This window comes from Scyliorhinus torazame, chromosome 7 (genome assembly GCF_047496885.1).
Source record: "Scyliorhinus torazame isolate Kashiwa2021f chromosome 7, sScyTor2.1, whole genome shotgun sequence".
NCBI lineage: Eukaryota > Metazoa > Chordata > Chondrichthyes > Carcharhiniformes > Scyliorhinidae > Scyliorhinus > Scyliorhinus torazame.
Window position 1 is genome coordinate 56958634 of NC_092713.1, and position 1084709 is coordinate 58043342.

The 1084709-nt window shown below is 47.7% G+C and overlaps 4 protein-coding genes and 1 long non-coding RNA gene across 19 annotated transcripts in view; 3 read left to right on the forward strand and 2 right to left on the reverse strand.

Annotated features, from left to right (window-relative positions):
* Positions 1-383850, forward strand: part of b4galt2 (UDP-Gal:betaGlcNAc beta 1,4- galactosyltransferase, polypeptide 2) — a 612340-nt gene extending 228490 nt beyond the window's left edge. The window contains exons 1-7 of one of the 3 annotated variants that reach the window (XM_072510744.1): positions 54865-54903; positions 56756-56821; positions 146966-147201; positions 242501-242688; positions 274609-274731; positions 351566-351670; positions 382317-383850. In XM_072510744.1, coding sequence (XP_072366845.1) covers positions 54885-54903; positions 56756-56821; positions 146966-147201; positions 242501-242688; positions 274609-274731; positions 351566-351670; positions 382317-382467 — 888 coding nt within the window. In that variant the 5' untranslated portion in view covers positions 54865-54884 and the 3' untranslated portion in view covers positions 382468-383850. Of the gene's footprint in view, positions 1-54864; positions 54904-56755; positions 56822-146965; positions 147202-242500; positions 242689-274608; positions 274732-351565; positions 351671-382316 lie in introns of those variants that run through there. The other 2 variants (XM_072510742.1, XM_072510743.1) reach the window with 2 other exon arrangements.
* Positions 383851-392555: 8705 nt separating this feature from the next.
* LOC140426243 (uncharacterized) lies at positions 392556-399519 on the forward strand. Its single transcript, XR_011948167.1, has 2 exons — positions 392556-395792; positions 398169-399519. It is a non-coding gene; the product is annotated as an uncharacterized lncRNA (long non-coding RNA).
* Position 399520: 1 nt separating this feature from the next.
* LOC140426242 (von Willebrand factor C domain-containing protein 2-like) lies at positions 399521-427598 on the reverse strand. 3 transcript variants are annotated; one of them, XM_072510746.1, is made up of 3 exons: positions 426864-427598; positions 412169-412298; positions 399521-405545 (listed from the first exon to the last, which is right to left on the reverse strand). In XM_072510746.1, the coding sequence occupies exons 1-3, from the start codon at positions 427182-427184 to the stop codon at positions 405364-405366; spliced, it is 633 nt and encodes a 210-aa protein (XP_072366847.1). In that variant the 5' UTR covers positions 427185-427598; the 3' UTR covers positions 399521-405363. The 3 variants fall into 3 exon arrangements, with proteins under 3 accessions (XP_072366847.1, XP_072366848.1, XP_072366849.1); XM_072510747.1 differs by having other exon boundaries at positions 399521-400639; positions 426864-427597; XM_072510748.1 differs by lacking the exon at positions 399521-405545 and adding an exon at positions 405557-407203.
* A 10333-nt stretch (positions 427599-437931) lies between these two features.
* On the forward strand, positions 437932-659194 carry ccdc24 (coiled-coil domain containing 24). Of its 6 annotated transcripts, none has more exons than XM_072510750.1 (9): positions 437932-438034; positions 448064-448327; positions 489289-489461; positions 532387-532554; positions 542857-542949; positions 555143-555197; positions 577724-577793; positions 580006-580120; positions 614237-615186. In XM_072510750.1, exons 2-9 carry the CDS (start codon positions 448160-448162, stop codon positions 614964-614966), a joined length of 1572 nt encoding a protein of 523 aa, XP_072366851.1. In that variant the 5' UTR covers positions 437932-438034; positions 448064-448159; the 3' UTR covers positions 614967-615186. The 6 variants fall into 6 exon arrangements, with proteins under 6 accessions (XP_072366851.1, XP_072366853.1, XP_072366850.1 ...); XM_072510752.1 differs by lacking the exons at positions 437932-438034; positions 614237-615186 and adding exons at positions 438041-438334; positions 659079-659194; XM_072510749.1 differs by lacking the exon at positions 437932-438034 and adding an exon at positions 438041-438334.
* Positions 659195-659198: 4 nt separating this feature from the next.
* slc6a9 (solute carrier family 6 member 9) lies at positions 659199-964792 on the reverse strand. Of its 6 annotated transcripts, none has more exons than XM_072510757.1 (15): positions 964612-964792; positions 960258-960312; positions 932387-932561; positions 732586-732742; positions 723801-723932; positions 721326-721587; positions 697880-698012; positions 694133-694267; positions 691802-691905; positions 688146-688383; positions 683689-683823; positions 682352-682451; positions 669410-669510; positions 667612-667782; positions 659199-665719 (listed from the first exon to the last, which is right to left on the reverse strand). In XM_072510757.1, exons 3-15 carry the CDS (start codon positions 932414-932416, stop codon positions 665486-665488), a joined length of 1932 nt encoding a protein of 643 aa, XP_072366858.1. In that variant the 5' UTR covers positions 932417-932561; positions 960258-960312; positions 964612-964792; the 3' UTR covers positions 659199-665485. The 6 variants fall into 6 exon arrangements, with proteins under 6 accessions (XP_072366858.1, XP_072366859.1, XP_072366862.1 ...); XM_072510758.1 differs by lacking the exon at positions 964612-964792 and adding an exon at positions 964440-964523; XM_072510761.1 differs by lacking the exons at positions 932387-932561; positions 960258-960312; positions 964612-964792 and adding an exon at positions 829045-829136.
* Between the last annotated feature and the right edge of the window lie 119917 nt (positions 964793-1084709).

Below are 1084709 nucleotides of genomic sequence, written 5' to 3' on the forward strand. Positions count from 1 at the left end.
GCCGGCAAGGTTCCATGCCTCCTTGAGGCCTAGGGAGTCTTTCTCCAGCAATCGCTGGCAGATTTGGGAGGCCACCATACCTGCAACGAAAGCGTCCTGGATCAAAAGTTCTGTGTGGTCGCTCGCTGAAACTTGCGGGCAGCTGCAGTTTCTCCCCAACACCAGGAGCGCACGGTAGAATTCTTCCAGGGATTTGTCGCCTGATCGCTAGCAGATGTCGGGCGTAAAGCTGGTTTACCGGGTGAATATAATGTCCTTTCAGCAGCTCCATTGCTGCATCGAAATCGTCCGCGTCCTCGATGAGGGTGTAGATCTCTGGGCTCTCCCTCGAGTGCAGGACTTGCAGTTTTTGTTCCCGTGAGTGTGTTTCCGGCCGTTCCGAGATATCCGTGGAAACATGCCAGCCAGTGTTTGAAGGTTGCCGCTGAGTTTGCCGCGTGGGGGCTGAGATGCAGACACTCCGGCTTGATTCGGAGCTCCATTCTTTTAAATCTGGCGTATTAAATTGATGCACAATCAATAACCTCAGAAATGAGATTGGAGACAATTGAAGGCTTTAATACACTAGATGTTTCCCCCAGCACCGCAGGTACAGAAGAAAGCTGCTGGGGCAGCTCGGGCACTTATACCCTGCCTTGTAAGGCGGAGCTAACATGCAAGCTTATCCAATGGGAACAAGTACATTCTCTACCAATGGTATTCCGGCATTACTAGGTACCGTAATCCTCCTAACACAGACTACCACAGGGGCGAAACCCACGCAAACACGGGGAGAATGTACAAACTCCACATGGACAGTGACCCAGAGCCGGGATCGAACCTGGGACCTTGGCGCCGTGAGAATTGGCCAGTGAATTGCCGGGTCTGTGATTGCGCATGTTAATGGCGACGACCTGCAGCGGTCGCGCCATACAACGTGGCGCCGGCCGCGCGGCTGACCCGACCTGCCAGACAGTGCCCCCCCGCCCTCGCTGAAGCCCCACCCCCCGGCCAGTGGCACAGCTCCACCCCGAATGTGGCGGTGCTGGACACAGTCCGCAGCCTCCACGCCAGGTTCACGAAAACTGAGAGCACAAGTAAACCGCGCCGTTGTGAAGGCGGCCCATCGGGGGCGGAGCATCGGGGGAGGGCCTTCAGGTAACGTCCTGAGGCTGTCCCTACGGCGTGAGGCGTACTCCCCGATTACGCCATTTTGGAGGGCGTGGAGCATCCAAAAACAGGCAGCACCCCCGGTTCGGTCGTAAAAAGATATTCTCTGCCCGATTGGCGATTACGAAATCAGCGTCAGAACATAGAACATTACAGCGCAGTACCTTTGAAACCACTCTAAAGCCCATCTACACTGTTCCCTTATCGTCCATATGTCTATCCAATGACCATTTAAATGCCCTTAATGTTGGCGAGTCCACTACTGTTGCAGGCAGGGCATTCCACGGCCTTACTACTCTCTGAGTAAAGTACCTGTCATGATATTCAAACACACACATCATGATGGACACACCAACAGACAAATCAGAACACACAACACCACAACCAATCACACACAAAGACAGGAACCATATAAAAGCATGAACACGACACCTGGTGGACAGTAGGTCTGGGGACAAGGACACGGACACGACCTGTTTTAACATCACAAACAGGGAATCCCCACGTGCAGAGTATCAAAACAAAACTGTACATAGAAAGTTTAAATAAAATAGCGTTGTACCATATACAACTGTGTTGGCTCATCTGTGTGTCAGAATGCCCAACACCACATGGTACAGGAGTGGATCGATACCTGCCAACTAACCTGCCATTCTGGACATGGACCGCACCGACAAACCGCAGCCGTTGCAAGTCGTGGGGAACCTTGGTACCAATTGGAAGCTCTTCAGGCAGCGATTTGACCTGTACATCCGAGCCAACGAGAAACAGAGTGCCTCGGATGAAACGAAGATTGCACTGCTCCTCTTCTACGCAGGGCAGCACGCCCTCGACGTCTTCAACTCACTGGTGTTCGAAGAAGGGGAAAACCAATCCAAGTATGACACGGTCATCCTCAAACTGGACCAGCACTTTAATGTTGAAGTGAATTAAAGTTTTGAAAGATACCTCTTTCAGCAACGCCTGCAAGGTAAGGAGGAGCTTTTTCAACCCTTTTTGACGCACCTCTGAGATCTAGCGCAGTCCTGCGGTTACGGCAGCACCACAGAGTCCATGATCAGGGACCAGATTGTTTTTGGCGTTGCCTCCAATGGCCTACGCCAGCAGCTTCTTAAAATAAAAGGCCTCACCTTAGCGTCTGCTGTGGGAGCCTGTGTCCTCCACGAGAATGCAACCAGCCGTTTTGCCCGATTTCAGGCGTCCGAATTGGCACGGAGGGGGTCCCCTGCCGTTGAATCGGCAAGCCAGGCCGGCCACGACGCTGAACGCATCCAGGCCGTCGATTACTTCCCGACCCGCGGCCCCGACGAGAGCGGCCGCTTCCCGCCCTTTTCGCGGTCTCCCGCGCTGGTGCGCGCCAAAAATAACGGCCACATCGAGGGACGCACTGCGCAAGCGCGCCCACCGCAAGATCGCACTGCACAGTGGCGCAACGAACGCCGTGACGTCATGACGTGCGGCAATTGTGGAGCTGTACACTTAAAAGGGCAATGTCCTGCTAAAAACCGACAGTGCCTCAGATGTGGCAAGATGGGCCACTATGCTGCCCACTGTCGTGCGGCTCAACCCATGGATCCTGCACATCCCCGACAATCTCGCAGACAAGTCAGGACCGTCCAGCCCACGCATCAAGACTTCCAGTTAAGTGATGCAGATGACCAGGATGCCTTCCGCGTTTCCGTCATCGATGTCAACAAGGTCAATGCCATCAATCCAGCCGATGAGTGGTGTGCCACCCTGGCGGTCAACCGATCGCGCGTCACCTTCCGCCTGGACACCGGCGCATCCGCCAACCTGATTGCATATTCTGAATTCCAGGCCATGAAGGTCAAACCACCCATCACGCCATCCCGGCTCAAGATGGTTGATTATAACGGGAACGTCATCCCGTCCATAGGATCTTGCCAGCTACAGATAACTCACAAGACGCACACGGCCACACTCCCCTTCGAAGTTGTCGGCTCATCAAAAGACTCGTTACTGGGCGCACAGGCATGTAAGGTCCTTCACCTGCATTATGTCTCTCTCTCCAGATGAGATATCCGACTTCCCGGATGCTGAGTTCCACGCAAATCTCCATTCCCTCCTTGCTCACAACCAGGAGGTTTTTGAAGGCAAGGGGACATTGCCATACACGTACAAGATTCGACTCAAACCGGACGCCATCCCTGTCGTTCACGCACCTCGCAGGGTTCCTGCGCCACTCAAAGACCGCCTCACGTTGCAGCTGCAGGCTCTTCAGGACCAAGGGGTCCTATCCAGGGTCACGGAGCCCACGCCATGGGTCAGCTCCATGGTCTGTAAAGAGGCCCTCTGGCGAGCTCCGCATATGTATAGATCCTAAAGATCTGAATAACAACATCATGCGGGAACACTATCCCATCCCGAAACGAGAGGAACTCACCAGCGAGATGGCGCAAGCCAAAATATTTACCAAATTGGATGTGTCCAAAGGATTTTGGCAGATCCAATTGGACCCGGCCAGCCGAAGGCTATGCACGTTCAACACCCCTTTTGGCAGATTCTGCTACAACCGGATGCCATTCGGCATCATTTCAGCACCTGAAATTTTCCACCGCATTATGGAGCAGATGATGGAAGGCATCGAAGGGGTACGTGTATATGTGGACGATATCATCATTTGGTCCACCACTCCGCAGGAACACATGCATCATCTACGACACGTCTTCACCCGCATACGACAAAATGGCCTGCGTCTCAACCGCGCCAAGTGTGCCTTCGGCCAGACTGAGCTGAAATTCCTCGGGGACCACATCTCACAATCAGGGGTCCGTCCCGATGCAGACAAAGTTAGCGCCATCACAGCCATGCCACAGCCGGCTGACAAGAAGGCTGTCCTAAGATTCTTGGGCATGGTCAACTTCCTTGGGAAGTTCATTCCAACCTGGCTTCTCATACAACGAATATGCACCATCTCGTAAAAAAATCAACAGAATTCCACTGGCAACAATCGCATCAGCTGGAATGGGAGGAGCTCAAGCACAAACTGGTCACGGCACCAGTGTTGGCGTTCTTTGACACGGCTCGCCCTACAAAGATCTCAACGGATGCCAGCCAATCTGGTATTGGAGCGGTACTCCTGCAAAAAGACAGCATGTCGTCATGGGGCCCGGTTGCATATGCCTCACGAGCCATGACCCCTACCGAACAGCGCTACACGCAAATAGAAAAAGAATGCCTGGGCTTGTTAACTGGACTGGACAAGTTCCACGACTATGTGTATGGTCTTCCACGATTTACGGTTGAAACTGACCACCGCCCCCTGGTCAACATCATTAACAAAGACCTGAACGACATGACCCCTCGCCTCCAGCGCATCTTACTTAAACTCAGGAGGTATGATTTCGAACTGATCTACACTCCGAGGAAGGATCTCATCGTGGCGGACACGCTCTCCCGAGCAGTGAGCACACCACCAGATGCGGAGGGGTTCGTGCGTCAAATTGAGGCCCACGTGACTCTGACAGCAGCAAATCTGCCAGCTGATGACCCAAGTCTGGCCCACATACGCGCAGAGACGGCGACTGACCCCCTTCTACAGCGAGTGATGCGCCACATGGCGGAAGGGTGGCTCAAAGGGCAGTGCCCCCAGTTTTATAATGTGCGAGATGACCTTACCAACATAGACGGGGTCCTTATGAAATTAGACAGGATTGTTATTCCGCACAGCATGCGCCAGATGATTCTTAATCAACTACACGAAGGCCACTTGGGCGTCGAAAAATGCAGACGAAGGGCCCGAGAGGCGGTATATTGGCCGGGTATTAATGAAGACATAGCCAACATGGTGCTCAATTGCACAACCTGTCAGAGGTTTCAGCCGGCACAACCTCCAGAGACGCTTCTACCACACAAGTTGGTGACGTCCCCCTGGGCGAAGGTGGGTGTTGACCTATTTCACGCGCTCGGCAGAGATTACATCATTATTATAGATTACTTCTCAAACTACCCGGAAGTCATGCCTCTACATGATCTGACGTCGTCCGCAGTCATTGGGGTCTGCAAGGAAACATTTGCTCGCCATGGCATTCCAAGGACTGTCATGTCAGACAATGGACCCTGTTTCGCCAGCCATGGTCTGTGTAAAGAGGCCCTCTGGCGAGCTCCGCATACGTATAGTGAATGGTCGTCCTTTGCCGCAGCATATGGTTTCACTCATGTGACATCCAGCCCTCTACATCCACAGTCGAATGGGAAGGCAGAGAAGGGTGTCCACATTGCCAAGCGGCTCCTGTGCAAGGCGGCTGCTGCCGGATCGGACTTTAACCTCGCCTTGCTGGCCTATCGATCGGCCCCGCTTTCCACTGGTCTCTCGCCAGCGCAGCTCCTAATGGGTCGCTCCCTCAGGACGACGGTACCATCCATCCTGGCACCAACAACGGACCATGAGACGGTTCTTCATAACATGCAAATGCAGCGTGATCGCCAGAAAAGTCAGTACGACACACGAGCGACGGACCTGCCCCCCCCTGTCCTCCGGAGCCAAAGTACGCGTCCATCAACCGTATGGTGGCTGGTCAGCACCGGCCAAAGTCCTCCGACGTGTGGCTCCCCGCTCGTTCCTGATTCGCATGCCGGATGGTTCAGTGCGTCGCCGCAATCGGCGTGCCCTTCGCCGACTTCCACGCTCGCAGCCACACAGTACACACACGCCAGATCCTCAACAGTCTTCCGAGGATGACTTTGTGGAGCTGCCGCAGATCACGCCCTCTCCATCGCCACCCATGGCCATGCTTGCACATCAGCCGGTGGTTCTTGACCCACCCTTGAGGCGGTCAACCCGAACTCGTCGCAAGCCCATTAGACTGGACTTATAACACCGTTCATATGTTCAAAAAGTTACACACTTCTGTATTATAACCTGTTGTTGTTCATCGTTCCAGATATCGTCTGACTGGACCACTGTTCAAATTTGTTTTCTCGTTCGCATTCATGTTCTGTTATGGTACAACCTTGTTGATGTGATGCACCCGACATCGCCCCATGTAAATAGTTACGTCATATGCACATGCTGTACACAACACACACACACTCTTAGATGCACTCACGACACGATTATATTTATTACCACGTAGGCACATATCTTTGTAAAAAAGGGGGATGTCATGATATTCAAACACACACATCATGATGGACACACCAACAGACAAATCAGAACACACAACACCACAACCAATCACACACAAAGACAGGAACCATATAAAAGCACGAACACGACACCTGGTGGACAGTAGGTCTGGAGACAAGGACACGGACACGACCTGTTTTAACATCACAAACAGGGAATCCCCACATGCAGAGTATCAAGACAAAACTGTACATAGAAAGTTTAAATAAAATAGCGTTGTACCATATACAACTGTGTTGGCTCATCTGTGTGTCAGAACGCCCAACACCACAGAACCTACCTCTGACATCTGTCTTATATCAATCTCCCCTCAATTTAAAGCTATGTCCCCTCGTGCTAGACATCACCATCCGAGGAAAAAGGCTCTCACTGTCCACCCTATCTAATCCTCTGATCATCTTGTATGCCTCAATTAAGTCACCTCTTAACCTTCTTCTTTCTAAAGAAAATAACCTCAAGTCCCTCAGCCTTCCCTCATAAGACCTTCCCTCCAGATCAGGCAACATCCTGGTAAATATCCTCTGCACCCTTTCCAATGCTTCCACATCCTTCCTATAATGCGTCGACCAGAACTGCACGCAATACTCCAAATGCAGCCGCACCAGAGTTTTGTACAGCTGCAACATGACCTCATTGCTCCAAAACTCAATCCCTCTACCAATAAAAACTAACACACCGTATGCCTTCTTTTTTTTAAAAAATATATTTTATTCAAAATTTTTGGCCAACCATAACAGTACATTGTGTATCTTTTACACAGTAATATAACAATATAAATAACAATGGCCAGTTTTTTAAACAAAAAATAAATAATATATAAACAACATCAAAATTAAAAAACAAAACTAAATGGCAACTGCCTTGTCCCAAATAAATACTCTCCAAAAATACAATTCAGCAGTCCAGTATACAATTACCTATAACAACAACCTATACATATTATACTTATACACTAACCTCCCTGAGAGTCCTTCTGGTTCCTCCCCCCCCCCCCCCCCCCCCCCCCCCCCCCCGGGTTACTGCTGCTGTCTTCTTCTTTTCCATTCCCTCTATCTTTCTGTGAGGTATTCGACGAACGGTTGCCACCGCCTGGTGAACCCTTGAGCCGATCCCCTTAGGACGAACTTAATCCGTTCCAGCTTTATAAACCCTGCCATGTCATTTATCCAGGTCTCCACACCCGGGGGCTTGGCTTCCTTCCATTTCAACAGTATCCAGCGCCGGGCTACTAGGGACGCAAAGGCCAAAACATCAGCGTCTTTCACCTCCTGCACTCCCGGCTCTTCGGCAACCCCGAATATAGCCAACCCCCAGCTTGGTTCGACCTGGACCCCCACCACCTTCGAAAGCACCTTTGTCACCCCCACCCAAAACCCCTGTAGTGCCGGGCATGACCAGAACATGTGGGTGTGATTCGCTGGGCTTCTCGAGCATCTCGCACACCTATCCTCTACTCCAAAAAATTTACTGAGCCGTGCTCCAGTCATATGCGCCCTGTGTAACACCTTAAATTGTATCAGGCTTAGCCTGGCACACGAGGACGATGAGTTTACCCTACTTAGGGCATCAGCCCACAGCCCCTCCTCCATCTCCTCCCCCAGCTCTTCTTCCCATTTCCCTTTCAGCTCATCTACCATAATCTCCCCCTCGTCCCTCATTTCCCTATATAGGTCTGATACCTTACCGTCCCCCACCCATGTCTTTGAGATCACTCTGTCCTGCACCTCCTGCGTCGGGAGCTGCGGGAATTCCCTCACCTGTTGCCTCGCAAAAGCCCTCAGTTGCATATACCGGAATGCATTCCCTTGGGGCAGCCCATATTTTTCGGTCAGCGCTCCCAGACTTGCAAACGTCCCATCTACAAACAGATCTCTCAATTGTGTTACTCCTGCTCTTTACCATGTTCCAAATCCCCCATCCATTCTCCCCGGAGCAAACCTATGGCTATTTCTTATCGGGGACCACACCGAGGCTCCCGTCTTTCCCCTATGCCGTCTCCACTGCCCCCAAATTTTCAGAGTAGCCACCACCACCGGGCTTGTGGTCTATTTCTTCGGTGAGAACGGCAACGGCGCCGTCACCATAGCTTGTAGGCTAGTCCCCCTGCAGGACGCCCTCCAATCTCTTCCACGCCGCTCCCTCCTCTTCTCCCATCCACTTACATACCATTGAGATATTGGCGGCCCAGTAGTACTCACTTAGGCTCGGTAGTGCCAGCCCCCCCCTATCCCTACTACGCTGCAAAAATCCCTTCCTCACTCTCTGGGTCTTCCCGGCCCACACAAAACTCATGATACTGTTCTCAATCCTTTTGAAAAAAGCCTTCGTGATCACCACCGGGAGGCACTGAAACACAAAGAGGAATCTCGGGAGCACCACCATTTCAACCGCCTGCACCCTCCATGCCAGTGACAGGGATACCATGTCCCATCTCTTGAAGTCCTCCTCCATCTGTTCCACCAACCGCGTTAAATTTAACCAATGCAATGTACCCCAATTCTTGGCTATCTGGATCCCCAAGTAGCCAAAGTCCCTTGTTACCTTCCTCAGCGGTAAGTCCTCTATTTCTCTGCTCTGCTCCCCTGGATGCACCACAAACAACTCACTTTTCCCCATATTCAGTTTATATCCTGAAAATTCTCCAAACTCCCCAAGTATCCACATTATCTCTGGCATCCCCTCCGCCGGGTCCGCCACATACAACAACAAATCGTCCGCATACAGAGATACCCGGTGTTCTTCTCCTCCCCTGAGTACTCCCCTCCACTTCCTGGAACCCCTCAATGCTATTGCCAGGGGCTCAATCGCCAGTGCAAACAATAATGGGGACAGAGGACATCCCTGCCTCGTCCCTCTATGGAGCCGAAAATACGCAGACCCCCGTCCATTCGTGACCACGCTCGCCATCGGGGCCCTATACAGCAGCAGTACCCATCTAATATACTCATCTCCAAAGCCAAATCTCCTCAACACCTCCCACAAATAATCCCACTCCACTCTATCAAATGCTTTCTTGGCATCCATCGCCACCACTATCTCCGCTTCCCCCTCTGGTGGGGGCATCATCATTACCCCTAGCAGCCTCCGTATATTCGTATTCAGCTGTCTCCCCTTCACAAACCCAGTTTGGTCCTCATGGACCACCCCCGGGACACAATCCTCCATCCTCATTGCCATTACCTTGGCCAGAATCTTAGCGTCTACGTTCAGGAGGGAAATAGGCCTATAGGACCCGCATTGCAGCGGGTCTTTTTCCTTCTTTAGGAGAAGCGATATCGTTGCCTCTGACATAGTCGGGGGCAGCTGTCCCCTTTCCCTCGCCTCATTAAAGGTTCTCATCAGTAGCGGGGCGAGCAAGTCCACATATTTCCTGTAAAATTCAACTGGGAATCCATCCGGTCCCGGGGCCTTCCCCGCCTGCATGCTCCTAATTCCTTTCACTACCTCCTCCATTTCGATCTGTGCTCCCAGTCCCACCCTCTCCTGCTCCTCCACCTTGGGAAATTCCAGCTGGTCCAGAAAACACATCATTCTCTCCTTCCCATCCGGGGGCTGAGCTTCATATAATCTTTCATAGAATGCCTTGAACACTCCATTCACTCTCTCCGCTCCCCGCTCCATCTCTCCCTCCTCATCCCTCACTCCCCCTATTTCCCTCGCTGCTCCCCTTTTCCTCAATTGGTGGGCCGGCAACCTGCTCGCCTTCTCCCCATATTCGTACTGTACACCCTGTGCCTTCCTCGACTGTGCCTCTGCAGTACCCGTTGTCAGCAAATCAAATTCTACGTGTAGCCTTTGCCTTTGCCTGTACAGTCCCTCCTCCGGTGCCTCCGCATATTGCCTGACCACCCTCAGAAGTTCTTGCAACAACCGCTCCCGTTCCCTACTCTCCTGCTTTCCTTTATGTGCCCTGATTGATATCAGCTCCCCTCTAACCACTGCCTTCAGCACCTCCCAGACCACTCCCACCTGGACCTCCCCATTATCATTGAGTTCCAAGTACTTTTCAATACACCCCCTCACCCTTAGACACACCGCCTCATCCGCCATTAGTCCCATGTCCATTCTCCAGGGTGGACGCCATTCTTTTTCCTCCCCTATCTCCAAGTCCACCCAGTGTGGAGCGTGATCCGAAATAGCTATAGCCGTATACTCCGTCCCCCTCACCTTTGGGATCAACGCCCTTCCCAAAACAAAAAAGTCTATTCGCGAATAAACTTTGTGGACACAGGAGAAAAACGAAAACTCCTTACTCCTAGGTCTGCTAAATCTCCATGGGTCTACTCCTCCCATCTGCTCCATAAAGTCTTTAAGCACCTTGGCTGCTGCCGGCCTCCTTCCAGTCCTGGACCTCGATCTGTCCAGCCCTGGTTCCAGCACCGTGTTAAAATCTCCACCCATTACCAACTTCCCCACCTCTAGGTCCGGGATACGTCCTAACATGCGCCTCATAAAGTTGGCATCATCCCAGTTCGGGGCATATACGTTCACTAAGACCACCGCCTCCCCCTGTAATTTGCCACTCACCATCACGTATCTGCCCCCACTATCCGCCACTATGGTCTTTGCCTCAAACATTACCCCCTTCCCCACTAGTATAGCCACCCCCCTGTTTTTCGCATCTAGCCCCGAATGAAACACCTGCCCCACCCATTCTTTGCGTAGTCTAACCTGGTCTATCAGTTTCAAATGCGTCTCCTGTAACATAACCACATCTGCCTTAAGTTTCTTAAGGTGTGCGAGTACCCGTGCTCTCTTTATCGGCCCGTTCAGCCCTCTCACATTCCACGTGATCAGCCGGGTTGGGGGGCTCTTTACCACCCCCCCCTTGTCGATTAGCCATCCCCTTTTATCCAGCTCCTCACCCGGTTCCCACGCAGGTGTGTCCACCCCAGGCGGTGCCCTCCCGCCCCGCTCACCCCACCCCATACCAGCTCCCCCTTCTCCCCAGCAGCAGCAAACCAGTAAATCCCCCCTCCCACCCCCCCCCCGCTAGATCCCCCACTAGCGTAGTTACACCCCCCATGTTGCTCCCAGAAGTCAGCAAACTCTGGCCGACCTCGGCTTCCCCCCGTGACCTCGGCTCGCACCGTGCGACGCCCCCTCCTTCCTGCTTCCCTATTCCCGCCACAATTATCATAGCGCGGTAAAAAAGCCCGCGCTTCCCTTTTGGCCCCGCCCCCAATGGCCAACGCCCCCAGCTCCTCCACCTCCCTTCCTCCCTCCCCCACAACCTGTGGAAGAGAGAAAAGTTACCGCGTCGCAGGATTAACAACATAAAAATCATCTCTCCCCCCTTTTTCCCCCCTCTTCGCCCCCCAAATTCGCCCCACCACTTTGTCTCAAACGTTCTTTTTTAATAACCCGCTTATTCCAATTTCTCTTCAACAATAAATGTCCACGCCTCATCCGCCGTTTCAAAGTAGTGGTGCTTCCCTTGATATGTGACCCACAGTCTTGCCGGCTGCAGCATTCCAAATTTAATCTTTTTATGAAGCACCGCCTTGACCCGATTAAAGCTCGCCCTCCTTCTCGCCACCTCCGCACTCCAGTCTTGATATACGCGGATCACCGCGTTCTCCCACCTACTGCTCCGAGTTTTCTTTGCCCATCTGAGGACCATCTCTCTGTCCTTAAAACGGAGGAATCTCACCACTATGGCTCTGGGAATTTCTCCTGCTCTCGGTCCTCGCGCCATCACTCGGTATGCTCCCTTCACCTCCAACGGACCCGTCGGGGCCTCCGCTCCCACTAACGAGTGCAGCATCGTGCTCACATATGCCCCGGCGTCCGCCCCTTCTGCACCTTCAGGAAGACCAAGAATCCTTAAATTCTTCCTCCTCGCATTATTCTCCAGCACCTCCAGCCTTTCCACACATCGTTTATGGTGTGCCTCGTGCATCTCCGTCTTCACCACCAGGCCCTATATATCGTCCTCGTTCTCGGCAGCCTTTGCCTTCACGACCCGAAGCTCCCGCTCCTGGGTCTTTTGCTCATCTTTTAGCCCTTCAATCGCCTGTAATATCGGGGCCAACAGCTCCTTCTTCATCTCCTTTTTAAGCTCTTCCACGCAGCGTTTCAAAAACTCGTGTTGTTCAGGGCCCCATATTAAACTGCCACCTTCCGACGCCATCTTGGTTTTTGCTTGCCTTCCTTGCCGCTGCTCTAGAGGATCCACCGCAATCCGGCCACTTTCCTCTCCTTTTTCCATCCGTATCCAGGGGGGATTCCCTTCTGGTTTACCGCACAGTGCTTTTAGCCGTTAAAATTGCCATTGGGGCTCTTATTATGAGCCCAAAAGTCCGTTCCACCGGGAGCTGCCGAAACGTGCGACTTAGCTGGTCATCGCCGCACCCGGAAGTCACCGTATGCCTTCTTGACAACCCTCTCAACCTGGGTGGCAACTTGCAGGGATCTATGTACATGAACACCAAGATCTCTCTGCTCATCCACACTACTAAGAATCTTACCATTTGCCCAGTACTCTGTCTTCCTGTTGTTCCTTCCAAAATGAATTACCTCACATTTTTCTGCATTAAACTCCATTTGCCACCTCTCAGCCCAGCTCTGCAACTTATCTATGTCCCTCTGTAACGTGTTACATCCTTCCGCACTGCCCACAACTCCACCGACTTCCGTGTCATCGGCACATTTACTCACCCATCCTTCTACGCCATCCTCCAGGTCATTTATAAAAATGACAAACAGCAGTGGCCCCAAAATAGTTCCTTGTGGTACACCACCAGTAACTGGACTCCAGGCTGAACATTTCCCATCAACCACCGCCCTTTGCCTTCTTCCAGCTCGCCAATTTCTGATCCAAACTGCTAAATCACCCTGAATCCCATGCCTCTGTATTTTCTGCAATAGCCTACCATGGGGAACCTTATCAAACGCTTACTGAAATCCATATACACCACATCAACTGCTTTACCCTCATCCACCTGTTTGGTCACCTTCTCAAAGAAGTCAATAAGGTTTGTGAGGCACGACCTACCCTTCACAAAACTGTGTTGACTATCTCTAATTAAATTATTCCTTTCCAGATGATTGTACATCCTATCTCTTATCAACCTTTCCAAGATTTTGCCCACAACAGAAGTAAGGCTCACTGGTCTATAGTTACCAGGGTTGTCTCTACTCCGCTTCTTGAACACGGGGACAACATTTGCTATCCTCCAGTCGTCTGGCACTATTCCTGTAGACAATGATGGCATAAAGATCAAAGCCAATGGCTCAGCAATCTCCTCCCTAGCTTCCCATAGAATCCTAGGATAAATCCCATCCAGCCCAGGGGACTTATCTATTTTCACACTTTCCAGAATTGCTTACACCTCCTCCATAAGAACCTCAAGCCCTTCTAGACTAGTAGCCTGTATCTCAGTATTCTCCTCGACAACGTTGTCTTTTTCCTGTGTGAATACTGACAAAAAATATTCATTTAGCACCTCTCCTATCTCCTCGGACTCCACGCACACCTTCCCACTCCTGTCCTTGACTGGCCGCACTCTTACCCTAGTCATTCTTTTATTCCTGACATATCTATAGAAAGCTTTAGGGTTATTCTTGATCCTACCTGCCAAAGACTTCTCATGTCCCCTCCTGGCTCTTCTTAGCTTTCCCTTTAGGTCCTTCTTCTTATCAGGGAACGGAAAATCCTGCCCCAGGAGTGAGAACCCATTGAGGCAAAGGCTGAATTAAAAATATTGCCAGTCTTAATTGTATGTTTCCTGCAATTTACAGAAAGATTACCCAAATGTAATTGGGTAATTACATTTGGGTAATCCTGAAGATATTAGTAGGTGCAACTCATCCGTGAGAGTAACTTAAAAGTGTACAGGTAGAAATAAACAAGTGCAAATATAGAAAAAAAATGCAAAACAAAATAATACTCTGTCTTTAGCATGAAAACAATTAGAAGAAGAAGAGTTAAGGGTTGCTATTGGGTCCAAAATAATAAATGACTCATTGTAAGGACAAGGCAGGTGAGTCTGAGGATCACCGGACATATAGAACATAGAAAAATACAGCACAGAACAGGCCCTTCGGCCCACGATGTTGTGCCGAACCTTTGTCCTAGATTAATCATAGATTATCATAGAATTTACAGTGCAGAAGGAGGCCATTCGGCCCATTGAGTCTGCACCACATAATTGGGTCTTCGGTGTTGTATAATAACAGAGTCGAGCTGTTCACACCTTTTGTACCTTAGCGTCATCACTGTCCATGTGGATTGCAGATGAGGCTTGATCTCAGTTTGTGAAGTTTTTGAGAAACAGAAGCTTGGAGATTGCTTAGTTTGAAGCGAGTGGGAGAATTTGCAGTAAGTCCCAATGTCTTATTGTAAAAGAAAGTAACCAGCAGATTAGCTTGGAAATATTGGAACAGTAACTAGAACAAGGGGCTGTGGCCTCCATAGTCAAGAGAGAGTAAATGTCAGTTTGGCCGCTAAGAAAAGCTGCAGCTGAGCAAGATTCTCCAGGGGAACATGGCATACTTACGAGTGGTCCATGCAGGAAAACATCGCTTTAAGATTGATATGTCTGATAAGAGAATTCTTGCGGGAAGTAGTAGTCAAACCTAGTTGTAAATCATATTGTTAAGTTAATGGTGCTTGCTTTGTTTAAGTCTTTTGTATACAATAAAATTGTTTTGTTTTTATAAAAAAAGTGGCGTAGTTCTATTGATTGAAACAAAGTATTTGGATTTGTTTTTAAATATTAATGGTCCCTAGCTGGATCATAACCAGTATATGGGGCGCGATTCTCTAATCCCTTGGCAGAGTGTCCACGACGTCGTAAACACCGTCGCGTTTTACGACGGCGTGAATGGGCCACTCCCAGTACTAAATCTGGCCCCTACAGGGGGCCAGCATGGCGCTGGAGCGGTTCGCGCCGCTCCAGCTGTCGATCCCGGCGCGAACTGTGCACCGCGGGATCTGCGCATGCGCAGTTGCGCCGGCACCAACTAGGACATGCGCAATGGCGCCGGCACCAATGCGCACATGCGCAGTGGCCTCCTTCAACGCGCCGGCCCCGAAGCAACATGGCGCAGGACTACACAGGAGCCGGCGCGTAGGAAAGGAAGCCCCCAGCCACAGAGGCCAGCCCGCCGATCGGTGGGCCCCGATCGCGGGCCAGGCCACATCGGAGGCTCCCCGCGGGACCGGACCCCCCCCCTCTCCCACACACACACACACAGGCCGCCACCCGATCCTTCCATGTCGAGGTCCTGCCGCCCCAGAGCAGGTTATAACGTCGCCGGCGGGACTCTGCTCTTTTCTTACAGCTGTTCGGCCCATCCGTAGAGCGGCCCGCGACCGGCGCCGCACCACCACGCCTGTGCCAATGGCGCCGAGCGGAGAATCGCGTCGAGGCGGCTTGGCCCATTCATGGGGATTCTCCAGCCCAGCCCAGGGCTGGGAGAATCCCGCCCATGATTATAATTGTTGATTAGAATGTATTAATGGCATTAATACGGAAAGGAACTGCAAATATGGCAATCTGAGTTTGAAAATGGGGGGCACGGTGGCACAGTGGTTAGCACTTGTGCCTCACAGCACCAGCAACCCAGGTTTAATTCCGACCTCGGGTGACTGTCTGTGTGGAGTTTGCACGTTCTCCGTGTGTCTGCGTGGATTTCCTCCGGGTGCTCCGGTTTCCTCCTACAGTCCAAAGATGTGAAAATGAAATGAAATGAAAAAAAAAATGTGCGGGTTAGATGGATTGATCACACTAAAATTGCCCCTTAATGTCCTGGGATGTGCAGGTTAAGTTATGAGATTACGGGGATAGGGCAAGGTGGACGCTCGTAAGTGGATAGAGTGCTCTTTCAAAGGGTCGGTGCAGACTCGATGGGCCGAATGGCCTCCTTCTGCACTGTAGACATTCTATGAACATGGTGGCAGGACCATCAGTGTTTGTCAGGAGAAAAGACAAATTAACATCTTGCATGTAGGGACCTCCTGAGGAGCAGTAGTTGCTGGAACTATGTCAAGGGATGCGAAGCAAACGTAGGGGAGAGTAGGAGGAAAGGAGAGAAATGGGGAGCAAGGGATGAGTATCATTGAAACAGTAGAAAGAAGTGAAAAATGTTGAAGGGTGGCAACTGAGGCTGGCCTTAGATCTGCTATTTTCTTCCCTCAGATTGGTTCAATAAATTCTAGGAAATTGAGTTATGCGAGTGTTTTCTCCATCCCAGGCATATGATTGTTTCATTCGCTTTGAATATTTAATAAGAACTCTGTGTTGGTGAAAAGTGTCTTTTCAGTGCCTAACGCTGATGTCATTGATGCACACACCATGATTGTTTCTGGGTAAAGGCTGCCGATCTTTCACTCCCCATTAATGTTACTTGAAATACAAGTTACAGTTCTTCTCTTTTAGTTATAGAATCATAGAATTTACAGTGCAGGAGGCCATTCAGCCCATCGAGTCTGCACCGGCCCTTGGAAAGAGCATCCTACCTAAGCCTCAACCTCCACCCTATCCCCATACTTCTACCTTATCTCCGTAACCCCACCTAACCAAACCTTTTTGGACACTAAGGGCAATTTAGCATAGCCAATCCACCTAACCTGCCCATCTTTGGACTGTGGGAGGAAACTGGAGCATCCAGAGGAAACCCACGCAGACACGGGAAGAACGTGCAGACTCCGCACAGTGACCCAAGCCCGGAATCGAACCTGGGACCCTGGAGCTGTGAAGCAACTGTGCTAACCACTGTGCTACCAGGCTGCCCAAGATGTTAAGATGTTCTTATATCTTAGTTAAGATGTTCTTATTTCTATGATGAAAGCTAGCCATACCTTTGGCAATTCATTCGATGAAGAACATTCTGAACTTACCTTCCCTCTCTTACCGCTGAGAGGGATTCAGGACAGGGTCATTTCCAGAGGGTGGGTAGGGGAGGGGAGCATTTCGGACATCTATAAAGAGCTTATGGGGTCGGAGGAGACGCAGACCGAGGAGCTGAAGCGTAAGTGGGAGGAGGAGCTGGGAGGTGAGATAGAGGATGGTTTATGGGCAGACGCATTGAGTAGAGTCAACGCGTCTGCAACATGTGCCAGGCTCAGCCTGATACAATTTAAGATTGTGCACCGGGCTCACATGACAGTGGCCCGGATGAGCAGATTCTTTGGGGAGGACGACAGGTGCACAAAATACACGGGAGGGCCAGCGAACCATGTCCACATGTTTTGAACATGTCCAAAGCTTCGGGGATTTTGGCAGGGATTTGCGGACGTCATGTCCAAGGTTTTAAAAACAAGGGTGGCGCTGGGTCCAGAGGTGGCGATTTTTGGGGTGTCGGAAGGTCAGGGAATCCAGGAGGAGAAAGAGGGTGGATGTTCTGGCCTTTGCTTTCCTGGTAACCCGGAGACGGATACTATTGGCATGGAGGGACCCAAAGCCCCCGAATTAGGAGACCTGGCTATCGGACATGGAGAGCTTTCTCTGTACGGAGAAAATCAAGTTTGCGTTGAGAGGGTCACTGTTAGGGTTCACCCGGAGGTGGCAACCGTTCGTCGATTTCCTTCTGCAGAAAATTAATCGTCAGTAGACGGGGTGGTGGAGGGGGGTTGGGGGGGCGGGGGGGGAGTAGTTTAGGTTAGAGTGGGAGGTAATAAGGGAGGGACCTGTACGAAAGGTAAAACAATTTTTGCACTATGTTTATGGTTTCATGTCTCTTGTCTATTTTGTTGTTGTTTCTATACCAAAAATACCTCAATAAAATGTTTATTAAAAAAAAAAGAACATTCTGAACATTAAAAATCAGTATTCCTGATTGAAGGGTGAACAACTCCGATAGTTGTTACTGCACTAAATCCTCACTTAAAAAGTTGTGGTTGTGTTCTTGAAAATCATGACTTTAAGTGAAACAACTTTAAATGAATCATGGGCTGCCGTTAGAATCAATGTTAAAGCCAGAGTTTGGTTCTTTCGGACATGCACAGAGAAAACAGTGTACAGGTTGAAATATTGTTCCATATATGTGCAGCTTTGTGCAGTCCAAGCTGGAATAATAACTGAATATAACTGAAATGCCACATAAATTCAAATTAGATAACATTAAATCACCAAAACAAGCACAACTTCTCCTTCCCCACTCTCTCTCCTTTCCCACTCACTCTCTTTCTCTCTCACTCCCTCCTTCTCCTTTGCTACTCTATCTCACCCCTATCCTCCTCATCCTCACCCCCAAACTAGCTCAGGGTCATGACTCAACAACCAGAGGCTCTGGTCATCTCTCAGTCCGAGGCTGCACATTGGCCTAGAGCCTGGATCACTTTCTGACAGTCTGGAGGGGGCTGCGCCCCTGTTCTTGCTGTGGATGGAGCCAGGGGCCCTGTTCTCTCCACCTCCACCACTGGTTTACTCACTTGACAACCTGATCGGCATCTTCCTGTCCACTCCCTGCAATCCTGCTACCGGATTTCAGGCCTTGCTCTCTCCTTGCAGCCTTGGCCTCTGGTGATGCTGCCGGCGGCTCCGGCATCAAAACAAAGCAGTGGCTGGCCCAGAGTGCAGCTCCCAGGGACGGGGCCAGAGCGCAGACAAGGTACCACAGGGATCGGTGCTGGGACCCCAGCTAGTCACAATATATATTAATGATTTGGATGAGGGAACAAAATGTAACATCTCAAAGTTTGCAGATGATACCAAGTTAGGTGGGAGGATGAATTGTGACGAGGATGCAGGGATCCAATAGCATGATCTGGACAGGTTGGGCGAGTGGCCAAATCAAGGGCAGATGTAGTATAATTTGGATAAATGTGAGGTTATTCACTTTGGAAGCAAAAACAGGAAGGCAGATTACTACATGAATGGTTGTAAATTGGGAGACGGGAGTGTGCAGCGGGACCAGGGTGTCCTTGTGCACCAGTCGCTGAAGGTAAGCATGCAGGTGCAGCAGGTGGTAAAGAAGGCTAATGGTACGTTGGCCTTCATTGCGAGAGGTTTCGAGTATAGAAACAGGGATGTGTTGCTGCAATTATACAGGGCCTTGGTGAGGCCAAACCTGGAGTATTGTGTGCAGTTTTGGTCTCCTTCTCTGAGGGAGGATCTTCTTGCTCTCAAGGGAGTGCAGCGAAGGTTTACCAGACTTGGTTCAGGGATGGCGGGACTGTCATATGAGGAGAGATTGACTAGGTTTGGACTGTTCCCGCTGGAGTTCAGAAGAATGAAGGGGGATCTCATCGAGACTTATAAAATTTTTACAGGACTAGACAAGGTAGATGCAGGGAAGATGTTACCAATGATAGGTGTGTCCAGAACCAGGGGTCACAGTCTGAGGATTCAGGGTAAACTATTTCAGACAGATATAAGGAGACATTTCTTCACCCAAAAACTTTAAATATATTCAAGAGGTGGCTGGATATAGCACTTGGGGAGAATGTGATCAAAGACTATGGGGAGAAAGCAGCATTAGGCTATTGAGTTGGATGATCAGCCATGATCGTGATGAATGGCGGAGCAGGCTCGAAGAACCAACAGGCCTCCTCCTGCTCCTATCTTCTATGTATCTATGTATGTATTCTGCGATCTGGCACAAATTGATTTGCCAATTCCTGAGACATGTTTATGAATGTTGAATCGTAGATTCCCCCAATATTGCCACTTCCCAAAGGTGACCTGGAGATAATAGCATATTTTGGAAAACCAATAAAACCTATAAATCTTTTGCTATTGATAAATATTTTTGTCATGTTTTTTTAATTGGTGTATTAATCCATTTGTTGGAAAGACTTGTTAATTGACTACTTTATGGCACGTTAATATGGTGGGTATGACAGAGGCTCTGGGAATTGTTCAGAATGTTAATTGTACATTTATTGTGTGTAATTGTATTTGGGCATTAAGTGCCAAGTGAATGATCCACCTCGGCCTCCTTCATCCAGTCTTCATCCAATTTGTTGCCCTCCGCATGATATCAAGAATCAGCTGAAGGCCTTGGATGCTGCAAAGGACATGGGCCCTGACAATATTCCAGCAACAATACTGAAGATTTGTGCTCCACGACTAGCTATGCCCCTAGGCAAGCTGTACCAGTATTGCTACAACACTGGCATCTATCCGGCAAGGGCTGGTTTAGCTCATTGGGCTAAATCGCTGGCTTTTAAAGCAGACCAAGGCAGGCCAGCAGCATGGATCAATTCCCATATCAGCCTCCCCGAACAGGTGTCGGAATGTGGCGACTAGGGGCTTTTCACAGTAACTTCATTTGAAGCCTACTTGTGAGAATGAGCGATTTTCATTTCATTTCATTTCATGTGGAAAATTGTCCTTGTATGTCCTGTCGGCAAAATGGAAGACAAATCCAACCTGGCCAAATCCACTCCTGATCATCAGCAAAGTGATGGAAGGTGATGTCAACAGCCCTATCAAGTGGCAAATATTCAGGAATACCCTGCTCACTGATGCACAATTTGGATCCGGCCAGGGCCACTCAACTCTTGGACCTCATTACAGCTTTAGTCCAAACCTGGACAAAAGAACCGAGCTCAGGAGGTGAGGTCTGAGTGAGTACCCTTGACATCAAGGCAACCTTTGACTGAGTGTAGCATCAAGGAGCCCTAGCAAAACTGGAGTCAATGGGAAACACTGGGAAAAGCTTCCCACTGTTTGGAGTCACACCTAGAACGAAGGTGGTTGTGGTGATTAAGGGGCAATCATCTAAGTCCATGGGTGGCACGGTAGCATAGTGGTTAGCACTGTTGCTTCACAGCGCCAGGGTCCCACGTTCGATTCCTGGCTTGGGTCACTGTGCAAAGTCTGCACGTTCTCCCCGTGTCTGCGTGGGTTTCCTCCAGGTGCTCCGGTTTCCTCCCACAAGTCCCGAAAGACGTGCATGAAAGGGTAGGACCATGTTAGGTGTTCAGGAGTTTTTATTTTCTCACAGTAGACCTGTGGAGCCAGATACCAGCTCAGAAAGTGGCCGTGTATACTTTCAAAAGAGATCTGGACGAGTTCCAATCTGGTGCAGATATCACATCTCATAAAAGGTAGGTGAACTACAAGTTAACATAGAAGCATAATAGGCAATAAATGCTGCCCTAGTCAGTGACACCTGCACCCGGTGAAAGAATATAAACAGATACATGTGGTGTCTTGGATTAGTTTAATTCTAGTAAGGGGATCAGAGAAAAGATTTCCAGTTTTTTGTTCCTAATTTGCTTGGAGCTTTTTTAATTTTTGCTTCTACTAGGAGACGAGGGAGATGGTGGAATAGTGGTACTGTCACTGGACTAGTAATCCAGAGACTCTGCGTAATGCTCTGGGAACGTGGGTTTGAATCCAAACATGGCAGATGGGCTGCACGGTAGCACAATGGTTAGCACTGTTGCTTCACAGCTCCAGGGTCCCAGGTTCGATTCCCGGCTTGGGTCACTGTCTGCGTGGAGTCTGCACGTTCTCCCCGTGTGTGCGTGGGTTTCCTCCGGGTGCTCTGGTTTCCTCCCACAGTCCAAAGATGTGCAGGTTAGGTGGATTTGCCGTGCTAAATTGCCCTTAGTGTCAGCAAAAAATAAAGGTTAGGTGGGGTGATGGGGATAGGGTGGAGGTGTGGACTTGAGCAGGGTGCTCTTTCCAAGACCCAGTGCAGACCCAATGGGCCGAATGGCCTCCTTCTGCACTGTAAAATCTATGATCTAAGATGGTGAAATTTGTATTTAATTTTTAAAAAACGAATGTTGATTGTTGTAAAAGGCCATTTAATGTCCTTTAGAAAGGGAAATCGGTCACCCTTATCTGGTCTGGCCTACATGGGACTCCAGGCACCCGCTTTATAAGTATTTTTATTCAAGCAATTACCCATTTTATACAGGGAAAAAAAGGTGACATAACATCAGCAAACAACCATCACAAATCACACTCCAAACAGCAAAACTCCTCTGTCCCAGCTCCTGCTCTGTTTTCCAACTGTAATAACAAAGGAAACCCTGCCTCCCTGGCTGAGGTTTCACCGCTCTTTAAAGAACTCCACCTAGAGAAAAAACCCTCAGCTGCACCAATAACAGCGCCCTTGATTTTTGCTCCTCTACACAAGGCCTCCTCCATCCGCCCCCACACCAAGCTCTCCCCCACTGCCCACTTCCTGACCTTCTCGACATTCACTGCCCAGTAATAATTCAGCAGGTTCGGCAGCGCCAACCCGCAACTTCGTCTGTCACTTTTCGAAAACACCCTCTTGATCCAGGGTACCTTACCCGCCCATATAAACTCCGAGATCATCGAATTGACCTTGCCGAAAAAAGATTTGGGCACAAAATCATGAGGTTTCGGAAGACAAACAGAAGGTTCGGCTTTACTGTCTGGACCCTCCCAGCCAACGACGGTGGGACAAAACATCTCGCCTCTTAAAATCCTCCTTCATCCCCTCCCACCAGATTCATCAAATTCAGCTTGTGCAACTAGGCCCAACTATGTGCCACTTTTATCCCCAGGTATCGGAAACTCACCCCGACCAGCCGCAATGCCAACTTCTCCAAACCCTTCTCCCACTCCTGCACATTGACCGGGAATACTTCTCGTTTCCCCATCTGGAGTTCATACCCTGAGAATAGGGTAGATAGTGTTGAGGGCTGTTGCAGGTTACAACAGTGATGTGCCATCAATTAACACAAGACGAGTAGTGAACAAAACTGTGGCTTTAATAAGCTAAACAGAAAGCCTCCTGACCACTGATCCTGAACTGGGGCAGGGCCAGAGGTCAGCCACCTTTATATCGAGCCCGAGGGGAGGCGGAGCCATCAGGTAGTGGTTTACCACAATACATGTAGTACAGTAACAGTTTACCACAATACATATAACACACTAACAGTGGTTTACCACATTCACCCCCTGTTTAAAAAAAAGAGTCCAGCGGGGGTGAAGTGGACTTAAAGGTCGAGTCTGTTGGGTGCTTTGACCTTCCGCCGTGATCGCCTCAGTTCCAGCTGTGGTGTGTGCACTGGTATCGAGACCTACGCGTCCGGGAGTGTGTTGTCTTCTTCGCCCAGTAGTTGGGGCGGTGTAGGGGCGGGGTGGTGGTGATGGTCACCGGTGGGCCTGCGGGTGCCAAATCTTGAAGTAGCCAGGTAGTGGTGGAGGGAGACGGTATAGGGTCGGGGTCGGTGGTGATGGTCGCTGGGGAACCTGCAGGTGCCAAATCCCGGAGGGAGACTGTGTCCTTCTGCCCATCATGATGTGCCACGTAGGCATATTGTGGGTTGGCATGGAGGAGCAGGACCTTCTCGACGAGGGGATCCGATTTATGATTCCTCGCATGCTTCTGGAGGAGGACGACCCTGGGACTGTCAGCCAGGACGGGAGCGAGACCCCTGAGGTGGACATCCTAGGGAAGGCAAACAAACGTTCATGAGGGGTCTCATTGGTGGCAGTGCACAGGAGCGACCGGATAGAGTGGAGCGCATCGGGAAGGACCTCCTGCCAGCGGGAGACAGTGGGAGACCTCTAGACCATAGGGCCAGAAGGACGGCCTCCCAGACCGTCGCGTTCCCCCTCTCCACCTGTCCGTTTCCCCGGGGGTTGTAGTTTGTCGTCCTGCTTGAGGTGATGCCCTTGCTAAGCAGGAACTGATGCAACTCGTCGCTCATGTAGGAGGAACCCTGATCGCTATGGATGTAGGTGGGGAAACCGAACAAGGTGAAGAGACTGTGCAGGGCCTTGATGACGGTGGCAGAGGTCATGTCAGGGCATGGGATGGCAAAGGGGAATCGTGAGTACTCGTCAAGAACGTTGAGGAAGTACACGTTACGGTCAGTGGAGGGGAGGGGCCCTTTGAAGTTGATGCTGAGGCGCTCAAAGGGGCAGGAGGCCTTTACCAGGTGTGCTCTGTCTGGCCGATAGAATTGCGGTTTGCACTCCGCGCAGACCTGGCAGTCCCTGGTCATGGTCCTAACCTCCTCGATGGAGTAAGGCAGGTTGCGAGCCTTGATGAAATGAAAAAGACGGGTGACAGAGGTCATTGTGGAGGGCCCAAAGTCGGTCTACTTGTGCGCTGGCACATGTACCGCGGGATAGGGCATCTGGGGGCTCATTGATCTTCCCAGGTCGATACAAGATATCGTAGTTGGAGGTGAAGAGTTTGATCCTGCACCTCAGAATTTTGTCGTTCTTGATTATGCCCTGCTGTGTATTATTAAACATGAAGGCAACCGACCGTTGGTCAGTGAGGAGAGTGAATCGCCTGCCGGCCAGGTAATGCTTCCAATGTCGCACAGCTTCTACAATGGCTTGGGCTTCCTTTTCGATGGAGGAGTGCGGAATTTCGGAGGCATGGAGAGTACGGGAGAAGAAAGCCACGAGCCTGCCCGCCTGGTTGAGGGTAGCGGCCAGAGCAAAGTCCGACGCATCGCTCCCAACCTGGAACGGAATGGACTCATCCACAGCGTGCATCGCTGCTTTGGCCATATCTGCCTTGATGCGGTTGAAGGCCAGGCGGGCTTCAGCCGTCAGGGGAATAATGGTGGATTTAATGAGTGGACGAGCCTTGTCCGCATAGTTGGGGACCCACTGGGCATAAGAAGAGAAGAACCCCAGGCATCTCTTCAGGGCCTTGGGGGAGTGGAAGTTCCAGGAGGTCGAGGTCGGGCCCTAGGACTCTGTTTTTCACAACGTAGCCAAGGATGGCTAGGCGGGTTGTGCGGAAAACGCATTTCTCCTTATTGTATGTGAGGTTAAGGAGCTTAGCGGTGTGGAGGAAATGCCGGAGGTTTGCTTCATGGTCCTGCTGGTCATGGCCGCAGATGGTGACATTATCTAGATACGGGAACGTGGCCCGCAGCCCGTACTGGTCAACCATTCGGTCCATTTATCGCTGGAAAACTGAGACCCCATTGGTGACACCGAAGGGAACCCTGAGGAAGTGGTAGAGGCGGCCATCTGCCTCGAAGGCAGTGTATTGGCGGTCCTCCAGGCGGATAGGGAGCTGGTGGTACGCGAACTTCAAGTCAACAGTGGAGAAGACTCGATACTGCGCAATCTGATTGACAATGTGGGGGAGAGGGTACGCATCGAGCTGCGTGTATCGGTTGATCATCTGACTATAGTCGATGACCATCCGGTGCTTCTCCCAGTCTTGACCACTTGGGCTCTCCAGGGGCTGGTACTAGCCTCAATGATCCCCTCTCGTAGGAGTCGCTGGACCTCCGACCTGATAAAGGCCCTGTCCCGGGCACTGTATCGTCTTACATGGGCTTTCAGTCCGGGGTGAGGTTAACGAAGAGCGAGGGTGGGCGAAATTAAGGGTCGCGAGGCTACAGACGGTGAGGGGGGACAGGGGTCCACCGAACTTTAAGATAAGGCTTTGGAGGTGCCACTGAAAGTCGAGCCCCAGTAATAGGGCAGCGCAGAGATGAGGGAGGACATAGAGCTTAAATTTAGTGTACTCTACGCCTTGTACCGAAAGGGTCGCGACACAGTACCCCCGGATTTCTACGGAATCTGATCCAAAAACCAGGGAGACTTTCTGGGTCGCGGGTAAAATTGGGAGGGAGCAGCGCCTTACCGTATCTGGGTGGATAAAGCTGTCTGTGCTTCCGGAGTCGAAGAGGCAGGCCATCTTGTGCCCATTGATCCGGACGGTCATCGTGGATTTTGAAATGGAGGTCTAGACTGGTTGAGTGTGATGGAGGCGAGCTTCGGAAGGTGGTGGATGGGCCGATCGGACATAGCGGTGGCCAGCGTACGACCGGGTGAGCAGGGGTCCTGGGAGTTGGTGGAGTGGTTCCAAAATGGCGGCCCCCATGGGTCGTGTGTGGCAGGTGGCATTGAAGGTGGCATCAAAGATGGTGGCCCCCATGGGTCACGCGTGGCGGGTGGAGTCAAAGATGGCGGCGAAGATGAAGGCCCCCACGGGTCGCACATGGCGGGTGGCGCAGTAGATGGGGACGGTCTCGACAGACAACAGGCAGCATTGCTGGGCCTCGGAACTTTAGGGACAGGTCGGGACTGGCAGACTTTGGCGAAGTGGCCCTTCCTCCCACACCCATTGCAAATCGCGTTCTGTGCAGGGCAGCGTTGTCTGGGGTGCTTACCCTGGCCGCAAAAGTAGCATTTTGGGCTTCCGGCATTGGCGGGCTGCTGCACGGCACAGGCTTACGCCGCACTCGAGTCGGGTGATGGCGGCGTCCACGAGGGAGCCGCGTGGTCCGAGCTGTAGGCCTCCATGTTCTGGAAAGCCATTTCCAGCGAGTTTGAGAGCTGCACTGTCTCTGGGAGGCCGAGTGTATCCCCTTCTAGCAAGCGCTGGCGGATGTAATTGGATTTAATGCCCGCGACATAGGCGTCCCTGATCAACAGCTCCGTGTGATGGACAGCCGATACCGCCTGGCAAGCACAGTTCCGGCCGAGTACCCGCAAGGCACACAGGAATTCGGCTTGTGATTCTCCGGGGCGTCACCTCGTGGCAAGGAGGTGCCTGACGTGCACCTCGTTTACTGCCTTTACGTACTGTCCCTTCAGCAGCATTATCGCCTCCGTATACGAGGGGCGTCTCTGATAAGAAGGAAGACTTGCGGGCTTACCCGTGCGTTGAATATTTGAAGCTTTTGGAGGTCGGTGACGTCGTCGGTGGAGGATCCGAGGTAAGCTTCGAAGCAGCTTAGCCAATGCTCGAATGTCGCAGTGGCGTCGGCTGCTTGTGGGTCCAGCTCCAGGCGATCAGGCTTGAGTGATGAATTCATCTTCAAAGTTTAGCTTATTAAATTGATGTGAAATCAATTAACACACGACGAGTAGTGAACGAAACTCTGGCTTTAATAAGCTAAACAGAGACTCCTGGCCACTGATCCCGAATTGGGGCAGGCCCGGAGGTCAGCCACCTTTATACCGAGCCCGAGGGGAGGCGGAGCCATCAGGCAGTGGTTTACCACAATACATGTAGTACAGTAACAGTTTTCCACAATACATATAACACACTAATAGTGGTTTACCACAAACAGGACATTGACAGGATGCAGAGCTGGGCTGAGAAGTGGCAGATGGAGTTTAACCTACATAAATGTGAAGTGATTGATTTTGGAATGTCGAATTTGAATGCTGAATACAGAGTTAAAGGCAGGATTCTTGGAAGTGTGGAGGAACAGAGGGATCTTGGGGTCCATGTGCATCGATCCCTTAAAGTTGCCACCCAGGTTGATAGGGTTGTTAAGAAGGCGTATGGTGTGTTGGCTTTCATTAACAGGGGGATTGAGTTTAAGAGCCGTGAGGTTTTGCTGCAGCTTTATAAAATGTTTGTTTGACCACCCTTGGAATATTGTGTCCAGTTCTGGTAGCCTCATTATAGGAAGGATGTGGATGCTTTAGAGTGGGTACAGAGGAGATTTACCAGGATGCTGCCTGTACTGGAGGGCACGTCTTATGAAGAAAGATTGAGGGAGCTAGGGCTTTTCTCACTGGAGCGAAGAAGGAAGAGAGGTGACTTGATAGAGGTGTACAAGGTGATGAGAGGCATGAATAGAGTGGATAGCCAGAGACCTTTCCCCAGGGCGTAAATGGCTGTCACGAGGGGACATTGTTTTAAGGTGATTGGAGGAAGGTATAGGGTAGATGTCAGAGGTAGGTTCTTTACACAGAAAAAACATTTTTTATTCCAATTTTCACAAAATATCAACAACAAAATACAGAAAGAAAAGAACAACCCCCCCCCCCCCCCATACATAAATAATAAATTAACAGCCATCACCAACACAAAAGCAAATATACACGCCGACTCCAGAAAAACAAACCACCCCCACCCCCCGGGTTGCTGCTGCTGCTGACCATCTTCTAACGCTCTGCCAGGAAGTCTAGGAACGGTTGCCACCGCCTGAAGAATCCTTGCACCGATCCCCTCAAGGCAAATTTTACCTTCTCCAATTTAATAAACCCTGCCATATCATTGATCCAGGATTCCACGCTTGGGGGCCTCGCATCCTTCCACTGAAGGAGAATCCTTCGCCGGGCTACCAGGGACGCAAAGGCCAGAATACCGGCCTCTTTCGCCTCCTGCACTCCCGGCTCCACTGCCACCCCAAATATTGCGAGCCCCCAGCCCGGCTTGACCCTGGAACCTACCACCCTCGACACCATCCTCGCTACACCCTTCCAAAAGTCCTCCAGCGCTGGGCACGCCTAGAACATGTGGGTGTGGTTTGCTGGGCCCTCTGAGCACCTAACACACCTGTCCTCACACCCAAAGAACCGGCTTATCCTTGCCCCGGTCATGTGAGCCTTATGCAGCACCTTAAATTGTATGAGGCTGAGCCTCGCGCAAGAGGAGGAAGAGTTCACTCTCCCCAGGGCATCCGCCCCCGTCCCCTCGTCAATCTCCTCACCCGACTCCTCCTCCCACTTACCCTTTAGCTCCTCCACCGAGGCCGCCTCCTCTTTCTGCATCACCTGATACGTTGCCGAGATCCTCCTCTCTCCAACCCACACCCCCGACAGCACCCTGTCCTGGACCCTGCGTGGCGGCAACAGTGGGAACTCCACCACCTGCCGCCGAACAAACTCCCTTACCTGCATATATCTGAAGGTGTTCCCCGGGGGGAGCCCAAACATCTCCTCCAGCTCACCCAGGCTCGCGAACTTCCCGTCCACAAACAGGTCCCCCATCCTTCTAATACCTGCCCTGTGCCAGCTCAGGAACCCTACGTCCATTCTCCCCGGGACAAACCGGTGGTTCCCCCGTATCGGGGACCACACCGAGGCCCCCACCTCCCCCCCCCCGTGACGTCTCCATTGCCCCCAAATTTTGAGGGTAGCCGCCACCACCGGGCTCGTGGTATCATTAGGGACATTTAAGCGACTCTTGGACAGGCACATGGACAGCAGTAAATTGAAGGGGTGTAGGTTAGGTTGACCTTGGATTAGGATAAGTGATCGGCACAACATCATGGGCCGAAGGGCCTGTATTGTGCTGTACTGTTCTATGTAACATGCCAAGCGACTACATATCCCCATGATATTAATGAAGCTCTCCACGGGGTTCATAATATACAGCAAACGGTCATCTACATATATGCCTCAACAAATATGCCCATTCCACCTGGTTGAATGCTTTCTCCGCATCCATAGACACTAACACTTCCGTTTCCTGACCCTCTGGGGGCATCATGATCTCACTCAACAGCTTCTAATATTTGCCGACAGCTTTTGCCCATTCACAAACCTTGTTTGGTCCTCACCTATCATCCCCGGCACACAGTTCTTCTTGCGTGTTGCCAGAACCATCACCCAACAGCTTTGCATCTACATTTAGTAACGATATTGGGTGGTACAAGCCACATCCTCTGGATCCTAATCCTTTTTTTAAATGAGCGAAATTGAAGTCTGAGATAGCGTGGGCGGCAGCTCCCCTTTACCAACCAACTCATTATGCATCTCTACAAGGAAGGGTCTGTGCCAAACTTTATAAAACTCTGCCGGGAACCTGTCCAGAGCCAGCTCTGGCCTTCCTGGACTGCATCGACCCCACGCATCCCATTATGTCCCGCAACCAAATCGGGGCACCCAACCCTTGCACCTTCTCTTCCTTGATCTTTGGGAACTTTAATCTATCCAAATACCGCCTCATGCATTCATCCCCCCTGGAGGCTCTGAGCTGTACGGCCTACTGTAAAAGGCCTTAAATACCCTGTTTACCTCCCCCAACTCAGTAACCACCTTACCCCCCCAAATCTTTCATCTGACCAATCTCTCTTGCCACCAACTGCCGCCTCAACTGATGCGCAAAACATCCTGCGGGCTGTTTCCCCATGTTCATACATCGCCCCCCCCCCCCGACCCGATTCAACTGCCCCATCGCGTTCCTTGTAAAAATAGGGTGCAATTCTCCGGCCGTGTTGCGCTCCAGCGAGAGCACAATGCACCCAGAGAATACCGGAAGAAGCCTGCAGCGAGCATCGCGACAGGCTCTGCGCCTCACGGGATTCACCGGAGTCCAATGAGATGACGGAGTTGGGACCCTGTCCCACTTGGCCAGCTCTCTCCAGTTTCCTCCCGCAGTCCAAAGATGTACTGTTTAGGTGGATTGGCCATGATAAATTGCCCCTTCGTGTCCAAAAGATAAGGTGGGGTTATTGGCATATGGGTATAGGGTGGGGCGTGGGCCTAGGTAGGGTGCTCTTTCTGAGGGTCAGTGCAGACTCAATGGATCGAATGGCCTCCTTCTGCACTGTAGGAATTCTAATAAATGCTGGCCCAGCCAGCAATGTCCACATCCACAGGACGAATAAAGAAATTGCTGCATACCTGCTGATGGTCATTGGGTATCTAATTACGTTACTTTAATCATCACGGCTGTGTGACAGAAGGTCTTTTCATGTTCAATCAATCAGAATTGAAAATGTCGTTCTTAGTATAATGTCCTGAGAACTGATTTATTCAGAAAGGTAAATGTCCTCTTTATATTTTTAATTCACTCATGCCTTCAACTCGTTATCCAATGGGACTGTGGATTCTTACCAAGATACCTGTTGATGTTATGAATCTCAGCCTGAGTGTTGATTTCTTTTTAAAATGTTTAACACCAGGTCACATTGTGAGGTTGAAGGAGTTGATATTGATAAGTCTGCCTTTATAAACAAGTGGCTTGGCTGAGACGAAGGACATTTCTGCACTTCCACTGAGTGCTTGCTTGAGACCTAAGAGCAAATAAGGAGTAAGCCGAGGAAAGCAGACTGAACAAAGGTCAGATAAAGTTAATTATGTCGGTCAGGAGAGTGAGTTACTAAAGTTTTGCCGAGATCTGGAGCAGGGAGAGGAAACATTACAAAATACGCAGGAAAGGAAGCCTGAACAAAGAGAACAATTGAAAGAAAGAAAAGTAATGGAAGAGAATATTTTGCGACAGGGGGAATTACTGTTGTCATTGGGACCATTGTTTAAGATTATTACAGTGAAATGGTGCATTTTTCTTCACCACCATTCTGCTGTATGCATGATTTTCATGATCCAAGGCCAGTTGAAGGGTGACATTGGAAAACAAATTTGAGTTCAGAAAGAATCGACTAAAAATTGGCAATATTTAATTTGCATACGTGGTAGAACAACTGTACACTAAAGTAATGAGATAGCGTAGAGTGTTTAAGAGAAAAACTAAAACAATGAAAAGTCAATGCAAGTCTAGCCATCAATTAGAGCCTAGGCCAAGCCATTTTGGAAACATTAAAAGAGGGTCCAAGCATGTTGATTTGGTGTAGAAGTGCCTTGCAGACCATGAAGGCTGAATTTTTCCACTTTTGCATTATTAAATTGGCAATTTTGAATTGATGATAGTTTGTTCATGAAAAGGAAGGGGCTGGAGGAAGAGAGAGAGAGTCATGTGTATTGACAGCAAAATGATTACCAATTATAATAGGCTCAGTACTATAGTGATTAATGATTCATATCTGAGGTAGAAGTGCCACAGTAAATCACTGTGACAGCAGAATTGAAATCGCTCTGCTTCAGACCTCACTATGGTTACTGTGCAGTTAGTGTACTAAACAATCTTCATAAATCTATTTTTGAATTTTCTAATACTGTATGCTCATCGGGATAAGGAACAAAAGCTTTGGCATAGAACTCGGCTCCTACCTGAATACACAAAGCTTCCAGATCTAAAGTTATGTAAGGATCAATTTACTGGCACAGACCAGTTGGTTCCGTTCTTCTAATCTTGGGTCATTGGGCTTGATGTGTTTAGGCATTTAAACCTTGAACTCCTGTGTAAACATCCCGTGATTTCCTCACGTCTGCCACTAATTCTAATTCAACACTTCGGATTTCCTGCCATGATACATTTGTCACCAGAAATGTGTCAGGAAGGATCTTTAGTTCACTCGCCTGTATTTGCACTGACCAAGGTTTCTTGCATCAGCCTAATTGGCACACTGTGAGTAATATTTGAACTATCAAGGAGCTTGGTTCCCCAATTGCTTTCTTGCAAAGTCTCGGCCAATCAGTCAACTTGCCAACTGGTCCCATCCTTTTGTTCTGCAGTATAAATTGTTGTGATCGTTTGAAATTTGGCATTCTTGCATTTGTCCTGATGAATGCAGTATGAAAATCTTCAGCAACTTGTTGGTGTCTGTTCACTTGTGCTGCCCGGTGTAGGTCATTGACCATTTTCCTGTACTGGAGGCCAGTCCTCCCGTTCACAATCGGGGCGCTCACAGCTGTCACCACCTCATTCCAGGCAGCACTGGCTGCCCTATGGCTGACCCTCCTGGACCCTCTGGGGAACAGGACATCCCTCCTGGCCTTCACTGCATCTAGCAGCCACCCCAGGTCAGCGCCCCCGAATCTTGGGGCTAATCTCCTTGGCGCCATTGTTGTGAGCTGGCTGGGGTTGGCTGAGAAAGTGCAGCTTAAGTGCTGTTCGACATTGTTAGTGGGGGGCTGGTGAGCGCAGTGCCGGTGAATCAGCTGGCGAGACTTCATTTGCAGCAAGAAGCCTGTGAGGACGCATTAAATGGACCAATTAACGTTGAATAGTGTTGCCGGCCTCGCTGGGCTGAGAGCCGGGAATCTCACGGCAATTCCCGCTCACTACAACACTTAGAAATCTTTCCGGAGAATCAAGCCCCTGGAATTATCCAGGCACCTAAAACATGTCTTCCGAATTCCATTTGTGTGTGCTGTTTAGAAACATAGAAAATAGGAGCAGAAGGCCATTCGGCCCTTTGAGCCAGCTCCACCATTCATTATGACCATGGTTGATCATCTAACTCAGTAGCCGACGTCCGGTGGCAACCATCAAGTGAGTGGTTGCACACCGGGCAGCTCTGGCTCGAAGGCGTTGGTTTGGGCACTTTATACCCATTAGTGGGGTAGCTCCGGCAGGAAAGAGGTGCAGAAGGTGTAGAGGGAGAGGTTCTCCCCAAGATTGGCATGTCTGTTGGCTTCTTCTGAACTCAGCAAATAACTGGTTCAATGTCTCCTCATACAGTCCTGCCATCCCAGGAATCAGACTGGCAAACCTTCCCTGCACTCCCTCTATAGTAAGAACACCCTTCCTCCGATAAGGAGACCAAAACTGCATCCAATTATAGTCATAAAGGAATATATTATAACCTATATGAGAGCCACAGGGCTGGATTGATTAGGTTCCCGTGAATCTCGAGGAATACGAGTTACCCCAACAAGGGAGCGGAGCTCCCTCATTCGCGGGGAACAAATCTGGACTTAGAAATCCCGGCCCGAGTATGGGCCGGTTGTGGGAGCCCCTTCGAGGAATGGTCATGTGTAGAGTTTTCATTCAACGTTTAAATATGCCTTGTTATCCTTTACTCTCCCATGTAGTCGCATCCTTGGATCCAACAGAATAGTAGTGCTCAGTTGCTGTCAAGTTAGAGTACTAATGTCATCACCAATGGCTGTAAATGATCTCAGAGGATTTAGATATAGATATAGAATTTACAGTGCAGAAGGAGGCCATTCGGCCCATTGAGTCTGCACCGGCTCTTGGAAAGAGCACCCTACCCAAGCCCACACCTCCACTATATCCCCATCACCCAGTAACCCCACCTTACACTAAGGGCAATTTTGGACACTAAGGGCAATTTAGCATGGCCAATCCACCTAACCTGCACATCTTTGGACTTTGGGAGGAAACCGGAGCACCCGGAGGAAACCCACGCGCACAATGTGCAGACTCCGCACAGACAGTGAACCAAGCCGGAAATTGAACCTGGGACCCTGGAGTTGTGAAGCAATTATGCTAACACTATGCTACCATGCTGCCCACCAGTAGTGGCCAGCATTTAGTAGTGGCTTGACTTTCTGAATCAGAGTATTGTTATGAAGAAGTGCTTTAAAATGGCAGCATTTTGGAAGCTACCAGAAAAATATGATGCAACTTGCATGATGCAAGTAGTAACAAACAAGTGGCCAGCTTTGAAAGTGAATTCGTCCCTATTGATATGGGTGATGTAACTCCTTAAAATGTGGGGAATCCTGTCACTCCGCAGAGTCATTTGAAAATTGTTCTGTGTGATAACTACATCAAATATACCTCATTTGTTAGCTCAACGTGGATAAAATAGGTTCATCTGAATTATAATGCAGCTATTTTTCAGCCCCTGAGTCTCCTTGTTATCTGTTTTAGATGTGACCTTTCTGAACTTCCACACAGTGACATTATGAATACTAGGGCAGTGGGGAGGAGAAAGGAAGAGCTTGGGCATGATCTGAGCTGCTGCAAAGGCTCGAGTTCAGAACTTTCTAGCTGTGCTTTCACCCATTTTTAGAAATAAAAGGACCAAGGTGAGTCTTTCCAGTTAACTTTAGGGCAGCAGTGGGTGACCTTTCTCTTCTGACTTCATTGTAGGAGTTGACATTAAAAGCTGCCACAGAACCTCTGCACTGATGGGGAGTCAGGTGCTGGACAGCAATACTGCTAGATTTTCAGTGAATTGGTTTATTTGCCCTTTTGACCATTTCTGATTTTTAAACCTTGGCAGGTTGACAAAAATGCTATCCCCAGATCACTAGAAGCTCTGTGTGACTGGGAGTTTATCTGAACAAAGTATTAAGCGAGGCCACACCAAGTACATTGCAAGACTTTGCTATTGAGCTGTGTGCTGTCAAGGGACCCAGCTACATTTGCCAGACAAGTTGCCATAAATATTGCAGTGAGTAATGTTCAGTCACTTAGGCCTTGTTCATGAAGGTTCCTGTGAGTGCTGCGCATTGTTGGCAAGCAGCTCTGGGGTTTGAGGAAGGTATCTTGCTGATAAATTTATTTTAGCCTAGCTTACATGCAATGTTGAAAGCAAAGCAACTGTGCCAGATATCAGACACAGCATGCAATAGGCACACAGGTACACAGCATGCAATAGGCACACAGGGACACAATTCAAATAGCTCTGAAGGAAGTAAAAGTATAATTTGTACAAGATTTCCTGGTATGTTTTTTAGTAGGAGTAACTGACCTTCTGTGGCATTGCTCAAGGCTACTCGCAGAGGTCTGAAGCCTCCTCGTTATGCTTCAGCAGTCTCATTCCAATTTGGGGGAAAATTGCATAGTCAGAGACCAGGCAGCAAGGCAGAGCGAGGCAGGGAGTCAGCAAAATATGGTGACGGTATGTGTGGAAGAGTACACAGGTGTTGCTCTCTGTTTGTTCAGTGGTGAACAGTTGATGTTTATTCTTCATTGGAAATTTTACTTTGTATATTCCATACCAGGTTGGATTGGATTGGATTTGTTTATTGTCACGTGTACCGAGGTACAGTGAAAGGTATTTTTCTGCGAGCAGCTCAACAGATCATTAAGTACATGAGAAGAAAAGGGAATAAAAGAAAATACATAATAGGGCAACACAACATATACAATGTAACTGCATAAGCACTGGCATTGGATGAAGCATACAGGGTGTAATGTTAATGAGGTCAGTCCATAAGAGGGTCATTTAGGAGCCTGGTAACAGTGGGGAAGAAGCTGTTTTTTAGTTAAAGCTGGTTTTCCCTCCCTTGTTTGTCTTGCCTGTTCTATTTGTTGTTAATAATAGCAACAGGGAAAGATGATATGCTATATGATATAATTGATAAATACTGTACGCTAACTGATGTAATAAATCTATGGGCAGAAATCCTAACGAGGGAGCAAATTCAGATAGTCTGAGGTTGAACCCCTTGAATGGCTCTGTGGTTGGCACTGCTGCCTTTCAGCATCAGGGACCCAGGTATAATTCCAGCCTTGGGTAACTGTGTGGAGTTTGCATCTCTTCCCCGTGTCTGCATGGGTTTCCTTCTGGAGCTCCGGTTTCCTCCTGCAGTCCAAAGTTAGGTGGAATTGGCCATGCAAAATTGTCCCTTAGTGTGCAAGGATGTGCAGGATACGGGGAGAGGGGGAGTGGGCCTGGGTAGGGTGCTCTTTCGGAAGGTCGGTGCAGACCCGATGCCAAATGGCCTCCTTCTGCACTATTGGGATTCGTTATCTATGATTCAAAATGGTAAAGGCTGCTGCAGTTTGTGTTTATAGGAACAATGGAAGGACTTTACCATCAGTGTGTCATTGGGCTCTTTTGTCACTGTGATGGAGGGCAGCATCCAGTGCAACATTGAGGCATTTCCAGCATTCCGTATATTGATTATGGACCGGAACCCTGGGCAGTTAAAAAAAAAATATCAGCCTGCGGTTGCTGTGCAGGCTTCGCATTCCCGACTGCTGCCCTAGCTGATGTCAGCTCACTCTGCTTAGAATAGGAACCAAAGTGGGACTTGTATGGCTCAGTGCCAACTATAACCTAGCACCAGTGTAAAAACATTAGAGTAAAGTGTATTTTCTCACTGCAAAGAAAATAAAGGAAATCTGAGGGATAGAATTAAGGTTTTGAGGTTTCCTTGTTTCACTCACCACTCAAATTCCTCTTCCCCCATCTCTTTCACAGACTTCATTAGTGAAAACAAAAAGGGTTTATTAATAAGAATTGTTCAGCAGCCTATTACAGCCACATGGCTGCACCTATGTCCCGTCTTTTCTCCAGCAGTCAGTGCTGCCATCAAGAAATGTTTTTGAACCTGTTTAAGTGCCAAAGTATTGATCGATCTGTTATACACCTCCTAAGGGAGGAAGCTACCCCCTGGCGTGATTATCTACTCCGCGTCCTAATTGATCACCCAAGCCAGGTGACCCTTGCTCTGCTGTGTTGTCCTTAAAGGGACAATCACCACAAATCACCACATTCGTCCCCTTAACCCTTTCTACAACCTTCAACAATTAAGTTGCTCAGTCCTAAATTCTAACTTAATATATATAAGTTGGACAATTATAAATCTACCCATTGAGGTGTTTTTTGTTCCATGTAGCGAGGCATAGTTCAGTTGTCTGAGATGCTTCCGCACAATCGAAATTAACAGGAACTGCAATAACGCAAGGCAGTTCATTACTACTTGCTTCTGTGGAGACATCAGTTATGTCTATAACAGATTGATCAATACTTTGGCACTTAAACGGGTTCAAAAACATTTCTTGATGGCAGCACTGACTGCTGGAGCGTCTTTCTATTCCTCAAATAATCCATGTGTGTACAAATGATCTGTTCCTCCATATCTAGTTGGTACGATGGGATCCAGTCTTGGAGACAATAATTCCAGGAATCTAACTTTAAAATAAATTTAAATTTTTTCCCATTAAGGGGCAATTTTAGCGTGGCCAATCCACCTACCCTGCACGTTTTTGGGTTGTGGGGGCGAAACACACGCAAACACGGGGAGAATGTGCGAACTCCACACGGACAGTGACCCAGAGCCGGGATCGAACCTGGGACCTCGGCGCCGTGAGGCATCAGGGCTAACCCACTGCGCCACCGTGCTGCCCTCCCAGGAATCTAACTTGTTCCACTATCGAAGACACCTTGTCATATTATGTACTTAATATGGGTTGTTTGTAATGCATGCAGGCACACATTATCACGATACAACAAAGTCTTATGTCTTCACAGTTCTTTCACATTTTGGTCTGTAACATAATCTCAGTTTCTTCCTCTGTCTGAATTTGTTGATTCTGCTGTCAATTTCAATGTTGACAAATGCTGTCAATTTCAAGGCATTCATTATGCATGACCATAATGAATGGCAGAGCAGGCTTGAATGGCCTAATGGCCTCCTACTGCTTCTATTTTCTATGTATGTTTCTATGCAAATTCAGCCAAACCTTTTTGGCTTCATCGTTGGTCAGGTCTGCATCCGAAGTGTTGACTTGTTTCCATTCTGCAATTCTCTCGGTGCTCTTCTCCTGTGATCTTTCATTGCCCCCCCCCCCCATTTGGGTTCTTTTGTTGCCCCTCTTCTAGAGTGTTTTGTTGCCCCCCCCCCCCTTCTGTGATTTGTTGCATCCTCTTTGAGGTCTTTGACACCTATGGATATTTTGAGAGAGTTGCCCTCACTGGGGTCTGTCTTTTGCCCTCTTTATGGGGCCTTCTGTTACCTCTTTTCTGAGATCTTTGTTGCCCCTTCCATGAGATCTTTGTTGCCTCTTCTGAGGTCTGCCGCTGCCTCTTCCACGAAGACTTCGTTGCTTATGGACCTTTTTTGGGGTCTTCTCCAATTTTCCTTCCCATAGCCATTTATTCCAATTGTGGTTGCCGCTTTAAATGCATTTCTGCTTTGAGACTGTAGTTTTTTTTCACTCCACTGTCAGCAGCTGTCAACATTCTGTTCCCCTGCGCTTTTGGAGTTTTAGTGCTCCCCTAGCTGCTGTCTTTCTTTTAATTTTTAGAACTTCTCCTTTTACTAAAGGTAAGTCCTTTTAGTGATCACTGGACAGTTTTATTCTTCTGGCCATTTGGAACGTCCTTTTTTTTTCTTTGATGACGACCCAGTGCTCTGAGGCCCAATGGGCCATTGTTTGTAAAACCTGTTCACTCATCATTTAAAACGTCATACCTTCTCTGCTTGAAGCCCAGCAGTGCAACAATTACTGTCACGCAACCCCCGCGGGTTCTGCTCTGACATTGGGAGCTTGTCAGTTTCAGCCTCTTGACTTTCATAAGAACATAAGAACTAGGAGCAGGAGTAGGCCATCTGGCCCCTCGAGCCTGCTCCACCATTCAATGAGATCATGGCTGATCTTTTGTGGACTCAGCTCCACTTTCCGGCCCGAATACCATAACCCTTAATCCCTTTATTCGTCTATCTATCTTTATCTTAAAAACATTTAATGAAGGAGCCTCTACTGCTTCACTGAGCAAGTAATTCCATAGATTCACAACCCTTTGGGTGAAAAAGTTCCTCCTAAACTCAGTCCTAAATCTACTTCCCCTTATTTTGAGGCTATGCCCCCAAGTTCTGCTTTCACCCGCCAGTGGAAACAACCTGCCCGCATCTATCCTATCTATTCCCTTCATAATCTTATATGTTTCTATAAGATCCCCCCTCATCCTTCTAAATTCCAACGAGTACAGTTCCACTCTACTCAACCTCTCCTCGTAATCCAACCCCCTCAGCTCTGGGATTGACCTAGTGAATCTCCTCTGCACACCCTCCAGTGCCAGTACGTCCTTTCTCAAGTAAGGAGACCAAAACTGAACACAATACTCCAGGTGTGGCCTCACTAACACCTTATACAATTGCAGCATAACCTCCCGAGTCTTAAACTCCATCCCTCTAGCAATGAAGGACAAAATTCCATTTGCCTTCTTAATCACCTATTGCACCTGTAAACCAACTTTTTGCGACTCATGCACTAGCACACCCAGGTCTCTCTGCACAGCAGCATGTTTTAATATTTTATCATTTAAATAATAATCCCTTTTGCTGTTATTCCTACCAAAAGGGATAACCTCACATTTGTCAACATTGTATTCCATCTGCCAGACCCTAGCCCATTCACTTAGCCTATCCCTCTGCAGACTTCCAGTATCCTCTGCACTTTTTGCTTTCCCACTTATCTTAGTGTCGTCTGCAAACTTGGACACATTGCCCTTGGTCCTCAACTCCAAATCATCTACGTAAATTGTGAACAGTTGTTGGCCCAACACTGATCCCTAAATAAATAAACAACGAAGAAAAAAATTAATAAATATACCAATGAAAAGAAAAAGGAAACAGAAACACTACTTACCAGTCACTTACCAGGGATAAAAACACTTCCTCCCCACCCAGCTTCAAATTCCCACCTAGATTCAAATTCCCAAACTCACTCTTGGTTCTGTTTCAATCTGGCTGTGTCTTCTCTGGCTCACTGGGAGAACTCACTGTGAGTGAGTTTACAAGTTGCTCTTTTTAAACTGTCCTGAATTGACTCCCCTCCCCCACCTGCTTTTAGATCAAGGTAGATTTAAGTGACTGACACTTAACTGCCAACCAGTTATGTGAGTGGGTGGGGCAGCCCTTGTTAACCTACACTGCACAATTCTAGCTTAATTTAAATTAATTTAAACTCCTGAAATTTAAAAGGAGCTGCCTTACTGATTTGATTCAATTCCCACCTAGATTCAAATTCCCAAACTTACGCTTGGTTTTGTCTCACTCTGGCTGTGTCTTCTCTGGCTCACTGGGAGAACTCACTTTCCTGTGCTTCGCGACACCTCACTGCAGCGCACTTGGGGAATTTTATTTTACTTAAACCACTGCTTTCTGTGTGCTCTTTTTAAAACAAAACTTGCAGCAATTCTTTTTTATAACATAGGTTTTTTTTAAACTTAAAGCCACAGCTTTTGCTTTGCAGGGTTATGTCCTCTTGTTGTTTTTCTCCATATGTTTCTAAAGTTTTGACTGTACTGGCCAATTCAGATTTGTTCTGCGTCTGTCCCTCAGCCTCTCCAATGCAATGGACTCGCGGACAAAATCTTGGAAAGGTTTATAATCATCTGGAAAGGAATAATTTGATCAGACATGGTCAATACGGTTTTGTGAAGGGTGGGTCGTGCCTCACAAATCTTATTGAGTTCTTTGAGAAGGTGACCAAACAGGTGGATGAGGGTAAAGCAGTTGATGTGGTGTATATGGATTTCAGTAAAGCGATTGATAAGGTTCCCCATGGTAGGCTACTGAAGAAAATACGGAAGCATGGGATTCAGGGAGATTTAGCAGTTTGGATCAGAAATTGGATAGCTGGAATTGTTCAGACTGGAGTCCAGTAACTGGTGGTGTACCACAAGGATCTGTTTTGGGGCCACTGCTGTTTGTCATTTTTATAAATGACCTGGAGGAGGGCGTAGAAGGATGGGTGAATAAATATGCAGATGACACTAAAGTCGGTGGAGTTGTGGACAGTACGGAAACATGTTACAATTTACAGAGGGACATAGAGAAGCTGCAGCACTAGGCTGATAGGTGGCAAATGGAGTTTAATGCAGAAAAGTGTGAGGTGATTCATTTTGGAAGGAATAACAGGAAGACAGAGTACTGGGCTCATGGTAAGATTCTTGGCAGTGTGGATGAGCAGAGAGATCTCGGTGTCCATGTACATAGATCTCTGAAAGTTGCCACTCAGGTTGAGAGGGTTGTTAAGAAGGCGTACGGTGTGTTAGCTTTTATTGGTAGAGGGATTGAGTTTCGGAGCCATGAGGTCATGTTGCAGCTGTACAAAACTCTGGTGCAGCCGCATTTGGAGTTTTGCGTGTAATTCTGGCCGCCGCATTGCAGGAAGGATGTGGAAGCATTGGAAAGGGTGCAGAGGAGATTTACCTGAATGTTGCCTGGTATGGAGGGAAGATCTTATGAGGAAAGGCTGCGGGACCTGAGGCTGTTTTCGTTAGAGAGAAGAAGGTTAAGAGGTGACGTAATTGAGGCATACAAGATGATCAGAGGATTGGATAGGGTGGACAGTGAGAGCCTTTTTCCTCATGGTGATGTCTAGCACGAGGGGACATAGCTTTAAATTGAGGGGAGATAGATATAAGACAGATGTCAGAGGTAGGTTCTTTACTCGGAGAGTAGTAAGGGTGTGGAATGCCCTGCCTGCAACAGTAGTGGACTCGCCAACACTAAGGGCATTCAAATGGTCATTGGATAGACATATGGACGATAAGGGAATAGTGTAGATGGGCTTTAGAGTGGTTTCACAGGTCGGCGCAACATCGAGGGCCGAAGGGTCTGTACTGCGCTGTTATGTTCTATGTTTTCTAATTCTACATTAATCGGGTTTTGGCAATATTTCAACATCTCAAATGGTCTATTTGCCTAAAGAGAGGCATTCGGGCAAGTTCTTTTTTTTTTCGAACTTCGATTAAAACAATACTCACAGGTGTCAGACCAGAGGCAGTGTCATGATAATTATATCCTCGTTGGCAGGTGCAATGGTGCACTTTCAGATTCCATTATTGAAAATAAAAAATGATATTAATAAGAATAGTTCAGCTGCACGTAGGTCCCTACATGTCTCCTGCCAAAGGGAGGACTCCACCCCCTGGGGTCATTACCCACTCTGCATCCCGATTGGTCACCCAGGGCACATGACCTGTACTCTGCTGTGTTTCCCTTGAAGGGACAATCACTATACCCACCAAACCCTGTTTCCTGCTCATTGCCCCACTTTTGGGAAGAAAACACTCAGCCAATTTTTAAAAATTAATTTACAGGATATGGGCGTCGCTGGTTAGGCCAGCAATTATTGCCCATCCCTAGTTGCCCTTCAGAAGGTGGTTGTGAGTTGCCTTCTTGAACCGCTGCAGTCCTTGAGCTGTAGGTACATCCACTGTGCTGTTAGGGAGGGAGTTCCAGGATTTGCCCCAGCGACAGTGAAGGAACGGCGATATATTTCCAAGTCAGGGTGGTGAATGACTTGGAGCGGAAACTCCGGTTGATGGAGTTCACTTACAATTACACTTTCAAAATACCAAATGTATTCTCTTTTGCCCTTCACTGACCACAGCATTTTAACAGTTACTGATCTGCTCAACTTCACCCTCAGCTTCACCTTCAGATGTCCTAGTCTCTCTGAATACCATTACTTTTTGACAATCTGGCTGTTCCCCCGCTACAGTTCTCTCATCTCCATTCTATAAAGTCCAAAGGGAGCTGACTTGATCTAGCAAATAACTGGTTTTGTCATCCACTGACAGATCTGGCTGGACCGCTCAAAACTCACCTGCCAGGACTGTGCACTATTCCAAGATTTCCAGAAATGCAAAGGTTGATACATTTTCTCTACGACATATGAACATACATACAAACATACGAATTAGGAGCAGAGGACCATTTGGCCTCACCCGCCTGCTCCTTCATTTGATTGCCCTATTGTTGTAGGTAATGTGCACTGCAGCCACTGTGCACAAGTTGCGAAAGTTGGTGGAAGGCTGTCTATGTAACTGGTTGCTTTCCCCTGAATGTGCTTCTTTCAACCCCAGGTTCATTTCCATACATGAAGAACGGCAGCAGAAATCCTGTGGAATGTAGTCATGGTTGAGATTTGATATGGCGATTCACACTTTTCCCCTCCCTCAGAATGTGAAGGTGCTGAAATGTATTTGATTGTTCTTTATTGGTGACAACATGCTTGGAATATTGTAATAAATCTTCGTAACACTGTTATTGTGGAACAGTGTCAGAGAATAGCAAGAGCAGCGCTTCCAGGATTGAGAACTCCAAAGATGAGGGAATTAAAGAAAAAATTAAACTTAGAACTTAAACTTACCAAACCAGGTAAAAGATGACGCAGAGAGAAATATAGCTAGTGTGGATATTATTCAACTCAGATTGATTACAGTGTTAGAAGAGACAGCAAGTTTCCAGCAAGATAAAAGTACATTGTTTTTAAACAGAGTTGTGGATATACGGGGTCAAAGCTTTTGTGGAGCAGCAATCAGTGTCAGATTGACACACCCACTTCTATTACCTTATTGGGGGGGGGGGGGGTTATCGGAGGGTTGGGAGGGTAGTGGAGGGATCGTCGAAGGATTGGAAGGGTGGTGGGGGAGTAGTTGAAGGGTTGGGAGAGGAGTAGTGAGGTAGTCGGAGGGTCAGGAGGATAGAGCGAATGGATAGTAGCGGATCGGGCTGGTAGTTGGGGTTCGGGGGGGTAGTTGGGTGAGGGGATTTGTCGAGATGTCCGTGGAGTCCCCCAACGCATATTCCAGGGGACCTCTCGGGTTCGACTATGTGCGGACTGGAGGATCTTTCTTTGTTTTGGTTTTTTTTGCATAAAATTAGAGTACCCAATTCATTTTTTCCAATGAAGGGGCAATTTAGCGTGTTCAATCCCCCTACCTGGCACATCTTATGCGTTGTGGGGATGAAACCCATGCAAACACGGGGAGAATGTGCAAACTCCACACGGACAGTGACCCAGAGCCGGGATCGAACCTGGGACCTCGCCGCCGTGAGACTGCAGTGCTACCAGACTGGAGGAGCTTTATTAGCCCGTTGAAAAACACTGAATCTACATTTGCGTTTGCAAATAGGATTTCGGATGTTAGCATAGATCAAACGCTCAATGGATGGAGTGCATTGGTTCAATTGCTGATGAGACTATGGACATGTAGGCTTTAGAAAACTTGTTTTGAGAATGTTCAGAAAAAAAATCATTAATTCTATTTTGCAACTATGGAAGAAAACAAAATTTACCAATGGATGCCTTTAACTTTCAGAGGCTGACCTGTTTTCCTTTTCAGTCTGTTCCCTTTGTGCTGTGCCATATATGTAACTTTGAGTATGAGTTACTCAGAACCATGAAACCTTTTACCATATGGATTTTTACAACATTATAAAAAGGTCGGCACCGGTGTTTGTGTTCCATATATGTCTCCTCCTACCCTTCTTCAGCTCATTCTATTAATATATCCTTCTGTCCTCTCTCGTGTACTTATCTAGCTTCCTCTTAAATTTGCCAATATATTATGAGAAAGATATATAGATACAGACATACATATGAACATATAAATTAGGAGCAGGCGTAGGCCACTCAGCCCCTTGAGCCAGCCCTGCCATTCAATAAGATCCTGGCTCATTGTAACCTCAATCCTACATTCTTGCCTACCCCTGTTAACCAGAATCGATCTCGCTCTGCCTTAAAAATATTCAAAGACTGCGTCCACTGTCTTTTGAGGAAGAGAGTTCCAAAGACTTATGACCCTCTGAGAGAGAGAATTTCTCCTCATCTCTTCTTAAATGAGCGACCCCTTATTTTTAATGAGTGACCTCGAGTTCCAGATTCTCCGACATGAGGAAACATCCTCTCCACATCCATCCCTCAGGATCTTAAAGGTTTCGATCAAGTCACTTCTAGTGGATACCTCTCCAACGTTTTGCTCATCAGGCAACCCGCCCATTCCTGGTATTAGTCTGGTCAACCTCGAGGAAGCCTCAATTGCAATCCGAGAGAGAAAAAGGCATTGGTGTCAGGTTTTCTTTTGGTTTTAAGAAGGATTCTTGTGATGCAATTCATTCGGAACTGCTCTCACCACGAAAGGATTTCTGTTTTTTTTAATTGCCTTTCAAGTTCTTGTAATTTCAGCTCGAAGTGCTCTTAAAGAAAATCAATGTTGAGGTTGAATGCTACCCAGGTAGTGAAACAGCATCACTGCAGGTTAATGCAGCAAGTCAAAATTTCAAATTGAAAACACACTAAATCCTATTTGTCAGGAGTGTGGGAAATTCAAGGAAGGAGAGAAGCAATCCAGATGAAATTGCATTTTGCCACCTCACTGAATAACTTGCATATGTGTAACGCCTTTAATGTAGTGAGACGTCACAAGGTGTTTAACAGGATTGTTACAAAAGCAAAATTTGAAATCCTGTTGGAATGCCATGCAGTGATGGATGGTGAGAGATTGTATCATTAAACAAGTTCAGTGGGGTATTGTCTCATCCCTGAAGTCGTTATACAGATCAGGAACTGGTTTGAATGAGGATGAACTTGTATCTCGGTGATAACAAAGTGAATTGGGGTTAATCATATTGTCCTGCTAGCTTTTTCGTGTCTCTTGTGTAGCCACCTAAAATGGCTGATTCCCGATTGGAATGGTCAAACCCCGATTTAAAATGGCAAACGAAAGAGGCTGATGGGAAAATCAGTGAACAGGACTCAAACGGACAGCTGCAGGTAAAACAGTGTATTCGGCTCTGGGGAAGTCAGCCCAGACCGATACCTGCAGCCATTAACATCACAACAACCCAGCCATCTGCATATTAAGCAGCCTTCCCCGGGAACAATTACTACACATTAGCAGCATAAAGCCGATCCAGACCTTTCGGCGCCAGCAGTGGCTGTGACAAAGGAAGGTAGACGACCACCCCCCGATCAAGGAATTGCCCCATTTTTGGAGCATATCGAACCAAGTGATTGGGACCAAGTCCAATCACTTGGAACCAGGTACGAGGTCTGCCCCGAGAGGAGGGAAGCCCCTGGGAACTATAAAGAATAGGGGCAAAGTTCAGATCCACCCTTCTCTTCCTGCTCGCAACCTTCGAGACCCTTCGACAAAGAAAACCGTAAGTGTTAATCCAGCGATCGCTACCAGATAGGCGCTCCTGACTATCGACTTGTACCAGCCTTTGAACCCCACAGGCCAGAACCAATTCGAAAGACCATTCGTTTCCCTGACCTGGTGGGCCATTTCCAAAGTTAAGTAATGGCCTTTAGTGGTAGGTAGTAGTCTAGAAGTAGGATTATTGTATAAGTATTTATTGCTGTATATAATAAATGATCGTTGATTTAACCTTTACTAAGCGGTGTGCTGCATTATTAATTATTTCTTGAGCTTGAACCACGTGGCGGTATCAGAAAGATACCTGGCGACTCGTGAGCAAAGGTGACAGAATTAGAGCTAATAAAACTAAGGCTAATAAGAGCAACATTTGGATTTAGCTTCCAAAAATATTGGATAATCCATTCGTTATCTTCAAAATACTATTGACTTCTCCCTGTTTCTTCTTTTGTACCGTCCTTCATACAGAGTTGTCTCTTGCTCCCACCTAACACTGGGTTAATCAGAAAGGCAACCAACTGGAAACACTTCTGTTGTAAGCAGAGTATTGGCAAAGCACTCACACCTGCAGTTTATTTAAGATTTGTTCTCCATTCCTTTGAACCTTTCTCAACACGTCCATGGGAAGGAGCACCGACATGCATTTGAAGTAAAAGTTTAGATTTTCCATTTGAAATGCTCCCTGCTGATTAAACTCAAGAATCCATGTTTATGGTCAGAAGGAGCACGGAAGAAAGTATTGCACCTTTCCAATTCTCCATCACCTTTTTCCGGGGGCTGCAGGAAACATCCATTTATCCTTTTTTTTAAAATATATTTTTATTCTCCTTTTTCACATTTTCTCCCGGATTTACACCCACCAACAATAAACAATAATCAGCCACAGATATGTCAATCCCCATAACAATAACAAGGATCCCATCCTCCCACCAACCCCCAAACATCAGCCCGCATGTTTACATAAACAAATGTCAAAAAGGAATCCGGGATTACCCATAGTTATCCTTAATATACACAGCCCCCCTCCCCCCAACCCTTCCACTCATCCCCCCCAACTAATGTTCGATGTTATCCAGTTCTTGAAAGTGCATAATAAATAGTGCCCATGACTTGTAGAGCCCTCTGAGCTTCCCCTCAGTTCGAACTTAACCTTCTCAAGGGTCAAGTATTCCAACAGGTCCCCCCGCCACGCCCGGGAACAGGGTGGAGAGGCTGCTCTCCATCCCAGCAGGATCCGCCTTCGGGCGATCAACGAGGCGAAGGCTATGATATCTGCCTCCGCACCCGTTTCCAACTGTGGTCCGACACTCCGAATATGGCCTCCCGGGGACCCGGGTCCATTTTCACGCGCACCACCTTGGAAATTACCCTAAAAATCTCCTTCCAATACTCCCCTAGCTTTGGACAGGACCAAAACATATGAACGTGATTAGCCCCCCCCCCCCCTCCCCCCCCCCGCAACGCTCACATACATCTTCCACTCCTTCAAAAAATCGGCTCATCCTCACCCTCGTGTGGTGCGCTCTATATACCACCTTCAGCTGTATCAGCCCCAACCTGGCACATGAGGTGGAGGCATTCACTCTCCGGAGCACCTCACACCAGGCCCCCTCCTCTATAACCTCTCCCAGCTCTTCCTCCCACTTTGCTTTGATCCCTTCCAGTGGTGCCTTATCCTCTTCCAGAATAGCTCCGTACACCGCTGACACTGCCCCCTTCTCCAGTCCCCTTGTCGTCAGCACCTCCTCCAGCAATGTGGAGACCGGTTCCTCTGGGAAACTCTGTATCTCATTCCTGGCAAAATCCCGAACCTGCATGTATCTAAACATTTCTACCTGCTCCAGCCCATACTTCGCTTCCAGCTACCTCAATCCTGCAAACCTACCCCGAAGAAACAAATCTTTTAGCGTCTTAATCCCCTTCTCTTCCCATTTCCAAAAACTTCCAATCCACCTCCCTGGCTCAAATCTGTGGTTCCCCCGAATCGGCATTTCCCTTGACCCTGTCCCCAACCCGAAGTGTTTACCAAATTGCCTCCAGATTCTCAATGAAGCTATTATTACCGGACTGACATCCATTTTATCCTGATGTAGTTTTCTGAAAATGTGACCAAGATGATGCCATGTGGTCCTTTTTCTGTCATCCTGCCTCGTGCACTCTTTGGCCATCTTGCCCTTGAAAAACAGCCATCAGGGTTGCCCTCGGGTTGCATTCACTCAGGTGAATGTGGAGAGCAGTTAATGAGCCAAACAGGCATGCCCATCGTTGCATTTTATTGATAATTGAAATTTCCTTTTCAGTTGGAAGTAAATAAATGTAAATGTCGCCACTGCCCCATAAGACCATAGGCTGCCCTGAGAGCTGACTGGTGGGAAGTTAATCTGAGGGTCACCACACCTCCGACCTCAGGCAAGGGGCAAGAGGCAGGGTTGAGAAAGCAGAGCCTTCATGAATAACCTCAGCCGGTGTGGGAATTGAACTTGTGCTGTTGGCATTGCTCCACATCACGAGCCAACCATCCAGCCAACTGAGCTAGCCTTTCACCTACCTTTGTGGTACTTGCTGTAGGCCTGCCATTTTATCTGCATTTGTTTTTCAGTGGGCACATTGAGTGTACCCCAGTATCTTTCCTTTTTAGTGGAAGATGCTGAGTAATTATATTGAACATGCAGCATGGAAGCAGGCCATTTAACCCAACTAGTCCATGTTGGCGTTTATATTCCATATGCATCTCCTCCCACCCTTCTTCATCTTGCACTTTCAACAATACCTCCACAGCGTGGTGGCACAATGGTTAGAACTGTTGCCTCACAGTGTCAGGGACCTGTGTTCAATTCCAGCCTCGGGTGACTGTCTGTGTGGAGCTTGCACGTTCTCCCCGTGTCTGCATGAGTTTCCTCCGGGTGCTCCGGTTTCCTCCCACAGTCCAAAGATGTGCCGGTTAGGTGGATTGGCCATACTAAATTGCCCCTTGTGCGCCAAGGCTGTGCAGGTTAGGTGGTGTTATGGGGATAGAACAGGGTGTGGGCCTGGGTGAGGTGCTCTTTCAGAGGGTTGGTGCAGACCCGATGAGCCGAATGGCCTCCTGCACTCGATAGATTCTATAATTCTATTCCTTTCCCCTTTGTGTTTATCTAGCTTTCTCCATAAATGCATCTTATGTTATTTTCCTCAACCACCCCTTAAGGGTTGCAAGTTCTACATTGTGGATAGAGGAGTGTCTTCTGAATCCTCTATTTGTAATTATTATATATTTATGGCACCTAGTTTTAGTCTTCTCTCACAAGCGGAAGCTTTATAAATACCGTTTCATAATCTTTCAGACCTCTATCAGGTCTTCTCAGCCTTCTCCTTCTAAAAGAAACAAACCTCAATCTATCCTGATTGTTCAAACTCTTTGTTCTGAAGGGAATGGAGATGGCAGAATACAAGGAGGCCGGACAGGCATAGCATTCTCTTCCCAGCAGATCCTGCGAGAGTAGTATAAATATACTGGGATTTATAACCGTACAAGAATATACATCAAGGGCACCAAACACATCCACAGGCCTTTAGTTTTAACTCCTCATCAAGGAACTGTCTGAGATTTATCACCCAGTCTATTCCCAAAAGGTAATGGTGCTTAAATCTGACTCATTTGAATCAACCAGCTTAGATTATATTAGCATTTATATTACCAACCTCCCATCACTATCTATTGGGTGAATGAATCTTGCCAATTATCAGAAAAGGTCAGACAAGGAAGTCATGAACTAACAATTGTTTATTAACTATAGGATTACAATTAGCAGAAGCTAAACATTTTGTATGGTAAATAGGGTTAATTGATGAAATATGTAAGAGGTTGAGTCCATTCTCTTCTGTCATACAGATTCAACAGTAACTTTCTGGTTGTAAATTTACAATTGATATCCATGTTTCAAGGTTGATCTTAAATAGTGAGATTAATTTGGGGTTGGACTTCTAAAATAGCTGACAGAATAACAGCATAATTTATTATTATTGATGGTATTAAAGTCTACTTCTTTATGGCAACCAATGCTTCCAATCTTATACTGTACTACCTTGTCTTTGAGTTGACATGGATGAGCTGTTTGTCTTGCCTTCCATGACCTTACTACCTGTTTTTTTTTTCTGGGACATCTCTTCCTGGATAAATTCAATTTATGCGCGGACAGCTGAAATTGGACCAGCCAACATAAACAGCACTTCCCTTGGTCTCGGGGACCTTGGAGATCTAAATGACTCATTCCTAAGTGGTTGGTATAGCTGTACAATCTTAACTTGTGCGATCTTGCTGGACATACATTTCTGATTTCATAGGGACACCGTCAACATATATAGCGCGAGTCAAAAAGCTTCACTTTTTTCAACAAATACTATTGGAAAAACAACATATCGAACTAAGTTAAGAAGGATCGAAGATTGAGACTTAACTGCTATCTTGTATATCCCTCATTTTCAAAGAAGTGTTTTCTTTTAAAAAAAAATATATATATTTATGAAAGTTTTTTAACGGAACAATTTTTTCCCCTTACAAACAATAAACCCCCACCCCCGGCCCGGTAACAAAATAATAAAAAATCGCCCTGAGCAAGATATATACATGGTAAGATGATATATTTACATAGCTTTATACACTGGCTCGCGCCCATTCGTGCCAGTTTCCCCCACCCTCCATGTTATCCCCCGCTCCTCCGTCCCCTCAAGCAATCTCTCGTCTCCCCCCCCCCCGCCCCCAGGGTTGCTGCTGACCGACCTTCCTCTAACGCTCCGCGAGGTAGTCTAGGAACGGTTGCCACCGCCTGTAGAACCCCTGCGCAGACCCCCTTAAGGCAAACTTAATCCTCTCCAACTTTATGAACCCAGCCATGTCGTTTGTCCAGGCCTCCACGCTATGGGGCTTCGCCTCCTTCCACATTAGCAAGATCCTTCGCCGGGCTACCAGGGACGCAAAGGCCAGAATGCCAGCCTCTTTCGTCTCCTGCACACCCGGCTCATCTACTGCTCCAAATATTGCTAGCCCCCAGCTTGACTTGACCCGGACTTTCACCACCTGAGATATTGCTCCCGCCACTCCTCTCCAGAACCCCTCCAGTGCCGGACATGCCCAGAACATGTGGACATGGTTCGCCGGGCTCCCTGAACATCTTCCGCATCTATCCTCTACCCCAAAGAACCTACTCAACCTCGCCCCCGTCAGGTGCGCTCTGTGAACCACCTTAAATTGTATCAGGCTGAGCCTCGCACATGAGGAGGAGGAATTAACCCTACCCAGGGCGTCAGCCCACAAACATTCCTCGATCTCCTCCCCAGCTCCTCCTCCCATTTACCCTTCAACTCTTCTGCTAGCGCTTCCCCCTCTTTCATCTCTTGGTGTATTGCCGAAACCTTGTCCTCCCCGACCCATACACCCGAGATCACCCTGTCTTGAATTTCTTGTGTCGGGAGCAGCGGGATTTCCCTGACCTGAAGGCTCACAAAAGCCCTCACCTGCATATATCTGAATGCATTTCCCAGGGGTAGCTCAGCCTTCTCCTCTAGTGCCCCTAGGCTCGCAAATGTCCCGTTGATGAACAGATCCCCCATTCTTCTAATCCTCGCCCGGTGCCAGCCCTGGAACCCCCCGTCCATCTTCCCCGGGACAAACCGGTGGTTACCCCTGATCGGGGACCACACCGCGGCTCCCACTGCACCCCTATGCCGTCTCCACTGGCCCCAGATCCTTAACGTTGCCGCCACCACCGGGCTCGTGGTGTACTTTGATGGCGAGAGCGGCAGCGGTGCCGTCACCAGCGCCCCCAAGCTCGTTCCTTTGCAGGACGCCATCTCCATCCTCTTCCATGCCGCCCCCTCTCCCTCCATAACCCACTTACGGATCATCGCCACGTTTGCTGCCCAGTAGTAGCTCACTAGGTTTGGCAGCGCCAGCCCTCCTCGGTCCCGACTGTGTTCCAGGAACCCTCTCCTTACCCTCGGGGTCTTGTTCGCCCACACAAACCCCACAATACTCCTACCTACTCTCTTGAAAAAGCCCTTGCTAATCACGATGGGGAGGCACTGGAACACAAACAGAAACCTCGGAAGGACCACCATTTTGACCGACTGCACTCTACCCGCCAACGAGAGTGGCAACATGTCCCATCTTTTGAAATCCACCTCCATTTGGTCCACCAACCTCATCAGATTCAATTTGTGTAGGGCCCCCCCAGCTCCTGGCTATCTGGATCCCTAGAAACCGAAAACTCCCCTCCGCCCTCCTCAGCGGCAGGTCCCCTATCCCTCTTTCTTGGTCCCCGCCTGTAGTACAAAAAGCTCGCTCTTCCCTACATTGAGCTTATAGCCCGAGAACTCCCCAAACTCCCTCAAAGTCTGCATGGCCTCCACCATCCCCTCCATTGGGTCCGCCACGTACAGCAGCAGGTCGTCCGCATATAGCGACACCCGATGCTCTTCTCCCCCGCGGACCACCCCCCTCCATTTATTAGACTCCCTCAGTGATATGGCCAAGGGTTCGATCGCCAATGCAAACAACAGGGGGGACAGAGGGCACCCCTGCCTCGTTCCTCGGTACAGCCGAAAGTACTCCAACCTCCGCCGGTTCGTCACCACACTTGCCACCAGGGCGCTGTAAAGGAGCTTAACCCAGCTACTAAACCCTCCCCCGAACCCAAACCTACGCAACACCTCCCAGAGGTACTCCCACTCTACTCGGTCAAAGGCCTTTTCCACGTCCATGGCTGCCACTATCTCCTCCTCTCCCTCCTCCGATGGCATCATTATCACGTTTAAGAGCCGCCGCACATTCGTGTTTTATTGTCTGCCCTTTGCAAATCCCATCTGGTCCTCATGTATCACCCCCGGGACACAGTCCTCCAGCCTCGTGGCCAGCACTTTTGCCAATAACTTAGCGTCCACATTAAGGAGCGAAATCGGCCTGTACGATCCACATTGCAGTGGGTCCTTATCTCACTTCAGAATCAAGGAAATTGTCGCCTCTGACATTGTCGGGGGCAGGGTCTCCTCCTCTCTTGCCTCATTAAAGGTCCTCACTCGTAGCGGGGCCAACAGGTCCGCATACTTTCTATAGAACTCCACCGGGAACCCGTCCGGCCCCGGGGCCATCCCCGCCTGCATGCTCCCCAAACCCTTACTCAGCTCCTCCAACCCGATTGGTGCCCCCAAACCAGCCACCTCTTGCTCCTCCACCCTCGGGAACCGCAGTTGGTCCGGGAATCTTCTCATCCCCTTTTCCCCCCCTGGGGGCTGGGGTCTGTACAGCTCTTCATAGAAGGCCTTGAATACTTTGTTTATTTCCGTTGCACTCTGGGCCATGGCTCCCCCACCATCTTTGACTCCCCCTATTTCCCTTGCTGCCGCCCTCTTACGGAACTGGTGTGCCAGCATCCGACTGGCCTTTTTCCCGTACTCGTAGGTCGCCCCCTGCGCCTTCCTCCACTGTGCCTCCGCCTTCGCCATGGTCAACAGGTCAAACTCCGTCTGGAGCCGTCGCCTATCCCCAAGTAATCTTTCCTCCGGGGCCTCTGCGTATCTCCTATCCACTCGCAAAATCTCCCCCACTAACCTCTCCCTTTCCCTGCCCTCTGTCTTCTCCCTATGAGCCCTGATAGAGATTAGCTCTCCCCTGATCACCGCCTTTAACGCCTCCCATACCACCCCGACTCGCACCTCCCCGTTGTCGTTGGCCACGTCTACCTTCAGTTCCTTCAAGTGCGCGAACACTCGAGCCCTCTTCATCGGTCCGTTCAGGCCCGTCACGTTCCACGTTATCAGCCGGATTGGAGGGGCTCTCTCTTCTCCCCGCCCCCCCCCCCCCCCCCCCCCCCCCCCCCCGCCGACTAGCCATCTTCTTTTCTGGGCCAGTCCCGTGACCGCGTCTCCCTCACCCTCCAGGCCCCCCAACCGGGGGACCTCCGTCCCGACCACCTCTTCTGTGCCCCATTCCCTTTCGGCCAGTGCAGCAGCAACCCTGTTGCCCCCCCCCTTCCCTCCCTCCCCCTTCCTTCCCTCCCCCCGCTAGATACCTGTCGAGCTTTTTTGCTCCCCCCATATCACTCCCGTAAGTCAGCTGACGCCTGCTGACCCCGGCTTCCCCAGCCATCCCTTTGACCCCCCCCCCCCCCCCCCCCCGTGTGGGAATCTCCCCATCAGTAGACGTTCCTACGTTCCCATGTTCCCCCTCCCACCTTTCTTCCCGCGCGCGGGAGAAAAACCCCGCGCTTTCCAGAGCCTGCCCCGCCCCCCCTGACGCAGCTTCTTTTACGGCCTTGTCTCTCGTCACCAGCCCATATAACATATTGTTTGTTTTCCCTCTCTTCTCCCGCTGCTCCAGCGCTGTTTTTTTTTGGCCGTTTCGCTGCGGGTCCGGTCCATACAGGTTAGTGGGGGACCTCTCTCCTCTCTTCCCCACGGGTTGGCTGTGTGAAAAGTTCCGTTGGGGCTCTTCTATCGAGCCCGAAAGTCCATCTTCGCGGGAGCTGCCGATTCGTGCGGCTTAGCTCCGCATAGCCGCAACCGGAAGCTTCAAAGAAGTATTTTCAATTAATTTGTCCACTCTGAATGGCAGAAGTTAAGAGGTTAATCCTTTTAGTGTGAATCATGTCACGTGGTACCCCAGGTGGCTTCCAAAAGCAGTGAAGCATCGCCACCTATAAAAGGCAGGTCACTCATTTATTCCCTAGCTTCTCAGCTCTGTTAGAAAAAACAAATTGCACGTAGGCACAATAAGGCATGATGAGGCACAACTCCGGTGAGAAATGTATTGCTTGTATGAACCTGCATGTTTAATTAACATTTGCCTTATCTCTTTGTACATAGAACATACAGTGCAGAAGGAGGCCATTCGGCCCATCGAGTCTGCACCGACCCACCTAAGCCCTCACTTCCACCCTATCCCCGTAACCCAATAGCCCCTCCTAACCTTCCTGGTCACTAAGGGCAATTTATCATGGCCAATCCACCTAACCTGCAAGTCTTTGGACTGTGGGAGGAAACTGGAGCACCCGGAGGAAACCCACACAGACATGGGGAGAACGTGCAGACTCCGCACAGACAGTGATCCAGCAGGGAATCGAACCTGGGACCCTGGCGCTGTGAAGCCACACTGCTATCTACTTGTGCTACCGTGCTGCCCACTCAACCTGACTACTGATGCCATTTTGAGCACTGATTTGAGTTAACTTTTGAGGGGCAGCACGGTAGCATTGTGGATAGCACAATTGCTTCACAGCTCCAGGGTCCCAGGTTCGATTCCGGCTTGGATCACTGTCTGTGCGGAGTCTGCACATCCTCCCCGTGTGTGCGTGGGTTTCCTCCGGGTGCTCCGGTTTCCTCCCACAGTCCAAAGATGTGCAGGTTAGGTGGATTGACCATGATAAATTGCCCTTAGTGTCCAAAATTGCCCTTAGTGTTGGGTGGAGTTACTGGGTTATGGGGATAGGGTGGAGGTGTTGACCTTGGGTAGGGTGCTCTTTCCAAGAGCCGGTGCAGACTTGATGGGCCGAATGGCCTCCTTCTGCACTGTAAATTCTATGATAACTGTCGAGGCGTTCTCCTCAGGCATTTGCAGAATCGCACATTCCTGAGATTTGTACCATTAGCACTTATATGTGTCACTCTTGTTTAGCTCCTTTTCTAAATTCCCTCAGGATGGATTTTTCTGAAAATGCTGGAAACAGTGCACAGATTTGGCAGCATCTGTGGACAGAGAAATAAAGTTAAGGTTGTAGATTGATGATCTTTCATCAGTTCTGCTCAAGGCAAGTGGTGGGTATTCTGTCGCACTCCTGACTTACGCCTTGCACACACTGGAAAGGCTTTGGGGGGTCAAGACGATATTACTTTCTCCAGCCTTTGACTTACTCTTCTGACCACAGTTAAGTTTCTGATCCCCCAGGATGTTTATGGTCGGAGATTTGACAATGGCAATGCTGTTGATTGTCAGGGGGAGGTGGTTACTCTCTTGTTGGAGATAGTCATGACCTGGCAGTTCTGTGGCATTGAATACCACAGGCCTAAATATGAATTTTGTCCAGGTCTTGCCGCCTGTGGGATGAGCAATTTTTACTCACGTTTTAAAAAATTTGTTCATGGGATATGGGCATCGCTGGCTGGATCAACATTTACTGCCCACCCCGCAGGGCATTTAAAAGCTAACGACAATGCTGTGGATCTGGTGTCACATTTCGACCAGACTAGGCAAGGACGATAGATTTCCTTCCCTAAAGGTCATTAGCGAACCAGATAGGTTTTACATCAATCAACAATAGTTTCAGAGTCATCGTGAGACTTTTAATTCAAGATTTGTATTGAATTCAAATTTCACCATTTGCCATGGTGGGTTTGAATACCACAAGGGTCACCAGGGACATTACCCTGCGTCCACCGACAATACCACGTCACTGCCTCCCCGTTTCTTATGTGGAGGAAGCTGACAGTGGGGGAGCGTATTGGGGAGGGGTGAAAACATATGGTCCTGCTGTTCGTTGTGGCAACTTAAATAGAGTAGGGAATGGAAGTGGCGTCCCAGTATTACCACAGGAACCGATTTAAGTGCATGTGTGATGAATCTCACTCCCCCTATCGTTGTCTTTGCTCTCCAGCTCCAAAGCAAGCCATCAATAATGAATGCTCTCACAGTTCCAGCAGCTTTTTGTCTGTTATCAGAGGTAAGCTGGATTATAAGAGAAGCGGCAAATTGGACTGATTGCTTTACCTGCTGACTTGTGATTATCCTCTGCAGCCAGCAGCTCAGACTTGACCTGTCCTCCTTCAGCACTTTAAAGTAGCCCCAGCAATTTGCCACAATGGAAAGATTTCGAATGGGAGGTAGTCCTGCTGCTTTCACTGTATGTATGGCTTTTAGTTAATCTGAGCCTTAAGTCTTGTTCCTTTTTGGTAATTGGTAATGGGCTATTTTGTATTACTGAGTCAGGTGGCCATCACAGTACCTCTGTCTGGAGACGCAATGTCAACTTTCCTTTGAAATGTTACATCTATCTTGTTCTGCTCCCTGATGATGTAGTTTTGAAAGTGGGTTTGTCAGATTTTTTTCCTGGTGATTTGGTTGGAAGGAGTGAGGCTGGTGAGAACTGACAATGTGTTTCACCACTTAATTCTGGTGGCCTCTTTGGGAGAGAAAGAATGATCTTCCATTGTGGTTCTGTGACGGAATGTTAATGGCATTTTCCTGATAGATCAGAGACATGGTGTGGTGGTTGTTTTTCTTTGGAAAGGTGCAAAGGCTGAGTAACAATTTAACAGGCATGGACCCCCTTCCATCGGTGTGAGCAACCATTATAAATACTTGATTCTGGTTGTATAGGCCCATATCACTTCTGAATGTGGACGCAAAAGTATTGGCGAAGGTACTGGCGGGTAGGCTGGAGGAGTGCCTCCCGAAGGTAATAGGTGAAGATCAGACGGGGTTCGTGAAAGGGAGGCAGCTTTGTCCGAACATTAGGAGGGTTTTGAACGTCGTTATGGCACCGGCGGGAGGGAAGGAAACAGAGGTTGTTGTGGCATTGGACGCTGAGAATGGGTTTGACCGGGTAGAATGGGGGTACCTGATGGCAGTTCTGGAGCAGTTTGGGATTGGACCAAGATTTGTGAACTGAGTAAAGCTATTTTATAAAGAGTCGAAGACGAGTGTCCGCACAAACAATGTCAGCTCGAGATACTTTTCTCTCCACCGTGGGACGAGACAGGGATGTCCGATGTCCCCCCTGCTGTTTGCACTTGCGATTGAGCTGTTGGCCATCGCATTGACAAGTTCGGGAGCATGGAAAGGAATAGTGCGGGGGGAGATAGAGCATAGGGTGTCCTTATATGCCGACGACTTGCTGCTGTATGTGTCGGAACCGAGTGCGTCGATAGGAGGAATATTGGAGCTACTGCGGGTATTTGGGTCTTTCTCGGGTTACAAGCTGAACCTGGACAAGAGTGAGTACTTTGTGGTGTCTCGGCCGGGGGTGGGGGCAAGGGTGGGGGGGCTGCCATTCCGTCAGGCAGGGACTCACTTTAGGTATCTGGGGATGCAGGTTGCCCGGGAGTGGGGGAGGCTTCGCAGGTACAACATCTCTAGTTTGGTGGGGAGAGTGAAAGCCAATCTGGCAAGGTGGGATGGTCTCCCTCTGTCACTGGCGGGTCAGGTACAGGCGGTTAAAATTAATGTGTTGCCGCGATTCCTGTTTATTTTTCAATGCCTGCTGATTTTTCTCACAAAGGTTTTTTCAGGGAGATTGAGGGAATGATTACCTCGTTCATATGGGGAGGGAAGGTGGCCAGAGTGAGAAAGGTGCTGCTACAGAGGGGCAGGCAGGCAGGGGGTTTGGATCTCCCGAACCTGTTGTACTACTACTGGGCGGCGAATGTGGAGAAGGTGCGGAGCTGGGTCAGAGGGGTTGATTCTCAGTGGGTCAGAATGGAGGAGAGTTTGTGCAGGGGGTCGGAGCTGAAAGCACTAGCAACAGGGCCGCTCCCGATAGCTCCGGGGAAATACTCAGGGAGTCCGGTAATAATAGCTTCACTGAAAATCTGGAGGCAGTTTCGCCACCACTTCGGGTCGGGGGCAGGGTCAAGGGAAATGCCGATTCGGGGGGACCACAGATTTGAGCCAGGGAAGTGGGATGGAAGTTTTTGGAAATGGGAAGAGAAGGGGATTAAGACACTAAAAGATTTGTTTCTTAGGGGTCGGTTTGCAGGATTGAGGGAGCTGGAAGCGAAGTATGGGCTGGAGCAGGGAGAAATGTTTAGATACATGCAGGTTCGAGATTTTGCCAGGAAGGAGATACAGAGCTTCCTGGAGGAACCGGCCTCCACATTGCTGGAGGAGGTGCTGACGACAAGGGGACTGGAGAAGGGGGCAGTGTCAGTGGTGTATGGAGCTATTTTGGAAGAGGATAAGGCACCACTGGAAGGGATCAAAGCAAAGTGGGAGGAAGAGCTGGGAGAGGTTATAGAGGAGGGGGTCTGGTGTGAGGTGCTCCGGAGAGTGAATGCCTCCACCTCATGTGCCAGGTTGGGGCTGATGCAGCTGAAGGTGGTATACAGAGCACGAGGGCGAGGATGAGCCGATTCTTTGAAGGAGTAGAAGATGTGTTTGAGCGTTGCGGGGGGGAGGGGGGGCGGGCGCTAATCACGTTCATATATTTTGTTCCTGTCTAAAGCTAGAGGAGTACAGGAAGGAGGTTTTTAGGGTAATTTCCAAGGTGTTGCCTGTGAAACTGGACCCGGGTCCCCAGGAGGCCATATTCGGGGTTTCGGACCAGCCAGTGTTGGAAACGGGTGCGGAGGCAGATATCGTAGCCTTCGCCTCGTTGATCGCCCGAAGGCAGATCCTGCTGGGATGGAGAGTAGCCTCTCCACCCAGTGCCCTGGCGTGGCGGGGGGACCTGTTGGAATACTTGAACCTTGAGAAGGTTAAGTTTGAACTGAGGGGAAGGACAAAGGGGTTCTACAAGTCATGGGCATTATTCATTATGCACTTTCAAGAACTGGATAACATCGAACATTAGTTGGGGGGGAGGGGGGCTGTGTATATTAAGGATGACTATGGGTAATCCCTGATTCCTTTTTGTCATTTGTTTATGTAAACGTGGGCTGATGTTTGGGGGTTGGTGGGAGGATGGGATCGTTGTTATTGTTATGGGGATTGACATATCTGTGGCTGATTATTGTTTATTGTTGGTGGGTGTAAATTCAGGAGAAAATGTGAAAAAGGAGGAGAATAAAAATATATTAAAAAATATATATATTTAAAAAAAAAATACTTGATCCTTTGAGGATGGATAGTTTATGTTTATCTCTAATCCGTATGATTGGAGGGGGGCACCCCACACCTACAGGACATGAGGAAAATAGCCAGTTATGAATTCAGGGCGCTGATCTCTTCTTGGCAAAAGATCTGGAGAGAAGTGCAAACACTCCACCTTCTATAAAGCTAAAGATCTTTGGCTACTCATTACAGTCAATTGAATATCATGGCAAAAGTAATTTGTTATCATTTGTTTTCACCCAAAGATTTTCACTCTGCACCCAATGAAAGACGGGGCTTAAATAAATTTTTCATGCCAAATACATTGCCATATGTTATATTTTGGACAGCTGAGCATGTGGATCACATAAAAAATAATTTGATCAGAAAGTAGTTATTTTGAAAGTATTCAAATATTTATGTTTGTAATTCAAATTGTTAAAATAAGCTACTTTATTAATTTTCTCTTCAATTATGTAGAGATCCAAAGAATATAACATCTCGGTGGATGAAACCAGACAGATATGGTTTTCAAGCTGTGCAAGGGAGGGGTTGTCTCTCTTGGCTATGATGTGATATCCGTTGGATCCTTTTGGAGGGAAATAGAATGACTTTTTACTTTCAATGGGAAGCATTTCCATTTTTTCCCTTTCTTCCCACAAAGCATCCTCAACCACACAGCATCCAGTTGTATTCCATCAATGTGACATTATCATTAGCTGCAGTTTGTCTACTCTTGGCTACAAGGGTACGTCAGAGCAGAAACCTGATGTGTAGCACCCCCCCCACCCCTCAATCACCACCACCACAGGTCACACCTCCTCTCATCTCTCTCAAATCGGAATAGACCTGCTGTGCCACATTTTGTGCCCTTTGCACTTCATCACATTGTGTTCTGGCTCACAATGTGATGAATGGTCAAAAATTCAGAGTTTGATATATATTTTAAAAACGAGGGATGTACAGTCGAGGACTAAAACAATGCAGGTAAAATTGGAGGCTGTGCTGGTCAATTGGGTGGCAGGTCTCAAACCATACTGATGTTCAAGGTTTTCGGATAAGCAGAATTGCAGCTTTGCATCCTCATAGCAATACCGATGTCAATCTTTACTCGAATGAAAAATGAATAGAGGCAAGCAGTTTTGCAACAACTGAAGGGATTATTTCTAGTTTTCCCTCTGTAAATAGACATATACTACCTCTGTGGCATCATATTATTTATGTTGCTTTTCTTGTGTCGGTAGTGCATTAATCAGAAGCATATTGATCTTCAGTGACACACTGAAATTCCATTTTTCTTCTGAAATGGCAAAAGTATGTGCCAGATTTGTTTGACGGATCATTCTTCTTTCGATTTAAGTGGAGTAGTTCTATACAGTGCCGGCAATATGTAGCTTCAAGAGAATAGAAGGATGGAAACTTGATTCTCACACTACTGGGTTCTGAATCTCAGCAACAAAGATTCTCTGTCCTTAGGGTAATGGAAAATTGAAGCTAACTTGCCACAGAACCACTATAGTGGGCCTTCCAGAGAAGACTAATCAAGCTCAAGGCCTTGTTCAAGTTACTTATATGTTGCCTTGGCCACAGCTAAAGGTAAAATCACTATAGTCCCAGATGACCAGAGGCTGCTTTCCCCTTTGAGGGGGAGAACAGACTGGTGGTGATTTAACCTGAGGGTCACCACACCTCAGGTGAGGGGCAAGGTCGAGAAGGCGGACCTCCGTGAATAACCTCAGCCGGTACGGGAATTGAACCCGGGAATTGGGAGGAAATCAGATCATCCAGAGGAAACCCACGCAGATACGGTGAGAACGTGCCAACTCCACACAAGACAGTTACCCAAGGCTGGAATTGAACGTGGGTCTATGGCACTGTGAGGCAGCAGTGCTAGCCACTGTGCCACCGTGTCATCCATTTGTATAAACATATTGAATTATGGGCAAAGGCATTGCAGAAATGCGCCCAAACATGTGTGCGTGTGGACTTCTTTCTCTTTGATCAGTATATTCAAAGGGGTGATATCACCTCCTCAAGGTGCAGATACGTTCAGATGTTAGAATACCCTGCTGCTTATTTGCCACCACGCAGACTCTTTTTAACTTGACCACATTTCTGAATGATGACTCTGTTTTGTCGTAAATGTGCATTTGTTACTTAGTTTACTTACCAAATGCAATAAATGAAGGATTCATGAATGTTGAGCTAGTTCATGGAGTAGCTTTTAATCCTCGACAGATTTCCCCCACAAATATGTGTTTTTCACACATACTTGAGTCTTTGGCCTCATAATTTTCATTTAGCCTGAGGAGCTAGTAGTTAATTTAATAGATTTAAAAGAGTAAGGACAGATGCTATGAGAAATTTCTTTGCACAGAGGGTTGTTAGGAGCCAGGAATGTTTGACCACAGGCAATTGTTGAGACCAAGATTATTGTATCTTTTAAATCAGGAAGCTCAGAACAGAGAAAATGTGTTTGGAGATGATTGACTGTCTTTTCTTGCAGAATACAAATGCAGAATAGCTAAATAGTGAGCAGAAAAACAGATTTTAAAGCAATCGGAAATAAAAGAATTGGACAAATCGGGCCCAATTTTAACTCTGTTTTAGTGGATGGACTTTGAATTAGTTAAAATCTCGCCCAAGGGGGCAACATTGGTGGCGCAGTGGTTAGCACTGGTGCCTCCCAGCACTGAGGACCTGGGTTCGATCCCGGCCCCGGGTCACTGTGTGTGTGAAGTTTGCACTTTCTCCCCGTGTTTGCGTGGGTCTCACCCCCACAACCCAAAAATGTGCAGGCTACATGGACTGGCCACCCTGAATTGCCCCTTAATTGGAAAAAAATTAATTGGGTATTCTAAATTCTTTTTTAAATCTCGGCCATCGACTCAAAACAAATTAAAGCCATTTGTCCAGCACCTAACCAAAGTTATTAATGCAGATGTTTTCTTTAAAAAATGTTGGATATGGTTGTATTAAGTTGGAGAGACCCTGATCTCATAAAAATATGTTGGACAAACCCTTTTTCATCTGCTGATGCAAAATATCACCACACCACATTTTAATTTACTTACTTGTGAAGTAAACATTACAAAAGTGACAGGTGGCCCTGTGCAACAAAAATAAATTGTTGACTACCTTCTGATGAAAGCAGTGCTCCATTAAATGTAGCATACTACATTCTACTCACACATCACTATATTTTATCAAAAAATTACCCAACCAGTACAGTACAAAAACACATTACTTACCATCAGTCACTGGAAAATACACATCAAACATTTTGTACAAATCCTTCCAGCACCCCAGAGAGACCTGAGCAGAAATCATTATTCATAACTTTTCTTGTTCATGGAATATTAAAAACTAAAGGGAGCAACCATTTGCAATCTGTGTATGATATTTCAGGAGTATATTGTGGAAGATCAGCAATGGCCTGGAGTGCTGTTCGATCCAGGATTTGGAAATTCGGAGCCTCCCCCAAAGCTTGTTTTCAGGAAATAATTTGAAACAAAAGCCTAAATTATCCAATTGGCTATAAGCTCAAGCAAAGCTGCGACAATGCGAGAAGGACGCACAGTATTTACAACCCCATATAAGTGAGTTACAGTTTGGTATGGATCTTGCCAGACCTCTAAGTAAGCTAGCTAAGGAGAATGGCAGGCAGTGGCTATTCGAACACCATCTGCATGATAACCTGCACCCAGAGGCAACGTTGGAAGAAGTTTATTGACCCTATCAGGTGAAGAAACATTTAGATAAATCCCATTTATCTACCATTGATTCAATTTACTTTGTGTTCATGACGCTTAATATCTGTAATTGCACCACCCTCTGGCCATTTGTCTATGTATGTATGTGTATATAGTCAAACCGGAATAAGCTATTTTCAGTTGTGTATTTTGCTTTCCTATGTGCTGCACACCGTCTCTTTTCTGTCCTGCAAAGATACTACAATCTCGCGATGCGAATAGAAATTTGGGTTCTCTAACCAAAAAAATTTGGTTGGACAAGCTCCTAGCAAGTAGTAGAGGAACAGAATTTTTTACTGAGACAAAGTTTTAAAAGTGGAGTCTGAAGAGATAGGCGAGATACTAAAGGAATATTTTTCGTCAGTATTCACTCAGGAAAAAGATAATGTTGTGGAGGAGAATGCTGAGCCCCAGGCTAATAGAATAGATGGCATTGAGGTATGTAGGGAAGAGGTGTTGGCAATTCTGGACAGGCTGAAAATAGATAAGTCCCCGGGTCCTGATGGGATTTATCCTAGGATTCTCTGGGAGGCCAGGGAAGAGATTGCTGGACCTTTGGCTTTGATTTTTATGTCATCATTGGCTACAGGAATAGTGCCAGAGGACTGGAGGATAGCAAATGTGGTCCCTTTGTTCAAAAAGGGGAGTAGAGACAACCCCGGCAACTATAGACCGGTGAGCCTCACGTCTGTAGTGGGTAAAGTCTTGGAGGGGATTATAAGAGACAAGATTTATAATCATCTAGATAGGAATAATATGATCAGGGATAGTCAGCATGGCTTTGTGAAGGGTAGGTCATGCCTCACAAACCTTATCGAGTTCTTTGAGAAGGTGACTGAACAGGTAGACGAGGGTAGAGCAGTTGATGTGGTGTATATGGATTTCAGCAAAGCGTTTGATAAGGTTCCCCACGGTAGGCTATTGCAGAAAATACGGAGGCTGGGGATTGAGGGTAATTTAGAGATGTGGATCAGAAATTGGCTAGCTGAAAGAAGACAGAGGGTGGTGGTTGATGGGAAATGTTCAGAATGGAGTTCAGTTACAAGTGGAGTACCACAAGGATCTGTTCTGGGGCCGTTGCTGTTTGTCATTTTTATCAATGACCTAGAGGAAGGCGCAGAAGGGTGGGTGAGTAAATTTGCAGACGATACTAAAGTCGGTGGTGTTGTCAATAGTGTGGAAGGATGTAGCAGGTTACAGAGGGATATAGATAAGCTGCAGAGCTGGGCTGAGAGGTGGCAAATGGAGTTTAATGTAGAGAAGTGTGAGGTGATTCACTTTGGAAGGAATAACAGGAATGCGGAATATTTGGCTAATGGTAAAGTTCTTGGAAGTGTGGATGAGCAGAGGGATCTAGGTGTCCATGTACATAGATCCCTGAAAGTTGCCACCCAGGTTGATAGGGTTGTGAAGAAGGCCTATGGAGTGTTGGCCTTTATTGGTAGAGGGATTGAGTTCCGGAGTCAGGAGGTCATGTTGCAGCTGTACAGAACTCTGGTACGGCCGCATTTGGAGTATTGCGTACAGTTCTGGTCACCGCATTATAGGAAGGACGTGGAGGCTTTGGAGCGGGTGCAGAGGAGATTTACCATGATGTTGCCTGGTATGGAGGGAAAATCTTATGAGGAAAGGCTGATGGACTTGAGGTTGTTTTCGTTGGAGAGAAGAAGGTTAAGAGGAGACTTAATAGAGGCATACAAAATGATCAGGGGGTTGGATAGGGTGGACAGTGAGAGCCTTCTCCGGCGGATGGAAATGGCTGGCACGAGGGGACATAGCTTTAAACTGAGGGGTAATAGATATAGGACAGAGGTCAGAGGTAGGTTCTTTACGCAAAGAGTAGTGAGGCCGTGGAATGCCCTACCTGCTACAGTAGTGAACTCGCCAACATTGAGGGCATTTAAAAGTTTATTGGATAAACATATGGATGATAATGGCATAGTGTAGGTTAGATGGCTTTTGTTTCGGTGCAACATCGTGGGCCGAAGGGCCTGTACTGCGCTGTATCGTTCTATGTTCTAACTATATTTACGATGTTCCTGATAATCCAATTGTTAGTCAGGCAATGGAAGAAAGAAAAAGGATGATATTTCTGACTGTAGCGGGCTCAGGAGTGCATAAAATGCTAAAGAATTTGCTTGCCGCTGCTAAGCCAAAAGACAGATCGCTGGTGGACATTGTGTGTAGGCTTGAGCAGCACTGCAGTCCCAAACCACTGGAGACTGCAGAAAGCTATTGCGACTGAACCAAGAATCAAGTTGCGCAGTGAAGACATTGGTGATTTTATTGTTGCTTTGAAATAAACGTACATTCATTGTAATTTTGGAGAATTTCAAGAGAGCATTGCGGAACGGATTTGTGTGCGGCCTAAAAAGTGAACACATTCACACTTTAAGGATGTGTTGGATGTTCTGGATCACAAACAGGTCACCAACACTGGAAGTGGTGCAACTCTATTTTATTATAAGGTTAACTATATTAACATACTTGAACTGTGGGTAAATGCAATACCAGCTTTAACTGTTGACCCTTGCCTAGTCCTAACCAGGTGATGCACTCAGCACATGGTGAATGTCTGTGTTGCAGTCTGTGAGCTCTGTGCTCCGAGCTGGCTGCTACTAGAATGAGCGGGAACTCTCCTGTCCCCGTCTTTATAGTGCATGTGCTCTCACTGGTGATTGGCTGCGGTGTTGTGTATGCTGATTGGTCCCACTGCATGTCTATCAGTGTGTGTGTCTGCACCATAATATACTGGTGTATATTATGACATCCCCCCTTTTATAGAAAGAACATGTGCCTGCGTGACAATAAATATCGTGTAGTGTATGTACCTGACTATGTGTGTGCGTGCTATTTACATGACTAAGTACATGAGGCTAATCTATTTACACGGGAAGGTGCCTGGTGCAGAGAAATAGGGTGTCACACCAACAACAAAATGAACATTATATACAAACTACTGGAACGATGAAACAGGATAACAGAACAGATCAAAGAGTCCAACATTGTAAAACTCATAAGTCAAGTCTCTGAGGTGGGCGATGAATTATGGTTGGCCGCCTCAAGGGTGGGTCAGGGGCCACCGGCTGAGGAACGGGCTGGGCCACGGCAGAGTGAGGAGGATGCAGAGTATTCGGAATCTCCACATAGTCCAGGTTGGGGACAACAGGAGGGCGTGGCACCGGTGGAGGATCATGTAGCGAGCGTGGAACGAGACGAAGGGCACGCCGATTGCGGCGGCGAATGGAGCCATCTGGCAGACGAACCAGGAACGAGCGGGGAGATACCTGCCGAAGAACCACAGCAGTTACAGACCAGCCACCCTCCGGAAGATGGATGCGAATGTTGTCATCCGGCGCCAGAGCAGGGAGATCAGTCGCCCGAGCGTCATGCGCCGCCTTGTGTTGTGCACGAGACAGTTGCATCCACTGAAGGACCGGAACGTGGTCGAGGTCTGGGACGTGAATGGACGGCACCATGGTCCTGAGGGTGCGACCCATGAGCAGCTGGGCTGGCGATAGGCCCGTGGTGAGTGGGGCCGAACGATAGGCCAGCAAGGCGAGGTAGAAGTCGGATCCTGCATCGGCAGCCTTGCAGAGGAGCCGTTTGATGATGTGGACGCCCTTTTCCGCTTTGCCATTGGATTGGGGGTGCAGGGGACTGGATGTCACATGCACAAAGTTGTACCTGCTGGCAAAGTTGGACCATTCCTGGCTCGCGAAGCAGGGGCTACTGTCTGACATCACAGTGAGTGGGATGCCGTGACGAACAAAGGTCTCCTTGCAGGCACGGATGACCGCCGATGATGTGATGTCATGCAGGTGTACGACTTCTGGGTAGCTCAAAAAATAGTCTACAATCAGAACATAGTCCCTGCCGAGCGCATGGAACAGGTCAACGCCTACCTTAGACCATGGTGACATGACCAACTCATGGGGCTGTAGGGTCTCACGTGGTTGGGCCGGCTGGAACTGGTGACAGGTGGGGCAGCTGAGCACTGTGTTGGCGATGTCCTCATTGATGCCGGGCCAGTACACGGCCTCTCGGGCCCTCCGTCGGCACTTCTCCACTCCAAGATGGCCCTCGTGTAGCTGTTCCAAAACGAGCTGGCGCATGCTGTGCGGGATCACGATGCGGTCCAGCTTCAGGAGGACACCATCGACTACTGCCAGATAGTCTCTGATATTGTAGAACTGCGGGCATTGGACCTTGAGCCACCCGTCCGTCATGGGCCGCATAACACGCTGTAGTAGGGGGTCAGCCGCAGTCTTGCGGCGAATGTGGATAAGGCGTTCATCCGTGGCCGGCAGATTGGAGGCCGTGAAGGCCACATGGGCGTCAACCTGGCAGACGAACCCCTCTGGGTCACACGGGGTGTTGACTGCCCTGGACAGAGCATAGGCTATGACCAGGTCCTTGCCCGGGGTGTATAGGAGTTGGAAATCGTTCCGGCAGAGTTTAAGCAGAATGTGCTGGAGGCGAGGAGTCATATCATTCAGGTCTTTTTGTATAATGTTGACCAGCGGGCGATGGTCGGTCTTGGCAGTGAATTGGGGGAGGCCGTACACGTAATCATGAAATTTGTCGACCCCAGTCAACAGGCCCAGGCACTCCTTTTTGATCTGCGCGTAGTGCTGTTCCGTGGGGGTCATGGCACGTGACGCATATGCAACGGGGGCCCATGATGAGGCCTCATTGCGTTGCAGGAGCACCACCCCAATGCCGGATTGGCTGGCATCCGTTGAAATTTTTGTTTCCTTCGTGGGACCAAAAAATGCCAATACCGGGGCCGTGGTAAGCTTAAGCTCCTCCCATTCGCGCTCGTGGGCGGGAAGCCATTGGAAGTCTGTCGTCTTCCTGACCAGGTTCCGGAGAGCTGTGGTATGGGAGGCGAGGTTGGGGATGAACTTCCCCAGGTAGTTGACCATGCCCAAAAATTGGAGGACCGCATTCTTGTCCGCTGGCTTCTGCATGGCTGTGATGGCTGCCACCTTGTCCGCATCCGGCTGCACACCCAACCGGGAGATGTGGTCCCCTAGGAACTTGAGTTCCGTCTGGCCGAAGGAACATTTGGCTCTGTTGAAGCGAAGGCCTTGGTCCCGTGTTAGTTTGAAAACGCGCTGGATGCGACTGATATGCTCCTGCGGGGTGGTGGACCAAATGATGATGTCGTCAACATAGACGCGCACACCCTCAATGCCCTCCATCATTTGCTCCATGATCCAGTGGAATACTTCTGATGCCGATATAATCCCAAACGGCATCCTGTTGTAGCAGTATCTGCCAAATGGGGTATTAAAGGTACACAGCTTTCTGCTGGACCTGTCGAGTTGAATTTGCCAGAATCCTTTCGAGGCGTCAAGTTTGGTGAAGATGTTGGCCCGAGCCATCTCGCACGTGATCTCCTCGCACTTGGGGATAGGGTAATGTTCCCTCATTATGTTGCGATTCAGATCCTTTGGGTCAATGCAGATCCGGAGCTCGCCGGAAGGCTTATTTACGCACACCATGGAACTGACCGAGTCGGTTGGTTCCGTCACTTTGATGAGCACTCCTTGGTCCTGGAGGTCCTGCAGCTGCTGCTTGAGGCGGTCCTTGAGGGGTGCTGGAACTCTACGAGGTGCATGAACCACAGACGTGGCGTCTTGTTTGAGCAGGATTTTGTAAGTGTATGGAAGCGTGCCCATGCCTTCGAAAACGTCGCGGTGCTGGTCGATAATGGCATTGAGTTGCGCCCTGAAGTCCGCATCCTGGAAGGCAAACGTGTCCTCTGGAGAGAGAGAGTGTACTCATTGAACGAGGTTTCGGAGTTTGCACGCCTGTGCGCCTAGCACAGAGTCCTTCGAGGAGCCCACGATCTCGAAGGGAAGGATGGCTTTTCGCGAGTTGTGCGCCACTTCGAGTTGGCATGAACCGGTAGCAGGAATGACGTTGCCATTGTAGTCCACTAGTTGGCAGGTCGACGGAAAAATGGTTGGTTTAACCCCAAGGGTCTGAAAGGCTGACCACGCTAGGAGATTAGCGGAAGCACCAGTGTCCAGGCGGAATCGTATCTGGGATCGGTTGACCGTCAGGGTGGCACACCACTCGTCATCTGGATCAATGGTGTGCACTGACAGCGGCTGGTAGTTTTGATTCGGGGACAGCCTGGTCTTTGTTATAACAGCGACTCGAAAAGGCTCCCTCGGGTCCTCGGTGTCACTGATCTGCGGGAAGTTGGAATCGGACTCGGTGAACGTGGGTTGAATTGCCCGAACGTTCCTGCGAGGCTGGCTGAAACAATGCAAATTGTCAGGCTGAGCTGCTCGACAGCAGGCAGCATCGTGGCCAAGTCTGCCACATCGTAGGCATTGTCGTGATTTTGCAGGACACTGCCGCTTTAAATGGGCGAAGCCACAGTTGCCGCACGTCGTGACGTCAGTACGCTCGTTGCGCCACTGCACATGCGCGGTGCGGTCCACGTTCCTCCACGTCACCGTCCCCTTGTTTGGCACGTACAAGCGCGGGAGGCCGCAAAAAGCGCGCAAAATGGCCGCCCTCATCCAGGCTGCAGCCTTGGAGGTGTTCAATTGTTTGGACCCGTTCCGCCTCATGGGGACGTTTCAGCCGCCTGTATGTGGGAGTACCAGCTGGTGGCATTTTCATGCAGGACACAGGTCTGGCAGTCGCAAGGATGAGTTGCTTAATTTTGAGGAGCTGCTGACGCAGGGGGACCGACAGAACACCAAATACGATCTGGTCGCGTATCATGGAGTCGGAGGTGGGCCCTTAGCCGCAGGACTGCGCAAGGATGCGGAGGTGTGTTAAAAAGGATTGGAAAGGCTCGTCCTTACCCTGCAAGCGCTGCTGGAACAGGTATCTTTCGAAGCTTTCATTGACCTCTATGCTGAAGTGGGTATCGAATTTGAGGAGAACTGTCTTGTACTTTGTCTTGTCCTCGTCGTCTGCGAATGTGAGGGAGTTGAAGATGTGGATGGCGTGACAGAGGTTGTCGTGCAAGGTCCGGAGTCGGTCCACTTGTGCGCTGGCACATGTACCTCGGGATAGGGCATCGGGGGCTCGTTGAGCATACCGGGGCGATACAAAATCTCGTAATTGTAGGTGGAGAGCTCGATCCTCCACCGCAAGATTTTATTGTTTTTGATCTTGCCCCGCCGTGTGTTATTAAACATGAAGGCAACCGACCGTTGGTCAGTGAGGAGAGTGAATCTCCTGCCAGCCAGGTAATGCCGCATTGCGCAGCTTCAACAATGGCTTGGGCCTCTTTTTCGACGGAGGAGTGCCGAATTTCGGAGGCATCGAGGGTGCGGGAAAAGAATGCCACAGGCCTGCGTGCCTGGTTGAGGGTGGCGGCCAGAGCGACGTCTGATGCATCGCTCTCTTGGAAGGGGTGCGCCCCGTCAACCGCGTGCATCGCGGCCTTGGCGGTGTCGGCCTTGATACGGTTAAAGGCTTGGTGAGCCTCGGCCGTCAGAGGAAAAACAGTGGATTGAATGAGTGGGTGGGCCTTGTCCGCATAGTTTTGGACCCACTGCGCGTAATACGAAAAGAACCCCAGGCAACGTTTGAGTGCCTTGGGGCAGTGGGGAACGGGGAGTGTGCGTGCGATCCGTGTCAGGCCCCAGAACTTTGTTCTGGACCACATAGCCTAAGATGGCTAAGCGGTTCGTGCTGAACACGCACTTCTTCTTGTTATACGTGAGGTTGAGGAGAGTGGCGGTGTGGAGAAATTTGGCAATGTTGGCGTCATGGCAGCAAAGGCCTTTCCCGCCAGCTGGCGGGGCGGAAATCAGTCCGGCCCGAGCCTAGCCGCTCAAGATGCAGAGGATTCCGCACCTTTGGGGCAGCGCGATGCCGGACTGATTTGCACCGTTTTTGGCGCCAGTCGGCGGACATCGTGCCGATTACGGAGAATTTCACCCCAGACCTTTAAAAAAATTTTTAAAATAAATTTAGAGAGTACCCAATTGATTTTTTTCCAGTTCAGGGGCAATTTAGCGTGGCCAATCCACCTAACCTGCACATCTTTGGGTTGTGGGGGCGAAACCCACGCAAACACGGGGAGAATGTGCAAACTCCACACGGACAATCACCCAGAGCCGGGATCGAACCTGGGACCTCGGTGCCATGATGATGCAGGGCTAACCCACTGCGCCACCGTGCTGCCCACTGGACTTCTGACCTAATGAAGGTCCTGTCCTGGGCGCTGTACCGTCTGCTCCTGGTGGCGACGGGTTTGCAATCCTGGGTTAGGTTTGCAAAAAGGGAAGGTGGATCGAATTTAAGGGTCGCGAGCCCGCACACAGTAAGGGGTGCAATTTCAGGGTTAGGCTCTGGAGGTCGCACTGGAAGTCCAGACCGAGTAGCAGAGCAGCGCAGAGGTTGGGGAGGACATAGAGGCGGAATCCGCTGAACCCCACTCCCTGACAGTGAGAGTGGCGATGCAGTACCCCCAGATCGCCACAGAGTGGAACCCAGAAGACAGGGAGATTCTCTGGTTAGCGGGGTGTACTGCGAGGGAGCAACGCCGTACCATATCGGGGTGAATGAAGCTCTCAGTGCTCCCGGAGTCCAGCAGGCAGGAGATCTCGTGTCCATTGACCTTCAATTTAGTTGAAGCAGTCGCGAGGTTGTGTGGTCGAGATTGGTCAATCGTGACCGAGGCGAGAGGCGGCTGGTCGTTGGCGGTTGCAGGCGATGAGCGGCCGGATGAGGTGCCCGACGGGCATGGGTCCTGAGTCGGATAATATGGCGGCGCCCACGGGCCGCACGTGTCGTTGGGAATGCAAGATGGCGGCGCCCGTTGGTCCTGGGAGGAACAAGATGGCGGCACCCAGAGGCCGCACTTGTTGCGAGTCGAGCAAAATGGCGGCGTCCACTGGCCGCACGCAGTCCTAGGAGGGGAAGATGGCGGAGCCCACTGGCTGCACAGGGGGGGGGGGGGTGCCGGGACAATAGCGGCGATTGAGCGGGCCTGGCACGCTGCAGCGAAATGTCCCTTTTTCCACAGGCCTTGCAGAGGGCAGTCACAGATTGGGTCCACGATGGGGCGGCCGTCTGCGGAGTCCACGATACACAGGGGAAGTGGACCGCGCGTTCTGGGGCATATGCCTGAATGTTGCGTGATGCGACCGGAAGTGAAAGCGCTAGTTTTTTGGTCGCTGTGAGGTTGAGCATGGCCCCCTCTAAGAGGCGCTGGCGGATGTAGTCAGACCCTATGCCCGTAACAAATGTATGCCTCATTAGCAAATTCGAGTGTTCCGTGGCCGAAATGACCTGACAGTCACAGTCTCTAACTAGGGGGAGCAGGGCGCGGCAGAAATCTTCCACCGACTCACCGGGAAGTTGACGCCGCGTGGAGAGGCGGTGCCTGGCATAGAGTGAGCGTTGTTTTCCTTCAGTAGCGCCATGGCCTCTGTGTAGGTCGGCGCGTCCTGGACAAGTGGAAAGACGTTGGAGCTCAGCCGCGTGTAAAGGATCTGGAGCTTCTGTGCTCCTGGGATTGGGTCTGGCGCAGACCCGATGTACGCTTCAAAACAGGCTAGCCAATGTTCAAAGTCCTTTTTGGCGTTGTCTGCTTGCGGATGCAGCTGCAGACGATCCGGCTTGATGCGGAGGTCCATCTTCTGAAAAACTCAGTGTAATAAATTGATGCACGATCAATTATACAAGGACGAGAGTAGGATGTAATCGAGGCTTTATTACACTGAGATGTGTGGCCTCCTACAACAGCTGCGAAATGGCTGCTGTACTGGGAGCACACATATTTATACTCCGCCTACTGGGCGGAGCCAGCAGGCAGGGACCTGTACCTGTAGTGCAGGGGCCTTACCGTAAAGCACCTATATCAATATCCTGTATATACAATATATACATGAAAATGAAATGAAATGAAAATCGCTTATTGTCACAAGTAGGCTTCAAATGAAGTTACTGTGAAAAGCCCCTAGTCGCCACATTTCAGCGTCTGTTCGGGGAGGCTGTTACGGGATGTTGCATCAGTGGTGACTACCACACCTTCACAACCCAAAGATGTGCAGGGTAGGTGGATTGGCCACGCTGTGCCCGAAAAGCAGCTTGCTGCAGCTCTACATGGCTGGTAAGAGCCGGGAGACCCCGCTCCCGGGATCTATCTGGCTCGCAACTCCTCGTGAGATCGAACGTCTAATGCGATCCCGTGAGACGTTGCGATGTAAACCCCAGCCATTGTGGGCGGGATCACTTTTGAGCAAATCTGCATATTAAAGCAAGACAGTTAGTCTCACTTCAATGTGCAGATTCCCAAGTTACCCAAGGCTTTGTCTTGGAAATCTCGCTCCATTGAGGAGTTGCGGCGAGCAGAACTATGTGTGGCCTCATTGAACGCGAGTTGTGTTTTATAGTGCCTCGGCTGTGCGTTCCCTGTTGAGGCTCCTTATTGAACGTGAGTTGTGTTTTATAGCCTTGTATCTCTCGCCGCTGCGAGCGCCAGGAAACACGCAGCTAAACATGCTTGCTGTGGGACTTTGTTCCCATTTAGTTAAATCGCACCCCAAACGTTTTTGGATTTAAGTTTGAGAGTCTGGTAAGAAGCTATCTTTAGTAGCTAGAGTTAGATGAGGACAAAGAAGACACAGTGAAACAGTGTACAGTATGTCAAGTGGTAGAAAAGAAGCTGCCGTCAACACCTTTGCAAGCATGGAAATAGACAGCTGGTGTGTGCAAAGGCTGCACATACATTTTGCAGAATTTGAAGGCTCCAACCACTTTTTGTGATAGCCATTCAAAGTGGATTGAGGGGGTTTCGATGGATGAAACAACAACCAGCAAAACACTAGATATTTTACCTCGTTTGTTTGCTATTTAAAGGTTCCCAGAGGAAAGTGTGATTGACAATGGACTTCAGTTTTGTTCAGCAATATTTGTAACATTTATGAGAATGAACAGGGTAAAACACTAGAGTTCCACCCTACACATGGAACAACAGAGTGCACTGTATAAATTGTTCATGCCCTTGTTAAACAAGTACTAGATACATATTTGAAGAAATGTCAGTTGTCATTGAATCTCAAACTGGCAAATGTTTTTTTTATTTACCATAACACACATCACACTACTATCGGCAGTGTGCCAGCTGAATTGTTTCTTAGAAGACAGCCTGGAATGAGGCTTTCATTGCCGAATCCACATTTAGTACAGCAAATGGAAGACGAGCGATCCATGCAGCCAAAGAGGATCATGATTTGGGTAGAGTGCAAGAAAGAAGTCTTGAAGATGACCCAGAAGTTTAAGGTGAAAGAACATCATTATAAGTGGTTGAAGTGGCTACCAGGAAGATGTGTGGTAATGGAAAGTTTAGGTTTGTGCATATAGATCATGTTTTATCTTCAGAGGTGTATGAAGAAGAGGGACATGTGATGTGAGTAGAGTACAAATAGTTACTCCGATCCAAGTTATGCTTGAAACCAGTTCAGATCCAAATCAGTGTTAGACAGGCATCTGATGAAGTGGAAAATTCAATTGGAAGTCGAGGTCAAAATCCATTTTTGTTGGGTGAAAACTCCTCCAACTCGGGCCTAGATGAGTCCACGTCTTGTTGCCATAGTGTATGTACATATAATTGTTATGTATCTGGGAATACATCCTTGCTGGTTCTCCGTCGCGTGATGTGTAGTGATGTCAGCAGTGTTTGTGTGACTTTGGACAGATCGCCATCTTGATTGAATGAGCAACACCCTTAATAAACCTTTCATTGTGTTTTAGAAGAATCCAGACTGTGGGAACCTCCATACCTTCTCTCTTTGCGGCAACAAAGAAATATAACAATAATCAAACCAGAATAAATTAGATTTCAGCTGGATATTTTGAATTCCATCGTCTCTTTTCTTTCCTTCAAAGATATCACATTGTCGATTAGTTTTGTGCACATGCCTGGTCTTGTTGATGTATTTACTGACCGACACTGAGTGCCTCTGAAGTTTGAGAAAATGGGAGCTCCCAATATAAGGATTTTGCATCCCCACTACTCCTAATGCCAATGGCCTTATTTGGGGTGATTTGGCGGCTCTGGGCAGAACAGGTCAACTCAGGATCTTTGATTTAAGACTTTTCGCCAGATTTACAGCCTATCCAACAAAGTGGCAGTGTGCTGAAAGAGCTGCAAATTTCAAGCCTCAACATCTCTTTTCTTGGGAATCAGCCTTGTCTTAGTGATAACATTCTCATTGGAATCAGAAAGGTAGGTTCAAGTCCTACTCCATCACCTTGAGCGTATAATATAGGTTGGCCCTTCAGGGACTGCTGCTGCTTTAAATGTGTTGTCTTTCAGATAAGTCATTAAATGGAGGATCTGCCCGCACACTGCAGCGCTATTATTCATATTAGTGTTACACATGTCTGGTCTCACCAAGTGTATTTTCACTGACCCTACATCGAGTGCCTCGAAAGGCTGAGAAAGTGGGAGCTCCCTTTACAACCTCATTTTATACCACTTGGGAGAACCTTCAGCATCTGAAGTGCAATGATTTTACATGGTGGCTTACAACCACCTCCTATTTTTTTAATAAACATTTTGTTGAGGTATTTTTGGTTTTACAACAACAAAATAAACAATGTACATGAATTTATATACATAGTGCAAAAGCCGTCTTCCTCCCTTACAGGTCCCACGTTTATTAACCCCCTACACTAATCTAAGCTACCCCTTCCCCCCCCCCCCCCCCCTTCTGCTGACGATTAATTTTCCGCAAAGAAGTCGACGAACGGTTGCCACCTTCGGGCGAACCCTAACATTGACCTTCTCAAGGCAAACTTGATTTTCTCCAAACAGAGAAAGCTAGCCATGTCCGATAGCCAGGTCTCCAACTTCGGGGGCTTTGAGTCCCTCCAAGCTAATAATATCCGTCTCTGGGCTACCAGGGAAGCAAAGGCCAGAACGTCTGCCTCTTTCTCCTCCTGGATTCCTGGATCTTCCAACACCCCGAATATTGCCACCTCTGGACTCGGTGCCACCCTTGTTTTCAACACTGTGGACAAAACATCCACAAATCCCTGCCAAAATCCCTTTGGGCATGTCCAGAACATGTGGACATGATTCGCTGGTCCTCCCGCACACCTTGCACCTATCTACTACACCAAAGGACCTGGTCATCCGGGCCACTGTCATGTGAGCCCGGTAACCTTAAAATGTATCAGGCTAAGCCTGGCACATGTTGTGGATGGTTTGACTCTACCCAGCGCGTCCGCCCAGAGACCATCCTCTATCTCTCCGTCCAACTCCTCTTCCCACTTGCGCTTCAGCTCCTCCGTCTGCGTCCCCTCTGACCCCATGAGTTCCCTGTAGATGTCGGAGACCCTCCCTTCTCCCACCCACACTCTGGAAACTACCCTGTCCTGTATCCCTCTTGGTGGTAGGAGCGGGAAGGTAGAAACCTGCCGACATAGGAAGTCCCGCACCTGCAAGTACCTAAACTCGTTACCCCTCGCCAATCCAAATTTCTCCTCCAGCTCCCTCAGGCTAGGAAAGCTCCCCTCTATAAACACATTTCCGATCCTCTCAATCCCTGCTCTCTGCCAGCTCCGAAATCTTCCATCCATCCTTCCCGGGGCAAACCGGTGATTCTTACAGATTGGAGACCAGACGGATGCTCCCTCCACTCCCACATATCTCCTTCACTGCCCCCAGACTCTCAGGACCGCCACCACCACGGGGCTGGTGGAGTACCGTGCCAGCAGGAACGGCAGAGGCGCCGTTATCAGTGCCCCGAAGCTGGTGCCCTTGCGTGAAGCCGCCTCCATACGCTCCCATGCCACCCCCACCCCCACCCCCCATCACTTCCTGATCATGGCTATATTCGCCGCCTAGCAATAATTACTGAAGTTTGGCAGCGCCAGCCCACCCTCTCCCCGGCTCCGCTCAAGCATCCCCCTTTTTTACTCGCAGTGTCTTGCCCGCCCATTCAAAGCCAGTGATCACTTTGTTGACCCATTTTAAAAAAGGACCGCGGAATAAAGATGGGGAGACACTGAGTTGGGAGAATGTCCCCTCCTCCAGCAGCTTCTCAAACATGCCCGCTATGTATGTCCCAACGTCCGCTCCTTCGGACCCCTCCGGAAGCCCAATGATTCTCAAGTTCTGCCGGAGGGACCTATTCTCTAGGTCCTCCACCTTCTCCAGGAGCCTTTTCTGCTGGTCTCTCAGCAGCCCCACTTCCATCTCCACCGCAGTTTGATGTTCCTCCTGGCCAGTCAGCGCCTTCTCTACTTTCTGGATCGGCCGATCTTGGGCATCCAATCTAAGCTCCAGCCGCGCAATTTAATCGGGACCAAGCAGTCCTGCTTCTGTTTGGCGAAGCCCTCCTGGATAACTTGCATCAGCTACTCTGTTGACCGCTGGGTCGACAAGCCAGAGCTCCGGTCCTCCGCCATGCTTTCTCCCACTGCAGCTTCAGCCCAAGCCTTCTCTGTCCGTCTGTTTCTGCCTTTGCGAGCACTTCTAGTCCGCCTCTCCATGCACCGATGTGGGAATCCAGTACACAATTGCCTCTATCATCGATTTTCCAAATCAAGTCCGGTAAAAAATCAGGGGAAAAGGTCCAAAAGTCCGACCCGAACGGGAGCCCCCAAATGTGCGACTTCTCCTTCATAGCCGCCACCGGAAGTACAACCACCTCCTTAAGGGGAACGAAGGACCTGCAATAAACTCCCTGTGAATGAATAAAGTAAAAGACAGGGAATTTTTGGTGTCCTGACCAACATTTATCACTCTCATCATAGAATGATAAGAATTTACAGTGCAGAAGGAGGCCATTTGGCCCATTGAGTCTGCACCGGCCCTTGGAAAGAGCACCCTACTTAAGCCGACGTCTCCACCCTGTCCCCGGAACCCCATCTCACCTTTTGGACACTAAGGGCAATTTATCATGGCCAATCCACCAAACCTGCACATCTTTGGACTGTGGGAGGGAACCGGAACACCCGGAGGAAACCCATGCACATACAGGGAGAACGTGCAGGCTCCGCACAGACAGTGACCCAAGCCGGGAATCGAACCTGGGGCCATGGAGCTGTGAAGGAACTGTGCTAACCACTTTGCCACCGTGCTGCAAATAAAGCACCTTATCTTGTGATTTATCTGACAGATGTTTGTGGGACATTTTAGTGCAAAATTCTTTAGTTTCAATACATGTTTGCATTTCAAACAAATAATTTAAAAAAATGTTTTAACATTTTTTTTTAAGAGTACCCAATTATTATTTTTTTCCAATTAAGGGGCAATTTAGTGTGGCCAATCCACCTAACCTACACATCTTTATGTTGTGGGGGTGAAACCCATGCAGACACGGGGAGAATGTGCAAACTCCACAAGGACAGTGACCTGGGGCCAGAATCGAACCCGGGTCATCAATGCTGTAGGCAGCAGTGCTAACCACTGCACCACCTTGCCACTCCCTGAAACAAGTACTTAATCAGATGTGAAACATTTGGGCTTTCTTAATCACTGGAAAAGTGCTGTAAAATTCAATTTTGTTTTGTTTTATTTATTCTTCCTTTTGATTCACTCAATGGCCTATATGAAAGCAAGCTACATTATGGAGTCAATCACTCGGTCAGCTCTTCTGGCCACTAGCTTGGATTCAGAAAGCATCAGTGAGTAGGAGCCAATGGTGGTAGCACAGAAGGAGAATGGCCTACCAGCCTTGAAGCCAATGTTGTGTCTCGCCTAAGTTGATGAACGGACAGATCTGGACTCCACATAGTCTGTTCTTGTCGGATGTCCTGATTTATATTTCAAGAACACAATTTATTAACATTAACTGTGGGTCAAATATATACAAATCAACAGATGAATAACTATGAACATGCACAAGCAACCTCTCTCCCAGCTCCCTAGTCAGTCTGAGGTCACCTGACTCTAACATTCACTTATATACTAATACGATTCCTAGTGGTCAGTCGGTGAATTACAAAACAACCATGATATCGCTACAGTCTGTATTTAAAAGAAGGTTGCTTTCTGGAATTTGTGAATTGAATTATTATTCACTGGGGAGCATGCCTTGCAGCTTGCTGAAGGAGGCTGGCTCGGTTAGATAAATCTATACACACCACACCAGCCCCCACCATAGAATCATAGAGTTTACAGTACGGAAGGAGGCCATTCGGCCCATCGAGCAAGTTGCCAGCTCCAGGGATCTGAAACACAGTTGTCTCTGTCAGAGACCCTAAAAAGCATCAAAGCTCTCTTCCCCCCGCCCCCCCCCCCCCCCCCCAGCCCCCTCCCCTTCCCCAGATGCTCCAACTGCTTCTGCAGATGCATGAGGTCCAGGAACTATCTCTTCTGGTTTGAACAGGCTTGGGGGGTCAGCTCGAAAAAAGCAAGAGTTTAGACATTACTGACCTTATTACCATTAGGTTGCACTGTTCAGTGACCATGAAATTACCAACTGTAGGGCCTTGGCTGCAGTGCTATTGTTTCTGTTGCATAGAATGGCTATCCTCCAGCTAACCCTCTCTGATGCCTGCACAGCTTGAACCTGGCTGAAGGCAGTTGTGGAAGTCACAGCGGCTGCAATTCCTACATCTTGGCTCAACTCCTGGGATTCCTTCTGTGCTTTCAATTTTTATATTTTTATGAATTAAAGGCCACCTCAATCTCAAGAATACAGTATAGTCACACCTGACACCAGCTGTGCGAGAGGGCAGTGGTTGCTAATGTTGCCAAGAGGTCGGAATGATGAGTGGAAAAAATAGGCACTTTACATGTAAAATAGTAAAGCTTATTTCACTATAGTTGGGTTGTATACTTGGAGTGTTCATCCTTAGGTTTTGATTCCTATTCAAACAACTGTCAAGAATAGAATGTTGGGAGCTTAGTGGATAAAGCAGGCAGTTTGGGTGAAGGCTGTGGGGAAGGTGCAGGAGGCCTTGTGTATGTCAACTCTCTGAACAATTCTCCTAGCCTGCGGCAGATTCTCTTCTGTAGCCTCTCCAGGCTCTTCCTACCTGTCAAGCTGGTCCTTTTGCTGACCATGGAATGTCTTCTACAGCCTCAGTGATAATATCTCTTTATGGGGCAAAGTTGTACATATTACCATGAACTTTGATCCCTTAATTGGACTGTACCGCAGGACAACCGTAGCCCTGTCACTTTATGATTACCCTGCAGGATATGAAAGAGTATGCCCTTCCTGAAACCATGTCCTTGTAAAGTTATTGTTATTTATGACTCCAGAAGGTTTCTTGATTGTCCAAATGGCTTTGTTTGTGAAATGTAGCTGGGGTCTCACAATAAAAACCTTAATGTGACAGCTGTCTTCAGATAATGACTAATTTGCACACCCTGATTTGGTAAATGAGCTGAAATCCAGAGATTGGCAGCTTTTGTCATTCAAATGTGGCATTTTTGTAAAAAATAAATACAGATTTTGCCAAGCTTGGGCTGCCTGCTCTTTATATCCTGTCACTACATCTTAATAGTTGCTTTCAAAAGAATACTGCAAACTGTTGGATTTTGTGGGAGGAACCAAGCTAACTTCGAACTCGGACAGCGTGAAAGGAAATGATTTAATGGAGTAGCTAATTCCCGACTCTGCATAGATTGCAAGTCTGAAAGGGGCTGCAATTATAAATTCTACCGATAAAAAGAATGCCTCCTCCTTCCAGAATGCGCCTTTGCAAATCAGGAGAGAGATGCAGTGGTATTTTGACTTACTGGTCTTCCAGTGCAAAGAGTTGCCCTTGATCGAGTGTGGCAGACTGGCACATTCCAAACCCAGGACTCCGTGCTGGGGTTGACGTAATGGGAAAAGGTCACTGTCTAAGGCGTTTCAGCTATAGTGCACAAAGGGGCTGGAAAATTTTTAGAACTCCCCCCGACTGTACGCGAACCATTGAATATGAATGCCAAAATATTGCAATTGCATTGAGGCACCTCTGAGTGGAACATGCTGGACAGTTGAATTCTATTGCACTTGGAATTTTTTGAAGTTTTGAAATATTTTGCCTCCAGGCTGCATGTTTGGCATGAACTGTATATTGAAAATATCAAAAGAATTACAGTTGTGTAGAGGCACCTATGAGTGGACTACACTGTATGGAAAGAAGTGGAATTTTATGCCACTTCGCCACTTCCTTAAATTGTCAAGTTGAAATGTTTTATAATGTACTTTAACAAATATTATGAATAAATCTATAAAAGAATGTGTAGTATTAGATTGCACCCTTTAATTTTGTTGACTCAAATTAGTTAAAAGGTTTCCAACTGAAGATAAATTTTCATGATATTTAAAATGCAAAGTAAATAACGTCTGATGTGAAGCTCTGCTGATTTCAAAGACTGCATGCAGTAGTTATTGTTCAGTGCCTCCCGGCAATTTCTGCTATTTGTTTTCCTGGATGCTTTACTGAAAATTTTGCCTGGAGCTAACGTAAGAGCCAGGAGCTGGAGGGCACAATTCATCCCCTCGAGCCTGCTCAATACGATCATGGCTGATCTTATCTCGGTCTTAAACTCCACTTTCCTACCCGTTCTCCATCAACCCATTACTAATTAAAAAGTTGTCCATCTCTTCCTTAAATTTACTCAATGTTCCTGCATTCACCACACTCTGGAGGTAGTGAATTCCACAGATTCACCATCCTTTGAGAGAGGTAATATCTCCTCATCCTTGTCTTAAATCTGCTACCCCTTATCCTAAAACTGTGACCTCTCGTTCTAGATTGCCCCACAAGAGAAAACATCCTCTCTATGACTACTTTTTCAACCCCTGCATCATCTTATTTACCTCAAGTAGATCATCTCTGATTCTTCTAATCTAAACTCGAGAGAGTATCGACCTAAACTGCTCAAACTCTCTTCAGAAGGCAAACCCCTCATTTCTGGAATCAATCTAGTGAACCTCCTCTGAACTGCCTCCAATGCAACCATATCCCTTCTCAAGTGAGGGGACCAAAACTGTACACAGTACACCAGGTGTGGTCTTACCAATACTTTGAACAGTTGCAGCAACACTCCTTAAGGGGAAAGAATAGTAATTCTTAAAGAAAGGAGGATAGAGAACATGACCCAAGATGTGAAAGCTCTAATAATCTGAGTGAATTAATTTAGAAATACTCAAAAATAGTGAGTAACTCACCAAGGCTCCTTCGACAGCACCTTCCAAACCCGTGACCTCCTACCCGGAAGGACAAGGGCAGCAGGGGCATGGGAATACTGCCTCATACAAGTTCCTCTCCAAACCACACATCCTGACTTCTGAATCATATCGCTGTTCCATCACTGCCGTTGTATCAAAATCCTGGAGCTCCCTCCCTAACAGCACTGTGGGTGCACCTACAAACCATATGGACTGCAGCAGTTCTAGAAAGCAGCTCGCCAACACCTCCTCAAGGACAATAATGGATGGGCAATAAATGCTGGCCCAGCCAGCGATGCCTACATCCTGTTAAAGAATATTTAAAAATTAATACATTGTCCCATATTGGAACTTTATAAATCTTATCACTGTGTACAATACCGTAGCATCATGACTCATAAATAACCACTGTGCCACCTCTTGTTGTCTAGAGGAGCAAATGAAAATACTTGTTCAAACAAACATCCATCACTATGTATTTCAGATTGATGAATTATTTTACTCTAGAGCAGCTATGTCCCCCTAAGGCCGCAAAGTCCAAATGCTTTTAAGTAAACCCTGGGTGCGCTCTGAGTTTAATTGCTTTTTCAGGCTGCAGGTCATAGTCCTCATTTTGTCTTTTTGTTTAATGGTTCCCATTTAGACTTTTTTTTAAAGGGTTAAGGTCACACGGATGACCGACAGTCTGGCTCCTAGTGTGCCAAAGAATAATGCATCAGGCTTTATGGGCACTTGTACAAATCCCCCAGTCCAAAATTTGTTTCAAGACCAAGAGTAGAATCATTTGAAATCATGCCCTCAGTCGATAGCCTAAACTTTGAGCAATTTATACTGTCTGTTAAACAGTTGTAGATTTTGAACAGTCACCCAGCTATGGTGACCATATATACAGTTAAATAACCTGTCCTAAGCTGTTCTATTTGTCATGCCAAGTCTGAACTAATGTTAGCAATAGTTAGCACATTAATGTTTCCTCTTTTCAGCCCCTAACGTCTGATTAGTTTCAATGTCCGAAGTAACACAGGGCTCCAGTGAGATCAGGAGGAAAGATTTATTTTTTTTGTGTCCCTGAATAGTGTGGGTGAACATCTTCTGCATGTTTTGTATTGCTGGAGCTGGTGGAGGGGAAAGAGATTGGCAAAGTATGCTGGTGTATATCTCCATTTTTAAAATTGCCTGTATTACAACATTCGTATATTATTCATACATTATGTTCATCAATTAAATTTTTATTTTGTTATTCCTTTGACATTATTAGTTAAATAATAAATGTTGCCTGTGTGGATAACCGTTCGGTTGCTGGGAGCAGTTAGATTCCAAGGTTTATTGAACATTTTGTTCCAATGGTGTATGATATCATAATCTGTCAGGAACCGACATGCATGCACACGCACATGCCACACACACACGCGCGCACACACACGTCTTGTAATGTGGAATATTACAGACGTCCAGAAAAATTGCTTCAGCAGAACCCTTCTCTCGCCCCAAAAGAACTGGAAAGAAATTGGATGGGCACAGAAAATGAGAGAATCTGCTTTTCTTATACGGAATCTTTATCGGAGAACCTCAGAACTGGTACAGTGCATAAGGAGACCATTTGGCCCATCGGGTCTGTACTGGCTCTCCAAATGAGCAGCTCGGTTGGTTCCATTCTCCCGCCTTCTCCCCATAACCCTCGCATCTTTTCAAATAACAGTCTAGCTCCCTTTTGAATGCTTCAATTGAACCTGCCACACTCGCAGACAAGACATTCCAGACACCAGACCACTCCCGGCGTGAAAGAAGACTTTCCTCATGTCACCATTGCTTCTTTGACCAATTACCTCAAATCTGTCTCCCCCCTCTCGTTCTTGGTCCTTTCACGAGTGGGACCCTATCTACTCTGTTTAGATCTATTAAATTTCCTCATGGCCCCCTTTTCTCAGTGGAAATCAATCCCAACTTCTGGAATCTATATTACAAAAAGCGGTTTAGATTTTCTTTCTCACTCCTGTGAATTAGCAATGAGTTTAAACACCTCACACTTTACCTTCAGGGCCGTTCTTTTGTACTAAATGCATTTCAGACTGAGCGATGATAATTTCTGAATATTCTTTACTAATTGGTTACTTAGATTTTTTTATTTTCTTCAGGACAAAAAAATGCCTTTTGGTCAGCAGCAGTTTTAAACTTGCTGGAGTGGAGAATTGTTCAAGACATTTTCGAGTCATTTATCGATTTAGCATTCAGGCAAGCCCTGATGCCCATTATACCAGTCTCCAGAACTCAGAGACAGAACCTGTCCTCAGTATTTCAGTTGTTTGAACAAATCTCTGAGCTGATGTTCTCTCTCTGCAGAGTGACAGTTAGGTGTGAAGAGAGGAGAATGAATGACCCACCATATGTTTCTGTCATGTTTAATTAGCCGTCCAGGGAAAACTATTTGCATTCGTGTCTCAGTCACTCATTTTTATGTTTCACCTTGCTAGAATTAGCGGGAGGAAAGGTGAGGGAAGATGCTTGTTCTCTAATTGAACTGTTTTCTGAAGCAGTTTGGAAAATATTATTTGAACTCTTCATGGTTTGTTTAATGCAATGGTCAGTTTTGTTTTGTAACTTTCCTGATGAGTGACACAGCAAGGTGACAATTGGCTCTGTGGTAGCCATCTTGCTTCTCTGTCAGAAGGTCCTGGGTTTAAGTCTTATTGCAGTGACTTGAGTTTATAATCCAGGTTGATAGTGCAGTACTGAGGGATTCTGCACTTTCGGATGTGCTAACTTTACACATAGGGTTACATATACATGATACACTTTGAGGAATTTAACCTGTTGTTAAGGTGGGATAAAATGCTCTTGCTGATTTCTCCAAAGAACAAAGAAAAGTATAGCACAGAAACAGTCCCTTCGGCCCTCCAAGCTTGTGCCGATCATGAAGCCCTAACTTTAAAAAAACTTCTGCCCTTACTCTGTCCGTATCCCTCTAAAGAACAGATCAGACGATAAAATAGGCTGGCACTTATTAGCATAACCTACATGTGGGAGTGTGCTGACATTATAGGACATAATCCAGGCTGAAATTTCCCGACTGTTCCCACTTGTGGGATCTTCTAGTTCTGCCAAGAAACCTGCTAAATTCTCCAGCTCAATAATTTAAAAAAAGATACCACTGGAATCAGAAGTAATCCTCAGCAAGCAGCTGCCTCCAAGTGGGTTAACTGTTAAGGCAGGCTATGCTCAGTTTTAAAATCCAGTTCATAAAGGGTCCAGCTCGACCACCAATTGTGGTTCAGCCTTTGGAATGAGAAAATGGTGATGCAAAGCCATAACAACATAGTAATGCTCTACGTTATGGGGGAAATACATTACTTGTTTAAGATATCAATGTGATCAGGCACCAGTTTAGCTCCCTGCCAAACACACAAAAATAATTGGCCATGTCCTCCAGCCAGAATCTTCCAGTCGGCATCCAGATTTGCAGATCAGTTTGACTTTGTCTTAGTTTAAATTTATGTTTCAAGAATTGCTTCATGTTTCTGAATCGCACAGAACTTCCTTGGAAACGATCTGTGATTCACTGACGCATGTCATGCCAGAGTACTGCTCGGACCTATTCTTTGAATAAATAACTTCTCTTCAAGGGAAAATGGTTAAAATGCCAGCCTGTTCTCACATGTGAAAGATCAGTGTTTGTTATGATATTTTTTATCATTCACAACCAGGATCTATTGCCCATTGAAAGGTGCTGTTGAAGAAGCTTTGTTGACTTGCTATACGGTTCATCTCTTACTCTGCTCCCCTGGTGTGCTGGTGGTGGAGACTGAATACGTAAGCTGACGAATAGCTTGTCAATCAAGTGGATTGCTCAGACCTGGTTTGTGTTGGGTTTCTTGAATATTGTTGGAACTGCACTCATCCAGGCAACTGCACAGTATTCATTGCACTCCTGATATGGGTCTTGTATATGGAAAGGCTAGGGGAGTCAAGATTTGAGTCACTCACTGCAGAATATTCAGTAATACAGGATAACAAGGGGGAAAAAGCATTTCATAATTTTAATAGTGCTCATTTTCAAACTCAATTGCTTTCACTTTTGTTGAAGTACTAGAGTGTGGTGAAGAGTTGGTGAATTGGTTGCAGATGGGCAATTTACTGAACGATCGGTGTGCTCCGCTGATTCAAACGTGGAAGAGAACATGAACTAGATTTATGCCTGTCAATATTCCAATGAAATTATTGTGTTGGTGTTTTCAATATTGTATCGATGCAGCTGTTGGATATGCATCCTTATCCGTTGTGTTTGTCCAGTCACAACATCCTAGTAAGAAAGCAGATGAACCATATGCCTGAAATAGTCTTCAGCTTATCTGCTAGCTGTTACCTTTTAAATGGTAAAATTAATGTTTAATCCTTCTTTGAACTTTAACATGTATTTTCTGGATATTTGGATCATTTGAGTTGCAGCAGAAATTAAGATTAAAGGTTTGAAACATGATAAGCATCTGGATACGCTGCGATCCATAATTGTAAAAATGTGGTAGTGAATTATTATGTGATCTAACAACCTTTGCCTAAAACACCACTATGAAGATCTCTTTACTGTCTTATGTGCCAATGCGTCATGCCAGTAGGAAATTTGTTAAGCATGTTGATATATTGCAGTGTGAAGAATTTGCATATCTAACCAGGAGAAAGAAACCACAGAAAAATAGCTGGGCAGAAAAAGTACAAAATGTACATATGAAAACAGGTACACCAGAGGTCAAACTCACTATTTCGACAGACCCTTTGCAATTTAACCTGTCTTAGATTCTTTCAATTTAAGTACAGGTTGAGCATCCCTTATCCGAAATTCTAAAAACCCAAAATCCACACTTTTTTTGAGCACACCACCCATGCGCAGTTCTGAATGCGCGCCACACATACACAGTTCCCAACATTCTGCACATGCGCAGTTCCCAATGTTCTGCATCGCACCTCCCAACGTGCACAGCACATGCACAGTTCCCAATGCGCCCTGCACTAGCACAGCACAGTATATTCCAAAATCCGATACACACTCGGCCCCAAGCATTTCAGATGAGGGATTTTGAACCTGTATTTGAAAGGTTTTTCAATCTAAATAATGTAAAGGAGGCATAACTGACTTAAAAGTTCAGTTGGTGAGGAGGCACGGTGCTGCAGTGGTTATCACTGCTACGGCGCCGAGAATGTGGGTTCGGCCCCGGGTCACTATGTGTGGAGTTTCCACATTCTCCCCTTGTCTGCATGGGTCTCACCCCCACAACTCAAAAAAATGTGCAGGGTAGGTGGATTGGCCACGCTAAATTGCCCTTTAATTAAGGGAAAAAGGAATTGGATACTCTGAATTAATAAAAAGAAAAAGAAATTATAGTCGGTAGAGTTTCTGATCAGGGAACGATTGATAAATTACACCCAAAGTGTGCTGGAAACTGCATGGCCTCATTAAAGTTCACATTCACATTTATTTGCATACTTCCAAACGGAGAAAACACTTTTTCACACAGCGAGTAGTTCGGGTCTGGAGTGCACTGCCTGGAAGTGTGGTGGAGTCAGGTTCAATCGAGAGGACATCAGATGTTTATTTGAATAAAAACAACGTGCAGAGGTTATGGGGAATAGGCAGGAAAATGGCACTAAGTCATAATGCTCAGCAGGGATGTGAAGATTAGGTTATGGAGTTGCAGGGATAGGGTGGGACATGGATCGATGGGCTGAATGGCCTCCTTCTGCACTGTAAGGATTCTATGATTCTATGATATAATAGTTTCATTCGTGTACACTAGTCAGTTTGTTTAAAACAAAAATAGGACCTCTGCCACACCAAAAAGGGATACGTTGTTATTTCATGGGATGCTGTCAATAAAATGAGTAAAGTAAAAATAAACTAATTCAGGAAGTTGCTGCATTACTGCCATTTATCAGTATACCAGAGAGGTTGTACTGATTGCTGCTAGCCAATGAAAAATCTGTTGGGAAACCTGAGAGCTGAATGCTTTCTGGACCATGGATGGTGTGTGTCATGGAAACTACTTCAAAGGGAGGAAACAGTAAATGCTTCCCAAAGATGTGTGCATCAATGCTCTGGCATAGTGTGGCAAAAAGTTAATTTAAAAGCTGTTACTCATTTGATACAAAGGATCATGTCCTCTGTGGACCTGGATACCATTCAAATCAGTGATGGGCAACCTGCAACATGGGGCCTACCTGAGTGCAGCCCACGAGACATTCTGTTGACTGTTGCCCATGTGCAGGGTTGCCACATTCCGCTGATTTCCACTCACATCGGACCGGATTTTCCGTGAAACCCGCCACGTGTTTTGCGGTTTAGCTCGGTTGGCTAGACAGCTGGTTTGTGATGCAGAGCGAGGCCGACAGTGCGGGTTCAATCTCCGTACCGGCTGAGGTTATTCATGAAGGCCCTGCCTGCTAAACCTTGCCCTCTCCTGAGGTGTGGTGATCGTCAGGTTAAATCACCACCAGTCAGCTCTCCCCCTCAAAGGGGAAAGTCATGATATGCAGACACACACATAATGATATACAGACAAGCAGCTAATGGACACAGAGAACAGGACATGACCAATAAGCAGGCAGGACACTTGGGTGGGATCTGACTATAAAGGACACAATCCGCCTCTTTCCACTGAAGAACATCTAGAGAGTCAGTCAAGGGTATTGTTACAATCTCACACCTCCACCACGTGGCTAAGAGCTAGTCTGGTTCAGTCAGACAGAGTAACCACACTTAAGTTAGCAGAGAGTCGAACTCACAGAGAACTGTGCTAACTGTGCTATTAGTTCAATAAACCTGATTGAACTAACTTCAAGGTCTGGAGTATCTTTCTGATCTAAACTGCATCCTGTTGCAGCCAGTGTTAGACCAGTGTACCTAACACGACACCTATGGTCATCTGGGACTATGGCGACTTTACGTTACTTTATTCAATCGTATTGATAGTGTCCTGGTTAGTCAACAAGCCTGATTTCAATCTTGTGGCCCACTGAGACAAAGGAGGGCCACTCACTAGCCTAGGTTGTCTATCACTGATTCAAAGGGCCATTCACTAGCCTAGGTTGTTTATCACAAACTATTGTGGATCAAACTGTTAGTGTTTCGAAAATGCAAAAGCAGATTATAGAAGACCACCTGAAACATACTTCACTGTGTTTCTATAAAGTGTATTGGAAGACCAAGTGCTCAACTTTTCCCCCAAATATAGTTGCATCTTTATTTATGGGCCACTGATATCAAGTTATGTAGATGGTTGTCAAAGTGTGGCATTCTTTATGCAGGCTTCCCTACATAGATGTAGGGAAACGTAAATAACTGATTGAAATCATTAATTAGCCGGCTTTATGCCACAGGCAATCTTGTCATCTTAGAAATGAATGGCAACCAGGAAATTACAGAGCAAGACGGGCACATAAATTACTGCAAACTAAATGGTTTGACACTTTTTTTGACACGGGAGCTCAGTGATCTGATTGGAGAATTCAGACAATGGCTTTTGAACTCTGCATGTGGAGCATGTACCTGCCGCTTCAGAATTGAAGCTTTTGACTAATGATGAGGGATCCAGGTTTTGAATCTGAATTTAATAACCCGAGAGCTAGCGTGCAGATTTATCCATCTCGGAGGGCTAGAATGTATACCAGAGACTGATCTATCTTGTGTGCTCTGTTCAGGTTGATGGATGTGTGTGATTTTTATAGTAACCTTTATATGAAGCACGCATGTAACATGTTTTTTGAGTTTTATTGTTAGGTCCCAGTTTACCCTGTGATATTTCAGATGTACAAATAGGGCATTTGCCTCAGTTTTATATTTGTTCACCCTCTTCACCCCCCCCCCCCCCCCCATCCCCATGAACCCTTAAATTGTCAGTAGATTTGGAGTGGAGGAACAATGGAGTGCATGACGATGCAATCTGTTAACTTTCCCGCAAGTCATTGTTAAAGATGTCATCACAAGACCCATGTTGACTGTCCAGTGTCATGCCTTATTTTAATAAGTACATGAGATTTTTAAGATCAGGAAAATAGCATGATCCTCAAACCATCCTGTCCCCTCTCATGGGTCAAACCCATTTATTCGTCATCTCGACCCAGACTGTCTTCCAAAGCAAATCCAATTGTCCTTTTTGAGCAGTTGTATCTTAATAATAATCGCTTATTGTCACAAGTAGGCTTCAATGAAGTTACTGTGAAAAGCCCCTAGTCGCCACATTCCAGTGCCTGTTCAGGGAGGCTGGTTCGGGAATTGAACCTGCGCTGCTGGCCTTGTTCTGTATTACAAGCCAGCTGTTTAGCCCACTGTGCTAAACCAGACCCCTTCTTTTTCAATGATCATCCTTAATGATTTACTAGTTGAGTTTTAACCCCTCAGGTAAAAATATTTTCTTGACTTGTCATCTCCCTTCAAACTTGCTCATTTTAGATTTTTGTTTCTGTTTTAGAGTGTTATTATTATGCGTCTTCTTATTTACATCCATTGCTAATGTCATCAGTAGGTGCTGTGACGTTTTTAGTTGTTGTTACCTGCGTATATTCATTTTCATTAACGTTAGTTCTAATTCTCTGTTACTGTTATTTTGATGTTTAGCTAGCTGCTTTCATTTTTGAGTCCACACTGTATTTTAAGCTTTGTAATTTTTATGCATTAAAGAAGATTAATGCGTTCTCAAACGCCACCAGCTCTTAATTCTTCTGGCTACACGGAGGCACGAGACAGGGATACTCATTATCCCTGCTGTTATTTGCCCTGGCAATTGAGCCACTGACCATCGCTGTCAGATCAGCCAAGGGCTGGGGAGGCATCCAGCAGGGAGACTGGGAGCATAGAGTCTCACTCTGTGCGGATGACCTGCTCCACATGTTGCGAACCCCCGGGCCGGCATGGAAGGAATAATGGAACTCCTAAGGGAGTCCAGAGCCTTCTCCGGTTCCACACTTAGCCTAAGCAAGAGTGAAATCATCCCCGTGAACCCGCAGGGGGAGCAGGGGGGAGGGGTTGAAGAACCCAAGAATCAGACAGAGTGCGCTGCAAAGAAGGAAGAACATGGGGGGACCTGGCGCTCCCGAAACTCCTATTCTACCACAGGGCAGCTAACGCAGAAAGAGTATGGGAATGGGTCAAGGAGCCGGGAGCTAAATGGGCTAAAATGGAGGAGAGTTCCTGCATGGGGACATTCCTCCAAGCACTGGCCACAGCCCCCTCCCATTCCCCCCAGCCAGATACACAAGAAGCCCAGTGGTAGTGGCCAGGTTGAGAACGTGGAACGAACTAAGATACCACTTTGGTTTGACCGCAACGTCCACCATGGTTCCCATCTGCAAGTACTATAAATTCCCCCTGCGACTATGGAAGCCTCATAGAATCATAGAATTTACAGTGCAGAAGGAGGCCATTTGACCCATCGAGTCTCCAGCGGCCCTTACAAAGAGCACCCTACTCAAGCCCTCGTCTCTACCCTATCCCCCCATCTCTACCCTATCCCCGTAACCCAGTAACCACCACACCTTTAAAAGGTGGAGACCGGACAAAGGGGTACTGAAGGTAGAGGACTTAGATGTGGACAACAGAGTAGCAATCCTGGGAGAACCCACGGACAAGCTCCAGCTCCCAAAAGGGAATGAATAAGAGTCTGTACAAATAAGGAACTTTCTCTGAAAGGAGACATCAACGTTTCCCCAGATACCAGGACACTCCTTACTGGACAGACATCTGACCGCTGGCAAACTAGGGACGTTAACTACACTGACATGTACAGATGGCCAATAGAGGAGGTATGATCACCACTGGATGAGACATGGGGGAGGAAGAGCAAAGCATACAGATAGGGATAGGAATCTGGATCAAAGAACTGCACAGGGCGAACTCTGCCTCCTCATGTGCAGGGCTGAGCCTAACGCAGCTAAAGGTGGTGCACAGGTCGCACTTAACCAGAACATGAATGAGCGGGTTCTTCCTGGAGGTGGAAGACAAATGTGAACAGTGCCAGGGAGGCCCTGCCAACCACATGTTCTGGTCTTGCCCCAGATTCATCGGGCACTGGACAACCTTTTGCGAGGCAATGTCCAAGGTTGGGGGGGTGAGCGTGGTGTCACATCCCCTAGTGGCGGTCTTCGGGGTTTCGTAACAGCCAGAGCTCTTTATGGGGAGAGAGGCAGTCACCCTTGCCTTTGCCCCTCTTATCGCCCACCGAAGACTCCTGTTCGGCTGGCGATTAGCACTGCCACCCAAGGCCGCAGACTGGCTGTCCTATCTGGCAGAGTTTCTCAAATTGGAAAAAGTGAAATACACCAATTGGGGATCAGAGGAAGGCTTCCACAATACGTGGAAGCTATTCACCAGCCTATTCTGAGACCTGCCTGACCAGCAAGCAATAGGTCAGGAGGGGGGCGGGGGAGAAAGGTGGGAGGTGGGGGGGGGAAGAGGATCGGGAGGGGCATAGGAGGGGGGAGAAGATGCCAAGGGAAACACAGGGCAAGCAGGGCAGGGTTGCCAGAGGGCAAAGACACACATGGAGGCGACCACAGTGACCACAACAGCAATGGTGAAACACGCCCGCCGACACCAAACACGCCCCCTGGTGTGTTTTAGTACCGGAGGCAGCAGGGACACAGATGTAAGGCAGTACAGTTGTGTCACCTGAAAACAAGCCCCCCCCCCAAACCATACCTGTGCATAGGTTCTTTTGCTTGAACATATAAAGGCTCGTTTGTCCTTCATTATTTCCTTTTTATATACCCATTTTATAGATTCCTGTCTTTCTTTTACTTTAAAAAAAAATTATGTTATCCATGGCAAGTGTTACTATAAATAATTGTAAAACCAAAATATCGTAGAAAAGAAGGGGAAAAAAAGATCAACGCGTTTTGACTACTTTTTTCGTGGTCAAGTTACCACATCCTCTTGGTGACAAAAATAAAAGAAATTTGAGTGTTCATGTAGCATGTTCAACACTAAGTTTTTCAAGTATACCAATGGAATTCAAGTTAGCAGCATCATGGCTGTTTGTGAACCTTTTGATCGTACGAGAACTGGACTGAATATGTGAAAAGGTTGGAATACTTTTTCTTGGCAAATGAGGTCACAGACGAAACTTGAAAAACTCAGCTCTCCCGAGTGTTTGTGGGACGAAGGCCTAGAAGCTAGTGAGAAGTTTAGCTACACCACAAAAACCGGGGGACATTTCATTTGTGGATTTAGTTATACTTGTTCATAATCACCACAATCCAAACCCTCAGTAATTGTACAACATTTTAAATTCCGTCGTCATTTTTGGAAGCTAGGACAGTCTGTAGCTAACTTTGTTGCTGAATTGCACCAGCTCTCTAAGCATTGTGAATTTTGGGGCAGCTTTGGAAGACGCATTCGGGACAGGCTAGTTTGTGCCATTAACGAGGACAACAACTAGCGATGTTTGCTGGGAAAAGCCACACTTACTTTTAAGAAGGTGCTAGAAATTTTGCAGGGCATGGAAATGGTTGCCAATAATGCAAAAGATATTTAGTGTTGGAAGGCCAATGGCAGCATGCAGACAGGTGCATTGCATCAAGTAGAAAAGGAAGCTGCAAGTGAAAAGGTGACGACAGTGGAGTGTTTTAGGTGTAGAGGGGCCATTGTGCTTAGCGTAAGTTTATGGATGTTGTTTGTCACCAGTGCAACAAGAAGTGGCATTTAACAAAGAGGTCTGGGACGCTAAGAGAAAGTCAAAGGATTTGCAGGGAACTTCAAATACAAGGAAACCTCAGTCAACGGCATATCGCTTGTAAAGCTCAGACCAGACAGAGGAGTAGTATTACAACATGTTTAATATGAGGGAGGGGAGTGCGGAGATTAGTTATGCTACTGTGGAGGCCAATGGACAGAAAATCAAAATGGATTTAAACAGGAGTTTACATGCCTCAGTGCAGGTAAAAGTAACAACTGAATTTTTATGCCACCTTGAATTGTAGAGGAAGGGGGGGGGGACATCCGGTGGCGGCTATGAAGGAGTAAGTCACACATTTGGTTGCTCCCGCTCTGGTCGGATTTTTGGACCTTTCCCCCAGACTTTTTTCTGGTTTTAAACGGTGGATTCGAAGGCTGAGACAATTGGGCACCATTTCCACGTATTAGTGTATGGAGCAAAGGCCAGAAGTGCACAAAAAGGCAGAAATAAGAAGTTAGCCAAGAGCTGTGTTGAAGCTGCAGTGGGGGACAGTATGGCCGAGGGCCGGACCCCTGGGGTGGCAGCGCAGCGACCAACGGACCCGGTGATGCAGGCCATCCAGGATGGTTTTGCCAGGCAGAAGCGAGAATGTTTGGACCCGATTAAAGAATCGATCGATCGGTTAGAGCGTAGATTGGACGTCCAGGATCGGATGATCCAGAAGGTTGAGAAGGCGCTGGCTGAGCAGGAGGAGCATCAAACAGCAGTGGAGCTGGAGGTGCGGATGCTTCGGGACCAGCAGAAAAGGCTACTGGAGAAGGTGGAGTACCTTGAGAATCGGTCCCGCCGGCAGAACTTCAGAATTGTCGGGCTCCCGGAGGGGGCTGAGGGAGCAGACGCTGGGGCATGCGTAGCGGGTATGTTTGAAACATTGCTGGGGGAGGAGGCATTCCCCCGACCGTTGGAGGTGGACAGGGCGTACAGAACGCTTGTAAGGAAGCCGCGGGCGGGGGACCCTCTGAGGGCAATGGTGGTGAGATTTCATAGGTTCCTGGACAAGGAATGCATCCTTCGATGAGCCAAATGAACGCGGAGTTGTAAGTGGGACAACGGTATCCTGCGGGTGTACCAGGACCTGAGCGTGGAGGTGGCGAGGAAGAGAGCAGGCTTTAACCAAGTCAAGTCTATTTCCTTCAAAAAGCAGGTGAAGTTCGGTCTGCTGTATCTGGTGCATCTTTGGGTCACGCATGAGGATCAGCATCACTATTTTGAGTCGCCCGATGAGCCACTGGACTTTGCTAAAAGAAAAGGACTGGTGGGGGTCTGAGAACTCTCGAACTTTGAGACAACTTGTTGGCCTATACTAGGCCCCTTTTCCCCCTTGTTTTTTGGGGGGAGGTTTTGTTTTCCTGTTTTAAATTGATGATGCCTCCTCTTACTGTTTTGTTTCTGTTTTTGGGGCTCTGTATAAGAAAAAGAGGGGGAGAAAGTCGATTTTTCATTTTTGGGTTCTTTTCTCGGTGGGTGTTGGCAATTTGTTTTTTGTTTTTATTGATGTGCACTTTTGTGGGATGGAGACATGCCTGTTTGAATTTAGGTGGGTGGTGCTTTTGTTTTTGTGTTTTCTTGCTGTTGGGTGTTTGTCTGGGGATTGTTAGATGAGGGAATTTGTTTGTATGAGCGGGGGGAGGGTAGCGAGGGAACAATAGGTGGGAGACCTTTTGGCGCCGGGGGCGGGGGCCACCAAGCTAGCTGGGTGAGGTAGCTCACGGAAGCACAGTGGGGGGGGGAGGGGGGTGTATACATTTAGTTTAGCAGATGGGTTAGGTTTTAGAGTAGTGTTGCAGGGGGGGATTGGTTCTGCTGATGAGGGAAGGACTTTGGTGGAGGGACAGTCAGGAGGTCGGGGGTGGGGGCCGCCGTGGGGCGGGCCGGAGGAGTTGCGCACTGGGGATGGAGGCGGGCTCAAGAAGGGGATGGCTGATCGGCGGAGGGGGGGGTGCACTTTGACCCCCAACTAGGCTGATCACCTGGAATGTTCGGGGGCGAAATGGGCCGGTAAAGAGGGCACGTGTGTTTGCGCACCTGAGTGGACTGAAGACGGACATGGTAATGTTGCAGGAGATGCACCGTAGAGTAGTGGACCAGGTCAGGTTGAGGAAAGGCTGGATCAGTCAGGTTTTTCACTCGGGGCTGGATACAAAGACTTAGAGGGGTTGCGATCTTGGTTAATAAGTGGGTGACATTTGAGGTGGGAAGGATGGTTTCGGATGTGGGAGGTCGATATATTATGGTCAGTGGTAGGCAGCAGGGGATGAAGGTAGTGCTGGTCAATATATATGCGCCAAATTGGGATGGCGGGGATTTTATGAAGAGGGTGCTAGGGAAGATTCCGGACCTGGACTTGCACAAGCTGATCATGGGAGGGGATTTTAATACAGTTATTGATCCCGGCCTGGATCGGTCATGCTCGAGAACGGGCAGGGTGCCAGCAATGGCAAAGGAGCTGAAAGGGTTCATGGAACAGATGGGGGGGGGGGGGGTCAATGGAGATTTAGGCAGCTGAGGGCGAAGGCATTTTCTTTTTACTCCCACGTACATAAGGTGTACTCTGGGATCGATTTCTTTGTCGTGGGTAGGGCCCTACTGGCTGGGGTGGTGGACACGGGGTACTCGGCGATCACGATCTCGGACCATGCTCCGCACTGGGTGGACCTGCAGGTTAGTATGGATAGCACGCAGTGCCCACAATGGAGGTTGGATGTAGGGCTATTGGCGGATGAAGCGGTGTGCGAGAGGCTGAGGAATTGTATGTTGAACTACCTGCAGGTGAATGATACAGGAGAGGTCTCAGTAGCGGTGGTCTGGAAAGCCCTGAAGGCAGTGGTGAGAGGTGAGCTGATTTTGATCCGGGCTCACAGGGATAGGATGGATAGGGCAGAGACCGACCCACTTTAAAAGAGATTCCACAAGTGGATAAGAGGTATGCGGAGGCTCCAGAGGCAGGGCTGTTAAGGGAACGCCGGAGGCTACAGGCAGAGTTTGGCTTGCTTACCACAGGGAGGGTGGTGGAACAGCTCAGAAAGGCGAGGGGAGCCATTTATGAGCACGGTGAGAAGGCCAGTAGGATGATTTGTTGCTGATTTTCTTCTTGGTTCAATTGCTCTGTTTTATAACCTTTGCTCTCGAGTCGCCAGGTTTCTTTATGATACCGCCATGAGGTTCAAGTCCGAGTAATGATCAATAACCCAATACACCGATTAGTAAGATTCAAATCAAAGCACATTTATTATACACAGTAATCGCTACTCATGCACAAATTCTACGTCTAAGCTACTTCTACAACTAACAGGCCTATACTTAACTTCGGACTGGCCCACCAGGTCAGGGGAACAAATGGCCTTTCATTCGGGTTCTGAGTCTGCGGGATTCGAAGTTGGTACGGATTGGTAGCTAGGAGCGCCTATCTCGTAGCGAGCTTTGAATTAAGACTTGCATTGTTCGGGAGTCACTGCACTGGTCACGGTCAATGTTGGTTCGTGTTGCTGGGTGACCCGGGCAGGACGCAGAGGTGAAGAGAGAGTGATTTGAACTTGGGGTTCAACTCTTACAGTCCCCAGGGGCTTCCCGCCTTTCGGGACGGACCTTGTACCTGGTCCCAAGTGATTGGACTTTGTCCCAATCGCTTAGTTCGATTTTCTCCAATACTCGAGTGGTTCCCTGATCAATGGGCGGTCTTGAGGTGCTCGTTCACCTCCTTTGTGTTGGCTCCTGCTGGCGCCGAGGAGTCTGGCTTTGCTTTGTATGTCCAAAATGTTACTTATTGTTCCCGGGGATTGCTCATCAGTATGCAGATGGCTGCTACTTTGTTATGCTGATGGTCGCTGGTATCGATGTTGTCTGGCCTTTTCAGAGGTAAATACACAGCAAACCTGCAGCTGCTGGTTTCTGTCTATGTTGGCTGACTTTCCCATCAGTCTTTGCCGTTCACCATTTTAAATCGGGTGTTGGCCAATTTAGGTGGCTACAGATTGCACAGCAGCCCAGAAAGAAGGAGGCAGCTAGAGAAATCGGGAAAGTTATGGACGGGGATGGGAACTTAGTTGGGGACTCGGCAGGGCTGAGTAAGGCCTTCCGGGACTTTTATAGTAGGTTGTATAGATCGGAACCCCCTGCGGGGCCGGAGGGGATGAGGCACTTCCTTGAGGGGCTGACTTTCCTGAAGGTGGACGGGGAGCGGGTAGAAGGGCTGGGGGCCCCAATCGGGCTGGAGGAGATAGTGGAGGGTTTGAAGGCCTTGCAGTTGGGTAAGGCCCCGGGACCAGTCGAGTTCTACAAAAAGGTCTCCGGAATATTGGGACCGGTGCTGTTGACGATGTTTAACGAGGCTAGGGAAAGAGGGGTTTTGCCCCAGACGATGTCACAGGCCATGATCTCGCTAATCCTGAAACTGGACAAGGACCCGGAGCTCTGTGGGTCTTATAGGCCAATTTCCTTGTTGAACGTAGATGCCAAACTGCTGGCAGAAATTTTGGCCTCTAGGATTGAGGACTGTGTACCGGACATTATTGTGGAGGATAAGACAGGGTTCGTTAAGGGCAGGTAGCTGATGGCCAATGTAAGAAGGCTGTTAAACGTGATCATGATGCCCCCGCAAAGAAGGGAGGTGGAGGTAGTGATCGCGATGGATGCGGAGAAAGCTTTTGACCGGGTTGAGTGGGATTATTCATGGGAGGTGCTGGAGTGATTCGGATTTGGGAGGGGTTTTATTGACCGGGTTAGGTTGCTGTACCGGGCTCCGGCTGCAAGTGTACGGACGAATAGGACGATTTCGGACTACTTTAGATTGCACCGAGGGACGAGACCGGGATGCCCATCCCCACTGCTGTTTGCGCTGGCAATAGAGCCACTGGCAATTGCTCTTGAGGGCCTGGTCCGGGGGGGGTGTTGGAGCTCAGGGTTTTACTGTATGCGGATGACCTGCTTTTGTACATCTCAGACCCAATGGAGGGGATGGAAGAAATTATGGAAATTTTGGGGGAATTCGGCCGGTTTTCGGGGTATAAGCTCACTATGAGGAAGGGCGAGATGTTTGTGGTCCAGGCGAGGGGTCAAGAGAGGCGACTGGGGGAATTGCCGTTCAGAGTGGTAGGGTGGTAGGGGACAGTTTCAGGTGCCTAGGTATCCAAGTGGCGAGGGATTGGGACAGGCTTCATAAATTGAATTTGGCACGGCTGGTGGATCAGATGAAGGAGGATTTCCAGAGATGGGATGAGCTCTTTTTGTCTCTGGCGGGCAGAGTTCAAACGGTCCTCCCAAGATTCCTATTCGTTTTTCAATTCCTTCCCATCTTAATCCCGCGGTCCTTTTTTAAGCGGGTCAATAAAGTTATCGTGGGCTTTGTGTGGGGGGGGGGGGGGGGCAAACCCCGCAAGTGAAGTGGACAATACCCGAGCGGAGTCGGGGAGAGGGCGGGCTGGTGCTGCCGAATTTCAGCAATTATAACTGGGCGGCTAATATAGCCATGGTGAGGAGGTGGCTGGTTGGGGGGGGGGAGCCGGGGGGGGGGGGGGGGGGGGCGGGAGCCGGCATGGGTGCACATGGAGGCGGCTTCTTGCAAGGGCACAAGTCTGGGGGCGTTGGTAACGGCACCTCTGCCGTACCCGCCAGCGCAGTACTCCACCAGTCCAGCGGTGGTGGCCCTGAGAGTCTGGGGGCAGTGGAGGAGACATATGGGAGCAGAGGGGGCATCGGTGTGGTCCCCAATCTGCGATAATCACCGGTTTGCCCCGGGGAGGAAGGACGGGGGGGGGGGTTCCGAATTTGGTGGAGAGCGGGGATTGAGAGGATGGGGGACTTGTTTATAGAACGAAGCTTCCCGAGTATGGGGGCGCTGGAGGAGAAGTTTGCATTGGCGGGGAGAAATGAATTTTGAGATCTGCAGGTGCGGGACTTTTTGCGGAAGCAGGTACCAACCTTCCCACTCCTGCCGCTAAGGGGGATTCAGGATAGGGTGGTTTCTAGAGGATAGGTAGGAGAGGGGAGCGTCTCGGACATATATAAAGAGCTTATGGGATCAGAGGAGATGCAGACTGAGGAGCTGAAGCAAAGGTAGGAGGAGGAGCTGGGGGGAGAGTTAGAGGAGGGCCTTTGGGCAGGCGTGCTGAGTAGGGTCAACGCGACCGCAACATGTGCCAGGCTCAGGCTTATCCAATTTAAGGTTGTTCACCGGGATCACATGACAGTGGCCCGGATGAGCAGATTTTTTGGGGTGGAAGACAGATGTGCGAAATGTGCGAGGGGGCCAACGAACCATGTCCACATGTTCTGGGCATGTCCAAAGCTGAGGGGATTTTGGCAGGGGGTTGCCGACATCATGTCCAAGGTATTAAATACGAGGGTGGCAGTGAGTCCGGAGGTGACGATTTTCGGGTGTCGCAGGTCCGTGAATCCAGGAGGAGAAAGAGGCAGATGTTCTGGCCTTTGCTTCCCTGGTAGCCTGGAGGCAGATATTACTGGCATGGAGGGACTTGAAGCCCCCGAAATCGGAGACCTGGCTATCGGACATGGCTGGCTTCCTCTGCCTGGAGAAAATTAAGTTTGCCATGAGAGGATCTCTGTTAGGGTTCGCCCGGAGGTGGCAACCATTCGTCGACTTCTTCGCAGAGAATTAAACATCAGCAGAAGGGGGGGGGGGGGTTAGGCTAGTGTAGATTAGGGGGGTAAGTAATGGTGGGACCTGTGGGAGAGGGAGGTGGTATTTGCACTATGTTAATAGTTTCCTTGTTATGTACATTGTTTATTTTGTTGCTGTTACAATGCCATAGAAATACCTCAATAAAATGTTTATTAAAAAAAAATTGTAGAGGAGACTCCTCCATTATCTTATCATTGTTCTTGACCTTTCTTCGTTCATATTCAATATTTTATTCCTCTAAGGTTTTGAGTCCCATTCCCTAACCCTGGTTAATTAAGTGATGAAAGAATCCCACCATCTGTTGCAGCTTCATTGACACTTCCCAAATTTAACATATCTCACACAAAATCTTCCCAAATTTAGCAGATCACCTCACTCATGATCACATAAACAGCCCTTGTCCTTATACAGAAAGTCATTAATTCCTAACCTATTCGCAGTTAAGTACACAGAATTCAAACAATGTATTTTTCATGTTCATGAATTCATTACCTGAGTTAGCATTTACTCAGTATGGGCAACACACAAAAAACAACAAATATTACTTTTATAAAATATTCCAGATTCAAATGGTGATATCATAAACTAACAATGTTTAATCTCTTTTCGAACAACGAAAGGGTTTTGAAACTCAAAAACGCATACATACAGTCTAACTCATATTGCCCTTCATTTGTCATAAATTAAAATTTGTTTATTATCCCTTTTTATATGAGTTGCTATTTTCACTCGATTTATTTAATCAATTAGATCTCGAGAGCAATTATACCCCAGCATGGTAGTTTTAAGAGAGCAGTCAAATTATCAGACCTACAATTGGTGTGGAAGTTAGGTGTAACCAATCACAAACATTTTAATTAAAATGACAACTGCTAAATCTGAATGAGTTAACCCTTTCCACAAAAGGCAAAACCTTTGGGTCCCGGTTGCCACTATGTTGTGATAAAGCAATCTTGGAAGCCTTAAAGCAGCTAGATTTGTTGTCTGTAGCTCGTGCTTCACCTGTATTTAAAACAAAAGCACAAAGATGCATATGGCTTGGAGCCAAATTAGTTAATTTGGTCAAGATGTATCTGTCAATTTAAAAGAAAATTTAAATTCATTATCTCCCCTGTATGAAAATTCCCAAACAGCAAATTTGATGTGCAGTGAATCTACGGAGAAAATAGTAAAATCTCTACCAATTGGAAAAAAGCAGAACAAAGTTTTCAAATGTAGTAACATCATCACTGCCCTTAACAAAGGAGGAGGGAGCCGAGCACATGGGCTCCTTAAACAAAGTACACTGTCCTCAAATTATAATTTTGAGTCCTTTTTTCCCATTTTGTGCTAAGAGCACCCAGGATTATGCCAAACTCAAACTAATCATTTCCAAATTCCAACTTATATACTTTGATTTTTTTTAACTTTCCGTTTAATTTCTGAGAATTATGTTCCAAGCAACTTCCACGATGTTGATCATTATTACTCTTTTTAATAATATATATTTTTAAGGAATGTCAAAGGCCTCATTTCAAATTACACTTTTAATCCAGTTTATAACTCCCATTGGATTTAAAACTCAATTTTGCAAAATCACCATTGAGGGAAAAAAACATTAACCATTAAAGTTAGAAACAAAAAGGAAATTGACGCAAATGTTTTATTAAACAGACAATCATTCATTCTCGGAGGCCTCCACACTCAAAACAAAGGGAATTCAAAGTATGCTACTATCAATCTCAGCATATTGAAAATGAAAATAAAATGTTCAAAGAAAACAAAGGAAGTAGATTAAAACAATAATTTTTTCTTGAAAACTGTAATAAAATCTCAAAGACATGGGTAAATTCTCTAGCAAATGTGTATATATACAAAAAATTTAACACTCTTCTGAGTTTATGTGTTGACTTGAGTGCTCCTGCAGATGACCAGTATCGATTTGAACCCGGTTCTCATTTGACCGTTTCTGTTCTGGACCTATGGGTCTTCCCAGACCCACAGTTATCTGTGCAAACTTGCTGTGAGCAAATCTTTCTTACATTACAACAGTGACCGCGCTTCCGATGCATTTAATTGATTAATTGACGCAAAGAGATGTCTTTGGGTCATGCAAGGCATTATAATAAATGAACCTTTATCTATTTGTCCATCATTTCCTTCATAAACATGTTACCCATTGACGACATCAGCTGTGGGTATGTGATTAGCTTCCGTAAGTGTGCTGACAACACCCAGCTCTTAAGATCTCCGCATTTCCCCTGTGCTGGCTAGATGAGCATCGGGAAGGTCAAAGCTCTTCTTTAGCACATGCCAAACATTCCAAACCTATGATGCAGTCTAGGTGCCCCTCCTGAGTCTGGACAAGGCAACAAGTCAACTTTGATGTTCTTTTGCCCATTGAGTGTCAAATCCTGCATCCTATCTCTCTCCAAAGGTAGGTTATTCTCACATCCTTAACAATGCCTGCCCACACCTGTGTCTAGCTTCCACCACTGTTGAAATCCTTAATCCAGGCAGGCACTTACTATCTCTAGACTGGATTTCTGTAATGTCCTTCGTGCCCGTCTTCCTTGCTCTATTCGATGGTGGTGGAGTCATCAACATAAGATAAGTGAGTGATAAATCAAATAGGGAATTTAGTAAAAAGTTTTTTTTTTGAGAGTGGTTAGAATGTGGAACTAACTGTCAGAAAATTGCATTAGATGCATTTTAAAGGAAGCTTGATATATATATATATCATGAGCGCAAAAGGAATAGAGGAAAATGGTGATGGAATTAGATGAAGAAGGATGGAAGAAATGTGCTATGGTCTTCAAAGGAACAACTTAAATTACTGAGGCTTTCATAATATTACTGGGCAGCACGGTAGTATTGTGGATAGCACAATTGCTTCACAGCTCCAGGGTCCCAGGTTCGATTCCGGCTTGGGTCACTGTCTGTGCGGAGTCTGCACATCCTCCCCGTGTGTGCGTGGGTTTTCTCCGGGTGCTCCGGTTTCCTCCCACAGTCCAAAGATGTGCAGGTTAGGTGGATTGGCCATGATAAATTGCCCTTAGTGTTGGGTGGGGTTACTGGGTTATGGGAATAGGGTGTAAGTGTTGACCTTGGGTAGGGTGCTCTTTCCAAGAGCCGGTGCAGACTCGATGGGCCGAATGGCCTCCTTCTGCACTGTAAGTTCTATGAAAAGCAAATTGGCAACAAAAGTTGGAAAGAGAGAGAGAAGTAAAAGACTATCTCGGTACAATAGTTACAATGCCCCTAATCTTTTGCCTTCTGGTTTTGATATGTACATTTTGAAGATTATGCCCAATTTTGAGCAAAACACTTTAGAAAGCATCCAATATTGTTTCGTAATTCGGATCCAAAACCTAGAAGGATTAATGAGGGCTACTTGGTGCTGTTGCTCTATTAATAATATTGGTGAACCACAAGCCTTTCCTTATATCGATCAAATGACCACACAACCAGTTAGTTAGTTCAAAAGATGGTTTATTTACATACACAAGAGTTATATCGACATGCAAACACACTATCTACTACGAGTTAAACTACACCTATCAGCTACAATAACCTATACTTAACTTCAGGGCGACAGGCACTGTGCAAATGGATAAGGCCTTTATCTGGATTTCACTTGGCTGGTTCGAAGAAAGTGGCTCTGTCTCTGCTGGGCTCATCCGTCAGGTAGCGATCGTTGGTCTTGAACTTGGCTGGCTGTTCCTGCTACGATTGGGTTGGCACAGGCCGGATCCAAAAGAGACAGAACACATGGCTGTGTCCTCTTTTATCCCTCTGGGATTTTGCACTCTTTGGGGCGGTCCTTAGCCTTGAACCCAATAGTTCGACAGGGCGCTGATCACTGTCTTTGATTTCGGCCAATAAAGGGGCGGGTGCCTTGGTAGCTGTGCGGGTCCTTAGCGGTCATTGACCTTGGCAGTTGGGCTTTCTGAGTAAGGGGAGTGGCGCCGATCAGTCTGTGGCTGTACCAGTTGCTTGATTGGAGTTCTGTTGTCCTGGGAAAATAGGCCATTAAAATGCAAACGAGCGGGGGTTTCGATCAGGTCTGGTTATCTGTGTTTCGGATACACATAGGTTCTGTATCTGTCTGAGTCCTGGGTTGGCTATAATTCCCATGGTCCTTTGCAGGTGGCCATCTTAGATGGCTACAGTGCTTCTACTAAATTCAAAAAAGGTGAAGGGAGCAAGGTGGCATGTAAAATAATGAGAAGAATTGATCAAATTTGGACAATTTGAGGTATGATCATATTTTGCAGGCATGCACGTTATTCTGCTTGTTAAATTGTTACAATTCACGGTGGGGCAGTAGTTATCACTACTGCCTCACAGCGCCAGAGACCCGGGTTCAATTCTGGCCTTGGGTGACTGTGGAGTTTGCACATTCTCCTGTGCCTGGGTGCTCCGGTTTCCTCCCACAAACCAAAGATGTGCAGGTTCGGTGGATTGGCAATGATAAATTGCTCCTTAGTGTCCAAAGATGTGCAAGTTAGGATGGGGCGGGAGAGTGGGCCTAGGTGTGGGGTGTTCTTTCAAAGGGTCGGTGCAGACTCTATGGGTTGAGTGCGCTCCTGCTATGTAATTAGAAACTTGCTCATTCTGGTAAACACAAGCTGCCCAGCTTTGCAGTTCAACCACCAATATGTTCACCTGTACAAAACTCACCTTGGGAGTTGCATTAACACCGACTATAGTATTAGGTGATTCTGTCACCTAGCAACACTTTCTGGCAGCTACAGCTGATCTTATCAGGAGCCAGGGTGTCAATTAGGAGCACAGGATTGACAGATTATGAGCTCTGGTCCAGATTTGCTTCCGATCTATCCATCTGTGACAATATCATGTAATTGAGACACTCAAACCCTGTCAAGTGAGCCTCTGAGTCAAAACATTCTAACCCTACTCCAGCAGTCCTAGCCAGGGCAGAGCGGAACTCTGGTTCAGGATTCATATCCAGTTTGAATTTTGTGTGTGGAGAAGTAGATGCCCCTCCACCACCATTACATGACTCGTACAAGCTCATTAATCCTAGTAAAGAGATAGGAATCCGAGCCTAATTGCTGACAGTAAGGATGATTATATCCATGGGAGGAACATTCACATTGCGACCTCTTAGACATTTAATTGACCCATAAGTCATTCTACGACTTCAGATTGTTCTCCAAGGTAAGAGTATGAAAATACAAAAACCAAATGGCGGCACAGTGGTTAGCACTGCTGCCTCACAGTGCCAGGAACCCGGTTCAATTTTGGCCTTAGGTGGCTGTCTGTCTGTGCGGAGTTGCACGTTCCTCCCCCTGACTGCGTGGGTTTCCTCCGGGTGCTCTGGTTTCCTCCCAGAGTTCAAAGATGTGCAGGTTAGGTAGATGGTCATGTTAAATTGCCCCTAATATCCAAGGATGTGTAGGTTAACTGGGGTTGCAAGGATAGGATGGGTGATTGGGGCTAGGTAGAGTGCTCTTTCAGAGGGTCGGTGCAGACTCAATGGGCTGAATGGCTTACATCTGCACTGTAGGATTTCTATTTAAAAAAATAACCCCCATCCTTTCATGGCGAGCCCCCCCCACCCCCCCCCCCCCCCCCCCCCCCCCCGCAAGCCTGAAGTCTGTGCAGACCTTCCTCTGGATACAAATAACTATATAGACTTGATTGTTTCATAACATGAAATTCATAGTAGGTAAAATCAGTTCAATCATAAGCCGTGTTAAATAGAAGCAGCAGGGACCACTTGCCATTGGTTGGGAAACTCGGAAATGCTGAGAAAGCGGTGATCGTACCAAATTGAACAGGTGAGTCCTCACTAGAATTCTTTTGCTCCATTTCACACCTGGCAGCCAGCCCAGATTGAAAATTGGCAGAAACTTACCTGGACCAACCATATAGATACTGTAGCTGCAAGTACAGGTCAGAGACCAGGAATTCTGTGATGAGTAACTCACCCGCCTGGCTCCCCAGCTGGAGTACTGTGTGCAATTCTGGTTGTCACATTATAGGAAGGATGTAATTGCATTGGAGGGGGTGCAGAGAAGATTCACCAGAATGTTGCCTGGGATGGAACATTTAAGTTATAAAAAGAGGTGGGTTAAGCTTGGGTTGTCTAGTCAACTAAGCTAAACTGGCCCACAGTACCCGTATGGCTGAGGTTATTCATGAAGGCTCTGCCTTCTCAACCATATCTCTCGCCTGTGGTGTGGTGATCCTCAGGTTAAATCATCACCAGTCAGCCCTCCCTCTCAAAGGGGAAAGCAGCCTGTGGTCATCTGGGATAATGGCAACTTTACCTTTACCGTACTTGCACCAAAGCCCACCCAGTGAATTTCCTGCTGCGGGGGACGGAGCAAGTGCAGGGGAGGGATTTTGGGGGTGGCATTGGGCTCCCAGCCTGATAATTGCATGCTAATGCATGTAGATCACTATAGCGCACTATGGTCGGCGTGGGGAACGGGTCTGATACCTGGCGCCAAACCCGTTTTTCTGTCGATGCACCGTTCCCCACCCCATCGGGATTCCCGATCACAGACGGGGGAAATGGAGAATCCTGGCCTGTAACTCTGTTTCTATCCAAAGTTGGTGCCTGACCTCAGTATTACCAGCATTTTTGGTTTTATCTCTGTAGTTAGAAATACCTAGCACACAGGAACTGCACAACAGTTAGGATAAGGTGGTATATTGCTCTGCTGAAAAGCATCTGTTTGAAGAAAGGCAAACTACAGAGCTCAGCTGACTGCTTTGTATGTCGAATGTTTCATGCTCTTGACTTCAAGTGACTTGAACAATTTATTGTTACTGCTTCTTTCTTTGAATGATTGCCAATGAATGAGCCTGACTGGTTAATGTGGTCTGTTTCAAAATGATCTAATCAAGTTTCCTTGCTCCAATTTCCCCATTTGGGATTGGATTAAAATCTTGACTCAGTGACTTAATAGCTTTTTGGCTTATGTTTATGTAGGAGCCATTAGTGGACAAATGCTATATGGCTCAGAACATTTGGTTCCTGGAGTTTCTGTTTAAAGTTTCCATAGTAGTTTAAGTAGAAAGTTGTGTCTATTTTACATCTATAGAGGGTGAAATGAGGCTCTAGCAAAGTGTAAGACGAGGAGTAATGAATCAGCAGACTCCAGTGAATGGGAACCGAAGGTGGGGAATCTATTGGAAACAATTCTGAGAGACCAAATTAACCTGGATTTGGAGAGGCCGGGATTTATTAAGAATGATCAGCGTGGATTTGTGAAGTGAAAGTCATGTCTGACCAACTTGATTGAATTTTTCAAAGAGGTGACCGGGTGTATAGATGAGGAAAATTAATTTAATGTAGTCTATTTGGACTTCAGCAAGGCTTTTGATAAGATCCAACATGGAAGACAGATAGCCCATGGGATCCAAGGAATTTTGGCAAAATTGGATCCAGAATTGGCTGACTGGCAGGAGCAGAGGGTGATGGTCGAGGGATGTTTTTCTGTTCGAAGCCTGTGTCCAGTGGGGCCCCACAGGGATCAGTGTTCGGACCCTTGCTGTTTCTAGTTCATATAAATGATTAGACTTGAATGCAGAAGGGTCGATTGGTCAGTTCGGGATGATACAAAAATTGATGGGGTGGTAAATAGTGAGGAGGATAGCCTTAGATTACTGGAAGATATAGACAGGCTGGTCATATGGACTGATCAGTGGCAAAAGGAATTCAACCCAGATAAGTTTGAGGTGATGCACTTGGGCAGGACAAACAAGGCAAGGGAATGAATATTGAATGGTAGGACCCTGGGAAGCACCGAGGATCGGAGGGATCTTGGTATGCATGGACACCAATCACTTAAGGTAGCAGGGCAGGTGGTTAAAGTGGTTAAGAAGGCATCCGGTATACTTGCCTTTATTAGCCAAGGCATAGAGTTTAAAGCCGGGAGGTTATGCTGGAACTATGTAAAACGTTGGTTAGTCCACAGCTAGAGTATTGTGTGCAGTTCTGGAATCCACATTATAGGAGGGGTGTGATAGCTGGAAAAAGTGCAGAGGAGATTTACCAGGATGTTGCCAGGGGCTGGAGAGTTTTAGTCATAGAGATTGGATAGACTGTGATTGTTTTTCTTGGATCAGAGGAGACTGAGGGGAGGCATGATTGAGATGTGTAAAATTATGAGGGGCAGAGATAGAGTGGACAGGAAAAACTTTTCCACTTGGTGGAGGGATCAATGACCTGGGGGCATAGAACCTAGAACATATAGTGCAGATGGAGGCCATTCAGCCCATCGAGTTTGCACCGACCCACTTAAGCCCTCACTTCCACCCTATCCCCCTAACCCAATAACCCCTCCTAACCTTTTTGGACACGAAGGGCAATTTAGCATGGCCAATCCACCTAACCTGCATGCCTTTGGACTGTGGGAGGAAACCGGAGCACCCGGAGGAAACCCACGCAGACACGGGGCGAACGTGCAGACTCCACATAGACAGTGACCCAAGCCGGGAATCGAACCTGGGACCCTGGCGCTGTGAAGCCACATAGCTAACCACTATTACTACCGTGCTAGATATAAGGTATTAAATGTTTAGATGTGCACTTGCGATGCCAAGGCATACAAGCCTTTGGGCCAAATGCTGAAAAATGGGATTAGAATAGTTAGATGGTTGTTTTTTGACCGGCGCAGCTGCAGTGGGCTGAAGGGCCTATTCTGTGCTGTACACCTCTCTGACCCAAAGCCTGATGTGAAGCAAAATGGCTGCTCATTCGCAATAAGCCTTTGTGGAAGACCAATTTCACCCTCATAGATTGGTTTGCATAATAAACTACAATTGAAGAAAACAAACAGTTGAAGGATTGAACAAAGTTTGCCCAAATTCGTTCCATTTCAAAACCAGTGGTTAAGCATACTCTATATAAGCACAGTGGTCAGCACTGCTGCCTCACAGCGGCAGGGACCAGGATTCAATTCTGACCTCGGACGACTGTCTGCGTGAGGTTTGCACATTTCTCCCCTATCTGTGCTGGTTTCCTCCCGGTGCTCCAGTTTCCTCCCACAGTCCAGAAATGTACAGGTTAGCTGGAGGTCATGTCTGACAAATATGTTAAGAGTTCTTTGAGGAAGTAACAAGGAAGTTAGACAAAGGAGAACCAGTGGACGTGATTTATTTAGATTTCCAAAAGACCTTTGACAAGATGCCACATAGGAGACTGTTAAATAAGTTAAGAGCCCATGGTGTTAGGAGTAAGATCCTGGCATGGATAGAGGATTGGCTGACTGGCAGAAGGCGGAGAGTGGGGATAAAGGGGTCTTTTTCAGGCTGGCAGCCAGTGACGAGTGGTGTGCCTCAGGAGTCAGTGCTGGGACCACAACTTTTCACAATATACATTAATGATCTGGAAGAAGGAACTGAAGGCACTGTTGCTAAGTTTGTAGATGATACAAAGATCTTTAGAGGGACAGGTAGTATTGAAGAAGCAGGCGGGTTGCAGAAGGACTTGGACAGGCTAGGAGAATGGGCAAAGAAGTGCCAGATGGAATATAATGTGGAAAAGAGTGAGATTATGCACTTTGGAAGGAGAAATGGAGGCATGGACTATTTTCTAAATGGGGAGATGCTTAGGAAATCAGAAGCACAAAGCGATTTGGGAGTCTTTGTTCACGATTCTCTTAAGGTTAACGTGCAGTTTCAGTCAGCAGTTAAGAAGGCAAATGCAATGATAGCATTCATGGTGAGAGGGCTAGAATACAAGATAGGGATGTACTTCTGAGGCTATACAAGGCTCTGGTTAGACCCCATTTGGAGTATTGTGAGCAGTTTTGGGCCCCTTATCTAAGGAAGGATGAGCTGGCCTTGGAAAGGGTCCAGAGGAGGTTCACAAGAATGATCCCTGGAATGAAGAGCTTGTCATATGAGGAACAGTTGAGGACTCTGGGTCTGTACTCGTTGGAGTTTAGAAGGATGAGGAGGGATCTTATTGAAACTTGCAGGATACTGCGTGACCTGGATGGATTGGACGTGGAGAGGATGTTTCCACTTGTAGGAAAAACTAGAAGCAGAGGACACCATCTCAGACTAAAGGGACGATCCTTTAAAGCAGAGATGAGGAGGAATTTCTTTCGCCAGAGGGTGGGAAATCAGTGGAACTCTTTGCCGCCGAAGGCTGTGAAGGCCAAATCACTGAGTGTCTTTAAGACAGAGTTAAATAGGTTCTTGATTAATAAGGGGAACAGGGGTTATGGGGAGAAGGCAGGAGAATGGGGATGAGATAAATATCAGCCATGATTCAATGGCGGAGCAGACTCAATGGGCCAAGTGGCCTAATTCTGTTACTATGTCTATGGTGTTATGGATTTGATATGCGAAATTGTCTCCAGGTGGGGTTACGGGGATAAGGTGGGGGATTAGGCCTAGGTTGAGGTGCTCTTTCAGAGGGTCGGTGCAGAGTCGAATTTCCTCCTGCACTGTAGAGATTCTATGATTCTATTTCCAGTCACAGTCTGGTGTATTCTCCAAGACAGTCGCTGCAAGCAGTCTGAAGGGTGGAAGTTAATTATGGCTTGTTTTTGGTTCCAGAACCAGCAGTGCAGCGTAAAATGAATCCACAGCATATATTAAAAAGCATTTTACCTTGCCTCAGGCTTAGGCTGCAGCAACTTGTTAACAATTCTGAGGGGAGCAGGTCCTGCTCTGCTCTAAACCAGTTTTTGGCTGGGATTTTCTGGCTCCGGCACCAGTGGGCACCATTACGGGTGGGACAGGAAATTTGGAGAGTCAAAAGACATCGGCTCTCCAAATTTTCCCATCCTGCCTGCAACCATGTCGATTAGTGTTGGGCCTGGAAATTCCCAGCCTTTGAAGGTGGGCCTTTTACAGGCTGTTCGCCATTTATTGCATTAAGAAGGTAAAGTGGAATGAATATTTGAATGCCCCAAACGCAAGAACTAATGCCTGTTTTTGGCACATCCACCAATATAGTGGCATGAGGAAAAGGTCAGGCAGTGCCAAACTTTATGCCTTGAAATGAGGACCATTACCTATGCCTAAATTCCTTCAGGAAAATGACATTAACTTTTATTCAGATTGTAAATCCTTCTGGATATATTTTTAAATGTATGTAGATATTTGATAACAAAAGCAAAACGTACAAACTTGTTTTCTTGGGTCTTGACAATTCCCCTAAGTAAAATTGGCTGCTGTGTTTCTTAAAAAAACCCAGATATCCTAAACCTGTCCACTTCCCACCTGACGAGTCAGATTAAAATGACCCCAATAGATTTGGGTGTCATAAAGAACTTCAAAAGCTCTTGAACTTTTAGATCTCCATTTGTGGCACCTATTATAGAGCAGATATGGTTTCTATTCTGCTGGTTCATTATAGGAGGTATGTTCTTCTGTTCTTTCCACTGGAAGGAACCCTTTATTTGCTGGTCACAGCGTGGTCAATATATTATAAAACACCAAGGCCAAGAGGATTATGACTCTCGTTAGAACTGTATATTTTTGTTTTGAGGTAATCTGATTAATGTTTTCACCAGGCCTGGCTCTATAACTTAATAATGCATATCTCTCAGCATAATGCAAAGGCAGAAGGTTCGAAAGAGACGGGGTTATCAATTCACCTGGGTTCCTCCAACCCATTTGTAGAAATGATCACTGATAGATACATAATATTTAAGTGCAGTTTACTTTGAATCTATATTAATCACTCTGTGTCATATTTCGTTCTATCTCTGTCTGTCTTTTTATTTTAAATTTAGAGTACCCAATTCATTTTTTCCAATTAAGGGGCAATTTAGCGTGTTCAACCCACCTACCTTGCACATCTTTGGGTTGTGGGGGCGAAACCCACGCAAACACGGGGAGAATGTGCAAACTCCACACGGACAGTGACCCAGAGCCGGGATCGAACCTGGGACCTCAGCGCCGTGAGACTGCAGTGCTACCACTGCGCCACCGTGCTCCCCTCTCTGTCTGTCTTCATTTATTCGGTGGCAAAAAGCTTGTGTTGGAGTAAGATTTCCCTTTTACCAGAAACTGAGCGGCGACTATTGAAAAAATAATTAAAACAAAATGATTTTCAAATGCCTTGCCCAATTCTATAACCCTCTTCATTGACCGCATAAACAGCAGCAGCTGCTGAACGTGGAGAAGTGCCACAGTGTTAACAAATGTGTTTACTAATTGTCTATTTTGCTGCATGTGCATTGGCTTCATACCATGGAATGAATCTCAGCCAGAGTTCAATTAAACAGAAGTTCCCTTTGTACTAATCCATGTCCAGTTCAATGCCTTGGGTGACAACTTGGTGCTTCAGCGTAGGAGCCTCATTTATTTTTATTCTTTCGTGGGATATTAGCATCGCTGGCAAGGCCAGCATTTTGTTGCCTATACCTGCTTGCCTTTGAGAAAATGATGTTGAGCTGCCTCCTTGAACCTCTGCAATCCATCTGGTGTAGGAACACATACAGTGTTGTAAGGAAGATTAGGAAAGGTTTTCCGGGATTTTAAAACAACAGTGACTTGGCACTTATCAGTCCAAGCCTGAATGCTTTCCAGGTCTTGTTGCATGTGGACACAACTGTTCCAGGACCTGAGGATTTCCAAATCATACTGAACACTGGGTCATGATTAGTGAGCATCCTGACTCGATAGATGAAGGTCACTGATGAAGCAGCTGAAGATGGTTGAGCCAGGGACACTGCCCTGAGGAACTCCTGCAATGATGTACTGGGGTGAAATGATTGCATTTAACAGCCACAGCTATTTTTTTGTGCTATATATGACTCCAACCAGCAGAGACATTTCCCTCTGATTCCCATTGACTTCAGTTTTGCTGGAGATTCTTGATGCTATACTCTGTCAACAGCTGCCTTGATGTCAAGGGCAGTCACTGTCAACTCACCTCTTGTGTTCAGCTCTTCTGTTTATGTTCGAACCAAGGGTGTAATGAAGTCAGGAGCTGAGTGGCCCTAGCAGAACCCAAACTGATCACTGGTGAGTACGTTATTGATAGGTGATAATTGGCCGAGTTGCATTTGCCCTGCTCTTTGTGGACAGGACATACCTAGCCAATTCTCCTAGTAGTGAAAGAGCATGTCTAGGGCATGACTAATTCTGGAGCATGAGTCTTCAGTATTACAGCTGGGCATTGACATAGCCCATAGTCTTTGCAGTATTCAATGTTTTAACCATTACTTGATGCCACATTGAGTAAATTGAATTGTCCTATGACTGGAGCCTCTGATACTGGGGACCTCAGGAGCAAGTCAAGATGGATTATCTACTTGGTATTTCTGGCTGAACATGCTTCAGCATTATCTTTTGCGTTGAATTGCTGGAGTCCCCCATCATTAAGAATGGTAACATTGTGGAGCCTCCTACTCAAGAGAGTTGTTTACTTGTCCACCACCATTCATGCTGGTATGTGGCAGGACTGCACAGCTTTGAACTGATCCGTTAGTTATCATAGAATTAGAGTATGTTTACGTTTGAAGGAGGCCATTTGGCCCATCCTGTCTGCATCAGCCGGAAAACGAGGCATCCAGCCTAATCCCTCTTTCCAATATTTGGTCTATAGCACTGCAGGTTACAGCGCTTGAGGTGCATTTCCGGACACCTTTTAAATGAGTTCAGGAGTTCTGCCCCTACTACCCCTTTCAGGCAGTGAATTCCAGGCACCATCTATCCTCTGGGTGAAATATTTTTCCTCCTCTCCCCTCTAATCTTTCTACCAATCACTTTAAATCTATGTTCCCGAGTCACTGACCTCTCTGTGAAGATAAATAAGCTCTTCCCATCCACTCTATCAAGGCCCCTCCCATTCTGTACATTACAATCAAATCTCCCCTCAATCTTCTCTGTTGCAAGGAGAACAACTCCAGCCTATCCAAACTTTCCTCATAGCTGCATTTTTCCTGGTGGTATCCTTGTAAATCTGCTTTCTCCACTCTCTCATGCAATTACATACTTTCTGTCATGAGCTGATCAGAACTGCCCATGGTACTCAAGTTATGGGAAGTGCACATGATGCTCAAGTTGTGGCAACTGCATATGCTGCTCAAGTTATGATTGTGGGATCGCTTAGCCTGTCCATCTCCTGCTGCTTCCTATCTTTTGTTTGAAGATCATCACCTCCTACTTGTTCTGGCTCCATTGATAGACCTGTGCATTTATCCTGTTTGCACAAATATGAAGGTTAAAATCAGTGTGGATGCAGGACTATTTCAACATCCACAATGATAAGGACAGTCTTCCAGTTCATTTTATACCAGTAGGCTTAATAGAAGCTATTCACTATGATTATATACACTGGAATAGCACCCCTTAAGAGAAAGCACCCGTGTTCCCCAAAGACAGGTGGGTTGTGAAAAGTGAAAGAGAAACAGTGAGAAAGAAAGGTGAGGGAAACACAAGATATGAAAATGAGAAAGCGGAACGCATGAAGAATATAGTAATGCCACTTAACATTTTCTCATGGACCAAGGTACTAATGCAGCTCACTGCTTTTTATCATGTTTATACATGTGACAAGAGTTACTGTCTTGGGTATATGGTTTATGACTGAAAATCCAACTCTTAAGAGTGTCCAATTTCAATGGGCGGAATTCTCTCTCTCCCCCCCCCCCCCCCCCCCCCCCCACGCCGGGTGGGAGAATCACCCGGGCGACTCGCGAGTCCCGCCACGCTGCCCGCATGCGATCCTCCCACCCACCCCCACCCCGGGTGGGAGAATCACCGGAGCGCCGCGCGAATCGCGCCACAACGCCCCGACCCCCACACGCGATTCTCCCGCTCCCCGGAAACCAGTGGCGCGCGATTCGCACCGGGCCGCTCGGAGAACCGGCGAGCGGCGATTCTCCGGCCGGATGGGCCGAGCGGCCGCTATGACACGAAAAGTTCCCGCGGGCGCCGTCCACCCCTGGTCGCTGCCGGCGGGAACTCTGCGGGAGTGCTGGGGGGCGGCCCGTGGGGAGGGGGAGGGGGGCTCCTTCACCGGGGTGGCCTCCGATGGGGTCTGGCCCATGGTCGGGGCCCACCGATCGGCAGGCCAGCCTCTCTCCCCCCCCCCCCACCTCCGGGCCTACTTCCTTCCGCGCGTGGCCCCAGAACACCGGCTCCATGTTGGTGAGGGGCCGGCGTGCGTAAGACATTCCCTGCGAATGCACAGGATGGCACGGCCCAACTGCGAATGCGCGGGTTGGCGCGGTGCCCATTTGGCGCGCGTAAGGACGCCTGAGCAGCGTGAACCACTCCAGTGCCGTGCTGGCCCCCTGTGGGGGCCAGAATAGGTCGTGTCCGGGCCCTGTTTCACGACGGCGCGAACACTTGGCCTCGATATCGGAGAATCGCCCCATAGGCTCCCGATGGGAGAATTGCGCCCGTTATCTCTGTTGAAACCTCATTGAAATAATGGTCTAAGTGATCTGGAAAGCACAGAAGCCACCCTTTCCTTTTGGGGTGGTGGGGTGGGCAGGGGTGTATTTATTTTGGACGAGCTCAGCAAGTACCCTGCCCTATACATTCCGGCAAAGCTACTCTGAGTATCATTTGGGTTAGTTTATTAGGGCTGTTTGCCATGCTGAATGGTGATTTCCTATATGGGAGGCTGCATCGACAAATTTACATCACCAGATTCTGAGATTCCTGCTCTGCAGCTGGTTTTCGCATTAGGTGTAATAACTATATTCTGTTCTTTAACTAAATGTTGGCATGGCTGTGAGCTAATTAACAAAAACATTGAAAGCAAAATAAATTGACCTATGTAAATTGTGCAGAGAGAGAAGAGGGACTGACTGAAGAATATGAGAAAACATAGAAATGGGTGATTGGAGTGGCAGACCGAGACCTGGAAAAATGAATTGCTCTTGAGGCTAAAGTTAATGGTAAAAATTACCTTCAGTCCACAGTAGTAAGAGAGCAGTCATAGAAGAGGTGGAAACCATAAAGTACATAAACGGGCTTGAAAATAAAAGTGAGCACAAAATCTATTTCTCAATAACTACCTTCTCCAAATGTCCTCCTCGGAAGACCTGAGCGACCTGCCCGCCTCAGCCTAGGACATCCCTAGTTTAATCAATCACCGCACTGTAAATTAGATTGAAATCGGAGACCGGTTGAATGAGCCCCAAACAAATAAATTGGCAGTAATTAATGGTATTCCTCACAGAGTGTTGTGAAAGACTAAGGGGGGAGATTTGTGAGGTTCTCGTGATTGTTATATGGGCATCAATGGACACTGGGGAGATAGACATCATTCGATTGGGAACAGACTAAAATGTTGCCTATATTCAAAAGGGTAGCAAGTGATCATGAAGGCAAATGATATGTTACTCTTTATTGCAAGTACTACATTGTAAGATGTTGGAATCAGGATGGTGCTGCGTGGCGACTCTCTACGAGCTCTCCCAAATAGATCCTCTTTTTACATCTCTTATAATGTACTAATCTTTTAAAATCTAATTCTAACACTAGCATTATCACTCCCTATTATGTATTTTCTTTTTATTTTATTTTCTTTCCCTGTACTAAATGATCTGTTTGAGCTGCTCGCAGAAAAATACTTTTCACTGTACCTCGGTACACATGACAATAAACAAATCCAACCCAAGAGTGAGTGATTCTTGCTATGATTATAGAGGGTTATATTATTTTTGTGAGACCACAACTAGAGCACTGTGTAAGATTGTGGCTCTGTAAAAAAGGAAGGAAGCACATACCTCGGAGGGGGTGCCATAACGTTTCACTTGATTAATTTCTGGGATGAGAGGGCTGTACTATGAGGAGAGATTAAAAATGAGCCAATATCCTCTAGCATTTAGAAAAATAAGAGGTGTTTTCTTTGCAAAATACATTTTTTGTAGAGAGCTTGACAGAATAGATGCTGAGGTGAATTCCCTTGGCTGGAGCGTCTGGAACTTGTCATATTTCTTTGGATGGGCCAATTAGAACTGAGAAGAGGAAATGCTTTGTGAATCTTTGGAATTCTCTACCCCAGAGATCTGTGAATCCGGAGTTGACCAGGACATTAGAGCCAAGAAGTAAGGGAGTCATTGATATGCGGTTCGGGAAGCAAAGTGGAGTTGATATAAAAGTTCAGCTGTGATCTTATTGAATGGTGGAGCAGGCTCAATGTGTCACTTGTCCTACTCCTGTTCCTATTTCTTACCTACCTATACCAGAGAATACAGAACTAGTAGAGCCATGTCCACTTAAAATAGAAGAATTGATCATCACTTGTAGACATGAGCATCATCCGTACAGCAATAACTTGGCTAACAGCAGTCATCATGAATTCAGAAATGAATGATTCCGCTTGGCCAACCTCCTTGACTTCTTTGAGAAAATGACAACACAAATGGATGAGGAGCATATCAGCCATGATAGAAGGGTGGAGCAGACCTGATGGGCCAAATGGCCTAATATTGCTCCTATATCTTATGAATTTATGATGGTAAACCCTCTGATGTGGTATATCCAAATTGCTTTTGATAAACTACACATTTAGTCTTGATTCTTTCATGGGATGTGGGTGTTGCCGGCAAGGCCAGCATTTGTTGCCCATTTGTTGTGCTACCATGCCCAGGGAGGGGGCACGGTAGCACAGTAGTTATCACAGTTGCTTCACAGTTCCAGGCTCCCAGGTTCGATTCCCGGCTTGGATCACTGTTTCTGCAGAGTCTGCACGTTCTCCCTGTGTCTGCGTGGGTATCCTCCAGGAGCTCCAGTTTCCTCCCACAGTCCAAAGATGTGCAGGTTAGGTGAATTGGCCATGCTAAATCACCCTTAGCGTCCAGAAGGGTTGGGTGGGGTTACTCGGTTACGGGGATAGGGTGGAGGCATGGGCTTAGGTTGGGTGCTCTTTCCAGGGCCAAATGGCCTCCTTCTACACTCTATATTCTATGATTCTATCCAAAATTGCCTGCCCTGAGTTTAACAGAAGGCATTTAAGAGTCAACTACAATTCTGTGGGTCTGGAGTTACATGCAGGCCAGACCAGGTCAGGATGGCAAATTTCCTTCCGAATTAGAGAACCAAACGACAATCAACAATGGTCACCATTAAAATTCCACCAGGAGCCATGGTGGGATTTGAACCCATGTCCCCAGATGATTACCCTGGGACTCTGGATTACTAGTCCAGTGACACACCACTGTCTTCCCCAAATGAGATGCAAAGTTCTGAGAACTCTGATTAAATCCTGGGACTGGATAAGAGTGTCGAAGGATGGGCATGTCATGATGGGGAGGTGATGGTTGGGGTGACATGGGATATCTCTGGGAACAGTACTGGAACCGCTAATTTAAATAAATGACTTGGACTCAGAAACAATGCGAAGTGATAAATTTAGCAGAGGGCTGAAAACTTGCAAGGACAGTGGATTCAGAAAAGACAGTTCTGAAGTTACAGAATAAATAAAACTAAATATGTAAGTGGGACTAAACGTATCGAAAACAAATGCAAAGTGCTTCATATAAGATGGAACAATCACAAACTCAATGGCTGGTGATGAAGCAGCCAATTATGAAGATGAAATAAATCTGAGTGGCAACTCAACATGATCAGTCAAATCAAGTGAGCAATCGGCAAAGCTACTAAACATTTTGACAAGAGGTCAAGATCTGAAATGTTAACTCTGTTTCTCACTTCACAAATGCTGCCAGCTCTGCGTTTGCCATCTTTTTCTGTTATTTAAGCTAATAGAAGTTTGAGGGAGGGCTTGTGGCACAGTGGTAGCTTCCCTTCCTCTGGGCTCACTTCAGAACTTGATGGCCAGGGAAGGTGCATTCATAATGTGGCCAATCAGATTGATTGTCAGTCGTTAAATCCTTCCAATGCACCTAATAAGATAAAAGTTGAAGAGTTTGTTGGTCAGCAATACTGCAGGAGGCAACGGCCAATCACTGTAGAGTGGACCAATCCAATGGAAGTCAAAGAACATTACAGCACAGGAACAGGCCCTTCGGCCCACCAAGCCTGCGCCGATTCAGATTCCTCATTTAGACCTACTACTTATTGCCCAAATGATCTGAATCTCACCATTCCCTGCCCGTTCATGTGGCAATCAAGATACATCTTAAACGTTGCTATCATACCTGCCTCCACCACCTCCACTTGCAACGCGTTCCAGGCACCCACCACCCTCTGCGCGAAAACCTTTCCCCGCATATCTCCCTTAAACTTTCTCCCCCTCACCTTTAACCTGTGGCCCCTTATAATTGAGTCTTCTGCCCAGGGGACTTGTCTACCTTAATATGTTTTAAGATATCCAACACTTCCTCCTTCATTATGCTGACATGTGCTAGAGCATTGACACACCCATCCCAACCTCAACATCCTTTGTGGCCCTCTCCTTGGTGAATACCATACAAAGTACTCATTAAGGATCTCACCTACTTCCTCTGACTTCACACACACAACTTCCCTCCTTTGTCCTTGAGTGGGCCTACTGTTTCCCTAGCTACCCTCTTGCTCCTTATATATGTATAAAAGACTGTGGGATTTTCCTTGACCCTGCTTGCCAATAACATTTCATGGTCTCTTTTAGCCCTCCTAACTCCCCGTTTGAGTTTGTTCCTACTTTCCCTGTATCTTCAAAAGCTTTGTCTGTTTTTAGTTGCCTAGAACTTAATGTATGCTTCTTTTTTCTTCTTGACTAGTCTCACAATTTCCCCTGCCATCCATGATTCCCTAATCCTGCCATTTCTGTCCTTCATTTTCACAGGGACAGGCCTGTCCTGCACTCTAATCAACTGGTCTTTAAAAGACTCTGACATATCACATATGGATTTACCCTCAAACAGCCGCTCCCAATCCACATTCTTGCCGAATTTTGTTGTAATTAGCTTTCCCCCAATTTAGCACCCTCACTTGAGGACCACTCGTGTCCTTATCTCGGAGTATTCGAAAACTTCCAGATTTATGATCATTATTCCCAAAATGTTCCTCTACTAAAACTTTAATCACCTGGCTGGGCTCAATCCCCAATGCTAGGCCCAGTAAGGCTTCCTCCCTGGTTGGACTATCAACATACTGTTTCAAAAAACCCTCTTGGACGCACCTAGCAAATTGCTCTCCATCCGAAGCTCTGGCACTAAGGGAGTCCCAGTCAATATGGGGGAAATGAAAATCACCCACCACAACAACCCTGCTATTTTCACATCTTCCAGAATCCGACTGCATATCTATTCCTTTGTATCTCGCTGGCCATTTGAGAAGCTTATAGTACCACCCCAAAATTGTGATTGCACCCTTCCTATTCGTGAGCTCTACCCATAATGCTTCACTGCTGGATCCCTCCAAGATATCCTCCCTCATCACAGCTCTGATAAGGTATGCAGTAATGCAACTCCCCGACCCTTTCTGCTACCCCATCTGTCATCTGTCTCGTCTAAAACATCGATAACCCGTAACGTTAAGCTGCCAGTCCTGTCCCTCCTTTTACCATGTCTCCGTAATAGCAACAATATCATAATTCCCCACATTAATCCAAACTCTAGGTTCAACCATTTTACCTATTATACTTCTTGCGTTGAAGCAAATGCCCTCCAGACCCACTGCGATCAGCGAATTTCTTATGCCTGCTCTCCCTCTTGCTATATTTGTCTCCGTCTCAAGCTCTTCCCCATCTCTACATTTGCTGGCCTGCTGCTCCGGTTTCTCTTCCCCCCCCCCCCAGCCTCACTAGCACGTGGCATGGGGAGTAATCCTGAAATGACTACCTTTGAGGTCCTGCTTTTTAGCTTATCACCTAACTCCCTGCACTGTCTTTCCAGGATCTTGCTGCTCTTCCTGCCTATGTAATTTGTACCAATGTGGACAGTGACATCTGCCTGTTTGCCCTCCCGTTGCAGGTCCTGTACCTGCTCAGAGGCATCCATGACCCTGGCACCAGGGAGGCTACACACCATCCTGGAGTCTCTTTCCTGACCACAGAAGCGCCTTTCGGTGCCCCTGACTATTGAATCCCCAATTAGTATTGCTCTCTTATGCTTTGTCCCCATCCTCTGTACAGTAGGGCCAGCCATGGTGCTGTTGCTCTGGCTACTGTTGTTGCTGTCACCTGATGGGCCATCCCTCTCATCAGTATCCAAAAGGGGCATGCTTGTTAGAGAGGGGTACAGCCACAAGGGACTCCTGCACTGATGGCGTGCTCCGCCTAGCGGTCACCCACCTGACGCTTTCCGCCAATTGGTTGCTTCTTAGTACCTCCAGCTGCTGCTCAAACCGATCCATCTGTTCAGTCAGCAAGTGCAGTTGAATGCACTTCCCACAGATGTAATTGTCAAGGGTGTTGTCAGCATTCATGATTGACCACATGTCGCAGGCGGAACACTAAGTCCCACCAACTAACCCTCTGTTAAATATTAAATTACTTTAAAAAATAAAAACACGCACAAGGACATACTCGCCAATCAGCTGCCTTCTTAAATCCACACTCAGAAGAGTGTCCCTCGTAGGTCTGATACTCTCCTAAAGTACTGTATCACTCCCATATGGACGGTCTCATGTCACCTGAGGCCCTCCCCTGATGGGCCGAGTCCCCGATGGCGTCGCTCGGGTGTGCTCATACCGTTCGGGGACCTCGCGTGGCGGCTGCGGACTGAGTCCAGTGCTGCCACAGCCACTGGCAGAGGGGGCTTCGGTGAGGACTGGGGGGGGGGGGGGGGGGGGGGTGGTCAGGAGGTGGCGAGGCTGGTTACAAGGGGGCAGTTTTGGGGAGGCCCGGTCCACGCGTGGCCGTCGCCATGTTGCACGGCATGGCCGCCGCAGGCCTCCACAGTGCACATGCGTGGTCATGGACCCGTCCATTCTGCGGCCGTATCCGCAGGTAAAGGGGGCTTTACTCTGCGCGGCTGCTAGCCCCCCACTGGATGGAGGACCATAAGACCAGACCGATCCTGCGGACATAGCCGCAGGATCAGAGAATCCAGCCCAGAGTGCTCTGTTGAGGCAGAACCCTGAATACCACAGCAAATGCTGATCAGCGAGAAACAAGAGAGGCAGTCTAGCTTTGGAAATGGTGCAAAGAAGAGCAAGCTTACTAATCCCCAATGTTGGGGGTCTGAATTATGCGGAAAGACTGGATTCCTGGGATTTTTAGCCTAAAACAAAGGGTTCTCACGAGATGATCTATAGGTGTGTATTAAATTGTAAAGGGTGAAAGAATGAGTTTCTGGAATATTAATTGAAACTTTGTGACCACAATTCCGACAGTTTCCAACCAGTTAACGTTAACATTGATATTAATACAAACAGTGATCAATATGTGCAACAAAAAAATGAAATGAAAAATGAAAATCGCTTATTGTCACAAGTAGGCTTCAAATGAAGTTACTGTGAAAAGCCCCTAGTCACCACATCCTAGTGCCTGTTCGAGGAGGCTAGTACAGGAATTGAACCGTGCTGCTGGCCTGCCTTGGTCTGCTTTCAAACCCAGCAATTTAGCCCTGTGCTAAACCAGCTTCATCTACAACCGCCAGATATTATGGCCAAGGGAAAACCCTTGGCTTATTTAAGTAATCAGGTGGGTGCAGCACTGGGCCCTGTGGTTTTAATGATGGCTGAACAATGATGGACGGAATGGCCTTCCTCATCGGTAATTGACTTACAAATTCTAAAGATACAGCACAAAAGGTGGCAATTTGGCCCTTTATATCTGTACCAACAGTGCTGTGCAATTAGTCTAATTTCCCTGCCCTCTTTCCATAGCTCGACCATAATCTTAGCTTCATTATTTATCCAGTATCTTGTGATATCGAGCAGAACAGTCGTGGGCATATAGAATGCCAGTGTCATGTGATTTGGCACCTACCTGAACTGGATTCTAATTAAAACTCTTAGTAGCTGATGTTGTTCTTTCATTCCCTGCGGAGAATGATTTTTGAATTGAAACACATGATGCCCAAAGAGCGAGATCCGTGCAAAAAGATATATTGGTAGGCGCCAGGGATAAATTTATGTCCTTGTTATTACCTTAGAATGAAATATTGGCAACAATGGGGCTTTTGTTTTGAATAGCTTCAACATGAATAAAGACACTAAATAGATGCTGTTTTGTATGTCTCTACCGATAGTCCACAGTGATCACGATCAGAATGACTTGCAGGAACCTGGTAATTGATACCTGCAATGTAGTCGAAGCTACATACAGGGCGGTTGTTGCCATGCAATTAGTTGGCAGGAAGAGTAATTTAAAACAAAACAAATTCAACTTAGCTCTAAATGGGGTTTAATTTAGGAGATGGCAGTCGGTCTCGCAGTCTCTTCTCTTGTGCTTTTAATTGCCATTAGAATTCAAATCACATCTCGGAAACGGTCAGCTCCTCTTTTGGTCATTTAAAAGTTTCTATAAAGGTGACAGCTGTCCCCGAGAAACAATTGCACAATGTTCTCCTTATTGTTGAATATGCAGTTGTTTATCCTGTTCCTTAAAACAGTGCTGATGACGCTAGCGGAGTAATTGTCTTGGTGAAATTACAGATCCTGACAGTGCGCGGGTGTTGAATTAACGTTCAATAGAAGTATAGTCATTAACCAAATAGTGCTTCAGCTGCCATTTGAATTTGTGTCTTGCACACGGAGATTTAGCAACTCCTCCAGGCCCCTTCCCGCGAAGACGAGTTCAGCACTCTTTATTACAAGCAAAAGAAGAACAAAAGCAATAAAAAAGATGGCTTTGTAATAGCATTTTAGAGATATTACCTGGTGATTGTGACCCAGAATATTCTGTCAATTTCTACCCAAAAAATGAACAAAATTTATAGGCTCTGCTGATCTCGGACACATAAGATCGAGGAAGTTTAGTTGCAAATTACTTGCACTGAAATTCCCCGAGTTGCTATATCGGTTCTTTGAAACCTTTTTCCCAGACCCTGTGTTATTTATAAGGGTGGACCTGCATCACAAATGCTGGAGCATACCATGCAAATAGCCTGATAGAAGCAAATTACTGCGGATGCTGGACAAACAGAAAATGCTGCACAATCTCAGCATCTGTGGAGAGAGAAGGGAGCCAATGTTTCGAGTCTGGATGGCTCTTTGAGTCATGGAAGAGTAATCCAAACTCAATGTTGGCTCTCTTTATGTAAATATCCTGTACTTCCCCAGATTCAGATTAGGTATCTTCAAATGTAACCCATTCAACTCCAGTTAGGTACAAATCACAAAGTGTACAAAAAGTGAAATTTAACTCGGCAGCGGTGTCATATTGCTTTAACCCCCCCCCCCAATGTATAATATACAAACAGAAAATGCTCGATAAGCTTCACATGTCTGGCAGCATCTCTGGAGAAAGAAACAGCGGGCGCGATTCTCCCAAAACTTCATTTGTGGCGGGTTATTCAGGGAGTTTTATGCCGCACTGCCGGTGAGTTCCCCACTGCTATTCAATGACACTTAGTCACATTTTTGGGCGCTGGGGAGTTTCTCACCGGTTTAGCCCACACTCAGAATGTTTATTTCAGCACTAAGGTGCTGAACTCTGAGATCGGCTGCCATTTTGAAAGGGTGCCCCAATCTCTAATTGAGCTTGTGTGTCCCCTACACCACCGGCCCAGAAGACATAAGAGCAGAATTAGGTCACTAGGCCTATAGAGTCTGCTCCACCATTCAATCATGGCTGATATTTTTCTCATCCCCATTCCCCTGCCTTCTCCCCATAACCCCTGATCCCATTATTGCTCAAAAACCTATCTATCTGTTTTAAAGGCACTCAGTGATTTGGCCTCCACAGCCTTCTGCAGCAAAGAGTTCCACAGATTCACCACTCTCTGGCTGAAGAAATTCCTCTTCATCTCTGTTTTAAAGGTTCATCTCTTTAGTCTGAGATTGTGTCCTCTGCTTCTATTTTTCCCAAAGGTGGAAACATTCTCTCCATGTCCACTCTATCCAGGCCACGCAGTATCCTGTAAGTTTCAATAAGATCCCTCCTCATCCTTCTAAACTCCAGCAAGTACAGACCCAGAGTCCTCAACCGTTCCTCATACGACAAGCTCTACATTCCAGGGATCATTCTTTTTCATAGAATTTACAGTGCAGAAGGAGACCATTCGGCCCATCGAGTCTGCACAGGCTCTCGGAAAGAGCACCCTACCCAAGATCCATACCTCCACCCTATCCCCATAACCCAGTAACCCCACCCAACACTAAGGGCAATTTTGGACACGAAGGGCAATTTAGCATGGCCAGTCCACCTAACCTGCACATCTTTGGACTGTGGGAGGAAACCGGAGCACCCAGAGGAAACCCACGCACACACTGGGATGATGTGCAGACTCCGCACAGACAGTGACCCAAGCCGGAATCGAACCTGGGACCTTGGAGCTGTGAAGCAATTGTGCTATCCACAATGCTACCGTGCTGCCCTTGGACAGCACTCCTCCTCTGGACCCTTCTTCCTTAATATGGGGTCCAAAACTGCTCACAATACTCCAAATGAGGTCTGACCAGGGCCTTATACAGCCTCAGAAATACATCCCTGGTCTTGTATTCTAGCCCTCTCGACATGAATGCTAACATTGCATTTGCTTTCTTAACTGCTGACTGAACCTACTCATTAAACTTAAGAGAATCGTGAACAAGGACTCCCAAGTCCCTTTGTGCTTCTGATTTCCTAAGCATCTTCCCATTTAGAAAATAGTCCATGCCTCCATTTCTCCTTCCAAAGTGCATAAACTCACACTTTTCCACATTGTATTCCATCTGCCACTTTGTCCACATTCCTAGCCTGTCCAAGTCCCTCTGCAGCTCCCCTGCTTCCTCAATACTACCTGTCCTCTACAGATCTTTATATCATCTGCAAACTTAGCAACAATGCCTTCAGTTCCTTCCTCCAGATCATTAATGTATATTGTGAAAAGTTGGTGGTCCCAGCACCAACTGTTACACCCAACATACATGGGCACTACACCCCCCCCCCCCCCCCCCCCCCCGGCCAAGTGAGGACATCCCACTTATGGGGACCCTGGGCATCCCCCCTTACAGGACCCCCACCTGTCACTCCCAACTTATCGCAGGCCCCTACATACCTGCCGTGCACATCCCCACCCTTCAACCCACCCCCCCGCACCCTCCTTTCATGGGCATGGCCCCCCTCGGCCCCTGACCCTTGGCAGTGCCTCCCTGGCATCCAGGCAGTGCTTCAGACAGCTTGGCAGTGCCAGGATGGCAGTGCCAGGGTGCCAGCTGGCCAGTGTCAAGGTGCCCATGTTCCAGGAGGAGGGCCAGGGAGCCACCCTGCACTGACCCTGAGCACCCAGTGGTCTCCGATAGCCAGGTGATCCCCCAGGTGCTATTCCGCTTGGTCCACGTTTGTGTGGATCAGTGCTAAACGGCGCCCGGCTGTGGCCCTGCTGGGGAGGTGGTGGATCACAGGAGGCCTGCAGATCCCAGGTAAGTTTGCCGAAGTCAGTTTAAAACCGGCTTCAGCGAGTGGGGTTTGGTCACGTCTGTTGTGAATGTAATTCTGACTCCGGCACCTAGCGGGACTTGGGTGAGCCCTCGAGGCGTGAAGACATCCGGGAAGCCCACGAGAGGCCTCTCCCGGCACTCACCGTCCGCACCATGCTCAAGTGAGAGCGCAATGCAGCCGGTGGATCACACCCAGACTTAATGGGCGTGATGCTCAGGCCTCGCTGTGCTCTCATTCGAGCGGAATGAGGGCGCTGATTATCAGTAGAGGCTGAAAACTAAACCGTGCCAGTCGGCTAACAGTTTGTGATGCAACCGGCCCGCTCCTGTAGGCAAAATCGGGATCTCACCGTTGCGTGGTGAGAAACCAATTATCACCACTTAATCCCTATTTCCATACAATTAACGGGACCCACTCCTTATCCAATGGCCTCCCGTGATTCATCGGTCACACTGGCAGCTATTAGTACTTTTTAAAAACGTGAACCTGACTGAAGGGTTTCTGTGGGGAGCCGAAGAGGGGAGTAACCATCTTTGCTCACAGGCAGAGGTGCCGGAGTGTGGCGGCTAGGGAATTTTCACAGTAACTTCATTGCAGTGTTAATGTAAGCCTACTTATGACACTAATAAAGATTATTATTATTACTTTTTGAAATGTCGGCCACTGGTTGGAAAGATTAATATTAACTGGTCAGAGCAGCAGAGCCTGTAATCTATTAGGATGAAAAATCCTATCACTCCGTTGCCTACTTTATGAGTGATTTTGAGACAGAAAATGCAATTTATGGAAAAAATTAACCTGGTGACATGCTAAGTTATTTTCTCTTAACCAACCTAAATAATTTGAAGGTTTTCTGAATTTGAAAAATGGTTTTCTTTTTTTGAATAGAAAATCCATTGCCTTGGTTAATGTGGTGGGCTGATTTAAAGGCATAAAATAAATTGTTTCACTGCATTTTTATAATATTCTACACTAAAATATACAACCATTTTAAATAGAGATATAACTCCAGGCATTAACATTCACCTGGCTTTCACACTAATTCAATGTTCTTGTTGGGCTCCGCTCCAGCTTAGTCAGAAAAATTGCAACAAACTCATAACTATGGTGAGATTATAAATGGATTTGAGCAGGGATTACTAGAATTGCCTGCTTCTTAAAATTTGTATTTGGTAGCTAGTGTGGTGTTGGGTGTTCTAACACACAGAAGAGCCAACACAGTTGCATATGGTACAACACTTGTTTATTTAAACTTGCTATTTACAACTTGGTCTTTGCACTCTGCACGTGGGGGGCTCCCTGCTTGTGGTGTTTCAACAGCTCTTTCATGCTTCCTTCTCCCCAGACCTACTGACCTCCAGGTGTCGTGCTCGTGCTTTTTATGTGGTTGGTGTTCTTGTCTGTGATTGGTTGTGGTGTTGTGTACTCTGATTTGCCTGTTAGTGTGTCCATCATGATGTGTGTGTTTGAATATCATGACATCCCCCCTTTTTACAAAGATATGTGCCTACGTGGTAATAAATATGATCGTGACGTGAGTGCATCTAAGAGTGTGTGTGTGTCGTGTGCAGCATGTGTCTATGACGGAACTATGTACATGGGGCGATGTCGAGTGCGTCACATGAATCCAGTTGTACCATAACATAACAGAAATGCGAACGAGAGAAGAAGAAAAAAAATTTTGAACAGTTGTCCAGTCAGACGACATCTGGAACGATAAACAACAACAGGTTATCATGTAAAATTGTCCAACTTATTAAACATATGAACTGTATTATAAGTCCATTCTAATGGGTTTGCGACGAATTCGGGTTGACCGCCTTAAGGGTGGATCAAGAACCACCGGCTGCTGTGCAGGCATGGCCATGGGTGGCGATGGAAAGGGCGTGATGTGCGGCAGCTCCACAAAGTCATCCTCGGAAGCCTGTTGAGGATCTGGCGTGTTGTGTGGCTGTGAACGTGGAAGTCGGCGAAGGGCGCGCCGATTGCGGCGACGCACGGAACCATCCGGCATGCGAACCAGGAACGAGCGGGGAGCCACTTGTCGGAGGACTTCGGCCGGTGCTGACCAGCCACCATACGGTTGATGGACGCGTACTTTGTCTCCGGAGGACAGGGGGGGCAGGTCCGTCGCTCGTGTGTCGTACCGACCTTTCTGGCGATCACGCTGCAGTTGCATGTCCCGAAGAACCGCCTCATGGTCTGTTGTCGGTGCCAGGACGGAAGGTACCGTCGTCCTGAGGGAGCGACCCATTAGTAGCTGCGCTGGCGAGAGGCCCGTGGATAACGGGGCCGATCGATAGGCCAGCAAGGCAAGGTTAAAGTCCGATCCGGCATCAGCCGCCTTGCACAGGAGCCGCTTTGCGATGTGGACACCCTTTTCAGCCTTCCCGTTCGATTGTGGATGCAGAGGGCTGGATGTCACATGAGTGAAACCATATGCTGCGGCAAAGGACGACCATTCACGGCTGGCAAAACAAGGTCCATTGTCTGACATGACAGTCCTTGGAATGCCATGGCGAGCAAACGTTTCCTTGCAGGCCCCAATGACTGCGGACGACGTCAGATCATGGAGAGGCATGACTTCCGGGTAGTTTGAGAAGTAGTCTATAATAACAATGTAATCTCTGCCGAGCGCGTGAAATAGGTCAACACCCACCTTCGCCCAGGGGGACGTCACCATCTCGTGTGGTAGAAGTGTTTCCGGAGGTTGCGCCGGCTGAAACCTCTGACAGGTTGTGCAGTTGAGCACCATGTTGGCTATGTCTTCATTAATACCCGGCCAATATACCGCCGCCCGGGCCCTTCGTCTGCATTTTTCGACACCCAAGTGGCCTTCGTGTAGTTGACGAAGAATCATCTGGCGCACACTGTGTGGAATGACGATCCTATGCGATTTCATAAGGACCCCGTCTATATTGGTGAGATCATCTCGCACATTGTAAAACTGGGGGCACTGCCCTTTTAGCCACCCTTCCGTCATGTGGCGCATCACTCGCTGCAGCAGAGGGTCAGTCGCCGTCTCTGCGCGTATGTGGGCCAGACAAGGATCATCAGCTGGCATATTTGCTGCTGTCAGAGTCACGTGTGCCTCAATTTGACGCACGAACCCCTCCGCATCTGGTGGTGTGCTCACTGCTCGGGAAAGAGTGTCCGCCACTATGAGTTCCTTCCCCGGAGTGTAGATCAGTTCAAAATCGTACCTCCTGAGTTTGAGTAAGATGCGCTGGAGGCGAGGAGTCATGTCGTTCAGGTCTTTGTTAATGATGTTGACCAGGGGGCGGTGGTCAGTTTCGACCGTGAATCGTGGCAGGCCATACACATAGTCGTGGAACTTGTCCAGTCCAGTTAACAAGCCCAGGCATTCTTTTTCGATTTGCGCGTAGCGCTGTTCGGTAGGGGTCATGGCTCGTGAGGCATACGCAACCGGGGCCCATGATGACGTGCTGTCTTTTTGCAGGAGTACCGCTCCAATACCAGATTGGCTGGCGTCTGTTGAGATCTTTGTAGGGCGAGTCGCGTCAAAGAAGGCCAGCACTGGTGCCGTGACCAGTTTGTGCTTGAGCTCCTCCCATTCCTGCTGATGCGACTGGTGCCAGTTGAATTCCGTCGATTTTTTTACGAGATGGCGCATGTTTGTTGTATGAGAAGCCAGGTTGGGAATGAACTTCCCAAGGAAGTTGACCATGCCCAGGAATCTTAAGACAGCCTTCTTGTCAGCCGGTCGTGGCATGGCTGTGATGGCGCTAACCTTGTCTGCATCGGGACGGACCCCGGACCTTGAGATGTGGTCCCCGAGGAATTTCAGCTCCGTCTGGCCGAAAGCACACTTCGCACGGTTGAGACGCAGGCCATTTTGCCGTATGCGGGTGAAGACACGTCGAAGACGATGCATGTGTTCCTGCGGAGTGGTGGACCAAATGATGATATCGTCCACATATACACGTACCCCTTCGATGCCTTCCATCATCTGCTCCATAATGCGGTGGAATACTTCAGATGCCGAAATGATGCCGAATGGCATCCGGTTGTAGCAGAATCTGCCAAAAGGGGTGTTGAATGTGCATAGTCTTCGGCTGGCCGGGTCCAGTTGGATCTGCCAGAATCCTTTGGACGCATCCAATTTAGTGAATATGTTGGCTCGCGCCATCTCGCTGGTGAGGTCTTCTCGTTTTGGGATGGGATAGTGTTCCCGCATGATGTTGTTGTTCAGATCTTTTGGATCTATACATATACGGAGCTCGCCAGAGGGCTTCTTTACACAGACCATGGAGCTGACCCATGGCGTGGGCTCCGTGACCTTGGATAGGACCCCTTGGTCCTGAAGAATCTGCAGTTGTGCCTTGAGGCGGTCTTTGAGAGGCGCAGGAACCCTGCGAGGTGCGTGAACGACAGGGATGGCGTCCGGTCTGAGTCGAATCTTGTACGTGTGTGGCAATGTCCCCATGCCTTCAAAAACCTCCTGGTTGTGAGCGAGGAGGGAATGGAGATTCGCGTGGAACTCAGCATCCGGGAAGTCGGATATCTCATCTGGAGAGAGAGACATGATGCGCTGTACCAGGTGAAGGACCTTACACGCTTGTGCGCCCAGTAACGAGTCCTTTGATGAGCCCACAACTTCGAAGGGGAGTGTGGCCGTGTACCTCTTGTGAGTCACCTGTAGCTGGCAAGATCCTACGGACGGGATAACGTTCCCGTTATAGTCAACCATCTTAAGCCGGGATGGTGTGATGAGTGGTTTGACCTTCATGGCCTGGACTGCAGAGTAAGCAATCAGGTTGGCGGATGCGCCGGTGTCCAGACGGAAGGCGACGCGCGATCGGTTGACCGTCAGGGTGGCACACCACTCATCGTCTGGATTGATGGCATTGACCTTGTTGACATCAATGACGGCAACTCTGAAGTCATCCTGGTCATCTGCATCACTTAACTGGAAGTCTTGATGCGTGGGCTGGACGGTCCTGACTCGTGTGCGAGGTTGTCGAGGATGCGCCGGATCCATGGGTTGAGCCGCACGACAGCGGGCTGCGTAGTGGCCTATCATGGCACATCTGTTGCACTGTTGGTATTTTGCAGGACATTGCCCTTTTAAGTGTAGACCTCCACACTTGCTGCACGTCATGACGTCACGGCGTTCGTTGCGCCACTGCGCATGCGCAGTGCGATCTTGCGGTGGGCGCGCCTGCGCAGTGCGTCCCTCGTTGTGGCCGTTATTCTTGGCGCGCACCTGCGCGGGAGACCGCGAAAAGCGCGGGAAGCGGCCGCTGTCGTCCGGGCCGTGGGGCGGGAAGAAATCGACGGCCTGGATGCGTTCAACGTCGTGGGCGGCCTGGCTTGCCGATTCGACGGCTGGGGACCCCCTCCGTGCCAACTCGGACGCCTGAAATCGGGCAAAACGGCAGGTCGCATTTTCATGGAGGACACAGGCTTCCACAGCAGACGCTAAGGTGAGGCTCTTTATTTTAAGAAGCTGCTGGCGTAGGCCACTGGAGGCAACGCCAAAAACAATCTGGTCCCTGATCATGGACTCTGTGGTGGTGCCGTAACCGCAGGACTGCGCTAGAATCCGGAGGTGCGTCAAAAAGGGTTGAAAAAGCTCCTCCTTACCTTGCAGGCGTTGCTGAAAGATGTATCTTTCGAAAGTTTCGTTTACTTCAGTTTGAAAGTGCTGGTCCATTTTGAGGATGACCGTGTCATATTTGGCCTGGTTTTCGCCTTCCTCGAACACCAGTGAATTAAAGACATCATTTGGGTGGGGGCCTGCGTAGAAGAGGAGCATTGCAATCTTCGAATCATCCGAGACATTCTGTTTTTCGGTGGCACGGATGTACAGGTCAAATCGCTGCCTGTAGAGCTTCCAGTTGGTGCCTAGGTTCCCCGTGACTTGCATCGGCTGCGGTTTGCCGGTGTGGTCCATGTCCAGAATGGCAGGTTGGTAGGCAGGTATCGATCCACTCCTGTACCATGTGGTGTTGGGTGTTCTAACACACAGAAGAGCCAACACAGTTGCATATGGTACAACACTTGTTTATTTAAACTTGCTATTTACAACTTGGTCTTTGCACTCTGCACGTGGGGGGCTCCCTGCTTGTGGTGTTTCAACAGCTCTTTCATGCTTCCTTCTCCCCAGACCTACTGACCTCCAGGTGTCGTGCTCGTGCTTTTTATGTGGTTGGTGTTCTTGTCTGTGATTGGTTGTGGTGTTGTGTACTCTGATTTGCCTGTTAGTGTGTCCATCATGATGTGTGTGTTTGAATATCATGACAGCTAGCTCATCATAGATACCAATTTAATCTAATGTACAGTCTGTGCTGGATCAGCTATATCCAAGCATATGTAGCATTCTCTGACAGCGAACCTACAGTCTATGCCTAAACACCCAAGCAAAGCAACATTGAAATAAACTACATCTAGCCTTGGTGCACAGACAGACCCTCAAGTTTGCCAATTTATTCCTCCCTTTTAATTTGAATGAAAATGTCTGTGCATTTTTTAAAAATTGCAGTAATTATCTGGAATTGGTATCACTGGGGAGACTTGTCCATCCAAATTGTGAATGTGGTAGCACATCATGATAATGCACTGAATGCTACTGTTTCTTGTGGAACCCCCAGTCAGTTATTGAACCAGGCTGACAAAGGGGGCACTAAGCTTATGAAAAATCTCACTTTTATTTTGTGCTGCAGCAATTTGTAAATGACTGCATCATTATGCTACATAACTTCAACAATGCTCAGGGGTTGCACGGTGACCCAAAGGTTACCACTGCTGTCTCACGGCACTGAGGACCTGGGTTCGATACCGGCCCCGGGCCACTGTCCGTGTGAAGTTTGTACATTCGCCCCCTGTCTCACCCCCACAAGCCAAAGATGTGCAGGCTAGGTGGATTGGTCACGCTAAATTGCCCCTTAATTGGGAAAAAAATAATTGGGCACTCAAAATTTATATTAAAAACTTCATCAATGCTCCTGCTCTGTTTTCCTCTTGCAGCAAGTACAGTACCTGCTATTGCGTAAACTCTTCAGCTCAGTACATCAAACCTTGTTACGTAGTGCATTTACGATCACAGGTGCAACCTGCCATTAATGCAATGATGTTCGGAGATCACCGATCATGCCACAATATTCTGTTACTGTTTACAACCTCCTATAGTAGCATAAAGGGGGAAGTCAAAACCATTTGTATTGCCAATGTCATTTAACACTGATACTTTCTATGCACCCAAATAGACAATACTGCAGCATAAATAAATCAGTGCCTTGAAGCTGTTACAGTCTGGAAAGCGGCCCTTTGGCCCATCGGGTATGTGCCAGCCATCAGGCACTTATCTACTCTCATCCCATTTTTCAGCGTTCACAAGTGCTCATCTAAATACTTCTTAAACGTTTGAGGATTCCGGCCTCTACCACCCTTTCAGGCTTGAGTTCCAGACTCCCACCACTCTCTGGGTGAAAACATTTTCCTCACAACCCCCTGAACTTCCCCCTGATTATTGACCCCTCCACTGAGAGGAAAACTTCCTTCCTATCCACCATATCTATGCCCCTCACATCTTTATGCCCCTCAGCCTTTTCTGTTCCATGGAAAACAACCCCAGGCTATCCAGTCTCTCTTGATAGCTGAAACATTCCAGGCAACATCCTGGTGAATATCCTCTGCACCCACTCGAGTGCAATCACTTCCTTCCTTTAGTATGGCGACCAGAACTGCACAGTACTCCAGCTTTTAAAACCTTTCTTTGTGTCACAAGTCGGCTTACATTATCATTGCAATGAGGTTACTGTGAAAATCCCCTAGTCACCACACTCCGGCGCCTGTTCAGATACACTGAGGGAGAATTCCAAAATGTCCAATTCACCTAACAAGCATGCATGTCTTTCGGAACTTGTGGGAGGAATCCGGAGCACCCGAAGGAAAACAACACAGACACAGGGAGAATGTGTAGATTCCACACAGTCAATGACCCAAGCGGGGAATCGAACTCGGGTCCCTGGCGCTGTGAAGCAACAGTGCTATCCACTATGCTACCATGCCACCCAAGTGGTAAGTGTAACAATGGTTAGCAAAGAGAACAAATATTAATACAGCACAGGAACGGGCCCTTTGGCCCTCCAAGCCTGTACCGGTCATGATACCACCCTTGGCCAAAACCCTCAGCACTTCCTAGTACCTTATCCCTCTATATCCATCCTATCCGTATATTTGTCAAGATGCCTTTTGAATGCCATTAATGTATCTGCTTCCACAACCTCCCCTGCCAGCGCATACCAGGAACTCACTACCCTCTGCATAAAAAACCTGCCTCGCACATCTCCTCTAAGCTTTGCCCCACGGACCTTAAAACTATGACCCCTGGTGAATAACCCCTCCACCCTGGGTAAGGGGGCCTGCCCATCCACTCTATCCGTACCCCTCATAATCTTGTAGGCCTCCATCAGGTCACCCTTCAATCTCCGTTGTTCTAATGAAAACTGTCCGAGTATATTCAGACTCTCTGCATAGCTAACACCCTCCAGACCAGGCAACATCCTGGTAAACCTCCTCTGCACCCTCTCCGAAGCCAGTAATATAGCGACCAGAATTGTGCACAATATTCCAAGTGCACCCTTACCAAGGTTCTATACAACTGTAGCATGACTTGCTCTTGAGGGATAAGGGGTATCTGCTGAGCACCTGGCTAATGACGCCAAAACGGATGCTGGTGACCGATGCGGAGACCAGATACAACGAGGCCCATACGGCCACCTGGACTGTCATTGAGTGATGACAACTTCTCAAAATGCAGTTCCGATGCCTCGACCGCTCTAGTGGTGCACTGCAGTACACTCCCGGAGGGTCGACCACTTTGTGATGGTCTTCCATGCCCCCTACTACCTGGGACAGCAGCGGGGCGACATGCTTGAGGTGAAGGGGCATGTGGCCACCTCCCAAGTAGGAAGAGGAGCCGGACCAGGAGGGACTGGAGGATACGTCGGGGGACCTGCAGATGGAGGTCAGACAGTTCTGGTGAGGGTCCGGTAAACCCAGAGGGCCAAGGAGGCCCTCATCATTGCCCGTTTCACATAGGATGTGGCCTCGTCATTCATTCCCCCCTCCCCCTCCTTCCACACCCCTCACCCTTCCTCCCCATACCCTCTCATTTCCCTGCATTCCTCCATTAACCCCCCCCCTCCCCAACCCTGTTCCACCCTCCCAGCGTCTATGTAACGTAACGCCAGGATGATGGGTCTCTATGATGTCAGTGAGTTACTGTTGAGGGCAGGGGGCTTATGATAACCTGCTGAGAGCTGAGCTCTGGTGCTCCTCAATCAATGCCATAGTCTGACTCCTGCCTGTCCGCAGGTGGTGGCATCCAGGACATCCATGCCCGGAGAGCTGGGGCATGGAATCCATGCTCGGCCCGGATTGCAGACAAAAGTGCCAGAGCTCTTGTGTCTTGAGCACAACGTTATTTAATGTTGTTCATATGTGTCCCCAACTCCCCACCTTCTCTACCCCCCCCCCCCCCATGCCCTCTGTGGTTCTTGAACTGCTTAGCCTTCTGTGCTCTAGTGCTGCACCCGGATGTGTCCACGGGATGCACATGAGGTGGAGGCAGCCTGCTACCTGCCACATCCAGTGGCCTTCGATGCACATGCCCGGCGCACATGCCAAGATGTGCCATTGTCAAGTGGGTTGGTCTCGGGGGAACTGGTGGCTGCCTTCAATACACTGTTAGGTGGTTCCGGGTTGGCACCTAGCACTCCCTGTAGTGATATGTATATATGAAGATATATAAAGGGTTAATGACTACTTCATGGAGTAAGACAGCCACTAGGTGGCAGCACTAGATTCATGTATAAATATGTGAACTCAAAGGATCTTGGGTCTCTTCGAACCAGGAGTGCCTAGACAGCAGTGTGTTAGAGAGATAGATAATAGCATAGTTAGCACGTGTAGTTAAATATAGTTAATACTTTATTCTGAATTACTTTATCACCAGTTATAGTTCTGTCAGAGTGAACAAACCTAACATTATTTAATTTGTTATTCATTAAACCTATTTTGCTTTGAGTTGAAGATTGGTGGTTTCTTTAGAATCACACCATCAGACCATTCTGGAAATATAAAGCAAAGAGTAACGCCATATTAGTAACAAGTAATATAACATAGTACCAGGATTTGGCTTCAGTAAACTAGATATATATAGTAAGCTCAGAAAAAGAAGAAAACCTTAGCAGCTATTCGACTCAAGAAGCATCACAAGCAAACAAAACCTTTGAAGACAAACGATTTGATGGACAATGCTCAAGCTCCTCGACACCTAAGAATAACCGGTAATTTGAATGCAAACTGCCGGCTGTTTAAACAGCAATTTCAAATTTATCTGGAAGCATCTGATTTAACTAATGCAACCAATGCTCGCAAAATTGCACTGCTATTAACTATATAATAGTTATATATATATATATATATTATATATATTAATATATATAATAGTGGGCACTTGGTCGGTGCCCACAGGCGCCTGGGATTCACCTCGGGACGGAGGAACAGCTGGATCACACCCAGCTGCCCCTGTATCATCTGGCTCTGTCAGCCCTGGTGGTTTCCCAAAATCTGCAGCATGATGGCGACGTCTTCTGCGATGCTGGGACACTGGAGAAGTCCATTGACCTTGGGCGGAATTCTCCGGTCATTGGGTGGGCGTGGCCGGAGAATCCCGCCCTTAGTCTCCCAAATGGAGAATCCTGCCCATCGTATGTGAGCCATCATGTGAGCCAAATTACACATTATAAAATCCATTATTTCTCTTGCATATCCTGTGAAAAGTGTAAAACATTGAGGAATGTACAATTTGCATTATAACCTCTTTTATCATGTAAAATAGATCTGTAATTATAAATGCAGAATTTTTTTATTTATACTAATTCATAATAAGTCAATTGTCAGGATGCGGGGTGGGGGGGCGGTGGTTGCAGAAAGCTGAAAGTCACCTATGCTGCCTAATACTCTTGCAGCGGCACTATCTATTATATTCCCACTCGGAACAGAAAAGATTATTGAGTGTCTGAGAAGAAATGGAGGGAAGAAATGGTGAAGGCAATGTGGTTAATGAGAAGGAGATGTTGCAGAGTTGCGAAGGGGGACTAGGGCAGTGGCCAAGGGCAGAGCTATAGTGGAGGGGAAAGTGAGAGCAGAGGTGGAGAAATGAAGAAAGCGGAGAGCTGTTCAAATGGTGCTAAAGTGCAAATAGAGGGGCAGCGCAAGAAGGTTTGAAGGAACAATTTATCATGGTGAAAATTAATGATAGGTTGGCTTTACTCTTGAGGATGACCCTGGGATGTGGGAGAACTTTACGTTTGATAAATTCCCTTTTTAGGTAAGGATACCATGGTGGTATGTAAGATGCATGACTATTACTCATGTCTCAAGATTTTGTTAACTGATACATTATTTGTATATTCCACTGGTGCTCTATTGGAAATCATTGTTGAGCCAGCGGATTATGCTTTAATTTTTATTAACTTTTAATTTCCATCTGTTTATTCAGTCGAGGCCTGTGCCCTAGTGGGTTAGAATATCACTTTTATTTCAAGGCTATTTGCTTCTAAAGCAGATCAAGAGGTGACAGTATCTTGTGTTCGACTTTAATTGCAGGTGGCACCTAGATAAGGTGGAAGAGCTAATATTTGTATTTAACACAAGAAAATTTCTTTAACTTTCACCAAGTACATTTCAGACGACATTTGTCCTTGATTTCCAGAAGAATTTTATTGGTTTCAAGAGATTATTAACAGACGGGGAAAGTCGGGGGTGGGGCAAGCAGAGGTTCAGGCAAAGTGGCTTTCTAGTTTTATGTGTGTTGTAACAGGTATAATGAATGCTCAAGGTTATTTAACAGTCAGTGAGAGTTATTTTGGTAAATGTATCAAAGCAGGTGCTAAATGAGTACTGTGCTAATAAGACACGCGGTTTGAAAGATTTGATTTAACATTCAGTTTTGGCCCTATTGCTGATTTAATTTGAACTTGCCTGGAAGTTCTGAAACAGAGACTTGCGAGGTGTTGCACTCGAGAGCTAATTAGAAGCAATTATTATGGAACAATATGTACAGGCTCCATGCAGATACTTCCACCGAAGTTGTAGAAACGTGCCAGCCGACACACACACAGGCAGGTTTCTTGAAAGCGAGTCTGAGGGAGAAGGTGTACACAAGTTGTTGGGCGCAGCACTGGAGTTCCAGAGGAGAAGGAATGTCTGGCACCTGCAATGGGGAAGCAGTCCATATCACTCTCCTGTCCCTCTCCTCAGCAGCTGCTCTGCTTGGCCCCATGTCCCCCTCTCATTCCTCAACCAGACCCAAAGGGAGTTTCTCAGGAGAACTCCCATAATGTGGAGCAGCATAGCACTTGTTCTTTTTCGATGAAATCCTCAGAACTTCCGGGAGTAAGCGTTGGTGAATCATTGACAGACTGTCCCAAAAGTCTGCTTCTAACCTCCAGCAGCAAGAGTATACTTTTAAATAGCGCATGAAATCTGACTTGTTTATTCCTGTTCAGCAGGCCACTGTAAAGAGAGGGTATTAAGTCATGTGTCATCCACCACAATGCTGTGTAGCCTCATTGCTGAATATTAGCAGGCAACTTGTGGTGATCAATATCTTAATGCACACCTTGGGGAATATTCGTAGCATGTACTCCAGCTCCTTTACCAAGATAGTGGCTTGTGTTAAATGGCAAAATTGGTTTTCAGCTCCAAATGCCATCTTGGTGACCTTAGGCCTCACCCATTTGGGGTAGAAATCAGGTTGGAAGGGGTGCGAGGGGTCAAGATAAGCAGCATATCCTCCTGACCTCAACAGCAAAGGTATGTTCCTGGTACGTGGGCACTGTGATCGGTGGTGGGGTTTGCCTGGGGTAGCAAAGCTCTGAACTTCATCTTGTGGGCCTGAAGTAGTGATGCACTATCAATTACGACGAGACGAGAATAGAGAGTAATCGAGGCTTTATTAAGCAGAGATGTGTTGCCTCCTACAGCTGCTGCCAAAATGGCTGCAGCTCAGTGAGCACACACATTTATACTCCGCCTACATTTTGTTATTGATATTTTATGAAAACCTTTAATAAAAAAAATTTTTTTTTTAAAGTGAGGAGAGTGAATCTCCTGCCGGCAAGGTAATGCCTCCACTGCCACACCGCTTCAACGATGGCTTGGGCCTCCTTTTCGATGGAGGAGTGCTGAATTTCGGAGGCATGGAGGGTGCGGGAAAAGAATGCCACGGGCCTACCTGCCTGGTTGAGGGTAGCAGCCAGAGCGACGTCCGATGCATCGCTCTCGACTTGGAAGGGGAGGGTCTTGTCGACCGCGTGCATCGCGGCCTTGGCGATGTCGGCCTTGATACGGTTGAAGGCCTGGTGAGCCTCGGCCGTCAGGGGGAAAACTGTGGAGTGAATGAGTGGGCGGGCCTTGTCCGCATAGCTAGGGACACACTGGGCATAGTATGAGAAGAACCCCAGGCATCGTTTGAGGGCCTTGGGGCAGTGGGGGAGGGGGAGTTCCATGAGGGCCGCATGCGGTCGGGGTCGGGCCCTAGAACTCCATTTTGCACCACATAGCCAAGGAGGGCTCAGCGGTTTGTGCTGAACACGTACTTCTCCTTGTTATATGTTAGATTCAGGAGTTTGGCGGTGTGGAGAAATTTGAAAAGGTTAGCGTTGTGGTCCTGCTGGTCGTGACAGCAGATGGTGACGTTATCGAGGTACGGGAAGGTGGCCCGCAGTCCATACTGGTCAACCATTCGGTCCATCTCCCGTTGGAAGACCGAGACCCCGTTAGTGACGACGAAGGGAACCGTAGGGAAGTGGTAAAGGCGGCCGTCTGCTTCGAACGCAGTGTATTGGCAGTCCGCCTTGCGGATGGGGAGCTGGTGGTAGGCAGATTTCAGGTCCACTGTAGAGAAGACCTATTACTGTGCAATCTGATTGACCATATCAGATATGCGTGGGAGGGGGTACGCGTCGAGCTGCATGTACTGATTGATGATCTGACTGTCGTCAATGACCATCCTGTGTTTCTCTCCAGTCTTTACAACTACCACTTGGACTCTCCAAGGGCTGTTGCTGGCCTCAATGATGCCTTCCCGCAGTAGCTGCTGGACCTCCGACCTGATGAAGGTCCTGTCCTGGTGGCGTCCTGGTGGCGACGGGTTTGCAATCCGGGGTGAGGTTTGCAAACAGGGAAGGTGGGTCGACCTTAAGGGTCGTGAGGCCGCATACAGTAAGGGGTGATAGGGGCACGCCGAATTTTAGAGTTCGACTTTGGAAGTTGCACTGGAAGTCCAGGCCGAGTAACAGGGCAGCGCAGAGGTTGGGGAGGACGTAGAGCCAGAAGTTGCTGAACTCTACGCCCTGGACGGTGAAGGTGGCGGTGCAGTACCCCCGGATCTCCACGGAGTGGGATCCGGAGGCCAGGGAGATTCGTTGGATAATGGGATGCACCGCGAGGGAGCAGTGCCTTACCGTATCGGAGTGGATGAAGCTCTCCATGCTACCGGAGTCGAGAAGGCAAGGTGTCTTGTGGCCATCGACCTTCACCGTCGTTGTCACGGTTGCGAGGTTGTGTGGCCGGGACTGGTCGAGCATGATGGAGGCAAGCTGCGGCTGGTGTTGGTGGGCCCCAGGCTGGTCGGCGGCGGTTGCGGGCGATGAGCGGCCCGATGAGGTGCCCGACGAGCAGGTGTTGTCCAAAATGGCGCTGAAGATGGCGGTGCCCACGGGACACATGTGGCAGGCGGCGTTAAAGATGGCGGCGCCCATGGGCCACACGAGGTCTGATGGGGGGAAGATGGCGGTGCCCAAGGGCTGCACGTGTTGGGCCGCACGTGGGCTGCGGGGACGAAAATGGCGGCGCCCCCGGGTCGCACATGGGGGGTGCAGGAACAATGGGGCTGGTTACAGCGGCGATCAACCGGGCCTGGCACATCGCAGCGAAATGTCCTTTCTTGCCGCAGGCCTTGGAGATTGCGTGCCACGCCAGGCAGCGCTGCCAGGGGTGCTTTGTCTGCCTGCAGAAATAGCACCTGGGCCCCCCGTGGTTGGTTGGCTGCCACGCGGCGCAGGCTTGGGATTGGCTGGGGGCGGTCGCTGGTGGGGTCCACGATGTCCAGGAGGAGGGCACCGTGCGGTCGGGGGGGGTACGATTGTACATTACGGGAGGCTACCGTTAGTGAGGTCGTGAGTTTCTTGATCACCGTGAGGTCGAGCGTACCCCCTTCTAAGAGGCGCTGGCGGATATACGCCGACCCTATGTCCGTAACGAAAGCGTCCCTGATTAGGAGTTCGGAATGTTCAACGGCCGAAACTGCCTGGCAATCGCAGTTCCTCGTCAGGGCGTGCAGGGCACGCCAGAAATCTTCCAATGACTCACCGGGGAGTTGTTGCCACGTGGACAGGAGGTGCCTGGCGTAGAGTTTGTTGATCGGCCGGGTGTAGTTCTCGTTCAGAAGCGCCATGGCCTCAGTGTAGTTGGGCGCGCCCCAGATAAGGTGAAAAATATCGGAGCTCAACCATGTGTACAGGATCTGAAGTTTCTGTGCTTCTGAGGATTGTTCTGTCGCTGATCCTATGTAGGCTTCGACCAGAGTGGTCGAAGGCCGAAGTGGCATTGTCTGCTTGAGGGTGCAGCTGCAGGCGATCTGGCTTGATATGTAGGTCCATCGCTGTAAAATCTCTGCTTAATAAATTGATGCACTATTAATTACAACGAGACGAGAGTAGAGAGTAATCGAGGCTTTATTAAGCAGAGATGTGTTGCCTCCTACAGCTGCTGCCGAAATGGCTGCAGCTCGGTGAGCACACACATTTATACTCCGCCTACTGGGTGGAACCAGCAGGCAGGGATCTTCCCCCGTACCTGTAGTACAGGAACTTTACCGTATTACTTCTCATGTACGTCATATATACAAACAGTGGTGACTACCGCAAGTAGGCAAAGGTGTAGGGCATTGGGCCTCCTCTGAACCTGACTCCTCTTTTCACCAAGTGGATTAGCAGGAAAGCTGAAACCACTTCCCCACCCAGGCTGGCAGTTAAAATAATAATCAGCCCCAATGTTGCGATCGAAGCCTGGTATATTTAAAGAAGGAACTTGAGGGTCCAGCAGGCTAAGAAAGAGCAAATTAAACCACATACCTGGTTTCTGTGAACAGTTAAAATTGTATCTCCAACAACAAAATAACTTTTGTGAATTTTATTCATTTTATGAATTTACGTCCTGCATTGACATTTATAGTTTGCTGTCTGAAATGATGGGTGGAGTTCTCCCATGCCCACGCTGGTGAGTTCAATAACAGGCAGGTGGGTGAGAATTCGCCGGGAGTCCAAAACACGGGTTCACGCCGATATGAATGTCCCGCGGGATCTCCTCCTGGTGCCCACCATGACGGATCAGGAATCCCGCTGGAGGCCGGCATGAAACTGATTTGTATCCCTATAATAGGATGCAGATGAAGGCCTGACCAGAGTCTTCTCCCCACCTCCATGCCCGATTCTCTGCGACACCACTGGGAAAACTCACTGGTCCAAATTGCGGCTTTTCCACATATTTGACTTTCAAGGGATGTGATTAATTTGTTGAAGTACACCGTTGCCAGAAGCTTCCGTAAACTGCTGGAAGATACAGAACGATAGGAAGTGTTTTTTTTAAACAATCCGACGACCGTTCTTGTTGAAATAGTCAATGATCTATTTGGGTAAATAACTTTGTGGTAATATTCATTTGAGGGAAATAAAGATAAATTAATTTTCTTTTGTAACATTTAATGTGTTTGTCAATTTTGTAATTTGTCATGAACTGTCACCTTAAACATGGCCTTTGGTCATTGTAAACTGATTTTTAATTAATGACACTTGTGTTTGACAGAAATATTTGCAGGGAATAAATAATTTCCGCAGTTGCTGTGGCCCCAAAGTTTATCTGAACTATGTAGGCGACACAATTTACATAACCAGCTCCGGCTAAATTACCTGATTTGCATAATGTGCTCAGCAAATATCCCGTGAGGCCAATATTCCTGTTGCACATGTAAGGCAAAACATGGGAACAGCAGAATTGAATGCACTATCTATAAAATCTAAACAACTGACCCAGTATGACATAGGGTATCCCATATCATTATACTTTATATGCTGAGCAGGAGTTTAGTGTTCATGTTCAAGTCCTATTTCAGTTAGAGACTGGGTGATAAATGTATTGCAGCATATTTTGTGGAGTTTGAATTGGAAGGGAATATAATCTTTTTATTACATGATGGAAATTAATTTCTATTCCTTTAATCCTGGAGATAAAAACATTTCTCTGTTTTCTATGAGGTTTGCATCATAATTATAATGTCTGCATGAAATATAAAGTTAGGAATTGATGGCTTCATACCAAGGAAACTGTTAGCCCACTTCAGAGTCCACTTGCCAACCAATCAGCGCGCTCTTCTCATGCAGTATAAATTGTTCCCTGTACAATTAGTGGTCTTGCAAATCTGTCCTGAAGAGTGCAAGATCATACAATCCACAGAATTCTGACAGTGCAGAAGAAAGCCATTCAGTCCATCGGGTTTGCACCGACCCTTTGAAAGAACTCTACCCAGGCCCACTCCCCCGTCCTATTCCCATAACCTAACCTGTACATCCCTGGACATGAAGGGGAAATTGTGCATGGTCAGTCCACCTAACCTGAACATCTTTGGACTGTGGGAGGAAACTCGCGCAGACACGGAGAATGTGCAAACTCCACACACGTCACCCAAGGCCAGAATCGAACCCAGGTTCCTGGCACTGTGAGGCAGCAGTGCTAACCACTGTGCCATTTCAAAACTCAACAGCAGGTATTTTTTCAGCAAAACTCAGGTTCTGTGCGATCAAATGACAAACTGTTAGTCCTGGGAGAATCTTACTGGGGGCTCAGTTAACAGATGTGGACATTGATGATGATATTGTGGTATGTAATACATTGAATTCAACTTATTGATGTTGGCTCACTACTGCTGAGCCACTTTCATTCTTTCTTTTTTTTAAATTTTATTGTTGCTGGATTGTCACTTTCAAGCTCCATTTTGATGATGTGGCTAAGGATGTAAAAAGGAATCTTGGGGTGACTTGTCCACTCTGAGATTACTATTTTACACCATGGCTAGGATTAGTAACTTCTATCCCATATCATTGTGAATTGAAACTCTTATGTTCTTTTCTAAAAGTGGCTTGTTAATATCAATACTTCGGGCTCGTCTGGTGGGTAATGAAGTCCCCAGAGATTGTTATTCATGTGTTTATTGACCTCAGTGATATTTTATGCAGAATTACACCAAGTCGTGAAAGCAGCCTGTTCAGAGAACAACAGTTTGATTCTGAATCCATACAGACATCTATATTTCATATACTGTCCCATTTCAATAAAGAGGACTAATTATGAAGCAAAGTATTATTCCTGAATAATCCACATGTCCATCTACCAAATTGCATTTCAAAGCAAAACTGCTTTAAGTCCGAATCCGAACTGAAATCCAAGTGAAAGACAATTGGGTGACCAACTATTCCAAGGTTAGCAATTTGACATTATAACGAGACAGTGAGCCTCATTGTTGTTCACAGTTTTGAATTTAGGTTTGGATGGCCTGGTTTCCCAAGCCTCGGGGAACCCAGCAACTAGATCCTGGCTGGGCAGCTGTTTTTTTTCATTCATTGATTCACAAGATGTGGCTAGGCCAGCAGTTTTTGCCCATCTCTAATTGCCCTTGAGAAGGTGGTGATGAGCCGCCTTCCTGACCGCTGCAGGTACACCCTCAGTATTGTTAGGAAGGGGATGCCGGGGCAGCACGGTGACACAGTGGTAGCACTGCAGTCTCACGGCGCCGAGGTCCCAGGTTCGACCCCGGCTCTGGGACACTGTCCGTGTGGAGTTTGCACATTCTCCCCGTGTTTGCGTGGGTTTCGCCCCCACAACCCAAAGATGTGCAAGGTAGGTGGATTGAACATACTAAATTGCCCCTTAAATGGAAAAAATTAATTGGGTACTCTAAATTTATTTTTAGAAAAGGAAGGGGATGCCGGGATTTAGACTCGGCGACAGTGAAGGACCGATGATATATTTCCAAGTCAGGACGGTGTGTGGCTTTGGAGGGGAACTTGCAGGATCCAGGCGACAAATGCTTTCATGATCCATTGTGCCTGCCTGGGCAACCCCTGAAATTAGGAACCCGCAAACATAGGCGAGTCTTGACTTGTGGGTCCCCCATGCCTTAGAGCATCCCCTTGTCCTCACTCACTTCCCCAACCCCACCTTCATCCCTGACAGATGAGGTAAGTGAAAATCCAGACTGTTAACCTGTGAGATTGACTGATTTCCTGCCTCATTTATGATTTCTTAACAAAATAAAAACTTTCATTCCAAATACATGAGTGGAAATTAACAGTTTTTCCTATTTAAAAAAATATATTTTACAGTTGGACGATTGCTCATAGAATTCAACTCCCTGATGACAATGGAGAAGGTTCAGCGAGAGAATCCAGATGTCCGAGAGGGTGGTAAATACAAGCCTTCAGACTGTATAACTAAGCAAAGAGTTGCCATCATAATTCCATTCAGGCACAGGGAACATCACTTGAAGTTCTGGCTGCATTACTTGCATCCCATTCTCCGCAGACAGAAGATCAACTATGGGATTTATATTATAAACCAGGTAAGTACCCAACCATATATTCCTATTTTGAGGCAGTTATGTTCTATTATGAGCGAAGGATTTCATTGGAGCTAATTATGAGTTATAAGCTATTTATTCTATTTGTTTTATGTGATCCCTCCTTATGGTTTCACAATTCTAACCCTTACGCTATTGAGTATCGAATCACTAATCATCTTTAAATGAGTTCTAAATATTGAATAAGTACTTGAGCTTTCTCGTTGATATTGTAGTCTATCTGCGTCAAAGATCAAAATTATAAGGGTTCTTCAGGTTTGATGCTTCATCTTTACTTGGATGCAATTTGTAGGTCCCTTGGATCAATATTGCATGTGTCTGCCCTAATACTGCCGTAACTCACTGCAGGAGGGACATACCTTTGACCCAAATTACTCTACCGATAATAACTCCAAAGAAATGCCCATAAATGATTCTCCTCCAGGAATAAAAGAAAGGCCCGGGCTTCACCAGAAACTGAGGTCAGCCATAACCCTTTCACATGATCTAAAACTGGAGAATGGAAATTGATAAGAGAAAAAGTGCAAATTACTGTGCACCAACATGTTATAAAGGGAGATGATGGGCGGCACGGTGGTACGGTTGTTAGCATTGCTGCCTATGGCGCTGAGGACTCGGGTTCGAATCCCGGCCCTGGGTCACCATCCGTGTGGAGTTTGCACAGTCTCCCCGTGTCTGCGTGGGTTTCACCACCACAACCCAAACATGTGCAGGATAGATGGATTGGCCACATTAAATTGCCCCTCAATTGGAAAAAAAAATTGGGTACTCTAAATTTATTAAAATGAATAAATAAATAAATAAAGGGAGCTGTGTATATACGAAGGGAGATGTGTGTATACAAAGGGAGATGTGTGCATACAAAGGGAGATGTGTGTATACAAAGGGAGATGTGTATACAATTGGCAATACCAATCCTCACTTCCACTTATTCCTGTGTTTTATGGTTCAGAATCATTGGTCAGGGACAGCCTGTGAGACTTGTATAAAATCCTGTTGGGTGACACTACGACATTGCTCTCCAGTGACAGTGGCAATATGAATTAGCACCTATACGTAGGCCCCTGTGTCTTATTCATATTGACCATAATTTTCCTCCTGCGGTTTTTTAGTTGACATCTAACTTTGACAGAGCAGAATGCTTGAAGTTACAGTAACCAGCTAGGAGAATTTCCTACTCTGCTACTGGGCTGCCTTTCACATGGAGATTAAAAGCAATATATTCAACTCTAGAAGAATTGGGACTGTGCTGTTTGATGCCTCTGCACCATTTAGAATATACGGCAACTCTTTTACTGTAAAACAGATACTTTCTTAGCAGGTGGGCGATATTTTCAAAGGTTACGTAGGAGTGCTTTGCGCTAAAAGTGGTTCCTCGGATTATTGTTTCTTTCTTCAGTTTTTATAAAGCTTCATTATTCAGAGCAGCATCTTGACATGCCTGTGAATATATTTGTGGTCGTCCTACGCTTGGTGGCAAGGCTACTCAAGTGATTCCAATTCTGTTTAACTGACTTGGATACTGACAGCCTTTTGAGTTTTCATAATGCAGACATCCCCCAGTCCCAAATAATACTTTCCTTGTGTGAGTTATTGTTACAACGATCGGCTGTTCAGGAAGGTATAGGAATGTGGTGAATTAGAACACATGATTTGTGTTCAATTTTGGATTGGATTGGACATAATAGGGCAACACAACATATACAATGTAACTACATAAGCACTGGCATCGGATGAAGCATACAGGGTGCAGTGTTAATGAGGTCAGTCCATAAGAGAGTCATTTAGGAGTCTGGTGACAGTGGGGAAGAAGCTGTTTTTGAGTCTGTTTGTGCGTGTTCTCAGACTTCTGTATCTCCTGCCCGATGGTAGAAGTTGGAAGAGTGAGTAAGCCGGGTGGGAGGGATCTTTGATTATGCTGCCCGCTTTCCCCAGGCAGTGGGAGGTGTAGATGGAGTCAATGGATGGGAGGCAGGTTTGTGTTATGGACTGGGCGGTGTTCACGACTCTCATAAGTTTCTTGCGGTCCTGGGCCGAGCAGTTGCCATACCAGGCTGTGATGCAGCCCGATAGGATGCTTTCTATGGTGCATCTGTAAAAGTTGGTAAGGGTTAATGTGAACATGCCGAATTTCCTTAGTTTCCTGAGGAAGTATAGGCATATTTTTAATATGCACAATTGCTTCATTTTTTGTAAATTTCTAACCATCAATATTATGATGTAAAGTTGGTGAGCAACTTGGTGGGAACCAATGGTTAATAAGAAATACCATTGATATAACACATGTTATCAGTGCTCAACATGCCCCAAAATGCTTCACAGTCCAAAGATGTGCAGGTTAGGTGGATTGGTCATGCTAAAACTGCCCCTTAGTGTCCTAAGATGTGCAGATCAGGTGGAGTTAGGGGATACGGGGCTAGTGTGGAGGGGTGGGCCTGGGTGGAGTGCTCTTTTGGAGGGTAGATGCAGACTTGACGGGCCGAAGGCCGCCCTCTGCACTGTTGGGATTCTATGGAAACTAACTAGTTACTTTTGAAGTACTGTCAGTGATGTTATGTAAGCAAGTACAGAAGCCGCGTTATTCATATCAAAGCCACACAAATGGCAAGTGAGGTGAAATAGATTTTGAAGAATGGTCCTGGGTGTTTTGAGAATGCCCTGGTCATCTTTGGACACCACCATGGGACCTGTAACATGCATCTTTCGTCTGCGGATCCCTGATTTAACATCTCATTTGAAGGATGGCAACACTGATAATACAGCAGTTCTTCAGTACTATGGATGCCATTTTGCTTTAATGATAGTACTCTCATCTGAGTCAGATGAAAGTGGGGTCAAGCTCCCCTACAATGGAGCTAACATTCACTGTAGTTCTCCGACTTATTTAGGTAACTATGTAACTTTGGTGGACGAAACCCTGGAAACCCCTGAAAAACTGTTGTCTGTGTTTGAAGCCATTTTGGGGGATTTCTGTGGTGGTTCTGCTAAAAGTAACACCGGACAACTGAGAGAGCCTGTATAGAATTTCGCCCTCACAATCTGGAGACTTCAGTATAGCATTGAAAGAATTCTGCATTGTCAGAAACGTGTAAAAAATATTAAATGTTAAATCAAGGCATATTCATTCTGTTCAGTTGCATCTAAGGCATATCGAAAAGCAGGGTGTGTCCCCAGTGTTCTAGCCAAATCTGTCCCTCAACCAGCATCACTCAAACAGATTAACTGGTCGTTAATCACAGTGCTGTTTGTGGGGCCATCCTTTGTATGCTGGTTGCTGTGTTTGCCTACATTGGAACAGAAACTGTACTTCAGAAAGACTTCATTGCCTGCAAAGTATTTTCCTGAGGATATGAAAGGAATGACATACATTGTAAGTCACTTTGCTTAGCTGTTCGTTTTTTCTTTCTATTGTGTGTTTATACACTGTGTTATACAGAGATTGTCGATGGTGAATCCTTGATAGTTTAAAGAGAACAGAGAAGGGTGGCCACCCACACTTGGTATGTCACTAATAGGGACTTGGGAGCCACACTCGAGTGGAAAATGGATTTGACAGGATGATCTAGTACATGGGGTATAATGTAAATTGTGCTTTGGACTGGAGGAAAATGTTTTTTTTCAAATTAATTCTTGGAATGTGGCTGCCATTGGCATTTATTGCTCATCCCCAGCTGCCCTGAGTTTGATGCAAGCCGCTTGTTTGCTCGGCCGCTCTCGAGGGCAGTTAAGAGTCAATCATATTGTGTGACTGGAGCAACATGCAGACCAGACCAGAGCAGACCAAAGAAGAGTGGCATATTGTCTTCCCTAAAGAACGTTAGTGAGTCAGTTAGGTTTTTATAATAATCTGACCGTTGAACGGTCACTGTTGCTGGCAACTTTTTTATTTATTACCAAATTTTTAAACGGAGTCCACATCCTCACTATTCTAGTGAGAACTGAACTCTCGTTCCCCGAATTAGTCTGAGCCTCTGCATTATTAATCTACATCCCTTACACTATTGTATGGCACCTCAGATCATTCCTTAAGCGAATTGCTCGATTTACTTGCCACCTCAAACAATTGTGTCAGGATCTGGCTTCCCGGCTGTTTCTTTAACATTTGTCTCGTTAATGATTCTCTCTGTGGCAGCACAGAAAATTATATGTATAAACATAATGGGGTGGGAAGTAACTTCTTAACTCCGGATTGAGATCGCTGTCAATTGCATCAGTCCATCCCAAACTCGAATGTGAAGTAGCATGAATCAGAATCAGGAGTTACGTTTTCCCTTCCTCACTGTGGTATTAAAGAATATATTTTCTCCCCTTCCCCCTCTTTAGGTTTCCATGCAACATGGATCATAACCTGACTGAGAGGGTGGGCAGATATCCTCCTCCCAGCCCTTTGACAATGCTGATCTGTTAACTGCCAGCTAGGAGATGCACAAGAGGGTCTGGGGTGACTCGTCCACTACTTGGGTGCCTTCCGTAAAGGCACGGCTGAGATTAAGAATTTGCCATGCGGGGAATGGCAGGCACAATTATCATCCTCTATCACAGTGAGTTGAAGTTCCTAAATGCCCTGTCCCAGTGAGCTACCTGTTGATGAAGATAGTTGTAGCTGGGCAGTGGGGTTCCCGGAGGTTGCCCTTGGATTCCTGCTGCTCATGATATGTATTAACCTCAATGGACATATTGTAAGTCGTCTCTTTTTGACAAAGACACCAAGTTGTTTGTGAAAGCATTGTGTTACGAGAACAGGTATAAGATTCAAAGAGATTTAAGAATCTGGATGGGGGCAAGCACATGTCTTACAAAATGAAAAGGTTGAAAATAAAAGGTATAAAAGATTTGTGTGTGCATCACATTGTACGGTAATGATGGCCAAAGCGAACAAAGTTAAAATAAACAATGCACAACCAAGACAATCAATGATTTCAAAAGGAAATTGGATAGGCATTTTGAAGGAAATAAACTTGGAAAGCTAGCTGGATAGAGCGGGGAATGGAACTGACTGGCTTTCTCTTACAAAGGACCAGCATGGACTTGATGGTTTGAATGGCTTCCTTCTGTGCTGTAATGATTCTAAGACTGTTTACATTCTGTAAACATTATTATGGTGCTATGTGTTGTGCCAGTTTTGAACGCCACAATGCTCAAGGGAGGAGCCAGGTGGAGCTGAATTGTTTCTCTAAGGAGGGAGTAGTGAAGTGTCAGCAAGCTTGCGGGCCTTCTGATGAGCACCCAAGAATGCTGTTTGCAACATTTCTGCTTTTCAGCAAGTGGAGGTGTAAGTTCCTAGGGAAAAGTGTAGATGGGAAATAACAGCAGAGATAGAATGAAAGGATAGTTTTAACACCTCCAGAGAGCATAAATACGAAATTACACCATGTATAATTAAGTTCTTGTGCATTGATGTCTGAACGTAGGGTGAGGGCATTTTATAAACAGGTGTATTTTAAATCTGCATAGATACATTTATTTTTTATTTTTTATTTTTTTTAAATAAATTTAGAGGTCTAAAACATAGCACATGGTTCCCTGGACCTCCCCACACTGCCCATACCGATCCTCCACTCCTGAAAAAAATTGGCTCATGCTCAAGACTGTCATGTGGGCTCTGTCCAACACCTTAAACTGGATGAGGCTTAACCTTGCACATGCTGAGAAAGCATTCACCATCCGCAGGGCCTCCTTCCACACCCCAGCCACCAACTCTTCCCCCAGCTCTTTCTCCCACTTGTGTCTGAACTCCTCCACAGGAGCGCCCTCGCTATCCACCAGCTCTCCATATATATCCGCCCCTCTCTCCTCCCCAATGTCATCCTCGGACAACAACTTGTCTTACAGCGACGGAGATGGCAGCTCCGAAAAGGGCGGCACCTCTTTTCTAATATAGTCCCTCACCTGCAGGTAACTGAACCTGCTTGCCTTAGGCAACTGATACATCTCCTCAAGTTCTCCAGGTCTGCAAACTTTCCTCCCACAAACAAGTCCCTGAAGTACTCTAACCCCACCTGCCGTCACCCCGGAACCGGACTGATGAAATTGGCAGGGGCACCAACAATATTTCCCTTAAACTGGTCCCCCTACATGACACCGCCTCTGCCCGCCCTCAGACCGACCCTTCCTCTACCGCCTATTTCCTAACCATTGCGATGTTTTAAGCCCAGTAGTAATTCAACAGACTCGACAAAGCCAGCCCTCCCACCTCGTCGATCCCTATCCAGAAACGCCCTCCTCACCCGCGGGGCCTTCCCCATCCACACGAACCTCAAAATCATTCATTCACCTTTCTAAAAAAGGACTTGGGGTCAAAAATGGGGAGGTTCTGAAATACAAACAGAAACTTGGGCAGCACCGTCATTTTCACCGTCTGTACATGCCCTGCCAAAGACAAGGGCAACACATCCCACCTCTTGAATCTACCTTCATACCCTCCACCAATCGCGCCACGTTCAACTGGGCCCAACTCCAGGTCACCTGTTTCCCAAGATAGTGACAGTTCGCCCCCACCACCCAGAACGGCAACTCCCCTAGCCTCTCCTGCCCTGGCATTTATTGGGAACACCTTGCTTCTCCCCATATTCAATTTATATCCTGCGAAATGGCCAAATGCCCCCATGATCCCCATGATCCTGTCAAAACCCCCCACCAAGTCGTAAATGTAAAACAGGAGGTTGTCTGTATACAAAGAGACCCTGGGCTGGATTCTCTGTCGGCGGGATGCTCCATTTTGCCGACAGCCCGGGAGTTTCCCGACGGAGTGGGGCTGCCCCACAATGGCAAACCCCATTGACCAGCCAGCATCCCGCCAGTGGGGTGAAACAGAAATGTGGCGTGGGGGAGAATCCAGCCCCTGTGTTCGACGCCTCCCCACTCAATCCCCCTCCACCCCCTCGATGCCCGAAGTGCCATTGCAAACGGCTCTGTCACCAGAGCAAAAAGCAGCGGGCAGAACGGGCATCTCTGCCTCGTCCCCTAGTGTAGCCCAAAGTACTCCAAACTAATCCTATTCATCCGGACGTTAGCCTTTGGCATCTTATACAACAGGCAAACCCAATCCAGAAACCCCTGCCCTAACCCGAACCAACCCAACACTTCCAACAGATATGCTCACTCAACCTGGTCAGATGCCTTCTCTGCATCCATTGCCATCACCATTTCCACTTCCTGCCCCTCTGAGGGCATCATAATAACATTGAGCAGCTTGCCTATATTCGCCAATAGCTGTCTCCCCTTCGCGAACCTCATCTGGTCCTATCCTATCACACCTAGCACACAACCCCCTATCCATGACGCCAACACCTTTGCGTCCACATTTAACAATGAAATCTGACGGTATGACACGGGTCTTTGTCCTTCTTTAAAACCAGTGATATGAATGCCTGCACAACGTGGGAGGAAGCTTCCCCCTTGCCAATGACTCATTATACATCCCAACAAGCAGAAGCCCCAGCTCTGACCCAAACCTGTTATAAAACCCATGGATAAAAGCAAATTACTGCTGATCCTGGAATCTGAAACCAAAAGAGAAAATGCTGGGAAAACTCAGCAGATCTGTAGGGAGAGAAAAGAGCTCACGTTTTGAGTCCAGATGACCTTTTGTCAAAGCTTGTTATAAAACCCGGCTGGAAACCCATCTGGACCTGGTGCCTCCCTTAAAACCAGCCTCACAAAATCCAGTTCATCACAGTTTGGGGCATAAACATTGACTAGCACCTACAACCTTCTTGTAACCATCACGTACTTGCCCCATGGTCGGCTACGACACTGCCAACTTCAAAGGCCACCATCTTGTTGAGCAACGTCTGCACACCTCCACCCCCCTTGTCTTCATGTCCAACCCCAAATGGAACTGTCCCACCCACCCCTTCCTCAGCCCTGTCTGATCCCCCAGCTTCAGATGAGTCTTCCAAATTTTGGTAGATTCTTGAAAGATTCCAGTAAATTGGAAAACCACAAATGTAACATCACTATTCAAGAAAGGCGGGAAACAAAAAACAGGAAACAATAGGCCAGTTCGCCTAACATCTGTCATTGGAAAAATGCTTGAGTCCATTATTAATGAAGGAGCAGTGGTAGGACATTTAGAAAATCCTAATTCAATTAGGCAGCGTCTACAGAGCTTTGTGAAAGGTAAATTGTGTTTGACAAATTTATTAGGGTTCTTTAAAGATGTAGCAAACAGTTCAAAATAATAATCTTTCTTGTCACAAGTAGGCTTACATTAACACTGCAAGAAGTTACTGTGGGTGCCGCACAAAAGGATACTGCATAAATGAAGAGCTCATGGAGTGGGGGTGATGTATTAGCATAGATGGACAGGAAACAAAGTCAGGACAAATGGGTCATTTTCAACCTGGCAAACTGTAACTAGTGGAGTGCCAGAGCGATCAACCTCAACTATTTATAATCTATGTTAAGGACTTGAATGAAGGGGTTGACTGTATTGTAGCCAGATTTGCTGCTAATATAAAGATAAGAAGGAAAGCGAGTTACGAGGTGGGTAGAAGGAGTCTGCAAAGGGATATAGATATGTTAAGTGTGTGGGCATAAATTTGCCAAAAGAGGCACAATGTGGGAAATTGTGAGGTTGCTTTGGTAAGGACTGTAGAATGCTGCAGTACAGAAGGACCCGGGTGCCCTGGTTTATGAATCACAAAAAGGTAACATGCAGATACAGTAAGTAATCGGGAAGGCAAATGGAATGTTGGCCCTTAATGCAAAAGGGGTGGAGTATAAAATAGGAGAATTTTGCTACAACTGTACAGGACATTGGTGAGAACGCACCTAGAATTCTGTGTACAATTTTGGTTGCTTTACTTCAGGAAGGATATATTTGCATTGGAGGAAGTTCAGAGAAGATTCACTTGTCTCATTTGTAGGATGGACGGGGTGTCTTATGAGGATGATTGAGCAGATTAGATCTGTGCTCATTGGAATTTATAAGAACAGAAGATGACCTTATTGAAAGGTAGAAGGTTACGAGGAGTCTTGAGAGGCTAGCTGCTGAGAGGATGTTTCCCCTCATGGGGGAATTTAGAACAAGGGCACAGCTTTTATGGGCAGCACGGTAGCACAGTGGTTAGCACTGTTGCTTCAGAGCGCCAGGGACCCGAGTTCGATTCCAGCCTTGGGTCACTGTCTGTGTGGAGTCTGCACATTCTCCCCGTGTCTGCGTGGGTTTCCTCAGGGTGCTTGGGTTTCTTCCCACAAGTCCCGAAAGACGTGCTTGTCCGGTGAATTTGACATTCGCCCTCTGTGTACCTGAACTGTGTGGCGACTCGGGGATTTTCACAGAAACTTCATTGCAGGGTTAATGTAAGCCTACTTGTGACTTTAATAAAGATTATTATTATTAAAATCTACTGGATACAAACCTGTTTTTAAAAATATATTTATTAAAGTTTTTAACACAATTCTTCTCCCTTACAAACAATAACCCCCCACCCCGTAATAAAAAAAAAGAAACGAGAAATCACGCGGAGCAAGATATATACATGGCAAAATAGTATATTTACATAGCTTTGTACACTGGCTCTCTCCCGTACGTGCCAGTTTCCCCAACTCTTCATGTTATCTCTTGCTCACCCACCCCCCCAGGCAGTCCCCCCTCCCCGGACCCCCCCCCCAGGTTGCTGCTGCTGCTGGCCCACCCTCCTCTAACGCTCCGCGAGATAGTCTAGGAACGGTTGCCACCGCCTGTAGAACCCCTGCGCAGACCCTCTCAAGGCAACCTTAATCCTCTCCAACTTTATGAACCCAGCCATATCGTTTATCCAGGCCTCCACGATGGGGGGCTTCGCCTCCTTCCACATTAGCAAGATCCTTCGCCGGGCTACTAGGGACGCAAAGGCCAGAATACCGGCCTTTTTTGCCTCCTGCACTCCCGGTTCGTCCACTACTCCGAATATTTCTAGCCCCCAGCTTGGCTTGACCCGGACTTTCACCACCTGAGATATTGCTCCCACCACTCTCCAGAACCCCTCCAGTGCCGGGCATGACCAAAACACATGGACATGGTTCGCCGGGCTCCCTGAGCACCTTCCACATCTGTCCTCTACCCCAAAGAACCTACTCAACCTCGCCCCCGTCAAGTGAGCTCTGTGAACCACCTTAAATTGTATCAGGCTGAGCCTGGCACACGAGGAGGAGGAATTAACCCTACCTAGGGCATCAGCCCACAGACCTTCCTCGATCTCCTCCCCCAGCTCCTCCTCCCATTTACCCTTCAACTCTTCTACCAGCACTTCCCCTTCTTCTTTCATCTCCTGGTGTATTGTCGAAACCTTGCCCTCCCCGACCCATGTGCCCGAGATCACCTTGTCTTGAATTTCTTGTGCTGGGAGCAACGGGAATTCCCTCACCTGTCGCCTTACAAAAGCCCTCACCTGCATATATCTAAAGGCATTTCCCGGGGGTAACTCAAACCTCTCCTCCAGTGCCCCTAGGCTCGCAAACGTTCCGTCAGTGAACAGGTCCCCCATTCTTCTGATTTCCGCCCGATGCCAGCCGTGGAACCCCCCGTCCATCTTCCCCGGGACAAACCGGTGGTTACCCCTGATCGGGGACCACACTGATGCTCCCACTGCACCCCTGTGCCTCCTCCACTGGCCCCAGATCCTTAGCGTTGCTGCCACCACCGGGCTCATGGTATACATTGTCGGCGAGAGCGGCAGCGGTGCCGTCACCAACGCCCCCAGACTCGTTCCTTTGCAGGACGCCATCTCCATCCTCTTCCATGCCGCCCCCTCTCCCTCCGTAACCCACTTGCGGATCATCGACACATTTGCTGCCCAGTAGTAGCTCCCCAGGTTTGGCAGCGCCAACCCTCCTCGTTCCAGGAACCCTCTCCTTGCCCTCGGGGTCTTATTCGCCCACACAAACCCCATAATACTCCTGCCTACTCTCTTAAAAAAGGCCTTAGTGATCACGATGGGAAGGCACTGAAACACAAACAAAAACCTCGGAAGGACCACCATTTTGACCGATTGCACTCTACCCGCCAGCGAGAGCGGTAGCATGTCCCATCTTTTAAAGTCCTCCTCCATTTGCTCCACCAACCTCGTCAGATTCAGTTCATGTAGGGCCCCCCAACTCCTGGCTATCTGGATCCCCAGATACTGAAAGCTCCCCTCCGCCCTCCTCAGCGGTAGGTCCCCGATCCCTCTATCTTGCTCCCCCGCCTGTAATACAAAGAGCTCACTCTTCCCTACATTGAGCTTATAGCCCTAAAACTCCCCAAACTCCCTAAGAGTCTGCATGACCTCCACCATCCCCTCCATTGGATCTGCCACGTACAGCAACAGTTCATCCGTATATAGCGACACCCGATGCTCTTCTCCCCCTCGGACCACCCCCCTCCATTTATTAGACTCCCCCAATGACATGGCCAATGGTTCGATCACCAATGCGAACAACAGGGGGGACAGGGGGCACCCCTGCCTCGTCCCTCGGTACAGCCGAAAGTACTCCGACCTCCGCCAGTTCGTCACTACACTCGCCACCGGGGCTCTGTAAAGGAGCTTAACCCAACTGATAAACCCTCCCCCGAACCCAAACCTACACAGCACCTCCCAGAGGTACTCCCACTCTACTCGGTCAAAGGCCTTCTCCGCGTCCATAGCTGCCACTATCTCCGCTTCTCCCTCCACCGATGGCATCATTATCACGTTTAAGAGCCGCCGCACATTGGTGTTTAGCTGCCTACCCTTTACAAATCCCGTCTGGTCCTCGTGAATCACCCCCGGGACACAGTCCTCGATCCTCGTGGCCAGCACTTTTGCCAGCAACTTTGCATCCACGTTAAGGAGCGAGATCGGCCTGTACGATCCACATTGCAGTGGGTCCTTGTCCCGCTTTAGGATCAAAGAAATTGTCGCTTCCGACATTGTCGGAGGTAGGGTCCCCTCCTCTCTTGCCTCATTAAAGGTCCTCACTAGTAGCGGGGCCAACAGGTCTACATACTTCCTGTAGAACTCCACCGGGAACACGTCCGGCCCCGGGGCCTTCCCCGCCTGCATGCTTCCCAAACCCTTGCTCAGCTCCTCCAACCCAATTGGTGCCCCCCGACCAGCCACTTCTTGCTCCTCCACCCTTGGGAATCTCAGCTGGTCTAGGAATCGTCTCATACCCTCTACCCCCGTTGGGGGCTGGGATCTGTACAGCTCTTCATAGAAGGCCTTAAATACCTCTTTTATTTTCGTCGCACTCCGAACCGTGGCTCCCCTTCCATCTTTGACTCCCCCTATTTCCCTCGCTGCCATCCTTCTACGGAGCTGGTGTGCCAGCATCCGACTAGCCTTTTCCCCATACTCATAGGTCACCCCCTGCGCTTTCCTCCACTGTGTCTCCCCCTTCCCTGTGGTCAACAGGTCAAACTCCGTCTGGAGCCGTCGTCTTTCCCCAAGTAATCATTCCTCCGGGGCCTCTGCGTATCTACTGTCCACTCTCAAAATCTCCCCCACTAACCTCTCCCTTTCCATGCCCTCTGTCTTCTCCCTGTGAGCCCTAATGGAGATTAGCTCTCCCCTGACCACCGCCTTCAACGCCTCCCATACCAACCCCACTCGCACCTCCCCGTTGCCGTTGGCCTCCAAGTACCTTTCGATACACCCCCTCACCTTCCCACACACCACCCCGTCCGCCAGCAGTCCCACATCCAGCTGCCACGGCGGCCGCTGGTCCCTCTCCTCTCCCAGCTCCAGTTCCACCCAGTGCGGGGCATGGTCCGAAACGGCTATGGCCGAATACTCCATCCCCTCCACCCTCGGGATGAGCGCCCTGCCCAGAACAAAAAAATCTATCCAGGAGTAGGCTTTGTGTACATGGGAAAAGAAAGAAAATTCCCTGGCCTGCGGCCTTGCAAACCGCCATGGGTCCACTTCCCCCATCTGATCCATAAACCCCCTAAGTACCCTGGCCGCCGCCGGCCTCTTTCCAGTCCTTGATTTGGAGCGGTCCAGTGCTGGGTCCAACACTGTATTGAAATCCCCTGCCATTATCAGGCCTCCTTTCTCCAGGTCCGGAATGCGCCCCAACATGCGCTTCATGAATCCTGCATCATCCCAGTTAGGGGCGTACACGTTTACCAACACCACCCACGTCCCCTGCAGCCTACCGCTCACCATTACATATCGCCCTCCATTGTCCACCTCAATAGTCTTGGCCTCAAATGACACCCGCTTTCCCACTAATATTGCCACCCCTCTGTTCTTCGCGTCCAGTCCCGAGTGGAATACCTGACCTACCCATCCCTTTCTTAACTTGACCTGGTCCGCCACCTTCAGGTGAGTCTCTTGGAGCATGACCACGTCCGCCTTCAGTCCCTTTAAGTGCGCGAACACTCGAGCCCTCTTCACCGGCCCATTCAGCCCCCTCACGTTCCACGTTATCAGCCGGATTGATGGGGCTCTCACCGCGCCCCCCCTGCCGACTAGCCATCTCCTTTTCTGGGCCAGTCCCGTGTCCACGCCTCCCTCACCCTCCAGTCCCCCAAACGGGGGACCCCCGTCCCGACCACCTCTTCTATATCCCATTCCCTTTCGGCCAGTGCAGCAGCAACCCTTTCCCCCCCCCCTTCCCTCCCCCCCGCTAGACCCCTGTCTAGCTTTTTTGCTCCCCCCATGTCACTCCCGTAAGTCAGCTGACACCTGCTGACCCTGGCTAACCCCGCTATCCCATTGACCTCTCCGTGTGGGAGTTCCCCCTCCCACCTTTCTTCCCGAGCGCGGAAAAACCAAACCCCGCGCTTTCCAAAGCCCGCTCCGCCCCCTCTGGCGCAGCTCCTGTCGCGGCCTTGTCTCTCTCCCCCAGCCCATGTAACAATTCCTGCGCGTGATTGTGATTGACCCCCTATATACAACAACCATCACACATCAAACCTCAAATATCCCCCCCACCCTCACAAACCCTCAGTTAGAGTCCAACTTTTCGGCTTGTACAAAGGTCCACGCCTCTTCAGGCGTTTCGAAGTAATAGTGTTGGCCCTTGTATGTGACCCACAGTCGCGCCGGCTGCAGCATTCCAAATTTCACTTCTTTCCGGTGCAACACCGCTTTGGCCCGGTTGAAACCCGCTCTCCGCTTTGCAACCTCTGTGCTCCAGTACGGGTATATTCGGATCTCTGCATTGTCCCACTTACTGCTCCGCTCCTTCTTGGCCCATCTCAGGACCCACTCTCTGTCCGTGAACCGGTGAAACCCCACCACCATCGCTCTTGGCGGCTCATTTGCCCAGGGCCTCCTCGCCAGCACCCGGTGTGCCCCGTCCAACTCTAGCGGCCTCGAAGGGGCCTCCTTGCCCATCATCGCCCCGAGCATTGTGCTCGCGTATGCCCTGGCATCGGCCCCCTCCGCTCCTTCAGGGAGACCCAGGATCCGCAGATTCTTTCTCCTCGACCTGTTCTCCAGGTCTTCGAGTCTTCCCGCCCACCTCCTGTGTAGCGCCTCGTTCTGCTCCACTCTCGCCACCAGGCCCGAGATCTCTTCCTCGTTCTGACCAACTCTTTTTTGTACCTCCTTGATCTGAACCTCGTGGGCCTTCTGGGTGATCCCTAGTCCTTCGATTGCCGAAAGCATAGGCGCCAGCATTTCCTTACGCATCTCCTCGCGATGCTCCTCGAAGCAGTGCCTAATAAACCCCTGCATCTCCACTTTGTCTCCGGCCACCGCCATTCTATCTTTCTTTCCCGGTCCTTCCCGCTGCTCCAGCTCCTGCAGCTCACCTTTGTCTCTGGCCGCCGCCATTTTGTCTTTTTTCTCCGGTTTTTCCCGTTGCTTCAATGCCACTATTGTGGCCGTTGCACTTCGAGTCATACAAGTTGGAGGGGGACCTCCCTCTTACCATCCCCATGGGTTAGTTTAAAAAAAAATTCCGTTGGGGCTCTTCTAGCGAGCCAGAAAGTCCGTGGTAGCGGGAGCTGCCGAATCGTGCAGCTCAGCTCCGCATTGCCGCACCCGGAAGTCTACTGGATACAAACCTAACCTCTCCAGCTATTCCTCATAAGAAAAAATATTAAAAATAAGGGGCCTTCCATTTAAGTCGGATATGAGGAGGAATCTCTTCTCTTGGAGGGTCATTAAAGAGCAGTGGCGATTGGGTTATTGAATATACTCGAGACAGTAATGGGGATAGTCCACCATCAGATGAAACATGACCTTATCGAATGATGGAGGGGGCACGACGGGCTGCATGGCCAACCTTGCTCCCATTTCTTCTGACCTTAAGAATTTCAAAATACAGAGTCAAACGTTTGGAGGTTTATGAAAGGTTAAATGAAAAAATGCCATGATAAGCAATGATAAGTTTGGAGGCTTAATGGCACAATGCCAGGCCTGTTACAGGACTATAAATATTCCACTATTGTGTATTGCCAGAACTATGTAGTAAACGATTTGTATTGAATTATTGTATCAGAGCGAGCTCACAAAAGACGCTGGAGACAGAAATCCTCACTTTACAACTAGTTGCTGTCAATTGTCTCTATTTTGTTCTTGATGCACGATCAATTATTGCGAAAGCGAGATTAGAGAATAATAGAAGGCTTTATTAAACAAGATGTGTTCCCCAGCAGCTCGTAACAGAAAATGGCTGCAGCCGGGGATGAACACCTCTTTATACCGTCCACTGGTCGGAGCCAGCAGACAGGGATTTACCCACGTATGTCTAATACAGTAGTACCTCCAACACAGGTACCGTAATACATATAATACGGTCTACCACATTCACCCCCTGTTGAAAAAAGAGACCGACGGGGGTGGTGGCAAAGCCTTTAACAGTAACAATAACAACCACAGTAATAATAACAACAAAGAAATCAATCGATCGGGGGCCTTGATGGTCCTCTGCGACCGTCGCAGTCTCGGTGGTGATGCAGGCGCCGACTCAGGCATTTTCGACTCCGGGAGCGTGCAGTCCTCTGGTTCGTTGCCTCAGGCGGGAACCCGTGGGAGGACGGATCCTCCTGGGACAGGGGCTGCAGAGAGGTGCGCTGGTGGGGAAGTGGGTCGAGCAGAGAAGAATGGTTCGGGTGGAGGGGTTGGTGAGGGGGCCGTGGGGGGGGATCCAGCGGGTGCCAGATCCCGGAGGGAGACCGTGTCCTGGCGTCCGTCGGGGCGTGCCATGTAGGCGTACTGCGGGTTAGCATGAAGAAGGTAGACCCTCTCGACCAATGGGTCAGACTTATGGGTCCGCGCATGTCTCCGGAGCAGGACGGGTCCAGGAGCTGCCAGCCATGTTGGGAGTGATGTCCCGGAGGTGGACTTCCTGGGAAAAACAAGATGTTCATGGGGAGTTTCATTAGTTGTGGTACACAGGAGTGCCGTATGGAATGGAGTGCATCGGGGAGGACCTCCTGCCAGCGGGAAACTGGGAGATTTCTAGGCCATAGGGCCAGCAGAAGGGCCTTCCAGACCGTCCCGTTCTTGCTCTACACCTGCCCGTTTCCCCGGGAGTTGTAGCTGATCGTCCTGCTTGAGGCAATGCCCTTGCGAGCAGGAATTGACGCAGCTCGTCACTCATAAAGGAGGCCCCCCATCACTGTGTATGTAGGTGGGGAAACCAAACAGTGTGAATATACTGTGGAGGGCTTTAATGACGGTGGCAGCAGTCATGTCGGGACGAGGGATGGTGAAGGGGAACCGGGGGAACTCATCGACCACATTCAGAAAGTACGTGTTGTGATCGGTGGAGGGGAGGGGCCCTTTGAAGTCCATACTGAGGCGCTCAAAGAGGCGGGAGGCCTTCACCAGGTGTGCTTTATCTGGCCGGTAGAAGTGCGGCTTGCACTCTGCGCAGATTCGGCAGTGTCTGGTGACAGTCCTGACCTCCTCTATGGAGTAGGGCAGGTTGCGGGTTTTGATGACGCGGAAGAAGCGGGTGACCCCCGGGTGGCAGAGGTCATCGTGTAGGGTCCTGAGTCGGTCCACTTGTGCGCTGGCACATGTACCGCGGGATAGGGCGTCAGGAGGCTCGTTGAGCTTCCCAGGACGATACAAGATCTCATAATTGTAGGTGGAGAGCTCGATCCTCCATCTCAGGATCTTTTTATCTTGCCCCACTGCGTATTACTAAACATGAAGGCAACCGACCGTTGGTCAGTGAGGAGCGTGAATCTCCTGCCGGCCAGGTAATGCCTCCAATGCCGCACAGCTTCAACAATGGCCTGGGCCTCTTTTTCGACAGAGGAGTGTCGGATTTCAGAGGCATGGCGTATGCGGGAAAAAAAGGCCACCGGCCTGCCCTCCTGGTTGAGGGTGGCCGCCAGAGCTACATCCGATGCGTCGCTCTCGACCTGGAAAGGGAGAGACTCATCGACAGTGTGCATTGTAGCCTTCGAGATGTCCGCCTTGATGCGGTTGAAGGCCTGGCGGGCCTCAGCCGACGGGGAAAACTGTGGATTGGATTAGTGGGCGGGCCTTGTCCGCGTAATTGGGGACCCACTGGGCGTAATAAGAAAAAAAAAAACAGGCATCGTTTCAGGGCCTTGGGGCAGTGGGGAAGAGGGAACTCCATAAGAGGGCGCATGCGGTCGGGGTCGGGCCCTATTACTCCATTCTGCACTACGTAGCCAAGGATGGCTAGGCAATCGGTGCTGAACATGCATTTCTCCTTGTTATAAGTGAGATTAAGGAGTTTGGCGGTATGGAGGAATTTGCGGAGGTTGGCGTCGTGGTCCTGCTGATTGTTGCCGCAGATGGTGATGTTATCTAGGTACGGGAAGGTGGCCCGCAATCTGTACCGGTCAACCATTCGGTCCATCTCCCGTTGGAAGACCGAGATCCCATTAGTGACACCGAAGGGGACCCTAAGGAAGTGAAAGAGCCGGCCATCTGCTTCGAAAGAAGTGTATTGGCGGTCGTCCGGGCGGATGGGGAGCTGGTGGTAGGCAGACTTTAGGTCCACTGTGGAGAAGACCCGGTACTGCGCAATCTGATTGACCATATCAGACATGCGTGGGAGGAGGTACGCGTCAAGCTGCGTGTACCGGTTGATGGTCTGATTGTAGTCAATGACCATCCTGTGCTTCTCCCCGCTCTTTACAACTACCACTTGGGCTCTCCAGGGGCTGTTGCTAGCCTCGATGATGCCTTCCTTCAGCAGCCGTTCGACTTCCGACCTAATACTGGGCACTGTACCGTCTGCTCCTGGTAGCGCCGGGTTTGCAATCCGGGTGAGGTTTGCAAACAGGGAAGGTGGGTCGACCTTAAGGGTCATGAGGCCGCAGACGGTGAAGGGGGATATGGGTCCGCCGAATTTAAAAGTCAGGCTCTGGAGGTGTCACTGGAAGTCCAGGCCCAGGAGTGCGGCAGCGCAGAGGTGGGGGAGGACGTTGAGCCGTAAGTTGTTAAACTCTGTGCCCTGGATAGTGAGGTTCGCAATGCAGTACCCCCCGATTTCCACAGAATGGGATCCGGAGGCCAGGGAGACTTTCTGCTTCATGGGGTGCACCATGAGGAAGCAGCGCCTTACCGTGGTGGGGTGAACAAAGCTCTCCATGCTCCCGGAGTGGAAAAGGCAAGACATCTTGTGCCCATTGAGTTCCACCGTCGTCGTCGCGGTCGTGAGGTTCCGTGGACGAGACTAGTCCAGAGTAATGGAGGCGAGATGCGGCAGATGCTGGGAGGCTCCGGGTTGAACAGCGGTGAAGGAGGTCGCAGCTGGCGATAAACGGCCAATCGGGTCGGGGTCCTGCAGCGCCGTCCAAGATGGCCTCCCCCATGGGTCGCTCATGGCAGCCGGTGGAAAAGATGGCGGCACCCACGGACCGCACGGGGCCTGCGGAGTCCAAGATGGCGGCGCCTATGGGCCGCACAAGGCTTGCAAGGGGGAGAATGGCGGCGGGAGCGGGTCGCCTGCGGGGTGTGCGGAGACGGCGGTGGCCGACCGGGCCTGGCATACCGCCACTAAGTGCCCCTTTTTACCGCATCCTTTGCACGTCGCTGATCGGGCTGGGCAGCGTTGCCGGGGGTGTTTGGTCTGCCCATAAAAGTAGCATCTGGGCCCCCCGGGGTTGACCGGCTGCCGTGTGGCGCAGGCTTGCGGTGAATTGGAGGATGAGGTCGGATCGGAAGCAGGTGGGGTCCACGCTGTCCATGGGGGTGCCGCGCTGCCGGGGGTGTACGCCTGGGCATTACGGGAGGCCAACCCTAAGGAGTTTGCGAGTTTCCTCGCCTCCTAAGATCTAGTGTATCTCCTTCTAACAGCCGCTGGCGGATCTGTGTGGACAGCATGCCTGTGACGAAGGCGTCCCGAATTAAGAGTTCAGTGTGCTCGGCAGCCGAAACCTGTCGCAGTTCCTATCGAGGGCTAGCAGGGTGCGGTAGAAGTCGTCCAGGGATTCCCCCGGGATTTGGCGTCTGATGGCCAGAAGATGTCTAGCATATACTTGGTTCACCGGGCAAATATAATGCCCTTTCAGCAGTGCCATAGCTTCAGCGTAGTTAGGCGCATCCCTGATGAGGGAAAAATTTCGTGACTCACCATCGAGTAGAGGATCTGTAACTTTTGGTCCTCCATGGGTGGGTCTGTGGACGTCCTGATGTAGCTCTGGAAGCAAGCCAGACAGTGATCATAGGTGGCCAAAGCGTTTGCCGCGTGGGGGCTCAGTTGCAGACGGTCCGGCTTGATGCGGAGCTCCATCTTTCAATATCTTGTCTAATAAATTGATGCACGATCAATTATTGCGAAAGCGAGATTAGAGAATAATCGAAGGCTTTATTAAACAAGATGTGTTCCCCAGCAGCTCGTAACAGAAAATGGCTGCAGCCGGGGATGAACACCTCTTTATACCGTCTGCTGGGCGGAGCCAGCAGACAGGGATTTACCCACGTATCTCTAATACAGTAGTACCTCCAACACAGGTACCGTAATACATATAATACGGTCTACCACAGTTCTCCTCCTGATTTATTTGAATCCCACCTTATGATGGTCTCACTTTTACGATCAAACTCGGGGAAAAGACCATTACTTCATCTTCTCCCCAACCTTCACTCTTGGATTTACATTGGTACTTCCTTACAATAGAACATAGAACATAGAACGATACAGCGCAGTACAGGCCCTTCGGCCCACGATGTTGCACCGACATGGGAAGTCAAAAAAACAAAAGCCATCTAACCTACACTATGCCATTATCATCCATATGCTTATCCAATAAACTTTTAAATGCCCTCAATGTTGGTGAGTTCACTCCTGTTGCAGGCAGGGCATTCCACGGCCTCACTACTCTTTGCGTAAAGAACCTACCTCTGACCTCTGTCCTATATCTATTACCCCTCAGTTTAAGGCTATGTCCCCTCGTGCTAGCCATTTCCATCCACGGGCACCCTATCCAACCCCCTGATCATTTTGTATGCCTCTATTAAGTCTCCTCTTAACCTTCTCCTCTCTAACGAAAACAACCTCAAGTCCATCAGCCTTTCCTCATAAGATTTTCCCTCCATACCAGGCAACATCCTGGTAAATCTCCTCCGCACCCGTTCCAAAGCTTCCACGTCCTTCCTATAATGAGGTGACCAGAACTGTACGCAATACTCCAAATGCGGCCGTACCAGAGTTTTGTACAGCTGCAACATGACCTCATGACTCCGGAACTCAATCCCTCTACCAATAAAGGCCAAAACTCCATAGGCCTTCTTCACAACCCTATCAACCTGGGTGGCAACTTTCAGTAACATCCAAAGAATCTGCAGCACAATCTCTGAACATAACAGTAACTACTATATGCACCTGTACAGAAAGGAATAAACTTATAGATCTATCCATGAGAAGGTTAGAATTATCCGAAGCTATTTTCTATAACAATGATTACAGCCTTCCAGATTTGTTGACATTCCACAGAAATGGCCTGCCAGTTACATTTACAGGTCTTTAGTCTTAAGTTTTTAACTCCGTAGATATGCAGGCTAGAATGGGCCAAATGGTCTCCTTATGGATTGTAGGGATTCTGTAGATTCTATGAACTCATATAAAATTGAGTGGAATATAGTGCAAGTTATTTTTTTCTATCACAATGGCTCATTTTTTAACTATTTCTCAATCTCGACTGCTACCAAGGGCTACGTGGGCAATTTGTTATCGCTTTCCAGGTATTTTTAAGGTCACATTTTGTGACAAGAAGAGTCTTTCTTCTGTTGAGCTTCAATTGAGCAACTGTGTCAATATATTTTTGAACAATTGTGAAAGCTCACTTTTAACAAATATTGGTAATGGAATATTATTTCCCTGTGGGAGTCAGCTGTGAAAGATTTAATCAGTCTTCGTTATGCTTTCTCTATTGTTTTATTTGATGCCATTTTATACGTCCTCCTACTGTTTCGGTCATAATGCCTTGACTGTGATTTGACTGTTTCTGTAGCTTAACTTGGATTGGGTTTTATTTACAGAAAATCTGTACCTGCATGCAACTGAGTGTCTTTCTTCTTTTTGTCTCTCATCAAAGGGACATCTGTAATTTATATTTAATTTTATTCATTTTAATTCAGTAGACAAGTTACCCTCCCCAGATTGGCGTACTTGGCAAAAGCCAGTGATGCACGATCAATTGAACAAAGACTAGAGTTGGATACAACTGAGGCTTTATTGCTCTAAGATGTGTGGCCTCCCACAGCAGCTGGCGAAATGGCTGCTGAATGGAGGACACGCATATTTATACTCTGCCTACTGGGCGGAGCCAGCAGGCAGGGACTACTGGCGAACCTGTAGTACAGGTCCTACCTTACATCACCTAATATAGGTGCAATAGTGGTTTACCACATTCACCCCCTGTTAAAATTGAGTCCGGCGGGGGTGGTGGAGAACTATATACAGCAATGAATCTATACTTCCAGTATTTGAGCAGAGAAAAATGTCTTTTGAAGTCCGGCGGACCAGTTAAAGGTTTAACCGGTCCGGTGCATTGATGTTCCGTTGGGAGCGACGTAGTGATGGCGGCGATGTCGATGCTGGCCTGATGTTCGGTGACTCCGGGAGCGTGCCGAAATCCTCTTCATCCTCGGGCGTGGGCGGGGGAAGGACGGAAGGTACTGGTGGAGTTAATACTGGGAGCGCCGGGGGAGGGGAGGGTGGCGCCGGGCCAGAGGTGTGTGTGCGTGGAACCTGCTGGTGCCAGGTCCCTGAGGGAGGCAGTATCCTGGCGGCCGTCGGGGTATGCCACGTAGGCATACTGGGGGTTTGCATGGAGCAATTGCACCCTGACTACCAGCGGGTCCACCTTGTGGAGTCGGGCATGCCTACGGAGCAGGACTGGTCCTGGAGCCGCGAGCCAAGTCGGGAGCGACACCCCGGATGTGGACTTCCTGGGGAAGGCAAAAAAGACGTTTATGGGGTGTGTTGTTAGTGGCAGTGCACAGCAGTGACCGAATGGAGTGTAGTGCATCAGGGAGGACCTCCTGCCAGTGAGAGGCTGGGAGGGTCCTGGACTGTAGGGCCAGTTGGATGGCCCTCCACACCGTCCCGTTCTCCCTCTCTACCTGCCCGTTTCCCCGGGGGTTATAGCTGGTCATCCTGCTGGAGGCGATACCCCTGCTGACCAGGAACTGATGCAGCTCATCGCTCATGAATGAGGATCCCCTGTCACTGTGGATGTAGGCGGGGAAACCGAACAGAGCAAAGATAGTGTTTAGGTCTTTGATGACGGTGGCAGACATCATATCGGGGCATGGGATGGCGGAGGGTAATCTGGAGTACTCATCCTCCACACTGAGAATATCCGTGTTTCGGTTGGTGGAGGGGAGGGGCCCTTTGAAATCCACGCTGAGGGGTTCAAAGGGGCGGGAGGCCTTCACCAGGCGCGCACGGTCCGGCCGGTAGAAGTGTGGCTTGCACTCTGCACAGACCTAGCAGTCCCTGGTGATTGTCCGTACTTCCTCGGCGGAGTAGGGCAGATTGCGAGCCTTGACAAAATGGTACAACCGTGTGACTCCCGCGTGACAAAGGCTGTCGTGCAGGGCCCGGAGTCGGTTTACTTGTGCGCTGGCACATGTACCTTGGGATAGGGCGTCTGGGGGCTCGTTGAGTTTGCCGGGGTGATACAAAATCTCGTAATTATAGGTGGAGAGCTCGATCCTCCACCTCAAAATTTTATCGTTTTTGATCTTGCCCCTCTGTGTGTTATTGAACATGAAGGCTACCGATCGTTGGTCAGTGAGGAGGGTGAATCTCCTGCCGGCCAGGTAATGCCTCCAATGCCACACAGCCTCAACAATAGGTTGGGCCTCTTTTTCGACGGATGAGTGCTGAATTTCTGAGGCATGAAGGGTGCGGGAAAAGATTGCCACGGGTATGCCTGCCTGATTGAGGGTGGCGGCTAGGGCGACGTCCGAAGTGCCGCTCTCTACTTGAAAGGGCAGCGTCTCGTCTACTGCGTGCATCCCGGCCTTGGCGATATCGGCTCTGACACGGGCGAAGGCCTGTTGTGCCTCGGCCGCCAGGGGAAAGTGTGTGGACTGTATGAGTGGGCAGGCCTTGTCCGCATAGTTTGGGACCCACTGGACATAGTATGAGAAGAACCCCAGGCAGCGTTTAAGGGCCTTGGGGCAGTGGGGAAGGGGGAGCTCCATGAGGGGGCGCTTGCGGTCGGGATCGGGCCCCAGAACTCCGTTCTAGACCACATAGCCAAGTATGGCTAAGTGGGTCGTGCTAAACACACACTTCTCCTTGTTGTAGGTGAGGTTGAGGAGAGTGGCGGTGTGGAGAAATTTGGCAAGGTTGGCATCGTGGTCCTGCTGGTCATGGCCGCAGATGGTGATGTTGTATAGGTATGGGAAGGTGGCCCGCAAACCATACCGGTCGACCATTCGGTCCATCTCCCTTTGGAAGACCGAGACTCCGTTAGTGACGCGGAATGGAACCCTGAGGAAGTGATAGAGACGACCGTCCGCCTCGAAGGCAGTCTATGGACGGTCCGATTTGCGAATGGGGAGCTGGTGGCAGGTGGATTTGAGGTCTACCGTTGAGAAGACCCAGTACTGTGCAATCTGATTGACCATATCAGATATGCGTGGGAGGGGGTATGCGTCGAGCTGCGTGTACCGATTGATGGTCTGGCTGTAATCCACGACCATTCTGTGTTTCTCCCCAGTTTTAACGACTACCACTTGGGCTCTCCAGGTGCTGTTGCTGGCCTCGATGACGCCTTCCCGAAGCAGCCGCTAGACCTCGGACCTGATGAAGGTCCTGTCCTGGGTGCTGTACCGTCTGTTCCTGGTAGCGACGGGTTTGAAATCGGGGGTTAGATTTGCGAAGAGAGAAGGCGGATCGACCTTTAGGGTCACAAGGCCGCACACAGTGAGGGGTGGTAGGGGCCTGCCGAATTTGAGGGTTAGGCTCTGGAGATTGCACTGGAAGTCCAGGCCTAGGAGTAGAGCAGTGCAGAGGTTAGGGAGGTCGTAGAGGCGGAAGCCGCTGAATTCTACGCCCTGGGCCGTGAGTGTGACCGTACAGTACCCCCGGATCGCGACGGAATGAGATCCGGAGGCCAGGGAGATTCTTTGGTTGGCGGGGTATACCGCGAGGGAGCAGCACCTTACCGTATCCGGGTGTATGAAGCTTTTAGTGCTCCTGGAGTCCAGCAGGCAAGAGGTCACGTGGCCGTTGATTTTCACTGGCAGGGACTACCGGCGAACCTGTCGTACAGGTCCTACCTTACATCACCTAATATAGGTGCAACAGTGGTTTACCACAGCCAAAGCACTGTACTGTAAGCACTGCTGTCTGAGACCCACAGTGCGAATCTTTGAGAATGTGTTTTTGGTTGGGTTGTCATTAGATGTTTTTAAAGGCACAAGAGGGAGTGTGCCACCGACCTGGCTCTTATATTCTTCTTATGATATAGGCCCAGTGGATACTCTGTTTTGGCAAATGATTTTAAAATTTCTCTAGAAATAGTCACTATTAGTATTCTGATTGGTGCGCTTTTTAAATGTGTGTTAATAAAATTTAGTATCTCTCTGGCTTCCATGTTCTCCCAAAGTCATGACCAGTGAAAGTCATTAGGGTGAGAATATCATAACACAGCAGTTATTCAGTTAAGAAATGATGGCTGCAGTGAACTACACAAGTACCCCTCCTGTTTAATAAGTCTGTTGATTTAGTGAAGTACCATTTTTAGAATTACATTGCAAGGCATTATGCTCTTCTCTCCTGCCTCATCCCCAATCTCAAAATTTGCCGATAGATACTTATTTTTCTTATTATTGAGTGCGATGTGTAGAGGCTATGATGTGATGAATGGGGGCAACAAGTTGTTTCTCTAATCTTCTCGCTAGCCAACTTTCATGATTTTTATAACTTCTACTATTACTGTTCCCTGCATAGCTTATTTGGCCTGTCTTTATTAAACTATTATATCCCTCTCATTTTCAGCTTTTATCCGATTTCTTCTCCAAGGGTGTTTCCCTTGCCAATCGTGTCAATATTGTCACTGAATGCATTTACTCGTGGTTTCAACGTTCTTCATTCACATTGAAGCCTCTCCTCCAATAATTGTTTATCCTTTAGTTAAAGTTTTAAGTCCGAGCTTGTCTCCTTTGCTGTTCCTCACGATAATTTTGATCATACATCTTTTAAGGACACGTTATACCATGTAATGCACAATTTAATATTCTTGTAAAGATTAGAGTCTGACTACTTTGCAGAATGTAGAACTGCGTGCTTTCTTTCTATTTTCACAAACCATGTGTGTGGTGATATGCATCACTGTAAATACACAAGGGGTTAGTGTAAATACACTACAACTAAGTAAATCACTAGAGGGAGTACCGGAGATGCCATGACATGCAGACATGTAGCTAATGAACACATAGAATAGGACACGACCAATGGGCAGTCAAGACACCCAGAGGTGACACTACCACAAGGGGGCAACACATATAAAAGGACAGGGCACACATGCTCTTTCTCTTTCCACAGGCGACACTCAGAGAGAAGGACAGGAGCAGATCCGAAGCATCACACCCACCGCATGGCTTAGAGCAGACTGGTTAGTTAGACTGAGTTACTATAGCAAGATTAGCAGGAGAGTCGAACTCAAGTAGGAGAATTGTTAACTGTTCAATAAATGTGTTAAACCTATCTCCAAGTCTGAACCCTCCTTTGTCAGAGCATACATAAAGGTAGCAGCTTATGCTACATGAAGAAGCATAACACAACAATGTGATTTTGTAAGATCAGCCCTAGCTCTGATCGTCAGACTGCTCAGTCAAGTAAGGTCTTTTAAATTCTGGGATAACTTTCACATTCTGAGTTACCCCCGCTGCTTCTTCAGAATATTTTTAAGTGTGACATAGAATATTGCAGTGTGACACTTAGAATATGACAGACAGGATATATGTGCATGACATTGTTATTGCTTTATAGTAGATCACAGTGAATCAAATGATATGCTATTTTATAATGACAGGATTATTGCCTCATGTAATGAACAACTCAATATGCTGCTACTAAAGTACAGCTGTGTGTATGTAGGCCTAGCTATCTAATTGCTTGAGGTTTTTCAGAGTTTAATTGTTGCTTGTAATGAATGCTGTCAAATGAAAATGTATTTGTCAATTTCAGATTGCCACACCCTCTTAAAATAGTTTGGCATTGCAAGTGAATGTGACATCTGGGTGTACAGATATAGTGCTCTGAATACACTGAGCTGATGTTACACTGTGGCGATCTAGGTGAATCAGAGGTTCTACAAAAATAGGCAAAGGCCCAATGAATCAATGGCATTTTTCATCAGAGGGGCTGATGTTAAAAACTTTTAACAAAAAAAAGAGAGAGTAATAACATTATTTCTTGGGGAGGGAAGGGGGCTTTGTTTTGGCCAGAGAGAGAGGTGGTATAAACTGTCCCTTTTCCCATCTCTCGACTGACCATCACAAGATGTATTTTAGAGGGGGAGTGTTTTTCCCCCCCCATTTTAAAGAACAGCTTTCTGTTTAAATCAAAAGAAAGGATAAACATTTATTTCTCACAACACCAGAAATGTACACAACAAACACCACCACCTCATTCCTCCAATCGACTGCGCGCACACACATACACACACACATACACAAAAGGAAAGGTGATTTCAAAAGTTGTCACATGCACTTAGATGACTTAAAGTCCTGAGACACTGGGCTGATTCTCCATTCTGGAGACTAAGTGTGCCCGCTGGAGTAAAATTGCTCCTGGACCAGCTGGCACCAGGGGCAGTACCCAGGACCGATTCACTTCCATTCTCCCAGCAAATTTAAGCATGGAGGGGAGCTCGTGAGATTCCTTTGGAGTTGAGGTATTATGCCGCCATTTCGAGTGGCCGACCCGATAGCGAGGTCCGGCGGTTGGTCCCCCTCCCTCCAACAAGATAAGTCCACCCCCCCCACCACCGACAAGTAGGGGCATTCCCTCCCCCACACCACCATGGAAATTATAGGTCAACCCTCACAGCACACATGCATGAGGGTGACCCGACACCCCCACATCAGTTCCCCCATCAGACACCCCCAAAAGAGACTCCCGATCAGAATCCCCCAATCAAGACCCCCATCTGACCCCCAACAGAGACTCTCCATCAAACCCCACCATCAGAGATCCCCATCGTCCCCCCCCCCATCAAAGACCCCCATCCGTCCCCCACCATCAGAGAACCCTGCCTGAAAACTGAAGAGCAGTCCAGGCAGTAGATTGCAAAATCATTGCATTTTCACGTACCCTTTCCTAACATCTGCTCCCTCGGACAGAAGTGTTCAAAGCAGCAGTTGTTATAAATGTTAGAGGCTCTTGTTATGATTGACAGGTCCTCGCCACATCAAAAGTAGCTAAGTGCTTTGATTTCCTCTTTTTCATAGCCGGAAGCACTTAGCTGCCTTTGATGTGGTGAGGACCTGTCAATCAAAATAAGAGTGGTTATAAACATTGTGGTTACCATCAAAGCTGGGTAATGATGCATTCAAGCGTGAAGGGAAAGGTAGATCAACAATCCACCAAGAAGCAGTCTACGGAGTAATAAAACTGCCAATCATTGGCTGATACAATGTATTGCTGCGTGAAATTAAATGGAAGATCTTCATTTAAAAGGCTTTCAAAGGATTTCATGCCCCTGAAGTGTACTGGGCTTTTGAGGAAGCCTCTGACATTAGTAACACCTGCTGCTTTGAAAGTACAAATTGTCCATTTTCAGAGTAGGTTTCATGGGCATATGACATGATCGTGATAGCCTGAGCACGGTAAGAGTACATAGCTTACCTCTCTATTGTCATTTCAACATAATTTTATGTAATGAGATTTTATTGGACAGAGGAAGCAAACCTCAAACAATAGTCTCAGATGTGCCAGGGAAGAGTTTTCGGATTGTGAAGGACAAATTTAGATACGGATGTCAGTGGGTGTTTTGTTACACTGAGCATGATCAACAGCTGGAATGGATTATCAGGAAGAGTGGTGGAGACCAGGAAACTGGAGTTATTTAAGTACTGGAATGGAAGATGATAAAATAAGTTTTCTGGGAGAATGGTGTGAAGTAAACTGAAGATCCTACTCTATTTAGATGTATCTTTTGTTATCCATTATCTTGACCACTCACATCTGTTAAATTGCCACTGTTGCTCTCTGATTAGAATGACAGTCATAGGATAATAGAATTTACAGTGCAGAAGGAGGCTATTCGGCCCATCGAATCTGCACCGGCCCTTGGAAAGAGCACCCTACCTAAGCCCACGCCTCCGCCCTATCCCTGTAACCCAGTAACCCCACCTCACCTCTTTTATTGGACACTAAGGGCAATTTAGCATGGTCAATCCACCTAACCTGCATTTCTTTGGACTGTGGAAGGAAACCGGAGCACCCGGAGGAAACCCACGCAGACATGGGAGAGCATGCAGACTCCGCACAGACAGTGACCCAAGCCAGGAACCTAGGACCCTGGAGCTGTGAAGCAACTGTGCACTGTGCTACCGTGCTGCCCACAGTCACATGGTTTCTGTAACTTCCTTCTGCAATGGAGGAGGTCCCATCCATTCCATTTGGATTCCTCCTTTTAATTTCATGTACAATTCCTGCATTACTCTTGCGCTGCATTTCAGGAACGCAAGATAATAAAAGACTTTCTGTCTTTCATGTTTCAGTCTTCACACGTCGCTGGGTCAATGTTGTCCTGCTGCACCCGGCAGTTTTCACCACACCCACCCATCCGCCCACACAAACCATATTTCCTCGCCTCAAAACCGAGAGGTTGGAATGGAAAGTAAAACTCCCATAATCATGGAAAATGATCCCCAAATCGCTGGGTCAGAAATTTCAGAATCCAATGTAACAGAAACTACTTATCCATCGTTTGTTAGTCAGCAGCTTCGATAACTAGTGTGGGATGCAAGGGATTTATAGAATAAACGGGAATGCCGTATGGCAGAGAGAATCACATTGGCACAGCACTGAGCTTCTGGTGGATGTGAGCTTCTACTGCCACATTGATTTCAAGGCATACCTTGAATAGTGCCTAAAAGCAAATTATTTTAACACTGTCAGCTGGACAGCACGGTAGCATTGTGGATAGCACAATTGCTTCACAGCTCCAGGGTCCCAGGTTCGATTCCGGCTTGGGTCACTGTCTGTGCGGAGTTTGCACATCCTCCCCGTGTGTGCGTGGGTTTCCTCCGGGTGCTCCGGTTTCCTCCCACAGTCCAAAGATGTGCAGGTTAGGTGGATTGGCCATGATAAATTGCCCTTAGTGTCCAAAATTGCCCTTAGTGTTGGGTGGGGTTACTGGGTTATGGGGATAGGGTGTAGGTGTTGATCTTGGGTAGGGTGCTCTTTCCAAGAGCCGGTGCAGACTCGATGGGCCGAATGGCCTCCTTCTGCACTGTAAATTCTATGATAATCTATGACACCATGACTGATTAGTAGTAAAGGTTTAAAGAAACCACTGAAATTGTATCCGTTTGAAGACTCTTACTAACCAAGTTACACAAGTTCTGAGATGCAGATGAGATTCCCTGGGGGAAACTCCTACGCTCCCTTCACATGACCCTCTTTGCTAATTAGTGATGAGGGTATGGTGCTATACGCTCAAGTCAAGGTGTGTCATGTGAGAGTACCTTGAAGAACTGCTGGATGTTTAAGCAATGTACCTTTAAGAAAACAGTGATGTCATAGAATGGGAGGAGCTCAGCTCAGTTCAACCATTTTGAAGTTTCAGTTTTGATAAGTGCCTGGCTGGTTTTGCTGAGAGCAGTTTAAAAGGAGAGAGCCAGTTTGAGACAGCAGCTTGAGAAGTTCTGGTTTGCTGTGGGTTGCTTGAAGGAAGAAAGCCAGTTTGAAAAAGCAGCTTGTGTGTGTCTGTGTGTTTCCAGAGAGCTGCAGGAAGAAAGCAAGGTGCTGGAGCTGAAGTCAACCAAGCATATATATCTCTGCCATAAAACAGAAAATATATATTAACTGTGACTGGTGTGTTACTGTTTTGAAGGTTTGAAGCCTTTTGGATGTTTGAAGGAACACTTTGAGGAATTATTTACTGTTGCAATATTTTCTGAGTTATCTTTGAAGTAAGGGGTGTTAAGAGATCCAATGTTTATTTAAGATGTTAAGTTGAGTTCATGGAATAAACAGTGTTTAGTGTTTAAAAACCCCTTGTCCATAATTGTAATCCCACACCTAGGGAAAAAGCCGTGTGCTAGGAAAAGCAACAAATCCATTAAAGGGAGAGGTTGGTTGAACTCCATGATACATTTTGGGGTTCTGAAAATGCCTCGCCCATAACAGGTGTTTCTATATACCTGCTGCCCTTGTCCTTCTGGGTGTTAGAGATCACAGATTTTGGAGGTGTTCACAAAGTAACAAGTTGAATAGTGCCTAAAAACAAATTATTTTAACACCATCAGCTGGACGCCATGATTGATTCGTAGTAAAGTTTTAAAGAAACCAATTAAATTGTATCCGTTTTAAGACTCTTATTAGCCAGGTTACACAAGTCCTGAGATGCAATAAAATCAAATTTCTATTTGATCCAAAATAATTTCCTTTCTTCATGATCCACTTGTTTACATTCATAACTTGGCCTTTTGTTTGTAAAGGAAGTAAGAGAGAGAAGATACTGGCTTGAGTATCAGGAAAATGTAGATGTACCAAGTATAGTGTTTTGACCACACACAGAAGAAAGCTTGCATTGCTCTGTCGGAGTATCAGCAAGTACCCCTGTTATTTCAGTGTTGACATTTTCTGTTTCACATATCAATCACCATCAAACCTCTCTGTCTGAGATTGCCATTACATTGGTAATTTCACTGGGGACTCGCGCAACCTTGCAACTTGTGCTACGGATGTCCAATTTGTAGAAATACATCTAGATAATACAAACTGCGGACAAGGTGTACCAATGTTAGAGGAAGTCCATGTTGTAGGTGCTGGTTGGAGTGTTTTTTTTTAAATATCTTTTTATTCTACATTTTCACATTTTCCTTCAGAAATTTACACCCACAAACAGTAAATGGTAACAAAGACAAAATCAATCCCCTTAACAATACCAATGATCCCATCCACCCACCACCCCAAACAACGGCCCACCTGTCAATATATGCATCCAATAAACCAAACCCTCCCACGGTGGAAACAAAAAACAAAAGAGATAAAGAAAAAGGAGTCCGGGACCGCCCATGGTCACCATTGACCTAAAGAGTCCACTCCCCCTCCCCCTACACTCAACGCCATCCAGCCTCTGAAAGAGTACCGTACATGATACCCAAGAGTTGTACCCCCCCCCCAAGTCTCCAGCTCCTCCCATCCACTGCCTCTTGTAAAACTCCTCCTCCCAACCTCAGTTCCTTCCCCCCAACTTTCCACCCCGGTTAGACCACTCTGACCCTGTTCTGCCAGACTAGCCGGCCAGCGTGGAGGCCCCCACCCGGGTCCCTTTCCCCCTTGCCCGGCCCTAGGAAAGCCCAGAGATCCCCTTTTAGCACACACACCCCGCATATCCACCTACATCCCAAAGAGCCCTCATTTCGAGTGAAAGTCCCATCCCTTCCCTTGTCCAAACATATACAACATTGGCTCCTTTAGCCCCTACACCCGCTCGCAGTGAAACAAAAAAGAAGAAAATACAGTCATGAGGTTACATCGGCACATGGCCATTTCTCAATTTGTCAGTTCTGCCACAGCCCTTCTGCCTTCGCAAACTCCTCCGCTGCTTCCGCCGTTCCAAAATAAAAGTCCCTGAGCTTATAAGTCACCCTCAGCTTCGCTGGATATACAATGCCGTACCGCACCTTGCTAATGTACAGTGTCCTCTTCACCCGGTTGAAGGCAGCCCGCCTCCTCGCCAGCTCCAACCCACTGCAGCACCCGTTTCTGCTTGGCCCAGCTCAGGACCTTCTCCTTCACACTGTACCTACAGAAGCACAGAGTCATTGCCCTTGGCGGCTCACTCGCCTTTGGTACAGGCCTCCATGACCGATGAGCCCAGTCCAGTTCATATCGGGAGGGATCCTCCCCCTCCCCCAATAGTTGTGCCAGCATCACGGCAAAATACTCAGTCGGCTTCAGTCCTTCAACTCCTTCGGGCAGCCCCACAATCCTCAAATTCTGTCGCCTGGATCTGTTTTCCAGGTCTTCCATTTTTCCTCGCAGATCCTTGTTAATGTCCATCACCTTCCGCATCTCCATCCCCATCGAGGCAAGTTGATCTCCGTCTCCTCAACTTCCTTCAGGGCCTCCCCTTGCTCTCGCACCTCCGCCACTGCGCTCGCCACCGCCCTCATCACCGGGGAAATTGTCTCCTCCACCAGCGCACTCAAAACCTCCCTCATCTCCTTCCTCACCGTCTCCATGCATTTCGCAAACCGCCTTTCGAATTCCGCAGCCATCACCTTAGTTATTCCTTCAGCCGTAAGCACTGCGGCCTCCCCTGGTGCTCCAGCCTCCATTTTCTTTACTGACCTCGCGGTGACCTTTCCACTCCCCGACGGACTTTCAGCCGCTTTTTTCACGGCCCTTTTTTTGCTGGTCTTCGACATTCCCCTCCTCTGTGCTGTCTCCCGACTTTTACTGCCTTCGCTGGCCCTAGGACCGGGCGTTAACCCCCGCCAACGCCGTTCCCGAACGGGAGTCCTCCAACACGTGGCTGCCTCCCGACCGCCGTCACCAGAAGTCTGCTGGTCGGAGTGTTGATTAAACGGGCTGCTTTGTCCTGTGCGGAACAGAGCTTCTTCAATGTGTTCGTCGCTGCACTTGTCCAGGCAAGTGGAGAGTATTCCAACACACTCCCATATGCCTAGTACATGGTTGGAAGGATTTGGGGAGTTTTGAGGTGAGCCACCTCTAGCAGCATGCCTGGCCTCTAGTCTGCTGGGAGCAGGAGTAGGCCATCTGGCCCCTCGAGCCTGCTCCGTCATTCAATAAGATGATGGCTGATCTTTTTGTGTACTCAGCTCCATTTACCTGCCCAATCGCCATAGCACTTAATTCCTTTACCGTACAAAAATCTATCTATCTTTGCCTTAAAAACATTCAACGAGTTAGCCTCAACTGCTTCACTGTAGCCATAGTATTTAGGTGACTATTTCAATGAAGTTTCTGGTCAGTGGCAACTCCCAGGATGTTGATGGTGGGTATTACTGTGAATGTGAAGGGAATGTGGTCAGACTCTCTACAACCTGGAGGTTTAAGGGGGTCCATGAGCTTTGCGCATTCAATGCTCTGAGCTGTTTCTTGTTGTCACATTGAATGAATTGAGTTGGCTGTGATGATGGATACCACAAAATGGTGGATCATCCACTCGGCCCTTTTAGTGAAGATGATTGCACACACTTGAGCCTTGACTTTTGCTGTCAATGAGCCTGTCAAACCTGAATGAACAATAACCTGTTTGAAACTCAAGAGTGCGGAAAGAAACCAGGATGCAATGTAATCATATTATGAAAACACTTCTCCGTTGGCAGAGGCCTGAGCTCTTGTACCTCAATCATTTCATCAGCTGCAGTTGACACCTGTTGTAATTTTTACAATAGACACTGTGTAAGGGCGGCCATTGTATTTCTTACTTGAGTCACTGTTGCAGTTTCACAGTGTCGATGGTAGGGCGGATCATGTTGAATTGAGATGAATTCAATACTCTGTAAACCGAGCAGACAGAATTCCTGTTCATTGTGCAGTGGCTACCTAATCAGGTTGGGACTTTTAACATCAAGTATTATGATAAATATTTTTTTTTATATCTTTTTATTGGTATTTTTTAGAATTTATTAACTGTTATCTACATTGTTAGCCGTGCTTATATATTATATTGTACAGAAAGGTTTGTCCTGTCCTTCCCTTAGTTTGCCCTATTTACATTCTGCCGCCCTCTGGCTCGGCTTGTGTTCCACCCCCCTTTCCCTCCCCTTCCTCCCCCCACCCCCTCTCTTTTCTTCCCCTGTCAACTTCCTTTGTGCACACACAGTGTGCCTGATTTCACCTCCAAACGGCCAAGCGTTATTTTCAGTTCATATGACCCCTTGGTGTGGATTTTACATTAAATTAGCAGAAGGGGTCCAATCAAGCGATGGATTGGGAACCGATCAAGCAAATGTTTCAATGTATTTTAAAAAAAAATATGTTTATTAAATAATTTTTCATGATCATCAATACAATCCATAACAATCAAACAGTAAAAAATAAGGCAAAATGTCACAATCAAAAAAAAAAGAAAACAACACCAAATTAACGCAAAAAAGTAAAACAAAACTAATTAGCTTTCCCCAGAGCTGCTCGAATGGGCCCCACGGCCTCTTCAATTGATTTATTGAGGCCTTCTGACACAATTCGTCAGTGCTTTTCAAATTTTTTAACCAAGGTACTGGAAAGAACCTCGGCCGTTAGTGGAATGGACAGAGAACTAAAAACTGACTCCGCCATTTTACTTGCTGTTGAGCTCCCAGAAGCCTCAGACTGAGGCCTTTTCCTTGATTTTTAAAAATCATTTCAGTCATACTCTATCAGAGCTCTATCACAATAACTATATGGGTTTCCAAAGAACAAACAATCTGTGGAACCAAGAAAAGGGGCAAGAAATACAGTACTCCAGTGGGAGACACCCACTGTGCGCCTTCTCCCTACATTATGCCACCAAAGTTGTATAAATATGTTCTTTCCAAACCAACAGAAATGAACAAAAAAGCTCAAAGGAGAACTTAGATAATTGTTTTTGGACATATCGAAGCACCTCATTTAAAATTTGTTAACAAACATGGCTGCTTATGATTAGATAGTGCTGATAATTTATGGAAACAGCACTCCCCGTTAATGGGCAAATTTTATTTGTTAACAATAATTCTGAGGTTATGAGGTGCTGGCAACTTCTAGCACTATTTGGAAACTAAGATTTAGCAAACGTGATTACCAGCACAGATGCAAAGGCGTATCAGCTAATGAGGTTAGCATAACTTCTCCACTAGAAGAGAACAGCATTATCGACTGCATGAATATACAATCACTTTTACCGAACACCAAGTCAAAGGTCGAATTAGTGAAGAATACCCCAAATAGTGCAGGGGAAAAGAATGAGAAAAAATTGCAAAGTACTGATCAGGTAAAGCCAAAGTTTTGTTTAACTATTTACCATCAAAATTGCATTATTTCCTACAATAAATCATTCTTTCCAAGGACATCAAAATTGGAATGTAGGAGGAAATAAAAATTGAAAGGTGTGAAGATTCCAATTTTGATGTCCTTAAAAAGAATGATTTATTGTCGGAAATAATGCAATTTTGATGGTAAATAGTTTCCCGGTAGGGACAAAGGAAATAGTTGATGAGGTTTAAACACAGTTACTTGGAATCATAGAATAGCACTGTACCAAACGAGGCCATTCAGCCCATGATATCTCTGCTAAATCTTTGTAAAGAGCTTTCAGTTAGTTCCATTCCCCTGCTATAACCATGGCAAATTTTTCCTTTTCAATTATTAATCCAACTCTATTTTGAAAGCCTCAACATCTTTCCCAGCTCCTCTACATAACTGAAATCCTTTATTCCTGGTACCTTTCCCCAATATCAAGTCCAAAGATGTACAGGTGAAGTGGATTGGCCACGCTAAATTTCCTCTTAGTATCCATGCTGAATTGCATTTGTCAACTCATCATTCTTTTTGTTATGAATTATTATCTCTGAAAGTTTGTCCACCGCTGATGTTAGGCTGACTGACCTGTACATAAGAACGTGATTTTCCCACTTTATCCTTCCTTTTTTGAACAGGGGTGTAACATTTTCAACCCTCTAATCCTCGGCACTCCTTATCCACACTCATCTCCATCAAGGACGGTCACCTCAGCACTTCGCTTTACGCAAGCCCACAGATAACCTCACGATGCTCCACTTCTCCAGCTTCCACCGTAAGCACATTAAAGAAGCCATCCCCTATGGACAAGCCCTCCGTATACACAGGATCTGCTCAGACAAGGAGGAGTGTAACAGACATCTACAGACACTGAAAGATGCCATCGTACGAACAGGATATGCCGCTCGACTCATGGATCGACAGTCCCAATGCGCCACAGCAAAAAACCCCACCGACCACCTCAGAAGGCAAACACGGGACACAATCGACAGAGTACTCTTCGTCGTCCAGTATTTCCCCGGAGCGGAGAAACTACGACATCTTCTTTGCAGCCTTCAACATGTCATCGATGAAGACGAACATCTTGCCAGGGTCATCACCACACCCCCACTACTTTCCTTCAAACAACTGCGCAACCTCAACCTCAAACAAACCATTGTTTGCAGCAAACTACCCAGCCTTCAGAACAGCGACCACCACACCACACGACCCTGCTATGGCAACCTCTGCAAGATGTGCCAGATCATCGAAATGGGTACCACCATTACATGTGAGAACACCACACACCAGGTACGCGGTACATAACTCGTGCGACTCGGCCAACGTTGTCTACCTCATACGCTGCAGGAAAGGATGTCCCGAAGCGTGGTACATTGGCGAGACCATGCAGACGCTGCGACAACGGATGAATGGACATCGCACGACAGTCGCTAGGCAGGAATGTTCCCTTCCAGTCGGGGAACACTTCAGCAGTCAAGGACATTCAGCCTCTGATCTCCGGGTAAGCATTCTCCAAGGCGGCCTTCAGGACGAGCGACAACGCAGAATCGCCGAACAGAAACTTATAGCCAAGTTCCGCACAAATGAGTACGGCCTCAACCGGGGCCTCGGATTCATGTCGCATTACATTCATCCCCCACCATCTGGCCTGGGCTTACGAAATCCTACCAACTGTCCTGGCTTGAGACAATTCACGCCTCTTTAACCTGGGATTACCCCTCTCTCTGGATCTGTAAAGACTTAATTACCTGCAAATGCTCGCATTCAAAGCATTGTCTTGCATCTTTGACTTTGTCTATAGATATGTTTCTGGAACCTACCTCTTCATTTACCTGAGGAAGGAGCAGTGCTCCGAAAGCTAGTGATTTGAAACAAACCTGTTGGACTTTAACCTGGTGTTGTAAGACTCCTTAATGTTCTCGAAGGTAGTTGCGAAGGTTGTGGCCAGACAACCTGCTCTATCCACCCTTACTTCCCTTAATCGTGAACATCTGGACCAGGTGATTTTTAAGCACTGCCAAGTTTTTCAGTACCTGTATGTCTAATTTTATCATAACCAAACCTCTCATTTACTGTGACATTGGCTGCATCCATGGGGCAGTCCCAAGGCATAGGCAAGAATGGGGAGTGTTTCCTGCTGCAGAGGCTGATGGGAACCCACACCATATCTTCTGGCCCCAACCTTATAAATATTGCACCTGGGGGTTTAGCACCGTATTCCGTGGTGGAGTAGCAAAAGGTGCCCAACATCACTCGCCCACCATTTAAATAAAGATGGACCACCTGGAAAAGAAAATGGATCTCCAGAAACACTCTAGGCTGGAAGATGGAGTACATGTAGATGTTCTGCGCATCCACTACTGTGGTCTGGAATCCAACTCTGGAGGCAGCCTAGGGCATTGTTCAGGGGATTCCTGACATCTGCACACCACTTTGTTCTAGATGTGTTCTGGACCGGCGTGCTTTCCCGCTGGCATCACGGAGAATCAGGCGTGGGTGGAAGATTCCAGTCGGGTCTTCATCTACATTCCATTAGCGGGATGCCAATTAGTTTCACGCCGGCGTCCAGGAGGTTTCACGAACCGCCATGGCAGGCACCAGCAGGAGATGCCGCGGGAAATTCATACCGGCATAAAACCAATTGTTGGACTCTGCAAGATTCTGCCCCATGCCCACCCGCCATTGTCTCCTGCCTGCCGGGAGAATTTTGCCCCATGTCTTTGATGAATACAAGATGGAAGGTACTCGTTTAGCACCACAGCCATGTTTTCCGACTAGAAAGGGGGCGCGATCGAACAGCCTTGTTGCGCTTGACGAGAGGCCTTTAAATCTCACGGGATTTACGCTGCTCACTAGATCTCGCGAGACGTCACAAAATGGATCTCGCCCTCAGTGGGCAGGGTCCAAATTTCCATATTTAAGTGAACAGTTAACTTCATATAAATATGTCTGTGCCGGAGTATACCAATGCCTGGGATCGAATACCCGTGCCTGGGATACCTCGCCATGGTGCCATTTAACACTGGTTTCCACAAACTTGGACCAGGCATAATGGTACATGGGGGTGTTGGGGGGGTGGGGGAGGGGGGTTGGTGGTGGTGGAGGCCTCCCAGGCAATTGGAGGGCCCCAGTGGTCAGGCTCTGGGAACTTAAATCGCACCCAAGATCTCCATTCTGATTTCATTTCCACCCTCTCTGTGACTACCGTTTTACTATTATGTTATGCTAACGTATCGTAAAGTTATGTACCCAAATGAGTCATTTTAATTTTTTAAAATATAAATTATGGGGCAGCATGTGGCGCAGTGGATAGCACTGGGACTGCGGCGCTGAGGACCCGGGTTCGAATCCCGGCCCTGAGTCCCTGTCTGTGTGGAGTTTGCACATTCTCTCCATGTCTGCGTGGGTTTCGCCCCCACAACCCAAAGATGTGCAGGTTAGATGGATTGGCCATGTTAAATTGCCCGTTAATTGGAAAAAATAATTGAGTACTCTAAATATAGGATTTGTTAAAATAGGATTTCAAGGAAAAATCTATTTCAAAAGGTTCTAAAATTCTTGCTCCAACTAGTTTGGGAATCAGTTCAAACAATTAACTCAAATACCTTTGGAGTCTGTGGAAATACACATTTCCAGTTGTTGTACTGAATGCTTCATAAACCGGCAAGGGTATTTTTTAATTTAACAAATTCTCTAATTGCCGCATCTTTGGAATTATAGTCATGACTACATTGCTGACCACATCCATCTGATGATTTATAGCTCTGGGAATAATACTATCCACATTATTGGGTTTTTGAAAATCTGAAAATTATGTGACAAAGATATTAACAAAGGCACTCAGAGACAAATTCTAGATATTTCCAGAAGGGCAGCATGGTGGCACAGTGGTTAGCACTACTGCCTCACAACACCAAGGACCAATTCCAGCCTTGGGTGACTGTGTGGAGTTTGCACTTTTTCCCCATGTCTGTGTGGGTTTCCTTTGGGTTCTCCAGTTTCCTCCCACAGTTCAAAGATGTGCAGGTTAGGTGGGGCTATGGGATAGGACAGGGTAGTGGGCCAAGGTATTGGGATTCTCTTTCAGAGGACCGGTGCAGATTCAATGGGCCGAATGGCCTCCTTCTGTAATGTCATATGACATATATTCTTTACATGTTACCACTTCCAGTTACTAAGAAAAAAACTGGTGGTCAATAACATTTGGATGATTGGGTCATTTTCTCTTTGGCCAGTTTTTCTCAATTCGTCATAACTCTATTTGAAATGTTCCAAATTGCAGTTAATTTTTGGAATAACTTTGCATATAAAAATGACACATACAGATTGATGTGTAATTTCTTAATGCATTACCAGCAAGTCGATGGTAAGTAAGCTACTAAAATGGTGCATGGGAGGGTTGCTGGAATATGGAAAATAAGGAGAGTGCATATCTCCAAAGGCTAAATTGTGCAAGACGTTTCTGTTTCATGATTGTTTTCATCAAAATAATAGCTGAATCCTTTGTGTGTGTGTGTGTGTGTGTGTGTGTGTGTGTGTGTGTTCACTGTGACATACTCAGGAGCCTTTTCATTTTCCCATGAGAATCTAAATAATTAATTCTCCAGTTTGTTGACAATAATTGTCCATTTTATATTTTTCAAACGATTTGAAAATAATCTAGAAGATGAACTTAAGTTACCATTGGAATATATTTTCATATGAAAATGATCAACTTTGTTTACTTTCTTCAGCGAGCTTAGCTCACAGAGAGAAATCCTTTGTATAAAATTGGCTGCTCAAGAAATTTCTGTTACCAGATGAGCCTCCTGCCTGACCAGGTTCAGCTGGAAAGATTCTAGCTGCCATCTAATCACAGCAAAGCCAAGTGAAAGATCCTCAGGCCTTCTCTTGTCAGGAAGTCCCATAAACCAGGTCTCATCTGTGCTACCCGCAGCGAATAAACCATTGCGATTGCATTGTGGTAAAACCCAGATGGCAATTTAAACCAAAAGATAAACTCGGGCACTGAGTAGAAGCTGTGCCAGTGAAGCAGAAGGAAAATGTAGCTCACTGTGATACTGTGAGATTAATTATAGTTTACTCAGGTTATAAAGACCTTGTTTGCTTTTGTTATGGGTCAGGGTTTAGAGAATCCCAAAGTGTAACATGGAGTTCATCTGACCCACAACTTTTAATAGATTGTGGTATGTGGAGCACATGGCACACTCGACAGGTGTGGTACAGCAGAAATGGAAAGCATTTCTTGAAGCAAAACAATGTTTATTCTATGAACTCAAGCTAACCTTTCTAAAACAAACAGTGAACATCTTAGCAACCAGTAAATCAAATACACCCCCCAAAGAATACAACACTAAGTAATCTGTATGCTGTCCTTTTCACCCAGAAGACTTAACAAACCTTTAAACAGAAGCACATCATGGTTTACGTTCAATACTGAAAACATTTATAGTTCTGAATTCAGCAAATGATTGAGAGATAGTCCTTCATGGCAGAGAGCTCAACAATACAGCCGCTTTGGCTGACTTCAGCTGCAACACACTGAAAAACGAAACCAAAAAGACAGACACACCCAAGCTTTTCTCAAAGTGAAAGTAAAAGTGAAACTTCAGTAAGGCCTTTGACAAGGTCCCTCATGGTAGACTAGCACAAAAGGTAAAGTCACATGGGATCAGGGGTGAGCTGGCAAGGTGGATACAGAACTGGCTAGGTCATAGAAGGCAGAGAGTAGCAATGGAAGGATGCTTTTCTAATTGGAGGGCTGTGACCAGTGGTGTTTCACTGGGATCAGTGCTGGGACCTTTGCTGTTTGTAGTATATATAAATGATTTGGAGGAAAATGTAACTGGTCTGATTAGTAAGTTTGCAGACGACACAAAGGTTGGTGGAATTGCGGATAGCGATGAGGACTGTCAGAGGATACAGCAGGATTTAGATTGTTTGGAGACTTGGGCGGAGAGATGGCAGATAGAGTTTAATCCGGACAAATGTGAGGTAATGCATTTTGGAAGGTCTAATGCAGGTAGGGAATATACAGTGAATGGTAGAACACTCAAGAGTATTGAAAGTCAGAGAGATCTAGGAGTACAGGTCCACAGGTCACTGAAAGGGGCAACACAGGTGGAGAAGGTAGTCAAGAAGGCATACGGCATGCTTGCCTTCATTGGCCGGGGCATTGAGTATAAGAATTGGCAAGTCATGTTGCAGCTGTATAGAACCTTAGTTAGGCCACACTTGGAGTATAGTGTTCAATTCTGGTCGCCACACTACCAGAAGGATGTGGAGGCTTTACAGAGGGTGCAGAAGAGATTTACCAGAATGTTGCCTGGTATGGAGGGCATTAGCTATGAGGAGCGGTTGAATAAACTTGGTTTGTTCTCACTGGAACGAAGGAGGTAGAGGGGAGACCTGATAGAGGTCTACAAAATTCTGAGGGGCATAGACAGAGTGGATAGTCAGAGGCTTTTCCCCAGGGTAGAGGGGTCAATTACTAGGGGGCATAGGTTTAAGGTGAGAGGGGCAAGGTTTAGAGTAGATGTACGAGGCAAGTTTTTTACGCAGAGGGTAGTGGATGCCTGGAACTCGCTACCGGAGGAGGTGGTGGAAGCAGGGACGATAGTGACATTTAAGGGGCATCTTGACAAATACATGAATAGGATGGGAATAGAGGGATATGGACCCAGGAAGTGCAGAAGATTGTAGTTTAGTCGGGCAGCATGGTCGGCACGGGCTTGGAGGGCCGCAGGGCCTGTTCCTGTGCTGTACATTTCTTTGTTCTTTGTTCTAAAAAGCAGAACCAGAGCTCAGCTCCACCCACACTCTGACATCACTGCAGTAACATGAGCAGCCAAACATTTCTTAAAGCGACATTCTCATGACACTTTGTATCATGAATAACCACGCCAGGTATTGCAATGCAGCTGACTTCAATTGATTGTAAAACTGTAAAGAAAATGATTTTCAGATTATGGACTTTGTATGGAGTCCCTTTACCTTAGGTTGAACTACTGCTGTCTCAAATCGCCCACCGTCTCAAATCCCCCACCAAGAAATTTCACCTGCAATCTCCTGCTAAAAAAAGGTTCCCCTTAAAGCCCACTGATGGCTTCCTCCATCACATTTGCATGTGATCAATGGTGCATGGATAATCCTTCTGTCCCCTTCCACCCACATTTCTACCCTAGAACCAGCTAATATAATTATTGCTCCGATATAATGATGGGTAAATGCTGTTGCAAGTTATCTTTGAGGAGGACACCATATTGAGGAGGCGAGTTTGTGTGCTGTTGTTTTTTTCGCCTGAAGAATGATCTTTTTGGGTACTTTCAGGACTGAATTAGCATGATTGCTGCAATTTGTACCCAGCTATGCCCAAATTTTTGCCGATTAAAATAGTTGTATGATATTATGAAGAAGGGGAGGAAGAAGACATGGTGGAAGCTGTTAATCAGGTATTGTCTCATATATTAACTCACTCACCAGGGTCTACTGATCAAACATATCTTACCTTGGCATTCCCACATCACAAGGAGAGTGCTGAATAAATGGAAGAAGAGAACAAAAAGCCCCGCTGTCAGAGAAAGGCCAGTACAACATCAATGACAGGAGATTTCACACTATATCTTTCTAAAGATAATGCACCGATGTTTATTAAGACTTGGTCCCCCAATCATTGAAATGAAAGTAGCAGGTTATTTAACTTCTGGTTGTTCTCATTTTGTTGTAGTATGGAACGAGAGTTTGTAAGTGGGGTTCCGACTTTTGTGTGCCGTTTTGTGGCATTGCTGCTACGTTTGTGTGTTTAGAATAAAGTGATTAGATTTTATAACTTTGGTTGGGCAAAGCATTATTGCTTGCTTGCTGTTTTTACAACATGGAAAGGAACCTTCAGTCTAACATTGGTGTCCCATTAGTTTCTTAATGGAGCTATCTACTGGAACTTGCTCTCACTGTATGTAGCCTGTATTCTTTAATATTCTTCCTGTTCAAATATTGTGCAGTTCCCTTTTGGAAAGCATGGCCGAATTAGTGAAAGCTCCAGTTCTTTGGCTGTACTGATCCCGAGTAAAAGTAACTTTGGGGGCAATCTCTCTATTTCGAATGCATGTGAGTTCATGGCAACAACTATCTTTACTCTCTGGACTCTCCCCCCAACCCCTTCCTAAAGTCATGATATTCATCAGTGTGCGGAATGGAAATGTTTGATTCTTTTGGTGGGAATTGCTCGAAAAGATCAAGGCATGGTTTTTGGCAGGCAGAGGTTATTCTGAATTGTACTGCAGCTGACCTGGAGGGAGTGCTCAATACTGACATTACATGGCAGAAGGAAGAAAAATATTTCATTTCTCAGTTGATGAATACGTTTGTGTTTATTCCCCATTGTGTACTGTATATGTGATAATTATCAGCTGGCGTCAAGAATGCCAGCTATAGGCACATTCCTTTCCTTCACATTGGATTCCGCAATCAGACCTGGCAAGGTTTTTTTTTAGCAGTGTGTATAATAGAGGCAGGACTGGAGGCTGAACAAGCAGATTATTGTGGCTGTCAGCAATTGTATCTTGTTCAATAGTATCTGCATATTTTGTTTTTTCTGCAGCCAATTATCTTGGCTAGGTCTGCTCTTCTTCAAAACAGAAATGATTCTCACGAGGAAACATGGGTTCAGTGAGACTTGTCAGACCTTGATTTTTCAGATTCCGAATTCTGTTAAGTAGCAAGTAGCAGATTTTTATTCTCCGCCCAAGTCATAGCAAGGCTGTCAATCACAGCAAATAATCCCGATTCCGTGACATGCATGCACAGTTTATTCCCTATCCATTATTCTGGAGCTTGTGGATAATTTAATAACTATTCGTGGAAGGGTACAATCCATACACCGAGTGACATTTTGGAATTGGTATTCTACCAATCCACCCCTTTCCCGCCCCCCCACTCATCCCAACAACCACTTTCACAGGCTGTCCTGTGTAGGATTTACCAGCTAATCAAAGACCAGACTTTACAGAGTACATGGTTGATTTTATATCTGATGCTACTGTAATTCAGCCATTAGATGAAAATTTCTGTGCATTAACTCCCTATGTTCTCGTTGTTAAATCCTATATCCCAGTGGCTGAGTTTTTGATCTGCGAAAATGATATGACTGTATCACTGTGACAAGGTGTACAATACTAGCAATTTGGTGAGACTTTCCAGCCCTTCTTGCTTTGCAGGATCTTCCGGTCCTGTCGAAGGCGACCCCCCCCCCCCCCCATGCCACTTTCCCCAGCGGCAGGACAGACGTGCCAGGCAAAACTCCTTTGACATCGGTAGGACCAGAAGATTCTGCCAGCAGCCAATGGCTAGTGACTTCTGCCACCAGGAAACATGCCGCAGGGGACCGGAAAATCCTGCCCAAAGAGTTGACACATGGACATCACTCACTCAACTATAAAAACATCCAATATATAAGAGCCTTGTTTCAGGCAGAGAGCACACCGTGCAATTACCAGTTCAATTGGGGAGAGAATTTGGCTCCATGAACTCTTCATTCCTCACATATGTCTCTGCTAGATCTGCACCATAACAGCAGAGAGACTGGGCTGAATGACCTTTTGTTATCTGTGTTTAATTATGTTACTTAGCACAGCTGTTGTAATTTAGTTGCTGCACTACAATCTATAAAGTAAATATTAGGTAAACTGACATTGGCCATTAAAATGTCCAACAGTTTCTTAACACTCACCAGGTAAAAATAAATAAAATTCATAAGTTCATAACAGTCAAAGACCTGTAGTAAACAAAAGGAAAAGGGAAGGAATCATTTTGATTTCCGATCCTCCAATGTGAAGTGGGATGAGAGAGAAAGACATAAATAGATTGGTTACCCATTTCATGTGTGTAGCGCAACAATTACTCACTCAAGTCGAGAAGAGATGAAATCAATCGAGGCTTTATTAAGCAAGCCTTGTTCCCCAGCAGCTCACTACAGAATGCGGCTGCTGGGAGAACTCAAGCTCTTATACTCCACCTTCAGGGCGGAGCCAGCAGGCGGCAGGTCCAACCAGGACCCGGGACCTGTCAGCCAATAGCCTCTCGGCTTCACAGGTAGCATACTACCCCTAATACATACCACCACATTCACCGCTTGTTAAAAAAGAACCCGGCGGGGTGGTGGTTCGCATGGTGGTAGGGGTTTACAAGGCTGGTCCTGGAACTGATTTCGTACAGTGGCTATGCATTTAGCTCAACCGTTAACTATGTACAGGTTGTCAGAATTATTTACAAGTTGGTTTTCCTTTTCTTGTTGGGTCACGCGGATTTCACGAGTCGAGCGGGTGCCCTGGCTCGTCCTTGTCGATCGCCTCAACCCCAGTGGTGGTGCAGGTGCTGGCTCGGGCACTGTCGTCTCTGGGAGCGGTCCGCTGTTTGTCCCTGTTTCTTTACTCATGGGCGGGCACGGGAGGAGGACCGATCCACCCGGGAAGGGAGCGGTTGCGGGGTGCGCCGGTGGCAGGGAGGGGGTGATCGGTGTTGGGAGTGTGTGTGTGTTTCCGGCGGGCGCCAGGTCCCGTAGGGAGACCGTGTCCTGTCGGCCGTCGGGGTACTCCACGTAGGCGTACTGAGGGTTTGCGTGGAGAAGGTGAACCCTCTTGACCAACGGGTCCGATTTGTGCGCCCGCACATGTTTTCGGAGCAAGATGGGTCCTGGGGCTGCCAGCCAGGTCGGCAGCGACGTTCCGGAGGAGGACTTCCTAGGGAAGACAAGGAGGCGTTCGTGAGGTGTTTGGTTAGTGGTGGTACACAGCAGCGACCGGATGGAGTGGAGGGCATCCGGGAGGACTTCCTGCCACCGGGAAACTGGGAGATTATTGGACCATCAGGCCAGTAGGACGGTCTTCCAGACCGTACCGTTCTCCCTCTCTACCTGACCGTTCCCCCGGGGGTTGTAGCTGGTCGTCCTGCTCGAGACAATGCCCTTGCTGAGCAGGAACTGACGCAGCTCGTCACTCATGAAGGAGGACCCCCTGTCGCTATGGATGTACGCGGGGAAACCGAACAGTGTAAAGATGGTGCAAAGGGCTTGAATGACTGTGTCGCTGTCATGTCGGGGCAGGGGATGGCGAAGGGGAAACGGGAGTACTCGTCCACCACGTTCAGGAAGTATGCGTTGCGGTCGGTGGAGGGGAGGGGGCCTTTGAAATCCAAACTGAGGCGTTCAAAGAGACGGGAAGCCTTTATCAGGTGCACTCTATCTGGCCTGAAAAAGTGCGGTTTGCACTCTGGCAGATTTGGCAGTTCCTGGTGGCTGTACGGACCTCCTCAACCGAGTAGGGGAGGTTGCGGGACTTCATGAAATGGTAGAATCGAGTGACCCCCGGGTGGCAGAGGTCCTCATGGAGGGCTTGGAGGCGGTCTACTTGTGCGTTGGCACATGTGCCGCGGGATAGGACATCGGAAGGCTTGTTCAGCTTTCCGGGACGATACAAGAGCTCATAGTTATAGGTGGAGAGCTCAATCCTCCACCTCAAGATCTTGTCATTCTTGATTTTGCCCGCTGTGCATTATCAAACATAAAGGCTACCGACCGTTGGTCAGTGAGGAGAGTGACTCTCCTGCCGGCCAGGTAATGTCTCCAATGTCGCACAGCTTCCACTGTGGCTTGGGCTTCCTTTTCCACTGAGGAGTGGCGGATTTCTGAGGCGTGGAGGATCCGGGAGAAAAAGGCCACGGGTCTGCCCGCTTGGTTGAGAGTGGCCGCCAGAGCTACATCGGATGCGTCGCTCTCGACTTGGAAGGGGAGGGACTCGTCGATTGCGTGCATCATGGCCTTTGCGATATCCGCTTTGATGCGGCTGAAGGCCTGGCGGGCCTCTGTCGACAGGGGGAAGGTAGTGGACTGTATTAACGGGCGGGCCTTGTCTGCGTACTGGGGAACCCACTGGGCGTAATATGAAAAGAAGCCCAGGCAGCGTTTCAGGGCTTTGGAGCAATGGGGAAGGGGAAATTCCATAAGGGGGCGCATGTGTTCGGGGTCGGGGCCTATCACTCCATTGCGCACTACGTATCCCAGGATGGCCAGGCGGTTGGTGCTAAAAACGCATTTTTCCTCATGATAGGTGAGGTTCAGGGCATTTAGCGGTCTGGAGGAATTTGCGGAGGTTGGCGTCGTGGTCCTGCTGGTCATGGCCGCAGATGGTTACATTGTCAAGGAATGGGAACGTGGCCCGCAACCCGTGCTGATCAACCATTCGGTCCATCTCCCGTTGGAAGACCGAGACCCTGTTCGTGACGCCGAATTCGGACACTTAAGAAGTGATAGAGCCGCCCGTCTTCCTCGAAGGCCGTGTACTTGCGGTCACTCGGGCGGATGGGGAGCTGGTGGTATGCGGACTTGAGGTCCACAGTGGAAAAGACTTTGTACTGTGCAATCCGATTGACCATGTCGGATATGCAGGGGAGAGGGTACGCATCTAGCTGCGTGTACCTATTGATGGTCTGACTATAGTCTACGACCATCCTCTGCTTCTCCCCGGTCTTTACAACTACCACCTGGGATCTCCAGGTACTATTGCTGGCCTGGATTATGCCTTCCTTCAGCAGCCGCTGGACTTCAGACCGGATAAATGTTCGGTCCTGGGCACTGTACCGTCTGCTCCTAGTGGCGACGGGTTTGCAATCCGGGGTGAGGTTCGCAAACAAGGACGGCGGTTCAACCTTGAGAGTTGCGAGGCCGCAGATAGTGAGTGGGGGTATTGGGCCGCCGAATTGGAACGTAAGGCTCTGGAGGTTACACTGGAAATCTAACCCCAAGAGAGTGGGAGCGCAGAGTTGGGGAAGGACATAAAGCCTATAATTCTTAAACTCCCTCCCTTGCACCGTTAGGTTCGCGATGCAGAACCCCTAGATCTCTAGGGAATGGGATCCCGCTGCCAGGAAAATCTTTTTGGTACTCGGACGAATAGAGAGAAAACAGCGTCTTAGCGTGTCCGGGTGGATAAAACTTTCCGTGCTCCCAGAGTCGATTAGGCATGGAGCCTCGTACCCGTTGACCAGCACCATTGTCGTTGCCATTTGGAGCGCCCGAGGCCGCGATTGGTCCAGGGTCACCGAAGCCAGTCTCGGTTGCTGCACCGTGGCGCTTTCTTCCGACCCCGTGGAGTTACAGCCATCTATGCTGGGGTCCTTGGCTATCAGCCAAGATGGCGGCATCCATGGAACGCACGCGGTCGGGGGTGGACAAAATGGCCGCCCCCATGGATCGCACGTGGCCGGGGGGGGTCACAAGATGGCGGCGCCCCTCCTCCCCGCGTGGTGTCCGGGGGCCAAGATGGCGGCGCCCGCGGGCAGCACATGAAGTGCTGGGGGGGTTGAGTCTGCCGTCCCCGTTCTCCCCCGGAGATTGCCGCGACCCCCCGGGACTGGCACACCGCTGCGTAATGCCCCTTTTTGCCGCAGCTTTTACAAATAGCTGAGCGGGTCGGGCAGCGCTGCCGGGGGTGTTTCGCCTGCCCACAAAAATAGCAGCTGGGCCCACCGGGATGGTCTGATGCTCTAGCCTCGCAGGCTTGCGGGGGGGGGGTGCCGGGGAGTCGGTCGCAACGGGTGTCCACGGAGCCCAAGGGGCTGCCGCGCGGTCGGGGCCATAGGTGCGGGCATTTTGTGAGGCCAGGTCGAGGGAGGCCGCAAGGGCCCGTGCCTCTGTGACTCCTAATGAGTCTCTTTCTAACAGTCTTTGGCGAATTTGAGAAGAAGTCATACCTGCCACAAAAGCATCCCTGATTAGGAGCTCCGTGTGCTCGTTTGCGCTCACCGATGGGCAGTTGCAGTTCCTTCCCAAAATCAAGAGCGCGCTGTAAAACTCGTTGAGCGATTCTCCGGGGATTTGCCGTCTCGTCGCGAGTTGGTGGCGTGCGTAGATCTGGTTTATGGGCCGAATGTCGACAGCTTTCAGCATGGCGAGCGCCGTCGGGAAATCCTCCGTGTCTTCCATGAGCGTGTAGATCTCTGGGCTCACCCTGGAATGCAGGACCTGCATTTTCTGATATTCCGTGGTCCGGCCGGGGGCCGTTCGAAGGTAACCTTCGAAGCATGCTAGCCAGTGTTTAAACACGGCCGCTGAGTTTGCTGCATGGGGGCTGATTCGCAGACACTCCGGGGCGATCCGGAGCTCCATAGTCTTTTAAGCTTGCTTAATAAATTGTAGCGCAACAATTACTCACTCAAGTCGAGAAGAGATTAAATCAATCGAGGCTTTATTAAGCAAGACTTGTTCCCCAGCAGCTCAGTTACAGAATGCGGCTGCTAGGAGAACTCGAGCTCTTATACTCCGCCTTCAGGGCGGAGCCAGCAGGCGGCAGATCCAACCAGGACCCGGGACCTGTCAGCCAATAGCCTCTCGGCTTCACAGGTACCATACTACCCCTAATACATACCATCACAATGTGGAAGAACGTTTGGGTGCTGTTAGCTTTTAAAGTCTTCAACTTGCATCCTGACAAATGAGAGCAATGTGCTGCAGCTCCAGACACTAGATTTAAGCTTCTCGAGCAACATAGGATATGCAAACGGTGCTACGATTGACCACCAAGTTCAGATTCGCTCCCCCTTCCTTCCTAGTGAAGTCTGTCCTTTAAAATAATAGAAAATCAGTAAAATTACACGTTGGCAGCACTGTGGCCTCGGTATTTATGTGTTTGCTGGCAAGAAAGGAAGAAGGACAAAATTCCTGAACCTGTGTGGAGACGATCGCATTGTCAAAAAGCAAGTGGGAGGAAAATAGAAATTTGAAATACTGACACGGCGGTCTTCCATCTGTGTTCAGTGCAGACAACTCACTTCTGAAATAGCATTGCCTAATTCTGATTTTTGCATTGAACACAGCATAATTTGCCACAAACATGCATACAGAGCAAATACTTTAAAAACGTTTAGAATGTCCAATTATTTTTTTCCCAATTAAGGAGCAATTTTCGTGTGGCCACACCTAATTTGCACATGTTGGGGTGAAACCCAGGCAGGCTCAGGACGAATATGCAAACTCCACACGGACAGTGACCCAGGGCTGGGATCGAACCTGAGTCCTCAGCTTCATAGGCAGCAGTGCAAACCACTATGCCACCATGCCGCCGATACAGAGAAAATACTAAGATTTTGAATTGAGGGTCAGCTGGAATGAGAACCATTCTTTCAGTAATTACCCTACTGTAAGCAGGGTTGATTGGTACCTGGAACTAAGAATTGCTCAAATGGAAGTGTTTTTGCAAGTTGTTAAATCCCACAGATTGCAACAAAGGAAGTTGGTTTAAGAATTTTAACTTGGCTACGTTTTTGCATCATTTAAGCACATGATACTGAATGCCTGGGCATAAATTGGTGGGGACACCGTGTTTAATCTTCCTCAGCACTTTTATCAGCAGCAGTTTTCATTCTTTTCATCATGATAGTGTAAAATGTTTTCTACGCTACAAATGGGAGTGTTGCTCCTCTCCAGTTAGCACACTGCCCCCTCTTCAGACATTTTGTAAATGATGCCTCTGCTCCAGTTTAGGACAGACCACCTTTTCTTGAACCATTGCACAAGTCTCTGAAATAGCATTGCCTAATTCTGATTTTTGCATTAAACACAGCATAATTTGCCACAAACATGCATACAGAGCAAATACTTAAATTTTTTTTAGAATATCCAATTATTATTTTTCCAATTAAGGGGCAATTTTAAACCAGGGGCTGGTTTAGCACAGTGGACTAAACAGCTGGCTTGTAATGCAGAACAATGCCAGCAGCGCGCGTTCAATTCCTGTACCGGCCTCCCCGAACAGGTGCCGGAATGTGGCGACTAGGGTCTTTTCACAGTAACTTCATTGAAGCCTACTTGTGACAATAAGCGATTATTATTAGGGGCTGGTTTAGCACAGGGCTAAATTGCTGGCTTTTAAAGCAAACCAAGGCAGGCCAGCAGCACGGTTCAATTCCCGTACCAGCCTCCTCGAACAGGCGCCGGAATGTGTCGACTAGGGGCTTTTCACAGTAACTTCATTTGAAGCCTACTTGTGACAAGCAATTTTCATTTCATTTGATTTCATTTTCAAGTCTCTTCTTTTCCAGGTTTCAGCATTTTGGTGTCCATCTAACCCTAATCTGATGCTCTTCCACTCCTCAGTTACTTCCTCCTTACCTCTTGTGAACTGGGTACATGCACTTTTTCCTTATATTTGCCTGGTTGAGCAGAGATGGGAAATTCTGCAACCAATAGTCTCTTTGCCCGTCCTCTGTGGTTAGAAATGTACCATTTTGAGCTTTCGCAATGTCACAACTGTTTCAGAATCATGATCAGTTGTTTGAATAGCATGAATTTTTGAGTTCTATCATGTATGTTCAGGTTAGGTGAATGGTCCATGTTAAATGCCCTCTTAGTGTCCAAAGGTGTGCAGGTTAGGTAGGGTTACGGGAATAGGGACTGGCACCAGTTGCAGCACTAGAAGCAACAAAAATTTGAAAAGGCACCCAAAAGAGATTGTGGTCAGAGAGACCGCCAACTATTTTCTCAGGCCCCTTTTGCAATATTAGTCCCCCTTTTCTCTCGACTGGAATGCTTACTCAAGTTTATTCATCTTCCGGTTTCACAAAAAAGAATTGACGCTGAAAGTAAATGCATAAGTTTTAATCGATATTCAGTGACCTGATAGAGGTATACAAAATTATGAGGGGCATAGACAGAGTGGATAGTCAGAGGCTTTTCCCCAGGGTAGAGGGGTCAATTACTAGGGGGCATAGGTTTAAGGTGAGAGGGGCAAAGTTTAGAGTAGATGTACGAGGCAAGTTTTTTACGCAGAGGGTAGTGGGTGCCTGGAACTCACTACCGGAGGAGGTAGTGGAGGCAGGGACGATAGGGACATTTAAGGGGCATCTTGACAAATATATGAATAGGATGGGAATAGAAGGATACGGACCCAGGAAGTGTAGAAGATTGTAGTTTAGTCGGGCAGTATGGTCGGCACGGGCTTGGAGGGCCGAAGGGCCTGTTCCTGTGCTGTACATTTCTTTGTTCTTTGTTCTTTGTTCTTTGAAATACAACAGCCAGTTTGCAGACACTGAGCTTCCACAGCAACGTGATAATGGCAAAATAATCTGTTTTGTGATGTTAACTGTTGGATAAATATTGACCAGCACACCCCGACTTCCTTTCAGAATGATGTGGAGATGCCAGCGCTGGACTGGGGTGAGCACAGTAAGAAGTCTTACAACACCAGGTTAAAGTCCAACAGGTTTGTTTCAAATCACTAGCTTTCGGAGCACTGCTCCTTGGAAGGAGCAGTGCTCCGAAAGCTAGTGATTTGAAACAAACCTGTTGGACTTTAACCTGGTGTTGTAAGACTTCTTACTGTGCTTTTCAGAATAGTGATGGAATCTTTTCCATCCACTTGAGAAGGCAGATGGGGCCTCAGTTTAACATCTTTTCTGAAAGATGACACCTCCAACAGCACAGCACGGCCTCAGTACTGCACTGAAGTGTCAGCTTTAAATTTTGGGTGAAGATTGCATGTTATGTTTCAGGGGACCATGCAGAACATATTTTACTTTATAGTACGCATGCAAAAGAAGTCTTCACTGTCAGGATATTAATAAGGATGGTTATTCATATTCCAGTTCAGAATCACAAGCTATTTTAACAAGGTTTTTACTGTACAGGTTAATGCCCTTCATTTTAATTAGTTGCTAATGGGTTGTCATTGTAAGTGATGTAGGATTCACTATTTAGACAACACATCCCCAGGCAGCCTGCAAGCTTGACTAAATACTTGGCCCTGAGCCAAAGATCACAGTGCGAAATCCCAGGGCTACCTGTCATTCGAGCTCACTTATTTTGGTTGGATAAATTTTATCCGCTCAGATTTGAGTTGCTGCAGATGGTAAACTGTGTGAAATGGTGAATTGTATAAAAAGAAAAGTTACTTTGTCTCAGTAATGGGAAGATGTTGTTACAGGCTAACTCGATGTTATATTGTGCCCTCTGGTTCCTCGAAATGAAGCAAGGATACCACTATCTGCAGATTAAGTTCACAATCCAGATTCCAGACTCTGTCGGAGCAACTGAAATCCTACCTGCCCAGCAGCTTCCTGGTTGGTAGGCAGGTAGAATTGCCTGTGGGGCTAACCTACCAACGTCCCTCTTCCTTTCCACAGGCTATTTTAACCATTTTTTCCGAGCAGGCAAGTAGGACACCTGCTGGAAGCTGGAGGGATCCGTACACAAGTATGATGGATGTAATCAGGACTGTACTCATTTTTTAACTGTGGGCCTGAGCAGGTAAGGGTGTGTGGCTTTCATGCCAGGTAAACCTTGTGAGAAGAGGAGTCAGATCAGAAGCAGTGACAAGGAAGGTACTGGCTTCCCCGCCTGCACCTAACCCACCACCTCCCACCTCACTCGCACTCACCGATCACAAGGCCCTGCCAAAAACTCCTCCCTATTATTTAACTGAATGCCGAGGGTCCTCCAATCATCCAACATTGTTCTCTTTCCCAGCTGCTTCCTAACACTTTGTAATATTTCCCGTTCACCAGTTAAGTAAATAACAACTGCAATGCATAGACTTGCAGCCTCATCAGCTTCTAGGATCGAACTGATACAGAAATCCGCACTTGCTAGGGTGATTCACCCACCCTGGTCCCTGATTGCTTACCCAGACCACATGGCTCTTTTCAGCAGATCACCTCTTAAAGGGGACAAACACCACATCCCTCCCTAAGCTCTTTTATAGATAGATAATAATTAAGTGACTTAGTCCCCAATATTTATAACATTAATCACATGCAATCAGTCCATCATAAATTGAGTCTTTCAGATGGTTACTGCTTTCTAGTGGAGCGGAGTAGCTCCTCTATTGGAGATGCTTCCTGCAGAAACCATACATCCGGCATCTCCTCAGGTACTGGTAACTACATTTCATCCGTTTCCATGGAGACTACAGACTCGCCTGTCACAGGCTGGCTACCCGGTACATCACTGTTCGAATCGTCAACAACGTCTCCTGCTGGCAACGTGATGTTAGATGGTGATGCTGGCTGCTAGGATAACTTTTGTCCTCGAACATGGTCTACATGCTTCTGGGCGATTCTTTCTTGTACATCTACTTCATTAGGCAAAGGTCCTGTTTTTGATACAATAACTACTGGGACCCAACTCAAGCCGCTTCCAATACACGACTTGCTCTACTGAAAATGACCTTGTGATTTGCCTGAATCATGGTTTTTCTTCTGACTGCATTGTCTGGTGTCTAGCCGCCACAGCAAATTTGTAAACGCCAGACTGAGTCTGGTCCTAAAACGCCAGTCCATCAACAGCTCGGCTAGTAGCACAGAGTGCGGAGTGGTTCTATGACCCCGAAGAAATCGTGAGATTCTGGTCTCGAGATTGTGATGAATATAGGAATTTCATATATATATTGTATTATATGTAGCTGGTGTAGTAATGGTTAAAAGCCTGGGTTAAGATGTGTATCTGACTGCCGAAGTCATTAAAAAAAAAAATATGGTGTGAAAGGCAGCTAGATTTTGGGACGACAGAGGTGCAGTTAAAATATCTTAAAAGTAAGATCATAATTAATTCCAGTCATGGATATTTTTTACTGAAGTATGGCTAATGGAATTTTGTTTATAGGAAGAAGGTTCCCTGGGGACAAGATCATTAGATACATTGGGCGAAATTCTCCCCCAACAGCGGGATGCCCGCCGACTGGCGCCAAAGCCGGCGCCAATCAGACGGGCATCGTGCCGGCCCAAAGGTGCGGAAGGCTCCAACATTGAGGGGCTAGGCCGACGCCGGAGGGATTTCCGCCCCGCCAGCTGGCGGAAATGGCGTTTGTTTCCCCGCCAGCTGGCGCGGAAATGCGGCGCATGCGCGGGAGCGTCCGCGGCCGCTGTCAGTTTCCCAGCGCATGCGCGGGAGCGTCAGCGGCCGCTGTCAGTTTCCCGCGTATGCGCAGTGGGGAGAGTCTCTTCCGCCTCCGCCATGGTGGAGGCCGAGGCGGAAGGGAAAGAGTGCCCCCACGGCACAGGCCCGCCCGCGGATCGGTGGGCCCTGATCGCGGGCCAGGCCACAGTGGGGGCACCCCCCGGGGTCAGATCGCCCCGCGCCCCCCCCCCGTACCCCGGAGCCCGCCCATGCCGCCTGGTCCCGCCGGTAAATACCAGGTTTGATTTACGTCGGCGGGACAGGCAATTCCTGGGCGGGACTTCGGCCCATCCGGGCCGGAGAATCCAGCGGGGGGTCCCGCCAACCGGCGCGGCCGGATTCCCGCCCCCGCCCAATCTCCGGGAGCGGAGACTTCGGCGGGGGCGGGGGCGGGATTCACGGCGGCCAACGGCCATTCTCCGACCCGGCGGGGGGTCGGAGAATGACGCCCATTGTGTTTCGCCTTTAACCCAGCTACTGGTATAGAGATGATGTGGTTAATGGGAGGAGCCAGGGGTTAAAGCAGTCAGGTGTTAAGTTTAGTTTTGATAAAAGCAAATTACTGCGGATGCTGGAATCTGAAACCAAAGAGAAAATGCTGGAAAATCTCAGCAGGTCTAGCAGCATCTGTAGGGAGAGAAAAGAGCTAATTTCGAGTCCAGATGACCGTTTGTCAAAAGCAGCATTGTTTAGTTTAGATCTGTCTGTGAACAGACTAGCAGCATCTGAAGACGGTGAGTTAAGTGTTTGACTGCGAACAGAACAGGAGTTTTTTTGCTAAATGCTGGGAAGTTAACCAGTAGTTTGACACAGGCAAGGATCTGCAAGCTGGCTTCCTGAAGGATCTCTCTCTCAAAAGAAGTTTATCCAAGACATTATACAACAAGTATTTCTGGGTTTGCTAACTGTTTAAAAGTGGCTTTTGACCTGAGATGGGTTTTGCTTGATTGGAGATAAAAAAAGATAGGAGTTAGGAGATAGTGTTACATTTTATTGTTAAGCATTGTTTAACTGGTAATTGTAAGCTGTTTTCTTGTATGATGTTAAAGTGACTTTAATACTGTGTTAATAATAATGTTTGTTTTAATGTACTATATCCTATTTGCGCGTGCAATCACTCCTGGAATGAAGTATCCTTTCCTCATGGTCTTACAAATTAAATAAAATAGTAGGATTTCTGTCTGGTATCCCAGCAACTGTTTGGATCTGGTCCGGGAATATAATAAGGGTCATCCCTGACTGCTTCTTCAGGCCTACCTTGAAGGTTTGCACTGTTGGTTCAGTCGTCTGTTGGATGTTGGTGGTAAGCCGCAGTCCTGATGTGCTTGATACCATTTAAGGATGTGCAGTTTTGAAATTCAGTACTCATGAAGGCTGATCCATTATCCAACATTATGACTTCAGGTATACCGTGGGTCAAAAAACACTGGGGCAAATTCTCATTTGTGGCGCGCAAGGTCATAAGACTTCATTTCAAACACTTGCATTAACTTTGAATTGGCATCAACAAGGAGCAAAAAAGGGCGGACAGATTATTCTCAAGGGTGCAGTTGGGCTGTAGCAGGCAATCTTTGTTGCATTTGGCACTGTTTACAGCACTTCACCAGACTGTCAGTGTCTGCATCAGTGCCAAGCCACCATACAAAACCCCTGGCGAGCATCTTCATCTTAGATATTAAAGGATGGGGATCGGCAATTAACTAGGAGCAACTCCCTGATACATGGGGCGACTATTCTGGCTCCCCAAAGTATACCATTTCCACAACTTAATTCATCCTTTCATGTATGGTCATTTCTTCAGAAACTGGCCCCACCTCTTAGTATCCTGGCCCTCAATTTACACAACAGCAGATCTCTGCTGGTCCAATACTTGTTTTGCGATCCTGAAACTGGCAACGTGTCCAAGAGGTTCAATGCCATAACAATTTCCTGTGGTACTGAGGAAAGTGCAACACTCTGTTAAAGGCAGGTGGCTAAGCGCACCAGCATTCACATTGGGCTGGATTCTCCGATCTGCGGCTCTGTCCGCAGGATCTGTCTGGTCTTACGACCAGAAAGTTGGCCCCGCCCCTGCACCGATCCCCCGCCCAGTGGGGGGCTAGCAGCCATGTCGCGTAAAGCCCCCTGTGGAGGGGCTGTTTAGCACAGGGCTAAATCGCTGGCTTTGAAAGCAGACCAAGGCAGGCCAGCAGCACGGTTCGGTTCCCGTAACAGCCTCCCCGAACAGGCACCGGAATGTGGCGACTAGGGGCTTTTCACAGTAACTTCATTTGAAGCCTTCTTGTGACAATAAGCGATTTTTATTTTTCATTTCATACGTCCACAGAATGGCTGGGTCTGTGGCCACGCATGCACACGGCGGTGACCTGCGGCTGCCGCACACAGACCCGTCCAGCCAAAGACTGCCTCCTGTAACCCCACTCGGCACCCCCAGACACCAGTCCCCCCAGCCCTTGCTGAAACCCCCTCCTGCCAGCGGAACAGCTCACCCCCCCCCACACAGTCCGCAACCGCCACGCGAGATCCCCAAAAGTTGTGAGGACACATGTCCTACGCCGTCGGGGAGTCGGCCCATCGGGGGCGGAGCATCGTGAGTGGGCCTCAGGTGAGGTCCATTTTTGAGGGGGCAGTTCATCAGAAAAACGGCGATGCCCCCGATTCCAGCGTAAAAATGGATTCTCCGCCGATCGCCGAATACGATTTCGGCGTCAGGGATTGGAGAATCTAGCCCATTATGTCAGACTGGCTTGAATGTATATTTGTAGGTGGACCGAATTGACACCCAACGCTGGATTCTTGCCGATGCAATTGACAGAATAGCCTTATCTTCAAAAAGACCCAAGAGTGGATTGTGGCCCGTAACAATTGAAGTATCTCCCAGATACATACTGGCGGAATTTCTTTACCCCATATACCATTGACAAGTCTTGTTTTTCAATCTAAACATACCCTTTTTTGACCTCTAAGAGGTTTCTTGAGACATAACCTTTACGTCTTTCAGATCCATCATCCATCTTATGGGACAATACTGCACTGACGCATATGGAGAGGCGTCACACATTATCACCAATTGCTTCGACCAGTCAAAATGCACCAATGCAAATAAGCGCAGCACGGTAGCACAAGTGGATAGCACTGTGGCTTCACAGCGCCAGTGTCCCAGGTTCGATTCCCGGCTTGGGTCACTGTCTGTGCGGAATCTGCACGTTCTCCCCATGTCTGCGTGGGTTTCCTTCGGGTGCTCCGGTTTCCTCCCACAGTCCAAAGACGTGCAGGTTAGGTGGATTGGCCATGCTAAATTGCCAAATTGTCCAAAAAGGTCAGGTGGGGTTAATGGGTTACGGGGATAGGGTGGAAGTGAGGGCTTAATGTGGGTCGGTGCAGACTCGATGGGCCGAATGGCCTCCTTCTGCACTGTATGTTCTATGTTTGTTCTAATAAACTCGATGAACATAACAATTGCTTTATAAGCTTCTCTTTGGAGCGCCTACCAAACCCAACGCCGTGTTTCTTTAGTAGCATATATAAAGGGGTCAATAATGTGGACAAACTTTGGAGAAAATGCCCAAAGTAATTCACCATGCCTAAGAATGAAGAGCAGAGATGTGTTCCTGAGGGCCGGTGTCTCCTTTATTGCTCTGACTTTGTCTTCCATGGAATGTAATCATTGTGCATCGACGCAATACCCCAAATAGGCCACCTAAAAAGTAAATGTTTCCTTCTTGAGACATACTCCATCCTCTTGAAATTTCTTTAGCACCTGCTTTAAGTTAGCTAGGTGCTCAGCTTCTGATGATCCAGTTATCCGAACATCATCCAGGTATACTACGACTTGTGGCAGACCTTGTGATGCACGATCAATGACCACTAAAGCGAGGTTGTAGTCCAACTGAAGGTTTTAATAAGCTAGATGTTTTCCCCAGCAGCTCAGGTACAGAATGAAGGCTGCTGGGGTGGCACGGGCTCTTATACCCCGCCTAGCAGGGAGGAGCTACCATACAGCTTGACCAATAGGAAGCATACAATATCTACCAATGGTGTTCCAGCATTACCAGGTACTGTCATACCTCTACACAGACTACCACATTCACCCCCTGTTAAAAAAAGAGTCCGGTGGGGGTGGTGGCCTGATAATGCAACATGGTAACGTGGTAGAAATTATAGTTATGGAGGTACCGTAATACCTTCGTACAGCATTTTGTAACTATCTACAATTCTATTAACTATTTACAATTTATGATTCATAATTAGCTATACACTTTAAAATTAATCAATCAGTCGCTCGGGGGCCCTGGTCATCCTCTGTGATCGTCGAAGCTTCGGTGGTGACTCCGGTGGAGGCTCGGGCGTCTGTGACTCCGGGAGCATGGCCTCGATCCTGTGGCAGCTTCGACACCCCTAGACGGCGCTGGTGGGGAAAACGGTTGACCTGGGAAGGGAACGTCTGCGGGGTGCGTCGGTGGGTGGGGGGGCCGGGACGGGACCAGCGGAAGGACCGATCCTCCTGTCAGGTGCACTGTGGAAGGGAGGGTGGGACTGGTGGCTGGGGTGTGCGTGCAGCTCCGGCGGGCGCCAGGTCTCGTAGGGAGACCGTATCTTGTCGGCCGTCGGGGTACACCATGTAGGCGTACTGGGGGTTAGCGTGGAGAAGGTGGACCCACTTGACCAACGGGTCCGACTTGTGCGCCCGCACGTGTTTTCGGAGCAGGATGGATCCGGGAACTGCCAGCCAGGTCGGGAGCGAGGTCCCAGAGGAGGACTTCCTGGGGAAGACAAGGAGACGTTCGTGAGGTGTCTGGTTGGTTGTGGTACAAAGCAGTGACCGGATGGAATGGAGGGCATCTGGGATGACTTCCTGCCAGCGGGAGACTGGGAGATTCCTGGACCGTAGGGCCAGTAGGACGGTCTTCCAGACCGTTCCGTTCTCCCTCTCTACCTGTCCGTTACCCCAGGGGTTGTAACTGGTCGTCCTGCTCGAGGCGATGCCCTTGCTGAGCAGGTATTGACGCAGTTCGTCGCTCATAAAGGAGGACCCCCTATCAATATGTATGTAAGTGGCAAACCCGAACAGTGCAAAGATGCTATGGAGGGCCTTGATGACGGTGATTGCAGTCATTTCGGGGCAGGGGATGGCGAATGGGAACCGGGAGTACTCATCAATCACGTTCAGGAAGTACATGTTGCGGTTGGTGGAGGGGAGGGGGCCTTTGAAGTCCATGCTGAGGCGTTCAAAGGGACGGGAAGCCTTTATCAGGTGTGCTTTCTCTGGCCGGTGGAAGTGCGGTTTGCACTCCGCCCAGATTTGGCAGTCCCTAGTGGCTGTCCTGACCTCCTCGATGGAGTAGGGTAGGTTGCAGGTCTTGATAAAGTGGAAAAAGCGAGTGACCCCCCCCCGGGTGGCAGATGTCCTCGTGGAGAGCTCGGAGGCGGTCCACTTGTGCGGTGGCACATGTGCTGCGGGACAGGGCATCAAGAAGCTCGTTTAGCTTCCTGGGACGATACAAGATCTCATAGTTGTAGGTGGAGAGTTCGATCCTCCACCGCAAGATCTTATCGTTTTTTATCTTGCCCCGCTGTACATTATCGAACATGAAAGCAACTGACCGTTGGTCAGTGAGGAGAGTGAATCTCCTGCCGGCCAGGTAATGCCTCCAATGTCGCACAGCTTCTACTATGGCCTAGGCCTCCTTTTCGACTGAGGAGTTGCGGATTCCGGAAGCGTGGAGGGTACGTGAGAAGAAGGCCACGGGTCTGCCCGCTTGGTTGAGGGTGGCCGCCAGAGCTACGTCAGACGCGTCGCTCTCGACCTGGAAGGGGAGGGTCTCGTCGATGGCGTGCATCGTGGCCTTTGCAGTGTCCGTTTTGATGCGGCTGAAGGCCTGGCAGGCCTCTATTGACAGGGGAAAAACTGTGGATTGGATCAGGGGACGGGCCTTGTCCGCATAGTTGGGGACCCACTGGGCATTGTAACTGAAAAACCCTAGGCAGCGCTTCAGGGCCTTGGAGCAGTGAGGGAGGGGGAACTCCATAAGGGGGCGCATGCGCTCAGGGTCGGGGCCTATAACTCCATTTCGCACTACATAGCCAAGGATGGCTAGGCAGTCGGTGCTAAAGACGCATTTATCCTTGTTGTATGTAAGGTTAAGGATCTTTGCGGCCTGGAGGAATTTTCGGAGGTTGGTGTCGTGGTCCTGCTGGTCGTGGCCGCAGATGGTGACATTATCGAGATACGGGAATGTTGCCCGTAAACTGTACAGGTCAACCATTCGGTCCATCTCGCGCTGGAAGACCAAGACCCCGTTGGTGACACCGAAGGGAACCCTTAAGAAGTGATAGAGCTGCCCATCTGCCTCGAAGGCAGTGTATTTGCAGTCACTAGTGCGGATGGGGAGCTGGTGGTAGGCGGACTTAAGATTCACCGTGGAGAAGACCTTGTACTGCGCAATCCTGTTTACCAGGTCGGATATGCGGGGGAGAGGGTACGCTTCCAGCTGCGTAAACCTGTTGATGGTTTGACTGTAGTCGATGACCATCCTATGCTTCTCCCCGGTCTTTACCACCACTACTTGAGCTCTCCAGGGACTGTTGCTACCTTCAATGACTCCTTCCCTCAGTAGCCTTTGGACCTCTGACCTAATAAAGATCCGGTCCTGGGCACTGTACCGTCTGCTCCTGGTGGCAACGGGTTTGCAATCCGGGATGAGGTTCGCAAACAGGGAAGGCGGATCGACCTTGAGGTTCGCGAGGCCGCAGACAGTGAGGGGGGGTATAGGGCCGCCAAATTTGAAAGCTATACTTTGGAGATTACACTGGAAGTCTAAACCTAGGAGTGTGGCCGAGCAGAGGTGGGGAAGGACATAGAGCCGGTAATTTTTAAACTCCCTTCCCTGGACTGTGAGGTTTGCTACACAAAATCCCTTTATCTCTACTGAGTGGGAACCGGAGGCCAGGGAAATTTTTTGATTAACGGGATGGACGAGGAGAGAACAGCGCCACTCCGTGCCGGGGTGTATGAAGCTCTCCGTGCACCCAGAGTCGATTAAGCAGGACGTCTCGTGCCCGTTGATTAGTACTGTCGTTGTAGCAGTTGAGAGTGTTCGAGGCCGGGACTGATCCAGAGTCACTGATCCAGAGTCACCGAGGCTAATCTCAGCAGTTGAGTGTTCTCTTCGGGCTGTGTGTGGTCAGCCGAGCTGAGGTCATGGGAGTCCATCCAAGATGGCCGCTCCCATTGGTAGCTCATGGCTGGGGGTGCACAAAATGGCGGCGCCCATCCATCGAACGTGGCGTCCGCGGGACAAGATGGCGGCGCCCAGGGGCCGCACATGGCCCTGGAGTAGGAAGATGGCGGCGCCCGCTGGCCGCACGGGGGCCGTGGAGAAGTTTGTGGTGGCGGTCAGCATTCGCCGCGGGAGACCGCAGCGACCGCATGGGCCTGGCACACCACCACGAAATTGCCCTTTATACAGCAGGTGGATGTGCGGGCCGGGCAGCGCTGGCTGGGGTGCTTGGCCTGCCCGCAAAAGTATCAGCGGGTCCCCCCGGGGTTGCCAGGCCGCCTTGCAGCACAAGCTTGTGGGGGGATGGGGTATGTCTCGGGGTCGGATGCGGAGGGGTTCCACGCTGCCCAGGGGGCTGCCGCGCGGTCGGGAACGTAAGCGCGGGCGTTTCTGCAAGCCACGTCCAGGGAGCCGGCAAGGTGCCGTGCCTCCTTGAGGCCTAGGGTGTCTTTTTCCAGCAATCCCTGGCGGATCTGGGAGGACAGCATACCTGCCACGAAAGCGTCCCGGATCAAAGATTCTGTGTGGTCGCTTGCCGAAACTTGTAGGCAGCTGCAGTTTCTCCCCAACACCAGGAGTGCACGGTACAATTCTTCCAGCGATTCCCCAGGGATTTGTCGCCTCATTGCTAGCAGATGTCGGGCGTAGACCTGGTTTACTGGACGGATATAATGTCCTTTTAGCAGCTCTATTGCCGCATCGAAATCTTCCACGTCCTCGATGAGGGTGTAGATTTCCGGGCTCACCCTCGAGTGCAGGACTTGCATTTTCTGTTCTCCTGTGGGTGTGTTTTCGGCCGTTCTGAGATATCCTTTAAAACACGCCAGGCAGTGCTTGAAGATTGCCACTGAGTTCGCCGCGTGGGGGCTGAGTTGCAGACACTCCGGCTTGATTCGGAGCTCCATCCTTTTAAATCTAGCTTATTAAATTGATGCACGATCAATGACCACTAAAGCGAGGTTGTAGTCCAACTGAAGGCTTTAATAAGCTAGATGATTCCCCCAGTAGCTCAGGTACAGAATGAAGGCTGCTGGGGCGGCACGGGCTCTTATACCCTGCCTAGCAGGGCGGAGCTACCATACAGCTTGCCCAATAGGAAGCATACAATATCTACCAATGGTATTCCAGCATTACCAGGTGCCGTAATACCTCGACACAGACTACCACACCTTGCAATAGACTTTCCATTGTCCTCTGGAAGATGGCACATGTCCAATCCTCCACAGTGGCATCAAAAGGCTCTATCCGAGCAAATAAGCGCATATCTACAAACATTCTTCTGATCTCAACGAAAACTGAATTTCATGAGATCTATGCAGACACGGGGAGAATGTGCAAACTCCACACGGACAGTGACCCGGGGTTGGGATCGAACCCGGCTCCTCAGCGCCATGAGGCAGCAGTGCTCACTACCGTGCCACTCCGACATTTAGTATTTTGTACACCTCGATCAGATCCCCTCTCGTCCCTGTAAACTCCAGCGAGAATAAACCCGAACTGTTTAACCTCTCCTCATACGTCAATTCTTTCATCCCCGGCATCAATCTGGTGAACCTCCTCTGAACTACCTGCAGTGCCACCACATCCTTCCTCAAATAAGGAGACCAAAACTGGACTCAATACTGCAGATGTGGTCTCACCAACACACTATGCAATTGCAACAACACTTCTCTACTTTCACCATTCACCAGTTAGGTAAATAACTGCAATGTTTATTTACATATAACTACAATGCAGAGGCTTGCAGCCTCGTGGCTGCGAGTCAGCTTCCAGGATCGAACTGATACAGAATCCCACGCTATCAAGAGTGATTCCCTGGTCTATGTGACCCTCTCAGCAGATCACCCCTCAACCGAACACCACACCACAGAAAACTGATTGTAGAAATGCAGGCCGAGTTCAGATCTTCCTGGCCTCACCTTGCCACAGTCAGGAGGATTTGCCATATGTATCGGACACTATCCGTCAGATTCCCACTGAGCTATAAGCTTTTTACTTTCCCATTGTGGGAAGAAATATCTATGAAGTACCAATGGATCTTTGGAGGTAAACTAGAGTTTGGAAAAAGTTGCTAAAACTCTGCATTAGGTAGATTGTCTATCATCAGTTGACAGTAATGACTTCTGTAGATTTGATCCATTTAGCCTTTGTTTCTGGCTCACTCACTTTGCATCTTTTCACACCCTCCTATTTTTCCACTTTTGTTCATTTATCTGTCTTTCTCTTGTAGGAGGCCAGGTAGGGTCTGCGTTGAAGCAGACATTATCTCAGCATCCTTCCATCTGGACAGCAGCAAGATAGAACGAGGTCTGGGGCAAAATATAGTGAGACCTAAGAAAGTAATGGTGCCAAAGTGGAGGAAGACGTGCAAGACTTCACACCTCATTTTCCCCCAAAACCCAATTCCATCCTGCTGTTGCCCACCTGGTAGGATTGTGAGGGCCTGTTTACCTCATTTGGCTGGACAGCTGGTTTGTAATGCCAAACCAGGCCAACAGCGCGGGTTCAATTCCCACACCGGCTGAGGTTACTGATGAAGGCCCCGCCTTCTCAACCTTGCCCCTCGCCTGAGGTAGTGGTGATCCTCAGGTTGAATCACCACCAGTCAGCTCTTCCCCCTCAAAGAGGAAAGGAGCCTATGGTCATCCGGGACTCTGGTGACTTTACCTGAGGATTGTGGGGTAATATGCTCCAAGAAGCACCCTCCCTGGTCTCTTGCCCTCTGCAGGCTGGAGTCCCGTATTTCATTTCCTCTTCTTGACTTGGGCTGTTCCTCATGCCTATTACCCATACAGATGTGCAGCATGGAACCTGAGAACTGAGTGTGTCTTTGCCTCTCTGATGTTGCACTGCACCATTACCCCTAGCCAACCATTATTATTGAATTGTGCAAATCATCTCGTCTCCAATGACTTTGATAACAAAAACAGGAAACTTATTCACACTGTCCATTCTCCAATATTCATTGTTTTGTGGATTTTGTAAAATTTACAAAATTGTGATTTTGGCAAATAAGGGGGACGATCAACAGTACAACATCAGTGAATTTTGTTACGATGGATGGCAGCCACTCTGAAAATCAGAATAAGGGAGCCAACTGACAATGTGGGGCACACTGATGAAAGATTTCTGTTTCAATCATGAGAGATATTGTATAGTATATACATAGTTATATTTTAAGAGTGCTTCCTGGAACTTTTCTTAACATTAATTAACTCTCATGAAAAGAAGCCTGAGTTTATATCAATCTATGGATGGAGTCAAGACAAAGGTGCCCCGAGCCCTCATCTGAGAGTTGCTCTAGTCTGTCGATAACACTCCGTACCGGGGAACACCTTCAGAGGCAAATGGAAACACTCTTGCAAGTATGTAACGATCATCAGCACTAGGAAAACAAATGTCATGGTCCAGAATGTTGCCATACCGCCATCCATCAGCATTGACAATTTGTTGCTGGAGGTGGTTGATAGCATCACATATCTAAACTTCACAGTCACCAGCAATCTGTCACTTGATGCTGAAATCAATCAACATTGCTCAAGGTGGAAAGGAACCCGGGCGGGGGCCTCCAACCGGCCAGTGAACGGTAGTGAGGTGGGGGGAGGGGCTGCAGCCATCGGATCCTGGCAGAAAAGGTCCCGATGAGTCTAGCCGGGGGGGGGGAAGGAACGGAGGTTGGGGGGTGGATTTTTGTAAGAGGAAGCCGGGGGGAGGGGAGGGGGGGGGGGGGGGGGGCTTGCAATGCATGGGTGTCATCTACGGTATTCTTTCGGGGATTGTTTGGCATTGAATGTTAGGGGGGAGAGGGACTCTTTCGGTTAATGATGACCATAGGCGATTCCTAATTCCTTTCTCTTTTATTTCTCCTTTGTTTGTCCCACCGTGGGAGGGTTTGTTCTATTTGATGTTTATATTGTCAGGTGGGTCGTTGCTTGGGGTGGTGGGAGGATGGGATTGTTGTTGTTGATAAGGAAATTGACTTTGTATTTGTTACCAATTACTGCTTGTGGGGGGGGTGTAAATTCTGGAGAAAATGTGAAAATGGAGAATAAAAATATTTTACAAAAAAAAACATTGCAAAAGCTGCAGCTGTTATATCCAAGCTGAGTAAGAGTGTGCGAAACAACAGCAACCTGACGGAGAACACCAAACTGCTTTCTAACAAAAGTGCATCCTCAGTGCATTCCTCTACAGTGGTGAGACCTGGGTAACATTTACTCGGCAGGAGAAAAGGCTGAACAGCTTCCACCTTCACTGTCTCAGATATCAGGCACAGTCGTTAGCACTGCTGCCTCACAGCACCAGGGACCTGGGTTCAATTCTGGCCACAGGTGATTGTCTGTGTAGAGTTTTCACGTTCTCCCCGTCCCTGCATGGGTTCCTCCAGGTGCTCCGGTTTCCTCCCACAGTCGAAAGATGTGCAGGTCAGGTGGGGTTAAGAGGATAGGGAGGGGAGTCGGCCTAGGTAGGGTGCCCTTTCGGATGGTCGGGGCACACTCGATGGATTGAATGGCCTTTTTCTGCATTGTGGATTCTATGATCTCTTGGCAGGATGAGGCCATCAAGACGGAGGTCCAGGAGCGTGCTAATTCAATCACCATTCACTCATTGCTAAGCCAACAACCTCTGCGCTAGTTTGGCCATGTTCTTCCGACAAAGGACAGCCATATATCGAAAGACCTTTTGAACTGTGAACTGGTCACAAGGCCCCTTCTGGGTATCCAAACCTCCACTATAAGGACACTTGCAAGCGAGATATGAAGATGGTGGACATTGACTGACAACTGGGCGCTGACGACCGTGACATCTGGAGACTGACTGTTTGGAAGGACACTGGAAGAGGCGAGCCAAAATGAAAATCTCAACTGGCCGAGAACAAGCCCAGATAAAGCAAAGGCCAGTGAGTTTTACACATTCACATCCCACTGCCTTCCTCTGCAGCACCAAACATTACCTTATGAGAGGGAAGGCTGCCGTAGGTAGATCAAAAGTTATGAAGAGAAGTACAGGTTAACAGGTGAATTTTTCTGAGCAGCACTCCGGCTGGCTGGTGAGGTTGACTTTTATTGCCCATCAGTAGTTACTCTTGAGAAGGTAATGGTGAGCTTTCCATTTGAAACACTGGAGCCCATGTCACAGAGGTACCCTTCCACAATGCTGATTTAGCACACTGGGCTAAATAGCTGGCTTGTAATGCAGAACAAGGCAGCAGCGTGGGTTCAATTCCCCGACAGGTACCAGAATGTGGCCACTAGGGGCTTTTCACAGTAACATCATTGAAGCCTACTTGTGACAATAAGTGATTATTATTGTTGTTAGGTAGCGAGTTTGAGGAATTTAACCTTTTGACAATGAAGGAACGGCAATGCATTTCTTACTCAGGATGATGCAAATCCGGAAGGGGAACTTGAATGTGGTGGTGTTCCCATGTACCTACTGTGCTTATCCTTCGAAATGATAGAGGTTGCAGGTTTGGGAGGAGATAATACATTAAGTGCCAATTATGGAATGAAATATCTTATGTTGATATTCTTTTCAAGGAGAGAACGTTTAATTTTTTTCCCCTTGTACTTTCACACTGTAATTATTCACCTTCCTCTGGATGAAATATATTGCTGGGAGTTCATTGCCATGAAATTACATCTGTTTCAAGATATCAGCTCAATTTCATTTGCTTATTACCAAATTTACTGGGAGAATGCAACTGATAGATTACACAGAGTATAATTTTTGAGCAGTCGCCAACTGCCCATCCATTAGAGCAGTGCAAAGACCTAAGCTGCTTTGTGGCAGAAGCTGCATTTAAATGGAAGCAGCGAGCAATGGATGTCCTGATGCATCTCTTTGTGCTGGGGCACTGATGTCGGTGAGCGAACAGAGAGAGCAGCTAGCAGAGGCTTCATCTGGTCCCACAAAAATAATTCAAAACATGTACCATTTGGTTGTACCTTTAAATGTTGCCCTTAAAGGGACAACCACCACACTTTTATACCTTGTCAGATGAACATCAATTGTTGGAGAATGTTCAATGCAGGCTAATGTTCAGTTATCACCTAAAATGGATCTCAATCACAACATGGGATCTTAATTTGGAGACAACACCGAGACAGGGTGGGCACATTGACTGCCCAGTGATTGAACTCTGTTGTTTGTGCCTTAACTCACACCAAAACCCATTCCCTATCACCCATCTGATCGGTGACCTACATTGGCTCCTGGTCAAGCAATGTATGAATTTTAAAATTCCCATCCCTATATTCAAAACCTTCTGTTGCCAAGCCCCTCCCTATGTCTGTGACCTCCTTCACCTCTACAATCCTCCGGGATACCTGTGCTCCTCAAGTTGCCTAGGCCCTAAGCTTCGGAATATCTTCCCGACACGTCTGTACCTATCTTTCCTCATTTAAAACACTCCTTTAAAAACTGCTTCTATGATCAAGTTTTTTTGTCATTAGACTGATGCATCGCGTTAAGTGGTTCAGTGTCACACTTTGCTTTATAATGCTCCTGCGAAGCATGTTGAGACATTTCATTACCTTAAAGGCATTATTTGAATATAAGACGTTGGTGATGTTAATAGTTGGAGCTTCAGCGTGAACTGATTCCCATTTTGGAGCATTAGCCCTCAATTGTTCCTTTATCTGCATTTGAGATTGAACAAACACTGATTATTCCACATTAATAAACATTCAGTAATTGATCTCATTTTTACTGTGTGTAATGGTATTAGTTCAAAACAAAATTGATTAATTCAGTTATGTTATTGCAATTCCATTGGCAAATCCATCATTAGGACTGGTCATCTGAAGAAAGAGTTATTTGGCAAAACATTTGAAAGAGAAATTATATAATTGTCGAAGTTTGTTGCACTGCAGCCTTTATTCTTTGTACTTGTTCACACTTGCTCTTTTTAAAGAGCTCCAAGTGATTCACTCAAGTTTTACTGTGCTGCTGGAACATTATCTCCAGTTTAGGATCATAGCTTTGGCTCCCTGAACAACCAGCCCTTCCATTTTCCTTCTAGATTAGCTGTGAGCAATACTTCTATCAATGTGATTTATGTGCCCAGGACTTCAGTTTACATTGAGGATGTGATTAGGTACTCAGCCTTTCAATTTAATGGAACAAATTAAACTTGACGTTTTCTTTCCCCTGTAATGGCATTATTTAGAATGCAGCACGAGACTGCCTGACTGTTAGCACAGGAACTAGTCACTTCACATTTGTCAGAACCAATGGGGAAGTATTTCTTTTAGAGCAGTCCTCCACATTAAGGAAGCTTCAGAATTCAAAAACAAAGGCCGAGTTTTTGAGCCTACTGGCGCAAATGACAACATGGATGCAATGAGAAATTCGCTGGCAGGATCTAATTTTCAGACTCTTCAACCCCCCTTTCCCCCCACCCACCCCAGATAATGTAACAAGTTCCCAACCCAATATGCCATTAAAGATCTTCCCCGCCAGATCGTCCCTCCACCATTGGGATCTCACCTTCCCGATGCCCCCGCTCCTCTCTTGCGAGATTTGCAACAGGTTTGTAAGAACTGCAACCAGGCGACGTGAATCCAATGGAGGTGTACAGAAAGATACAGCCTCTGGGGGGAGAGAAACATGCCCAGGTCGTAACCTGGCTCTGGCCCAGCGCTGTCCCCTGGCACTGTCCCCTGCCAGCGGGATGCTCCGTGGGGCACTCCACTGAGGGGGGTTGGGTTCCCTTTATCCATGGGGATGGGTTTCCTGTGTGTGGGGGGCAGGGGACTTGCATTAAGAGGCAATATTGGAAATGATATCAGTGTGAGAGAACAAAAATAATGAACTTGCGTTTATAGTTCGCCAATTAAGTTTTCACATTTGAAGTGCTGTAACGTAGAAAATGCAGCAGTCAATTCCGCATTGCAACATTCCCTAACAGCAATGCAATAAATCAGTGGATCATCATTTCTGGTAATTTTAGTTGATATTAACTGTTTTACCAGAACACTGGTACCTCCTCATCTTCGAATATTGCAATGAAAGCTTTCCCAGAGAGGGAGGCAAGGACTCGGTGCAAATTCTCACATGACAGGTGGACCTCCAAATTGCTACTTTCTCTTGCTTCTCAGCTGAAGTGGTGGACTAGATGATGGGTGCGATTCAGCGACTGATTTGCGGCTGGCGTGAATCCAAGCGCACCAGGCGAATAGCGTGAGAGGAGAAAATCGAGATTCGTACCGGACATAAACCATTTTGCGATCCAATTGGCTGCTCGCGATGGCGAGTTCCGGATCATCCCCAAAAATGGCGAGACTATCACGAACCCTCATTTGCATTCATTTCAATCTCATTAATGAAATTGAAGTCAAATGCAGTGGCCTCCCGGAAATAACCCGACTCCCCAACAGGAAGTCACGCAGGCGACGTTTAGTCCTCCTTTTCAAGAACGTGAGGCTGGAGCTTAATTTAAATAACTGTGAGGTGATGCGTTTTGATAGATCCAATCGGGGCAGGACCTATCCAGTTAATGGTAGGGAGTTGGGGAGAGTTGCAGAACAAAGTGATCGAGGAGTACAGGTTCATAGCTCCTTGAAAGTGGAGTCACAGGTGGACAGGGTAGGTTTCATTGGTCAGAACATTGAATATAGGAGTTGGGACGTTTTGTTAAAGTTGTACAAGACATTAGTAAGGCCACACTTGGAATACTGTGTACAGTTCTGGTCACCCTATTATACAAAGGATATTGTTAAACTAGAAAGAGTGCAGAAAAGATATACTAGGATGCTACCGGGACTTGATGGTTTGAGTTATAAGGAGAGGCTGGATAGACTGGGGCTTTTTTCCCTGGAGCGTAGGTGGCTTAGGGGTGTTCTTCTAGAGATCTATAGAATAATGAGGGCACAGATAAGGTAGATAATCAACATCTTTTCCCAAAGGTATGGAGTCCAAATGTAGAGGGAATAGATTTAAGGTGAGAGGGGAGAGATACAAAAGGGTCCAGAGGGGCAATTTTTTCACAGATGGTGGTGAGTGTCTGGAACGAGCTGCCAGAGGCAGTAGAGGCAGGTACAATTGTGTCTTTTAAAAAGCATTTGGACAGTTATATGGGTAAGATGAGTATAGGGGGATATGGGCCAAATGGGAGCATTTGGGACTAGCAGTGGTAAAAACTGGGCGGCATGGACAAGTTAGGCCCTCGGGCCTGTTTCCATGCTGTAAACCTCTATGACATCATGGCACAATGGCTACTGAGGGAAGTGAGGAGGTGAGCAGCCATTTCCATTTACCGACATGCAGCTCAAGGGAACCAGAGCTGCTGCCCCGGTGCTCGAGGTGAGGGGGGGGGGGGGGGGGAGCGCGGTGAACGGGACACCCTCCATGGTGGCTCCCGCCCTATTCCTTTAACCAAGTAACCCCACCTAACCTAACCTTTTAGACATGAAGGGATAATTGATCATGACCAATCCACCTAACCTGCACATCTTTGGATTGTGGCAGGAAACGGGAGCACCCGGAAGAAACCCACGCAGACACGAGGAGAAAGTGCAAACTTCACACAGACGGTCACCGGAGGCCAGAATTGAACCCACGTCCCTGAGCTGTGAGGCAACAGTGCTAGCCACTGTGCCACCCAAAAGTCCTACCCTGCAGTACTTCCCTGTACTTAGCACGCCTGGGCTTTGCATCCTGATTTGCACTGGCACAATTAATAAAGCCATACCTCAAGAAATCATCATTATACAGCTTTGTTCCCAATTTCAGCTTCTCCTAAATGGGTTGTTCATCAAAGGCCCTGGAGCTCACACCAGCTCTGCTTTGTCCTGCCATGGATTCTCCTGTGAAGCTCTCTCCAGCAGGTTCAGTTGTGAGATCCTGGCCTGTTTGTGTCTCTGGCATTCTCTTCCTTATTCCCAAATGATCTATCTTCAGTTCTTCACACAGTCCTGTTGCTTGCTTGCTGGCAGCTACAAAATGGAGGAATCACTTCTCCGTGATTTTGCGCCCAAAGCAGGGACCGTGTGACGTCAGTGTCTGTGCCGGCACGTGACCTGCTCTCTGCTTCTACTTCTGGCGGAAAGACTCTGCCATTTAAAAAAATAAATTTGCTCCTGGGACAGCGTGCTGACGTCAGGAGGAGGGAGTACTGGGAAGCGCGCTGATGTCAGGAGGAGACAGTCTGCCTCGCTGGGCTCCAGGTCTGCGCACTGTCGGATCTGTCTGAGTTGGGCACACATGCGCGGGATGGCCAGCAATCTTAGCTTAAAAGCTGGTCACGGGCAGCATTTTTAAAAGCTGGTGGCGGCCGTCGGGCACTTCTCCCACAATCGGGAAAGCCACGACTGATCGCTCCACAACTCTTTTGATGCCCACCCTCAGGTGGTGACCCTGTGTTTGACACCAAGATCTTTTCAGTTAAATTCACCTCCTTGTACTGGTGAACCTACTGAATCTATTCTGGAGCAAAAAAAGAGGTTGTGGTGTGGAAAGATTGACAGTGAAGTTGCGAGTCTGAAATATTGCCGCTGGTCACTGTTGATGACTTCACTGTTTATCAAAGCCTCAATCTGATTGAATAGGCAGCCTATTTTACAGGCTGCAAAAAAATGTCAAGTTTGATTCCTGGAACCAACAGAATCCAAGGTACATGGAGCCTAGTTAGCTTGATGTTGGAAGCTTGCACCATTGTCATATCAGAGGGGTGCAATAGCAGAAGGATATTGTTGGTCTGCGCATCCTGTACATGACTGCAGAAGAACTTAAAATCTCATTCTTCAAACAAGGAGCAAAAGAAATGCTGTATCTTCATGAAATGCAGCAAAGAGCTAGGGTTCTTTCTCTGCCTTCCTTGCTTGTAACTGCCCCTAAAGTGGTATTGATATCTAGAAGTCTATTGGTTGTGAGCCAGGGTTGATCATTTTTTTGTAACAGTAGAAGAACTTCCACTGGAAGTAAGAGTTAGTAATATAATTGAATTGGACTTACTAATTGGCCGTCGCAATCGTATTGGGAGTAACTGATCGAACGGGGAGCAGAACTGATTCCCCTTGTGTTACAATGGTGTTATTAACGCAGTGGTAATCAAGGCTTAGAATGGGACTTGAACCAGGAATTCCTGGCTCAGAGGTAAGGATGTTACCACTGCACCACCAGACTTCCTCACAGCAGGTTTCTGACATGCAACCGCATTTGAGCTGACGATACTGTTTAACGGGACTCAGTTGGACAGGAGGATAGCAAGTTGACCTGGAATCATAGAATCTGTCTTGTGCAGAAAGAGGCCATTGAACCCACTGAGTCTGCACTGACCCTCTGAAAGGGCATCCTACTTCGGCCCACTCTCCCACCCTAGCCCCATAACCCTACCTAACCTGCATATCCCTGGACACTCGGGGGCAATTTTAGCACGGCCAATCCACCTAACCTGCACATCTTTGGACGGTGGGAGGAAACCGGAGCACCCGGAGGAAACCCATGCAGACACGGGGAGAAAGTGCAAACTTCTCACAGACAGCCACCCAAGGCAGTAATTGAACTTGGGTCCATGGCACTGTGAGGCAGCAGTGCTAACCAGTGTGCCATCGTTAAATTCTTACTTGTGTGGATTTTAAATCCCCATTCCTGTTCTTGCAGTTTGCTCACTGTTCTGTAGTTCATGTCGCTGCATGGATGCTGAATCATCTTTCTAATAATCTCTCTCCTGACTGGGTTCTGAGTTAAATGCATATTTCTTATCGTGTGTACATTAATCTGGGGTATGGCGGTGTGGTGGCTACGTTAGTGAGTAAGAGAATTAATGCGAAAGGATTCTGTAGTACCAGGGAATAGGACATTATCAGTGATCTTATGTTCATGAATATAGATTAAAGCAGAAGTAAAGCTGATATAATAGACTATATTTCAATCAGAATTGACTGTATTTCTAAGTGTGTAAACAGATGCAGTCCTTATTTTCCTGCGTGCAGAAAATAATAAAGGCTAGTTGTGAAGGAAAAAATTGATTATCATGCTTGTGATAAATCATAGACCAGTTTTTTTAAACCTCTTTTCCCCTGCCCCCTGCCCAAAGCTAAGTGGTAAGATTGTAATTTCCTGGTTTTGCAGAGACTACTTTGGCTGTACCATTAAAGTACTTGGATCTCCTTAACCTATGGAGTTTGAAACATTTAAGATCTGTAAAATGTTAATATGATGTGGGTGGAAAACCAGATAAAATCTCACATTTGACTTGGGCTCTGTGTCTCTAACAAATTGTTCAACTTTCCATCATTGACTAGGCTCTATTTTTGGCTGGCTATGGGGAAAGTGGGAGAGAATATTGCAAAACGAGGACCAATTGTTGTTTTTGTACAATGTTCTTCGTCACATAATAGATTCCATTTGTCGTGATGATGGTGATGCAAAGTTTATTGCTTGTGCTGGTAAAGCCTGAAAGGGACATTATAGGCTAACAGGATTTGAAGAGTTTAAGTGCAAGGGCATTCAAAAAGAAAAGTGATGTAACACTCCATCCCATGAAGAGAATAGTGTTATGGGCGAGGCGTTTTCAGAACCCCAAAATGTATCATGGAGTTCAACCAACCACCCCCTTTAATGTATTTGTTGCTTTTCCTAGCACATGGCTTGTTCCCTCGATGTGGGATTACAATTATGGACATGTGGGTTTTTAAACACAAAACAATGTTTATTCCATGAACTCAACTTAACATCTTAAATAAACATTGGATCTCTTAACTTCAAAGATAACTCCGAAAATATTACAACAGTAAATAATTCCTCAAAATGTTCCTTCAATCTTCCAAGAGACTTAACACCTTTAAACAGAATCACATCAGGTTAAAGTCTTTACTATTATGAGTTTAAATCACCCAAATGATCCAGAGATAGTCTTTCATGGCAGAGATCACAGCAAATCCAGCTCACTGCAAAACACAGACACTCCCCAAGCTCTTTTCCTCCAACTGAAACTTCAAAATGGCTCCTGAGCTCAGCGCTACCCACTCTCTGACATCACTGTTTTCTTAAAGGTACATTGCTTAAACATCCATGTCTTAAAGGTACTCTCACATGACAATAGTGACTTATGTGTGTAGGGCAAATCTGCTGCAGACATTGTCTTTTAGAGGTGAAATAAAGTATTATTACAAGGAACTTTTTATTTTATTGGTGAGGATTGACAAGCCAGCAATACAACTGACGTAAAATTCCCTGGAAAACAAATTTGGAGATGGGAAGTTGCTGTTCAGTTAGCTGTTCAGGGGAGACTGCGGCGCACTGGTATTTTCACTGGACTAGTAATCCAGAGACCCAGGGTATGCTCTGGGCAGCCGGGTGCAAATCCCACCATTTAAAAAGTCGAATGATGACCTTGAAACCATTTTCGATTTGTTGTAAAAACTCCATCTGGCTCACTGATATCCTGATTAACGCCCTGAGGTCCTTACCTGATCTGGCCCACATGAGACTCCAGATCCACAGCAATTTGGTTGACTTTTAACTGCCCGCTGAAATGGCCTAGCAAACTATTCAGTTCAAGTGCAATCAGAGATGGGCAATAAATGCTGGTCCAGCCAGCGATGCCCACATCCAACATATTAAAAAATTATGCAGAATAAAAACGTATAGCCAATTTGACGGCATGAACATATGGAGGAGGCAGATTACAACTAGGTCACCATTTGTACAACTAGAGTATTGTTTCTTTAGGATGCAGTTTTCAATTAATAAACCATGGTGGGAATTGTACTCATTACTGCTTGATGTTTTGAGAGCAGCCTGACTGGGAACCTGACCAGCCACTGTGTGCTATATGGTAGCCTGCAAGACCTGAGCAAACCTGAGCAATAGTATCCCTTCATTGCCTGGTGATAATGAGCTGGTCAAATGTCAATTACTTTCCCTGACAGTAAGACAGGAGGAGAAAAGAACATCTATCATTAATAAGCCACTGCATTCATTTTGTCGATCTTTTTCCAGCCTTTTATAAAATATATTTTTAGCTGAGTTTTTCCATTTTTACAACTAACACAACAAACCCTTAAAACCGATACGGTACAACAGGAATATTTCTCCATATATGAATGCAGAAAATGACAGGAGGACACTAACACAGTTGGTTCAGCTTAATTGTTATGCCCGACGCCTCCGTTTATACAAAGAAACATTGAAAGGACAAGGGAGAGGATGGGGGGGCAAAAGAAGATAAAGCCATGAAAACATGGTAAAACACATACAGCATGTTGAAGGCGGAGTTACATAGCTCAAAGAAAACCTTGTAGGAGAAGATCAGACCGAACCTATTTATTTGAGATAGGGGCTCCATACCTTTTGGAATGCATCCAATTTGAATCGGAGTGTACAGGTTAGGAATTCTGTTGGGCCACATTCCATGATCATTTTGAGCCAATTCTGAGCTGAAGGAGATTTATCGCTAATCCAGGAGCAGAGGATATTTTTCAGTGCCGCAAATGTTTGGATATTACACAGCCTTTTTAAATTAGCGTCTATCTGAAAGCCTCAGAATTAAGAACAAAAGATCAAATGCTAAGGTCTTATGGAATATCTTCTTAAGCTATTTAAGTACACCAGACCAGAAGGACTTAATTGTGACACAGGACCAAACACAATGTGTGTAGTCTCCCTTGACTACTTTTCACTTTTGGAACAGTGAGGATATAGTAGGGTGAAACATGTGTTTTGAACTTGGTGTGATATGCAGATGGTGTAATATTTTAAACTGTGCCTCCTTCATCCTATTACAGACTGAGATTCTATTGGAATTTTCCCATATATTGCCCCAAGTCTCCTAATCAATGTTCACTGCAAAGTTTTTTTCCCCAAGACTACAGAGTCTCTAGTATATTCACACAGGATCTAGAATATTACGTGTCATAAAACTTGCTGATTAATCGTTTAGGTTCCGTGGATATCAGAATTTTTTCCACTGGCAAGACATTAGGGCCGAGATGCAGCGATGTCTTATTAAGCATAAAGTCTCTGAGTTGTAGATGTCTGAAAAAGGAATATCTTGGGAGATCAAATTGTTGACATAGTTTCTCAAAAGATAACGAAGAAGCACCACTAAACCTATCACCCAGCGTACAAAGATCTCTATCCCTCCATGTATCAAGTCCACCATCCAGCTTACGGACCATGCTCCACACTCTTGAGTGTTAATGATTCTAAGATTTTCATACTTAACGGGCACACAGCCTTGACATCCTGAGAAACAACAGGGCCTGAAGGAATACACTGACTGGCCAATTTCAATATTGAGCCAAATGGAGGAAGGACCGTCTGTGACCAATTCTCATAGGAGCCTAAGATGAGAAGCTAACTGATAGATTCCTAGTTACGGGAAATTCGTTGATGAAAGGGTTGAGATGACAGTCGATAAAGGAATTAGTTGATTATGCTAATTCAGCAAAATCCACAAAGACTTTAGTCACAAAATTGGGGAATAATTTGGGGGACTATAGACATTGATTATCGAGACATTTTTCCAATACAATAGCCCTTGATAATTACCCACCTTCTCCTTCACACAGCCCTCCATTCTAAAAGGCACATTTTATTGACTAACATTGCAATACCCCAGCAACTAGTTGACATGAGGCAAAAAAACACTTGTCCCACCTAGTCCCTCTTCAATATTAGGTGCTCCTTGTCATCTAAATGAGTTTCTAGCAATAGAACTGTATCAACTTTTTCCTTTTTAAGGAGAAAAAATATTTTTTCTTTTAATAGGATGATGTACTCCCACAGATTCCAGGAGCAAAGTTTCAAAGTAACTACTGCCATTGCATATTCATCCAAAGAGACTGTAAGATACTGACACAAAGGGAAAAAAGGCTTACAAACCAGGGATTTCTGTGTCCCCCTCGGGTATGCACCAAACATATTGTTAGAATCCTACTTTTTAATTTCCCTTTGTTGTCATTTGTTTTCTTTTCTTTTCTTATCTTTGGTCCGTGTACCCATATTTAGAATGTTCATCTAAGCTGAGGATTAAGCTGGAGCCGCCTGCTACTTAGGACAGCGTATTCCAGGATTTGTATTTTGGAGATGAGAAAACAAACTCTTCGGAGCCGGGTGAATCTTAAGAACCAGCTTTAGAAGAAGTTGGTTCGATTGGCTGGCAACCTGTGGGTTGCCCAGAGACAGTGTTCTGCCTGACAACAGTCAGTGATCGGTTGCTGTGTGACGCTTCTGAGAGGGCAGGGCAGAAGTGATCAGACCTCGAAATAAGAAAGAACTTTCTCTCCCTTCTGAAGTAAAGAACTGCTGCATCAGAGATTGTTTATCCTTTTATTTTATCATTTACATTCCTCTCCACCACCCTTTCCCTCTAGTGTGTGTGTATGTATGTATAAAATGGGATGAGGTGGAAAGAGGCGGTTGGGAAAGGGGAATTAGGTAGTCAGTCACATTTTGTCAATTTAATTATATTACTGTTAAATAATAAAAGGTTATTTGCGTTAAAGTTACAAACCTGGTGACTGCAATTTATTGGGCCCAGCCAAGGTCCCCGGGTATCTCAAAAATAACATCTAATTTCACTTGTGTTGCAACTCTGGGTCAAGTGGAGCTAGAATTCACCACGCACTAGCCCAGGGGGTTTGCATAACTTGGGCCCAAACTCATAGTTTTGTTAGTGGGGAAAATGTATTAGTATTATTACCAGTGGTAGGTGAATAATTAAAAGCAAATTTAGTGGGCCTTATCAAATCAAAAGAAATTGAGTGAGGTGAATTATTTAATAAGAATGCCAGACAGAAGGAAAGTTCACAGAGCGTATCATGTTAATATGCTCAAAAGGCATTTTGTTAGGGAAGGAAAGAAGGAAGATTTGTTCGCCGTTATAACTCAGGGAGAAGAGATAAATCCAGGTGATTCTGAATTTGACATTCCTCAAAATAGATTGCATATTGAGGAAGTAACAAGAAATTTGGATAGGTTACTGAATTACTTTCCGGAGGAAAATCAGTGTGACCTGAAGAGTTGTTACAGTCACGTAGTGCTATATGTGGGAACAAACTAGGAAGTAAAAAAGTGATTATGCATGATGTCGATGAAGGATATTCTACTCCAGTCAAGTACTATCTATATAGACTGAATCCACTAATGTTGGCACACGTTCAAATGGAGATTGGGAGCGTGCTTAAGAATGGTATAATTGAAGTGAGTTGCAGCGATTGGAGCTCACCTATTGTGTTTGGATCAAAGCCAGATGGAATTACTGCGGATGGGGTGGGATGGAGCAGTGGGGGTGGGATGGAGCAGTGGGGCTGGATAATGGGCCAGCGATAGGTGGAGATTGACAAAGATGTAATGGACAAAAAGACATTGGGAATGTAAATGGTGGTGATAATGACTAGGAAGGGTGCTGATAGTGGTGCATAAAGTGATTAGAATGTGTTAATGGCAGAACAAAGGTGAGCAGTGTGTCAAAGGGCAACTGGGGACAGGGAACCGATGGCCCTTATGGGGTGGGGGGAGGGGAGATGATGGTGAGGAAAAAACAGATCGATGGAAGAAGTGAAAATAAATTGAAATAAATAAAAATTTGGTGACGGTGGAGGAGAGAGTTGACAGTCTGAAGTTGTTGAACTCAATGTTATGTCTGGAAGGCTGTAACATGCCTAATCAATTTGCGTTGGTCTTCACTGGAACATTGTAGCAGGCGAAGGACGGACATGTGGACATGAGAGCAGGACGGTGAGTTGAAATGGCAGCGACAGGAAGGTCTTGGTCCTGTTTGCGGATGGACCGATGGTGTTCTGCAAAGCAGTCACCCAGTCTGCGTTCAGTCTCTCCAATGTAGAGTAGACCGCATGAGGAGCAGCGAATGCATTGGACCAGATTTCAGGAGTTGCAAGTGAAAAGAGTGTTTAGGCCCTTGGATGGTCAGCAGGGAAGAGGTAAAGGGCTAGGTGTTGCACCTTCTGCGATTGCATGGGAAAGTGAATGAGGTGATGGAGGAGTGGAACAGAGGGAGTGAGGGAAGACGTGTTGGGTGGTGGCATCATGCTGGAGTTGGCGGAACTGGTGGAGGATGATCCTTTGAATGCGGAGGCTGGTAGGGTGAAAAGTGAGGACAAAAAGACCCTATCCTGGTTCTGGAAGCGAGGGGGAATAGGTGTGAGCAGATGTGCGGAAGATAGGTCAGACATGGTTGAAGGCCCTGTCAATCATAGTGGTGGGTTTTAAATTATGCCGTTTGGAATGTAAAATGCACCATCAACATTCTAAACACTAACCAACAAGGTCATTTCTGGATTATCAAAATGAATGTGCTCCCAAGATTTATATTTCTTTTTCAATGTCTCTCCACTGTCAATATTCACCCAAAGGATTGTGAATCTCTGGAATTCCTTGCCCAGTGAAGCAGTTGAGGCTCCTTCTTTAAACGTTTTTAAGAAAAAGATAGATACCTATCTAAAGAATAAAGGGATTCGGGGATATGGTGTACGGGCCGGAGAGTGGAGCTGAGTCCACAAAGATCAACCATGATCTCATTAAATGGCGGAGCAGGCTCGAGGGGCCAGATGGCCTACTCCTGTTCCTAGTTCTTATGTTCTTATGTGTTCTTGGGTGTTTCCTGAAAATTTGCATGGTGGAACATTTAGTTCCATTATTTATAAAAGGAAATGTTTCCATGTGAACCGTATGCCAGTAAGCTGAACTTCATTTATAGAGAAGATATTAGACTTTTAAATGTGGCACACTATAATTGAACATTATATGATGTAACCACAGAAAACCTTTGAAGGCACAATTCATCCCTCATTTACTCGATTGAGTTTTTGAAAATATCTCCAAACAATTATATGATTAGTGGTACATTAACTTCAGTATAGATTGTAAAGGGTTAACATACATGCTGCTGATGTGACAATGATGTCAGATCAAATGATTTTTTTATTTGTTCATAGGAGATGAGTGTCGCAGACTAGGCCAATATTTCTTGCCCATCCCTAATTGCCCTTGAGAAGGTGGTGGTGAGTTGCATTCTTGATCTGCTGCTGTCCATGTCTTGTAGGAACATCCGCAGTGCTATTAGAAAGGGAGTTTGAGGATTTTGACCCTGCGACGGTGAAGGAATGGTTATATAGTTCCAAATCGGGATGGTGTGTGACCTGAAAGGGACCTTGCAGTCGGTGCTGTACCTATGAACCTGCTGCCCTTCTAGGTGGTAGAGGTCATAGGTTTGGAAGGTGCTGTTGAAGGAGCTTTGATGAGTCGCTGCAGTGCATCTTGTAGATGGTACACACTGCTGCCACTGTGCATTGGTGGTGGAGGAAATGGATGTTGAAGGTGATGGATGGGGTGTCAATCAAATGGGTTGCTTTGTCCTGGATGGTACCCAGCTTCCTGAGTGTTATTGGAGCTGCGCAGATCTAGGCAAGTGGAGAATATTCCATCAAACTCCTGACTTGTGCCTTGTAGATGGTGGATAGGTTTTGGGATAGGTTTTCAGTAAGTGAGTTGCTCTCAACAAAGACATTGAAATCTGGAAGTTCCAACCCCATACAGAGTTTGCAATATGTTCGTAGTTATGCATAGTCTTGAGCAGCTTACTTTGGAAGTGTACACCAGTCCCGTAGAACTCTGTCTAGACCTTGACCACACAACAGAACATAGTGGCAGCAGCAAGGGGGTAGAACATCCAGTGAACCTTGAAAAGAAAATACAGACCTGGCAATTCAAGAGATTGATTGATATTTATTGTCACATGCACCGAAGTACAGTGAAAAACATTTTTCTGCGGCAAAGGGAACGTACACTGTGCGTACATAGTAGACAAAAGAATAATCGACAGAGTACATTGACAGTGGTGCATCAACAAATAGTGATTGGTTACAGTGCGGAACAAGGCCAAACAAGAGCAGCATAGGGCGTTGTAAATAGTGTTCTTACAGAGAACAGATCAGTCCAAAGGAGAGACATTGAGGAGTCATTAACTGTGGGGAAGAAGCTGTTCCTGTGTCTGGATGAGTGGGTCTTCAGACTTCTGTACCTTCTGCCTGATGGAAGGGTCTGGAAGAGGGCAAAGCCTGGGAGTGAGAGATCTCTGACAATGCTGTCTGCCTTCCTGAGGCAGCGGGAGGTGTATACAGAATCAATGGGAGGATCCTTGAAAGAAGACAAAAGGAACAAATTCAACACTCACCACGGAGTCAGAGCATCGTGGGTGTAGCAGGTGCAAGCTGAGGCACAGACCCAGAGTCCGATAGCAGTGACCACAGGTCTGGAGCACCAAACAGCATTACAGGAGTAAGAATTCCAGGGCACAGTAGTAGTATGGAACCACACTACTACACCCAGAACCATTTCAGAGCGTGAAAGGCTCTAGTTCAATCTGGGACAACTGGAGAAGGAGTACAAGTACAAAACAGCTGGATTACAAAAAGAAAATCGAAAAGACCAGATCAGTGCATTACTTTATGTAGTTGGATCTAGTGCTAAGGACATGATAGCATGACAGGGTGTTGATGAAGAATCATAGAATCCCCACAGTACAGAAGGATGCCATTCGGCCCATCGAGTCTGCATAGTCTTGAGCACCCTGCCTCGGCCCAAACCCCCACCCTATCCCTGTAACCCCATGGAAGATCATCTTATCTCTACTCGGGATAAGGTACTCAGTCCGGTTGAAGAGGGACACAAAGCACTCTTTATTTTTCAAGAATTCACTTAATACATTTGCACAAAATTAAATCGAAACACTTTGTGAGTACAGAGAAAAGCTACCGGAGAGTAAAATAAAAGGTTTCAAAATAAGAGTAATTCCAGAAAAGCTACAAAATAAAAGTAATTTCAACAAAGGTTTTTTAAAAGTAATTTTCACGGATGCTTCAAGAATCTCGGAAGGCTAAAATTCTTCTCATATTCAGTTATGCGAATCACATTCTTAAGGGAATCTTTAACTATGCTTTAGCCCCTTATTTACTTTCATTGGCTCTAATTCTAAGCTGAGACCCCCCTTGATTCGTTCAGGAAAGTGTCAGTACTTAACAGATGATTGGTTAATTAGACATTAATCAATTATTCCAAATTAATTATCCTTCTGACACCGCACAATTCTCATTCATTCTGTTCCACGGTTGAACTCCCTACGTCATGTCTAATCTCAGTTACGAGATTGTTGAAAATTTGTTGAATGTACCCTCATATCACTTCTCTACGGTACATCTTTTGGCCGCATCTATAGACAGTCATGGTCAGGATTTAATACTTTAGACAATTTTTATAACTTGATCATATTTCTGCAGATTTAGTAATTTTTCAAGAATCACTTTATTTTCCAGTATATTTAGCTAATTCTCTTTTAAGGACCCCCTCTATAAATTGTTGAATCTAACACCCCACCTAACCTTCTGACACTAACGGGCAATTTAGCAGGGCAATTTAGCATAGCCAAGCCACCTAATCTGCACATCTTTGGACTCGGAGAGGAAACGGGAGAACCCGGAAGAAACCCACGCAGATACAGGGAGAATGTGCAAACTCCACACAGACAGCAACCCAAGATCGAAATCGAACCCCGGTCTCTGGCGTTGTGAGGCAGAAGTGCTCACCATTGTGCTACTGTGCCACCTACTGTCCTGCAAGCTTTCGATTCATATTTCAGCATCTGTCGAAACCTAATAATTGAAAGGGCTAAATTTAACAAGAGAAAGCAAAGACCAGGTGAAAGCATGGATTTGTTCATCAATGATCTATATAGTCTGGCAGGGTGGACTCTTATCAACAGTAAAAAGGTGCAATCATCAAAAGAATTCCATAACCAGGATTGAGACTGACCAAGATAGCATAAGCAGAAACTCTTTAATATTCCTGGAAAGAAAAAATATAAACTTGGGCATACTTCTCAGATCCTGAAGAGGAAGAAGTAAAACAAAGCCACCCAAAAGAAGAACACGCACACCAAAAGAATGGAGAGCATGGAATATCCTCAATGTCAGAAAGGCAGTTTGGTCAAGGCATCTCAGAGACTAACCTTGTGAAGTCTGAGACCCTGGGGGGAGATGTCGGAGGATGTAAATATGATAGGGATGAAGGCTTGGGGGGATTGTACAGCAATCGGAAGCATATATGATGCTGATGTAATAATGATGGCAGATAACATGACGGCGAGATCATGATCTGGAAGGAGAAGTTACAACTTTGTGCGAAGTTCCTGATATGTATATTGTATATATGTATATTTTAGCTGTAAATAAAGGGTAATGGTGTTAAGAAACAGTAATTCCAAGCAGTATATTTTGGGAGAATAGATAAGCCCCAAAGAACCCTGTCTAGACCCTGACCACACAATGAAAAACTGACCCATGTGAACTGTAGTACATTTTCAAAGAAAGAACAAGGTGGCCATATTCACTGTGTGAAATTAGTGTATAAATAGATGAACAAACAGATCTGGGAATGCAGATACGTTAATTCTTATAATTGTATCACAGGATTGTTTAAAAAAAAAACCAGGGTTAATTTCTTAGAGGGAAATAATCAAAAAGCCGAGAAATTATGTTAACCTTGTTTAGAACTTTGGTTCGCCAACATTTGAAAGTTACTGTGAATATTTATGGTGTCCACATGAAGGGCTGAAAACAGTATACTAGAATTGCTTTATCAGAATTGTGAGGTGTCAGCAAAGATTTGACAGGCTTGTATTCATTTCTCTATAAAGGGGAAGATTGAGGGGATGAACTGACGAAGGTCTTTAAGATTATGAAAGGATTTGATAGGGGAGATGTAGACAATATGTGGCGAGACCAGAACTAGGGGCCATCAAAATCAGGCAGTCACTAATAAATCTAATAAGGAGTTCAGAAGAAACTTTTTGACCCAGACAATGGTTAGGATGTGTAACTCACTACCACAAGGAATAGCTGAGGCAATTAGTACAGATGCCCTTAAGGGAAACAAGATAGCTACATGAGGGAGAAAGGAACAGATGGATAATTTTATGGGGTTAGTTAAAGAAGGTTGGGAGGATGCTCATATAGAGTATAAACATGGACTTGTTAAGCTAAAGAGTCTGTTAATGCAATACACTACTTGCAATACTTCAAAATAAAAATCTAGCAGATATTCGCCACAATAGACTTTCAGCTAAGATTTCACATAGGAAGCTGATGGGAGAGAGTTGAAATAAATGTATTAATGAGAATATAACAGAATGGATTGACAGAGAGTGAATTAAACTTGCATGAACAGAGAATAGTTATTAATAGCAAAGATTCAAATTGACACCTCATGGATGGACTTCTCAAGACATCTATGTTGAATGATTTACTGTTTGTATTAATTGAAAGGAATAAATAGTATGTTATGATTATTGTAATATTTGGAGACGATAAAACAATGCCGTGTTTTAGGTGGTGAAGCAAAACATTCTCCCAAGGTGAGGTATTAGTGAATCCTGGAAGTAGAAGGCAAGAGGAACCCTATTATGGCTTCAGGAGGAAGGGGAAGAGAGAGTTGAGCGCAAGTTCTGGAAATAGAATGTACACGTTCGAGGTCCCTGCCAATCATGGACAGGAAAAAGGAAGACACATTGGAAGTGCTGCTGGAGAAGGTGACGTCATCAGGAGAAGTAGGAGAAACTGGTAGAATGGAATAAAGTCCTCAAAGAAAGAGGGTTAGAAGTTAAGGTAACTTTTGGAGTCAGTGGGCTTTTAGTAATAGCCTGTCCTCCCAAATAGAGACAGAGAAGTCAGGAAGCGATGGGAAGAGTCAGAGATGGTCCCTGTGAAAGGGAGGGAAAGGTTGAAATTGGAAGCAAAGTTGATTTTTGCAGCTTGGGGATGTTTGGTTGACAGCGTATAAGATTGATCTGAGCAAGCATCGATGGGTCTGATGACCTTTCCATATATTTATATGTTCAGGGGGTTATCATAAATTAAGACTTTTCCTAATGGTTGGGTATCACTCTTGGATCATCTGCCCATTATCATCTGTTGTTATTTGTGAGACCAAAATAATTAATATGATAAGGGACATGATTTTTCAGATCCCTTTGATGCGCGCGCAAATCCCGTTATGGCCGCTAATTCTTGCGAGAGGGCCATAACGGGATTTGCACTGGCAAAATCTTCCTCATCTCCCGCCGATAATATGATTAGTACTGGGCGTTAATTTAAATATATTTAAATATCATGAAATGCCTTTACTCCTGGCACAAAGTGGTGGGAGCTCCGTAGATATAACATAACTAGTTTGGTGGGGAAGGTGAAACCAGATTTGGCAAGATGGGATTGTCTTCCTCTATCGCTGGCAGGTTGGGTGCAGGCAGTTAAGATGACTGTATTGCCGCGGTTTTTGTTCATTTTTCAGTGCCTGCCGATCTTTTTTCCAAGGCGTGAGACTCGAATGAGGTCCCCCAGAAGCCATATTCGGGTTGTCAGATCGGTCGGGATTGAAAGCGTGTGCAGAGACAGATGTCTTAGCCTTCGCCTTGCTGATTGCACGAAGGCGGATCCTGTTGGGGTGGAGGTCAGCTTCTCCGCTCTGTGCCTCGGTGTGGGGGGGGGCGGGACCTGCTGGAGTTCTTAACGCTCGAGAAAGTAAAATTAGAGTTGAGGGTTCTACAACTCATGGGCCTTGTTCATCATGCATTTTCACAGATTGGATGACATTGAACATTAGGGGGGGGGGGGGGGGTTTAAAATGTAGAAATTAATGATTCACTGGTGTTTTGTATTCAAATGTTGGGAGCTGTTTGAGGGTGGGGGATTGTTGGCAAAGGGGTTGCCATTGTATTTGTTGTTATTGTTAATTATTTGTTGTTGTAAATGTGACAAAGGAGGAGAATGAAAATATTTTTTAAATGGCTTTACTCCAAACCTCAAACCCCCCCCCCCCCCTCCTCTAGGCGGTGTGATGTCACACCGTTGCGATTCAGTACAGGGTTTTGAAATCAAAAATCAGCTGAGATAACCATGACGGGGGTATGGAGATGCCTAGATGCCCCAGGGTTGATGGCCGAGACTGGGCACCCTGGCAGTGCTCCCTGGCAATGCCAGGGGACACTGCCAGAGGCACTGAGAGGAGGAAAACCCTTCATCATTGGGGGAGAGGAGATTCCCCTTCTGTGTGTAGGTGTAGAGGGGTACATGACGGCGAACAAGCTGGAGGTTGGGAGGGGGGGGAAGAGTGCTCCCAATACCCAATTGGGGGAGCTCGTCTCGGAGCTTGTGGGGGAGGGATCCTCCATGGCCGTGGGGTGAAGTATATTTTTAGCGCAAATTGGGGTACCTTTTAACGATGGCACGCCAGTCTCTGTGAAGCTGGGTCTCCTGGCTCTGTGAGGCCCTGTCGTGCCAGCTTGATGGCGATTTGCACACCCACTGATTTGCTTTCTGGCAAAGTGTCCGAAGATCTGGACAGACAACCTGGTTGTGTTTCTGGGCAGAAACATGCCGGCTTTCAGTCAGAACCAAATGTGATGCATATTGATTCCAGTGATGTTGTTCATGAGGATAATATTGGAGAATCTTGTCCAAAATGGAGAGGGGTGTCTGAATTATTTATTTGCTGGTGCAATGGTGATACATGTCGTGTTGGGTGCTCTGCTACATAGACGAACCAACACGGTTGCGGATGGTACAACTCAGTTTTATTACTATCAATATTTACAATGGTAAACTGGTTACTGTGGTTCGTTCATTACCCTTGAATCTGTGGACCTATCCCTAACACTATCTTGGAGTGGCACTCAGCACATGGTGGATGTCTGAGTGGCTTGCTGTGAGCTCTGTGCCCTGAGCTGTCTCCTGCTGAAATGAGCAGGAAGTGTTGTGTTCCCCGTTTTATAGTGTGTATGCTCTTGCCTGTGATTGGCTGTGGTGTTGTGTGTGTATTGATTGGTCCATTGATCTGTCCATCAGTGTGTATGTATGTTTGCACTATGATGTTTACCTGAATATCATGACATCCCCCCTTTTTTACAAGAACATGTGCCTATGTGGTTATAAATAGAGATGTGTACTGAGTGCAGCTGAATATGTGTGTGCAATATCTACAGCATGTACATGAGGCTAAACTATATACATGGGGCGATGTCAGGTGCGACATAGCAACGAGGTTGTACCATAAACAAAACACGTGGAAATGTTAAACGTCGAAACAAACTCCTGTAACGACAAGGAAAAAGAGAAACATATTAACACAGTGGTATGATACATCAGTGAGTTCAATGTTCAAACAGGCTCATAAGTCCAGCCTAGTAGGTGGGCGACGAATTCGGGTTGACCTCCTCAAGGGTGGGTCAGGATTCACCGGCTGAGGAATGGGCCTGGCCACGGGCGACAACGGAATGGGCATGGTGGCAGGGAGCTCCACAAAGTCGACATCAGAACAACAGGAGGGCGTGGTTCCTGTAGCGAACGTGGAAGCAGGCGAAGAGCCCGGCGATTGCGCCTGTGAATGGAGCCATCAGGCATGCGAACCAGGAACGAGCGGGAAGCCACGCGTCGGAGAACTTCGGCAGGTGCTGACCAGCCACCTTCTGGTAGGTGGATGCGGACGTCGTCCCCAGGCGCGAGGGCGGGAAGATCAGTTGCCCGTGTGTCATGTACCACCTTCTGGCGAACGCGCTGCTGTCGCATCCTGTGCAGTACTGGAGCATGGTTGGTTGTGGGGACCAGAATGGACGGCACAGTGGTCCTGAGGGTGCGACCCATCAACAGCTGGGCTGGTGAGAGTCCAGTGGCTAGTGGGGCCGAGCGATAGGCTAGCAGGGCTAAGCAGAAATCCGATCCGGCAGCAGCAACCTTGCAGAGGAGCCGCTTGACGATGTGACTGCCCTTCTCCGCCTTTCCATTGGACTGGGGATGCAGAGGGCTGGATGTCACGTGTGTGAAGCCATACGAAGCAGCAAAGGAAGACCATTCCTGGCTGGCAAAACAGGGCCCATTGTCCGACATGACAGTAATCGGAATGCAAAGGTGTCTTTGCAGGCCCTTATGACAGCGGACGATGTCAAATCGTGCAGGCGTATGACCTCTGGATAGTTTGAAAAGTAATCTATGACGATTACATAGTCCCTGCCGAGCGTGTGAAAAAGGTCCACACCCACCTTCGTCCAGGGTGACGTCACCAGCTCATGGGGCTGAAGCGTCTCAGGAGGTTGCACCGGCTGAAACCTTTGGCAGGTGGGGCAGTTGAGCACCATATTGGCAATGTCATCACTGATGCCCGACCAGTATACCGCCTCACGGGCCCTCCATCTGCACTTCTCGGCCCCCAGGTGGCCTTCGTGTAGTTGGTCGAGGACCAGCTTGAACATGCTGTGCGGAATCACAATCCGGTCCAGCTTTAGGAGGACACCATCAATGACGGCCAAGTCGTCCCGGACATTGTAGAACTGCGGGCACTGTCCTTTGAGCCACCCTCCCGTCATGTGGCACATCACACGTTGTAGAAGGGGGTCAGCCGCAGTCTCCCTGCGAATACGGGCCAGACTGGAGTCATCGGCTGGCAGAGTTACCGATGTGAAGGCCACCTGCGCTTCGACCTGACAGACGAACCCCTCCGAGTCGGGCGGTGTGCTCACTGCTCTAGATAGGGCATCCGCAATTATAAGGTCCTTTCCCGGGGTGTAGACCAGTTGGAAGTCGTACCTCCTGAGTTTGAGTAGGATGCGCTGGAGGTGATGGGTCATCTCGTTCAGGTCCTTATGTATGATGCTGACTAGGGGGCAATGGTCAGTCTCAACGGTAAACTGGGGGAGACCATACACGTAGTCATGGAACTTGTCTATAGTAAACCCAGGCACTCCTTTTCGATCTGCGCGTAGCGTTGTTCTGTGGGGGTCATGGCCCGCGAGGCATAGGCGACAGGGGCCCATGACGAAGTATCATCCCGCTGTAGGAATACCGCCCCAATGCCAGACTGGCTGGCATCAGTCGAAATTTTAGTGTCACGAGATGTGTCGAAAAACGCCAATACCAGGGCTGTGGTGAGCTTAATTTTGAGCTCCTCCCATTCCTTCTGGTGTGCGGGCAGCCACTGGAACTCCGTGGACTTCTTGACTAGGTGGCGAAGAGCCATCGTGTGGAAGGCAAAGTTGGGAATGAACTTCCCCAGGAAGTTGACCATGCCTAGGAAGCGTAGCACTGCTTTCTTGTCTGCCGGCTGCGGCATGGTTGTAATGGCGCTCACCTTGTCTGCATCCAGACGGACCCCTGACTGGGATATGTGGTCCCCCAGAAACTTCAGCTCGGTTTGGCCGAAGGAACACTTGGCTCGGCTGAGGCGCAGGCCGTTTTCCCGTATCCGCGCAAAGACGCGCTGGAGACGATTGATGTGCTCCTGTGGTGTGGTGGACCAGATGATGACGTCGTCCATGTAGACGCGCACCCCTTCGATGCCCTCCATCATCCTGTGAAAGACCTCGGATGGCGAGATGATGCCAAACGGCATTCTGTTATAGCAGAACCTGCCGAAAGGAGTGTTGAAGGTGCACAGCTTTCGGCTGGACTGATCCAGTTGGATCTGCCAAAAACCCTTCGAGGTATCCAGCTTTGTAAAGATTTTAGCCCGGGCCATTTCGCTCGTGATCTCTTCCCATTTGGGTATGGGGTAGTGTTCCCTCATTATGTTGTTGTTGAGGTCTTTCGGGTCAATGCAGATCCGGAGTTCGCCAGAGGGCTTCTTAACACACACCATGGAGCTGACCCATGGCGTGGGCTCCGTGACCTTGGATAGGACCCCTTGGTCCTGGAGATCCTGCAGCTGCTGCTTGAAGCGGTCTTTGAGTGGCGCTGGGACCCTGCGAGGTGCGTGAATGACCGGGGTGGCGTCCGGTTTGAGTCGTATTCTGTAGGTATATGGCAGTGTGCCCATGCCCTCGAATGCCTCCTGATTGTGGGCGAGGAGCGATTGAAGCTGTGCCCTGAATTCTGCATCCGGGAAGTCTGATGTGCCTTGTGGAGACAGTGTGGACCCGCTGCACGAGGTGGAGAACCTTGCACGCCTGTGCGTGTCTAGCAGGGAGTCCTTTGATGATCCGACTATTTCGAAGGACAGTGTGGCTGTGTATGCATTTTGTGTCACCTGGAGCTGGCAGGATCCCATGGCCGGGATAATGTTTCCGTTGTAGTCGACCATCTTACAAGGGGATGGCTGAATTGGTGGTCTGACCTTCAAGGCGTAGAAGGCTGACCATGCTATTAGGTTAGCGGAGGCACCAGTATCCAGACGGAATGTTATCGGTGATCGGTTGACCGTTAGGGTGGCACACCATTCATCACCCGGATTGACGCTGTTCACTGGCATCGGCTGGTGGGTCCTGCCTGGAGACATCCGGTTCCTATCAATGACCGCAACACGGAAGGCGTTCCGGTCGTCTGTGTCACTGGTTTGGATATCGTCTGGACACGAGTCGTAGTAAGGAGGCTGAATGATCCGCACGTCCCTGCGAGGTTGTCGGAATTGGGGAGCATTGGCAGGTTGAGCTGCTCGACAGCAGGCAGCGTAGTGGCCCATCTTGCCACAGCGGAGGCATTCAGTTTTTTGCTGGACATTGCCGCTTTAAATGTGCGGCTCCGCAGTTGCCGCACGTCGTGACGTCATGGCGTTCGTTGCGCCACCGCGCATGCACAGTTCGGTCTTGCGTCATACGCGCCTGCACATCACGTCCCTCTGCGTCAACGTCTTTTTTGCCGCGCACAAACGCGGGAGACCGCGGAAAGCGTGCAAAATGGCCGCCCTCGTCCGGGCCGCGGGCCGGGAGGAACTCGATTGCCTGGACCTGTTCGGCCTCATAGGACGCCTGCCATGCCGATTCGGGCGCATAGAACCCTTGCCGCGCCGATTCGGCCGCTTGAAATTGGGAGTAGCAACTGGCCGCGTTTTCATGAAGGACACAGGCTTCGATTGCGGAGGCTCGGGTGAGGCCTTTAATTTTGAGGAGCTGCTGGCGTAGGGTGCCCGGGGTGACCCCAAAAACAATCTGGTCCCGAATCATTGAATCAGAGGTGGTGTCGTAACCGCAGGACTGCGCGAGTATACGGAGGTGTGTCAGGAAAGATTGAAAGGGCTCATCCTTACCCTGCAGGCGCTGCTGGAAGAGATACCTCTCGAAACCCTCATTTACCTCGACGCTGAAGTGTTGCTCGAGTTTGAGAAGGACCGTCTTGTACTTGGTCTTGTCCTCACCTTCCGCGAACGCCAGGGAGTTGTAGACATGGATGGCGTGTTGCCCTGCCGTGGAGAGGAGGAGGGCGATTTTTCTGGTATCCGAAGCGCGCTCCCTTTCGGTGGCTTCTAGGAAGAATTGAAAGCGCTGTTTGAACAGCATCCAATTGACGCCGAGGTTTCCAGCGATTTGTAACGGCTGCGGCGTGCTGACGGTGTCCATGGCGCAGGATGGCGGATTCCTGAGGATTTGTGGGTAGGTCTCACAGTTACCGGGTTCCAATCCTGGTACTATGTCGTGTTGGGTGCTCTGCTACACAGACGAACCAACACGGTTGCGGATGGTACAACTCAGTTTTATTACTATCAATAGTTACAATGGTAAACTGGTTACTGTGGTTCGTACATTACCCTCTAACCTGTGGACCTAGCCCTAACACTATCTTGGAGTGGCACTCAGCACATGGTGAATGTCTGAGTGGCTTGCTGTGAGCTCTGTGCCCTGAGCTGTCTCCTGCTGGAATGAGCGGGAAGTGTCGTGTTCCCCGTTTTATAATGTGTATGCTCTTGCCTGTGATTGGCTGTGGTGTTGTGTGTGTATTGTTTGGTCCGTTGATCTGTCCATCAGTATGCATGTATGTTTGCACCATGATGTTTACCTGAATATCATGACAGTACAGGTCAGTTTTCAGCCTGACTCGTTGCAGAGTCTAAGGAGAGAGAAAAAGCTGGAAAATCTCAGCAGGTCTGGCAGCATCTGTTGGGAGACAAAGGAGCTAACGTTTTGAGTCCGATGACTCTTTTGTCAAAGCTAACAGACAGAGAAAGTGGGAAATATTTATACTGTGGAGTGAGAATGAAAGGTGAGTCGTAGCCACAGAAACCCAGGGAAACCGGGTGCTAATGGCCACAGAAACCAAGGGGAAAGAGTGCTAATGGCAGTCCCCAGAGAGAACAAAAGATGTGAAAGGTCAAACAGCAGGGAAACTAACATCAGAGGATGAATTGTAGATGTGGGGGGGGAGGGGAAGGGGGAAGCAAAGAGGAGAAAGGTTAAGGAAAGGTGGATAAGATTGGGGCGGGGGGGGGGTTAAGTATATATTAAGAAAGAAAGAAATGGTAAAAGGCAGTTAAAATGAAATGGGATGAAAACAAATGGGTCGAGGTGGGGTAGAGCTGATCATTAGTGTAACTACCCAGCTTGTCGATTTCACTGAAGGGTCCGCTCCGTGACGAATCTGGCGAGTTGCTATCCGTTTGGGGAACAGGCTCCACTGTTGTGAAATCCAGGATACAGAGTTAAAGCACCTCATGATTGTCATCCTAACAACTTCATTAAATTCTTAATTACTTATCCGACAGATCCAAAGAGTTTCTGCGTGCCTTCAATGCCTCCCTGGGAAACCAAGACTCGCATTCAAAGTATCATCTTGCATCATTGAATTTGTCTATATATGTGTTTATGGAACCCACATCTTCCTTCACCTCCACCTCCAACAGGCTAGAACAATTCTGCCCATAGAATCTGGAAGTGATTTTGACTGATAAATGATGGGATGGAAATTGTATTGCATTTGCAATGCTGAAAAAGTGGATAGAATGTTTGGGTGCACATCGAGGAACACAGCGAGCAAAAGAGAATATTGAATTTGTATAATGCTTTGGTTAGACAACAGCGTGCATATTTCCTGCTGTCGGATTTGATGTCTAGTGTGTTTTAGAGCAAGATTACTGATTGCCAGCTGGATTCGGCTATTCTCATTAAAGTAAAGGTTAAATGGCGAGAAAAAGGAGTAAGGTCAAGTTTCTGTGAATTTCCAAGACAAGTTAATTCAAATAGAAATACACTGCATTCAGTACATCATTTATTAAACATGAGGGCTGAGTCACCAAATTTGATATCAAAATGCTTAACAAGGAAATGAGGTATAAGATACCTTTCCAGAATTATAGAATATTAGATATGGAATGCACTGGTAAACAAAATAGTTCTAATTCAATTGTGAATTCTCTAGTGGTAAGGAATTACAAGAGACTCCCACATAGACTCATAGAAATTTATGGTACAGAAGGAGGCCATTCAGGCCAAAACAGATTCTATCTGGCCGAATACCACTTTTTAGCTCTTGATCTATAATAGCCTTGTAGGTTACAGCACCTCACATGCAGGTCCAGCACTGTTTCAATGGAGGAAATTCATTGACTTTGTGTCTGTCAGAATTTACAGGGTGTTCATAACTGATTGTAATCACTATTTTACATTAAAGTATTGTGTGAACTCTTGAATGTGTTAATACTGTGATATATTTATTGTCCCCTATACTCGTGTCTTATATGCCGTACGTTCCGAGTGCACAGGACGTGCATTTTACATGTATTTCTCTGCTTATTTTGTGTCTTGCAGAATGGTGAAGGCATGTTTAACCGAGCAAAGTTGCTGAATATTGGCTACATGGAGGTACTGAAGGATGCAGAGTACGATTGCTTTGTATTCAGTGATGTGGACTTAATACCAATGGATGACAGGAACCTCTACCACTGTTATGACCAGCCACGTCATTTTGCCATAGCAATGGACAAGTTTGGTTTCAGGTGAGATCACTATTTTAAAAAAAATGTTTTTATTGGGTTTTATACATGATATAATTACAAATATACTGTTTTTTTTCATTTCATTTCATTTCATGTGAGAGTACCTTTAAGCAATGGGTGTTTAAGAAATGTACCTTTAAGAAATGGGTGTTTATCAGTGATGTGAGAATGTGGGTGGAGCTGGGCTGTCTGTCAGCTTTTTACTTTCATTTTAGGCTGTTTGCTGCAGGGTGTATTTTAATTTCGTTTTTCAGAGCTGGATAGCTACAGTCACAGCCAGAAGTGGTATTAGTCTCTCTCTCTGTAATCTAAAAACTGTAAATCGATCCTTTGGTGATTTAAAACTAATAACTGCTCTCAGTAGTGACTTTAACCTGATATGCTTCTGTTAAAAGTTCTTTTTTAAGTCTTATGGATGTTAAAAGGAAAGCTTAAGGATTACTTGTTGTATTCTTTGGGGGTTGTATTTGAATTGATGTTTGCTAAGATGTTCATTATGCTTTAAAAAGGTTAACTTGAGTTCATAGAATAAACATTGTTTTGTTTTAAAAAATGCTTTTCCATTTCTGCTGTACCACACCTGTAGAGTGGGTTGTGTGCTCCCCATACCACAATCTATTAAAAGTTGTTGGTCAGGTAAAATCCATGATTCACTTTGGGGTTCTCTAAACCCTGGCCCATAACAATACACACAGAAAAAACAAAGTACAAAGGAAGTAGAAAACACGTAACAGGAAAGGGGGTCATTCCCCCCCCCCCCCCCTCCCCCATTTCTTCTCTTTTCTTTTCACAGAACCGAAAAGGGTGGACGGGGCACCGAGGTGGTGCCCCTGATACTGTTTACATTTCTCGGTCAGTTTTTTGTTTTATCTCTGTGTAGTTGCATCAGCCATTGGCCGTTCTTTCTTCCCGTTTTTTCTTACTTTTTCTCGCCTTGCTGTGCTTGTTGTGGCCGTGGTCTTCCCCTGCGCTCTCCCCCCAGTTTGTGTTTGTTCTTTTTCTCCTGGCTCCCCTCCATTGTTCTCCCCCCCACCTCCCTGCCCCCTGCCCCCCCTTCTCTCCTCCCCCCCTTCTTCTCTGCTACCCCCTTTTTTTCCCCCTGCTGGGTTTGGCAACCCCTTCTTGCTACCCCCCCACAGGTCGTCCCTCACGTCCCTCTCTTCTATCTTGTCCAGGCTACTCATCCCTGGCTCCAGGCTACTTATTTATTTATGTGTTGGCCACAAATGGGCCCTGGAACAGTGGGGTGAATGGCTCCCATGTTTTTAGGAAGCCATCTTCTGACCCACGAATGGCGAATTAGATTTTCTCCATTTGGAGAAATTCCGATAGGTCGGACAGCCAGTCTGCAGCTATAGGTGGTCTGCTGACCGCCAGCTGAGCAGGATTCTGGGTGATCAGGGAGGCAAAGGCAAGGGCGTCCATCCTCCTCCCCATGAAGACATCTGGCTGATCTGATACCCCGAAGACCGTCACTTTCGGGCATGGCTCCACCCTCATCCCCACCACTTTGGACATTGCCTCGAATAAAGGCTGTCCAGTACCCAGCAAGTCTGGGGCAAGACCAGAATATGTGGGCGTGGTTTACCGGGCCTCGTTGGCACCGTTCGCATCTGTCCTCCACCTCCAGGAAGAACCTACTCATTTGGGTCTGCTCTATGTATCACGTTTAGTGGCATTAGGTTGAGCCTTGCCCACTTGGAGGTGGAGTTGACCCTTTGTAGTGCATCGCTCCAGAATCCCCACCCTATTTCGAATGCCAAGTCTTCCTCCCATTTCCTCCTCGTCGCGTCCAGTTCGGTGTCCGCCCTCTCTATCAGTCGTTTGTACATGTTGCTGCAGTTCCCTCTGCCTAGAATGTCTGCGACCAGTAGTTGATTATTATTAATTCTTATCACTGACAAGGATTGAACATTCCTATTGTTTAATTTTAATGTTAAAAAAACCATTGCTCTCATTGGCCCTCACTGCAATATCAGTAAGCCAAGCAGAGCTCGACTGTTGGCAAACGTATTATGGATCATCAGAAACTATTACAGCAGATGCACCAGTTAGGAGAGGGCAGTGAATCTGCATCGACGAGGGGAAGTTGGAGAAGAAACATGGTCAGGGGTGGAAAAAGGAGCCATCTTGGATGGGCCAGGTACAGGGTGAAATTAACGGGGGTAGAGCCGATAGGGGAGGATGGCGGACGGTAGAGGGGAATAAAGGAGTAAGCCCCAGTACGACTGATAACATGGAACTTACGAGGCTCAATGGACGAGTGAAGAGATCTTGGGTCTTTGCGCACCTAAGGAGTTTAAAAGTGGAGGTGGTCTTTCTGCAGGAGACACACCTCCATGTGAAGGACCAGGTTAGGCTCAGGAAGGGATGGGTGTGTCAGGTTTTCCACTCGGGGTTTGATTCAAAGTCGCAGGGGTGACAATTTTGATGAGTAATAAAACAGGGTTTGTGAGTATGAAGGAAGTGAGGGACCCAGGTCGGAGAAATGTGATGGTGAGTGGGGTATTAGAAGGAACACTGGTGGTGTTGGTGAATGTGTATGCACCGAATCGGGACGATGTAGGTTTTATGAGGGGGTTGCTGGCAGCAATCCCGGACTTGACCACACACCAGTTCATAGAATCATAGAATTTACAGTGCAGAAGGTGGCCATTTGGCCCATTGCGTCTGCACCGGTCCTTTGAAAGAGCACCCCACTTAAGCCTGCGCCTCCACCCTATCCCCATAACCCAGTAACCCCACCCAACCTTTTTGGACACTAAGGGCAATTGATCATCACCAATGCACCTAACCTGCACATCTTTGGACTGTGGGAGGAAACCGGAGCATCCGGAGGAAACCCACGCACACACGGGGAGAATGTGCAGACTCCGCACAGTCACTGACCCAAGCCGGAATCGAACCTGGGAGCCTGGATCTGTGAAGCAACTGTGCTAACCACTGTGCTACTGTGCTGATTATAGGAGGAGATTTTAATTGTGTCCTAGAGCCGAGGGTGGATAGATCGAGCTACAGGTCAATGGGTAGAATACGAATGGCAAAGACGCTGGGCAGGTTTATGGAAAAGATGGGAATGGTGGACCCGTGGCACGTCAAGAACCCAGGGGGAAGGCCTCATCCAGGGAAATAGTGAAGATACGGACTGGGGCAGGACATGTGGTGTCGGAGCCGGGGAAGATAGATAAGGTGTTTCGGGATTATTATACAGGGCTGTACAGGGCGGACCCGGTGGGGGGTGGTGAGGAGGGGGACATGGGACGGTTCTTGAACAAACTGGAGTTTCGACAATTGGAGGAAGAGAGAAGGCAGGTGCTAGAGGAGCCCTTGGAGCTGAGAGAGGTATTGGATAGTATAAGGGGTATGAAGTCGGGGAAGGCCCTGGGCCCGATGGTTACCCAGCAGAATTCTATAAGGAGTTTGCGACGGACCTGGCAGTGAGCTTTGACAAAGGGTCATCTGGATTCGAAAAGTTAGCTCTTTTCTCTCCCTACAGATGCTGCCAGACCGGCTGAGATTTTCCAGCATTTTCTCTTTGGGACCTGGCACCACATCTCTTGGGTGCATTTAATGAGGCGTAGGAGAAGGGGGAGTTGCCAGGGATGATTATGCAGGCAACAATCACAATATCAAAAAAGGGGAAGGACCCGTTAGAATGTGGGTCAGACTGGCCCATATCGTTGTTAAATACAGATGGGACAGTCCTGGCTAAGTTGGTGGCGGGAGGATAGGAGGTTGTGTCTCGGGTGTGGTTGCTGGGGATCAAACAGATTCGTAAAGCGCAGGCAACGTTCTAGTAATATAAAGCGGCTGTTAAACGTGATCATGACCCCGTCGAGGGCCCAGGTGCTGGAGGTAGTGGAGGCCTCTGGCAATGGCTCTTATGGGGACAGCAGAGTGGCGAGGGATTACGAGGAGACAAAGGAAGCATCGGGTGTCGCTATACCCGGACGACTTACTATTGTATGTTTCACACACAATGGAAATCATGGAAAGGATTATGGGCCTGCTGGGGAAGTTTGGGGCGTTCTCGGGATATACCTTAAATGGAGGGAAAAACAAAGTGTTCCCGGTGAACGAGTTGAGGCAACGAGTCAATTTAGGGGGGATGCCATTTAAGGTAGCCAGAGATAGGTTTAGATACCTGGGGATTCAGGTAGCGAAGGAACGGGCGATGCTACACAAATGGAAGTTAACAAAACTGGTGGAGGAGACTCGGGAGGATCTCAAGAGGTGGGACACACTGCATTTGACTCTGGCAGAGAGGGTCCAAGTGGTGAAGATGAACATTCATAGAATCATAGAATCTACAGTGCAAAAGGAGGCCATTCGGCCCATTGAGTCTGTACCGGCCCTTTGAAAGAGCACCACCAAAGACCACACCTCCACCCCATCCCTGTAACCCAGTAACCCCACCTAACCTTTTTTGACACTACGGGCAATTTATGATGGCCAATCCACCTAACCTGCACATCTTTGGACTGTGGGAGGAAACCGGAGCACCCGGAAGAAATCCACGCACACATGGGCAGAACGTGCAGACTCCACACAGACAGTGACCCAAGCCGGGAATCGAACATGGGACCCTGGAGCTGTGAAGCAACTGTGCTAACCACTATGCTACCGTGCTGCCCAAACATTCTGCCGAGCTTCCTGTTCATATTCCAAACACACTCGATCTTTATACCAAAGGCCTTTTTTTGAAAACTGGATATGATTATTTCAGATTTTGTATGGGCAGGGAAAGTGCCAAGGGTTAAGAGGACCCTGTTACAGAGACAGAGGCAGAAGGGATGGTTGGCGTTGCCGAACCTGCTACATTATTATTGGGTGGTGAACATGGAGAAGGTGGTGGGAAGGAGAAAGTGTAGAATGGATTAGGATGGAGGAAGATTCCTGTAGGGGATCCAGCTTGAGGGCTATGGTGATGACGGCATTGCCAAGGAAACACTTGGAGAGCCCTGTGGTGCAGTCACGGTGAAGGTCTGAACCACGTTAGGATAGAGGGGATGTCGGTGTTAAAGCTGTTGTGCAAAAACCATGGTTTTGAGCCGGGGAGATCAATGGCACGTATAGGAAGTGGAGAGAAATGGGGCTGGTAAGGTGAGGGGTTTGTATCTGGAAGAAGGGTTTGTCAGTATAGAGGAATGAAGGAGAGGGTAGAGCTCCCGAGAAGAAGTGAGTTTAGGTACCTGTGGGTAAGGGACTTCGTGAGGAAGGTTTGCAAAGAGTTTCCCAGGTTGTCGAGGTACACCCTGTTGGAGCGACTGCTGCTTCCAGATTTGGAAGGGGAGGGCAGGATCGGAGACATATACAGGTGGCTAGAGCAGGGCAGTGAGCAGGTGGTGCAGATTGAGGAGAAGTGGGAGGGGGAGCTGGGAGGGGAAATAAACTGGGCAGTATGGAATGAGGCGCTACGAAGGATGAGACTGAAACAGTTCAAGGTGGTACACAGGGTAAACATGACTCGGGCAAGAATGAGTGGGTTCTTCCAGGGATTGACAGACGAGTGTGAGAAGTGTGGGTGAGGACCAGCGAATTATGTTCTTATGTTCTGGGGCTGCAGAAAGTTGGGGAAATTTTGGGTGGGAGTGTTCATGGCGCTAACAAAGATACTGGAGGTGGAGGTTGATCCGGACCCATTGGTGGCGATATTTGGGATATCGGAGAAGCCGGAGCTCATGGAGAGGAGGAAGACCAAAGTTGTGGCCTTCGCCTCTCTGATTGCCCGCCAAAGAATTCTGCTGGAGTGGCAGATAGCAACACCACCGGGGGTGGCAGCTTGGCTGGGGGACTTATATGACTTTCTTCGGTTGGAAATGATAAATTATAAGTATAAAGTATGAAAAAAGTATAAATTAAGGGGTTCAGCAGAGGGCTTCGAGGCAAGGTGACTGGCCATGTTTGAGGAGCTGTTCGGCGCGGGGTGAGGGGAAGGAGGGCGTGAAAATAGGGAAAATGTGTACAAACTGTATAGTTGTGTGTTGAGGAGTTTGTTCATGAATTGTTTATGATTTGAACCTTTTATATACGTTTGGAATAAAATGCATTTTTTTTTTAAAAGAAATTTTAGTATAAATGCAATCTTTTCAGTACTCCTTCAGAACTCTCATCCTCCCCAAATGTGCATGTGCAAGTTGTGGTTAATAGTTAAAATGGGATGGTGGATAAATTACAACACGTGCGTATCTTGCTAATCTACACCTTTTATCTGCACTTATGCTTGTGTTCAAGTGGTCTGCCAATTATTTCAGGTTCCTACTTGATCACACCCTGATCACCAAGTCCACTGAATATAATTTCACTGGTGGAAATAATTCTGTCAGAAGAGGATTTGAGATTTATTCTATCCTCAATTTGTTACTGTATATAACTCTCTTGCACTCCTTTGTAGAATGTAATTACAGATTTTTTTTTAAATTACTCTTTCCACAGACCCATTCCTTGTTTCCTCTTTCTAATGCCAGTATTTAATGGGGTGGATTCTCTGCCACCCATGCTGGTAGAGGAGTTCCTGATGCAGCGTAGAATTGCGTGTTGGGCAAAAAGTGGGATCAGCACCATTCCAATACTTCGGTCCACTGCCAACAGCGACAATGAGCTACACGCCCCACGCCAGGGGAGGGGGGGGGGGGGGGAGATGTGAATGGGTCATTTGATTCCCTTTGCATCTGATTGACAGGCTGGACATTCGATTCACCACCTCTGTGATGCACCGGCCTTCTCGGCTAGGATTCACAGGGCATGGACTGATGCAAGGATTTTTAAGTGCGGCCCTGACGCGGGGGAACCTCACAGTGGGTCAAGGCATGTAACATAGGTGCCGCCAAAGTCCATCAGAGAGCCCCCCCACCCCGAAAACACAAATCCTGCCCACCGCCCCAATCAGAGACTCTCATGAGAGGTCACCATCAGAGACCCCCATCAGACCCATATCAGAGACCACCACCCTCCCCAATCAGAGACCCCCCCGATATCAGAGACCCCACCCCGTATCAGAACCAACCCCCACCCCCCTTCCCATCCCGTCCCATCAGTCACCCTGCCTGGAAGCCAAAGAGTAGGCCAGGCAGAAGCAGTGAAAAATCACTTCTTTTAACTTACCTGTCCTTTCCACCTGCTGCCTCAGACAGGAGTGTAGAAAGCAGCAGCTGTTACTTCATAGAAAGCCAAAAAACACCACAAAGTTTTGAACCCTCTCAGATCCTTTGACCTGCAAGGCTTCTATTCACTTTCAAAGAGAAATAGCTTTTAGTAGGCTGTAATTGACAGGATAATAGCTTCCAGGCAGCCATGTGCTTGGATTGTTTATTTTCATCACTCTTCATGTTTGAATGCATCTGAAGTACACTGCTATGAAGCTAACCACAATATTTATGAACACATAGCTATGATTACCATGTCATCACCACATCAAAGCAGTTAATTGGTTTCTGTTGAGTAAAAGAGGAAGTGAAAGCACTTATCTCCTAGATATTTGTAAACATTGTGGTCACCCTCATGCGTGCATGTTTTGTGTGGTGGGAGTGGGGTGTGGGAGGGGTTGATCCAGCAATTCCCATGGTAGCGGGAGGGAGGATATGTCTACGTGCCTGTGGGGGTGAGGGGGGGGGGTGGCAGGCAGTATTTGTGTTGTGGGGAGAGAGGAGCCAGCCTTGGTATCGGGCAGCGTGCCAAAGCGGCGGCCTGATAGTGGGATTCGGAACAGAATCCTGGGTTGCACGGCAAGGAAGAGTGAATTGCTCCTGGATGCCTCCTAGCGGCAGCGCAGATCAGCAGCGATTCTACTCCGGCAGGAGAACTTTGTCTCCCAAATGGAGAATCCTGTCCCATATCTTCCTCATCTTTTCTTTAACCTGCTTGTCATTAAATTCCCTTCTTTGCCCTCCCATTATGCCTGACAGACACTAAGTCCAGTGTGCCTGCATTAACCCCTGTTATCTCACAGGGAGATAGTCGAGAAATGTGACTGAGACTTTACACAAGAAAATGTCAACAGGGCTACCAAGTCCCCCATTCCTGGCAGGACTGTGCACAGATGATGCAGTTTCCTGTATGGCACTCTTGTGTGGCACTGGGACTGTGATGATTTGGACTCTTTGCTGTGAGTTTTCTCAGCAATTCTCCCATCTCCCATTCTACTGCCATCTGGGGGGGCCACTGTCGTACTGAACAGAACGGACTACTGCAAAGAAGTATACCGACAACTGAACAACCAAGAACACTACAGACAGTTACCTGCAGATCCGACCAAGGAACACATCCGCCAACTTAACAGACTGATCAAGACCTTGGATCCAGATCTTCAGAGCACCCTACGTGCTCTCATCCCACGTACTCCCCGCATTGGAGATCTCTACTGCCTCCCGAAAATACATAAGGCCAACACACCAGGCCGCCCTATCGTTTCAGGCAATGGGACCCTGTGTGAGAACCTCTCTGGCTACACCGAGGGCATCTTGAAACCCATCGTACAAGGTACACCCAGCTTCTGTCGTGACACGACGGACTTCCTACAGAAACTCAGCACCCATGGACCAGTTGAACCAGGTACATTCCTCGTCACAATGGACCTCTCGGCACTCTACACCAACATCCCCCATGACGACGGCATTGCTGCAACAGCCTCAGTACTCAACACCGACAACTGCCAATCTCCAGACGCAATTCTGCAACTCATCCGCTTCATTCTGGATCACAACGTCTTCACCTTCGACAACAAGTTCTTCATCCAGACGCACGGAACAGCCATGGGGACCAAATTCGCACCCCAATACGCCAACATCTTCATGCACAAGTTTGAACAGGACCTACTCACCGCACAGGACCTTCAACCGATGTTATACACCAGATACATCGATGACATTTTTTTCCTTTGGACCCACGGCGAAGAATCACTGAAACGACTACACGATGACATTAATAAGTTCCATCCAACCATCAGACTCACCATGGACTACTCTCCAAAATCAGTTGCATTCTTGGACACACTTGTCTCCATCAAGGACGGTCACCTCAGCACTTCGCTTTACCGCAAACCCACGGATAACCTCATGATGCTTCACTTCTCCAGCTTCCACCCTAAACACATTAAAGACGCCATCCCCTATGGACAAGCGCTCCGTATACACAGGATCTGCTCAGACGAGGAGGAGCGTAACAGACATCTACAGACGTTGAAAGATGCCCTCATACGAACGGGATATGGCACTCGACTCATCGATCGACAGTTCCAACGCGCCACAGCGAAAAACTGGACCGACCTCCTCAGAAGACAAACATGGGACACGTCCGACAGAATACCCTTCGTCGTCCAGTACTTCCCCGGAGCGGAGAAACTACGTCATCTTCTTCACAGCCTTCAACACGTCATTGATGACGATGAACATCTTGCCAAGGTCATCCCCACACCCTACTTGCCTTCAAACAACCGCGCAACCTGAAACGAACCATTGTTTGCAGCAAACTACCCAGTCTTCAGAACAGTGACCTCGACACCACACAACCCTGTCATGGCAATCTCTGCAAGACGTGCCAGATCATCGACATGGATACCACTATTACACGTGAGAACACCACCCACCAGGTACGCGGTACATACTCGTGCGACTCGGCCAACGTTGTCTACCTCATACACTGCAGGAAAGGATGTCCCGAAGCATGGTACATTGGCGAGACCATGCAGACGCTGCGACAACGAATGAATGGACATCGCGCAACAATCACCAGGCAGGAATGTTCCCTTCCAGTCGGGGAACACTTCAGCAGTCAAGGGCATTCAGCCTCTGATCTCCGGGTAAGCGTTCTCCAAGGCGGCCTTCAGGACCCGCGACAACGCAGAATCGCCGAGCAGAAACTTATAGCCAAGTTCCGCACACATGACTGCGGCCTCAACCGGGACCTGGGATTCATGTCGCATTACATTCATCCCCCACCATCTGGCCTGCGAAATCCTACCAACTGTCCTGGCTTGGTACAATTCACACCTCTTTAACCTGGGGTTACCCCATCTCTGGATCTGTAAAGATTTAATCACCTGCTAATGCTCGCATTCCAAGCATTGTTTGGCATCTTTGAATTTGTCTATATATGTGTTTCTGGAACAGACCTCTTCATTCACCTGAGGAAGGAGCAGCGCTCCGAAAGCGAGTGACATCGAAACAAACCTGTTGGACTTTAACCTGGTGTTGTAAGACTTCGTACTGTGCTCACCCCAGTCCAACGCCGGCATCTCCACATCATTCTACTGCCATAACGTCACTAGAAACCCAAATTATATGCATTGCCGCCAAGGTTCTGCTGGTGGATTGGGAGGAGCCCTGAGGAAATTTATGGTGGTTTCGGATACAGTGCTGCTGATAAATGGTGAAAGCATGTTCATGTTTAGGCCATACCTATGCTGCGCAATAATTTAATGTAAGATAGTGTAACCGAGGGTTTATAAATCGTATCCCTTGTGATTGCATATACATGATAACATATCTGTTTTTCAATCTTTTTGATGGTGGATTAAGTGGACACTGGTGATGAGATCAGTTACTAATCATGAGACTGTTTTATTGAGGTGCAAGGGGGCACATAAAGAGTACAGATTGACTTCACTTAACACAAAACAATTGATATATTACATTTCCCTCATTCAATACTTGATTCAAATAAAAGTGAATTTTAAAATTTAAATTTGAAGGCAAATACTGCGAGGAAAACGAGAGTTTAACATTTTTTGCATTATCCTTGTCATGTACTCGGAAACAAGCTTATATGGTTGTGACTAGTTTAATTGAAATGGAGGCAGTTAGACAGAAAGGATCAAGCATCGATAAAGTGTGAAGACAAGTAGTTTGAAGTGGTTTAAAGTTGGCTACATATTTCAAACAACGTATACAATTGGAGGATTGTAAATAGTTGAGGGAAAATAGATTACGTTTACTTTGAAAATATAGTAGCTTGTTCGGGTACATTGAGGGAAGATTCAGAATGTCCAATTCACCTAACAAGCACGTCTTTCGGGACTTGTGGGAGGAAACTGGAGGAAACCCTCGCAGACACAGGGAGAACGTGCAGGCTCTGCACAGACAGTGACCCAAGCCGGGAATTGAACCCGGGTCCCTGACGCTGTGAAGCCACAGTGCTAACCACTGTGTTACCGTGCCGCCATAGCACCTGGACATCATTCGGCCTGTGCGATTTTCTGATTGGGTGGCACCGGTGATCCCGGTTCTGAAACCGGACAAGACCGTATGCCGCTACAGCGACTATAAATTAATGGTTTATACCGTCCCAAGGTTGGACCAATGCCCCGCATCGATGATCTCGAATCCAAGCTCCCTGGCAGATGCACATTCACCAAGCTCGATATGAGCAACAACCACCTACAGCTGACGTTGGGCCGGTGCTTCCGGAAATAAGTAACCATCAATATGCAGCACGGCCTTTTGGGCTTTCATCAGCTTGTGCGATATTTCAACGCGTGATGGAGAGTATTTCGCACGGCCTACCACGGATTGCGGTATACCTTGATGATGACCTGGTCACGGGCGTGACAGGCAAGAGCATTTGCAGAATCTAGAGGCAGTGCTCCAAAGGTTTCCGGCGTTTGGCATCCACCTGTGGCAGGCGAAATGCGCGCGGGGCGGGGGGGAGGCATCCCCAGTGCATCAACCGGAGTACCTCTAAGGTACAACCCCTCAGAGATCAAAAGTTCTGGGTCAATGTACTGATCAAAAATGTTCTAAAGCTGGCACATTCAAAACATCCCAATTAAAGAAGGAAGGATATGAGGGTATGAGGGAAGGATATAATGCTAGGCATTACTGCAAAACAAATGGTGGATACCCAGGAATTACTGTTGAGTAAATAGTGGACACAAGTTGGAATTTTAACTATGCCATGCTGTTCCCAATGGTGGGACAGCAAGTGGGCTCCTTCTCTACTGTCTTGTTTTTGCTAATTCCCATGTGATTTCAATTAAAGTGCCGATGGCGTCCACGGGAGTCACGTGCGATCACGTAGTTGAGGAAACTTTTAAGTCTACTGTCAGCTGACAATACAGCAGGTACAGGTGGGCGATCCTCCTGGACAAATAGGGAGGGCTGGATTCTCCGCCGGCAGGATGCCCTGTTTTGCCTGCAGCCTGGGGGTTTCCCGACAACGTGGGGCTGCCCCACAATGGGAAACCCCATTGACCAGCGGGCGAAATGGAGAATCCAGAAGGCATGCTGAACCAAAAATCTGGCCCGGCGAGACGGAGAATCCAGCCCGGTGGCTCTCCATCACAGTCACAACTTTGCTGCCCAACTCCACTGCCATTAACAGAGCACAACAGAGCACATTGTGAGAGCACAAAGATGAGATGCGTATTTTTCAAAATTAAATTCCACTCCTAAATAATTCACATTATATTGTATTTGGTCCATCTGTGTATGATTGTTATTTGTTAAAACTAGTTTAGCCAGAGGATAACTGTACTGGCAGGCCTGTTGATTGTCATGCCTTGATGGCTACAGGGGGATTGGAAACATTTTTTTATTGCAGAAGAAATGATTATGTTTTTGCATTCAATCTTTATTGAATGTCCAAGTTAGTGGGACATGGATGAACTTGCTGGATCAGCTGGTCCTCTCTTTGATGCAGTGTAAAGACACTGGGGGGAATTTTCCCACCATTCTCACCAGCGCGAGCTTCCAGTCCTGCTGACACTAATCCCCACCACAGGTTTCCCAATGGTGTGGGATGGATTCAAAGGGAAATCCCATTGGCAGCGGCAGAACTAGAGGCAGGCTGCCTCCCACTGTCGTGAAACACACCCGCGGGATTGGGGAAAATACCCCCCTCCGCTTCTTTGTCCACGATTGACTCTCCACAGGAATAATGCAAATGTTGTAGGTGAAGTCAAAAGTCCTGGAAGATTACCAGCCAACATCCTGAGATGGACCCATTTTCTCAGCTTGACTGACTGTTCCCACCACACGCATGAGATCAGGCGCTTCCCACTTCACTCCTCATTCCCCCAGCTCCACTCATCCACCCCACTCCACACCCTCCCTCGTCACTGACTCACCTTTGCCAATCTCGAGCCTCAATGCAAGCTTCCATTCTCCTTCCCTTCTGCATTCTCCATTCTCCTGCTCCCCCACCCTGTGCCGCAGAGCTGAACAAGGAAAACCGCTGACCTCAGACACAGCTGCACAAAGCTGACCTTTGAGTGACTATGAGGCAAGTTCCATGAGATTCATGAGATTCTCGTGTGCCACTGAATTTATCATGAAGATAGGATGTGACTACAGGAAAGTTTAAATATAATGAGTATTCGTGACATGCAAATGTATTCCACGTAGGAATCCACCACAGGACAGTGTGAGGCTCGACCCGAGTGAATCTCTAAATTTGAACCCGCTATCAGTAAAACTAAAAGCCTAATTAAGCCCACCACGTTTCTCGCTCTTGCAGGGCCCATGAAATCCGTCCCTCCCCCAAAGATATTTTAAACATGCCAAACAGGTTCCAGCAAAAAACTAGGCTTGGGATTCTCCGATCCTTCACGCCGGTGGGATTCTCCGGTCCCGTTGCAGACAGTGGAGATATTTGGGAATTGCAGTTAATGACGGGTGCATAAATCTCCCTTACTATAAACTGCAGCTGTAATGCATGTCTAAACTTCTCAACATTTAGGTCTCCAGTTGGCATCCAGTAAGTGGCAGGCAGCAGCAAAAGGAAAGTGGGACACATTACAGACTGAAGCAAAAAGGTGCAGAAAACCATCTGAGGATAGAGTTCTGTCGCCCGTGCCCGATTGCCAACACAACCTGACCAGTGACCCACCATTACATGAACAGAATTTTTATTAAGGAGGACTGTGCTTGTATGGGAAACTAATTTCTAAATTAAAAATATTTTTCTAAAATAAACGTAGCATAGCAATTAATAACATCGCAAGTTTAAATGTAGCACTCCTACTGCAGCTCTCACAAGAATATTGAGTGTCGACAGACGAGAGCTTCACTGGGGTTGTGTTATAATAGAATCCCTTGTTCGCTGGGGATTATTATTCAAATTAAGCCCTGGCCATAACCTGCCCATTGATATAATTAGTATTCCTGGCAGTAGACTCCCTTCCCAATAAAGAAATTGAATGTAAGCATTGCAGATTATCCTGTCGCAAGGAATACTGCAGAACACAACTTCTCATTCAGGGAAATTTAGAACAAACAGTTTGATCAATCAGTTTTGTCCTGGGACTCGAGAGTATATAGTATAGAGCAAGAAGTAACACAAAATTTAAAAATTAAACCATCATAAAAGCCAAGGTTGGGCCAGCATTGTTTCATTCAGCTTATGAAAAACACTTGTTTACAGCAGAATTGTGTTGTCACCCGTGTTTTAAGGTTAAGGGTGAAATATATGTATGTTAAATTGGTCAATAAATTATGCTTTTGGCATTTAGAGGATATAAGGAACATTTGAAGAATGGTATACTTGTGTAAATAAATGGAATGTGTTATTTGAAGAATGGTATACTTGTGTAAATAAATGTGATCTTAAGACTTTTCAGGACAGCCAGTGAGTTACACTGAAAGGTGAATTTTAACCAGTGGTGGATTTTGATCCCCTTTCATTTGGAGGTTAATCATTGAAAAGGCGACTTTTAAATTGAGGACCGTTCTGTGGACTGATCACATGGTATTGAACTTGAACTCCTATTGGGTCATTAGCCAATGTATTGCAACCATACAATTACAAACAAAGAACAAAGAACAAAGAAATGTACAGCACAGGAACAGGCCCTTCGGCCCTCCAAGCCCGTGCCGACCATACTGCCCGACTAAACTACAATCTTCTACACTTCCTGGGTCCGTATCCTTCTATTCCCATCCTATTCATATATTTGTCAAGATGCCCCTTAAATGTCCCTATCGTCCCTGCCTCCACTACCTCCTCCGGTAGTGAGTTCCAGGCACCCACTACCCTCTGCGTAAAAAACTTGCCTCGTACATCTACTCTAAACTTTGCCCCTCTCACCTTAAACCTATGCCCCCTAGTAATTGACCCCTCTACCCTGGGGAAAAGCCTCTGACTATCCACTCTGTCTATGCCCCTCATAATTTTGTATACCTCTATCAGGTCGCCCCTCAACCTCCTTCGTTCCAGTGAGAACAAACCGAGTTTATTCAATCGCTCCTCATAGCTTATGCCCTCCATACCAGGCAACATTCTGGTAAATCTCTTCTGCACCCTCTCTAAAGCCTCCACATCCTTCTGGTAGTGTGGCGACCAGAATTGAACACTATACTCCAAGTGTGGCCTAACTAAGGTTCTATACAGCTGCAACATGACTTGCCAATTCTTATACTCAATGCCCCGGCCAATGAAGGCAAGCATGCCGTATGCCTTCTTGACTACCTCCTCCACCTGTGTAGCCCCTTTCAGTGATCTGTGGACCTGTACTCCTAGATCTCTTTGACTTTCAATACTCTTGAGGGTTCTACCATTCACTGTATATTCCCTACCTGCATTAGCCCTTCCAAAATGCATTACCTCACATTTGTCCAGGTTAAACTCCATCTGCCATCTCTCCGCCCAAGTCTCCAGACAATCTAAATCCTGCTGTATCCTCAGACAGTCCTCATCGCTATCCGCAATTCCACCAACCTTTGTGTCGTCTGCAAACTTACTAATCAGACCAGTTACATTTTCCTCCAAATCATTTATATATACTACAAAGAGCAAAGGTCCCAGCACTGATCCCTGTGGAACACCACTGGTCACAGCCCTCCAATTAGAAAAGCATCCCTCCATTGCTACCCTCTGCCTTCTATGGCCTAGCCAGTTCTGTATCCACCTTGCCAGTTCACCCCTGATCCCGTGTGACTTCACCTTTTGTACTAGTCTACCATGAGGGACCTTGTCAAAGGCCTTACTGAAGTCCATATAGACAACATCTACTGCCCTACCTGCATCAATCATCTTAGTGACCTCCTCGAAAAACTCTATCAAGTTAGTGAGACACGACCTCCCCTTCACAAAACCGTGCTGCCTCTCACTAATACGTCCATTTGCTTCCAAATGGGAGTAGATCCTGTCTCGAAGAATTCTCTCCAGTAATTTCCCTACCACTGAAGTAAGGCTCACCGGCCTGTAGTTCCCGGGATTATCCCTGCCACCCTTCTTAAACAGAGGAACAACATTGGCTATTCTCCAGTCCTCCGGGACATCCCCTGAAGACAGCGAGGATCCAAAGATTTCTGTCAAGGCCTCAGCAATTTCCTCTCCAGCCTCCTTCAGTATTCTGGGGTAGATCCCATCCGGCCCTGGGGACTTATCTACCTTAATATTTTTTAAGACACCCAACACCTCGTCTTTTTGGATCACAATGTGACCCAGGCTATCTACACCCCCTTCTCCAGACTCAACATCTACCAATTCCTTCTCTTTGGTGAATACTGATGCAAAGTATTCATTTAGTACCTCGCCCATTTCCTCTGGCTCCACACATAGATTCCCTTGCCTATCCTTCAGTGGGCCAACCCTTTCCCTGGCTACCCTCTTGCTTTTTATGTAAGTGTAAAAAGCCTTGGGATTTTCCTTAACCCTATTTGCCAATGACTTTTCATGACCCCTTCTAGCCCTCCTGACTCCCTGCTTAAGTTCCTTCCTACTTTCCTTATATGCCACACAGGCTTCGTCTGTTCCCAGCCTTTTAGCCCTGACAAATGCCTCCTTTTTCTTTTTGACGAGGCCTACAATATCATTCGTCATCCAAGGTTCCCGAAAATTGCCGTATTTGTCTTTCTTCCTCACAGGAACATGCCTGTCCTGTATTCCTATCAACTGACACTTGAAAGCCTCCCACATGTCAGATGTTGATTTGCCCTCAAACATCCGCCCCCAATCTATGCTCTTCAGTTCCCGCCTAATATTGTTATAATTAGCCTTCCCCCAATTTAGCACATTCATCCTCGGACCACTCTTATCCTTGTCCACCAGTACTTTAAAACTTACTGAATTGTGGTCACTGTTACCGAAATGCTCCCCTACTGAAACATCTACCACCTGGCCGGGCTCATTCCCCAATACCAGGTCCAGTACCGCCTCTTCCCTAGTTGGACTGTTTACATATTGTTTTAAGAAGCCCTCCTGGATGCTCCTTACAAACTCTGCCCCGTCTAAGCCCCTGGCACTAAGTGAGTCCCAGTCAATATTGGGGAAGTTGAAGTCTCCCATCACCACAACCCTGTTGTTTTTACTCTTTTCCAAAATCTGTCTGCCTATCTGCTCCTCTATCTCCCGCTGGCTGTTGGGAGGCCTGTAGTATACCCCCAACATTGTGACTGCACCCTTCTTATTCCTGATCTCTACCCATATAGCCTCACTGCCCTCTGAGGTGTCCTCTCGCTGTATAGCTGTGATACTCTCCTGAACAAGTAGCGCAACTCCGCCTCCCCTTTTACATCCCCCTCTATCCCGCCTGAAACATCTAAAACCTGGAACGTTTAGCTGCCAATCCTGCCCTTCCCTCAACCAGGTCTCTGTAATGGCAACAACATCATAGTTCCAAGTAGTAATCCAAGCTCTAAGTTCATCTGCCTTACCCGTAATGCTCCTTGCATTAAAACATATGCACTTCAGGCCACCAGACCCGCTGTGTTCAGCAACTTCTCCCCGTCTGCTCTGCCTCAGAGCCACACTGTCCATATTCCCTAGTTCTCCCTCAACGCTCTCACCTTCTGACCTATTGCTCCCGTGCCCACCCCCCTGCCATACTAGTTTAAACCCTCCCGTGTGACACTAGCAAATCTCGCGGCCAGGATATTTATGCCTCTCCGGTTTAGATGCAACCCGTCCATCTTATACAGGTCACACCTGCCCCGGAAGAGCTCCCAGTGGTCCAGATAACCGAAACCCTCCCTCCTACACCAGCTGTTTAGCCACGTGTTTGTCTGCTCTATCTTCCTATTTCTAGCCTCACTGGCACGTGGCACAGGGAGTAATTCCTTTGATAAAGAAGATAACCCGAAGAGCGGGTGCTGTAAATAGTAAATAATTGCACCCTGATGTGCTCCAGTTACAATTGCTTCACTTTCTAAATAATTCCACTTGCAGGTTTTCTCCGTTAGATTCATAAATGTATCCAGTAGTGTAAACCAAGGGATTCTCTTGAATGCTTTCTGTTTATATTATTGTTAGCAGTTTGATCCCCTCCCCCGTCACTGCCAAGCTTTTAACTATGTTGGAGCAAACAGGTGGTGGGAGAGGAAAGCTGCCTGAAAGTATGCCAATCACGGGGAAAGGAATGGGCATATGCTTTAGTGGTTCAGTAACTCTGCAGTGTTGCTTTCTAGCTGCCCAACAATTCCCCTATTATACCCGACTGCGACTTGCATTTCAGTTCACACAGGCAGTATATTAAAGGACTGTTTTCAGTGCAATTAAGTTAGCTGTTCTGGTACATAGTGTCAGTCTTTTTTTAAATAAAATAATTCATGCCTTGTATTTTGATTGGCAAGGTGAATAATTAAAAACTTCCTGTGTGCAACTATTTGTGACAAAGGAATATCAAATAAAGAGATTTCTTTGTATCTCTGACTGAAATCTGTACTCTGAGCGGCATAAAGCCCTAGTTTAGTTATTCTTGTGGCTGTACATGCTAGTGGGGAGGCTTGTTGGGAGCTGTGAGGCCATGATTACTGCTAATATAAAAACAGAAATCACTGGAAGCTCTTCAGGAGAGGCAGCGTCTGTAGAGCGAGAGAAAAACAGAGTTAATGGGTTGCATGTTATGAGTGGGAAGATGGCTCTCAAAACCGAACATTTCAAAATGTATTTGGTTTTGAGCAAGTGAAAGTGGAGAGTGGGAAGTAGAACAGCGGGGAAAGTGTGTGACAAAGTGGAGGGAAGGAGCGATTAAATAATAAAAAGTTTCATGGTGCAAGTCCAAAGTGGTAATGGTAGTGGAGAGTGGTAAAGAAACAAAAGACATGCCTAGAGGAGGTGCAAATGGCAGGATAGCTGCTGATCAAACACAACACATTGTGCTGGTCAAGGAGACACAGCCTGAGTGAGTGAGACACAGACAGAGTGAGAATTTGGTGCAGTGAGGTAATTCAGTGAAGAGTGGGAGAAGGTGCTTTTTCCCAACTGTTTTGTTCTCTCTTTCTTCGGGCCTAATTTTGGGAGCCGTTCGGAGGAGGAGGAGCAGTCTCTGTGAGTATAAAAAACCTAATGGTAACTTCCTGTTTTCCAGTTTTTCCCCCCAAAAGTGACGTCAGAGGGAAGCTGTGATCTGATTGGTTGATAGCAAATCTGCCCCAAATTTTTTTAAAATACAGCTAAACTCGTAAACTTAAATTAAACTAATTAATTAATTAGTGATGGCTGGTCAGGTGATGTGCTTGAGCTGCTTGATGTGGGAGCTGGCAGATCCCATTGCGAGCTGCAGCGACCACATCTGCAGTAAGTGTTGGCTGCTCGAAGAGTCGGTCCGGCTCAGAGTTGATGAGCTGGAGTCTGAGCTTCAAATACTGAGGCACATCCGGGAGGGGGAGACTTACCTGGACACTGTGTTTCAGGAGGCAGTCACACCTGTCAGAGTAAGTAGTTTAAATCCTGCCAGTGGCCAGGGACAGCAGGGTGTGACTGCAAGTCAGGCAGGTAAAGGGAACCAGCAGTCAGGAACTCAGGAGCCTCAGCCCTTGACCCTGTCCAACAGGTATGAGGCACTTGCTCCCTGTGTGGATGGTGAACAGGGCTGCAGGAAGGATGAGTCAGCTGACCAAGGCACCATGGTTCAGCAGGCCATTCAAGGGGAGGGAGTAAATAGGCAAGTTGTAGTTGTAGGGGATTCTATTATCAGGGCGATAGATAGTATTGTTTGTGAGCAGGATAAAGAGTCCCGCATGGTATGCTGCCTGCCCGGTGCTAGGGTGCGGGACATCTCTGACCGGCTTGAAAGGATACTGGAGAGGGAGGGGGAGGATCCAGTTGTTGTGGTCCATGTCGGTACCAACAACATAGGCAAGTCTAGAAAAGAGGACCTGTTTAGAGATTATAAAGAGCTAGGATTCAAATTTAAAAAACAGGTCCTCAAGGGTCATAATCTCTGGATTACTGCCCGAGCCATGTGCAAATTGGCATAGGGAGGCAAGAATAAGGGAAGTTAACACGTGGCTGAAAGAGTGGTGTGGGAAAGAGGGGTTCCTTTTCATGGGACACTGGCATCAGTTTTGGGACAGTGGGGACCTATACCGTTGGGATGGTCTCCACCTGAACCGAGCTGGGACCAGTGTTCTGGCGAAAAGAGTAAATAGGGTGGTCAATAGGACTTTAAACTAGAGATTGGGGGGGAAGGGAAAGTCAGGGAACCAAGAGGTGAAGTAATCAGTGGGAAGCGTAGCTGCTTAGGAATACAGAAAAGCACGAAAAGACAGAACTCAGGAGAGGTTACGATTGTCCCCATCCCACAAAATATGACACAGCGTATGGAAAGGCTCAGTAAACCAAGGTCCACCACACTACGAAAACAAAAAGGGACAGTCAATAGAGAATTAAAGGTGCTATATTTAAATGCGCGCAGTGTACGGAACAAGGTAGATGAGCTTGTGGCCCAGATTGTGACTGGCAGGTATGATGTGGTAGGCATCACAGAGACGTAGTTGCAGGGGGTTCAGGACTGGCATTGAAACATCCAGGGATTCACAACCTATCGCAAAGACAGAGAGGTGGGCAGAGGGGGCGGGGTTGCCTTGTTAATTAGGAATGAAATTAAATCAATAGCACTAAACGACATAGGGTCAGATGATGTGGAGTCTGTGTGCGTAGAGTTGAGGAACCACAGAGGCAAAAAAAACATAATGGGAGTTATGTACAGGCCTCCTAACAGTGGTCAGGACCAGGGGCACAAGATGCACCACGAAATAGAAAGTGCATGTCAGAAAGGCAAGGTCACAGTGATCATGGGGGACTTCAATATGCAGGTGGACTGTGTAAATAATGCTGCCAGTGGACCCAAGGAAAGGGAATTCATTGAATGTTTACAGGAGGGCTTTTTGGAACAGCTTGTGATGGAGCCCACGAGGGAACAGGCCATTCTGGACTTAGTGTTATGTAATGAGTCAGACTTGATTAAAGATCTTAAAGTAAGGGAACACTTAGGAGGCAGTGATCATAATATGGTAGAATTCAATCTCCAATTTGAAAGAAAAAAGGTAGAATCAGATGTAAAGGTGTTACAGTTAAATAAAGGTAACTACAGGGGCATGAGGGAGGAACTGACGAAAATCCACTGGGAGCAGAGCCTAGTGGGAAAGACAGTAGAACAGCAATGGCAGGAGTTTCTGGGAGTAATTGAGGACACAGTACAGAGGTTCATCCCAAGGAAAATAAAGGTTATCAGAGGGGGGATTAGGCAGCCATGGCTGACAAAGGAAGTTAGGGAATACATCAAAGCAAAAGAGAAAGCCTATAATGTGGCAAAGAGTAGTGGGAAGTCAGAAGATTGGGAAGGCTACAAAAACAAACAGAGGATAACAAAGAGAGAAATAAGGAGAGAGAGGATCAATTATGAAGGTAGGCTAGCCAGTAACATTAGGAATGATAGTAAAAGTTTCTTTAAATACATTAAAAACAAACGGGAGGCAAAAGTAGACATTGGGCCGCTCCAAAATGACGCTGGTAATCTAGTGATGGGAGACAAGGAAATAGCTGAGGAACTAAATAAGTACTTTGCGTCAGTCTTCACAGTAGAAGACATGAGTAATATCCCAACAATTCAGGAGAGTCAGGGGGCAGAGTTGAATATGGTAGCCATCACAAAGAAGAAAGTGCTACAGAAATTAAGAGGTCTAAAAATTGATAAATCTCCGGGCCCAGATGGGCTACATCCTAGAGTTCTAAAGGAGATAGCTGAAGAAATAGTGGAGGTGTTAGTTATGATCTTTCAAAAGTCACTGGAGTCAGGGAAAGTCCCAGAGGATTGGAAAATCGCTGTTGTAACCCCCCTGTTCAAGAAAGGAACAAGGAAAAAGATGGAAAATTATAGGCCAATTAGCCTAACCTCGGTTGTTGGCAAGATTCTAGAATCCATTGTTAAGGATGAGATTTCTAAATTCTTAGAAGTGCAGGGTCGGATTAGGACAAGTCAGCATGGATTTAGTAAGGGGAGGTCGTGCCTGACAAACCTGTTAGAGTTCTTTGAAGAGATAACAAATAGGTTAGACCAAGGAGAGCCAATGGATGTTATCTATCTTGACTTCCAAAAGGCCTTTGATAAGGTGCCTCACGGGAGACTGCTGAGTAAAATAAGGGCCCATGGTATTCGAGGCAAGGTACTAACATGGATTGACGATTGGCTGTCAGGCAGAAGGCAGAGAGTTGGGATAAAAGGTTCTTTTTCGGAATGGCAACCGGTGACGAGTGGTGTCCCGCAGGGTTCAGTGTTGGGGCCACAGCTGTTCTCTTTATATATTAACAATCTAGATGATGGGACTGGGGGCATTCTGGCTAAGTTTGCCAATGATACAAAGATAGGTGGAGGGGCAGGTAGTATGGAGGAGGTGGGGAGGCTGCAGAAAGATTTAGACAGTTTAGGAGAGTGGTCCAAGAAATGGCTGATGAAATTCAACGTGGGCAAGTGCGAGGTCTTGCACTTTGGAAAAAAGAATAGAGGCATGGACTATTTTCTAAACGGTGACAAAATTCATAATGCTGAAGTGCAAAGGGACTTGGGAGTCCTAGTCCAGGATTCTCTAAAGGTAAACTTGCAGGTTGAGTCCGTAATTAAGAAAGCAAATGCAATGTTGTCATTTATCTCAAGAGGCTTGGAATATAAAAGCAGGGATGTACTTCTGAAGCTTTATAAAGCATTAGTTAGGCCCCATTTAGAATACTGTGAGCAATTTTGGGCCCCACACCTCAGGAAGGACATACTGGCACTGGAGGGGTCCAGCGTAGATTCACACAGATGATCCCAGGAATGGTAGGCCTAACATACGATGAACGTCTGAGGATCCTGGGATTATATTCATTGGAGTTTAGGAGGTTGAGGGGAGATCTAATAGAAACTTACAAGATAATGAATGGCTTAGATAGGGTGGACGTAGGGAAGTTGTTTCCATTAGCAGGGGAGACTAGGACCCGGGGGCACAGCCTTAGAATAAAAAGGAGTCACTTTAGAACAGAGATGAGGAGAAATTTCTTCAGCCAGAGAGTGGTGGGTCTGTGGAATTCATTGCCACAGAGGGCGGTGGAGGCCGGGACGTTGAGTGTCTTTAAGACAGAAGTTGATAAATTCTTGATTTCTCGAGGAATTAAGGGCTATGGAGAGAGCGGGTAAATGGAGTTGAAATCAGCCATGATTGAATGGTGGAGTGGACTCGATGGGCCGAATGGCCTTACTTCCGCTCCTATGTCTTATGGTCTAACATAATTCAGAACGAAATAAGAGAGAGAACCAATCCAGCAAAAGAAAGAAACTGATTGGGGAAAGAAGTGTGAACTCTATATTGAGTCCAGAAAGCTGTAAGGTGCCCTGTCAAAAGGTGAGGCGCTGTTCCTCTTACCGAAGTACATGACTTCTCACATTACACTCCATTTGCCAGGTTTTCGCCCAGTCACCCAATCTATCTATATCCCGTTGCAGAATCACAATATCCTCAACACAACATGCCCTTCAACCTATTTTCATACGATTGGCAAATTTGTAAACCTTACATTCTATTCCTTCCTCCAGGTCATTAATGTAAAAAGTGAACATTTACCGGCCAAGAACTGATCCCTGTGATACTCAACTAGTTAGATCTTTTCACTCTGAAAAGGACCCATTTATTCCAGCTCTTTGTTTTCAATGTGGCAGCCAGATTTCAATCCATGCTAACACACTTCATCCAATTCCATGGGCTTTTACTTTATGCACCAGCCTCTTAATGCGGCACCTTGCCAAATGCCTTTTGGAAATCTAAATACAGTACGTCTACAGGTTATCCTCTATCTACTCTCCCTGTTACATTCTCAAAGAGTTCGAGCAAATTTGTTAAACATGATGTAACTTTCATAAAACCATGTTGGCTACGTTTGATTGTATTTAGCTTTCCTAAATGATTTCTTCTTGATTATTGACTCCAGCGTTTTGCCAATGATATATGTTAAACTAATTAGCCTATAGTTCCTTGCCCCTTCCTCTCTCCCTTTTTGAACAAGGGAGTCGCATTGGCTGTTTTCCAGTTTTCTGGTACCCTCCCGGAATTTATCGAGTTACGACAAATTTCAACCAATAGGTCCACTATCTCTGCAGCCACTTCCATTAAAACCCTAATGTGCAGTTCATCGGGTCCTGATGACTTGTCCGCCTTTAGTCCCTTGAGTTTCTCTAATACTCTATCCCTTGTGATTAGGATTTTTGTAAGTTCTACCATGTTCTTTGAAATAAGTCCATCTGATACCTGAGGGATATTTGCAATGTCTTTCATGGTGAAGACTGAAGCAAAAAATGTATTTAGCATATCTGCCATTTCCTTGTTTGCTGTTATTAATCACCAGCCTCATTGAGTAGAGGTCCCACATTTACCCTCGGCGCCCACTTCTATTTATATATCCAGAGAAACTCTTCCTGTTTGTTTTTATACTGCATGCAAGTTTTCTCTCAAAATTCATTTTCTCCCTTCTTATGAGCTTTTCAGTCTTTTGCTGCTGGATCCTAAAACCTGCCAGTCCTCTGGTCTACCACTATCTCTTGCCACTTTGTACATCCTGCTTTTCAATTTAATATTATCCTTGATCTCCTGTGTTAACAATGGATTTTGCCTCTTTCTCATGGAATCCCTCTTTTTGATTGGGATAAACTCCTGCTGAGCATTCTGGACCAGCTGTTTGAATATCTGTCACTGCTTATCTACTGACCTGTATCTTAGCTTGTTTACCCTGTTCACCTTAGACAACTCCTCCATCATACCATTATAATTGTCCTTATTTTGGTTATGAATGTATGGCATTCACCCTCAAACTGTATCTGGAAATCTATCATATTGTGTTCACTACCCCTTAATCACAAGGTCCCATATTAATCCTCTTGATGTGTTTACTATAGGCATAATGGTAGAGGTGGCAGAAATGGCGGACGGTGATCTGTTGAATAGAGAGGCTGGTGAGGTGGAAGGTGAGGACAAGGGTTTATGGTTCTGTGAGGGAGGGGAATTACTGCTAACCAGGTTTCCCAATTGTAAATCTCGTAGGCTGGGAATTCTATTGGTGCTTTTCTCCTCCACCCCCTTAACTGTGGCAGAAACTCATTAGCGGCTACAGTTTAATGATTTTTTTTTCATAGGAGTTGTCACAATCTGGAGTTCTCCACCTGAAAACTCATTCCATAAATTATTTTATGAAGGGAGTTGGACAGGTACTTGATAATAAGAAACAGATAAAAAGTGGGGTTGTGGGACTAAACGTGGCAGCAGAGTTGGAACAGACACAGCGAGCCAAATCGGTACCTGCAGTAAGTTTCTATGATTAAGTCCAAAAAGCAGCCAGGCCCTTTTGTTTGCATATCATATCCCTCCTGATTAGAAACCCTGTGATCAAGTTATCTTTTAGACATGAGCTCACAAGAGCCTCAAGCAGTCAATTCTGTAAGCCTTTTAAGTATCATTAATATGTTCACTTTAAACATTTTAAAAAAAAATTTAGAGTACCCAATTAATTTTTTCTAATTAAGGGACAATTTAGCGTGGCCAATCCACCTACCCTGCACATCCTTTGGGGTGTTGGGGCGAAACCCACGCAAACACGGGGAGAATGTGCAAACTCCACACGGACAGTGACCCGGGGCCTGGATCGAACCTGGGACCTCGGCGCCGTGAGACAGCAGGGCTAACCCACTGCGCCACCGTGCTGCCCTTCACTTTAAACATATAATGATCAATAAAACAAAATTCTGATAGTACACACTATCTGTTGCTACTATCAATATGCACATCTGTTGTCACATCTACACTTAATTGCCTCAAAATATTACCCCCCAAACTGTAGAAAATCGCAAGAGATTAGCGATTGATAGCAACAATAGCATTTAATTAGGAATGCTGTTTATTACATAGAAGGGTGCATCAACAATGTCTAGTCTCTGAATTCTGCCACTAAAATTTGTCAGTCAGATTTCAAAAACAGTTATTTCTCTATTAACCAAACTACAGAGTCCTTTTCATCATACAAAAGCCCAGGCTATAATTTGTAGCCAATCTTCATGTTGCATCTCTGTATTTTCTTGCCTTTTGTGCTTTGACCAGTTGCCTGTAGCACACAGTCATTACATATGTTCTTGGCATTTTCTGGTGAAATCACCACCAGTCAGCTTTCGCTCTCAAAAAGGGGGAAAGCAGCCTATGGTCCTCTGGGACTTTGGTAACTTTCATTTCATTTTCAGCCGTTCCCTTTAGCTATTTGTTTCTTCCCGTTCTCTCCATTTCTCTCTGCCCTGTTGGTTATGCTAGCCGTGAAGTCTGTATGTGAACTCCAGCAATCTTTTGTGTAGGTGTTTCCCATCTGCCTATTTTATTTCTTCAGTCATGCATGCAGAACCTCTGCCCACGCCAAGTTCGGCCCGTGCAAGATTAGAGCCTTGTTTTGTTTCAGGCTTGTTCACTGTATTATTTTCAACAGTGTGTGACAACATTTTGCAGCTTTTTGAAGACAGAATAAAATTGCTAACTTAGTTCAAATGTTTTCTATCAATTTACTCATTTATTCTCAAATCTCCCATTAAAAATAAGGGCGCGATTCCCCCAAAAAGAGTGCATTTAGCCGTGTGTTCCCTGCACTCGCAGTGCCGAGAAACACATGGCTATTCAACACGAATCGCATTGAATAAGAGGCCTGAACGGGGAACGTGTGACCGAGGCCGCACATCGTCCCGTTTTGTACAGTGGGGAGCTCGATCGCTGGAACTCCCCAGTGTAGCGAGGGCGTCCGATCTCCAAGACCCCCAAAATAATCCCCAACACCCCTGCCTGAACACACTAACGCACTCCCTCCAACACCCATGCCAGGCACCCCAGCCCAATCATGTGTGTGCAAAAAATGCCTGCTTGGCAGTGCCAATCTGGCACCCTGGCAGTGCCACCTGGCATCTTTGTACTGCCAGGCTGGCACCCAAGTGGCACTGCAAAGGTGCCAGGCCGGCACTGCCAGGGTGGTACCAGCAGTGCCAGGGCACCACCCTGCCCAAAGGGCATGCAGCTTGGGGCCTCCGATCCCCTGGGAGACCCCCACGATTGTCGTTCCATCTGCTTGTGAGGATCATTGCTGAATGGCGCTTGCCCGAGGCCTCTGATGCGAAGGGGATGAAGCCTCAGGTACCTCGGGAAAGTACACATTGGAGTGAGACTTACTGCCTCGCTCTAATAACCTATTTGCCAAAACGTGTGGGCGGGATTTATATCGCAATGTCTCGCGAGGCATGGCGAAGCGAGCCGGGTAGATCCAGGGAGAGGGGAACCCGGCTTTCATCGGCCATGCTGCGCCGCGGTGAGCTGCTTTTCCGATGCAGCGTGGCCGTTGGATCGGGCCCAAAGTTTAGACTTTATGTGGAGCTAGGTTAAACAATTAGACCAAAATGCACAGACACAATTGAGTCTCCATTTTAAAGCTTTTATATTTTGGACTTTTTTAATGTTTTCATTCCAAACTTACAGACTTTGAATGTCCACAAATGCCATCTTTGTAGAATTTGAAAACTTGTTCTTAGCTGTACGACTAAGAAAGAAAGGCAGAATATTCATTTGTATAGCACCTTTTGTAACCTCAGGATTGTCCAGCATGTTTACAGATGATTGATTGTTTTAAAGTGAAGTTACAATGGAAATGTAGGGGAGCATTCTGCAAGCTGCTGTCTGCAATTGCATAAAAGCAATAATTTGCTTCCATCTGTTCTACCGTGGAGTTCTCACTTTTGCCTCCACACAAATGTTATGCTCATCAGCATCTTTCCTTCTGCAGCAGACACCATGCAGCTGAGTGCGAGGGGCTGGCTTTTGCAGAGTCACCGCTTCCTACTGCCGGATCCCACTTTCAGCTCTGCTGCTTGTGGCACTCTTGAGGACAATGAACACATGGAAAGAGACCACAAAAGTGGATCAGGGATAGCAGGCAGCTTACCTCGGCAGCTCTAGTATGAGGCTATGAAATTTCTCCCTGCACTACAAAAGAGTCCTCCTTCAAGGAAGTGGCATTCACAGTAATAACTACACCCCTTTTCAAAGTGCACACCATATTGTTGGCAGATCTCACCTCTAATTACAAAAGATCATTCCTCTTGCTCTGTATCTCCTGCAGGGAGACATGAAGCTCTGGCTCTGTGAAGTCCCTTGCTTGTTTTTTGTTAACTGCTACCCTCTTTGCCCACATTGTCCATTTCCTCTATTGCTTCCATTTCGAATTTAAACAAAAGGAGCACCCAAGACATTCAGCCCAGCCCCATGGCTACACAATCTCTGTCCTGCCCTGCCCTCCTTCATATATTTCCTGAGCACCGAGCCCTCTATGCTATCTCTTCCAGTCTTCCCTCCTGCCTTCTCTGATTTTTCCTGACACCCGTCTTGTATTTAAATTAGCTAATCTCACCATTTATAGTGGGATTAGAGCCACAACCTGAAAACGGAACAGCAGTCCTGCTCTGCCTCACAATTCCACTGTTAAAATGTCTGCCCTTTTGAGTTTAGGACAGGCTTAACCCATTTGTTAGAGCTGGAAATTCATAGCACAACACTTCCATGGTTCACAGCAAGTAGGCCAAAAAACGTCCTTCAAAGGGGCCATATGACAACCAGTCGAAGTAATGGAATTGGCAAACCGACTTATCAGGGGCCAATTACGAGGAGCTCTGTTCGACATAGAGCCTGTATTGTACTTGTCCATGAGTGCTTTTGTTCTGACACTAGATGCTATGGCCAGAAATCTCCACTTCCTTTACCATTACTTTAATAGGTTTGTAAATCACCTCAGGGTTGAGAAAATTTTAGTTGTGAGCTCCTGACAGGCATCAAAAGTGCCGAAATGGAAAATACTTAGCCACAATTACAAAGTGCACTTACTCCTTAACACTGGCAACCATTTTCTCTATTAACACAATCATCGTCAAAACATAGCGCCGTGAAAAAGAACATGCAGGTGAAGGGGGCATCTCTGATTAATTAACAGCGATTGGGAGTTGCTGGTTCGCAGGTGCAGGGGATTGACAGAAATTGAATATTCAAATGCAAGATTATTACAGACACTTGTTCATGAGAATATGTCGTGTGAAGTACTGAAGCCAGTTTGGCTGGTCCATTAAAGGTCAGGAGATGGTAGACGTGTCGCCAGTGCACTCAGCATACCTCAAAAGTTCTTAAAGTATGCCAAGTATACACTGCTGGCAGACTGCCACATCCCAGATATGTATGTTTGTTTGTTCCCCATAGGCAGTGAACAAGCTGCAAAAACACTCACGCTTGAGCTGCATAGCTACTCTAAGAGATAATAATAGATAGAATACACTTTTTTTTTGTGCCTTGAAGAGATGCGATTGTGAGTAAAAGTGATGGCAGAATCAACTGCAGATGCACCAGAGAGAATGGTGCGAACATCTCAGCACTTTTAAAGATGGGCTTTGTGACAAAGAACTGCCAAAGAACCCTGTGACAATCCCTTTCCATAATCAACCGACTTGAAATGGCACCATTGGTGCATTGCCGAACGATGCCCGCAGGCCACATTTGCTGAATCGTCTGTAACTGCACACTTGGAGAATACTATTTCATCTTATTCTCACTACCTTCAACTATCTTGACAATGACTCAAACCTGAAGGTGAATTACACTCTGTGAATTAAAAAAAGACCCTCCGAGCTTTGTGATTGCCTCTGATGGATGTCATGGAGTCCCCTTCTTGATAAGCATCCAAATCGTGATCCGTGAATTCCTTATATCTTTGCTTGATAAACCAAGGCATTGACTGCCAGCATGCTAATTGTTATAAATCCCCAGCATGGAGAAATCACTGCTGATCAAGCAAAAGAAAGTTTTCCCCCTAACTATATATCTCTTTATTTTCATTTTTAAAATTGATTTTAGACAGTCAATTATTTATATATATGTTGCATATCTATGATTGTGTTCCATATAGTGGCATTTGCTGTTCATTTCTAGTCCAAGAATAAATTCTGATAAGATATAAATATGCTTCATGATGCTTAGGTCATAAGAAATAGGAGCAAGAGTAGGCCATGCAGCCCATTGAACCTGCTCTGCCATTCAAAATGATCATTGCTGATTTGATCATAACCCTTGACACCCTTATCTATCAAAAATCTTTTCTAACTCAGCCTTGAAAACATTCAATGACACAGCCTCCACTGTCCTCCGTGGAAGTGAATTCCTCTCAGAAAGGAAATTTCTCCTTATCGCCATCTTAAATAGGAGACCCCTTGTTTTGAGACTGTCCCCTGATCCTATTTCCCCCTTGACGACAAACACCTTCTTTACATCTACCTCTCAAGCCGCCTCAGAATCTAATATGCTTCAATAAGACTTCCGGTGACGGGGATGTGCTGAGCAGTTGCACATTAGGGGCAGGATTCTCCGACCCCCGCCAGGTCGGAGAATCGCCGGGGCGCGGCATGAATCCCGCCCCCGTTGGCTGCCGAATTCTCCAGCACCGCAAATTTGGCGGGGGCAGGAATCGCGCCGGTCGATGCCCCCCCCCCCCCCGGCGATTCTCCGGCCTGCGATGGGTCGAAGTCCCGCTGCTGTCATGCCAGTCCTGCCGGCGTGAATCAAACCACCTACCTTACCGGCGGGACTAGCGCCAAAGGCCTTTCCCGCCGGCCGGCGGCACGTCAACCACTCCGGCGCGGGCCTAGCCCCTCAAGGTGAGGGCTTGGCCCCTTAAGGTGCGGAGAAATCCGCACCCATGGGGCGGCCTGACGCCGGAGTGGTTCACGCCACTCCCTCCCGCCAGGACCCCCCGCCCCGCCGGGTAGGGGAGAATCCCGGCCCAGGTGGCTCTCCTGCGAAAGACAAGAAAATAGGCACTTTTAGCCAAAATTAGCCCACAAAAACCAGTCTAAATCATCCCCTCACCCATAACATTACAAATAACAGCAAAGATGGCAGGAAGCAGCAGTTCCAGAGGCCGCAGAAACAGCGGGAAGGGACAGGAGTGGCGAGCGAGCCGGTCAGCAGATCCAGGAGGCGAGGGGTCCCAGGCCACACTCCCGAGAGAGGGAGACCAGCGACCCGAGAAACGACCACCCCCCCACCAGAGGATGGATGGAAGATGTTCCTCACTCGGGAACTGAAAGAGAATATGCTTCAATAAGATCAGCTCTCATTCTAAATTCCAATGAGTCTCAGCCCAACCTGCTCAAACCTTTGAAGTAAGTCAATCCCTTCATCCTAGGAATCTGCATGGCAAGTGAATTTACAGAAGCCTGAGATTTCCTTTGTAGCTATGCTGGCACAAGCTGCCACTCAATGAAAATGGAATGGCCCAAATCATATCGGAAAATGAATGATGAGTTTACACCACATGCTATTATTAAGACGCTAGTCGACCAGTGAGTTCAGGTGAAGAAGTGGTGCAATATGAGTTATGAATATCTGTAATGTGCTGGTCCGTTTACACCACTTCAGAATTTGCATGAACAGCACCTGGCCCTCAATCTTCCCGTTAATTTGAAGAACTTGCTCAATTTGCATGTTGCCCAGAAGCAAAGGGAATAAACAAATGAATACTAAAATAAACATCAAATGCCAGATGTTAGACTTTCGAAATTTGGGCAGATAACTTTCAAAGTTTGAGCATAAAATCTGTCACTTGGAAAAATCAAGTTGCTTTACGAAGTGGATGCTCATTGCTTGAGTGTCGTTATTTCTCACTAACCTTCTCCCTTTTTCCTGTTAGGCTACCATACAGTGGCTACTTTGGTGGGGTGTCAGGACTGAGCAAGGAGCAGTTTTTAAGAATCAATGGCTTTCCTAATGAGTACTGGGGCTGGGGTGGTGAGGACGATGATATTTACAACAGGTAAGACAGTACTTCAAGCATTGATATTGTTGATTTATTCCAGAATTATTCAAATCAGTTTTGATTGGAAAAAACAACATGGATGCCATAATTGGAGGAACCTTGTTTGCATTTGTATTAAATGCTGGTTTATGGCCTTGTCCAAGATTAGCTTCATGTCAACAATTTTGCAAATGAAAACATCGCAGCTTGGTTTCGTACCTTTTCTTGGTTCCTTCTTACCAATTACTTAAACTAATTATGCTCCGATGTTTTAACTATAGTTTTGAAAGGAAACTTGAGATCCTTCTTCCACAAGATCAGATAATATTTTATTTGGAGATGGAATGCATTAGCGTGGAGAGTGATGGAATTGTTTCTTTCAGAGGAACATTGGATACATATTTAAACTAAGAATGATTCATGGCTGTGGGAGAGACTGGGGCAGGGCGATTAGTGTTAGAATCTACGTGGATATGGTGGGCCCAATGACAACCTTCTGTGTTGTAAATTTCTACTTCTGCCTTCCTTCCTATTCCTTTTTCTCATCTATTCTCATTCTTTCCCTCTTTTTTCCTTTTATCTCACATCTCTATTCTCCTTCTATTTATCTTTCTTTTATCCTGCAGGGCATTTAGAGATGCCATTTCATGGCTGTCTTGTTAAATAGAGACAAATGCTGGAAATAACCTGGCTGTAAATTGAACCAAGCAAAGGAAAACCAGTTGAATGCAGTGAACTCCAAATGCAACCTCTCCTCCAGAATGTCCAATTTGATTCTGATATACACAACTAGATTTGCCAATGAACATGGTGTCACGACCCACTCCAGGTGAAGATCCCCAAAGCTATTGATCCGGGCGAGGCCCCTCTTAACTCCCCAAGCCTTTCTACCATCTATAAGACAGGAGTGTTATTGAATACCCTTCACTTGCCTGGATGAGTGTAACTCCAACAATAGTCAAGAAGCTTGACACCATTCCGGACATTGCAGCCCACTTAATCGGCACACCATTCACCGCTTTAAACATTCACTTCCTCCACCAGCAGCACACAGTGGGAGCAGTGTCTATCATTTACAAGGTACACTGCAGCAGCTGAGAAACCTTCTGCGACAGCATCTTCCAACCCTGCAACCTGTACTACAGAATACAGGTGCTACAAATACATGGGAGTACCACCACTTGCAAGTTTCCCTCCAAGCAACGCACCATTCTGACGTGGAACTATGCTGGGTCAAAATCCTGGTACTCCCGAACAATACAGTTTAAGTATCTACTCCACATGGACTGCAGCATTTCAAACTTGTGGCTCACCTCTCCCATCTCAAGGGCATTTAGAGATGGGCAATTAAGTGTGGCCTTGCGATGCTCACATCCCATGCAAACTTTTTTTTTTAAAGTCCACATTCACTTACAGTCCCACACCTTACTGTCCCTTTGTTGATTGTCGCTGTGTCCTTTGGGTCACAATGCTGAAGTAAAAGCCACTTTAAAACAATCATTATAGACTACACCAAACAACCATGTTTTATATATAAGTCAACTATTCGCCCTTGTGCATTCACTTAGTGCCAAGCTCCTGTGTGCCTTTGCCTGTCCTGCTGTTGGTACGCTGGTGGCTGCAGCATGGCTGGTGGAAGGTTACTGACTTTCATTTGGGGAGACTGCAAATTGCCTTGCGGGAAGACCTTGCACATCTCTGGCCCCAGAAGGCCTGGGTTAGGACTGTTCACCCTGATATGAGTGATAACAGTCTGGGTTGCCTGGGAGGCAATTGGACACTGGCAGGGTGGCATTGGTATGAGGATGAATGTTGTCATGCTGAGAGAGGACAACAAGCTTCCGCTCCACAGAATAACTGCCACTCCACATAATGATGCCACAGCAATTCTAACGATGTGTTGGGAAAATATATTGCTGGACAGGTGAGAGGCCCATTTGAACACTGGTATCTCCAGCCGTGACGGCTGTATGCTGTGCTTGTGTGACTTTAGTCTGGGCTTCCACTGCAGCACTCAAATATTGTGTGGCTTCTGCTTGTGATGCGAAGGAAGCTAAGACAGATAGAACATAGAACATTACAGCGCAGTACAGGCCCTTCGGCGCTCAATGTTGCGCCGACCTGCGAAACCACTCTAAAGCCCATCTACACTATTCCCTTATCGTCCATATGTCTATCCAATGACCATTTGAATGCCCTTAGTGTTGGCGAGTCCGCTACTGTTGCAGGCAGGGCATTCCACCCCCTGACTACTCTGAGTAAAGAACCTACCTCTGACATCTGTCTTATATCTATCTCCCCTCAATTTATTAAAAAATATATATATTTATTAAAGTTTTTTAACACAGTTTTTCTCCCTAACAAACAATAGCCCCCCCCCCCCCACCCCTCGTAACAAAAAAACGAGAAATCGAGCAGAGCAAGATATATACATGGCAAAATGATATATTTACACAGCTTTGTACACTGGCCCTCTCCCGTATGTGCCTGTTTCCCCAACCCTTCATGTTATCTCTTGCTCATCCACCCTCCTGCACTCCCGGCTCGTCCACTACTCCAAATATTGCCAGCCCCCAGCTTGGCTTGACCCGGACTTTCACCACCTGAGATATTGCTCCCGCCACTCCTCTCCAGAACCCCTCCAGTGCCGGGCATGACCAAAACGTATGGACATGGTTCACCGGACTCCCTGAACATCTTCCGCATCTGTCCTCTACCCCAAAGAACCTACTCAACCTCGCCCCCGTCAAGTGCGCTCTGTGAACCACCTTAAATTGTATCAGGCTGAGCCTGGCACAGGAGGAGGAGGAATTAACCCTACCTAGGGCATCAGCCCACAGACCTTCCTCGATCTCCTCCCCCAGTTCCTCCTCCCATTTACCCTTCAACTCTTCTACCAGCGCTTCCCCCTCTTTCAACTCCTGGTGTATTTCCGACACCTTGCCCTCCCCGACCCATACTCCTGAGATCACCCTATCTTGAACTTCTTGTGCCGGGAGCAACGGGAATTCCCTCACCTGTCGCCTCACAAAAGCCCTCACCTGCATATATCTAAAGGCATTTCCCGGGGGTAACTCAAACTTCTCCTCCAGTGCCCCTAGGCTCGCAAACGTCCCGTCGATGAACAGGTCCCCCATTCTTCCAATCCCCGCCCGATGCCAGCTCTGGAACCCGCCGTCCACCTTCCCCGGGACAAACCGGTGGTTACCCCTGATCGGGGACCACACCAATGCTCCCATTGCACCCCGGTGCCGTCTCCACTGGCCCCAGATCCTTAGCGTTGCCGCCACCACCGGGCTCGTGGTATACTTTGTCGGCGAGAGCGGCAGCGGTGCCGTCACCTCATGAATCACCCCCGGGACACAGTCCTCCATCCTCGTGGCCAGCACTTTTGCCAGCAACTTTGCATCCACATTAAGGAGCGAGATCGGCCTGTACGATCCACATCGCAGTGGTTCTTGTACCGCTTTAGGATCAACAAAATTGTCACTTCCGACATTGTCGGAGGTAGGGACCCCTCCTCTCTTGCCTCGTTAAAGGTCCTCACTAATAGCAGGGCCAACAGGTCTACGTACTTCCTGTAGAACTCCACCGGGAATCCATCCGGTCCCGGGGCCTTCCCCGTCTGCATGTTCCCCAAACCCTTGCTCAGCTCCTCCAACCCAATTGGTGCCCCCAAACCAGCCACCTCTTGCTCCTCCTCCCTCGGGAATATCAGTTGATCTAGGAATCGTCTCATCCCCTCTTCCCCCGCTGGGGGCTGGGATCTGTACCGCTCTTCATAAAAGGCCTTAAATACCTTGTTTATTTTCGTCGCACTCCGAACCGTGGTTCCCCTTCCATCTTTGACTCCACCTATTTCCCTCGCTGCCATCCTCTTACAGAGCTGGTGTGCCAGCATCTGACTAGCCTTTTCCCCATACTCGTAGGTCGCCCCCTGCACTTTCCTACACTGTGCCTCCGCCTTCTCTGTGGTCAACAGGTCAAACTCCGTCTGGAGCCGCCGTCTTTTCCCAAATAATCTTTCCTCCGGGGCCTCTGCGTATCTCCTGTCGACTCTCAAAATCTCCCCCACTAACCTCTCCCTTTCCATACCCTCTGTGTTCTCCCTATGAGCCCTAATGTAGATTAGCTCTCCCCTGATCACCGCCTTCAACGCCTCCCATACCACCCCCACCCGCACCTCCCCGTTGTCGTTGGCCTCAAAGTACCTTTCGATACACCCCCTCACCTTCCCACACACCACCTTGGCCGCCAGCAGTCCCACATCCAGCCGCCACAACGGGCGTTGGTCCCTCTCCTCTCCCAGCTCCAGTTCCACCCAGTGCGGGGCACGGTCCGAAACGGCTATGGCCGAATACTCCGTCCCCTCCACCCTCGGGATGAGCGCCCTACCCAGAACAAAGAAATCTATCCGGGAGTAGGCTTTGTGTACATGGGAGAAGAAAGAAAATTCCCTGGCCTGCGGCCTTGCAAACCGCCATGGGTCCACTCCCCCCATCTGATCCATAAACCCCCTAAGTACCTTGGTCGCCGCCGGCCTCTTTCCAGTCCTTGATTTGGAGCGGTCCAGTGCTGGATCCAACACTGTATTGAAGTCCCCTCCCATTATCAGGCCTCCTATCTCCAGGTCCGGAATGCGCCCCAACATGCGCTTCATGAATCCTGCATCATCCCAGTTCGGGGCGTATACGTTTACCAACACCACCCACGTCCCTTGCAGCGTATCGCTCACCATTACATATCGCCCTCCATTGTCCGTTACAATAGTCTTGGCCTCAAATAACACCCGCTTTCCCACAAGTATTGCCACCCCTCTATTCTTCGCGTCCAGTCCCGAGTGGAATACCTGTCCTACCCATCCCTTTCTTAACCTGACTTGGTCCGCCAACTTCAGGTGTGTCTCTTGGAGCATGACCACGTCCGCCTTCAGTCCCTTTAAGTGCGCGAACACTCGAGCCCTCTTCACCGGCCCATTCAGGCCCCTCACATTCCACGTTATCAGCCGGATTGGAGGGCCCCTCCCCCCCGCCCGCCGACCAGCCATCTCCTTTTCTGGGCCAGTCCCGTGTCCACGCCTCCCTCACCCTCCAGTCCCCCAGACTAGGAACCCCCGTCCCGACCACCTCTTCTGTGTCCCATTCCCTTTCGGCCAGTGCAGCAGCAACACTTTTCCCCCCTCCCTTCCCCCCCCCTCCCCTTCCCCCCGCTAGACCCCTGTCAAGCTTTTTTGCTCCGCCATGTCACTCCCGGAAGTCAGCTGACACCTGCTGACCCCGGCTTCCCCCGCCGTCCGATTGACCTCCCCGTGTGGGAGTCTCCCAGTCCATCTGCATTCCTTCATTCCCCTTCCCGCCTTTCTTCCCGCGCGCGGGAAAAAAACCCGCGCTTTCCAAAGCCCGCTCCGCCCCCTCTGGCACAGCTCCTGTCGCGGCCTTGTAACTCCCCCCATCCCATGTAACATTTCCTGCATGTGATTGACCCCCTATATACAACAACCATCACACATCAAACCTCAAACATCCCCCCCACCCTCACAAACCCTCAGTTAGAGTCCAACTTTTCGGCTTGTACAAGGTCCACGCCTCTTCAGGCGTTTCGAAGTAATAGTGTTGGCCCTTGTATGTGACCCATAGTTGCGCTGGCTGCAGCATTCCAAATTTCACTTCTTTCCGGTACAACGCCGCTTTGGCCCGGTTGGAACCCGCTCTCCGCTTTGCAACCTCCGTGCTCCAGTCCGGGTATATTCCGATCTCTGCATTGTCCCACTTACTGCTCCGCTCCTCCTTGGCCCATCTCAGGACCCACTCTCTGTCCATGAACCGGTGAAACCTCACCACCATCGCTCTTGGCGGCTCATTTGCCTGGGGTTCTTCGCCAGCACCCGATGTGCCCCGTCCAACTCCAGCGGCCTCGAAGGGGCCTTCGTGCCCATCATCGCCTCGAGCATCGTGCTCGCGTATGCCCCAGCATTGGCCCCCTCCACTCCCTCAGGGAGACCCAGGATTCGCAGATTCTTTCACCTCGACCTGTTCTCCAGGTCTTCGAGTCTTCCCGCCCACCTCTTGTGTAGCGCCTCGTTCTGCTCCACTCTCACCGCCAGGCCCACGAGCTCATCCTCGTTCTGACTGACTCTTTTCTGTACCTCTTGGATCTTAAGTTCGTGTGCCTTCTGGGTGATCCCGAGTCCTTCAATTGCCGAAAGCATAGGCGCCAACATCTCCTTGCGCATCTCCTCGCGCTGCTCCTCGAAGCAGCGCTTGATCAACTCCTGCAGCTTCCCTTTGTCCCTGGCCGCCGCCATTTTGTTTTCTTTCCCTCGCTTCTCCCGTTGCTCCAGTGCCGCTCCTTTGGCCGTTACACTTCTGGTCCGTTTCATAGAAGTTGGAGGGGGACCTCTCTCTTCCCTTCCCCACAGGTTGCGTCAAAAAAAGTTCCGTTGGGGCTCCTCTAGCGTGCCCGAAAGTCCGTGGTAGCGGGAGCTGCCGAATCGTGCGGCTTAGCTCCGCATAGCCGCAATCGGAAGTCTCTCCCCTCAATTTAAAGCTATGTCCCCTCGTGCTAGACATCACCATCCAAGGAAAAAGGCTCTCACTGTCCACCCTATCCAATCCTCTGATCATCTTGTATGCCTCAATTCAGTCACCTCTTAACCTTCTTCTCTCGAACGAAAACAGCCTCAAGTCCCTCAGCCTTTCCTCATAAGATCTTCCCTCCATACCAGCCAACATTCTGGTAAATCTCCTCTGCACCCTTTCCAATGCTTCCACATCCTTCCAATAATGCGGCGACCAGAATTGCATGCAATACTCCAAATGCAGCCGCACCAGAGTTTTGTACAGCTGCAACATGACCTCATGGCTCCGAAGCTCAATCCCTCTACCAATAAAAGCTAACACACCGTACGCCTTCTTAATAACTCTCTCAACCTGGGTGGCAACTTTCAGGGATCTATGTACATGGACACCGAGATATCTCTGCTCATCCACACTGCCAAGAATCTTACCATTAGCCCAGTACTCTGTCTTCCTGTTATTCCTTCCAAAATGAATCACCTCACACTTTTCTGCATTAAACTCCATTTGCCACCTCTCAGCCCAGCTCTGCAGCTTATCTATGTCCTTCTGTAACTTGTAACATCCTTCCGCACTGTCCACAACTCCACCTACTTTAGTGTCATCTGCAAATTTACTCACCCATCCTTCTGCGCCCTCCTCCAGGTCATTTATGAAAATGACAAACAGCAGTGGCCCCAAAACAGATCCTTCTGGTACACCACTAGTAACTGGACTCCAGTCTGAACATTTCCCATCAACCACCACCCTTTGTCTTCTTCCAGCTAGCCAATTTCTGATCCAAACTGCTAAATCACCCTGAATCCCAAGCCTCCGTATTTTCTGCAGTAGCCTACCGTGGGGAACCTTATCAAACGCTTTACTGAAATCCATATACACCACATCAACTGCTTTACCCTCATCCACCTGTTTGGTCACCTTCTCAAAGAACTCAAAAAGGTTTGTGAGGCACGACCTACCCTTCACAAAACCGTGTTGACTATCTCTAATCAAATTATTCCTTTCCAGATGATTATACATCCTATCTCTTATAAACCTTTCCAAGATTTTGCCCACAACAGAAGTAAGGCTCACTGGTCTATAGTTACCGGGGTTGTCTCTACTCCCCTTCTTGAACAAGGGAACAACATTTGCTATACTCCAGTCTTCTGGCACTATTCCTGTAGACAAAGATGACTTTAAGATCGAAGCCAAAGGCTCAGCAATCTCCCTAGCTTCCCAGAGAATCCTAGGATAAATCCCATCCGGCCCAGGGGACTTATCTATTTTCACACTTTCCAGAATTGCTAACACCTCCTCCTTATGAACCTCAAGCCCTTCTAGTCGAGTAGCCTGAATCTCAGTATTCTCCTCGCCAACATTGTCTTTTTCCTGTGTGAATACTGATGAAAAATATTCATTTAGCACCTCTCCTATCTCCTCGGACTCCAAGCACAACTTCCCACTACTGTCCTTGACTGGCCCTACTTTACCCTAGTCATTCGTTTATTTCTGACATATCTATAGAAAGCTTTAGGGTTATCCTTGATCCTCCCTGCCAAAGACTTCTCATGTCCCCTCCTGGCTCTTCTTAGCTCTCTCCTTAGGTCCTTCCTAGCTAACTTGTAACTCTTGAGCACCCTAACTGAACCTTCATGTTTCATCTTTACATAAGCCTCCTTCTTCCTCTTGACAAGTGTTTCGACTGCTTTAGTAAACCACGGTTCCCTTGCTCGACCACTTCCTCCCTGCCTGACAGGTACATACTTATCAAGGACACGCAGTAGCTGTTCCTTGAACAAGCTCCACATTTCCATTGTGCCCATCCCCTGCAGTTTTCCTCTCCATCCGATGCATCCTAAGTCATGCCTCATCGCATCATAATTGCCTTTCCCCCAGATATAACACTTGCCCTGCGATATATACCTATCCCTTTCCATCACTAAAGTAAACGTAATTGAATTGTGGTCACTATCACCAAAGTGCTCACCTACCTCCAAATCTAACACCTGTCCTGCTTCATTACCCAGTACCAAATCCAATATGGCCTCGCCTCTCGTTGGCCTAACCAAACAGTGTCAGGAAACCCTCCTGCACACATTGGACAAAAACAGACCCATCTAAAGTACTTGAACTAAAGCGTTTCCAGTCGATATTTGGAAAGTGAAAGTCCCCCATAACAACTACACTGTTGCTTTCGCTCCTATCCAGAATCATCTTTGCAATCCTTTCCTCTACATCTCTGGAACTTTTCGGAGGCCTATAGAAAACCTCTAACAGGGTGACCTCTCCTTTCCTGTTTCTAACCTCAGCCCATACTACCTGAGTAGACGGGTCCTCATCAAACGTCCTTTCTGCCACCGTAATACTGTCCTTGACTAACAATGTCCTCTCCCTCTTTTACCACCTTCCTTGAGCTGACTGAAATATCTAAACCCTGGCACCTGCAACAACCATTCCTGTCCCTGCTCTATCCATGTCTCCGAAATGGCCACAACATCGAAGTCCCAGCCACCAGTTCACCCACCTTATTCCGGATGCTCCTGGCATTGAAGAAGACACACTTTAAACCAACTTCCTGGCTGCCGGTACACTCCTGCAACTTTGAAACCTTACTCATGACCTCACTACTCTCAACCTCCTGTATACTGGAGCTACAATTCAGGTACCCAAGCCCCTGCTGAACTAGTTTAAACCCTCCTGAAGAGCATTAACAAATTTCCCCCCCAGGATATTGGTACCCCTCTGGTCCAGGTGTAGACCATCCCGAATGTAGAGGTCCCACCGACCCAGAATGAGCCCCAATTATCCAGAAATCTGAAACCCTCCCTCCTGCACCATCCCTATAGCCACGTGTTCAACTCCTCTCTCTCCTTATTCCTCGTCTCGCTATCACGTGGCATGGGTAACAACCCAGAGATAATAACTCTGTTTGTCCTAGATCTAAGTTTCCACCCTAGCTCCCTGAATTCCTGCCTTACATCCCTATCCCTTTTCCTACCTGTGTCGCTGGTACCTATGTGGACCACGACTTGGGTCTGCTCCCCCTCCCCCTTAAGGATCCTGAAAACACGATCCGAGACATCACGCACCCTGGCACCTGGGAGGCAACACACCAACCGCGAGTCTCTCACGGGGAGAATGTGCAGACTCCGCACAGGCAGTGACCCAAGCCGGGAATTAACCTGGGACCCTGGAGCTGTGAAGCAATTGTGCTAACCACTATGCTACTGTGCTGCAAGTTCAGTGAATTTATCCTCGGGTGCCAAAACCCTTACAACTGAAGCATGAGATTCACACACTGATCACTTCACCACGCTCCCTTACACTTACCTAACACAATGAAAAATGAAATTAAATGAAAATCGCTTATTGTCACAAGTAGGCTTCAAAGAAGTTACTGTGAAAAGCCCCTAGTCGCCACATTCCGGTGCCTGTTCAGGGAGGCTAGTACAGAAATTGAACCGTGCTGCTGGCCTGCCTTGGTCTGCTTTAAAAGCCAGCGATTTAGCCCAGTGTGCTAAACCAGCCCCTAAACAATCTCCTCCAAACCAGGACTCAGACCTCACATTCATGGCTTCACCTCGCCCTCACGTACTTAACAATGCCAAAAAGCACACACCCACATCTCATAGCTTACATTCTTGCTGGCTGTTCATTGATTACAGGCACATCACCAAAATCCACTGCACCAGACCCACTGACACACTTCCCTCAGTCTTCCCTCAGGATAGGGTTGTGAAAAAGCTGAGGCAGCACGAGCTAACCAAGATACGACCCATGACCTCACCCCAATGGAGGAGACCATGTTCATCATCAGTGGAATGGCCACAACAGAGGTGGTGGCCGGCAGAGATCGTTGCAAATTATTTTATGCATTTCGACTAATCGTCCTCACATTCCTCATCGCACAATCTTTCTTGACATATAAGTAGCAGATGGATCACGAATGCAGCACTTGCTTTCCCCTGTTCTCCCTTCCCCTCCATGCCAACAATACTGCCTTTGTGTTTTGGTCCTTTCAGACATCCAGGCTGCAGTGGTGCAGGAGCTAGAAGTGGTTGAAGAAAAGGCTGTCACTTGCTTTGAAACTATACATTCTTAGAGGTAGCTTAGAGACAGGATCAGCATGTGCCAACGGACTCTGCACAGGGGGCCTGCATCAAGGGCAGAGACAAGAATAATAAAGGTTCTGGCTCTCAGGAGGACGCAGTCAAGTTCTGCCACAGAGGGCTCAGATGAGGACTTTGACGAGTCAGCATAGCAAAAAAGAACACACCTGAGTTTTGGATAGAGAGCTGCATGGTAAATTGGCAGGTCTGTCAGAAAAATCGCCATCACTGCCAAGGACCATGGAGGCGTCCAACGCCTGACTTGTACGTGGCTTTATGCAGAGCTTAGACACTTTCCAGTATGGAAGTGGTGGCCAACTCCATGAGCTCATTTGTGGACCCACCGATGAACTCACAAAAGGAAGATTTACAGGGCACAAGGACCAGAGAGAACGTAATTATTGTTTCACTTGAGTCCACAATGCAGTATCAAAGTCCAATGAAAAATGCCTTCACCGAGGCAGCACGGTAGCACACGTGGCTAACACTGTGCCTTCACAGAGCCAGGGTCCCATGTTCGATTCCGGCTTGGGTCACTGTCTGTGCGGAGTTTGCACGTTCTCCCCGTGTGTGCATGGGTTTCCTCCGGGTGCTCCGGTTTCCTCCCATAGTCCAAAGATGTGCAGGTTAGGTGGATTGGCCACACTAAATTGCCCTTAGTGTCCAAAATTGCCCTTTGTGTTGGGTGGCGTTACTGGGTTATGGGGATAGGGTGTAGCTGTGGGCTTGGGTAGGGTGCTCTTTCCAAGAGCCGGTGCAGACTTGATGGGCCGAATGGCTTCCTTCTGCACTGTAAATTCTATGATAATTCTATGATTCATATGGGGTCATTGAAATTATTGTTACACCTAATCCTGCCCTTGGGACAATATTCATAGTGATGGCCACCTGGATCCACTGCCCTGGGATTAAAGAGCTTTCTCTTCCTGTCCACCTGATGCTACCCAAGATTCTAGTGCTACCTCTGAAAACCTAGGAGCATGCTCTCTGCCCTGATATGCCATATTCACACTTTCTGCTGATCACACTCCCCAGCCACATCCAGCACCTGTTGAAGCCAAAATGCACCTCCCATTTAAGAATGCAGACTTGCTTTATGCGCTATTAGTATAACACAACCGTGTGCCTCTTGCTGAGATGTGAGGCGTGTCTGGTGCTGGGCTGAATGCTACTGTAATTTAAATTAGCAGCCGTCACAATATTGTAGATGAGAATGTTTTTCTCACTGGAGGTCATTAGGCTGTGGAATTCTCTTCCACAGAGAGCAGTGCAGGTTGGATTTATTCAAGGCTGAGTTAGATTCTTGATAGACAAGGGAGTCAACGTGTCTCGATGATGGAAAAGAAAGACCACAAAATTACACCCGAAATATTGAACTTTAAAAGACACGCGAGTTTTATATTTTTAAAATGGATACAAACCCCAAAGATGGCCGGATCTCTCTCCCCCGCCCCCCCCCCCCTCCCCCCCCCCCCCCCCCCCGGACCCTGCTAACCGCCCTCCAAGCCAGGTCTCGCCAGTATGGACCATGTCTAATCCACGCCGGTGGGACTGGCCGGAAACGGGCGGCCGCTCGGCCCATCAGGGCCCGGAGAATTGCCGGGGGGGGGGGGCGCGCATCCAACGGCCCCCGACCAGCGCGGCGCAATCCCCACCCCTGCCCGAAAACCGCCGCCAGAGAATGCGGCGGCGGGGCGCGATTCCCTCCGTCCCCCAGCGATTCTCCGACCCGGTGGGGGGGGCGGAGAATCTCGCCCCCTACTGCGTTACAATTTTCTCAATGTTTTGTTCTTTATTTTGGAAGCTTTTTACCTTTATTTATAAATCTACATCGCGAGTGTTTGCTTCTTTTTTGTGAATTTCCCTAAAAGGCTTGAGATGTTTTTCCCACCATGATTTTTTGGGAAGGAAGAGAAGGGGGAAGAGAAAAGAACCTAGAGATCAGGCTTATAAGACAACACAATAGATGATCAAGACCCTCTTTGATACATTCAACCACCAGATAGATAGACCGAGAAGATCTTTGAGTATCTTCCAGAGAGTTAAATTTAAAGAGGTTAAGATCCATTCCCGAAGTCCTGGGAGAACTTTGCAACGTCCCACAGAAAGGTTTCTGCAAACCTTCTCAACAAACAGGACAGCAGAAGCTATGGCTCAAAACGTGACTTAAACACTGAGTTTTCTCGCTGCAGAGTCAGTCAAAGGGGAATTGCAGCATCTGCCAAGTAAGCCCATTCTTGCATTCTTCCATGTTGCAGGTGTAGAATGGTCCATTGAATGTGGCACAGGAGCAAGATAATTTAGTAGAGGGGGCAATTCATTTCCATCATGTTGCTTGGTTTCCATGAGTACTTGGGCCCATAGATTGAATTCATGTTGTCATCCAAGCGTCTTCTATCAATCCACACCGAGATTACGAGATTTTAAATGAAAAGTGCTTCACTCCCTTTATTATCAAATTCATATGAAATTTCAGGCATGCGTTTCTTCATTTCCGCATCTAGAATATAGGAACTGCCATTATTCATTTGCCCCTGGCTATTACAGATTACCTGCACTCTTTTGGAATATAGGTATTTTTGAATTACTAATGTCTATACTATTGAATTACTGGAGCTTTGAAGAAGAGTCTTACAGACTCGAAATGTTAACTCTACTTCTCTCTCCACAGATGTTGTTAGACTTGCTGAGTTTTTCCAGCATTTTCTGCTTTTATCACCTCCCAGAATCCATTCCTCTTGCAATAAACAACCTTCTATTTTTCTTCCTAATCACTTATTATATGTGCACATTAACTTTGTGACTGCTCTAGCAGGAGACTCAGATTCCTCTGTACCTCAGAGTTCTGCAATCTCTTGCCATTTAAATAATATGCTGCTTTCTTATTTTTCCTGCCAAAGTGGACAAGTTCACATTTTCTGACATTATATTCCGTCTGCCAAATTTTGCTCACTCCCTTAACCTATCGATATCTCTTTGCAGACTTCTTGGGCGGGATTCTCTCAGTCCGGGGCAAGGCCGGAGAATCCACACGACTGGTGCGAATCGCGGCACACCGCCGCAACGCCAGCACGTGATTCTCCGCAGAGCGGAGAATCGGCGCATTGGTGCCGGCTTGGCTGGCGCGGCGCCGGTCGGGGGCTGTTCTAAGCGGCCGGCCTGCCGGTTCTCGGCCCGGGATGGGCCAATCGGCCATCGTAAAAACGGCAAGTCCCCCTTGCGCCGTCCACACCTGCTCTCAGCCGGCGGGAACTCTGCGTGGAAGAGTCAGGGGGGGGGGGCGGCCTGTGGAGAGGGAAAGGGGGTCCAGCCCCGGGGAGGGGGCCTCCGATGTGGCCTGGCCCGCAATCGGGGCCTACCGATTTACCCTCCTTTCTTCCACGCCGGCCCCTGTAGCCCTGCACCATGTTGTGTCGGGGCCGGCGCACTGAAGGAAGCCACTGCGCGGATCCCACGGTGCCCATTTGACGCCGGGATCAGCAGCTGGAGTGGCGTGAACCGCTCCAGTACTGTGCTGGCCCCCTGTAGAGGCCAGAATTGCTGATCCTGAGGCCGCGTTTCCGACAGCATCAACACTTAGCCTCAGGATCACAGAATCCCGCCCCTTATGGCCTCTTCACAGCATACTTTCCTACCTATCTCTGTATCGTCAGCAAATTTAGCAACAATACTTATGATCCTATCATTCAAGTCATTAATAAATATTGTAAGGACTTGAGGTCCAGCACTGGTCCCTGTGGCACTCCATCTGTTAAATCCTGCCAATCTGAAAATGATCAATTTATGCACCCTCTTTTTCCCTAACCAATCTTGTACGTACGCTAGCATATTATTTCCTGCAATATGAGCTCTTGTTTTCTGTCGTAACATTTGATGTGGCGTATTGTCAAACGCCTTTTGGAAATCTAAGTACACTGCATCCACAGGTTCCTCTTTATCCATGTTGCCTATAACTTCAAAGGATTCTAATAAATTAGTCAAACACGATTTCCATTGCTCAAAATCTGTCCGATTGCAGTGAGATGTTATAAATGCTCTGTTATAACTTTCTTAATAATAGATTTCTTCATTTTCCCTCGGACAGATGTTAAGCTCACTGGCCTGTAGTTGCCTGCATTCTGCCTCCCTCCTACCTTGAATGGAGGAGTTGGATTTGCTATTTTCCAGTCTGGTGGAACCTTCATGAAGTGATTTTGTAGTCCTATAGGTTTTATTGCTGTGATATCAGTATGTGCATTGGGATATCTACATGTGTATCCTCAGGAGATGAAAGTTTGTGGCACTGTTTCTGACTGAATACACTGTTCTCAGAGCACAGTGTTATTGGCACAAACACATTGATTAAAGGTTACTTTGAACATTTAGGAAGCAAATTATTTGTGTTATTATGTTACCAACTGTATTGCCACCAATGCCAATTAGAGGATATCCACTCCTTTAAACTCCTTCAAATCATAAATTTGTGATTGCCTCAGAGCAGAGTTAAGCATAGAGCCTGTTGGCCTCCTGGGGTGGGAACAATCTATAATTAAAAATTATACAAATTAATTACCAGCTGTTGTACAGAATGTGTATTATTTTGAATTAAGTGCAAGCATGATGTCTTATTTTAATTAGACAATATGCATAAATTTCAATAATGATTGCTACTGCTGTCTTGACTTCATTAACTATACTTTGAGTCAATCACAAATGTATTATTTGAAACCATTTCAAGGAATCGGTATTCCTTCATTCTCATTGGTGGCAAAATCAACAACATTATGGTACAAACACAAACTTTCATGTCGCCTAATGTTCAAAATGGTGCCAGCTATGAAATCAGCTTAAATCAATGGTGTGACACCTTAAGTGTGTTGGACAGAATAGATGGATTATCAAATTGGAAAAGGTAGACACAATGGTCCAATGAATCTGTAATAATGCATTTTCTTCTTCTGGGCTTCATATTGCTGAATTGGGTTTCTGGTGTGCAGTTTGAAAGGCTTTAAGCCTAGCCTTTAGAAAAAGGAAGAACTTGCATTTATTTGGCGCCTTTCACAATTTCAGGAGATGTCAAAAGTGATTCACAGGCTATGAAGCACTTTTGGCCTGTCGTCACTGTTGTAATGTAGGAAACGTGGCAGCCAGTTTTCACCCAGCAAGCTTCCACAAACAGCAACAACCTAAATGGCCTGTTGTAGTAATGTTCGTTAAGGGATAATTGTTGGTGCTTTAGAGCAATCGCCTTCACAAACAGAAATCGTGCTGTGGGATATTTATCATCCACCTGAGAGGGCAAGAGGTACTTTGGTTGAAGGTCTGATCTGAAAGATTGATGCTCTGAGCTATTTTAGAATACCGTGCACGTTGACTGCTGTAGACCATTCGGGTGGGATCAAATGCTACGTCACTCTGTGACGCACACCACTATTTTACATAAACATAGAACATACATTTGAACATAAGAGTTAAGAGCAGGTGTAGGCCAGTCAGCGCCTCTAGCCTGCTCCGCCATTCAATAACACCATGACTGATCTGATTGTAACCTCAATCCGACATTGCTGGTCATCCCAATAACCTTTCACCCCTTTGTTAATCAAGAATCTATCAAACTCTGTCTTAAAAATATTCAAAGATTCTGAGTCTACTACCTTTTCTGGAAGAGAGTTCCAGAGACTCTCAACCCTCAAGCGAAAATATTTCCCCTCACATCTGTCTTAAATGAGTGATCTCTTATTTTTAAACAGTGACCCCTCACTCTAGATTCTGCTACAAGATGAAATATCCTCTCCATATCCTCAATGCCAATACCCCACAGGGGGTTGGATTCTTCGTCCCGCCGCGCCAGATTTCTGGTTCAGCACACCGGCAGGATGCTCCGTTTCACCAGTTGGTCAATGGGGTTTCCCATTGTGGGGCAGCCCCACTCCGTCGGGAAACCCCCGAGCCGCCGGCAAAACGGAGCATCCCACCAGCAGAGAATCCAGCCCTGAATCTTCAAAGGTTTCGATGAAGTCGCCTCTTACTCTTCAGTGGTTAGCACTGGTGCTCCACAACTCCAGGGTTCCAGGTTCGATTCCCACTTGGGCCACTGTCCGTGCGGAGTCTGCATGTTCTTCCCTTGTCTGCGTGGGTTTCCTCCCACAAGTCCCGAAAGACGAGCTATTTTGGTAAATTGGATATTCTGAATTCTCCCTCTGTGTACCCGAACAGGCGCCAGAGTGTGGCGACTAGGGGATTTTCACAGTAACTTCATTGCAGTGTTAATGTAAACCTACTTGTGAAAATAATAAAGATTATAATAATTATTATTCCTGGTAAGAGTCTTTATAGTTTTAAAAGTTCAGTTTGAATGCCACAAATTTGTAAAGTCAGATAAGATATCACTGTTACCAACACCATTTAAAAATGTAACAATAATAAATATTGATGTCAAAACCAATTCTGAAGTATTGAAGTAGCTTGGAGCGCTTAAATGTAATGAAGCACATGCAGTATGATGCAGATCTTTGCCCACAATACTACACGATGCCAAACTGTTAACCTCCAGAACAATCGGGACTAAAGTCATTATGACTTGCTGTCCTGTCTTTCTAGTGGCTGGGCCATGATCTGGTAATAGCAAGGCTGGCTGTATTTAGTATGTGGCCTGGAAAGGGAGGAATGATGAAGATACAGGGCATTGTGTATTCATCAATCCGGTGCTTCATAATAGCCTTTTTTTAAGGAGTTTGTCTTATTCCTGCTGTATTGCGGTTAAAAGTACTGTTCTTCAACTTTGGTGTACTTCACTCTCCCATTCACGAGAAACCAGATGAAGACTCTTGGAGTTATAAACTAGGCCTTTATCACAATGCTATATACGGGCTAATGGCATTCCAAGTCGGGACGCCAGAGAGCAGTGATTCAATAATTGTTGTGGCACAGTGGTTGGTACTACTGCCTTACCATGCCAGGGACCTGGGTTCAATTCCAGCCTCGGGTGACTGTGTGAAGTTTGCACTTTCTCCCATTGCCTGCATGGGTTTCCTCCGGATGCCTCCCACAGTCCAAAGATATGCAGGTTAGGTGGATTGGCTGTGCTAAATTGCCCCTTAGTGCCCAAAAATGTGCAGGTTAGGTGGGGTTACCGGGATGGGGTAGGGGAGTGTGCCACGGTAAGGTGCTCTTTCACAGGATCGGTGCAGCAACAAAGGGCCAAATGGCCTCCTTCTGCACTGTAGGAATTTAAAAAAAAGAAAGATATACTGGAGGTTTAGTTATAAGAAATTAGCATATACAAATCATTTGTTACTAGTTATCGATGTTACATTGTGACTATTGGTTACGTTTACATCATTCATCGTATATGAGAATGACTAACCAACTATAACAGGTGCATGCGTATTTAATTATAATATCCAATCAGTACAAAGACACATACATGCTGTCTCCTAATATTGATCACCAGCTTCCCATTATCAAGAATGTGGCTATCAATCACCTATCCGTCTAAGTATAAAGTTCTTCCCAAGGTAAATGGCCCACTGCAATAACAATTCCAGATGATTATGTCTTTTCATCAGACAACTTGACACCAATGCAAAAATGGTGAAAAGATCTTACACTGTTCCTTGTTACTCTTGGTAACGACCATCTGTGACTTATCTTCTTGCTGGGCCTCATCACCAGCGAGATGTGTCCTTGGGCCTATTTGCAATTAGGTAATTTATACAGATGTAGACAATTACAACACATGTTAATTTACAGTGAATGTTGCTGTGGTAATGGAGTACTGTAGAATGGAGATGGAATTCTACCTCCTTCATGCTGCAACAAGAAGTTCTGACAAGAGGAGGTGTGGATGGATCTTCTCTCTGTCTCCTCCTTCCACATTTCAAGGGCATTGTTATGTATTATGGCATACTTCTGACATTGTCACTTCAAACTTTGTACCAAAAGGAATAGATTAATAGAGTAGTTTGGTACAGGAAGTTTGCAGCACTAAGCTAAGTCCTTACATGCTTACTAAATGGCTGCTAGATGTATTCTGCCCAGGCCAGGGCCTCACTCTCTGGGGTGATCATACTCTCTGTTCAAATTGGTCCCTCAAGTCAGGTGACCCTTGTCTGCTGCACTGAGACAGTCACCACAATCACTACAGGCGTATGTCCAGACGAATTCTCAGGCTATACCATTGTCCAATTCAGTTTGTCTTTTTAAGCCCTCACCAGCTTACAGCTGTTATGAGTCCCACTGAGGCTCTTATTAAGGCCCCAGAACCTAATCGTGGAAAGGTAATTGATTCCAGAAGAGTGGATTAATCGCCTTCTTTCAAGCGGCTCATTGGCTCCAGAGATATAAAGATATTTTCTTCTGCTGGCTCCTTCCTGGGTTTTCTCTCTGCAGTCAGTTTGGCAGGGGAGCACTCTGTCATTCCTCCTTGCAGTTCAGGCCTGATTTCACTGGTTGCCCAGTCGAGATGCAGGCCTTGCATCCCTGCTTCAGGTGTCCAATTGGCTCAGAGATAAGCTGTATTTAAATGAAAGATTGCAACGGTAACAGATTTTGTGATGAGCCAGGTTCTGATTAGTTTGTCGGGTTGGGATTCTTTGCATTTAGCTCCAGCTTTTTCTCGAGTTAAATTAGGGACGCGTAGTAAATATTGGCTTTGCTGATGTCCCATGATAGAATTAAAAAGAGTAAACTCTGAAAGTCAGTGCACTAACAGGTAGATAGTCCAGCTGCAGAAACAGCAGGAAGCTTTAGTTATACACACAATTTGGAGTTCAGTGATCTTAATATTGCTAACCTGCCGAAGTTCTTGGAACACATATTTGGGTATGCCTCTAAAAGAAGAGAGTGTAACCATACAGATTGAAATTCTACTTGGGTGTATTTCATAAGTGTCGTGTTGTTTTTGTGAATGCCATATCCAGATGGCTAAAGGCATTGACCAGATAGAATATTAGGTGCAGTTAAGAACAGTTTCTTTTCCTTGTGTCCATTGATGTTGAGGTATCAGCACCACTTTGAAACATAGAACATATGCTGAAAATGCAGAACAAATCATCTGTCCCAATCAACTCTTGACTGACCACGATATTTTATTTTGCTACCTGTTTTCCCAGAGTGGCATATCCTGCCGCCATATTTGGCGCCATATTTAAAAGGCACTCGCCATCACTGACCCACCATTGAAGAAAGAATGTGGACCTCCTGAAGAAAGAAGATGGATCTCCAAGGACACCCTTGAGGCTGGAAATCCTCGATTACACTGAATCTGGAAGATCCACCTGATAGATGCTCCTCCCACCTACTGCTGTGGTGTTCCAGGGTCGCTGGTGGGCCTCCATCCTGACCCTTGGAGGCAACCCCAGGTCGCCTTCAGAGAGGTTGCACTTTCTGCGTGCCACTTTGGTCCAGATGTGTCCCGGACCAGGGTGTTGTCCCTCTGAGGTCATGGGATCATGGGCCGCTCCGCGCCGGCTGGAGCTGGAGCTGCAGGGACCCCTCCGTGTCAGGCTTTCATCGGCATCCCATTAACGGGATGCAAATCAGTTTCACACCGGGCTCCAGCAGGACTCCACCATGACAGGCATCAGTGGAACATCTCATGGGAAATTCACGCTGGTGTAAAACCAATTTTTTGGCCTCCTGCTGAATTCTCTCCTCCGCCACCTGCCATTGAACCCACTTGGGGGGGGGGGGGGGGGGGGGGGGGCTGATGGGAGAGTTCCGCCTAAAGGTTTGAACAGGTATGTAATTCAAACACATTTTTTTTTCTGTCAGAGTTGACAGACACTCACAAAAATAAATATTATGGCTTAAACCGTTGTAAAGCCTCAGAGATTTGTCCCCCAGGTTACAAAATACTTCTGAAAAGGTTTTAAGGAAAATCTACCAGAAACTAAAGAAAAAAAAGTATTCCTTTGTGGACTAGTATTGATGCATCCAGGGAAGTTACTCTGCACATAGGCAGGCAGCATAATAAAACCTCCATTTAAAATGCTAGAGTTCTGGGCAAAAATATCAACACCAAGGCCAGGTTTTTGAATGAGGCAGAAACCTTCCACGTTACAGTTCAGTGGATAATTGAAAGCTGCCAATGTGAAATCTGTAACTTCTGAGATTTATTTGGATTTTTGCCGGGTTGGACACACCACGGGAGATTCAGCCCAGCCAAAGGTCCGTTGTCTTTCAGCGGGATCGGAAAATCCCACCCCTTATTTCCAATAGTGAGAATTTTGGTTGCTGAGAAAAAGATGATGGAATTTGTAGCACCATCAATATGACGCGAGGCAGGTTGAGGTAATGTCAATTGAAGGCTTTATTAAGCAGAACGTTATCCCCAGCAGCGTGGTTACAGAATACAAATGCTGAGAGAAATGGAGGGAATAACTGGGTTCTTATACCGGCATTTCTGGGTGGAGTCCAGTAGGTGGCAGATCCTATCAGGACCTGGCATCCCTCCACCAATAGCCTGTCGACACGTGGTGTACCGTATTACCCCTAATACATACCACCACAGAATTAAAATGAATTAAGGACATATTCTGAGGCATTAATGGGAACCATCAGTTACAGGTTTATATAGATATTTTCCATCATAAGTAAAGACATAAGAACAATTTGTCACAAAGATTGGGGGAAAAACCTGCTGACAGGAGATCAAGTGGCACTGGCAGACAATGGACCGGATTCTGTCAGGGCAAATGGGGCCTCACCCACCGCTCGCAAAATCAGGAGTCCTTCAGGCACTTAGGTGGCCACTGTTAGGCCTTCCCTGTGATTGAGGTCCCTGTTGGACGAAGACCTACCCAACAAGGGCGCGGCTAGACAGTCAGAGACCAACAGCTCTGTGGTATTATCAGGTATTGCAGTATCCGAGAGGCTGAAGACCATTGGTTAAACCTAGGAGTTTACCATTGGCTGTTTGGTATGTAGCTGCGCCCTGATAGGCAGGATATAAGAACCGGTGCCGTACCAGCAGCCCTCATTCTGTACCGAAGCTGCTGGGGAACAGTTCTAGTCTATTAAAGCCTTCAGTTATGTTACTACCTCGTCTTTAATTGTAATTGATCGTGCATCAATTTAATAGACTACACTTAAGCTGAAAGGATGGATCTCCGAATCAAGCCGGAGTGTCTACAACTCACCCCCACGCGGAGAACGCGGCGGCGATATTTAAGCACTGGCTGGCGTGCTTTAAAGGCTCGGCCGGAGTCACCCCCTCAGGAGAACAGAAACTGCATCTCCTGCACTCAAGGGTAAGCCCTAGGATCTACACCCTCATCGAGGAGGCGGAGGACGTCGATGCTGCGATTGAACTGTTAAAAGGACATTATATCCGCCCTGTAAATCAGGTCTACGCATGTCACCTGCTTGCAACTAGACGGCAAAGCCCCGGGGAATCGTTGGAGGAGTTCTACCGTGCGCTACTGGTGCTGGGCAGAAACTGTGGCTGCCCGCATGTTTTGGGGAATGAGCACATGGAACTCCTAATCCGGGATGCCTTTGTAGCAGGTATGAGCTCCTCAGAGATCCGCCAAAGACTCTTGGAGAAAGACACCCTGGAATTTAGAGAGGCACGGGCCCTGGCAGGGTTTATGGATGTTGCCTCCAGAAACGCGCAGTCCTATGCACCCGACCGGACGGTGGCCCCCTGGGCTGCGTGGCATCCCGCAGCGGCAGCCCCACAGACCTTCCCCGGGTCCCCGCAGACCTGCGCTGTAAGACGGCCCGCTAACTCCGTCGGGCCCCGCTGTTTCTTCTGCGGGCATGCAAAGTACCCCCGCCAGCGCTGCCCGGCCCGCACCTCCACCTGCAAAGGGTGCGGCAAGAAGGGCCATTTTGTGGGGTCTGCCAGGCACGAGCCGTGGCCGCGGTCTCCAGCGACTCCGGACAGCCGCGGCACCCTTCCCTTCGGGCCCCAGGCGGCCAGCACTCACCGCCACCCCCCTCTCCTAGGGCCACGTGCAACCCACGGGCGCAGCCATCACGCGGACACCACGCTGGACGGATGGGCCCGATGGACATTTTGTCCATCCCCGCCGCCATTTTGTCCATCCCCGACCACCATGTGCGACCCATGGGAGACGCCATCTTGGATGGGGCTCCAGGCCCCCAGCTCGGCCGACTACACGCTGCCCGATCAAAACCCGCAACTACTTCATCTGGCCTCGGTGACTCTGGACCAAAATCGACCTGGGACACTCGCAACAGCAACAACGACGGTCTTCATCAACGGCCTCGAGACGTCTTGCCTGATTGACTCTGGGAGCACGGAAAGCTTTATACACCCCGACACGGTAAGGCGCCGTTCACTTGTTACCCACCCTGTAAACCAAAGAATCTCCCTGGTCTCCGGGTCACACTCGGTGGAGATAAAGGGGTTCTGCCTAGCAAACCTCACGGTCCAAGGCAGGAAATTCGACAAGTTCTGCCTTTATGTCCTGCCGCACCTCTGCGCGGCTCCACTCCTGGCGTTGGACTTCCAATGTAACTTGCAAAGCCTGACCTTCAAATTCGGCGGCCCTATACCCCCCCTTACTGTCTGCGGCCTCGCGACCACCTCCGAGCCCTCCACGCGGACCTCTGCTACCCTGGTGTCACTCATTTTTTCCACTTCATTAAGACTCACAACCTGCCTACTCCATCGAGGAGGTCAGGACAGTCACCAGGGACTGCCAAATCTGCACGGAGCGCAAACCGCACTTCTACCGGCCAGAGAGGACGCACCTGATAAAGGCTTCCCGTCCCTTTGAACGCCTCAGCATGGACTTCAAAGGCCCACTCCCCTCCACCGACCGCAACACGTACTTCCTGAACATGATTGACGAGTACTCCCGGTTCCCATTCGCCATCCCCTGCCCAGACATGACCGCAACCACCGTCATCAAGGCCCTCCAGGGTATCTTTACACTGTTCGGTTTCTCTGCGTACATACACAGTGATAGGGGGTCCTCCTTTATGAGCGACGAACTGCGTCAATTCCTGCTCAACAGGGGCATTGCCTCAAGCAGGACGACCAGTTACAACCCCCGGGGAAATGGGCAGGTAGAGAGGGAGAACGGAACGGTCTGGAAGACCGTTCTACTGGCCCTACGATCCAGGAATCTCCCAGTCTTCTGCTGGCAAGAAGTCCTCCCGGATGCCCTGCACGCCATCCGGTCTCTGCTCTGTACAACTATCAACCAGACACCTCATGAACGTCTCCTTGTCTTCCCCAGGAAGTCCTCCTCCGGGACCTCGCTCCCAACCTGGCTAGCAACACCCGGACCCATCCTGCTTCGGAAGCACGTGCGGGCGCACAAGTCGGACCCGTTGGTCGAGAGGGTCCGAGAGGGTCCGGCGATTCTCCGCCTCGGGGGGGGGTTGGAGAATCCCGCCCCAGATTTGAATCCATTTCCCCAGAGTAATAACCTTTGAGCTCTGGGTTATTTGTCCAGTGACATTACCACCAGACCACTGTCTCTTTTTATACTCTTTTGAGTATGTCAAGAAAACAATGAATTAATGAATAAATATGCTAATAAACAAATCAGCATATTAATTACTCTCTTAAAGGGGCACTGCAACAAATATCAAAACCTGAAAGGAAACTTATTTAAATTAAAATAATATTTCAGAGAGAGATGATGCACTCCAGCCCCTGCGGCACTCACCAGCCATAGAGTGCCTCCAGCGTATTGGTGGACATCAAGTGTTCCCTCTCCAAGGACCTGGGCCAAAACATACTGCATGTGGTATTTGTAGGAGTCTCCCATCCTAACCAGTCTTGAATCGGCTTTGTTGCATTTAGATAAGAGGGGGTGTTTTCAGACTAGTATGGCCATAGGCAATGATAACTCCATAGTTACTTATACTGAGACTAGCTTTTAATGTCAGATATATTAACTGAATGATATGATTTGAACCCATGTCAATAGCCTGAACTGTCTGGATTACTGGTTTAGTGACATTGTCACTACCCACAATCTCTTTTTATACTCTTTGAGTAAAGCAAATAAAAGAAACAAGTGATAATCAAATGAACTGATTAACACCCCCTTAAAGAGGCAACGGTCCCTTTTTCTGTGCTCAAGATACTTGGTCAATCAATACGCTCCATTTGCTTATCCTACTCTTTAACTATACAATTAACACAGCATTAACAATAGTCAGTGAATTGTGGGAATGGTTATGTGAGCCAATTCGAAAGGCTTTTTAATATAAAAATAAGATTAAATAAGAGGCAAGATAAGTGTAGCATAAATGTTACACACTGGGACTGTCTGAGTAAGATAACATAAGAATAGCAATTAGCAAAAAAGATTTGACCACAAGGAGCAAATTAAGAGATTAATTTGCGTCCTAGGATAGATATGGGCAGCACGGTGGCACAATGGCTGCTGCCTCGCAGCTCCAGGGACCCGTGTAAACTTGGGTCACTGTCTGTGTGGAATTTGCACATTTTCCCAGTGTCTGCATGTGCTTCCTCCAGGTGCTCCGGTTTCCTCCCACAGTCCAAAGATGTGCACGTTAGGTGGATTGGCCAAGCTAAATTGCTTCTTAGTGTCCAAAGGTTAGGTGGGGTCACGGCCATAGGGTGGAGGAGTGGGCCTAGGTAGGGTGCTGTTTCAGAGGGTCGGTGCAGACACGATGGGCCTAATTACCCCCTTCTGCACTGTTTGGATTCAACATCCTTCATGATCAATATAAGTAATGATGGATTCAGGCCCTGAAAACCACCTCTTAAATTAAACTTTGCACACCTGTCCCGTAGTTCCTCCTGGTTATTTTTATGCTTCAGTAGTTGGCTGTATGCAGGCTTTTCCGTTTTCAGAAGAAATCAATGATGGAACATGGACAGAGTGCAGCAGGCAGAAAATGTCAGGTAGGCTCACCCATGTAAAGCAAACTGACATCACCAATTGAGGGTTTAGTCAATTCATTTTACTTGAGCAAAGTAAAATCATTCCACCTGAAAAGGCAACCTGCACGATTTCTCTGGATATCTGGAGCAGTCGTTGCAGAAGACTACTGTGTGGCTCACAGGCCGCCATGCAAAAAGCATTGCTGTGCCTGGTTTTGAGCCAGATAGTTTGCTCTTCGTAATGAGCTGTGTGGAGATTTTTATTGAAAGTTGGACTCCAAAATCTTTGTAATTAAAAATACACATTTCTTTCTTCAAAAATATGCCATTATTTCTACTTCTATATTTCATGGCACCGAAGCATTAGCTATTTTGGTTTGCAAAAAAATGTTTATCTTCAACAAAGCAACATAAAATCTGAAAGCATAAATCCAATAATCCCTGTTCTTCAAGACAGGTGAGTGGCTTCAGGGGACAGGGACAAGTGATAAATGTGTGTGCATATGGGCACATGTTTGTTTATTGTATAAAATACTGTTTGATACAGCATTTTAAAAATAGGGCATCAGACGACTGTATCCAATTATCAGAACTTTGATACTGTACTAAACATTTCATCCTTATAATAAAAACCAAAAGTGCTAGAAATGCATAGCAAGTCTATCAGCATGTGAAGAAAAGAGATGGGTTAATCTTTTAGGTGAAATCATGCTTGGATTGTCAAATATTCCAAACCTGAATTATTTCTACATTTCTAAAGAGAAAGGTGAAACAATTTACTCAAGCAACATTATCCCCGTAAATTATAAATGCCGGGCAGACTAAAATTAACCCTGGCTCAGTCTTTGGTGTTGATTTTCTAAGGCTGTCTACAATGAGCCCCATCAGCAGAGGGAAGCAGATGTGTACTCGCCCTGATAGAAACTGTTATGGTTTGTCACAGTTGGAGCATTAACAGCTGTCAAGTGGGATCCTCCGCAGTAGACTGTAAATTTGTGCTCTGTGAGCGAGAAGATAAATTGCAAGCATTACCTGTGTTCCATGCCCATTTTAGCATTTTCATCTTTGATCATTTTTCAGATGAGCAGTCATATATGTATGTCATGCTAAAAAGAATTCAATTGTGACTCCTCCATATGTTGTTTTTTTAAATGTTCCCCTGTTTAACCTTGAGAATGCCAGCTGCTCCAAGGAATACTACTCTCCAAGGGCTAGCCATTTTGTGGAACAATATTGTACTCATGTACTGTGACTGAAAAATCCCTTAAGTTACAGTGATAATACTATTGAGATATTAAGTGTGGCCTTAATACTGGAATAATGATACATCATTATGCACACACTTTCAAAGAATCTGACATAAGGTTTTTCAAGCTTTACAACTGCTCAAACTACCTCATCTTAGTGCCATCGAATCATACATCACAGAAGGAGGCTGATTGACCCATCAGGACTGTGCTAGTTCTTTGAAAGATCTATCCACTTGGTCCCACTTACTTGCTTTTTTCACCGTAGCCCTGCAAGTTTTTCTTTCCTTTTTAAGTATATTACAGAATTGTTATGGTGCAGAAGGAGGCCATTTGGCCCATTGTGTCTGCGCCAGCTCTCCAAATGTGCATCATGGCTTAGTGCCATTCCCCTGCCTTTACCCCACACCCTGAACGTTGTTTCCATTCAACTAACCTAACGCCCCCTTGCATGCCTACTTTGGATCTGTCTCCACTCAGTTCCAGGCAGTGCATTCCAAATTTATCTGTTTAGGTTCAGCCTGGGACCCGCCTACTGAATGCTCAGTGGTTTACTCTCAGCTGTGCACTTATGCAATTCTAAATCAACTGCTTAAGATGTGCCCAAAAACAACCTGGAGAGGACTGTCTACCATTTTCTTCTCATTTCCAGCGGACAGTTGTCTGGCCTTTGTGCTACCCGCCCCCATAGTCATGCAGTCAAGCCTGAGAGCTAAGCATGTAGAAATCCATGAGTGAAGCTCCGACATTCCACATCTCTGCTGTGTCATCACATACACCACACTGCTCTCTGCATCTTATCACAATCCTCTAAATACCTTCCGCTTGATGAGGTGGAAAGTCATTTGAGAAAAATTGGGCAGGATTCTCCCATCTGAAGGCAGAGTGTTGACGCCGTCGTAAAAACTGGAGAGTTTAATGACGGCGTCATCGGACCGCTAAGTATAGCGATCCTCTGCCATACAGGAGGCCAGCACGGCATTGGAGCGACCCACGTCATTCCAGCTGCAGATACCGGCGTCAAATGGGAGCTGCGGGTCTGTGCATGCGCATTGCGACCGGCGCGAATGCACGCATGCGCAGTAGCTTCCTTCTCCGCGCTGGCCCCGACGCAACATGGCGTAGGGCTACAGGGGCCGGCGCGAAGCAAATGAGGCCTCCACCACGAGAGGCCAGCCCGCCGATTGGTAGGCCCCGATCGCAAGCCAGGCCACGGTGGAGGCCCCCCCCGGGGTTGGACCCACCACCAAGCCGCCCCCGACAGGATAGAAGCCGAGGTCCCGCCGGGTAAGACCAGATGTGAACGGCGCCGGTGGGACTCAGGCTTTTTTGGGTGGCCACTCGTCCCGGCAGAGAATTGCCGTGGGGGCAGCGTAGAGCGGCCCCCCAACCGGCACCGCGCCGGTGCCAATGTCGATGATTCTCCGGTGACCGGAGAATCAGCGGTCTGGCCCCGGGGAGTGGTCGCGCGAATCGGGCCCGGCCCTGCGATTCTCCACCCGCCGTGGGCTGAGAGAATCCCGCCCAATGTGTATCAAATCCAGCTCTGCTGTTCACATTATTGGTTGAGAATTGCCTGGGCCATGCCAGCTTAACAATGGTGAAATTACAATGATTGCACTATTACAGCTACAGTGCTAGGAGGTTGTGGTGTCCTGGGACTGTGGCACTGCTCTGCCAGACCATTGGCCAAACCCTGAGATATTGGTTGTACAAGCTCTGTCCTCTAATCAAAACCATGTCAATTGCAAATGCCAGGAATTTTTGCTGGTTGCTACATTGTTTGCAGAAACGCGGTTAATAAGTGTTTTGTTGGGTACAAATTATTCTAAAGGTTAATTCTGGGCACAGGAAAGAGCATTAACCGTTTTTCTTGCATTAATTGCCTGTTAATGAATGAAATGACCCTGGGACAAAGAGTTTAAACAATTACTTGTTCGCTGATGTTGGTGAGTGTCAAGAGTTCCTCAGGGAAATGTCCTCGGCCCGACCATCTTCAATTGCTTCATCAATGACCTTCCTTCCATCATAAGGTCGCAAGTAGGAATGTTCACTGATGATTGAGAAACATTCACCCTGTAAGAATTTTGCTTGTATCAACGCGATTGAATCCCATTCTTCTAAAGTCTACTGTGTACAGGCCCAATCTCCTCAATCTCTCCTCATGTTATAAGCCCACCATCCCAGGAATCAGTCTGGTGAACCTTGATTGTACTCCCACTCTGGCCAGCATATCCTTCCTTTGGAAAGGAGACCCAAACTGGAAGCAATATTCCAACTGCAATCTCACCAAGTCTCAGTATAACTGCAGCAAAACATTTTTATTTCTTTACACAAATGCTGTTGCAATAAAGGCTATTCAACTAACCTAACACCCTTTGATTGCCTACTTTGGATCTGTCTCCACTACAGTTCCAGGCAGTGCATTCCAAATGTATCTGTTTAGGTTCAGCCTGGGACCCGCCCACTTCCCTTCTTGATTTCTTGCATGCTAACCTTCAGTGACTCATGAACAAGGACACCCAGATCCCTTTGGACATCAACATTTTCCAATCTCTCCCCATTTAAGATATACTCTGCATTTCTGTTTCTCTTATCAAAGTGGATAACTTCAAATGTTTCCACTTTATATTCCATCTGGCATGTTCTTGTCCTCTCCCTTAGGCTGTCTAAATCCCCTTGAAGCCTCTTTGCATTCTCCTCAAAACTTACGTTCGCACCTAGTTTTGCGTCGTCAGCAAACTTGGACATATTACATTTTGGTCCCCATACCCAAATCATTGATATAGACTGTGAATAGCAGAGGCCCAATTACTGGTCCTTGTGGTACCCCACTAGTCACAGTCCGCCAACCTGAGAATGACCAATTTATACCTTCTCTCTGACTGATGCCAAAGTATTATTGGCAATGGATGCTGGGTTAGTGGACTTCCTTGACCTTTGAGTTCTTCAGGTGGAGGACTGAAATCACAGTCTTTGCAGTGTTTGGTAGAAGTCTGCATTGCATCTGCAGTGTACATTCCCAAGGAGCCTACCTCATTAGAAATGTTGCATTGAAATATCCTACGAATGGCATATAGGCCCATAGTTTCCTAGTTCCCCAGCGTTGCAGTTATTGGGTACCAAAATGATACGTTGGGGAAATTCCCACTTAAGGGTTTACCTGGCAATTATCCAGGAGTACTTACTTTCTCTGGACAATTGTGCTGGGCTGGGAACAATCCGATAAAAGCAATTTAAACCGCTAACATCAGATGGGTCTGCCAGTTTTACCCTGATAGTTACTCTGAAAGAGTTGGAGGAAAATATCACTTCTAACTCCAGAGTAACTACTTTAAAAACCCAACCTCAGACACACACACACATACACAACTTCCCAGGGGACCCACCACACCACCCAGGCCTGACAAACACCCTCCCCTCCCTGAGTCCAGTCCCGCCCACACCGGTCTGACCCAACTTCCCGGTCTGACCCACCCCCACCTAGTGCCGTACAAGGTGGGGGATGTCTTACCTCTGTGTCCCAGTTACTCCACGCTGATGCACCTTGTTGCTCCTGTCTCACCCAGCCTCAGTGATGAAGGTTGGGCGAGGCAGAGGCTTCAGAATCCCAGTGAAGGCAAGTCTGTCAAGAGTTGCAATCCAATGGAGATTGCCACTCTGAGGAAGTTACGGGCCATTATTCAAAGTTTGTTATCACTGCACTGTCGGCTAGATATCAACTCTTAATCTATTAAAAATTCAGTTACGGGATGTGTGCATCGCTAGCTAGGTTAGCATTTATTTCCCATCCCTTGTTGCCCTTCAGAAGATGTTTGTGAGCTGCCATCTTGAACTGCTGCAGTCCCTAAGGAGTAGGTACACCCACTGAGCAGTTAGAGTGGGAGTTCCAGGCTTTTGACCCAGTGACAGTGAAGGAATGGCAATATATTTCCAAGTTAGGGTACGGAGTGACTTGGAGGAGAACCTCCAGGTAATGGTGTTCCCAGGTATCTGCTGCTCTTACACTTCAAGATAGTAGTGGTCGTGGGTTTGGAAGGTGCTGTCTAAGGAACTTGGTCTGTGATACACATGGCTGCCACTGGTGGTGGAGGGATTGAATGTCTGTGGAAGGGGCAGCAATCAAGCATGCTGTTTTGTCTCAAGTGTTGGAGTTGCATTCATCCAGGCAAGCGGAGAGTATTCCATCACACTCCTGACTTGGCGTCACTACATTCCACGACTTGCTAATATTTGACGATAATTGTCGCCCCTTCACAAACCCCGTCCGGTCCTCCGTTATCACCCCGGCACACAATCCTCCAGGTACGTTGTCAACACCTTGGCCAACAGCTTCCCATACACATTTAAAAGCAACATTGGTCAATAAACCCACTCCCCTCCGGAACTTTGTCTCTTCAAAATGAGCGAAATCGAGGCTTGTGTCAATGGGGGCAGGACCTCCCCTTTCTCCAGCACATCATCAAACATTTCTATTAGCAAAGGCCCCAACTCTGTAGCAAACATTTTGTAAAATTCCACTGGGAATCTGTCCGGGCCCGGGGTCTTCCCAGACTGCATCGCCCAGCCCTGCATTTTCCCCTCCTCCACCACTGGGCAAACCAGGTCATTCAAAAACTGCCCCATGCCCATACTCTTTAAGTGGATGAACACCTGAGACCTCTTGATCGGCCCATTCAGTCCTTCCATGAGAATAGTCTGGTCAGGGGAACCCAAACCCATGCCCCTGCACACCGATCAGCAATATCCGAATCTCAATGGACTCCACCAGGCCCCTTTGCATGTTCTTTTTCTAACAAGTTACATAGAAACATAGAAAATAGGAGCAGGATTAGGCCATTCGGCCCATTAAGCCTGCTCCGCCATTCGTTACGATCATGGCTGATCATCCAACTCATTCACCCCTTCCCGCCTTCCCCCCCCCATATCATTTTGATCCCTTTCACCCCAAGAGCTAGATCTAACTCCTTCTTGAAAACAGACACTGTTTTGGCCTCAAGTACTAACTGTGATAGCGAATTCCACAGGTTCACCACTCTCTGGATGAAGACATTTCTCTTTGACCCCACATCCTCAGACTGTGAACCCTAGTTCTGGAACCTCCCCCACCATCGGGAACTGCATCTACCCTGTCAAGTCCTGTTAGAATTTTATAGATTTCAATGAGGTTCCCCCACTCGTTTTTCTGAACATGTGCGAATATGATCCTAACCGATTCAGTCTCTCCTTATGTGTTAGTCCCGCCGTCCCAGGAATTAACTGGTAAACCAGGAATCAGTCTGGTAAACCCTCATTTCACTCCCTTTGTGGCAAGAACATCTTTCCTCAGATAAGGAGACCAAAACTACACACATCAAGGCCCTGTTGGCCTTGATAGCGAGAGGATTCGAATATAGAAGCAGGACATCTCTGCTTCTGTACTCGAATCCTCTCGCTATAAAGGCCAACATAGCATTTGCAGTCTTCACCATCTGCTGCACCTTCATGCTTACTTTCAGCAGCTGATGTACAAGGACACCCAGGTCTCGTTGCACATTCCCCTCTCTCAATTTATAGCCATTCAGAAAATGTGCCTTCCTGTTTTTGCTACAAAAGTGGATTAACCTCACATTTATCCACATTATGCTGCATCTGCCATTCATTTGCCCATTCACTCAGCTTGTCCAAATCACACTGAAGCATCTCTGCATCCTTCTCAGAACTCGCCCTTCCACCCAGCTTTGTGTCATCTGCAAATTTGGAGATATTACATTTGGTTCCCTTATCTAAATCATTAATATATGTTGTGGAATAGCTGGGGTCCTAGCACCAATCCCTGCGGTAACCCACTGGTCACTGTCTGCCATTTATTCCTACTTTTTATTTCATGTCTGCCAACCAGTTTTCTATCCATCTCAATACACTACCCCCAATCCTATGTCCTTTAATTTAACATGCTAATCCCATATGTCGGACTTTGTCAAAAGCCTTCTGAAAGTCCAAATAAACCACATCCACTGGCTGCCCCTCATCAACTCTACTAGTTCTATCCTCGAAGAATTCCAATAGATTTGTCAAGGCTGATTTCTCTTTCGTAAATCCATGCTGACTCTGTCCGATTCTACCACTGTTTTCCAAGTGCTCTGCTATTAAAACCTTTATGATGGTCTCCAGTATTTTCCCCACGACCGATGTCAGGCTGACTGGTCTATAATTCCCTGTTTTCTCATTACTTTTTTAAATAGAGGTTACATTAGCTACCCTCCAATCTGCAAGAACTGTTTCAGAGTCTAGAATCTTGGAAGAGGACCATCAATGCATCCACTATTCATATAGGGCCATTTCCTAAAGTACTCAGCCAATTTTATATCCATGTTGCTACTATCCCTTTTATTCTCTAAGCTATATAACTTTGTTCACACATTGGGGCAACACAGTGGTTCACACTGCACCTCACAGCACCAGAGACCCGGGTTCAATTCCAGCCTTTGGAAGGTGCTGGCTAAGGAACTTGGTAGGTGATACATACTGTTCGTTGGTGGTGGAGGGATTGAATGTTTGTGGAAAGGGTAGCAATCAAGCGTGCTGCTTTGTCTTCTTGAGTGTTGTTGGAACTGCACTCATCCAGGCAAGTGGAGAATATTCCATCACACTCCTGACTTGGCATCACCACATTCAACAACTTCCTAATATTTGACGATAATTGTCGCCCCTTCACAAACCCCGTCCGGTCCTCCGTTATCACTCCCGTGATAATGTACGAAATCGGGACTTATGCCAATGTGGGCAGGACCTCCCCTTTCTCCAACGCATCATTAAACATTTTTATCAGCAAAGGCCCCAACTCTGTAGCAAACATTTTGTAAAATTCCACTGGGAACCCGTCCGGGCGCAGGGTCTTCCCAGACTGCATCGACCCAATACACCTCCTAACCTCCTCTAGCCCAAGTGGGGGCCCCAGCCCTGCATTTTCCCCTCCTCCACCACTGGGAAATCCAGGCCATCCAAAAACCGCTCCATGCCCATACTCTTTAAATGGACAAACACCCGAGACCTCTTGATCGGCCCATTCAGTCCCCTCACCTTCCATGAGAATAGTCTGGTCAGGGGACCCAAACCCATGCCCCTGCACCCCGATCACCCTGGTCAGCAGGCTCCTGCCCCACCGAACCTGTTTCCTCTTATCTTGACTCCACCCTCACTCCTCTGGTCCATTTCCCCTCCACCTACATCCGGGATTCCTCTGATGCCCTGCGTCATATTAACAGCTTCCAGTTCACGGGCCCTAACCGCATCCTATTCACCATGGATGTGCAATCTCTTTCCACCTCCATCCCACACCAGGATGGCCTGAGAGCGCTTCGCTTCTTTCTCGAAAAGAGACCTGGACAATTCCCAACCATCCCCACTCTCCTCCTCCTGGCTGAACTTGTTCTATCTCTCAACAACTTCTCCTTTAACTTCTCCCATTTTCTCCAAATCAAAGGTGTAGCAATGGGTACCCGCATGGGTCCTAGCTACGCTTGCCTTTTTATGGGTCATGTGGAATATTCCTTGTTCCAGGCCTACCCGGGTCCCCTCCCACAACTCCTTTACTGTTACTATGATGACTATTTTGGTGCCGCTTCATGCTCTCATCTGGACCTGGAAAAATTCATCAACTTCGCTTTCAGTTTCCACCCCTCCATCACTTTCGCCTGGTCCATCTCAGACACTTCCCTTCCCTTTCTGGCAATAGACTATCTACTAATATCCACTACAAGCCCAGTGACTCCCTTCTATCTGGTCTACAGCTCTTCGCACCCTACACCCTTTAAAGGACTCCATCCCTGTCTCTCAGCTCCTTCGCCTCCATTGCATTTGTTCCAATGATGCCACTTTCCAAAATGGGGCTTGGAAAATGTGTTCCTTCTTCCTCAACCGTGATTTCCCACCTACAGTTGTTGACAGGGCCCTCAACAGTGTGCGGTCCATCTCCCACGCCACTACCCTCGCCCCCTCCCTCCCAGAAAAAGGATCGAGTCCCCCTCGTTCTCACATTTCACCTCACCAGCCTCTGCATGCAAAGCATAATCCTCCGTCATTTTCGCCAACTCCAGAGTGATGCCACCACCAAACACATGTTCCCTTCACTCCCCCTGTCAGCATTCCGCAGAGACCGTTCGCTCCGAGATAATCTAGTCCACTCCTCCACCATACCCAACACTTCTCCCATTACCCATGGCACCTTCCCATGCAATCGCAGAAGGTGTAACACCTGCCCATTTAGCTCTTCCATGATTAACATCCCAGGCCCAAAACACTCATTCCAGGTTAAGCAGCGTTTCACTTGCACCTCTTCAAATTTAGTCTGTTGCTTTCGCTGCTCCCAACGTGGTCTCCTCTATATCCAAAGATGTGCAGGTTAGGTGGATTGGCCATGATAAATTGCCTTTAGTATCCAAAATTGCCCTTAGTGTTGGGTGGGGTTACTGGGTTATGGGGATAGGGTGGAGGTGTTGACCTCGGGTAGGGTGCTCTTTCCAAGAGCCGGTACAGACTCGATGGGCCGAATGGCCTCCTTCTGCACTGTAAATTCTATGATAAATTCTATGATAATCTATGATATCGGAGAGACCAAACGCAGACTGGATGATCACGTTACTGAGCACCTTCGGTCTGTGCGCATTCAGGATCCTGATAATCCTGTTGCTTGCCATTTTAACAAAAGACCTTGCTCCCATGCCCACATGTCTGTTCTTGGCCTGCTGCAATGTTCCAGTGAAGCTCAATGCAAACTGGAGGAACAACATCTCATCTTTCGGTTAGGCATGTTACATCCTTCCGGTCTCAATATCGAATTCAACAATCGATGATTAGCTCTACCCCACTTCGACCCATTTGTTTTCATCCCATTTCATTTTAACTGCCTTTTACCATTTCTTTCTTTCTTGTCTTTCTTTATATATATTTATCCACCTTTCCTTACCCTTTCTCCCCTTTGCTTCCCCTTCCCCTCCCCCACATCTACATCTGTCACAGTTTACCCTCTGATATTAGTTTATCTGCAGTTTGGCTTTCACATCTTTTGTTCTTTCTGGGGACTGCCATTAGCACTCTTTTCCCTTGGTTTCTGTGATATTAGCACCCCGTTTCCCTGTGTTTCTGTGGCTGTGACTCATCTTTTATTCTCACTCCACAGTATAAATATTTCCCACTTTCTCTGTCTTTAGCTTTGACAAAGGGTCACCTGGTCTCGAAAGGTTAGCTTTTTTCTCTCCCTACAGATGCTGCCAGACCTGCTGAGAGTTTTTTAGCATTTTCTCTTTGATTTCAGATTCCAGCTTCCGCAGTAATTTACTTTTATCAATTCCAGCCTTGGTAACTACCTGTGTGGAATTTGTACATTCTCATGTTTGCATGGGAGCCGGAGACCTCTTGCCATATTGCATTCGGGCTGTGGGGGGAGGTCGGGGATTCTTTTGGGGGCCTCGGAGATCAGGATGCCAATTAAAAATAGCGTCCCAATCTCTGGCTATAATGGGGAGTTACAGTGAGAGGAGCTCCCGATTGTAAGAAACAGATCTTTGTGCGACCTCGGCCACGCGTTCCCCGTTCAGGCCCCTTATTCAATGTGAGTCGCGTTGAATAGTCATGTGTTTCCCGACACTGCGAGTACCGGGAAACACGCAACTAAACGCACTCGCTAGGGGACTTTGTTCCCTTTTGGGAAGATCGCGCCCAATGGGTTTTTGCGGTAGAAAGATTCCAGTTTGTTACTTAATCAGGCAATAACTGGATGAGAACTGAAGATGCATAGAACATAACATAGAACATAGAAAATACAGCACAGAACAGGCCCTTCGGCCCACGATGTTGTGCCGAACCTTTGTCCTAGATTAATCATAGATTATCATTGAATTTACAGTGCAGAAGGAGGCCATTCGGCCCTTTGAGTCTGCACCGGCTCTTGGAAAGAGCACCATACCCAAACTCAACACCTCCACCCAACACCAAGGGCAATTTGGACATTAAGGGCAATTTATCATTGGCCAATTCACCTAACCCGCACATCTTTGGACTGTGGGAGGAAACCGGAGCACCCGGAGGAAACCCACGCAGACACGGGGAGGACGTGCAGAGTCCGCACAGACAATGACCCAAGCCGGAATCAAACCTGGGACCATGGAGCTGTGAAGCAATTGCGCTATCCACAATGCTACCGTGCTGTTCCACATAATAGAATAATAGCTGTGGGATTCTATAGAATTTTGGAAGATGATCACCAATGCATCCCTTATTTCTAGGGTCCACTTTCTTAAGTACTCTGGGATGTAGATTATCAGGACCCGGGGGTTTAGCGGCCTTCAATCCTATCAATTTCCCCAACACCATTTCCCTACTAATACTGATTTCATTCAATTCCACCCTCTTACTAAACCCTTTGTTCCCCAACATTTTTAATACGTTTCTTGTGTCTTCCTCTGTGAAGACAGAACCAAAGCATGTATTAACTGGCCAGTCACCAATCTTTTTCTCTTCACATACCTGTTGAAATTTTTACAGTCAGTTTTTATGTTCCCTACAAGCTTACTCACGTACTCGGTTTTCCCTTTTTAATCAATCGTTTGGTCCTCCTTTGCTGAATTTTAAACTTCTTCTAATCCTCAGGTCTGTTGGGTTTTTTTCTCTTGGATCTAATACTGTCTAATACTAATTTCCCTTGTAAGGCATGGTTTGGCCACCTTTCTCGTTTTACTTTTGCAGCAGACAAGAATACACAATTATTGCAGGTCACCCATGCGCTCTTTGCATGTCTGCCATTGCCTATCCACCATAATCCCTTTAAGTAACATTTCCCAATCCATCATCACCAGCTCGCGCCTCCTACCATCATAGTTTCCTTTATTAAGATTCAGGATAGGATTCTAATCAACTATACCACTCTCCATCTTGATGAAGAATTCTATCATATTTTGGTCACTCATCCCCAAGGAGTTTTGCACAACCAGATTGCCAATTATTCCTTTCTCAGTCCACAATATCCAACCTAGGATGGCCTGTTCTCTCAATGTATTGGTCCAGAAAACCATACCATATACACTCCAGGAATAATTCCTGTACGACGATATTGTTACCAATTTGATTTGCCCAGTCTATATGCAGATTAAAGTCACCCATAATTTCAAATGTTCCTTTATTGCATGCGTCTCTAATTTCCTGTTTAATGCCATTCGCAATATGAGCACAGTTTGAAGGTTCATATCCAACCCCCACTAACGTTCTTGCTCCTTACTGTTTCTCAGCTCTACCCACACCGATTCCACATCATTGGAGCTAATGGCCGGGATTCTCCCCCAACCGGCGGGCGGGCCGTACCGGCGCAAAAGAGTGGCGTGAACCACTTCGGCATCGGGCCGCCCGGAAGTTGCAGAATACTTCGCACTTCCGGGGGTTAGACTGGCGCTGGAGTTATTGGCGGCGCACCAACCGGCGCTGAAGGGCCTCCACTGGCTGGCGCGAGTTGGCACATGCGCGGGAGCGGCAGCATGTTCTGGCGTTTGCGCAGAACCGCTGGCCTGATCCCTGCGCATGCGCAGGGTTTTTTTCTCCGCCCCAGCCATGGCGGAGCTTTACAGAGGCCGGCGCGGAGGGAAAGAGTGCCCCCACGGCACAGGCCCACCCGCAGATCGGTGGGCCCCGATCACGGGCCAGGCCACCCCCCCCCCCCCCCCCCCCCCCCGGGGACCGGATCCCCGGCGCCCCCCCCGAGGACTCTGCAGGCTGCCCTCAGAGCCAGGTCCCGTCAGTATGGACATGCCGGAGGGACCGGCCAAAAACGGGCGGCTGCTTGGCCCATCGGGGCCCGGAGATTCGCCGGGGGGGGGGGCACTGCCAACGGCCCCCGACCGGCGTGACGTGATTCCCGCCCCGCCAAAAACCCGGCGCGGAGAATTCGGCAGCTGGCGTTGGAGCCCCCCGGCGTTTCTCCAACCGGGCGGGGGCCGGAGAATCCTGCCCAATATCTTTCTACACTAGTGCGTTAATTTCCTCTTTAACCAGCAATGCAAATCCACCGTCTTTTCCTTTTTCTCTGTCCTTCCTGAATATCTCTGGATATTCAGTTCCCATCCCTGGTCACTGTAATATCCCGCACAGTACCTACGGGGTGGGAATGCGCGTCTTCCCTGTAGTCCTTTTGGAGCACGAACTCCCCTTCGAGGGGCGGGGAATCTCAATTACTCAATGTATATCTGGTTGGCCAGTAAGGTGGTCTGTATATCGCTTGTGCAAATAAAACTTTGTTTACATTTTACTCCGCGTGAACTCCCCATGTCCTTATTAAAGTCACCCTGCAGCCATGTCTCCGTAATTCCAAGTGTATCATACCGATTTACATCTGTTTGTGCGATTAATTCATCCACTTCACTGTGAATGCTCCATGTGTTGAGGCACAAAACCTTGAGGCTTGTCTTTTTAACATTACTTATCCCATTCCCACTATTTTTCACAAGGCCCTGTTTGATTTTACCCATGATTTCTCTGCCGATCATTTAGCTTATTCATCTTTCTGTCTTTTGTTCTCTTCCCTGATTCACTGTCTTCTAATTCCTTGCATAGATTCCATCCCCCTTCCTTTTTAGTTTAAACCCTCCCCAACCACTCTACCAAATACTCACCTTCGGTCTTCAGTCCTGGTCCTGCCCAGGTTTAACCCATCCAATTTGTACTGGTCCCACCTCCCCCAGAGCCAGTTCTAATGTCCCAGGAATCTGAAAACCCTCCCCCTCACACCATCTCCTCAGCCACATATAATCCGATATACCCTAATATATCTATTCTGCCTAGCACATGGCACTGGTAGTAATCCTGAGATCACTGAGATTACTTCCTAATCCTATATTCTGCTTTTAGGACCTTTTTTTAACCAATGTCTTTTGTATTAATGTGTACCACAACCACTGACAGTTCAACCTGCCCCCTCCCCCTCCCCCTCCCCCCCCTAGTAATGCCCTGCAGCAGCTCTTGAGATATCCTTGACCTAGCACCAGTGAAGCAACATACTGTCTCTTTTGCAGCCTCAGAAGCGCCCCCATAACAATTGTATTCCCATACATTTTACTCCTACCCTGTGGCGCAGCAAATTTGGCTTTCTCCTGAGAAGCCATTCCCCTCAGCAGTATCCAAAACGGTATAGCTGTTTTGCAGGAAAATAGCCACAAGAGATTCCTGTGTAATCCTCTTGTTGTGCCTGCTGGTTACCCATTCCCTTCCTGCCTGTGGGTGCTTAGCCTGCGGTGTGACCATCTCGCTATAAGTGCTGTCCACAATTCTCTTTACTTTGCTGCCAATCCACAACATTCGCAACAAGAACACTTTCTGGACATCATTTAAAAAGATAGATACGTGCATAGGGATTGTCAGCAGAAATGTGATATTTATAGAGTTTCAAGTTCACAAATGTTTATATGAATCTATAGACAGATCGTTAATTTTAGAGCCGCAAGTGTTTTAAATTTAGTTTCTTCCACCATATATTTTCTCTCCATTGATTCTATCGGGTGTATGATGCTGTGACTGCTATTTAGTCCTGACAAGTCAGAAAGCCAATGTCTTAGTCCTGAAACTAATGCCAGGAAGCAGGAGGAAATTGATGGATAGTTTGTTCTGTGTCCATTGAGCCATTTAACAATGTGGGCTTGCTGACAGCTGAATCTTCGAAAGATTACTGAAATGGAAATAAGCAAGCAGTTCATTTAAAAGTTCCTGCTGAGTTGATGGATCAAGTCTTCTGACTCCATTATCAATCAAAGATGGTCTTGAAAAATTATATATCAGTATCAAATCAGTTATGTTCTATGTCACATTGGCACATGTCTTGGGAACATATAGTACTTCCCAACACGCAGAGGCTTAACATATTTCATAACTTCAGCCTGACCGAATAAACCAATGGCTAAGATCCTTTAAGTAAGATACCCAGGGTGCCAATTGGACCCAAGCAATAAACATTTTAAACAGAGCGAGTTGAGGCATTGTGAGCAGCGTCTGGTCATAACACCCTTGATTTTATTATTTCTCCTGAGTATTTATGCAAGTGTGTACTTGCGTGCAGAAAAATTAATTGGTTTTTACCTCCCTCTGTAAAGCGTTTTGGAAAGATGCAGCGCTTGAAGACAAATTTGCTGCTCGTGGTCTAGAACTTTCTTTACCAAGGGACAGTCGTTGTTTTTAATTTGAATTAAAGAGCAGTTGATTTCAACCAAGATTGCTTCTTCTGATTACCACTCAGAGGGATCAACAAGACTGACGAAGGCAATTTTGCTGAAGCACACTGGCTCCATTATTAAGGGAGGATGGACTGGGTAATTCACAGCACACCATAATAATTGTGTATATTTTTATATATTCAATTAAAACCAAGCAATATATTGATTGGAAAATATTATATCCAGCAATTCAGCTATCCAAGCAGTTCCAAAATACAACAACTGTGCTAGAATTAGTATACTTAATTGTTAAGTCGATGAAAGTGAAAAAGTGAAAATCGCTTATTGTCACAAGTAGGCTTCAATGCAGTTACTGTGAAAAGCCCCTAGTCACTACATTCTGGCGCCTGTTTGGGGAGGCTGGGACGGGAATTGAACCGTGCTGCTGGCCTACCTTGGTCTGCTTTCAAAGCCAGCGATTTAGCCCTGTGCTAAGTATTAGTTTATTGTAGACGAGAAATAGCTGCCACTATTGTGTCCTGTATTATGCCTGGCAGTTATTGCACTTTTGCCACTCCAGTGAACTGAGGGGATTATGTGGCGTGTTACAGTTGACAGATTCCAACACAAGAGGGTGGAGCAATTCCATTTTACGTAAGTACCTGCTTTTCCCATCAGCCCTTGAGAATCAAGCATTCAGCATTTGAACCTGAACAAAGCAATTATCTTCGCCTGCCTGATTTCATTTTCACTCTTGAGCGAGTCAGGATACACCAATTCTCATTATATCACCGACCACAAGAGATAAACAAGCACTTTTCCAGACCACAACAAAGAGCTGCAGAGCTCATAAGTTTGCATAAAGTGTAATTGGTTGGAGAGAGGGCAACAGAGAAATTTGAATGTCAGTGCTTCATAGGAAAGTTGACATGAAACACATATCTTTCTATTGCAGCAATAAATTCTGGGTGCATTTTGTTTTGAAATGAGGAATGTTAGTGTTTAAATGGAAAATTATCTCAATTTTGACACCCGTTGTCAGGTGCATAGACTACCATTAGTGTTAATATAACAAGGTGATGATGCATAACTGTGCTCCTTCAATTGAAAGGACTCCATTATGTCCTAGCAATGTGCATTAACCCAGTGTTCTTCAAACTTTTTTCCCGGGGACCCATTTTTACCAACCGGCCAACCTTCGGGACCCAACCCAGCCGACCTTCGCGACCCACGCCGGCTGACACCTGTGCGACCCACCATTTTCTCTTACCTTGTTTGCTGCTGACAAAAATGAAGGGAATGGTTTTGGGTCCCTTTGGCCCTCGTACACGCTCCTCCAATGGAACCGGTTGAATGAAGGTGAAGCCTTCCGGTGTCGGAAAGTATGGAGTCTCCATCTGGCCAAAGTTCTGAATTTTTTTCCTGTAATACTTGATCAAATAACCCCCCCCGCCCCCCGATCTTGTAAAAAAGTAAAAAATAAAATGAGTAAAATAAATGAAAAAAATGAATAAAACCCCCCTGAACTTGTAAAAAAAAAGAATAAAATAAATGAAAAAAATAAAAATTAAATGAATAAAAACCACGACAGAACTTGTAAAACAAAAAGCTGCAACCGTTTAAAAAAAATAGCGGCCGCACTGCGCATGCGTGCCCGAAAGGTTATGAAAAGCCGGCTGCTGCGCGGGGATTTGCGCGATCGGGAGCGCCGCGGACAACGGCTCCGCGACCCGCCCGCAACCCACCCGCGGGTCACGCCCCCGACTTTGGAGAACACTGCATTAACCGTCTCAGGTGAGTAACCCTGCAGCATTTCTGTAAATGTTCCTCATATTCAGCAGTGCGACCTTTCCAAACACTGAATTATTTTTTTCAAAAATATACTTTATTCATAAAACTTGTAAAAGTGGATTACATAATAGTTCAACTATAATTTAAAGTGCAATGCAGTTGAATTTATTTCAGTACAGTGCAGTGCACTTGGGTGCCTTACTACACTTTAAATTACAGATTATATTTACAATATATATATTTACATTTTGTGTCCAACTTTCTCCAGGAGGGGTTTTGCATGGGTTTCAGCCCCTCAGGTCACTGTGGTGGGAGGGCCTTGGACAGTAACCTTTCCCCTTTGAACTTTGGTAGAAACTGCCCTGAGCTTTAGTGCATCTCTCAACATGCAGTTACTGAGCTTAGATTGTGCCAGTCTGCAACAGTAAGTCAATGCCTCAACGACTACCATCCGATGGCATTGACATCTATCATTATGAAGTGCTTTGAGAGGTTGATCATGAGACACATCAACTCCATGCTCCCTGAATGCCTTGATCCACTGCAATTCGAATACTGCCACAGCAGACGCTATCTCCTTGGTCCTACACTCATCCCTGGAGCATCTCAACAACAAGGACTACTACGTCAGACTCCTATTCATTGACTACATCTCCGCCTTTAACACCATAATCCTAGCCAAGCTCCTATCGAAACTCCAAAACCTAGGACTTGACTCCTCACTCTGCAACTGGAGCCTCGACTTCTGACCCATAGACCCACAATCTCAGTAAGGATAAACAACAACACCTACTCCACGATAGTCCTCAATACCAGGGCCCACAAGGCTGCATACTTAGCCCCTACTATACTCCCCATACACAAATGACTATGTGGCAAAATTTGGTTCCAACTCCATATACAAGTTTGCTGATGACACCACCCTCATGGATCAGATCTCAATCAATGATGAGTCAGAGTACAAGAGGGAGATCGAGAACCTAGTAGCATAGTGCAATGACAACAGTCACTCCCTCAATGCCAGGAAAACTGAGGGCGCAATTCTCCAGCCGAGCCTGCCTAGGGACAGGAAATTCCTGCCCGAGGTCAATGGACTTTTACACGGTCCGCATCCCGCCCATGGCGATCTTGCGGTGGGTGGGGCGAAAGAATCCAGACCTAAAGAGCTGGTCATTGACTACAGGAAGCGAAGTATCATACACACCCCTGTCTGCATCAATGATGCCATCACCAACAATCTGTCCAGGTCCACCCACGTCGATGCTACGACCAAGAAAGCACAACAGTGCCTATACTTCCTCAGGAAACTAAGGAAATTCGGCATGTCCACATTGACTCTTAAAAAGCATCCTATCTGAATACATCACAGCTTAGTATGGCAAATGCTCAGCTCAAGACTGTAAGAAACTACAGAGAGTCGTGAACACAGCCCAATTCATTACACGACCCCGCCTCCCATCCATTGACCCTGTCTACACCTCCCGCTGCCTTGGGAAAGTGAGGAGCATAATCAAAGACCCCCCCCCACCCGGGTTGTTCTCTCTTCCAACCGATTCCATCGGGCAGAAGATCCAAAAGTCTCAGAATACGCACCAACAGATAAATTTCCTTACCTGTTGAAATGTATCCCAGGACGTTGTGGGAGGCTAGGGAGGAAATTGCCGGCCCCCTAGCTGAGATATTTGAGTCATCGACAGCGACAGGAGAGGTGCCTGAGGATTGGAGGGTAGAAAATGTTGTGCCCTTGTTTAAGAAGGGCTGTAGGGATAAGCCTGAGAACTACAGACCAGTTACCCTTACTTCTGTAGTGGGTAAATTGTTAGAAGGTATTCCGAGGGACAGGATCTACAGGCATTTAGACAGCAAGAGCGAATTAGGGAAAGTCAGCATGGCTTTGTAAGGGGAAAGTCATGTCTCACCAATTTGATTGAGTTTTTTGAAGGGGTAACCAAGAAGGTAGATGAGGGCAGTGCGGTCGACGTTGTCTACGTGGACTTTAGCAAGCCCTTTAACAAGGTACCTCATGGTAGGTTGTTGAAAAAGGTTGAATCTCACAGAATCCAGGGTGAGGTAGCCAATTGGATACAAAATTGGCTTGGCGACCAAAGCCAAAGGGTGGTTATGGAGGGTTGTTTTTCAAACTGGAGGCCTGTGACCAGCGATGTGCCTCAGGGATCGGTGCTGGGTCCACTGTCACTTGTTATATATATTAATGATTTGGATGAGAATGTAGGAGGCATGGTTAGTAAGTTTGCAGATGACACCATGATTGGTGGCATAGTGGATAGTGAAGAAGGTTATATAAGATTGCAACAGGATCTTGACCAATTGGGCCAGTGGGCTGATGAATGGCAGATGGAGTTTAATTTGGATAAATGTGAGGTGATGCATTTTGGTAGATCAAATCAGGGCAGGACCTACTCAGTTAATGGGAGGAAGTTGGGGAGAGTTACAGAACAAAGAGATCTAGGGGTACAGGTTCATAGCTTCTTGAAGGTGGAGTCGCAGGTGGACAGGGTAGTGAATTTTGGTCAGAATGTTGAATACAGGAGTTGGGACGTCTTGTTGAAGTTGTACAAGACATTAGTCAGACCACACATGGAATACTGTGTTCAGTTCTAGTCACCCTATTATTTGGAAGGATATTGTTAAACTAGAAAGAGTGCAGAAGAGATTTCCGAGGATACTACCAAGGCTTAATGGTCTGAGCTACAAGGAGAGGCTGGGTGGGCAGGGACTTTTTTCCCTGGAGCGTAGGAGACTTAGGGGTGATCATATAGAGGTTTATAAAATAATGAGGGGCAAAGATAAGGTAGACAGTCAACATCCTTTCCCGGAGGTAGAGGAGTCTGGAACTAGAGGGCATAGGTTTAAAGTAAGGGGGGAGAGATACAAAAGAGGCCAGAGGGGAAATTTCTTCACACAGAGGGTGGTGAGCATCTTGAATGAGCTTCTAGAGGCAGTGCATTTTTTTCCTTTATCAAACAGTTAGACAGTTACATGGGCAGGGTGGGCATCGAGGGATATGGACCAAATGCGGGCAAGTGGGACTAGCTTAGTGATAGAAGCTGGGCAGCATGGACAAGCTGGGCCAAAGGGCCTGTTTCCATGCTGTAAATATCTATGACTCTGTAACAGATACAAAAACAACTTCTCCCCCATTACCAGACACCTGAATGACCCTCTTATGGACTGAACTGATTTCTCCACGCATCTTCTCTACTGAGTAGTGCTACACTCAGTATGCTTCACCCGATGTCTATGTATTTACATTGTGTATTTATCGTATGTCCTATGTTTTTCATGTCCGGAATGATCTGCCTGGACTGTACGCCGAACAACACCTTTCATTTTTTTAAAAAAGCATTTTATTACAAACTTGTATCAAAGTAAGTTACAGCAAATAAACACCCCGGGAAACATACTTCCCAACAATCAGCTATACAATTTGTACAAACACGGTCACAAACATCCCTCACCTTTTCTCAAACCCCTCTGCTGAGCCCCTTGACTCATACTTTATCTTTAATCGCAGAAAGTCATACAGGTCACCCAACCAAGCCACTACCCCCGGTGGCGATGCCGACCGCCACTCCAGCAAAATTCGTCGCCGTGCAATCAGAGAGGCGAAGGCCAAGACATCGGCCTTCCTCCTCTCCATGAGCTCCGGCTTCTCTGAAACCCCAAATATCGCCACCAAAAGGTCTGGGTCCACTCCCTCCTCCACTATCCTGGCAAAGACCGCAAACACTCCCGCCCAGAATCTTCCCAATTTTTCGCAACCCGAAAACGTACGCGTGATTCGATGGCCCCCACCCACACCTCTCACACTCATCTGCTATCCCCTGAAAGAACCCACTCATTCTCGCTCGAGTCATATGCACCCTGTGCACCACCTTAAACTGTATCAGGTTCATCCTTGCACAAAAGAAGGCCCCGTTTACCCTTCATCCATCCTCACTCCATCCTCCCCAATTGCTCCCCATTCCCAACTCCGCTTCCCATTTCTCCTTGATCTTCACCACGCACTCGCCTCCCTGATCCCCCAGCCACTTATATATATCCTCAATTCTTCCCTCCCCTTCCACATCCGGAAGCAGCAGTCGCTCCAGCAGGGTGTATCCCGGCAATCTAGGGAACTCCTTCCAGACCTTTCGTGCAAAGTCCCTAACCGTAGATACCTGCACTCAGTCCCCCTCAGCAGCTCTACCCTCTCCCTGAGCTCCTCCAGACTGGCGGACCCTTCCTCCAAATACAAATCCCTTACCTTGACCAGCCCCACTTCCCTCCACCTCCTGTCCATCCCCCCCGGCTCAAATCCATGGTTCTCGCACAGCGACGTTAGCACCGACATCCCTTCCACCCTAAAATGTCTCCTCATCTGATTCCATATCTTCACCGTGGACTGCACCACTGGGCTCCCTGAATACCTACTCGGAGCCATTGGCAATGCTGCCGTCACCATAGCCCTCACACTAGACCCCTTACAAGACTCCTCCTCCATCCTAACCCACTCTACCCCTTCTCCTTCCCACCACCGCCACACCTTGTCCACATTCGCCGCCCAATAATGATGAAGCAAGTTTCGGCAACGCCAACCCCCCCTACTGCCTCTGCCTCTGTAGCAGGGTCCTCCCAACCCTCGGCACCTTCCCCGCCCATACAAAATCAGAGATGATTGTGTCCACTTTCCGAAAAAAGACCTTTGGTATAAAGATCGGGAGAGCTTGAAAGATAAACCAGAACCTCGACAGAATATTCATTTTCACCACTTGGACCCTCCCCGCCAACGTTAAGTGCACTGTATCACAGCTCTTAAGATCCTCCCTGGCCTCCTCCACCAGCTTCATTAAGTTCCACTTGTGGAGCCCCGTCCATTCCCTCGCTACCTGAATCCCCAAATACCTAAACCTATCCCTCGCTACCGTAAATGCCATCCCCCTAAATTAGCCCACTGTGCCAGCTCATCCACCGGGAATACCTCGCTTTTCCCTACATTCAGCTTGTACCCTGAGAACCCTCCAAACCTCCCCAACAGGCCCATAATCCTTCCCATACTCTCCAACGGATCCGAAACATACAGCAAGAGGTCATCGACATAGAGCGACACCCGGTGCTCCCTCTGTCCCCTCATTACCCTCTGCCACTCTGCCGACCCCCTGAGGGCCATCGCCAATGGCTCTATGGCCAGCGCAAACAGTAGCGGCGACAGCCGGCACCCCTTCCTTGTACCCCTGTGTAAGTCAAAGCTTTGTGAGCTCATATCATTCATCCTCGCCCTCGCCCTTGGTGCCATATACAGCAACCGCAGCCATGCCACAAATCTCGGGCCCAAACGCAAACTTTCCCAAAACTTGAACAAGTACCGCCACTCCACCCGATCAAATGCTTTCTCCGCGTCCATGGACATCACCACCTCCGGTACCAGAGCCCTCGACGGCTTCATCACCACATTCAACAGCCATCTTATATTACTCTCGAGCTGCCTGCCCTTCACAAAGCCTGTTTGATGTTCTGCAACCGCCCCCGGGACACAGTCCTCCATCCTCCCCGCCAACAACTTAGCCCATACAGTCACATCCGTGTTCAATAGTGATATGGGTCTATACGACCCACATTCCACCGAATCCTTCCATTTTTTGGGGGTTAGTGTGATTACTGCCTGCGTCATTGTCTCCGGCAACTCCCCTTCTCCAGTGCTTCATTAAACGCCCCCAACAGATGTGGTGCCAGATCCGCCGCAAATTCCTTATAAGATTCCGCCAGGTACCCATCCGGCCCAGGGGCTTTCCCCGACTTCATACCCCTGATACTATCGAGCACCTCCCTCAGCCCCAGAGGCTCCTCCAATGCCTGCCTCTTTGCTTCCTCCACCTGGGGAAATTCCAGCTCATCCAGAAAACGACCCATGTCCCCCTCCTCTCCTCCTGGGTCTGCCTCATAAAGTCCCTGGTAATACTCTCTAAATGCCTCATTTATCTTCCCTGGCTCTGACACCACATCCCCAGCCCCAGTCCAGATCTTCAATATTTCCCTGGACACAGCCTGCCTCCACAGCTGGTGCGCCAGCATGCGGCTCGCCTTTTCCCCATACTCGTATTGCACCCCTCTTGCCCTACACAGTTGCCCTACCGTCCTCCCCATTGTCAGCCTGTCAAATTCCTCTGCAACTTTTTCCTCATCGCCAATCCCTCCACGGTGGGCACCCTCGAATATTTCCTGTCCACCTCCACTATCTCGCTCACTAGACGGTCATGTTCCGCTCTCCTTTCCTTATTCGCACGAACCGTAAACAAAATAATTTCTCCCCGGACCACTCCCTTCAGTGCTTCCCAAAAAATGCCTGCCGGCACCTCCCCATTGTGATTCAACTCCACATAGTCTCTAATCGGCAACCGCACCTTATCACAAAAACGTCCATCAGCCAACAACCCCGAGTTAAACCTCCACCCCGGCCTCTGCTCTCGTCTCATTCTAAACCAAATCTCCATCCAGTGGGGTGCATGGTCCGAGATAACTATCCTCGCATACTCTGCCCCCTCCACCCCAACCAAAATCTCCCGACTCACTACAAAGTAATCAATCCTCAAATACACCTTATAGACGTGTGAAAAGAAAGAATACTCCCTTCCCCCTGGGTTCTGAAAACGCCATGGGTCCACCACACCCATCCTCTCCGTAAGCCCTCCCAGCGCCCTTGCCATTCGTACCCTAACCATCGACTTGGGCCTCGATCTATCCACCCTCAGCTCCAGGACACAGTTAAAGTCTCCTCCCATGATCAACTGGTGTGTGGCCAAATCCAGGATTGCTGCCAGCAACTCCCTCATAAAACCCACATCATCCCAATTTGGGGCATACACATTTACCAACACTACCGGTGCCCCTTCCAATACACCACTCACAATCACATATCTCCCACCTGGACCCCTCACCTCCTTCACACTCACGAATCCCATTTTTTTGCACATTAAAATCGCCACACCCCTCGATTTAAATCAAACCCCGAGGGAAAAACCTGTCCAACCCACCCCTTCCTTAACCTAACCTGGTCCTTCACACGGAGGTGCGTCTCCTGCAGAAAGACAACTCCCGCTTTCAAGCTCCTGAGGTGCGCAAACACCCGTGACGTTTTAACCGGCCCATTTAGTCCCCGGACGTTCCACGTTACCAACCTTACCGAAGGCTTGTGCCTCCAATCCCCTCTACCATTCTGTCATCTTCCCCACTTAACTCCTGCCCCTTTAATTCCACTCTGCATCTAGCCCATCCCATATGGACCCTTTCTTCGTCCTTGACCATGTCATCTCTCACCCCCTGCCACGTCGTAGAAACCTCCCCCCCGCTTTTCCCCTTCCCCTTCTTTCCCCCCCCACTTCCCCTTTCCCCCTCACCCCGGCCACCCCTCTAGGCCTTCTCCCCCACCACCTCACTTCCGTTCACCAGCATAACCTGCTAGCGCGGCTGCCCCTGCCCAAAGGCACCTCCTAATGACCTCTCCCCCCCCCCCCCCCACCCCCCCCACTCCTCAGCTCAAGGAAGAAGGCCTCCTGGTGGCCTTACCCTCCCCCATCCAAACAAGGACTCCCCCTGAACTCCAGGCAGCCTTCTCCAGAAGCAAACAAACAAATGTTAAACACAAACAGTCCCATAAAACAGGAGGGGGGATGGGAACATCCATCCCCACATAAGCTTTTCACCCCTACAACTCCTTACAATCTCAACATTGAACTGACCCCCCCCCCCCCCCACCCACAAAAAAAGGCGAAAATCCCCCAATCCCTACACCCACTTCAAACATGCTCCCGACCATTACAAAGTGCCAGCACCCCAGTTCCCAAGCATTGTCCACTCAGTTCTCCCCCAGTTTATGCTCCTTAATGAAGTCTTCGGCTGCTTCTGGGTTTTCAAAATAATACTCCCGGCCTCCGAACGTCACCCAAAATTTCGCCAGGTAGAGCACCCCAAACCTGATCTGCCGCCAGTACAGCACCGCCTTGTCCTTGTTGAAACCTGCCCGCCGCTTTGCCAACTTGGCTCTGATGTCCTGATAAATTTGGACGTTATTTCTCTCCCAGTCGCAGTTACGCTTCTCCCTGGCCCACCGTAGAATTTTCTCTTTCTCCACAAATTTATGGAGTCTCACGATCACCACCCACGGTGGCTTCCCAGCTCCAGGCTTTTGCCTCGGGGACCTATGCGCTCAGTCCACTTCAGGTGCCTTACCCAGCACCCCTTCTGCCACCAGTCCTGCCAGCATCCTCGAGACGTACCTCGTGGCACTCACACCTTTCACTCCTTCAGGCAGGCCCACTATTCGCAGGTTCTGTCTTCTCGAGGTATTCTCCTGCTCCTCCACCTTTGCCCTCAACGTTTTACACAGGTCCCCTAGGAGCCCACCTCCGCCTCCAGAGCCACCACACGATCACTGTGGTCCGAGATCACTCCTTCAATATCCCAAATCTGTGACCCCAGCACCTCCAAACACCTCTCCATCCGCTCCAGAGTACTCTTCAGGGGTGCCACAGCTTCTGCAGTGGCCTTTGCATAATCCTCACGCATTTCTTTCCTTTGTTTATGGATTTCCTCCTTGATAAAAGTCATCAGTTCCTGTATCTGGGGCTTTCCAGCTTGCCCCTCCCCTGCCTGCACGTTGGACGAGGCTGTCTGTAAAGCACAAGACTGTTTCAACTTTCCAGCCAAATCTCTCACTGTTTTCTGCCGGGTCTGGTGATCAGAAGACATACCATTCCAGGGGTAAACTACTCCTCTAACATTCACCTACGTCTTTTCATCAAAATTCCACCCGGTTCTGTGTAAAAAGAGCTCTTTTCTGTGACTTTAAGCAGGAGCAGCCCTGTATGTGACCATTCACTCCATGGTCACAACCGGAAGTGGAACAATACTTTTAACTGTATATCAGTACAAATGACAATAAATCTAAATCCAAGCAAGTACAGCCCCTTCACTGGAAGACTGCAAGTTTTGGCAATGCATTAACATTTTGAGACTCTGACAGGGAGGGCGTACTCGCTGCCTCCCAATCTATGTCTTGGTGTTTGTTTGAAAGCTCTGGTGATGAGGCATTCTGTCAAATGACTTCAGGTAAATTTCTTCAGGATTCATCCAACAGGATCCACCATTTCCTTTTCCTGCCAGGCCAATGAATGTTGCGTGCAGACCACTGCCTGATAGACTTGGCGTCAAAGGTGTTTTTGTGCACAAGCTTTTCATGAAAGACCAGTGATATTACACAGTAATCTGGATAAAGAGTTCTGTGACAAATGGATAGACACACCGTTCACAAGGGGACAAATGGAGGGGAGACAGTGGCATAGTGGCAATGACAATGAATGGATAATCCAGAGGCCAAAGCTAATGCCCTGGGAACCTGAATTCAAATCCCACCATGGCAGCTAGTGGAATTTAAATTCAATTAATACAATCTGGAATGGAAAGCTCGTTGCACTAATGATGACCATGAAATTATAGTGGTGTAAAAACCTAGTTTATTAAGATGTGGTTTATTAATGTCTTTGAGGGAAGAAAATCTGCCAACCGTGCCTGGTCTGGCCTATACGTGACTTTAAATCCACAGAACTGTGGTTGACTCTCACTGTCCTCTAAAATGGCTGAGCATGCAACTCAGTGCAGGGGTAATTAGGGTTGGGCACCAAATGTTGGCCTTGCCAGCGATGTCCACATCTCATTAAAATAATTAAAAACAATTTCTGCAGTAGTGACACTTGTTTTTTTTGCCTGCTTAGGGTCTACATACAACTTGATGCAGCCACACAACAATAGCAATCCTGATCAAGGCACCATTTTCCCACTTTATCCCCAGTTAGTAGAGATTTGTAGATCATGTCCCTGCAGACACAGTCCAATTTCAATCTCAGGATAAAGTGGGGAAAGGTTTGAGTGTTGGCCACGTTACAGGAAATGGGTATGGGCCAGACCAGAGACATGTGCAGCACACCAAGAGCACCTCACACCTGATGGTCATTGATAAATGCTAACCTAGTCAATTGCCCACATACCACAAATTAGTAAGTTGGGTTCCTCGTAGACTAACAGTCACTGCGGACCCCACCATAGCACAGTGGTTAGCACTGCTGCCACACAGCGCCTGGGACCCGGGTTCAATTCCGGCCTTGGGTCATTGTCTATGTGGAGTTTGCACATTCTCCAGTTGTCTGTATGGGTTTCCTCCGGGTGGTCCAGTTTCCTCCCACAGTCCAAAGATGTGCAGGTTAGGTGAATTGGCCATGATAAATTGCCCCTTGGAGTCCAGGGATTTGCAAGTTAGGTTATGGGAATGGACATGGATAAAATGCTCTTTCGAAGGGTCAGTGCAGACTCAATGGGCTGAATGGTCTCCTTCTGCACTGTAAGGATTCTATGATTCTCTGAAAAAGTATTTTCCCCACTCTTGAACTGTAGTTCAGGTCAATTAAAATAGCTGAAATCAGATATCGGGATGATTGCAGGAATCCCTCAAAAAGATGAGTGTTTAACAGATCGTGAAGCTAGTCATGTGTAGTTTTGGTATGAGGAGGTAAAATGTCTTTCCAGGTGGACTTGGAGTTTTGGAATCCGTGTGGGACATTCTTATAAGACAGTGTTTTTTAAACTTATTTGCCCGGGACCCATTTTTACCAACCGGCAATCCTTCGGGACCCAAGCCAGCCCATGTTCGCGACCAACGCCAGCCGACGTTCACGACCCACGCCTGCCGACATTCGCGACCCACGCCTGCCAACCTTCGTGACCCACGCCAGCCGCCTTTCGTGACCCACGCTGGCCGACCTTCGTGACCTACCGCTGACCTTGGCAACCCACACTGACCGAACTTCGGAACCCACCATTTAATTTGCAGCTGAGCCTCCTTGGTCCTCACGATCTCACTTGCCTTGTTATTCAATGGTACATTTCACATTAGCACAGTGGTTAGGGCTGCTGCCTCACAGCTCCAGGGACCCGGGTTCATTTCCGGCCTCGGGTGAAAGTGTGGAGTTTGCAATTTCTCCCCGTGTGTGCGTGGGTTTCCTCCGGGTGCTCCGGTTTTCTCCCACAGTCCAAAAATGTGCAAGTTAGGTGGAATGGCCATGCTAAATTTCCCCTCGGCGTCAAAAATGTTAGGTGGGGTTACTGGGTTACGGGGATAGAGTGGAGGTGTGGGCTTAAGTAGGGTCCTCTTTCCAGGGGCCGGTGCAGACTCGATGGGCCGATTGGCCTCCTTCTGCACTGTAAACTCTATGATAATGACTTCAGCTGATGATTTAAGATCTCACTGCATCCGTTGAACAAAATAAAGACGTTCTAAGGGTTTTAAACCTTCATGCCAGTGATTCCCTGCAAGTAACAACACATGGACTTTGAATCCTGATTTGCAGTGGCACAATTAATTGCCCATACCTGAAGTAATCATCTTTATGCTGCTTTGATCCTGTTTCCAGCTTCAACTTCATGGGTTGTTCACCAGAGGCCCTGGAGCTCACACCAGCATTGCTGGCAGCTGAAACATGGATGAGATTCTCTCGTGGCCAGAACACGTGACGTCAGTATACAGGCCGTATGATCTGGTCTCTGCGCAACTCCAGGCAGGAAGACCCCAGCGATTTTTAAAAAAATAATTAATATCTGCTCCTGGGTCAGCGCGCTGACGTCAGGAAGAGGCGTTCTGCCTCGCTGGGCTCTGGGTCTGCGCATTGCTGAGGGGGCATGCATGCGCAGAACGGCCGGTTAAAAGATAGTTGCGCCGTTGGACACTTTTCTCCTACAGGAACCCCGCGACCCTCCTGACACCCACCCATGACCCCCCCCTGCGGGTCGTGACCCTGGGTTTGAAAATGACTGTTATAAGATGTATGGCCTGCAGGTTCTTAAAGGCAAAGATGGGCAGCTTTTTGCTGCAATTGTCTCTTTTGGTGTTTGCTGCAGACTGGTCAGGTCTTCCTGGGTCTTTAGATTTTTAAAAATTATCTTAAGCCCGTTTTGGCCACATGATTAATCGTGATATTGTCCAAGCAGAATTGTTTGGAAGTCCAAAACCATCTGTACGCAACACAAGATGGACGTTCACACTTAACCTGCAGATAACTGATCTCGCCAGTTCTCTTTTGTTGCATATTTACTTGGCGACAGGAAGTCTGGAGGTCAATTGATTTTGAGTTTTAGATACTCATAAAACATTTAGCGGATATCAGTTCCACAAATGTGTTCGGTCTGGGTGTATCCATTTGGGGGGATGGGGGAAGGGAGGGGAGACTCTGGGGACCCTGCCAATGTATATTCAAGCAGGAATTTGCTAGAAGGCTTGAGGCAAAAATTGCAAAATTCATCTCACCTCAATAGCCAAATTAAACAGTCTTGTCCGTGACCCAGTTTAAATGAAAGATAGTTTGAAAAATTGTATAGAAATTCAATCCATGTTTGAAGCTCTGAATAGGACATGCCTTCACTTGGCAAGGCAAGTGTATAGAAATGTTAGCAACAGTGTTGTGATTAAATCCAAATGGTTATATTTTATCCATGGCTGAAGATTTTGCTGCCATTGTTTTTCCTGATCAGTGTCGACAGTAATAGTTTTATGCCTGTAAATGCTAGAAATCTGAAATCTGAACCAGAAAATACCAAAACACACAGCAGAGTCAGCATCTGTGGGGGGAAAAAAATTAGGCAACGGACTTTCCTCAGAACTGAGTTGGCTGTAATTATATTCCAAAGCATAGCTCCAAAAGGAAAATTGAAATAATCATTCAATTATATGACACAATTATTCAAAATTGAAGATATAACCTCAAATTTTAATAGATAATTCAGTTCTGAGTCTCAATTATATATTTTGGGTGGTTTGGCTATTCCTCACATTTGTTTTATTCTAAAGAACGTAAGATATAGGAGCAAGAGTTGGCCATTCATCCCTTCCAACCTGCTCCATCATTCAGTCGGTCCATAGCTGATCCTATCTTGCCGCCAACTCCATTTCCTGCCAACCCCCCTCCATAATCTTGATCCTGTTATGGACCAAACCTCTGTCTGATTCAGCCTTGAATATGTTCAATGACCCAGACTCCACGCCTCTCTGGAGTGGAGAATTCCACAGATTAATGACCCACTGAAAGAAGAAATTCCTCTTCATCACTGTCTCGATTGGGAGATTCCTTATTCTGTAACTGCCGCCTAGTTTAAGATTCCCCCACGAGGGGAAGCTTTCTCCCACCTGCAGAATGGTGGCCCAGTGGTTAGCACTGCTGCCATGCAGTGCCAGGGACCCGGGTTCAATACCAGACTTGGGTGACTGTGTGGAGTTTGCATGTTCTCCCCGTGTCTGCGTGGGTTCCTCCAGGTGCCCCGGTTTCCTTCCACAATCCGGAGATGTGCAGGTTAGGTGGATTGGCCATGCTGAAATCTCCCCTTAGTGACCAAAGATGTGTAAGTTAGGTGGAGTTGTGGGGATAAGGTGGGGGAGTGGGCCTCGGTAGGGTGCTCTTTCAGACTGTCGATACATACTTGGGCCGAATGGCCTCCTTCTGCACTACAGGGTTGTGGTATTATAGGTATTACGGTACCTGATCGGCTAAAGCACCATTGGTGGAAACTGTATGCTTTCTATTGGTTAGAGTGTATGATAGCTCCGCCCTGATAGGTGGGGTATAAGAACCCGTGCCGCCCCAGCAGCCCTCATTCTGTACCTGAGCTTCTGGGGGAAACATCTAGCTTATTAAAGCCTTCAGTTGGACTACAACCTTGCTTTAGTGGTCATTGATCGTGCATCAAGGGATTCTATGGATCAAGTCCCTCAGAATTTTATGTGTATCATGATGATGGAGGAAAAAACACAGAGGTACATATGGAAGTATTGGAATCTGCATAAGCCCTGAGTTTTTTTTTTAATGGACACAAGCCCAAAGATGGCTTGAGAATGTAGTCAGCTAGTGACTGAATTGCCTCAGGGTGATTCTCCAAGAGACAATGGAACCCCATCCTGTTACTCCAGTGCGCAGGCCCGGAGCCCAGCAGGGCAGAATGCCTTCTGCTGATGTCAGCAGGCTGACCCAGGAGCAGATTTTCTTTTAAATCGCTTGTTGCTCTTTTTAGCCTTAGTCTATTTGCTCTGATTACGTCACCTTTGCTCATGAGTCGCCAGGTATCTTTATGATACCGCCACGTGGTTCAAGTTCAGGTTATGATTAATAATACAGCACACCGCTTAGTAAGGATTAAAACAACGGTCATTTATTATATACAACAAGCAATATTAATACACTAATACTACTATCTATATAATAAACCTATCACTACTGGCCAATACTTAACTTAGGAAGAGCCCACCAGGTCAGGGAAACGAATGGCTTGTCCAATCAGATCTGGCCCGCGGGATTCAAAAGGCTGCTACAGGTCGGTGGCTAGGTGTCTCTACCGGATAGCGATCGCTGGATTCAAACTTACAGTTGCCGGTTGCTGTTCTTGCGAAGGTCTCGAGCAGGCGAAGAGGAGAGAGAGAGAGATCTGAACTTGGCCCCTCACTTTTATAGGGCCCAGGGGCTTCCCGCCTCCCGGGGCGGCCCTTGACCCTGAGTCCCAAGTGATTGGATTTGTTCCCAATCCCTGGGGTCGATGTGTCCAATGGTGAGGCGATTCCTCGATCGGGGGGTGGTCGTTCACCTGTCTTTGTTTCGGCCACTGCAGGCGCCGACAGGTCTGGCCCGGTATTCAATTGCTAACATGTTGCAATTGTTCCCGGGGCTAACCTGGATAGATGGGCTGCAAACAGTCCTGAATGTAACTGCAAATACCTGGGTTGATGGGCTGTTGATAGCCCTGAGTATCGATCTGGGCTAACTTGCCCAGAGCCGAATATGCAATACTGGCTGCAGCTGCCTGCTTGTGTCTTGTTAGCTGCTTTTCCCAGCAGTCTTTCGGGTTAGCCGTTTCAAACTGGGTTTTGGCCAGATTAATCGGAACGCAGCCATTTTATGTGGCTACACGCTGGAGTCTTCCTGCCTGGAGTGGTGGCAGAGAGCAGGCCACGCGTCCCGTACACTGACGTCACGTGCCCTGGGCTGAAGAGAAATTCCTCCATTTTGATAGAAGCAAGCAACAGGATTGAACATTTTTTAATGGACCGATTCGTAATAAGGAAGAGAGGGCCAAAGACACAAAGAGGCCAGGATCTCGCAACTAAATCTGCTGGAGAGAGCTGTTCAGGAGGGTCCACAACAGGACAAAGCAGTGCTGGCATGAACCCCAGAGCCTCTGGTGACCAGCCCATTAAGAAGTAACTGAAAACAGGACCAAAGCAGTATAAAGATTAATTTTTAATGTCTGGGCTTATTAATTATGCCAATGTGATGCGTATGCAAATTAATGTTTAAAACCCTCAAAACTTCAAAAGGCATTTGAAGACTAAGCATGGCGAGTTCGAGGACAAATCTTGATTTTTTTTGCAACAGATGCAGCGAGAACTTAAATCGTCAGCTGAAGTCCTTAGCAGAAATGTAACATTGAATGACAAAACAAGTTAGATTGTGAGGACCAAGCAGGCTCACCTGTCACATTCAAGTAACCAAAAATGGTGTGTCACGCTCAGCCGACGTGGGTCGCGACGGTCCGTCGGGGTGAGTTGCGAATGTCAGCTGGCATGGCTCACAAAGGTCGGCTGGTGTGGGTCCCAAAGGATGGCCGCTTGGTATAAATGGGTCAAGAGCAAAATAGTTTGAAAAACACTGTTCTATGAGACCAAGTGTTGGAAGATGAACAGAAAAAAGTCAAGCAATTCCACACAGTGCTCTCTCTCGCTCTCTCTTATTTAACTTGTCTATATTCTTTGCAGACTCTTTCTGTCCTCCTCACAATTTGCTTTCCCATCTATCTTTATGTCATCAGCAAATCTGGCAACAGTACACTCTGTCCTTTATCCAAGTAATTTAAAACTTTCTAAGTCGTTAAGGCTCCAGCACTAATCCCTATGGCAGCAAACTATTTGTAGTTTGCCAACCTGAAACTAACCCTTTTATCCCAATTATGTTTCCCGTTAGTTAGCCAACCCTCTAACCATTATAATATATTATCCTCAACACCACAAGCTCTTGTGGGCGGCACGGTGTCACAGTGGTTAGCACTGATGCCTCATGGCGCCGAAGTCCCAGATTCGTCCCGGCCTTGGGTCACTGTCTGTGTGGAGTTTGTACATTCTCGCCGTGTCCCATGGGACACACCCCACAGCTTGTATGTGCAGGATGGGTGGATTGGCCATGCTAAATTGCCCTTAATTGATACTCTAAATTTACAAAAACAAACACCTTATATTGAAAGCAACCTTTCATGGGACACCTTTATAGAATGTTTTTTAGATATCTAAATAGACTACATCTACAATTCCCCTTTATCCACCATACTTTTTATATCCTCAAAGAACACTATTCAATTTGTCAAAATTGGGCCTAGATTTTCGTTCGGAGAGCAGTTGAGAAAGTCCCTGATTTTGCAAACATGACTCTGAAGGAAGTTCCCAGGATGTTCTAATTGCTGTTCTTGAGGAGGGAGGGAGTTGTTGGAAGTTGGTCCCGCCACCCTGAAAACAGTGTGGAGGCAGCACATAGCCTGTCTCTACATCCAACAGCCTATGTGAAAGACCGGCCTTGGTGCTCTGTGATTTGTAAGAGTTTTTTAATGGCCCTTGCTCCTCATACACTGCTCAGCCTCAGCCCCAACTCATGGCACGTTATGCCTTTCATGCCAACTCACCCAGTATCCACATAGGCAGACCTTGGCCCATGCTGCAAAGTTTGAAGTTTCTATTAATGACTTCACTAGTAAAAACACTCTCATTGATAAAAATACATTCACTACATTAAAATTCCTTCAAACACTTAATCCTTTGTACAAACAATCATTCCATCAAGACCTTGACCATTTATAAAAACAAGAATTTATATTCATAGCCCCAGCAATAATTACTTGGAGCTGTCAATCAAACTGTAAACTGACAGGCTCCCTGCTGTGATAATAGGTTGTGAAATTAGTCACGCAGCGCAAATCCTATATTGAAAAGGCAGAGTTAAATAGCAAGCGGTGATTTAAAAAAAATTATGCGCAGGAGATTTAGATGTGCAGGTTAGGTCGATTGGCTATGCTAAATTGCCCCTTGGTGTCCAAAAGGTTAGATGGGGTTACTGGGTTATGGGGATAAGGTGGAGGCGAGGGCTTAAGTAGGGTGCTCTTTCCAAGGGCCGGTGCCTTGGAAAGAGCCCTGATGGGCCGAATGGTCTCCTTCTGCACTGTAAATTCCATGAAATCCATGAAAATGTCCTGACAGCTTAACTGTTCCAATGGTTTAGATGCCTTGATAACATGACGGTTTCAATATGTTTATGCACTTGCATGTACATTCATGTCTATTTTTAACTATCCCAAAGGGTACTTGATCTCTCCCAAAGGGCACCACTTTCCACTTCCAAAGGGCCCCTGAACATTTCCAAAATGGTCCTTTACCTCTCTGCATATCCTACCTCTTGAAATTTAGGTCTCGGTAAGTTTAGACCTTCTCCTGAAAATGTAAATGCTAAAGTCACGTCTTAGAAATACCACCAGCAAAAAATGGATCTGTTGGAAGGCAGATGCACTTTTACATCTACATCTTCAGCTGCCTCTTTGAACCATGAATGTTCAAACTACAACCCACCTCCTTTTTCCCTGACCTCTCCCCAGTGAAAATGCTGGGTGTCAGGTTCAGATGTAGGACTTCTGTAATTGGGGCTCTGTCACTATTTTGGCTATGCCAGAGACCCTCTCCGTCTCTGTGAAAATTCAGGCTATGGTTTACCTTTCATAAAACCGTGTTGACTGCTTGATTGTATTTTGATTTCTGAAATGTACTGCCACGACTGCCATAATAAGGCATTCCAGCATTTTCCCAGTGACCAAGGTCAGGCACACTGGCCTTAGTTTCCTGCTGTCTTTTTTTGTTGCTGCCATTTTCCAATTTACTGGGGAATTTCCAGAATCTAGGGAATTTTGGAAGATTACAAGCAATACACCAAATATATCTGCAGCCACTTCTCTTAAGCCCCCAGGATGCAGATCATTATATTTTTAAAATTTGCTCATGGGATGAGGGCATCGCAGGCTGGGCCAGCATTTATTGCCCATCCCTAATTGCCCTTGAGGGGCAGTTAAAAGTCAACCACATTGCTGTGGGTCTGGAGTCACATGTAGGTCAGACCGGGTAAGGATGGCAGATTTCTTTCCATAAAAGACATGAGTGAACCAGAAGACTTTTTATGCAAATGGTTTCATGGTCATCATTAGATATTTAATCCCAGATTTTTTTTGACCATCTGCAGAGGTGGGATTTGAACTTGGGTCCCCAGAGCATTACGCTGGGTCTCTGGCTTACTAGTCCAGTGACAATATCACTAGGCCACTGCCTCAGGCAGGGGCTTTGGGGGGGGGGGGTGGTTGGAGACAGCAACTTGTTAGTTTAGCATTAACCAATGTTACAAAAAAAGAGACTTGCCTCCTTTACTTGAAACAATTGTGAATAATTTCCCTTTTAGTTCAATTACATATAATTCTTGACAATTACAATAACTTCTATAGCACCTTTAACATGTGAAACATCTTTGTTTCACAGGAGTATAAAACAAAATTTGACACCAAGCACATATGGTGATAATAGCACAGATGTGCAAAAGTTTGGTGAAAGTGATGCTTTTTAAGGAGAGACTTAAAGGAGGAAAAGATTGAACAGAGGTGGAGCCTGAAAGCTGCAGGCAGTGTCCCTGCCAGCTGGCAATGCCACCTGGGCAGTGTCAGACTGGCACCCAGGTGGCACTGCCAGGGTGCCTGGCTGACATCAGGGCGCCTCCAGCAGTGCCAGGGTACCACCCTGCCCAAAGGACATGCACCTGGGGGCCTCCAATTCCATGGGTGCCGTTCAACACTGGTCCCGCCCAAGGCCTCACAAAAGGGATAGATCCCGACACCTTGGGTAATTCAGGAATCTGCACACTAAAATGAGACTAACTGTCTCCATTTAATATGCAGATTTGCTAAAAAGTGATGGGTGGGATTTAGAGGTAACAAGATCTTGCAAGGCGCTGCGTGCTGGGTAGATCCCGGGAGCGGCCTCTCCCGGTTTCTGTTGGCCACACTGCGCCGCAGCGAGCTGCTTTTAGGGCGCAGTGTGGCCATAGGATCATGGCCAGAGTTAATAGAGGCTTGGAGGAGGATTTCAACAGCAGCTGGGCTGAGGCATGGGTAGAGTCGAGCAGTTTAATGGAGGTGGAAATATATGGTTTTGGTGATGGCGCAGATATGTAGTTGGAATCTCATTGTAGAATCAAATATGACACCAACTTTGCACACGATCTGGCTCAGTTCTCGGGTAGAGTGATCGAGATTGTGGTTGAGATGGAAGACAATGGCTGCCATCTGCCTAATATTGGAGGAAATTTCGGCTCATCCAGAACCGGATGTCAGACAGCAGTCTAACATCTTGGAGATAGTGCAGGAGTTGGGAGAGGTGCTGGTAAGGTAAAATTGGCTGTCGTCTGTGCTAAGTAATGCTGTTTTGGGATGATGTCAGGGAGATTAGCGTGTAAATGAGAAATAGTAGGGGACCAAGGATAGATCCAACAGTGTGGGACAGGATTAGAAACCATTGACAGTGATTCATTGGCTATGGCTTGAGAGATGAGAAGGGAACGAGGCACGTGTGGTCCCACCCAGCTTGACAACGGTGGGGAGGTTTTATAGGAGGATGGTTTGGACAACTGTGTCAAAGGTCGCAGACAGGTCGAGAAGGACAAAGAGGAAATGTTTGCTTTTGTTAGGTTGTCACTTATGGCTTTGATAAGAACTGTTTTGGTGCTGTGACTAGGGCAGAAATCTGATTGGAGGGATTCAAACATGGAATTCTGGGAAAGATGGGTTTGGGTTGTGATGGTACATTCAAGAACTTTGAAGAGGAAAAAGAAGTTAGAAAACAAACTGTTGTGATTCAATTTTGATAAATTCATTCAGACTGTAAAAAAAAACTCACCAAAGTAAAGGCGTGTAAATGATGTGCCCAGTGCTTTAGTGAAAATGGTGTTTCGCAATGATCATTGGAAAAATGTCAAGCAAAAATCAAACCATAGAAATAAGTAAACTTTCTGGTGCTATCATCTCTTGAAATATTTTCATAAATCTGTTCGGGTGTGATTCTACGGCCGCGTTGCGCTCTCGCTCAAGTTTAATAACGCCGGTAAATAGCGGACGAGGCCAAAAATGAGATTCGGGCCAGGCGGCAAATAGTTTGCGAGGCAACCAGCCCAGCCCAGCAAGTGCTCACGCTGGTGCGGATTAGTACACCTTTTTAAAAACATGAACCTGGCGGAAGTACTTCTGTAGAGAGCCGAGGAGATGAGTAGCCATCTTTGCTCAAAGCCAAAGAGCCCAGCAATGCTGGGATTGCCACCCCAGTGCTCGATGGGTGGGGGGAAAGCTCGGCTGGGAGTGGGGGATCCTCCGCAGGGGTGGGTCTCCATTGGAGGGGGGGGGGGGGGGAGGGAGGCGCTGGGGGGGGGGGGGGGGGGGTTGGAACAACCGGGAGACAACCGCTGACAGCACTACCATGCCAACCCCTGGACCGTGCATATCCATTCTGAATCCCTTGTCCCTGCTCATGTGCCCAACCAATCACCCATACTCTCCACCGAGTGCTGAGGCCTCTGAAGGCTATGGCTAATAGGGAATGGGCAGTCGTGGTTAAGTGAGCACTTCACACAACCCAAGTGGATACCCATGGGTAGGCGGGCCATGTAGCATGTGGGAGTCACAATCACATCTTGATGCCTGGACACTGTGCTTGAACACTGCAGGAGGCAACACCACAAACGCAACATCCGAACACCCAGGGGATGGGACACAGCTCCAGGGACATGTCCACAGCCTGAGGGCGGGTGAGCGCCACGGGAGGGAGAATGCCTGGAGAGATGGACAATGAGTCCGGAGGTCGGTCAGAATTGCAGAAGAAAGTGACAGGCATCATAATGGTTGTGCAAAAAGGAGTTTATGTGCTCTACAATACCCCACTCCCAGTGGTGCTGCCACCCAACCCCCTCCCCCAGTGGCCTCAGTGATCCTCAACGTGCTTGGCCCTCCTACCTCTACAATTACACCTAGGTGTTTCCCTAGGATGCACAACAGAGGTGAAGGCTGCCAGCTGCCTACCTCGTCCCATTGCCTCGATACCAGTGGTGGCTGTCCTCTTGGGGCTCTCCGGGAGAGCTGGTTTCCGGCGGAACACGGGAGAGCTGGTTTCCATCACTGCCACTCCATGGGATGGGTCCGGGTTAGGTTCTCCTTCGATGGAGAGGCAGAAGGTTCGAGCCCCGGCTGCCCTTGCATAATCTGGTTCTGCCGGCCCTGGCGGCTCTCCATGATCCGCATCATCGTGTCAATGCCCTCGGCAATGCTCCTCAGTGACTGGGACATGCTCTGCAGCTCCTCAGCCCTGCTCATCTGAGAGTCTCGCAGAAACGCATCAAGGTTGGCCTGGTGTTGGGTTACATCGCCCAGTGAGGCAATCATTCTACCTAGGCCTTCAGCCATGGCCGTCATTGACTATGCGACGCCTTGGATACCTTCACACATGGTGCCAACGTCGTGAACCAGGCTCTCCACTGAGGTCGGCATCCTAGCAGTGGTGGCCTCGGTGCCACTCATTGCTGGCACCATCTCCTGCGCCCGCAACCTCTGGGACTCCTCCAAGCTGCTATGGACCTGCTGAAGTGATGCTGACATCTCCCTCTGAACATCCCGGCCACTCCCTATGGTCTTCATCAGCCCCAGGTAACCCACTTCCACAAGCTCAGCATCAGACCTGTTCCTCAACTTCCAGAACCTCCTTGCTTTTATACTCTCTGTTTAAAAAGCTAAAGCAAGCCTACCATTGAAAAAATGATTTGATTTTGAAAACTGTCTCAGCCCAATGAGCTACTGTAGAATGTGCCACCTTGCTGTCTGAGAGGGGACACACTGTTATGCTTTAATCCATCTTGGCAGCAGAATGATGCATTGCTCATTACATGGTATGATGAGTTCTTATAAAAAATGTTATCCTCTAACTTACCATGAACAACGATAACAGAATACAAGAATAAACAGTTTTAATCTCATGGTTTCGAACCAAAGGCGAGAATGACCATTATGTAACTCAGTGTCAGCCACTGATTATATATATCATATGAATTATATTATTCAGATGTATATTGAAATATAATGTGTAGCATAATCAGTATACTATACAGCATAATATTTCAGAAGGGGCAGCATGAATTGTATGATGCATTGTGTAATACATAAAGTGTACAGTATAATATATAAGATAATGTGGGTTGTGATATTGTGATATCTGGATATTGTTAAGAACCAATCCAGTGATGTCAGCTCTCCTCAGGCACACTATTTTTGTCATCATTATTGTCCTTTCACTTGTCTCATAGGCGTATGTTTCCTTATCATGGTAAGAAATGTATTCATTTTATACTAAAGAAGCTCAAAAGAATAAGAGATGTAACTGCTATCCACTTAGTCCCATTCCCCTGTTCTTTCCCCACAGCTCTGTAAACCTTTCATTTTATTTCATCCGGAAAAGATCTTGACTCATAGGCGACACATAGCACGCTGGTTAGCACTGTTGTTTGATTCTCGGCTTGGGTCACTGTCTGTGCGGAGTCTGCACATTCTCCCTGTGTCTGCGTGGGTTTCCTCTTCGGTTTCCTCCCACAAGTGCTGAAAGATGTGCTTGTTAGGTGAATTGGACATTCTGAATTCTCCCTCTGTGTACCCAAACAGGCGCTGGAGTGTGGCGACTAGGGGCTTTTCACAGTAACTTCATTGCAGTGTTAATGTTAGCCTACTTAGATGTTTACAGCATGGAAACAGGCCCTACGGCCCAGCTTCGGTCCATGCCGCCCAGTTTCTATCACTAAGCTAGTCCCACTTGCCCGCATTTGGCCCATAGTCCTTTATACCCACCCTGCCCATGTAACTGTCTTAACTGTGTTTTAAAGGAAAAAATTATACCCGTCTCTACCACTGTCTCTGGCAGCTTGTTCCAGATGCTCACCACCCTCCCCTCTGGTCTCTTGTGACACTAATAACGATTGTTATTATTATGTGGATAGCGTTCAGTTATCATATTAGAACCTCATATCTGTTTCTGCTGTGGGTTGCTGACTTCAGGCTGCCTGCGAACTGGCTGGCTATTGGCAACTGATCTCTCCTGCTGAATAGTTGACCGCCCATGGGCCGGGTGGCAATGGGTGGTTTTCTGTTTTCTGGTGGCCAACTGTTAACTGTGGGTTTAGGTGAGTGTATGCTGACGTCACTGGGTGGTCGAGTGCTGTTCATTTGTTGCTGGTCACGGTTGGCTGGCTGGCTTTGATTGGCCTGACCATTTGATTAAGTAAATGATCAGGAGTAAGTAATGAATAGGTAGTTACAGTAGATGGTTACTGCTTACTGTTGATTGCTGATAAATTGCTGGGGTTTAGTGAGGGGTTATAGTTTGGCTGAGGCGAGCTGAGAAGTTAACTGGGCTGCTTGATCTGTATTTTTAAATTACCCACTGGATAAATTTGTTATACATTCAAGGGACCCTGTTCTGAATGTTGTAATGATCTGTTTTCACAATGGAGAAAGTAAAGTTTGAAAAGTATATCGAAAGAGCTTGCATTCATATCACTGATTTCATAACATGAGGACATCCCAGAGCGTTTTACAGACAACTAGTTACTCTTGTGGTGTAATTGTTATTATAATGTAAGGAAACACAGGAGCCAATTTGTGCACAACAAGCTCCAGAAAGCAACAATGAGATAATGCCAATTTTAGTATATTTTTTTATTGATGTTAGTTAAGGGATAGGTAACGGTCAGGACATTGGATGAAGTCCCCTGCTGCTCTAGGAATTGTGCCTTGGCATCTTTCACATCCACCTGAGACGGCAAACAGGAGGGTAGTTTAATGTCTCGTGCAAGCACCTCCAACGGTGCTGAACCCCTCAGTGTTACAGTGGATTGTCATCTTACATTATGTACTTGGGGTTCTGGGATGGGACTTGAACACGCAACTTTGAGTTAGAAGTGATATCATTGAGCCGAGGCAGATCATCCACTTGTAGGGAAAACTAGAACCAGTGGACACAATCTCAGACGGAAGGGATGATCCTTCAAAACAGAGATGAGGAGGAATTTCTTCAGCCAGAGGGTGGTGAATCTGTGGAACTCTTTGCCACAGAAGGCTGTGGAGGCCAAATTACTGAGTGTCTTGAAGACAGAGATAGATAGGTTCTTGATTAATAAGAGGATCAGGGGTTATGGGGAGAAGGCGGGAGAATGGGGATAAGAAAATATCAGCCATGATTGAATGGCGGAGCAGACTCGATAGGCCGAGTGGCCTTTTTCTGCTCCAATGTCTTATCGTCTTATCATCACTCAACCCTATCTGGGGGTGGGGGTGGCATGTCTACAATTCCTGCTGCCTCAGAAAGGCAACCAGCATAATTAAGGACCGCACACACCCCGGACATACTCTCTTCCACCTTCTTCTGTCAGGAAAAAGATACAAATGTTTGAGGTCACGTGCCAACCGACTTGAGAACAGCTTCTTCCCTGCTGCCATCAGACATTTGAATGGACTTACCTCATGTTAAGTTGATCTTTTCTCTACACCCGAGCTATGACTGTAACATTACATTCTGTCGTCTCTTCTTCCCTCCCTATGTACTGTATGCGTTATCTGCATAGCATGCAAGAAACAATACTTTTCACTGTATACTAATACATGTGCTAATAAATCAAATCAAAATGTCTCAAGAGACAGGCAGCACGGTGGCGCAGTGGTTAGCACTGCTGCCTCACGGCGCCGAGGTCCCAGGCTCGATCCCAGCTCTGGGTCACTGTCCCTGTGGAGTTTGCACATTCTCCCCGTGTTTGCGTGGGTTCCGCCCCCACAACCCAAAGATGTGCAGTCTAGGTGGATTGGCCACGCAAAATTGCCCCTTAATTGGAAAAAAATGAATTGGGTACACTAAATTTATTTTTTTTAAATGTCTCGAGAGACTCTTCGGTAAGTAGGTTTTGTGCTTGATTTACAGTATTTTCATTTCTGCCATTACCACAAATACCACTGAAGATAGCGGATGCAACAGAACGACTTGAAAATATAGCATCAAAAATAGACAGAAACATTAAAAATAGTTTAGTTAAAAATAATTCAGGAAGTGGTGAAAAATTGGAGGCACGTCCTTATGCTGTCATCAAGAGCAATTCTGGGCACATTGCTTGACGACTCAGTCATCAGGGGAATGTTTCAATACAGCAGGAAGTAATCTTAGGAATAAATGAAGGGAAATGGCAGAATCCTGTGCTGTGGATATTTCAGTGGTGGCTGCTTTCAGCTCAATTTGTTCACTTGCTATGGTGGATATATCTGCACATAAGTTCTTCTTTTCCTGAAGGCAAACAAGATAATGTAAAGGTTAATCCTTCACATTGTATTCTGCCATTTACTAAAGCATGGATGTATGACTAGGAGCTTCATATGGGGAAGGTTGCTATCTTGTCTCTGCCATTTGCAGCAATTATTTTTTATTTATTCATGGGATGTGGGTGTGAGTGGCCAGGCTGGCATTTATTGCCCATTCCTAATTGATCTTGAAAAGCTGGTGGTAGGACGGCACGGTGGCACAGTGCTTAGCACTGCTGCCAAACGGCACCGAGGACTCGGGTTTGATCCTGGCCTCGGGTCACTGTCCGTGTACAGTTTGCATATTCTCCCCGTGTTTGCCTGGGTGTCACCCCCACAACCCAAAGATGTGCAGGGTCGGTGGATTGGCCACGCTAAATTGCCCCATAATTGAAAAAATTAAAAAGAAGAAAAGCTGCCTTCTTGAACCACTGCAGTCCATGCGGTGTCGGTACACACACAGTGCTATAAGGGAGGGAGTTACAGGGTTTTGACCCAATGGCAGTGAAGGAACAGCGACATATTTTCAAGTCAGGATGGTGAGTGGATTGGAGAGCAACCTCCAGGTGGTGGTGTTGCTAGGTATCTGCTGCCCTTAGCCGTCTAGATGGTAGTGGTCATGGAGTTGAATGGTGCTGTCAAAGGAGCCTTGGTGAATTCCTGCAGATGGTACACACTGCTGCATCAGTATAGTTTGCGAATGGGGTGCCAATCAAGTGGGCAGCATTGTCCTGGATGGTATCGAGATTCATGAGCTGCACTCATCAGGCAAGTGAAGAGAGTATTCCATCACCCCTGACTTGTGTCTTGTGGACGGTGGTCAGACTTTGGGGAATCGGGAGGTGAGTTACTCGCCACAGGACTCCTCACCTCTGACCTGCTCTTGTTACCACAGTCTTTCTATTTTTAGTCCAGTTCAGTTTCTGGGCCAAGGTAACCCTCAGGATGTTGACAGTGGAGGATTCCGCAACGGTAATGCCACTGAATGTCATCCATTGCTGATTCTGATTGGTATTGGTGGAGTTATTTTCTCTAACTACGCTGACTGGACCCTTCATAGTTTTGAACATCCTTATCAAATCTCCTCTCAACTGTCTTTTCCCCCAGGAGGACAGTCCCAGCTTCTCTAATCCGTTTACGTAATTCAAGTCCCTCATCCCAGGAAACATTCTTGTACATCTTTTCTGCACCCTGTACCATGTCTTTACAACCTTCTGAAAGAACTGCACACAAGAGAGTTAAGAGAAGAGTCTGTTGTGTGTAGAATACTGTAGTATTAAAGAGCATTTGTATGCAGCTACTACTGTGACACCTACAATATTATGATGAGGTACAGTGCCAGAAAGGGGCAACTCTTACAGAGAGAGTCCACAACATTTTCCCAACAACAGGCAACTTCCTGATCCTCGTCCGCAAAAACTACAGCCATCTATCTTCCTGTTAACAGTTTTGCTCAGGTGAATAAGCAGTAAATGGCTGGTGGCACACATAAGGAGGAAGCTTTATATTTTAGCGTTTCCACTGAATGTTGGAGTTGATATTCATTCTGTGAATGTTACGTTATTTCTGCTACATTCTGCATATCCACTGCATAATGGAATAAAGATGATCTTTGTTAAATGAATGAGTTAGTACACACGTGCCAAGAAAAAGGCTGTTGGTTGTCTAAAGTTGTCTTTTGCTCCCAGAATGCAGGAGCAGTGCCAATGGATTGAAGTGGAAAGTAGGCCCACTTGCTCCATATGTCAAGACTCAGTTGCAGCTTCATTTGAAGCCCCTGCAGGCACTGCACATTACTCAAATGCAGCAGCTAGTTGTATCTTTGACTCTCTGGTATGAAGGTGCCAACAGATGGATATCATGTGCTAACTAAACTGCTTCACAAACCTGGGACCCCTTAACTGTTGCTGCTCCTCCTTTTCCGAGACGTTGGACACAAAATGCTTTATTACCACAAGGGGGCTATTCAAGGCACAGACTATAGCAGCATGTGGAAAAGAACTTGGTTTCAAATGGATGACAAAACAATGTGGATAATAAGATTCAAGTAGATAGCCCCAGTTGAAGAACTAGCATCGACTCAGGAGCAATCTGACGTTCCATGACCTTCTATGCTTTAATTTCTATACAGAAATGCTCAGAAGTGGTGATTAGTTTGATAGAAACCTTGGAACTGTTGAATGGAAGGGAGACCTAATGAGGAGTAAGACCTTTTACAGTAGTTCTCACTGTTATTTTTTCCCCACACATGTGACATTTGCATTCCTAACTTAATCTTAATTTTTTAGATAACTAACTTATCAAAAAAAATGCAGATTAGTTGTTCCCACTTGCAAAGAGTATGATTGCATAGCTGGGGTGCAGTGAAGTATCTATTGTTGCTATGCTACAAAGTGATAGGATTTAGATTTGCAAAGGAACTAAATGGTCGGTGGGGAGAGGGAATGCGGGAGAGAAGGGGGAATAAGACAGAAGATTGGATTGAATTTGTTTATTGTCACGTGTACCGAGGAACAGTGAAAAGTATTGTTCTGCGTGCAGCTCAGACAGATCATTCGTACATGAAAAGAAAATACATAGGACACACATAAAATACACAATGTAAATGCATAGACACAAGCATCGGGTGAAGCATACAGGAGTGTAGTACTCAGTAGAGAAGAGATCAGATCAGTCCAGAAAAAAGTCGTTTAGGAGTCTGATAACAGCGGGGAAGAAGCTGTTTTTGAATCTATTAGTCCGTGTTCTCAGACTTTTGCATCTCCTGCCTGATGGAAGAAGTTGGAAGAGTGAATAAGCCGGGTGGGAGGGGTCTTGGATTATGCTGCTCGCTTTCCCAAGGCAGCAGAAGGTGTATACAGAGTCAATGGATGGGAGGCGGGTTTGTGTGATGGACTGGGCGGTGTTCACGACTCTCTGTAGTTTCTCACGATCTTGACCTGAGCAGTTGTCATGGCTGTGATGGAGCCAGATAGGATGCTTTCTATGGTGCATCTCTAAAAATTGGTAAGAGTCAGTGTGAACATGCCGAATTTCCTTAGTTTCCTGAGAAAGTACAGGCGCTGTTGTACTTTCTTGGTCATAGCGTCAAAGTGGGTGGACCAGAGCAGATTGTTGGTGAAATGCACACCTAGGAATTTGAAGCTGTCAACCATCTCCACCTCGGCCCCGTTGATGCTGACAGGGGTGTGTGCGATACTTTGCTTCTTGAAGTCAATGACCAGCTCTTTAGTTTTGCTGACATTGAGGGAGAGATTGTTGTTGTTACACCACTTCACTAGATTCTCCATCTTCCTCCTGTATTCTGACTCATCATTGTTCGAGATCCGACACACTAAGGTTGTGTCGTCAGCAAACTTGTAGGTGGAGTTGGAGCCAAATTGTGCCATGTAGTCGTGTGTGCATAGGGAGTAAAGTATGTACGCAGCCTAGCGGGGCCCTAATATTGAGGACTATAGTCGAGGAGCTGTTGGTGTTTATCCTTACTGGTTGTGGACTATGGGTCAGAAAGTCGAGGATCCAGTTGCAGAGTAAAGAGCCAAGTCCTAGGTTTTGGAGCTCTGATATGAGCTTGGCTGGGATTATGGTGTTGGAGGTGGAGCTGTAGCCAATGAATAGGAGTCTGATGTAGGAGTCCTTGTTGTCGAGATACTCCAGGACTGAGTGTAGGGCCAGGGAGATGGCGTCTGCTGTGGACCTGTTGTGGCGGTATGCGAATTGCAGTGGGTCTAGGCATTCTGGGAGTATGGAGTTGATGTATCTCATGACCAACCTCTCGAAGCACTTCATAATTCGCGCTAAATTGAGTGGAAATCAGGGCAACAAATAAGTTTTTTTGTCAGGCATGTCAAGGTGTTAGATGAGTGTATAATTTATATGTAGACAAGCTGAAACACGAGAGGCATCAGTCTCAATTTTGGCTGGAGATGAAAGTCATGGGGACAATGGTGAAGGTGGAAAGTAAACTGTTCTCTGCAGGGTGAGGCCTGGGGAATGTTAAATCTGCATCTGACTACCATCTCCCCTCATCTTTAAAAACCTAATAGGAAATGGTAGCTGGCCAGTGGGTGGCACTGGGATATCAAGCTGCAGCTGGCCGCCACTGGACAACCAAAGGAACAGTCCCTGGCACTGAGGTAACTGATTGGGAAGAGTTCTTTTTGTGGCTGGGCCCAGTTTCCAGCTGGCGGACATGGTTATAATTATACTATGCGGGAAATGAACCGGCACTCGGATAGAAAATAATAAAGGGTCGTTTGTACCTCTCTAATGAATTCAATGAACACTGATAGTTTATGTAATATATGCACAGATTATGTTTATGCCTGTTTTCCATTTGTCTTCGCCCATTCTTAGAGATTTGAGAACACTGACAAGTACTTGCACATAAAGACAACAGCATGGTCCTCTTCAATGCACAACACTTATAAAAGGACATTCATGTATTGCCTCAATGCAACTCCATTCCCGTCCCCCTCTCACACCACGCTGTGGGCTGGATGCTCCGTTCCGGAGTCCCAAGTGCTGACTCTGACGAAGGATCCGTGGAGTTCGACGTCAGAAAAATCAGCGCCACACCCGCACCGATTCCACTACTGGTGAGGGGCTAGTACAGCGCCGTGTGGAACACCCACAGAACACACAGAAAATGGGATGCGAATCGCTGGGTCCGTCATTGACACGCGCAGGAATGACGAGCTGCAGCCATGCGTAGACTATACATCCCCCACACACACATACCAACTGCGGTCAAAAGGATGGCACTGGTTGTGCTGGACCGTGTCCCCGTCCACCCCGACCCCACAGCCTACATTCTGGCCATCCCACACTACACTCCCCAACCCTGGAAGAACCCCCCCCCCGGCCAGCGGCACGACTGTTGGCGAAGTATGGCGGTGCTGGACGTACGCCCTCTTTCTGCGCAGCCACGACGGCAGGTCCATGACTGTTGAGAGCAGACGTGGACCATGCCGTAGGGAACGTGGCCCATCGGAGGCGGAGCACCGTGGGTGGGCCTGCTAATGAGATGCAAACGCGGTTGCAACTACTTGTGGCGTGCGTCGAAGTGACGCCGTTTTGGAGGAGCGGGAATCGCGATTCGGCGTCAAACCGGCTCCTGCCACGATGTCGGCGTCAGGAGCTATTCTCCACCCGATTGCCGTTCCTGATTTCGGCGTCGGCCAACGGAGGGTCCCGTCCCTTCTGTCTTCTGTTCTTAAAGTTGTTACTTTTTTGTACAGTTTCTACAGCTCTCCCTCCCTTCAGTTCTGATGAAGAGTCAAAGGACTAGAAATGTTAACTCTGTTTCTCTCTTATTGATGCTGGCGGACTTGCTGAGTTTTTCCGGCCTCTTGACTCAGAAAGGGACGTCAGCTATGTGCACTTCAATGCAATTTAGACACCTTATGCTGCACTAATATTGCAGGACTGCTTTTCTCTAGAGGCAATAAGGGCTGTCACTGCCTTCGATGTTGGAAGGGGCCTAATTTTATTGATGCAGTTAACATAACCAAATGGTATCCAGATAGCCAAGAATTGGGGCACATTGCATAGGTTAAATTTAACGCGGTTGGTGGAACAAATGGAGGAGGATTTCAAGAGATGGGATATGGTATCCCTGTCACTGGCAGGGAGGGTGCAGGCGGTTAAGATGGTGGTCCTCCCGAGATTCCTCTTTGTGTTTCAGTGCCTCCCGGTGGTGATCACGAAGGCTTTTTTTAAAAGGATTGAAAAGAGCATCATGGGTTTTGTGTGGGCCGGGAAGACCCCGAGAGTGAGGAAGGGATTCTTACAGCGTAGCAGGGATAGGGGGGTGGCTGGCACTACCGAGCCTAAGTGAGTATTATTGGGCCGCTAATATTTCAATGGTGAGTAAGTGGATGGGAGAGGAGGAGGGAGCGGCGTGGAAGAGATTAGAGAGGGCGTCCTGTAGGGGGACTAGCCTACAGGCTATGGTGACAGCCCCATTGCCGTTCTCACCGAGGAACTACACCACAAGCCCGGTGGTGGTGGCTACACTGAAGATTTGGGGACAGTGGAGACGGCATAGGGGAAAGACTGGAGCCTTGGGGGGGGTCCCCGATAAGAAACAACCGTCGGTTTGCCCCGGGGGGAATGGATGGGGGATATGGAATGTGGCAAAGAGCAGGAATAACGCAACTGAAAGATCTGTTTGTGGATGGGAAGTTTGCGAGTCTGGGAGCGCTGACCGAGAAATATGGGTTGCCCCAAGGGAATGCATTCAGGTATATGCAACTGAGGGCTTTTGCGAGGCAACAGGTGAGGGAATTCCCGCAGCTCCCGACACAAGAGGTGCAGGACAGAGTGATCTCAAAGACATGGGTGGGGGATGGTAAGGTGTCAGATATATATAGGGAAATGAGGGACGAAGGGGAGACTATGGTGGATGAACTAAAAGGGAAATGGGAAGAAGAGCTGGGGGAGGAGATCGAGGAGGGGCTGTGGGCAGATGCCCTAAGCAGGGTAAACTCGTCGTCCTCGTGTGCCAGGCTAAGCCTGATTCAGTTTAAGGTATTACACAGGGCGCATATGACTGGAGCACGGCTCAGTAAATTTTTTGGGGTGGAGGATAGGTGTGCGAGGTGCTCGAGAAGCCCAGCGAATCATACCCATATGTTTTGGTCATGCCCGGCACTACAGGGGTTTTGGATGGGGGTGACAAAGGTGCTTTCAAAAGTAGTGGGGGTCCGGGTCGAACCAAGCTGGGGGTTGGCTATATTTGGGGTTGCACAAGAGCCAGGAGTGCAGGAGGCGAGAGAGGCCGATGTTTTGGCCTTTGCGTCCCTAGTAGCCCGGTGCAGGATATTGTTAATGTGGAAAGAAGCCAAGCCCCCGGGGGTGGAGACCTGGATAAATGACATGGCAGGGTTTATAAAGCTAGAGCGGATTAAGTTCGTTCTAAGGGGGTCGGCTCAAGGGTTCACCAGGCGGTGGCAACCGTTCGTCGAATACCTTGCAGAAAGATAGATGGAATGGAAAAAAGAAGGCAGCAGCAGCAGCCCAGGATCGGGGGGGAGGGGTGGGGGGGGGGGGGGGGGGGAGGGGTGGGGGGGGGGCGGGGGGGCGGGGGGAGGAACCAGAAGGACTCTCAGGGTTGTTAATATATACTGTATAATATGTATAGGTCGTTGCGACAGATAATTATATATTGGACTGTTAAATTATATTTTTGGAGAGTGTTACTTGTGATAAGGCAGTTGCCAATTAGGGTTAGTTTTCATTTTTGTTATTTATTATTTATTCATTTTTTGTTTATAAAATAGGTCATTGTTATTTGTGTTGTTATAATATTGTGTAAAGGGTGCACAATGTACTGAGTTGGTTGACCAAAAATTTTCAATAAAATATTTATTAAAAAAAAAACATAACCAAATGGTGTGGCAGCAATCTGTAAAGCAAATAGATTGCCAATTAGTAGAATTCCATTCCAAAGGTCATGCTGACCCTGTGTAGCCACATAGTGAGAGTTTGGAATGAAGGGTCGTCCGGGTTTGTAGGAGTAGAGGGTGTGTGTTAGGATACAAAGTGAGATTATACAATGGAGGCGTTTACTTCAAATTTTACAGTCAATTTACTGGCGCCCAGGGACGTTAATAGGTTGGAGGTGTTGAACCTTAGCAATCAAGGAAGTATTCAGAAAAATGCATGCTTCATGGTGACTGAAGGGAATATATACCCCGTATCTCTTCAACTCTAGGAGGATGATCCTTTTAATATTACAGGATAAATGTCCTTCCAATGACGCTAGCTTCAAAGATTTCCAAATCTGTTTCAGAAGAAAGTCTGCATGGTGTAATACATAAATGACGTTCAACTGTGAATGATTCAAAAAATGTATTGAACAGTTAAATGATTTCTATATGGAATGAAAAGTAATAGAAATCTCACCAGCAGCAAATTGCTTTGTACTTTCCATTTGCCATATATAAATTTTCTGTGCTCTCGACATCCCTTGACTCTGCCCTCCCTGTGCCTCTGTCAATCATGTCTGCCCTCCCTGTGCCTCTGTCAATCATGTCTGCCCTCCCTGTGCCTGCGACTTCCAGCCTCTGCCCTCTCCTGTGCCTCTGACAACCTGTCTCTGCCCTCATTGCGCCTGTGACTTGCAACCTCTACCCTCCCTGTGCCTCTGACATCCCCAGTCATTGTCCTCGTTGTGTTTCTGACATTCCCCCCCTCTCTCCCCCTCCCCCCAATTGGCTCTTTCTGAGCATCTCACATCTCTCTCTTTACCCAATCTATTGGAGATATTTGCGGTAAAATAAATGCTGGGAGCAATAATAGGAAGCTTTTCAAGGAGTTCATAATAATATGTAAATAATTCTAAGTATCACCTGAATGCCAAGATTCAATCTCTAACCTATTTCTATAACATATATTGGTGATTTTTGAAGTTTGATCAGTTTTAAACATGACGATAGCCAGTGTGAATACATACGTAGTACCGCTGTGTTCTTACAGCCGCACTAAATAATTAATGATTCCTGCCTCATTAGTGTGAATAATTGAACCAGGACGTTTTTTAGGCAGTTTACACCATAATTATAATTTACTGCTGAGGAACTCCTCTATTAGCTTTGCTGTGACACTTTTAAAAAAAATCTTTCATTTTCTTCAGAATAACACTGAAAGGTATGAAAGTCTCGCGACCGGACTCCAAGATTGGAAAATACCGAATGATAAAGCATGAACGGGATAAGCACAACGAGCCCAACGCCCAGAGGTAAGGTTGAGACAGAAAGATGTGTCTGTTCACATTAAGACTCCACAACCTGATGCAGTTGGTCTGATGACGTCAGCATTTTGATCTGCCAATGAGGGTCAGGAGGAGGGAATGGAGGGAGTGAAAAAGCCGACGACGTGAGCAGAGCCCGGCAGTTTTGTTCACGTTTGTCAGAGCTGGCACACAATGGAGAAAGGCTGCTTCCCTACAAGACGAAAGAGAGGCCAGAATGTGATGAACACACCTTTCCTCAGGCCACTAATAGACACACCAGCACACTGGATTGGAGTTTGAGATAAGCAGAGGCAAAGGAGGACTGCCTGCCAGCTCTTTCTTATAGAGAGTAGTACCTGCCCTGGGGTGGGCCCTGTAGAGGAGAGGAAATAATTCAAATATGGGGTTGGGTGGATGAAATTGCATTTTGACCGAGAGATCAAACCGGATTTCAGCAAACATGATGCATCGAAAAATATTTAACAGCTTCCTTACCTGAAAAGTCATTTTACTGTCTACATTTTATATCTTCCTGTAAATATTTGGGAGGTGTTTTTTTTTGTAGTACTTACAGTAGTCAGTGCTGCAAATCTGTGCATTAACAAACCTTAGCCCCAGTTTAAACCCGGTGTTGGAATTGGATTGTTGGTTATGAGACTATTGGAAGCGGGAAACAGAGATGTACTATCAGTGTTAAGGGGGGGGGGGGGCGGGGGGGGGAGGGGGGGGGTGCAGTAGGTAGCGTCCCTGATCTAAGCCAGAAGCTTGGGGTTTGAGTCCCACCCCAGGAACTGATGGCCAAGGAAGGACAGCCAGTCAAACAGATTGGATATTCTCAGGTTTAATATCAACTTGTGCATCCTTCCAATACATGCCAAAGGCAGGCGGTAAGAGCAGGAGACATTCCTGGTGAACCATGTTATGGAAATAAAGTTGGAGCCTTACTCTAGTGTGCAGATTCCCAGGGTACCTGAAGCTTTGGGATTCAATCCCTTCGCCTTTGGGACCTCAGGCGAGCGCAGTTTGGTACTGGTCCCCGCAAACGGGGACCAGATGGAATGTCACTCATGGGGGTTTCCAAGGGATCAGAGGTCCTCAGCTGCATGCCCTTTGGGCAGGGTGGTGCCCTGGCACTGCTGGGTACCCTAGCAGTGCCAGTCTGGCATCCTGGCAGTGCCACCTGTGTGCCAGCCTGGCACTGCCAAGGTGCACAGGTGGCACTGCCAGCTGGCAGGTTGATAAGCTTGCCTTTTGTGGTTGCCCGTTGCAGGTGTTGGGGGTGCGGGGGAAGGCCGCGGGACCCTCCCATGTTGCGTTCGGGCTGGGGGAGAGTGGGGGGAGGTCGAGGATTTTTTCGTGAGCCTCGATGATTGGATGCCATGATTGGAAGCGGACCTTCCCATTGTAAAAAAATAAATGGGGCTGTGTACAGCCGAGGCCACACATTGCCCGTTTAGGCCCCTTATTCAAAGCGAGTCGACTTGAATAGCTATGTGTTTCTCGGCACTGCGAGCGCCGGGAAACACGCGGCTAAACGTGCTCGCTCGGGGAATTTGTTCCCTTTTGGGAAAATCGCGCCCAATGTAATCATGATAGATCACCCAGTGTTTGCAACACTATTGGGTGGTGTGTGTCCTAATGCTCAAGGAAGTATACAGTTGTGTAATGTTGAAGAAAATAAATGATTGCCCTCAAGAGCTTCATATCTAAGTGGTGTCAATTTTTTTTTCATACACCTCTCTTAATTCAAATGCCAGTGATCAGGACAATGGCGTAACCTGCATGTGTCTCATTTTGGGCACCGCCGCTGAGTTTGTAATTCCTGCTGCATATGCTGAATTTGACACACATCTCCGTGTAGTACCAATAATTGCAAGGAACTCTTCTAATCTTTGTAGACCAAAAACAAATGCAGATGTCGTTGGACCAAACATCATTTTGTTATCTACCGGGAAAATCAAAAAGATGTATGGCAGCTTCTTAAGCCGAGCAAAGGTCTCCAGGAGTCTGGAGAGGCTAATGAGATGTGAAGCCATTTCCTGAAATTAGTATTTAGTAATGAGATTTCAGATGGACAGTGCTGGTGCTTATCTTCCAGGCTGACACTAATGCATTCTGCTGTGCCAGCACTGTCACTTTCCTGGATGTGAAAAATAAAATACTTATGGCATCACAAGAACATAATTTTACCATCTGGAAAATCTATAACTTAATGTAATACCGTGTCTCAGTCTTGCTTTTAGGGATTCAATCAGGGAGCGAGTGATGGACAGCCTTGAGTAACTCGGGAGTCTTAGCTCATCTTGAATTGCCCATTCCATTCTGATAATTAGGTTTCACTACTTTAAACATTTTAACCAGAGGTCGTAGAGTAATATTTCTTTGTAAGCTGACATGCCTCTTTAATAAAGATGGCACAATGTGGGGAGAATGAAAGAAGTTGCATCTATATAGAGTCACCTGTTCGTTGATGATTGCGCAGGGCTCAGGGCTATTTGCCACTCTCAGATACTGAGGCAGTCCGTGCTTGTAAGCAGCAAGACCTGGATAACCTTTAGGCTGAGGAGCAGCAACTGCGCAACATAAGTGTCAGGCAACGACCATCTCCAACAGGAGAGAGGTGCGACAAGGAGAGCACAACAGGTCGGGCAGAAGGAGAGATGGGTAACAAAAAAGCAAGTATGAGAGTGAGAGCACAGTGAGAACAGCAGGAAGATAACAGAGTGTGACCAAGAATGATGGAAGGATAACAGAGCAAGCCTGAGGGTGATGGATGGATAAAAGGGCAGGCCCGAGGATGATGGGAGGATAACAGAGCAGGCCTGAGGGTGATGGGAGGATAACAGAGCAGGCCCGAGGGTGATGGATGGATAAAAGGCCAGGCCCGAGAATGATGGATGGATAAAAGGCCAGGCCCGAGGGTGATGGGAGGATAAAAGGCAAGGCCCGATGGTGATGGGAGGATAACAGAGCAGGCCCGAGGGTGATGGGAGGATTAAAGGGCAGGCCCGAGGGTGATGGATGGATAAAAGGCCAGGCCCGAGGGTGATGGGAGGATAAAAGGCAAGGCCCGATGGTGATGGGAGGATAACAGAGCAGGTCCGAGGGTGATGGGAGGATAAACGGGCAGGCCCGAGGGTGATGGATGGATAACAGAGCAGGCCCGAGGGTGATGGGAGGATAACAGAGCAGGCCCGAGGGTGATGAGAGGATAACAGAGCAGGTCCGAGGGTGATGGGAGGATAAACAGGCAGGCCCGAGGGTGATGGATGGATAACAGAGCAGGTCCGAGGGTGATGGGAGGATTAAAAAAAGCAACAAGTTCAAAACCAACCGACTGTGTTCAGGAAAGAACAATCTGATGCCACAAGAAGGGATGTACATGATTGGTTGGTTAGTATCACTTTATCTAAATAGGGCATTTGTTTAAATGAGGATCTGAGAAATTAAAAACTTCAATTGGGGCAAGTATAGCAATTAGTGACTTAATAGCACTGAGCAGGTCTGGAACATTAATTAAAATGTATAGTTTAAAAAAGATACTAACTAGAATGTGGAAGAGGGAATGAAGTTTTTTTTTAAATCACGCATGGGCATCTGAAACTGTTATTTTTAATGTGTGGGAACTGCCTGGACACTTTGTGTGCCTCAGGGTCAGTCAGAATTAGCTACAACTACTTTGGCTCGAGCTCCGAATTCCAGGCTTAAGGAGCAGCTGGAATAAATGCAGCGCATCAGGGAAGTGTGTTTCTTGGGTCATACATTCCAGGAGATGCAACCCCCAACCACCCACACAGGCAGCAAGAGTTCAGGATACTAGATGGGTGGCCATTAGAAAGAGAAAGGAAGTACATCCGAATGCAGGATGTGTCCTGCTCTCAAATAGGTGCTCCATATGGGAGACAACACCTTGGAGGAGTGCAGTTCAGACCAGGGCCCTAATGGGCAAGGGACTACGCCAGGAGGAACAGCCATGAGTAGAAATGTAATTGTTGGAGGAGATTCCATAGTTAGGGGAACAAACAGGCCTTTCTGTAGTCATCATCGTGAGTCCCACCTGGAATATTATCTTCTTACCTGGTAAAGGATATCATGGAGAGGGTGCAGAATATTCTGCAGGAAAAGGGAGTGAGCCAGAAATTATAGTACATGTCAGTACTGTTGCTAACTTTCCGGTTGGTTCAATTGCTCTGTTTTATTACCTTTGCTCTCGAGTCGCCAGGTATCTTTATGATACCGCCACGAGGTTCAAGTCCAAGTAATGATCAATAACCCAGTACACCGATTAGTAAGATTCAAATCAAAGCACATTTATTATACACAGTAATCGCTACTCATGCACAAATTCTATGTCTAAGCTACTTCTAGAACTAACAGGCCTATACTTAACTTCGGACTGGCCCACCAGGTCTGGGGAACAAATGGCCTTTTGTTCGGGTTCTGAGTCTGCGGGATTCGAAGTTGGTATGGATTGGTAGCTAGGAGCGCCTATCTTGTAGCGAGCGTTAAATTAAGACTTACTTCTTTCGGCGGTCACTGCACCGGTCACGGTCAAGGTTGGTTCGCGTTGCTGGGTGACCCGGGCAGGACGAAGAGATGAAGAGAGCGATTTGAAATTGGGGCTTAACTCTTACAGTCCCCAGGGGCTTGCCGCATTTCGGGGTGGACCCTGTACCTGGTTCTAGGTGATTGGACTTTGTTCCGATCGCTTGGTTCGATTTCTCCAATACTGGAGCGGTTCCCTGATCGATGGGCGGTCTTGAGATGTTCGTTAACCTCTTTTGTGTTGGCTCCTGCTGGCGCCGGGGAGTCTGGCTTAGTTTGTGTGTCCCAAATGTTGCTATTGTCCCCGGGGATTGCTCATCAGTATGTAGATGGCTGCTACATTGTTATGCTGATGGTCGCTGGTATCGATGCTGTCTGGGCTTTTGCAGAGTTAAATACACAGCAAACCTGCACCTGCTGGTTTCTGTCTTTGTTGGCTGACTTTCCCATCAGCCTTTGCCGTTCGCCATTTTAAATCGGGTGTTGGCCAATTTAGGTGGCTACACTACCAATGACATCAAGAGGACAGGTATCATCAGATTATAAGAAATAGGAGCAGGAGTAGGCCATTCAGGCCCTCAAGCCTGCTCCGCCATTTAATAAGCTCATTGTTGTTTTGATCGTAGCCTTAACTCCACTTTCCTGCCTGTCCCCCATAACCCTTGACTCCCTGGTCAATCAAAAATCAATCTAACTCAGCCTTGAATATATTCCATGACGCGGCCTCCCCTGCTCTCTGTGGAAGAGAATTCCAAAGACTAACAACCCTCTGAGAGAATAAATTCCTCTTTATTTTCATCTTAAATGGGAGATCCCTTATTTTTAAACTGTTCTCCCTGGTTCTAGTGTCCTTCATAAGAGGAAACTTCCCCTCAGCATCTACCTTGTTGAGCACCCTTCAGAATCTCTTATGTTTCAGTGAGATCACCTCTCATTCTTCTAAACTCCAATGAGTATAAGCCCATTGAGGTCCCATAGTCACATTTTCAGGGACTAGGGCAGAGTTAGACCAGAGTAATTAGCAGAGTAATCTCTGGATTACTCCCAGTGTGCTCGTGAGATTAGAAATAGGAAGATGGGGGAGACCAATGCATAGTTTGAGACATGGTACAGGAGGGAGGGCTTCAGATTCTTGGGGCATTGGGACAGGTTCTGGGACAGGAGGCACCTATTCAAATGGGACTGCTTGCACCGCGACGGGAGCTGGGACCAATATCCTCATGGTGAGGTTCACTGGTTTAGTTGGAGGGGTTTGTGAGGGCCACGAAGAATCCTGCACGAGTTTCAAGGATACAAAGAAATAACATTTATTTACAATAACATATATACACACACAACAGCAGCAACCTCGCTTGCTGCCTACGTCTTCCTGCTGGTTCCAAACTGGCCAGCTTTATTTATACAGGGAGTCTGCTAATGATTTCTCCGCCCCCCTCATTGGGGAAGCTCATACTCCCACAGGATTGTGGGATTGTCATTAGTCCCCAGCCAATGGTAAGCAGGCAGGTTATAACAAAGGGGTTGAAGCTAAATTGGCAGGATAGGCACCAGCATGTAGATGTAGAAAAGAAGAATAAGTTGTATGAAGTAAGTCTTGTATAAAGACAGTACCGGGAAGTGAGTGGTGCCATATTCAATAGAAGTGGACTAAGAAGCACAACGAACAATGCAAAGACAGGGTTGCAATACATGTATGTAATTTACAAAGTGCGGTGAATAAAGTTGGTGAGCTACGAGCACAAAAGGTTATGTGGGAATACGATGTAGTGGTAATAATGGAAACGTGACTTAAAAATCATGAGGACTAGGTGTTTAATATTCAAGAATATAAAGCCCAAAATTTCCACTCACAATTGGAATCCCTGTGCCCGGCTGATTAGACAGAAAACTACCCACTTACTCACATACATTGGAGAGGCTCCGACTTCTGATCCATGATGCAGAATAACTCCCTAAGCATAGGAATCCTTCCAGAGAGCAGTGAAGAGAATCAACACAGAAACAATGCCACCTTTTTATGCTATTAGCTGCCATGTCGTCAAATGTTCAAAGGCCCCCAAGCTTCTTGGTGTATGAGTGAATCGGTGAATAGGTGGGTGAGGGAAGTGGGTAGGATGGCAGCTAGGTAGGGGGTTAGGTGAGTGAGCTGGGTAGGGTGGCAGGTGTTTGAGGTGGGTAGAATGGCAGGAGGGTAGGATGGTAGGGTGACAGATGGAACGGTGACAGGTAGGTGAGGAGGCAGGGGGATCGGGCGCGTAAATGGATAGGTGGGACGTTGGTCGGGTCAGGAGGGGTTTTCAGGTCGAGGGCTAGTCAGGTCAGATCTGGACGGTCGAGGGAATCAGCCAATGGGGGCTAATCAGGTTGGGTAGGGGGGGCTAGTCATATCCGAGGTAGGGGCTGGTAGGGAGGGGGTTTGGAGAGCGGGGACTTTTTAGCTCGGGCTGGGCTGGCAGTCCAGTGAGGGTTCATTAGCCGAGGTGGGAGTCAGAGGAGATAATTGGAGATTGGGTCATTGTGAGTGACTGGAGGTCACAGAAGATCTGGGCCATAGTGTTCAGGAAAGATGGAGAAGCAAAAGGAAAAGTGGGTGACAATACTGATTAGGGAAAACATTGGGCTGGATTTTACGTAGAGGCCATGGTTCAAAAGCCAGAAGTGAGCCAGTCTTCACTGAGCTAGATTGTCCCAAACCGATTCTCTGGCTGTCGGGATGTTATTTGGCTCAGAGTGGGATGTCCAGATCTGTCGGGAAGAGGTCATCCTGCAAGAGAGCTGTTGGCCAATCATTGGTGGCCACGGCTGGGACTACAGGAAGGGCATCACGCCAGAGAGCCATGGATGCAGATTAAAGGTGCGTGGGGTTTTCGCTGCCAGCTGGGGACGGCAGAGGGTGCTGCGTGGTGCATGGGGGGCTGCAGGCAGTACTGTGGGGGGCGGTGTTTGGTCACAATGGGTCCAAACAGGAGGACCCTACCTCCCACCCCCAGATCAGAAAAAAGAACACCACATTTCAAAATACCAGTTGGGGGAGGCCCTGAAATGCCCATTTGAGGCTTTGTTTGTATTCGTACTTTTAACCATGCATTACCCCCTCGATCCCAACATTGTCCTGCCCATCCTGGTGTGGGCAGGCTGTCAAAATTACTCCAGTAAAGTTCAATATTCACTCAGTGAATTTGGGTAGGTAGCTTGCGAATTCTGTTTGCTTTTAATGCAGCTCTTTCAAATATATATCTTTTAAAAATCAGACCTGTACTGCCCGTGACTTGCACTCGTTCAACAATTCTCAACTCCCAGAGAGGAAATAAAACTTGGAAGGTAGCAGCCAAGACTCAACAGCACCATCTACTGTCATATTTTGGTAATGAGTCAGAGCATGGTTTAGATCAACCTGAAGAAGCCAAAAGACCTTCTGGCATTAACTAATGCCTGTTTGAGCAGTAGAAAAAATTAGTTTCTTCCACTAATGGTCATTGGAATTCATGAAGTTTCTTAAAAAAAAAAATGGGTGGGAGGTGAGGGGATATTTGCAGCAGTACAGTAGCATTTTTACTCTTATCAATCTTCAATGGATAAAGAGATATTTTGCATACTTATGTGCTTTTCCCATTAACCCGATTATCACCTTCACCCACTCGAGGAGGTCATCCTGGATTTTGTAGCGAGTCATGGCTTTATACTCTTTGGGTTGCAGTGAATTATTTATCAGTTTCAGTTTGTTATATTCTCTTTTAAAAATATTTTTTATTCTCCTTTTTCACATTTTCTCCCAAATTTACACCCACCAACAATAAACAATAATCAGTAACAAATATGTCAATCCCCATATCAATGACAACGATCCCATCCTCCCACCAAAAGGAATCAGGAATCACCCATAGTCGCCATTGACACACACCGCCCCCCTCCCCCCAACCACCCCCCCCCACCCAACTAATATTCGATGTTATCCAGTTCTTGAAAGTGCATAATGAATAATGCCCATGAATTGTAGAACCCCTCCATCCTTCCCCTCAGTTCAAGCTTAACCTTCTCAAGAGTCAAGAATTCCAACAGGTCCCCCCGCCACGCCCGGGAACAGGGTGGAGAGGCTGCCCTCCAACCTATCAGGATCCGCCTTCGGGCGATCAACGAGGCGAAGGCTACGATATCTGCCTCCGCACCTGTTTCCAACCCTGGCTGGTCCGACACCCCGAATATGGCCTCCCGGGGGCCTGGGTCCAATTTCACACGCACCACTGTAGAAATTACCCTAAAAACCTACTTCCAGCAATCCTCTAGCTTTGGACAGGACCTAAACATATGAATGTGATTAGCGCCCCCCGCCCCCCCACACCGCTCACACACATCTTCTACTCCTTCAAAGAATCGGTTCATCCTCACCCTCGTGAGGTGTGCTCTGTATACCACCTTCAGCTGTATCAGCCCCAACCTCGCGCACGAGGTGGAGGCATTCACTCTCCGGAGTACCTCACACCAGAAACCCTCCTCCATATCCTCTCCCAGCACTTCCTCCCACTTTGCTTTGATCACTTTCAGTGCTGCCTTGTCCTCTTCCAAAATAGCTCCGTAAACCGCTGACATTACCCCCTTCTCCAGTCTCCCTGTCGTCAGCACCTCCTCCAGCAGTGTGGAGGCCGGCTCCTCTGGGAAGTTCTGTATCTCCTTTCTGGCAAAATCTTGAACCTGTATGTATCTAAACAATTCCCCCTGCTGCAGCCCATACATCGCTTCCAGCTCCTTCAGACCAGCAAATCGACCCCTAAGAAACAAATCTTTTAGGGTCTTAATCCCCTTCTCCTCCCATTTCTGAAAATTTCCATCCCACCTCCCTGGCTCAAATCCGTGGTTCCCCCGAATTGGCATTTCCCTTGACCCAGCCCCCAACCCGAAGTGTTGGCGAAACTGCCTCCAAATTCTCAATGAAGCTATTATTACCGGATTCCCTGAGTATTTCCCCGGGGCTATCGGGAGCGGCGCTGTTGCTAGTGCTTTCAATCCCGACCCCCTGCATAAACTCCCTTCCATCCTGACCCACTTGGAATCAACCCCTCTGACCCAGCTCCGCACCTTCTCCACATTCGCCGCCCAGTAGGAATACATCAGGTTCGGAAGACCCAAACGCCCTGCCTGCCTTCCCCTCTGTAGCAGCACCTTTCTAAATCTGGCCAGCTTCCCTCCCCATATGAACTCCCCATACGTACATATGAACGAAGTAATCCTTCCCTCAATCTCTCTGAAAAAAGCCTTTGGCAGGAAAATCGACAGGCATTGGAAAATAAACAGAAATCACGGCAACACGTTCATTTTAACCGCCTGTACCCGACCCGCCAGTGACAGAGGGAGACCATCCCACCTTGCCAGATCAGCTTTCACTCTCCCCACCAAACTAGAGATGTTGTACCTGCGGAGCCCCTCCCCCACTCATGGCCAACCCGCACCCCCAGGTACCTAAAGTGAGTCCCTGCCCTACGGAATGGCAGCCCCCCCCCCCCCCCCCCCCGCCTGCCCCCACCCCTGGCTGAGACACTACAAAATACTCACTCTTATCTAGATTTAGTTTGTACCCCGAGAAAGACCCAAACACTCGAAGCGGCTCCAATATTCCCACTATCGACACACTCGGTTCCGACATGTATTACAGCAAATCATCGGTGTATAAGGACACCCTATGCTCTATCCCCCCCCCCGCACTATTCTTTTCCATACCGCCAAACTTCTTAATGCGATGGCCAACAGCTCAATCGCGAGTGCAAACAGCAGGGGGGACATAGGACATCCCTGCCTAGTCCCACGGTGGAGAGAAAAGTATCTCGAACTGATGTTGTTTGTGCGGACACTCGCCCTCGGCTCCTTATATAGTAGTTTTACCCAGTTCACAAATCTTGGTCCAATCCCAAACCGCTCCAGAACTGCCATCAAGTACCCCCATTCTACCCGGCCAAACGCCTTCTCAGCGTCCAATGCCACAACAACCTCTGTTTCCTTCCCCTCCGCCGGTGCCATAACGACGTTCAAAACCCTTCTAACGTTCGAAAAGAGCTGCCTCCCTCTCTCGAACCCCGTCTGATCTTCACCCATCACTTTCGGGAGGCACTCCTCCAACCTACCCGCCAATACTTTTGCGTCCACATTCAGAAGCGATATGGGCCTATACGACCCACACTCCGTCGGATCCTTATCATTTTTTAGCAGCAGAGAAATCGATGCCTGCCCTAACGTTTGTGGCAACACCTCCTTCCCTATCGCCTCTTCAAACATCCCCACCATCAGGGGTGGCAGCATATCCTTGAATTTTTTATAATATTCCACCGGAAACCCATTCGGTCCTGCCAACTTCCCCGACTGCATCCTCCCAATCGCATACTTTATCCAATTTCCCTTGCCGCTGCTTCCCTCCGGAGCTGACCTGCTAACATACGCCCCGCCATATCTCCATGTCCGTAAATTGCACCCCTTGCTCATCTCAGTTTGCGCACCGTCTTCCTGGTAGATAGTCGTTCAAAGCTCGCCTGTAGTTCCTTCCTCTTTTCCAGCTTTGCTGGGTCCCCATCCTCTGCATAACTCCTATCTACCTCCAACATCTCATCTATTACCCTCTGCCGCTCCAACCTCTCCTCTTTGTCCACCCTGGCCTTAAACAAAATCACCTCACCCCTCACCACCGCCTTTAGAGCCTCCCAGACTACAGCCTTCGACACCTCACCCGTACAATTGAAACCTACATATTCCTCAATTACCTTTTCAATTTTGTCACAGAATACTTGGTCCCCCAAAAGTCCCACACCTAATTTCCACCCCGGCCTCTGCGCTACCCCCTTCTCCAGCACCATATCCACCCAATGCAGAGCATGATCTGACATTGCAATGGCTGAGTATTCCGACCCCTTAACCCCAGCCAGCAAAGCCTTCCCCACCACGAAAAAGTCGATCCGCGAGTATACCTTATGGACTGCTGAGAAAAACGAGTACTCCCGCTCCCTCGGGTGCAGAAACCTCCAAGGGTCCACCCCTCCCATTTCCACCATTAGCCCAGCTAACGCCTTCGCCCCCCCCTGATGGGACCAGTGAGCGCGGCCGTGATCTGTCCAACCTTGGCTCCTGCACCAAGTTCCAGCCCCCCCCCCCCCCCCACTATCAGTTCCTGTGTGTCCAAGTCGGGGATGCCCCCAGACACCTTCTTTGCGAATCCCACATCATCCCAATTGGGACCGTATACACATAACAGAGCACTAACCTCCCCTCCAGCACCCCTGTCACAATCACATATCTACCCCCCTGATCTGCCACCACCTTCTCCACCTGGAAGCATACTCTTTTGCTGACCAACACCGCTACCCCTCGAGCCCTTCCGTCAAATCCAGAGTGAAACACCTGACTAACCCAGCCCTTTTTAAGTCTCACCTGGTCCTTCACCCTCAAGTGAGTCTCCTGCAGCATTGCTACATCGGCTTTCAAACTTTTAAGATGCGCAAGCACCCTCGACCTCTTGACCGGACCTCCTAACCCCCTCACGTTCCACGTGACTATCCTTACTGGGGGTCTCTCACCCACCCCACCCTTCTTATCCACCATCATCATACCACCGGGCCCTGCCCCATGAGCCTGATCCGCCCCTATCCATTATTAGTTTGTTATATTCTCATAGAATCCCCACAGTGCAAAGGAGGTCATTCAGCTCATCGAGTCTGCACCGACCCTCCGAAAGATCACTCTACCTAGGCCCACTCTTCCGCCCTATCCCAGTAACCCCATCTAACCTTTCAGACACTAAGGGGAAATTTAGCATGGCCAATCCACCTAACCCGCACATCTTTGGACTGTGGGAGGAAACCGGAGCACCGGGAGGAAACCCAGGCAGACATAGGGAGAATATGGAAACTCGATAGTCACCGAATGTTGGAATTGAACTCGGGTCCCTGGCACTATGAGGCAGCAGTGCTAAACCACCATACCGTCACCTTCCTTAATTTGGGGGATACACAATTTCCGTAGAATCCCCACAGTGCAAAAGGAGGCCATTCAGCCCATCATGTCTGCACCAATACTCCGAAAGACCACTCTACCTAGGCCACTCTACTCTATCCCTGTAACCCCGCACATTGATCATGGCCAATCCACCTAACGTGCACACCTTTGGACTGTGCGAGGAAACCAGAGCATCCGGAGGAAACCAACGCAGACACGAGGAGAATGTGCAAACTCCACATAGACAGCCACCTAAGGCAGGAATTGAACCTGGATCCCCAGCTTTGTGAAGCAGCACTGCTAACCACCGTGCCGCCCAATTTAGAAGGTTGGTTGCCATAGCGACTTAATAATAATAACCTTTATTGTCACAAGTAGGCTTACATTAACACTGCAATGAAGTTACTGTGAAAAGCCCCTAGTCGCCACACTCCGGCGCCTGTTCGGGTACACTGAGGGAGTACTCCGAATGTCCAAATTATCTAACAAGCATGTCTTTCGGGACTGTTGGAGGAAACCAGAGCACCCAGAGGAAACCCACGCAGACACGGGGGAACATGCAGACTCCACACAGACAGTGACCCAAGCCGGGAATCGAACCTGGGCCCTGGAGCTGTTAAGCAACAGTGCTAACCACTGTGCTAAGAGTACTTGAATAAGAGCTGGAAATTCCTGCCACTGACTTGGGACTTCCTTTTCAGATTTACGAGACTAAAATAAAAAGTCAACTTCTAAATGAGATCGGTGCCCTTATCCCTATACATCCAATCAGTTGTAATTTTCTTTGCTTGTTAGCTTCATCTCATCATTGTACCCTGCGTGCCTCTTCCTTGTTCAGAATTGGAGCAAACTACAATTGGAAAACTGGAAAGAGGAAGTGGAATGAAAAAGAATTGTGTTTTACTGAGAAATGGCCGATGAAGGGCAAGGTTAATCGAGATGGAAATAGACGTTTTGAGATTTGAAGAGACCCAGGAAAATGCAACAGGAGCGTTGGATATGGTTATACAGTCTGAAGTGTCTTGGAGGCCACAATGCAAATCTTCGGGATGTGTTTGCTTATTGCTGATGATTTTTTTAAAATAAATTTAAAGTGCCAAATTCTTTTTTTTCCAAATAAGGGGCAATTCACTTTCCCGGCACATCTTTGGGTTTTGGGGGTGAGACCCATGCAGACACGGGGAGAATGTGCAAACTCCACACGGACAGTGGCCCGGGCCAGGATCGAACCATGCCGCCCATTATTGCTTGTAATTTTGATGAGGAAAAAAAATGAGGATAATGAGATATCACCATTGTATCATGAGAGGAATCTGCTGGTGGTGCCGTTTTCCAAAAGCATTATTGATTACCCAGAGTCTTAATGATCGAATGCTCCTGTTTGTCCAGGTTATTCTGCTCTATTAGGCCTGTCAAGCGGGGATGGAGGAGAAGGATCAGTTAAAATAGAGACCTGAGGAAAATTAGAAAAGAGAGAAAATGGATTGAAAAACTGAGGAACAAAGCAATGAAGGTTTCAAAGTAAGATAAGATAACACTCAAGCAAGTGATTATAATAATGAAATCAATGGGAGATGTCGTGGAAAGTGTAAAAACACTACCCCAGGATGGTGGAACATGCTGTTGGGCCTTGGATGTATGTAAGACAGCTGATGATTCCATGCCAAATAACTAAGCATGGCAATTGTGTCCCAGCTGATTGCACTACCATTATGCCAAGGATTCCAGTAAGTGTGAGTTTGGTTCAGTTAGTTGTCTCTGAATCAGACATTCTTGGAATTAATCCCTACTCCATAATCTGTGTGCGTAATACACATCCACACCAGAGCACCACTCAGAGAGCACTGCATTTAGAAAACACGTGTTAAACCAAAGTCCTGTCATTCAGATGCTTGTTGGTTTTGGTATCGTTATTTAAGAGAGGATATGGATGTGTTAGATGCAGTTCAGAGAAGGTTCACTCAACTGACGGGGGTGTTACCTTATGGGAAAAGGATGGACAGGCTTGGTCTGTATCCACTGGGGTTTAGATGAAGGAGAGGTGGTCTTATTGAAACATATAAGATCCTGAGGAGACTCGACACAGTGGTGATGTGTTAAGTAAGTTGGTTTAACGTTGACTGCAACTGGATGCAGTGAAACTAGAAACAGGCTTCTGACACAGGAGATGGCCCAACACTGTTTTATTGAACTTCCTGATTGCTGTACATAGTTTGCTGTGAGTTGACACTCTATCAGTCTAACTGATAACCTCCTACTGGCTTGACCAGACTAACTCTCTACCTCATGGTGATAGTGCTCACTAGCTTGTGCACTCTTACTATCTCAGGAGCTGTGTTCTGTAGAGAGAGGGAGAGTCTTAATGCCCTGTGTGCTTTATAGTGGTGGTGTCCTGTCTGGTGATTGGTTGTTATGTGTCATGTGTGTTCATTGGTTATCCTGTGTGTCAATCACTGCCTGGCTGCATCTCATTATATACATGAGTGGATATTAGGACATCTCCCCTTTTTGAAGTAAATTTTGGAACGTGGCGATATATATACATGCATGATTATATACAAGTGGTGAGTGAATGAACATATGTACATGGGAAGGTGTCTATCCGGCAGATACAGAGCAAACTGAACAAAATTTACAAGATTTAAGTCTATAGATTCAGTCTTTGTGGCGGGTGACAAATTCTTGTTTATCGCCTCAGAGGTGGAGGTGGGGACGCCGGCACCTGGACAGGCGGGATTGCTGCCATGTCGGTGGCCATATGGAGAGGCGGGATCGCTGCCAGATCGGTGGCCCCGTGGTTCGAGATGTCCGGAGGAGGCATGATGACATGCGGAGAAGTGCGGCCAGGCGGTGGGCAGGGAACTTTTCGTAGCGCCCTCCTGTTGCGCCGTAGAATGGAGCCATCAGCCATTTGGACAACGAAGGACCTGGGGGGCAGCCTGCCTGACGACAATAGCACAATAGCTGAGGCTGACCAACCTCCCTCAGGCAACTGGACGCGAACAACATCGTCTGGAGCCAGCGCAGGTAGATCCTTGGCATGAGCATCATACGTGATCTTCTGCTGGTCCCTGGATCGCTGCACTTTCTGCAGCACCGTGAGGCGGTCAAGGTCTGGAACATGGATGGCTGGAACAGTCGTCCTCAGGTTGCAGTTCATGAGCAGCTGCGCCGGAGACAAACCAGTCGACAGAGGGGTTGCCCTGTATGCCAACAGCGCCAGGTTGAAGTCCGAGGCTGAGTCTGCAGCCTTGCACAACAACCGCTTGACAATATGGACCCCTTTTTCGGCATTCCCGTTTGATTGCGGGTAATGGGGACTGGATGCGATGTGACTGAAGTGGTAGGATCGTGCAAAGTCGGACCACTCTTGGCTGTAGAAACATGGGCTGTTGTTACTCATTACTGTGAGTGGTATGCCGTGCCTGGAAAACGTCTCTATGCAGGCTTTAATCACTGACTTGGATGTGAGGTCCGACAGTTTCACCACTTCTGGGTACTGGAGAAGTAGTCGACCAAGAGCACGTAATCATGCCCATTTGCTCGTTTGGGTGGTCCGTTATCAAGTTTTTAGGTGACCACATTTCACAGCAAGGTGTGCAACCTGACGCCGACAAGGTGCTGTCAATCAATGCCATGAAGACACCAGAGGACAAAAAGGCTTCATCGGGATGGTTAATGTTCTCGGAAAATTCATTCCCAACATGACATCCCACACCACGGCATCTCGTTAAAAAGTCAACAGTGTTCCAGTGGCTTCCCGCACATCAAGCGGAGTGGCTTGAGCTGAAGGCAAAGCTCACCACAGCCCCAGTACTGGCGTTCTTTGACCCAACCAAGGATACCAAGATATCCACAGACGCAAGCCAGGACGGCATTAGGGCGGTGCTCCTCCAGAGAGACGATTCCTCGTCCTGGGCTCCAGTGGCATCTGCCTCCAGGGCCATGACTCCGACCGAACAGCGGTATGCCCAGATCGAAAAGGAGTGTCTGGGTCTCCTGACAGGAATAGTCACGTTTCATGACTACGTATACAGTCTGCCGAAGTTCATGGTGGAAACAGACCACAGGCCTTTAATCCACATAATCCAGAAGGATTTAAATGACACGACACCTCGGCTGCAGCGAATTCTTCTTCGTCTCCGCCGATATGACTTCGAACTCGTCTACAATCCTGTCTGGTGATTGGTTGTTATGTGTCGTGTGTGTTCATTGGTTATCCTGTGTGTCAATCACTGCCTGTCTGCATCTCATTATGTACATGAGTGGATATTATGACAGACGGATGCTGAAAGGATATTTCCCCTTGTGGGAGGGATCAAGGAGTCTCCCATTTAAGATGGAAAAGAAAAGAGAGGACATTTTTTCTCTGAGGGTCTTTGGAATTCTCTGCCTGAAAAATAATCAATGGCCCTGCCTCCGGAGAGGAGGTGGATATATTATTGACAAGGGAGTTAAAGATTTTTGGAGGTAGGCAGATTGTGGAGTTGAGAACATTATCAGATCAGCCATGATCTTGCTGAATGACTCGAAGGGCTGAATGGCCTACTCCTGCTCTGAATTCATACCTTTGTATGTTCGTAATGCAGCATTGGCACTGTTGAAAGATAACCAAATTGCTCTCTGGTTATCCTGGCTAACGTTCGTCCGTTGACCATTACCACCATGAAGCTGATAGACTGATCATTCCCTCATTGTTGTTTGTTGGATCTTGCCATTGCAGAATGGATGTTGTAATTGCTGCTAGGTAACCGTCCAGTTTTCTTGAGGCAGCTTACAATTGTGGGCAGCCCAACTCCAGCATGGACCTCACTCCTTTCTTGCTTAGTTGTCGACAACTCCTGACAGTTCTCTCTCTGCTTGTCTCAGGTTCCATTTGCAACTGCTGGCAACTTTCCCTCCGTGTACCTGTAGCTGTTGGAAAACGCACAAATGAACCAAGTACAAAAGGGTACATCCCCTGAAACCTATCTGCATGGTAATGTGGTACCCTGGGATGTTCCACATAGAGTTTCAAACCAACCTCTACAATTTCCAAACATGTCCTTTGATCTGAATAATTTAAGAACTTCCCTCGTTTACCAGTTACGTTTCAATCTTTCTTTGATCTGGGGAATTACATGAGTAATTCATATCTCCAACAAAGAGACAGCAATTCTCTTCAGACTTGTCTTCAGTTCCCCAGTTCCCCAGCTAAACATGGCCAACCTGCAGTTTTATGGCACTCACTCTTCTAACTCTGACCTTGAAAGTACAAATGGAAGGTCAAAAGAACAAAGAATAAAGAAATGTACAGCACAGGAACAGGCCTTTCGGCCCTCCAAGCCCGTGCCCACCATGCTGCCCGACTAAACTACAATCTTCTACACTTCCTGGGTCCGTATCCCTCTATTCCCATCCTATTCATATATTTGTCAAGATGCCCCTTAAATGTCACTATCGACCCTGCTTCCACCACTTCCTCCGGCAGCGAGTTCCAGGCACCTACTACCCTCTGTGTAAAAAAACTTGCCTCGTACATCTACTCTAAACCTTGCCCCTCTCACCTTAATCCTATGCCCCCTAGTAATTGACCCCTCTACCCTGGGGAAAAGCCTCTGACTATCCGCTCTGTCTATGCCCCTCATAATTTTGTAGACCTCTATCAGGTCGCCCCTCAACCTCCGTCGTTCCAGTGAGAACAAACCAAGTTTATTCAACCGCTCCTCATAGCTAATGCCCTCCATACCAGGCAACATTCTGGTAAATCTCTTCTGCACCCTCTCTAAAGCCTCCACATCCTTCTGGTAGTGTGGTGACCAGAATTGAACACTATACTCCAAGTGTGGCCTAACTAAGGTTCTATACAGCTGCAACATGACTTGCCAATTCTTATACTCAATGCCCCGGCCAATGAAGGCAAGCATGCCGTATGCCTTCTTGACCACCTTCTCCACCTGTGTTGCCCCTTTCAGTGACCTGTGGACCTGTACACCTAGATCTCTCTGACTTTCAATACTCTTGAGGGTTCTACCATTCACTGTATATTCCCTACCTGCATTAGACCTTCCAAAATGCATTACCTCACATTTGTCCGGATTAAACTCCATCTGCCATCTCTCCGCCCAAGTCTCCAAACAATCTAAATCCTGCTGTATCCTCTGACAGTCCTCATCGCTATCCGCAATTCCACTAACCTTTGTGTCGTCTGCAAACTTACTAATCAGATCAGTTCCATTTCCCTCCAAATCATTTATATATACTCCAAACAGCACAGGTCCCAGCACTGATCCCTGCGGAACACCACTGGTCACAGCCCTCCAATTAGAAAAGCACCCTTCCATTGCTACTCTCTGCCTTCTATGACCTAGCCAGTTCTGTATCCACCTTGCCAGCTCACCCCTGATCCCATGTGACTTCACCTTTTGTACTAGTCTACCATGAGGGACCTTGTCAAAGGCCTTACTGAAGTCCATATGGACAACTGATGTGTTAATATCTTGGGTGATCTGGCAACTTCTGAATTCCAGAGTTTAAATGACCGTACAAACTTAATTTCCCCAAAACTGAAAGATATTTCCTGCAACAAATGAATCAGGTAATTAAAAAGGGCCAAATCTTCCAAGGAATGGAAATCACTCTCACATTGCCACTCTCTTTTTCACTTAACTTACACTGAAGCTCCACAGTTCCCTCCTCAACTTCTGAACCAGGCCTCCTGAAAAATATGGAGTGTATCTGCTCCTCAAGTCCTTCCCTCATAACATAGGAGCGTCAGGGGAAACCAAGCCATGCCCCCTTTTTACATCACTGGCTGCCTATATCATTAAGTTTAAATGTCCCTTTGATTAAATGCCAAGTTATGGCGATAAGGTATGTGTGTAATGTAAGTGGATGAGGAGATAGGATAGACGGTAATTGGTGAAGGGTTAGGGTAGGTCGATGTTGGTGGTGTGGTGGGTGTGGGTTTTAGGTGAGGGTGGGTGGGTGGTCAGGGTTTGGGGAGAGTCAGGGGTAGCTGGGTGTGGGGCAGTAGTGGTCAAGAGGTCGGGATTAATCGGGGTGGGATAATCGGGTGTGTGGTTTGGGGTGGGGGGGGGGGGAATCTGGAGCATAGTCACCCAGGAGATAGAAATGGTTCTAATCCTTCTGATTGTTCCTGGGTATCTATTCTGTGACACGAATTGAAACCATCCAAAATCTCCAACTTTAAATCCGAGTTTTCGAAGGTTCCAGATGCACGGATACCCAGTGGAGGTTGAAACATTCCAGGCAATTCCTGTGGAATCCTTGAGCGCAATTCAGTGGCCTCGTCGCGCTCGAGCGAGAGTGCAACGAGGACGGTGAATAGCAGGAAAGGCCAAAAACGAGAACTGCGGCAGGTGCCAAACCATTTAGATGCAATCAGCCCACTTCCTGTAGGTAAAATCAGGATCTCGCTGTAGCGCAGCGGGAAACCAATAATCACCACTTCAGCCCCATTTCCATACAATTATCGGGAGCCACCTCATATCCAACGGGCTCCCGTGATTCATCCGCCTCCCAAGCAAGTGGTCATGTTGGAGCCGATTAGTATTCCTTTTGAAAAACGTGAACCTGGCAGAGGGTCTGCTGTGGGGAACCGAGGAGGTGAGTAGCCATCGTCGCTCACAGGCAATGAGCCTGGGGGCACTGGGTATGCTGCCCCTCTGCATGGAGGGGGATGCGGTGGCAACTGGGGGGGGTGGGGGTACACCCTCGGCTTGGGTGGCTCGCCATGAGGGGGTTGCTCTCCTGGGGTGGCAACCGCACGTGGCTCGGCTATGCCAACCCTGGATCGTACATACCCATTCCGGCGGCATCCCTTGTCCCTGCCTGTCTGCCCCACCTGCCATCCATAACCCCCACTGACCACGGAGGCCTCTGACAGGTCTGAAAGCTATTGTGAATTGGGAAATGGCAATCTTGGTTAAGTGAGCACTTCACACATCCCAAGTGAATTTCTGTGGGTGGGCGTGCGGGAGTTATTGCCCAGCATCCCAATCGGACCGTGTTGCCTGGACATTGTGCCTGAACACTGCAGGAGGCAGCAGCCAACATCCGAACACCCAGGGATGGGCCCCAGCACCGGGGACATAAACTTTGACACAGACTAAGCCCAAAACTCTGCCCTGGCAGCAGGATTCGCCGCCAACGCTGGGGTGCCCAGGTCCAGGGGCTAATAGACTGCAAGCATATTGCCTTGTGCTCACCCGGGAATGCCCTACATTAACAGGAAGGGATGCCACTCCCTGAACATCCAGCTCGTGTGCGATCACTAGATGAGCATCATGCACATGTGTGCACGCTTCCCAGGGAGTGTGCATGACAGCTACATCCTGGGGCAGTCAGACATTCCCAGCCTCTGTGAGGACCACCCCTGGATAGCCGGCAGGCTCTTGCTGGGAAAAGGGGTATCCGCTGAGGACCTGGATAATGGCGCCAATACGAAGGCCGGACACCGAGGCGGAGACAACAAGACCCAATTGGCCAACCGGACTGTCATTAAGCAGTGCATCGGTCTGCTCAAAACGCGGTTCTGGTGACTCAACCACCTTGATGGTGCCCTGAAGTACAACCCCCGGAGTGTTGCCCGCCGTGGTCTGCTGTGTCCTCCACAACCTGGCACAGCAGCGGAGTGACATGTTGGATGTGGAGGATGAGGAACATGTGACCACCTCCGATGAGGAGGGTAAGGATGATGAGAAGGCGCCAGACCAGCGGGGGCTGGAGGATGATCCCGGGGAGGAACTGCCATAGGCTGCAGGACAGGTGGCGGTGGTGAGGGTCCTACAAGCCCGGAGGGCCAGAGAGGCCTTTACACTCTCCCGTTTCGCATAAGACGTGGCCCAGTCCATCAACGCTATCCCCCCCCCCCCGCCCACATTCCGCACCCTTCCAGGGTCTGTGTAACATCACTCCAGGTTGCTGGGTATGTGTCGGCACCGTCAGCGGGTCACTGTCAATGGCAGGGAATTGATGATGACCCGCAGAGTGCTGAGCGCTGGTGCTTCTCAATCTAAGCCATAGTCTGACCCCTGCTGAGTGCACGCTCACACCCATCACCTGAAAGTGAGGGATGGGGGCTGGGAGGACCCCCATGCATGGGGAGATGGGGCAAGGGTTCGGGGGTTGGCCCGCATACCGGAAGAAAGTGACGGAGACGTCATACTGGTTATGGTGAAGGTTTTTTAACGTTTGACAAGTGTCCATCACTGCCCCACTCTCCCGAAGGTGCCACCCCCTCAACCCATATGGGCACAGCCGTGCCGCCCTGTCCCGGATGCTGACTGCGATATGCGGCAGCCAGAGGGGTGGAATCCATGGGAGCCACACCATGGATGGGTCCAGGTTGGCACTCAGCGCCCCTTCCTCCCGGTCTGTGCCCATAAAGCCCTGGTATTCACCTCAGGATGGAGGGGCAGCTGGATTGAGCACCGGCTGCCCTTGCGTCATCTGGCTCTGCCAGCCCTGGTGGCTCCCCAATGTCTGCACCATGGCGTCAATGCCCTTGGCCTCAGTGATTGGGACATGCTCTGCAGTGACTCAGCAATGCCCACCTGGGACAAGCTCCGCTGCGCCTCAGCCATTCCCATCTGAGACCAGGACATGCACCGCAGAACCTTGTCAAGGTCAGCCTCATATTGGTCATGGCCCCCATCAAGTCGGACAGTCTACCGAGGCCCTCAGCCATGGCCATCACCGACTGTTCAACGCCTTGGACACATCCATTTATGCTGCCAGCAGTCGCCACCCTAGCAGTGTTGGCCTCAGTGACACACATTGTCGGCAGCATCTCCTGTGCCCCTAACCTCTGGGACTCCTCCAATCAGCTATGGACCTGCTGGAGTGTTGCTAACATAGAATCATAGAATCCCTACAGTGCAGAAGGAGGCCATTTGGCTCATTGGGTCTGCACTGATCTTGGCCCATTCCCTCACCCTCCCGCAGTAACCTCACCTAATCGTTTGGACACTAAGGGGCAATCTTGCATGGCCAATCAACCTCTCTTGCACATGTTGGACTGTAGGAGGAAACCGCAGCACCCGGAGAAAACCCATGCAGATAAGGGGAGAACATGCAGACTCCGCACAGACAGCCACCCGAGGCTGTAATCGAACCTGGGTCCCTGGAACTGTGAGGCAGCAATGCTAGTCACTGTGCCACCGTGCCGTCCATCTCCCTCTGAATGTCACGGCCACACGCTAACATCTGACAGGGGTCTCTCTTCTGCAGGGCTTCCAGACACGGGTCACTTTTCTTGGGGGGGGGGGGGGTCTCCTTATTTAAGGGGTCTCTGTGGGGCCGGGTCTCTTTATTTAGGGTGTCTCTGTCAGGAGTCTCTTTATTTAGGAGGTCTCGTAGGGTGCATTTTTATTTTTGGGGTCTCTGGGGGGTTCCTTATTTAGGGAGTCTCTGGAAGGGGTCTCTATTTAAAGGGTCTCTAGTGAGGGGGATGGGAGGGTCGGGTAGAAGGATCTTGCATTGTGGGGTGGAAGGGTGGCCCTTGGATAGACTTTCACCATGAAGTCCACTGTGTCAGGGCCACACTTGCCAGGGCCAGCAGTGATTCTCGCCCGGAGAATCACGTGGGCCCGAAGAATATGGTGCCCAGCCCATGAAGTGGATGCAAATGGGTCTTAATGACCTGTTTGCATCCTCCCGCTGGCATTGGGCGTGAGCCTCAATTCCGCCAGTAGCGGGGAGTCGGAGCATCTGAAATGGACAAGCGCCTGCACCGATCCCCTTTTTTCAACAATCGCTGGATTCTCCGCCTCGTGGGTAATTCCGCAGCCAGCGGCATGAGGCAGAGCATTTTGCCCCGTGTTTAGATTTTAACTTTCCGAAGAATGAAAAGAAGGGCAATGAACCCATCTGCTAACTGGAACTGTAGTGTGCCTATGAACAATGGAAGTCAAATGTACACTTGTAATCCTTTGTGAACAAAAACATTTATAAGAGATCTAAGCTTTAATTTGTGTACATAACTGGAGAAGCTGTCGGCAGTTAAGAGCTGCACTGAAGAGCTAAACTCACTTCAAAACCCTTGTCTCTATCTGAGCCAACCATTGCTTTTCATGGGGAACCGGAACATATGAGGACTGAGACTTCAAACATGGCACAAATCACTCCAGGCTGCAGTGACTTTATTCCCCCTTTTAATAATCACTGCGTGATACTGAGTTGGGATTCGGAGCAAGACGCCAACTGATTGTGTAATTATCAGCAGTGTGGTATGTCCTTTGTTTTCCAACTTCATCATTTGGTCATTGCCAGGAAACCTGCGGCTATTAGCAGTAACTGGACAAAGTGACTGATGGCCCCTGTCCTATAAATGATTTGACCAAGATAGTTGACAACATGAAGGCTATTCCCAATCACAAAGTCTGGGACCAGGTCACAGTTGCTACTTATGGAGGAGATGATGTAACCAGTGATTCCCTCGCCTCTGTAGCCAAACTCATAAAGAAACTAAAACCAGGAGCTGGCAGCTCTATTGCTAACACTGCAAATAGGAGTATGGCTGCTTGGCAAAAGTTGAAATAGAGCTTGAGGAATCCAGGGCAGTTGCATATGAGATGATGATGTTGATGTACTGTCAATTACCACGAGACGAGAATGGTGCAACAATTGAGGCTTTATTGCACAAGATGTTGTGCCTCCTGCAGCTGGAACCAGAATGGAAGCAGCGCAGGAGAGCAGACACTTTTTTACGCCGCCTGCTGGGAGGAGCCAGCAGGCGGGGATTTACTGTTGTACAGGGGCAGTACCGTAATACATGCAATGTTACTAGTGGTGTTTACCACAGATGTGAAGCACCAGAAGGAAATAAAATGTGAGGAATGGATTGTATCCGCCCACTGTACAAGACCTATCCGAAGACTGTGTTTCTTTTGGCTAGAGTCTGTCATTAATCATGGTCAAAAGGGTTCCTCTGATATGCTTCCAGTGACTGACATGTGGTGCTCTCCAGTAAACCCATAGGAGAATTCTTAGGATCTAGAATGAAGAGTATGTTGATTTGGTGTCTGTCTGCACAGGCTGTATGCAGAGCCCCATCTGGAGAAGCTAATGTGTTATGTAGATAAGCCTTAATTAAACTGTTCACCAGAGGAAGTGAACTCCCTTCTGTGTTGCCTAGCTAATAATAAAGCTGCAGGTGGAGATAGGATTCACAGTGAGTTCATAAAAGCTGCTGTAGGCCAATGAGGGAGGAATTGTCAATGCTCTTGGAGAACAGTGCCAGGAAACAGCAATTAATATTTTAGCTACTTTTCAGAGCCTGATAAATAGAATTTCACATGTGGCTCATGTGCTTTCGATATTCCAGAGAGAGGTTATGGTTTCTATTTACATAACAAAGGGATCCGAGTGGAAACAAAAACGTCTGAGGAATGTCACATTGTCGGTATCTATTGAAAGGTTCATTTCAGATGGTTTGGGTGTCAAGTGTGCCAGCAAAGGAAGGGTCAGTGTAGGTTTTGCTGTTGTGATGGAATTAAAAGGGACTGCTGTTTTATACCAATTGTCATTGGTAGCTATTTTTGGGGACGCCAACTTGTGTTGCTTTTATTGATTCTTTTGTAAGGCTTTCAGGCTAGTAACCTGTGGGTCTGATGATTAAACTGCAAGTTATGGGAATAGAGGGTCACATTTTAGATTTTATCCAGAATGTATACTCCAGCACTTGGATCAGAGTCGGGACAGCTAGGCTTGTTCGTATTTCCTGCTAATGCTTGTGAGCTCCATTTCCACCTCTCCACTCCATTTCTATATTCCCCTGGGTTATCTTTCGTATTGTTCACCCTGCTTTTATCATATGATTTATTTTTGAATTTTCGGTTTAGTTTTAATCAATCCACACAGCTCCCTCTTGAACGGCACTCATTTTTTACCTTGTATTGCCTTTTTGTATTATATCCATGACAAATTTGAAGCCTGATACCATACCTGGTCAGATCTATTCTTTTGCCCTTCCCAGTGACGCACCCTTAGTTTGAGGTTTTCATTATTGTTCTCTAGTTTGTTTTGAGTTTCACGTTGAAGTGGTTCTATTTGTCCCAGATTTTAATCAGGTGTTACTGCTTTAGAAACATAGAAAAAGTAGGAGCAGGAGGAGGCCTTTCAGCCCCTCAAGCCTGCTCCGCCATTCATTATGATCATGGCTGATCATCCAACCCGATAACCTAATCCCACTTTCCCCCATATCCTTTGATCCCCTTTGCCCTAAGTGCTTTATCTAACTGCTTCTTGAAACCATACAATGTTTTGGACAAATGATGAACTAGAAGCAGACTGATGCAGGAAACGGTCTTGGTGCATTCTTTTATCAATATTAAATTTGAGATTTTTCTGACCAATTTCATGGACATCGCGATATCGCCGATATCGCGTTCGGCGAGGGGGCGGATAAACCCCGATGATGCCAAAATCGGAGGCGGTGCCGCTTTTGCGATGCTCCGCCCCCTGAAAAGCAGTGTACTCTAGGAGTACCGCCGCGCCACGTATCCACGGCTTCAGGCAATTGCCTGAGGCCTGCCCCTCGATGCTCCGTCCCCGACCGGCTGGGTTGCCAACGGCGTGGGACACTTGTGGTCTCACCCGTCGTGAACTTAGCGTGGCGGCTGCGGACTCAGTCCGGCACTGCCACAATCGGGGGAGGGCCGATCCGCGGGCGGGGGGGGGCTTCATTCGGGGCTGGGGGCACTGTGGGTGGGTGGTCCGGGACGCGCGAGCGGCCGAAGGGGGGTACTATTTTTGCGGTCTGGGTCTGCGGGCTGAGTCCACCATGAAGCACGGCGCAGCCGTTGCAGGTCGTCGCCGTGCGGCCACGGACCCGGAAGAGCTCAGGGCCGTATCGGCAGCTAGAGCTGGGAGCTCTACGCTGCCTCCCTGCAAGCCCCCAGCAAAACGGCGAATTGGTGTCTGCTTTGCGCCAGTTTTACTGGCGTAAACCACCACCGTTTTCATGCTGGCGTGGGGACTTAGTCTCCCAAACAGAGAATCCAGCCCATTATATTTAAGGGTTGTGATTGAAAGTGGGTGTTCATAGATTTAAAATTATTTTTATGGCCATATGCCACAGCCACTGAAACAAAGAGACGTCATGGTCCAGAAATTAATTTGTGGCTGACTACCTGCTCAAGGAATAAAGGTAGGTCTGATGCACACTTTACATTAGCCCTCAGATCATATGTAAATTACACTGGTAAAATTCTAATGAAGAGTTTTTGATTTACGGGCAGCACGGTGGCACAGTGGTTAGCATTGCTGCTGCCTCAGGGCGCAGAGGTCCCAGGTTCGATCCCGGCTCTGGGTCACTGTCTGTGTGGAGTTTGCAAATTCTCCCTGTGTTTGTGTTGGTTTCGCCCCCACAACCCAAAGATGTGCAGGGTAAGTGAATAGGCCACGCTAAATTGCCCCTTAATTGGAAAAAATTAATTGGGTACACTAAATTTATTTTTTAAAAAGAGTTTTTGATTTTAGACCGTCACATTGTCAGTGGTCCATGGGTGGGCCAATAAAGTGGAACGGTTTGCAATGGAAGGGGGGTGGTGTCTAGGAACAGGAGAACCCAGCCAAGAAAGGGAAGGATAAACAGGCAATTGGGATGGGGAGATGTGCACATCAAAATCATGGGGAGTTAGTGGCATAATGGTATTATCAGAGTCATGATCTTGGGACCTGGGTTCGAATCCTGCCATGACAGATGATGACATTTAAATTCCAATAAAAATCTGGAATTAAAATTTTAAAAGGTGACCATGAAATCATTGTTGATTGTTGTAAAAACCCATCTGGTTCACTTTAGGGGAGGAAATCTGTCGTCCTTACCTGGTCTGGCCGACATGTGACTCCAGATCCACAGCAATGTGGTTGACTCTTAAATGCCCTCATGGATGGGAAATAAATACTGGCCCAGCCAGCGATGCCCACATCCCGTGAACAAATTTTGAAAAAAGTATAGTGGGTGACAATTGGGTGAGTGAGTCGAGAGGTGGCCAACAGTGGCCTACGTGTTTTAATATTTGAGCTGGGAGGAACACGTTTTTTTGAACGCAGCTGTCTCAGCACTGGTTGCATTTAGAGGAACCAACGTTTGCACAGGGAAGCCTCAACAAATCATTAGGCCCTTATTTGCATATACAACGGGCCTGATACCTGTTTCAGATGCAGTTCTTGGATGCCTATTTTTCGCCTTTGTCAATATGACAGGCAGCACATTTCTGACTCTCAATATGCACACTCTGGCTAGCGACCATATTGAAAGCTTAGGCCCAAAATACGAGCAAACAAACATCAAATTGTTAGTTTGTTTATTTTTCAAACTTTAAAAATATGCTTGCACGATAATCAGACAGTTCCACACCTATTATTGATGGGATAGCTTTTTTATTTGTCCCCGGATCGAATTGTTTGCCGAGAATCCACTCTGGGAGTGTGTGGCGAGTCGACAGACCCATTGGGAGAATCGTTGAACAGGGAAACGAATCAGAGGAACAGCATCTTTCTGACTTTGTTCGAAGTTAAAATCAGGAAACCGATAATATGAGCAGCTGATTTGCTATCACCCATTTATACTATCGCACAAAGTTCAGATCTACCCTCACCAGTCTCCCTTTAATCTTTTGTTGGTACATTCAGAATTATACCTCTAAAGGTACACAATAGCCTAGCTACCAGAACTATAAAACAGTCTACTAGAAGGCAGCTTATACAATCAATTAATTAGCTTATCACCAGCTCAAACTAATCCACAGGTAAGCTACCAGTTCATATTGAACAACTGAAACTAAGCAAATTGAAGTCAAAATACCATCAAAGAGCAGAGTGAAAAATTTCAATCGCTTCCACTCAGGATTAGTACCACCATCAGCTGGCCTTTTACAGTCCATCTGTTTCTTGTTATTCAAGGCTGATAATTATATTCCAAAAAATTGACATAATTTGAAAGGCTCCATGAGAATACAACTTTGAAATCTTTCCTTGTATGCTCTCTGGGCAGAATTTGATGCCCTCCTTCTGCACTCGGTGCCTGATCAAGGGATTGGGAGTGGGGCTGATGCCTGCCATCGCTGCCAACCCTCCCCTGTTTTCCCCTTGCACCCCCTATCATTCACTTGTAGCCTGGGGTCCAGCAATGATACTAGGCCTCAAATGGATGTCGCCCTGGCAGTAGTTACTGCTCATCAATCGACCTGCCGACCCTCTAGTTAGCATTTTGAGGCTGGTGGGATGTCTGCCCCTCCCCCGGGGATCCTTTTCTTGGGCAAGACCTGTCACTGTCTACTTAAATGCCTTATTGACATGTGATATGGTGAGCCTTGCATAAAAAGAGCTCTCGCCGGCTCTTCAGCTATCGGGTGAGACCGCCATTGCCTCCGTTAAATACTGCCCCCTGTTATCAAATGTATAACCATGTTAAAAATACCCTTTTCAATGTTTCCTAACCCTCATATTAATGATGCGCCACCAAGAGAGTCAAAATTAACTGTCAACCTTACTTGAAGTTATAATTCAGTCAAGAAAGCTCTCTCTCTAAAAATTACTCAAGGCGTTGATTTTCCTATCTGGAGTATTCGGATGACATGTGAATGTGTGGGTATAGTTTGATGGAGTGCAGTCCCATTTTGCTTAAGTTATGAGGAGCCGGTGCAGACTCAAAGGGCCGAATGGCCTCCTTCTGCACTGTAAATTCAATGATAATCTATGATTAATCTAGGACAAAGGTTCGGCACAACATCGTGGGCCGAAGGGCCTGTTCTGTGCTGTATTTTCTATGTTCTATGTTCTATGTTATGCAAATATTGGTAGATTAGCAGTTGGATGTGGGGGCAGGAGGAAGGCGTTTTTTTTACCATGGAGATTTGCTACTATGTTATGGCCTTTGTAGATGCAGATTTCCTGGTAGATTTTGGTCATTTACAATTGTAATTTGATGGATTTGTCAGAGTTTCTTTTATGCAACCATGGTTATGCTCATGTGTTCAGTTCTCGCCATTCAGCATGAGAGAGCCTCGAGGAATGGAAATATTATGCCATAGAGTCTGTATTTTCAAACCTATTTCCCCATCCCATTTATTTACCCCCTTCCCAGTCTCTCTTTCGCCCCCCCCTTAACTTTGATGCTGGTTTCAGTTTCTCACCCAAGTACTTCTGTACAAACCAGTACAATGAAGTTGGTTTGGCCAGAACACCAGAATGAGGTCTGGAGGTTTTTATTGCCCCGTTATCACTGATGAAGAGACTTCTTTTTTAAATCTTTTTTTTTAAATTTAGAGTACCCAATTCATTTTTTCCAATGAAGTGGCAGTTTAGTGTGGCCAATCCACCTAGCCTTGCACATCTTTGGGTTGTGGGGGCAAAACTCACGCAAACATACACGGGGAGAATGTGCAAACTCCACACAGGCGGTGACCCAGAGCCGGGATCGAATCTGGGACCTTGGCACCATGAGGCAGCACTGCTAACCAGTGCTGCCCTGATGAAAAGACTTCTAACATTAAAATGGGCTGAAAGTCTCAGGTGGCACTCTCCTTTTAACACGCCAATCAGGAGCCAAATGCCACGGCCAAAGTTTTCCATCCTCGTTTGCAGCTGGGATTTTCCGGTGGCGCTAAACGTGAATGGAGTTTTGGCCGAAACGCCAAATTTTCCGTTCTCGCTCGCTACATGTCCCAGCCATGGACGAGCCCGGAGAATCCAACCCCACGTTGTCCATTTTCGATATATAGTTGGACAGGGGATCACTGGTCACTGATCACATTTTTGGTTTTTGAAAAGCAGTCGATCCTTGAGAGATATTTTGAACGTTTGATGAGCCGGAAAGCAACAATGAGAGAAAACCTATCCCTGTTTAAATTATTAACAGGCATTTTTCATCACAGCGCCGAGGTCCCAGGTTCGATCCTGGTTCTGGGTCACTGTCCGTGTGGAGTTTGCACATTCTCCTTGTGTTTGCGTGGGTTTCGCCCCCACAACCCAAAGATTTGCAGGGTAGGTGGATTGGATACACTAAATTGCCCCTTAATTGGAAAAAATGAATTGGGTACTCTAAATTTATTTTTTTAAAAGACATTTTTCGGCACACCTAATTGTCCTGATTATATGTTTAAATATGAAAAAAATTCTCTTTCAGGTTTACAAAAATCCAGAACACTAAGGTTACAATGAAGCAAGATGGGATCAACTCCTTGAAATACAAACTGGTGAATGTAGCCAAGTACCCGATGTACACAAACATCACAGTGGACATTGGAACACCGCCATCTCGGCCTTCAAGAGGATAGCAGGTCACACCGTTCTCAAGCAAAGACAGCACTCTTGCTTCACTTAGCCTCACAATAGACAGTCTTTCTGTCTATCTTTCTCTGTTTTCCTCTTTCTGTCTCCCCAAAGAATTATGGTGATTAAAATTTAAAACGAAAACTAACAAAGCATGTGGAGGTGAGCAGAAAGATTTAGTAAAAAGGTCCCCAATCTCATAAAATTGCTAAACTACTGCCTTCTGCAATTGAGGATGTAAACCAGACAAGACCAGGATGCACTGATCTGGGAGGATATATTCTTTTTAAGCTCTTTTTGTGTGAAATCAAGTGGAAAATGCAGCTCTATACAATCTCTTTAGTACTCTTAACAAAATCCTTGGCCTGTTTGAAGATGGCGTCCCCTAACAAAAGAAACTTAGCCTGTTTGGATCTGGTTCACTGGAGGATCATTGACATAGAATCTTTAGGCCAGATTATTTTTGTTGCTGGCAAGATCTTCCATTACAAGAAGATGTGCCTGCAAGGTCGTTATGGGTCACTATGGTTTTAACTCTTTGACTGCTGAATATTCTTTGCAGCTTTAAGAATTACTCATGTATGCTCATGTTTTCTACCATATAACATAAGGAGTTTCTTGTAAATTTCTAATATTGAATGTTACAAAGTTATTTAAAAAAATAAAGCATTTAAAGGAGAAAAAAGAATAAATGTCCGGATTTACAGAATTTGCTCAACAAATTTGGAAGAGATTGCAGTCTTGCATTTCATTTTATCCGCATTGGTTACATATCCCTCATCAGATAAGTGATTTTTGCCTTTAACCTATTAAAATACTGCCTGCCTTTGTGAATGTGCAAAAATTGTTTCCATTTATCCAGCAACTTTTATAGCTTCAGGGTGTCCCAAAATTGTTTTGTAGCCATTGAAGTACTTTCTTTTTTGATGTTTAGGCACAATTTACAGGAAATGTTGAAGCCAATTTTCACATGTCGCAATTTCACAAAGAGCAGTGTGGTAATGGCCACAAAATTTGTTTTAGTGATGTTATTTTAAGGCAAAATCGTGCCAGGAGAATTCCCTGCTCTTCTTCAAATAGAGCCATGGGATGTCCTACATCTGCACAAAGAAACTGACTTCTAAACGTGCTTTAGGGATGTGCCGGGAATTTCCATGAGGAATGCTTTTTCTTCCATCTGCAAAAGCCTTGTGTGACATGCATTGGGCCAATGCCAGTTGGGTTTGGGTTGGAGAAGACTCACTGGTCCTGGTCAAACTATGTTGTGAGCGCCAGGCAGGAAATTTGAGTTTCCTCTTGCAGTGCATCAAATCTTTGTAAATTAGATGTTCATTCTCCAACTGCAAGGGAGAAGCATTGGGAAATATAAAGGAAGACAGCTTGATGGCATCTACCAGTAATAAGCTCATTTAAAATTACATAGAAATGAAATATGTCAGAAATTTTTGTAAATGAAGTTCCCTTGATCTTAACTCTTGCCTTAAAACCTAAATCAAAACATTCGTGCATATTCATTTTTGCCAGTAGTCTCTAATGCAGAAACTTACCATATGTCTTCTGGAAGTTCGAATGGACAAAATATACAGATGAGAAACAGAATACAATGGATGCTAGAAAATAAATAAAAATAGAAAATGCAAGGCAAATACTCAGCAAATTAGGCAACATTGGGAGAGAAATTTAGATTTTTGTCACGCTTACCCAGGTACAGTGAAAAGTATTGTTCTGCATACAGTCCAGGCAGATTGTTTCATACATTGGAAAAATAACATAGCACATACGATAAATATACAATGTAAAGACATAGACATCGGGTGAAGCATATGGTGTATAATCTGACAACAGTAGAGAAGATGCGTAGACAGATAGTTCAATCTATAAGAGGGTCATTCAGGAGTCTGGTAGCAGTGGAGAAGAAGTTGTTTTTGAATCTGTTAGTGCGTGTTCTCACATTGTTGTATCTTCTGCCCGATGGAAGAGAGAATAGGCCGGGCGGGAGGGGTCCTTGATTATGCTGCCTGCTTTACCAAGGAGGTGCAGACAGAGTTAATGGGCTGGATTCTCCATTTGGAACACTATGTTTCCCGTCCTCCATCGATTCACTCTCCTAGCCATGCAAATGTATGCATGGCAGGATTCACAAGGGATTCCATCGCAAATTCTGCTATTAGGCAGCCATTTTGAGTGGGCGGCCCAAGAGTAGGTCTGACGGCCAACCCCCTCCCCTACCGCAATGTTCAACCCACCCCCACTGACAATTAGGGGCATCCTCTACACCCTGCCCCGCCCCCACCATGGTAATTGCAGGAGCAATTCTCCCCCCTCATCAAGCACGAATCAAGATGACTGACTGACCCCTCCTCCACCCCCCCCCCCCCACCCCCCCACCTGAGAAAAAAAGGAAGTGAAAGAACTTAACTCCTAGATATTTATAAATATTGTGGTTAGGTTCAAAACAGACGACTTGAGATGCATTCAAGAGTGAAGGAAAATGAGAATAAACAATTCAGACATCTGGTTAGCTGGAAGCTGTCAATTACAGCCTACTAAAAATGATTTCTCTTTTTTACAAACTTAAATGTACCCAATTTTTTATTTTTCCGATTAAGGGGCAATTTAGAATGGCCAGTCCACCAATCCTGCACACCTTTAGATTATGGGGTAAGACCCACTCAGACATGGGTAGAATGTGACCCGGACCAGGATCAAACCAGGGTCCTCAGCACCATGAGGCAGCAGTGCTAACCACTGTGCCACCCTGTCACCCCAAAAATTATTTCCCTTTGAAGAGAATAGAGGACTTTCAGATAAAAGTATCTGAGGGGGGTTAAGCCTTGTGATGTGGTTTTGACTTTCTGTAAAGTCACAGCTGTTGCTTTTTGACATCTGTCTGCAGCAGCAGGTTTAAGGGATAGGTGAGTGAAAAAGCAGTGATTTCTTTGACTGTTTCTGCCTGGACTGCTCTTTAGCGCTCAGGCAGGGGTGACTGATGTGGGGCGTTCTCTGTTATGGGGCGGGGTTCGCTGATATAGGGGGGCTCCAGAGGGGGAGGGGTGTTCTCTGATTTAGTGGCGTCTTTGATGGGGGTGACTGGTGGGGTTCACTAATAGGAAGTCTGGTGGGGTTTCTGATGGGTCTGGTGAGGGTCTCTGTTGGGGGTACTGGGGGGTGGAGTGGGCAGGATTAGAACTGTGGGGGGAAGCAGGGCCCGCTGATGGACTTTGAGGGCACCTACCTTAAATACTTACCCCCTTGGCCCACCACACGGTCCACTGTGTCAGGGCCAAGCTGGCAAATACTAGCACCAATTGACACCCGCAGGAATCCCAGCCCAGAGGGCCGGAGCATCACGGAGACGTGGAGAATGTGGCATCCAGCCTATTAATAAGATGCAATTGGGTCAAGTTGACCCATTTGCATCCTCCCACTGGCGCGGGGCATGAACCTCGAAGCTGACGCCCATGGGGGAATGGAGCATCGCAAACAGATCAGCGCCAATCCCATTTTATTCCCCGACACGGGATTCCCCACCACATCAGAAACTTGGCTGCAGGTGGCAGAGAATCCCCTCATCGTTTCAGGTCTGTGAACTTTCATCAGAACTAGGAAAAGTGAAAACATGCATTGGATTTTGAGCAAGTGCTGAATGGCACAAGGACAAGTAGATGATGAAAGACAGGAGAGATGAGTAACAGAAAAGCTAGTCCTCCATGGTCAGAAAGAATGGAGATGGGACAAAAAAAGAAACAGCGAATCGTTACATTTGTCTAGAGCATATGTGCTGATAACTGGAAAAAAAAACAAGAAAAGGAAGCAAAATGGATAAAGTTCTGCTTCGAAATTGTGGAACTCATTGTTGAGTCCAGAAGGCTGCAATTGCCTAATCAAAAGATGGGGTGGTGTTTCCTGAAAACAGTGCAGTAGGCCGAGGACCGAAATGTGAGCGTGAGAGCAAGACTTAAAATGACACCAGTGGATGTTCAGGATCATCCTTGCATACAGAATGCAGATGTTCTACAAAGCAGTCATCCAATCTGCACTTGGTCTCCCCAGTGCAGAGGAGACCACATCGTGAGCAGAAAATACAGTAGATTAGATTGAAAAAAGTACACATAAATTACTCCTTCACCTCGAAGGGGTGCTTGGGGCCTTGGATGATGAGAAGGTGAAAGGGCAGGTTTTACATTTGCTTGCATGGAGGGGTGCTGTTGGAAGAGGGTGGGGTATTGGGGGTGACTAAGCAGTGGGTCAGAGTATCACAAAGGGAATTGTTCCTTTGGTATGTTGAAATGGGAGGCAAGGGGAGTTTGGTTATCCTATCACAGCAGAAATGGCGCAAACTAATCCATTGAATATGAAAGCTGGTGAGGTGGAGGGTGTGGACCAGGGGGACACTATCGTGGTTCTAGAAGGGACGGAGGGTAGAGGATGCGAGCAGACATCCTCCTATCCACCATGTTAGTAACATCCTCTAAATATCTAACTAGGTTGGTCGACACAAACTACCTTCATAAATCTATTTTCTCTTTGATCGTGTGATACTTGCCTGTCTCTAATGCTGTATTCACAACTGATGCTAAACTGAAGTTACTTAGAATCTCACTCCTTTCCAATCTTAAATAATGAGGTGTCATTTTCAATTTTTAAACTGAAAGGCACAATCTAGAGAGCTTTAGAAAATTATGGTTGATGCATTTCCAATTTTCTCATGTATTTATTTTAATATCCTGGAGTGGAAACCGTCAGTCCCCAGAGATCTGTCCATCTTCAGTCTCATTATTTTCTCAATTACCAAATTTTTTACTTAGATTAAATTCAGTAAGTTCCTTCACTTATATTCCCTTGTGCTGCTGGTATTTTAATCTTTTTTCAATATGAGAACAGATAAACGCACTCTTTCTTTAATGTCTGCAATTTCCTTACTAAATGTTATTGTCATGTCCTCAATTGTCTTAAAAGGGCTCACCTCTTTCTCTTAACAGTTTGAAAACCTTCGCAAATGTAACTCACCATATGCATGTTAAGTAAATGGAGCTTAGTCCTCAAAGTGGCTGCAACCTTACTGATGCAACAAGTATGTGATGATCCTGAAGTTGAATTCAGCCTTGTTATAAAATCTCCGAGCATTACATTGCACATTGACAACAAAGATATTAAGTGACCATTGAAAGAAGCTCTGTTCAGCTTTATCTATTACATTTGACTGAAGTTTGTATTGCTACATTTTTCAAAAACCTAATTTCATCCCATTCCTTCCAAACTCCTTGATTCGTTCCTCAACATTTTCCACGGGATTTTAGGAAAGATAATACGGTGGCTTGTGTTATGCTTGATACGATTGTTTATTTTCATTCAGCTGTCTGAGGAAAATGTTACTTTGCCGGAAAACTATCTAACATGCAAAGCTTGGTAGAATCTTGAAGTAATTGTCGTGAGTCTTGTTTTTGTCCATTGCATCTTGATTTTTGAACTTGTACAATCAAAATATTTATCTTTTCTCTTTTAACAATGCCAAAAAATGGTCGACTGTCCAACAAAATGAATTTCAGGTTCGGCAGGACCACACAATGGATGGTAGCAGATGAGCAGTTATACAGCTCATCTGATTTTCCATGCTTTTGAAGTTTACAGATCTACTACTGCCTGATTTGTGTAGCCGCTAAAAGTACATTTCACCACACGGGGTCCAAGCTAGGCAGCCTGTCTATATCATAAAACACTAACATTACACAGCTTTGATGTTCTGTCACAAGCACACACATCAAAGCTTGCACAAGACAACAGGAGGCAGAATATTACCACGTGAACGTTTTTCTGCTTTAACTTCTTGCATCTCTCATTGGACATCTGTACACCAAATGTTGAATTTGAGTAGATTTATGAATCCAAGATTATACCACAGGTACAGCGCTAGTGAATCTTTTGAATGATGGAAGGAATGTTTATTATTTTGGACACATTTCCCTTGTGTATCTGTGCCTTACAAAATATGTGATTTACAAACTTTGTTTCAGCTATCGTGTGACAGTTTTTCAGAATTTCAACTCTTTATAACTAGAGATGTATAATTGTTGAATGTAGGCTTGAATTATGTGGAGTAACATTCTTCCCCTGACTCCCCAAAGCCTGTCCACTATCTCCAAGATTCAAGGCAAGACTGGGATGAAATACTGTCCACTTTGTCGGCGTGACTGCAGCTTCAATAACATTCAAGAATCTTGACAGCATCCAGGATAAAGCAGACACTTGATCCGCACCCCTTTCACCGCCATAGTGGCAGCAGTGTGCAGCATCTACAAGATGCACTGCATCAACTCGTTTAGGTTCCTTCGACAGCACCTTCCAGACAGCACCTTCCAAACCCACAACCACCATCTAGAAGGGCAACAGGCATATAGGAACATCATGGCCTGCAAGTTCCCCTCCAAAGGCACACACCATCCTGTGGAATTACATTGCTGTTCCTTCACCGGTGCTTGGTCGAAAACATGAAGCTGCCGGCTTACTAACAGCACCGTGGGTGTACCAACAAAGATGGACTGCAGCAGTTCAAGAAGGCAGTTTGATTTCATTTTGATCGCAGTTACCGCCTTCTTCAGGAAAATTAGGGATGGGCAACAAATGCTGGCCTTTCCAGTGACTCGCAAATCCCAATGAAAGGAATAAAAACAAAGGCCTAATTTGGTATGAAAGAAGTTGCTGCTTTGTGACCAAATGTTGATGCTTCTGAGCAATTCTATTGCTAATTATTTTGTCATATCTAACATTTTAGTGAAGAAGCTGCTCCTGCTGTTCCAGGAACAATGTCATTCTGGAAATTTCCTAATTTGGTGGCGCCATCTGTTAAATCAAATGTTACCCATTTCTGATTGAGAAAAGTTGTGTTTGAAACTTCTAGTCTATGTCATTGATTACCTGGTTTCAGCATTATGACTGACACCGAAGTGGATTGTTGGTGAAATATTTTGGTTGACACAAAATACAATAATCATCAAGAGATCCACATGGAAGTTCGATATGTATTACCATGAATATCAGCTGAATTTAGCAGAGGTGAATTTATTTAGTGAAACTTTATATTTTGTATGTGTATGCTGTTTAAAAAATAATTGGATTCAGGTCTTTGACCAGAAACGCCTCCGTTGGTTTTGTATAACCTCTCCACTCTACAGAGTTCTATGATGTTGAAAATGGCTAGATTTTGTTGAATTTTATTCTTTTTATCTATTATTTGATTTCAATAACATTAAAGATACAATATACAATGGAAAAGTGTATGAAAGTGATTATTTTATATACAGTTAACATTTTAAACTTTGTTTCATGGCAGTATGATTATTTTGTTGCAACTGTATTATTAACCTACTCCAGTGCAACTTAGTGTTATAGATGTTCCTAAATAGAGTGAATAGATAGAAGTCATTTGCCAGGGTTGCTGATAGATACAATTTTTTTGCAGTCACTACTTGCAAGGCATATCTGTCTTGTGTATGCATATTCTACAATACATGTGTGCCTAGACTCTGGTGAGCCAACTGGAGAGGGAACGAGAAATGGAGCATGCCGAAGCATGTTGCCTTTGAGCCTAAAATGTATGGAATCTGACGTAGTTTGCTACCTGTCTTGCTTGGAGCCTGATGCTGCTTATTGCCTGAGGCATGTGGAGCCTGGGGTCTGATGTTACGGTGGTTGTGCTGAAGTTGCTTGCTGCTTGACTTGCCAATTGTGGTTGAATGTAACCCTGGAGGTTTCATCACATAACTTGCTCCCACATCCATCCTTGAGATGTACTGCCGTCCTGTGCCAATTGGAAAGCAAAAAGACTTATTAACATATTGGATGATTCTTGTCTTCTGGCAACACCCCTCCAATTTCAATATTTTTATATTTGGCAAAGAGAAATGTTCAAAGAAACTGACAAAAATCTCCTGTTCATTATTCTCCAGGGTTGCACACAGCAGTATCTTGGAGACTGGTCTTCAATTTCTGAAGACTCCAGGCAAATCCTGAAGAGTTGGCAACCCTACTTGTTGCTTGAACCTTGGTAGTTTTAACTGCGCTTTGCTTTGTAGTTAACCTTAATAGCAATTTGTAGTGTTGTATACTGCTGCTTTAATCATTATCCTCTATAGTAATTTGTAGCAGTGCTGGAAATCAATCTGCTTTAATTGCAGTAGTATTTTGTGAGTTCACGGTAGTTGTACGTTAACCTCAATAGTAATTCATAGTAGCTTTGTTAGAGATCAATTTTGTGTTTAAATATGGATTGATTGCTACTTTAATCGTACTTGTATTTTGCAAGTTCATAATCCCTGGGTGCCACTAGCACTGTTGGTGAGTTGTTTGCCTGTAATTTGTAATGTTATCCATGAGCTGATTGTGGATTGATTACTGCTTTAATCACAGCTGTGATTCATGGCTTCCTAATAGTTGCACCTTGACCTCAATGGTACTTTGTGGTGCAGTATCGCCAAGGACTGCATTAATCATGGTGGTAAGACTACTGCTTGTTCTATATGACCTCCGATTTTTCTTCACTGCACTAGTCCTTGTGAGAATCGTATATTAATCCAATTCATCTTGAGGAACCTTTCAGGTCCCCATTAGCTGATATTGTTACCCTCACTGTCTTAACATTTTTTTTTTTTAATTTAAATTTGGAGTACCCAATTCATTTTTTCCAATTAAGGGGCAATTTAGCGTGGCCAATCCACCTACCTTGCACATCTTTGGGCCGAGGAGACGAAACCTACGCATACACGGGAGAATGTGCAAACTCCACACGGACAGTGACCCAGAGCCGGGATCGAACCTGGGACCTCAGCGCCGCGAGGCAGCTGTGCTAACCACTGTGCCACCATGCTCTGTCTGAACATTTATGAGTATAATTCACCTATATGTTGTCTCGTGTAAAGTACGCTTGCTGTGCTCTGGTGTGTTTTCTTGGTTGTGTTGTGCTCCATGTTTTTCTTCACGTGCCTTGTCTGTACTCATAAAACTGCAGCACATTCAGTGAGGCCGAAGTACTCCCCGTTGTTCATCGTACAGCGGGATTCCCACAATGTGCTCACTATTGCCTATCATGCAGATGACATCCTAAGGTCAGTTCACTGTTGCTGCAGGGCCTTGGTTGTCTGACGTGTGATTTTACCAGTGTTTCCATTTCACTTCTAGTGCTAACTGGGGAACATGTGCTTTCATTCTTCGAGGTGCAGAGATCTCAGGCAATATTCTTCCTTCGTGTATCAATCTGCAACGTTTGCACCAAAATTTGCCATTGAGCAAGGCCCTTGAACTCTGCTGTCTACAAGGTGCAGGTTTCCTGACCATTTGTAATTGTGTGTAGGATGAGTAACCTGTACTTAATTAATAATAATCTTTATTGTCGTAAGTAGGCTTACATTAACACTGCAATGACGCTACTGTGGAAAAACCCCGAGTCGCCACGTTCCGGCGCCTGTTCGGGTCCACGGAGAGAGAATTCAGAATGTTCAAATTACCTAACAGCACGTCTTTCGAGACTTGTGGGAGGAAACCGGAGCACCCGGAGAAAACCCACACAGACACGGGGAGAATGTGCAGACTCGGCACAGACAGTAACCCAAGCGGGAATCAAACCTGGGACCCTGGCACTGTGAAGCAACAGTGCTAACCGCTGTGCTTTTGTGCCCATTTCCTTCAGGAAGAGTCTGAATTTGAAATATATATTTTGAGACTCTGGGCGCTGCATGTATTTTGAGAAGGTAATTTAGAAATGGCCAATCAAAGTAGGAATTTAGTGACCTGTTTTGTACGCTGTACAGAACAGTGGGATGTTCCCAAGGTGATTTCAAAGTGAGTTACATGTTTTTGCATTCCTCCATTGGGCTCTGATGTGAAGCACAATGGGAAGAACAAATGTCCAGAAGATGGCGCCAGAGGGAGGCGACTCTCTGCGAACTCCCCCCAACAGATCCACTTTTTACTTAACTTATACTCGTTCTAATCTTTTAAAATTTAATTCTAAAACTAACATTATTACTAACCTCTCTCTTTTATCTTTTCTTGCAGGCTTGAACATCCTCCGACGCCCGTGGAGACATTTTGACCCGACCCAACCTGACCGCCACGACCTGGAAGTGGATCGGGCCCAAACCGGAAATGAAGCCCCAACCCCGATTTGGAGCCGACCCGGACCTCGGATCTCCAAACACGGCCTAACAACCGATGCCAGCCCCCGGATCGCCCGGCCCAGTCCCCAGAGCTCCAGACCCAACTCCCGACGACGAGACCCTGCCCAACTCAACCCCGAGAGACTCGCCCAGCGGCCCGACCCGGAGAGGCCCGCCCAGCAACCCGACCTACCTGGAGTTGGAACAAAGAAAAATCCACCTGGAGGCCTGACCGGGTCTACGTCAAGACCCGATCCCAGGAGCGCCCAGGGAGGGAACAGACCACGGGACTCAGCCCAACCTCCCTCAGGAAGCCCCTGCCCACGACCCAGGACCCCCGAAATGGCGGAGACCCTGCGCAAAGACCCGAACGCGCTGCAAGGTATTCAGGTGCCCGCAGAACGCCGTGACCCATCTGGATCGCAAACATGCCCCCCTAGCAACCCCTCTACCTCTATCAGCGCCCGGGACCCTGCCAGACGCGATTCCGGAAACGTAACCAGCGCCCTAGTCCCCGCCAGCGCCCTGGACCCCGTCAGACACAACCACCTACCTTCCACAAGGTCAGACTTCTCCCATCGGATCCCAGGATCATCCAGCCACACCCCTCTGACCGAGCAAGCAAAGGAAACGCAGTGGTCTGCAGGTTAGACTGAAGCAACACAGTTTCAAGAACCCGCTCCCCAGCGTACTCCTGGCAAACGTCCAAGTGATCGAAAACAAGCTGGATGAACTTAACGCCAGACTTACCTCTCCGAGGGAAGTAAGAGACTGCTGTGTGCTCTGTTTAACAGAGACATGGCTCACCCCCGCCTCACCGGACTCTGCCATACAACCTAAAGGCTTCTCAATTCACCGGTCGGACCGCACCGCGTCATCAGGCAAAGCGAAGGTTGGAGAGGTTTGCCTCCTCATCAACTCCTCCTGGTGCTTGGATGTGGCGACCCTGGTGACCTACTGCTCCCAGGACCTGGAATACCTGACCGTGAAGTGCCGCCCATACTATCTGCCTCGTGTGTTCACTTCAGCCATTATCACAGCAGTCTACATCCCACCCCAGGCAGAAGCGAGGAAGGCGCTGGATGAACTGTACACAGTTATAAACAACTACGAAACAGAACAGCCAGAGGCCTTGTTCATCATGGCTGGAGAAGTCAACAAGGCCAACCTCAAGAGTGCACTGCCAAAATTCCACCAGCACATTTCCTGTCCCACCAGGGGCGACAACACTCTTGACCACTGCTACTCAAAAATCAAGGGCGCCTACTGTTCCATCCCCCGACCGCACTTTGGGAAATCAGACCATAAGACGGTGCTCCTTCTCCCGGCGTACAAGCAGAACCTCAAGCGGGAGAATCCAGTAAAGAAATGCAGTGCTGGTCCGAGGAAACAGAAGAGTTCTTACGTGACCGCTTAGAGACAGTGGACTGGACCATATTTAAGAACTCAACGACCAACTTAAATGAGTATGCCACCACCATCACAGACTTCATCAGCAAATGTGTGGACGCCTGCGTGCCAAAGAAAGCAGTACGTACGTTCCCCAACCGGAAACCATGGCTCAATCACGAGATTGACTCCCTACTGAAGGACAGATCTGAGGGGTTCAAGTCAGACGACCCTGACCTATACAAGAAATCCAGGTACGACCTCCGCAAAGGCATCCGAGATGCCAAGAGAGAATATCAAACCAAGCTAGAGTCACAGACAGACTCTCGGCGGTTGTGGCAAGGACTAAATAACATAACGGGCTACAAAGCGAAGCCGAACAGTATCTCCGGCAGCAGCGCCCCCCTCCCCGATGAACTCAATGCATTCTATGCTCGGTTCGAGCAGGTAACCAGCAATCTGCTGTTAAGTGCCCCAGCAGTCCATAACTCACCCATACCCACCATCACAGCTTACGAAGTCTGATCAGCCTTCCTGAAAGTGAACCCTCGGAAGGCGACGGGCCCGGACGGGATCCCTGGTCGTGCACTCAGAGCCTGTGTGGACCAGCTGGCAGAGGTATTCGCGAACATCTTTAACCTGTCCCTACTCCACTCCGAGGTGCCCACCTGCTTCAAGAAGACCACCATTATACCGGTGCCAAAGATGAACCAGGCAACGTCCCTCGATGACTACCTTCCATGGCCCTGACTTCAGTCGTAATGAAGTGCTTCGAGAGGTTGATCATGAAGCGCATCACCCCCATACTCCTACACCCCCATCACCTTGATCCACTGCAATTCGGAAACCATCACATCTGGTCTACAGCAGACGCCATTTCCCTGGCCCTACACTCATCCCTAGAGCATCTCGACAACAAGGACTCCTACATCAGACTCCCATTTATTGACTACAGCACCGCCTTCAACACCGTAATCCCAGCCAAGCTCATATCAAAGCTCCAAAACCTAGGCCTTGGCTCCCCACTCTGCAACTGGATCCTCGATTTTCTGATCAATAGACCACAATCAGTAAGAATGAACAACAACACCTCCTCCACAATGGTCCTCAATACCAGGGCCCCGCAAGGCTGCGTACTTAGCCCCCTACTCTACTTCCTGTACACACACGACTGCGTGGCAAAATTTGCTTCCAACTCCATCTACAAGTTTGCTGACGATACAACCATAGTGGGCTGGATCTCGAATCACAATGAGTCAGAATACACGAGGGAGATGGAGAACCTAGTGGAGGGGTGCAGCGACAACAATCTCTCCCTCAATGCCAGCAAAACTAAAGAGCTGGTCATTGACTTCAGGAAGCAAAGTACTGTACACACCTCTGTCAGCATCAACGGGGCCGAGGTGGAGATGGTTAGCCGTTTCAAATTCCTAGGGGTGCACATCTGTCCTGGTCTACCCACGTCGACGCTACCACCAAGAAAGCACAACAGCGCCTATACTTCCTCAGGAAACTAAGGAAATTCGGCATATCCACATTAACCCTGACCAACTTTTACAGATGCACCATAGAAAGCATCCTATCTGGCTGCATCACAGCCTGGTGTGGCAACTGCTCGGCCCAGGACCGCAAGAAACTTCAGAGAGTCGTGAACACCGCCCAGTCCATCACACGAACTTGCCTCCCATCTATTGACTCCATTTACACCTCCTGCTGCCTGGGGAAAGCGGGCAGCATAATCAAAGACCCCTCCCACCCGACTTACTCACTCTTCCAACTTCTTCCATCAGGTAGGAGATACACAAGTCTGAGAACACGCACAAACAGACTCAAAAACAGCTTCTTTCCCTCTGTCACCAGACTCCTAAATGTCCCTCTCATGGACTGACCTCATTAACACTACACCCTGTATACCTCATCCGATGCCAGTGCTTATGTAGTTACATTATATATCTTGTGTTGCCCTATTATGTATTTTCTTTTAATCCCTTTTCTTCCCATGTACTTAATGATCTGTTGAGCTGCTCGCAGAAAAATATTTTTCACTGTACCTCGGTACACGTGACAATAAACAAATCCAATCCAAATGCAATCCAATCCAAGTAGGAGTATCTGGGAAGAGTGGCCCTGATAAGCCTGAGTCAATTCCAGCTCTCTATCTTGATTATTAATCTCTTCCAGAGATGGAAACCTTGTAATGATTCTCTACACCTCAAAGGCCATCCAGCGCATCTGCCACTGAAAATATAAATTGATGCCTTTGCTAGCTCCAGGCTTGATAAGGGTCTAAATAGTGCCCATTTTCAAGTGTTACACTGAGAGCTCAAAATTTTGAGCAGGAAGAATGTTGCATACTTTTAACCAGAATCACTGCCCTGACCAACTGTGAACCCTGAATCACGCTCACTACCAATTGTGCCTGTTATAACCTGTCTGCTTACCATTGGCTGGGGACTAATGACAATCCCACAATCCTGTGGGAGTATGAGCTTCCCCAATCAGGAGGGCGGAGAAATCATTAGCAGACTCCCTGTAGAAATAAAACTGGCCAGTTTGGAACCAGCCAGGAAGGAGTGAGCAGCAAGCGAAGTTGCTGCTGCTGTTGTACATATATGTTATTGTAAATAAATGTTATTTCTTTGTATCCTTAAAACTCATGCTGGATTCTTCGTGGCCCTCACAAAAGTGCCCCTGACTCCCATGACATTCCCCATCAATTGCACGCCAGAACCCCTTTCCCGATGGCCAGGCCCTTCACAAACTGTGCAATATTGTAGCAAAGCCCCTCATGAGCTTGTGCCCTTGTTTTGGAGAGCTGCCTGAGCTAAGTCACTATAACTGCTCACTCAAACATGTCTGATTTTACAGAAGCTAACTGCTTCATTCAGGCTCACTGTTGCATTTGCCATTGCCATTTGCCATACAGCAGGGGCTGGTTTAGCACAGTGGGCTAAGCAGCTGGCTTGTAATGCAGAACAAGGATAGCAGCGCAGGATCAATTCTCATACCAGCCTCCCCGAACAGGCGCCGGAATGTGGCGACTCGGGGCTTTTCACAGTAACTTCATTGAAGCCTACTTGTGACAATAAGCGATTATTATAATATTATTATTATGATGTCATTCTAACTTGAATTCACTGTCATTCACCATATTTGTAGTCAGTGATAGCCAGTAAAATGCCCATGGCAATCGGCCAGCAGTTCAGGGACATCTTCACAACGTGGAGTTCGATGGCTATTAAGAGTTTAGTTTGAAATTTGAGGAGTTTCAACAAGAGCCAATGCTTGCCTGTGTTTTTTGTGTGTGTTCTGTTGAATTTGAGGCTCTGTGTTCTCATCATCCATTTTTGGTGAAAGGCTCAATTTTCCGTGAATATCAACTCTCTTCCTTTCCCGTAGTGACGGAGAAACTTTTCAACCAGGCATCTTTACAATACAGTGACATTTGAGAACAAGAGACAGAAGGGGCTAATTCTCACCCGCTTCGCATGTACATCTGTAAAACTGAACAGTGTCCATGATGCGCGGTCACACATCCAGTTAAGTGAGATTTGACTGAATCAACAGCAAATGTTAACACATTGGCTTGGTTACTGTGGTGTTGATGTCAAAATGGTTGCTGACTGATGTCCATTAAATAGTCTTTAATCAAATCTGCTCATTTCATAGAATTTACAGTGCAGAAGGAGGCCATTCGGCCCATCGGGTCTGCACCGGCTCTTGGAAAGAGCACCCTACCCAAGGTCAACACCGCCACCCTATCCCCATAACCCAGTAACCCCACCCAACACTAAGGGCAATTTTGGACACTAAGGGCAATTTATCATGGCCAATCCACCTAACCTGCACATCTTTGGACTGTGGGAGGAAACCGGAGCACCCGGAGGAAACCCACGCTCACACGGGGAGGATGTGCAGACTCCGCACAGACAGTGACCCAAGCCAGAATCGAACCTGGGACCCTGGAGCTGTGAAGCAATTGTGCTATCCACAAGGCTACCGTGCTGCCCCCAGATTTCTATCCTAAATCCTCCCACAACGTGCATTTGATTACATTGTGTACTAATAGGGTGAGGATATGATCCTTGTAACCTGTTACAATCACGAGTACGCATGAATAGATGGTGTGCAGCTGGTAATTCTGACCCAATTCTGCTTCATTTCAGATATCTCCCACTGGGATGAAAAGGCCATGCTTACTTTCATCTATAACAGGAATATGTTTAAAACTCTGAGCCTTCTCGCACTATCTTGTCCACACAGCTCATGTACGTTTGCCAAGTTGTAACCTAATTGAAGGAATACATTGAACAGAAATTCAATAAAGCCACAACCTTTTATGACATCAGGAATATCGAGTCATGGCTGAAGGATGGGATTGATACCATGGTTGTTCTACCAGCTGCCATGGAGCATGTCTAAGCGATTGAGATGGTGTTGACATGGGCAGAGATAATATCGACATCATTGCTTTTGCAACAAATTCAATATAGTCTTGGTTTGTGGCCTTTCCTGAGGTCTTGTTCATTAACAGCACCTACAAGATTAATAAGCATGGCTATGCCCAAAACCAAATCATGGTGCAGGGGTGTAGGGCTGTCTTCGTAAATAATGAGACATCTGAGATGCTGAACAATATTGTTGAGGCATTCCTAAAACTATTGGGATTCAGCATTCGTCATGTGAATAGAAAGATTATAGGAAGAGACATTACAAAGATTAATACAGTAAGAATTTGCCAGGGGTTCACAGAATCATAGAATTTACAGTGCAGAAGAAGGACGTTTGGCCCATTTAGTCTGCACCGGCCCTTGGAAAGAGCACCCTTCACCCTATTCCCGCAGCCCAGTAACCCCACCTAACCTTTTTGGGGCAATTTAGCATGGCCAATCCACCTAACCTGCACATCTTTGGACTGTGGGAGGAAACCGGAGCACCCGGAGGAAACCCACGCAGACATGGGGAGAACGTGCAGACTCCACACAGACAATGACCCAAGCTGGGAATCGAACCTGGGACCCTGGAGCTCTGAAGAAACTGTGCTAACCACTGTGCTATCGTGCTGAGTTACAGATTCGCTCCACATGTTATGATGAACCTGAAGGTGGTCAGTTGCTTATGACATTCTGAGAGGATGATCCAAATGTGCAAAGGAAAGCTTCATCCAAACTCTTGTGGAAAGTCAGTATATCATAGTTATTTTGTTCCATCATGGTATTTTATAGCCAGTTTACCTCAGGTCACTACGCTGGGTTTTTAATAAAATTACAGATTCCATTTTGAGAATTTAAAGAAAGGAATCTATTTTAATCCAAGACAGTACAGAGGGGAAAAAAAAATATGGACAAAACATTGAAGTTTGTCACAGCCATCACATTGATTATCAAGTGAACCAGCAACTGAGATCAAGTGAATTATAAACAAGCTGACTGAAAATTGGCAATTGTACAATGGCCTGTTGCACATACAAAGGCTTTGTAGTAGGTAGGTATGAATAAATCACAAGCTGTTCACGAACACCTGTACTACTCAACTTTTATTATACATACAAAATACATTTGTACCAGAGTAATTCAGAGTTTGTGGAAATAGAAATGATTTCTGAATGAATGGTACATGGAGATTTCCAAAGAAGCAATCTATTCTAGGTTGCAGTTGAATGTTGCATAAATGCCAGAAGGATGAAGTAATTGTTTATACATTCTGTGAGATCATTCCAATAATAGACATTACCAATGGAAAACCAATCTTTAAGTGATGTCAGTGCATAGGTAGTTCCAGGCATGCGTTGGGTCAGCTGTAACATTTTTTTCCTTTAAAATAACCAAGCAATCGGGTTGCTTGCCATTTTTGGATAGATAACAATGTGTTACTTTCTGTAATATACATTTTATTTTATAGTATTCGGGAATTGGTACATTGGTGAACAAAGGTGACAAATATGGGCACTAATATAAAGGTGGAACTGTGGTCCGATATTGGGAAATATGGTTACACTGTTTAAAGAATGGGATCAAGTATACAATTTTCTTTGGAATTCACCATTGCATGGGCTGAGCTAGGTGCCTCAGAACCACATACAACAGAACTATTCACTGAAAGCATTTGCTTTTGCTGAAATAAACACTGATGCATCAACATGATAGTAATTTTTTTTAAACTTACCGAGTATACGCACATAGACTTTGACTGAAGTGGGTGTCTTAAGTACCACATGTCGCATGCAATATTGAACACACATGGTTGGAACTTACTGCTCGGTTATAACTGCTGTAGCCCCGTGGCTAAATGTACTAGTATTTATTCACCAGATCAGCAATAATTTCTAGCCCTCGATCACTATCACATTTTAACTTTCTGCTATCTATTTTTTATCAGTGAGTTCTTTAACATTTTTCCTTATAACCGAACAAAGTATGGTTTCAATGTGGTCATACAACAGTTGAGCCAAAGGAGAGAAACAGTTAAGCCAATGAAAGAAAGTAACAGAAAACTGTCAGTGGGGGCTATTCCTGGTGACACTTCAGCATCCACATTGACTGGTTAGAGTGAAGACCAGTGGAAAGGTCTGTCGTTACTTTTATGCTCTCCTTCCAGGTGGACACATATACGAGGCAGAGCAAATCCAGATTGAACACTTGAAAATAAAACAACATCAGTGGCTCAGCGAATCTGTTCTTTCCCTGTAAACTGACACAAGTCCAGCTTTTTCTTTAAACTTTTGCAACTGAGTACATTAAAACTCTGGTGTGTGTTCTTTATAGTTTGTGATCAAAATGATAAGCATAAATGTTTTATGCACATATACATAGCAAACCACAAATGTTTCTATTTGTTTGAACATTCCGAGATTAGCCATCTCGTGAGTTGGTAAAAGAGCAAATACTGTGAAACAGAAATGTCACCACATAAGTAGGAAAGATAACTTTTTTTCTCCTTCCTTAGTACCAAGCGTTTGTACAACGTAAGCTTCATTTCTCCTTGTTGTTACCTTCAGAATTACTGAAACTGTGAGCCCAGCAATATTTCCAAACCCACCTCTCAGGAGACCAGTACTGGATTGAATTTCAGAAGGTATTAAGATGGGGGAAATGTTGGTTGGATAATGGTTTTCCTTAGAGATCTAAAAGTTGATTTGTAAATATGACAGTCATATGGGATGTAAGTATTGTGCATATGATATTGTCTTGAAAATGCTGCAGATTAACAAGATGTCACAAATCTGGTAGAAAGTTGAGTTATCTCAAATATCATATTTAGAATAAAGTCAACAAGGAAACACAATTAAACTTACCAATGAATAATTAGCTGTTTTTAAAAAAATCTAAATTTAGAGTACCCAATTCATTTTTTCCAATTAAGGCGCAATTTAGTGTGGCCAATCCACCTACCCTGCACATCTTTGGGTTGTGGGGGTGAAACCCACGCAAACACGGGGAGAATGTGCAAACTCCACACAGACAGCGACCAAGGGCCGGGATCAAACCTGGGACCGAAGCGCCATTGGCAGCAGTGCTAACCACTGTGCCATCATGCTGCCTACCAATGAATAATTAGCAAGCAGGTGGTAAACTACCCATCCAATAAATATGAAGGCAGTACTGAACTACAAATCAACAAAGAGCCACCTAAAAACAATTAGCAAGGAGGAGAGTTGGAGCCAATGGAAATACAATAATAGTGTTGATAAATTCTTTGGCCACTATCTTATTTAATTAGTATCCTGACGATATAGTTACTAAAATAAGGGTTTATAACATGATAGACACACACAAATAAACATGATTTAACAAAATTAAACTAACCCACAGTCTGCTTTTCCGTGTTTGAACTCTCAGATTTCCCTTAAAAAATCTACCTCTTCCAGGCATCCATAGAATCCCTACAATGCAGAAGGAGGCCATTCTGCCCATCGAGTCTGGACCGACCTTCCAAAAGAGCATCCTGCCTAGGCCCACTCCCCAGCTCTATCCCCGTAACCCCAGTTAATCTGCACATTTTTGGACACTAAGGGTCAATTTAGCATAGTCAGTTCATCTAACCTGCACATCGTTGGACTGGAACTTAGATTCATGGAGCTTTCAGTAGCAATGACTGTTGACTGTATCCAATCCTCTATTAAAGGGGATGGTTTAGCTCAGTTGGTTAGACAGGTGGTTTATGATGCAGAGCGAGGCCAGTACTGCAGGTTCAATTCCCATACCAGCTGAGGATTTCATGAAGGCATCGCCTTCTCAACCTTGCCCCTCATTGAGGTGTGGTGACCCTCAGTCAACTCTCCCCCTCAGAGGGAAAAGCAGCCTATGGTCATATGGGACTATGGCGACTTTACACTTAATTAAGATGCTTAACCTGGAAATAGACTACTACTTCAAGAATGTGGCTGTGTCTCACTGTCCGCAAACTATGGACTATAATTCCCAGTTGCAATGAAAGACAACCTCTGATCTGAGTCCAATGAATATTCCACATTTTTGGGGGGGAGGGATCAGAAGGATTAGCTACTCGCGGGGTATTCTGGAACTTGCTGTTTGTAAGCTGTGCAGCAATGGGAAAGAATTGATGGCCATTGTTAATTAATAACAAGGCATTCCTAGTATGCATGTAGGGTAGGATAGAGCCAACAGTCATTGCTGCAGAAAGCTCCATGAGCCTAAATTCCACTACCTAGAACCAGTGAATCTCTTCATCTATCTGTAAACATGGTAGCACAAGTGGATAGCACTGTGGCTTCACAGCGCCAGGGTCCCAGGTTCGATTCCCTGCTGGGTCACTGTCTGTGCGGAGTCTGCACGTTCTCCCCGTGTCTGCATGGGTTTCTTCCGGATGCTCCGGTTTCCTCCCACAGTCCAAAGACATGCAGGTTAGGTGGATTGGCCATGCTAAATTGCCCTTAGTGACCAAAAAAAAAGGTTAGATGGGGTTATTTGGTTACGTAGGGATGGGGTAGAAGTGAGGGCTTAAGTGGGTCGGTGCAGACTTGATGGGCCGAATGGCCTCCTTCTGCACTGTATGTTCTATGTTACTTACATTCCAATCGGCTTCCCACTGTTGTGACTGCATCAGCTATTAATACTTTTGCGAGACTTCTTTGTATAAAACCATTAAAAAATGTACTTTTAAACAACTAATTGGAGAACTCTTACAGGAAAAACATTATACATAATTACGCACAAGAGCACATAATATATAGGCGCCAGTGCAAACATGGAACTAACCCTGTTCCTCTCACCAGCCTCTACTCCAGGTTCAACCCAACAACTCCCTCAGCCTAGAACTATCTCCACTGGTGTCAGCTTGGCGCTCTTGCCTCCGAGTCATAAGGTTGCAGGTTCATTCTCACTTCATGTACTTGAGTGAGAGTTCAAGACTAACATTCAGTGCTGTACTGAGGAGATATGAAATCGCAAAACTACCTACCTATAAAGATGGATGCAAACTTTCTTGGTACTATTCACGGAAAAGCAGGGAACGTCTCTCATTGCCATGCTAACATTTAACCTTCAGCTAACTACCAAAAAGAAATTAACTGGTTATCTCACTGTTTTTTCAGGATTTTTGCTGTGTGCAAATTAGTTGCTGCATTCCCCACATAGCAACGGTGACAACAGTTCAAAATAATGAATTGGTTTCTGAAGAACTTTTGGATGTTCTGAGCTTGTGGCAGGTGCTACATAAACACAAGTTCCTTCTTGTGTTTCTTTCCTAGGAATGCTTCTACCCACTTCATGCTTCAGACTTTGATGCTGCCAGGTTCCAATTAGAAAGCATCGGATTCCTCTTCATCCCTTCTTCAACTCATGCCATAAAACTCCTACCCTGCTGTTATCCCTGTATCATTTCCCACTGGACTGTTCTACTGGCTGCTTCATGACCCTGGACTGCCACTGAGTAATGTCCAAAGTATTATATTATTGCCAATTTCTACTGGTTCGAATTCCCAAGAACCTATTGATAAACATCAAATCCATAATCATGTACCTTACCAACTAACCACATAGTTCAGAAACATTTACATCAGACCAGAGTGGGTACAGAGGAGATTTAAGAGGATGTGGCCAGGAATGGAGAACTTTAGCTATGAGGAAATACTGGATTATCTGGCGTTGTAAATTTTGGAACAAAAGGAGCTTAATTAAGGTGTATAAAATTGTGACTTTGTTATTTGTGGAGATGGGATTTTCAACTAAGTATTGAGAGGGCCATGAGCCACCAACTCAAATTATGCAAGGACAGAACCAGATCAGGTGCTAGGAGGATGTTCTTTTCCAAGAGAATAGTGGACTTGTGGAAGAAGCTGTTGGCTTGTGTAGCGAATGCTGATTTCCTTCAAATGAGAGCTAGACCTATTTCTTTTCAAAGAACACCTTGTACATTAATCAGGGGCAGATTAGTCTTCTAGTTTTGACCACCTAAGGTGGGCACACAGAAATATTCCCGATTTTTCCCCCTAATTGGCTTAATGATTTTGTTTTTGCCTCCCAGCAGATAATGCAGCCTTTTGAATCATCTTGTGGCGCTGGGCAACATTGTTCTGTGGGACATGCTGTATGGACCACTGGATCTTTTGCTGTCATCATGGCTTGTATGCTCCTAAATCTTTCACTCAAAATACTGAAGAGAAATAGTTGGCCACTGACGGTATATACGATTGTGGAGTTTCAAAAAATTAATCCCTTTGGCTTGAAAGTGGTAGCATATTTAACAGCAGATGCAAAGCCAGTATCTTGCTGGTTCCAGCTGTGGGCCTATTTTTTTTAACCGCCATGGCACAATTATGGAGAAGAACCTGCTGTAAGAATTGAGTCACCATTTGTTGGGGAAAGGAAATTCCCACACCGTTCTTGTTGGCTTTTAAGATACTAGTGGATCTCCCAGTCCAATGCTTGTGCAGAACAGGTTATGAATAGTCATAAACGGCACAACAGAATTTACAACTCTCATTCTTTCTGAGCAACAGAACATAAAGGGAAAATTCCGTATTACGTCTAATGAAATCCATTTACACAAACGGTGTGTTATTAACCTTACATTCAGTGGTAATTTCTCTTTCTTCCTCCTGGTATCATCACCAGTGTAATGCACTGAGCAGTTCCTACTACACATAAATCTGACATGTTATAAAAAGGGACCTTATCTGAAGGCCATGAAGTTTAAGGTAATAGGGCACAATCCACAGAACGATTTTAAGGGCTAAGGTTATCATTGTGCACAACTATCCATTCCATTACATTTCAGTTTGCAATAATAGATTTGTGGCTTTTTTTTTAGGCATCAATGACTAAATATCCTGCCCAGCAGTATGCATCAGAGAACTGAGGAGATGCAGAAGTATCAACTCTGTCCACGGTCTCATGTTTACTAATTCCGATCATCATTCAAAGTGCAATGGGGAACCATCTCGCACTTGGCTACACGATTGCCTTCCCAGTATCCAACATCCTGACCATCATGGCAGTGGCAGTAGGTGCACTTGTCAATCCACACAGTGGTCCCTGCCGGGATCACCTGACTTTGAGTGAAGTCGCTGTAACAATTTGGACCTTTGAGATTACAACAGTGGGAAAAACAAAATATTGAAGTTATTCAGTTTTGATTTATAAATTGGAGATGGTTGAACAAAATTATCAGGTTATAACTATTAAACAATTATATTAATGCCACTAAAACAAAAAAAAAGAAAGCCGGGGGAAAAAGAGGAAGGAACATCAGTAAGAATCTGTGGACATGTTAACATTTCAGACAAGGCATTTCTTCGGCACTGAAAGATAAGTAGACATTTTAATAAAATCAGTTTATTAAAAAACGGCGGATGAGGAAAAAATAGAAAAAGATATTCTAAACTCAGTTATCTGTAAAGCAGAAGAATGTTAAGCTATGGAAAAGATTACTTCAATCAGGCAATATAGTGAAGCATTAAAGGCATCAAAGAAAGTAATTTATGAATTTATACGGTCGTAAAAAGCAAGAGAAAATGGCATCAAAAAAGGGAGAAAATGGACCCATAGCCTGTCAATCAAGTCTGTAATTAAAGTAGAAGCTGTTGCCAAGCTATCAGGCGCACCCCGCTTATAAACAAAATGCAACGTATCAACGCCAAGGGGGCAGATCCACCTCTCCACATAACTCTGCCCCTCTCCCCACCAGCGCTGTGTTCCGAAAAATACTTCTTGGGCAGTCCCTCAGGGTCGATGATGACTTTTTTCCCCAGTTTGTGCATTCTAAGGCAAGCAATTCCCACGTGTCGATGGGGACGATGCGGTGACATAGTGGTTAGCACAGCTGCCTCAGGGCCAGGGACCTGGGTTCAATTCCGACCTTGGGTGACTGTGTGGAGTTTGTAAGTTGGTTTCCTCCCACAGTCCAAAGATGTGCAGGTTAGATGGAGTGGCCATGCTAAATTGCCCCTTAGTGTCCAAAGGTTAGGTGGGGTTACAGGAATAGGGCGGGAGAATGGGCCTAGGTAAGGTACTCTTTCAGACTAGATGGGCCAACTGGCCACCTTCTACACTGTAGGCATTCTATGATTTTATTTAAGGAGGCTTTCAGAGTGTCCTTGCAGCAGTTCCTCTGCTCTCCTAGAGATTGCTTGCCATTGCGGAGCTCAGAGTAGAGCACTTATTTCGGGAGTCTTTTGTTCAGCATGCGGGCAATGTGGCCCGTCCATCGCAGCTGTTCGATTGTGACCGGTGACTTGATACTGGAGATATTGGTCTGGACGAGGATGCTCACATTGGTAAGCTTATCCTGCCAGTCGATTTGCAGGATTTTGCAGAGGCAATGTGGTGATATCTCTCCCAGAATGTGTCTGTTCTACATTGTCCATGTTTCTGATGCATACAGGAGGGTGGGGACCACATCTGCTCTGTCGACTAGGAGCTTGGTGCTGGATTTGAAGTCTCGAGCACCCGAAGACTGCACTGGCACATTGGAGTCGATGCGGGTTTCATCGTTGATGTCTGCTCATGCCGAGAGGAGGCTCATTCTCTCAAATGCCTCAGTGAATGCGCCTACGATGGTTCGTAGCTCAGCCTCTGAATGTGCGCACACACAGGCGTTGCCTGTGTGCTGCAGCTCGATAACAGAAGTTGGGGTGGTCTTGATTCTGCCTGGAGACATCAGAGGTTGAACATTTTCCTGCTTGTCCAGCAGGTTAGCTCCACTCCAGCAGGGAGTTTCAGTGTTATGGGGCGGAGTGTTTCTGCAAGGAAGATAGAGAAGAGCATTGGTGAGGTGACGCAGCCCTGTATGATCCCAGTTTGCACATGTATTGGGTCTATGGTGGTTCCGTTTGTTAGTATCACGGCTTGCGTGTCATCGTGGAGCAGGCGGAAAATGGTGATGAGTTTCTGCGGGCAGCCAGATTTGAGGAAAATGTTCCACAATCCCTCATGTGATCGAAGAAGGCCATGTACAGAGGTTGATGCTGCTCCCTGCACTTCTCCTAGATTTGTTGCATGCTGAAAATCATGTGCAACGTGCCTCTTCGTGGGCAGAAGCCGCACTGAGATTCAGAGAGGAGCTCTTCAGCCACTGGTAGGAGGCAGTTAAGGAAGATTCTCGCAATGACCTTTCCCGTGACGGAGAGAAGAGAAAACCCACTGTGATTTCTGCAGTCTGATCTGTCCCCTTTCTAGAAGATGGTCACAATTAAGTCTGGGAATGGTGCCCTGCTGCAGTCAGCGTCGCAGTGAAGCAGTCTGGGAACTGCATCAGTGCAATGCTGACTGCGGTAGGACACTGAAAAATACATCTTCATGCCAAAAGTTAACCCAAAGTCAACCCAACCTCTTCCACTGATCATTCCAAACCACCAAATTCCTCTGCTTGAGAGGGAAAAAGGACAAGGTTTGATGTTACTAAATGTAGCTGTAACTGGCATTTATTGCCTACTCTAATTTTCCCTTGGGAAGGTGGCTTCTTACGCCACACAGATTGAGGTGGTTTAAGTACTCTGGCAGTCTTGTTATGGGAGTTCCGCGTTTTGACACAGCATCAGTGAAGGAATTGCGTTTTAATTCCAAATCAGGATGGTGTGCAACTTGAATGGGCAGTTGTTGATCGAATTCCCGTGCACCTTATACTTTTAGCCAGTAGCGATTGAGTTTGGGAAGTGCAAAGAGGTCTTAGCTAAAGACATAGGGCAGAATTTCATGCCCCCCCCCCCCCCCCCCCCCCCCACCCCCAAGCGGGATTTTCCAATCCCACCAAAGTTAATGCACATTTGAACAGCTCCCCACATTTTACAGCCCAGCCCCCACTATGATGGGGCCGTAAACTGCACCTAATGGTTTGGATTTTCACGGTGTGAAGCTGGCCCCAGAGGGCTTTAAAAATGGTGGTGGGGGAGGGGATTGGATACAGAATCCCATCCCTATTTACAGCAGCTCCCACTTTTGCCAACAGGGAGGGGCGTGAATAATGCAGCAGAAAACAAAACTCGAACTCAGCAGGGCCATTTGAAAATAGTGCTGAGTTCAAACAAACCCTATTTTGACTGCTCTAAAGGCCTTAGCCCACAGGGTGGGAGTCATGATTTGGAGTAGGAGATGCAAACACTTTTCTTGAAGGACAGTTAAGGTCTAGTTAAGTGAAACTATGTGAACTTATTCAAATCCCCATTCTTTTAATCATGAAAAAACTAAGCTGCAGTTCTCAATTAGAGTGGAAAGAAAATTAGTGCATCACTTGGCAGGCTATCTGGTGCAGCTTAGAAAAACAAATTCCCATCTTTTTTTTCAGTTTTAATAGATTTTGTTGTTGACATTCCAAATGGTTGTTATTAATGCTGAACCGATTTCCGGTTGCAGCTATGCGGAGACCAGACGGGGTTTGTGAAGGGGAGACAGTTGAACGCGAATGTGCGGAGGCTTCTGAATGTTATCATGATGCCGGCGAGGGAGGGGGAGGCGGAGATAGTGGTGGCGATGGACGCTGAGAAAGCCTTCGATAGGGTAGAGTGGGGGTGTTGAAGAGGTTTGGGTTTGGGGAGGGGTTTGTCAGGTGGGTCAGGCTGGTGTATGAGGTCCCGATGGCGAGTGTGGCCACAAACAGGAGGAGGTCTGAGTACTTTCGGCTGCACCGAGGGACGAGGCAGGGGTGTCCCCTGTCCCCCCTGCTCTTCGCACTGGCGATTGAACCACTGGCTATGGCACTGAGAGAGTCGAGGAACTGGAGGGGGTTGGTGTGGGGTGGGGAGGAGCATAGGGTCTCGATTTATGCGGACGACTTGCTGTTATATGTGGCGGATCCGGTGGAGGGAATGCCGGAGGTAATGAGAATCCTCAGGGAATTCGGAGATTTCTCGGGATAAAATCTCAACATGGGGAAGAGGGAGCTGTTCGTGGTTCACCCAGGGGACCAGGAGAGGGGGATTAGCGAGCTCCCCCTAAAAAGGGCGGAGAGGAGCTTCAGGTATTTGGGGGTCCATGTGGGCAGGAGCTGGGGGCCCCTGCATAGGCTTAATTTCACAAGGCTGGTGGAGCAAATGGAGGAGGAGTTCGAAAGGTGGGACGCGTTGCCGCTGTCCTTGGCAGGTAGGGTGCAGTCAGTCAAAATGACGGTGCTCCCAAGGTTTTTGTTCCTGTTCCAGTGCCTCCCTGTGTTTATCCCGGAGGCCTTTTTTAGGCGGGTCAACAGGAGCATAATGGGGTTTGTGTGGGCGCGAGGGACTCCGAGGGTGAGAAGGATGTTCCTGGAGCGAAGTAGAGATAGGGGGGGGAGGGCTGGCGCTGCCCAACCTGTGTGGGTACTACTGGGCCGCCAATGCGACGATGGTGCGCAAGTGGGTGATGGAGGGGGATGGGGCTGCATGGAAGAGGCTGGAGATGGTGTCCTGTGTGGGTACGAGTCTGGGGGTGCTTGCAACAGCGCCGCTGCCGCTCCCTCCAATGAGGGTATACCATGAGCCCCTCAAAATCTGGGGGCAGTGGAGGCGGCACAGGGGGGAAGTTGGGGCCTCGGTGTGGACCCCAATACGGGGGAACCACCGGTTCGTTCCAGGGAGGACAGATGGAGGGTTTTCGGGGTGGCACAGGGCAGGGATACGAAGGTTGGGAGACCTGTTTGTGGACGGGAAGTTCGCGAGCCTGGGTGAGTTGGAGGAGAAGTATGGGCTCCCCCCCAGGGATCACCTTCAGGTACTTACAGGTAAGGGCGTTTGCCAGGCGGCAGGTGGTGGAATTCCCGCGGCTGCTGCCTCGCACAGTACAGGACAGGGTGCTCTCCGGGGGGGGGGGGGGGGGGGGGAGATCTCGGAAACTTATCAGGTGATGCAGGAGGAGGAGAAGGCCTCGGTGGTGGAGGTGAAAGGAGTTGGGAGAGGAGATCGAGGAAGGGACGTGGGCAGATGCCTTAGGGAGGGTGAACTCTTCATCTACGTGCGCGAGGTTCAGCCTCATACAGTTTAAGGTGCTGCACAGGGCACACATGACCGGGACAAGGATGAGCCGGTTTTTTGGAGGTGAGGACAGGTGTGTTAGGTGCTCAGGTCTTTGCGTCCTTGGTAGCCTGGCGGAGGATTCTTCTTCAGTGGAAGGACGCGAGGCCCCCAAGCGTGGAGCGATTATGGCGGGATTTATTAAGTTGGAGAGGGTGAAATTTGCCTTGAGAGGGTCAGTACAAGGGTTCTTCAGGCGGTGGCAACCGTTCTTAGACTTCCTGGCAGAACGGTAGACATTGGTCAATGGCAGCAGCAACTCGGGGGGAGGGGGGGGGAGGGAAAAAAAGAACAGAGGATGCTGGAAAAACTCAGCAGGCCTGGCAGTATGTGTAAGGAGAGAAAGCAGAGTTGAGGGGCGTCATTCTCCGACCCCCCGCCGGGTTGGAGAATCGCCAGGGGCTGCCGTGAATTCCGCCCCCGCCGGTTGCCGAAGTCTCCGGTACCGGATATTCGGCGGGGGCGGGAATCGAGCCGCGCCGGTTGCCGGGCCCCCCCTCTGGATTCTCCGGCCCGGATGGGCCGAAGTCCCGCCTATAAATTGCCTGTCCCGCCGGCGTGGATTAAACCACCTTTTGAACGGCGGGACAAGGCGGCATGGGCGGGCTCCGGGGTCCTGGGGGTGCGCGGGGCGATCTGGCCCGGGGGGGTGCCCCCACGGTGGCCTGGCCCACGATCAGGGCCCACCGATCCGCGGGCGGGCCTATGCCGTGGGGGCACTCTTTCCCTTCCGCCTCCGCCACGGTCTCCACCATGGCGGAGGCGGAAAAGACTCCCTCCACTGCGCATGCGTGGGAAACTGTCAGCGGCCGCTGACGCTCCCGCGCATGCGCCGCCCGGAGATGTCATTTCCGCGCCAGCTGGCGGGGCAACAAAGGCCGTTTCCGCCAGCTGGCGGGGCGGAAATTCCTCTGGCGTTGGCCTAGCCCCTCAATGTTGGGGCTCGGCCCCCAAAGATGCGGAGCATTCTGCACCTTTGGGGCGGCGCGATGCCCGTCCGATTGGCGCCGTTTTGGGCGCCAGTCGGCGGACATCGCGCCGTTTCGGGAGAATTTCGCCCAATGTCTCTTGGCCCTTCATCAGTTCTGACAAAGCCAAAAGGACTTGACGTGTTAACTCTGCCTTCTTTCCTTACAGATGCTGTCAGACCCGCACCACCTGCCACATTAGGAAATAATAGTTATGTCTGGCTCATCGAGATCAGTGTTGGGGGGAGTGGTAGGGAAAGAGGACCTAAAGTGTCAAACCAAAGTCAGCTGAGGTTCACACTTGTGGGTAAAATGGGAGTGTTCACCAAAATGTTAAAACAAAATGTTTATCAAAGCAGATCCTAATCTGTGTTTGATCTCCCCGGGTTAAAGAAGCTGGACCCACGAGCGGCACATTCATTATACTGTATTTGATCTGAATTTCTGTCAGACAGGAGAATGTTTTGTATCCTGGAGCGTGGTGTGGGAAAATGTCAATAAGCAGGTGTTACATTGCCTGCAGTTATACAGGGCGATGTCAGGCAAGGACAGCTGGAATTTGGGGTGAAAGGTGAACAATAAAGCCCTTCTCATTGATCTAATCTAGGATGGGAAGGGCCTTTCCCTCTCTGCAGTATTGGGAGTGTTTTGAGTCACAAGATAATTGCCACTTCAACCAGGAAAAGTAGTATTCCCACCGGACAAATGTAGTTGTCAATGCCTATTCATTCTGTGTTCTGCATCAATTTTAAAATCTTACCATCCTTGCACTCTGGGCAGCACTTTCCTTTCTCATACACTGGATTAACACATGAGGGAGGAGCACAGTCAGCGACTAGGCATCGTGCAATTCCATCCATATCGCAGGTACACTGTTCACACTCTGATGGCTGAAATACAACGAGAAAGATGATTTGGAAGCAAGATACTGCAGATACAGAAATCTGAAAAAAAAAATGTTGACAAAGCTCAGCAGGTCTGGCAGCATCTGTGGGTCCGCATGACTAGAAGCTAAAGAGGGAGAGAATTGTGATGGATTATATACCGTGTACGAGAGGATGGAGCAGAGTAAAAGGTCAGTGATTGGTGGGAGCAGGGAGAGATTGCAACAAAGATGTGTCTGTCGGTCATGAGACAAAGGAAGCGTTAATGCATTAGAAGGTGCTGGTAGTGACATGAAGGTAAGATAGCAGAGTGAGTTACTGGGAGAATAAAGGGCAGTGCGCAGTGAAAACAAAACTAAGGGCGGGATTCTTCGGCGGGCGACCGGAGATTCCTGCCCGATGCCAACAAGCCTTTACATGGTCCGCTTCCCGCCCGTCGCAATCTTGCGGTGAGCAGGGCGGAAGAATCTAGCCCGAAAGAACAAGTGACAGATGGCCTTGTGGGGGAGGGGTTGTATTGCGACAAACAGTGTTTTGAATATTTAAAAATGGTTAAGATGTCAGAGAAAGACCTCAGTCTAAAGTTGTAGAACTCAATGTTGAGTCCTGAGTGCTAATCTTCCAATTAGGCATGTTTCAGCCTTCAGGACTCAGCGCTAAGTTCCACAATTTAGACCTTGGTCTTTCAATCCCATTTTGACACTTGTTCTATCCAAAACATTTTCTGCCCCAATGCAATCGCCACCCCCACCCCCCAAACTAGGCCACATGTAATTTGTTCTGAAGATTTGCTTTCACTGTTATTCTCCTATTAACACATTCTAATATCTTACCTTTATGCCACTACTAGCAGCTTCTAAAGCATTAATGTTTCCTCTGTCTCATAATCTACACATCTTTGTCACAATCTCTTCTAGCTCCCACCAATCACTAATCTTCTACTCTGCTCCACTCCCTCTTATACAGTATATAATCCATCATATCTCTCCCTCTCTCTAGCTCTGAAGAAGTCACACAGACTCAAAACATGAACTCTATTTTCTCCCTCCAGAGATGCTGCCAGACCTGCTGGGTTTTTCCAGCATGTTCTGTTCCTGTTTGAGAAAAATGATTTGCTAGAAGAAAGGCAGTACACATAATCTATCATAAAGGAATTACTGCTTAATAGGGACATAACAACAGGAATGGGCTATCAGCATCTCAAGCCTGTATACCATAGCAGATTAGTATCTCAACTTCATATCAATCCCTGTCCAGATTCAATTGACTCAGGTTCCACAGATTTCTGAGAAATCAACACTCCAGATTTCCACCACCTTTATATAAATAAGTGCTTCCTGATTTCACTCTTAAATGGCCTGACTTTATTTTTAAACCAAGAGTTCCTGCTGCTGCCCCAACTGTGTGGCAGCCAATGTGCCAAGTAAATGCAGCATTATCATGCTTCACAAGACTGAATTTGGGCCCTACGGTGAAATACCAAGCAGGCAAGTCATCTGAAATCCTGAAAATTGGCCATTTTAAAAAATGTTGCGAATATGGTTCTATTACTCAAACCACTGAAATTATAACGATCGGGGGAGAGTGAGGGTGGGTGGTGGGGTGGGATGATGCAGCTGTCCGTTTCCTGGAGAAATGACCATGTGCCCTCCTACTGAAGGACAAGTGGAATTAGCACAGGATGGGAACAGTTGAACCCAAACCCAATTTAACTGGCTATTTCAGAACCACTAATTTTAGCCTAATTTCTGGCACTGATCCTCTTTGGCTCATTCCTCCCAGATTACTCTGGGGCTTCACAGCCCCAAGTTACACTTTCCAGCTTAAGATGTCTGTGAATGTTAGGCCCAGGACTCAACATAGTCACAGTTGTATTGGGAGATAATGGTGGTCACGACCCTTGAAAATTGACAATAGTGATATTGTCAATGAAAATGAGAAAATGGCAGACCTGTTGAATAATTAATTTGCATTCATAGTTTTAATACAGGAAGAGGATAGCATTTTGGACATCCCAAAGAAACTAATCAAGATTAACGTAAGCAAAACAGTAACATTGAATCAATATTGACACTCGGGAGTGGAAAATTCCTTGGACGAGATAGCTTCCATTCAGGATTTTAAAGGAACTAGATGAGAACATTCTGGATGCCCGAACATTAACATCCAAAATTGTCTCAGCATGGGAACCATGCCTTTATATTGGAAAATTGCGCACGTCATTCCACTAATTAAGAAAGTGAGAGGGAACCAGGGAATTACAGATCTGCTAACCTCAGATCTGTTATCAGGAAATTAGTTTATAATTACGGATAGAATATTGAACATCTCGAAAATTTATTATAATAATAATAATAGCTTACTGTCACAAGTAGGCTTCAATGAAGTTACTGTGAAAAAACCCTAGTCGCCACATTCCGGCACCTGTTCGGGGATAAATTTCAGCTGATTCGAGAGCGCCAGTATGGATTTGTAAAGGTTAGGCAAGACAGAGGTGACTTAATTATTGGAAGACATTGATGTCAATGAATGGTACTTATATGGACCCCCAGAAGGCATTTGATAGAGTACCTCGTAAGAGACACCTAAGTAAAGTTGAAGCTCAAGGGATTGACCATATTAGGAAATTTAGCAACAGGAGACCGAGTAAGGATACTGTGGAGGTAGTCCAACTGACGGGATGTAACTAGTCGTGTCCTGCACCGATCGACTAGTCATCCATCATGTTTATTAAAGGCTTACCGATAGAATAGAAAGTTACATACCCAAGTTTGCCGATGACACAAGATAATGGCATTGTAAGCAGTGAAGATAGAAACATAAAATTATAAGGCAATATTTATCGATTTAGTGAATTAGCAAAACTGTGCCTAATGAATTTGAACATGGATAATAATAATCTTCTTTAATAATCTTTTTTTTATTGTCACAAGTAGACTTACATTAACAGTGCAATGAAGTTACTGTGAAAAGCCCCTAGTTGCCACATTCCGGCGCCTGTTCGGGTACTCAGAGGGAGGATTCAGAATATCCAAATGACCTAACAGCAGGTAATTTTCGGGACTTGTGGGAGGAAACTGGAGCATCTGGAGAAAACCCACGCAGACACGGGAAGAACATGCAGACTCCGCACAGACAGTGACCCAAGCGGAAATCGAACCTGGGGCCCTGGAGCTATGAAGCAACAGTGCTACCCACTGTGCTACCGTGCACCCAAAGTGCTACTGTGCATCCATGAGGTCATCCATTTTGGACAAAAATGGATAGTTCAGAATATTTTTTAAATGATGAGAAGTTAGAAATATTGGAGGTCAATACAGACATGGATTAAAATGTCATGAAAGGGTACAGCAAATAAGCAAAAAGTTAATAGAATGCTGGCTCTTATATCTAGAGGACTAGAATACATAGGGTAAAAATTATGCTAAAATTATACAAAGACCTGCCTAAACCATAGCTGGAGTACTGTGAGCAGTCTGGGTACCTCATCTTATTAGGAAGGGAGTACAACATAGATTTAGCATAACAATATTTGGATTTCAAATATTAAATTACAAAGAGAGATTACAACAACCAGAGTTGAATTTCCTGAACTCAGATTTTTAAAGGGAAATGTCATTGTTTTTTCCCCCCAAGATAATAAGGTGAACAGGTTAGATGGAGAGTCGAGAATTGTCTCAAGGTTCATCAGATCTTTCAGGAGTGAAATTAGGAGACAATTCTACAGCAAAGGATGGTAAGGTTTAGAACTCTCTTCTGTAAATATGACTTGATGCTCGGTAGATTTTTAATTTTGTATTGGAGATTGATATTTTTGTTAACCAAGGGTATTAAAAAGAAAAAGGGGTTAAAGGCTGGTATTTGGAGTTAGGTTGCAGATCAGCCATGAACTTATTCTAAGTGGCATAATCTTGTTCCTATGTTTATCCACCCACTCCTGCCACTGGCCGTTCGGCAACAGGCAATGATTTTCCCTGCTCTGAGCCAGGAGCCATCTTCTGGTTATATAGTCGGCAAATGCAGTAGAAGTGTATCAACACTTCAAACAATTAATAGCACAATTCCAGTTCATGAGCAGGCTGCTATTTTAACTTGGTCAATGCATTTACATTTGAAGTTATGAAACAGAGGCGCGGCACGGTGGCACAGTGGTCAGCACTGCTGCCTCACAGCACCAGCGACCCGGGTTCAATTTTGGCCTTAGGTGACTGTGTGGAGTTTGCACATTCTTCCCATGTCTGCGTGGCTTTCCTCAGGTGCTCCAGTATCCTCCCACAGTCCAAAGATGTGCAGGTTAAATGAATTGGCCATTCAAAATTGCCCCTTAGTATCAAAAAGGTTATGGAGTTACGGGGATAGGGCGGAGGATTGGGCCTAGGTAAGTGCTGTTGAGAGGGTCGGTGCAGCCTTGATGGACCAAATGCCGACCTCCTGCTCTGTAGGAATTCTATGATCTATTCTATTATGCTAGTTTAAGACATCCATGTTAAAGCTACAAGATAAATTCAAGTTATTTATCTTTTTAATGCCTCACAGTCAACCCTTGATTTATGCTTCAACAACCTACAACACCATTAAAGTGATAAAACATTCCAAGACGCTTCACAGGATGATTATCTTCACACTAAGGATCCCCTCCATCAAGTTCGATGGCACTAAATGGGATAATTTTCAAACAGAACTAGCAACTTAAAACTAGGCATCCATGAGGCGCTGTGGGTCATCAGCAGCAGCAGAATTGTATTCACCTACAATCTGTAACCTTATGACCCATCATATCCCCCCGTTGTACCATTACCATCAAGCTGGAGGATCAACCCTAGTTCAGTGAAGAGCGCAGGGGGGCATGCCAGAAGTAGCATCGGGCATATCTAAAAATGATGTTCCAACCTGGTGAAGCTACAACACAGGACTACTTACATACTGAACAGTGAATGCGGCAAGTCACAGATAAAGCTAAGTGATCCCACAACCGACTGATCAAGCATATGCTTTGCAGTCCTGCCACATCCAGTCTTGAATGGTGGTGGACAATTAAATGATGAACTGGAGGAGGGGGCTCCACAAGTATCCGCATCCTCAATGATGGTGAACATAAGAACTAGGAGCAGGAGTAGGTCATCTGGCCCCTCGAGCCTGCTCCGCCATTCAATGAGATCATGGCTGATCTTTTGTGCACTCAGCTCCGCTTTCCGGCCCGAACACCATAACCCTTAATCCCTTTATTCTTCAAAAAACTATCTACCTTTATCTTGAAAACATTTAATGAAGGAGCCTCTACTGCTTCACTGGGCAAGGAATTCCATAGATTCACAACCCTTTGGGTGAAGAAGTTCCTCCTAAACTCTGTCCTAAATCTCCTTGCCCTTATTTTGAGGCTATGCCCCCTAGTTCTGCTTTCACCCGCCTGTGGAAACAACCTGCCCTCATCTATCCTATCTATTCCCTTCATAATTTTATATGTTTCTATAAGATCCCCCCTCATCCTTCTAAATTCCAATGAATACAGTCCCAGTCTACTCAACCTCTCCTCGTAATCCAACCCCTTCAGGTCTGGGATTAACCTAGTGAATCTCCTCTGCACACCCTCCAGTGCCAGTACGTCCTTTCTCAAGTAAGGAGACCAAAACTGAACACAATACTCCAGGTGTGGCCTCATTAACACCTTATACAGTTGCAGCATAATCTCCCTAGTCTTAAACTCCATCCCTCTAAGGACAAAATTCCATTTGCCTTCTTAATCACCTGTTGCATCTGTAAACCAACTTTTTGGGACTCATGCACTAGTACACCCAGGTCTCTCTGCACAGCAGCATGTTTTAATATTTTATCATTTAAATAATAATCCCTTCTGCTGTTATTCCTACCAAAATGGATAACCTCACATTTGTCAACATTGTATTCCATCTGCCAGACCCTAGCCCATTCACTTAGCCTATCCAAATCCCTCTGCAGACTTCCAGTATCCTCTACACTTTTTGCTTTACCACTCATCTTAGTGTTGTCTGCAAACTTGGACACATTGTCCTTGGTCCCCAACTCCAAATCATCGATGTAAATTGTGAACAATTGTGGGCCCAACACTGATCCCTGAGGGACACCACTAGCTACTGATTGCCAACCAGAGAAACACCCATTAATCCCCACTCTTTGCTTTCTATTAATTAACCAATCCTCTATCCATGCTACTACTTTCCCCTTAATGCCATGCATCTTTATCTCATGCAGCAACCTTTTGTGTGGCACCTTGTCAAAGGCTTTCTGGAAATCCAGATATACAACATCCATTGGCTCCCCGTTATCTACCGCACTGGTAATGTCCTCAAAAAATTCCACTAAATTAGTTAGACACGACCTGCCCTTTATGAACCCATGCTGCGTCTGCCCAATGGGATAATTTCCATCCAGATGCCTCGCTATTTCTTCCTTGATGATAGATTCCAGCATCTTCCCTACTACCGAAGTTAAGCTCACTGGCCTATAATTACCCGCTTTCTGCCTACCTCCTTTTTTAAACAGTGGTGTCACGTTTGCTCATTTCCAATCCGCCGGGACCACCCCAGAGTCTAGTGAATTTTGGTAAATAATCACTAGTGCATTTGCAATTTCCCTGGCCATCTCTTTTAGCACTCTGGGATGCATTCCATCAGGGACTGGAGACTTATCTACCTTTAGCCCCATTAGCTTGCCCATCACTACCTCCTTAGTGATAACAATCCTCTCAAGGTCCTCACCTGTCATAGCCTCATTTCTATCAGTCACTGGCATGTTATTTGTGTCTTCCACTGTGAAGACCGACCCAAAAAACCTGTTCAGTTCCTCAGCCATTTCCTCATCTCCCATTATTAAATCTCCCTTCTCACCCTCTAAAGGACCAATATTTACCTTAGCCACTCTTTTTTGTTTTATATATTTGTAGAAACTTTTACTATCTGTTTTTATATTCTGAGCAAGTTTACTCTCATAATCTTTCTTACTCTTCTTTATAGCTTTTTTAGTAGCTTTCTGTTGCCCCTAAAGATTTCCCAGTCCTCTAGTCTCCCACTAATCTTTGCCACTTTGTATGCTTTTTCCTTCAATTTGATACTCTCCCTTATTTCCTTAGATATCCACGGTCGATTTTCCCTCTTTCTACCGTCCTTCCTTTTTGTTGGTATAAACCTTTGCTGAGTAGTGTGAAAAATCACTTGGAAGGTTCTCCACTGTTCCTCAACTGTTTCATCATAAAGGGCAAAATTCTCCTACCCGCCCCGCCACATTTCTGCCCCGACCGGCCGGCGGGAGTCTCCGTAACACCGGCCGGTCAATGGAGTTTCCCATTGTGGGGCAGCCCCACGCCGTCGGGAAACCCCCGGGCGCCGGCAAAACGGAGACTCCCGCCGGCGGAGAATGACGCCCAAAGTCTTTGCTCCCAGTCTACCTTAGCTAGTTCATCTCTTATCCCATTGTAATCTCCTTTGTTTAAGCACAAAACACTAGTGTTTGATTTTACCTTCTCGCCCCCCATCTGTATTTTAAATTCCACCATATTGTGATCGCTCCTTCCGAGAGGATCCCTAACTATGAGATCATGAATCAATCCTGTCTCATTACACAGGACCAGATCTAGGACTGCTTGTTCCCTCGTAGGTTCCATTACATACTGTTCTAGGAAACTATCACGGATACATTCTATAAACTCCTCCTCAAGGCTGCCTTGACCGACCTGGTTAAACCAATCGACATGTAGATTAAAATCCTGCATGATAACTGCTGTACCATTTCTACATGCATCTATTATTTCTTTGTTTATTGCCTGCCCCACCATAATGTTACTATTTGGTGGCCTATAGACTACTCCTATCAGTGACTTTTTCGCCTTTCTATTCCTGATTTCCACCAAAATGGATTCAACCTTATCCTCCGTAGCACCGATGTCATCCCTTAATATTGCCCGGATGTCATCCTTAAATAACAGAGCTACACCACCTCCCTTACCATCCACTCTGTGCTTCTGAATAGTTTGATACCCTTGGATATTTAACTCCCAGTCGTGACCATCCTTTAACCATGTTTCAGTAATGGCCACTAAATCATAGTCATTCATGATGATTTGCGCCATCAACTCATTTACCTTATTCCGAATACTACGAGCATTCAGGTAAAATACACTTACGTTGGCTTTTTTACCTCTCTTTGAATCTTAACACCTCGATCAGTAACCTCTCCTAAGTTATATTTCCTCTTAACTTTTCTCCTAATTTTCCTTGTTGTTGAACTTATATCTTCATGTAACAACCTTCCGCGTCGCTTACCATTAATGTTTTTACTTCCCGTTTTATTCCTTTCAGTATTACTGGGCCTATTCACTAAGCTCCCCTCAGTCACTGTACCTTGTACTGTCACCCTTTTTGATTTTTGACTATGGCTTCTCTGCCTTACACTTTCTCCCTTACTGCCTTTTGTTTCTGTTCCTGTTTTACTACCTTCCAACTTCCTGCATCGGTTCACATCCCCCTGCCACATTAGTTTAAACTCTCCCCAACAGCTCTAGCAAACACCCCCCTAGGACATCGGTTCCAGTCCTGCCCAGGTGCAGACAGTCCGGTTTGTACTGGTCCCACCTCCCCCAGAACCGGCTCCAATGCCCCAGGAATTTGAATCCCTCCCTCTTGCACCATCTCTCGAGCCACGCATTCATCCCATCTATCCTGACATTCCTACTCTGACTAGCTCATGGCACTGGTAGTAATCCTGAGATTACTACCTTTGAGGTCCTACTTTTAGTTTAAATCCTAACTCCATGAATTCAGCTTGTAGGACCTCGTCCCATTTTTTACCTATATCGTTGGTGCCTATGTGCACCACGACAGCTGGCTGTTCACCCTCCCCCCCCCCCCACCCCCCCAGAATGTCCTGCAGCTGCTCCGAGACATCCTTGACCCGTGCACCAGGGAGGCAACATACCATCCTGGAGTCTTGATTGTGTCCGCAGAACTGCCTGTCTATTCCCGTTACAATTGAGTCCCCTATCACTATAGCCCTGCCATTCTTCTTTCTGCCCAGCTGCGCAGCAGAGCCAGCCACGGTGCCATGAACCTGGCTGCTGCTGCCTTCCCCTGGTGAGCCATCTCCCTCAACAATATCCAAAGCGGTATATCTGTTTTGCAGGGTGATGACCGCAGGGGACACCTGCACTGCCTTCCTACTCTTGCTCTGTCTTTTGGTCACCCATTTTCTATCTCCCTCAGTACCTTTCACCTGCGGTGTGACCAACTCGCTAAACGTGCTATCCATGACGTCCTCAGCATTGCAGATGCTCCAAAGTGAGTCCATCCGCAGCTCCAGAGCCGTCAAGTGGCCTAACAGGAGCTGCAACTGGACACACTTCTTGCACGTGAAGGAGCCAGGGACAGTGGACGTGTCCCCGAGCTCCCACATTGCACACGAAGGGCATGACATGGGTCTTGGATCTCCTGCAATGTCTTAAACCTTAGGTAAACTTATACAACTACAATTCTATAAAACAAAAGAAAAAATAAATAAATTCGACAATGAAAAGAAATACTACTTACCAGTCAGTTACCAGGGATAAAAGGCACCTCCTCCCCCCCAAGCTTTGAGTTCCCACCTAGATTCAAATTTCCAAACTCACTCTTTGCTGTCTCACTCTGGCTGTCTCTTCTCTGGCTCACTGGGAGAACTCACTGGGAGTGAGTTACAAATTGCTCTTTTTAAATTGGCCTGAGTTGACTCCCCTCCCCCACCTGCTTTTAGATCAAAGTAGATTAAAGAGTATAAAGAAGCCCAGTATATCAGGACAAAAGAGAAGCATTTGCAACCATCATCAGCCAGGTGGGCCAAGTGGACCTTGGCTGAACTCAAAAGGTGAGTGGAGCTAACTGCACTTGACATTAAGATACCATTTGAGTGTGGTAGCAAGGAGTCCAAGCAAAACTGGAGTCAATGGGAATCGGGGGTGAAACTATACAGGTTGGAGTCATACCTCACACAAAGGGCTGCTCCTAAAGTCCCCTGCATCAGATGCTAGTCTTCCACCAATTTGATCAAGTAAAGGGTGAAGACATTGGATAGGGCAAAGGCTTTGGGCAGTTACATCATTCCAACAATAGTACTGAAGACTTGTGCTCCAGAACTAGCCATGCTCCCCGCCAAGCTGTTCAAATACACCTACAACACCAGCATCTACTTGGCAATGTGGAAAATGGCCCAGACATGTACTGTCCACAAAAGGCAAGATAAATCAAAACCAGCCAGTTACTGCCCCACCAATCTAACCTTGATTATCAGTCGTGCTATCAAACGGCACTTATAACCTGCTCACTGATGCTCAGTTTGGTTTCCACCAGGGCCACTCCGCTCCAAAAGAGGGCAAAAGAGCTGAACTCCAGTGGTGAGTGGGACAAACTGCCCTTGACATCAAGATACTATTTGACAGAGCATAGCATAAAGGAGCCCTTGTAAATCTGGGGTCAATGGAAATCAGGGGTTAAACTACACAGGTTGGAGCCATACCTCGCACAAAGGATTATGGTTGTGGTTTTTGGAAGTGAACCATCGCAATCCTAGAAATCGCTGCAGGGGTTCCTCAGTGCCTTAGGCCCAACCATTTTCAGCTGCTTCATCAATGGTCTTCCCACCATCAGGGCACGGTGGCACAGTAGTTAGCACGACTGCCTCACAGCACCAGGGACCCAGGTTCAATTCTGACCTGGGGTGACTGTCTGTGTGGAGTTCACCATGTGTCTCCATAGGTTTCCTCCCACAGTTAAAAGATGTGCAGGTTAGGTGGATTGGCTATGCTAAATTTCCCCTTAGTGTCCAAAAGGTGAGGTTGGTTTACTGGGTTACGAGGATAGGGTGGTGGCGTGGTCCTAGGTAGGGTGTGCTTTCAGAGGATCGGTGCAGGTTTGATGGGCCGAATGGTCTCCTTCTGCACTGTAGTAATCCTAAGAATCTATTCTAAGGTCAGAAGGGGAAATGTTCACTGATAATTCCCCAATTTTCAGCACCATGTATGTCTCCTCAGACCCTGTAGTAGCCTCTGCCCATATGCAGCAAGATGTGGACAATATTCCAGCGTTGGCTGGCAAGTGGCAAGTAACACTAGCCACACAAGTGCCAACCAATAACTATCTATAACAAGAATGAATCTAACGATCGCCCCTTGATATTCAATGACATTCCATCGCTGAATCTCCCACAATCAACATCCTGGGGATTTACCAGTGACCAGAAACTGAACTGGACCAGCCAGTGTACAGGATTATGAGTGGTGTGGACAAGGAGGATAGGGAGCAGCTGTTCCACTTAGTTGAAGGGTCGATAGTGAGGGGGCATGATTTTAATGTCAGGAGCTGGAGGTTTAGAGGGAAACTTTTTTTTACCCAGAGGGTGGTGGGAATCTCGAATGCACTGCTTGGGATGGCAGTAGAGGGGGAAACCTTACAACCTTTAAAAAGTACATGGACGAGCAGGATAAAAATAATGAAATAATTTCACAATGAACCACATAAGAAAACATCAAGACAGCTGACTATAACCTTGACCAAAAAGGTGGTTTTAAATGGGCTATCTTAAGGATTTGAAGGGTGCTGTGGTGGCGCAGTGGTTAGTATCCTGAACCCAAACAGCCAATTGGATCCAGAATACCACTCATGATGTTACCATAGAAATACTTCACATCACTGAAGACAAAATTATATGCAAATTCTCCTCTCTTAGCCAACCACTGTAAAATAGGAAACACAAAAGACAGGGATTGATGTAGCTAAGTAAGTGTATGCGCCTCCATTTGGATTATTTGCCTTTTAAAATGGTGCCTTTCAATACTCAATGGAAAATTCCTGAAAGTAGTTCCCTTTGATTTATAGATACCTAATACAATTGAATCCTTTCATAATGCTGTTTTGGAAGCCATTCAAAATATTATGAATAGAAGTTCCATAAAATTTGCCAAGAATGTGAATCATTCTAATGACAACTTAGGAAAATAAGTGACTTGGAGGGGTTACATTGGTGGCAATAGATCAGTAAACTTATCTCAAAGCAGAGACAGGTCCCTGGCATCGATGTGGAAGATACATCTTTCTGCTTGTAACTACTTTTAGGTTTTTGGCAAGGTTTTGAGAATGGGTCTAAATCCTAGTTAACATTTTCAGACATGCCTTAGGCATATATTGACTAGGAAGGGGAAATGTTGATAGTGCCGAGGTTACAAAGTTTCTTCTGGAGGCTAAAGACAATGGACTTGATGGGAATAGAGGGATCCGGACCCCAGAAGTGTAGAAGATTTTAGTTGAGACGGGCAGCATGGTCGGCACAGGCTTGGAGGGCCGAAGGGCCTGTTCCTGTGCTGTACTTTTCTTTGTTCTTTGCTTGTACTTTGTTCCAATGATTAGGTGGAGAAATTACTGCTCATCCAAGATTGGAGGTGTGGGTGAGTGGAAGGGGTCGAGGCATGGCAGAGAGACAGCTGGATTTCATCACACATTTGGAAATTGATCCCATATGGGAAATTGATCCCCGTACCGGCCTCCCCGAACAGGCGTCGGAATGTGGCGACTAGGGGCTTTTCACAGTTACATCATTGAAGCCTACTTGTGACAATGTGATTATTATTATTATATTATTATTATCATATCTGTGCAAGATGTCACCATTGGGTAACATGTAGGTGTAGGCGGCTTGATGGCACAGTGGTTAGCACTGCTGCCTCACAGTGCCAGGGACCCAGGTTCGATTCTGACTTTGGGTGACTGTATGGAGTTTGCACTTTCTCCCTGTTTCTGTGTGTGTTTCCTCCATGTGCTCTGGTTTATTCCCACAAATCAAAGATGTGTAGGTTAGATGGATTGGCCATGTTAAATTGCCCCTAAGTGTCCAACGGTTAGGTGGGATTATGTGACTAGGGCGGGGAGTGGGCTAGTATTCTCTTTCGGAGGGTCAGTGCAAACTCGATGGGCCAAATGATCATCTTCTGCATTGTAGGGATTCTACGATTCTATTCTATGTCAGACGGTGGATCTTTGCGGGTCTCCCAATGTGGCAGTGCAGGGGTGGTTTAGCTCAGTTGGCTGAACAGCTGGTTTGTGATGCTGAGCAAGGCCAACAGCGTGGGTTCAATTCCTGTACTGGCTGAGGTTATTCATGAAGGCCCTGCTTTTTCAACCTTACCCCTCGCCTGAGGTGTGGTGACCCTCAGGTTAAATCCCTGCCAGTCAGCTCTCCCCCTCAAAGAGCAAAGCAGCCTATGGTCATCTGGGACTATGGCGACTTTACTTTTTACATAATGGGAGAAATACGAGTGGAACTCAGTAAATGTAGCCATTGAGCTGTAGAATGGAAGTGGAGCATGTGGTGGACTGTGTCATAGGCTGCTAGGGTGAGGAGTTATGGCACCTGGTGGCCAGTTACCAGAAAACATAATTTACAACTTTAGTTCGAGCAATTTTGATGCTGTGGGAGGGCTAGAAGTCTGACTGAAGAGATTCAAACAGAGTTGCGAGAGAGATAGCCACAAATCTAGATGATAACATCTTGAAGGAATTTGCTGGGGAAAGGGAATTGGCCAGTTAGTGAGTGCAGAATGGGGTTAAGAGTGAAACATTTCAAAGCATTTTTTTGAAATGTCAATGGTGTTATGCGTCAAAGTGCTTTGAGATGTGCTTCTTGAAGCACATCTGTTTCTGACAATCCTTTAAATCTGAACACAAACCAATACATGCCATCATTCTTTTAGAGAATGCAGTTAATTCAATAATTATGTACTGTTATCTGTACAGCTCGGATTCATAATCTCCACAACATTAACAGAAATTATTTATTTTATATGTTTGGGGACTTTAATTTTGCAACAGGTTGTAGGTAAATGTTGAAAACACTGGTCAGCATTCGGGGTATGGTGCTGATTGCTCACCAATACAACCTAAAGAGTGCAGGACAAAAGGCGAAGAAAAGTGTGGCGCTGAGGACCCAGGTTTGAATCCGGCCCGGGGTCACTGTCCATGTGGGGTTTGCACGTTCTCCCCGTGTCTGTGTGGGTCTCCCCTCCACAACCCAAACATGTGCAGGGTCAGTGGATTGGCCATGCTAAGTGCCCCTCAATTGGGAAAAAATAATTGGGTACTCTAAATTTACTTTTTTTTAAATGAGGAAAAGGCCCAAAAACAGAGGTGAGGAGAAAGCGAGGTGGGGGGGGGGGGGGGGGGGGCGGACGACAAAGGGCTGTGTGAACTGAGGAACTACAGAAAGATCAGGCACGAATATAAACGCTGCAGGGAGCAGAGGGTGGAAAATAGAATGGGAGACAGTGGGAAGAGTGAGGTAGTGGGGTGGGTGGGGGGCTGGGGATAATGGAATGAGTGCGTTCGGAAAGTGACATTAGGAAGAAGCGGTGGACAGAAAGGGGAGGAAGAGAAACGGTCAGAGAGACCGACAAAGAGTAACTTAGTGAGGCTTGGACGGTTGCTGTTGATCAATTACTTGCCCATGGGTGGATGTGTGTCCCCTTCCACCTAGAAGCCACTTTCAAAAATTAAACTTTTAACATTGGCCGCTTTGAGCATTTACCTGATATTGCTGCCCCAGCTCATAGACCCGTCCCCGGTACTCGCAGCCGATCCTCTCGCAGCGAGGACAGCAGTCACTGGGGTAGTGGCTGACATGGACACAGGCGGGCGGCAGGCGCACACACTCAGTGCGGGCACAAACTGCACCCTCCACCGTGCACTCGCACTGGGTGCACTGGTCCCACTCCAGCAGGTACCACTCGCCCACATAATACACGCTGCCATTCGCCTCGCAAGTGGTGGGCACTGAGAATGCCAGGCTCTCCCTGCCCAACAGTGCCAAGAGCAGGGCGAAAAGCAGCCGGTCCGCCTGGACCGACATGCTGCCTCCGCCTCCTTGTTTTGCTGCTGTCGAAATAACAATTGTAATTTTTGTTTTAAACTCTGCAGCTGCAAAGGCACCTTCCAGCTGACCACCGCGAGATCGATCGTGTCTTTGCTCCACAGTCTCTCGTCCCCTCTCCTTTATCTCCCGACGTTTCAGTGTAGCGGTTTGTGTCTGATTCTCAAATCCACCTCGGTCAGATAGTTACATTTACTATCGAGGGAAAAAGATACGTTTGTTGAAAGAAGAGCGAGGTTAATTTGACAGTCCTTTGTGGATTTGGGGAGAGGGACAGATTGAAGCATCAGGAAGAAGTGCAGGTTTTGCAAAACTTTTTTAGATCCTAGCTGCAAACTTATAGACAATTCTTTCTTCCGCAGGAAATGCAAAACGCTGCTATGCCACCCCCCCCCCCCCCCCCCGTGATAGGTTTATGCGCCTTTCAGAGGATGAGATCCTGCCTCCAGATATGTCAAAAGTGCGGAATTCCAGATTTTCCAACTGGATGCTGTCCCGGTTGAGCTACCTTTAATATCTCGAGACACCCCCTCCCCCTTCCCCACCCACACACATGATCGCACCAACAAAAAACATGGATTAGGATAGTCCATCTCAATGCTTGGTAAAGCATGGATTAGGATAGTTCATCCCAATGCTTGGGAAATCATAGATTAGGAGGCAGTGGTATGTATTGTTGCTGGACAAGTAATCCAGAGATCGACGTTAATGCTCCAGGGATTCCCACCATGTCTGATGGGGAAATTTTAATTCAAATAAAAATCTGGAACTAAATGTCTAATGGTGACATTGAATACCATAAATCAGAGCACAGCATTTGGAAAGCAGTAGTGTAATCAGACAAAGGCAGCATGGATTTACGAAAGGGAAATCATGCTGACAAATCTACTGGAATTCTTTGAAGATGTTAGGAGTAGAGTTTGTTGTGTTTGGTCCTTTGCACTTCACGAATGAATTAACTAAAGACTTCGACTTGTTCAAACCCAGAATCTTTTATTGATTCTCGAGTGGTAAGATAGCAATCTGATACAGAGCATGTTATCATGGAGTCTGCTAACTAATCCTCTGGAACTTGCACCTAGCACTGACCGTTCACATGTACGTCTTATTACCCTCGCAATCTTCTTCTGAAGATGGTTGGATGTGTCTCCTTTTATACCCGAGTCACAGGTCACATGACCTTGGTCTAGAGACCACATAGTGTGTCTGTACCACCGCCGCCTGGAGGTCACACACCATCCAACTATGATATAGTCCATAGGCATATCACCACAGAGTTGACGAGGGAGAACAGGTAGATGTGATTTATGTAGACTTTCAGAAGTCTTTTGACAACATCTCACAGAGCAGATTGTCATGGGAATGTCCCTTTAAGAAATGTGTGTTTATCAACTAGCTTCAATTATGTCATTGTGTGGGTGGAGCTGGGCTGTTGTTCTGACTTTTACTTTCTTTTTGAGCTGGGAGGTGTTTGTGGCTCTGTGTTTTACTTTCGGTTTAGACAGTTGGGAGCTGCATTCAGACAAAGAAGGTTTATTTTGGTCTCCCATTCCAGCATTTGAGGAACATTTTACCAGGGTCTTAATTGATTGCATAGGACTGCTTCCGAAAACGAAAAGTGGGAATCAATATCTTTTGACTATAAAGGATGTGTCTACGAGGTGTCCAGAGGCCATTCCGGTGCACAATATTACAGCTAAAAAGATTGTGGAGGAGTTACTTAAATTCTTTACTAGATATGGACTACCCACAGAAATACAATCGGATCAAGGATCAAACTTTACCTCAAGGTTATTCAAGGAAGTTATGGATAGCTTAGGGATAAAACAATTGAAATCAACTGCCTATCATCCAGAATCGCAGGGTGCGTTAGAAAGGTGGCATGAGACATTAAGGACAATGGTGAGGGTTGATTGTCAAGATTATCCAGAGGATTGGAATAAAGGAATTCCATTTGTACTGTTTGCAATTAGGGATGCACCTAATGAGTTAACCAAATTCAGTCCTTTTGAACCAATTTTTGGTCATGAGGTAAGAGGACCACATAAATTGATTAAGGAGAAATTGGTGAGTGAGCAGTCTGAAATGACATTACAATTTTAGGGAACGATTAAATAAAGCAGGTGAATTGGCTAGACAACATTTAAAAGTTGCAAAACATGTGATGAAACGGGTAGCGGACAAGAAAGCAAACGTTTGTAGCTTTGCCAGTGGGAATAAAGTTTTAGTATTGTTACCAGTGGTAGGTGAACCTTTAAAAGCAAGGTTTTGTGGACTTGATCAGATTGAATGGAAATTAAGTGAGGTGAATTATGTGGTAAGAACGCCAGATAAAAGGAAAACTTACCGAGTGTGTCATGTGAATATGCTTAAAAGGTACTTTGAAAGGGGAGGAGAACAAAAGGAGGACGTTTTAATGATTCTTTTTTAAACATTTTAGAGTACCCAATTATTATTTTTTTCCAATTAAGGGCAATTTAGCGTGGCCAATCCACCTAACCTGCACATCTTTGGGTTGTGGGGGTGAAACCCATGCAGACACGGGGAGAATGTGCAAACTTCACACGGACAGTGACCCAGGGCTGGGATTCAAACCCGGGTCCTCAGTGGGTTTTAGTGATTCTAACTCAAAGTGAAGAACCAAACCCAGATCACTCTGAATTTGACATACCTCAAATTAAATTGATAATGAGGATGTTCATAAAAATTGGAATAAACTGTTGAGTTACTTTCCAGAGGAAAACATATGGACCTGAAAGAATTATTGATATCACATGGGCAAGTTTGTGGAGATAAGTTGGGAAGTACTAAAATGGCATTTCATGATGTAGATGTGGGAAATGCTGTTCCAATTAAACAACATCCATATAGACTTAACCCTTTAAAATTGGCACAGGTTAACAAAGAAATTGAAAGTATGCTTAAAAATGGCATAATTTAAGTGGGTTGCAGCCAATGGAGCTCACCCATAGTGATGGTATCGAAACCGGACGGTACCCAATGATTGTGTGTGGACTATAGAAAGGTTAATGCAGTTACAAGGACAGACTCTTATCCTATCCCACGCTTGGAGGATTGAATTGAGAAGGTGGGACAATCAGCTTTTATTTCCAAACTGGATTTACTTAAAGTACCTTTATCCGGAAGGGCGAAGGAGATTTCAGCTTTTGCGACTCCAGATGGTATATACCAGCTCAAAGTTATGCCATTTGGCATGTAAAATGCCCCAGCCACATTTCAACGGTTAACTAACAAAGTTGTTTCAGGATTACCCAATTGTGCGGTATACATCAACGATCTGGTGATTTTTAGTCAGACATGGAAAGAACATTTGAAACATCTGATGGAGTTATTCGATCGACTTCGGGAGTCGGCTTTGGTGGTAAACCTAGCAAAAAGTGAATTTGGAAGAGCCCAAGTCACTTTCTTTGTCCACACAATTTCACGGGATGTGAAAACAAAAGTTATTGGGGCGTTTCCAATACCCACGACACGAAGGGAAATAATGCAATTTCTTTGCATGAGTGGATTTTACTGAAAATCTGTGCCAAATCTTAGCAATGTGGTTGCTCCACTGATGGACTTGCTGAAGAAGCGTAGCAACTTTCAGTGGACGGCGGAGTGTCAACAAGCATTTGACTGCCTGAAGGCTGTGTTAACCACTGCTCCTGTGTTGGCCACTCCAAATTACACAAAATCATTCAAAGTGGCTGTCGATGCGAGTGATGTGGGGGTAGGTGGGGTGCTCTTACAAGAAGACGACAAAGGAATAGAGTGGCATATTGGTTATTTTTCAAAGAAATTGAATAATCACCAGAGGAACTATTCAACGATTGAGAAGGAGACTTTGAGCTTGATGCTGGCTTTGCAACATTTTCACATATATGTGACCAGCAATTTGTCTGAAACTATTATATATACTGATCATAATCCATCAACATTTTTGGAGCGATTCTGGAATAACAATGCCAGACTGTTTCAATGGAGTTTATTGTTGCAGCCATTTCATTTAAAAATTATACATGTGGCAGGACGAGAAAACGTGATGCTTTGTCATGAACGTGGTGAAGAGAAGCAGGTTCGATGGTGGAAGAAGAAGAAATCAAATGGACTGTATTATTATTGCTGATTGCCAGTTTTGTTTTTGTTTAAAGCAAAGTATATTTGTTGTCAATTTTTCTTAAAGGAAAGTGAAAAGGATGAAAAATGAAATCAGCTTGAAGTTGATGGTTTATTTATTTTTCTTGGGGGGAGGTGTCATGGGAATGTCCCTTTAAGAAATGTGTGTTTATCAAATAGCTTCAGTGATGTCATTGTGTGGGTGGAGCTGGACTGTTATATAGATATAGATCTACAGCCCAGCTCCACCCACACAATGACATCACTGAAGCTGTTGTTCTGGCTTTTACTTTAGTTTTGAGCTGGGAGCTGATTGTGGCTCTGTGTTTTACTTTCAGTTTAAACAGTTGGGAGCTGCATTCAGACAAAGAAGATTTATTTTGGTCTCTCTATCTATATGTTAAAAGGTGTCCAGATCACTTGATAATTTAAAAGTGATACCTGTTTTCCATAAAGAATTCAAACCTACTGTTTTGTGGAAAAGGGGATTGTCTGATTTATGGATTTGTTACTTCAGTGAATCAGTAAAAGGGAAGTTATTAAGGGTTAAATATAGAGTACTACAGCTGTGTCGGGGATGTATGTTTGTAGTTGATAAAAATGTTTATTGTGTGTGTTTATAAAATGTTAACTGAATTTGTAGAATAAACTTTGTTTTTGATTTAAAGTGCTTAAGGACTATGTTGCACAACACCTGAAGAGTAGGCCCTTGTGCTCCTCATAACCAAAATCTATAAACAGTTGTAGGTCGGGTGAACTCCATGATATACTATGGTGTTCTCTAAACCCTGGCCCATAATAAGATTACTATGTAAAATTAAAGCGCATGGGATTGCAGGTAATGTTTTGAGGTGGATATAAAGCTGGTTAGCAGACAGGAAGCAAAGAGTTGAAATAAATGGGTGATTTCCGATTGGTAGGCAGTGACTAGTGAAGTATCGCAGGGATCTGTGCAAGGACCCCAACTATTCACATTATATATTAATGATTTGGACGAGAGAACTAAATGTATTATCTCCAAATTTGCAGATGATACAAAGTTTGGGTGGGAGGGTGAGCTTTGAGGATAAAGAGATGCTTCAGCAGGATTTGGACAGGCTGAATGAATGGTTGTGCATGGCAGATGCAGTATAATGAGGATAAATGTGAGGTTATCCACTTCGGTAGTAAAAAAAAAGACATTATTATTTGAATGGGTGAAAATTGAGAGAGGTGGATACTCAGCGAGACCCCGGTGTCCTTGTGTGTCAGTTGCTGAAAGTAAGCGCGCAGGTACAGTGAGCAGTAAAGAAGGAAAATGATATGTTGGCCTTCATAGCGAGATGTTTGGGAATAGGGATGTTTTACTGCAATTGTACAGGGCATTGATGAGGCCACATCTGGAGTATTGTGTGCAGTTTTGGTGTCCTTATCTGAGGAAGGATGTTCTTGCTATGTAGGAAGCTCAGCAAAGGTTTGCCAGGCTGATTCCTGGAATGGTGTGACTGTCATATGAGGAGAGACTAAGTCGGTTAGAATTATTTTCATTGGAGTTTCAATGAAGAGTGAGAGGAATCTCGTAGGAACTGAGAAACAGGATTAGACAAGGTAAATTCAGAAAGAATGTTCCGGATGGTGGGAGAGTCCAGAGCTAACGATCATAGTTTAGGGAGAAATGTTTTCACCCAGAGATGTGAATCTGTGGAATTCACTACCACGGGAAGTAGTTGAAGACAAAACATTATGTGATTTCATAAAAGAATTAGATATAGCTCTTGGGGCTAATGGGACCAAGAGATATGGGGGAAGGCAGGTTCAGGGTATTGAATTTAATGGTTAGCCATGATCATAATGAATAGCAGAGTAGGCTCAAAGGGCCGAATGGCCTCCTCCTTCTATTTTCCATGTATGTTTCTATGTATAAAAACCCATCTTGTTCACTAATGTCCTTTAGGGAAGGAAATCTGTCGTCATTACCTGGTTTGGCCTACATGCGACTCCAGATCTACAGCAATGTGATTGACTCTTAAATGTCCTCAGGGTGGGCAGTAAATGCTGGCTCAGCCAGCGATGCCCACATTCCATGAATGAATGAAAAGAATGGACAGTCCATCCCACTGCTGGGACTGAATGGCAAATGAGATCTGCTAGGTAGAATGAAGCATTTCAACATTTCTGTCAGTTAATAATGTTATTTCATCAAAAATTAACATTGCACATTATCCCAATGTTTTTTTTGTTGAATTAGCACATTATATTAGCCTTTTTGAATTAGCACATTATAATAGCCTATTATTCAGTACCCTGACTGGATCATGCACGAACTGGATGTATGAGTTGTCAGTAAACGTTTATTGAACTTGAGTGTTTTTTTAACATGTGGCGAATCATGAAGCAAATTTCTTTTCCTGCTGTATTCTGCGATTTTGCCATATGCCCACATAAATTTTCATGTTATTTTTTCTTTGAAGCTCATCCCAAATTGATTCAAATACCTCCATATTTTACGAGGGAAGACATGGTCCCAGAGCAGCTATAGTTAAGCAATTATAGTTAAATCATGTACAGCAAGGCATTAATGTACATTGATTCTTGGAGGAAAACTAGTGAATTAATATAAATTATTTAGTAGTCTAGCCCATTTACCACTAACAATTTAATAAGCGTCTGTCTACCCAGCAACAGTGCACCAGAAATGCTCCTGTCTAATTGTGCTCCTAACTAGGTAACAATCATGCAAAAAAATTGGGAAGCCACAAATTAATTTACCATATGTTTCCAAGAATCAGAAAATTTCACAAATATTTGACCCTATCTTTCCTTTTACATAAAGCTCAACTCAATGTCAGCATAGGCTCTTTCTAACCATTTAATCTGAAGGGCTATTGGTAAATTTGTTTATTGTGCCCCTTTGTGGAATTTGGCTGTGAATTTGGAAAATTGTTGCCTCTTAGGCAGCATGGTTCTCCTTAACCATTCAGTAACGGAAAGTATCATTCCCAGTGTATACATAATAGGCCAAAATAGCATTGTTGTACAGTGGTAAGCGGCACGGTGGCACAGTGGCTAGCACTGCTGCCTCACAATGCCACGGACCCAGGTTCAATTCCAACCTTGGATGACTGTTTGTATGGAGTTTGCACTTTCTACGTGTGTCTGCATGGGTTTCCTCCGGGTGCTCCAATTTCCTCCCAGTCCAAAGATGTGCAGTTGACGTGGATTGGCCATGCTAAAATTGCCCCTTAGTGCCCAAAGGCTAGGTGGGGTTATCGAGATAGGGCAGGGGCGTGAGCCTGGGTAGAGTGCTTTTTCAGAGGGTCAGTGCAGACTCAATGGGCCGAATGGCCCCCTACTGCACTGTAGGGATTCCATTAACTTGTGACTCTGTGATTCCCTGTGTGACACAACCCCAACCACATTTTGCCTTCAAGAGGCACAGCAGCGATTGGGCGGTTCCCACCGAGGAAGAAAGGGTGTTCAAACTGAGAACTGCATCTCCAGACAGAGCTGTACTGAGCACAGTTTGGAATAGTGAGTTCCAGTATGGTGGATGGGACGAAACGGGGACTTAATGACTATCCGTAGTCTGTGAATTTTTGCCTTATTCTGCATTTGCATTATATGGATATTTAAGTGTTTTCTTTAAAAATAATGACTACATTCCATTCATTGCCTGTTTTAATATGTGGAAAAGAATGGATCTGGGAGCAGATGTGCATATGGAAGTTTATATTTGATCATTTTTCAGGGATGCTGTGGAGTTTATTCTAAAATGGGATTTCCAGCTGATGAACAAGAAGACCATACAGCCCATGGAGCTGACTCCACCAGCCAGAACAGGTATTATGATCTAATTAAATTCAATATTCCATACATAAGGCACTGAATAATTCAATATCACACCAAAAATAAATCATGCATTCCACAACTGATGCTCCTTAAAGAGGGTCAGCAAATGAACAGCCAGATGTACACTGCAAGGATTTTATTGTAAAGACGGAAAGAAAATTGTGGGTGCTGAAGACTTAAAATAAAAACAAGAGACAGTCATGCTTAGGAAATTCAAAACTGAATGCAGAATTCAAAGTGAGGCCTGTTCTTACTGCAGAGTTTTGCTATAACTATCACAGACTAATATCTGTTGATTACTAATACCAGTGATCCAGAGTCCAAGGACCGATGCTATCTCCCAGAAACACCCGCCATATGTGCGGTTGAAGATGTGGCTCTAGGATCCGGCTCATCAGCCGTGCAAAAACCAACAGAACCAATGACTAGTAACACATTCTTCAGTGGACAAATCGAGTGATCGCCGAAGAAGAGAGAAGAAGAATACTGGTTAGCATGTTGTCAACCTTGTTGCTGCTTTGGTCTCTGTGGATACGCTACATCTTCAGCCCATTATCTCTCAAATATCTTTCAGCTTTTCTAGCCAGTTCAACACTTGCACTGAATGAGTTTGTATTACATTCTTTCAGTTTAACTGTTTTTTCTTTTAAATTTAGAGTACCCAATTAATTTTTTCCAATTAAGGTGGCCAATCCACCTAGCCTGCACATCTTTGGGTTGTGGGGGTGAAGCACACGCAGATACGGGGAGAATGTGCAAACACCACACGGACAGTGACCCGGGGCCGGGATCGAACCTGGGACCTCGGCGCCATGAGGCAGCAGGGCTAACCCACCGCGCCACCCCAGTTTAACGGTTTTGAATTTCATCTGTTATAGTTTTGCCAACTTCCAAATTTAATAAAAGTAACAGACAAATGAATGAACTTGTTTCTCACTCACTACAAAAATATATGATAAATTAAAAAGCTCCCCCTTACTTACAACTAGGTTTCTGGTTTTCTTTCCAAATTCAGCCAGGCTGGACATTATGACACTTTAAATAGAACTTGCTTCATCTTCAAAGCAGTGTTTTTGGACCGAGTTTAATAAATATGCGATGTTGTCTGATGTTTGGAATTATTTTCAAAGGAAAGCAGCCTGTCTCTGTTGATGTGATTTCCTGTAAACAAAACCTAATCAGATCGAGCTTGTTCAATTATTACCTCCGGTTGTTGAAATGGTGATATATGTGAGTTAGTAATGTTGCAGCCAGTTATCAGTTGTTGGCTAGATGAGATTTCCAAAGCAGCTTTGTTTCAGGTTTCACTTAGGAAACATCTGCAGATAATGATGGAGCTGCTACCATCCATTCAAACGGCAACAATTAGCCCATTAAGAATCAAAGGATTTTTCGAAGGACCTGGCCAGAGTGAATGGTCTTTAGTGATTTGACTTAATTAACAGCCCTGTGCTCCAAGCATTCTAAGGCTGGAAGATATTTTTCAAGTTGTTGGCTATTTTCCAACTGCAGTTCCTTTGGTTGACCCAAGGTTGACCCCTGTCCAAATGGGAAATTGGGAGATCGCGCACATGGTACTCCATATATGGCTTTAAAATGCTGTACATTGGCACTCACTTTTGTAAGGAGAATTCAAAGACCCCTGAACGTGCTTGCCCGAGTTCTCCAAGGTGAAGGGTATTGATCCCACGACTCGGTTAACTTGGGAATCTGCATATTACAGTGAGAGTAGCTGTCTTGCTCTAATGTGCAGATTTGCGAAAAAGTGATCCCATCCACAATGGGCAGGATTTACATTGCAACCTCTCGTGAGATCACATTAGATCTCGAGAGACATTGCGAGTCTGATAGCTCCCAGGAGCGGGGTCCCCCGGCTTCTGCCGGCCACGCTGTGCCGCAGAGAGCTCCTTTTCAGGTGCAACGTGGCCATTCGGACGCGTCCTATCACATTAGGGTGGCACAGTAGCACAGTGGTTAGTACTGTTGCTTCACAGCGGCAGGGACAAGGGTTTGATTCCCGGTTTGGATCACTGTCTGTGCAGAACAAGCACATTCCCCCGTGTCTGCGTGGGTTTCCTCCGGGTGCTCCGGTTTTCTCCCACAAGTCCCGAAAGACGTGCTAGTTAGGGGAATTGGACATTTGGAATTCTTCCTCTGTGTACCCGAACAGGCCCGGAATGTGGTGACTCGGGGATTTTCACAGAACTTCATTAAATGTTAATATAAGCCTACTTGTGACACTAATAAAGATTATTATTCTTTACACACATAGCTAGTTGGAAAAAAGCTTGAAATGTAATAGCAGTTAGACAGCTGTCTTATTGTCAGAAGTGTTCCTCTGACTGAGTTCTGTGAGCATCAATGTGGCAATTTTTAGTGCAAACATATTCCATGGCATGGAAATAACTGACTTAAGAGTTTAATTACCATTTCCAAATTGAAAACTTGATGTTTGACACTGGAACGAAAGCGATCTTCATTATCCAGCTGCATTTTGGGGGAAACCGATTTTGCGAATGAACAAATATTAAGAATAATTAACAAATATGTGTATTAAGAATTGGAAGTAACGAATACATTCTGAAAACACAATGTAACTGGAATTGATCCAGTTGTTTACCCAGGGGTCGCAGGGGTAACTTAATACTTCAACCGGATTTTAACAGCGCCTTCACGAATTGACGCAGTGCGGTTGCTGCTGTGTATCGCTTTAAGATGAACTTTATTTTGAGTTGTCGCACTACCAATTCAGCTTTAAGAGGCGCCGTTCTCGCGAGAGCCGACCCTTGGAGATGAGAGTTTGTGATGGCGACGGAGGTGGGGCGTGTGGGCAATGAGGAGGGTCAGTGTCCGGAGAGAGCGCCGGACCGGGCGGGCGGGAGGTGAGTGCCGCAGTGTGGACGGTATCGCTTTAACTCCCCCAGCCACAGTCAGTGCGGCAGAGGCAAGCGGTTGCCACTCTGTGTCCCAGCTGCTCTCCGGCCAGCTTCACCCGGATCCTCCCCGCGGCAGCCGGCTCTCTGTCAAGCACAGGGGGTCACAGGCAGGCGGCTGCCACGCCCCGAAGGGCTGCAACCTCTGCTCAGAGAGGCTTGGTAGAGGGAAAGGGCTGCGGGGTGACCCACATGTGTTTGCCCAGGCGGCTTCACCACCCTGGGACCCTTCACTTGAGGAATCTGCGGGTGATTATGGTCTATTTTGCATTCGTTCATTCATTCGTTATCCTCCCTGTAATTTCACTTTAAATGTTTTTACTAGCGCCTCTTCGTTTTTTTAAAGCCCCTATTAAGTGCCTGTGGTTTATTGATGTTGCCATTATTTTCAGCAAACCCTAACCTACAGAGATGTTGTCGACAATTGACTTTTGTTGACAATCATGATGTGTTCTCATAATTGCAATCAATAAAAGTGAAGTTTGCCCTTGCATCTGGCATTGTATTAAAACGTAGATATTTTGCTTAATACACGTATGAGCCTAATCTCATCATAGAATCCCTACAGGAGGCCATTTGGCCCATCAAGTCTGCATCGACCCTTTGAAAGACCGCCCTACCGAGGCCCAATCCCCTGCCCTATTCATGCAACCTAATCCCCTTTGGCATGGCCAAATCACCCAACGTGCACATTTATGAACTGTGGGAGGAACCCAGAGGACATGGAGTGTGCAAACCCCACACACACAGTCGGAATCGAACCCGGGTCCCTGGCACTGTGGGTCAGCAGTGCTGACCAATACGTCACCGTGTATGTTGGTGTTTAATTTTGGCATTTCTGACACACCAGTTGGAGGCAGTTATTGCTACCTTACGTATGGGCATGAGAAGTAACTGATGCTGAGGGAGATTAAACCACTGTGATGCTCTCACCAAGAGAATACTTGTATATGAATTAGACTTTTTTACTCATAACTCTTAAGGTTTATAATTTTGCTAACTCTAACCTTATGATTTTAGCGATCCAGTCTGTGCAAGTACGCTGAGATTTGTGAAAACTCTTGACAAAAAACACCACACAAAACGCACACACCATTCTGACTGGAACTATGGGTGCGGTCTATCGGCTGTGCCGCACCCGACTCTGGAGAGGCTTCTCGTGAGATTTACTGGCCCTGTCACACCTCACGAGATCTAACGAGATCTCACAAGGCATCACGATCAGGATCCTGCCTAGATTTGCATATTCAAGGGAGCGGTTAGTCTCACTTGAATAAGTCCACACCGGATCTACCCATGCCCGGGACCTAACAGCCTTGTCTCAGAGACCCAGAGCGGGTGCTATTTAGCACTCGTTTCCACTGGTGGATCAGATGCACTTGGGGGTGGTCTCCCAGGCGATCGGGAGCCCCAGGGGAATGGGCTGTGGGCAGTATGGTACCCTGACATCACTGATGCCACCTGGACACCTTGGCACTGCCACCCTGGCAGTGGCAGGGTGCCCAGGTGGCATCATTCCTATGCCAGGGATCAGGCCCGGAGGTGCCTGGCCCTTATCAGATGGAGTGCAGAGGGATCAATAAACCCCTTCCTCATGAGTTGGGGCTTGGGGGGGGGTTCCAGAAGTTGCGATGGGCGTCTAGAGATCAGGCCGCCATTTTGGTGCAGGAAATGGAACTAAGTGCGGCTTCAGGAGGGCGTTCCTCGCCAAGGCCCAGAAATGAAACCGAGTTCTGTTTAATACGGGATCAATCTTGGCGCAGTCACCCGGCTAAACGTGCTCGACATGGGACTCTGTTTCATATCTGTTAAATCACGCCCGATATCACTTTTCCTATATTGTCGCTGGATCAAAACCTGGAACTACCAGCCATTTGGGTATACCACATAGACTGCAGTGGTTCAAGAAGGCAGCTCACCGTCACCTTCTCGAGGGCAATTAAGGATAGGCAGCAAATGCTGGCCTTGTCAGTGACACACCCATTCCTTGAACAAATCAAAAAAAGCCCTCAGCAACAGCAGAATCTGCCAAATTATATATTCTTAAAGACAAGTGGCTGAAGACTCATTAAATGCTGTGGAATAATGTATTTATCCAATTTGCATCACAAATCTGTAGGCTTCAAATCAATGGATTGAACTGTTTCTTTGTTTCACTTTGTATTTATTTTCTATTTTTTGTAATATGATTGTGTTCAGTGACCTAAAGGAGTTAAGAACAGCTTGCATGAACTTCTGGTGGCGACAGGTTAGAAGGAGGTTGCACGAGTGGCAGCTCCCACCAGAGTTGTTGGTTTTTGGTTCTTTTTACCTGTTTCCCAGGGATAATTGGCGGACAGACTCGTCCCATCCATCGGAAGAGCCAAGCAGGGTACGAAGCCCAGGCGGTCCAAGATGGTGGAGCAAGTGCATTGGGTGGAGCCACATCTATTACAGTAAACAGCTGACGGAGGTAATGGCTATTGAATTTGGGAAACAGTTCGGTAAGCATGGGAGGGAAATGATGGAGACCCTCAGGAAGTCGGTGGATGATGCCCTGGTACCGATAAAGGAGGCGGTGGAAAAGACATCAAGGACAGTGCGGCAGCACGGCGAGGTGTTGAAAGGGGTGGAGGAGGCACTGTCACACTGCGATCAGTTGGCCTCATTAGATGCTGAGCTGTGGAGGGTGGAGGAACGTAACCGGCCTGACAGCAAAGATCAACGACCTTGAAAATAGGTTGAGGCGGCCGAACCTCCGGATTGAGAAGGTGGAGGGTCCGAGGCCAACTGAATACTTTGAGTCGATGTTTCAGACGTTGATGGAGGAGGAGGCTCAGGGTCCCCCGATTGAGCTGGATCGGGCCCACCGGTCACTTCAGGCGAAGCCACGGGAGAATGAACCACCAGGAGCAGTGATAGTATGTTTCCACAGCTATCGGTCGAAGGAGCGGGTCCTCAGGTGGGCCAAGGAATTCGGGAAGTGCGGTGGGAAGGCAGTACCGCACCTATCAAGGCATGGCAGTGGAATTGGCAAGGAGGCAGGTGGCCTTTAACAGGGCGAAGTTGGCGCTCTACAAGAGTGGGGTACAGTTTGCAGTGGTTTACCCGGCGAGGCTGAGGATGACACGCGAGGATAAAGATCACTTTTTCGAGATGGCGGAGGAAGCGGAGACATTTATTAAAGCTTAAGGACTTAGGCTGAACTGATGGTGCTTGCATGGAACTTGGTTGGTGGTTGGGATGGGTTTGTATGGAGATATTGTTGTAGTAACTCAGTATGTGTGCATAGCTTTTTGTTTCCTTTGTTCCCTCTCCCCCTTTCTTCACCTGTATACAGAGTCAGTGACAATTCAAATTGATACAGGTTGGCTTGGTGGTGGGGGGTGGGGGTGGGGGGGGGGGGGCTGGGGATTCTTTATTTTTGTTATATATTTGTACTGGTTTTTGTATTCAGAGAGCTCAGGGGGGAGTTGGGTAGTTTTAGATGGTGAAGGTGGATTTTTGGCTTTGGTTAGGGATCTGGTGGGTAGGGGGCTGCCTTGCTAGCTGAGTGAGATTGGCTAGTGAATGGGAGCAAGGTGGGGTGGGGGTGGGGGGGAGGGCTGTGGCTTGTGCACCTGTTTAGGCAGGAACCTAGAAGGTGTGAATGGTGGAGGGAGGGGGGGGTGGGTGGAGAGAGGCAGCAGTTGAAGAGGAAGTGGTGGGAGGAGTTCTGGAGTGGGAGGGAGGGGGGGGTGGGTGGAGAGAGGCAGCAGTTGAAGAGGAAGTGGTGGGAGGAGTTCTGGAGTGGGAGGGAGGGGGGGTTAGAGTGCTGATGGTGACTGGGGATAGGAAGTTGTCCCATTTGTGGGGTGGGGTAGGTGGCCATCGTGGGTGGGCTCTGGTTTCGCTCTCGTAGTGGAAATGGCAGACTTGAAGGAGGGGGAGGTGGTGAGAGAACACCGATTCAATTGGCTACGCGTAATGTGCGGGGTTTGGAGGGCCCAGTGAAAAGTTTGAAAGCCGATGTAGTGCTTTTGCAGCAGATCACCTGTGGGAAAGGGACTATTTTAGGCTCAGTAAGAGTTGGGTTAGCCAGGTGTTCCACTCGGGCTTTGATAGCAGGGCTCGGTACGAAAGGGTGGCAAAACACATTAACAAAAGAGATTGGTTCCAGAGGGAGAAGGTGGTAGTGGACCAGGGTGTGGACATGGTTACGGGGACATTGAACGGTAAGTTGGAGGTCTTGGTGAGGGTGGATGCCCCGAACTGGGATGATGTGGAGTTTATGAAGAGGATGTTGGCTGCAATACCGGATATGGATATGCACCAGTTGACATTGGGGAAGATCTGAACTGTGTGTTGAACCCCAAGTTGGATCAGTCCAAGCCAAAGTCGCTGGGCCCCTCGGGTGGCGAAGGTACTAGTAGTGTTCATGAAGGAGATGGGTGGAGCGGATACATGGCAGTTTTTACGCCCTGGGGGGCAGGGAATTCTCCTTTTTCTTTCTGGTGCATAATGTATATTCATGCATAGACTTTTTTGTAATAGGGAGAGTCCTGCTGCCAGAGGTGAATAATGCAGAATGTTCCACGATATTGATATCAAATCACGCTCCGCATCTGTTTTGGAGAAGGAGCCGGCCCAGCAGCCAGTGTGGAGTTTGGATGTGGGGCTGTTGGCGGATTTGGGATTTTGTGTGAAGGTGGCTCGGCTGATGAATATGTGAGGTTGAACAAGTATGGGGAAGTGTCATCCTCAGTACTGTGAGAGGCCCTGAAGATGGTGGTACAAGGGCAGATAATTTTGTACCAGGCACAGAAGGATAGGCAGATGAGAGAAGTGCGCCAGCAGTTGGTGGACAAGATATTGGAGGTGGGTAGCAGGTGTACAAGGGGCTCGATGCCAGAGCTTCTGGCTAATAGAAAGAAGTTGTAGATGCAATTTGATCTGCTATCCACAGAGAAGGTTGTGCGGGAGTTGCGGTGCTCAAGGGGGTAGTGTTCGAGGATGGAGAGAAAGCTAGTAGGCTTTTGGCTGGTCAACACTCCCAGGAGATTGTACAGATTTGGGACTCAGGTGATAGGCTAGTATCGACACCGGATAAAGTAAATGGGGTGTTTGAGGCCTTCTACAAGACTCTGTATAGCTCTGAGCCGCCGGAGAAAGGGTCAGTAATGCTGAGATTTTTGAAGTGTCCCAAGGTGGAGGACCAGGGTCCGGAAGAGATGGAGAGGGCGCTGGAGGTTGAGGAAGTCAGAACAGCAATTGGGCGAATGGAGATGGGTTAAGCGCCAGGGCTGGATGGGTTTCCGTTGGAGTTTTATAAACAATTTGCTGATCGACTGGTGCTGATGCTGGTGGAGATGTTCGCAGACTCGGTGGCTCAGGACTCTTCTGGAGACAATGATGCAAGCACCCATTTTGCTTCTGTTTAAGAAGGATAAGGACCCAGTGGCTTATGGGTCGTACTGCCCTATTTCACTATTGAATGTAGATAGTAAGATTCTGGCTGAGGTTGGAGGGATGTCCAACAGGTTATTGGGGAAGATCAGACGGGGTTGGTGAAAGGTGTGCGCTTGTCGTCCAATGTGAGGCGACTTCTGAATGTGGCATTGTCTCCAGCGGAGGGGAAGAAACAGGAAGTCGTTGTGGTATTGGCTGTCGAGAGGGCCTTGAGAGGGTAGAATGGGGATATTTGTTCGCAGTGCTGGAACAGTTCGGGATAGGGCCTAAGCGTGTGGCGTGGGTCCGGTTATTATATAAGGCACCTGAGGCTCGTGGTCAGTCAAACGATGTGAGCTCTATATATTTCCACTTGTACAGGGGAACGAGCCTGGGGTGCCCTATGACCCCTCCCCCCTCTTGTTTGCGTTGGCAATAGAGCTGTTGGCCATTAACCTGAGAGCTTCAGATAGCTGGGGAGGGATAGTAAGTGGGAAGTGTTGAGCATAGGGTGCCCTTGTATGGGATGATCTTCTCTTGTAGGTAATGGATCCAATCCGCACAATAGGTTACATCATGGCACTGCTGAAACGATTTGGGGCTTTTTTCATCTTCCAGGTTCCCATTTTAGATATTTACAGGTGCAGGTGGCCTGGGATTGGGCTTGGCTTCGGAAATTAAATTTTACGAGCCTGGTGCATAGGGTGAAGGCGGATCTACAGAGGGGGTGGGGGGGGGGGGGGGCAGCCTCCTCTGTCCTTGGCAGGCAGAATTAAGTTGGTGTAAAAGAAAGTCCTGCCGGGGTTTTCTGTTTTTATTCCAACAATTGCCATTTTTTTTTCTCCAAAATCCTTATTTGTGAGGGAGTGGAGAGACTGATTTTCACATTCATCTGGGTGGGAAAAGTAGCCAGGATTAGGAAGATGGTGCTTCAGAGCGATAGGCAGTCGTGGGGGGCTTGGCTTTGCCAAACATGATATATTATTAGGAGGCGAACGCTGAGAAGGTGTGTTGGTGTTGGGATCCGAAAGCTTTGAGTGCAGATGGAGTTGAGCTTGTGTAGGCGGTTGGGATTAAGGGTGTTGGGCACGGCTTCTCTACCTTTTTCTACGGGGAAGTACTCAGAGAATTCGGTGGTGGCCTCCATACTGAATGTATGGAGACTATTTCGGCAGCACTTTAAATTGGGAGTGGTTTTGAAGTTGGTGCCGGTTTGTGCAAACCACATGTTCAAGCCAGCAAGGTTGAACGCTAGGTTTAGGGGGTGGGAGAAGAAGGGTGGTGCTGTGATGAAGTATTTGTTTTTGGAGGGCTGATTTGCGAGCTTTGAGGAGTCAGAGGAGAAATTTGGACTCTCACAGGCAGATGTATTAGGATAGTTACAGATGTGCGACATCGCAAAGAAGATCTTTCCGACGTTCCCGGTGATGGAGGGGGTTTTGTCACTGGTGGGGATGGAGGAGGGGAGTACCTCTGGGGTTTATGGGAGACTTCTAGTGGAAGATGCAGTATCCCTGGATGGTGCGAAGGCCAAGTAGGTGGAGGAGTTGGGCTCCGAGTTGGAGGAAGGGGTGTGGCGTGAGATTCTGCGCCGGGTGAGTGCGTCATTTTGTGTGAGGTTAGGGCTGATACAGTTGAAATTAGTGCATATGGCCCATTTGAGTCCAGGCTGAGCAAGTTATTTGGGGGAGACGAGGATGAGTGTGAGCATTGTGGGAGAGGCCTGGCTAACCATGTACATATGTTCTTGTCATGTCCTAAGCATGTGGGGTTCTGGGTCTTCTTCTTTGGCACCATGTTGCCAATCCTACAAATTGAACTGAACCCATGCCCCCCTCGAGGCCATATTTGGGGTATTAGACCTGTCGGAGCTGCAGACTGGGGTGTGGCTGATGTTCTGCCCTTCGACTTGCTGATTGCTTGAAGGCGGGTGCTGATTATTGGAGGTCAGCTTTGCCACCCAGCACATCAGGATTTTTGTTTGGCTTTCGTGGAGGGGTGGTGGTGCAGAGAGAGTTTGTTATTTCCTGTTTTTGTTTTTGTCACGTATAAAATTGAAAAAGCTGAACAAAAATATTTTTATAAAAGAACAACTTGCACAGTCATAAAGCTTCTTAATGCTGAGGGCATGCACAAAGACTGAACAAAACACCTTGAGGGACAAGAGGAGTTGAAGAGAACAATCTTGAAGCTTTGAAGAGAATAATAATAATCAAGTGAGGAACATTAGAAGTGAAGGGCTGGGAAAGAATTAGATCAGGAAAGAGCATGGTTTCTGAAGGAAAGGGGTAGAGAATCAAAAGTAGACTTCTGTCAGGAATAGAGTTATATAATGTCGGCAAAGGTATATCATGTGTACTTTTTCTAATCTAATTTAGACCTCTGTTATGTTGCTAATAATGAACTAGAATTCTGTTTTTTATTACATGGTATATGTGTCTAGTAAGGAAAGATGATCAGAGCCACTTTTGAGTCATTTTTGGCACAGAAGTAGCCCATTCGATCCATCCAATCCATGACAGCTCTCCTCCGTATAATCCAATAATCAGTCCACTCCCTTGCTCAATCCCTGTAACCTTGCAGTGCCCATTCAACGTCTTTTGAAATACTTGACCATGTGTGTGCAGTTCTGGACGTCACACAATAGAAAGGATATGATGGCACTAGAAAGGGTGCAGAGGAGATTCACCAGTATGTTGCCTAGGCTGGAGACCTTCAACTATAAAGAGAGGCTGGTTAGGCTGGGGTTGCTTTCCTTGAACATAGAAGCCTGAGTGGGAACCTGATTAAGGTGTACAAAATCATGAGGGACATGGATAGGAAGAAACTTTCTCCTGGTGGTGGTTTTGGGGGGGGGGGGGAATTACCAGGGGCATAGATTGAAGATAAGGGGCTAGAGGTTGAGAGGGGATTTGAGGAAAAAACATTTTCACCCAGAGGAAGGTGGGAATCTGGAACTCAATGCCTGAAAGGGTGGTAGAGGTGGGAATCCTCACAACATTTCAGAAGCATTTAGATGAACACTGGAAATGCTATAGCATACAAGACTATGGACCAAGTACTGGAAAATAGGATTAGAATAGATAGATTCTTGATGGCCGGCACAGACACGATGGTCCAAGTGTCTCTTTCTGCGCTGTAAAACTCCGTGACTCTACCTCTGCTAACACCACCCTTGTGGACAGCAAGTCCCTGGTCATTACCACTCCATACACTAAAAGAAATCTTCCTGCATCTCTTGCCCAAAACCTAAAATCTGTGCACCCTAGTCCTGTTACCGATGGGAACAGTTTTCCCTTGTCTACTTTGGAGAATATCCCCAGTTTTTCCAACCTAACCTTTTAACTAAACCCCCATCTTCAAATGCCTGGAATATTCCTGCTAAATTTCTTCCGCAGTCTTTCAAGGACCCTCACATCCTTCCTAAAATGTGACCGGCACTGGATGCATTACTCCAGCTGTGGCTTAACCAGTGCTTTATAAAGATTCAGCATAACTTCTCTGCTGCTTTATTCAATGCCTCTATATATTTCTGACCCCTCTCTTAATATACCCTGTGACCTTCAACGGTCGAACGCCTAGGTTCCTCTATTCTTACACACTCTTTGGAACTGTGCCATTAAATCCATGTTGCCTCTCTATCCTTTCTACAAAAATGCATCACTGTAGACTTTTCCACATTGAATTCCATTGACCACTTGCCCACCTGTTCTCCGAACCTATCTTGTGAAATGTTGGAGGTCATTAGTATCATTCTGACCGTTTGCCACTCCAAGTTTGGAATCATTGGTCATTTTTAAAATTTTACTCTGTATTCCAAGATTCAAGTCATTTATTTATATATATATCAAAAAAAACTGGCCTGAGCACTGACATCAGGGAACACCAATCAATGCCTTTCTTCCAGTCTGGAAAGTAACAAACAAACCACCACGACTCATCGTTTTCTGTACTTAAATTTTTATCCGATTTGACACTGGCTCTCCTATTTCACGAGCTTCAATTGCAATTATCAATGTAAATTTTAATACATTGTGATTGTTTTTGGTGTTTTGGGAATTGAATTGCTCAACCTTGCCTATTATCCTGTGAAAATTGTTCATGAGTAGCTTTTGGATATTTGTTTAACACTGAGCAGAGCTGTGAGTTATACACCTGAGGTTTAGCATTGTGGGGAGTTGGATATGAAGTATGGCTCACTGTGTGAATTGTGTTAAAATGTAAATTGAATGGTTCTGTTTTCTGTCAACATAACGAGTGATAATCAGTTGAGATGATTGGAGGCTGCCTCACAATTCAAATTAATAAACAACATGAATGCAATTCCAATGTAAAAGCTTCTCTCTCAGCTTCATGAACCTTCTATCTCGGGTTAACCCACTTCTTGACACACCCTTATATTTACCCTATTATGACCCCCCCCCCCCAACACTCGCACTCATGCCCCACTCTTTCCCCTGCCGCTTCCTCCCTCCACTACCTCTGAACAACCTTTTGAGCAGAAGTTGCCAGGATATCCATCAGTACATTGGCTAATATTGAATTGTGTATCCTTCTGATTATTTCTCACAGAGAATCTACAAAGGAAAACAAGTGGAGAGTTTTACTGAATTTTCAAAGGGAACAATCCTCTCCGAATTCTAATGCCTGTGGATTTGGCACCGAGCTATGAATCCGAATCATGAGGAAGGAGACAATAGCTTTCCTGATAACTATGAGCAACCTTCATCACTATGGAAGCTAATAGAGGAATATGTTCCTCCAAGTGAGAGAAATGAAATTAGGGAAATTCTGGGAGCAACTGCAGTGGACCTCAGCCTGGACCTGCATACTGAGGTGAGAAAGATCAGTTCTATCTATCAGTGCCTTAACACTGGGGGGTAACAACGAGTTTGACTGATCGGGCATTTCAGGTATAGGCCTGTAACTTCCTCAGAGTGGCAATCTTTGTCTGATTTTCAAATACACAGAAACAGGAGACCATTAGGCCTGAATGCTGGCTCTTTGAGAGAACAAATCGACTTAGTCAGACAGACCTGCTTTTTGACGGTAACCCTGTTTTTCATCTTCAAGTCCCTGTGCAACGCCCTTTTTCAAATCATGTATGGAATCGGCTTCCACCACCTCTTCAGGTAGGGCTTTCTGGATCCCGGCAACCCTGAGTAGAAAGCGTTCTCCTCACCTTCCCTCCTTGCCGATTATTTTAAATCTATGACTTCAGGTTACTGACCAGCTCACCTGAGGGAACACGCAAATTAATTTTCCACCCATTTGGATGGTTTACAATTGACCATAATTGACAACCCTTCAGAGTAAGGGAAAAGCATAAAATTGATGTAACTGTGTTTGACTCACCTCAGTATTGTCCCACTCATCCTAAGTGTTATATCTGAAAATGTGGCCTCCGAGGCAGCACCATTCCTGAAGTGCTGCTTATTTGCCGAGGAAAAAAATGTAATAATTTGCTGAAATAACCACTTGGCTGTAAGGTTACCCAACAAATGTCCAGTTAACTAAATCCAAATGACAAGAACCCAGAGTCGTGTGGGTCTTATTGGCCAATCTCCCTTCTTAACATGGATGCTAAACTGCTGGCAAAGCTTTTGGCCACTAGGATTGAGGATTGTGTGCCGAGTGTTATTAGGGAGGACCAACCAGGATCCGGTAAAGGTAGGCAACTGGTGGCGAATATAAGAAGATTGCTCAATGTGATCATGATGCCCCCAGAGGGTAAGGAGGTGGAGATGGTGGTGGCAGTGGACGCGGAGAAGGCGTTTGACCGGGTAGAGTGGGACTACTGAAAGAAGGTGCTGGGACGGTTTGGATTTGGGGTGGGTTTCATCGATTGGGTCAGGCTGCTATATCAGGCCCCAGAGGTGAGTGTGAGGACAAACAGGATGACGTCCGACTATTTTAGACTGCACCGCGAGATGAGACAGGGGTGCTCCCTCTCCCCACTGCTGTTTGCGCTAGCTATAGAGCCGCTGGCAATTGCTCTGAGGGCTTCAGAGGGTTGGAAGGGCTGGTTCAGGGGGGTTGGAGCATAGAGTTTTATTGTACGCAGATGACCTGCTCTTGTACGTTTCGGACCCGATGGCAGGGATGGACGGAATCATGGCGACCCTGGGGGAATTCAGCCGGTTTTCGGGGTACAAATTGAATATGACAAAAAGTGAAATGTTTGTAGTTCAGGAGAGGGGCCAAGGGGACCGGCTGAGGGAGCTGCCGTTCCGGTTAGTTGGGGACAGTTTCAGGTACCTGGGAATACAGGTGGCGTGGGATTGGGGTCGACTGCACAAGCTGAACCTGTCCCGGCTGGTAGATCAAATGCGAGGGGAGTTCCGGAGGTGTGATGCGCTTCCGCTGTCGTTAGCTGGGAGAGTACAGACGGTTAAAATGACGGTCCTCCCGAGGTTCTTATTTGTGTTCCAGTGTCTCCCCATTTTCATTCCACGTTCCTTTTTTAAGAGGGTAAGCAAGATCATTTTGGGCTTTGTATGGGCGGGCAAGTCCCCGCGAGTGAAGAGGGTGATGCTCGAGCGGAACCGGGGGGGGAAGGGGGGCTTGCATTGCCGAATTTCAGCAACTATTATTGGGTGGCTAACATAGCTATGATAAGGAAATGTGCAGTGGGGGGAGGGTCGGCTTGGGAGCGGGTAGAGGCAGCCTCATGTAGGGGTACCAGTCTGGGGGCATTGGTGACGGCGCCTCTGCCGTTCCTGCCGGCGCACTTCTCCACCAGTCCTGTAGTGGTGGCGGCCCTTTGGACCTGGGGACAGTGGAGGAGGCACGTGGGAGCAACGGGAGCATCGGTCTGGTCCTCGCTCAACCATCGATTTGCCCCGGGGAGGTTGGACGGGGGGGTTTTGGGTATGGCGGAGGGCGGGGATCGAGCGGATGGGAGATTTGTTTTTGGAAGGGAGCTTCCCTAGCTTGAGGGTGCTGGAGGCCAAGTTTGGGTTGACGAGGGGGAATGAATTCCGGTATATTCAGGTGCGGGATGTTTTGCGCAGGCAGGTACCATCTTTTCCACTCTTGCCACTAAGGGGGATCCAAGATAGGGTAGTGTCTAGAGGATGAGTGGGGGAGGGAAGTGTCTCGGATATTTACAAGGAGCTTATGGGGGCGGAGGAGACGCAGACCGAGGAGCTGAGGCATAAATGGGAGGAGGAGTTGGGAGGTGAGATTGAGGAAGGCCTGTGGGCAGACGCGCTGAGCAGGGTTAATGGGACTGCAACATGTGCCAGGCTTGGCCTGATTCAATTTAAGATCGTCCACCGGGCCCACATGACTGTGTCCCGGATGAGCTGATTCTTCGGTGTTGAGGACAGGTGTGTAAAGTGTCTGAGAGGACCGGCAGACCATGTCCACATGTTTTGGGCGTGTCCAAAACTCTGGAGATACTGGCAGGGGTTCGAGGACGTCATGTCTAGAGTATTGAACACGAGGGTGGCAATGAGTCCAGAGGTGGTGATTTTTGGCGTTTCAGAGGCCCCGGCAGTCCAGGGGGAGAAAGAGGCCGACGTTTTGGCCTTTGCTTCCCTGGTAGCCCGGAGACGGATACTTCTAGCTTGGAGGGACTCAAAGCCCCCGAAGTCGGAAGCCTGGCTGTCAGATGTGGCGAGTTTCCTGGGCTTAGAGAAAATCAAGTTCGCCTTGAGAGGGTCGTTGTTAGGGTTCGCCCGGAGGTGGCAACCATTCATTGACTTCTTTGCGGAGAATTAATCGTCAGCGTGGGGGGGGGGTTATGGGAATGTAGTATAGGGGGTCAATTAGGCAGATCTGGGTGGGACGGACTACGGCAATTGCTACTTTGTTTACTGCACAGTCCTTTTGTTTTCTCGTTCTGTAATTCTACTGTTTACAATGCCAAAAAATGCCTCATTAAAATTGTTTATTAAAAAAAAACTAAATCCAAGTGAATTTGAAATGAATAAGTCACCAGGAGAAAATTGAACGGTCAAACCTCTTCTCGTTTTTCAGCATGCAGCTCGGTTTATGCAGCTAGAAGGAATATTTCCATACACAAATAATTGCAAAATTCAGAAAAATAATCACTGAATTTACTCAAAATTGGTTTTGCTTAACATTAGGAATGCCTGCAGTGCATTTCATCCCATAGGGTTACCCTTCAACCTGGAACCTGGCTTTGAGGCGGTGGCGTAGTGGTATTGTCATTGGACTAGTAAAGTTGTACAATATCCCAATTGCTCCAGTATGCATAGTACACTGTGACAATCAGATGGAAAAGGCTAGTGAAGTCCCAGCTTTTGTGAATAAATTCTGTGTGACAGAATTGTAGCTTTTGACACACATCTTGCCCCCCATCATTCCTCTGTTAATATTGGCGGACATGCTTGGAGCTGGCTGATTTCACCAGGCTCTGTGGAACCTTTCCTGTCTATGTTCAGGAAGGAGTGTTTCCTCCAAAGGAACAAAGCTGTATTCAGTTTAACACGTGCCCCTTTCTCCCCCACCACTGCTGACAAGTTAAAATGCCCAACTGCTGCGATCTTACTTTTTAAAGCTTTATTCTAATTTAGCAACTCCTGGAACATATCCTAGAAAAGCGAGAGAGTTTGGAATAGTTCATTCCTTGCGGCATTTGTGGTTTACAGTAGCTTAATGACTTCTTTCCTGCAGTGATTTACCTTTGTGTAATCTAAATAACATGCTCTGGAGGCATTTCTGCCTTTTGCGAGATTGAAGTTAAATATTGTAATTGCACAGGATGTAAGTACACTGATAATTGACATGATAAAGATTGCTTGCTTATTTTACTGAATAGCTGGCAAATGATTGCATATTTTCTCTTTAGACTTGTGTAATTAGAACTTGATTGAGGCAAATCACTCCTGATTTAAATACCTGTTTTTATATATATATATATTATATATATATATATATATATATATATATATTCATATGCTCCTATAAAAATAAGAAATAGGAGGAGTAGTCCACATGACCATCAATCATGAGCCTGCTGTGCTATTTATTAAATCATGGCTGATCGTCTACCTCATTCCACTTTTGCACCCTTTTTCCATATCGCCTCATTCCCTTAACGGCAAGCAATCTGTGTTGAATACACTCAATGATTGAGTAACCAAACCTCCTTGGGGTAGCAAATTTCAAAGGTTCACAATATCTGTGTGAAGAGATTTCTCCTCATCTCAATCTTAAGTGACTAGCCCCTTATCCTATGAGCTCCTTAGTTTTAGACTTTCCAACCGGTAGACTAGATTCCCAGCACCTACCCTGTCAAGCCTTATACAGGTTTCTTGTCCCAGAAACAAACATTGTTTGATTGACAACTCATACTCGCTGATCTTTGTGGTCCATTTTACAATGTTTGTTGACACAAGTTAAGTGGTTTCAAGGGTATGTAGTTTGTAATTTTTGAAACTTCAAAGGGCCAGGATTATTAACACTTTTAATAGCTTGATCCAGGCATTTCTTTTCAAGCATAGGAGAAGGGGGGGGTTCTTGTGATATGAGCGTAGGAGCAGTTGCGTTTTTGCATTCTCCGGCTCTGCTCGGGTTTGATCCTTCATTTCATCCTGGTGCACATTCCATGCTTGATTTTTCCTGGATTACGCCCCTTGTGGTTTGTTCCTGATTGGTGTTTTTGCTACGAAGAGTGGAGATAAAATGCTAACACCCTAGTTTATTTGTGGTGGTCGGGGTAGGCTGGGGTGCGTCCCATTTGTAGTGGTGCAGTTGCTGCTGAGCAAGCTCGCGCCTTGACGGTGCGGTGTGCACCAGGTTGATGTTGACTTGGCTGAGAATTCTGCCTCTGCGGTGCAGGTCATTAGAACTTATTTTGAAGGACTGTGGGGTACCTTTAGAAAAGCAGTGCATGCGCATAAGAACGTTCTTGCATGCGAAAGAGCACTGTGCCTGGTTAGGGGCTGCTTTGTGTTGTCAAAATCCTACTGCATGGTGTGTCATTTACCCTGATGGGTTCCCCTGAGCCTGGGTCCTTGGAGAAAGTTGGAAAGTTCAAGAATTGGCTATCATCCATTGATAATCTTGATTTGGAGACTGGGTGCATCAGATTCGATGGAGCACAACATATCCTGTCTTTGAGGCTGGGGTTCGGTAGGGCCCAACACCATTGGTCCTATATTGTCCTATTCTCTATGCTCGTCATGAGGTGCTGGAGGTGGCCATGCAGATCAGGTCATTCCCCCCCAGCAGAAGCTGTAGTCTGATCGTCGGAGAGACGGCATGGTAGAAGTGATAGTGACTCGTGCTTCAATTGATGGAATCCTAGAGAGACCCTGAAGAGTGCTTGTCAATCATGTCTTATCCTTTGCCTTCTCATGTGACATGGATGATGTTTTTACCCAGCAATTTACCCTGCGGTAATCCTGAACGTTACTCCCTGCTGATCATGCTATTGACTTTTTGTTGCATCTTTATTTTTCCTGTAGGGCTGTGCGAAATATCAGCATGATGCGTGTGTCGTTTATTATCCTGTTCAATCAAAACCATTTTCAGTCAATTATGGGAAGTGAGATTTGTGCATAGTCTACCTCCTTCTGGTTATTTTGTCTTTTAATCCTTGTGGTTGGGGGAGGGGAGTGTTTTATTTTGTCGTCACCCCCCTCCTCTTTCGTTTATGGGGACTTTGTTTATGGGGACAAGGGGAGCCGGGGCAGAGTGAAGGGTAGGTGGTTATGGTTGGTAGGATTAGTTCAGTCCTCAGAGATTGAGGATAGCCTCCCAGTTAGAGCTAATCCATTTTGGTTTTTCTTTTGGATTTATATATTTTTTAAGGTTCTTTGAATTAAGAATCCGTGTCATCATCTGCCTTTGGCCTTGGCAGAGTATATATCCTGGGAAAGATTGAGTTCCTTCTGACCCCTCCTTGAAGTTGCATTTTTCCATTCCTTCACTTGGGTCTTTCTGTTTGCTCCTCTCGAGCTATTCTGGTGGTTGGGTTGTTGATCACGATCCCTCCCAGGGTGCCTGATGGTTGTGTGGCTTGACGGTTCTTCTTCTCGCACTTGTCCCCCTCTCCCTTGGCTGGGACTGGAGTAATCAGCCTCTAATGGTGATTCCGGGCTTGGTTCGCTGTCTGTGCGGAGTCTGCACGTTCTCCCCGTGTCTGCGTGGGTTTCCTCCGGGTGCTCCGGTTTCCTCCCACAGTCCAAAGATGTGCAGGGTTAGGTGGATTGGCTGTACTAAATTGCCCTTAGTGACCAAGTAAGGTAAGATGGGGTTATGGAGATAGGGTGGAAGTGTGGGGATAGGGTGTAGGTGCGGGCTTAGGTAGGGTGCTCTTTCCAAGGGCTGGTGCAGACTCGATGGGCCAAATGGCCTCCTTCTGCACTGTAAATTCTGTGATTCTGTGAAAGAGAAGGCTGTGATGGGTTGTTGGTGCAGTTGGCACAGCTGGAGTTGTGGGGGATGTATTTTGGTGCGTGCCTGATGGTGGCACAGGAAATTTATCCTGATCTCGTGTTGATTTCGGCATTGTGCGGCGTGGGAGGGTGTGCACCATTTTGCCATTTGGTCATTTTTCATGATCCTACCCTGTTTCTCCCTCAGTCTATGGTGGCACTTTCTGAGTATCTAGTTTTTAAAATAAATGTATTGAGCCAGTTGTGACGTTATCCTCCTGTTCCATTCTATACTCGTGCAATTTAAGCTGTCTGTTTTTTCTCCCGTTGCTTATGGCAATGTATTATTTTGTAACTTTGTGTTATTCTCTAAAATGTAATATCTCAATAAATATACTTTTTTTTAAAAAGGAGACAGTTATCAGTGGATTATACTTTTTCAAAACTTTTTTATGTATACCACTGTACAATGAGTCGAAGGCATGGAATGCCAGGACTTTGAATGAGAGAACATAGGGGTGGGAGAAAGGCAGAGCTTGGAACAGGGGGCATGAGGGGCCTGATGGTTTGGGTTGGAGGACAAAGCTTGGGAGAGGGGATCTTTTAAAAGATCCCCTCATGCAGACTTGTGTTTATTGTCCTCCCTGAGGTGTCATGAATCACAACTCCTTAAAACTTTTCCTGTCCTCACTCCATGAAAATTGCAGGGGAGTGAGACATTGCCTTTCCTGCCTTGGAGCCAGTCAGGTCGAGAGTGGCAGGTATGAGCTTCTGACAGGAACCAGCCTGCACCTTTTAAAGGCACTCCTGAAAATTTGACACTTCCAGGAATGGGGTTAGGAATCCCAGTATTGAGACCTTCCTGCTATTTTTAAAGGGCTTCCTAGTCAACCCAACTCAGTGACAATACAGACCAATATCTTCTTTAGTGTCTTGCTGTAAAACTATGTTTTATAATGCTCTCGTGCAGCATCTCGGAATGTTTCATGGCGTTAAATGCTCAATGTAATTTTTTTTAAATATTGTCGGTCTCTTATGGGCCGCCCATTTTGTGCTCCACCCTTGATGGCTGTGCCTTCAGCCACCCAGGCTCCATAAACCTCCCTCCCCTCCTTTTTCTGTCCTTCTTCAAACCTGCCTCTTTAACTAAATGCTAGGGGCACAAATTAAAAAACGAAGAATTCCGGGAGTAGGGAAGGAAGTCACTGAGAATTTCTTTACTTCACGGTCATAGCGCCACAGACCTTCTCATCACATGAGGAGGCAGTTTGATTTGCTATGCCAGTGCAGTTAATAACTAGTCCCACTGCCCTCTCCTCTATTCATAGCTTTGCATCTTTCTCTCTCCAAAATATTTATTTTTCCCTTCGTCACCCATCGTGACTAAGAATTTTATGTTCCTGCAACCCTTTTGTAAAGAAGTGTCTCGTAATCTCTCTCCGCACCCTATTCGTAATTGTTCATTGATTCTTTTGAGTTAGACAGATTATTTTATTCTTTGTTACAGCTACCTGAGCTCACTGTCATGTACTTCAATCCCTTGATATTATGTTTTACCACACTCTTCAGTTCTTCATCATTCAGGATATATTCTCATTCCTTGATTATTTCTCATCCCCCCCCCCCCCAATGTTATATTGTGTTTCAAGCTCATTTGTCCTGATATTGAATTATTTCATGTAAAGTTTAACTGCAGTTTAAATGGATTCAAGAAGCAATCTTATGCATTCCTGGTTAGACTATGGGTTAAGGAAATGGTGGGTAGATAGACATAGATCTACGACAAAGATATTGACTGAGCCTAATGGCTTCTCTCCATCTGTCTCTTCCAGTTACTTTACCAGTGATCTTTTCCTCTAAAAGTCTGCCAATAATCCAGACTGAAACAATAGTTTTAGTGAAGACCTGGTATAAAGCAATAAATAAAAATGTGGTGTACATAATGGAATAAAATCTGTAATGAAAACCAGATGAAATGTGTGTTATTTATGAGGGGAAATTACTTTGGGGTGAAGAGAAGGCAAATATGTAAGCAGGATCTGATAAGTTGATAAGTTGGAATTTGTAACTTAATTGTACAGTAATGAAATCTGAAAGAAGTGAACGGGGCCAAAACTCCATTTTATTTTTGAAAAGTACAATAAAACGTTTCAAGTGTCCTATTGAGCTCTCTGAGTGAACTCTTAGTATCGCTTGGATTTTGAGCTGTTTAAAATGTTTGGTCTGCTCCTGTCCATTATATAGCTTTTGTACAGTGAATTGGTTAATGTCATTGAGGAAATGTAGGTGATTCTTGTACTGTTCAGTCACAGAACACATATAGATGTAAAACTTTCTGAGCTGAAGAATGAAGAGAGGTATCCATGGAGGTTTACTGACTTTGTAGAAACACAACTAGCTTGATTGATTCAAGTTCAATTATAAAGTGTTTTGGAATATCAGAATGCTGTGATGTAAGCCTACTCGTGACAACAAAAAATATTATTATTATTATTTATGGCCATGGTCTCCTACTTGACAAGTTCTTGAAACTTAGCTGTGCTAATCGAGATGTGGGAAGAGCAGACACTCATTCAAGGCAGGAAAGTTTGGTTATTTTGTGAACCTGCTTGCAGATAAACATGATTATTGCCCGGCGCAGTAAAGAGCAGGGGTTTCCAAACCATGATTGAAACCTCTGGTACTGTCACAAGATGAGCAATTGGAGTCGCGAGCTCCTTCTCCTCCAAGGCAGCAATGGCCACTATGGAGATGATCTTAGGCCTCAAAGAACCCTTGCCATGGGCCATTTTGATAAAACTACATCTCCTGCCATGTTCTACAATGAAACTCTGGCTGGTCATTGTGCAATCTGCAGGAGCCAACCTCCCATTTGCTGCCGGTGAATTTAATCCATCTGCACGTCTGGTGGTTTGTAATATTGTTCATGTGTTTATAAGGAGGGGCAGCTTGGTGTAGATTGTTAGAACATTGCACCATCAGATCTAAGTTACCAAAAAAATGAGGGGTTTTGGTAACACTGAGAGGGTGGGGGAATTCCCTCTCAGTTGCCTGGCCTGGAGATCAATCAGGGCAAAGGTTAGTTCGAGAAGCCGAGTGGCGGTGACAGGTCCTCAGGCTCCATGATGTGGGCACAACTCGTATTTGTCAGGAAGGAAGAAAGAGGAAGCCCCTTCCAAATACCCTGCAGCTGTGTTTGCTTTCTCCTAAGAGCGAGACATATTAAATACACATCTCATTCCTGATTGAGATTTGGCTTCAATAATTTTGTTGGTCAAAACGCCATCTGGATAATTTGATGAAATTAAACTCAAATGGTCAGACAAGACTGGGACAATCTTACATTACAAATGTTCTATTAATAATTGCATCTTAAATCGGGGTCCCCAAACCGATCATCATTGCCTCCAGAACCTTCAAAATTATTTTGCAACTTCTTAGCCCCACTCCTTCAACTCCCTCCCCAAGTCCTTACATTCTCAACTCACTCCTCCCTCCAGCATTCTGTCAACTTTTCCCCCTCTCCCACTCAACTTTCTCCCCTCTCACCTCTCCCCTACTCTCAACTCTCGCCCCTCCCCCACTCTCGCCCCTCCCCCACTCTCGCCCCTCCCCCACTCTCGCCCCTCCCCCACTCTCGCCCCTCCCCCACTCTCGCCCCTCCCCCACTCTCGCCCCTCTTTCCTCCCCCCCCCCCCCCCTACTCTCAACACTGCCCCTTCCCCCTACTCTCAACTCTCCCCTAACTAAAACTACATCATGAAACCTCTTCTGGTAGTGCGAGTGAGACTGATCATTGGGGCAGCTCAGAAGATTCACTTTGCACCAATGTTCCCTATTTGTGACAGGGGAGTACTTAATGTTGGGTACCTGAATTAGAGTGTGGTACATTTATAACACTAAAGTTAATCACCTTGATGAACACACACTTTTTAAAAAATGCAGCCAGTATAAAGCAGCCTTTAAAAAAAAATGTTAAATGAGTAAAAGTGTTTTGTTTTAATAAAATTTGAGGGTTTGTGATGGTTGCACCTTTTTAGTAGCATTTTACTGTGTGGGGGCAGTAGTTAATAATCAGGTGCTTCTTTATCTAGAAGGATAGGGGCATCATCTCTGTGGCAGAGATTTATAACTTTTGTTAGGTGGTTCAGACCAGCATTGGGATAGGTTTGGGAATAGGACCCAGACTGGCCAGCAAGGAAGAGAAATTTGTAAGAGGATTGTGTGATTCTTCGTGATATGTACATACATTTTTCAGTGCCCCGTATTGCCGATATTGGCTGGAATATAGAGAAAGGCTGCTGTGAAAAAGAAGATTAAAGTTTAGTGTGACATTATACAAATGTACAGCATGTGAAGAGTTAATGTTATGTTAAACCTAGCCACTAGAGGGAGCTACGGGACAGTACTATAAATTGCACTGGCTCTTAAGCTAAGGGGAGGAGATTAGACTGGAGCTGAAGAAGATAAGATTCATAGTGTATTGCAGAGTTAGTTAAGATATAATAGTTATAATTAATAGATATAGTGTTAGTGAGGGTAGTTTAATTCTTACATGTATGTTTGACATTCAGAATAAGTGTCAAACTCAAATTTAGTAGTGTTAATAAAATTAGTTTAGTGCTTCAAAAGAGCTTTGTGTATCTTTGTGATCGCTACGCCTTCCATCCTGGAAACCCCTCACAAAGATCACCACATTTAGTTCATGCATTCATTAAACAAAATGCTGTTTGACCCGAGCTTGCCTTTCACACATACAGGAAACATCCCTCTCCTCCATCTTTCATTTCCCCGCCTGTCTATACCACCACATCACCCACACCAGTACTCTATTTGACACAACTGGAACATTTCCATTCGACACAAGGTAAAACAGTAACACAAAGCTCACACTGAGTAAGCAGCACTAGCAAGCTGTGAGATTGACTCCAGTTTGGAAGGCAGATGCGCATGATTATTATTAAATTAGCTGTATTTATAGTACAATTCTACTTACAAAATAATTAAGTGACTTTTTAAATGTTTATTTTCCTCTAATATTTGGGTATCAATTTATCATTTGCATTGCAACTAATTCTGCATATACATTTATGTATAATGATGCACATAGGGGTGTGTTTCCAATTGGAACCACAGCCTTGGGGTAAGATGTTAATAAAACACTTGAACGTCCCTGCTGCTTTGCCGTACTACTTTGTAGATGCCTTGAGTAGACTTTGACTTGTGCAATATTGTAGAACAGATGAATGGGTAGCTTGTTTTACACTTTTCTCAAAAAATGGAAACAAGATATTGAGAGTAATGTAAATCAGGCTGCCGATTCAGTGTCACTAGTTTTACACCATCACACAGTCAAAGCCTAACTTTGTGACTCCGACATCAATTCTTACGTATCACAGCCAAAGCATCTGCAACAATTGCTTCTCGTGCTTCCTGCACACCTTAACCTCTGGAATTTCCCAACAATGCGCCCTTGGCATGCACCCTAATCCTCTATCCACTGCCCCTTGGTGATACTATCTCAAGACATGCTGCCAGCTTTTACTTGTATGTTGATATTTGTCTTCCTGATGGTGATTAATGGTCAAACAAAACGCTTCACAATCGTGAGCGAGTGTTCTTCAGTATGGGATATTAATGTGGCATAGTCAGTGTGGAGCAACTCTTTGATGAGGACTTGGCATTGCCTTGACTTGGATTTTGGGTGAGCAAGGTTGAACAGCTTTCCCCCAGTGTTTAAACCAGCGAGAGGAGAGCCGGGTGTTTGTGTTTAAAACGCGAGAGGAGAGCCGTGAGTTTCAGTATTTAAAAAACAGCGAGAGGAGAGTCGGGAGTTTCAGTGTTTAAAACAGCGAGAGGAGAGCCGGGAGCAGAGAGGAGTGGACCTGCGTGGGACACTGCTGCAGGTAGGACAGCTGCTTGTCTGTTTGTTTATTCAAATTGAAAAAAACCTGGTAAAGTGACGTCACAAATTTGATTTAAATTACGATTTTGAAGTTGATTTGAATTACTATTTTTAATTTTTAAATCTCACTGAAATAACTATTTTGGGTTGATTGAAATTACTATTTTTAAGTTGATTTAAATAACTTTTTAAATTTTAATTAAATAACTTTTTAATTTCAATTAAATAACTATTTAATTTGTTGTCAGATCAAGCAAGATAAATGCTCAGGGATAAAGCGAATTAAATAGTATACAGGAGATTGGATATAATCCGACACAAAATCATCGTTCTAAAGTTTAATTTCAAAAGTTTAATTTAAAGAAATAAATCATGGCAGGACAGCTCCAAGGTGTGGTCTGCTCCTCTTGCTCCATGTCGCAGACTGGGGACAGTTCCAGTCCCCAGGGTCAGCATGTGTGCAGGACGTGTCTCCGGTTACAGCTCCTGGCAGCTCGAGTTTCAGAGCTGGAGTGGCGGCTGGAGACACTGTGGAGCATCCGCGAGTTCGGAAAGCATCGTGGATAGCACATATAGAGAGGTGGTCACACCGCAGGCTCAGACTCCGCAGGAAGGAAGGGAATGGGTGACCACCAGACAGAGCAAGAGAGCGAGGCAGGTAGTGCAGGAATCTCCTGTGGCCATTCCCCTGCAGAACAGATATACCGCTGTGGATACTGTTGAGGGGAATGGCCTCTTAGGGGAAAACAGCAACAGCCAGACTTGTGGCACCACGGTTGGTTTTGCTGCAGAGGGGAGGAGTGATAAGTGTGACAGTGCAATAGTTATAGGGGATTCAATTGTAAGGGGAATAGACAGGCATTTCTGTGGCCGCAAACGAGACTCCAGGATGGTATGTTGCTTCTCTGGTTCTAGGGTCAAGGATGTCTCTGAGCAGGTACAGGACATTCTGGAGGGGGAGGGTGAACAGCCAGTGGTCGTGGGACACATCGGTACAAACGACGTAGGTAAAAAAAAGGGATGAGGTCCTAAAAGCAGAATACAGGGAGCTAGGAAGGAAGTTAAGAAATCGTCCTCGAAGGTAGTGATCTCAGGATTACTACTGGGGCCACGTGCCAGTCAGAGTAGAAATGACAGGATATATAGGATGAATACGTGGCTGAAGGGATGGTGTCAGCGGGAGGGTTTCAGATTCCTGGGACATTGGGACCGGTTCTGAGGGAGGTGGGACCTGTACAAACTGGACGGGTTACATCTGGGCAGGACTGGAACTGATGTCCTAGGGGGGCTATTTGCTAGAGCGATTGGGGAGTGTTTAAATTAATGTGGCAGGGGGATGGGAACCGATGCAGGAAGTCGGAAGGTAGTAAAACAGGGACAGAAACAAAAGGCAGTAAGGGGGAAAGTGTAAGGCAGAGAAGACATAGTCAAAAATCAAAAAGGGCGACAGTACAAGGGACAGTGACTGAGGGGAGCTGAGTGAATAGGCCCAGTAATACTAAAAGGAATAAAACGGGAATTAAAAACATAAATGGAAAGCGACGCGGCAGGTTGTTAGATGAATATATGGGTTCAACAACAAGGAAAATTAGGAGTAAAATTAAGAGGAAAAATAACTGAGGAAAGGTTACTGATCAAGGTGTTAAGATTCAAACAGAGGTATAAAAGCCAACATAAGTGCACTTTACCTGAATGCTGGAATGCTTCGGAATAAGGTAAATGAGTTGATGGCGCTGCAGCCATCTGGGATGGCCACATCCCTATTACAAAATGGACACTTGCAAAGACTGCAGGGAAAATTGGACAATGCTAAGAAACAAGCAGGTGCAAGCTCGGTCTGTTGATTAGAACCTTAAATGCTCAGTCAGGACAGAAACTACCAAACGATTTACATACTAATGAGCCATCTCCGGGGACAAAAGGGAAACATTTAGATACACAGACTTCCCGGCGGCAGAAGAAGCTAAGACAAAGCAGACTGACAGTCACCAGGACACGCCCAGCGATCAGGAAACCACCCCTCTATTGGAGGAAAATCGATACAGATGATTGGGAAAGACCCAATTAGTTGAGGCCAAGTTCAAGGCCCGCCCAAAAGAGCACGAAGCCCTTTGCAGTATAAGAGGTATCACCCAAGGGAGAATCTTTCTCCTTTGGCTTTGGCTCTCAGCGAAGAGAGAGACCAGCTGCATCAGACCAAGTAAGTTCCAAGTTAACGCACGCTACGAGATAGACGCTCCCAGTTGCTATCCTGTAAACCGCTCAATCCAGCAGCCTCAGAACCGAGCAACGGCCATTGTACCTCTAACTGAGTGGGCGCCCGAAGCTAAGTATAGGCTTTAGTAATAGTGGTAGTTTAGTTTGTAGAGTTTATGCATGAGTAGATTTGACTGTGTGTAAATAAATGAGCATTGCTTTTGAACTTACGAACTGGTGTATCGAGTCATTGATCAGTATTCGGTTCTGAACCTTGTGGCGGTGTCGAAAGATACCTGGCGACTCTTGAGAAAACGTGATTAATTAGAGCCAAATTAAGAGCCAACCAAAAGTTAGCAACATTTACTGGCGACATCTGACGGGATTCGACTTCGAAGTGGCCTAACCAATTCGAGAGAACCCAAAATTTGAATTGAGAATCCAATTGGGAACAGAAAACCCACAAGCGTCAAAACAATACCGATCAAGCGTCTGAGATTTGGAAGTGTATTAATGCCTGCATACTAACAGGGATATAAGGTAAACCTTGGAGATTTTGTTGCGAAAAACTGTCGGGAGTTTTGTATGCCGGAAATTAGCGTAAGCCGTACCCGTGTTTACATCACGGCTTTATCACCCCCTGTTCCAAATTCAGTAGAGATCCTCGATAGAGAAAAGGGCAATGAAGGCAATGGAACGCCTAATGAACCCCCAGGAATTCGAGGTCGCAGCGACCAGTAGAGTAGGACAGTGTCCGGTTTGGGAAGAAGAGATCAGGAAGTATCTCAAAGGGAAAAATGGCCCCTTTGGAGTGAATTCTGCAATAATGAGGAAACAGGACCCGGGAGTATAGGACATACTTGGTGGGAGAACCTGTCAGAGATCCACAAGAAGAGCTTGGGGAAAGCTCGCAAGCCGATGGCAATCGTGTCCTGTTTGGCACAATTGCGAGGCACAGAGGAGGTCATTAGGACGCTCCGTGGAGAGATAGAGGAGAGAGACAGAACCAGTGAGGTAGACGTGAGTGAGGTCGAGAGAGAGAATCGAGATCTGAAAGAGCAGTTAGCAGCAAGGGACAGAGAAGTGGATGATGCCAAGAGGGCACATCAGTCTTGTCTCGTGCATTTGAACAGCCTTCGGACACAATACGATAAGGCCTACCAGGACACGCAACGTGCGGTCTTGGTAAGACAAGAAACCGAACAGCAAGTTGAGAAATTGCAGAAACAGTGCAATGATTTAAAAGCAGCCCTACGAGCACTCCATACTTCCACAACGGAACAAAGGCAGAGCTCAGTAGATTATGCAAAGTGCCGGAAGCAAATTGCAGAATTGCAATCTCTGCTGTCCGTGCAAAAATTGATTTCAGAGTACATTCGGACCCCAATTAGATCAGGAAAACGGCCCCGATTGGCAGGAATTGAACGAGACTGCCCATAGATACGTACATGAGACATGTACGCAGGAAAAACTCCAGAAAAGGAAAGTGCCCCAACTCCCAACCGAACAGGCAGATACACCCCCATGAATCCTGTGACCACACACCGCAGGGCCGCAGGAGAAGGAGAAGCAGACTTCCTTTACATAACCCCGTTAACCGTGACCCAATTACGGGACGCGTGTGGAAAAATTACACCGTTCCTTCCCACATCCGACCCCTACCAATGTTTCGCGAAAGTCCGACAACAGGCAACCTGGACGAAAAGGAGCAAGTGAAGCTCACAGCTTTAAGCCTCAACCCTTCACTCGTAGCAGCCCTTCCCGACCCACAGAATGTAGGAGGAGGCACACTCCAAGAGATGCACACAGCGATCCTTGATGCGATCGGCTTTAACAGAGGAAACCCCGTAGAAGTCCTAAATAAGTGTAGGCAAAAGAAGACAGAGCACCCCACAGCGTTTGCTGGACGTTTGTGGATTCACTTTACCGCAGTTTTTGGAGAGTTAGCCTGCGCCCATTTGTCCCCAGTTAATATGGCCAAATGGACCTGAATTCTAGTCTCCCACGCCACAGAAGCAGGACGAAAAGCTTGTGCAAATTATGACCCCTCAGATGAGGCCCACAATGAAAAATGGGTTTTGAAGAGATTGTCCCGCGCTTGGGAGCAATTAATTGCAGGCAAAACCGCATTTATAACACCCGATGAAGAGCAGGTAGAAATGAACCCAGTTAAGGCACACCAGAACCCCGCATGGGTAAATGAGGGCAGGAACAGCCAACCCCAGCCCAAAGCTCAGGAATGCTATAATTGTGGATAGCTGGGACACTTTGCACGAGAGTGCAACACGCCCCAGAATCAGCAGAGAACCCAACCGACAGGCACCCCAAACAAGAATAGGGCAAAGCCGATCCATAGCGTTAGCGACCGTTCAAAGAGTACAGACATGAACGGCACCGACTGACGGTGTTCGGGCTCCCCAACTTGGGTCTGTGACACCCTTTGGGACAAGTCCGGTAGACCGGTAGTAGCAGGCAAAGTTCGGGGACAACCCGTGAAATTTCTTTGGGACACAGGAGGGTCCCGCACCACACTCAATTCCTCCACGATGTTCCAGCCAGACACGTGGCCCACAACAGACACCATTACACTCAGCGGCTTTACAGGCCATTTACAACAGGGACACATCACAGCCCCTATAGCAATACAGACAGGGAACATCGCAACCAAGCACCCCGTAGTTTTAGTTGATCTGCCCCAGACAGCAGAACATATTCTTGGGATCGACTTCATGAGCTCCCATAACCTTTCTTTCGACCCAGTGAACAAGTGTGTATGGAAAATGGCAAAGGCAGCACAAGCCCCCGCCACGATCACAGTAGGAGAATACGTAAATAGGATTAGCTCAGTAGGAGACTTCTGGTTCGACCCTCGAGCCATCAGTGCAGACAAACAGGTTAGGGCAGTCCTGCTGGTGTTTATGTAGTTACATTGTGTACCTTGTGTTGCCCTATTATGTATTTTCTTTTCTTTTATTTTCATGTACTAAATGATCTGTTGAGCTGCTCACAGAAAAATAACTTTCAGTGTACCCCGGTACACATGACAATGGACAAAATCCAATCCAAGCTATTGTCTAAAGTACCTCACATGTGGATAGCACAATTGCTTCACAGCTCCACGGTCCCAGGTTCGATTCCGGCTTGGGTCACTGTCTGTGCGGAGGCTGCACATCCACCCCGTGTGTGCGTGGGTTTCCTCCGGGTGCTCCGGTTTCCTCCCACAGTCTAAAGATGTGCAGGTTAGGTGGATTGGCCATGATAAATTGCCCTTGGTGTTGGGTGGGATTACTGGATTATGGGGATAGGGTGGAGGTGTTGACCTTGGGCAGGGTGCTCTTTCCAAGAGCCGGTGCAGACTCGATGGGCCGAATGGCCTCCTTCTGCACTGTAAATTCTATGATTCTATGATTACATGAGAGAATGAGCTGGAAATTTTGCATTTTGCCAGCAACAGTGACCAAAATAATGTGCTACAAATCTTGGTAGAAACCTTCTTTAGAGAAGACAACAAACACACCAGTTTTCTAGGTGGTGAAGGGATGTTCAACATCCAAAACCATTAGTACAGCCAGAAGAAATAAGGCCTCCTGTTCCAACGTGAGCACAATTTAGTGAGTGCACACTCACATTGGTGGTGATATGCCACTGACTGTATAAGTATAAACTATACTTGTACTAGTGTAGCACGAATGAACAACATTGTTTAATACATCTCATTTGCCAAGAAGCACATATGGGGTAAATGAGTCTATTTTTTTTTTTAACAACCAATTTTATTGAGGTATTTTTTTTGGCATTGTAAACAGTTACAGCTAACAGAAATGTGCAAACGTCAATAAACCTTACTGCACATGCCCGCTCCTCTCCCCTTGAAACTACCCGCCTATTTATCCCTCCTACTCTATCTTAATCTCCACCCCCCCCCCGCTGACGTTCACTCTCCGGCGAAGAAGTCGATGAATGGTTGGCACCTTTGGGCGAACCCCAGTACAGATCCCCTCAAGGCGAACATAATTTTTTCCATACCCAGAAAACTTGACATGTCCGAAAGCCATAGTTCGGTCTTCGGGGGTTTTGAGTCCCTCCATGCCAGCAGTATCCGCCGCCGGGCTATTAGGGAAGCAAAGGCCAGAACATCGGCCTCTTTCTCCCCCTGGACTCCCGGGTCTTCCGAAACCCCGGAAAATGCCAACCCCAGCCTCATCACCACCGTTGTTTTCGGCACCCGGGACATGACCCCTGCAAATCCCTTCCAGTACCCCCTCAGCTTAGGGCATGCCCAAAACATGTGAACATGGCTCGCTGGTCCTCCCGCGCATCTAGCCCACTTGTCCTCTATCCCAAAGAATTTGCTCATCCGAGCTACCGTCATGTGGGCCCGGTGAACGACCTTAAATTGAATCAGGCCGAGCCTGGCACATGTTGCGGTTGAGTTTACCCTACTCAGAGCTTCCGCCCATAGTCCGTCCTCCATCTCCCCGCCAAACTCCTCCTCCCATTTGAGTTTCAGTTCCTCCGTCTAGGACTCTTCTCCCTTTATGAGCAACTTGTAGATATCCGAGACTCTACCCTCTCCTCCTTCTCCTCTAGAGACTATTCTGTCCTGGATCCCTATTGGCGGGAGGCGTGGGAAGGATCGGACCTGTCTGCGTACAAAGTCCCGCATCTGTAAGCACCTAAAGTCATTTCCCCTTACCAGCCCAAATTTCTCCTCCAAGCCCCTCAAACCCGCAAAGCTCCCCTCCAGGAACATATCGCCCACCCTCACCACTCCCGCCCGCCGCCATGTTCGAAACCCTCCATCCATGTTCCCGGGGGTGAATCGATGGTTATCACATATTGGAGCCCAGACAGACGCACCCACCCCCCCCCCACATGCCTCCTCCACTGGCCCCATATCCGCAGGGCCGCCCCCACTACCGGGCTGGTGGAGTACCTGGCCGGCGACAGCAGTAGGGGAGCTGTGACCAGGGCTGCCAAACCGGTGCCCCTGCATGAAGCCGCCTCCACTCGCTCCCAGATAGACCCCGTACCCACCATCCACTTCCTTATCATGGCTATGTTAGCCACCCAGTAGAAGGGATCAGACTTGGCAATGCCAGTCCCCCCTCGCTGCGGCTCCTTTCAAGCATCGCCCTCTTCACCCACGGGGATTTTCCCGCCCAGACAAAGCTCATGATGGTTTTGCCAGTCCTTTTGAAGAAGGACTGTGGGATAAAGATCGGGAGGCATTGGAAGATGAACAGAAATCTAGGGAGGATTGTCATCTTTACAGTCTGCACCCTCCCCGCCAGTGACAGCGGGAGTGCATCCCATCTCCGAAACTCCCTCTTCATTTGTTCCACCACCCTAGTCAAATTTAACTTATGCAACCTGCCCCAGTCTCGTGCCACCTGTATCCCAAGTACCGGACACCTTCCTCCACCAGCCTAAATGGCAGCTCCTTCAGTCTATTCTCCTGGCCCCTTGCCTGCACCACAAACATCTCACTCTTGGCCATATTTAATTTGTACCTTGAAAACCGGCCGAACTTCCTCAATGTTTCCAGTATATTTTCCATCCCGGACAGTGGGTCCGACACGTACAGGAGCAGGTCGTCCTCATAGAGAGAGACCCTATGTTTCCCCCCCCCCCCTTAGTCATTCCCTTCCACCCCTTCGCAGCTCTCAGCGCCATCGCCAATGGCTCTATGGCCAGCGCGAACATCAACGGGGAGAGTGGGCACCCCTGTCTGGTCCCGCGGTGTAGTCTGAAATCTGACATTATCCTGTTCGTCCTAACGCTAGCTTTTGGGGCCTGGTACAATAGTCTGACCCAATTAACCAGTCCCTCCCCGAACCCAAACCGTCCAAGCACCTCCCACAAATATTCCCACTCCACCTGGTCGAATGCCTTCTCAGCGTCCATTGCCACCACTACCTCCACCTCCTTGCCCGCCGGGGGCATCATGATCACATTAAGCAATCTTCTCAAGTTAGCTGTCAGCTGCCTGCCTTTCACAAACCCTGTCTGATCGTCCCCAATCACCTCCGGTACGCAGTCCTCAGTTCTAATCGCCAGGAGCTTGGCATCCACATTGATCAGGGAGATTGGCCTGAATCACCCGCAGGATTCCGGGTCCTTGTTCCGCTTTAGTATCAGCGAGATGGTGGCTTGCGACATCGTTGGAGGCAGGGTCCCTCTGTCCCTTGCCTCATTAAAAACCCTTGTCAGGACCGGCCCCACTATCTCCGAGAACTTCTTGTAAAACTCTACTGGGTATCCATCCGGTCTTGGGGCTTTCCCCGACTGCATGGCCTTTAGGCCCCCCAATACCTCCTCTGCTCTAATCGGGGCCCCCAGCCCGTCTACTAGTCCCCTGCCTACTTTTGGGAAGGTTAGTCCATCCAGGAACCTTTTCATCTCCTCCGGCTCTTCCGGGGGTTCTGAAGTGTACAGCTTACTATAGAAGTCCCGAAATACCTTATTCAGTCCTGCCGGGTCCTCCACTCTGCTCACCTCCCCATCAACCACTCTACTTATTTCCCTGGCCGCCTCCCTCTTCCTGAGTTGCTGCGCTAGCAATCTGCTGAATGAGCCTATTTTTATATGCTTAAAAGATAGTGGGTGAGATTCTTCATTTGGGTGACTATTCTCCTGCCGGATGCGAATTGCAATTGATTTGCGCTCCCAGAAAGCAATTCACCATCTTTTCCCATGCAGATTTATGCATGGCAAGGAGGGATCCCCAAGGGAATCCTGCTATTGGGCTGCCACTTTGAGTGAGTGCCCGGAAAGTGAGGTCCCGCGGCTGGCCTCTCCCCTGCATCGCAATTCAACACCCCCCCCCCCCCAGTCCCACCCCCTGGGCATCACAATTCAGACCCCCACACCCAGATATTCTGGATCACCACACCTCCGCCCATGTATGAGTGGGGGGCGGAGGTGACCTGACCCCACCCCCACAGAGACCCCTAAATAAGGAGCCCCCCACAGAGACCCCCTAAATAAAGACACCCCCACAGAGGTAACGTAAATAAAGAGACACCCCTTAAATAAGGAGACCCCCCCACAGACCCCGCAGAAAAGAGAAACCTGTCAGGAAGCCCCCCAGAAAGAAAATCCCTGTCTGGATGCTGGGGAGCAGTCCAGACACAGGGAGTGAAAAATAATTACTGTTCTAATACCCACGTGGGCAACACACCTGCTAGCTCAAGCACAGGAAACGCCACATGTCAATTTCTGGAAAGAGAATCCAGTGACCTGTGTTTAGACCCCTCAGATCCTTGAGCTGCAAGCCAATTATTAATTTCCCTTCCTGGGTGTGATTTACAGCTTTAACACACACCGCTGTCAGTCATGCTTCATTCATCTTCCTTCACAGTTGAGGAACCCTGAAATGCTCTATCCACAATGATTACAAACATGCACTTCAAAGAGAGTTAAGTGCTGTCAATTTCCAGCTGAGCACTTTAAAATCACTCAGTTGTGAATGGGGGTGATTGGAATGCACTTAACTCTCTTTAAAGTGGTTGATGGCTATAAAGGTGGTTTAAGCACTTCCAGCCTATGGTCCGGGACTATGGCAACTTTACCTTTATTATCCTCATCACCCTCTTTGTTACCACCTCAAAAAGAATTCAGTCAAGTTAGTCAGGCGTAGACTTCCATTATTAGGTTCATGCTGACTGTCAATCACAGATTAATAGTGAAGAGGCCCTTCAGCCCATTGAGTCTGCACCATTTACCAGCACTTGGCCCTTGGCCTTAATGATTAATCCATATCTACCTAAATGATGATTGATACCATACCCCAGAATTGTTTTTAATAATCTGCCCACCAGCACGGTTAGGTTGGCTGGTCTGTAATTATTTGGTCTATCTGTTCCTCCTTTTTGAAGCAATGACACAATTTAATAGTTCTCCAGTCCTCTGGCACCGTATAGTCAGAGAGGGTTGGAAAATGATGGTCAGATACTATTTCCTTCCCTATATCTCTTAACATTTATATCATGCAATATGTCACACATCTCCCCTTTAACTACAATGTTTCCGTTGTCACGATACAAAGGATTCATGAGGAACCATCCCTACATCTTCCACCTCTGCGCACAAGTTAACTTTCTGCTCTCTTTCTCCTTATGTAATTGTAAAATATCTTTGGGGTCTGCCTCTAACTCATCACCTTTCCTGCTGGAGCTCTCAATTTTGTTCCTTACCTAGGTGTTAGTTGTGGCTGAATGGACAGTGCTCACTGAGTCAGCAAGTTGTGGGGTCAACCCTGATTCCAGAGAGCAGTAGAAGACCTGGACCGATCCTTCAGTGCCGTACACACAGGAGTGCTGTGGTTTGCTGAGTGTGAGATATTAAGCTGAGGCTCCATGTGGCTGCAGAAGATCCAACAAGACAATTTCAAAAATGAGCAAGGCCGATTTTTATCCTTCAACCAGTATTTTCCCCCCAAAAAAACAATTAGTCATTATTGTATTGCAATTCGTGGAATTTGCTGTGCACAAATTGGCTGCCATGTTTTCGACTTGATAAATATAAATATATTTCAAATTCAAGTTCAAAGACAGGGAGTGGGATAGCTTGATCTTGGTTTCGGACAATGCTCGGCACAACATCGAGGGCCGAAGGGCCTGTTCTGTGTTGTACTGTTCGATGTTTATGTTTGCAGGAACACAAAGCAGCATTTTCACAGCACAAGCACGACTGTGGCAGTTTGGCTGGCTTTGTGAATGTTACAGGTCCTGACCCTAAACTCCAGAAGCAGTACCGATTTCCCCAGGAAGCAGAGGGAGAAATCTCCAAAGTAATAGAGAGTTTGTTGGATCAAGGCGTACTCAGATCAGTAGCCTCCACAAACAACGCACCAATTTGGCCCGTCAGGAAACTGGATGGGTCATGGCGACTGACCATTGATTACCGGGAACTGAACAAAATAACTCCAGCAGCAGCCCCCACCGTAGCCACGAGTCCTGAGACCATGCTCAAACAGGGACTCCAGTCAAATTTTTTTTCGGTTTTGGACATTAGTAACGGCTTTTGGTCCATTCCATTGACTAAACCGTGCCAGTACAAATTCACCTTTACATTCCAAGGGCAAAAGTACACATGGACGTGCCTTCCACAAGGCTTCCACAACTCCCCCTCCATTTTCCACCGACAGCTGGCAAATGGATTAGCAAACTTTTCCCGCCCCGATTGCCTGGTCCAGTATGCAGACGACTTGTTACTACAGACAGACACAAAGGGAGAGCACATTTCGCTTCTCGCCGAACTCCTAGCACTCCTAAAAGAAATTGGTTGTAAAGTCAACCCCAAGAATGCCCAGATTCTGAAAGAAAAAGTGATTTACTTGGGAACAGTGATGACTCCTGGTAAACGCGAGATCGAGCGCAAGAAAATTGACTCGACCGTCAAATTGCCCCTTCCCCACAATGTCTGTGGTAATTACCTTCCGGTAATTTTTAGGACTAGTTGGTCACTGCCGAAACCATATTGACGGTTTCGCCACTAAAGCAGCGCCCCTTTCCGAACTTCTCAAGAAGCAGGCACCTTGGGAATGGCTTCCACAGCATACAGATGCTGTGGATGCTTTAAAAAGAGCACTCAGCACAGCCCCCGCACTACAGGTCCCAGATCCACATTCCCCGTACGCTATTGAGGTAGCAAGCACCAAGCAAACCCTTTCGGCCGTGCTCCTCCAGGAATGTTACGACCAGTTACGCCCCGTAGCATACGCCTCACGCATGTTAGACCCCGTAGAGCAAGGATTTTCTGCCTGTGAAAGGCACCTGCTCGCAGTTTTTTGGGCAGTACAATACTTCGCCTATATTACAGGACTCATTCCCATCATCATCCTCACAGAACACACCCCGACACAACTATTGTTAGACGGCCGACTGAAAGATGGCACAGTCAGCCAAATCCTCGCAGCCCTTTGGACCCTTCTTTTACAGGGACGGGACATCACGGTAAAGAGAACCAAAACCCACACCTTCCTTGCCGATAATCTGCAGTATGCAGACACCCCTCATGAATGTGAGATCATCACAACAAAACACAACACATGTCCATTTATTCCCAAAACACCCCCCAGGTAAACAGGTAGTACACCCCAGAGACCCCTGCCCACAGACACATGCGCACCCTTAAGGATTTATGTGGATGGCTCATCCACAGTGTTAAACGGAAAGAGAATTACCGGTTGCGGTATATATGTAGAGGACGCGCAGGGACGTGCCCAAGATGAGATTTCCTTAAAATTGCCAGGACACTTAGGCTCGCAGGCAGCAGAGCTGGCAGCAATTGCATATATTGTAGACCACCCAGACTCGTTCCCGACCCCAGCAGACATCTACTCAGACAGCTTGTATGTCTGTAATAGTTTGACAGAATTCCTACCACTCTGGGAAACAAGAGGATTTGTTTCCGCGGACGGAAAACCCCTACCCTCAGCCCCATTACTCCACCATATCTTAGAGACAGCGAAGGATAGGAAATACGGCATAATTAAGGTTCGCAGTCATCACTGTTCTTACCCCCTTGGTAACGTTAAAGCAGACGCCCTGGCAGGCTCCAGGCATGGTTATTTTTGGAACCCCCCCATCGAATGCACCCCAGTACATGCAGTTCAGATCTCGCAGACCAACATTCAGGATTTAGCGAAGGCCCAGAAAGAGGACGAGAAACTCAGGGAAGTTTTAAAAGGTAACCTTCCCAGCCCCGTACGACAAGTTTAGAAACGCAATCACCACACACGACGGTGTGATTTTAAAGGATGGCATTTATATAGTTCCCAGCCAGGACAGGAACCAAATCATTTGTCAGTTCCATGACAATCATGGACACCAAGGAATTGAACCCACCCTAGCCCACCTCAGATCGCTTTGCTGGTGGCCTGATTTAAAAACCGATGTCACACACTACGTAGAGAATTGTTTAATCTGTGCCCAGAACAATCCTGACATATGCGAAAAAGGCTCAACTTAGCCATACCCGCCCCATTAATGGACCCTGGACAAATCTCCAGAAAGATTATACAGGACCCCTACCCCCGTGCAGAAATGGTTACAAGTATGTGTTGGTGGTCATAGACACCGTCACAAAATGGGTGGAAGCATTTCCGTCAAGAACTAATATGGCCAAGACGATGGCTAAAATATTAACACACCACATCTTTACAAGATGGGGCCTCCCACGCAGTATAGAGTCCGATCAAGGCTCCCATTTCACCGGACGTGTAATGAAAAACGTCCTCACTATTTTCGGAATTACACAAAAGTTCCATATCGCATACCACCCCCAGTCAAGTGGTATTGTAGAACGAATGAATAGGACATTGAAAGCCACCCTCAGGAAAATGGTACAGCAGAATAATAGCACCTGGGATTCAGTACTCCCATTTGCTTTGATGTTTTTAAGAAACACGGTATCTACATCCACAGGTTTCACCCCCCACACCCTCATGACCGGACGCCCCATGAAAGGCACTGAGTATTTACTCGGACTGGATTTGGCCAGCCCCGCAGTTACAGCCCTCACACATGAAAACGCGGTCGCACAACTAGTACAGAACATAAAGGCAGCCCAACTCGCCGCAGCAGTGAGACTTGGAACCAGGAAGAAACAGAGCAAGGCCTGTTTCGACAAAACAGCACATGCCACTGAGTTTACAGTAGGGCAAGAAGTTATGCTTTCCCTTTACAACCCCAGTTCATTCCTCCCCCCCCAAATTTTCTGGACCGTACTCCATTTCCGACAAAGTCAGCCCCTCAGTATACAAAATAGCCTATCCCAATGGTAAGTCTGCGTGGTTTCATATAAACCAGCTCAAGGCTTATGGCTCACAGAATAACCACACACACCACATCCTGCTTGCAGCAGCAGACGAGCACCCCCCGCCCACAGATGACGTATTCCTACCCTCCCCCAACTACTCCAGCCCGTCCTCAGAAACGACTTCAACTCTGCCCCCAGAGGCATGACTCCGCCTCTCCCTTCCCTCAACTGACAGCGACAGTGATAGCGATCAAGATGACGATAGCCACAGCACACCACGTTACGCCTACACCCCTGCACTAGGCCCCATTCCCAGTGAATCTGAGCATGATTCTACCGACCCATTTGAGATCACTTCTATCAAAGCCCCTGACCCAGACCCACCACCTGACGATTACGGATTGAAGCATAGTAGCTCCAACCTCGACACACGATTCTGGCACCGAGACAATTCGTTCAGGCTCATTCGGAATGATGCGATGGACCCCAATTCGCCCCAACCAGCTTTAGCACATTTACTGCAGACAAGAGTTTGGCAGCCGGGAGAAGATGATGACTTAGAATCTGACTCTCACCAAACGAATCCCTTTGCGACCCTATTCGTTATTGAGTAGTGAGGCGTCCAGATGATAGAGAAAAAAGGAATCGATGGAGAGATACGGTGTCCTTTCTGATGGAACCTACACCATGTTTGTTGAATGTTTGTTCGTTAGTGTTATCGTTAAGTGTTGTGTGTAAACTCGGAAAGTTTTTCACGGCCCCACGTCACCACTCCTTTAACCCCCCCCCCCCGGCTGTTAATGGAACAAGTTTGTCCCAGACAATAGTTCAGAGGAACTAGTCTGTCGACAGAACCCGACTCATAGTTGCTCTCCTAATTCGAGAGGCAACCCCCCACGACGTTCTTGCCGGTTGCTCAGGCAGTGGAGAAACGGCATTGGTCCCCGTCCTACCCGGGGATTCCACCCATTTCTTACCTGCCGCGGCCCATACGCACCCCATTTTGGCTCGTTACGTTCGCAATTCTTTTGTTTGGCAACCCCTAGGTTGCTTCCCTATGCTATTTACATCCTCAAACATTGGGATGGTAAATCACACAGGCTGCGAGACGGCTCGCAGTACGGCAGTATTTTCTGAGATGTCTTGTCCAAATATTTGGTTTAAAAACAAAATGAAGGTGGCACAGATGGTGACCAATTATAAAGGGAAATTGGCAGTCAAGAACAGACAGACAGACATACGAGATCTTAAGCAAGATAATAACAGAAATTATGCTTGTGTTCACAGAACTCCGGAACCTCAGGAACCCCAGAGGAAGACAAAGAAGAAGTCCGACAAAGATGAAGACAGCCTTCGTGTTCACATGGATCTTAGCGGGATCCCTTCAGTTGCGCATGGACGCTACCACCCTGACCCCTACCACACAAACCAGAAATGACTCTCACCCCTGTAATACAAGGAACCCAGAGATAACTAGCCCAGCGACAGCTAGCAATACTCCAACCTGGTGTGATAGGTTTATCACCTGGTACTCCCTCTCATATGTAGTCGAAGCACCCTTCGTGCTGGCGATACTTTGCAGTGTCGTGCAAACGTTTAGAGACAGGAAATGGCGAAACAGAGCATATCGCTCTCGCGCCCCGGTATACAGATTTAGGCCCCACAATTTCGTATTTCACCAGTCCTCCAAACCCATTGGGACGGATTAAAGAGCATCCATTTTGTTCAATGTATTCTATGGAATAAAGAGATGTAAACCTCTGTGTCTGACTGCCAGGCCAGAGAAATTTGTGTGCTGCTATTTTGTACAGTTTAAGGTGTATAAATTATTTTTGGATTGTTTAAATGAGGATAGTTTATTGAGAATAGTTAGAGGTTCCAGGTTTTTTATTTTTCTGTAATGCATGTATTAATGTCATAGCGCCCTTTAGAATTTTTTGATAATGAATGTATTTAAAATGGTTTAGGTAAAATTCTGTTGCATAGGATAGGACAGTGTAGAGCCTAAGCATGGGTGCCCCGGGGATCAGAGGATGAAGACGACATGGTAATGTGATCCTTCACGCTTCGCGTTGAGGATCACAAGGAGGGAGATGTAGCCATCTGGGATGGCCACGTCCCGATTACAAAATGTACACTTGCAAAGACTGCAGGAAAAACTGGACAATGCTAAGAAACAAGCGGGTGCAAGCTCTGTCTGTTGATTAGAACCTTAAATGCTCAGACAGGACAGAAACTACCAAACAATTTACATACTAATGAGCCATTTCCGGGGACAAAAGGGAACAATTTAGATACACAATGTTAGGACAGACTCCCGGGCGCCAGAAGAAGCTTAAGACAAAGCAGACTGACAGTCACCAGGACATGCCCAGCGATCAGGGAACCACCCCTCTATTGGAGGAAAATCGATACTGATGATTGGGAAAGACCCAATTAGTTGAGGCCAAGTTCAAGGCCCGCCCAAAAGAGCGCGAAGCCTTTGCAGTATAAGAGGTATCACCCAAGGGAGAATCTTTCTCCTTTGGCTTTGGCTCTCAGCGAAGAGAGAGACCAGCCTGGCAGCTACAGCAGACCAAGTAAGTTCCAAGTCAACGCATGCTACGAGATAGATGCTCCCAGTTGCTATCCTGTAAACAGCTCAACCCAGCAGCCTCAGAACCGATCAACGGCCATTGTTCCTCTGACTGAGTGGGTGCCCGAAGCTAAATATAGGCTTTAGTAATAGTGGTAGTTTAGTTTGTAGAGTTTATGCATGCGTAGATTTCACTGTGTGTAAATAAATGAGCATTGCTTTTGAACTTACGAACTGGTGTATCGAGTCATTGATCAGTATTCGGTTCTGAACCTTGTGGCGGTGTCGAAAGATACCTGGAGACTCTTGAGCAAACGTGATTAAATAGAGCCAAATTAAGAGCCAACCAAAAGTTAGCAACAGCACAAATCATCGTGAATGATTCTGATTTAGTGGACATTAGTGAAACATGGTTAAAGGATGGTCACGACTGGGTGTTAAATATCCAAGGGTATCAAACTAATCAAACTATTCGGAAGGACAGAGTGGATGGTAAGGGAGGTGGTGTAGCTCTGTTATTTAAGGATGACATCCGGGCAATAGTAAGGGATGACATTGGTGCTATGGAGGATAAGGTTGAATCCATTTGGGTGGAAATCAGGAATAGTAAGGCGAAAAAGTCACTGGTAGGAGTAGTCTATAGGCCACCAAATGGTAACATTATGGTGAGGCAGGCAATGAACAAAGAAATAACGGATGCATGTAGAAATGGTACAGCAGTTATCATGGGGGATTTTAATTGACATGTTGATTGGTTTAACCAGGTCAGTCAAGGCAGCCTTGAGGAGGAGTTTATACAATGTATCAACAACAAACAAAGAACAAAGAAATGTACAGCACAGGAACAGGCCCTTCGGCCCTCCAAGCCCGTGCCGACCATACTGCCCGACTAAACTACAATCTTCTACACTTCCTGGGTCCGTATCCTTCTATTCCCATCCTATTCATATATTTGTCAAGATGCCCCTTAAATGTCCCTATCGTCCCTGCCTCCACTACCTCCTCCGGTAGTGAGTTCCAGGCACCCACTACCCTCTGCGTAAAAAACTTGCCTCGTACATCTACTCTAAACTTTGCCCCTCTCACCTTAAACCTATGCCCCCTAGTAATTGACCCCTCTACCCTGGGGAAAAGCCTCTGACTATCCACTCTGTCTATGCCCCTCATAATTTTGTATACCTCTATCAGGTCGCCCCTCAACCTCCTTCGTTCCAGTGAGAACAAACCGAGTTTATTCAATCGCTCCTCATAGCTTATGCCCTCCATACCAGGCAACATTCTGGTAAATCTCTTCTGCACCCTCTCTAAAGCCTCCACATCCTTCTGGTAGTGTGGCGACCAGAATTGAACACTATACTCCAAGTGTGGCCTAACTAAGGTTCTATACAGCTGCAACATGACTTGCCAATTCTTATACTCAATGCCCCGGCCAATGAAGGCAAGCATGCCGTATGCCTTCTTGACTACCTTCTCCACCTGTGTAGCCCCTTTCAGTGATCTGTGGACCTGTACTCCTAGATCTCTTTGACTTTCAATACTCTTGAGGGTTCTACCATTCACTGTATCCACGATAGTTTCCTAGAACAGTATGTAATGGAACCTACGAGGGAACAAGCAGTCCTAGATCTGGTCCTGTGTCATGAGACAGGATTGATTAATGATCTCATTGTTAGCGATCCTCTCAGAAGGAGCGATCACAATATGGTGGAATTTAAAATACAGATGGAGGGTGAGAATGTAAAATCAAACACTAGTGCTTTGTGCTTAAACAAAGGAGATTACAATGGGATGAGAGAAGAGCTAGCTAATGTAAATTGGGAGTAAAGACTTTATGGTGAAACAGTTGAGGAACAGTGGAAAACCTTCCAAGTGATTTTTCACAGTGCTCAGCAAAGGTTTATACCAACAAAAAGGAAGGACGGTAGAAAGAAGGAAAATCGACCGTGGATATCGAAGGATATAAGGGAGAATATCAAATTGAAGGAAAAAGCATACAAAGTGGCAATGATTAGTGGGAGACTAGAGGACTGGGAAATCTTTAGGGGGCAACAGAAAGCTACTCAAAAAGCTATAAAGAAGAGTAAGAAAGATTATGAGAGTAAATTTGCTCAGAATATAAAAACAGATAGTAAAAGTTTCTACAAATATATAAAACAAAAAAGAGTGGCTAAGGTAAATATTGGTCCTTTAGAGGATGAGAAGGGAGATTTAATAATGGGAGATGAGGAAATGGCTGAGGAACTGAACAGGTTTTTTGGGTCGGTCTTCGCTGTGGAAGACACAAAAATAATATTCCAGTGACTGATGGAAATGTGGCTATGACAGGTGAGGACCTTGAGATGATTGTTATCACTAAGGAGGTAGTGATGGGCAAGCTAATGGGGCTAAAGGTAGACACGTCTCCTGGCCCTGATGGAATGCATCCCAGAGTGCTAAAAGAGATGGCTAGGGAAATTGCAAATGCACTGGTGATAATTTACCAAAATTCACTGGACTCTGGGGTGATCCCAGCGGATTGGAAATTAGCAAACGTGACACCACTGTTTAAAGAAGGAGGTAGGCAGAAAGCGGGTAATTATAGGCCAGTTAGTTTAACTTCAGTAGTAGGGAAGATGCTGGAATCTATCATCAAGGAAGAAATAGCGATGCATCTGGATGGATATTGTCCCATTGGGCAGACGCAGCATGAGTTCATAAAGGGCAGGTCATGCCTAACTAATTTAGTGGAATTTTTTGAGGACATTACCAGTGCGGTAGATGACAGGGAGCCAATGGATGTGGTATATCTGGATTTCCAGAAAGCTTTTGACAAGGTGCCACACAAAAGGTTGCTGCATAAGATAAAGATGCATGGCATTAAGGGTAAAGTAGTAGCATGGATAGAGGATTGGTTAATTAATAGAAAGCAAAGTGGAGATTAATGGGTGTTTCTCTGGTTGGCAATCAGTAGCTAGTGGTGTCCCTCAGGGATCAGTGTTGGGCCCACAATTGTTCACAATTTACATTGATGATTTGGAGTTGGGGACCTCGTGCAATGTGTTCAAGTTTGCAGACAACACTAAGATGAGTGGTAAAGCAAAAAGTGCAGAGGATAACGGAAGTCTGCAGAGGGATTTGGATAGGTTAAGTGAATGGGCTAGGGTCTGGCAGATGGAATACAATGTTGACAAATGTGAGGTTATCCATTTTGGTAGGAATAACAGCAAAAGGGATTATTATTTAAATGATAAAATATTAAAACATGCTGCTGTGCAGAGAGACCTGGGTGTGCTAGTGCATGAGTTGCAAAAAGTCGGTTTACAGGTGCAACAGGTTATTAAGAAGGCAAATGGAGTTTTGTCCTTCATTGCTAGAGAGATGGAGTTTAAGACTAGGGAGGTTATGCTGTAATTGTATAAGGTGTTAGTGAGGCCACACCTGGAGGATTGTGTTCAGTTTTGGTCTCCTTACCTGAGAAAGGATGTACTGGAGCTGTTTGCAGATGAGATTCACTAGGTTAATCCCAGAGCTGAAGGGGTTAGATTACGAGGAGAGGTTGAGTTGACTGGGACTGTACTCGTTGGAATTTAGAAGGATGCAGGGGGATCTTATAGAAACATATAAAATTATGAAGGGAATAGATAGGATAGATGTGGGCAGGTTGTTTCCACTGGCGGGTGAAAGCAGAACTAGGAGGCATAGCCTCAAAATAAGGGGAAGTAGATTTAGGACAGAGTTTAGGAGGAACTTCTTCACCCAAAGGGTTGTGAATCTGTGGAATTCCTTGCCCAGTGAAGCAGTAGAGGCTCCTTCATTAAATGTTTTTAAGATAAAGATAGATCATTTTTTGAAGAATAAAGGGATTAAGGGTTATGGTGTTCGGGCCGGAAAGTGGAGCTGAGTTCACAAAGATCAGCCATGATCTTATTGAACGGCGGAGTAGGCTCGAGGGGCCAGATGGCCTACTCCTGCTCCTAATTCTTATGTTCTAGTTCTGGTATGGATGAAGGCACCCTTTGTGACCGCAACAACGTGAAGAATATGCCAAAGAGTGTGGGTGCCAGAAAACAACCCTGTTTGACTCCACTACAGAAGGGTTCCGGTATTGCCTTCTCAGAGCTGACTTTACCCCTCATGTTGTCATGGAAGGAGGTCACATTGAGCAGCCTCAGCGGCCAGTCACTTTTCTCCAGCAGTTTAAATATATTGCCTCTGCTCACATGGTTGAAGATCAATGAAGGCCTGCTTTGTTTGCAGCATTTCTCTTGCAGCTGCTGGATGCTGGGAGGCCGAACCGCCGTTGTGGTAATGTCATTGGCTTAGTAATCCTGAGGCCCAAGCTAATGTTCCAGGGACACGGGTTCACATCCCACCATGGCAGATGGTGGAGTTTGAATTCAATTCATAAATCTAGTATTAATAGTAATAGTATCCCTGAGACAATTGTCATAAAAGCCTGCTTGGCTAATATCCCTTAGGGGTGAAAGTCTGCTGTTCTTGCGTGGTCTGACCTGACCACAGCAATGGGGTTGACACTTAACTGCCCTCTGAACTGGCTGAAAATAGCAACAGAAAAACTCAAGAATGAAACCGAGCACCAGAAACAAAACCTGATCTGGAACTTATATCACTGAGTCAAAATTTGGGAACTCGAGGGCAGCATGTGGCGCAGTGGTTAGCACTGGGACTGCGGCGCTGAGGACCGGGTTCAAAACCTGGCCCTGGGTAACTGTCCGTGTGGAGTTTGCACATTCTCTCCATGTCTGCGTGGGTTTCACCCTCACAATCCAAAAGATGTGCTGATTAGGTGGATTGGCCATGCTAAAAGCAGTGGCTCAAGAAGGCAGCTCACCATTACCACCTTCTCAAGGGCAGTTAGAGATGGGCAGCATATGCTGGCCTAGCCAGCAGTGTCCACGCCCTGTGAAAGAATGAAAAAAAGATCATGTCAATTGTACATCTTCCAGTTCTGATATTTCACTGGGATTCGGGATGGACGCATTCAGCCAAGATCGGCAGCCTGGCAAGAGCAGCATGTTAACAACACAGCTTTACTTGTTCATTCCTCCTTTGCCTTGCTACCTATCTGTTATTCACTTTTGCTGAGCTATGATTTTGCCCAGTTAAACCTTGGGCAGCCTTCAGCTGATCGAAAACTCTGCTACCCCACCCTATCTCACCAAAAGACCCACTCATCAATCACCCATGTCCTCCTTGTCACCCTACTCACAACCTCACCAACCTTCTGTTCTTGTCCTTGTGTTTAAATCCCTTAAAGAACTTGTCTATCCCTATCTCTGTATCTATCTTCAACCGTACAACATCTCAAGAACTGTTTCTACAACTTTGACCTCTTTTTCCCATTACCCTGTCATTGGTGGACATACATGAAGTTGTTTAATTCTCATTCTTCTGACTGCCCTCCTTGAGCTTCTCCATTTCTCCCCCTCCCTCTCATCCTTTAAAACCCACCTTTTTTGGCCAAGTAGCTGGTCACACCTCTGAATATCTCTTTTTTTTTTTTTGCATGTTTGATTGTCGCGGGTGGGACAGAAAATTTGATGGACCGGCAAAAGGTTAGTTGACTTTGGGCGGGAATTTGAAAATCCCATTCTATGTTGCTGTGAAGCACCATGGGATGCTTTCTATGTTAAAGGCACTATATAAATGCAAATTGTTCATACTAATTGGAAAAAAAATGCACCAGGTCAGTATTTAAAAAGGAAACGCGAAGCAAAAAAAAGAGAAAGTTGGCTTTTAGTTTGATAAGGATATCAAGAAATAGGAAACAATGGCACATAAGCAGTAATGTAATTGAATAGAGACCTCAGGGTGAGCTGCTGAAAGGCCTACCCTGTTTGTTATTCTGTTCCTATTTTAAATAGAGAGTTTGAAATGTCTGAAGTGAACTTAAAGCCGAGCATAAAGTGTCCCGGTTATGATGTCTTAAAAATGTATTTTTGCCAAAATGTTCTAAGTTACAGATATTCTCGTGTAAGTAGAGTACAATCTGGATGTCAGTGAACGTTTTATGGTCTTTTTGAGCATTAGAAGTATAATTTGAAACTGGGAGCTGTTCTCTTGATGTATCCGGAATGCTCTGATGATCTGTAAAGTTTGAGTAAACATCCTTCCTTGGGATGGATGTAAGGTTTTTTCCGACTGTCTTTCTATTCCTGTTGGACACTTCATTAGATTTCTCTTTCTGGAATTTTACTTGTAGTTGGCCCAGTCTTTTACCATTCCGATCTTTTTAAACTGAGTTGTTTTTGTCTGGGTTGAACTTGAATCAAAGTCGCAAGAAATAAGTTTTCCTCCAAATATATTTTATTGGTTTAAATCCTCAACAAAGTACTTTTTAAAAAACTGCTGTCTGGTATATAATTTGGAAGGATCGGAAAAGTATCGACACACATGTTCTGACCACCTCTGTAATTGTTAGATTGACGGAGACATATTTATGTCTATACTACAACTAATAGGAGTTATTGAATGAAAGGTTTTGTATGAGATCAATGTATTTTTTCACACACATTAGTTTTGCAGGGAAAGGTAGAAGAGGAGCGTGTGTGGAGGCTGAGTGGGGGGTTTGGGGTGGGTAGAGGAGGGAGGTGAGAGAGATAAAGGAGAGAACGTGAAGTGGTATTGATAGGAGGGAAAGAGTGGGAAAATAGAGTTCTGCTCCTTCCGTGGTTGTCACAAAGTTTCTTGTTGATTTAAGACAAAATACATGCCAAGTTATGTTCTTTATAGTTTCATTCACAGAGTATAATTTGTCCGGGGCTTTCCTGAAGTGCTCTAATGTTACATTTTGATCTGCACTGCCTGTTTTCCTTTCTGCAGTGAATTGTTGAGTTTGATGTTTTTCCAAAAGAAAAGTAAATCATTGCATCCCTTTTCTCACAAGATCACCCTATCTTCCCCTTTATTTGTAAAAATCTGCCTCCACCAGCAAATGAGTTACCAAATTCAAAACATATGGGGGGGGGATTCTCCATCGGCCGACGCTGAAATTGGGAAAGGCGATTGAACAGAGAATCGGTCTTGATGCCAAAATCGTGGCGGGCACCAGGTTCATGCCAGATCGCATTTCTCCAAGGCCTCGACAGCGAAGGCAATGCATTCCGCTCCGCACGTACAGTAAGCGCCGTTCGCATATCATTAGCGGGCCTGACCCGGTAATTCTCCGTTGCCGCTGCGATCCTCCACCTCTGCTGAGGGGAATTCCCGACCACAAGGTTCACTTGTGATTTTAAAAATTGGGAAACAGGTGCCGTGGCTGATGAGGAAGAGAGAGGAGGTAGGACATGCAGACTGACCTGGCTGAAGTGGGGGGTGTGACCAGGGGACAGCCTTGGTACCATGTCTCTGTCCTCATTGTCGCTGTTCTCCACTTGTGGTTGTCTTTGTGATTGGGTCGGGGGTCACCAGAAGAGCCTGCGGCATCACCAGCACCTTCTGCAAGACGAGACGCATGATTGCCACTCTGGTTGTGGGGGGGGGGGGAGAGATTCCCCACAACTTCCCAGTACCCCCACCATTGACCAATGTCACACCCCACACACATGGACATTACCCCATCCCCCCCCTAGTGAGGACACACCGCTATAGGGTCCATGGTGGCCCCCACCCTTCTGCCCCCCCCCCCCCCCCCCCCAGCACTCCTTTCCACCCATCACCTCCCCCAACCACCTGGAGGCCTCTACTTATCTTCCCTGAACACCCCCATCCTTCAGACCTCCCCCTTATCCTCATTTCATGGGCATGGGCCCCCCCCTTGCCCCGTAGCCCTTGGCAGTGCCACCCTGGTACTAGGGCACCCTTGCACTGGCACCCTGACAGTGCTCCAGCCACCTTGACAGTGCCATTTGGGCATCTTTGCAGTGCCAGGGTGGCAGTGCCAGTATGCTAGCTGGCCAGTGCCATGGTACCCACGTCAGGGGGAGGGCCAGGGAGCCACCCGGCATTTAACCTGACCACCCAGAAAGACCCCCGGGTGCAGTTCTGCCTGGTCCACGTTTGAGTGAACCAGTGCAGCCTCCCTGTGGGGCTGGAGAATCAAGGGAGGCCCGTTGATACCGGGAAGGCAGGTCTTAATTAGGTTTACCACCTTCTTCTGTGAGCATCATTTGGTTCTGCCCCCGTTTGGGCAGAGTTCCGATGCCGACGTCTCGCGAGACTTGGGTAAATGCTGTGCGGCGCGGAGGCTGTCGGGAGACCAGCTGGAGGGCTCTCCCAGGATTCTCTGGCCTGGTTGTGCTCTCACTTGAGCGGAACGTGACTAGAGAATTGCGCCCTTAGTCTCAGGAACGGAGAATCCGGCCCACAATGTTGCTTTGCTATTAAATCTTTTGTAATGGACTCTAGCATTTTCCCCACTACAGATGTTGGGCTTGACTGGTCTATAATTCCCTGTTTTCTCTTTACCTCCCTTTTTAGATAGTGGGGTTACATTAGTGACCCTCTGATCTGTAGGAACTGTTCCAGAGTCCATAGAATGTTAGAAGCTGACCACCAATGCATCCACTATTTCTAGGGCCATGGTAACTGCCAGAGGGGCGGAGGAGCTCCTGCCCTCGTTCGGAAGATTCCATAGAGACAATAGTCAGCTTGTCGGCCAGCATGAGGCAAATCTGCATCTCCCTGCTCACCACTGATAGATGGGCATCTAGCAGAGAGGCTAAGTGTCTCATCCATCTCTCACCCTGGCAGTGACCTCTTGAGGTCCCTGCTAGTGTATGGGGTTGCAGGTTGGAGAACAATTCCAGGAACTCTGCATTCTGCTTCTGGAGCTGCCTCTCCATAAGTGTTGCCACTCTCTCAATGGACGAGACTGCGCACTCGGTGGTCAGGATGAATACAGTGCTCAAACTGCTCATGGATGCCTCCATGACAAAGACCATGGTGCGCAGGCCCTGAAGGAGCTCCACCAGATCTTCTCGCTGGGCATTCAGCATCTGTCACCTGATCAATGACTCCAGAGCCTCATCATCTGCCTCAGATTCAGCTTAGTCCTAGTCTCCAGCTGTCCACCAACAGCTGATGCCCAAGTACCTCTCTTCCTCCGCCAGCTACTAATGTGAATGTGCTGTGACTTCCCCCACAGTGCAATAACATCTCAGCCGATGAACTAAAACCCAGCGATGAGGTTGAAGTGCTCATCGTATTTGCACACCTGACTCTTATATACAGCCTGGGTTACCAGTCTGATCTCCCAGCGTCAGCGGTATATGTGCCTTCTGTTACTCTGAATCTTGTACCTTGGCATGCCATGAAGGATAGTCATCCTTCAATACTTCTCTGTACAGTATCATGCCAAATCGGTACTCCCCCTTGCCAAGTGCGGAAGATCATTAAACCTTTTTTGGCACTGAATCCAGGTGCATCACACCACGTAATACCAACTGACCTGGGCTGCCATCTCTGCCCAGGCCGACTTTGTTTGGTAGGATGGCCTCCTCTTCTCATCCCGCGGCATCAGGGTGGCACTCACTGCCTCCAATAGAGGGCATAGTCTCTCATCTGAGAAGCGGGGGCAAAGTACCAACCCGCATTGCCCTCCCATCTGGCATGTCAAGTGGGTGCTGGTGCCATACCTGTAGCTTATATTTGGGCAACACAACTCCCTGCGCCATCTCTGGAAATCCTGTCAGTCTTCAGGGTGCTGCCTCAGCCGAGTTGGAAACCAGGTCTCCATTTGACCTGCCACCCACAACACTCCCGCCCCTGTCGGCTGCCTTCTCCAGGGTGGGGCCTGTGTTTCACACTGGCCGGCCAGCGTGAAATTGCATTGTTTCAAAGTTTACAGGTGGATGCGGAAATTGTGGCTACTTCTGGCCCAGCTGACCTCGCACGCCTGACGTGTGAAATTCAGGTCCATGTTAACAGAACAGGTGCAATCGAGTGTTCTCTACAAAACTAAAATATACTGATGGCCTCAAGCTCACCATTCCCTTGTGTATTAACAATTAGGTTTCTGCCTGATTATCCACAGCAGCACTTCTGGCAATCAACATGGAATCATATCTAGAATAAGCAGCTGCAAACTCACAAGTGTAAATCTGTGTTACTAGCTACTACCTCACCTTGTATGATAGACAAATAAGGATCTTTTCAAAAGGTTTTTTAAAAATGCTGAATTTAGGTGGAAATGATCAAACAGTCTGAGTTGGAATGCCACTAATAGAAGCATCTTCTGTACATCTATCCTATCAAATCCTTTCATCGTTTTGAAGCCCTGTACACAGTCACCCATTAGCCTTCCCATTTCTAGAGAGCCCTAGCTTTTCCTGATTGGTTTCACACATCGAGTGGTTCGGGTCTAGAGTGCACTGCCTGGAATTGTGGTAGAGGTAGGTTCAATCGAGGCATTCAAGAGGACATTAGGTGATTACTTGAATAGAAACAATGTGCAGGGGTATGGGGAATGGCATGTGATGTTCGCTTGGAAATGTGCCAAATGACCTCGTTCTGCGCCGTAACAATGCTGTGATTCTTTGGTAATCTCTCAGCTTTGTTATCATCCTTGTAAATAACTTCTGTACATTTGCCAGGGCTTCGTACATTATAGTGACCAGAACTGTTCACAGTACTCTTTGTGGGTGGCCCAACCAAGGTTCCATGCAAGTTTAACACAAATTCCCAGCTTCCAATTTTGTTCTTCTGGAAATTAACCTTGAGTGTTTCATTTGGACTATTCATGGCCTTTCGAACTTGTATGGACACTTTTAATGATTTGTGAAGGTGGACCCCCTACACTCACCCCATGTTGCCTTTGTACAATTGAGTTGGAGGGCTCTCAGATGCCTACATCCTCTCTCGGTGGTTTCCAATCAGTGTGCCGTAAAAAAGGTTCAAAATGATTCCGAATTCATGTCATTGAACAAAAACTAACTCTCATATTCAGCTCTGTGGTTGGCATCTCCAAGACCCGACAAATCCTGGGCCTCCTGCGCGTGCACCAGCTGGGAAGGAGTCGTAGGGTTTAGATTTTTTATGTTGGTCAGGCCCATGCGCATGACCAATTGGAGTTTAAGACAAAGGTCCCATCGCGCCTGCACAAAAAGCAAAAACTCAAAAAGAGCATACAAACCCCAGGAGAAGTGAGAGAGACAGGGAGAGGTTAACAAAAACACGAGAGAGGACAATGAGAAATTAAAAATTTAATTCCCAGTAACAGAAGAAGAGAAAATAGGAGGTGCACCTCAAAATTTGTTTGTAGTATAGAGGTGTGCTATGGCATATAAATGTTGGGAACCACTGTATCTTACTGGCACAGTAGCCAGAATAACTAGACTCATTATGCTTTAAATAAGAGGAACAAAGCCAGTTATTTAATGCTAAGTGCTTGTGATTGGCAATCAGAAACTTATTATTTAATCTAGTTGACTCTCTGATCCAACAATTAAACTTTGCTTAGCAGAGTTTTCTGAAAGGAATATAGTTTTCTTCAGCGGCAAAGTAATTTATTGCATGGTATCATGTTCCTTTGCATATAAAACAACATAATTTGCTGTGAGCAAATGGTTGGAAGGTTTGCCAGTGTATGTAACAGTTGGCTGTGTATGAACAGTTTCATAACTTGACCTTGTTTTGGGCTTGGTTGATGATTGCTAATCATGTTGATTTATATGTTACCGTTGGATGACATTACAATTTACAACAAAATGCAATACCATTTTGGTTCATCCATGTGATCACGGAAATCTACTGAATGTGTCATTGCTCCAACATCAAACTTCAACAATAGAATAAATCAACAGAATGATCTACCTCACAGAATAATGTTCCCTGGTCTGAGTCTTACTGTATACAAATCAGATCATGCTTTAAAAAAAAAACTGCTGCCCCTCTAAATTCCTCTGACTTATGGTGCCGTGTGACTCTTTGATATGTTACGAACTGGAAGCATACCTCAGATTATGTGTTGATATGCCATTGTCTTGGCTTATTATTATTCTCTATTTAATTACTGCAATGAATGCCTTTATTTGTTTTTAGCTTTTAACATCGGTTTTCATTTTAGGTGACCACTTTATTGGAAATATGGCGATTGACGAGAGCAACCAGACTGACCGTCTCTCGATCACAAGTGTCACATGCAGTCCTACCAGAGGCTCCTGCCATCAAGGACATGCTTCGGCAAGAGATTCAGCTTCTGCTTTTAAATATTCAAAAGAAAGCTCAAAAGGAAGGCAGGTAGAGTATTCACATGATTGTTTTCTCATGTAGGTTTGGCAACATCCTGTAAGAATGGCGAAAGAGACTGGTTTGGTGTTCTGCTCGAATAGTGTTGTGTGATGTATGAGAAGGGACACAAATCACCACCCTCTGTTAACGTGGGCGCATGACCAGATTAGCTGAAAGGTTCTTGCAAATTCTCAAGTGCCTCGATGTTGAGTTTTATGGGAGTTGTAAAAGCTTTTTTATTTTGGAGAAGAAAAGCTGACTCTGCTGAGAATAAAGGAGTACTAGCCTTTTAAAACTTGTGACCAAAGCTGGAAGGAAACTGCAAAATTCTGCAATAATGCATTCAACCCTGGCATTCGTGTCACAACCTTCAGGAGTGGAGGGAACAAATAATAAGATAAGGCATGTTTGTTTGCACTCATGAGGCATGTTTAGCACTGCTGCTTCATGGTGCCGATGACCCAAGTTCGATCCCAGCCCCGGGTCACTGCCCTTGTGGAGTTTTTACATTCTCTCCATGTCTGCATGGGTCTCACCCCCACAACCCAAAGATGTGCAGGGTAAGTGGATTGGCCACGCTATATTGCCCCTTAATTGGAAAAAAACTTTGTTTACACTCTTCAAATCATATTATTAACCTAGATGCAGATAATCAAGTACCATGCAGAATAGAACAATATCTGACCTGTTGGGCCAATGGACGTACATTGATGGTGAATAATGATATCCTGAAGCTTGCTTGATATTTGAGGTGCAGTGATAGGTTTCCTGTACCATAACCATTTCAGAGGTGTGATCCATGGTTGTATGTCACCTTTAGGAGATTGATGATAGGGGTTGGAGTTGTTAGGCAGATTGACTTTTGCTAGGTTGACATATTGTTCTGATTTTCCTACTAAATTAAACGTGTTTTACCCACATAAGGAGGCCATGTAATTATGATTAGTGATTCAGGTATTCTATGCTTTAACCATCTGTCATGAATAAACCACTGATCCAGAAACTTGCTCTGTCTGTAACATTCATTTATTTTCATCAAAACTCTAATGAGGTTCCTCGCTCTTGACAGCCCCCCACTCTCCACCCCCAGTCCAATTTGTGCATGCTGTGGGTGAACACATAAGAAGACCTGTCTCTGGTCAGCTTTAAACACTCAAGACCCGTTTATCCGGCAGAGAGAAGTGATCTGTCCACCATTGATTCACATTGGCTTACAACCTGGATCCTAGAGATGAAAGATCAGCGTGTCCAACTGAGTCTCCACTTTTTAAAAATCCAAGTATTGGTGCAAATTAGGACATCATTTGCACAGTTATGCGTCAACATAATAAATGCACAGGTTGATAAATTTGAAGATGACGGCTGGCATTGACACGATGAATCGAATAGTTCTGCATCACAAAGGTGTGGGGGTTGGGCCTAGGTAGGGCGCTCTTTCAGAGGGTCGGAGCAGACTTGATAGGCCAAATGGCCTCCTTCTGCACTGTAGGGATTCTACAGATTCTATGTTTTTAAAGGGAAAAGACAGAACTTCTTACTTTGATGTCTCATATCTTTGCAGCGTTCTATAATTTTGAAATAAGTGTCCAGACTGCTGGTTCACATTGCTCCACAGCAGCTGTTTATGTTCATTTGCAGCAAGAATTTCTTTTTCTTTTGTGTGCTAATGCAGACTGAATCCTTTAATTATCAGCAAGAAACTTACACTGAAATATTCTTGTCGGCAAGAAGATTAATAAATATGAAACTTCTTTGATGCCTGTCTTTGTCTCTATAATTTGGGAGGGAAAACAAATTTCCTCCCACTGTCGGTCTGTACATTTTGGCCTTTTCTGATGCGAGACTCTGATGAGAAAAAGAAAACATTTAAATCAAATTAGAAACTAACTTCCATTAACCCTTTATATTCTACTGGGAAAGTCTCAAGTTTTTAATATGTCCTCCAACAAAGCTACTATTCACATTTTTTAAATCCTTGCAGCTAGAACAGTTGGGGTGCAATAATTATCCAATGTGGGGAAGATTCTCTCTGTGGCCACTTGAATTTAATTATAAACAAATTTGTCACTAGTTCTTCATAAACAGGCTAATGATTTTCCTTATGCAAAGTGAGTGGAAGAAGTTTCTTCCCTTCCTCAGACCTGCACCCCACTACGTGCCCCCCCCCCCCCATCACCACCCTCTTCATCAAAGAAGGCAAATTTCCTACAAATTAAATAAAAATGGTGAGCCAGCTTGAGAAACAACGCTGACATTTAGCAACTGTTCCTTGAATCTTTCTCTCTGTTTGCTGATGGACAAATATCGATTCCTACTGTTATGGGCCAGGGTTTAGAGAACCCCAAAGTGTATCATAGAGTTCACCTGACCCACAACGTTTACTAGATTGTGGTATGGAGAGCACACGGCCCACTATACAGGTGTGGTACAGCAGAAATGGAAAAGTATTTTTGAAAGCAAAACAATGTTCATTCTATGAACTCAAGTTAACATTTTTAAAACATACAGTGAACATCTTAGCAACCATTAATTCAAATACAACCCCCAAAGAATACAACACTAAGTAACCCTTAATAACTTCCCAAACAACATCCAGAAAACAAAAGAAACACCTTTTAACAGAAGCACATTAGGTTTACATTCACTTCTGAGAACATTTATAATTCTGAATTCACCAAATGATCAAGAGATAGTCTTTTCATGGCAGAGAGATCAACAGTACACCTGCTCTGCCTGGCTTCAGCTCCAACACTGAAAACGAAACTAAAACACACCCTGAAGCAAACAGACTAAAACGAAAATAAAAAGCTGACAGACAGCCCAGCTCCTCCCACACTCTGACATCAATAATAAACACCCATTTCTTAAAGGTACATTTCTTAAACACACATTTCTTAAAGGTACTCTCACATGACACCTCCCCCCAAGAAAAAAAAAACATTCAACTTCAAGATGATTTCATTTTTCACCTTTTCACTGTCCTTTAAAAAATGCACACAGTAAATATACTTTTTCGTTTCAAAAAACAACACACGCAAACAGGTATAATAATATAGTCCATTTTTTTCCTGTTCTTCTTCCAACTGAAATCTTTCTCAATTGACAGTCTCTTTGAACAAGAAGGTCTCTGCACGATCCGTCCATTTCTCTTTAAAGTCAGATACTTTAGTTCAATCTGATCACAAAGTCCCTTGTAATTCTCCAACACGAGCATTGGTTAACACAGCTTTCAGGCCGTCAAATGCCTGTTGAAAGTCCGCTGCCCACTGGAATTTGTTACGCTTCTTGAGCAAGTCTGTCAGTGGGGCAACCACGCTGTAAACATTTTTCACCAATGTTCGAACAAATCCACTCATGCCAAGAAATCGCATTATTTCCCTTCGTCTTGAGGTTATCGGAAACTCCTCAAGAAAAGTGACTTGGGCTTTTCCAAATTCACTTTTGGCTAGGTTTATCACCAAACCCGCCTCCTGAAGTCGATCAAAAAACTCCATCAGATGTTTCAAATGTTCTGTCCATGTCTGGCTGAAAATGACCAGATCGTCGATGTATACTTCACAATTGGGTAATCCTGAAACAACTTTGTTAGTTAACCGTTGAAATGTGGCTGGGGCGTTTTTCATGCCAAATGGCATAACTTTGAATTGGTATATACCATCTGGAGTCACAAAAGCTGAAATCTCCTTTGCCCCTTCAGATAAAGGTACCTGCCAATAACCTTTAAGTAAATCCAGTTTGGAAATAAAAGCTGATTGACCCACTTTCTCAATGCAATCCTGCAAACGTGGGATAGGATAAGAGTCTGTTCTTGTAACTGCATTAACCGTTCTATAGTCCACACGCATCCGTTGGGTACGTCTGGTTTTGGTACTATCACTATGGGTGAGCTCCATTGGCTGCAACCCACTTCAATTACGCCATTTCTAAGCATACTCTCAATCTCTTTGTTAACCTGTGCCAATTTTAAAGGGTTAAGTCTGTATGGATGTTGTTTGATCGGAACAGCCTTTCCCACATTTACATCATGTATTGCCATTTTAGTACTTCCCAATTTATCTCCACAAACTTGCCCATGTGATATCCATAACTCTTTCAGGTCAGTCCGTTTTTCCTCTGGAAGGTAACTCAACAATTTATCCCAATTTTTAAGAACATCCTCGTTTTCCAATTTAATTTGAGGTGTGTCAAATTCACAGTCATCTGGATTTGGTTCGTCACTTTGAGTTAGAATCATTAAAACCTCCTTTTTCGCTCCTTCCCTTTCAAAGTACCTTTTAAGCATATTCACATGACACACTTGGTGAGTTTTCCTCCTATCTGGTGTTTTTACCACATAATTCACCTCACTTAATTTCCTTTCAATCTGATAAGGTCCACAAAACCTTGCTTTTAAAGGCTCACCTACCACTGGTAACAACACTAAAACTTTATCTCCACTGGCAAAACTACGAACTTTGGATTTCTTGTCCACCACTCGTTACATCACATTTTGTGCAACTTTTACATGTTGTCTAGCCAATTCATCTGCTCTATTTAATCATTCCCTAAAATTTGACACGTAATCCAATAATGTAAGTTCTGATTTCTGACTCACCAATTTTTCCTTAATCAATTTAAGTGGTCCTCTTAACTCATGACCAAAAATAAGTTCAAAAGGACTAAATTTTGTTGACTCATTAGGTGTATCCCTAATTGAAAACCGTACGAATGGAATTCCTTTATCCCAATCCTCTGGATAATCGTGACAATAAGCCCTCAACATTGTTTTTAATGTCTGATGCCACCTTTCTAACGCTCCCCGCAAGTCTGGGTGGTATGCAGTCGATTTAAATTGTTTTATGCCTAAGCTATCCATAATTTCTTTGAATAACATTGAGGTAAAATTTGATCCTTGATCCTATTGTATTTCTGTGGATAGTCCATATCTAGTAAAGAATTTGAGTAACTCCTCCACAATCTTTTTAGCTGTAATATTACGTGCTGGAATGGCCTCTGGAAACCTAGTAGACACATCCATTATCGTCAAAAGATATTGATTCCCACTTTTTGTTTTAGGAAGCGGTCCTACGCAATCAATTACGACCCTTGTAAAAGGTTCCTCAAATGCTGGAATGGGTATTAAGGGCATTGGTTTTATCACTGCTTGAGGTTTCCCTATCACTTGACATGTGTGACATGATTGACAAAATTTAACTCCATTTTTATGTAGTCCAGGCCAATAAAAATGTTTCTGGATTTTAGCTTGAGTTTTCCTTATTCCTAAATGACCTCCCACTGGTACCTCATGTGCAACTCGCAACACGTCCTTTCTATACCCTACCGGCAATACTACTTCGACCATAAGACCATAAGACATAGGAGCGGAAGTAAGGCCATTCGGCCCATCGAGTCCACTCCACCATTCAATCATGGCTGATTTCAACTCCATTTACCCGCTCTCTCTCCATAGCCCTTAATTCCTCGAGAAATCAAGAATTTATCAACTTCTGTCTTAAAGACACTCAACGTCCCGGCCTCCACCGCCCTCTGTGGCAATGAATTCCACAGACCCACCACTCTCTGGCTGAAGAAATTTCTCCTCATCTCTGTTCTAAAGTGACTCCCTTTTATTCTAAGGCTGTGCCCCCGGGTCCTAGTCTCCCCGGCTAATGGAAACAACTTCCCTACATCCACCCTATCTAAGCCATTCATTATCTTGTAAGTTTCTATTAGATCTCCCCTCAACCTCTTAAACTCCAATGAATATAATCCCAGGATCCTCAGACGTTCATCGTATGTTAGGCCTACCATTCCTGGGATCATCCGTGTGAATCTCCGCTGGACCCGCTCCAGTGCCAGTATGTCCTTCCTGAGGTGTGCGGCCCAAAATTGCTCACAGTATTCTAAATGGGGCCTAACTAATGCTTTATAAAGCTTCAGAAGTACATCCCTGCTTTTTTATTCCAAGCCTCTTGAGATAAATGACAACATTGCATTTGCTTTCTTAATTACGGACTCAACCTGCAAGTTTACCTTTAGAGAATCCTGGACTAGGACTCCCAAGTCCCTTTGCACTTCAGCATTATGAATTTTGTCACCGTTTAGAAAATAGTCCATGCCTCTATTCTTTTTTCCAAAGTGCAAGACCTCGCACTTGCCCACGTTGAATTTCATCAGCCATTTCTTGGACCACTCTCCTAAACTGTCTAAATCTTTCTGCAGCCTCCCCACCTCCTCAATACTACCTGCCCCTCCACCTATCTTTGTATCATCGGCAAACTTAGCCAGAATGCCCCCAGTCCCGTCATCTAGATCGTTAATATATAAAGAGAACAGCTGTGGCCCCAACACTGAACCCTGCGGGACACCACTCGTCACCGGTTGCCATTCCGAAAAAGAACCTTTTATCCCAACTCTCTGCCTTCTGCCTGACAGCCAATCGTCAATCCATGTTAGTACCTTGCCTCGAATACCATGGGCCCTTATTTTACTCAGCAGTCTCCCGTGAGGCACCTTATCAAAGGCCTTTTGGAAGTCAAGATAGATAACATCCATTGGCTCTCCTTGGTCTAACCTATTTGTTATCTCTTCAAAGAACTCTAACAGGTTTGTCAGGCACGACCTCCCCTCACTAAATCCATGCTGACTTGTCCTAATCCAACCCTGCACTTCCAAGAATTTAGAAATCTCATCCTTAACAATGGATTATAGAATCTTGCCAACAACCGAGGTTAGGCTAATTGGCCTATAATTGTCCATCTTTTTCCTTGTTCCCTTCTTGAACAGGGGGGTTACAACAGCAATTTTCCAATCCTCTGGGACTTTCCCTGACTCCAGTGACTTTTGAAAGATCATAACTAATGCCTCCACTATTTCTTCAGCTATCTCCTTTAGAACTCTAGGATGTAGTCCATCTGGGCCCGGAGATTTATCAATTTTTAGACCTCTTAGTTTCTCTAGGACTTTCTCCTTTGTGATGGCTACCATATTCAACTCTGCCCCCTGACTCTCCGGAATTGTTGGGATATTACTCATGTCTTCTACTGTGAAGCCTGACGCAAAGTACTTATTTAGTTCCTCAGCTATTTCCTTGTCTCCCATCACAAAATTACCAGCGTCATTTTGGAGCGGCCCAATGTCAACTTTTGCCTCCCGTTTTTAATGTATTTAAAGAAACTTTTACTATCATTCCTAATGTTACTGGCTAGCCTACCTTCATATTTGATCCTCTCTCTCCTTATTTCTCTCTTTGTTATCCTCTGTTTGTTTTTGTAGCCTTCCCAATCTTCTGACTTCCCACTACTCTTTGCCACATTATAGGCTTTCTCTTTTGCTTTGATGCATTCCCTAACTTCCTTTGTCAGCCATGGCTGCCTAATCCCCCCTCTGATAAACTTTCTTTTCTTTGGGATGAACCTCTGTACTGTGTCCTCAATTACTCCCAGAAACTCCTGCCATTGCTGTTCTACTGTCTTTCCCACTAGGCTCTGCTCCCAGTCAATTTTCGTCAGTTCCTCCCTCATGCCCCTGTAGTTACCTTTATTTAACTGTAACGCCTTTACATCTGATTCTACCTTCTTTCTTTCAAATTGGAGATTGAATTCTACCATATTATGATCACTGCCTCCTAAGTGCTCCCTTACTTTAAGATCTTTAATCAAGTCTGGCTCATTACATAACACTAAGTCCAGAATGGCCTGTTCCCTCGTGGGCTCCATCACAAGCTGTTCCAAAAAGCCCTCCTGTAAACATTCAATGAATTCCCTTTCCTTGGGTCCACTGACAGCATTATTTACCCAATCCACCTGCATATTGAAGTCCCCCATGATCACTGTGACCTTGCCTTTCTGACATGCACTTTCTATTTCGTAGTGCATTTTGTGCCCCCGGTCCTGACCACTGTTAGGAGGCCTGTACATAACTCCCATTATGGTTTTTTTGCCTTTGTGGTTCCTCAACTCTACCCACACAGACTCCACATCATCTGACCCTATGTCATTTAGTGCTATTGGTTTAATTTCATTCCTAATTAACAAGGCAACCCCGCCCCCTCTGCCCACCTCCCTGTCTTTTCGATAGGTTGTGAATCCCTGGATGTTTAAATGCCAGTCCTGAACCCCCTGCAATCATGTCTCTGTGATGCCTACCACATCATACCTGCCAGTCACAATCTGGGCCACAAGCTCATCTACCTTGTTCCGTACACTGCGCACATTTAAATATAGCACCTTTAATTCTCTATTGACCGTCCCTTTTTGTTTTCTTAGTGTGGTGGACCTTGGTTTACTGAGCCTTTCCATACACTGTCATATTTTGTGGGATGGGGACTATCGTAACCTCTCCTGAGTTTTGTCTTTTCGTGCTTTTTTGTATTCCTAAGCAGCTACGCTTCCCATTGATTACTTCACCTCTTGGTTCCGTGACTTTCCCTTCCCCCCCAATCTTTAGTTTAAAGTCCTATTGACCACCCTATTTATTCTTTTCGCCAGAACACTGGTCCCAGCTCGGTTCAGGTAGAGACCATCCCAACGGTATAGGTCCCCCCGTCCCAAAACTGATGCCAGTGTCCCATGAAAAGGGAACCCCTCATTCCCACACCACTCTTTCAGCCACGTGTTAACTTCCCTTATTCTTGCCTCCCTATGCCAATTTGCACGTGGCTCGGGCAGTAATCCGGAGATTATGACCCTTGAGGACCTGTTTTTTAATTTGAATCCTAGCTCTTTATAATCTCTAAACAGGTCCTCTTTCCTAGACTTGCCTATATTGTTGGTACCGACATGGACCACAACAACTGGATCCTCCCCCTCCCTCTCCAGTATCCTTTCAAGCCAGTCAGAGATGTCCCGCACCCTAGCACCGGGCAGGCAACATACCATGCGGGACTGTTTATCCTGCTCACAAAGGATACTATCTATCCCCCTGATAATAGAATCCCCTACAACTACAACTTGCCTATTTACTCCCTCCCCTTGAATGGCCTGCTGAACCATGGTGCCTTGGTCAGCTGACTCATCCTTCCTGCAGCCCTGTTCGCCATCCACACAGGGAGCAAGTGCCTCATACGTGTTGGACAGAGTCAAGGGCTGAGGCTCCTGAGTTCCTGACTGCTGGTTCCCTTTACTTGCCTGATTTGCAGTCACACCCTGCTGTCCCTGGCCACTGGCAGGATTTAAACTACTTACTCTGACAGGTGTGACTGCCTCCTGAAACACAGTGTCCAGGTAAGTCTCCCCCTCCCGGATGTGCCTCAGTGTTTGAAACTCAGACTCCAGCTCATCAACTCTGAGCCGGAGCTCTTCGAGCAGCCAACACTTACTGCAGATGTGGTCGCTGCAGCTCGCAATGGGATCTGCCAGCTCCCACATCAAGCAGTTCAAGCACATCACCTTACCAGCCATCACAAATTAATTAATTAGTTTAATTTAAGTTTATGAGTTTAGCTGTGTTTTTTTAAAAATTTGGGGCAGATTTGCTATCAACCACTCAGATCACAGCTTCCCTCTGACGTCACTTTTGGAAAAAAAACTGGAAAACAGGAAATTTCCATTAGGTTTTTATACTCACAGAAACTGCTCCTCCTCCTCCGAACGGCTCCCGAAATTAGGCCCGAAGAAAGAGAGAGAGCAAAACAGTAGGGAAAAAGCACCTTCTCCCACTCTTCACCGAATTAACTCACTGCACCAAATTACCAAATTCTCACTCGGTCTGTATCTCTCTCACTCAGGCTGTGTCTCCTTGACCTGCGCAATACTTGATGAACTTCTGCCCACTTTTCATCCGCCTGCGTATGTAAAGGTCTCCATTTTCTCATCAAGACATCACTTTTACGGTAATAACACTCTGGTATACACTCAGATTCCTCTTCCGTGTATGCTTTCTGATACATCCGTTTTATTTCTACATTTTTTTGTTATAACTCCACCAATTTTCCTGAACTAAAAATGTCCGCCTCATCCTCCACCTGTTCTTGTTCTTTTTCAACCATCTGATCAAAAATTGTTTCTGATAATTGCACTTCAACTTCATCTTCAATCTTTGATTTCTCCTCTTTTCTTAACCTGTGACTTTGTGACCTTGTTACTACACAATCCGGAAAAATCCCAGGATATTCGTCCTTCAATACGTCAGTTGTCTGATTTTCCACTGGCTTATCAACCAGAGTAGGGATCACTCCCAGCTGCGAACCAGCTATATCATTACCCAAGATAAACTGCATTACTGGACAAGATAGTTTCTCTATTACTCCTACTACCACTTCACCACTCTTCACTGGACTTTCCAACCTTACCTTATATAATGGAACACTACTCCTCTCACCCTGAGTTCCACATATTACCACCTCTTCTGGCAACATTCTTCCCAAACTACATAACTCCTCATCTCTTACCATTAAAGATTGACTCGCTCCCGTACCTCTTAAAATTGTGACTTCCTTACCTGCTCCTCGTGATACACATGAGTAAACTTTACCCACACAAGTAAATTCTTTGAAGAGATCTGGCACCTTCTTATCAATCACCTCTTGATCAGGCTGTACAATCTTTTGCACCTCCTTCGCTTCCCTTGGGCCTTCCTTTACCACTTTAACAAACCCCACTGTCTTAACCTGTTTTACCATATCAGCCTTCCCAGTGCTTTTCTTCAACCACCAACACTGTGACTTTACATGGCCTAGTTTATTGCATTCATTTCTTTTCCACCCTGCTGGATTTCTTTTTTAATCTGAGGTACACTCTCCTTATTATCTCTTATCCGATCACCTTTACCTTTACCACTTGAGTATTTCTCATGTCACCAGTTTCTATCCCTCACCAGTTGAAACTGATGTCGGAAACCAAGCTTTGATTTATGAACTATTTCATAATCATCTGCCATTTCTGCTGCTAATCTTGCAGTTTTAACCCTCTGCTCTTCCACATGAGTTCTCACTACAACAGGAATTGAACTTTTAAACTCCACCAAAAGTATAATTTCGCTGAGAGCTTCATACATTTGATGTATTTTCAAAGCCCTTATCCACCTATCAAAATTATTCTGTTTGATCCTTTCAAACTCCATGTATGTTTGACCAAATTCTTTCCTGAAATTTCCGAACCTTTGTCTGTAGGCTTCAGGCATTAGTTCATATGCACCTAAGATGGATTTTTTCATCTCCTCATACGACTCAGATACCTCCTCCGGTAGTGATGCAAACACTTCACTAGCCCTACCTATCAGCTTTGTTTGAATCAGTAATACCCACATGTCCTGTGGCCATTTCATTTGTTTAGCTACCTTCTCAAATGAAATGAAAAAGGCTTCTACCTCCTTCTCCTCAAACCTTGGCAATGCTTGGACATATTTAAATAGATTCCCACCAAGCCTTCGACTATGACGCTCTTTCTCACTATCCTCATCACTATCATCCAACTGTACGTTTCCCTTTACGTCTGCCATTTGTAACTGACTGCCATGTTTCATGGCCATTTTCTGAAGTTCAAACTCTCTCTCTTTATCTTTTTCCCTGATCTGTATCTCCCTTTCTCTTTCTTTTTGTTCTGCAAGGGCTATTCTTCCTGTTTTCCTTTCTTCTCTCTCTTTTTCCTCTCTCTCTCTTTTGTATTCAAGCTGCTTTAATTCTTTCTCATTTTCCATTTGTTTAATTTGTAACTGAATTTTTGCCATTTCCAATGAGTCAAACTGTATCTCAGGCAACTTTAAATGCTTAGCCACCGCCATAATTACCTCATCTTTTTGCATTTTGTCAGGTAATGTTAAGTGCAATGTTTTTACAGTCTGCTTTTAGTCTCTGTCTGTAAGGTACTGCGTGTGACCGTCTCCACCCCCAAAAACTTCAGAGCCTCTGAAAGAGCCGTTGTCCACAACACACTCCCTACTTAACTGAAATACCACACCTGAAAAGCAACCACAATATGCTCACCCCTCACTGTCTTTAAGTTCACTAAGCCAATCCAATAGATAGACTTTTATCCCGGACGAGACCCCAATTTGTTATGGGCCAGGGTTTAGAGAACCCCAAAGTGTATCATGGAGTTCACCTGACCCACAACTTTTTCTACATTGCGGTATGGGGAGCACACAGCCCACTCTACAGGTGTGGTACAGCAGAAATGGAAAAGTATTTTTAAAGCAAAACAATGTTTATTCTATGAACTCAAGTTAAGCTTTTTAAAACATACAGTGAACATCTTAGCAACCATTAATTCAAATACAACCGCCAAAGAATACAGCACAGTAATCCTTAATAACTTCCCAAAAACATCCAGAAAACAAAAGAAACACCTTTTAACAGAAGCACATTAGGTTTACATTCACTACTGAGAACATTTATTATTCTGAATTCACCAAATGATCAAGAGATAGTCTTTTCATGGCAGAGAGATCAACAGTACACCTGCTCTGTCTGGCATCAGCTCCAACACTGAAAACGAAACTAAAACACACCCTGAAGCAAACAGCCTAAAACAAAAGTAAAAGGTTGACAGCCCAGCTCCAGCCACACTCTGACATCGCTGATAAGCACCCATTTCTAAAAGGTACATTTCTTAAACACCCATTTCTTAAAGGTACTCTTTCATGACACTACTCCCGCAGCTATTTTGCAATTCATGTGCATCATTAACAAGGTGCCATTAGTGCACAGGGCTGTTAATTGGAATTCTGTGTATATCTGCACAGAGCAATGTCAGTTGGCTCAACATATAAGGGTAAACCAGTTGAAGGTTTTGCTAAAACCAAACCTGACATTGTGCTCATAGTTTTTAATGAGACTTCAACGGTATCCGGGAGGGAAATATAAATAAATAGATAAAAGCAAATTGCTGCGGATGCTGGAATCTGAAACAAAAACAGAGATTACTGGACATTCTCAACAGGTCTGACAGCATCTGTGGAGAGAGAAGTGAGCTAATGTTTCGAGTCTGGATGTTAGCTTCCTTCTCTTTCCACAGATGCTGTTAGACCTACTGAGATTGTCCAGTATTTTCTGTTTTTGTTTGAAATATAAATAAAATTCTCTTTATTTAAAGATAATACAAACCAGATTTTTGTTTCACTTTTGTCAATAAGGTTTTTTAAAGTGGTTAAAATTGGAGGCTTGTATGTCGTTCCATTAATGCCCAGCCTGCATCTGAAATTGCCCATTCTATCTGAACATACAGTCATTGACCTGTGCTTTCAGAACATTTTCTGTTGGCAGTGCACTCTCCAATTTTATAGATATTGATTTCTACATATCCTGGTCAAAGAACTTCAAAATCGTCTGTGACAAAAACTCCCAAGAGAGTGAAAATTAAACTGAGAACTGAAGACTGTAGAAGTTAATGTCTTAAACTATCTTGCAGGTCCTCACTTCCCCTCTTGATTAATCTGAGTGGTGTCGGTCACTCTGAGAATATCTAAAGCAACAAAGCATTGGCACCTACACATGCTAGTTCACCCATTTATTAACTAGTTTTCTAGTTTATCAGGTCTTTGCAAACAATAGGAATTGGAGACAAGTATTGATAAGGAAGGACAGTATTAGTCCTCACATAACAAGCTGTCATGTATCCCGCGTTTAAAAAATGTATTATTTGTATAATCCTCCATAATTTAATTAACATTAGCCCTTATCTCTCCTAACATTATGAATTCCATTTTGAGGAGACATTTCATGCAGTTTTCTTTTTATTTGAATTTAGAGTACCCAATTCATTTTTTTTCCAATTAAGGGGTAATTTAGCATGGCCAATCATCCTACCCTGCACATCTTTGGGTTGTGGGCGTTAAACCCACTCAAACATGGGGAGAATGTGCAAACTGCACACGGACAGTGGCCCAGGGTCGGGATCGAACCTGGGACCACGGGGCCGTGAGACAGCTGTGCTAACCACTGCACCAACGTGCTGCCCGTTCATGCAGGTTTTAGGGTATTTCCCGACAGTTCATGGGGCAGGAATCAGGAGTGAGAATCCTGGCAATTATTTTTTGTAAATTCTGCTCTGTGTGTGGGCTTTTGATTTGCGGTTTTCTGTCACAAATTGTGCTTCGGAGAAAAGCCCATTGAATTTATTTAGCCTGCTCTTTCATTGATAACGTGCGATTTACTCCACTATATTTGCTTTTTTACTGTGTGCTCTGTGAAATACTCCCTGATCGCCAAACATAGTCAAGCAAGGCTATAAAATGTTAATTAAGCACCATAGCTGCTTTTCGGTCCCATACACTATATCTTTATCCTTGACCTCGGAGATAGGGAAAACATTTTATCCTGAGAAGCACTGTTTAGCCCAGATATTGTCAGGCATGTTAGTGATGAAGAGAGAGAACAGAGATTTTTTTATTTGTGCACAGGCCTCAATTTATGTCAGGAAAATAAAGTGAGATAAAGGAGGCTGCACTGTAAAATGGTGTGGGCTTAATGAAGGAGGAGTTATGTTCATATCACACAAATTAATCTGATACAGAAAGGTGTTTTTTTAATTCTGATTCTGCCCTTTATAAAGGGTGGTGTATTTTTCCCAACTCTTAAATTTATAAATCTTCCAATCCTCTTTTAATCACTTGTACAGCAAATTTGAGGTAAAATGGAAATAAAAGGGTTGGTTTAATTTTTTATTAACAAAAATATATTTTTATGAGGCTTTTTTCATTTTATACAAAGAATACAAATGATAATAATAATCTTTATTATTTTCATAAGTAGGCTTACATTAACACTCCAATGAAGTTACTGTGAAAATCCCCTAGTTGCCACACTCCGGCGCCTGTTCGGGCACGCTGAGGGAGAATTCAGACTGTCCAATTCACCTAACAAGCACATCTTTCGGGACTTGTGGGAGGAAACCAGAGCACCCGGAGGAAACCTGCGTAGACCCGGGGGAACGTGCAGTCTTCGCACAGCCAGTGACCCAAGCGGGAATTGAACCCGGGACCCTGGGGCTGTGAAGCAACAGTGCTAACCACTGTGCCGCCCATAATGCTATCGTGCTACCCATAAAAAAGAAAACAGTAATCTAGTCTGCACAACCCACCTCTTGAAACAAGTTCCCCCCCCCCCCAACCTTGCTCCCCCCATCCCCCGACCCCCCCCTTCCCTTCTACCCCCCCTTCCCCTCTACCCCCTCTAACAGCTAACAGTGAACAATTCTTTGAAATACAATATAAACGGTTGCCATCTCCGGTAGAACCCTTCAATTGACCCCCTCATGGGGTACTTGATCTGCTCGTGGTGAAAATATTCCACCACACCGAGGCACTCGGTGACGCCGCCAGCCTCCAGCTCAACAGGATTCGCCTGCGAGCAACCAGTGAGGTGAAGGCAAAGATATCTCCCCCACACTCATCTGCAGCTCCGGCAAGTCCGAAACCCCAAATATAGCCACTAAAGGACAGGGCTCTAGCTCAATGTACAGGATTGCCGATATGATGCTGAAAAAAGAGACCCTAAAACCCACAAGCTTGGGACAGGATCAGGACATGTGTGTATGATTAGTAGCCCCCCTAGAACAACGCCTGCACCTATCCTCAACCCCCACAAAGAAACAACTCATTCTGGCTTTAGTAAGGTACGCCCTAAACAGTACTTTGAGCTGGATCAGACTCAGCCCCACACACGATGATGTGGTGTTCATCCTGCGAAGGGCCTCACTCCACACCTCCTCCTCCAATATAGGCCCCAGCTCCTCTTCCCATTTGACCTTCACCCCTTCCACCGAGTCAAGATCATTCCCCCAAAATCGTTCATATATGCCGGACGTACTATCCTCTTCCGACCCCGAACTGGAAAGGATCCTCTCCAGCAAAGATGATGGCGGCGGCGCCACAGGGAATGCCTGAAGCATCCGTCGAACCAAATTTTGTACCTGGAGGTACCTGAACGAGTCCGAGCCTGAGAATTTCTTTTTCAATTCCTCCAGGCTGGCAAACCACCCCTCCAGGAATAAATCACTCACTCTCTCCAGCCCCTTCCCCTTCCACCCCCCAAATGTGGCATCCAACTTCGCCGGCTTGAACAAGTGGTTCACACAAATGGGGGCCAGCATTGACACTGTCCTCCGACTTGAAATTCTGGCGGAGTTGCCTCTTTATTTTTAAAGTTTAACGAGTACTTTGCCGGAGCCAATGGCAGAAAAACCATCACCAATGCCCCCAAGCTAGACCCTCTACACAACCCAGACTCCATCCTCACCCAGGTACACCCTGGGTCTCCACCGCAACCTAACACCTCCTCCGCATTGTCAGTCCAGTAATAAAAAATCAGATTTGGCATTGCAAGTCCCCCCTGACTGTCTATCCCTCTGCAGTACACCCCTCCGAATCTTCATGGCTTTTCCCGCTCATGTGAAGCGTGGTATAAGCCGCTCAATCCCCTGGACAAATTACTTGCGTAGAAATACTGGAAGACACTGAAATAGAAACAGGAATATCAGCAAGATATTCATCTTGATTGGTTGAACCCGGCCTGCCAAAGACAATGGGAGCTGTCCCACCTTTGCAGGTCAGCCTTGACCCTTCTCGCTAGGCTGTTGTAATTCATTTGGAGCTGCGCCCAATCCCAAACCACCTGGATCCCCAAATACCGAAAGCTAGTCCCAGTCAGGCGGAAAGGCAGCCCCCCAAAACCGGCTCTCCTCCCCAAAGTGTTGACCAAAAAATAGTCACTCTTCCCGAATTTCCACTTGTATCCAGACAGGCAGCGAAAGTTCTTCAATATACTAATTATGTCTCCCATAACTGACCTTGGGTCCCTCACGTAAAGCAGCAGATCATCTACATAGAAGGACACTTGTGTTCCACACTACCCCTAACTATCCCTCTCCACTTGTTTGAGGCCCTCAGGGCAATAGCCAGTGGCTCAATTGCTAATGCGAACAGAAGGGGAAACATAATAATCTTTATTAGTGTCACAAGTAGGCTTACATTAACACTGAACTGAAGTTACTGTGAAAATCCGCTTGTCGCCACACTCCGGCGCCTGTTCGTGTACACAGAGGGAGAATTCAGAATGTCCAATTCACCTAACAAGCATGTCTTTCGGGATTTGGAGGGAGAAAACCGGAGCACCCGGAGGAATGCCACGCAGACACGGGGAGAACTTGCAGACTCCGCACAGACAGTGACCCAAGCCAGGAATCGAACCTGGGTCCCTGGTGATGTGAAGCAACAGTGCTAACCACTGTGCTACCGTGAGACATAGGACACCTCTTCTCCTTATGCCTCTTCTCCCTATGTAGCCGCAAAGACCCCAAATTCATGACATTGGTACAGATGCTGGCAGAAGGAGTCTCAAATATCAAATGCCAAACTCAAATTTCTGCAAAACTGCAAAAAGCTTTTTCTGATTCCACCGACACGGTTATCTCAGTTTCCGGCCTAGCCAATGGGTGAGGACCGCAATAAGCAGTTGCCTCACATTGGACGACAACTTTAGTCCCTTACAAATCCTGTCATGTCCTCCCCAAGTACCTCCAGGAGACAGGGCTCCAACCTCAATGCTAGAACATTGGCCAATAGTGTTGCGTCTGCATTAAGCAATGAAATTGGGTGATATGACCTGCATTCTGTGGGATCCTTACCTTTTTCAGGAGAAGAGAAATGGATGTCTACCCAAGCATCTCAGGAAAGGAACCCCCTGCCAGAGAAACATTAAACATCCCCATCAATAACAACCAGCTGATCCGCAAACATCTTGTAGAATTCCACCGGGAACCCAACCGACCCCTGTGTCTTCCCTATCTGCATCTGTCCCAAAGCTGTTCAAACCTCCTCCAAACAAAAATGTGATGCCTCCAGCTCTTCCCACAATTCCTCCCCCACCATGGGGAACTCCAGACCCTCTAAGAATTCGATAATTCCCAGCTCGTCTTCCAGCGGCTCCATTAGACCATAAGACAGAGGAGCAGAATTAGGCCACTCGGCCCATCAAGTCTGCTCCGCCATTCAATCATGGCGATATGTTTCTCATCGCCATTCTCCTGCCTTCTCCTCGTGATGGAGCATCTCTTCATTGCAAATTCCGAGATCCCAAGTCCACCTAAGATGGTTCCTGGCCCCACCCCTGGTCACTGTGAGCTCTCTGCCCCTCTGTTTTTTGTAACCGTCTGCATAGTTAACAGCTGGGTGAATCAATGAAGACGTTATTTCCCCTATTCTCCAGAACTTTTGACTTAAATTTTGGCCAGCCTTGGAACATTCTCCTATCACCGCCAAGAACACATTTTTCTGGATCTAGGCTGAGGGCTCTCCACAGTAACAGCAACACCTATGGAGGAGCAGCCCATGGTCACTTGCACTCTCACTCACCCCAGACAACCTGGTTACTTTAATGGATTAAAGAAATATGCATGAGAGTTATGCAAGTTGATCTTACAAAAATATGCTATTACTTGGAGATAAATTATGTAGCTTCCTTTTAGAACAATCAGGGAAAACAAAATGCTGTTCTCTTTAGTTCTTTGACACATCACTGGGAATATAGAAGATTAATTTACATTGTGTTTTGGTTATTTTATGTCTATGTTACATATTGAGTTTGAAAATCTTGGGTTGGAAACCCATCCCCTGACATTGCATACATTTAAATAGGAAAAACTTATAACTAGTTTTGATTTGAGTAGTGGTTTCCAGGAATGTATCTACGAGTCTGTGCATTGAAGAGTTGTTTGTTTTGCCAAAGCATTTAAGCTATTTAATTTTGTCCCTGTGTTAAGTTATTTTGATGTGGCGCTTCCATTTGTATACATTGACCATGCATCTTTACCAATCTGTAGTACGCTGTTTAAGATTGATGCATATGGCCCCCAGCATTTACTTTCCAGTCCCCAGGCACCTCCACAATTAGCAAGAGAAGCAAGGCCAGTTCTTTCTGCTACAAGTGTGGGGATAGCCACACTACAGGCAAGAATAACCCCATAATAGCCTGTGTTAACATTTCAGGACTTGTATCTAAATGCATAACCCTACTCCTCAATTGATAAGTTATCCGGGTGTTTCGATTGCTTGCATAAACAAAATTTTTTTTCAAAACGCAAGGTTAAAATCGTGATGTTATCTATCCCAAGATAATTAAGGTTGTTGTACATAATAATTATTAGATATCCTCTGCTTTAATTATGTGTTGTCAGAGGCGTGTTGGCATCAATACTGTCATAAACCCCACGAGGACCATGGGAAACTAATCATTGATCTTCCTGTGGGACTCATGGAGTACGAGCTCCCTAGGAGACCAACCACCTGGGGATCATTATGAGTCAATGTAAAAGCAGGCCCAACTCAGGACCGAGTGTAACATTGCACTGGGAGAAAGACGGCACGGTGGTGCAGTGGTTAGCACTGCTGCCTCACGGCACCTAAGTCCCAGGTTCGATCCCGGCCCTGGGTCACTGTCCTTGTGGAGTGTGCACATTCTCCCCTTGTCTTCGTGGGTCTCACCCCCACAACCCAAAAGATGTGCAGGGTAGATGGATTGGCCATGCTAAATTGCCCCTTAATTGGAAAAATATAATAATTGGATACTCTAAATTTATTTTTTAAAAACATTGCACTGAGAGTGAGATGCTGCATTAAGCAGACTATTGTAAATAAATTCATTTTCGTTAATGACAGCTTCCTTATGAGTTATTACAAATCCTAATAAACCTAAGACCATAAGACATAGGAGCAGAATTGGGCCACTCGGCCCATCGAGTCTGCTCCGCCATTCAGTAATGGCTGATATTTTCTCGTCCCCATTCTTCTGCCTTCTCTGCATAACCCTGATCCCCATATTAATCAAGGACCTATCTATCTCTGCTTTAAAGACACTCAGTGATTTGGCCTCCTCAGCCTTCTGCGGTAAAGAGTTCCACAGGTTGTGGATATTCTGGCTGAAGATATTCCTCCTCACCTCTGTTTTAAAAGCTCGTCCCTTTAGTCTGAGATGGTGCCCTCTGGTTCTAGTTTTTCCGACTAGTGGAAACATCCTCTCCACATCCACTCTATCCAGGCCTTGCAGTTTCCTGGCCTTCTTTAGCACAGGGTAGCTTTGATTGAAAATATTGAATCATTTGTGACTCAGGAATAGGTCCAGAGGAAAGCTCGGAGAATGACTGATAGTATAAATAATCTCACCTACTCAGAGGCTCAGTGGCGAGGATGACCAGATTTTCAGAAGTCAAAACCAGGACACATTCAAAAGCCTTGGTGCTCTGTGATGATTGTCATGTTGGGTGACCAATGGCAGGAACCTGGGGGAGGGACGGTTGAAGGTAGGAGGTCATGTGATGGCATCTCCTGGAATATGTCCACCCAGAGTTGACAATCTTATTAAGGCACCTTGCTGAACTCAGCAGTTACAAACCACAGACACTTAATTCAATGATATTTCTAACTCATTTTCTTTAAAATGTCTGAACAAATGTCATACAATCGCAGCCAGAATCCTCTACTCCACTCTTAACTTTACAGTGCGATGTACAAGGTAAGACTAAACTCCATTTGAAAAGCTTTTTATTTTCACTAGTCTTGTCTGTGGTGGGACCTGTTAGGAGCAAGATGGAAAATTTAACGTTCCAGCCGAAACCCAATGAACTTTCAATGGCACCAGAAAATCCCAGCCACAAATACGGACAGAAGATTTCGGCCTTGAACACTGGGTTCAAGCGGTAGACATTTTCAGATTAAAAACTAGATTTTACAAAAATATATATATTTTATTCCTAACATTATCAATCAAATTCCTACTGGCAGATGAAATGAAAAAATGAAATGAAAATCGCTTATTGTCACAAGTAGGCTTCAAATGAAGTTACTGTGAAAAACCCCTAGTCGCCATATTTCGGCGCCTGTTTGGGGAGGCTGTTACGGGAATTGAACCGTGCTGCTGGCCTGCCTTGGTCTGCTTTCAAAGCCAGCGATTTAGCCCTGTGCTAAACAGATGTACCCCAAGTGAGGGCAATGCACTGCTTGGGAGAGTTGTAGAGGTGGTTGCCTCGCATCCTTCAAAGAGGACCTAGATTAGTACTTGGCCCGTCATAACATTCAAGGCTATGGGTGAAGTGCTGGTAATGGGATTAGGTAGGCAGGTCAAGTGTTTTTCACATGCCGGTGCAGACTCGATGGGCCTAGGGCCTCTTCTGCATTGTGTGATTTTGTTTTCACTCGGAGCTGCAAGCAGTAAAGCTTGTGATCTATCAATGAGAAGTTTAGTTGATGTAGCATGGCTCAACCAAATTTTCCTGTCACCTTCCTCAATGCTGATTGGTGGTTTACCGATGGATTCCGTCTGACTGCCTCATTAAACATGCTTGCAGTTGGCAGACATCAATCTGAGGTCATCACCCAGAGGACGATTTCCTCCTGGCACCCAGGTGACCATGGGGTTAATTGATAGAGGTCCTGGGGCTAATTCCAGTAACTCTTTCAATTATTCCCTCCCCCACTCCCTCCCTGTTGGTCTCTGCAGTCTTCCCGCTTTCTCCTCATTCATATCCCCCTATTCTCTCTCCCTTCTGGCCTCACCCATAGTTCTTCCACTCTCTCCCCACAGTGGCCTCCACAGCTCTCTCCACTCACCTCCAGCTCTCTTCCCCCCCCAACCTTGCTCTCTCTTCTCTCCCCCACTGGTCTTTCCCCCTCTTCTCCCCCCCCCCCCCCTTCTGCCTCCTCAACCTCACCGATCTCTCGCACTCTCACCCATAGGCCTTCTCCATGGAATCCCTGATTAGCATTCAGATGGAATGGCCTATCAGGGCACTGAAAGACGAACCAACCATGGAGGCAAAACATTGTCCCACAGACTATTTTGGGAGGAAAATGTTGTCCCACAGATTATTTTTTGGGTGGAAAGTTTGCCCCCAGCACCAGCTGTGGCTGCCAGTGAGAAGGATTTCTGCAGGAGAGCCCCGGTGTAGCAGCTTAATGTTTGATGAGTGAGTAGCATTCCAATTCCCGGGGTGCGGTCCAGTGTAGCATGAGACAGGTTTTATTTGGATTTGCTGACCAGAAATGGAACCCCACAGTTAGGTACAAGAGGAGGGGACTTGGGGAGCTGCAAATCCTGGAAGCTTGAATCACCTGGAGAAAAATGTTGGGACACTGGGACATTTGGTGAAAAACCCAGATATATGGCTACCAGATCAATGGCTTTGGTCTCTTTACAGCAGGATAGACTAAGATGACCTGATAGAGGCCTATAAGATAATAGCGGGCTTGACCCTGACCCTATTGTTAGATTATTCAGTTTAACAGACCGGGGAAGACCAAGGCACACGAGTTAAAACAAGGTTCTTCTTTCCCAGAGAATCATGAGACTCTGGAATAATACTGGTGTGTGGGTGTGGAATCTGTGGAATGCCTTCAAGAGGGATCTAGACCAGTTTCTGAGATTGTGTCATATGGAAGGTATTTCCAGTAATCCTTTAGAGTTCATATTTGGTGCATGTGATCTCCTGGACTGGCTTTAATCATCTCATGGGATAGGGGAGGAATTTGAGTTTTTTCCTCCCATGTTGCGAGTAGAGAGGGGGTTGGAATCCCAGAGAGGGAAGAAGTGTTAGACATGATTGTCAGACTGTCATGATGTGGACAGCTGGTGTTTTACTGCCCAACAATTTCATATGTTTGTACTCCAGATCTTACGTGCTAGCCATCCCGGATAGATGCCTGGCTGCATTGTCTTTAGAAACAGAGGGAAAACCTATTAATGTGCGACCGTCATGTGATGCTCTCTCAGCCCAGATTATCATGAATTTCGAGAACTGGCACTACCTCTATTGTTCATGGGTCGTTGTTAGAACATTCCTGGTGATGTAGTGGAATTGAACACACTGCAAGTACTATGGCAGGCATGGTACATCAGCATTTAAACAGATTATTTGATGGCTCAAACTGCTTTATTGAAATGTTGAGTTATTAAAAGAATGATGGTGCAGTCTGCTATTAGAAATTAACACCTCAAGAGGTTAAATTCTTTTTAACAATAATAATATGAAACAATCTTAAGCTGAAAGGCATCCTGTGGCATTTGTTACAGCTTTGCTCGTCAGCATTGGTTCTGGGAGAGATCTGAACTCGGTGATGAAAGAAGTTGCATCATCCATTTCAACATTAAATGAGAAAGTCAATTTGTTTCATGTAGTTTGGTTTGCTTATTAGACCCTTAAATATGTTGTACAAAATATACATTGTTGTTGAACTATTGTTTTGCTTTTCTGCCCCATGGCATTGAGATCGAGCTCAGCCATGATCATGTTGAGTGGTGGAGCAGGCTCGACGGGCCGAATGGCCTACTCCCCCTAGTTTCTCTGTTTAGTTAGCTTGTAACTATCTGGTCAAACAGTGTTAGTCTACATTCATTGGCCTATTGTTGTGGACTTTTCCCCCTTTTGAGAGATATGACTACCAATGAACAATATTCTGCCATTAGAAGGTTAATCGTTAAATCGAGCCACAAAAATGTGTTACTGTAGGGCAGTGGTTAGCAGTGTTGCTTCACAGCGCCAGGGTCCCGGGTTCGATTCCCGGCTTGGGTCACCATCTGTGTGAAGTCTGCACGTTCTCCCTGTGTCTGTATGGGTTTCCTCCGGCTGCGCCGATTTCCTCCCACAAGTCCCAAAAGATGTGCCGTTAGGTTAATTGGACATTTTGAATTCTCCCTCGGTGTTCCCCGGAGTGTGGCGACTAGGGGATTCTCACAATAACTTTGTTGCAGTGTGTTAATGTAAGCTAACTTGTGACAATAATAAAGATTCTTATTATTATGTGCTGGGTCTAAAGACACAGGTTTCAGCTCATGGAAAGCTCTTTGCTAATTGATTTTGCTGTGTACTCACAATAGAGGGTTGTGAATCTGTGGGATTCACCACCCCAGAGTGTGCTGGATGCAGGGACATTGAGTAAACTTAAGGAAGAGATAGACAGATTTTTATTTGGTGATGCGGAGAACGGGCAGGAAAATGGGGATGTTGCTGAGTGGAGATAAATCATGATTGTATTGAATGGTGGAGAAAACTTGAAGGGCTGGCCTGCTTACTCCTGCTCCTAGTTCTTATGTTCTAGTTTGGAGACATTAACTAAGTTTCCTAAATGACAATCTCAACAATTGGCACCGTGATAGATGATACAATACCATGCAAATCAATTTATCTTCGTAGCTACAACCTTTTGCATTGCAAAGCAGCCAAAAGCAAAATCAATCGAAAAGAAGGCACATATTAATTTTCAGCTGGATTTAGGAAGCAGCCTCATCTCTATTGTTCAGGTTCCTGGTTGCTCTGTACTTTTAAACAACTTTTAATCTTCCTTTCATGGAATTTACGTTTGAGTTTCTGATTTGCCAGCGTTTCAAACCAACATGCTGGAGAATGGAGTAAAAGCATGGATGAAGCTGAAGTATTAATGAAAATTATAATTAACCTCATGAAATTGATGTTAAAATACTCGATAGACAGTTTAAAACAGGGATTCATAAGTTTCACTATTCCCTGCACAGAAATTCATTGCTTATGTTGTGAAAACTATCCAAGTTTCAAAGTAGCCTAGCTTCTCTGTTGGCCAACATAATCAGAACTTTTCCAATGGCTGACAGGTCAGACATGCTGACCAGGTCCTGTACTAAGGAAACTTCCTCTCAAGTAAGGGAATTAAAATTAAACTCTAAGGGTGCAATTCACTCAAAATATGACTACGTGTCATTTTGGGTGAGTTTGGTGGGGAGTTAACTTCTGGCTTTTCAGGTGAGATCCACATCTGCGTTGACCCACACTTAAGTCATTTTTTATCTGCAATGGGGAACAAAGCCCACTGGCTAGACCCAGACTGGATCCTCGGAGATCAGGGCACCGTTTTGAAAGGGCGCCCTGATCTCGAAGGTGAGCTTGAGGCCCCCCCCCAAACCGCCGAACAATTCCGCATGGGCACCACCCCCAACACTCGACCCCAAAGGGTCATTCCCCCCCATTAATAAAAGTTATCATGTGCCCCCCATCCCCTGCCACCACCCAGCCACGAGGGTGACCCTGCCCCACACCCATCCATTCTTGTGGGCATCAGGGCATCGACCCCTCCCCCCAAGTGAACATACTCCGCTATGGAGTCGCTGAGGGCCCCCCACCTTTAGGGCCGTCTTTCAGTACCCCCTCTTCAGCCTTCCTTCTACCTCCTTCAGGACTCCCATATCACTTCTCCAACCTTTATGATGCTGCTTCATACCCCACTTTCATGGGCATGGCCCCACCCTTGTCACTGGCAACCTTGTAACAGAATTTCAATGTTAACGTATTGGGTGGGATTTACCGACCAACCCGCTGTGTGTTTTTCGGTGGCGGAGGCGGCCGCCAGCGGGATTTATTCGTCCGCCGTTTTCAACGGAATTTCCCGTCTTTGGATGCGAGCAAATGGGTTGCTATGATTTATAAATAGGGCATAGAATATAATAGCAGAGTGATCGTGTGAGAACTTTAATAATCACTGGTTAGGCCTCTGCTTGAGTATTGTGGACAGTTCTGGGTGCCATAGTTGGAATGCTTGCTAAAGTTTTATCACAAGCGATGTTGGACTATCTGGTTAATGGCTATTCGGTTCATCCACCACCTGTTTCAAACAAGAATTTCAATCAGCTATTCTCCAAACTTGTGGTCCAATTTTTGATTGTGAACACTGGTAACCAAAGGCTCTGCTTTCTTCTCTTGTCTTAATTGAACAAATTCAGGTGCATGTCATGAGGGGCCAGTGACTTACCAACAGTATCTCGGTTCTGGGTTTTGGGAAGTGATTCATTTTCAATCTGTTGATTATCAGGGTACTAACTACATATCCTCATGGCTAACTTCTGCAATTTTAAAAACGGACAAAGACTTCAAAATGACTGAAGACCTGCCTGGCTGCATATTTCGAACAAAAGGAACTTTCTGAGTATCAGTGAAACTGACATCTCATTATCTCTGAAAAGACACTCATGACCCTATGGGCTGCACATACCACATTCAAAGGGAATTTATATAAGACCATCTACATTTCATCAGCCAGGCCTGGCCACCGGTGTCTACTAGTCTGCTTGGACAACGGACCCTATAAACTCCTTTCAAATTCTGAATGGTTGGAACTAGCTGGGAGAATCAGTTATACTGTCCTGCTGTACTGCAAATCAGTCTGCAACCTTCCATCTACTAAGAGGCAGCTCAGAAAAAATGACCATCTGCAGTGTTGCTCCTGGAACGTCTGAGCTTCTATACCATTGCCTGTAAGACTAATTCATTTCTGCATACCTATATAATTGTAGAAATAAACCTTACTGGAGAAGTAAATTATCCAGCATTAGTTTCCAGCTTGATGTCCTTTGTGAAGGAATACGCCAATGGACTTTGATTCTGGAGACATGTGAAAGAATAATTCTTTACTCTTGTGTTTTTTACCCATTAAATCTTTCATTCTCTATCTCCCTCGTTTAATGTATGAGTGAAAAGGAGGCTATGTTTTGACCTTCCTCTCATGTTTGAGTGTATGAAAATAAACTAACTCTCTGAGTTTGCCCTATCTTGATTCTGCTGTGGGATATTAATAGAAATTGGATCACCAAAACTGAGGTGTTGGGAAAAATGCCATCGCTTATAACGAGGGAGATCAAAATCAAAACAGATGTGTGGTGAGAGGAGAAAGCAGGACTGTTTGAATTAAAGCCCTTCCTCTCTGTAACATGATTGATTTAGATTCTCCCCTCGTGCATTAATTTTCTCACTCCCATTGTCGTTTGTAAAAAGCAATGCAAATACCTCTTCAATATTTCTGAAACACCTTCAACCTCCAAAATTCTACTGCCTTTTTCATGATTCCACATTCATTAACTATTCTTCTAGTTTCACATGCTTATAACACTCTTACAATTTCATTTTATCCATGCTACCTTTCTCCAGCATGCTAGTTGAGAAATATACTAATGGGTTCTCCACTGCTGTCTAACACAAGCTTATCATCTTCAGGCAGTGTGCACTTTGGGATTGCTGTAGCGCCGTGCGTTGTAAGATTGGCCTTATTAGCAATCTTGTAAGTAGGGCCCAAGCCATTTTTTCATCTTACAAGCTTGACGGAAATATAGTGGAATGCATCAAAGCTATTGTATGGGACAATGGCTATCCTGATCCGCTCATTGTTTGCTGTGTATCAGGCAATCTCACAAATGGGCCAAAGGTTTCACATTCAAACCTGGAAAGTGCCCTGTTTACCTAAAATTTTCCTGGAAAGGCAAATTATCTCAAAAGTTTGAACAACAGGTTAAGGAAACCATTTTACGGACTTCTGGTGACGGCGGGCGGGAGGCAGCCGCACAGTGGAGGGCTCCCGTTCGGGAACGGCATTTTCGGGACTTTAAGCCCGGTCCAAGGGTCCACGGAGGTGGCAAAAGCAGGGAGAAGGCACAGTAAAGGAAAACGTTGAGGGTGAGCAAAAAAACGGCCATAAACAAAACAGCTGAAGGTCCGTCGGGGAGTAGAAAGGTCACCGCGGGGTCACCAAGGAAAATGGAGGCTGGAGCACCAGGGCAGGCCGCATTGCTTACGGCTGAAGAAATAACTAAGGTGATGGCTGCGGAATTCGAAAGGCAGTTTACAAAATACATGGAGACAATGAGGAAGGAGATGAGGGAGGTTTTGTGTGTGCTGGTGGAGGAGGCAATTTCCCCGGTGACGACGGCGGTGGCAAGCGGAGGTGCGGAAGCAAGGGGAGGCGCTGAAGGAAGTGGAGGAGACATTATTGCAGCATGGTGTAGCCACTTAAAATGGCCAACTCCCGATTCAAAATGGCGAACGGCAAAGACTGATGGGAAAGTCAGCCAACGGGACAAAAACGAGCAGCTGCAGGTTGGCTGTGTATTTACCTCTGGAAAGGCCAGACAAGATCAATACCAACAACCATCAGCATAACAAAACACCAGCCACCTGCATACTAATGAGCAATCCCCGGGAACAATAAGCAACATTTAGACACACAAAGCAAAACCAGACTCTTCGGCGCCAGCAGGAGCCTACACAAAAGGAGGTGAACAAGCACCTCAAGACCGCCTATCGATCAGGGAACCGCTCCAGCATTGGAGAAAATTGAACCAAGTGATGGGGCCAAAGTCCAATCACTTGGGACCAGTTACAGGGTCCGCCCCGAAAGGCGGGAAGCCCCTGGGAACTTTAAGAATTGAGCCCCAAGTTCAAATCGCGCTCTTCTCTTCAGCTCTTCATCACCGCTTCTCCAGCTCTGCACTCTTCAGCAGCTGGTCGAAACTGTAAGTCTTACTTCAATGCTCGCTACGAGATAGACGCTCCTAGCTATCAATCTGTACCAACTTCGAATCCCACAGGCTCAGTACCCGAACGAAAGGCCATTTGTTTCCCTGACCTGGTGGGCCAGTTCCAAGTTAAGTATAGGCCTGTTAGTTGTAGAAGTAGCTTAGACGTAGAATTTGTACATGAGTAGTGATTACTGTGCATAAAAATGTGCTTTGTTTTAAATCTTACTAATCGGTGTATTGGATTATTGATCATTACTCGGACTTGAACCACGTGGCGGTATCATAAAGATACCTGGCGACTCGAGCAAAGGTAATAAAACAGAGCAATTAAACTAAGGCAAAGTTAGCAACAACGGTGATCAACTTACCTCGATGGGGAAGGAGATGCGGAAGGTGATGGAGATTAACAAGGATCTGCGAGGAAAAATGGAAGACCTGGTAAACAGATCCAGGCGACAGAATTTGAGGATTGTGGGGCTGCTCGAAGGAGTTGAAGGACCGAGACCGCCTGAGTATTTTGCCGCGATGCTGGCGAAACTATTGGGGGAGGATCCCTCCTGATATGAACTGGATCGGGCTCATCGGTCGTGGAGGCCTGTACCAAAGGCGAGTGAGCCGCCGAGGGCAGTGACTCTGTGCTTCCGTAGGTACAGTGTGAAGGAGAAGGTCCTGAGCTGGGCCAAGCAGAAGCGGATGGTGCAGTGGGCTAGAGCTGGTATACGTGTATACCAGGACTTTACGGTGGAGCTGGCGAGGAGGCGGGCTGCCTTCAGCCGGGTGAAGAGGGCACTGTACATTAGCAAGGTGCAGTGCGGTATTGTATATCCAGCGAAGCTGAGGGTGACTTACAAGCTGAAGGACTTTTATTTTGGAACGGCGGGAGCAGCGGAGGAGTTTGCGAAGGCAGAAGGACTGTGCCAGAACTGAGAAATGGCCATGTGCCGATGTAACCTCATGACTGTATTTCCTTCTTTTTTGTTTCACTGCGTGCGGCTGTATGGGCTAAAGGAGCCAATGTTGTATATATTTGGACAAGGGGGCTCTTTAGGGTGCAGGGGGATATGCGGGGTTTGTGTGCTAAAAAGGGATTTTTGGGCTTTTCAATGGCCAGGCAAGGGGGAAAGCTACCAGGGCGGGGCCTCCACGCTGGCCGGTTTAAGGCGGCCAGTGAACGGGAGTGAGGTGGGGTGAGGGGCTGCGGCCATCGGAGCCTGGCAGAACAGGGTCCGAGTGGTCTAGCCGGGGTGGAAAGTTGGGTGGAAGGAACCGAGGTTGGGGGAAGGAGATTTACAAGAGGCCGTGGATGGGAGGAGTTGGAGGGGGAGTGGGGGGGGGGGGGGCTGTTTACAACTCTTGGGTATCATGTACGGTACTCTTTCAGAGGTTGGATGGCGTTGAGTGTAAGGGGGGGTGGGGGGATGGGGGGGGGGGGAGTGGACTCTGTAGGTTAATGGTGACCATGGGCGGTCCCAGACTCCTTTTTCTTTTTCTCCTTTGTTTTTTGTTTCCACCGTGGGAGGGTTTGTTTTATTGGATGCATATATTGACAGGTGGGCCGTTGTTTGGGGTGGTGGGAGGATGGGATCGTTGTTATTGTTAAGGGCATTGATTTTGCATTTGTTACCATTTACTGTTTGTGCGTGGGGTGTACATTTTGAAGGAAAATGTGAAAATGGAGAATAAAAACATTTTTTTAAAAAAGGAAGCCATTTTACTCTGCCACAGCTGCGGCGATGAGTGATATTTTATACTAACAGGATGGTGCCATCAGCCCAAAAAGACAATCTGCCAACCACACAATTGAGCATAGTCGTGTAATAATTTCAGCGTCATTCAGATGTCAGGTACATTGGCCGTATGTCCCAGTGATTTGCCGATCAAATCAAACAGCATTTTCCTTCAGATATTCATAGTAACCATAGTAAAGACTACTCAACCAGCTTGTGCTTGTAAAATCCAAAATCAAATGTTTGCCGTTTGATGTTATTCTGCGATTGCTTCTTCACCTTTAGGCTAAGATTAAGTATCAGGTCAAGCCCAAGATGAGGTGCCATGTCTTTTCATGAATTTGAATTGTTTTTTGGGGCAAGCAAGGAGATGGATGAAGGGTTTGTCCTGTCGACTCTGCGTATTGGCTTTGTAACGTTAAGGATGTGATAAAAACATTTTTTAAAGATATGATTCACAGATTGGGCAGCACTTGCTGAGTGTGCTAACAGCGACACGAATAACCAATTCAAGATAATCAGTTGAGCTTGAAATGTAGTGCATTTACACTTGCTAAAAGTGACCTACATGCATATGCAGAGGTCTGTTCTTGGCAAACAGAAGGATTATATACGAGCCTTGCATCTTTTTTGAATTATCAAGGAGTGTGGGTAACCTATAGTTCCCCTTTGCTTTCCCATCATAGTCCCTCAGCCATAAGAGTCGATTTGCCAACTCTCTTCTCCTAGGTTTAAATTGTTGTGATCATTTGAAATTTGGCATTCCTGCCTTTGTCCTGATGAAAGCAAGACGAGAAGCTTGAGCAACATGTCTTCCTTTTAAGCAATATTCAGGTTCTGGACTACTTTCTACAAAATCAATTTTTATTAAAATTTGGAGTACCCAATTCATTTTTTCCAATTAAGGGGCAATTTAGTGTGGCCAATCCACCTATCCTGCACATCTTTGGGTTGTGGGGGGCGAAACCCACGCAAACACGGAGAATATGCAAACTCCACACGGACAGTGAACCAGAGCCAGAATCGAACCTGGGACCTCGGCGCCGTGAGGCAGTTGTGCTAACCAGTGAGCCATAGTGCTGGCCCCTTTCTACATTACTTAATATGACCGTTCGTACTATGAACCCCAACTTCAAAGTACACCATGTTTAGCCTTAATCTATGTAACGATTCATAGAATGCTATTTGTATCCCATTTCACCCTATAAGAATGCAGTGGGCAGGATTCTCCGGTCGACGACACCAAAATCTCGTTCGGCCGGGAATCCCTGTTTGTGCCAAAATCACAAATTTTTCTATGCATCCGCCCCCTCGAAGCACGCCGTCGGGACAGCCTCAGGATGTCACCTGAGGCCCTCCCCTGATGCTCCGGCCCCGATGGGCCGAGTTCCCGACGGCATGGAACACTTATTCTTTTTTCATGAACCCGGCGTGGTGGCAGGGGACTGAGTCCAGCACCACCACAGTCAGGGGAGAGCCATTCCGTGGGCAGAGGGGCTTTGGCGGGGGTTGGAGGCACTGATGGGGTGTGATCCGGGGGTGGCGAGGGGGATTACTGGGGGACAGTATGTGGCAGGTCGGGTCCGCACGCGGCTGGCGCCATGTTGCATGGCACGGCTGCAAGACCCGGCAATTCTCCATCTGCATCCGCAGGTAAAGCCAGGGGCTTTTCGCTGCGGTGCTGTTAACCCCCCACCAGACGCAGGATCGGGTTTGCGCTGTTTTTTCTGGTGTAAAACGCCACTGTTCCCACCTTGGCGTCAGCACTTAGTCTTCAAATCAGAGAATTCAGCCCAGTATATTTCTGTCACCTGATAGTTGAAAAGTTCCTGTTATTAATTTTCTGAGACTTAGTCTTATCCTGAGTCTTGTGTTTTGTTTACCTGCTACCTCAGAGCAGGAGTGTGAGGCATAAGAATGGTGTGTGTGCATCGATGTCTCTCGAAATCAAGGCACTGGTCACCTCGCAGCTACAGGCTGCACCAATTCTGCAATTGTCCAGGCATCCTGGTATGGTTTCTGTCATGTGGGCTGGTCATGGCAGCGTGCACTCCTTTATCATTACCATAGTATTGAACTGTTCAAGACTTCACCTCAGACCCCCTGATTGTGTACCAGCACTCGAGTTATCCTCACTTTCCAGCTTTATTTTAGTACAAATATGCATCTCCTGTGGTATTACTCATGGAGCTGTATGGATTTGGCTTCTTGTTCTGTACCGCTGCTTGTGCCTGGTCCTGTGGGACCATAATGCAGGACCAAGGCAACGTTATGGCAGCTGTTTGAATGGGAGGTCAGACAATCTTTATGGTAGATCTATCCTGAGGTCAATTTTGTAGATTTGACGAGCACTTTGGGATAGTTTGCTACATTAAAGGCAGTATATAGATGCAAGTTGTTGGTGAAACAAAATTTTTAAATGGTGAAAGTTTATGATAGAATATGATGAATAATTTATGTCGAACATTCAGGAAAATGAGCACTTTAAGGGGAAAGGAAAAGGACTGTCATGATAGTTCAGTTTATAAACTGATCATGTTATGTTGGCAGAATTCTCCCAAAAAATGATCATGGGCGAAATTCTCCGTAATCGGCGCGATGTCCGCCGACCAGTGCCAAAAACGGCGCAAATCAGTCCGGCATCGCGCCGCCCCAAAGGTGCGGAATCCTCCGCATCTTGAGCGGCCGAGCCCTAACCTTGAGGGGCTAGGCCCGCGCTGGACTGATTTCCGCCCCGCCAGCTGGCGGGAAAGGCCTTTGGTGCCCCGCCAGCTGGCACGGAAATGACATTGCCGGGCGCATGCGGGGGAGCGTCAGCGGATGCTCACGGCATCCCCGCGCATGCGCAGTGGAGGGGGTCTCTTCCGCCTCCGCCATGGTGGAGACCATGGCGAAGGCAGAAGGAAAAGAGTGCCCCCATGGCACAGGCCCGCCCGCGGATCGGTGGGCCCCGATCGCGGGCCAGGCCACTGTGGGGGCCCTCCCCGGGGCCAGATCGCCCCGCGCCCCCCTCCCCCCCCCCCCCCCCCCCCCCAGGACCCCGGAGCCTGCCCGCACCGCCTTGTCCCGCCGGTAAGCTAGGTGGTTTAATCCACGCCGGCGGGACAGGCATTCCAGCAGCGAGACTTCGGCCCATCCGGGCCGGAGAATCACCGGGAGGGGCCCGCCAACCGGCGCGGCGCGATTCCCGCCCCCGCCGAATATCCGGTGCCGGAGAATTCGGCAACCGGCAGGGGCGGGATTCACGCCAGCCCCCGGCGATTCTCCGACCCGGCGGGGTTCGGAGAATCCCGACCCAGTCATTTCGGGGGGGGGGGGGAGCCAGTGAGAGTCCCGCCAGCTGTTCTGGCGTGATTCCCATTGCAATTCTCCTACACTCAGTCATTTTTGGAGCTTAGGGAGATTCCCACTGGAAAATAGATGCGCAGGATTCCAAGACGTTGGCGAGGTTGGCTTCTCGGAGATCGCGTGCCATTTTCAAAGAACACCCTAATCTCCAGACAATTCTACAGTCCCCCTCCCTCCTTCTTGCCGGAACCCACTCCCCACCCCCTCCCCGGCCATTCGCACTCGCAGGCATCAGGCCCACCCCCCATTGCTGTTACCATCTCCCCATCCCCCCCCCTCCCCCAAATGACCGCACCTCACAATGGGATTGCTGAAGCCCCTCGCTCTTTAAGGCCCCTCTCTTTACAGCCCCCTCCATGCACCTCATTATGTGCCCCCATGAGACCCCCTTCATACTCTCCCCTTAAGAACCCCCTTGGCCATGTTTCCTCTCAGGCTCTACCCCCTTTTGAGTGCCTCTTGTCACCGTGGCAGTGCTGATCAGGCAGCCTGGCAGTGCTGATCTGGCAGCCTGGCAGTGCTGATCTGGCACCCTGGCAGTGCTGATCTGGCACCCTGGCAGTGCTGATCTAGCACCCTGGCAGTGCTCTTTGGCACCATGGCAGTGCTCTTTGGCACCATGGCAGTGCTGATCTGGCACCTGGCAGTGTTAATCTGGCACCGTGGCAGTGTTGATCTGGCACCCTGGCAGTGCTGATCTGGCACCCTGGCAGTGCTGATCTGGCACCCTGGTAGTGACCCTTGGCACCCTGGCAGTGCTGATCTGGCACCCTGGCAGTGCTCCTTGGCACCCTGGCAGTGCTGATCTGGCACCCTGACAGTGCCCCTTGTCACCATGGCAGTGCTGATCTGGCACCCTGGCAGTGCGGGGCCAGTACCCTCTCCCCGACCATCCAGGGGCTCCAAAGCCTCTGAGGCCCCTGACATGGTCATCACGTTTGGTCTCTGTTGATGAAGATCAGGGGCTGGATTCTCTGCAGCCCCGCGTCAAAATCGCGTTTGGCGCTGGGGCAGAGAATCCACTTTCACGCCAAAATCAGCCCGGCGCCGGTCCGGCGATTCTTCGGGACCCGGAAATCGGCGTGATCGCGGAGTGCGCCACGCAGCTGGGGGCCCGTTGACAGAGGCCCGTTCAGCGATCCTCCGCTCCGCTCCCGTCTGGCCGAGTTCCTGACGGCGTGGATCTAACCGGGGGGCTGTTTGCTTGTGCTGTTGGGGAGGGTTTAAACTAATGTGGCAGGGGGATAGGAACCGATGCAGGACGTCGGAGGGAAGTAAAACGGGGCCTGAAACAAAAGGCAGTAAGGAGGAAAGTGTAAGGCAGAGAATCCATAGCCAAAAATCAAAAAGGGCCACAGTACAGGGTACAGTGACTGTGCAGAGTGTGAAAGGGAGGTGGTCAATGCAGGATTGAGGGTGTGGTACCTAAATGCGCGCAGTATACGGAACAAGGTAAATGAGCTTGTTGCGCACATTGAAATTGGCCGATACGATGTTGTGGGCATCACAGAGACGTGGCTGCAAGGGGATCAGGGCTTGGATCTAAATATCCAAGGATATGTGTCCTATCGAAAGGACAGGCAGATGGTCAAAAGGGGCGGGGTTGCATTGTTAGTAAGGAATGAAGTTAAATTGATAGCAAGGAGCGATATAGCATCAGAAGGCATAGAATCTCCGTGGGTAGAGTTGAGGAATCGCAAAGGTAAAATGACCCTGATGGGAGTTATGTACAGGCCCCCTAGCAGTAGTCAGGATGTGGGGCAGAAAATAAATCAGGAAATAGAAAAGGCATGTAAAAAAGGCAATATTACAATAATCATGGGGGACTTCAATATGCAGGTGGACTGGGAAAATCAGGTTGGTAGTGGATCCTAAGAAATGGAATTTGTGGAATGTCTAAGAGATGGTTTTTTGGAGCAGCTTGTGACAGAGCCTACTAGGGAACAGGCAATTCTGGATTTGGTGATGTAATGAGGCAGACTTGATTAGGGAACTTAAGGTGAAGGAACCCTTAGGGAGCAGTGACGACAATATGATAGAATTTACCCTGCAGTTTGAGGGGGAGAAGCTGCAATTATATTTAATGGTATTACAATTAAATAAGGGTAACTACAAAGACATGAGGGAGGAGCTGGCCAGAGTTGATTGGAAAAGGAGTCTAGCAGGGAAGACACTGGAACAGCAATGGCAGGAGTTTTGGGGGGTTATTAGGGAGGCACAACAGAAATTCATCCCAAGGAGGAGGAAACATGCTGAGGGAAGGTCAAGGCATCCATGGCTGATGAGGGATGTCAAGGACAGCATAAAGGCTAAAGAAATGCATACAAAGTGGCGAGAATTAGTGGGGAACCAGAGGATTGGGAAGCCTTTAAAAGCGAGCAGAGGGCAACTAAAAAGCAATGAGGGGGAGAAGATGAAGTATGAGTGCAAGTTAGCGAGTAATATAAAGGAAGATAGGAAGAGATTTTCAATATAACAGGTAAGAGAGAGGCAAAAATAGACATTGGACCACTGGAAAATGTGGCTAGAGAAGTAATAATAGGAAACAAAGAAATGGCAGATGAACTGAATAGTTACTTTGCATCAGTCGTCATGGTGGAAGATACCAGTGGGATGCCAGAGCTCCAGGAGAATCAGGGGGCAGAGGTGAGAGCAGTGACCATTACTAAGGAGAAGGAAACTGGGGAAACTGAAAGGTCTGAAAGTGGATAAGTCACCTGAACCGGATGGACTACACACCAGTGTCCTAAAAGAGATAGCTGAGGAAATTGTGGAGGCATTTGTGATGATCTTTCAGGAATCACTTGAGGCAGGAAGGGTCCTAAAGGACTGGAAGATAGCTTATGTAACACCATTATTTAAGAAGGGAGGGAGGCAGAAGAAGGGAAATTATAGGCCGGTTAGCCTGACTTCAGTCATTGGTAAGATTTTAGAGTCTGTTATTAAAGATGAGATCGTGAAGTACTTGGAAGTGCATGGTAAAATAGGACTGAGTCAGCACGGCTTTGTCAAAGGGAGGTTGTGTCTGCCAAATCTTTTAGAGTTCTTTGAGGAGGTAACAAGGAAGTTAGACAAAGGAGAACCAGTGGACGTGATTTATTTCGATTTACAGAAGGCCTTTGACAGGGTGCCGCATAGGAGACTGTTAAATAAGTTAAAAGCCCATGCTGTTAAGGGTAAGATCCTGGCATGGTTAGAGGATTGGATGACTGGCAGAAGGCAGAGAGTGGGGATAAAGGGGTCTTTTTCAGGATGGCAGCTGGTGACTAGTGGTGTACCTCAGGGGTCTGTGCTGGGACCACAACTTTTCACAATGATCTGGAAGAAGGTACTGAAGGCACTGTTGCTAAGTTTGCAGATGATACAAAGATCTGTAGAGGAACAGGTAGTATTGAGGAAGCAAGGGGACTGCAGAAGGACTTGGACAAGTTAGGACAGTGGGCGACGAAGTGGCAAATGAAATACAATGTGGAAAAGTGTGAGGTTATGCACTTTGGAAGGAGGAATTTAGACATTGACTATTTTCCCAATGGGGAAATGCTTCGGAGATCAGAAGCACAAAGGGATTTGGGAGTCCTTGTTCACGATTCTCTTAAGATTAATGTGCAGGTTCAGTCGGCAGTTCAGAAGGCAAATGCAATGTTAGCATTCATGTCAAGAGAGCTAGAATCCAAGACCAGGGATGTACTTCTGAGGCTGTATAAGGCTCTGGTCAGATCCCATTTGGAGTATTGTGAGCAGTTTTGGGCCCTGTATCTAAGGAAAGCCTTGGAAAGGGTCTAGAGGAGGTTCACAAGAATGATCACTGGAAGGAACAACTTGTCGTATGAGGAACGTTTGAGGACTCTGGGTCTGTACTCGTTGGAGTTTCGAAGGATGAGGGGGGATCTTTTTGGAACTTACAAGATACTGCGAGGCCTGGATAGAGTGGACGTGGAGAGGATGTTTCCACTTGTAGGAAAAACTAGAAGCAGAGGACACCATCTCAGACTAAAGGGACGATCCTTTAAAACAGAAATGAGGAAGAATTTCTTCAGCCAGAGGGTGGTGAATCTGTGGAACTCTTTGCCGCAGAAGGCTGTGCAGGCCAATTCATTGAGTGTCTTTAACACAGAGAAAGATAGGTTCTTGATCAATAAGGGGATCAGGGCTTATGGGGAGAAGGCAGGAGAATAGGGATGAGAAAATATCAGCCATGATTGAATGGCGGAGCAGACTCGATGGGCCGAGTGGCCTAATTCTGCTCCTATGTCTTATGGGATGCTGGCAGGGCGGCTGCGGACTCAGTCCGCGGCCGCCCTCGGGGGGGGGGGGGGGGGGGGGCGGTTGGTGTCATGATATTTAGATCAGCATATCATGGTGCAATCAAACACACACTGATGGACATGCAGTAGGACCAACCAACACACACATAACATCACAGCCAATCACCAGTGAGAGCACACGCACTATAAAAACAGGGGACACTACAGTTCCCGCTCATTCCAGCAGCAGCCAGCTCAGAGCACCGAGCTCAGAGCCTGCCACTCAGACATTCACCATGTGCTGAGTGCCTCACCCAGCTAGTAATAGGACAGGGTCCACAGATTAGCTGGTAATGCACGTACCCAAGTTAGCAGTGTGCTGTTATAGTTAAGTAGTAAATAAAATTGAGTTACACCATCTCCAGCCGTGTTGGATCGTTTGTACATCAGAACACCCAACACGACATGATACCAGAAGTGGACGCAAGCCAGCGCCTGTGAGATCTACCTGCAACGTAGCAGCAATCCGCTGTCCTGCACCATGGAGAACATCAACCCACCGCCGCCGTTCCGAATCGCTGGCAATCTCGGGGTCAATTGGAAACTGTTCAAGCAGCGCTTCCAACTCTTGCTCGAGGCCACAGACAGGGAGAATGCATCGGACACCAGGAAGATTGCCCTTCTTCTCTCCACGGCGGGGCAACATGCCATCCACATCTTTAACTCCCTTACATTTACGGACGGCGAGGACAAAACCAAATACAAGACGGTGCTCCTGAAGTTCAACGAACACTTCAGCGTTGAAGTAAATGAGAGCTTCGAGAGGTACTGTTCCAGCAGCGCCTGCAAGGTAAGGACAAACCTTTCCAGTCTTACTTAACACACCTCCGCATTCTCGCGCAGTCCTGCGGCTATGGGACCACCTCTGACTCCATGATACACGACCAGATAGTTTTCGGAGTCATGTCGGAAACCCTGCGCCAGCAGCTCCTTCGGGGCAAGCAACTCACCCTGGCGACTGCCGTCGAGACCTGCGTTCTGCATGAGAACGCCACCAGTCGGTACTCTCACATCCAAGCGGCCGAGAGGGCGCGGCACAGGCCCCACGAGGCAGAGCGATTCCAGACGATCGAGTACCTCCCGGGCCGTGGCCATTTCGCCATTTCACGCGCTTTCCGAGGACTCCCGCGCTTGTACGCGCCAAAAGAGGGGACGCTGACGCAGAGGAACGCGATACGCGACAATGCCTACGCTCTGGCAGGTTAGGCCACTATGCTGCCTGCTGTCGAGCAGCTCACCCTGCCAACTCGTACCAGCCTCGCAGAAACGTTTGGGCAATTCAACCCACGTTCACCGAGTCCGATCCCGACGTCACGCAGACCACTGAGGATAGGGAGCCCTTCCGCGTTGCTGTCATCAACAAGAACAAGCTGTCCCCAAGTCGAATACACCAGCCGCTGTCAGTGCACAGCATTGATCCGGACGACGAGTGGTGTGCCACCCTGACGGTCAACCAATCCCAGATCAGATTCCACCTGGACACTGGTGCCTCCGCCAAACTCCTTGCATGGTCAGCATTCCAGACCCTGAAGATTAAACCACCTATTCTGCCATTCAACTGTCAACTTGTTGACTATAATGGCAACGTCATCCCCTCCACGGGGTCGTGCCAGCTCAAAGTGACACACAACTCACGTGAAGCCACACTACCATTCGAAATCATGGCCTCCTCAAAGGACTCTCTGCTAGGCGCGCAGGCGTGCAAAATCCTCCACCTCGTTCGGCGTGTACACTCTCTCTCTTTCCAGAAGGCACGTCGATTTCCCAGATGCAGACTTTAGGGCGCAGCTCAACTCAATCCTCACGCACAACCAGGATGTTTTCGAGGGCATGGGCACACTGCCCGACACGTACAAAATCCGGCTTAAACAGAATGCCACCCTGGTGGTTCACGCACTTCGCAGGGTCCCAGCACCCCTCCAAGGACCGCCTCAAGCAGCAGCTGCAGGACCTTCAGGACCAAGGAGTGCTTTCCCGGGTAACGGAGCTGACTCCATGGGTCAGCTCCATGGTGTGCGTCAAGAAGCCTTCCGGCGAGCTCCGGATCTGTATAGACCAGAAAGACTTAAATCGCAACATAATGAGGGAACAGTACCCCATACTCAAACGTGAGGAGATCACGTGCGAGATGGCTCGGGCAAAAATATTCACCAAGCTTGATGCCTCAAAGGGCTTCTGGCAGATTCAGTTGGATCAGTCCAGCAGAAAGCTGTGCACTTTCAACACCCCATTTGGCAGATACTGCTACAATAGGATGCCATTTGGCATCATATCAGCCTCTGAAATGTTCCAGCGCATCATGGAACAGACGATGGAGGACATCGAAGGGGTGCGCGTCTATGTAGACAACATCATTATTTGGTCCAGCACACCGCAGGAGCACATCAGTCCCCTCCAGCGCGTCTTTAAACGGATACGGGACCAGGGCCTGCGTCTTAACCGAGCCAAATGCTCTTTTGGACAAATCAGGCTGAAGTTCCTGGGGGACCACATCTCCCAGTTGGGGGTGCAGCCGGATGCCGACAAGGTGGTAGCCATCACGGCCATGCAGAAGCCCACAGACAAGAAGGCGGTGCTACGCTTTCTCGGAGTGGTCAACTTCCTAGGGAAGTTCATCCCCAACCTTGCTTCCCACACTACAGCTCTCCGGCACCTTGTCAGGAAGACAACTGAATTCCAGTGGCTTCCAACCCACCAGCGTGAATGGGAGGAGCTCAAGGTCAAGCTCACCACCGCCCCGGTACTGGCGTTTTTCGATCCTGCAAGGGAGATGAAAATCTCGACTGACGCCAGCCAGTCCGGCATTGGGGCGGTCCTCCATGGCCTATGCGCCACGAGCCATGACCCCCACAGAGCAGCACTATGCGCAGATTGAAAAGAAGTGCCTAGGCCTGTTGACTGGCGTTGACAAGTTCCACGACTATGTGTATGGCCTTCCCCAGTTCACCGTGGAGACTGACCATCGCCCGTTGGTTGGCATCATTCAAAAGGACCTCAACGATATTGATGGTGTCCTCCTGAAGCTGGACCGCATCGTGATCCCACACAGCATGCACCGGCTTGTTTTAGAACAACTGCACGAAGGCCATCTCGGCGTTGAGAAGTGCCAGCGGAGGGCCCGAGAGGCTGTGTACTGGCCGGGAATAAGTGAGGACATTGCTAACACTGTGCTCAATTGCCCCACCTGTCATCGGTTTCAGCCGGCACAACCCCGTGAGACCCTTCAGCCCCATGAGTTGGTCACGTCCCCCTGGTCGAAGGTGGGCGTGGACCTGTTCCATGCGCTCGGCAGGGACTACATCATCATCATTGACTACTTTTGCAGATATCCAGAGGTCACATGCCTGCACGACACCACGTCATCGGCTGTCATCCGGACCTGCAAAGAGACCTTTGCTCGCCACGGCATTCTGTTCACCATAATGTCAGACAATGGCCCCTGCTTTGCGAGTCAGGAATGGTCTTCCTTCGCCAGCTCATACAACTTCACACACATGACGTCCAGTCCTCTGCATCCTCAGTCGAATGGCAAAGCAGAAAAGGGAGGCCATATTGTTAAAAGGCTCCTCTGCAAGGCTGCTGATGCAGGATCTGACTTCTGCCTCGCCTTGCTGGCCTATCGCTTGGCCCCACTGTCCACGGGCCTATCGCCGGCCCAGCTGCTTATGGGTCGCACCCTCAAGACCACTGTGCCATCCATTCATGTCCCAGACCTTGACCATACTCCGGTACTTCGGCGGATGCAGCAACAGCGTGAGCAACAAAAGGCGACACATGATGCTCGGGTGACTGATCTTCCTGCCCTGGCACCTGGAGATAATGTCCGCATACACCTTCCGGAGGGCGGCTGGTTGACAACCGCTGAGGTTCTCCGACAAATAGCTTTCCGCTCGTTCCTGGTTCGCCTGCCTGATGGCTCTATTCGCCGCCGCAATCGGCGTGCCCTTCGTCTGTTCCGTGCTCGCTACGTGATCCTGCACCGGTGCCACGCCCTCCTGTTGTCCCTGCAATGGACTTTGTTGACCTTCCGGACACCCTGGATCCTCCTCACTCGACCGTGGCCCGGCCCGTTCCTCAGCCGGTGGATCCTGACCCACCCTTGAGGCGGTCAACCCGAATCCGTCGCCCATCTGAGAGACTTAATTTATGAACCTTTTCATATTAGACTCACTGACTTGTTCTGACATACTGTTTCAGACTTTTTGCCATACTGTTTAAGATTTTGTTATTGTTTGTTAATGACATTGGTTTCGTTCTTTGTGTAACATAGTTAGTTTCTGCACCTTGCACCTTCCTGTGTATATAGTATAGCCACATGTACATATTGTTGTAAATATTGCACACACATGATTAGATGCACTCACCACACTTCTTTATTTATTATCATGTAGGCACATATTCTTTGCGAAAAGGGGGTGATGTCATGATATTTAGATCAGCATATCATGGTGCAATCAAACACACACTGATGGACATGCAGTAGGACCAACCAACACACACACAACATCGCAGCCAATCACCAGTGAGAGCACACGCACTATAAAAACAGGGGACACTACAGTTCCCGCTCATTCCAGCAGCAGCCAGCTCAGAGCACCAAGCTCAGAGCCTGCCACCATGTGCTGAGTGCCTCACCCAGATAGTAATAGGACAGTATCCACAGATTAGCTGGTAATGCACGTACCCAAGTTAGCAGTGTGCTGTTATAGTTAAGTAGTAAATAAAATTGAGTTACACCATCTCCAGCCGTGTTGGATCGTTTGTACATCAGAACACCCAACATGACAGATTGGACACCAGGCGGGGACTTATAGGCAGCCAGGGGTGAGATCCGCGGGGTTAGATGATTGGGCATGCGGCCGATCGGGGTGGGGGGGGGGGAATGGCTCCGCGGTCCAAACCCGCCATGGAGCTTGGTGCGGCCGCTGATGTTCTTGGGTGTAAAGATCTTCCATTCCATAGTATTAACTTCTTTAAACATAAATATAAAACTTGGACATTTAACAAGTTATTAAATGTAGCTATTAGTCTGTTGGGTTCTATCTAAATGATTAACTTTACGTAGCTAACCTGATAACCAGTATTCCTATGTGTTACAGCCATTCTGTGGGATAAGATGCTGTAACACTGTGAAACTATTTCCAAATGGACACCTGTGTAATGTTTGAAGGGTTTGAGACTCCTAAAAGCTGGCATTGCTTCCATCTGGAGAATAAGTATGGGAAAGCAGAAATTAGAATGAACCATGTTCCTTAATTGTTACCACAGCCATTCATAAATCTCATAGGCTAGCTGCTTTCTGTGTCTCAGTCTTGATGGATGCGTTTTCTTTACCTCAGGGGTGAGAATGATGTTCTTTCAGCTTACAATCCTGACGTTGTCAGTTTTGCCATGGGACAAAGTAAAGCTCGAAGCACGCTGAATAGACTTGCAAACACAAAGAGTTTGATCGACAAAAGGATGGGACGAGGAATCTCTCAACCAAGCAGCAGCAGTGAGAACAAAAGGTTGGTACAGTTGTACTATATTACAGCTTGGTGCAAAAAGTTATATTTTATATTAGTATGCCTATTGAATAAGGTTACATTTTATTTTATCATGTTCTGATGATCTTGCAATGCTGGATCATTTAAGTGATGCAGAGCCAACATATAGTGTGGGCGGTAAAACATTAGTGAGTTTTTACATACATTTTCTTGTCTTCATCAACAAAATGCTTAACTTCACTACTTTCCATGGTGGAAATTGAATCTGAATTTTGTTTTGCTAACCTATTGCCAGAAACCACAAAGCTACCAGACTCGGGGTTTATGTCGACAGTGTGACTTTTTACCTATAATTTATGATTGAGAATGTTAACTCCAAAGGTCCAATTTAATAATTTGTTTTTCTTAATAAATTTAGAACAGCAAATTGGGTTTCTTTCCCGATTAAGGGGCAGTTTAGTGTGGCCAACCCGCCTAGCCGGCACATCGTTGGGTTTGTGGGGGTGAGACCCATGCAGAAGTGGGGAGAATGTGCAAACTCCACGCAGACAGTGATCCGGGGCCGGAACCGAACCCGGGTCCTCAGCGCCGTGAGGCTGCCGTGCTAACCACTGAGCCACCATGCTGCCCTTTCAATTTAATAATTTGTGTTGGTATTCTTTTATGGTAGGGCGAGGTCTTTCGGATGTTCACGTCGGCGGCATCTTCTGGTCCCGCCGACGGCACACCTCCGCTGCGGGTTTCCTGGCAATGTAGGGTCAATTCGTTGGCACGTCCCATTGGCAGGGGTGGGACCAGAAGATCTGGCCAATGGCAGGCCGCCTACTGCTGCCGAGAAACACGCCACAGGGAGATCAGAGAATCTTGCCCCTAGTGTTTATCTTCTATTCGTTTTGCCCTGATCCAAGTCTCCCCAGCTAGGTGTAACTACTGTCTGGGAGGTGTTCTTGCCCAGACCTATAAACAAAGGTGCACATTCCTTGTTTCATCTATGTTTTCGTAAAACAGAAGTTGTGACAGCAGACCTGATAACATGAATATAATAGATGAAGATCACCTTCATCTTCATGTCATAAGATTCTAGGAAGCACTCAGTTGCTAGCATTTCATATTTTAAATGATGGTGGTTGAAAGAAGGTATTTGAGGATGATCAACAGTCAGCTGATTGGCTGCACTTGCAAAAATCACCAGATCTGCAAGCACTGGGCAGAATTTGCTTCCCTGGCTCCACGTCAGCCTGATAAAGGCTCTCTGAGTATATACAGGATATACAGGTTGAGCACCCCTTTTCCAAAATTCCGAAAACTGAATAATTCCGAAATCCACACTTGAGGACTGACGTGACATCACCAGTCCCCAGGTGATGCGCAGGTCCCAATGCGCCACACGTGCGTAGTTCCCAATGTGCCGCACATGCGCAGTTCCTAATGCAAGCCGTACATGTGCAGTTCCCAATGCTCGCTGCAAATGCGCAGTTCCCAGTGCATTACAGATACGCAGTTCCCAATGCGCCGCAAATGCATATTATATTCCAAAACCCGATATATTCCGAAATCTGATTCACACTCTGATCCAAGCATTTCAGACAAGTGATGCTCAACCTGTAGTGAACACTCAGCAGTGTGAACAGCCAGGAGCCTGTAAGTTGCACCAAAGCGATGCGGTTAAATAACACACTGCTGCAATGGCAGTCTGAGCCAGGCCACCCCGATCCCGAGGGGGACACCCTGCGTGCACGGTCTTGGCACCAAGTCATTCCTCTCTACTCCCTGTGGACCAGGCAGCCACCCCCAGCAAGCCCAACAAGGCTTGAAAGTTTTCTTACCATCTCGCTCCCCTTCAACACCATGGCACCCAGACTCCGCTTGCAAATACTTGCACCAATTCATGCCCGCATGACTCCCGCCTGAAAGGGGTGGAGCATCGTAAAGGTGTTGAGTGTGCGGTTTTCCACCCACTAATCGCATTCAAATCCATGCCAATGACGGATGTGCATGGACCCACTGGCACAGATGTGAACCTCACTGTCATCGCCAGTGGGGGACCGGACCATCATGTCAGATTTTTCCTTCACCTGATATTCTCCGCCTGACTGTGATTCTTGCTGCCGGCTTCGGACAGTGGAAAATCCAGCCCGAAATGTTCAAAAGTGAAAGTGGAACCTAAAGCTATATGAATGTTACCACTGAGCCAGGTAATGTACCTGCTGGAGTGTCGCTGACGTTCCTCTCGGAATCTCACGGCCGCACCCTGGCATCTGCATCAGCTCCAGGATAACCTGGTCCAGAAGCTCAACATCAGACTGGAACACAGCTGGGTCCTGGGGTCCAGCCAACCTCCGACTACTGTCTCGTTTGGATGTTCCTGCCCCCACTTGATGTGCACCATCAACTGTGTGGTGCTCACCAGACTGCCCCAGAAGCCTGTCCACTACTTTCGCCCACCAAATTTAAGAGCTGCTCCCCCACAATAGCAGGGAGTTGCCAGGCGAATCATATGGCAAGACGGTCATTTCCGAGGTGAAGCCCATGGGGCATCGTTACCGGCCCTAATTGGAGTTAGAAAGCGGTGGCGGTCTCGCCGGGTCGGCCGCCGGGAAGCCCCCGGCAATTCTCGCTCACTACCAGACTTGGAAACTTTCCTGTCAGATTGCGCCGCAAGTGTAAGTGGCGGAACATTTAGGAGACAGTGACCATTGTATCATAAAGTTTAGGATGATGGTAGAAAAGCACATGGGGCAATCCAGAGTCAGAATAATTAACTAGGGTAGAGCTGACTTCAATCGGGCAAGAACAGAGCTGGGCCGGATAGACTGGAATGATAAACGTTAGCAGAACAATGGGCTGCCTTCAAAAAAGAAATGGTTCAGGCACAGTCAAGATATATTCGTCTCAAAGGAACACGTAAGGAAAAGAAATCCAGAGCTCCCTAGATGAAAACGAGATAGAAAAAGTTAAAGAACTAAAAGTGTCCCAATGACAGTGTTAGGAAGAAAATAACATTTGAGAACATTTGAATACAGAAGGTTCAGAGGAGAGGTGAAAAAACATTTTAGAGAAGCAAAGAAGGATTATTGGAAAAGACTGGCAGCCAACTTAATGGAGAAGCCTAAAGTCTTTTATAGGCATATAAATGATAAAAGGGTAGTAAAAGGACTAGAGCCTGTTAGGGACCTAAAAGGGAATTTACCCTTGGAGGTACAGAGAATGACTGAGATATTAAATGAAGACTTTGCATTGGTCTTTACCAGGGAGGTAAATGCTACCCAGAACATAGTGTTCCAACAGCCTGGGCTAGTGCTCGGTCAATTCCAGCCCCACTTGACCTGGAGTTGCAACACAATTGAAATGACCAAATCATTCTTAGAAAGTACCCGTAGTCTCTGGTCTTTGGCTGCCGAATAACTAAGGTCACCAGGTTTGTAAATTTAAAAATAATTATTTTTCATTAATAACAATTACTATAATTAATTGCGCAGCAGATACAACTGGTGAACTACTTTTGAATTCCTAACCCCCCACTTTAGCTCACACACACACACACACACACAACACACACAAACAAACACGGGGGGGAAAAGAGGGGTGTAAAAATAATGGAGAAGGTAAATGAATAAGAGTCTTTGTTTCAGATGGTGGTCTTCTAGCGCACCTTCCAGTTCGAAATTTTTGCTTTCAGTCTCTCATGGTTTTCACTGGAGATTCATCCAGGTTCTCTGCAGGTTCAGAAACCAATAGATAGGCAGTATTTCTGGAGAAAGCGAGACAGAGAGAGATACTTACAGCTGCTCTTTTGGCGCCCAGGATCCAACTATCCTTTCATTGACTCTCTGAAAGCCATCCCACTCAATTAGGATCCAACCACCACCTGTTGCAGGGCAGAATACGGCCTTTAGCCAATTTACTGGCCACCAGCCAGTCAATCGAACCAAATCCCTCCGATCTCTTGGATTCAAAAAAATCTTAGTTCTGCTGTTCAAAAGCTGGCACAGTGTACTATTTTGAAGCTTTTGAATTCCTCACTTCATATGCTCATTAAACATCCATGGATCAAAAATGATAAAGGCAAACTAAAAGAAATGGGAAATAAGTGAATCAACAGGAAAGGCCCTTACAATTGTGACAAGGGAGGAAATTCTGTCACTCAAAAGGTTCAAAATTGCTAAGGAGGAGGTATTGGACAAACTGCAGTACTTAAAGTTGACAAGGCACCAGAACAGGATGAGATGCATCCAAGGATATTGAAGGGAGTGAGTGTGGAACTTGCAGGGACACTGGCCATGATCTTTTAGACTTCCCTAGACTCAGGAGAGGTGCCAGAGGATAGATAATTGCAGACATTACACCCTCGTTCAAAAAAGGTTGTAAGAATAAACCCAGCAATTACAGACCGGGCAGTTTAACTTCAGTGGTGGAGAAGCATCGAGAAACAATTATTTGATATAGAATTAGTAGTCAGATGGTAAAAGATGGGTTGGTTATGAAGAGCCAGCATGGATTCTCAAGGAGAAATCATGTTTAGCTAACTTGCTGGAAGACTTTCAAAAGGCACAGACAAACTCTCGGCGGTTGTGGCAAGGACTAAACAACATAACAGGCCACAAAGCGAAGCCGAACAGTATCTCTGGCAGCAGCGCACCCCTCCCCGATGAACTCAATGCATTCTATGCCCGGTTTGAGCAGGTAACCAACAATCCGCTGGCGAGTGCCCCAGCAGCCCATAATTCACCCATACCCACCATCACAGCTTCCAAAGTCAGATTGGCCTTCCTGAAAGTGAACCCTCGGAAGGTGACGGGCCCAGACGGGATCCCTGGTCGTGCACTCAGAGCCTATGCGGACCAGCTGGCAGAGGTATTCACGGACATCTTTAACCTGTCCCTACTCCACTCCGAGGTCCCCACCTGCTTCAAGAAGACCACCATCATACCGGTACCAAAGAAGAACCAGGCAACGTGCCTCAATGACTACCAACCAGTGGCCCTGACTTCAGTCGTAATGAAGTGCTTCGAGAGGTTGATCATGAAGCGCATCACCTCCATACTCCCAGAACGCCTTGATCCACTGCAATTCGCATACCGCTGTAACCGGTCCACATCAGACACCATTTCCCTGGCCCTACACTCAGCCCTAGAGCATCTCGAAAACAAGGACTCCTACATTAGACTCCTATTTATTGACTACAGCTCCGCCTTCAACACCATAATCCCAGCCAAGCTCATATCAAAGCTCCAAAACCTAGGACTTGGCTCCCCACTCTGCAACTGGATCCTCGATTTTCTGACCAACAGACCACAATCAGTAAGAATGAACAACAACAACACCTCCTCCACAATAGTCCTCAACACCGGCGCCCCGCAAGGCTGCGTACTTAGCCCCCTACTCTACTCCCTGTACACACACGACTGCGTGGCAAAACTTGGTTCCAATTCCATCTACAAGTTTGCTGACAATACGACCATAGTGGGCCGGATCTCGAATAACGATAAGTCCGAATACAGGAGGGAGATAGAGAATCTAGTGGAGGGGTGTAGCGACAACAATCTCTCCCTCAATGCCAGCAAAACTAAAGAGCTGGTAATTGACTTCAGGAAGCAAAGTACTGTACACACCCCTGTCAGCATCAACGGGGCCGAGGTGGAGATGGTTAGCAGTTTCAAATTCCTAGGGGTGCACATCTCCAAAAATCTGACCTGGTCCACCCACGTCGACGCTACCACCAAGAAAGCACAACAGCGCCTATACTTCCTCAGGAAACTAAGGAATTTCGGCATGTCCACATTGACCCTTACCAACTTACAGATGCACCATAGAAAGCATCCTATCGGGTTGCATCACAGCCTGGTATGGCAACTGCTCGACCCAGGACCGCAAGAAACTTCAGAGAGTCGTGAACACCACCCAGTCCATCACACAAACCTGCCTCCCATCCATTGACTCCATCTACACCTCCCACTGCCTGGGGAAAGCGGGCAGTATAATCCAAGATCCCTTCCACCCGGCTTACTCACTCTTCCAACTTCTTCCATCGGGCAGGTAGTTACAGAAGTCTGAGAACACGCACGAACAGAGTCAAAAACAGCTTCTTCTCCACTGTTACCAGACTCCTAAATTACCCTCTTATGGACTGATTTCATTAACACTACACCCTGTATGCTTCATCCGATGCCAGTGCTTATGTAGTTACATTGTATATGTTGTGTTGCCCTATTATGTATTTTATTCCCTTCTCATGTACTTAATGATCTGTTGAGCTGCTCGCAGAAAAATACTTTTCACTGTACCTCGGTACACGTGACAATAAACAAATCCAATCCAATCCAATCCATTCAATATACTGGGCAAGATTTACTGAATGTTTTTCGGCGGCGGAGGCGACCTGACAACGGAATTTTCTGGTTCCGCCATTGTCAACGGGATTTCCCAGTAACTACCACCCTTTTTGTCGGGAAACCATGCGCCGTCGATGGGACTGGAATATCCCACCAGTTAGAATATTCGTATAAGTCAAGAACGAGAGGGCACGGATTTAAAGTGATTTGCAAAAAAAGCGAATGTGATGTGATAAAAATCTTTTCCAGACAACAAGTGCTTTGGGTCTGGAATGCTGTGCCTGCAAGTGTGGTGGAGGCAGCTCCAACTGAGGCATTTAAGAGGGCATTAAATTATGTGCTTGGGTATGGGGAAAAGGCAAGGAATGACATTAAATCATAATGCTCATTTAGAGAGCCGGTGCAGACACGATGTGCCAAATGGTCGCCTCCTGCGCCGTACCAACTCAGATTCTAATAGTTTTTTGTTCTTGTATAATTGACATAGTAGGTTCTCAGTGGCATTTTGTACTAGCAATTTTACTCCGCAACTGCTGAGATTGGAGACAGTATGGGAAAGCAGACCACGAACATCACCTTTCACTCCATGATGCTGCTTATCTAAATGATCTCCATGTTACAGTGCAGGTCAGTGGGATCCTGTCAACGTCCATTTTGCCAACAGCACACAAAGCTATTGGGCTGAATTGATGTCCAGCAGGAGGCATCCTCTCCAGCAAATCTATTGGACAGCACACACGAGTGTTTACTGACGTCATCCAGAGCACACATCAGTGTTTTCTGTTTCATTGGTTCCAACTTAGCCTTATTTTCTGATATATGCTCTTAAAAATAAACATTGTTGCTTCATAGCATTTTTTCGAAGTCTTTAATTTTACATGATATGAAGTATTTGTACCAATGCCTAGTCATTTTCAACAAAGATTCCTAAAGAATTCCAATAACAAATGAATAGTTTAATGTTCAGAATGTTGTTTCAATTTCTGATTGTTATGAATTTTTATTGTTAACTAGTTCTGGTGAAAATAATTCACCTGCTAACACTGACCCACTCAAGTGTGTCTGAAGTTCAGTGTTTTGACGCGTATCCATTCAGGCACTAATCCTTTCTTAATCTCTCCAGCCACAGCTGCAGATAACTGGGTCCCATGTTTAGTAATGGATCCTTCTTTCTCTCTTTGCTCCTTAAACTAAATGTCTGTGAGATTAGGTGTTTTGAATTTAAGCCTGATAATTACTTGCTCGTGAATCCCTTTGGGGAATAAAATTCAAAGTTTGGTATTCAAAAAATTGCCACTAGGCTGAATTGAAGTGAGTAAAAGTGCATGTCAACAATACTGAAGCTACCATAAGCATTAACCACCTCTAAAACATGTCCATTTTTATTTAATGATTTAAACGTTGTAGCTCGTTAGCCAACTAAATGGTCAAAATAAGGGGGAGTTGGATCTAATTGTGGTCTCATCTGGAGTTTAATTCGATTTTCAGATTTTGGCGTTTCATTCTCTTGGGTTGTTAATTTATGTATTTCAAAATATATAATTTACTATTTTTGTATTGTTCTCAAAGGATGATTTTCACAGAGAACAGAAAAGGTATATTTGCATCTTAGCCCTGCCTGGCCTATCATGGGTTATTTGGTCACAGTACCTCTTGACTTTATTTTAATTGTTTCAACCTTTCTATCTTTTGTGACAATTTTTTTCAGCATCTATTTTCTTGCCTCCTCTTTATTTCCCCTTCCATTCTTCATTTTTTTGTTTCAATCCTTTTAATCTTTTGCATAATGTTTAGTTTATTCTTATCTCATTTTTTTTTCTGTCTGAAGATGCTGTCACTTTCTTTCTTTTTCTGTTCCATTGTCTCTTTCTTTCTACTTTTTTCCTGTTTCCCATCATGCCTAATGGAGCAACGCTATTTTTTGTCCACCAAGATCTCTCATTTAAGGTTGGTCAGACAGTATCTAGTCTGAAAATAAGCCTTAAGGCAAGAGGAGCATTGGAGGCTGGTACATGATTTAATCAGTGACCCTCTACTCATTCTGCAGTCAGCCATGCTCAATTGGTCAAACCCTAAGGCAATGTTTCCCCTCCCTCATATTTGCGAATGTAACTCCCATTACTTACTGCTGTGGCAATTCAAAAAAGATGGGCCTGATCTTCTGACTATTTAATGCAGCGATCAATAACCTTGTACTCTTATGCCTAGCCTCTTAACAAAACAAATTAATTTAGCTGATATTTTTTAAATCAATTATTTAGTGACTTGAGGAAGCTAGAGATAAGAGAACAGAGGTTTAACTATATTCAATATTCTGCTCGAGGCAGCAACTTGTTCACAGTACAGTACTTGCTGGGAGAACTAACCACACCAGGCCCTGCTTTGGGCCAGCTTTTATGTTGGTATGTAAAGCAATCCAGCTGGGTAGCCTCCGTCCCCTATCTGGGGCGTTTGTACTCCATCAATAATGGTTTCCCTGTGGTCATCATTGGGGTTATAACATATTGTTTAGTATCTTTCTCACTATTATGTGATGTTGAAGCAAAATATTTGGTGCTTGTGTTTTAAAGTAGCAGCAATATGTCCCGCCATGTTAAGTTCTAGTGCGGAAATGTTTTTCAAATAGCCAATTCTTCAGCAACCTGACTGGGAGGACCAGGAATGGGTAAATTTCTTGCCAAATCCTGAGGATCACTGGTAAAGCTGTATAACCACTGGTTAAATTACACAATCTTTGGTTAGATTGGTCTTGGGGTGTTGCACTGCATTACAATTATGCTCCCTAGATCACAGCTCACTCGAGAAGTGTGCCCAGAAGAACAGTGTGGCTGATTCTTGGTGTTTGATTTGGAATCTCTTGATTCAGCAAAAAAACAGACATCTCAGTTGGATTTTATGGAGGCATGGAGGATAATTAACAAGGCAGAGAAAGTAAATGCAAAACAGTACTTTAGAATGTGGGGAAACAGGATTAGAGTGTGTACCTTTGATTTGATTTGCTCAGATAAGTAACCCCCTTTGATGTTTACATTTATGATTCTGTGATGTGGACAGTAGGGCAGGTGGAGACTGGTTCCAGATTGTGAAGGGCAAAAGAACATATTTCTTTTACATTGGGTGGTCAGAAGCTGAAACCGGTCATTAGGAAGGGTATTTGAAGCTAGGATATTGGATTCCTGTGCTGGCAGGATGATAGAACTGTTAATCTCGAAAGATGATTCTTTAAAAATTCATTCTTGGGATGTAGGTGTCGTTGCTTGGCCAGCTTTTATTGCTCATTCCTATTTGCCCTTGAGAAGGACATTCTTCAACTGCATCTATTCTGTGAATTTATGATACTCTAATTATAATTACATTGATTGAAGTGGCTGTGAACCTTTTTTCCTCTGCAGAAGGTTATATAAGAAAATATGTTACGAGATGTGATGTGAGTGCAGAAGCAGTTTCATCTGATTTTCCTGTTTTTTTCTTTTATATTCAGATGAAAAAGTAGGAATTTAGTTTTATTTTTCTGACAAATTATTACTGTACTATTGATCAACATGTCCCTGCGGGTTTTTAATATCGTATAAGCCTCATGTCTCACCCTGGGATTACAGTGATGTATATGAGGTGCTTTTATTTGGGGTCATTTAATGTTGCCTTATTTTCATAAACTGTGGTTAAGGGCTGTATTACAGAATTCCTGGGTGAAGCTGCAATCGAAGGAAAACTGAACAGCAGACGTACTGGCAGATCAGTTGCCATTATGTGGCTTTGTATAAATAGGTCCAAAGGAGACAAAAAAACTCAGATCAGTCCGCACTCTGAGCATTACATTGGAGTGACCCCACAAAGCAAACAAGTGAAATAATGTTTTACAGACACTGGATTCAGGCAACTGTTAAGATCATTCAATTGTATAATTCCAGGATCTTGTGAGAAGTTACTGGAAATATATGTAGATTTTTAGAAAAATATTGTCCTTAACTTTGACCCCTTTCTTTTCTAGCCTTTCACCTCTTTACAACTGCAAGGATAATATAGAAGCCATAAAAGACAAGATTAATGTTCGAAGTATAGATGAGGTTGTGACGCATTTACAGTGAGTATCATTTGCCCTTTTTTTGAGTCTTCAATTTTTACTGAAGTGTTATCAAAAAGCCACATTGTGAGTGGAGAAAACGTTGGTCTTTGTTGTTTTTTCATGTTTGTAAAATGATAACAGGGAAATCCCAATATATAGGAACCTGTGTTAAAGCTGCATTACTTCAGATGATGTTGTGTATGTGTAACGGAAGCTTAAAAGATCCCCAAGCAGAGGCTTGGCGTTGCCTTCACCAGGGAAGGAAGAAGACCTGCTCTCTCTTTAAAAAGTGCTCCCTATTTTTTTCTTCTGTGAGCTTATCCCAAACTCTCAAATTGAGGCTGTTAAAACAAGGGCTCGAATGAGGAAATCTTCTACTGCCCCAATTCAGAGGCCTTGATTAATAAGTTTTTTCAGACCACCCACAAAGATCCCTAGAGCCAGCTATGAAGAAGCATGGGTAGATGCTTGCAATCCGGTAGCTTGCCTGTACTCTTAGTACATGGTGTCCATTTTAAGGGGTAGGGAGATCATTAAGGGGAAGAAAGGGTTTACTTTTTTATAAAGCTCAAGGAAATTAAAATGCATGTTTTATTGCGAAAATTATCCAGAATTTAAAACTAATAGCATAAAAGTTAAATGTTTTAAAACAATTTTCACAGGATGTGGGCATTGCTGGGTAGGCCATCCTTTATTGCCCATCCTTAATTGCCCTTAAGAAAGTGGTGGTGAATCACCTTCTTGAACCAATGTAGTCCGTGTGGACTAGGTACCCCCACAAAGGGAGTCCCAATATCTTGACCCAGCAACGGTGAAGGAACGGCAATATATTTCCAAGTCAGGATGTTGTATGTCTTGGAGGGGGAACTGGCAACAAAATTATATTGCATTGTTACAGCTACCAGTGTGTGAATGTGGGACAGAAGGGGAAATGTGATAGTGCTGAAGATGGGTGAGCAGGTATGGGAAAGAAGGCGTTCCATTGTAAAATGCTCATACTCACTGATACTCTTGGGGTGGCTGAGCAACAGTGAAATATTTCAAAATGATTGTAATGAAATTTCAACTGCAATTGGCTTGTTGCTTGAGGCAGAAGTCTCATGTACAAATCTCACCTGAGTCTAGCTAAATCACCCTGTTTCGAAATATCATTTCACGTGGATGAAATTGAGATGCCCTGTCAGGGTGGCACAGTGGTGAGCACTACTGCATCGCAGCACCAGGGACCTGGGTTTGGTTCCGACATCGGGTGACTTCCTGTGTGGAATTTGCACTTTCTCCCAGTGTCTGCGTGGGCCTAACCCCAACAACCCAATGATGTGCAGGGCAGATGGATTGGCCACGCTAATTTGCCCCTAAATTGGATAAAAAATGTAAGAAAGATAAATAAAGGGATTGGCCATGCTAAATTTCCTCTTAGCGTCCAAAACATTAGGTGGGGTTACTGGGTTATGGGGATAGGGCGAAGGCATGGGCTTATGTAGGGTGCTCTTTCCAAGGGCCGGTGCAGACTCGATGGGCTGCATGGCCACCTTGGCCTCCTTCGACACTATAAAGTCTATGAATCTATGAAAGGGAGGAATTCTTTTTTTTTAATGTAATTTTAATACAAACATGTATCAAAGCAGGTTACAGCCAATAAACACCCCAGGAAACATACTTCCCAACAATCAACTCTACAGACTGTACAGATTTTCCCCCTTTTTCACCCTCCCTTGACCTCCCCCCACTGCCCTCCCCCCACCGCCCACCCCCCACCCCACTGCGATGAACAGCTCCTCAAACCCAGTCACAAACATCCCCCACCTCTTCTCAAACTCCCCACTGAGCCCCTTAACTCATACTTTATCTTCTCCAACCGCAGGAAGGCATACAGGTCACCCAACCATGCTGCTACCCCAGTGGCGATGCCGACTGCCACTCCAGCAAAATTTGTCACCGTGCAATCAGAGAGGCAAAGGCCATGACATCAACCTTCCTCTTCTCCATGTGCTCCGGCTTCTCTGAAACCCCAAATATCGCCACCAAAGGTCCACCTCCTCCTCCACTACCCTGAATACTCCCGCCCGGAATCTTCCTAATTTTTCACAACCACAAAACATGTGCGCATGATTCGCTGGCCCCCGCCCACCCCTCTCACACTCATCTGCTACCCTCTGAAAGAACCCACTCATTCTCGTCCGAGTCATATGCACCCTGTGCACCACCTTAAACTGTACCAGGCTCAACCTTGCACAAAAGAGGTCCCTTCGCAGTGCCTCACTCCATACTCCCCAATTGATCTCTCCTCCCAACTCCACTTCCCATTTCTGCTTGATCTTCACCAGCTGCTCACCTCCCTACTCCCCCAGCCACTTGTATATATCCCCAATTCTTCCCTCCCCCTCCACATCAGGGAGCAGCAGTTGCTCCAGCAGGATGTATTCCGGAAACCTAGGGAACCCCCTCCAGACCTTTCGCTCAAAGTCCCTAACCTGCAGATACCTGAACTCACTCCCTCTCGGCAGCTCTACCCTCTCCCTTAGCTCCTCCAGACTGGCGAACCATTCCTCTAAATACAAATCCCTCACCTTGACCAACCCCACTTCCCTCCACCTCCTGTATACATTATCCATCTCCCCTGGCTCAAACCCATGATTCTCCCCTCTGCCTCTGTAGCAGGGTCCTCCCCACCCTCGGCACCAAAGTCCGAGATGATTGTGTCCACTTTCCGAAAAAAGACCTTTGGAATAAAGATCGGGAGAGCTTGAAAAATAAACAAGAACCTCGGCAGAATATTCATTTTCACCACTTGGACCATCCCCGCCAATGTTAAGTGCAGTGTATCCCACCTCCTAAGATCCTCCCTGGCCTGCTTCACCAGCTTCGTTAAGTTCCACTTATGGAGCCTCGCCCATTCCCTCGCTACCTGAATCCCCAAATAGAAAGGGAGGAATTTGATGATTTGGAGTTGGGGACCAAGGGAAATGTGTCCAAGTTTGCAGATGACACTAAGATGAGTGGTAAAGCAAAAAGTGCAGAGGATACTGGAAGTCTGCAGAGGGATTTGGATAGGCTAAGTGAATGGGCTAGGGTCTGGCAGATGGAATACAATATTGACAAATGTGAGGTTATCCATTTTGGTAGGAATAACAGCAAAAGGGATTATTATTTAAATGATAAAATATTAAAACATGCTGCTGTGCAGAGAGACCTGGGTGTGCTAGTGCATGAGTCGCAAAAAGTTGGTTTACAGGTGCAACAGGTGATTAAGAAGGCGAATGGAATTTTGTCCTTCATTGCTAGAGGGATGGAGTTTAAGACTAGGGCGGTTATGCTGCTATTGTATAAGGTGTTAGTGAGGCCACACCTGGAGCATTGTGTTCAGTTTTGGTCTCCTTACTTGAGAAAGGACGTACTGGCACTGAAGGGTGTGCAGAGGAGATTCACTAGGTTAATCCCAGAGCTGAAGGGTTTGGATTACGAGGAGAGGTTGAGTAGACTGGGACTGTACTCATTGGAATTTAGAAGGATGAGGAGGGATCTTATAGAAACATATAAAATTATGAAGGGAATAGATAGGATAGATGCGGGCAGGTTGTTTCCACTGGCGGGTGAAAGCAGAACTAGGGGGCGTAGCCTCAAAATAAGGCGAAGTAGATTTAGGACTGAGTTTAGGAGGAACTTCTTCACCCAAAGGCTTGTGAATCTATGGAATTCCTTGCCCAGTGAAGCAGTAGAGGCTCCTTCATTAAATGTTTTTAAGATAAAGATAGATAGCTTTTTGAAGAATAAAGGGATTAAGGGTTATGGTGTTCGGGCTGGAAAGTGGAGCTGTGTCCACAAAAGATCAACCATGATCTCATTGAATGGCGGAGCAGGCTCGAGGGGCCAGATGGTCTACTCCTGCTCCTAGTTCTTATGTTCTTATTAATTCTGTAACGGTGGAACTGAAATAATATTTGTGTGAAAATGATCAGATTACTGCAGTCAATTCAGCTGCAGTGCTGATTTTTTAACCTTTCTGAGTATATTAATGTTACAAGTAATACACAGTGTATTGTATATCTGACTATCTAACCAGATATAAAATGGTTAAGTGATTTTCCATTTTAAATTAGCACTAAATAGATATCCAGTCGGGAACTCATTTTTATCACATTATTATGGCATCATCTGTTCTTAGTTGTGGCATCATCAAAGTATTTGGTCACAACATGGAAAGTGTGTTGAATGATTCATTTTAGATTAAACTAAATCTATTTATTGAAAAAAGAGACATTTTGTTGGAGCTTTTCATCTTGCACTCAGCAGGGCAGATGTCAATGCAAGGGAACACAGCAACTTCCTACTGTATGAGAAGAGAGTGCTGATTGGTTGGCAAGTGGACTTTGATTGGTAGAGGCATTGCCATGAGAATGCACCAATTGATAGTGACTGGCAGTTAATTGCCAAGCATGATTGAAATTTAAACCAGGCAGTTTGACTCTGATCAGTCAAGGCACTAGCCTGAGGAATGGTCATCACTCATTTTGTTTAGCTGAAAAGAAACTATGTTTTTTCTGTCTGCACAGAACAGGGGCCTGTGTACAAATACATGTAGCTTCCATTAAAAGAAAATGCGTCACACTGCAAGCTAGACTGACAATCTTACGTTTTTTGATAGCGTATTCTTAGCACACTGAGGATGTAATAAATGTTGTCCAATCACAAAATCACATCTAATATTGAGCACTGTGTTTTTGAGTTTTGCAAGTACAGGCTCGTTGCTGGGGTCTGCATCTGGCCCGAATGAAGACCATGCTACTCACCATTCATCAGTGAATGGTTTGAACTAGTCTAGCTGTTGGACCCCATTGACATGCAGCCGTCAAGCTGTGAGCACTGTATGGGTACTCCAGGATGCTTGCTGAGGACATGGGAAATCACCAATCTTCTAAACTGAGCCAACAATAGGACAGCCTTTTGGAAATACGGAAGTGCCTCTGGAGCTGTTGCAGGCTGGTGTGCTTTTTGGGGGGTGGGCAGGAAGGGAATTCTGCTCTTCCTGACTCTGCAAAATTGAAAGAAATACAATGCCATTGGCTAGAATGAAATAGCATCCCTACAGTGCAGAAGGAGGCCATTTGGCCCATCGGGTTTGCACTGGCCATTTGAAACAACACCCTACTTAGGCCCATCCCGTCACCTTATTCCATAACCCAGTAACCATACCTAACCTTTTGGACACTAAGGGGCAATTTAGGATGGCCAATCCACCTAACCTGCACATATTTGGACTGTGGGAGGAAACCGAAGCACCTGAAGGAAACCCACGCAGACACACGGAGAAAGTGCAAATGCCGCACAGACAGTGACCCAACACTGGAATTGAATCCAGGTCCCTGAAGCTGTGAAGCAGCAGTGTTAACCACTGTGCCACTATGCCGGTTGGTCTGTCTTGCCCTTGTGTCCACAAAAAATAATTTTCAGGGCCTATAAGTTTTTTTTAAGAGGCTGTCTCTTTGTTCTCAGAACTTGGAAGCTCTTGAGAACAAAGACCTTGAGAATAAAGAGACAGCGTCTTAAAAAAACTGCGGTTAGAAAAACATCTGCTCCCCTGGGTTAATGGATCCCTGCAGATCTATATAAATAACCAATCTTAATATTTCCTTTGAAACTGCCTGGACCTGCCAATCAGAAAGCTTGCCAAAGTCAATCATCCGTGAAATTTAATGTAAACAATGCAGTTCAAAGCTTTTAGGCTTCTAGACATACAAACAGGCTTCAATATTTTAAAGGGCAATGACATTGACTGTAAAAAAAACACTTCAAAGGTTTACACATTAAAGGGAATATCTTCATCTCACAGATCTTTGAACTTGGCATGCTCACAGGCAATTTAAAGGGTTTAGGGTTACAGATGGATCTACTTTTACTTTATTATCACAGAACTGTATTTTTGAAATACTGGCAGAATGTTTAAAGGGCTTAAAGGCTGCAGATGGGAAGAGCAACCAAACAACCCCCCATCCCAGGAAAGACCCTCGACCTGAGCCACTTCAGCTCAGCACAAGCCCCCACTGACCCCCACCACCCATGAAGAACCACCCCCTCAGCACGCTGGAGGCAATTGTAGGGAGGTTACTGGGGTCCTTTCCAATCCTCGGATTACTTGGCCGGCACGCACTGCCAAGTGAGGTGGCTGAGGCAGATACATTAGCGACCTTTAAGACTTGTCTAGATAGACACATGAAAAACCAGGGTATAGAAGGATACAGGCGGTTGATCTAGATAGCAAACACGATCGGCGCAGGCTTGGAGGCCGAAGGGCCTATTCCTGTGCTTTACTGTTCCTTGTTCTTTTGTTCCTTGTACAAAGTGCTAAGTTGGCACTGCCAAAAGGCGGGACTGAAGGGGAGGTAAATTAGGGGGGACAGGAGAGGGTTGTGAGGGGTGAGGTTAAGAAGGAGACTGGGGTGGGGTGTGAGGGGGTGCTGAAAGAGTGACTGGGGGCATAGGGGGTGCTGAAGGGGGGGACTTGGGTAGCTGAACAAGGGAACTGGGGGTGAGGGGGGACTGGGGAGGAGAGCTGAGCAGGGGACTTGGGGGGGCGGTGGCCTTGCCTGCGATCCGGGGGAGGCTGCAGCAGCATTCTGAGATTGGTTTGTCCTTTAAAATGGATGACCCAGTCTCTGAAGAGTGGGACCTGACAGAGAGACTAGGACCTGCCTTTCTCATGTCCAGCAATGTGCCATTGAATGGTACTGAAAACCCGAAGCGCCATAGAATGGCACATCGGGGTCGTTCCTATCGCCATCAGGAACCACTGCTGTTTCCCACTGGCCTGAGAGTTTGGTTTGGAGTGTTTTGTAGTTCATAGGAGAAACCCGACTGCTATCCTTTAATTCATTATATAGGCTGTTGCCAAGTGTCATAGCTGCCACCTGGATCGCACTGAGCTTCCCAGCCTCGCCAAAGGAATGCTAACAGTAAATTAAAGTGCCAGACTCTAAAGGGAATTCAGGGCAAAAAAATCCTGTTTTAGCAACAAAGAAACTGCTGTTGGATTGTAAAAGGAGGCGGAGGTCAGAGTGCAGCAGAGAATTAAAATAACAGGCCAGCTACACTCTTCCAGTGAAGCTGAAGGTAAACTTGAGGAACAGCACCTCATCTTTTGATTAGGCACTTTGCAGCTTTTTCAGACTCAGCACTGAGTTCAACAACTTCATATCATAATCACAGCCCTCCATTCTTCCTCACAGTAACTGTTGATCATGATTCTGCTGTTCCCATTTACACTTCTATCCCCAGTTTTCGTTTCTATACTTGTCTCCTTTTGCGTGGCGCTATCATCCCTTTTGACATTTAATCACTCCTGTCACCCACCCGATGACACATTTTCGCTTTTGTTCCTGCCCTTCTCCTGTTCTTGAATAACCACATTCCCAACATGTTCCAGTTCTATCGTAAGGTCATGAACCAGAAATGTAAACTGTTTCTCCACAAATGCTGCCTGAACTGCTAAATATTTCCATCATTTTCTGTTTTTGTTTATGATTAAATCCGTTGTCCATTTGAAATCAGACACGATGTGCTGGATTCTCCGTCTGGCCGCGGCAGATTTCTGGTTCAGCACGCCGACGGGATGCTCCGTTTCGCCAGTTGGTCAATGGGGTTTCCCATTGTGGGGCAGCCCCACGCCGTCAGGAATCCCCCGGGCTGCCCGCAAAACAGAGCATCCTGATGGTGGAGAATCCAGCCCGATAGTTTTAAATTGCTTATTGTTGGTTGTTCTTCGTCCTCTGCTTCCACACCTACTCACAGACATTTCACAAAATGCAAGTATCAGAGAGTATTGCAGCACAATTATTCACAGTCTAACCTTTCCAGGATAAACAAGACGGGCAGCTGGGTGTGCATTAAACAATGTGAGAAGGGTTAAAATGGAAAAGAGCACTGACATAATCCCCATTATTTCTTTTTAAATAGCCAGATTATTTAATATTATTGTTGTGCCCAGGCGCCGCCTTTGTCTTTGAGGGTACATAGGAGTGCCCATTGCATTCTTCTACCAACCATTCTCGATAATCTTGTTAAGAAGTATGCCAAGTGGACAAAGTGAAAAAGCCTGCTGCTGTTCCAGTGCTCCAGTGTTTACTATCTTGGTCCAGTTTTTCTGTCTATGTTTCTTTTTTTAAAAAATGTATTTTATTACAAACATATATCAAAACAGGTTCCAGCAAATCAACACCCGGGAAACATACTTCCCAACAAAAGAAAGAAATGAAAATCGCTTATTGTCACGAGTAGGCTTCAATGAAGTTACTATGAAAAGCCCCTAGTCGCCACATTCCGGCACCTGTTCGGGGAGGCTGGTACGGGAATTGAACCGTGCTGCTGGCCTGCCTTGGTCTGCTTTAAAAGCCAGCGATTTAGCCCAGTGAGCTAAACCAGAGTTCTATGGGTTGAAGGGAAGTAGGTGGCTACAAAGATAGAGTTGAAATCTTGGATGGGTTAGAGTACAGGAGTGAGAATTTTCAAACCGACGCTTTGTTAAACTCGTTGTAGGTTAGTAAGCACAGGGGTGATGAGTGATCGTACCTACACATCAGTTAAATATTTTAAAATGCACAGCTCTCTTTGTAAAACAGAAAATTGTATGACCTATTGTGAGCAGAACCAAGGGAAATAGGGTGGCAATGCAAAAATTGTACATTAAGCATGTGTACCAAGTTTGCAAACCTCATATATTACAATTATGTTTCTATATTGTACCTAAATATAAGAATACAATTCAGTTATTTAGGAAAAACTCTCCATGAATAGAAAATCCTAGTCAGAATGGTTTTAGCCTCTTAATTGGTCTTACAAATAATCCTCATTATTAGAAAAAAAAAATCAATCAAGGCAAAAGTTCTGACTGATTTGAATAACAATTAAACACTCGGTGGCAGAGTGGCACAATGGTTAGCATTGCTGCCTCACAGTGCCAGGGACATGGATTCAGTTCTGGCCTTGGGTGACTATCTACGTGGGTTTCCTCCAGGTGCTCCGGTTTCCTCCAACAGTCCAAAGGTGTGGGGTTAGGTGGATTGAACATGATAAATTGCCCCTTAGTGTCCAGGGATGTGCGGGTTAGGTTATGGGGATAGAGTGCTCATTCGAAGAATCAGGGCATATTCGATGGGCCGAATAGCCTCCTTCTGCACTGTAGGGATTCTATGCATGAACTTGCGCATTATTTCCATATAAACTATGATATTGAATGGAGGCAACTTAATTTATGTGACAGAATAATTTGAGTTGCCAAGGGACTTTTCACAGTAACATCATTGCCGTGTTAATGTAAGCCTACTTGTGACAATAAAGATTATTATCATTATTATTATTACACACCCACATCACCTCATCCTCCAGTTGAAATTATTTCCACTGAATTTTCTGCAGGTTCAATCACTAATGCAACACATGTGGACTGCTAATCTACTGTTCCCTGAATGCGTGGGTTCTTATCCCACCCTTGTCACTGGCTTTGGGGTGGCATTGTGCTTAGCATTGTTGCCTTACAGGGACCCGGGTTCGATTCAGACCTTGAGTGACTGTCTGCGTGAAGTTTGCATATTCTGCCCATGTCTGCGTGGGTTTCCTCAGGTGCTCCAGGTTTCTTCCCACAGTCTAAAGATATGCAGGTTAGGTGGATTGACCATGCTAAATTGCCCCCGAGTGTCCAATTTGGGTTAACTTGGGTTACGGAGATAGGGTGGGGGAGTGGGCCTAGGTAGGGTGCTCTTATTATTTCTGGAGGTTTCACCGCATGATTTTCTGGTCAGATCACACTGAATTAAGTAATGTCTGAAAATGTTATTGCACTGTAAACACTGGGTTCCCAATAGTTGGATATCTTTGCTTGTGAATTTGCGCCAGCAACAGCTATTCAACTCTTGGTCCCTGCATCAGTACTGGCTGGCTAATTATATTACCCCTAGATATTTTTATATCCACCATTAACCGGACTCTCCAGATCACCTGCATTCTTGAGTAATCCTCACTTCGTAGAATCCCTACAGTTCAGAAGGAGGCCATTTGACACATCGAGTCTGCACTGACCATTCGAAAGAGCACCCCACCTAGGCCCAATCCCCTGCCCTATCCCCATAACCCCATCTAACCTTTGACCCTTAGGGGCAATTTAACCTGGTCAATCCACCTAACCTGCTGATCTTTGCATTGTGGGAGGAAACCAGAGCACCCGGAGGAAACCCACGCAGACACTTGGAGAACATGCAAACTCAACACAGACAGTCACCCGAGGTCGGAATCGAACCTGGGTCCCTGGTGCTGTGAGGCAGCAGTGCTAATCACTGAGAATTCCTTTGCCAACCCACATGGACTCAGGTGCTCAAGAAGGCAGCTCGCTACCACCTTATCAAGGGAAATTAGTGATGCACAATAAATGCTGGCCTAGCCAGTGAATCCCATATCCCTTGAATGAATGTTTAAAAAATCCCGGCATAACCTCTGGTGGCGGCTCTCTTCATGGGTGGACTGGGGGGTGCTTTGAACTTGCATTGTGGTGTGGGGTTGAAAGTCACAACTGTAGCGGAAAACCTAAAGCGAAAGTTATTCCAAGCTGCTCGCAGCAACACCCACCAAATCCATGCATCATTCTGGGATCACCTAGTGTATTACAGAAGTCTATTAGACAGGTATGTTAAAATATATTACAATGCAAGTAAGAAATAAATACTAATTCTATAGAAACACTCACATCTTTAGGATATTCCAAGGCACTTTACAGTCAATGCAGCATTGTCAATGTTGTAATGTAGGGATCAGTCAATTTATACATCGCAAAGTCTCACAAGGAGGAATGAGATAATAATATATTTGTTTGTGGATGTATTGAATGAGGGATGAATACCGGTCAAGACAATAGGAGAACTACCCTCCTCCCCTTCGAATAGTCCCATGACATCTTCATGTGCATCTGAAAGGACAGATGGAGATTCACTTTAATACCTCATCTGAAAGCTTTAACAGTTCAGTACACCAGCAGTACTGTGCTGACTTGCCAGCTTAGGTTACATACACAGATCTCTGGATTGGGACTTGAAGCCGGGCCACTGCTATTGACCACTGATGCCAACCAATCACTGCAAAACCCTGACCAGTAAAATTACAACTGCAAGTTGTATCAAAGATCACTGGTTGTCTAAAATGTTTCTCCATATCTACAGAATGTGCAGAGAAATAGGATCGTAAAAGATGCATTAACATAAGCTTAGTCATGGAGTATTTGTTGTGTGTCGGTCAGTGCAGAATGTTCAAATCAAGAACTGTTTTGATTTAGTCTGGCCTATCCCCAGCCACAAGCCGCCAGTGTTTTGCTGTAGATCTGGCACAATGTAGAATTCCTTCTAGATGCTCTCACTTCCTGTATATCTGGTTACATTCAGTTTTAATTACTTTACACCTGTGCACAGAGGTGTTCCTATTAGTTGATCTCTGCAGCCATGATGATTTCACAAAATGGGCCTTTAGGGGAAAAATAATATTTGAGTTTGTTGCATATTGTCTGAGCAGGGTAATCTGAAGATAAGTCATATCATTTGAACATGTTTACTCAAATATGCGGAGATGCTATGCACAGTAACATAGTTTTCAGCCTTTCTTGTCTAAGAACGCACAAGTTTAATTTTCCTGTTATTTGGTGATCCCATTTTTGGTCAAGGCCCAAGTATCAATGGTGGAAGGGTCCATATAGCCAGGCTCTGCAAGTTCTATAATATATGATAATGAGGGAAAAAAATCAAGTAAAACATGTGTGTGCTGTTATATTTCTGTTGTTGAAGTTCTGATTGTCAGTCAATGACATCTAATAACTCAAGTTCGCAGTGGCTCAGATTAATCAGCAATATTTATTATTGAACCTTTCCTAAATAGTCATGAAAGGCGTGTTTGTTAGGTGAATTGGACATTCTGAATTTTCCCCAGTGTACTTGAACAGGCGGCGGAGTGTGGCGACTAGGGGATTTTCACAGTAACTTCATTGCAGTGTTAATGTAAGCCTGCTTGTAACACTAACAAAGATTAGTAAAAACTATGAAAATTTGAGATGTATTAAGATAGATTTAGCTCATCCAAAAGAATTTGGTCACTTTATACTGTATCTTTCAGTAAGAATCGGATTATTTTAGCTCCCATGTTTAGGAATTCTCTTAAGTTTTAAAGCTGTGTATATCTTCTACAGATTCATTTTACAAGAGGAATCCAGTACCTTAGAGAAACATATCCAGTTCTTACAGGTAAATACTCTTTAAAAGATCTGCATTTGGCTCTAAATTCACACCTAAGGCCTTATTTACAAATCTTTTGGAGATGTGAAAAAATAATTCTCATTTTCTCTGCAGTTTGTCTGAAGAACAATTTCATAAATTTACGAGAAGTTGGCTTTCAGTGAAGTACTATGTTTAAAGATTCCTGTTGCTTGTAAAACACAGAAATTCCTCTAAATATGGAATCAATATTTCATGCCCAACTTTGCTATCACTTAGTAACCTTGCACACTCACTTCACAGGGTATGACTGGAAAATGACATCTTGCAGGTCATGCCAGAAAATATGGTTCTGACAATAGATGTTTCCTTCATAAGTTAGCTTCAACAACTGCCTTAAAGTAAGATAGTTCAAAGTGCAAATCAGTAGCTGAACATTGATAGCTTCCTTGTGTCACTTGCATTGTTGATTTGGCCAGACAGCGCTCTTTAAATTTGAAGAAATGGAGAGCGCATGGGAACCTCCCGTGGAAATGGAACACACACACACGCACCCACTGCCAGTGCAGACGTGGAAACTGCAGTCCCAGGGAGGAGAATATGATGGAGATATACCCCCCATAAAAACCATTTTGTGACTCCCACTCAATTCTCTGCCCCCTCTGCTATTCCTGCACCGTACTCCTTAGCTTTCCTAATTACTTGCTGTACTTGTATACAAGCTTTTCGTGAAGACACCCAAATCCCTCTGCCCCTCAGAGCTCTGCAGTCTCTCACCATTTAGATTATAAGTTTTCTTTTTCTTTTTCCTGCCAAGATGAAGAATTTCACATTTGTCCACTTTATTCTCCATTTCCCAGATCATTGTCCACTCATTTTACCCATCTACGTCCCTTTGTTAGTCTCTTTAAGTCCTCTTTAAAACTCAATTTCCTACCTATCTGTTTATCATCAGCAAATTTGACAACCAGCCCCTCAATCCCTTCATCCAAGTCATTTATAAAAATTGTAAAAGCCAGTGGCTACCTGACCGCAACCATTTCTGGGAAGCTTGACACAATTTAAATCCAATCAAGAAGTATGCTGCCTGCTGTTCCCAGACCCTTGAGAATGGACACCCGGCCTCCGAGATGGCCAATTCAAGGCCACCTGGGGTGGTGGCCATTGGTGGTACTGCAGGATGCTTGGGAAGGAACAATGCTGGAGACCCAGGTAAGTGGTGGGGCAGGCCAGTCAGGCAGGCCTCGGGGGGCATGGTGAGGAGAATTAGTTTAAAGGGTGATTGGGGACGGGAGGTCTTTCTGCTGGACGTTGAGCACAAGAGAAGGGCTCCCCTCCTCCAACCTGTAGGCAGGTCACCAAATGTTACTGGGTGAACTACCAACATGACCTGGCCCTCCCTCAACATTAGTAGAAAACAAGGCAGGGTGAGGCCCTTAACTGGCCATTAATTGGCCACTTGGGAGCTTCAATTTATCTCTGGGTGAGAAGGCAGACCTCCGCTTTCCCCATCTGGACTTAATTGAAGGGAGTCGGAATGGTGACAGCCCCTCTACTCCGTGCCTTGCCGCCCATCAAGCATCTCCCAGCCTGCTCCTGGGGTGGGGTTGGAAAGAGAGAGATTAGGTTTCATCCTTCAATTCTGCTGCAGGTTCTGTATCCACTGCACATCATTTGTAATCATATTTCTACCAGTAGGATTTCCCCAAATAAAGGGCCAGGATATTTCGGATGGCAGAGTTTCCCTTTCCACCATCTGAGGGGTCAGAGTTAAAGACATCCCCACCCATACTGCCCACCCTGTAGCCATTTCCCACCACAATGAGTGTTACTTGGCTGGAGGCAGGACTTTTGCCCCTCCGGCAGAAGGAATTCCTGCCTCAGTGAGCTGCCAGCCAATCAGTCGCTGCAGCACTAGAAGCTGCAGTCGGCAGGGCTAGGAGTACAAGCAGTCCACAGAGCCTCCGCCCCGTGAGTCCAGGACCGTGTAGGTTTTTGGGGTCTTAGGGTGGGGAGGGTAGGTGAGGCCTGGGGAGTGGGCATAGGGGGAATTGATGTGTCTGTATAAGAAGCAGGGGGACAGAGCCTTTGCAGGTCAGACCTTGCTGAACTATTAGCAGCCTGAAAATGGAGGCTGGGGAGAATGCAGCCCTTAAGTGGGCAATAATCTAACTAGTATCTTGTATAAGTTCAGGATAACCTCCTTGCTCTTGTACTCTATGCCCCTATGAATAAAGCCCAGAATACTATATGCTTTAGTAACTGCTCTCTTCACCTGTCCTTCCACCTTCAATGATCTATTTACATATACACCCAGGGCCCTGCACTCCTTTAAGAATTTTACCCCTTGTTTTATATTGTCTCTCAATGTTCTTTCTACCAAAATCGGCTCACACTTCTCCGCATTGAACTTTATCTGCCACCTAACATAAGTATGTAAATAACAGATGTGGAAAACTTGCTAATAGGATAGGATATGCAAAGTTATTTTAAAAAGAAACATCTTTCTCTTGTGTTCAAGGCAGGCACACTGTTGGAGACTAGGACATTTGTAGATTCTGAGGTATTTTGGATTTAGAAGCTAACTATTCCACAGGATAATTGTTCGGTTCAAGTCTGTAGGAAAAATAGCACTACAATAATACAACTTAAACACAACCATTGGAGAACTAGAGAAACAGACTTGGTAAGCAATCCTGCACATATGCAGGTTGGAGCTGTTTTTTCCAGATGCTAAATATTCCCTAGTGATTATGTCAGGGGAAAACAGTTAAAGAGAGGCTAAAAGCAAATACTTGGAGATGCTTAATGAATGGGCACTTGTTTCCCATTTTCACATGCGATAAATCGCAGGTCTCTGCATTTTCTTTCAAGCCGAGTAGATTTTCAATGAAATAAAACAGAAAGTAGTAGAAATGCACAGCAGGTCAGTCAGCATTTATAAAGACACAAAACAGTCCTTGGAATGGATTCGACTGACTGAGAGCCAACAAAATTGAAGGTATTTGATGAAGAGTATTATGTGGTGATATCTGTCTTTCTGATCCTCTTACCTTAAACAACTAATTGTCTTTTCAATCACTTTCCCATTTGTAATCTCAGTTGAAAAGTTAGTTTGGAGGCAGAAATCGTGGCTAGAAGGTGGCATGGGGTGGGAATTGGGGCTGGAAAATTGGGGGGTAAGGGAGATTGCAGATGAAAGGGCATGGGCTGGGGGGGGGGGGGGGGGGGAGATTGTACCTGTTGGTTGGGGGAAGGGATGGGTAGAAATTGCCAATAGTAGTAGTAGTGGTGATGGGGAGAAATTGGATTGTGGGATGGAGGGAAGATCAATTGCTGAGAGCGCAACAGGTTTTCTTGAGGAATCGGGGATGGGTTGTGGAATCAATCTTCCTTCTTCTGGCGCATGGGCTGTGCTTTATGTCAGGCTGGCCCTTCTCAGCTCCCTGCCTGGGAAACTCATGCTGGAAATGTTAAACTCAACGCAAAAAGGCCTCTTTAATGTCTCATTAGGATGTTTATTCCTGTGATAATTACCTGCCTGTACTAATCAAGGTCCCGATTGTGGTAAGCTACTTAAGTGCCTGCGCCTAAATGCACTTCTTTTTTAAAATAAATTTAGAGTACCCACTTCATTTTTTCCAATTAAGGGGCAATTTTGCATGGCCAGTCCACCTACCCTGCACATCTTTGGGTTGTGGGGGTGAAACCCACGCAAACATGGGGAGAATGTGCAAACTCCACACGGACAGTGACCTAGGGCCGGGATCGAACCTGGGACCTCAGTGCCGTGAGGCAGCAACGCTACTAAATGCACTTCTGACGAAACTGAAAGTGGGCACCTTGGCCAGATCGCGATTTAAAAATTCCACATTTTAATTACATCTCAACTCCGACTCCACCTTTTCTTGGGTGTTAAAGCTTACCAGCAATGAATTTGGAAGTGGAAATTCAATTAGATGCAATTCAAAGTTCTTACACAATAGCATTATAATCAAGTCGTGTTCAACAAAAAAATGAATTGGTTTGTCACAAGTAATAAGAAACAAATCTTCAATTAGTTCTCAAGTTAATTGAACAAGTGTAGAGATCATGGAAATGTACTCAGATTGGCAGGATGAGACTGAGCATGTCCACCACAATCTGTATTGGTTTTCTGGAAAGAGCAGTGGAGTAGGACGATTGGAATTATTTAAAAATTTGTTCATAGGATTTGGATGTCGCTGGTTACAAAGAACAAAGAACAAAAAAATATACAGCACAGGAACAGGCCCTTCGGCCCTCCAAGCCCGTGCCGACCATGCTGCCCGACTAAACTACAATCTTCTACACTTCCTGGGGCCATATCCCTCTATTTCCATCCTATTCATGTATTTGTCAAGATGCTGGTTAGGCCAGCATTTATTACCCATCCCAAATTTCCCTCCAGAAGGTGATGGTAAGCTGTCTTCTTGAACCGTTGCAGTCCCCGAGGTGTAGGTATACCCACTGTGCTGTTGGGAAGGGAGTTCCAGGATTTAAATCCAGTGACGGTGAAGGAACGGTGATATATTTCCAAGTCGGGATGGTAAGTGACTTGGAGGGGAACCTCAGGTGGTGGCGTATCCAGGTATCTGTTGCTCTTCTCCTTCTAGATGGTAGTGGTCGTGGGTTTGGATGGTGTTTTTCAAGCAGCATTGGTGAGTTTCTGCAGTGCATCTTGTAGATGGTATACATGGCTGCCATTGTGCACGGTGGAGGAGGAGGGAGTGACTGTTTAAGGTGGTGGATGGGGTGCTCATCAAGCAGGCTGCTTTGACCTGGGTGGTATTAAGCTTCTTGAATGCTAACACTGGCACAATGGGCGAATGCCCTCGATCTGTGTTGGACAATTCTATCGTTCATTTTGTGGATCATATCGAGCTGCTGACGAGATCATTTGGTAATCTGGTGCACTCTACTCATTTCATAGGTAATGTGCCAACTAGTGGGATGTATTGGTGAGTGCTTCCAAATGTAGTAATATAATATTGCATGGCTCAAGTAAGGTGGTTATTGGTGATGTAAGAAAATGAAAATATCTGGAATCAGTAGACGTGATTACAAAGCTATTGGGTTGTCATTGTTATGGGGGGGGGGGGGGGGGGTGTTGAAGAGAGACAAAACTTTGGAAAGTTTTCAATGAACTAGTCCAAGACTTTGGCAATGCCTGCCAAACTCATGACTCAGGACAGGATAATCACCATGTAGATGAAACTTTTTTTATGGAAAAGTATCTGATTAGACCATCTGGGCGCGATCCTACGGCCACACTGCACCAGAAAAGTATCTTGCCATGGTGCAGCATGGCTGCTGAAAGCCATGAGACTCTGCTCCCGGGATCTGAACGGCTCGCAATGCCTCGCGAGATTTAATGCAATCTCATGAGACGTTGCGATATGAATTCCACGCACAATGGGCGGGGATCACGTTTTATCAAATCTGCATATTAGTGCGAGGCTTTAAGCCTCATTCTAATGTGTGGATTCCCAAGGTACCTGAGACGTTGGGATTCAACCCCTTCGCCTCGGAGACCTAAGGCGACCAGATGGAACGGCACTAGTGTGGGTCTCCAAGGGATCAAAGGCCTCCAGCTGCATGCCATTTGGGTAGGGCAATACCTACACATTGCCAAGGTGCTCAGGTGGCACTGCCAGCTGGCATGGGCACTGCTAGTGTGCCAGGTTGGCATTGCCAAGATGGCACGCTGGCATCTTTTGTGCACTCGCGTTATCAGGCCAGGGTTGCCCGGCGAGGATATTTGGGGGGAGCCCTCCAATGTTGCATTCGGGTCCTCCCATATTGCGTTCAGGCTGGGGGGGGCAGGTTGCGGATTCTTTCGGGAGCCTCGGAGAGCAGGCCACCATTTGAAAATGGCGTCCTGATCTCTCGTTACAATGGGGAGTTCCGGCGAGTGATGCTCCCCGCTGTGTAAAAAGGGGCTATGTGTGGCCTCGGCGGCACGCTCCCCATTCAGGCCCCTTATTCAACGCAAGTCGAGAAGAATAGCCATGTGTTTCTCGGCACTGCCATCAACTGCAATAATAATTTTTTTTAAATACATTTAGAGTACCCAATTTCTTTTTCCAATTAAGAGCCAATTTAGTCTTGCCAAGCCACCTACCCTGCACATCTTTGGGTTATGGGGGTGAAACCCATGCAGATGCGGGGAGAATGTGCAAACTCCCACAGACGGTGACCCAGGGCTGGCATCGAACCCGGTCCTCAGTGGCATAGGCAGCAGTGCTTACCATTGCACCACCGTGCCATCCCTGCTGCAATAATGATTTGCATTTATAAAGCACCTTTATCAACGTTAAATGTCCCAAGGTACTTCACAGGAGTCTTCTGAAGCAAAAGTTGACATCAAGCCACAGGAGACGTGAAGGCCAATAACCTCAAGCTTGGCAAAAGGTTTTGAGGGCTGACGTAAAGGAGAAAAAATAATTAGCGTGACAGTGGTTTTTAGGTAGGGAATTCTAAAGCTTAGAGCCTTGGTAGCCATAGGCGCGGTCGTCGGCGGTGGGGCAATTAAAATCTGGTATGTGCAAGAGGCCAGAGTGGGAGGGTTTGTAGAACTGGAGGAGTTTAGGAGATGGGAGTGGGGAGAGGCTGTGTAGCCTCATTCGAAAGGTTGTACTAAAGATATTTGCTATTGAGTTGTGTATTATAATTTTAAAGCATGCTAATAATGGGTTCTGAGGGATGCCATTAATAGCTTTCAGAATTAGTAACGCTAATAACATAACAGGAGCAGGAGTATAGCATATAGTCCTTCAAGCCGGCTCTGCCATTCAGTGCGATTATGGCTGATGTTCTGCTACTGAAGTGAGCTTGTAGAGTTACTCGAGTTCATCCTGTAGATCAGATATACCACAGCCACATCATGCGAATGAGAGAGGTAGTAAGATCTCAACCTGGTGGCAAACCTCCCTATCCTGATGATATTGAGCTTCTTAATTGTTGCTGTAGCTGCAGCCATCCAAGTGAGTGGTATATATTCCATCATACTGCCTGTTCCCATATCACATGAGCTCCTGAGGAACTAAAATCACTCTTCCTTTAAGCAATCCAGTAATTGTAGAGCAATCCAGTATTTGTAGCCTGTTGGAAGATTTTTTTTTCTCTTTGGAAAATAAGTTTAAGTCCTAGGATCAACTGGAAAAACACAAATTTTGGGTTGAGTTCTGATTCGTTAATTTAAGTATTGGACCTGAATCTAGTCCAATGATCAAGGCAAATGAGAAGCACAGTGGATCCTTTTACCTCTGGAATTAGGTGATAATCCAGTAAGTCTTCTCAACAATGAGACTGGGCAATCCGACTTCAAATTCTCGGTAGCACAAGTCAATAACCTATCCCTTAAGTCAGCACTTTCTTTTGTCCTATATGTTATTTTTAAAGCAGGAGAATGAAAAAAGGAGTATGCTTTTTGATGTTTTACAATGTTTCTATTGAGTTCTTGAATTTCGTCTGTGTTTGTCAGTCTGTACTTAAGTGAATAGTCAGCTGTGAAACTCCGATCAAAAAACCTTCGAAATTTCTATACAGAAATTATATATACAGAGAAAGAGGATGGTAAGAGATTTCCAACTAGTCATAACTGGTCATCCACACATAAACCCTCTGGTCTCTGTGAAAGTATGTTAACACAAGGGAGTTATATGTTTTTATACAATGTGGATTTTTGCAACATTTATGTAATTGAAACAGTTTCTGTATTGTGTTAACTGTGCCAGAATAAAAGCTGACACTGAGAGGTACAGTGCAAGACAGGAATGAATTAATTTGCCTTCTCCACTTTGTTTTTGACATTGATTTTCTCATGGTCTTTATTTCCCTCATCCACCACATATTACATACTGGAGATCTGTATCTCAGTATGATTTTTCTGACACACAAGAAAACGTTGGTGTTTATCAGAGGCGAATCAATACAGCTTTCTGACATACTTTCATGAACAAATAACAAAGAAAAGTACAGCACAGGAACAGGCCCTTCGGCCCTCCAAGCCTACGCCGACCATGCTGCCCGTCTGAACTAAAATCTTCTCCACTTCCTGGGTCCATATCCCTCTATTCCCATCCTATTCATGTATTTGTCAAGACGCCCCTTAAACGTCACTGTAGTCCCTGCTTCCACCACCTCCAGCAGCGAGTTCCAGGCACCCACTACCCTCTGTGTAAAAAAACTTGCCTCGTACATCTCCTCTAAACCTTGCCCCTTGCATCTTAAACCTATGCCCCCTAGTAATTGACCCTTCTACCCTGGGGAAAAGTCTCTGACTATCCATTCTGTCTATACCCCTCATAATTTTGTAAACCTCTATCAGGTCGCCACTCAACCTCCTTCGTTCCAGTGAGAACAAACCAAGATTATTTAACCTCTCCTCACAGCTAATGCCCTCCATACCAGGCAACATCCTGGTAAATCTCTTCTGCACCCTCTCTAAAGCCTCCACATCCTTCTGGTAGTGTGGCGACCAGAATTGAACACTGTACTCCAAGTGTGGCCTGACTAAGGTTCTATACAGCTGCAACATGACTTGCCAATTTTTATACTCAATGCCCCGGCCAATGAAGGCAAGCATGCCGTATGCCTTCTTGACTACCTTCTCCACCTGTGTTGCCCCTTTCAGTGACCTGTGGACCTGTACACCTAGATCTCTCTGACTGTCAATACTCTTGCGGGTTCTACCATTCACGGTATATTCCCTACCTGCATTAGACCTTCCAAAATGCATTACCTCACATTTGTCCGCATTAAACTCCATCTGCCATCTCTCCGCCCAAGTCTTCAAATGATCTTAATCCTGCTGTATCCTCTGACAGTCCTCATCGCTATCCACAATTCCACCAACCTTTGTGTCATCCGCAAACTTACTAATCAGAGTTACTCAGGAAAACATTCTTGGCCCAACCATTTACTTCTATTAATAACCTGCACTTTATCATATTGTTCATGGATGATTCCAGGGTTGAGATCCATAATATCCAGATTTGAGTTTCACAGGTAGGAGTTAACATTCGCACCACCGAGTGTCAGGTAATCATCCTTGCAAACAAGATAATGTGGAGCCAAATTCCTTGACCTTCAATAGCACCCCATAATTGAATCTCCCAAAATCAATGACTTGACTTGCTCATTACTGATCAGAACTTAATCAGACCAATCATTGGCTACAAATCAGGATAGTACTTTCTGAAATGAATGCCCCATCCAAAGCTTCAAAATGTTTTACAAGGTTAGCCAGGAGCATTATGGAATATATACCACTCACTTGGATGGCTGCAGCTACAGCAACAATTAAGAAGCTCAATATCATCAGGATATGGAGGTTTGCCACCAGGTTGAGATCTTACCACCTCTATCATTCGCATGGTGTGGCTGAGGTCAATCTGATCTACAGGATGCACTCAAGTAACTCTACAAGCTCACTTCAGTAGCACCTTCCTCTTCTGAAACCTCTGCTATCAAGAAAGTGAGGAACAAAATCATTTTCCAAAGATTCCCTCCAAGTAACACGCCAAAGTGGCTTTGCAATACGCATATATCTCCATTGCTCTATCAATGCTGGACCAATGCCTTGAAATTCCCTACCTAATATCATTGCTTCAACACCATCGCAAGAACTGCGGTGGTTCAAGGAGAAGGACCACCAAAACATTGCCAGCGTAACCATGGATAGCAATAAAAATGGCCTTGCCAGCATCACCCTCAGCCTGGGAACGATGTTACAATCCTGTCACGGACTGGTGACATTTAAAGAAGAAATACAAACACCCTGCAATTAATCAAAATAATGATGTCACAAGATTTCACAATTTTAAATAAAAACAAATGTTATTGTTTATCAAAAAGAAATAAATGAAGTAAGCACGATTAACTTAACACTGTAGAGGGCAGTGTAGCCACCTAAAATGGCTGATTCCCGATTAGAATGGTCAAACCCTGATCTAAAATGGCGAACAAAAGAGGCTGATGGGAAAATCAGCCAGCAGGACTTAAACGGACAGCTGCAGGTAAAACAGTGTATTCGGCTCTGGGGAAGTCAGCCCAGACTGATACCTGCAGCCATTAACATCACAACAACCCAGCCATCTGCATATTAAGCAGCCTTCCCCGGGAACAATTGCTGCACATTAGCAGCATAAAGCCGATCCAGACCTTTCGGCGCCAGCAGTGGCTGTGACAAAGGAAGGTAGACGACCACCCCCCGATCAAGGAATCGCCCCATTATTGGAGCATATCGAACCAAGTGATTGGGACCAAGTCCAATCACTTGGAACCAGGTACGAGGTCCGCCCCGAGAGGCGGGAAGCCCCTGGGAACTATAAAAATAGGGGCCAAGTTCAGATCGACCCTTCTCTTCCTGCTCGCAACCTTCGAGACCCTTCGACAAAGAAAACCGTAAGTGTTAATCCAGCGATCGCTACCAGATAGGCAATCCTGACTATCGACTTGTACCAGCCTTTGAATCCCGCAGGCCAGAACCAATTTGAAAGACCATTCATTTCCCTGACCTGGTGGGCCATTTCCAAAGTTAAGTATTGGCCTTTAGTGGTAGGTAGTAGTCTAGAAGTATGATTATTGTATAAGTATTTATTGCTGTATATAATAAATGAGCGTTGATTTAATTCTTACTAAGCGGTGTGTCGCATTATTAATCGTTACTTGAGCTTGAACCATGTGGCGGTATCAGAAAGATACCTGGCGACTTGTGAGCAAAGGTGACAGAATTAGAGCTAATAAAACTAGGGCTAATAAGAGCAACAGCAGCACGTTGGCGCAGTGGTAGCACTGCTGGTCTCAGGTTTGATCCCGGCTCTGGGTTATTATCCGTGTGCAGTTTGCACATTCTCCCTGTGTTTGCGTGGGTTTCACTGAGGTCTCAGGTTTGATCCCGGCTCTGGGTCACTGTCTGTGTGCAGTTTGCACATTCTCCCTGTGTTTGCGTGGGTTTCACTGAGGTCTCAGGTTTGATCCCGGCTCTGGGTCACTGTCCGTGTGCAGTTTGCACATTCCCCCTGTGTTTGCATGGGTTTCGCCCCCGCAACCTAAAGATGTGCAGGGTAGGTGAACACTAAATTGCCCCTTAATTGGAAAAAATGAATTGGGTACTCTAAATTTATTTTTAAAAACTTAACACTATAGGGTAGCTTACAATCATGTATATTTTGAGCTCAGTTTTACTTTTTACGATTGTTATCTTTTTCTTTGCTGATCACTCGCTAACGAGTATGATTGTCCATCTAAAAAACCCTGTGTCACTGGTCATGGGTTCTGTAGGTCCTTCTGGGTTGATGAACCTGATCCTGGAGCCACATCCCTGACTGCACACTTGGCAGGTGTTTCCGGGAGGTGGAAGTGGTCCTTGGTCTCTAGATTGCTGGTATTCCCTTCTCGGGTTCCTTTCCTGGACCTCTTGTCATGAATTCTCTTGAAGAATTGTGTCCCTTCAATCAGGAGACTGCAGTTGAGCAGGGAGACAGTGCGATGCATCTGCCAGATGATGGCACACCTGGCACCGCGTGGGTATGGGGGAGGACACCCACTACTGGTGGCCGTCAAGGTGATGGTCTCCCTGAACTTTAACGCAACGGGGTTGTTCCAGTCACCGAGTAGGGACCTGCCCGGCATCTCCCAGGCATCGGCGCACAGGTGCATCCATGCCATCACTGACACCCTGTATGGCCAGGCGGAGTGTTACATCGACTTCCCTGTGGGCCGCGCTCACCAGAATACCCGGGCAGCGGGGTTCGCTGCTATTGCCGGGATGCCCCAGGTCGAGGGGGTGATAGACGGGATACATGTCACCCTACGGCCACCGGTGGATAACAGGCCACTGTTCACAAACAGGAAGGGGTACCACTCCATGAGCATTCAGGTGGTGTGCGATCATCAGATGCACATTATGCACATCTGCGCCCGGTACCCGGGCAGTGTACGCGACTCTTTCATGCTGCCGAACTCGGTGATCCCTGACATGCTCGAGAGACACACACCCCACACCCCCAGGCTGTGGGGCTGGTTGCTGGGCGACGGGTTATCCATTGCGGTTGTGGCTGATGACGCCTATTGGGATATCACAGACCAAAGCGGAGATCCGCTACAATGATGCCCATACGGCGACCAGGGGTGTGGTCGAGTGGTGCTTTGGGGTGCTGAAGATGCGCTTCAGGTGCCTGGACCCTCTAGAGGGCCCCTCCAGTACGAGGCCAGGGGGGTCACCTACATCTTGGTGGTCTGCTGCGTCCTTCACAACATCACGCAGTAAAGGTGCAATGTGCTCGAGGAAGATGAGGAGGAAGGGCAGGCCTTGTCAGACGAATGGGATGGGGACAATGAGCGGGACATGGGGCCTGGCCAGGCACAGGAAGCCGCACAATGCCATCGCCAGCGCGCACAGGATGCCCGCATCGAGAACCATTTCACGATTGGGGGGGAAGGGTGGTCGCTGGCCAGGGGCATGGACACCACCATACCACACCCCCTCACCTCCCACACAAATAAACCCCCTCACCTTCTACGCCACTGAACACCCTCACCTCCCACACCACCAATCCACCCGCATTCACGCCCACTCCGTTACATATAGCTGCAGCCGTACAAGCTGGGGGCACTGGATTGGCAGTGACAGCGGGTCTGGTCCATGGGATGGAGGATGATGACAACCTGATCTGCAATGAACTCCATGCTCCATATCGTTAGACAATGTCTGACTCATGCCCACAGAGGCACCTTCCACCTGGGTGATCCCTGCATGCGAGCTGGCCAGTCCATCATACGGCCCTGTCGAATCGCTGGGGAGGGGTTGCAGGGGACGGTCGGCGCGGGGGTGGGGAGGTGGGGGCTACACGGTTCACCCACTGGGCCTCACTTGTCCTCCACTCCCACTGGCCACCACTGACCACCCCACCCCCACACCTGTCAGACGGAGCACCAAGGCAGGTTTGAACGGTATGAACATGTGTTTATTGTGAACAGATTATAGAGAGTCTGTGCCCTAGCCCCTATAACTAAACTGTGCCCTACACCCGTGCCAATTTATGTGGTGCCTAACTTTCTGGTCTTATGGGCCCTAACCTTACGCCGAGATGGTTCTCCAGACGGTACAGCAGGAGTGGACGCAGCCTGCTGTGACCCTTGCCCTGCGCCAAGGGTATGTCTCCTGAGGCAGCCTGGCCTGGATGGGGCCGGCTGCTCCTCAGGCATCCTGGATGGCGTGGTGCCGCCCTGCTGCCCGCTGCCCACCAGATGCACCAGCGACAGATGAGGGGGGGGGGGGTGAGTCCAAAGTGCTATGGTATTCCAGCCCCTCCCCTGCGAGAGCCACCGGCACGGGCTCCAGCACTTCCTCCTCCCTTGGGGTGCCTGGTGGCCCCTGGGCTACTCCGTGGGACTGGGGTACGAGTGGAGCCATCCCATGAGGCCCCCTTCCACTTGGCGCTGCCAGTCCTGGAGGCCCTCTCTGGTATCGACAAGGGTCTGAACATTCGCGCCCATGGAGCACAGGGAGTGGCCTGTCTCTGTCTGGGACTGTGCCACATTACTCCGCGACTGTGCCACCACCCTGAGGGTCTGTGTCACAGCAGCCAGTGAATGGGTCGCATCACTCATGGTGTGCGCCATGACCCCCAGGGTGTGGGCCACATCAGCCAGTGAGTCGGCCACGTCCCTCTGGGACTGGGTCACTTCTCTCTGTGTCTGTGCCACACCGGCCTGCACCAGGGCAATGCCACTGACGCTCTCAGCAATGGCCTGCTGTGACTGTGCCACGCTGAGGAGCCCCGATGCAATCTCCAGCTGGCTCTGGCACATGGTTGCCCGTGAGAGGGCAACCTCTTCCTGGCCCTCGGCCCCTGCCTGCACTGAATGCTCCAGGCCTTGCACATTCTGACCCATATCCGACACCGTCGCCCCCATTGCTTCCACCGCAGACGCCACCCATGCGGTTTCGGCCTGGGTGCCACACATGACCGGCACCACCACCAGCTGGTTCCTGGGGCCGGGCTGTCCTCCTATCGTCTGGCCCCTCGGCTGCCCCTACCTCCACCTGCTGTACCGGACCGACTGTGTGGTGTGCACCAGATAGTGTCCCAGGAACCTCTTCACTAATGTGTCCAACCAAGATGATAGTCTCTGAGATGGTAGAGGGTGTTGGAGACAGCTGTGACGGAAAGTCAGTGTCCTCTGACCCGAACTCCAGGGTCACCTGAGTCTCGGGCAGAGGGCTTGTGTCCTGGTTGCTCTCTCCATCGCTGCTCTGCCATCCGGGGTGCACCGGCTCTGGCAGTGGCTGGGGGTGGGGGCCTCGGATGGGCTGGGCCCATCTCCGGCAGGTCTTGTAAGACACAAGACGGCATGTATGGTTAGACAGCCGGACGGCCGTGAGGGTGAGGTGGTGAGGTCTGAGGTGAGGGGGTGAGAGGGTTTGGGGGTGGCACATATGTGTCATGAGGATCCGCAACTAGGCAGGGGGTCTCACTTTGTCGCGCGCCAACGATCTTCACCTCGGCGACCTCCCTCTCCTCCGGGCCGCCGACCACGTCCAGTGCCCTCTGCTCGGGCATGGTGCGGGGACGCAGGTCTGGTGGTCCCCCTACAGTCTTCTCCCGTTCCCAGCGGTTGTGCCCGGCCTTCTCCTGGGGGTGGGGGGCAAACACAAACAACGACACTGTTGGACAGTCCGGCGCATGCAGCCCAGGGGTTGGGTCGCAGATTGCATCAGTGGCCAGGGCACACAGCCATTGCGGCTGGCATGGGCGCTGGCATTTGGGGCATGGTGGGGCGTCCGGCCATATCCGGGGGCGTGGGGGGGGGGGGTCCGGGTCACGTGTCACGTGTGTGGGGGGTTGGGGGGTTAACGTCAGCGGCACAGCGCAGCCTACTCACCCTGGCCGCCCTGAGGAGGTTCTGCAGTTTTTTCCTGCACAGGATGCCAGTCCGGATGACTTCACGAACGGTACTGACGACGACTGCCACCTCCGCCCAGGCATGGCGAACGGCAGCACCTTAGGACCTTCCTCCCGAGCCGGGGTACAGCACCATCCGCCTCTCCTCCACAGCATCCAGGAGGGTCTCCAGCTCAGCGTCACGGAAACGCAGCACTGCTCTCTTTCCAGCCATATTGGCTGCGACGCTTGTGTGTGTGGGGGAGGGGGGGAGAGAAGTGCGGCTGCAGCTGTGTGGCAATCACGGAACCGGCGAATCCGACGCTGTTCCATGTGCAAAGTGTGGCGGTTACCTGACGCCCTGCTAGCACCTTTGGAATGGCTGAATACTTTCACCTGTCGCGCCTGCCGTTGTGAAACTTCACAGTTTTCACGATGGGGTCAGCACTTACCCTCAGAGACAGAGAATCCAGCCCCTTGTTTCAGTTGAGGCCCTATCAGTGCTCTATGAAGATCCATCATAACTTCCTTGCTTTTGTGTGCGAGGCCTGTATCCAATTTTAGCTGCTTTCCCTACCTGCCCTGCCACCTTCAATGATCTGTGCACTTACACCCCAATTGTTCTTGCACCTGATTTAGAATTGTATCCTTTTATTTTATATTGCCTGTCCTCGTTCTTCCCACCAAAAATGTATCACTATACACCCCTCTGCACTAAACTTCATCTGCCATGTGCATACCCATGCCACCAGCCTGCTTATATCCTCTTGAAATCCATAAATGGTCTTCCTCGCGGTTCACAAAATTTCCAAACAATCTGCAAATATTTTAAGTGAGCCCTGTGCAACCAAGTCAAGTCATAGAGGATATTTTGGACCTGTTAGTTTTATATTTCCGACCGAGATGGCAGTCATTAAGTTGTGTCACAATCTGACAATAAGACCAGCCGTGGATGTTGAATAGGAATCGCTCTTATTATTTGAACTAGCAACTCCAGCAATATGTTAATACATCTTGTGTGTATATAGCTTGGATAATTAATGTTGTTGGCAAGGTTCTCCAATGTTCTTCCGTCATAACACAGGAAGCTTTTCCCAAATGGAAAGATTCTTCTGATTCTTCAACAGATGCCAAGCCCATCTCTTGCTGTACGCAACTAAACATTTTTTTTCCTTCAGCAATGGATTTTAGAGGTTTTCAATCCCACCAATTGATGTACGGGTTGAGTATACCTACTTTGAAATTCGAAAAACGCTGAAATCCGCACTTTTTTTCGAGCGCCGAAATCCTGTTTCCAGTAAAAAGTGACATGGTGTTCACCCGGAATCCGCTAGCTACGTGACGCTTCACAACTCCAAGCCCTCAGTGTCGGCTGTTCCTAGCACTGTATCCCGTTCCTGTGGCCGAACACACGTGCGTGTGTGTATGCTTCCAATTGACGGCACGAGTTTGTTGCACTGAAAGAGTTGAACCCGGTACCTGATTCCCTGTCGGGAGCGAAGCCGTGGAACCCCCGTCAGACACAGCACCGAGTGGCGACTCCAAGCAGTGTCCGAGGGTCTTTGCAGCTTGCTATTCCAAAATTCGAAAAGTTCCAGAATCCTATACACTCTCGGCCCCAAGCATATTGAATAAGGGATACTTAACCTGTAGTAGGTAATATTCCAATTTGAATTCCAACTTCGGCACGCTCTCGGAGTTCCCCGATGACTGGCCAGCATCAGCACCGCCATCGGTGCCACCTGCACCACCTCCCCGATGACTGGCCAGCACCAACTTCATCGCCACCGTTACGCCGCTCCCAACGAAGCACCAAAGCACCTGACCGGCTGAACCTTTGACGGACTCCGGACCGTCAACATGGACTTTTGTTTTTCCTACCACTGTACATAATTGCACTAATTGTATATAGTTTCACGTCAACCCCGCCGGACTCATTTTTAACAAGGGGTGAATGTGGTGAGCCACTGTATTAGGAGATGTAAGGTAGGACCTGCACTACAGGTTCGCCGGTAAATCCTGCCGGCTGGCTCCGCCCACGGAGAACTGTATCAATATGCATGACCCCCAGTGCCCTGCCATTTCGCCAGCTGCAGCAGGAGGCCACGCATCTGACTGTAATAAAGTCACAGTTGTACCCAACTTTAGTCTTTGTGAAATTGATCGTGCATCATCCCCCAAGCTGCTCAAACCTGTAATATTGCCGTGTGGAATTGAACCCAGGCGGTCGACCATTTTACCATAAAGCAGGTAGCATCAAAATGAGCTCATCCAGGTAAATTGTTTGGCTCTCACCCACACTGTGAACTATTGGAATATTAGAATTTCTGTAATTGTGTCTTCAAGACAAATTCACCTCAACATGCCTTTTCCCATTGTGGAAGTCCTTGCTTCTGGAAAAAGGTAACATCCTGCAACAGTCATCCTGCTACCCTCTGAAGGAATACGCCATTCGACGTTTGATTCAGGACCAAGAGAAAATCAAAATTCTTTTTTATCGTGGGCTTGCCCTGGATTCCTTTCTTTCCCCCTTACTCTTTAATTGGATTGGTTTGGATTTGTTTATTGTCACGTGTACCGAGATACAGTGAAAAGTATTTTTCTTCGAGCAGCTCAACAGATCATTTAGGACATGAAAAGAAAAGAAAATACATAATAGGGCAACACAAGATACACACTGTTAATACATAGACATCGGCACCGGGTGAAGCAAAAAAGAGAAAGGTACGTGATAGTGTTCGTATTAGAATTACATTTTAAGAGATTAGTACGGTTATAGGAGATGTAAAAAGAGGATCTGGTTGGGAGAGCACGCAGAGAGTCGCCACGCTCCGGCGCCATCTTGTTTGCCTGTAGTGTAGTGAATTGTAATTGTATGAGTGCAAAAGGAGGCGACCTTGCAAAACTCCTTTCCCGTGTTTTGTGTCTGTGTAGAATACACCAACCCTTTTATTTTATTTTGAGTTTGCTGTGGGATTATTAATAAAGGTTTGGAACACTCCAAATTGAAAGGTTAGAGAAAATATGCTGCTGCTTATAATAGGGAAATGAGAAATAAAAAAACACCTTTCTGTTTGTGAATGGGTAATGAGAGGCAAAATCGGGGCTATTTAAATTAATCCGACTCCTGACCATAATCGTAAACTAAAAATCTTGTTTTTGTTGTCTGGATAAATCTGATAGGGCCTTGTAGTATAATCCAGATCGACTTTCACAAATATTGTAGCTTGCTTGGTACAACACAACTTAAAGAAAGGAAGGTTTTTGCGATCCAATACTGAGGTAATGATGATAAGGAAGGGATAGAAGAACTTCTCTCCCCACCCCACATAATGGGGGAAGGTGCAGAGGAAGGAGTGGGACACATGGAACACGGTCACCAGCAGCCAGAGAAAGAGAAAGACAACTGATAGCTTCACGCTTTCAATAAAATATTGACTCCCCCAAAAATATCACCAAGTCTGCATTCTATCTCCTTGCCCCTTTACAAAGTCCATTGCAATCCAGGACTTGTGCCATTCCATGTTCTTTTGTAGGATAAATGTCAACGTTTCCCCTGGCATCATCCAAACTCCCAAAAGTTCAAAGCATATTCATAATCAGCTCAGAACTAATATGTTTTAAGAAGTTTTAAGACTTCTGGTATCTGCGTGAGTTTCCTTCGGGTGCTCTGGTTTCCTCCCATAGCACAGGTTAGGCGGATTGGCCATGCTAAATTGCCCTTTTGTTTCAAAGATGTGCAGGTTAGGTGGCGTTATGGAGTTATGGGGATAGGGTGGGGGAGTGGGCTTAGGTGGAGTGTTCTTTCAGAGGGTCAGTGCAGACTTGATGGGCCCTTAGCGGTTCTATGTACAAGCCATGTTGACAGAATGACGTGCCATAAATTGCACTAAGTCTGCCCACAACTACTTATTAACATGTTGCAATGTCACTTCCAATCATGTTATTTTCCACAGCCTGCTATATATTCCCTATATATGATGTACGCAGACTTAGGTCAGAACTTTCTGGCAGTTCACGCCGGCAGGATCTTCCGGTTCCGTCGATGGTGCACCTCCATTGCGGGTTTCCCGGCAACAAAAGGAGCATTCAACAGGCAACCCACATGACAACAGTGGACCAGATGATCCCGCCGCTGGCCAATGGTGGGCTACCTCCGCTACCGCGATTGCGTGGAAAACCCTACTCTTAGTCATAGAATTGTACAGCATAGAAAAGGCCCTTTGGTCAATCGTGTCTGCGCCAGTTAAAAATAGCCACCTAACCATTCTAATCCCATTTTCCAGCACTTGGCCCATAGCCTTGTGTGCCCTGAGATCGCAAGTGCACATCTAAATACTTCTTAAATGAGTGTCTCTGCCTCCTCCACCCTTTTAGGCAGTGAATTCCAAACTCCTACTGCCCTCTGGATAAAAAGGTTTTTCCTCACATCCTCCCTAAACCTCCTGCCACTTACCTGTTTTAAATTATGTTGCATTTTCTGATGCGTGGCTATGGGTGAGCTTTTTATATGGAGAGTGAAAAGAGATCATTAAAGACATTAATACTTGTCCCATATGATGTACTTTAATCTTGGATGAAGTCTCCTTGAATATGAACAGAAGCTACTGGAGGAGTAATTTAGAGAGAATGGTTGTTTGAATCAGGTGTTTTGAAAAGTTGCCATTTGCACTAATGAGTATCCCTCACTCCCAAGCACAGAGAGAGAGAGAGAAAGAAGTATAAAAAATAAGGAACTGAATGAAGGCAATTAGAAATGAAAAATATATTGATTGCCACCATATCTAGAGTTACCATAGCTATCCTTGTTCAGTCATTGAACTCCTACTGACACCCCCAAAGCTATGTCAAGTTGCGACTACTTCCATCTCATAGAGCTCAATGGCATTGTGGTGAATGGTGGGCAGGGCAATGTAAAACAGAAATGGAGTTAGTACTGCTGCCTCACGCCAGGGACCCAGGTTCAATGCCGATCTTGGGTGACTGTGTGGAGTTTGCACTTCCTCCCCGTGTCTGCGGGGGTTTCCTCCGGGTGCTCCGGTTTCCTCCCACAGTCCAAAGATGTGCAGGTGAGGTGGACTGGCCTTGGTAAATTGCCCCTGGGTGTCCAAAGAGATGTGCAGGTTAGGTGGATTTACAGGGATAGGGCGGGTGAGTGGGCTGAGGTAGGGAGCTCTTTCACAGGATCAGTGCTGACTTGATGGGCCGAATGGCTTCCTTCTGCACTGTAGATATTCTATTCTATGGAAACCACTCAATTGGAGTGGATTTAAGTGTTCCTGACACTATCTTGTTGGTGGTGTTTAGCTGAACATCAGCAATCTTTGTGTCTGGGCTGCATGACCAGGAGGCAGAACAATATTCTGCAGCAAAGAATGGGTAATTGTTGCAAAGTAAAATGTTCTGATTGGGCACCTCTATGATATTCCAGCGAGGTTCTAGATCAGCTTGGCCCTGTATTTCGCTTCCTGGCCATTGTTGATTTGCAATGGTGGATCAGTGAGGGTTCAGTATTTTGAAGTTCACTCGACTGCTGTGAAACTACTACACTAGCGCAGCAATATCTTTTGCATGAGAATCATGCAGAAAATTTACAAATAAAAACGGAGGACTGGGGAGAGGGTGTGGCAGGAGGAAAATAAAAAGATTTCATTTGTTTTGTCAGGGAGCATGTAACATAAGTCATCAAATCTGGAGATCTGAGGCAATTCGTCAGTCAAACTCAGAACGACGCAATTAACCATTTATTAAAGATTCTGGTCATTTAAGAAAATTGATGGGAAATTCCTTAGTGATGGATAACCTCCACCCCCTCCACCCGCCAGTACAAAGTTATGCCAAGTGACATTTTTCTCATGAATTAAAAATCAACCAACTTTTACAATCATACATGTCGCTAAGAAAAAGAAACAAGGTTTTGAGGGGGAAATAACATATTTTTTGGGGGGAAAATGTTGTGAGGATAAAGCAAGGAAAATATATGGTAAATAATTGCAAGAAAAACAAAAAAGCATTTGACTCTTAAGGGTTTTGTCAAGTAATAGGTAAACAGCTATAAACCTGCGTGATTTATGAATGACATTATTTTACTGTGTATCAGTAAATACCATAAACCACACTCCAGTTATTGATTTTTTGTTTCCCAATTAAGGGGCAATTTAGTGTGGCCAATCCACCTACCCTGCACATCTTTGGATTTTGGGGGTGAGACCCATACAGACACGGGGAGAATATTCAAACTCCACACAGACAGTGACCGGGGACCGGGATCAAACCCAGGTCCTCGGCGCCGTGAGGCAGCATTGTTGACCACTGTGCCACCGTGCCGCCGCAGTTATTGAATTGTAGATCTACTTGATATGAAAAAATGTGCCCCTGTACTTTTACAGTCCGTGTTTATCCTATTCATGCTCTCCCTGCCTCTGTTATTTTGTGCGTGTCAGAACAATCCTTCCTCAATCAGTAGCAGACGATAGCAAATTAATAGGGTATAAATTTGTCTTGGATGTTAGCACAATAATAATCTTTATTAGTGTCACAAGTAGGCTTACATTAACACTGCAATGAAGGTACTGTGAAAATTCCCTAGCCGCCACACTCCGCCGCCTGTTCGAGTACACTGAGGAGAATTCAGAATATTCAATTCACCTAACAAGCACGTCTTTTGGGACTTGTGGGAGGAAACCGGAGCACCTGGAGGAAACCCATGCAGACATGGGAAGAACGTGCAGACTCTGCACAGACAGTGAACCAAGCAGGGAATCGAACCTCGGTCCCTGGCGCTGTGAAGCAGCAGTGCTAACCACTGCTACCCAAACAGACAGTGGAAGACATTTGATGAACACTAATCCTGGTTAAAATAAGTAATTCCTGTGTTCAATTTACCTTAAGAATTGGTCTGAAGAACCCTCCCCCTGAAGGGACGAAAGGATAAGGTAATGTCAAAAACGGGGGTTGGGGAGGGGAGGGTCTCGGAGATGTACAAAGATTTGATGGAGTGGGAAGGGGTCCCAATTGGGGAGGTGAAGAGTAAGTGGGAGGAAGAGTTGGGAGGGGAGCTGGAAGTCGGACTATGGGAAAAGGCCTTGAAGAGAGGCAATTCATCCTCGTCGTGTGCCAGGTTTAGCCTGATCCAATTCAAGGTGGTTTATAAGACCCACATGAAGGTAGCACGGATGAGTAGGTTTTTCGAGGAAGTGGAGAACAGGTGCTGACGCTGAGGGGGAAGCCCGGTGAATCATGTGCATATGTTCTGGGCATGTCCGAAGTTGAGGGGATTCTGGCAGGGATTTGCAGACATCATGTCAGAGGTCCTGGAAGGGAGGGTGACTCCGAGTCCAGAATTGACAATATTTGGGGTATCGGAACATCCGGGGGCTTCAGGAATTCCTGTACGAGTCCACTCTGACGTCAATCATGAATACTGAACAAATGTAGAAGGAAGATCAATGTCTATGATGACATGAAATAAGGAGGAAACCGCATAATTGAGAAATACATAAAAACACAATTTTAGAACACATGTTAAAATGAAATCAAATTTAGTATCAAAGGTTTATTTTTACTGTAGAATTGGAAAACCAGATATTCTTTGTTAAAGAATGATAATCATGGGATTCTAATCCTTCTTTATGCCATTTGTAGGAGTGCATAGAAGAAGAGCATAATTACAGCTTGAACCTTACAACGCAAAGTGCAGTTCCATCAATTGCAGGTACATTCTATTTTGCTGTTTGGGTACTGAGTTCTATGTTGTACTTGTAAACAACCAATTTTTGGCAATAAAATCCCCTGCAGTATAGTATATTGAAAATGATAGTAAGGGCAGCACGGTGGCGCAGTGGGTTAGCACTGCGGCCTCACGGCACCGAGGTCCCAGGTTCGATCACGGCTCTGGGTCACTGTCCGTGTGGAGTTTGCACATTCTCCCCGTGTTTGCATGGGTTTCGCCCCCAGAATCCAAAAATGTGCAAGCTAGGTAGATTGGCCATGCTAAATTTCCCCTTAATTGGAAAAATGAATTGGGTACTCGACATTTAAAAAAAAAAAGAAAATGATAGTATATGTGCAAAGATTAGCATACAATGAAATGGTGAGGATATTCTACAAACTGTATGTTTAAAGAAGGCATTAAAATAGTAGTCCCTCTTCATGATTTTTACACCTCTAGCTTCTATAAATTTATAAACTATGAACAATTGTTGAAAATTTCTGTGTTTTAATATGATTATCCCCTTTAGCGGGTCGTGGGTGCCTGGAACTTGCTGCCGGAGAAGGTGGTGAAAGCAGGGACGATAGTGACGTTTAAGGGGCATCTTGACAAATACATGAATAGGATGGGAATAGAGGGATACGGACCCCAGAAGTGTAGAAGATTTTAGTTTAGACTGGGAGCATGGTCGGCGGAGGCTTGGAGGGCCGAAGGGCCTGTTCCTGTGCTGTACTTTTCTTTGATCTTTGTTATATGTTCCCATCTTTAACACTGTCAGAACATTGCACTATTAGAAAGAAGACAAGAATCAAAATACAGACAATTATTCAATGGCTAATGATTCTCCTTTTTAGTTTCACACACTCAAAACCACACAGAAAATTAATGCAGAAGCAGCCAAGATTAGTAGAAAATCAGATAATCGAACTAGGGACTGCAGTGTGTAGGTCAGAAGAACTTGTAGTTTTGTCTATCCAGGTCCAACTTTTCTTGCCCTGTTATATTAATATTTATGATAAATTATAAAAGAATTATGATGGCTTGAATAATTTCCATCTTTAAATCGATAAATATCATAACAGTAGCTAACTTTGCCTCAAGTAAATGCTAAAACCATGTTATCATTACTTGGTACATACTGACACTCATCTCCACCTATGTCTGTTATGTCTAAACCAGAGTTGAAATACGAGGTAAGTATTTTCTTTCTTCCTCCTCCTCTAAGTTCTCAGTAAGAAGTCTTACAACACCAGGTTAAAGTCCAACAGGTTTGTTTCGATGTCACTAGCTTTCGGAGTGCTGCTCCTTCCTCAGGTGAATGAAGAGGTATGTTCCAGAAACATATAGATAGACAGATTCAAAGATGCCAGACAATGCTTGGAATGCAAGCATTAGCAGGTGATTAAATCTTTACAGATCCAGAGATGGGGTAACCCCAGGTTAAAGAGGTGTGAATTGTGTCAAGCCAAGACAGTTGGTAGGATTTCGCAGACCAGATGGTGGGGCATGAATGTAGTGCGACATGAATCCCAGGTCCCGGTTGAGGCCGCACTCGTGTGCGGAACTCGGCTATAAGCTTCTGCTCGGCGATTCTGCGTTGTCGCGCGTCCTGAAGGCCGCCTTGGAGAACGCTTACCCAGAGATCAGAGGCTGAATGCCCTTGACTGCTGAAGTGTTCCCCCGACTGGAAGGGACCATTCCTGCCTGGTGATTGTTGCACGATGGCCGTTTCATTCGTTGTCACAGCGTCTGCATAGTCTCGCCAATGTACCAAGCTTCGGGACATCCTTTCCTGCAGTGTATGAGGTAGACAACGTTGGCCGAGTCGCACGAGTATGTACCGCGTACCTGGTGGGTGGTGTTCTCACGTGTAATGATGGTATCCATATCGATGATCTGGCACGTCTTGCAGAGATTGCCATGGCAGGGTTGTGTGGTGCCGTGGTCACTGTTCTGAAGGCTGGGAAGTTTGCTGCAAACAATGGTTTGTTTGAGGTTGCGTGGTTGTTTGAAGGCAAGTAGTGGGGGTGTGGGGATGACCTTGGCAAGATGTTCATCTTCATCGATGACGTGTTGAAGGCTGTGAAGAAGATGTCGTAGTTTCTCCGCTCCGGGAAAGGTCTCGTCATTCCTCTCATGTGACTCATACCCACATTTTTGAGAGGGAGCAATAGATGCTTCTGAATGTGCTTAAAGCTTTTGTTTTGATCCTCAGAACTGAAAGACGAACGGAAAATTCTAGAACGGGATCTGCAGTTGGCACCATCAATAGAAAGTCTACTCCAGGTTCCCAAACCACCTAGGTGCAGATCCTCGCAGAGATCCTGCAGGTAACATATATTCAGAGCACAGTTTCTTCCTCAGATCATAGGTGAGCAGGGGGAGGCTCTGATACTTTCTAGCTACATTGCTCTGCCTGTCTCAATGCTGTGTTCAGCTGATGATATCCTCAATTTGTTGATGGAAGTTTTTCTCAGTATTATTCTAGCAGCAGAGTAAAATGTCAGAGACCCCAGTACTGGAAAATCTCTCGTATCAATCAAAATAAATGTGAACTGTTCCAAAGTGCCTGGAAAAACAACCATATCCAATTTTTAAATGGCTTTGACAATCCTCATTTCTGTTTAAATGACTGACAGTTTTGAACTAAACTCTAGAATAACCCTTAAAGCAAAAGCTGTACCCTCACATCTATCAAAGTAACATGTTGATAGGTGTTTTAATTCAAGAGTCAGTAAATAGCATGAGCTTCATGAGTGCTGCTGTCGCTGCAGTCATCCAGGTGAGTAGAAGGTTTTCTGTCAATAATTGGCATGAACATTTTAAATGGTTGGCCCTTTTAGGAGTTTACAGTGAACTACATCTAGCCATGCTGTTAAGGTTGATCCAGTTAAGCTTAGCCAATGGCAAACCCCAACACACATAGCATAAATGTTACCTACTACTTGTCAAACCAAGCTTGAGTTGACCTGGAGTACATCACTATCAGAGGAATTGTGAACAAAGCTGAACACTGTATAATTGTCATTGGCGAATAGTCCCACTCCTCATAATTGAGGCAGTGTCGCAGATGAAATAGTGATAGTTAGCCTGCAGTTACTTCACAGCAGATCTCCTGCAACAATGACCTGTAATGATCAGCCTCTGGCAACCATGACTGTCTTACTTAATGTCAGTATAACTTCAGCTATTGGAGAGTGTTCTGATTTGCTCCAATAGCCTCATTCTTCTTGAAAGGGCTACTAAGTTCCATACTCTTTTTTTTATTATTGTTTCACGGGATGTGGGTGTCACTGGCTAGGCCAGCATCAATTAACCATCCCTAATTGCGCTTGAAAGGTGGTGGTGAGTTGCCTTCTAGCACCGCTGCAACCCAAGTGGTGTAGATACACCCCCAGTGCTGTTAGGGATGGAGTTCCAGGATATTGACCGAGCGACAGTGAAGGAACGGCGATCTATTTCCAAGTCAGGATATTGTGTGTGACTTGGAGGGGAACTTACTGGTGTTGGTGTTCCCATGCATTTGCTTCCCTTGTCCTTAGAGTCATAGAGTCATACAACACAGAGAGAGGCCCTTTGGCCCATCATGTCTGCACTGGCCATCAAGCACCTAACCATTCTAATCTAATTTTCCAACTCTTGGTCCAAATGGCTTGTATGCTATGGCATTTCAGGTGCTCATCTAAATGTTTCTTAAATGATGCGAAGGTTCCTGCCTCTACCATCCTTTCAGATAGTACGTTCGAGATTCCCACCACCCTCTGGGTGAAAACGTTTTCCTTAAATCCCCTCTAAAGCTCCTTCCTATTATCTTAAATCTATGCCCCTGGTTAGTGACCCCTCGACTAAGAGGGAACGTTTCTTCCTATCTACCCCACCTACGTCCTTCATAATTTTGTACACCTCAATGTCCCCCCTCAACCTTCTCTGCTCCCAGGAGCGCAATCCCAGAATAACCAGCCTCTCTTCATAGCTGAAACGCTCCAATCCAGGCAACATCCTGGTGAATCTCCCCTGCATCCTTTCTAGCGTCATCCTTCCTTTAGAATGGCAACCAGAACTTCACACAGTACTCCACCTGTGGTCTAACGCATGGTTTATGCAGCTCCATCATAACCTCCCTGCTCTTATATACTCTGTGCCTCAGCTAATACAGGCAAGTATCCTATATGCCTTTTTAACCACCTTATCTACCTGTCCTGTTGCCTTCAGGGACCTTTGGACATGCACTCCAAGTCCCTTTGGTCCTCTGTATTTCCTAGGGTCCAACCATTCATTTTAATACTTTTCAGGGTCAAATTCCATTTGCCACTGTTCTGCTCATCTGACCAGCCCATCTATATCGTCCTGTAATTTTTTTTTTTTTAATATTTCTTTATTCTCCTTTTTCACATTTTCTCCCAAATTTACACCCACCAACAATAAACAATAATCAGTAACAAATATGACAATCCCCATATCAATAACAACAATCCCATCCTCCCACCAAACCCCAAACAGTAGTCCGCATGTTCACATAAACAAATGACAAAAAGGAATCAGGAATCACCCATAGTCACCATCAACACACACTGCTCCCCTCCCTCCCAACCCTCCCCCCCCCCCCCCCCCCCCCCCCCCCCAAACTAATGTTCGATGTTATCCAGTTCTTGAAAGTGCATGATGAATAATGCCCATGAATTTTGGTACCCCTCCATCCTTCCCCTCAGTTCAAACTTAACCTTCTCAAGAGTCAAGAATTCCAACAGGTCCCCCCGCCACGCCAGGGCACAGGGTGGAGAGGCTGCCCTCCAACCCATCAGGATCCACCTTCGGGCGGTCAACGAGGCGAAGGCTACAACATCTGCCTCCGCACCCGTTTCCAACCCTGGCTGGTCCGACACTTCGAATATGGCCTCCCGGGGGCCAGGGACCAATTTCACGTGCACCACTTCAGAAATTACTCTAAAAACCTCCTTTCAGTAATCCTCTAGCTTTGGACAGGACCAAAACATATGAACGTGATTAGCGGGGGGCCCCCGCCCGTTCACACACATCTTCTACTCCTTCAAAGAATCGGCTCATCCTCGCCCTCGTGAGGTGTGCTCTGTATACCACCTTCAGCTGTATCAGCCCCAACCTCGCGCACGAGGTGGAGGCATTCACTCTCCGGAGCACCTCACACCAGAACCCCTCCTCCATATCCTCTCCCAACTCTTCCTCCCACTTTGCTTTGATCCCTTCCAGTGGTGCCTTCTCCTCTTCCGAAATAGCTCCGTAGACCGCTGACACTACCCCCTTCTCCAGTCCCCCTGTCGTCAGCACCTCCTCCAGCAATATGGAGGCCAGCTCCTCCAGGAAGTTCTGTATCTCCTTTCTGGCAAAATCTCGAACCTGCATGTATCTAAACATTTCCCCCTGCTCCAGCCCATACTTCGCTTCCAGCTCCTTCAATCCTGCAAACCGACCCCTAAGAAACAAATCTTTCAGTGTCTTAATCCTCTTCTCCTCCCATTTCTAAAAATTTCCATCCCACCTCCCTGACTCAAATCTGTGGTTCCCCCGAATCGGCATTTCGCTTGACCCTGCCCCCAACCCGAAGTGTTGGCAAAACTGCCTCCAAATTCTCAATGAAGCTATTATTACCGGACTCCCTGAGTACTTCCCCGGGCTATCGGGAGCGGCTATCGTCATGTGAGTTCTCCCAGTGAGCCAGAGAAGACACAGGCAGAGTTAGACAGAACCAAGAGTGAGTTTGGGAATTTGAATCTAGGTAAGGGAATTGAATCAAATCAGTAAGGCAGCTCCTATAAATTTCAGGAGTTTAAATTAATTTAAATTAAGCTAGAATTGTGCAGTGTAGGTTAACAAGGGCTGCCCCATCCACTCACATAACTGGTTGGCAGTTAAGTGTCAGTCACTTAAATCTACCTTGATCTAAAAGCAGGTGGGGGAGGGGAGTCAATTCAGGACAATTTAAAAAGAGCAACTTGTAAACGCACTCCCAGTGAGTTCTCCCAGTGAGCCAGAGAAGTCACAGCCAAGAGTGAGACAGAACCAAGAGTGAGTTTGGGAATTTGAATATAGGTGGGAATTTGAAGCGGGGGGGGGGGGGGGGGGGGTGCTTTTTATCCCTGGTAAGTGACTGGTAAGTAGTGTTTCTGTTTTCTTTTTCTTTTCATTGGTGTATATTTTTGTTCTTTTCTTTGTTTATTTATTTATTTATTTTTTGGGAAATTGTAATTGTTGAAGTTAACCGAAGGTTTAAGACATGGCAGGGGATCTCAGACCCGTGTCATGCTCCTCGTGTGCGATGTGGAAGCTCAGGGACACGTCGACTGTCCCTGGCTCCTTCACGTGCAAGACGTGTGTCCAGTTGCAGCTCCTGTTAGAACGCTTGACGGCTCTGGAGCTGCGGATGGACTCACTTTGGAGCGTCCGCGATGCTGAGGACATCGTGGATAGCACGTTTAGCGAGTTGGTCACACCGCAGGTGAAAGGTACTGAGGGAGATAGAAAATGGGTGACCAAAAGACAGAGCAAGAGTAAGAAGGCAGTGCAGGTGTCCTCTGTGGTCATCTCCCTGCAAAACAGATATACCGCTTTGGATACTGTTGAGGGAGATGGCTCACCAGGGGAAGGCAGCAGCAGCCAGGTTTATGGCACCGTGGCTGTCTCTGCTGCGCAGCTGGGCAGGAAGAAGAATGGCAGGGCTATAGTGATAGGGGACTCAATTGTAAGGGGAATAGACAGGCGGTTCTGCGGACGCAATCGAGACTCCAGGATGGTATGTTGCCTCCCTGGTGCAAGGGTCAGGGATGTCTCGGAGCGGCTGCAGGACATTCTGGGGGGGGGGGGGGGGGGGTGGGGGGGGGAGGGTGAACAGCCAGCTGTCGTGGTGCACATAGGCACCAACGATATAGGTAAAAAACGGGACGAGGTCCTACAAGCTGAATTCAGGGCGTTAGGAGTTAAACTAAAAAGTAGGACCTCAAAGGTAGTAATCTCAGGATTGCTACCAGTGCCACGAGCTAGTCAGAGTAGGAATGTCAGGATAGATAGGATGAATGCGTGGCTCGAGAGATGTGCAAGAGGAGGGATTCAAATTCCTGGGGCATTGGAACCGGTTCTGGGAGAGGTGGGACCAGTACAAACCAGACGGTCTGCACCTGGGCAGGACTGGAACCGATGTCCGAGGGGGGGTGTTTGCTAGAGCAGTTGGGGAGAGTTTAAACTAATGTGGCAGGGGGATGGGAACCGATGAAGGAAGTTGGAAGGTAGTAAAACAGGGACAGAAACAAAAGGCAGTAAGGGGGAATGTGTAAGGCAGAGAAGCCATAGTCAACAATCAAAAAGGGCGATAGTACAAGGTACAGTGACTGAGGGGAGCTCAGTGAATAGGACCAGGAATACTAAGAGGAATAAAACGGGAAGTGAAATCATTAATGGTAAGCGACGCGGCAGTTTGTTACATGAAGATATGGGTTCAACGACAAGGAAAATTAGGAGAAAGGTTAAGAGGAAATACAACTTAGGAGAGGTTTCTGATCGAGGTGTTAAGATTCAGAACAGAGGTAATAAAGCCAACATACGTGTACTTTACCTGAATGCTCATAGTATTCGGAATAAGGTAAATGAGTTGATGGCACAAATCATCGTGAATGATTATTATTTAGTGGCCATTACTGAAACATGGTTAAAGGATGGTCACAACTGGGAGTTAAATATCCGAGGGTATCAAACTATTCGGAAGGACAGAGTGGATGGTAAGAGAGGTGGTGTACTTCTGTTATTTCAGGATGACATCCGGGCAACAGTAAGGGATGACATCGGTGCTATGGAGGATAAGGTTGAATCCATTTGGGTGGAAATCAGGAATATTAAGGCAAAAAAAGTCACTGATAGGAGTAGTCTATAGGCAGCACGGTAGCATTGTGGATAGCACAATTGCTTCACAGCTCCAGGGTCCCAGGTTCGATTCCGGCTTGGGACACTGTCTGTGCGGAGTCTGCACATCCTCCCCGTGTGTGCGTGGATTTTCTCCGGGTGCTCTGGTTTCCTCCCACAGTCCAAAGATGTGCAGGTTAGTTGGATTGGCCATGATAAATTGCCCTTAGTGTCCAAAATTGCCCTTAGTGTTGGGTGGGGTTGGGTGAGGTTACTGGGTTATGGGGATAGGGTGGAGGTGTTGACCTTGGGTAGGGTGTTCTTTCCAAGAGCCGGTGCAGACTCGATGGGCCGAATGGCCTCCTTCTGCACTGTAAATTCTATGTAAAAAAAAAAACAGGCCACCAAATAGTAACATTATGGTGGGGCAGGCAATAAACAAAGAAATAACTGATGCATGTAGAAATGGTACAGCAGTTATCATGTCGATTGGTTTAACCAGGTCGGTCAAGGCAGCCTTGAGGAGGAGTTTATAGAATGTATCCGCGATAGTTTCCTCGAACAGTATGTAATGGAGCCTACGAGGGAACAAGCGGTCCTAGATCTGTTCCTGTGTAATGAGACAGGATTGATTCAGGATCTCATAGTTAGGGATCCTCTCGGAAGGAGCGATCACATTATGGTGGAATTTAAAATACAGATGGAGGGTGAGAAGGTAAAATCAAGCACTAGTGTTTTGTGCTTAAACAAAGGAGATTACAATGGGATGAGAGAAGAACTAGCTAAGGTAGACTGGGAGCAAAGACTTTATGGTGAAACAGTTGAGGAACAGTGGAGAACCTTCCAAGTGATTTTTCACAGTGCTCAGCAAACGTTTATACCAACAAAAAGGAAGGACGGTAGAAAGAGGGAAAATCGACCGTGGATATCCAAGGAAATAAGGGAGAGTATCAAATTGAAGGAAAAAGCATACAAAGTAGCAAAGATTAGTGGGAGAGTAGAGGACTGGGAAATCTTTAGGGGACAACAGAAAGCTACTAAAAAAGCTATAAAGAAGCGTAAAATAGATTATGAGAGTAAACCTGCTCAGATATAAAAACAGATAGTAAAAGTTTGTACAAATATATAAAACAAAAAAGAGTGGCTAAGGTAAATATTGGTACTTTAGAGGATAAGAAGGGAGATTTAATAATGGGAGATGAGGAAATGGCTGAGGAACTGAACAGGTTTTTTGGGTCGGTCTTCACAGTGGAAGACACAAATAACATGCCAGTTACTGATGGAAATGAGGCTATGACAGGTGAGGACCTTGAGAGGATTGTTATCACCAAGGAGGTAGTGATGGGCAAGCTAATGGGGCTAAAGGTAGACTAGTCTCCTGGCCCTGATGGAATGCATCCCAGAGTGCTAAAAGAGATGGCTAGGGAAAGTGCAAATGCACGAGTGATAATTTACCAAAATTCACTATACTCTGGGGTGGTCACGGCGGATTGGAAATGAGCAAACGTGACACCGCTTTAAAAAAGGAGGTAGGCAGAAAGTGGGTAATTATAGGCCAGTGAGCTTAACTTCGGTAGGGGGGGAGATGCTGGAATCTATCATCAAGGAAGAAATAGCGAGGCATCTGGATGGAAATTGTCCCATTGGGCAGGCGCAGGATGGGTTCATAAAGGGCAGGTCGTGCCTAACTAATTTAGTGGAATTCTTTGAGGACATTACCAGTGCGGTAGATAACGGGGAGCCAATGGATGTGGTATATCTGGATTTCCAGAAAGCCTTTGACAAGGTACCACACAAAAGGGTGCTGCATAAGATAAAGATGCATGGCATTCAGGGGAAAGTAGTAGCATGGATAGAAGATTGGTTAATTAATAGAAAGCAAAGAGTGGGGATTAATGGGTGTTTCTCTGGTTGGCAATCAGTAGCTAGTGGTGTCCCTCAGGGATCAGTGTTGGGCCCACGACTGTTCACAATTTACATAGATGAGTTGGGGATCAAGGGCAATGTGTCCAAGTTTGCAGACGACACTAAGATAAGTGGTAAAGCAAAACGTGCAGAGGATACTGGAAGTCTGCAGAGGGATTTGGATAGGCTAAGTGAATGGGCTAGGGTCTGGCAGATGGAATACAATGTTGACAATTGTGAGGTTATCCATTTTGGTAGGAATAACAGTTTTTTGAAGAATAAAGGGATTAAGGGTTATGGTGTTCGGGCCGGAAAGTGGAGCTGAGTCCACAAAAGATCAGCCATGATCTCATTGAATGGTGGAGCAGGCTCGAGGGGCCGGATGGCCTACTCCTGCTCCTAGTTCTTATGTGCTTATGTTCTTATGTAAGTTTCAATATGAATCCCCCTTATCCTTCTAAACTCCAGTGAGTACAGACCCAGAGTCCTCAACTGTTCCTCATACGACAAGCTCAGGGGAAAACAGCAGCAGCCAGAGCAGTGGCACCACGGTTGGCTCTGATGTTCAGCAGGGAGGGTCAAAGGGCAGAAGAGCAATAGTCATAGGGGACTCTATCGTCAGGGGCACAGATAGGCACTTCTGTAGACGTGAAAGAGACTCCAGGATGGTATGTTGCCTCCCTGGTTCCAGTGTCCAGGATGTCTCTGAACGGGTAGAGGGCATCCTGAAGGGGAGGGCAAACAGGCAGAGGTCGTTGTCCATATTGGTCCTAACGACATAGGCAGGAAGAGGCATGAGGTCCTGCAGCAGGAGTTCAGGGAGCTAGGCAGCAAGTTAAAAGACAACCTCGAGGGTTGTAATCTAGGGATTACTCCCTGTGCCACGTGCCAGTGAGGCTAGAAATAGGAAGATAGAGCAGCTAAACACGTGGCACATAGGAGGGAGGGTTTCCATTATCTGGACCACTGGGAGCTCTTCCGGGGCAGGTGTGACCTGTATAAGAAGGACGGGTTGCATCTAAACTGGAATGGCATAAATATCCTGGCCGCAAGGTTTGCTAGTGTCACACGGGAGGGTTTAAACTAGTATGGCAGGGGGGTGGGTACTGGAGCAATAGGTCAGAAGGTGAAAAAACTGATGAAGAACTAGGGAATAGGGCCAGTATTGCTCTGAGGAAGAGCAGACAGGGAGAAGTTGCTGAACACAGCGGGTCTGGTGGCCTGAACTGCATATGTTTTAATGCAAGACGTATAACAGGTAAGGCAGATGAACTTAGAGCTTGGATTACAGAAGCCTGGTTGAGGGAAGGACAGGATTGGCAGCTAAATGTTCCAGGATTTTGATGTTTCAGGCGGGATAGAGGGGGATGTAAAAGGGGTGGAGGAGTTGCGCTGCTGGTCAGGGAGAATATCACAACTGTACTGCGGGAGGACACCTCAGAGGACAGCGAGGCCATATGGGTAGAGATCAGGAATATGAAGGGTGCAGTCACAACGTTGGGGGTTTACTCCAGGCCACCCAACAGCCAGCGGGAGATAGAGGAGCAGATAAGTAGACAGATTTTGGAAAGGAGTAAAAGTAACAGGGTTGTTGTGATAGGAGACTTTAACTTCCCCAATATTGACTGGGACTCACTTAGTGCTAGGGGCTTGGACGGAACAGAGTTTGTAAGGAGCATCCGGGGGGCTTCTTAAAACAATATGTAGATAGTCCAACTAGGGAAGGGGCTATACTGGACCTGGTATTGGGGAATGAGCCCAGCCAGGTGGTAGAAGTTTCAGTAGGGGAGCATTTTGGCAACAGTGACCACAATTCAGTAAGTTTTAAAGTGCTGATGGACAAGGATAAGAGTGGTCCTCGGGTGAATGTGCTAAATTGGGGGAAGGCTAATTATAACAATATTAGGCAGGAACTAAGAACCTAGATTGGGGGCGGATGTTTGAGGCAAAATCAACATCTAACATGTGAGATGCTTTGAAATGTCAGTTGAAAGGAATTCAGGACCGGCATGTTCCTGTGTGGGAGAAGGATAAATACGGCAAATTTCGGGAACCTTGGATAACGAGAGATATCGTAGGCCTCGTCAAAAAGAAAAAGGAGGCATTTGTCGGGGCTAGAAGGCTGGGAACAGACGAAGCCTGTGTGGAATATAAGGAAAGTAGGAAGGAACAAGGAGTCAGGAGGGCTAAAAGGGGTCACGAAAAGCGATTGGCAAATAGGATTAAGGAAAATCCCAAGGCTTTTTACACGTATACAAAAAGCAAGTGGATAGCCAGGAAAGGGTGGGCCCACTGAAGGATAGGCGAGGGAATCTATGTGTGGAGCCAGAGGAAATGGGCAAGGTAGTAAATGAATACTCTGCATCAGTATTCACCAAAGGGAAGGAATTGGTAGATGTTGAGTCTGGAGAATGGTGTGTAGATAGCCTGGGTCACATTGAGATCTAAAAAGACGAGGTGTTGTGCGTCTTGAAAAATATTATGGTAGATACGTCCCCAGGGCCTGATGGGATCGGCCCCAGAATGCTGAAGGAGGCTAGAGCCGAAATTGCTGAGGCCTTGACAGAAATCTTTGGATCCTCACTGTCTTCAGGTGATGTCCCGGAGGACTGGAGAATAGCCAATGTTGTTCCTTTGTTTAAGAAGGGTAGCAAGGATAATCCAGGGAATTACAGGCCGGTGAGCCTTACTTCAGTGGTAGGGAAATTACTGGAGAAAATTCTTCGAGACAGGATCTACTCCCATTTGGAAGCAAATGGACATATTAGCGAGAGGCAGCACGGTTTTGTAAAGGGGTGGTTGTGTCTCACTAACTTGATAGAGTTTTTCGAGGAAGTCACAAAGATGATTGATGCAGATAGGGCAGTGGATGTTGTCTTTGTGGACTTCAGTAAGGTCTTTGACAAGGTCCCTCATGGCAGATACGTACAAAAAGTGAAGTCACATGGGATCAGGGGTGAGCTGGCAAGTTGGATACAGAACTGGCTAGGTCATAGAAGGCAGAGAGTAGCAAGGGAAGGGTGCTTTTCTGATTGGAGGGCTGTGACCAGTGGTGTTCCGCAGGGATGAGTGCTGGGACCTTTGCTGTTTGTAGTATATATAAATGATTTGGAGGAAAATGTAACTGGTCTGATTAGTAAGTTTGCAGACGACACAAAGGTTAGTGGAATTGCGGATAGCGATGAGGACTGTCCGAGGATACAGCAGGATTTAGATTGTTTGGAGACTTGGGCAGAGAGATGGCAGATGGAGTTTAATCCGGACAAATGTTAGGTAATGCATTTTGGAAGGTCTAATGCAGGTAGGGAATATGCAGTGAATGGTAGAACCCTCAAGAGTATTGACAGTCAGAGAGATCTAGGTGTACAGGTCCACAGGTCACTGAAAGAGGCAACACAGGTGGAGAAGGTAGTCAAGAAGGCATACGGCATGCTTACCTTCATTGGCCGGGCATTGAGTATAAAAATTGGCAAGTCATGTTGCAGCTGGAAAGAACCTTAGTTCGGCCACACTTGGAGTATAGTGTTCAATTCTGGTCGCCACACTACCAGAAGGATGTGGAGGCTTTAGAGAGGGTGCAGAAGAGATTTACCAGGATGCTGCCTGGTACGGAAGGCATTAGCTATGAGGAGCAGTTGAATAAACTCGGTTTGTTCTCACTGGAATGACGGAGGTTGAGGGGCGACCAGATAAAGGTCTACAAAATTATGAGGGGCATAGACAGAGTGGATAGTCAGAGGCTTTTTCCCAGGGTAGAGGGGTCAATTACTAGGGGAAATAAGTTTAAGGTGCGAAGGGCAAGATTTAGAGGAGATGTACGAGGCAAGTTTTTTACACAGGGGTAGTGGGTGCCTGGAACTCGCTGCCGGAGGAGGTGGTGGAAGCAGGGACGATAGTGATGTTTAAGGGGCATCTTGACAAATACATGAATAGGATGGGAATAGAGGGATACGGACCCCGGAAGTGTGGAAGATTTTAGTTTCGACAGGCAGCATGGTCGGCACAGGCTTGGAGGGCCAAAGGGGCTGTTCCTGTGCTGTACTTTTCTTTGTTCTTTGTTCATTCCAGGGATCATTCTTGTGAACCACCTCTGGACCCTTTCCAAGGCCAACACATCCTTCCTTAGATACGGGGCCCAAAACTGCTCACAATACTCCAAATGGGGTCTCACCAGAGCCTTATACAGCCTCAGAAGTACATTCCTGCTCTTGTACTGTAGCCCTCTCGACATGAATGCTAACATTGCATTTGCCTTCCTAACTGCCAACTGAAGCGGCACATTAACCTTAAGAGAATCTTGAACAAGGACTACCAAGTCCCTTTGTGCCTCTGATTTCCTAAGCATTTCCCCATTTAGAAAATAATCTATGCCGCCATTCCTCCTTCCAAAGTGCGTAACCTCACACTTTTTCACATTGTATTCCATCTGCCACTTCATTGCCCACTCTCCTAGCCTGTTAAAATCTTTCTGCATCCCCCTTGCTTCCTCAATACTACCTGTCCCTAACCTGTAAATCTTTGGACTGTGGGAGGAAACTGGCGCATCCAGAAGAAACCCATGCAGACACTGGTAGAAAGTGCAAACTCCACACAGACAGTCATCCAAGGTCGGAATTGCGCCCAGATCCCTGGCGCTATGAGGCAGCAGTGCTAACCACTGTGCCACCGTGCCTCCCTGTGAAACACCAAACTGTGTCAGTGAGTTGTTTATTGGCATGCAGGTGTTGCTTAGGCGGAGGTGGTGTAGTGGTGTTGTCGCTGAACTTGTAATCCAGAGACCCAGGGTAATGCAAGTTTGAAACCGACCATGGCAGATGGTGAAATGTGAATTTAGTAAAAGACTGGATTAAATGTCTAATGATGACAAAAAAAAATAGGAAAGGAGCAGTCACCTTGTTAGGAGTTTTCTATAGGCCCCCCAATAGTAGCAGAGATGTGGAGGAACAGATTGGGAAACAGATTTTGGAAAGGTGCAGAAGTCATAGGGTAGTAGTCATGGATGACTTTAACTTCCCAAATATTGAGTGGAAACTCTTTAGATCAAATAGTTTGGATGGGGTGGTGTTTGTGCAGTGTGTCCAGGAAGCTTTTCTAACACAGTATGTAGATTGTCCGACCAGAGGAGGGGCAATATTGGATTTAGTACTGGGTAATGAACCAGGGCAAGTGGTAGATTTGTTAGTGGGGGAGCATTTTGGAGATAGTGACCACAATTCTGTGACTTTCACTTTAGTAATGGAGAGGGATAGGTACGTGCAACAGGGCAAAGTTTACAATTGGGGGAAGGGTAAATACGATGTTGTCAGACAAGAATTGAAGTGCATAAGTTGGGAACATAGGCTGGCAGGGAAGGACACAAGTGAAATGTGGAACTTGTTCAAGGAACAGGTGCTACGTGTCCTTGATATGTATGTCCCTGTCAGGCAGGGAAGAGATGGTCGAGTGAGGGAACCATGGTTGACAAGAGAGGTTGAATGTCTTGTTAAGAGGAAAAAGGTGACTTATGTAAGGCTGAGGAAACAAGGTTCAGACAGGGCATTGGAGGGATACAAGATAGCCAGGAGGGAACTGAAGAAAGGGATTAGGAGAGCTAAGAGAGGGCATGAACAACCTTTGGCAGGTAGGATCAAGGAAAACCCCAAGGCCTTTTACACATATGTGAGAAATATGAGAATGACTAGAGCGAGGGTAGGTCCGATCAAGGACAGTAGCGGGAGATTGTGTATTGAGTCTGAAGAGATAGGAGAGGTCTTGAACGAGTACTTTTCTTCTGTATTTACAAATGAGAGGGGCGATATTGTTGGAGAGGACAGTGTGAAACAGATTGGTAAGCTCGAGGAAATACTTGTTAGGAAGGAAGATGTGTTGGGCATTTTGAAAAACTTGAGGATAGACAAGTCCCCCGGGCCTGACGGGATATATCCAAGGATTCTATGGGAAGCAAGAGATGAAATTGCAGAGCCGTTGGCAATTATCTTTTCGTCCTCACTGTCAACAGGGGTGGTACCAGGGGATTGGAGAGTGGCGAATGTCGTGCCCCTGTTCAAAAAAGGAACTAGGGATAACCCTGGGAATTACAGGCCAGTTAGTCTTACTTCGGTGGTAGGCAAAGTAATGGAAAGGGTACTGAAGGATAGGATTTCTGAGCATCTGGAAAGACACTGCTTGATTAGGGATAGTCAGCACGGATTTGTGAGGGGTAGGTCTTGCCTTACAAATCTTATTGAATTCTTTGAGGAGGTGACCAAGCATGTGGATGAAGGTAAAGCAGTGGATGTAGTGTACATGGATTTTAGTAAGGCATTTGATAACGTTCCCCATGGTAGGCTTCTGCACAAAGTAAGGAGGCATGGGATAGTGGGAAATTTGGCCAGTTGGATAACGAACTGGCTAACCGATAGAAGTCAGAGAGTGGTGGTGGATGGCAAATATTCAGCCTGGATCCCAGTTACCAGTGGTGTACCGCAGGGATCAGTTCTGGGTCCTCTGCTGTTTGTGATTTTCATTAATGACTTGGATGAGGGAGTTGAAGGGTGGGTCAGTAAATTTGCAGACGATACGAAGATTGGTGGAGTTGTGGATAGTAAGGAGGGCTGTTGTCGGCTGCAAAGAGACATAGATAGGATGCAGAGCTGGGCTGAGAAGTGGCAGATGGAGTTTAACCCTGAAAAGTGTGAGGTTGTCCATTTTGGAAGGACAAATATGAATGCGGAATACAGGGTTAACGGTAGAGTTCTTGGCATTGTGGAGGAGCAGAGAGACCTTGGGGTCTATGTTCATACATCTTTGAAAGTTGCCACTCAAGTGGATAGAGCTGTGAAGAAGGCCTATGGTGTGCTCGCGTTCATTAACAGAGGGATTGAATTTAATAGCCGTGAGGTGATGATGCAGCTGTACAAAACTTTGGTAAGGCCACATTTGGAGTACTGTGTACAGTTCTGGTCGCCTCATTTTAGGAAGGATGTGGAAGCTCTGGAAAAGGTGCAAAGAAGATTTACCAGGATGTTGCCTGGAATGGAGAGTAGGTCTTACGAGGAAAGGTTGAGGGTGCTAGGCCTTTTCTCATTAGAGCGGAGAAGGATGAGGGGCGACTCGATAGAGGTTTATAAGATGATCAGGGGAATAAATAGAGTAGACAGTCAGAGACTTTTTCCCCAGGTGGAACACACCATTACAAGGGGACATAAATTTAAGGTGAAAGGTGGAAGATATAGGAGGGATATCAGAGGTAGGTTCTTTACCCAGAGAGTAGTGGGGGCATGGAATGCACTGCCTGTGGAAGTAGTTGAGTCGGAAACATTAGGGACCTTCAAGCAGCTGTTGGATAGGTACATGGATTACGGGAAAATGATATAGTGTAGATTTATTTGTTCTTAAGGGCAGCACGGTAGCATTGTGGATAGCACAATTGCTTCACAGATCTATGGTCCCAGGTTCGATTCCGGCTTGGGTCATTGTCTGTGCGGAGTCTGCACGTCCTCCCTGTGTCTGCGTGGGTTTCCTCCGGGTGCTCCGGTTTCCTCCCACAGTCCAAAGATGTGCGGGTTAGGTGAATTGGCTAATGATAAATTGCCCTTAATGTCCAAATTGCCCTTGGTGTTGGGTGGAGGTGTTGAGTTTGGGTAGGGTGCTCTTTCCAAGAGCTGGTGCAGACTCAAAGGGCCGAATGGCCTCCTTCTGCACTGTAAATTCAATGATAATCTATGATTAATCTAGGACAAAGGTTCGGCACAACATCGTGGGCCGAAGGGCCTGTTCTGTGCTGTATCTTCTATGTTCTATGTTCTATGACTGTAAAACATTGTCATTTGTCGTTAAAAACCCGTTTGGTTCACTAGTGTCCTTTAGGGAAGGAAATCTGCCATCCTTACCTGGTCTGGCCTACATGTGACTCCAGACCCACAGCAATGTGGTTGACTCTGAAATGGTTTAACAAACCAATCAGTTCAAGGACGATTACGGATGGGCAATAAATGCAGGCCCAACCAGCGATAGATTAATAGGGTGGTAATTAGTTGAGTTAGATTTGTCCTATTTGGTATGCCCATCCAGGAAGGTAGCACCACTGATAGTGTAGTATTTCCTCAGTGTTGCATTGAAGTACAGATCATGTGCTTATCAAGATATTTTGAATCACTGTCAACACTGAACAAAATCTGATATCTTTGATATTAAGATCATAAAAAGAACATGTGCATGAGAAATAACTTCTTGAATTTACTTGAAAATATGAAACCTTTTTGCTTTATCTTTCTATTAGTCCCTGTGTTGCTCTCACCACACTATTTGAATCAGGAGGTTGAGGGGACATAAATGAACCATCTTGGGTGTGCTTCAGGATTGATGTTCAGTCAGGCAGTAGCGAACAGAAGAAAATGTCCCTGAATTAGGCATTGTTCCAATTTTTTCTTGCTCCCCGCTTCACAGGAACAAAGCTGAGATTTTGTACTCACACTCTTGCTGCACTTGTTCACTTTATGATATCCTGTGGCGATGCTTTCTAACACATGCCATATGTAGCACATTTAGGAAGTTCTAGTTGCACGTGAATACTTAAATATTTTCTAAATAAACTGAGCTCATCACTTTGAATTTTTAACGATTCATTCAAGGAATTTGGACATCTCTGGCATTTATTACTCACTCCAAGTTGCCCTGAGAAGGTCCTGATGTGGCTTTTTCCTGAATTGCTGCAGCCTGTGGCCCGAAGATATTCTGACAGCTTCTGGGAGGTCAAATTCAGGATTTTAACCCAGCAACGACAAAGAAGATAAAATAAAAACAGAAAATGGTGCAAAAAGCAGCAGGTCAGGCACCATCTCTGAGAGAGGAACCCAGTTAACGTTTCAGGTCAAGGACCTTTTCTTCATAACTGAAGGGAATAGGAATGAAATTGGCTTTGTGCTGGTGAAGGGGAGGCGTACATGAGGAGAACAAAACAGGAGGTCTGGATAGAGGGCAGGAGAGATTCAGTGACAAAGATTACTTGGTACAAATGGAAAAGGGAGTAATGACGGTTATAGTAAAGAAGCAAATGATTTCTCCAGAATGGCAGAATAATGAATAACTGTGCAGAGTTTATGGAATGAAATTGTTGAATTCATTGCTCATAGAATTTCAGAATGGTTACAGCACATAAGGAGGCCATTCAGCCTGTCCTGTCAGTGTAGATTGCTGCACGCACAATTCACCTGGTGCCACACTCCTGCCTATTCCCTGCACACTTTCCCTTTTCAGGTAATGATCCAATTCACTTTTGAATGCCTCGATTGACCCTGCCTCCACCACACGCTCGGGCAATGCATTCCCGTTCCGAAACACGCATTGCATAAAAAAGACTTTCCTTATGTCGCCATTGCTTCTTTTGCTAATTACCTTAAATCAGTGCTCTCATTCTTGATCCTTCTACCAATGGGAACAGTTTCTCCCTAACTGCCCTGTCCAGACCCCACTGGATCTTGATTATCTTTCTTTAAAAATAAATTTAGAGTACCCAATTATTTTTTTTCCCCAATTAAGGGGCAATTTAGCGTGGCCAATCCACCTACTCTGCACATCTTTGGGTTGTGGGGGTGAAACATACACAGACACAGGGAGAATGTGCAAACTCCACACGGACAGTGACCCAGGGCCGGGATTCGAACCCAGGTCCTCAGCGCCGTAAGCAGCAATGCTAACCACTGTGCCACAGATTTTGATTATCTTGATCACATTCAATCTACTTTTACCCAAGAATGACAGCCACAACTTTACTCTTCCTACATGGCTGAAGTTCCTTATCCCTGGAACCATTCTCATTAATCTTTTCCAGTAGCTTCACATCCTTCCAAATGTGTGGTGCCCAGAACTGGATGCAGTACTCCAGTTGAGGCTGAACTAGTATTTTATATAAGTTTAACATAACTTCCTTCTTTTGCATTCTATGCCCTATTTTTTTTTTTTGATGAGCAATTTTCTTGAGACATTTTGGCATAGTAAACAACAACAATACAAAACAGTGTGCAAAGAACAGTCAACATAGTGCAAAAACCAGCTCCCCCTCCTACAAGGGCCCGGCTAACTATCCCCCTAATCTATGTTGCCCTAAACCCCCCCCCCCGCGAAGAAGTCGATAAATGGTTGCCACCTCCAGGCGAACCCTGGCAGTGACCCTCTCAGAGCGAACTTAATTTTTTCCAGACCGAGAAAGCTCGCCATATCCGATAGCCAGGCCTCCGACTTCGGCGGCTTTGAGTCCCTCCATGTCAGCAGAGTTCGTCGCCGGGCTACCAGGGAAGCAAAGGCCAAACCGTCAGCCTCTCTCTCTCCTCCTGGACTCCTGGGTCCTCCGACACCCCAAGAATTGCCACGTCTGGACTCATCACCACCCCTGTTTTCAGTACCGGGGACATAACGTCCACGAATCCCTGCCAGTACCTCCTGAGTTTTGGACATGCCCAGAACATGTCGACATGGCCGCTGGTCATGGACACCTGGCGCACCTGTCCTCTAATCCAAACAATTTACTCATCCGGGCCACTGTCATGTGGGCCCGGTGGACGATCTTAAATTGAATCAGGCTGAGCCGAGCGCATGTTGCGGTCGGGTTTACCCTGCTCAACGCTTCCGCCCATAAGCCCTCTTCTATCTCACCTCCGAGCTCCTCTTCCCACTTAGCTTCAGCTCCTCGGTCTGTGACTCCTCTGCCCCCATAAGTTCTTTGTTTATATCTGAGACCCTTCCCTCCCCCACCCATCCACTGGTCACGACCCTGTCCTGGATCCCCCTGAGTGGAAGGCGTGGGAAGGATGGAATCTGTCTGCGTAGAAAGTCCCGCACCTGCAAGTACCTGAACTCATTCCCTCTCACCAGCCCAAATTTCCCCTCTAGCACCCTCATGCTCGGGAAGCTCCCTTCCAAGAACAGATCCCCCATCCTCTCAATCCCAGCCCTCCGCCATGCTCGGAACCCACCGTCTATATTCCCCGGGGCAAACCGGTGATTGTCGCAAATTGGGGATCAAACTGATGCTCTCACTTCCCCCACATGCCTTCTCCATTGGCCCCAGATCCGCAAGGTCGCCACCACTATAGGGCTGGTGGAGTACGGTGCCGGCGGGAGCGGCAGGGGCACCGTAACCAGGGCTGCCAAAGTGGTGCCCCTGCACAAAGCGGCCTCCATCCGCCCCCAAACCGACCCCGCACCCACCATCCACTTCCTTATCATAGCTATGTTGGCCGCCCAGTAGTAATTACTAAAGTTTGGCAGCACCAGTCCCCCTTCCCCTCAGTTCCCCTCGAGCATCAATCTCCTCACCAGCGGGAACTTTCCCGCCCACACAAATCCCAAAATAATTTTATTGACCTCCTTTAAAAAGGACCGCGGAATGAAAATGGGGAGACACTGGAATACGAACAGAAATCACGGGAGGATCGTCATTTCAACCGTCTGCACTCTCCCCGCTAGTGTCAATGGGAGCCAGTGGGAACTTGACCCTCATTTGCTCCACCAACCGAGATAAGTTCAACTTGTGCAACCGGCCCCAGTCCCGCGCCACCTGTATCCCTAAGTATCTAAAACTGTCCCCTACTAACCTAAATGGCAGCCCCTCAGCCAACCCTCTTGGCACCTTGCCTGGACTCCAAACAACTCACTTTTTGCCATGTTCAGTTTATACCCCGAGAACCGGCCGAATTCCCTCAGGATTCCCATGATTTCATCCTTCCCAGCCACTGGATCTGTGATGTATAAGAGCAGGTCGTTGGCGTACAACGAAACTCTGTGTTCAACTATCTCAGAGAACTTTTTATAAAACTCCACCGGATACTCATCCAGCCCCGGGGCTTTACCCGATTGCATGGCCCTCAAGCCCCCCAATGTTTCTTCGGTCCTAATCGGGGGCCCCAGCCCGTCCACGAACCGCCTACCCATTTTTGGGAAGGTCAGTACATCCAGAAAGTGCTTCATCATTCTATGCCCCTATTGATAAAACCCAGGACCCTTTTTTTTTAACTGTGCTCTCAACCTCTCCTGCCAGCTTCAATGATTTGTGCACATATACCGCCAGGTCTCCCTGACCCTGCAGCTCCTTTAGAATTGTACCCTTTCTTTTGTTTTGTCTGTATGTATTTTACCTACCAAAATTAATCTCTTCATACTTTCTGCATTAAATTTCATCTGCCATTTGTCTGTCTATTCCACTGTCTGTGTAGTTTTGAAGTTCTACACTCTCTTCCTCATGGTTCCAATTTTCTTGTGGTCAACACATTTTGAAATTTGTCCAGGGGTTGTTAAGTGCCTAATTGGAAGGTGAGGTGCTGTCCCTCAAGCTGTGTTGAGCTTCATTGGAACACTGTAGCAGGCCAAGGATGCAGCTCTCTGCACGCGACCAAGGCAGAGAATTAAAATGATAGGCAAGAGAAGACTGAGTGGAAATGTTCCGCAAAGCAGTCACCCAACCTGCGTTTGGTACCCCCCCCATGCAGAGGAAACTGCATTGTGAACAACAAATAGTATATGCTCAATTGAAAGAAGTACACGAAAACCACTGCTTCACCTGGAAGGAATGTTTGGGACCTTAGATGCTGAGGAGAGGAGGTAAAAGGGCAGGTGTTACATTTCCTGTGTTTGCCTGGGAAAGGGACACCAGTGATGGGGTGATTGAGGAGTGGACCACTGTGTTGCAAAATAAATTGTCCTTTGGAATGCTGACAGGGGAGGGATAGGGAAGACGTGTTTGGTAGTGGCATCGCGCTGGACGTGGTGGGAATGGGGGAGTGATCGGGTGGAAGGTGCAGTGAACTCTATTGTGGTTCTGGGAGGGAGAGGAAGGGGTGAGAGCAGAGTGCAGGAAATGGGTTGGACATGATTGAGGTCCCTGCTGCCCACATAGGGGGGTGGGGGTGGGGGGTGGGGGGGTCAGGGTGTGGAGGGGGGTGGGGGGGGGTCGGTGGGTGGGGGGCGGGGGGGGGGGGTCGGTGGGTGGGGGGGGGGGGTCGGCATCCTGGGTTGAGGAAATAGCAAGAGCTATCAGAAGTACTGTTCTGGAAGGTTGCATTATTTGAACAGTGAAAGATGGCGTTAGATGCCCAAATCAGGCTGGTGTGCAACTTTGAGGAAATAATTAATTTAATAATCCTTATTGTCACAAGTCGGCTTACATTAACACTGCAATGAAGTTACTGTGAAAAGCCCCTAGTCGCAACATTCCGGCGCCTGTTCGGGTACACGGAGAATTCAGAATCTCCAATTCACCTAACAGCGCGTCTTTCGGGACTTGTGGGAGGAAACCGGAGCACCCGGAGGAAACCCACGCAGACACAGGGAGAATGTGTAGACTCCGCACAGCCAGTGACCCAAGCCGGGAATCGAACTTGGGACTCTGGCGCTATGAAGCAACAGCGCTAACCACTGTGCTACCGTGCCGCCCTAGGTAAACATTAGGGTGGTGATGGTGTTCCCATGAAACTGATTTTCATGTGCTTCTAGGCTTAGGCAGAAGGTTTTGGAGTTACAGCTGAAGAAGCATTACTAACTTTGTGCAATACATCCTGTAGAGAATACACAGTGAACCTTGCTACCCTGGTGGTGAAAGGAGACAATATTTAGACTAATGGATGAGTTTCTAATCAAGTGGATTGCTTGCCCTGGATGGGGTTAAGCTTCACAGATTGAGCAGGTCACTGGCTTGGTGAATAGGCAAATGTGTATGGGTATTGCCTATATGGACTGCTAGAATGCATTTGATAAAGTATTGCATAAAAGTTAATTAGCAAAAGCTAAATCACACAGAAAAGGAGGTAACGTTGTGACTGGGGTCGGTAATTTGTTGGGAAGCAGAAGATAAGAGTAGGGGCTAAAAGGCTGCATGGTGGTGCAGTGGTTAGCACTGCTGCATCATGGTGCCGAGGTCCCAGGTTCGATCCCGGCTTTGGGTCACTGTCCGTGTGGAGTTTGCACATTCTCCCCGTGCTTGCGTGGGTTTTGCCCCCACAACCCAAAAAATGTGCAGGTTAGGTGGATTGGCCACGCTAAATTCCGCTTTAATTGGAAAAAATGAATTGGGTACTCGAAATTTATTTTTAAAAAGAGTAGTAGCTAAACGGTTGATTCTCGGATTGGCAGAATGTGACGAGTGGTGATCTTTTGGGATCTGTAATGGGGCCTCAGCTCTCAGCTTATCACTAATATATTAAAGACATATGAAGGAATACAGAGCTCTCTCAGTTTGTGAAAGGTGCTAGGTTTGGAGGGACACAGTAAATTCTCTAGATAAAACAAGAAGTCACAAAGGGGTGTAGGCAGACTAATTGAGTAGGCAACAACTACAACAGCTGGAATTCAATGTGGGTCAAGGAGGACTTCCATGTTAGATCTAAGAGAGACAAATCAAGATCTTTTCTTGTTACTGGGAAGCTGGGGAGGAGCAAAAGAAATTGTGTTCAAGCACGCAGGTCACTAAAGGCTACAGCAAAGGATCTAAATGTATTTTAGAAGGCCACTGGAATGTTGGCCTTTATCATGAGGAATGGGAATCAGAAGTAACAAAGTTATACATCAGTCGGGCGGAGCCTTGGCAAGACTCCATTGTGTTCAGTTCTGTGTACTGAAAGTCCAGAAAGAAAGATGTGTTCATCTTGGAGGGGCATGGTGCAGATTCACCAGAGTAATATCAGGCCTTGAAGAGAGAAATCCTGAGGGCAGGATGCATGAATGTAGTTTACATTCTCTTTAGGTGATCTAGTCGAGATGTTGAGAATGATGAAGGATTTCATAAGGTGAATGCAGAGAAACTTTCCTCTGGTGTGGGAATCTCGAATAAGACAGCATAATCTAAAGTAGAGTTAGGCCATTTTGGAGTGAAATCAATAAGTATTTAATCACACAAAGGGTGGTGCAAATCTGAAACATTCTTCCTCTAAAGTCTGTGGATGCTGGATGAATTGAAATTTGCCAGCCCAATGTTGTCAGATATTTGTAAGGAACAGGAACCCGCGAGATATAGCGCAAAGGTGGGATAATGGAAATGAGGTGCAGAACAGCCAGTCAGGTATAATGATTGGAACAGGCTCACAGCTGAATGCCTAACTCCGATCCTTATGGCACCAACACAGAAATTGTCTGACCAAGACTGACCTCTGTGATGGTGGGTACCTCAGGAAGATGTGATGATGTAACTGGCAGCTCAGAGGTGCACGAGAACTGCTCCCCACATCTGTTTTCTTCCCTGTGAGGGGATGGTGATTGGCACCGGCTTTCTGCTTGCATGTGACAGCATGACTGAGACCAGCAACTTGAACCACTGGACTGCCGAGCTGTGTGTTGAGTCCAGTGAGCTATACCATAGCATTGTGTAGCCACCTGGGTTGGCCACTTCCCGACTTAAAATGGAGGTCCGCAAAGAATGAAGGGAAATTCAGCCAACACAGGCAAAAACTAGCAAGTGCAAAATCATGTGTATTAGAACTTGCAGAAGCCCAGACAGCACTGAAACTACCGACCATCTGCATACTAATGAGCGATCCCCAGGAACAATTAGAAACATTTAGAAAAACAAGGTCAAGCCAGACTCCTCAGCGCCAGCAGGAGCCAAGACAAAGGAAGGCCAACGGACACTCGGGGACCGCCCAGCGATCAGGGAACGGCTCCAGTATTGGAGAAATCGATCCAAGTGATCGGAACGTAGTCCAATCACTTGGAACCAGATATGAGTCCCCAAGTTCAAATCGGTCTTCTTGGCAGGGTCACTCAGCAACTCGAATCAACCCTTGACAGTGAACTGCCTAGCTGCCGCATCAACCAAGTAAGTCTCCAGTCAACGCACGCTACGAGATAGGCGCCCCTAGCTACCAGTCCATACCAGCTTTTGAATCCTGCAGACTCAGAATCGAATGAAAGGCCATTTGCTCCCCTGACCTGGTGGGCCAGTTCCGAAGCTAAGTATAGGCCTTTTAGCGATAGAAATAGTCTAGAAAGTAGAGTTATATGCATGAGTATTGATTTACTGTGTATAATAAATGTGTTTTGATTTGAATCTTACTAATTGGTGTGTTGAGTTATTGATCAGTACTTGAACTTGAACCTCGTGGCGGTATCATAAAGATACCTGGCGACTCTAGAGCAAAGGTTATAGAAACAGAGCAAATTCAGTAAAGACCCTACGGGCAACGAATTAAGAGCCAACCAAAGTTAGCAACATTTACTGGCGACTCTGGTGGGATCCGACTTAGAAGTGGCCTAACCACTCCGGGAGAACCCAAAATTTGAATTGAGAATCCAATTGGGAACAGAAAAACCACAAGTGGTCAAGCAGTTCTGATCAATCCTCATAATTCGGAAGTGTGTTAATGCATGCGTAACTAACAGGGCTATGAGGTCATACTGATAGATTTTTGTTGCGAAAAACTGTCGGGAGTTTGTATTCCGGAAAATAGCGAACGCGATACCCGTGTTTACAGCACCGCCTTAGTACCCCTCGTTCCAAATTTTAAAAAAGCATTCAGATAGAGAAAATGGCAATGAAGGCAATGGAACGCCTCATGAACCCCCAGGAATTCGAGGTCGCAGCGACCAGCAGCAAAGTAGGACAGTGTCCCGTTTGGGAAGAAGAGATCAGGAAATATCTCAAAGGGAAAAGATGGCCCCTTTGGAGTGAATTCTGTGATAATGAGGAAACAGGACCTGGGAGTATAGGACATACTTGGTGGGAGAACCTGTCAGATATCCATAAGAAAAGCTTAGGGAAAGCTCGCAAGCTGTTGGCAATCGTGTCCTGTTTGGCATAATTGCGAGGCACAGAGGAGGTCGTTCGGACGCTCCGCAAAGAGATAGAAGAGAGACATTGAATGAGCAAGGTCGATGTTAGTGAGATCGCGAGGGAGAATATAGAGTTAAGAAGGAAGTTGGCAGCAAAGGACGGAGAGGTGGATGATGCCAAGGGGGCACACCAGTCTTGTCTAGCGCATCTGAGCAGCTTCCAAACCCAGTACGATAAGGCCTATCAGGACATGCAACGTGCAGTCCTGGTAAGAGAAGAGACAGAGAAAAAGGTAGAGGCATTGCAAAGGCAGTGCAGTGATCTAAAGGCAGCGTTAAGAGCACTCCATGTTGCCACCACGGAGCACAGGCACAGCTCATTAGATCACGCAAAGTGCCGGAAGCAGATTGCAGAACTGCAGTCTTTGCTTTCGGTACAAAATGGGTTTCAGAGCACCTTTGGATCCCAATTAGATGAGGAAGACGGCCCGGATTGGCAAGAATTAAATGAAACCGCGCATAGGTATGTTCAGGGAACATGTGCGCAAGGAAAGCCCCAAAAGAGAAAAGCATCCCAAGCCCCCACAGAGCAGATAGATCAGGCACCCATGAATCCAGTCACTACCCACCGCACAGTGACATCTGAAGGAGACCCGGAATTCCTTTACACGACCCCCTTAACCGTGACCCAATTACAGGACGCGTGCAAAAAGATCACACCGTTCCTCCCCACCTCAGACCCCCACCACTTCTTTGCTAGAGTGAAGCAGCAGGCGACCATGTACGGCCTGGACGAGCAAGAGCAAGTGAAGCTCACAGTTTTAAGCTTAGATCCTTCGGTTGTAGCAGCCCTTCCCGACCCACAGAATGTAGGAGGAGGCACCCTTGCAGAGATGCACACGGCGATCCTAGATGCGATCGGCTATAACAGGTGACCCAGTAGAAGGCCTGAATAAGTGCAGGCAGAAGAAAACCGAACACCCCACAGCATTTGCTGGACGCCTGTGGATCCATTTTACAGCAGTTTTTGGAACCTTAGACCGCGCCCATTTGTCCCAAGACAACATGGCCAAATGGACCCGCACCCTTATCGCCCATGCCACAGAGGCAGGACAAAAAGCCTGTACCAATTATGACCCCTCGGAAGAAGCACACAACGAAAAATGGGTTTTAAAGAGGTTGTCCCGCACCTGGGAGCAATCTGTCCAAAACAAACCCGCAATTAGGAAACCCGAAGAACAGCAGGCAGAGGCAGACATCCAAGCAGTTAAAACGCACCAGAACCCCGCATGGGTGAACGAAGGCATGAACAGCCCCCCACAGAAACCACAGGAGTGTTACAACTGTGGACAATTATGTCATTACGCATGAGAATGTCAAGCCCCCCTGAAACAGCAACGGAATCAGCCCACAAATGCCCCCCGAACCAGCAACGACACCAACAGGCCCAACCCCCTACCCAGGGAACCATACCCAAGGGAGCAATGCACCAGAGAGCCTACTCCACCTTACATGCCTCAGGGGTCATGTTACAACTGTGGGCAGCCAGGACACTTCTGTCGAGGTGGCAGGAGACCCCCCCCCCACCAGCTAGACTAGCCCCCGGATATGGAAGAGAACACCACCCACAGCAGCTACAAGGTCCCAGCTGCCCCATGCAAACTGTGAGCACTTACCCACCACTTCTCACGGCAGGCTCACTTCAGCAAGGTCACTTCATTTTTGTTTCACTCCCCCTTCCTCTCTTCTTCGGCCACACTACACTGCCTCCATATGCTAGTTACACCCCAGTCCAAATGTGATTTACGATGTCCTTTCTGATGGAACCTGCAGCATGTTGTTCAATGTTTGTTTGTTAGTGTTATTGTTATGTGTTGTTTGTAAACTCGGACGTTCCACAGCCGCACGCCATATTTGTCGGCAGAAACCTGTGAAAACTTGCAAGCACGCTTATCGGCAGAAACCACTGAGAGCTTGCCAGCCCCCGTTCATAACTGCTCTTCTGGTTCGACGGTAGAACCTTTACAGCAACCCCCCACGATGACTACATTTTTGCCCGTTCTTGCCGGTTGCTCAGGCAGTGGAGAAACGGCATTGGTCTCCGCCCTGCCTGAGGACCCCCCTCTGGTCAACTATGCTCGGGTCGAGCACATACGGCATTGATCACCGTCCAACCCGGGGATTCCATCCAATTCTTACCATACGCACGCCATTTTTGGCTCATTATGTTCAAAATTCTTTTTGTTTGGTTTTGGCAACCTATGGTTGCTTCCTTCTGCTATTTACATCCTCATACACTAGGATGGTAAATGACACAGGCTGCAAGACGGCTCGCAGTACGGCAGTATGTTCTTAGATGTCTTGTCCGAATATTCGGTTTAAAAAGAAAAATGAAGGAGTCACACATGGTGACCAATTATAAAGGGAAATTGGCACTTAAGGACAGACATGCCAACAGTCAAGATATTACAAAAGATAGTAACAGATATTATGCTTGTGTCCATAGAACTCCGGAACCTGAGGAACTCAAGAGGAAGAAAAAGAAGAAGACAGAAAGACGGAAAGATAAAGACAACCTTCATGTTCACCTGGATCTTAGCAGGATCCCTTCAGTTGCGCGCGGATGCTACCCCCCCGACCCCTACCACACAGGCCGTGAATGATTCCCACCCCTACCATACACTACACCCTGACATAGTTAACCCCGAGATAGTTACCGACACCCCGACCTGGTGTGACAAGTTTCTAACCTGATATTCACTACCGTACGTTGTAGAATCGCTCTTAGTACTGGCGATACTCTGCAGTATCGTGCAGACACTTAGACTCAGGAAATGGCGAAGGAGAGCCTACCGCTCTCGCACCCCGGTATACATGTTTAGGTCCCCTATTTTCGGACTTCATCAAACCCCCCAACCCGTCGAGTGAAGTAAAGTGCATCCGCTTTTCTTTACGTGTGTTTTTGTTCAATAAAGAATGTAAACCTCGACTTCCGGGTGCGGCGATGACCAGCTAAGTCGCACGTTTCGGCAGCTCTCGGTGGAACGGACTTTTGGGCTCTTAATAAGAGCCCCAACGGCAATTTTAATGGCTAGAAGCACTGTGCGGTAAAACCAGAAGGGAATCCCCCCTGGAAATGGATGGAAAAAGGAGAGGGAAGTGGCCAGATTGCAGTGGATCCTTTGGTGCAGCGGCAAGGAAGGCAAGCAAGAACCAAGATGGCGGCGGAAGGTGGCAGTTTAACATGGGGCCCTGAACAACAAGAGTTTTTGAAATGTTGCGTGGAAGAACTTAAAAAGGAAATGAAGAAGGAGCTGTTGGCCCCGATATTACAGGCGATCGAAGGGCTAAAGGATGAGCAAAAGACCCAGGAGCGGGAGCTTCAGGTCGTGAAGGCAAAGGCTGCCGAGAATGAGGACGACATACAGGGCCTGGTGGTGAAGACGGAGATGCACGAGGCACACCATAAACGATGTGTGGAAAGACTGGAGGTGCTGGAGAATAACGCGAGGAGGAATAATTTAAGGATTCTGAAGGTGCAGAAGGGGCGGACGTCGGGGCATATGTGAGCACGATGCTGCACTCATTAATGGGAGCGGAGGCCCCGGCGGGTCCGCTGGAGGTGGAGGGAGCATACCGAGTGATGGCGTGAGGACCGAGAGCAGGAGAAATTCCTAGAGCCATAGTGGTGAGATTCCTCCGTTTTAAGGACAAAGAGATGGTCCTTAGATGGGCAAAGAAAACTCGGACAGTAGGTGGGAGAACGCGGTGATCCGCGTATATCAAGACTGGAGTGCGGAGGTGGCGAGAAGGAGGGCGAGCTTTAATCGGGCCAAGGCGGTGCTTCACAAAAAGAAGATAAAATTTGGAATGCTGCAACCGGCAAGACTGTTGGTCACATATCAAGGGAGGCACCACTACTTTGAGACGGCAGATGAGGCGTGGACTTTTATTGTGGAAGAAAAACTGGAATAAGCGGGTTATTAAAAAAGAACGTTTGAAACAAAGTGGTGGGGCGAAGAGGGGGGAAAAAGGGGGGGAAAGATGAGTTTTATGTTATTAATCCTGCGATGCGGTAACTTTTCTCTCTTCCACAGGTGGTGGTGGAGGGAGGAAGGGAGGTGGAGGAGATGGGGCGTTGGCCATGGGGGGCAGGGCCAAAAGGGAAGCGCGGGCTTTGTTTCCGCGCTATGATAATCATGGCGGGAACAGGGAAGCAAGAAGGAGGGGGCGTCGCACGGTGCGAGCCGAGGTCACGGGGGGGAAGCCGAGGTCGGCCAGAGTTTGCTGACTTCTGGGGGGTGCAACTACGCGAGTGGGGGATCTAGCGGGGGGGGGGTGGGAGGGGGGAGTTACTGGGTTGCTGGGGAGAGGGGGGAGCCGGAATGGGGTGGGGTGGGCGGGGGGGCACCGCCTGGGGGGGACACAGCTGCGTGGGAACCAGGTGAGGAGCTGGGAAAAAGGGGATGGCTAATCGACAAGGGGGGGGGTAAAAAGCCCCCCAATCCGGTTGATCACGTGGAATGTGAGAGGGCTGAACGGGCTGATAAAGAGGGCACGAGTACTCGCACACCTTAAGAAACTTAAGGCAGACGTGGTTATGTTACAAGAGACGCACTTGAAACTTATAGACCAGTTTAGACTACGCAAAGGATGGGTGGGGCAGGTGTTTCATTCGGGGCTAGATGCGAAAAACAGGGGGGTGGCTATACTAGTGGGGAAGCGGGTTATGTTTGAGGCAAAGACCAAAGTGGCGGATAGCGGGGGCAGATACGTGATGGTGAGTGGCAAATTACAGGGGGAGGCGGTGGCCTTGGTAAACGTATATGCCCCGAACTGGGATGATGCCAATTTTATGAGGCGCATGCTAGGACGCATCCCGGACCTAGAGGTGAGAAAGTTGGTAATGGGGGGAGATTTTAATACGGTGCTGGAGCCAGGGCGGGACAGGTCGAGATCCAGGACTGGAAGGAGGCCGGCTGCAGCCAAGGTTCTTAAAGATTTTATGGAGCAGATGGGAGGAGTAGACCCGTGGAGATTTAGCAGACCTAGGAGTAAGGAGTTTTCGTTTTTCTCCTATGTCCACAAAGTTTATTCGCGAATAGACTTTTTTGTTTTGGGAAGGGCGTTGATCCCGAAGGTGAGGGGGACGGAGTATACGGCTATAGCCATTTCGGTTCACGCTCCACATTGGGTAGACTTGGAGAGAGGGGAGGAAACAGAAGGGCGTCCACCCTGGAGAATGGACATGGGACTAATGGCAGATGAAGGGGTGTGTCTAAGGGTGAGGGGGTGCATTGAAAAATATTTGGAACTCAATGATAACGGGGAGGTCCAGGTGGGAGTGGTCTGGGAGGCGCTGAAGGCAGTGGTTAGAGGGGAGCTGATATCAATAAGGGCACATAAAGGAAAGCAGGAGAGTAGGGAACGGGAGCGGTTGCTGCAAGAACTTCTGAGGGTGGACAGGCAATATGCGGAGGCACCGGAGGAGGGACTGTACAGGGAAAGGCAAAGGTTACACGTAGAATTTGACTTGCTGACAACGGGTACTGCAGAAGCACAGTGGAGGAAGGCACAGGGTGTACAGTATGAGTATGGGGAGAAGGCGAGCAGGTTGCTGGCCCATCAATTGAGGAAAAGGGGAGCAGCGAGGGAAATAGGGGGAGTGAGGGATGAGGAAGGAGAGATAGAGCGGGGAGCGGAGAGAGTGAATGGAGTGTTCAAGGCATTCTATAAAAGATTATACGAAGCTCGGCCCCCGGATGGGAAGGAGAGAATGATGTGCTTCCTGGACCGGCTGGAATTTCCTAAGGTGGAGGAGCAGGAGAGGGTGGGACTGGGAGCACAGATCGAGATAGAGGAAGTAGTGAAAGGAATTAGGAGTATGCAGGCGGGGAAGGCTCCGGGACCGGATGGATTTCCAGTCGAATTTTATAGGAAATATGTGGACTTGCTTGCCCCGATACTGATGAGAACCTTTAATGAGGCGAAGGAAAGGGGACAGCTGCCCCCGACTATGTCGGAGGCAACGATATCGCTTCTCCTAAAGAAGGAAAAAGACCCGCTGCAATGCGGGTCCTATAGACCTATTTCCCTCCTAAATGTAGACGCTAAGATTCTGGCCAAGGTAATGGCAATGAGGATAGAGGATTGTGTCCCGGGGGTAGTCCATGAGGACCAAACTGGGTTTGTGAAGGGGAGACAGCTGAATACGAATATACGGAGGCTGCTAGGGGTAATGATGATGCCCCCACCAGAGCGGGAAGCGGAGATAGTGGTGGCGATGGATGCCGAGAAAGCATTTGATAGAGTGGAGTGGGATTATTTGTGGGAGGTGTTGAGGAGATTTGGCTTTGGAGAGTATATTAGATGGGTACAGCTGCTGTATAGGGCCCCGATGGCGAGCGTGGTCACGAATGGACGGGGGTCTGCGTATTTTCGGCTCCATAGAGGGACGAGGCAGGGATGTCCTCTGTCCCCATTATTGTTTGCACTGGCGATTGAGCCCCTGGCAATAGCATTGAGGGGTTCCAGGAAGTGGAGGGGAGTACTCAGGGGAGGAGAGGAACACCGGGTATCTCTTTACGGGGACGATTTATTGGTGTATGTGGCGGACCCGGCGGAGGGGATGCCAGAGATAATGCGGATACTTGGGGAGTTTGGAGAATTTTCAGGATATAAGCTGAACATGGGGAAAAGTGAGCTGTTTGTGGTGCATCCAGGGGAGCAGAGCAGAGAAATAGAGGACTTACCGCTGAGGAAGGTAACAAGGGACTTTCGCTACTTGGGGATCCAGATAGCCAAGAATTGGGGTACATTGCATAGGTTAAACTTAACGCGGCTGGTGGAACAGATGGAGGAGGACTTCAAGAGATGGGACATGGTATCCCTGTCACTGGCAGGGAGGGTACAAGCGGTTAAAATGGTGGTCCTCCCGAGATTCCTCTTTGTGTTTCAGTGCCTCCCGGTGGTGATCACGAAGGCTTTTTTCAAAAGGATTGAGAAGAGTATCATGAGTTTTGTGTGGGCCGGGAAGACCCCGAGAGTGAGGAAGGGATTTTTGCAGCGTAGTAGGGATAGGGGGGGGGCTGGCGCTACCGAGCCTGAGTGAGTACTACTGGGCCGCCAACATCTCAATGGTATGTAAGTGGATGGGAGAAGAGGAGGGAGCGGCGTGGAAGAGATTGGAGAAGGCGTCCTGTAGGGGGACTTGCCTACAAGCTGTGGTGACGGCGCCGTTGCCGTTCTCACCGAAGAAATACACCACAAGCCCGGTGGTGGTGGCTACTCTGAAAATTTGGAAACAGTGGAGACAGCATAGGGGAAAGACGGGAGCCTCGGTGTGGTCCCCGATAAGAAATAATCATAGGTTTGCTCCGGGGAGAATGGATGGGGGATTTGGAACATGGCAAAGAGCAGGAGTAACACAATTGAGAGATCTGTTTGTAGATGGGACGTTTGCAAGTCTGGGAGCGCTGACCGAAAAATATGGGTTGCCCCAAGGGAATGCATTCCGGTATATGCAACTGAGGGCTTTTACGAGGCAACAGGTGAGGGAATTCCCGCAGCTCCCGATGCAGGAGGTGCAGGACAGAGTGATCTCAAAGACATGGGTGGGGGACGGTAAGGTGTCAGACATATATAGGGAGATGAGAGACGAGGGGGAGATTATGGTAGACGAGCTGAAAGGGAAATGGGAAGAAGAGTTGGGGGAGGAGATTGAGGAGGGGCTGTGGGCTGATGCCCTAAGTAGAGTAAACTCATCGTCCTCGTGTGCCAGGCTAAGCCTGATACAATTTAAGGTGTTACACAGGGCGCATATGACTGGAACACGGCTTAGCAAATTTTTTGGAGTAGAGGATAGGTGTGCGAGATGCTCGAAAAGCCCAGCGAATCACACCCACATGTTCTGGTCATGTCCGGCACTACAGGGGTTTTGGGTGGGGGTGACAAAGGTGCTTTCGAAGGTAGTGGGGGTCCAGGTCGAACCAAGCTGGGGGTTGGCTATATTTGGGGTTGCACAAGAGCCTTGAGTGCAGGAGGCGAGAGAGGCTGTTTTGGCCTTTGCGTCCCTAGTAGCCCGGCGCAGGATACTGTTGATGTGGAAGGAAGCCAAGCCCCCGGGTGTGGAGACCTGGATAAATGACATGGCAGGGTTTATAAAGCTGGAACGGATTAAGTTCGTCCTAAGGGGATCGGCTCAAGGGTTCACCAGGCGGTGGCAACCGTTCGTCGAATACCTCACAGGAAGATAGAGGGAATGGAAAAGAAGAAGATAGCAGCAGCAGCCCGGGGTGGGGGGGGGGGGGGGGGGGGGGGAGGAACCAGAGGGATTCTCAGGGATGTTAATATATAAGTATAATATGTATAGGTTGTTGTTATAGATAATTGTATATTGGACTGTTAAAACATATTTTTGGAGAATATTTATCTGGGACAAGGCAGTTGCCATTTAGTTTTGTTTTTGTTTATATATTATTTATTTCTTGTTTATAAAACTGGCCACTGTTATTTATATTGTTATATTACTGTGTAAAGGATACACAATGTACTGTGATGGTTGGCCAAAAATTTTCAATAAAATAATTTTTTAAAAAAAGAATGTAAACCTCTTGTGCTTGACTGCCAAGCCAGACAAACTTGTGTTGCTGCTATTTGTAAATTTAAAGTGTTGTAGATTATTTTTGATTGTTTGAGTGAGGATAGTTTATTGAGGATAGTTAGAGGTACCGTCTTTTTTTCTGTTGTAATGCATGTCCCTGTTGGGACATAGCGGCACTTAGAATTGTTAGTTAAAAAATGTTCATACATAGTTATGGTCAGTGTAGAGGCCATGGAAGAGGGCTCGCTGAGTCAGGAAGTGAAGACAACACAGTTATGTGATCCTTCACACTTCGCGTTAGGAATCACATGGCCACTTCCCGACTTAAAATGGAAGTCCGCAAAGAATGAAGGGAAATTCAGCCAACACAGGCAAAAACTAGCAAGTGCAACAATACTGTGTATTAGAACTTGCAGAAGCCCAGAAAGCACTGAAACTACCGACCATCTGCATACTAATGAGCGATCCCCGGGAACAATTAGAAACATTTAGTAAAACAAGGTCAAGCCAGACTCCTCGGCGCCAGCAGGAGCCAAGACAAAGGAAGGCTAACGGACACTCAGGGACCGCCCAGTGATCAGGGAACGGCTCCAGTATTGGAGAAATCGATCCAAGTGATCGGAACGTAGTTCAATCACTTGGAACCAGATACGGGGTCCGCCCCGAACGGCGCGAAGCCCCTGAGGACTATAAAGTAGAGACCCCAAGTTCAAATCGGTCTTCTTGGCAGGGTCACTCAGCAACTCGAATCAACCCTTGACAGTGAACTGCCTAGCTGCCGCATCAAACAAGTAAGTCTGCAGTCAACGCTCGCTACGAGATAGGCGCTCCTAGCTACCAGTCCATACCAGCTTTTGAATCCTGCAGACTCAGAATCGAATGAAAGGCCATTTGTTCCCCTGACCTGGTGGGCCAGTTCCGAAGCTAAGTATAGGCCTTTTAGCAATAGAAATAGTCTAGAAAGTAGAGTTATATGCATGAGTAGTGATTTACTGTGTATAATAAATGTGTTTTGATTTGAATCTTACTAATTGGTGTGTTGAGTTATTGATCAGTACTTGAACTTGAACCTCGTGGAGGTATCATAAAGATACCTGGCGACTCTAGAGCAAAGGTTATAGAAACAGAGCAAATTCGGTAAAGACCCAATGGGCAACAAATTAAAAGCCAACCAAAGTTAGCAAGAATTGTCCCTAACATAGCTGGTATGAAATTGGTAATTTGCATAAAAATATATTTTTCACTGCTTCCTTCAAAGAAAGACATTCTCAAGTGTTGATGATAGAAAAGCATTGCTGTGCAATCACTCCACGTTAAACTTTTCTATTGTTTGATATAGGAACACGTCAAGATGCAACTCCACAGCAGCAAGCCCATCAGAAGAGATTCACTACTCAAGACTAACAGCTGGTCTGCCCAAAGCAGATGTGGAACAGAAAATGAAGAAACACAGTATATCACCTGTGAGTGGATCCAGTGCCAATGAAACTAGGGACTGTTCTATAATACTGGGATCCTCTGGAGCACTTGCTGTATCACCACACAGGACCTCCTTAAGGGCTGTGGACTTATCATTACCCACTTACCATGACGAGGGAGCCTCAGTAAGAGTCCCTGCATCAGAAAGCACATGTACTCCTGGCCCTTACTCTAAGGCGAAAGGCCAGAGTAAAGTTCAGTTACATCTAGTGGGGGATGTGTCAAGAACATTCAGTATGCGAGAAATTGAGTCTACGCATGATAGAGCTTGCGGAGAAGAATCGCCCTCTTTACGAGAGGAAGTGCAGAAACCACCGGCATATTCAGACTCTGTTAATAACTTGCCAGTCGGGCAACAGTCCGTCTCTTCCTTCATCCAGACAGATGGTCATTGCATCGCAGAAAGCAAGAGGGCTTTGCCATCGAGTTTAAGGAGCCCCGCCGGGGTTTTATCTTCAATAGCGAAACATGATGGTCATATTCTTATCCCGGCGCCACCTTTGACTGAGAAGCCCATTGGTGCTCAACCCAGGAGCGCACACAGAGTCAGAAGAACCCGCGTAGATAGCGTAGCTGGCAGCGCCTGGTGACTGAATTCAGCCTAATTGTTCCAGCAAGCTGGCCTCAGTTTAGAAGATTGGTTTGATCTGAATTAACCTAAATCAATTTAGTACCAATCAAAATAATTGCTGAGGTACTGCCCCACATTCCCCATATCCTGATGATCGGTTAATTTATTTCCATCGTACTACCTCATGTTTTACTTCAAGATGTGTGCAAAGTAAAATAAAAATAAACCTAGATACCAAATATGTTTATTTTCTTATGATTTGAAAGAAAACATAGAAAATTCAATACATTTTACATGTTTCTGAATAAGATATTCTTTCTGGGGGCTCTGCTTTTCGAATGCAGACAGGAGCTATGCATTCTCTTTCATCCAACACGCCCTAAAAAGGATTTTTTAAATTAAGAAAGGAACAACGTATTGAAGTTACTGTAAATAAAATTGGAAGAGATGTGAAACTGGCGACCAAATTTTATCACCCCCACTTTATATTATCGCCCAAGTCAAAATTAACCACTTTGTATACAGTTGTATGCACTGGCCACTAGGTGACACTGTAGTGCAGCTGATGTTTCTGAGCCCTCAATACAATACACTCAAGCATTTTCGAAAAGGGGAGGTAAAAAGGTGAGGAAATTCTGACTGACATTTCACTTTAGCTCCTATGATAGTCACTTTGAGCCTCCTTTGTGGCAGTTTCCTGTTGAAGTTCTCAGTACTGCGTTGAGTCTTACCTTCTCTAGCTCTGAAAAATTAAAAAGGGAAGTTATGGGCGGCAGGGTAGCACAGTGAGAGTGGTTAGCACTGTTGCTTCACAGCGCCAGGGTCCCCGGTTTCATTCCCAGCTTAGGTCACTGTCTGTGCAGAGTCTGCACCTTCTCTCTGCGTCTGCGTGGGTTTCCTCCAGGTGCTCCGTTTTCCTCCCACAAATCCCGAAAGATATGCTTGTTAGGTGAATTGGACATTCAGAATTCTCCCTCCGTGTACCCGAACAGGCGCCAGAGTGTGGCGACTAGGGGTTTTCACAGTAACTTCATTGCAGTGTTACAGTAAGCCTACTTGTTGGGGCAGCACAGGAGTGCAGTGGTTAGCACTGCTGCCTCACGGCGCCGAAGTCCCAGGTTCGATCCTGGCTCTGGGTCACTGTCTGTGTGGAGTTTGCACACTCCATGTTTGAGTGGGTTTTGTCCCCACAACCCAAAGATGTGCAGAGTATGTGGATTGGCCATGCTAAATTGCCCCTTAATTGGAAAAAATTAATTGGGTACTCCAAATTTTTTTTTTTTAAATGTAAGCCTACTTGTGACACAAATAAAGATTATTATTAATTTCTGGATTACTGCCGCTACCACATACGAGTGAGTGAGCATAGGAGTAGCAAAGTAAGAGAAATTAATGTCTGGGTGGAGAACTGGTACAGGAGGGAAACCTTCAGAGTCCTACTGCAGTAAGGCATGGTCTGGGGCAGGAGGGAGCTGTGCAAAGTGGATGGGCTACACCTCAACAGTGGGACTGATGTATTTTCTGGACAACCTCTGGAAAGTTCTCAATGGCTGGCATTCCTTTTCCCTTTGCAACTTCCTGTGCTCCTTCCCACCCTTCTATTGTAGCAGTTAAGACCTTAGGACAGGAGCAGAATTAGGCCATTTGGCCCATCGAGTCTGTTCAGTGGAAAAGCAGCTCCTCAAAGTTCTCTTCGAAGCATTTTTAAACCCTACAGCCTATTTCCCAGATGGAAGTCAAAATCCCATTCAATCTAGTTTTGGTTCTCTCCATCTCCCCCAATACAAAACTTTTTTTTTGTGGTGTTTCCCATTCCATAAACTGCCTCACAAATACCGAACCCCGAGCATCTCCACTCTGCAACAAGAATTACTTGGGCTATTGATCATATTAGTCATTGCTCACCCTCACACCTACTATTTGCATTTTAATAGGCAGTGTGCTTGGTTGGGTGTTTGTTGCATCTCTGTATCTGAGCCCCATGACCTGCAACCGCCCCTTCTTCCCAAAGGTGTGCTTCTGGTCCTGGTGGCCCATCCTAGACAAGTCTCTGCTTCCCTGCCAGCCTTCCAATTGCCTGCTGGCACCCATCTGCACCTCTTCACCTGTGACCTGCACCCAATCCCTGTCACCCTCCCTAATTCTTGTTACTGCCCTGAGCTTCCCCTGCCATATGCCACTTCTCCCATCCTGTCCTTTTGGATGGAGATTGCAGAGCCTTTGGCTTTGAGCCTTATGTCGTCATTGTCTACAGGAATAGTGCCAGAAGACTGGCGGATAGCAAATGTTGTCGCCTTGTTCAAGAAGGGGAGTAGAGACAACCCCGATAATTATAGACCAGTGAGCCTTACTTCTGTTGTGGGCAAAGTCTTGGAAAGGATTATAAGAGAAAGGATTTATAATCATCTAGAAAGGAATAATTTGATTAGAGATAGTCAACACTGTTTTGTGAAGGGTAGGTCGGGCCTAACAAATCTTATTGAGTTCTTTGAAAGGTGACCAAACAGATGGATGAGGGTAAAGCAGTTGATGTGGTGTATATGGATGAGGGTAAAGAATTTGATAAGGTTCCCCGCGGTAGGCTATTGCAGAAAATACAGAGGCATGGGATTGAGGGTGATTTAGCGGTTTGGATCAGACATTGGCTAGCTGTAAGAAGACAGAGGGTGGTGGTTGATGGGAAATGTTCAGACTGGAGTTCAATTACTAGTGGTGTACCACAGAGATCTGTTTTGGGGCCACTGCTGTTTGTTATTTTTATAAATGACCTGGAGGAGGGCGTAGAAGGATGGGTGAGTAAATTTGCGGATGACAGTAAAGTCAGTGCAGTTGTGGACAGTGCGGAAGGATGTCGCAGGTTACAGAGGGACATAGATAAGCTGTAGAGCTGGGCTGAGAAGTGGCAAATGGAGTTTAATGCAGAAAAGTGTGAGGCGATTCATTTTGGAAGGAGTAACAGGAATACAGAGTACTGGGCTAATGGTAAGATTCTTGGTAGTGTGGATGAGCAGAGAGATCTCGGTGTCCATGTACATAGATCCCTGAAAGTTGCCACCCAGGTTGAGAGGGTTGTTAAGAAGGCGTATAGTGTGCTGGCTTTTATTGGTAGAGGGATTGAGTTTCGGAGCCATGAGGTCATGTCACAGCTGTACAAAACTCTGGTGTGGCCGCATTTGGAGTATTGCGTGCAGTTCTGGTTGCCGCATTATAGGAAGGATGTGGAAGCATTGGAAAGGGTGCAGAGGAGATTTACCAGAATGTTGCCTGGTATGGAGGGAAGATTTTATGAGGAAAGGCTGAGGGACTTGAGGCTGTTTTCGTTACAGAGAAGAAGGTTAAGAGGTGACTTAAGAGGCATACAAGATGTTCAGAGGATTAGATAGTGAGAGCCGTTTTCCTCGGATGGTGATGGCTAGCATGAGGGGACATAGCTTTAAATTGAGGGGAGATAGATATAGGACAGATGTCAGAGGTAGGTTCTTTACTCAGAGAGTAGTAGGGGCGTGGAATGCCCTGCCTGCAACAGTAGTGGACTCGCCAACATTAAGGGCATTTAAATGGTCATTGGATAAACATATGGATGATAAGGGCATAGTGTAGATGGGCTTTAGATTGGTTTCACAGGTCGGCGCAACATTGAGGGCCGAAGGGCCTGTACTGCGCTGTATTGTTCTATTGTCCTTTTCCCTCTCTTTCTCTCTATCTTCACCTCTCTCACCTTCATTTCTCCCTCTCCCTGCACCCAGTCTGGCTCCTTCCCTGTTTTCCCTTTCCCACTTGTTCATAGAATTATAGAAAAGTCACAGCACAGAAGGAGGCCATTTGGCCGAGCTTGTCCATGCCAGCTCTAGGACACCCAGTTGCCCTTTCGAATCCTACCTTCCTGCACCCGATCCATAGCCCGGTAGCTTAGAGCACTTACAAATGCAGATTTAGGTACCTTTTCAAAGAGTTTAGGGTCTCTGCCTCCACCACCAACTCGGGCAGTGAATTCCAGACTCCCCACTACCCTCTGCATAAAGAAGTCTTTCTTCATGCCCGCTCTGCACCTTCTGCCACTTATCTTGAATCTCTGTCCCCTGGTTCTAGAATTCTCCACCAAGGGAAACAATTTTACCCTGTCCACCCTATCTCTTCCCCTCATGATTGTGTACACCTCAATTAAGTCACCACTTGGCCTTCTTTGTTTCAAAGAAAATAACCCCAACCTATCCAATCTCTCCTCGTAGCCACATTTTTCTAGCCCTGGCAACATTTTTGTAAATGTCCTCTGCACTCTCTCCAGAGCAATAGCATCCTTCCTGTCATGTGGTGACCAGAACTGCAGCTCCACCTCCCGATCCTTCGTTCGCATTCTTCTCCTTCAAATGCCGCACCCTCTCATTTGCCTCATCCTCCCTCCCCCATTTTGACTAAATTAGCCCTTGATCTAGTGCTCTGCTTTACCTGAATATTGCACATGGTCTTGACATGCCATTGCAGTGCCATTCTCTCACTGCAATTTTAAAAGAATTACTCATATTTTTTCAACATTTAAAACATATTGCCTCGTTTAAAAGTTAAAGGAATTGCTTACTAACTTGATCGAGTTTTTCGAGGAGGTCACTAAGATGATTGATGCAGGTAGGGCAGTAGATGTTGTCTATATGGACTTCAGTAAGGCCTTTGACAAGGTCCCTCATGGTAGACTAGTACAAAAGGTGAAGTCACACGGGATCAGGGGTGAACTGGCAAGGTGGATACAGAACTGGCTAGGCCATAGAAGGCAGAGGGTAGCAATGGAGGGATGCTTTTCTAATTGGAGGGCTGTGACCAGTGGTGTTCCACAGGGATCAGTGCTGGGACCTTTGCTCTTTGTAGTATATATAAATGATTTGGAGGAAAATGTAACTGGTCTGATTAGTAAGTTTGCAGACGACACAAAGGTTGGTGGAATTGCGGATAGCGATGAGGACTGTCTGAGGATACAGCAGGATTTAGATTGTCTGGAGACTTGGGCGGAGAGATGGCAGATGGAGTTTAACCTGGACAAATGTGAGGTAATGCATTTTGGAAGGGCTAATGCAGGTAGGGAATATACAGTGAATGGTAGAACCCTCAAGAGTATTGAAAGTCAAAGAGATCTAGGAGTACAGGTCCACAGATCACTGAAAGGGGCTACACAGGTGGAGAAGGTAGTCAAGAAGGCATACGGCATGCTTGCCTTCATTGGCCGGGGCATTGAGTATAAGAATTGGCAAGTCATGTTGCAGCTGTATAGAACCTTAGTTAGGCCACACTTGGAGTATAGTGTTCAATTCTGGTCGCCACACTACCAGAAGGATGTGGAGGCTTTAGAGAGGGTGCAGAAGAGATTTACCAGAATGTTGCCTGGTATGGAGGGCATAAGCTATGAGGAGCGATTGAATAAACTCGGTTTGTTCTCACTGGAACGAAGGAGGTTGAGGGGCGACCTGATAGAGGTATACAAAATTATGAGGGGCATAGACAGAGTGGATAGTCAGAGGCTTTTCCCCAGGGTAGAGGGGTCAATTACTAGGGGGCATAGGTTTAAGGTGAGAGGGGCAAAGTTTAGAGTAGATGTACGAGGCAAGTTTTTTACGCAGAGGGTAGTGGGTGCCTGGAACTCACTACCGGAGGAGGTAGTGGAGGCAGGGACGATAGGGACATTTAAGGGGCATCTTGACAAATATATGAATAGGATGGGAATAGAAGGATACGGACCCAGGAAGTGTAGAAGATTGTAGTTTAGTCGGGCAGTATGGTCGGCACGGGCTTGGAGGGCCGAAGGGCCTGTTCCTGTGCTGTACATTTCTTTGTTCTTTGTTCTTTGTTGTTTGCTGACTGTCCTTTGAATTGTAGCAGTTTTTAAACAATCTCAGAGTGGGTGACTGGTCACCAAGCTCTGAAAAAGCAGTGCCACAGCTGAAGGTAGGGAAGACTAAAACCTCTCCTACAGGATGTTTGACCTTTACTGAGCAGTTAAGCACTTGACAAAGTATTTTTTGCCGCTTTAAGAGACTTGCATCCGCTGTATAGGGCCCGGTCAAACAATACGCGGTGTCTGGTTTTCGGGGTTTCTGTCAGGTGGAATGGGATGATAGGTCTTTGAAAACCACTGACCCACTTGCCGTCATTTCTAACTAGTTCTGGAAATGGGCCGGCACCTTATTTTGGCAGGCAAATCAGATCTGATGATACACACAGGACCCCGGTGCAATCGTCAGATACCCAGGTGTACATACCGTCTGCCCACCAGACATCCAGCAAGCCACCAACGGTCCCAGAAAGGACCACTCTGGGCTGCTCAAGAAACAATACAGGTAGGTTTTCAGCATGGTTCTTTTGAGAAATGGTATACTTCTGTTTGAAATCCAGCTTGTTCATGACCATGACCCCATGAATAAGATTAAATACATTTAATACATGCTGAATATTTCATAATAAGTTATATAGACTGCTTAATCATTTACATATTAATAGAACTATCGGGCAGCACGGTAGCATTGTGGATAGCACAATTGCTTCACAGCTCCAGGGTCCCAGGTTCGATTCCCGGCTTGGGTCACTGTCTGTGCGGAGTCTGCACATTCTCCTCGTGTCTACATGGGTTTCCTCCGGGTGCTCCGGTTTCCTCCCACAGTCCAAAGATGTGCGGGTTAGGTGGATTGGCCATGCTAAATTACCCATAGCGTCCAAAGTTGCACTGAGTGTTGGGTAGGGTTACTGGGTTATGGGGATAGGGTAGAGGTGTGGACCTTGGGTAGGGTGCTCTTTCCAAGAGCCGGTGCAGACGCGACTGGCCGAATGACCTCCTTCTGCACTGTAAATTCTATGAAACTATCAACAGATTTTTTTTGGAAATGATTTTTATTAAATTTTAAACATTTCATACAAAGGAGTATAAAAGGCGTGACGCATAGCAAACATTTTTAACAAAATGCCATAAACAAACACTTTTTACAAAGACTCTCACCCCCACCCCACCACGACCGCCCCCCTATAAAAAAAACAACCCCCCCCTCGTCTCCCCTTAAACTCGAGCAATGACCAATTCTTTGACGTACACTATAAACAGTCACCATCTTCGATAGAACCCCTCAATCGACCCTCTCAACGTATATTTGACCTTCTCGAGATGCACAAACTCCATCAAATCATGCAGCCAGGTTGAAGCCTTCGGCGGTGCCGTCATCTTCTAGCCCAATAGGATACGCCACCATGCCACCAACGAAGTGAAGGCCTTGCAGTTCTGGCACATCGGAGGTCCCAAAAGTTACCCCCAGTGGGCAGGGTTCTACCCCTACATTCAGGATGGTGTCAAAAAAGGACCCCCAAAAGTCCCACAGCCTGGGGCACGACCAGAACATGTGCGTGTGATGCACAGGCCCCTTGAACAACGCTCACACTATCTTGCGTCCCTTCAAAAAATCGGTTCATCCTCGCTCTAGTGAGGTGCGCATGGAAAACTACCTTTCGCTGAATGAGGCTCAGCCTCGTGCAAGACGATGTCGCATTCACCCTCCGCAATGCCTCACACTCCACCCCTTCCTCTAGTATTGGCCCCAATTCCTCCATCCATTTCCGCTTCACCCCCTCGACCAAACCAAACACCCCCCGCTATTCATTGGTACATCCCAGGCACACTGCCCTCCACTGATCCTGCGCAGGATAAAATCTACTCCCAACAAGGTGGATGGATGAACCACCGTAAAGGCTGGAAAAAACTGCTTAATCCAGCACCACATCTGAAGGTACCTAAATCCATCCACGTCCGGAAGCCCATATTTCTCCTTTAACTCCTCCAAGCTAGCGAACTGCCCCTACAAAAATAGATCCCCCCACCTTCTCCAACGCTCTCTCCTTCCAATGTGGTATCATCAACTTCAAATGATAAAAACAAAACAAACATTTACACTTTGGATACAGAGCACGGCTCTCTCAGTCAATGTTGTGAGCAATCGGCATGCATCTCGCTTCACTTGCCCTTGCTTTATGTGTGTATCGCTTCAATCATATCAGTATCAACGAGATGAAAGCTAAGACATCTGCCCGCACCCGTCTGTAACCCCGGCAGGTTTGACACACCCAAATATGCCCTCCGCAGCACCTCATATCATAATCCCTCCTCCCACTTGACCTTAATCCCTTCCATGGGCACCTTATGCTCCTCCATGATCCTACCGTAAATCGCCAAATCGACTCCAGCCCCATCACCGAAAGCACCTCCTCCAGCAACGAAGAGGACTATGCCACCGGAAAGTTCGGGAAGACCTATCTTGTGAAGTTCTATATCTGAAGCCCCCCTCACGCTGGAGTCCAAACTTCACCCCCAAATCCTTCAAGCTTGCGAACCGCCCCTCCAAAAACAAATCCTTCATCTCCTTCGCCCCTCTCTCTCCTTCCACCCCCGGACTTGCGTCCATCCTCTCTGGTTCAAACCCATGGTTGTCTCTTATCAGCATCACCCTCAAGCCTGCCCTCAACTTAAAATGCTGCAGGAATTGCCTCCAAATCAGCATGACTACCACCAAAGGACACCCTGAATACTTCCTTGGGGCAAAAGTAGCGGCATCATTGCCAGGGCCCGCAACCTCGACCCCTTACAGGAACACGCCTCCGTCCATACCCATAATGTCTCCATCTCCCTACTCCAGCCAAGCACCTTTTCCGCATTGGCCACACAGTAATAGTTCAGAACAGACAACCCCCCCGACTGACGCCCCCTTTGGAGCAATGCTTTCCTTATCCTGGTCACCTTCCCTGCACACACAAACGACAAGACCAGCCTATACACCCCCTTAAAAAATAACTTTGGGAGAAAGAGCGGCAGACACTGATAATGTGGCAGAATGTTCATGTTCACTGCCTGCACCCGCCCTGCCACCAACAAGGGGAGACTCTCACACTGCAATGGGGGTAGGATCCCTGCCTGCTGGCTCCGCCCAGTAGGCGGAGTATAAATGTGTGGGCTCTCCGAGCTGCAGCCATTTCGGAAGCAGCTGTGGGAGGCTCCACATCCCTGCGTAATAAAGCCTCGATTACTCTCTACTCTCGTCTCGTCGTAATTGATAGTGAATCAATTTATTACGCAGAGATTTGACAACGATGGATCTCCGCATCAAGCCTGATCGCCTGCAGCTGCACCCTCAAGCAGACAACGCCAAGTCGGCCTTCGCACATTGGCTAGCTTGCTTTGAAGCATACATCGGACCTGCGACAGACCCACCCTCAGAGGCACAGAAGCTCCGGATCCTTTACACGTGGCTGAGCTCCGATATCTTTCCCCTCATCCAGGACGCACTGACCTACGCTGAGGCCATGGCGCTACTGAAGGAGAACTACACTCAGCAGACTAACAAAATCTACGCCAGGCACCTGTCCACGCGGCATCAACTCCCCGGTGAGTCTGTGGAAGATTTCTGGCATGCCCTGCACGTCCTGGTGGGAGACTATGATTGCCAGGCCATTTCGCCCGCTGAACATTCAACAACACACAGCGGGGTAAGATCAAAAATGATAAGATCTTGAGGTGGAGGATCGAGCTCTCCACCTACAATTACGAGATTTTGTATCGCCCCGGGAAGCTCAACGAGCCCCCCGATGCCCTATCCCGAGGTACATGTGCCAGCACACAAGCGGACCGACTCCGGACCCTGCACGACGATCTCTGTCACCCAGGGGTCACCTGCTTTTATCACTTCATAAAGGCCTGCAATCTGCCCTACTCCATTGAGGAAGTCAGGGCTGTCACCAGAGACTGCCAGGTCTGCGCGGAGTGCAAACCGCACTTCTATCGGCCAGACTGTGCGCGCCTGTTGAAGGCCTCCCGCCCCTTTGAACGCCTCAGCGTGGACTTCAAAGGGCCCCTCCCCTCCACCGACCGCAACACGTACTTTCTTAATGTGGTCGACGCATATTCAAGATTCCCCTTCACCATCCCATGCCCCGATATAACATCTGCCACCATCATCAAAGCCCTCAACACCACCTTCGCTCTGTTCGGTTTCCCCGCCTACTCCACAGCGACCGGGGATCCTCATTTATGAGCGATGAGCTGCCCCAGTACCTGCTCAACAGGGGCATTGCCTCGAGCAGGATGACCAGCTACAACCCCCGGGGAAATGGGCAGGTGGAGCGGGAGAATGGGATGGTCTGGAAGGCCGTCCAGCTGGCCCTACGGTCCAGAAATCTCCCGGCCTCCCGCTGGCAGGAGGTCCTCCCTGATGCCCTTCACTCCAGTTGGTCGCTCCTGTGCATTGCGACTAACGAAACTCCCCATGAAAGTCTTCCCCAGGAAGTCCACCTCCGGGGTTTCACTCCCAACATGGCTGGCAGCTCCAGGACCCGTTCTCCTCCGCAAGCACATGCGGCTCCACAAGGCGGACCCATTGGTTGAGAGGGTATAGCTGCTCCACGCGAACCTGCAGTACGCCTACGTAGCATACCCCGACCGCCGCCAAGTCACAGTCTCCCTCAGGGACCTGGCACCAGCTGGGTCCCCCCCCCCCCACCTCTGCCCCAGCGCCACCCTCCCTCCCCCCAGCGCACCCCACCACAGCCCCCGCTCCAGGACGATCCGTCCTCCCCTTGGCCCCACCCGGGGATGAACATGAGATCGACACGCTCCCGGAGTCACCAACGACCGAACCGACGCCTGAATCGCCACCAGATCTGCGGCGTTCGCAACGACTGATCAAGGCGCCCGATTGTCTAAATTTGTAACTTCTTCCTTAAATTTTAACAACCTGTATGTAAATAGATTTCCACCACCCCCCGCTGGACTCTTTTTTAACAGGGGGTGAATGTGGTAGTCACCACTGTTGTATTGTATATACTGCATATGAGGGTATTACGGTAAGGCCCCTGTACTAAAGGTACGGGGGTTGATCCCTGCCTACTGGCTCCGCCCAGTAGGTGGAGTATAAATGTGTGGGCTCTCCGAGCTGCAGCCATTTCGGCAGCAGCTGCGGGAGGCTCCACATCTCTGCGTAATAAAGCCTCAATTACTCTCTACTCTCGTCTCGTCGTAATTGATAGTGATTCACCGGTATCGTTCCCAGCCCCTCACCATTCACACCTCCCAGGCCCATCAAAACCTGCCCAAACAGGTTCCAATAACCATGTCCCCTCTCTCCACCTTGCTCCCGTTCATTAGCCAACATTGTGTTTGGTAGCGCGGCGGACCCTGCCAGAGCCCCCTCCCCCACAACCAAAAACACACCAACATTCCTAGGATTCTTAAAGCATCCCCAATATACATGATTCGCCCAGCCATCTGGTGCTTTAACTTCAGAAGCTGGATCCCACCTTGTAAATAACGCTGTTTGTTCGCCTACAACTGTAGCGGAAGCCCCATGTCCACCTCCATTCTAAGCGGCTGACTATTTACCATCAGTACAATCATAATTGAGGGTGTTTTGCCAGCTTTATGTTGTTTAAACTGTATACTTCAGATTCATTTTCAGGGCTATTCTCAAGGTAGATCAATGACTATATTGAAGACTATGTCAGACAATATTTCTGACACTTCTCTTTCCTTTCTTGACTTCTCGATCTCCAATCCTGGGATAGATTGTCTATATTGTCATTATAAGCCCACCAACTCCCACAGCTACTTTGGCTTCAATTCCTCACACCCTGCTTCCTCCATTCCATTCTCACAGATTTTCCATCACTGTCACATCTGTTCTGATGCTACCTTATACAATGGCACTTCCTTATCACTCAACCAAGGATTCTCCACCCTACACTGTAATTGACAGGGCCCTCAATCATGTCCAACCTATTTCCTGCACTTCGCCCTCACCCTTTCCCCTCCCTCCCCTAAGCATGATAAGGTTTCCATCCCACCAACCTTCACATTCCAAGGACCATCCACTGCCATTTCTGTCACCTCCAGTATGATGCCATCACCAAACACATCTTCCCTCCTCTCTCCTGGCAGAATTTTGATGGGGCCTTTCCCTCTATGACACCCTGGTCCACTCCCCTATGACTGCAATGCCACATTCCCCTCCCACAACACCTTCCCATGCAATCGCAGAAGGTGTAACACCTGCCCTTTTAATTCTTGTGTCTTCACTGTCCAAGGCCCCAAACGCTCCTTCCAGGTGAAGCATTGAGTCGCTTGTGCTTCTTTCAATTTGGTCTACTGCAGTCTCTGCTCACAATGTGGCCTCCTCTACACTGGGGAGGCCAAACGCAGATTAGGTGACCATTTTGCAGAACTCCCCTATTCAGTCCACAAAACCACAACCTTCTGATTGTTTGCCATTTCAATTTTCTACCTTGCTCTCATGCTCACATTTCTGTCCTTGGCCTGCTGAGATGTTCTAGTGAAGCCCAATGCAAGCTGAAAGAACATCACTTCATCTTCCGATTAGCCACTTTACAAGCTGGACTCAATATTGAGTTCAACAGCTTCAGACCGTGACCTCTGTCCTCCATTTTGTTTTGCCAAATGCCAGTCTGCATCTTGTTTTCACACCTTTGCTTTCAGTCAGAGCTGTCCACACTTACTCTGGTTTAGTGTGTTGTTTCTTTACTACAAATATTACCGCATCCTTTGCCTTTTGTTCCCTGACAGGTTTGTCGTTTAATCTCTCCTCGCCCTCAAACCTATCCCTGACCGCTGTTGTTCCACCTGGTCCGCTCCTTTATTCAACACCATAAAACCCATCACGTTTCTACTGCTCTTCAGTTCTGTAGAAGAGTCATATTGGACTGAAAACTATAACTGGTTCTTTCTCCACAGATGCTGCCAGACTCCAGTTTTTCCAGTACATTTTATTTTTATTTCAGATCTCCAGCAGCCACAGTTTTTTGCTTATATGATCTGAGAAATGGTGACTGGAAATTAACACAGTGCAAGTATCCCTACTTCTGATCATGTGATGGGGAACTGGTCAGTCCATGAAGTTACAAATAATACTGGAGTACAATTCTGTGACCGCTGATGATGACTGACAATGTCTCATAGATGCCCAGGTTTGAACTGCTAGACAGGCTCTGAATCTGTCACATTTAGCACAATGATGGTGCCACACAACATGATGCATGGTATCCTTATTGGGAAGACAAGGAATGACAAGGGCTGTATACTGATCACTCCTACCAGTGCTGTCATGAATTGATGCATCTATGACAGGTAGATTGGCCAGGACAAAGTGGAGATGGTTTTTCTCTCTTGTTGATGTTCTCACGCGACACAGGTCCAGTGTGTTAGATTTGTCTTTCAGGACACAGCTAACTTTGTCAGTAATTGTGTTACTGAGATTACTGAGCCATGCTTGGTGATGGACATTGAAGTTCCCCACCCAGAGTAAATTCTGTGCTCTTGGTTCCCTCAGTATTTCTTTCCAATGGTATTCAATAAGGAGGGGGTATTGATGCATTAGCTAAAGAGAGAGGAGGAAGGGTGGCTGGGCTGTTGGGGCGGGGGGGGTCCGGTAGCTGGTTATTAGCAGGAGGTTTTCTTGCCCATGTTTGACCTAATGCCAGAGACTTTGTGGGGTTCGGAGTCAATGTTGAGGACTCGCCGAGATGACTGTATACCACAGCGCCGCCACCACTGATGAGTCTATCCTGCTGCTGGGGCAGGACATGCCAGGAAAGGTGATGAATGAATCTGGGACATTGTCTGGAAGGTATGACTCGTTGAGCATGGCTATGACAGGCTGTTACTTGACTAATCTGTGGGACACTCTTGCAATTTTGTTAATAATGAGGGACTTCAGGATGAATAGGGCTGTGTTGCCATTGCTGTGTTTGGTGCTTAGGTCAATGTCAAGTGGCCCATCCAGTTTTATTCTTATTAGACTTGGTAGCATTGAGTGACTTGCTACACTGTTTTAGATACCTAATTAACCATATTGTTTGGGGTCTAGAATTACATACAGGCCAGACTAAATTCAGTGATTTGGCTAGCAGCCTGAAGCTTCCATACCAAGAATATAACAATTGGGAGGGAGTCAACCACATCAGCTTCTACTCTGTAATAAAACCCTGTGAACGGTTTGGTATCTCATGCTCTGGTCGGTAGCAATAGAAGAAAATGTGTCCAACAATTAAAAGCTTATGAAAGCCAATTAAAAGCCTTAACAGTACTGTACTAGCTCAAGGCTTTCAAATTGGATGATACTTAATTATTTAAATCAACAGTAGGAAAGTCTATCACAATTGGACCATATTTAATTGAAAATGTAAGGCACAAGAAGGCCACAAGGTGGTAGTATAATACTGAACATTAATTAAAGAAAATTCAGTGATTTAATGGTGCTGTTTGAATCAATGTTTTTCTTTTTTTAATACAGTGAGTTATAGTCTATCGAAGCTCATGAGATTAAAGGAACAGTCCAGCATAAAGTGGTGGTTTGACCTCAACCAGAGTATTGAGTCCAGTTCTGGGCACCGCACTTTAGGTGCAGGAAAGATTCACGAGAATGGTTGGAGGGATGAGGAATTCAGCTAACATGGATAGATTGGAGAAGATAAGGAGACAGAGGTGATGGAGGTGTTCAAAATCCTGAGGGGTCTGGCCAAAGCAGCTGGGGAGAAACATTGGCGGAAGGATCGACATCTAAATTTAAAGTGATCGGGAAAGGTAAGCCACACAATGGAATGAAGAAAACAATTTTTACGCAGTGGGTGGTTAGGACCTGGACTGGACTGCTTGAGAGAGTGTGGTGGAGGAAAGTTCAGTCAAGGCCTTCAAAAGAGAATTGGTTAATTAATTGAAAATAAAGGCAGGGCTGTGGGGAAAGAGCTGGAGGGTGGAGCCAGAGAGCTAGCATGGATACAAAGAGATGAATGGCCTCTTTCTGTGCTGTAACCATCTATAATTGTATGAAATTGGCTACGGAGCAGAGAGCAGGACTAAATGGTCAGTTTGCAGGCTAAGGCAAGTTTACAATGATACCAGCCATGGATTGGTGTAAAGCCCCCACTGCTCTTTGATCTATAATAATGTCTGGGCTTTGGACTTTCACAGTGTTCACAGTGAGGAGGGTGGTCACAGTCTTCAGGAGGAGAGCGAGATTAAATTTAATGCAGATAAGCGATGGTAGGAAGTTCCGCACACATGAGTGCGGCCTCAACCGGGACCTGGGATTCATGTCGCATTACATTCATCCCCCACCATCTGGCCTGCGAAATCCTACCAACTGTCCTGGCTTGACACAATTCACACCTCTTTAACCTGGGGTTACCCCATCTCTGGATCTGTAAAGATTTAATCACCTGCTAATGCTCGTATTCCAAGCATTGTCTGGCATCTTTGAATCTGTCTATATATATGTTTCTGGAACATACCTCTTCATTCACCTGAGGAAGGAGCAGCGCTCCGAAAGCTAGTGACATCGAAACAAACCTGTTGGACTTTAACCTGGTGTTGTAAGACTTCTTACCCCAGTCCAACGCCGGCATCTCCACATCAGGAAGAATGAAGAAAGGCAATATGAAGTCAATAGTACAATCTGTTAAAGGTGATGCATCTGGGGGGTGGGTGGGTGGGGGGGGGGGGTGCGTGCGTATCATCCAAGGCCACAAGACAATTTGAGAATGTTGGTACAAAGGCAAATGGAGTCCTTGGATTTACTGATAGCAGCATAGAGTCCAATAGCAAGGAGGTTATGCTAAACCTTTATATTACACTGGTTACAACTCAACTCAAGTGTTATGTTCAGTTCTGGACACTACCCTTCAAGAAGGATGCCAAGGCATTTAGAGAGGGTGCAGATACTTTGCAGGCTGGCAAAGCTCCGGGTGCTAGTACCACATGCGCCCACCAGCACTGGAAATCGGCACTCCTGCAGCATCTGTTGGTGGGAGGGGGCAGTGTCCCAGGTTGTGCATGATGCAAAGTTTGTGACCCTGTGCAAGAGCAACAGCGTTTGTGACCCTGTGCAAGAGCAACAGCAATAATATAGACATCTCCTTGATGAGCAGTGTGAGAAATGTATTTGCCAGTGTTGCCCTTGTCAGACTACAGGTCCTGGTTGTACGCATCTCCCCGATTCTCAGTATGGTTTCAGAACAGTAAGGTCTACAGTTTACATGGTCCTTTCAGTCCAGCAGCTCCAAGAGAAATGCTGTGAACAAAGGAGGCCTCCATTTATTACCTTGATTGATGTCTCCAAGGTATGTGTCCATGCAAGCAGGAGCAGTCTATTGAAGCTGAGGAAAATTGCCCCCCCCCCCCCCCACCCCACAAAGCTGCTTCAAGTAATCTTCCATATCAATATGACAGGTAACTATAATGAGGTAACATTGGGAACCCTGAGACCGCAGTGGGGTCAAACAAGCTTGTGTTCCAGCACCAACGCTCTTTGGCACATTATGTTTGGCTGCGGCCATATGCCTTCGGCTCATCTACAGAGATGTCTACTCGCATACTCGGATTGAGGGAAAGCTGCTCAGTCTCGCCCACCTGAGGTGCAAGGCAAAAGTGTGCCAAGCTCTCCTGAGAGAGTTGCTCTGTGGCGACGATGCTGCACCGACATACCATACTGAGGGACATCTTCAGTCGCAAATGACTCTCTCTCATGCCTGTAGAGAGTTTGGCTTGACTTTCAGCATCAGAGGAGACAAATGTCATGGTTCAGGATGTTGCCACGCCGCCATTATCCAACATTGACAATTGTCACAATCACGTCATAGGCCCGTAAAACCTATTGGAAGATGGGTACTGCAATTTCAAAAGAAGCCGCATGGAGTATGGACTGTCCTAAAATGGACTCAGGTGTCTTATTTTCTGGTTTTTGGGGACAGACAGACACAGACAGCTCTGAACATATTTCTGGGAATTACTTAAAATATAAATCGCCTTCCCAGATGTTGACCGACTAGCCCACACCACTTCAATGGAAGGGATTTAAAATAACAACAGCTGCTGGACTGCCTTGCTCAATGATATGGGATTTCAAATAAAGGCATTCAGAGGATAATCACGCTGAAATGTTGATGGGGCATCAAACATTCCCCCCCCCCCCCCACACCCCTCCCCCCACACCCCATTGCATGAGGAACGGTTGGGGAATCTCGGTGTGTACTCGGAGTTTAGAAGAATGAGGGGGATCTTATTGAAACTTACAGGATACTGCGAGGCCTGTATAGAGTGAACGTGGCGAGGATGTTTCCACCAGTAGGAAAAACTAGAACCAGAGGCCACAGCCTCAGACTGAAGGGATGATCCTTTAAAACTGAGATCAGGTGGAATTTCTTCAGCCAGAGGGTGGTGAATCTGTGGAACTCTTTGCTGCAGAAGGCTGCGAAAGCCAAATCACTGAGTATCTTTAAGACAGAGATAGATAGGTTCTTGATTATGGATTGGATTTGTTTATTGTCACGTGTACCGAGGTACAGTGAGAAGTATTTTTCTGAGACCAGCTCAACAGATCATTAAATACATGGGAAGAAAAGGGAGTAAAAGAAAATACATAATAGGGCAACACAACATATACAATGTAACTACAAAAGCACTGGCATCGGATGAAGTATACAGGGTGTAGTGTTAATGAGGTCAGTCCATAAGAGGGTTACTTAGGAGTCTGGTGACAGTGGGGAAGAAGCTGTTTTTGAGTCTGTTCGTGCGTGTTCTCAGACTTCTGTATCTCCTGCCCGATGGAAGAAGTTGGAAGAGTGAGTAAGCCGGGTGGGAGGGATATTTGATTATGCTGCCCGCTTTCCCCAGGCAGCGGGAGGTGTAGATGGAGTCAATGGATGGGAGGCAGGTTTGTGTGATGGACTGGGCGGTGTTCACGACTCTCTGAAGTTTCTTGCGGTCCTGGGCCGAGCAGTTGCCATACCAGGCTGTGATGCAGCCCGATAGGATGCTTTCTATGGTGCATCTGTAAAAGTTGGTAAGAGTCAATGTGGACATGCCGAATTTCCTTAGTTTCCTGAGGAAGTATAGGCACTGTTGTGCTTTCTTGGTGGTAGCGTCTACGTGGGTGGACCAGGACAGATTTTTGGAGATGTGCACCCCTAGGAATTTGAAACTGCTAGCCATCTCCACCTCGGCCCCGTTGATGCTGACAGGGGTGTGTACAGTACTTTGCTTCCTTAAGTCAATGACCAGCTCTTTAGTTTTGCTGGCATTGAGGGAGAGATTGTTGTCGCTACACCACTCCACTAGGTTCTCTATCTCCCGCCTGTATTCTGACTCGTCGTTATTCGAGATCCTGCCCACTATGGTCGTATTGTCAGCAAACTTGGAGATGGAGTTGGGACCAAGTTTTGCCACGCAGTCGTGTGTGTACAGGGAGTAGAGTAGGAGGCTAAGTACGCAGCCTTGTGGGGCCCCGGTGTTGAGGACTATTGTGGAGGAGGTGTTGTTGTTCATTCTTGCTGATTGTGGTCTGTTGGTCAGAAAATCGAGGATCCAGTTGCAGAGTGGGGAGCCAAGTCCTAGCTTTTGGAGTTTTGATATGAGCTTGGCTGGGATTATGGTGTTGAAGGCGGAGCTGTAGTCAATAAATAGGAGTCTGATGTAGGAGTCCTTGTTTTCGAGATGCTCTAGGGATGAGTGTAGAGCCAGGGAAATGGCATCTGATGTGGACCGGTTGCAGCGGTATGCGAATTGCAGTGGATCAAGGTGTTCTGGGAGTATGGAGGCGATGCGCTTCATGATCAACCTCTTGAAGCACTTCATTACTACTGAAGTCAGGGCCACTGGACGGAAGACATTGAGGCACGTTGCCTGGTTCTTCTTTGGTACCGGTATGATGGTGGTCTTCTTGAAGCAGGTGGGGACCTCGGAGTGGAGTAGGGACAGGTTAAAGATGTCCGCGAATATCTGTGCCAGCTGGTCCGCACAGGCTCTGAGTGCACGACCAGGGATCCCGTCCAGGCCCGTCGCCTTCCGAGGGTTCACTTTCAGGAAGGCCGATCTGACTTCGGAAGCTGTGATGGTGGGTATGGGTGAATTATGGGCTGCTGGGGCACTCGCCAGCGGATTGTTGGTTACCTACTCGAACCGAGCATAGAATGCATTGAGTTCATCGGAGAGGGGTGCGCTGCTGCCAGAGATACTGTTCGACTTCGCTTTGTAGCCCGTTATGTTATTTAGTCCTTGCCACTACCGCCGAGAGCCTGTCTGTGACTCTAGCTTGGTTTGATATTCTCTCTTGGCATCTCGGATGTCTTTGCGGAGGTCGTACCTGGATTTCTTGTATAGGTCAGGGTCGTCTGTCTTGAACGCCTCAGATCTGTCCTTCAGTAGGGAGTCAATCTCGCGATTGAGCCATGGTTTCCGGTTGGGGAATGTAAGTACTGCTTTCTTTGGCACGCAGTCATCCACACATTTGCTGATGAAGTCTGTGATGGTGGTGGCATACTCATTTAAGTTGGTCGCTGAGTTCTTAAATATGGACCAGTCCACTGTCTCTAAGCAGTCACATAAGAGCTCTTCTGTCTCCTCGGACCAGCACTGCACAACCTTCTTAGCTGGATTCTCCCGCTTGAGTTTCTGCTTGTATGCTGGGAGAAGGAGCACCGTCTTATGGTCTGATTTCCCAAAGTACGGTCGGGGAAGGAACGGTAGGCGCCCTTGATTATGAGTAGCAGTGGTCAAGAGTGTTGTCTCCCCTGGTTGGACAGGAGATGTGCTGGTGGAATTTTGGCAGTACACTCTTGAGGTTGGCCTTGTTGAGGTCTCCGGCCACGATGAACAAGGCCTCCGGGTGTTCTGTTTCGTAGTTGTTTATAACTGTGTATAGTTCATCCAGCGCCTTCCTCACTTCTGCCTGGGGTGGGATGTAGAAAGCTGTGATAATGGCTGAAGTGAACTCACGTGGAAAATAATATGGGCGGCCCTTCACGGTCAGATATTCCAGGTCTGGGGAGCAGTAGGTCGCCAGGGTCGCCACATCCAAGCACCAAGAGGAGTTGATGAGGAGGCAAACCCCTCCACCCTTCGCTTTGCCTGATGATGCCGTGTGGTCCGCCCGGCGAATTGAGAAACCTTCAGGTTGTATGGCACAGTCCGGTGAGGCGGGGGTGAGCCATATCTCTGTGAAACAGAGCACACAGCAGTCTCTTACTTCCCTCTGAGAGGTAAATCTGGATTAATAAGGGGATCAGGATTATGGGGAGGAGGCAGGAGGATGGGGCTGAGAAACATATCAGCCATGATCGAATGGTGGAGCAGACTCGATGGGCTGAAACGCCTAATTCTGGTCCCATGTCCTATAGTCCCCTATGGTCCTACGTCAATTACATTGGCTTGCCACACATTGCGTGGGCCATGAATTACTGCCATCAGATGACTGCAATTGACTGGAGAGAGCCAACCCCTTATGAACCCACAAGGACAGCCCTGTATGTCAGTCTATCAGAGACTAGAGGGATGCCATCTCTGTCTCAGCTTAAGTCACCTTAGGCAGAGAATTGGGGGGTATTCATTCTACCCGCCAGAGTACAGGGGCGGGATTCTCCCGCAACTGACTGGATGGGCCGACGCCAGCGCCAAGAGCGGCGCGAACCACTCTGGCGTCGGACCGCCCGGAAATTGCAGAATCCTCTGCACTTCCGGGGTCTAGGCCGGTGTCGGAGGGGTTGGCGCTGCGCCGAAGGGCCGCTGTGGGCAGGCGCGAGTTGGCACATGCGCAGAACCGCTGGCGTGTTCTGGCGCATCTGCAGAACCGCCGGCGTGTTTCCTGTGCATGCGCCGGCCATGGCGGAGCCCTGCAGAGGCCGACGCAGAGGGAAAGAGTGCCCCCACGGCACAGGCCCACCCGCAGATCGGTGGGCCCCAATCGCGGTCCAGGCCACCGTGGGGGTCCCCCCCCGGGGCCGGATCCTCCCGTGCCCCCCCCCCCCCCCAGAGGACTCCGGTAGCCGCCCTCCAAGCCAGGTCCTGCCGGGATAGACCATGTCCATTTCACGCCGGCGGGACTGGCCGAAAACAGGCGGCCGCTCGGCCCATCGGGGCCCGGAGAATTGCTGGGGCGGCAGCTGGCAACGGCCCCCGACCGGCGCGGCGTGATCCCCGCCCCCGTCCGAAAACCGGCGCTGGAGAATTCGGCAGCCGGCATCGGAGCGGTGGGGCGGGATTCACGCCGCCCCCCAGCGATTCTCCGACCCGGTGGGGGGGTCGAGAATCCCGCCCTAGTTGTTTACTACAGGGGTTTGACCAATTTCAACTGGAAAGCCACAGGTTTGCTGTTGTTTGGAGCAGACCAGTGTGAATTCATCACCAGAAACCTCTGACCTTCGTTTTTCTTCAGTACATCAAGAAAGAATCCTTCAGGCCTGCAACAACAGTGGCACAGTGGTTAGCACTACTGCCTCACAGCGGCAGGTAACCGGGTTCAATTCCAGCCTTCGGTGACTCTGTGTGGAGTTTGCATGTTCCCCTCGTGTCTGCGTGGGTTTCCTCCGGGCGCTCCAGTTTCTTCTCACACTCCAAAGATGTCCATGTTAGGTGGATTGGCTACACTAAATTGAGCCTTAGTGTCCAATGATGTCCAGGTTAGGTTGTGGGGTTATGAGGATAGGGTGGAGTGGTTCGAGGGATGGACTGAGGTAGAGTGCTCTTTTAGAGAGTTGGAGCAGACTCGATGGGGCGAATGGCCTCCTTCATTGTAGGGATTCTATGATCCGAACGTTTCATCAACCATCTGAGGACACTTTAGAAGTGACCCTTTATGTAACGTTTTTTTAACTCCAAGTAACTGATTGCATGTTACATCTTTAGAAATCATCTGTTCTTGTGTGTGTGCGAGGTATGAGTGTCTTGGTATGTGTGAGGGAATGAATGTTGTTGTGAATACATTTTGTGTGTGTGAGAAATAAACGTTAATCCTTTCTTTTGATTTAAACTTAAAAGAAAGCCTGTTTTGTGTCTGTTCTTCAAAGTCACAGCACTTAAGGAGTTAAAATACTCCTCAAAAATATGTCTTGTTGGGATCAGGTGAGAAAAGGAGGGAAAGTATCCCACATCTCTCCCTATCTGAGACACAATGTGATGTTGAAAGTTGTGGATAGCTTCACAGGACTAGGCGCTGCAATCTGTCACTCTGCTGAAATCAACATGTATATTGCCAAAGCTGCAGCTGTTATGTCCAGGCTGAGTAAGAGAGTGTGGAGCAGCAGCACCCTGACTGGGAACACCGAACTGTGAGTGTAGCAAACCTGCGTCTTCAGCACACTCCTCTACAGTGAGTGAGGCGTCGATGGCGTGTGCCAGGCAGGAGAAACAGCTGAACAGTTTCCCCCTTCACTGTCTCAGACTTACTTTTGGCATCTTTGGCAATTTACCAAACATATCCCTTACTTTTAAGATTTGTGGAATTTAAGATTGATATGTGCAATATTTGTCAGCTGGAAGTACGGTCTTCAACGTGACGAGTGCAATATTGAAATGTGCGTGCTAATTGGTTTAAAAGGATAGTAGAACACTGGTGTTCTGATATTTCACATTTTTATTTGCGTTTATGATGGGATTACTTCAGGGTAGTGCAGTGGGTTAGCCCTGTTGCCTCACGGCGCTGAGGTCCCAGGTTCGATCCCGGCTCTGGGTCATTGTCCTTGTGGACATTCTCCCCGTGTTTGCGTGGGTTTCGCCCCCACATCTCAAAGGTGTGCAGGGTCGGTGGATTGGCCATGCAAAATTGCCCCTTAATGGGAAAAAATGAATTGGGTAGTCTAAATTTATTTTACATTTTTTTTAAAATGATGGGATTACTTCCCCTTTTCTGTGTCCTCCACTGTCTTCTTATTTTCTTCTCGTTCTCTCTCTCTGTCTCCCTCCCGTTACTTTTCTTTTGGTTCTTTTCCCTCCCCATCTATTCAGCCCACTATACCTATACTGGATCTCTGAAAGAACTATGCAATTGCTCGCTTTCACCTGCTTTTTCCAGATGACACTTCAGCTCCCTCATTGCTGTAATGTATGTCAGACTTCCATCTTGTTGATTGATTGATTGATGTTTATTGGCACATGTACCAAAGTACAGTGAAAAGTATTTTTCTGTGGCCAAGGGAACGTACACAGTGTACACTAGTAGACAAAAGAATAATCGACAGAGTACATTGATAATGGTAGTGGAAAAGAGTTTTAGTAGGTCAGAACGGTGATAAGAGATAAAAGAAAGGGGTCTGGGTGAGAGAGCACGCAGAGAGTCGCCATGCTCCGGCGCCATCTTGAATAATTATTGCGATATAATGATTTGTGTTGTGGTGGTCATCTCTGTGTTAAACATCACATGGTGTGGCCCGGGACCAATATTCTGACAGGGCAGTCTCTGCTGCGTTTACCACAGAAGGAGACAGTGGGGCTGAGGAGGTGCAGAACTCGCCGGCCTTCTGTTTTTTCTGGACCCTCTTCTGGGCCGGCGGAGCTTGCCGTTTCTTTTTGCCTCTTCCAATGCCCCTTCCAAAGAAAATCAGCCTTCAGAGGTCGTGGCCATCGGCAACTATCTCCCCGTTGTCAGTGTCAATGGCCATCAACTTCACACCACACTTGCAGGCAGGCGTCCTAGTAGCCGAGGTAGGGATGGATGTCCAACAGCAGTGGCCAGTCCACTGTACAGAAGAACATTTGGTATATCGTAGAATCATAGAATTTAAAGTGCAGAGGGAGGCCATTCGGCCCATCGAGTCTGCACCTGCCCTTGTAAAGAGCACCCTACCCAAGCCCACGCCTCCACCCTATCCCCGTAACCACTTCATCTTTTTGAAAATTAAAGGCAATTTAGCATAGCCAATCCTCCTAACCCGCACATCTTTGGACTGTGGGAGGAAACCCACGCACACACGGGGAGAACGTTCAGACTCCGCGGAGACAGTGACCCAAGACGGGAATCGAACTTGGGACCCTGGAGTTGTGAAGCAACTGTGCTATCCACTGTGCTAACGTGCTGCCCCCTCTGGCCATCATCCATCCGAAACTGATAAAATTAGCGTCCCCCAGGGGGATGTACCTGCTCTGCCAAAATATACTTTTTTTTAATAAATAATTTTTATTAAGGTTTTCATAAAATATCAATAACAAAATGAAAAAAGGAACCCAACATGGTTCAGTACAAAGCACAGTCCAGAAAAGCAACCCTCCATACCCCCCTCCACTCTGTACAAAATAATAAATTAACATTGACACCCCGACTTAACACAACAGGTATATACACTCCCTCAGACCCTCCAGTGTAAATAACGAAAACAAAAATAAAAATAAAGTTAAGTAAACCCCCACCCCCCCCCGAGTTGCTGCTGCCATTGACCAATGTCTACCGTTCTGCCAGGAAGTCTAAGAACGGTTGCCACCGCCTAAAGAACCCTTGTACCGACCCTCTCAAGGCAAATTTCACCCTCTCCAATTTAATAAACCCCGCCATATCGTTGATCCAGGATTCCACGCTTGGGGGCCTCGCATCCTTCCACTGAAGAAGAATCCTTCGCCAGGCTACCAGGGACGCAAAGGCCAGAATACCGGCCTCTTTCGCCTCCTGCACTCCCGGCTCCTCTGCGACCCCAAATATTGCGAGCCCCGAGCCCGGTTTGACCCTGGATCCTATCACCCTCGACACCGTCCTCGCTACGCCCTTCCAAAATTCCTCCAGCGCTAGGCACGCCCAGAACATATTGGTGTGATTTGCTGGGCTCCCTGAGCACCTAACACACCTGTCCTCACCCTCAAAAAACCGGCTCATCCTTGTCCCGGTCATGTGTGCCCTGTGCAGCACTTTAAACTGTATGAGGCTGAGCCTCGCGCACGATGAGGAAGAGTTCACTCTCCCTAGAGCATCTGCCCATGTCCCTTCCTCAATCTCCTCTCCCAACTCCTCCTCCCACTTACCTTTTACCTCCACCACCGAGGCCTCCTCCTCCTCCTGCACCACCTAGTAAGTTTCCGAGATCTTCCCCACTCCAAACCACCCCCGCGAGAGCACCCTGTCCTGTACTGTGTGTGGCAGCAGCCGCGGGGATTCCACCACCTGCCGCCTGGCAAACGCCCTTACCTGTAAGTACCTGAAGGTGTTCCCCGGGGGGAGCCCATAATTCTCCTCCAGCTCACCCAGGCTCGCGAACTTCCCGTCCACAAATAGGTCCCCCAGCCTTCGTATCCCTACCCTGTGCCACCCCGAAAACCCTCCATCTGTTCTCCCTGGGACGAACCGATGGTTCCCCCGTATTGGGGTCCACACAGAGGCCCCAGCTTCCCACCTGCGCCGCCTCCACTGCCCCCAGATTTTGAGGGCAGCCGCCATCACCGGGCTCGTGGTATACCTCCTTGGAAACGCTGTCTCCAACCTCTTCCATGCAGCCCCCTCCATCACCCACTTGCGCACCATTGTCGCATACCCAGAAGTACCCACAGAGGTTGGGAAGCGCCAGCCCCCCCCCTATCTCTACTCCGCTCCAGGAACACCCTACTCACCTTCGGAGTCCCTCGCGCCCACACAAACCCCATTATACTCCTGTTGACCCGCCTAAAAAAGGCCTTCGGGAGAAACACGGGGAGGCACTGGAACAGGAACAAAAACCTTGGGAGCACCGTCATTTTGACTGACTGCACCCTACCCGCCAAAGACAGCAGCAACGCATCCCACCTCTTGAACTCCTCCTCCATTTGCTCCACCAGCCTTGTAAAGTTAAGCCTATGCAGGGCCCCCCAGCTCCTGGCCACCTGGACCCCCAAATACCTGAAGCTCCTCTCCGCCCTTTTTAGTGGGAGCTCGCCAATCCCCCTCCCCTGGTCCCCTGGGTGAACTACGAACAGCTCGCTCTTCCCAATGTTGAGCTTGTACCCCGAGAAATCCCTGAATTCCCTAAGGATCCTCATTACCTCCGGCATTCCTCCCACCGGGTCCACCACCTATAGCAGCAAGTCGTCCGCATAGAGCGACACCCTATGCTCCTTCCCACCCCGCACCAACCCCCTCCAGTTCTCGACTCCCTCAGTGCCATAGCCAAGTGTTCAATCGCCAGTGCGTAGAGCAGGGGGATCAGAGGACACCTCTGCCTCGTCCCTTGGTGCAACCGAAAGTACTCGGACCTCCTCCTGTTTGTGGCCACACTTGCCAACGGGACCTCATACAACAGCCTAACCCACCTGACAAACCCCTCCCCAAACCCAAACCTCTTCAGCACCTCCCACAGGTACCCCCACTCTACCCTATCGAAGGCTTTCTCAGCGTCCATCGCCACCACTATCTCCGCCTCCCCCTCCCTCGCCGGCGTCATGATAACGTTCAAAAGCCTCCGCACATTCGCGTTCAGATGTCGCCTCTTCACAAACCCCGTCTGGTCTTCATGGATGATCTGCGGCACACAATCCTCAATACTCGTGGCTAAGACCTTCGCCGCACCTTGGCATCTACGTTTAGCAACAAAATCAGCCTTTAAGACCCACACTGCAGGGGATCCTTGTCCTGCTTCAGGATCAAGGAGATCAGAACCCGGGACATCGTCGGGGGCAAGGCACCCCCTCCCTTGCCTCATTGAAGGTCCGAACTAGCAACGGGCCCAACAGGTCCATATATCTTTTATAGAATTCAACCGGGAAACCGTCCGGCCTCGGTGCCTTCCCCGCCTGCATGCTACCTATCCCTTTGGTCAGCTCCTCCAGCCCAATTGGGCCCCCCAATCCCGCCACCAGTCCCTCCTCCACCTTCGGAAACCTCAATTGGTCCAGGAAGCGGCGCATCCCTCCCTCCTCCAGTAGGGGCTCGGACCGGTACAATTCCTCATAGAAGTCCCTGAAGACCCCATTGATGCCAACCCCACTCCGCACCACACTCTCTCCCCTGTCCGTAACTCCCCCGATCTCCCTAGCTGCGTCCCGCTTCCGAAGCTGATGCGTCAGCATCCGGTTGGCTTTTCCCCATACTCGTAAATCGCGCCCGGGGCCTTCCTCCACTGCACCTCCGCCTTCCTGGTGGTCACCAGGTCGAATTCGGCCTGGAGGCTGCGCCTCTTTCTCAACAATCCTTCCTCAGGCACCTCCGCATACCTGCTGTCTACCCTCACCATCTCCCCCACCAGCCTCTCCTTCTCCCCCTGCTCCCTCCTCTCCTTGTGGGCCCTAATGGAGATCAGCTCTCCCCTAACCACCGCCTTCAGCTCCTCCCATACCATCCCCACTCGGACCTCCCCGTTATCGTTGGCCTCCAGGTACCTCTCTATACTTCCTCAGACCCGCTCACTAACCTCCTCGTCCGCCAACAGCCCCACCTCCAAGCGCCACGACGGGCGCTGGTCCTTCTCCTCCCCCAGCTCTAAGTCCACCCAATGCGGGGCGTGGTCCGAAATGGCTATCGCCGAGTACTCGGTATCCTCTCCTCTCGCTATCAGCGCCCTGCTCAAAATAAAAAAGTCGATTCGGGAATAAGCCTTATGGACATGTGAGAAGAATGAAAATTCCCTAGCCCCCGGCCTTGCAAATCTCTAAGGGTCCACCCCTCCCATCTGGTCCATAAACCCCTTCAGCACTCTAGCCGCCGGCTTCCTACCCGTCCTAGACCTGGAGCGATCCAGTGCCGGATCTAGCACCGTGTTAAAGTCTCCCCCCATTATCAGGCCCCGCACTTCCAAGTCTGGGATCCCACCCAACATGCGCCGCATAAAACCCGCATCGTTCCAATTCGGGGCATACACATACGCCCTCTCTCCCTGCAGCTTACCACTTACCATTACGTACCTACCGCCATTGTCTGCCACAATGCTCGACGCCTCGAATGACACCTTCTTTCCCACCAAGATCGCCACCCCTCGATTTTTGGCATCCAGCCCCGAATGAAACACCTGACCTACCCACCCTTTCCTCAATCTTACCTGGCCTGCCACCTTCAGGTGTGTCTCCTGGAGCATAACCACCTCCGCCTTCAGCCCCTTCAGGTGCACGAACACGCGGGCCCGCTTGACCGGCCCATTCAGACCCCTTACATTCCAGGTTATCAGCCGGATCAGGGGGCTACCCATCCCCCTCCCCCGCCGACTAGCCATAACCCCTCTTCGGCCAGCCACACGCCCGCACCCCACACCCGGCCCGTTCCCCACGGCGGCAGACCCCCATCTCGACCCCTCCCCCCACTCGCTCCAGCTCCCCCTTGACCATAGCAGCAGCAACTCGATCGCCCCCATCCCCACGGCTAGGACCTATCTTAGCTGTTTTACTCCCCCCATTGCACTTCCGCAAGTCAGCTGACTCCTGCTGACCCCGGCCACTCCCGCCTCTCCTTCGACTCCTCCCATTGTGTGACACACCCTCTTCTTCCGCTCCCCATCCACAGGCTCCCCCCCTCCCCCTTCCATCCCAAGCGCGAGAAACAACCCTCGCTTCCCTGTCCCGGCCCCGCCCCCTCCAGTCTTCAGCGCGGGAAAAAGCCCGCGCTTTCCACATACCCGGCCCCGCCACCTCTGCCCTTTTACAGGCCCAGTCCCCTCACCCCCGACTTGGGCCTCCCCCTCCCCCGCAGGGCCCGATCTCACCGCCGGCCATCCACCCCTGTTCCCTTTGTTGCCCCCCCTCCAGGAGCACCCCCCCCAACCAACCCAACCCAAACAGTGCCCAACCCGCCCTAACCACCCTCACCGACCAGAAAGAGAAAAACACAAAAGAATAAAAAGAAACCAAGAGCAAAGGACCCCCCCTCCAAAAGTAACGTATTAACCGCAATCCCCAAACGCCCATCCCGACCCTCAATCTGTGTCCAACTTCTCGGCCTGAACAAAGGCCCATGACTCCTCCGGAGACTCAAAATAATAGTGCCGGTCCTTGTAGGTGACCCACAGTCGCGCCGGCTGCAGCATGCCAAACTTCACCCCCTTCCTGTGCAGCACCGCCTTCGCTCAATTGTACCCGGCCCTCCTCTTCGCCACCTCCGCACTCCAGTCCTGGTATATTCGAACCTCTGCATTCTCCCACCTGCTGCTCCTCTCCTTCTTGGCCCACCTGAGCACAGACTCCCGATCAGCGAACCGATGAAACCGCACCAGCACCGCCCGCGGAGGCTTGTTAGCCTTGGGCCTCCTCGCCAGCACTCTATGGGCCGCTTCCAGCTCCAGGAGCCCCTGGAAGGACCTCGCTCCCATCAGTGAGTTCAACATGGTGACCACATAGGCCCCCACGTCCGGCCCCTCCAGCCCCTCCAGGAGGCCCAGAATCCGCAGATTCTTCCGCCTCGACCAATTCTCCATCTCCTCGAACCGCTCCTGCCATTTCTTGTGGAGCTCCTCGTGCGCCTCCACCTTCACCGCCAGGCCTAAGATCCCGTCCTCGTCGGAGATCTTTTGTCGAGCCTCACGGATCGCCACCGCCTGGGCCGCCTGTGACTCCAGCAGCTTATCAATAGAAGCCTTCATCGGCTCAATCAGGTCCGCTTTAATCTCTCTGAAGCAGCGCTGGATACCCTCCTGTTGCTCCTGCGCCCACTGCATCCACGTTTGCTGGTCTCTGCCCGCCGCCATTTTGTTCTTCTTCCCTCGCACCTTCTTCGGGTCCACCACCACCTTTCTTCCCTCGTACTTTCTTTGGGTTCACCACCACTTTTCTAGTCGCCCCACTCCTGGGCGGTGCTGGTGCGGTTTCATCGGTTCGCTGATCGGTAGTGCGTGCTCAGGTGGGCCAAGAAAGAGAGGAGCAGCAGGTGGGAGAACGCGGAGTTTCGAATATACCAGGACTGGAGTGCGGAGGTGGCGAAGAGGAGGGCCGGGTACAACCGGGCGAAGGCGGTGCTGCCCAGGAAGGGGGTGAAGTTTGGCATGTTGCAGCCGCCGCGACTGTGGGTCACCTACAAGGACCGGCACCATTATTTTGAGTCTCCGGAGGAGGTGTGGGCCTTTGTTCAGGCCGAGAAGCTGGACACAAACTGAGGGTCGGGATGGGTAGTCGGGGATTGCTGTTGGTTTTTTACATTTTGAGGGAGTGTTCTTTGCTCTTGTTTCATTTTGGTTCGGTGTGGGTGGTTAGGGTGGGTTGGGCACTGTTTTGGTTGGGTCTGTCAGGTGGGCTCTTGGAGGGGGGTAAGTAAATGAAGTAGGGGTGAATGGCTGGTAGGGGGATGGGGCCCCGCGGGGGAGGGTGAGGGGACTGGGCCTGTAAAAGGAGCTGTGTCAGAGGTGGCGGGGCCAGGCAGGTGGAAAGCGCAGGCTTTTTCCCGCGCTGAAGGCTGGAGGGGCGGGGCCAGGGCGGGGAAGTGAGGGTTGTTTCCCGCGCTTGGGATGGAAGGGGGAGGGGGAGAGCCGGTGGATGGGGAGTGGAAGAGGAGGGTGTGTCACACAATGGGAGGAGTCGAAGGAGAGGCGGGAGTGGCCGGTGTCAGCTGACTTGCGGGAGTGCAATGGGGGGAGCAAAGCAGCTAGGAGGGGGGGTTGGGGTGGGGGGGGGGGTGGAGAGAACTGGGTTGCTGCTGGTATGGTCAAAGGACAGCTGGAGCGAGTCGAGGGGGTTGGGACGCGGGTCTGCCACCGTGGGGAACTGGCCGGGCGTGGGATGTGGGCGCGTGGCTGGCCGAGGAGGGGTTATGGCTAGTCGGCGGGGGAGGGGGTCGGGTTGCCCCCTGATACGGCTGATAACCTGGAATGTAAGGGGACTGAACGGGCCGGTCAAGCGGGCCCGGGTGTTCGCGCACCTGAAGGGGCTGAAGGCGGATGTGGTCATGCTCCAGGAGACACACCTGAAGGTGGCAGACCAGGTAAGATTGAGGAAAGGGTGGGTAGGTCAGGTGTTTCATTCGGGGCTCGATGCCAAAAATCGGGGGGTGGAGATCTTGGTGGGAAAGAGGGTGTCGTTCGAGGCGTCGAGCATTGTGACAGACAATGGCAGCAGGTACGTAATGGTAAGTGGTAAGCTGCAAGGGGAGAGGGCGGTACTGGTCAATGTGTACGCCCCGAACTGGGATGATGCGGGTTTTATGCGGCGCATGTTGGGTCGGATCCCGGACTTGGAAGTGGGGGACCTGATAATTGGGAGGGACTTTAACACGGTGTTGGATCCGGCACTGGATCACTCCAGGTCTAGGATGGGTAGGAAGCCGGCGGCGGCTAAAGTGCTGAGGGTGTTTATGGACCAGATGGGAGGGTTGGACCCTTGGAGATTAGCAAGGCCGGGGGCGAGGGAATTTTCATTCTTCTCACATGTCCATAAGGCTTATTCCCAGATCGACTTTTTTATTATGAGCCGGGCGCTGATAGCGAGAGTAGAGGATACCAAGTACTCGGCGATAGCCATTTTGGATCAAGCCCCGCATTGGGTAGACCTAGAGCTGGGGGAGGAGAGGGACTAGTGCCCGTTGTGGCGCTTGGAGGTAGGGCTGTTAGCGGATGAGGAGGTGAGTGAGCGGGTCGGAGGAAGCATAGAGAGATACCTGGAGGCCAACGATAACGGGGAGGTCCGAGTGGGGATGGTATGTGAGGCGCTGAAGGCGATGGTTATGGGAGAGCTGATCTCCATTAGGGCCCACAAGGAGAGGAGAGAGCAGAGGGAGAGGGAGAGGCTGGTGGGGGAGATGGTGAGGGTAGACAGGAGGTATGCGGAGGTGCCTGAGGAGGGACTGTTGGGGAGAGGCTTAGCCTCCAGGCCGAATTCGACCTGGTGACCACCAGGAAGGCGGAGGTGCATTGGAGGAAGGCCCAGGGGGCGATTTATGAGTATGGGGAAAAGGCAAGTCGGATGCTGGCACATCAGCTTCGGAAGCGGGACGCAGCTAGGGAGATCGGGGGAGTTAAGGACAGGGGAGGGAGTGTGGTGCAGTGTGGGGTTGGCATCAATGGGGTCTTCAGGGACCTTTATGAGGAACTGTATGTGCCCCCACTGGGCTGCTTCCTGGACCAATTGAGGTTTCCGAAGGTGGAGGAGGGACTGGTGGTGGGATTGGGGGCCCCGATTGGGCTGGAGGAGCTGGCCAAAGGGATAGGGAGCATGCAGACGGGGAAGGCACCGGGCCCAGACGGTTTCCCGGTCGAATTCTACAAGAAATATGTGGACCTGTTGGGCCCGTTGCTAGTTCGGACCTTCAGTGAGGCAAGGGAGGGGGGGGGGGGGGGGCCTTGCCCCCGACGATGTCCCGGGCACTGATCTCCTTGATCCTGAAGCGGGACAAGGATCCCCTGCAGTATGGGTCTTACAGGCCGATTTAGTTCAACGTAGATGCCAAGGTGCTGGTGAACATCTTAGCCACGAGAATTGAGGATTGTGTGCCGCAGGTGATCCACGAAGACCAGAAGATGTTCGTGAAGGGGAGGCAGTTGAACGCGAATGTGCGGAGGCTCCTGAACGTTATTATGATGCCGGCGATGGAGGGGGAGGCAGAGATACTGGTGGCAATGGACGATGAGAAGGCCTTCGATAGGGTAGAGTGGGGGTCCTTGTGGGAGGTGCTGAAGAGGTTCCGGTTTATGGAGGGGTTTGTCAGGTGGGTTGTACGAGGTCCCGATGGCGAGTGTGGCCACGAACAAGAGGAGGTCTGAGTACTTTCGATTGCATTGAGGGACGAGGCAGGGGTGTCCCCTGTAGCCCCTGCTCTTCGCACTGGCGATTGAACCTCTGGCTATGGAACTGAGGGAGTCGAGGAACTGGAGGGGGTTGGTGCGGGGCGGGGAGGAGCATAGGGTGTCGCTCTATGCGGACGACCTGCTGCTATATGTGGCGGACCCGGTGGGGGGAATGCCGGAGATAATGAGGATCCTCAGGGAGTTCGTGGATTTCTCAGGGTACAAGCTCAACATGGGGAAGAGCGAGTTGTTCGTGGTTCACCCAGGGGACCAGGAGAGGGATATTGGCGAGCTCCCACTAAAAAGGGCGGAGAGGTGCTTCAGGTATTTGGGGGTCCAGGTGGCCAGGAGCTGGGAGCCCTGCATAGACTTAATTTCACGAGGCTTGTGGAGCAAATGGAGGAGGAGTTCAAGAGGTGGGACGCGTTGCCGCTGTCCCTGGCGGGTAGGGTGCAGTCAGTTAAGATGACGCTGCTCCCAAGGTTTTTGTTCCTGTTCCAGTGCCTCCCCATTTTTATCCCTAAGACCTTCTTTAGGCGGGTCAACAGGAGCATAACTGGGTTTGTGTGGGCGTGAGGGACTCCGAGGGTGAGAAGGGTGTTCCTGGAGCGGAGTAGGGATTGGGGGGGGGGGCTGGCACTGCCCAACCTCTGTGGGTACTACTGGGCCGCCAATGCGGCGATGGTGCGCAAGTGGGTGATGGAGGGGGCTGCATGGAAGAGGCTGGAGACGGCGTCTTGTGAGGGTACGAGTCTGGGGGCGCTGGCAACGGCGCCGCTGCCGCTCCCTCCAATGAGGTATACCATGAGCCCGTTAGTGGCGGCTACCCTCAAAATCTGGGGGCCATGGAGGCGGCACAGGGGGGAAGTTGGGGCCTCGGTGTGGACCCCAATATGCGTGATACACCGGTTTGTCCCAGGGAGAATAGATGGAGGGTTTTCGGGGTGGCACAGGGCAGGGATAAGAAGGTTGGGGGACCTGTTTGTGGATGGGAAGTTCGTGAGCCTGGGTGAGCTGGAGGAGAAGTATGGCCTCCTCCCGGGGAACACCTTTAGATATTTACAGGTAAGGGCGTTTGCCAGGCGGCAAGCGGTGGAATTCCCGCGGTTGCTGCCACGCACAGTACAGGACAGGGTGTTCTCGGTGGGGGGGGGGGGGGTTGGAGAGGGGAAGATCTTGGAAACTTACCAGGTGATGCAGGAGGAGGAGGAGGCCTCGGTGGTGGAGTTGAAAATTAAGTGGGAGGAGGAGTTGGGAGAGGAGATCAAGGAGGGGACGTGGGCAGATGCCCTTGGGAGGGTGAACTTTTCCTCTTTGTGTGCGAGGCTCAGCCTCATACAGTTGAAGGTGCTGCACAGGGCACACATGACCGGGACAAGGATGAGCCGGTTCTTTGGGGGTGAGGACAGGTGTGTTAGGTGCTCAGGGAGCCCAGCAAATCACACCCATATGTTCTGGGCATGCCCAGCGCTGGAGGAATTTTGGAAGGGCGTAGCGAGGACGGTGTCGGGGGTGGTAGGTTCCATGGTCAAACCGGGCTGGGGGCTCGCAATATTTGGGGTTGCAGGGGAGCCGGGAGTGCAGGAGGCGAAAGAGGCCGGTATTCTGGCCTTTGCGTCCCTGGTAGCCCGGCAAAGGATTCTTCTTCAGTGGAAGGACGCGAGGCCCCCAAGCGTGGAATCCTGGATCAACGATATGGCAGGGTTTATTAAATTGGAGAGAGTGAAATTCACCTTCAGGGGATCGGTACAAGTGTCCTTCAGGCGGTGGCAACCGTTCTTGGACTTCCTGGCAGAACGGTAGACAATGGTCAGTAGCAGGAGCAACTCGGGGGGGGGGGGGGGGGGGGGGGGTTGTATTTTATTTTTGTTTGTTTACCCTGGGGATCTGAGGGGGTGTATATATTTTCTATGTTTGCTTTGTGTTAATTCGGGGTGTTAATTTATTATTCATGTCTAGGGGGAGGGGGGCACGGGGGTTGTTTTATTTTGTTTCGTATTTAATTCTATTGGGTTCCTTTTTCATTCTGTTGTTGATATTTTGTGAAAACCTCAATAAAAATTATTTAAAAAAAAAATCTTTGGCCCTTGACTGTTTCAATAACATATAGGCACCAGATTTATAGGTGACCATTTATTTATAACGAAAATAGAGATAAGACTTGCAATACTTATAATAGAATAGCGACCAGCTAATCTACTACTCCCCCCTTTTACCATCCCACCCTCTCCCCAAACACACACAAGACAGGCACACAGACAGGGAAGGAGTAAAATTAATAAGAATTAATATGAAAAGGACGATGAGTGTCCTTGCTTCAGATGTTTAAGTCATTACAGCAGCAGATTGTCCTCCCAGGACGCAGAGTGATTGGAACCACCAGTTGGATCGCTAACGAAGATCTTCTGAAGGAAGCATTCAGTCAGAGTTCCCAGCTGTAGGATTCCCTCACTGCCTCAGGCCTATGTAATTCTTATTTGTTTCCAACTCCACCAGAATGACCGACAGCCTTTCTGAGGTAAGAACATAGACCCCACATGAGATTTTAAAAGGGTTTTTAAACTAGTGACCCTGCATTCAGCTGGTGGCTTGTCTGGATTTCCTTATGATTTTCTTTGTCTCCCTTTAAACCCAGTTCGCAGCCTGGGTTTTACACTTACTTTAGTTTCCTGTCTGATGAGAATGTCCTCCAGCCTTAATAAGGAGAAATCAGAGTCTCCAACTGGATGTTTGAGAGAGGTTTACCCTTTCATGGAGCGAGAAACTCAAAGGAGCATCCTTCAGCACTCAGTTCAAAACAAAACTAAAATTGAAAATGCAGTCTTACACAGGGATGAACATTCCAGACGGATAAGCACCAATCAGCATAGATTATCAGCTAAATCCCTGCAATCTTAAACAGCTAATTGGCCGCCAGTCAAGTTAATCAAGATTAGTCGTCACTGATGTCAGACGAAACAGCATATCCTGCCGGAGGTTTTCCTGTTTTAAAATTAAAGGTTCAGTTCATCTAAAAGGCATCGGTCTCATTAATTGTCCAGGTACAAAAATTATATAGCAGGAATTAAAAGGAAAAAAAACAAGGGACAGACAGGGATTAGAACAAAGAAACGTACAGCACAGGAACAGGCCCTTCGGCCCTCCAAGCCTGTGCCGACCATGCTGCCCGTCTAAACTAAAATCTACCACACTTCCGGGGTCCGTATTTCTCTATTCCCATCCTATTCATGTATTTGTCAAGATGCCCCTTAAATGTCACTATCGTCGCTGCTTCCACCACTTCCTCCGGCAGCGGGCTCCAGGCACCCACTACCCCGTGTAAAAAACTTGCCTCGTACATCTCCTCTAAACCTTGCCCCTCGCACCTTAAACTTATGCCCACTAGTAATTGACCCCTCTACCCTGGGAAAAAGCCTCTGACTATCCACTCTGTCTATGCCCCTCATAATTTTGTAGACCTTTATCTGGTCGCCCCTCAACCTCCGTCGTTCCAGTGAGAACAAACCGAGTTTATTCAACCTCTCCTCATAGCTAATGCCTTCCGTACCAGGCAACATCCTGGTAAATCTCTTCTGCACCCTCTCTAAAGCCTCCACATCCTTCTGGTAGTGTGGCGACCAGAATTGAACACAATACCCCAAGTGTGGCCTAACTAAGGTTCTATACAGCTGCAGATTAACAGGAAGATCCTTACATTTTGGGGATGTGGCTGTCCACAATTTGGTTCATTCCTTTTGGGACATTACTACCCAACATGTGGCTGGCCAACTCCTGCTGCAATGCCCTGTGGCACTGCAAATGAGTAAGGCTTCCTTATCTGCTGGGTTGGGAACTTTCTCTGTCCCTTCTTCAATTCTGATAGAAGTTGTCTGTTAGCCTGTCCTCCGGTTCAGTTCCTTATTCTTTGAAAATTCTAATGGCCATGCCTTGGCTTCCTTAAACCCTACTGACCTAGTTTTAGCCTCTTTAGCTGTTGTGGGTTCCATTCTGACACTTTTCACCATGGTCAGCCCTCTCCTGTCCTTCGGAAAGTCCTCTGGCTTTCCTCCCCTCCCTGCCTGATGCTCAGCAGAATTTTTATGGTTCTCTTCTGTTTCCCCAGATTCCATAGACTGTCTTTGACCCCCCTGAGCACAGTAGCTGATAACCAAGTCATTTCCCAATGAAACGTCCACTTCTAGTATAGGTAAGCTCGGAACAAAACCGACCATCACTACACCAGTGATCCATTTACTCTGCCGATGAATCTTTACGAGGGGAACGTTTAAACATGTGCCAATAAAACCCTCTTACTAGCATTTTGTTGTTCATTCTGCTTTTGGGAAGCATCTCAGTAGCCTTCGCTACAAAAAGTTTTTGAAGACAAATGATTATTTATTTTCTTGGAACTTTGATACACAAGGAGTCATTGTCCCTTTTGTGCAAGAAGACTTGGCAGGTGTTCTGGTTCCATTTGTGCCTGGGCTCAGTACCTTCCAGGTAATGGAGATGGTCCTGTCACAACTCCCCCTTCTGGTCTTTTGGTGAACCAACAGTTTTTTTGATTGTTGTCTAGGCTTTCTGTTCTGGAAGAAGAATACACAGCAGTTACTGGCTGGTTTACCTTCCATGTTCTTTCTTTTTGATGTCAGAGATTGCTCGGCGCTGTCTTCTCCCCTTTTCACTTGAGTCTATCTCTGTTCTTCCACCTTACATCCATCGTGCTGGTAGGATTAACTAGATCCAAATTAGTTTTTGTCTAAGAGATTTATAGGTTCATTCCTAATCATCAGGCATGAAAGCTGTGTCTCTGATTCTTGAAGCCCTTTCCTCCAGGTGAGTTTTAAGACTGTATGGGAGGCAGCTTTTGAATTAGGCGTCGTCGATTTTCTAAGGGCTGTGATCCACCGGTCAAATGCTCGATGTCTAACTCTCTCGAATTTCAGGCAAGTCTGAGTGGGCTTTTGACATGAGTTGCAGATTAGTTCACTGCCACTGAGAATAGTAGCCTCTGTTGGAGATTTCAGCAGACAGCATGGAATAAACTTCTCGGGCCTTTATTATCGGCTGACCATGCATCAGGACTGTCGAAGACTCTGGCTGACCATTTTAACTGAGCTGCTGGATTCTCAAAGCTATGAAGCCATCTTCAAACTTGGGAATGAATCGGGAATACTTCAGGAAATTCAATTGCCTGTGGGTTAAGGTTATTTAAATTACCTCCAGGGAAAGTCAAGTTCTCACTGATTTCCTCAATCAGCCTCAGTTCCCTATCCTTCTGTGTCTCCAATTCTCTTCCATGCATTTCCAGCTGGAAAACACACTTTTGGTCATCTAGATTTTCTGTCTCACTTACATGTTGCTTCAGGATGCCCCAGTCACAATCTGGCTCTGGGTCGAACAGTGTTCTCCAGTACATCAGCCACATGTGGTTAAATAAGAATCTTGGTGTGGATAATTTCATTTTTGGTGAGCAAATAAAATAAATATCATCACCAGGAATGGGGTCCAATACTCATTCATGTGGCACACGCATGGGTACCTTAACCTCTTTATACATTTCTTTGTATATTTGCTTTCTTGGTTGTTGCTTATTGGTTTTCTTGTTAAATTGGTCTTTAACACAAATGAAGCAGCAGAATGGAAATAGCGGCAACATTGCATAGAGAGGTGAAATGATACCACAGGCAGATTTATCAATTAGAATGACCACTTCAGGATCGTTGAAGAGAGCAAACCCAATCACGGCAGCACAGTGGTTAACACTATTGCTTCACAGCGCAAGGGTCCCGCGTTCGATTCCCACTAGGTCACTGTCTGTGTGGAGTCTGCACGTTCTCCCCGTGTCTGCGTGGGTTTCCTCCGGGTGCTCTGGTTTCCCCCAAGTCCCGAAAGACGTGCTGGTAATTTGGACATTCTGAATTTCTCCCTCAGTGTTCCCGAACATACACTGGAGAGTGGCGACTAGGGGATTCTCACAGTAACTTCATTGCAGTGTTAATGTAAGCCTACTTGTGACACTAATAAAGATTATTATTATCAATAATGAGCAGCTTTAAAGGGGCGCATAATGGCAGCTGATCACCACACCTCAGGTGAGGGGCTAAGTTGAGAAGGCGGGTCTTTATCAATAACCACCGTTGGTATGGGAATTGAACCCGCTGGCCTTGCTCTGCATCATGTGGACCAGCTGTCTAGCCAAGTGAGCTGAACCGGCCCCCGGCCAGCACCTGACTAAGGTGCGGCTGAGTGGGATCTTCTTGGCGGTGGATAGGTGTGAGTGATGCTCGAGGAGGCTGGCGAATCATACGCACATGTTTTGGTCTTGCCTCAAGCTTGTTGGCTTCTGGGTCCCCTCCTTTGACACTATGTCAGGGAGTTTGGGTTCAGCTGGAGCAGTGCCCTTGACTTGCCAGTACTGCAGATGGGGACGAGGGCAGGTGTCCTAGCCTTCGCCTCGCTAATAGCCCGAAGGCGAGTTCTGCTTGGGTGGAAGTCCTCTGTGCTCCTCAGACCTTGGTCTGGTTGGAGGACCTGATGGAATTTTTGAACCTAGAGAAGATCAAATATACTATGATGGGGTGGGAGTATTTAGGGAATAAAATTGGGTCGGTTGTAGTGTTGATGGGTTTGTTATAATGAAAATTTTGCTTGAAGAATTTTTAAAAAAAAGGTACAGAGTGCAGTTCCTAAAATGCATTCGGGAGAAACGTTTTAGCCAGTAAGATATCAAACCCACCAAGGGAAGTGGGGGTTCTGACTTTAGTTTTATGGAGGTAGAAGTGGTATCAGCAGAAGAACGTTCTGGTGGAAATGATTACAATTGTGGCTTTCAAAAGTGAACTGCATAATTATATGAACAGAAAATATTTGCAGGGCTATGGGAATCGGCAGCGACTGAGAAAGTTTCTATTGCAGAGAAAAACCACGGATATAACAGGTCAAAAGGCCACCAGCAGTACTGTAACCATTCTATTACTCAATGATAATTCAGTTGAATTTAGTGTAGTTATAGAATAGGACATTGACAGGCCATGAGTGAAAGTTTAAGAGCAATTTTAATGAACTGAGATGTGATTTGGAACAAATAGACCAGAAACATATACTTGAAGGTTAGTCAGTCACAGAGGATTGTGAGACGTTCAAGGAAAGATCGAGAGGGTGGGTGCTGCTAGCTCAAGACGGGGACCACGAGGCTATCGCACGGTAGCACAGTGGTTAGCACTATTGCTTCACAGCGCCAGGGTGCCAGGTTCGATTCCCTACTTGCGTCACTGTCTATTTGGCGTCTGCACGTTCTCGCCGGTTCTGCGTGAGTTTCCTCCGGGTGCTCCGGTTTCCTCCCACAAATCCCGAAAGACATGCTTGTTGGATGAATTGGACATTCTGAATTCTCCCTCTGTGTACCCTAATAGTCGCCGGATTGTGGCGACTAGGGGATTTTCACAGTAACTTTATTGCAGTGTTAATGTAAGCCTACTTGTGACAATAAAGATTATTATTATATGGAGGCACCCTCAGAGGTGTGGATGGAAATAAAACATTATCCTGGTGAAGACCCTTGGAGAAGAGTGGGAATTTCCCTGACAGTATTGTTTGGTCTTCCCTACCCACAGCCACTTTATGGAGGCATAGAGCCTCTGGTTCCGATGTCTCCACCCTAACCCCCCTATTCGTCCTACCAAAGGCAGACCTACTCCATTGACCCCTAATTAGAGCACCAACAATGTAAATTGCCTCGCAGGCACCCAATCTGCTCCTGGGAAGGTTCTCTGGCAGCAGGAATGAGTGGTGGAGCCGGGCATCGCCCCATATTTTCCTGACCCTCTCTCAAGCCCACCACGCGTCCAGGAAAATTCAGCCCATTGTATGTGGAGTAGCCAAGCGGGCAGATTGAGAATTTTATGATGGTAAATTACATCAGGATTTTAGCACCGATGTTTGCTAAGTATCAGTTTAAAGTAGACTGTCCCTCGTTCAATGAAATAGCTGGCAGGTTAGGAAAGATAAGATCCTTGTGATTACTTTCGCAGAAGTGTTAATGGCCTGCAATACTTGGGAAGGAGCAACAGACAAAATTGTGGGAGAGTTGCCAACAGAACCGGCTATCTCAGAAAAATATACTTCTAGGTCAATGACTTCTTTTTTTTTTGTAAATTTGGAGTACCCAATTCATTTTTTCCAATTAAGGGGGCAATTTAGCGTGGCCAATCCACCTACCCTGCACATCTTTGAGTTGTGGGGGCGAAATCCACGCAAACACAGGGAGAATGTGCAAACTCCACACGGACAGTGACCCAGAGCTGGGATCGAACCTGTGACTTTGGTGCCGTGAGGCAGCAATGCTAACCATTGCACCACCGTGCTGGCCCAATGACTCTTCTGATGGAAAATGGCCAAAGCCATCCATTTATCATTCTGTTTGCCTGACTGAGTTTCAACAGCAAAGTTAACTGGCTGAGCATCATGACAGAAGTGAACAGTCAATGCTAGATGGAGCCTTTGAAGTGTCAGCAGCAGCAATATTTTTTTTTAAATCATCACATTGTTGAAAAGATGCAGCGCTCACTTTGGAGAAATAATGTTGTCAGCAGATCACTTTGTAATAGTCAAATGAAAAATTATCATTATATTCAAAAATAGGAGCGCAGGGTGTAAAATGGACTGCCGACTTTGTCCATATCATCACCATTGTCAATGTGCACCCATCACCTTCTCCATCGCCCCCAATGTCCGATAGTCTCATCTGGGCTTCTGCCAAATGAGGTGTTGCACTGGTACCATTTGGGTATAAATGTGATCCAAACGTCTGATGCAATCGTTGCAGTGTAACACCAAATTAAGTTGTGTGGAAATGTAAGGAAAAATCTCTGAAATAAATATCTAATTTAAATGCGCTGGAGTAAAATAATACTATGTAGATAATGAGAAAAGAAAAACTTGCATTTTAATGGCAAGGTTTGATATGTTTTTTTATTATTTTCTTTTGGTTCATAGAAATAATATTATGTGTCAAAATAAAGCACCATCATTCTGTAACATTGAAATCATTCATATTTCTTCATGGGCTGAGCCATATTTAAGATTCCCTGCTAAATCCTGGAGGTCTCATCACCCAGCCATGTGACACCCAATTGCTGCAGGCTGCAAATGTTATTGCACCCTTCCTTATAAACATCCCTGTAGTTCACTGCCTTTGCTCACCATTTCTTTCTTCATCAAAGAACGGCACAGGGGTTAGTCCTCTCAGTGCCAGGGACCCAGGTTCAATTCCGGCCTTGGGTCACTGTGTGGAGTTTGCACATTCTCCCCGTGTCTGCGTGGATTTCCCCCGAGTGCTCCGGTTTCCTCCCACAGTCCAAATATGTGCAGGTTAGGAAGATTGGCTATGAAAAATTGTGCCTTAGTGTCCAAAGGTTCGATGGGGTTACAGGGATAAGGCGGGCAACTGGATCTAGGTTGGGTGCTCTTTCAGAGGCTCGATGTAGACCCAATGGACCAAGGGGAAAAACTGCAGGAATTCTATAGTTCTAATCAGTACTTAAGCAAAGCAGAGGTGGGGTTCCAACACCAGATACAATAGAAAGGAACAAAGAATGTGCTGTTAAGTTCATTGAGCATGTAATGGGAGTTGGATGGCAGATTTCCATGTTCCCTCTTTTGTGATTTAGCCAAACTGCTCAGACAATCCATGCGTTTTTTGCAATCCATAAGTCATGAGCCGTATTCCACAAAGGATCATAGGCGTCTCTATTAGAGAGAGGCAATTGGGATTGAACCCAATTATCATTCTGTTATCATTCTGTACCACATTCTAGCTAACCGACCCCCACATATTCCCTTTATCAATGCTCTGCGTTCAAAAATTGTCTTATTCTGTTCTTAGTTCTGATAGTCAGCATATCAATTATAATCCCAGACCAGACCCCCACTGTGGCTAGGATACCAGACAGAAACCCCAATATTTTATTTTTAGTTTGTAAGACTGTGAGGAAAGGATACCTCACTCCAAGAGTGATTTCACAAAGAAATATGGATATGTTATATTAAAACAAACTTTATTACTAATAGTTTTACTGTAACATCACATCATAAAATAGCTTACAATTACCCCTTAAAAATGATACTTAATGCAGCGAATAACTGCTATCTTTAGTCCCACTTAAATAACAATGAAAAAACCATCTCAGTTCTCAATCCACTGTTAAACCATTGGCACCCAGGAATACTTGCTTTACAGAGATGTTTTTTGAGAAAGAAAGATCTTTGGACACTGCTTTAAAGAAAAGATCTGACTCCTGTCAGAACCATGCAGAAACTCTGGCTGTATTTCTTGAGAAGCTGTTTCAGCTCCACCTTGTTCTCAGACAAATCGGCACTGCTTTAAAGACTGTTAATCTCTTTTAGCTGAACTGCAGTGAGAGGAACCTGCTTCACTTCTGGTCACAGCTTCATTTAGCTCACAACTGAACTGCTCTTCTGCAAAATGCCTGATGCTTTACCTCCACTCAATAATGACATCATCTATCTAAACTTAACTCTAATTTACTCCACAGGGAACCCCCTTAATCCAAACCAAATTGCATTAACCCAAACTTTTTCCGATGCTTTAATTGCACCCCGGTTCCCAAAAGCTTTGTTGACTTTCAAAATGTCTTTTACAACATGACTGCAGCAGTCTTACACAACACAGGCTTTTAACCCTGACTGTACCAAATACCTATAGTACATCTGAAATTCTTAGTCATCACAATATCTTCTCCAGCCTATCAATTTTTTCTTATAAATGTGGTTTTCCTTCCCCCCTGCCCCCCCCATCATTTCCCTCAAACCTGGTTACGTTTCCCCCTTGCAGGGCTCAGAGTTAAGCATTGATATTTCCATTCCTCAGAGATGTTGCTTGGCTTGCTGAGCATTTTCTACACAATGGTTGTCTTTATTTGACATTGCACCACATTTGCAATTTCCTGCCTTTATTTTTCTCTCTGGCTTGAGGGGGGGGGGGGGGGGGGGGGGGCGGGCTGGAAGGTGTCTGGGCCAAGAAGGCACGCAACCACCTGTGTGGGTGCAGAAGTAATTTTCTCTTGAGTCACGATTAATCCTTTTGATGCATTTTTTAAAATTCCTCCCACCTTAAACATAATCAAAGTGAAACCTCTTTACCCAACGGTTGGTAAGGTTATGTACCACCACATGAGATAGTTGACGCAAATTTCATTCAACCAAATATTTGAGGGGAAAGGAATAAAAGGGTATGCCGATAAGGTTAGGCAAAGTAAGTTAGGAGGAGGCATGCGTGGAACACAAGTGCCAGCAAACAACAATTGGACTGACATTTCGAGCAGCATGGTAGCACAGAGGTTAGCACTGTGGCTTCACAGCGCCAGGGTCCCAGGTTTGATTCCCCGCTGGGTCACTGTCTGTGCGGAATCCGCATGTTCTCCCCGTATCTGCGTGGGTTTCCTCCGGGTGCTCCGGTTTCCTCCCACAGTCCCGAAGATGTGCAGGTTAGGTGGATTGGCCATGCTAAATTGCCCTTAGGTTAGATGGGGTTGCTGGGTTACGGGGATAGGGTGGAGGTGTGGTCTTAGGTAGGGTGCTCTTTCCAAGAGCTGGTGCAGACTCGATGGGCCAAATGGCCTCCTTCTGCACTGTAAATTCTATGATTCTGCAATTTTAATCACATACAAACATACTTTTTGTTTAACTTTCTTTCCAGATTTTGCATGCCATACTTCTTGGGGGAAGGAAAGCACCTGGCTACCTGATTGTCCTGGTGACAAAACACAAGAATAAGCACAATGTAATTTGTTCATTAATAAAAACAAGTAAAAACACATTGCTGGTTAATTATTTTTTTTAATTCACATTTCTGACAAGATTATAAAATAAAAACTCTGGAATCTACAGGTTCCATTTTAAAGCTTTGCAGGGTTTGTTTTTCAAGAATAAAATTTACAGCAGATTTTTGATGTAACCAATACTGTGCTCACAAGCTGTTGTGCGATAAATCCTCTTCCTGTTACACCAGCCCTCCAGCACCAGTTGTAATGGATGTAGGGCCTGTTGCATAAAAGCAGCCATACTGCCACTGGGAGGTGGCAAAATCAAGCAGCAACTTTGTTTTGCTCTTTTTTCTCCCTTGCCAATTCAGATGAAGAGTATTGAATCGGGGAATGCAAATTTTGATACACCGTTGGTCTCTCAAAACACAATTAAGTTAAGCATAGTATTAGCCACGTGTTCACTAAAACGCAAGCTTGGGGGAAATCAATCCAGTCTCTATTCCAGCTAGCCACTTGAGTGAGATTGGATGCAGAGTTATATTAAATATGGGGTACATGTGTATGGTAGACTTGTGACCATTCGGAGTAGGGTGAGGCCAGCCCAAGCTCATTTCACATGGACATCAGATCATTCCTGAGCTGGCCCAGAGCTGAAAAGGTAAATTTTATAGGTAACAATTAAAATCACGTCAACAAGTTCAGCAACCCAATGACTGTGAAAGAGACTTGGTCCTCCCTGCCAACACCAGCACCTGAACTATGTAACTTCTCCATACTTCCCTAATATGTACAAATCTTTCAATCAGTTACTCATACAGGACAGGATTCTCCGGTCTTGACCGTGGCAGGACACGTTGCGAGCGAAAATGGAGAATTTGGCATTCTAGCCAAAACTCCATTCACATTCAGCGGCACCGTAAAATCCCAGCCGTAAGCAAGGACGGAAGATTTTAGCCATTATGTTTGAAGCAACCCCCCCCCCCCCCGCAGTGAACTTGTCTGTATCTGAGAGTCATTGCTTTGGGTATAGCAACTAACTGTGGCATGGAGTGAATGTGAATTTGATGTTTCATTTTACCCAGTAACAAGTTTCTAATTTGATGTCTAATGGTTGGTGGAGGTGCAACATGGATGTAAAGATATTCCACTCATACTTAAGAACACAAAAGGGAAAGTCAAAGGATGACTTAATGTGGACCCCTTCCATGCACTCTTCAGTACTTTCCTATTGTAAAGTGACACTGCCTGAGGCTCGCCTCGCTGAGAAAGTTAAGCATAGTATTCGACTGACCTGAAAAGGTCAGTCGAATTAACCTTTTGCCTAATCCATACCGGGCACTGATGATTTCAGATACCTACCTAAATTAAATAAATAGAGCTCACAGGAAGGCCCCCATTTTTGACAAACCTCTATCCAAAGAAGGTTTCTCATTAATATGGTAACAAGAATACCGTCATGTTACAGCGAAACCTAGCTCCCACCATCTCAAATGATGAGGGAAAATGAGAACGAGCCAAGTAGTTTTTTAAATCAGGATTGTGGTTCATCTTATTATTAAGGTTTGTCCTCCAATTTGGAACAGAATTCAGCAACAACTGGGTCTGGGAAGTAGGAGGTGGAGAGGAAGTTTGTTGCAGTTGATAATTTGTAATGAGAGGTATTGTTACGAGGTGGTAGTGACTTGTGGTTATCTCTCACTGTTTATCACCCATTTGCGCTCAGTTTGTGATTTCACTCCGGTGACGAGCATTTTTAAGAGCCTGGACATGATTATATTAAATGCACAAGAAGCAAAATAGAGTCATGAACTACAAACAACAGAAACAAAATCAGATCTCCTATTGAGATGTGAACATTTTTGCAGGATTCAATAATGTCTGATTTATGCAACTGACCCCAGAATGAAAGAGATTTACACAAGTAAGTAGCTTATTTAATATATATTTCTCTCTTCTCCTAAACACTGAAATAATCAAGTAAACTGTTCATTTAAGACTACAGATTACAGTCACTTGAAACAATATACACTATCAAGAAAATACTGTGTACACAATTATAGTTCTCATTTTGAGCTATTGGCACATTGGAAAGTAAAAACTTCCTTTGTTTTCTAGCACACATCTAAACAGGAAAGCAAGGCGGTGCTCAACTTAAATCGCACATTAAATACAGCATGAGTGTTTTATATAGATCAAAGTCAGAGGTAGGAAGGAAGCACAGGTTACAACAGTCTTTTCCAATAACCCTTACTGAGTCAAGTCACGAATATGCCATTCAGAAAAGGTTGAAAGAGATGGACAGTTGCTAGGTGCGATGGTAAACTTGATAGATTACAAATCTACATATTCACAGCTATAAATAGGTAGAAGGTTGAAAGGATTTGATAATTGTGAGAAAGAAATAGAGGAAGTGCATGCACAGAAAACAAATGGAACACAGTGTAATGAGAACATTAAAGTGAACCAGGAACATGGTACAATCCAGATCATTGCTTCGACTATAAAGGTATGTGCTTGAGTGAATTCACTGGAGGGTGAACATTGTTATCTAACCATCCCCAACCCCACTCTCACCAATCAAGACGTATTAACTGTAGTGTATAACATGGATACATTATGACACCTGTGAGACCCTATAATCTGCTCTGCTCTGTGTTCCACGGAAGGTGTCGTGATGTTGCTGCAATGTTTTCTAGGTTTGAACAGTCCAAGGTCTGCAGCAGTGCAAACATTATCTAGGGAGAGGTGTCCCTCTGGATGTGTGTGCAAACATTATGTAACAACCGGAGACATGAACCTGAATTTTCCATTCCGTGTTATTTTTTGTGCAAGTGGTAATCCAGCAAGACTCATTAATTTTAACAAGGTTTAACTGCTGGCATTACAATAATACAGATTGGAAAATCTAACCTCTCGATGTCTACGAATGGATCACCAGTGACACTGTTGAAAGATTACTGGCTTGGTTGGCAATTCCTTTCACTGCCACAGAAATGAAGCAAGCTTGTAACTGACAAATATGTCAATTTTATTGAGCTGTTAGTGACTAGGTATTCCCCTGTCAAACCAAATTCTTACCAGTCAACACTTACTGAATTAATCCTAATCATCCCACACATTTGTGTTGAATTACCTGACAAACAAATAGATTTCCTTAAACTGCAGTATGCCATTGAATGTTAATACTAATTAATTAATAATACACCAGTAATTATAGCTTAGCATCACTATGTCAGGACTTTAACCACCTTGAGCTAGCTTCCTTAAACTGAAATACAAAGTGCAATTAACAGCTGTGTGAGAAAATTCTTCTCCTGACTGTTTACTAATGAAAGTCAGTGAATTGTGGGATACTGTTTTCTCAATATGAGTTAAGGGAAAGTATATGTAGCTCAGGAGTATAATAAAACACATATTGATTAATATTTTTGGTTGTAATTTGTAAACTATTCCCTCTTGGGTTATAAACATGATTGAATATGTTGTATGGCCTGGAGGCACAAAAGCTATATTATGTTGGCTTGACGGGTGAGAGTCCAATTGTACACTCTTCAGGTCTCTTTGAGCTTCTATAAAGCATTTTTCACAGCCTCAGGACATCCCAAAGCGCCTTTCAACCAACAAAGTACTTTTGAAGTACAACGATGGCCAGAACACTGGATCGAACTCCCTGCTCTTTTTCCAAGATAGTGCCGTGGGATCTTTTACGTCCTCCGGTCAGGAAGACGGGCTTTAGTTTATCGTCTTATCCAAAAGACGGCACCTTCAATAATGTAGCACCTCTTCAGTAATACAATGGAGCATCAGCTTTTAAGTCCCTGGAGCAGGATCTGAGCCAATAGTCTCTGACTTGACTCGGAGGCTAACATTACCCTCAACTGCAAGTCAATAAATGCACATTATTGATTTATACTAGCTGATAAGTCAATTGCCCGGCCTAGATCAAACCCCACATTGAAAAAGTATGAAAGAACAAATTTGGATGATGTGAGTGATTTTAGGACAGAATGGAAAGGGGAAAGGTATAGAAAGGAGAACAAGGAAAGAGGCAATTTAATTTGCAGCTTCATAATGGCAATACCTACTCTGTTATATTACATATTTCCAGGTAATCAAGATTTCACATTATCAAGCAAATGCAATGGAATCACATAAATGTGTATCACAGCCAGGCACGGAATTCCATCATGACCATTCCCATCATGCAAGCATTCCGATACAAACATAGTTCTGTTCCAAAAATTGAATCCTAATGGAACACTCATTTCTTTCCAATGTATGGAAATTCACAATCCGATCAAAATTTGGATCCAAGCGCTTTGTCTCTTGGCATAAACCCATCTGGATTTGTTAGGTTAGGACTGGAATGCACACTGTACAATTTAAGCACTTAACACATAGTTTGACACATCAATGCAACTGTACACGGGTTTTAGTGAGCCACCTATGGCTCTAAATAATGAAGTGACCCATTCTATTACAACTTGTTTTGTGGGAAAATACAGGTTTCAAAGCATCAAAAGGATATATCATCTGCTTGTGCTGTTCTATCACTCTCTACGCTAAGCTCTGCAGGTTTATGAGCACCTTTGCCCTTTTTGTCCGTATTATTTTAAAATATCGGATGCGTGTTTTAGCTCTGGCCTAAAATGGATGCAGGGTTGACAGTGAGCCCATAAAAATGGCAATTGGGGTCCTAAAGCAGGTGGAGGAATGCAATTTTCATTTACTGTCTCCGGGGCTGGCATGATGGCTGTTGATTTAACAGCCTTCCTGATAATTTAATCAGAAGCACATAAGGTGTCAAAAGGTGTGCCTAAGGTGCCCAGCCAATGGTCAATAGGTGAAATAAAGTTGACAATGACTCGCATTGTTTTCAAACAGTATTTTTTACTCTCAGGGCAAATTCTTCTCTGAAAATATTTTAATGCAGTAAGCCGGTAAAAGTTACTGACACATTTCTAATTTTCCCAACTCCTCCCTCACTCCAGCTCTGTTAAAGACCCATAATGCAGTGGACCAATGCTTCAGATATTTTTAGTACCTGCTTTCAAAAAGGTATTTAAAGGAACCTTGGTTTACAAAATGATTGGCAAGTTGCCATTTCTGAAAGGTTCAGGCTTTTGCATCCTGCTCCTCTTTGTTCCAGGATATCACTGCCTCTTCCTTAAAGTCCATGCAAAACTTTGACAGCAACTGTTCTGCGTTGCTTGATCTCCACTCAAACAGTACATATCAGGTCAACACTAGTTTAAAGTATGTCACAGGGTTATACCAATGGATTTGGAAACTTGAGTATTTGAGATATCAATAATATTACTCCTAAGTATTCATGCATTTCTGACTGTGTTGGACATGCACACTATATTGTTGGATTACTCGTATTGACTCTCTTATGCAGTGGTACTGATAATGTAGAGCACATCTGAGCATGATATTGACGGACAAGTCGCCATTGCAAACAAGAAGAGCTATTTCAGTGATAGGCCACTTTGTGTGGATAAAAATATTCAATTATCTGTTGTCTCCAATAGCTGCACAAGTGGTTTAGTGCTTCAGTAAAACTGACTTAAATATATGTAATATACCTTTTTATCTGTGTCTTCTGTAAAAGCTATCATGGAAACTACTTAATATGGGGGGAGGGGGGAAATTGTCCTGGTTAACATATATATATCAAAACAGTTGAAATGCAGCCAAAAAAGGTACAAAGCTGCCACATACAGTGATCAGAGTAATTCTTATCTCCGAGATAGTTTGGCTTGGTAAACAGTTGGTCACTTTAAAATGTGCAGTCACACATTTCCTATAAAATGGGCATCAACCTTCAGCTTCTTTCACTAATCTTCCTCTCATCTTTTTTGATACTTAATAACTATTGTGATATTAAACTTGATGTTGATAAAACTCAGTGCTATAGTGTGGAGTAGATAGGCACAAACAGATGTTCAAAAGAAATAATACAGAGAACTAAAAGCTATGTTGTGACTGGGAAATTCTTTGATCACCTATCAGTTGTACTGATGTACAAATAGTTTGTATACAAAGGACTGCATTCCACAAAATGACAACAAAAATAAACTGATTTCTGAAAAAAATCAGGTTTAAATATTAAGTTATGAGATTCTATTGATATCTACAAAAAAGAATGAAAAGAAGAAATAAAACACACATACCTGAAAAAATCAATTAAGTTGTGTTGACTACTTGTCAAATTCCATAGATCAGATAAGAAATTAAAGGGAAAGAACCTTTCTCCATAAGTAAAGGTTCTACCTCCCAACCAACCCCCACCCCACAAACCCAATTAAATGTCTTCTTTGATTTAAAAGGACTTTGACTACACATTAGGCTCCTGTGTTCTGGCAGAACCATTGCTGCCCTGTATGGTGAAGTTATGTTCTATATTTTCTGTTGGTAGTTGCTCCTTCTCTCGCTCTTTATCTGGATTCAGTTGTTGAATTTCAAGATTGAACTCATAGGATGGACTACCCACTGTTGCATATCGGTCAGTACGGTGCTCTAATAGAGAAGGTCCCCAATCCTTGCTTGGTTTATTTGCATTTTTCACACGCTGGCAAAACAAGAAAGAGACTTGGTCAGGTTGAACTTGGTTATTGAGCTGTGTCAACTGACATAAGAAACGAGGAATTCTGATCACTGCTGAGTTGATTTACCAAATTCGCTTGAACACAATTACTATTTAATACCCAGACTATTCCTCCTAATCTTATTTACTTCTCTCAATTCATCTAGAAAGAAACCTATTTCAAAGTGGACACTCAGAACAGGCATTGACTCATTTGGAGTGATCATTAGCAGCTTTAGCCGGATCATTAAAGGCTATTATTTGCTATGGTTAGCAAAATCTCTACAGTGCAGAAGGAGGCCATTAGGCCCATCGATTCTGCACCGACCCTCTGAAAGAGCACCCTACCTAGGCCCAATACCCACCCTATCCCCATAACCCCACCTAGGGGCAATCTACCATGGCCAATCCACCTAACCCGCATATCTTTGGACTGTGGGAGAAAACCGGAGCACCCGGAGGAAACCCACGCAGACATGGGGAGAACGTGCAGACTCCGCACAATCACCTGAGGTCAGAGTCGAACCAGGGTCCCTGGCACTATGAGGCAGCAGTGCTAACCACTGTGTCAACGTGCCGCCCCAATGTATATGTAAATTATAAATGAGGAGCATTGTTAAGACAATTTAAAAACTAATTAAAATATATAGTTTGATTTATCATGCCATTGTTGGCAAGTCATAGAAATTCTGCATTTAAGGCTGAACTTTATGTGATGGTGGCGGTGGTGGTGGTTGGGGGGGGGGGGGGGGGGGAGAGAGATGGTTACTCTGCATCTCCAGTGCAAAAGTCAAGCTCGAGCCTGTCTCCATTTGGCTGGGACACCCTGCAGCTATTGCCTTGAGTTGGGATATGTGCCCCCATTGGGGAGGAATTCCTACCTCAAAAATCGGCTGACCAATCAGATGGCCAGCAACTCCCAGTAGTCGCTGGGAGCCACTGGCAAGACCATAAAGAAGAGGAGCTTATGGAGCCTGTACGAAGGGAAGTCCAGCGTCTCACAGGGCCAGGCACAACAACCTTCCACAATAATCAACTGGTAATGACCAGAAAACCTGTTTGTTTTTTTGACTGAAGAATAAATATTAACCAGGACACCGGGGTTGCTTCACCTTCTCCCATTGTTATGTGATCCGCTTGAGGGGAGCTACATGGCCTCGGTTTAATGTCTCAAGAGAAAGACGCCACCTCTGACGGTGCAGCACTGCCCTGATAAAGCACAGGAGTGTCAGCCTAGTTCATTTGTGTTCAAGTACTGGAGTAGGCCTTGAATCCACAAGTTTCTGATTCAGAAGGTGAGAACGTGACCAGCTGAGTCATGGCTGCTGCTTGCAATTGCTAAAAAGGGAAAATTTGAAGCCATGGGAAAAGTGAACAGTAGGATCCCAGGATTGAGCTACAAGAAATGACTGCAAACACCGGGGTGCTGTCATTTGGAGAGGAGACAAAACATTTATAGAAATTATAACAATATTAAACGGGATGGATAAAGTTTGTCTGAGTTTTGCTTCGAAGAATGACAGAATACGAGAACAAAGGGAGGGGTTAGAACTGTTGAAAAGAATGTTTAGCGCACACAAAGAGGATCATCTTCATGCAAACATTTGCGACAGATAAACTATCATTGCATGGTATTGTAATCTTTCACAGGATTCACTGGAGCTCCTGAATCTTCCCATTGACCTGGAATCTGCAAGCCTTTAAAAGCCAAGTCTGGCTTCACCTCACCATGACTTTGTAATTTATTTTGTCTTCTCTCCTAATCATTTCAACGATCACAAGAGCATCCTTCGCTTAGACCTCTCAATTAAAAAAAAAATTGCATTACTTATTCTGGGTCCATTTAAGACAATCAACTTGATACTCTGTCCACTCACCTCCCAAAATGTGGAGCCTTCTGACGTGCATATCTTCCAAATGGCATAAACTGGGATACAAATTACTGAGGAGAGTGCCATCAAGATGCCAAGAGTGATAGCCCAGGATGGGTAAACGTAATCATTGTAACTGATGGGCTTATACTGGACCACAGTGAACACCAGAATGAACTGGAAAAATCAAATAAACATACAACTGAGTTTACTCAAATCACATATCAACAATCCTGAGAAAATGTTCTCATCATTGAAGTGAGCTCAAATAACTCTTGGCGCAAGCTATCCCTCCCAGAAGCAATCTATTCTCTTGAGGCTGCCATGCCTGTCTGTTAATGAAACGGTTATAGATTTTAGACAGTTACTCAAAAGTACTTTATAGAGCTCACCACATAAAAGGATATGTTTGGAAGCAACATATCCCGTGGGCAAGCCCCGAGTCAATTAATTGCAGTGGGTAATGGAAAAGAGAATTCCTGATAAAACAAATACCTAGTCAGCCTTTTATTGGTATATGTAACTTGCCACTGGTAACAATTGGCTATACACAAACAGCACACTGAGGCCGCACATAGCCCCGTTTTGTACGAGAGGTCTGGACGCCATTTTTAAATGGTGTCCCGAACTCCAAGGCCACCAAAGCGACCCCCCCCCCCCCCGGGCCCCCAAGTCCAAACGCACGAAGGGAGGGTCCCCGCCATCCCAACACCTACGCAGGGCACCTCCAGGCCAATCGCGCATATTAAATAAATGTTAGCTTGGCACCCAGGTGGCACCAGGAGTGCCACAGGACCACCCTGACCAAAGGGTATGCAGCTGGGGGCCTCCGATCCTCTGTGAGACCCCCACGAGTGCCGTTCTGTCTGGTCCCCATTTTCGATCAGTAGAGGGGTCAATCAATTTAAGGTAAGAGGTAGAAGGCTAAGAGGGGAGTTGAGGAATAACTTTTTCACCCAGAGGCTGGTGGGAGGCTGGAACTCGCTGCCTGAAAGGGTTGTTGAGTCAGAAATTCTCTTAACTAAATGTTAAGGTGTATTTAGATATTAATTTGCACTGCCATAAACGCCAGCACTACGGCCCAAGCAGTAGTGTAGTCAGATCTTTGTTGACCAGCGTGGACACGATGGGTTAAAAGGCCTCTTCCTGTGCTGTAAACTATTCACTGTCTGTGAATCTATGAATCATAGAATCCCTACAGTTCAAAAGAAGGTCATTCGGCCCATCGAGTCTGCACCGACCTTCTGAGAGCTACTACCTAGGGGCAGGCCCCCACCGTATCCCCGTAACACCACCTAACCTTTTGGATGGACACCAAGGGGCAATTTAGCATGGCCAATCCACCCAACCTGCACATCTTTGAACTGTGGGAGGAAACCAGAGCAGCCGGAGGAAACTCAAGCAGACACAGGGAGAAAGTTCAAACTCCACACAGATAGTGGCTGGAATTGAACTCAGGTCCCTAGCGCAGTGAGGCAGCAGTGCTAACCACTGTACCACCGTAACGCCTAAATAAAGCCAATTTGTTGAAAACTATGGCCTGTTCTATTTATGGACATCGCAAATTTATGGGTAATTTTGTGGTGTGAAGAGAAGGCTGCAGTGGGTCCCCATTTCAGTCTGAGATCGGTCCATTCTTATGCACCCGTACAGCTTTCCAAATGAAAAATTGTACCGAGTCTGGATAGATTTGAGTGCAAATCCGGAGCTGAAAGGCCGAGGTTCTAAACTCAATGTCATTTGTGTGTGAAGAGGTGACACATTGCTTCATGCATTTTTATTTATAAATCTAACAGCTACTTACAAAAATAATGCTGGGTGACACAAAACGCCAGCAGATTTGGAAGAACATTGGAGGCGGAAAGCCAAGCATCATCTGAACATCCTGGAAATAGTTATTATGTCCTGTCAAAGCAAGAGAGGCATTAGTTATTGACTGTGTAGAGTGGCCAGAAATGCTACCCCACCCCCCTCCAAATTACAGGTTTTAAGTAAACCACGCTAACAGGTGACAATCGGATGACTTGGAAATGTTTTGTTTGCTTTCAAAATTCAACCCTTTTTAGAATTATTCAAATTTGGATCAGGAATGTTGCATGTGTGTCTTGTTTTTTTGCCGTCTATTAACTGAATATGATTTCTGAAGTTTGCTAACTATATCTTAGCCGCCAACTAAAAATAAAACAGATGAGTCAACAGCACACTGTTTTTTCTTCCTTGCATGCACAATCTCTTTACAAAAAAACCACACAATATAATTTTACTTGAATAAAAACTCCTGTCCTGCAGGTGTGTGTTCCCCCCACCCCCCAAAGATATCTTTCAAAGGTAGCCACATCGATTTTGTTAGAGGCTATTACTTTGTTAGTTTGGTGACTACAGAACCTGTGTACTGTGTATGCTCAGACAGCAGGGCCTGTCGATCAGCTAACTAAGGGTGGGGTTGTCCGATCCTTCCCATCGACGGGATCTTCCAGGTTCCCGAGCCGTGGGGCGGGCAAGCCATACATAATGCCACAGACCCTGGTGGCACTGGATGGTCCCGCTGCAGGCCAATGGCGAGCTGCCGCCATTGCCGAAAAACACACCGCGGGGAAGGTGGGGGGGGGCGGGGGGGGGAATTTCCCCCCTTAGTTTCTATTCTGACCAATGCTATCAAGGCCAAACACTTTTGGAAGTGTCTGAGGCCCGTCAGGTAAAACCTCTAATAGAAGTACTAAAATACACCAAAAAAATTCAATGTAAAAATGTAACCATATTGTGAAATGTGTAACATTTTGAAACAGCACTGAGGACCCGGGTTCGATCCCGGCCGCGGCTCATTGTCCGTGTGTAGTTTGCACATTCTCCCCGTGTTTGCGTGGATCTCACCCCCACAACCCAAAGATGTACAGGATAGGTGGATTGGCCTCACTAAATTGCCCCTTAATTGGAAAATATGAATTGGGCACTCTAAATTTATAAAAAGAAGAGAAAAAGTGTAACAATTTGAAGCTTTTATTTAAAACCTTGGGCGGAATTTACCAAAAAAGTTACAAAGTGTAATTTTCGGCACAAACATCGGTGCGAATCCTGCTGACCCGATCCAGATCGCCATCTTTACCTCACTTAATTTGTTTTCCCTCCCCACCTGAAAAACGTCGCTCTTAAAGCACAAAACATCTAGGGCAAGATTCTCCCCCAACGGCGGGATGTCCGCCGACTGGCGCCAAAAACGGCGCCAATCAGACGGGCATCGCGCCGGCCAAAGGTGTGGAATGCTCCGCATCTTTGGGGGCCGATCCCCAACATTGAGGGGCTAGGCCGGAGCCGGAGGGATTTCCGCCCCGCCAGCTGGCGGAAATGGCGTTTGTTGCCCCGCCAGCTGGCGGAAATGGCGTTTGTTGCCCCGCCAGCTGGCGCGGAAATGCGGCGCATGCGCGGGAGTGTCAGCGGCCGCCGACAGTTTCCTGCACATGCACAGTGGGGAGAGTCTCTTCCGCCTCCGCCATGGTGGAGGCCGTGGCGGAGGCGGAAGGGAAAGAGTGCCCCCACGTCACAGGCCCGCCCGCGGATCGGTGGGCCCCGATCGCGGGCCAGGCCACCGTGGGGGCACCCCCCGGGGTCAGATCGCCCCGCGCCCCCCTCAGGACCCCGGAGCCCGCGAACGCCGCCGGTAAATACCAGCTTTGATTTATGCCGGCGGGACAGGCAATTTCTGGGCGGGACTTCGGCCCATCTGGGCCGGAGAATTGAGCGGGGGGTCCCGCCAACTGGCGTGGCCCGATTCCCGCCCCCGCCCAATTTCCGGTACCGGAGACTTCGGCGGGGGCGGGATTCACGGCGGCCAACGGCCATTCTCTGACCCGGCGGGGGGTCGGAGAATGACGCCCCTGATTCGCTCACCCCGGACGTCATCTAAGCACTTCAGTGAAGAGGGCTCTGCATGCAAACGGCTGCACAGTACTTTCATGGAAGCCAGGAGGATGGCGGTTCGAAGAACAGCTCCTAGATTTTCGGAGGCAGACCTGACACGGCTACTGGATCCGGTCTAGGAGAGGTGGGCCACAATTTATTCATGTGTTGGCAGGAGGCTCTCCGACAAGGTCACCAATCCTACCTGGGAGACGATGGCAGCACTGGTCAGTGCCAGCAGCCTGACCAAGAGGATCATAGATCATAGAATTTACAGTGCAGGCTGAGGCTTTTCGGCCCATTGAGTCTGCCATGAAGCGACCCTTGGAAAGAGCACCGCACCCAAGCCCACACCCCCACCCTATCCCTGTAACCCAGTAACCCCACCCAACCCAACCTTTTTGGACACTTAACAAGGCCAATCCACCTAACCTGCACACTTTTGGACTGTGGGAAGAAACCGGAGCACCGTGAGGAAACCCACGCAGACACGGGGAGACAGTGCAAACTCCGCACAGACAGTGAGCCAAGCCAGGAATCGAACCTTGGAACCTGGAGCTGTGAAGCAACTGTGCTAACCACTATGCTACCGTGCCCCCTTTAATGGATGAAGGTTCAATGCAGAAAAAAGCTGAATGATCTGCTACGATCTGCAAGGGCAATTGCCCCCCCGTCTCCCCTTGGAAATCAACCCTTCCATCAACCCTGGTAAGTCACCTTGACCCCACTTTCCACCATCTCGCAGGTTCCCAGCACCCGACCTTGTAGCATCATCCTCAAACACCCCCGGCACTCTTCAACAGAACACCTCCCTGCTAAAGTGGAGTGCCCACCCCAGTCGTCCTTGACCGCTGACCCACCAGGTGTGCGACTAACAATATCCCTTTTGTGTCCCTGCAGGAGAGGATAGCAGTGGAATGCCCGGACTAACGATCCTGACTCCTTTTGAGGAGGGCCATGGAGCACGCAGGGGAAGACCAGGAGCGGGCCTGCACAGGCACTGAAGTTGGATTGCGACAGGAAAGTGAGGAGCCACTGCGCCTTCATCCAGATGACCAGCCTCAAATGAGGTGTTTGTTGTTCAAACCCTTGACCAGGCTTTGTATTAAAACCATGTCTTGCAGCCTGCAGGAAAGTCAACCGAAGAGCCCCCCCCCCCCCCCCCCTCCACCCAACAGACACCGCTTGACAGCAGAGCGGCGGTGGTGGCTCTGGAGCTGCCCAACAACATGATGGCCCCACAGGGCAAACTAGGATGCGATGACAGCATCCCTGGTCATCCTGTCCATGCAAAGCCTTGCACTTGCCTTGTCTCCATCCTCTGTCTCATCTTTGACCTCTCCCTCCATGACCTCCTCCTCATCAGAGGAGACATTCCTCCCCTTAGTCTTTTTCATTGAGGATGTCACCCCCTCCCCTTGCTGTGCTAAGTTATGGAGGGCACAACGGAGCAGATCATGACGATACGGGAGACCGTCTGTGGACTATACCGCAGGGGCCCACCGGCCTGTCGAGGCAGCAGAAGCACATCTTCAGCTTCCCAATGCAACGCTCAGTCACAGACTGGCACTGTGAGCCTCATTATACTGGGCCTCCGCCTCAGGCCTCCGCTCTGTCATCATCAGCCAAAACTTCAGTGAGTGTCCATTGTCCCTAACGAGCCATTCCTGCAGCCTGGGTTGACCCTCAAATATTTCTTGGATTTGAGACTGCCCAAGGATGAAACAATCATGCACGCCCCCTGGGAAACATGTACACACTTGCATGATCCTCACCTGGTGGCCAAACACCGGCTGCACATTATGGGAGTGGAACCCCGGTCTGTTAATGCCACAGGGTATGTAGAACCAGATGAGTGGCATCGGTGGCCCCCTGCACCTGTGGCAGATCAGCGATGGAAATGAAGATAGTGTGATTCCAAAATGGTCGCCAGTTGAGCCCTGGAATAATCCAGTGGCGTAAAGGTTGAGGGCTGCCGTGTCCTTCATGGCCACAGGTGCCCTCCTCCTCCATGTGGTGCCAGGTTTGAAAGGATGTTGCACACATGTCACATGATCTCTCTTGTGAGGCGGAGTCTCCGGTGGCACTAGTTGTCCAACAGCTCCATGAAGGACACCTGGATCTTGTAAATGCTTGGTCTCCTTCATCTTCGCCTTTGAGCCCCTGTTCGTCCTGCACAATGGACAGCTCATGAGCCTACCCTGTGGGCCCCTGGCCCTGGGTTCTCCCAGCGGCGGCCTCTTATAGCTGCTGGAGTCTGAGCTCCTCCAGCGCAATTATTATCAAAGTCGCCAGCTCCACTGGCCCCATCCCAAGATCTGTCAGAACTCTGCGAGTGATGATAGAGAGACAGAGAGAGAGAGACAGTCGGGTTGGTTTTCTAACCATTTGCCTTCAGGTCCTCCCAGCACCCGTTGTTCTCATGGTCCTGAAAGCTGTCATTTTATTGCCAGCCGCCACCACTCACTTTCTTTTCTGTCGGTCTTCAAACTTCATCACTCGACTGGCCCCGGTTAATTCCCTCGCCCCTTCAGAGTTGCCTGTGACCTTCCGTCTGATTGCTCCCTTCCTTAACATCTACTTCACAGGGGGTTCAATCAGGCTGCTTCAATGGTCGACCATCCCTCATGGGCAGAGTCAACTGGACACCTATGTATACATTGAGAGCTTTTGTTTCCTCTATAGCAGGCGTCGGATTTGGCTATTATACACACACATTCCCTCTCAGTCCCCTGCACCCGCCCGTTGATCATTTTTTAAAAAAATGTATTTTTATTAAGGTTTTGCAGAATTTTTCATAATAAAACAGTAGTAACAATAATAACAGAACAAACTAGAGTGAACATTAACATAGTGCAAAAAGAGAATATACAATAACAATTAAACAGACATTACCCCACGCGACTCAGTCTTCCCACACCATCCCAATGAAGCACTCAACGCCCCCCCCCCCCCCCCCCCCCCCACTACAGATTGCTGCTGCTGCTGGCATTTTAATTTTCCCTGAGAAAATCGACGAACAGCTGCCACCTCCGAGAGAACCCTAGCGTAGACCCTCTTAAGGCAAACTTTATTTTCTCGAGGCTGAGAAACTCAGCCATGTCGTTAACCCAACTCTCTACACTCGGGGGCTTCGAGTCCCTCCACATTAATAAAATCCGTCTCCGGGCTACTAGGGAGGCAAGGGCCAAGAAGTCGGCCTCTTTCGCCCCCTGAACTCCCGGGTCTTCTGACACTCCAAAGATCGGCGCCACTCCCTTGCTCAGAAAGCACAACTGCCAAGGTCAATGACCGCTAAGGACCTGCCCAGCTACCAAGGCACCCGCCCCTTGATTGGCCGAAATCGAAGAGAGTGATCAGAGCCCTGTCGAACAAATGGGTCCAAGGTTAAGGACCGCCCCAAAGAGTGCAAAATCCCAGAGGGATAAAAAAGAGCACAGCCATGTGTTCTGTCTCTCTTGGATCTGGCCTGTGCCACCCAATTGCAGCAGGAACAGCCAGTTAAGTTCAAGACTAACGATCGCTACCTGACAGATGAGCCCAGCAGAGACAGAGCCACTTTCTTCGAACCAGTCAAGTGAAATCCAGATAAAGGCCTTTATCCATTTGAACAGTGCCGGTCGCCCTGAAGTTAAGTATAGGTTATTGTAGCTGATAGGTGTAGTTTAACTCGTAGTAGGTATTGTGTTTGCATGTTGAGATAACTCTTGTGTATGTAAATAAACCATCTTTTGAACTAACTAACTGGTTGTGTGGTCATTTGATCGATATAAGGGAAAGGCTTGTGGTTCACCGAGATAAATAAATAGAGCAACATTATTGCTGAACTCTGACGGGATTCGAGTAGAAGTGACTTTGTCACTCTGAGAGAACACACAAACTTTGAATCCAATTGCGAGAAAGAGAAAGACCCACAAGTGCAAGTCCCATATCGACCAAATAACCGAATTTCGGAAATGTGTGCTAACACGCCTGCGTACCTAACAGGAAGGGTAAGGTAAACTCGTTAGAATTGTGTTCAACTATTGAGGGATTGTGAGCCGGAAAATAGCTTAAGCCATACCCACTGTTCAAATCGCTGCCTTATTCCCCTGTCCCAAATTAAAAGTAGAGAAAGTAATAGCAATGGAAAGATTGATGAATCCACAGGAACCCGAGGTCACAGCGACCAACAGAGCAGAGCCATGCCCCATATGGGAGGAAGAGTTAAGGAAATACTTAAAGGGGAAAGGATGGCCCCTTTGGTCGCATTTTTACGCTAATGATGAGTCAGGTCCAGGAAAGATAGGACTAACTTGGTGGGAGAACCTAAGCGAGGTTCACAAGAAAAACGTAGGGAAAGTCAGAAAGCCGATGGTAATAGTGTCCTGTTTGGCACAGTTGCGAGGCACAGAGAAGGTCGTGAAGACGCTCCGTAGGCAGTTAACTGAGAAGGAAGAAAAGAACGAGGGAAACAGTAACGAAAGCGAGAAGATAATTGAGCAACTCCGGGAACAGTTAGCTGCTAAGGATTAGGAAATGGCCGATGTAAAACACGCACATCAATCTTGTCTAGTTCACTGTAGTAGCTTTCAGACCCAGTACGATAAAGCCTACCAAGAAACATAGCGCGCAGTCCTGGTAAGAGAGGAAACAGAACAACGGGTCGCCCAGCTAACTAGCAAATGCGCAGATTTAAAAGCAGCTTTGAGAGCGCTCCACAACTCCACCAAGGAACAGAGGCAGAGTGCCGTTGACCATGCTAAAAGCCGACAGAAGACAGAAAAGTTACAGTTACTACTCTCAGTAGTGACTTTCGGGCAGGATTTAGATGAGGAAGATGCTCCCGATTGGCAAGAGTTAAACAAAAGCGCCCCAAAATACGTAGAGGACACGGGAAATCAAAGTCGAAACCCCCAAGCCCCCAAAAGAAAAGCACCCACAGCACAGGCAGCACACACCCCCACTCACAATTCGACCCCCATGAATCCGGTTACCACAGAACGCAGGTCATCGGATCAGGAGGAGCCTGATATCGTTTACACCACCCCACTATCCATAACCCAATTAAGAGAAGCTTGTACAAAAATTATTCCATTCCAGCCCATCGCAGACCTGCACAGCTTCTTTGAGGAGGTGCGCCAACAAAAGGTTATGTACGGCCTAGATGAGAGGGAGGAAGTAAAGCTAATAGTTATGAGCCTCAGCCAGACCGTAAGGTCAGCTTTGCCAGAACCCCAAAATGTAGCAGGAGGAACCCTACAGGAAATTAAAACAGCCATATTAGATGCATTGTGTATAACAAAGGAGATCCAGTCGAGGGTTTAAATCATTGTAGACAGAGGAAAGGGGAACATCCGACTGCCTTTGTCGGTCACCTCTGGATACATTTTAAGGCAGTATTTGGGGATTTAAACCACGCTAACCTAGATGCTGAAGACACCACCAAATGGACCCGCACTTTAGTCTCCCACGCCACAGAAGCATATAAAAAGGCTTGCATAAACTTCGATCCCACAGAGCAGGCACACAATGAAGCATGGGTACTGAGACATTTATCTAGAGCATGGGAACAGTCACTGCAGGAACAGATACAACAGAATGGCCAGGAAGCCACCATGCATCCAGTTAGGACTAGTCAGGGACCTGCATGGATAAACAAGGGTAGAGGAGAAGTCCAATATCCCAGGGAACCAAACCCAAGGGAGCAATACATCAGAGAGCCTGCTCCACCTTACGTGCCCTGGGGTCATGTTACAACTGTGGGCAGTCAAGACACTTCCCCCGAGATTGCAGGAGACCCCCACCACCAGCTGGACTAGCCCTCAGATATGAAAGAGAACACCACCCACAGCAGCTACAAGGTCCCAGCTGCCCCATGCAAACTGTGAGCGCTTACCCACCACTTCTCATGGCAGGGACACCTCAGCAATGCCACTTCATTTTTGTTTCTCTCCTTCTTCCTCCCTTCTTCGGTCACACTGCACCGACTCCATATGCTAGTTACACCCAGACCAAATGTGATTGCGGCTAACAAATATATAAAACTGGCCGCCTTGCAATTTGGCTGGTTAAGATAAACCTCAACCACCACTGGTTGCAAGTAAAGAAAAGACTGGGTGAAGAAATTGTCCTCCCACTCCCCGCATCGACCACAAGCTGCGAGAGTCTCTGTACTTTAAAAATTTGCATTTCTTGTCTCTCCAAAATGGTACTTCAAAAAAAAAAATGAGGGAGTCACACATGGTGACAATCATAACGAGTAATTGGAATAAGGAGAGAAAGACTAATAAAACGAGATGTTAACCAAAGATAATAACAGATACTGGGCGGAATTCTCCCCCCCCACGCCGGGTGGGAGAATCGCCAGGGCACCGCGCGAGTCCCGCCATGCCACCCCGACACCGCACGCGATTCTCCCACCCCCCCAAACCGGCGCGGCGAGAATCATGGCTGGCCGCTGGGAGAATCGCCGCTCGCCATTTGTAATGGGCGAGCGGCGATTCTCTGACCCGGATGGGCCGAGCGGCCTGCCCAACACGACAGGTTCCCGCCGGTGCCGTCCACATCTGGTCACTGCCGGCAGGAACAGCGCGGGAACGCTGGGGGGCGGCCTGTGGGGGGTGGGAGGGGGGTTCCTGCACCAGGGGGGGGCCTCAAAAGGGGCCTCTCTGAAGGAGGACCTCCTTTCCTCCCCCGCCCCGCAAGATCCATCCGACATCTTCTTGTGGGGCGGCCGAGGGGAGGACGGCAACACGCATGCACGGGTTGGCACCGGCCAACCCACATATGCGCAGGTGACGTCATTTACGCGGCGCCGTTTTTATGCGGCGCCAAGGCCCGGCGCGCGTAAATGATGCGGCGCCGGTCCTAGTCCCCCGGGGGCAGGAGAATAGGAGGCTGGGAGCGGCCTCTGACACCGGAGTGAAACACTCCGGTTTTCACTCCAGCATCGGGACTTAGTCTCCCGATGGGAGAATTTCGCCCACTGTGCGTGCATCCCCAGGATTACATGAAAAACAAACAACACAGGATGAAGCAAGGACTGCTGACATGCATTTGGATAATCGCTGGACTTCTGCTACTGTGCGCGCAACAGACTTTTGTTACAAACCCCACACCAGACCACCACCAGCCCGGACACTACACCACACATAAAGACAGACATCGAAACCCCCACCTGGTGCGAAAACATTGCCAAATGGAACACCCTTTCATACATAGGAGAGGCCCTTCTAGTAATTGCAATAATCTGCAGTGTCATTCAGACTCTCCGACTCCGTAAAAGGCGAGCAAAAGCCTCCCGCTCCCCGATGTATACAGTTCGAGCCCCCTTCTTTGGAATTCAACAAAATTGAACTCATGTAACAATCGTTGCTAAAAATAAACCATGTACCTCTTTAACATTATTAGGATTAAGTAGAAATGTGATGCTGCTGTTTAAATTTTGTACTGTATATAAGTTCTTTGATATTCACCAGCAGCATGAGAGTAGCTTAGATAGCATTGGCGAGAGATCAACTGTGCGGATAAATTAGTTTTATAGTGACCTAAATTATAGTAATCGTTAGAGATGAATTAATTTATGAATGTATTAATGGAATATCAGGTAAATATCCCAAACCATAAGATAGAGTAGAACCTTGCCTTGACCAAGGGTGACCGGGCCACCAAGAATGAACAGGGTTCAATGGTATGATCCACCATGCTTCGCGTTCAGGATCAAAAGGACGGAATGTAGCCATCTAAGATGGCCACCTGCAAAGGACCATGGGAATTAAGGGCAACCCAGGACTCAGACAGATACAGAGCCTATGTGTATCTAAAACAAAGGTAACCAGACCTGACCGAAACCTCCGCTCGTTTACATTTCAATGGCCCATTTTCCCAGAACAATAGAACTCCAATCAAGCAACCGGTACAGCCACAGACTGATACTGTGCCACTCCCTTGCTCAAAAAGCACAACTGCCAAGGTCAATGATCGCTAAGGACCCGCCCAGCTACCAAGGCACCTGCCCCTTGATTGGCCGAAATCGAAGAGAGTGATCAGAGCCCTGTCGAACTATTGGGTCTAAGGTTAAGGACCGCCCCAAAGAGCGAGAAATCCCAGAGGGACAAAAGAGAGCGCAGCCATGCGCTCTGTCTCTCTTGGATCCGGCCTGTGTCACTCAAATGCAGCAGGAACAGCCAGCCAAGTTCAAGACCAACGATCGCTACCTGACTGATGAGCTCAGCAGAGACAGACCCACTTTCTTCAAACCAGCCAAGTGAAATCCAGATAAAGGCCTTATCCATTTGCACAGTGCCGGTCGCCATGAAGTTAAGTATAGGTTATTGTAGCTGATAGGTGTAGTTTAACTCGTAGTGGATATTGTATTTGCATGTTGAGATAACTCTTGTGTATGTAAATAAACCATCTTTTGAACTAACTAACTGGTTTTGTGATCATTTGATCGATATAAAGGAAAGGCTTGTGGTTCACCGAGATAAATAAATAGAGCAACACATTTTCAACTCCTTAACCAGACAGGCAGAAGTTCCATTCAGGGTTGTGCATAATTTTTTTTTTTAAATTTAGAGTACCCAATTGATTTTTCCCAATTAAGGGGCAATTTAGCATGGCCAATCCACCTAGCCTGCACATCTTTGGGTTGTGGGGGTGAAACCCACGCAAACACGGGGAGAATGTGCAAACTCCACACAGACAGTGACCCAGAGTCGGGATCAAACCTGGGACTTCGGCACCGTGAGATAGCAGGGCTAACCCACTGCGCCACCGTGATGCCCTGGGGTTGTGCACAATTAATAAAACATACAGACTCCTGAATCATTCAGGGCTTTGAGCACTTTATAAAACAGACAGACTGAAGGCTTCAGGACAGCACACAGCAGCCACGGCCCCCATCCCAAAGGTGGACCATGAACACCTCCAAACCCTGCCCCCCTCGAAACACCCTTCATCCAGCCCCTCTACAGCAGCCAGGCAGATACTGTCCCCTTGTACACTCTGGAACAAGGTGGAGGGATTCTAACCTACTTCTTCCCTCTCGGAGTTCATGGCACCTAGTCACAGTTTTTAAAGAGCGGGAGTGAATTGCGCGAGATCATGCTGGTGGGTTGGAAGATTTAATGGGGTGTGAAGATAAGCTTGCTAGTGATAGTGAAATGGATTCAAATGGATTCAAATCAGGGGCGACATTCTCCGACCCCCCGCCGGGTCGGAGAATCGCCGGGAGCTGGCGTGAATCCCGCCCTTGCCGGTTGCCGAAGTCTCCGGCACCAGATATTCGCCGGGGGCGGGAATCGCGCCACGCCGGTTGGCGGGCCCCCCCACTCGATTCTCCGGCCCGGATGGGCCGAAGTCCCGCCGATAAATTGCCTGTCCCCCCGGCGTAAATTAAATCACCTACCTTACCGGCGGGACAAGGCGGCGTGGGCGGGCTCCGGGGTCCTGGGGGGTGATCTGGGGTGATCTGGCCCCGGGGGGTGCCCCCACGGTGGCCTGGCCCGCGATCGGGGCCCACCGATCCGCAGGCGGGCCTGTGCCATGGGGGCACTCTTTCCCTTCCGCCTCCGCCACGGTCTCCACCATGGCGGAGGTGGAAGAGACTCCCTCCACTGCGCATGCGTGGGAAACTGTCAGCGGCCGCTGACGCTCCCACGCATGCGCCGCCCGGAGATGTCATTTCCGCGCCAGCTGGCGTGGCAATAAAGGCCTTTTCCGCCAGCTGGCGGGGCGGAAATTCCTCCGGCGTCGGCCTAGCCACTCAATGTTGGGGCTCGGCCCCCAAAGATGCGGAGCATTCCGCACCTTTGGGGCGGCGCGATGCCCGTCTGATTGGCGCCGTTTTGGGCGCCAGTTGGCGGACATCGCGCCGTTTCCGGAGAATTTCCCCTCTGGTCTTATTATAAAATATCTATTAAATGCTGACATGAAATTTGCAAGTTTGCAATATTGTTGGAAACAGATTATTGATTTGGTGATGTACAGCAAATGATCATTGGACTCGCTGTTTTTTATTATTATGAACCTGAACTACTTTCTTCATAGAATCCCTACAGTTCAGAATGAATCCATTCGGCCCATCAGGTGTGAACCGACCCTCTGAAAGCGCACCGTAACCCCACCGAACCTAAACTAAAAGGGGCAATTTAGCATGGCCAAACCACCTAACGGAGGGAGGAAACCGGAGCACCCGGAGAAAACTCACGCAGACACGGGGAGAATGTGCAAAGTCACCCAAGGTCGGAATTCTCTCAGGTTAACTTTTATTGGCACAATAGTGGTTAGCAATGCTGCTTCACAGCACCAAGGACCTGGGTTTGACCCGGGCCCAGGTCACTGTCCGTGTGGAATTTACACATTCTCCTTGTGTTTGTGTGGGTCTCACCCCACAACCCAAAAAGATGTGCAGCATAGTTAAATTGACCACATTAAAATTACCCTTAATTGGATAAAAATAAGTGAGTACTCTAAATTTATTTTTAAAAAACTTTTATTGGTAGAACATAAGAGGTTACCTTGTGCACTTACTCGAAGAATGCTGGATATTAACTTACAATGAACTATAGCACACCAATGCAACCAGAAGGTTCAGGTAACATCATAAGCTCTGCCCACAAGGCTAGATATTCCAAAGGGCAATGGAGGACAATGCCAAATAAATGTAAGAACCGTATTTTGAGAATGGCCATTCAGCCCATCAAGTTTGATACTTTTACATACCTTATGCTATCTGCCTGATCAAAAGAGCAATATTTGGTCCTCCAGCTTTGTGAGCAATTGCAGATCCACTCAGTTGGACATGCTCAGTCCACATTAGGTCAGTTTGAGCTACACAATGGCAACATAAATCTCCACTAATACTTACCATAGATGTACATGATGGCGATGCACATAATGCAGGAAATTACAACAAGTGAGAAGCTAGCTGCATAGTTATCCATGAGGAGGAGCCAGTAAATGCCAGCCTGCACCAGAAAGACAGAAAAAAATTAATTTTCCTCAAAAAAGGAATCCACTGTGCGAAGTGGGATTTAACTGTTGTTCCTGCCTGTTTCTGTGACCATTAGCACCTGGTTTCCCTGGGTTTCTGTGACTATGACTCATCATTCATTCTCACTCCACAGTATAAATATTTCCCACTTTCCCTGTCTGTTAGCTTTGACAAAGAGTCATCGGACTCGAAACGTTAGCTCTTTTCTCTCCCTACAGATGCTGTCAGACCTGCTGAGATTTTGCAGGATTTTCTCTTTCATTTCAGATTCCAGCATCCACAGTAATTTGCTTTTATCCAGTGTTATTAAGTACCTGTTTCCACTTCATAGTTACTCTAAACAATAGTTATCTTTTTTAAATGAACTCTCAATTTAATTTGTCATTCCTTTGATAATAAGTCACATTTTCCTCGTAGAATTACATTTTCATTTTGTTTCTTCTTTACTCCATTTGCACAAATTGGAAGCAGAAATGCTCACGGAGCACAAGAGCACTTCAGAAACATAAAGCATGAGAGACAGCTCCTCACAGTAATATGATTTCTCTACTTTTTAAGTCTGAGACAGGAGCAAATTACTGCAAAGAATGTGATTTAAAAAATTACGACGGGTGGGGGGTTTCCAGCTCTTCCCACCGGCGGGACCTTCCTATTCCTCCGAAGGCGATTCCCCACAGCGGTTTCCCCAACGACGGGATAGGCAATCCACGCGAAATGCCGTAGATATCAGCGGGATCGGAAGATCCTGCTGCTGGCCAATGGCGAGTCCCTTCCACCACCCAAAGATGCGGGAGGGGGGGCAGGGGTGCTGGGAAATCCCAACGGTGCCTTGAATAAAAAATAAGCTGAAATAAACATTTTCGCTAAACGTAATATGTCTTAAAGTATGTGAAAAGAATGAAGGTTAGGTTGGCTTTGAGGATGCAGAATTGTGTTGCATTGCTTTGGCAAATCCTTCCTTCAAATCCCATGGGCTGCTCGCCCCTTTGATCCAGCAGCAGTGAAGGAATGCCAATATGTTTCCAAGTCAGGATGGTGCGTGACTTGGAGGGGAACTTCCAGGTGGTGGCGTTCCCATGCATCTGCTGTTGTGATAATCCATTTCTAATTAAGCCCAATGCTTTCCTCAAACTAAAGTTGGTTTGTTTTTCCCTGTTAACATAAATGGAATTAAGCACCGTATAGCAGATGTACATTTCCAATGGTCTTACTTGGGTAGTCAGGGGGATTCCCAGAAGAAAGCCAACAATGGCAACTGTCAGAGTCACTAAGGATTTTTTCCTTCGGATCCAGTCACTGCCAATTTCATCAACGACAGCAGTGACCAATGTTTCCAACAGGCAGAACTGGGGAAACAAACAGAAGCATTACTATTTATTGTACAAATTATGCTATACCATATAGAGTGAATGACACTATATGGCGGACATTATGTATTGGTGTGTCTATTTCAAAAGAATGTAAGGCATTTAATAAAATAGGATGTATACTCAATATATGGTGCGAAGTATAAGATATTGTATTCATGTGATGGCTAATGAGGGGAAATAATTTACCTCAAATTGAATTCTTGGGACAAACCCCAAAGGTTTTTAAATTTCTTGCATCCAAAGTGGTCTGTTTCCTGAATACTGCACTTCTGCATAATGGAAATTCCTCGGAGCTGCTCCTGCTCAAGGTTCTGCCACACTTGAGTTAAGTGACATCGGTGAAACAGGAGCATCTCAAAGCAATTTCCTGGACTGAGAGCCAATGTAAATGGAATATTACTCAATAGCTGTCCTGGGTAGAGTATAATATGGAACCGTGAACATTGCATTACAGCAAGTAGTATATAAATTACAGTATGCAGCACAGATACTATTAATTATATAATGCAAAATAGTGTACTGTGCAGCATAATATAAGTTACATAATATAATTAAATACACTGTGGTATAACAGTGTAAATATCACATTGCGTGTACTGTATAGTATACTGTAATTATATTTTAGTATAACATACATTATAGTGTAAATTACACTCTATAACATAATGCACAGCAACTTGTACTATATATTATGCATTACAAACTATATATTAAATCATGTATATCAGATGATATCGTGCATATTTATTTCCTGATATTCATAGCCTAAGCCAGCACAGAAGCAATCATAGAACCCATTGTGCCTGTACTGACTCTGATAGATATCCACTTATTCCCATTCACGTCTTTTCCCCATAGTTCCGCCAATTTTTCCCCATCAAGTCCTTGTCTAATTTCCTTTTGAAAGTAACTACTGAATCTGCGTCCGCCACCCATTTACACGGTACATTCCAAATCATAACACACCACGTAAAATAATTTCTTGCCATCTCACCTTTCGTTCTTTTGCCAATTACCTTACATTTCTGTCCTGTGGTTACCAACCCATCTGCCACTGGAAAATGCTTCTCCTTACTCGCTTTACCAAAGCCCCTCACGGTTTTGAATGCCTCCATTAAATCTCCCCTTAGCCTTCTCTGTTCTGAGGAGAACAATCCAACTTTTCTCCAGCCTCTCCATGTTACTGAAATCCCACTTCACTTGTCTCATCCTAGTAAACATAACGACTTGTCATCCTTCCTAAAGTGTGGCACCCAGACCTGGACACAATACTCCAGCTATCCCGCTGTATGGGGGGGAAAAAAGCTGGTAATACCTCAGTACTGGCTACAAGATGCCAACATGTTATCTCGCATGTACCAAAGTGTACCTTGTCAGATGATTGTTAGAAATGATTAAACAGAATGTTGCTATTTAAAAATGTTATCTGTACTATATTGGAGCCTGTTTGTGAGTGGAATTAGGTGCAGTTATTGATGAGATGTTAATGATGTTGATTGTGACTCAGCGCAGGCATCATGTTAATGGTACTGCAGTATACGTTTTTTTCCTCCCTGGGCGGTTTAGTTTTTTTTATGCAATGAAAGTGGCCTTGATGACTGGGCTGACGCCCTATTCTGCACAGCCATATAGAATCTTTCACAATAGTGTGACTAGTCATGTCAGGTACCACTCCATCTCCACGGAAATAAAGTACCAGACTAATTTTTTAAAAAATGAAATAAAAAATATTTTGTACAATGAAAGGGCTGACATTTCTCACCACCTTCATTGTATAAATAGCAGCATAATGCAATATTTATACAATTCATGAACCCAACGGACATAACACTCTTGTAACTTCCTCATCATGTGTTACCTGGTTGGCTTGTATAAATATCGTATCGCAGGCTACCCGTGGGTATGATCTTTAAAAAAACACAAGAAATTGGGTGAATTTTTTGCGCTCATTAAGGCGTGGGCTGTCGGTGCTGGGGTGTTCACTTCTTACTCTTCACACTCAATGTCAGCATCAAGTGCTCCCAGGTCAGCGACAGCGTGGAATAGATGCCCGGTAAAGTTTCCTAGACTTTCCCAACTCATGTTTTTAATATTCTCAATGTCAGAATATCACCCCTAGTGCACCAGTTTGACATTTGCGTATCCCACACCAGGCATAATTTTGGCTCCACTTTGACCTCTGACAAACCAGCAGACAGTAGCGACTTCCATCCCGCTTGTCTGGGGTGCATTTGAGACAAGGTCCAGTGGTGAAAGGGCAGTTCTGTAACTACATCATACCATCCGTTCCTTCAGTCATAAGACATTTTCCATACATACAATTATATAGACAATATTCTGATGCAATAGGTGGTAAATTATGAAGATGAGTAGTCTCTTGTTTTTGATGCAGAACTGAAAATGTAAACGTTCTCAACAATTCTTAGATTTATTTCAAGTTTCTCGTAAAATGATTTAATTTTATAAAAGAACAGCAATCTCAATACGAATGTGATGTGTTAATGTCATGAAAAATTAAACATTATTTGAAAATGACGTCATGGTATTTATTACATAGAGTATATAGTACAGAAAAGACCATTCAGCCCATTTAGCCTATGCTGGCATTAATGACCACTTAAGCCTCTTTCAATGCTTCCTCATCTAACTCTAATCAGCTTAACCCTTCCCTGCTCCATCAAATACATATCTAGCTTCCCTTAAATGCATCCAATCAACTACTCAACTATTCAACTTCAACTACTCCTTCTCACTGCTCTCAGGGTTAAGACGTTTCTTCTCTATTCCTTCTTTGATGTCTTAGTGACTAATATATACTGATAGCCTCTTAATTTTACTCTTCCCATAAGTGGAGATACTTACTCCATGTCTATTCTATTAAAATGTTTTGTAATTTTCAACACCTCTGTTAGGTCTTTTTATGGCCTTATTAACCTGTGCCGCTACTTATAGCAATTTGTGTATTTATACTCCAACATCCCTTTCCTCAACAACCTTCTTTAGGTTCTTATTTTCCAAGCAATATGTGACCCTTTTATTTCCTCTACAAAATGTAATACCTCACGTTTATCTCTGTTGAAATTCACTTGCCAAATATATGGCATCATTTCCAATAACAATGGTATTCTCAAAATTCAAGATTGGAGCATTGATTTCAGGCAAAACAGACTGGGTCTGACAGCTTGTTTTTTCAAACCAATGTTAGGAACAATGTATAACTTTAAGTTTAATTTACATTTATATTTGTGTGTTAAGAAAGGTGGAACATGGATTCGGTTTCATTAAGTTATTTTGTGAGCTTGGTTCTGGGAGGTCTGGAGGGCCTCTTAGCATAAAGGTCAAGTTTTCTGGATTTGTTTCTACACAAGCATTTTTAATGAGGTTTTACGACCGTTGCAGTGAAGAAATGGGTTGCCAAGAGGTCAGCAGTTTAGTGATTTGGGGGAAAAAACACAAACAGCAGAAAAAACTGTGCTGTTGCCGAGCGACAGGGGTCCAATGACACAGAAAGGTTCAGGTTGTGTGTGTCAGAGAGTCAAGACAGGAGGTCTATGCTCTCTAGTAAGAAATCCTGCAAGGCTGGTTCGGAACTGAGTTTAGGGAATTCATGTTTTTGTTCTGCAGTTGAAGTAACAGTGAGTTCAGAATGCAATTTTGGATATCTCAGGAAGAGATACCAGTTAGTGAAAAAGCATCTAGCGAATGCTCAGAGTTTCACTGGAAGAAAATTGTTGGCAACTGGCCTAGCCCAAACAAGATAGTGTTGAGATAGCGGTAAATCTCCACTGGGCGTTTGCGTCTATAAGGGGGTTCCTGGGATAAAAGGAATAGTGTGAGTTTGAATCATTTTCTTGTGTTTGTTTTTGGATCGTTCCAACCATTTTGTCTGGTGTAATATAGTTCATTTTACCATGTTTAATAAATGTTTTATTCTTTATGTTAAAAGTTCATCAGTAAACTCCTGTGAATTTATTCAGTAACTTTCCTCCACAGTTTCTGCAAAAAAAATACAAAGTTGGGCTCTAACAAGCCAGGTTTCATCCTGGTATCTGACTTGTCCAATATTAACATCAGCTGGGATTGTGGCATCATGCAATACAGCCTTGTTTTACTTTCCAATAAGGCCAAATGACTGAATTTCTTCGAAGCTTCTGCAGCCCTCAAAGTCAAAGAGAAAGGCAAACCTCGGAGCGCTTGCCCTTAGGTGTTTTATTCAATGCAGTTTTCATGAGTCTGTCAATTCTTTATTCTGACTGAAAACTGCCATTCAGGGAAACAAATTGGGAAATGTCTCTTACCTGTGTGCCCAGGCCCAGCAGAATCAACATGAAGAAAAAGAGAAGGGACCAGAAAGGTGAGATTGGCAGTAATGTCAGGGCTTCTGGGTATGCCACAAAGGCCAGTCCGGGACCATGGTCTGCTACTTTTGACACGTCGACTCCCAGGTGTGCAGCCATGAATCCAAGAATGGAGAAGATGACAAACCCAGCATAAATACTGGTCGCACAGTTGGTGATACTGATGATGATACTGTCCCTGCAACAGTGAGAGGGGAAACAGTAAAAGATGAAGGTGAGATTTAAAGAATGAAAGAACTCAGTGAATTCAGCATCAAACTGCCCTCTTGCAAACACCATTACTTAAAACTATACCGCAAATTAGATGCAGTTCTGAAATTTAACTTTGCGTATGATAGTCCCCCTTCAGGGATGGTGGGACCCCTAGAAAATGGCACATTGTTTCAACCACTCCTCAGAATTTCTTCAACACCTTAATAGGGATCAAACCTTGCCCTCCCCTTACAAGACAAGTCATGGGCAGAGGTGGTCAGAGGGGCTTTCAATGGGCCAGTGGATACCATCCCTGTTCTCAGCCAGGACACCAGGCCACACTTGCAACCAAGGTGGTTTGCTCAAGTCAGAAAATTTCCCAACTTGATAGATCCATCTTGGTCAAATGTGCTCAATACTCACAATCTTTTCTCTGGCCAGGAGGTAGGTTTATGGTGGATCCAGGCCAGCCGGAAGCAGAGTGGCAATGGCCATGGGGGTGGGTGAATGCCAAGGCAGGCTGGTTCACCCAACTTGCACGGCATACATAATCAATGAGCCATATAATTACAATGGCATGTGCACATTTGTTGAGAGAAAGAAACACCTGTTCACAAATCTTTGTTTGAAAAATCTTTGTTTATAGAATCCTCTAAAAGTGTCATTATGGCTGATCATTATCGTATCAATAACTGAGCCATAAAACACTTTACACCTCTTAATGAACCTCTTGTCTAAATAAACATTGAGATATTGACAAAGGAGATCATGGAAAGAATAACTTGTTATAACCACTTAAGAATGTTCATCAAAGTCAAGTTCACTTCAATTGTCGAAACCGAGCCCTCTGCTAAGGTAATGCTTTTATTGTTCTGAACTCACAGCCAAGCATACATAATGAGGCCATGGGGCCAGCCTGATGGGAGTGCACGATGCAGGCTTGCTACTCGCACTCTTATCCAACTTCAGTGAAAATTGGGGTCACTGGGAATAGGGGTGGGAATCCAAGAATTGGGTCCTGCCCTCCAGTTTTAAATTGTCCCAACTCCGAGAAAATTTGGGCCACGGTTTTTGTACAGAGTTTGGTAAACTGATTGGGTACTTGCCTCCACACAGGAGAGGAGAACCTGATTAATGGAGTCCAGGTTAAATTGACTGCCAAAAGAATGGCAAAACTGCGTTTTGTTTTGAAAGCAATGTAGCCAGATTGGCCTCCTTGCTCAGAAGCACTTATGAGAGAGCTGGGGAGGTTGGGGAATCGGGGCTGTCAGGGTAGCTAACCTTTGGAAACTGAGAGGCATGCAGGAAATGGAGGGCTGTTTAAAGTAGAGTCAGCACCTGTATTGTAACCTGAGGAATCCGAGGGCTAAAAGGATAGACAGCTTGAGACAGTATGGGTTGGATTCTTCATTCTGAAGACTAAGGGCGTGATTTAATGGCCACGCTGAGCCTGAAAAGCAGCTCACCACAGTGCAGCGTGGCTGATATTTGCCAGGAGATCCCGCTCCTGGGATCAACCCGGCTCGCAACGCCTCGCGAGATCTAACGCAATCTCTTGAGATGTTGCGATGTGAATCCAGCCCATTGCCCACGTTTTAGCAAATCTGCATATTAGAGCGAGACAGCTAGTCTCAATTCAATATGCAGATTCCTGAGTTACTTGAGGCGTGGGATAAATCTCCCTTGGCTCGGAGACCTCGGGCGATCGTTGTTCTGTACTGGTCTCCACAAATGGTGACAAGACGGAACACCACTAGTGGGGGTCTCGCAGGAGATTGGAGGCCCCCAGGTACATGCTCTTTGGACAGGGTGATACCCTGACACTGCTGGTGCAAGCCTGACACTGCTAAGGTTCCCTAGTGGCACTGCCATCTGGCAGGGGCACTGCCAAGGTGCCATGCTGGAATTTTCTGCACAGGTGTGATCGGGCCGGGGGCAAGTTTTGGTGGGGTCTGGTGATCCTCCCATAGTGCATTGGGGCTTGGGGGGATCGTGAGGTGCTTCAGAGGCCTCGGAGATCAGGACATCATTTAAAAATGGCATCCTGATCTCTTGCTACACTGAGGAGTTCCGGCAAGCAGAGCTCCTCAATGTACAAAACAGGCTATGTGCGGCCTCGGCCGTGTGTTCCCGTTGAAGTTCCTTATCAAACACGAGTCGTGTTTTATAGACTTGTGTTTCTCAGTGTCGCGAGTGCTGGGAAACACGCGGCTAATTGCTCTCGCTATGGGACTTTTTTCCCATTTAGTTAAATCGAACCCTATGTGTTCCTGCCGGCAGAGACTCGCTCCTAGTCGCTGTTGGTACTAGGAGCGGCATCCAGATGCAATTCTCTCTCCTTTTCCATGCAAATTTATGCATGGAGGAGAGTTCGCGGGATTCTGTCCGACTCCGGTATTGGGCCGACATTTTGAGCTATCGGCCTAATATTGAGGTCTGGCAGCTGGCCCCCCTTCCCCCCACAACTCAAACCCTACCCTGCCCCGTCCGTTGGCAAGTAGGAGCATCCCCCCCCCCCCCACCAGCACGGAAATAATGTGTCACCAACCCCCGTAAAGCACGCACGCATGAGGGTGTCCCGACCCTCGCTCACTGATGCCTCCCATCGGAGACCCCCATCAGGGATCACTGCCTGAAAGCTGAAGAGCAGTCCAGGCAGTAGGGTGAAATATCATTGCATTTTCACTTACCCTTTCCCAACATCTGCTGACCCTTTCCCAACGTCTGATGCCTCAGATAAAAATGTTTAAAGCAGCAGCTGTTACAAGTGTCAGAGGCTTCCTCGAAAGTCAAGTACACTTGAAATGAAAATCGCTTATTGTCACAAGTAGGCTTCAAATGAAGTTACTGTGAAAAGCCCCGAGTCGCCACATTCCGGCGCCTGTTCGGGGAGGCTGGTACGGGAATTGAACCGTGCTGCTGGCCTGCCTTGGTCTGCTTGAAATCCCATGACAGATTTTAAAATGCAAATCTTTCATTCAATTTCACACAGCAATGCATTGCATTAGCCAGTGATTGGCAGTTTTATTACCTCAGCGACAGGTTCTTGGTGGATTGATGATCTATGTTTTCCTTCATGCTGGAATGCATTTCCGTTACCCTGCTTTGATGTTAACCACAATGTATATAAACACTCTTGTAATGAAGGGACTTGTTTGTACAGTATTCCTTTTCCAGCCCAGCCCTTGACACAGTCCAACAGTGGAAAAGTTGTTGGCCATGCTCATCTGAACTTATATAATTGAAACTGGCCACTATTTGGGTTTGGATCAAGATGTTTAGCTTGTCTTGGCACTAAAACAGGCAGAAAATGTAAACCATTCCATGAAGAAAGTCACGAACAATAAAATGCTAAAGTGGATTACATAAGGAGTTAAAGAAAAAAGCTGTTTTCATTCCCTAACCTGTAGCAGTTATTGTGGAACTTGTTGTAAGATGCCATGGTTATCAGGCCACCCCACGCACATCCAAGGGAGTAGAAAATTTGGGAAGCAGCATCACCCCAGACCTGGAATCGAATGCAAAACAGACAACTATTAACATTTTACAAAACATAACGGGCTCGGTACTTACTCGGCGGGGTCCTCTGTTTTGCCGGTAGTGCACTCATGGCCGCAGATTGCCCAGTGGCGTGTGGGTGCCCACAATGGGAAAACCCACTGGCTGGCTGCTGCGACGGAGAATCCCAATGCCGGTGGGGGGTGCGCCGTACTGGAAAACGGGTGCGGCGGGGACGGAGAATCCCGCCCAATATTTTAAAGATATTCATTTGCTTAACAATCTGTGAGAACTGTGATTCTGAGAAATTTTCCCTACAAGCTATTTTCTAGATGTGCTGCAGATATCCACACAGATGTTAGTTCATTATCCGGGTAGGATGTATCAATTTTTTCCACACAAGTTTTAAAAAAATACATTCCCTCCCATTTCTAATGTGTAAACCACCTGAGTGTATCTATTTACCTAGTGTGGCATTGCTATCCCAGCATTACAGCAAAGAAACTTTACCACCATCAGTTGGTGACAGTCTGTACCTGTCGCTTGGACTATGGTAGGAGTACCCCTGGTTGAATTATTTCCCAAAAAGGGGTGGAATCTTTGAACTTCAGCAGGACTGCAAATGGTGATAACAGATCAGCTCCAAGTTGTACACAGCTTCATATAGAACATAGAACAGTAGAGCACAGTACTGGCCCTTAGATCCTGGTAGTGTTTCATAGATTTCATAGAATTTACAGTGCAGACGGAGACCATTTGTCCTATTGGGTCTGCACCGGCCCTTGGAAAGAGCATCCTACTTATGCCCAAACCTCCCTTAGCCCCATAACCCAACCTAACCTTTCTGGACACTAAGGGCAATTTATCATGGCCAATCCACCTAACCTGCACATCTTTGGACTGTAGGAGGAAACCGGAGCAGCCGGAGGAAACCCACGCAGACACGGGGAGAACGTGCAGACTCCACGCAGTGACCCAAGCCGAGAATCGAACCCGAGGCTCTGGAGCTGTGAAGCAACAGTGTTAACCACTGTGTTACCGTGCTGCCCTCACTGTGCTACCGTAACAACCCACTACTTCCCAGCTTTTCCCCCTACTGAAGGTGGAAATACATCCATTATTTTGCCTAAACTCTGTTTAGCATCCTCCCTGATCTCAATAATCAGTCTGAGATTAGGTATAATTAAGGGAATCAAGGTCATAATACTTTCTTCTACCAAATGATTCGATGGTGTGTAGAATTTCCAACTACTGTTTGTTTTTATAATGGGATGCTGGACAACCCGCAAAGGTAGAGCTGGTTGTAATTGGTTCTTCACTTCTCTCTCCCTGTGAGGTAGCACCTGGTTTCTACTTGACCCTTTCATAGAAACTATGAAAATAGGAGTAGGAGACCATTCGGCCCTTTGAGCCTGCTCTGCCATTCATTAGGATCATGGCTGATCATCCAATTCAATAGCCTGATCCCGTCTTCCCCCCATGTCCTTTAATCCCCTTCGCCACAAGTGCTATATCTAACTGCTTCTTGAAAACATATGCTGCGGGATCCTCTGCTTCGCTGGCAGCGCATCCAAGCCCGCGGGTTTTCCGACGGCATGGGAAACTCCATTGGCTGCCTGTCTGAACAGAGGATCCCACCCACAATGCTTTGGACTGAACTACTTTCTCCAGTAGTGAATTCCACAGGCTCACCACTCTCTGGGTAAAGACATCTTTCCTCATCTCTGTCCTGAACCATCTACCCCACATCCCCCATGGTACACTGGGAATTTGTAACAAAGCCACATAACATAATCCAATTCCAGGGCCAGAACTTTCCGGCTGTTCATGCCGACGGGTTGCATGGGAAATCCCACCCCGATTCTCTTTTCGCACCTAGTGGTGCACCAAGATAGACTTTGACAATTTCCATAGACCGGAACAGGTCGCTAGTCTATGCCAGAGGCTTAGAGCTTGAGAGACGCCACTCCACATCAAGCGAGTCGCTCCCGCTCTTACCGCCAGCCATTGGCATTTTGGAAGGATTTGCAGGTTGACGCTCAACCTGTTTGGCTGTATTAAAAAGGCACCTGCCTTGACCATCGAGTCCTGGGGTGGGACTCGAACCCAGAGCTTCTGGATCAGAGGCAGGGACACTACCTACACTCGCCAAAGGAACACAGCATAATGCCACCACCTAATCTTCAGGAACACAGTACTTTTCTGCCTGGACTCTAGTCAAGCCACAATCGACACACCTTTGCATCTAAAATCTTGTCCCACTGAGGCGTGAGATAGTACTTGATGCCAGTGACAGCTCCATCCAGAGTAATTCCACGGATGAACAGAATTGTCAGCACCACATATGGGAAAGTTGCTGTGAAGTACACCACCTAGAAAAAGAACACATTCAATATTCACGTTGGGTCTGACAATACTAAACAATAAAAGGTTATTATTATTATTATTATTTGATTACCATTCCTTGACTAGCTGGTTTTATGCGAGCAATAATGGAATGAAGCAGAGCAGTTGAACAAAAACCGTACCAGGAAATTTAGGTTCAGCAAGGCCTTGCCCGGTTACAAAAAAATAAGTGGAATGAAACCCTGATTCGTGGAGGAGTGAAGTTGCTCCTGGTTTTTAAAATATAAAAAGGGACTCAAATTGGTTTTAAAGTAACATTTTTTTTTAAATGGACAAATTTATGGGTAAATTCTATGAGTGAGCTACTGTGCTTTGTAAAGCTTTGACGTAAAACATGAGAAACAGGAGTTGGAAGGAGTGGCCCCTTAAGAACATTGCTGATCTTCTCGTTTCACTCTGACATTCTGCATTATCCCCACATAATTCCTTTAATATCCAAAAATCTATTGATCTGTGACTTGAATGTACTCAATAACTGAGCATCAACAACTCTCTGCAGTAAAGAATTTTAAAGATCTACAACCTCTCGAATAAAATTAATTCTCCTAATCTAAGCCCTAAATGGCCATCCCTTTATTTTGCGACTCTGACCCTAGTTCTAGACTCGCCAGCCAAGGGAAACATTCGGCCAACATCTACATTATCAAACCTTTAAGAATTTTACATATTTCAATGAGGTCATCTCTTATTCTCCTAAACTCCAGGGTATGTAGGCCTAGGCAGGATTCTCCAAACCCGTTTGACCCGTCACTACTGCCAACAACAATGGAGAATTTTGTGCTCAACCAAAACACACCGGGACAGGAGAATTCCAGCCGCAGGCGAGGTCACCGAATTCTGGCCCTAGTCCACTCAATCTCTGCTCATAGGACAACCCCCTCACCCAGGAATCAATCTAGTGAACCGTTATTACATTCCCTCTAAAGACAGGTGTATCCTTTCTGAGGCAAGGAAACTAAAATTGAACATAGTGTGGTGTGGTGTACCAGGTGTGGTCTCATCAAAACCCGCTATGATTGTAGTAAGACTTCTTCATTCTTATAATCCAATCCCTTCATAATAGACTTATATACCACTTGCTCTACTCATTGCTTGGTGCACCCACAAGGCAATTTTCTGTGTGCGTACAAGGTCATCCAGTTTCCTCTGAATACCTGTGAAGTTCTGTGTTTTAATTTCAACATCAAACTCTCAGTAGAACCTTATTCCAAGTTCTACCTATGTCAACGATTCCTACGTCGACCATGACAACTGGGTCTTTGCCCTCTCATTTCATCTCCAGCTGTGAGGAGATATCCTTACCCTTGGCCCCTGGCATCTTCAGAACATACAGCCACCATGTGTCGCCCTGACTACCACTACCACATTATTTTTCACTCCCCCACCCCCACCCCACCTTGAATGGCCTCCTGTATCACAGTGTCATTTTGCTCATCCATCCTACAGACATTTCCCTCACTGGCATAAGCTGCAAGATCCCTCTACTTGTTGGGTATGGCCAAAGACTGATACACCTCCAGCACTGCACTTTGGGTCCCCACACCTTCTAAACTGGGAGAATTAATTTGCTAAATCTGCTCCAGAAGTGCTTGGCTTTTGCAAATCTGTTGGAACTGATGAACAGAGAACATTGCTCAACTACTTATTTTGTTCCTCAAATCTCTCACCATTGGTCAAGAGACCAACTTGCTAACTAGGAGGGATGTTGGGTTACTGAACCCTAAGTTTTGGAAGAGAGTGGCTACTGCTTAGCTGTGGAGAAGGCTCACAATACATTAACTTTTATTAATTAATCTTTACTCCCTTTTAAGATTAATTTGTTCTTGTCCTCATAGTTGCAGTTGACTTCCTTCCACTCTCTCTCTTTAGACAATGAGGTAAATTGGGTGACATTGAATTGGCTGTCCCATGATACACCCCACCCATTTTTCTTCTTCAAGGAACATCAGCTGGAGTGTACAATGTGCAGACAATCGTGGGTTGCCTATTTCATATCAGGACAGATAACTCAGATTGTGACGAATCACCTTGCCTCTATTCAGAACCTGTATCTAACCCAGCTCAGACTTAAGTTGGATCCTTTGAGGATCCACTGCTGAGATTCTGGTACCTCTCACTATAGGAACTAATTTGAGCATATAACGTTGAATTGATTGACAGTTGGCGTTTCTGGGTGTTTGAAGATGTGGACTGAGCATTTTAATCTCCTCATTTGAACTGAAGTTTCTGGGCCTACATTTCACAGAAAGATTTGGATATTCTCACAGCCCATATCTTGAACTGGCATTACCACAAGATATTTGGCAATGTGGGACATCTTTTGATTTGAATAAAAGTAGTCACTGGCTATTTTTTTTCTTTTTCTCAGTAACGTTCTTCTGATGTTGGGGGGCGAGATCCAATTTTGAGTGTGGTGAGAATATTGGTAGAAACCAGATCAATCCTAGTAATATATAAGAAATCAACTGATTGCATGTTAAATGCCAGAAAAGTTTGTTATATCTACCTATTGGTATTGTAGTTCAGGGGAGAAATGTTGCAGGGTTAAAATGGAGAAATGCTCTGTTTTCCTGGAAGCACTGCTGGGAAGAGGTGTCTGAACGGTTTGCTTTGTCCATCAGTACCCAGTAGTGAATTCTTTGGACTAGATTTAATCTGTCCCTTTGCAGCAGAATAAATGGTCGCCGGGCCCACTAAATTGCGTGTCAATCACCCAACCCCCTGCAATTAAACTGGAGGTGGGAATGGGCCCATGGAGGGAACTTGCATTCGCATGGGTTGTCAATTAGACTCATTATTGAGCTGTTTGAAATCAATTATCCCTGAGCATTTAGTGGTGGCTCAGGGTTTAAGTATGATTGGCACGGCTTTCCCGTGCCTCCTGAAGGCCACCAGGCAAACTCTGTCATGTTTGCCTGTGGCCTTCTGCAGGGGGTCTCCTTTTTCAAGGGAAATTAGTGCCTGATCGAGGCTCCCAGAATCGGGAAAGGGAGGTGGGTGCTGAAAGGCACCCCCTTGCCTCTTTGCCTCCAGTCCCACCTCACTCCCCCTCCCCGTGACCCATATCTTGCCCTCACTCACTTGAGTCCAGGTGTCGACGACAATCACTAACCCTGCAGCACTACTGGCAGCAGCCACTGCACCCGGTGGCACTGCCGACAATGGGGAGCTGCCAGCCTCTGATTGGCTGCCAGCTTTTGGCTGGCGCGATTTCAGCCCCCAGGGTCCTGAATCATGGGGTGGGCCCTTAACTGGCCAGCTTAAGAAACCAGACACGGATTTTCCACAGGTTCTCCAACAGGTGGGCGGAGCCAATGTTGGCAACATTAAATTCCACCTGTGATGAAGCCTCGAAACTTCATCCCTCGTAACGCAATAACAGGGGATTGTGGTCTGTAAGGGAGGCTGCTGTTGTAATTTGGGAAATCACTTGTAATCTGGAAAAACTAGTACTTCCCTCTGTAGTAGCCGCAATTACTCCAATTCTCAATCTTTACTCAGTTCCAGCCACCTTTGACCAGAGCTTCCATTCACATTGTTCCAATTGTGTATTTGTAAAAAAACAGCAGGACACTTACTTTTCCCGACGACTTGACCCCTTTAATGAGGCAGAGGAAGACCACAACCCAGGCCACAAATAGGCAGCCCAGCAATGGTAAGCGAACCTCCCCAAAGTTTCCAATCCCATCGGACAGCTTCAGCACGTAATAACTGTCAACAAATATGATCATAGTCAGTACATATTTCAAAACTGTCAAACTGTATTCACCTCCTCCAAATTCATGCTAGACCTTTCTATAACTTACCTTGGTTTCGATCTCTACAGAAAACTGGGATTTTTGGAAGAAAAACAAAGGAAGACAAATATCCTAATAGAAGGCAAATACCTGGGGTGGCACGGTGGCGCAGTGATTAGCACGGCTGCCTCACGGCACCGAGGTCCCGGGTTCGGTCCCGGCCCTGGGTAACTGTCCGTGTAGAGTTTGCATATTCTCCCCGTGCCTGCGTGGGTCTCACCCCCATAACCTCAAGATGTGCAGGGTAGGTGGATTGGCTACACGACGCTAAAAATTTGCCCCTTAATTGAAACCAAAAAGTATTGGGTACTCTAAATTACAAAAAAAGGAAGCGAATACTGATGGCTGGATTCTCCGTACCAGATGAAATACTGTAAAAATTCATGAGGACAGGAGGTGAATACATTTGTCAGCATCAAAGAAAACTACATTAAGGCCACAAAAGTATATTTTGTGGGCTGGATTCCTATTAAATAACAATGTGAGAGCCTAGCACCACTTAAAGCTATCTTGAAGTGGTAGCTTTTAAAGGGGAAGTGTATTGTGGCTGGACCAGTTACTGAAGATTATGGTTTGAGGTATTTTGGCCTGGGAAAAGAGTGAGAAATGATGTAGCCGGGGAAAGAGCAGGCTGTATCGTTTTAGACACTGCACTGTAGATCTTAGGAGAGTCGCCTGTGTAAACTTAGGTGGGGTGAGGAGGAAAGAGACCCTTCAGACACATAGTCAACACACGGATTCAAGTCTCAAAGACTTGGATCCAATACAAGCTCAATGATCTCACATGAGTGGTTAAGGTCAGTGAATACATCTTCAGATGCCATATCCCACTAACTGGCCTGGTGGTCTCAGCCACCGCTTATCCCCATCACTCACCCACCAAGAATCTCTATCCATTACTGTTAAGATACATTTTTCATATATTTCAGCTCACCCTCATATACTTAGCAATCAGAGAAGGCCTCACAGCCACATCTCATAGCTTGTGCATACTGCAAGCTATTCAGTCATGACTGGCACATCAGTCAAACAGACTGCGTGACATTCACTGACACACTTCCCTCTTTCTTGCAGGGCAACGTGCCGCAGGAAGGCAGCAGGAGCTAACTAGAGAGACTGGCGTGCCTGCATGGAGGAGGCAGTGCTTCCATTGCTGGAACACCCATTGCTGAGGCCATGGCCAACAGTGGGATAAAAACAATGAAGAGGACAGCATGTTCATACCTAATCTTCTTTCTCACATTCCACCTCCACCTCACCCCATTCTAATACATATGAAGTTGGTGTAAGCATGCATCGCTTAATTCCCCCCTTTCCCCACATCCCAATCTTACCCTGCTGTCTTTCTCCTATCAGATAGACAAGAGATGCAACTTAAGCAGGCAGCGAAGGAATTCCATTAAGAAAGTGATGATGAAGATATCGTGCCGCCACTTCATTTCGCATTTGCATCCACCAGCTCCAATACTGACATTGCACCTACCCAGAGGTTTTGGTGGAGGCAGGATCCGCAGATGGTGAAACAAGGGCACAAGTAGGCTGCAACCAATGTGGGGACATGCATGTTGAGGGAAAAGTCACAAAGGGGTTCTGCTGCAGAGAAGTCAGATGAGCACACTGATGGGGCAGCCTACAGAGAAATGCTGATAGTATATGCATAAAGAAATGCTTGGTGCATTAGGGAATGTGCAGGCAATCACATTTTGGTCAATGTTGGAGGATGAGCATGGCGGAGCCCAGCACCAATTTGGCAGAGAGCAGTACGCACAACTTGGGAGTTAATTCAGACAAGTGTGAAAGTGGTGACCAAAATCTCATTTGCACACTTGTGAAATCAACCATGATGCAATGTCTGGTGGCCACTTTTGCAAGTTCCTTTGCATCACAAGCAGCAGCCATGCTATGCCTGAATGCAGCACTGAAAGATCAGGGGCGTCATTCTCCGACCCCCCGCCGGGTCGGAGAATGGCCGTTGGCCGCCGTGAATCCCGCCCCCGCCCCCGCCGAAGTCTCCGAAGGGAGAAAAGTCGGCGGGGCGTTAATGGCGCCGCTGCCGCGGAGAATGTCACGGGTCTGCGCAAGGCAGCCGATTTTCGGCCTGCCGCTATTCTCCCTTCCGGATGGGCCGAAGTCCCGTCGACGTGATGACCGTTCACGTCGACGTCAATCAAACCTCCTTTTCATCGGCGTGACCCGGTGCTCCAGGCTCACGCCGACCAGCGAGGAGGTGAGTGACGGCCTGGGGGGTTGGCTCTGGGCAGGAAATGGCGTGGCCGCAGACTGATTGCCTGAGGAGAGGTGTGTCTCGGCTTGTGTGTGTGTGCGGCCGGGGGGGGGGGGGGGGGGGGTGGTTAGAGTAGGCTGGGCTCCGGGGGAGTGCCGGGAGGGGGTCCGTGCCGGGGTGGAGGTTGGGGGTTGGGGAGGGGGTCCGTGCCGGGGTGGAGGTTGGGGGTTGGGGAGGGGGTCCGTGCCGGGGTGGAGGTTGGGGGGGGTCCGTGCCGGGGTGGAGGTTGGGGAGGGGGTCCGTGCCGGGGTGGAGGTTGGGGAGGGGGTCCGTGCCGGGGTGGAGGTTGGGGGGGGGGGTCCGTGCCGGGGTGGAGGTTGGGGGGGGGGGGGGTCCGTGCCGGGGTGGAGGTTGGGGGTTGGGGAGGGGTTGGGTGCCGGGGTGGAGGTTGGGGGGGGGTCCGTGCTGGGGTGGAGGTTGGGGAGGGGGTCCGTGCCGGGGTGGAGGTTGGGGGTTGGGGAGGGGGTCCGTGCCGGGGTGGAGGTTGGGGGTTGGGGAGGGGGTCCGTGCCGGGGTGGAGGTTGGGGGTTGGGGAGGGGGTCCGTGCCGGGGTGGAGGTTGGGGGGGGGGTCCGTGCCGGGGTGGAGGGGGTCCGTGCCGGGGTGGAGGTTGGGGAGGGGGTCCGTGCCGGGGTGGAGGTTGGGGGTTGGGGAGGGGTTCCGTGCCGGGGTGGAGGTTGGGGGGGGGGGTCCGTGCTGGGGTGGAGGTTGGGGGTTGGGGAGGGGGTCCGTGCCGGGGTGGAGGTTGGGGGTTGGGGAGGGGGTCCGTGCCGGGGTGGAGGTTGGGGGGGGGGGGTCCGTGCTGGGGTGGAGGTTGGGGGTTGGGGAGGGGTTCCGTGCCGGGGTGGAGGTTGGGGGGGGGTCCGTGCTGGGGTGGAGGTTGGGGGTTGGGGAGGGGGTCCGTGCCGGGGTGGAGGTTGGGGGGGGGGGGGTCCGTGCCGGGGTGGAGGTTGGGGAGGGGGTCCGTGCCGGGGTGGAGGTTGGGGAGGGGGTCCGTGCCGGGGTGGAGGTTGGGGGTTGTGGAGGGGGTCCGTGCCGGGGTGGAGGTTGGGGGGGGGTCCGTGCCGGGGTGGAGGTTGGGGGTTGGGGAGGGGTTCCGTGCCGGGGTGGAGGTTGGGGGGGGGTCCGTGCTGGGGTGGAGGTTGGGGGTTGGGGAGGGGGTCCGTGCCGGGGTGGAGGTTGGGGGTTGGGGAGGGGGTCCGTGCCGGGGTGGGTGATGGGAGGGCAAATGAGTTGGTCCACCTGGCCAGGTGCCAGCCTCCAACAGTTGGACCCATGCGGTCCATGCCACCTGGCTGGGGGGAGGAGGGGATATGGGCAATGATGACATGTCGTCGTTCCCCTCCCCCCCACCAGGTCGTCATGTTTTCAGATCATCCAGCGATGTTGGCCGCCGTGGTGGCAGCCGCTCATGTCTATGTTGCCCTGGATGAGGAGGAGGAGGAGGAGGAGGAGGAGGAGGAGGAGCGTGCCAGAGAGGCGGCGCAGGCTGCCGCAGAGGGGCAGGCGGCAGCCGCCCAGGCTGGAGGGACACCTGACCGACAGGACGAGGAGGGGGAGGAGGACGTCGCGGCCCCACGGCAACGGAGGCACCCGAGGGCGCCCCGTGTGTACCGGCCCCGGCAGTCATACCAGGACCTCACGGACCGGGAATGCAGGAGGAGACTCCGGATGAGCCGGGAAACCGTGGCACACATCTGCCACCTGCTCGCACACCTGTCACCGCGTGGCACTGGCGGGGGACACCCTCTCCCCGTGTCCGTCAAGGTTACGGTGGCCCTGAACTTTTATGCAACGGGGTCATTCCAGGCACCGAGTGGGGACCTGTCCGGCATATCGCAGACATCGGTGCATCGGTGCATCCGGGCAGTGACAGATGCCCTTTATGCCATGGCGCACCGCTACATCCGCTTCCCCGTGGACCGGGCCAGCCAAGATGCCCGGGCCGTGGGCTTCTCTGCCATTGCCGGCTTCCCCATGGTCCAGGGCGCGATCGATGGGATGCACGTCGCCGTGCGGCCACCTGCAGATAACAGGGCCGTGTTCACTAATAGGAAGGGGGAAGGGGACCTATTCGATGAACGTACAGGTGGTCTGCGACCACCGCATGATGATCCTGCACGTCTGCGCCCGTTACCCAGGCAGTGTACACGACTCATTCGTGTTGTCGCGGTCATCCATCCCCGGCATGTACGAGGGACGCCATCCCCGGCTGAGGGGCTGGTTGCTGGGCGACAGGGGCTACCCATTGCGATCGTGGCTGATGACGCCTATACGGAGGCCACGCAATGAGGCGGAGAACCGCTACAATGATGCCCATGTAGCGACAAGGGGAGTGATCGAGAGGTGCTTTGGCGTGCTGAAGATGCGTTTCAGGTGCCTGGACCTCTCTGGGGGCGCCCTCCAGTATCGGTCAGATAGGGTCGGCCGCATCATTGTGGTGTGCTGCGTCCTGCACAACATAGCCCAGCAGAGGGGCGATGTGCCGCAGGCAGAGGAGGGCGGAGTGGAGGAGCAGCAGGAAGAGGCCCAGTCCTCCCCAGATGAGGGGGATGGGGGCAATGGTCAGGGCAGACGGGGTAGACACAGACGGGTGGCTGTCCACCGTTACCGGCTGGCCCAGCGGGCACGGGACAGACTGATAGACGCCCGCTTCACTGACTAGATGGGCGTGGGAATCGGGTAGTATGGCCACAGACCGCACACCATGACAACAGCCGACCACCCACACCCCCCACCCATCCATCCACCCAGCACCATCACCCCCCTCCCCAACCCCACACACCCCACCCGCATGCACACCACCCCCCCACTCCCAATTGCCGATCCACCGGCGGCACAACGGGCCGGGCTCACCCAGTTGCGGGTGGACGCGTGTCTATCGCAGGCCATGGAGAATGATGACAACCCGCCTCCGATGAGCTCCTGGCTCTACATCGTTGGACTATGTCTGACCCATGGCCACAGTACCACCATCCACCCGGACCATCCCTGCATGCGGCTGTGACACTGCAGCGCACGGTCCCGTCCTCTGCCCGGGGGATGTTGATGGCGGCCCAGGGGGAAGGGGGCAGACTCACCTGGGGCTGAGGTAAGACCACCCCTCACACACACACTTGCGCTCAACGTACATGACACCCCCGCACACTTTGGACAGAGCACAAAGGCAGCTTCGGTAGGTGTAACATTGACTTTAATAACCAAAGGAGTTCATGCACGTGCCCTAGCGCCTAAAACTCATCTGTGCCCTGCACCCGTGCCAACTTACTCAGTGTCTAATTGTTTGGCCTTACGGGCCCTTTGACTACGTCTACGTGGTTCCCCAGACGGTACAGCAGAACTGGAGGTGGACTCCTGTGATTCCTGCCCTCTGACACTGGATCCCTTTGGCGGCCGTTTCCTGGGGCGTCCTGGCCTAGATGGGCCAGGCTGCGGCCCGGGCGACTGGGATGGCGAGCTGCCAGCCTGTCCTGCCCGTTGCCCACCCGATGCACCTGGGACGGAAGGGGGGGAGTCCGAGGTGTCGCGGTGTACCGGGACCTCCCCTACAGAGGGAGCCGGGACGGACCACACCACCTCCTCCTCCCTCGGGGTGCCCGATGGCCCCCAGGCCTCTACATGGGTGGGGGATGCGAACGGACTGGCCATCCGACGCGCCCCCGACATCTGGCGCTGCCAGTCCTGGAGGCCCGTGCTGGTATCGACAGGGGTCTGCAGGTTTGCAGCCATGGAGCCCAGGGGGTTGTCGAACCCTGTCTGCGACAGTGCGACGCCAGCTCGCACATGGCCACTGGCGCCGATGCCCTCAGCGATGGCCTGCTGAGACTGGGCCATGGCCTGCAGAGACTGGGCCATGGCCTGCAGAGACTGGGCTATGGCCTGCTGAGACTGGGCCATGGCCTGCTGAGACTGGGCTATGGCGTTGAGCGCCTCTGCCATCTGGCGCTGGCACTGGCTCATGGCCTCCTGTGAGAGGGCAGCCATTTCCTGGGCCACAGACGCCGCCTGCACGGAAGGCCCCAGGCCTCGCAAACCGTTCCCCATGTCTGACACCGTCGCACCCATTGCCTCCACCGCGGACGCCACCCGTGCGGTGTCAGCCTGGGTGGCACGCATGACCGGGACCACTCCCAGCTCCTGGACGCGGGTGGACTCCTCCACCTGCGACCGCAGCCGCCGCAAGCCACCCGTCACCCTATTCGCTCGTCTCCGTGTCGGTGGTTGCATCGGATCTATGTGTGGGTGTGGTAACTGCAGGAACCCGGGATCCATCTGGGCGGCAGATGTTCGCTTGGCCTGGGCTGCCCTCCGACCGCCCGGTCCCTCTGCTGCTCCTACCTCCACCTGCTGTACCGGGACGGCTGTGTTGTGCGCACCAGTGAGTGTACCAGACGCCTCATCACTAAAGTGCCCAACCGTGGTGAGTGTTTCTGCGATGGTGGAGGGTGTTGGTGACAGCAGTGGCGTTGTGTCGTGCTCTTCGTCCCACTCTGAGTCCATGGCACTTTGGGGTGGGGGTTCGTCTCCACCCATCCACTCTGAGTCACTGTCCCGTCTTTCGTCTTCCCGGGTAGGGGTGTCCTGGGTAGTGCTGTCCCGGGTAGTGCTGTCCCGGGTAGTGCTGTCCCGGGTAGTGCTGTCCCGGGTAGGGGTGTCCTGGGTAGTGGTGTCCCGGGTAGGGGTGTCCTGGATAGTGGTGTCCTGGGTAGTGGTGTCCTGGCTCGGATGTGACGGGGGCCTGTGGCTGCCCCCCTCATCGCTGGGTGGTCGCTCCCGCACGTGACGGGGGTGTCGTCTCCCTGTTGCTCCAGGTCTCTCCGTCTCCCGTGGTCTCCGAGGGGCATCCTGCGGGCGTCGCATGCTGGAGGGTTCGGGTCTCTCCGTCTCCCGTGGTCTCCGAGGGGCATCCTGCGGGCGTCGCATGCTGGAGGGTTCGGGTCTCTCCGTCTCCCGTGGTCTCCGAGGGGCATCCTGCGGGCGTCGCATGCTGGAGGGTGCGGGTCTCTCCGTCTCCTGTGGTCTCCGAGGGGCATCCTGCGGGCGTCGCATGCTGGAGGGTCCGGGTCTCTCCGTCTCCCGTGGTCTCCGAGGGGCATCCTGCGGGCGTCGCATGCTGGAGGGTGCGGGTCTCTCCGTCTCCCGTGGTCTCGGAGGGGCATCCTGCGGGCGTCGCATGCTGGAGGGTGCGGGTCTCTCCGTCTCCCGTGGTCTCCGAGGGGCATCCTGCGGGCGGTCTGCATCTGCGGGGATGGGTGCCTGGACGTTTGGTCCTGCGATACACAATGAAGTATGCATGGTTAGACATCAGGCAGTGATCAGGTGATACGGGAGAGGGGGATATAGGGGAGGGGGAATATGGGGACGGGCTGTTGGTGGCTCACTTGCTCGTGGGGCCCCGACCTCTGCATCAGCAACCTCCCGGTCCTCAGGTCCGCCAGCCAGTTCCAGGGCCCTTTCCTCGTGTACGGTCAGTGGCCTCTCATCAGCGGGCCCTCCTCCAGTCCTCACATGCTCCCTATTGTTGTGTGCGCGCTTCTCCTGGGGGGGGGGGTGGTGGCAGGGGTAAAAGGCAACAGTGTTAGGCAGGTATATGAATGCACGCCATCGGTTGCGCGTGCATTGCAGAGGTTAAGGTTAGGGCTGGATTCACTTGGGGATATGGGGGATATGGGGAGGGGGGAATATGGGGGATATGGTGGAGGGGGGATATGGGGGAGGGGGGGATATGGGGAAAATGGGGGAGGGGGATATGGGGGATATGGGGAAGGGGGGATATGGGGGAGGGGGGATATGGGGGATATGGGGGAGGGGGGATATGGGGGAGGGGGGGATATGGGGAATATGGGGAGGGGGGATATGGGGATATGGGGGAGGGGGGGATATGGGGGAGGGGGGATATGGGGGATATGGGGGAGGGGGATATGGGGGAGGGGGGATATGGGGGAGGGGGGATATGGGGGATATGGGGGAGGGGCGAATATGGGGGATATGGGGGAGGGGGGATATGGGGGAGGGGGGGATATGGGGGAGGGGGGATATGGGGGATATGGGGGAGGGGGGATATGGGGGAGGGGGGATATGGGGAGGGGGATATGGGGGATATGGGGGAGGGGGGATATGGGGGAGGGGGGATATGGGGAGGGGGGATATGGGGAATATGGGGGGGATATGGGGGAGGGGGGATATGGGGGATATGGGGGAGGGGGGATATGGGGGAGGGGGGGATATGGGGAATATGGGGGAGGGGGGATATGGGGATATGGGGGAGGGGGGGATATGGGGGAGGGGGGATATGGGGGATATGGGGGAGGGGGGATATGGGGGAGGGGGGGGATATGGGGGATGGGGGGATATGGGGGAGGGGGGATATGGGGGATATGGGGGAGGGGGGAATATGGGGGATATGGGGGAGGGGGGGGATATGGGGGAGGGGGGATATGGGGGAGGGGGGATATGGGGGAGGGGGGGATATGGGGGAGGGGGATATGGGGGAGGGGGGATATGGGGGAGGGGGGATATGGGGGATATGGGGGAGGGGGGATATGGGGGAGGGGGGATATGGGGGGATATGGGGGATATGGGGGACGCTCACCCTGCCTGCTCTGACAAGGTCGTTCACCTTCTTGTGGCACTGGGTGCCTGTCCGTGGTGTTAGGGCCACAGCGGTGACGGCCTCTGCCACCTCCCTCCACAGACGCCGGCTGTGGCGTGGGGCAACTCTGCGGCCGTGCCCGGGATACAGGGCGTCCCTCCTCTGCTCCACCGCATCCAGGAGCGCCTCCACATCGCGTGACTCGAACCTCGGGGCTGAGCGACGGCCAGCCATCAAGTCGGGTGTTGCGGTCGGCTGTTCCGGTCGGGTGGGGGGGAGCTGCGCGGCCTTATGAGCCGTCACGCCGTGCAGCGCGTATGACGCTGCACGGCGTGAACCACTGCGCAAGCGCGGATCCCGTTACGTCGCTGCTAGCCCATTTCGGGCCGCAGACTATCGGCCCATTTTTATGACGTGACGCAAGTGGGATTTGCGCCGTTTTTTGCGCCGATCGGCGGAGTTTCCGCCGATAACGGAGAATTTTGCCCCAGGTTATTGTCAGGCAAGTTCAGCTTGTTGCTATGAAAGCTCAAACTGCTGCGATCAGGACATCACTGTGCACAAGGTCTTGCAGGCAGCGTGACACAGCAATCCAGCTATCTGTGCTCCCAACAGATTACCACAACTAGTTAGTCATTCCTGCTGCTGCCTGTCAGCTGAGATTGATGGTGTAGTCCGCAGCCTGGAGTTGCTTAAGCTTGTCCTCAAAGAACATCTGCAGCCTCTTCCACTGAAAGTCACCATCCTTTCACCAGCCCTTTTACAGTCACTGGGGCAGCGTTAGGAGCAATAGGCCAGGCAAAGGAACAGAGAGGACTGAAATGAATAGAATATACAAAGATGATGAATGTACATGGAGGGCATGTACTCAGGGAATGCACAAGGACGATTTAGTGATGTTTACATACAATATGGCATGATTTTGTTTACAAATTTGATTTCAAATATTATTTTGTGGCTGATTTAATGTTTGCATTGTGGCTAACTGAACGCCATGATGGTCAGTGACAGAGAGGGACATTGTGTGGCTGTTGGTGAATAGGTAATGCTGCAGGTATTGATGTTGCGTTCAGATGGGTTCTTCACAGGTAGCCTGATTAGAAAGGGGTTGTCTAACACTCCTCATCCCCCCTGCTTCTCCCTCCTAATTTTCTTCTCTTCTCCTTTTTGGCCTCCTCCAACTCAGATGCTTGCTGTATAGCTGGTGGCAAGAACCATCGCTCATGATGGCATGGTAGCACATCAAACAACAGAGCACAACAAGTTTAAACAGCCCCTCTGCTAAGTACTGCAGGGCTCCCCCTGAGCAGTCTGGGTCGTGAAAGCATGGTTTCAGAACGGCAACGTGAAATCTCAGCTGTGTCACCAGCCTTAGCCCTTGCCGCCCACTAGCCACTCTTTGGCATACAGACAGCTGGCACGGTGGACTGCTGCAGAATGACGGCATCATGACTCCTGCCAGGATACTGGGCTCTGACCTGCCACATTGCCCATTGTCACACAGCAGATGGACATTGACTGAGTGGGACACTTCCTGTTCCATTATGGGAAAGAGTTGACATCCAGAGCACACAAAGCGATGTGCATGCAGGCAATGGCACCTTGCGCCATGGCTGCAATCCTAGGAAAGCCACATGCTCACTCATCTTGCTTCTCTCTGGCGGGTTGGAATTAATTATCTCTCTTTGTTGTGGAGAGGCTCAGTGAGCTCCATTGTAATACAGTACAAAATATCTCCTATTCCTACTTAGAAGGACCTAAAGAGATAAAAGTTCACCAGATTACGGACAGGAGGGGGGTGGGGTTAATTTAAACAGCACTAACTTCTCCTCTCACCACACGTCCATAAGTAAAAAGGTGTTTTGATTTCTTTCCCTCTTTATGAGCAGTGGCATATTTTCCAACCCCTCGGTTTTGCTGCTATTTCTTTTAATAGCCCCTATGCATTCCTGAGATAGGATGAACTCAAAGGGTTAGTTTTTTTGCAGAGACTCAAAATACGAAGGGACAGTTGCAATGTCGCCTCTACATTCAAACTGTAACGGGAGGGTTCGAGAAAATAAAACATTTGCAGCGTAGAGGCCACAGAGCATAGAAATATTGTTTCAAATGGTTTACAGAGTCCCGAATCATAGTCCAAGGAGGTATTCCTTCACAGGGAATACCTCCTTCGTCATTGGCAAATAGGGTTAAGGAAAATCCCAAAGCTTTTTACACGTACATAAAAAGCAAGAGGGTACCAGGGAAAGGGTTGGCCCACTGAAGGATAGGCAAGGGAATCTATGTGTGGAGCCAGAGGAAATGGGCGAGGTACTAAATGAATACTTTGCATCAGTATTCACCAAAGAGAAGGAATTGGTAGATGTTGAGTCTGGAGAAGGGGGTGTAGATAGCCTGGGTCACATTGTGATCCAAAAAGACGAGGTGTTGGGTGTCTTAAAAAATATTAAGGTAGATAAGTCCCCAGGGCCTGATGGGATCTACCCCAGAATACTGAAGGAGGCTGGAGAGGAAATTGCTGAGGCCTTGACAGAAATCTTTGGATCCTCGCTGTCTTCAGGAGATGTCCCGGAGGACTGGAGAATAGCCAATGTTGTTCCTCTGTTTAAGAAGGGTAGCAAGGATAATCCCGGGAACTACAGGCCGGTGAGCCTTACTTCAGTGGTAGGGAAATTACTGGAGAGAATTCTTCGAGACAGGATCTACTCCCATTTGGAAGCAAATGGACGTATTAGTGAGAGGCAGCACGGTTTTGTGAAGGGGAGGTCGTGTCTCACTAACTTAATAGAGTTTTTCGAGGAGGTCACTAAGATGATTGATGCAGGTAGGGCAGTGGATGTTGTCTATATGGACTTCAGTAAGGCCTTTGACAAGGTCCCTCATGGTAGACTAGCACAAAAGGTGAAGTCACACGGGATCAGGGGTGAACTGGCAAGGTGGATACAGAACTGGCTAGGCCATAGAAGGCAGAGGGTAGCAATGGAGGGATGCTTTTCTAATTGGAGGGCTGTGACCAGTGGTGTTCCACAGGGATCAGTGCTGGGACCTTTGCTCTTTGTAGTATATATAAATGATTTGGAGGAAAATGTAACTGGTCTGATTAGTAAGTTTGCAGACGACACAAAGGTTGGTGGAATTGCGGATAGCGATGAGGACTGTCTGAGGATACAGCAGGATTTAGATTGTCTGGAGACTTGGGCGGAGAGATGGCAGATGGAGTTTAATCCGGACAAATGTGAGGTAATGCATTTTGGAAGGGCTAATGCAGGTAGGGAATATACAGTGAATGGTAGAACCCTCAAGAGTATTGAAAGTCAAAGAGATCTAGGAGTACAGGTCCACAGGTCATTGAAAGGGGCAACACAGGTGGAGAAGGTAGTCAAGAAGGCATACGGCATGCTTGCCTTCATTGGCCGGGGCATTGAGTATAAGAATTGGCAAGTCATGTTGCAGCTGTATAGAACCTTAGTTAGGCCACACTTGGAGTATAGTGTTCAATTCTGGTCGCCACACTACCAGAAGGATGTGGAGGCTTTAGAGAGGGTGCAGAAGAGATTTACCAGAATGTTGCCTGGTATGGAGGGCATAAGCTATGAGGAGCGATTGAATAAACTCGGTTTGTTCTCACTGGAACGAAGGAGGTTGAGGGGCGACCTGATAGAGGTATACAAAATTATGAGGGGCATAGACAGAGTGGATAGTCAGAGGCTTTTCCTCAGGGTAGAGGGGTCAATTACTAGGGGGCATAGGTTTAAGGTGAGAGGGGCAAGGTTTAGAGTAGATGTACGAGGCAAGTTTTTTTACGCAGAGGGTAGTGGGTGCCTGGAACTCGCTACCGGAGGAGGTAGTGGAAGCAGGGACGATAGGGACATTTAAGGGGCATCTTGACAAATATATGAACAGGATGGGAATAGAAGGATACGGACCCAGGAAGTGTAGAAGATTGTAGTTTAGTCGGGCAGTATGGTCGGCATGGGCTTGGAGGGCCGAAGGGCCTGTTCCTGTGCTGTACATTTCTTTGTTCTTTGTTTGTTCTTTGTTTGTTCTTTGTTAGGGGTCAGCGGCCTGAAAACCGATGCTGTGTGTTTCACTTTTCTGCTGGTGTTCACTTCACACAATAAGATAGGCACACGGAGATGAATCCGTCTTGTAGGCGATGGTACAGAATTTCCAGCAGAAGCTATGTAGATGGGGCCAACTGTTCAACCTGGGCAAAGCTGTTTTTCTGTGAGACTGCCAGTTAGATGGTAAACGGCAGTTCAGCAAAGCAATATTACTTGTTCCACAAGCCAGAGGCCCATGTCACATGACCTCCTACCTCTCCACCCCGCCTTTGACAAAGAAAATGTATCCATCGTCTAGTTTCCGAAGACTGTTAATTGCCTCAGCATTAGGAATCGAAAGGAAGGTTGCAGACAACCCATCTCCTTGTGGTCAGCATGGGTGATGAAATGCAGATGGGTTTTGAATAGCTCTCTTTGAGGTTGGGCTATGCAGTCCACAAGGGGGGCCATTAGTGGTTCCTCAGAGATAATGATACATGGGTTTCCCTAAAACTGCCAGGTGGCATTCAGGGGTCCATAGTTTCAACCATTTTAATGATCTTTCCTCAGTTTCTAAATTTTAGAATAGAAATGAACATATCCATATATTTTATAAAAATATATAGTGGAAGATCTTAGTCCCTCGCAACAACTATAGGTACTTTCACAATTACTGGTAATGTGATCCTTGCCCTGTTGTGAGATTGTAATTGCGGCTGCAACAGATGGTAGCTTTCTGTGAAGATGTCTTTAGTGAAGTACAAATGTCTCATGCACTGTTTCTCACTGGAGCAGAATTGCTCCCTGAACAGCCAAGGTAGATATGGCCTCCTGCCAAATGTCCTTCTCCCGCAGTTCATCCTCCCTCTTCCTGCTCTGTATTGCCTCTCTTCATTCTCCAAGTTAAGCTATATTCAAAGGAGAGTATTTCCTGGTGTACAACAATCTGGCAGCAATCAGTTTGTTCAGAAACTTGAAGGCAGCAAAAAAAAAATCCTTGAGCTCCTGCCACACCACTCCTGCTAGACGTTTGAAACAACTATGAAAAGCACCAAACACTCAGAATTGTAGGAGCAGACAGAACAAATAACAACTAACTTGCAAGCAGCTGATGATCTGTTAAAATTGTGCTTTAGGGGGAACTTTCTGCGGTTGAAAATGGGTTCAGCTGTGTGAAGTTAAGAGAGGTCACTGGGTGAAGTGTGGGACACTGCCTCTCTGTATACTTCTAGTGGGCGTTCACTGAATTAATGCTAATGACTATCAAAATGGTGCGAACCGCTGCATAAATATGTGCTTGCTTAAGGACACCATTTTGGAACTCAAGGGGCATTGGTAGCACTCAAATAAATAGACCAATTACTCCCTGGTTGATTTCAGACAAACAAAGAATGGAGATCAGTAAATAATCTCCAAAGCAAACTGCTGTTCAACCTTAATCTGACTGAATGATTTGATAGATTAATGGTAGGGAAATGTTTCAGCGGAACAACAGCTTCCCTTCATTCTTGTGGTGCACACAAAACCTCTTAAAAAGACACACTATTACTTCCTGCTGCTGAATAGCTGTTGACAGAAAGCAACTTATTTATAGCTGCAAATCAGTCGGGAAATTTTAATCTCTCATGCTTTCAGTTAGCATTGATTTAGAAACATTGTCCTGCTTTACTTATCAGTGACAGATTCCTTTACAATTCTTCTCTCCAGTTTAGAATGCACTAATTACTGTTGTTCATTGTCTCAAAGTCTCAAAGTAGCCTATTGAATATGCAAAAGGCATTTTCATTTCAGCTATTATTTCTAGGGTAATAATATGCACAGTTCTTGGCTACACAGCAGTAGTGAGGAAGCCTGTTTCACATACCTTTGACAGAATCGCTATTGGGGTCGCATACTGTTCAGCATGCATGCAGCACAACACAAGTTTGTGCCTGTGATTACCCCAGGCAGGCTGAGTACCCATCTTATTGCTGCCATCGAGGGTGCAGTATGCTCATCACAAAAGATGCCAGACTTGCTCGCAAAGCACATTTTGATCTCTATTGACAGAGATGTAATAACAGATGCCAGGGAACATTTTATTTTGTGCGTAGTACAGAAGGGTTTTTAAAAAAACAATTATTTAATGTGTGCATGAAGCGGGGAAACAGTGCTGCTTCAGAAGGTCAATTTGCATGATCGCATGGCATCTATATTCTCTTGTCACATTCTTAGACTTCACTACAATCCTAGCTCCCAGGCAGTAATCAACAAGAAACTAGGTGAACAACTAACCATTCTACTATCACTGTCCCTCTCAATAGCAATTTTGAAAACTGAAGCTGCAATAAAATCGGTCTAATGCCTTGCTTGGCAAATGAACTTCATGGTGTGCAGCCAACCACCAAGAAGATTCCAGGTTCAAACCTCGGTTTGCTCACTGTTGCAGAGTGCACTTCTTCCAGCTTGAGCAGTGAGTAGGAACGACATTATAATGAGATTCAATTCCCCCAGGGCTAAGGTGCGGGAAAAAAAGTTGGCCAGAATTCAGATTAATTTTTTTAAAGTTTAAAGAACCCAATTATGTTTTCCAATTAAGGGGCAATTTAGTGTGGCCAATCCACCTAGCCTGCACATCTTTGCGTTGTGGGGGCAAAACCCATGCAAACATGGGGAGAATATGCAAACTCCACACGGACAGTGACACAGAGCCAGGATCAAACCTGGGACCTCGGCGCCTTGAGACAGCAGTGCTAACCACTGCGCCGCCATGCTGCCCCAGAATTCAGATTCATGATTGAAATCTATGGGACGAGATTCTCCACGTAACCCGGAACGTGTTTCACGGCGGCAGAGATGGCCCGCCGTTGACTGGTGGCGGGATCCTCTGGGCCCACCGTTGTCAACGGGATTTCCTGTTGAATGCACCCCTCGCCGTCAGGAAACCCGTGGAAGGGATTGCTGTCAGTGGGACCGGAAGATTCCCCCAGTGTGAATGGCTAGAAAATTCCGACCATGATCTTCGCCCACGTGTGTGTGGAATTCATGTTGGCAAAATCAAGCACAATTATGACGAGTGAACTGCCCAAGAGTGAAAAAGCACTTCTCTGTTCGGCATCATCTCCCTCTACCACCTTTCCCCCCTCCTCCCTTACCTCATGCACTTCCGTGATAGGAACATACAACATACCAACTGGGAGCAGGAGGAGGCCACTTGGGTCTTCGAGCCTGCCACACCGTTCAATAAAATGATGGCTGATCTGATTGTAACCTCCCGCCTATTCCCGATAATACTTCAACCCTTTGTTTATCAAGAATCTATTTACATCTGCCTTCAAAATATTCAAAGACTCTGCTTCAACCATTATTTGAGGAAGGGAGTTACAAAGACTCACTGCCCTCTAGGAGGAAAAGGTTTCTCCTCATCTGTCTTCAATGGGTACCCCCTTATTTTTAAACTGTAACCCCTAATTCTAGATTCTGCCACAAGGGGGAACATCCTCTCCACGCATCCATCCCTGTCAACACCGCTCATTCTTACCGGTTTCAATCAAGTCACCTCTTACCCTTCCAAATTCAAGGGGGTGCAAGCCCAGCCGTTCTTCATTAACAACCCATCCATTCCTGGTATTAGGCTGGTAAACGTTCACTGAACTGCGTTACATCTTTCCTTAAGTAAGCAGGCCAATGCTCCAGGTGTGGTCTCACCAATGTTCTTTGCAACAGAAACATAATCTCCCTACATTTTATCTTCATTTCCCCTCACAATAAATACTAATATTCTATTAACTTTCCTAAATATTTGCTGTACCTGTAAACCAGCCTTTTATGATTCATGCACTAGGACACCCAGATCCCTCTGAATCTCAGAGCTCTGCAATCTCTCACCATTTAGAAAATAAGTTCCTCTTTTATTCTTCCTGACAAAATAGACAATTTCACATTTGTCCAAATTAACCATTTGCTAAATATTTGCTCAGACACTTAGCCTTATGTCGTCTTCAAAACTTACTATCCTACCTATCTTTGTGTCATTTGCAAATTTAGCAACCACACCGTCGGCCCCTTCATCCAAATCATTTATACAATTTGTAAAAGGTTGAGGTTCCAGCACTGATCCTTGTGGCACACCACTCCTCACATCCTGTCGACCAGAAAAAGAACCAGCTATGCCTACTCTTGGTTTCCTGTTAGCTAGCTAATCTTCTATCCAAGCCAATATGTTACCCCCTACACCATGAGCTTTTACGGTCCATAGTAACCTTTGATGTGGTACCTTAACAAATGTCTTCTGGAAATCTAAGTACGTACAGTACATCCACTGCTTCCCTTTATCCACAGCACATGTGAATCCTTCTAAAACTTCAATAAACTGGTTAAACGTGATTTCCCTTTCACAAAACCATGTTGGTTCTGACTGATTGCCTTGAGGTGTCTTGCTATAACATCTTTAATGATAGTTTCTCATATTTCCCTATGACAGATGTTAAGCTAACTGCCCTGTAGTTCATGCTTTCTGTCTCCCTCCTTTTTGAATGAAGGAGTTACATTAGCTATTTGCCAATCTAATGGAACCTTCCCTGAATCTAGTGAATTTTGGAGAACTAAAACCAACGCATCAAGGGTGAGATTCTCCACTCCCGCGCCGGTTGGGAGAATCACCTGGGCCGCCAAAATTTCAAGGGACACCGGTCCGACGCCCTCCCGCGATTCTCCCAAGCGGCAGGCCCCGTCGAGTTCCGTGGGCCGGAGAATCGCCGGAGACACCCAAAATGGCGATTCTCCGACACCCCCGCTATTCTCAGGCCCGGATGGGCAGAGCGGCCAGGCCAAAACGGCGGGTTCCCCCCGGCGCCGTCCACACCTGGTCGCTGCCGTCGGGAACAGCGTGGGAATGCTGGGGGGGGTGGGGGCGGCCTGCGGGGGGGATCCTGCACCGGGGGGGTACCTCAAATGTAGCATGGCCCGCGATCGGTGCCCACCGATCGTCGGGCCGTCCACTCTGAAGGAGGACCTCCTTCCTTCCGCGGCCCCGCAAAATGGTCCTCTCTGAAGGAGGACCTCCTTCCTTCCGCGGCCCCGCAAGATCCGTCCGCCATCTTCTTGCGGGGCGGACTCAGAGAGGACGGCAACCACGCATGCGTGGGTTGGCGCCGGCCAACCGGCGCTTGCGCGGGTGACGCCAGTTATGCGGCGCCGGCCGCGTCATCAATGCGGCGCTGCCTTTACGCGGCGACAAGGCCTGGCGCATGTAGATGACGCGGCCCCGATCCTAGCCCATTGTCGGGGCCTGAATCGGTCGGGATAGGGGCCGTTTCACGCCGTCGTAAACCTCGACGGCGTTCACGACGGCATGGGCACTTCGGCGCAGGAGTGGAGAATCCCGCCCCAATTGTCTCACTAGCTACTTCTTTTAAGATCCTAGGATGAAGTACATCAGGACCTGGGTATTTGTCAACCACAGCTCCAAAAATTTGCCACGTACTACTGCCCTGGTGATTATAATTTTCCTGAGTTCCTCCCTCCCAATTCCTGGTATGTTACTTGTGTCCTCGATAGTGAAGACCAATGCAAAATACATGTTCAATTCATCTGTCATCGCCTTATTTTCCTTTATTAATTTCCCAGCTTCACTTTCTATAGGATCAATGCTCATTTTGTTAACTCTTTTTATTTATGTTTCTATAGAAACTTTTACTGTCTATTTTTAATTTCTAGCTAGCTTTCTCTCATGCTCTAATTTTTTCCCTCCTTATTAACCCTTTAGTCTTTCTTTTTTAAAAACAAAAGTTTTATTCTCCTTTTTCACATTTTCTCCCGCATTTACACCCATCAACAATAAACGATAATCAGCAAGATATGTCAATCCCCATAATAACGATCCCATCCGCCCACCAACCCCCAAACATCAGCCCGCATGTTTACATAAACAAATGACAAAAAGGAATCAGGGATTGCTCAGGGTCACCCTTAATCTACACAGCCCCCTTCCCCCACCACCCAACTAATGTTCGATGTTATCCAGTTCTTGAAAGTGCACAATAAATAGTGCCCATGACTTGTCGAACCCCTCCGAACTTCCCCTCAGTTCGAACTTAACCTTCTCAAGGGTCAAGTATTCCAACAGGTCCCCCCGCCACCCACCCGGCACTGGGTGGAGAGGCTGCTCTCCATCCCAGCAGGACCCGCCTTCGGGCAATCAATGAGACGAAGGCTATGAGATCTGCCTCCGCACCCGTTTCCAACCCTGGCTGGTCCGACACCCCAAATATGGCCTCCTGGGGACCCGGGTCCAATTTCACACGCACCACCTTGGAAATTACCCTAAACACCTCCTCCAGTACTCCCCTAGCTTTGGACAGGACCAAGACATATGAACGTTGATTAGCCCCCCCCCCCCCCCCCCCCCCCCCCCCCACCCGCAACGCTCACACACAACTTCTACTCCTTCAAAAAATCGGCTCATCCTCGCCCTCGTGAGGTGCGCTCTATATACCACCTTCAGCTATATCAGCCCCAACCCCGCACATGAGGTGGAGGCATTCACTCTCCGGAGCACCTCACACCAGACCCCCTCCTCTATAACCTCTCCCAGCTCTTCCTCCCACTTTGCTTTGATCCCTTCCAGTGGTGCCTTATCCTCTTCCAAAATAGCTCCGTACACCGCTGACACTTCCCCCTTCTCCAGTCCCCTTGTCGCCAACACCTCCTCCAGCAATGTGGAGGCCGGTTCCTCTAGGAAGCTCTGTATCTCCTTCTTGGCAAAATCCCAAACCTGCATGTACCTAAACACTTCTCCCTGCTCTAGCCCATACCTCGCTTCCAGCTCCCTCAATCCTGCAAACCGACCACGAAGAAACAAATCCTTTAGCGTCTTAATCCCCTTCTCTTCCCATTTCCGAAAACTTCCATCCCACCTCACTGGCTCAAATCTGTGGTTCCCCCAAATCGGCATTTCCCTTGACCCTAAACCTAACCTGAAGTGTTGGCGAAACTGCCTCCAGATTTTCAATGAAGCTATTATTACCGGACTCCCTGAATATTTCCCCGGAGCTATCGGGAGCGGCGCTGTTGCTAGTGCCTTCAGTCCCGACCCCCTGCACAAACTCTCCTCCATTCTGACCCACTGAGAATCAACCCCCCTGACCCAGCTCCGCATCTTCTCCACATTCGCCGCCCAGTAGTAGTACAACAGGTTCGGGAGACCCAAACCCCCTGCCTGCCTTCCCCTCTGTAGCAGCACCTTTCTCACTCTGGCCACCTTCCCTCCCCATATGAATGAGGTCCCTTTAGTCTTTCTTTGCTGTTCTTTATATTTTGTCCAGTCTTCTGCTCTGCCATCTATCCTACATAATTATATGCTTTTTCTTTAAGTTTAAGAATAATAATAATCTTTATTAGTGTCACAAATAGGCTTACATTAACACTTCAATAAAGCTACTGTGAAAATCCCCTGGTCGCCACACTCCGGCCCCTGTTCGGGTACACAGAGGGAGAATTCAGAATGTCCAATTCACCTAACAAGCATGTCTTTCGGGAGGAAACCGGAGCACCGGGAGGAAACCCACGTAGACACGGGGAGAACGTGCAGACTCCACACAGACAGTGACCCAAGCCGGGAATCGAACCTGCATCCTTGGTGATGTGAAGCAACAGTGCTAACCACTCTGCTAATGTGCCACCCTACTACCTTTTACTTTTTTAGTGAACCACAGTTGGTGGATCTGCCCTTTGAATTTTTCTTTCCTGTCAGAATGTATCTATTCTGAGTATTCTGAAAAACACGGTTAAATATCTGCTACTGCATCACTGTTGATCTACCCCTTAATCTCATTTGCCAATTCACTTTAGCTAGTTCTGCTTTCACGCACACACAATTGATTTTATTTCAGCTTAAAATACTTGTCTTGGAACCACTCTTCTTTCCCTCAAACTGAATGTAAAATTATTATGATCGCTGCTACCCATGGCATCTTCACTATGAAATCGTTAATTACTCCTGTCTTTTTCCACAACACCAGGTCTGGTACAGATGGGTTGTTTCCCACCAGAGCCCCACTAGCCTCAAGTTCTGGAAACAATATTATGGGATGTGCATCAGATTACCAAAATGATCAGGCACCTTGCAGGGGAATACTGGAGGGCACCACCCAACTGGTACAGACATCAGAATTACATCTTTTGAAACCCAATAGCGTGTTCAGTGGTTGTCCTGCTGAGCAGGTGGCATTAGCTGTATCACTTCTGTGCCTCTGTATCGGGCTCCTGTTTTCCTTGTTCCCTAGGATCCAGTCATAAGGTCCTGGTGGTGACAACCAGTTAAACATTGAGGCAGTGGAACTACTTCCTGTTGATGGATCTCACTAGCCAGAAGCTCATATCTCGATGGCCGCATGACTGTAATCGAGGATGCTCTGCACCCGGTGAAATCCGGCAATGGAGGCAAAAAACAATGTCCTCCCTCCCTGCAACGCCATGTCTGTTGTTAAAAGAATGTACTGTCCTGCTCTAGCAAAGAGGGGATAGGACCAAGTTTGATGGAGCGGTGTGCAGCTGTTTCTGTGATAGCACGACGATCGCAGCTGATTTTTAGAAGGAGGCGAAGTGAAAAAGTTCAAGACTACAGTGACTTTGACAGCTACCAGCTGGGTATGGTGACCAGTGCTGTGAGGTGCAAGGTTTTGATGATGAGGGCACAGCTGTCTACGGCCATCTGTCCCGTGAGTCACAGTCCCCTGCGACATAGATTCCTGGTCCTTTGCGGGCAGCTTCATCTTCAACAGTAAATCCTGGGTTGAGGATTTGGCCTCTGTTGTTTACCTGCCCCTCTTCTCTCTCCTTTGCCCTTGTAATACCCGGAGTTTTGCACTTTCTGCAAAAGGTGTTGCCCATTATTGCCACGGGTCCCAGAGACTGACAGCCATTTTCCCACGGCAGCTGACACCTTCCTTTTGGACAAATGGCCAGCCAATTATCCTTGGCAGCCTTGCCTACATTCGTGATGCTGGGAGGTGTCACCACATTCAAAGCTGAGTGCCCACTTTTCCTGCATCAAGTGCACTCCTTACCAAGTGGCAAGTCCCCTGTTGTCCTGATGACTCTCTTTCATTTTGAAGAAATCATTTTTCTTTTTAAAAAGTTTTTTTTCCAATTAAGGGGCAATTTAGCACGATCAATCCACCTAACACGCACATATTTGGGTTGTGGCGGTGAGACCCACACAGACACGGGAAGAATGTGCAAATTCCACACGGACAGTGACCCAGGGCTGGGATCGAACCCGGGTCCTCGGCGCCGTGAGGCAGCAGTGCTAACCACTGCGCCACCGTGACACCCTGTTCTGCTGACTCTCTTACCAGGCTGGGGTAATATTCTGCGGCAGCCATGACAGGCTCCCCACCATGTACCCAGTTCTGAAACGGACAGCTTCTACAACCTCTTTGTCTATTTACATAATCATGGCCAACATTGCGATTGCCACATTGAAGCTGACACGCTGCCCGAGGCTGGCACTTTCCAAGTGCCCCTGCCTCGACTCCTGACGTTAGAAGCCCTGAAAATTTGCCTCTGACACCCTGATAATCTGTGGTCCCTTCCTCATACTCCCTGCCTCAACTTTGTTGCCATTCTGCTCGATGAGTTGGAAATTAGACTGGGGCTCAAATATGCCAGAACCCAGCCATATATCAAAGATTACAATTGGATTGTTAGGGGGAAATCGGGAATGGGGATTTTCTCCATCAGGAGTTCCAGTTTCCACAGCCCTGAGTGGTAGACTTGACAGACCTAGCCAATGAACAGCAGATGTGGCGAAATACAGGAAGGATCCAGACTGAATTTGTGACTTGGAATCCTGAATGTTCAAGAGACAACATTTTTCTTCTGATTAAGAGTACAGCAATTTCTCCCTACTGGAGGAGAGGGCAGTATTGCCCTCCACCTTCCCCACCACCACCTCGAAACCCAAATGCTTTCGTTGGTGGGTGCCCAGCTTTACGACTAAAGTGGCTCCAGTCACCATCATCCGCAAAGAAATGAAAAAAATCATCCTGTGGACACTAGGAAGTCTGCCAGGTTCCAGGGCAGACATTGCCAATGGACCAATCAGACCTTTGACCGGGATGGGCCTACTATAGATTTTCCAACTTTTACACTCGACATAGACAGTGTGCATTGGTGAGGAACCAAAAGACTGCAAATGCCTATGGAATTGTGCCCAACTTGTAAGCCAGGAGAGGACAGTGCTGGAAACAAAGAAATAACAGTAAGCTTCTACCGACATATAAGTCCCACAACAATACATGTTCTTAACTGGATAGGCTGTTCTTACTTCCAGTACTCCTCACTAGGGCTGGTCCGCTTTCCAGTTTGGTTCAGCAATGTTGAGATGTTTTGTGACAGATCACTGATGTTGGCAGTTCTGTTGGGGTCCAGCATGCTACTGCAGTCTTCCCTGTTCCACTCATTAGTGCAGTACGTCCATGGCAAAAGAGTAGTCATGGAGGAGAAGAAGTAGTAGAAGGCGATGGAAATGACCACATTGTAGTAGATCCCAATGTACGTGGAAACAACCATCATCCCATACCCCACTCCTGTTCACAAGAATAAGGAATACAAATCAAACAATTCGGTATGTACATCTCAGGGTTGTTTAGTTGCTTGTTCCTGTCAGGAAATGATACACTCACTGAAGCAAAAAACTTTGGTTCTTGGAAGATGTTTCCATTTTATGAACAAATTGGAAATGCTGACCTTTCACCTCAGGCCAGATATGTCTGTCCTTGGAGGGAGATTCCCTCTCTGTGCTGTGTGTAACAAGATGAATTAACAATTTTGTCACAAATAATGCACGGTAGCAATCTTCACCCTGTGGTTCTTGGGATGAGGGTGTCAATTTAGTATCACTGTTCTGAATTGTGGCAATGTGATGTGGGTTTTTAGGGCAAATAGAAAATTGTGCCATTTTCACTGACAGATATCTTTCACAATGACAAAAAGAAAGTTTATCAAAAGTTATGGGCTGGATTCTCTGTTTCACCGGCATCCTCCGTTTTGCCAGCAGCGCACTCGCGCCTGCGGATTTCCCGACGCGTGGGGGTGGCCACAATGGGGGAAACCCCACTGGCCAGCTGTTGGGACGGAGAATCCCACTGCCGGTGGGGTGCGCCGCACCAGAAAACGGGTACAGCGGGTCGGAGAATCACGCCCTTTATACTTTACTCAAGAGAAATCAAAAACATAATGAAACAAAGCAGCCTGTGAAACAACTAGAAGAACAGCAGCAAAGATAAAAATAACTTCTACACAGTATGATATAACTTGGGTTCAAGACATTTTCTGTATGCTCACAAATGCGAACATATATATGTATACATATGTGTACAGAATTTGCTTTAGAAACACATTAGGTTCGTCCCGATTTTTACTATGTGTGGGTGTTGGGGTGGGTGAAGACAAATATATTGCACAATCCCTGGCACAGGGTGTGCACTCGGGAGTTTGAAGAATGGGGTATGCCTGATTGATCAGGGGTGGGAATTGACACAGGAGCCTTATGCCACTGGGGACCGAAGAGAAAGAGCTACCGTATAAGTGCCAGGGGTTGGGGAGAGGGGTGGGGTGAAGATGATTCCAAACTAATGGTATTGTGGGGGAGGGGAAAGTGCAGGGCAAGGAAGCCATGGGGGGTCCTTCCTGTTCTTCTGAACAATCAGAGATGTTACTTAGCCTGGTCTCTTCCAGCCTCTCTAGTGAACTCCGGACAATTTATTTTCGAAGCTTTGACAGGAGTAGTCCTTCTGCCCACCCGAATCTTCGTAAAAGTATGTCAGAGCATCAATGTCGTAATCAGCACCTGACTCTTACATTTTAATTCGGCCTACATTTAGCCTGTAGTTGGAGCCCTGGTCAATTTTGAAGTTGTTGAGCAGCATGGCCTAGGGTTGGGAAGAGGACTGAGTCTGCTCTTAATCCATCTCACACACCATTTTCGCTGGAGCGTCTGGGGAGGTGGGGGATGGTTACCGTGGGGTAGTTGGGAGGTGTGTGGTTATGGTGGATTGATGATGGGGCTGCAGTTAAGATAACACCACTGTATTTTCCTGGTTAGCATGTATGAACATACAGCAAAAAAAACCTCAAGGCCAGCTAGAAAATACAACAGAAATGTGCGATGGACATGAAGGGTGGAATTCTCCAGCTCCCCTGCGGCTCGACATTGGCCACTGGCGGGATCTTCCCGTCATGCCGATGCCGATTTACATTCCTCGTTTGTGCCGCTGTTAGGGAAGCCATGGTGGGGGCTGACTTTGGCGGGATCGGACGATTCTGCCTGTGGGAAGGGCTGGAGCATTCCACCCTTCGAGACTCTGATCAAGTTACAGGACACTGGATTCATAATTGTTTTAATTAGCCTGATTTTCATAAAACATAGCAGCAACTCTTTAATATCTCTCCCCACATTCCTTCAATATACTGCAACAAATATGTAAAACATTATGATAATTAACATTTTGAAAGACTCGTCCAGGTAAACGTATTTACATTTGATTGTAACACAACTGGCGTTTGTAGTTACATAAATCAAAATTGCTGCAAATATTACATCTTATTGCAGTACAAAATATTCCCTGCCAGCCTTTAAAATGAGTAACAGACACAGGACTCCAGAGTCTCCTTGGAGATTCTTCCAAAATCCTTTCAACACAGATCCTTCTTAAATTACATTCCTGTCTCCAGCTTTCCCGTGCTGCCTATCCATTCCCTTGTCGTACAGCACGGTGATCTTTGAAATGGATCCTCTTACCTTTGAACATGGGATTAACCCTCCACACACCAAGGCAGCCTTGGCTGGTGAACTGCCCAAAGGAAAGCTCCAGAAAAAAAAGAGGAATACCGCAGAAGACCAGCATGATGATATAGGGAAACATAAAGGCACCTTTAAAAAAAGAAGACCCATCATTACAGACTGTACAGCCAGTATGTCTAAGAACAGCTTGTCCAACGTCTCAGTTTCAGATTGGAATGTTCTTTATCCAAGAACGCAACTGTGGTTAAATTTAACACTAAACTTATAGCTGCCTGTTCAGGATGCATAATGATAAATAATATGATAGGTTGGGGTAGTTATGCTTCATTAAGTTCATTAAGTCAACAGTTCTATTGTTTTGTGCAAGTCAAAGAATAGTTACCTATACGTGAAGAAAATCCCTACATAAATGTGTAAATTTGGAAGTTGCTGTATTCAGAACTTAAGCTAATTTTAGGCATTGTGCCAGCTTGGCTGAGTTTCTGGCAGCTGATTTACGCCATCTCTGTGGGGCAGGAATGGGGCAGTGGCACAGGTAAAATGTACATTACTGAGCTCACTGTTCCGTTCCTGCTCACAAGCTGCCTACTATCATTTCCAACCAATCCTGGAAATGACCATGTTGCATGCTGGCACTTCATTAAGGTGTGCACATTGGCACCTCCCATGATACACAAGACATCATTACAATAATCATCTACCTGTTTTGGCACATGCCACCTTTGAGTGTTTGCGCTCCTGTAGCATGCTATAGTGCCCTTCAGCTCTGTGGGAAGAGTTATTCTGTCCCAAATGTTACTTGCAGGTCAGTTTTCAGTAGATTACAGGGAATTACACAGAATGTATGGTATAGAAACAGCTCATTGGGCTCAACTGGTCTATGCTTGTGCTAATAATAATCTTTATTATTGTCACAAATAGGCTTACATTAATATTGCAATGAAGTTACTGTGAAAATCACCTTGTCGCCACATTCCGGCGCCTGTTCGGGAACACAGAAGGAGAATTCAGAATGTCCAAATTACCTAACAAGCACGTCTTCCGGGACTTGTGGGAAGAAACCGGAGCACCCGGAGGAAACCCACGCTGACACGGGGAGAACGTGCAGACTCCCCAGACAGGAAATCGAACCTGGGACTCTGGCGCTGTGAAGCAACAGTGTTAACCACTGTGCTACCATGCCACCCCATGCTTATGCTCCATGTAAGTCTCCTCTCATGCCACTTCATCTAACCCTAGTAGCATAGCTTTGAGATAATACAACATTGTGACAACCTGGCATGTGAAGTGACATGTCAAAGTGAATATGGGGGCGACAATAAACATTAACATTGGGGCAGTGATAGATCTGAACAAAACACGTCAGGTGCTATTGTATCTGCATCTGTTGAGCCCCCAAGGAACTTCATTTATTTTAAAATAAATTTAGAGTACCCAATTCTTTTTTTCCTATGAAGGGGCAATTTAGCGTGGCCAATACACCTACTTTGCATATCTTTGAGTTGTGGGGGTGAGACCCACGCAGCCATGGGCAGAATGTGCATACTCCACATGGACAATGACCTGGGGCCAGGATTGGACCTGGGTCCTTGGCGCCGTGAGGCAGCGGTGCTAACCACTGCGCCACCGTGCCGCCCAGAAGAACTTTATTATTACATCTAAATCCTTTGGTGCTAAAGGAAGCCTCAAGTGAATTCCCATTCTCACTATTTTATATGGCGATATTTACATAGCAACAATGAAAAATAAAGATATTGGCAGAAACGGCCCCCAAAATGTAAAAAGGGAAGACCACCCTGCAGAAAACCAGGTGAGATGCAGAACAAAATGCTACTGAACGTAATTGCAAATGCTTAAAATACAGGCACTTTAAACAACGAGGGCAGTAAATTCTCCTTAGAAGCCAAGTACGATTTTGAATGCTACCCTTTCTTGTGGCTGTAGGCAAAGCCTTGGCTGAAATCATCAAAATCAGCGTGGGAGTTAATGTTTTTGAAATATGCATTATTACTGAAGGTAAAGTTTGCCTAAGTTTATCTGTACTCAGTTGAGAAGCTACAGAACAATCAAAAAGGGAACAAATCCTGGACATGTTTCACACCTGGGGCGTCATTCTCCGACCCCCCGCCGGGTCGGAGAATGGCCGTTGGCCGCCGTGAATCCCGCCCCCGCCGAAGTCTCCGCTCCCGGAGATTGGGCGGGGGCGGGAATCCAGCCGCGCCGGTTGGCGGGACCCCCCGCTGGATTCTCCGGCCCGGATGGGCCGAAGTCCCACCCAGGAATTGCCTGTCCCGCCGACGTAAATCAAACCTGGTATTTACCGGCGGGACCAGGCAGCGTGGGCGGACTCCGGGGTCCTGGGGGGGGGCGCGGGGCGATCTGACCCCGGGGGGTGCCCCCACGGTGGCCTGGCCCGCGATCGGGGCCCACCGATCTGCGGGCGGGCCTGTGCCGTGGGGGCACTCTTTCCCTTCCGCCTCCGCTACGGCCTCCACCATGGCGGAGGCGGAAGAGACTCTCCCCACTGCGCATGCGCGGGAAACTTTCAGCGGCCGCTGACGCTCCCGCGCATGCGCGGGGAAACTGACAGCGGCCGCTGACGCTCCCGCGCATGCGCCGCATTTCCGCGCCAGCTGGCGGGGCAACAAACGCCATTTCCGCCAGCTGGCGGGGCGGAAATCCCTCCGGCGTCGGCCTAGCCCCTCAATGTTGGGGCTAGGCCGCCAAAGATGCGGAGACTTCCGCACCTTTTTGCCGGCGCGATGCCCGTCTGATTTGCGCCGGCTTTGGCGCCAGTCGGCGGGCATCCCGCCGTTGGGGGAGAATTTCGCCCCTGATTCTTTTGTAGAGTCGGATTATAGAGTCATTGAGACATACTGTACAGAAGAGGCCCTTTGGTCCATCGAATCTGCACTGACAAAACTGAATTAAACCAACACTAATTCCACTTTCCAGCACTTGGCCCAAAGCCTTGAATGTTATGATTTTCAAATGCTTATCCGTTTACTTTTTAAAAGTTGTGAGGTTTCCTGACTCCACTACCATCCTAGGCAGTGCAATCCAGACTCCCACCACCATTTAGGTGAAAAAACGTTTCCTCAAGTCCCCTCTGAACCTCCAGCCCCTCACCTTAAAACTATGTCCCTCGTTATTGACCTTCAAGTAAGGGAAACAGCTGCTTCCTATCCACCCTGTCCACACGCCTCATAATCTTATACACCTCAATCAGATTCCTCCTCAGTCTTCTCTGCTCTAAAGAAAACAACCTGAGCTCATCCATCATCTCTTCACAGCTCAAACGTTGCATCCCAGGCAACATCCTGGTGAATGTCACTGCACTCTCTCCAGTGCAATAGCATCCTTCCTATAGTGAGGCGACCAGAACTGCACACGTCTGTGGCCTATCCAAAGTTTCGTACAGCTTCAACATAACCTTCCATCTCCTATAATTTATGCCACGACTGATAAAGGCAAGTATCCCGTTGGCCTTCTTAACCTGTCCCACCGCCTTCACGGATCTGTGGACAAGCACTCCAAGATCCCTCTGTTCCTCTGAGCTTCCTAGTGTCCTGTCATTCAGTGAGTATTCCCTTGTCTTGTTACTCCTTCCAAAATGCATCAACTCGTACTTTTCAGGATGAAATTCCATCTGCAACTGAGCTGCCAATCTGACCAATCTCTCTATATCTTTCTGCAATCTAATACTGTCTTCCTCACTATTAACCACCCTGCCAACCTTTGTGTCATCCACAAACTTACTTATCACTCTCCTGCACATTCTCATCCATATCATTTATCCATGCCACAAACAATAAGGGACATAGCACTGATCCTTGTGTTACGCCACTGGACACCGGCCTCCAGTTACACAAACAGCCTTCTACTACCACCACCTGTCTCCTACCACTAAGCCAGTTTTGGATCCAACTTGCCAAGTTACCCTTGATCCCATGTGCTTTTACTTTCTTTATCAGCCTCCCATTTGGGACCTTGTCAAAGACTTTGCTTAAATCCAAATAAACTACATCGACGGCACTACCCTCATCTACACTTCCTCAAAAAACTCAATCAAATTTGCTGACTATCCCTGATCAAACTGTGTATCTCCAACTGGAGATAGATTCTCACCGTCAGAATTTTCGCCAATAGTTTCCCTACCACTGATGTGAGACTCGTAGGTCTGTAGTCCCCTGGCATATCTTCACAACCCTTCTCTAATAGTGGTACCACATTAGCTGTCCTCCAGCCTCTGGCACCTCCCCGTGGCCAGAGAGGAATTAAAAATTTGGGTCAGAGCCCTTGTAATTTCCTCCCTTGTCCCCCACAGCAAACTGGGATACAACTCATCCGGGCCTGGGGATATGCCCACTTTTAAGCCTGTCAAAACCTTCAATACCACCTCACTCCCTGTGTCAAACTGTACAAGAAATTCATAGTTCCTCCCCGCAAATTATGTACTTACATCCTCCTTCTCTGGAGTGAAGACAGATGTGAAGTACTCATTTAACACCCTACCAATGTCCTCTGGCTCCTCTGCCAGATTGCCCTCTTGGTCCCTAATGGGCCCGACTCTTTCCCTAGTTATCCTCTTCCCCTTAATATACCTATAGAATATCTTGGGATACTCCCTAATCTTACCTGCCAGTGCTTTTCCATACTGTTATATTGACTACTCACATTTCATTAAGGTCACAAATTGGCTGAAAAGGTATTTAAATTACTATATGACCTTTTTCTGAGGAATTTGCACAGGTTTAAACTTTTTCATCCTTTCTGAATGGAATTCTTCATTGCAGCAAAGAGGAAGAATCTTTGGAGCTTTCTGCTCTGTTTCAACAATTTTTGGTACTTAATAAGGGATATTTTCAATATATAACATCTTTATTTCAATAAAGTTTAGGAATTATTTCTTGGGTGACAATGTTTTCTTTGACGCCCAAAAGGAGAAGTCCATTACTACCCATTAATCACCAGAAAGTGGATCACTTATGCTCCAACTCACCAAACTTGATTGAGACTGCAAAAATAACAGATTTATAAAAGAAAATATATGTCAACAGTATTACATATTATTCCTGGCACGGCAGAAATCTAAGATAACACAATTCTAACAGACAAATAGCAGTAGCTGGCAATGCGTTGGATGTATAGAGTTATGAACATGATACGTAAAGAATTACAGATACTTGAGACACACAGTGAAGTACAGATTTGGATAAGGTGTTACAGAATATGTTACACGGAGAGTTACAGACACCTGAGAATGTGTTACAGAAAATGTTACACAGAAGAATAACAGGCATTTGGCAATGCATTCAATTGTGAATAACAGACACCTGAGAATATGTTACATAGAGTTGCATATCACCTACAGTATAGAAACAAAACATTCGGCCCAAGTGGACTATGCTGGCATTTATGTTCCATATCAATGTCCTCCTACCCCTCCTCATCTAACTCTCTGAGCAGACCTCCCCACCTAATCTTTTCTCCCTTTTGTGTTTATTTAACTTCCCCTTAAACACATCTCTGCTATGTGCTTCAACAATTCCACACATTCTTAACACCATTTGGATTAAAAGGTTTCTCTTAAATTCCCTTTTGGAATTATTGGTGACTAACATATTGTTTATGCCGCCCCCTCCAATAGTTTTGCATTCCCATACACGTGAAAAAATATTCTCTACTTTGACTCGATCAAATCCTTCCATAATTTTAAAGACCTCTATTGGATTACCCCTCAAGTCTTCTCTTCCCTGGGATCCCTGTAGCCTAAATACAGTTACCTGAGAATGTGACAGGTTGAGTACAGACACCTGAGGATGTGACAATGATAATGTGCCACACTGAGAATGTGATAACACTGAGAATGATACTGAGAATGTGGCCAATCTGAGAATGTGTATCACTGAGAAAGTGACACACTGAGAAGCAGACACCGTGAGAGCAGACATCTAAGAATGTGTGACACTGAGAATTGTGACACTCTGAGAATAACGGACAGCTGAGAATGTGACGCAATGAGAATAACAGACACCAGGTTCCATGATGCAGAGGAAATAACACTTTATTGGAACTTTCCAGAAAAAGTACACCTGATAATGTGTTAGACTTAGAACAGACAGTTGAGAATATGACACAATGAGAATAATAGACATCTATAATATGTTCGAGTGAGAATAACAGACATCTGAGCATGTGAGACAATAAGAATAAAAGACACCTGATTCTATGATACACAGAAAATAACACTTTATTGGAAAATTCCTGAAAATAATACACCTGGCAATGTGATACAGTTAGGAGAAGGAAAGCCTGTGATTGTGTTCTATAAAAATAAATGAATGAGTTAAAGAGAACAACTGGAACATGGCAGCATGATACACATATGCAACCAATGGCTTATGAGAGTAGATTTTATTTCAAATTGGCATTTATCCTGTCTATATCTTAAAAATTGGTACTTCAATTTTTAGCTTCTTTGTACAATTGAGCAAATCACTGCTGAAAGGAAAGTAAGCCGTTTAGTTGTTTATTTATGCTTATGTGTCTTGGAAATATATGGGATTAACTGAGGAAAGGAGTGGGGGGAGTTTGAGGATTGTAACCAAAAAGCCTGCCAACATAAAAAAGATAAATTAGGAATGTTCAACAGTTTTTGTTGAAAACTGTTTTTGTTTTGTATCATATAAGTTTTTCTGAGGAATGAAGAAGATCGGGAGCATGTTGAACTGGTGAGTCAGAATTAGGGCTCAGTCGACCGTTTATAATTCAAGTTAACTCTTTAGATTCAGGAAGCCATTTATTGCAGGGACGCTAGTAGCCCTGGGTACCAGGGATTGTATTACCAAGTATCATTCAGTCAGACCTCCACTGCAATGTACCTTTGAGTGGAAAGATAAGGTTTGAGTCTCATCATTATTTCCATATCAGGTGTCGAACAGTAACCATGCCATTATGGTGGCTGATTGGAGGCTCTGATTTATCCACAATAAAGGATGAGGAAAATTAAGGAGTGATGAAGTGCAAGCAGTACTTGCATAGCTTTTACCTCCTTCTCCTATTTGCCCATTAGGCTCTCCAGGTCACAATGGATAGTGCGTGTTGGTGGTGAAGGGGGAATGGAGCTACATACTTTATATATAGTACATCGGATCCATGCACACATGTAAATACACACAAAAATATGCATGTACAAACTCACCCACACACACTTACCCATAAACAGACACAGTAGCCTGTATTTTCACTGAGTCATGGAGACTCCACGCCTTATTCAAAATGGCGACAGGGCCCTGAGTCTAAATATTCCACCCCCATTTTCGACAGATCCTATTTTTGCCAAGAGGGGAGAGGGGGTGGGGTGTGATTCACACATGGGGGGAGCACGAACCCAGCCGGGCTATTTGAATGAACTCTAAATTCAAACAGACCCGATTGTCACTGGAGTAAGGCCCATTTCCCAGTGCATGACGTATGGTTTTTAGGAGTAGCCATGAATGCTCATAAAATGTCTGTGGAACTGTCAAGTTATTTAAATTCAAGGTCCACGGTTTGCTCCTAGCACCGGGTCACTGTCCGTGTGGCGTTTGCGTGGGTTTTGCCCCTACAACCCAAAGATGTGCAGGGTAGGTGGATTGGCCAAGGTAAATTGCCCCTTAATTGTAAAAAAATGAATTGGGTACTCTAAATTTATTTTTTTTAAGTTATTTAAATTCCCTGCCTGATAAATTTTGAGGAAAAAACACAGCCTGCTGTGTATCTGAGTTGATAGTTGATAAGCATCAATGCTTGCAGTTTCAATTGATGTTCGCTGACATAAGCCTAAAGGTTATCATTATTGTGCTATTGCTGTTTGACTGTTTTTATAACCCATCATTTTCATAGTGGGGTGGGGAGGTTGTAACTTCAGTTTGATTGACAGCTCGAAGGGATATTAAGTGTTTCACAGCCTTTGCTGTGGGGCTGTTAATAGAAATGTTTTGTTTTCATGATGGATTAAGTACTTGAAGGATTTAAATGTATTGAGTGGACTTTTATCAATGAAGAGTGTCTTTTTAAATAGTGGAATCTGTAATTGGTATTTAGAACGTTATTTAATTTAATTTCAGAATCATTGCTGAGGCCTGCCATGTTGGGTACTGGGCGAGTTGGCATGGAGGGTGTAAGAGAAATGAGTGGTGGGTGGGGACATGAGTTAGTAAGAGTTGGCACTAAGTTGGCATGGAGCTATAAGGGGTCATAGGGTTGAGTGAGGGGTCATGTGCTGGCATGAGTCGGCATAGAGGCTATAAGGGTCTGTGACGATTAGTTGAGGCATTGGTTGGCATGGATGGTCAGTGGGGCCATTGGGCTTGCTGGAGGGAATTGGTTAGCATGACAGGTATGTGGAGAGCTGAGAGGTGGGTGGCTGCGAGCATGAGTTGGCATGGGTGGAGCATGGGGAATGGGTGGGTGGTGGGGTGATGAGTGAGGGCCAGCGTGCTTAATATTAAATAAAAATAAAATTGAATGAAGTCCTAGAGCAACATGGCGGGGCTTTTAACCTGTCTGACTTGACACTGGGCAGCTCCTATGGCTACTTCCGAGCTGTTTCCGGGAGCCTGACTCCAACACAAAGCCAGTGCCCTGAAACAAAGATCCCGCTATTTGGAGCAGCTACTCCCAAGTTGGGTTCAGTGATTTCAGAATTTCCCTGAATCTGTGCAGCTGCCTCAGGAGTGAAAATCTGGGCCATCATATTCACACACACAAACGCACACTTGACAGAAATTCAACATACCTCCACCATTTCGGTAACACAGGTAAGGGAATCTCCAGACATTTCCAAGACCTACAGCATATCCAACACTAGTCAGGATGAACTCTATCTGATTAGACCAGTTCCCACGCTTCAAGTTTTCATCTTTCTTCACCATCTCACCTGGGATAGCACCATTCTGCAAAAATGAAAAAAGACCATATGTAACCATCAGTGATCTGGAGGTAAGCCCAATCATAATTTCTGGCATGTTGCCACTAAAATATGAAATTAGTTCAATCGTAACATGCTTATTTTCCTCTTTCCATCTCTCCATAGGCAGCCGTCCTACAGGCCTCCATGCCCAGCTGTGATGGGCAACAGACTAATTCTGTTGCTGTTACTCACTCAGGATGCAGTCTTGTTATGACTTTTTTTGATTCTCTTCAATTCCTCGTGAGAAATGTCTCAATGTTATCTAGCACCATCTGCAGTTAAGAATTATTTTTGCACACTTCTTAGAAGCCTGTTGCACAAGAGCATTGTTTGGAGTCAAGCGACGAGTTACATAAATTACAGTGGCATCAGAATTAATAAATGGAATTTTCCAGGGCTTCAATAGATAATGGGACTGCATGGTGTGATCATATGTCATTTAGATCAGAAAGCACCCACTTCCGATCTGGATGTGTGTTTGGTGTGTATGAGGGGAAGATCATACGGTCAATGGGTAACAAAAAAAAATCTCAAAAGTGTGCCATATTATTTCTTCTCTAACTTCTCGCACAACTGAGTCAGCCAATTTCAGTTTGGTCTTCAGGTGGACCAAAGATGGTCCGCAATTATCTCCAGTGCCTCTGAACATTTAAGGATTGAAATGTCACAATTGTTTTCCCCCCGTTGCTATCTAGTGGCCCCTGCTGGAAAATGTATTATGTTACGCCCTCCCCAGTTGAATAGCCCAATGATAGTCTGTCTAAATTCCCATCTGAATATAAGCAACGACTAAGGTGTTAGGGATTCCAACGCTGGTGAAACTAATGTCCCATTGTGGTGCAGTGCCTTTGAGTGAGAAAATAAACCTCAAGAACAGCTAACTAATAAACAAAGCTGAAGGCAGCTGCTACAGTAGCAGAATTTGTGTCTCTGTAAACTCCACGAAGCAGGATTAATAAAAGACAATCTTTGTTATGTTAAGAGAAACAATGTAGCCCTTTGTTAGAATGTCAGCATCAACAAATCAGGGTTTTTATTTTCATTGGCGTGCGTGGAATTTGAATCCAGACAAAAGGAGTTACATGTGAGATTTTGCACTGCGAGATACAGTTAGCTTGTTACAAACAGTTCCACCACGCCAGTACAGAGTATCCAGCATTGTGCACACGGCCATTGTTCTCAGTCGCCGGCTTTTCAGGAGCAAATGGAACCAATCCAGTACATTTATTGCTGATTTTGGTGGACTGTATTCTTTCTCCTCTGACAACATGGAACCATCCCCCCTCCGCAATAAGATTGGAGAGTAAATGGTCTTTCTCGAACTCACCTATATTCTTGGGATTGCATGGATTATTGAAGTACTAAGCCATGCAGATCAGAAGGTCCCAACTCCAATCTGCATCTCGATGTCTGATTTCAGTGCCCAGCTCTGTATATGTAAAATATCAGTCTGCTCCTGAATGCCGCTATAATCACCCTCTACTGGAAATTCTATTTATGTCGATAGAGGATGAAAACATGAACTGGCTGAGCTGCAATATGTTTCTTGGTCTAGTTGTTCACCAATGTGCACTCTCTGGCTTCATGCACGAAAACTGGCCAATGCCTACCAGCCCACTTCCCTTCAGGTGAAGAAAGGAAGGTACACTGAGGCGTGATGTGGAACTTAGAGTAATAATTAGATGCCAGTGGGATTCACGAAGGCTGAACTGAACCGGGGAGTCGATCTCCATTTCAGATCGGCAGTCGTAAAAGAATCAGCATCAATGTGAAATATCAAGGGCAGGATTCTCCGATCGCCGAAATCTTGTTAGGTGATCGGCCGGAGAATCCATTTTTACGCTGAAATTGGGGGGCCCGCTGTTTTTATGATGCTCTACTCCCTCAAAAACGGCGTACTCAAGGACTACGTCGCATGCTGTTGGGACGACCTCAGGTTGTCACCTGAGGCCCACCCCTGATGCTCCGCCCCCTGTGTCCAGCGCTGCCACAGTTGTGTGGGGGGGGGGGGGGAAAGAGAGAGCCGTTGGCAGGGGGGACTTCGGTGGGGGCTGGTCCGGGGTAGCAAGGGGTTACTGTGGAACAGTTTTTGTCAGGCTGGGTCCGCGCGCAGCCGGCGCCATGTTGTACGGCACGGCCGCCGCAGGGCGCAAGCGCGGCCACGGACCAGGCCATTCTGCATCCGTATTGGCAGGTAAAGCCAGGCGTGGCGCGGCTGCTAGCCCTCCACCGGTCTCGTAAGACCAGACGGTTCCTGCTGACATAGCCCCATTTCCCATGGAGTTTGACTCTGAACTCACATTGACTTTTATCTACATATATTGTGAATCATCGATTATGAGATACAATGAATTGGATATAACCAACGCTGTGCTTCCAGATGATGGCACGGAAGAGCAGCCCTTAGATGTGAAATAGAAGGGCACAGTTAGATCCTTGAGGGACACCGGAGATAATGGTGTGAGAGCAGGAAGGGAAGCCATTGTAGGTGGTTCTCAGGCTACAATTAGCTAGGTAAAGACTGAACCAGGTGAGTGTAGTCTTACCCAGCAGGACAACAGTGGAGAGGGCATTGGAGAAGGATGGCATGGCTGGCTGTACCAAAGTTTGGAGACAGGTCATGAAGAGCTGGTTTACCTTTGCCCCAGTTACAGTGGATATCACTTTGACATTGACAAGGGCCATTCGGTAAAGTGGCAGGGACAGAAACTGATCGGAGGGATTCAAACTTAGAGGTCTGGGAAAGTGACAAAATGATTAAGGACTTTGAAGAGGAAAGGGAGGTTGGAGACAGGCCACTGGTTTGCAGGGACAGTAAAGTCACGTGTTTTTTGAAGAGGGGGTGATGACGGCAGATTTACAGGATATAAGGACTGTATTTGAAGCGAGAGCCATTAACAATATCAGCTAACATCGAGACAGGAAGGGAAATTGGGTGATTGGGAATGGGATCAAGGGAGCAGGATGTGGATCTCATGGACAAGATGAGCTCCTGCAGAAATGTGTTTGTAAAGATAGAAGAACTGAATAAATGTGAGTTCTAAGCTATGGCAGGGAGGGGAACACTGGCTCAGTGCGATAGTAGGTGACTGATTTCAGTGAGGATGCCCATGTGAAGTGGCAATTTCTAGCACACTGCACCACACTGAGGTTGAGGGATAGGGGAATTGCTCCCTGAACATCCTGGGTAGTTTATGGTCTCTGGTTGAAAGCCCTTCTCCTTCATTCTCCTGTTGCTTCCAGCAATTTGTCCTGTTTTTTGTTAGCTCTGTTCATTCTCTCTACCGTGCTGTGGTCTAAGGCAGAGCATGCTACTGAACCTTGTCCAGCAGCACTGCTTTGTGTAGAACATTTGAAGTCAGCAATCCTTCAGCGATCTGAAACAACTAGAAAACACCACTTTGACAACTGAAGCAAAGAGTGGTGGAAATCTATTGGCAACTAGCCTAAAAGTACTTGATGATCCCTTTAAATAGCACTGATAGGAGAATCTTTGTTGGTGCTGAATATGTGTTCAGCTGTGCATGGTTAAGAGAGGCAGGAGCAGTGGTTAGCACTGCAACCTCACGGCACGGAGGTCCCAGGTTCAATCCCGGCTCTGGGATTCTGTCCGTGTGGAGTTTGCACATTCTCCCCGTGTTTGTGTGGGTTTCGCCCCCACAGCCCAAAGATGTGCAGGGTACGTAGATTGGCCACGCAAAATTGCCCCTTAATTCGAAAAAATGAACTGGGTACTCTAAATTTATTTTTAAAAAGAGGAGCGTGGAGCATCACGTAAGCATCACATGCTGACTGACATCACAATCTGCCTACACTGTACACTTCTGGGAGCCAGTCCCTGTGCATGCGGTTGCCCTCTCTAAAATGGCATACAGCACTGACTGCTAGAACCAAAGGTGTGGCATGCTGCAGACAAAATGGCATCCATTGCATTGAAAAAACCAAGCACCAACGAGACAAATTTCATGGCCAGTGAGTTTATTCAATTAACTGATACCCACAGACTGGGAGTGTACTGAGTGATGAACGGCCTCCACATTAAGGAAGTTTTTTGAATGAGTAGATGAGGCCCACAGACTGTGAGGTTCCTGATTCATCCCTCGAGGCACTTTGATTGATTTCAATGCTACTTGGTTAGGAAATTGAAAGATGGACAGGATTCCACCTCCTCTCTTGTCCTGTGACCTGAGTTAGGTGAAGGCAACAGCAGGTTCAGTTATGGTCCCTTTCCCCGGCCCCTGCCCCACTGCTGCCTACCTCCAAACAGTCATAGGATCAGATGCAAACCCACCCTATCCTCCACAGTCTCTCTGATAGAAAGGCCTACACTACTCACTCACCTGGCTCAACCATGAGGATTGAACAATTCATTGAGGCAAGGAAGAGTGACTAACATGCATGAAATCATTACCAGCAAGCACTCAATGTTTCTAGAATATTAGAAAGTTGGTTGAGAATACTGTTGTGAAAAAGGATGCAAAATCATATAAATATTATAATGAAATATATCTCATCTGCAACGCAGGGATGGGTATAAAATAATTTTTGTCATTAAGGGATGTTATATAAAATATACAGTGAATAGTGTGTATCAAGAGACCATTAATATCATCCGATCCTCATAACGTTACTGCTCTGATTACAGTATGGACTGAAAGTGCAGAATTAATCCAACATGCAACTTTAATCCCAGCCGACTGTGTCTTCCAGTCGGTGCCAATATACTTCGCTGCTCTTGCCCATGACAAAGCGGGATTAGTTGATATTTCTACTTCAATGTAACTATCCATATATGCCAAGCCAGTATATAGAGGCTGAGTCTTTAATGAACTTCGGGCAGCACAGTGGTTAGCACAGTTGTTTCACAGCTACAGGGTCCCAGGTTCGATTCCCGGCTTGGGTCACTGTCTGTGTGGAGTCTGCACGTTCGCCCAGTGTCCTCTAGGTGCTCCGGTTTCCTCCCACAGTCCAAAGATGTGAAAGTTAGGTGGATTGGCCATGCTAAATTGCCCTGAATGTCCAAAAAAGGTTGAGTGGCGTTACTGGGTGATTGGGATAGTGTGGAGGGTACTCTTTCCAAGGGACCGATGCAGACTTAATGGGCTGAATGGCCTCCTTCTGCACTGTTAATTCTATGATAAAGAATTTTAGCTATCTGCACATTATTTACATGTGCATGCGTACAAAAGGATTCTGTAAGATTAAACAATAAAGCATTCCAGAACTAATGTTCGAAAAGGCAAATCTAACTCACTGATTATGGACTGGCAGCAGATATGACAACATTCATTACCAGTGTTTAAATTGAGTATCTTCTCTGTTGCAAATCACCTTTGCAAGATTATTACTAGTCGGTTAGAGGATTCAATAAATTTACAATGCAATTAAAATGGAAGGAATACAGCCTAATGTAAAGCTGAGGCATAATTTTCAGAGGGACAATTGCAATATGAGTTCCCAGACATTTACAGCACTAGCCCAAACTTGACAGGAAAGAAAATTGAATGCCTGTAAATCCTCTCTTTCTAAGCAATTGTCTCCAGAATTTGTTGCACATCCAAAAAAAGCGAACACACTGTAAGAGGTCAGAAAAAAGTGCATGGACTCAAGGGGAGAGTAAACAGATATTTTAACTGGAACTTAAAATGGAAATTTCCTCATTCTCTTTGGGGCCGAACAACTCAAATGTAATTCAGAGAAAGCAGATTCTTGGAAGGACTTGCATGTGGGTATCAGTCAAAAAGTGCATTAGCGTTTGCTCGCTGTTAATGTGTTGATCTTATCTGATTAAACAGTCAGCTTCATTTATATACCGTGTCGGATTACTGGAGCTTGTGCAACAGTCATATTGTCAGGACATTTTAAGTATATGCTCCACTGCATTCTCACCGTGGACAGATAACCAGTGTACATATACAGGAAGGCAATGGCAGCACCACATTCAGCAGTTTCAAAGATATCATAAAAGCTAGTTTAGGAATTTGTTTTAATCTATGAAGGTATGGAAAGAGAGCTGAGTGATAACAAAGTAAAAATCTAAAAATCTGTTGGGCACCTGAGGTAACGTGAAGGTTTTTTTAATGGGTTCATTTTATAATAATAACCTTTATTGTCACAAGTAGGCTTACATTAACACTCAATGAAGTTACTGTGAAAATCCCCTAGTCGCTACATTCCGGCGCCTGTTCATGTACACTGAGGGAGAATTCAGATTGTCCAAATTACCTAATAGCATGTCTTTCGGGACTTGTTGGAGGAAACCGGAGCACCCGAAGGAAACCCACGCAGACATGGGGGAACATGCAGACTCCGCACAGACAGTGACCCAAGACTGGAATCGTACCTGGGACCCTGGTGCTAAGAAGCCAAAGTGCTAGCCACTATGATACTGTGCTGCCCCATATGTGATATATTTGAATTCATGGAAGATGGCTTTTTTATAGCATCGGATTATATTCATTCATAGGGCAGCGCGGTCCCCATTTGTGTTGAATCTTGCAAGACGCCTCGTGCGTCGGGTATCTCACGCGAGGTCTCTCGCGAGATTCAATGGCCATGGCTCGCACCCCCATTTTCTCCTCCTGGGTTCACTAAAAAAAGCTCAAGAAAAAAATTACTGAAAATTATTTCAGCTTCTGACTAGGAATTAGGAATGAACAAGCCATACAGAAACTAAATTGATATCATGGTCAGATGGAACAATGAGTTAGGACACTGTCCTTCTTTAAATTTCTTGGACTATTTAATTTGATTGAAATGGAAGTATCCTTTCTCTTTAATAAAACAGAAAATGTGGGGAAAACTCAGCAGTTCTAGCAACACCGTTGGAGAGCGAAACCGAGTTAACGTTTCGAGTCCAGATGACTCTTCTTGCTTTCACTGTGCCTGATGCAATGGTCTTAAGTGAATGAACTGTGACAGTCCCAATCCAATTCCTCGTAGGCATGGGGCATCAACATGAAACTACCCATGTTCAGGAATTTCCCTCCATGTGCTGAATGGCATGGTGGCACAGCGGTTAGCAGTGCTGCCTCACAGCATCATGGACCTGGGTTAATTCCGGCGTTGGGTGACTGTGTGGAGTTTCACATTCTCCCCATGTCTGTGTGGGTTTCCTCCTATAGCCTAAAGATGTGCAGATTAGGTGGCGTTACAGAGCGGAGTGTCCTTGTTCATGATTCTCTTAAGGTTAATGTGCAGGTTCAGTTGGCAGTTAGGAAGGCAAATGCAATGTTAGCTTTCATGTCAAAAGGGCTAGAATACAAGACCAGGGATGTACTTTTGAGGCTATACAAGGCTCTGGTCAGACCTCATTTAAAGTGTTGTGAGCAGTTTTGGGCTCCGTATCTAAGGAAGGATGTGCTGGCCTTGGAAAGGGTCCAGACGAGGTTCACAACAATGATCCCTGGAAGGAAGAGCTTGTCGTATGAGGAACGGTTGAGAACTCTGGGTCTGTACTCATTGGAGTTCAGAAGGATGGGGGGAGATCTTATTAAAACTTGCAGGATACTGCGAGGCCTGGATAGAGTGGATATGGAGAGGATGTTTCCACTTGTAGGAAAAATTAGAAGCAGCGGACACAATCTCAGGCTAAAGGGATGATCCTTTAAAACAGAGATGAGGAGGAATTTTTTCAGCCAGTGGGTGGTGAATCTGTGGAACTCTTTGCCGCAGAAGGCTGTGGAGGCCAAAACACTGAGAGTCTTTAAGATAGAGATAAATATGTTCTTGATTAATAAGGGAATTAAGGGTTATGGGGAGAAGGCAGGGGAATGGGAATGAGAAAAATATCTGCCATTACAGTGGCAGAAAGGACGTTTGATGAGGACTCATCTACTGAGGTAGTATGAGCTGAGGTTAGAAACAGGAAAGGAGAGGTCACCCTGTTAGGGGTTTTCTATAGGCCTCCGAAAAGTTCCAGAGATGTAGAGGAAAGGATTGCAAAGATGATTCTGGATAGGAGCGAAAGCAACAGGGTAGTTGTTATGGGGGACTTTTAACTTTCCAAATATTGACTGGAAACGCTATAGTTGGAGTACTTTAGAAGGATCCGTTTCTGTCCAATGTGTGCAGGAGGGTTTCCTGACACCGTATGTAGATAGGGCAACGAGAGCGAGAGGCAAGGCCATATTGGATTTGGTACTGGGTAATGAACCAGGACAGGGTGTTTGATTTGGAGGTAGGTGAGCATTTTGGTGATATTGACCACAATTCGATTATGTTTACTTTAGTGATGGAAAGGGATAGGTATATACCGCAGGGCAAGAGTTATATCTGGGGGAAAGGCAATTATGATGCGATGAGGCAAGACTTAGGATGCATCGGATGGAGAGGAAAACTGCAGGGGATGGACACAATGGAAATGTGGAGCTTGTTCAAGGAACAGCTACTGCGCGTCCTTGATAAGTATGTAACTGTCAGGCAGGGAGGAAGTGGTCGAGCGAGGGAACCGTGGCTTACTAAAGCAGTCGAAACACATGTCAAGAGGAAGAAGGAGGCTTATGTAAAGATGAGACATGAAGGTTCAGTTAGGGCGCTCGAGTGTTACAAGTTAGCTAGGAAGAACCGAAAGAGAGAGCTAAGAAGAGCCAGGAGGGGACATGAGAAGTCTTTGGCAGGTAGGATCAAGGATAACCCTAAAGCTTTCTATAGATATGTCAGGAATAAAAGAATGACTATAGTAAGAGTAGGGCCAGTCAAGGACAGTAGTGGGAAGTTGTGTGTGGAGTCCGAGGAGATAGGAGAGGTGCTAAATGAATATTTTTCGTCAGTATTCACACAGGTAAAAGACAACGTTGTCGAGGAGAATATTGAAATTCAGGCTACTAGACTAGAAGGGCTTGAGGTTCATAAGGAGGAGGTGTTAGCAATTCTGGAAAGTGTGAAAATCGTTAAGTCCCCTGGGCCAGATGGGATTTATCCTAGGATTCTCTGGGAAGCTAGGGAGGAGATTGCTGAGCCTTTGGCTTTGATCTTTAAGTCATCTTTGTCTTCAGGAATAGTGCCAGATGACTGGAGTATAGCAAATGTTGTCCCCTTGTTCAAGAAGGGGAGTAGAGACAACCCCGGTAACTACAGACCAGTGAGCCTTACTTCTGTTGTGGGCAAAGTCTTGGAAAGGTTTATAAGAGATAGGATGTATAATCGTCTGGAAAGGAATCATTTGATTAGAGGTAGTCAACACGGTTTTGTGAAGGGTAGGTCGTGCCTCACAAACCTTATTGAGTTCTTTGAAAGGTGACCAAACAGGTGAATGAGGGTAAAGCAGTTGATGTGGTGTATATGGATTTCAGTAAAGCGTTTGATAAGGTTCCCCACGGTAGGCTACTGCAGAAAATACGGAGGCATGGGATTCAGGGTGATTTAGCAGTTTGGATCAGAAATTGGCTAGCTGGAAGAAGACAAAGGGTGGTGGTTGATGGGAAATGTTCAGACTGGAGTCCAGTTACTAGTGGTGTACCACAAGGATCTGTTTTGGGCCCACTGCTGTTTGTCATTTTTATAAATGACCTGGAGTAGAGCATAGAAGGATGGATGAGTAAATTTTCAGATGACACTAAAGTCGGTGGAGTTGTGGACATTGCGGAAGGATGTTACAAGTAACAGAGGGACATAGATAAGCTGCAGCGCTGGGCTGAGAGGTGGCAAATGGAGTTTAATGCAGAAAAGTGTGAGGTGATTCATTTTGGAAGGAATAACAAGAAGACAGAGTACTGGGCTAATGGTAAGATTCTTGGTAGTGTGGATGAGCAGAGAAATCTCGGTGTCCATGTACATAGATCCCTGAAAGTTGCCACCCAGGTTGAGAGGGTTGTTAAGAAGGTGTATGGTGTGTTAGCTTTTATTGGTAGAGGGATTGAGTTTCGGAGCCATGAGGTCATGTTGCAGTTGTACAAAACTCTGGTGCGGCCGCATTTGGAGTATTGCGTGCAATTCTGGTCGCCGCATTATCGGAAGGATGTGGAAGCATTGGAAAGGGTGCACAGGAGATTTACCAGAATGTTGCCTGGTATGGAGGAAAGATCTTATGAGGGAAGGCTGAGGGACTTGAGGCTATTTTCGTTAGAGAGAAGAAGGTTAAGAGGTGACTTAATTGAGCCATACAAGATGATCAAAGGATTAGATTGGGTGGACAGTGAGAGCCTTTTTCCTCGGATGGTGATGTCTAGCACGAGGGGACATAGCTTTAAATTGAGGGGAGATAGATATAGGACAGATGTCAGAGGTAGGTTCTTTACTCAGAGAGTAGTAAGGGCGTGGAATGCCCTGCCTGCAACAGTAGCGGACTCGCCAACACTAAGGGCATACAAATGGTGATTGGATAGACATATGGACGATAAGGGAATAGTGTAAATGGGCTTTAGAGTGGTGTCACAGGTCGAGGACTGAAGGGCCTGTACTGCGCTGTAATGTTCTATGTTCAATGATTGAATGGCGGAGCCATTTCCATGTCTGATCGAGCATTTCTGGTAGGCCGGGGTATGGTGCTCTTTAGGAGGAAGTCATGCAGACTTATGAGCCGAATGGCCACCTTCTGCACTTTAGGGATTCTATGATTCTATGGACAAGTCTTTCATGTGTAAGCCTGGTGCTGCTCTACTGAAAGGAATACACGCACTCAAATGTGTTTCTGTGACAAATTCCTGTCACTTTTTTCCCTTTGTACCTCAAAACCCTTTAATTTCTCAGCTCTACAATCGGAAACAGTGCATTAATTAGGATGCTTTAATAAAGAGAGCTCCACCTTGTATCTAATCCATTGCTAATCTGAAATCGTCTGAGACTAGGGCAAGACGCAACATGTCGGTAAGTATTAATTTACCCAGCACTGACATCCCTCTTCTTGACTAATACAAACATTCATCAACAAAATTAGCATAAAATAAAAATGGAATAAGCACTGACACACAATCTAATAACTAAAGTTTTGGAAGGGTCAACGAAAGGAGTCCACACCGAGTTGTTAAGAAAAACAAACTTATTTTATTTTCACGTTAACTATTATGTACAACTTCAGTAGTTCCCTACTGGATCTTCTCTAGTCGGTGGCTGACTGGCACATGAACTTGTTAAGGATCCACCGCCCGCTTATCAGGGGAGCTCATATTCTGCAAGCTCCACAGGGTAGTGTTTCATCCCTACCCTGTGAGACTCGTGCGGGTTATGAATCGTATTGTGGAAATTTCCAGCAAATTATACAATTTGACCCTATTAGGCGAGCCAACCTTTCGTCGTTCTTCTAATCGTGACTCTAATCTCGTTATTTAATATATCTTTCTAACAGCTACGCTTAGTGCAGTTTTGAGCCCTGAAGCTGTGTATTCTAATTGTCATAAAGTTTGTTGAAACAAACTTTTATTTTATTGTTGTTGAATTCTGTGAGAATTACATGGCCACAACCATCGCACTCAGGTCACCTACAGTGATGTCATCGGACCCACGTTGTGCTGGTGGAAGGGGAGGCAATAGCACTCCAGGCAGTGGGAAGAAAACGCAGCATTCCGTAGACTTCTCCACAATAAATGTGGACCACTTGGCATACATGAGGGCTTTATTTTGTGAATCGGCCATTGAAGTTTGTCATGTTTACAACAGGGTCAGGCTTCTATACATGTTTACAACAGGGTCCAGTTCTCTTTTAAGAGAAAAAAAAATACAGCACAGTTGTAACACATGGTCCATTGACTTCATTGAGGAAAAGCATCCTGTTTGACAGCTTCTGCACAAATGCGCGCCAGGCACCTGGATGCATTTAGTCAACATTACAAGCCAGCTGGATATCTTTTAAATTAAAGCCATGAAGATTTACAATTGAGAGATACAGCTACTTTAAGCAATTTACTTCTCAGCAGCAAATTAAGAATGTCAATTAAAGTTGTGGGTCCTGACGATCTATAATGTAGTGTGTTAAAAGTCCTATATCTCCATACACTTACTTTATTCCATTTAAAGTTACTGTGCTCATCTTTCTAATGCAAACTGCCAATGCCAACTTGTCACTCTACATGTAGTTCCACCCACAGGAATAGAGGAACACAGCATCACCACTGGCAGGAAAGTGCGATTGCAAACGGACAAGTGAGCAGCTTCCATTTTAAATCTGGGCCTAACAATTTACAATAGAGATTTATGAGTCAGGACAGAATGCTGGTCTTTGAAGTGAGGATTGTACTGAGGCTGCAAATTATCCATGGCTTTTAATTCCACTTCATCAGAGGACGACACTTATCCTCGACTTCTTGTGTTAAATTTTAACCAATCGACTACCTCACCTGGGAATATTTGACACTGATAGCATATGCTTAGAACAGGAAGTGTTCCATCTCTCAAGTGTTAACATCCTTTTCATCTATGAAGAGCACGAAAGTTACGATTTAAATAAAAACACTTCGACGGAGCTCTGATGAAAAGTCATCCAGACTCGAAACGTTAGCTTTGTTCGCTCTCCACAGATGTTGGGCGAAATTCTCCGCCCCTCGACGGCGGAAACACGAATTGCGATCGGGTGGAGAATCGGGTGTCCGGCCAAAATCGAGGTTTATGCCAGGCGCAGAATCAAAGGCCATGCGCCGGTCCCTCGCTGGTGGCCATAACGAGGTTTGTGACCCCCCCGCCTGCTGGCAGCGGCATGTAAAACCGGCATTTGCATGCATTTAACTGTGATTAGCTGGTTTGACACAGTGGGCGTGTGGTAAACCACGGCATTGCACTGTATGGCATTGTGTTGTGTTGTACATGCCTAGACTTGTCCAGGCTGGCTCCTCCTGTGGTTCCTCCCCTCGCGGTTATGTATAAAGGTGGCAAGTCTCCGCCTCCGACCCAGTTCGGGTCCAGAGGCAGGAGGCTTGCTGTTTAGTGTATTAAAGCCTCAGTTATGTTCATCACTCGTCGTGTGTTTATTGATGGCAGATCAATTTAATACACTCAAGCCCGATCGCTTGGAGCTGGACCCACAGGCCGCCGCACCACAGAAACATTTGAGCACTGGCTAGGCGGCTTCGAAGCGTACCTCGCATCCTTCACTGAAGACTTCACAGACCTGTAGAAGAAGCAGATCTTCCACGCACGGGTGAGCCCAAGAGTCTTTCTCCTGATCCCCTCGTAAGCGGAGGCAATAACGTTGCTGAAGGGACAATATGTGAAATCCGTTAACGAGGTGTATGCTAAGCACCTCCTCGCAACGAGACACCAATGCCCTGGGGAATCACTTGCAGAATGCCTGCGTGCCTTGCGTATACTTTACCAGAACTGTGATTGCCGAGCGATATCGGCTACCCAGCACGCGGAACTGCTGATCAGGGATGCTTATGTCGCGGCCATGAACTCAAACTGTATCCGCCAGCGATTACTAGAAGGGAAGACACTCGGCCTCCCAGAGACAGTACAACTCTCCAACTCGCTGGAGGTGGCCTCCCAGAACATGGGGGCCTACACCTCCGACCGCGCGGCACCCTCGTGGGTGCAGCCATCAACCGACCCGTGTATGACGCAAGCCTGTGCCGCGCAACGGCCTGCCAACGCCGGATTCCCGAGGTGCTACTTTTGCGGCCAGAGTATCATCCCAGACAACGCTGCCCTGCACGGAACGGCAGTTGCAACGGCTGTGGGAAGAAGGGCCACTTTGCAAAAGCCCGCCAGGCCCGATCTCCCCCTAAAACTTCTAGGCCCAGCAGCGCTGCCTGCTGTCTGTCGGGGCCGCCCCCAGCTGCCGCGCCACCTGCCATGTGCGACACGTGGGGGCCGCCATCTTTAACGCATCCTCCAACAGCCACGCGTGACCCATGGGGTCTCCCATCACCGATGCCACCCACCACGCGCGACTCATGGGGGCCGCCATCTTGGGACCACTCCGCAGCCTCCCAGGAGCCCAACTCACCCGACCGTACCCTGGCCGCCGCTACTTCCGACCGGCCTACCAACCGCCTTCCGAAGCCCGCCTCCATCACGCTCGACCAGTCCCGGCCGCACCACCTCGCGAAGTCTACGATGACCGTCCGGATCAACGGGCACGAGATGGCCTGCCTTTTCGAGTCCGGGAGCACAGACAGCTTCATGCACCCAGATACAGAAAGGCGCTGCTCCCTCCCAATCCTACCCGCGACCCAGAAAATCTCCCTGGCTTCCGGATCCCATGCAGTAGAAATCCGGGGGTACTGTGTCGCGACCCTTACTGTCCAAGGCGTAGAGTACGCTAACTTCAAACTCTACGTCCTTCCCCATCTCTGCGCTGCCCTATTAGTGGGGCTCGACTTCCAGTGCCACCTCCAGAGCCTTACTTTAAAGTTCGGCGGACCTCTGCCCCCCTCACCGTCTGTAGCCTCGTGATCCTTAAGGTCATCCCACCCTCCCTCTTCACAAATCTCACCCCGGACTGTAAGCCCGTCGCTACCAGAAGCAGATGCTACAGTGCCCAGGACAGGGCCTTTATCAGGTCGGAGGTCCAGCGACTCCTGCGAGAGGGGATCATTGAGGCTAGTAACAGCCCCTGGAGAGCCCAAATGGTGGTCGTCAAGACTGGGGAGAAGCACCGGATGGTCATCGATTACAGCCAGACCTTGACGTCCGCATACCACCAGCTCGCTATCCGCCCGGAGGACCGCCAATACACTGCCTTCGAGGCAGATGGCCGCTTCAACCACTTCCTCAGGGTCCCCTTCGGCGTCAGCAATGGGGCCTCGGTCTTCCAAAGAGAAATGGACCGAATGGTTGACCATTATGGGCTGCGGGCCACATTCCCGTACCTAGACAACGTCACCATCTGCGGCCATGACCAGCAGGACCATGACGAGAACCTCCGGCACTTCCTCCACACCGCTAAACTCCTGAACCTAACCTATAATGGAGAAAAATGCGTCTTCCGCACAACCCACCTAGCCATCCTCCGCTACGTCGTGGAACACGGAGTCCTAGTGCCCGATCCTGACAACATGCGCCCCCTCCTGGAACTCCCCCTCCCCCACTGCCCCAAGACCCTGAAGAAATGCATGGGGTTCTTCTCGTACTACGCCCAGTGGGTCCCCAACTATGCGGACAAGGCCCGTCCACTGATCAAATCCACCACTTTTCCCCTGACGGCTGAGGCCCGACTGGCCTTCAATCGCACCAAGGCAGATATTTCCAAAGCCGCGATGCACGCTGTGGACGAGTCCATCCCATTCCAGGTGGAGAGCGATGCGTCGGACTTTGCTCTGGCCGGTACATTCAACCAGGCGGGCAGGCCCGTGGCTTTCTTCTCCCATACCCTCCATGCCTCCGAAATTCGACACTCCTCCGTCGAAAAGGAAGCCCAAGCCATCGTAGAAGCTGTGAGACATTGGCGGCATTACCTGGCCGGCAGGCTATTCACTCGCCTCACTGACCAATGGTCGGTTGCCTTCATGTTCAATAACACACAGCGGGGCAAGATTAAGAATGACAAGATTCGGAGGTGGAGGATCGAGCTCTCCACCTACAGCTATGATACCTTGTATCGACCCGGGAAGCTCAATGAGCCCCCAGATGCCCTATCCCGCGGTACATGTGCCAGCGCACAGGTAGACCGACTCCGGGCCCTCCACAATGACCTCTGTCACCCGGGGGTCACCGTTTTTTTCACTTCATCAAGGCTCGCAACCTGCCTTACTCCATCGAGGAGATCAGGACCGTGACCAGGGATTGCCAGGTCTGCGCAGAGTGCAAACCGCACTTCTATCGGCCCAACAGAGCACACCTGGTAAAGGCCTGCCGACTCTTTGAGCGCCTCAGCATCGACTTCAAAGGGCCCCTCCCCTCCACTGACCGTAACGTGTACTTCCTCAACACCATTGATGAGTACTCAAGATTCCCCTTCGCCATCCCGTGCCCTGACATGACCTCTGCCTCCGTCATCAAGGCCCTGCACAGTCTTTTCACCCTGTTCGGGTTCCCCACCTACATCCACAGTGATCGGGGTTCCTCCTTTATGAGCGACGAGTTGCGTCAGCTCCTGCTCAGCAAGGGGGCATCGCCTCAAAGAACAAAGAAACGTACAGCACAGAAACAGGCCCTTCGGCCCTCCAAGCCTGCGCCGACCATGCTGCCCGACTAAACTAAAATCTTCTACACTTCCTGAGTCTGTATCCCTTTATTCCCATCCTATTCATGTATTTGTCAAGATGACCCTTAAATGTCACTATTGTCCCTGCTTCCACCACCTCCTCCGGCAGCGAGTTCCAGGCACCCACTACTCTCTGTGTAAAAAACCTGCCTCGTACATCTCCTCTAAATCTTGCCCCTCGCACCTTAAACCTATGCCCCCTTGTAATTGACCCCTCTACCCTGGGAAAAAGCCTCTGACTATCCACTCTGTCTATGCCCCTCATAATTTTGTAGATCTCTATCAGGTCACCCCTCAATCTCCGTCGTTCCAGTGAGAACAAACCAAGTTTATTCAACTGCTCCTCCTAGCTAATGCTCTCCATACCAGGCAACATCCTGGTAAATCTCTTCTGCACCCTGTCTAAAGCCTCCACATCCTTCTGGTAGTGTGGCGACCAGAATTGAACACTATACTCCAAGTGTGGCCTAACTAAGGTCCTATACAGCTGCAACACGACTTGCCAATTCTTATTCTCAATGCCTCGGCCAATGAAGGAAAGCATGCCGTATGCCTTCTTAACTACCTTCTCCACCTGCGTTGCCCCTTTCAGTGACCTGTGGACCTGTACACATAGATCTCTCTGACTTTCAATACTCTTGAGGGTTCTACCATTCACCTGCCTCCAGCAGGATGACCAGCTATAACCCCCGGGGAAACGGACAGGTGGGGAGGGAGAACGCGACGGCTTGGAAGGCTGTCCTTCTGGCCCTACGGTCTAGAAGTCACCCAGTCTCCCGTTGGCAGGAGGTCCTCTCCGACGCACTCCACTCCATCCGGTCGCTCCTGTGTACAGCCACCAACAATGCTCCTCACGAACGTATGTTTGCCTTCCCTAGGATATCCACCTCCGGGGTCTCGCTCCCATCCTGGCTGGCAGCCCAAGGGCCCGTCCTTCTCCGGAAGCATGCGAGGAGCCATAAAACCGACCCACTCATCGAGAAAGTCCTGCCCCTCCATGCAAACCCACAATATGCCTAAGTGGTACACCAGGACGGGTAGCAGGACACAGTCTCCCTTCGGGATTTGGCACCTGCAGGTTCCCCAGCGACCAACACCACCACCCCAGATCCTACACCATCTTCCCTCACCCCTGCCCACCTACCTCACAAACTAGCACCCGCAGGCCCACCGGCGACAATCATCACCACCTCCGCCCATACACCGCGCCCCCCCCCCCTTCACCGAGTCAACATCTGGGTGAAGAAGAAGACAACACGCTCACGGACGCGCAGGTCTCGACACCGGTGCCCACACCACAGCCGGGACTGAGGTGATCACGGCGGAAGGTCAAGGCCTCCGACAGACTTGACCTTTAAGACCACTTCACCCCCGCCGGACTCTTTTTTTAAACAGGGGGTGAATGTGGTAAACCACGATATTGCATTGTATGGCATTGTGTTGTGTTGTACATGCCTGGGCTTGTCCAGGCTGGCTCTGCCTGTGGCCCCTCCCCTCGGGCTTATGTATAAAAGGTGGCAAGTCTCCGCCTCCGACCCAGTTCGGGTCAAGAGGCAGGAGACTTGCTGTTTAGTGTATTAAAGCCTCAGTTATGTTCATCACTCGTCGTGTGTTTATTGATGGCATATCAGGGCGGGATTTTCTCAGCCCAGGGCTGGGCCGGAGAATCGCGCCACACCGGCGGTTGGGGGTTCTAGGCGGCCGGCCCGCCGATTCTCGGCCCGGGATGGGGCGAGCAGCCGTCGTAAAAAATCCGAGTCTGGCCGGCGCCGTCCACACCTGCTCTCAGCCGGCGGGAACTCGGCATGGAAAGGTCAGAGGGTGGCCTGTGGGGTGTCCGACCCCGGGGTGACCCTCCCATGTGGCCTGGCCAGCGATCGGGGCCCACCAATCGGCGGGCCGGCCCCCCTGGCTGGGGGACTCCTTTCTTCCGTGCCGGCCCCTGTAGTCCTGCGCCATGTTGCGTCGGGGCCGGCGCGATGAAGGAAGCCACTGCACATGTGCACGTTGGCGTCGGCGCCACTGTGCAAGCGCGGATCTGTGGTGCCCAGTTGACGCCGGGATCAGGAGCTGGAGCGACGTGAACCGCTCCAGTGCCGTGCTGTCCCCCTGTAGGGGCCAGAATTGCTGATCCCGAGGCCATGTTGATGCCGTCGAGAAACACAACGGCGTCAACACTTAGCCTCAGGATCACAGAATCCCGCCCAGTGTGCTCTGCGCTTCCGTGATGCTCTGCTCCTCTCAGGCGGAAGTTTCGCGGGCGTTAATTACACAAGTAATTGACAAACATGCACTGGCCGCCCTGACAGCCGAGGGGGAGTGGGCTTAAAAACTGTTGAAACTGTCAGGTTTGTTGGGAGATGGTTTCCCCTGCCGGGGACGGTAGCAGGTAGTGACTCCATTGCTGCAGTCTGTCTTTTAAACACACCCCTTTGGTGCTACTTACAGGCTCCTGGCTGCTAACAATGCTGAGTGCTGCCTGTGTCCTTTAAATGCTCAGACAGCCTCTGGCCGTATCGGAGTCCACCCAGGCCACACATTTGGACAGCCTCATATCCCAGCTGTATCATCAGGGGCCAAGCTCAATCATGACTCCACCAGGTATTGGCACACCTCAGAAGCATTGTCCCACTGCAGAGGAAGCAGAGCACACCCCAACTGGAGGACACATGCACCATCGCCTCCCTGCTTCTCTGCCCCTCATAGGACAGAAGACCCACCAGTGACCCCCACCCCCCCGGATCATCAGCTGTCTCCGCCTGATGAGGCTGGCAGCGTTGACTGCCTCTGTCACCACCTCCCAGATAGTGTTCAGGGGGGCAGGCTTGGTTTGCACCCCACGCTGGGGAAGTGGGTGTCCCTCTGCTCCTCATGGCATGGAGCTCTGTGTTCACCTTGGACTCCCAATCTCGGGGGACAGGTCTTCTGTGAATCACCTTGGTGGCTGCAGTGAGTGTGTGGTAAATGCAGCGCTTAAAAAGACCTCCAGCTGCCAGGGTCTTTGGTGTCAACTCCAGCCCGGAATTCTCGCCAGCAGAGTGCTGGCCCATTTGCGTGTCCTGAATTGCTCTGGAAATAGCGCCCTCAACAGAGTTGATCCCGAGGCAGCATGCATGGAGTTCTATGACAGCAGAACTTGTGCCGCACCTGGACCGATTCAGCTCCCGTTGAGGTGCTAGCGTCTTCGCCACGGAGAACACGATCGATTCCACTGGAAAACTGTGTCGGATTCGTCGGGGTCAGTATTGACACTCGAGAGGCTGATATCAGCACTTCACTCCCCACACGCACTGTTCCCAGCCAACAAGATGGCAATGGCTGCGCTGCAGCACGCCCATCAGGATGATGGGTTGGCTGGGACTGAGGGTACCTAGGAGTGGTGGCCTGGAGGGGGCACCCATATGACCCATGGCACTAGGTTCACAGTGGGCAGCCAGCGGCTTGCGCAGCCGCATGGCTGTCTAGCAGGCTGTGGCAATGATCTTCTGTGCCCATCCATCCCGACCCCACAGCCCAGCTCCTGGCTGCCACCCGTTACGCCCCCAGGTCCTGGCAGTACCCACCATGGTACGTAACCCCTTTCTCTTCCTCATCAGCCACGGCGCCTGTTTCACGATTTTTGAAAGCACAGGTGAACTTTGCAGTCGGGAATTCCCCTGGTGGAAGCGGAGGATCACGGAGGCCCTAAAGAATACCGGGTCAGGCCCGTTGATGATATGCCAACGGCGTTTACTATACGTGCGGAGTGGAACACATTGACGCCTCTATTGAGGTACTGAAGAATTGCAATTAGGTGTGAAGCTGGCGGCGCCCATGATTTTGGCGTCAAAACGGATTGTCCGGAAAATCGCGTTTTGCGATTCCGGCGGCGTCCAATGGAGAATTCCGCCAATAGTCTCTCAAATGGAGAATCCTGCCAGCTGTTAGACCTGCAGAGATTTTCCAGCATTCACACTGATCATTTCAAAGGGGCACATATTTTTATGGTATTTCTATCACAAACGTGAGCTGGGGCATCTGTGCAGCCTCATTACCCGTGGCCCTAGCCTGTGAGTCTGGGCTTCAAAAAAAACGCTGTTGAGTATATTCAGTATTTATTCAAAAGCAGACAGCAGAATCACGGTGGATTGTATGGCAGAGACTTCACTCAGCAAGGTTAACCTAAGGACAAACTGTTCTCAAACCGTAACATACTCAGTGCTTCAGTGTTTCTCCTTTTTTACTGTTTCCCATTAAAAATGCTGCAGGGTAAACAGATGCACTGCAACCACTTATCAAAATCACGCTTGATTGCAGTGGATGTACTGACTCGAAGCTGGCATGCTAACATGGCACATGGTGCACTGAGGAACCAGGGATTAAACACAACTTACTGACCTCGACAGATAAGCACTGCAGATATTTTATGTAGGTAGGCATTTAAAAGGGAAGTAATATTCTCGCAGCCATTCTCTCCTTGCAGCACGACAGGTGTAATCCTATTCTGGAAACTCAAGATATTATGCATTTCAGCCTGGCCACAACGTGAAATTCAGAAAGGAGCATCTAAAAATGACTACTGGAAATTACTTTGTGTGGTATGATTGTAAATAAAATTCATGAATCCACTATTTTATCAGATGATAGAATATCTAAAATAACTGAACTAAACCTCCATTAAAATAGCAGACCGAGGCTTTTATGTGGCAACGTTTTACAGGATCACTTTGAGCCTTAACTATTGATGGTGCAAAGGCCTCTTTTACAATGAAACAATTCCACAATGAGGCTAACGTAGAGAACAACCACGTGAAATGGATTCCCAAGGTTGCTTGGTGACCACGAGTATCCTATGGCTCACAGAAAGGACATAGCTGCGCATAACAGTAGTTATTTTATACAGTAATTCATCATTTTCTTTCTTTTGGTGCTTTACATTCTTTCTGCCAATTGATCGAAATGTTTTGCATTTCATCTCCAGCTCCGGTGGGGTCGGTTTAGTTCACTTGGTTAGACAGCTGGGGCGAAATTCTCCCGAAACGGCGCGATGTCCGCCGACTGGCGCCCAAAACGGCGCCAATCAGATGGGCATCGCGCCGCCCCAAAGGTGCGGAATGCTCCTGATAGAGGTCTACAAAACTGTGAGACATAGACGGCGTGGATAGTCAGAGGCTTTTTCCAAGGGTGGAAGTCTCAATTACAAGAGGACTCAGGTTTAAGGTGAGAGGAGGAAAGCTTAAGGGAGATTTGCGGGGTAAGTGTTTCATGTAGAGAGTGGTGGGTGCCTGGAACACGCTGCGCTGCCAGAGGATGTGGTGGAAGCAGGCATATTAGCAACATTTAAGAGGCATCTGAATGGGTACATGAATTGGGAGAAAATAGAGGAAACAGACCGGGTAAGGGCAGAAGGCTTTTTAAAAATTAGAGAATCATGATCGGCACAGACTTGGGAGGGCCGAAGTGTTGTACTTTTCTTTGTTCTTTGATAACATGTGTTTCCCGACTGAATTCCTACTTGATTATTCTTTCCGAAGAATGGGAAGATCTACGGGGAGATACTAGGCCAGTCAGACATTACGCTCTCCAATTAATATTGTTGGCTCTCCTAAGTCCACCTAAGAGGGCAGATGTGATCTCAATTCAATGTCCTGTCTATCGGAAGCTTTCTAGCATTTTTTGATCAGTCCATGCATGTCTATATGAAGGCAAAATTCTATGAATCTTGGACTAGGACAGGTAGGAGATTTTTTTTTTAAAGAAGCACAGCTAGGCAGGAACAGAGCTTGAGAATTAAGTTTTATATATGTCAAATGGTTCTCAGCTTTGTTGGTCAGCTAAGACTAGATGCAAATAACAGAAATCCATTTCTGTCTGCCTGAAACCTGCCTATAACTGCAGCTCTTTCAGGCTACACAGAAGCTAAAAAAGTTGGCTCCTATATCTAAGTTGCCTCACATGTGAAGTCTGTAGTTTGGAGTACATTCTGCTGGACATACTGTATTAATGATTGATCGGGCAGAATTTTCCTCTTCCTGGAAAGTAGATATGAAGGTAGGAGGAAATTTAGAATTGAGATTGTGAGTCAGTGGTCTGACGCATTCCCGCCTCCTGAGCAATCTTGCTGGAGGCAGCTCATCGCCTGCCTGCCTGGCAGCAGTGGGTAGCAAATTTGAATAAGTACCCATTTGTGGGGTGGTTAAGAACACTGCCAGGACTAAAGCCAAACCCCAGTTGGTTCCTGGTGGTGGCTAGCTAGTGGCCAGCCAGGAGAGCCTGTGAGGCTTTCCCCTCTCACCAGAGCAGCATTGATCTGCCGGCCACAGCTGCAGTTTGAGACCATCCTGTGCAGGGCTTTCCTGGAAACTGTGACCAGCTTTACTGAACCATATACCCCTTCAGGGGTGCCTGGAGATGGAGGTGCCCTCACAGTCCCCCTCCTGCAGTAGCAGCACCCATCAATGTTGATGGGCTCCATCTCAGGCCCAGTATGGGTACAGAAACTCACCAACCTTCCAGCTAGCCTTAACTTGCCATGGACAATAAGGTGGCTTCCCAGGCAGACATGCTGACAGCAAGTTGGGGAATTATTTTTCAGGGTATATCATGTGTCGTACATCACAGAACCTGATGGAGCTGCGATGTAGCTTAACTCCCAGAGAATCATCAACTCTTCCACCCTTTCACCTGCATGAGTCTGCCAAAAGATAGACCCGCCAAAACTAAAAGAACTTGCGTGTTAATAGCAGTAATGAACATATCCACTGGCTGTGATTTAGCCTGCTGGTCTTGACAAAATAGAAGATTAAAATAGATGCATGAGAAGTTATTATAATACAAATGAGCCTATGGCTGCTTATAATTTATAACTTCATTCCCCAATAAATAATAAGATCTTCACGAGAGCAAGCAAGATATCATTGAGGCTAACATGAAATATGTATCTTTGGACTAGTAACTATAGCTGTTATTTTTTGGAGAAACAAGTTTTTTTTTGTGTGACTCTCTTTGTGAACCCGGTTTTCTACATTCCAATTTGGTTACAAAGTATGTCATTATGGTCTTGAGAAATCTCACTGTGAAAGTCAGCCCATAGCAATCCCACAATATGGGGGGCCATTGACCTTTACTATACCACCGAACATTTGATTGTCTTATACTGGTATAACATTAGCATTTGTTTAATAGTGCTGCTAATAGTTATAATTTTCTTGACGTCTATGATTCACGTAGCAAAAAATAAACCCTTTTTTGTTCCATGGTAATTATAGAAATATACTATGATGATGACTTCAACTCGACCAAGAGACTTCTATGATTTCAGTGAGCAGATGCATTTTCCCCTACTTTAGATAAAACTGGAACCACTCTCACTTACATTCTGTTAACTAACATAGCCATGGCCTTTCACTGCAGTAGATTGGACCTTTTCATTTTGTAGTTTCTGACATTCCAGTTGAAAGCCAGAAAATAACATATGTGCTGTGGGACAGCCAATGCTGCACGCACAATGAATATATCATGCCATTTTATTGCTGGAGAGCTTTTCTTCGGGAAGGCTATTTTTCAAAACAGAAGAATTTCTCGCTAGGTGTGTAAAGTCGTTAATGTTTTACCTTCCAACAGCTTCCTTGATGGGAGAAAGACACTCGGGGCAAAATTGAACAACCAATGAAAACGGGAGCGCGATTCTCCGAGCGTCAGACCCGAACTCCGGCGTGACGACGCTCCGGTCCCCGGAGAATTGCCGCAAATCACACGCGGTGTACGCGGCGCGGGTCAAGGGCCATTCACAGAGGCCCCCGCGGCGATTCTCCAAGTGTAACTGGCCGGGTTCCCGACGGCATGGGTCTGTCATGGACCCACCCCACTCAGTCTGCGGCTACCCTGGTGGGGGGCAGGTGGATCCTTCAGGGGGGGGGGCCCTAACAGACGGCCATTACATTATCGATCGGGGCCACCGATCCGCGGGCACATGCCATCTCGGGGGGTGCCCTATCTTTTTGGTGCCGGTCTACGGAGTGGGTCCGCCATGTCACGCGGGACGGCGGACGCAGGCTGCCGCCACGCGCGGACCCCCGACTGAAAGTGCAGGACCCCGTATCGGCAGGCACAGCTGCGTGGAGTACTCCGGGGCCCTACTAGCTCCCTCCAGGTAGGAGAATCACTCTGGACTTTCTTCAGGAAAGTCCAGAGTGATTTGTCCATGTTTTGATGCTGGAGTGGGGACATAGCCCCATTATTAGAGAATCCCGCCCAGGGTGTGGGGATCGCGATGCTCCACAAACTAGCTCCCCTTTCTCCTGATGCATGATTTTATACCATTAGTGCCTGCAGCCCAGTGCTAAATGCACTGCTGAGTGGTTGCATGCCTCAATAGTGAACCTCTGCTCACATAAGGCTAGCATCACTTAAGCTGGCACAAGTTAAAGCCAGTCTGCACCTCTTAAAGGGCAGGTGCAATCAGGCTGGAGCAGGTGCCGCAATGACTGGGGAAGAATGTCTGACGTGCAATAAGAATGACTCTTGCTGCAACAGGGAGACAGTGTTGTTTAAGGGCGGGGATGTCGTAACCCTTTCCACCTGCGGGATCTTCTGGTACCACTGAAGGCGACCTCCCAATCTTTTCCACTGTACGAGTCCAGAGGGTGTAAGCATGCGGCTCTCAGTTTTCACCTATCCTCTAATCAGGACCATTGTGCCCTTCTCTTTGCATTTGCCCAAGATCTGCAATCTGGACTGGCAACGGTGGGAGAGCATTCATACTTACACTCACAGCCATCAGCTGAGTTACTGACATCGCATCTACTTCAGAGGATAGTGTGGAACCAGGATTTGTATGTGGTAACACAAGGAACATGCAGACAAAGTAGAGGAAAAGGGTTAACACAAGTATCAGCTCATTGGATTTTTAAATAAAAAATCATTTTCGGGATGTGTGTCGCTGGCTAGGCCAGCATTTATTGCCCATCCCTAACTGCCCTTGAGAAGGTGGTGATGTGTTGCCTTCTTGAACTGTTGCAGTCCCTGTGGAGTCGGTATACCCACAGTGCTGTTCGGGAGAGAATTCCAGGATTTAGACCCAGCGACAATTAAGTTATGTCGATAAATTTCCAAGTCAAGGTGGTGAGTGACTTGGAGGGGAACCTCCAAGTGATGGTGTTCCCATGTGTCTGCTGCCCTTATCTTTCTGGGTGGTAGTGGTCATGAGTTTGGAAGGCGCTGTCAAAGGAGCCTTGGTGAGTTCCAGCAGTGCATCTTGTAGATGATACACACAGCTGCCATTATTAATCAGTGATGAAGGGATTGTATTTTTGTGGAAGGGGGACCTCCGCTGCCTCAGGAAGGCAGACAGCATTATCAGAGACCCCTCCCACCCAGGCATTGCCTTCTTCCAGACCTTTCCATCAGGCAGAAGGTACAGAAGGCTGAAGACCCGCACATCCAAACATAGGAACAGCTTCTTCCCCACAACTACAAAACTCCTCAACGACTTCCCTTCGGACTGATCTGTTCCCTGTAAGAACACTATTCCCGACGCCCTATGCTGCTCTTGCTCATGTATTTGCTTTGTTTGGCTCCTTGTTCCGCACTGTAACCAATCACTGTTTGTCGATGTACCATTTGTCAATGTACTCTGTTGATTATTCTTTTTATCAACTATGTACGTACTGTGTACGTTTCCCTGACCGCAGAAAAATACTTTTCACTGTACTTCGGTACATGTGACAATAAATCAAATCAATCAATCAATCAGGCGGGCTGCTTTGTCCTGGATGATGTCAAGCTTCTTGAATGTTGTGGGAGCTGCACTCATCCAGGCAAAGGGAAAGTATTCCCTCACACTCCTGACTTATGCCTTGTGGATGGGTGGGTGCTTTTGGGGAGTCAGGAGGTGAGTTACTCACCACAGGATTCCAAGCCTCTGATCTGCTCTTGTAGCCACATTATTTAAAGTTCAGGGGCGGGATTCTCCGCCCGGTCGGAGAATCCCGCCCCCACTGGCTGCCGAATTCTCTGGCGGCAGGGATTTGGCGGGGGCGGGAATCGCGTCGCGCCGGTCGGTGGCCGCTGGCAGCGGCCCCCCCGGCGATTCTCCGGCCCGCAATGGGCCGAGTGGTCGCCCGTTTTCGGCCGGTCCCGCCGGCGTAAATTACAGCAGGTACTTACTGGCGGTACCTGGCTCCGTGGGTGTCCTCCGGGGTCCCCGGGGTGGCGCGGGGGGATCTAGCCCCGGGAGGTGCCCCCACGGAGGATGCCCCAGGGAGGTGCCTGGCCCGCGATTGGGGCCCACCGATCCGTGGGCGGGCCTGTGCCATGGGGGCACTCTATTTCTCCGCACCAGCCACTGTAACAGTCTGCGATGGCCGACGCGGAGATGAACTCACCCTGCGCATGTGCTGGGATGACGTCAGCGCACGCTGGCGCTCCCGCGCATGTGCCATCTCGCGCCGGCCGGCGGAGGCCCTTCAGCGCCGGCCGGAGCAGCGCAAACCACTCCGCCGCTGGCCTAGCCCCTGAAGGTGCGGAGGATTCCGCACCTTTGGGGCGGCACGACGCCGGAGTGGTTCATGTCACTCCTTCGCGCCCAAGTTGCCCGCCCTGCCGGTTTCCGCAGAATCCCGCCCCAGGTTCTGATCAATGGTAAACCCCAGGATGTAGATGGTGGGGTCTCACATAAAGTCTTCTGCAGAGGAATCAGATGAGAATGTCGATAGGGTGTCGAAGGAGTCAGCTGCGGATCTCCTTACTAAAATGCTTCATGTATTGAAAGGACTTCATGGAAGCCTGCAGTTAATGTCAAGAAGCATAGTTTGGGGAAATCCTTCCTGAAGTATAGCTGTCTGACACTTTTGTTCCTCAGTGGGTTTTGTTTAAGAGAACTGCTCGCTCAACATCCTATATGGATGTGACCTCCTTCTCCCCCTCCTCTTCCATCTTCCAGCAGCTAATCCTACTCTGTAGTGTCTCTGATCATTCTCCCTGTCATGGACTAGCCAAATGAGAATGCAAACTACTGCATACATACCCAGTGTTAAGTGTTTTGTGTAAAATCCTTAAAGTCAGAACTAAGTCCTTCAGTACAACGCCACACCGTTTCCTACAGACTTCAGCAACATTAAATAACAGTCCAAACAACCAAGCAGTTCTGCAAATCAGCGAATTAGCAAGCAATGAGCAGCTAGCCTGAGTGTAGTTATGATTCCTTTAGTTACCGCATTGGCAGTGGTAACTAAAAACTCCCCACAGCTAAACAGTGCTGATGGGGGAGCTCCATCCTGTTGTGTGAGGTGAAGAGAGGGCATTAGCTGGGACATTGAGCCCCAAAACCGTCAGTGCTGGGATTGAATCGTTGTTTACCTGCTGACTGACATCACAATCTGTATACTCTGCTCCTGCACAATTGTTGACAACTTGGCACCTGGCAAGGCCTGCTCCCAGAAATGTACATACCCTCTCTGGGCACCAATTTGGAACTAAAATGGCACCCATGAGACCAATAAAATGGTTTTCCAGCCACTTTTCTCCCCTTCCTGCCAGGCGAAAGGATCGGGAAACTTCCTCTCATCCCATCCCTACAGGCAGCTGAAAGGCTCTGAAATGTTCCATCACCTGCCCAGTTCTGCAGACCTACAAATTTGCATGCTATAAAACCTGTTGGTTATCTGCCTGCAGAAGTGGCAGTGGTAACTAAAACCTCCCCACAGCTAAACTCAAGATATTGGGGAGACTACTTAGTCGATAATAAAAAAAATGGAAGATTGTACCTCATAAGGTGCGAAGTGCTATAGTTTGTACTGGCCAGTCCTAACTCTCAGTACAAAGATGGCCACTGAGCTAACAGGTTGGTGTCACAGCTATATTTTCACAGAAAGCTATTTTTGGCGGATTCCTGAAATGTAGCTGTGCAGGAATAGAGAGATGGCAATACACTATTTAACCTTCAAGCACCTAAACAGATTACATATGTTGCTTGGTTTGACTGATGAGCGATCCTTTTGCTTTGGTAACATTTTTATAACTGCATGTTCCAATTTTCTAACTGGTAGATTTTACACTGTAGAAACATTGAAACAATCACACACTTAAGAAAAATGCCGGTACACTCAAAAGCCTTCTGAAACCAGGGGGTACTGCAGGGATTAGAGTGTATGCTGGTCATTGGCAATTAAGTCATTTCTTAAGGTTCCTTTTGTATGGTTTAACTTTGTTATTAGTTGATCCGCTTTGAAAAGTTTTTTTTGTTCTACGACACTGGCGCTGCCCCTAATTGTTTTTATTTAGCAACGGCATGCCAAAGAAACATTAATCTTTGCTTTGTGTTTGTATCGTTTTCAGTCTCTGACTGACTGTTTATCCTACGCTGGACCCAATCATGTACTGAAGAAGAATCAGCTTCTCTGTCAGCTGCCATGACAGATTCCTGCCTCAATGTTCACAGCCAGCCCACGAAACAGAAAACCCAACGGGCAAGTCCGAATGCATTCCCACGGCTGACTGCCACCTCATCCACTTACCATGTTGCCAACAGTATTGTCTCAGCTGTAACCTGCTGCCTGTTCCTTGGGTCTTTTAAAGATCATTATCTTCCTGCTTCCAACTCGGCTCTTGCCTGTCTCCAGTTTACGCCACGGCCAAAAATGTTTAGAACATAACTTGTAAAACAATGAGTATTCTTATTAAAAATTATACGGCAGTTTGGGATATTTAGGGGCTGAGTTGTGATGTTGATTGGCTTGTCTTACACCCACACTGAATATATTGTGAAAATATCAAGAAAAATATTTAACTGAAAGAAGTGCATCTTAACCTTCAAGCACCTAAACATTTACAAGTCTAATTTTGAATCAAACTGAGTTTTCTTTGTGAAAGAAAGCAGATAGCTTAATAAGCGTAAATTGTATGTACTTTATAATGACCATCTTAAACAGTTAAACAGACAAATATCACCCTGTGGAAAGCAACTCCACTAAGTACATCCTTTGACTTCACTTTGCACTGGCGTGCAATCGTGCACTTTGATTATTGTGGACATTAACATGTCCCTTGCAGCATTATTTATTTGTGTTGTAGCCTTGTCACACGTCTGTGAAATTCTATCAAATGGATTAATTTTGCAAAAATAAAATCTAACTTAACTCTATGAAAATGTATTTTCATTTTCTCAGTACGTTATGCTCTATTCCCAGAGGCAAGTACACTTGGTCAAGTCGAGGGTCATTGACTGGGATCAGGGGCAGGATTCTCCGCAAACTGGCGGGTGGGCAACTCCAGCGCGAAGGAGTGGCGTGAACCACTCCGGCTAGGCCGGTGCTGGATTGGTTTGTGCCACGCCGGCCGGCGCGGAAGGGGCTTGGCGCTATGCCAACCGGCGCTGAAGGGCCTCCGCGAGTTGGCGCATGCGCGGGAGCGCCAGTGTGTGCTGGCGCCATCCCAGCGCATGCGCAGGGGGGGTTCATCTCCGCGTCGGCCATCGCGGATCGGTACACCAGCCGGCGCAGAGGAATAGAGTGCCCCCACTGCACAGGCCCGCCCGCGGATCGGTGGGCCCCGATCGCCGGCCAGGCCACCGTGGGGGCACCTCCCGGGGTCAGATCCCCCGCGCCTCCCCAAGGACCCCGGAGGCCGCCCGCGCAGCCAGGTCCCGCCGGTAAGTACCTACTCTAATTTACGCCCGCCAAATCCCCGGCGCAGGAGAATTCAGCAGTTGGCGGGGGCGGGATTCACGCCGCCCCCCGGCGATTCTCCGACCCGGCGGGGGGGGGTCGGAGAATCCCGCCCCAGAAGTTTAATTTAATGGGGCCCCACTTAACGAGGCTCATGGCTAGTTTCCAGAGGGATTAAGTAGACAAACTGTGGACAGGCTGCCTTAATCATCTGGTCTCACTGCCTCTGAGTGACAGGCTCTGGGACTGGCATCTTAAAGGTTGCGAAAGGCATTGAGAAATAATTAAAAGAGCAGGTTTCTGTTCAAATAACTTGTTAAATGGTCACTCACAAGTTAATTACAGATAAGGATGGCCATTCAATTAACTCAAAAATCCAAAGATACCCAAGAGTCCCTCACAATAGCATCCAACGATCTGACACAATTGCAAGGATTTTTGACTCTTCACCACCTGGAAGTTCATTTTGTTTCCGAATATTCTCGTGTGAAGAGCTTCCTGATTTTAGTCCCAAATCGGTCCTTTCCTAGCCTGAAACTGCAATTCCTTGGGCGAAATTCTCCTCCCCGCCCCGCCACATTTCTGCCCCGACCGGCCGGCGGGAGTCTCCGTAACACCGGCCGGTCAATGGGGTTTCCCTTTGTGGGGCAGCCCCACGCCGTCGGGAAACCCCCGGGCGCCAGCAAAACGGAGACTCCCGCCGGTGGAGAATGACGCCCCTTGTCTTTTACACTGCTTACTTTGAAGTAATTTTCTACGTTTACATTTCCCATACCATCAACAATCTGATCTAGTTCGATAAGATCATATTTTCAAGGTTGGCAAACAAGACTACGGCTCACAGGACTGGGAGTCATAGAATCATAGAGTTTACAGTGCTGAAGGAGACCATTCGGCCCATCGAATCTGCACTGGCCCCTGGAAAGAGCACCCCACCCCAGCCCACACTTCCACCCTATCCCCGCAACCCAGCGACCCCACTTAACCTTTTTTGGACACCTAAGAGCAATTTAGCATGGACATTCCACCTAACCTGTACATCTTTGGACTGTGGGTGGAAACCGGAGCACCCGGAGGAAACCCTTTCCTGGTGGCGAGGGGTGCATTGAATGACAAACCAGTTGGAATGGCTGGACCAGAAGATCCAGCCGCCGGTCAATGCTGGGCCACCTTCTCCTTCTGCCCTATGTGGGCGGTAATCAACAGAATGTGGCAATCCAGCGCATGGGAAACGGTCAGCAAAATGTCTCGTGGGCTGCACTCACCCAGCTAGGCCGCGTGTGGCTCCCGAGCTGCAGGTTGCCCACCACTTATTTAGCTGTTCTTGTCCAGAGAACACAGAAATTTAACATGCAGGTACACCAAAAAATTAGGACGGCAGATTGTATGTTCGCCTTTATTGCAAGGGGTTTGCAATATAAGAGCAATGAAGTCTTCCTGATTTTGGAATGGGCTTTGGTGAGACCACATTTGGAGTGCTCTGTACAGTTTTGGTCTCTGTGCTGAAGAAAGGGTCTACATGTTTGAGAGGGGAGGCACCTAAGGTTGACTCGATTGTTTCCTGGGATGAGAGATTGAGTAGGATAGACCTTTATTCTCTGGAGTTCAGAAAAATGAGAAGTGATCTCAGTCTTCGAGGGCTTGACAGGATAAATGCTGAAAGGCCGTTTCTCCTGGCTGGACAGTCCAGGGTTAAATGTTACTGCTTCAGTATAGGAGATTGCCATTTAGTATTGAGATGAGGAGAAATGTCTTCACTCAGTGGATTGTGAATCTTTGGAAACTACCCTAGTGGGCTATGAATTCTCTGTTGATGAGCAAATTCAAGAGTGAGACTGATAGATTTTTGGACACCAGGGAATCAGGGTTGATTGGGATAGGTAAGGAAAATGGCGATGAGGTAGAAGATTAGTGTGATCTTACTGAATGACGGAACAGTCTTTTGGGGCTACATAGCCTCCTCTGACTTACATTTCTTATGTTGTAATCTTGTTTGAAGATAAAACTTCTTCAATCTTTCCTCATAACTCGGATCTCTGACTCAGATGAATTGAAGGACAGTGCCATAAATGGGACAGTTATTGTGAAGTTTGTGTGCTTCCTTAGCTTTGATTGGGTCATTAACACACAGTTAATGCTGGGGTAACATAAGGAAAATAAAGAAGGGATAATTTAATGCTTTGGTGGAAGTTCACTTTCATTGAGGTAAGGAAAGCCAAACCCCTGGAGACTGCAGCACTTTGTTCTGTCTCCAGTTACAGTGTCATGTATTCTCATAATTTCTATGTTTGGCATAGAGCAGAAATCTCTTTACTTTTCAACCAACAATATTTCCACAACGTGCCTCCATGCTGTGCTATTTGATGTTTTTCAATTTTCAACAACTGTCTCTTTTCTTTCACACATATCTTAGAACCAGTTGTGCTGAATAATAGAATGTTGTACATTCTAAACATACAATCATAGAAGTTTACAGCACAGCAGGTCCATTGTGCCTGTATTAACTATTTGCTAGAATAATTCAAAACAAATCAGGTTTCCCTGCTGTCTTCTCATTTTCCTGTATTTTCCTTTATGCTTTAAGCTTTGAATGCTTATCTCTTCTCTTAAAAGGTGCAAAGGTCTCTATTTCAATTACATCTCCACTTTTCCTACGCAAAGCCCTAGAAAATTTTATAAAACTCTTATCAAATCTCACTCTTAGCTCCCTCTGCTCTAACAGAAATAACCCATGACTGCAATCTCTCCTCAAGTTTCTCATTCCTGGTATCAATTTGGTCAATCAATCAATGTTAAATGCTCATTCCATAAGACTGTACATAGTTTTGTATCTTTATCATTTAGTGCTTTTTCACTTAGCTCTTGTACTCTCTGTCCGACTTATTAAACATTTTTGTGGTTTTATCTGCCTGCACTTATAGTTCGAAGAAATTATGTGTTGTACTCTTTGGTTCTCCTGTTCTCCACAGCTTTAACATCTTTCCACTCAGCATACACGCTATTCCTTATTTTTATTTCCAAAATGCACCAGCTTACACTTACTTGTCTGTATTAAATTGTATCTGCCATCTGCCTGACTATTATGATGTGTTCCTGAATGTTTTTATGAGCCTCCTCCTTACATTTGTGTTGACTAAAATATTTATATTGGGCTCTCGATGCCGAACTTCGAATCAATTATATCTAAATCAAGAACAAAATTGGATTTAGTGCCGACCAGAGTAAGTAATGCATATTTGCACTGACCCTTTCTTCCTTGCCTGCCAACCAACCTTTTATCCGCATTGCTACATCTTATCTTATGCCTGTGGCTGAATTTTTGTCACACCCCCCTGTGAGACATCTGATCGATCAGCTTCTGAACATCCAGTTACCATTTTCCCACACCTCTTTGTGACGGATCCCCCAGTGTCATTGCCGGCAATGGAAAATGCCATTGACTTTGGCGGGACTGGAGGATCCTGTCATTGGTCAATGCCGCTGCCGGAACATTCTAACCAGTCTCTGTTGTATTCCCTTTACATTTACAATTGGGCCGGGTGGCACCCAAAGATATGCAGGGTAGGTGAATTGGCCACGCTAAATTTCCCCTTAATTGGAAGAAAAAAAATTGGACACTCTTAAATTTATTTAAGAAACATTTACTATTGGGCCTTTCTTCAAAACAAAACTGCTGCTAAATTTGTCAAGCACAGCTTGCCTTTAGCAAAGCTATACTGGCTGTCATTTATTATTAATTTCTAAACACTCAATAATTTGACTGTGAATGGATTCTACAATTCTGCCCATATTTAATGATAAATTAATTGGTCTAAAATTAACCAATTTTTTCTTCTCTCCTTTTAAGAACAGAGGGTATTCTGCAGTCCCGCCTCACGTATTCCTTTGTTTGTGACATTAATTTTTCCTTCTCAGCTTCATGCAAAATCACATGTGGAAATTAACCATGCATTTGATTTTCTACCCATTCATAATCAATGGACAGAAATTGTAGCCTGGGTACGTTCCCCCAGGGAGAGAGAAAAATCAAAAGCACAGCTGTCCTTATGCTGTGCATCTCGAAGCTGCAGGCTCCATATGGCCCTGGTTAAATTCTGTGTGGAGGGTTGCCTGGTTAAATTCCTGAATGCATGGATGAGGAAGGCCACGGTAAAAGGGCAGACAAAAATTAGGTTTATAATCCACAAAAATCATGAAAGCCAGCATCAGAGGCGGCACGGTGGCACAGTGGGTAGCACAGTTGCCTAACAGCTCCAAAGTCCCAGGTTCGATTCCCGGCTTGGGTCACTTTCTGTGCGGAGTCTGCACGTTCTCCCCGTGTCTGCGTGGGTTTCCTCCGGGTGCTCCCGTTTCTTCCCATAGTCCAAAGATGTGCAGGTAAGATGGATTGGGCATGCTAAATTGTCCTTAGTGTTAGATGGGATTACGGGGATAGGGTGGAGGTGTGGGCTCAGATAGGGTGATCTTTCCATGGGCCTTTGCAGGCTCGATGGGCTGAATGACCTCCTTCTGCACTGTAAATTCTGTGATCGAGTTCCAGTGTTTTAGTCAGGGACTATGAAAATCTAAGAAATTCATCAAAGGTTCTCCAATAAATTAATATTCATCAAACATTTGCACCCCTCATCTGTCACATAATATGCAAATTGGCCAAAATTACAGTACTTTTGTAATGAGTTTCAGTGGTGTTGAATTGAAGTGCGGCTGCTGGTACAAAGAAAACACAGTTGGACAATCAGTTGAGGGATGGCAACTGTTTGGGGCTTCAGTCAGGAAATTACAGGTGCAGTTCCCGGTTTACCAGCCATTTAAATGACTGAATGGAAAATCAACGGTTGTGGTTCTGTGATTTCCAAACTAGCACTCCCGAGTACGCTGCTTCTTGACAAGAGATCATAGGATCAATCCATAAGATTCACTGTCAGGTTGACCATTTCTGGGTACAATCAAAACAATGCACTTTGTGTGTAATACATTTGTTTCTCTCTCACTTGCTGTAAGGAAAGCTTTTGTATTAATATTGCATCATTCCACATCCTCAGAATGTACCCAAGTGTTCTGCAATCAGTGGACTATTCACTGAAGCACAAACACTATTGTTATTTTGACAAACAGGGCACCCAATTTATATGCAGCCAGTATTACAAACAGCAAATGAATGAATCACCATCTCTGTCTTCTTGTACACACTTTCAGACTCTGCTTATCTTCATCTCCGTTTCACCTGGTTAGTCCTCAGAGTCAATGTGTTCACATTATGCCATTATTATGGCTGAATATTATAAAGGCAGATCTAGAGATCCATGAAAAAACAGACCTCCACTGTTATCAGATATGAAGAGATAGAATCATTTATACTTGTGTCTAGCTTTCCATACTGATCCCAAATAGCCACCGATTCACAAACCATAAACACATATATGTCTATTAATCAACATTCGCCGAGCAAAACCCCTTCATTCTTGAATTCAAACGAAGAACAAAGAAAAGTACAGCACAGGAACAGGCCCTTCGGCCCTCCAAGCCCGTGCCAACCATGCTGCCCATCTAAACTAAAATCTTCTACACTTCCTGGGTCCGTATCCCTCTATTCCCATTCTATTCATGTATTTGTCAAGGTGCCCCTTAAATGTCACTATCGTCCCTGCTTCCACCACCTCCTCCGGAAGCGGGTTCCAGGCACCCACTACCCTCTGTGTAAAAACTTGCCTAGTACATCTCCTCTAAACCTTGCCCCTCGCATCTTAAACCTATGCCCCTATAACCTATGGGTTATTACCATTAGACACAGATCTCTAAAATCGTTCCAAGCAGAATATAGGTATGGGCGACACGGTAGCACAGCGGTCAGCACTGTTGCTTCACAGCATCAGGGTCCCAGGTTCGATCCCCGGCTTGGGTCACTGTCTGTGGGGAGTCTGCACATTTTCCCTGTGTCTGCGTGGGTTTCCTCCGGGTGCTCCGGTTTCCTCCCACAAGTCCCAAAAGACATTCTGAATTCTCCCTCTGTGTACCCGAACAGGCACCGGAGTGTGGTGACTTGGGGCTTTTCAAGGTAACTTCATTGCAGTGTTAATGTAAGCCTACTTGTGACAATAAAGATTATTATTATTATTAGGTAACTTCCTTATTCATCTTCAAACCAAATCGGAACCAGTGAATGGTACAAACACTAATTCTGCGTTGGAGAAACAGGGTACCCTCCCCTGAATGAACCAATGAATCCACCCAGAAATGGATGGATGCTGCATTCACCTAGAGAATAATGACTGTCCTTAAAAAGTAATTAATCCTTTCTGAAATGTTTTGAGGTGCATCACAATTATGTAATGAGATGTCATTTAAATACAAGTTATTTCTTTCTTACTGATATTCTAGCTGTAAATAACAAGCAAGGAAATCAAAACAGCAATGTGAGTTTTAATATATATTGTGCTGAAATATTTGCCTGAGACCTGCAATCACTTATCCTTGCCATCTTGCTCAGTACTTGGCTCTCTCCTTCCATCTCTTCTCCTGCGCCTTATTTGCTCTCTCTTATCTCTCTCTCTCTCTTTCTTGCTTGTGCATCATAATTGAAGGTTCTTTTGTTTCTCTGCCTCTGTAGATGGTTCAGGCAGTGTCCTATTGGGTCCCCCTCCACCAACACCCCATCTCCCTTCATCCCCACCGCCCTCCTTTTCCCCTCTCTCCCCATCACCCCCTTCCTTTCACTTCTGTTGGTACAGAGGCGAGGGTATCTGGTCTCTCCAGCACAAAGTTTAGTGCTTGTACCATTTGTTTTTTGTACAACTGTGTTGTGAACTGTTTTAATAATCAGAGTATCCTACCTCCCCACCCTGTACATTGGCACTGAGGGGAGGGTACCCTGTTTCTCCAACGCAAAATTAGTGTTTGTACCATTTGGCCTTGTACATATTTTTTACTGTTTTAATAAAAAGATATGGAATGTATGCAGAACAAAAATGTCATTTCCACTAACCATCATTGAAACATGAGGAACGAGTGGCTACAGTTAGAAGTTATGGTGAAACCGTTTAGTCGATAATAAAGCTCCGTCTTGCTCAGGGCCCTTCCTGGTACTTTCCACAAGAATGCATCTGTGGAAAGAATTTCAATTTCTCTTTGAAATTCCAATCAGTGTTCACTGTTATGATCTATCTTTGCTTAAAGCTTTGCACCATCAGATCTCCAAAGGTACTGATGAAGTTCACTAGATTATTACAAATAGTGGTATGGGGACACGCTACCATTGCAGCAGGAGCCACAAAACAACTCATCCAGCAGAGGGCAGTAGAGCAGAGCTGCTGATTGGCTGTTGCGGGGGCAATTTGCATACGTCTGTTGTGCTCACCCTAACTTGAAGGTGTACCTGAGCAAGAGACCCTAGCTGTTCAAGTGAAGACAAGCATCCAGCAGAGGGCAGTAGACGGGAGCTGCTGATTGGCTGTTGTGGGGGAAATTTGCATACGCCTGTTGTGCGCACCCTAACTTGAAGGTGTACCCGAGCAAGAGACCCTAGCTGTTCAAGTGAAGACAAGCATCCAGCAGAGGGCAGTATAGCGGAGCTGCTGATTGGCTGTTGTGGGGGCAATTTGCATACGTCTGTTGTGCTCACCCTAACTCGAAGGTGGTTTGTGGAGGAGCTGCTGGCAAATGACACTTAAACCCGAAACAGTTCTTCAGTGTTTCCCTCCCTACCCCCTCCTCTAACCAAAAAAAAACAACCGCTGTAAAGATCAAGAGGAAGGCTCGAGGGCAGGTAGAAGTAGAAAGAAGTTGAACTGTGACATCACAGCCTGCAGGTAAGGGATTGGCTGGTGACTGGTAAGTAGTTTTTCTTTTATTTTCCCTCAGGTGTTATCGTGCGGAGCGCAGAGGTTGCTGAGTGAGTGCTTGCTGAGAAGGGGAGTGAATAACAGGTAAATTCTTTCTTTCTTTTTCTTTTTTTATCTTGAGGGGATGGCAGGGAAGGTAGCGCAATGTTCCTCCTGCAGAATGTTTGAGGTGAGGGACGCCGTCAGTGTCCCTGCTGATTTCATCTGTGGGAAGTGCACCCATCTCCAGCTCTTCAGAAACCGCGTTAGGGAACTGGAGCTGGAGCAGGATGAACTTCGGATCATTCGGGAGGCAGAGGTGGTTTTGATAGAAGCTTCAGGGATGTAGTTACTCCAAAGAATAAAGATAGATGGGTGACGGTGATAGGGGCTGGGAGGAAGCAGTCAGTACAGGGATCCCCTGTGGTCGTTCCCCTTAGTAACAAGTCTACCGCTTTGGATACTGGTGAGTGGGGGGGGGGGGGGGGGGAGGACGACTTACCAGGGGTAAGCCATGGGGTACAGGTCTCTGTCACAGAGTCCGTCCCTGTTGCTCAGAAGGGAAGGGGGGAGAGGAGTAGAGCATTAGTCATTGGGGACTCCATAGTTAGGGGGATAGATAGCAGATTCTGTGGGAATGAGAGAGACTCGCGGTTGGTGTGTTGCCTCCCAGGTGCCAGGGTGCGTGATGTCTCGGATCGTGTTTTCGGCATCCTTAAGGGGGAGGGGGAGCAGTCCCAAGTCGTGGTCCACATAGGTACCAACGACATAGGTAGGAAAAGGGATAGGGATGTAAGGCAGGAATTCAGGGAGCTAGGGTGGAAACTTAGATCTAGGACAAACAGAGTTATTATCTCTGGGTTGATACCCGTGCCACGTGCTAGCGAGACGAGGAATAGGGAGAGGGAGGAGTTGTACATGTGGCTACAGGGATGGTGGAGGAGGGAGGGTTTCAGATTTCTGGATAATGGGGGCTCATTCTGGGGTCGGTGGGACCTCTACAAACGGGATGGTCTACACCTGGACCAGAGGGGTTACAATCTCCTGGGGGGGGAGGGAATTTGCTAATGCTCTTCGGGAAGGTTTAAACTAGTTCAGCAGGGGATTGGGAACATAAATTGTAGCTCCAGTATACAGGAGGTTGAGAGTAGTGAGGTCATGAATAAGGTTTCAAAGTTGCAGGAGTGTACCGGCAGGCAGCAAGGTGGTTTAACGTGTGTCTTCTTCAATGCCAGGAGCATCCGGAATAAGGTGGGTGACCTTGCGGCATGGGTTGGTACCTGGGACTTCGATGTTGGGGCCATTTCGGAGACATGAAGAGAGCAGGGAAAGGAATGGTTGTTGCAGGTGCAGGGAAGGTGGTAAAAGAGGGGGAGGGGTGGCATTGTTAGTCAAGGACAGTATTACGGTGGCAGAAAGGATGTTTGATGAGGACTCGTCTACTGAGGTAGTATGGGCTGAGGTTAGAAACAGGAAAGGAGAAGTCACCCTGTTAGGGGTTTTCTATAGGCCTCCGAAAATTTCCAGAGATGTAGAGGAAAGGATTGCAAAGATGATTCTGGATAGGAGTGAAAGCAACAGTGTAGTTGTTATGGGGGACTTTAACTTTCCAAATATTGACTGGAAACGCTATAGTTGGAGTACTTTAGATGGGTCTGTTTTTGTTCAATGTGTATAGGAGGGTTTCCTGAGACAGTATGTAGAGGCAAGGAGAGGCAAGGACTTATTGGATTTGGTACTGGGTAATGAACCAGGACAGGTGTTAGATTTGGAGGTAGGTAAGCACTTTGGTGATAGTGACCACAATTCGGTTACGTTTATTTTGAGGTGGAAAGGGATAGGTATATACCTCAGGACAAGAGTTATATCTGGGGGAAAGGCAATTATGATGCGATGAGGCAAGACTTCGGATGCATCGGATGGAGAGGAAAACTGCAGGGGATGGACACAATGGAAATGTGGAGCTTGTTCAAGGAACAGCTACTGCGTGTCCTTGATAAGTATGTACCTGTCAGGCAGGGAGGAAGTGGTCGAGAGAGGGAACTGTGGCTTACTAAAGCAGTCGAAACACATGTCAAGAGGAAGAAGGAGGCTTATGTAAAGATGAGACATGAAGGTTCAGTTAGGGCGCTCGAGTGTTACAAGTTAGCTAGGAAGGACCTAAAGAGAGAGCTAAGAAGAGCCAGGAGGGGACATGAGAAGTCTTTGGCAGGTAGGATCAAGGATAACCCTGAAGCTTTCTATAGATATGTCAGGAATAAACGAATGACTGGGGTAAGAGTAGGGCCAGTCAAGGACAGTAGTGGGAAGTTGTGCTTGGAGTCTGAGGAGATAGGAGAGGTGCTAAATTCATATTTTTCGTCAGTATTCACACAGGAGAAAGACAATGTTGTCGAGGAGAATACTGAAATTCAGACTACTAGACTAGAAGGGCTTGAGGTTCATAAGGAGGAAGTGTTAGCAATTCTGGAAAGTGTGAAAATAGATATGTCCCCTGGGCCGGATGGGATTTATCCTAGGATTCTCTGGGAAGCTAGGGAGGAGATTGCTGAGCCTTTGGCTTTGATCTTTAAGTCATCTTTGTCAACAGGAATAGTGCCAGAAGACTGGAGGATAGCAAATGTTGTCCCCTTGTTCAAGAAGGGGAGTAGAGACAACCCATGTAACTATAGACCAGTGAGCCTTTCTTCTGTTGTGGGCAAAATCTTGGAAAGGTTTATAAGAGATAGGATGTATAATCATCTGGAAAGGAATAATTTGATTAGAGATAGTCAACACCGTTTTGTGAAGGGTAGTTCGTGCCTCACAAACCTTATTGAGTTCTTTAGAAGGTGACCAAATAGGTGGATGACGGTAAAGCAGTTGATGTGGTGTATATGGATTTCAGTAAAGTGTTCGATAAGGTTCCCCATGGTAGGCTACTACAGAAAATACGGAGGCATGGGATTCAGGGTGATTTAGCAGTTTGGATCAGAAATTGGCTAGCTGACAAAGACAAAGGGTGGTGGTTGATGGAAAATGTTCAGACTGGAGTCCAGTTACTAGTGGTGTACCACAAGGATCTGTTTTGGGGCCACTGCTATTTGTCATTTTTATAAATGACCTGGAGGTAGAAGGATGGGTGAGTAAATTTGCAGATAACATTAAAGTCGGTGGAGTTGTGGACTGTGCGGAAGGATGTTACAAGATACAGAGGGACATAGATAAGCTGCAGCGCTGGGCTGAGAGGTGGCAAATGGAGTTTAATGCAGAAAAGTGTGAGGTGATTCATTTTGGAAGGAATAACAAGACGACAGAGTACTGGGCTAATGGTAAGATTCTTGGTAGTGTGGATGAGCAGAGAGATCTCGGTGTCCATGTACATAGATCCCTGAAAGTTGCCACCCAGGTTGAGAGGGTTGTTAAGAAGGCGTACGGTGTGTTAGCTTTTATTGGTAGAGGAATTGGGCAGCACGGTAGCATAGGGGCAGCACGGTAGCATAGTGGATAGCACAATTGCTTCACAGCTCCAGGGTCCCAGGTTCGATTCCCGGCTTGGGTCTCTGTCTGTGCGGAGTCTGCACGTCCTCCCCGTGTGTGCGTGGGTTTCCTCCGGGTGCTCCGGTTTCCTCCCACAGTCCAAAGATGTGCAGGTTAGGTGGATTGGCCATGTTAAATTGTCCTTAGTGTCCAAAATTGCCCTTAGTGTTGGGTGGGGTTACTGGGTTATGGGGATAGGGTGGAGGTGTGGGCTTGGGTAGGGTGGTCTTTCCAAGAGCCGGTGCAGACTCGATGGGCCGAATGGCCTCCTTCTGCACTGTAAATTCTATGAAATCTATGATTGAGTTTCGGAGCCATGAGGTCATGTTGCAGCTGTACAAAACTCTGGTGCTGCCGCATTTGGAGTATTGTGTGCAATTCTGGTCGCCATATTATAAGAAGGATTTGGGAGCATTGGAAAGTGTGCAGAGGAGATTTACCAGAATGTTGCCTGGTATGGAGGGAAGATCTTATGAGGAAAGGCTGAGGGACTTGAGGCTGTTTTTGTTAGAGAGAAGGTTAATAGGTGACTTAATTGAGGCATACAAGATGATCAGAGGATTGAATAGGGTGGACAGTGAGAGCCTTTTTCCTCGGTTGGCATGTCTAGCACGAGGGGACATAGCTTTAAATTGAGGGGAGATAGATATAAGACAGATGTCAGAGGTAGGTTCTTTACTCAGAGTAGTAAGTGCGTGGAATGCCCTGCCTGCAACAGTAGTGGACTCGTCAACACTAAGGGCATTCAAATGGTCATTGGATAGACATATGGACGATAAGGGAATAGTGTAGATGGGCTTTAGAGTGGTTTCACATGTCGGCGCAACATCGAGGGCCGAAGGGCCTGTACTGCGCTGTAATGTTCTATATTCTATGTTCTATGAGGCTGGGGCAGATGCCGTTTAAAGTGGTGGGGGGGGGAGCTTTTGATACTTGGGAATTCAGGTAGCACGGGGATAGGAGCAGTTACATAAATTAAATCTGGCCCGGTTGGTTTAGCAAATGAAGGAGGACTTTCGGAGGTGGGACATGCTCCCGTTGTCGCTGGCGGGGAGGGTACACACCGTAAAGATGACGGTTCTCCCGCGATTTTGTTTAATTTCCAGTGCATGTTTCTTGGTGCAATAAAAATGTTGATAATATAAGGTGGTCCTCCTCCTCCCCCACTCCTCTGGATGGCCATGCCTCTCCTTCACTTCTAATTGAATAAAGTTCCAGATTCTACTTCGCACCAGCTACAATATATTGTTTGCCTACAGGGCAATAACTCACATATTTGGTTGATTTCATTCGGGTGGATAGCTAACATCTGGTCCTTCAATGTATTCCACGATCAACATCCTGCAGGTTACCATTCTTCAGAGACTCAACTGGACCAGCCAAATGTGGGTGGGCCGGTAGCACAGTGGTTAGCACTGTTGCTTCACAGCGCCAGGGACCTGAGTTCGCTTCCCGGCTTGGGTCACTGTCTGTTCGGAGTCGGTACCTTCTACCCTTGTCTGTGTGGGTTTCCTCTGGTTTCCTCCCACAAGTCCCAAAAGAAATGCTTGTTAGGTGAATTGGACTTTCTGAATTCTCCCTCAGTGGCCCCGAACAGGCGCCGGAGTGTGGCGACAAGGGGATTTTCACAGTAACTTCACTGCAGTGTTAATGTAAGCCTACCTGTGACACTAATAACGATTATTATTATTATAAATACCGTGGCTACAAGAGCAGGTCAGAGCCTGGGAATTCTGAGGCGAATAACTCACTTCCTGACTCTCTAAAGTTTGTTCACCAAGGCACAAGTCAAGCATGCGATGGAATACTCTCCACTTGTCTGGCTGATTGGATGTCCATCAGCAGTCAAAAGGCTTGACACAATCCAGGCCAAAGCAACCAGCCGGCTTGATCGACGCCCCACCCAGCAACACTCTCTCCACAACCACACACAGTTGATAGCACTGTGAAATTTTTTATTATTCATTCATGTGAGTTAGGCTCTGCTGGCTGGGCCTGCATGCATTTCCCATCCTTTTCCCTTTTGAACAGATGCAGTTCATGATCTGTAGTTACTCCCACAGTGCTGTTAGGGAGGGAGTTCCAAGATTTTGACCCAGTGACAGTGAAGGAATAGCGATATATTTGCAAGTCAGGATGGTGAGTGGTGAGGAGGGGACCCATGTATCTGCTGTCCTTGTAGATGGTAATCTGGAAGGTGCTGCCTAAGGAGCAGTTTCTGTAGGGCATCTTGCAGATGGTATATACTGCTGCCACTGTTCATTGGTGGCAGAGGGATTTAATGCCAGAGGACAGGGTCCCAATCAAGCGGGTTACTTTGTCCTAGATGATGTCAAGCTTCTTAAGTGCTAGCCCAATTCAGCATCTGGTAATGGTAACCCCGAGGATGTTGATTATGCTGGATTCAGTCATGGTAATGTCATTGTACGTCAAAGGATGATGGTTTCTTTCTTGTTGGAAATGGTCACTGCCTGGCACTTGCATGGTACGAATGTGACTTGCCACTTTTCAGCTCAAGCCTGGGTATTGTCCAGGTCTTGTTGAATTTGGACATGAACTGCTTCAGAATCGGAGGAGTTGAAAGTGGAGTTGAACATTGTGCAATCATTAGCAAATATCCTCACTTCTGACCTTATGATGGGAGGAATAACTTTGAAGCAGCTGAAGGTGGTTGGACTGAGGACACAACCCTGAAGAATTCCTGCAGTGATGTCCTGGAATTGAAATAACTGACCTCCAACAACCACAACTATTTTCCTTTGGTCTAGGTATGACTTGGGGTTTCCCCGATTCCCAATGACTCCAGTATTGCTCGGGCTCCTTAATGCCATATTCGATCAAATGCTGCCTTGGTAACAAGGGCAATCACTCACATCTCATGTCTGGTGTTCAGCTCTTTTGTTCCTGTTGAACCAAAGCTGTAAGGAGGTCAGGAGCTGAGTGGCCCTGACAGAACCCAGACTGAGCGTCAGTGAGAGTTATTGTTGAGCAAGTGCCACTTGACTGCACTGTTGAGAACCCGTTCTATCAAACTACTAATGACCAAGAGTAGACTGATTGGCTGGTTTAGCACACTGGGCTAAATCGCTGGCTTTTAAAGGAGACCGAGGCAGGCCAGCAGCAAGCACGGTTCAATTCCCGTACCAGCCTCCCTGAACAGGCGCCAGAATGTGGCGACTAGTAACTTCATTGAAGCCTATTCGTGACAATAAGCGATTTTCATTTTTTCTGATTGGTTAACTAACAGAAAGCAGAGAGTGGGGATAAATGGGTGTTTCTCTGGTTGGCAACCTGTAACTAGTGGGGTCCCTCAAGGATCAGTGTTGGGCCCGCAGTTGTTCACAATTTACATGGATGATTTGGAGTTGGGGACCAAGTGCAATGTGTCAAAGTTTGCAGACGACACTAAGATGAGTGGTAAAGCAAAAAGGGCAGAGGATACCGGAAGTCTGCAGAAGGATTTGGATAGGTTAGGTGAATGGGCTAGGGTCTGGCAGATGGAATACAATGTTGCCAAGTGTGAGGCTATCCATTTTGGGAAGAAGAACAGCAGAATGGATTATTATTTAAACGGTAAGATGTTAAAACATGCTGCTGTGCAGAGGGACCTGGGTGTGCCGGTGCACGAGTCGCAAAAAGTTGGTGTGCAGGTGCAACAGGTGATTAGGAAGGCTAATCAAGTTTTGGCTTTCATTGCTAGAGGGATGGAGTTCAAGACTAGGGAGGTTATGCTGCAATTGTATAGGGTGTTGGTGAGGCCGCATCTGGAGTATTGTGTTCAGTTTTGGTCTCCTTACCTGAGAAAGGACATATTGGCACTGGAGGGAGTGCAGAGGAGATTCACTAGGTTGATCCCAGAGCTGAGGGGATTAGATTATGACGAGAGGTTGAATAGACTGGGACTGTACTCATTGGAGTTTAGAAGGATGCGGGGGGATCTTATTGAGACATATAAAATTATGAAGGGAATAGATAGGATAGATGCGGGCAGGTTGTTTCCACTGGTCGGGGAAAGCAGAACTAGGGGGCATAGCCTCAAAATAAGGGGAGGTAGATTTAGGATGGAGTGTAGGAGGAACTTCTTCACCCAAAGGGTTGTGAATCTCTGGAATTCCTTGCCCAGTGAAGCAGTTGAGGCTCCTTCTTTAAACGTTTTTAAGAAAAAGATAGATGCCTTTCTAAAGAATAAAGGGATTCGGGGATATGGTGTACAGGCCGGAGAGTGGAGCTGAGTCCACAAAGATCAGCCAAGATCTCATTAAATGGCGGAGCAGGCTCGAGGGGCCAGATGGCCTACTCCTGTTCCTAGTTCTTATGTTCTTATAGGCCAGTAATTAGCCAGGTTGGAGTTGTCCTGCTTTTAGTGTGCTGGACATACCTGGGCAACTTTCCACATTGGCTGGTAGATGCCATGATTGTAATTGTACTGGAACAACTTGGCGAGGGGCACGGCAAGTTCTGGAGCACAAGTCTTCAGGTATTAGCTATGAGGAGAGGTTGAATAAACTTGGTTTGTTCTCACTGGAACAAAGGAGTTTGAGGGGCGACCTGATAGAGGTCTACAAAATTATGAGGGGCATAGACAGAGTGGATAGTCTGAGACTTTTTCCCAGGGTAGAGAGGTCAATTACTAGGGGGCATAGGTTTAAGGTGCGAGGGGCAAGCTTTAGAGATGTACGAGGCAAGTTCTTTACACAGAGGGTAATGGGTGTCTGGAACTCGCTGCCGGAGGAGGTGGTGGAAGCAGGGATGATAGTGGCATTTATGGGGCACCTTGACAAATACATGAATAGGATGGGAATAGAGGGATACGGACCCCGGAAATGTAGAAGATTTTAGTTTAGACGGGCAGCATGGTCGGCGCAGGCTTGGAGGGCCTCTTCCTGTGCTGTACTTTTCTTTGTTCTTAGTTCAGTACCATTGCCAGAAGACTGTCAGGATCCCTAGCCTTACTATATGCAAGAGGCACTGCAGCAACTCATCAAGGCTTCTTCAACAGCAACTTCCAAACCGACAACCGCTACTACCTAGAAGGACATGGGTAACAGGGACATGCAAACACCGCCACCTGCAAATTCCCCTCCAAGTCACACATCCTCCTAGCATAAAACTATATCATATAATGCCTGTATTGCTGTGGGATCAAAATCCTGAAATTCCCTTCCCAACTGTCCGAGATGGACTGCAACAGTTCCAAAGGGCAGCTCACCGCCACCTCCTCAAGGGCAATTAGGGATGGGCAACACATGCTGACTTTTTCAGTGGCACCCTGATCCCATGAAGAAAAAAAATAAATGGGTGTTGAATGGTAGGTAGTAGACAGCAGACAGGACACCAGGCATGGTACTGAAGTGGATGCTTAGGAAGGACAATGTGCCAAATAGGGGGATGTGTAAAACAATATGATGCAGTAAGAAGTTAGCCCAACAATACCACCTGGAGCAACTGCCGACCACTGTGGGAAAGAAGAAAACACACTTTTCTGAGGTCCTGAAACACAACAGCTGGTGACCTCCACAAGTTTCGCACAACCTCTCTTCCAATGCCATGAATCAGAATGGACAGTGAACTGGCAGCAAGGAACATGAGGTTCCTAATGAAAAGAATGCTGGTAGTACTCTCACTTTGGCCCTTTAATAAAATAACGCTGGCACGGCAATAAATATTTTGACAAATGCTTTGCATGGAAGTGTTATGCCATAGGTCAAACAGCTGTGTGTATTATTAAAGCTTGGGAATGTAGAGTCGGTTCCTGTTAAAAATGGATAACTTACCTCAAACAAGTCATTAGTCAATCAGAGACACATACTTAACAGGAATTCACACTGAATCACCAGCGTTCTCAAAACATTTCACTCTGATGGTGCTTCTCATGCTAAGGTTTATGCTCATTAAGGTGAAGATGTCAGCAATGGGGATAAATCTTTGCCAATAAATAATTTTGCCACACAGTGTCAGCTTGGAGCATTCAAAGTTGAGTGCAACACGGTCATACTGAGTAAAGCTCATCATTGTGTCAGCACAAGCTCAGAAGAACACTCTCCACTGCACCATTTTCCACTTCCAGCACAATGCGTCACAATGGCACTGCCAGTCATTAACCATTTCTGAGTTCAGAGGCCGGTAAAATCTGGGATGACACAATCAAACATACTTCATTTTACAACCTCATGTCCAGCACACTGTCATGCTGGGCCAGCATTTTTTGGCCATCCCTGCCTGCCCTTGAACTGAACTGGGCCATTTCAGAGGGCAGCTAAGAGTCAACCACATTGCTGTGGATCTGGAGTCACATGTCGGCCACACCAGGTAAGGATGACAGATTTACTTCCCTCGTGAACCAGATAGGTTTTTACATCAATCGACAATAGTTTCATGGTCAGCATTGGATCTTGTTTTTTAATAAATTTAGATTATAGATTCTTTTTTTCCAATAAGGGGCAATTTAGCGTGGCTAATCCACCTACCCTGCACATCTTTTTGGTTGTTGGGGTGAGACCCATGCAGACACAGGGAGAAAGTGCAAACTCCACATGGACAATGACCCGGGCAGGGATCGAACCCGGGTCCTCGGTGCCGTGAAGCAGCAGTGCTGTCCACTTCGCCACTGTGCCACCCCTAGCATTGGATCTTTAACTCCAGATTTTTATTGAATTTAAATTGCACCATTTACCATAGTGGTGTTCGAACCTGGGTCCCCAGAGAATTATGCTGGGTATCTGGATTACTACTGCTGCGACCATACCACTACGCCACTGCATTCCATCACACTCCAGTTGTGCCTTGTTGGTGGTCGGCAGGCTTTGATGAGTCAGAAGGTGAGTTACTAGTCACAGGATTCTTAGCATCTGACCTGCTCTTGCATATATATATATATGGCTAGTCCAGTTCAGCTTCTGGTCAATAGAACCCCCAGTATGTTGACAGTGGAGCATTCAGTGATGGTCATGCCATTTGAATGTCATGGGGCAATGGTTAGATTCTCTCTTGTTGGAGATGATCATTGTCTGGCATTTGTGTGGAGCAAATGTTACTCGGCACTGCTGAAGCACTCCATGCCCAAAGACCTAGGGTTGGGCTGACTAGAAATCCTGCAGCGAGTAACTTGCCTCCGGACTCCCAAAAGCCTGTCCACCATCTAAAAGGCATAAGCCAGGAAGGAGTATGATAGAATACTCTCCGCTTGCCTGGATGAGTGTAGCTCCAACAACACTCAAGAAGCTCAACACCATCCAAGACAAAGCAGCACACTTGAATGGTAGCCCTTCCACAAACATTCTCTCCTCCCACCACTGACGAACAGTGGCAGGGCAGCAGTGTGTACCAGCTACAATATGCACCACAGGAAATCACCCAGTCTCCAAAGCCCACGATGCCTACCATCTAGAAGGACCACAGGAGCAGATACCTGGGAACACCACCACCTAGATGTGCCCTGCCAACTCACTCACCATCCTAGCTTGTTGTCTCTTCTCTGTCGCTGGGTCTAAATATTGGAAATTCCCTCCCTAATAGCACTTTGAGTATACCTACATCTCAGGGACTTCAGCGGTTCAAGAAAGCAGCTCACCAACACTTTCTCAAAGGCTACTAGGGAAGGACAATAAGTGATTGCCTAGCTGGGGATGAGACCACATCTGGAGTGTGCACAATATTGGTCTCCTCATTTAAGGAAAGATGTAAAAGCATTGGAAGCAGTTTAGTGGAGGTTTACGTGAATACCTGGAATGAGCAGGTTGCCTTATGAGGAAAAGCTGGGCTTGTATCCACTAGAGTTTGGAAGAGTAAGCGGTGACTTAATTGAAACATGTAAGATTCTGAGGGGATCTGACAGGGTGGATGTGGAAAGGATGCTTCCTCTTGTGGCAAAATCTAGAACTAGGAGTCACTCTTTAAAAATAAGTAGTCGGCCATTTAAGACTGAGATGAGGAAAATGTTTTTCTCAAAATGTGGTAAGGGCGGCACGGTAGCACAGTGGTCAGCACTGTTGCTTCACAGCGGGAGGGTCCCAGGTTCGATTCCCCACTTAGGTCACTGTCTGTGCGGAGTCTGCACGTTCTCCCCATGGCTGCGTGGGTTTCCTCGGGTGCTCCGATTTCCTCCCACAAGTCCCGAAAGACGTGTTATTAGGTGAATTGGACATTCTGAATTCTCCCTCAGTGTACCCGAACAGGCGCCGGAGTGTGGCGACTAGGAGATTTTCACAGTAACTGCATTGCAGTGTTAATGTAAGCCTACTTGTGACAATAATAAAGATTATTATTAGTAGTAGTAGGAAGTCTTTGGAACTCTCATCCCCAAAAGGCAGTAGAGGTGGAGGCTTTGAATATTTTAAAGGCAGAGATAGGTGGATTCTTGATAAGCAAGGAGGTGAAAGGTTATCGGGAGTGGGCGGGAATGTGGAGTTGAGGTTAAAATCTTATTGGATGGCAGAGTGAGGCTCAAAGGGCTGAGCGGCCTCCTCCTGCTTCTCATTTGTATGCTCGTACATTGGTTAACCCTGGCAATGCATTATCTGCATACATATTGACATTTGGATATTATTGGATGGCAGTCCCATTGTCACCTCCTTAATCCTCTGCTCCTACTTGGTCATGCACCTATTATAAAGGAGATGACAAATGGCAGCTTGCTCCATTGGCCGGGATTCTCCGGCCGCTTGCTGGTAGCTGGACTCTCTGGTCCTGCCAGCTGTGCACCCCCACCCGCATCTGCCAATATATTTCACACCAAGTGTTCCAGGGGATAGCACAGACATATATTTGAAAAAACAACAGTGGAACACTCTCAGGCATGGCCAGATGATCTTGTAAATTGGTTGAATGATATCTGCATAGTTTACGCCAGCAATCATTGTCTTCAAGTGTGAGATATTCCAAACCACCCGTTATACTTTATGAACATAGCTCAGGAAGCCAAAGTTTCTTTATAATCAGTGTCAGGTATAACCTGTTGATAATCTATGGCCTGAGTTACAAACCACAATATCATCAGGTTCTACAATTTGAAACCAAATAATAAGAGCAGCTCTAGCAAGGGGGATTCCATTTTTTAAAATTATGGAAGTAATTGATAAAATTGATCAAAACAGTTCGTTCGCATTGAGCGGAAGTTTAGAATTTGGGGCGTAAATGTGTCTTCAGGATTCTTGACACAGAACTTCACACTTGGGGATACTGGACATGCTTGCATGAATGATAAGCTGCAGCCCCTGTGAATAAATTCCCAATATATGATCCTCAGCCTTGCAGCTCTGTGCTGGCAACGTGAAAGATGAAAGTTTATCTTTCGGAATAAATAAATTCCAGCACAGCTGTTAAGCTTGCAGGATCCAAGAACATACCCAAGGGTGCAAGGCTATGTACTATCCACGTTAAGTTCTAGAAATTAGTCCTGGTCCACTCGTAGGCACAGAATGCTCACCTTCCAGCGCGTGGAAGCATTTGGCTCAACAAAGATTTTGCCTTAGGCCTCACTTTAAAAAGTGAGTCAGAGGTGCCTGTCACTCGCCCAAAGTCAGCTGGTCATTTGCAAGATTGAATATGAGCTGGCTGTCTTACAGTTAACAATCCACAGGAAGTGCTGGGGAAGAGTGGGAGGGAAGGCCATGCAGTGGAACTGGGTCATTCACTACTGCACTTCCCATCGCCACATGAAGGTTAAGTTTCTAAAAACATATCTTTTCATTGGCAGCTTCCAGGTGGTCAACTAAATCGTTTAGGCCGATGAATGCTTAAGACGTCTGAGCAGATTAGGCCAGACATCTTTCCACACAGTACTAACCAATTTATGAGAGTTCAACCCCTCAATACCTTATGCAATGCACCAGTTGCCTGTTTTAAACAGCAAGCAGGAAGACCTGAATATTGCCCCAGTCTAATATGGTGCCTGACTGATACCCCTCCTTGTGGAGAGAGCACCATGAAATTGGTGCTAGTTGATTTTGGTTTGTACCTGGGAAGTAGGGGCCAATCGCTAGGTTGTTTGGCACACAGTCAAAGCAATACCTTTTTCGAAGTCCTGACTAACCAGGAGTGAATATCTAGCATTTTCCTCTCTATTTCAGCGACAGTGTTGCTTTGTATTTCAATATGTTAAGAGTAACTGCTCCATTTTATCTCTTTATTTTAAACCCTGGTCAGAGTTTTCAGTGCAAGCCACTATGGCTCGACATTTCAGAGAACCAATTAGCAGTCGGAGACTGGATCACTAGTGAGGCATAAACAGTGATGTATTATGACTATTGTACGTATTAATCTCTGGGCGAGGAACTGCATGTTTACTAGGAGGACATTTGTCTTCATAAAAGTGGTCGGCAGTTTTTGGAAGTGAGAAAAGCTATGTGCTGTTTTCATCCTGACAATGATACGCGGCGATCCACTTGACACGATTGATGTAATCGCGGCATGAGTTTAGAAACAAACAAAACATTCATCAAATAATTTTTCAGGAAGATGGCGCCATTTACAGACAGTTCTTTTGTAGAAAATTGTTATGCAACTGTTATTTTAATGTACCATGGAGTCCTCGTCGGGATATCATAGCAGCTGGGGCGACAGACTCGACTGTGTTTATTGTGTCTATCAGCGTATCTCCCACTGCCTTGAAATGGAGGTTCGTGGGGAGATGAAGCAGTATAAACAATCTTTTTGCCTTTTGAAACTACGCATTTTATGTGGCAGATTTTTAGCAGCAGAACTTTAATATTTAGGGTTTCTTCTGCTAACAATGATATTGCACAGCTACACTGAAGAAGGAATGTTAAAATCAAGGCACTTTTAATCCAATCTTTATCATTAATCGTTTAAGCTTTTCATATTGTTTACATAGCAATTGCTGATTACACCACAGGGTGGGTAAGCCTTCATGCCGCTCCTCCCCATTGCAGCGCGACTAAAATCAGAACATCATCAGAGTGGGGCAACTGAATAATACCAGGCTTTGGTGACCTAATGTGCACAATATATTTTAAAAGGTCTTGCATACTAATAAAGGACTCAGGAAAAGGAATAGGTCATTTGGCTCTTTGAACCTGCTCCGCCATTCGAAAAGATCATGATTGATCTGAATATCCGACGCCCCCCCGCCGGGTCGGAGAATCACCGCGGGGGCAGCGTGAATCCCGACCCGCCGGCTGCCGAATTCTCCGGCGCCGGAGATTTGGCGGGGGCGGGAATCGCGCCGCGCTGGTCGGCGGCCGCTGGCAGTGGCCCCCCCCCCCCCCCCCCCCCCGGCGATTCTCCGGCCCACAATGGACGAGTGGCAGCCCGTTTTTTTGCCGGTCCTGCTGGCGTAAATTAAAGTAGGTCCTTACCGGTGGGACCTGGCGGCGCAGGCAGCCTCCAGGGTCCTCGGGGGGGCGCGGGGGGATCTGGCACTGGGAGGTGCCCCCACGATGGCCTGGCCCACGATCGGGGCCCACCGATCCACGGGCAGGCCTACGCCGTCGGGGCACTCTATTCCTCTGCGTCGGCTGCTATTCCTCCGCGATGATGAACCCTCCGTTGCGCATGCGCTGGAATGACGCCAGCACACGCGAGCGCTCCCGCGCAGGCGCCAACCTTTGGGGCGGCCCAACGCCGGAGTGGTTCACACCACTCCTTCCCGCCCGCCCGAGTTGCCCGCCCCGCCGATTCCCACCCATGGTCTCAACTCCACATTCGTGACGCCCCCCCGCCCCCCCCCAACCATTGACTCCCTTGTCCATCAAAAATTTATCTAAGTCAGCCCTGAATAAATACATTGACTCATCTACCACTGCTTTCCGGGGAACAGAATTCCATGGAGTAACTATGAAGAGTGCAGGAGAGCATGCCAGGAGCAACATCAGGCATACCGAAAAAAGAAGTGTCAGCCTGGTGAAGCTCCAACACAGGGCTACTTGTGTGCCAAACAGCATAAGCAACAAGTGATAGACAGCTAAACGATTCCACAACCAACGCATCAGATCTAAGCTCTGTAGTCCTGCCACATCCAGCCGTGAATGATGGTGGACTCCCAACTCACTGGAGGAGGAGGCTCCACAAAACTGCTCATCCTCAATGATGGAGGAGCCCAGCACATCTGTGCAAAAGACAAGCTAAGGCATTCACAACAATCTTCAGCCAGAAGTGCCAAGAGGATGATCCATCTCGATCTCCTCTCGAGATCCCCAACATCACAGATGTCAGTCTTCAGCCAATACAATTCACGCATGTGATATCAAGAAATGGCTGAAGGCACTGGACACTGCAAAGGCTATGGGTCCTGATAATATTCCGGCAATAGTACTGAAAACTTGTGCTCCAGAACTTGCCTTACCCCTAGCCAAGCTGTTCCAATACAGCTACAACACTGGTATCTACCCAGCAATGTGGAAAATTGCCCAGGTGTGTCCTGTACACAAGAAACAGGACAAATCCAACCCAGTCAATTACTGCCCTATGAGTCTACTCTCCACCATCAGCAAAGTGATGGAAGGAGTCATCTACAGTGCTATCAAGCGCCACATTCCTGGCAATAACCTGCTCATGGACATTCAGTTTGGGTTCCGCTGGGGTCATGAAGCTCCTGACCTCATTACAGCCTTGGTTCAAACATGGACACAAGAGCTGAATGCCAGAGGTGAGGTGAGAGTAACTGCCCTTGACATCAAAGCAGCATTTTACGGCGTAGGCATCAAGGAGCCCTAGCTAAACTGGAGTCAATGGGTATCAGGGGGGAAACTCTCCGCTGGTTGGAGTCATACCTGGCACAAAGGCAGATGGTTGTGGTGGTTGGAGGTCCATCACCTCAGCTCCAGGACATCACTGCAGGAATTCCTGGGGGTAGTGTCCTTGGCCCAACTATCTACAGCTGCTTCATCAACGACCTCCCTTTCATCATAAGGTCAGAAGTGGGGATGTTTGAGGATCACTGCACAATGTTCAGAACCATTCGCGACTCCTCAGATAATGAAGTATTACATGTCCAAATGCAGCAAGACCTGGACAATATCCAGGCTTGGGCTGACAAGTGGCAAGTTACATTCGCTCCACATAAGTTTCAGGCAATGACCATCTCCTACAAGAGAAGATCCAACCATCGCCCTTGACATTCATTGACATTACCATCACTGAATTCCCACAATCAACATCCTGGGGGTTACCATTCATCAGAAACTGAATTGGACTAGCCACATTAATACTGTGGCTGCCAGGGTAGGTCAAAGGCTAGGAATCCTATGCTGAGTATCTCACCTCCTGACCCCTCCAAAGCCTGTCTGCCATCTGCAAGGCACAAGTCAGGAGTGTAATGGAATACTCTCCACTTGCCTGGATGTGTGCAGCTCCAACAACACAAGACGCTTGACACCATACAGGACAAAGCAGCCCGCTTGATTGCTCCTCCTTCCACAAACATTCAAACTCTCCACCACCGACGAACAGTGGCAGCAATGTGCACCATCTACAAGATGCACTGCAGTAACTCACCAAGGTTCCTTAGACAGCACCTTCCAAATGCACGGCCACTACCATCTAGAGGACAAGAGCAGCATATACTTGGGAACCCGACCACCTGGAGGCTCACCGCCAAGTCACTCACCACCCTGACTTGGAAATATATCGCCGTTCCTTCGCTGTCGCTGGGACAAAATCCTGGAATTCCCTCTCTAACAGCACAGTGGGTGTACCTACACCTTTCGGACTGCGGAGGTTCAAGGCAACTCACCACCACCACCTTCTGAAGGGCAACTAGGGATGGGCAATAAATGCTGGCCTAACCAGCGACACCCACATCCCATAAATCTTTTTTTTTTAAACAAGCCTCTGAGTGAAAAATATTCAACTCGTCTCCTTCTTAAAAGGAATTTCTCTTATTCTTAATCTGTGTCTGCTTGTTCTCGTCTTCCCCACAGGAGGAAACCTCCTCCCTGTGACCATCCTATCAAGCCCCCTCAGGATCTCATCTGTTTCAATATGATCACTTCCCATTCTTCTGTACACCAATGGGTATAGATCCAACTTGTCCAATCTTTCTTCATAACTTAACGCAGGAATGATTCGAGTGAACCATCTGTGAGCAGCTTCTGAAGCATTTTTTTCAAATAAGGAGTATTTTCCTTCTCCAGAAAGACAGGGGAAACCAGCATTTTCTAATGTCCCTTGACTGGAATCCCCAGTTTCTTTCTTCTACCTCAGGGTACTGACTCTGAGAACTGTTGAAAAATAATCACAAAATAGCAAAGCAACTGAGACTTCCCACTTCAGCCCCCAGAGCTCAACAAAACTCAGAATCCGAATTCAAAGTGCACCTGCCTTTTACGCCAGCAGAGGAGACAGAAGACTATTTTACCACAGCCACTTGTAGCCCACTGTGAATTGGCCAACACTCAACTTATATTATTGACACAGCTGAAAAGTCAAGTTCATGCTACACTCCTGGGAACAGACTAACAATTGAAGGCTGCCAGCTTCATGGGGTGCAAAAGAGGGCACAGTCAATCTGTAACAACCCCGCCAACACACAATGACATTAAAATCAAAAGTTTGATTAAAAAACGCATGGACTACTATCATTGCAATTATGTTATTTGTATTATAGTCCACACTATGATCTGTGGAATAGCAGAGTACAAATACGTTACTTTATGAATTTGATCGATGATAAAAAGCAGTTGCAGTTCCCCGTGTCTGTGTGGGTTTCCTCCTACAGTCCAAAGATGTGCAGGTTAGGTGGATTGGCCATGCTAAATTGCCCCTTTGTGTCCAAAAGATTAGGTAGGCTTACTGGTATAGGATGGAGGCATGGGTTTAACTAGGGTGCTCTTCCCTAGGGCCGGTGCAGACATGATGGGCTGAATGGCCTAATTCTGCACTGAAGCGATTCTATAATTCTGTTGTATTCTAGGTGAATGATCCATTGAGAAGCTACTGCCCTCAGAGGTCATCAAAAGAACAATTTATGTGCCAACTAATAGGCATGAGTTATTTTCACATTTTGGTCAAACTGAAAAACAAAATAATTCAGTAGTCTGTTCACTACATCATCACGTTTATGCCTCAATCTCTCAATGTTCCTTTGTTTGCATTTTGTTCCATCTGTTTTTTTGCACCATTTACGATTCTTCCTGTGGCCACTCATCTCGACTAAAAGAAACATTTTCTCCTCTTATTTCGGATTCATTTCCTTTGCTTTGAGGTCTCAAGTTTTTCACAAGAAATTAGTTACTTCCTGCCACATCCAACCGTGAATGATGGACTCCCAACTCACGGGAGGAGCAAGGAGAATACAAGGCGGCCTCCATTTTGAGGTGGCCTGGAAAGGGAGAGTGTTAAATACATTTTTACATGGCTAAGCAGACAGGGCCCTGGAAAGACTGCTCTAGCAGCAGCGTTGGGATTGAGGGGGTGTAATTTGTTGCTGGTGGCTCTTTCCCTTCACCACAGAGCCTGTGAAACCAGTGGAAGATTACTTCCAGCACGGGGTGGGAGAAGGAGCTCTGCCCAAGTGGCAGGGAAAATCACCCTTAATTTTGCCACTAACCATTCAAATTAGCTGCCCGCCTCCCTTTGATTGGCTGTTGAGCCACTGCCATTCCCACCTTCCCTGACATGCTTCTTCAATCATTTTAACCACACTCTGCTCTCCCCCACCCTCCCTCCCCCACCACCCCCACTTCCCTGTTCCCAACATCCATGGGCTGTAAAATTCCATCCAAGGATTTGATGTGGTTGACATCTCTTCTGGCAGAGGAATCTAGAACCAGAAGGCACCATCTTAAAATTAAAGGTGGCCTATTGGGAGTGAAATTAGGGTGCGTTTCTTTCACACAAAGAGTAGTATAAATCTGGAAATCTCTCACACAAAAGCTGTAGGTCAATTGAAACCTTCAAGACTGAGAGCAATACATTTTTGCTTGGAAAGGATATCAAGGGAGCAAGGAAACAAAAATGGGAAACGGAGTTCAGATACAGGTGGGCCATGAATTAACTGATTGACAAAGCAAACCCCAGGGGTTGAATGGCCGACACTTATACCAATGGAAGTCTCACTCGGCTATGGTAATCAGAATGATTCAAAGGTTTGCTGAGAGTTGTCAGGAAATTCTTGAAAGAACAATAACTTCATGAAAAACCCTGACTTAGAGGTATTCCACAATGAATTGGAGGGTCAAATGGTTCAGTTCACATTTCCGTGTATTGAATGTTCCACCCGAAGAGACGGCAGTGGACAGTAGGGGCGAGGTGCTACCTTATCAGGCACAAGGGAAGATAAGAGGATGGCATCACTGCTGCCTAATTCTACAGGCTTGGCCGCATAATGGTACCATTAAGACACCATGGGCGAAATTCTCCCGAAACGGCGCGATGTCCGCCGACTGGCGCCAATCAGACGGGCATCGCGCCACCCCAAAGGTGCGGAATGCTCCGCATCTTTGGGGGCCGAGCCCCAACATTGAGGGGCTAGGCCGACGCCGGGGGAATTTCCGCCCTGCCAGCTGGCGGAAACGGCCTTTGTTGCCCCCCCAGCTGGCGCGGAAATGACATCCCCGGGCGGCGCATGCGCGGGAGCGTCAGCGGCCGCTGACAGTTTCCCACGCATGCGCAGTGGAGGGAGTCTCTTCCGCCTCCGCCATGGTGGAGACCGTGGCGGAGGCGGAAGGGAAAGAGTGCCCCCACGGCACAGGCCCGCCCGCGGATCGGTGGGCCCTGATCGCGGCCAGGCCACCGTGGGGGCACCCCCCGGGGCCAGATCGCCCCGCGCCCCCCCAGGACCCTGAAGCCCACCCACGCCGCCTTGTCCCGCCGTTCAAAAGGTGGTTTAATCCATGCTGGCGGGACAGGCAATTTATCGGCGGGACAATTGACAATCTCCGACCCGGCGGGGGGTCGGAGAATGACGCCCCATGTAACAGGTTCCCAGCCTGTCAACTGGTTTGGGGGATGCTACGGGTGGCAGGGAAACCCGAGGACAGCAGAGAAATAAACGAGGAGATGAAAAGCAAAACAATAAATTAATTTTCTCCTAAAATTCTTCTTAATGCTGTGTCCAATGGATATTTTTCCAATGTGGCACACAACAATATCCCATGGCTCCCTGCCCACAGCTATATGCTGCCGATTTGAATCCACTACACTTGACCACAAAGCCAGTCGAAAGCCACATTCCGAACACAGCTTGTAAATGAGGTCATGATCCACACAGTTGACAAACACGCATAGTTCTAGCTATTTCATTCTCACAAAGATCTGGGGCGACAATCTCCGACCCCCCGCCGGGTCGGAGAATCGCCTGGGGCTGGTGTGAATCCCGCCCCCGCCGGTTGCCGAAGTCTCCGGCACCGGATATTCGGCGGGGGCGGGAATCGCGCCGCGCCGGTTGACGGGCCACCCCCCTCCCGCGCGATTCTCCGGCCCGGATGGGCCGAAGTCCCGCCGATAAATTGCCTGTCCCGCCATGGCGGAGGTGGAAGAGACTCCCTCCACTGCCCATGCGCGGGAAACTGTCAGCGGCCGCTAACGCTCCCGCGCATGCGCGCCCGGAGATGTCATTTCCGCGCCAGCTGGCGGGGCAACAAAGGCCGTTTCCGCCAGCTGGCGGGGCGGAAATTCCTCCGGCGTCGGCCTAGCCCCTCAATGTTGGTGCTCGGCCCCCAAAGATGCAGCGCATTCCGCACCGTCTGATTGGCGCCGTTTTGGGCGCCAGTTGGTGGACATCGCGCCGTTTCCGGAGAATTTCGCCCCTGATATCAAAGAGGAATTCTAACCCTTTGTGATGAAGGTGCTATATATCATCAAAATCAGCAAAATTTTGCTGGTTGTTCTTCTGTCTTAAAGGCCTTTTTTTTAGGTGGTTTGAGCTCTTTGAATTTTGATTATGGTTTGGCTCAAAAACCAGAATGAGTTCACATGGAACTTTAGGAACCAATATTTTATTTTATTTTTTAAAGCTGAAATTACAAAGTTGTTTTAAAGTTAGTCCTAACTCCAGAAAATACCAAGCACTGGTTAAGATTGTAGCAACCTCTGCAATTAATGATGCCTTTGATCAGTCACAGGTATAGGTTGGATCAACTCTGTGGAATATAGTCAACTCTAAGCTTTTTAATGGTTTCCAGAAGAACATATGAATTCGAGAAGTTCAAACTGATAAGTTTGCTGTCACAGAGGCGTCTGGATTCAGTCAAACCACTAAAATGTAATTATTTCTACAAACCAAACCCAGTTCATTTGTCTCCAATCTGAAATTCATTCTTGAGGCTCCATCATTGCTTTAGCGGAGTCAGTATTTACTGCCTTTGGTTAGCAGTCGATTTGCTAGCTCACAATTCTAAATGTAAAGAAGACCCTAATCTAAGCTTGTGGCTTCTTTATCTTAAAAGACCTCATAATCAGCTTTGGCTCTGCACTTAAATTTATACAACCACCCACCTCAACCATTCCCTTCATTATTTTAAAAGCTTGAACCGTATTCTTCCTTAATCTTTCTCGAATGAAATACGGTTTAGTTCCTTAGTTTTTCTTCATAGCCTGATAGCGTAAAAGCTGCAGTGACGTGGGTCCTCCTCTCCACCATTTCTATCACTTCCATTCGGATGAAGGTGAATTTCTGCATGCAGGTCATGAGTGCCCATGTGAATAGTTAGCAGCTTCATTTACTTCCTTTGTCAGCGTTCAGCTGCAATATCCACCATTTTGCATCTTACAAAACCTGAAATGAGCCTTGGAAACCTTGCAAGAAACCAGGTATACGGCGATAATCATGGGAAAAACTGCAATCTGAAGCGAGAAAGGAAGGTGCGCTTTACATGGAAACGGAGTTCATCTTGGGTCATAAAACTCTAAGATTCTGGTGTTGCTAAAGGACGCTGACATGGAATTATCCACCATGTAACTCCTTTCTGTACTTATTACAACTTAGTCACTATGAGGTAGATACCCATTATAATAATTGAACAACAATTACCTTTGAATATTTGCTACCGATATGCCCACTATCGAATACCTAACACATGGTTAATATTTTGGATAATGAATTTGATATGGGCCGGAATTCTCTGGCTTTTGGGGTTCTCTTTTTCCATTGGCAGCCCTCCCAGCGGTATGGAGTGGCTTCAATGGAAAATACCATTGACAAACAGCGGGAGTGGAGAATCACGCCGCCAGCGAATAGCACGTCGCTGAAAACACGTGTCTGAGGGACCGGAGAATGCCGCCCACGATCTTATCCTAATCAACACCCTGCTCCACTCCACAAATTAATCTGTATCTAAAGCTATTGCAAAACTGACTATAAGAATACACACACCTATCCTCCACAGCTACACCAAGCTCTAGCACAAAAAGCACTGTTTACCACACTACTAGCTCATCAATCCCTAATCTTTGAATACATACTAAATGTAGAAGATGGAACCCTTCCAGTGGTTGATGGTGCCAAACTAAACCTGGGACCCAAACAGATACATTGGCAGGGACAATGCAATGGTTAGCCTGATTTACCTTCTTTTATTCTAAATTGGATGCCTCCAATAGATTCTAAAAGTTATCAAAACAAATTATAAAACACCAGGCTGGTAATGAATCAAACTTGGCAAATCAAAGCAACCAGTTGAGACTAAATATTGGCTTCAGTAGTTCAACAAACAAAAGTAGCTCAACTTTGGAACAGAAAATTATGAGAAGTATGTCAGGATGGAGAAATCAGGAAATCTGAAAGCCTTATTTTAATTCTGGATGATTATCATAGAATCTCTACACTGCAGAAGGAAGCAATTTGGCCCAATGAGTCTGCACCAATCCTGCAAAAGAGCATCCCCCCAGGTCCACTCCCCTGCCCCATCCCCAGAACCCCTTACCCCACCTAACCTTTGGACACTAAGGGGCAATTTAGCTTGGCCAATCCACCTAATTTGCGTATCTTTGGACTGTAGGAGGAAACCGGAGCACCCGGAGGAAACCCACACAGACGTGGGGAGAACGTGCAATCTCCACACAAGGCCAGACTTGAACGCGGGTCCCTGGTGCTAACCAATGTGACGCCGTGACGCCCCCATAATTACGGTGTTAACTTGCATACAAGTTTATAATATGTTCCTCAGAAGGTTTTCAATCTTTTACTTCAGTGGAAGTGTTTAAAATAATTAGGTAATATCTCCACAACATAGTGACAAAAGAAATGTCGATACAGTATGTACAAGAGCAAGTAATCCACAAGGCAGTGATACAACAGCAAAACACTGCAGGGGCCCAAGCTTTGAGATATAAATAGAAAATACTGGAAATATTCAGCAATTTTGGCAGCATCTATGGGGAAAAGGAACTAACGGGAAGATCTGTGATAGGGTGGAAAGCATGAGAGATTAAATGACAAAAGGGATGATAGTGAAAGTCAACAATAGACAATAATGTGATAAGTAAAGACACAAAAGGTGTGCCTGGAGAAAGCGTAAATGGGAAGAAAATTGGCACCTGCAGTGACTGTCTAATAACAGAAAAACAAAGTTGGGGCTGAGGTAATGATCTGAAACGGTTGAACTCAATGTTAAGGTCATAAAGTTACAAAGCGTCTAGTCAAAAGATGAGCGGCTGTCCTCGAGTTTACATCGAACATCATTGGAACAGTGTAGCACGTCAAGAACAGAAAGGTCAGAGTGAGAGTGAAGAACTAAAATGACAGACAAGCGGAAGCTCGGGACTCTTGCAGATTAAATGGAAGCTCCTCAAACCGGTCACTGAATCTATGTTTGGTCCCCCCACGGGTAGAGGAGACCGCATTGTGAACAACAACTACAATATATGTATACTGGAAGTTACCCTCCACATCACTCAGCATCCTGGCTTGGAAATATATGGCCATTCCTTCGCAGTTGCTGGGTCAAAATCCTGGAACTCCCTCTCTGATAGTACAATGATTGTACCTACACCAGAGGGACTACAACAGTTCATGAAGGCAGCTCACCACCACCTGCTCAAGAGCAATTGCGGATGGGCAAAAATGGTGGCCTGGCCAGCAATGCTCACATCCCATGAGTGAATGGAACAAAACTGAAAAGAATGAAAGTAAGTCATTGAAACCTGCAAGGAATATTTGGGGCCTTGTACAGTGAGTGAGAACGGAGGAGGTAAAAGGGCAGATGTTGCATCTCCTGCACTTGAATGGGAAGGTGCTGGCGGAAGGGAATGAGTTGTTGCGGGCGAATGAGAGTGGACCAGGTTATTGTGGAGGAAACATTCCCTTCCAAATGTTGAAAGGGGAGGGAATGTTTATTTGGTTATGGCATCATGTTGGAGGTGGCAGCAATGGCAGGGGATGATCCATTGAATATGGAGGCTGATGGTCTGGAAGGTCAGGACAAAGAGAACCATATCATGGTTCTGTCAGGAAGGGGAAGAGGTGATAGCACGTGTGGGATATGGAATGGGCATTGTCAAGGGAGGAATGGGGGGGTGGGGGGGGAAATTATTGGTTGGGGAAAAGGAAGACATATTAGACATTATTGGTGTGGACAATTGCATCGTAAGAAAATTTGAGGGCAGCGCGGTGGTGCAGTGGTTAGAACTGCTGCCTCACGGCGCCAAGGTCCCATGTTCGATCCCGGATCTGGGTCACTGTCCGTGTGGAGTTTGCACATTCTCCCTGTGTTTGCATGGGTTTTGCCCCCACAACCCAAAGATATGCAGGCTAGGTGGATTGGCCACGCTAAATTGACCCTTAATTGGAAAAAATGAATTGGGTACTCTAAAATTCTTTTTAAAGAAAAAAAAAGACTATTTGTGACAGAGACAGAACTGCCAGAAGAATCGACACACAACAGGAATCAGGATGAGGAAGTGCAATAAAAGGAGCTCTGGGAGTCAGTGAGTTTTTGTGAATATTGGTTGATAGCCTATCCCCAGAAATACTGACAGGGAAGGAAGGAAAAAGAACAGAACTTCAGGCAAGGCATTCCAGAAGAGAAGTAGCAGTGAATTCAACACTGAAATAAAAGTTAAAAACTGCGGATGCTGGAAATTTGAAATAAAAACAGAAAATGCTCAGCAGATCTAGCAGCATCTGTGAAGCGAGAAAGAGAGTTAACATTTTGTGTCTACATGACTCTTGGACTCAAAACGCGAGCTTTCTCTCGTAACAGATGCTGCCAGACTAGCTGGTTTTTTCCAGCACTTATTTAAAGGTTCAGATCTCTAGCATTAGCAGTATTTTGCTTTTATATTCAGGAAGGAAAGAATTGTATATGAACAGTGTTCAGGCAAAGTAAGGGTGGAAATTGGAAGAAAAATGGAGGAAGTTTTTCAATTCAGGAAGAGCAGGAGATGGCATCATTTAGTGCACCGAACAAGATGTGAGATAGGTACCCAAGAAAAATTCAAAACAATGTTCTACATATCTCACAAAAAGGCAGGTGTAAAGTCTCAGACAAACGATTACTCAGAAGCAATGACTGTAGAAAAGTTAATTTTATTCTGGTTACGATACACTCCTCCTGCTCCCCGAAGGGTCTCCTATGCCCCGGCCCACATCTGGGTCGGGGTATTTATATCCCAGCAGTCCTAAGAAAAGGCGGTTGTCCCACACCCACTCATCTGGGTAAATCGTGTTTAGGTGAGACCACAGAGACTCTGATGTCGCAGATCCCTAGGCCTCCTGTCAGATTATAACAACAGGCATACTTAGGATCCATATAGTTTCTAACTTGTATTTGTAGGACGCAGTGGAGATAAAGGAAGAATTGTTCAATGTGAGAACGTTCAGCCAGAAGGTGTTGGGTTGATGAGGGCTCGTGGAGCCTCCGTTCAAGGAAGAAGCCATGAGCCCTCAGGCCATCCAGTGTGGGATGAAGGCGTGGAGAGATTGGATGTGCATTATAAAAAGGAGGCCGTTAGGTTCAGAAAATTAGAAAGGGGCATGGGAACAGGTGTAGGACATTTGGTCCCTGGAACCTGTTCAGCATCTCTCAACGAGATCATGGCCGACATGCGACCTAACCTGCCTTTACCTCAATTCCTTAAGACCTTTGGCAAATTAAAATCTAATATTCTCAGTTTCGAAATTAACAAAGAATCCAGCAAAAATGGCCATTTATGGAAGCATGTTCTAACCTTCTACCACCTTTTTCATAAGTGTTTCCTGATTTTAGACATGAAAGGTCTGACTTCAATTTTTAGACGATGTCCCCCTAAAGACTCCGAGTTAGTGTCAATAGTTTCTCCCAATTTACCCTATCTGCTGCCCTTACTATCTTGAAAACTTCAATGAAATCAATCCATAATATTCTAAATTCTAGGTACACAATCCTAGTTTATTAAATTTCTCCTCGTAGTTGAACCCTTGGAGACCAGGAATCATTCAAGTTTCACCCAGAGGGTGGTGGGAATCTGGAACTCACTGCCTGAAGGGGTGGTAGAGCCAGGACCTCTCACAACATTTCAGAAGCATTTAGATGCGCGCTTGAAATGCCATAGCATACCAGGCTATGGACCAAGGGCTGGAAAATGGGATCAGACAGGTGCTTGATGGCCAGCACAGACACGATGGGCTGAAGGGCCTCTTTTTGTGCTGTAAAACGTTATGACTCTAAATCTATGCTGCATTTCCTCTTCGGCCAATACATCTTTTCTCGGGTGTGGTGCCTGGAACCTGTTAAAGTGCCAGATGGCTTCGGAAAATTCACAGTCGTAGATGTAACAAGACAATGGACAAGGTGAAAAAAAGGATAGGCTCAAGATAGGATGAAATCAGTTTGGTGGCGCAAGAAACAGGATCGTTCTGTTTGTGGATGTTGGGAAGATTGTAGATGCCAGCTGTTCAGAATTCTTGTGTGGGAAAAGTGGCAGGGTGAGTGATTAGGAATGCAGTTAAGGTGTCCAGAGGAAGGGAAGGACTGGAATGGGCAAAAATGGAACAGGATAATAATAATAATAATAATAATAATAATAATAATAATCGCTTATTGTCACGAGTAGGCTTCAATGAAGTTACTGTGAAAAGCCCCTAGTCTCCACATTCCGGCACCTGTTCGGGGAGCCTGGAACAGGAATTGAACCCGCGCTGCTGGTCTTGTTCTGCATTACAAGCCAGCTGTCTTAGCCCACTGTGCTAAACCAGCCCTAGATGAGACGGGGGGGAGATGGGAGGACAGTTCCTGGCAGACAGTTTGTGAGGTTGCAGCTTGTGTTGCAGTCTGGCGATTGGATTTTTAATTAAAAATCAGTGGCCTGTTTATCCGGGAAAATGAAAACATCAAAGAATCCCTGTTGCAAGTGGAGTCAGGTTTGAAGTCATTCAGGGGCAGTCAGAGTAAAGGTATATTAAGGGCAGGTTGAAGAGTAGAAGCGTGGGAGCCCGAGTTTGTGAGGATGAAAGCAGTGCATCGAATCAGATAAACACATTGAGGATAGTACACAGTAAGTAGTAGTATAACAATTGTGCGGCAAAGAAATCGTAAAGTTATAATAATTCATTAACTAATCCCTCAACTATATCTGTAATTGCTGTCCAGCAAGTACTTTATTAAACTATGAGCTGATCAGGTGGAAAAGAATGTGCACATGGGCCAGTCATTTGCACAAGATTTAACCTGAATGAATTTGCTTATAATTAAAAATGTTAGAAACATATGAAAAGAAAGCATGGCATAAATGTACAAACATAACATGATAATATAATTAATGCTATTATAACCAGTGGGATTGCTGACAGTGTCAGCCTTGGCACTGTCACAAACTAAGTCGCAAGTTTGTGGGTTTAAGCCTATCTCCAGAGACTTGAACACATGATCCAGGCTGACGCGACAACACTGTACTTCGACCGTTCAGGGTTTCTGCGTGGGAAAAGTAGCAGGGTGAGAGATAAGGAAAGCAGCTAATGCGATAAGAGGAAGAGAAGGACTGGAATGGGCAAAGATGGAATTGGATGTTTGAGAAGTGGCGGAGATGGGAGGACAGTTCCTGGCAGACATTTTGTGAAGTTCCTCCCCCCCCTCAATTCCCATTGACTCCAGTTTTGCTAGGGTTCCTTGATACCACACTTGGTCAAATGCTACATTGATATCAATGACAGTCACTATCACGTTACCTCTTGAGTTCAGCTCTGTTGTCCATGCTTGGACCAAGGCTGGAATGGACAAAAGAGCTGGTTATTCGTGAATAAGTGCCACTTGACACATTGTAGGCAAGACATTCCATCATTTTTCTGATGGTGTGAGTAGACTAATAGGGTCAACAATTGGCCAGATTGGATTTGACCTGCATTTTGTGAACAGGATATGGAAGGACAATTTTTCACTTTGTTGGATAGATGCTAGTGATGTAAGTGTACTGGATTAAATAGGATTACAAAGGAGATATGAGACAAAAACAGACCATTCGACCCAACCACTCCATGCCAATGTTTATGCCTTATTTGTGCCTCCTGCTGCCTTTCCTAATCTCATCTAAATCTATCATCAGAACCCTTTTCCTTCATGTCGTTTTCTACCTGTCCCTTAAACACATCTATACTACCTGCTTGAGCCACTCCCTGTGAGAGCGGGTTTGACATTCTCATCGTTCTTTAAGTAAAGTAGTTTCTTCTGAATTACCTGTTAGACTTCTTGGTGACTATTTTATATTGATGGCCTCTAGTTATGCCCTTTCCCACAAGAAGAAACATTCTCTCTGATTTTACTCTATCAAAACCTTTCATAATTTTGAAGACCTGTATTAGCTCACCCCTCCACCTTATTTCTTCAAGAGAAACGAGATGCATCCTTTCATCCTTTCCTGATACGAACATGCATGTCTTTCTATTATCATCCTTATAAATCTTTTCTGCTGCTCAATATCCTTTATATGACAACCAGAACTGATGCAGTACTTTATGTTTGGTTTAACCAAGGTTCATTGCTTGTTTGGCATAACCTCCCTACATTTCAATTCCATATAAGTCACTGGAAAGGCTTGGTCAAACTGGTTAGTTGTGAAGCACAAGTCTTCAGCACCACAGCCAAGGGAACAAAGTCTGCTAGAGAGTGTGTTTACTGGTGCTCCCCCCCCCCCCCACCCCGCAAACACCCAAGCCTGGCAACCCCAGTCCAATTGCACATTTTCAAAAAATGCCAGCTTTGCACCTTGGCAGTGCCAACCTGGCAATGCCTATGTCAGCTGGCAGTGCCACATGGGCACCCAGTGGCACTGCCAAGATGCCATGCTGGCACAGCCAGGCTACCAAGGTGGCACCAGCAGTGCCAGGGCACCACCCTTCCCAAAGAGCATGCAGCTGGGGGCCTCCGATCCCCCCTCCACCCACCTACTCTGGACGGCTAAACCAGAAACCCAGGGTAATGCTCAGGGGATCCAGGTTCGAATCCCGCCACTGCAGATGGTGAAATTTGAATTCAATAAAAAACAAAGCTGGAATTAAAAAGTCTAATGATGACCATGAAACCATTGCCGATTGCTGTAAAAATCCATCTGGATCACTAATGTCCTTTAGGGAAGGAAATCTGCCATCCTTACCAGGTGTGGCCTACATGTGACTCCAGGCCCACAATAAGGTGGTTGACTCTTGACTGCCCCCTCAAAGGCAATTAGGGATGGGCAATAAATTCTGGCCAAGCCAGCGACGCCCACATCCCATGAACAAATAAATAAAAGCAAAAAAACAGGGCTTGTGCCTTCAGGTCTAAGTGAATTTTTAGCAACATGATATGTCCTAATTAATGCCAAGCAACGTCACTGGCACAGAGAATGTTTATTTTACTTTCTGTGCATGATTTGACAAAGGATTAAATATTCTAAAGTGCACTTTCTGGTTTAGAATTTGTGAGAACTCTTAAATCGGATTGGTTGAAGAAGACATGTAGTTGATTGCTCTTTCTGCCCTGTAAAGGGTGCTGTGCTGGGAACTTATCTCCGGGATCTGTAGGCTGCAACTCAAAAACCATAAGACCATAAGACATAGGTGCAGAATTAGGCCACTCGGCCCATCGAGTCTGCTCCACCATTCAATCATGGCTGATATTTTCACATCCCCATTCTCCTGCCTTCTCCCCATAACTCCTGATCCCTTTATCAATCAAGAAGAAATTTTAAATAAACACAACACGTCTGTGGGCAGCTGCATGCATGGTGAATGGTACATGCTGGTTCCTTACTGCCACCAAACTCAAAATTGGTGCCAACATCTATTTGACTGTGCAGATTGGTTAAAAGATAATGAAACTTTAGAAGAGGTCATTAAGTAACCTTAACAAATGTCCACGGTTCTGTGGTGCTCTGGTAACGCTGAACAAGTAGCATACTATTTTATTTTCCTCTCCTACTGTTCGACTCCTGCTGTGTAATATCAATTGCTAAACATTAGTTTCTCTCTTCGCAGCACATCCTGGTTATTCTGTACATAATGTGTTACACTTTACGTTGGAAAATAGTTTTTATTTCAAGTTTGCCCAAGATCCAGGTCAAAATCCTGAACTCATGGAAATGTGTGGATTTTGGAAGGTCTACTCCAAGATCCACTCATAAAGGGGCACCCAACTTACTGATTTCATGATTTTGGCTGAATGAGCGGTTTTTTATAGTCATGCAGACATGGGCATCTGTCAAGTGCCAAAAACAGCTTCGTTCTCTCCTGCCCCACCAAAAATAAAAATGAAATGTCATTTTGCATTTGTTCATACTGTCAGAGGTTGGCATCAAGCATGCTGTGCACTTAACCAGAACATTTAATTAGCGCACAGGGCTGTCATGATCTGACAGCCAGCAATTTCTGTGCATAACTGGGAGGCAGCACAATCTGCTTCCTGCACGTGGCTACAGTATTTTGTTCTTGTGAAGGGAAAAGGATATTGGCCTGGGCCGCTTACTAGATATAGCAAAACATCAATATGTTTTGGCACCAATAGTACGTATTCACCAGAGGAATTCCTCCGCTTCCCTGTGTTCATCACAATTTCCAGTAAAATACAGAATGTGGAAAGCAAACTGCTGTTCCACTTTCGATCCGGGAATTGGGTCCAGTCCAAGAAGAGAATTTTGTTTTGTGTATTGGACGGAACAATGGAATACAATGCAGCTTTTCCCAATCTAGGATCCCGGTTTGAATCCAGTCCACGCTGAAGCGATCAAACCCTTCACAGCTGTTAAAGGTCCTGTATTTTTGGCAAGTATTAATCTAGTTTCTAGTGGGCATGATGAACAAAGCTGCAACACTGTTCATAAAGGGGCACTAATTCTTATTAAATTGGCAGTCTTGTTCAGAAAGACCATAAGGATAGTGGTGTGGAGATGGAAATGTCACGACGGATGCTGATGTGATGTTGACATTGATAAACATTATTTGGGCACAGTAAAAGGACCCACACTATAATTTATTTGATCAGGGAGTGATTGATATTGACAATGGGTTAAAAAAAAATCACGGAAGTGTTTCGTACCCTGACAATGACATCCCTCCTGCTCCAACCATTAAAAAAAGAGAATATTCGAAGCCGCTTATTGCCAAATGTTGGTCCTCGAGGATCCAACTTAATGTTGTATGATAGAAAGTCTTTTTTTTCCCATGAGGCTCAAGACAGCACTATGGGAGGGTCCCGGCCCACCCTCCAGACCTCCCCAACACCCACGCAGGGCATACCCAGCCCAATCGCCACCGCACAGAAAATACCAGCAAACCACCTTATCACCAGTGTCAACCTTGGCAGCAGCAGGGTGTCCCTACATGTGGGGGCCTCCAATACTCTAGGAGACCCCCGTGAGTGCCATTCCATCTGGTCCCCATTTGTGGAGACCAGGGATGGATTCTCCGCCGGCAGGATGCTCCGTTTTGCCGGCAGCCTGGGGGTTTCCCAACGGCGTGGGGCTGCCCCACAATGGGAAACCCCTTTGACCGGCCGGTGTAACTGAGCATCCTGCCGGCGGGGTGAAGCAGAAATGTGGCAGGACGGAGAATCCAGCCCCTGTACTGAACAGCGCTTGCCCGAGGTCTCCAAGGCAAAGGAAATAGCTCCCACTCCTCAGGTACCTTGGGAATCTGCACATTATAGTGAGAATAGCTGTCTCGTTCTAACATACAGATTTGCTAAACAAAAAAGTGGTGATTTACATCGCAACATCTCGCGAGGTCGCATTGGATTTCCCGAGGTGTTGCGAGCCGGGTAGATCTTGGGAGCACGGTCTCCCAGCTTCTATCGGCGTAGCCGGAAAATCGCGTCCATAATCTCTTCATTGTAATACCTCTCCTACTTGCTTCATATGATCAATGCTCCAATTCATAATTGGACTTTTTGCTGCAACCACTTTAGCTCCAACATTTATGTTTGTTTTCCTGTTTATTATCCTTCATCCAGATGAATGCAAAAACATCACACCTACATCACACTTTTGTTTTATGCAAATTGGAAATATTTTGATCCCACGTTCCAAAGTGCTTATGCAGTGTTTTTTTCTATTTCCCCCTCATTATTCTGCACGGTAGCACTGTTGCTTCACAGCTCCAGGGTCCCAGGATCGATTCCTGATTTGGGTCAATGTCTGTGCAGAGTCTGCACATTCTCCCCGTGTCTGTGTGGGTTTCCTCCGGGTGCTCCGGTTTCCTCCCACATTCCAAAGATGTGCAGGTTAGGTGGATTGGCCATGGTAAATTGCCCTCAGTGTCCAAAAAGGTTAAGTGGAGTTACTGGCTTGCGGAGATATGGTGAAGGCCTGTGCTTAAGTAGGATGTTCTTGCCAAAGGCCTGTGCAGACTTGATGGGCTGAATGCCCTCCTTCTGCGCTGTAAAGCTGCTTTGTCCTAGTTAGTGTCCAGCTTCTTTAGTGCACTCATCCAGACAAATGGAGAGTATTTCATCTCACTCCTAACTTGTGCTTTGTAGATGGTGGACAGGCTTTGGGGAGTCCGGTGGTGAGTTACTCACCACAGGGTTCCTAGCCTCTGCTCTGTCTTTTTTTTTCATTTATGCGATGCGGGCGTCGCTAGTTAGGATATATTGCCCAAGCCTAGCTGCCCTTCAGCAGGTGGTGGTGAGTTGGCTTCTTGAACCACTGAGGTTCACCCACTGTACTGTTAAGGAGGGATTTCTAGGATTTTGACCCAGCGACAGTGAAGAATGACAATATATTTCCAAGTTGGGGTGGTGAGTGACTTGGAGCGGAACCTCCAGGTGGTGGGGTTCCCAGATATCTAGACGGTAGTGGTCATGGGTTTGGAAGGTGCTGTTGAAGAGACCTTGGCAAGTTCCTGCAGTGCATCTTGCAGATGATACACACCGCTGCCACTGTTCGGCGGTGGTGGAGGGATTGATGTTTGTCGAAGGGGGAGCAATCAAGCGGGCTGCTTTGTACTGGATGGTGTCGAGCTTCATTAGTGCTGTTGGAGCTGCACGCATCCAGGCAAGTGGACAGTATTCCATTACATTCCTGACTTGTGCCTTGTAGATTTTGGACAGGCGTTGGGGGATCACCCTAGGATTACTCTAGTTACTCTAGGATTCCTAGCCTTTGTCCTGCCCTGGTACCCACAGTATTAATATGGCTAGTCCCGTTCAGATTCTGATCAATGGTGACCACCAGGATGTTGATAGTGGAGGACTCAGTGATGGTAATGCCATCGAGTGTCAAGGGGAAATGGTTAGATTCTCTTTTGTTGGAGATGGACATTGCCTGGCACTTGTGTGGTGCGAATGTGACTTGCCACTTAGCCCAAGCCTGGATATTGTCCAGCATATGCTGCATATGGGCACAAACTGCTTCGTCTTTGAGGATAAGTGAACAGTGCTGAACATTGTGCAACCATCAGTGAACAGCCCAACTCATGATGGGGAGAAGGTAATTGATGAGGCAGATGAAGATGGTTGGGTGTACGATATGACCCTGAAGAACTCCTGCAGCGATGCCCTGGACTGAGATGATTTGATGCCTGGAAGCAAACAGCCTGAAGCGGTTCCAGGAAGATTCATATCAAACTCAAAACATTCCTGGTCCTTACCGCGAGATCTTTCGGTCTCACTGCGGCGGGTTCCCCAGCAATGGAATGGGCGAGCCAGGCAAAATGGCATAGACATCAGCGGATACAGAAGATCCCATCAGCGGCCAATGGCAAGCCGCCTTCGCCACCGGAAGACACGCCGCAGGGGGTCAGAAAGACCCACCCTAATTCTGTTTCCCTCTCCACAGATGCTGCTGGACATTCATTTCATGCCTTATAGTAGGTTTGCAGAAGCTGAAAGAAAGCCTATGCGTTAACTGTTGTGCAATGTTCTCTGTTCTTTGCTGGCATTCAATGAAGAATCTGGATTCTTTTCCCCAGAGAGAATCAAAACGATGAGGTTGGTGGTTGTGCCTGTTCCCCGATCCCATAGTGGTCTTGCTGCTTTTTGTACTTTTTAATTCAAGTTTCTAAAAAGTGGGGGTTGTGTAACCTTCTTGTTGAAGCACCCTCTCAATAACTTAGCCTTTTCTGTAGCTAGGTGTGCCTGTGAAGCTGGAAGGTCTCGGAGTAGCCCTTTAGATTTGAGTGCCTGCCTGCTCTCCTTAACTATGTGGGTAACTTGCTATACCTCCTTCCTAGCTTTTTAATGTTCTATAGTGCACAAACAGAATTTTCATGTTCAGAGGAGAAGTCGCATAGTTTAGTGGGAAACAACGTAAAAGTATGCATTACTGGACAACAAATATAATGCCAGGTAGACATCAAGATGACAGATATACCACTCTGCATTTCTAAGAACTTGTGGTTGATAACTTTCTCTTCCCTAAATCACTCTGCCTCTCCATTTATCTATTCTTCTAAGGTGCTCCTTAAAATACACCTCTCAAATCTCTATGGTTCAGCATCCAGTTTTGTTTGCCTGATTGCACCTTTGAAGTGCTTTGGAATGTTTTGCTTTGATAAAAGGCGCAATATAAATTGTACATTGTTATTGAAAGACATTCAGACCTTTCAGGATAAAACTCAACAAAATATGTGTTTCTCATCTGAAACAATGTTCTCTATATCAACACATTGAGAATATATTCCTCTTTAATTCTCCATAAACACATATTGTGCCGCAACTGAAACAGTGCCCGCTTTGTTCTACGCATGCTCCTAACCCATTGTCCCCATGCACACTCTTCTTTCCTGTACCTCAGATGCAGTCATCGCTCACAAGGTGTGTGCCCAATTTTAACTCACGCAAAACCCATTCACTTACACAGCTTCAAAATTGGGTCTTATACTCATCCAATCATGAAGGGATTGATTAAGAAGGGGAAAGTACAGTACGAAAACAGGGGAATGCACAATAAGGGACAAAGAAATGGCTGAGTAATTGAATACATACTTTGGCTCTGTCTTCACAAAACAGGACACAAATCAGACACCAGAAATGTTGGAGAATGAAAGGTTTAGTGAGAGGGAAGAACTGAGGGAGAGCAACCTTAGTAGAAAAATGGTGCTGGGAAAATTGATGGGATTGACGGCAGATAAATCTCGAGGGCCTGAGAATCTGCATCCCAGAGTGCTTAAGGAGGTGGTTCTGGAAATAGTGGATGCATTGGTGGTCATCTTCCGGGATTCTATACACTCTGGAACTGTCCCTGCAGATTGGGGGGTAGCTCACATCGCTCCAATATTCAAAAAGGGAGGTAGAGAGAAAGCAGGAAATTATAGACCAGTAAGCCTAACATCGGTCGTGGGGAAAATGCTTGAATCCATTATCAAGGACTTTATAGCGGAACATTTAGAAAGCAGTGGCAGGATCAGTCAGAGTCAGCATAGATTTATGAAGGGAAAATCATGCTTGCCAAATCTGTTGGAATTCTTTGAAGATATAACCAGTGCAGTTGACAAGGGGTAGCCAGGCGATGTGGTATATTTAGACTTTCAGACAGCGTTTGACAAAGTCCCGCAGAAGAGATTATTGTGCAAAATTAGAGCACATGGGATTGGGGAAAATGTATTGAGGTGGATAGAAAACTGGTTGGCAGAGAGGAAACAAAGAGTTGGGATTAATGGGTCCTTTTCAAATTGGCAGGCAGTAACTAGTGGGGTACCACAGGGATCAGTGCAGGGACTCTAGCTATTCACAATATATATTAATGATTTGGATGAGGGAACAAAATGTAACATCTCAAAGTTTGCAGATGATATCAAGTTAGGTGGGAGGGTGAATTGTGACGATGATGCAGGGATCCTACAGCATGATCTGGACAGGTTGGGCGAGTGGGCAAATCAATGGCAGATGCAGTATAATTTGGATAAGTGTGAGGTTATTCACTTTGGAAGCAAAAACAGGAAGGCAGATTACTAGCTGAATCGTTGTAAATTGGGAGAGGGGAGTGTGCAGCGGGACCTTTTGCACCAGTCGCTGAAGGTAAGCATGCAGGTACAGCAGGCGGTAAAGGAGGCTAATGGTATGTTGACCTTCATTGCGAGAGGTTTCGAGTATAGAAGCAAGGATGTGTTGCTGCAATTATATAGGGCCTTTGTGACGCCATGCCTGAAGTTTTGTGTGCAGTTTCGGTCTCCTTTCTCTGAGGAAGGATGTTCTTGCTCTCGAGGGAGTGCAGCAAAGGTTTACCAGACTTATTCCAGGGCTGGTGGGACTGTCATATGAGGAGAGATTGACTAGGTTGGGACTGTTCCCGCTGGAGTTCAGAAGAATATGGGGGGATCCCATAGAGACTTAGAACATTTTAAGGGGACTAGACAGGGTAGATGCAGGGAAGATGTTCCCAATGATTGGTGTGTCCAGAACCAGGGGTCACAGTCTGAGGATTCAGGGTAAAGCATTTCGGACAGATATAAAGAGACATTTCTTCACACAAAGAGTAGTGAGCCTGTGGAGTTCATTACCACAGGAAGTAGTTGATGCTAAAACATAGAATATATTGAAGAGGCGGCTGGATATAGCACTTGGGGAGAATGGGATCAAAGGCTATGGGGAGAAAGCAGGATTAGGCTACTTCGTTGGATGATCAGCCATGATCGTGATGAATGGCAGAGCAGGCTCGAAGGGCCAAAAGGCCTCCTTCTGCTCCTATCTTCTATGTATCTACGGATTACCCCATGAACATCATGGAGCACCTTCACCACCTGGGTGGTAATTTGGCAGGGAATACCCCCAAACCGTTGTTCAGAGTTCTTCTGATTTTTAGTCCACTTTCATCAATAGAATGAAACTTGGGAAAATTCTAAAAGAACTGTGAATATAGCAATCAGCCAATTCTGAAAACGCTGATGAAAACAGATATATGAGAAATGTCCTCAGACGGGATTCTCTGTTTCTGAGACTAACTGTTGATGTCGACGCGGAATTTGTGAACTTTCATGACAGCAAAACTGGCGCTGAACCTGGATCGATTCGGCAACTGTGGAGGGGCTAGCACTGGCGCCAAGTAGAACACAATCGATTCCAATGAAAAACGGTGCACGATTTACCGGGTCCGTGATTGACATTCGGGTGGCTGACAAACTGCAGCCGCATATACACATTACACTCATCCCAGCCAACAAGATGGCACTGGTTGTGGTTGAGCGCGCCCATACAGCTGATGGGTCAGCTGGGGCCAGAGGACACCTAGCAGGTAGCCCCCCGGCCAAGCGGCACAACTGTCAGCACACAATGACGATGTTGGACACTTTCTGTACCCCCTCTCTCTCCCTCAGCACCCACGATGACAGTTTCACGACTTTTAAAAGCACAAGTGAACCGCACTGCTGGGGACTCGGCCTATTGGAGGCGGAGCATCGTGGAATCCCCGAAGATTACCGGGTCCAGCCCGCTAATGAAATGCGAATCGTGTTTACTGTACCTGCGTTCCGGACCACATTGGAGCCACTGTCGAGATGATGCCGAATTGCGATTTGGCGGTAAATCAGCACCCGCCGCAATTTTTGCACTGGAATCTATTCTCTGCCCAATTGTGTTTCGCGGTGTCATCGTCAGCCGATAGAGAACCCCGTCTCACATTCCTGAGAAATTAATGGCTGTCTTATGAGGTTCCAATCCCAATTGCAGAGCCAGACTATAATTGAATATTGGCCACTGATGTGTCACATGACACTACAGGGGCTAATCCATGGTGACTCCATGTATGCCTAATGAAGCTTCGTGTGAGACTTGCAGTACAGGCCTTTTAAAATGTTTAAAGTACACGTGAATGGAGAATGTAACTCCAATTATTACTGCAATTACAACCTCCACAGTTATAGGTGGATCGGAAGAGATTTGTATCTCTCCTCTAGCAACTTACTGGCTTTCAATACCAGATACCAATCTCTGTTTAACATTGTCCCATCTAACATTGCTTCATTTTAATGTCAGTCAGCTAATGGGGCTGGTACTTTTTTTTTTTAAATGTATTTTATTGAAGTTTTTCAAACAAAGATTTTCCGTTTTTACAACTTAATAAAGAAATATACATTAAACATTATTTAAATAATATATTAAACTAACAACAGATGGAAAAATAAATAAACAAAAAGCAAATATCAACAACTAACTAAGAAAAAACAAGAACACGGAATAATCCTCCCCCCCGCCGGTCCCCCCTCCGTTGCTGCTGCTGTCTTTTCTGTTTTTCCATTATCGTTCCGCGAGATAGTCAAGGAACAGTTGCCACCGCCTGGTGAACCCCTGAGCCAATCCTCTTAACGCATATTTTATTCGTTCCAGTCTTATGAACTCTGCCATGTCGTTTATCCAGGCCTCCACGCCCGGGGGCTTCGCTTCTTTCCACATAAGTAGAATCCTTCGCCGGGCTACTAGGGACGCAAAGGCCAAAACGTCGGCCTCTTTCGCCTCCTGCACTCCCGGCTCTTCTGCAACCCCAAATATAGCCAACCCCCAGCTTGGTTTGACCCGGACCCCCACCACCTTTGAGAGCACTCTTGCCACACCCTCCCAGAACTCATGCAGTGCCGAACACGACCAGAACATGTGAGTGTGGTTCGCCGAGCTTCCCGAGCACCTCCCACACCTGTCCTCCACCCCAAAAAACCTGCTCAGTCTTGCTCCCGTCATATGCGCTCTGTGTAGAACCTTAAATTGAATCAGGCTAAGCCTAGCACACGAGGACGAGGAATTTACCCTACTTAGGGCATCTGCCCACAGCCCCTCCTCAATCTCTTCCCCCAGCTCCTATGGGGCTGATACTTGGCGTCACGAGATTAATTTTCATGTAATTTCCTGCCGGATTGATGTAGGGTTATGTAACTCAATCAGCATAATTTTGGAGCGGCCTCTCCCGCTCCCTGGTCTCGAATTGTGACCTCTCCCAGTCACGGGCCCTCGAATTGTGGCCTCTCCTGCTCCCCAACTCTCCCACTCTCTCTTGAGTCTGTGTTCCCATTTAAGGTCCGATCTGCAGCAGAGCTCTGGGGTTGTGAAAGCGCAGGTCCTGATGGTACAGAAGTGCCTAGTTGGGGCTGTTACAGTTCATGTTTTTTTTTAAATGATGTTCGAAGCTGGTCCTCCTGCCTCTCCCCATTCATCTCCAGGGTGCCGCCTCACAGTGAGGGTCAGCAAGAGCAAAAACCGGTGAGAAGATGGGTCAAGGAGTGGGACAGGCAGCAAGGCAGAGGGTCAGTGAGTGGGAGAGACCACGGGCGTCATTCTCCGACCCCCCGCCGGGTCGGAGAATGGCCGCTGGCCGCCGTGAATCCCGCCCCCGCCCCCGCCGAAGTCTCCGAAGGGAGAAAAGTCGGCGGGGCGTTAATGGCGCCGCTGCCGCGGAGAATGTCACGGGTCTGCGCAAGGCAGCCGATTGTCGGCCTGCCGATATTCTCCCTTCCGGATGGGCCGAAGTCCCGTCGACGTGATGACCGTTCACGTCGACGTGAATCAAACCTCCTTTTCATCGGCGTGACCCGGTGCTCCAGGCTCACGCCGACCAGCGTGGAGGTGAGTGACGGCCTGGGGGGTTGGCTCTGGGCAGGAAATGGCGTGGCCGCAGACTGATTGCGTCAGGAGAGGTGTGTCTCTCGGCTTGTGTGTGCGTGCGGCCGGGGGGGGGGGGGGGGGGGGGGGGGGGGGGGGTTGGTGGTTAGAGTAGGCTGGGCTCCGGGGGAGTGCCGGGAGGGGGTCCGTGCCGGGGTGAAGGTTGGGGGGGGGGGTCCGTGCCAGGGAGGAGGTTGGGGGGGGGGGGGTCCGTGCTGGGGTGGAGGTTGGGGGGGGGGTCCGTGCCAGGGTGGAGGTTGGGGGGGGGGTCCGTGCTGGGGTGGAGGTTGGGTCCGTGCTGGGGTGGAGGTTGGGGAGGGGGTCCGTGTCGGGGTGGAGGGGGGGGTCCGTGCTGGGGTGGAGGTTGGGGGTTGGGGGGGGGGGTCCGTGCTGGGGTGGAGGTTGGGGGGTGGTCCGTGCCGGGGTGGAGGTTGAGGGGGGGGGATCCATGCTGGGGTGGAGGTTGGGGGTTGGTCCGTGCTGGGGTGGAGGTTGGGGAGGGGGTCCGTGCCAGGGTGGAGGTTGGGGGGGGGGTCCGTGCTGGGGTGGAGGTTGGGGGGGTCCGTGCTGGGGTGGAGGTTGGGGAGGGGGTCCGTGCCGGGGTGGAGGTTGGGGGGGTTCCGTGCCAGGGTGGAGGTTGGGGAGGGGGTCCGTGCCGGGGTGGAGGTTGGGGGGGGGGGGGTCCGTGCTGGGGTGGAGGTTGGGGGGGGGTCCGTGCTGGGGGGGAGGTTGGGGAGGGGGTCCGTGCCGGGGTGGAGGTTGGGGGGGTGTCCGTGCTGGGGTGGAGGTTGGGGGTTGGGGGGGGGGTCCGTGCTGGGGTGGAGGTTGGGGAGGGGGTCCGTGCCGGGGTGGAGGTTGGGGGGGGGGTCCGTGCTGGGGTGGAGGTTGGGGATTGGGGGGGTGTCCGTGCTGGGGTGGAGGTTGGGGGTTGGGGAGGGGGTCCGTGCTGGGGTGGAGGTTGGGGAGGGGGTCCGTGCCAGGGTGGAGGTTGGGGGGGGGGGTCCGTGCTGGGGTGGAGGTTGGGGGTTGGGGGGGGTCCGTGCTGGGGTGGCGGTTGGGGAGGGGGTCCGTGCCGGGGTGGAGGTCCGTGCCAGGGTGGAGGTTGGGGTGGGGGTCCGTGCCGGGGTGGAGGTTGGGGTGGGGGTCCGTGCTGGGGTGGAGGTTGGGGGTTGGGGGGGGTCCGTGCTGGGGTGGAGGTTGGGGAGGGGGTCCGTGCCGGGGTGGAGGTTGGGGGGGGGGGGGGGGTCCGTGCCGGGGTGGAGGTTGGGGGGGGGGGGGGGGTCTGTGCTGGGTTGGGGGTTGGGGGGGTGTCCGTGCTGGGGTGGAGGTTGGGGGTTGGGGGGGGGTCCGTGCTGGGGTGGAAGTTGGGGAGGGGGTCCGTGCCGGGGTGGAGGTTGGGGGGGGGGGGTCCGTGCCGGGGTGGAGGTTGGGGGGGGGGTCCGTGCCGGGGTGGAGGTTGGGGAGGGGGTCCGTGCCGGGGTGGAGGTTGGGGGGGGGGGTCCGTGCTGGGGTGGAGGTTAGGGGTTGGGGGGGGTCCGTGCTGGGGTGTAGGTTGGGTGGGGGGTCCGTGCTGGGGTGGAGGTTGGGGGTTGGGGAGGGGGTCCGTGCCGGGGTGGGTGATGGGAGGGCAAATGAGTTGGTCCACCTGGCCAGGTGCCAGCCTCCAACAGTTGGACCCATGCGGTCCATGCCACCTGGCTGGGGGGAGGAGGGGATATGGGCAATGATGACATGGCGTCGTTCCCCTCCCCCCCACCAGGCCGTCATGTTTTCAGACCATCCAGCGATGTTGGCCGCCGTGGTGGCAGCCGCTCATGTCTATGTTGCCCTGGATGAGGAGGAGGAGGAGGAGGAGGAGGAGGAGCGTGCCAGAGAGGCGGCGCAGGCTGCCGCAGAGGGGCAGGCGGCAGCCGCCCAGGCTGGAGAGACACCTGACCGACAGGACGAGGAGGGGGAGGAGGATGTCGCGGCCCCACAGCAACGGAGGCACCCGAGGGCGCCCCGTGTGTACCGGCCCCGGCAGTCATACCAGGACCTCACGGACCGGGAATGCAGGAGGAGACTCCGGATGAGCCGGGAAACCATGGCACACATCTGCCACCTGCTGGCACACCTGTCACCGCGTGGCACTGGCGGGGGACACCCTCTCCCCGTGTCCGTCAAGGTTACGGTGGCCCTGAACCTTTATGCAACGGGGTCATTCCAGGCACCGAGTGGGGACCTGTCCGGCATATCGCAGACATCGGTGCATCGGTGCATCCGGGCAGTGACAGATGCCCTTTATGCCATGGCGCACCGCTACATCCGCTTCCCCGTGGACCGGGCCAGCCAAGATGCCCGGGCCGTGGGCTTCTCTGCCGTTGCCGGGTTCCCCATGGTCCAGGGCGCGATCGATGGGATGCACGTCGCCGTGCGGCCACCTGCAGAGAACAGGGCCGTGTTCACTAATAGGAAGCGGACCTATTCAATGAACGTACAGGTGGTCTGCGACCACCGCATGATGATCCTGCACGTCTGCGCCCGTCACCCAGGCAGTGTACACGACTCATTCGTGTTGTCGCGGTCATCCATCCCCGGCATGTACGAGGGACGCCATCCCCGGCTGAGGGGCTGGTTGCTGGGCGACAGGGGCTACCCATTGCGATCGTGGCTGATGACGCCTATACGGAGGCCACGCAATGAGGCGGAGAACCGCTACAATGATGCCCATGTAGCGACAAGGGGAGTGATCGAGAGGTGCTTTGGCGTGCTGAAGATGCGTTTCAGGTGCCTGGACCTCTCTGGGGGCGCCCTCCAGTATCGGTCAGTTAGGGTCGGCCGCATCATTGTGGTGTGCTGCGTCCTGCACAACATAGCCCAGCAGAGGGGCGATGTGCCGCAGGCAGAGGAGGGCGGAGTGGAGGAGCAGCAGGAAGAGGCCCAGTCCTCCCCAGATGAGGGGGATGGGGGCAATGGTCAGGGCAGACGGGGTAGACACAGGCGGGTGGCTGTCCACCGTTTCCGGCTGGCCCAGCGGGCACGGGACAGACTGATAGACGCCCGCTTCACTGACTAGATGGGCGTGGGAATCGGGTAGTATGGCCACAGACCGCACACCATGACAACAGCCGACCACCCACACCCCCCACCCATCCACCCACCCAGCACCCTCACCCCCCTCCCCAACCCCACACACCCCACCCGCATGCACACCACCCCCCCCAATTGCCGATCCACCGGCGGCACAACGGGCCGGGCTCACCCAGTTGCAGGTGGACGCGTGTCTATCGCAGGCCATGGAGGATGATGACAACCCGCCTCCGATGAGCTCCTGGCTCTACATCGTTGGACTATGTCTGACCCATGGCCACAGTACCACCATCCACCCGGACCATCCCTGCATGCGGCTGTGACACTGCAGCGCACGGTCCCGTCCTCTGCCCGGGGGATGTTGATGGCGGCCCAGGGGGAAGGGGGCAGACTCACCTGGGGCTGAGGTAAGACCACCCGTCACACACACACTTGCGCTCAACGTACATGACACGCCCACACACTTTGGACAGAGCACAAAGGCAGCTTCGGTAGGTGTAACATTGACTTTAATAACCAAAGGAGTTCATGCACGTGCCCTAGCCCCTAAAACTCATCTGTGCCCTGCACCCGTGCCAACTTACTCAGTGTCTAATTGTTTGGCCTTACGGGCCCTTTGACTACGTCTACGTGGTTCCCCAGACGGTACAGCAGAACTGGAGGTGGACTCCTGTGATTCCTGCCCTCTGACACTGGATCCCTTTGGCGGCCGTTTCCTGGGGCGTCCTGGCCTAGATGGGCCAGACTGCGGCCCGGGCGACTGGGATGGCGAGCTGCCAGCCTGTCCTGCCCGTTGCCCACCCGATGCACCTGGGACGGAAGGGGGGGGAGTCCGAGGTGTCGCGGTGTACCGGGACCTCCCCTACAGAGGGAGCCGGGACGGACCACACCACCTCCTCCTCCCTCGAGGTGCCCGATGGCCCCCAGGCCTCTACATGGGTGGGGGATGCGAACGGACTGGCCATCCGACGCGCCCCCGACATCTGGCGCTGCAATTCTGGCCCCTCCAGCTCCGATCCCGGCACCGGTGCCAATGCGCACATGCGCAGTGGCTCCCTTCAATGCGCCGGCCCGGACGCAACATGGCGCAGGGCTACAGGGGCCGGCGCGGAAGAAAGGAGGCCCCCAGACAGAGGGACTGGCCCACCGATTGGTGGGCCCCGATCCCGTGCCAGGCCACATCAGAGCACCCCCCCCCCCCCGTGATCAGTCCACCCCCACAGGCCGCCCCCCCCCCCAACCCTTCCACGCCTACTTCCCACCAGCTGAGAGCAGGTGCGAACGGCGCCGGCGGGACTCAGATTTTGTACGACGGCCGCTCGACCCATCCAGGGCCGAGAATCAGCGGGGGGGCTCCGTAAAGCGGCCCCCGACCGGCGCTGCGCCAACCAAGGCGGCGCCGATTCTGCCGGCGTGGCGCGATTTGCGCCGGTCGCGGGGATCCTCCGACCCGACCCGAGAGAATTCCGCCCCTTGTATTGTTTACATTGCTATCATTTAATCTAACTGAAATATCGGATGGCTATTACAGACAATGCTGGAAGTAATGAAAAGAAAATCTTATTGAGTCCTTTGGATAATGTGAAAGTGAAAATCGCTTATTGTCACAAGTATATGTCACAAGTCACCACCATAGCACAGGGCTAAATCGCTGGCTTTGAAAGCAGGCCAAGGCAGGCCAGCAGCACGGTTCAATTCCCGTAACAGCCTCCCCGAACAGGCGCCGGAATGTGGCGACTAGGGGCTTTTCACAGTAACTTCATTTGAAGCATATTTGTGACAATAAGCGATTTTCAAGTAGGCTTCAAATGAAGTTACTGTGAAAAGCCCCTAGTCGCCACATTCCGGCGCCTGTTCAGGGAGACTGTCACGGGAATCGAACCGTGCTGCTGGCCTGCCTTGGTCTGCTTTCAAAGCCAGCGATTTCATATAATTCCAAAACGGGATTAGTTTTATGGCAATCACTCATCCACTTTAAATACATATATACATTCAGCAATATTATTTGCAATAAATTTGCAATCCTTTGTTCTGCTGTCTGCAAAAACTGTTCCATTTTGGCCATTGCATTGTGATGGGCATTAATGGAATCAGGGGATGTGAGGATCGGTGAGCAAAGTGAAGTTACTGCGCTGTGCATTCAATGAAGAAATTGTAATTGAGATATGATGATGTCTGCATTGAAGCATTAATGATTATGGTTGCAATTACTGCAAATGTAGGGGGATTAATCAGCAGCTAATTAAAGGTAGGAAAGATACAGACTAAATGTGCTGTGGTTTTAGTCTTTCTCTTTCAATTGCTATCTCATCAGTACTTGACTTTGAATAAAAAGTATGCATTCTGTGCATTTCATGAAATTTCAGTAATATCTTGTTTTCTGTGAGAGCTGTCTCCAGCTTTCTGATAGTGTTTGTATCACTGTCCATTCTAGTTTTATTTTCACCAATGTGTTATATGTATTTTACAAGATTTTGTGGATTTCTTCACTTTTCCTGAAATCAAGCCTGGGTGTGCCACAGCTTTCAGGAATTCACTTTTATTCGCCTCAGCGTTCTTGCTATTCTCCGAGATATGTCATTTCTTGGGGTGCCTCAAAAGGCATCTGGCTAGGCGACTCTCCATCTCTCCTTAAACACCTCATAATTCAGGACACCCCAGCAAAAGAACGGGGCTCAATGCCCTGTTCAGTCACGTCAAAATCAGAAACACCCTTGGTTACTGATAGCACTTTGTTACAGCCACTTCCAAGCATCAACTCTTGGCAACATTATTTCCCAGAGTGTTTTTCTAATCAATTCGAGCTCTAATGTATCTCCGAGAAATTATATAAAGATAAACCCAAACCAAAAGTGCAGCTCCCTGCAACCTATCTCCATGGAAACATGGTATATCCAGGATATCTCAGATAGAGATCCAAACTAATTATCTCAACTCCAAAACCTTCTCTTTTCTTCCGGGAAACCATAAGGATAACTTAACCCCTCAAGAGGACATCTGAAGGCATGATATCTCCACCACGAAACATTGAACGGGGACACCAAATGTTTAATGTTTTTCCACTTCCAACTCTGATATTATTAAATAATAACAGGCCATCCTTTGAATTATAATTACTACAGGTCTGTTAACCAGCCTCTCACCAGGGTTTTGTTTAAGTTCCATACATTTAAAAGTTTCAATCCCCAATCCTAGAACATATGAATCACTAAATTAGACATTTTTGCAACAGCTGAAATATCATCAAAAAGGTCATCACCAAGTCAACTGATTTCACTGATTACTGACTCCAATGGTGGGGAGGAGATTGGTTGAGGGTGCAGGCAACACAGTGCAGGCTGTGGCAGAGCAATGAGTGCCGCAATGCACAATTTCCATATTAATCTCCCCATGCACTAAATTCTGGAGCTGTGGTCAGTTACATATGGACATATGAATTAGGAACAGGAGTAGGCCACTTAGCCCCTCGAGTCTGCTCTGCTATTCATCCTTGCTAACCCTGATAACCATTTACCCTCCTAAAAGGAAATAAAGAAATGGCAGGCAAACTGAATAGTTACTTTGCATCAGTCTTCATGGTGGAAGATACCAGTGGGATTATAGAGCTCCAGGAGAATCAGGGGGCAGAGGTGACTGCAGTGGCTATCACTAAGGAGAAGGCTCAGGGGAAACTGAAAGGGCTGAAGGTGGATAAGTCACCTGGACCGGATGGACTACACCCCAGGGTCCTAAAGGATTTGGCTGAGGAAATTGTGGAGGCAGTGGTGGTGATCTTTCAGCAATCACTGGAGGCAGGAAGGGTCCCAGAGGACTGGAAAATGGCTAATGTACACCACTGTTTAAGAAGGGAGGGAGGCAGAAGACAGGAAATTATAGGCCGGTTAGCCTGACTTTGGTCATTGGTAAGATTTTAGAGTCTGTCATTACAGATGAGATCGCAAAGTACTTAGAAGTGCATGGTAAAATAGGACTGAGTCAGCACGGCTTTGTCAAAGGGAGATCATGTCTGACAAATCTGTTAGAGTTCTTTGAGGAGGTAACAAGGAAATTAGACAAAGGAGAACCAGTGGACATGATTTATTTAGATTTCCAGAAGGCCTTTGACAAGGTGCCGCATAGGAGACTGTTAAATAAGTTAAGAACCCATGGAGTTAGGGGTAAGGTCCTGGCATGGATAAAGGATTGGCTGACTGGCACAGAGTGGGGATAAAGGGGTATTTTTCAGGATGACAGCCGGTGACTAGTGGTGTGCCTCAGGTGTCTGTGCTGAAACCACAACTTTTCACAATATGCATTAATGATCTGGAAGAAGAAACTGAAGGCACAGTTGCTAAGTTTGCAGATGATACAAAGATCTGTAGACGGACAGGTAGTATTGAGGAAGCAAGGGGGCTACAGAAAGATATGGACAAGCTAGGAGAGTGGGCAGTGAAGTGGCAAATGAAATACAATGTGGAAAAGTGTGAGGTTATGCACTTTGGAAGGAGGAATTTAGGCATAGACTATTTTCTAAATGGGGAAATGCTTAGGAAATCAGAAGCACAAAGGGACTTGGGAGTCCTTGTTCATGATTCTCTTAAGGTTAATGTGCAGGTTCAGTCGGCAGTTAAGAAGGCAAATGCACTGTTAGCATTCATGTCAAGAGGGCCAGAATACAAGACCAGGGATGTACTTCTGAGGCTGTATAAAGCTCTGGTCAGACCCCATTTGGAGTATTGTGAGCAGTTTTGGGCCCCAAATCTAAGGAAGGATGTGCTGGCCTTGGAAAGGGTCCAGAGGAGGTTCACAAGAATGATCCCTGGAATGAAGAACTTGTCATATGAGGAACGGCTGAGGACTCTGGGTCTGTACTCGTTGGGAGTTTAGAAGGATGAGGGGGGATCTTATTGAAACTTACAGGATACTGCAAGGTCTGGATAGAATGGACGTGGAGAGGATGTTTCCACTTGTAGGAAAAACTAGAACCAGAGGACACCATCTCAGACTAAAGGGACGATCCTTTAAAACAGAGGTGAGGAGAAATTTCTTCAGCCAGAGGGTGGTGAATCTGTGGAACTCTTTGCACAGAAGGCTGTGGAGGCCAAATCACTGAGTGTCTTTAAGACAGAGATAGATAGGTTGTTAATTAATAAGGGGTTCAGAGATTATGGGGAGAAGGCAGGAGAATGGGGATGAGAAAATATCAGCCATGATTGAATGGCGGAGAAGACCCGATGGGCCGAGTGGCCTAATTCTGCTCCTATGTCTTATGGTCTTACCAAGTTTCAGTCAGAATATTGACAGCAAAATGTGGACAGTTCACTGTCAGAAATCTCTGCAAAAATCCAGGCCATTATGACTGATGCTCTGCAATCAGGTTTGCAGCCTGGTTTTCTGTCACTTGCACCATCAACAATGTTTGTGATTGGCAAATGTACCTTCATAGGTATTTTATTGCCATGGAATTGTTAGCAAACTGACAGACCAAACTTAGTTTTGCCATCTTTTGTACATTTGAAGAGCTGCCTCAAAATTCATGTGTTAAGTTTGATGTTTCATTTGTTCTTGTTTTGTGAAAACTCGGCAGATTTTGAAGTAATGCCTTTGGTAGAGACAATAACCAGGCGATGTCGGTTGGATATAATTATTAAAATGATGCGCTAAAAAATTAAATAACTTAAAGTAATGGAACAAGTTAGGAGTGTTCAGTGGAGCCCTAAAGCGATGGATCCATTTTAAACTTTTATTCATATCAATGAACACAAACTCTGACTTTGGTCTTATTTTACAAATATGTGCTACCAGGAGTCAATCTTGTCTGTTGGGCAAGCCTCCATAGTAGGGACATGGCTCAGGTTTGGACAGGACCAGAAACTATAATATTCTTGATCATAGCATTTTCAGAAGAGATGTAGAAGCAAAGAAGCAGAGTGAGTTGGGACTGTTTGTGAAGTACTCTGTCACAGGGTGAGGCTGTTGACCAAAAATGACTTTTTAAAGTAACTGTATTAAAGAATAGGAGATGTACTAGGTCCCCAAATAGTAGCAGCAAGCATCTCCAGGAAGCAGGAGTTGCCTGCCTGGTGTTAGTGGAAAGACAGACAGCAGCCATGATGGAGCCTGCTGCTAACTTGCTGCTGATTAGGGCAAGCAGTACTGTTGCAGGTTCAGCAACACCTAATCAAAGGAAAGTGGCTATAGTGCCAAATCATGCGCATGTCAGAGAGCAGAAACCTCCATGCATATACATTATTTATCCAATACAGACATCCTCTCCTGTCTCCCCATTTTGAACCTGATATCTGTGCACTAACGTGCACCAGACCTTTTGGGTTTGGCAGAATCGCATTAGAAAACTGCAGTCCCAAACTCCCTGGCCTTTAACAAGCTCCTCAAAGAATTTAATGGGCTATTAATTGGCGATGAGCATATTTCTCATTCTTGAATACTATGTACTGGGAGTCGACAAAAAAGCACCACAATTTATTTCTGACATAATACAAAAAGACAGTTTCCTAAACGAAGCGTGTACAGTCAGAACTATTGGAAGGTTAAACTCTGCTATGTTTTGGACTTTAAGTCAGAATTTAAACCCATAGAGACGTGCATAAACAGCATCCATTGATCTTATTAATAGGTTAGCAAGCTCCTTATACAATGTTGTAATTAACTGAAGCTGACCGCAGTTAAGATAAGAGCTTCAGCAAATTGGTTGTTATCTTTATTCATATGCTCGGAACAAATGCGCCAAGACAGTGATGTCATCTCCAAAACAAAGTGGTGCAGTGTTTGAAAAGACTGGGAATAAGCAATAAACCTAAGGTGCTATGTTCCCAGAAAAAAAAGATTGACCAGCAGAAAAGGGACTGTCGTATTGCACCATCAATGATATAAAATTATCTGATCATAAGTCAGTAGCGAGAGTATACATTTTTTGTCTGCCTGAGATTTAACAATTCAGTTTGAAATATCTTGCAAAATATTGATTCACGTGGATCTCTAACCCCGATGCAATCAAATTGAGTAAGAGTACAAATGTATTATTCCAACATCTCACCCTTTTTCTGCATTCAACTATCAAGGAGAAAGGCAGCATGTATACTCCAAAGCGTCTGGCAAAACTCTTCAGGCCACGAGGAGTTGTGCAAAAAAACAGCCGCTGATTTTCTCCTCCCTCAATCTCTCTCTTTAGCAAGAAGGGGCAGCATTAGGGCCACATAACGTGTGTAATCACATGGAGCCCCAAGCAAATCCAAGCCCTGTCACCAGACACGCAGGCAGCATCTGTTGATCTTGGCTGGCACAGATCTCAGCCGAATGTGATTTGTCTCTGCAGGACTGGTTTGTACAGATCTTTACCATTATTGCAAGTGCAACCTGAGATATGCAAATTTCACCAGCCACTGCCCAATAGCTCTTTATTATAATAATAATAATCTTTTATTGTAACAAGTATGAAGTTACTGTGAAAAGCCCCTTGTCGCCACGTACCAACACCTGTTCGGGTAAGCCGGTTATGTGCCCAACTTCAAAAAAGACTTGATGAAAAGTCATTGAACTGAAATGTTAACTGGTTCTCTCTCCACAGATGCTGCCAGACCTGTTGAGTATTTCCTGTTTTGATTTCAGATTTCCAGCATCTGCAAAGTTTCCTTTTGCTCAATAAGAACTATTTGGCACAATGGGATTAGATGACCTATTCACCATTTTTTTTTTTAAATTGAGAGTACCCAATTCTTTTTTTCCCAATGAAAGGGCAATTTAGTGTGGCCAATCCACCTAGCCTGCACATCTTTGGGTTGTGGGAGTGAGACCCACGCAGACACGGGGAGAATGCGCAAACTTCACATGGGCAGTGACCTGGAGCTGGGATCGAATCCGGGTCCTCAGCGGCATCAGGCAGCAGTGCTAACCACTGCGCCACCTTGCCGCCCTAGATGACCTACAAACCTAACCCGTTGCAGTAGCACAATCGTGTCAGGTTTTCACAAAATATGCAAAAGCCCTAATAAGCTTCAGAGAGAAGCAAATCATTAGCAAATACCAGATTCTTGTGCACCAGTCAGGGCAGATGCAAATATTTGCACTGAACAAAAGTGACCTTGGTTGAGTTCTGAACGGCGAAACTGCAACATTTGTGCCAACAGGCAATAAGATTTCATTACGCGCGTTCGATTCAAGCCTTGGGACACTATCTGTGTGGAGTTTGTACATTCTCCCTGTGTCTGCGTGGGTTTCCTCCGGATGCCCTGGTTTCCTCCCACAGTCCAAAGATTGGCAGGTTAAGTGGATTGGCCATGATAAATTACTCCTTCGTGTTCAAAAGATTAAGTGGGGTTACTGGGTTATGGGGATAGGGTGGAGGTGTGGGTATAGGTAGGGTGTTCTTTGAGAGAGGGTCGGTTCAAACTCGATGGGACGAATGGCCTCCTTCTGCACTGTAGTGATTCTATGATCATTCTCTTATACACACGAAATAAGGAAAGAGTGGGAAAGGCAGACTGATTCTCAGAAACCCCTGCATCTTCAAACTCTGAAGTGCAATGATTTGTGAAATGAGATAGGCAGCCTCGTATGGTTTCAAGTGAAAGTAGATTTCCAAACATTAAGCCCTCTCATTGTTTGGCAGATGGAGTTTAATGTGAATAAGTGTGAGGTTATCCATTTTGGCCAAAAAATAGAAAGGCAAATTATTATCTAAATGGAAAGCAGATTCAAAATGCGACAGGGCAGAGGGATTGGGTGTCTTTGCTCATAGATTTCATAGAATTTACAGTGCAGAAGGAGGCCATTCAGCCCATCGAGTCTGCACCGGCTCTTGGAAAGAGCACCCTACCCAAGGTCCACACCTCCACCCTATCCCCATAACCCAGTAACCTCACCCAACACCAAGGGCAATTTTGGACACTAAGGGCAATTTATCATGGCCAATCCACCTAACCTGCACATCTTTGGATTGTGGGAGGAAACCGGAGCACCCGGAGGAAACCCACGCAGACACGGGGAGGATGTGCAGACTCCGCACAGACAGTGACCCAAGCCGGAATCGAACCTGGGACCTTGGAGCCGTGAAGCAATTGTGCTATCCACAATGCTACCGTGCTGCCCACTGAATGGCAGAAAGTCGGTATGCAGGTACAGCATGTAATAAAAAAGGCAATTGGAATTTTAGCATTTATTGCAAAAGAGCTGGAGTATAAAACTAGAGAAGTGTTGTTGCAATTCTATATGGTGTTGGTGAGACAACATCTGGAGTTTTGTGTCCACGTTTGGTCTCCTTATTTCAGGAAGAATGTGGTGGCATTGGGGGCAGTTCAGAGGAGGTTCACCATATTGATTCCAGGGATGAAAGGGTTGACATATGAGAAGAGATTAAACCGCTTGGGCTTATACTCGCTAGAGTTTAGAAGGATGAGAGGGGATCTGATTGAGACATATAAAATATTAAAAGGGATTGATAAAGTAAAGGTAGACCAAATGTTCGCTGCCTTGGGAAAGCGGCAGCATAATCAAAGACCCCTCCCACCTGGCTTACTCACTCTTCCAACTTCTTCCATCGGGCAAGAGATACAAAAGTCTAAGAACACGCGCAAACAGTTTCAAAAACAGCTTCTTCCCCACTGTTACCAGACTCCTAAACGACCCTCTTATGGACTGACCTGATTAATACTACACTCCTGTATGCTTCACCCAATGCCGGTGTCTATGTATTTACATTGTGTACCTTGTGTTGCCCTATTATGTATTTTCTTTTATTTTCCTTTCTTTTCATGTACTTAATGATCTGTTTGAGCTGCTTGAAGAAAAATACTTTTCACTGTATCTCAGTACACATGACAAGAAACAAATCTAAACCAATGCTCGCCCTTCTGGGGCATCTAGAACGAGAGGTTACGAATATAGGTTGAGAGGTGGTAGATTTAGAACTGAGAGGAGGAGGAACTACCTTCGCGCAGAGGGCAGTGAATTTGTGGAACTCGCTGCCCCATAGTGTGCTGGAATCTGAATCATTAAAAGTTTCAAAAGGAGATAGATACATTTCTGATTTTAAAAACAGGTTAAAGGAATAGGGAGAATAAGCTGGGAGGTGGATTTGAGGCCATGATCTGATTGAATGGAGGAGCAAGTCAAAGGGCTGAATTGCCTACTTCTGTCCCTAATACCTATGTACCTCTCGGTATCAAATTTAATCTTACAGATTAATTTCTGAAAGATGCCACTGCTTGACAGTATATAATAACTGACTTGTTATCAGAGCAGCTTTTATTTTATTATATCCACTGACTGTCACTCAGTCATTATGTCAGTCTTTAATCCTTGAGTGCAGATTACATCTTATATGAACTATATGCAGAACTGGTTAGTGTTGGTTGTCATGACATCCGCCTCACACAAAGACAAAGGAATAAATCTTTACAAGCTCTGCACTAACGCACCATTACAAATTAACTGACATATTAGCTGAAAATTAACAGCTGATAAGCTGCTGCTCCTTGTCCATACTTTTATCAGTAGATTCAAGTTTCCCAAACTCCATGACGACCAATAGACAGCTTAGTAACAGGAACTCTGAGCCTGCTGTTCTAATGGGTCCACCAACCAATACACCGAGGTAAAAAAAGTCAATCCTATCCTCAAGCAAAGGCAGTCATCTGAGATCAACATTGGGTGAAACGGTTGTTCTCGATTCTCGCCCTGAGTCCCCTCTATTTGTGAAAGTGGTCTTAAAGAAGCTTCTCGAGGGAATAGTTATTAAACATGGAAACTGGAGGATTACAATGTTATCCAGCTCCCTCATTTGATTACGCCCTTGATGTCATTGCCAGGTATTCATTGTTCAAAACATAAATTGTGCACCTCCCCCATCAGATTCTATACACATACAAGCATACGGATTATCAGCAGGAGTAGGCCACTCAGCCCCTCAAGCCTGCTCTGCCATTCAATAAGATCTTGGCTGATCTGATTGTAACCTCAGCCCTACATTCCTGCCTACCCCCGCTAACCTTTCACCCCTTTATGGTCAAGAATCTATCTCGCTCTGCTTTTAAAAAATTCAAAGACTGCTTCCACTGCCTTTTTAAGGATGAGAGTTCCAGAGATTCACGACCCTCCGTGAGAAAAAGATTTCTCCTCATCTCTGACTGAAATGAGAGATCCATTATTATCAAAGAGTGACCCCTAGTTCTAGATTCTCTGACAAGAAGAAACTTCCACTCTTCATCCATCCTGTCAATACCCCTCAGTATCTTACGGGTTTCGATCAAGTTGCCTCTTACTCTTCTAAACTCTAGTAGATATGTCCAGGCCACATATTTTCATTAATTTATGAATATAATTTCAATGCCTCCATTAAAGTGTGTGTGAGGAATCCGAAATGAGTGCATGGTAACATTATTCACTTTCCGGTTTCAGTGTTAATTGTCTTTTTATTACTGATTTTAATGGACCAATATGTCGGATGCCTGCAGTTTTGCAAATTGAGTCTGTTGCAAGAGGAACAGAAACTTGAACAATTAGAAACACACCTGTAGTATTGCTCCATTCACACAGCTCAAGCAGTTAAAAAATAAATAATTTTCATGGTTTAGGCGCTGCTAACAAGGTCGTCCTTTACTAGCTCACCCTTATTGCCCTAAAATTGAGCGGTTTGCTAGACCACTTTCGGGTGGCAGTTAAAAGTCACCCGTATTGGCATAAGACGAAATGACATATAAGCAAGGCTACGTTTTCTTCTCTGAAAGAGATTCCTGAATCAGTTGTGCAATTGGAATAATCCAAAAGCTTCAAGACTGAACTGGTATTAAACTTTTACAATCAGCAAATATTTGCGTGACCCAGCAGCAAAGTGCACAAAACTTGAAGGCCACAGAAAATACAGATTAGTCCACATGTTGACATCATTTTGCTTCTAAATTGATTTGCCTTAATTACTTATTTACGTCCAGATCATGTCCAGTGTTCAAGAAGCAAAAGGACCAAAGTGAACTTCCTATTATTATTATCATTATTATTATTAAGGAGCATGATATATTGCACTTCTCAAATCATAGAAAGCCCCACAGCTTCACTCATGTGCACTGTATTTGTTTGGCAATTATACAACAGGAAAAGTCGTTTAGTTGATAATAAACTGTTGAGTTGATAAACCTGCAATTTGTGAGATTAGATATTGCACAATAATCAGAAAATTAATCTTTCAAAAGACTTTTTACAATTCATGTGCTTGCGTGATGTCCAAACTTTATTTTTTACTGTACTTTCCTACATAATGTATTTAAATTGTATAGTATGCGGTATAATTTGCTGTAGTCATTTGAAATTTGGCATTCTTGTGTTTGTCCTGATGGGTGAAAAGACAAAAAGCTTTGGCAACTTGTAACTCTTTCCAACAATATATATTATAAATGTTGAACTGTCCTATGGCCTCACACTCGTTTGAAACTGAGAAACACTAAAAGCATGAATGCAAGAAACAGAATTTATGGCGTGCAGAATAACTTGCAGAATTTTAAAATAACAGGATCTGATGTATTTAAGAATGTTTTTAATGTGGAGAAAACATACCAGACAACATTAAAGTAGCATTTAAAATCAGGGGCGAGATTCTCCGGCCCCCCGCCGGGTCGGAGAATTGCCGGGGGCTGGCGTGAATCCCGCCCCCGCCGGTTGCCGGATTCTCCACCACCGGATATTCGGCGGGGTGTGAGAATCGCGCCACACCGGTTGGCGCCCCCCCGGCGCGATTCTCCGGCCCGGGTGGGCCGAAGTCCCGCCGGCGTAGATGAAACCACCTACCTTACCGGCGGGACAGGGCGGCGCGGGTGGGCTCCGGGGGGGGCACGGGGCGATCTGGCCCCGGGGGGTGCCCCCACGGTGGCCTGGCCCGCGATCGGGGCTCACCGATCCGCGGGCGGGCCTGTGCCGTGGGGGCACTCTTTCCCTTCCGCCTTGGCGGAGGCGGAAGAGACTCCCTCCACTGCGCATGCGCGGGAATGCCGTCAGCGGCCGCTGACGCTCCCGCGCATGCGCCACCCGGAGATGTCATTTCCGCGCCAGCTGGCGGGGCACCAAAGGCCTTTTCCGCCAGCTGGCGGGGCGGAAATTCATCCGGCGCCGGCCTAGCCCCTTAAGGTTGGGGCTCGGACCCCAAAGATGCAGAGCATTCCGCACCTTTGGGGCGGCACGATGCCCGACTGATTTGCGCCGTTTTGGGCGCCAGTCGGCGGACATCGTGCCGCTTCCGGAGAATTTCGCCCCATATTCTGAAAATCTACAAAGGAATGCTGTAATTGTACAAGCAATCCAAATGAATTACTAGCAAATATGTTTGTCACATATTTATGAGGGATGTTGATATAATTTTGCTTCTGAATTGATTTGCCTTAATTACTTATTTATGTCCAGAGCATGTGATGCCACAATCAGAGAGAAGCCTGTTTGACAAGCGTTCAAAGGAAAATAATTTTGATTGCTAAGGATGAGTAAATAGAGAAAGTTTTACAAAACAGGCAACGTAATATAAATGGAGAATGCATTTGAGTACATTTCATAGATATCATTGAATTTACAGTGCAGAAGGAGGCCATTCGGCCCATCGAGTCTGCACCGGCCCTTACAAACAGCACCCCTGAAGCCCATCTATCTACCCTATCCTTGTAATCCAGTAACCCCCACTTAACATTTTTTGGACACTATGAGCAATATAGCATTGCCAATCCACCTAACCCGCACATCTTTGGACTGTGGGAGGAAACCGGAGCACCCGGGAGCAAACCCACACAGACACAGGGAGAACGTGCAGACTCCACACAGACAGTGACCCAGCCGGGAATCGAACCTGGGACCCTGGAGCTGTGAAGCAACTGTGCTTACCACTCTGCTACCGTGCTGCCCATTTAATAGTCTTCAGTTATTTAAATGTTGAAAATAAGTGTGCACAGTATATCTATCATGTGTGGTGCATGTTTTATCAGAACGCCAAAGTCCACACTTTTCAATGTGTAAAGATGCCTCGCAGTCTGCCTTGCCTTTGTGACATGACAGCTGCTATTTTATCGGAACAGCATATGCACTTGAAATTATTTCTGACAAATATTTCTGATTTGGTTCAAATTATTTCTTTATTTAGCCTGTGTGAAAACTTCTAATTACATGTGCAGTCACATTACAAATAATCACCCTAAATTAATAACGAGGGACTAAATTGCCTCCGGTGTTGACTATGGGATCTGGCCAAAGGATAGTGATCTCCTTGGAACTTCTAGTGCAATAGTCCTATTGCACAGATGGTCTGAAGGAAATCTGTTTCCAGTATCTTATATGGTGACAATATTATAACATAAGACCATTCACTATGTTTGGAAAGGTGGATAGAAGACATCCACCCCACCATCCTACTTCCCACCCCAAGCCTGAACAGGGGCACATCAGCCAGCCTGAAATTGGGGCCGGGTGGGAAATGGCCTGTAGGTAATCACTTAATGGCCTCAATTGGGAAAGGGCAAGCCATCCCATATAAAATTGTGGAGAGGCCAAGCGGAGCCTGGAGGGAAGGGCATCCAACACATCCCCCCCACCCGCACTTAAACTATGCACCAGGCAGCTTGCTTTACTGTGACTGGTTGACACGTACAGTCACTTATCAGTCGTAAACGTCAACAAACAGGAACTTTTCTAATCTCAAGTCATTTCCTAGATCAAGATAAGGATAATATCACTAACAATGTACAATCAACTCAAAATATTTATACAAAACAGTTTGACTTGAAGGTAGTCATTTCTTTGCCTGTTAAACTGATTCCACTTATCCCATTAAAGCTGGCAACTTGATACTTACATATGACTTGCCCTCCTTAAATCATTCCCACTGTAAAGCGATCAGAAAAACACTATTTTCAAATCAAATCAAATAGCCCATTAGTCTCATTACAAAGCTGCATTTGTATGCTTAATGGATAAATTATTTAAAAAGTTGAGTATTTTTACCTACCGCAAAAAACCCCATTCCTTGTCTGGAGTTTAGTGTAAACTCTTTACCTGATTGTACCTTGCAGAAAAAGAAATTTGTCGGAAAATAAGTTTTGGATGTCTATCAAAAGAACACGCGTCTGCCACGGCGGGAAAAATGCACAAAATCGTTCAACACTTGGCTCTCGATATAAATCCCATTCCGACAATGCGCCATAATGATTTTTTTTTGGTGTTGTTGCTTACAAGTGTTGCTGAATTGTCCACCTGTCAAATTCACATGAAAACAGGACACTACGTGTTGCCATAAATATGGAGATAGGCTTCCCCCAGTAACTGCACTTACTTACACACACTCCAACACTCAAAAAGCTTTCTCTCTCCGTCTCTCTGTCTGTCCCTCTCTTTGCCCACTCTGGCCGAAGTGATTTTTTAAAAAATGTTTTCAGAATGCATACTGGGAGACTTTTAAGAAGGCTGGGGCCTTGTATCACACGGAGGAAGCCACACTGAGTCGTCAGGGACTCCCTGAGTAATCACAGAAAGAGTGGCAGGGGGGACAATGCACTTTCTTGATAAATGCCATTCCTAAGCACCTCACGCCATCACCCCTGGAGCCTCGAACAATGTTGCTTTGATGCCGACACAAACTCCCCCTTGGTCAGTGAAGGTTTTTCTCAGTACTAGGGTTAGCTCAATACAAGACAACTCTTACAAAAGAGTTTGTATTCACATTCAACCTACTGTACCCGAGTTCTCACATCCTTCCCCGGATAGTTACATTTATGATTCGGACCTTTTAATACAAATTATTACAAATCAAACCAGCATGGACAAGGACACAGAGTTTCCCATTTCTTCTTGGTGATGTTTGTCAGACCCGTTCCTGTCTATTTCGCAACTTTCATTCCCAAACTATCAACCGTAGAAAAAAAAGAGTACTTCTTGATCAGAGTTGATTAATGTGTGAATTAAGTCCACCTCATTTCATCTGACGATGCAACAGTTCATTCAACTCTTTTGCCACTTCCGTGCAATTATTTGCCCTCCTGTCTGAAGCTCAATGTATGAAGCCTCCTCTACCTCGAAGTTGTACGAATTTTCTGTTGCGCAGGACAGACACTTGAAGTATTCTTTGGGATACTTGTTGGCATCTCTCTGTCTGAATAAAGGGCCTGTAACTCACTGCTAGAACTGGACGGTCCTGCCAAACCCAAGCCGGGAACCAGGAAGCCTTGGACCCGTCCTTTTTGTGCGCATTATTAACGATAAAACAGAACCATACAAAATGGCTCAACGGTTGTCAACCACAACAGTGTTAAAAGTGGAGCAACATCAAAATTATTTTATGACTTCTCATTTTTGCCTTTGGTTTGGGTTCAATACATTGCCAAGAAGATCGGGGAGCCCCACCATCACAATAAGAGGCTGAAACCACAACTGAACTGAACTTTCTGAACAGCAGTTTGGTTAAAAAGGAGGAACATCTGAGCAGGTGTGTTTTTTTTGGCCATTCTGATTTCAAAGAAATTCTAAATTTTTGAACCACTGGACGATGAGAGATCAGCTGGAAGGGTGCAGATCTGGGCCTGAGTTTCTCTAATGGGGTCTCCCTTCCCACCATTCGAAGAGTGTGCAGATATGTGTTCCCCGAGTGCCCTGCAGCCACTTCACGCTTGAATGAGAATTAAGTAGCTGCAGGCTGGACTTCCGTCCCTCCCCTCTCGTCCCCCAGAGAGCCGCTGGCCAATCTGATCGACCGGCAGCTCGCAAGTTTCCGCAGCAACAAGAGCTGCAGTGGACTGAAGAGGAAGTGCACCAACATGCCTGAGCTTGAGTCCCAGGACCGGAGGACAAGGTGAGTTTAAGGGATCCCCCCCCATGGTGGGGAGGGTAGGGAAGGGTTGCGGGTGGGTGGTGAAGGGACTGATTGGGGTGCCAGGATAAGGCCGGGGGAGAGAGAGAGAGAGAGTGTGTGTGTGTGTGTGTGGGGGGGGGGGGGGGGGGGGGTCGTCCAGTGGTCACTGTCCCACATTCAGAAGGGAGCTTCTGAAGGAGGTGCCCCTCGCCCCACCTTCCAGCCTCCGATTTAGCCCTGTTCTTTTTTGGGCCTCCACCCGGTAAATCCTCCAAAGAGCCTAAAAATTGAGGCTGAATGATAAACGGTTAAGGGTGTCAAGTTGGGTAAGGGCAGGCTTCCTGTCCAAGGCCTTGCCCGCCTCAGTGTAAAATTTCTGTGTGCTCGGGGTGGGGCAGGTTCCTTCAAATTCACCACCCACTCCTCTCTTGGCCTAAAGTCCTGTCGGTTGGGGAGTGTGAAAATCTGGTCCTGGAATTGAATGACCCCCAAGAAATCATGACATAAGCTTGAGTAATCTGCATCCTTTTGGAAGGGTAGCCACTGGCTCGATATACTAGAGTTGGCCAGCATCTGAAGAACATGAAACAATCCCTTGTTAAGAGGAAGAAAAAGGTTTAAAGCTGATAAAAACAAAAAGGAACAACCAACTGAAGAAGAGGTCAGCTGCCTGATATCTGATCGCCCATCTGGTAATGGTGGATCCGATACAGCTTCCACATGATGTGAGTTTGTGTCTGCTTCCATATTTATTTCATATCATAGTGGCACCATCAGTTCCTACTTTGTACCAGCTAGAAGCAACCTCAAAGTAAATGTACCAGATTGATGAAGACCAGAATCCAGGAATAACAGATTTTACTGTTTCTTCCCAGTCAACAGAAGCTTTATTACAACATTAAATTTATGTCTAATCCTTGATATTACACATTGATTTAGCATTTTAAAGGACCTCCTGTCTGACTCTTATGATGATTCCATATGCTAAAATGTAATTTGTTTACTAAAATGATCCCCAAAAAACATGTATGAATTAAGGGCAGCATAGATTCGATCTACAGATTGGAATTAATTTAAAAAGTGAACAATGATAAGTAGTAAGCTCTGCTTCACATATATCCCATCCCTCGCTCATGCACCCATTTGTGCTCCACTCCAAGCCTCAACTTTGTTTTCATTTTATTAATTAACTTTACTTTCCCAACATCCAACTGCTGCCACTTTTCAGTCACAGCCTGGCACCCTTATCTTGATGCTGGCCTCCATATGGACTTGGCATCCCTCCATCTGACCGGCCACACACACAACCTGAGCTCTTCAGTCTAATGTACAAGCACAGCAGATTTGCCAGGACATCAGAAAATATGATGTTGATAGGGATTATTCCAAGTGGGGTTTAGATTTCAATTGGAAACTTAGTTCACACAATTCGAGATTTGAAGTCCTCAATGAGATGATTGCCTAGCAACCACTCCCAGGTATCTATTATCCTGGCTATTTATTTAGTTAAACTCTGTTTAGAGTGTAATTAGACAGTAATTAAAATCCAATTATCCTAATCAGTGAAATTAGTATTGTGCACATTCAATACTGTTTGAAGAACTCAAGGCATTGAATGGCCAAGGCCCATCACTATAAGTAATAATGCAGTTAATCAAAACTATCATTTCGGCAGTTTATTTAGTTCATTTTTATTTTCTCTTGGTAAATGATATTCAAGTTTAGATCTATGGTGGGCAAAGGAAACCTGGGAAATCCCTTCGATACATGGTTATATACAGACAGGATGGCAGTTAAATATTGCTGGCCATAATGTATGTAAAAATGATAGGGAGAGACGAAGGTGGCGCAGCTCTGTTAATCAGAAATAACACAGCGGCAGTAGCAAGAATAGACATAAGTTACAAAGATGCAGAAACAGGAGCTGTAAGGATTGAGATAAATAATAGGGAGGGACTGGTAACAGTCATATTATTCAGGGCTGGTTTAGCACAGTGGGCTAAGGCAGCTGGCTTGTTTGTAATGCAGAACAAGACCAGCAATGCGGGTTCAGTTCTCGTTCCAGCCTCCCCGGACAGGTGCTGGAATGTGGTGACTAGGGGCTTTTCACAGTAACTTCATTGAAGCCTAGTTGTGACAATAAGCTATTATTATTATATGAATGTAGAATTAGGAGTGTACACAAACCACCAAATGTGGGCGAATATATGAAAAGGGTGATGAGACTGGGATACTTGCTATCATTTGGAATGGTTAAAACAGACAGACTTGTCGCATTTAAGGGGAGGCTTAATGAGTATTTGAGGGAGAAGCAAATAGGCAAGAAATAAATTCCATAGATTTAAAAACGATTTAGAGTACCCAATTATTTTTTCCCAATTAAGGGGCAATTTAGCGTGGCCAATTCACCTACCCTGCACATCTTTTTGGGTTGTGGGGGTGGGACCCACACAGACACAGACAGAATGTGCAAATGCCACACGGACAGTGACCCGGGGCCGGGATCGAACCTGGTTCTTTGACGCCGTGAGGCAGCAGTGCTAAGCGCTGTGCCACTGTGCTGCCCATATATTCCACAGATACTGGAAATAAAGCAGAGTTGAAATTGTGATCAATTTGAACCTGGAATATGAGAGTACCTTAGTTTTACACCAGAAGTAATCTTTCACTGAACTGCTGGTATGTCTCTATTTCCAGTTTGGTTCATTCAAAACGTCCTGGGCTGGATTCTCCGCCGATGCGATTCTCTGTTTTGCCAGCAGCCCGTGTGTTTCCCGACGGTGTGGGGCTGTCCCACAATGGGAAACCCCATTCACCAGCCGGCAAAACGGAGCATCCCGCCGGCGGGGTGAACCTGAAATGTGGCGCGGCGGGATGGAGAATCCAGCCCCCTGTCCCCGAACCACACAGTGAACCCTTTTGATATGGTTCTCATTCCTGGGAGATTGAGGAACCAAGCTGGAAATTATCGAAAAGAATAGTCAACACTGTAGCCACAAGTTTAAGAATACCAACACAGAACAACAAAAGTGAAAGTAACAGAATAAAGGAGCAACAGGTTCAAGAAACAAAGAGGAAAAGGATGCATCACCAATAAGCAGATTAATCTTTATAAACAAGATCACAAAACGGAAACACAGATGTTGAAATTAAAACAATAAAGTGATGACAAGCTAAAGAAGGGCTAGGTTACGGGGGCGATTCTCCGATCGCAGGGCTGAGTGCCCGCGCCGTTGTGAACACCGTCGCCTTTCACGACGACGCGAACGGGCCCCCGCCGCGACCGATTCACAGCCAGAAAAGGGGCCAACAGCGGCGCCGCGAGAAACGTGGTGGACGTTGCGCAGGACCAACGGTGTCATCGTGCGACACCAGGATGACGCCGCGCGACATATAAGGAAGTGCGTGGATCGGCACACGCACACACCGGGGCCCGACATGGATGCGCCCCGTCGCGCCGCTCCCCGATTCCGGGACAACGACCTGGAGGCACTTCTGGAGTCAGTGGAGGAGCGCCGGGCCATCCTCTTCCCCAGACGTGGACATCGGCAGCCAATCAGCACCGTGAGGCACGGATGGCGAGAGGTCGGGACGGAAGTCAGCGCTGTGGGGCACATCCCCCGCATGGGAGACCAGTGCAGGGAGAAACTGCACGACCTCACGAGGGCAGCGAGGGTAAGTACCCTGACACTCCCCCCGGGCAACGCCTCCCCCCCTGCCTACGCCGGGACACCCAGGACACATGTGGAACCCCCCACACCACCCAGTGGGCAGGTGCCATGGCGTGGGTCGCAGTGTCCCCACCTTGTGATAATGTTGCGTTCATGTGTGCGTCCTGCCAATGTCCACCTAACCCTGAGGTTCATCTCCCCCCCCCAGCCCCTTCCCCCCCCAACCACATCCACCCTTCCCCACTCCCCCCCCCTCCCCCCCCCCCCCCCCACCATGAGGGATCGCGGCAAACGCTTCAGACAGCCCCCCCCCCCCCCCCCCCCACCCGCCATCACCGGCCGTGGACGCTACTTCCTGGTTCCTGGGATGGGCCCACCTACTCACCTCCCTCATCCGTTTTGTCAGCCGGCTCGACTGGCTGACAAATATATTTAGCAGGGGTGAACAGCGACGGCGTGACTTCGGCCCATCCGGGCCGGAGAATAGCGGGGGGCTGGGGGAATCGGCTCTACTGCCTGCTCAGCAGATTCTCCAGCATGCACGGCGCTGACTTCGATGAAGCCGTTCTCGCCAGTTGGGAGAATGGTGGAGCGGCGTCGGACCGGCGTCGCGTGAAAAACTGGCGTGAACAGTGATTCTCCCAGGCGGCGCAGCATGGGAGAATCGCCCCCTACATTCATTAAGACCACACTTGAAAATTAGTTCATAGGAAACATTAGGCAACATGGAGGGGGCATGGGAAATATTGGGGCAGGGGGAGGAGGAGCTTGGAGGCATGGGGTAAAAAGGGTATGTGGGGGAATGGATGGGGAATGTGGTTTCGGGGGGGGGTAGGTGCATAAGGGGACATGGAAGGGGTATAAAGTCCATGAGGGGACATTGGGGTGAGGAGGTTTAACTGGGCATAGAGTGGGTACGAGGGGGCATTTGGGATGGGTGAGGGATGAAGATTTGAAGGCCTGACATTCACCATTACATTATCGTTCCAGTAAACGAAGGCGGGCCTTCCAGTCTGTCAGCTATGTCAGCCGATCATCTCTGATTGCTGCCTTGGAACTGCCTCTGGAGGTGGTGGATGCCATCTCCATCCCATCCCTGGAAGGAAAAGATGGTGGGTAGAGATCTGCTAAATGTAGACAGATTTGCGGAGTCTTGATACCTGTCTTCTTCATGAAAATGCTGCCATAGGAGTAAAAGTTTTAAGTTGGAAAAGGGCTAATTTTGCTACGCTGAGGTGTGATTTGGCAAAAGGGGACTAGAGGTGGCCACTTCAACGGAATTCAGTGTCGGAGCAGTGCGAGGCACTGAAAGAGGAGATAGAAGATTCAGAACAAAAAACCTTTCCACAAAGTCAAAGAGTCAAAACTCCCACGGTTGGGATTATGTGAATCCGTTGGCTGCGAATCCGAATATGGCCGCTAAAATTTTGGAAGGTCACAACAGGATGTAATCAGGTTCACAGCCAGAAAGAGCGCTAACCTGATTTCCATAAGCTTACATGCGTTTCAATATAATTTAACGGCTTTACACCGTAGTGGCCAGCCCCATGGAGTGTTGTCCCTTAGTGGCGGTGACGTTACGCCAGCGCAATTCACTACTGGTTTCCGAAAATAAAAACCAGGCCGGATGATCACGCCAGGGGTGCGGAGGTGCCTGGTGGCTCCGGATTGAGATCCGAGGCAGGGTATTGCCCCTGGCAGAGGCACTGCGGTGGGGGAGTAGTCCCTCTTCCATTGGGAGGGGAGGGCTTCCCGTTACGTGTGGTGGGCGGAGAGAAGGGTACGAACCAACGAACGCACAGGGCTAGGAAGTGCCCCCCCTGATATGCCGTGGTGGGAGGGGGGGGGGGGGGGGGGGGGGGAGGGGGTCACCCCTGAGGTTTGTGGGAGGTGTCCTCCATGGCCTTGGGAGTGTGGGAGAGAAATTAATTTTCTTGCAAATCGAGGCGCCCTTTGAAGATGGCAGCCTGATTTCTGTGTGGCCGAGTTTGGCAGAGTGACGACGCAGCCCCGCCCCTGATTTTTTTTTGACAGCGTCAAAAGATGTGCTGAGGGACTCTCCAACGGCAGGATCCTCTGCTTCGCCTGCAGCGCACCCGCGGGTTTCCCAGCGGCATGGGATGGCCATAATGGAAAACCCCATTGGCCAGCTCCCGGAACGTAGCATCCCGTTGCCGTCAGGGGTGCACTATGCCGTGCCGGAAAATGGGGCTGGCGGGATGAAGAATCCCTGGTCAGAAAACCTGGCTGTGTTTCTGGAGAGAAACACGCTGGTATTCAGTTGGCCAGGCTTTTGGACCTATTTCTCTGACTTTTTCGTGGCTTTGAGTCTTGATTTGGAAAGTGCGGACATCATAGAATTTACAGTGCAGAAGGAGGCCATTCAGCCCATCGAGTCTGCACCGGCCCTTGGAAAGAGCACCCTACCCAAGGTCAACACCTCCACCCTATCCCCATAACCCAGTAACCCCACCCAACACTAAGGGCAATTTTGGACACTAAGGGCAATTTAGCATGGCCAATCCACCTAACCTGCACATCTTTGGACTGTGGGAGGAAACCGGAGCACCCGGAGGAAACCCAGGCACACACGGGGAGGATGTGCAGACTCCGCACAGACAGTGGCCCAAGCCGCAATCGAACCTGGGACCCTGGAGCTGTGAAGCAATTGTGCTAACCACAATGCTACCGTGCTGCCCTTAAGTATTGGATTCACACTGGTGCATGGAACGGAGAAACCCAAGGGACCGCAAGATACGAAACAGAAAGATAAGCAAGGGCTGGGTAAAAGTGGCTGCTGAAGTTAACATGCCCGAGGTTCGGACCCCTGCTGCAACGGCCCAGCCATCGATGGAGGAGCTGATGCAGGTCATCCAAGAGGGCTTCGCCAGACAGAAACAAGATTGTTTCGACCCAATAAAGGAGTCGATCGATCAGATGGAACGCAGGCTGGATGCCCAGGATTGGACGATCCAGAAGTTGGAGAAAGCGCTGGCGGACCAGGAGGAGCACCAGACGGTGGTTGAGCTGGAGGTGGGGATGCTAAGGATCAGCAGAAAAGTCTGTTAGAAAAGGTGGAAGAGCTGGAGAACAGCACGTGCCGGCAGAATTTGAGAATTGTCGGTCTCCCTGAAGGGGCTGAGGCTGGTGATACGGGCGCTTTTGTGGTAAATATGTTCCAGAAGCTTCTGGGGGAGGGGGCTTTTCCCCGACCGTTGGAGGTGGACAGGGCATACATGGCGATGGCGAGGAAGCCACGGCCGGGGGACCCCCAAGGGCGATGGTGGTGCGGTTCCACAGATTTCTAGATAAAGAGTGTGTTCTCCAGTGGGCAAAACGTACCAGGAGCTGCAAGTGGGACAATAGTATATTGCGCGTCTACCAGGACCTGTGTGCAGGTGGCCAGAAGGAGGGCAGGCTTCAGGCAGGTGAAGGAGATCCTGTTTAAGAGGATTGTGAAATTCGGGTTCCTCTACCCGGCGCACCTGTGGGTCACCCATGAAGACCAGCACCATTACTTCGAGTTGCCCGAAGAGGCGATGGACTTTGCCAAGAAGAAGGGTCTGGCGCAGAACTGAGAACTTTTTGGACTTCAGCGACAGTATCTTTCTCTTTTCTTGAACGATGTATATATGGTTTGATTGTTGCCTTTTTTCTGTCTTTGAAGTTTGGGTGAAGACTGGGTTGTGAAAGATATTCGGTTTTTGTTGAGGTTTTTCAGTGTTTTGATGGGGGTGTTTGGTGGGGGCTTTCTATGTTTTATTTCGTATTAATTTAATTTGTACTATTGAGGGGTGTTTTGTGGGGGTCCCTGTCTGTCTTGGGCTGTCTCCTATGGTAATTAGGAGATTATTCAGTCTCAGTTTGATGAGGGAAGTGGTTTCGATGGGCGCAGGGGGGGGGGGAACAATAGGTGGGAGACTTTGTGCGCAGGGGGGGGGGGAAGAGAGAGAACAATAGGTGGGAGACTTTGTGGTGCTGGAGGCGAGGGTCACCAGGCTAGCTGGGTGAGCTAGTCCATGGAAGCACAGTGGGGGGTGTATATTGGTTCAATACAGGGCAGGGGTTGGGCTAGAGGGTGATGCTGCTGGGGGGGGGGGGGGGGGGGAGTTACTCTGCTGACGAGGGAGGGACTTGGGTTCGGGGACGGAGAGGAGGTCGGGGGTGGAGGCTGCCTGGAGGCAGGTAGTTGGCGGCGCATGGGTGGGGGGCGGGCCCAGAAAGGGGGATGGCTGATCAGCAGGGGGGGGGGGGCTGATCACCTGGGACGTTAGAGTGCTGAATGGTCCGGTCAAGAGGGCCCATGTATTCACGCAGGCTCTGAAGGCGGACGTGGTGATGTTGTAAGAGACACATCCGAAAGTGGCGGATCAAGCTAGGCTGAAGAAGGGTTGGGTCAGTCAGGTCTTCCATTCGGGGCTGGATACTAAGACGAGAGGGGTGGCGATTTTAATTATTAAGCCGGCGCAATTCCAGGCAGGCAGTATAGTTTCGGACGGGGACGGGGGGGGGGGTGGGGGGGGGGGTTACGTCATGGTGAGCGGTAAGTTGGAGGGGAGGAAGGTGGTATTGGTTAATGTCTATGCGCCAAACTGGGACGATGTTGAATTCATTAAAAGGATGCTGGGGAAGATACCGGATCTGGACTCGCACAAGCTGGTGATGGGAGGGGATTTTAATACAGTTATCGACCCCGGCCTGGACCGGTCGTGCTCGAAAACTGGGAGGGTGCCAGCGATGGCAAAGGAGCTGGTAGGGTTCATGGAGCAGATGCGGGGGATTGAACCATGGAGGTTTAGGCAGCCGATGGCGAGGGAGTTTTCTTTCTACTCGCATGTACAAAAAGTGTATTCCCGGATCAATTTTTAAATTTTGAGTAGGGATCTGCTGGCGGGGGTGGTGGACACTGGGTACTCGGCCATCACTATTTCGGACCATGCCCCACACTGGGTGGAACTGCAGGTCAGTGAGGAGAGCGTCCAACGCCCGCAGTGGCGATTGGACGTGGCCGTGTTGGCGGACGAGGCGGTGTGTGAGAGAGTACGGAAGTGCATGCGGGACTACCTGCAGGTCAACGACACGGGGAAAGTCTCAGCAGCGGTGGTCTGGGAGGCGCTGAAGGCAGTGGTGAGAGGGGAGTTGATTTCAATCCGAGCTCACAGAGACAGGACGGATAGGGCAGAGACAGACCGACTGATGAGAGTCATGAGTGAGAGGCAGCACGGTTTTGTGAAGGGGAGGTCGTGTCTCACTAACTTGATAAGAGTTTTTCGAGGAGGTCACTAAGATGATTGATGCAGGTAGGGCAGTAGATGTTGTCTATATGGACTTCAGTAAGGCCTTTGACAAGGTCCCTCATGGTAGACTAGTACAAAAGGTGAAGTCACACGGGATCAGGGGTGAGCTGGCAAGGTGGATACAGAACTGGCTAAGTCATAGAAGGCAGAGAGTAGCAATGGAGGAATGCTTTTCTAATTGGAGGGCTGTGACCAGTGGTGTTCCACAGGGATCAGTGCTGGGACCTTTGCTCTTTGTAGTATATATAAATGATTTGGAGGAAAATGTAACTGGTCTGATTAGTAAGTTTGCAGACGACACAAAGGTTGGTGGAATTGCGGATAGCGATGAGGACTGTCGGAGGATACAGCAGGATTTAGATTGTCTGGAGACTTGGGCGGAGAGATGGCAGATGGAGTTTAATCCGGACAAATGTGAGGTAATGCATTTTGGAAGGGCTAATGCAGGTAGGGAATATACAGTGAATGGTAGAACCCTCAAGAGTATTGAAAGTCAAAGAGATCTAGGAGTACAGGTCCACAGGTCATTGAAAGGGGCAACACAGGTGGAGAAAGTAGTCAAGAAGGCATACGGCATGCTTGCCTTCATTGGCCGGGGCATTGAGTATAAGAATTGGCAAGTCATGTTGCAGCTGTATAGAACTTTAGTTAGGCCACACTTGGAGTATAGTGTTCAATTCTGGTCGCCACACTACCAGAAGGATGTGGAGGCTTTAGAGAGGGTGCAGAAGAGATTTATCAGAATGTTGCCTGGTATGGAGGGCATTAGCTATGAGGAGCGATTGAATAAACTCGGTTTGTTCTCACTGGAACGAAGGAGGTTGAGGGGAGACCTGATAGAGGTATACAAAATTATGAGGGGCATAGACAGAGTGGATAGTCAGAGGCTTTTCCCCAGGGTAGAGGGGTCAATTACTAGGGGGCATAGGTTTAAGGTGAGAGGGGCAAGGTTTAGAGTAGATGTACGAGGCAAGTTTTTTACGCAGAGGGTAGTGGGTGCCTGGAACTCGCTACCGGAGGAGGTAGTGGAAGCAGGGACGATAGGGACATTTAAGGGGCATCTTGACAAATATATGAATAGGATGGGAATAGAAGGATACGGACCCAGGAAGTGTAGAAGATTGTAGTTTAGTCGGGCAGCATGGTCGGCACGGGCTTGGAGGGCCGAAGGGCCTGTTCCTGTGCTGTACATTTCTTTGTTCTTTGTTTGATCAAGGAGATCCTACGGATAGATAGGAGGTATGCGGTGACCCCAGGGATGGAACTGTTAAGGGAGCGTCGGAGGCTGCAGGCTGAGTTTGGGATACTGTCCACGGGCAAGGCAGTGGAGCAGCTTAGAAAGGCGAGGGGGACGCTGTATGAATATGGGGAGACGGCCAGCAGAATGCTGGCACAGCAGTTGAGGAAGAGCGAGGCAGCCAGGTGAATTGATAAGGTGGTTGACGGAGATGGGAACCTGGGGCGCGATTCTCCGACCCCCCATCGAGTCGGAGATTCGCCGGGGTCTGGCGTGAATCCCGCCCCCGCCATGTTCCGAATTCTCCGCCACCAGAGATTCGGCGGGGGCGGGAATCGCACCGCGCCGGTCGGCGGAAATCACGCTGGTCGGCGGGCCCAGCCCCGGCGATTCTCCGGTCCGCGAATGGCCGAAGTTCCGCCGCTGTCAACCCACGCCAGCCGGCGTGGATTGAACCACCTTTCGAACGGCGGGACAAGGCGGCGCAGGCGGGCTCCGGGGTCCTGGGGAGGCGCGAGGCGATCTGGCCCCGGGGGTTGCCCCCACGGTGGCCTGGCCCACGATCGGGGTCCACCGATCCGCGGGCGGGCCTGTGCAGTGGGGGCACTCTTTTCCTTCCGCCTTCGCCATGGTCTTCACTATGGCGGAGGCGGAAGAGACCCCCTCCACTGCGCATGCGCGGGGATGCCGTGAGCGGCTGCTGACGCTCCCGCGCATGCGTCGCACGGCAAAGTCATTTTCGTGCCAGCTGGCGGGGCACCAAAGGCCTTTCCCGCCAGCCGGTGGGGCGGAAATCACTCCGGCGGGGGCCTAGCCCCTCAAGGTGAGGGCTCGGCCCCTCAAGATGCAGAGAATTCCGCACCTTTGGGGCGGCGCGATGCCGGACTGATTCGCTCCGTTTTTGGCGCCGGTTGGCGGACATCGCGGCGATTGTGGAGAATCCCACCCCTGGTAGGGGATTCGGCTGGGCTAAATAGGGCGTTCAGGGATTTTTATAGCGGACTTTATCGCTCGGAGCCCCCCACGGGGCCCGAGGAGATTAAATGCTTTCTGGACGGGCTGACTTACCCAAGGGTGGGCAGGGAGCTGGTGGATGAGTTGGAGGCTCCAATTAGGGCCGAAGAAATATCTGAGGGCTTGAAGGCAATGCAGTCGGATAAGGGTCCGGGGCCAGATTGGTTCCCGGTAGAATTTTATAAGACATTTTCGGGGATATTAGGGCCGTTGCTGGTCATGGTTTTTAACGAGGCGAGGGATAGAGGGTTGTTGCTCCCGACGATGTCACAGGCCACCATTTCGTTAATTTTGAAGCGGGACAAGAACCCAGAGCTATGTGGGCCCTATCGGCCGATCCCGTTGCTTAATGTGGACGCTAAGTTGCTGGCCAAGGTGTTGGCCTCCAGGATTGAAGATTGTGTGCCGTAGGTGATTATGGAGGACCAAACCGGATTTGTCAAGGGTAAGCAGTTGGTAGCCAATATCAGAAGGTTGCTTAACGTGATTATGATGCCCCCGGAGGGAAGGGAAGTAGAGGTAGTTGTGGGCATGGATGCAGAGAAGGCGTTTGACCGGGTAGAGTGGGACTATCTATGGGAGGTGCTGGGACGGTTTGTGTTTGGTAGGGGCTTTATCAACTGGGTCAGGCTGTTATACCAGGCCCCGGAGGCTAGTGTAAGGACGAACAAGGTGGCCTCGGACTGCTTTAGGCTGTACCGGGGGACAAGACAGGGATGTCCCCTCTCCCCACTGCTGTTTGCGCGAGCCATAGAGCCGCTGGCAATTGCTCTGTGAGCTTCTAGGGGCTAGAAAGGGCTGGTTTGGGGGGTGGGGTGTAGCATAGGGTATCGCTGTACGCGGATGACCTACTCCTATATGTAGCAGATCCAGGGGCAGGGATGAGGGAGATCATGGCGATTCTGGGGGAATTTGGCCGGTTTTTGGGATACAAACTGAACATGACGAAGAGTGAGATGTTTGTAGTCCAGGCAAGAGGTCAGGAGGGTCGGCTGGGGGAGTTACCGTTCAGGTTAGTGGGGGACAACTTTAGATATCTGGGGATACAGGTGGCGCGCGACTGGGGCCGGTTACACAAGTTGAACTTGTCCCGGCTGGTTGAGCAGATGAGGGGTGAGTTTCGGAGATGGGATGCGCTCCTTCTATCACTGGCGGGGAGGGTGCAGACGGTTAAGATGACGATATTGCCGAGATTTTTATTTGTGTTCCAATGCCTCCCGATTTTCATACTTTTTAAGTCTTTTTTTAAGAGGATCAACAAAATCATTTTGGGCTTTGTCTGGGTGGGTAAGTCCCCACAGGTGAAAAAGGTGATGCCCGAGAGGAATCGGGGGAGGGGGAGCTTGCCCTGCCAAATTTTAGTAATTATTACTGGGTGGCCAATATTGCGATGATAAGGAAGTGGGTGGTGGGGACGGGGGCGGCTTGTGAGCGGATGGAAGTGGCCTCATGCAGGGGCACCAGCTTGGGGGGCTGATAACGGCACCATTGCCGTTCCCGCCGGCGAGATATTCCACCAGTCCCGTGGTGGTGGCGGCCCTGAGGATCTGGGGACAGTGGAGGAGGTACGTTGGTGCAGTGGGTGCATTGGTTTGGTCCCCAATATGTGGAAACCATCGATTCGCTCCTGGGAGCCTAGATGGGGGATTTCGGGTCTGGCAACGGTGGGAATTTAGAAGATGGGGGACCTATTTCTGGAAAGGAGCTTCCCCAGCTTGAGGGCGCTGGAGGAGAAGTTCGGTTTGGCAGCAGAGAATATTTTAGATATCTTCAGGTGCGGAACTTTCTGCGCAGGCAGGTATCATCCTTCCCACTCCTGCCACTAAGAGGGATTCAAGATAGGGTCGTGTTTAGGGGATGGGTGGGGGAGGGGAGCATCTCGGACATCTAGAAAGAATTACTGGGGGCGGAGGAGACGCATATAGAAGAGCTGAAGCGTAAGTGGGAGGAGGAAGTGGGGGTGAGATGGAGGACAGCCTATGGGCGGAGCCACTGAGCAGGGTCAATGCGACCGCCACATGCGCAAGGCTCAGCTTGATCCAATTTAAGGTGGTGCACCGGGCGCACATGACAGCGACCCGGATGAGTAGGTTTTTTGGGGTGGAAGACAAGTGTGTCTGGTGTGCGGGTGGAACAGCGAACCATGTCCACATGTTCTGGGCATGCCCAAAGCTATGGGGATATTGGCAGGGGTTCGCGGATGTTATGTCCAGGGTATTGAAGACGGGTGGAAATTAGTCCAGGGGTAGCGATCTTTGGGGTGTTGGAAGACCCGGGTGTTCAGGATGAGAGAGAGGCAGATGTTCTGGCCCTTGCCTACTTGGTAGCCCGGCAACGGATATTACTGGCTTGGGAGGGTGTCTAGGCCTCCCAAGTCAGAGGCCTGGTTAACCGACATGGCGAGCTTTCTCAGCCTGGAAAGGATCAGGTTCGCCTTGAGAGGGTCGGTGTCAGGGTTCGCCCGGAGGTGGCAACCATTCATTGACTTCTTTGCGGAAAATTAATCGTCAGCAGGGTGGGGGGGGGGGGGGTTTAGGGTAGTTTAGAGTAGGGGGTTAAATAGGCGGGCCTTGGAGGGACGGATGTCCGCGGTTGTTTTTTGATTACTGTTCTTTATACTGTGGTTGTTTGTTATGCCAAAAATACCTCATTAAAAACTGTTTGTTAAAAAAAACCGATGGCATCCACAACAGAAGCCATCTCCCTGGAAGCCATCTGCCTGACCCTACACTCATCCCTGGAGCATCTCGACAACAAGGACTCCTACGTCAGACTCCTTCCTATTCATGACTACAGCTCTGCCTTCAACAGCATAATCCCAGCCAAACTCAGATCAAAGCACCAAACCTAGGACCTGGCTCCTCCCTCTGCAACTGGATCCTCGACTATCTGACCCATAGACCACGATCAGGAAGGATAAAAGGCAACACCTCCTCCATATAGTCCTCAATACCATGGCCCTGCAAGGCTGCGTACCTAGCCCCCTACTATACTCCCTATACACACACGACTGAGTGGCAAAATTAGGCTCTAACTCCACCTGCAAGTTTGCTGATGACACGACCAAGGTGGGTCGGATCTCGAACAATGATGAGTCAGAGTACAGGAGGGAGATAGAGAGCCTAGTGAAGTGGTGTAACAACAACAATTTCTCCCTCAATGTCAGCAAAACTAAAGAGCTGGTCAATGACTTCAGAAAGCAAAGTATCGCACACACTCCTGTCTGTATCAATGGTGCTGGGGTGGAGATGATTGACTCCTTCAAATGCCTAGGTATGCACATCACCAACAATCTGTCCTGGTCCACCCACTTTGACGCTATGACCAAGAAAGCACAACAGCGCCTGTACTTTCTCAGGAAACTAAGGAAATTCGACATATCCACATTGACTCTTACCAACTTTTACAGATGCACCACAGAAAGCATCCTATCTGGCTGCATCACAGCCTGGTGTGGCAACTGCTCGGCTCAATACTGTAAGGAACTACAGAGAGTCTTGAACACAGCCCAGTCCATCACGTGCACCTGCCTCTCATCCATTGACTCTGACTTCACCTCCCACTGCCTTGGGAAAGCGGGCAGCATAATCAAAGACCCCTCCCACCCGGCTTATTCACTCTTCCAACTTCTTCCATTGGGCAGGACATACAAAAGTCTGAGAACACACACTAACAGATTCAAAAACAGCTTCTCCCCGCTGTTACCAGACTCCTAAATGATCCTCTTATGGACTGATCGCAGAACAATACTTTTCACCGTATCTCGGTACACGTGAAAATAAAGAAATCCAATCTAAATAAGCGATACTTTACTAACTGAGGCATAAAGTATATGTGCATGGAGATATGCTGGAACTGTATACAGCACTAGTTAGGCCACAGTTAAGAGTACAGACTTCAGTTCTGGTCACCTTGGGGAGATTTACAAGGATTTTCCAGAAATGAAGAATCATTGCAATGAGGAAAGATTGGATAAATTGGGGATTTTCCTTTGAACAGAGGAGGCAACGGGAGATTTAATTGAGGTAAAATTATGAGGAATTTAGCTAGAGTAGATAGGAAGGACCTACCTTGTTTAGTTGAAAGACCAATGACTAGAGGACAAAGATTTAAAGTGATTAGAGAAGAGCTGAGGGGAAACTTCCAGACATGTTTTTGTGGGGATTCTGGAGCTCACTGTCTGTAAGGGTGCAAATGCAGAAATCTTCATTGCCTTTAAAAGATGCTCGTAATGTACTTGAATTGCTGTAAAATGCAGGTCTACGGACCGAGAGCTGAACAGTTGGAATAGGATGGCTCCCTGTTTTTCAGCCAGCACAGACTTACTGGGCCAAATAAACTGGACTACAGCCGTTCAAGACCCTCACTATCACCTTCTCATGGGCAACAAATGCTGGCTTAGTCAGTGACACTCACACCTCGTGAAAGAATAAAAAAAGCTTCTACTGTGCTGCAAATTTTCTGTTTCTATGTTTGTATCCCAAGGGAGGAGAATGTGAAACACTAACCTTGTACTGAATCTTCAGCAGTGCTTAATCTATGTTGTAAATTGGGCAGGCGTTGCTGTATTAAGAATTACATAAGTATGCAGCTATTATAAAACATGCCAAAAATTCAAACCTGGCGTATCTTGTGAGGCTTAGCTGCTGTATGAGCTATCAGTCCAGATACAGTAATGCTACGAAATGTGCAGATTATTTTGTGGTTACTATCTGGATTAGTGCCTCAAGTAATTTTCCACAGTCTGTTAGAGGAGGAGTCTCTTAGATTTTTTCCCCCACTTCTTTTACTTTCTGTTTCTAGCCATGGCAGACCTTGGCTAAAAGCTGTTTCCTCCCCACCCAAGCTTGTGCAACCACTGAGCAAATGCCGGGAATACTTTTCAGTCATTGTGACCAAAATAGGGTATTAAAAAAAAACAATTAATGTAAAAATTGGTTGAATTTCAAGAGGTACAGGATATAAAAGCCAAAAGCTAACTGCGAATCTTAATAAGACCAAAATTAGATTATTCCATTTAATATTGGGTGCCACAGGTATTGAGGCTTTAGAGAGGTTACGACACAGATTTACTGGAATGTAAAGTAAAAGCAAAATACTGTGGAAATCTGAAAGAAAAACAGAAAGTGCTGGAAATGCTCAGCAAGTCTGGCAGTAACTGTGGGGGAGAAACAGAGTTAACATATGACTGACTCTTCTTTAGAACCCAAGGATACTGACTTGTATGGGGAAATACTTATGAAGAAACACTTTAAAAATTGGGCCTGTTTTCATTAGAACATGTTTACAGGCAATATAATAGAAAAATTTAATGTTATGAAGCAATGGGGTGAACGAGCTGCTTCCAATAGTTGAGTGGTGAAGAATGAAGTGCAATAGATAAAAGATTGAGGCCAGGAAATACTTTTCAGGCAGAGAATTGTGAAGAAGCGGAATTAGCGTTTAAATGATCTGTAGTTGTGGCAAATTAGAGCTATTTGTTTTCATGCTGGTCACAGGACAAATGGGCAGTATGGTCTCATGCCCCAGGTAGTGGGACCTGACTGGAAATTCCCACCTGGAGTCAACGGACCTTTGGCTGGTCCATCAAATTTTCCGCCCTGCCCGCGAGAATTCCCATGGTGGGCAGGAAAGGAAAACCGGCTTTAGGGTTACCCTTCTGAGATGTCTGTGGAACATTTCTCTAAACATGGATTTTGGAGGGGTTTTTCTTTTGGATAGAATCATACCATATACTCAGGGATCAAAGCGTTTGTATATCTAGATAAATCAAGGACCTACCACAAGATGTCTGACCTTTCTTGATATAGAGCTCCATCTATTCAATGATTTAAAAACACAAAAATAGAAATTCACTACTGAACTTCCATTCCTAGCATCCTTGATTGCACAACTCTATTAGATTATGTGGCCTGTACCTCTAAACTTTATCCATGCAAGATGGTCAAACTTTATGCTTCAGTCAGCCAGAGGGACAGAAATAGAGTGACGCAGGAAGTTTGAAGAGTCAGAGAATCTCCTCCAGTGATTTTGTGAATCGTGTGAGCTCTACCACCTCACAACATAACCCAGATTTCTCAGGTCAACATGGGTCTCTCCCACGGGTCGGAGATCCCATGGGGGAATGCCTATCATTTCTGGGGCGGGGCGGGTTGCCTTTAAGCACCAATATACCATCCCCTCGATTGTGTTTCCCGGCTGTGGAGATCCTGTCTGCTGAGAGCGGCGAATCAGAAGCCGAAAGCTCATTATTGCTGACAGCGCTAGCCACTCATGGGACCCCAGGTCAATAGGTTAGAGATGACAGTATGAGGTTGCTGTTTGGCCTCCAGAGGAGGGAAGGGGGTTGGAGGCAAGTGCAAGGGGTTGGCTTTCAGCGACCTTCCCCTGTCCAATGCTGGCTTCCTTGATTGGAGACAGAGTGAGTGATAATAAAGGACACCCATACCCCCCCTCCAGCCCCGCCACAACCCCAGAGGTTACGCCTATCAGGGTTTGCTGGACAACTTTCCACGGGTGTTTCAGGCTGCAGTCAGCATAACATCTTTGACAGCTATTCAGAAGAGTAAATCTGTAATTTTTCTTCGAACACCTAAATTACAATTCTGCACTTAATAATGCTGGGGCCTGAATGTAACTAAATTGTATTATGAATGCAACAAGTTCTACCTCCAGAGTATTAGGGGCCAGCTTAACGTTTTATACTTGGACCCCCGCTTTTGATTTCTGAATTAACATTTTGGCTTCCACTGATGTTGATTTGGAAAATCTGTGCTCAAGCATTTAGTACTGTGCATTGAACTGCTAAAAGCCTGTACTACATCTGTAATTCAAATCAGGGGATTAGCCTTAAAAGTTAAATTTATGCACACTGGTTTAAAAATGTCAGCTGAACTATTTATTAAATTGCTCCTCATTTTTGTATTCATCAAAATTGGGGATATTAGACCTGGAAAACTTGGGCGAGATTCTCCGACCCCCGCCGGGTCGGAGAATCGCCGGGGGCTGGCGTGAATCTCGCCCCCGCTGGTTGCCGAAGTCTCCGGCACCGGAGATTCGGCAGGGGCGGGAATCGCGCCGCGCCAGTTGGCGGGCCCCCCCGCGCGTTTCTCCGGCCCGGATGGGCCGAAGTCCCGCCGCTAAAATGCCTGTCCCGCCGGCGTAAATTAAACCACCTACCTTACCGGCGGGACAAGGCATCGCGGGCGGGCTCCGGGGTCCTGGGGGGGACGCGGGGCGATCTGGCCCCGGGGGGGTGCCCCCACGGTGGCCTGGCCCGCGATCGGGGCCCACCGATCCGCGGGCGGGCCTGTGCCGTGGGGACACTCTTTCCCTTCCGCCTCCGCCACGGTCTCCACCATGGCGGAGGCAGAAGAGACTCCCTCCACTGCGCATGCGTGGGAAGCTGTCATTTCCGCGCCAGCTGGCGGGGCACCAAAGGCCTTTTCCGCCAGCTGGCGGGGCGGAAATTCATCCGGCGCCAACCTAGCCCCTCGAGGTTGGGGCTCGGCTCCCATAGATGCGGAGCATTCCGCACCTTTGGTGCGGCGCGATGCCCGTCTGATTTGCGCCGTTTTGGGCGCCAGTCGGTGGACATCGCGCCGTTTCCGGAGAATTTCGCCCCTTATTCTTTTTCCACTTTTGCTACCCAGTGTTAGCATCAAGTACCCCAAGGGCAGGGATAACAGAGGCTAAACTCTCAAGTAGCCATCCTGTTGCAGTGTGAGTTTCTTTTACCCCACAGCAGCGCTTCCTTGTGGTCTCTCTGAGTGAGATGGATAATTTGGCCTGATTATTTCCAATTTATGGACAGTTTTATGCTGTGGGGTCCCCCATGCATTTGGAAATGGATGGTCACTGCGTTAAAGCTATTCAATATGTAAGGCTATATTATTCGCTTGGAAAAGACACTCATCCCATCAGTTTGAACTTGACCTAAATTAAGGTGCTAAATCTGAAAGAACGATGTGTTACCTCACAGTACATCTCTCCTCTTTGTGAAATTACTTCTGATTTGCTACATTTTCTTTTAAACATTTTAAATGCAATTGTCATAACTTTGTCAAGGCTGCGTAGCTTCTACATAAGTGTGGGTGTTCAGCCTGTTTCCCCAGCAACTGACATGGGATGGCCTCTGTTGGCAGCTATCAGGTTTACCCAGGCACAACACACTCACAATATTTTCTCTTTCTTGGAAGAGAATGATCAGCTTCATCTCTGCATATTTTACCATCTCCGATTGGGTGGGGAGGGACCTTAAGAGATTGCTGTTGCAGTAAGCGCTAATGGGCTCATGGACAACACCAGACTGTTGCCCTGCATTGTATAAGCAAAATAAAACTGCGCCAATGACCATTCAAAGCAGTACCAAAACAAGCGTAAACACATCACAGTGAACAAAAACATCACTGTGTTCGGTTCCCTGAAATGTGTTGAAGAAAATCCTTTTGCAGTTGTGATGCAGCATTAAAGAGTGATTTTTAACACCACATGTAATCAATTACACATATAATGCAAAATATCAAAAAGTGATTTTGATTATCAATCCATAATGTCAGGTTATTCTGATGGTTAGTATGAAAAATAATGAACATCTGGGAATGATTTCAAGGCTACAGCCTAATTGATACATCATTGTTCTCTTTCAGAAAATCAGTTGGCAAAGGATAGAACTGGAGCCTACATTTACACACTTTTATATTTATTTACAGTTATACATTACAACCACACACCTCCCAACCATACATTTGCAGTTTTCGGCTATGACCTTTAATAGGAGGTCCAGTAAATCCCCAGTTAGTGCCCACCCCCTGCATACAATTAATAACGAATTAACAGTCACTGGCTATGGCCTCTTAATTGGCTGCCACAGGTAAAATAGCCTTTGTGGTCCTATTGCCCATTGGCGCAGGCTTGGGACACACGTTTAATCCTGACTTCCACAGTACGCTGATACATATCTGACCATTGTTCAGCTTCACTCATTGTTGATTGGTGACTGTTGATTTGTATATTAGTTGTGCCATCCTGTGATGCTCCTCTTCCATACAGATAATAGTAATGACAAGCAATGATATGACCACAAAGAATACCATTGTTTTAACTGAGAAGCCTTCAATGGGAGTGGGAAGTCTCCCAGTGGTCTCACAGTGATACAGTGAGAAGCCTGAAAAATAGAATTGCTGCTGGAACTCACTCTCAGCTGCAGAAGTTACATAAGAACATAAGAACTAGGAACAGGAGTAGGCCATCTGGCCCCTCGAGCCTGCTCCGCCATTTAATGAGATCATGGCTGATCTTTGTGGACTCAGCTCCACTCTCCGGCCCGTACACATATCCCCGAATCCCTTTATTCTTTAGAAAGGTATCTATCTTTTTCTTAAAAACGTTTAAAGGAGCCTCAACTGCTTCACTGGGCAAGGAATTCCAGAGATTCACAACCCTTTGGGTGAAGAAGTTCCTCCTACACTCCGTCCTAAATCTACTTCCCCTTATTTTGAGGCTATGCCCCCTAGTTCTGCTTTCCCCGACCAGTGGAAACAACCTGCCCGCATCTATCCTATCTATTCCCTTCATAATTTTATATGTTTCAATAAGATCCCCTCGCATCCTTCTAAACTCCAATGAGTACAGTCCCAGTCTACTCAACCTCTCGTCATAATCTAATCCCTTCAACTCTGGGATCAACCTAGTGAATCTCCTCTGCACTCCCTCCAGTGCCAATATGTCCTTTCTCAGGTAAGGAGACCAAAACTGAACACAATACTCCAGATGCGGCCTCACCAACACCCTATATAATTGCAGCATAACCTCCCTAGTCTTGAACTCCATCCCTCTAGCAACGGAAGGCAAAACTCGATTAGCCTTCTTAATCACCTGTTGCACCTGCACACCAACCTTTTGCGACTCGTGCACCAGCACACCCAGGTCCCTCTGCACAGCAGCATGTTTTAACATCTTACCGTTTAAATAATAATCCATTCTGCTGTTATTCCTCCCAAAATGGATAGTCTCACACTTGGCAACATTGAATTCCATCTGCCAGACCCTAGCCCATTCACCTAACCTATCCAAATCCTTCTGCAGACTTCTGGTATCCTCTGCACATTTTGCTTTACCACTCATCTTAGTGTCGTCTGCAAACTTTGACACATTGCACTTGGTCCCCAACTCCAAATCATCTATGTAAATTGTGAACAACTGCGGGCCCAACACTGATCCTTGAGGGACCCCACTAGTTACAGGTTGCCAACCAGAGAAACACCCATTTATCCCCACTCTCTGCTTTCTGTTAGTTAACCAATCCTCTACCCATCCTACCACTTTACCCTCAATGCCATGCATCTTTAGTTTATGCAGCAACCTTTTGTGTGGCACCTTGTCAAAAGCTTTCTGGAAATCCAGATATACCACATCCATTGGCTCCCCGTTATCTACTGCACTGGTAACGTGCTCAAAAAATTCTACCAAATTAGTCAGACACGACCTACCCTTTGTGAACCCATGCTGCGTCTGCCCAATGGGACAATTTCCCTCCAGGTGCCCCGCTATTTCCTCCTTAATGATAGATTGCAGCATTTTCCCTACAACCGAAGTTAAGCTTACCGGCCTATAATTACCCGCTTTCTGCCGACCTCCTTTTTTAAACAGTGGTGTCACGTTTGGTACTTTCCAATCCTCTGGGACCACCCCAGAGTCTAGTGAATTTTGATAAATTATCACTAGTGCGTTTACAATTTCCCTAGCCATCTCTTTTAACACTCTGGGATGCATCCCATCAGGGCCAGGAGACTTGTCTACCTTTAGCCCCATTAGCTTGCCCAATGCTGCCTCCTTAGTGATTACAATCATCTCAAGGTCCTCACCTATCATATCTTTATTTCCATCAGTCACTGGCATGTTATTTGTGTCCTCCACTGTGAAGACTGACCCAAAAAACCTGTTCAGCTCCTCAGCCATTTCCCCGTCTCCTATTATTAAATCTCCCTTCTCATCTTCCAAAGGACCAATATTTACCTTAGCCACTCTTTTTTGTCTTATATATTTGTAGAAGCTTTTACTATCTGCTTTTATGTTCTGAGCCAGTTTACTTTCATAGTGTACCTTACTCTTCTTTATAGCTTTTTTAGTAGCTTTCTGTTGTCCCCTAAAGACTTCCCAGTCCTCTAGTCTCCCACTAATTTTTGCCACTTTTTATGTTTTTTCCTTCAATTTGATACTCTCCCTCACCTCCTTAGATATCCACGGTCGATTTTTCCCCTTTCTACCGTCTTTCTTTTTTGTCGGTATGAACCTTTTCTGAACACTGTCAAAGATCGCTCGGAAGGTTCTCCACTGTTCCTCAACTGCTTCACCATGAAGTCTTTGCTCCCAGTCTACCTTAGCTAGTTCTTCTCTCATCCCATTGTAATCACCTTTGTTTAAGCACAAAACACTAGCGTTTGATTTTACCTTGTCATCCTCCAACTGTATTTTAAATTCCACCATATTGTGGTCGCTCCTTCCAAGAGGATCCCGAACTATGAGATCATTAATCAATCCTGCCTCATTACACAGGACCAGATCTAGGACCACTTGTTCCCTTGTAGCTTCCATTACATACTGTTCCAGGAAATTATCCCGGGCACATCCCGGGCAAGTTGCTCCTGAAGTGATTCGTACTGTTTATGCTTCTAAGCTCTTCACTTCTGCCTGTTTCAGCTGATAAGCTGCAACTCATAACTCCCATTCTAACTTACTCTGACCGCAGTGTGTGTGTGTGTGTATGTGTGTGCAAAAGCAGGAAACTCAGAGAGCTATGGCATGGCTGACCTTCAGTATAATGTAGTAAATGAACCCACTCAGGACAAGGCGGCACATTGTGCAACGGGCAAAAGGTTCAAGGGGAACTTGGGGTGTTTTGACTCTGGGGTGGGGAGCTTCCACCCCTTTTCGCTGTCAACAAATCTTCCCGACAGTATGCCAAATATAACTGTTTCAAGCCCATGGGTCTGTGGGAGCTAGTCTGTCTTTTGAAAGTTAAAGGGTCTCGGCAAAAAAAAATTTCAATATATGTAACCGTGGTGACACAGTGATGGAATGGCACCTGTAGGCTGTGCAACCGGGCTTTTCCACATAGGTACCAGCACTCTCAGATGCATGCTTGGTCGGATAGATCTCTGACAGGAAGGCAACAGACGAGAGGTAGGGCAAATCAATCTCAGTCATTACTCCATCCGCTGGTGGTCTGCATTCTGTCACCCAATGAGTGACTTAAGTGATGCAAAACATGGGGCAGAATTTAATTTTGTCAACAGGGTTCCTGCGCACTGGTTGAAGAACTGGGAGAAGCGCTCATCGCTTTTCTCTGGGAGGTTTGGCACAATTATAAGGTATGCAGGCACTTAACTGGCCAATGCCGGGCCTCACATCAGATTTAGACCCCAATACGTTGGCAATCCAGCCCCCGAGAACTGCCAGCCAATCAAAAGCTGGCGGCTCCCCATTACTGGCAGTGCCCCAGGAATAAGAGGCAAGTGAGGCAGGTTGGAGTCACGGGGAGGGACTCATCGGCAAGGCAGGGTGTTAGATGCATGCACTGGCTCGCAATGGATCCCCACCACCCAACCCGGTGAGTGCTCATGAATGAGGGACCCCGATGGTAGACCGCTGGCCCACCCGATAGGGTTTACTGGGTGGCCTTCTGGAAGCATGATGCTCCACCAAGAAATCGCCATTAAATCCTGGTGGCGTCAGGGATAATTGATTTTATCTGGCTTATAAGAGCCTAATTGCCTTGCTACTGCTGAAAGATAGGTTTCCCACATCGGCTCTTTCCCGCTGGCAACTAAATGCAGAACAGTGGGCAGGATTCTCTGATCCTGAGGGTAACTATTGACGCTGTCGTAAACGCCGTCGCAGGAGCACTAGAAGCACCGATTCGGAGCCCCTCAGCAGGCCAGCACGGCACTGGAGTGACCCACGCCGCTCTAGCTGCCGATGCCAGCGTCAAATGGGCGCCGTGGGTCTGCGCATGCGCGCTGTGGCCGACACGGATGCACGCATCGCAACCGGCGCGATTGCGCGCATGTGCGGTGGCTTCCTTCTCCGCGCCGGCCCCAACGCAACATGGCGTAGGGCTACAGGGGCCGGTGCGGAGCAAAAGAGGCCTCCGGCTCGAGAGGCAGCCCGCCGATCGGTAGGCCCACGATCGCGGGCCAGGTCACACCGGAGCCCCCCCAACCCCCGAGGGCGGACCCCCCCCTCCCCCGGAAGGATGCACGCCGAGGTCCCGCCGGGTAAGACCACACGTGGACGCCGCCGGTGGGACTCAGGTTTTTTTTGCAGCCATTTGGCCCATCCCGTGCGGAGAATCGACCGCGCCGCCAAATGGCGCCGATTCTCCGGAGAATCAGCGGACCAGCGTCGCGCGATTCGCGCCTGGCCCGGCGATTCTCCGGCCTGGCCTGGGCTGAGAGAATCCTGTCCAGGATCCCCCCCTGCTTGATTCTCCTTCCCGCTAAATTCTGCCCACGGTGAAGGAGAGAGTAAGATAATACAGGGGTAAGAAAATTAGACTAATGTGCACAGCCAAATATAAACTCACTAATTTATAAAACCACTTTTGGTTTGCCACGGATATTCACAGTTAAGCTAATCTGTCTATCTTGTTCAGCTGCCTGTAGTCTGCATGATATCTAGTTTCTGCTCATGAACACTAGACTCAATTTGTACCACCTTTTACTTAATTGGTCCGACAGTACACTGTGTAACACCACAGGAATCCTTGTGTTTATTTGGGAAGTAAACATGTCTTAGCAAACATATTTACCTTCAGTTGAATTCAATGACTGCATTTAATTCCACTTAAGTGAGTTTTTCAATATAAGAACATTGCTATGTGGGATCAGTGTTACATGGGAGCCTATGCACTGCATTCTAGGTTTACCTATCTCTGTACAAGATCGCAGAATACATTCAATTGCCAAAGGCATCTCAATACATCAAAAGTAACAACAAATGACTGACGGGAAGAAGGATTTAAATAAGAAATCTCCAATTTCAATATTATTTATTTTTTCTCAGTTCTCCTGCTTGGTTGGCTGGGTGCCATCATTTATCTTCCTCTGGTAAGGTTGGGGAGACTCAAGTTTGAAGTGGAAAATTCCACTCATCAGCAAGTAAGGGTCAAGTTATTCCCAGTTTCGCTTCCGATGAAATTGAAAGCAGTTAACAAGAATATGGTGTTTATCCTTGTGGTTTCAATCGTTTGTATTGTTTTCTTGCTTCATAGGGCTACCTCTTTGGCTAGTTCCTCATCCGTAACCAAAGACTGTATCCTTTCAAAGATTCGGGGCCAGACACAGTTCAAGCAATAACTCCGAGAAGTGAATTTTTATTTTTTTCTTATTTTCCTCACTTACTCTTCCAAACACCGTCAGAATGTTTTTAAATAAATTCTTATTGATGATGTGTGCATCATTGCTAAGACTGGCAGTTATTGCCTAACCTGGTTCCCTGAGAAAGGGGCTTTCTTCAGAAATGGCTACAGTCCTTGATAGTGGCTTGACAGAGTGGTTTACTACATAACTTTAGATAGCAGTTAAGAGTCACTTATGTTGGTGTGGAACTGGAGTCAGACGTAAGCCAGCCTACGTAAAGACAATTTGACAGCTTTACTTTCACTGGCTCCAACTTTATATTTCCAGATTTCTTTGCAAACTGAATACAAATTGTCCAACTGTCATGTGGGAGTTTAAACTCACATACTCTGGATAATTCATGGAGGCTTCCAGGTTATCCAAACCCATGACCACTGCCATCCAGAAGGACAGGAGCAGCAGATACCTGGGAGGGAGGCTCACCACCAGGAAGTTTCCCTCCAAATCACTCGCCACTCTGACTTGGAAATATATCATCGTCCCTTCACTGTTGCTGGGTCACACTCCATCCCTAACAGCACTGTGGGTGTACCTACACCTTAGGGACTGCAGCGGTTCAAGAAGGCAACTAGGGATAGGCAAGAAATGCTGGACTAACCAGCGACGGCCACATCCCGTAAATGATTTTGTTTTAAAAGTCCAGTATTGTAGTTTAGATTAGAGTTGGGGTCAATAAGGACCATGTTTTTGCACTATGTTTATGGTTTCATGTATATTGTTTATTTGGTTGTTGTTACTATACCAAATATACCTCAATAAAATGTTTATTAAAAAAAAAGTCCAGTATTATAGCCATCATGCCGCTGTATCCCTTGGTTACACTGGTGTGCGGCTACATGGAACACCCATGCTACTTCATCCTTGTGCCCATTCTTCGCGCGTGTGCCATTTAGCCAGGTATCAGAGCTTGGGAACATCACGGTTAAGCTGATCCTCTCTACACCTGAAAGCCATATACCCAGATATTATCCAAACAATCTTAAGTGTGCCGAGCTAAATTAAGCTGATCCTGCACAAACCTGGAAACTCCTCATTTATATGCAACACAGTGAGAGCTGCATTTAGTCACTATGCCATCAGGTCAGTGAAATGCTTTCCAGACTAAAAGAAATGTCCATATTATTGATACCAAACAACTATTAAAAGCTGAATGTTCTGTCAGTTGCTGATCAGCCAGTAAGAGACATATTTAGTGCTTTCAGCTCAGCAATGACAATTTTCCATCTGCCCCTGACAGGAAAATCGCTTCATCGCCAGGCCAAGTCCTGCTGAACCTAGTTGGTGCCGTCAGATTCAAGTGACAGGCCACGGTGCAACTTGGACATACATTTTCCTGACTGGAATGTGGTGTTCAACAGCTTTTACTTACAAAATATTCATATATTTATATAGCCGGGGGGGGGGGGGGGGGGGGGCCGCTCCCCTGGCCTATCCCGTAACCCCATGACCCCACCCTAACCTACACATCTTTGGACACTAAGGGGCAATTTAGCATGGCCAATCCATCTGACCAGCACTGTGGGATGAAACCGAAGCACCTGGAGGAAACCCACGCAGACACGGGAAGAAAGCGAAAACTCCACTGTTATAACCTGCCTACTTACCATTGGCTGGGGACTAATGACAATCCCACAATCCTGTGGGAGTATGAGCTTCCCCAATGAGGGGAGCGGAGAAACCATTAGTAAACTCCAAGTATAAATAAAGCTGGCCAGTTCGGAAACAGCAGGAAGGAGTGTGCAGCAAGGGAAGTTGCTGCTGCTGTTATATATATATATGTTATTGCAAATAAATGTTATTACTTTGTATCCTTAAAACTCGTGCTGGATTCTTCGTGGCCCTCACAAAATCCACACAGACAGTCACCCAATGCCAGAATTGAACCCGGCGCTGTGAGGCAAAGTGCTAACCAATGCGTTACAGTGCCGCCCTTCAAAGAAATTAAGAAAGAACATAGACAAGCTTTGAAAAGTGGCATGGAGATCGTGATCCATGATTAACCCCAACCTGTATAATATAATAGAGGCAGCACAGTAACTTCATGCTGCCCGCTCAGTTCAATGATTACTCCTATTGACATTCAATAGTATTGCTATCACTGAATCCCCACCATCAAAACCCTTGGGTTATCCTTGATCAGAAACTTTACTATAAATACTGTGGCTGCAGGCTGCGAAATTCTGCGGTGAGCAACTCACCTCCTTACTCCCTAAAGTCGGATTATCATCTAAAAGGCACAAATCAGGAGTGTGGTGGAATACTCTTCCCTTGCTTGGATGACTGCAGCCCTGGCAACACTCAAAAAGCTCTATGTCATCCTTATCCCTTATTGGGTGATGTTGAGCTGCTTTCTTGATCTGCTGCAGTCTATGTGGTTTGAGTACACCCACAGTAATATTATGGAGGTAGTTCCAGGATTTTGACCCAGTGTTGGTGCAGGAATGGCATTATATTTCCAAGTCAGACTGGTGTATGGCTTGTAGGGGATATTCAATGTTCCATGTGCTGCTCTCCATGTCCTTCAAGGAGCTCGTGGGTTTGAAAGATCAACGGTGAGTTGCTGCAGTTCATCTCGTATATCGTACACGTGGCAGACACGGTGCACCAGTGATGGAGAGAGTGAATATTTAAGGTGATGGAAGGGGTGCTGATTAAATGGGCTGCTTTGTCCTGGATGGTGTTGAGCTTCGAGCTGCATTCATCCAGGCAAGTGGAGAGTATTCCAGAATACCCCTGACTTGTACCTTGTTTTTTTTAATAAACAATTTTATTGAGGTATTTTTGGCATTGTAAACAGTTAGTGTACAGTAATGTGCAAATATCAACACAAAGCAGAAACGTAGTGCAAAAGACCACTCCTCTCTCATAAACAGTACCCCCCTTTTTATCCCTCCTATTCTACTCTAATCTACCCCTCCCCCCTGCTGACATTTAATTCCCCTCGAAGAAGTCGATGAATGGTTGCCACCTTCAGGCGAACCCTAATACAGATCCTCTTCAGGCAAACTTAATTTTGTCCAGCCCTAAAAAGCTTGACATGTCCGAGAGCCATGCTTCGGTCTTTGGGGGCTTTGAGTCCCTCCATGCCAGCAGTATATGTCACCAGGCTACCAGGGAAGCAAAGGCCAAGACGTCAGCCTCCCTCTCCTGCTGGACCCCCGGGTCTTCCGAGACCCCAGGAATTGCCACCACTGGACTCATCACCACCCTAGTTTTCAGTACCTGGGACATGACGTCTGCAAATCCCTCCCAGTATCTCCTAAGTTTTGGGCATGCCCAGAACATGTGGACGTGATTCGCTGGCCCTCCCGCACACCTAGCGCATTTATCCTCCACCCCAAAAAATTTACTCAACCGGGCCACCGTCATGTGGGCCCGGTGGACGACCTTGAACTGAATCAGGCTGAGCCTAGCACATGTTGCAGTTGAGTTTACTACTCAGGGCTGCCGCCCATTCCCCCTCCTCCATCTCCTCGTCGAGTTCTTCCTCCCATTTGAGCTTCAGTTCCTCTGTCTGGGATTTCTCCCCTTTCATAAGTTCATGGTAAATATCCAAGACTTTCCCCTCACCTACCTTGCCCCTAGACACTACTCTGCCTGGATCCCATTTGGTGGGAGGCGTGGGAAGGATGGGACCTGTCTACGTGTGAAGTCACGCGCTTGCAAGTACCGAAAGTCATTCCCTCTGACTTGTCCGAATTTCTCCTCCAAGGCCCTCATGCTCGAGAAGCTCCCCCCCAAGAACATATCGCCCATCCTTCCCACTCCCACCTGCCGCCACGCTCGGAATCCACCGCCCATACTCCCAGGGGCGAATCGGTGGTTATCGCATATTGGAGACCAGACCGATGTTCCCACCTCCCCTACATGCTTCCTCCACTGGCCCAGATTGACTTGTACCTTGTTGATGATGGACATGCCTTAGGGAGTCAGGGCTGGTAAATTCTTGCCCAATGTCTCACGTGTAGTTCATTAACAGGTTAAAGTGGTTTTAAAATTGGGACGTTACAGGGTGCATGAAACAGAAAGTCAGGCCGGGCCCACTGCAGAATCAGCAGTGTGTATCAATAGGATACGCCAGGTTCAATTTGTTGCGACCACTAAATATATGAGAATAATAGTCTGATGGCTTCCTGTGAGGAAGGGAACAAGGATTGCATTTCAGTCACATTCTTTTTGTTTTCCACACTATTTATTTCCTCACTTTCCACTTTTTATGTCTTCCCAAGTGCTTTGCCCCAACAACTAGAAACTGTGCCAACACCACTCACTGACCAGTCAATAGGAATGTGACAGTGAGTCACTTCATTATGAGGGAAAGCGCCTGGGCTCAGCACTCCTCTCCTCCTCCTCCTCTCCTCCCCACACACACACTGAGATTGTGACTACACTGCCAGGGGAATCACAGGCCATGAACTGTTCTAACCCTATGTTACCACAATCCTTCTGCCCCCAGCACATGTTCTGAATTGATGAAGAACAGGCTATTTCACCTATTTCAGCTATTCTGGAAGGTAGTTCATAAACCGTGAAAGAGAAAGAAGGCACATTTTTGAAGCAATTGCTTTAAAGCCAATAAAGTATTTTTCACAACTTCACAGCAATGTTATAGCTAAGGAATGGCATGCAGCCCATCTATATGAATTGATGCAGAGAGCCTAGTGCTCCTCTCCTCCACTGTAACATCTGATATTGTGTCTTAAATGATCCGAGTTAGACAGGACAATCAATGCATGGATAGAGGTCTCTGTATTCCTATTGTTGCAGTAGAGTGGAATTCCTAAAAATGCTGATGCATAAAAGAAGTTTGTTGCAGGATATGTGTATTGTGTTGGCTTCCTGCCAGTTTGTAAGCTCTTGGTGTAGGCAGGCTGTGCCATCAGACCCATAATAGAACGTGTTTATCAGTAGAATGAAGGCTTTGATTTCCTTCTGTAGTAGGATTAATGTGATGTTCATTTCACTTTTGTCATAATTCAATCAGTTAAACCAAGCACAGTTCCTGAACTATTATTTGAAATACAAAATCGTTTTTTCTAATTAACTTAACCTTTTCCATTGCTGCATACTTGGTATAAAGCAAATAACATTATGTAACCTACTGTAATGGGAGTGTAGAATACCACAGAAAAGGGCTGAATATTCCTCCTGTATCCCTCCAGATAGTTGTAGAAAAGGGAGAATGATCTGCTACCAAGTTCCCTCTCCCAAGTATTAAATCCTTAACTGTCCAGTACAGCTACATCGTCATTTCCCATTGGTTCTTTTGTTCAATATGTGGGGCGAAATTCTCCGGAAACGGCGCGATGTCCGCCGACTGGCGCCCAAAACGGCGTAAATCAGTCGGGCAGGTGCGGAATGCTCCGCATCTTTGGGGGCCGAGCCCCGACCTTAAGGGGCTAGGTCGGCGCCGGACGAATTTCCGCCCCGCCAGCTGCCGGAAAAGTCCTTTGGTGCCCCGCCAGCTGGCGTGGAAATGACATCTCCAGGCGGCGCATGCGCGGGAGCATCAACGGCCGCTGACAGCATTCCCACGCATGCGCAGTGGAGGGAGTCTCTTCCGCCTTCGCCATGGTGGAGATCGTGGCGGAGGCGGAAGGGAAAGAGTGCCCCCACGGCACAGGCCCGCCCACGGATCGGTGGGCCCCGATCGCGGGCCAGGCCACCGTGGGGGCACCCCCCGGGGCCAGATCGCCCCGCGCCCCCCCCCCCCCCCCCAGGACCTCGGAGCCCGCCCGCACCGCCTTGTCCCACCGGTAAGGTAGGTGGTTTAATTTATGTCGGCGGGACAGGCATTTTAGCGGCGGGACTTCGGCCCATCCGGGCCGGAGAATCACGCGGGGGGCCCGCCAACCGGCGCGATTCCCGCCCCCGCCGAATATCCGGTGCCGGAGACTTCGGCAACCAGCGGGGGCGTGATTCATGCCAGCCCCCGGCGCGCCGGGTCGGAGAATCTCGCCCGTGAATCTGGATTTTGCGCGTGGAATGTCGATGTAGCATGGTCCCAATCTCAGCCAGTTGTCTTGTGCAACTTCAGTGGAGAGATTAAAAAGCAATTTAATGAGAGCTCCACTCACAGACTGCTGGCAACAGATTTGATGGTGCAAAGGTAAGGTGAAGAGAATACACATAAGGAAAAGACTGAGTTGGCATACTAAATTAGCAGGTGTACACTAAAATATTCTCAATCCTTGAAAGAGGTCCAATGGAAAGTTACTACAAACACTAATGTTTACTCAGTCCACTCTGGTGTCGTTCATTGCAACTTCAGAAGCTCTTATTCGGTTGCAATGAGCTGAAGATTAATGTCTGTGCACCTGTTGTCTTGCGACTCAAACATTTATACAAGATCTTAAAATTCACCCAAACCATTCAGCCTGAGGTGGATCAAGAATAATGCTGCTAAGAAATTGAGTTGATTTTCCTCTGCCACCCCACACATCCCTGTACCCCATCCCCTCCGCCACAATGCCCAATTTTGTCTGGGTACAGGCCAAGCCTCACAAACCCAAAGTGTAATCTGCCTGCGGTGACCTGAAACTGCCCATTTGTAGGGCATGTGTTGACCCTCGGCCTTGCATTAATCTGGCACAAGACAGTCCCTTGACATAGGCCCACACCCAGTGGTGTTGGAAGGAAACTTGATTGTTGCGGTAGGCCTGAATGGGCCCGTGGGAGATAATAGCTCCTGGGCCTTTGGCCAGTTCTTCAAAGACAGTGACCACAATGCCTCCAGCCCTAAAGATGTTCTGTTACGCCAAGGGGAAAAAAAGGGCACTAACATTTTGGACCCTTCACAAGAATCGCATGTCGCAGATCCTCTGATCTGAGGACCACTGCATTAATGTCAATTAACTGCGGACACTGCTTGAAATAAGAGTTGTCTGGGCACTAAGCAGTGCAAAGTCAACCGTAAGAATGCTTTGAAAACTATTTAACCCCATCAGGATGTAGATTAGTGTGCAAGAATGCTCTTGTGCTGCAGGTATTACTTAATTTTAATAGTTCAGTAAGTCAACAAAATATACATCGTGATGAAGCAGTCGGTAAAATGCCTGCGGCATCATGGAGTCGTCTTTCCTTCTCCGTGCCCTGACCATGCCAAATAAGGTGTAATTTTGGCTTTAGATAATGTAAAAGTCGTGATATTGAATCATCTACTCGGTAAACAACCTTTCCCAATGTTTGATTCAACTGAAGCCAAGTTGTTCTTTCTGCAATAAATATCCTGGGCGGGATTCCCTCAGCCCACACCGGGCCGGAGAATCCCTGGGCCGGGCGGGAATCGCGCAATGCTGCCGTTCGGCGGCTGCTCCATGTGCCCCCCCCCCCCCCCCACCCACCCACCCACCTACCCACCCCCCCCCCCCTGACGATTCTCCGCCCGGGATGGGTCAAGCGCCCACACAAAAAATCCGAGTCCCGCCGGCGCCGTCCACGTCTGGTCTTACCCGGCGGGCCCTCGGCATGCATGCATTCGGGGGCGGCCTGGTGGGTTTGGGGTGGGGGGGGGGGACCTCCGCTGTGGCCTGGCCCGCGATCAAGGCCTACCGATCGGCGGGCTGACCTCTCGGGCTGGGGGCCTCTTTTGCTCCGTGCTGGCCCCTATAGCCCTACGCCATGTTGCGTCGTGGCAGGTGCGGAGAAGGGAGCCACTGTGCATGCGCGCATTGGCGCTGGTCGCAGTGCGCATGCACAGGCCCGCGGTGCCCATTTGTTGCCGGCGTCGGCAGCTGGAGCGGTGTGGGCCGCTCCAGTGCCATGCTTGGCCCCCTGTAGTGGTCAGAATCGCTGCTCCTGAGGGCATGTTGACGCCGTCGTGAAACGCGATGGTGTTTACGACGTTGTCAACACTTAGCTTCAGGATGAGAGAATCCTGCCCATGGTGTCCAAGTAGGTAATTTCAAATGTTTAATGAGACCCTTTTTTTCAATTCTCATGATCTAATTCAGAGATGTTGGGACAGGAATCAAACTTTGTTGGCCTCATTTTCACCATTAAACAGACGTAAGGCATAATTTTCGGGACCCCTGTTCTGCATTCCAAGGCTGTCTCTGGGAGCCACCTAAAACACAAGTGTCAGGCCAATTTCATCTGTAATTGAGAAGCATTGGCACGATTCACTAAACTTGAGTTAAAGTCTGCTGAATGGCGCATCTAGAGGGGTGTTTCTCGGTGCTTTCACGCTATTCCACCAACAGCACTTTGCCGGTTTTTTTGGCCTTGGGGAGATTTTCTCCACCGAGGCCACACGTAGAGGTATTTCCTACAGGCGAGCAAAGGCTCGCAGATTGGAGCGTCATTTTGACCGGCTGCCCCGATCTTCCCCCTTCTCAACCTCCGCCTCCCCCAACCTTGGCGGAGCACCCTCCAGGCCTGATCCCTGGCATAGCCAATCTGGCACCTGGGCACTGCCAGTGTATCATGTTCACAGTGGCAAGGTGTCCGAATGACAGAGGGAGATCCAGGGTCCCATCCTACCCTCTCGTTGACCACCCCGCGGTCTCCAATGGCCTGGGAGATCGCGCGCCCCCCCCCCCCCCAACGTGCCATTACACTGTACCAAATGACACCCTGGTGAGGGCTCTCAGACATGGAGGTTGAGTCCCGGGCGCCAGGTGAATCTGATATCCAGGTATTGAAATGAGCCGTGCAGATCATTTAAATATGCTGATCTGGACCACGCCAGTGAGAGTGAGATCCAGATCGCGACATCTCTAGTGACAAGAGGCCTCTCGCGAGATTCAATCGCATTATGGCACGAAGTCGGACGTGACGAGGCCGCTGAATCGTGCACAATTTTTTGTTTAGGCAAATTTCCCGAAACTGATCTGCCGGGTGCAGGTAGGCCATAGGCTTGCTGCACACAGGACATGTCAACTCCCACTGCAGCCCCATCCCACAAAAGTTGAGCTTTTGTTTTAAATTCACATACCACCACCTGAGATTTCCCCTCCAAGCCACACACCATCCTGACTTAGAACCATATCAGTTACTTCACCGATGCTGAATCAAAATCCTGAAACTCCCTCATATCAGCACATGGATGTAGCCATTCCACATGGCCTACAGCGGTTCAAGAATGCGGATCATCACAACATCCTAAGGGCAATTAGCAATGGGCAATAAATGCTGCTCTAACCAGTGTCGCCCACATCCCATGAAAGATTTAAAAAATAAGTTACTTTTGAGCCAGGATTGCTTCACCAATTCTGACTCTACAATATTTGTGTTCACCTCCCTGTTTTGGGAAGCACCTTCTGGCTGCAGCCAGCAGAACAAGCAACGCGACATTCACCCAGCTAATATGGATAAGTTGCCTGAAGAGTCACCACAGCTGCTGGAGGGTGGCACGGTGGCACAGTGGTTAGCACTGCTGCCTCACGGTGCCGAGGACTTGGGTTCAATCCCATCCCCGGGCCACTGTCCGTGTGGAGTTTGCACATTCTCCCCGTGTCTGTATGGGTCTCGCACCCACAACCCAAAGATGCACAGGATTTGTGGATTGACCACACAAAATTGCCCTTTAATTGGAAAAAAGAATTGGGTACTTTAAATTTATTTTTAAAAAAACAACAGCTGCTGGAGGCTAATTGAAATTAAAAGAAACGAGACATAAAGCCCAAAGCTCTGTCTCAATGGAGCTGGCTCGAGCTTCTCAGTTGGGATACACACTTCATTGGTTATGTGTCTGAAAATGAGTCATACCTAATATCTACCCCTGGAAATTCAGGTACTGAGTTAGCAACTAGATTAATTCCTCCCTCTGAGATGCCTTCTACTCCTCTCCATTAGCAACATGCACATAAATATATAATTTTTCAAACAAAGAACAGTCATTACCAAACTCAACTTCCTCTTGACTCCAAATCTGTTGCTTTTATCCACATATCGGGCGCCGGTTTTCCAGTGCCAACTGATCCTCTTCAATATTTGAACAGGAACAAACCGGGTAGTGCAACTAATTGGATCGCTCTTTCAAAAACCTGGTCCAAATACACTGGGCCATGTGGTATCCTTCTGTGCTGTACGATTACAGGATTACCTGTGAATGCCTTCACTAAGGTTGGTAATAGAGAAGTCAAATTCCCCCTCCGTACACCACATAGTGTTGTTTGCCTTTCCTTCTCCTAAACAGGCAACATAAGCAGCCGACCAGTCCATTTGCCTCCATAACCAATTTAGCAAACGGAGAATATAAGGTGGATTTTATAAATATGTTCTTCTAACCATGAGCTTCGGAGCAATTGGGAATTTTTGGCGGTCAGGTCAGGTGGCTCTGCAGGATATTCCAGGCATTAACAGAGGGTGAAACTGTCCGCCTCGCGACGCTGCAAACACAGACCACGATCGGACGGAGAATCGGATGTCCAGCAAAAATCGAGGTCCGCGCCCAGCGCTAATTCGGTCGCCATGCTCCGCTCCCTCGCTGGTGGCGATAACGAGATTCTCTGGCCTCCCCGCAGCGTGTTTCTCGGCAGCAGGAGGAGGCCAATCGGTGGCCGGTAGCAGGATCTTCTGGTCCCGCACAGTCAATGGAATTTCCTACTGAATCCACCTCATCCTGCCAGGAAACCCATAGTGGGGGTGTGCCGTTGACAGGACTGGAAGATCCCGCCCATTGTGAAACCACACCTTAATGGAATAATTGTTTTGACTTTTAATTCCACAACAGGGAGAGCATTTATTTTACCATTTGCAGCACCAGCACTCATGTTGAGCACCAAAAGAGTCAAAGAACTAGAAATTTGAGCTGATAAATTACTGAAGCAAACGTAAATGTTCAATTTATACATGAGTACAATTTCCAATTTTAATTCATATTAACAGGGGATGGGATTTTCCAGCCAATCCCACTGGGGGTATCGTCGGTCCCATTGACGGCGACCCCTCTCCCCGCGCAGTGGGTTCCCCTGCAGAGGAGGGTGCAAACAACAGGAAACCCTGTTGATAGCGGCAGGACTGGAAGATCCCGTGCTGGCCAATAGTGGCGCATCTCTGCCACCACGAAGCACGACAGCTTCAGCTTTCAAGATTGCGGTAAGAGTCATTGAGTGGTGGTAAGAAATTAGCTGATTTTTCTTTTTTTAAATTCTTTAATGGGATGTGGGCATTACTGGCAAGGCTAGAATCTGTTGCCCAACCCTAATTGCCCTTGAACTGGGTGGCACGCTAGGCCATTCCAGAAGACAGTTAAGAATCAACCACATTATTATGGCGTCTCATGGAAGCTAGGCCTGGGCGGCATGTGGCGCCATGGTTAGCACTGGGACTGCGGCACTGAGGACCCGGGTTCGAATCCCAGCCCTGGGTCATTGTGTGTGGAGTTTGCACATTCGCCCCATGTAATCGTGGGTTTTGCCCCCACAACCCAAAGGTGTACAGGTTAGGTGGATTGGCCACGCTAAATTGCCCCCAAAAATTGGGAAAGAAATCTTTTTTTTTTTTAAATGTGGGCTAGGCCCAGGCCAGGTAATGATGGCAGATTTCCTCCCCTAAAAGGAATTAGTGAACCAGTTCGGTTTTTATGACAATCAATGACAGATTCATGATCGCCATTACTGAGTCGAGCTTTCAATTACAGATTTTATTCATTTAATTTAAATTTCATCATGGGATTCGAACCCAAGAACTCCTCAGCTGGAGTACTTGTCCAGTGACATTACCACCACACTACTTTCTCCCCAAGGGTAAATAAAAAATACATGCAGAATAAAATAAGACAGTGATGTAAAGCATGATAATTCCTGAATTTACCGGGCCTTATTTTATGATAGGGCAGTTCTGTGTTTCCAAGTAGCAGTTCTGTGTTTCTAAGTAGCATTAATCATATCAACATCATTGGATACATGCCCATGACTTCCGGCAATGCCAAGTGGTCTCCATAAGCAATGAATTACCCGTTCTATAGATAAGACAATTAGTGAAGTATGAATAATGTAGAATCACAAATAGTTATTTTGCAGGTTTGGAAGATTTACTTCACAGGTGGTCCGAGGCAATTATATCTGTTTCTATATGTGGTACCTGCCTTGGATCCATTCTCCTTGCATTCTCTTCCTCCTCCTCATCATGCAATCGGAAATAAATCACCACTGGAATTCCTATATCCAGAATTGTAATTGTAGCAATGGTCAATTTGCTGGCAAAACTCTGAAGCTAAAGCTATTATATCTATCGATTCTCTTGCTCTCATTTTGATGCACATAAGACATAATTTATATAAATTCAAAAAACTTGTATGGCACCGAATGGGCCTTAGGTGGCATGAAATATATGAGAACTACATGGTACAGGACTTGAGGCAATCAGCCAGTTATTGGGTTGGTACCGTGATTAGAAAATATAGGGGCACTACAATAAGGAAGGGCTTTTAATTCCAATAATGTCACCATTCCTTACAGTCATAACTACATTTCAAGAATAATTCATTGGCTGCGAAGTGTTCACAGACATCCTGTGACAGGCACAATGTAAATGAACATCCTTCCTTTGCATCATACAGTATTAATTTGGACCATCAATGGAGGAGCCTATGAAAGAACTGAAGCAAAATTATTTTTTTACAATTTATGAATTGCAGAAGAGAATATATTTTTAACTCTGCCACAGATGAGGTATGTAGACCTTTACCCTGCTGACCCCCCCCCCCCCCCCCCCCAAGCCTCCCTTCCATGTTGCAGCATTTGGCTCCGTTAGTAGACAGGGATCTGAAACCTCCTCGTGTGTCAGTGTGTGAAAGCAGGCAGTCTGGCCAAGTATCAAATTATACAGCGCGGCTTCCATTCCGGAGCATGACCACTTCTTCCAAAATTAGTTTCCCTGCCCTGATCGTGCAAATTTTTGGTCTCCATGTTGTGTTGGTTCTGCTGATTCCTCTTGTATACACAAGGAGAAAGGAGCATTGTGAAAGATGGAAACAAGTCATTGAGGTATTTTGATTGAAGGTGAACAATATGTCTCCTCTTCAGGAAAAAGTAAATGTTTTAAAAATCGCTTGTAGTTGCTTTCTCTTCACGTTTCTTCTTCATTTTGGTTTTCTCTTAAGCTGTTTTGTCATTGCTGCCCAGCTTTTCCATCTTCATTCTTCCTGCCGCTTCCTTCTCTCTGTTGACTTTATTTACTTGAAACTGAATTCAGTGCGAGAGCTATTGGTGCTCGCAATGCCTGCTGACTTACCCCTAATGTTCCATGAATCGTGGTGGCCATTACGATAAGTGGGCAGAACAAATTGTAGCAGAAAACCCTGGACGCTGATCTAAGTTCGCTTTTTTCTTACCACGTTTTGGTTCCCACTATGATTCCAAATTATTTTTTGGGATATTAGATGTTAAAATTACATGGCAATAATAGCCACAAAAATTGGTGATGCCAGTGGGAGCGTGCAGATTTTGTGACTTTCCACTTGGATGCCAGTGGGCAAGTTAACATATTTCCCATGGGACTAATGTATGTTCCAGCAACTATTGTTTAAGAAGGGCAGCACGGTGGCCTAGTGGTTAGCACAGCTGCCTCACGGCGCTGAGGTCCCAGGTTCAATCCCGGCTCTGGGTCACTGCTCGTGTGGAGTTTGCACATTCTCCCTGTGTCTGCGTGGATTTCACCCCCACAACCCAAAAATGTGCAGAGTAGGTGGATTGGCCACACTAAATTGCCCCTTAATTAGAAAAAATAATTGGGTAATCTAAAAAATTTTTAAATACAAAACTACTGTTTAAGAAAGAATGGCCAGGACTGCAGTTAAAGGTTTTATATTTAAGATGCAAAATTTCAGATTATGACTGGAATGGGAGTTCCATAGATGGAAGTGATGTGCAGCTTGTCGTTTTCTGCAGACTTTCCAAATTGAAAGTGCCCTGAGGTATAACTGCAAGTCACTTGTGTTCAGAACATATAAACACTGAACAGTTAAGCATCAGTAATATTTGTAACTATATATCAACCATAATATTTTATATAGTCTGGTCTAACCTTTCTAATATTGTGCATAGATGTTGGCATGGCGTAGGAAAGCATCATTAACGTTCTCTTCCTTTTAAAAATTAATTCATAGGATGTGGGCATCGCTGGCTATACCAGCGTTTAATGCCCATCCCTTCCGGCCTTGAGAAGGTGGCAGTGAGGTGCCTTCTTGAACCAATGCACCCACAGTGCTTTTAGGGAGAACGTTCCAGGATATTGATCCCACAACAATGGTAATATCATTTCAAGTCAGGGTGGTGTGGTTTGAAGGGCACTTCCAGGTGGTGGCGTTCCTGTGCACTTGCATCCCATGTTCTTCTGGATGGTAGTGTTACTTCTGATATTATGATGGAAGGACGGTCATTGATGAGGCAGCTGAAGGTGGCTCGGCCTAGGGCACTCCCCTGAGGAACTCCTGCAGTGGTGTCCCAAGGCTGAGATGATTGACCTCCAACAACCATAACCATCTTACTTTGCGCCAGGTATGGCTCCAGCCACTGGAGAATTTCCCCCCAGATTCCCCATTGATTAGTTTTGCAAGAGATTCTTGGTGCCATACATAAGAATTAGTGAGCAGGTTATTGTTAAGCAAGTATCGCTTGATATCACTGTTGATGATTCCTTCCATCACTTTACTGATGATTGAGAGTACACAAATGGGGCTGTAATTGGCCGGGTTCAATTTGCCTGCTTTTTGTGTACAGAACATAGCTGAGTAATTTTCCACATTGCCGGGTATAGATGCCAGTGTTGCAGCTGTACTGAACCAGATTAGCTAGGGGCTTGGTAAGTTCTATTGCTGGAATATTATCAGGTCCTGCCGCATTTGCAGTATCCAGTACCATCAGCTGTTTCTTGACATAACTTTGGAGTGTATTGAATCCAAGAGCAAGAGATTAATTTCTTTGTTGTTTGCAAAACAGGCCTGGAGTGATACATCGCAATACAGATATAAGCCCAAACTTAGTTGTGGCAATTAAACTGAGATTGTGTTAATCCAAGGCACAAAAGGCAGAAAAGTAATGTGGCAAATATATATTCTCTTTTCCACATTCTCTTTTTATTACAGAGCAGTTGTAAGGCATTTTTAGTTCGGCCCACACATGTTTCATTGTGACATATAAAGGTTGAAACGTATGCTGATAATCAATAGTGCCACCACAATTATGAGCATGTTGCATTGATTTGGACTCATTCAAGCAAAGATGTGGGGCGGGATTCTCCACTCCCGCGCCGAAATGCCCACGCTGTCGTGAACGCCATCGAGGTTCAGATGGCGCGAAACGGCCCCGATCCCGACCGATTCAGGCCCCGACAATGGGCTAGGATCGGGGCCGCGTCATCTACATGCGCCAGGCCTTGTCGCCGCGTAAAGGTGGCGCCGCATTGATGACGTGCCCGGCGCCGCATAACTGGCGTCACCCGCGCATGCGTGGTTGCCGTCCTCGCTAAGTCCGCCCCGCAAGGAGATGGCGGACGGATCTTGCGGGGCCGCGGAAGGAAGGAGGTCCTCCTTCAGAGAGGACGGCCCGACGATCGGTGGGCACCGATCGCAGGGCACCCCACATTTGAGGTACCCCCCGGTGCAGGATCCCCCCTCGCCCGCCCGCAAGCCGCCCCCCCCAGCGTTCGCGCGCTGTTCCCGACGGCAGCGACCAGGTGTGGACGGCGCCGGGGGAGCCCGCCGTTTTGGCCTGGCCGCTCGGCACATCCGGGCCTGAGAATAGCGGGGGTGCTGGAGAATCGCCATTTTGGGTGTCTCCGGCGATTCTCCGACCTGCAGCCCGCGAAACTCGACCGGGCCGCTTGGGAGAATCGTGGGAGGGCGTTGGACCGGCGTCCCGGGAAATTTTGGCGATTCTCCCAACCGGCACGGGAGTGGAGAATCTCGCCCGGGGCGGGATTCTCCCAACGGGAGTCTAAGTGCCGACGCCGGAGGAAAAACCAGAGTGTTTTACTCCGACGTCGGCGCCCGTTCCCAGACCCCTTTTCTGGGGCCTCCGTAGGGCTGGCAGGGGCGTGGTGTAATTTTTGGGGGGGCCTCAGCACAGCATTGGAGATCCGGCGCTGCGTAAAAGAAGCGGCGCCTTGGGTCCCACGCATGCGCAGTTGTGCAGGTGGCGACTAGCGCATACGCAGTGGCCGTCCTCCCCCAGGCCGCCCCGCACAACAATGGCGCAAGGCTATAACATTGCCGGCGGAGGAAAGGAGGCCCGCCGATCGGTGGGCTCCGATCGCGGGCCAGACCCCTTCGGAGGCCACCCCCGGTCCGCCCCTCGAGCGTTCGCGCAGAGTTCCCGCCGGCAGCGACCAGGGGTGAACGGCGCCGGTGGGACTCTGTTGTGTCGGAGCAGCCGCTCGACCAATTCGGGCCGGACAATCGGCGAACGGCCCGCACTACGCTGGCGCAAATGGCGCCACTTCCCCGCACCTCGGAGAATCGCACGCAGGCTTCGTGGCGTGGTTGCTCCGATTCTCCGGCCCGGCGCGGGGCTCGGAGAATCGCCCCCTAGGTGTTTAAATGACGTCAGTTTTGGCTAAATGGTATTACTTCATGAGTCATGGCGGTAGGTTAAAACCGCACTCCTGAGACATGAGCACATCATCCAGGTTGGCACTGCAGTGCAGATCTGAAAGAGTGCTGTACTGTTTCATAGAATTCACAGTGCAGAAGGAATTCGGCCCATCGACTCTGCACCGGCCCTTGGAAGGAGCACCCTAATTAAGCCCACACCTCCTCCATATCCCTGTAACCCAACATTTCTGGACACTAAGACCAATTTAGCATGGCCAATCCACATAACCTGCACATATTTGGACTGTGGGAGGAAACCAGAGCACCCAGAGGAAACCCACACAGACACGGGGAGAGCGTGCAGATTCCGCACAGACAGTGACCCAAGCGGGAATCGAACCTGGGACCCTGGAACTGTGAAGCAACAGTGCTCCCCACTGTGCTACCGCTCCATCTTTCAAATACGGCATTAAACCAAATCCAAGTCTGCTCTTTCAGGTGCATGTACGAGATACCATGGCACAAACTGAAGAAGGAACAGGTCAGTTCTCAGTTAAGAGCAAAAAAAATTATCTTGAAATTTGACCCATTGCTCGTTGTGGAGCATTGCTGTGCAAATGTGTAATTATGGGTGGGATTCTTTGGTCTTCCAGCTGCGCGTGTCTTGGCAGCGGGAGGCGGTGTGCCATTCATTGTCAGCGGGATTCTCTGCTCCCACCACTGTCCATGAGAATCCCCATTGAATTCACTCCATGCCGCTGGGAAACCCGCAAGCGAGGGTGCGCTGCGGACAGGATTCTGCGAACGGTCGGGAGAATTCTGGCTCGTGCTTCCCAAGATTACAAATCCCGTCAATGCTTCAAAAAAGCACTTCACTGACTGTGAGGTAAAACAAGACAACCTGACCTCAGTTGCTTCCTTTCTCATTTCCTTTCCTTCAGAAACCATCCCCCGTTGCGCCAATCCAATGACTTGCCAAAAAAAAATCTATTTTCTTGCTCCCTGCAAACCACCGTTATTGGGACACATTTTCATCGCCTGAGTGGTAATTTGGCAGAGAGGCTGCCTAATTTTCATTTTACTGATCTGTGCCCGAGCAGCGGAGCTGAAATTACCTCCATAATTACCCAATTATGCAATGCGCCATTTTACCAAATCTAGCGTAAACATATTTGCCTTTCCTGTCGGCAACAAACACCACAAAAGATGCTGTGTCAGAGGCAAAGCTCCAATTATACCACTTAATTCAGGCCCCTCTGACAGAGTCAAGAGAGCCTTCAGTTCTCAAAGCACACAGGATTCCTTCCTCCTCTCAGTAAAATACTTGTGTAAAAAATAAAAATGTAAATTTCAAATGGTGAAGATTATTATATAAGCAGGTTTAACAGTCAGCTTGCTATGAAAAATGATAAAAGGAAGCATATTCATTTAAGCATACAATTTCTGAGGGATATTTTCAGCATAAACAGTTCCTAATCGGTATAATTTTAAAATAATAACGTGTTTTGCATGGAGTGTTGTCCATTTAGTTACTTTTCTCCTACTGAGTGCAACCATTTCAGGACTCATTCCAAAATTAGAATTAATCCGAGGAAACGTGCAACTTGTTTCATTAACAAACATAGAAGGAGGCAGCACGGTGGCACAGTGGTTAGCATTGTTGCCTACGGCACTGAGGACCCGGGTTCGAATCCCGGCCCCGGGTCACTGTCTGTGTGGAGTCTGCACATTCTCCCCGTGTTTGCGTGGGTTTCACCCCCACAACCCAAAGATGTGCAGGTTAGGTGGATTGGTCACGCTAAATTGCCCCTTGATTGGAAAAAAAAAAAATTGGATACTATAAATTTTAAAACAAACATAGAAGTCAGTGTCTCGAATGGATATGAGCCAGATAAATGATAAAGCAGCAACTAACCAAGAGTATTTGTCAATTTCGATGGTCCAACATTAGCCAGACAGCAGTTCCAAAGTACCAACTCCGTAAAAATGAATCGCGTCACATGTAGGCAGCCTCATTAGTGACTGCTAAGACACAAAATGGTACGCCTCCAAAGGAGGGACAAGAGTTATAACTTAGGTAAAGTGACAAATTAAAATTAAATTCAATCTAACAGTTTTTGGTAATAGAATTGCTTGGTAATCTGTGGGTGATGACAGATTGGTGCGAAATTATGGAAAATATCTTGATGTCCAATTTTGGGCGCATTCCGCGGGTTGTTTCCTGGCGGCTGTAGCGCCGAGGAAAACCCGGTATTCAATGGCACATTGCTGCTTTTTTGGCCTCGGGGATGTCGTGTTGGGTGTCCTGATACACAAATGAGCCAACACGGCTGTAGATGGTACAACTTGATTTTATTATGTTAACTAACAGATGCAACTAACTATAGACTTGGGTACGTTCGCTACCAGCTAACCTATGGACCCAGCCCTATCACTAATGTTGGTGAGGCACTCAGCACATGGTCTATGTCTGAGTGTCACGCTGCAAGCTCTGTGTCCCGAGCTGTTTCCTACCAGAATGAGCGGCAACTCTCGTGTTCCTCCTTTTATAGTGCGTGTGCTCTCACTAGTGATTGGCTGCGATGTTGTGTGTGTGCTGGTTGATCCAAATGCCTGTCCATCAGTGTGTGTGTGATTGCACCATGACATGCTGATCTGGATATGACAGGGGAGTTTCTCTCTGCCGAGGCCGCACTTGAGTCATTTCCCGCTGGCGAGCCCAGCAGGAAAGGCTCCTCACAGTTGGGGCGCCATTTTGTTTAGCTGCCCCGATCTCCCCCCACCTCCATTCCCCCCATTTTCGACTACACCCAAACCTCCGGGAGGCCCCTGGGAACAGACCCCCCCTTCCCCCGATCCCTGGAAGTGCCAACCTGGCACCCAGGCATTGCTGTCTGGAAGTACCCCAGCCAGCATGTCAATGCCACCTTGGTAGTGCCACATGCCCGGGTGGCAGTGGCAAGGTGCCTAGTGCCACATACTGCCCTGCCCCCAACTACCTAGGGGTCTCTTGTGTTCTGGTACCTCCCCCGCCCCACTCCCCCAGGTGTCATTATGACTGGTCTACGTTTGTGGAAACCAGTACTAAGCAGTGCCCTGACGAGGTCTCCCAGACACAACTGTTAGGTATGTGGCGTCAGGGGAATCCCGCAAACGCATATTTAAATTAGTCTGATGGCACATATAAATATGTAGATGTAGATTACGCCCAGCCAAGGAGAGATCCAGATCTTGACATCTTGCAAGATTCTGTTAAATCGTGCAAGGCGTTTCGAGCAAAAGGTCTCGACACCAAGCCGGGCATGACGAGGCCACTAAATCATGCCTTTGGTATTTTCTTGAAGACTTTTAAACAATGCAGTTTTCTTTTATGTTTTGATTGTGCCTTTAGTTTGGTGTTAAAAGGCTTATTTCTATGATAATATTCCTCTCAATGTACATGTGCCCAATAGAAATTGACTGTAGCATTCAATGTCTCGTTTACTTGTACACATTTGACATTCAGACCGTTTGAGAAATTGAGCTGTTTCAGAATTACAGGTCATTCTGACTTTTTTTTCCCCAAGGTAAATATTTAAAATATGATTAAAGTGCATTGTTCGTGACACTATACAACAAGCTTAACGACGTACAATGTTTGCTTAGGAATTGTGTACACAGTGGCAGTAATTCTGACTTTGTATGACAGTGTAAAAAGAGTGACAGCGAATCGGCATCACCTCTAATTCTTATTTTCATTGACTTTAATGGAAATTTCATCACATGAACTTAAATGGGATGTGTCATCAATGGAATGGTCCCATATTGCTGATCATCAAAAGGAGACACATGCTAGAATAGTTTAGTTGCTCCTTATACTTATCTTACATGTAAAAGGATTCAAATCCCCTGACTCATGGAATACGAGGACAGGGAGGCACTTTTTCCATTAGTGAACCACGGGGTATAGATTTAAGATAAGAGATAGAAAGCTAAGAGGGGGAGTTGAGGAGAAACCTTTTCTCTCAGAGGTGGCGGGAGTCTGGAACTGCCTGAAGGGTGTTTGAGTCAGAAACTCACGTGACATTTAAGGATTATTCAGATATTTCACTTGAGTTGCTGTAACCTCGAGGGCTATAGGCCAAGCGCTGGAAAATGATATCAGTGTAGTCAGATCTTTGTTTACCCAGCGTGGGCACAATAGGCCATAGGGTCTTCTTCTGTGCTGTAAATGTCTAGGAATCTAATAATCTGCGTTGTTCGCTTCTAGAATTTTGCAACTGCCATCTGCAGCAATGTACGGGAAATCCATGGACAGCACTTACAAGGTCAGATGGAATATAACAACCAAAAAAATCGACAAATATGAAAGATACCTGGCAGAATGCTTTTTGATTTGATTTATTATTGTCACATGTATTAGTATACAGTGAAAAGCATTGTTTCTTGCATGCTGTACAAACAATGCATACCGTACATAGGGAAGGAAGGAGAGACTGCAGAATATAATGTAGTTCGAATGAAGTTTTAGAAGCATAGAACGAGAGTGAAAGATAGAATTAGAGGGTATGCTGGGCACAGCTTGCAAGAAGTCACCTAGCTCCAGCGCGATCTTGGAAAATCGCTCTGCCCAGTTCTCACAGTGATGGGGAAATAATGCAGCAGGAGGCAGCAGGCGGAACCTCGAGGGATAGCAGATGGCATTTTTCTTGAGTGAGCACACAAACGTAATGTCTGGAGGATGACACAGAGCTGTGAGGGAACAAACCAGAGGAGATACCTTGAAGTGAGTGGATCCGTGAGGAAAAGAGAATCAAGCTTAAAGAAGGACCTCCAGAGAAGTAGAACGGCAGGAAAAGAGATCAAAAAACTAAAGTTAAGTAAGCCATCCTGATTATAGAAATCACAAAAGAAATTATAGGACTGCATGAACAAGAAGAGGGAGGCCCTTTTGTGCATCAAGCCTACCCTTCAACAAGCATTTAGTGATTACCATTGGCTCTCACCCACCTACTCTTAATCTCCAGAGAAACAGTTCTGGGTCATTACGTAATAGCCCTTGAAGATGATCAAACAAATATGCAGCATATTCAAGCCGCCGTCACATCATCACTATTCCAATCTAGCCAGCTGCCCTTCAGGATCACATGCTGCCCTCAAGACCAGCCCAAACAACAATGGCAGACAGGGACAGTACGAGAGCAGATATTTCAGGAAAAATTGCAAAAAAAACTAATTGAAGAGAAGACATTTGTGGATCGGATTGCTGGCACATCTGGCGGACTGAGAAAGCTTAATGGATTTAAAGACGGAATTAGCTGGGTTCCTTTCTGTAGTTGAGATACAAGGTTATTAAAAATGTGCCACGGAAATGCTGTGTTTAGTGGGCTAGCTGGATCGATGGTCTTCCCTGTGGTTGAAACTTAAGCTACCATAGACAGCCAAATTAGGAGAAATTTCCTAGCAAGGTATACATTTTGAAGCAACGGCATGTTTCAGTATAAAAAAACAAAAACAAGGCAGGAAATGTATGTCTAATGTATTTTTGCGACTAATATTTAGATATGAACGCCCCATTTGAACTGAATTATAACTTGAATAACTAGTGTTAGCGCATATCTCATAGATCTATAAGGTTATTTAGAAAAATCCATTCACCGCAAATAAGGTTGATGCCATGCTTTATTATGATCCCAGACTGGACTGAAACCCCAATGTTTTAGCTTATTTGTTAGACTGTGCGGGAAAGAAATATTCACTCCAGGAGTGATTGCATGAAGAAATAGTGCTTTGGTATTTTTAAAATAAAACTTTATTAGGAATGCAATATTAAACTCTTTCACTTCACACCGCAAAGAACTTTCAATGAGCCCGTAAAACACTACTGCCCAATTTTTCATTAACACCAAAACAAACATACAGCTCTCAATCTATCTTAAAATCAGTTTAAACAGATTTGAGTCCAGTTAGAACCCCTTCAGAATCTGACTGAATATTTTCAAAAAGCTGGTTCACCTGGTGTGTTTCAGCTTCTTACTTGACCCCAGACAAGTTTGCTCTGCTTTAAACATTATTATTCTTTTATAGCCAACATACTGTGAGAGAATTGTGGACTCGGTGTCAGACAGATCAGACTTAACCTCTTCTCTCTCCACAGCTTTCTCCAAAAACGCAAACTCTCTAAAGCTTTTTCAAAATGTCTCTCTGCGTCTCTTGGCTCCACCCAGCAATGACCTAATTTCCCCAAGCTGAAAAACAAATTACCTCTGCAGGCTAAAATTACATTAATTCCCCCTGGATTTTCCCAGTCAAACCACGGTCCATTAGCCCAGACTGAAAAACCATATTTGTCTGGTCTATTTTATCTTCTGGCTCCTAGAAGCTCCTCGGTCTTTACAAAACAAAATCCTTTTTAAAAACATGGGCCGTCATTCTCCGACCCCCCCGCCGGGTTGGAGAATCGCCGGGGGCTGCCGTGAATCCCGCCCCCGCCGGTTGCCGAAGTCTCCGGCACCGGATATTCGGCGGGGGCAGGAATCGGGCCGCGCCGGTTGGCGCCCCCCCCCCCCCCCCCCCCGCTCGATTCTCCGGTGGATGGGCCGAAGTCCCACCGATAAATTGCCTGTCCTGTCGGCGTGGATTAAACCACCTTTTGAACGGCGGGACAAGGCGGCGTGGGCGGGCTCCGGGGTCCTGGGGGGGATGCGGCGCGATCTGGCCCTGGGGGGGGGGGCCCCACGGTGGCCTGGCCCGCGATCGGGGCCCACCGATCCGCGGGCGGGCCTGTGCCGTGGGGGCACTCTTTCCCTTCCGCCTCCGCCACGGTCTCCACCATGGCGGAGGCGGGAGACTCCCTCCACTGCGCATGCGTGGGAAACTGTCAGCACCCGCTGACGCTCCCGCGCATGCGCCGCCCGGGGATGTCATTTCCGCGCCAGCTGGCGGGGCAACAAAGGCTGTTTCCGTCAGCTGGCGGGGCGGAAAGTCCTCCGGCGTCGGCCTAGCCCCTCAATGTTGGGGCTCGGCCCCCAAAGATGCGGAGCATTCCGCACCTTTGGGGCGGCGCGATGCCCGTCTGATTGGCGCCGTTTTGGGCGCCAGTCGGCGGACATCGCGCCGTTTCGGGAGAATTTCGCCCATGACCACTGCAGTCAAACACACTATAGTCACAGGCTTTAACTCTGAAATTGTCCCCAATATTTAGAATCCAACATTTCTAAAATGCTCCAGGTGGCACATCTTAAATGACATTACAGATCAAGATATAATGGAACAAAATTAATGCGACGTCGATTAACTGAGTTGGATAAACATCTTCTTGCGTATTTAAAAAAAGGATGAACCAAAGAGATAAAATAGTCTATGAAACACTGGTTCTGTAGTCGCAAAAACAAATGTGACAATTGCAGAATGCAATTTGAGAGGGTTAAATAACCTAGATTATAATGTTATATCAATATGTTGGATTTTTGCTCAATTTGGAGATAAGCTTGGCCGGAATTCTCTGGCATTTGGGATTCTCTGTTCCCACCTGTAGGGCACCCCCGCCCACAGGTGTCCGGCGGCGTGAGATGGCTTCATTGGGAATTCCCATTGGCACGTGGTGGGAGTAGAGAATCCCGCTGCCAGCGAACAGCGCATCGCCTCCCGTCGAGAAACACGCGGCTGGGGGACTGGGGAATAAGTAAATAAATTTTGGTGTAGGAAGGGAGGGGATACGCAATATAAATTGTATACCCTTTTCGAAGAAAAGTCTGAATAACCTACTCTGATTCAATTCTTCCCTCCATTCTTACAAACTCAGTGATACCCACTCAAAAATAATAATGCTCCAATAGCAGCAAGGTTTTGTGAAGGGGAGGTCGTGTCTCACTAACTTGATAGAGTTTTTCGAGGAGGTCACAAAGATGATTGATGCAGGTAGGGCAGTGGATGTTGTCTATATGGACTTCAGTAAGGCCTTTGACAAGGTCCCTCATGGTAGACTAGTACAAAAGGTGAAGTCACACGGGATCAGGGGTGAGCTGGCAAGGTGGATACAGAACTGGCTAGGTCATAGAAGGCAGAGAGTAGCAATGGAAGGGTGCTTTTCTAATTGGAGGGCTGTGATCAGTGGTGTTCCACAGGGATCAGTGCTGGGACCTTTGCTGTTTGTAGTATATATAAATGATTTGGAGGAAAATGTAACTGGTCTGATTAGTAAGTTTGCAGACGACACAAAGGTTGGTAGAATTGCGGATAGCGATGAGGACTGTCAGAGGATACAGCAGGATTTAGATTGTTTGGAGACTTGGGCGGAGAGATGGCAGATGGAGTTTAATCCGGACAAATGTGAGGTAATGCATTTTAGAAGGTCTAATGCAGGTAGGGAATATACAGTGAATGGTAGAACCCTCAAGAGTATTGAAAGTCAAAGAGATCGAGGAGTACAGGTCCACAGGTCACTGAAAGGGGCAACACAGGTGGAGAAGGTAGTCAAGAAGGCTTACGGCAGTATAAGAATTGGCAAGTCATGTTGCAGCTGTATAGAACCTCAGTTAGGCCACACTTGGAGTATAGTGTTCAATTCTGGTCGCCACACTACCAGAAGGATGTGGAGGCTTTAGAGAGGGTGCAGAAGAAATTTACCAGAATGTTGCCTGGTATGGAGGGCATTAGCTATGAGGAGCGGTTGAATAAACTCAGCTTGTTCTCACTGGAACGAAGGAGGTTGAGGGGCGACCTGATAGAGGTCTACAAAATTATGAGGGGCATAGACAGAGTGGATAGTCAGAGGCTTTTCCCCGGGGTAGAGGGGTCAATTACTAGGGGGCATAGGTTTACGGTGAGAGGGGCAAGGTTTAGAGTAGATGTTCGAGGCAAGTTTTTTACGCAGAGGGTAGTGGGTGCCTGGAACTCGCCACAGGAGGTGGTGGTGGAAGCAGGGACGATAGTGACATTTAAGGGGCATCTTGACAAATACATGAATAGGATGGGAATAGAGGGATACGGACCCAGGAAGTGTAGAAGATTGTAGTTTAGTCGGGCAGCATGGTCGGCACGGGCTTGGAGGGCCGAAGGGCCTGTTCCTGTGCTGTACATTTCTTTGTTCTTTGTAATAATACTCCAAATGCTCCGGTTTCCTCCTACAGTCCAAAGATGTGCAGGTCAGGTGGATTGGCCATGCTAAATTACCCCTTAATGTACAAAGATATGTAGATTAGGTGAGGTTTGGGGATAGGGCAAAAGTGCTAGGTCAGGTGCTCTTTTATGGGTTGAATAACCTCCTTCTGCAGTGTAGGAATTCTAAGGTTAAATGGGGTTATTGGGTTACAGGGAGAGGGTCGAATTGAGGGCTTAAGTGGGTTGGTGCAACTCGATGGGCCGAATGGCCTCCTTCTGCACTGTATGTTCTATGTTCTATAATCCTTTGAGTAATTATCAACAAATGAGATGCTAAGAATATCACAGAGATCATTCGGTTTGGAAAATACAGGGTTCTATTTGAAAAACAGGCTCAGAACAGGGTAATAGGATACTGTTTCACAAGTGTCAGCATTAGAGGTACTGAAAATAAAAATGTTAGTCAAAAATATTTGCCTAGATCTTGACATTAATCATCATGTTATTTGGCAAAGTTCCAAACTAATTTCACATGTTATTCTCGAGGCTACGGGTTGGAATGAATATCCACGCCTAAGTGATGTTCACTATGCCTCCGTCCTTTAGCAAAGGTGATCAAGAGTGACTAAAGTGAATCCGAAGGCAAGTGATGTTTACACTGGGAAATGGAGCACTTTTTGACTTTCAAGTACCTAATGACAGCGTCAAGCACTCCAAGGCAGGTAAAATAAAGAACGACTTGCATTTATATACCGCTTTTCACAACCTCAGGTCAACCCAGACTACTTGACAGCCAATTAAGTACTTTTTGAAGTGGAGTAGTAATGTAACAGGGGGGGCTTCAGCCAATTTGCTCACAGCAAGGTACCACAGCAATCAATGTGATAATGGTCAGAAAATCTGTTTTTTAGGCATTGATTGTGGGATAAATGGTGGCCATGTCCCGAGGTAGAAAATCCCTGCTTCAATCGTTTTAATAAACTTCAGAGAGCAGATAGGACCTCAGCCTAAAGTCTGACCCAAAAGACTGTGGTTGGGATTTTGTGCTCTCTTTCGCGGGCGTGAATGGCGATGGGAACGCAAAATATCATCAAAGGCCCAAAAGGCCATTTACACCGATGGGATTTCCCGTTGCATTTGTCAATAATATACGTTGAATGTTGGGAAGCCCTTTACAATTAACTTACATCTCATTATTAGGCCTCTACTTCTGATAATCTTCCCCCCACTCTGTTATATGATCCATTTGCCTTGGCGTGAGTGAGGTTCTATTTTTAATCTTATATACTGGGGGGTGAGTTCTGCCAGCATTATGTCGTGGGACCAACCATTGCGGCTAAAGGCTTTCACTCTGTTTTTCCCACACGCTGCACCACTCTGCCGAAAAATGGAAAAATCCCACCCTGCATCTTTGGCAGTGTTGCACTCCGTCAGTGCTGACTGGTTGAAAGATAAATAATGGCCATGGCCCTGAGAGAGATTCCCTGCTTTGAGCTTTTTGTCCATCTGCGAGAGAAGACAGAGCCTTAGTTGAACAGTAATTTAAAAGACGGCACCTCCGACAGTGTCCACGCAGAATGGATTATGGGCTCATGCCGTTGGAACTTGAACCCAAAATCTTCAGACAGGGCAAGAGTGCCCCTAACTGAGCCACGGCTGGCACACATGCAACTCAAGACAATGGACGACAAGTAAAGCTCTGACATTTGTACCTCAGGAAACCTCAGAAAACAACTCAATATATTTCTGCTTTGCACACCAGGCAAGCTGTGACTTCTCTGTGGTAGGCTACCTATTTAGTGGTTTCCTGCTGCGAGATCATGTAACTCACACCATTAGGAAATGAGCTGAATACATTTCACCCAAAACCCTATCAGGATAGCAGAGAGAGGAGCCTTTCACCTTATTAGCCTGAGGTGGATTTGACACAGGCCCCAAAGGTCAGTGCCAAATCATGTGACACTTTATAAATGTAGCTGAGTATCTTTGCCCATAGTATTATGCCAGCAGCTGCTGTAGTTCCAGCCACCATTTCATCCCCTTTGGGCTTTAAGTGGGATCACTGTAAGTTTTCCTTGCATTATATTGCAGGTACTTTGCCAGTCAATTCAAGAGAGCTGGGAGAAATTTAACCCCCCCCCCCCCAAACACGCACCCTGGCCTCCAATCTACCCACGCGTCTCACCCCCTCGCTAGGATCTGCAGCCCCTCCATGACCAAAGACACCATCCTTACCCATAAGGCGAGTGGATCTTCTTCTGGGCACTCCCTTGTAGTCCCAGCAGCGGCCATTATGGTCTTTTGGCATTGCTGGGACTATGCAGCTGCCAGCCAGTCAGATTGGTGACAGCCCGCAAGGGCAGACCTTTCTTTCCCTGAGGGATGAACATCCCACTCTCACCTTAAGACCATTTCCGGCACATTATTATTGTGGGGCTGCCATTTTTAGAATCAGTGGGTTTAAGACTGACTTTGCCATGGGGGCGAGGAGAGGTGAGGAATATGCTGCCCAACAATCTCCCCCCCCCCCCCCCCCACCCCCCCCCCCCCCCACTCACTCTCCTCCATCTTCTGTAAAATTCACCCAGTGAGCAGCACTGGTGATAGAAAGACTCTGCTGCTCAAGGCCGGTTGCCTGTTGCCGCGCTTTTAATTGTCACTGAGATGACATTTCTTCTTTTTGTTTAGGCTATTTTGCTCAGGTGACATTTCAGAATTCGGGGAGGGGGAAAAAAACATGATTTGGGCTGAATGCAGCCTCTGTTTATCAGTACCACAAAAGAGGAAGTGGAAGTGTGATTGCAATGGTTTGTTGCATGGAGCACACAGCAGGAACTAATTAGCTGTTAGCAGGCGGCTTTATGCTTACCTCGACCTGCAGCAGGAAATAAATAATGCCACATTCTTGTTCACTGAAAACAGTTTAATATCAAGTTTCGAAAATATCCATCCTCTTTCTGCTAGTTGTTTAGTCCAATTGGTAGCAGGTGAAATGCAATAACAAAGCATTGTCTGCACAAGAAGCACAACAAGTAAGTGGGTGGGATTCTCCAGCCCTGCCCACCACCGGGATCGTCCAGTCCCGCTGAAAGTCAATGGACATTCGGCTGTGCGGCCAAATCTCCCACGGCGGGTCCTGTAAAATCCCAGCCAGCGTCTCTCTTCTGCCCCAGTCAGTCACTCACTCAGAATCCAGCTTCTCCGGTAGAAGGTTGAATCTACACTTGACCAAGCAAAAATACTAACCAAGGTTCTAATGTCACTCTTTCAACAAATGGAAAGTGACAATATAACTCTGGAACACCGCGGTGCATGCTTCAGGCCTTCCGTGACTGGTGGGTTCCATGGGGGCTGGGGTGCATTATCAACCCCAGTACTGAAATTTTGTTTGAATTATTTAAGATTCCCTTTGACGTTTTGTTTTAGTTACAGTGGCTCACCGGGACTGTCATTTTTGTTACATTTATTGATTTTTGTTTTTTTTTATTAAAAGAGTATAACTCTGGAATTTGTTCCTGATCTGTGGTGGTCTTATCACATAACCACATTAAGTATAAATCCAGTGTGATTTTACAGCAATATAAATTAAAGTGCTCCCTCAATAAAGTAAAAGTCTACTCATCTGCAACCCTTAAACAATCAGAATCTCAAAAATACAGCTCTCTCATAATAAAGTGAAAATGTTTCCATCTGTAAAAATCCTTTATACAGTCTAAAGTATTTAAAAATACAGTTCTGTGATAATAAAGTGAAAGTGCTTCCAATTGCACCAATACCAGTTCACCCAGTAAAAGTTGGCAGGCAACTGCTTGGCATAGGCCCCCCGGTGCCGTGGGTAAATTAATGGTGGAACAAGAATTAACCACTTAATTGAGAGGCAGGTGACGTGGTGAGTGGTTAGGATCTGGAATGCACTGCTTGAGAGCATGGTGGAAGCAGATACAATCATGGCTTTCAAAAGGGAATTGGATGCACCGTTGGCATCTTCTGGTCCTGCCACTGTCAATAAGATTTCCCATCGAGTCTGCATTGACCCTCCGAAAGAGCAGAGTCCACCACCCCCCCCCCCCCCCCCGCCCGCCTCGCTCTATCCCCGTAACCCCACCTAACCTGCACATCCCTAGACATTAAGGAACAATTTAGCATGGCCAATCCACCTAACCTGCACAACTTTGGACTGTGGGAGGAAACCGGAGCACCCGGAGGAAACCCACGCAGACGCGGGGGCGAAGGTGCAAACTCCACACAGACAGTCATCCGAGGCTAGAATCGAACCTGGGTCCCCGGCGCTGTGAGGCAGCAGCGCTAAACACGGTGCCACTGTGCCGCCCTGTCAACCTTTCTGTTTTTCTGAATTGACAAAGTTAAAAAACAAATCAACTCAACTGATTATTGAGGAAAAGAGGCTTCTTCATCACTCTTCCACAGATTCTCTTAGCATTGTGGATAGCACAATTGCTTCACAGCTCCAGGGTCCCAGGTTCGATTCCTGACTTGGTTCACTGTCTGCGCAGAGTCTGCACATCCTCCCCGTGTGTGCGTGGGTTTCCTCCGGGTGCTCCGGTTTCCTCCCACAGTCCAAAGATGTGCTGGTTAGGTGGATTGGCCATACTAAATTGCCCATAGTGTCCAAAATTGCCCTTAGTGTTGGGTGGGGTTACTGGGTTATAGGGATAGGGTGGAGGTGTGGACCATGGGTAGTAGGGTGCTCTTTCCAAGAGCCGGTGCAGACTTGATGGGCCGAATGGCCTCCTTCTGCACTGTAAATTCTATGATCTATTGCTTCTATCTTCAATCTTTTATGCTTTGTTGCAGCTCTCTGGTGTAACAACTGTCCAGACCAGATCTATGTTATTTGTTTATAAAAGCAAGGGTAATTTGCAGGGTAATCACTCGAATTACACTAACTCGATGCCTCCCCTTTAGGTTTTCTTAGAAATGTTCTATTTATTTTTTAAATGTTTATTTACAAAATCTCCAAATCACGGTACCAATCTAAAATCTGAAGGCAGACTAGATACATTCAGGTGACCTTTGCTGACAGGACTCCAAACTGCTGTAGAAAATGTAATTTTCCATTGTAGCTTTTCTACAAACTGTTTCAGAAAATGGAGGCTTAGTGAGTTATCCACATGAAGGGAACGCCATGAACAGGATCCTTTACTTAAAGCTTAATGTTGGTACTTCCCCACATGTTTACCTGGCTCCTTTTTCTTCACCAAATCACTCTCCTTATCTCTAGTGATGGTAATGATTCACGGTGAGGGTTGGTGCTATCATCCGCCTAGTATCTTCCAATGGCAATGAATCACATATGCATCAAAATCGATGCCACACCATGGAATCAGGCTATTCGGCATCAGTCTGTGTCAGCATTTGACTTCCATGAGCAAATAGTTCTAAACATATTTATCCATATGTTGTCATCTTTTCAATTATTTTTGCTTCATCTACCTATCCAATCTAATTTATAATACTGACATACTAACCCTGAACAATGACTCTGGAAGGGAATTCCACATATATGGCACCTTGTAAAATCTGGCCCCACATTTCAAAAAACATTTTAGTGCCTCCATCTCATCAACTGCCTTTGCATCATCGAACGCATCCTCATCACCCCTTCTTCGCCCTTACCTTCAGCCTGCCACTCTAACCCTCTTTTTCACTTCTTATTTCACCAGTTAAACATCCATTCTTTACCCTCTTTAACATAAAAGAATTCCAGATGTCTTCTTGCAGATGTGTGGATTGTTACAGAAAAGCAAGTTGTTGCCAAAATGTGAATAAACATGCAAAGCGGCCTTTCAATGAGCGGTGAAAGATTGGAATATTGAATTCACAACCATTAAAATTGGCCAAAATAAGAAGATAGCACTGTAACACTTCAAGCTATTCTTCGAACTAGAGGGTGTTATTTGACTTTATCTAAACACAGGTCTACTTGCACATTTCTTGAAAGTACAAATGTGTACCCACTGCCTCCCCTTCAAAAAAGCAATAACTAATTCTTGAAAAGGTACAACAGCTAATGACTTGACTTTGCATCTATTTTTCTGAGCTTTGCCAGTCACAGAGGATTAAAAGGAGGATGTTGTACAGCCACCTAGAACGTTACATAGAAAAACAGTCCGCTTTTCATTCACAGGCTGGCGTTAAACAGGCTTTTTCTATTCACGGCACGAAGCTTCATTTGCAACTTCAACAAGAAGCTTTACTGTGGAGCAAATAAAAGTCGCCTCCCACTGACAAAACATATCATTTGCTCATCTTACTCAACATTCAAATGGGTTGAATCTCTTTACAAACCTGCAGACCAATCTGGGATCAGGTCAAGGCTAATTTTGTAAGGGGAGAGTATTTCAATAAATTCATCGTTACCTCCAAGGACAGACATGAAAATTGGAACTCCTGCCTTTTAAGACCATAAAACCAAAAGACATAGGAGCACAATTAGGCCACTCGGCCCATCGAGTCTGCGTCGCCATTCAATCATGGCTGCATTGTTTGCCGTTAGTCATGTATATTACAACACAGGCAATTTTAAAAATGTATTATCTCATGAGATGTGGGCATCACTGACAAGGCTAATATTTGTTGTCCAGCCCCAATTACCCTTGAACGGAATGGCCTGCAAGGCCATTTCAGAGTCAGCTACATTGCTGTGGGTCTGGAGTCACACATAGGCCAGAACAGGTAAGGATGGCAGATTTCTTTCCCCAAAGGATATTCACAAACCAGGTGGAGTTTTGCCTGAACAAAAAAATCAATGCTGGTTACCATCATTGCAACAAGCTTTCAATTCCACATGTCATTAATTGAATTTAAATTCCATGGTGGCGTTTGAACCCATGACCTCAAGCCATTAATCTGGCCTTCTGGACTACAAATCCATTGACATTAACAGCACGCTGCCATCTCCCCATTTGTTATTTAGCCGAGATTCAAAGTCCTAAAATGTTGATCCAGTGCCGTGACCATTTTTTCACATAATCCTGATGAGCGCACAGACTTTTAAGATTGACGTCTCACAGAGTCAAATATGAGATAGCACTGTCAACAATGCCATACATGCAGGCTTCAAAATTGCGAGTACAATTATGTAAGTAGGATTTTGGCTAACCACTGCCTCCTACTTCTACTAGAGGTCAAAAAACAATGATTGTTTGCAGAGTATTCGAAGTATTCCGCAACTGACAGTTCAGCCAATTCATGTGATTGGACGAGAGGTGCGCAAATATGTTGCACAAAAAACATAGGTACATAATCATTCACTGTGTAAGCAACAGAAGGAGAATGATGCCCTGTGGGTCAGTACATTCAATGTTAGGTTATTTTGTTGTAGGTATGATTGCTTCATTAGTTGGGAAAATAATTCAAGTTTAAAATTTCATCGATTTAGCCCTGACAGCACTGCAGTTAATGATAAACACAGTGAAGTGAATCCACAAAAACATTTCAAAATAGCTATGACATCCATGGTTCACATCAGGGTATTTGGTCAGTGACAGGAGGGCAGGCTTTTTTTGAAGCTCTTCAAAAATTTTAAATATCCATTTTGATGGCCAAAGTACAAGTACGGTTTACAATTTAGTAGATCTTCCTACCAAGAGTGCAATTCATAACATTTCTTTTTCAGTAAGAAAATTCAGCCCTGAAGACAAAACAAATCACAATTTCATTTTGTTTTTCAAATTTAGAGACCCCAATTATTTTTTTCCAATTAAGGGGCAAATTAATTTTTCCAATTAAGTGGGCAGCTCGGTAGCATAGTTGCTAGCACTATGGCTTCACAGCACTAGGGTCTCAAGTTCGATTCCTGGCTTGGGTCACTGTCTGCACTTTCTGTTAGGTAATTTGGACATTCTGAATTCTCCCTCAGTGTACCTGAACAGGTGCCGGAACGTGACAACTCGGGGCTTTTCACAGTAACTTCATTGCAGTGTTAATGTAAGCCTACTTGTGACAATCAAGATTATTATTTAGCTTCACCAATCCAACTAACCTGCACATCTTTGGGTTGTGGGGGTGAAACCCACGCAGGATGTGCAAACTCCACACGGACAGTGACCTAGTGCTGGGATTCGAACCCGGGTACTCCGCTCCATAGGCAGCAATGCTAACCACTGTGCCACGTGGCACCCTAATCACGTTTTTGTGATGTAAAACTTTTCATACTTTTGCCTTTCTTGTTAAAAGCAAGTATTTGTGTTAATCTGTGACGCCTCCTCCTCAGCCTTTGTCAACAAGGATAAATAATTGTACAGTTAAGAGAGTTATAAAAATATATCTCAGCAAAAGTATGTTCTGCTGGGCAGCACGGTGGCGCAATGGTTAGCGATGCAGTTTCACGGCACTGAGGTCCCAGGTTCGATCCCGGCTCTGGGTCACTGTCTGTGTGGAGTTTGCACATTCTCCCAGTGTTTGCGTGGGTTTCGCCCCCACAACCCAAAGATGTGCAGAGTAGGTGGATTGGCAGCAATAAATTGTCCCTTAATTGGAAAAATATGAATTGCGTACTCTAAATTTTTTTTTTTAAAGTTTGTTCTGCTGAGAAAGAAAGACTCAACGGGAAGGATAGGTTCAAAGGCTAACCAAGGACGTGAAGGATGGTAATAAATCAAATGAACGGCACTGGAGGGGTTCTGGAGAGGAGTGGCGGGAGTAATATCTCAGGTGGTGGAAGTCCGGGTCAAGCCAAGCTGGGGGCTAGCAATATTTGGAGTAGTGGACGAGCCGGGAGTGCAGGAGGCGAAAGAGGCCGGCATTCTGGCCTTTGCGTCCCTGGTAGCCCGGCGAAGGATCTTGCTAATGTGGAAGGAGGCGAAGCCCCCCCCAGCCTGGAGGCCTGGACAAACAACATGGCTGGGTTCATGAAGTTGGAAAGGATTAAGTTTGCCTTAAGGAGGTCTGCGCAGGGGTTCTACAGGCAGTGGCAACCGTTCCTAGACTACCTCGCGGAGAGTTAGAGGAAGGTCGGTCAGCAGCAGCAGCAACCCTGTGGGGCGGGCGGGGGGGACGGACGAGAGATTGTTTGAGGGGACGGACGAGCGGGGGATAACATGGAGGGTGGGGGAAACTGGCACGAACGGGCGAGAGCCAGTGTATAAAGCTCTGTAAATAAATCATCTTACCATGTATATCTCTTGCTCAGGGCGATTTTGTGTTATTTTGTTACCGGGGGGGGTTTATTGTTTGTAAGGGGGAAAAAATAGTTTTGTTTTGTTAAAAAAACTTTAATAAATATATATATATTTTTTAAATAAATCAAATGAAAAGTCAAACAATGTTGCAAAGATTAGTGGTAGGCCAGAAGACTGTAAACACTTTAGTTATAAGGAGGGGGAAAAAAGATAGTGGGTGGGATTCTCTGTTGCCTGACCCCGAAATCGTATTCGCCGATTGGGCGGAGAATCCCCGTTTGCGACTGAATCGGGGACAGCACCATTTTATAGTTGCTCCACCCCTCCAAATCGGCGTCAGCGCACCGCTTTGAGGCCCTCCCCTGATGCTCTGCCAGTTCCCGACCGCGCGGGTTGCCTGTGGTCTGAGTTTTCGTAAACCCAACGTGGCGGCTGCGGACGGTGTCCAGCGCCGCCACAGTCGGGCGGGAACCATGCTGCTGGCAGGGGGGGCCCTCAGCGAGGGTTAGGGAGACTGGTGAGGGGTGGAAAGGATTTGACCAGGGGAGCTCTATCTGGCAGGCCGGGTCCGCTCGCGTCTGATGCCATGTTGTACGGCGCGACTGCTGCATGTCGTTGGCGTGCACATGCACCGACATGATCCGGGCAATTCTGCAGCCGTTTATGACGGGAACACCGGGAGTTTTACGTAGCGCGGCTGCTAGCCCTCCACCGGGCGGAGCAGATGGTGACATTTAAGCCGACCTTCCTTGGTGGTCTATTGGTTAGGATTCGGTGCTTTCACCGCCATGGCCCGGATTCAATTCCCGGTCAAGGGGCGGCATGGTGGCACAGTGGTTAGCAGTGCTACTTTTGCATGTTCTCCCTTTGTCTGTGTGGGTTTCCTCCATGTGCTCCGGTTTCCTCCCACAGTCCAAAGATGTGTAGGTTAGGTGGATTGGCCATGATATGGCCGCTTGTCAATAGGATTTCTCATTGAAGTCACCGCCGGCAGGAACAGAGAATCCCAATGGTAGGAGAATTCCGGCCAAGGTGACTGGAAGTCAAATAACAACCATCAAAGTGGCTGACAAATGGAAAAATTGTGAATGACTCTGCTGTACTTCCCCAGGTAGAGTCCCATCCACATCCATCATGATATTTAAAGGAAATGTATTGGCACATTGATTCTAATTCCACAGAAAAAAATACTTATTGTGTAAATTGTTTGCAATTTCCAACGGTCTTTGATAAGATATCACATAATGAACTATTTTAAACGGTTAGGATGAGGAGACAAGTATTAGAATGGATAACGAGCTGGTCACAAGATAGAACTCAGAGAATAAGGATAAAGAGTAGCTAGCAGAATGGCAGAAGTGAGGTCCCACACAATCAATGCTGTGGCCACTGTTGTTCACATCACTTAACTAACAATTTAGACTTTGTAATCAATTTCTAAATTTGTGGATGACTCCTAATGGGGACTAACGTCAATTCCACGAAGGACTGCAACAAGTTATAGAGGACATGAATAAACTTGCAGAATAGGCATATAATTAACAAATGAATTTCAACATGGTTGAGTGTCAGGTAGTAAATTTTGTCGCGAAAAGTAAAAATACATGCAACTAGTTGAATGATGTGTACTATTATTAGAATAGTGTTTAAAAATAAGAATCTAAATGGGGTAGAGGAATGAAGGGACCTCAGAGTGCAAATACATAAATCACTAAAAAGTAACATTGGTCAATAAGGTCGTAATAAAAGCAAGCCAAGCACTGGGAGTTATTTCCAGAAGGACAGAATTCTTAGTTGTGTTAAACATTTCATGAGCCTTGGTCAGGCACGTGTGGGGTGCTTTGTTCAGTTCTGGGCTCTATATCATAAAAAGGATATAGAGCCATTGGAGAGGGTGCAAAAAGAGTCACAGGGATGAGGCTAGAACTGCAACGTTTCACCCACCAGGAAACCATGAACAGACTCTTCTTTTGCAAATGAATGGCTGAGGGGTGACCTGAAAGAGGTCTTTAAAATTATGGAAGGTTTTGACATAGTTAACGTCGAAAAACATTTTCACTTGTTGGGAAGTGCAAAACTAATGGTCACCAAGAAATCAAATTGGAAATTCAGAAGTGGTGAGAGTGCACTTCCATTGGTAACGGTTGAAGCAAATAGGGTACATGTATTTAAGATTAAGCTAAACAACAGCACAAGGAAGATGGGAAGGAAGATTATGTTAATAGAGTTAGATCAGGAGGAGATTTAAGTGACTTAAGCTGGTTGAGGGATGAAAATTGTCCAAGGCAGAAGAGATATCTCACCTGCTCTTCTTCGAAATAGTACAATGAGATCTCTTTCACCACCCATTTGAGAAGGTAGACAAATTTTGACTTAACAACTAATCTGAAAGAGGGTGCCTCTAACAAGGCACCACTTCCCTAGTGCTGCGCTGGAGTGTAAACCTTGTTTTTTTGTTCTCAAGCTCTAAAGTGGGATCTGAGCCCACAACCTGGTGCCTTAGAGATAAGAGCCAACTGAGCTATGGTTAACAGACAATCCTAAATTGCCACCCCACACTTTTATAATAATAAGAGAAAATATTGGAAATTCCCAGCAGGATCTGTAGAAAGGGAATCAGAGTTGACATTTCATGTCAATGACCTTTCATCAGCGGGTACCTCCCCCAGTGCAGCACTTCCATAGTACTGTGCCAGAGCGTCAGACTTGATTTTTGTGCTCAAGTCCTGGAGCAGGACTTGAATCCATACCCTCCTGATGAAAAGTCATCAACCTGAATCATGTCCCGCCGGTCGGGGGCCGTTGGCAGCGCCCCCCCCCCCCCCCCCCCCCCGGCGATTCTCCGCTCTGCGATGAGCCGCGTGACCGCCTGTTTTCGGCCGGTCCCGCCGGTATAAATCAAACCAGGTCTGTACCGGCGGCACCTGGCTCTGCGGGCGGCCTGCGGAGTCCTCGGGGGGGGGGGGGTATCTGGCCCTGGGGGCCCCCCCACGGTGGCCTGGCCCGCGATTGGGGCCCACCGATCCACGGGCGTGCCTGTGCCATGGGGGCACTCTTTCCCTCCGCGCCAGCCGCTGTGATGGTGCGCCATGGCCGGCACAGGGCAGAACCCCCCTGCGCATGCGCTGGGATGACGCCAGTACACACTGGTTCTCCCGCGCATGTGTCAACTCGCGTCGGCTGGCGGAGGCCCTTCGGCGCCGGTTGGCGTGGCGCCAGCCTCGCTGACGTTGGCCTAGCCCCTGAAGGTGCGGCGGATTCCACACATTCCAGGCGGCCCGACGCCGGAGTGGTTCATGCCACTCCTCGGTGCATGTACGGCCTGCCCCGCCAGTTAGGGGAGAATCCCGCCCCATATCTTCCATCCTTGGCATAGTTAATTATGCATCCAAGGGTTTTGCGCCATCTTCCAGTGGTGCAGTGGACTTGATGGTGCGCACCCTGCGTCATGCCCAGGTGCCATATTGAAATGGCACCCAACATCACTGACCCACCATTCAAGATAGAAGATGGAACTCCTGAAGAAAGATGATGGACCTCCAGGAACCCACTGAGGCTGGAAGATGAAAGTTCTCAAAGACACTGAAGCTGGGAGACACTCTGTTTCTCTCTCTGGCCTGATAAGTATTTCCAGCAATTTCTGTTTCGATTTCAGATTCCCAGCATCTGCAGAATTTTCCTTTTGCATACGTCATGGTGTTTTGCTGAATAATTTTGATCGAAGAATACATTTGCTAGTGAATCCATTTCAAGGGTAATTTATTGTCTGAATGATTAGGATTCAATCTATTAACAGATTCTAGAAAGTCCCAATATTAGTTGTAGACATGAAGCCAAGAACAAACATCTGCCAGAAGCAAAATCTGACATCCAATTTAGGAACTCATTTCCATGCTCCATCAACATTATGCAAATATTAGAATGTATTTTCCATTCAGAAATTTGAATTATTGTATATCTCACCACTTTATATAACCTGCTATCTATGAATCAGGAATGAAAAGGCCAAGGGCGGCATGTGGCACAGTGGTTAGCATTGCTGCTGACAGCGCTGAGGACCCGGGTCCAAATCCCGGCCCTGGGTCACTGTCCGTGTGGAGTTTGCGCATTCTCCCCGTGTCTGCGTGGGTTTCGCCCCCACAACCCAAAGATGTGCTGGTTAGGTGGATTGGCAACGCTAAATTGCCCCTTAATTGGAAAAAAAAAAAATTGGCGACTCTAAATTTATTTTCAAAAAAGAAATGAAAGGCCTGGAAACTGTGCCCTTCGACTAAAGATTTCCCTTCGGACTAAAACCAGCAACGGGGGCAATTAAGTGGTCAGGAGCACCAATGCGATTGAGTGTGTCAATACTTATAATTGTGTGACAGGTTCATAACCTGTTCTGTACTCAAAAGCTGCCATTCAATGATCAAACTACTTTACACTGCAACTTTTATCTATGACTCAATACTGTTTTATGTATCTTTGCATCTTTGATTTTTCACTTTACAGCTTCTGACGATAGGCATCTCCTGAATAGACTTGGTGGCTGAGAATGGGGATCTGAAGAAGCATCAGTGTGAGGTTGGTACCTACATGCTCCTGCCGCACTCTATCTGTATACAACTGTGCGGATTCCACTGTAGATAATCCTCAAGTAGCCACTTTCAACATGGTGCTCTGTAATCCAGTAAGGTAATCCAACGACACTGAAAAGATGCAATTATTGAACTCTGCCACAGTCACTGCCACTCTTGATGGGCTACCCGGCGCAAACTGAAATGAGTACAGATATGAGACATTGTTTGTTGGAAAGCCCTAGGAGGCCCTGAGGTCACGCTTCTGAGGAGACATGAGCTGGCCAACTGAGCAACGTGTTCTTTGTCTCCAGTTACCTACACCTTTTCCTCTTCATTCATGTTCTATAATTAACCAGGAGGCTCCCTCCTGCAGGCCACAAATGGAACCTGCAGAGATGTATTTTTTTTCTGCTATTTATCAATGGCAGAGAAAATGAACCAAGGTGTTGGGAGACAGTCCAGCCATTTCCCTCCAGGGTCTCCTTCTCATGGTAATTTGTAAGGTCAAAATAAAATATCCATAGAATAGAATACATAGAATCCCTACAGTGCAAGAGGAGGCCATTCAGTCCATCTGGTCTGCACCGACCCTCTGAAAGAGCACCTTACCTAGGAACATTGCCCCACCTTATCCGCGTAACCCAATCTAACCTGCACATCTTTGGACACTAAGGGGTAATTTTTCTTAGCATGGCTAATACACCTAACCTGCACATGTTTAGTGTGTGGGAGGAAACCGGAGCACCCGGAGGAAACCTACGCAGACAAGGGGAGAACATGCAAACTCCACACAGACAGTCACCCAAGGCCGGAATCGAATCCAGATCCCTGGCACTGTGAGGCTGCAGTGCTAACCACCGTGCCTCCCCTTTGAGATATCTCTTCAGCTGCAGCTTATATTGTGTGTTATGCTGCAATAGATGTGAATCAGTGAATAAATAGGGGAAGAAAGAATAATAAACAATGGGCGGCATTTTCCGTATCCCCGCGGCATGCTTGGCGGCAGTGGCCCACTATTGGCCGCCGGCAAGATCTTCTGATGCCATCGCTATCAACCGTTGTTCGCACAGGAGAGTCACCGTCGGCAGGACTGAAAATTGCTGCCAACAGAAAGGGCTGGAAAATTCCACCCAATGTGCATTGGAGCCACCCAGAACTTCAGAAAGTCTCCAAAGTCTCCAGTCCTTCTCCACTCCCTCCATTAGCCTAACCCTAGAACATGGAAGTTTTTCTCATGAAGAGAGCAGGGAGGTGAGCAGGTGGTGAAGATTAAGAGGAGGTGGGAGGGGGTGCTGGGAGGGGAGATAAACTGGGGAGTATGGAGTGAGCACTGTGAAGGGTAAATGCGACCTCCTCGTGTGCAAGGATGAGCCAGATACAGTTTAAGGTGGTACACAGGGTACACATGACACCGGCAAGAATGAATGGGTTCTTTCAGGGGGTGGCTGACGAGTGCGAGAAGTGTGGACAGGGACCAGCGAATCACGTGCATATGTTCTGGGGCTGCGAAAAGTTGGGAGAGATTCTGGGCAGGTGAGTTTATGGCGCTGGCAAGGACAGTGGGGGAGGAGGTTGAGCCGGACCATTTGGTGGCGATATTTGGGATATTGGAGAAGCCGGAGCTGATGGAGAGGAGGAAGGCCGATGTTGTGACCTTCCCACCTCTGATTTTATTGGAATGGCGGTCAGCAACACCACCGGGGGTAGCGGAAAAGATCAATTACGAGTTAAGTGGTTTAGTGGAGGGTTTCAAGGCATGGTGGGTGGATGCTCATGACATTGTTTGAGGAATTGTTCATGGGGGGGGGGGGGGGGGTTACGAAAAAGGGGAAACATTTGTACAAGCTGTATAGATGTGTGTAGGGAAGTTTGTTCCCGAATTGTTTATGCTTTGTAACCTTTCATGCACATTTGGCATCAAATACATTTTTTTTTAAAGTGCCACATCAGTGCAAGTAACTAATCTAAACCGTGCTGTGCCTCTATCATAGAATCCTTACAACGCAGAAGGAGGCCATTCAGCCCATCGAGTCTGCACCGACCCTCTGAAATCCACCAAGCACATTTCCCAGTCCTGTCCCAATAGCCCCTTAACCTAACCGACACACAATCTTTGGACACTAAGGGGAAATTTTGCACAGCCAATCCATCTAGCATGCACATCTTTGGACTGTTGGAGGAAACCGGAGGAAACCCACGCAGACGTGGGGAGAACGTACAAACTCCACACAGTCACCCACGGCCAGAATTGAACCCGGTCCCTGGTGCTGTGATGCAGCAGTGCTAACCACTATGCCATCTTGCCATCCCTATCTTTCTTATTTTTCACCATTAAATATTGATTGGTTCTTCAGAGCTGCATCTCAAAAGAAGAAATCTTCGACGCGATCTCTGTTACTGTCTCCTCTTGATGCCATCCAGAAAGTGTCAACAGGGTTTTCAGTTTGGATATGTGAAACCCTGCTTTAAGTGTGAGTGGCCACCCTCCTGACAATATTGCGTAGGGCTAAATTAGCCCACAAAAACTGGGAAACTTTTACTCAACATGAATTACATTTTAAAATACTTACGTAATGTCCAAATTTGTAGGACATCGCTTTTGGGATTTTATTCAGCTCTAAACATAACGTTTTGTTGGGGGGCTTGAGTGGGTTATTAAGCACTTTGCTCGTGGCTATCCAGCTGTTTAATACAGAAAATGAATGTCCCTTTGAAATCCTGTGTGGAAAGAAAGTGCAGTGGAAGCAAATGAAGCGCAAATCAAGCAGAAAACAGGACATCCAGATTTCATGGAACATATGGGTCCAAGCTAGGCCCTTGATGCTGCTGGAGGCAGTCCACCTGACCACACATCTCAGTCATATGTGCAGTTCAAACATGTACAATTCATCATCTGCTCACAGACACATGCGGAACAGACTCGTACATTCACAACACTGCCTATAGAATCTTAGCAAGTTTCAGAAAGTAGTCGAGACTCAAAAAGGGAAGTGTTTAAAGTATTATATGACTTATTTATGTCCCAAAACTCTAAAAGATCTTTTGCTCCATGCGATATTACTTTTAATACAAAGAATAGTAATTCCCCTCCCCAATAGGCCTCACTGCATAAATTTCAAAACAAAAAGGTTTTAGGACAGCGTTTTTCAAACTGTTTTGCCGGCGACCCACGTTCTCAGAATGGCCAACTCTCACCGTCCACGCCCCATTCACAAAAGGTGTTCCATCGTTACTTTTAAAAATTTCACGCCCATTGTTGGCACTTCTGAATTATTAAATGTAAAATTGTAAATTGAACTGCTGATTCATCTTAAACCACAGCTCTATCCTGAGCTTGCTAATGGGTGTAACTCAGGATTATTTGCTGGAAAGATTAACAGGCTCAACACTGCACAGTTTTAACAACGTCATGTTCACCGAACACGACCTCGGATAGGAAATTAAACTCAAAACCTTAACTCCAGTAACGGGAGCCCTAACGGCGGAACTAAAAACACGGTCGGGCAGAATGTCACTGGACGCCTTTCAGTACTGTTTCTCACTAAAATGCAGAACAGACTGAAAACATGAGAAAAAAAATCAATGCTGGGCACAACTCAGCTGATCAATATGCAAAAGGTGCAGACGCATTCTGTTCCATGCACCTGCAACATTTACCAGCTCCTGTATACATGAGTATAGTTCAGTCACCATCTAATGCTACCCTTGTCAAACAATTGAAACCCCGGTAAAGATAGATGCAAACATCCCTGAAGTAGAGAAACCATTTCAGCTGATCAAGTCCATGTAGTAAAACGGCAGAGACTAATCTTGGGGACGGGTATCTGGAAAGAGGGGGTGGCGAGCGGCAGGGGAGGTGATGAACTAAAGAAGCGTCGTTGAAGAACAAGAGTCCCGGTGTGAAGAGGAAGTGGATGGAGTGGACATAGGGGCTTGTAGGGGTGGAGGAGGCTGTATGTCTGGGTTAACTGAGAGAAAGGTGCTTGGGTTTGTTAGTGACACACTGAACTCACAAATTAATACAGATCTTGATGCTGAACACAGTAGCAGGAAATGCCACCAAAAAGGATCTGACAGGTCTCTGACTGCAAACTGCCCCAACTACACTGTGGTCCAGCGAGGCAAGGAAGTCCACAGCACCGGCTTCTACATCAGCCTCATGTGGTCATACACTGCACAGCAGTGAGAATTTACCCAGAGAGAAAACGGGGAAAATGGTCTGCCGATCTTTGGGGATCATTTTTGGTGATATTTTGGCGACCCATTCTACACCATCCCGTGACCCATCTGCGGGTCGCGACCCCCACTTTGATAATTACTGCTTTAGGGAAACCACTGTTCACGTTGTTGATCTCTCCTTGCCACCATTCCACCCAATCCCTTCATTCCTCCCCAGCCATCAAGAAGTTCCAAATGTTAGCATACTTGGGACCATACATTTTTGTTCTGCTGGTGCTAACCATGGGAGGCCCGAGAAACAACTGTAATGAAACTGCTGGTTGTTTTTGAAACATCAAAGGATACAAGATCAATTCGGCTCAATTTCACTGGAGGAAACTGGTTCTACATTAAACAGTCAAGAGATCCTCCAAGTTTAGATCATAACAGTTAGATTAAAACCACTGCCCCATTTTGTTTTGTGGCTTATTGTTAGTTTATTTTTGTCCCTTGTTTCTTTCTTATTTTCTTTGTTAGGGCGGCTGTTATCCTCCAATCACACCAATTTTTTTTTTTTGAAATTCAGAGTACACAATTATTTTTGCCAATTAAGGGGCAATTTAGCGTGGCCAATCCATCTAACCTGCACATCTTTGGGTTGCGGGGGTAAAACCCACACAGACACGGGGAGAATGTGCACACTCCACACGGACAGTCCATCACACCTACTTGAGACACAATTTTTGCCTCTTGGCTTTGGACGCTCCACCGAGGCCGCATTTACAACATTTCTTGTACTGACAAGCTCAGCTCGCCAGTGCAGAAAGACGACTCACGGACCAGGGCAGCATTTTCAAAGACAGCCCCGACCTTTTGGCATCCCTCAGCATCCCCACCGCAGCCTCTGGACCCCCTCCCCACCCCCCGAGCATACTTTTTCTGTGATCCTCAAGCGGGCAAAGCTCCCTGGGCCCAACCCTTGACATGGGCAACCTTGGCACTGCCGGGGCACCCAGGCAGCAGTGCCAAGGTGCCAGGCTGTAAGTGTCAGGCCGTCAGCAGGAGTGCCAGGGTACCACCCTGTCCTGAGCCCAACCGCCCAGGGATCTCTAATGGCCTGGGTGAGTCCCGTCCCCGTCCCTCTCTAATGGCCTGGGTGAGGCCCGCCCCCCCCCCCCCCCCCCCCCGCTCACTGGGTGCCATTACGACTGATCCACATTTATGTGGACCAGCACAAAACAGCACCCGAGCGAGGCCTCTTTAGGAGGCCATTAGTTTCTGGCCCCGGGAGAATACAATACAGACATATTTAAATGATACTCATGGCTCATGTAAATATGCACATCTGGGTCACACCCGGTGAGGGTGAGATCCAGACCGCAACGTCTCACGAGGTTCGGTTGAATCTCTTGAGAGATCTCAAGCATCACAAATCTTGTGAGAGGCCTCTCGCGAGATTTACCCGCCTCGCCACAACACAAAGTCGGGCACAACGGGGCCGATAAATCTCGCCCGATAACTACGTTGCGCTCTTCACAGATGATGCCAGACCTGTTGAGTATTTCTCGCACCTTCTGTTTGTAGTTCACAATTTCTCTCATTAGGCAGGCAGGATATACGAGATCTAAAAGAGGAAATAACCTTGCAATGGAAGGACTTCCCTTTCTCCTTTGAATGCCAGTAATAGAATGGGAGTCTCAAGCTATTACTTTTGGGGGTCTATGTTTCTGTTCACCCAAGTTGCTACGGGTTGGAGGGAAAAGACAGGGAAACTGGAATTAAAATGCTAAGAGGTGCTGCCAATAAAATGCAGTGACAAATTCAGTGTAACAAAAGCAAAATACTGTGGGTACTGGAAATATGAAATGAAAACAGAAACTACAACAAACAGCTTCCAGTTCTGTGCTCGTTCGGCAATTAAAATAAAATTAAAATGCTTTGACACTAAGTGGAAAGAAGTTTGTATTCAGAAGTGTTCAAGAGGGAGAAGTGAACAGAGAACTATGGGAGCAGGGTTGGAAGGGATAGAGGGATAGTCTGGGTGGAAAAGGGCTAGGGTGCAGCATAAATTGAATTTCTATAGTGCAGAAAGAGGCCATTCGGCCCATTGGGTCTGCACTGACCTTCTGAAAGAGCATCCCACATCGTCCCACTCCCCCACCTTATCCCCGTAAACCCAACTAACCTGCACATCTTTAGACCAAAGGAGCAATATTACCACGGCCAATTCACCTAACCAGCTCATCAGTGGGAGGAAACCAGAGCACTCGGAGGAACCCCACGCAGACATGGGGGGGATGGGGTAAACTCCAAACAATCACCCAAGGCCGGAATTGAATCTAGGTCCCTGGCGCTGTGAGGCAGCAGTGTTAAACACTGTGCCACCGTCCACTTGATGAGAGCGCATTTGACTTGGGTAATCATAAAAAAACAAAATGCCACATTTGCTCGCTTATCTGACAGAGTAAAGTCGATTTAGCAGTTTGGATCAGAAATTGGCTAGCTGGAAGAAGACAAAGGGTGGTGGTTGATGGGAAATGTTCAGACTGGAGTCCAGTTACTAGTGGTGTAATACAAGGATCTGTTTTGGGGCCACTGCTGTTTGTCATTTTTATAAATGACCTGGAGGAGGGCGTAGAAGGATGGGTGAGTAAATTTGCAGATGACACTAAAGTCGGTGAAGTTGTGGATGTTACAAGTTACAGAGGAACATAGATAAGCTGCAGCAGTGGGCTGAGAGGTGGCAAATGGAGTTTAATGCAGAAAAGTGTGAGGTGATTCAATTTTGGAAGGAATAACAGGAAGACAGAGTACTGGGCTAATGGTAAGATTCTTGGTAGTGTGGATGAGCAGAGAGATCCGGTGTCCATGTACATAGATCCCTGAAAGTTGCCACCCAGGTTGAGAGGGTTGTTAAGAAGACGTACGGTGTGTTAGCTTTTATTGGTAGAGGGATTGAGTTTCGGAGCCATGAGGTCATGTTGCAGCTGTACAAAACTCCTGTTGCGGCCGCATTTGGAGTATTGCGTGCAGTTCTGGTCGCCGCATTATAGGAAGGATGTGGAAGCATTGGAAAGGGTGCAGAGGAGATTTACCAGAATTTTGGCTGGTATGGAGGGAAGATCTTATGAGGAAAGGCTGAGGGACTTGAGGCTGTTTTCGTTAGAGAGAAGAAGGTTAAGAGGTGACTTAATTGAGGCATACAAGATGATCAGAGGATTAGATAGGGTGGACAGTGAGAGCGTTTTTCCTTGGATGGTGATGGCTAGCACGAGGGGTCATAGCTTTAAATTGAGGGGAGATCGATATAGGACAGATGTCAGAGGTAGGTTCTTTCAGAGAGTAGTAAGTGCGTGGAATGCCCTGCCTACAAGAGTAGAGGCCTCGCCAATACGAAGGGCATTCAAATGGTCATTGGATAGACATATGGACGATAAGGGAATAGTGTAGATGGGCTTTAGAGTGGTTTCACAGGTTTTGAGGGGGAGAGCTGATTGATGGTGATTTGACCTGAGGATCACCACACCTCAGACGAGGGGCAAGGTCGAGAAGGTGGGGCCTTCATGAATGACCGCAGCCAGTATGGGAATTGAACCCACGCTGCTGGCCTCACTCTGCAAAATTGGCCCCTGAACTGTCCAAAAGGTTAGTTGGCATTATGGGGATAGGGTGGAGGCATGGGCTTAAGTAGGGTGCTCTTTCAGAAGGTCGGTGCTGACCCAATAGGCCGAATGGCCTCCTTCTGCACTGTAGAGATTCTATGAACAAAGAACTGCTTTAACCTTTGAGCCAGCAGTTCCAGGGAATTCCATGGCCAGGACAACTTATGTTTTGGAGTTTCTACCTTGTAATCTGAAACAGCCCTGGCATTACAATAGTGATTCCATTCAAATTAAAAATAAAGGTCTTTTCTCATCTTGATCTTCAATGGTGAGGTGCAGGTGCTGTAATCATGATTTCTCTTAACATTTCTTAGAGATTTTGAGTTTCACATCATGCATACATGCACGTACAATCTTTAATTTCTTCAGGATGAGTGCTTTGCTAAAATGGAATGGTTGGCAAGGGCATTTGCAAGAATGTGCACAGAATGCCTCGGCTGCTGTCATCTGAGCCCTGTGTTGTCCGTCTGTCACTCATTACTTGCTTTCTGACAAACCAACTGAGGTTACAAAATTAAACTAAATATATAAAATGAATAGATGGACATATCGTCCTGCCCCAGAGGGGAGACGGCAGACATCTGTTCTCGTGTTCCCAGCAGTCATGATGGACTGAGTGGAATGATCACCTGGTCACAGACGTCAGCTCTTACGAGTAACAGACTGAAATAAATCAGATGGGTTCCTTACTCTACAGCAACAACCTGCACTAATATAGCACCTTCAGGTAAGGCACTTCACAGATGCACTATCAATCAAAATTTGACACAGTGCCATGTTGGAAGATATCAATGCTGATATCACAAATCTCATTCAAAAGAGGTTGTTTTTAAGGATGTCTCAAAGAAGGAAAGAGAGGCAGAAAACCAGAGAGGGAATTCCAGAGCTGGAGTGCCCTGGAAACTGAGGGCACAGATGCCAATGATTAAATTCAGGAAGGCACAAGAGGCCCTAGGAGGCTCTAAAGGTTGTAGGACTGAATGGTGTTACAGAGATGGGGAGGGATGACCCCAAGGCAGAATTTAAAAACAAGGATGAAAATTTAAAAATCAAGGCAGTGAGATAAAGTTCAACAACACTTGCAGTTTAATTTAATTTAATTTAACTAAATTAACAAAATCATACAATTTGCTCATCAGAAAATGTCTATCACTAAGTGACACAAAATTACCCTGTGCTGTGGGCCTTCATCAAAGACATGTGGTTGGACTACATTTCTAAGAAAGACATAGAGGCACTGGAGAAGGTGCAAAAAGCTATTTACAAAGCTGTGAGATTATGGATGATAACGGAATAGTGTAGATGGGCTTTAGGTTGGTTTCACAGGTTGGCGCAACATCAAGGGCCGAAGGGCCTGTACTGCGCTATAATGCTCTATGTTCTATAACTGTCAGGAAAGACAGCTGGGCTCGTTTCCTTGAGAAAAGTGGCTGAATACTGCTCTGTACAATTATGAAGCGGTTTGAGGGGGAGGGTGTAGAGATGTTTCCGTAGGTCAGGAGATCAAAACTAGATGCCACAAATGTAAGATTAATAAATTCTGGAAGGAATTCAGTTGAAATTTCTTTATCCAGGCGTTGATTAAGAATGGGATTGCTATCACATGGAGTAGTTGAGGCAAACAGCATAGCTATGTTTAAGGGGAGACGTGTTGGAGAAAAGCATAGAAAATACTGATGCAAAGAACAAAGAATACAGCACAGGAACAGGCCCTTCGGCCCTCCAAGCCTGCGCTGATCACGTGACCTATCTAGACCAACCGCCTGTATCCTTCAATACCCTATCTGTTCATGTGCCTATCCAGATAAGTCTTAAAGGTCGCTAGCGTATCTGACTCAACCACCTCACTGGCATTCCAGGCCATCCCCACTCTCGGTGTGAAAAACTTGCCCCGCACATCTCCACTGAACCTCCCCCCCCCCCCTCACCTTGAACTTGTGCCCCCTTGTAATTGTCATTTCCGCCCTGGGAAAAAGCCTCCAACTGTTCACCCTTTCTATACCCCTAATAATTTTATAAACTTCCATCAGGTTGCCCCTCAGTCTCCATCTCTCTCGGGTGAACAATCCCAGTTTATTCAATCTCTCCTCATAGCTAATACTCTTCTCCATTTCTGTACTCTCTCCAAAGCCTCCACTTCCTTCGGGTAGTGCGGTGACCAGAATTGGAAATAGTATTCCAAATGTGGCCTAACCAACGTTCCATATAACTGTAACTTAATTTTCAAGCTTTTATACTCGATACCCCGTCCTATGAAGGCAAGCGTGCCATATGATTTCTTTACCACCATTTTCACCTGTGCTGCCACTTTTAAGGATCTGGGAACTTGCAGGCCCAGATCTCCTGATGGTTCTGCCATTTATTTTACAATTCCCACCTGAATTGGATCTACCCAAAATGCATCACCTCGCATTTGTCCGAGTTAAATTCCATCTGCCATTTATCTGCCCAACTTTGCAGCCGATCTATCCTGTTGTATTCTCTGACGATCTTCATCACTATCTGCAAATCCTGCAATCTTAGTATCATCCGCAAACTAGCTAATCAGACCCGCTACGTTTTCTTCCAAGTCATTTATATATATTACAAAGAGCAGAGGTCTAAGTAATGATCCCTGCGGAACATCACTAGTTACAGACCTACATTCGGAAAAACAGCCTTCCACTGCTACTCTCTCTGTCTTCTATGGCCAAGCCAATTCTGAATCCATCCAGCTAGTTCACCCCTGACCCCATGTGATTTATTCTTTTGCATAAGCCTGCCATAAGGGACCTTATCAAATGATTTACTAAAGTCCATGTGGACAAGATCCACAACCCTTCCCTCGTCTATCAATTTTGTCACATCCTCAAAAAATTAAATTAAATTAGTGAGACATGGGGCGGGATTCTCCAACCCCCCTGTAGGGCTCTGCCATATTGCCCGGGGGCCGGCACAGAGACGGCAACCCACGCGCATGCACAGATCCACGCCGGCCGTGTCGCGCCGGCTTTTGAGCGTACAGCTCTCCAGCGCCGTACTAGACACGAAGAAAGGGTGAATGCCTGGGCCTGGAGGCCCGTTGACGCCGGCGTCGCTCGCGCCGGTTTTGACACCGGCGTCAACACTTGGCCGGAATTTCGGAAAATCCCAGCCCCTATCTCTGAGAATCTTTTCCAACAATTTCACTATCGCTGACATCAAGCTCACTGGCCAGTAATTACCCGGATTATCCTTGCAACCCTCCTTAAATAATGGGACAACATTGGCTATCCTCCAATCCTCTAGGATCTCACCTGTGGCCAACGGGGACACAAAGATTTCTGTTAGTGGCCCAGCGATTTCATCTCTCGTCTCCCTCAGTAATCTGGGATAGATGTCATCTGGCCTTGCGGATTTGTCTACCTTAATGCACTCAAAAGGTAAGGTAAAGTCATCATTGTCCATATGATCATAGACCTGAGGATCACCATACATCAGGCGAAGGGCAAGGTTGAGAAGGCGGGCCTTCATGCATAACCTCAGCCAGTAGGGGAATTGAATCCATGTTACTAGAAAATAGAACATTACAGCGCAGTACAGGCCCTTCGGCCCTCGATGTTGCGCCAACCTGTGAAACCAATCTAAAGCCCATCTACACTATTCCATTCTCATCCATATATTTATCCAATGCATTTAAATGCCCTTAATATTAGCGAGTCCACTACTCTTGCAGGCAGGGCATTCCACGCACTTACTACTCTCAGAGTAAAGAACCTACCTCTGACATCTGCCCTATATCTATCTCCCCTCAATTTAAAGCTATGTCCCCTCGTGCTAGACATCACCATCCAAGGAAAAACGCTCTCACTGTCCACCCAATCTAATCCTCTGATCATCTTGTATGCCTCAATTAAGTCACCTCTTAACCTTCTTCTCTCTAATGAAAACAGCCTCAAGTCCCTCAGCCTCTCCTCATAAGATCTTCCTTCCATCCCAGGCAACATCCTAGTAAATCTCCTCTGCACCCTTTCCAATGCTTCCACATCCTTCCTATAATGCGGCGACCAGAACTGCACGCAATACTCCAAATGCGGCCGCACCAGGAGTTTTGTACAGCTGCAACATGACCTCATGGCTCCGAAACTCAATCCCTCTGCCAATAAAAGCTAGCACACCGTACGCCTTCGTAACAACCCTATCAACCTGGGTGGCAACTTTCAGGGATCTATGTACATGGACAACGAGATCTCTCTGCTCATCCACACTACCAAGAATCTTACCATTAGCCCAGTACTCTGTATTCCTGTTACTCCTTCCAAAATGAATCACCTCACACTTTTCTGCATTAAACTCCATTTGCCACCTCTCAGCCCAGCTCTGCAGCTTATCTATGTCCCGCTGTAACCTACAACATCCTTCTGCACTGTCCACAAATCCACTGACTTTAGTGTCATCCGCAAATTTACTCACCCGCCCTCCTCCAGGTCATTTATAAAAATGACAAACAGCAGTGGCCCCAAAACAGATCCTTGCAGTACACCACTAGTAACTGAACTCCAGGCTGAACATTTCCCATCTATCACCACCCTCTGTCTTCTTCCAGCTAGCCAAATTCTGATCCAAATAGCTGAATCACCCTGAATCCCATGCCTCCGTATTCTCTGCAATAGCCTACCGTGGGGAACCTTATCAAACGCTTTACTGAAATCCATGTACACCACATCAACTGCTTTACCCTCATCCACCTGTTTGGTCACCTTCTCAAAGAACTCAATAAGGTTTGTGAGGCACGACCTACCCTTCACAAAACCGTGTTGACTATCCCTAATCAAATTATTCCTTTCCAGATGATTATAAATCCTATCTCTTATAATCCTTTCCAAGACTTTGCCCACAACAGAAGTAAGGCTCACTGGTCTATAGTTACCGGGGTTGTCTCGACTCCCCTTCTTGAACAAGGGGACAATATTTGCTATCCTCCAGTCTTCTGGCACTATTCCTGTAGACAATGACGACAAAAGCCAACGGCTCTGCAATCTCCTACCTAGCTTCCCAGAGAATCCTAGGATAAATCCCATCCGGCCCAGGGGACTTACCTATTTTCACACTTTCCAGAATTGCTAACACCTCCTCCTTATGAACCTCAATCCCGTCTTGTCTAGTAGCCTTATCTCAGTATTCTCCTCGACAACATTGTCTTTTTCTGTGTGAATACTGATGAAAAATATTCATTTAGCGCCTCTCCTATCTCCTCGGACTCCACGCACAACTTCCCACTACTGTCCTTGACTACCCCTACTCTTACCCTAGTCATTCTTTTATTCCTGACATACCTATAGAAAGCTTTAGGGTTTTCCTTGATCCTACCTGCCAAGGACTTCTCATGTCCCCTCCTGGCTCTTCTTAGCTCTCTCTTTAGGTCCTTCCTGGCTAACTTGCAACTCTCAAGCGCCCTAACTGAACCTTCACATCTCATCTTTACATAATGTGGAGATGCCGGCGTTGGACTGGGGTGAGCACAGTACGAAGTCTTACAACACCAGGTTAAAGTCCAACAGGTTTGTTTCGATGTCGCTAGCTTTCGGAGCGCTGCTCCTTCCTCAGGTGAATGAAGAGGTCTGTTCCAGAAACACATATATAGACAAATTCAAAGATGCCAAACAATGCTTGGAATGCGAGCATTAGCAGGTGATTAAATCTTTACAGATCCAGAGATGGGGTGACCCCAGGTTAAAGAGGTGTGAATTGTACCAAGCCAGGACAGTTGGTAGGATTTCGCAGGCCAGATGGTGGGGGATGAATGTAATGTGACATGAATCCCAGGTCCCGGTTGAGGCCGCACTCATGTGTGCGGAACTTGGCTATAAGTTTCTGCTCGGCGATTCTGCGTTGTCGCGGGTCCTGAAGGCCGCCTTGGAGAACGCTTACCCGGAGATCAGAGGCTGAATGCCCTTGACTGCTGAAGTGTTCCCCGACTGGAAGGGAACATTCCTGCCTGGTGATTGTTGCGCGATGTCCGTTCATTCGTTGTCGCAGCGTCTGCATGGTCTCGCCAATGTATCACGCTTTGGGACATCCTTTCCTGCAGCGTATGAGGTAGACTACGTTGGCCACCAGGTACGCGGTACATACTCGTGCGACTCGGCCAACGTTGTCTACCTCATACGCTGCAGGAAAGGATGTCCCAAAGCGTGGTACATTGGCGAGACCATGCAGACGCTGCGACAACGAATGAACGGACATCGCGCAACAATCACCAGGCAGGAATGTTCCCTTCCAGTCGGGGAACACTTCAGCAGTCAAGGGCATTCAGCCTCTGATCTCCGGGTAAGCGTTCTCCAAGGCGGCCTTCAGGACCCGCGACAACGCAGAATCGCCGAGCAGAAACTTATAGCCAAGTTCCGCACACATGAGTGCGGCCTCAACCGGGACCTGGGATTCATGTCGCATTACATTCATCCCCCACCATCTGGCCTGCAAAATCCTACCAACTGTCCTGGCTTGGTACAATTCACACCTCTTTAACCTGGGGTCACCCCATCTCTGGATCTGTAAAGATTTAATCACCTGCTAATGCTCGCATTCCAAGCATTGTTTGGCATCTTTGAATTTGTCTATATATGTGTTTCTGGAACAGACCTCTTCATTCACCTGAGGAAGGAGCAGCGCTCCGAAAGCTAGTGACATCGAAACAAACCTGTTGGACTTTCACCTGGTGTTGTAAGACTTCGTACTGTGCTCATCTTTACATAAGCCTCCTTCTTCCTCTTGACAAGTGATTCAACTACTTTAGTAAACCACCGTTCCCTCGCTCGACCACTTCCTCCCTGCCTGACAGGTACATAATTATCAAGGACACGCAGTAGCTGTTCCTTGAACAAGCTCCACATTTCAATTGTGCCCATCCCCTGCAGTTTCCTTCCCCATCCTATGCATCCTCAGTCTTGCCTAATCGCATCATAATTGCCTTTCCCCCAGCTATAACTCTTGCCCTCTGGTATATACCTATCCCTTTCCATCGCTAAAGTAAACGTAACCTAATTGTGGTCACTATCACCAAAGTGTTCACCTATCTCCAAATCTAACACCTGTCCTGGTTCATTACCCAGAACCAAATCCAATATGGCCTCGCCTCTCGTTGGCCTATCTACATACTGTGTCAGGAAACCCTCCTGCACACATTGGACAAAAACTGACCCAGCTAAAGTACTCGAACTATAGCGTTTCCAGTCAATATTTGGAAAGTTAAAAGTCCCCTATAACAACTACCCTGTTACTTTCGCTCCTATCCAGAATCATCTTTGCAATCCTTTCCTCTACATCTCTGGAACTTTTCGGAGGCCTACAGAAAACTCACAACAGGGTGACCTCTCCTTTCCTGTTTCTAACTTCAGCCCATACTACCTCAGTAGATGAGTCCTCATCAAACGTCCTTTCTGCCACCGTAATATTGTCCCTGACTAACAATGCCACACCTCCCCCTCTTTTACCACCTTCCCTGAGCTTACTGAAACATCTAAGCCCAAGAACCTGCAACAACCATTCATGTTCCTGCTCTATCCATGTTTCCGAAATGGTTGCAACATCGAAGTCCCAGGTACCAACCCATGCTGCAAGTTCACCCACCTCATTCCGGATGCTTCTGACGTTGATGTGGACACACTTCAAACCACCTTCCTGCCTGCCGGTACACTCCTGCGACCTTGAAACCTTACTCATGACCTCACTACTCTCAACCTCCTGTACACTGGAGCTACAATTCAGGTTCCCATCCCCCTGCTGAATTAGTTTAAACCCTCCTGAAGAGCATTAGCAAATTTCCCCCCCAGGATATTGGTACCCTTCTGGTTCAGGTGTAGGCCATCCCGTTTGTAGAGGTCCCACCTACCCCAGAATGAGCCCCAATTATCCAGGTATCTGAATCCCTCCCTCCTGCACCATCCCTGTAGCCACGTGTTCAACTGCTCTCTCTCCCTATTCCTCGTCCCGCTAGCACGTGGCACGGGTAACAACCCAGAGATAATAACTCTGTTTGCTCTAGCTCTAAGATTCCACCATAGCTCCCTGAATACCTGCCTAACATCCCCATCCCTTTTCCTACCTATGTCGTTTGTGCCTATGTGGACCACGACTTGGGGCTGCTCCCCCTCCCCCTTAAGGATCCCGAAAACACGATCCGAGACATCACGGACCCTGGCACCTGGGAGGCAACACATCAACTGCGAGTCTCTTTCGTTCCCACAGAAAGATAAGGAGGGGTATTGGGTTACGGGGATCTGGTGCATGAGCATGAGCCACTTGTCACTTGACTGAGTAAGCTCTACCAATTGGGACAAATGATCATCAACAGCAATAATTTGGATTTATATTGTGCCTAAAATATGGTAAAATATCCAAAGGGGCTTCACAGAAGCATTATGAAGTAAAATTTGACACTGAGCGACTTCAGGCGATTTGGATCTCTGCAGAATGCAATGCTTACATTGAAAACTTTAGGAGGTAAAGACCATTTGACCCAAATGAACCCTTGTTTTAGTCTCAACAACAGCAGCCTGACGTGTGGGTGTGTTTTTCATAGAATTTATCATAGAATTTCAGTGCAGAAGGAGGCCATTCGGCCCATCGAGTCCGCACCGGCTCTTGGAAAGAGCACCAGACCCAAGGTCAACACCTCCACCCTATCCCCACAACCCAGCAACCCCACCCAACACTAAGGGCAATTTTGGACACTAAGGGAAATTTATCATGGCCAATCCACCTAACCTGCACATCTTCGGACTGTGGGGGGAAACCGGAGCACCCATGCACACACAGGGAGTATGTGCAGACTCCGCACAGACAGTGACCCAAGCCAGAATCGAACCTGGGACCCTGGAGCTGTGAAGCAATTGTGCTATCCACAATACTACCGTGCTGCCCTAATGCCCTGGGTGTGGGCCTAGTGGGGGTTTAGTGGCAATGTCACTGGATTAGTCATCTGGGAACCTAGAATAATGCTCGGGGGATAGGAGTTCAAATTTCACCATGGCAGTTCTTGGAATTCTAATAAATCCAGAATATAACGTTAGTCTCAGTAACGGTGGCCACAGCAACTATCATCGATTGATTCACTACGGCCAAAAATGCTCACGTCCCATGAAAGAATTAAAAACAAATCCACCTACTATAGAACCATAGAAAGGTTACAACACTTACAAGGGGGCACAAGTTCAAGGTGAAGGGGGAAAGGTTCAGTAGAGATGTGCAGGGCAAGTTTTTTTTACACAGAGGGTGGTGGTGGCCTGGACTGCACTGCCAAGCGAGGAGGTTGAGGCAGATACATCAGTGACCTTTAAGACTTATCTGGATGGGCACATGAACAGACGGGGTATAGAAGGATACAGGCGGATAGGACACGTGATCGGTGCAGGCATGGAGGGCCGAAGGGCCTGTTCCTATGCTGTGTTGTTCTTTGTTAACACAGGAGGCCATTCAGCCCATCTTGCAATGCCAGCCCGAGGACACCCAGGTGCCCTTTCTAATCCCACCTTCCTGTACCTGGTTCACAGTCCTGTAACTTAGAGCACTTAAGGTGCAAATTCAAGTACTTTTTAAAAGAGTTTAGGGTCCCTGTCTCCACCACCAAACATGGCAGCGAATTCCAGACTCCCACTATCCACTGTGTAAAAAGCTTCTTCCTCATGTCCCCTTCTGCCACTTACCTTGAATCTATGAATTTAAATTCAAAAAAGTATTTATTTCCCATAAAGGTTACACCAATGAAGCATCTCCGAATCTAATGCTACAGCTAGTGGTTAGAGTGGAATCTCTTTCCCTTGTCCCCTGATAGTGCTTCATGTTTCAGTTGTGAAATCAGTTTGATGATGTGTAATTTAACATGTCATTTTGCGCGACAAGTCCTGTAACTATTTCTCCACAGTATAATTCCTCGAGAAAGAAATCCTGTGAAATTCATAATTATAAAAATGTGTTGATACGTGCACTGGTATTTGATCAATTTGTAAATGAAAAAGAACTTGAAGCATATGCCGCTGCCAGGCATTTTACCAGATTAATCTAATGGTGAAATTAGCTACACAATTTCCACACCGATCAGTTAATGGTTTAAGCTTCATTGTAAGTGACACTGTGATTTACAGCAGAGTGTCTTCAGATCTCGAACCTAGAGTAAAACCAAGCCAGGCTGAAGCGATGACAACAAATATATGTCCTATTGCTCCGCTATAATGTTGACAAGGTTTGCGTGCAAAGTCAAGATCCAAATCTGATGCTGCACAGGAGTGAGAATGACGATCAAGCCACAGGCCAACAAACTGTGGTGCAACTTTAGCTCTTTGTCTTTCACAAAACAGTGAATTATGATTAATGACATTTACTAATGATTTACTAATGTACAGTGCATCGCACTCAAGGTTGAAGTAGCAGCGTTACAGGTAAACTGATGGTCAAAGCAAATGTCGCAAATACACATAATTTTACTTCCCTACATTTCCAAATAGAAATACTGCAATTGAACAGAATTTGGAACATTAATAATAATGTTTATTGTCACAAGTAGGCTTACATCAACACTGTAATGAAGTTACTGTGAAAAGCCCCGAGTTGCCACATTCCGGCGCCTGTTCAGGTACACGGAAGGAGAATTCAGAATGGCCAAATTACCTAACAGCACGTCTTTCGGGACTTTTGGGAGGAAACCGGAGCACCCAGAGGAAACCCACGCAGATACGGGAAGAATGTGCAGACTCCACACAGACAGTGACCCAAGCGGGAATCAAAGTTGGGAGCCTAGTGCTGTGAAGCAACAGTGCTAACCGCTACCGTGCCACTAAACACTAACCACTGATCAGAAGTTTCTATCAGCCAAGAACCTTTGTTTCTCCTTCCTTTAAATCGGGTGCCGATCGTATCGGAGATGTATGGGTTCTTACATCCTTGACAGGACGTTTGCAGACTTATATAGCCTGGCATCACCACTCTGTTTTCATGATTTGAAAGCTGTTTTAGAACTTACAGAGCTCACACACAAAGTGTATAAACATAAAGGTTCTGTGATGGAGTTGAATTGCATCATGAGTTATTCAACATTGGAAGTTTCTAAGTAGCTGGTCACTTCATATCCGCTGTCCTTCTCGGGAATCTTAGGACAGTGTAAACATATTTTAATTCACATCCGTATCCATCGCAAAGTTCTGAGCCCCATGTCTGGGTCATTTTGGAAGCTCGGCTATCCCATCCCTTCTGAGTTAGTCTGATTCCTGCGTTCCATCAATTAAGGAATTGTGCTCTGGTTCAATGATTGGAACTATATGCTGGCTTACTGGAGGTCAGGCATTTATGTTTCTTGGAACTGCAGACATCGATATCAGCAGGTAATAACAAGACTAAACAGCTTTTATGAATACTGGCTCCCCCTCTTTAAAAGCCAAAGCACTCATTCTTCACTAAGTCATCTCAAATAAACTGCAGTTTGTTAGCTCAGAGAGTGACTGAATAAAAGATTTGGATAATAGCTGTTACAATGCTCTGAGCAATCCACTGTACAGCTCGAAGACCAAAAGTCTTCACGAGCTCAACAGATCATCAAGAGCTTAGCTTTATCGGGAAAATCAAAAATCATGTCAATCTTTCACAGCTGGATCCACCAAATTGATGGGGGGTTTGAATGGCCTTCCGCGTCCATCGCAGCGGGACCTGCTATGCCGGGGCCAGAAAATCCTGGCCGATATATTTGCCAGCCATCAGTTGACATCTAGGGTGAGATTCAGAGGGACAAAAGTTCCATTTTAGGCACATTTAGCGGTACATTTCTCGGCACTCCAACATTGCGCTATTTAACAGGACATTTTGACGCTTCTTTCTGGCCTCAGTCAGGAACGCCCGGCTGAGGCCACACTTACCTCATTTCCTGCTCAACAGGCACAATGAGCTCAACTCGCCAGTGCACGAAGATGACTCTTGTAAAAATCCACCATTTTTAGGAGGACTTCCAGTGGTGGTGATGTGCTAAACTGGCGCACAAAATGTGGCTCTCCCCTAGAAACTGCAACTTCAGACCTCTTATTCTTTTTTAAAAAAATATTTTATTGGAGGCATTTTCAAATATATACTTCGGACCGTTTAACTCAAAAATTGGCCACTGAGCCAACAAAAATACCGTGCACCCCTGCTGTGTCAGATGTCCACCAACAAATCGAGGTTGGTGTTATAAAGTGGAGGTTCCAGCTGTGTATCAATTGAGGGTTTATATTTATTTGCCTCAGTAATTCACTATGATGATCTATCCCCAGGCTCCAGGCATATCCTTGCAGCTACTTCGTCAAGACTGATCTCTCCACTTACACTTGCCCTACTTCAATGGCAGCTGCTTCCTTTAATTGAAGTTTACGTTACTGGCCCATCAGGCATTGTCCGCACTGCAGGAGTACAGGGTGACCATTTCCACAGGTTGTGATAACTGGACCTCCCAATTGTGGGACCCAGTTGCTGTCCCTAGTTGTACGTGGCTCCTTCATGCGGCATATTCATCATCATCCTCTAGAAATATTTAGTTTGGTGTCCTATTACTCCCTAACCTGGAAGTCATCCCAATGTTGGGTTTCACGTGTTAGCCGCAAAATTCAGCCTATTATTTTCCCCTTTACCTCAATCTGGAAATTATGTTTTAGAACTGGGAATCCCCCCACCCCCCCCCCCCCAACCCACGTCCCCCCATCGCGGCGGGTCTTTACTTGGCGGATGCAGCAAGCATTTTTTTTGGGGGGGGTGTCAGTCAGGAACCCAGGGGGTCACCCAGGAGATCGGGGCCCCTAGGTGGTTGTCCTCTGGGCAGGGTGGTGCCTTGACACTGCTGGTGCCACCTGGGCCTTGGCACTCAGGGAACAAGCAGTTCCACTTGGGTGCCAGTCTGGCACTGCTCAGGTGCCACTGGCAGGGGCACTGCCAGGCTGGCAATTCCCCTGCGATGGGGTTTGGGCCTGGGGTTCATGGGGAAGGTCGCTGGGGGGAGGGGGGGGGTGCTATTTTCCTGTACAAACAAAGCTCCTCAGTGCAGGAAATGGGATTAAGTGCGTCCTCGGCATGGCATTCCCTGCTGAGGCCCCGAATTGCAACAAAATCCATTTAGATAGCGTGGTGTATCTTGGCACTGCGAGCGCTAGGAAACATCCAGAAACACACTCGTCACGGGTCTTTGTTACAATTTGGTTAGTCCATGCCCTTGTTCTTCTCCAATCCCTCCAGCTCACAGTGTCAATCTGATATCTCCTGCACACCAAATTTCACCATGAATTCTTCTCATCCTTAATGCTGTGCTCTCATCTGTACACTGGAGCAGTATGGAGGGATTGAAGGACATGTTCTGGTACATCAGGAGGAAAAAACTGGGGGTGGGGAATGGGCTCATGGATTTTTATAAGCAACTACAGACACACTGCCAACTAATGTGTATGCAGGCAAATTCTTATTCGACGTTTGGCTTGACTAGTGTCATCAGGTGACTGATGTTCCGGCTTGTTCATTCTTGTTATACCTGGGTCAGGATTCTTGCAAGCTGACTGTGTCAGGAACTGAGGCAAACAGCCAAGTAATTTCACAATTCCAGCCGACACGTCAGTAAGCTGCCATTGTCCTGCCCGCGGTATTTTCAGAAAGGCCTAATCAGGCATGGAACAGATCATAGAATTTACAATGCAGAAGGAGGCCATTCGGCCCATCGAGTCCGCACCGGCTCTTGGAAAGAGCACCAGACCCAAGGTCAACACCTCCACCCTATCCCCACAACCCAGCAACCCCACCCAACACTAAGGGCAATTTTGGACACTAAGGGCAATTTATCATGGCCAATCCACCTAACCTGCACATCTTTGGACTGTGGGAGGAAACCGGAGCACCCGGAGGAAACCCATGCACACACGGGGAGGATGTGCAGACTCCGCACAGACAGTGACTCAAGCCGGAATCGAACCTGGGACCCTGGAGCTGTGAAGCAATTGTGCTATCCACAATGCTACCGTGCTGCCCAGATACCTGCCCTCAAGGCACAAATTAAGTTAAATAGGAAACCAATGAAGACCAATGATCAAGGGCCGAGTAGACGTGAACTGCCTACAGTTTTGGGAGCACGACAAGTGCCTGCAGCCTCATGGTTTGATGCTTCAGCCAGAGTACATCATCAACTTTGCTTGTGACTTGATCAATTTTGCCGCAAAACTAAACTTAACAGATCAAGGTGAAACTGGGGTTGCTCACAAGATCACAGTCTTGGCTGTGCCAGATCAACTATCACAGCCTCAGGACATTGCTGCTAAAATTCCTCAGGACAGCATTCCTGTCCTAACCATCTTTAGGTGTTTCATCAATAACCTTCCCTCTGCCGTAAAGTCAGGAGTTGACCTGTTCATTGATGATTCTACAGCCTTCAGCTCCATCCACCCAAATGAAGCATCAGCTTGCACAGGGCATTGGATGACATCAAGACTTAGGTTGAGAAGTAGGAAGCAATTGTTTTCTTACGTGCATGGGCTAAATCGCTGGCTTTTAAAGCAAACCAAGGCAGGCCAGCAGCACGGTTCGATTCCCGTACCAGCCTCCCCGAACAGGCACCGGAATGTGGCGACTAGGGACTTTTCACAGTAACTTCATTTGAAGCCTACTTGTGACAATAAGCGATTTTCATTTAATTTAATTTCATGTGCTACTCAATCCTTGGTTAGTGATGAGGTATTCTGAATCTCGATGAAGAAGATTCAAACTCGTCCAATAGTCACAAAAGGTTTATTGAGTAACTACAACAATATTTACACGAGTTCTTTACTTTAACTTTGATACTAGTGATAAGGTTAACAAGATCTAACTACGGTAACTATACGTAACTTCACTAGCCATCTGAACTAGTCTACTATTGCTCTGGTCACAGTGCACCCAAGAGAGCCAGAGAGACCCAATGTGGCTGCCTTTTATATCCCTGTTGGTCCGTCACTCTAGAGATCATGTGGTGCTACTGATTACACATCAACCCCTTGTGTACATGCACATAAAGAGATCACTACACCCACTTTTTTTCGTGTTACATATTTTTCTGTATGTTGTAAAGAAAATTGAACAAACCTAATGGATGCAGTTCGCAAATGCATTACATAAAATCAATGAGTTAATCCTTCAAATGTTAATACATTTAGCCTCTTAGGTTTTTTTTGCTCGCGTGAAATAGGTAGACAAATGATGTTATGTACAAGTTGTGATGATCATGATGATTATTACAAAACCAATTAATATTTATGAGTCCAATCTTAATTTTAAAAAATTGTGAGTCCATACTTAATGAGTTTGTTTCGTCGAGTTGCTTTCTTCTTCTGTTGTTGAAGTGGTGATATTGATGTTGTTATTTCTTTGTGAACGTCATCAGTGTTCCAGGGATAAGTAGCCAAGAAGTCATCAATGAGGTATTTGAATGGTCGAATCACTTTGTTGTCTGATTTATGCTTTTTTTTCTTCTCTGCTTGCGGTAGCGATTCTGTGTTTCATCTTTGTTGTCTGACCTGGACTTTTTCCTGTTTTTGTGGTATTGATTCTGCATGTCATCTTTCTTGAAATCTGGTTTGCTTGTTTGTTGTGGAGCAAATGTGAATTTGTGAGATTTGTTGCCATGCCATGGCATGTTTGTACACTTGCCATTGTTTTGCAGTGTGTTGTGGCATTGTCCTTCATGTGCAGAGTTGTACCATGTTGTACAGGTCGTTGTTTCATTGTTGTTGTTTCTGTCTTGGTCGTTTTCGTTGTCGTTCTTATTGTTGTCGTTCTTGTTGTTGTTTTTGTCATGCTTGTTGTTTTTATTATGCTTCTTGTTGTTTTTGTTGTTGTTCTTGTAGTTTTTGATGTGCTGTCGTTCTTGTTTCTGCAGAGTTTGTTGTTGTTGTTGCTCTTGTTGCTCTGCATGTTGTTTTCATTGTTGCTGTTGTTCTCATTTCTGTTGTGCTTCATGTTGAGCTTTTCAACCGTGTTGCTGATGCAATGATCATCAATTCCGAACAACTCATCCATGTCTGAGCAGTAGTCTTCAATGAACAAATCATCTCTTCTTGTTTTGGATTAACCCCTTGTGTACATGCACATATAGAGATCACTACAGTAATGTCTGTGCCTCATTAAGTGGCTGGGCATGACAACCTTAAACAAAACAAAGCCCAAACACTTTTGGTTAAGCCTCACTGTTGGGTTTCCCCGCCAGCATCATCCTACAGGGAATTATTGATCAGGCATTTAACTGGTCCAACCATTGGAACACTGACTACAAAAAAAGAGCAGCAGCTGGGTATTCTGAAATAAGTGGTTCACATTTCAATCCTTCAATCTCACTACCATCAGGGGCGCGAGGAAATGCTCACCCGTTGCCAGAATGGGTGCTGCTCCAATAGTTGGGGAAGCTCAACATCAAGTAAGTATGTTTAATCAATCCTGGCAGTGAAATCAATAGCCACCTCCTCACTACCAGCACTCTGCAGTTGTCGAAGGCACTATCCACAGAATGTTCTCCTGAACTAACAATGGTTACTTTGACAGCAACCTCCAATCCCACAACTGCCACCATCGAGGAAGACAAGTCTCACAACGCCAGGTTAAAGTCCAACAGGTGTATTTGAAATCACAAGCTTTCGGAGCACTGCTCCTCCATCAGGTGAATATCACTTCACCTGATGAAGGAGCAGCGCTCCGAAAGCTTGTGATTTCAAATGAACTGGTTGAGACTTTAACCTGGTGTTGTGTGTCTTCTTACTGTGCCCATAAAAGTGCCACAAACACAACACTTTTACCACAAGCATTCCCAAGACATTGATTTTCTCCTTTCCTCCCTACGATGGACCAATTTCAATACATGAAGAAAACTCTATTTACCAGCCAGTTCCCATTCAGTGTATCAGGCACAGTCATTTTGCAAGGAATAGGTTTTGATGCAAAATGGAACTGTAGGACTGAAATGTTTTGCCAGCCATCTCCTGAAATCAATTCTGATGAGAATTGTGCGCAGTTATTTATAGCTTCATGGCAAGTGGCTTCACAGGTGACTAACATTGAGAAGTTAAGTGCTGCAGAGAAATCAAAGACCAGCACTGTTATGTAACGAGAATATTTTTTTTACCTAGCCCTTACAAAGCACATGACAGCAAGGGTTGAAAGCTTCTCCTCATGCTCAGTTGGAACCTATTATATCTGCGTAGAATGATACACTGGGTGAATGGAGGTAGGCTGGTTTCCAGAAGCTTTGGTGTTGGAGCCATCTGACACTGGGCAACGACACCTCCATGGGAAACTACCAGAAATCCCAGCTGCCAGATATAAGCAAGGTGCTGGAGGTGAGTGCCAAATAGTGCTGCACTTGTTTAATCTATAGTAATATGGAACCCTCACATTGACTCTGAAATATAGCAGGGCCACCAGACTAAATGGCAAGGTCCACAACCTACAGATGTTCAGCATCGTACACATCAAAATTGGGGACCATAAGACATAGGAACAGAATTAGGCCACTAGGCCCATCGAGTCTGCTCCGCCATTCAATCATGGCTGATTTTTTTTCTCATTCATCTTCTCCTGCCTTCTCCCCATAACCCCTGATTAATTAAGAACCTATCTATCTCGGTCTTAAAGACACTCGGTGATTTGGCCTCCATAGCCTTCTGCGGCTAAGAGTTCCACAGATTCACCACCTTCTGACTGAAGAAATTCCTCCTTATCTCTGTTTTAAAGGATTGTCTCTTTAGTCTGAGATTGTGTCCTCTGCTTCTAGTTTTTCCTACAAATGGGAGCATCCTCTCCACATCCACTCTATCCAGGCCTCGCAGCATCCTGTCAGTTTCAATAAGATCCCCCCTCATCCTTCTAAACTCCAATGAGTACAGACCCAGAGCCCTCAACCGTTCCGCATACGACAAGCTCTTCATTCCAGGGATCATTCTTGTGAATCTCCTCTGGACCTTTTCCAAGGCCAGCACATCCTTCCTTAGATACGGGGCCCAAAACTGCTCCCAATACTCCAAATGGGGTCTGACCAGAGCCTTACGTAGCCTCAGAAGTACATCCCTGGTCTTGTATTCTAGCCCTCTCGACATGAATGCTAACATTGCATTTGCCTTCTTAACTGCTGACTGAACCTGCACGTTGACCTTAAGAAAATCGTGAACAAAGACTCCCAAGTCCCTTTGTGCTCCTGATTTCCTAAGCATCTCCCCATTTGGAAAAGAGTCTATACCTCCATTTCTCCTTCCAAAGTGCATGACTTCACACTTTTCAACATTGTATTCCATCTGCCACTTCTTTGCCCACTCTCCTAGCCTGTCCAAGTCCTTCTGCAGCCAGCCTGCTTCCTCAATACCACCTGTCCCTCTACAAATATTTGGATCATCTGCAAACTTAGCAACAGTGCCTTCAGTTCCTTCTTCCAGGTTATTAATGTATATTGTGAAATGTTTATTGGGAGCCAAGTATTTTATAAATACAGAGCAATAAATTAATTTGACATACAAGAACCAACTTCCTGATAAACAAGCCTCTCCACCTTTAATACGTCAAAAGTAGAATTGTCTCTATAATTCAAAATGCATTGGTATTCCAATGTCACATTAAAGGAGTTCTTGTAATAAGGGAGTTCAATATAGAGTTAATTACAAACAGATTCCATTAAAATAAGGTTCAGAATTAATGAGAGCAAAATTAACGAGCAACAGTTTACATTCTATTTTGTCATTATTTTCAACAAATAGCTCATTAAAAATGTCAGAGATGAAATACCCTACGTTATGAGTGTAGTTTGTTTGATCTTTATTAGTTTTAAAAACCTGCCAGTGGCTGATGAATAAGAGGTAGAAATCTTGCTAAATAAAGCCCATCTAGCCTGGGGTTGCTGTCTCCTCAAGCACTAAGCCAGGTGCAGAATGCTGTAAAACTTTAATAAGCCAGTACTATTAAAATCCATTTTATTTTATATAACTAGACACTCAATACAACGGAAAGATGCCTCCCAGCAAGATTAGTCAAAGACAAAAGAAACACCCTGATTAATCCATTGTTTTATTTAAGACAACACCAATATATTTTGGAGAATCACTGCCTCCAATATGCTTTTGTCTCATCATTGTAAGTCTCCCATTAGGAGGTAATTTAATCACAAGGATGCACCTCAGAGAGCACTCATGGGCGCTGGGCATTTCTGGGACTCCAGATGCATCTTAAGTGCCCATTTGCTTTATGCCCGCAAGAGATCTGGCACCTAATTGTAAGTGGGGGATGCTCCATAACACCCATTCGGTCTGATCACCTTTGGCCTCAGGTTAATAATGAGAGTGATCAGGAAATGTTAAGATAGAAAGTGTTCTGTTCATCAAAGGACTAAGCCGCCTTCCTGCTCTGAACTCCTAATTAGCCCAATCACATTTGAAGAACGGTACACACACTGGGTGCGCAGGATCCTAAAATAACTGGGACAGTGGGACGCCCGATGTAGGTAGTCTGAGCCCCAGCTTCAAACTTCCATTTATTCCTTAATGACGCTGACCTTGTAACGGTAGACAGAGCCTGTGTCCATTATAACACAGGCTGGGAAGTCCTGGAAACACTGGATGAATTGGAGACCTGGATCAGTTGGGTTTGTTATGCATGCACGGTAGCACAGTGGCTAGCACTGTTGCTTTGCAGCACCAAAGACCCAGGTTCGATTTTCGTCTTGGGTCACTGTGTTGAGTCTGTACGTTCTCCCCGTGTCTCGGTGGGTTTCCTCTGGGTGCTCCGGTTTCCTCCCACAAGTCGCGAAAGATGTGCTGTTCAGTGAATTGAACATTCTGAATTTTCCCTCTGTGCACCTGAACGACATGGGGAATTTCACAGTAATTTCACTGCAGTGTTAATGTAAGCCCACTTGTGACACTAATAAAGATTATTTGTATTATAGCGATGTCAGAGGTAGGTTCTTTACCCAGAGAGTAGTGGGGGCATGGAATGCACTGCCTGTGGAAGTAGTTGAGTCGGAAACATTAGGGATTTTCAAGTGGCTATTGGATAGGTACATGGATGACGATAGAATGATGGGGTGTAGTTCTTAATCTAGGACAAAAGTTCAGCACAACATCGTGGGCCGAAGGGCCTGCTCTGTGCTGTATTTTTCTATGTTCTATCACTGATGGTGACTTCTAGGCTTCTTTTTTTATTCATTCATGGGTCAGAATTTACTGCCCATCCCTGAGCATGACTCTGGGTATCAGGATTGCTATTCAAGCGATAATACCACTACGCCACTGCCTACCCCTACAACAAGAATTACTGAGAAATAACGATCACCCTGGAAAATTATTGTTTCAAGCTAACAACTCTTTCAAAGGACAATTTGTACTCCCATTCATCCTGAGTTATTGCTACAGTGTTGCTATCCACTTTATTCAAATGATCAACGTTCCTCAGAAAATATAGCGTACAATTTTTGCCCGGTTTCATTGTAAACAGTAAAGTATAACTGAACATCAGCTACAGTACTCAGCTCAACAGTGGCATTAAAGGCTAACTAAAATTATCTAATAATACCTCGTTTTATTTCAACGTGCAAATCACAATGATAGCTGTGTTTTTTAATTACTATTGATAGCTTTTTAAAAGCTATATATACACACACACACACACACACACACATGTATATATTATGTAGGACTTGACTTCAGGACTTATCCATCCAGAAAATATGTCAACATTAAAGATTAAATAGGATAGATAGATAAAGGAAAGGGAACAGAGTGGGTAAATGTGACTATTTTCTCGTTAACCATCACCACAGGCTGGTTGGGCCAGTTGCAGTCTAACTTCTTTATACATTTTTCTACCAAAATTCCAACCTTGGGTCCATAGACAATTCAGCATTAAATCAGTAAAGAGCAGTTCAAGTAACGTTGAGCAACTATTAATTTGCTTTGAGCTGGAACAGAAATCAAATACCAAGTGTAAATATAATGGCACAATATGCTCTAGGAGGCAACAAACTGAGAATCAATCTAACAAAGGTCAACCAGTCAAGTGTCCCAAGATGTGGCAATTTACATCCGGTATGGAAGTAAAATTTGCTTGGCTAAGTGGCACCCTGGTGTACAAGACTGTTGAATCTCGCGAGAGGCCTCATGCGCAATTCGCAACATTTGAGATGTCTCACAAGATTCAACCGAACCGCGCAAGACGTTGCGACCTGGACCTCGCTCTCACTGGGCGAGATCCAGATAGGTACGGCTCATTTAAATCTGTCTGTGCTGGATTCCCCCGGCGCCCAGCAACTAAGGGCCTCCTCAGCGACGTCTGGACTATTTAGTATTGGTCCACACAAACGTGGACCAGGCATAACAGCACCTGGGGGATTTCCCAGGCCCTTGGAACACCCTGGGTGGTCAGAGACAGGGCAGGAAGGCCCCTGGCTCTCCCTCTGTCACCCGAGCACCTTGGCACTGCCAGCCTGGCATTATGGTGGCAGTGTTAGAATGCCCAGGTGTCAGGGTGGCACTGCCAAGGGTCGGAACCTGAGGCCGGCCATGCTGATGAAAAGGAGAATGAGGGTGTTATGAAGGGTGGGTGGGGGTGGGGGGGTGGGGGGGAGATGGTGAAGGGTGGGTATGAAAGGGCCTCATAAAAGTTGGGGGGTTAAGGGTGGCCTCCGGAAGGGGGGGGCCCAAAAGGGGAGGTATGGATGCCTGAAAGGGTGGCCCTCAGTGACCCCATAGCAGGGTGTCTTCACTTGGGGGAGGTGTGAGGGATGACATGTGTGTGGAGGATCCTCAGCCTCAGTTAGAGATTGGCCACCCTTTCAAAATGGCAGTCCTTCTTGAACATCTACAGTTCAAGAGTCAAAGTTATATCCATGATGATGCCAGGAAGGGAGTTCCAGGATTTTGACCCAGTGTCAGTGAAGGAATGATGATGTATTTCCAAGTCAGAAAGGTGAGTGGCTTGATGGGGGTGCTGGCAACTGGTGGTGTCCCTATGCTCCTGCTGCAGTTTGACGCTCCCGCGCATGCACCGCATTTCCGCGCCAGCTGGCGGGGCAACAAACGCCATTTCCGCCAGCTGGCGGGGCGGAAATCCCTCCGGCGTCGGCCTAGCCCCTCAATGTTGGGGCTCGGCCCCCAAAGATGCGGAGCATTCCGCACCTTTGGGCCGGCGCGATGCCCGTCTGATTGGCGCCGTTTTTTGCGCCAGTCGGCGGACATCGCGCCGTTGGGGGAGAATTTCGCCCCATGTTCATGCTGCATTCCAAAATATTGGGAAATAGGGGCAGCACGGCGGTTGTCACCATTGCTTCACAGCACCAGGGTCCCAGGTTCGATTCCTGGCTTGGGTCACTGTCTGTGCAGAGTCTGCATGTTCTCCCCGTGTCTATGTGGGTTTCCTCCGGTGTGCTCCGGTTTCCTCCCACATGTCCTGAAAGACGTGCTGTTAGGTAATTTGGCCATTCTGAATTCTCCCTCTGTGTACCTGAGCAGGCGCCGGAACGTGACGACTAGGGGCTTTTCACAGTAACTTCATTGCAGTGTTAATGTAAGCCTACTTGTGACAATAAAGATTATTATGAAATGTTTTTAAAATACATCAATTGATAGCTAAATGTTCCTGAATCAGACCATGGTGGGTTGGAGGAGAATTCCTGCTTGTCACTGTGAGCCTGCCATTACCCACAACCAGTTCCTTTTTTGGGGCTTCAGCTCCTATGAAGGGCGGGGTCTCGGTTGCCAGGTTGGTGCTCGCCATTGCCAGGTAGGAAGACACAAGCTGGAGCACTCAAAGAGGAAAGGGTCTAATTTATAAGAGAGGCAGAAGAGTCCACGTGACAGGCCAGCAACTTTAATGTTCAACTTCTGACTGAGCAGTGACCTAACCAAAGGCACGGGTTGAGTCCAGAGGAGATGGGGTAATGCCCATTTCTAACCCGATCCACCCCAAAAGGAGACATTAGGAGGCTTCTCGCTGGTGCACTCCTGTCCTGGAAATCCTTGAGGACACGGAGATCTGTGGCAGAGTTCAAAGTGAAGGGTGGTTTTCCGATACGCTCCTTCCCCAAAAGTAATTCCAGGTGTGAGCTGGTAAAGGTGCAGTCAGTTCTACTGAGCTTGGGATGGGGAGAGATGTAGCCACCTAAACTGGCCAACTCCCGATTTAAAATGGCGAACGGCAAAGGCTGATGGGAAAGTCAGCCACCAAGACAGAAACCAGCAGCTGCAGGTTTGCTGTGTATTAAAGGCCAGACAACATCGATACCAGCGGCCATCAGCATAACAAAGTGAACAGCCATCTGCATACTGATGAGCAATCCCCGGGAACAATAAGTAACATTTTGGACACATAAAGCAAAGCCAGACTCCCCGGCACCAGCAGGAGCCAACACAAAGAAGGTGAACGAGCACCTCAAGACCACCCATCGATCAGGGAACCGCTCCAGTATTGGGGAAAACCGAACCAAGCGATTGGGACAAAGTCCAATCACTAGGGACCAGGTACAGGGTCCGCCCCGAAAGGCGGGAAGCCCCTGGGGACTATAAGAGTTGAGCCCCAAGTTCAAATCGCTCTTCTTCACCTCTGCGTCCTGCCCGGGTCACCCAGCAACACGGACTAACATTGACCGTGACCGGTGCAGTGACGACCGACAGAAGTAAGTCTTAATTCAACGCCCGCTAAGAGACAGGCGCTCCTAGCTACCAATCCGTACCAACTACGAATCCCGCAGACTCAGAACCCGAACGAAAGGCCATTTGTTCCCTGACCTGGTGGGCCAGTCCGAAGTTAAGTATAGGCCTGTTAGTTGTAGAAGTAGCTTAGATGTAGAATTTGTGCATGAGTAGCGATTACTGTGTATAATAAATGTGCTTTGATTTAAATCTTACTAATCGGTATTGCGTTATTGATCATTATTTTTTATTTATTTTTTTTTAATCATAGAATTTACAGTGCAGAAGGAGGCCATTCGGCCCATCGAGTCTGCACCGGCTCTTGGAAAGAGCACCCTACCCAAGGTCAACACCGCCACCCTATCCCCATAACCCAGTAACCCCACCCAACACTAAGGGCAATTTTGGACACTAAGGTCAATTTATCATGGCCAATCCACCTAACTTGCACATCTTTGGACTGTGGGAGGAAACCGGAGCACCCGGAGGAAACCCACGCACACACGGGGAGGATGTGCAGACTCCGCACAGACAGTGACCCAAGCCGGAATCGAACCTGGGACCCTGGAGCTGTGAAGCAATTGTGCTATCCACAAGGCTACCGTGCTGCCCAAAGTACTTACTCGGACTTGATCCTTGTGGCGGTATCATAAAGATACCTGGCGACTCGAGAGCAAAGGTAATAAAACAGAGCAATTGAACCAAGGAGAAAATCAGCAACAGAGAGAAGAGAAGTCAGCAAGGGGAGAAGAAACTCCAAGCACTATACCAAAACTGTGCCGAAGGGTGGAATTCTCCCATGTGGGGACTAAGACGAAGGAACGGGGAGTGTTTTGCACTGCGGAGACGAACGGGAAAACAGGCCAAATCGTCTGTCTACAACTTCATTAAATATGCTACTTGAAGGTGTTGGGTGCTGACCTTTAAGGAAGCAAGGAGAAAAGATTTAGCAATCTCCATGGTTTGAAATTCGCATTTCCTGATGTTACTTTCATTCTGGCGTCAGCTGTAGGTGATCCCGAGTATCCAGCAACAGCGATGTCATCAACTGGGCTAATCAGCAAATCACATTGAAGAAACCTCACAGTTGGCAAACCAGGAAGTAAAATGCACCGATTATCCTTCACATTTTAATCATTTTACAGAGTGTGAAATAAAGATTTGGGACACAAAGATAAAAGTAAATTGCTGCGGATGCTGGAATTTGAAACAAAAGCAGAAAATTCTGGACAATCTCAGCAGGTCTGAAAGCACCTGGGGAGAGAGAAGGAAGTAACATTCCGAGTCTGGATGACTCTTCGTCAAAACAGGGGTTTGAGGGGTTGCGGCATGGAGGGACATAAATGTGGGGTTAAGGTAGAAACATGAAATATATTTTAAACATCTTTGGAATTTAGAATAAATCTTAATAGGCCAATGTATCCAAAAGCTTTATTTGTTGATGTTGGGGTTTGGGGATTGCAGCATGGAGGGACATGAACCAAACAAAATAGAAACTGAATTTTGTGCCAGTGTTTGTATCGCTTTCAGGAGCTTACATTTTCTTCCTCCAACACAAGAGAAGGAATGTGGCGTATGCTTAGCTTTAAATCTTTTAACCCCTGCTATTAGTAAAAGGGACAATTGAAGCTGCTGGATTACTGTAAAAACTCAACAGGTTCACGAATGTCCTTAGAGAAAGAAATTGGTTGTCCTCTCCAGGCTTGACCTTTCCACGAATCGAGTCCTTTATCAGTCTGGTTAACTGCCCTCTGAAATGGCAAGCAGTCCAGTTTTATGGGAAAAGATTTGCAACAACTGCGATGACTCAAGATGATAGCAATTACTAGGGCAGCTAAGGACAGTAAATTAATACAGAGCTTCCTGGTGACAAAACCCATCATCAGTCAGAATTTGAACAATGTATAATTGGTGGTTTGTGCATCATACACTTAGTAAAGACCGGCATGAATCTGAGTTGCATCCCGCTAATGGGATACAGATTAAGACCCGGTCATCCACGCCAGATTCTCCGCAACACCAGCAGGAAAACAAGTTTAGATCAATGTGGCGCACAGATATCAAGGCTCCCCTGAACAATGCCTTGGACTGGCTCAGGACTGGCTCTGGAGTTCAGGGTGGAGGCCGCCTGCAACCCTGGAGCCAAGAACACTGCACCAGTGGGTGGGGGGGAATATCTACACGTGGAGCTTCCAGATTTGGTGCCCTGGAGGAGGTCCACCTTCCAGCTTCAGAAAGTTCCTGGAGCCCAACGTCTTTCTCAGGAGGTCCATCTTCTGGTTTCAGAGTGCTCCCAGAGATCTATCTTAATTTTCAGGAGGGTCACATTCTTTCTCCCACAGTGGGCAGTGAGGTTGGGCATCTTTTCAATCTGGGGCTGGATTGCCTGCTCCCCGACACCAAAATCCCATTCAACAAAGGGGCGGAGAATCCATTTTGCCGCCGCAATCGGGAGCGGCGTAGGTTTATCAATTCTCGGCCCCCCAAAAAATACGCCGCGCCGAGTATCCACCACCTCAGGTCATTGCCTGAGGCCCGTCCCTTGATGCTTCATTGCCGACCGCCCGAATTTCCGACGGCATGAGACTCATGTGGTCTCACCATCCAGGACCCTCACATGCCGGCTGCGGACTCAGTCCGGGGCCGCCACAGTCGGGGGAGGGCCGATTGGTGGGCAGGGGGATCTTCATTCGGTGCTGGGGTCAATGTGAGCAGGCGGTCAGGGGGGCGCGAGCGGCCGATGCAGGGCACGATTTTGCCGGACCAGGTCCACGGCTGAGTCCGCCATGGAGCACGGAGCAGCTGCTGCTGGCTGCCGCCATGCGCATGCACGGCCTCTGACCCAGAAGTGCCAGGGGCCGTATCGGAAGCTAGAGCTGCGAGCTCTACGACGGCTGCCTGCTAGCCTCCAGCAAAACGGTGAATCTGTGGCCTTTTGTCGCAAGTTTACCTGGCATAAAAGACCACAGTTTTCACGACGGCGTCCCAAAAACGAAGAATCCAGCCATTGGTTCCTGGATAAAATGGCAGACTCTACGCCATCCAGGCCTGCCCCGCCACTTAATATGGCATGAAACACCTGAATGCATAATTAACAACTTCAGGGCAGGGCGGCACAGTGGTTAGCATTGCTGCCTCAGAACGCCAGGGACCTAGGTTCGATTGCAGCCTTGGGAGACTGTGTGTAATTTGCATGTTCTCACGTGTCTGCGTGGGTTTCCTCTGGGTGTTCCAGTTTCCTCCCACAGTCCAAAGATGTGCAGTTTAGGTGGATTGACTGTGTTAAAATTGCTGATGTGCAGGTTGGATGGGGTTGCAGGGATGGGGCAGGAGAGTGGGCCAAGGTAGGGTGCTCTTTCAGAGGGTCGGTGCAGACTTGATGGGCCGAATAGCCTCCTTCTGCACTGTAGGGATTCTATGGAAGGTTTGATGCAATGTTCCACTAGCTACCACACCAGGAAACAATCCACATTCCCAGCCCCACCAGGGGACTTGGTTTCAAAATGGAAGAGTTCTGCACTGGGACATTTGCTGTTGTTTAGGGGCTCGTATCCCACACTTCTGTTTGTTAACTGAGTAAAACTATTATTGAATGGAACCCTGCAATTATTTGGGGTGTTTAGGAGTTGGATTTCCCAATCCAGGTCTTAAACAATAGACTTGGAATGACAAAGAGTATCAATGTGGTTTCAACCAGTATCTGGGGCGAAATTCTCCCGAAACGGCGCGATGTCCGCAGACTGGCGCCCAAAACGGCGCCAATCAGATGGGCATCGCGCCGCCCCAAAGGTGCGGAATGCTCCGCATCTTTGGGGGCCGAGCCCCAACATTGAGGGGCTAGGCCAACGCCGGAGGAATTTCCGCCCCGCCAGCTGGCGGAAACGGCCTTTGTTGCCCCGCCAGCTGGCGCGGAATTGACATCTCGGGGCGGCGCATGCGCGGGAGCGTCAGCGGCCGCTGACAGTTTCCCACGCATGCGCAGTGGAGGGAGTCTCTTCCGCCTCCACCATGGTGGAGACCGTGGCGGAGGCGGAAGGGAAAGAGTGCCCCCACGGCACAGGCCCGCCCGCGGATCGGTGGGCCCCGATCGCAGGCCAGGCCACCGGGGGGGGCACCCCCCGGGGCCAGATCTCCCACGCCCCCCCCAGGACCCCGGAGCCCACCCACGCCGCCTTGTCCCGCCGTTCAAAAGGTGGTTTAATCCACGCCAGCGGGACAGGCAATTTATCGGCGGGACTTTGGCCCATCCGGGCCGAAGAATCGAGGGTGGGGGGGGGGCGCCCGCCAACCGGCGCGGCGCAATTCCCGCCCCCGCCGAATAAATTTGAGGTGGTGATGTTTGCAACAGGTGGTGATGTTTGCAACAGGTGGTGATGTCCACTATCACCACCTTTAGGCAGACATAAATATCACACTGTGAAAGTTTGCCTTGTCCTCAGACCAGTTACTAATACAAATCGAATTCATTCATCAAAGTTCAATAATCCATGTGCCAAACAGCAATAATAACCTATGTAACGAAGGCCCCAAGCAACTAGAAAAGAGCTGAATCTATTTGGTAATTGTAAAACAAGGTGCACTTTCTCAAATGAATAAACAAAGGCCACATGGCAGTCATTTAGAGAGTGTGCCGTAAAGCCACATAACTCATTCCTAGCTGGGACATTCAAAAACCAGTCCAGCCTTCCAAACAAATGCTCATATCACAGAAGGTTGGAATGCCATTTCTGTTGAGCTTTGCACAAAACTCGTCTCAAAGAGAGAGGTGCGTAACAGGTTTGATTGGTAACACTTCCAGCCCAACATTTGGACAAGGGGATGGGGTACTATGAACGAACCACATCCTCAGGTTTTGAAATTGAGAACTTTATACACTTAAGTCAGACAGTTTAAAGTACAGGAGGAACAATAAAAAGACACCCTGATTAACCTGCTGACTTGTGGTAGCGTGGCATTTTTTTTAAATTGTTACACAAAGATACACTGCACCATTTAAAATGAAGGAATCTAATCGAACAATTATTCCATATGTTTACCTTGTGAAGAAATAAAGCAACTGAGATTCATGTCACGTCTTATCGCACCAACTGTTTGCATTTCAAAAGAAGTGAAGCATTTGTGCAAAAAGCTTCACTGACCATTCCAAGATCACAAGGCGATGCTCATGTTACATCTCTGGGTTGTACTCTCAAGCAAGTCAATGTGAGGCTATGTGATTCAACCACTCATAAAAATAAGACACATAGATCAATCGCAGGAGCAACTGACACCACTGAACCCAAGGAGGCACCTACAGCAGATCCAAGCTTCGATCTGATCCTTTTTACAGGAAAGCAAGACTGCCAAACAGATAAAATTCAGTGATTTTTATACAGATAGATAAAACAGTCCAGGTTTTGCCAACATAACATTAGAAACTAAATGATTTGACATGGTTTTTAATTTTAAGGAGTAACTTTTCGGATCTTACCAGCATGGCTTCAGAGCTTTTATCCACCATGGTCTGAATGAATTGTTCAGAGCTTTCACAGCACACGCTTCATGAACTTCTGTCCAGTTCAGTTCTGTCCAGGCACTGCTGCCCTCTGGCTCTCCCTCGTTGTGGTTGTCTTCACTGTCTGGTGAATCCAGAAACCTTGATCACTCTGAAATAACATGTGACACAGTGGGTTTTATTTAGTCCGGGTTCTCTGCAGTCAGATCCAGACCAAGTGTGATTGTATTCCAATTTTTTTCTTCAATCTGCATTATCTGGGCAGCTAATCCCCAGTAAAATCCAGGTGCACTTTAATTTACACATATATTAACTTGAAGTCCTTTGTCTCCCACTGCAATGCACTGTCTCCGACTCACTTTACTCTTCTCTCCCTCCCCTTTCAATGATTATGATCAAAAAGCTGAAGTACATTTTACAACTCATTTGAATTCTTTCTACTGAGGTACAATGCCCAATCAACTTCCACAATACCCTGCTTCCTCTCTGCCTCCTTAATGACGCACGTACGACTCAGCATCGAGTGATATGAATGTTTATGCTAAACTTGGTGAGTTGTAAGCCCATTGCAGTACAGAGGAAGATACCTAATGGTGAGATGTCATGTTAACAATCCAAGACTTAGTACGAATGACAATTTAGGTTTGTTTTCACTTTAAGGATTCTGAAGTCCAAATTGTGCATTTGTAAATTTGCGCAATAAGTGAATGTCAGCCTTGCTTGCTCAATGCTTCATGCATGATAAATCAGAACATCTCTTTGCAGTATTTCTCCATGTGCACTAAATTTCCCTTCAGTGTGTTATTTATGAACATGCCCCATGGTGTTTATATTGGAAAATGCCATTTGATTCCAGAAGGTCCTTAATGATTTGGCATTTTTACAAAATATTTCTCCAGTTCAGAGGTGGATTGCTGTCAACAGAACTTGAGTGGGAGGAGGTGGTCTTTGCTTTTCCTCCTCGCTTTGTAACTTTTAAATCTTCAGAGAGGGCTCTTGCCCTGCTGCAACTGAGACTACAAGGCAGAGAGCTGATTGGTAAGTGATGGGCAAGGTCGGTAATTCTTTACAACTTATAGTTTGAAAACACATTTTGTGGTTTATAATCTGTAAGGGCTATAATTGGTTGTAACGAGGGAGTGGAACTGAGCAGAGCAGGAGAAATTCAAACAGCAGCCTGGGTAGGTAACATTACAGGAAGGCTGTGATTTGATTGGCTAATAAGGAAGCTGCGCTGTTTGAAAAACTACTTTAAATTACTGGTTATAAATTGCTTTCAGACTGAGGTAATAAGGATCTCCGACGAGCGGAGAATCGGCGCCATTTGCGCCAGCGCGTTTGGCGCGGCGTTGGCCGCTGTCGTGGGCCAGGCCGCCAAATCTCCGGCCTTGATGGGCCGAGCGGCCGCGCGGAAACGGCAGAGTCCCCCCGCCGCCGTTCACCCCTGCTCGCAGCCGGCGGAAACTCTGCGCGTAGGGTCAGGGGGCGGCCTGTGGGGCGGGGAAAAGCGCTCCTTCACCGGGGGGGGGGGGGGCTCTGATGGGGTCTGGCCCACGATCGGGGCCCAACGATCGGCGGGCCGGCCTCTCCAGCTGCGGCCCTAAGTTATTACGCGGCCGGCCCCTGAATCCTCATACCATGTTGCATCGGGGCCGGCACGCTGAGGAAGTCCCCACGCATTCGCGGGTTGGCGCGGCCCAACTGCGCATGCGGGGGTTGGCGCGGCGCCCATTTGGCACCGGGAAGGGAGGCTGGAGCAGCGTGAACCGCTCCAACGCCGGCGTTCACGACGCCGCGAACACTCGGTCTCCATTTCGGAGAATCGTGCCCCTTGTTGTCGTAGTCAACATAGGTACCAACGACATAGGTAGAACCATGTCAGAAGTTCTGCCATGGGAGTATGACCAGCTAGGAGCTAAATTAAAAAGCAGAACCAAAAAGATAATAATCTCTGGATTACTACCTGAGCCACGAGCCATCCGGCATAGGGTCAATACGATTAAGGATATAAATGCGTGGCTCAAAGATTGGTGTGGGAGAAATGGGATTGAATTCATGGGACATTGGCACTAATACTGGGGAAGGAGAGAGGTGTTCGGATGGGACAGACTTCATCTGAATCATGCTTGGACTAGAGTCCTCGCGAATCGCGTGACTAGGGCTGTAGATGGGGCTTTAAACTGAATGGCGGAGGCGGAGGGTGGGGGGGGGATGTCAGTTGTAGGGGAAATTAGAAAACATAAATTAAAGAAGGAGGTGTAAGAGTACAAGATGGCGATGTGACAGATGATTACCAGAAAATAAAGGTGAGGGACAGAACGGGTGAATCTCTTTACGCACCATGGAATTAGAGAAGAGTAGGGAAATTTAACATTAAAACAAATTTAAAAGCTTTGCATCTAAAGGCACAAAGCATTCAGAACAAGCTTAATGAGTTAACGGTGCAAATAGAAACAAAAGAGTATGATTTGGTGGTGATTACTGAAACATGCTTGCAGGGAGACTCGATCTGGGAGTTGAATATCCACGGGTACGCAGTATATCGGAAAGACAAACTGAAAGGAAAAGGAGGTGACATACCCCTGCTGGTGAGGAAAGGGGTCAGTGTTGTAATGAAAAATTACATAAGCACTGGAGATCAAGATGTGGAATCAGTCTGGGTAGAAATAAGAAATAGCAAATGGAAAAATCCTTGGTTGGAGTAATCTAGAGTTCCCCAAACAGTAGTTCTGCAGTGGGGCACGGGAGAAACCAGGAAATACAGGAGCTTTTTAGAAAGGTACGGCAATAATCAAGGGTGATTTTAATATGCACATAGACTGAAAGAATCAAATTGACAAGAGTAGCCTGGTGGCAGAGTTCATTGAATGCATTGGAGATTGTTTCTTGGAACAGTGGGCACAATTCTCCCATTGGGAGTCTAAGTGCCGACGCCTGATTGAAAACCGGAGTGTTTCACTACGGCGTCGGAGCCCACTCCCAGCCCCCTATTCTCCCGCTACCGGGTGGCTAGGAGCGCCGTCGCGTAATTTACGCGCGCCGGGCCTTGGCGGCGCGTAAAAGCGGCGCCACGTAAATGACGTCACCCGCACATGCGCGGTTGCCGTTCTCCCCGAGGCCGCCCCGCAAGAAGATATCGGATGGATCTTGCGGGGCGGCGGAGGAAAGGAGGTCCTCCATCAGATAGGCCAGCTCGCCGATCGGTGGGCACCAATCGTGAACCAGACCCCTTTTGAGCACCCCCCCCCCCCCCCGGTGCAGGAACCCCCCCCCACAGGCCGCCCCCCAGCATTCCCGCGCTGTTCCCGCCGGCAGCGACCAGGTGTGGACGGCGGCGGCGGGACCCCATCGTGTTGGGCAGGCCGCTCGGCCCATCCGGGCCGGAGACTCGCCGCTCGCCCATTGCAAATGGCCAGCGGCGAGCCTCCCAGCGGCCAGCCGTGATTCTCACCACGCCGGTTTGGGAGGGGTGGGAGAATCGCGTGCGGGCGTCGGGGCGGGACACGCATGGCGCCCCGGCGATTCTCCCACCCGGCGTGGGGGGGGGGGGGGGAGAATCCCACCAGTATGTTGGGGAACCAACCACGGAGCAGGCTACCCTGGATTTGGTATTGTGTAATGAGGAGGGATTAATTAATGACCTCATAGTTCTGGATTCTCTAGGGAATAGTGACCATAATATGGTAAAATTCAAAGTTCAGTTTGGGGGCGAGAAAGTGGAGTTTCACACTCATGTTCTGGAATTAAACAAAGGAAATTGCATAGGCATGAAGACAGATTTGGCCCGAGTAGACTGGGCAGGGAGGTTAAAAGATAGAACAGCTGATGATTGGTGGCAGTTATTTAAGGAGATACTCAATTCCTCACAACTAAAATATATCCCAATGAGGAAAAAAGATGATAAGAGGGGTAAAAAATATCCATGGCTAAACAAGGAGGTCAAGGATAAAATAACAACAAAAACTAAGATATATTGTATTGCAAAGGCCAGTGGCAGGCTGGGAGATTGGAAAACTTTCAAACATAAACAAAGATTTACTTTAAAAAGTAATAAAAAATAAAATAAAATTACGAAAGAAAACTAGCACAAAATATCAAAAAGCATGGCAAAAACTTCTATCAGTACATAAAAGGGAAGAGAGTCGCTAAATATTGGTCCCTTAGAAGATGAAACCAAAGAGTTAGTTATGGAGAACACAGAAATGGTGAAGATGCTAAATCAATACTTTGCCTCAGTTTTCATGGTGGAGGACACGACGACCATTCCTATAGGAAAGGGCAATTCAGAGGTAATAGAAAGGGAGAAACTTAGAGCAATCAACATCGATAGGGAAATAGTACTCAACAAATGATTGAGATTGAGGGCCGACAAACCCCTGGGCCTGATGGCCTACATCCTAGGCTGTTAAAGGAAGAGGCAGCGGAGAAAGCAGATCCATTGGTTATAATATTCCAAAATTCCCTGGACATGGGAAAGGTTCCAGTGGATTGGAAAATTGCTAATGTAACACCCTTATTCAAAAAGGGAGACAGAGGGCGTCATTCTCCGACCCCCCAGCGGGTCGGAGAATGGCCGTTGGCCGCCGGGAGTCCCGCCCCCGCCGGTTGCCCAAGTCTCCGGTACCGGATATTCGGCGGGGGCGGGAATCGGGCCGCGCCGGTTGGCGGGCCCCCCCCGCTGGATTCTCCAGCCCGAATGGGCCGAAGTCCCGCCAATAAATTGCCTGTCCCGCCGGCGTAAATTAAAGTACCTATTTAAGGGCGTGGAGACCTGGATAAACGACATGGCAGGGTTTATAAAACTAGAACGGATAAAGTTCGCACTAAGGGGTTCGGCTCAAGGGTTCACCAGGCGGTGGCGACCGTTCATTAACTACCTCGCAGAACGATAAAGGAAATAGGAAGGTAACAGCAGCAACCCAGGGGGGGTGGGGGGGCCCGGGTGGGTCCTCAGGGGTGTTTCTGTATAGATATTTGTACTTGGTTATGTATATTGGATTGCTTGATTTTATTATTTGGGAGAGCTATTATTTTTGTTATGGCAGTTTATATATTATTTATTTATTTGTTAAAAACGGTCACGGTTATTTATATTGTTTTATTGTTGTAAAAAGGGGAAAAACCTTTGTACTGTTTTGTTTGGCCGAAAAATTTGAATAAAATATATTTTTTTAAAAGTACCTATTTACCGGCGGGACAAGGCGGCGTGGGCGGGCTCCGGGGTCCTGGGGGGGGGGGGGGGGGGGCGCGGGGCAATCTGACCCTGGGGGGTGCCCCCACGGTGGCCTGGCCCGCGATCGGGGCCCACCGATCCGCGGGCGGGCCTGTGCCGTGGGGGCACTCTTTCCCTTCCGCCTCCGCCACGGTCTCCACCATGGCGGAGGCGGAAGAGACTCCCTCCACTGCGCATGCGCAGGAAACTGTCAGCAGCCGCTGACGCTCCCGCGCATGCGCCGCCCCGATATGTCATTTCCGCGTCAGCTGGCGGGGCAACAAAGGCCGTTTCCGCCAGCTGGCAGGGCGGAAATCCCTCCGGCGTCGGCCTATATCCCTCAATGTTGGGGCTTGGCCCCCAAAGATGCGGAGCATTCCGCACCTTTGGGGCAGCGCGATGCCCGTCTGACTGGCGCCGGTTTGGACGCCAGTTGGCGGACATCGCGCCGTTTGGGGAGAATTTCACCCCAGGTCCCTGCAGTCGTGAGTTGTGCGTGAACGCTGGGGGGGGGGGGGGGGGAGGCCTGCGGGGGGGATCCTGCACCGGGCTTTACACCTGAAATGTGGGGTGGGTGCCCACCGATCGTCGGGCCGTCCTCTCTGAAGGAGGACCTCCTTCCTTCCGCGGCCCCGCAAGATCCGTCCCCCATCTTCTTGCGGGGCGGACTTAGAGAGGACGGCAACCACGCGCCGGCCGCGTCATCTATGCGGCGCCGCTTTTACGCGGGCGACATGGCCTGGCGCGTGTGGTTGACGCGGCCCCGATCCTGGCCCATTGTCAGGGCCTGAATCAGTCGGGACCGGGGCCGTTCCGCGCCGTCGACGGCGTTCACGACGGTGCGGCCACTTCGGCAAGGGAGTGGAGAATCGCGCCCAGTATATCTGGACTTCCGGAGGGCATTTGCTCAGGTGCCGCACAGAAGGTTATTTACAAGATTAGATCACATGGGATTACGGGTAATTTCTTAGCTTGGATAGAAAACTGGTGATGGACAGAAGACCATCGGGATAAATGGGTCTTTTTCTGAATGGCAAGATGTAACTAGTGGGGTGCCACATGGTTCGGTCCTTGGGCCCCAGCTATTTTCAATCTATATAAATGACTTGGATACAGGGATAGAAGGTCCTATAGCCAGATTTGTAGATGACACAAAAATCGGTGGGACAGTAAGTTGCAAGGAGAGGGCAGCACGGAGGCACAGTGGTTAGCATTGCTGCCTCAAGACGCCGAGGTCCCAGGTTCGATCCCGGCTCTGGGTCACTGTCCGTGTGGAGTTTGCACATTCTCCCCGTGTTTGCGTGGGTTTCGCCCCCACAACCCAAAAGATGTGCAGGGTAGGTGGATTGGACATGCTAAATTGCCCGTTAATTGGAAAAAATGAATTGGCTACTTTAAATTTTAAAAGAAAGTAAGTTGCAAGGAGGAACTAAGAACCTTACAAGTGGATATAGATAGCATGGAAAGTGGGCAAAAATGTGGCAGAAGGAGTTTAATGTGGAAAGTGTGGGGTCATGCATTTTGGTCGGACAAATGGGAAGGCAACTTATTATCTAAATGGGCACTTTGGAGTGCTCCATTGCAGAGGGATCTGGGGGTACTCGTTCGTGAATCACTGAAAACTAGCATGCAGGTGCAGCAGATAATTAAGAAAGCAAATGGAATGTCAGCATTTAGAGCTAAAGGAATTGAGTATAAAGGTAAAGAAGTGTTATTGCAACTATACAAAGTATTGGTGAGACTACACCTGGAGTACTATGCGCAGTTCTTGTCCCGTCATTTGAGGAAAGATTTGGAGGCAATTCAAAGGAAGTTCACTGGGTTGATTCCAGAAATATGCGGGATGCTGAATGAAGAGAGATTGACCAGTTTCGGTCCACCCTCTCTAGATTTTAGAAGAATGGGAGGGGGGAGATCAAATTGAGGTATACAAGATGATAAAAGTTATGGATAAAGCAGACATGGAGCGGGTGCTTTCTTTTGTGGGACAATCTAGAACAAGGGCCTTAGAATAAGAGGTAACAAATTTAAAACGGAGTTGAGGAGAAACTACTTCTCCCAAAGGGCTGTGAATTTGTGGAATTGACTATCCCAGAGTGCGGTGGATGCTGGCACAGTGAGTAAATTTAAGGAGGAGTTAAGACAGATTTTTTTATTTGGCAATGGGTTAAAGGGTTATGGAGAACAGGCAGGACGGTGGGTTAAGGCCAGGATGCAATCGGCCATGATCGAATGGCAGAGCAGACTCGATGGCCCAAAGTTCTAATTCTGTTCCCATATCTTAAAAATGTACAATCCTTCACGTAAGGTCAAAATAGCTTGGGTATTATTTTGATATGGGGCCCGCCTAGGATGGTGTGCACATCCAGAATGCAGGGGCAGAGTTGAGCCAGGCTTATTCACTCCCATCTATTAATGAGGGAAACTTTGTTAAATCTACCCCCTCTTAAAAGTGATAAAAATGTTCATATAAAAATAAATAAAACAGCTTCAGTAGATTTAATCATTTCTGTCCTACCCTGAGCAAATCTTTTCATGATGAATTCCCATGAATTTCTGGTTCAGTGAGCAAATACATCTCTTGATATTGAACCACATATCCAGATTCAGTTAATGCTCAAGTGTTTGGGGGTCTTCATATTCAGGCTAAAGATCCAACCTGAATCATACTTTATAAGTGCCTCTTCAGTTATTTATTTTTAATCTAATCCCATGACACAGAGAAATGTATTTAAAAAGGACATCAGGCCTGAGTAATTCTATCTTGTAATTTAAACTAAAGTGCTTCAAAATACATAACTGAACATCAGTAATTAATTGGGAGGTTTTTTTTAGTTGAAAGTTCAAGTTACAGAGAAGTAGCAGACCCTGTAAATATTATTTCAAATAGGCTCTAATGATACTTATGAGCTATGAGCGTATGTCTGACAGACATACAACACCATGGAATATTGGCCCGGATTTCGATCCCAATGCACTCCACTCCAAGGCGATGAAAGTGCAGTGAAATCATACGTTTGAGTGATTGGAATGCACTTAGTGCACTTTCATCTCTTTGACGTGGTCAATATTTACAAACATTGGGGTTTCACCACTCAGGCCACTGAAGCGCGAAGGGATATGAATGGATCAAAAGCTGCACATGTTTTTACGGGCTGCTGATCACAAACCACTACAGGAAAGCCATGAATGGATTGCAGATAGTGGATCTGTGGGAACCAGACGCAGGCACAGCTGCTCTCCTTCCAGGAATAGACACGTGGAGCTGCAAGGTAAGTATTACAAGTATAATGCTGCCACAAGGCCCTGCCTGTACTGCTCTCTAACTTCTAGACAGGGGTCCCGTTTCTGGGGGTTGGGGTGCTATGTGGGGGAGAGGGGTCTGTGGATGGGTTCCTTTAGGCATAGAGTCCCTATGGGGCATCTCCCTATTACAGGGGTCCCTGTGGGGTGTCTCCCTATTACAGGGGTCCAGGAGGAAGGGTCAGTTCACCCCCGTACTTGGGGGTGGAGGGGGGGAGCACCCAGGCAATCTAGGGGTTGGGGGTTGCTGTGCAGGGGGTGGGCTGATTTGCGGTGCGGGGGGGGGGGGTGGGTTGACCTCGGTCTTTATCGTCATGGCCCTAGAGTGTTGGAACCCATGACATTACGTTCACGTCTGCTGAGACCACAAGAGAACCTCGTCCACGTGATTCCCGGTCACGGGGACCTAGAATCACGGGAGGGCAGAGCATTGGGTGCTGGGCTTGCCAAATAGATGCAAATGGGTGACTCAATTGCATTTATTTCCACGCCCCCACTGGTGTGCGGCATGGAACCCGTTCACACCACAAGCAGGGGGTTAGAGCATGACGTCCGGGTCGGGCCTGGTGCCGACCCCGATTTTGCCCCAACACTCGATTCTCCGCCGCATCGGGGAATGCATTCTGGGCGTCCCACCTAACGCATTTGACCAGGACTCTAATTGAAACGTAAGGGTACAATCCTGAACCATTGCAACAACATATGTTCAACAGTGTTAAGTAAGATGGAAGAAAGATAAGAATTATAGTTTGTTGTGAGAGGTCAGTGTGTGTGAGAAAGATTTTCAAAGAATGCTGCAAACAACTCAACAATTCCTTATTTAACAGAAGATTTATTTCTTCATTTGCAAAAGCAATGAACCAATAAATGTCCTTCAGATTTTGCCCGGTCCAGTTATGGTGTTTACCCTTCTCCTCTTTCTCGAATTATTCTTATCCTTTGTTAGATGTGCTTTATTCAACAATTCCTTTATGCAAGACAGCCACTGAACTCTCATTAAATTGACCATTACCTCGCTGCTTCCTTTTGATTATTCCTCAGATTCACCCTAATTGTCTGCTGAAAAGCTAGCTCCTTTTCTAGTTTCTTTTATCAGAGCCCTTCATCTATTTTGTGTCCTAACTTCTTTTAGTATCTGTCATCTTCTTTCCTTATCTTCAGGCTATACATGTTTGACATTCACTTCTTCCTTTCGCCGTCTTTTACTTACTACGTTCTGCTTTTAGTTTTCACTTCATCCACCTTTATTTCTGGTCACTGTCTTTTTTTATTAGTACTTGCTGATTCTGAAAGCTTAAAATACGACTTCATTTTTGTACACCAGTCTTTCACACTTTCTCCACTTCCAGACAATCACCGAGAAATAACTGCCAGTGATATTAATAGATGAATGTTGAACATGTTCTGATGACAATTCTATTATTTGAACGACTGCATAACCGACTTGAACAAAATGTTTGCATTAAAATAGAAGATAAATGAATGTCCAAAGAACGCGTTGAGCATTTGCATGGTAATCTTTCGTAAGGGCAACGAAGGGTACACACCGATTAGGTTGAAAGAAAAATTACGATTATATGCAGCTCCATTAGTTCCCTACTGCGTCTTCTCTAGTCTATTTATACACTGGCTGACTCTATTTATACAAAGCCAAGTATTGTTACAGCTCCCCCACCCCCTTACCGGGGGAGCTCATATACTGCAAGATCCACAGGGTAGTTAAGACCCGAGTGGGTTATAACATAATCCTGTCAATAATCATTTTTAGACTAATTCTTGTGTTTTCATCTCAAGCCTGCCCTCTCTGTTTCCATGACTCAGATTTCTGGTCATTTTCTTCACCTTTGTTCTGAGCTGGGCGTGTCCAGCACCTCTCTGATTATTTCCTCTCTGGTGACCCCACTGATTCCTTATAGCCTTTTCTAAAAACTTTTATCTTTCTTTTCCGATCACTGACTGTCCTGATGTGTCCCTTCCTTAAATTTCTGGTTCTTCAGCTCTGTACACTAACTGGCATTATGCCAAAATGGCAAGTTTTCTTTTAATTACTCAGGTCCACACCTGTAGCTTGTCTTCTTTCTATTGTGCTACGTTGACATTAAGTATTATTTAATGATGAAGAACAATGAATGGGTGTATACACTTAATGGAATAATGCTCGCAGTCTTACAAACAAAAAAGACTTAAGGGCTCAAATATTTCATTCCCTGAAAATGTGAGTACAGATGGATAAACCTAGAAAACACCACTAGCCTTTTGGTCTTTATAAATAGAGGCACAGAGTACCAGGGGAAATAAATAAGAATGAGGTTGTACAAGGTGATGTTTAGGCTGCTGTCTAGTTCTGGGTGCCCCACTATAAGAATGATATCAAAGCCATCATGCAAGTGTAGTAGCTTGTGAAGGATGATGCCAGGAAAGGGAAACTATAGTGTGAGGAGAGACTTGAGTTACTGAGACTATTTCTATTAGAATGTAAACAGCTGAGAGATTTGATAATACTGTTTAAAATTGTGTTAAATTTTCATAGGATGGGAAAAAGGCTTCAGTAGATCGCAACAGATATGTCAACTTTGCGACAGCCACATTTTGAGGATTTATGATCGTGCAACCATCTCCATAGAGCAGAGAAAGCTGCGAGGTGATTTCAGGAGCTTGTTTGGAATGATGATTGGTTTAGTTAAGGGTGGATGGGGGGGAAAGTTATTTCCTCTGATTGATGATAAAGGGATTTTGATTTAAAATTATCATTAAGAGCGTGAGGAAAGCTGTTGGAAGCAAATTCTTTCAAATTGTAGGAATATTGATGTTTTGCCACAGAGATTCATTGAGGCAAAGACCGCTGCATTGTTTATGAGCCAACTGGATAAGCTCTGAGGTTGAAGAAGATACCATGCTTTCAGAACAGAACAGGGAAACACGATCAGTTTCTGACTGTTCTGTCAAGGAGCCAGCAAATACAATGAACTAAATGGATTTTAACCTGTTCAAAATTCTGTTGTTCTAAGATTCTTTTAACTGCACTCATTTCCTTGCTATGGGAGCCTGCATGAGTTCCAGCTATATCTAATGCTTTATATGGAATTCTTTGCTCCACTTCTTCATCTTTCCCTCTATTATATTGAGGCCTGCTGCAGCTGCTGCTCCTTTTCCTTATTCTAGTTCGGAAGATACTTTCAATTTCTCTCCAACGCAGTATGGTCCTTGTGTGCTCCATTTCTGATTTCACATTTACCTCTTGAACATCTCTCAGGTCAGCACTGGCGATGGGCCAGCATTTTATTTCAAACCTACTAGGACCCACAACTAAAATGCGGTAAACTGCTTCCCACCTCACATCTTGTAAGTATTCCTGGGTTATGACTGATCTCTGCCAGCAATGCAACATTAATTCTTCGTAAAGTGCCAGCCCGTTTTGTATCACATGGCAGCCATTTTCTTTTTCATTGATGCTATAGCCTCAAACATTGGATCAGAAATTCTTCAAGTAGAGAGGGACAAACACCTGGTCGGGGAGGGAAAGAATCTAGATCCACGTTGCATCTGCCCTGATTGGTCTCCAATAGCTTTTTTCCCCTTTATTTGTTCTTGGGATGTGGGCATCGCTGGCTGGGCTAGCATTTGTTACCCATCGCTAATTGCCCTTGAGTTGAATGACTTGCTGGGCCATTTCAGAAGGGGGCAATTAAAAGTCAACCACATCGCTGTGTGGGTGTGGAGTCACATGTGGGCCAGCCAGGTAAGGATGGCAGATTTCCATCCTGAAGGGCATTAGTGAACCAGTTGGGTTTTTACAACAATGGCATCATTATACTTTTAATTCCAGATTTTTATTTAATTCACATTTCACCATGGTGGGACGTGAACCCAGGCCGCAGAGCATTACCCTGGGTCTCTAGATTACAAGATATTTTTTAGCCTTGAATATCTCACTGAATTTGACAAAGAGCATTTAAAAAGTTATCAATATTGTGACTCAGGGAAGACCAACTTTTTAATGCACAGAACCTTTGATGACTTCATCACCATAATGACAGAGCGGCTTAGAAACCAATTTACTGATGAAGTAAAAGATTCCAAATACTATTCCATCAATAGTGGATTCAACACCAGTTGTGAGTCCTGTGGACCAATGAACATTAATTTTAAGACATGAGACCAGTGATGGTGAAGTTGAAGAGTGATTTCTCTGTTTTGTCCAGCTATAGTCCCACACTTTTGAGCGTCTGGAGACAACTGTTTTGAAATCATTGCAAATGTAATAATAATAATCATCATTATTGTCACAAGTAGGCTTACATTAACACTGCAATGAAGTTACTGTGAAAAGCGCCTAGTCGCCACATTCTGGCGCCTGTTCAGATACACAGAGGGAGAACTCAGAATGTCCAATTCACCTAACAGCACGTCTTTTGTGACTTGAGGGAGGAAACCGGAGTACCCGGAGGAAACCCATGCAGACACGGGGAGAACGTGCAGACTCCACACAGACAGTGACCCAAGCCTGGAATTGAACCTGGGACCCTGGTGCTGTGAAGCAACAGGGATTGGACATCAACATTTGTTGTGGGCAGAGCTTCGATAAGGACGCAGATATGGCAGGAACACATTCAGGTTGACAAGCAAGACTGAACAATGCAAGCCTCTGTGCATTATTCATCCCATGTTCCAGTCAGTCTTTGAATTTAATCCGCAGTCCAGCAGCTGAATCGTGTGAGACAGTCGTCCATTATTTTGACTTTCGTCTTTCCTTCAATTTCCACGCATCGGTGGAATATCCTACAATCACACTTGCAGCAGGCACATGGAAAACATAATAATAATAGCTTATTGTCACAAGTAGGCTTCAATGAAGTTACTGTGAAAAGCCCCTACAGGGAGGCCGGTACGGGAATTGAACCCGTGCTGCTGGCCTTATTCTGCATTACAAGTCAGCTGTTTTGCCCACTGTGCTAAACTAGCCCCTATTGACGGTCAAAAGAATTTGTGACACCAGGTGGTCCACTCGTGCAAATGGTGTTCTGGCTTTGTCGATATAAAGGAATGCTTATCAAACATAGCCACATCAAAATCAGAGAAGCCACGAGAGAAAGCTGAAGCAAACTCCTCAGCAGAGAAGTTTGAAAAGGACGATGTTGCAGTTTTTTCTGCTGTGGAACAAATACTTCAAAGAATTAATGCCGTCAGCAAATCGCTGCAAAATGTTGATACAACTTTATTGAGTGCTTCACAATTTTTAGCGTCAGCGAGAAGTTTTGTCATGGACGTTCGAAAAGACTATGCCTCAGTGGAAGTTGAAGCACTAACATTAATGAAGAATGGGGACTTCCGGTTGCGGCTATGCTGAGCTAAGTCGCACGTTCGGCAGCTCCCGCCAGAAACTGACTTTTGGGCTCTTTTTAGAGGCCCCAGCGGCATTTGTTCGACGGTTCCCAGTGTGGGAAGGTGACAGTACGATTTTCCCCGGCACTGTATGGATCGGACCAGGAGTGGAGCGGTGAAAAAAGTAATTTTGGTGCAGCGAAAAGTGCGAGGGCGGGAAGCCAAGATGGAGGCGGGTGGAGACCAGGCAGCGTGGGCGCAGTGGTCGCAAGAGCAGCAGGAGTTTCTCAAGCGCTGCTTCACGGAATTGAAAGCAGAGTTGCTGGAGCCGATGAAGGCTTCAATCGACAAGCTGGTTGAGACCCAGAAGGCCCAAGGGGCGGCAATCCGGGAGGTGCGGCAGAAGGCCTCGGAGAATGAGGACGAGATATTGGGCCTGGCGGTGAAGGTGGAGGCGCATGAGGCGCTGCATAAGAAATGGCAGGAGAAGTTCGAGGACATGGAGAATCGGTCGAGGAGGAAGAACCTGCGGATTCTGGGTCTCCCGGAGGGAGTGGTGGGGTCGGATGCTGGAGCATATGTGGCCACGATGCTGAACACATTGATGGGCGTGGGTGCCTTCCCGAGGTCCCTGGAGCTGAATGGGGCCAACCGAGTCCTGGCGAGGAGGCCCAAGTCCAACGAGCCGCCGCAGGCGGTATTGGTGCGGTTCCACCGCTTGGTGGACAGGAGTGTGTCTTAAGATGGGCAAAAAAGGAGCGGAGCAGCAGTTGGGAGAATGCAGAGGTCCGTATATACCAGGACTGGAGCGCGGAGGTGGCCAAGAAGAGGGCCGGGTACAATCGGGCTGAGGCGGTTCTGCATCGGAAGAGGGTGAAATTTGGGATGCTGCAGCCGGTGCGACTGTGGGTCACGTTTAACGACCGGCACCATTACTTTGAGACGCTGGAGGAGGCGTGGACCTTTATTCAGGCCGAAAAGTTGGACACGGACTGAGGGTCGGTTGTGAGGGGAGGTGGCGGGGGGCTACTGTGGTTACTGTGCTTTGGGGGATGTTCTGTTCTGTATTGTTTCCTTGGGTGCTGGGTGGGGTAGGGTGAAATGGTTTGAAACGGGGGTTTTGTGAGAGTGTGGGCGTCGGTGGTTGGAAGGACGGGGCCCCGTTGGGGGGGGAGGGGAGATGGGAGGCCTGAGGTGGGGGAGCTGGGATTAGGCCCCAAAAGGGAGCTGCGCCAGGGAGGGCGGGGCCGGTTGGATGGAAAGCGCGGGCTTTTTCACGTGCTAGGGAAGGAAGGGGGCGGGGCCAGGGGGCGGTGTTGGAGAGGAGCGCCCGCTGATGGACAGGAGGGGGGGGGGAGACTATCACACTGGGGGGTCGATGGCGTGGCGGGAGTGGCCGGGGTCAGCAGGAGTCAGCTGTCTTACGGGAGTGCTATGGGGGGAGCAACGCAGCTAGGGGGGACCTAGCTGGGGGGGGAGGGGGGGGCGTGAGGGGGGAGGAGGGAACTGGGTTGCTGCTGCATTGGCCAAAGGGGAGCTGGAGCTCGGAGAGTCGGTGTGGGGGTCTGCAGCTGGGGGGAATGGAGAGGGCGGGAGGTGTGGGCACGTCGCTGGCCTAGAAAAGGGGATGGCTAATCGGCGGGGGGCGGGGGGGGGGGGGGGGGGGGAGCCCCCTGATCCAGCTGATAACTTGGAATGTGAGAGGCCTGAACAGGCCGGTCAAGAAGGCCCGTGTTTTCACGCACCTGAAGGGACTGAAGGCAGATGTGTTTATGCTCCATGAGACGCATTTGAGGGTGGCAGATCAGGTTAGGCGGCAAAAGGGGTAGGATGGGCAGGTTTTCCACTCGGGGTTGGACGCAAAGAATCGAGGGGTGGCGATTTTGATGGAGAAGCGGGTATCGTTTGAGGCGCTGAACATCGTGGCAGACAGCGGAAGTAGGTATGTGATGGTGAGTGGTAAGCTGCAGGGGGTGCGGGTGGTATTAGTGAATGTATCTGCCCCGAATTGGGATGATGCCGGATTTATGCGGCGCATGTTGGGCCGGATTCCGGACCTGGAGGCAGGGAGCTTGATAATGGGGGGGGGGGACACGGTACTGGATCCAGCATTGGACCGCTCCAGGTCCAGGACAGGTAAGAGGCCGGCGGCAGCCAAGGTGCTGAGGGGGTTTATGGACCAGATGGGAGGAGTGGACCCATGGAGGTTTGTCAGGCCAGGGGCCAGGAAATTTTCTTTTTTTTCCCACGTCCATGAAGCCTACTCCCGGATAGACTTCTTCGTTATGAGCAGGGCATTAATCCCGAGGGTGGAGGACACGGAGTATTCGGCCATCGCCACCTCAGAACATGCCCCGCATTGGGTGGAGCTGCAGCTAGGGGAGGAGAGGGACCAGCGCCCGCTGTGGCGGATGTGGGCTTGCTGGCGGATGAGGAGGTGAGCGGACGGATCCGGGAGTGCATTGAAAGCTATTTAGAGGCTAACGATAATGGGGAGGTGCAGATGGGGGTGGTCTGGGAGGCGCTGAAGGCGGTGATTAGGGGAGAGCTAATCTCCACTGGGGCCCACAAGGAGGGGAAGGAGAGGAGAGAGAGGGAGAGATTGATTGGGGAGATTTTAAGGGTGGGTAGGACGTCGGCAGAGGTCCTCGAGGAGGGGCTACTCAAGGAGCGACGAAGCCTCCAGGCCGATTTCGACCTGTTGACCACCAAGAAGGCAGAGATGCAGTGGAGGAAAGCGCAAGGGACGGTGTATGAATACGGAGAGAAGGTTAGCCGGATGTTGGCACACCAGCTTCAGAAGCGGGAGGCAGCAAGGGAGATTGGGGGAATTAGGGATAAAGGGGGGAACACGGTGCCGAGTGCGGTGGGAATAAATGGGGTATTTAGAGACTTTAATGAGGGGCTGTATAGGTCTGAGCCCCCGACGGAGATGGGGGGGATGCGTCGATTTTTGGATCGGCTGAGGTTCCCGAGGGTGGAGGAGGTGCACGTGGCGGGGCTTGGGGCACCGGTAGGGCTTTGGAGCTGACTAAGGGGCTGGGGAGTACGCAGGCAGGGAAGGCACCGGGGCCAGATGGGTTCCCGGTGGAATTTTACCGGAAGTACATGGACCTGCTGGGCCCTCTATTAGTGAGGGCTTTCAATGAGGCGAGGGAGGGGAGGCTCTACCCCAGATGATGTCCAGGGCGCTGATCTTGAAGCGGGACAAGGACCCATTACGTTGTGGGTCGTATAGGCCAATCTCTCTCCTCGACGTGGACGCGAAGGTGTTGGCTACCAGAATTGAGGACTGTGTCCCAGGGGTGATTCACGAGGACCAGACGGGATTTGTTAAGGGAAAGGCAGCTGAATACCAATGTGCGGAGGCTCCTTAACGTAATCATGATGCCTGCAGTGGAGGGGGAAGCGGAGATAGTGGCGGCTATGAATGCGGAGAAGGCCTTCGATAGGGTGGAGTGGGGGTACCTTTGGGAAGTGTTGAGGAGGTATGGGTTCGGGGAGGGGTTTATTAGTTGGGTTAGGCTACTTTACGAAGCCCCGGTGGCGAGTGTGGCCACGAATCAGAGGAGGTTGGGATACTTTCGGCTGTACCGGGGGACGAGGCAGGGGTGCCCCCTATCCCCCTTGCTATTTGCATTGGCAATTGAGCCTTTGGCTATGGTTCTAAGGGAGTCCAGGAACAGGAGGGGGCAGGTCCGGGGGGCGGAGGAACACCGGGTATCGTTGTATGCCGATGACCTGTTACTGTACGTGGCGGACCCAGTGGGGGGGATGCCGGAGGTGATGCGGATCCTCAGGGAGATTGGGGACTTTTCCGGGTATAAGCTCAACATGGGGAAGAGTGAGCTCTTCGTGGTACACCCAGGGGACCAGGGAAGGGGGATAGACGAGCTTCCACTGAAAGGAGTTTTCGGTACCTCGGGATCCAGGTGGCCAGGAGCTGGGGGGCCCTACACAAGCTCAACTTGACGAGGCTGGTGGAGCAGATGGAGGAGGAGTTTAAAAGGTGGGATATGCTGCCACTCTCCCTGGCAGGTAGGGTACAGTCGGTGAAGATGACGGTGCTCCCGAGGTTCCTTTTTATATTCCAGTGCCTCCCCATCCTGATCCCTAAGGCCTATTTTAAGCGGGTCAGTAGGAGCATCATGGGATTTGTGTGGGCAAAAAAAAACCCCGAGGGTGAGAAGGGTGTTTCTGGAGCGGAGTAGGGACAGAGGAGGGTTAGCGTTACCTAATCTCTGTGGGTATTACTGGGCTGCCAATGAGGTGATGATACGCAAGTGGGTAATGGAGGGGGAGGGGGCGGCGTGGAAGAGGCTGGAGATGGCATCCTATGTGGGCACGAGTCTGGGAGCGCTGGTGACAGTACCGCTGCCCCTCCTGCCGACTAGGTACACCACGAGTCCGGTGGTGGCGGCGACTTTGAAAATTTGGGGGCAGTGGAGGTGCCACAGGGGTGAGGTAGAGGCTTCGGTTTGGTCCCCGATCCGGGAGAACCATCGGTTCGTCCCGGGGAGAATGGATGGAGGGTTCCTGAGCTGGCACAGGGCAGGAATTAGAAGGATGGGGGACCTGTTTTTAGATAGCACGTTTGCGAGCCTTGGGGCGCTGGAAGAAAAATTTGGGCTTCCCCCGGAAATGCCTTCAGGTACATGCAGGTAAGGGCATTTGTAAGACGGCAGGTGAGGGGGTTCCCGCTGCTCCCAGCACTGAGGATTCAAGATAGGGTGCTCTCGGGGGTGTGGGTTGGAGAGGGCAGGGTCTCGGCGATCTACCAGGAGATGCAGGAGGAGAAGGAGACCTCGGTGGAGGAGCTAAAGGGTAAATGGGAGGAGGAGCTTGGGGAGGAGATAGACGAGGGTGCGTGGGCAGACGCCCTGGGTAGGGTTAATTCTGCCTCCTCTTGCGCCAGGCTTAACCTGATACAATTTAAGGTTCTTCACAGAGTGCATATGACAGGGGCGAGGCTGAGCAGGTTCTTTGGGGTGGAAGTCAGGTGTGGGAGGTGCTCCGGGAGCCCAGCAAATCACACCCACATGTTCTGTGCGTGCCCGGCGCTGGATGGGATCTGGAGGGGTATTGTGAGGACGGTGTCTAAGGTGGTGAACACCCGGGTTAAGCCAAGCTGGGGGTTAGCACTATTTGGGGTATCGGACGAGTCGGGAGTGCAGGAGGCGAAAGAGGCCGGTATTCTGGCCTTTGCGTCCCTGGTAGCCCGGCGGAGGATTCTGCTACAGTGGAAAGATGCGAGGGCCCCAAGCGTGGAAGCCTGGATCAGCGACATGGCAGGATTCATTAAATTGGAGAGGGTAAAATTTGCCTTGAATGGATCTGTGCAAGGGTTCTTCAGGCGGTGGCAACCGTTCCTAGACTTTCCAGCAGAGCGTTAGGAGGTGGTCAGCAGCAACCCAGAGGGGGGGAGGTGAGAGGGGAGGAGGGGTGGGGGTGTACTTTGTGTTTTCTACTGTGTTTATTATTGCTTAATGGGGGGTTTGTATATTGGGGGAATTCGTGATGTAGTTGTAAGATGTTGATTTATGTGTTCTTTGTTTTTCTTTTTTCTGTAAGGGGGGTTTGTTGAAAATATGTAAACATTTGAATAAAATGTTTTTAATGAATGAAGAATGGCTGGTTTAGCTCAGTGGGCTAGACAGCTGGTTTGTGATGCAGAACAAGGCCAGCAGTGCAGGTTTAATTCCTGTACAAGCTGAGAATTCTGAATTCTCCCTCTGTGTACCTGAACTGGCGTCTAGGGGCTTTTCACAGTAACTTCATTGCAGTGTTAATGTAAACCTACTTGTGACAATAAAAGATTATTTACATTTACAACTGAGGCCCTCTGATGATGAGATGTCTACTAGACAACACAGCAAGATGTTTTTTGATGAAACTAGAGACAATTAAATTGTTTTAAAAAGAAAACGAAAAGATCATCATTGAAACTGTCAATGTTATTCTTGACACAATAATTGTGCAATTGCAGAGTATAAGTGAATATCTGAAGAAACCGGTTGAATTATTTTGCATGCTTTTCAACAAAAGTTTGGATGAGAATGCTAAGAGCCGCTGCAGTAAAAGATCAATTGAATTCTACCAGAAGATCACAGACACAAATTGTTTTGAAGATGATGTGAAACAATTCATTAATTTCACCAATAATGATAAACTCTGTGCTTCGAGATCACCAACTCATTTGCACAGACTTATAAGTGATGGTTTGCAGGCAACCTTTCCAAATGCGGAAACCATACTGAAAATATTTTTTAACAGTACCTCTAATAAATGCTTTCGGTGAACATTCTTTCTCTGTATTGAAAATATCTAGGAATTACGATAATTCAGGAACATTTGACAAGTTCAGCAATACTGACGCTTGAAGATGCATCCTTAAAGATATTTTACCTACGAAGATGTTATTGATGATTTGGGGAAGAAAAAGTGCAGATGAAAGGCTATCTAACATTCCATGGATTGCAAAGAACTGGTGAAACAAAATAAATATTAAAAATCTGTCCCGCTACTATGTTCCCCAGTCTAAATTCTGTTATTCAAAACAGAACATATGCTAATCTGATGAGATCAACTCCACCAACACGCATGAAACTCCAGACCTGAGCAGTACGGTGGCGCAGTGGTTAGCATTGTTGCCTTATGACTCCAAGGTCTCAGGTTCGATCCCGGCTCTGGGTCACTGTCTGTGTGGAGTTTACACACTCTCCCAGTGTTTGCGAGGGTCTCACCCAACAACCCAAAAAGATGTGCAGGGTAGGTGAATTGGCCATGCCCCTTAATTGGAGAAAAAAAATTAATTGGGTATTCTAAAATATAAAAAAAAAAGCTCCACACCATCCAGCCCACTTGATTGGCACCCCATCCACCACCTATATGCAGCGGTAGCAATGTGTACCATCTACAAGATGCATTGCAGCATCTAGGCTCCTTCAACAGCACCTTCTAAACACATTACTTCTACCACACAGAAAGATAAGGGCAGAAGGTACATGGGAACACCACCGCCTGAAAATTCCCACCAAGCCATTCACCATCCACAATTTTGAGCTTACACCTGCCATGTGTGGGATTGGAAAATGTAGACCGAATCGGGAAACGTGATTCTCCCCAGAGAGGTTGCGTTCCCCAATTTTCTCCGCCCCTCGCCAACAACAGCAGGATGTTCAGGCCAGCAAAGTGCCTGAACCTCATTTGAATAGATTTTTATGCAGTTACATAGTATTAATGTGCCGCCCACCACATGATCCGTCCCTCACTAACTATTCATACTTCGCCAACAGGTTTGGCCAAACAAAAATCAGTTGAGGGGTTCTCTCTATGGATGCAAAGGTAAGTGCCCGCCACTCTGCCCCACGGTTGGGGGGGGGGGGGGGGGGAGGGGGGGGGAGGAGACATAGAGACATGCCTTCTGCCATGTTGACACAGTGCCAACCTGTGCCAAGGGCAGTGCCAGGGGTGAGTCCTATTGGGAGACCGATGGTGGGGGAGGCTTCATTTATGCATGGTGGATGGGGGGGCAGCGGGCATTAAGGACTGGGGGGATTGCCGTTGGTACTTCTGCAGTGGTGGTAGTGGCCAGGGTTGGGGGGGGGGGGGTGCTGCCGATGATTGACAGCCAGAGCAGGTGTACCTCCTGATATCTCCGTGGTGGGTCTGGGGACCATTAGGTCTCAGTGCTGATCGGTGGGGGCTGTGGAGCCAGATGTCAGTCCTATCAAACCCCGCAATACCAGAGTGATGCCGTAAATCATGCCTGCTCTTTTTATTTAAGGAAGAGGTTTAATACCTGGAGAGAAAACTGGTCTGTGCAACTGAGGAGCTAATTGGCAGTTTTCAACCTGAACCTGACCTTCAAGTCCAACGCCAGGTCTTGTTGGCTACAGAAGAAGCCTGCTTAATGCGGTTCAAAGGGCTGTTAATCAGCTCAGGAATCCCTCCCCACTATTACCCCCCCTAAAATGTGTGTTAAAGGATATGATTTTTTTTTTAAATGGGTGACTCACCACCATTTTCTCAAGGGCAGTTGGGAATGGGCAATAAAAATTCTGTTCTCACCAGGAATGTACCTGTCCCGTGAAATCATTTTTTTAAATCACACCGACATCCAGAAAGCCTCATGATCTGCACTTGCAACACAGAACCTGCCCTGCCATCTTTATTGTGCTATTTTATTTATTTTCCTTAATTAATTAATAATCATTGTGCTCCCAATACTCTTTACCACTGCCAGTAAACCGTACTACAATGAATAAAACCTTTCAATTACTAATAAATTACATATGTTGATAAACAAGCAAGATATTCACCAACTGATCGCTTATCTGTTCTCCTGCGATATATTGGTAGATGAAGATGCTCTACATATTGCTGTTCATTACAGATCGTTTCAAAGAATACTTTATGATTGTTCAAGTACCATGAAGACAAAATATAGAATCATAGAATTTACAGTGCAGAAGGAGGCCATTCGGCCCATCGAGTCTGCACCAGCCCTTGAAAAAGCACCCTACTTAAGCCCACACCTCCACCCTATCCCTGTAACCCCACCAAACATGTTCTTTTGGGACACTAAGGGCAATTTAGCTTGGCCAATCCACCTAACCTGCACATCTTTGGATTGCGGGAGGCAACTGGAGCACCCGAAGTAAACCACCTCAGACACGGGAAGAACGTGCAGACACCATACAGACAGTGACTGAAGCGGGGATCGAACCTGGTACCCTGGAGCTGTGAAGCAACACTGCTGACCACTGTGCTACCGTGCCACCCAGTGTTTAAACTTGAGACTAATAAGTTGTACTTTCTCTTGGCTTTTGCAAATAGAGGCTTTCAAATCATACAGATGTGTTTAATTAAATTACATATGCTGTCCTATACTCATTACACCAAATCCAACCACATAAAGGGTAACGTTTCTTTTTATAAATTTAGAGTACCCAATTTTTTTTCCCCAATTCTGCACATCTTTGGATTGTGGGGATGAGACCCACGCAGACATGGGGAGAATGTGCAAACTCCAGACGGACAGTCACCAAGGCCGGGACCTCAGCACCGTAGTCCCATTGCTAACTACTGTGCCACATGCCGCCCTATAAAGAGTAAAGTTGAGGGTTAGAAGAGGCAATGGTCAAAAATACTGGTGTATTGTAAAAGGGTGAAAGTTTATGTCAAATTCTAGTTATATTATATAGAATGATTTTACCACTGGTTTTGAGATTGCACAATGTGTAAACTGGCTTCTCTGCGTTTGCTTTTGAAACAAAAATAATTAATCTTCACAGAAACTACCTCAAAGACAATATTGTATTGCTCGGTGGGAAAAGAATTCACTCAGATGTCTGTTGATCAAGAATATTCTTCTACAAAGCCACCATTCTTAAAAGCAAATTATGCAAAATGAGTGTAACATCAAGAATGGAAGTCTTTGGCTGCTTTTAAATTGGCTCCATTTTAATTTAGGTTTCAGAAGATGAATGTTGCTGGTCCAGTTTGGGTGTTCACTCTCCCAAATCTCAGGGTCAGATTTTGTGGGTCTCGAAGTATTGCTGGGACAGGGGATTTTGGCCATAAGGTATAGGAGCAGAATTAGGCCACGAGGCCCATCGAGTCTGCTCCTCCATTCAATCATGGTGAAATATTTTTCTCATCCCCATTCTCCTGCCTTCTCCCATAACCCCTGATCCCCTCATTAATCAAGAACCTATCTATCTCTGTCTTAAAGACACTCGGTGATTTGGCCTCCTCAACCTCCTGGGGTAAAGAGTTCCACAGAATCACCACCCCTTGGCTGAAGAAATTCATCATCTCTGTTTTAAAGGATCGTTCCTTTAGTCTGAGATTGTGTCCTCGCTTCTATTTTTTCTTTCAAGTGGAAACATCCTCTCCACATCCACTCTATCCAGGCCTCGCAGTAGCCTGTAAGTTTCAATAAGACCCCCCCTCATCCTTCTAAACTCCAACGAGTACAGACCCAGAGTCCTCAACCGTTCCTCATACGACAAGCTCTTCATTCCAGGGATCATTCTTGTGAGCCTCCTCTGGACCTTTTCCAAGGCCAGCACATCTTTCCTTAGATACGGGGCCCAAAACTGCTCGCAATACTCCAAATGGGGTCTGACCAGAACCTTATGCAGCCTCAGTACCAGCCTCCCCGAACAGGCGCCAGAATGTGGCGACTAGGGGCTTTTCACAGTAACTTCATTTGAAGCCTACTTGTGACAATAAGCGATTTACACTTCATTTCATTTCAGAAGTACATACTGGCTCTTGTATTCTAGCCCTCTCGACATGAATGCTAACATTGCATTTGCCTTCCGAACTGCCAACTGAACCTGCACGTTAACCTGAAGAGAATCTCGGGCAGCATGGAAGCGCAGTGCTTAGCACTGCTGCCTCATGGCGCCAAGGTCCCAGGTTCGATCCCGGCTCTGGGTCACTGTCCGTGTGGAGTTTGCACATTCTCATTGTGTTTGCCGGGGTTTTGCCCCCACAACCCAAAGAAGTGCAGGGTAGGTGGATTGGTCACACTAAATTGCCTCTTAATTGGAAAAAATGAATTGGGCATTCTAAAAGGTTTTTTTTAAATAACAAAAAAACTTAAGAGAATCTTGAACAAGGATTCCCAAGGCTATTTGTGCTTTTGATTTCCTAAGCATTTCCTATATATCCCTCCTTCCAAAGTGCAAACCTCACAATTTTCCACGCTACATTCCATTTGCCACTTCATTGCCCACTCTCCTAGCCTATCCAAGTCCTTCGGCAGCCTATCTGCTTCCTCAATACTACCTGTCCCTCTATAGATCTTTGTATCATCTGCAAACTTAGCAACAGTGCCTCCAGTTCCTTCTTCCAGATCATTAATGTATATTGTGAAACGTTGTGGCCCAGCACAAGCCCCTGTGGAACACTTCTAGTCACCGGCTGCCATCCTGAAAAAGACCTTTGTATCCCAACTTTCTGCCCTCTGCAAGTCAGCCATTCCTCTATCCATTCCAGGATCTTATTCTTAACACCTTGGGCTCTTAACTTATTTAACAGGCTCCTATGCCGCAACTTGTCAAAGGCCTTCTGGAATCTAAATAAATCACATCCACTGGTTCTCCTTTGTCTAACTTCCTTGTTACCTCCTCAAAGGACCCTAACAGATTTGTCAGGCATGACCTCCCCTTGACAAAGCCGTGCTGACTCAGTCCTATTTTATCATGCACTTCCAAGTACTCAGCGATCTCATCTTTAATAATGGACTTTAAAATCTTACCAATGACCGAAGTCAGGCGAAACACACTATAATTTCCCATCTTCTGCCTCCCTCCCTTCTTAAACAGCGGTATTACATTAGCCACTTTCCAATCTTCTGGGACCCTTCTTGCCTCCAGTGATTCCTGAAAGATCACCACCATTGTCTCCACAATCTCCTCAGCTATCTCTTTTAGTGCCCTGGGGTGTAGTCCATCTGGTCCAGATGATTTATCCAACTTCAGACCTTTCAATTTCCCCAGAACCTTCTCCTCAGTGATGGCCACTGCACTCACCTTGCCCCCGATTCTCCTGGAGCTCTGGCATCCCACTGGCGTCTTTCACCGTGAAGACTGATGCAAGGTAACTATTCAATTCCTCTGCCATTTCTTTGTTTCCTATTATTACTTCTCCAGCCACGTGTTCCAGTGGTCCAATGTCTACTTTTGCCTCTCTCTTACCTTTTATATATTGAAAAAATCTCTTCCTGTCTTTTTTTTAAATATAAATTTAGAGTGCCCAATTCTTTTTTTTCCAATTAAAGGGCAATTTAGCATGGCCAATTCACCTACCCTGCACATCTTTGGGTTGTAGGGGCAAAACCCACGCAAACACGGGGAGAATGTGCAAACTCCACACGGACAGTGACCCAGAGCCGGGATCGAACTGGGACCTCGGCGCCGTGAGGCAGCAGTGCTAACCCACTGTGCCACCGTGCGGCCCAATTCTTTTACATTACTCGCTAGCTTGTACTCATATTTCATCTTCTTTCCCCCTTATTGTTTTTTCTGGTCGGCCTCTGCTCGCTTTTGAAGGCTTCCCAATCCTCTGGCTTCCCACTAATCCTCACCACTTTGTATTCTTTTTCTTTTGCTTTTTTGCTGTCCTTGACTTTCCTTGTCAGCCATGGGTGCCTTGTTCTCCCCTTAGCATGTTTCCTCCTCCTTGGGATGAATTTCTGTTGTGCCTCCCTAATAACCCCCCCAAAACTCCTGCCATTGCTGCTCCACTGTCTTCCCTGCTAGGCTCCTTTTCCAATCAACTCTGGCCAGCACCTCCCTCATGTCTTTGTAGTTACCCATATTTAATTGTAATACCGTTACATCTGATTCCAGCTTCTTCCTCTCAAACTGCAGGGTATATTCTATCATATTGTGGTCACTGTTCCCTAAAGCTTCCTTTATCTTAAATTCTCTAATCAAGTCTGCCTCATTACACATCACCAAATCCAGAATTGTCTATTCCCTCGTAGGCTCTGTCACAAGCTGCTCCAAAAAACCATCTCTTAGACATTCCATAAATTCTTTTTCTTGGGATCCACTAGCAACCTGATTTTCCCAATCCACCTGCACAGTGAAGTCCACCATGAATATTGTGATATTGCCTTTTTTACATATCTTTTCTATCTCCTGATTTATTTTCTGCCCCACATCCTGACTACTGCTAGGGAGCCTGTACATAGCACCCATCAGGGACTTTTTACCTTTACGATTCCTCAACTCTACCCACAGAGATGCTATGCCTTCTGATCCTCTATCGCTCCTTGCTATCGATTTAACTTCATTCCTTATTAACAATGCAACCCTGCCCCTTTGCAAATTGTCTGTCTTTTGGATATTCAGATTCCAGCCCTGATCCCCTAACAGCCACGTCTCTGAGAAGCCCACAACAATCAATAATTTGGTTTAGTGGCATGTAAATTAGGAACCAGCTCAGCCACCAGTCTTCCAGATTTTGAATGAAAATTGATCCTTGATACCGCAAGTGACCTCATCAGGTAATAAGTAACTAGGCAAATTACCATAGTTATACCAGGAAGGGCTGGTGTTAATGCTCACACAGTGGCGGACAAAACTTTGGCTATTCAGTGACCACATTTTGCATGGTAAATCAGGAGTCATAGAGTCACAGAGGTTTACAGCGTGGAAACAGGCCCTTCGGCCCAGCCTGTCCATGCCGCCCAGTTTCTATCACTAAGTTCGTCCCACTTGCCCGCATTTGGCTCATATCCTTCTATACCCACCCTGTCCATGTAACTGTATGACTGTTTCTTCAAGGAAAACATTTTACCTGCCTCTACTACTACGTCTGGCAGCTCGTTCCAGATGCTCACCCCCTCTGGGTGAAGGAATTTCCCCTCTGGTCTCTTTTGTATCTCTCCCCTCTCACCTTAAACCTATGCCCTTGAGTTCTAGACTCCTTTGCCTTTGGGGAAAGATGCTGACTATCTATGCTCCTCGTTATTTTATAGACCGCTATATGATCACTCCTAAGCTTCTTACGCTCCAGGGAAAAAAGTCCCAGCCTATACAGTCTCTCCTTATAACTGAGACCATCAAGTCCTGGTAGCATCCTCGTAAATCTCTTCTGCACTGTTTATAGTTTAACAATATCCTTCCACTAATAGGGTGACCAGAACTGAACACATTATTCCATGTGTGGTCTTACCAATGTCTTGTACAACTTCAACAAGATGTCCCAACTCTTGTATTCAATATTCTGACCAATAAAACCTAGCATGCTGAATGCCTACTTCACGACCCTGTCCAACTGCGACTCCACCTTCAAGGAGCTATGAAACTGTGCCCCGAGATATCTTTGTTCTGTAACTCTCCCCAACTCCCTATCAGTAGATCCTGTTCTGATTTGAACTATCAAAATGCACCAACTCACATTTATCCAAATTAAACTCCATCTGCCATCTGCAGGAGAATCCTTAAATCTAAACATTCTTGCAAGGTGGTGAGTGGAGTGCCTTACCTCGGTATCCTTTCTCAATGCCTTGCTTGCGACGCTAGATCTCGATAGCTAATGCCTGGCAAACAGAAAACACAGTAAGGGGTCATGATTAAAGTGTGAGTTAGAACTTCATATGACACTTTTTTGTAAATAATACATGATTTGGAATATTCAAGGAAATCAATCTTTATGCTGAAAGCTTTGGCGTCAGAGGGTACATTTTTCACCCGTGTGCTCCCACTGTGGAGTCATACCCATCAGAAACACATATCAAGAAATTGTGCAGCCAGGATTTGCTGTCCATTAAACTTAGTTATTGGAAAAGCAGGGCCTGAGTATGTAATCTGATTTCTGCTCCTGGTACATGAGCCTCTGCGCAGGAGCACACAAGCAGAAAACGTACTCTCTACTGGCAATGCCCACTAGGTGAGGACTCGCAGAGGTTAGGAAGAGAGCAAATCTCCCTTCTTTCAGTCCCTAGAACTGCAGCTTAATTCTGCTTTCTCAAAAGGTACAGGTATCTCTCTTGGGCATTCGTATTACAATTGTCCAAAAATGAAATTCAATGGTCACATTGAGGAAAAGATAGCAGACATCCGTGTAGAATTTATGACTCTGTGAGACACCCCGGAATGTTATTTCTATGTTGCAAATTGTAAATGTGTCGGGTTCCCTAAACACTGACAACAAGGAATTGTAATAAACAGTGTTTTATTAATTAACTAAGCAGCTACTTCAAATTGTACTCTGTCGGGCTCCCGCGCTCCTAACACGTGACCCTTTTAGTGGCTGCGCCATCACGTGACCAAAAAAATGTTATATAAATGGAAGTGGTTGTTGCTATTTAAGATTGCAGCTTGTGAGAAGCAGCACATTCTGGCGAAACCTAACTGAGGAAAGTCATTGAGCTGGATTTTCAAAGTGAGGTTGAGAACCTGACACCCAGACAAATTCTGGACCTTAACCCCGTGCCACAAGAGCGTCATTCATGGGGCAATATTTTTCAATATACTGATGTCACCATTTTTTGTATTAAAATTCATTTCATGCACTCTCCCTTTGTCTCCCCGCTCTCATTTCATTGCAGCACCCTTGACCTTGGAGGAGGCAGTGCCATTCAGGTACCCTGGGAGTGCCACGCTGGTACTGCCAGGCTGGCAGGGGCACTGCCGGGTTACCAGTGCGAGGGTGCCAGGTTGGCACTGCCAGGGTTTGGGCCAAAAGAGGCCTTACCAGATGAGGGGGTGTTCCTGGGGGTTGGGGAGGGGACATATGGCGGTATCTAAAATGAGAGGGGGATCAAGGGGGGGGGGGGAGAGAGAGTTTGGGACAGCCACACAAAATGCCACCCAAATCTGCAAAAAGCCTTTCCTGCAAGGCTCGCCAGCAGAAAATTACTCTAAGTGCTGCCTCGGCAGAGAGACACTCCCCAAGGCCAAAAAAATCAGCAAAGTGCCATTAAATAGCAGGGTGTTTCTTGGCTCTGCAACTACAGAGAAACACACCGCTAAACATGCCCAAAACCAGACATAATTATTTCCGGTTAAATCGCGCCCATAATCTCTCAACGTATTTCTTCGACTACCAATGTTACTCTGGCGACTCAATGTCAATAAGACCATAAGATATGGGAGCAGAATTAGGCCCCTTGGCCCATCGTGTCTGCTCCACCATTCAATCATGGCTCATAGGTCGGCATACTTATAGCTGCATTTAAAATGTACATGGTCTGTGTTTGTGCAGGCACACAAATGACTAAGTGCATCAGACTACATAGGCGAGTGAAGACGTGAGAAAAGTCCGGAAAGAAACAAACTGTACAACGACACTGAAAAAGGATGACACAAGCCAATACCTTGAAAAACAGAGATACACAGAAATATATAGATATGCAAACAGAGGATTAAGATAACTGTTAAATTGGGTCAAAAGAAGTGTCATGCAGTGAGAACTCTGAAATGAAAATAAAAAAACGTTCCCATTAATTTTGTATCTAAAAGCCACAGTGCTTTGTATTTATTGAAACTCTTCCCTGCAACGTTGTTGCAGAAGTTAAAGATATCAACTTGTTGCAAAAATTCTTTCTGACATTCATATTTCAAGCTTTCTCATAGGAGATCAGTTTCAGCAACACATCAATCAGCCCTAGTGATGCTGGCCAACTGAATATTAAAAGTGTACTCCTGAAACCAACTTTTCATGACAATTTTAATGCATCAGAATGGCCACTGACACTTGGAAACTTAACAGGACGGGTCCACTGACTATAGATGAAGAAATGTACTGGGGAGCAGTGACATCACTGATCATCATTTATAAATTGACCACAAATGTCAAGTGCAACAAAACATAATGGTGCAATAATCTAGCAGTTATGGTACTGGATTACAGAATCCCAACAGAGCAGGAGGCCATCCGTCCATTGAGTCTGCACTGACCCTCCGAAAGAGCATCCTCTACCTTGGTCCACTCTCCCAGCCACCACCCTATTCCCCTAACCTAACGTGCTCATACCTGGGCCTTAAGGGGCAATTTAGCATGGCCAATCCACCGAACCTGCACATCTTTGGGATGTGGGAAGAAAACGGAGCACCCGGAGGAAACCCACACAGACACGGGGAGAATGTGCAAATTCGACACAAAGCCGGAATTGAACCCAGATTCCCAGCACTGTAATGCAGCAATGCTAACCACTGTGCCACCGTGCCGCCCACGATTAGGAACTCAGGGGTGTCAAAATTCATAATCCCACAATGGGAAATTGCAAAGCGGAATTCAACAAATCACTACAGTGCAGAAGAAGTTTATTCAGTTCATCGAGTCTGCCCCAACTCTCCAAAAGAGCATCCTACCTTCCACCCTATCGCCATAAACCAGTAACCCCACCTAACCGGAGACTAAGGGGTAATTTAGCATGGCCAATCAACCTAACCCCCACATCTTGTGGATTGTGGGAGGAAACTGGAGCATCCGGAGGAAACACACGCAGACACAGGGAGAATGTGCAAACTCCAGTCACCCAAGGCTGGAATTGAACCTGGGTCTCTGGTTCTGTGATGCAGCATGACCACTGTGTCATGTGCAAACTTCATTTGCATGCAGCCTACCATAAAATGGCCAAGGGCGCTGCCAATTCATCAATGTCCTTCATGGAGAGCAACTTCACACCTGGTCTAGTTTGGCTTTCAGGTTTCTCCAGTTCCACCCTTTTATGATTTTCAGGACATTTCTTACAATGGGTCTGAGGCATTGCTCTATCATAGTTATCTACCTCCCAGAACATATATTTTTAAAAATGAATATTGCAACCCAAACTTCCCAGAGCACAAATATTTGCATATCATTCGATTCCCGGAGTCTAACCTGGAAATGGAGAACATACAGAGCATGTTTGCTGGCATCTTCAAAGAGAGAGAGAAAAAAACATGGCTAATTAGATGCAAGCCCCTTTTGAAGTCTCTTACATCCAAAATGTCACCCTGCCCTTTCACTTAAAGGATGCTGAAATGCTTGCTGTCTTTTTCCGTTAACAGATTACCCTCCCCCACCCCCACCCTCCTATACTATGTATTTGTACCGTTATCTACTTTCAATTCCGAGTGCAGGGATGTTTTTCTTAACCCTTATCGAACACTCAAGGGAAATCAATTTTTATAAGTCCGCTCCGTCGCCTCAAATGAATGGTGGGGGTGTAATTAATAATTCCACCATAATAAAACAAAGCATCACTGATCAAGCAAGATTGCCCAGCGTGTAAATGCGGCAATTATTTCAACATGATCGCCTGGGAACTGGAAGTGGCGCACATTTTGCGATGCAACGCATGTACAAATTGAAAAAGGTTACATTATGTATTGGCAGCACGGTGCCTCCAACAGCGGCGGCGGGACTTTAATGTTGCACGTAGCTCTGGAGGTCTACTTGTTATAATTTTGCACTTGCCCGGACTGCTGTGACCATTACAGATGAGGCGACCCCGCCGCTTTTTATCTTAGCTCCGTGCAGTTGGCTACAAGAATATATGTTTCCGTTTCTTGGCAGCAGCATCTGCCACGTGTTCGAGTCAATATCACTTTGCAATGAAAGGAGCCCCTTCTCTGGGGGCTAAGTTTCATTGCAGTCAACATATAATACACTACAGACACACACACACATACATATATATATACTCCAGCCCTCTGCAACACCCATTCTCATACTGACCGCGTCCACAAGTCCGCCCAAAAGCCAAACCTCGCCAGATCTTAACGAACACGTCGCTCGCTGCAGTAAAAGCACAAAGAGAGAGAGAGCCCTCCGGTATAGTAAAACATGCCAAGCCACCATCAATGAGACAGAAGATGCAACACGGTAAAACGATGGGCATGGCCCTTACCTCTCTGTACGTTGGCAGGTCTGACTATCAGTAAGGGTTGTTACAAAGAAAACATACACACACAATTCTTTGCTTTGTCTTGTGGTGGAGATCTTCCAGACAGATTTGGTCCGTGAGTTGCGTCAGCCTTTCTTGTACTGAATGACCCACTCCACTCGCGGACTCCGACTCCTCCCCTCTTGCTGAAGCCTCACATTTCATTTGTGCTGGGGCTGCACCCTCCAGTTCCCGCCCCACTCGGGCGAGCATCAGACCCTCTCGCATTTACCTGATAGGCGAAGCGTCAGTGCTGGGGAAGGAAGGGGAGAGCGTTGATATGTGTTGGGTGATGAATCGCAACGGCAGTTGTTGAAATTGTATTTTTTTTTCTCCCTCATTCTGCTGCCACTGCAGTGCGTTCAAAATAAACGGCAACTAACCTATTATGAAGAAATTGCAAGCTGATAGTGCAGGGGGAGAGGGGTGGTGGTGCATTATTTTGTAATTCGTCGTCCAAGGGACACATTATACTCTGAGCACTGATATTTCGTGAGGTCTTGTATAATGTCACACCTCAAGCCTAAATATTCTGGAAGTGTGGCATCAATTGGCAGGGCATGCATGCTCTTCACCTACCTGGTTTGCAGACACAAGCCCCATCACATTGATAAAGACGGGCAGCCTGCCAACGCTAATTCATTCGGATCTCGGGCGAAATTCTCCGTTATCGGCGGAAAGTCCGCCGATCGGCGCAAAAAACGGCGCAAATCCCACTTGCGTCACGTCATAAAAATGGGCCGATAGTCTCCGGCCCGAAATGGGCTAGCAGCGACATGATGGGATCCGCGCTTGCGCAATGGTTCACGCCGTGCAGCGTCATACGCGCTGCACGGCGTGACGGCTCATAAGGCCGCGCAGCTCCCCCCCACCCGACCGCAACACCCGACTGGATGGCTGGCCGTCGCTCAGCCCCGAGGTTCGAGTCACGCGATGTGGAGGCGCTCCTGGACGCGGTGGAGCAGAGGAGGGACGCCCTGTATCCCGGGCACGGCCGCAGAGTTGCCCCACGCCACAGCCGGCGTCTGTGGAGGGAAGTGGCAGACGCCGTCACCGCTGTGGCCCTAACACCACGGACAGGCACCCAGTGCCACAAGAAGGTGAACGACCTCGTCAGAGCAGGCAGGGTGAGCCTCCCCCATATCCCCCATATCCCCCCCTCCCCATATCCCCCCTCCCCCATATCCCCCCTCCCCATATCCCCCCTCCCCATATCCCCCTATCTCCCCTCCCCCATATCCCCCTCCCCCATATCCCCCCTCCCCCATATCCCCCCTCCCCCATATCCCCCTCCCCATATCCCCCCTCCCCCATACCCCCCTCCCCATATCCCCCCTCCTCCATATCCCCCTTCCCCCATACCCCCTCCCCCATATCCCCCCCTCCCCCATATCCCCCTCCCCATACCCCCCTCCCCCATATCCCCCCTCTCCCATACCCCCCTCCTCCATATCCCCCATATCCCCCTCCCCCATATCCCCCCTCCCCCATATCCCCCCTCCCCCATACCCCCCTCCCCCATATCCCCCCTCCCCCATATCCCCCCTCCCCCATATCCCCCCTCCCCCATATCCCCCTCCCCCATATCCCCCCTCCCCATATCCCCCCTCCCCCATATCCCCCCTCCCCCATATCCCCCCTTCCCCCATACCCCCCTCCCCCATATCCCCCCTCCCCCATGTCCCCCCTCCCCCATGTCCCCCCTCCCCCATATCCCCCCTCCCCCATATCCCCCCTCCCCCATACCCCCCTCCCTCATATCCCCCCCTCCCTCATATCCCCCCTCCCCCATATCACCCCTCCCCCATATCCCCCCTCCCCCATACCCCCTTCCCCCATATCCCCCCCTCCCCCATATCCCCCCTCCCCCATATCCCCCCCTCCCCCATACCCCCCTCCCCCATATCCCCCCTCCCCCATATCCCCCCTCCCCCATATCCCCCCTCCCCCATATCCCCCCTCCCCCATATCCCCAAGTGAATCCAGCCCTAACCTTAACCTCTGCAATGCACCGCAACCGATGGCGTGCATTCATATACCTGCCTAACACTGTTGCCTTTTACCCCTGCCACCACCCCCCCCCCCCCCCACAGGAGAAGCGCGCACACAACAATAGGGAGCATGTGAGGACTGGAGGAGGGCCCGCTGATGGGAGGCCACTGACCGTACACGAGGAAAGGGCCCTGGAACTGGCTGGCGGACCTGAGGACCGGGAGGTTGCTGATGCAGAGGTCGGGGCCCCTCGAGCAAGTGAGCCACCAACAGCTCGTCCCCATATCCCCCCTCCCCTATATCCCCCTCCCCCGTATCACCTGATCACTGCCTGATGTCTAACCATGCATGCTTCATTGTGTATCGCAGGACCAAACGTCCAGGCACCCATCCCCGCAGATGCACACCGCCCGCAGGATGCCCCTCGCACACCACGGGAGACGGAGAGACCCGCACCCTCCAGCATGCGACGCCCGCAGGATGCCCCTCGCACACCACGGGAGACGGAGAGACCCGGACCCTCCAGCATGCGACGCCCGCAGGATGCCCCACGGAGACCACGGGAGACGGAGAGACCCGGACCCTCCAGCATGCGACGCCCGCAGGATGCCCCTCGCACACCACGGGAGACGGAGAGACCCGGACCCTCCAGCATGCGACGCCCGCAGGATGCCCCTCGGAGACCACGGGAGACGGAGAGACCCGGACCCTCCAGCATGCGACGCCCGCAGGATGCCCCTCGCACACCATGGGAGACGGAGAGACCTGGAGCAACAGGGAGACGACACCCCCGTCACGTGCGGGAGCGACCACCCAGCGATGAGGGGGGCAGCCACAGGCCCCCGTCACATCCGAGCCAGGACACCACTACCCAGGACACCACTACCCGGGACAGCACTACCCGGGACAGCACTACCCGGGACAGCACTACCCGGGACAGCACTAGCCGGGACAGCACTACCAGGGACAGCACTACCCGGGACACCCCTACCCGGGAAGACGAAATACCGGACAGTGACTCAGAGTGGATGGGTGGAGACGAACCCCCACCCCAAAGTGCCATGGACTCAGAGTGGGACGAAGAGCACGACACAACGCCACTGCTGTCACCAACACCCTCCACCATCGCAGAAACACTCACCACGGTTGGGCACTTTAGTGATGAGGCGTCTGGTACACTCACTGGTGCGCACAACACAGCCGTCCCGGTACAGCAGGTGGAGGTAGGAGCAGCAGAGGGACCGGGCGGTCGGAGGGCAGCCCAGGCCAAGCGAACATCTGCCGCCCAGATGGATCCCGGGTTCCTGCAATTACCACACCCACACATAGATCCGATGCAACCACCGACATGGAGATGAGCGAATAGGGTGACGGGTGGCTTGCGGCGGCTGCAGTCGCAGGTGGAGGAGTCCACCCGCGTCCAGGAGCTGGGAGTGGTCCCGGTCATGCGTGCCACCCAGGCTGACACCGCACGGGTGGCGTCCGCGGTGGAGGCAATGGGTGCGACGGTGTCAGACATGGGGAACGGTTTGCGAGGCCTGGGGCCTTCCGTGCAGGCGGCGTCTGTGGCCCAGGAAATGGCTGCCCTCTCACAGGAGGCCATGAGCCAGTGCCAGCGCCAGATGGCAGAGGCGCTCAACGCCATAGCCCAGTCTCAGCAGGCCATGGCCCAGTCTCAGCAGGCCATAGCCCAGTCTCTGCAGGCCATGGCCCTGTCTCTGCAGGCCATGGCCCAGTCTCAGCAGGCCATCGCTGAGGGCATCGGCGCCAGTGGCCATGTGCGAGCCGGCGTCGCACTGTCACAGACAGGGTTCGACAACCCCCTGGGCTCCATGGCTGCAAACCTGCAGACCCCTGTCGATACCAGCACGGGCCTCCAGGACTGGCAGCACCAGATGTCGGGGGCGCGTCGGATGGCCAGTCCGTTCGCATCCCCCACCCATGTAGAGGCCTGGGGGCCATCGGGCACCCCGAGGGAGGAGGAGGTGGTGTGGTCCGTCCCGGCTCCCTCTGTAGGGGAGGTCCCGGTACACCGCGACACCTCGGACTCCCCCCCTTCCGTCCCAGGTGCATCGGGTGGGCAACGGGCAGGACAGGCTGGCAGCTCGCCATCCCAGTCGCCCGGGCCACAGCCTGGCCCATCTAGGCCAGGGCGCCCCAGGAAACGGCCGCCAAAGGGATCCAGTGTCAGAGGGCAGGAATCACAGGAGTCCACCTCCAGTTCTGCTGTACCGTCTGGGGAACCACGTAGACGTAGTCAAAGGGCCCGTAAGGCCAAACAATTAGACACTGAGTAAGTTGGCACGGGTGCAGGGCACAGATGAGTTTTAGGGGCTAGGGCACGTGCATGAACTCCTTTGGTTATTAAAGTCAATGTTACACCTACCGAAGCTGCCTTTGTGCTCTGTCCAAAGTGTGCGGGCGTGTCATGTACGTTGAGCGCAAGTGTGTGTGTGACGGGTGGTCTTACCTCAGCCCCAGGTGAGTCTGCCCCCTTCCCCCTGGGCCGCCATCAACATCCCCCGGGCAGAGGACGGGACCGTGCGCTGCAGTGTCACAGCCGCATGCAGGGATGGTCCGGGTGGATGGTGGTACTGTGGCCATGGGTCAGACATAGTCCAACGATGTAGAGCCAGGAGCTCATCGGAGGCGGGTTGTCATCATCCTCCATGGCCTGCGATAGACACGCGTCCACCCGCAACTGGGTGAGCCCGGCCCGTTGTGCCGCAGGTGGATCGGCAATTGGGGGGTGGGGGTGGTGTGCATGCGGGTGGGGTTTGTGGGGTTGGGGAGGGGGGTGAGGGTGCTGGGTGGGTGGATGGGTGGGGGGTGTGAGTGGTCGGCTGTTGTCATGGTGTGCGGTCTGTGGCCATACTACCCGATGCCCACGCCCATCTAGTCAGTGAAGCGGGCGTCTATCAGTCTGTCCCGTGCCCGCTGGGCCAGCCGGTAACGGTGGACAGCCACCCGCCTGTGTCTACCCCGTCTGCCCTGACCATTGCCCCCATCCCCCTCATCTGGGGAGGACTGGGCCTCTTCCTGCTGCTCCTCCACTCCGCCCTCCTCTGCCTGCGGCACATCGCCCCTCTGCTGGGCTATGTTGTGCAGGACGCAGCACACCACAATGATGCGGCCGACCCTATCTGACCAATACTGGAGAGCGCCCCCAGAGAGGTCCAGGCACCTGAAACGCATCTTCAGCACGCCAAAGCACCTCTCGATCACTCCCCTTGTCGCTACATGGGCATCATTGTAGCGGTTCTCCGCCTCATTGCGTGGCCTCCGTATAGGCGTCATCAGCCACGATCGCAATGGGTAGCCCCTGTCGCCCAGCAACCAGCCCCTCAGCCGGGGATGGCGTCCCTCGTACATGCCGGGGATGGATGACCGCGACAACACGAATGAGTCGTGTACACTGCCTGGGTGACGGGCGCAGACGTGCAGGATCATCATGCGGTGGTCGCAGACCACCTGTACGTTCATTGAATAGGTCCCCTTCCTGTTAGTGAACACGGCCCTGTTATCTGCAGGTGGCCGCACGGCGACGTGCATCCCATCGATCGCGCCCTGGACCATGGGGAACCCGGCAACGGCAGAGAAGCCCACGGCCCGGGCATCTTGGCTGGCCCGGTCCACGGGGAAGCGGATGTAGCAGTGCGCCATGGCATAAAGGGCATCTGTCACTGCCCGGATGCACCGATGCACCGATGTCTGCGATATGCCGGACAGGTCCCCACTCGGTGCCTGGAATGACCCCGTTGCATAAAAGTTCAGGGCCACCGTAACCTTGACGGACACGGGGAGAGGGTGTCCCCCGCCAGTGCCACGCGGTGACAGGTGTGCCAGCAGGTGGCAGATGTGTGCCACGGTTTCCCGGCTCATCCGGAGTCTCCTCCTGCATTCCCGGTCCATGAGGTCCTGGTATGACTGCCGGGGCCGGTACACACGGGGCGCCCTCGGGTGCCTCCGTTGCCGTGGGGCCGCGACGTCCTCCTCCCCCTCCTCGTCCTGTCGGTCAGGTGTCCCTCCAGCCTGGGCGGCTGCCGCCTGCCCCTCTGCGGCAGCCTGCGCCGCCTCTCTGGCACGCTCCTCCTCCTCCTCCTCCTCATCCAGGGCAACATAGACATGAGCGGCTGCCACCACGGCGGCCAACATCGCTGGATGGTCTGAAAACATGACGGCCTGGTGGGGGGGAGGGGAACGACGCCATGTCATCATTGCCCATATCCCCTCCTCCCCCCAGCCAGGTGGCATGGACCGCATGGGTCCAACTGTTGGAGGCTGGCACCTGGCCAGGTGGATCAACTCATTTGCCCTCCCATCACCCACCCCAGCACGGACCCCCTCCCCAACCCCCAACCTCCACCCCAGCACGGACCCCCCCCCAACCTCCACCCCAGCACGGACCCCCCCCCCCCCCAACCTCCACCCCGGCACGGACCCCCCCCCCCCAACCTCCACCCCAGCACGGACCCCCCCAACCCCCAACCTCCACCCCAGCACGGACCCCCCCTCCCAACCTCCACCCCAGCACGGACCCCCCCCCCCAACCTCCACCCCAGCACGGACCCCCCCCCCAACCTCCACCCCGGCACGGACCCCCTCCCCAACCTCCACCCCAGCACGGACCCCCCCCAACCCCCAACCTCCACCCCAGCACGGACCCCCCCAACCCCCAACCTCCACCCCGGCACGGACCCCCCCCCCCCCCCGGCACTCCCCCGGAGCCCAGCCTACTCTAACCACCCCCCCCCCCCCCCGCCGCACACACACACAAGCCGAGACACACCTCTCCTCACGCAATCAGTCTGCGGCCACGCCATTTCCTGCCCAGAGCCAACCCCCCAGGCCGTCACTCACCTCCTCGCTGGTCGGCGTGAGCCTGGAGCACCGGGTCACGCCGATGAAAAGGAGGTTTGATTCACGTAGACGTGAACGGTCATCACGTCGACGGGACTTCGGCCCATCCGGAAGGGAGAATATCGGCAGGCCGAAAATCGGCTGCCTTGCGCAGACCCGTGACATTCTCCGCGGCAGCGGCGCCATTAACGACCCGCCGACTTTTCTCCCTTCGGAGACTTCGGCGGGGGCGGGATTCACGGCGGCCAACGGCCATTCTCCGACCCGGCGGGGGGTCGGACAATGACGCCCGACGCTCATCTTTAAATCACACTCAAAAGACGGCAGATTAATCAGGATTGCAAAAATTTAAAATACCAGCCACTACGTTGGTCATTCATCTCCAGCAATCTCGAGATGTCACTCGGAAACATCAGACAATTTCCCCCCAGGAATGGACTTCCTGGGAAATGAAATCAAGAAGAGGAACACATTTCAACCGCAGGGTCGTGAGGGAGCTCTGGGAACACCAGTGGTCAAGGCTCTGCATTTATAGGCATCTACATTTTATTTGCCTCCAGTCTTCCTGCAAACTTCATAATCTTTAATATTGTCACAAGTAGGCTTACATTAACACTGCAATGCAGTTACTGTGAAAATCCCCTAGTCGTCACATTCCGGCGCCTATTCGGGAGAATTTAGAATGTCCAACTCACCTCACAAGCTCGTCTTTCGAGAATTGTGGGAAGGAACCGGAGCACCCGGAAGAAACCCACGCAGACACGAGGAGAACGTGCAGACACCGCACAGACAGTGGCCCAAGATGGGAATCGAACCTGGGACCCTGGCACTGTGAAGCAACAGTGCTAACCACTGTGCTACCGTGCAGCCCATGGATGAACCCGAACAAGTCGGGGAAAAGCAAGTCGCTTGCCTTAATAATAAAGATGTGGAGATGCCGGCGTTGGACTGGGGTGGACACAGTCAGATGTCTTACAGCACCAGGTTAAAGCCCAACAGGTTTGCTTCGAATCATTAGCTTTCGGAGCGCAGCTCACCTGATGAAGGAGCTGCATCCGAAAGCTAGTGATTCAAAACAAACCTGTTGGACTTTGACCTGGTGTAAGACTTCTTACTTAATAGTAAAAACAGGAAAACGCTGGAATGACTCAGAAGGTCTAGCAGCACCTGAGGAGAGAGGAACAGTTTCTCTCCACAGATGCTGCCAGGCCTACTGAGTATTCCTAGCATTTTCTATTTTAATTTACGTTTCCAGCATCTACGGTATTTTGCTTCAGTACCAGTGACTGCATCAAGCCTCGTTGATATAGCAATGTAGCAATGCTACAACTGATATTGTAGGAGCTGTTAGACTCCAAAATCATGTCCATTTTCTTACATGTTTTCTTCTCAAGTCAGACATAATTTTTATTTGTTCATGGGATGTCAGCATCGCTGGCTAGGCCAGCATTCATTGCCCATTCCTAATTGCCCTTGAGGAGGTAGTGATGAGCTGCCTTCTTGAGTCACTTCAGTCCATGTGGTGTGGGTACATCCACAGGTAGGCAGAGTTCTAGGGTTTCGAATCTGCAACAGAGAAGGAACAGCAATGTAGTTCCAAGTTAGGACGCTGTGTGGATTGAAGGGGAACTTGCAGGATGTGGTATTCCCTTGCATCTGCTACCTTTGTCCTTCAAGATGATAGAGGTCACGGATTTAGAAGGTGCTGTCAAAGGAGAGTTGATGAGTTGCTGCAGTGGATCTTGTAGATGATACACTATCATGTGTCTGTAAGGAGGGAGTGAATGTTTAAGGTGGTGGATGGGGTGCAAATCAAGGGGGTTGCTTTGTCCTGGATGGACAATTGACCTCATATTTTGTAACTTGTGTGATCTGCCCAGTGCTTTCTGTACTCAATTTTTACCAGGTGGCATGGAGGTGACAAGGACAAAGGGATGTGAGAATGTAGGTTAGGCCAAGGGCATTGGAGCCAGAAACAAAAAATGGTGCACGGTAATGGGAGCTGCACATTTTCAGCACCAAATATGGCTGGTTTCCCCTTCTCCACCCATTCTCCAGTTTAGACCTGAAAAGGAGAAAAAAGGAGCAAAAATCAACAAAGCTCAAGAGAACATGGACATGAGAAAAGATTAAGAGAAGGTAGAGGGAAGCAGGGCAGAACAGGGAGAATAGTTTAGGATGGAAGTGTCATTCTTTGTGTTATAATGTTCCTACAAGGATGACACGGTGGCACAGTGGTTAGCACTGCTACCTCACAGCGCTGGGGACCCGGGTTCGATCCCAGCCCCAGGTCACTGTCCTTGTGGAGCTTGCACATTCTCCCCGTGTCTGCGTGGGTCTCACCCCTACAACCCAAAGATGTGCAGGGTAGGTGGATTGGCCATGCTAAATTGCCCCTTAATTGAAAAAATAATAATTGGGCACTTTAAATTTATAAAAAATAGATAATGTTCTACAAAGTGGCTCAAGGTATTTCATTATATTAAAAATGCTACATAAATATTTGATTGATTTATTGTCCACATGTACAGAAGTACAGTGAAATATATTTTTCTGCAGCCAAGGAAACGTACACATTCGACAAAAAGAATGGTTGATAGTTACATTGAATGCAAAAAGGTACGCAGAACATCGACAAATAAGTAATTGGTTACTGTACGGAACAAGGGGTAAACAAAAAATATACATTGTTGTTGTAAATATTTAAATTAGTCTTCATCTGCAGTGCAAAACAGGCTCAGTCCACATGTGCAGCCTGTTTTACACCACATCTGGAAGGGTGCTTTTCTGCTGCCCTTTTTGGAGCCAGGATCGGTGGCAGGCGAGTAAAATCCTCTAAGAGGCCCAAAATGCGATTTATGCCAGTGAAATTTCCCGTGGCAATTGTCCCTGCCTTTCAACATGACAGGAATCCTGACTTTCAATGTCAGGATCCCCGTAAGGATACATTTGCATCTGATTATTAGACCTCTACGCCCGATATTCTAACCTACCCCCCACTCCCTCCCCAACCTACCCCCATTAGAACATAGAACATACAACATTACAGCGCAGTACAGGCCCTTCGGCCCTTGATGTTGCGCCGACCTCTGAAACCATTCTAAAGCCCATTTACACTATTCCTTTATCGTCCATATGTCTATCCAATGACCATTTGAATGCCCTTAGTGTTGGAGAGTCCACTACTGTTGCAGGCAGGGCATTCCACGCCTTACTACTCTCTGAGTAAAGAACCTTCCTCTGTCATCTGTCCTATATCTATCTCCCCTCAATTTAAAGCTATGTCCCCTCATGCTAGACATCACCATCCGAGGAAAAAGGCTCTCACCGTCCACCCTATCCAATCCTCTGATCATCTTGTATGCCTCAATTAAGTCACCTCTTAACCTTCTTCTCTCTAACAAAAACAGCCTCAAGTCCCTCAGCCTTTCCTCATAAGATCTTCCCTCCATACCAGCCAACATTCTGGTAAATCTCCCCTGCACCCTTTCCAATGCTTCCACATCCTTCCTATAATGCGGCGACCAGAATTGCATGCAATACTCCAAATACGGCTGCACCAGAGTTTTGTACAGCTGCAACATGACCTCATGGCTCCGAAACTCAATCCCTCTACCAATAAAAGCTAACACACCGTACGCCTTTTTAACAACCCTCTCAACCTGGGTGGCAACTTTCAGGGATCTATGTACATGGACACCGAGATCTCTCTGCTCATCCACACTGCCAAAAATCTTACCATTAGCCCAGTACTCCGTCTTCCTGTTATTCCTTTCAAAATGAATCACCTCACACACTTTTCTGCATTAAACTCCATTTGCCACCTCTCAGCCCAGCGCTGCAGCTTATCTATGTCCCTCTGTAACTTGTAACATCCTTTCGCACTGTCCACAACTCCACCGACTTTAGTGTCATCTGCAAATGTACTCACCCATCCTTCTGCGCCCTCCTCCAGGTCATTTATAAAAATGACAAACAGCAGTGGCCCCAAAACAGATCCTTGTGGTACACCGCTAGCAACTGGACTCCAGTCTGAACATTTCCCATCAACCAACGCCCTTTGTCTTCTTCCAGCTGGCCAATTTCTGATCCAAACTGCTAAATCACCCTGAATCCCATGCCTCCGTATTTTCTGTAGTAGCCTACCGTGGGGAACCTTATCAAACACTTTACTGAAATCCATGTACACCACATCAACTGCTTTACCCTCATCCACCTATATGGTCACCTTCCCAAAGAACGCAATAAGATTTGTGAGGCACGACCTACCCTTCACAAAACCGTGTTGACTATCTCTAATCAAATTATTCCTTTCCAGATGATTATACATCCTATCTCTTATAAACCTTTCCAAGATTTTGCCCACAACAGAAGTAAGGCTCACTGGTCTATAGTTACCGGGGTTGTCTCTACTCCCCTTCTTGAACAAGGGGACAACATTTGCTATCCTCCAGTCTTCTGGCACTATTCCTGGAGACAAAGATGACTTAAAGATCAAAGCCAAAGGCTCAGCAATCTCATCGCTAGCTTCCCAGAGAATCCTAGGATAAATCCCATCTGGTCCAGGGGACTTATCTATGTTCACACTTTCCAGAATTGCTAACACCTCCTCCTTATGAACCTCAAGCCCTTCTAGTCTAGTAGCCTGAATCTCAGTATTCTCCTAGACAACATTGTCTTTTTCCTGTGTGAATACTGACGAAAAATATTCATTTAGCACCTTTCCTATCTCCTCGGACACCAAGCACAACTTCCCACTACTGTCCTTGACTGGCCCTACTCTTACCCTAGTCATTCTTTCCTTCCTGACATATCTATAGAAAGCTTTAGGGTTATCCTTGATCCTACCTGCCAAAGACTTCTCATGTACCCTCCTGGCTCTTCTTAGCTCTCTCTTTAGGTCCTTCCTAGCTAACTTGTAACTCTTGAGCGCCCTAACTGAACCTTCAGGTCTCATCTTTACATAAGCCTCCTTCTTCCTCTTGACAAGTGTTTCAACTGCTTTAGTAAACCACGGTTCCCTTGCTCGACCACTTCCTCCCTGCCTGACAGGTACATACTTATCAAGGACACGCAGTAGCTGTTCCTTGAACAAGCTCCACATTTCCATTGTGCCCATACCCTGCAGTTTTCCTCTCCATCTGATGCATCCTAAGTCTTACCTCATCGCATCATAATTGCCTTTCCCCCAGATATAACTCTTGCCCTGCGTTATATACCTATCCATTTCCATCACTAAAGTAAACGTAATCGAATTGTGGTCACTATCACCAAAGTGCTCACCTACCTCCAAATCTAACACCTGTCCTGGTTCATTACCCAGTACCAAATCCAATAAGACCTTGCCTCTCGTTGGCCTATCTACATACTGTGTCAGGAAACCTTCCTGCACACATTGGACAAAAACGGACCCATCTAAAGTACTCGAACTACTATAGCGTTTCCAGTCAATATTTGGAAAGTTAAAGTCCCCCATAACAATTACCCTGTTGCTTTCGCTCCTGTCCAGAATCCTCTTTGCAATCCTTTCCTCTACATCTCTGGAACCTTTCAGAGGTCTATAGAAACCCCCTAACAGGGTGACCTCTCCTTTCCTGTTTCTAACCATTAATCATCCATTCCTGACAGGTCTCCCACAGTGTGCACCTGGCAAGCAGAACCCACCAGAGGAGTTTAGGTATCGCCAGCACTCAGGGTGTAGAGGGTGATGCCTGGACTCTGCCCCTTGGCACTGGCTAGGGCAATGTGGGGGCAGTGCTGGGGTTGGTGTTCCGTGGGAGGCTGTTCTGTTGGGGGTGTTGGGGGGGAAACGGGTTCTATTTTACATTTTTTGGGTCAGAGCGCAATTTAAAAACGACACCTTGATCTTCAAAAGGTTGAACCCGCCAGTTCAATTTCTTTCAGCTATGAGCCAAATGATATGGTGGAGAAAGCCACCGTTGGGGACAGAGACTCTCACACCACTTTTCCCCTCCCGCTGTGCCCCTCTGCCAAAAAATAGGAAATCTCCGCCCCTGGTTTTCTTTTTCATAAGTTTCACAGAATCACCATTGTTTTTTTAAAAAATATTTTTATTAGGGTATTTGTAGTTTTAATAACAATAATAACAATAACAGCAACTTAGCTGCAGTGCAATAAACATTTCCATCCCCATCACATTTTTTACACGCCCACCAATAAAGCAATAGTCTCGCCCTCCCCACCTTCCCCCTTGGATTTCTGCTTAGAATCACCATTGTTACAGTGCAGAAGGAGGCCATTCAGCCCATCATGTCAACACCAATTCACCAAATGAGCAATTCACCTCATGCTATTCCCCCATCTTCCCCCTGCACATTGTTCTTTCCCAGATAATAGGCTAATTTCCTTTTGGATGCCTCAATTGAACCTGCCTCCACCACACTGTCAGTCAATGCATTCCCGACCCTAACCATGCACTGTGTGAAAAAGCCTTTTCTCATGTTGCACTTGCTTCTTTTGCCAATTACTTTAACTGTGTGCCCTTTCATTCTTGATCCATCCACAGATGGGAACCGTTTCTATCTATCTGCTTTGTCTGGACCCCTCTTGATTTAGAGATCTCATTTCTCTCAGGAAAAACAGCCCCAACTCTCCAATCTATCCGGATAACTGAAGCTCCTAATTGCAGGAACCAGATGCAAGAATGCTTAGTCTGAACAGCTTATCAGAAAGGCCTGAAATTGCAAATCAAAGTGGGAGTTCTATTGGTGCTGGGTTGATGGTGAAAGCTATTCATGCTTCGTATTCGAGTGGCCTTTCTGAATGTCACTTGAGGAGACAGGTTGACTGCCTGCAACTCAGAAGAGTGTTTGAAATAAAGGTAGAAACCAGAGGTGGGGGATGATGTGGGGGGTTGGGGAGGGGGGGGGGGGGTTTGAAATTATTCATGTAATTTCCCCAGATCAAAGAAGGTTTTGAAGATACTTGGTAAACAAAGGAAGGTTTTAAAGTAGCCATATGATTTTCAGATCAAAGATTTTTTTAAAAAAATATATTTATTCAAATTTTTCAACAGATTTTCAACAACCCCCCCCCCCCCCCCCGCAACAAGAAAAAGAAACAAAAACACAACAAGCAGAAATTGTACATTGGGTTTCCCCCAAATACAATAACCCCTATATAATAGTAAAAAACACAAATAGGGAAATCCCCCACCTTAATCCAAATGCCACCCCAAAAGAACCCCCCCCCCCCCCTCCCACCCACCCCCCGCCCCCGCTGCTGGGCTGCTGCTGTTGACCTCCTCCTAACGCTCCGCGAGATAGTCTAGGAACGGTTGCCACCGCCTGAGGAACCCTTGCACAGACCCTCGCAAGGCAAACTTTATCCTCTCCAGCTTGATGAACCCTGCCATGTCATTGATCCAAGCTTCCACACTAGGGGGCTTCGCATTTTCCATAGCAGAAAAATCCTCCGCCGGGCTACCAGGGAGGCAAAGGCCAGAATACCGGCCTCTTTCGCCTCCTGCACTCCCGGCTCGTCCGATACCCCAAATAATGCCAATCCCCAGCTCGGCTTGACCCGGGCGTTCACCACCTTGAACATAGTCCTCGCAAAACCCCTCCAAAACCCATCCAGCGCCGGGCACGACCAGAACATATGGACGTGATTTGCTGGGCTCCCCGAGCACCTCCCACATCTGTCCTCCACCCCAAAGAACCTACTCAACCTCGCCCCTGTGATATGCGCTCTGTGAGTAACTTTGAACTGTATTAGGCTATGCTTGGCGCAAGAGGAGGAAGAATTAACCCTACTCGGTATCAGCCCACAGATCCTCATCTATCTCCTCCCCAGGCTCCTCCTCCCACTTGCCCTTTAATTCCTCCACCAAGGCCTCCGCTTCTTCCTTCAGCTCCTGGTAAATCGCCGAAACCTTGCCTTCTCCAACCCATACACCCGAAATCACCCTGTCCTGAATTCCACGTGCCGGAAGCAGCGGGAATTCCCTCACCTGCCGCCTCACAAACGCCCTCACTTGCATGTACCTGAAAGCGTTTCCCGGGGGTAGCCCAAACTTCTCCAGCTCGCAAATGTCCCATCGATGAACAGGTCCCCCATTCTTCTAATCCCTGTCCGATGCCAGCTCCGAAACCCCCCATCCATCCTTCCCGGGACGAACCGATGATTCTCCCGAATCAGGGACCAAACCAAGGCTCCCACCTCGCCCCTGTGTCGCCTCCACTACCCCCAGATCTTCAGGGTCGCCGCCACCACCGGACTCGTGGTGTACCTTGTCGGTGTGAGCGGCAGTGGTGCCGTCACCAGCGCCCTCAGACTCGTGCCCACACACGACGCCATCTCTAGCCTCTTCCACGCTGCCCCCTCTCCCTCCATTACCCACTTACGGATCATCGCCACATTGGCTGCCCAATAATAGCCACACAAATTCGGCAGCGCCAGCGCCCCCCTGTCCCTGCTACGCTCCAGAAACACCCCCTTCACCCTCGGGGTCTTATTCGCCCACACAAATCCCATGATGCTCCTGCTTACCCGTTTGAAAAAGGCCTTGGGGATCATAATGGGAAGGCACTGGAACACAAAGAGAAACCTCGGGAGGATCGTCATTTGACCGACTGCACCCTACCCTCTAGTGACAGTGGCAGCATATCCCAGCTTTTAAAATCCTCCTCCATCTGCCACACCAACCGCGTCAAATTGAGCTTGTGCAGGACCCCCCAACTCCTAGCTACTTGGATCCCTAGGTACCGAACGCTCCTTTCCGCCCTCTTCAGTGGTATCTCGTCCATCCCCCTTCCCTGGTCCCCCGAATGCACCACAAAGAGCTCACTCTTCCCTATGTTAAGTTTATACCCCAAAAAGTCCCCAAACTCCCTAAGGATCCACATGACCTCTGCCATCCCCTCCATTGGACCCGCCACATACAACAACAGGTCGTCAGCATACAACGACACCCGGTGTTCCTCTCCCCCCCCCCGGACCAGTCCCCTCCATTTCTTGGACTCCCTCAGTGCCATGGCCAACGGCTCAATTGCCAGTGCAAACAACAAGGGGGATAAGGGGCACCCCGCCTCGTCTCCCGGTACAGCCAAAAGTACTCCGACCCCTGCCGGTTTGTAGCCACACTCGCCACTGGGGCTCTAAATAGTAGCCTGACCCAACTGATGAACCCCTCCCCGAACCCAAACATCCACAACACTTCCCAAAGATACTCCCACTCAACCCGATCAAAGGCCTTCTCCGCGTCCATAGCTGCCACTACCTCCGCTTCCCCCTCCACCGAGGGCATCATAATCACATTGAGGAGCCTCCGCACATTTGTGTTTAGCTGGCTACCTTTCACAAATCCCGTCTGATCCTCATGAATCACCCCCGGGACACAGTCCTCAATTCTCGTAGTCAGCACCTTCGCCAGCAACTTAGCATCAACATTGAGGAGCGAGATCGGTCTATACGACCCACATTACAATGGATCCTTGTCCCGCTTCAAGATCAAAGAAATCAGTGCCCTGGACATTGTCGGGGGCAAGGTCCCACCCTCCCTCGCCTTATTAAAAGTCCTCACTAGCAACGGGCCCAGCAGGTCCACGTATTTCCTATAGAATTCAACCCATCTGGCCCCGAGGCCTTCCCCACCTGCATGCTCCCCAATCCTTTAACCAGCTCCTCCAGCCCAATCGGCACCCCCAGACCAGCCACCTCCTCCTCCTCTACCCTTGGGAACCTCAGCTGATCTAGGATTTGTCGCATCCCCTCCTCCCTCGCTGGGGGCTCAGATCTGTACAGATCCCCATACCTTGTAGTCCCTAAATACCTTGTTTATTCTCACCGCACTCTGCACCGTATTCTCCCCTCTATCCTTAACTCCACCTATCTCCCTCGCTGCCTCCCTCTTATGAAGCTGATGTGCCAGCATCCGACTCGCCTTCTCCCCATACTCATACATCGCCCCCTGCACTTTCCTCCACTGTGCCTCTGCTTTCCCGGTGGTCAACAGGCCGAATTCCGTCTGGAGGTTCAGTCGCTCCCTAAGTAGCCCCACCTCGGGGGCCTCTGCATACCTCCTGTCTACCCTTAGAATCTCACCCATCAACCTCTCCCTCTCCCTCCCCTCTCTCTTCTCCCTGTGGGCCCTAATGGAGATTAGCTCTCCCCTGACCACTGCCTTCAACGCCTCCCAGACTACCCCCACCTGCACCTCCCCGTTGTCGTTGGCCTCCAAATATCTTTCAATACACCCCCGCACCCGCCCGCACACCCCCTCATCCGCCAACAGTCGCACATCGAGGTGCCACAGCGGACGCTGGTCCCTCTCCTCCCCCAATTCCAGCTCCACCCAATGCGGGGCGTGGTCCGAGATGGCTATGGCCGAATATTCCGTTCCCTCCACTTTTGGGATTAGCGCCCTACTCAAAATGAAAAAATGTATCCGGGAGTAGGCTCGATGGACGTGGGAAAAGAAGGAAAATTACCTGGCCAGCGGCCTGGCAAACCTCCTTGAATCCACTCCCCCCATCTGGTCTATAAACCCCCTGAGCACCTTAGCCGCAGCCGGCCTCTTACCCGTCCTGGACCTAGAACGGTCCAGTGCTGGATCCAGCACCGTGTTGAAGTCCCCCCCATTATAGACATAGACATAGAATTTACAGTGCAGAAGGAGGCCATTCGGCCCATCAAGACTGCACCGGCTCTTGGAAAGAGCACCCTACCCAAGGTTAACACCTCCACCCGATCCCCATAACCCAGTAACCCCACCCAACACTAAGGGCAATTTTGGACACTAAGGGCAATTTATCATGGCCAATCCACCTAACCTGCACATCTTTGGACTGTGGGAGGAAACCGGAGCACCCGGAGGAAACCCACGCACAAACGGGGAGGATGTGCAGACTCCGCACAGCCAGTGACCCAAGCCGGGAATCGAACTTGGGACGCTGGAGCTATGAAGCAATTGTGCTATCCACAATGCTACCGTGCTGCCCTTTCAATACACAATTATCACGCTTCCTACCTCCAGATCCGGAATCCGACCCAGCCTGCGTTTCATAAATCCGGCATCATCCCAATTCGGGGCATATACGTTCACCAATACCACCCGCGTCCCCTACAACCTACCACTCACCATCACATATCGACCTCCATTATCCACTACAATATTCAGTGCCTCGAACGACACCCGCTTCCCCACCAGTATTGCAACCCCTCTGTTCTTCGCATCCAGCCCTGAATGAAAGACCTGCCCTACCCATCCTTTTCTCAGCCTAACCTGATCTGCCACCTTCAGATGTGTCTCCTGGAGCATAATCACGTCTGCCTTCAGTCCATTTAAGTGCGCGAACACCCGGGCCCTCTTGACCGGCCCGTTCTGGCTCCTCACATTCCAAGTTATCAGCCGGATCGGGGGGCTACCCACCCACCCCCCCTGCCGACTAGCCATCTCCTTTTCTAGGCCAGCCGCATGCCTCCCGCACCCTCCAGTCCCCCAGGTGGCGGACCCCCGCCCCGACTACCAGCTCCATTTTGGCCAATGCAGCAGCAACCCAGTCCCCCCCCCCCCCACCGGCAAGATCCTCATCTAGCCATTTTGCTCTCCCCATGACACTCCCGTAAGTCAGCTGACTACTGCTGACCCCGGCCTCTCCGAACATTCCATCGACCCCCCCAGTGTGAGAATCCCCCCACCCCTTGGCAGTCAGTGTGCACTCCTGTCCAGCACCGCCCTTCCCCCCCCCCCCCAGACCCGTCCCCATCCTTCCCTGACGTGGGAAGAAGCCTGCGCTTTCCTGAGCCGGCCCCGCCCCCTCTGGCGCAGCTCCTTTTTGCGGCCTTACCCCAACCCCAACTCCCCATCGCCGGGCCTCCACCCCCACTCTTCCTCCGTGTGGCCCTGCCCCTCCAACACCGATGCCCACACTCCCACAGCCCCCACATCAAATCCATTCACCCATCCCCACCCAGCACCAAAACAAAAAGAACATTCCCCAAATGCGGTAAACACAGTAAACATCCCCCCACGACAAACCCTCAATTTGAGTCCAACTTTTCAGACTGTATAATGTTCCATGCCTCATTGTTTCAAAATAGTGGTGCCAATCTTGGAACGTGACCCACAATCGCGCTGGCTGCAGAATCCCGAACTTCACCCCTTCCGATGGAGCACCGCCTTAGCCCATTTGAAACCAGCCCTCTTCTTAGCCACCTCCTCACTCCAGTCCTGATAAATTCGGATCTCCGTGTTCTTCCACCTGCTGCTCCGCTCTTTTTTGGCCCATCTCAGGACACACTCTCTGTCCACAAAGCGGTGGAACCTCACCACTACAGCCCTTGGTAGCTCGTTGGCTTTGGGTCTCCTTGGCAGGACCCAATGAGTCCCATCAGGCTCCAGGGGCCTCGGGAAAGCTCCCGTGCCCATCAGCGAATTGAGCATCGTGCTCATGTATGCCCCGGCATCGGGCCCCTCCACTCCTTCAGGGAGTCCCAGAATCCGAAGATTCTTCCTCCTCGACCTATTCTCCAGGTCCTCAATTTTTTCCGCCCACCTCTTGTGCAGCGCCTCGTGCGCCTCCACCTTCACCGCCAGGCCCAAGATCTCGTCCTCGTTCTCCGAAGCTTTTTGCCACACCTCCCTGATCGCCGCCCCTTGGGCCTTCTGGGTCTCCACAAGCTTCTCAATCGCCGCCTTCATTGGCGCCAGCATTTCTGTCTTCAGCTCCTCAAAGCAGCGTTTAAGAAACTCCTGCTGCTCCTGCGACCACTGCGCCCACGCTGCTTGGTCTCCACCCACCGCCATCTTGCTTTTCCTCCCTCGCATTTTTCGCTGCACCAGGATCACTTTTTTTAACCGCTCCACTCCTGGTCCAATCCATATAATGTCAGAGGGGCCTTGCTGTCGCCTTCCCATACTAGAAGCCATCGAACAATTGCCGTTGGGGCCCCTCTGAAGAGCCCAAATGTCCGTTTCCGGCGGGAGCTACCTAGGCATAGCCGAAACCGAAACTTTTCAGATCAAAGATAAGGTTTAAAGTTAAAGATACCTAATTTGCATTCTGTCTGCATATAGGCCCTGTGTGCAGGTCACATTGCAATGGGATGGGGTAACATACGTACAAGTCAGGAGCAGCAGTAGGTATTTGGCCCCTTTAATCTGCTTCACTATTCAATAGGATGGTGGCTGATCTGAATGTGTTCTCAACACCACATTCCGCCCTCTCCGTAACCTTTGACTCCCTTGTTAGTCAAGACTCGCTCTCCCGGGGACGGCACATGGCGCAGTGGTTAGCACTGGGAACACGGTTCTGAGGATCCGGGCTTGAATCCCGGCACTGGGTCACTGTCCATGTGGAGTTTGCACATTCTCCCCGTGTCTCGGTGGGTTTCACCCCCACAACCCAAAGATGTGCAGGTTAGGTGGATTGGCCACGCTAAATTGCCCCTTAATTGGAAAAAAATAATTGGGTACTCTACATTTATTGAAAAAAAGGACTCACTTTACCTCTGGGGAAGAAAGTTCCAAAGACTCACGACTCTTTGAAAGAGACCAGTGTTGTAGCTGTACTGGAACAGCTTGGCTTGAGGCGCGGCAAGTTCTGGAGCACATGTCTTGAGTGCTATTGCCGGAATATTGTCAGGGCTTTGCAGTGTCCAGCTGCTTCTTGATATCACACGTGGTGAATCGACTTGGCTGAAGACTGGTATCTGTGATGCTGGGGACCTCTGGAGAAGACTGAAATTGATCATCTACTCGGCAATTCTGGCTGAAGATTAATTTGAAAGTCTTTTCTTTTGCACTGATGTTCTGGGCTCCTGCAATATTGCCACTACAATACCACTACGCCACCACCTCTCTAGTAAATCAGTCAAACCTATTTCCCTTTCGCAAAACCATGCAACGCTGATTGCATTGACCTTTAACAAGGTCCTGATCAAGACGGCAAGAGCCCATGGGATTCAGGGAAATTTGGCAAATTTGATCCAAAAATCGGCTTACTGGCAGGAGGCAGAGAGTGATGGTCAAAGGCTGTTCCTTTGACTGGAAACCTTTTTTCAGTGGTGTACTGCAGGAATCAGTGCTGGTTCCTTTGCTGGATGTAGTGTACATCAATGATCCAGACGTGAATGTGGAAGGTATGATCGCTAAGTTTGGAGATGATACAAAAATTGGTGGTGTGGTAAATAGCGAGGAGTAAAGTCTTAGATTACTGGACGATATTGATGGGCTGGTTAGATGGTCAGAACAGTGGCAAATGGAACTTAACCCTGAATAGTGTGAGGTGATGCATTTTGTGAGGGCTAAGCAGGCAAGGGAATACACAATGAATGGTAGAACACTAGGCAGTACAGAGGACCAGAGGGACTTGGGCCGCATGTCCATAAATCCTTGAAGGCAGCAGGACAGGTGATTAAGAAGGCATATGGGATATTTGCCTTTATTAGCCTAGGCATAGAATACAGGTACAGGGAAGTTATGGTGGTGTTGTATAAAATGCTCGTTCAGCCACAGCAGAGTACTGTGTGCTGTTCTTGTAACCACACTGTAGGAAAGATGTGATGGCACGAGAGAGAGTGTAGAGGAGATTCACCAGGATGTTGCCTTGGCTGGAGAATTTCAGCTATGAAAAGAGGCTGGCGAGGCTGTAGTTGTATTCCTTATAGCAGAAATTATGAAGGACATAGATAAGGTATATAGGAAGGAACATTTCCCTTTAGTGGAGGGGCAAATAACCAGGGGCGGGGAGTGGGGGGGCGGGGGGGGTGGGGGGGCATAGATTTAAGGCAAGGAGCAGGTGATTTAGAGGGGATTTAAGGAAAAACATTTTCATCCAGAGGATGGTGGGAATCTGGAACTCTGCCTGAAAGGGTGATAGAGGCAGGAACCCTCACAACATTTAAGAAGTATTTGGATAAGCACTTGAAACCGCAGCCTACAAAGCTACAGGCCAAGTGCTGGAAAATGGGATGAGAATAGATCGGTGCTTGCTGGCCGGTGCAGACACGATGTGCCAAAGGGCCTCTTTTCGTGCTGTTCAGCTCTATGACTCAATAAGATGTTCTAAATGCCCCGCTAAAAGTTCCTTCATAATAGGTTCCAAGAATTTCCCTGTGACAGATGTTCTGCTAACAGGCTTATAGTTTCCTCCTTTCTGGTCACTCTCCTTTCTCGAATAAAGGAGTTTCACTCACTATTTTCCAATCTGTTAGGGTGTTTCCAAAATCAAGGGAATTTTAGAAAATTAAAACCAATGCACCGACTATCTCGACAACCATTTCTTTTAAAACTATATGATGAACTCCATCAGGGCAGGGCCTTGTGACTTGTCAACTTTTAGTTCCCATAATTTTCTCAATAACCTTTTCTTGATAATTGTAATTGTTCCTCCCTCCCTTTCACCTCCTGATTGGCAACTATTTCTGGGATTTTACTTGTGACCGCTACAGGCGCGGGATTAATTTTCCATTCTCATGCTCGAGGGGACCAATGCTCACTTTACTCACACTTTTCCTTTGAAAATATCTGTAGAAAGTCACTCTCTGTTTTTATATTTCTAGCTAGCTTTCTCTCGTTTTCTAATTTCCTCCGCCTTAATAGACCTTTAGTTATCTTTTGCTACTCACAAAACATGCACTTTTCTGCTTTTCTGTGAAGCCGCATTTTCATTTCTGCCACAGCGCATTTGCTGTCATTTGAATTCAAACAAATAGCTTGGATACCTCTTCTTGGTTAAAGCATTACTTTGGCATGCCAGCGGAGGCTGACGAGTTTGTAAGAGCGAACAACCTGGAAAGGGACCAAACTCGGCAGCGGTGAGGACGTGCCGAAAAAGGACCTCAGTGGGAAAGAAGAGCGGAGACCAGAGTTTACTGTGTGGACTTTGTGTTTGCGCAGGACTGTACTGCTTTGTTTCCAGTTTAGAGTTGGAAGGGAGCGGTGACAGGGAAAGCAGGTGAGGGGGCGATGAGGGTAACAGAGGCAGGCAGAAAAGATGGATTCAGGGCTGAACCAGTCCGGGAGGGGAGCCACCGTACTAGCAGGGAGGGCTAGCACAGGAAGACAGGTAGTCAGGGAGGCCGCAGTGCATCTCTCTGAGGAGAGGGAGTGTCTGGCCAAGGGGGAGGGCGGGGGGCAAAGCAGAAGGGTGGGAGAATACAGGGGGGAGACAAGGGGGGTGAGGGGGGGGAGGGGGACAGGGGGGATTCACAGAACAGACAGGACAAAACAATAGGGAAGGGTTGGCAGCAAGATAGGCACAGGCTTCAACGGGAATGGGGCAGGCCGAGAAATCAAGTTGGCACCGCAAGCAGCCACTTAGGAGGGAAACCCCGGAATACAGGGGCACACCCATGTGACATACACACAGTTGACAGCCATGTTGGGTGCCTCCTGGACAAAGGGAAACTCCGGAGCGCAGGGGCCTGACCTCAAAGTGAGAACGGCTACCGTGTCCATTTTGGATGGCCCCCTAAAAAGGGAAACCCCGGAGTGCAGGGGCGTGTCCAACAAGTAAGTATGGTTGATCCCGCAGGAAAGGGGGACAAAACCCCACATCAGGATAGTCACCTGGAATGCAAGGGGACTTAACGGTCCAGTGAAAAGATCCAGAGCCTTCGCCCACTTAAGAAGCCTGAAGGCTGACATAATCTATCTAGAGAAGACACAACTGAGGGAGAAGGACAGACTACTGTTAAGAAAGGGCTGGGTGGGACAGACATACCATGCATGCTACAGGACGAGCGCTAGAGGAGTTGCCATACTGATCAGAAAGAGGATGAGATTTACTGAGACCAGGCCAGTTACGGACCCAGGGGGACGGTACATCATGGTCAGCGATGTCCTGGATGGGGCACCGGTAGTGCTGGTGAATGTGTATGCTCCCAACTGAGACGACACAGAATTGAGAAAAAAGACCATGGCGGAAATCCCCAACATTGACACACACCGACTGATAATGGGGGGCTGACTTTAACTGCGTACAGTGCACGCTGACCGGCCGATCGAACTCCCGAACGGGGAAAAAAGCCGGCATGGCTAAGGAACTGGGAACATTTATGGTACAGATGGGGCCGGTGGACCCATGGAGGTTCCTACACCTGGGAGAAAAGGAATTCTCGTTCTTTTTACCAGTACACAATGGGCGGGGTTCTCTGATCCTGGGGCTAAGTGTTGACGCCGTCGTAAACACCGGAGTGTTTTATGACTGCGTCATCTGGCCCCTAGGATCAGCGATTCTGCGCCACACAGGGAACCAGTACGGCACTGGAGAGCCTCATGTTGCTCCAGCTGCCGCTACGGGCGTCAGCATGGCCAGCGCGAGTTCGCGCATGCACGCCACGGCCGGGGCGAGTTCGCGCATACGCATTGGTTGCCTTCTTCGCCCCGACGCATCATGGCGGAGACCTACAGGAACATAGGCCCCCACCGGGATAAGCCCGCGCATCGATCGGTCTGTCCCGATCTCGGGCCAGGCCACCGTGGAGGCCCCCCCCACCGAGTCGGTTCCCCCCTCCCCCCCTCCAGGCCGCTCCCCGCAGCCAGAACGCTGAGGTGCCGCTGGGTAGGACCACACGAGAACGACGCCGGCGGGACTCAGCCAAACTCAGCGGGCACTCAGCCCATCGCGCGGGGAGAATCGCGGGGGGGCGGCGTTAAGTGGCCCCCGACCGGTGCCGCGCCGACCGTGCCGGCGCCAATTCTCCGGTCGTCAGAGAATTATTGGACCGGCATAGGAGGGCCAATAAGGCCTTCTGGCAGAAAACATCACAGACCATCGGCGACTACGTGAGTAACAACTGGAACGGGGAAGTCCACATTCTGGGGGGCACTAAATGCTGTGATCCAAGGGGCAATTATAACTTACAGGCACATAGGGACAGGGAAGAGAGGGCGGCCAGGCAACAGCCGATCGACTTCACCTTGGGGGTCGACAGAAAGTGTTCCGAGGTCCTGACCGTAGAGCTGATTGCGGAGAGGAAAAAGCTACAAATGGACTTTAACCTGTTATCCACCAGGAAAGCAGTGCACCAACTTCACCAGACATGGGGACTGTCTACAAACAAGGGGAAAAGGCTGGCCGTCTACTGGCTCACCAGCTGAGAAAGCAGGCAGCCACGAGGGAGATAATGCAGGTAAAGGATGGCAGAGGCAACCCGGTAGCGGAACAAAAAGAGGTCAATCGAGCATTCGAGATCTTGACCGAGTGAGATACCCTCAATAATGATGCTTAGAGATTAAACTGTAAAGAAGGCTTTATTAGGCTAATAACTATGCTACAGATTTGGACGAGAGCTGACTGCTATACAGACCATGAGGCAGGCCTTTATGTATGGCTCCCAGGTGGGCGGAGCCAGAGGCGGAGTCCCCAGGGTTCCAAGCCTGGTCTTAAAGGGGACATCACCTTACATGATGATAAGGCAGTAACCGTTCATCACACCGAGGACTGTACACCTCCGACACCCAGACGGGAACACGGGGATGACATGGTTCTTCATCTACCGGGCAGCATTGTGGATAGCACAATTGCTTCACAGCTCCAGGGTTCCAGGTTCGATTCCGGCTTGGGTCACTGTCTGTGCGGAGTCTGCACATCCTCCCCGTGTGTGCGTGGGTTTCCTCCGGGTGCTCCGGTTTCCTCCCACAGTCCAATGATGTGCAGGTTAGGTGGATTGGCCATGATAAATTGCCCTTAGTGTCCAAAATTGCCCTTAGTGTTGGGTGGGGTTACTGGGTTATGGGGATAGGGTGGAGGTGTTGACCTTTGGTAGGGTGCTCTTTCCAAGAGCCGGTGCAGACTCGATGAGCTGAATGGCCTCCTTCTGCACTGTAAATTCTATGATTCAATGGACTGGAAATGCCAGTTGTGGGGGTGGACAGACGGGAGGAGCTGGAAGCACCAAAAGACCTGGGAGAAATCATGAAGAGCATCAGCTCCATGCAGGCGGGGAAGGCACCGGGACCCAACGGGTTCCCGGCGGACTTCTATAAAACGTTCGCACCAGCCCTGGCCCCACATCTTTTTTTTTTACAGTGAGACTGACAACATAAAAGGGCAAGTTTTCGTGAATTCAGAGAACTCTACTTATTTGCGTGCTGGAGGTACCTCAACAGCACATCCTCTGAGGAAGCACAGAATCACTGACAATTTCATGTTTAAAAAAAAAAAATTTAGAGTACCCAATTCATTTTCTCCAATTAAGGGGCAATTTAGCGTGGCCAATCCACCTAGCCTGCACATCTTTGGGTAGTGGGGGCGAAACCCATGCAAACACGAGGAGAATGTGCAAACTCCACACGGACAGTGACCCAGAGCCGGGATCGAACCTGGGACCTTGGCGCCGTGAGGCTGCAGGGCTAACCCACTGCGCCACCGTGCTGCCCCTGGCCCCACACCTAAGGGACATGTTCGCAGACTCACTGGCAAGGGGCACCTTGCCCTCTGCACTAGTGCAGGCCACGATCTCAGTGATACCCGTACAACATGGCGCTGGCCACGTGCAGACCCGGCCTGCCAAAAATTCCCTCCCTGTAACCCCCTCGCTGCCCCCGGGCCACCCCCCACCAGTCCCCGCCAAAGCCCCCCTGCCAGCGGAACGGCTCCCCCCCCCCTCGACTGTGGGGGCGCTGAACACTGTCTGCAGCCGCCATGCCAGGTTTACGAAAAGTGAGAGGACACGCGACTGACGCGGTCAGGGACTCGACCCCTCGGAGGTGGAGCATCAGGGGAGGGCCCCAGTTGACGTACCAAAGGCGTGCAATGTACTCCTCAAGTATGCTATTTTTTAAAATAAATTTAGAGTACCCAATTCATGTTTTCCAATTAAGGGCAATTTAACGTGGCCAATACACCTATCCTGCACATCTTTGGGTTGTGGGGGCGAAACTCACGCAAACACGGGGAGAATGTGCAAACTCCACACGGACAGTGACCCAGAGCCGGGATCGAACCTGGGACCTCGGCGCCGTGAGACTGCAGTGCTACCACTGCACCATCGTACTGCCCTGAGTACGCTGTTTTTGAGGGGGCGCCGCCCCTGTTTTCGGCATAAAAATGAATTCTCCTGCTGATCGCCGAACGCGATTTCGGCAATCGGAGAATCCCGCCCTAAGTGTTGATGGCAGCGGAGCGTGTGTGGGCTTTTACGACAGACAAATCAGCGCCACAGCTGCACCAATTCTGATACCATAAATGGGCTAGCACCATTGCCACGTGAACACAATCAATTCCACAAAAATGATGCCGGATTCGTTGGGTCCGTGATTGGCACTCATGAGGCTGACAAGCCGCAACTGCACATAAACGAGCCTCCTCCCCGCACACATACCGTCCCAGCCAAAACGATGGCTGGAAGGAGAGCAGTGCCACGGTTCAGTGACACTGTGCTGGACACCCTCCTGGACTCTGTGGAGGAGAGAAGGATGACCCTAACCCTCAGCCGGGAGGAGGGCCACCAGGTGCCGCCATTCGCCATGCGTGGGTGCAGGTGGCAGAGGCGGTCAGCACCATGGCCGATGTTGTCCGCATCAGCATCCACTGTAGGAAGAAACTGCACGAGCTCCTCAGGGCGGCCAGGGTGAGTTGGCTGCTCCGTGCCCCTGGCACTAACCCTGCCCCCCTCCACACACCTGTAACTCCAGGGGACAGCCGAATCCAAATCCTGCCAGCACCCATGCCAGCCGTCACTGAGGCCATCAGCTACCTACCCCGTGGGCCGCATGCATCGAACTATCTAAAAGTTTTGTGATGCGTGTTCCCCCCTGTGGTAGTCTGTGTAGAGGTATTACGGTACCTGGTAATGCTGGAACACCAGGGGCGGGATTCTCCGACACCCGCCGGGTCGGAGAATCGCCAGGGGCTGGCGTGAATCCTGCCTCTGCCGGTTGCCGAATTCTCTGGCACCAGAGATTCGGCGGGGGTGGGAATCGTGCCGCACAGGTTGGCGCCCCCCCCACCCCGGCGATTCTCCGGCCCGCGATGGGCCGAAGTCCCGCTGCTGGAATGCCTGTCCCGCCGGCGAGAATCAAACCACCTCTCTTACCGGCGGGACAAGGCGGCACGGGTGAGCTCCAAGGTCCTGGGGGGGGGCGCGGGGCGATCTAGCCCCGGAGGGTGCCCCCACGGTGGCCTGGCCCGCGATCGGTGCCCACCGATCCGCTGGCGGGCCTGTGCCGTGGGGACACTCTTTTCCTTCCGCCTTCACCATGGTCTCCACTATGGCGGAGGCGGAAGAGACCCCCTCCACTGCGCATGCGCGGGGGGGATGCCCGTGAGCAACCGCTGACGCTCCTGCGCATGCGCCACCCGGCAAAGTCATTTCCGCGCCAGCTGGCGGGGAACCAAAGGCCTTTCCTGCCAGCTGGCGGGGCGGAAATCAGTCCGGCGTGGGCCTAGCACCTCAAGGTAAGGGCTCGGCCCCTCAAGATGCGGAGACTTCCGCACCATCGGGGCTGCGCGATGCCGGACTGATTCGCACCGTTTTTGGCGCCGGTCGGCGGACAGCGCACCGATATCTGAGAATCCCGCCCCATTGGTAGATATTGTATGTTTCCGATTGGTCAAGCTGTATGGTCGCTCCGCCCTGCAAGGCGGGGTATAAGAGCCCGCACTGCCCCAGCAGCCTTCATTCTGTACCTGAGCTGCTGGGGGAAACAGTTAGCTTATTAAAGCCTTCAGTTGGACGACAACCTCGGTTTAGTGGTCATTGATCGTGCATCAATTTAATAAGCTAGATTTAAAAGGATGGAGTTCCGAATCAAGCCGGAGTGTCTGCAACTCAGCCCCCACGCGGCGAACTCAGTGGCAATCTTCAAGCACTGGCTGGCGTGTTTTAAAGGATATCTCGTAATGGCCGAAAACACACCCACGGGAGAACAGAAAATGCAAGTCCTGCACTCGATGGTGAGTGCACTCCGGAAATTTACACCTCATCGAGGACGCGGAAGACTTTGATGCAGCAATAGAGCTGCTAAAAGGCCATTATATTCGCCCGGAAAACCAGGTCTACGCCCGACATCTGCTAGCAATGAGGCGACAAATCCCTAGGGAATCGCTGGAAGAATTCTACCGTGCGCTCCTGGTGTTGTGGAGAAATTGCAGCTGCCCGCAAGTTTCGGCGAGCGACCACACAGTACTCTTGATCCGGGACGCTTTCGTGGCAGATATGCTGTCCTCCCAAATCTGCCAGCGATTGCTGGAAAAAGACACCCTACGCCTCAAGGAGGCACGGGCCCTTACAGGCTCCCTGGATGTGGCCTCCAGAAACGCCCGTGCTTACGTTCAAGATCGCGCGGCAGCCCCCTGGGCAGTGTGGAAACCCTCCACAGCCGACCCCGAAACATCCCCCATCCCCCCACAAGCTTGTACTGCAAGGCGGCCTGACAAACCCGGGCGGCTCTGCTGCTACTTTTGCAGGCAGGCCAAGCTGCCGGGGCAGCGCTGCCCGGCCCGCGCATCCACCTGCAAGGGATGCGGTAAAATCAGCCACTTCGTGGTGGTATGCCAGGCCCGTGCGGTCGCCGCAGTCACCAGTGGCGAATGTGGACCGCCACCACAAACCTCTCCATGGTCCCCGTGCGGCCAGCGGGGGCCCTATCTTCCTACTCCAGGGCCACGTGTGGCCCCCGGGTGCCGCCATTATGTGCACCCCCAGCCATGTGCGCCCAATGGGAACCGCAATCTTGGATGGGCTCCCAGGACCGCAGCTCGGCTGACAGCACACCGCCCGAAGAAAACACTCAACTGCTGAGATTAGCCTCGGTGACCCTGGATCAGCCCCGGCCTCGAACACTCTCAACTGCTACAACAACAATACTAATCAACGGGCACGAGACATCCTGCTTAATCGACTCTGGGAGCACAGAGAGCTTCATACACGCTGACACGGTAAGGCGCTGTTCTCTCCTCGCCCACCCGTTAATCAAAAAATCTCCCTGGCCTCCGGTTCCCACTCAGTAGAGATAAAGGGGTTTTGTGTTGCAAACCTCACAGTCCAGGGAAGGGAGTTTAAAAATTACAAGCTCTACGTCCTTCCCCACCTCTGTGCGGCCACACTCCTAGGTTTAGACTTCCAGTGTAATCTCCAAAATCTAACTTTCAAATTCGGCAGCCCTATACCCCCCCCCCACTGTCTGCGGAATCGCGACCCTCAAGGTTGATCCACCTTCCCTGTTTGCAAACCTCACCCCGGATTGCAAACAAGTCGCCACCAGGAGCAGACGGTACAGTGCCCAGGACCGGATCTTTATTAGGTCAGAGGTCCAATGGCTACTGAGGGAAGGAGTCACTGAAGCCAGCAACAGTCCCTGGAGAGTTCAAGTACTGGTGGTAAAGACCGGGGAGAAGCATAGGATGGTCATCGACTACAGACCATCAACAGGTTTACGCAGCTGGACGCGTACCCTCTCCCCCGCATATCCGACCTGGTAAACAGGATCGCGCATTACAAGGTTTGCTCCACGGTGGATCTTACGTCCGTCTACCACCAGCTCCCAATCCGCACTAGATGGGCGACTCTATCACTTCTTGAGGGTTCCCTTCGGTGTCACCAACGGGGTCTCGGTCTTCCAGCGGGAGATGGACTGAATGGTTGACCGGTACAGTTTACGGGCAACATTCCCGTATCTCGATAATGTCACCATCTGTGGCCATGACCAGCAGGACCACGACACCAACCTCCGAAAATTCCTCCAGACCACAAAGATCCTTAACCTTACATATAACAAGGATAAATGCGTGTTTAGCACCGACCGCCTAGCCATCCTCGGCTACGTAGTGCAAAATGGAGTTATAGACCCCGACCCTGAACGTATATGCCCCCTTATGGAGTTCCCCCTCCCTCACTGCTCCAAGGCCCTGAAACGCTGCCTAGGGTTTTTCTCTTACTATGCCCAGTGGGTCCCCAACTATGCGGGCAAGGCCCGTCTCCTGATCCAATCCACAGCTTTTCCCCTGTTGATAGAGGCCCGCCAGGCTTTCAGCCGCATCAAAGCAGACATTGCAAAGGCCACGATGCACGCCATTGACGAATCCCTCCCCTTCCAGGTCGAGAGCGACGCGTCTGATGTAGGTCTGGTGGCCACCCTCAACCAAGCGGGCAGACCCGTGGCCTTCTTCTCACGTACGCTCCATGCTTCCGTACAGCGGGGCAAGATAAAAAACGATAAGATCTTGCGGTGGAGGATTGAACTCTCCACCTACAACTACGAGATCTTGTATCGTCCCGGGAAGCTAAACGACCTCCTGATGCCCTGTCCCACGGCACATGTGCCAACGCGCAAGTGGACCGCCTCTGAGCCCTCTACGAGGACCTCTGCCACCCGGGGGTCACTCACGTTTTCCACTTTATCAAGACCCGCAACGTGCCCTACTCCATCGAGGAGGTCAGGACAGCCACCAGGGACTGCCAAATCTGCGCGGAGTGCAAACCGCACTTCTACCGGCCAGAGAGGGCGCACCTGATAAAGGCTTCCCGTCCCTTTGAACGCTTCAGCATGGACTTCAAAGACCCCCTCCCCTCCACCGACCGCAACACGTACTTCCTGAACGTGATTGACGAGTACTCCCGGTTCCCATTCGCCATCCCCTGCCCCGACATGACCACAACCACCGTTGTCAAGGCCCTCCATAGCATCTTTGCACTGTTCGGGTTCCCCGCTTACATACATAGTGATAGGGGGTCCTCCTTTATGAGCGACGAACTGCGTCAATTCCTGCTCAGCAAGGGCATCGCCTCGAGCAGGATGACCAGTTACAACCCCCGGGGTAACGGACAGGTAGAGAGGGAGAACAGAACGGTCTGGAAGACCGTCCTGCTGGCCCTACGGTCCAGGAATCTCCCAGTCTCCCACTGGCAGGAAGTCCTCCCGGAAGCCCTCCACTCCATCCGGTCACTGCTTTGTACCACAACCAACCAAACACCTCACGAACGTCTCCTTGTCTTCCCCAGGAAGTCCTCCTCTGGGACCTCGCTCCCGACCTGGCTGGCAGCTCCCGGACCCATCCTGCTCCGAAAACACGTGCAGGTGCACAAGCCGGACCCGTTGGTCAAGAGGGTCCATCTTCTCCACGCTAACCCCCAGTACGTCTACGTGGCGTACCCCGACGGCTGACAAGATACGGTCTCCCTATGAGACCTGGCGCCCGCCGGAGCCCCACGCACACCCCAGCCACCAGTACCACCCTCCCTCCCACCAGTGCACCTTACAGGAGGATCGGTCCTTCCGCCGGCCCTGTCTAGGCCCCCCGACGCACCCCGCAGACGTTCCCTTCCCAGGTCAATCGTTTTCCCCACCAGCGCAGTCTAGGGGTGTCGAAGCTGCCACAGAGATCGAGGCCATGCTCCCGGAGTCACCACCGAAGCTTCGACGATCACAGAGGACGACCAGGGCCCCCGATCGACTGATTGCTTCATTTTAAAGTGTATAGTTAATTATGAATCATAAATTGTAAATAGTTATTAGAATTGTAAATAGTTACAAAATGCTGTACGGAGGTATTACGGTACCTCCATAACTATAATTTCTACCAGGTAGAATTTCGGCGGCAGCGGTGCGCAGGGGCCTTCTTGGAGGTGAGTAGTGAATTTAAAAGCACTTACCTTTGCAGGAGCAGCCCTTTGGATTTCGGCGGCAGCGGTGCGCAGGGGCCTTCTGGGAGGTGAGTAGTGTATTTAAAAGCCTTACCTTTACAGGAGCAGCCCTTTAGATTTCGGCGGCAGCGGTGCGCAGGGGCCTTCTTGGAGGTGAGTAGTGAATTTAAAAGCACTTACCTTTGCAGGAGCAGCCCTTTAGATTTCGGCGGCAGCGGTGCGCAGGGGCCTTCTGGGAGGTGAGTAGTGTATTTAAAAGCCTTACCTTTGCAGGAGCAGCCCTTTGGATTTCGGCGGCAGCGGTGCGCAGGGGCCTTCTGGGAGGTGAGTAGTTAGTTTAAAAGCACTTACCTTTGCAGGAGCAGCCCTTTAGATTTCGGCGGCAGCGGTGCGCAGGGGCCTTCTTGGAGGTGAGTAGTGAATTTAAAAGCACTTACCTTTGCAGGAGCAGCCCTTTGGATTTCGGCGGCAGCGGTGCGCAGGGGCCTTCTGGGAGGTGAGTAGTGTATTTAAAAGCCTTACCTTTGCAGGAGCAGCCCTTTAGATTTCGGCGGCAGCGGTGCGCAGGGGCCTTCTTGGAGGTGAGTAGTGAATTTAAAAGCACTTACCTTTGCAGGAGCAGCCCTTTGGATTTCGGCGGCAGCGGTGCGCAGGGGCCTTCTGGGAGGTGAGTAGTGTATTTAAAAGCCTTACCTTTACAGGAGCAGCCCTTTAGATTTCGGCGGCAGCGGTGCGCAGGGGCCTTCTTGGAGGTGAGTAGTGAATTTAAAAGCACTTACCTTTGCAGGAGCAGCCCTTTGGATTTCGGCGGCAGCGGTGCGCAGGGGCCTTCTGGGAGGTGAGTAGTGTATTTAAAAGCCTTACCTTTGCAGGAGCAGCCCTTTAGATTTCGGCGGCAGCGGTGCGCAGGGGCCTTCTTGGAGGTGAGTAGTGAATTTAAAAGCACTTACCTTTGCAGGAGCAGCCCTTTAGATTTCGGCGGCAGCGGTGCGCAGGGGCCTTCTTGGAGGTGAGTAGTGAATTTAAAAGCACTTACCTTTGCAGGAGCAGCCCTTTAGATTTCGGCGGCAGCGGTGCGCAGGGGCCTTCTTGGAGGTGAGTAGTGAATTTAAAAGCACTTACCTTTGCAGGAGCAGCCCTTTGGATTTCGGCGGCAGCGGTGCGCAGGGGCCTTCTGGGAGGTGAGTAGTGTATTTAAAAGCCTTACCTTTACAGGAGCAGCCCTTTAGATTTCGGCGGCAGCGGTGCGCAGGGGCCTTCTTGGAGGTGAGTAGTGAATTTAAAAGCACTTACCTTTGCAGGAGCAGCCCTTTGGATTTCGGCGGCAGCGGTGCGCAGGGGCCTTCTGGGAGGTGAGTAGTGAATTTAAAAGCACTTACCTTTGCAGGAGCAGCCCTTTAGATTTCGGCGGCAGCGGTGCGCAGGGGCCTTCTTGGAGGTGAGTAGTGAATTTAAAAGCACTTACCTTTGCAGGAGCAGCCCTTTAGATTTCGGCGGCAGCGGTGCGCAGGGGCCTTCTTGGAGGTGAGTAGTGAATTTAAAAGCACTTACCTTTGCAGGAGCAGCCCTTTGGATTTCGGCGGCAGCGGTGCGCAGGGGCCTTCTGGGAGGTGAGTAGTGAATTTAAAAGCACTTACCTTTGCAGGAGCAGCCCTTTGGATTTCGGCGGCAGCGGTGCGCAGGGGCCTTCTGGGAGGTGAGTAGTGTATTTAAAAGCCTTACCTTTACAGGAGCAGCCCTTTAGATTTCGGCGGCAGCGGTGCGCAGGGGCCTTCTTGGAGGTGAGTAGTGAATTTAAAAGCACTTACCTTTGCAGGAGCAGCCCTTTGGATTTCGGCGGCAGCGGTGCGCAGGGGCCTTCTTGGAGGTGAGTAGTGAATTTAAAAGCACTTACCTTTGCAGGAGCAGCCCTTTAGATTTCGGCGGCAGCGGTGCGCAGGGGCCTTCTTGGAGGTGAGTAGTGAATTTAAAAGCACTTACCTTTGCAGGAGCAGCCCTTTAGATTTCGGCGGCATGCAGGTGGCAAAAAAAGACAAATTTTAATTTTAATTAATTGACGCAATGTCAGTTAGAGGGGTGCTGTGCTCTGACTGTGAGATGTGGCAGGTCCGGGAGGCTTCCAGTGTCCCGGATGGCTTCATCTGCAGAAAGTGCACCCAACTGCAGCTCCTCACAGACCGCATGGTTCGGTTGGAGCAGCAATTGGATGCACTTAGGAGCATGCAGGTGGCGGAAAGCGTCATAGATCGCAGTTATGTAAGTGTGGTCACACCCAAGGTGCAGGCAGAGAAATGGGTGACCACCAGAAAGGGCAGGCAGTCAGTGCAGGAATCCCCTGTGGTTGTCCCCCTCTCGAACAGATATACCCCTTTGGATACTGTGGGGGGGGATAGCCTATCAGGGGAAAACAGCAGCAGCCAGAGCAGTGGCACCACGGCTGGCTCTGATGTTCAGAAGGGAGGGTCAAAGCGCAGAAGAGTAATAGTTATAGGGGACTCTATAGTCAGGGGCACAGATAGGCGCTTCTGTGGACGTGAAAGAGACTCCAGGATGGTATGTTGCCTCCCTGGTGCCAGGGTCCAGGATGTCTCCGAACGGGTAGAGGGAATCCTGAAGGGGGAGGGCAAACAGGCAGAGGTCGTTGTACATATTGGTACTAACGACATAGGCAGGAAGGGGCATGAGGTCCTGCAGCAGGAGTTCAGGGAGCTAGGCAGAAAGTTAAAAGACAGGACCTCGAGGGTTGTAATCTCGGGATTACTCCCTGTGCCACGTGCCAGTGAGGCTAGAAATAGGAAGATAGAGCAGACAAACACGTGGCTAAACAGCTGGTGTAGGAGGGAGGGTTTCTGTTATCTGGACCACTGGGAGCTCTTCCGGGGCAGGTGTGACCTGTATAAGATGGACGGGTTGCATCTAAACCGGAGAGGCATAAATATCCTGGCCGCGAGGTTTGCTAGTGTCACACGGGAGGGTTTAAACTAGTATGGCAGGGGGGTGGGCACGGGAGCAATAGGTCAGAAGGTGAGAGCATTGAGGGAGAACTAGGGAATAGGGACAGTGTGGCTCTGAGGCAGCGCAGACGGGGAGAAGTTGCTGAACACAGGGGGTCTGGTGGCCTGAAGTGCATATGTTTTAATGCAAGGAGCATTAAGGGTAAGGCAGACGAACTTAGAGCTTGGATTACTACTTGGAACTATGATGTTGTTGCCATTACAGAGACCTGGTTGAGGGAAGGGCAGGATTGGCAGCTAAACGTTCCAGGATTTAGATGTTTCAGGCGGGATAGAGGGGGATGTAAAAGGGGAGGCGGAGTTGCGCTACTTGTTCAGGAGAGTATCACAGCTATACAGCGAGAGGACACCTCAGAGGGCAGTGAGGCTATATGGGTAGAGATCAGGAATAAGAAGGGTGCAGTCACAATGTTGGGGGTATACTACAGGCCTCCCAACAGCCAGCGGGAGATAGAGGAGCAGATAGGTAGACAGATTTTGGAAAAGAGTAAAAACAACAGGGTTGTGGTGATGGGAGACTTCAACTTCCCCAATATTGACTGGGACTCACTTAGTGCCAGGGGCTTAGACGGGGCAGAGTTTGTAAGGAGCATCCAGGAGGGCTTCTTAAAACAATATGTAAACAGTCCAACTAGGGAAGGGGCGGTACTGGACCTGGTATTGGGGAATGAGCCCGGCCAGGTGGTAGATGTTTCAGTAGGGGAGCATTTCGGTAACAGTGACCACAATTCAGTAAGTTTTAAAGTACTGGTGGACAAGGATAAGAGTGGTCCGAGGATGAATGTGCTAAATTGGGGGAAGGCTAATTATAACAATATTAGGCGGGAACTGAAGAACATAGATTGGGGGCGGATGTTTGAGGGCAAATCAACATCTGACATGTGGGAGGCTTTCAAGTGTCAGTTGAAAGGAATACAGGACAGGCATGTTCCTGTGAGGAAGAAAGATAAATACGGCAATTTTCGGGAACCTTGGATGACGAGTGATATTGTAGGCCTCGTCAAAAAGAAAAAGGAGGCATTTGTCAGGGCTAAAAGGCTGGGAACAGACGAAGCCTGTGTGGCATATAAGGAAAGTAGGAAGGAACTTAAGCAAGGAGTCAGGAGGGCTAGAAGGGGTCATGAAAAGGCATTGGCAAATAGGGTTAAGGAAAATCCCAAGGCTTTTTACACTTACATAAAAAGTAAGAGGGTAGCCAGGGAAAGGGTTGGCCCACTGAAGGATAGGCAAGGGAATCTATGTGTGGAGCCAGAGGAAATGGGCGAGGTACTAAATGAATACTTTGCATCAGTATTCACCAAAGAGAAGGAATTGGTAGATGTTGAGTCTGGAGAAGGGGGTGTAGATAGCCTGGGTCACATTGTGATCCAAAAAGACGAGGTGTTGGGTGTCTTAAAAAATATTAAGGTAGATAAGTCCCCAGGGCCGGATGGGATCTACCCCAGAATACTGAAGGAGGCTGGAGAGGAAATTGCTGAGGCCTTGACAGAAATCTTTGGATCCTCGCTGTCTTCAGGGGATGTCCCGGAGGACTGGAGAATAGCCAATGTTGTTCCTCTGTTTAAGAAGGGTGGCAGGGATAATCCCGGGAACTACAGGCCGGTGAGCCTTACTTCAGTGGTAGGGAAATTACTGGAGAGAATTCTTCGAGACAGGATCTACTCCCATTTGGAAGCAAATGGACGTATTAGTGAGAGGCAGCACGGTTTTGTGAAGGGGAGGTCGTGTCTCACTAACTTGATCGAGTTTTTCGAGGAGGTCACTAAGATGATTGATGCAGGTAGGGCAGTAGATGTTGTCTATATGGACTTCAGTAAGGCCTTTGACAAGGTCCCTCATGGTAGACTAGTACAAAAGGTGAAGTCACACGGGATCAGGGGTGAACTGGCAAGGTGGATACAGAACTGGCTAGGCCATAGAAGGCAGAGGGTAGCAATGGAGGGATGCTTTTCTAATTGGAGGGCTGTGACCAGTGGTGTTCCACAGGGATCAGTGCTGGGACCTTTGCTCTTTGTAGTATATATAAATGATTTGGAGGAAAATGTAACTGGTCTGATTAGTAAGTTTGCAGACGACACAAAGGTTGGTGGAATTGCGGATAGCGATGAGGACTGTCTGAGGATACAGCAGGATTTAGATTGTCTGGAGACTTGGGCGGAGAGATGGCAGATGGAGTTTAACCTGGACAAATGTGAGGTAATGCATTTTGGAAGGGCTAATGCAGGTAGGGAATATACAGTGAATGGTAGAACCCTCAAGAGTATTGAAAGTCAAAGAGATCTAGGAGTACAGGTCCACAGATCACTGAAAGGGGCTACACAGGTGGAGAAGGTAGTCAAGAAGGCATACGGCATGCTTGCCTTCATTGGCCGGGGCATTGAGTATAAGAATTGGCAAGTCATGTTGCAGCTGTATAGAACCTTAGTTAGGCCACACTTGGAGTATAGTGTTCAATTCTGGTCGCCACACTACCAGAAGGATGTGGAGGCTTTAGAGAGGGTGCAGAAGAGATTTACCAGAATGTTGCCTGGTATGGAGGGCATAAGCTATGAGGAGCGATTGAATAAACTCGGTTTGTTCTCACTGGAACGAAGGAGGTTGAGGGGCGACCTGATAGAGGTATACAAAATTATGAGGGGCATAGACAGAGTGGAAAGTCAGAGGCTTTTCCCCAGGGTAGAGGGGTCAATTACTAGGGGGCATAGGTTTAAGGTGAGAGGGGCAAAGTTTAGAGTAGATGTACGAGGCAAGTTTTTTACGCAGAGGGTAGTGGGTGCCTGGAACTCACTACCGGAGGAGGTAGTGGAGGCAGGGACGATAGGGACATTTAAGGGGCATCTTGACAAATATATGAATAGGATGGGAATAGAAGGATACGGACCCAGGAAGTGTAGAAGATTGTAGTTTAGTCGGGCAGTATGGTCGGCACGGGCTTGGAGGGCCGAAGGGCCTGTTCCTGTGCTGTACATTTCTTTGTTCTTTGTTCTTTGTTACCATGTTGTAGTATCAGGCCACCACCCCCACCAGACTCTTTTTTAACAGGGTGTGAATGTGGTAGTCTGTGTAGAGGTATTACGGTACCTAGTAATGCTGGAACACCATTGGCAGATAATGTATGTTTCCCATTGGTCAAGCTGTATGGTAGCTTCGCCCTGCAAGGCAGGGTATAAGAGCCCGTGCCGCCCCAGCAGTTTTCTTTCTGTACCTGAGCTGCTGGGGGAAACATCTAGCCTTATTAAAGCCTTCAGTTGGACTACAACCTCGCTTTAGTGGTCATTGATCGTGCATCACCCTCCAAGGAGAAGGCCGTGCACAACGACCGGGAGTGGGAGAAGACCGGATGGGGAGCAGAGGTCTTACAACACCAGGTTAAAGTCCAACAGGTTTATTTGGAATCACGAGCTTTTGGAGAGTAGCTCCTTCATCAGATGAGTGAAGAGGTAGGTTTCACAAGCACAGCATTTATAGACAAAGCCAATGATGGAATCTATGGAATGGAGACAGGCCCTTCGTCCCAAACTGGTCCATGCCAACCAAAACGCCCATCTAAGCTAACCCCATTTGCCTGCATTTGGCCCATATCCTTCTAAACCTTTCCTATCCATGTATCTGTCCAAATGCCTTTTAAATGTTGTCAATGTCCCTGCCTCAACCACTTCCTCCGGCAGCTCATGCCACATACATATCACCCTCTGTGTGCAAAACGCTGCTCCTCAGGGGCGAAATTCTCCCCCAACGGCGGGATGTCCGCCGACTGGCGCCAAAGCCGGCGCCAATCAGACGGGCATCGCGCCGGCCCAAAGGTGTGGAAGGCTCCGCATCTTTGGCGGCCTAGGCCCAACATTGAGGGTCTAGGCCGACGCCGGAGGGATTTCCGCCCCGCCAGCTGGCGGAAATGGCGTTTGTTTCCCCGCCAGCTGGCGCGGAAATGCGGCGCATGCGCGGGAGCGTCAGCGGCCGCTGTCAGTTTCCCAGCGCATGCGCAGGAGCGTCAGCGCCCGCTGTCAGTTTCCCGCGCATGCGCAGTGGGGAGAGTCTCTTCCGCCTCCGCCATGGTGGAGGCCGTAGCGGAGGCGGAAGGGAAAGAGTGCCCCCACGGCACAGGCCCGCCTGCGGATCGGTGGGCCCCGATCGCGGGCCAGGCCACTGTGGGGGCACCCCCCGGGGTCAGATCGCTCCGTGCCCCCCCCCCAGGACCCCGGAGCCCGCCCACGCCACCTTGTCCTGCCGGTAAATACCAGGTTTGATTTACGTCGGCGGGACAGGCAATTCCTGGGCGGGACTTCGGCCCATCCGGGCCGGAGAATCCAGCGGGGGGTCCCGCCAACCGGCGCAGCCGGATTCCCGCCCCCGCCCAATCTCCGGGAGCGGAGACTTCGGCGGGGCCGGGGGCGGGATTCACGGCGGCCAACGGCCATTCTCCGACCCGGCGGGGGGTCGGAGAATGACGCCCCAGGTTCCCATTAATTATTTCCCCTCTTAACTTAAACCTAATTTTATATTCTTGATTCCCCAACCCTGGGAAAAAGACTGAGTGCATTCATCCTATCCATGCCTCCCAATTTCTCATACACTTCGATAAGATCACCTCTCAGTCTCTACGCTCCAAAGAAGAAAGTCCAAGCCTGTCCAATCTCTCCCTATAACTCAGCCCCTTGAGTCCTGGCAACATTCTTGTAACTCTCTTCTGCACTCTCTGCAGTTTAATAACATCTTGCCTACAGCAAGGTGACCAAAACCGACATAATAATCCAGGTGCGGCCTCACCAATGTCCTGTACAACTGCAACATAACTTCCCAACTTCTATACTCAATGCCCTGTCTGATGAAGGCCAGCATGCCAAAAGCCTACTTCACTGCCCTATCTCCCTGTGACTTCACCTTTAGAGAACCGTGCACCTGAACTCCAAGGTTCCTTTGTTCCACGATACACCCTTCACCGTGAAAGTCCTACCTTGATTTGACTTTACAAAATGCAACACCTCACACTTATCTGTATTGAACTTCAGTTGCCATTTCTCGGCCTAATTCCCCGGCTGATCAAGACCCTGCTGCAATTTCTGATAACCTTCCTCACTGTCTACAATACCACCTATTTTAGTATCATCTGCAAACTTACTGGTCGTGCCTTGTACATTCTCATCCAATTTGTTAATATAGTAACAAACAGCAATGGACCCAGCACTGACCCCTGAAGCACACCACTAGTCACAGGCCTGCAGTCCAACAAACATCCTTCCACAATTACCCTCTGCTTCTGACCATCAAGCCAATTGTGTGTCCAATTTGCCAGCTCTCCCTGGATTCCATGTGACCTAACCTTCCAAGGCAGCTTACCATGTGGAACTTCACCAAAGGCCTTACTGAAGTCCATATAGACTACGCCTACCACCCTGCCCTCATCAACCTCCCTGGTCACTTCATCAAAGAACTCGAACAAATTTGTAAGGCATGATTTCCCATGCACAAAGCCATGCTGACTACTCCTAATCAAATCCCATCTTTCCAAATGCCTGTATGTCTTATCCATCAGAATGATCTCTCATAACTTACCCACCACAGATTTTAGGCATACCGATCTATAATTCACAGGTTTTTCTTTGCAGCTCTTCTTAAGTAAGGGCACAACATTTGCTACCCTCCAGTCTTCTGGTACCTCACCCTTGGCTAACGATGATGCAAATATCTCAGCCAGGGCTCCTGCAATTTCTTCTCCAGCCTCACGCAGTGTTCTTGGATATACCTGATCAGATTTATCCACCTTGATACATTTTAATACATCCATCACCTCCTCTACTGTAATATGAACTGTCCACAATATATTGCCATTAACCTTCCCAGGTTCCCAAGTCTTCATGTCTTTCTCCATGGTAAACACAGAGGAGAAATATTCATTGAGAACCTTGCCCATCTCCTGGTTTTTCATTTTGGTTCTTAGTGGGGTCCTATTCTCTCTCTCGTTATTCTTTTCCCTTTAATATACTTAAAGAATCATAGAATTTACAGTGCAGAAGGAGGCCATTAAGCCTATCGAGTCTACACCAGCCCTTGGAAAGAGCACCCTACCTAAGCCCATACCTCCACTATATCCCCACACCTCCACCCTATCTCTGTAACCCCACCTAACCTTCTTTGGACACTAAGGGCAATTTAGCATGGCCAATCCACTAATCTGCACATCTTTGGACTGTGGGAGGAAACCGGAGCACACGGAGGAAACCCACGCGAACACAGGGAGAATGTGCAGACTCTACACAGACAGTGACCCAAGCCGGGAATCGAACTTGGGACCCTGGAGCTGTGAAGCAACTGTGCTAACCACGGTGCTACCATGCTGCCCACAGGGATTCACCTTAATCCTCTCAGCCAAAACTAACTCATGCCCTCTTTTTGCCTTCCTAATTTCCTTCATTGGGATACTCCTGTATCCCCTGTACACTTCCAGGGAATGCCTTGATTCCAGTTGCTTGTACCTGAGCCATGCCTCCTTTTTCCTGGCCAAAACCTCAATACGGTTTGTTTCCCAGGGTTCCCTACTCCTGCCAGCCTTGCCCTTCATCCTAACAGGAACATATAAAACCTGAACTCTAGCTATTTCACTTTTAATGGCCTCCCACTTGCTGGAGGTTCCTTTGCCCTCAAACAAGCTACTCCAATCAACCCTTGCAAACTCCTGTTGCCTTGCCCCAATTTAGAACTTGCACCTATGGACCAGTTTGTCCCTTTCCATAACTACTTTGAAATTAAAAGAACTAAGGTCACTGGTCCCAATGTGGTCCCACACCGTCACCTGTCACTTGCCCTGCCCTATTTCCCAAGAGTAAGTCAAGTTTTACTCTTTCCCGAGTAGGACCCTCCACATACTGCCTTAGGAAACTTTCCTGAACACACTTAACAAATTCCACTCCATCTAAGCCCTTAACACTATGGCAGTTCCAGTCTATGTTAGGAAAATAAAAATCCCCTATTATGACAACCCTATTTCTCCTGCAAGTCTCCCCAATCTCCCTGCATATTTGTTCTTCTAATTCCCTTTGACTATTTGGAAGCCTATAGTGCAACCCCAATAAGGTCACCATTCCATTCTTATTTCTTAGTTCCACCCACAAAGCCTCGCTGGATATTCCCTTGGTTATTTCATCTCTGACTCCTGCCATGATGCTCCCATTCATCAAAAATTAGATTGGATTGGATTTTGTTTATTGTCACGTGTACCGAGGTACAGTGAATAGTATTTTTCTGCGAGCAGCTCAACAGATCATTAAGTACATGAAAAGAAAATACATAACAGGGCAACACAATGTAACTACATGTCCTGCCTAAAGCACCTGTACACTGGAACATTAAGTTGCCAGTTCTGTCCCTCCCTTAGCCATGTTTCAGTTATCCCAGTCCCACATACCCATCCATGCCCTGGGTTTATCAGCCTTACCTGTCAGCCCTCTTGCATTGAAATAGATGCAATTTAATCCAACAGGTTTTCCCTGCTCCCTGCCGTGCTCCTGCCTATCATGTCTATTCAGCTTGCCGTTGCTGAGTACTGCATCTCTTATCAGCCCCAAACCCCTCTTTGACCCTGCTGCTGAGGATCCCACCCCCATGCCAAGCTAGATTAAACCCTTCCTTGTGATACTCGCAAATCTGCCCCCCAGGATATTGTCCCTCTTAAACAGGTCACCTCTGCCCCAGAAAAGATCCCAATGATCTAAGAATCTAAGTCACAGCCCCCTGCACCAATTCTTCAGCCATGCATTCCTCTGCCATCTTCTTCTGTTCTTACCCTCAGTAGCACGTAACTGGAAGTAATCCAGGGATTACCACCCTCGAGGTCCTGCTTCTTAACCTTTTTTCCTCGCTCTCTTTAATCACTCCTCAGGACCTAATCCCTATTTCTATTTGCATCATTTGTGCCAACATGCACAATGAATTCTGGCTTCTCCCCCTCGCCCTTGAGAATATTCTGCAGCCGCCCAGCGATATCCTTGACCCTGGCACCCGGGAGGCAACACACCATCTTGGAGTCCCTTTTGGGGCCACAGAATCTCCTGTCTGTCCCCCTAACTATCGAGTCTGCTATCATTACCGTCCTGTTTACATTTCCGCTTTCCCGCTATGCCCCAGAGCCAGTCACAGCGCTACAGATCTGGCGACTGCTGCTTTTACCTGAACGATCATCCCCCCCCCCCCCAAACAGTATCCAAAACGGTATATTGCTTATGAGGGGAATGGCCACAGGGGACTGCTGCACTCTCTGTCTGCTCCCTTTATCTTTTCTGGTGGTCACCCAGCTACTCTCTTGTGTAAGACAGGGTTTTCAAAGTGCCAGTCGCGACCCGTGGCGGGTGTCAGAAGGGTTGTTCAGCGATCAGTCGCAATTCCAAAAGAAGGGCACAATGGCGGCTACCAGCATTTAAAATGGGATACGCATACAATCTTCCGACTATAAGTGGCAACAGTGATCAGGTCACATGTCCTGCACACACACTTGACGCCAAGTACCCTGTACGTACGTGCTTTTGGCGCAAAATCACAGAGGCGAGCTTCTTTAATTTTCCAGCTGCTAGCAAGCAAGGCAAGAGGACTCTGATGATGGATCATTTTGTTACATGACTGAGATTTAAAAAAAAAAAATTTTTTTTTAAGAGTACCCAATTATTTATTTATTTGTTTCCAATTAAGGGGCAATTTAGCGTGGCCAATCCACCAAACCTGCACATCTTTGGGTTGTGGGGGTGAAAGCCACACAGACATGGGGAGAATGTGCAAACTCCACACGGACAGTGACCCAGGGGCGGGATCTGAACCCAAGACAAGACAGAGATGGAGCAACATGTGGGTGACCGAACAGCGGGCCTGCGCGGAAGGAGGTAGGCCCCCTCCAGATCGCTGCTGCCCGCCGATCTGAAGCCCCCGATCAAGGGCCTGGATCTCGTGGTGGCCCCTCCGTCAGATCCTCCCGCCCCCCCCACCAGGACGTCCACATCGGCCGCGGGTTCGGGCTCCCGCCGGGTGGTACCAGGTTTGAACCACGCTGACGGGACTCGGCGGAACTCAGCGGGAGCTCGACCCATCACCCAAGGAGAATTGCCGAGATGGCCTATTTCAGCGGCTCCCAACCGGCGCTGCAGCGACCGCGCGGGCGCGATTGGCGCCGATTCTCCAGTCGGCAGAGAATCGGCAGCCGGGCATTGGAGCGGCATGGCAGGATTCTCACGCCCGCCCCCCCCCCCCCCCCGGCGATTCTCCGACCGGCGCGGATTCGGAGAATCCCGGCCTATATGTTCCCAAAAGTCTATAATGCTCAAGAAACGGCATTTGGAAAGAAAATGATCTTTGATTTTAGAAGTTCATTCAATTGTAAAGGATTATGATGTAACTACTTCATTGCAATAATAATAATAACCTTTATTGTCACAAGTAGGCTTACATTAACACAGCAATGAAGTTACTGTGAAAAGCTCATAGTCGCCACATTTTGGCGCCTGTTCTCCCCGTGTCTGCGTGGGTTTCCTCCGGGTGCTCCGGTTTCCTCCCATAAAATCCCAAAAGATGTGCTGTTGGGTGAATTAGACATTCTGAATTCTCCCTCAGTGTACCCAAACAGGCACCAGAGCCTGGCGACTAGGGGATTTTCACAGTAACTTCATTGCAGCGTTAATGTAAGCCTACTTGTGACAATAATCATGATTAAGGTGTTGATTAAGGTGTCAAAACTTGTAACACTGTTTTTAAATATATTCAACACGGATATGGGAACTGTAGTTTCTTTTTATATAATATTGTGCTGTGATCATATTAAATAAGTCAAATCTAGACCAAAGAGTTTCTGCTTGATGGATTGAGAATGTAGAGTATTCTGTCAGCCGCTTATCACATGCCTGATATACAAAGAACCTCATGCCTCTCTCATAAGTGGACGTACATACAAAACCTGCTTCACCCATGTTCGATATAGGGTCAAACAACATTTATGCTTCCACCTTGTAACTTTGGGGCTAGACTAATAATGCAAATTCTGCCTTGAGAAATAATAACTGGCTGTGGTAGTATGTATTGGGGGTCACGTGGGACTGGAAGCCCTAATGTCATTGGCTGACAGATCCCGGGTCCTGGTTGGCCGTTGACCTCAAGCTCCGCCCTGAAGGCGAAGTATAAGGAGCCGGTGTCTTCCCCCGCAGGCCAGTTTACTATCGAGCTGCTGGGGAACAGACATGCTTAATAAAGCCTCATCGACTTCACTATATTCGTCTCATGGAGTCTTTGTGCGCTACAATTTATTAAGCGTGCCTAAAAAGGACTATGGAGCTCAGGATCATTCCAGAATGCCTGAGGATCAGCCCCCACGCAGTGAATGCGGCAGCAGCCTTCAAACACTGGCAGACTTGCTTCGAGGCCTACATCAGGACGACCACCGGCCGAGTCTCAGACGAACAAAAACTGCAGGTCCTGCACTCAAGGGTGAGCACGGAGATTTTCACCCTCATTGAAGACACCGACGATTTCCAGACGGCGTTCACAGCACTGAGAAGTCTCTACGTTCGCCCAGTTAACCAAATCTACGCTCGCTACCAGCTCGCGACGAGACGGCAAGCTCCCGGAGAATCGATGGACGAGTTCTACGCCGCGCTGCTGATTTTGGGACGAGCCTGCAGCTGCCCGTCGGTGAACGCAAACGAACACACGGACATGTTAATGCGCGACGCTTTTGTGGCAGGTATGCAATCCTCCCAAATCCGCCAAAGACTTCTAGAAAAAGAGTCTCAGAGGCACGGGCCCTAGCAGCCTCCCTAGACGTGGCCGCGCGTAATACCCGCGCCTACGGCCCCGACCGCGCGGCAGGCCATTGGGCCCCGTACGTACCCGTCGCGGCAAACCCCCTAACCCCCTCCCGGACGCCCCACAGGCTTGCGCAGTCCAAACGCCGAGTCGCACCGGGGGCGCCCGCTGTTATTTCTGCGGCCAGGCGAAACACCCCCGACAGCGCTGTCCGGCCCGCGCAGCCATCTGCAAAAGCTGCGGGAAAAAGGGCCATTATGCGGTGGTGTGCCGATCCCGCGAGGTCGCCGCCGTCCCGGGGCCACAGGGAGCCCTACAAGCAATCTATGCGCCCCAACCCCCCCAGCACGCCATGTGCGACCCGCAGGCGCAGCCGCTCTGGTTCCCGACCACCGCGGTCCCGGGAGAACTGGGAGCCCTGCACGCCACCTACGCTCCCCAACCCCCCTTCCCGCAGCCCACGTATGACCCGTCGCCGGCGCTACCGCTTTGGGTCCCGGCCAACACTCCCCACGGAGTGGAGGGGGTTTTTTGCGTCCCTAACGCCACCCTAACCCCCGTCCCGCGCCCCACGCCTGACCCGCCGGCGCCACCTACTTGGACCCCGGCCACCGCTGTCCCCGGTGAGGGAGCTCCTCGCGCTCCTTGCGCTCGCGGCCCCACGCCTGACCCGCCGGCGCCGCCGACTTGGGCCCCGACCACCGCTGTCCCCGGCAAGGGAGCTCTGCACGGTCCCAGCGCTCGCGGCCCCACGCCTGACCCGCCGGCGCCGCCGACTTGGGCCCCGACCACCGCTGTCCCCGGTGAGGGAGCTCCGCGCAGTCCTAGCGCTCGCGGTCCTAGCGCTCGCGGTGAGGGAGCTCCGCGCGGTCCTAGCGCTCACGGTCCTAGCGCTCGCAGTGAGGGAGCTCCGCGCGGTCCTAGCGCTCGCGGTCCTAGCGCTCCCAGACCTCCCAGCACACCATGTGCGACCCGCAGACGCCGCCATTTTGGGTCCCGGCCACCACGAGGGCAGGAAGGGCGCCGCCATCTTGGACCACCCCAGACCTGTACGACGCATGGGGGCGGCCATTTTTTCCACCCCCACCGCCATCTTGTGACCCCCCAGCCACGTGCGATGTATGGGGGCGGCCATTTTGTCCATCCCCGACGCCACCTTGGACGGCAACAACGGACCCCACCCCACTACTACAACCACGGATCGCTTCGGTTACGCTCAATCAGGCTCGGCCCCGGACACTCCAGACGACGACAACGGTCCTAATTAACGGCCACGAGACGCCATGCCTAGTCGACTCTGGGAGCACGGAAAGCTTTATACATACCGACACGGTAAGACGCTGTTCCTTGACCACCTATCCCAGCGCACAAAAGATTTGCCTAGCTGCAGGATCCCACTCCGTACAGATCCAGGGATTCTGCATAGTTACCCTAACGGTGCAGGGGAGGGAGTTCAAAAACTACAAACTTAACGTCCTTCCCCAACTCTGTGCCCCCACCTTGCTGGGATTAGATTTCCAATGTAATCTACAGAGCCTTACGTTTAAATTCGGCGGCCCCATACCCCCACTCACTATCTGCGGCCTCTCTACCCTCAAGGTGCAACCCCCGTCCTTGTTTGCGAACCTCACCCCGGATTGCAAACCCGTCGCCACTAGGAGCAGACGGTACAGCGCCCAGGACCGGACCTTCATTCGGTCCGAAGTCCAGCGGCTACTAAAGGAGGGCATAATCCAGGCCAGCAATAGTCCCTGGAGAGCGCAGGTGGTAGTAATGAAGACAGGGGAGAAACAAAGGATGGTCATTGACTATAGCCAGACCATCAACAGGTACACACAACTAGACGTGTACCCTCTCCCCCGCATATCCGACATGGTCAATCGGATTGCCCAGTATAAAGTCTTCTCCACCGTGGACCTCAAGTCCGCCTACCATCAGCTCCCCATCCGCCCAAGTGACCGCAAGTACACAGCCTTCGAGGCAGACGGGCGATTATACCATTTCCTACGGGTCCCTTTTGGCGTCACAAACGGGGTCTCGGTCTTCCAACGGGAGATGGACCGGATGGTTGATCAACATGGGTTACGGGCCACGTTCCCGTATCTCGACAATGTAACCATCTGCGGCCACGATCAGCAGGACCACGACGCCAACCTCCAAAAATTCCTCCAGACCGCCAAAGCCTTAAACCACACGTACAACGAGGACAAGTGCGTTTTTAGCACCGACCGGCTAGCCATTCTGGGCTACATAGTACGCAACGGGATAATAGGCCCCGACCCCGAACGTATGCGCGCACTCATGGAATTTCCCCTCCCGCACTGCCCAAAAGCCCTGAAACGCTGCCTGGGGTTCTTTTCGTACTACGCCCAGTGGGTCCCCCAGTACGCAGACAAGGCCCGCCCCCTAATACAGACCACGACCTTCCCTCTGTCGACAGAGGCTTGCCAGGCCTTCAGCCGCATCAAAGCGGACATCGCAAAGGCCACGATGCGCGCCATCGACGAGTCCCTCCCCTTCCAGGTCGAGAGCGACGCCTCCGACGTAGCTCTAGCGGCCACCCTTAACCAAGCGGGCAGACCCGTGGCCTTTTTCTCCCGAACCCTCCACGTCTCAGAAATCCGCCACTCCTCAGTGGAAAAGGAAGCCCAAGCCATAGTGGAAGCTGTGCGACATTGGAGGCATTACCTGGCCGGCAGGAGATTCACTCTCCTCACTGACCAACGGTCGGTAGCTTTCATGTTCGATAATGCACAGCGGGGCAAAATTAAAAATGACAAGATCTTAAGGTGGAGGATCGAGCTCTCCACCTTCAACTATGAGATCTTGTACCGGCCCGGAAAGCTGAACGAGCCGTCCGATGCCCTATCCCGCGGCACATGTGCCAACGCACAAATTGACCGCCTCCAAACCCTCCACGAGGACCTCTGCCACCCGGGGGTCACCCGGTTTTACCACTTCATCAAGTCCCGCAATCTCCCATACTCTTTAGAAGAGGTCCGTACAGTCACAAGGGACTGCCACATCTGCGCGGAATGCAAGCCGCATTTTTTCAGGCCAGATGGAGCGCACCTGATTAAGGCTTCCCGCCCCTTTGAACGCCTCAGTCTCGATTTCAAAGGGCCCCTCCCCTCCACCGACCGCAACGCATATTTTCTTAATGTAGTGGACGAATACTCCCGCTTCTCTTTTGCCATTCCCTGCTCCGACATGACCACGGCCACAGTCATTAAAGCCCTGAACAGCATCTTCACACTGTTCGGTTACCCCGCATACGTCCACAGCGACAGGGGGTCCTCTTTCATGAGTGACGAGCTGCGCCAGTTCCTGCTCAGCAAGGGCATAGCCTCAAGCAGGACGACCAGCTACAACCCCCGGGGGAATGGGCAAGTAGAAAGGGAGAACGGCACGGTCTGGAAGGCCGTCCTACTGGCCCTACGGTCCAGGGATCTCCCAGTTTCACGGTGGCAGGAGGTCCTCCCGGACGCTCTCCATTCCATCCGGTCGTTATTATGTACAAGCACTAATCAAACGCCGCACGAGCGTCTCCTTGTCTTCCCTAGGAGGTCCTCTGGAACGTCGCTGCCGACCTGGCTGGCGGCCCCAGGACCCATCCTGCTCCGAAAGCATGTGCGGGCACATAAGGCGGACCCGTTGGTCGAAAGGGTTCACCTCCTCCACGCAAACCCCCAGTACGCCTACATGGAGTACCCCGACGGCCGACAGGACACGGTCTCCCTGCGGGATCTGGCGCCCGCCGGCACCACGCACACCCCCCCCCCCCGACACCATCAACCCAACTGCCCCCCTTCCTGCCACCGCCGCACCCCGCGACCGCCCCCTTCCCAGGAGGATCAATCCCCCTCCCTTTGCACCGACAGCTGAAACCGTACGGCTCCTGGAGGCGACAACACTGGTACAAGCACCACCACCACCGCCGGGGCCGAGGCGATCGACACGGACGACCAGACCGCCCGACCGACTCGTGGCGTCGATGTAAAACAAAGATGGACTGTTCAAAGAACATTTTGTTTTTTTCCTATACCCTCTGTAAATAGTTGCAACAGGACGGAACTGTCCAATACTGTACTACCATGTGAATGTTCTATCCTCCCAGGACCAGCCCTGTAAACCCTTACCACCATACGAAGCATCACCCCGCCGGGTTCATTTTTGACAAGGGGTGAATGTGGTAGTATGTATTGGGGGTCATGTGGGACTGGAAGCCCTAATGTCATTGGCTGACAGATCCCGGGTCCTGGTTGGCCGTTGACCTCAAGCTCCGCCCTGAAGGCGAAGTATAAGAAGCCGGTGTCTTCCCCCGCAGGCCAGTTTACTATCGAGCTGCTGGGGAACAGACACGCTTAATAAAGCCTCATCGACTTCACTATATTCGTCTCATGGAATCTTTGTGCGCTACACTGGTAAAGCAAAATACAAATAATTTTGTGAGTTCGCTGTTAGAGGGTCGCTTAGTGGGAGGAGCCTAAGAGACCTCAAACTTCGGAGAATATCTGGAACACTGAACATTGAGAAGAAATCCATGTGAATTCTGGAAAACTGTGATAGACCTTGCTTTAGTTCCGGGAGAAGTGATTGAACTTCCAAGATTCTGTAACTCCTGGGTGGAAGTAAAAGAAGAAAGGTTAAAATAGCAGTCATTACTGTAATGGGCAAGGGAGGAAAGATAAACCGAAACCCCCAATTGCCATCTATTCTGTCTTTGGATAGCTCCTTCAGATGGGACGCGTGACCTCCTCTTATGCTCTAGTACTTTATTTGGCTGCTGTTGGGATGAATAAAGACATCCTTCAAGGTAAATGAAAATCTTTCCCTTGCGGAACCAGGATTGCACCTCTGCATCCCATCAGGAAATTCATGCTCTCCCACCCTATAATCTCCTTCTTGCCGAGCTTCCCAAAAACCCTTCTTTAGGATATACCTGCTTTGGGCTTTCCTGAAGCTCCTCAAACCTTCTTAATAGCTCCAAGGCAGCAACTTTAGAGGCAGAGGCTGAGAGTAAGTTTGGAAAGGTGTGCGTCGGGTCAACTCCCCAGCACGTTCTCACCTCCATATACTTAATACCTCCATACACCCAGATACACAGATAGCTCTTCCTCTTCCTCACAGTGGGCACAAAACAATAACAACAGGCTGCAGCTGGATTTAAACATTTTGTTTTACTTTTTATTTTTTTCCAAGATGGTGCTGGAGCATTGCGACTCTCTGTGTGCTCTCCCCGACAGATCCTCTTGCGACATCTTTTATATCTGTCATTATAGTGTGTTCTATGTTCTGTTTTCATGTGTGGAGCGAACTGCCTGGACTGTAAGCAGAACAATACTTTTCACTGCACCTTGGTACACGTGACGACAAAATAAATCAAATCAAAAATATAATTAGTGTACTTTAGTTTTGAAAAAGTATCTGTCTGTACCTATAAACCTCCATGAGCGTGTGGCCAATGTAAAACTATCAGCAGCAGACTCATGGGCTGAACATAATTGAACATAAAGATAATTGTTTGTTCACACACTCATCCTGAAAGATCTAATGCTATGTCAGCCTCATACCAAACTCTACAGAAAGATATAATTAAAGGGGATAGTGCAGGTCTACAAGTATTAAATCAAAATAATAGTCAACAGTTCACTTGTCTTTGTGAGTCCAATAAAGAAGGAAATATTTTACCACTCTTAAATTGTAGTTCTGATAAGTTCAGGGAGCTGGGTTTGTATATTAGGATTACTGCAGGACTCTTTTGATGAAAAGAGTGTTCAGCTGATTGTGAAGTCAGGCACTCGTGTCCGTGGTATCGGGAGATCCAATTTCTTTACAGGTGAACTCAGGACTGCTGCCTCACGGAGCTGAGGTCCCAGGTTCGATCCCGGCTCTGGGTCACTGTCCATGTGGAGTTTGCACATTCTCCCCGTGTTTGTGTGGGTTTCACCCCCGCAACCCAAAGATGTGCAGGATAGGTGGATTGGCCACTCTAAATTGGCCCTTAATTGGAAAAAATGAATTGTGTACTCTAAATTTTAAAAAGAAGTTTGGTTTAAACCCCCTCATAACTTTGATCTGCAAAGCTTACATTCACATCAATGTGACATTGATTTTACTCAGCTGTGAATGACAGCTTGCACACAACCAGCTGTCTGGATTGTTTAATCTCATTTCCCTTCACAACTGAGTGGATCTCAAGTAGCCTGCTGTGAAACTAAGCGCAATGTTTAAAGACATCTAGCTATGATTGACCAGCTCTTGGACCACATCAAAGGCAGCTGTGGTCCAAGAGCCGTCTCCGGTGGGCGTCTCTGTAATGGGGGTCTGTGGTGGGGAGGAGTTGGGTCACCCTCATACTGTGGGAGGGGTAGGGCAGGTGATTCGGGAAATCCCATGGTGGGGGGCGTAATCGTTTTGTGAGTGGGAGGGGTCCAGCCATCGAAACTTATTATCTGGCCGCTCACTCAAGATGATAGGCCCGATAATGAGATTCGCGAGGAAATCCCTCGCCATCCCCGCCATGCATAAATTTACATGGCAAGGGATAGTGAATCACCTCTGAATTCTCATTCCCAACATGAACGCAAATCAGAGGCGATTCATTTCCAGCAGGAGAACATCGGATGGGATTCTCCGACTGCTGAATTGAATTCGCGATTGGTCCAAGAATGCATTTTGGCGCCGAAATCAGGGGCTGTGCCTGTTTTCGGATTCTCTGCCTCCTCCAAAATGACCTCATCGGTGAATACGCCGCACGCCATTGGGACGGCCTCAGGATGTCACCTGAAGGCCCTCCCCCGATGCTCCGATCCCGATGTGCTGACTTCCCGAAAGCTTGGATCACTTGTGGTGAGAGGTTTTGTCACTGTCCAGTGCTGCCAGAGTCGGGGGCGAGCTGCTCCGCTGGCCAGGGGGGATTTGGCGGGGGCTGAGGAGACTGGTGGGGGGTGGTCCGGGGTGGCAAGGGGGCATCACAGGGTGGCACTATCTGGTAGTCCGGGTTCGCGAGCGGCCGGCGCCATGTTGTACAGTGCAGCTGCTGCAGGTCGCCGCCGTGCACATACGCGGCCCATGGACCCAGCAATTCTCCATCCGTATCTGCAGGGAAAGCCGGAGGGGGTTTACATAGTGTGGCTGCTAGCCCCCCACTGGGCGGAGCATCGGTGCGGGGGCGCCGACGACTTTTTGGGCATGATACTAGACACATGCTCTGGACATAGCCTCAAAATCGGAGAATCCAGCCCACAGTCTCCCAAATGGAAAATACTGACCAAGGTGTCGGGGCAAGCCTTTTTCCCACTGAGGATGGCATTCCAAAACAGAGAGCCCTTATGCTCCATTCTGTCAGAGAGGCTAAGAGATTTCAGGCTGATGTATGAAGACACACACAGCCTGTGAAGAGAAGGCGAGTGTCAGTTTCCATTGCGTTTTTCTCTAAGAGAGACAGAATTGTGTGTACATTTCTTTATGGTTTAAAGAGAAATAGGAAATAGATGTAGCTCTGTGGCAAACTATGAGTTGTACATTCATGTATTCTGTGTAAAATAAACCAGTTGGTTGATTTTTAATTGATTTTGTCTCTCTGGAGTGTTTTTCAGTCTGTCTTCAAATGAAAACAGAACATTGCAATACATGAGAGATTGCAGTATCCAGAACAAGCATGGGGGAAGTATTGTAACAAAGTCTGGGTGATGCTATAATTTAACTAGATACTGGGGAACAAAGGTACATTAGATCATGGGGAAACGTGTGGCCTGCTTATTATGGGAGTGGCTGATGTTGCTGAAGCTGGGAGAATACCTTTTGCGGACTTGTAGAATTTAGAATAGCTTCCTCTGCAGGCAATCTGTGCACATGTTTGACGCATCTAGTGTGATCTGTCAGTATGTTATGTAGTGTACACAGGGGACAGGAATCCTCTGTGAAGCAGACGCTTGCCTATCAGCCTCAAAAGCAAATCCTGCAGTTTTTGAAAAAGGAGCACCAGCTTTCCACACGTACATGAAAATTCAAGAAAATGTGCACATGAATAATGAAGTAAAATGCAAAATTCTCAGGAGAACAGGCACGGACTCAAACTGTGGCAGCCACTAAATGCAGGGAACACCAACTGCAGGCAGACACACAGTAGCATAATGATCTCTATTCACAGAATGTTCTCCATGCTTCTGCAGCTGCCTAATGCTGCTCCTAGCAGCCAAGGAATTCCAAGTAGGGGCACACATTATGGTTTAAGGCGTCTATAATTCGAAGTCTTGCTTTATTAATTCTCTGTCACAAGAAAATCAATTGGGAGGAAAATCTGAGTGGCAGAAAATTCTCGATTGATAAATTATATTAAATTTAAGAATTTATTTTGCCACTCAGAATTCCCTCCTAATTAATTTTCTTTTAAACAACGTTACTCGAGGATGGTATTTTTCAATAAAAGACACAAAATAATCCTTCTGGTGTCAAAGTGATGAATATTTGAAAGCATTACAAGCACTAATCCAATCTCATGTCTAAATAATAGGCACCACATGAGCTTTCCCTTGCGGTTTATAACTCCTTCCTTGAATTGCCATGTTGGGAGCTACTCGCACTCAATCAACCTACTGCAGTAACCTAGCAAGGCCTAGTTCGAGGCCAGATTAAAATTGGCCATTTTAAATTAAAGAATTCGGCATTTTTAAATCATACTGCAGTCAAACCTCAAGCAAGCTGTTGGAATTCAGATTTAAAAAAAATAAATTTAGAGTACCTAATTCATTTTTTCCAATTAAGGGGCAATTTAGCGTGGCCAATCCACCTACCCTGCACATCTTTTGGGTTGTGGGGGCGAAACCCATGCAAACACGGGGAGAATGTGCAAACTCCACACAGACAATGACCCAGAGCCAGGATCAAACCTGGGATCTCTTATTCGTGAGGCAGCAATGCTAACCACTGAGCCACCATGCTGCCCTCGGAATTCAGACTTGACCAAAGTCAAATACACAACCAACAGACAAGGTGCAGGAAATGTCTGGACCTACCCCGTCAATCACTCATCAGGAGATCACCGCGCCCTATTGATATACACGGGTCTATTGTCAGTAGCCCTGTTTGAGCCAGACTTTCTGTCACCTAGAGCTTCTGCTATTACCTTATACGGGAAGAGGCTATGTGCAGCCCACACCACCAGGGATGGGGCACATGGGGAGGGCTCAGGTGTCCTGTCAAATGGTCATCGACCGTATCATTGGGTGCTGAGACCAATCTCCTGATGCATTATTGACAGAAAGTACCAGCCTCCCCGAAAGGCGCCGGAATGTGGCGACTAGGGGCTTTTCACAGTAACTTCATTGAAGTCTACTTGTGACAATAAGCGATTTTCATTTCATTTTTCATTTCAAGTCATGGGTGCAAACCATTATTGACAGAAAGTCAGAGGAAATGGCAAAAGGGCACAAAGGAAGGGGGATAAAAACAGGCACCCAGTGCACATCAGGAGCGCAAATTCGACAGGGGAGGTGACTTTGACCAGATCAGACCACAGAACATAGAACTTAGAACATAGAACATTACAGCGCAGTACAGGCCCTTCGGCCCTTGATGTTGCGCCGACCTGTGCAACCACTCTAAAGCCCATCTACACTATTCCCTTATCGTCCATATGTCTATCCAATGACCATTTGAATGCCCTTAATGTTGGCGAGTCCACTACTGTTGCAGGCAGTGCATTCCACACCCTTACTACTCTCTGAGTAAAGAACCTACCTCTGACATCTGTCCTATGTCTATCTCCTCTCAATTTAAAGCTATGGCCCCTCGTGCTAGACATCACCATCCGAGGAAAAACGCTCTCACTGTCCACCCTATCTAATTCTCTGATCACCTTGTATGCCTCAATTAAGTCACCTCTTAACCTTCTTCTCTCTAACGAAAACAGCCTCAAGTCCCTCAGCCTTCCCTCATAAGATCTTCCCTCCATACCAGAAGAGATTGTCAGCGAGAACCACCTTTGTGAAGATGACCAGATGAACGCAGTGATCGAGCCCTACCAAGCCATGCTTGTGTGTAGTATGAACTGATTTTGGGTACATCTGGAATATATTTTGTAGGTAATTTATGGGTTAATTGTGTTAAATAAATGTTGTTGAACTTGTGGTTTGCTCTCTTCGTTATTAAAGACACCTCGGTAAAACCTTTGAGTAAGTGAACTGGTCGAACGTATCTGAGGTCTTACAGATACAACACTACTGTAAATGCATAACCACTATCTATATTTCCCTGTATTCTAACATCACAAAAAGCTGATATTGCAAATGCATATCAGTAACCTCCTTTGTGATCACTGTCAGATAACCATCATCATTTTATCTATATGTGTATGAATTACCTGAATTCTTCAATTAGATTGTAGATATCTGGATATTCATTACGTTGATACATTACTACCTGTAGTTCTCATTCCCCACTCAGGGCAAAAAGCAGCCCTTTACTCTCAGTGTTCCAATGTACACACATGCAGATTGTATGGAATGTCAATCGTGTCTTGATTTCATGGAGTTAGGCTGTAGTATCTGTGAAGGTTTCTCAAATGCAGGGAACTTTTGTCAATCTGGAGGTGAAAAATCTGAAGGGCAGCAGGCCTTAAAGAAATGCCCGATTTATATGGTGCACATCCTTCCTTTTGTTTGGTGACTGCCAGCAGGGAAAATGCAGAAGCAGCAAGTACAGTCTTCCTCAATTAACAAACTTGAGGCCTGATGGAGGAGGGAATATTGATAAAATCAGTCAAGGTTCAGGCTCAGGGAAACGGCTGTGTCAGAACCACTATGAGCTGATATGGGAGGGATCAGGTAGGCTGATAACTGCAGTGCTTTAGTGAGGAGAAGCAGGCGGCAAAAGCCTGATGAGTGATGAGTAGCAAGAAAAGGGAGGAAGGATTAGGAGCAGAGGGTCAGTTACTCTAATATCCATGCATTGCTGGGACATGGTTGATTCATCAACAGAGGCCCTCCTGTAATTTTGAGAATTTTCAGAGTTCTATCCATGAAGTGGCAGGAAATATATTGCAGCACAGCACTGATGTCTGTGCAGACATATGGGAGGGAAAAGCTGCATTGATCAATTGCCAATTCTAGCATGCCCACTGTGGGAGCTTTGGAGGGCATAGATGCAAGCACTAATTGGTCTTTTTTCCCCAAATTTTCTCAGTTACAGTTGAGACCTTCGGCTTCAATTTACCACACTTCTGGTCTGATCGATGGAAACCAGGCAACCAGCCAGCAAGTGTTGTGTTGGGTGTTCTGGTTTACAAACAAGCCAACAATGCTGGAAGTGGTGTAACGCTATTTTATTAACTGTTCAACAATGTTAACATACTGTAAATGTGGGTATAAGCGATACCAGCTTAACTGTGGACCCTTTCCTATCACTAGCTATGTGAGGCACTCAGCACATGGTGAATGTCTGTGATGCAGGCTGTGAGCTCTGTGCTCTGAGCTGGCTGATGCTAGAATGAGCGGGAACTCTCCTGTCCCCTGTCTTTATAGTGCTTGTGCCCTCACTGGTGATTGGCTGCGGCGTTATGTATGCTGGTTGGTCCTACTGCATGTCCATCAGTGTGTGTATGTGATTGCACCATAATGTACTGATGTATATTATGACAGCAAGGACATTGATGGGAGGTTTCTTTAGTGTAATTGGTTAATTCACCTGCTCAATATGCTAATCAGATACTGTGTATATCAGCACAGGTAGTGAGGCAATATCACATGATTTTCTCTCTTGTGCGGCCTTGTGGAAGAAGTAGCCTGAGCAGTAAGATGTGTTCCAATAAAACTCTTTTATAGACCTCTGTAGCCAAATTATATGTTCTGTATTAGGCGAACAAAATCAAGAATACTATACAGTGGCAGTGTGTGCAAGAATACTAATGGACTAGTCTCCGGCATTATTGGAAATCTTTGAGGAAGTCACACATGCCAACCAAACAAAAGCATGGCTGAATTGGCATCGGAGATTACATCCTCATCAGGAAAAAGCCATGTACTATGAAGTAATCAAAGAACTTGGCACATACTTGAAGCTAAGAAAGAATACTGTTGTTGAGTGGGCTAAATTTAACAAACAAACCCAACAATGATGCATTTATAAAGCACCTATATAGGCTTGCAGAGAACTGTGGGTATGGCACCTTAAAGGATGAGCTGCTCAGGACAGAATTGTTGTGGGAGTGTTGGATGTTGCCTTTTCTGACCACTTGCAGTCAACAGATAATCTAACTTTAGCAAAGACAATCCAATTGAGTAGACAAACCATAGTCAAGAAGAAGAATCTATCTGTGATTCGAGGTGACAGGGAGAACGTTATCTCAAAAACAGCTGACTCAACAGACTATGTCAAACATAAAAAAAGAAAGCTGCTTTAAAAAGCGGGGGAGATGGGCAGTGTGTCCATCCACAGCTCAAGCTCACTGTAGTTGGTATGGCAAGGAAAAACACAGGTCTAAAAATGCCCTGCCAAAGAGGTTGAATGCTATTAGTGCAGAAAGATGGGCCACTTCCAGCCTATGGGCTGTGGCAAGTAGCCTGTGCAGAAGAATTCGAAAGGCTGCAAGATCCATGAAGTACATGATATTCATGATATTAAGATGCTTTTTCTTGGAGAGATCGAGGAAACAAGTGGAAGGTACTGGAGTGCTGATATCCTCGTAGAGGGAAACATTGGATTGATTTGTTTATTGTCATGTGTACCTAGGTACAGTGAAAAGTATTTTTCTGCGAGCAGCTCAAACAGATCATTTAGTACATGAAAAGAAAAGGAAATAAAAGAAAATACATAAAATGGCAACATAAGGTACACAATGTAACTACATAAACACTGGCATCGGGTGAAGCAGACAGGGGTGTAGTGTTAAGGATGTTAAGGAGGTCCATAAGAGGATCGTTTAGGAGTCTGGTAACAGTGGGGAAGAAACTGTTTTTGAGTCTGTTCATGCGTGTTCTCAGACTTCTGTATCTCCTGCCCAATGGAAGAAGTTGGAAGAGTGAGTAAGCCGGGAGGGAGGGGTCTTTGATTATGCTGTCCGATTTCCCCAGGCAGCGGGAGGTGTAGATGGAGTCAATGGATGGGAGGTGGGTTTGTGTGATGGGCTGTGCTGTGTGCACGACTCTCTGAAGTTCTTTGCGGTCCTGGGCCGAGCAGTTGCCATACCAGGCTGTGATGCAGCCAGATAGGATGCTTTCTATGAAACAAGACACACTTTAGGTTAGACACAGGCGCAGCATTTTTGGTTCTTTCTGATGCTGAACTATAGTTGGAAAAAGGCTCTCTTCAGCCATCATGCAAACATTATACAGGCCAGAGAGATAAAACTCTTGGTCATAGGAGAATTTAATGCAACACCCATCATCGAGAGGGAAAAAAATGACAGAAATGTTGAATCTGATTCCGAATGAGAATTGTTCATCTTGAGCAACAAGGCTAGTAGCGACTTGCAGCTGATATGTAAAGAGGAACTGAAAAAACGAGACTCAAAAACTTCAGAGTTCAATCCCCGGGGAAGTTCACAGGACCAGGAAAGCTGAACCAGCATACCACATAATGCTATAACCTAAAGGGAACCGGGTTAGCTCAGTTGGCTGGACAGCCGGTTGGGATGCAGAGCAAGGCCAACAGCACAGGTTGAACCCCTGTACCAGCTGAGGTTATTCATGAAGGACGCACCTTCTCAATCTTGCCCCATGTCAGAGGTGTGGTGATCCTCAGGTTAAATCACCACCAGTCAGTTCTCCCCCTCAAAGGGGAAAGCAGCCTATGGTCGTCTGCGACTAGAGTGACTTTACTAGTTATTAGAAGGATGCGGGGGGATCTTATAGAAACAAATAAAATTATGAAGGGAATAGATAGGATAGCTGCGGGCAGGTTGTTGCCACTGGCGGGTGAAAGCAGAACTAGAGGGCATAGACTCAAAATAAGGGGAAGTAGATATAGAAATGAGCTTAGGAGCAAAGTGTTGTGAATCTATGGAATCCCCTGCCCAGTGAAGCAGTTGAGGCTCCTTCATTAAATGTTTTCAAGATAAAAATAGATAGTTTTTTGAAGAATAAATGAATAAAGGGTTAAGGTGTTCGGGCGGGAAAGTGGAGCTGAGTCCACAAAAGATCAGCCATGATCTCATTGAATGGTGGAGCAGGCTCGAAGGGCCAGATGGCCTACTCCTGCTCCTAGTTCTTATGTTCTTATGTTATATCCTAAAAATAAGCCAGTGTGTCTGTTTACAGCTGGAAAAGTTTCTCACCTGCACTTACCAAAAGTAAAGAAGGGAATTAATTCTATATCAAAGCAAGGGATGATCCCTGCAATAGAATCAACAACCTGGTGCTCCGGGATGGGTACCAATGCCAAAACCCAATGGTCTATCAGAATTTACGTAGATCAGCGCAGTGGGGGGGGGGTGTGCATATGTTTGGTTTAGTAAAGGGGTTGGGTTACAGAGTGTTGTTAATCGGAGGGGGAGGGGGGTGAATGTTTTGCTGACGAGGGAGGGACTTGGGCTGAGAGGAGGTTGGGGGCGGGGGCTGCCTGGGGATGGACCAGTGGAGGTGCGGAGCACGGGCTGGAGGCGGGCCTAAAAAAGGGGACGGCTGATCGGCGGAGGGGTGGGGGGGGGGGGGGGTGCAATGAGCCCCCCAACTATGCTGATCACCTGGAATGGTTGAGGGTTAAATGGGCCGGTCAAAAGGGCACGTGTGTTCGTGCATCTTAGGGAGTTGAAGGCAAGTGTACGGATGAATAGGACAACATCGGACTATTTTAGACTGGACCGGGGGATGAGACAGGGATGCCCTCTCTACCCACTATTGTTTGCGCTGGTTATAGAGCCGAGGGGCTGGAGCGGACTGGTCCGGGGGGTGGGGGGGTGGAGCACAGGGTTTCACTTCCCATGCGGATGACCTGCTTCTGTACATTTCGGACCCAATAGAGGGGATGGAAGAAATGATGAGGACTCTAGGGGAATTTGGTTGGTTTTCGGGGTATAAGCTTAATATGGGAAAGAGTGAGATGTTTGTGGTCCAGGCGAAGGGACAGGAGAGGTGATTGGGAAAGCTGCCGTTTATGTTAGTAAAGGGAAGCTTTATGTACCTAGGTATTCAAGTGGCGCGGGAATGGGACCGGCTGCATAAATTGAATCTGGCCCGGCTGGTGGACCAATTGAAGGACGATTTTCGGAGATGGGACCCGCTTCCGTTGTCACTGGCTGGGAGGGTGCAGACGGTGAAGATGACGGTACTCCCGAGATTCCTATTTGTATTTCAGTGTCTCCCATTCTTTATTCCGCGGTCCTTTTTTAAGCGGGTCAACAGAGTGATCACGGGCTTCGTCTGGGAGGGCAACACTCCGCGAGTAAGGAAGGTAATGCTTGAGCGGAGTCAGGGAGAGGGCGGGCTGGCGCTGCCAAATTTTAGCAACTATTACTGGGCGGCTAATATAGCCATGGGCAGGAAGTGGGTGGTGGGGGAGGGGTCGGCATGGGTGCGTATGGAGGCGGCTTCATGTAAGGGCACCAGTTTGGGGGCGTTGGTAACTGCGCCTCTGCCGTTCCCGCCGGCACAGTACTCCACCAGCCCCGTGGTGGTGGCGGCTCTGAGAGTTTACGGCCAGTGGAGGCGGCATGTGGGAGCAATGGGAGCATCTGTCTGGGCCCCAATCTGTGATAATCACCAGTTTGCCCTGGGGAGTATGGACGGGGGATTTCGGTGATGGCGGAGAGCGGAGATTGAGAGGATGGTGGATATGTTCATAGAGGCGAGCTTTCCGAGTATGAGGCGTTGGAGGAAAAGTTTGAGTTGGCGAGGGGAAACAAATTCAGGTATCTGCAGGTGTGGGACTTCCTTCGTAAACAGGTGTCAACCTTCCTGCTCCTACCACTAAGGGGGATTCAGGACAGGGTAGTTTCCAGAGGGTGGGTAGGAGAAGGGAGGGTCTCGGACATTTTTTTTTTTTTTCTTTCTTTTCTTTTTACTGTCCTTCCCTTCACTGCCTGAGATCTCACACCCTCCCTCCCATCAGGCTCCGAGGGGTCTCGCTCTCCCGCCTCTCACCTTCCCCTCTCCACGGGTCTAATTTCTTCCTACCATTCTCTGAGGGTCTCTCTCACCTACTCCTTCCTTCACCCTCAGTTTCTCCACTCACACCCTCATTCTCTTTCCCCATTCCCTCAGTCCATCTTCGCTCCTCATTCCCTCACTCACTCCCTCATTCTCTCTCCCCCCCCATTCCCTCCTTCCTCTCCCCATTCCCTCACTCACTCCATCTTCTTTCTTTATCCCTTCATTCGCTCCCTCATTCTTTCTCTCTCCATTCCTTCAATCTATCTTTCCCCATTCAATCCGTCTTTCTCTCTCTCCCCATTAATTCGCTCCCTCCCTCATTCTCTCTCTTCCCATTCCCCCACACTCTCTCCCTCAATTTCCTCCCTCCCTCCACCATTCTCTCTCCCCTTATTCACTCCTACTCCTCTCCCTCCCTCCGAGGTTCTCACTACCTGCTGACGTTATGGAACTGGAAGCCCTGCAGACAGCAGCTCCCTCCGCAAATTCCAGCGGCAAGCTCCCCTCACTACCTGCGATCTCCAGCTCCCTCGTTCACACAAGAGGGTCTCACTCCATCTCTCTCCTCTCCCCCTCCCCCCACCCCCACCCCCACCATCCCCGGTTAAACATTCGAGCAACCCCTTTAAGCATCGGATATGTGGGGTAATGAGCAATCTATGCCAATCTTGACAAACGCAGCTCCGAATCTGAGGGTGTACATTTCTCTCTCTCTCTCTCTCTCTCTCGAGATTTCAGCTGACTGTCTCCTGGGGCTTTCGGTCTCGGACATTTATAAGGAGTTTATGGGATCGGAGGAGACGCAGACCGAGGAGCTGAAGCGCAAGTTGGAGGAGGAGCTGGGAGGTGAGATAGAGGATGGTCTATGAGCAGACGTGTTGAGTAGAGTCAACACGTCTGCAACATTTGACAGGCTCAGCCTGATACAATTTAAGGTCGTTCACTGGGCTCACATGACAGTGGCCCGGATGAGCAGATTCTTTGGGATGGAGGACAGGTGCGCAAAATGTGCGGGAGGACCGGCGAACCATGTCCACATGTTTTGGACAAGTCCAAAGCTTAAGGCATTTTGGCAGGGGTTTGCGGATGTCATGTCCACGGTGTTAAAAACAAGGGTGGTACTGTGTCCAGAGGTAGTGATTTTCGGGGTGTCAGAAGACCTGGGAATACAGGAGGAGAAAGAGACAGACGTTCTGGCCTTTGCTTCCCTGGTAGCCCGGAGACGGATACTATTAGCATGGAGGGACTCAAAGCCCCCGAAGTCGCAGACTGGCCTTGAGAGGGTCACTGTTAGGGTTCACCTGGAGGTGGCAACCGTTCGCCGATTTCTTTGCAGGAAATTAATCGTCAGGAGACCCGGGGGGGTGGGGGGGGGGGATTATCTGAACTGGGAATAAGTTAAACTTTCACGAAGGTAGATGCAAATAGTGATTTTTGCTAACTACATCTTGATTAAGAGTCTAAGTTGCTCGCAAACATCATTACTCCTTTTGAGAAGTTTTAATTCAATCAGTGTTTAATTTAATCTGTGTCCAAAGGTGTTCCAATTACTCTTTGACATCGCATCAGCACGATAAATCTTCCAGAGGACAATGTAAAGCATCCTGGAAGGCTTGGATGGAGCCGAATGTCACATGGATGATGTCCTGATCCATGGATCCTCTCAGATAGAACATGAATGTGAGCTGCGCTGCAATGCCTAGAGACTGAACAACAAATGTGAATTCTTGCAACTGAATGTCAAGTTCTTCAGGTATATTGTGGATGCATCCAGTGTCAGAGTCGGTCCACAGAAGATAGACTTAATCCAATAGTGAAGCTGAAGGAGGAGTGTACAGTGAAAGCATTGCTGAAGAACAAAGACATCCATCGGAGCTATCATTCAATTCCACTTGAGAATCTTCTTTTTTTTTAGAAAATATTTCATTGAAGCATTTGTAATTTTCAGTTTAACACATTAACATTTCTTAAAAGAAAAACCCACGTGCGCCGACACACGCAAAAGACCTAAAAAACAATGTCCCCTACTGCCCACGCCCTATTCCCTAATTACCCGTATACTGAGTTCCCTGTCCTTGGCTAACACTGCCGTGCCTCCTATTTTCTTCCCCCCCCCCCTTACTGCTGACGTTCAATTTTCTTTGAAGAAGTCGATGAACGGCTGCCATCTCTGGGCGAACGCCTGAATTGAACCTCTCAAGGTGAACTTGATTTTTTCCAGGCCCCCCCCCCCCGCTTGGCCCCCAGATCATCTGATACCGCAAAGATTGCCAGTTTTGGACTCGGGGTTACCCTCCCTTCCAATATTTCTGACATAACGTCCGCAAATCCCTGCCAGAATCCCCTCAACTTCGGACATGCCCAGAACATATGCACATGGTTGGCCGGGCTACCCCCACACTGCCCACATCTATCCTCCACCTCCTCAAAGAATCTGCACATCCGGGCTACCGTCATGTAGGCCCTATGGACCACTTTGAACTGGATCAGGCTAAGTCTGGCACAGGACAAGGATGAATTGACTCTCTTCAAGGCTTTTTCCCACTTTTCAATTTCCAGCTCGCTTCCCAGCCCCTCTTCCCACTTCTGCTGCCCCTCCCTGATCGGTGCCCCCTCCCACTTCATCAACTCCTTGTATATCTCCAAAACCCTCCCCTCTCCAACCCCAGTTTTTGACATCACCTTATCCTGTAGTCCCGTCAGGGACTAAATAAATCCCCAAATCTCTCGATCCCTGCCTGCTGCTACCCCCTGAAGCCCCCATCCAGCCTCCCCGGGACAAACCGGTGATTGTTACAAATCGGAGACCACACTGACACCCCCTCCAATCCCATGTGCTGCCTCCATTGCCCCACACCCTTAGGGCTGCCACCACCAGAGGGCTTGTAGAGTACCAAGCCGGCGAGAACGGCAGAGTGGGATAAAGGGGTCTTTTTCAGGATGGCAGCTGGTGACGAGTGGTGTACCTCAGGGGTCTGTGCTGGGACCACAACTTTTTACAATATACATTAATGATCTGGAAGAAGGTACTGAAGGCACTGTTGCTAAGTTTGCAGATGATACAAAGGTCTGTAGAGGGACAGGTAGTGTTGAGGAAGCGGGCGGGCTGCAGAAGGACTTGGACAAGCTAGGAGAGTGGGCAATGAAGTGGGAAATGAAATACAATGTGGAAAAGTGTGAGGTTATGTACTTTGGCAGGAGGAATCTAGGCATAGACTATTTTCTAAATGGGGAAATGCTTCGGAAAGCAGAAGCACAAAGGGACTTGGGAGTCCTTGTTCACGATTCTCTTAAGGTTAATGTGCAGGTTCAGTCGGCAGTTAAGAAGGCAAATGCAATGTTAACATTCATGTCAAGAGGGCTAGAATACAAGACCAGGGATGTACTTCTGAGGCTGTATAAGGTCCTGGTCAGACTTCATTTGGAGTATTGTGAGCAGTTTTGGGCCCCATATCTAAGGAAGGATGTGCTGGCCTTGGAAAGGGTCCAGAGGAGGTTCACAAGAATGATCCCTGGAATGAAGAACTTGTCGTATGAGGAACATTTGAGGACTCTGGGTCTGTACACGTTGGAGTTTAGAAGGATGAGAGGGGATCTTATTGAAACGTACAAGATACTGCGAGGCCTGGATAGAGTGTTCATGGAGAGGATGTTTCCACTTGTAGGAAAAACTAGAACCAGAGGACACCATCTCAGATTAAAGGGACGATCCTTTAAAACAGAGATGAAGAGGATTTTTTTCAGCCAGAGGGTGGTGATTCTGTGGAACTCTTTGCTGCAGAAGGCTGTGGAGGCCAAATCACTGAGTGTCTTTAAGACAGAGATAGATAGGTTCTTGATTAATAAGGGCATCAGGGCTTGTGGGGAGAAGGCAGGAGAATGCGGATGAGAAAAATATCAGCCATGATTGAATGGCGGAGCAGACTCAATGGGCCGAATGGCCTAATTCTGCTCCTATGTCTTATGGTCTTCTGGCAGGGGCGCCGTTAATAAAGCCTCCAAACTCGTACCCTTGCAGGATGCCGCTTCCACTCGCCCCCAGGCCTCCGCCTCCCCCACTAACCACTTCCTGACCATTGATATGTTGGCCGCCCGGTATTAATTAATAAATCTCGGGAGGGCCAGGACCCCACTCCTCGACCCCGCTCCAGGAGTGCCCTCTTTACTCTCGGGTTTTTCCCCGCCCACACAAAATATGTAATCACCACGTTTATTTTTCAAAAATAAGCCTTTGACACAAAAATCGGAAGGCATTGAAAAAAGAAAAGCAGTCTTGGGAGGGCAGCACGGTAGCATTGTGGATAGCACAATTGCTTCACAGCTCCAGGGTCCCAGGTTCAATTCTGGCTGGGGTCACTGTCTGTGCCGAGTCTGCACATCCTCCCCGTGTGTGCGTGGGTTTCCTCCGGGTGCTCCGGTTTCCTCCCACAGTCCAAAGATGTGCGGGTTAGGTGGATTGGCCATGATAAATTGCCCTTAGTGTCCAAAATTGCCCTTAGTGTTGGGTGGGGTTACTGGGTTATGGGGATAGGGTGGAGGTGTTGACCTTGGGTAGGGTGCTCTTTCCAAGAGCCGGTGCAGACTCGATGGGCCAAATGGCCTCCTTCTGCACTGTAAATTCTATGAATTCTATGACTGTCATCTTTTTAAAAATAAATTTAGTGTACCCAATTAAGGGGCAATTTAGCATGGCCAATCCACCTAGCCTGCATATCTTTGGGTTGTGGTGGCGAAACCCACGCAAACACTGGGAGAATGTGCAAACTCCACACGGACAGTGACCCAGAGCCGGGGCCGAACCTGGGATCTCGGCGCCGTGAGACAACAGGGCTAACCCACTGCACCACCATGCTGCCCATAAAATGAGATATTAACCAAAGATAATAACAGATACTATGCTTGCATCCACAGGATTGCACGGAAAACAAACAACACAGGATGAAGCAAGGACTACTGACATGCGTCTGGATCATCGCTGGACTTCTACGCGCGCGCAACGGACATTTGTTACAAACCCCACACCAGCCCCGAACACACCACCCAACAGGCCACCGCTAGCCCGGACACTCCACCACACATAAAGACAGACATCGAAACTCCCACCTGGTGCGAAAACATTGCCAAATAGCACTCCCTTTCATTCATAGTAGAGGCCCTTCTAGTAATTGCAATAATCTACAGTGTTATTCAGACTCTCCGACTCCATAAAAGGCGAGCAAAAGCCTCCCGCTCCCCGATGTATACAGTTCGAGCCCCCTTCTTTGGAATTCAACAAAATTGAACTCATGTAACAATCGTTGCTAAAAATAAACAATGTACCTCTTTAACTTTATTAGGATTAAGTAGAAATGTGATGCTGCTGTTTTAAATTTTGTACTGAATATAAGCTCTTTGATATTCACCAGCAGCATGAGAGTAGCTTAGATAGCGTTAGCTAGAGATCAACTGTGTGGATAAATTAAATGTTATAGTGACCTAAATTATAGTAACCATTAGAGATGAATTAATTTATGAATGTATTAATGGAATATTAGGCAAATGTCCCAAACCATAAGATAGAGTAGAGTAGAACCTTGCCTTGACCAAGGGCGCCCGGTCCACCAAGGATGAACAGGTATCAATAGTGTGGTCCACCACGTTTCGCATTCAGGATCAAAAGGACGAAATGTAGCCATCTAAGATGGCCACCTGCAAAGGACCATGCGAATTATGGCCAACCCAGGACTCAGACTGATACACAGCCTATGTGTATCTAAAACACAGGTAACCAGAAACCGAAACCCCCGCTCATTTGCAGTTTCATGGCCCATTTTCCCAGGACAATAAAACTCCAAACAAGTAACCGGTACAGCCACAGACTGTTCGGCGCCACTCCCCTTGCTCAGAAAGCACAACTGCCAAGGTCAATGACCACTAAGGACCCGCCCAGCTACCAAGGCACCCGCCCCTTTATTGGCCAAAATCGAAGAGAGCCCTGTCGAACTATTGGGTCCAAGGTTAAGGACCGCCCCAAAGAGTGCAAAATCCCAAGGGGATAAAAGAGAGCGCAGCCATGCGTTCTGTCTCTCTTGGATCTGGCCTGTGCCTAACCCAATTGCGGTTGGAACAGCCAGCCAAGTTCAAGATCAATGATCGCTATCTGACAGATGAGCCCAGCAGAGACAGACCCACTTTCTTCGAACCAGCCAAGTGAAATCCAGATAAAGGCCTTTATCCATTTGCACAGTGCCATTCGCCCTAAAGTTAAGTATAGGTTATTGTAGCTGATAGGTGTAGTTTAACTCGTAGTAGATATTGTGTTTGCACATTTAGTTAACTCTTGTGTATGTAAATAAACCATCTTTTGAACTAACTAACTGGTTGTGTGGTCATTTGATCGATATAAGGGAAAGGCTTGTGGTTCACTGAGATAAATAAATAGAGCAACATTAGCATGGCCAATCCACCTAACCTGCTCATCTTTGGACTGTGGGAGGAAACCGGAGCACCCGGAGGGAACCCATGCACACACGGGGAGAACGTGCAGACTCCGCACAGAGAGCGACCCAAGCCGGAATTGAACCTGGGACCCTGGAGCTGTGAAGCGACTGTGCTAACCACTGTGCTCCCATGCTACTCTGTGGAAGAAGTCATCTACCCAATCGAATCAACCAGATATGCAGCATTCATTCACAAATCCAGGTGATAGCCTGACTGGTGAACCTGAAACATCTGCCAATTCCCCTCTGTTTGATAGTGTCCGAGAGGGCACCTGCAGAACTCAGAAACCCAATCCCCTACCAATGGAGAAGAGAACCTATTCCAGTGGAGTTGTGAAACCGCCACAGTGGTTGTCCATTTAAGAAGAAAGGAAAGAAGAGGACCTAAGAGAAGAAAACAAGATTAAGGGCTGGAATTCACTGGAGTTCAAAATTATGGTTTGTTTGATCTTTGCAATATAGAAATGGGAATCAGAGACTTGTGGCAGCTGCAGTATAATGGGTTAATTCTAACTGTTTTGAATGCTAATCAGACACCGTGTACATTATCATAGGGATTGAAGCAATGCTATATATTTGCTCTCTCTCATGCAGTCTTGTGGAAGATGTCGGCTGCAGTATGGTGTGTTCCAATAAAGCTTGTGTTTTATATACCTCTGTAGACAAATATATTCAGTATTAGTTGAACAATACCAAGAAGATTATGGTTTCAAGCTCTTTAATGGAGCCAGATATCCTACATAGTTTTACAAAGTATTTATAGTACAGAAGTAAAACCACAGACCAACAGCTCCATGATTGCATTTATGCTTCACGTAAGTCTCTTTCCACTCTTCTTTAGCTAACTCCATCACCATAGTCTTTTATTTTTTTCACCCTCATGCACTTATCCAACCTTTCCTTAAATGCACCTCTGTTAGTCTCCTCAACTATTTTTGTTGCAGTGAGTTCCATATTCTTCTTATTTACTGGGTGAAGAAGTTTCTCCTGAATACTCCTGAATTCTCTATTGGATTGTGTGTTACATTTATGGTCGAGAGGTCAGTTAGCTCAGTTGGCTGAACAGCTGGTTTGTGAAGCAGACCACCCCCAAAAGGCTCAATCCCTGTATCAGCTGAGGTTACCACGAAGGCCCTGCCGTTTCAACCACGTCAAAGCAGTGGTGACCCTCAGGTTAAATCGCCACCAGTCAGCTCTCTCAGGGGAGAGCAGCCTATGGTCCTCCGGGACTATGGCGACTTTATTTTTATATTTCTGGTCCTAGATCTGGTCTCGGCTGCAAGTGTTTCCTTTGTTGCATCCTGTTTTGTAATTGTAAAGTCCTTTATGTCAAGGGCAATTTGAGATGGGCAATAAATGCTGGCCTAGCCAGCGTCGCCCACATACCCCGTAAATATATTTTAAACAATCCAGTTCACTCCGTTGTCTTCTCTATTCGAGAGCAAACAATCCAAGCAAGTTCAATCATTCCTAAAAGCTATAACCTCTTATTTCTGTTATCATTGTTGCAAATCTTTACTGTACCTTCTTCATTTCCTCAAAACACTTTTTTAACAGGGAAGTCAGAATGGTTCACAATTATCTAAGGGAAGCTTAACCAAGGCGTTACACAAGTTCAACATGACTTCTCTGCTTTTCAATCCTTTATCTTTAGAATAAATCCTGGTGCTTTGTTTGCTTTTTAAAGGCCTTATTAGCCTTTGTCATTACTATTTGTGATTTGTGTTTATGTATTCCCAAATCCCTCTCTTCCACAGTCCCATTCAGACACAGCCGGCAGAACTTTGCCATTTTTCGTCAAGTGTCAACTCAGGGGGGAAATGGTTATTTTGTTGGCTATTCCTGCCTTATTTTTTGACTCTTAATCAAGCAAAAAGCAAGAAGTGGGCCCCACGACGTCATGCTGGAGGAGCCCGTCCCACCAGCAACTTTGACTTCAGAAAGATCGGGGTGCTGTTTTTGAACGGGGCACTCCAGGAGGAAGCGCCAGGGTACTGCTCGGGCATGACCCTTTTAACCCCGGAGGTTGTACTCACCTGTGCAATCCGGTGGGTTCTGTTCGCCATGTGCATATTGTGGTGGACTTGCTGTGGTTCACGTCAGCATGAATAGACAGTCCAATGTGGGCAGGGGGGTCAATCAGGGGTAAGAGCCTGATCTGTTTTGTAAATTAGATATCCCCTTTATGTCATTGCTGTTGGAGGGGGGGGGGGGTGGCAATCGAACGGAGAAATCCATCAGGAGTAAAAGCCGTTTTCCGACTCCTGTTTGATGCTTCCCCCCTCAACCATTCCCACCCGTATCAGATTCGCTGGTCCGAATTGGCGGTGGGAGCTTGACAAGCTGGAGCTGCTTAGCAAGCACTTGACTCCCCACACACTCCCATTCCAGCCAAGAGGATGACTCAGTGAAGAGCAGCACTATGCTTCATAGGCGCGGAGCTTGATCAAATGTTGGATGCAGTGGAAGAGAGGCGGGACACCCTCTTTCCCATGGAGGTTACCACTCACGGTCATCAACCGGGCCTGGGCAGAGGAGGCCGAGGTGCTAACACGGCGAGCCACATCAGGCGCATTGGCACGCAGTGCCGGAAGAAGATGAACAACCACCTTAGGGCAGCTCGGGTGAGTCACCACCTCTGTTACCCTAGCATCACTCCTGTCCCTCACTCCTCACATAAGACCCCTACTCCCATAGATATCAATCAAAATCCACCTACTAGCATCTCCCTCACACCTACCCTGCACCCAACCCCAACATTTGTATCATCCTCTTTGGCTAGGTGCCTTGAACACACATGCCACCAGCTACAGATCCCCCGTGTATCTTGCCTCCATGTGTCTCCTCTCCCCCAGACCACTCCTTCCCAAGATCTCACCATGCTTTTGTCTTTTGTCTTGAAGGATTACCATAATACCAGGCTGGCCTGTTTGGGGTACTTTGCCCCCAGGCACAGCCACATCACATCCCAGAGGACCAGTCTGGGATGGCATTCAGCCGCACTCTCCACCATCTCAGAGATGGCCCTTGGTGGGGCATTTTAGAGGAGAAGCTCCTGGGTCAACTTCTGGTGTGCGCTTCACACATGCTGCAGCACATCAGATGGAGGTCGGAACTCCTGAGGAAACGGACAGTCAGAGGGCTCACAAACCCAGGAAACAGCTGTAGTTCAGACAGGTATCGCACTTTTGGAAAGTATGATCCCATCACTGGTGGAGATGCAGACACAGAACCAAGATCTGCAGGACGGGGTGTCAGCAATTTGCCAGTGCCTGCAGGTGCAGTTGAAGGAGTCCAACCACCTTCAGGTGCAGGAGATTGTGCCGACAATGCATGGCACCCAGGCCCATACTGAACGGGTGGCTAATGGGGTGCAAGCCATGGTCAAAAAGTCACAATCATGGGTCAAGATGTCCAAAGCTTGGGGCGCACAGTACAGTCGATGGCTGATCTCAGGACAGGGGAGCCCAGTCACAGGCAGCCATGTACCAGGCCCACATGGACATTGCTGTGCTGCTCCTGAACGTGGCCCAGTCACAAAGGGTCATGGCTGAGGGTGTCGAGAGCTTTGGCCGGGTGCTGACAGACCTGGGCCAGTCACAGAGGGACATGACTGAGGCATAGAGGGTCAGGACTCACTCACTGAGGGACGTGGACCAGTCTCTGTGCTCCATGGTTCAGGGCATCAAGACCATGGCTCAGGACTTCTGGTTGCGGCGATGCGGAGCTAAGCCGCACGATTCGGCAGCAACCGCTATTACGGACTTTCGGGCTCTTCAGAGAAGCCCCAACGGGAATTTTTTGAAGACGTTCCATGTGGGACGGGAAGCGTGAGGTCCCCCTTCACCTTTTATGGACCAGACCAGAAGCGAAACGGCCAAAAAAGCGGCATTGGAGCAGCGGGAGAAGCGAGGGAAGAAAAACAAAATGGCGGCGGCCGGGGATAAAGTGGAATGCGGGCTGGAGCTGCAGGAGTTCATCAAGCGCTGCTTCGAGGAGCTGCAGAAGGAGATGCTGGCGCCTATGCTGTCGCCGATTGAAGGACTAGGGATGACCCAGAAGGCCCACGAGGTAAAGATCCAGGAGGTGCAGAAAAAAGTCAATGAGAACGAGGACGAGATCTCGGGCCTGGCGGTGAGAGTGGAGGAGCACGAGGCCCTGCACAAGAGGTGGGAGGGAAGATTCGAAGACCTGGAGAACAGGTCGAGAAGAAAGAATCTGCGGATCCTGGGTCTCCCTGAAGGAGTGGAGGGGGCCGATGCCGGGGCATACGCGAGCACGATGCTCGAGTCGATGATGGGCGCGGAGGCCCCTTCGATGCCTTTGGAGCTGGATGGGGCACACCGGGTGCTGGCGAGGGGGCCCAAGGCTAATGAGACGCCAAGGGCGATTGTGGTGAGGTTTCACCGTTTCACGGACAGAGAGAGGGTCTTGAAATGGGCCAAGAAAGAGCGGAGCAGCAGGTGGGACAATGCGGAGATCCGAATATACCCGGACTGGAGCACGGAGGTTGCAAAGAGGAGAGCGGGTTTCAACCGGGCCAAGGCGGTGCTGCACCGGAAAGGAGTAAGATTCGGAATGCTGCAGCCAGCGCGATTGTGGGTTACATACAAGGATCAGCACCATTATTTCGAAACGCCTGAAGAGACATGGACCTTTATTCAAACCAAAAAGTTGGACTCAAACTGAGGGTTCCTGAGGGTGGGGGGGATGTTTGATGGTTGTTGTACACAGGGTGTTAATCACGCGCAGGAAATGTTACACGGGCTGGGGGAGGGAGGGGGATGGCGATGGGGGAAAAGAGTCACGGCCGCGACAGGAGCTGCGCCAGAGGGGGCTGGGTAGGCTTAGGAAAGCGCGGGTTTTTTTCCCGCGCTAGGGAAGAAAGGCGGGAGGGGGAATGGAGGAACGCACACTGATTGGGAGATTCCCACATGGGGAGGTCAACGGGACAGAGGGGGAAGCCGGGGTCAGCAGGTGTCAGCTGACTTACGGGAGGGATATGGGGGGAGCAAAAAAGCTAGACACGGGTCTAGCGGGGGGGAGGAGGGGGGGGGGGGCAAGGGAGGAAAAAAGGGTTACTGCTGCACTGGCCGAAAGGGAATGGGACACAGAAGAGGTGGTTGGGGCGGGGGTCTCCCGTCTGGGGGACTGGAGGGTGAGGGCGGCGCGGACACGGGACTGACCTAGAAAAGGAGATGGCTAGTCGGCCGGGAGGGGAGGGGGCACCCAATCCGGCTGATAACGTGGAATGTGAGGGGCCTGAATGGGCCGGTAAAGAGGGCCCGAGTGTTTGCGCACTTAAAGGGACTGAAGGCAGACGTGGTCATGCTCCAAGAGACACATTTGAAGGTGGCGGACCAGGTCAGGTTAAGAAAGGGGTGGGTAGGACAGGTATTCCATTCGGAGCTGGATGCGAAGAATAGAGGGGTGGCAATATTGGTGGGGAAGCGGGTGTCGTTTGAGGCAAAGAATATCGTAGTGGACAACGGAGGGCGATATGTGATGGTGAGCGGTAAGTTGCAGGGGACGTGGGTGGTACTGGTAAATGTATACGCCTCGAACTGGGATGATGCCGGATTCATGAAGCGCATGTTGGGGCGCATTCCGGACCTGGAGGTAGGAAGCCTGATAATGGGTGGGGATTTTAATACGGTGTTGGACCCAGCACTGGATCGCTCCAGATCTAGGACGGGAAAGAGGCCGGCGGCGGCCAAGGTGCTTAGGGGGTTTATGGATCAGATGGGGGGAGTGGACCCGTGGAGGTTTGCAGGCTGCTTTTTTCTCCCACGTGCACAAAGCCTACTCCCGGATAGATTTTTTTGTTCTGGGCAGGGTGCTGATCCCAAAAGTGGAGGGAACAGAGTATTCGGCCATAGCCGTTTCAGATCACGCCCCGCACTGGGTGGAACTGGAGTTGAGAGAGGAGAGGGACCAACGCCCGCTGTGGCAGTTGGATGTGGGACTGCTGGCAGATGAGGTGGTGTGCGGGAGGGTGAGGGGGTGCATCGAAAGGTACTTGGAGGTCAACGACATCGGGGAGGTGCAGGTGGGGGTGGTATGGGAGGCGCTGAAAGCGGTGATCAGGGGAGAGCTAATCTCCATCAGGGCTCACAGGGAGAAGATAGAGGGTATGGAAAGGGAGAGGTTAGTGGGGGATATTTTAAGAGTGGACAGGAGATACGCAGAGGAGGGATTACTTGGGGAAAGGCGACGTCTCCAGACGGAGTTTGATCTGTTGACCACAGGGAAGGCAGAGGCACAGTGGAGGAAAGCACAGGGGGCGACATACGAGTATGGGGAGAAGGCGAGCCGGATGCTGGCACACCAGCTCCGTAAGAGGATGGCAGCGAGGGAAATAGGTGGGGTCAAGGATGGAGGGGGAGCTTTGGTGCGGAGTGCGACGAAAATAAATGAGGCATTCAAGGCCTTCTATGAGGAGCTGTACAGATCCCAGCCCCCAGCGGGGGAAGAGGGGATGAGACGATTCCTGGACCAATTGAGATTCCCGAGGGTGGAGGAGTAAGAGGTGGCTGGTTTGGGGGCACCAATTGGGTTGGAGGAGCTGAGCAAGGGTTTGGGGAGTATGCAGGCAGGGAAGGCCCCGGGACCGGACGGGTTCCCGGTGGAGTTCTACAGGAAGTACGTAGACCTGTTGGCCCCGCTGCTAGAGCACCCCGAGGGAGGTTGAAGTGATGTTCCTCGTGCCGGTTCCTCCCACAGGGGAGGGGCTGAAAAACACAGCACTACTGAACCCCCCCCCCCCCCCCCCCCACCTGACACTGGCCCATTTGATGGGCAGCGGGCAGAGCAGGGTGGCACATCATCACTTGTGACACCCGAAAGTCAGCCGGGCCTATCCAGGTCCAGACCCTCCAGAGTCTGGCCGCCAAAGGCATCTCATGTCAGAGGATGAGGCACGCAGCAAGCGACTTCTGGTCAAGGGATGTGCTGAGTAGAGGGACATCAGGTGGCTGTCCTCTCGAACACAGCAAAATAAGCACTTTTAGCCGAATTTAGTGGAAAAGTCGGACTCATTCAGCTCCTCAATTAAAAAAGCAAAGAAGAAGAGTAGAATGCCAGCAAATAGTAGCTCGAGAGGCCACAGAAAAGCCAGTAATGGTGGAATAGGGCAAGAGCAGCGAGTGAGGGAGTCAGCAGACCCAAAAGGCGGGGGGGTCCCTGGCTACCCCCGAGAGAGGGAGACCGACGACCCGGAAGACGGGCTCTCCACACCTGGAGAGAGCTGGAAGACATTCCTGATGAAGGAGCTGACCGTGATGAAGGATGAGATAGATATGGAGATCCAGGTGGAGGTCAGGGTGGTGGTGGCGGAGGTGCTGACCGCCATGCGTACAGCGCTCGAGGGGATGTGAAGGAAGTAGGAGATTCACAGAAGAAAGATCCATGAGCTCGAAAAGGCATCGACCGACCAGAGACACAGGATCGTCACCCTGGAGCCAGTGATAAAGAGGTTGGTGGTTACCCAAGGGAGCCTGAAGGGGAAGGTTGAGGACCAAAAGAATCGGTCCAAGCGACAGAATATAGGAATAGTGGGCCTGCCAGAGGGGATCGAGGGCAGAGACCCGACTGACTATGTGGCCCAGATGCTGGGCAACTTGGTTGGAAGAGGCAGCTTCCCCAAACCACCGGATATCGATGGGGCACACAGGTCACTCCGATCAAAGCTCAAGGCCAGGGAGCAGCCGAAGATGATAATCGGCAAGCTGCCCAGATACCAGGATCGGGAGAGTATCCTGCGCTTGGCTCGGCAGACCAAAGTAAGCAGTTGGGAAGGACACAGAATAAGGGTGTATCAGAACATTGGCAAAGTGCAGGGCCGAGTTCAACCACGCTAAGCAGGACCTGCACCAGAACGGTATAACATTTGGGATGTTATTCCCAGCCAGGCTCTGGGTAACATACTAGATTTTAGTCAAACGCCCGATTCTGCGCCTGAGTGCGGTTCGTATTTGCAGCATTGCGAGCCGGAGAATTTTGCCAAATGTGTATTGTTGTGAAAGTTATCATATTTTAAATTTAGAATGAAGATTTGGAATCTGGCAAAGAGAACACGTAGAGCCCATTTGCTTGCAGGAGTGAAAGTCAGTTCTAAATTATCAACAACTGGTGCCAGTCATGCTGCAAAGGTAACATAATCAGACACATCGTTCAGTTGTTCATATTTATTCACATAATTATTCACAGTTCAAGGCACAGATTTGACAATACAAATATGGTACTGGAATTGGAAAATTGTGTACAAGGTGACATTTAATGGGATTCAGATAATTAATGGGAAGTGGCAAAATAAAGGGACAAAATTACTTGCAGCCTTTCTAAAAGTTCCGTGCTTTGACAAAAATGGAACGAGACTGACAAGACGATTGATCTCACAATATAATGTTTGACTTTTATCCCCAGCTGACAGCTCATTGTTACATTTTAAAAGCTTGCTTCTCGTAACAAAAATAAAAAGATTATTTTTCCATTGATTTACCCACTTTGAGCAATGTCAGGTTTTTAGGCTTCCTAACTGATTGAAATAGAGTGACACTGCCCTCAAAATTGTTGGCAATGGCTAACTGCCCTGTTCCAACTGTTGCTGTTGCTGTACCAACCTTCCCCTGACCCTATCTCTGGGGGTGAGAGGGGAACAGAAGGTCCCCTGGAGTCATGCAATGCGCCCATTTAAAATGCGTATTATTATTTATGATGTACATCAAATTATGCTTGCTGTTGTTGGGCAGTACTTCCTGGCATGGGATGCCGCCAAGGCCCCATCAGATATTAGTTGGCTGTCTGCTTGAAAAGGAGACAACTCCTCCTTTTGGGCAGATTTCTCCATCGTGCCCGGGCGGAAGGTTTGGTGCCAGGCAAGAGCGGAGAATCCAGCCGGAGCCAGTGAATTGGAAAATCGCCGGGTAAAAACAGTTCACTATTCTCTCGATGTTCGATCGGTTCTCCCGCTGCCTGGTGGCGTGAACGGGATTTGCATTCAATTGCATCTCATGATCGCTCTTTAAAATAGCTGCTTGCCGAAATCTCGTCAGGCCATCAAATCATGCATCACGACAGCGGAAATCACATTGGCCTCAAACAGTTTGAAAAAGTGGCGTGCACAAGGCAGACCTTAGTTTGATTGAGTCTTCAATGTGAGTGCATCATACATAGCCTTCCTGCCATAGCACTGCGTAGTTTCTGTTACGTTGGACACCATTCCGCTGGGCAGACCAGTTCATGCCCTCTTGATGGACAGCACAGTGCTGTTGGACTCAAGGACCCTGCCATCCTCCACCAGCCCGTTTGACTGACTCAGATCTGTATTGGGCCTGGGGGTGGAGACTGCAAGGACCTTCTGCTCTCGGTGCCACACACCTTTGCATGTCTGGAGAGCATTGCCCTGCGGAACGTGTGACAGTTGAGGAGTATTTATCTAAGATCATCCCGATTATTTGAGGTTGTAAGCTACCAGACAAGTTCTTGTGAATATCTAAAGTAAGACTCGCTATATGGGAGATCTAATTAATGTATACACAATGTGCCTTGCGTTCACTACCTTCAGTGTACAGGAGAGACTGTGACTTAGATTACTATCTTATCCTTAACGTGACTAAATAGTTCTAATTCTTGAGAGCTAGGCATGGGCAAGTGACCCTCCAGATAGCCTCAAAGAATGAGAATATGATGAGACTTAGTTAAATGTCACTCTTATTTATTAAAATAGACACGGATCTGTATGGTAAAATATATACCATACATATATAAAATATATGGTAAAAAATTAAAGAAAAAAGGGCAATACAAGTGTTTTGATAAATGATACAGTTTGACAGATACAGGATACGTGATGAGTTAGCTTCTGAGTTTCTTGAACTACATATTTGCTTAAACTATTAACATCTCATACTCACATCGACTGGTTGTCTCTGAGTTCCATACTCAATCAAGAGCAGAACTCAACAAGTCGATATAGCAGTTTAAACACCCAGTAATATCCTAAACAGCTCTCCAAGCGAAACTCTAACTTTTGCAGCTTTTGTTTGAATATGTATATTGTTTTTACACTCAGGGAGAGCTAGGGAGTTCGAGGAGAGGTTTAGCATAGCCCCTGCTTCTGAAGTTAACTCCCCACAGTTATTTCGAGACAAAGAACAGTCTCTCTCTTGGTTGGCAAGGCCTTAGTTTCAGAGAGGCCTAACAGGGCACCTGTTTCTAAAGATACGAGGTTGATACCTCTGGTAGCTATCTCCAGAAAAACACCAGCCTCCCTTCTTGGCAGGGTCTCTTGCCAAGCAGTAGCATGGCCACTCTACAAATTATATCCTCCCTTAGTTGGCAAAGCTTATTTCCAGACAAGGCCACAAGACTTAATGAGTTCACTGCATCGGGACTCTTACAAAGATAATACATATTAAAAAACATTATTGCGATAAGTAATGGTTTACATTGATAATGGACTCATTAGTCATCAGTTTTTAATATAGGGTTAAATACATGATTCAATATAGCATCAGCTCTGATCAGCTTTTAATATAAAGTGAATATATGATTTAATATAAAATCAGTTCTGATCAGCCTTTAATATAGGTGGATACCGCCACATCCTCCTCTTGAACGAAATAAGTCTGGTGGTTAATATTTTCTTCGAATAATTTTCTTGATGAATGTCCTTGAGTATCGCTTTGTATGGTCATGGTTCATATTGAATGAATGTTCATCGGTGTTGCATTCCTCTTTTCCTTTTAACTGTTTGGAAAAGGGTTGATTCTGCCACCAGTCCTTCATGGATGTTTTTCCCATGATATATGCTTCTGATTTCCGAATAGGCGGTTTTGTCCATCTTTTGAGGTCCATAATAAGAGGAGATATAAACAGAATCCCAAGAGGAGTTTTGCTTTGTAATTTGTCCTCATGTTGAGTGTGATTCTGGGATTTGTGTTATGGGCAGTTTTCTTTTAACAAGATGTGGACTGTGGGTATTTTGTTCAGGAAATTGATTTCTGTTTCGAAGGTACAGTAATCTAAGGTTGATGCAGTCAATAGTAATGTTACAGTTTTCTGTTATAAGGCAAGCTATTCCTAAGGTTTTCTAATGCTAATTAGAATTAAAATTGTAGATTATACAAGAGTAATACGCATGATCTTTCTCCATAGGCTGAGTATCCTCCAAGTATATGGAGACATAGCTAGGTTGGTCAATCTGGAAAGATAAGACAGGTCTAGTCAGTGAGAGTTAGTGCCTTGGTGGGGTAAGTCCCATCTATCCTATCTCTGGTGGACATCACTACTTGCTTATCTTAGTGCGGCTTTCTGCAGCGCTCCAAATCCATTTGGCCAGTTCCTGGCAGCAGGTTTTCTTTGTTTTTTACCCAATCAGCAAAAGTCTGAGTTGATGGCCTGGGGTTGTTCAGGTAGGTTTGGTAGGTACTCACATGGAGTGGAGAATGACCATACATGGTTAATTTGGCTATTTCCATTTGGTGCATTTTCTGGGCATCCAATTGCCATGGACCAAATCCAATTTCGTGACTTACTTCGTCACAGACCATTTTCAGCATAAGGTTGGAAAATTTAGCTTCCGTGTGCTCATAGGCCGGGGGGCATGGGGTTTGGTTGTGTCCCCATCCATGACAGAGGGAGAATTTCTTTAATCCTTTCTTAAATTGATCAATTAATCTGTTCCCATCTCGGGAGTTCTTGGCATAGAGCACATTTTCCCATTCTGAAACAACTGAAAATATTTCTTGGAAGTTTTGGGTATCAGCTTGTATTATTACTTTATGGACATCTTCCTGTCCTCTAAGGGACACTATCCTTTCCAGGCAGACCATCCATCTACCATCATCTGGGTAGATCATACGGAAGGTGTCTGTCTGTAGGAGCTCCGCTAGTGTCATGGTATTTGGGTATTTATGCCTGGTTTGGAGGCAGTTGGCATATCCTCCTGTCCAGAGTGTACATATTGGATTGAATGGAGTTTGCTGACCTGTTTCTTTTTCCATGGTCAGTATTTTGAGGACTTGTTCAGGAGTACATCTTATTTGAGGTGCTATTTTATAAGAAGTTAATTTCAGAATTATCTTTTCTACCAGCCTAGAATCGGCTTCATAGTTGTCAGGTACTTGGGGGTCAGAGGACCTTGGGTCGTAGTTAAAACGAATTTCTATTTCCATATTAAATTCCCATGCTTGGATCAAACAATGCAGACAAATGGGAGAGTACTTCCGGTAAATATTCTGGTTGGAACAGGTTACACACTGAAATTGTGTAAGGTGCCTTTGCTTTACGAGATGATTGTGAGCAAAGATTGTCATTCCTGTGGTTAGATTACATAAGTCCTTGCAAAAGGGTTTCTTCTGGCCGCTCTGGAATGTCAGGGCAAGTTTTGGAGTTAGACGTTTCTCCTTTAGTTACTCCAACATGGAATTGCAAGTGAAGGTGCCATTATTAGATCTGCAAAAGGTTAATGTGTCTCTATGTCCAAAGTCTTTTTCCAAATTTTCCAGGTGGTGTGTATAGATGTTGAAATTTAGATGATCATCAGTTGGCTTGGTCATCAAGGTGAGGCAAGAGGTCCAGTCCTCGGTCCAGCGTGGGTATAGGAATTGGTATATAAGGGGGCGCGATGCTCAAGCAATAATTGTTGCAGCTTTTGCAGAGTATAGAGGGTCTCTTGTCTTTGTTGATCGGTTTGGATTGACTAGTATTGATTTGCCGAGCCCCATTGCTGGAGGACGGTGCAGCAGGGGGAGCAGAAAGTTGGATTGTCAGACATAATGGTTGTAGATTTGTTTTCGGTTGGTCTTCTGCAAAGGTGAGGCAGACTAGGGGGACATAATCTGCAAATCAGGGGGACATAATCTGCAAGTCATAATTGACAAGTTGCTGGTCATATCCTCCTCTTGGCCACCTAGGCTGCTGAGCAGACCGGTGGAAATACTAGTGTCCAAGGAACCAAAAAAGGGGAAGTAGGAGGGTCGTAAAAACTGTTCTTCCGTCTTATAATTGTTTGTCGGAGAGAGACACATCGAAGTTACTGTCCGACATATTGACATTAACGTCTTGTAGTCCTGGAAGTATATCCAGTCTAAGTCCACTGCTAGGCTCTTCGCTCGGCGGAGAGTCACGATGATCTGTCAAGAAAGCAGAGGTAGGAGCCACATTGTACGAGGCGTGTGGCGTGAAAGGCGCAGCCCGTGGAGGGGTAAGGTAATATCCAAGGATCGCTCACTTGCATTGAAGGTGAGTTCTCTAATGCAAAACGGCCAAGTGGGACTTGAAGGGCGTAGGATGTAGCCTGATAAAAAGGCTTAAGGGGAATTTTATAAGGAAGCCAATCCATACCCGTAGTGTTGTCCAGAAGTTGGCAACGCAGGGCGTAGCACCAGGAGTGGTCATGGCGTGAGTGGCAAGTGAAAGGGTCAAAAGATGGGCAACAAAAATCACAAAATGGGCATGAGGCCATAAGGGCAGAGGGAATACACAAGTATCTCACTGCAAGCAGGTTGCTTGTAGTCTGGAGGTCTGGATGTGAGAGGCCTAGTGAGAACCACAATGACGGCCTGACTCGGAAGTAAAGAGCACCTGGAACGGAACCATTGGAGCTCATATATCGTGGATACATATCTCCTGTGACGGCGTCAGTATTTAGTGAAAACTTGACAAGAGCTTCTTCATATAATTCCGGTAATGACTGGGAAGAGAAGTAGGATTGGAAAGTGAATTCTTGAATTATATCCTCGTCTCTCTTTTGGTATTGATCCATAACTGTCAATTATCCATTGGTGCGAAGGAAGAGTGTCAGTACTATGCCTGCAACCCCAATCGAACCATATTTTAGGTATTTTCCCATTCCTAACATATCGCCAAACCAGTTAAGCATTCTGGAGGCCGTGTTGACGGTGAAGTCAAGAATAGAGGAGAATACATGTGATAGTTTTGGGAAGGCGTTTTTCATGGTTTCGCCTAATACTGTAAAGAATTCTCTCATGGCTCCCATAAAGGAAGTATCTATTGACTCCAAGTGGGCCTGGAGGTGTTTTATCTGTTTCTCGATGTCCCAATTAGTATATGTAAGGACTAATGGCTCCTGAATGATGACCATTGCGGCATCCATTATTTGTGAGATAAGTAGCCTTAGGAATAGATCCACTGCTGGGGGGCAGTAGGTAGACTGCTTATGTTGTGTGACTGGCGGTAATAAATAGCCACAACACCTGGTATGGTGAATCGTTGGGGTAATTAGCCAGGTGCCGACTGGAAGTGAGCAATCCTCGCAAAGGTTTGCTATGGCTATAATGGTTGAGCCGTTGGCCATGGAGAAGTAGGAGCAGAATGCCTGTGTGATTGTGTGGCTATTACAGGGCAACCATGTGCCCTGGTATCGCAGAGGTTAACTGGTGTCCAGTCATCAGCGATGTAGCCGTGAGCCAGGTAATATTAGTTGAGGCATGTAATAAGGCCGTTTGATTTTGAAGGGGCAGCTCACTTATACCAACATTATAGTCGGGTTTTATCTGAATCAGGGTACAGTGTTTGGCCCGACAGTGAGGAATGCCAATGTTGGCCAAAAAGTAGGTAAGTAATGACACTCCATTTCCATGAAACGTAGATATTGAGAATACAAGCTGAATCTTATACCGACGTCTTTGGTAATATCTAGTTACCAGACCACCTAATATATCCCCAGCAGAGTCTTCGGGATTAGAAGCAATGACGTGATAAAGTTTTACAGTTGTTCCTCTTCTTTGCAAACCAGCCAGGTGTTTGTCTAAAGACATACATTCATCGATTGATTGTTCCAATTCTTCCCAGGGGACATGGCCCATCTGGATAGCGTTAATAATTCTAAGTAGTTGCGTATAAGTTTTAGTGATCGATAGTTTGGACCCTAAATGTAACATAGCTGCTGCTGAGAGGGCAAGTCCCTGGGCCGAGTGTTTTCCGAGGGAAATAATATGGTGAGCAATATTCTGCTGGTTGTTCGTCAGTTCCTTATTCCAGGATAAAAACCTGGAGAAAAGGTCTACTGAGATTTGTTGTCCCTTATCTACTTGAGCGGAAATAGATCTGCGTTCGCGGCTGGCCATGGGCTGAGGCGCGGTGAGATTGTATGTGATATGTGCGAGGCCTGAGGGGAGTTCAAGAAGATGAATGTCGCGTTTGAAGTTAGCGATGAAAGAGGGAAGTTTATTCCTGAGATGGCAATCAAGCTGTTGGGGCCAGGCACAGTCAATTGCTGCAGTTGAACTTCCTGCACTATCTGCCAGGGTAGTGTTCCAAAAGGGAAAAGGGGTTAACGCTTGGTGAAGCGAGTGTAGGAGGGTCTCGTTTTCTAATAGGACAAGATAGAGAGATCTGAGGGTGATATTCTGGTTACTGTTATCTGTCCAGGTAGAGGCTGTGATGTTATTAATACAACACCAATAGTGTTTAGTAATGGTGCTGTTTTCTAGTGGACAAGCTCCTGTACCTTTTCTGTTCAATCTCATGCCAATTGTATGGTTTGATAAGGATTGATTGAGGAGGACAACCCATAGGGGGTGCCTGTAAATGTCACGAAAAGTGATAGGGTGAAAGAAATCTTGGCATGAACCTGAGTGATTAGTGCCTTGGACGATATGTAGGCATGTATCGGGAAGGTTGTTGTTGGATGAATTTCGTGATAGTGACTTGAGGAAATTAATAGAATCTTTAATGGGGTCTCTGGATTCTTTGTACCAGGGTCCGTAGAAGGAAGTGATGATATTGAGTTCTTTCTGCCCTCAGTCTGGTCTCAGTAAAACGCTGAGTTGGGATCGTAGGTATTGATTTATTTTATTTCAAATAGCTTGCAAGCTAGACTCACTCTGATAACAGCAGGACCAACACTGTTCCTGAGATCCCCAGAGCAAGTAAGTGAAAACAAAGCAACATAGCGTCTTATACACATGAACATAGAATCAAGTTTCACACACGACCAAATAAGGCAAGATAGTAAATGCTCCCATAGGCTTTCCCACACATTCCTTGACCTGGCCATATAAGCTGATCTTCACAATTACTGATCCTAATAGGCTGATTCCACATTCCTCAGCCCTCTGGGGCCCCTTTCACCCAGCATCCTCTGCACCATCCTCTGCACAAAGAAACGGTCCTAATGATTGCCTAGCCCCCTTCTTCCTGCCTTGAATCCCACTTGCAGGCTGCACATTAAGATTTTACTCCTAACTTGGCCTAAGTACCCATCATGCCTTTCTTCATTTATTTCCTCATTCCCTCCTTTTATCGTTCTATGATAACTACTATTCCGCCTCCTAACCAACATTCCCTTTCGCTACCTGCCGACAACGGGACACCGGTGGCGTTGTGGCAGATGCATCGGCCTGACGTCTGCGTTACGCTACACCTCCGTTCAGTGCAGGTGGAGAACAGACATGTTATATTTTCTTTCACCTCTTCCACGAGGGTCTCTATTGGTCAGGAAATGTTTGGGTAGGTAGCCCCGCTGATGGTCAAAAAGTGTGCTAACAACTCGCCAGACCAACAATAGTCCTGTTGCTGTCTCGGTCCAAATTTGGATTTTGGTTCGGCATACAACTACCAGTGTCTGTTATAAACATCCCCAGGTTAATAACATGTCAATGTCTGGTCTTAAATACCGTCCCGCCGTGGCATCAAGCTTCCAAGATTCTTAAACTATTGTTATTTAAAATGCAGGGGTTCCTCGGCAGTCGCGGCTGTCTGCCGAGACCCTTAATAACTCCACTGCGTGGTACATACCCCGTGGAGACCACAGATCATCCATCAGCTAATGTCCAGTTAGAGATGTCTGACCGGAGGTTTCAATATTCAGTAATAATTTGATATTTTGATTTGTCTCGAACCCGTAAGGTTTTTCCTCCGGGCTCTGTCATTTAATTCCCCCAAATATGTAGCCAATTGTATCATTAGTTTCCCCCCCCCCCCCCATACTGTCTAAAATATTCTTCTCTGGAATATAGTTATCGTTCTTCATCTGTATTATTTTTGCTTCATCTGAAACCCAAATGAACAGGTCAAAGGCGGAGAGGGCCCTATTTCTTAATTTGTATCTTTCTATTCTTGTTTGGATGTTCCAGAAGTGCCCTCTCCAGGACTTCCGGATTTCCGTTGCCACCATTCCTTTTTTCTCTTTAACTGATTTGTTTACCTGATCATTTACGTACATCATACGATTAAGGCCTGTTAGGCCTCCTTCTCCTATCATTGCACCCCTGAGTGAGACTCGAAGAATCTCAAATTCCTCCTCTTTTGCTAACTGAGTGGTCCAAGCGGGTCAAACCTTTCCCTGATACATTTCGGATATTGCTACTGCATTTACTTTAATTTCTTTATTTTTGATTACGACCGGATTTTTATGAAAGTAATTTCCAACCATGACATTTTCACTTTATCATCTGTCCTATTGATGCTGCTAACAGGTTTCAATTCACTGGCATCCCACTCCACTGATTACATAATACTAGTAAGTGCAGTAATCCCCTGACACTCACAAACAAACATTCCTTTTCCCTTGTCCGAGCCGTTTGGGGATATGATCTATCCTGTGGCATGGCATCATTGCAGTGATATAGTCTCTAAACACTGTTAGGCTAATTTAATGTCCCCGGGTCATCACAACATCTCTTAAACTACGTACACCCTCACTAATTGGTACCTCAAGTTTGTCACTTCTCCACAATCATAGAATCATAGAATTTACAGTGCAGAAGGAGGCCATTCGGCCCATCGAGTCTGCACCGGCTCTTGGAAAGAGCACCCTACCCAAGGTCATCACCTCCACCCTATTCCCATAACCCAGTAACCCTACCCAACACTAAGGGCAATTTTGGACACTAAGGGCAATTTATCATGGCCAATCCACCTAACCTGCACATCTTTGGACAGCTCCAGGGTCCCAGGTTCGATTCCGGCTTGGGTCACTGTCTGTGCGGAGTCTGCACGTCCTCCCCGTGTCTGCGTGGGTTTCCTCCGGTGCTCTGGTTTCCTCCCACAGTCCAAAGATGTGCGGGTTAGGTGAATTGGCCAATGATAAATTGCCCTTAATGTCCAAATTGCCCTTGATGTTGGGTGGAGGTGTTGAGTTTGGGTGGGGTGCTCTTTCCGGGGGCCGGTGCGGACTCGGGGGGCCGAGTGGCCTCCTTCTGCACTGTAAATTCAATGATAATCTATGATTAATCTAGGACAAAGGTATTTGTGCATCTATTTTTATTCATCTTTCCCTGCCATCAGATTCTCATTTCCTGATATTGCAAGTAATACTCCTAATCTAAGCTCCGGTCCCATATCTTTATTCCCTAAAGCTCCGTCTGCAATGTAGTTCACATTCTAAACTTCATTTCTCCTGCTAGTGACTTTCTTGCAAGTCAGCGGGCACTAAGACCCGGTGGAGCTGTGCCGTATCAATTCCACCGACTACCTCCTAATAATGGTTTCATTGGTCCCCGTGTTTCTAGCCCCTTACTGCCGCAATGCCCCTCTCCACTATCCCAATATAACGCAAGGGCATGTTTTGATACATTTTTTCTTGAAAGCGGTCCTGCTACAGTCCCCATTCTACCTGCTCTTGGGGCTGCCTACCCACCTGGGGTCAGTCCTTGCAGCGTCCCCTCAAGTTCTGAGCTTATACACCAAGGCCCTACAGTAGTCGAATAGTCCCCAGTACTTGCCTAACCCCTCTTACAGTTTGGGGTTTGGGCATCTTTAAAATGGCCTTCTTCCTTTCTACTGGGATCTTCCTTTTCCCCTGTGTAATCTTAAAATAAAGTTTTAAAAATCCATAGTCTTTGCTATATCAAAATCTCCGAATCTTAAATTTGATGTGTAGTGAATTTACAGAGAAAATACTGAAATCTCTACAAATGTGGAATTCCCCGAACAAAATGTTTAAATGTAGGTACATCATGGCTGCCTCTAACAAAGGAGCACATGGACCCAGCCCACACTGAATGCCTAGTCTTCGCATTTCAATTTTAGATTCCTTTGTTCTCTCACCCTTTTTTTTTAAGCAGCCAAGACTATGCCGAGTTCACCTAATCATTTACAAATTCCAATTAATACATTTTGATTTTGCTTTTTGTTTACTTCCTGAGAATTGTGTTCTAAATAACTTCCACAATGTTAATCATTATCACTGATTTTCTAAAGAACTTTCAAATACTTACCCCGTTTTAAATCTCACTGTAACTGCCGTGTATACCTCCTAATTGATGTGCAACTTTGTTTTGCAAAATGCAACATTTCAAAACTAGGAATACCAGAGGAAGTTCACAAATTCTTATTATACACACACACTCATTCATCCACCGAGATCTCCACTCAAACGAAAGGAATTCAAAGCATTATACTTTCATTCATCTCAACCAACTGGACAATAAAAGTTTGAATTTGCAAAAGAAACACACTTTAAAGGACGGGGCTTTCCCTTTTCCCTTCTTCAAAACTGTAAATAAAACTCGAAGAAAAGGTAAAAGGTAAGAATAGGCTATCCCCCCCGACAATATCCAAAGGTGTATATCTGTTCGAGAGGGGGACAACCACAGGGGATTCCTGCACTGACTGCCTGCCCTTTCTGATAGTCACCCATTTCTCTGCCTGCACCTTGGGTGTGACCACATTTATATAACTGCTATCTGTGACACTTTCCACCACCTGCATGCTCCTAAGTGCATCCAATTGCTGCTCCAACCGAACCATGCGGTCTGTGAGGAGCTCCAGTTGGGTGCACTTTCTGCAGATGAAGCCATCCGGGACGCTGGAGTCTTTGGTTCATATGATGTTTCTTCTCTTCACAGCAAGCATGTAGATTAAGGTCTGTGTTGCAGTCTGCAGGGGTAGTCCCTGTAGTTTAGACATACAGTACTCACAACTTTCCAGGAGAGGCACTTTACTTCTCCTCAAACCTTGCTTTCAGTTTGTGGTTTATCTTCAGGCCTCTGTAATCCAACAGTCACAGCCTTTCTGGAGTCTGGAGTGAGAGATAGTGCTCACAGCAGCCTTCTTGAGAGAGTTAGCTGGTTATTTCCGGAGATAGTTAACTAGGTCTGATCCAGAATCAAATCTGAAACCTCGGGACTCTGAACATCATGCCAATGGGATAAGATTCAATCACCACCTGTTATCAGGTGGAGCACAGCCTTTTGGGCCAATTCATTGGCCACCAGCAAAATCAATAAAACCGAGTCCCAGGCCATCACTCTCACTGGTGCCGGCTGTAGCCATCTGGGATGGCCACTTTCAGAACATAAAATGGACACTCACAGAGACTATCGGGAAATGTGGACAATACTAAGCAACAAGCAGGCACAGAGCCTGAATGTATATTTGGAAAGCAGTCAGCAGGCGGAATCGAAACTCTGGGTTGATTCACATATTGGTGGCCCATCTCCGAGGAACAAAGGACTAATACTCAGGTAGCCAAAACTGTCGCAGACATCCCGGCACCAGTACCCTAACCGAAAGACACAAACAAAGCAAGGCCAACGGACACCTAGGACACGCCCAGCCATCAGGGCACCCACCCCTTTATTGGTTTAGCTCGATGACAATGATTAAGAAGCTGCCCAATTAATTGGGACCAAGTTTAAGTCCCGCCTAAAAGCGCGCGAAGCCCCTCCAAGTATAAGAAGGAACCACCACCAGAGATACAGTCTCTTGGATTCGGCTCTCAAGCGGAGAGACCCAGAAGCAAGTAAGTTCAAGATCCACGCTCGCTACCAGATGGATGACCTTAGCTGTACTCCTGTTACCTCTTCGAACTCAACAGCCTCAGATCTGAACAACGGCCATTGTTCCTCTGACTATGTGGGCACCCGAAGTTAAGTATAGGTGTTAGTGATAGAGATAGTTTAGTTTGTAGTATTATCGTGCATGAGTAGATCTTACTGTGTGTAAATAAATAGTATTGACTTTGAACCAACGAACTGGTGTATTAGCTCTGTGAAAGGTATTCGGGTTGAACCTTGTGGCGGTATCGAGAGATACCTGGCGGCTCTGAAAGTATACACATAATTAGGATTAAAAAAGGCGACCATATTGACTGCTATATTTATAGCAAGTAAACAGAGCAACATTCTCCTAGAAGTGGCTGTGTCACTCCGAGAGAACCCAAATTTGAATTAGAAATCCAATTGGAAAAAGAAAAACCACATGCGTAAGACCAATATCGATCAAACCTCCAAGATTCAGAAGTGTGTTATTTGCCTGCGTACTAACAAGGGATATAAGGTCATCTTGATAGATTTTGTTGCGTAAAACTGTCAGGAGTTTTGTAGACCGGAAAATAGCATAAGCCGTACCCGTGTTTACATCACCACTTTATTCCCCCCGCTGTTCCAAATTCAGTAGAAACCCACAGATAACAGTAGAGATGGCAATGAAGGCAATGGAATGCCTTATGAACCCCCAGGAATTCGAGGTCGCAGCGACAAGTAGAGCAGGGCAGTGTCCCATAGGGCAAGAAGAAATTGGAAAATATCTCAAAGGGCCCTTTGGAGTGAATTTTGTGCAAACGACGAAACAGGTCCCGGAAGTACAGGGCATACTTGGTGGGAGAACCTGACCGAGATTCATAAGAAAAGCTTAGGAAAAGCTTGTAAGCCGATGGCAATCGTGTCCTGCTTGGCACAATTGAGAGGCACAGAGGAGGTCGTGAGGACACTCCGCAGAGAGATTGACGAGAGAGATAAGAATAGTGAGGGAGACGTTAGCGAGTACGAAGAAGTTAACAGGCAACTTAGAGAGCAGTTAGCGGCGAAGGACAAGGAAGTGGCTGATGTCAAACGGGCACACCAATCTTGTCTCGCCCACCAAAGCAGCTTTCAGTCACAATACGATAAAGCCTACCAAGACATGCAACGTGCGGTGTTGGGACGAGAAGAAACAGAACACCAAGTTGAGCAATTAAAGAAGCAATGTAATGATTTAAAAGCAGCCCTACGAGCACTCCACAGTTACACGACGGAACAAAGGCAGAGCTCGGTAGACCACGCCAAATGCCGAAAGCAAATTGCAGACCTGCAATCCCTGCTTTCTGTACAAAATGGATTCCAAAATACATTTGGACCCCAGTTAGCTCAGGAAAATGGCCCCGATTGGCAGGAGTCAAATTAAACTGCCCATGTACATGGCACATGTACTCAGGACAAACCTCAGAAAAGGAAAGCACCCCCACCCCCGACCGCACAGGTAGAGCACAGCCCCATGAACCCTGTCACCACACAGCGCAGGGCCACAATAGACGGAGTCCCCGATTTTCTGTACACCACCCTATTAGCCGTCACCCAATTAAGGGACGCGTGCGATAGGATAACACCGTTCCTACCCACATCGGAACAACACCATTATTTTGCAAGAGTTAAACAATAGGCGACCATGTACGGCCTGGATGAAAAAGAGCAAGTGAAGCTCACAGTTTTGAGCCTCGACCCCTCAGTCGTGGCAGCCCTTCCCGACCCACAAAATGTAGGAGGAGGCACCCTCCAAGAAATGCATGCAGCGATCCTAGATGCGATCGGCTACAATAAGTAGGCAGAAATGTAGGCAGAAAAAGATAGAGTACCCAACAGCGTTTGCTGGACGCCTTTGGATTCATTTCACAGCAGTATTTGGAGAGTTAGCCCACGCCCATTTGACACCAGACAATATGGCCAAATGGACTCGAATCCTAGTCTCTCAAGCGATCGAAGCAGGACAGAGAGCTTGCGCCAATTATGACCCCTCAGATGAGACCCACAATGAGAAATGAGTACTAAAAAGATTGTCCCGAGCTTGGGAACAGTCCATTCAGGGAAAATCAGATTACAGTAAAGCAGAGGAAGAGCAGGCAGATGCTAACATGCATCCAGTCAGGAAGCATCAGAACCCCGCATGGGTAAACGAGGGAAGAAATAGCCCACGGCAGCCTAAATACCACGAGTGTTACAATTGTGGACAATTAGGACATTATGCATGAGAGTATAATGCCCCCAGAAACAGCAGCGAAACCACCAGGCAAATACCCTGAATAAGAATAGAGCTGAGCCAATTCATAGTGTTAGCGCCCGTTCCGAGAACACAGACATGAAAGGCACTGATTGACGGTGTTTGGACTCCCCACCTTGGGTCTGCGACACCCTTTGGGACAAGTCCGGAAATCCGGTAGTGGCAGGCACAGTCCGGGGACATCCTGTAGAATTTCTTTGGGATACAGGAGGGTCCCGCACCACGCTAAATTCCTCCACAATGTTTCAACGAGACACATGGCCCACCACAGACACCATTAGTCTCAGCGGTTTCACAGGACACTTGCAGCAGGGACACATTACAGCCCCTGTAGCAATTCAGATAGGAAACAATAAAACCAAACACCCGTTGTTCTCATAGATCTACCCCAGACAGCCGAACACATTTTGGGGATAGACTTTATGAGCTCCCATAAACTTTTGTTCAACCCCATAAACAAATGTGTGTGGAGAATGGCAAAGGCAGCACGAGCCCCCGCCACGCTCACAGTTGGAGAATATGCACACAGGATTAGCGCAGTAGGAGACTTCTGGTTCGACCCTCGAGCCATTAGTCAGGACAAGGACGTTAGAGACATTTTGCAGTGACACAAGGCTTCTTTTGCTCAGCACAAGCACAACTGCGGCAAGATAGCAGTTTTAGTAAACATCACCGGACCCGACCCCAAACCTCAAAAACAGTACGATTTTCCCCAACAAGCAGAGGGAGAAATCGCAAAGGTTATCCAGAGTCTGCTTGACCAAGGCGTACTCCGTTCAGTAACCTCAACGAACAATGCCCCAACTTGGCCCGTCAGGAAACCCGATGGATCATGGCGACTGACCATCGATTATAGGGAACAAAACAAAGTAACCCCAGTAGCAGCCCCCACCGTAGCCACGAGTCCCGAGACAATGTTAAAACAGGGACTCCAGTCAAAGTTTTTTTCGGTTTTGGACATCAGCAACGGCTTTTGGTCCATTCCATTGGATAAAGCGTGCCAATACAAATTTGCTTTCACCTTCCAGGGACAGCAATACACGTGGACGAGCCTTCTACAAGGCTTCCACAACTCCCCCTCCATTTTCCACCGACAGCTTCGAATGGATTAGCAAAATTTACCCGACCCGATTGCCTTGTCCAGTATGTAGACGACTTGCTTCTACAGACAGACACTAAGGGAGAGCACATTTAGCTTCTCACTGAATTATTAGGTCTCCTTCACAAAATTGGATGTAAAGTAAACCCCAAAAAGGCCCAGATTCTCCAGGAAAAAGTAATTTACTCAGGCACAGTCATCATCCATGGCAAACGCGAGATCGAGCAGAAACGCATCGACTTCATTGTCAAATTACCCTTTCCCCATAATGTCACAGCCCTCCTGTCATTTTTAGGACTGGTTGGCTACTGCAGGAACCACATAGACGGTTTTGCCACAAAGGCAGCCCCTCTACACGATTACACTCGTGCACCAGGACCCACTCCCAGCGATCCTGAACAAGATTCGTTCGACCCCTTTGAGACCACATACATAAAAGCCCCTGATCCGGACCCACCGCCCGACGACTATGGATTGCCCCCTACCACCTCCAACCTCGACACAAAACATTGGCACCGCGACAATTCCTACAGACTCATCCGGAATGATGAGATGGACACCACTTCTCCCCAGACAGCTTTGGCACAGCTACTCCAGTCACGAGTATGGCAACCGGGAGAAGATGATGGCCCTGAGTCTGACTCCCATCAGATGAGCCCCTTTGCAACTCTTTTCACGATAGAGCAATAAGGTGTCCAGATGATGGTAGAAAGGAACTGATTGAGATTCACGGTGTCCTTCTTTCTGATGGAGCCTGCTCGATTTTGTTATTTTAGTTTGTTACTTTTAAATGTTGAATGTTTGGTTGTGCACTTAAAGTTTATTCATGACCCCACGCCACCACTCTTTTAACGCCCACTGGCAGATAAAGGAACTAGTTTGTCGGCAGACACCCACTCATCGCTACTCTTCTGATTCAAAGGGAATCATAAGAGGCAGTATCCACAATGAACACAAATTCTTTCCGTTCTTGTCCGGTCACTCAGGCAGTGGAGTAACGGCACTGGTCCCCGCCCTGCCTGAGGACCCCTATCTGGTCAGCTACGCTCAGGTATTGCACTTACGGCACTCGTCACCATCCTACCCAGGGATTCCACCCATTCTTGCCCATACGCACCCCATTCGGAACTTTTGGTTTAGAACTCGTTTGCCTGTTTCCGGCGACCCATAGGTTGCTCTCCCATATGCTATTTACATCCTCAAACACTTGGATGGTACACTCACCGCATCGATCACACAGGCTGCGAGACTGCTCGCGCTGTGATAGTATTTTCTTCTCGGATGTCTTGTCCCAAAAATATTTGGTTAAAATTTGTTTTTAAAATGAGGGAGTCACATATGGTGACAATTCTAATGGGCAATTGGTAATAAAAGGACAGACAGACAGACATACGAGATCTTAAACAAGATAATAACAGATGTTATGCTTGTGTCCACAGGAAATACGGAACAACAGAATACAAAGGAAGACCAAGAAAGAAAAAGAGAACATGAAGACAGACATCATGATCTACATCTGGATCTTCGTGAGATCACTACAGTTGCACGCAGACACGACCCCCCTGACCCCTACCCCACAGGCCGTGAATATTTCCAATCCCTGCCATGTGCCACAACCAGAGACAGCCACTGATACACCAACCTGATGTGACAAATTTATCACATGGTATTCCCTGTCCTACATCGTGGAAGGACTGTTAGTCATATCGATACTCTACAGTGTCATCCAGACACTGAGGCTTAGGAAATGGCGAAGGAAAGCCTCCCGCACTCCGGTATATACCCTCAGATCCCCTATTTTTGGACTTCAGCAAACCCCCCCACTCGCTTTAAGTGAATAAGGTGCATCGACTAATTTTTTTTTTGTTCTAATAAAGATGTGAAATTCTGTACTTGACCGCCAAGATACAGAGACATGTAATGCTGCTATTGTATAGTTTATACTGTTGTAAATTCTTTCAATTGACTAAGGATAGTTTAGAGAAGAATAGTTAGAGGTTCCCGTGTTTTAATTGTAATGCATGCCTGAATGTCATAGCGCTCCTTAAGATTTTATAATAATGTGATGTATATAAAGCAATTTAGGTAAAACTTCCAATCCTTAGGATGGAGTAGAGTAGAACCTGTCCTTGATTGCGGGGGCTCGGCTTAGGCAGAGAACAAAGAAGATTCAGTAATATGATCCTTCACGCTTCACGTTGAGGATCACAACGAGGGTGTGTAGCCATCTGGGATGGCCACATTCAGAGCACAAAATGGACACTCACAGAGACTATAGGGAAATGTGGACAATACTAAGCAACAAGCAGGTACAGAGCCTGAATGTATATTTGGAACGCAGTCGGCAGACGGAATCGAACCTCTGGTCGATTAACATATTCTTGGCCCATCTCCGAGGAACAAAGGACTAACACTCAGGTAGTTGATATTGTCGCAGACATCCCGGCGCCAGTATCCCAACCGAAAGACACAAACAAAGCAAGGCCAACGGCCACCTAGGACACGCCCAGCCATCAGGGCACCCACCCCTTTATTGGTTTAGATCGATGACAATGACCAAGAAGCTGCCCAATTAATTGGGACCAAGTTTAAGGCCCGCCTAAAAGCGCGCGAAGCCCCTCCAAGTATAAGAAGGAACCCCCACCAGAGATACAGTCTCTTGGATTCGGCTGTCAAGCGGAGAGACCCATCCACCAGCATCACCAGAAGCAAGTAAGTTCAAGGTCCATGCTCGCTACCAGATGGACGACCTTAGCTGTACTCCTGTTATCTCTTCGAACCCAACAGCCTCAGATCCGAACAACGGCCATTGTTCCTCTGACTAAATGGGCACCCATAGTTAAGTATAGGTGCTAGTGATAGAGATAGTTTAGTTTGCAATATTATCATGCATGAGTAGATCTTACTGTGTGTGTGTAAATAAATAGTATTGACTTTGAACTAACTAACTGGTGTATTGGCTCTTTGATCGGTATTTGGGTTGAACCTTGTGGCGGTATCGAGAGATACCTGAAAGTATACACATAATTAGGATTAAGAAAGGCGACCATATTGACTGCTATATTTATAGCAAGTAAACAGAGCAACACGGCCAGTCTGAAACTCCAGTTTAAACCAGCACAGACTGCTGGATTCTTCTGCTTGAATTAAAGATGCAGGTTGCTTGCCTTAAAGACACGTGCCCATTAATCATCCATGGATCAAAAATGTAATGGCAAAAAATAAAAGAAAGGGGAAATAAGAGAATAAACGGGAAGCATCCTGACACTAAGTGCAAATTGAGCAAAACTTGCTGGACCAAGGTCTCCATTTTAAAAAAGATATATATTTTATTAAAGTTTTCAAACACAATTTTTCCACTTTACAAATCAACATAAAAATAACACAATAGCCAATAAGTAACATTATTTAAATAAAATAGTGAACTAACAAAGTAACAAAAAATATAGTGCTCCCCGCCCCCCCCCCCCCCCCCTTCCCTTCCCCCCCGCCCTCCCCCCTCTGGGCTGCTGCTGCTGACGATCTATTTTCCCTTAACATTCCGCGAGGTAGTCAAGGAACGGTTGCCACCGCCTGAAGAACCCCTGAGCCGATCCTCTCAACGCAAATTTCATTCGTTCCAGTTTTATGAACCCTGCCAAATCATTTATCGAGGCCTCCACGCCCGGGGGGTTTCGCTTCCTTCCACATAAGTAGGATCCTTCGCCGGGCTACCAGGGACGCAAAGGCCAGAATATCGGCCTCTTTCGCCTCCTGCACTCCCGGCTCTTCTGCTACCCCAAATATAGCTAACCCCCAGCCTGGCTTGACCCGGACCTTCACCACCTTTGAAATCACCTTTGCCACTCCCCTCCAGTACTCATCGGACACGACCAGAACATATGTGTGTGGTTCGCCGGGCTTCCCAAGCACCTCCCACACCTGTCCTCCATTCCGAAGAACCTGCTCAGTCTTGCTCCCATCATATGTGCTCTGTGTAGAACCTTAAATTGTATCCGGCTAAGCCTGGCACAAAAGGAAGAGGAATTTACACTACTTAGGGCATCAACCCACAGCCCCTCCTCAATCTCCTCCCCCAGCTCTTCTTCCCATTTTCCCTTCAGCTCCTCTACCAGCGCCTCCCCCTCGTCTCTCATCTCCTGATATATTTCGGATACTTTGCCCTCCCCGACCCATACCCCGGAAATCACTCTATCCTGGATCCCCTGTGTTGGGAGCAGCGGAGATTCCCTCACCTGTTGCCTCGTAAACGCCCTCACTTGCATGTATCTAAAGATATTCCCTGGGGGCAACTCATACTTTTCCTCCAGTGCTCCCAGGCTCGCGAACGTCCCATCAATAAACAAGTCTCTCAGTCTCCTAATTCCTGTCCGATGCCAGCTCTGGAACCTTCCGTCCATCCTTCCTGGGACAAACCTATGATTATTCCTGATCGGTGACCACACCGAGGCACCCGTCACCCCCCTGTGTCGCCTCCATTGCCCCCAGATCCTTAAGGTTGCCACCACCACTGGGTTTGTGGTATACCTCTTCGGGGAAAGCGGCAGCAGCGCTGTCACCAGCGCCTTTAGGCTCATTCCCTTACAGGACGCCATCTCCAGCCTCTTCCACGCCGCCCCCTCTCCCTCCCTCATCCACTTACAAACCATCGCCACATTGGCGGCCCAGTAGTAGTCGTCCAGATTCGGCAACGCCAGTCCCCCTCTGTCCCTGCTGCGCTGCAGGAACCCCCTCCTTACCCTCGGGGTCTTCCCTGCCCACACGAAACTCATAACACTCCTGTCTATTTTCTTGAAAAAGGCCTCAGTGATCAGAATGGGGAGACATTGAAACACAAAAAGAAACCTTGGGAGGACCATCATTTTTATCGCCTGCACTCTGCCCGCCAATGAGAGCGGCAGCATATCCCACCTCTTGAAATCCTCCTGCATCTGCTCCACCAGCCACGTCAGATTGAGTTTGTGTAGAGTTCCCCAGCTCCTGGCTACCTGAATCCCCAACTTTCGGAAGCTCCTTTCCGCTCTCTTTAACGACAGGGGGTCTATTCCTCTTCCCTGATCCCCAGGGTGTACTACGAAAAGCTCACTCTTCCCCATATTTAGCCTATATTCCGAAAAATCTCCAAACTCCCTCAATATCTGCATAACCTCTGTCATCCCCTCTACAGGATCCGCCACATATAGCAGTAGGTCATCTGCGTAGAGTGACACTCGATGTTCCTCTCCCCCTCTAACCACCCCCCTCCATTTCTTAGAGTCTCTCAATGCTATGGCCAGTGGTTCAATTGCCAGCGCGAACAGTAATGGGGACAGGGGGCACCCCTGCCTTGTTTCCCTATGTAACCGAAAATACTCCGATCTTTGCCGATTTGTGACTACACTTGCCACTGGGGCCCCGTATAGGAGTTTGACCCACCTGACAAACCCCTGCCCGAACCTAAACCTCCTCAACACCTCCCATAGATACTCCCACTCTACCCTATCGAAATTTAGAGTACCCAATTCATTTTTTCCAATTAAGGGGCAATTTAGCATGTTCAATCCACCTACCCTGCACATCTTTGGTTTGTTGGGGTGAAACCCACGCAAACACGGGGAGAATGTGCAAACTCCACACAGACAGTGACCCAGAGCCGGGATCGAACCTGGGACCTCAGCACCGAGAGGCTGCAATGCTACCACTGCGCCACCGTGCTGCCCCATTTTTATTTTTAAAAATAAATTTAGAGTACCTAATTCATTTTTTCCAATTAAGGGGCAATTTAGCGTGGCCAATCCACCTACCATGCACATCTTTGGGTTGTGGGGGTGAAACCCACGCAAACATAGGGAGAATGTGCAAACTCGACACGGACAGTGACCCAGGGTCGGGATCGAACCTGGGACCTCGGCGCCGTGAGGCAACAATGCTAACCACTACGCCACCTTTCTGCCCTAAACATATTACTTATAATGCACATGCAGATCATAGATCATAGAATTTACAGTGACGATGAACTACTCATATTATATACAGATGATAGTCTGCCTATCATCAGAACCAGGGCAGGGGAAGGCTGCATAACAGTAACGGCCGGCCACCAGGGACTCTCAAACGGGGAATCCCCCCATTACTATATTTTTTAAAAGCTCCCTCTCAGGGAAGCACAGCCAGCTACCGCCCCCCAAAACCGAATGGCCTACCATGGGCCATGGCCTGGCCCAGCAAGTGCTCAGCAACATTTCCTGTGTCAATTATGTTTGCCTGTAGCGTGCTTGATTACTTTATCACCGTAACCAAGACACCCTGATTGACAAGCTTCACGTATCAAGAGGATACATCTTACAACGCTGTGTGCCAACGTGCCCTGTACGAAGACAGATGAAAGGCATGTGTGACCAGAGGGTTGCAGCAGAGGTTGGGTGAAATGCATGTTCCCTGTGTGTGGTGAGCCCTCTCCACAGGGGCCAGAGGATGGAGTGTGAGCAACATGTTAGATAGGTGGTAATGTTGAAGTGCCCATGAGAGCATGAGTGCTGATATGTGCCACCTGCTAATGGATGTTGAAACTAGGGAAATTCGGCATGTCCACATTAACTCTTACCAACTTTTAAAGATGCACCATAGAAAGCATCCTATCTGGCTGCATCACAGCCTGGCATGGCAACTGCTCGCCCCACGACCGCAAAAAACTTCAGAGAGTCATGAACACAGCCCAGTCCATCACGCAAACCTGCCTCCCATCCATTGACTCCATCTACACCTCCTGCTGCCTGGGGAAAGCGGGCAGCATAATCAAAGACCCCTCCCATCCGGCTTACTCACTCTTCCAACTTCTTCCATCGGGCAGGAGATACAAAAGTCTGAGAACACGCACAAACAGATTCAAAAAAAACTTCTTCCCCACTGTTACCAGACTCCTAAACGACCCTCTTATGAACTGACCTGATTAACACTGTATGCTTCACCCAATGCCGGTATTATGTAGTTACATTGTGTACCTTGTGTTGCCCTATTATGTATTTTATTTTATTTTCATGTACTTAATGATCTATTGAGCTGCTCACAGAAAAATACTTTTCGCTGTACCTCGGTACATGTGACAATAAACAAAATCCAATCCAATCCAATCCAATGTGTGAGATCTGTGAAGAGAGTAGCCATTTTAGTACTTGAAGCCGTGCTGACAGTTTGATACTGGAGGGATTTCAAAGGAGACTCACTTTAGTGGAGCGGATGAGGTAATTCTGGATTGTGCTTCTGGACTTCCTGGGCAATGGTCTCCCAGGTCAGAGAGGTGAGGTTACTGTGCTTTCTCGATCCATCCTTGGAGTGGAGGACATGTCTCCGTGCCTGGATTCCTTGAATCAAGGCCTTGAGTGCATGGTGGTTGAAAGGGGTGCAGACGTCTTCTTGAGGTTGCTAGCTTTTTTGCTATGGGTTGATAACATCCTGCACAATCTCATGAGGACAAGTGGACTGGAGAGAGTGAGCTGAGTGTGTAGCACTGGTGTTTAAATATGGCGTCTGGACCTTCAAACCCACCAGCTGACGGCAGGCGGACGAGTCAGTTCCTGATCCACCAGGTGATTTGGAGAGATATTTCATTGTGCATAATTAATGAGGATCCAAACGCTGAATCTGGCACGACTTCATGCCATTCCAGTCAGCGGGAATGGTGCCACTGGCATCATCCGCCACCACTCAGAAAAAAGATGGAGAATTTCACCCGATGGTTTTATTTTTGTGGGCCCAGAACAAATGGGAGTGGTCCTTGAGGCTCCCCAAAACTAGATGGGTCTTCTTCCATCCAGAAACCCCTTTCACTCTTACCACCTGAGATTGAACCTCTCTCCATCCCATTGGTTACCAACTGGTTGGATGTATTTCTGGAGGATTCGCCATGGGCCCTGCCACCTTTAGCTGTCTTGCCTTTCTGTACCCATCTCCAATGATTAAGAAGTTAATAAATGAAAATGTCAGGAACAAGTGAAAAATGAATGCATCTCTTTTAATGCCCATGTGATTTTTTTTTCCATTTGGTTTGTCCAGCAGGTTAACGAAGAAAGAACAAAGACCATTACAGCAGAGGAACAGGCCCTTCGGCCCACCAAGCCTGCGCCGCTCTAGATTCCTTATTTAGATCTACTACTTATTTCCCAAACGATCTGTATCCCTCCATTTCCCTGCCCGTTCATGTGTCTAGCAAGATACATCTTAAATGTTGCTATCAGGCCTGCCTCCACCACCTCCACTGGCAACGCGTTCCAGGCACCCACCATCCTCTGTGTGAAAAACTTTCCCCGCACATCTCCCCTGAACTTTCCCCTCTCACCTTGTGGGATTCTCCTGGCACCGGGACCTTGCCAGGGCATTGTTTAGTACTGGTTTCCACAAACATGAACCAATCGTAATGGCAATGGAGGGGGGTGAGGCCTCCAGGCCTTTTGGGTGGTCAGGGCTAGGGCAGTGAGGCATCCTGGCTCTCCCTCTGGTACCCAGGCACCTTGAAACTGACAGCCTGGCACCCTGGCAGTGCTGCCCGGGAACCCTGGGAGTGCCAGAGGTCTGGGTGGCACTGCTAGGCTGGTGGGGCACTACCAAGTTGCCTGGGTGGCAGTGCCAGGGTGCCTGAGTGCCAGGTTGGCACTGTCAGGGATCTGGCCCGGGGGGGGGGGGGGGGGGGGGCCTTAGCAGGTGGAGAGGGGGTATTCCCGGTGGCCTCCCCAAAGTTGGGGGGTGCGGGCGATCAAAAACAAGAGGGGGCTGAAAGGGGGGGTGAAAAGATTGGGGCAGCCAGACAAATTGTCACCCCGATCTGCGAGGAACTTTTCCTGCTCGGCTTGCCAACAGGCAATGACTTGAGTACAGCATCAGTGGAGAGAAACTCCACCAAGGCCAGAAAGAATGGACAAGTGCTGTTGATTAGCGGGGTGTGTCTTGGCGCTGGAGCCGCTGAAAAACAACCCGCGAAACATGCTCAAAACCGGACATAGATTTTTTTCCGGTTAAATGGCACCCTTTAATATGTAGAGTTTTTAAAATGGCTGAGTAAAAACAGAAAGTGCTGGAAATACGCAGCAGGTTTGGCAACATCTGTAAAGAGAGAAACAGAGTTTTGGGTCCAACATGAGAATATTCTGCAGTCATATTGGACTTGAACCGTTAACTCTGTTTCTCTCACCACAGTTGCTGCCAAGCCTGCTGAGATTTCCCAGCATTCTCTGTTTTCATTTCAGATCTTCAGCATCCGCAGTATTTTTGCTTTTATTTTAGTCATAAAAATGATGGATAGCTTTCAAATCTTAAAGGCTTTCTTTGATTGCATCATTGATGAATAATAGTCATTTTATGTGAGACAAAAATTTTGTTTATATCAGAATATTCTTGGCAGGTTTATGGAAGAGCATTTCTGGAACAGATTGGAAATATTGAACACAATTTCCAATGTATTTTAGTTTCGACATATGAGACACTGAGACACACAAGAACAGTTGCACAAATCAGCACAATATGGCCCTTAATTATTGACTTAATTATTCTGTGCAAGTTCACAATTGCAATGTTTAATCAGTATGGTGATTGAAGCTAAAATAATTAGCCCCAAAATAGGCTGACCAACTAAACAGTCATTGAGGTATGAGAGAAAAGAACCAGCAGCATTAACACACAGGCAAGGGAATTCTAGACTGTAGCTTTTATTAAAGATCCAGCATTTCATACTACAACACCGAACAGTGTTCCATGACCTTGTGCTAGACAGAAATAAAGATCACTGAAAGTTGTTATATTCTTTTATGAAGTCACTAATTTAGAACAGATCTATTACTCTCATCCCGCCAAGTATTACCAAAGTCAGGCTACTGGAAAGGTTGACATTCTCTTGATGGAGGCAATGACAGATTGCTAACCCACTGAAAAATAAATCTGGCTATTATTTTACATTGAAACACAAATAAAAATGTTGCAATGTCCACCAAAAACGATTCATATAATAAATAAGTAAGACTTTAAAAAAGATTTTTTTTTTTCGAGTACCCAATTCATTTTTTCCAATTAAGGGGCCATTTAGCAAGGCCAATCCACCTACCCTGCACATCTTTGGGTTATGGGATGGGCAACACGGTGGCGCAGTGGTTAGCATTGCTGCCTCACGGCGCTGAGGTCCCAGGTTCGATCCCAGCTCTGGGTCACTGTCTGTGTGGAGTTTGCACATTCTCCCTGTGTCCGCATGGGTTTCACCCCCACAACCCAAAGATGTGCAGGGTAGGTGGACTGGCTACACTAAATTGCCCCTTAATTGGAAAAAATTAATTGGGTACTCTAAATTTGTTTTTTTTTTTTTAAATCTTTGGGTTGTGGGGGCGAAACCCACGCAAACACGGGGAGAATGTGCAAACTCCACACAGTCAGTGACCCAGAGCCGGATTCAAACCTGGGGCCTCAGCGCAGTGAGGCAGCAGTGCTAACCACTGCGCCACCATGCCGCCCATAAATGAGTAAGACTTGACCAATCCTAATTACCCCACCCCTTGGCTGTGGTTGAACAACACATTCCGAATTTCTCAGTTCCTGTTCTGCCTTGCTCCTTATTCCCTGCTACATTTCTAGACAATCTTAAGCCCAAAGGTGAGCAAAAATAAATATTGACTGCAATTTACAGAAACTTAACATAAATCATTTCTCCATTTGTGATACAAGTGATGGAGATTGTACAGAAACACACTTTACCTTAAGGCAGTAAAACATCCTCTGTCACTTTTTCAATGAAGCCATTAATTGCTATTGCCCGAAACTGCACTTAATATCTTTTTTTTACACAGAGCTTATTTCATTAAGACTCAAAGACAGACAGTTTCTCATTGCTGACTGAAGGTGTGTTTTATCATTCAACAAGTGTTCAATGTATATGAAGTACATGCCATAACATAGTAATGGATAATGTTTTAACACATGTGTCAAAACTATGACAGCCCTTCCAAAATTGGCAACTGGAGCATTTGGAATTCTGAAGAAAATAAATTTGCAGGCAATGTGAAGTCCAAAGCTTGATTTCTCTTCTCGTACTCCTATTGTTTGACCAATTTTAGGTTCCTCCTGCTGCAAAACCGCTTGAAACAGGGAACAATTGCCAGAATGTCAGGATCTGCTGGTGGTACAGACTTAAAATGTTCTGTTGCCCAATTGCTTTTGGGTCTGCAAGGCAGGGAATAGACCATAATCCGTATAAGATATACAATGCGTAAGAATTCATTAAATGGGATCATTCCGAATAAATGTTGGGCCTCACTTCATTCCCGATCCAGTCATGTTGAACATATCCTCACCGCAGAACAGGCAGACAAAGGATGCAGCAGAATGAAACCTCCAATTGTCTTAGCTTCCTTGCTATTTGGTCAGAGTTTTGTTCTGTCAAGACACGGGTGGAAGCTGGTGTACGATGTTTGCTCTTCACTAAAAAATGCCACGCACAGGTGCCTTTCTTTCTGAGCCAGCTGAAGAAATGCAGCATTGACACTAACTCCTGGGAGACCATCGCCTTGGACAAAACCAGACACCAGACACTAGAGCCTGTGGGAAGAATCCCACCATTTTGAGACCCAATGATAACAAAATGACGAGGAAAAGGGCAAGTGGTGAAAAGAACACACATTACCCAAACTGATAACACGTGTCCAGACATCCCACATGACAACGCATGCCCAACGTGCCATAAAGTCTGCAGACCCCGAATCAGCCTCATCAACCATTGTCACATTCATGGAAGACAATCATCTTTGCTAACGAGGAATAACCATAATTTAAATAACAGTTGAATTAAAAAAAGATATACTCCACTAATCAGTATTTATAGCCATGATTTGAGTGTGTGGTGTAGCAACAGCTACTTTTCGTGTAGTTTACAATGTGTCACAAATGTTGAGTGGGCACTGATTTGTTGTGCTGCAGCTATTTAATAAACTTACTGATTTTACTGAGCTATCATTCATTGAAACCTTGATCCATCATGGCTCGCTCCATGAATTAAATTCCTGAGAGGTATGAGAGTAAAAAGAAGTCTTAATGGGTCACAACATATTTCACTCCCTCACATTCTTAAACATTACTTTCAAAATCTATTTACCTTCCTATATTTTTGTACTGCTAAATTGTAATTGTAAAAATAAAGCACTAAATTGGATAACCCCAAAGATTGGGGCAGGAATTGCATTGCACGATTAACTCATGCTCGTTCAATGTAATGCAGTCATCATGCCAATTTCTTGCTGTCTATATATGTGAATAATTGATACATGTGGCTTGTGTTAACTGCACTGTTTATTGGCTTAGCACATCAGCAAGAGGCCCTGAGGTACCCTCAATAACGACGCTTAGAGTGTAAACGGTAAAGAAGGCTTTAATAGACTAAGAACTATGCTAGAGCCGAGACATGTGCTAACTGCTGCACAGCCCACAAGGCAGCCCCTTATATATGGCTCACAGATGGGCGGAGCCAGAGGCGGAGTCCCCAGGGTTCCAAGCCCGGTCTTAAAGGGGACATCACCTTACATGATGACAAGGCAGTAACCGCTCATCACAGGCCCAAAATCTTAACTTGCTCAAACAACTTATAACTAGTCTGCATGCCTTAAAAGGGAACTAACTGCATTGTGGCTGGAGAGGTTCCTAACACATCTACAGGAAATTAATCGTACCCAGGAAGCAGAGACGTTGGCACAACATGAGAGAGTGTGGCTCCCAAGATTTTTAGAGGCTGCAATGGGGGCTTTAGTGGAGGAAGTGAGAATTAGAAGAGGTGTATCCGCAGGAGGCCCTCCAGACATACAGGGCGGGATTCTACGTTTCTGAGACTAAGGGTGGGATTCTCCGTTTGCTGACGGCGCAATCGCGGAACGCGATTGGACGCAGAATAGCTTCTGACGTCAAAATCAAGGTAGACGCCGGTTTGACGCCAAATCGGGATGCTCCAGCACCCCGAAAATGGAGTAAGTGTGTCACTGGCCGCGCAGCGTAAAAGTACAGTTGGCATATCATTAGGGGGCCTGACAATCGGGGCCTCCAAGATTCACCGCCTCCGATGGGCCGAGTTCCTGATGGCGTGGATCACTTGTGGTCTCAAAAGTTGTAAACCTGGCGTCGTGGCTGCTAAGCGAGAGAGAGAGGAGGTTAGGAAATGGCATGGAGTGGATGCTGGCTGCACTGGGGGGGGGGGGGGGGGGGCCTGCTCGCGCCGGGGGGGGGGGTTAGAGGCCGAGCAGTCGATGTGCCCCCCTGCAGGACTGGGGCGATGCCACGGCACTGACTGCCATTGTGGCAGCCACCTTGCTGCACACCCACTGACCACCCACCTCGGCCCCTGGTTCTACGCAGTGACACCGACCGTTTGGGTGCACCCACCCCTGCAACCCCCCCCCCCCCCCCCGCCACTATGTGCACCCCCGCCCCCAAACACCATACCCAACCCGGCCGCCACTCACCGAGGGACCACCCAAGGCCACACCCAAGGTGGGCCCCAGTGAGGGCAGTGCCAGCCAACGGTACCCTGGCAGCAGGGAAGGGCGCCATCATTGTCATCTTGGGGCCTCTTGGGTCTCAGGTTCATGGCTCGCATCCGTGCTGCTGTCCTCATCACCGCTCCGCACCTGGCGCTCCGGCTGTGGCACTGGCTGGGGGTGGGGACACTAGATCAACCCCGCCCCTCACCCACCCATCACCAGCAAGTCCTGCAAGACATAGGACAAGATGCATGATTAAACAGTGGATCGGGGGGGGGAGTGGGGGTGATGGGGATGAGGGTGAGGGTGGTGTTGGTGGTGGGGGTGATGTTGAGGGTGGTGTGGGTAAGGGTGGTGTGGGGGTGGTGTTGGGGGGACGTGTTGACACACATGTTACGGGGAACGCAACTATGCGGAGTCTCACTTCCTTGCCCATGGCCGATCTTCACCCCGGCAACTTTCCTTTCCTCTAGGCCACCAAATATATCCAGGGTTCTCTGCTCTGCCACAGTAAGGGGCCCCAGATCTGGCGGTCCCCCTCCAATTTTCTCCCACTCCCGGCAGTTATCAGCGGCCTTCTCCTGGGGGGAAAACAGAAAATACACAGTGTTAGACAGTCCGACGCATGCAGCTCAGGGGGTGGGTGACTGATGGTCTCAGTGGCCAGGGCACCAGGCCATGGTGGTCAGTATGAGTGCCAATATGTGGTGGAGGGTGGGGATTCAGCCACGCTCCAGGTAGAGGGGTAGGGTTGTGGGTATGTGGGACAGGGGTTAGTGCCTGGGCACAGTTCTGCCTACTCACCCTGAGGAGGTTGTACAGTTCTTTACGGCACTGCTGGCTGGTCCGGATGGTGTTGCTCACGGCGCTCACCGCCTCTGCCACCTGCGGGTGGCAGCCTCCTTCCCGGGCTGGGGTACAGGGTCAACCACCACTCCTCCACTGCATCCAGGAGGGTCTCCATCTCAGCGTCTGCAAATTGTGGTGCTGGTCTCCTCGCTGCCATCTTATTGGCTGGGATGTTGCGTGTGGGGAGTGCAGTGTGCATATATGCGGTTGCATCTTGTTAGCCTCCTGAGTGTCAATTGCAAATCTGGCACCGTTTCTCATTGGCATCGATAGTGTTCCATGTGGTGCTGGTGCTAGCTCCTCAACAGTCGCTAAATCGATCCAGGTGCGGTGCTAGTTTTGCTATCGTGGAACTCCACGAATCCTGCGCCGGCATCAACCCTTAGTCTTAGGAATGGAGAATCCAGCCCGATGTCTTTGTTTCTCTCTGAGAATTACTCCCTACATGTCCTGGGATGGATAGGGCTTCCTGTTGAGAGCATTTTTGTTTCCTCCTCCTCCCTCTGCCAGCATCTTGTCCTGCTCTGCATGACCTCTGCTCATTCTCCCAGCCATGGTCTATTCTAAAGGGCATGCTACTAGTGTACCCATGTCTAGGAGCAATTAGTTTGTGAAGACACATTGTAAACAGCACTAAAATCTTTGGGTACCTCTCCCGACAACTCCTGTAGATGTTTGCAACTTCAAACAAACATAGAAAGCATGCAACAAAGGGTGTGCTTTTTTGTTGCTGACAATATAGTGAAAATTGCCCACAAGCATGCATGATTGCATGATTGTCATTTGGACCTCGAAGAGCACTTGGAGTGTTCTAACAGCCCAATTTCTTATCCAAGGATACCATCATATATGGAATGAACCAATTCCTGTAAAATCTGTCGCATTTAACCTGACATTTAATTTGTAGTACAGCAATACAAAATGATGCAGATGCTGGAAATCTGAAACAAAAACAATAAGTACTGGAAATATTCAGCAGGTCGGGCAGTACGATAAAAGATAATCTCAATCTGAGGTTGAGGTGAACCTTTATTGTGCTGCCTGACCTGCTGAGTATTTCCAGCACTTGGTGCTTTTACACTTCATGATCCTCCTATACTTTAGATTTGCAATTCAATTGTCCGGATAAAACCATGGCCAGGATGTTGTGACTCCTCCCAGCTGGCGGTACAATACGCTCCCGCCAAACTGAATGGAGGTATAAATGGCTCGCCACATCCGCTGGGGGTGACACACCACGGCCTGGCTGGAAGATCTTGCTCCATGTCTACTGCAGTTGGATATTTAAAATCTAAGTCAGACGTTTTCTACTTCAGTTAACTTTGGTGTATTTATATCCTCTTTTACGGAGAAAGGTCAGTCAACATTTTTATACTTGGCAAGATTTCATGAAGTGTATTTATTAGAAGCGTTTGACTCTATTTCAAAATCAATGCTAACTCCCTTTCAGGGTAATTCCTGCGCTGTATGCAGTTCTTGGACAAGCGCAATGTGTTCCCTGATCTCTGTCAAAGCTATCTGTCTAATTGTCGTGTTTTCAGGAGGGATTGGATAAGCACAAAGGGGCTGTTTAGCACAAGGCTAAATCGCTGGCTTTGAAAGCAGACCATGGCAGGCCAGCAGCACGGTTCAATTCCCGTAACAGCCTCCCCGAACAGGTGCCGGAATGTGGCGACTAGGGGCTTTCCACAGTAACTTCATTGAAGCCTACTTGTGACAATAGCGATTTTCATTTCATTATGTGCTCGTTTAGTTAGATTAGGTGCAGAAGAACATTGATACAAAGGACTCTTGAAGACATCAGCAGCAGGGTTGTGTGTGCTGTGTTCAGCTCATAGGCTGAAGTGAAACTGAGCTTGGATCACATGACACTCTTTCCCTCTGATGATGGCATGCTCCTCTCTCTTAAAGGTATATTACCACAATAACCGTCTTGGAGGGACAAACTCGGTCTTCAAGCCTCTCCCCTTGGAGAAGATTCTTAGATTCTTGTCCTCCCATCTCATTCCATTTTGATTCAGTTGGGGGGGGGGGGGGGGGGGGGGGGGGCGTCAAGATTGCCACTGCTCATCAATTCGTCCAGGAAAAATTAGAAAAGAAGCCAGGCTCCAGAAGTCAGCTGACCCTTGGATGTCTTTTCTTTAGAATTCCACATACTGGGAAGAGTTACAGCATAATTACAAAGTGTGGTGAAGTTGTCATGGTTCCAACACCCATGATTAAAAGCATTTCCATTAGTGTATCGTGGCATGTAAGGCAGAAATGTTGAGCCTTTGTTGATTGATAACACATATCTCCACTGAGGCATTGTTTATCTTTGATTTCAGATCAAATAGAATCTATGTTCAACAAATATTGAACACACTACAGGGCTATAAGCAACTATTGACTAAAGGTTGAGTGGGTGTATTTAACTGCCCTAAAGCAAATAGTGCTATTGTGTGCTCTCGCTCAATCCGATACTGAATAGAGCAACGGATTATATTGGATTCTCTAAACTGCACTCTCTGATCAGTATTTATTTGTTTTACCAATGGCCCTTAAACATGTTCAACTAGGGTGGCTAGCACCTGTGGAATGCTATTGAAATGGGTGGAATATTGTTTGACAGAAGAAGTTTGTTTGCAAGTGAAGCTAAACAAGCATGGAAGGTGGTAACTAATGGGGTATCTCTGGGATAAAGTTGCTGCTTACAATATATGTAAATAGGTTGGATGTGAGAATTGGGGGAAAAAATTCTCCAGGAGCAATTTTAACCTGGCTGACCCTGAAGGACTAGCGTGGATTGCTTGTAAAACAACCAATTGACTTATCACCCTATTCCTGCCAGATACCCATTGACATTCATTTTAACTTGGGAGCTGAATCAGGTGCCAACGTATCAGTTGGGAACAGAGAAAACAATACTGTTCCACAACGTTTAGATACGGAAACTGAAAACAAAGCCGTAATTCAAACCTCGGATGTTAAGTGCAAGCAATTTGTGCAAAATCGGGAAAACAGTGGCGGAATTCTCCGACCCCCCCCGCTGGGTCGGAGAATCGGCGCGGCGCGAATCGCGCCACGCTGCCCCGATGCCAGGTTGCAATTCTCCACATGGCGTGGTCGGCGCGGCGCTGGTTGGGGTATGCATCGACTCTCCGGCCCGGCACGGGCCGGCGTGCCGATTCTCCGGCCCGAATGGGCCGAATGGCCGTCATCAAAAAGCCGAGTCCCGCTGGCACCGTTCTAACATCCTCAGAGTCGGCGGGACCTCGGCGTTGAAGGGTCCGGGGGCGACCTGTGGGGGGGAAGGGGGTCCAACCCTGGGGGGGGGGGGGGGGGCTTCCATAGTGGCCTGGCCCGCAATCGGGGCCCACCAATCGACGGGCCAGTCTCTCTGCCCACGGCCTCCTTTCCTCCCCACCGGCTCCTGTACCCCTGCGCCATTTGGCGTCAAGGCCGGCACGGGGAAGAAGGCCACTGCACATGCGCTAGTTGGCACCTGCCCAACTGTGCATGAGTGGACCCCGTGGCGCCGGGTTCAGGCCGGGATCAGAAGCTGGAGCGGCGTGGGCCTCTCCAGCGCCGTCCTAGCCCCCTGTGGGCCGCAGAATGGGGTCACAGAAAGGGCGCCGACGCAGGAGTAAAACACTCCTGTTTTTACTCTGGAGTCGGCACTTAGCCGCCCGATGGGAGAATCCCGCCCCAGGTGCCTCATTATTAAATGCAAATCGTCCTGCAATGTAATTAGGGCCCCAATGCAATTTTAAAGAGGTTTTTCACCCTACTGAGTGAGGTTGTCTTCACAAACTGACTGCGGTGACTGGAAGCACTATTTAAAGGGATGCCAAGCTGTAGGCACTCTGAACAGAGGAATCTGCTGTTTAGTGGCTTTCAAATGGATTTCTGAACCTGCAGATTAATTGAATTGAATTTGGTCTCCCAAAGACTCGTTAGGTCACAGGTGAAAGTTCAGAAAATCTGAAACAGGAAACCAACTTCCAGCTTTAAGGCAGGTGCGTGAGGGCGGACATCTGATCCACTCATGGGAGTCGTGTTGGTCATTTAACTATTATAATTAAGTTGTCAGCCTCCATTTTAACTGCCATTCTATTTTTAACTCACATCAGTCAGATGTTTCAGAGGTAAGAAGGACTGAATGTGTACAGTGACTGTTGGAGGAAGTCAAGCAGGATTTTAACAGATGGGATAGTCTGCACTGTGTGGTTTCCCTGCTTATATCCACAGCGACCGGGGTACATCGTTCATGAGCGATGAACTGCGTCAGTATCTGCTCAGCAAAGGCATCGTCTCGAGCAGAACGACCAGTTATAACCTGCGGGGAAACGAGCAGGTGGAGAGGGAGAATGTGACAGTTTGGAAGGCTGTCCTTCTGGCCCTACGGTCGAGAAGTCTCCCAACCACCCGCTGGCAGGAAGTCCTACCGAATGCCCTACACTCCATTAGGTCGCTCCTCTGCATGGCCACGAATGAGACCCCTCACAGCTGATTGTTTGTCTTTCCCAGGAAGTCCACCTCCGGGGTCTCGCTTCCACCTCGGCTGACGGCTCTGGGACCTGTTCTTCTCCGGAGACACGCGAGGAGCCATAAAACGGACCCCCTGGTCAAGAGGGTCCGATTACTACATGCAAATCCTAGATACGCCTACGTCGAGTACACCGACGGCAGGCAGGATACAGTTTCCCTCCGCGATCTGGCACCCACTGGTTCCCCCTCATAGCTCCCCTCCGGGATCTGGCACCCACTGGTTCCCCCTCACAGCTCCCCTGCGGGATCCGGCACCCACTACAACACTGCCCCCCCCCCCACCCCCCCCACCGGTACCACTCCCCGTCGGTGGACACCGACCGCACGTGCCCCCTACGCCCCCCCCTCTACACACCCCGCCGGCGCCGGCACTGCTACCCCCAGCCCCAGCTATTTCCCCTGCGCCCCGATCCCCTACCCCAACCCGGACCAAGGCTCCAACCACCGTGCTCCCAGACGTGCCCTCAACTAAGACGTCCGTGTCCGCCGCACCACCGCCCGAGCTGAGGAGGTCGATGAGGACGATCAGGCCGCCAAAACAATGGACTTATGATGGCGCTTCATCCCCGCCGGATTTTTTTTAAAAACAGGGGGTGAATGTGATGAACGGTTACTGTATTACTGTACCCTTATCATCATGTACGGTGATGTCCCCTTTAAGACCGGGCTTGGAACCCTGGGGGACTCCGCCTCCAGCTCCGCCCAACTGGGAGACGTATATAAGGGGCCGCCTTGTGGGCGGCATTCAGTAAGCACCTGTCTCAGCTCCAGGCTAGTTCTTAGCTTATTAAAGCCTTCTTTACCGTTCTACTCTCTTGCGTTGTTATTGAGGGTACAACAGTTATCCAATTCTTAAAAGTGCATAATGAATAACGCCCATGAATTGTAGAACCCCTCCATCCTTCCCCTCAGTTCAAACGTAACCTTCTCAAGAGTCAAGAATTCCAACAGGTCCTCCCGCCACGCCAGGGCACAGGGTGGAGAGGTTCATCTCCATCCCAACAGGATCTGCTCTTCGGGCGATCAACGAGGAGCACTCGTTTCCAACCCTGGCTGGTCCGACACCCTGTATATGGCTTCCCGGGGACCCGGGTCCAGTTTCACGTTCACCACTTTAGAAATTACCCTAAAAACCTCCTTCCAGAAATCCTCCAGCTTTGGACAGGCCCAAAACATATGAACGTGATTAGAACCCCCCCCCCCCCCCCCCCCCGCAATGTTCACACACATCTTCTATGACCCCCAAAGAACCGGCTCATTCTTGCCCTTGTGAGGTGTGCTCTGTATACCACCTTCAGCTGTATCAGCCCCAACCTCATGCACGAGGTGGAGGCGTTCACCCTCCAGAGCACCTCACACCAGAACCCCTCCTCCATACCTTCTCCCAACTCTTCCTCCCCACTTTGCTTTGAGCCCTTCCAGTGGTGCCTTCTCCTCTTCCAAAATAGCCCCGTAAACCGCCGATACTACCCCCTTCTCCAATCTCCCTGTCATCAGCACCTCCTCCAGCAATGTGGAGGCAGGCTCCACTGGGAAGCTCTGTATCTCCTTCCTGGCAAAATCTCGAACCTGCATGTATCTAAACATTTCCCTCTACTCCAGCCCATACTTCGCTGTCTCTCCTGAATTTGGTGCACTATTACTGTGCAGCAAATGTTGAGAAGATAATGGGGGAAGGAGGGTCGGGTTGGGTCAGGTTAGAGGAGGATTCGTGTAAGGGGACAACGTTGAAGGCCAATGTGATGGCCCTGCTTCCGTTATCCCCAGGGAAGTATACAAGTAGCCCAGTGGTGGGGTCATCGATTAAAATCTGGAACAACTGAGGAGGCACTTTAAACTGGGGCATATGACGGTGATGACCCTGTTATGTGGGGATCATTGGTTTGTGTGGGTGGGGGGTTGGATGGGATTTATATGGGTGATGGCAGGAGGAAGGGTTGATGAGAGTCAGAGACATGTTTGTGAGGGCAAATTTGCAGGTCTGGAGGAACTGCGGGAGATGTTTGAATTACTGAGGGGGAATGAATTTAGGCATTTGTAGGTGTGGGACTTTGCGCGCCAGTAACTGCCCTCATTTCCCCAGGTACCGGAAAACATGTTGTCGGAGAAGCATGTTGCTCCGGATGTGTGGGGGGGTGGAGGAAGGACTGGGGCTGTCTATGGGTGGTTGGAAGAGAAGGGCATAGCCTTAGTCAAGATGATCAGGTGGAAGTGGGAGGAGGATTTGGGCAGGGAGATAGGTTGGGGACTCTGGAGTGAAGTAATGCATTGAATCAACTCAACCTCCTCCTGCGCAAGGATGAGCCTTATACAATTTAAGGTGGCGCACACGTTCCGCATGACTCGGGCCTGGATGAGTGGGTTCTTCCCAGGAGCAGTGGGTGAATGCGAGAGATGTGTGAGGTGGCTGGCAAACCATGCTCATATGTTCTGGAGTGTGCAGGGTTAGAGAGTTTATGGGTGGTGATGTTTGGGAGTCTGTAGAGCATTGGTGGGGGTTGAGATGATGCTGGACCCATGTGGCAATCTTTGGGGTGCTGGAGGTGCCGGGACTGCAAGAGGGGAAAGGGGGCCAATCTTGTGGCTTTCGCCTCTCTGATTGCTCGGTGACGGATACTTCTGAATTGAAGTTCGGCTGCGTCACTGGAGGTAGTGCCGTGGTTGGGGGACCTGTCTGAGTTTCTCAGGTTGGAGAAGATTACGTTTACCCTGAGGGGGTCAGAGGAGAGGTTGGTGAGGAGAGGTTTGTGGTATGGTCCGAAGCCATTTATGTCTATCTTTGAAGAACTGTTTGTCACGGGAGGGGGGGAGGGGAGGATAAAAGGGAAAAATGTACAAACTGTAGGTATCGTATGGTGTTGAAGCTATGTTGCTATGTTGAAGGGCAGCATGGTAGCATAGTGGTTAGCACAGTTGCTTCACAGCTCCAGCGTCCCAGGTTCGAATCCCGGCTTGGGTCACTATCTGTGCGGAGTCTGCACGTTCTCCCCATGCGTGCGTGGGTTTCCTCTGGGTGCTCCGGTTTCCTCCCACAGTCCAAAGATGTGCAGGTTAGGTGGAGTGGCCATGCTAAATTACCCTTAGTGTTCAAAAAAAAAGGTGAGGTGGGGTTATTGGGTTACGGGGATAGGGTGTTGGTGTGGGCTTGGGTAGGATGCTCTTTCCAAGGGCCGGTGCAGACTCGAAGGGCTGAATAGCCTCCTTCTGCACTGTAAATTCTATGATTCTATGAAGTATGTTTGGAATAAAGCATTATTTAAAAGAGTCTGCAAAAAAAGGACTGAATGCGTGAGGTAATTGCCTTTTCAGCACTGCTTGTGGGCCAGGAGCAGAAGGAACATTTCGCCAGGCCCCAACAGATACCCAGTAAACCACACAACACCCCCAACATAATAATCTGTCTGCTATACTAACCCTTGACAACCATTGGACCCACCAAAACACTATCTGATCATGCACCCCCCCCCCCCCCCCCCCCCCCCCCGCCCCCGATCACCGATGCTGCCCCTAACTATCTTTGGCCACCCCTTCACAATCAAGGGACAGGAGTTTTTTAAAAAGGATTTGCTTGCCGATTCAGTGAGTGTTTAACTGTTACATGCTCTGACCATAAAAGACACAAACCCGTACAGCTGAAGTTATTCATGAAGGCCTGCCTTCTCAACCTTGCCCCTCGCCTGAGGTCTGGTGACCCCTCAGGTTAAATTACCAACAGTTGCTCTGGAGGGAGTGCAGCAAAGATTTACCAGGCTGATTCCTGGGAAGGCGGGACTGTCATATGAGGAGAGGCTGAGTCGGTTAGGATACATACATCGGAGTTTAGAAGAATGAGAAAGGATCTCATAGAAACCTATAAAATTCGAACAGGATTAGACAGGGTACACTCAGAAAGAATGTTCCTGATGGTAGGGGTGTCTAAAACTAGTGGTCATAGTTTGAGGATAAGAGGTAAACCTTTTAGGATTGAGGTGAGGAGAAACGTCTTCACCCAAGAGAGCGGTGAATCTGTGGACTTCACTACCACAGAAAGTAGTTGAGGTCAAAACGTGTAATTTAAAGAAGAATTAGATTTAGCTCTTGAGGCTAAAGGATCAAGGGATATGGGGGGATGACAGGAACAGGGTTTTGAACTTGATGATCAGCCCATTATCATAATGAATGCCTCCTCCTGCTCCTATTTTCTATGCATGTTTCTATGTAAGGCAATTTTTCCTGGTGAGGCTTGCAGGCAGGTTGCCTCCATATCAACAACTTTGGATGTAGTAACTACAGAAATACAAATGTGGATCCACCTTCATTGGTCATTTCAATCCTTGGAATATGGTTTTAGTCTTTTAAAAATAATAATTCTGGGTTCCAACCAGTAATTCACCAAATCATTTTGATTTCCTGCTTGCAATTTCCATTTGCCTTTGGGTTCAATCATGAACTTACAGCCCCCAAATTCCTGTTATGATCAGATGAGGAGGGGGAGGGCGTCAACTGCTCCCCAATTTTCCCCACTCCTAGTTTGGCCACAAAAGGTTTTTTGAAAAAAAGGATATCCTTGACAATTCAGTGAATGTTTAACTTTATATATGCTGTGACCGCATAAAAGACATATAGGCTTCTTTGAGTTTCAAAAAGAAAGCGAAAAGAATTTATTGTACATAAACCTGTTCAAGTAAAATAATAAAAACACCCCAACTTTCAAACACACACACAAATTGTCATGATGCATGCGCGCTATCAATCTGCAATTTCACCAGCTGATCAAACGTATGTTGAACTGTTCAGAAAGAACCTTTTAAAGGTAAGAAAGGACACTTGCTTAAATTGGCTGCACTCGTGACATGGGGCGAAATTCTCCGTTATCGGCGGAAAGTCCGCCGATCGGCGCAAAAAACGGCGCAAATACCACTTGCGTCACGTCATAAAAATGGGACGATAGTCTCCGGCCCGAAATGGGCTAGCAGCGACGTAACGGGATCCACGCTTGCGCAGTGGTTCACGCCGTGCAGCGTCATACGCGCTGCACGGCGTGACGCTCATAAGGCCGCGCAGCTCCCCCCCACCCGACCGGAACACCCGACCGCAACACCCGACTGGATGGCTGGCCGTCGCTCAGCCCCGAGGTTCGAGTCACGCGATGTGGAGGCGCTCCTGGACACGGTGGAGCAGAGGAGGGATGCCCTGTATCCCGGGCACGGCCGCAGAGTTGTCCCACGCCACAGCCGGCGTCTGTGGAGGGAAGTGGCAGAGGCCGTCACCGCTGTGGCACTGACACCACGGACAGGCACCCAGTGCCACAAGAAGGTGAACGACCTCGTCAGAGCAGGCAGGGTGAGCCTCCCCCATATCCCCCCCTCCCACATATCCCCCATATCCCCCCTCCACCATATCCCCCTGCCCCATATCCCCATATCCCCCCTCCCCCATATCCCCCATGTCCCCCATATCCCCCCTCCCCCATATCCCCCCTCCCATATCCCCCCTCCCCCATATCCCCCATATCCCCCCTCCCTGATATCCCCCATATCCCCCGTCCCCCATATCCCCGCTCCCCCATATCCCCCATATCCCCCCTCCCCCATATCCCCCTCCCCCATATCCCCCCTCCCCCATATCCCCCATATCCCCCCTCCCCCATAACCCCCTCCCCCATATCCCCCATATCCCATATCCCCCTCCCCCATATCCCCCATATCCCCCCTCCCCATATCCCCCCTCCCCATATCCCCCCTCCCCATATCCCCCTCCCCATATCCCCCCTCCGCCATATCCCCCCTCCCCCATATCCCCCATATCCCCCTCCCCCCATATCCCCCCTCCCCCATATCCACCCTCCCCCATATCCCCCTCCCCCATATCCCCCATATCCCCCTCCCCCATATCCCCCATATCCCCCCTCCCCATATCCCCATATCCCCCTCCCCATATCCCCCCTCCCCCATATCCCCCCTCCCATATCCCCCATATCCCCCTCCCCATATACCCCCTCCCCCATATCCCCCATATCCCCAAGTGAATCCAGCCCTAACCTTAACCTCTGCAATGCACGCGCAACCGATGGCGTGCATTCATATACCTGCCTAACACTGTTGCCTTTTACCCCTGCCACCACCCCCCCCCCCCCCACAGGAGAAGCGCGCACACAACAATAGGGAGCATGTGAGGACTGGAGGAGGGCCCGCTGATGAGAGGCCACTGACCGTACACGAGGAAAGGGCCCTGGAACTGGCTGGCGGACCTGAGGACCGGGAGGTTGCTGATGCAGAGGTCGGGGGCCCACCAGCAAGTGAGCCACCGACAGCCCGTCCCCATATCCCCCCTCCCCTATATCCCCCTCCCCCGTATCACCTGATCACTGCCTGATGTCTAACCATGCATGCTTCATTGTGTATCGCAGGACCAAACGTCCAGGCACCCATCCCCGCAGATGCACACCGCCCGCAGGATGCCCCTCGGAGACCACGGGAGACGGAGAGACCCGGACCCTCCAGCATGCGACGCCCGCAGGTTGCCCCTTGGAGACCACGGGAGACGGAGAGACCCGGACCCTCCAGCATGCGACGCCCGCAGGATGCCCCTCGCACACCACGGGAGACGGAGAGACCTGGAGCAACAGGGAGACGACACCCCGTCACGTGCGGGAGCGACCACCCAGCGATGAGGGGGGCAGCCACAGGCCCCCGTCACAACCGAGCCAGGACACCACTACCCAGGACACCACTACCCAGGACACCACTACCCAGGACACCCCTACCCGGGAAGACGAAATACCGGACAGTGACTCAGAGTGGATGGGTGGAGACGAACCCCCACCCCAAAGTGCCATGGAGTCAGAGTGGGACGAAGAGCACGACACAATGCCACTGCTGTCACCAACACCCTCCACCATCGCAGAAATACTCACCACGGTTGGGCACTTTAGTGATGAGGCGTCTGGTACACTCACTGGTGCGCACAACACAGCCGTCCCGGTACAGCAGGTGGAGGTAGGAGCAGCAGAGGGACCGGGTGGTCGGAGGACAGCCCAGGCCAAGCGAACATCTGCCGCCCAGATGGATCCCGGGTTCCTGCAGTTACCACACCCACACATAGATCCGATGCAACCACCGACCCGGAGACAAGCGAAGAGGGTGACGGGCGGCTTGCAGCGGCTGCAGTCGCAGGTGGAGGAGTCCACCCGCGTCCAGGAGCTGGGAGTGGTCCCGGTCATGCGTGCCACCCAGGCTGACACCGCACGGGTGGCGTCCGCGGTGGAGGCAATGGTTGCGACGGTGTCAGACATGGGGAATGGTTTGCGAGGCCTGGGGCCTTCCGTGCAGGCGGCGTCTGTGGCCCAGGAAATGGCTGCCCTCTCACAGGAGGCCATGAGCCAGTGCCAGCGCCAGATGGCAGAGGCGCTCAACGCCATAGCCCAGTCTCTGTAGGCCATGGCCCAGTCTCAGCAGGCCATGGCCCAGTCTCTGCAGGCCATGGCCCAGTCTCAGCAGGCCATCGCTGAGGGCATCGGCGCCAGTGGGCATGTGCGAGCCGGCGTCGTACTGTCACAGACAGGGTTTGCCAACACCCTGGGCTCCATAGCTGCAAACCTGCAGACCCCTGTCGATACCAGCACGGGCCTCCAGGACTGGCAGCGCCAGATGTCGGGGGGGCGTCGGATGGCCAGTCCGTTCGCATCCCCCACCCATGTAGAGGCCTGGGGGCCATCGGGCACCCCGAGGGAGGAGGAGGTGGTGTGGTCCGTCCCGGCTCCCTCTGTAGGGGAGGTCCCGGTACACCGCGACACCTCGGACTCCCCCCCTTCCGTCCCAGGTGCATCGGGTGGGCAACGGGCAGGACAGGCTGGCAGCTCGCCAACCCAGTCGCCCGGGCCGCAGCCTGGCCCATCTAGGCCAGGACGCCCCAGGAAACGGCCGCCAAAGGGATCCAGTGTCAGAGGGCAGGAATCACAGGAGTCCACCTCCAGTTCTGCTGTACCATCTGGGGAACCACGTAGACGTAGTCAAAGGGCCCGTAAGGCCAAACAATTAGACACTGAGTGAGTTGGCACGGGTGCAGGGCACAGATGAGTTTTAGGGGCTAGGGCACGTTCATGAACTCCTTTGGTTATTAAAGTCAATGTTACACCTACCGAAGCTGCCTTTGTGCTCTGTCCAAAGTGTGCGGGCGTGTCATGTACGTTGAGCGCAAGTGTGTGTGTGAGGGGTGGTCTTACCTCAGCCCCAGGTGAGTCTGCCCCCTTCGCCCTGGGCCGCCATCAACATCCCCCGGGCAGAGGACGGGACCGTGCGCTGCAGTGTCACAGCCGCATGCAGGAATGGTCCGGGTGGATGGTGGTACTGTGGCCATGGGTC

What these genes read in the sequence shown, in the direction of transcription:
- LOC140426242 (XM_072510746.1), bottom strand. Translation starts at nt 427,184, where the DNA reads ATGTCGGTCCAGGCGGACCGGCTGCTTTTCGCCCTGCTCTTGGCACTG. An exon ending in AGCTGGGGCAGCAATATCAG is followed by an intron (nt 412,299 to 426,863) that starts GTAAATGCTCAA and finishes GTTGTATTTCAG; the next exon opens with CCATCAGAGTGTGAACAGTG. An exon ending in CTGCCCAGAGTGCAAGGATG is followed by an intron (nt 405,546 to 412,168) that starts GTAAGATTTTAA and finishes GTAATCTCAAAG; the next exon opens with GTCCAAATTGTTACAGCGAC.
- ccdc24 (XM_072510750.1), top strand. Translation starts at nt 448,160, where the DNA reads ATGAATCCGAATCATGAGGAAGGAGACAATAGCTTTCCTGATAACTAT. An exon ending in AACATATCCAGTTCTTACAG is followed by an intron (nt 555,198 to 577,723) that starts GTAAATACTCTT and finishes TGCCATTTGTAG; the next exon opens with GAGTGCATAGAAGAAGAGCA. An exon ending in TCCTCGCAGAGATCCTGCAG is followed by an intron (nt 580,121 to 614,236) that starts GTAACATATATT and finishes TGTTTGATATAG; the next exon opens with GAACACGTCAAGATGCAACT.
- slc6a9 (XM_072510756.1), bottom strand. Translation starts at nt 820,820, where the DNA reads ATGCTGCCTTTCTCCTTGATAGTTGAATGCAGAAAAAGG. An exon ending in GTGTTACCGAAATGGTGGAG is followed by an intron (nt 723,933 to 732,585) that starts GTATGTTGAATT and finishes CTTTTTTTAAAG; the next exon opens with GTGCCTTTATGTTTCCCTAT. An exon ending in TGTCACCCAGCATTATTTTT is followed by an intron (nt 667,783 to 669,409) that starts GTAAGTAGCTGT and finishes TGATTTTTCCAG; the next exon opens with TTCATTCTGGTGTTCACTGT.